This window comes from Anabas testudineus, chromosome 4, assembly GCF_900324465.2.
Source record: "Anabas testudineus chromosome 4, fAnaTes1.2, whole genome shotgun sequence".
Classification (NCBI taxonomy): Eukaryota; Metazoa; Chordata; class Actinopteri; order Anabantiformes; family Anabantidae; genus Anabas; species Anabas testudineus.
The window spans coordinates 7909526-9050603 of NC_046613.1; the positions used below are offsets into that span (position 1 = coordinate 7909526).

The 1141078-nt window shown below is 41.2% G+C and overlaps 77 protein-coding genes, 5 long non-coding RNA genes and 2 pseudogenes across 120 annotated transcripts; 47 read left to right on the plus strand and 37 right to left on the minus strand.

Moving 5' to 3' along the window:
• The first annotated feature begins 3487 nt into the window (after positions 1–3487).
• Positions 3488–7617, plus strand: caiap (CARD- and ANK-containing Inflammasome Adaptor Protein). The gene is made up of 4 exons (XM_026346088.1): positions 3488–4844; positions 4983–5166; positions 6567–6789; positions 6868–7617. The coding sequence occupies exons 1-4, from the start codon at positions 3659–3661 to the stop codon at positions 7615–7617; spliced, it is 2343 nt and encodes a 780-aa protein (XP_026201873.1). The 5' UTR covers positions 3488–3658.
• Positions 7618–10799: 3182 nt separating this feature from the next.
• On the plus strand, positions 10800–13064 carry si:dkey-86e18.1 (uncharacterized protein LOC557342 homolog). The gene is made up of 5 exons (XM_026344829.2): positions 10800–10902; positions 11007–11047; positions 11122–11196; positions 11328–11517; positions 12414–13064. The coding sequence occupies exons 1-5, from the start codon at positions 10836–10838 to the stop codon at positions 12932–12934; spliced, it is 894 nt and encodes a 297-aa protein (XP_026200614.1). The 5' UTR covers positions 10800–10835; the 3' UTR covers positions 12935–13064.
• A 1894-nt stretch (positions 13065–14958) lies between these two features.
• faslg (Fas ligand (TNF superfamily, member 6)) lies at positions 14959–17068 on the plus strand. Its single transcript, XM_026344731.1, has 4 exons — positions 14959–15309; positions 15945–15987; positions 16088–16150; positions 16241–17068. Exons 1-4 carry the CDS (start codon positions 15031–15033, stop codon positions 16657–16659), a joined length of 804 nt encoding a protein of 267 aa, XP_026200516.1. The 5' UTR covers positions 14959–15030; the 3' UTR covers positions 16660–17068.
• Positions 17069–55122: 38054 nt separating this feature from the next.
• On the minus strand, positions 55123–59105 carry LOC113151989. The gene is made up of 3 exons (XM_026344874.1): positions 58868–59105; positions 57784–57826; positions 55123–57610 (listed from the first exon to the last, which is right to left on the minus strand). The coding sequence occupies exons 1-3, from the start codon at positions 59093–59095 to the stop codon at positions 57246–57248; spliced, it is 636 nt and encodes a 211-aa protein (XP_026200659.1). The 5' UTR covers positions 59096–59105; the 3' UTR covers positions 55123–57245.
• A 3236-nt stretch (positions 59106–62341) lies between these two features.
• Positions 62342–79959, minus strand: fam20b (FAM20B glycosaminoglycan xylosylkinase). The gene is made up of 9 exons (XM_026345480.1): positions 79774–79959; positions 78369–78694; positions 77958–78205; positions 77794–77880; positions 77575–77684; positions 65950–66121; positions 65438–65629; positions 63649–63708; positions 62342–63568 (listed from the first exon to the last, which is right to left on the minus strand). Exons 2-9 carry the CDS (start codon positions 78495–78497, stop codon positions 63337–63339), a joined length of 1230 nt encoding a protein of 409 aa, XP_026201265.1. The 5' UTR covers positions 78498–78694; positions 79774–79959; the 3' UTR covers positions 62342–63336.
• An 835-nt stretch (positions 79960–80794) lies between these two features.
• ralgps2 (Ral GEF with PH domain and SH3 binding motif 2) lies at positions 80795–144284 on the minus strand. 2 transcript variants are annotated; one of them, XM_026345455.1, is made up of 21 exons: positions 143968–144284; positions 126634–126737; positions 124615–124744; positions 124286–124393; positions 123503–123553; positions 115928–116011; positions 112834–112923; positions 112640–112732; positions 110620–110746; positions 90329–90466; positions 89713–89803; positions 89426–89493; positions 89176–89314; positions 88907–89058; positions 88752–88806; positions 88104–88181; positions 87127–87232; positions 85604–85696; positions 84639–84744; positions 84454–84545; positions 80795–84373 (listed from the first exon to the last, which is right to left on the minus strand). In XM_026345455.1, exons 3-21 carry the CDS (start codon positions 124672–124674, stop codon positions 84344–84346), a joined length of 1761 nt encoding a protein of 586 aa, XP_026201240.1. In that variant the 5' UTR covers positions 124675–124744; positions 126634–126737; positions 143968–144284; the 3' UTR covers positions 80795–84343. The 2 variants fall into 2 exon arrangements, with proteins under 2 accessions (XP_026201240.1, XP_026201241.1); XM_026345456.1 differs by lacking the exon at positions 88104–88181.
• angptl1a (angiopoietin-like 1a) lies at positions 92361–107893 on the plus strand. The gene is made up of 6 exons (XM_026345479.1): positions 92361–92654; positions 102233–102480; positions 102628–103245; positions 105632–105825; positions 106270–106540; positions 106669–107893. The coding sequence occupies exons 2-6, from the start codon at positions 102291–102293 to the stop codon at positions 106854–106856; spliced, it is 1461 nt and encodes a 486-aa protein (XP_026201264.1). The 5' UTR covers positions 92361–92654; positions 102233–102290; the 3' UTR covers positions 106857–107893.
• Positions 144285–145034: 750 nt separating the features above from the next.
• Positions 145035–147146, minus strand: LOC113152316 (cytochrome c oxidase assembly factor 7). The gene is made up of 3 exons (XM_026345492.2): positions 146747–147146; positions 146189–146329; positions 145035–145646 (listed from the first exon to the last, which is right to left on the minus strand). Exons 1-3 carry the CDS (start codon positions 146850–146852, stop codon positions 145201–145203), a joined length of 693 nt encoding a protein of 230 aa, XP_026201277.1. The 5' UTR covers positions 146853–147146; the 3' UTR covers positions 145035–145200.
• A 23-nt stretch (positions 147147–147169) lies between these two features.
• Positions 147170–154581, plus strand: zyg11 (zyg-11 homolog (C. elegans)). Its single transcript, XM_026345453.1, has 18 exons — positions 147170–147584; positions 147760–147925; positions 148108–148319; positions 148421–148738; positions 148867–148980; positions 149193–149309; positions 149401–149541; positions 149790–149966; positions 150438–150502; positions 150687–150786; positions 150873–150923; positions 151018–151179; positions 151306–151353; positions 151455–151652; positions 151747–151799; positions 152112–152209; positions 152299–152499; positions 152583–154581. Exons 1-17 carry the CDS (start codon positions 147561–147563, stop codon positions 152487–152489), a joined length of 2235 nt encoding a protein of 744 aa, XP_026201238.1. The 5' UTR covers positions 147170–147560; the 3' UTR covers positions 152490–152499; positions 152583–154581.
• Positions 154582–154656: 75 nt separating this feature from the next.
• On the minus strand, positions 154657–158753 carry echdc2 (enoyl CoA hydratase domain containing 2). The gene is made up of 11 exons (XM_026345487.1): positions 158470–158753; positions 157617–157684; positions 157419–157506; positions 157242–157328; positions 157002–157094; positions 156324–156380; positions 156164–156226; positions 155945–156069; positions 155235–155285; positions 155103–155150; positions 154657–154896 (listed from the first exon to the last, which is right to left on the minus strand). Exons 1-11 carry the CDS (start codon positions 158660–158662, stop codon positions 154819–154821), a joined length of 951 nt encoding a protein of 316 aa, XP_026201272.1. The 5' UTR covers positions 158663–158753; the 3' UTR covers positions 154657–154818.
• A 4225-nt stretch (positions 158754–162978) lies between these two features.
• Positions 162979–173062, plus strand: LOC113152310 (leucine-rich repeat-containing protein 52-like). The gene is made up of 2 exons (XM_026345485.1): positions 162979–164192; positions 172725–173062. The coding sequence occupies exons 1-2, from the start codon at positions 163544–163546 to the stop codon at positions 173060–173062; spliced, it is 987 nt and encodes a 328-aa protein (XP_026201270.1). The 5' UTR covers positions 162979–163543.
• Positions 173063–189954: 16892 nt separating this feature from the next.
• Positions 189955–192612, minus strand: mmachc (metabolism of cobalamin associated C). Its single transcript, XM_026345489.1, has 5 exons — positions 192517–192612; positions 192012–192209; positions 191163–191315; positions 190898–191074; positions 189955–190644 (listed from the first exon to the last, which is right to left on the minus strand). Exons 1-5 carry the CDS (start codon positions 192604–192606, stop codon positions 190468–190470), a joined length of 795 nt encoding a protein of 264 aa, XP_026201274.1. The 5' UTR covers positions 192607–192612; the 3' UTR covers positions 189955–190467.
• Positions 192613–192843: 231 nt separating this feature from the next.
• LOC113152308 (RILP-like protein homolog) lies at positions 192844–200445 on the plus strand. 3 transcript variants are annotated; one of them, XM_026345483.1, is made up of 12 exons: positions 192844–192920; positions 193475–193552; positions 193811–193853; positions 194039–194199; positions 194328–194409; positions 194608–194791; positions 194908–194981; positions 195121–195197; positions 195299–195399; positions 195507–195595; positions 195694–195834; positions 196900–200445. In XM_026345483.1, the coding sequence occupies exons 2-12, from the start codon at positions 193487–193489 to the stop codon at positions 197097–197099; spliced, it is 1218 nt and encodes a 405-aa protein (XP_026201268.1). In that variant the 5' UTR covers positions 192844–192920; positions 193475–193486; the 3' UTR covers positions 197100–200445. The 3 variants fall into 3 exon arrangements, with proteins under 3 accessions (XP_026201268.1, XP_026201266.1, XP_026201267.1); XM_026345481.1 differs by having other exon boundaries at positions 192845–192920; positions 196897–200445; XM_026345482.1 differs by lacking the exon at positions 192844–192920 and adding an exon at positions 192962–192978 and having other exon boundaries at positions 196897–200445.
• LOC113152311 (mucin-5AC-like) lies at positions 199325–208073 on the minus strand. The gene is made up of 5 exons (XM_026345486.1): positions 207802–208073; positions 204924–205139; positions 202776–203264; positions 201438–201595; positions 199325–201207 (listed from the first exon to the last, which is right to left on the minus strand). Exons 1-5 carry the CDS (start codon positions 207869–207871, stop codon positions 201163–201165), a joined length of 978 nt encoding a protein of 325 aa, XP_026201271.1. The 5' UTR covers positions 207872–208073; the 3' UTR covers positions 199325–201162.
• Positions 208074–209585: 1512 nt separating this feature from the next.
• LOC113152285 (importin-13) lies at positions 209586–232662 on the plus strand. Its single transcript, XM_026345448.1, has 23 exons — positions 209586–209649; positions 210056–210142; positions 215470–215595; positions 215700–216056; positions 216460–216713; positions 220741–220881; positions 221131–221272; positions 221493–221659; positions 221938–222058; positions 222323–222470; positions 222588–222769; positions 223016–223042; positions 223236–223370; positions 224629–224781; positions 225118–225198; positions 225286–225423; positions 226044–226140; positions 228008–228060; positions 229608–229674; positions 229814–229872; positions 229991–230080; positions 230244–230425; positions 230542–232662. Exons 2-23 carry the CDS (start codon positions 210074–210076, stop codon positions 230636–230638), a joined length of 2886 nt encoding a protein of 961 aa, XP_026201233.1. The 5' UTR covers positions 209586–209649; positions 210056–210073; the 3' UTR covers positions 230639–232662.
• A 764-nt stretch (positions 232663–233426) lies between these two features.
• On the plus strand, positions 233427–245467 carry pfas (phosphoribosylformylglycinamidine synthase). Its single transcript, XM_026345447.1, has 28 exons — positions 233427–233611; positions 234360–234482; positions 234634–234769; positions 236815–236920; positions 237014–237212; positions 238392–238497; positions 238620–238760; positions 238855–238979; positions 239075–239203; positions 239296–239433; positions 239820–239948; positions 240053–240126; positions 240215–240371; positions 240457–240518; positions 240606–240767; positions 240928–241164; positions 241248–241478; positions 241608–241788; positions 241912–241995; positions 242250–242405; positions 242746–242862; positions 242988–243133; positions 243224–243431; positions 243562–243653; positions 243740–243854; positions 243933–244082; positions 244273–244413; positions 244936–245467. The coding sequence occupies exons 2-28, from the start codon at positions 234362–234364 to the stop codon at positions 245244–245246; spliced, it is 3954 nt and encodes a 1317-aa protein (XP_026201232.1). The 5' UTR covers positions 233427–233611; positions 234360–234361; the 3' UTR covers positions 245247–245467.
• Positions 245468–245578: 111 nt separating this feature from the next.
• si:dkey-183n20.15 (RING-HC_RNF170 domain-containing protein) lies at positions 245579–250973 on the minus strand. The gene is made up of 6 exons (XM_026345490.1): positions 249901–250973; positions 249190–249301; positions 248526–248634; positions 247537–247610; positions 247344–247454; positions 245579–246385 (listed from the first exon to the last, which is right to left on the minus strand). The coding sequence occupies exons 1-6, from the start codon at positions 249927–249929 to the stop codon at positions 246035–246037; spliced, it is 786 nt and encodes a 261-aa protein (XP_026201275.1). The 5' UTR covers positions 249930–250973; the 3' UTR covers positions 245579–246034.
• A 1471-nt stretch (positions 250974–252444) lies between these two features.
• On the plus strand, positions 252445–262943 carry hook1 (hook microtubule-tethering protein 1). Its single transcript, XM_026345454.1, has 22 exons — positions 252445–252590; positions 253664–253749; positions 254205–254277; positions 254810–254860; positions 255245–255377; positions 255704–255771; positions 255975–256037; positions 256577–256660; positions 258259–258422; positions 258565–258705; positions 259299–259500; positions 259632–259742; positions 259874–259961; positions 260055–260121; positions 260211–260351; positions 260500–260587; positions 260782–260813; positions 260915–260997; positions 261099–261199; positions 261321–261422; positions 261534–261602; positions 261716–262943. The coding sequence occupies exons 1-22, from the start codon at positions 252546–252548 to the stop codon at positions 261866–261868; spliced, it is 2145 nt and encodes a 714-aa protein (XP_026201239.1). The 5' UTR covers positions 252445–252545; the 3' UTR covers positions 261869–262943.
• A 462-nt stretch (positions 262944–263405) lies between these two features.
• Positions 263406–267113, minus strand: LOC113152304 (cytochrome P450 2J2-like). 2 transcript variants are annotated; one of them, XM_026345476.1, is made up of 9 exons: positions 266410–267113; positions 265920–266085; positions 265677–265826; positions 265438–265598; positions 265138–265311; positions 264909–265050; positions 264604–264791; positions 264128–264269; positions 263406–264016 (listed from the first exon to the last, which is right to left on the minus strand). In XM_026345476.1, the coding sequence occupies exons 1-9, from the start codon at positions 266599–266601 to the stop codon at positions 263841–263843; spliced, it is 1491 nt and encodes a 496-aa protein (XP_026201261.1). In that variant the 5' UTR covers positions 266602–267113; the 3' UTR covers positions 263406–263840. The 2 variants fall into 2 exon arrangements, with proteins under 2 accessions (XP_026201261.1, XP_026201259.1); XM_026345474.1 differs by having other exon boundaries at positions 265677–265829.
• A 440-nt stretch (positions 267114–267553) lies between these two features.
• On the minus strand, positions 267554–274027 carry LOC113152301 (annotated as a pseudogene).
• Positions 274028–277818: 3791 nt separating this feature from the next.
• On the minus strand, positions 277819–285390 carry LOC113152300 (cytochrome P450 2J6-like). Of its 2 annotated transcripts, none has more exons than XM_026345470.1 (9): positions 284316–285390; positions 283756–283921; positions 283509–283661; positions 283273–283433; positions 282915–283091; positions 282672–282810; positions 278439–278626; positions 278229–278370; positions 277819–278131 (listed from the first exon to the last, which is right to left on the minus strand). In XM_026345470.1, exons 1-9 carry the CDS (start codon positions 284505–284507, stop codon positions 277956–277958), a joined length of 1494 nt encoding a protein of 497 aa, XP_026201255.1. In that variant the 5' UTR covers positions 284508–285390; the 3' UTR covers positions 277819–277955. The 2 variants fall into 2 exon arrangements, 1 of the variants encoding a protein (XP_026201255.1); XR_003297892.1 differs by having other exon boundaries at positions 278006–278131; positions 278459–278626.
• A 96-nt stretch (positions 285391–285486) lies between these two features.
• On the minus strand, positions 285487–290097 carry LOC113152299 (cytochrome P450 2J6-like). The gene is made up of 9 exons (XM_026345469.1): positions 289808–290097; positions 289286–289451; positions 289046–289198; positions 288810–288970; positions 288454–288630; positions 288213–288351; positions 286123–286310; positions 285901–286042; positions 285487–285803 (listed from the first exon to the last, which is right to left on the minus strand). Exons 1-9 carry the CDS (start codon positions 289997–289999, stop codon positions 285628–285630), a joined length of 1494 nt encoding a protein of 497 aa, XP_026201254.1. The 5' UTR covers positions 290000–290097; the 3' UTR covers positions 285487–285627.
• A 7298-nt stretch (positions 290098–297395) lies between these two features.
• On the minus strand, positions 297396–300950 carry LOC113152302 (cytochrome P450 2J6-like). The gene is made up of 9 exons (XM_026345471.1): positions 300700–300950; positions 300198–300363; positions 299950–300102; positions 299714–299874; positions 299353–299529; positions 299110–299248; positions 298583–298770; positions 298365–298506; positions 297396–298270 (listed from the first exon to the last, which is right to left on the minus strand). Exons 1-9 carry the CDS (start codon positions 300889–300891, stop codon positions 298095–298097), a joined length of 1494 nt encoding a protein of 497 aa, XP_026201256.1. The 5' UTR covers positions 300892–300950; the 3' UTR covers positions 297396–298094.
• Positions 300951–312985: 12035 nt separating this feature from the next.
• LOC113152303 (cytochrome P450 2J6-like) lies at positions 312986–318064 on the minus strand. The gene is made up of 9 exons (XM_026345472.1): positions 316506–318064; positions 316043–316208; positions 315808–315960; positions 315572–315732; positions 315277–315453; positions 315035–315173; positions 314601–314788; positions 314383–314524; positions 312986–314288 (listed from the first exon to the last, which is right to left on the minus strand). The coding sequence occupies exons 1-9, from the start codon at positions 316695–316697 to the stop codon at positions 314113–314115; spliced, it is 1494 nt and encodes a 497-aa protein (XP_026201257.1). The 5' UTR covers positions 316698–318064; the 3' UTR covers positions 312986–314112.
• Positions 318065–318161: 97 nt separating this feature from the next.
• LOC113152290 (cytochrome P450 2J2-like) lies at positions 318162–324831 on the minus strand. Of its 2 annotated transcripts, none has more exons than XM_026345458.1 (10): positions 323571–323630; positions 323286–323448; positions 322909–323058; positions 322651–322811; positions 322392–322568; positions 320508–320649; positions 320192–320379; positions 319971–320112; positions 319743–319859; positions 318162–318284 (listed from the first exon to the last, which is right to left on the minus strand). In XM_026345458.1, exons 2-10 carry the CDS (start codon positions 323395–323397, stop codon positions 318199–318201), a joined length of 1275 nt encoding a protein of 424 aa, XP_026201243.1. In that variant the 5' UTR covers positions 323398–323448; positions 323571–323630; the 3' UTR covers positions 318162–318198. The 2 variants fall into 2 exon arrangements, with proteins under 2 accessions (XP_026201243.1, XP_026201242.1); XM_026345457.1 differs by having other exon boundaries at positions 318163–318284; positions 323596–324831.
• A 2967-nt stretch (positions 324832–327798) lies between these two features.
• On the minus strand, positions 327799–332915 carry LOC113152305 (cytochrome P450 2J2-like). Of its 2 annotated transcripts, XM_026345477.1 has the most exons (9): positions 332494–332915; positions 331954–332116; positions 331662–331811; positions 331404–331564; positions 331145–331321; positions 330416–330557; positions 330098–330285; positions 329870–330011; positions 327799–329758 (listed from the first exon to the last, which is right to left on the minus strand). In XM_026345477.1, exons 1-9 carry the CDS (start codon positions 332674–332676, stop codon positions 329583–329585), a joined length of 1482 nt encoding a protein of 493 aa, XP_026201262.1. In that variant the 5' UTR covers positions 332677–332915; the 3' UTR covers positions 327799–329582. The 2 variants fall into 2 exon arrangements, with proteins under 2 accessions (XP_026201262.1, XP_026201263.1); XM_026345478.1 differs by lacking the exon at positions 332494–332915 and having other exon boundaries at positions 331954–332483.
• An 823-nt stretch (positions 332916–333738) lies between these two features.
• LOC113152318 (cytochrome P450 2J3-like) lies at positions 333739–342377 on the plus strand. Its single transcript, XM_026345494.1, has 12 exons — positions 333739–334055; positions 335202–335364; positions 335570–335719; positions 336096–336256; positions 336741–336917; positions 337023–337161; positions 340247–340407; positions 340583–340759; positions 340850–340988; positions 341390–341577; positions 341932–342073; positions 342185–342377. Exons 1-12 carry the CDS (start codon positions 333855–333857, stop codon positions 342358–342360), a joined length of 1974 nt encoding a protein of 657 aa, XP_026201279.1. The 5' UTR covers positions 333739–333854; the 3' UTR covers positions 342361–342377.
• A 10457-nt stretch (positions 342378–352834) lies between these two features.
• LOC113152317 (cytochrome P450 2J6-like) lies at positions 352835–361838 on the plus strand. Its single transcript, XM_026345493.2, has 12 exons — positions 352835–353086; positions 353792–353954; positions 354058–354207; positions 354497–354657; positions 355029–355205; positions 355299–355437; positions 358978–359138; positions 359322–359498; positions 359554–359692; positions 360080–360267; positions 360629–360770; positions 360882–361838. Exons 1-12 carry the CDS (start codon positions 352886–352888, stop codon positions 361055–361057), a joined length of 1974 nt encoding a protein of 657 aa, XP_026201278.1. The 5' UTR covers positions 352835–352885; the 3' UTR covers positions 361058–361838.
• A 184-nt stretch (positions 361839–362022) lies between these two features.
• On the plus strand, positions 362023–369701 carry LOC113152298 (cytochrome P450 2J6-like). Its single transcript, XM_026345467.2, has 9 exons — positions 362023–362291; positions 362942–363104; positions 363236–363385; positions 365534–365694; positions 366699–366875; positions 366956–367094; positions 367971–368158; positions 368283–368424; positions 368686–369701. Exons 1-9 carry the CDS (start codon positions 362091–362093, stop codon positions 368859–368861), a joined length of 1497 nt encoding a protein of 498 aa, XP_026201252.1. The 5' UTR covers positions 362023–362090; the 3' UTR covers positions 368862–369701.
• Positions 369702–371438: 1737 nt separating this feature from the next.
• On the plus strand, positions 371439–375992 carry LOC113152292 (cytochrome P450 2J6-like). The gene is made up of 9 exons (XM_026345460.2): positions 371439–371880; positions 372520–372682; positions 372786–372935; positions 373146–373306; positions 373490–373666; positions 373747–373885; positions 374251–374438; positions 374802–374943; positions 375055–375992. The coding sequence occupies exons 1-9, from the start codon at positions 371677–371679 to the stop codon at positions 375228–375230; spliced, it is 1500 nt and encodes a 499-aa protein (XP_026201245.1). The 5' UTR covers positions 371439–371676; the 3' UTR covers positions 375231–375992.
• A 159-nt stretch (positions 375993–376151) lies between these two features.
• LOC113152293 (cytochrome P450 2J6-like) lies at positions 376152–382728 on the plus strand. Its single transcript, XM_026345462.1, has 9 exons — positions 376152–376415; positions 377081–377243; positions 377415–377564; positions 379880–380040; positions 380195–380371; positions 380452–380590; positions 381682–381869; positions 382007–382148; positions 382279–382728. Exons 1-9 carry the CDS (start codon positions 376215–376217, stop codon positions 382452–382454), a joined length of 1497 nt encoding a protein of 498 aa, XP_026201247.1. The 5' UTR covers positions 376152–376214; the 3' UTR covers positions 382455–382728.
• A 1043-nt stretch (positions 382729–383771) lies between these two features.
• Positions 383772–389739, plus strand: LOC113152291 (cytochrome P450 2J6-like). The gene is made up of 9 exons (XM_026345459.1): positions 383772–384037; positions 384210–384372; positions 384662–384814; positions 386033–386193; positions 386540–386716; positions 386820–386958; positions 387714–387901; positions 388330–388471; positions 388707–389739. Exons 1-9 carry the CDS (start codon positions 383837–383839, stop codon positions 388880–388882), a joined length of 1500 nt encoding a protein of 499 aa, XP_026201244.1. The 5' UTR covers positions 383772–383836; the 3' UTR covers positions 388883–389739.
• A 581-nt stretch (positions 389740–390320) lies between these two features.
• Positions 390321–395536, plus strand: LOC113152297 (cytochrome P450 2J5-like). The gene is made up of 9 exons (XM_026345466.2): positions 390321–390575; positions 391468–391630; positions 392234–392383; positions 392981–393141; positions 393332–393508; positions 393639–393777; positions 393877–394064; positions 394474–394615; positions 394740–395536. Exons 1-9 carry the CDS (start codon positions 390375–390377, stop codon positions 394913–394915), a joined length of 1497 nt encoding a protein of 498 aa, XP_026201251.1. The 5' UTR covers positions 390321–390374; the 3' UTR covers positions 394916–395536.
• Positions 395537–396018: 482 nt separating this feature from the next.
• Positions 396019–399905, plus strand: LOC113152295 (cytochrome P450 2J6-like). The gene is made up of 9 exons (XM_026345464.2): positions 396019–396319; positions 396448–396610; positions 396735–396884; positions 397094–397254; positions 397947–398123; positions 398223–398361; positions 398457–398644; positions 399426–399567; positions 399657–399905. The coding sequence occupies exons 1-9, from the start codon at positions 396119–396121 to the stop codon at positions 399830–399832; spliced, it is 1497 nt and encodes a 498-aa protein (XP_026201249.1). The 5' UTR covers positions 396019–396118; the 3' UTR covers positions 399833–399905.
• A 630-nt stretch (positions 399906–400535) lies between these two features.
• On the plus strand, positions 400536–402083 carry LOC113152320. Its single transcript, XR_003297894.2, has 3 exons — positions 400536–400619; positions 401248–401410; positions 401513–402083. It is a non-coding gene; the product is annotated as an uncharacterized LOC113152320 (long non-coding RNA).
• Positions 402084–407738: 5655 nt separating this feature from the next.
• Positions 407739–411716, plus strand: LOC113152296 (cytochrome P450 2J6-like). Its single transcript, XM_026345465.1, has 9 exons — positions 407739–408040; positions 408169–408331; positions 408456–408605; positions 408813–408973; positions 409666–409842; positions 409942–410080; positions 410176–410363; positions 411145–411286; positions 411376–411716. The coding sequence occupies exons 1-9, from the start codon at positions 407840–407842 to the stop codon at positions 411549–411551; spliced, it is 1497 nt and encodes a 498-aa protein (XP_026201250.1). The 5' UTR covers positions 407739–407839; the 3' UTR covers positions 411552–411716.
• Positions 411717–412269: 553 nt separating this feature from the next.
• Positions 412270–413751, plus strand: LOC113152321. The gene is made up of 3 exons (XR_003297895.1): positions 412270–412338; positions 412967–413129; positions 413232–413751. It is a non-coding gene; the product is annotated as an uncharacterized LOC113152321 (long non-coding RNA).
• Positions 413752–419428: 5677 nt separating this feature from the next.
• LOC113152294 (cytochrome P450 2J6-like) lies at positions 419429–423317 on the plus strand. Its single transcript, XM_026345463.1, has 9 exons — positions 419429–419732; positions 419861–420023; positions 420148–420297; positions 420507–420667; positions 421359–421535; positions 421635–421773; positions 421869–422056; positions 422838–422979; positions 423069–423317. Exons 1-9 carry the CDS (start codon positions 419532–419534, stop codon positions 423242–423244), a joined length of 1497 nt encoding a protein of 498 aa, XP_026201248.1. The 5' UTR covers positions 419429–419531; the 3' UTR covers positions 423245–423317.
• Positions 423318–423932: 615 nt separating this feature from the next.
• On the plus strand, positions 423933–425437 carry LOC113152440 (cytochrome P450 2J1-like). Its single transcript, XM_026345695.1, has 3 exons — positions 423933–424031; positions 424660–424822; positions 424951–425437. Exons 1-3 carry the CDS (start codon positions 423933–423935, stop codon positions 425103–425105), a joined length of 417 nt encoding a protein of 138 aa, XP_026201480.1. The 3' UTR covers positions 425106–425437.
• A 4514-nt stretch (positions 425438–429951) lies between these two features.
• LOC113152319 lies at positions 429952–431434 on the plus strand. The gene is made up of 3 exons (XR_003297893.1): positions 429952–430976; positions 431105–431267; positions 431392–431434. It is a non-coding gene; the product is annotated as an uncharacterized LOC113152319 (long non-coding RNA).
• A 494-nt stretch (positions 431435–431928) lies between these two features.
• Positions 431929–434992, plus strand: LOC113152313 (cytochrome P450 2J5-like). The gene is given in 7 exon segments (XM_026345488.1): positions 431929–432099; positions 432790–432966; positions 433066–433204; positions 433330–433442; positions 433444–433518; positions 434121–434262; positions 434444–434992. Coding segments are annotated over 6 exon segments (798 nt in total). The 5' UTR covers positions 431929–432099; positions 432790–432813; the 3' UTR covers positions 434620–434992.
• A 535-nt stretch (positions 434993–435527) lies between these two features.
• LOC113152322 lies at positions 435528–436447 on the plus strand. The gene is made up of 3 exons (XR_003297896.1): positions 435528–435575; positions 435696–435792; positions 436421–436447. It is a non-coding gene; the product is annotated as an uncharacterized LOC113152322 (long non-coding RNA).
• Positions 436448–436687: 240 nt separating this feature from the next.
• Positions 436688–439256, plus strand: LOC113152309 (annotated as a pseudogene).
• A 276-nt stretch (positions 439257–439532) lies between these two features.
• On the plus strand, positions 439533–449287 carry il23r (interleukin 23 receptor). Of its 3 annotated transcripts, none has more exons than XM_026345451.1 (18): positions 439533–439813; positions 440543–440655; positions 440765–440836; positions 441260–441389; positions 441503–441678; positions 442329–442452; positions 442560–442726; positions 443203–443339; positions 443441–443657; positions 443784–443866; positions 444264–444465; positions 444542–444745; positions 445040–445138; positions 445313–445468; positions 447165–447305; positions 447430–447517; positions 448026–448116; positions 448478–449287. In XM_026345451.1, exons 3-18 carry the CDS (start codon positions 440776–440778, stop codon positions 449108–449110), a joined length of 2709 nt encoding a protein of 902 aa, XP_026201236.1. In that variant the 5' UTR covers positions 439533–439813; positions 440543–440655; positions 440765–440775; the 3' UTR covers positions 449111–449287. The 3 variants fall into 3 exon arrangements, with proteins under 3 accessions (XP_026201236.1, XP_026201234.1, XP_026201235.1); XM_026345449.1 differs by having other exon boundaries at positions 439534–439813; positions 448475–449287; XM_026345450.1 differs by lacking the exon at positions 439533–439813 and adding an exon at positions 440265–440369 and having other exon boundaries at positions 448475–449287.
• A 1484-nt stretch (positions 449288–450771) lies between these two features.
• Positions 450772–458892, plus strand: il12rb2 (interleukin 12 receptor, beta 2a). Its single transcript, XM_026345498.1, has 16 exons — positions 450772–450985; positions 451282–451413; positions 451732–451992; positions 452597–452720; positions 452813–452988; positions 453186–453331; positions 453608–453746; positions 455412–455482; positions 456056–456266; positions 456376–456558; positions 456687–456788; positions 456911–457057; positions 457273–457404; positions 457609–457699; positions 457786–457861; positions 457947–458892. Exons 2-16 carry the CDS (start codon positions 451344–451346, stop codon positions 458415–458417), a joined length of 2400 nt encoding a protein of 799 aa, XP_026201283.1. The 5' UTR covers positions 450772–450985; positions 451282–451343; the 3' UTR covers positions 458418–458892.
• An 882-nt stretch (positions 458893–459774) lies between these two features.
• serbp1a (SERPINE1 mRNA binding protein 1a) lies at positions 459775–465358 on the minus strand. Of its 4 annotated transcripts, none has more exons than XM_026345501.1 (9): positions 464994–465358; positions 463370–463553; positions 462727–462867; positions 462535–462603; positions 462156–462230; positions 461892–462063; positions 461492–461536; positions 461217–461390; positions 459775–461103 (listed from the first exon to the last, which is right to left on the minus strand). In XM_026345501.1, the coding sequence occupies exons 1-9, from the start codon at positions 465250–465252 to the stop codon at positions 461047–461049; spliced, it is 1176 nt and encodes a 391-aa protein (XP_026201286.1). In that variant the 5' UTR covers positions 465253–465358; the 3' UTR covers positions 459775–461046. The 4 variants fall into 4 exon arrangements, with proteins under 4 accessions (XP_026201286.1, XP_026201284.1, XP_026201287.1 ...); XM_026345499.1 differs by having other exon boundaries at positions 462535–462606; XM_026345502.1 differs by having other exon boundaries at positions 461892–462060; positions 464994–465357.
• Positions 465359–467071: 1713 nt separating this feature from the next.
• On the minus strand, positions 467072–470361 carry hsd17b7 (hydroxysteroid (17-beta) dehydrogenase 7). Of its 2 annotated transcripts, XM_026344763.1 has the most exons (9): positions 470284–470361; positions 469929–470135; positions 469723–469815; positions 469494–469608; positions 468669–468863; positions 468469–468582; positions 468279–468335; positions 468110–468208; positions 467072–468015 (listed from the first exon to the last, which is right to left on the minus strand). In XM_026344763.1, exons 1-9 carry the CDS (start codon positions 470316–470318, stop codon positions 467896–467898), a joined length of 1035 nt encoding a protein of 344 aa, XP_026200548.1. In that variant the 5' UTR covers positions 470319–470361; the 3' UTR covers positions 467072–467895. The 2 variants fall into 2 exon arrangements, with proteins under 2 accessions (XP_026200548.1, XP_026200549.1); XM_026344764.1 differs by lacking the exons at positions 467072–468015; positions 468110–468208; positions 468279–468335; positions 468469–468582 and having other exon boundaries at positions 468693–468858.
• Positions 470362–470576: 215 nt separating this feature from the next.
• On the minus strand, positions 470577–494252 carry ddr2a (discoidin domain receptor tyrosine kinase 2a). 2 transcript variants are annotated; one of them, XM_026346438.1, is made up of 17 exons: positions 494106–494252; positions 484585–484698; positions 478244–478346; positions 477509–477740; positions 477102–477249; positions 476170–476272; positions 475440–475623; positions 475108–475348; positions 474862–474936; positions 474144–474277; positions 473800–473959; positions 473464–473696; positions 473251–473378; positions 472937–473134; positions 472618–472852; positions 472303–472452; positions 470577–472222 (listed from the first exon to the last, which is right to left on the minus strand). In XM_026346438.1, exons 2-17 carry the CDS (start codon positions 484664–484666, stop codon positions 472091–472093), a joined length of 2538 nt encoding a protein of 845 aa, XP_026202223.1. In that variant the 5' UTR covers positions 484667–484698; positions 494106–494252; the 3' UTR covers positions 470577–472090. The 2 variants fall into 2 exon arrangements, with proteins under 2 accessions (XP_026202223.1, XP_026202221.1); XM_026346436.1 differs by having other exon boundaries at positions 473800–474010.
• Positions 494253–495737: 1485 nt separating this feature from the next.
• Positions 495738–508669, minus strand: uap1 (UDP-N-acetylglucosamine pyrophosphorylase 1). Of its 4 annotated transcripts, none has more exons than XM_026346537.2 (12): positions 508580–508669; positions 504930–505137; positions 503844–504158; positions 502405–502609; positions 501518–501693; positions 501264–501436; positions 499127–499320; positions 498877–499017; positions 497856–498044; positions 497566–497607; positions 496519–496585; positions 496317–496409 (listed from the first exon to the last, which is right to left on the minus strand). In XM_026346537.2, the coding sequence occupies exons 3-12, from the start codon at positions 504124–504126 to the stop codon at positions 496317–496319; spliced, it is 1563 nt and encodes a 520-aa protein (XP_026202322.1). In that variant the 5' UTR covers positions 504127–504158; positions 504930–505137; positions 508580–508669. The 4 variants fall into 4 exon arrangements, with proteins under 4 accessions (XP_026202324.1, XP_026202320.1, XP_026202322.1 ...); XM_026346536.2 differs by having other exon boundaries at positions 504925–505137; XM_026346539.2 differs by lacking the exon at positions 497566–497607 and having other exon boundaries at positions 495738–496409; positions 504925–505137.
• ubxn6 (UBX domain protein 6) lies at positions 506614–513588 on the plus strand. The gene is made up of 11 exons (XM_026346540.1): positions 506614–506840; positions 507332–507489; positions 507589–507659; positions 507738–507866; positions 507986–508083; positions 508213–508288; positions 508408–508492; positions 508596–508815; positions 509021–509151; positions 509273–509421; positions 510028–513588. Exons 1-11 carry the CDS (start codon positions 506758–506760, stop codon positions 510151–510153), a joined length of 1326 nt encoding a protein of 441 aa, XP_026202325.1. The 5' UTR covers positions 506614–506757; the 3' UTR covers positions 510154–513588.
• Positions 513589–513784: 196 nt separating this feature from the next.
• Positions 513785–525671, minus strand: chaf1a (chromatin assembly factor 1, subunit A (p150)). Its single transcript, XM_026346534.1, has 16 exons — positions 525370–525671; positions 524053–524097; positions 523048–523673; positions 522437–522499; positions 521922–522166; positions 521718–521799; positions 521536–521604; positions 521054–521271; positions 520432–520600; positions 520157–520237; positions 517402–517506; positions 516203–516452; positions 515878–516037; positions 515291–515612; positions 515034–515118; positions 513785–514785 (listed from the first exon to the last, which is right to left on the minus strand). The coding sequence occupies exons 1-16, from the start codon at positions 525431–525433 to the stop codon at positions 514676–514678; spliced, it is 2694 nt and encodes an 897-aa protein (XP_026202319.1). The 5' UTR covers positions 525434–525671; the 3' UTR covers positions 513785–514675.
• Positions 525672–526276: 605 nt separating this feature from the next.
• On the plus strand, positions 526277–533512 carry scamp4 (secretory carrier membrane protein 4). 3 transcript variants are annotated; one of them, XM_026346263.1, is made up of 7 exons: positions 526277–526324; positions 527275–527296; positions 527609–527737; positions 527880–528036; positions 530248–530349; positions 530869–530986; positions 531115–533512. In XM_026346263.1, the coding sequence occupies exons 1-7, from the start codon at positions 526286–526288 to the stop codon at positions 531301–531303; spliced, it is 756 nt and encodes a 251-aa protein (XP_026202048.1). In that variant the 5' UTR covers positions 526277–526285; the 3' UTR covers positions 531304–533512. The 3 variants fall into 3 exon arrangements, with proteins under 3 accessions (XP_026202048.1, XP_026202049.1, XP_026202050.1); XM_026346264.1 differs by lacking the exon at positions 526277–526324 and adding an exon at positions 526453–526583 and having other exon boundaries at positions 527270–527296; XM_026346265.1 differs by lacking the exon at positions 526277–526324 and adding an exon at positions 526508–526583.
• On the minus strand, positions 533205–546995 carry si:ch211-129c21.1 (uncharacterized protein LOC563087 homolog). Of its 2 annotated transcripts, none has more exons than XM_026346262.1 (14): positions 546851–546995; positions 541476–541975; positions 541028–541170; positions 539996–540058; positions 539491–539589; positions 538323–538422; positions 537914–538024; positions 537640–537791; positions 537292–537464; positions 536875–537031; positions 536572–536794; positions 535582–535697; positions 535092–535311; positions 533205–534979 (listed from the first exon to the last, which is right to left on the minus strand). In XM_026346262.1, the coding sequence occupies exons 2-14, from the start codon at positions 541582–541584 to the stop codon at positions 534216–534218; spliced, it is 2430 nt and encodes an 809-aa protein (XP_026202047.1). In that variant the 5' UTR covers positions 541585–541975; positions 546851–546995; the 3' UTR covers positions 533205–534215. The 2 variants fall into 2 exon arrangements, with proteins under 2 accessions (XP_026202047.1, XP_026202046.1); XM_026346261.1 differs by having other exon boundaries at positions 541476–541978.
• A 2912-nt stretch (positions 546996–549907) lies between these two features.
• On the minus strand, positions 549908–553004 carry LOC113152810. Its single transcript, XR_003297918.1, has 4 exons — positions 551143–553004; positions 550578–550982; positions 550181–550234; positions 549908–549999 (listed from the first exon to the last, which is right to left on the minus strand). It is a non-coding gene; the product is annotated as an uncharacterized LOC113152810 (long non-coding RNA).
• Positions 553005–553152: 148 nt separating this feature from the next.
• On the plus strand, positions 553153–560647 carry fsd1 (fibronectin type III and SPRY domain containing 1). Its single transcript, XM_026345907.1, has 13 exons — positions 553153–553383; positions 554188–554283; positions 554412–554543; positions 555352–555453; positions 555704–555726; positions 556147–556268; positions 557185–557394; positions 557487–557585; positions 557783–557930; positions 558064–558146; positions 558438–558689; positions 558843–558931; positions 559035–560647. The coding sequence occupies exons 1-13, from the start codon at positions 553369–553371 to the stop codon at positions 559143–559145; spliced, it is 1482 nt and encodes a 493-aa protein (XP_026201692.1). The 5' UTR covers positions 553153–553368; the 3' UTR covers positions 559146–560647.
• LOC113152580 (signal-transducing adaptor protein 2-like) lies at positions 560462–565747 on the minus strand. 2 transcript variants are annotated; one of them, XM_026345909.1, is made up of 13 exons: positions 565584–565747; positions 563745–563816; positions 563515–563634; positions 563359–563415; positions 563053–563186; positions 562584–562715; positions 562359–562428; positions 562149–562251; positions 561931–562020; positions 561772–561840; positions 561598–561645; positions 561360–561497; positions 560462–561237 (listed from the first exon to the last, which is right to left on the minus strand). In XM_026345909.1, the coding sequence occupies exons 1-13, from the start codon at positions 565668–565670 to the stop codon at positions 561170–561172; spliced, it is 1188 nt and encodes a 395-aa protein (XP_026201694.1). In that variant the 5' UTR covers positions 565671–565747; the 3' UTR covers positions 560462–561169. The 2 variants fall into 2 exon arrangements, with proteins under 2 accessions (XP_026201694.1, XP_026201693.1); XM_026345908.1 differs by having other exon boundaries at positions 560462–561249.
• Positions 565748–567273: 1526 nt separating this feature from the next.
• LOC113152832 (ras-related protein Rab-11B) lies at positions 567274–570449 on the plus strand. Its single transcript, XM_026346298.1, has 5 exons — positions 567274–567427; positions 568838–569033; positions 569136–569329; positions 569421–569501; positions 569851–570449. Exons 1-5 carry the CDS (start codon positions 567388–567390, stop codon positions 569994–569996), a joined length of 657 nt encoding a protein of 218 aa, XP_026202083.1. The 5' UTR covers positions 567274–567387; the 3' UTR covers positions 569997–570449.
• A 4060-nt stretch (positions 570450–574509) lies between these two features.
• march2 (membrane-associated ring finger (C3HC4) 2) lies at positions 574510–579140 on the minus strand. Its single transcript, XM_026345071.1, has 5 exons — positions 578794–579140; positions 576047–576332; positions 575366–575561; positions 574919–575128; positions 574510–574762 (listed from the first exon to the last, which is right to left on the minus strand). Exons 2-5 carry the CDS (start codon positions 576226–576228, stop codon positions 574604–574606), a joined length of 747 nt encoding a protein of 248 aa, XP_026200856.1. The 5' UTR covers positions 576229–576332; positions 578794–579140; the 3' UTR covers positions 574510–574603.
• A 286-nt stretch (positions 579141–579426) lies between these two features.
• On the minus strand, positions 579427–584074 carry LOC113152082 (ras-related protein Rab-11B-like). The gene is made up of 5 exons (XM_026345073.1): positions 583941–584074; positions 582334–582529; positions 581660–581853; positions 581307–581387; positions 579427–581226 (listed from the first exon to the last, which is right to left on the minus strand). Exons 1-5 carry the CDS (start codon positions 583978–583980, stop codon positions 581081–581083), a joined length of 657 nt encoding a protein of 218 aa, XP_026200858.1. The 5' UTR covers positions 583981–584074; the 3' UTR covers positions 579427–581080.
• A 715-nt stretch (positions 584075–584789) lies between these two features.
• pip5k1ca (phosphatidylinositol-4-phosphate 5-kinase, type I, gamma a) lies at positions 584790–621164 on the minus strand. 3 transcript variants are annotated; one of them, XM_026345557.2, is made up of 18 exons: positions 620818–621164; positions 606754–606785; positions 605925–606011; positions 605519–605649; positions 605308–605425; positions 603761–603913; positions 601338–601637; positions 600399–600598; positions 599534–599617; positions 599188–599236; positions 597501–597585; positions 596943–597104; positions 596479–596620; positions 596094–596126; positions 595680–595796; positions 592413–592668; positions 589134–589223; positions 584790–588069 (listed from the first exon to the last, which is right to left on the minus strand). In XM_026345557.2, exons 1-18 carry the CDS (start codon positions 620945–620947, stop codon positions 588067–588069), a joined length of 2172 nt encoding a protein of 723 aa, XP_026201342.1. In that variant the 5' UTR covers positions 620948–621164; the 3' UTR covers positions 584790–588066. The 3 variants fall into 3 exon arrangements, with proteins under 3 accessions (XP_026201342.1, XP_026201344.1, XP_026201343.1); XM_026345559.2 differs by lacking the exon at positions 589134–589223; XM_026345558.1 differs by lacking the exons at positions 584790–588069; positions 589134–589223 and adding an exon at positions 591988–592206.
• An 856-nt stretch (positions 621165–622020) lies between these two features.
• gpx4a (glutathione peroxidase 4a) lies at positions 622021–629413 on the minus strand. 3 transcript variants are annotated; one of them, XM_026346287.1, is made up of 7 exons: positions 629344–629413; positions 623862–623956; positions 623624–623768; positions 623312–623463; positions 623130–623154; positions 622787–622846; positions 622021–622432 (listed from the first exon to the last, which is right to left on the minus strand). In XM_026346287.1, exons 1-7 carry the CDS (start codon positions 629365–629367, stop codon positions 622400–622402), a joined length of 534 nt encoding a protein of 177 aa, XP_026202072.1. In that variant the 5' UTR covers positions 629368–629413; the 3' UTR covers positions 622021–622399. The 3 variants fall into 3 exon arrangements, with proteins under 3 accessions (XP_026202072.1, XP_026202070.1, XP_026202071.1); XM_026346285.1 differs by lacking the exon at positions 629344–629413 and adding an exon at positions 626029–626224; XM_026346286.1 differs by lacking the exon at positions 629344–629413 and adding an exon at positions 624379–626010.
• On the plus strand, positions 626271–629282 carry polr2eb (polymerase (RNA) II (DNA directed) polypeptide E, b). Its single transcript, XM_026346284.1, has 8 exons — positions 626271–626425; positions 626971–627145; positions 627268–627383; positions 627503–627583; positions 627692–627750; positions 627909–627987; positions 628758–628830; positions 629130–629282. Exons 1-7 carry the CDS (start codon positions 626369–626371, stop codon positions 628821–628823), a joined length of 633 nt encoding a protein of 210 aa, XP_026202069.1. The 5' UTR covers positions 626271–626368; the 3' UTR covers positions 628824–628830; positions 629130–629282.
• A 316-nt stretch (positions 629414–629729) lies between the features above and the next one.
• On the minus strand, positions 629730–642782 carry arhgap45b (Rho GTPase activating protein 45b). 2 transcript variants are annotated; one of them, XM_026346282.1, is made up of 24 exons: positions 642484–642782; positions 641096–641339; positions 640683–640865; positions 638872–639015; positions 638490–638574; positions 637291–637363; positions 636880–636955; positions 635451–635582; positions 635236–635297; positions 634990–635100; positions 634786–634866; positions 634500–634667; positions 634234–634371; positions 633923–634119; positions 633574–633695; positions 633369–633455; positions 633158–633259; positions 632909–633069; positions 632584–632772; positions 632350–632487; positions 631842–632110; positions 631518–631755; positions 630724–630829; positions 629730–630562 (listed from the first exon to the last, which is right to left on the minus strand). In XM_026346282.1, exons 1-24 carry the CDS (start codon positions 642778–642780, stop codon positions 630099–630101), a joined length of 3867 nt encoding a protein of 1288 aa, XP_026202067.1. In that variant the 5' UTR covers positions 642781–642782; the 3' UTR covers positions 629730–630098. The 2 variants fall into 2 exon arrangements, with proteins under 2 accessions (XP_026202067.1, XP_026202068.1); XM_026346283.1 differs by lacking the exon at positions 642484–642782 and adding an exon at positions 641832–642455.
• Positions 642783–643635: 853 nt separating this feature from the next.
• On the minus strand, positions 643636–660906 carry tjp3 (tight junction protein 3). 4 transcript variants are annotated; one of them, XM_026345143.1, is made up of 30 exons: positions 660735–660906; positions 654709–654765; positions 654089–654213; positions 653839–653941; positions 653463–653751; positions 653232–653335; positions 652901–653090; positions 652709–652775; positions 652262–652359; positions 651984–652080; positions 651358–651540; positions 651051–651154; positions 650851–650935; positions 650053–650129; positions 649803–649890; positions 648960–649048; positions 648768–648840; positions 648594–648643; positions 648154–648217; positions 647894–648050; positions 647186–647294; positions 646884–647103; positions 646587–646792; positions 646405–646500; positions 646200–646279; positions 645889–646099; positions 645639–645739; positions 644931–645482; positions 644430–644488; positions 643636–644346 (listed from the first exon to the last, which is right to left on the minus strand). In XM_026345143.1, exons 2-30 carry the CDS (start codon positions 654754–654756, stop codon positions 644229–644231), a joined length of 3843 nt encoding a protein of 1280 aa, XP_026200928.1. In that variant the 5' UTR covers positions 654757–654765; positions 660735–660906; the 3' UTR covers positions 643636–644228. The 4 variants fall into 4 exon arrangements, with proteins under 4 accessions (XP_026200928.1, XP_026200926.1, XP_026200927.1 ...); XM_026345141.1 differs by lacking the exon at positions 660735–660906 and adding an exon at positions 658122–658576; XM_026345142.1 differs by lacking the exon at positions 660735–660906 and adding an exon at positions 656897–657139.
• A 1330-nt stretch (positions 660907–662236) lies between these two features.
• On the minus strand, positions 662237–715035 carry si:ch73-63e15.2 (protein strawberry notch homolog 2). Of its 6 annotated transcripts, none has more exons than XM_026346399.1 (32): positions 714872–715035; positions 702884–703120; positions 701253–701338; positions 695354–695477; positions 678894–679070; positions 677674–677757; positions 676909–677014; positions 676628–676788; positions 676375–676508; positions 676059–676149; positions 675760–675903; positions 675540–675657; positions 675323–675428; positions 674760–674913; positions 674467–674643; positions 674057–674154; positions 673390–673472; positions 673041–673223; positions 672554–672675; positions 672318–672449; positions 672035–672170; positions 671735–671847; positions 670044–670115; positions 669766–669874; positions 669583–669654; positions 669299–669442; positions 669038–669132; positions 668121–668213; positions 667856–667987; positions 667025–667101; positions 666513–666703; positions 664767–665899 (listed from the first exon to the last, which is right to left on the minus strand). In XM_026346399.1, the coding sequence occupies exons 2-32, from the start codon at positions 702989–702991 to the stop codon at positions 664767–664769; spliced, it is 4755 nt and encodes a 1584-aa protein (XP_026202184.1). In that variant the 5' UTR covers positions 702992–703120; positions 714872–715035. The 6 variants fall into 6 exon arrangements, with proteins under 6 accessions (XP_026202183.1, XP_026202184.1, XP_026202182.1 ...); XM_026346397.1 differs by having other exon boundaries at positions 677674–677760; XM_026346398.1 differs by lacking the exon at positions 714872–715035 and having other exon boundaries at positions 662237–665899; positions 677674–677760; positions 702884–702991.
• A 2960-nt stretch (positions 715036–717995) lies between these two features.
• tm6sf2 (transmembrane 6 superfamily member 2) lies at positions 717996–727972 on the plus strand. Its single transcript, XM_026346138.1, has 11 exons — positions 717996–718030; positions 718267–718385; positions 720235–720338; positions 722412–722509; positions 722743–722846; positions 723345–723427; positions 723836–723960; positions 724677–724778; positions 724941–725033; positions 727010–727129; positions 727736–727972. Exons 2-11 carry the CDS (start codon positions 718306–718308, stop codon positions 727970–727972), a joined length of 1146 nt encoding a protein of 381 aa, XP_026201923.1. The 5' UTR covers positions 717996–718030; positions 718267–718305.
• Positions 727973–732002: 4030 nt separating this feature from the next.
• On the plus strand, positions 732003–741464 carry hapln4 (hyaluronan and proteoglycan link protein 4). Its single transcript, XM_026344802.1, has 7 exons — positions 732003–732239; positions 733405–733534; positions 736953–737142; positions 737445–737617; positions 737778–737893; positions 738164–738350; positions 740195–741464. The coding sequence occupies exons 1-7, from the start codon at positions 732237–732239 to the stop codon at positions 740584–740586; spliced, it is 1191 nt and encodes a 396-aa protein (XP_026200587.1). The 5' UTR covers positions 732003–732236; the 3' UTR covers positions 740587–741464.
• A 7314-nt stretch (positions 741465–748778) lies between these two features.
• ncanb (neurocan b) lies at positions 748779–882046 on the minus strand. Of its 4 annotated transcripts, XM_026343276.1 has the most exons (18): positions 881958–882046; positions 880162–880288; positions 835079–835161; positions 824963–825192; positions 824646–824814; positions 821155–821329; positions 819044–819171; positions 816925–817218; positions 815017–815874; positions 810169–811371; positions 795663–795728; positions 794581–794697; positions 775343–775456; positions 763905–764063; positions 761621–761703; positions 761148–761292; positions 754550–754732; positions 748779–753262 (listed from the first exon to the last, which is right to left on the minus strand). In XM_026343276.1, the coding sequence occupies exons 3-18, from the start codon at positions 835149–835151 to the stop codon at positions 753126–753128; spliced, it is 4134 nt and encodes a 1377-aa protein (XP_026199061.1). In that variant the 5' UTR covers positions 835152–835161; positions 880162–880288; positions 881958–882046; the 3' UTR covers positions 748779–753125. The 4 variants fall into 4 exon arrangements, with proteins under 4 accessions (XP_026199061.1, XP_026199078.1, XP_026199070.1 ...); XM_026343293.1 differs by lacking the exon at positions 795663–795728; XM_026343285.1 differs by lacking the exons at positions 880162–880288; positions 881958–882046 and adding an exon at positions 863912–864041.
• Positions 882047–888445: 6399 nt separating this feature from the next.
• Positions 888446–890482, plus strand: nr2c2ap (nuclear receptor 2C2-associated protein). Its single transcript, XM_026345215.1, has 5 exons — positions 888446–888491; positions 888656–888746; positions 889612–889717; positions 889858–889925; positions 890178–890482. Exons 1-5 carry the CDS (start codon positions 888454–888456, stop codon positions 890298–890300), a joined length of 426 nt encoding a protein of 141 aa, XP_026201000.1. The 5' UTR covers positions 888446–888453; the 3' UTR covers positions 890301–890482.
• A 144-nt stretch (positions 890483–890626) lies between these two features.
• rfxank (regulatory factor X-associated ankyrin-containing protein) lies at positions 890627–892428 on the minus strand. Its single transcript, XM_026345213.1, has 8 exons — positions 892288–892428; positions 891971–892174; positions 891803–891868; positions 891616–891716; positions 891397–891522; positions 891232–891298; positions 891068–891148; positions 890627–890915 (listed from the first exon to the last, which is right to left on the minus strand). Exons 2-8 carry the CDS (start codon positions 892167–892169, stop codon positions 890857–890859), a joined length of 699 nt encoding a protein of 232 aa, XP_026200998.1. The 5' UTR covers positions 892170–892174; positions 892288–892428; the 3' UTR covers positions 890627–890856.
• A 123-nt stretch (positions 892429–892551) lies between these two features.
• On the plus strand, positions 892552–897139 carry borcs8 (BLOC-1 related complex subunit 8). The gene is made up of 6 exons (XM_026345214.1): positions 892552–892713; positions 892926–893038; positions 894094–894158; positions 894264–894371; positions 894972–895063; positions 896407–897139. The coding sequence occupies exons 1-5, from the start codon at positions 892575–892577 to the stop codon at positions 895039–895041; spliced, it is 495 nt and encodes a 164-aa protein (XP_026200999.1). The 5' UTR covers positions 892552–892574; the 3' UTR covers positions 895042–895063; positions 896407–897139.
• tmem221 (transmembrane protein 221) lies at positions 895097–898520 on the minus strand. The gene is made up of 3 exons (XM_026345216.1): positions 897975–898520; positions 896974–897059; positions 895097–896133 (listed from the first exon to the last, which is right to left on the minus strand). Exons 1-3 carry the CDS (start codon positions 898283–898285, stop codon positions 895592–895594), a joined length of 939 nt encoding a protein of 312 aa, XP_026201001.1. The 5' UTR covers positions 898286–898520; the 3' UTR covers positions 895097–895591.
• A 3717-nt stretch (positions 898521–902237) lies between these two features.
• mef2b (myocyte enhancer factor 2b) lies at positions 902238–911846 on the plus strand. Its single transcript, XM_026345212.1, has 9 exons — positions 902238–902387; positions 906412–906493; positions 907692–907895; positions 908076–908204; positions 908405–908594; positions 909425–909576; positions 909858–909975; positions 910123–910234; positions 910557–911846. The coding sequence occupies exons 2-9, from the start codon at positions 906440–906442 to the stop codon at positions 910861–910863; spliced, it is 1266 nt and encodes a 421-aa protein (XP_026200997.1). The 5' UTR covers positions 902238–902387; positions 906412–906439; the 3' UTR covers positions 910864–911846.
• Positions 911847–914554: 2708 nt separating this feature from the next.
• tmem161a (transmembrane protein 161A) lies at positions 914555–919503 on the minus strand. Its single transcript, XM_026346393.2, has 11 exons — positions 919409–919503; positions 918840–918943; positions 918669–918752; positions 918452–918543; positions 918208–918364; positions 917877–918092; positions 917595–917738; positions 917374–917487; positions 917065–917239; positions 916841–916937; positions 914555–916631 (listed from the first exon to the last, which is right to left on the minus strand). Exons 1-11 carry the CDS (start codon positions 919409–919411, stop codon positions 916327–916329), a joined length of 1491 nt encoding a protein of 496 aa, XP_026202178.1. The 5' UTR covers positions 919412–919503; the 3' UTR covers positions 914555–916326.
• A 51352-nt stretch (positions 919504–970855) lies between these two features.
• LOC113152796 (mitochondrial coenzyme A transporter SLC25A42) lies at positions 970856–976417 on the minus strand. Its single transcript, XM_026346241.1, has 8 exons — positions 976114–976417; positions 975615–975750; positions 974288–974399; positions 974031–974056; positions 973634–973800; positions 972877–972993; positions 972373–972524; positions 970856–972266 (listed from the first exon to the last, which is right to left on the minus strand). Exons 2-8 carry the CDS (start codon positions 975699–975701, stop codon positions 971941–971943), a joined length of 987 nt encoding a protein of 328 aa, XP_026202026.1. The 5' UTR covers positions 975702–975750; positions 976114–976417; the 3' UTR covers positions 970856–971940.
• An 837-nt stretch (positions 976418–977254) lies between these two features.
• Positions 977255–985004, plus strand: LOC113152744 (MAU2 chromatid cohesion factor homolog). Its single transcript, XM_026346169.1, has 18 exons — positions 977255–977509; positions 977832–977915; positions 978068–978163; positions 978387–978481; positions 979033–979060; positions 979263–979418; positions 979535–979681; positions 980690–980780; positions 980887–980990; positions 981143–981220; positions 981711–981776; positions 981909–981992; positions 982339–982388; positions 982507–982584; positions 982670–982781; positions 983135–983225; positions 983404–983531; positions 983684–985004. Exons 1-18 carry the CDS (start codon positions 977276–977278, stop codon positions 983756–983758), a joined length of 1797 nt encoding a protein of 598 aa, XP_026201954.1. The 5' UTR covers positions 977255–977275; the 3' UTR covers positions 983759–985004.
• Positions 985005–987382: 2378 nt separating this feature from the next.
• On the plus strand, positions 987383–1010745 carry gatad2ab (GATA zinc finger domain containing 2Ab). Of its 2 annotated transcripts, none has more exons than XM_026345706.1 (11): positions 987383–987612; positions 1002234–1002533; positions 1005238–1005361; positions 1005673–1005804; positions 1006007–1006078; positions 1006216–1006329; positions 1006427–1006621; positions 1006778–1007027; positions 1007140–1007534; positions 1007673–1007889; positions 1008126–1010745. In XM_026345706.1, the coding sequence occupies exons 2-11, from the start codon at positions 1002247–1002249 to the stop codon at positions 1008257–1008259; spliced, it is 1920 nt and encodes a 639-aa protein (XP_026201491.1). In that variant the 5' UTR covers positions 987383–987612; positions 1002234–1002246; the 3' UTR covers positions 1008260–1010745. The 2 variants fall into 2 exon arrangements, with proteins under 2 accessions (XP_026201491.1, XP_026201490.1); XM_026345705.1 differs by lacking the exon at positions 987383–987612 and adding an exon at positions 987854–987944.
• A 1355-nt stretch (positions 1010746–1012100) lies between these two features.
• Positions 1012101–1046061, plus strand: yjefn3 (YjeF N-terminal domain containing 3). The gene is made up of 6 exons (XM_026344862.1): positions 1012101–1012464; positions 1036495–1036603; positions 1041328–1041438; positions 1044615–1044728; positions 1044878–1045028; positions 1045289–1046061. The coding sequence occupies exons 1-6, from the start codon at positions 1012397–1012399 to the stop codon at positions 1045483–1045485; spliced, it is 750 nt and encodes a 249-aa protein (XP_026200647.1). The 5' UTR covers positions 1012101–1012396; the 3' UTR covers positions 1045486–1046061.
• A 2677-nt stretch (positions 1046062–1048738) lies between these two features.
• Positions 1048739–1063358, plus strand: cilp2 (cartilage intermediate layer protein 2). The gene is made up of 10 exons (XM_026346384.1): positions 1048739–1048962; positions 1055618–1055695; positions 1056386–1056655; positions 1056894–1057076; positions 1057308–1057463; positions 1057538–1057855; positions 1058248–1058356; positions 1058771–1058928; positions 1060598–1063020; positions 1063102–1063358. Exons 1-9 carry the CDS (start codon positions 1048908–1048910, stop codon positions 1063003–1063005), a joined length of 3735 nt encoding a protein of 1244 aa, XP_026202169.1. The 5' UTR covers positions 1048739–1048907; the 3' UTR covers positions 1063006–1063020; positions 1063102–1063358.
• A 5266-nt stretch (positions 1063359–1068624) lies between these two features.
• Positions 1068625–1074776, minus strand: si:ch211-212d10.2 (uncharacterized protein LOC557710 homolog). The gene is made up of 3 exons (XM_026343951.1): positions 1074305–1074776; positions 1073912–1074027; positions 1068625–1070628 (listed from the first exon to the last, which is right to left on the minus strand). Exons 1-3 carry the CDS (start codon positions 1074537–1074539, stop codon positions 1070530–1070532), a joined length of 450 nt encoding a protein of 149 aa, XP_026199736.1. The 5' UTR covers positions 1074540–1074776; the 3' UTR covers positions 1068625–1070529.
• A 17487-nt stretch (positions 1074777–1092263) lies between these two features.
• Positions 1092264–1094255, plus strand: si:ch211-212d10.1 (granzyme-like protein 2). Its single transcript, XM_026346273.1, has 5 exons — positions 1092264–1092349; positions 1092596–1092755; positions 1092964–1093096; positions 1093282–1093509; positions 1093611–1094255. The coding sequence occupies exons 1-5, from the start codon at positions 1092292–1092294 to the stop codon at positions 1093764–1093766; spliced, it is 735 nt and encodes a 244-aa protein (XP_026202058.1). The 5' UTR covers positions 1092264–1092291; the 3' UTR covers positions 1093767–1094255.
• Positions 1094256–1095539: 1284 nt separating this feature from the next.
• Positions 1095540–1096484, plus strand: LOC113152814 (granzyme E-like). Its single transcript, XM_026346271.1, has 3 exons — positions 1095540–1095626; positions 1095804–1095963; positions 1096172–1096484. Exons 1-3 carry the CDS (start codon positions 1095569–1095571, stop codon positions 1096371–1096373), a joined length of 420 nt encoding a protein of 139 aa, XP_026202056.1. The 5' UTR covers positions 1095540–1095568; the 3' UTR covers positions 1096374–1096484.
• Positions 1096485–1100926: 4442 nt separating this feature from the next.
• On the plus strand, positions 1100927–1103439 carry LOC113152815 (granzyme E-like). The gene is made up of 5 exons (XM_026346272.1): positions 1100927–1100999; positions 1101588–1101747; positions 1101959–1102091; positions 1102278–1102505; positions 1102610–1103439. The coding sequence occupies exons 1-5, from the start codon at positions 1100942–1100944 to the stop codon at positions 1102919–1102921; spliced, it is 891 nt and encodes a 296-aa protein (XP_026202057.1). The 5' UTR covers positions 1100927–1100941; the 3' UTR covers positions 1102922–1103439.
• Positions 1103440–1106672: 3233 nt separating this feature from the next.
• Positions 1106673–1115032, plus strand: LOC113152817 (granzyme G-like). The gene is made up of 6 exons (XM_026346274.2): positions 1106673–1106764; positions 1107007–1107093; positions 1113760–1113832; positions 1113936–1114068; positions 1114192–1114413; positions 1114518–1115032. The coding sequence occupies exons 1-6, from the start codon at positions 1106707–1106709 to the stop codon at positions 1114689–1114691; spliced, it is 747 nt and encodes a 248-aa protein (XP_026202059.1). The 5' UTR covers positions 1106673–1106706; the 3' UTR covers positions 1114692–1115032.
• The last annotated feature ends 26046 nt before the right edge of the window (positions 1115033–1141078 follow it).

Below are 1141078 nucleotides of genomic sequence, written 5' to 3' on the forward strand. Positions count from 1 at the left end.
ATGGATGAAAAGACACAGGCTTCATTACTGCAAACACATTACTTTAATGAATGTCGACTTACCATTGTGGTTTGTAAGGGAATTTATACTGGATGTATTGTATCCTATTGCCACGTAGTTGCATAGTGTATTTTCAGTCAGAGTAGTCAAATTATTCTGTAAACTCACTTAAAGGTGTGACTTCAGAAGTAATCAAAATGATATTCTTTCCTACCAATGCAAATTGTCCTCAACATCAATCAAGAGTCTTTAAACACACAAGTTGACAATAAACCTTTACTGTAGCCAAGGTACTTTATTATAATAGTAAATGTAAAGTTTGTACTGCAGATAAAACACATGTCATTTTAGGTGTACTAGGTTTGGATTAAATGTAGATTCTCCTGTTAAACTCTTCGTTTATGTAAATATTCCTTAACTTTATACATAGTCTCATTCAAAGATAGCAGAGAAGTAATAACTACAGTAGAGGATCATTAAATCCCGTGCATGTGGCAGGAAAGATACAGGTTTTACATCTTCCCAAAAACAGAGTTATGTTGCTCATAATAAAGATCACCAGAGGGCGACACAGACCGAGTTACCTGACTAATGCATGTCGCTTTCTCAAAGTCCAAGTGATTCCACTGGTGTCGAAATGAAAACTGATGATGTTCAATTAACACAGATCTGTACTAATTGTAAGACAAAGGAAAAAAAAATACAATGGAGGCGTGAGGTTCAGAAGTCTTTAGTCTGACTTGGATACATTACAAAAGCTAACGGGGAAATACATGCTCATTGTCTTGTGTTTTTTATATATTGTATTACAAACTCACATGGTGGATTTTATGATTATATGACGCACAAATGCAGCTAATCTAATTATACTTTTATCTTTGAATTCACACATTACCTAGAATAATGTCCACCACTAACAATAACATTATGATCACGGCATGAAAGTTTGCGATCTAAAGAAGGGGTTATAAGTGTGTTCTGATTCGTTTGTCAGGTCCAAATGACCACGTTCATTCTAACATTATAACGCGAACTGCACCATTATTAATCTACTTTAACTTACCCTGATTTCTTTAAGTTACGGCAGCATGACATCACTGCGGAAAGACGAGTCCTTCCTGGCCACATAAGGTCAGGGGACGCTCGGAACACCCGCGTCATCACGCAGTGGGCGTGTCTTACGGGAAATGACTGGAATCCCAGCAAAACACTGTGAGTGCTGAACCTGAACCAGACAGACAGACAGACAGACAGGTAGACAGACAGACAGGTAGACAGACAGACAGGTAGACAGACAGACAGACAGACAGACAGACAGACAGGTAGACAGACAGACAGACAGACAGACAGACAGACAGACAGACAGGTAGACAGACAGACAGGTAGACAGACAGACAGACAGGTAGGTAGACAGACAGACAGACAGACAGGTAGATAGACAGACAGACAGACAGACAGACAGGTAGACAGACAGACAGACAGACAGGTAGACAGACAGACAGACAGGTAGACAGACAGACAGACAGGTAGGTAGACAGACAGACAGACAGACAGGTAGATAGACAGACAGACAGACAGACAGACAGGTAGACAGACAGACAGACAGACAGACAGGTAGACAGACAGACAGACAGACAGACAGGTAGACAGACAGACAGACAGACAGACAGACAGACAGGTAGACAGACAGACAGACAGACAGACAGGTAGACAGACAGACAGGTAGGTAGACAGACAGACAGACAGACAGGTAGACAGACAGACAGGTAGACAGACAGACAGGTAGGTAGACAGACAGACAGGTAGGTAGACAGACAGACAGATAGACAGGTAGATAGACAGACAGACAGACAGACAGGTAGATAGACAGACAGACAGACAGGTAGACAGACAGACAGACAGACAGGTAGGTAGACAGACAGACAGACAGACAGGTAGGTAGACAGACAGACAGATAGACAGGTAGATAGACAGGTAGACAGACAGACAGGTAGATAGACAGACAGACAGACAGACAGACAGGTAGACAGACAGACAGACAGACAGACAGACAGACAGGTAGACAGACAGACAGGTAGACAGACAGACAGGTAGGTAGATAGACAGACAGACAGACAGACAGGTAGATAGACAGACAGACAGACAGACAGGTAGACAGACAGACAGGTAGGTAGATAGACAGACAGACAGACAGACAGACAGGTAGATAGACAGACAGACAGACAGGTAGGTAGATAGACAGACAGACAGACAGACAGACAGACAGGTAGACAGACAGACAGACAGGCAGACAGACAGACAGGTAGACAGACAGACAGACAGGTAGATAGACAGACAGACAGACAGACAGACAGACAGACAGACAGACAGACAGACAGACAGACAGGTAGACAGACAGACAGGTAGACAGATAGATAGATAGACAGACAGACAGACAGGCAGATAGACAGACAGGTAGACAGACAGACAGGTAGATAGACAGACAGACAGACAGACAGACAGGTAGGTAGGTAGATAGACAGACAGACAGACAGGTAGACAGACAGACAGGTAGATAGACAGACAGACAGACAGACAGACAGACAGACAGACAGACAGGTAGACAGACAGACAGGTAGACAGATAGATAGATAGACAGACAGACAGACAGGTAGATAGACAGACAGGTAGGTAGGTAGATAGACAGACAGACAGACAGGTAGACAGACAGACAGACAGACAGACAGACAGACAGACAGACAGACAGGTAGACAGACAGACAGGTAGACAGACAGGTAGACAGGTAGACAGATAGATAGATAGATAGATAGATAGATAGATAGATAGATAGATAGATAGATAGACAGGTAGACAGACAGGTAGACAGATAGATAGATAGATAGATAGATAGATAGATAGATAGATAGATAGATAGATAGATAGATAGATAGATAGATGCTGCTTACATATTGACACACAAATAATATTCACATTTTCTGATCTATAGAGTTGTAGTTGCAGAGGCCATTCTGCTGCATAATGAATAGTTTTATTTTTATACTCTAAAGAAGCTACATTTCCTCCACCTTCCACTTCCTCCTACAGGTGGCACATTTGACACACACAGAATAACCTCAGACAAAAACATTTTGTTTGTTTTTGGTGTAAGATGGTACTAGATAATCAGTAGTTACATTTTAATATTGAATCAATATCCCACTGACTTTTGACTGTAGGCTGAGTGTGATCCAAATAGTAAAATGGGGTTACCCAGGAAGTGCATCACTTCTGCACCCACACATGTTAACTCACCCACACATGTGCAGACATACACACACACGGAAACCCCAAAACACACACATACATTTTTATCTTCATATGTACATTGTTTCTGTTTCCAAATTGAACATTTGACTTTACAGAGACTTTTACACAGAGAAGGCCTGTTATTTCAGTTTAAACAATAAACAATATATAAACAATAACAATATATGCTGCATGTTAACAATATTAGTTGGTTAGACAATCTCACATAGGGCAGGTTGAACTGGACAGATCTGTGTGCTGCTTGGCATTTGTCTGTATTTAGTTGCTAGGGTGAGGTGTTTCACTTAGCAGTAAGTAGCTTATAAACACACACCAGAGGAGCCAGAACTAGAAGTTAGTGTGAAGATTTAAAATGTTTAATGTACTCAAGAATTTAAATGCTCAAACAACATCAAAGTATAGCAACCCCTACGCTGTGGATGTGATCCGGGAAAAGAGGAGAGATCTGGTTCATGGGATCTCACATACAGAGGATCTACTGGATCTCCTCGTCAGGGAGGGCGTCATGACAGCAGCCAAGAAATCCATAATTCTGACATTTGGGACACGCAATGATCAGAACTCCAGGGTGCTGGACATCCTTGAGGCCAGAGGTGAGAGAGCATGTAGAAAGTTTTTCCATCCGTGTCTCATGCTAGCAGAACCCGACCTTTATCAGTGGATTAAGACCTACGTGGGGAGTGTGAACGAACGGGTTCGAGACACAAAGAGACAGCTGATTGGATATTTGCTGGAGAGAGAAATGGAGGGAATGGATAAAATTATTGATAGAACAGTCAGTCAGACTCATGAAAAAACACACAGTTTATTCACTGTTGAAGAAACTAAAACATTTAGCCCTAAAAACAAAGCCCCTATCTCTGAGCCACTTGAAGGATTAGAGAATAAACCAGCACAAAGCCAACCAGAACACCTCATTTACAAGATTGCTACAAATGGGGAGATAGTACTGCTGGAGGAACTGTTAGAAGACATTGATATCAACACTGTCAATTCATCCAATGAGACTCTATTACATGTAGCAGCAGAGCACGGCCATCTATCTGTAATAGAGCTCTTGATCAGAAAAGGTGCCAGACTGGACCTGCAGGATATTGAGGGCCACACAGCTCTTCACAGAGCAGCCAGCAAGGGTCACACTGAGATAGTCAGGGCCCTCATAAAGGCTGGCGCTCCCATTTACTCTCTGGATCTGCATGGAAAAACACCCATTCACCTGGCTGCAGAAAATCAGATGAGGGATTCTGTTAAAGTCCTGGTGGATGAAGAAGGCAAGCAGAGCAAGAGCCACACACAGGACATGTTTCTTCACATGGCAGCCGTCGAGGACAACTGGAGGCTAGCTGAATGGCTGCTGCAGGGCGGGGCCTCTGTTGATGCCAGAAACAAACAGAAAAAAACAGCTCTCTTTAATGCAGTTACAAGGAACAATGAGAAAACTGTGAATGTCCTGCTAAAAGCCGGGGCTAATGTTGACAGCGACGTTCTTAATGAAGCCATTAAGCTCAACCAGGAATCAATCCTTTGTCTGCTGCTTGGTGAGTCTTTTCATTAAAGACACTCATTGCCATTGTAAAGTTGTTTAACATCTTGAAGTAATGAAGCACTAGACAGTTTTTTTGGTGTTAATTACACATAAACAAAGATGATCTTATTGTGTTTCATTCAATACAAAGCAAATGCCAGAGGAGCTCTGAGTGAAGAAGTGCTGGGCTCTGCTCTCTTCTCAGCTGTTAGACAGAACCAGAGAGGAGTCGTTACCTCCCTGATAGACCACGGAGCAAATGTGAACATGTGTGACGAACAGGGGTACACCCCTCTCTTGCTGTCCGCTGAGCTGGGGCACACTGAGGTCTCCAGGTAACTGACTCCCTCCTTTTTATTCAGATGCTGGGAACTTCAGAGATGCTGCCAGTAACTTGACCTCTTGAAAATATATAAATACAAATGTTTCCCCTTTTTGTTGCATTGTGGGAAATCTTTTCATCAGATGTTTTTCATGAGTCTGCAGTATTACAGGAGCATATTGATGATTTTTTAAACTACTACTTTAGAAGATAAGGTCAATGATTTTTTTATATTTTTGTTATTGTCAGCAGTAACCTGCATGTAGGAATCCAGAACCAGGTTAGGCCTTTTCATCTATGCCATATACCTCCAATCTTGCCACAAAACTAGGCTCATGGAAACACATCATTGAGCCACAATGTTACACTGGGTGATATTTCTAAGTCTTTTTAAAAAATCTCCCATGGCTAACAATCGCAGTCACCGTGCCACTACTACTTTGTTGTTGTTTGTTGGGTAACAGGAGTTTGATAACATCAGCTACTCACCATCCTGCAGTTAACCATACACTGAACCACTGCCCAAGATTACCCACAGACTACAGATAAAGACTACAGAGACCAATAGAGGACAACATGAAACAAAATTACACCAAAGAAATGACAGTGTTTTGTTTACAGTACGTCATACAGTTATCTCATGCAGAAATTGTTGAGATACAACAACAGAAAGCATGATAAATATTTTCTATAGTTTATGTAATGCTGAGCAGACGGCACTGAAAGGAAACAGCCCCTCTCTGGCTGTGAATCCTCTAGACTATTACCTGCTGTATTTGCATATGGACATTATATGGTCTTTTAACTAGGTCCGTTTGAGTGATCAACTCATAGCACCTGCCTACCTGAACTCCCTCATCCAGGTCTACAATCCCTTCTGCCACTGTAGTCTACTAGTGAATAACATCTGGTGGTCCTCTCACCACTCAGTAAAAGATCCAAAGCAAAGCTCAGTGGTCCCACGATGGTGAAACAAGCTACCAAACTCTGCATGCTTAGCAGCCTCACTCCAAACCTTTAAAAATCTGCTAAAAGCAGAACTCTTCCACATATTCCTATGCACTAATTAAACTTTCTTCCTATTTCTTCCTTTAGCACTTTGCTTTAATGTTTTCTCCTTTACTTAGATATTTTGTTTTCCTTGTCTCTCACTTGTAAGTTGCTTCGGATAAAAGTATCTGCTAAATGAACAAATACATTATCATATAGGCCTATGTTTATGGATTTCTGCACACTGCAACAAGTGACCACATTCAACAGACAATAACACTGTATGTAAACATTTCACACGTACAGAACACACACCGTGACACAGGCAAATATGGAGCAGAGGTGTAATGTCCACATCACTCTTCCTTATTTTATATAGCTCTTTGTTATGGCCTAAAAATTGACTTTCTTCTTTTGTTTCAGTGTGCTAGTGGCAAATCAAGCCAAACTGGATGCTACCTTATCTGATCTCTCCTCGGCGTTACACCTGGCTGTCCACAGTGGCAGCGTGCCAATTGTGGAAACACTTCTGGAAAAGGGATTGTACCCCAACATCAATGGACCTAAAGCCCAAACCCCGCTACACCTGGCAGCTCAGGGTAACAGGTCTGACTTAGTTGGGCTGTTGTTAAAAGCTGGAGGACAGGTAAAAGTCAAACCAGCTGGTGACAGTTTTGTAGATATTTGCAGTATATTTGTGGAAACGTATCTGTGCTTTATTTAGGTGAATGCAGTAGCCCAGGATGGACGGACCCCTCTGCATTTAGCCAGTCACCGAGGCCATGCAGACACAGTAATGCAGCTTCTTCAAGTTAAGGCAGATCATGGAGTCAAAGACAAGCTGGGGAGGACAGCCCTGCATTTGGCAGCCTCTTCTGAGGGAGAAAGCTGTGTGGTGGACTTGCTGTTGTCAGCCAAAGCCGACCCAAACAGCACGGACAACGACAAAAGAACTGCCCTCCACCTGGCTGCCATGGAAGGAAAATTAGATGCTGTGATGTCGCTGTTGTCCCACAAGGCAAAAGGAGGAGCTAAAGACAGTGATGGTTCTACACCGCTTCATCATGCCGCAGCTGGTGGTCATGCCAACGTGGTATCTGCTCTTCTACAGTCACTCAACAACAAGGGGATAGAGGAGAGGAATGTGTGGAGGAAGACACCACTTCATGTCGCAGCTGAGAAAGGCCACGACAGCGTGGCTGCTCTGCTCCTGGAGGCCGGAGCAAAGATCAACACCACAGATCACTGCAAAGACACCCCTCTGCACTGTGCTGCACGCAGTGGACACCAGGAGGTAGTGAAGAGGCTTGTCTGCTGGGGCCAAGCTGGGCACATGGGACGGAATAAGAAGGCCAATCTGCACGCTACAAATAGTGTGGGAAAGACACCGCTGCAAGTGGCAGAGAGTGGAGACACAGTGGAACATGAGAACATTGCAACTTTACTCAAGAAAAAGATGCTTCTCATCAAGTAGAGGGGGGAAAGTTAAAAAGCAACTGACAGGAACTAAAATGGAGATGTTCAGGAACTCAAACACAGATACATCGCTTCTCAAACCTTTCATCACAAACTGCAAAATGTGTTGAAGGCTTGTTCTTTATTAAATTACACGGCTAAAAAAAAGGGAATACTGAAAAATAAAAGTCATTCAGAGACTTTCATCTTAAGTAAATAAGGACTGTACTGTATGTACTGGACAGCAAAAGGAGATTTTACTCTCTGCTCAGTATTCAAACATTCACAAATCTGTTCTCTTAACATAAACACAAATTCTAAAGCTAAATAATCTGTGTAAACACAATGAGCACTTTCATTCAATAATTATAACACTCACTATGTTTCTTTTGCCTGGCCTTTGAGTTGGCCACATCCTGTTGTTCTTTGGGAAAAAGTGCAGTTAAAAGCTACAATATACACCCATTAGCCACAACATTAAAACTACCGGGTGGTTTTAATGCAGTGGTGGACGGGGCTCAGAATGAAAACTCTGCAGCTACACTGCCCCACACACAGCAACAACAACATTAAAATCATTAAAACCATCAGGTGGTTTTAATGTTATGGCTGATCAATGTCCATTTCACATATCAAGGTGTGATTCATGTTGGATGACTGTAGATCGATGATCTGGTGCTTGTGAAGCAGTTTTACCTTTGCTATGATGTGTTTCTTCCTGTATGATTGTTGGAAAAAAAAAGTTCACACACAAAACCACTGGAGACCTGAGGTCATGGTGGGATTTTTTTTCAAATCTAGTTTACAATAAGCAAGACTGCAGTTTCTTTTCCCCCACAATGCTTGTATTGTGCCACAATCTTCTTTTCTTCAGAAAATGCTCTGTCATAATAATGGATTGACACGGTTATACTTTATAATGCAACATACTCCAGAGAAATTAACAACCTGTAAGGGTATTTTTAGTGTAAAAAGATTATTACATAGTGCAATAAAAGACTTATTTAAAGTACATTTACATTAATGTCAGGTTACTAAAATTCTTTGTAAAGAAGTGGTAAACTAGCTTGTATTAAAAAAGTAATTATTAGATTTTAATTAAACTATTCTGGTGTTAAATCTCAATATTTGAAAATGGGGACATTTTACCAAATTAAACAAACATTTTCTCATTTAAAGGACCCTGATATCATGAGGACAAAAATTATGTCCTCTAATGAGACAACACATACTCTCTGCTCATCACTTGACGAATGCCATCTATAAACTGAAAGTGGTGGAGGTGTAATGGATTTTTTCAGCAGCAGGGAGGCTGGTCAGAATTGAGAAAAAGGGTGAATGCAGTCAAATACTGAAAGATCTTCAAAAAACCTAGAGTGCATAAAATCTGATACTGGGCTAATAGTTCACCTTTCAGAGGAAACAGCCAATACACTTGAGTGGCTTTAGGACAAGAATCTGACTGTCCTTGAGTGGCCCAGCCAAAGCCCAGACTTCAACCATACAGAACATCTAGAGGTACCAGAAGTTGTTCACAGACACTTTCTATCCAATCTGATGGAGTGTGTATAGGAGGCTTTGCCTGCAGCACTCAGGTGTGAGAAGGTTGTAGAGTCTCAACCAGGTAGATCTGGAGCTGTAATTGCTGCCAAAGGAGCTACAAAGTACTGAATTAAGGGTGAGAGATAAATAAGCACATGTGTTAGCTTCTCATTTCTTAAACAACCATGTCAGATGACACATGCTGTAGTCATGGAAAAGATGTTATTCTGTTTCAGAAGGGTCAAATTATTGTCATGAATCAAGAAAAGAAAACATCTAAGCCTATTTATGAAACTACAAAAATTGGGTTAAGAACTGTCCAATGGAAGAAGGTCATGTGGTCTGATGAGTCCAGATTTACCCTGTTCCAGAGTGATGGGAGCATCAGGGTAAGAAGAGAGGCGGGTGAAGTGATGCACCCATCATGCCTAGTGCCTACTGTACAAGCCTGTGGGGGCAGTGCTATGATCTGGGGTTGCTGCAGTTGCTCAGGTCTAGGTTTAGCAACATTATGTGTCCAAAGAATGAGGTCAGCTGACTACCTGAATATACTGAATCACCAGGTTATTCAATAACCTGATGTTACGGGCATATTTCAAGATGACAATACCAGAAATCATCGGGCTCAAATTATGAAAGAGTGGTTCAGGGAGCATGACACATAATTTTGCTGATGTGCAGGAGAAGACTTTGTGCAGCAGTCTGAGCTAAAAGCGGACAGGCAGTAAAAAAAAAAAAAAAAAGCAGATACAACAAGAGACAGCAGTGTGGTCACATACAGTTTCACCATGGTAGTGTGTTAACAGCGTGAACTGCTTTATAGGTCACAAAAGCTTTATGTATATTTAGCTGCCACATTGTCTGCCTGTAAAGTTTCCCTCTGCCTTAAAATGTATTTAGTGCTTTTAAAAATCTAAAATTAAATGACAATTGAGATACAGTTTTCTTCAGGGTTAAATTTACTAGAGTCATCAAGGACAATTATTAAATGATTATTTTTATATTAACTTCAATTACACCAAGAATGACCTAAACACTGAACAGATGAATATGTCTATGCACAAGAAATCAAATAAACTGCTTGTAAAACACTTCCCTTAACTTTTCCCTAAAACAAGTTGAAACATTGATGCAGCTGACAACAGAACACATTTCTACTGGCTCTCAGTCCTCCAGAAAATTCAGGTTGCATTTCTGGATACAGAAGTGGACTGCACACGGTGGGTTGTATTAAATGACAGCTCTCCACAGCTTATTTGACTAGTGTTATCACCAACTGTGGCTTCCACCCCTAACTAGATGCACTGTGTAGTCCCTGAATCCTGTCACAATACCACGTACCGTTTATGGGTGCCCAAACAAATATATGCATACCTTGTAAATATAATATTATAGGAAAATTCACGTTTCATATGTAGTTCTCTACTTTTTTCTTTAATTTAATCTGATCTTAAACAAAGTGTTGAAGGTTTTTAATCAAAGGTTACACTCCTCTCAAACGTATACATAACATAGATAAATAAAACAAAATGCAATAAAACTACATAAAAAGTTCAAAAGCTCAATGTTTTTTTTAATAAACATTTTCTAGGTCAGTGCGGTCTGATGACGTTTAGAGTGTGTTCTCGCGATATGTCAGTACCACGTGACTTTGTTTTGCGTGAGCTGCTGCTCTCTGAGAGACAGACGTGAAAAATGGCGAGAAACGAAGAGAAGCAGCAAGGAAGACTGAACAGACTGTGGCTCCAGAAGGAGAGAGAGGGTACGTAGCCAACAGCAGCAAACACCGACACTGAATTATCATGTTTGTGGTAGAAACGCCGTCCTGTAGGGAGTGCTAGCTGTACGTTTCTTTATCTCCTACAGAGGGACGCATCCGGGATGTACAGGAGCGCAGACCCAAGCTGGTAATAAAGAAATAACACATTTACTGGTTTTAACCTGGACTAGCTGGTTTGAACCATCCTGTTTTGCTCCACAGGCTACTCTTACCTCAGTGTCCTCTGTGAAAAAGTGGATCCCCAGCATCAAGAATGAAATAGAGTATTACTTGCAGGTAAAGTTGTTGTTGTTGTTGTTGTTGTTGTTGTTGTTGTTGTTGTTGTTGTTGTAGTGCTGATTCCACTGTGACTGTCCTTGGTTGCTCATGATTGAAAGCTGTGCCTGTTTTGGGCTTTTCCCTCTCAGCAGTCCCAGCTTTCTCATTATCCTGAGAGGAAGATCGCTGAGTTCCAGCAGCACATTGAAGCTTTAGAAAAGGAGTACAAGAGCTTCACTGCCAAACTGCGAATGCTTGATCCTTCCTGTAAACACAAGCCGTGGACCCCTCGAGCGTACTGCAAAAGGAGAGCAGAGACGCAAGAGTGTCCAAGCATCGGTCAGTGTCTCGCACTTAGATTAAAAGTTGTTGAGAAATGACATGATGACGTGTTAAAACTATACTATACTATGTCACAGGTTCTTACTACCCTCCTGTCACTTCACATACACACATGGACAAAATTTGGTTCTCCTCTGTTAAAAATAGAAAAACCCACAAAGGTCACTTAAATAACTTGAAACTGACAAAAGTAATAATAAATTAATTTAGTAAAAACTTACTAAAAAATAACTCATGAAAATCAGACATAGCTTTTAAGTTGTGGTTCAACAGAAGTTTAAAAAAAAAACAACTAATAAAACTGGTCTGGACAGAAATTATGTTAACTCAGTGACCTTTGCAGGTTTTTCTTTCTTTAACAAAAGGGTACCAACAATTTTATCCATGCTGTAGATACTTTTAATTTAATTTATAGATATTTTGATTATCTTTCTAATGTAAATTGAATATATAGGTAAGGTTATCAAGATAGCTACACACATGGGAATGGTGCATGTACAGTGTCAATTTTTTAGCTTGTAAAATGTTAACTGTAGCTTAATTACAGGTAGTTGCAGATACAGCTAAGTTAAACACTTGAATCAACAGGCATTATAACTTAGCTCTATGCTCAAAGCTCTACTGGTATGTTTCTCTCGTTCATGCTCTATTTTTGTCCCTACATCCAGCTAGGGATACAGGTCAATGAAAGAAAAGAAAAGGTTTAACATTTCTTGATCACAGGGATGAAACTCTTTGTTTGCCATTTATACCTGTATACTTTTCCCTTGCTGCTACATGTGTGATCTTATTTGACTAATTGTTAGTTTTGAGTGAACGGTTCATTTAACACATTAGTAGCTGACAAGGCCTCTGACCTTTCATTTCTTTTGTGGTATCTTTCCTTTTCACAGTTAAAAACCCTCGGCAGAGTGACTCAAATGAGAACTGTGGTCAGTGCCGTGGAGGCAAGAGTGATTTGGACAGTCATTGGACAAGACAGAAATGTCTCAGCTATTCAGAGACCAGATTTCAAACCCATTTCCTCACCAACACAATCTCAGAAATCTCAGAGACAGTCTGCAAAGACCAGGACCAGCCCCTGTCCTTTGACCGTACACGGTTGGCAGTGGCTGCTGCTGCATTCAGAGGATCATCAATTCAGCCCTGCTCTTCTCCAACACAGAACCTAGCTAGAGCGCTGCAGTCTGGACTGCCAAACCTCAATAACTCTCCATCAGGACAAACATTTTCATTGCAGTGCAGAGGCACACAAAACAATGACAGAACAACAGTTGACAGCACCCACGAACATAAGTCAGAGTCGGGAGCAGCACAGAGGATACCTGGGAAATCAACAAGCATCTGTAAAACTGAAGAGAGGTCTGGACATGTTCTGGGACTAGACTGTTACTCTTCTTCTGATGAGGACTGAGACATGTCATTTTTAGGCTGTAATATAGTAGAAATATAGTTTTTCATTCATATTTAATGAAATCTCTTTTGTTCATTCAGATGCAGGCGGTGGTTTGTGTGAACAAAAATAAAACTATTTATAAAAATTACATTAGATAATTATTTTTGTTGTTGTTGTTGTTGTTGTTGTTGTTGTTTTTATTTTTTACCTTTTTAACCAACCAAAAACTTTAAATTTATGTATCTTGGTGTGTGAAAAATTACCATGACTGAGAATCACAAAAACTTGTTAGGATATGTAGAAAAGAGGCAATTAATTATTAAATTATCAATTTGTTTCAGTTTCAAACTAAAGCCCCACTCGCAGGGCCTGCTGCGTCAGGGGAAAGGGTATGTTTGCAAAAAAAGGCATGAGTAACATCATTTAGAAATTCAGTGTCATTTTTCAGTCATCAGTCACCAAGACCACAACTATCTCCACTGTGTAACAGAAAGAAGGGAGACCGGGTGAGAAACAGTAATTGATTTACTGATTCTTGCTGATTCAGTGATTCATTTTAGTCTCCTTGTTTGGTTTTATTAACTGGAGCAGTAACTCTGAAAACGACCTGGTTAGAACCCAAAACCCCACACTCCCACCTAACCCACTCTGCGCTGCTGCTGCTGCTGCTGCTGCGAGGATCGTTTTGAGCATGACACTTCTGGGAAACAGACACATCAGCTCTTAGACTGCAGACACTTTGCAGTATATGGTTTACTTTGACGTAGTTACTCATTTGGTTAGAGCTCTGTATGCACGCTGCAGGGTGGGTGTCCCTTCGTGCAGGGGCTTGGAGAAACGAAACAAACGTTTTGCAACAGTGGACATACAGAACCGAAGACCGAGGAGCATAGAAACACAAAAACCTCTAAACAACTGAAGAAAATGATAACAGATGGATGAACAGTTTGCCTTAGTTTTAGTGAAGACTTGCACAAAGCAGCGCTGCTGCTGCAACTTTAACTGCAATGCTGGTTTTAATATGCAGTGAGTTCCCACCTATGAGGTTGGAAAGATGCCCTTAGTCAAAAACCACCAAAAGCCCACTGAACACTGTTCACTAATATTTGGAAACTTATCATCATTGATTATCAGCAGATTACCAGTTATGTCTTATGGAAACTGCATAATGAAAACCGCAATGAAAAAGCAGTATAATTGCCCTGTATCCTAGGAAACAAACCTAAGTGGCAGAAAGACCACAGTGGTAATAACTCCTTACTGAGGGGGGAAGCGGTGTACATGTTTAACTTTCCTGTAAGCTGTTCTCTGAGGTATTGGTTAGGGTTACTTCTCACCTTCGTAGAGTATCACTGCCTGTCTCGCTAGCAGCTCATCACAAGCAGCAGCCAGCTCGAAAGCCAATGCAGAGACAAACGTCCTTTTCATGTGGCAGCAGCGTCTTCCCACCAAGAATACGCTGTGTTCTTCTGAAACTGCTGCATCACTGTTTACTAACACGCTACGGCCCATAATCCATACTGTGTTTGATTAAAAAATGCTTTTTTTTATTTAGAGTGTGCAGGAGAAGCAGTGATTGAAAGTATTTTACCTGGGACCCAGACCTAGCACATGTAAAGTGCTGAGCAGGTGTCTGTTTGTGGTTGCTAAATCTTTCCTTTCGTGGAATTTGTGAAAAGGTCTCATCACATGAGTTGGTGGTGGTTAGTGAAGTAGGGGTCAGCTGAAACCTCTAGTTTCCTTTCTCTTCACACCTCTTCAGAGCTACATTTCTCTGTGCACACTGAAGAGTGCAAAGACAAAGTTAAACTAGCAAGTGAACTTACATGTATAAATAAATGCTTGTGGCAAAGCGGCCCAGAAAGAGGAACAGCTGATGGGCGGCTTGATTGGTTGATAGTTTCTTGTTTCATGTTATGTCTCATGTTAGTATGAGAAGTGATGTGAATCTGCCTTCAGCTAATGATGTATGTGGGAGGGCTTTGTGGGTGGTAAAAGTCTTCACAGCTATCGCTTGGCCTTTAAAGACAGAGGTGCTCAGACAAAAGTACACACCTCTTTCATGCATAGGCGACACATGAACACACAGTTTGTCTCACAGTAGGACTTGCATCATGAGCTGTGACCAGTGCTATCCGTTGCCACAGGTTTACCTCGTGGATGGGGGTGGGGGTACGCAGCGCTCTGGTCAGTCTCCGAGTCTGGTACCCTGCTGGTCCTTCCCGCCTGCCCAGGAGAGGGTGAGGAGCCACGGGAAGAGTCGGGGCTTCATGGGAGTCAGCCCCTGTCTGGCCATTGTCTTGATGCTACTGTTCCTGCTTGTGTTTGCAGCCCTGGGGTTTGAAGCCTATCAGATACACAACATGCAGATCGCACTAAGAGATGTGACAGAGGTAAGAAGTCACTGGGTGGGAAAAATTAGTTGTTACTTATGTTGCTATACTAAGGATAAAGAAATCGCTGTGAGCTTGAAAAAGTAACTGTGACTGTAGTATGTATAGAAATTATTAAGGTGATGGCACTTTGAAAAGAAAGTAAAATAATTGTTGCGCAATAGTAATAGTAATAGTATAGTAACAGCAAAACAATGTATAGGAATACTTATTAATATATTTTAACATTTGTATAACATTGGTCTTTGTACCATTTTAATGGTACAAAAATGTAAAAGGTGTGACTTCTCTCACCTTTACGTGGACAGGGGCTGATATGGAGGTGTAAGGTGGGAGCATGGAAATCATGTCTGGAAAGTTAACACACAGCTACAAAGGCTAATAATTGATTCATTTCAGTTTGCCACGATTTGAAAAAGTTGATATACCTCAGCCCTGCGTTGACATTTAAAGATGCAAACCAAGTACATAGTCGTTCCATCTGTGGTCACCAGTCCAGAGAGACAGGATATCCTCTGTGACTCGTGCTCTGAGAGAACATATGAAGAAGAAAAAAGAAAAAAGAGCCGTGAGGCACAGCAGTCTATGTGATGTGGTACTGAAATGTCTCCATCTTTTCTTTCATTTCGCTTAAGGGTGAACCAGTGACCGAGTTTAATGCAGCTCAGAAGCAAATTGGCAAGTATAAACGTGCCTTACCACACATCAATCATGCCCAACGAAGTGAAAATGTTCCCGAATGATAGAAATCATGTGACTAATCTGAGGGTTGTTACAGGTGTCCATGAACCTGAGATCAATGAAGAAGAGAAGGAAAAAAGAACAGCAGCACATGTGATGGGTAACTATTTCATTCAAATCTAAGCTACACTCCATGATCTATACTATTAAAATCAACATATTTGGTGACAGCACACATCTCCTCTTGCAGGGCGGATTGAAAAAGATGATTTTCGTAAGACTTTGCGCTGGGAGCCAAGGATAGGTGTGGCCTTCGTGTCTGGAGGAGTGAGCTACCGGGTTGAAGATGGCGCTCTGCAGGTCAACAAGAGCGGACTGTACCACATTTACGCACGAGTGGAGTTGATCTTCAGGCATTGCTCGGTCACCTCCTCATTTGTTCACAATGTGTTTGTGAGGAGAACAGGGTATTCCTCACCTCACACACTGATGGAGGCCCACAGAGAGGGTTTCTGCTCTCATCAACCGGGGCATGCCTGGACCACAGAGAGCTATCTCGGCTCCACCCTGACCCTGCAGAAAAACGACAGAGTTTATGTGAATGTATCACACCCAGCGTTTCTTAGTCATTCCCATTATGGTAACTTCTTTGGTCTGTATGAGATCTGAAGAGTTGAGAGTGGTGGGCTTTGGGTTTTATTGTATTACTCCAGGGAAAGAATGTAAACTGCTCAGACCGTCTTAGGCAGGGTTAAATCTTACTCATTACTGTACCCAACTGCTTCCGATGTTGAATATGACTCCTATGACAGGTGATAAATGCACTGAGTTGCATAATATGGTTCTCTCATGTTACGGGCCTGAGAACGCATTCCCTCTTATTTCAAATTAGTGGCTTATTTCCACACCGAAGCACAAACCATGTTCTGCCTTTTAAAGATGAGAGAGTCAGTTAACACTAAAGGTGCTGATTTAGCTGTAGCATTTTTTATGTATTTATTTTGATGTGTAAATATGTGAAGGTTTTTTTTTTACGTTTGTTTGAAGTAAATAAAGGCATAGTTTAAGTTATTGTCCATTTGGTGAAATGATGATGTGGGCTAACGAGTAAAGTCTTGAAATCTGTAGGTGTTCACATACTTGAGCACCCACATACTTGAGTTTTGTTCATAACCACTGGAAAGTATTTAGGTAAAGACACCAACTCAGGCTTTGCTCCTGATAATCAAATTGATTTCCATATATTCCACTGAGGTGCAGCAGCAGCAGCAGTCTGAAAGGTGGATCTTCTAGTTGGAAACCTGCCAGTTAAAATTCTATAACAAGTGCAGAAATGTTATTTCCCCTGTTTAACTGAAAGTTTACAATTTTGCTTACAGATCACGGTGCAGTGCACTTGCATTTTATTTTTTTGTTCAGTTTAACACCCTTGTTGCGCTGATCATATCCTGTAGACCACAAACACACATTTATGTAAATGTGAGATGCAAGAAGATGTGCAGGCCGGGCACAGATGAGGGGAGAAAATGGTGGCAGCTTTGACGTGGGTTTCCTTCCTGTGTGAATTTCACGAGGGTCTTGCATTGCGCAAGTTGATTTTTGGTTCATGAAAGACTTTCTTCTTTCTTTTAACCATATGTTAACTTCCAAACTCCTTTACATTTATTTTTATTTCAATAGCATGAATGCATTAAGAGCTTAGTAGATCTTTAAAACATAAACAAACTACTATATTTCAGTCATTTCTGTCTAAACCACAAATTACTCACAGTATCTCAGTGGTTACTGATCAATGGAAATATAAATGGGGCCCTGAATAGCAGTTCTGACTTGAGCCAGTGTGCATGACACATTTTTGTGTTTCCCATATTTCATTCATGTTTTAGTCTAGTGTGTAATCCAGAGGCTGAATCATTTCCACCTCATTTACAGCTAGTTTAGTAACAAAAATTAATGTTTCCTAAGGCTTGTTTCAAGATGCAGAGGTGTCCGGATATCAGAGTATTTGCTAATGCTGCGACACAATTAAAAAGACCTAATCTGAACTAGTAACATCCTGTCTGTAATCAAGTCTGCCATCAGTAAACTTGGGTCTTCTTCCTAACGACACTTTTTACTGATCACTCTCTTGGGCTGTGGCTAAAAAGAAAATAGTGTGTTTTTCCACTAGTCAAGCTCAGAATATGTATCTATGTGTGTCCATATCTGCATCAAATTGTCCACTATTAGCCTCTTTGGTATAGTAAGTGCCAGGAATTATCATTTTTAAACCCTTGTCTATTTGAAACTGAAATGTTTTTTAATGTGAAGCCCTTTCAAGCTAAATAGTGCTTTGATAAATACAGTAATTAGTAGACTTCGAGAAGCTGTTGTATTTAAAGAACTACCCCTAAAGGGTATTAAAGAGCTGAGCAAATGTCACAGAGCAGAGGAGTGTTTATTATCCCCTCACCACAGCCACACAATCAGATAAATCTAAAATAGCTAATAAAGCTGAGAGGCAGCCAAGAGTTAACTCATGGGTTGAGGCTTTCTACACAAACAAGTAGAAGATAAGATATTTTGCAAAGCATGCACAGCAAATGAAGATGAAAGTGTTTTTATGCCAGAACTCATGCGGATTTTTTACAGTACTGGCTCAAATCTCTGGCCCAGGATCCATACTGGAAGAGAAACACTGATTTAAATAGGGTGTTTGCAACACCAACAGGTTCTTACGTATTTTTGAGGGGAGCTACACCCTCGAACCCAGCTATAAACCTCTCTCCTGCACCACAGGAGTGAGGGAATATGGTTTTGTGGCTGCGTATTGTGACACTGCAGGACACAATACGCAGTCAAGATTGACCAACTCAGTGTAGTACAGACAGAGTACTACTAGTAGTAGTAGTAGTAGTAGTAGTAGTAGTAGTACAGAGTCCACTAGTAACTACTAAATATACATTTTTGGCTGTTTGAGACAGTCACTGTGTCGATATCTCTGTTGAACCCCAGCGACTACACGAACCTTTTCAGTTTCTGTATCTGTGTTATTGCACGTCAGTTCATCAACACCCGAAACTTTGAATTTTGCGTGTTACACCCCAACCACATGATTTAACGGAAATTAAACAGTCAATATACATTTATCTGAAAAATATTTTGTATCGACATCAGCCACACTATGTGATTATTTCAAAAGTTAGGGTGTACAGTATTCACAATTGTTCTTCTAGTCTTTACTGCCCAACTGCCTGCTGAAGCCCCAAACCCTTACACTGAAATGACATTAGACAGGCATCCTGTCACAGCCAGTAAAGAGAGGCGAAACTGTCTCTGTGTGTGTCTGTGTGTGTGAGATCCTGTTTAAAACATTTGAAACTATCATTGCAAGCATGTTTTCTTAGATTTAAGTTAATTTAGTGGATTGAAAGCGATCACAGACAGAGGTACAGTCACTCTACTGAAGTGGTCGATATTTTAGTGTAGTCTGTTTTTTGTTGTAGGTTAGGTCTCAGTTTCAAATAAAGTCTCTGAAAATTCATTAAAAATTCTGTACTATCTGTCTCCCCCCCTAAATATTCATGAGTTAGAAGATTTAACTTTAAAAACAGTTCAAAACCACCAAGGCTGTGTGGGAATGATCAAATTCACAGTGACTAACCTGCTCACCAAGTGTCTCCAAATTCAAATTTAAATGATGCTCAAATCCTGATTTGTACAGTGGAACACTGCTTTTTTCCAACCAAACTACACCCACTTGAAACCAGCAAGAAGACGTCAAAGAAAAACAGAATAATGCAAAGTGATGCATAAAATTTCTCAGTGAAAATACTGTGCTCATGTAGAGTGTATTAACTCACAGTAAGAAGATTACTGAGAACTGTTTTAGTGCCTTTAAGGTAATTGTTATGCTACCTCCTTCACAACATAAGGTGTTGTTTCAGCTCTGTGGCTGCGCTTTGGGGAAGACCTGTATCAATGTCACCATAAAATGAGGGCCATAAAGCAATGTGTTTCCAAATGTGTGAGGATAAACCTTACTCTCCTGTGCAAACCTTCACTCTACCAATATCTTTAGCTTGAACTGGAACAGTGACCTTAAGTTAGCTTCAGCCCTCACTAATGATCTCCAGCAAATCACTGCAGCCAGGGTCCAACCTGGTGTGGAAAGCTCTCTTGGAAGAGAGGCTGTTGTTCAAGCAAATTGAAGTCCACTGTTTAGAAATGAGACTTCAATCCAAACAATTACAACAATTTTTTTATTTGAGGGTTCATATATAAAGTAGGAGTAGAAGTTGTTTGGACAAGATGCAAATGACTCTGTGTGACTCATGTGACAAAGAATAACTAAGGAGGCCCAGAGGATCTTTACCTGACCTGATCTTCACCTTGGCTCTAGCTCCATCTGGCACATATCTTATGAACTGCATTTAATTTCACTGCAAGGCCACAAGAGCAAAAATACACTGCTCAAAAAATTGAAGAAACACTTTGTGAACATATCAGAACTGGATAGGGAAACAAATCATTCTGGATATCTCTCCTAATATGAACTGGTTGATGTGTTAGGGATGAAATGATGCCACGTTGTTTGACAGAAATTGTTATAGAAATAATGAAAATGAAATAAAACCCATGGACCAAACTGTCTGTAGGAGTTTTATTTCCATGCAAAGAATAGTCAACAGTCATGCAGAGTGTGGGAGCAGTCTGCAGAGTGAAGCACAAGATAGTAAATGTGTAACAAACATAACAAGCCCTGCATATAAGTGGGAGGTTGTGACCCTGAAAGAAGACGACCTTATTATATGGGTCACAATGAACATAGGTTAAGAGTAAACATTTAATCTCAGTAATGTTAACTCCACGTTGGTTTTAAAGAAGTGAAGTGTCCAGCATTAGAGTGACATTTACGCAGAACAATAAGTTCTAAAAACACCCATGGTCTCTAAAATCAAAGCTCCCTTTACAAAATGAAAATGATCACAGAAATAACAGTTAAGAAATGATGCAACAGATTAGTTAATTTTGTTAACTTTTATTACAGCTACTCAAAGTGGTACTCAGTAGGTTGCATGGCCCCCACATGCTTGTATGCATGCCTGACAAAGTCAGGGCAAGCTCCTAATTAAAAAGAAAATTCTGAAGTATCTGTCTACACTCTTAGATATTCATGATTTAAAAGGTTTAACTTTAAAAACAGTTCAAAAACACCAGGGCTGTGTGGGAATGATCAAATTCACAGTGACTAACCTGCTCACCAAGTGTCTCCAAATTCAAATTTAAATGATGCTTAAATCCTGATTTGCACAGTGGAACAGTGCTTTTTTCCAACCAAACTACACCCACTTGAAACCAGCAAGAAGACGTCAAAGAAAAACAGAATAATGCAAAGTGATGCATAAAATTTCTCAGTGAAAATACTGTGCTCATGTAGAGTGTATTAACTCACAGTAAGAAGATTACTGAGAACTGTTTTAGTGCCTTTAAGGTAATTGTTATGCTACCTCCTTCACAACATAAGGGGTTGTTTCAGCTCTGTGGCTGCGCTTTGGGGAAGACCTGTATCAATGTCACCATAAAATGAGGGCCATAAAGCAATGTGTTTCCAAATGTGTGAGGATAAACCTTACTCTCCTGTACAAACCTTCACTCTACCAATATCTTTAGCTTGAACTGGAACAGTGACCTTAAGTTAGCTTCAGCCCTCACTAATGATCTCCAGCAAATCACTGCAGCCAGGGTCCAACCTGGTGTGGAAAGCTCTCTTGGAAGAGACGTTGTTGTTCCAGCAAATTGAAGTCCACTGTTTAGAAATGAGACTTCAATCCAAACAATTACAACAATTTTTTTATTTGAGTGTTCATATATAAAGTAGGAGTAGAAGTTGTTTTGACAAGATGCAAATGACTCTGTGTGACTCATGTGACAAAGAATAACTAAGGAGGCCCAGAGGAACCTGGTCTTCACCTTGGCTCTAGCTCCATCTGGCACATATTTTATGAACTGCATTTAATTTCACAGCAAGGCCACAAGAGCAAAAATACACATAGGGTTATGGACCTTCTACAGCCCTGTCCAGCTCTCCTAGAGTAAGTGCCTGTCTCTAGGAATCTTCCCTGTGCTCTTGAGACTGTGCTGGAAGACACAGTAAACCTTCTGACAATGGTATGTACTGATGTAACATCCTGGAGGAGTATTTCTTTATCATTACATCAATATCCCTGAAACTCTATTGATTTAAAGCTAAATTCACAATAAAAAATGTTCCTTTAATTTTATTTCAACAGTGTAAACAAACACACGTTTTGTACCAGTCACACCGTGTTCTCTGTAATGAATGTTGGATTGGTTCACTTAAAAAACCTGTTTGGGCCTCATGAAACCATCAAACCTTTTACCTCCATGCCTTATGACAAACTCTAGCTGAGAATTTAGGATTTTTTTTCACAAAAGATCAGGGCTTACCATTGAGGACTTACAGCCATTTTATGCAGAGTTCCTCAATTTTCAGAGGTTCAAACATATTTGGACAATTGACTAACAGGAGGTTAACTGACCAGGTGTAATCCATCCATTCATGTGAAGCAAATAAAAGGGGTGAAGTCAATATCAGGCAGCAAGTTGGAAAAGAAAAGAAAGAAAGCACTGGTGAGCTCAACAACAGCAGAAAGCCTGTAAGACCACAGAAGACAACCAACGTTGATGATCTTCATTGATAAAAAAAAAAAAGAGAGACAAGACCAACACTTTAAGCCGTGGAGACCACAAGACCACACACAGGGACAGCCGTTGTCCAATGTCTTCTTCTAGATAGCCACAGTGTCAAGGTGCGTCAACACTTTTTAGATGCATTTCACATACACCAATCTGCCACAACATTAAAACCACCTGCCTATAAGATTGTGTAGGTCCCTCTCATGATCCTAAAAGAGCTCTGGCCCATCAAGGACCCAAACACAGGTTTGGCACTAAGTCAGGGCGTCTTTGTAAGGTGAGGCATGGATCAGATTTACACTTGTAGCTCTTTGTTCTTTGAACACATTTTTCCAACACATCAACCTCAAGAACTGACTGACTGGTGACACAGTTTCAGTCTATTGGGCTAATTTAGACAAATTCTCTTCTTAATTGTGCCAAAACTATTGCAGAAGTTCTTAGTGAAAATCAGACCATGAGGCAGCAAAAAGTGTGTTTAAAAGTGAAGTAGGTTTATTGAAAAGAAAAGGTTAATATACAGTTGCCTGTACCACTCCCACAGCAGAGTTGCAGTCTCGTTCCTACATGTAAGTCCAACAAAATCCCCCTCTTATCTGCCACCTGCAGGCCCTATCATGAAGTTGTACATAATTATTTTGGCACCTAAGGTTTCATACAAGTGCCACCATCTGCTGGACACTTCTCAGAACCACACTATATATCACACACTGACAGATACAGTACACCACACACACCAACTGGGAAATCCCCTATTCTCGCTACTGAAAAGAAGACACAGAGTGATCTCTCCTTCACCTGCACAGCACACAGTTTCTGCAGCACACAATAGGACTTACAGGGCAGATTTCAGTGAATATTTCCGAGTACATATTCATATGAATTTGAGCATACCCTCCAACAATAATAATTTTACAACACCGTACCACAATCTATGTGTTGCATACAACAGACAATTAATTCAGCCATTCTTAAACCAGATGGTCAAAGATGCATATTAAACCTTTGCATTGTGATTTATGTAGATACAACACCCTCATCTGTTACACATGCACTTTTCACCTGCCACATAAACACTTCTACTGCTCACAAAACCGTTTATCGGTCACACCTAAGTGTAGCTTAATTATAACACCAACTGTAAATGCCATCTGCAGCAATACTAGCTAGCTACTACATATCCATAATAATTGTGTTCTACTTGTGTTCTCCTTTACAGTCCATAAAGCATGTTCACTTTGCAAGACATTCTGACCTCTGCATAAACACTTAGTGCAGATGGTGCTAGACATAAGTGGAGCTGTGGCAGCTATCCTTTGGGCATGATGGCATGCTTAGTGGTTGTAGGAGCCCAAAGCGGGTGGCCAGTTATGGACTTTCACACCATCTGATGTTAAGCAGTGCAGCATTTGAGAATGAAGTGAATTGGCCAGACTGAAACCTGAGCATTTCACCCAGAATGCAAACACATGTTTACTTCAAGCTTTGGGCCTTTGATTGTGTGTAACATGGACAAACAGTTTCACAAAATTCACAAAAGCATAATATAACCACTTTAAACTTCATGAAAGGAAACGTTTGGTGAAACAAGCTTTGACACCTTAATCGGACTTCATCTTGCTGTAAAATGCATCCCCTGTGCACCATATCTCTAGTTAATTCACTAATTTAGTGGTGGAGGTAGGCGGTGGTAGGAGGATTTAGCGAGACTCAAGAATCATACCTGTCATACAGTGAATCAGTAAGTGGTGGTACTGAACATAAATGCCAAATAAAAACAAAAGAAGTATCATTATCATCATCACTACTATGGGTCCTGCTGCTAGTGCTGAGTGCCATCTGCAGTCCTCTGTGCACCTGATTGGTATGCACATCTCTGTCTCAAGTCTCCTGCATGAAACAATTAAAATATGATTACATTTAAGTAAAATCAATAGTTGGCATTTGAAAATTGTGCATTCATTTACTATGTGCACACATAACCTCAAATGTCTGCTCATGCAGTTCATTTTTGTACCACTAGATAGCACCAAAACATTATTCATGCAAATGATATTCCTACTCCCACAACTCTACATTTCAGAAGTACATTTACATTAAGTGATTTTCATTCCATTTTCATAAGTACAGACACTTATATCCAAAGCAGCTTACAGTGAGGTACAAGGTAATACAAGATACGAAGGCAGGCAGGGTAAGCGTTAGAAGGTCTTGCTTAAGGTCCCCTAATAGAGGTAGGCCACAGCTGGGTTTTAAACCCCAGCCTCCCGCATGGAAGGCGGTGATCTTACCCCTACACTATCTAGCCAAAGAAGCAGTGGGTATATAATGACAAATTGAGCACAAACAGGAATTTAACACATATAAGAGCAAAGTTACTCCAGAGAAGGATCAGGGCATGGTGTCAGTTTTTAGACTCAGAGTTTTACTTTAAAACCAACTTCAGACACAGGCAACAAAGAAACAACATTTAATCACCAAATACCAAATGTACAGCTTGATTGTTCATCACCAGGCTGATGCTGAAACAGATACTGTACACTGAACAGGTATAACATTATGACCATTGTCAGGCAAAGTGAATAACACTGTGCTCTTCATCATGGCACCTGTTAGTGGGTGGGATACATTAGGCAGCAAGTGAACATTTTGACCTTGAAGTTTATGTAGTAGTAGCTGGGAAAATGCATAAGTGTAATTAAGCGAATTTGACCAGGGCCAAATTGTGACAGCTAGATAACTGGGTCAGAGTATCTCCACAACTGCAGCTTTTGTAGGGTGTTCCCTGTCTGCAGTGGACATCAAAAGTGGTCCAAGGAAGGAACAGTGGCAAACTGGCAACAGGGTCAAGGGAGGTCAAGGCTCATTGATGCACCTGGTTAGTGAAGGCTGGCTAGTATGGTCATCTCCAACAGACAAGCTACTGTAGCTGAAATTGCTGTCCAGTCAGAGTGCCCATGCAGACCCCTATTCCCTGCATAACAATGGGCACCTGAGCATCAGAACTGCACCATGGAGCAATGGAAGAAGGTAGCCTGGTCTGATAAATCATGTCCTTTACATCACAGCACAGCTCCAAGATGCACTAAGGGAAGAAGGCAAGCTGGTGGAGGCAGTGTGATACTTTGGGCCATGTTCTGCTGGGAAATCTTGGGTCTGTTACTTAAACACATACCACCTACCTAAGCATTGTTGCAGAACATATATAGACTTTCATGGCAACAGTATTCCCTGATGGCTGTGGCCTCTTTTAGCAGGATAATACACCCTTCCACAAAACAAAAATGGTTCAGGAATGGTTTGAGGAGCACAACGAGTTTGAGGTGTTTACTTGGCCTCTAAATTTTCCAGATTTAAATCCAATCAAGCATTTGTGGGATGTGCTGGACAAACAAGTTCAATCCAAGGAGGCCCCACCATGCAACTCACAGGATCTGTTGCTAACATCGTGATGCCAGACACCACAGTACACCTTCAGTGGTCAATTGGAATAAATGCCTCAAGGGTCAGGGCTGTTTTGGCAACAAAAGGGGGACCATAATGTTATGCCTGACCAGTGTATATATAAACACTTATTTGACTAAAGTAGTTATTGTTTGAAATTCATGCTGTTTGACATTTTTATAGCTATTCTCAATGGTTTCACAATTTCCATTCACACCTGTTTTTTAAGTATCTGCAAATGTCAAGTGACTGTTTAACTAGGAGATTCCAACTTGCTATTTATGATCCTGTTGCATAAGCTGTTGGTCCATTCAGTTGTTATCTCGCTGGCAGCTACTTGTGTCTAAAAGTGACATGCATGAAGAAACAGCAACACACAAGAGTTCACTTTATCTTTAAGCAGCATTAAATAAGAAAATCACAAATTAAAAATATTTCTTACTATATAGGATTGTGCAAATTGTACAGATGCTAATATCTGCAGGTAAAATGGAGATAGGGGTAAGAGAATCATCTACATTTTGCCAAAATTTGGGGGAAAAATTACCTAACTTAGGAATTCAAGTTAATCTTTAACTAAGTGACTAAGAGTCCTGGATAAATGTGCTTTGTTCAACCATTCATTCTATCTGACACGCATTCTCTGTGTGTAAAAAAATCAAATGTGCGCAGTTGCCTAGATAAAGTGGTGGGTCAGCATATCCAGTATGTCAGTGCATCTCACTGTACCTCAATCTCCCCTAAAACTAATAAAATGATGCCAGCAGCCCAAAGTTTCTATGTGTAATGGGCTCAAAACTAGTGTCAAAGTATTCAAAAAAATACTTGAATTTTTTCTTGTTGAATACATTTTGCGCTGTATAGCTGATAAAATGCTGCTATATTTGCAAATATTTGAGGTTATTTGCTTATTTTTTGCAAATAAAAATACTAGTGTTTTATCAAACACTAGTAGATAAATGGGATGCATTTTAAATGTCTGCAATGTTGTCAGTACACGTCTAAACATCCACATACTGCACAGTCATATTTGCACATGGAGGATACACTTTTGCCACTTCATTATGCAAATGAGATATCATGTAAAATACAAAAATATCATGTTCATGCAGATTTTCTGCAGTTAATTCTTTGATCGTTTTTGTCCCTGTTAGTGTTGTTAAGGCTGGTCCTCTTTATTTAACATGTTAAAATACAATTTGAAGAACAGGACTGATATTACTTTACCAGCTTCCGTATGACTTTGGCTGGTTTCAGCAGGAAATCTATCTGCCTGGGGAAGTTCCCCTTGCACCCTTGTTTACATTTACTAGCGAACAAACGTTTCCTCAGCTACTCAGCTGACTTTGGAGGTGATTAACGGACTTCATACCCCTTCTCCTGGTGCCCTGAATTAGTTTTTTGCTGATAAGACTTTGAAAACATACGAAAGTATTGAAAAAGTGAGGCCAGTTACTTTACTTTTGCTGTAGCCTGAAAATATTTGGGTTTGACATCAAATAGATAATTATGAGACAAATATGAGACAAAAGATCAACATTTCAGCTTTTATTTTCAGGTGTTTATGTCTGGATCTGATACACAACTTAGAATATTTCCCCTTTTGATTGAACCCACTCATTTTTCAGGTGAGCAAAAGTATTGGAAAATGTGACTGACAGGAGTGTTTTGTTGCCCACGTGTCTTAATACACTGATTATTCAAACAATAAATAGCATTTTATGGCTACGCTCAGTTTCAGATTTGGGTTTTGCCAGACAGAATTTATAGTTAAGAGGTGTAGGCCATAGCCAGTACAACAAAATTTTGAATATCCTGAAGAAGAAAGAAACCCCTGGTGTATTGAGTAACAGATGTCAAACTGGGAGACTAAGGAAGACAACATCAGTTGACGACAGTAACATTGTGGGAGCTGTAAAGAAAAACCCTAAAACAACAACCTCCAGGTGACGGTATCAAAATCTACTGCTCCTAGAAAACTTCACTTCAACCCAAATGTTCTCAGTCTAAAGCAAAAATAAAGGAACTGGCCTCACTGTTCCAAAACTTTTGGAGGGGAGTGTATGATCAATGGTTAACCAGTGCAACAACCTTAAATAACTCTTGATTTGTTCAATTCATTCAGAGAAATAGTAACAACAAACACGTTAAAATGTAACTTTTCTGGAAGCAGTTCTCACGTTACAGAGGCCATTTCATAAGCCAGTGAAACTGTCATCGGGCAGGAATGTGTTATAGACCTTTTAAAATATGTAAACATGAGGAAGTCCTCTGGTCCAGAACACATTTGTGGGCGTACTTTGCAATTCTGCATTGACCAACTTGGACATTTTCCCCACCTTGTTTTCCAGATGTGACTTGACTACAAACAAATCCCTGCTGTTTGGAAATCCCCTACTGTTATTCCTGTCCCATTTTAGGTCTATTGCACTAAGTTTATTAATTACAAAGACCTCTGAGAAAATGAAATCTTGTCCTGACAATTGATAATGGGAAACGTGATCCATTACAGTTGACAGGTGCTACAAGGGCATGCTGTGCTTTTCTTACTTAATTCTCTATACAAAGACTTTAACAAGCCTTATGCCCATGCAAAGATTTTTCTTCTCCTTCTAACATGATGCATGTTCTTCCTTTAATAGAAAGGTGGCTCACTGATTTTAATCTGTCTCATCAACCGCTTTCATCTCGACAGACAGACAGCAATCTTCGTCATTGGCTGCGACTCAGACTCTTATCTCATGTCCAGTGGCTCGCCACTTCGAAGGCATCAGACAGACCACAGCCACGTGCCCTCAGATTTTATCTCTTTTTCTCTAACTGTCTGGACTGAAATGTATCTAAAAGCAAAGAAACTGATTCTTGATTTAAGAGGAAATAGAGATGCAGCCACAGAGTGTGGAAGTGTGGAAATTGTTAAATCACACAAACATTTGATCACTGTCTTTGACGACCAACTCAAATTTTATGTGAACAGAGATGCTACTTTGAAGCAGAGGCAACAAAGAATTCACCTCCTTGTAAACTTAATTGCTTTTCTGTCAGCCTCCTTATTATTTGCTGTTTCTATGGGCCTTTTTTTCTTTTATTGAGAGTTTTTAATTCTTCTATTTGCTGGGTCAGTGGTCTCACTGTAAAACATAGAAATGGCTTGAATAATATTAATACGGTATTGTTAAACTGTTCAAATGTGAAACAGTAAGATTTGTTTTCTCTTTGTCAGGGCACGTCTTAACAGGTAAATTTACCATCCATTCATCAGACCATATCTTTTTCCACATAAAAATAACTTTTTATTGTTTCTTAAATATTAGTCATTGATAGTCATATGCGTGTTGTGACACGCTCCAATCAAATTGTCCTTTGTGGGGTTAAGAAAGTTTAATATAAGACTGAAGGTGAACTGAAACCTTTAATGACATACTTCTCAAAAGCACTGAAAAACAGGTTCATATTGTTTATTATCATATGATATAGCATGCTTAATTGGACATACAGAGAAATAAATTGTGTTGAAGTTAAATAGAAATTCTACTATTTAGACTGTTTCTGAAATTTGTGAGTGTGATGATTTATCGGATACAGTTTATTCAGATCACTTGAACGTGTCAGGTGTGGGTGAAGTGTCATTTCAGATGGCTTACAGTAGACACAATCACCTAGTCTGTGCTCCACTTCACAGACACTATCATACCTATATACACTCACGCACAAGAGCAATATAAAATAAAGCCATGGGTGGTGATACTTAGCATAGGTGAAGCCATCTGTGTGAGCATGTGTGTAGGAATGTTTCACAGTCTGTGTGTGGGTAGAAAAAAGCATTAAGTGAAAACAAAATTGACAGATATAGCACTGGAAATCTCAGTTTTTCTCTTCAGCAAAGTTTCAATTATAAAAACATTTAAGAACATGATAACTGTGGATCGTGAGCTGCTGCTCAGAAACAAAAAACTGATCAAGCAAAGAAATGAAAACAACAAAACTTTGTATGTTTGAGTACTTTGGTTTGGGGGATTAAATAAAAAAAAAGTTAAGTGAGTTTGTTCTTAAAGCCTAGTTCTGCAAGCCTAGAGCGGTGTTAGCTTTGGGTTATGATAAAGTATTGTATGACATGGAATGAAATCACCAACCGGTGCATTTCAGTTGAAATGATCAATCCAAACATACCTCTGGTAGCGACCAGCAGAAACTCAGCTCTAAAGCTGAAAAGGCCAATAATGAATGCATACAATGTACTGTATGAGCATAGAACAATGCTGACAACTAGCTAAGTTGCTCGCTAAATGCACTTTCTGTGTGGTTCTCAATATTCCACGCAGAGGCCACGGGGCCCATGTCATCTAATCTGATTCATTCACACTCTGCTTCATTTATTTTCAGAATTAAACTCACAGACTGAGTTGACCTGCTTATCTGAAACTGAGACCACAACTTTCTCCCAAATAAAAGGCACAGAGCGGTATCCAATTGTTGCAGGGACTGCACCTTTTTTCTAACAGTATACCAATAACAACACTAAGGGGGCCCACCAGTGTTTATTATTTTAGTCAGCAGAAGGGTTCCTGGAATTGTACAGTATACATTAATCCTCCATAAATTGCTCACAAATGCCTATAACATGTCTGTGAAGCTTAATGTGGCAGAAGTTCACAGATACTGGCAGAGAGCTGCAGGGGGGGGATTCCCCATGCCATGTTGCAGCTTTGTGAGTGTGTTTAGGGAAGGCGACACTGAACACAATAAACCATAGACGAACAGCTTTGACATGAGCCCACTCATGATACGAGATAAAGCCTATCGACCAGTGTGGAGGTGGGACGAATAAGCCCCGCTGTATTACTTAGCCCAGGGGGACTCCCCTGTCCATATATTGGGAAATCTATCTCTTTGTCTTTGTCGCTGTTTCTCTCTTTCTCTCGCCGTCTGTCTGTTTCTCTCTATGTCTGCATTTCTTCCTCCCCTCTCCTATCTCTCTCAATTTTGATCTGTACCTATGGTAGCATCCACTCACAGTTTCATCTTAGCCTTGCCACGTGCACACGCAACAGTTTTTGACTTTCCATAGAAAGGTGCAAGATGTTTATCTCTCTCTCTCTCCTTCAATGTCCCTCTGACAGTGTCCTCTCTGATGCATAAACGGGTTCACAATGACTCAGCCAGCAGCAGAAACCTGTTCCACACCGCTCTCCTTTCCCCACAGCCATCACACTTGCTGTTTTGGGAGCACAGTACTAAAAAGTGTGGGCGTGTTGTCCAAGAAATGTGCCCATTGTCTCCCTGTGTGAATGAAATGGAAAGTATGAATTTACCAGAAATGTAGGTTGCAGATGATTAGATAATATAAACAATGTCTTCTTTGAATAACTAAGTAGCTTTTACATTTTGGTCAAGCTTATTGCACAGCAACATTAAATCCAATGTGATATCAAAGCATTATATGCAGTTTTTCTTTTTTTTTCTTTCTTTTTTTTTATTGAGCATCCTGTCACATGGAGCATTTACCACCAATGCTGACACTATGAAATAATAATCATAAAAAACAGAGCATGCTACACACCCTGTATCTTTAGATGTAGCTTTCTTTTAATGTAAATTGACTGAAAAATATTCTGTTTTCTGGTTAAAATACATGAGATAAAAGATGAGGGCTGCTCTTTAAGAGCAGATTGAATGTGTGTGAAAAACAAGCAGGACAAAGTGAAGAAGCAATGTTGGGACAGGGAACCAATGTTCTCAGACTGGTTGAAGGAGGGCAGGCAGACAACAGCGAGGCTGGAGAGAGGCCCCTTAACACACGAGAGCTTGTGGCAAAGAGTGAAAGTGAGCGGCTGGTATACAACACTACAGTGCTATCTGGGAAAGTACAGGTGAGCAGGATGGGTCAGATAGTAGCGCAAACTCTGTAATGAGAGGTGAGTTGGTGGCATGAAAAAAAAAGACTTACAATACTTTTGCATTCATTTACATGAATATATGAAACCCTGAGCTTCTGCTTCCATTGTTAGGATTCTGATTGTGTAATTTATGGTCAATGAACTACACACCATGCGATTCTGTTCATAAAAACAGAAATAACCGATGCAGTGTCAATAATTATCAACAAAACTTCACTAATCAGCCAAAATGTGCAACCCCTTGTGTACGTGCACCCGTGGGGTGTGAAGGTACATGGTAGCTTTTACGTCTATGATACAAATATATTAAACAGCAAAATACAAGCTGCAATGTACCATAGTTATTTAGTTACATCAAAGCTATGGATGGTGATACATAGGTCAAGTCATGCGTGTGAGCATGTGTGTAGGAATGTTTGACAGTTTGTGTGTGGGTAGAAAAAAGCATTAAGTGAAATAAAAATTGACAGATGTAAAACTGTCAGTTTTTCTGTTCACCAAAGTTTCAGTTATAAAACATTCGAAAACATAACAACAGTGACATATAAAATGAAAAATGAAAATGAAATATTGCTCAGAAACCAAAAACTGAACAAACACAGTAGAAAATACAGCACATTAGCCCATACAGTATTTGCCCCCTTCCTGTTTTTTTGTTGTTGTTATTTGTTTGGTTTTGTTTTGAGGGTTCATCAAGATTCAACCGCTCCGATCCACTGGCACACTATTTGTGACAATAATGTCACAGCCATTGATGTAACTTCATCAAAGTGCATTTAAACCACTCAGAGCTCTCAAATGACTTTGAAATCTCAGAGGTGGAAGAAAAGAAAAAGTTTGTTCTCAAAAAAGACATGAAAGATCACGTTTTTGTGTTATTGCTTTAGGCACATTATATTGTTAATGCTCAAGATAATGCTGAAGATCAGATCACATGTTATGACAAATTAAAGCAGAAATCATGAAATTCCAAGTTCACTTACTTCTTCTTGCCACTATATATAAAACAAAAAATGAAATATGCAACATATTAACAAAGCAAAACAAAACAGTATATTAACAAATATTAGTATTTCACTATCATCACTAGTATCTTTAGTAAGTGTTAAAGTTAAAGGTCTGTGTGCAGAGCTGCCCTGGTTAGTGTGTCTCATTTTATCTGTTGTCAATAATAACTCTGACATCATTGATCAAGACATTATATGTGGTGTATTTGTTGTCAAGGCTCATGCTTTGCTCCTGCATTCAGTTCAGGAACCTCTAACTAGGAACCACAGAGTGTTTTTAGCCAAATAAGGCCAAATATAAGAAAACAATAAAAGCTTTTATTTTAGATTGATAGGTCTACCACAGAGCATACTTTAATAAAATCTTATGTTTATTATTTATAATTGTACACTATTCTGGAGGGAAGTGCACTTTGTACTTTTATTTTCTTTTATTGATAGCTGTATATCTTCATTCCAAGAACAAATGACACTTGTTTAAGGGCAAACATGCAGCAGAAGTCTTTCAAGGAACACCAGGAACATCTGGGAGTGGTGATGTAGTTTATCAAGACATGAGAAGTAGTTTCTTCTACCTAGGTAAACTTTACAAGAAGGTGAAATATCATTGTGTATTTTGCATTTTTAGCGTCTCTTGATTGTCAGTGACTTTGTCAACAGTATCTGATTTTTTCTCACTGCATTTAAGGAATATTTTGATCCACCTACCTGCATCAGTGATACCACCACTTGTTACTTACACTATTTAAACACAGTTTTGAAGACAGTTTCACTGACCCATATAATTAATCTGACAGGAAGCTATGGCTGCTTTTTGTATCTTTGACAGTAAGTCTATCAACCACATCACAAAATGATGATTATTTTAATTGAAGTGTGTTCAGTAAAGTGTGCAGCTAATTATAATGAAGTCTAGTTTTCTATATATATAAAAGAGCTGCTTTAAAGAGCCCCCTGCAGAGCAGAGCCCATGGGACTCCCCCTGTTTATGTCTTGTCACATGCTCTTTACCATTAAATGAGAATCTCATGTCAAATTACAACCTCAGGTCAACTGCACGGATTTATGCAGTATTTGTACTGCACTTTTACAACATACACAAAGTTCTTTTACAAAAGTAACCACGGAATTACTGTGAAAACTATTGTACACGACTCAAAAAATACAAATAGTACTGACAAACCTAGATTAAGTTCACACAAACAAACACAGACACATTTTTAGTCAATGTGAGGACATTCATTGACATAATGCATTCCCTAGCCCCCTATTGTCACATAGGCCATACTAATCTACTCTGTTTAAATTTAATTCATCACATGTACTGCCTTACCCTAAACTTTAGCCTAACCCTAACCAAAACCTAAGTTGAACCCTAAAACCTAGTCTTAACCCCAAAATTGCTCTTTAAACACCCTTTTCATTGTGTGAACTGGCTAAAATGCTCTCACTTTGTAAAAATGTGCTCAGTCCAATGGTTAAAATTCATGTAAAAAATGTTGCCACACAAACACACACACACACACACACACAGTGTGTTTTACAAGTCAATAGATCTGAAAGTTACACGGTTTTCTAGATTTTCTATTATGCATAGGAATCATGTCATGCATTTAAATAAGTAGAAATGTAGCTAGTTCTGATGATGGAGGGCTCTGCTTGTTTGATCATCACAGAGACATTTCTTTCATAAGTCATTGCCAATATTTTGGATACTGTCTGTAATTTATGGGCATCTGGAGCTGCTGTTAATATGCAGGGGACTCACATCTAGAGGAGGTGGGGTGTAGAATACAGTTTTTTGTTTAGTTTAGTTTCTTGCTAATCAGCCCTGTTTCATCTGGCACCTTTAAATAAATCAAAACTCTCCACACACTTACTCATCTTGAATTTTACACATGTAGACATAGTCAGGAAAGTCTCGACTTTATCTGCATAGTCTACTAAGGGGGGGCAACTGAACCAAGCTGTGAACACTGACATAAAGACCTGGACGAAATAATTGGCACCTTTCCCTTAAAGAAAGAAAAACCCACAAAGGTCACTGAAATAACTTGTTACTGACAAAAGTCTTAATAAATACAAATGTACTAAACTCTCTTTAAAAAACTAATGAAACTGGCCTGGACCAAAATGATGGGACTCCTAGAAAAGATGTACAATAATTTGACCACAGGGACATGTTAAACTAAAGTTTGTCCTGTGATTAGCAACACATGTGTCTTCACACTTGTACTTAGTCAGTCGGTCTATTTAAAGGGTGAAAAGTGGTCACTGTGCTTTTTGGTATCATGGTGTGTACCACACTGAACACTGACCACAGAAAACTAATAAGAGAGGTGACTCAGGAGTTGAAAAAAGTGATAGACAAACGTGTTAAAGGTAAAGGTCACTGTTTAAGCCAAGTGGACAGAGGAGGACTCTACTGTTCATCATAAGAAAGTGAGAAAAAGAATATTGACAATCACAAAGTTCCTTTGGAAAGATGGAACATTTTGGAAAGTCACACCAGCTCTATGTTCACTAAAATTAAGCATATGAAGAAAAGACCACTGTAGCTACTGTGCTCTACTGTCCAGTGAGTGCCTTAAAAGGTTGTGCAACAAAACTTTTTTATATATAATTATTTTTTTATGATTTTGTTCAACCACAACTCAAAAACAATGTCTGATTTTTCTGAGTTGACGTTTAGTATATTTTATTTGATCAGTTTAAAGGTATCTTAGACACCTTTGTGGGTTTTCTTTTTTTAAAGGAAGGATACCAATATCTTTTTTTCCACAAACACTTAAATTCATAGTCTGACTGCATTGGGTGCAGAACATTATTATTATTGTGAGGTGATGTAGATGTATGGTCAGCTGTTCAGTTGTCCAGGGTCTGAAGCAGAGGTATAAATATGAGGATTAATAATTAGTGTATGAATGGACAATTTGTTCACCTGCTCTCAGCATCAGGCAGTTACACAGGAAGTCAGCTGACCTGTGTGGTGTGAACTCTGCTGTCATGAAGGGGATGTTTATATGTCACAGCGGAAAGACAGGCCAATGATATTGGTAGACATATTGTGTTCCAACTTCACCTCCCCCGGCAGATCAAAAGTAAAGGAAGTGGATCATGGTGGAGACTGTAGGCGAGATCTACATATTCGGTGGGGGGATGTGTAAAGCTAATCAGATGGGCAAGCTGATGGACTGTGGTACAGATGGAAAAAGAAATGGTTCAGTGACGTACGGCACACCACAGACTTTCCCAAATACACCAGAATAGAAAAATCAACTTACTCCTACTTACAATTTGTTCCTACTTACTTAGATGTGTTTGTATTGGATCGTTCTTTTATTGACCTTTTGCTTAAGAAATAGTTCATGTGCACACGCAGCAAAACTCAAATGTCATCATCATAAGAAGGTTAGGTCCCATTAAGTTATAAGTTGTATAAGATCTCAGTTTGTTTGTTTGTTTGTTTTTTGTTTAATGTTGTGTGAATGGTGAAGCTTCTTCTCGTAACCCACAATTATGTCTGTCACTGTGAACCATCTCGATAAATGCAAAAGGTAAAGGTGGAAAAGGCAGAAGAGGAGTGTTATGTCACCCTTCTTTTTAAATTTGTCTCCTGGCATTTAGTGCACATTTACGGCAATCGCTTCAGCACCGACCTCACCCACGATGTTTCTGGAAGATGACAGTGTTGGTGTGGTATCTGGAACTTGATTTGAGATTCCAATCAGGAGTCCACATGTTTGTGGTTTCTGTTACATTTCTGTCAAGTTTGAATTCTTTGGAAAAGTCTTGTTAGACAAAACATCCTCATACCATACCTAGACAACAAACTGTCTAGACAACAAACTGTCTAGGTATGCTAAAAGAACACACACGTTCTTAAAAAAAAAAAAAAAACTAATCATGAACATCTTTTTAGCTGCTGTCGATTTACCACCTGACAGATTTTTGCCAGCTCTCAGGAGTTCAACAGACAAATACAAACATAGGTAGGTTAGGCTAGGGACTTGAACATGATAGAGAGAGAAAAGAGCAGCAAATCAGGCATTTGGCAACACTGCCGGTTTTACAAGAGAGACAGGAAGCTCTACATGCCAGTTGTTTTTAAGTTCTCACTTAAACTATTTTACTGTCGTGCCTGTTTGTTGTGTTTGTGCCTGCTAATACTGGTTCAAATTGTTTTCATTTGTAATCAGGAATGGAAGACCTCTTAGTAACAGGTTAATATATTTTTGTATTGTTCTTAATATACATATTGCTTTCTACTGTGTGTTGGTGAGTTGGTCTGCCTGCTGCTTAGAAGGTGTTTAGTTTGTGAAAATCTAACTCACTAAATTGTAGAGCATCACTCCCGTGCTTTGTCCAGTCACATCATATCTCATTGAACTGCACCATGTTTAATCACTCTGCATCGTGATTGGGGTGTGAATTGTATCATATTACACTGCTTGTTGCTGCATAAATATCTGTAACATATCAGATCACTGACAATATATCAAGATATGTATCACATTATGTGATACCACAGATGCCCAGTCTTGTTCTTTGGGGAATAAATCTGGTTGGTAAAAAAATCGGCTGATCACTTAAACGTTTGGTAAAATCAAATCATAAAAAAACAAGTCGGTTTTTTAATAGTAAAAGAAGGAGCATTTCCTCACACACAATTTGCAGGGAACTCAAGGGATTTGGACTAAACAGCTATGTAGCCTTAAGAAAAGCACTTGTCAGTTAAAAAAGTCTGTGGTCTGATGAGTCCAGATTTACCGTGTTCCAGAGTGATACGAGCATCAGAGTAAGAAGAGAGGTGGGTGAAGTGATGCACCCATCATGCCTAGTACCTGCTGTGTAACCCTAAGCCTGTGGGGGCAGTGCTATGATCTGGGGTTGCTGCAGTTGGTCAGGTCTGTATGTTCAGCATCGGTATGTGTCCAAAGAATGAGGTCAGCTGACGACCTGAATATACTGAATGACCAGGTTATTACATCAATTGAATTTTTCTTCCCAGATGACAGTGTCAGAATTCACCAATACAGGATCTTGGCGAAAAATGAATGCAACTCTGGACGGGAATAAAATGTTTGCAGAAGCTTATTGAAACGATGCCATGGTGAATGTGTGCAGTAATCGAAGGTAAAGGCGGTCCAATGAAATATTAGTGTGTGTGACTTTTTGTTGGACGGGCAACGGTGTGTGTACTATGCAGTACATCTCAATTTTCTGTCTATTGAAGACAAAATCAAAACAATCAGTCAAGATAAAAACCTTTTATACAATTATTCCATCAATAAAAAAAAGATCTATTTACTGCACTTCATCTTGATTTACTTTTTCTTGGGCTTTAAGAATTTCCACTTTACAAATTTTATTTACTAGGTTTTTCTGATCACACATGGTTCAGGGAATCAGGTTTGGCAAAACTACGAAAAAAAGTATCCCCTGTAGTTCACAAAAATAACTGTGTGTAAGAATATTGACAGGTGAATAGTGTTCAAACATGAACTTTAATCTGTGTGGTATAATCATACATTTAACATAATTGAAGCTGCAATAGCATTTAGTCAACTGAGGGGGGCAACTGAACCAAGCTGTGAACACTGACATAAAGACCTGAACAAAATAATTGGCACCCTTCTCTTAAAGAAAGAAAAACCCACAAAGGTCACTGAAATAACTTGAAACTGACAAAAGTCTTACAAATGAATAAATACAAATGTACTAAACTCTCTTTAAAAAACTAATGAAACTGGCCTGGACCAAAATGATGGTACTCCTAGAAAAGATGTAAAATAATTTGACCACAGGGACATGTTAAACTAAAGTTTGTCCTGTGATTAGCAACACAGGTGTCTTCACACTTGTACTTAGTCAGTCGGTCTATTTAAAGGGTGAAAAGTGGGCACTGAGCTGTTTGATATCATGGTGTGTACCACACTGAACATTGACCACAGAAAACTAATAAGAGAGGTGACTCAGGAGTTTAGAAAAAAGTGATAGACAGAGGTAAAAGTTGTAAGACCACCTCCAAGCAGCTTGATGTTCCTGTGACTACAGCTGCACATATTACTCAGACGTTTAAGGTTCACATGACTGTAGCCGCAAGAGAACAGTCGATGACAAATTGAGGAGACAGATAATACAAATGGTAACTAAAGAACCCAGAGCAGCTTCCAAAGATATTAAAGGTAAGATCCAAGTTCAAGGTACATCAGCATCAGTTCACACCATCATTCACTGTCTGAGAACAAAGTGGACCTAATAGGAGACGATCGAGTAGGACTCCACTGACGAAAGCAAATCATAAAAAGCAAACGCATCTTGAAAAGCCAGAAAGCTTCTGGGAGAATGTCCTGTGGAGACAAAACTGGAATTCTATGTTCACAGAGGCAAAAATAAATCATACAAACAAAAGAGCACTGTAACTATTGTAAACATAGGGGAGGCTCAGTTATGCCTCATTAGTTAACACCCAAGAATGGACAAGAACCAAAGATTGAACTATTAGGAAGTGGTCTAAAATGAGTCCTGATCTAAATCACATTGAACATCTGTGGAAAGAGCTGAGACATGCAGTCTGGAGAAGGCACCCTTCAAACCTCAGACAGCTGGAACAGTTTGCTTGTGAGCAGTGGGATAAAATACCTGTCGACAGGTGCAGGAGTCTCATTGACAGTAACAGAAATCACTTGTTTGCAGTGGTTGCCTCAAAAAGTTGTGCAACAAAATATTATGTTCAGGGTATCATCATTTAAACATTAATTAATATAGAGAGACTAGATTAAAGTCTGTGCACTGAAAGCGTGTGGTGTTTCAAATTTTAGATTCTTTTTTTGCTTTGATATCAGCTCTGCACTTTCCTGGCACTGTGAGCCTCATATGAGAACATTTTCATATTCTTGTCTTAAATTTCACCTTCTCTTCTCTGTGAGTCGGGTCTGAACCACCCTTCACTTGTGGTCAAAGCAAAAATCAAACTGAGAGGAAGTTGGTGAAAGCCACAAATCCTCTTAAATCTCTCGCATGTGGCAGTTAAGAAGAAATCTGTGCAAATGAGTGACTAATGTATATTTGTACTGGGTTGGTCAAATGTTCTCAGCCCACACAAAGTATGTCTGGGGTTTAGGGTTTATTTACACATCTAATTGTCTTCTTCTGCTTCCTGTGCCACAGCTGCAGTTTCTAGAAGTAATTTAAACCAGGATTAATGTGGTTTCCTCCAAATACTTGGATTTCAGGTTTACTTGAGCTCGGAGCTTAACCTTAGGAACTCTGATGAACCTATTCTCAGTTTAACCATAATCTTTGTTGTTTTAGGAAAATGCATATGAAATTAAAAGTTCTTGAAATCTTACTAATTAAACTTCATATCTTCATATTCAATTTGCACCAATTCATTAACGAAGCTGGTTAAAATATTGACAATAAAGTCAAACATGTAATCTACAATTATTTAAAACACTGTTCCAAAAATACTGATGTAAGCCACTTGAAATGCTTTTATGAGATTTCCTGAATAGTTAGGTCCCTGTGTGAAAGACACAGTGCACTGAACAGGTCTACAGTCTACAAATGTTTCCGATTGTATTGAAGTGCACTATCTGATTAAACTAGACACAGGAGTCTGATGTCAAGCCTTCACCTACTAAACAAGACCACATTTTTAATTTTACCACAAACGTCATCTAAACAGAGGAGGTACAGATGATGTGACGAGGCGGTGTAATATTAAATATGATTAAATTCTAACACTTACCAACACAAACCCACAAACTGGAAAAACAAGCCTACTGTGTGGTTAATGACAGAGAGCTACTTAAATATAGATACAGGCCAAGAGTTAGATCTATTTTTAAAAAATGCATGCAACACTGTGATGTGAAATTTATGTGGTAAAGTTGTTAAGGTGTCTTTTACAGTATGATTTTACATATTACATTTTAGTGTATTTCCCTTTAAAAAGTAATAGTAGTCTGGTTGAATAGTTGTACCTGTTCTGCTCATTAGAGAGGTCCCTGCTAGTCAGGACACTTCCCACACACTTTTGCGAGTCTACAGGTACAATCCTACTCAATGCAGTATAGGTATGAATAGTGTTAAAAGGGCCAGTGCATACCAACATATAAAGATCAGCCAAACAGTTAAATGGGGAGACAGCAATATGAGTTGAGGCTGCTTTGAAACAGCTGGGCTAGAATATGAGTTGTGTGCACAAGAAAAATAAAGAAAAACTTGTAGCAGCAGATCAAAATGAGAGATGAAACACAACAGGCTACATAAAAATGGCTCTATTATTTCACTGTAGCCCCATCAACATGTGAGGCAGAACAGTGAGATGGATAAACACTGTGGAAATACAGTAGAAGTATGTGAAGACAACCAAGGAGCAAGTGCTTTGTCAAAGAACGGAGCGTTTCATCAGAGATGTAAACATGTTGACATGACATTTAATTCTGCAGCCTGCACTGTTATGGAAAAATAACCACTGAATACTGTCCCAGAGCAGACATGGTTCCAGGGGTTTTGACTAAATCTGGAAGTAAGTTCGAGGTCAAAAAGTTTTTGTTTGACATGCGAGTGTGTGTTCTTATGGAAAAAATGACACCATGCATACAAAGTGCAGGAAATTCAGTCTCTCGGTTCAAACAGCACTTTGAGAAATATGCAGACTTTTCATGAAAACATGTTTACAGTTGGTGTTTGAGTGGAGATCTTTGGTATCCATTTAAAGTCATATAAATAAATCAATAAATCTAAAAATGCAGCAAACTGTGCAAAATGTGAGTGAGGGTCAGAATATAAATATGACCACTGAGTTATGTTGGCACATAAAAAGTCACTGTATAGTTGTTAGCTGAAAAGTCAGCTGGCCACTGTGTGCGTGGGAGTGTTTGTGTTCATCCTCTGACTGAACTCAGTGCTCACCTGAAACTCTGGTTCTTCCTGTTATTCCCCTCCAGACTCTCTGCTTTTTAATCTAGTCTCTCTATGTTTATTAATGTTTAAAACAGCATTTCCACTAACTGTGCAATCACACTTTCATGTGTTCATGTGTGTGGGAGTTTGGGAGTTGCTCACACTGTTGGGCATTCTCACTCACTCACTCGCCTGATTATTCACCCAGAAGCTTTACACCACTTTCAAAATCTCAAACTGTATTATTCAACTGTTTTCCCCCCAACACAGACTATGTGTGGGAAGGCAGGACTATCACCGCCTATTATTTATGGTATTGTTACATTTAATGAGTGAGGCAATATCTCCATAAGTCTCTAAATCATTTCAGCTTATGCACTGTGACAGGTCGTGTCTTGTTGTGGACCACAACCTGCTGTACTGCTGTGGGCTACTAAAAAGAAACTAAAAAGCGTAGACTGAATTAGACATGAGCACTTTGTATTTGTTGAAGAGTTGGCATGATGATTTAATGAGACATTTATGTGTATCTTTGTCATATAAACATAACAGCAGTCTCAGTGATGTAGCTTACCGGGACACATGCCACAACAAACACAACAGATCCAACATTAATGTTGCTAATGCTATTTCTGTGTTTTGGTTTTGCAAAATTGGTATTACAATTGCAATGTATTCATCAAGAATAGACTAAGAATGAATGTGTTTTTGCTCTTGCACAGTTAATAGAGAGGACACCAGCCCTCATACTGAGGTGGTGACTGAATAAAGATGTAAGTAAAAGTACAGAGTTCTCAGTGGATGAAGAACTGCTTCATTAGTGATGAACTGCAGGGCGGCTGTGGCTCAGGAGGTAAAGCAAACGTCTACCAGTCATGGGTTTGGTGCAGGGGTGTCCAATCCCGGTCCTCAAGGACCACTATTCTGCTAGTTTTCCTACTACTGTATCTCTGCCCTACCCACTGCTGATTACCTGGATCAGGTGTGTTCAGCCAGTCAGGAGCTGGAAGTGCAGGGAAACAAGCAGGACAGTGGCCCTTGAGGACCAGGATTGGACACCCCTGGTTTGGTGTTTTTCTTTCCGGCTTTTTGGCAGGCCTAAGGCAGGATACTAAGTCCCAAATTGCCCCCAGTGTGTCAGGTCAGCTGTGTGTGTGTGTGTGTGAATGGGAGAATCAGATGCAGTCTAAAAGCTCTTTGAGCACCAGCTAGGTAGAGTTCAAGTTTTCCTGTCATCTGCCAAACAGAAAATAATATTATATTATATTATTGTTATTGTAATATAATAATAACATATTGTTAGATATATTAGATTGTATTTCTATTAACCTCATCATGTACGATGTGACCATATCGTAACCACATTTTTATGATATCACTCTGCTGGTAACACTTTGACTCATATTTGGAGCTACATGCAATCTCTCATGGTATTTAACTCAATAAATCATTTTTGCCTCCCGCTTGTCCCCCACACGTAAAACCATTTAATGATGATGACATTTCAACATCGTTGTGTTGTACTATTGAATTAGTCATTCCTCTAATTCGGACGGTTGGGGGCATTTTTCACCGGTATACTCATCCTGATATACTTCCTTAATCACGCTGATTAAAAGTCCCCTGAAGATGATGTTATATGAACCTTTGATTGGTGGGTTTTTTGTTTGTTTGTTTGTTTGTTTGTTTTTTTGCCTGGATGAAGCATTGCTGATGTTTGATTTGAATTTTGGGACGAGCTACAGCAAGGTGTTACTTCAGACATTGCATCATGATGATGACACACAGGCACACAGCTCTAACGCAACTGCCTTCATGTAAACTCTCATTTCCTCTTTGAACAAGAGATTTACAGCACTCAAAAAGCAATATGCAGGAAGTTTGCCGCACACGGGGGTGTGAAACAACGTGTCATGACAAAACAGGCAACTGTTTCATGTCTTGTACCTGTTCAGGAGCCGTCCATTCTGTTTTACCTGATTGTTGGCACTGATGGCAGTATGGTCAATTTGCTCTTTGCGTCACGAGAGAGCATAAATATTCACTTATTCAGAATGACATGCAATCAATCCACTGGAATTTGGTTTTCCTGTGTGGGTTCTGAATGTGCTGAATAATCCTAATGAGAAATGTTACTGTTTAGCGTTTGTTCTCAGGAGGCGATGATGTGATTCTCATTTCGAATTAGTTTCTTTTTTCTCTGACACGTTTCTTCTAAAATGTGTAATGGAAATCTTGTATTGACATATGGTTAATGTGTGGTAGAAGGACTTCTTTAGTATTTTCTTTATGACAGTAGGAGGATGTGTATCTGTATGCTTTGCTTTAACCTTTGGTTATCGTGGTTCATGTACTTGTATTGTCTTCTCTTCCTTTTTGTCATGTCTAAAGACACTCTTTCAGGGTCGTAGCCCTCTCATATGTGGGAGTATATGCGTTCGAAACAAACTCACTATCTCGCATTTTCACGCTGTCAGATAGCTCAGAAACTCTGTATGACTGTTAACCTTTCTTTGCAGAGAAATTAAAACTAACAAAAGGCACTTCGGTTTGATGGGTTTTCGTTTCGTCTCCCACCACCACGTTCGTAGGTGAGGCAGAAGTCATCAAGACGCAAATGGCTCATTAAGCTTCCATTGAGCACAATGTGAACTCCATACAGTCGGTTACTTCCCAGTAAACCTAATCTCATCCACTTCATCTCATTCCTATGTATTTCATGTGTCTTCACAAAGGACACAAGAGAAGCTGGGGATTGAACTGTGAACCATGAGTCTGGTGGAAAACCTATGTATTTCCTGTGAGACTGCAAAAACGCAGCCCTTAGAAAAATATTTTTTCCATCTCAGGATGACTCTTGTTTCACTTGTTGAACTGTAGCACAAGCATTTAAGAACACATGACATCAAACTGAGGATGAAGTGAGAGTCACAAACTGGTCTCCACACAGAAGTGCAAGAGCTTTGAGCAGTCATCTACTGTAGATGTAGAGGAAAGGTTAACACTTTCCTCTACATCTACAGAAAAACCATAGAAAAACCCAACACCCTAACCCAAACATGTCTGGAGAGGTGTCCAGCATGAGTCATCCATCTCGACATACTGCGTGTCTGGATAGGAGTGCGACCTTCTGACAAAAGTGGAGATCAAGAATTAATTTAGAGCTTGATGAGGCTTATTTGAGTTTTTTGGTCTGGAGAAATAAGTCACAATTCAACATTGTCTGTTCAATCAGTGTTTTGTCCTGTTTAGTGTGCACACAAACCGGAGCAGAACTAAAACGGACAGCGCCGCGGATCCTTTTTTTCTCTTTGTCCTGATTAAATTATACAAACCACAAATATAAAAACGCCCAAAAGCTGTGCCCTGGTTGTGTACGCAGTTGTCTTTCATTTCTTCTTTCGTGCTGTACTATGTGACCTGGTCCTGTTACGGTAAATGGAACAAACTCCAGCTATTTCGCCTCAAAACCACAACGGAGAGTTCTGTATAAACTTTTATCCTGTTTCATATTTACTGATGGCCACATGACCAGCGTTGCAATGCAGCTGCAATTCCTCCACTGGGATACTTGAACAGTCTTTCATCAATCTGGAATCTGCTTATGGACAGGAAAGAGCTTGAAAATCAGCAAGACTTGTTTGCCGCACCTGTTGTGGTTGTAACACAGCGATCTTCATTTAGTCATTTTGGTGTAAAAGATAAGGAGCTTTGCTAGTTTTAATTAAAAATATGAATAAAAGAGAATGAAGCTTCAGGAGTCTTTGACTTTTTTAGTCTGTACTATTTATATGGGGTTGTGGGTATTATGATAAAATACACTGGAGAAATGTGAATCCATCCTGTAATATCCCACAATCATCAAATCCCCGCCACAAACTTCACAAACATTACAGTCAAGTGATTTTTATTTAGAGGATACAGCAGATCACAAGATCACATTTTTGTTCCAGTAGCTTTCCATCTGTGCAACATATTGGATCATTTACCATCTGACAATGCTGACATCACAGTGTTAGACTGAGAACCACTGGCTACATCAGTTCCCATTCACTTGCCAGTGATGTCACTACCAAGAAAATTTAACGATTTACAGAAAGCAGAGTGGAGGGCTTCAATTTTCATTTCACTTTTTTGCTGTATTTTCAGAAAGTTAAAGCTTGGTGCTTCTGTAAATTGCACAGCTTAATACAATAACTAGTGTTTTAGTTGGCTCTTTAAAAAGGAAACGAAACGTGTTTTATGCCTGGTTGATCGCTCTCACAGGTAAAAGTAAGTAGTCAGTCAGAGAGATGAAAATGAGTAATTACACTAGATATTTTTGTGTGAGTGAGATTTTACCACTGTTCGTGCGGAGCGTACTTCTACAGAATGATGAATGGCAAGAAAGTAAAGCACATTATGAGTTAGCGTGACAATTATGAGACATCCTTCCTCCAACTTTTTAGCAATTTCTCGCCAATAAATATTTCAAATCAAATGTGAAGCTCCACATTCCTGCTGTAATTTAGCTGTAGCTGTTAGGAACTAGGGTTTTTCTACTACATCTGAGTCGTTTCCTTGTCAACACTGATCCAGTGTATAAAGCAAACATCTGCACGGCATCTTTAGTTTTGCTGCTCAGCTCTAAATCACATTCCTGCACGTTAAGCTTCGGAGGAACCACACCCTGTCCTTCCAGAGGAAGTACAGGACATAGGTGAAACTGCTCTGCGCTTCATGAAACTGCTTTCCACTTGATGTGTATGACATCTGTATCCAATGAAAGCGCGCAGCATCTAGAGCAGCAGGGTTTTTGATGGCCAAGTGCAGTAGCATGCCACAGTCAGATGTGAAGTCCCTTTTGATGCTTGACATACAGACTTCAGCTGGTTCAGAGTTCATGAACATGGAACAAGTTATCGGTGCAGGAAGCATTGAAGTAAATACTTATTCTGGTCTGATTGAACAGTAGTGTGTGGTTGAAAAAAGAGACCAGTTTCGCACTTTCCTTCTTTTGGATCTTTCTGCTGTTTCCATTGAACACCTGCCTGAGAATAACCTCGTCGCTGGTGATGTGTGTTAGAGCCACCCATCCATAGATTAAGTATCTTGAAGACTTCTGCGCTGTGAAGATATCGTATCTTCCCTTTTCATCACTCTCTACAATGGAAAAGGTAAATGTCCATCAGCACACTGAGATAGTCATATCTGAATAGAAATGTAGGAAGGAAATTAAATAGAAGTGATGTTTACCTTTCAGTTTATAGGTTACACTGACTTTTCCAGTGTCCTTCAGTGGTGCAGCATCCTGTAGATAGACAGGCACGTTCATTATAAACAGTAATGCATGGATTGGATATAGAGAAAGGAATGGTAAAGACGATTTCTATCAGTGCTAGAGGGGTTTCTCACCTGTATGGATGTTGGTGGAACCGTGAAATGATGAAAGATGAAGCCCAACACCAGAGCCATAATGATCAATGCCATCGCTGCTACCAAAGCAACCAAACACCTAAAGCAGCAGCTGCGCTCTGCAGGTGAGCTTTGGAAGCTGTGTGTTCCCATCTTAATCTCCACCAGTCTCTCCTCCTGTCCTGCTCGGTGGCTCTCCATGATGCCGACTGTGAAGCTTACACGGCAAGTTGGTTCTTAATATAGTCTCTGTCATCCCACACAGAAACAAAGAAAGTGGGAATCCCGTCCCGCCCCGCCCCTGTGTAATGAGAAGCAAATAGAAAGAAACAAGGGAATCCCTCTACACCCATGCCAGTTAATCATTACATTCACTTTTCTTTTATCACACACTAAACTATTTGAGTCTCTGCCAGAGCTTATCAGCCCCTGATTTGTCTGGTGGAACTGAAATAAAAGACGTGGAAGACGTGTTGGTATTGTGTTATGAGTGTGATCTTCCTTCTATGAGTGTGACATGTTAACGCTGCTCAACCTTTGGGTTTTGGGTTTTTGAAGTAAAACACGTGTTCGAGGAGAGGTCTTTAAAACGTGCATTTAAACGTTGTTAAACATTTTAAATGTTGAAACATTCAAATCATGCCTTTGCAGATACATATTTAGTAGGTGCTGCTGCTCAGTCAGTCAGTGTCCTAACTACACAGTATATGCTCCAGACTGGCCATTCATCCACATTGGCAACTGCACTGATGATTACTCATTTACTATTACTCCTCCCGCATTCACTCCCACACTGTCTGAAACGCTGCAACATGATGCTAATCCTGCCTTCTAAACATGCACAGACGAGCACTGTACTTTTTCTGCTCTAGGGCCTGTTTTTGCTTTCGGTTAAAGCCGCCGGTCATCTCTGAAAGCCACCGCACTGTCATCTCTGGTGTGGTGTATGATTTGCATTTGCCTTTTTTTGTTTTTCATTTTGCCCGCACGTAGAAATTGTGCATGAAGTGCAGTGTGTACAGGAGTCAACATCGCAGCACCAGACAGGCTGTACCATCTCTTACACGACAAGGCTTTGCTGGGACACGGGGCACATGCTCATTCACATGTTTTCATCTCTGCATGTATTTGTGTGAGCTGTTTCACTCAAATGCAGCAGTGGTAAAGCGAAAGCTTGACTACAAAACAAATGTACAGAACACGAAAGTACCATTTTACATCCTCTTTCTGTGTTTCAGTCTACCTGTGCACCTTGACACATTTAGCAGGAAATTCCTTTGCAAGAGAAACTGCGGGCTGTTGCATCACTGTTATTGTCCCACCCACACTGAGAGCCCTTGCATCACTGTTGTTGTTCTATATTTGTCCTGGCCACGAGCCGATCTGCTGTCAGCTTTGATCGCATGTTCTAAACTTGCACAAACACAGAGAAAACAGACAAAAACAGCTAATCTGCCTGGTTGTTTACATATGTCAGGCTTATCTCATTTCGGTGAGATTACTTTGGTTTCATTGCTTCTTTCTAGTGAGAAATTGTAGCTGGTTTCAAATTATACTGCCTGTTGTAGTAAGTCACTGCTCCCAAGAGATATTGCAACAGTAGATTCATAAGCTGCTAAATACCATTTGAAGACAACGTCAAATCGCTACTGCTACACATTTCAGAAATGAAATATCAATTTCACCCTCTCTCCATTAATTAAGTGCCTGGTCTACAACTGCCGCTGAGCTGATGTGCTAAAATCAGGACTCGGCCTACGCATGACTACAGTTATAGTAGTCACAATAGTTTCAGGAAACTCGCTCCACAAATTGTTCTTTGAACTAACGAGCGGCGAGCCATTAGAAAACACATGGAGGCAATACCAGATGCATTCCTCCTCAGTTTTGTTTTCTCCATTAAAACCACGCAGGTGTGGCATCATGCAGAGTTTTAATCACCAGAAAAAGAAACATCTGCTTCTACTGCGTGGACGTGTAGTAATTAGAGTAGATTAATAGAGTAACACACAGAACTCATGGACCAAAATCACTGGAATATGAGTGTAACTTGACATTAGCTGCAGATCAAAGCAGTGTGTGTAATATTTGGACAGTAAAGAAAGGAAGTTTACCGATGCACTGGAGCCACTGAACTGAAGTGAACCTGAAACCACAGAAAACCCCATTCACAAACAAGTCCAGACTTGAAAACACAGTCCTGTAATTTATATCATTTATGTAAATATACTGCACATACTTGGAATATTTGGATGGTTCAAAAAGCTTGAGAGAGGTGCTGTTTGATTCACTAATACATGAACTAATCGGAGGTCCCTGGGTAACTTTTGTATTTTTGCGTACAGTATTGAAAGTGGTTTTACGGCTCTGATCTATCTTATCTGGAAAAAGTGAAATGATTTCAGCTGAAATGTAAACTTTCACATGCCATGGACAGGAGCTCATTCCTTATTTGTCTGGGCCTTACGTTACCTACTGGAAACCTGACAATGTTTTTGAACAGGCTGCTGCTGTCATGACATGTTGGCCACATGTGAGGCTGAGGGGATTCTTGAGAAGAAAATGACTAAGAAATGGCAACACAATTATTCTCAAATTGTAAATATAATCACTGTAGTGAGTCATTCAGAGATAATGCAAATAAAGATTTACATTTGACTCAAACCACATCAGCCAGATCTAAAGAAGCTAAAAGGTATAAACAGTAACATGCATGTTCGACCAATACGTCATTTAACAACAGACTCACAGGTTTATTGATGTCCGACAGTGCAGTAGACGGGCAACACACAAAATGACTGACAGCAGTGCGTTCGTGGCTGAATTCTCTACAGATGTTTTTTGTCTGTCTTCTGAGGCGTCAAACAATGAACTTGAGAAAATATATTAAAATACATTTTAATAAAAATAACAACTAATAGCTTAAACACAAGCAGTACTAGTTAAAATATTTAAATAGAGGTGCACTTTGATCTCCTAATACAGCTACACAGTATGAGCCGGGTTTATTTCTTCTGTATTTGTTCATTATTTATATTCAAGACAGAGCATGAAAAAAGGGTTCCAGTCAGCTGCATTTTATTTTTATTTTATTGTTATTTTATTTTTGAGGGCCTCCCCCTCCAGCACCCGGTGCCCTAGACGACTGCCTATGCCAAGAGTTCAGTTACAGCTGCTGTTTACCTAAAACCTCAGTGAAGTTAACGATATTGCTCAAACCTGCAGGGATTTACCCGCACGCGCACCAATGGTCCCATTTCAATCACAGTCACTAGATTGCAGGAGCATCTGCGAGTAGACTTGACTTCAGATGTTTCCAAAACAACAGATACTGTATGTTATCACATTTACATGGTTCCACCTACGAGCTTTACAGTAAGCTCATTCTACCCCAGCACCTCCAATATTAGCTTGGTGCTTTTTCCATGTGGTTAAGGCTGATACTTATGCAAAGGAGTGCTTTGGACTCACTGCCAACTGTGAACATGATAACATGCTCACAATAACCCAGTTGACATTCAGCAGGTTTAAATCATTAGGGTGTATCCTCTGGGGAACACGAATGTCTATACGGAATTTCTTTTGTTTGTTTGTTTGTTGAAATATTTCAGTCAGAACCAAACAAAAAAACCAATCGTCCCTCAGGTCTGTTCGAATAAATGAATAAAGGTGAACCACCTGAAAAATCCCTTTACCCCCCCCCCCCCCCCCCATCACATTATCACCATCACAGCTCCCTTTGCTCTTTTCACTTGTTCAAATATAACACCAGGCTAATTTTGATTTCCCCATTTGCTCATATTACACCTGACAACAGGCCTGAGGCAATATAGTGAAGCTCGTAAAGCACTAAGACCGTCAGATGTGTTCAATTGAGGCTCTGGTTTAGTGGTGAATAACATCATTTTTGCTAATGGGGGGTTTCCTGTTTGGCATCTTGAATTCCCTTGCTACATTAGGTATCATATTAACTCAAGTGAGTTGTGTTATTCTAAGGCGCTCGCATTGCATTGACCACAGATATTTGTGTCTCTTTGCTCTTTAAAAAGAGGTACCGTAACTGATTTTCAAATGTGTTTATGACTGCTGACAAACGTTTCTCACTTCCCAGAAGTTTCTACTCTCTGTGGACTGATAATACACCAGGATGCAATTGTGATCAATTATTAACAAGTGCAACAGCACATAAAATATGGGCTGTGTTGCAAAAGTGTTTCCGTGATTGTGAATGAGGCTGCTATCAAACCAAAAACCAAACCACACAGGTGTGGTTGTGGGTGTTCAGGTTTTTGTGGTCAGTGCTTCCTTTCATTTGAACATTTTTAGCCATGTCCACTAGGTCAACTTATAAGTCTTTGTGTGTGGACTTCTACACACAAACTGTGCAAAATATAGGTTCCTGCGTGCACTTTGTGGATTGGAAAAGAATCACAGACGAGTGCTCGAGCAACAAAACAAAAGGAAAGAGGCAGACTGTCTTCATGTCTCAGCAGGGTAAGATAACTCCCGTTTGATAAGAGCATCCTGACTTTATCTGTTACACGTTTGTCAAACCAGGATGAGAAGGTGCAGCTATGTCCACTGAAACCTGTCCTGTCAAATTCAATCAATCTAGGCTACTAAAGCTAAAGGAGAGATTGTTTTAAAGTTTCACATTTTGTTTGTAGAAGCTATTTGAATGATACAAAAAGTAGCTACTCATTTTTTATCTTCACAGTACCTTTCATTAAATAAAGAGGAGCCCAGCTGTGATTCAAAACCACCCATCTGACAGGAATCTTATGAAAAAGGAAGCTTTACTCTCAAGGCCAACATTATTCATGGTTAAGCAGAAGCCAGTTTCAGTTTCTGTACCTTTTTCTGTTGGATTTGTGTATGTAATTGATGATGATCAAACTTTGAGTTTCATGTTTCATCACAGGTCAGATCGAGCCAATTGCTATGATTAAAGGTTTGATTTTTGATTTTTTATAAGAGTCCTGTTTATGTTTAATGACATTAATAAAAAAGTTGTGGAATTGGAGGAAAATCTGCTGCTCGTACCCAAAATCCCAAATTATGTTTAATCTTCAGGAAAGTTAGCAACATACTCTACATATTAAGAAACTTCCTAAATGCAAATAGCACATCCCAATAATACACCTCCACATACTGGCCGATAACTATCTGGTATCAGTTCTAACTGACTGGCAAGTATTTTACACAGTTTACATGGTTTTCTTTGAACAAACAACAATGAGCAAGTCTCTGCACACGCCTGGACGGTGTGTTAAAAATAGCTAAACTAAAGCTGGTCAAGTGTAAACTTGTTACAGCAGCCAAGCCTGGTTCCTGATACCAAGAAAGCAGGTAAACTGCTAAACTGCACTGTGCTCAGGCTCAAGGAAGGAATTTCCCACACTCTTTGGAAACTGTCCAAATGGATTTATAGATATGAAACTCTATGTTCTATTAATAGCCAACCGATGGTTTAATAACCCACTGTTGCTCAAGCGGCACGGAACATTTAATCTGCTGTCAAGCTCAAATCATCAAAAATGTCAGGTAGAAAGTTTCCCCTGCATCTTGGAAAGCAATCCATGGAAAAAACGTTAGTGAACGGCGGTTGTTCTATTAATAGTCGTTGACAAGAGCCGGCCAAAAATCGAAGAAGCCTTCTCACACCAGTGTTAATTAAACAATGTGTCAGCAACAGCTGTCTTTGTAGTGTTCTGCATTCTGTGTTGACCTGGCGTTGAAAGCAAATAAATACAATTACAGCGTAGGCGTGCTGCGATATGTTGACTGTGTTCATTCATTTCAGAAGGCACACATAATGTGCTGAAACCTCTCTGCAAAACACTAGAACCATGGCGTATGTGTTCAACTCATCTCAGACAGCTCGCTTCATTCGCTGTGTTTCAGCAGGTTACATCCAACGTCCGTTGGGTTTTTACATCTCCTGCATGTTCTCATCCATGTTTATATTGCTGTACTATCGAGGGGACCCAACCCACTGATCTTTGAGCCTTTACGAGTTCACGGCGAGTGGCGGCTTGAACTGTGTTAAATAATAAAGCTGATGCAAGAACTACAAGCCTACAGTTAGTAAGTGTGTGAAGTTACAGTTCGAGCATTTAATAAACATCCTTTTTCTGTTCTACAAATGTTTTTTCCTCCTGTGTTGGACCTCAGAGAGTAAATGTGATTTTTTTTTACTGTATTGCATCATTTTGAATACACAAGTGAGTCATATTAAGCTGCAGTGCAGCGTATGACAACACTGTGTTCCTCTCGTCCAACAATAGGTGTTTTGTGTTGATGATGAAATTTAAGGTTGAACAAATACATAACGTGATCAAACTTTGAAGGGTAATGAAACTGATGATGAAATGTAGAATTTTTTGAGGATTAATATCTTTTACCTGTGATTACCTGTCGATGTTTGTGTAAAAAAGACGTGTGTACGTACAGCAGCACATGTACATGATACTAGATACTGATATTAGTTTCGACTGACTGATGTGTTGTGAGTACAAGCGATGTTTTCGATTCACTCAAGTATTTCATGCATGTTAACTGGTTTTATTTGAACAATGAACAATGGGCAAATGCCTGTACACACCTGTCCTGTATGTTAGAAATATGTGTTTCATGGCATATTTCCACTTCCATAAAAAATAAACCGGTAGATGTAGTTGATCAAGTATAGACTTGTTTCAACATTCAAACCTTGTTCCTCATATCGAGTTAGCAGACAAACCGTTAAACTGAGTTTCATGGAAGGAATTATCTACACTCCTCGGAAAATGCCACTATGGAAATCTAGGTGTGAAAATCTGTTCTATTAATAAACATCAGGAGCCAAACCATAGTAAATAACCTATAGTAATATAACCTTATCACGTTTGTTTGTCTGTAATGTAAAACATAATGAAAACGTGTGAGAAAACGTTGTTGTATTATTGTTGGTTTTATGTTTGATTGATGATAATTCAATTACATAACGCACGTTTAATTTCTAATTAATTTACATTTGTGGACAAAGTGTTAGTGAGTCAGTGAGTCTTAGGAAATTACTTTTCCATACATCTTGGCAATCTTTCAGGGGAAACAAAAACAGGTTTTCCATGAAAAGCGAGCCAACTGAAACAAGGCCAAACTTTAGATTCAGCTACTATAACAAACACACTCACATGTGCTTCCAATGGCAAACGTTTACCTGTCTGACGAGTCCATAACTGCACCTCTAAAGCGTAACACCTTCCGCCTCTGACGGTGTGCAAGCTTTCCTTCAGAGTAGGAGTGTCATGTCAGGTAATTTTGTGACGTTCGGTTCACTTTCACTTTTGATTAATCAGTCTTTAGCGTGTCAGGTAATGATGATGAAACTGCTGACTTTCACAGACAGAAAGCGAGAGAGTGTGAATGGTGAAAACAAAGAGAAGCGTATTGCAACACAGAAACCTTTTTTTTTTTTTTTTTTATTAAAGTTTCATCTCAGGAGCTGATCAGTGCAGAAGCTTACAGAGAGGTAGCCACTCTGTACATTCCCTTGATTACTTACACATTGTCACTGTCATATCAAATGATTAATTCACATTCATGTGAAACTGCAGTAGGTAGCTCTTTTGTGAGAAAGTTTCAGCTTGATGTGCAACCATCTAAAACCTGCACTGACGCTTATTCGTCTTTAAAACAGTTTTTTTCAAAATGCCAAACACAAATTTGGAAAAACGTGATTTCTGTGTACAATATGTATAAAATATTTTATTTGCAATATGCAGTAGTATAAATCAAAACAATCAAACCAAACAGTAGAACATGACATTGTTTAAAAGCTTGGATCAGATGGTGACCTCCATGTGTACAGTACATGTGATCCACAGTGTCATTCCACTACTATTAAACATGCATTTCCATTGAAAATATCATAGCTTAACTAGTATATACAAAACACCTCATATGGCTTAATCAATACTTGGTTTATGTTTTATATAGGCATAATTTAAACACACAAACACACACACACACATTTTAGTCACAAATATGTCAAATATTCCAACATAACAAAGTGAAGTGAGCACTGTGAGTGCTAATACAATCAACAGAGTGAAAACTTCCTGCAGCTCCTCTCTGGACTTTACCCTGAGCTGTATGTGTGCCAGTGTGATTACAGCAGAGTTGAGTTCTCTAGGAACACCGGCCCCAAAGGCATGAGATAGTGGTTACGTGTTAGTCATAGCAAATCTTGAAAGAAGCTCAGGGACCTCACAGGTACGGTGAACTTCAGGAGCCTGGTGTTCCTGGCGAGTTCAACTCGACGTTTAGCAGCCACACATCACACAGAAAGCAGACTCAGATTGGAGCTTTCCAGGAATATAAATGCACCAATAACAAATACATTCATTAGGTACTACACAACTTGGTACAATGTAAAATAAAGTACTTCTTATCCATATATATAGTAAAACTAGAAGGCACCTGACATGTGGAGAAGCTTTAAACCCCGTAGGGAGTGGAGGCCTGAACAGGGAGAGTGTCATGTGCCACTATAACCCTGACAAACTGCACATTGTTTAAAAGTACAAAGCCCAATGGATTGATGTGTGTAAACCACTTTAAAGCTACAATATGCAAATTTAAAGGTACAATGTGCAACTTAAGCTAGAATAAGCAAAAGACCCTGCAAAAGACTCGGCTGTGATTGCTACTGCACAGGATGTGATCCCTCACACTCTGCACGGTCCTCATCAGCAACTTGGAATCGAAATAGCACCTCTCCACAGTTAGATACTTCTTCAAACATATTTCTACAATAAAAATAGTAAAAAAAAAAAGTATACTATAAAGTATACTACTACAGTAAAAAGTTGTATACTGTGGTTTGAAGGAATGAACAGAGTGGTATTCAGATGCAGGCCGTCCTCTCCCTGCTCCACAGCGCTCTGTCCAGCTCTTTCTTTGGGTGTCAGTCCTCATGAAATTACAATAAATAAAAAGCTGCAAAATGTACTAATCAGGGAAAAAAACCTTTACAAGAGAAAACTGCTGCCAGGCTGTTCAATGAGTCTGAGTCACAGAAATCCTCCGCAGCATCTCTCCACATGTAGATTTCAAACATAAACTACTAAGAGAAACATTACAAAGACAGTTACATATTGTAGCTTGAGGCTTTCTGCTAATACAGTTGGTCATTTCAAAGCAGTATAAATCCAGCTTCATTTCAAAAGGTATCGTGATGATAAATAAAGCTGAAATGACCAGTCAATTAATAAATTAGGACATTTCCAGAAATTCATAATAAAAAGCGTTTGAACCTCTTTTCTGAATAAAAAACATGGTTAAAGCTTCCTGAAAGGGACAATTTGCTGTTGATCCTGGTCCTACATAAGAGTCAAGAGACTTTCTTTGGGTATTGTACTGTTGCTGCAGCATAAAAACATAACTAAATACATCAGCTTGGAGTCAAAGAGATGTTGATGAGCATTTTGTAAGTATCGTCCGATATTTATGGACCAAATAATGAACTAGTTAAATAAGCTAATAATAGACCGGTGACTCATAAAAGATCAATTCTCTTCGACAGCAGCCTAAATCTAAAAGCTTCGGGCACAAAGAGACACCTTTTCAGTTTAGCTTCATGTCTACAAAAAGATTTTAGAAATCACCACCACCCAAGTGAAGTTTGGTCTCGTGCCCACGACCGCGTACAAGCTGTTGTTGAGATTTCTTGCAGACAGTCGGAGCAGCCGAGGCAGAGCTGCCTTGGTTGAGGTACACTAAAAAGTCCTGCCATCAGTGTGAGCCCTGCTTAGTGTGTCTGTTCGCACAGCAGCAGATGAACACCGGTGCTCAGCTCCCTTCCAGTCCGCTCTCATCTTTGTCTTTTTCTTCAGAGAGTGTTCAGTGGGCCACATCAGTGGAAACACACTCTCCCCAGCAGGTAGCTCAGACCCAGGGTCGCAGTCTTGATCTTGAAACCCTCTTTGGCATATACATGCAGACTGGCCTGGTCCTTTGCTCTGAGGTAGGCTATGCTGTAGAGCCCCCTGCAGTCCTCATCTGAGGTTGTCACGCTGAAAGAGGTGACGGGACTTTTTCTCCCTACCACCTGCAGCTGCAAGGTCCCAGTGATGTTCACTTTGTTCAGGCTCTTGTAACACACATCCATGTACACGATGTAGGGTCCGGTGCAGTTGACGTGGATCTTGTTGTCAACCATGCCCATCATATGGCTGCTTCTGATTTCATTAAAAGGCAGCGTTGCATTGCCCTGGTTGTCTGGATGGTGAGAGGAAGGGCATGGGAGCGAGAGTGAAAAGTGACAGAAAGTGAGAAAAACATACCTGTTTAGATTGTGAAACAAACAATTCTTCTTTTCAATATGAGTGTTGACGAGATTAAGATCAGATGTGAAACTGTGTTTTTTTTTTTTTTTTTTTTTTTTTACTCACCTGAAATGCTGCTAAACTTTATGTGCACGTTATCTTCAGAGTGCTGTTAAAGAAAAGGGACAAACTAGCGTTAGAGAACGGGTAGCTTTGTTGCTGACCTTCCAGCTTTACTGATGTTAGTTGCTCTTCGCTGTCATTATGACTATGTGAGTTTGGTTTTTTGTTTTTTGTTTTTTTTTTTTTGAAAGGTCACACATCTCTGCACTGTGATCCCTTGATGTTTGACTCTGGGAAGCTCAAAGCTTGTTTGTTTGATACAGTGGTTAAGTCACATGGTGTGAAAATAGGGAGGCTGACAGAAACAAGGGAAAGTCTCGCAGTGGGGTGATTAATAACTGTAGTGAGAGTACCACCGCAGCGATAAACACAGCAGCTTAAATGTAGAACAAATGTTAGTCATTAAAATTATCTCGATACAGTAACCGTGCACATAGGTTTATGTAGATGATCAGTCATCCAGGTCATAGGATATCTGGAGAAGCTCTGCACACTCGGCCGTGGTGTCATATCTACAGCTCTTCTCTATCATACTAATATATTTCGATGGATTTGAAGTGGACTCAAACATTAAGTAGCTCATTTGAACTCAGCTACATCTGTGATGTCTCAGAAGATAAACTCGCTGCACATGAACTCGCCAACCAACCAACCGGTCCCGCTGCAATACAGCAAAGCACAGAGCTCACATGTAACATCTACAGGGAGTGTGTCACAGCAGCACAGATGAATTTTAGCCTGCAGCCTCCGTGATACTAGAATTAACTCAGACAGCTTATCACCCAAATGCTCCACTTATTATCACAGTTTCAGTTCACAGTGACATCGCTGTTTGCGTTGGCTGCAGCCACCAGTCACATGTGCATGAATGCATTTCATCACACACACACACACACACACACACACACACACACACAATATGAATGAAAAATGCTGCACTGAGGAAACCTTCAGTACTATTTAGTAAAGAAAAGAAAACTAAAGCTGGTGATGGTGACAGAGTGTGAGTGTGATGTCCTCTGGAGGAACACACACACACACACTGAGGCTCTTCACACTAACACACACTCTGGGATGCTGCGCTCACCTGCTTCTGCGCGTCCCAGTACACGTAGAGAGTGGCCAGCAGGCACGCGGCCACCAGCACGTTCTGCACGGCCACGACCACCGCCAGCTTCCTCGCGCGCCTCTCCCGGTGCACCACGCGGCCCCTCTCAGCATCCATCGTCCCTGTGAGCGCGCTGGCAGCAGCGCCGCGAGGCTCTCGACGACCGGCAGGAGGAAGGAGGGCAGCAAGTGGAAAGAAAGCGATCATGGCGTGCACTTTGTTTTATATGGGACTCGGTGTGGGTGGGGGGGTTGCAGCGCCTGCGAGAGGCGCGCGCACGCACACACACACGCGCGCAGAGCGAGAGAAAAGAGAAGGAAACGAGCGCACCGAGCGCTGATTGGTCGACAGCCTCAGACTCGGAGATGCTGACACACCGAGCAGCATGAAACCTCCCACACCGAGCGGAGCTTCAATCACTGTCGTGTTCCCATCACATTCATCAGGGGGGAGGAAGACAGAGTTGAACCCCCCGAGGAGTTTCTTGGAAACAGCGACACGAGAACACTTTTTCTTTTTTTTTTCTTTTTTTGTTGTTGTTGCTGTAGTGACTTTGTGAACCACACTACATTATGATGATCCAATAACGTTTGAGTGGGACTTCATGTTTTATTTTAGGTGTGGGATGCTTTCACTTCCCTCTTGTAAAGTGTCAACGTGTAATTCCACAGCAAACGGGGGGGGGTCACAGGGGGGGTCATTCTGTCATTAATAAGTATACGTGCCTTGTATAAATATTCATTACATAGAAATTTAATTTACACCTCCAGGCTGAAAGTTGAATAAAAAGATTGAGACCCTCACTCTCAGTGAGTCCAGCCTGCAGCTGTCAATCATGGCCAGTATTCAGTTTTTTCCCATGATGACTGCTGATCAGTGGACACTAAATATAAGGCTACAACACCTTAAGTATTTGAAGTCATTAATAAAAGACAGTTTATAATTAGACTGACTGTCATACAGTGAACTGGCGGACCCCGAGGCCCCGCAGGATGTGGAGCTATCGCTTGTATATTATCTGTGTTATTCCCCACCAGAGCGTGCATTTCGCTCAGCTCAGCCCTTACCAAGGTGAGTCAAGCCGAGACAGAGGGGGGCAATTTATTTGCAAGTCATACGTAACTTTTCTTTTGTCAACAAAAGCCGACCATTTCCGGAGCGCTACCTCCATGTACATTTGCAGATGTTAGTTTGACATAACCTCACTGTGAGTGTGTGTGTGTGTGTGTGTGTGGTGCTTGTATTTAGTCAACATTCACCGTGTCATACTTTATGCCCCTGTCAACTTCTCCTACACACAGGGGTTTTATGTTCCTGTAATATGTGCTGGGGCTTCTCGAGGGTCTGTAGCATACAGTGACATGTTGGCAGTGGGCTTCATGGTGCCTGCTGCTACACTGGCCACCAGAGGGTATAAATAATCCTACAGAGACATCTAGTGTCTACAGTAAATTAATGGTCTACACACTAAAGAGTTAATAACATCATTAATAGTGTCATTGGTCCATGTTCACTGCTCACTGTCTGTATACATAAACACTCAAAGCCAAAATGTCACTAACAGTGTTGGAGATTAATTTCTGAAATTGAAATTCTTCTATTTGCACTAAGACGACTTGACATGATGGAAACTGTGGTTTTCATCAAAGTTTCAATGTTTTGGTACATGTCCCAACAAGACACCTGCTCAGCCTCCACAAAACAGGTGCTCTACATCATCTGGTGTGTTGTACACAAACACAAGAGGATGTGACAGCAGATGAGCGTGAACATCTGCATGAGGCCGATGAGGGGGGGGGGGTTTCACAATTATGTCACTTTTCTGTGGGTTTGGAAAACACAACTAATTTCACTCAAACCAGAAAACAAACATGTACATTTTGTCACCGTGATACCACCAGTGCCACAGTTAAAAAACGGAACAAAAGCAGATGAATAAATGCCAAGTGATAAGCATAGGCTCCTGTGGTGAAGGGTGATCTGTAACAGAAGCACACGTTCGAACGGGGAAACCCATCAACAGAATGTTTGTTCGCAGAGCAGGTTAGAAGACAGAGTTATAAGAATCACAGGGATAAAGCTTTTTTCTTTTTGTTTTTTTTGTTTTTGTTTTTTTTGGAAGGTCTGGGTATTTCAATATCAACAGCCAGACATCAAAAGCGGAAGGATAAGGAAAGTTTGAGTTTGTGGAAGAAAAGTGCTATCAGGTTCATCAGCAGCAGCCCACACACTTCCTTTCACAGTGTCTGGAAGTTGAGTCACGGCAACTGGTCAAAACGTTTCACTACTCGTCAAAAATAACTTCTTCGGTCTGAGGAAAGCCACACCTCAGGACACTCATCTGAGGACAGTGAAGCATGCAGTTTGGACAGAGAAAGTAGGTAGCATGAAAAAGCTGTGAGAGAATGTATACAATGCTTAAGTGGAAAACCCCTCCCTCACCAGCTTAGACACAATCTGTCTGCCCTTTAATCTTTCCTCACAAAAGACCATTTCACACATCCACTGGAAAAGCTCTGTTAACGACCCACTTTAATAGGCGGAGCAAGGGTCGCACAAATTCTAACTATTCCATCTAATCACAAGCCCCTCCCACTGACTGACACGCCTATTCACATCAGGTGGAGGATGAAGATGAGGTCTCCTACAAACGTTCCCCAGAGTAAAGAAGCTACTGAGTTGTGAAATGTTTCGACCTAACAAGAAAGAAGACCAGTCGCTGCGCCTCAGCTTCCACACAAACTGAAATGGCAAAGACAAAGTGTTCATCTGCTTATATTGTTTGGTTATATTGAAAAGGAGACAACCAGGATCGTATTCAGACAGGTTGTGCTGCTTCATGTTCAGTTACAGTCAGCTGCTCCTGAACTCAAGTGCAACAGCAGAGGATCAGAATTCAGATGTGAAAAACCACAAGTGAAAACATCTCCAGAGCCCAGTCTTAGAGGTCTGTGCAAAAAGACGGTTCAGGTTTTTGTTTTAATCTGCTTTTCTGCTTAAATCTCACTTAAATAAAACCAACCTCAAACAACATGAGACAATGACGATCTCAGATAATAAAAAAAAGTTAATGTGACTGTCATTTATAAATACACCTCTGACTAAAATATAAAACGTGACTAAAAAGTTGCCTTAAATTTGAACTAAAATTAGGACAGGCGAGGTGATTCAAAGATGGAAAAATAACACACTTACTGAAAGTCAGACATGAATTGTAAATCTACTTAATCTAAACTGAATGTTAACTACCACCAGTGTTTTCCAGTTATGACCTGTAATGCATGTCAGATGAAATCTGACTAAAAGAAAGACATTCGATCAACTGAAAATAAGAGTAAAGTCCTTTTCAACATCAACACAGTAGCATGAATAGAACCAACGCATATCTGGAACCAGACTTTGTGCTTTAAAGTGATGAACAAATGCAAAAAGAGATGAAGGAGAGAGAACCACTTAACAGATCATAGTTTAATGCTGGAGATGAACCCACACACCCAATCAGTGTCCTCTCACTTCAAGTCTGTCAAGTCAGTAGCTTTCTCATTGTACGGCACAATATGGCACTCACACACACACGCAGGCACGCACGCACGCAGACACACGCATACACTCTCTCACACACGCGCACGCAGACAAACACGCACGCAGACGCACGCAGACGCACACACACGCGCACGCAGACACACACGCACGCAGACACACACGCACGCAGACACACACACACACACTCACACTTCTGAGTTTACTTAATACTATATTCCACATAATTATAATCTTTCATCTCATAATTATTCTATGTCACTACTTAGTTAAATATGTACAGACGGATGGAGAAGATCTGAGTTCATTCTCTTTTCCTTCTGATGAAGTTCAATTCAGTTCAATGAGAAAAAAATACAAACAAAAAAAAAACAAAAATCTGTTCATTCAACTGGAATCAACGTTTCACTTTTGAAAGTTTCATCTGTGCTCCCCTGCTCCCAAAACTCTTTTCGGTGTCTACAGTTGATTCCTAAGGAAAATGTTGGGAGGGAGAATTCAGCACAAGGCTGGAGTGTCGTCACTACCAGTAGTAGTAAATGTGTGTGTGTGTGTGTGTGTGTGTGTGTGTGGGGGGGGGGGGTTCTTACAGCAGATACTGTTCGTTAGTACTCAAGAGTCCTGAGAGAAAGTTAATTTAGCTGAAGGTTCTTGAATCACACTCTGAATTTAGTAATTCCTGCTCCTGGAGAACTGCTCCAGTCCTGTCAGAGTGACAAACAAGGAAGAGACAAGGGAAGAAGAAATACACAGTCTTTGTTCCACCCTGTCGATTCATTTAATCTGCGTCTCTGTCTTTAACACCGCGGCTGATCGGTTTGCTCAGTTGCTTCCTTCCGTGTCCCGCTCCTTCTCTACAGATTCAAGCTTTAAAGTTCTGGCTCTTCCAGTCTCCTCTGTTTTCATCTCTATGGGTGTGGCAGGTTCATCCGGTCCTCTATTAGAGTGTTGTCGGGGCCTTGTGCCTCCATACACTGCTTAACAGTTGCTATGACTCCAGAAAGGCGGCGGTCCAGGGCTGCGAGGTGCGGCTCAGTCAGAACCGGGTGGATAGGATCGAATGCCAGAGCCTGTCTCATAGCTGAACTCAGAGCTCCACCTCTCAGCAGGTTTAACCTGTTCCACGTGGACACACGGACCCTGATGGAGAGAGAATCAACAGGTATGGTCATAAACCAAGGACAAGACCTCAAGACATATGCAGTTTTCTGAATACTTACATGCAGCACTGATAGAGTGGAGCGAGGATGCTTCGTTCATCCAGAGCTGCATTCCCAAAGCTACGCACAGACAAAAAACAAAATAAAGTACGTGAGAAAGGCAACTGAAGCCAGAGGCTTGTCTTCAATGAGGTTAGGAGAAGCCGTCTACATGTATTAGCCACAGTCCACTGGGCCCTGGTACTGTGCACACACACGCGCCACAGAGTGCATATAAATGCAACACACTCCACTCTGAAAAGTCAAGTGAAGCACAGGAGAGAGCTCCTCTTTCAGTTAACTACACCAGGCATGGATTTTCTCATGTGCTCCTCTGAGGGCACAAACATACAGTACAAATAAAACCACCAAGCATAACCGGCATAACTTTTGGATCAAGATAAAAATGTCAAGTGATAACATATGAAAGAGTTGTTGTGGTTTTAAAATGTAAAAATTGAATGAGAAAATAACCTCAAACCACTATTCTGATTACATAACTACTTGATATGAAATGTGCCACGTGTGCAGTTTTCTTCTTTCTTGAACACACGTCATATCGTATCACATGGACGTGTTATGGTTGATGACACAAATTGCTGCTATTCTCCTCAAAGCCACAGTTTCTTTCTCACTGGATTTACATTTAGCTTTTTTTTTTGTTCTGTACTCGGTTTATTGATGTCGAAGTTGATGCCCACGTGACCAACATCTTTTTAGATAATGTCTGATGTAAAAGTATGTGAAACTAGAGAAACTGAATACATCAAGAGGTGAAGAAATACTTTCTCATGTCACTGTGACAGCTGTGCTGTGAGGAAGAGTGGTCCCCAGTGCTGTGAAGGTATAAATCCGCAGCAATAGAAAATCTGCGTTCCAAGACTGCACACTGCATTTGTCTATTTTTGTGACACGGTTAAAGACCAGATCACCTTTTATGACCAATCTATGCGACAACCAGGTAAATCCTAATTACAAGGGCTGATGTACTTTTTCTTGCAGCTGTACTTTTAGGATAAAAGTGCATCTGTCTGAAGAAATTAGCTTCCTGAATATGCACACGACTTCACTGACATCAGTTTTGATTTACTGTCCAGTCTGAATAACTTCACAGTGACTGGCAGGACTGTCAATGCTCAGCTGGGAAATGACTTAACTCTTAGTACCATTGTGCAACTACTGCTGTTTCCTGCAAGTTTCTCCGCAAAGAGCCAATATTTGTGTCAAGTTCTCACCTCTCATCTCTGTTGATGACTGTCAAATTTGAACCTTTCCATTTAATTAATAGAGAAATGATAAAAAATTATTTAACTTCAGATTACAGTTCTTCACCTCATCAAACCTCAGCTGTAACAATGTTGAGCCGACAGAAAACTTTCCATGGTTGGGTTTTTTTTTTTTTATAACTAAAGAACTTCAAAGAAGGATTAACAGATGTCCTCGCTTCTGTTATAATGAGTCAGCTTTTAAGTAATTTAAAAAAGGGAGTTCAAGTAAAGATTGCAGCCACAACCGAAAATAAAAATTAAACTTTGAATGCACTTCTTAGAAGTCATCAGGCTGTGGTGCTGGATGTACAAAAACATGTGGGTGTAGAGTGCAGATTTTCCATTAAATTCCTGTTACGGATTGATTTATGTGTTAATGTTGTGGTCATAACCAACTAATGTTAAACTGAAGATCTGACTAGGTGGTTTGATGAATTTTACCAATGAATTATAAGATTTTAGCTCCTTTGTCTACTACTGTAACATTATTAATTCAATGCGCTCAGTATGAATGAGCAAAGAGTGAATGATGTTGTTCTCACCTCTTTGCATTGTCGAGCAGGATGAGCATGCTGGCACCGCCATCATCCTGGAAACTCTCATAGTGATGCCGGTCAGCATTCCCAATAAGATAATCGAATATGGCTGTGTCGATGACATCTAGCAGCCTCGGCCCAGCATCGTACGGCGGCATTTTTTTGACTGCCTCGCAGTAACTCTCATCATACTCCCACCTGGACGGTTCACACAGACACACAGACTCTGGTTGTGTAATTATGTCACAATTTAACAATTTCCAGTTTTTCTGTAAAATTGAGTTTTGCCTTATATTTAATGACTACTGAACAAGTGTGAACTGTCATGATGAAGCCACGTGCTCTCTGGTATCAATAGGAGAGCACGGTACCATCTAATTGACTCTAACTGGATGACAACTCTCTGATGACTCTCTGATTAGTTTTCTGAGCATTGAACATTTGTGTTCAGCCGACACACTTTCACATACTGAAATATTATTTACTGTGAAAGCACAACGTGAAGACAGATCAATCACCTGGCCAGTTTCCCTTCTCTGTATGTGCGTCCCCAGGGGTGCCTGTGTTTCTGCAACGGCCAGACGTCCGGCAGCCAAAGGGTTAAGGATCCCTCCATTATCTCTCCCTCGGCACACGCTGGTTCGCTCTCCCGACAGTAATAACACTTTCCATAGAAACATGTATTATTACCTGGAGAGAAAAGAAAAGAAAAAAAATCATCCACTTGACCCTGAGGTGTTATCAGTGATGAGATGAAGAAAATACAGAAACTGTAAGGAAGCAGAAAGACGCCTTTCTTTGAAGACACTGAAGAAATGTGAATAGAAAGTGAGTGTTACTGAGTACACACCCACTGCCTCACCAACAAATGACTCAAACACACAGTATACTGACTGTCAAGTCACATAGATTTTCTAATTTCAAAGAAGATCACTGACATAATTAATTCCCTAGCATCCTACTGTCGCGAAGGCCATGTACTCTGTTTCAACTTTTTATTTATCACATGTACTGCTTTACCCTAACCCTAACCATCACAACTAACTGCTTCACCCTAAACTTCACTCTAACCAGAACATAATGCTAACCTGAAATGATAAACATTTTACTTGATAAAGCAACAACCAAAAAACAAACAAACAAACAAACAAAGCAGGCCTGGTTCTGGTCAATATTTCCTCAAAAGCACAGAACTTTCAAATACTACTACAATGAAAATGAACATAGAACTATTAAACAACTTTGACCCATGACTGGAGATGAAATTGTATGTCAATTAAAAAAGTTGTCAGTATTACTGTAATAACTGTTAAAATGTCTTCAGAAAGACTAATAAACTAAAATGTTTTTTTTATACTGAAAACCATAAATACCGTTAGCAGCACTAACCATAACTCATAAAGACTAAAATAATAAAATGACAGGAAACACCTTTCAAACCATTTGAACTTTACCATATAAAAACTATATCAGACGTGCACTAAATCCAATGTTTAGGTGACATTAAAATATGAAAACAAATCAAGTAACAGCATTAATATGATGTTGAATGTATAAATATCAGCATATTTACTTTGTGCAGCTTTAGTGATCTGTGGCACTGAACAATCAGTCTAATGGGACGTTGGTTGCTAAGATGCACAAAAGCTTCCTGGCAAGGTGAGGCAGCACCTGGCCAATCTAAAAAGCTCATATTGGGGATGGGGGTCAATGAAATAAACCATATTTATGACTCTCTTTGCCTTCTCTATGTATCTATCATCAATGGCTCCTCATCCTTTTCTGCCTACATCATGGGTAATGTAGTCAATGACAGACTGAATGGCCTGACAGTGTCACTTGTGTCTCTGAGGCAAGTACACCTGTAAAAATGCTCAGAAGTTCAAGGAGCTGGCATAGTTGATCCATGACAGTGTTGTTATCTTTGCCAGCAGCCAGCATTACACAGTCTCAAGGATTGTGTGTGTAGATTCCCATCGGGTGCCCGCCATCAGGGATCAGAGTCTTCTGTGGCACGTTGAGGACAACTTTCCCTCAGTTCTCTTCTTTCCTTCTAGCTCTGTGAACCTTAACCACTGTGTCAACGCTCTCATGATCATGAGAATGCCATTAACTGCCTGTTTTAATCTTTTCTGTGCAGCTTGTACACAGTCTGAACCACAACATCATACTTGTGGAGATGGAAAATCAGCAGTGGATAAACACTGTGTTTGTACAACATCAGTCCAGCACATATGTGCAAAAAGACCAGGTGTGGTGGATAATAGATGGACGGGTGTTTCAAAAATATCTCAGCCTGTCCCGCCACAGGGCTCATACAGTTTCTCTGAATTAGCTGAGTGAATTGGCTTCTCAAGCAAATGGTCAGTAATCAGATGTCTGATTGACCACAGGCAAGCAAAAAATCTAAGGAGAAAAACATCAAAGCAAAGTGCTATTAAAGAAGTGTTTCTGTTTCATGAGATGCAAGTATAATAGAGTAGAAAAGTTATTTCTTTTTTTTAAGTGCAAAGGAAGATGAAGAAGAGTTCTGTTATTTAAATATTGAAAGAGAGGCCGCTGAGCGTGTAGAGTTTGGCAGCTCATTCCACCATCGTGGGATCACTGAGCTGAAGAGTTTTCCTTGGTGTCGACTGTGTGGTGCTGGTACCACCAGACGTCGTTCACTTGCCGAGCGCAGTGGACTGGAGGGGGATGTAGACCTGAATGATTGAGTTGAGGTAAGTTGGAAGTGTAGAGTTGACCACTCTGTAGGCAACAGACAAAGTTCTCTTCATAAAACAAAAAGATCTGATCCACTTAGAAGACAGCACCTTTTGTTTGAGCGCAACCATTTTCATATGAGCAAAAGTATTGGAACATGTGACTGACAGGTGTGTGGCCCAGGTGGATCCTATTACATTGATTATCAAACAATAAATCTCAGATTTGGGTTTTGTCTGTTCAGACTGCATTTATACAGTGGCAAGAAAAAGTATGTGAACCCTTTTTGATAACGTGGAGTTTTGCATGAATTGGTCATAAAATGTGCTCTGATCTTCATCTAACTCACCACAATAAAAAAACAGTCTGCTGAAAATAATACTACACAAACATTATATGTTTTCATGTTTTTATTGAACATAACATGTAAACATTCACAGTGCAGGGTGGAAAAAGTATGTGAACCTTAGGACTTAATAACTGGTTGACCCGTCTTTGGCAGCAATAACCTCAACCAAACGTTTCCTGTAGTTCCAGATCAGACCTGCACAACGATCTGAAGTAATTTTGGACGACTCCTCTTCACAAAACTGTTTCAGTGTAGCAATATTCTTGGGATGTCTGGTGTGAATGGCTCTCTTAAAGTCATGCCACAGCATTTCAATCGGGTTGAGGTCAGGACTCTGACTGGGCCACTCCAGAAGGTGTATTTTGTTCTGTTGAAGCTATTCTTTTCTGTTTCTATTACTTGTATGCTTTGGATCATTGTCCTGTTGTATCACCCGTCCTCTGTAGAGCTTCAGTTGGCGGACAGATTGTCTTACGTTTTCCTGAAAAATGTCTTGATAAACTCTGGAATTTATTTTTCCATCAATGTCAACAATCCGTCCTGGCCCTAAGGCAGCAAAGCAGCCCCAAACCATGATGCTCCCTCTACTATGTTTTACAGTGGGGATGAGATTTTAATGTTGGTGTGCTGTGCCTTTTTTTCTCCACACATATTGTTGTGTGTTTTTTCCAAACAACTCAATTTTGGTTTCATCTGTCCACAGAATATTTTGCCAGTAGTGCTGTGGAACATCCAGGTGCACTTTTGCAAACTTCAAACGTGCTGCGATATGTTTTTTTTTTGACAGCAATGGCTTCCTCCGTGGTGTCCTCCCATTTACTCCATTCTTGTTTAATGTTTTCCTTATTGTACATGTGTCAACAAAAATGTTAGCATGTGCCGGAGATTTCTGTAAGTCTTTAGCTGACACTCTAGGATTCTTCTTTACCTCATTCAGCATTCTGCGCTGTGCTCTTGCAGTCATCTTTACAGGACGACCACGCCTAGGGAGAATAGCAACAGTGCTGCAACAGTAAACCCAAGACTGGTGTGTGTTTTTAAAGGGCAGGACAGCTTTCAGCAACACATCCAATATCCTCACACTGATTGGACTCAAGGTTGGCTCACTCCTGGCTCCAATTTCTTGCAGAAGTCATTAGGTTAGGGGTTCACATACTTTTTCCACCCTGCCTTGTGAATGTTTACATGTTATGTTCAATAAAAACATGAAAACACATAATGTTTGTGTACTATTATTTTCAGCAGACTGTGTTTGTGTATTGTTGTGACTTAGATGAAGATCGGAGCATATTTTATAACCAATTCATGCAAAACTGCACGTTATCCCAAAGGGTTCACATACTTTTTCTTGCCACTGTAGTTGTATGTGTGAACAACACGAAAACCAGAGAGCTGTGTATGGGTGAAAAACAAGCAGGATCTGCTCATGACCCCAAACATAAAAGCTCATCCATGAAACACAGTGGAGGTAACAGCGACAAACTCATTAATCTTCATTGATGATGTAACACATGATGGCAGCAGCAAAACAAACTCAGAAGTCTAGGGCAACATTTTGTCTGCCAGTTGAAAGAAAGATGGAACCATCATGCAGCAAGATAATGACCCAAAACACACTGCCAAAGTTCATCAGGGACAAGAAGTGGGAGGTTTTAGACTGGACAAGTCAGTCTCCAGAACTCTACAGAGCGCGCATTTTACAGGCCAAAGAGAAGACTGAAGGGAGTGACCCCCAAATGAACAAGTGAAAGAGGCTGCAATGAATGCCTGGAAAAGCATCACAAAAGAAGAATGCAAGCGTCTGGGGATGTTAATGAGTTACAGGCTTGATGCAGTTATTGGAAGCAAAGGCTCTGCAATAAAATAATAGTTCTTATTCACTTTTATGTCGTCTATTCATTTTATCCCCAATTATTTATTTTTTGATGTCAAATGTTTTCACTCAGCAAAAATAAAGGAATTCTCCTGACTTTTCCAGTACTTCTAGTCAGAGATTGTGCAGGGCTTTAATGTGACATGGGACATTTTTCAAGCTTTATAAAGCAGCTGTGGACAACATACACCGGAGGAATCAATCATCAATCATGTGTTAATCCGTGGAGAATCATTTGCTGGAAAGCTAGCGTTTCTATTTCAATTACATCAAATGTTATTTTCTATCCTGAATTAAATGCATCTATTCTTATTCTATGATCTGGTTTCAGTCACTTGTCTTTTGTAAACAGGGTCTATAGTTGATGTGTCACTCAACTGTTCTGCTGTGAAGCACCGCTGCTAAATCAAAATTGATGTTGTGGATCACAAAAGGCCCTGCAGACATACATCATACATACAATATTTAACCCTTCAGTGAAGAAATTCCTCTTCACTGAAGGCACATTACCAGTCATACTCACCATTTAACCATGATTTACAGTGAAACTAGTTACTGCTTCATCCCAATGCACACAGCCTGATAAAAAATGTTTTTTAATAATTTTTAAAATGTCAACAAAACATAAATTGGTACAGGAGGCTAATCTGAAGATATACCATTTGTTATGTTACTTGAACAAAAGACATGACAAAATCTACAGTGGTGTGAAAAAGAGATTGCCCCCTTACTGATTTCTTATTTTTTTTGCATGTGTGTTGCACTTTAATGTTTCTGATCATCAAACAAATTAAATTATTAGTCAAAGATAACACAAGTAAACACATCATGCAGTTTTTAAATGAAGGTTTTTATTATTAAGGTAAAAATAAAAACTACATTGCCCTGTGTGAAAAAGTGTTTTTCCCACCCCGTTAAAATATAACTTAACTCTGGTTCATCACACCTGAGCTCAATTTCTCTAGCTGCACCCAGGCCTGATTGCTGCCATACCTGTTTGCAATCAAGAAATCACTTAAATAGGACTTGCCTGACAAAGTGAAGTAGACCAAAAGATCCTCAAAAGTTGGACATCATGCCGAGATCCAAAGATATTCAAAAACAAATGAGAAAGAGAATAATTGAGATTTATCAGTCTGGAAAAGGTTATAAAGTCATTTCTAAAGCTTTGGGACTGCAGTGAACCACAGTGAGCCATTATCTACAAATGGCAAAAACATGTAACAGTGGAGAACCTTCCCAGGAGTGGCCGGCTGACCAAAATTACCCCAAGAGCGCAGCGAAAACTCATCCAAGAGGTCACAAAAGACCCCACAACAACATCCAAAGAACTGCAGGCCTCACTTGCCTCAGTTAAGGTGAGTGTTCATGACTCCACCATAAGACAGAGACTGGGCAAAAATGGTTTGCATGGCAGAGTTCCAAGACGAAAACCACTGCTGAGCAAAAAGAACATAAAGGTTTGTCTCAGTTTGCCAGAAAGCATCTTGATGATCCTCAAGACTTTTGGGACAATTCTCTGTGGACTGACGAGACAAAAGTTTAACTTTTTGAAAGGTGTGTGTCCCATTATGTGTGGCGTAAAAGATACCAACAGTAAAATATGGCAGTGGTAGTGTGATGGTCTGGGGCTGTTTTGCTGTGTCAGGACCTGGAAGACTTGCTGTGATAAATGGAACCATGTATTCTGCTGTGTACCAAAATATCCTGAAGGAGAATGTCAGAATCCAATTGAGATGCTGTGTCGAGGCGGTTCATGCTCGAAAACCCTCCAATGTGGCTGAATTACAACAAATCTGCAAAGATGAGTGGGCCAAACTTCCTCCACAGCGCTGTATCAGACTCATTGCAAGTTATCAAAAACGCTTGATTCCAGTTGTTGCTGCTAAGGGTGGCCCAACCAGTTATTAGGTTTAGGGGGCAAACACTTTTTCACACAGGGCAATGTAGTTTTTGATTTATTTATTTATAATAATAATAATAATAATAATAATAATAATAATAATAATAATAATAATAAAAACCTTCATTTAAACACTGCATGATGTGTTTACTTGTGTTATCTTTGACTAATAATTAAATTCGTTTGATGATCAGAAACATTAAAGTGTGACAAACATGCAAAAAAATAAGAAATCAGTAAGGGGGCAAACTCTTTTTCACACCACTGTAACTGACTTTGAGAGTTAGACAAAAATAGATATTACTATAAAAATGACCTGGCTAAGATCCTATTCATTGTATAATGTTATGCTGCAACTAATAAAATGTATACATCAATTTTCTACATATATGAAACAATGAAAGTTGTTTCATATGTGCAGCAAAAAAACTGTCACTTTTGTTGAGTGCCAGGGTTTTAATATTTGCTGTGATATTTAAATTTTCAGTATTATATTTTTGTTACATGTTGAAGAACCACAAACACTCGAGTTTTGTTTTTACGTGTGTCCCCCCCCCCCCCCCCCTTACTGTGAATGGATGTGACCTGAACTTGATGTCTCAGTCTGACTACTCTGATCTCAGCTCTGACTTAACTTGAAGAAGTTTGGTTTAGTCATTCAAGACACTTTTGTCACAATAAAACGTACCTTTCTGAGCCACCTTTACAGTATGAAACAGTATTCAGGTTCTTTATGAGCTGTTACACTCACAAGAAAACACTATATCAGTACTGCAACAAATATCACATATACTTTTTCACCACCACTCTGCATGTTGTGTCCTATAGAGACACCAAAGGTCATGAAAGTTTTATCAGCTTGGAAATATTGTGTATGTTCCAGGAAATCAGTTCACCTTTTGTTTTCTTGCCACTGTTTATATATAACATTTGGTGAACTCTAAACGTTCAGACGTTGGCTGTAGTGTGTGTTACAAATATCTGAGACTCTACTAGTGTGTAGTCTAGTGCCACTAGAGTGAGAGGTAGGTGTGAACACTGCTCCTGTTTGAAATTCAAACTTTAAGCATGACTAACTGTTCTTTAATGTCTGTTCTTCATTGAGTACCACTGAGGAGAACTACATGACACATTTGTGCATCTGCATACGACACTGTGTTAGTGGGTGATATTCTGTCCACCCGCTGCAAACCACAAGGGCAGAGGCCGTTACAGAGTTGACTCATGTTCAGATGACACTGATATGCGGTAAGTCACTTTAAATACAACGCAACTTACAGAGCAGATTTTGAATGATTGGAACATTCATTGCATCAGTGAAACACTAAAGCACTGTGCTGTGGAGAAAACCACAGCCCCGCACAATTATGACAGCATGGGTTGACGGCAGGAAGAGTGCAGCAGCAAAGAGGAATCGGTGATTTCTGCTTTTAACAGTGACTGAAATATAGACAACATTTACACGCGGCATCCACTGAGTGCTTAGAGATCTGACGGCAGAGATGTCTGCCTCCACGTCGGTGTGTACTCGGTAAATGTGTGTCAGGTCACACATGATGTCCAGACGAGCCATATGAGCCTTGTTCATAAGTTTGATTCAAATATTACATACAACTATCTAATTAGCTTTTTGTCAATCTGACACTACAACTTTAGAGCCAACTACATTAGATATTTATTTATGTGCTAAACAAGTGGAACGTCATAAATGGTAGTTTGAAAGGGGAACTCCGCTGCACTACCTGAAAACTTTCGTGCCCCCCCGAGGGAGCTGCGAGAGGCACTTGAGTCTGTATCATCCGAGTGTAAGATGACAAATCTGAGATATGTGCTTGCTGCACTGACCTCTACAAGCATAACACTGCTGGAATGACAGGTAGTACACACAGGCACTAGGAGGGTAAATCACAAGTGAGTTTTTTAATCCAGCAATGTTTGATTTGCTGAATACAAAAAAAAAATCCTAATTTTATTCAGGGGCCTGTGATCTAAGAAATCATGTTTTGTTGTATTTCTCACAATTACACTTTTAGAAACGGCAACCAACAACAATTAGAGCATTATTAAGTGAGTTTTACAGGGATCAACGAGATTTTATTGCATACAAAGTTATGACCACAGACGTTATCAACACAAGTGTCTCAGCTCACCTGGACTCATTTTCCTTCTTTCCTTGCTGCGGTCTGCTGTGTGGAGGGGATAAGCCCCTCCCTCGGTCAAACACAAACAACAGAGGCAGGCAGACAGGATCATCATCATAAACACCACAACTGTATTTTGAGCTCCACTAATCTTGCTCACTTCTCACTTCAAGTGCCAATAAAATTCTTCTGATTGAGAACCCATACAGTGTTCCTCCTCAGAGTCACCAAACAAATGTTTCACTTTTGCACACTCACATTTTAGCATATGCACGTGAAATGCTGTGGAGCCCTGTTTTAAACTCTTATATCCTATATAAAACAGCTGGAAAAAAACATCCACTGCTCCTTCTCTCGATTTTCTTTGCCAAATTTCAAGAGGCTGCACACAAGTTGAGATGATCTGAAATCCACACTGACTATCACTGACTTCTTACTAAATATCATAGCTTGAATGACTGTAATCCTTTATATTTTGTTGATTTACCATCTACTGTACTGTCTCTAACAAGTTTAAACACTACGAGGTTGCTGCTTTGATTTATGGAAACATCATTAGACCATCATTAGATTACATTTACCGTAAAAAAAAAAAAAAAAAAAACAGGGTATACTGAACTGTGGAGGGGATTTCAGTGCCAGTCTAAAAACACAACTAAGGCAACAGTAATGACAGAACTACACATAACTGGTAATTGGACAGAGACTGTAACAAAGACAGATGTGTACCTGTGACAAAGAAACTATGGACTTTTCACTTTTACTTCTCAGTTTACAGAAATTAGAAATACATAACCAAAAGCAACACAGTACTAATTTAACTCAAGTACCTTAAATAAACACGTGGTTGAACAACTACAAAAAAGAAATAACTAAGACTACGACCATTTACAGAGTAACAGCAGTGGAGGGGGGTCTCCGTAACTGCTGTGGGATGTGTGTAAAGAGGTCATGAGGGGTTGGAGCCCATTAGAGTTATTTATCATATTATTATTATTATTATTATTATTATTATTATTATTATTATTATTAGATTATTAAATATTATTATAAGAGCCCATTACAGTATAATAAAAACCCCTGACCATTCAGGGGAGAATCATTGGCAAAAGTTCAAAAGTCTCTGCTCACTCTCTGCTGTGGTTGCCTACTAAATCAATTCCCTCATTTCCGCTTTGTCACACTTTCAATTCGTCATCACCATGTCCAACTGCTCATAGAGGTCATTCTTTAAATATTTACTTGTTTCTGTCATTCTGCCTTTCACTTCCTCCACCCCACCACCAACTTATTCTAAAGGGCACTCCGGCACCCAACCAATGCCATCTTCCTCTCCTGGCTGACTCCACCACCATCAGCGCTTTGACTGCGGGTTTTCATCTTGTTTGCTACCCTCTCTGACCTACAAATTGCAAAGCTGCTTTCTAACTGGGGTCTATCCACCAACTATCTCTTTGTGTAAATGCAATAAACTTTGATTCTACTGATTTATCCTTTTTGAACTGACATTTAAATTGCATGGCATTAAGACATTTAAATCCAAATTAAAGTTCTTTACTGGCTAAAAGAACTGAGTCTCGATTATTAATTTACACCAACAAGACTGATTTAAAAGTGAGACTTAAGATAAGGAGATAAAATCCAGAGATCAGTAGAGAGTGTGAAAGCATGTGACTTGGTGAGGTGGACCCTCCTATTTAACATTTTGTGAACTCTTCAACAAAACAAGTCAGGCAATTAAAACATAATATAACAGACCACCAGCTCATTAGAAATCAATGGAGAAATCTCAGACTCTTTTCTACTTGAGTGATCAACAATACAAGGCTTCCTGTTACATCTTCTCCTCTGAGGCAATCTTTACTAGACCACTGGCACGAGGAGTAAGGCAGAATGAAAGAAAAGAAATGAAGCAGAGGAAAAGAAACTGGTCTTACATGCTGAGGATGTTCCCAACACAATAACTACCAGTGTTTGTGTGATTCTATTAGATCAAAAGACGTGTTAAAAGACACAGGTTCTTCCTGTCTACTGTAATACACCTGAAAAATATCAGCTAGTCTGAAACTACAAGATTTTAGTGAAAGACTAAAATCTGAAGGATACATGTGTTGCTTATAGGCATCTTAACGAGGCCTGTAAGTAACATAACTGAGAAAGTGAATATAGAAAACATGTTTAGTGCTCAAACAAAATGGGAGGAGGTATTTACACAGTTTTGTAAAACAACACACTGGAAAAGATCCTGGAAATCATTTAGCTGGAAGAAGAAAGCCATCTTCCTAATTATAAACATAATTATAAACATTTATTTTAAATATATATTATACTATAATATACTATAAATATGAACTTATTTATCTAAGTTTATGAGTAGTCAAATACTGGAGGCTTGTAAAAAATAATTTGTTAATTGGATTTAGACAAAAAGAATTACCTACTTTTCAACCTTAAGATCAGACTTTGTGCAAACACGCAGCTAAAACTGTCTCTACACCACCTTGATGACATCATCTGGGTTGCTTTCCCATACTTTTAAAAAGCAGATGATTAAAGAACTGTTTTCACACAATGAGCAGCCCAACCTCATAACTGGCAAACTGACCTTTATGTGTAAAACTGCTGGGCTTCCCCTCCACAAATGAGGTAATTATTACTGGGATATCGTTTAAAGGTTTATTGCATTCACCGTGCAACTTGCATGTACTTTTAACCAGCACACACTGAGCCACCCACGGCGTTCACACTATTGGGAGTGCACATCAGAGGACAAACTGTTGATATAATGACTCTATATATACTTTATAATATTTATATGGGCAGTGTAAACATAAGCAAAGATTTTAATAGAAGACAGAAAAATGTATTAATGTATGTAATACTCCTCCTGCGTGATCATACAGAACAAACTGTGCAGTGCCACACCCTCAAACAGGAATAACTGGCAGAGACAAATGGACAAATACAAGACAAGTGAGCGAGACAGAAAGCAAGAGTGATCGACAGAGAATAAAAACTGAAATCAGAAACTGAGAAAGAAAGTGGACAACGAGTCATTCGAAGGGTAAATCACTCACATAACACACTTTCAATCTGGGACGTCTGAAAACACTCATCTTTTACAAGAAAGTTACTTAAAATATGTGACAGAGGAAGAATGAGACAGAAAGTCACCTTGTGTGAGGAAAGTGCTCAGTAGCTGGTCTGTGGCCACAGGCTTGATCTCTGTTCGTAGATTGATGTATCGCCCCACCACAAGAGGCGCTCTCCTGAACCCCAAGATCCTGCAGAGATGGAACGGCAGGAGATGAATATCAACAGTTGTGCTGCGTCGACAGATCAGAGTGGCTGTAGGAATAAATGTCAGACACTCAAATAATGATGCCTACGCACCTGTCCAGGTGAAAAGCAGCCACCTCTGCATTGTGTCTGTCATAGCCTGCGTATGGCTCACCTTCAACAACATATTCTCTGGAGTATCTGAGGGAGTATGGAAAGGATAAAAGTAAGACATAGTGCTTATGTGACCATTACAATCTTCTTTCAACAAATCCAACCTCTTGGGTTTGAAGACCACTTTCTGTCCCCCATCCAGCACCAGCAGGGCTTTGAGCTGCGTGCCTTTATAGCCAACATCTGCCCGTTCTATCCTGGCAGAGCTGAGGGAGGTGAGCACAGCGGCCAGCTCTGGAGTATCCTCTGGATACACCTCCCTCGGACCCACCCACTGGCTTGCTATCTCCCACGGAGACTGGAGGGTGTGGGTGAGACGAGCTCCACGGGACAGAGAAAGGCTGGCCTCCATCTGTTATGGGTAGGTGATAATTAGAGTGTGCATTGATAAGCATGTGTGTAAAAGCTCTCCAACACTGTCCAGAATGACTTTACACCAGCTCTGACTAGAGCACTGTATCTCCTACTTCATTATGACATGTTCTCAAACAGAAATACTCTACTTGCACCCCGACCTTGCGAAATGCTCTAAGGTCCCGTCGGCTGGCTGCAGATCCTTCACCTCCATCCAGCAGAAAGATCTTAGCCAGGCCCAGCAGAAGGAGCACGGCACACAGCACCACCATGCGCTGTTTGAGCTTCATCTCCACACCGACTCCCTCTTCGCCTGATGCTTTGCGTTTCCACTGTAAGCGATTGCCCCTCACCCCTGATGCATGGCCCCTGCAGCTCCCCGTGACCCGCCCGCCCCTTCTGCCCCGACAGACACTTGACTCTTGTGAAGGACAAGAGCTTTGCTGCCTTTTCCCTGGAACTACAATCTGAACAGGCAGGCAATCACCTGGAGGGAGAGAAGCAGAAATAAGAGAGGGCTGACACAGAAAGCTGGAGGAAGAAGATGGATGGATACAGAAAAACAAAGAACTGTCAATAATATGTGGAACTGATTGATTTGCTGACCCTGTCATTCGCCCTCAGGCCTGACCATGACCCAGTAGTGCAGCACAGCTGAAGCCTGTTTGGTACATGTATTTCCATCAGTAGGACACAGTCTGCTCTGTGGAACTGTACAGTATGTGGACTATGAAGTGTGCCACAGTAAAGCTTTGGCTGAATTTGAAGTCAGCTACAGTACAGGCCGGGCTGTGTTCAAGCCCTGGGCCACATTTACAGCATGCAAACTTCCCTGTAGCACCTCTGGACTGGAGTACAGTCGACACTGCCTGTTAACATGAGCACATGTGCTGCGGGGGGGGGGGGGGGGGGGGCAGATGAGGTGCACCCTGCACAGCCCCCTGCTTTCAAACCCCAACCTTGAAAGAGAGACATGACCTGAACCCACAGGGATATCCGTGTAATTACAAAACCTCGTGTTGACATCAGCTGCTTGCTGAAGGTGTGAATATTGACGAACTGGGCTGGGACTCTTTACAGCGATACGTGTCCGGATCAGGTGCCACGTTTCTCTGACAGTCACCTGAGGACATCAGTCGTTCGCCTAACGTTGTCAAACACTGACACACACACACACACACAGCTCGGTAAACCGAGCTGAAACACCGACGACACCGCTTCAGCTGGCGGTGTTGACACAGCTCAGCTCGGTTTTGGCCACGCAAGCATCCACTTTTCCACACAATCGGTCTTTGACTCCGCTGCTGCCTCCTCTCTCTCTCTCTCTCTCTCTCTCTTTGCTCGACACCACCGACCACAAACCTCTCGATGGCGGCTCCGCTTTCTCTTTCTACGGTATTTGTTCCTGCGCTGTTCGTCATTACATCTGCACCGGTACGGTCCCACCGAGGAGGACGGGGCTAGGCTAGCTGCTCAGCTAGCAGCTGTACACCTTTCTGTCTGGACTAGCTAAACAGCCAGCTAGCTACACTCGTCGTCTGTCGTGTTTACAAGCTGCAGACTTACCTCAGGGCCGCGCACCGTGCACTAAGCGGCTCCCATTAGCCTGTGAAGTGCGTCCGTACAAAGTTAAAATAGAAGAATTGACGCCGCTGCTAGAAGTCGCGGTGCCTTGTCATTTTCTCGATCCCCACGGCAGGTCCCTTTCCTCCGCCCTTTTCCTTCGACTCCTTCCCTGGCCTGTCGAGTCCACTTCCGAAACACGGCGCAGCTGTAGCAGCTGCCGGAGGCCACCAGGGGGCAGCGCTGCACCACGAGTCCGCCACAGGTCCGGCTCAGTCCAGGCCTGAACATGAGCTGGAAACCAAGTCTGGCTTTGTAAAAAGGTTTATGATATTAAATATAAAATAAAGACGCGTGTGTGCATTTAAACCACATCTCACGTGAAGGAATAGTTTATATTATTTCCAGGTTTTGATGTTTCCATTAATCATCACCAGCCTCCACTTTCCCACAGGAGACAATTCAGCTGTTCAGTTGAAATATATTCAACTAAATATATATTTATTTTATTTTCCAAACTGCCAGTGACTTCTGTGACTGAGAGTCTTTATACAGCCTGACCAACCTGTGCAGGGTGTAACTTGAAAAGTTATAAAGTCATCAGGTTTTTCCACTATATCAAAAGAGAAGAACCCAAAGTGATCATCTTCATTTATGGTTTAAAAAAACATAGGCTGTGAATTCAAACCACCACTTGATTGAAATTGCATAAACTTTGCAGCTGTTCAATTTGTATCTGTACTCGGATGGATATGTCTGTTACACAGGCCAGCAAAATGAGTTATTGATGTTAACACAAATATGGATAAACTTTGGGAATATTGTTATAAAGCAGTTTCAGTAGTCTTAACAGCCATCCCTACTGCTCTACAATTACACAAACAGCAGCTTGAAAAAGGCTGGAATAGATTGTCAAATAGTATTGCGTCATCTCATACAACCGCTAACTAACAACCATTCCCTTGTCTGTATCCCAGGTAAGCAAACACAACAATGAGTGTGACGCAGATGTGTGGAGTAAAAAAAGGGCAGAGTGTTTATTGGTTCTCAGTCTTCACACCAGGCAGCACATCACTCATCAATGAGGTCACAGCGCTCACCACAGTCACAACACAGGCAGAGACAGATGCGCGCGCACACACAGACGCCAGGTAAACGGCGAAGTTCATCACCGCTGTCAACTTCAATGACATGAAGATTGTTGTTGTTGTTGTTGATGTCCTTGGTAAACGGTGATTGATACCAGTCCCGTGCACAGGAGGCACAGACTCACACTGGTTCCACTTCTCTACCAACACATTGTATAATCACACTAACACTTCCTCTGGTCGAACCCTTCATGTTAACTGTTAAACATTGGTTATGACCGTTAAAAAGAATGAGTTCACTAAAAACCACATATCACAGAGAAATATTGTGCATTTGTAGACAGTACTGTCAATTTAAAGGAAACAACATTAACCTTGACTACAGGGAAGTGACATTTCAAGTATTGTATACTTTGTAAAAGTCTACAATGATCTTAAATGAAGAACAGCTGACATTCAAACTTTCAACTTTCATTTAAAAGTAGATAAACATGGGGTTATTATGTTAGTATCGCAGTGTGCAGAAATGATACTAAAACAGACAGTCATGTAAACTCAGGGTACACGAAAAGCACTCTGCTTGATTTGGACATTTCTTGAAAGATTGTTAAACCACAAATAATTCATATACACCTTCCAGGATACCTCCACAAACCCGTCTCACCTGGTTAGGTATACAACTTATAACTCAAAACTCTGCATTAGTCACATTTCTTATCATTTCATCTCTTTTCCTCTGATCGTTCTTCAATAAGATCTGATAAAGCAAATACAAAAAAGGGAAATGTGATGTTGCACGCCGACTGTCGACACGTTTGTTAACATCTCAGCTGCTTCTGTTCACAGTCCTGCTTGCAGATCCTAGAGCTTTCTGAGCCAGAACGAACTCTTGCGTAACTGCACCAACTCTGTCAATACACTGCAGATGACATCAGGTTAAACACGTCTCAATATCTAGTAGAGAGAGGAACCTGAAGACAAACGCAGGTGAAGACGGTCTCTCAACACCCAACCTAAACTCTGTCTCGCCTCATTTTACCCATTGCAACTGTTTTTAAATGCGGGTTAATGATCAGCCTCCAAAGTGCTTCAGCTCTGGGAGTTTGTCACTTCTCTGCTCCATCGTGCAGCTTCAGCCACAGTCGATAAAAAGACGAGTACAGTTTCTACTTCCTATCTGCTCGCGAGTTCATGAGCTGGCAGCCAGTCACGCAGATAATTAGGTAGCTGGTCACTCCACCCACCCCACTGCTTAGCAGTGACAGCAGCCTCGAGGGATTTGCCTATAAGGCTTGAATTTCGATGCGTTTAAAAAAATAGAGACGTATGCACAGGCACACACACAGCTGAGTAACTACCACATTGTAAATGCCTGTCTTTGGCGTATTCATTCATTCTTCCACAGGTTCATCCACCACCACCTCTCCTATAATCCAATAATAATACAAAGACTGAACAGCACCTGATTGGGACTAAACGTACTTTGTAGCAGTTTCTAATGTTTGTCATTTGACCTAAAATGAGTTAAATTCATTTGTTGGATTGTGTATTATGTTCATGACAGTATTACTCAGAACAGACACATTGGATGGGATCCAGTGCTGCCGCTGCAGATTCGTTCACTCCTCCAGCTCATTATTCACTATCAACAGCCTGAAGCTAACAGACTTTAATATACCCCATTTGATAGGGGAACATTTGTTTCTACACAATGTGTTTCCTACAGTAGATACAGTACAAATGGAGCAGTGAAGGATTGATTAAACCTACAATGTAAACAGCTGTTTCACTAAAATAATTTGACAGGTAAAAAGCACTCCATCATTGTCATCATCTACCGTCCTGATCATGTGTGCTCCAAAACAAAATGCAACACTATCATCTATCAAGCAACATCAGTGTTTCCCAGTGAAAACTGATTTTTCTCCCACTGCAGCTCTGTCCTGTTTAACAATTCATCATCCTGAAGAAGAATAGTCACAGCAACATCACTTGGCACTAATTATAACCAAGGTGCTTTTGTTACATCCTAATATGGTGCATCACGGTTAGGGCCTAAAATTGAGCTGGGTCCTGGTTAACAGAATAAGGATTAAAAAAAAATTCACATGTACATAAAATATTTTACATAACTGCTCCAAGGAAAGGGAAAAAACAACAAAACAAAAGAAACACAAAGATGTAACAATCAAATGTAACTACTACACGGTAATACTGTGAACTGCACTATCCCTCCCAAAAAAGGAAAATAAACTAACAACACAAAACAATACAAAAAACAAGACTTAAAATAGGCTCTGTATGGCTCCAGGTAGCTTTGAGTGTCTGCTCCAGCCAGAGGGGCTCCAACCATATTAAGCAAGAAGAAAAAAAATTGTTTTTTATGAGCTCTTGTTGCTCTCTCTCTTTTTCACAGTTTCAAGTCTTTAGTGTTTAGTATGTGTGTGAGTCAGGTGAACCACGCATTGCCTGATGGCAGCTGACAGAGACCTGACAACACTGGAGAAGAAAGAAATGCAGGTTTGTAAAAACAAGTAACTCTTATCTACCAAAAGGGAACACGTCGTAGCTTAGATTCTGGGATCATCGTACCTATGTGAAACAAAGACTCCTGTAATTTAAGCAAACATTTTCCCCCACCTTCTTGCCCAAAGCAGTTATACAAACACACACAAATACATACAGAACAGTGAGCAAGTAATCAGAGTGTGTGGGGTGTAAGTTCTGTAACAAAACTCAGACACATTCAGGAAGTGTGGGTATTGTTTCTGCTGGAATCGATTGCGAATCAGAGCCCTTACGTTTATGTGAGCAAATTAGTCTGTGTTACAGTGCAATCCTCCAAGCCAACTCAAGTTAATGAAGAGAACAATTCAAAGTGTGAAAAAAAGGGGTTTTCTAACCCTGAAAAGTCCAAAAATGTTATTACCCAGATATGGGTAATGTGACTGTGTGTCCAACCAAATAAAAGGCGGAAATGTGAGTATCGTGTGGACCCAAATCAAAATAGCCACTTAAAAATCCAAAGGAGGGGCTTATTTCTGTCCATCTTAGGACAGTTTGTCAGAAAGGAGACGAGAGAAGTCAAATGGCTCCACACAAGTGCTGAATGCTCACAGTAAAAACAAAGACACAGAGCAAATGGGAGACCAGAGCAGTGGTACAGGTCCTTGTTCAGTAGTTAATACATCCAAATCACCCACTTCCATCCACACAAGCAGACTCAAAGTTGTTCTCACATATACAAGTGCGCACACACAGTACATACACACACACACACACAGTACATACACATACACACACAGGTACTCTGGTTAAGGCAGTGGTGGCAGATGAGGCTGCAGTAAGGCCAGGGCTAGAATCGGAGAATCGGCGGTCAGGGCTCATGGCAGTGAAAGCTCCCACTATTGTGTCAATACTCCTCATCCTCCTTGCCTATTTCCTCATCCCTCCCTCTTTTGCTCAGTCGCACGCCTCTGCATCGGTCACTCGAACGACATCAGGTTGGCTGGCACCTGTGAACAGAGTGAAGTGTAAGACGGTGGCCAATATTCAACTCACTCAACACTGAGTGTGTGTTTGTGCAGCTCCATACCTGTTGCCTATTGCTCTGACAGGCAGCACTCAGATGTTTGAACCAGAGCAAAGCGTTCATTCTGTTTCCTGCCTGGTACTTGTAGGTGTTACCTAGGCAACGGACACAAACAGCATTACATGCATTACATGCCAACAAAGATGGCTGAAGTCTCACTTGACTTCGGCCCAGTTTTCGTTTCTCACCATGTTCTGAGTCCGTTAGTAAGAAGACATCAGGATGCTCGGGATCGTCCGCCATCATGGCCATCAGACCCACCAGGCATACGCTCTTACTGGACGTTGACTTGAACTAGACAGGGACCAAGTGAAACAGAATTCAGTTTCCTACAGACTCTGTTGCGTCTAAATGCTACCAGAAGAAATGCTAACACAAGTGGTGTGTGTGTGTGTGTGTGTGTGTGTGTGTGTGTGTGTGCGTGTGTGTGTGTGTGTGTGTGAGAGTTTGTGTGTGGAACCTCCGGATGTGGCCTGTTAGCCTGCATGTGCACACGGTTCTCATTAGCCTGTGAGTGACACATAGAGCTGCAGTGATGTCATTGGTCTCATTATTTAATGAGTGCTACCATCTGTCTGTCCCTCCACTGCAATAAATCCCAGCCCGTAGACCCGTTACACATGCATGCACATGTATGCACAGACATGCGCACACACACAATCAGCAGCCTACATCCATTCATTTGGTTTTCACTTCAGTTCTCTCTCCTGCTTCTTCTCCTCTCTTCATTCTCCTTGGAGCTTCAGTATAGTTTCAGTGAATATTCCTGTAAAGCTGATTTGCAGTGCAAACACACACACAAACATCCAGCAAGACCCTCTGTGAACACACTCCACTTGTTTTTTTTATTATCCTATAAGGTACCTGAAAGTGTAGTAAATCTACTTAAGAATTAAGAAACAGAAAGTGTTTTTTTCCCTGAGTTCATTTTGCAGTTAAACTTTCTAATAATGAGTACCTAATGCCTATCATGTGTGGCCTCCTTGTAAAACTGAACTACAATGGCAGTGGTTGTTTTCTGTTATTGCCTTCACCTGCCTAAATAGACATAGAAAATCTCTATTTCTATTTATCTGCTGCAAAACTGCCTGGCATCAATGCATCAACAGATTGTTTAACAAAGGATGGTGAATGACCAGCTTGGATAACTTACATGTTTTCGTTCAGTGGCTTTCAGGGACTTGGCAGGGTAGTAATACAGCTGGGTTCCACAAAGAGCCACCCAGTATTTGGTCCAAGACGCCACCTGGAACAAAGGTGAAATCTTGTCATTATCAATCACTGGTGATGAGATCTTTTAAAGAGTGATGATGTTGTGTTTTTATTGTAAGCCTAGTGGTGTGTTGCATCTGAGATAATAACAGATGAAGACTAACATGGAGCAACACTAATGTTTGTGGAAGGAAAAATCTTCCCCACGTAAGCTCCTCTGCGGTTGAGTGTGCGCCAACCGCAACAATTAGTGTGTTCAAACTCGCATGAGCCCTGCTCTCGTCTGCATTGTTTCTCTCTGACACAGGGGAGTTCTGGGATTTTTTGTCACTATCTGCAGGGAGTATGACTAAGTGTAATTCCAAAATTAGCATCTTCAATAAACACTGAAAGCTTTTAAAACAAAAAACAGGAAAATAAAAAGACTAATGAGAAGGAGAAAAAAGCCTGTGACAGACAAAGGCCTTTAATGGATCCTGTTAATTAAAACACATGGCGTGGAGAGATTTTGTCTGGCTAGATGTCCACTTTGGGTAAACTTTCAGATCTATTTACATAGACAGTTTAAAGTTTTTCCTGTAGATCCATCAGATGTTTGATTGGGTCGACATCTGAGGGATATGGAGGCCAGGGCAATACCTTAAACTCTTTGTCAAGTTCCTCAAACCATTCCTGAACTATTTGTGCACACTACCCTGCTGAAAGAGGTCACTGCTATCAGGCAATACCACTGCCATGAATTCGTGTACTTGGTCTGCAACAGTGTTTAGATAGGTGGTATGTGTCAAAGTAAGATTGACATGAACGTCAGGTTTCCCTCCAGAACATTGCCCAGAGCATCGCACTGCCTTTGCCAGCTTGTCTTTTTTCCCCATAGTGCATTCCAGTGCCGCACATTTGGTCACCCACATAAAAAAAAAATCAAACCATGCCACCTTCTTCCATTGCTCCATGGTCCATTTCCCATGTTCACATGCCCATTGTAGGAACTTTCAGCATGCGGTCTGACACTATGCAACCCCATGCACAGTCTGCTGCCATGCATCGTGTATTAATAGTTGATGATCATACCCAGAAATTACTTTTCAGCAATTGTGCTACAATAGCTCTAATGTGGACCAGCCGGGTTACCCTTTTCTCCGAATGAGCCATGAGCACCCGGGACCCTATCGCTAGTTCACTTCTTGGACAACTTCTTGTAGGTACTGACCACTGCATACGGGGAACACCCTACAAGACATGCTGTTATGGAGTTTCTCGGAGCCACCACAATTTGGCTCTTGTCAAAGTTGATCAGATCCTAGCACGTGCCCATTTCTCCTAATTGCAACAGAGCAAATTCAACAACGGAGTGTTCACTTACTGCCTAATATAACCCACCCTGTGTCAGGACATAATCAAATCAAAAACACATGCATGTGTTTGGTGATTCCTGTTTATGTAAGTGTGTGTGTGGGTTCTCACTGTTGGTTTCTTGCCCTCCTTGAGCACAGTCTTCCGCCTCAGAACCCCCTGCACTGTGACTGCTCCAGGATACAAGTGAACTGCAAGCTCCTCTGACTCTGCTGAGCTACAACAAGATAAAGACAAACATTACGAGCTATAAACACAAACATGCACAGGGCAAAAAAAATGCACTTTTCTTTTGAGAAAACATACCAGATCAAATGAAAGTAGAAACTAGTAATAAAGGTAGACACAATCTGCAAAGCTAACTTAATCTCTGCCTTGTCAGTAATCCCTTTGAACTACCAGGAATTTCTGTGTTGTTTGCAAAGACTTGAATTTCACTGATTTCACTGAATCTTAACACAGTTATTTGCAGAGAAGAACAGAGATGGTCATGGTGCTGTGCAGATTGTCTGTCTGGAGGATCAGAAGAGAAAACCCTGTGCAGGCGTCTAGTGAAGCCTGGTGGAAAGAGAGAGACAGAACCATCCCAAACCATAAGGGACGCCTCATATGCAACGTCCATGAGAATTGGCTCTAAAAAAAAAAAAAACTTGAGGAGTAACACATGGAGTTGAGTGTGACTGTGGAAACTCATTTCTAACTCCAGCTTGTGAAATATCTTGGAATAAGTCTAGGTTGACTTGAAGTGCTGTGTGTATGTTTGTGTGTGCGTGTGTGATGTAGACATGCTAAATAAACAAAAGAAAAAACTAGTAAAAGATAGATAGATAGATAGTACACAGGAAAAGATGAAGAATCATAATCTTAAAGTGTTCCATTACCCTTCACCCGACTTTTTGATTTCACCAAAACACACACCACACAAACAGACACACACACACACACACACACACACACCCTTTCCCCACCGCCAAAACTGCCCTAGCACTACACACACTCTAGGCAGCAGTACACAGTGGCCCCTGGTAGGAACTGAGGGGCATGAAGTGAGGATAAGAGAGGGTTTGTTCAGATCAGGCTGTGTGTACCTGCTGGGCCTCAGGACTCCTCTGTAGGGGATGCGGGCCACTCGGGTCACTGGGCCCAGAGAGTGATAGAATCGAGTCCTGTTCAGAATAGGATAAGATAGGATAGGGGCACGGTACACTGTTAAGGCTGTGCGGGTGTTTTTTTGCTTTCTTGTTTTACCCTTCAGATTGCATGGGTTAGGGCAGGATGGAGGAGTGGTCATTCGGTTAGCAGAGTTATTGATGGGTGTGTGTTTGCAGAATTACTCAAAAGTTTAAGATATTGTTTTGGAAAGAAGGCAAAGATGATATTCAGGCCAGAAATTCTTGAGCTGAGATTTTATTTCAGAACTGCCCAGTGTGGCTCCAAACACTTTTTGGCACAGCGGGACTACTGGTTAGGGGATTTAGATGCACTTAATAAATTTCAGGCTGCTGGAGGAGCAGAAGCATCTGCAAGCAGCGGTGGAGGGATGAGGCCTTGGCTGCGAGGCTTAAAGCAAAGCTACATATGGCGTGTGTATGAGATTTAATGGCACATTATTTTGCAGAGCCGTGTCTTCAAGCCAGAGATTTTAAAATTAGACAATGACACCTGGGATCAGGGTACTTTATGATTTTGCTAATGGATGTGATGAAGCACTACTGAGGTGGATGTCTTAGACTTACCTCTCAAAAGCCGGCCAAGACACCTCTTCACTGAGCTCGGAGCCCTCACTGCTGCCTGTATGAAGAAACAAATCATCATAAAAAATGCACAACATGCCACTAAAGGTACTGCCTTCTGTCCATTATCTTAAGAAGAATACATTTTCAAGATTTACCAAGTGAAATACCACTGGACAGAGTGGAGCTCTCTGCTTGTCCCCTGGTAGGGCTGTGGCTCTCTAGCACACTGTCATCCAACAAGTGGCGAGAACCAGCATTGGGGAATGTAGCGCTTTTAAACTCTACTGTATTCATCTTATGGATAAAACTGTGGAGACACAAAACAGCAGAGAAGTGAAGAGACATGTAAATTCTGTACAAGTTGCACAACATCACCATCATCTGTAAAAATATCATGAAAATACTTAATATGCCAAGAACTGACTTGTAGCCAAGACTATGGCACTTCCTGTGTCCGTAGGGCAGCAGGTTCCTGGGTGAGGGAGGTGTTGCCGGGACTTTGGGCCCTTCACCTGTTACCATACACTTGCGTCCACAGAGAGGAGATGCTGAAGCTTCCTGGCCTTTAGGTAAGGAGCGGGAGGGAGGCATACATTTACAAATTAGGAAGAGCTGAGAGGTTAAGAGATTTATTCCACATCTAACAACCACTACAGAGCTACACTGATACTCACCAACAAGATCCTCTTTGGAGGCATTTGCTCGTGGTGTGCTGGTGCCTGGTTCAATCTTCTGAGATAGCCTAAATAAAAAATATTGATGAAACCATCAGCCTCTGTGTAGTTCACATTAAAAAAACAACTGTGAGGATGCTTTTCATTTTGCCAACACAGATCAGCAGATAGTGAGCAATCAAATTAGAAACAGGATAAAAATAACTTCCTGGCAGGAAATTGCTATTGTGACTGCATCAGTAATGATACGGCCAACAGCTGCTGTTTGTATCTTATGTTTGTCTTACTTGTAATTATCATCTTCCACAAACTTCTGCAGCTCCTCAATATACCGAACTGAATTGAGATACTTCTGCACGTGAGGCAACACCAGAATATCTGAAAGAGATGAGGTATTGACAGAAGAAATTCAGACGTGTGTGTGCCTGTGATCCCATATCACTAACAGAGACTCTAACCTGTTACCTTCTGGCAAATGTAAGAGTTCAGCACCATAACAAGTGAACAAGTTTAAGGACTAATTTCTCTAATATCTCGTGTCTCTATCATCCCTAATAATTAAAATGAGGTCATAAGACTTACACGTCCTGGCATGTTTTTGACTGATTTTGTAAAAAAAAAAAAATAAAATAAAATAAAAGAAATGGAGTAAGCCATGATTTATTCAACAAATGCACGAGTATTGATGAATACCATAGATTTGTTTAAACTGTCTCCATGGCAACAGAAAATGAAGTGTGACAAGGCTCCAGTGCAGTTTCCTTTATGGCTTTATACAAATTCTCTCCTCTCGCCTTTTATTCCTTGGGCAGGAAGTTCAGGTTAGACTCTAGTGTTCTAGTTTTACCAGTTATTATATCACAAACTGATAAGAGGCTAAGGAGCATGCATTTCAAATCTCACCATAGGTGCAGGATCTCTGCAGGTCTGATATGATTCTGAGAATGTTGTTCATCAGGTTTGATCTCTGTTCATTCTCCAAAATGCTGCCCGTGGAGGGGTAAGCTGAGTCTATATAAGTCAGATCAGACAGGTACATGCCTGAAATAGAGCAGAAGACAGAAAAAGATGCAACATGTTACATCAAACTGTGAGAACTACACAACCATCTTTTCCTCCTGGATTCCTTTTTCACTGAGTTGAGGGCCTTAGTGGAAGCCAAATGAGCACAGCGCCCATCTACCAGAGGTGTTATTTTAAGAATAGGTGAGCAACACAAGTGTTTTCCTCAGTCAACACAGAACTCAGCTCATTAGAAAACATAGCTGGCCATCGTAATATAGCCAGATTTCTTTGGATGCATGATGTAAGTGCCAGCTGTGCATTTCCTGGTGTGAAACTGAAAAACTGGTTACGGCAGACCACTTGTTTGATATAACGGGCTAAAACGGGCAGGACTAAAAAACCTGCTATAGCTCTATGTGCATGTACTTTGCTCAAATTTCTCAAATAGACTTTTTGCCATGATCTAAATGCCTTAAAGTAGATGACTGATCTCCTCTTCAGCCTTTCCAACTGAAGCCCATCTCTCTCTCTCTCCCGTTGTCTCCTTCATGTATTCATTTTGGCAGACTTGGAGCAAAGCTAAGATTCTCAGTCTCTCATTACATAAATATTAACATTAAGAGTCAAACCCAGGAGCAGCTTTCCACCATTATGAAAAGAGATATTAACAAGCACTGATGGTGTGCCTTCCATTATCCTCTTTCTTGCCTTTTCTCTTGCTCAATGTTTCTTTCACATGCCAGCATCAAGATTGAGTGCAGATGTAGGAAAAGTTATCACACACTAGACTATATAACACCCACCCCCCGCCCTCTTGGGAAATGGTGTTATAGATACACAGACACAGACAGAAAGACAGACAGACACACACACACACAGTGCATGTACAAACAAGCAACTGCAACATCCCTGCAGGACCAGATCCAAGAGATAAGGGTCTAACATTGTCTTCATATGCACACAAAGACACTAACACAACACCATCTGATTAGAATCAGAGGCTGAGAGCACGAGAAAGAGTTTACAAGCCTCTGAAAACTCAACTGTGAGGGGGAAAGTGAGAGATGGGGAGACGTAGAGGAAGAAGGGGATCGAAACGGCTTAACTGCTATAGCTGCTCATCTCTAAGCATGTCAAGGATAACAACAGTTAGTCATGCACAAATCCATACTGCCTGGAACACCCGTGAACAGATGCGTGCTCACAGAACCCATGGTTAGGATACATAGGGCTCACTTTGCTTGTACGGAAGAGATCAATTGAGAAATATAACAGAGAGAGAAAAAGGTGTCACAAAGAAGTGAGATATCATCCTACATCTGCTCCATTCTTTATCTAAAAGACAAAACTAAATGAATAACAGTGTAATACCCCTAACACTTGACAAATGACAGCACAGATAAGGAGCAAAAAAAGACCAAACAAACTCAGACTACACACGCAAGCAGCTGCCTGCCTCTGTCTCCTGTTTTTTAAAACTAAGTGAAACTCAACAGGAAACTGCTCAGTAGCATTACAATCAGCTCTTCCCCACTGCTACAGGAGAGAGCAACATGGGGGAAATAATGGTTCAATAGAGGATAAAGAGGTGAAAGCATGTTTTATCTGTGCCTCAAACTCCTAAACACTTCAAACAGGTCTCATTTCCTTCGCTCAGTTCACTTCTTCATAGGAACTGCAACTACTATTGTTGAGGATTGAGGATGACGGAAGGTAATGAGGCAGCTCTGCAAGTCTCTTTTTCTGTCTTTTTCCATCAGAGTAACATCAGAGGTAGGCTGGGCCACTGCAAAAAAAAAAAAAGAGTAAGAAAGAAAAAAAAAAAGGCCGTCTCCAACTCCCACACTCTCATCCCCCTACTCCTCCCCTCTCTTCCTTCTTCCCCTCCCTCTTGTACTCTCCCCCATCCTTTGTGAAAACTCAAGGCGTCAGTCATCAGAGCTCAGTCAGTGACCAGCTTTTGAACCATGCTTCAGACAGAACCTGGGGAGTGCCGCGAGGAGAATATCTTTGGGAAGTAGGCCCTTGACTAAAGAACTTATTTTGTGATTTTCACCTGCAGGACAGAAGGGGTGAATGAAGGGAAGCACCTCAGAAGACTGGAACAAATAGAGAAAGAGAGATGAGTCCTGAACACTACAGCTTGGTGAAGACACAACACAAGACACACACACAGGTCAAACTATAACTGCAGGGAAAACATCACACTACTGGTAACAAAAAGGTAAATGTTGCCTGAATCATTCTTTTTTTTGTGTGTTTTTTGGAAAATGCTAGAAAGGTGGTGTGTGTGTGTGTGTGTGTGTGTGTGTGTGTGTGTGTGTGTGTGTGTGTGTGTGTGTGTGTGTGTGTGAGTGCATGCGTGTGTGTAAATGTATGCATTAGTGTGTGTCTGGGCAGATGTGAGAGCTCTGGCTGAGAGGTTGGAGAGCTTAGAGCGCTTCGTGACTGGAGGCTCTGGCTGCAGACAGAAACATTTAGAAACGCTTCTTTGGCATTCCTTGAGTCTAAGGACTGAGGTTTACTTTGTACAATATGCTGAGAACTGTATTGCATGTATACATCCATATATGTGACTGAGACCAAGCAAGGCATGTGACAGATTGTGTATGATGCCATATGTGTAGGCACAATACAGAACTAAATCACACTTCTGGTGATGGCAATTTACAGGTTAGGGTGTCATAATTGACATAGGCGGTGTAATTATAATTCTATTCATCCATCCATCAGCTGCTTTTAAGGGTCACAGGGAGCCAGTCCCAGCTGTCACTGGGCAAGTGGCAGGGTACACCCTGGACAGGTCTCCAGAATATCACAGGGCTGTAATAAGAATTACAGCCCTGAAATGTAATAAGATAAAAAATAAATAATTATGTAACAAAAACCTTTTTAGTTAATCTATCCATATAGATTTTGGAGGAAGAAACACTCCTATTGTGAACCTTATCTGAAATCTGCATGATGTCTTACCTGAAGAGAAACAGAAAGCTAAAGGAAAAAAGTGACGAGAAAGAAAAGTGGGGCATTCCACCAAAACACTTGAGGGAGGCCCGTCTGATCAGATGGAGAGATTTGAGCTCTGGAGCCAGGCTTGTTTATTTTTTCTTGGTTTCCTAATAGAGCACCATTGGTGCCTGGGTGCTAACAGGGGTGCTGTGATGCAGCTGGGTTAACCTGCTAGAATCAGGGTTAGATCAGCATTACACATCATGATGTGGTGACATGTCTCTCAACACATGTGTCTCCTTGTTACTTATGTGGGCTGTAAAACCACAATGAAAAACACAGAATACACTCTGGTTTGTGGAGTCCTTGAAAGTGATGGTCTATTTCTATGAGGACACAAGTCTCTTTCACAGGGCTGTGTTTGGAACAATCATGTGATGGTACAATGTAATCCAACCCTAACCTTTTCCTTTATAACATACTCCCCATGGACATAAGTCACCTCACTCAGAACCTTTCCATGATAGCAGACCTTTGAACACTAATAGCATCAATGTGGTGCACTACCATATCACCAACTCACAATTATCTTCGAATGTTTTTACTTACGCCGTGGTTGCTGGGATCTGTGGAAAATGTTCTGTTCACTACAAAGACACATCTGTGAACGCTGTAAATGACCATGACACAAACACACAGACCTTCAAAAAGTAAAAGGCAAAGTGATGATACGGCAAAGGGCTAAGAAAACATTTCATGAGCTTGTTCAATTTACTCAGAGAGCAATAAATCACAATATCAATGCCTGCAATAAATCAGGGCAGAAAAGAAGAGAGACAGTTAAAACGAGAAAGAGGAGGCATGCGCAGCTGTCTGAGACATATCAAGAACATTACGTGCTGAGCAGCGGTGCTTGGCCCTTGGGTTCACCTGAACCCTGGGTGCATGGTAGACAGGCCTAGGAGAAGGCTTTAAATGGGTCATTACAACCAATCCACACATAAACTAACCATTCACTTAACCCTCGCCCCAGACTCTAAAGCACAACACAAAATTTGTTTGATGTCTTTTCTATTTAAAGTTTTTAAAACTCCCTGGACAAGCCAATAAATAGCTGTCAGGTCGTGCATGGCAGGACTGTCAGAGCTGGTTAACTACTGCCCTCCCCCACAAGTCCTGTCACAGACTGTGCTGTAAAACAGCAGGAGACTGATAGCTCCCTCAACCAGCACTAGCCAGCTGTGTTTTGGGGCTATAGGCAGGCAGCCAATCACATCTCCCCGTTTAACCTGAGGCTGTGTTTGAATCCTTTTCAGATACAGATGTGTACCAGGCAGGTGGGCTGATCTTATAACAGAGCCACATATAGATAGATACACACAACACACTGGATACAGGCATTGGCTTGTTCCAAAACACCACTCCTGCACTGTGCTAACCACATGTGGTTAAGTCCAACCACAGTAAAACGAACCGGACACATTTTATATCCTAAAACACAACCTTACATTGTGTGTCACAGTGTTAGCTGTAGCACTGTTGGATGGGCAAAGAAAAGCTATGAATAACCTTCAGCTCCACCGTGAAGTTCATTAGAATTCCCCTAATGAGAGCTTGGGCACCGTTGAGCGGACATGTCACCATGGAGGAAAAGGTCAGCCAGGAGGTCGGTATAAACAGCCAAGAGAAGTGGAGGGCTAACTATGTAGAGCCATGTGTGAGAATCTATGTGTTGATTCAACTAATAGAAAGCATGTGTAGTTGGAGGTATGAGCTTATGGTGAGATGTGACTCACAGGAGAAATAAAAGTAAAAATGACTGAATTTGAAAATTTACACTATCCAGACAAACAAACATTTTTATGAGCGCTGTAACTTTTAACTTTTTCCTGGCTCCCCTTTCTCCCCCGAACTTCATCCAGCTCTTTTCCAAAACTTAAAACCTTAGGAGCAGAGTATGAAGTTTATTCAAAGCCAAGTTTCACTTTACTAGTTTAGAGAAAAAAACACCTGAATGAGCAAGTTGATAACTAATCTGTCTGGCTGGAATGCAAAGTAATCTAATGTCACTTGATGTAAAGTGATGAGATTTTTTATAGAAAAATTTATACTATGTCTGTGTAATTGTTTTTTTTTTTTGGGGGTGGGGGGGGGGGGGGGGGGGGGGGGGGGGGGGGGGGCAAGCTGCATTTGTTCTGTGATGGGGGAGGTAAGGACACAGTGATGGAGGAGGGTCTTGAGAGGAGAGTTAAGAGGATCTAATCTTGACTACATATGACAGGTAGACAGGGACAGCCTTATATGAACTCTCTTCCCCTGGACACCCCAGCCATGAGAACAGATCATTTGTACTCCTGCATGTATTTCTCTCTGTTGTACAAAAAGAGGGAATTTGTTTTCCACAAAGACCGATTGATTGCAGGGGTTGTTGAGCAAAAGGGTAGGGGAGAGGTACAGGAAGGGTGGGGCTGCACCCTAATCCCCAACTATAGACCCCTGACCTCTACATCAGCCCACATGTTTAGAGTTTCAATACAGAAGAAGGAAAACAGATGGGGGGCTGTGAGGCCTACGGGAGGGCTCCTTCCTTAGTTACACAGCATCATGAAGGTAGACAACTCAGAAGCTGGAAATCAGGAAGTGGGAACCACTTGTGGAGTTTTATTGGGTTGGTTGTGTTCTAACCACAGGCAAATATCTTCTTAAACGATGCCACTTAATCTAACACAGCATGTTTGGTTTTCAGCCTCATCCTTCATTTTGAAATTCTACTGATTACTGATTGAAGTTATAAAAGTGGCTAAAATCCTATCCTAACTCTTGGGCTCTGACTTTATTCTCCTTAATTTTTTCCAACATGCACAGTTTAATGAGGAGGTATAAAAAAGTATCATTAATACTGCACCACAATGTATGTGCTGCTGAACAGCGGTAGCAATCTTTTCTTCTGTTTAGTTGATGAGGCTTTTATGACTTTTTCCTTGCTGTTGGTGTTCTTCTCGCTGTGTAATGTTGTTTTTGTTGTCATTAATTGCTTCATAATGTCAGTACTTTTCATTCAAACCCACTCATGCTGCGTTCACCTCTTCAGGCCCCATCCTTGATAGCCTCACATGGTAGACATTTCTTCTCTTTTTTTCTTTAAATTCCTCCTTATTTGCCTGCTAGTGGTTATGTAATTAATTGCTTTAGCAAGCATGCAGGTACGGGTCAATTTGTGTTTCAGGGACAGAACGCATGAGCGGTCATGTAACTCAGATCTGTTGACAACAATCAGTGGCTGTTGACATAATGTATAGATAAAAAGCTGGGAGAAAGTTGTGTGGCTTATTTACAGTAGAGCTGGCTGATCTCCATGTATTTATGTAAAGCAGCATTGCTGTTAATTGATGCTATGAATGCTCTCCTCTTCTTCAGTCATCACCTTTTGTCTTTATTTTTCTCTCCTTCTTCCGACCACTGCTGATATATTGTATATAGGGTATTTTGGATGAGTTGTGCAAAGTTCTGAAGGCCATATGGGGAAGTGGAAGAGACTGGGAGATACATTGGTTATGGAAATAGGAATACATTTTGTCCAATGCTTGCCCCCTGCTTGTTGGTTTGGAATCCATCAGGCTACAGATTGACACATCAGAATTGGTGAATCACTACAGAAGACACACTGATCAGCACATCTGAAACCTGAACAACAGTCAAAAGATACTTCTGGCAGGAAAACAGTCTCAATCTAGCGTTAGCATCCGCTGCAGGAACCTTTCTCAATGACAAAGAACCTTTTAAAGAAATTAGTTCCTCCACCCCTACCTGCATTTCCACCATTGTCTAAATTTAGTTCAGGGACTATAGCTCTACCCATGATAGATTTAGAAAAGTGACAATGAGTTTTTCCTACAATGGTGAATCATGGAGAACTAGCAGCAGTAGCCCTAGGTGTTTTTAGCACAGTTAAGTTAAAATCAGCTAGAATTATTATTATTATTTGTTTTATTTTTAACTTAGCAAGTTGCAACTCTTCTGTCTCTGGTCCTATCCCCCAAAAATGCCCAGGCCAGGGGGTAAACCAGCAACAATGATGCATTTTTCACACCCAGAATAAAAAACACACTACAGAAGTGAAAAGCAACCAATCATCATGATTCTAGTACATCCGCGGGCTAATCTGTTTTACCTTCCTGGGGCTTAGGTCTAGCTATGGAAACAGAAATCACAAACGTTTACCCCAGGAATGGTCTATGCATTTAGTATTTAGGCAGTAATTTCTGGTGAGAATGAGCCTGAAATGTTACACTCTGACAGACTCTAGTTCTTGTTTTGTTCTTGCACTGGTATTTACATAGTTTGGCATTTTTTGTCTTGCATAAGTCTATAAAGGTCCTATGCTTACAACGTAGAGATTTAGCATTGAATATATTGCATATGAATATCTGAAATAGCTTTTACTTCCTTTGATGTATGTGCCAATTACTATTAATTCATATATATTCTTAATATGGGCATAATTAATGCACTGCTATATAATGCAGCTGAAAAGCTGACACGCGTGTTTTGTTTGTATTAGCAGATTTTTTTCAGACAAAACATGGCTAACTCACAGTGAAATCTGAACAGTTCCTTATTTACAGTTCCGCATTTTAGTAACATTAATAGGGTTCATCCAAAAGAGATTAGTTACTGAATATTTTTTTTAACAATTTCTGTATCAAATGATACCGCGAAGATGCTAAACCTATAATTATCACCTGAAATTTTGTTACCCACAAATTTACTTTGCTAGTCTCTTTCTCACAACATCATTTTAGCTGCAGCAGGCAGCTGACTATTCATTAGATTATTAACCAGTTGTTTACTCTAGCTTGGATTGCATAGCAATATCTGTGCTTTAATAGGCTTTGGCAGTGTACACTGAAGCCACAAGTCTGACATATGGTTTTCTGATGCAACAACCAACATTCATTAAACTGTTTAACCAACAAGGCAAAACAAATGTTTCCTGTCTAGGAGTAAGGTCAGCAGTTCTGCCCTCTTGCTAAGGGAGATCTCTTGTTATTTCCTCTCTAACAATGTTTAGAAAAGTGATATTTCTGTCTTTGACTTAGGCACAGGGCTAATCAGCATTTATGTACATCAGTTCCTACATAAAAAAACAAAGGCAATATAACTTTCAATCTGCCAGATCCAGATCACTTTGAGTAAAGCCAGAGGTATAGTTAGCACCACATTTTACTTGGTTTGTGTCTGTGCATAAACAAATGTGTGCAGATATAGGTAGGCTTGTATAATATAGAGAACAACAACTCAGGTTTATGTGTGAAGCAGTCCAGAAAGTTGTGAACATGTAAGCAGCTCTTGCCTTCACTAAATCTCTTCACTTTCAAGTCTAAGAACCACCAGAGCCTTAATCTATGATGAGAAATCAAACAAAAGGAACAAATGCCAACAACAAAAAACATAAAATGCTGTTCAGTACAGAGTTTTGGTCTTTAGAAGATGAGAGAGTTAGTTTAAACAGCAAAATAATTGTGTCTTGTTCGACTGAAAATTATTCCTAGTTGGACAATTCAATGTGTGGTGAAGAGAGGCAGGAAAGTTGGTTATACATAATGACTGCGTCTTTATACTGCTCCAGTAACAACCATGAAAATAAATTAACAGCTCAGAGAGACAGAAGGAAGTGGGAACAGTTATAAAGTCACTGTCCCCTTAATATTAACAGCCATTAATGGGATGGGGACCAAGCAGTGCCCTTAGGAAGATTTATGAAGCTCCTACTGTTGCCAAAATATAAAGCAGAGTTAGAGGCCTACTTTAAATCCTTTTTTCCACTCAGAGTTTCATTGGTTCCACGTGGATGTTATGGAATAAAAGAACTGTTTCTAAGGGTGGCTGTGTAAAAAAGAAATTTAATATATCTTAATGACATCAAGGAGAAAATTTGTTTTAGCTTCTCGTATTTGCCATACAGCTTACAGTCTATAGCTTTCATATGTCTTGGCCTAAGTTATTTAGCTGTAACCTGAAAGAGATTAAGGAAAACCAAACAGAGAGAGTGTGCAGAAATAAAAGTATTCAGATAAAAAAAACATAAAAACGAAAGAAATACAGGAAAAGAGGCAAAGTCAGGACAAGGGTTGAGAAACAGGATGAGAAACCATTACTGTTTAGAATAATACATCTTTAAAAATTTTAATAGGAGTATTTAATCTGTGAAACACTCTGCCTCGATTTAGCCTTATGATACCTGGTCAAGAAAAGAAGACAGGCCATGACTCACTTTCCAATCCACAACAGTCTTAGAGTCTGTCATTCCAAATCTCATCAATTGTGACTAAATGCCGGAGTAAAGGCCCAATTTCATCTTAGCTGAGCCAGATCGGTACAAAGCTCATATATTAAAACTGTATGTGTAAAACTATGTAATGTAACAAAACATACTGAAGAACAAAACACACACTTCTAATTTACTAAACAAAAATACAACATTTCTATGCATAAAGGTTTAAATTCCATCGGTGAGTACTACATGTTTTCTACTCAATAGCCCTTCAAGTCCCCAATGTCTTCAGGAGTGTTTAACTTTGGTTTCTTTTGAAGAAAAAAAATAACACTGTTTAGGAAACACTGAAAACCATCACAACACAATGGTGAACTCTTCACGTTTGCTGGAATGTCTTTGATATGTTGGGGTTCCATGACAGACACTAGGTGCCTTATACTCAAAGGGAAACCTACCAAGAGAAACTCAGACTCCAGATGGAACAGGAAAAGAGGGGAGAAGAATGAAAAGATAATAATGACAAGAAAGTGATGGGGCATGAAGGAGGCAATAGCGGACAAATGAGCTAAAATGATGCCTTGTTTGTTCACGCCACCTAAACTGTAAATTATGAACATTTCTGTGAAAGTGCCTGTAATTGTAAAAAGCCAGTCGTATATTGAAAGAGAAGACTTGACAACTGATACTGCTAATGCTGCTGTTAAAGTCATTAGCAGCTCTTACTGAGGTCATCAAGGATACAGTACCTGGCTGCACTGTCTGAGACACCAGCTGCTGGAAAAACGTGGCACTATGAAAATGAAAAATGTCTTTGGATAGGTATGCACACACACTAGATGTGATAGATGGAGACACACCAACCTATGCATACCAGTGAAAATGCACACACACATACACACAGACACACACACTACAAATCTGCAGTATTAGTTAGTGCTAGCTGTAATTCTGTCCCCTGTCGACATTATTCCAAGTGACAGAATTCTGCAAATTCTTGAAGAACCACAATGGCGTCATACAAGAGACACACAGGGCCTGAGTTTCAGGGTGGAGTCACAACTGAATGCTATGGCACTGAGTAAAAACTAACTGAAGAATGATGTGACAAATAGGAGGACTGGACAATATTGGCCTTACGCAGACTAAATGTGCATCTGCTTGGGAGTGTTTGTGTTTATGCACTGATGAGAAACAGAAGTAGAACAAGCAGGAATAAAAAAGAAGGAAGTAACACAAATTATTCCTCAAATTAGACATGGTTGGAAACATCTCTAGACATACCGCTTTCTTGACTTTCTTTCACAGCCCTGCAGTGATTGTGTGTCTGTTTAAATTCATTCAAGTGAAACACAAATGTTACCGCCTACTGAACAACCCTACTGGATGTATGAAGCCATATGAAGCAGGGTGCACAGCAGTAAACATTTTTAAACTGTCTCACAGGAAGCAGACAGAATTAGGGGTTAATGCTTTTTACTGAAGGGGCAATGTTCAAGTAGGCTTTTGGGAAAATGATGTCTGTTCTCAGAAAAGGCTTTTCCCCCCATTAAGTGGGAGTGTTTCCCTCTCCGATTTGAGGGTTTAGGGATAGAAGGTGTCATATATTGTACAGATTGTAAATGTGCGATTTATGATAAATCAAATTTGCTCCCCTTAAACTAAGGAACCACGGGAACTAAAGAAGAAGCTAAAAGTTCCTAAAGCAATATGCATTTTCATTGTATTAAAACAAGTGAAAATATCAAGTATATTGTGAATTAAAATTATGCCAACATACAGATATGATATACACAATTCTTTAAATCTGCAAGCTGATGCTTACATAAATAGAGATGGTGACTAAGCCAATGGTGTGGTAATACACCAACATCAGTACTAAGGGAATGCATAAAGATTTAATATGACACTGCCGCTAATTTCGACAATTATTGGGCAATTCTTAAGTACCAACTAAGTCCAAATTTAGGGCACAGGAATTACAAAATCACACAGAAACCAAAACTAAAATTAAGTTCTTGTGATCACGATTCAGAAAGATTCTTGATTTTCCTAAATGGGAGAAAAAGTACATTAACCTGTATACAAGAGGGTGGGAGTTTGCTTAGTAAAAGAAAAGAAAAATCTCCTTTCAGGACTAAAGAAGATAAAGGGAAGATATCAATGATAAAGCACAGACAGCTGCCACATATCAGACCTCTTAATAGGGGAAAAACCAAGTGAACATTAGAAAAATGGGGTGTCTGTCAGCAGGGGAACTAACTGAGACAGAAAGCAGACTTTCTCCTTTTGGCTGGTTAGAAAATGCATCCATTTTTTCATCCAGTTGTTCCATTCTACATTACACTGATCAGACATGAAGACAGGGTATACGTAACAATGGTCTGATAAATCTGCCTCTGCACAACAAGTCAATACTTTCCTACATTAACAGAACATCTGTGAAAAAGTACCTAAAACACTTTTTTTATAAAGTCTTGTGGCAGTGTTTTGGTTTAGTCTGGAAAAGCCCCAATCAACACCCCAGCAAGAAGAGGCTATCTACAACTCTTATCTTTTACGGTGTTGTTGTTTAACAGGAAGGACGGGAGAGAGCACCAGTAGCAGTGCATCTGTCCATCGAACCAGCCAGCAGCAATGCAAGGGCTCATGTGGAGCCTATGTGCCCTGCTCTGCCTCTCACTCTGGGAGGAAAGTTACTGCAGGAGTTCCAGGGAAGCCCGGAGAAACAAAGAGCCTTTCCTACACAGAAGTAAAAGAGCTCCCTTGGATCCTGATGCCAAAAAGTGTTCATATACCTTCCTGGTACCTGAGCAGAAAATCACAGGTTTGCAACTTTTTTTTTTCAGTAAACATTCAGTTCTTCATTATATAGCCATCTTAGTTTCTGACAGATATAACAAGTCTTTATTATATGCCTTTTTCCCCAACTACATTCTTGATAATCTTCTAAATCAGTCATATCTGTCATCAGGTCCAATCTGTGCCAGCACCACAGGCCCTGAGCCTGACAAAGACAGAGTGACCCGTATGGACATTGCAGATGTGCGGGAGGTGCTCAACAAACAACGGCGTGAGATTGAGACACTGCAGCTGGTGGTGGATGTGGATGGTAACTTGGTGAATGAGATGAAGCTGCTGCGGAAAGAGAGCAGGAACATGAACTCCAGGGTGACCCAACTCTATATGCAGCTGCTGCATGAGATCATCAGGAAACGAGACAACTCTCTAGAGCTAGCCCAGCTGGAGAACCGTGTCCTCAACGTGACCTCTGAGATGATGCGATTGGCTTCCAGGTACAAGGAGCTGGAGGCCCGATTTGCCACTATGGCCGGGGTGGTCAACAACCAGTCCATTCTCATCTCTGCACTAGAGGAGCAGTGTATGAGGACTCTGGGACGCAGTGAGCTGCCGGCAGTTCCTCCACTGGTCCAGGTAGTCCCGCAGAATATACCAATTAATAATCGTTTCACCAATGAGATACAGAGGGACAATAACAACAGGGCCTTTCCTAGAGGATCACGCATGGACTCCCCTACTGCAAGCCCCTTTGGGATCAACCCCCCACCACAGGGAACGCTCACATCAGATGGTAAGTACCAATTTTAAAAAGTCTATGGTTGAGAGGCAATAAGTGAATGGGCACTGTAAAATAATCATCAGTCCATTTGGTTTTTGAAGGGAGAAGGATGATGACAGGAAATAAATCTAATTTAAAGGAATTGTCACTTCAGTCCAGTAATTATCTTAATTAGCTGTGCAAACAACTCCAAAAGTATAATTACCTAACAATTGCAATTCAAAACAGTTGGTATTGTTGAGACATAGTTGGCTCATGCTTAGTAGGCTACACAGTCTGTGAAATCATACATTCTTATGATTCCCACTTGGCTGCCTGTAATTGATGCAGAGCACTAAGCATATGTACTAAATTAGTAGCATTAGGCTTCTTTGAATACCACTAAAAACGCTTTGGAGAAAGAGAATGTTGAATTGGTCAAGGCTTTTGTATTTTGACTGGCGATTAGACTATAGTGGAGAATAAATGTGAGGAGTTACACAACCAAATGAAGTGGATGAAATCATTTATAGCACCCCACAGGCAAAAAGGGAACTAAAAGAAGCCTTGTTTGAATAATGACAGGGAAGTCACTTAGTAGACATAATACAGTTGTATGAATGATACTGCAAATAATATACTATATATAAACGCTGCACCTAGCTTACAACATCTTCTACAGACTTTCCAGGTTCAATAGGCAAGAAAGTAAGGTTGCCATATTTAAAAAAATAATAATACATAGACACAGCAAAAATGGAAGAAAAGGTGAGTTGGGGAAGTGTTGCATAGAAATAATAAGAAAGCAACAGGTGCCCAGGCTATTTCTAGCTAGGTGTAATAATTCTCCCCCTACCTTGCAAGGTCTTGTTGAACTGCAATTTTCATGTGGTGAATGATTGGTTCATGATAGCTCATCAAAACTGGAATTAACCTACATGCTTTATCCATACTACAGGCATAATATTAAGTGTTCAGTGGCTGCTATCACAAATTGCTGGAATAACTTTGACATCCCCAGAATTTACAGTATATGCGCATTAAAAAAAAACAGCCAGGAATAGATGTGCTTTGCTGTGGTGGCCAACCACCATTCAATTTTCAGGAAAAGAAACACATATGCCACTAAACGTGATCGAAACGTTTTTTGTTAGGAATTTACAAAGTTCCTAATAGTATACCTGGACATTTTACTTCACAAATTTCCTTTTATTTGAAAATGACTTCTACTGTTATACATGAAGGAGTTTCGGTATGTCAAAATTGGCCAACATAACCAAAATTCAAAACCAAGTCACCAAGCACCAAGAGCACTAATAGGCTCTCCTGCATGTAGGTTCCCTGCTACTGTAAATACACATTATCTGACCATAGTTTTGTCTAGCTGAGCCTTTTTTAAACCTGTATGGCTTGATCACGGAATTTATTTTTTATGTCGACTCCCTAAAGCTCTGTCTTAAGAAACTGACACATTGCCATCAGAAGAAAGTAACAGAAAAAGAAAGAAGAGGGAAATTGGAAGCAGTGATGAAGATGTATCATTGAAAGAAAAATAGAAGTTTGTTTAGGTAGTTACTGGGGCATTACACTTGGTTCCTATCTGCTCTGACCCTAAGCTGAGGAAACCATCTTCCATAGGCCTTTAGGCCCCAGAGAGCCATATACTAACCCTGTGTTAATACAGGTTTAATAGATATCTACACAGAGGAAAAGAGAGGAAATATACTGGGTTTACATTTACATTTAGTCATTTGGCAGACGCTTTTATCCAAAGCGACTTACAAGTGAGGAAAGGTTTAGGTTCAATTGCTTCAACTAAAGCATGCCACCGCATGGGTTCATTTCGAGACAAAATCTAGGTGAATATTCATATGACAATATGTTAAAGTGTGCAAATACATTTTAATGCAACTACAGACTGCAGGATGTTTGTAGGAAAGGGAGATATTTTCCAGAAAATGTGGCCACAATGTTCCTCTCAATCTAGTCAAACCATGGGGTCTAGCAGACGCTCTTTCCCCCCTTTCTCTCTTGTTTTTCTCTGAGAAAGCCTGAGAAAGTGATGATGATGACTTCTGCATGTGCCATAAAAAAAGAGATGTAGTTGAATTCAAGACACAGTATGGCATTGTTGTACACTTTGGTTTAGGCAATGGTTGGTTTTAATTGGAATAAACAGTTTGTAACAATGGCAGGCTTTAAATTGACCCATCGGTGAAAAGAAATGGTTGCTATTATCCACTACTATGTCAATATAGGAATATTAATATTAATACTAATACCAATATGATACCAATACCAATTCTAATATATTTTGGACAGTGTTGATACCGCTACAGGGTTCTCTTTGTATATCTTTTGTATATTTTTTTTTTTTACTTTTTTTTTTTTTTTTTAACAACCATCTTTTCACATCCAGGTCCATTCAAGGACTGTTACCAGGTGCGACAGGCAGGTCACACCACTAGTGGGATGTACCTGCTTAAGACAGACGGCAGTGATCGTTTGATCCAAGCCTGGTGTGAACATGGACTTGATAATGGAGGGTGGACTGTGTTGCAACGGAGGAAAGATGGCTCTGTTAATTTCTTTCGGAACTGGGAGAACTACAAGGCAAGTTCAGGGAACTAATTACAATTAATACGTTTTTAAAAGGATAAAAGCAAGGTTTTATAAGAAACCCGTCTGATTCTTTAGAGCAGGGGTGTCCAATCCTGGTCCTCGAGAGCCACTATCCTGCTAGTTTTCCTACTATCTGCCCTACCCACTGCTGATTACCTGGATCAGGTGTGTTCAACCAATCTGGAACCTGGAAGTGCAGGGCTGGTTGCAAAACAAGCCAGACAGTGACTCTCGAGGACCAGGATTGGACACCCCTGATCTAGACCAACCTGAATAGGTCAGCCTTTTGCAATCAAGATTCAAAAGTTTACAGAGCAACTAGGGGAGACAGATGACACCATTTTTATATTGTCTTAAGTTAGTAAATCCACAGTATCAACTATGTACCAATACTGTGCTGGTCAACATAATGCTATGATGCTTTTTCCCCTGCAGAAGGGCTTTGGCAACATTGATGGCGAACACTGGCTTGGGCTGGACAATATCTACAACCTGGGGAAACAAGGTGACTACAAGCTAATGGTAGAACTTGAGGAGTGGACAGGAAAGAAGGTGTATGCCGAGTACAGCAGCTTCCACCTGGAATCAGAGAGCGAGGGTTACCGGTTGAGACTGGGCACTTATCAGGGCAACGCTGGGGACTCCTTCAGCAGTCACAATGGAAAACAGTTCACTACACTTGATCGCGACAAGGATGCATTTTCTGGTAAGGGGTATCTACTTCTTGAGTGTCAAACACTATATGATTTGTTATGTTTTCTGCAGTGAAAGTCTTCTTCTCTCTTTTCCCACCAAATTCATCTTGTTTTATGATTTTGCGTCTCTCTCCACTAGGTAACTGCGCTCACTTCCATAAAGGCGGTTGGTGGTACAATGCTTGTGGCCAGACCAACCTGAATGGTGTATGGTACAGCGGGGGAATTTACCGCAGCAAATTTCAGGATGGTATCTTCTGGGCAGACTATGGAGGAGGTTTTTACTCCCTTAAGTCCGTCCGACTCATGATCCGACCGATTGACTAAAGCCTGGAGCTTTGGTTCCCTTCAAAAGGCACCTCAACATCATTCCTCCTCTTTACCCATACATAAATACTGTAAAGGCAAGACCAGGAATCCCCTGCCATCGTTCAACTGTGCCTTGTAAAATATGGTAGGAGGAAGAGACTTGGTATGTGTTTATGGCCTGATGATAATGGGTCCAGCAGTCTGCGCAGTGACTAGATTCATGGCTGACTCTAACGCGGAAATGAAGACCAATGCCATTCCCTTCTGTAAGTAACTGCTTCATTATTGTCCAAACTTGAGGGTTTAGACAATAATCAGGCTCCCGGGGAACATTTAGTGTATCTGTCAAATGTCCTATTTTACTCACTTCACTGTTGAAACTCAGTATGTAATAAAGGGAATGGTCATTTACTAAAGAGATGACATTTCTTCTGAGCAGCTAATGGTGACTTATTGAAAGTAGTGTTGCACAAACCAGTGGTGCATTGGATGTATTTGGATGTTAAACCTTAGTAGCACAATAAATTACACAATTGAGAGTTGTGTGGCCAGTTAGAATATGTGACAATCAAATGGTTAGGAGAGGTGTTAGAAAAAAACCCTACTGTCTAGTAATTTCTGGGATTTCTCTGGACTTCTGGGGTTTCTTTTGACCCCTGATAGAAAAAATAATACATTCAACAATGTGTTCATCCAATGTGCATATGGGTGACCCGGCTTTGATGTGTAAATATTTTTAGTTTTATTTGTTAATTTAAGAGGTGTGATTCTACTCAGGCCAAATGTTCACAATGTTGTCACTCTGCCAGTCTTTGTTATTTATCACTGTATTTATACTGTAGTAAGTATAGTCTTGGCCATTTAATATCTAGCCCTATACCAATACAAATCCTAATATTTTTTTATCCCATATAAGAGAAACATTAAGCACACACACACACACACAGATAGCATAAACAACAAACCCAGAGTGGATGTCCACTTGACTTGATGAGGAAGAATATGTGATACGTTATTTTTCATCCGAGTCAAATTAAATTTTTTTGTAAACATTGTACTGTCTTTTACTCTTCACTTGGCTTTATCTTAATGAACTGTTTCAAGTGTGACCCTTTGAATCCCAACATGAATGTACATGTTGAAATATTACAGTACATAAAATATCCATTAAGCCCCCATCTTAATGATAATATAATCAGTTGAAAAGAACCACTGCAAATTTACTTTATCTTTTTTAAGCGATTCCAAGAAGTCAGGGCTCTCAAGAAGGTCAGAAAGTAGAAAAAATAAAATGACCACAGTGAGATCGTTTAAAATCACATTAATGTTGTTCTTAAAGGAAGAAGACTTGAGAAAGAAGAGATTTTAAATAAATATATAAATGGAAAATAGCTTCATAGAACTAGACTGAAATATGTCATTTTGAATAAAATGAAAAACAACTGGAGGAACAGCAAGGATGATAATAGACAGACAGAAAAAGGGAAACATTCCTTCCACATAAAAACACTGAGCTTTTCTTTCCCTAAAAACGGTTATCTTGAAGTGATGGCTCCCCTTTTACCTTTCCCTCTGAGGAGTTGTAATTCAGAACAGTTATGAGCTGTCTGAAGTTAACACTAAAGGGAAGATATTTGAGGTAAAGACACTGTGTTAGATGGACGGGCAAAAGCTAATGCTCTAAAATGTTGTTTACTGAGTTTTGGTCTGCTGTCACACACAGCTTATATTCAGTCAAAAACAAATCCGCTTTAAAGTCATAAAAAAGTATAATTTGAAAAACCTCTCTGAAAACCAGATCATCCAAGTAATTCAGCTGTTGTAGCTGTCCGTACATTAGTGAGTTCATCGCAAACAGGAACTGGTAATAACAAATTTGGCACCATTTTAAATAAATGGTGATTGGAGGGTTAGCTATGTAAACTATGTAACTTTTTTAGGCTTCAAACATTTTGCCACTTGCACAAACTACTGCTGTTGTGCTGCCATTTTCATGGTGTCCGGTATAGACAAGGTAAAAGGATAACAATTTAGTGTTTGTGTTTCGTTTCAAAGTAGTCATACTTTTCTGTGGGCCCTTTGTCCTTGCATGATTGGTTAGAGAACAACAACAAGTTCATCTGAGCATTTAACAGACTGGCCCTGTGCTGGGCGCAGACAGGAGGGAGCTGTGTCTACCAAGCCTAATAGCAGGTCAGAGTTCACACAGTCTTGCTTGTACACACACACACACACACACACACACCCCAAATGTATCACTGTGGAACAAACAAAGCTCAAACAATAAACAGCAGGCACATGTCTTCTATAGCTTATCACCACAGATAAGCATCAGACCTACAAGTATGCAAATGCAGCAAAGACAGAGAAGTCATAAAAGTGACACACAAATACACTGTTAGCCTACCTGTGGCATATTAGGACACACAAAAGCACACGTGGTAATTTTAGGCCTCTCCAGTAGGTTGGCACTTAATTTAAGACTCAATGGGTACTTTGTTTAGCGAACAGACATGTAAACACATCAGGAGAAACCTCGAACCTAGTTTAACCAATACACAGACACACCCAACACTTATGTAGGGAGTGAGGCTCTGGAACAAGCACGGATGGTTTCCGTCTACCACTCATTCATTCCCACATTCTCTCAAAAGGATCTGGTGGATTTATTATACAGGGTCATATCTGAGAACGAGGGAGTGTAGATTACTCCTATGTGTCAACTTGGCTCAGTCCAGCCCAGAGGGCAGCCAGCTAGTCACACATCACACATCACACATCACACATCCACATGCATCACTGACAAAGTCAAGTTGTAAGGAAATACACGTACATAAACGTACAAAGAAAGAATACAAAGAGACTCCACCCAATCAATGACCATATAGTCATACATCATTGAAACGCTTACCAAACGGAAAGTCTTACTTATCCTACTTATTTACACATAGCAACAAGGAGGACATACAGACAAGCTGGCAAGTGTATGCTGTTTCACATTACCAGCTTTGCATTCGTATCATGGTCTGTTATTACTTCCAGACTTTGTACAGTGTGGAAAATGGGTGGCTTAAAGATTTTTAATGACAAACAGACTCTCAAGCTCTCTGTGTTTGTTTTCACATACTTGAGCATTTTGAATCACACAGCAGTAGCTATGATACAAGTCTGGTTGTAACAGAAAAAGACTGAAGCAGTCAAGAGGAAAGTCATCTAGTCAGCTCTGAATCAAAATGAGAGCAGCAATGAAACCACACGTGGGCATGAGCGTTCCCCTTGCACAACACATAAGGGATTCCTGGGTGATGTCATACTGCAAAGGCAAAGAAAGAGGGGGTATAAAAATCGTAGGAAAGGAAAAATACATTTATCTTTTTTTTTTCCGGCTTTCTCACTGATTCATGTGTTGGTTCCAGCTAAATGGAACTTCTAGGTATTTCACAACAGAGCAGCAAAATATATGTTCCACATTCAACCTCCTCTGTTGGGAGAAACAGAGCAGAATAAAAACAGCAGGAGAAACAGGGGATAAACATGACTGACCAATTAATGACTCTGGCACAGAATAATCCATGAGATAATGTCACAGAAGAAAAAACACTTGTAATAGACAAACAGACAGAGACAGTTTGTTTCTTATACCCAGAGTCTTGTCCTGACTTTAACCTTTAGCCAGTAAACAACCCATAAAGATAAAAGGGTGATAGTAAGAAACATCAGCATCCTTTAAAGACGAAACTATGTGGGGGCCTGTAAGTGTGTGTGTGTTTCTGTCGATTACCTAAGTATGGTATACAAGAGACCATGCTCTGGCTGCTTATATAGTCCCTCAGACGTTTGTAGTTGTCTTCTTTGGACATCAGGTAGTCAAGTCGATCAAACGTTGCCTTGTCCTTCCGACTCAGTAACTGTGAGGTACAGAGGGGAGGAAAAGGGGGAGGAAGAAGGTCAAAGAGACCATGAAATGTAAACAGATAGTTACAGTGGCGAGACAAAGTATGTAAACCTTTTGGAATTTCATGGTTTTCTGCAATAATTTGTCAGAAAATACTTTTTCCACTATTACTGTGAGGTTTTTACGGTTGTTCTTAATAAAGACATGAAAGATTTTTGTGTAATTATTTAAGGCAATTTTATTTGTTAATACTCTTGACTGTGTTCTTGATGAACACCAGATCACATTTTATGACAAATTAATGCAGAAAACCATGAAATTTCAAAAGGTTAACAGACTTTTCTTGCTACTGTATATATGACATAACAGCAACACAAATATGCTATGACAAATATAATGAAAAACAGGCATATCAATAAAATGATTCAATTTAAGCTACTTTAATTCAGAGTCAGGGTTGAAATTAGATATATACCAACACAGCAGTGGTAAAACACAGAATAAAAAGACTATGACTCAGGAATGGGAAATAGAATGGATGGCTAGATTAGATTTTCCTACTGCAAGACAGTGAGAGGTAGCCAATACAGAGTTATCCGTAGAAGCTTGCTGCTGGAAAATAGACTCGGCCAGCTACAAATACCCACCTAACATCCTAAATATTGAGTTTTTATTTCTGGTTTATTTGTTCTTAAAGCAAATCTAATATAATGTTCTGCTTTGTTTTGCAGCAAATAAAGTTAAATGAAATTATTTTTTTCAGTGTTTTAGAAAGGTACAAACTGAATCTAGAAGTTGAGTCATGGCCTACTAAGGTCAAGTTGCCATGGCTCAACTTCCAGATAACTTCACTACTACTTCAGTACTAACTAAATGTTTTCGTGAAAATACTTCCTCAGAGGGTGCAAAGCCTCTGAAACCTACTTGCATTAATGAACTGGCTTCTAACACAACACTGCAACCATCACTGAAACAAAAGTATATAAATACATAATATTTGTACATGTTTGCTTGTCTGTTTGTGACAAACACACGCTGATGCCCATGAAACACCAACTGATAATAAGCTGTTAGCCACTGTCAGCCCATGAGGATAAGAAGATGATAGTAAGAAACATCATATGGAGTGTGCAAAGACTTCCAGATGATTCTGCAAGCCCTGTCGGTCAGAGAGACCTCTCTGATTAGCTGTAACTGTTGTAGTTAACATGTTTTTTTAGCTGCAGTTCAATATCTCTTCTTCTGGAACTGACAGACCACTGATACAGATTTACATCACACTTTCATATCAATCATACAGGAATCTGCAGGGGTTGCATGTGTATGTATCTGCATGTCTGCCCTTCTGTCCTTTAAGAGGCAGGTGTGCTATGTCATTGCCAGCAACAGCATTCACTGGCCAGCTAAGGGAATCTCCTGTGGTTTTGTAGACCCAAGTATAAGGAATTTCCACCATTACATCAGAACATTGTTTTGTCATTATGTAAGTTCTATGTCTTCAGTAAAAACAGACAGCTTGTCCCTCACACATTTGTAAAGTGGACACAAAGTCACAATTTCCTGTATAATGCAGTCTACAGTTGAATATGTTCAAATTGTCCCCACCACCCAAAGTATTTCATTAAAAGATGCAGCTGCAGCATAAAAGGCACTGCAACCTCTAAAAACCTCAACCAAAGTTCACCGATAGGACACATCTGTTAAATGCTCCTTTTTATCTAATGAAATATGCTGAATTTAAGGTTTCCTGAAAGTTCTAAATGCTCTTTATTTCACTTGTGTGCTAGTTTTTATGAGCTCAGTTTATGTGCCCAGTGTTTCAGTACAGATCAGCGTGACATCAGTTTATTGACATCACTCTACTAAGAAACCAAACTTTCCTTCAAAGCAGGGTAAATACACTCACCGCCCATGTTTTAGTAAGCCTGAAGATGGGAGCACTTTGTAACCCTGACACCACAGCCATAACTGCATGGAGGTTGTTCATGTCACACAGTTTCTATGAAAGGAGAAAATATATAGATCAGACATTATGAAATTATACTGCAAACATTCACAAGGACAGAGCAGCAATATCAGTGTGTCTGTGGATGAGTGTACCTTGGCAGTGCGAATGTACAGACTCAGCACCTCTGCTCTAATCTTCAATGTCTGTGCATGGAGGATCTCTCTTACCACCCAGAAGCTTGTCTAGATAAAACACACACACACACACAAATGGAGATCACTGTACATCACAGGGGATCACTCACAATCCCACCAAAAGTAGATACATGATACTAGAAAACACCTGATAGTGATAAAAAAAAATAAAAATAAAACCTTTATCACTTGTATGTTACATCCTTCAAAATACAATGAGGTTTGCAGATATGTTAAAAAAAAAAAAAAAGTTTTTTCCTTGTTAAATCTTCAGACTTTGAGTCCAGAGCCAAGACCTGCAGTCATGACAACTCTGGACTGAAACCAGTATAAAAGCACAGCAGAAGAGGATGGAGCACACTGCTAATGTTCCATAAGAGTCGAGACAAAAGCTCTGGAGGGAAAAAAGGAGAACTGCAGGAAGAAAATCCAACTTATTACACAACAGATACCCACCATAACTCCTAATATGTCAACCTAAAAAGGAGGAGGAGCATGTGTGTAAACGTGTGTTTAGAGAACTTGGCCGGATAAGTCTCTTTGGGGAGAATGCTGGTAAGCCAAGGTCCTGATTACACGTACACAGAGAGAGAGAAGTCAGTGAATCAATCAGTGTTTAAGCTCTGGGGAGATAGGGAATGGAAAGAGGAAAACGGAGAAGAGTGAGGGAAGGGAGGAGGTAACCAGAGGGGAAGTCAGCTTCAACGCAGCAGGGCTCTGAGGACTTTCAAAGCCCACCGCTGTCTGCACATTGTGTTCTGATAAGACAGACAGACTGACCATCTCCACTTTTTCTTCTATTGCTGACATACTTCTATGTGTTAGATTAATTTACTTTGCCTATGTGGTCAGCATTCTTCTATTAAAACCACAGACCACTATGTGTGTGTCCGCCATCTACAGTACATATGTGATGTGCACAACCTACAGCTGGCTTTTCCTTCTTTTTCCTGGAAACAGTCCACAGACATGTTTTTGTTTCTGGGAAGAGGTGAGGAGCTTAGGAGTGGAGTGATAAATTTGTCCAGCTACATGCTCTCTCTCCGTCTGTTCCTGTCTTCACTTAAAAGTACACCGTACACAGACACATTAAACTTTATTCAATCTAAGGAGGTTCTTTATATCCATGCAGCAGAGCCATATGGAGTTAATTTTCACTATTTCACATGGAGTTGTCTGCAGCAAAGACAAGGGAGTCATGAAAATGGACAGATAATACAAGGATGGTAAACACAGAATGCCACTGTTTTGCATTTTAATTTACGTCTAGTGCTTTGAGACAATGACCCCATTTGTGAAACAAGGTCCCACTTTCAAGGTAAAAAACACTCTCAATTGCTGTCTCATGTATGTTCCACCTTCAGTCTACAGTGGACTGGTGTTTCCATTAACTGTAAAATGTGATTCCAATCTGAAAACAAAACGTGCTGCAGATTCTCATTTATTTTCCCCAGTCGTTTAACTTTTGAGTAATTTACTACACCACTGGGGTTCATTACAGAGCATGAGTCCTCGTCTGCCTCGTGGCTGTGGAGCAGTTGGTAAGGCAATCGTCTATGCTGTCTATGAACTCCAGGGTTGGTGGTTTGATTCCCATCTCTCCCAATTCCTGCCCACATAATAAAGACATGTCGGAACCCTGAACTCTTTAAATGCAGCTACCTGTCCACAAGAATTTCCACTATGTCATTAATGAGGTATCAATTATTATTAAATTGACACTTAACAACGTGTGCTCATAACTGTAGTATTTAAATACATGTTACCAAAAGTTTCTTCAAAATACTAGAAAAATTAAATGGAGCTTCTTAATTTTTATGAGCAGCCTACTTAAAAATCAGTGTATATTCTGCAAATTATTAAGTTTGTAGTAATTAAGTATGTAGCAGAAAAGCTATTTACCCTTATGCAGTGTAGTATGTTGGTTCACCAGATCTTGTCATAACAAAAGGTGAAAAACTGCCAAAACATTAGTTTTTAGATTGTAGCATTTCCCAATGCACTTTAGACTTCTTGCTGCTGCTTGTACGCTGCTCACATTCAGCCTATTAAGTTTGAAATATATTATGTAAAATGTAAATAACAAGCCTTACACATCAAGTTATAATGCAGAATTACATTTACATTTAGTCATTTGGCATTTGTAAGTCGCTTTTATCAACTTACAAGTAAGGTGCAAAGTAAGCACAATATGTAAGCCAAGGAGAATAACTTTAAAGTAAAGTCTCTTGTTATTTGTTTAACAGGATCGTCAGTTATCTTCTATTCCACTGGCTCCCAGAGCACTTTGCCAGCAAAACAGTGACTGGGGGAAAAAAATATGGTTTCAACTCATGCTAAGGAGCTTTCTGGTACTGTCTGTCCTCAAAGTCCAAGTCACGTTATCCAAAAAGCAAATTTTCCTTGGCTGAAATTTGTGTAGCTAACATCTTGAATGACCGTTTGGGATGTGCTATACATGGAGAAGTTTCCACAGCAACACATCCTCATTAGATCATCTCATATTTTTCCTGGGGGGCAGTAAATTTTTGGTTTTAAAAGTCTGGCAAAAACACTAGAAAGGGATTAAAGGCCAAGACAGCTCCTTACATCATTACCCATAACTTGCTGTAGATGATTTCACAGGGCACTGGGGGAACATGTCATGCTCACCTCTGTTTAAATTAGAAAATATTCCTACACGTGCTGTATCAAAAAGCAGAAGCACTTTAATAGCTTCATGTGAAACAGAAACATGCCCTTCTTCAGAACAGCTTCACCTAGAGACAAGTTATTCTATATAAAAATTAACTGGATTGAAATATGAAGGTTGTTAGGAATTGCCATGACAAGCAATGGTTTAAAACCTGCCACTTCTGGAACAGCTAGGTTTATGATTCGGTACTTGGATAATAAAGGGAGATGACATAACATGGAAAAAGGAGCTATATACTCTCAATTTATTGATGGACAAGGCTCATAAAAACTTAAAACTTCAGGAGGAACAGTTTCCCTCTCCTTCTTCGGGTTAGTACTGTATGAGACATAAGCACCAACAGCGTATGTGCCTCACCTGGTTAAATCTGCGTGTAAAGGCCACAACATTGGGAGCAGAGCTGTGCTTCTCTTTCTTGTTCCAGCCACAGCTTGACAGCTCCTGAAAACATACAAACAATTTGGGTAATTAACATTATGCATAGGGGCAACAGATCCTTATATGTAATGCAGCAAAAGTCAAATCATCCACTGTGAAAAGACTCTGCACAGAAAATGCTACAAGTACCAGGGTTATGTAATACCCATTCATGTCAGCTGCACAGTAAAGGCAGCAATGCCACATTAAAAGAGGAGAGATATAAACCTCAAATGTAAACAATGTTGATTTCAAAACATTTCCTATGTGCAACGATATGCCATGATGTGAAAGAACCATTCATACATTTTGTTGGGCCTTAGGGGTACTAGCAAGGATAAGCATTATGCATTTTGTTGAGTGATGCATTTTAATTAAACTGGAAAGAAGGAAACGTGGCAGCTATCTACAGCACATTCCACAGCAACAAATCTTATCTGTACCAATACCGAAATCAGTACCTGGATTTAGCATATTAGCTGATGCCCAATACCAATCTGACACAACACTGAAAGCAACAGCCGTGACTTAAACATTGTGTTTGTAAAACCAAATGCAACAAATTAATAAATAATGAATCATTTTTGGTTATTTGTTATTACAATAATAAATATTTCTGCAACTTGGAACGTGGCATTAAAAAAAAAGAGGAATCAAATCTCCTTGTAAACATGTAGTGCAAACAGGACTTATCCAGGCTTGGCATGCTCTTCAGTGTGATGTTTTTGCAGTAGTGTGATTAAGTTTGTGGCATTGTATTTTGCAGTTCTACCACCACCGCTACAACATTTCCGATGCAGATATTGCAATTAGCTGTTGATGTAGCATAAAGCTGTGTCTTTGGCCCTCTTCATGTTAAAGATGTTGGGAGTTAAGTTTACCGCTACATGCTGTGTAGCAAGGCATGCTACACATGCTGATGACACATGACGTAGCACAAATTGCAAACATATAACTAAAGTGAACATACTTGGCAAATAAAACTGATAACAATAATTCTGATAACAACCTTGTGGATCGAATTATTCAATACCTGATATCGCTTTCTAGGCAATACTGGGGTCAATATATTAATAGTGGCTTGGTGAATCCCTCAACTCTTTCCAATTTAAAGTGTTAATTTAACATTTCTTCATAAATAATTTCCTGTCAATGACCTAATAAAGATATAATTTCCGCACTTCTACTAATGCTGGTCTTGCAAAGTAAAAGCAGCTGTGGAAGCAGCAGTACTGCAAGTGATTTCAGAAACTTTATTTAATGAAGGCCTGTGATTTTGGAACTTGAACAGATAAAACTGCAACAACACACAGTCATTTCTTTCTGAGTACCAGGCTGGGCTCAGTTTGGCTTCTGTGACTGCCCTCAGTAATGAGGTAAAGAGAGGAGACCACACAGACATTGCAAGGGGAACCCAGACTCTCCTTTGGCCCTAACAGGCTGTCCAGAGGCCAGGGACACTGACGTAACAATAGGAAAAATCCTCCTAGCTAGCTTTCCTCCTAATCCCTGCCAGCCCGGCAGAGTTGGGCTACAATATGAACAGCTGAATTAGACAGCAGCTTCCCCCACATAACGTCTCCCGTGAGACGGTCTGACTTTCTAGAAGTAACCCTCGACTACAAAACTGCTCACAACTCCATCAGCTGGACCACATCAGCTTGTCTACCCGCAAAGGGAAGTGTTGCTTATTCCTGGGTGAATCTTTGAGTCGTCAGGGGCGGCCAGCGGGAGTGAAGAAGTAACATATTATATGCAGATGTTAAAGGCAGACATTATTCTGTGGGCGAGTAGATGTCTCGAGGCCTGTGTGGCCCGGGTCAGGGTGAGGACATGACAAAAGAAAAAAGGAGGACTCTAAGGGGAAATGAATGAAAGTGGTGTCAAAACTAGTAAAATATAAAACATGGTAAGAAACCCTACAGCATATTTACAAACTTGTTTCCTTCAGAGTCTCAGGATGTAGCTAAACCAGTGGGTAGTGAGACTCAAATGTGTCTCACTAACGAGAACTCATCATTTAGTTTGGTTGGTGTGTTTGTATGTTTCAGGACTCAGACCACCACCTGACCACATACTGTAGGTAAGTGGTACACCCAAGAAGAGGCGCACAGATGGTCTTACAGCTCACTTGCTCACTTAGCCAGAACATTTTAACAATTATCACGGACACTGCCTTCTAATTTAACCGTCCAACACATCCATCCAGCTAAACTTCAATTCATCTAATCGCTATTGTTCTTCAGTTGGGTAATATCTAAGCCCAGTTTCCTCATGTGTACTTAAGCAGCAGGGAACCAATCCACAGCCTCTCCAGAAACTATTAGGATTTTATTTCCTTTATTTTTCTTGAGACTTTATAGCCTCGTTTCACACTCAGCTGTTACAATGTGCAGGCAACTTTTTTGTAGTCTTTGGAGAAAGGCTTTGACAAGGCAGCAATGGCAATGGGAGGGTTTTAATTGCTGTAGTAAAAAAGCAAAGTAAAGAAAAAAGCTTTTTACGCCAAACCACAGACAGCCTGTCATTTCCACATGCTGGTCTGACTGAGCAGCATTTTCATTAAAGCACAGTTCTGTAGGGCTGCTAGAAGCTGGCTGCATCTACAATGTTGGGCAAGTATAGTTAACAGGAAGGCCAACTTATGTCATCATATATCCATTTTGCCCTTGTTTAAAACCAACTGTAGATCATATGCTGCTTTGCAAATACAATGCGAGATGTTTTCTATAAACAGAGGTACCGGATGAATAAGATAACCAGCTCCAGCAAAGCCACAAATTGTGATGACCTCATGCAAAATACCACAGCAATGCCTTTTGTTTTTGACTAAATTGTAAATGGAAAACTCAAGTGCTGGGATTGTATGGTACAAGAGGCCACAGGCCAAGACAGGGAAGCCCCATAATGATGGAAATCAAATGGAAAAACCGGGGAGAAAGAGAGGAAGTGTTGGAGATCGAGAAGAAAAGTTTGTCACAGGAGGAGGGAAGATGGTGGAGATAGATTTATTAAGGATCACAAAAGCAATGCAAAGGAAAATGTGCATGTTTATCACGTTTACAAGAACTGGGTGACCTTATGGACAGACGGAGGGAGGGACAAACCAAAAACTTTATGCCTCTGGTCCTGGCTTTTGCCAGCATGAAGGCACAAAAAAGGCTGGGACAGGAGAGAAAAGAAAAAGACAACAAAATGCACTGTTCAGTGAGACGGCTTTAAACTAGAATAGACCTGGCAGCGTACGAACCAGCAGCATCTTGTGGTCTTGTGGTCCCTTGCTCTGCATATAATAAAAAGAACAAACTTTTCAAGGATCTTTTAAGTACTTGTGCTCTACGTGATTCTTAAGGTAGCACAGACCATCTGTCACAGCTATTTAATCCAGACCATTTTATATTAGATTATATTCCCAGAATTACTGTTCTCTACCTTACAATAATTTGTTTTAAAGCAGGTCTCCACTACTCCTAAGAGTTTTCCGTTTGCACCTTTACTGAAACTGAACCTCAAACTTCAAACCAAATCCTCTTCAGTAAGGGAAAACTTGTCATTGTGGGTTTTTTTTTTTCCTCCTTTCACAATGATAAATGTGTATAGACCATTGTTCTGACAGGCTGTAGTGTAGTGTGTAGCAATTATTATCCAATCCCAACACAAATAAAAACATATGTAGAGAACAGGGCCCTACAGAGAGCTGTGTGCAACATCTCACTTAGAGTTGTGGCTGGATGACAGAAAAAACAATATTTGAGGGATTTTTTTTAATCTTACAATCAGTGCTGGAAAAAAGCACTCTATAGGCAAGGTTACCTGCCTCAACCACAAGTCATCATCACCTCTGTGACTCGCATGAGACTTTCAGTCTGTTCAGAGGATTTCTACACTGGTTGCTCAGACATGTGAGAAGCTGACATACTTCTTGTGGTTATGTAAAATCAATCCAATAGCTATATTCCCTGAGAGCTGAAGCACAACCTTGCCAGCCAAAGCCACTAAATTACTCACTTGGCTGTTGTCATGGCTGTGTCTTAAAAACAATGGCAACCCACTACATCACTCTTTTCCTTTCAGGCTCTGTTTCATAAACATTCAGCTGTAGATCATCAGCTGCACGTCTGATTATGAAATTAGGAATGGCCCACTGGGAGAGAAAAACATAGCGATGAACAGAGAAAAAGTCCTCCATCTGTCTTTTATTTCATCACAATTCCTCCACATTTGCCTTTTTCCCCACTTGCACATCATTTTACTCTCTATGTTTCCCTTGTCAGCTGATCTATCCATACTACAGTGAGTAACTACTCACTCCAATTCCCCTCTTGAAAAACCAGCCAATGCTACAAACCATTAGGAATCAATGTATCGTAAATTTAGATGAGAGAAAAAGATTTAACGACAAGTTCCTCGCGCCCCCCCACCCCGTCCATAATCCATCTTGTCATTTTAACCACAGCCAAAGAACACATCAGCGATTCAGCTGAGGACTGTACGTTAACAATCAGTCTGCTCTGCACTGTAGATTATTTTGCCATCAAAAAATAACTTCTGTTGTTTTCATTTATTACACATGCACTCCACACAGAACTCAGCTCTTTGTCAGTTTTTCGACCATCTTTCTGTACTCTGTTCACAGACAAGAACCACAAGTATTGTCAAGATGAGCTTCCATTATGTTAAGGAAGTAAATTACGACAACCTTCATACTTGTGTTATGAGCTGTCAGTTAGATATCATCTAAAGCAGATGTTTTTAGATTGTAGATTTTTGTCTGCTGTGTTGTACAGGCATTACTTTTACCATTTTTACTTACAGAACCACAGTTTGGAAAAAAGAGGAGTAAGTGGCCCTGCCCAGAGGGCTTGGCAAGACTTAACACTCATCTCCTCACTGTTTTTTGGTGTCTCCATCAACAATCCCTGTGTAATCTTTTACTGCTATTGTGACAGACAGTTATCTTTTCTTCCTCATCCAGAGGCTCTGGCTGGACTCCTCAGGCTCCTCTCCATACATCTGCTCCGAGTCAGTGTTGGAAGACTTGAGTTAATGAGAACTTCTGTTCTACTGAAATCACGTCTGGGGAAATATTTTCCAGCTCATGCCAGAATGTCTGTTTATGGTTCATATACACATGTAAAATGCTGTAAACATGAACACACAATAGCCGTTGGGTACTCAGGACCCTCAGTCTGTCTCAATACACGCTCGATACACATTCACTGACACACACATTTAGATTATGTTATGACAGTTATGATGTGTTTATGGAGAGGAAAATATTAAATGTTTAACACAGACACAGCTAGTTTATGATCATTTCAACTGTTTCAAGTAGCCAATACAGTTATTATGGAAATTACCGCAGCCTTACCACAAGAAGAGCACCAAAAATAGTAACATCAGAGCAGCTCTAACACGACAGACTGCTGATACAGAGCTTTTAAGGCCTGCATAGGACAACATTTCTACTATGCTGTAAGCATGCAGTAAAAATGTTTTTAATCAGCATGATCAGTAGATCAGCAACTCTTGGAAACAATCAGGTGGAAAATTTGAATCGTCTAATGTTCGTTTTTATGCAAAAGTCAAAATGTGTCAACTTGAAGCCTTCTGAAGAACATCTGGACATGTCAGAGTTTTGTAATGCAAGAAACTCTCCAAAGGCCGCAACTACGGGCCAAATGCCTCACAACTATTTTAACAAATGAGAATTGCAACACATTACTTCATGAAAATTAAAGCCGTTTTCAGACATGCAGTGAAATCCTGATCTTCTCTAGACATTACCCTAACAGTTCCCTAGTACAAACTAATGGTAACATCCTAATCAGCCCATGTGAGAATACTGCAGGTAATTGTCCGAAGAATTCACAGCAAGTAAGTGAGCGTTGCCTTTCAATAAATCCCCTCAGCAAAAGTGAACTCACTCAGGAAAGTGGGGTTTTCATACATAACACACCATTTCTAATTATGCAACTTCAATATGCTGTAAACAAAACACTGTTAGGTATATTTGTTTTGTGTCGTGCCTCATATACACCCAGACACGGACCACGCCTCACACAGACCAAACAGACTATTTCCCAGTGTCAATGCGCCTCATATGAACAATCTCCTGTTGTGCAATGTATATGTACAAGATTAACTCCAGAAATTAGCAGGAGTAAATGTGTAAAAATCTTAATCTTAATGTGCCAATACCACTAACTAAGTGCAAACACATTTCTTAAGGACTCACATGTGACACAGCATTTAAAGGGTGCTTAAAAGTAAAAAAATGGGCTGTATGTCAGTAAAAACACTATTGTGCAACTCAAGGATTGAACTAAGTTATTTAATATTTTCCTACTCAGGCAGTGAGCAGGGTCAAAAAAAACACACACACACACACACACACACAAGCACACACACACCTGCTTTTCCCATCATACATATGTGAGGAGAGCAAAGAGACTGACAGCAGTGGAAACTCTAGTTGAGTCAAGTTCAAATGTAGCTGTGTAGCTTTTGCAGCCAATGCTGTGAGACAAAAGCAGGGTGAGAACAGGAAAAGCTTTGCTAGTGCACTCTGTTCTTGCCAAATTGCTGCTGGGTCACTCTGCATACTGTACACTCTGCTACCACTTTTCCTCCAGACTGCATCCTTCATCTCCTTGTCAGCAATCTCTTCAATCAGGTGAGTAACGTCTTGCCAAATACCCTCTCTTGTTCACTACTTTCCCCCGCATCTTTTTTCATTCCCACTTCAAGGGACTCCACCAAGGACTCTACAACAAATGAAACCATACTCTAGCTTACCTGAGTCCTTAATCTACACGCTGAAAGCCCCTTATAAAGCCAACTCAGTAGGTCAGCCAGTCAAACTAGACTGAACACAGGAGCATGTCTGAATTTAGAAAAACTTTCAGCAGCCTCTGCTTGAACTCTGAAGACGATGGGGCTGCAGTCCTGTTGACATCAATCACTTCCCCCAGAGTGAAAAAACACCAATACTCCACAGATAAGCCCTGGAAAAATCTGCCCATAGACTGTAATCTTTAGTCTCTTCCATTACTGAGAAACAGTAAAAGACTCAAAAAGTCACACTACACTAAGACATTGTTATTTAAATAAAATCAAACTGTGGGTTTTGTAATGTCACCATACCAGAGGAGCATGCAAGCTTTTAACTGAAACAAGCAAGTCTTGTACATGTGCAATAGCAAGAGTCAGACTTTACCACACCACAGCAGGCTGTGGTCTGTATGCTGCTTTTATAAGGCCACACCGGCCACACTTAAACACAGGTTATCCATGCCTGCTGTCAGGAAGAACCTAACAATCCAAAACAAAAAAAGCATAAGATTACACTGGCTCTCACTGAGGCAACAGAAATGGTGTGAAAAACTGGGTAAAAAAAGCTGCTCACATCCAAGCACACACACACACACACGCACACATAGAGACACCATAAATGACCCCTAAATAAAGCTGTTGGCTTTCTCTCTCTTCTCTACACATTCAGGTGCAGCTCACCTCTGGCTGGATGGCTTTGAACACAGGAGCATCCATGAGTGTAATCTGGCCCTGGAGGAGAAAAAACAGAACGGTTGTTAGAGATGTTTAAATTGGGACAGACAACATTTTGGCCACAATTTTCCAAATCCTACATCTCTGTCATGAGCTACATTACAGTGTATAAATCATACAAATCATTAGGTGACATTACTAAAACAGAAGCTTCTTCTGCTAGAGAAGCTATGATTTCAAAAGTGGGTGTGACAATGCACAACTTTTTGTTTCCAGGACTGGCTTTTACTGATAGCATGGTTAAATTAATTTTTTGAAATAACAAGGAAAGATATTACTTGAAGATACTTGAAGGCAAAGAAGACAAACAGTGCGCTCTTGTGGTTGAACATGGTAGACGTGGAAGATGCAAATACTAAAACATTGAAATCATGAAGAGGAAAATGTTTTTTTATTTGAACTATATTTAGAAAACCTGAACAACATTATTTCTCATAAAAAAGTCCCATTCAAAGCAATGTGACCCCTGCTTCCTTGTCGTTGCCATGGAAAGTTTGTTCAGATGCAGGCAGGGAAAATCTATCCATGCTTGCTTGGCACTGCCAAAACATCATCAATTATTACTGATCCAAACTCTGACCCCATTTCCTCTATCATCCCATCGCCTCCTGTCTCAAGTCAGCACATCAAATTTGTGCTTACTGAACATTTCATTTTTAAAACACTCATACATGCAGATTAAGCCGACAGAGTGGCTGACACACAAAAACACACTTCAACTGTACTTACTGCATATTCTTCTGGAGTGACCTTCAGGACATTGAACACAACAGCATCAAAACTCTTCTTCACCTCAGACGAACCCTTATCACTGAGAGATTCTGAGCTGCTGCTCTTCTGGAGGAGGACAAACAAACACACAGTTCTACTTTGAGGCTAAGATAGTTAAGGTTATTAGATGAACAAAAATTATGACTATGCTCTTAAGAAAAATGCAAGGTCTTACAAGGTTTCAGAGGGTTAAACAACTAAAAAGGACTGAGAAAATGTGGTAATTCAATATTTTAGGGGAAAAAAAACTAATAAAGTTAAACCCAGAGGTCTGGGTGTGGCGTCACCTCAGAGATTGCTGCAGCGGTGGTAGTGATGCTTGATTGGCCATTAGGGAGGTCCATCATTCCCACACCATCAAGTTCTAGCGAAGGAGATCATTCATCGTCCTCAGATGCAGCATGCCTGCCTGGCCCTCTGAACACACACACACACACACACGCACACACACGCACACACACACACACACACACACACACACACACACACACACACACACACACACACACACACACACACACACACACACACACACACACAAAATATGAGAGAGAATATATTTTGCACCACATCTTCACCATTGTTGCTCCCATGCACGCATACAAATCACTAAGCTTAAAGCAGCAGCACCACCTACTGGTTGACAGAAGTTGGTCTGGGGTGTTGTCAGCTTCACTCTTCCTTACTAGTCCCTGAAGTGCTGAGCTAAACTCACCCTCAAAAAAAACGTGTTATGGTTAAACTTGAGATGGTTCAGCTGTTGTCCCAGTAGGCCTGTGCTGGCCATATGGACGCACACCTTCACAGCCTTCTATTTACTACACATGAGAGGAGAACACAGAAGGAGCTTAGTCTTAGCATTAGGTAGAGATCATCTTTTTGGAGTAAGCAGTTGTCCATTAGAGCCACAGCACTAAAACTTCTTTTCTATATATAGAAGAGCAGTAGCATGTACAACGTGAACTTCAGCCACTCTCACTTTATGCCAACAGAACTTAGTTATTTTTTTTTTAACCAAATTTCAAAAACACAAAATTTATCTAAAGCTGATAATGAATCTTTTATCTAACTGATAAAATATTAAACCAACTTAAAGAATCAGATAAACAACAAATACTTTCAGCATTAGAAATCTTGAATGTTGCACAGGAAACACTTTCATTGTCTTCGATTGAATGTGAACAATCTCAATGCTTCTGATAATGAAGTATTACTCATTTAGTACTACTGATACTACTACTAAGAACTATTAGTCAGTGTCTAGAAGTACTCAGCTAAATCTGCTAATAGCCTAGTCATTATCTATATAGAGATTAGCTGAACAAGGGTTTAATAATCTTACCTATCATGAATGTTACTTCATGCTTAGTGTCTACTGTAACTGTAACATTTAGTAATTACCATAATGCTGACTATTCTTCTCTGGCCAGGACTAACAACACCTCAGAGACTATTCTTTGCCATAAGCACACTGAAGGACAGTAATGAAAAATAAGGAGCTGCTTAGAATACCGAAGACAAGCAAAAGCATCTGTTGTGTACTTGAGCCTCTGTGTGGGTTTTGGCTAGCACAAGGCTCAAGCTGAAATTGCCTGTGCTTTAAGAACCATTAGCTGCATAATTAATCTAATCGCAATCACAATGTCTGCCTGTGCAACTGCAAACATTTTCAGTTTAATCAAATAAATATGTATGTGTGTAAAAGTTACAACCTATTCTCTGACTGTGTGCAGTTTGCTCGCCATGCTTGCCCCTAATAAAGAGATGCATAGTTTCTGTGTAGGTAGTTAAAAGTGGTATGTATGGCCACATGAAATTCCAGTGTGCAGTATTGCCAATGTAGCCTATGTGGCATTAGATTTAGCAATTTTTCATCAAAAAAAATCTAGGAACGTTTGTCCACATATTACCAGTTTTACTGATGTGAGTTTTAAAAAATTGTCGGTCAATGTTCTCTCCTGTGGCTGTGACTCCTCTACTGCCAGTCAGTGTGTTTACATGGACTCAAGTAACCAGGTAACTAAGAAAAGGTTTCTTGGGTAATCGGGGAACACGGCTAGATGCATTCAAGAAAACTTGTTACTGAAAATCTGAGTATACATGCAACAAAGAGTAATTTGATTTCTCCTCTGCCCTGGGCTGATTTTGTAAGCGTGGTCCACAGGTTTTTATCTGTATGGAGACAGGAAAATGCGGCCGCAAAGCCCAACAGCCAGAAAAAAAAGCGTGAATGAGCTGTAATGTAACCAATCTTTTATCTCCTTTGTTTGTCCATGCAACCTCTACACAAACAAAGTCGTACTTACCAGTTGTGTGTCAGATGATCATAGTGCTGAAAGTCAGTCTGATGTTTTGTATTGCTGTCTTGGTCTACCAAGTCCTGTGTGTCACTGAGGCTGACTCCTGCTGCCTGTGTGAAAGAAAAAAACAAATGAGAGAGGAAAAGGGAAGAGGGAGAGGGAGAGGAAGGCACCATGATTCTAAACCATAAAAATCTAATAGATGATGCGATATATGCAAATACTCAGCCACTTCTTTAAAGGAATACTTTCTTCTACATTGTCTAAACATTAGAAGTAACAACTTTACACTAAAACGTCCCTCCAAAATTCCCTTATTCCAATGACATATTTCATATTAAAGAATCACTAGGCCTTGTTGCTTCCCTACCCACAATACAGCAATCATATACTGTATCAGTCTGATAGTTACCAGCTATCAGTTACATGACCAATCACAGTTCTGGTATCACTGTCATTACAAACTGCAATGTTTTCTCCATAACTTTATTTAGACAGACTGCATAACAATGCTGCAGAAAACACCAGGACATGTGACCACTCAGTGAATTCAGTACTGCAAGCACCACTGAAAGAATTCCTCAATAGAAATTACCACCTCCCAACTAGGCACTTGTTAAGGAGTAAAACAACCACCTTGTGAAATTATTTATATCCAGGCTCTTCTGATGGAAAGACATGTAAAAGAACAAAGTTGCTCTAGGAACAGGAACCCAGACTAATCTACACAAAAGCAGGATCAGCCACAGTAAGTGTGGTTTTTCTTTTCAGTTTTACAACAATAAGCCAGTTGAAGTATTTAGGTATACTAATTAAAAGCAGTTATTAGATATCAACATGGTATTTTAGTTTGTATGAAGATTTGGACATTCAAGAATGTATGATTCCAATATGCGCCACATTGTTTTTAGCCAATTTCTGACAAGTAGGTGACGTCTTGCAGTGCCTCCACATTAGCCAGTAGGTGTCTCACTACCCTAAGAGATAAAGTCTGTGTGGGATTCAGATGGACTATAAACAAATGCTGCATGCTGGCAGACACTAGTTGGCCTTTAGCCATAAGACAGGGGCTAAGATCTTGTCCAGGTTGTTATCATGCTGGACAGGGGTACAAAGCTCACACACAGAACAAACAGCAGCGTGAGCTTTCTACGAACCAAAGTTAACTTTAAACCTTCACCAAGTCTATACATTCACTCAAAGATTACATTTGACCAAGAACAGAGTCAAGCTTCAGTGCATTAGGATTTTCAAAGTCCTGGCAGGATAAAAAAAATTCTCTGTGTACACTAAGTTTACAGAGTCCATGTTCACATCTATAAGCTGTGTGTCACGCAGCATTGCCCCCCCCCCCGGCAACATCCTGTTTCTGCTTGTCTGCTGTCAGTTTGCTTTTTGCTGTCAGTTTGCTCTTAGTCAGTTTCCATTTAACGTTACAGCTATTTAGGATTCACTCACACCTACAGCAATGCTACTTCAAAAACATCCTTCTTACGCAATTCTAATTACCTAGATTTCCCTTTGGCTCGTCCAGGTGTTGTGTTCGGTAACATACAGTAATTCTATGTGGCCGAGTTCTCATGCTTTGCTGAAAAAGCTGATAAATGGGCCGACAGCATTTTAGCATCACAAGCAACTCATGACAGAAATTAGAGGACGAAGCAGAGAAAAACAGTACAAGGGTGTGATAAAGTGAACGATTCATTGTGGAGCTTGTAGCAAGGGATGTGTGGTTGATAAACTAAATGTGACTCATTATCCAGCATAGCAGGTGCTGTTGAATCAGACCTCTCTGAACTAACAGCCTCTCCCCTCCTCTATCCATGTTCCCAGACTGGTTTTTGACATTCACATACTGCAGTTCAAATGCAAAGGCAATAGCTGCCTAAGACAAGGCCACATTGCTTATTAGCGCATGCCAGCATAATTCTGCATATAAATATTCTGCCTTCACCCTCTATATTCCTATATCCAGTGGCATCTGTCCTCCTTACACTCCTCATCTCCTGTCCTTTTCCTCTTTACTGTCTTTCTATCTCTAGGAGATAATTTTCAAGCAAAAATAACACAAATATTTTATTGCAGTCTTTTTGCAACTTCTACAATCAACACATCACAAAAACATTCTCAACAAGTGAGACAAGATCATATTATTAATAGTAGCTGCATCTATCTAGAGGAGTATCCCGTTGGAATATTGATCCCTTCAAAATGGGGATACTGACATAACTAGGTAGATGTTAATATTCTGGTAAAAGTGCTTTTACTTTCCCATTAATCTTCTCTTGATCAACTCTTACAGCAGCTGTTTTTGCGCCTTGGCACAAAAATATTGGCATTTTCTTCTTCTTTATTATTATCTGATAGTTGAAAAAACTGTGGTACTGCATCCTAGATGGCCCTAAGTAGAGGAAACATTGTAAGAACCTGGCATTCAAAGACAGTGCACCAGATTGCTCCAAGACTTATTGTAAGTGTAAATATGTTTACTCTGTACTCCCAACATGAGCTACAGCAGGCACACAAAAACAATAACTGCATTGTGTATGTGTATATAAGAGAGGGAGCAAGTTTATAGGAGGGCCCTATATACAGTGGTGAGAAAAAGTATGTGAACAGTAGTGTTGGAACATGGTTTTCTTCATTAATTTGTCATAAAATGTGATCTGATCTTGATCTAAGTCAAGAGTATTAACAAATATGACATGCCTAAAATGACAAAACCAAAAAAATTCTGATCCTAACCAGGAGCTTCCTGTAGCTGTGGATCAGACCTACACATCGTTCAGGAGAAGTTTTAGCCCATTCTTCGTGCAGAATTGCTTTAGCTCCGTCATATTCTGTGGACGTCTCGTGTGTGTGGCTCCCTTCAAGTCATTCAATAGAATCTAATAGGTTGAGATCTGGGCTCTGATCTGACCACTCCAAAAGGTGGATTCTGTTGCTCTGGTGTTTTGGGTCATTGTCCTGTTGCATCACTCAACTTCTACAGAGTTTCAGCTGACGTACAGACATTCAGAGTTTTTTGATACACTTGGGAATTCATCTTCCTCTCAATCACTGCAAGCCGGCCAGGCCCAAACCATGTTTCCTCCACCATATTTTATAGTTGGGATGATGTTTTCATGATGATATGGTGTGTCCTTTTTATCCCAAATGTAGTGCTGTGTGTTCCTTCCAAATATTTCAATATAGTTTCATCAGTCCACAGAACATTTTGCCAATACTGCTGTGGAGTGTCTTTTTAGTAAGCAGCAGCTTCCTTCATGGTGTCCTGCCATAGACACCCTACTTGTTCAATGTTTTACCTACTGTAGACTCGTGAACACAGATGTTGAGTATGAGTATTCAAGTATGTTTTTTGTCAGTCAAAGTAGCTCTAGTCCGCACATCCAAGCTAATTTTCTTAACATAAGCTAACACCTGACTCCAATTAGCTTTTTTGAGGTCATTATTCAGGGGTCACCTACTTTTTCCACTTGCACTGTGAGGTTTTCATGGTGGTTCTCAAAGTCATGAAAGATCAGAATTTTTTTGTGTTATTAGTTTAGGCCCATTATATTTGTTAATACTCTTGACCTACATGAAGAACAGATCACACTTTATGAAAAATCAATGCAGAAAACCATGAAATTCAAAAAGTTCACATACTTTTTCTTGCCACTGTAACTGTACAGTACCTCAAAGTGTGATCAGGGAAAGGTCACATGCTGCGAGACTAGGAATAAAGGATTAGACATGTGAGAATTATGTAGCATTCAGCATAAAGAAAAGACTGTGGCTTTGACAATCCTGCTAGTTCCTGCATGCAGTTCAGTGCCTGTGACACCTAGCAGACCTGCAAACCTTGCTTCTCAATGTGCTCCCACATGCAAAGGAACCATAAATGTCCTTCTTTCTCATACTCACAGCAAGACTCATAGATCCTATAATTATGAGGCATTTTTGCTCATGAGTGAGAAAATAATCCAATTCTACTTAGGCTCCACTGTGCTTTATGAAAATGTAAAGTTTCTCCTGTCTGTCAATGTCTTCATAATGCAAGCACTGTACAGACATATGCTTTCTATTTTGCCTAGCAGCAGCAGGGCTTGATGCATTTAAAAAATGTGCCACAGATGCACCAAAGTCACTGAGCCAAAGTGGGTCAGTGTGTTGAACTGAGCACTGAGGGATGTGACAGCCCATTAAGCTGTGTCCTCTTCTTCTGCTTAGTACACGCACTCTGAGAGCGTTCACACTGTTAGACCTAACACTGTCATCTTTCAGACACATTATCTTTGCAAAGCCTCCTGTCAATCACCACACACCTAGTCAGCTGCGTTTCAGTAACGTTATGCCAGCAAAGGCTAGATCGAGGTTCTCGCTTTCTCTGAGCTCACGTCAAGCATCCTAGGGGGAAGGCTATTGATCTGGATCTAAGAGGGGCCGGGTGATCTCACGCACACACACACACACACACACACACACACACACACACACACACACACACACTAATAACCTGTGCACACAGTAATACAACATGTGGCTGAATGTCACAGCAGTTCGATATACACTGCTTTCACTCAGCAGGTTGGCTGTTCAAGGAGAGGTTGGTGGCACTGCCTGCTGTGGGACATTGATGTGTGTATCTGTGTGTGTGTTGGAACATGACTAACAAGCCCTTCACACCAGCACTTAACATGCTGCTGATGTGCAGATCCTTCTCAAGGTCAAGAAGTGGACAGAGGCAACTCTATGTTAGTCTGGATCAGTGGGAGTGCCGTTTCCCACACATAGAGCTTACTTGGTATAAAACATAGAACACAGTCGATTAAAATCTGCTCGCTGTGCTCCTCAATCTATTGTTCTACTGTTACAAATGTACTGACAAGCATAAACAAATGTAGTGTTCTCACTCGCTCTATAAAGAACTGTGACACATGTTAAACTCAGCCATAGGACAAGTGGACTAAAAAGACTGTACTATAAAATCTGTGCATCATCTGAACAACACACACATTTTCCACATGTCAAACATGCCAACACCGTCCATTGCATACCGTTTAAATTTTAATGTACTCTCTGTATTATTATTTTTGCTACTATTTTATTATTGTTATATTTCTTTAATATCCCTGTGTACCTTGGTTACTTTATTACACAGACATTGCTTGATCTTTTTATTGTATTGTGATTTAATAGTTTTTACTTTTTTTAATGCATTTATTCATAGATTATTCATCTGCCAGAATTACTTTTTTGGAAAGAAATATTTTTAAGTACTCTCTACTCAAAGCAAAAATTTTAATATGTGATTAATGTAGATTATTAATCACAGAACATGTAATTAATTTGATTTTAATTTAATTTAATTATTTGAATTTTTAATTGTTTAATTGCTCCAAAGCCCTATTTGATATATTCTTTTTATAGTTTAAGGCTAATTATTTATATTTGTGTGGACAATTAAGTACAGGCACCAGGTCTGTCAGCTGAATGTACATTGACGGCAACAACAGAAGAAGTGATGATACACATGTACAGTACATGCAACATTAAAAAACACTCTTAAACCTAGTTTAGTTAAATCGCTCTATCCTGTTTGTGAACATGTACTAGCTCTATACTATACTAGTGTACTAGTGTGGTAGCAGCAGCTTGCACTGTGGGGTGTGATTATGCTTTTTTTAGATACACTTGTGTGCCTCCCTCTGCCCCCCTTTCTCCTCTTCTCCCTCAATCCCTACAGCTCCCTACAGATAATTAGAGCTCAGACTTTACAGACAGGCTGTCCAAGCCTGTGGCTTCTTCTGTCTTCTCTTCTGGCACGTCTGTGACATAGACACACTTGGTATGTACACCTAGATAAGCCAGACAGTCAACACTTTCCTGAAACCCAGAACCAGCCTACAGCATTAAGTAGCAATCAAAATGAATATATGCTACACAGGCTACTCCTACCAAAGCTCAATACAAAGATCCCAATAGTCTTGATAACAGTATGTGGTTATCCAACAAATCAAAAGGGGCCATAGTGCCAAGCTTGTGAGTAGTGGCATGTGGCAGGGCCCCAGAGCAGCAGGCTGTCACGTGTGGGTAGAGTACTGGCCTACAATTAGTGTGCATTATCTGTGTGCTGCCTTCAGCCTGATTTGTGGCCCGAATGGGAGTGGGCAGGCAGCCCAGTCCAAGTTCAACTCTGCTGCTGAAGCCTGGACAGGCTAGACGTGGTGACAGATGAGTGGGGAAAAAAGAGAAAGGAGAGGGAGGGAGAGGAAGTAGAGGAAGTGCAGAGCTGGCAGCAATGCTGATGTCTGTGGTCATTCCCTGCACGGACTATTAACAAGGAAAGGGCAGTCTAACAATACAGAGCAACAGAGCAGTCAATCAGTCAGAGTAGTAAAGTTGAGAGGAAACTGATAAAATCTCTATGTCTTCCTCTATGAGTCTCTGAGGACTGACACAAGTCAAATCTCTCCATGGAAGCACAGAAAACAGTGATATATGGGAGAATCTGTCATGACATTACAAACAAAACAAAATGTTCTGAGGGTCAATGTGAATGTGTGTGCAGTACTAATAAATTAAATGGTTATAATGTGAAAAGGTTCACTCATAGAGCCCAATTAGTTTTATTCTAATATATTCACTACTGAAATTAATAATTTGGCATTCAAATTATGAATCTCACAAGTATTCCATGACTCCTATTTCGCTCTCAGCTTATAAGTTTTACCTTGATGTTATTTTATGTATGGCCTAATTAACAATAAAGCATGTAAAGCATGAAACTACCAGCGTTTCATATGAATAGGATACCTGTACTGAGCACAGATGTGACTTTCAAACACAGATCACCTAAATGGATAAAAACTGACAGATTTGGTGAATGTGTCAGAATACTTACTACAGAACCGCAGCTAAAATTATAAAGCAGGAGTCTTGATTGGAAGATTTGAAGATGATGGCACCAAGACAAAACCAGTACGCCAACTACTTTACTTGCTAGTTGATCCCTTTTAGCAGCAGCCAACTCTTTATATCTAGAACTCCACAAATTCTCACTCAAACCCACTGACGCTAATTAAGTTAAAAAAACAAACAAGTACAATTTTTCAAAAAAATCTTAATCCTACAACTGATTGCTCTGGTCTGCATCATTTGATGAGTTTGTAATCCTTTAGCATTTTTCCTGTGCCCTTTTTTTTTTTTTTTCACAGAGAAAAATCCAAACGTACTACAAAGTGTCACATCAAACATCTTCTCTACTAGTCAAATGTGTCTACCGCGGGGACAAAAAAGTAAATACAGGAAGAAGGTCCTTTGTTGTGGACTACTGCGTGTTTCTGAGACATGGGAGAGACAAATATAGAATATAAGTTAACGCCTTGGTCATCCCCCAAGTGATTATTTATTACATTACATAATATGTGCAGTCATCGGACCACATGTATGTGGCACTGCACCTCAACACAACTCCATCTTTGTTTGTGATTCATCATACATACAAAATAGATTCATATCTAAACATAAGCCCTCAAATCATGTGAGTCATTGCTTTAGGTCCTGTTTTGATTTAGTTTGAATCACCTCGTTTTAGGGGTCTCAGTGCAATTCTTTTGATGTGTATCAAATTATGATTACTGTGTTCACACCAGACAAAACAAACTGCACCAAGTTCGATCTGGATCCTCCGGTCTGAAAGCAAAGGCAGCATTTTTAAACTATGATGTTTTTACCCAATACCCTCAAAAGTTCACTTAAATACCACTTAATCGCAAAATGGTCAATAAAGTGCTGAAACCAAAGAGAAAAAGTAGTGTTACCATGGTATTACTGTAAAAGCAACACTTTCTGTATCTGCTTTTTACAGTTTTCCACACTGAATTATTTTCATAGTTGACAATGACAAACAAAAGGTAAAATAATAATCTAATAACAATATCTGTTTCTTAAGATAGCCATTCATACTATTTGCATTTGTGTTCCAAGATTACGTGGGTTTGTAAGACACTTCAAAACCTTTTAATTTTTTTTTATAAACATTGACTTCTTATCATTTACATGTCTAAGATTAAATGCGTGCAAGTCTTTTGCCTCTATAAGAACATTATCATTAACACATCTTTCCTCTGAGTTATAGTCATTGGGTTTCAGTAAGACTTAAGCAAACATCCTTATCTCCATCTCCGTCTGCCACGCAAACTGCAGTTCTTTCATTTTCACGGTCAAGTGTTTCCAAAAAAATACATCAGTGGCACATCAGTCACTGAAATTTCACATGGCTCATTACAACAAAATGTAACCACAGAAACTTGTACTTTCCACATTGCAGAAGACTGACTAAAAATAGTGTGAAACAAAGATAAACCTACCACACACTAACAGACAAACACACACAACAATCATATAACTGTTTAGCCATTCAACACAGGTAGACCCAGGTAGGCCCAGTTCAACTGACAAAAAGCTGTTTTGTAAAATCTTCTGCAAATAGATCAGAAATGCAAGTACCAAAATTTAGTTGAAAAAAGTGAATGTTTCCACATGTCTGCAGCAAAGCAAAGTGGTGATTCAAAAATACTCACCTATTATAAGTTAATGAGAGGGTGCCTCTTTTGTATGTTCATGTATAAAGGCTTGGTATTTATAAGAACAACGAATGAATAAAGACTTTGGTTCTTACTGGCTACCTAGCCAAGTACATAAGTGTGTTCCCTTTACAGACAGAAAGACAAGTAGTACAGATGAAAGAAGAAATAAATGAGAGACTAGCAAGAAGGACAAGAGAGAGAGGAATGAGATGTTGGAGTAGGTCAAAAGAGAGGAGACAATTATTGATACAGCTATTTGGGCCTCCACATCCCTTCTAAATCCAGGAGCTCTGCATATTTTCACACATAACAAGGCAAACATGACTAGTACAATCTATGGCAATTCTCTTCCAACTTCATTGTAAGTTGTCCTTCCACTGGCAAGTGTACTGCGGGTCCATTAGCTTTGCTCTTGAAAAAAAAATCTTAGCAGAATGACTGTGATGGTACCACACAAAGAGAGATATATGGAGTATTTTCCAGGACTGGGTGCCAGGTGGTTCCTCAGGGATTTTGAGTAACAGACTTGAGACATGGCAAGCTGCAGCCTGAACAACTGCACCATTATGTAAGCACAAACACCCACAGTCCTGTTACAACAATAACTTTGTTTTAGAAATTGCATGCTCTTTATTTCATATTATTTAGTTTAGAACGTTTTGGAGCTCCATGAAGGTCAAATGTGCAGCCACAGTTGGATTGAAACACAATAGTTTAGGAGGTAGTTTAATAAGGGAGGATGAGATTAGAGACTTTTGAGGAGTGCCTTTGCTGAAAAGCCCAAAGGGCTGTGTTTTTAAAAAGTACCATCTCTCAAATCATCCTTCTCCCACATGCACCTCTAAAATCCACAGGGCATCTCTTGTCTCTGTAACAACGAGCTTATCCTCCTCCTCCAACAAGTTATTTTGTCCTCTTTTAGGTTGGCCTACTCTGCTGAGATACTTGACCCAAAAGAGCAGTGCACCAACCGATACAGAAACACAGTGTCTTTGAAGGCAAAGATGCTGTAGGTTAGCTACTGTTAGTTTAACATTCAGTGTATTCATATGTAGACTGTAGAGACAGGTTTTGAGCCTATTTTTAATCAAAAAACCAAGTCACTTTGTACCTGCTCAACTGAGTAAAACTGAGATAACATGCCTCCCATACAGAAAACATGCTCACAAAGTGCATCATGCATGACTTCCTCTAACATGGCATTGCCCTTTCGCCTGGGCCTGATAAACCAGCCAATTACAAGTTAAAATACAAAGGAATCACTGCCAAGAGAGAAAAGCAAAGAAAGAATTAATATGAAAGGAACTAGAGGAAGAAAGAGTGTGTGATTAATGTGTGTCCAACACTTTTGTTCAGTGGAGGAAAAACAAAAGCAAAAGTTATGTCAATTCTGTTACCCCAAAAGCACTTCAAAAGAGCAACACACACACACACACACACACACACACACACACACACACACACACTCTTGTTTACTCTTTAAGTTCACTAGGCCAGAGGTCACGTGCAAGAATAAAACATGACACCACAAACTCAGAGTTTAAGGGAAAGGACAGAGGGAAGTGAAGAAGCAAAAGAGTTAAACTGGACAAATCAGACAGACAAAGACAAAAAAGAGCAAATGAGAAACAATTTGTGATTAAATAGGAGACAAAGACTTTGCCTAATCTGGTCATGGCTGCCTCTCCTACTCATGGCGAGTACTTACTATTCCCATCTGACAGGAGCTATGAAAGATTGATTCTTTCATCTTTCATGAGGAAGAACAATGTTACACTGTGTGCTTCTTCCAGTGAGAGTGTGTGTTTGAGAAAGAGGGAGAGAAACCAAGCCGAGTCTAACGGAAGAGGAGCAACAGCTGACACTGGAGGAACAGCTGTATCTCTTCAACGCCTCCACTGCTCCCCTCCCCCTCGCTCTCCTCTCCCTCAGCGAGGCCCTCACACCCCTTTTCTGATCCTCCTCTCCCACAGTGCAGCGTGGCCAGGGGCACTGCTCTGTCACACACAAATTACAAAATGGGCCTGAGTTACACAGACGCTACTGGGTTGAACCTGTGTTCTCTCAGTGGACAAGTACAGACAGGATGCATGTGCTGCTAAACATTCATCTATTGACTAAAAATAGGAAAGACATTGTTTCCAGCGGCAATGTCACCCTCCCTCTTCTCTTCCCAAACCCTTCCAACACTCCCAGCTCTATTCGGTTCTATCTTTGAGACAAAGGAAGCCAGATTCATGTACATGTTATCCTTTTACATAAAAAGCAAACGTAGGCTGCCCATCAAGTCTTTCTAGGTAGTTGTCATTTTGTCAGTTGCTGATTTTTTACACGCAATGAGCTTGGTTGATGCAGTAATAACAGTCACTTCACTTGACTGAGATTCCTTCCACATGTTTTCACAGATCTGACATGTTGAATTTGAGCAAGATATAAACAGAAATGTCAGAAATTCTAAATATTGTACCTCTTATGCCAACATTTACTAGAAAGTCTAAAAATCTGGTATGTGTGGTGGGAGTAACCAAATAAATTAATCAAAGTTGCATAATGTCATTTTATGTAGCAAGGTTTGCATTGAGTTAAAAAGCCACTCACTTACTTAATTCCATATACTTAACAAAAATATCTAACTGTAATATTAAGATGTATCAAATAGAGATTTTCATTTTCCCTTTACCACATTTTACACGTGACAGTAAAGCTGAACTAAAATATTTAGAAATTAAAATAATATAATAATGAAGTTTGACGCTGTGCAGAGTGTAACTGCAGGCATGTGAGAACGAGTCTCTGTCTACATGTTGAGGCCTGACCTGTGGGCACCTCACAAAGGCGACAGGAAACAGGTCGTCTCAGTCAGAAACAAATCGAACCAGTCTTTAAGATGACAAAAGAGAAGAACAGGTGGTAGAAATATGAAAACCTTATATTACTGCCTCTATGATGTGAAGGCAAGAGTACAAAAGAAAATGTTGGAAGAGCAAGAAAGCAAAAAGAAGAGAGCGCAAATCTGATCTATTGTCTTTGGCAGGGTTCAGGACCACGTTCACAAGTTTCCATGACATAACCAAGGCTCAGCTCTTAGTTCAGCTCCTATGCCAAAACACTCGGAGGGTTAGACAGATAAATGAAGCTTTATTGTAAGACCACAAAGACTTGTCCCCAGCACTGACACAGACTGGTGAATCAGGACAATATGCAAGGGAAGAGGAAGGGTGCGGCATCTGTCTGTTTATATACAATTGGGATGGTTTAGGGGAGGTTTACAGCCTGGTTGTTAGTCTGCATCTTTAGAGAGAAACACCAAAATAATCTGAATGCCCATTTTACCCAAAATATCTGAGCACACACAAATCTGTCCAGCGTAGTAAGATCAGCAATCACTGAACTTGCTCTGGCACATTGGCCCTAATTGTTTGTCCATCTTATTTATATCAGTGAAATAAAAAAAAACAGCAAGGTCCACCTAAGCATTTTCATCTACCTTAATATTTCAACCAAAATTAAATGGATGTAATGTTCGTGTTCTTCTAATTTGCAGAAAAAGTTGCCACGCTTTTTCTCTGCATGCTGCTCAAACTTCCTCTATTGAAAATATTGTGCAGGTCTTGCCTCTAGTGTCAAGTGGAACAAAGCCCTCACAGCTGTCATTCTTTATGCCTTAAAGGCTGGGCCCTTTTCCTACAAGCCTGTCCCTGAACTCGTCTTTGACCCCTGCCCTCGTGACCCCAAGACCTCCAACCTGACACACCAACCCCACTTACCATCCATCACCTGGGTGAGCTAACTTATGTCTTGCTGAACAATCAGTTTTCTCAAATCAATATTGCAATTTAACAAAACTTAGTTTTCAAATTGCAGTGCTGCAATTTAAGCAGCAAGGCGTCATGTGAGTGAGAGTGGATGAAAAAAGCAAGACATGACAATAGTGACACGTATAACAGTACGGCTGCCTGGACCTATTTTGGTTTTAGACACGACGAATCCCAGCATGAACAGGTGTTGTGTTTTGCCTGGTTAAGCTAGCAATAGTCAACACCCCATATTTCATCCACCTGCACCACAGGCTTGTGTATGACAATTTAATGATTTGAAAGGTATCTGCTGATGCAACCCTGATCTCCAGAGGGCCAGTTAGGCCAAGCAGTAGACATTACTGACCGAAATGTGAGAGCCTTACTCAAAACCCCTGTTCGTTTAATCAATGAAGAATTCATTATCAAAGCTCGAATGAAAAATATTTAGAGAAGAATGATTAAAAGGATACCTAGGTTTGTCTGGGGTAATATTTTCAACTGTGTTTGTGATTATATCGTCTTCATTATAGCTTGTTTACAGTGAATAAGAAAGAAAAGAAGAAGAAAAGTAGTTATAAAAGATAATACATAGTAGATAAAAAGACAACCATCCAAAGGCCAGGATTTGAGTAAAGTTAGTTGTGAAATTACCAACTTGAAGGGCAGTAAGATATAGTCAAACAACAGTGTGCTTGTTGTCTTTCCTCTAAGATCTGTTCAAAGAAGGTGTGGTGGATGTCAGTGGCAAAACTTTATGAGGCAAAGAAATTTGCATGCAACTCAAGTACTGAAAGCTTTTTTCAAATAGTAGAGGCCTGTGTGCTCGGTATCACTGATTTATGCAGCAGGTCTTATTGTCATTTAGTAGACAGGAACATTTTTAAATCTGTTTTTTCTCACACACACACACACGCACGCACGCACGCACGCGCGCACGCACGCAACCATGGATCAGGCAGAGAAGCCTTGGAAGTTCCTCAAATTTCTGACAACATAATACTGGATTGAAACATCAACACAGTGAGAGTACCCCTATCAAAAGCATGTTGGGAGTGAGATAAAAGTATGATAATTACATCAAAGGCCACATGTAGAGTAGTGAAGGCCCCAGAAGACAGAAAAGGGGAGATGGTAGCAGTAAGTGGGGGCTTTGGAGTTCAGTGAATGTCGTATGTCAATGCATCTAATGAAACAAAGGCTGACATTTCATACTGTCAGCCTACGGACAGGACTAAAATAGCATCAGATCCCACTCATAACAATAAAGCAAACCCAAAAAGAAACAAAGCAAAGAAACACAAAGGTGAGGCTGGAAACTAGAGAGGGGGTAAGAGAGACAAAGTTATGGAGAGTTGCACTTGAAGCAACCCTTCATATATGAGCCAACCTCATCAGTGGTTACATTCATGCTAAGATGTTCTCAAAGCTCCAGGCCTCCTGCTGTCGCTCAGCCTATTGTGGCGTGTGTTGGGTGTGTGTCTTTGTGTGTGATATTCAGCCATCAGTCATGAGTGACCGTATGTGTAGTCTCCACTTCAGCACTGTTTGTGTCCAACTGCTCTCGGTGGACTAGTTCCCCTTAACAAGAGCTGTAATTACAACACAGCAGGAACCACATGGCAAAATACACTCAAAACAATAAGAAGAGACAGTTTTGTGCTACTTCCTCAAATGTTGTTCTGTGAACAACAAAAAAGGCATTTTGCTCAATCTACACAGTGAAGCACAACGCCTACCTCAGAGATTTCTGAAGCGAAACATAAAGTATGCATTACCCTTGTCTTTTATCTCCTCACACATGCACACAGTCAGATAGTCAGGTGCTAGCCAAGCTCACAACACCCACTTCAACCAACTGCCAGCAACATTACCAACAGCTCATATATAAAAAGTCTTTATCAAACACATATTCATACACATTATTGCTCATCAGTGTTCAAAAACAGGTTGTCAAGTGTAGGGACCTTTGATTTTACTCCCAAGAGTAACTTGGCTGGCTTTGTGGATTTGACATGAAAAAGCAAAGCACAACAAGAACACAGATAACTAGCTTTGTATTTGTTCATGCAGTGACGAAGCCATGGCTGGGAAGGTATCAGAGGAAGAGTGTGACGACATGTGACTCTGCAGTTCCATCTGTGCTGAATAGACGTGCCAGACACACGAATAAAGTTACCCTGGCAACGGAGCAACAGCACTAGTTGGAGGTCACCCAGAGAAAAATCTTGATGCAGACCAAAACACCTGTAGAATCTGTATGGCACCTACAAAGAGACTACAAGATGACGGCTTATTCAGTGTATATTACTTCACACAGACACACAAATTCTGCATCTAGGAACATCTTACATAGACTGTTGTGAGCATGATGTGTTAAGAGCAGAGAACCATAACCTGAGAAAGGCCAGGGGTTGAATTCGATGACACAAATATTCTGCAGTGTTTTATCCCTTTCTCTGCCCTGATTCTAAGAGGGGAGTTTCATTTCACACACACAGATGTAATCTCTAGCTAATCACATTTACAAGCTTTGGAGAGTACAGTTAGACCAGAGTGGTGAATAGACGAGCCCATGTACACAAGACATATCTGGGATTAGCCTAGCCCGGAAGGTGGGGGTGGTATGTAGAGGTAATGAGGGACGGTTTAGAAAATGTTGCTGCCGCTCAAATTACGTTGAGAGGAGTCCTGTCCAAGAAGGTATAATCACTTAGGAATGGAAAACTTGAATGGCATCAGAATGATTTTCTCTCTCTGAAGTCAACTTGATCGCATGTAAATTTCAAACCGCTGTCTTGTATCTTTCAAAAACAAAGCCTTTAGCCAAAGATGATGTAATTAGAAGTAAAAATAGGACTCTATCCAACTGAGCTTCAGCAAAACCTCCAGGCGCTCACAATGTTTCTGTTGGCAAGCAACAGATATGCAATGTGACGTTTTTGTTTACGATCAGAAAGAGAGACAAAAAACTGTGCAAACCCAAAAAGACACAATGATAATTTAATGCAGCATTTGTAAGGGCAAATCTGCATGCTGAATAGGAAACTGAATAAACCATTGGATTAAACGTAAGCCCAAGTACTAACACTACATGGGTAAACATTTCAAACATACCCTTCATACTCTCTGACCAGTGTCCTACAGTCTAAACGTTTGCTGACAATCTGTAACAATTTGCAGCTTTGTCCTTGGTTTGGCCTCAATCAGACAAAATTTAACAAGAAGAATTCCAACGAGATTCCTTCTCTGGCAGATGGAGGACTGAGGACGTCTGGCATTTGGAAGTTTCATGTCCTGTTTTGGTCTAAACTTCAACTGTAGTATTATTAGACCATACAATGGTCAGAACGACTACAACAATACTATTTAATATCTATAAACATATTCAATACCTTTTACCTTTAAAAGACATCTATGTACCTACTAATCATGACTAACAAAGCCAAATGGGAGTGCTTTCTGCATAACAAGACACCACAGCACTGTAAAGGCACGCCAGTCATGAGTCTGAACCACTGACCTCTGGGTCAAATGTGAAGTGTTGAGAACAGCAGCTCCACACAGCCATACTAAATATCAATATGGAGAGCTGTTTAAAATAGAGTGAGCAGGGGGAGCTGCTCAAGTCGAACAGGACACTATGAATACGGCTGGACCACTCACTCATGTAAGTTCCTAGCAATTTACAAACCATTGTGACAACACTGTGCTCTGAACATTGTCACAGATTGTCACAGATTAATTTGGCATGTTTAGGTCAACATACTGGGAACATCTACACAAGAGGACAGCTAAGACACAAGTTAAAGATCGATTCATGTTAAGTCTGCCTATTCGTTTCCAACTGTAAGAGTGGCTAGCATAGAGTTACAAGAAAGAGACACCTAAATAGATACATAATTGAAGACTATCATTTAAACTGACTTATTGATCCACAAATTAGATTACATTAATGGAAGAAGACAGTTGTCAGGCACATGTAGAATAGCTTGCTGAGTGTTGGTGGTGAAAGTCTTCTCTAGAAAACATCCATCCCCTGGTCCTGGGATGACCCTCTCTCGCTCATGTCCTCAATAGACACCCTCATTTAAAGCATTTTAGGAAACAGTCACCGAGACCTGCTGGTTACTCCTTCACCAGATTCAGCAGCCTCACGACCCGTTTTTGGTGCCTGTGCTAGATAACCCAGATAAGCCGTGGCGAACACATGGTTTCCTCTGTGCACATTGTTGTTCGTGGGTGAACCCACGCCACACCCAAAGCACTCCCCAGAAAGCAGCTGTGCAGGGGGTTCACCGCCAATGAGCTATCCGGAGCAGAGCGCCTGCCGTGGGCATGGCTGCTGAATAAGCTGCGCTGGGCTAACAGCACAAACTGATCGACATATAACCACTCTTCTCCCTAAACAGAAGCCCCCCATGTAGCGGCAAAAGTAAAACACACTGACAATACACAGAAGGAATCTCAAAATGCTAATTCACGGACCGTACCTACTCTTTTTCTAAAAGGTTTCCACATTAGCATGTTCCAACTCTGGCTAGCTTGTTTCGTTAGCCTGGTGAGGAAGCGCATGATTTATTACTCGCAGTATAAAAACTCCTCGGCGCTGCTTCTTGGCGTGTGTGGTGGGGCGACCGTATACAGGCGTGGGTGGAGGAGAGCACGATATAAAGACTAGAGTAAACCACTGCACCCGGATACACACAGTCACCACCTATTACCTAATAGACGACTAACTTAGTTTTCATCTTATAGTTCCTCTCACACCTCCGTGCCCGCTCCTCTCGCTGGATGCCGATTTACTTTGATAAGAGCGCATCCTGCATATAAAAACAAACACACCCAAATCGTTTGTGGGGCTTAACGTTAAGCTGGCTAGCTACCTCGACGACCGGGGAGGGACTGGTTTTTACATTACGCCGCAAAAGACAACAAACTTTGTCCCATACTGTGGTGAAACTCACCGCCGTGGTGTGTTTTCTCGTGTGTTTTTCCTGATATCCCAGCGGACAGCGACCAGTGTCGGGCCAACACTCCGGATACGACGATGCTCCTCAACAGCTGTGTTCTGTTTTGAATGAGGGCTGAGGAGCCGCTGCTAACGGGCGGAGCTACCGGCCGCACAGTCCGTCCAGCCTCAGCCTCAGCAGCCTCAGCCTCAGCCTCAGCAGCCTCAGCAGCCTGCCTTCCTGCGGTGCTTTGTCCGCAGAGACCTTTCGTTGAGGTTACGTTTTCTCCAGGTTGCTAACACAGTGTCGGTTAAAGCCTTGACAGATGGGACTCGACCAGCCCGCAGCTCACATTAAAGCGCCCTGAGAGATTTGAAAAGGGCGCAAAGTTCATGTGTTTGATTGTGTCTCCCTCTTGTGGCCCCACAGTGACCACTAGAAACCAACCTGCTCATATTTAATTTAATATGTTTCACTGTCTTGTAGTAAATACGTTTTATAGTTTAGCTAATCCAACTTACCTATAAACATTAGTGGTTTGACTGAATAAAATTAAGATTACATTTATTTGCTAAGAAGCAATTTCAAGTAATTCAGGGTGCTTGAGTCTCAACATAAAGCACAACAAAAACATCACATGGACATTCAACTTGCAACACTGACATACCCTACACAACACAGTGGGTGAAAAGTAATATCTGCATCTATTAAGTACAAAACTGAGGTACTTGTACTTGACTTGAGTACTGTTGAACATGTTGAACAAATCTGGACAAGACTTGTACATTTGTGTTACCAACAGCATCAAGTTAGATAGTGTCTGACATAAATTAGTTTCTAAACAGATTTTTAAAAAATATTAAAAACAGAAATTAATTTAGTGGAGTACTTATACTTAAAGTATTTTCAAGCAAATTCTTTAACTAAAGTAAAGAACCTGAAGTACTTCTTCTACTTCTAGAGGAGTACTCCTTCAGGCACCAAGTTCAAATTGCACTTTAACTTAAATCTTCTATCTAAACATCTCTACACAAATCAGAGACATTCAAAAGACAATTCAAAAGCATAAAAAACAACTGCTGTACGTGAATCAATATTACTTTTATTAGCTTTTTATTTACATTGACACAAATTGTAAAATTAATACTCCTCCATGAATTCTGTCTACATATAGTATTTTACAAACACAGTCTCATTCACATAAACAACATGAGTGAACACCAAGATAACTTAATCAACTCGTCGCGTTCACTCCCCAAATTTGAGCTCCCGTTCCTTCTCTAAACCGTGCAGCTCTCTCGCTCGATTCTTAAGTTCTTCTGCTTTCTTCTCGTCCTTCTCTGTACCATCCCCAAGTTTGTACATGCGACTTGCGTTGGCGCAGCCCCACACATGTCCCAGCTCACAAGCCCTGTTAGCGTACTTTAAAGCTTGGGTCATGTCTGGTGCCAGCCCTTTGGAATTGCCCTTAATGTACAGAGTACTGAGGTTAAAGCAGGAAGGAGCAAAGCCATCTGAGCAGGCCTTCTCATAGTACTGCCGAGCCACTGTTAGATCAGGTCCTCCTTCCAAAGCTCGTCCGTCCTGGGCTAACAGAGCGACATTGTGGCAGGCATCTGCAGACTTTTTTCCTCCACTTTTGCAGGAGCGCATGAAGCAGGAGTAGGCTTGTTTCAGACATTCAGTCACGCCACCTGGTGGGGGCATTTAAGAGATTAAAAGAGGTTTTTATGAAGAGATCTTACGTCTATGCAAACAGTGGCAAGAAAAAGTGTGTGAACCTTTTGGAATTTCATGTTTGTTTGTTTTTTTTGCAATTAATTTTTAGGAAATGTGTTCTTATCTTCATCTATGTCAGGAGTATTAATAAATATAATGTGCCTAATTTTAAACAGTTTGACAAATTAATGCAGGAAACCACAAAATTCCAAAAGGTTCACAGGAAAAACATTTTATTTTTTATTGTTCAGTCTGACCAAATGAAACAGAGAAAAGCCAGAAAGTCCTCATATTTAGCATTTAATAAATAGAAAGTATTTGTAATTTGCCTTATCTTCCAATGTAACCAGTAAATCAGTACAGTTAAGTCTATACATTAAAGCAATGAATCTGTATTTTCCATCTCTCTCTCTCTGTGTTGGTTTATTAAACTATCCTTTAAATCTGTAACCTTTTAAGATTCTGTCCAAAACATGAGAGAGAAAGTAAAGAAAGCAATGTCCCACTGCTGTTTTACCTTTTCCTGTGACATGGTAAGCTCCCAGTTTGTAGCAGCTCTCTCCATGTCCATTTGTTTCACAGTTTAGTTTGAGCACTTGTGCTGCAGATTCATAGTTTTTCTTTACTCCTTCCAAGTAGTCTGCAAGTCTTTGACACCCTGACAAAGACACGTGACACAGATTTCAATGATAAAAGCATAACAAACACATATCTACCATTGAGTTAGCAGCTGGTGTCCACCTAAGTGAAAAAAGTAACTATATTAGTATTAGTATTTTTCTTCATATAGTATATTTCTTCAATGTTTAAATTTACTAAGCTGGGCTGAAATGAAACCAAGTTGTATTTAATCATGTTTTTCCCTTTTCACACTTACATTTTAAAGCATTTTAGAATTCCTAACAAGTATTTTATTGTTATTTCAATTATCATTTGATGATGTACCTTATACTACGAAAATAAGACCATTTGAGTACACTGAGAATTTGCAGCCTCCTTACTGAGTCTAACACAGATTGTTTACTTGCAGTAATCTGCAGTAATTCAGCACGACTGAAAAGCGCAGGTACATTACCTTCAGGATCCTTCTCTTTGTAGCACTGGAAGCTGTACTCTATTCCCAAATTGTCCAAATACTGCTTCACTTCTTTCTCATCTTCAAAGTTTATAAGTCCAGCCATATTTCACTTTGTACTTCTGCGCTTTAACCTTAACGTTACAACAACCACATGTGTTGAAGACTTATCTGCCACTACATCCACTTATGACCTTGGTGGATGCTTAGCTGAGCAATGGTAAAAAAAAGCGTCCACTTAATTATTCAATTCCAATAGAGGGTATTACCCTAAACTGAAGCATGAATATGTTATTAAAGCGTATAATAATAAGACCTGAACAAGGTTTCTACTAAAAAACACAAGAACTTGTGTCGGAGCGTGTGTCCATGTGAGTCTTCCTGCTTTCGGGCTTCCGTAGTCCAGCCCTCTCCTCATGTACTTCCGGTGTTGTGACCTTTGTTTACTGTCTGTCTGGTCAGAAATAGACCTACCTGCTCGCTGTGGAAACTATTTTCTCCGACTGGTTCCTTAAGTCAGAGCTTAGGCTGCTCCAGTAATTAGTCGATATATTTTAACCATGCATTCCGCCACAGCAGACAACTGTCAACATTTTCGCACAGAGAGCGATTTTCCACAACGTAGGCGACAAGTCAGCTAGCTAGCTGGTCCAGCGCTAGCGTTGATCGGTCCCTTGTTACTGTACAGCACATTAGCATAACGTCAGAAAACGCAGACGACTCACAACTGAGCCGCTCGACGGCTAGCAAACTAAATAACAGAGAGAAACACACCAGTCTGGGTTGCATAAGCTCGAACTATTTTTTATAAGCCATGGCCTGTAGTTTCCTAAACACGGTAAGTTTGCCTTCAGGTGATTTGTGTGGCTTATTATTATTATTATTATTATTATTATTATTATTATTATTATTATTATTATTATTATTATTATTATTATTATTATTAGAAACAAACCATAAAGCGAATGACATTAAGTGCGTTCACATAAGCAAACGCCCTGTTTGCTTTCCAGGACGAGTCGTCTCCGGCGGCTCTGACCGACCTGTGCCTGACCTATGTGAGCCAAAACCTCGAGTGTTTTTGTGTGAAGCGGCCCGATGGCTCCCTGCGCTTCAGAGAAGTGGTGCTCTTCCCACAAGAGCTGGCAGACCAGCTGTTGGCCAAGATGGCTACTGAAGGTAAACCTGCACCTTAGAACACACTACAGAAGAAATTGTTTTTCATATCTAAGCACACATAACCACTATGCAACAGTATGCAGTCACCTTAAGCAAAGCCTGGCTGCAGATAACAAAATCAGCATTGTGCAAACCTTCATGACCCCAAAGATTATACTTAACACAAGTTAATTTCACTACAGGTCTATTAAATGACAGCACTGTGGGTGTATTTCGGAACTGTGAATACCTGCGGCTGAGACGAGCCTGCATCCGTACAGCGCGTATCTCTGCAGAGGCCTTCCAGAAAGCCCTCTGTCCTCACAGACTGTTGGAGCTGGATGCTGCCAGGGTCAACGCAGACCTCACTATTCCTGATATTCTGCAGGGACTGGCCACCAATAAATATTGTCAGGTAAACTGAGAAAATTGTAGAAGTTAACCATTACAACATTATTAAATATGGAAAGAATTGAAAAATGATTGCATGCTGTTTTTTTCTTCAACATCTTGGAGGAGTCCCTCCAGCGACTGGTATTGACAGGTCTCACCATGTCCTCTCTGGAGGAACCGATCCGGTATCGCTTCAGCTCTCTTCAGGGCCTCCGCTCCCTCTCCCTAGCCAACGTAGACTTCTACGACTCTGGACTAGTTGATTTGTGCTCCCTGCCACGGCTGGAGAGCCTTGATCTCTCCAACACATCAGTCACCAACCTAAGTCCACTGCTGGGCCTGAAGGAACGGCTGCGCTCACTAACACTACACCAGATGAAGAGGCTGGAAATGAGCACTGCTCAGCTGCTCGGAGTCATAGGCCAGTTGGATGTTTTGCAGGTTAGTGGACGGATGAAGCTGAGTTTGGCTGTGTGTGGATACATTTGTTGACAAACAAGCTTTGAGGATACTTTCACAGGCCACACTTGTATGTGTTTCTTTTCTGTTGTGGTGTGTAAAACTCACAGCACCTGGACATCAGTGATGATAAGCAGTTTACCTCCGATGTGGCTCGTCAGTTGCTTGGACAGCCAGGGATTCTACCTGCTCTTGTTTCACTGGATGTTTCAGGGAGAAAACAGGTGTGTGTGTGTTTGTATTTGTTTATTTAAAAACAAGAAACTACTCAAATCAATGTATGCATGTAATGCATTTCAATATCAAGTATCAAAGCTGGATATGGAGCAATGAACCGACAGATGCAGCTGTGTCACAGTTCATAAATACTAACAGTAACATTTCAACAACATGTCAGTAAAATATTAACAACTTGTTGCGTGTATTAACGTTGCAGGTTACGGACGCAGCTGTTAAGGCTTTTGTCGAAGAGAGACCAGGAATGACCTTTTTTGGACTTCTTGCCACAGATGCTGGTTTTTCTGACTTCCTTTCTGGAGAGGGAAATCTAAAGGTTGTTGTAGAGGAATAGCTTAGCATTAATACCTGTGTTGAAATATAAAGGTTTGTCTAACTCTTGTCAAACTCTTTGTATGTGCGAACAGGTAACAGGAGAAGCCAACGAGACCCAGATCTGTGAGGCGCTGCGTCGATACAGTGAAAGAGAAGGTTTTGTGAGAGAAGCTCTGTTTCATCTGTTCAGTCTGACCCATGTCATGGAGAAACCACGACCTGACATTCTTAAGGTAAACCCCCATTGTGATACTTTTCCATATCTGTAAGGAAACAGTGTAGATTTTAATGAATCTATTATTGTGTTTAAGCAAAATTTATGTCACATTTGAATCACATACTATATTTATTCATTCTCCTAGACAGCTGTTGCAGAACAATATGTCAAAGCTCCCTCGCTCCAAATCTGCACATTTTAAGTTCCTCGTGATCTCATTTAACGTAATATTACTTCCCTGTTCTCTCTGGGTTTTGAATCTAGCTGGTAGTTTTGGGTATGAAGAATCATCCTGCCACCCTGAATGTCCAGCTGGCAGCCAGCGCCTGTGTGTTTAACCTGACGAAGCAGGACCTGGCAGCAGGGATGCCCGTCCGATTGTTGAGCACAGTCACTCAGCTTTTACTGGAGGCTATGCGGACGTTCCCCAACCACCAGCAGGTAGCGTTGCCACTGCATCATAACAGTGATTTTCCATGAAGCAGCTAAATATGATGAAATAAATACAGTAAATTTGTGCAATCTGTTAGCGTTGTGAAAACCTGAACATTCTGATGTGGAGAGAAACTTCCCACAACCATGAATCAACAGCTTCCCTTTTTTGTTTCCCTTACTGTAAAATAAAGGGCCCAAAAATAATGGAATTCCCAGCTTTTCCACATAAAATTCAGTGTGACCTTTGAAGGAACCAAATGCAGAGATCTGGGATCACGTGCATTTTGGATCAGTTGAAAGCGACAGAATTCAAATGCAGAATACAACACTTTTTAAATATGTTGTTAAGGCAGTGTGAGTGAAAATAAAAGGGGCACAAGTAGAACAGTGAACTTAATGCTAACGTTAACAATATTACTTACAGAAAGTGTGACATGCATGAGAAAATATTGCTCAAACCATTTCTTGTGTCTACAGCTGCAGAAGAACTGCCTGCTGTCCCTGTGCAGCGATCGTATTTTACAGGAGGTTCCATTCAACAGGTAAGAAATACTCACTTCACTGCAGTATTTTAAAATAATTACTACACTAATAATTACGACTAATACACGTCGTAGCTTTTCAAATGGTTAAATGCTATTCATCTAAATAACTAATCTAATACTGTGAAAGGAATATTTCCAAGAGTCTTTAACATGTTTTACTCCCTTTTTTGGTGTTTATAAGGTTTGAAGCTGCCAAATTAGTGATGCAGTGGCTCTGCAATCATGAAGACCAGAACATGCAGAGGATGGCTGTGGCTATCATTTCTATACTGGCTGCTAAGGTATGTATTGGTTACAATTATTAACCCACCAGTTACTCATGCATCTAGGGGTTTTTGGTAAACTTTTAAGTGTTTGCTTTTTTCAGTTGTCCACAGAGCAGACAGCCCAGCTGGGAGCAGAGCTATTCATAGTAAAAGTAAGACTCTCATCTCCGCTGCATTCTCTTCTTCTGCCTTTACTAAATTATATAAATATAGTAAATGTATAAATGTGCTCTATCCACTGTGCAGCAACTGCTCCACATTGTGCGTCAGAAGGCAACTCAGGGCGTGGTGGATGCCACCCTCAAATTCACACTGAGTGCACTCTGGAACCTCACTGATGAATCACCAACAACTTGCCGCCATTTTATTGAGAACCAGGGGCTGGACCTGTTCATTAAAGTTCTAGAGGTGCTCCAGAAATGTCGCCATCCATTTGCTCATTTGATGATCACACTGTTACACTCTGTATGCCTGTGGGGCCAGGCTGACTAACTGTATCTATACATCTCCCTCCCCCACTATTTCCCTCTGCAGTCTTTCCCGAATGAGTCTTCTATTCAGCAGAAGGTTCTCGGTCTGTTGGTAAGTTTACCACTTTGTTATTGCCTTTTAGAAAAACTACATGTTGAATAAATGTATTATTTTAAGCCATGAGCATTCCCTTTTCACCTTTTGTTGTGTAGAACAACATAGCAGAGGTAGGGGAGCTGCATGGAGAGCTGATGGTGCAGGGGTTCCTGGACCACATCAGCCATCTGCTGCACAGCCCAGAGGTGGAGGTCAGCTACTTTGCTGCAGGCATCCTCGCACATCTAACATCACGAGGAGAGGAGGCCTGGACTCTCAGCCCTGATCTTCGATCCTCACTACTGGAGCAACTGGTAGGAATGAGCAAAGCTATCCATAACAACTCATAAACATTAATACTGGATGCATGTATTTTGAAAGGTTTCATACATTTGTGCATCTCTCTAGCATGCTGTCATTATGAAGTGGCCCCCGCCAGAGTGTGAGATGGTGGCTTACAGGTGAGATGAAGCTTCTTTACACTAACAGTAAAGCAACTAAACAATGTAGCTAATAGATATTTGGAATTTAATACAAATCTATATCTGGAAGGTAGGCAAATTGTTCAGGGTTCATCTGAACGTTTTGCTTTAAGAAACCTTTATCTTATAGGTTAGATTTAACCTTGACAGATTGATCATCCAATTTAAGTAGTCACCTTATAAATGTTCATACAGAGCTACACAATGTGTGATTTGTTGTTAAGTTTGTCAAACTGTCAAAACATTAGCATAATATACACAACATAGTTATCATATTCTCTCTCCCTGTAGGTCATTTAACCCCTTTTTCCCCCTACTCGAGTGCTTTCACACACCCGGTGTCCAGCTGTGGGCAGCATGGGCCATGCAGCATGTCTGCAGCAAAAACGGTGAGACACAGCCATGTCATGTTACTCCCCGTCGCTGACTCACCTAGCCAAACCACTCAGGTTTAATATGTTTTACCGTGTGTCTGCAGCCGCTCGCTACTGCAGCATGTTGTTGGAGGAGGGCGGCCTGCAGCAGCTGGAGCACGTTCATACACACCCACAGACCCACAGAGACGTCAAACTGTTGGCTGAGAGCATTCTGGAGAGCCTGCAACGCCACCGAGCGCGCACCGGCCAGGCTGCACACACACACACAAGCCACCGCCCACCGCCCCAGTGACCTCACAGAGGTAAGGACGCACACGTGACTTGTTATCCGTATCTCAGTCTCTCACTGTTGAGATTTTCCACTCTCGTATGTTTTCTCCTTCAGAAGTTACGGCTTCCTGATCGCGAGGAGGACATTAAGCAGCGCCCCACGACGGAGGGGATTTAGTCTGAGGGTGTGTGTGTATACATACTACGCGCACAAATACACTTTATGAGGAATCCCTTGAAAGTATACCTTAAAGGACAGAGACTACGCAATTCTTTGCACAAACACTAACATTATTTATTTTCTATTGTGTTTGTTTCAAAACAAGAATATTTCTGCGTGTGCTAATATTATGTATTGATGAAAAACAAAAAAACTATGATGAACTGTTGGTCGAATGTCAACACGAGGTTTGTGTCTGTGCTTGCTCTTGTTAGTCTGACTTCAGAATCATAAGGATTTTTGTACCAAAAATATGTCGGCACACACATACAAACCTCATTTTTGGCATTGAACCTCTTAAAGGCTCTGCTAAGGCTCTGCTAAGGGTCGACAGCCTCTGACCCACATATGCTATCGAGGGCTCTGGCTGTCCAAATTGGTTGATTGGCTCATTAAAAATACGCATGAAGCTGTTGTGAGCACAAGCATGCTGGGGTTTGTCTGAATGCTTGTACTGTTCATTTCTGGAATGCCTGCTTGTTTATTTGTAGCAGTATTCTGGTCACTGAGACACACGCCTCTGGGTCCGCAGTACTATTGTTGCTCTCCTCTTCATTTAGTCTTTTATCAGCTATTGCCTTTGATTTGATGTGACAGGACACTTGCCGAGGGTGTGTTCAGTGGGTTCAAATGCTCCAATTATGTAGACGTTACATCTCTCTAAGACTCTCCGGTACTTTTTCTTATCTAAATGTTTGGCAGCTCGAAATCAGTCGTGCCTGTGGCAAAAACGAGATGAGCTCTAAATCAGAAAATCCAAAGTCATGGTCATTTGAAGAATAAGGCACTCACCAACATCCGGCTTAGTAAGATATCCCTTGTGCACACAAATGGCAATAACAATTATGGTCATGTTGGATGTGTATTAAATAAAAACACAGCTGATTTCTCTTAGAGAAAAGTTGTGCATATATATATATAGATATATATACACACACACACACACACACACACACACACACACACTGGTTTGTTTGCTGTTTGCCAATGCGTCTCAATGACGGCAATATAGTGTGAGCATGTGTGTCTGTACGTCTGTACAAGTCGGTGCATCTTAAAAAGTGTATGTACATAGTAGAAAATGACAGAATGCATGGAAATGATTCTACTGTATGTGCCATTGTTTTGCTTTTTCAGTTTCTCCGATTAAGTATTAGTACACAGGACAGGTAAATGAGAAGAAACAACATTTACCATGTTAGAAATATTCAGGATCTGTGTCTTCTAAAATGGTTGACCATGCGACGTTAGTACAGTATCCTCCAGGATGTCATTTCAAGAAGCTGCCAGGTTCTGTAACAGCCAACGTTGCCACACACATTCTCCCTGCTCACCTCTTACTAAGGCCTCTGTTACATCTTCTATGCAATTGGACCTGTTGATTTTACAAACTGCTGTCAAATCTTTGATGTGTAAAGATGGTTGGGCTTCAACTTAAGGCTTAACAGTGATAGGCCACTTGTACAGATAACTTGTCTGTTAATAGAAATAGATATATTTAAAATGGTACTCAAAAACAGCTGTCAGCAAAACATACCTATATATCCCCATCTACCTACAGTGGGTTATGGCATTATTGTTTTCTGCGAGTAGAAGTATGAATTTGCTAAATCTGCATGTGTCCCAGGCTGATGTCATCAATTTTAACAAGGGCAAAGGGTGGCAGAGGACTCTGAACGTTCATCTTCTCTGCTGCTCATGAACTTCTGGATCTTTTAGTTGAACCCCTGAACATCGCCCTGGATGAAGGCCAGTTTGTTTTTTTAGAATCAAATTCAGATGGAAGAGACAAAAAGTCAAGATACTGTATGTCTGCTATGCCTGTGCCATGTTGCTGCTCAGAGTCACATTTGTCAAGTTTGGAAATAAAGAATGTACATTCCCATAAACTGGACATGGCCCACGATTTGCCTTTTCATTCACTCCCTGCCAGAGATGACGGTTAAATTACCAGTAAACTATGCACATGTGTCTTTATGAGCTTTTATTAAATTCAAAATCAGTCAGTGAGCAAACTTCATACTCATGTTGATTTTAAGTGAAGTATTGTTAATGATGTGTCAGACTTTAGGTTAATGTAAGCAGTGTGCATCTGTGAAGATACATCTGTATGAGAGTAAGTCAGTAGAGTTTATTCTCCAGTGTATCGCGGGGGTCTCTTCTCCATGAAGGCTGCCATACCCTCCTGTCTGTCTCGTGTGGGGATGACCTGAGAATACACCAGAGTTGAACACAACTGGAATTCTCTGCACTAATAATATGCATTGTAATGGGTAACAACACATAGAAATGTCTTTGGTCGTTTTTGAATTTGAATTGAAGTTTGTATTCAGGTCATATCATGAGAGCAAGGACAGCCTCAATACATAATGCCCCACGAAGACACCTGACTTAAATAAACACTAGAAGTCTTACCCGGGCATAACACATCCTTTCTATAGCCATTGCTGAATGGATGTCAACCTGGAAGAGAACATTTAATTTCTGTCACTACAGTAACTCATTATAAAAAATAAGACAGCCTATTATTTTTGAATCGATTCATACCTCAGCACCTCTGTTCATTGCCTCTTTTGCCATTCGCACAGCGATCGGAGCCTGGGACAAACAAAAATGACACGTCACCCATAAGTGTGTAACACAAATAAATGATATGAACAAACACAAACAAGTGGCCGCTGAACACAAGTGATGTGCTGACGACATGAGCCCCTACTCACTCTACGACACCAACTCTTTATCTACTCTCAGTGCATGTGAAACATTTGCATGAATTACGTTTCAGCAGATTTGCATTTTTACAAGCTAATGTTAGTTATCATTTACTAGTAGGAAGAAGAAATGCTAAAACAAACTAATGCTTTGTACAGTAATTCCTCATGTTTCATTCAACTCTTGTCAGTCACTCCAGTCCACACCAACACAAACTGTCTGGTGTGGTGCTATTTGTGGTCAATTTCTCCACTTGACTGCCATCTTGGCCTTGGCCCCTCCGGGCATCTGAACTGGACTGAAAGAAATATGGAACGACAGAGGCCTGGAGGAAGGAAAGAGAGGAGGTGAGGGAGAGAGGAGAAGGTGGGTAGCAAACACCAAGACAGAATCAAAAGACGCAGAGGAGGCTGGGCTGCTGAGACAAGCGGAAGGAGAAAAGGAGGAGGTAAGAGAGCGGGATCTTGCCTGGAGGATGGAGAGGAGAGATGCGTGAGAATCTGAGCCATAGAAGAGAGGAGAGAAAAGTGTGTTTGTATTCCAACCTGGGGCAGTATCTCTCTGGCCAGACTGAGTGCCTCTCTGTAGGCAGCGTCTCCTGTCTGATTCTGCTCCACAGCTCTGTTTACAAGCCCCATCTCCAGCGCTGTGTGCCCTCCCACGCGCTTACCTGATACCAGACAGAGAGGGAGTGAGGCATGAGACTTGCCAAATGATAAGCATCCTGTGCCCATAGCAACATGTCAGCGATTCTGTATCGCCACCTGTGAAGATGAGTTCTTTCGCCAGAGTCATGCCGATCATCCTCGGTAGCCGCTGACTGCCCCCTGCAGGAGAAGACGCATCAAGGTCAACTTCTCACAGCTGCTTAGTCTCTCTGTGCAGACAGTGCAAGGTGATTTTTGTGACCTCCGTTCGTCTTACCTGCTCCTGGGAGCAGCCCCCGTGTCGTCTCAATCAGACCCATCTGTGCTGAATGTGCTGAAACACACACACACACAGAGGACAGTTGAAGGTCTGAGCTGCAGACTGCCATTAAGCTGTGAAGGGAGTAAAGTCTGACTGATGATCTGTCATAGCAACGGACACAAACACCTGCTCACGTAACTCATCAGCGCTCGACCAGTGACAGAGCTGCCATGCCTAATATGACGCATCGCATGTAGATTCAGATACATGAATAGTCAGCTAGATGTGTCTGGCTTCGTATCTTTTGTCCCTCAGCCCATCAACAGATCATAAATGCTGCATGAAACACAGACATATCTGAAATCCTGCTTTCATAGAAGAGAACAGACTTTCTCACTCCGATTGTTTCATTTGAATTTGTTAACTTCTCATCTTGAGGACCACTGCACTGATCTCCACCAATGAGACAGGGAAGTTGTCAGTCTAGCGACATGGCCCCCTGAGTGCATGCTACTGTCCTGTTTAGACTCAACCACTGATCTAATGTGACTGGGCCGGTGACAGCTGTGAAGAGAACAGGATACCTCCTTTCATTTCCCATTTCCATCACCTGAAGGTAGAAATGAGATGCATTCAAGAAAGATGCACTCGTTCGCGTCAGGGCTGACAGACGAAGGGTTAGAGGTCACTCACCAGCAGTGCGGAGGTCACAGGCCAAAGCTAGCTCCAGTCCGCCTCCCAAGGCAACGCCGTCAACTGCTGCAATGGTGGGCACAGGCACTGATGCTGCCAGAGCATTAAAAACAGAGTGGAAAGTTCAAATAGGACGTTCAAAGGTCACAGCTGAATGTGTCGGTGAAGATTCTCAGTCCAGTCTATTTGCCTTGATTCAACTTCCAGATAACAGCTGAATATTACAATTACTCTTTTTACCTATCTGAGTCATGAGTGATCGCAGGCCGTGAACAAACAGATCAGACTCGGCGTTGTTCATTAGACTTCGCTCTTTGAGGTCAGCACCTGTATATACACATCAAAATGTACTCTCTTTACACATCACATGGAAATCCAGACACATGGCTGGTTTCAGATGTTTTAGGGAACGTTTACCTGCACAGAAAACCCCTGGCACTGAGCTCCTGAAGACGACCACCCGCACTGCTGAGTCACTGGACAGACTGGACACAAGCTCCCTCATCTGCGCACGCACAGGACACTGTGTCTCAGTCGGAGCAGTGTGTGTGTGTGTGTGTGTGTGTGTGTGTGTGTGTGTGTGTGTGTGTGTGGGAGATGTCGTGGTCTGCTCACCTGAGACACAAACACATGGCCCAGAGAGTTTCTTGCCTTGTGTCGGCACATCAACACCTCCACTATCCCTGAGAAACAGCAACAGGAAAACGAGAAGCCAAAAACAAACAGGTTTTATTTGAACTGTGGGTTTATCATGACCTCTATAGTCACATCTCTATGGAAACATATTGCTGTCAGAAAAATGAGATAAGAGAAAAAGAAGGAGGAGAAAAATGTATTAGAGACCAAATGAATTCAACTGCATATTTAAATGTACCTAAACTAATAGAAATGGGAATAGAAAAGTTGCATACTGTGGCTTTAATAGTGAATTAATAAAGAAACAATGTTGGCCTAGTTAGTTCATCTATTATTCAAAAGACAAACAAATAAAGGGCACGAACCATCAGTTTATTTACATTACATATCAATCAAAAACAAATGTCTATGGGTAATATTAGAGGGTTTCTAAACAGTGACAGCTATTTTATAAACATTTTCTGAAAATTATTAGAGGTTTTAGGGTTTTAGAGTATTTACTATGATAACTATATCTTTATAGCTGAGAGTTGTGTAAATGAAACAGTCCTGACGCGTGTGTCAGTGATAAATAATATAGTTCCCAAATCATAATAGAAGTTATTAAGTCATTTTGTTTGTAGTAATCATATTCCTCCCTCACTTTCATTTCATCATCAGTTGAGAAGAACAGTTTGATTTTATCAAACGTAACCAAATTAAAAACCTGTTCTCCCTCAGTCAGCGTTTGACATTTACAGGAGCAACAGGCAGTGCAGCATCAGGTGGTGTCTCTGAAACAGTGTGTGTGTGTGTGTGTGTGTGTGTCGATTAGACCTCAGTGTGTCCCTACCATCGTCCTCCCCACCTAACCTCTTCACATCCACCTCTACAGGACCTGCAGCCTGCGTGTGTTGCGCACGGAGTCGAGCTCCGTCCCGGAGGATCCAGGGCCGAGCTCGGCTGAGCGTCCCCCGCAGAATCATCCCCAGGTACCGCCACGGTGGGCACCCCGGCCCTGTCACACTGCGAAGCGCGGCTGTCATGCTGGACGCTGCTGGAGCCGTGTACTGGTACCTACTGGTCCGCAGCAGCAGCAGCAGCAGCAGCTGTCAGGAAGTTTGCTGCTCTCTTCCTGTTAGAGGAGGGACCGGACCTTCACACCACAGCTGATTGGCTGCAGCAGGATCACAGGCCCCAAAGGAGTTGGACACCAGACTCAGAGGGAAGAGTTTATGATTGTGAAAGTCTTTACTTCCTCAGTTAACACACACACACACACACACACACACACACACACACACACACACTGTTTAGTCACCTTTCCTGACATTTGCCACAGTTACACTAACTCCACATTTATTTCACAGCTTCAGCTTCTAGATTTGCAGATAAAGTTTATTTTTTTATTTCAATTTAATCAACTAATGATGAATTAACCAAATAAAATAAATGGTCCCAACAGAATCTGGACTTGTACAGCCTCATATTCAGTGCTGTTTAAAATACAATCTTCTCTCGTTGGAGTACTTTTTAAAGTGTGTACACTTCAACACGAGCATTTGAACTGCTACTTCAACTCGTACTGGAGTACTTTTTCTAAGCAAGCACCTCTGCCAGCTCTAATTATGACTAACCCACATATGATGAAGTGATGCGAGTCGACACACACAATGTCCTCCAGCCTGCTGTCCTCTCTCTGGACTGTCCGGTCTCAGGCCAGACAAAGCCGGTTGTTGAGGTAAGGTTTTCCGTCAAGCTGCTCGTGTCTAGTCTGACCATGCATTATTGAGCAGGTCTTTACAGGTTATGCAATTACACAGTCAGACGGTGGCTCTGGTGACCCAGCCGTCTCAGAGCCGGTGTGCACATGTGGTCCAGACATGGTAAGACAAATGGATCACTGATAAAATATTACCAAGTTATTACAGCACCCAGGTACATGAGATCACACATCATCTCATCACAAACAGCGAGCACATTGTTATTGCCCATCTTGTTGCTGCCTGGTTTTGTTTATCCTTCCTAATCAACGCTGATTCAAGTGGCCGTGGGCTGTGACTCATATTAATTTGTAGTTGGGATATAAATTGAACCCAAGTGCACAGTGTAGGTGGCTGTGTGTGCTGCAGGGTGTGGGGTCAGGAGGATGGGTAAGATGGCCCCCGGCAGAGTGAAAAACATTTTTCCTCATATAAACATCATTTGAGCACTTACTGGAAACAGACTGGATAAAACAGAGGGAGAGAGAAAGGGAGCCACCACAGGTAAAACGATAGACTTGTTAAATTTAAATGTCAGGGCTTTGAGAGGTAAAGAGAGCTCGTTCAGATTTGTGTTGTCCTGTGCGCCCTGTTCCAGCGGAGTGAAATGTCAGCTGGTGGATTTTGGAGGGGATTGGTTGTTTCGATGCAGCGTCTGTCAGGTGTGTGTTCCTCTTCTCGTGTGAACATGCCTTATTGATGGAAAACTGATGGCAGATGACACTTGGTGTTTGAGCGTGAGGCTGCGTCAGTGACGGAAACTGAAGCCGCAGGCAGGCGATCCCTGAGCCCAGGACACTGAGGTTGGACTGGGACACACTGACGAGGAGCACCAGTGATGTCATCAATTAAAAAAACAAAAACAGAGGAGAAGAGACGAGTTGTTGTTTTTCATCCTCTCTGTCTGTAGCACCATTTTCTCCTTCGTCTTTATGGATTCACATCCACTGTGGGAAATAAACAGCAGCGTGTGACACTTTAACTGATGCCAACCATGCAGCATTTTACTTTCCGAGCCTGCAGGGGTCAGCCTTGCATCAAAGGGTGAATCAGAGAAGCATGTGCTCCGTCCTGTTGCTCCCCTGCTCCTTTTACCACCTCCACCTCTCTCCTCGTCATCTCCCCCTGTCAGTGCAGGGAGGCGATGTGATCGGGAGGCTCGTGTAAACTGCCGCAGACAGACAGCCCTCAAGCCCTCAGCCACAACAAGGAGGGAGGCCCGGTGTTGTTACTGGAGCTGTCTGTCAAGAGCGAGACAGCACAGTGAGCTGCTCTGGTCATGTACAGTGTGTTTGACCTTTGACATTCTATCACACAGATGTAAAACTAACATAACTGTGCTCTGTTCTTCAAAATGCACTCGGTTAAAAAACTTGGTTAACCTTTAACCAGCAGGCTACAGCTGCTTTCCTGTTTTTCTGTTTGACCATCCATATTCTGAACACTTAATTCTCTATGTCCCAATGTGTTCTGGCTTCACAGACTACGTTTATGGCAAAGACAATCTTGTTTAACTGTGTTAATTAGACACTCACCCTGACATCGACTATTATTATTACTATTAGCAACCATTGCCTGTTGTAAAACCTTTTACTCACCTTACTGACCTGCCGTTCTTGGTGTGTCTGGATCTTATTTCCTACCAACCAAACTGTGGGTAATTATGTGTACGGTACAAACAAATCTTTGTAATTACCCTTTAACTAGCTTCTTCAAAAATGTAAAGTAAATTATCCACGTACAACCTTGCACAAAAGAAACATGTGGTGTGTTTGATTCAATACGTTGAACCTACTGCACGGCCATGAATAATGTTCACGTGTCATTGTTTAGTTTAGGGATCCCTCGAAATAAACTGTGCAGTAATGGTGTGAAGCAAAGGTGAGGGACACCTCTGAAGGGACAGGTGTCTTTCCCACTCAGGTTGGGGATCTGACACTGCACACGCTCTCATTAAAAAATAAAGGTGTTTCACAGCTCAACGTGACCCACGCCGTCATACCCACACGTTCACCCGCTCATCCGCGGAGTCGAGCATGACACACTAATGTGTAATGCACAGATGACTGCACAAAGCGAGGCCCCCACATATCATGTAACGGCGACGCGCCCGCTGTGGGACTGTGTAGACCCACGAACGTGCACATGGATACATACATGAGCACCTCTGGAAGCTGACACCACTGGAGCTGCTGAGGGAGGAAAGTTGCATTAATGATTCTGATCACCAGGTTTTACCGAGGCAGTTATCAGCAAGCGAGATCCAGCAGGGCCATTTAGATAGCAAACTCATGACAGAGGGAGCAGACAGGCCGACAGAAAGTGACACTGATCAAATAGGCTCATTTTCCTCCAGGCTGCTCTGTCCTCAGTGGAGCTTTTCTCCAATAACGATACATCAGGCTGAAGATGGATATCCCTGCCTGACCACAGCAGCTCTAAAATGAAAGGACGCCAGCGAGAGAGCTTTAATATTTTACAGCTTATCATCCACGGGAGGCATTTCTCTGACAATGTGCCTACAGTCCGCCTGTGAGTGAGCAGTGAGAACTTCAATTAAACACTTCTTTTCTCTCCAGAGATGATTTAATTACAGCATTTTAAACAGCATGAAGTAATAAATGTTAAAGATATTACACAGTGAAAGACAAAAACAGAGAAAACTCCTAAAAGCTTATGAGAACATTGTTATTTTCTACCCCAGTAATCATCTAACCTTGAATGAACCTTCACATTCAGGAGCCAGTTAGTTACGTTCACAACAACTGTTTAACCTCTATACTGACCTAATGACTTAAAGACTTAAATGATGTGTAATTATTTTAATCATATTTCTGACACTGATACAAATACATACTAACTTCCACACCACTTAGTACTATGATATAATACTTTATCCTTCATCTTAATTCCAAAGTCTACCTACAGCTGCCTTTGTTTAGTCCAACCACATGAGACTAAAGACATTACAGGGGCCAGTTAACAAACAGCAGTCACACAAGAGACGTGGACAGCTGAATGTGAGACTTCGCTGCCACTACAAAATCAAAATTTGAATATGTCAAAAAAAGTAATAACTGAGTAGCACACAATCCAATTTGAATGTATTATGTTGTCAACAAGAATGAAGAGAAATTAGCCACTGGGCCACATGAGATAAGGCCGGTTAAATCTGTGCATGACTAAGAGGCTCCAGCTACCAGGCAAGATTATGATTGACTTGTTTACACACACACACACACACACACACACACACAGAGAGAGAAAGAGAGAGAGTTTCTTTGAGACGGTCTGTGCCATGAGAGGGCAACACCTGGTGACGTCACCACCACTGCAAATTACACCGCTAACAACTCTCTCTCACACACACACACACACACACACACACACACAAACACTACTACTACTGTGTACGCAGAGCTGCAGTATGAGCGCGGTTAGGGAGGCAGAGAGAGAGAGAGAGAGAGAGAGAGAGAGAGAGAGAGAGAGAGAGAGCATCACTACAGCGCAGCACAGAGCCACAGTTACAGAGAGCTGTCTGAGCGGAGTGGAGGCAGGGGCGCACTTTCCATCCTGCTCCTCAACTACTTGGCTGCTGGGCAGTGGTGTACAACACACACACACACACACACACACTCTCTCTCTCTCTCTGTTGGACAACGCATCCAAGGGCACACAGATTTCTTCGAGTCCACTGTGAGGGGCTTTCAGGAAATCTGCGCAGGGGGATGGCGTTTGTTTGGAAACTGAACCAACAACACACTTTGCTGGCGACAACTCATTCACAAAGATGAGCCACCGACCGGCTGATCGACAACATTCAGTGGTGCTGTGGTTTATTCTGGCGGCACAAAGTCCGGTAAGCTGCACGATTCTCACCCAAAGAGCGATAAGCGCCCGTCGGTCACCTTCTGAAATGATGTCTTGTGGAGACGTGCGTGGCGCGCCAGAGTGCGTGTGAGTGACTGACCGATAGTCTTTCTGAGAGAGGAGCAGAGGCTGGATATAAACAGCAGTCAGGCTTTCAGACAGCGACAGCCAGACTCCCAGAGCAGCCGTCTCGCCTTCCTCCCAGCTGCTCAGATCCATGCAGGATGCCCGGGGAGCGCCGGGGAGTCCTGATCCAGCTCAGCCCGAGTTCATGACGCTCTGGGCGGCCTCGCCATGCGTCTCTTGCCCGAGCCCAGCGCCCAGTCCCTCCGGCTCCTCTTCCTCTTTATCTTCGTGATGGGGGTGGCCCCCTCGCCGGCTCTCACAGCCGGGTGCCCCGACAGGTGCGTGTGCGACGACCAGCTGGTGGTCCAGTGCGCCGGGCAGGAGCTTACCCAGTTCCCCAATGACCTGCCTCTGGCTACCCGGCAGCTCATCATCTCCAACAACCGCATCGGGGACCTTCCGGCCCTGCAGCTCAACTACCTGTCAGATCTGGTCTATCTGGACTGCAGCAATAACTCTCTGACCGAGATCTCCGAGTCCACTTTCGGGAACTTGAGGAAACTCGCCTACCTGGACTTGTCGTTTAACACCCTCCTGCAGATCGAGGACCGGACCTTCGGGCCCCTGGCGTCTCTGGTGATGCTGCGGCTGACGGACAACCCGAGTCTCGGGGAGATCCACCCGGATGCCTTCTCGGAGAACATGGCTCTGCAGGTGCTGGATGTGAGCCGAAACAACCTCACGGTCCTCAACATCAGCAGCCTGATCGCCCTTCCTGCCCTGCGGTCTCTGGGGCTCAGCAGCAACCCCTGGAGGTGCGACTGTGACACGGAGGACCTCTGCCTGTGGGTGCAGATAGAGGGCTTCAAGTTTCAAGGTGAGGGTGGCCGGACTCTGAATCAACTCACTGTTTTCAATCCCAACACGTAGTCACAGGAACATTTAGGGAAGCAACAGTATGTTGATACAGAATGATGCTCCAAGGTCTCATCATTTATTACTGTCCCCTCTGCTGCTGGGCCACTTTAGTCCCTGATGAGGGGTCACTTATCCCACAAATGCTCCCGTTTTATTTTGTGGACACATATGCAGACTCAGACACAGTGTCTCTCTCTGTCATACACATCACTCAGGGGCCCACAGCTAATGGTTTGACCTGAGAGTCAGAGCTCCTGCTCCTCTCTGCTAAATGATGCCCCTCAAGCTGCTGCACAGGCTCAGATGATCTTCACTATTAAGTGTTAATTGAGTTTAGTCCTGAGCAGGTGAACTGGGTTGGTTCTTGGAACCATGTGGGCTTAGCTGTCAGTGCCCGTCCCATTAATCTTGCTGCATTGTCTGTCTGGGTCCTGAAGGCAGAGATAATGGTGAGAGGGTGATTGTGTCCTTTTGTACCCATTTTTTATGGCTAGCCCCCACTGCCTACACACACACACATGTACATAGACACACAAACACAGGCTGCACATGGCTGTAGAGCTGGCTCTCCCACCGCTGTATGCTTTGGCCCTTCAGTCCAGATGGTTAATGATGGTGCTTAAAAAAGCTGGACTCATATTGTCCCCTGAAGGACGGCGAGTACATGTGTTGTGTGTGCTTAAGTGTGTATGAGTCAGTGTGTTCTGGAGGTTAGGGGAGAGCCCGAGGCCAGGGCCGGTGGGAAACAGGAACGAGAGGAGCTTGAGAGGAAGGCCACTTAAAGACAGCAGCTCCCGAAAGTTGTTACCCACCTTCACTTTTCACATCGCACTGAAGTGCACTCGAAAAATTGGCACAAACATGAACCCACAGGCGCAGGCACACACTCAAACATACTTACCGTGCACACTCCACGCTGTTTTTTTTTTTCACACCACCGAGTACACGGCGCTCACAAAAGAGGACAAATGTTCTGCAGAAAAAGGGGGATTTTGAATTGTAAGTGACACTACACAGCACACCCACTGCTGAGCCGACGTGCAGCCAAAACACACACCAGAGCTGCTTTTAGACCCCAGCGAACAAGTACGAAGTCGCAGCAGTATTTGTCTTCACACTGCACTTTAAAAGTTATGTGTGACCCGAGGGATTTGGACTGTAATCCCTCAGGAACAAGCAGCAGCACGCGCTCATTATCATGTACACGGCACTCCTGAACAGCCGCAGCAACCAGCTGAACAAAGTGAACGGGCCCTGGTGAACATATGTCTGCATGTGAGTTCACATGCAGTCTCAACTCACTCAGCGCTCGCTGATACTGGTGCTGACGGTGGGATTGATTGTGTGTGATTCACATGCTGGCTGTTTATTCCTTTGTGGATGTATATGATGGTAAAGCAGCTGAGTAATACAGGAAAGTAAACTAAAACCAGAGCTGCAAAAAGTTTTAGCAGTACATTCATTTAGAATTTGAATAATGTTGCTTATAGCAGACAGAGACGTGCACGTCCCCAACCTACAAAGGTTTATCAGACGTGAGTACTGTATGTTTGATGAATAAATCTTCATAAACTGACAATACAACACTATTTATTTAACTTAACTCTTAACTAAGCTGTTAATAAACCCTGTCATGTTGTAAAAAGACTTTGAATCACCACTAATAACACAGGACTTACGTGTATGCTGCATGTTAATAGCTGTTTTTTTCTATATCTGTCCTATGTGTTCGAAACACTCTCTAAATCTGAGCACCTACATATTTTCTGCCATCAGCTCTCAGCTCCAGGGAATATGCAGACATTTCCTCTCTTGTCCTAAAGTCATTTCAGCTTGTAGAACGACCTGCTGCGCTGACTGTAGGTCAGTTTTGACAAGTGCTTCGGCTGTATACACAGAATGTAAGTGGCTTGTCCCGGGCTGGCAGTGATGCTGGTACTATGGCTCCAGAGTTGGGGAAAGTATTTCTGGCTGCTCGGCTGTGCCCTGGACGGCTCACACAGCCGAGGCAAAGCGCCAAGGCAGAGGGCCGTGCACGGGGCAAGAGTTAAATATTCATTAAAACAGAAGGAGGAACAGAGGCCAAGGGTTGAAAAGAAAGGGAAGAATGAAAGAAAGAAGTCGGCTTTTTACAGGAATTGGATTTGATTCGTGTTTAATGAAAGTGAATATTAGATTATTAGAGAGATGAGAGGAGGGGAGGGAGCGGCTGGAATAGCGTGACAAAGGAATAGAGGGCAGTAAGATGAGAGGGCTGAAAAATTGTGCAAACAGATGAAGATGGTTTTCGGATACAGAGGGGGAACAGAAAAAACAGACAGACTAAAGAGGAGTTACCTATCGTCTGTGCCCCAGATCTGTCACTCAAATCCATTAAAACTTGTCTTATGACAAGGAGGCATCGATTCAATTTAATACAGGTAGACAATCCATTATTTATCAACTGGAATGACTCCTCAGACCCATCAGGCGAGGAACAGCATATCGAATTCAACTGGCCTACTTGTGTAGCCCGTATATATTTTTACGTCTATGTGCGTTTTGCGGCGCGAGCTTGAAACCAGGATTGATGTGATGCTTGTGTGGGCGTGTTTGTGATGTGATCACCTGAGGCACGGAGGGGAGTCAGCTCAGGTGTGTGAGTCTCCGCGTGTGTCTGTGTGCAAGCCAAGAGAATGAAATGGGGGGTGGTGGGGTGGGGGGGGGGGGGTGAAGATGACAGAGCAAAACTGAGAGAAGTGGGAAGGACATAGAAGGAAATGGAGTGATAAAGGCTGAGGTGGGGGGGGGCACCAAGTGGAGAATAAACGCTAATGTGCCAGAGTGGGAATGAAAAGTGGAAGGTGATAAAGAGAGAAAGACTGATAAGACCGAGCGATAGAGGCAAGAAGAGAGACAGCTATCTGACCTTCACTCTCGCTTTCCACTCATCCTCTGCCAGAGGAAGAAGGGATCGTATGGAGAAATGATGGAAATAGGATGGTGGTAATCTGACTAATGCCGTATTTGAGAGGAGAGGAGTGTGAAGGCGTGTGTTATTCAGCCCTGGTGGATGCGATGGAGAAAAAGGTCAGCTATTCTGAGTCTTCGCCAACCCCAGCGTGATGCGTTTAGCTCGCTAAATGGTGAGATGTTGGAGCTTCAGTGTGGGATAGGAAGGACCACGAAAATGAAAGTTTCATCCACCTCAGACTGTTTAAACGTTGTTTCAATATGTAACCTCGGACGCTGACATCATAAATAACAGCTCAGACACTCTTTCCAGTGGCCTGCTTCAGTGGGAGGTCAAAGGTGAAGTCCAACTACAGAGCAACAGCAGCCGAGTGTGCAGACAAGCTTGATCATCCACAAACAAGGTGCGGAGTTCTAATTCGCCAGTAGGCTTTGGTTAATTCTCAATGGCTGAGGGTATGAGGGGATGTGTGTATCTCTATATGAGTCCACGGCCATGTTGACATTATAAAACATATGCCTTTAAATGGTTGTTTCCAGTTCACAGGATTAAACATAATTAATTGCCCCTGCTTTATTGTGGTCGATAACACATGTTTGCATTCATGGTGAATCTGTTAAGCTTAATAAAAGAAAACTATTGTCAAAGTGTGAGGAAGGCAGCGTGAAGTTCATCCAAAAGTCAGCTAATGTTTTTATTGCACCTCTCCCCGTGCACTAGCCCCTCATCCAGGGAGGTGATGAGCGCTGCTCTCTCCGTCAGTGTGTCAGTGCTGAGCTTGGAAACCATCCAGCTGATAATTTGACACGGAGGCTGTATCACCCAGTTGCAGTAGCAGGCACTCACAGGCACTCTCATGCAAGGGGACTATTTATTATTACAGCACAGATGTGTACACACACACACACACACACACACACACACACACACACACACACACACACACACACACACAAGCAGCAGACTTTGTGCCTGCAGGATTGTTTTCTTATGCATTGTCATTAAAGGTCCCATTCACATTTTCATCTGCTTGTGTGTGTGTGCGGTTTAAGTGTTTACTGCAGCGTGAGGTTCAGTTTATGAACCATCTTAAAATGAGTAAAGTGTCACACGTGTACATTCCTCTGACTGCTCCTGTTCACTTCCTTCAGTACTATTTTTGTCCTTATGGCCCCCGGCCTGGTGTGTGTCACACAGCTGCAGGGCTGTATGTCCAGCTGACATGCCCTGCATAGTGTCAAACTGTCGCCACTGACCACCAGCCTGATAATATTACCATAACACAGTGACATCATGACATGCACAGCAGCAACAACTGACAGGTGACCGCCATGCTCTGCTTCCTGTCCGCTGTTTGAAGACGAACTAAGAGCTAGTGACATATTGTCCGGCTGCACCAGGACAAGTTCAGGCCAAGAGGACACGTTTGTTGCCAAAAATCAGACTAGCTCACTAGGCAGAGTGAGGGGACAAACTTATGCTGTAAGGTTTCCCAGCTGGAGCCTCTTATGGAAACTGCAGTGTAGCAGGCATGAAAAAGAAGTGGGAATTCTTCATGTCTGCAGCAGTGGTCCTGAAACTACGGCCATTAGACTGCACATCCAAGCGACTCTGCAGGAGCAAAGAGGACACACGCTTCTCTATCTCTCTGTCTCCCAGCCTCTCTGAGTCTGTCTCAGTTTGTTCTACACACACACACACACACACACACACACACACACACGCTGTAACCTGAAAATGTCCTGTGGTGTAGTTCCCCGTTCGTGCTGAGATGTTAAAATTTATGAGTGTTTTCATTCTAATGACATAATGAAAAGGATAAATGCCAAATGGCAAATTGAAATAAGGGAGCTTAAGTTGGCCAGTTCTGGCCAAATGATCGATTAAAACGTTTGTTCTATTAAAATATATATTTTAAAGAGGGATTTTCAGAATGGAAAATCAGTTTTCTGAATAAGTGCTTCATGTTTTTATTGAAGCCAGTCATAAAACTCCACTACATCTCATTTAAATACACTGCAGGAAATGTTAATTCCTTAAATACTGACCTTTAATATTGGAAAATGGGAATATTATGGTCTAACCTGTCTTCAACAAAAGGTGCCAAAGTATATATTATTGCTCGAGTGAAAGAAATTTAGCGACAAACACTTAAAATGTCAAGGGCATTGTGCCAGAATGATGTCTGAGTGGTCTCCCAGCCTGAGTGATGGGATGAGCGAGAAAACCCTGAGTGACAAAGAAACAGACAGCAGAGAGAGACTGAGCGGAGAGTGAATCATCCTGGCTGCCACCTTATGCTGATATCTCCAGTAATACTTCAAATCATTTTCTCCTAACTCTGATTGACTGTACTAAAATGTCGCCACACGTGTTCAGTGGCTGAAGACAAATAGATTTGCACTGTGAAGTTTTGGGTCCAACATAAATGCATTTTGTCAATACAGCCAGTGACACAGCAGCAAAGCGAGGGCTCACGCTTGAGAAATGGATGAGGTTTAACGTAGCTGATCAATAAAATCAATGAAACATGACCGTGATGAGCTGTGAACCTAAAGTTTGTCTTTCGCTCAGACATCTGCAGGACAACAATGACAAAAAGTAATTATCTCTGGGTTAGAAGCAAAATCTTAGAATTTTAGTTAGCCTGAAACTTTAATGACACCTACCAGCGGTAACGTGTCAACAGAAGCTGCGTACAGAGTCTGAATTGTTGCAAGGTGCAGTAAACAGTGACAGGGGAAGGAGGACAGATGAGACCCTAATACCCTGAGGGACCTGTTTGCCGTTGTGTGTGTTTGTGCAGTCACTGTTCCAGCATCCAGCCATGAATGATACATTTGAAGAGGTAACAGACAGCAACCTCTCTGCACACACACACACACACACACACAAGGAAAAATGCTCACACCTGGCTGGAGGCAAGCTTGGCAGCGTAACGAGCCTGAGCAGATCAGCTAGCCAGCCCAGACGGTCACAGATGGCGACAGAGATTGACGGAGGGATGGCTGATGGGCTGTACAGAGAGGGAAATAAAACAGGATAATAAAAAGTGAGGAGTGAGGAAGTAGGTGGCAATTCAAGATTTCAACAAGTGAAGACAGACAAGTACAGTAAATCAGAGGACAGAGGACAACAAGTCAGGATACACAGCTCAAACTGATGACAAAGATATATAACATGGAAAATAGCAACTTAAAGGATTTATGACGTGCTCAGAATATTTTCTTTTAATAAATAAATGAAAAATAGGAACCAACAAAGCATGCTAATGTCCACGTTCTCTGATTGGACAGCTGTGGAGGTTGTAGCAGTAGGAAAAAGGGAGAAAGAAGGGAGAAATAAAAGTTAAATGAAAGTAAGGAAGGTGGCACGCGTTTATATTTTAAGCAGTTACTTTTATTGAGTCCAATTTCCGAGGCATGCAGTAACTGCTGCGCTGTAATGATGCACTGTGTGAATTTGCCCTCTGCAGTGGCAGTGGCCAACTTTTTCCATGATTCATTTCTCCGATTAATTCGATTTTCCCACATTTCCGGGGCATTTTCTCTTTACAGGCCTGAAGCTCAGTGTGCACTCCTAGACGCCCTCAGCCCAAGACAGAATCATATTTTGCTCCATTTTTCACTTGAAGCGAGCGGAGACGGAATATAAGATGACAGTTTGGGGAAGTCTCTACATGTCCTTCTACTGAGGGACAGTTAAAACTGGGCTGAGACACTGTTTCTTTGCATATCAGTGGTTTATCTGTTGTTGATATCTCAATAACCTGCTGACCACTGGCCTCACTTTCTGTTTCTGCTTATACAGGGATTCACACACATGAAACATATACACACAATAATCCAGACACCATCATGTCTAAATCCATCACCTAGGAACTCCCAGAAGACACGCCCGTAACATCAGCACAGCTTGTCTCCTCAAGTATGAGACCGAGCCCCCGGTGAGGTGATCGTTAAGTCCGTATTGATCAAGACTCTTATCAAACCTCTGCAGCTGTGCTGTGGACATGTTCCTCTGCAGACCTGTGAAAACCTTTTTCAGCTGGTTGGATGAGTATTAACCGTTCATATGTGCAGCACAGACCACCGAACTGGGCACTGACATCCAACGCTTTGCTCTCACAACTCACTTTGACTGACTGTGCTGCTGCTCTTGCAAAGCCCTGGCAAGTGAGACGTATAGATCATATCCGATTATTCTCGCCGCCCTTCCCCCATCGTTCATTTTCATGTTCAGACCTTTGGCTTTATTGGTAGACGAGTGCAGTTTAATTAACACTGTTAACAGCAATAATCCATCAGAGGACGGAGCGGCAGCCAGATACAGCACTTTGCCTCTCTCTCATCCTCTGAGGTCAGATTCACTTCATTTGTTCTTTCCTTTGACTTCATGTGAAAGCAAACGTCGTGCATTTGTTTGCCTTTTTTCCCTCTCTTTCCTCTGTTTTGTGCCGTCGCCTTTCTCTCTTTATCCCCATCTCAAAAAGTGCTGTCTCAGTCTGCCTGTCTATCTCTCTTTTGGCTCTCTAATCTCTCTCTCTCTCGATGTTCCCATATTGAAAAAAAAAAAAACTTTTTTCTTTTTTGGAGAGTGCAATTAGGCATGCAGGGAGGGAAGTGAAGGAGCATGGGAATTAGCGGCGCTGCTAGCGAGAGATGAAGTCAGATGAAGTGATAGAAAACAGCACATTCTGCTCTGATCAGACCAGCAGATACATACAGAGCAGGCTTCCCCCCCAGTTCTCCTCTATTAAACTTATATTCATAGGCCTTAACAGACATGAGCATGCTGCATGGTATGAGCTAATGCTGCAAAGGCATCGAGGCAGAATTAAAACATGAAGGAGAGCTCTAGTGAAGACCCCGAGCCTGACCTTTCACCTTTCTATGACAAAGCATCAAACGCCATAAACGCACGTCACTGAATTCAAAGCGCTTGCTTTGCTTGTATCCGTGTGCGGTCGACAGCGGCCCCAGCCGGTTATCGTGTTCTTCAGTATGAGCAGCAGATGTTTTGTCAGGGTAAAAAGCTCATCTCCTTATCTCTCCGCCGCTGCAGAGTGATTTGTTAGTGTCTAATGATGTGAGGGGATGGGAGGGTTGGTGTATCAGAAGCGCGCAGCTAAGTCTACTCACCTTTCTGTGCACACGTGTGTGTGTGTAGCATAATAATGCGCCCACAACCTAGACACCACACACCTACTGTACATTACTCAGGGGAACTCTATAGTGTCCCTCAGGATCGGTTATCACAAAGGTTATCACTGCATTATTAACTGCCGTTCATGTTTATCTTTGTAGGTGTGTGTGTGTGTGTGTGTGTGTGTGTGTGTGTGTGTGTGTGTGTGTCCTGGGTTGTGTTCGTCATGCATCTTTCCCTCCAGGGTAATTAATTTTTTTCCTCTTCTTTCTCCTGATACTCTGCCCTTCGTCATCACCTATATACACTGATTATTCTCTGCACCACCTCATTTTTTACTACGTCTTTCCTCATTAATCTCGTTTCTCCTCTCTTCCTTTCTTTCACCTTCAGATGAGGGTCAGACAGTTTGCCACAGCCCTCCAGAGCTGGCAGGCCAGCGGCTGGCAGAGGTCGGCATGCAGCTGCGGGCGGACTGCCACCAAGGCCTGGGCTACTGGGACTACCTCTTCTTCATCGCTATCGGATTCGTCATCTTCTCGGCCGGCACGGTTTCGGCCTGGGTGATGGGCGTACTCATGGTGCTGTATGAGCGCTACAGCAAGAGGAAAAGCGAGGAGCTGGACAGCGACGATGAGGAGGAGAGGGGAGGGATGGCTGGAGGGGGAGGAGGAGGAGGAGGAGGGAACCAGGGGAACGGGGATTTGAACAAGCCTGGCATGCAGGTGTGACAGACTGATGTGAAACAACATGAGAACAGGAGGAGAGAAAAGACAGAGAGGAGGAACTGGGAGAGATGAGAGGACTCTGAGACCAAAGACTCTGCAAGGAACCGAGATCTGACTGTTTCTGTTTGTTACAGATTTAGAAATCGCAACATGTTCTTCTAGATACTGGACAGAAAGTGTGTGTGCGTGTGCATGTGAGCGACAAAGAGAGACAGGCAGACAGCAATAAGGATGACTATGCCTTCACTTTAGGAGTACTGAATGACCTCTTAGATTATTGAGAGCAATAACACCCCAGATCCCACACGCACACGCACACACACACACACACACACACACACACACACACACACACACCCAACTACAAGTTGTCACAGTTACTCTACGCAGCTGGATTTCTGAGTACCTACTGATGTACCTGCATACTATGTGAAGTGCTCTTTGTAAATGATGATTATAAGAACACACACACACACACACACACACACATCCACACATAATACATAAGAAGGTACTGGAGGTCACAAAGACAGTGATGCCTTATCTCTGCTACAGTCAAAAGGGAAACCTAATAAATATCAGTATTAAAATGTGATTTTCCTGAATGCCTTAAGGCAGCTCACTTGAAATACGGAACAGTCACTGTCGTCTCCTATAGTTAGAATCCCTTCTGAAGGTTTGCCATAAGAAAAAGATGTGAATGTAAACGCTAACAACCTACGAATCACAACACATGTAACCTTAGAGCTCCAGGTGAGCAGTTTAAAATCACCCTGTGGAGTTTTTGACGAGCAAATTCTATGGAGCAGCGTAATGGTAAGTAGGTTCCTATTATGTTTGTATCTTGTGACCTGCTGATACATGCACGTCACGGCAGTGGTTTTATGTGCAGATAAAATGTAAAGAAGACGGATCTCTAATCACGCAAATCAGCTCGGTAGTTGAAAATGGCCTCAAGCATAGAAACAAACACAGTTAAGCGAATGTAAATATTCACTGCCCGTCCAAAACAAAATCACCAGCTTGATTTAACTAAGCAAATAGGTGAGAGGGTCTCATTGGAGATTTAGTGCAGGGATGATTATGTTTCAGCTGGCAACAAGTTATTTAACCCGAACTGATGCAGTGAGTAGCTTCTTATTTCTAAAACAACCATGTCTGAAGACATCTTCTGTGGTTGTTGAGATTGATGAGACTACTACAACTGGGTTAAGAACTGTCCAACCAATTATTGAAAACTGGAACGAGAACTGAGAACCATCATCTTCAAGTAGGAAATGACAAGAAAACTCCACAGGGCGCATTTTAAACAAAGAATTTCAGTTTGGTTTTAGGTTGTGAAAACGGGCAGAAGGGCTCCTCCTATAGCGACACAGTGCGAGCGTATCCTGTCTCTTGTGCAGTGTACAGTGTGTCTGCTTATCTTTGTGTTTCCATGTGTTCATGCTTTCTCATGCTGACAGCCACTCCGCAGTGGCTCCTCAGTCTACGCGGTCTCCGACCCGCTGTAGTTGTAGAAGTGGGACAGGTTTATGGTGGCTGCACACGAAGACAGCATAGCTCGTACAGCACAGCCGACGAAGACTCCGCACTATGTGAATGTGGAAGCCTCGCCTAACTGACCTCATGTTACAGCAGTGCACATACAGGCCACACTCTACAGCCCAGCTGTCAGTGTGGAAGGGAGCCCCTGGAGTAGCAGTAGTAGTGTAGTGTGCATGTTCATGTATGCGTGACTGTGTGTGTGTTTAAGTGAGGCAGAGCGATCATACAAGATCACTGTGAGTGTCATGGCCGAGTGATTCATGAGCCCAGGCCGCTCCAAACCCATCCTCCTCCATCCAGATCCGCTTCCGCCCCCGTCTATCGCACCACGGATGGGTGCTTAGAGATGATAAATGACAAACTCTGGCTAGAGGTGGGGAGGAGAAAGAGCGGGGTCACCATCAGAAGCAGAGATTCATCCTGATTGATGTGCTTACCAGCTTCATTGAATGACTGAATGGCTCCAAATGCTCAAGATGAATGACGGGTTTGGCAGAGTGTCTGTGTGTGCAGTGTATGTGCTCATGCATACGTGTGCGTGTGTATCTGCATGTTTATGGTTATTTCCAGCCTGGCTCATGAAAAGAGTGATGTCTATATTATAGGAGGTAAGTTACACTGAAAATCTGTCACACACTGCTGAGGCACATCTTTAGAAACACACCTCCTCCCTTAATCAAGAACAAGAAGCTGCTCGCTCTTTGTCTGTCACGTACACACACACACACATGTCGACGCATCCACATGCACAGTAAAATCTCAAGGACACAGCTAAAGTCAGAGCCCGCAGGCCTGAGAACATTAACACTCCTGTTTTGGTCTCGTCTTATCATGCATCGCTACATCCTCTTATCCTCCTCTCCATTCTCAATCTGAAACTGTCATCAGCTTTCACATAATGCAAGCGCGCACACACACACACACACATGCACACACACACACACCTGGGCCTGTAACTTATCAGATAAATCCTTAGGCTGTCATTATGAGATCATTTGTTCAGAGAGGAGCTCAGAGGCACGCAGGCTTTAAAGCGCCTGACGACTGGTGGCGTAAATGCTTCTTGCGTTACGGCACATTCACGAAAAGACATTTGACCTACAGCAGCGACCTCACAGCTGTACATGTCCTCAAACACAACGCTTCCTGTTTGGAACAAGCAGCCGTTTCGTGCTCCTGAATGTCAGCCGTGTGTCGCCCACAGTCGTAGAGCTGTGGGCGACACAGAAAGTTTGGTGGAGGTTTTTTGCACTGATAACGACGAGAAGAAGGGGCATTTACAGAAGATGGGAATTTTTATGAATCTTGCTTTAGATGCAGATATTTTTGTATGTGGAAGAAATTGTAACATTTTGTGTGTGACGACCTCAGTGTGGTGTTCTGGATGTGGCTGGTGGAAGCAAGTAATGAATAAGAAGGAGAGCCTGCTTTGTAACGTCTCTCCTCTTGTCATCTCTTCACACGTGTGTGTGTGTGTGTGTGTGTGTGTGGCTGGTACATTCATACATTTTTACGCCGAAGAGTTAATGACATTAGCCTGCTGATCAGAGATCAAAGGTGCTGTGTCGGCTCTGTGTAAGAGCTGAAGATTGCAGATGTCCTCGAAGTCAGATGTAGCACTGTAGAGACCAAACAGTCCTTACTTTATGTATATCTATGTGTCTGTGTGTGTGTGTGTGTGTGTGTGTGTGTGTGTGTGTGTGTGTGTGTTTGCCTGACATTGGGTTTCTTATCACGAAGTAACTGCTAAAATCCATTGTCCTTTTCTTTTTCATTTATTTCTTTAGTTTTGTACGTCATGAATCATAAGCAATAAAGAACTTAAGGATGAAGAATGGATGAAAACTAGTTTTCTAAGACTGGAAACGTGATTTGAATTCTTGTGTTGTAACAGAACAGGGATTCATAAATGAATAAAAACTATTCAGTTAAATATTGTAAGAATGTTTATACCTCAGGTATCTCAGATCCCTCCCACACGTGCTCGTGCTAATGGTGAGTCCTGTATCAAACACATTCACATGGTTCAGCAGCAGCCATTTAATCTGTTTACATTCTGTAATTACCTCCCAGTTAGTGGCCCAGTCCAACAAAACCCCACTTATCTCTGAATCTGTCTTCACCCACTTCTATAATGTGATTCCTATACGCTGGAGAAGGTCAATCCATCATGACGAGCTCTTCATTGCTCAGAGATTTGACTTTGTGTGCACATAAACACGCAGCGGGCAGTGAGGTACAGGTGAGGGGCGTAGATCAGTGCTTTCTTTCCCCTCTCTCACCGGACAACTTTATCTTCTTCTCTTTCTTTATCTGCTCTCACACCCCACGCTTTCACCTGCTTGGCTCAAAGCCCTCCACGCTTCCACTTTCTTTTTCTTTCCACTGCCTCCTCTCATCATTTCAGTTGTGCTGCCAGTTGCTCAACCACTGGCAAAGAGCGGACTCTAATCCTTCACACAGCCCTTGAAACTCTGCTTGCTGCATCTTCCAGCTTTGTGTTTCTTAGGTTTCTTAAAGACAGACAGACAGACAGGCAGACAGACAGATGAAGCCGCAGACAGAAAAAGTGACTGACATGCATGCAGAAAAAATGTACAGCACTGAGAACACAAAACCCCACAAGCCCAACAGTGATGCTAGAGACAAAACTATTTTGCATTCACACAACCATTACTGCGTGTGAGCGTGTGTGTGTGGGTGTGTGCTTGAGGTTATGTGCTGAGTCTGATCCCGTTATTTCTCTGAGGGCAACGTTAGAGCGTGAGCATAAAGCACGGAGGCCATCTAATGCAATAAGTCAATAATACAGCCCATCATTGCACACAAACACATGCAACACGCAGCACAAAGCTGCCTTCCAGGGGTAAAGAGGAGCATTTGCTTCTTTGTTGATGCTTTTTTCTTCTTTGTTGATGTTTTCTTTCTTGAACCAGTTCACATCTTTAGATTCTCCTTTACATCCTCTGTGCCCGTCGTCATCCGCGGGGGTGCAGTGGACAGAATTACAGCTCTCTCTCTCTCTCTCTCTCTCTCTCATTTGTCTCGTGAGCTGAGAAACATGTGCCAAACATTCAAGTCATTCAAAAGTCAAAATGAACAGCTGTCTGTGCATCACTTTCAGCGTGACCCCACTTTGAGAGATCACACACACACACACATATACACACACGTACACGCAGCACGAAAGCCTTTCTATAGATGACATTGTGTGGGAGTGGAGGAGAGTGTGGCTGTCAGCAGGATTCCCTCTGCTCGCCTGCACCTTAAGAGGAGCTTGGTAGAGGTGATTGTACTAATAAGTAGGTGACCATGCTGATTGCCGACCTTTGCACTTGCTACCTCTGTCGTAGAAGTTTGGGAAATGTGGCTACAGCAAAACAAATCGAGGCAAATGTTCCAAATAAACTGTGATTAAACTGTCTGAACTGAATTCAAATAAAATAAGACACACATAAGACCCTTTACCTCCTGTAGCTGAGTGCTTAGAATGAGCACAGTCACGAAAACAAGCTGCAGGATAAAAGGAAAGTGTTAACAAGGAGCTTCATGAAAAGAGTCTTTTTAGAAAAAGTGGACACTGAGGAAGGAGAAACAGGTCAGTAGTTGAAAAACTGAGCATTATCAGAGTAGATGTCCATCATAGAACATTAGAATAAAGAGATTAAAGCTTAAAGTGAAGACAGTAAACTATATTTATCAGCTAAACTATTCTGTAAATGAGCCAGAACTAGTTGTAGTTCTATTTCTTGTACTTTGAAAAGTTCAGACCGAGGCAGAAAAACACACTGAGCAGCAACATACTTGACGTCTTGATCACACACACACACACACACACACACACACACACACACACACACACACACACACACACACACACACACACACACACTCACACACACACAGTCTGTTGATCACTGACCTATAATCAGTTGTCCGACTGACAGTAGCTCTCCTCACTGAAGTCTCAGCTTTCTCACACACACACAAACAATGAACACACACACACACACACACACACACACACACCACTGTATGAATCTACACAGAACTCCTGTATGACTAGTGGTTCCACCTATTTACAACTGCAGTAACTTATATTAAGTAACATTTGATCTTTTACTTTTATTAAAACGATAGATTGATGTTTAACCAACGGCTGTGTTTCTTTCTTTTCTTTATTTTCCTGTGTGTTTTTCTGTGTTACCATGTCCTACAGCCATGCAGAAGCACAACACAGAGGATGAACTAATGGAGGGAAGGAGGGCAGAGGGGTGATTGATTTAGCCTCTGCACCAAAGGCATGGCGCTGGAGGTGGGATGGATAGAAGGGTTCGAGATAGGGAAGAAGAGGAGAGGCGTACAGTGCTGCACCTGCAACCTTGTCAACCCCTAACTACTCTTCTTCCCTTTTATTCTTCTCTTTACCTTTCAGCCTCTCTGATTCTCCATTTTTCCACCTCCTCCGTGGCCTCAGAGCTTCTCCTTTTGCATGTTTGCTCTTATTTTTTCTCTACTCTGCCGCTATTTGTCTTGTCTTTTGCTCTTCTTTGATTTACTTCCCTCCTTTATCTCCTCTCGTCTTGTTTGGCAGGAACAGCGGTTTTATTATCCAACCTCACCTCTGCCAGGATGGGTCAGATACTGCAGTGGAGCTATCTTCACTTGGCACTTAGTGTAGAGAGAGAGAGAGAGAGAAAAAACACACCAGAGGGAGGCAGAGGTAGAACGAGTGACACATGAGAGCAGAGCGTATCCATGCTCTGCACATTCTGTGGGCGAGAGGCTTCAGGCTGGCAGGCCAGCTAACGGCGTGAAATGTGTGTGTGCATGCAAGTGCTGCATGTAGTGTGCAAAGTGAGTGCGGTGCATGCTGCAGCTCCACTTGCTCAGTGGTGCGTCACTGCGGCTGCAGGCTCTCTAAGGTGGGATGGTAGACCAGACATGGCACGCTGATGCCAGCATGCCAGGCCTGGTCTCTGCTGCCAGCTCCGAGGATCCTCAATCGATCCTGACAGCTCAGTGTGTCACCAGGTCACAGTCACACACTGAAGCGGATAAACAAGGACAAGGAGGCATTTCACCCAGCTACCATACAGTCCTCTCCTTTTACTGGTTGTAAATAAGACAAACCATGTGCACACTCTTAGTGTAGCTCCTTATCATGACTTTATTTTGTATTTTCTCCTCAAATTGGCAAGAAAACATAAACAAACCCTGCAATCATTAACCCTCATGCTGCATTCATTTGTCCTAACATGTGATCTGATCTTGGTTAAACGTACCCATTGACACAGCGCGCCCTGGTTTTATCCCGTAGGATACTTTAGAAACTGGTGAAGAATTCATTTTCCCTCTCTGAGCCGTCCAGACCCAGAGGCAGCAAAGCAGCTCCAAATCAAGATGCGCCCTCTACTCCTACTACTTCACCTGTGGGATGATGTGTTTCTGATGGTGTACAGTGCCCTTTCTACTACATCTACACAGTGCTGTGTTCTTCCCAAACGATTCAGTGCTACAAACATCCTTCCAGTTGCGCTGGGAGTGGAAAGTTAGGCAAACTTCAGGCGGTGATGGTTTTGTGCAGTGATGCAGCAGCACGGACACTATGCCCCCATGCAGCCACGCGCCATGATCTGTGTGTGATAGCGTAATGGACTAATGAACAGAGATGATAACCAGCTCTGATTCCTTTAAGCCTTCAGATGTTTCTCTGGGCTACTTTTCTGCTCACTGAACATTCTGCATTATACTGTATCTCTGGCGTCATGTTAGCTGGCTGCCTGAGATTAGTACAGAACAGAGTCTCCAGTTACAGTTTGTCTAACACGCACTTGATGAAGATGATCTAAACCTTTTGGGATTACTGTGCAATCCTTGTCCAGATGTATCTAAATCTGACATTAGGAGGCAAAACTCAAAATGCTTGGGTGTTTTTCTATGAATCACAGCAGCTATAACTCAAACTTACATCCAGGGTTGTTAACTCCTGTTAGCTCAGTATTGGAGACATTCATTTGTTAGCTGTTCTTTCATTATGTCGATACACAGATCTTACAAAATAAGGTTAATAAAATACTTCAGAATATGAAAAGATATACCGATACCCAATTTTGGAATGTAAATTAAAGTATTTCTCTGGCTTTAACAGTACTGTTTGTGTCCCATGGTTAAATACAAAATGATGGACATTTGCCTTTTCCAACCTCAATCTGGGGACTTGCTGAACTGCAGTCTGATGATAAATCTCCCTCCAGGGCTGAACTTTTGAACCTGTACACAAACCAGGGCTGGCTCAGTGTCTGTGAGGTTATTTAAAAGACCTCTGGACACACAGACAGACGTGAAGAGAGAACAGCAGCGAGAGGAGGAAACAAACAAAGAAAAACACGTCGCCCAGACAGAACGGTGTCACAGTGAGTTGAGATCTTCACACTCAGCTCCACCCTGACACACAACACCAACATTTTTCCAGCTGTTTCCCAGATCTGAGCTTTCAACCCAAGCCCAAAGATCTCCGTGTTCACTTGTCTTTTCATGATGGAGGGTGTCAGATGGAGAGCGGGTATCTGTGCTGAGCGGCAGGAGAAGGTGCCTCAGATTAAAGCTCAGAATAGCAGCTCAGAGTTCCTGTAATAGAGCTCGTCTTCCTCGGAGACTATGAGCTCATTACCACAGGACTGCCCCCAAGGAGTCAGTCCCCCATCACAAGCACCTCGCCCCTCTCATCACGACCTCACCCCTGAGATGGAGCCCCCACACTGTGATGTAAGTCTACGTAAATACACTCCTCCTCCAACAAACTGCTAATCTTATCTTATGTATTGTAACGTCTTATTCCTGTTGCCACCCTCATGTGAGACACCTGACCCAGCTTCCGTCTTGCTGAAACCCCCCCACACCCATTCCCCACACACTCTCCCCTCCGCTGCCTCCGCTCCCCCTCTGTCCCCTTGCAGGGTGGCTCTTGTCGGCACCTTTCCTGATTTGGACATTTTTGATGAGAATTCCCCACCTCAATCTCTTCTGTTTCCCTACTTAACACTCCCAGGGGCTTCACACACACACACACACACACACACACACAAAAATGACTTTATCATGCTCTCTGTTTAACACACACACACACACACACACACACACACACACACACACACACACACACACTTTCTTCATTGTAGCTTTAATGAGGTCTCATCGTGTCTTTACTCTCCCTCCCCCCTCGTCCCTCTCTCTCTTCTCCTTTTCTCTTAGTCAAGTGTCATCATTTTCATCCTGCTGCTCTACTGAGGTGTCAAATTAAAACATTAGCTGAGACGAGTAATTGAACTCCTTCAGGAATCAACATGAACTCTTTTCCGTTTTGACAGTCACAGAGACTCAAACAAACTCAGTGAAGTCATTACTGTACGGGTCTCTCCATGAATACAAAGTGTTTTATTTGACCAAAATGTGTGTGTGTGTGTGTGTGTGTGTGTGTGTGTGTGTGTACGGGTGTGAGGCAGAAAGGAGGAAGAGGGGATGTATGTCTGAGTTTTGTGTCCATATGAGCGTGGATATGGATGCAGCTGCAGTAGAGGATTTCATCATGAAGGAGAAAACCCAGAAGTGGAGGGGAAAATTAGTGCCTCTGCAGGAGAACGCGTATCCAACAAGGCTCATCTTATTTGGCACACTGATAGAAACCTGTCATCTGAAACTTCCTGGTGTCATCATTGCAGCAGCTTTGTCCAAGTTTAGAGTTTGGGACACGGTGATGGAGCCACTTATGGTGGTGGCTACTGGCCAAGTATTAGTTCGAGTAACAACGTCAACAGTCAGATGAGTTGCTTAGATTAGCATAAAGGCTGGAAACTGGGGGAAGGAAATCTGTCTCCATCTCCATCCATGGGAGCAGCAGCTTCATAAAGTCTCTGGTTACCTGGCAACTGCTCCAGGTCAGTATTTTTATACATGCACGTGTCATCGTACTTTGACCTGTCACATTTGTTCTAATAAACCTCAGCTATTGCACATGAAGACACATACACAACTTTTTAGTTCTTGTGTGCAGTAAATATAAATGAGCCCCTTTGTCAGAGTATAGAGAGGAGTTTGAGCACGAAGGAGATGACCTGGACCGGGGGAACAGAGTCTCAGTGTGCAGCAGAAGGTCTCATGATCAAAATAGGTCCCACTGCAAGAAAAGGCACACTGAGCACGGGGTCACCCGTTCCACCTCAAAAAATGTAAAGCATTTATGCTTACCATGCGGTTTTGTCAAAATACAAATAGATGGATTCTCTCATGCCCGCTACTCAGAAACCGCTGGCTCAGCTGTTTGTGCGGGTGGTTATGGTAGCTGTGTTTGTGTGATGGATGGCCTCTTGACCCTATTCCAGGTAGCGATGTAGACTGACTCCTCTCTGGAGATACTGCATATGGTAGCTGAGCAGAAACCCCCTCAGACGAAAATCCAGACCAGCAGGTGAAGCTGAAGTGGACAACGTCATGCTGTGTGCACATAAGAGCAAAGAGAAGAGGCAATATATCAGTAATCTTTGTGATCCTTCTTAAGTAAAGTAAAACACCAGCAGAAACTGTCTCAAATGTCTCACTGCTGTCTCCCAGAGGAGATACATGCACTTTCACCCACGCAGGATGAGGTCGATCCCGTTTTCTTTTTTTCAGGGGGAGGAGGAAGAGAAAGGAGACGAAGACCAAGACCTGAAAATCAGAAAAAACATTCAAACTTGAACAGGAAATGAGCTTATTTTGAGACGTGTATGATGTGTCTGAAATGAATGGTTGTAATGCAGACGGTGTAAAGAGTTTTAGAAGTAGTTGTTTCAGTATTGATCAATGCTCGTTAGAAACTGAAAAAAAAAAACAACAGTTCAAATAACCCAAGAAGCTACGTAAAGTACATCAGGGGGCAAAACCAGTTAAATTAGGGATGAAATTAAATTAGTTATTCAGTTTCATGACCATTCCTTAGAAAACTTTAAAAAGAACGACAGAGAGGTAAAAAGCAGCGTCAGATATGATGCTGCAGGCCGCAGCTAAAAACATTTTTGGATCAATAAGTGAGCAGGATAGAAGATGAGAGGAAAGGGAGAGAAGAAGAAGCCATATGATTCTGTTTCCTGTCCTCCACACGAGGCTCCCTATTTTCACCAAGATGCTTTGCTATCGATCTGACAGAAGAAGAGCTGTGTGTGTGTGTGTGTGTGTGTGTGTGTTAATGAAAATCCCTCTGTCTTGTTTGCACTATTTGCAGTGAAGAAGTTTTTGGACTCTGACATGAAATTCAACAGTGAGTGAAGACAAGGGAAGCTTCAGTCCAAGAAGATATTTTATTTTCTCAGGTCTCTTACAAAGATATGAAGCTATCAGGGAAGAAATATTTATCTTATGTCACTCTGTGGCTTGTTGGCCTTTTACAACAAGGAAATAAGCACTTTCCCGTTGCTGCGAACAATAATGGATGAATAACTCATGATTGGAGGCAGAAGTGCTGGTGGATTTAACACAGTTGGTGCCATCAGAGGAGAGAGCTTTTGAAGGCTGGAGTGAACTGCAGTTGGCAGTAAATCCTAGTCACAAACACTCAAATGCTGCATTCTCACTCTTTATTAAACCTGCTTAACAAAGCAAATCACAGAAAAACTAATTAAGTTACATGTAAGTGCCTTTAAATGACGTGCACTGCTGTGAGAGAAGTCTAAAACCCTGTCTTGAGCTATGAGAACATACATACAAAATAATCTTGGTTCATTTTTAAGTCTTGTACTCATCAACAGATGTGTGTGTGTTACTGTGTGTGTGTGTAGTACTATATGCGTTATACTAGAACACGTCTCTTTAAAACTGAAATGTTGCACCTCTCATAGGAACTCCATCTGTAATTTAAATACTAACTATTGTGTTAGGCCTGCCAGCTAAATGTAGGTGTAGGGCAGAGGTTTTTTTTGTGTTATGTCAGATACAAGAGCTCTTGGGAAGTGCTTTCTAGCTGCATTCAGCACCGGCACTCTATTTATAAAAAGAGCATCGAGGCGTGGGTGGAGAGCATTATGTTGTGTCAATATTTCAAATGGCACAAACTACGGCAACGTGTTAGACAAGTAAATGAGCAGAGAGGAGACGTCTGCGTACGTAGCTACACACAAGGACACACACGCTGTGGCCTGGCCTATAATCGTCTCCCTATTTGAAATGCTAATTTCCTCTCTCCCGCAGGTGCTTAACTGTGTTTGAAACTAAATTGCTCGTCATAGCAGGTCAATCGACGCCTAATGAATTCAGCTGTTCTCCCATTACACTTAGCGATGCTGAATGGTGGACGACAGGTGCTCGGAAAGCTCGAGGGTTTGAAAGCAATGCCTGCAGCCTCTGCTTGCTTTCTCAGATGGATTTCCACATCAGGCTGTGAATATTTCAGTGTTTGGATTGGATGAGACTACAGTATGACCTGTGACAGTCTCCATTACAAGGGATATTTTACTACGCTCGCTTACTCATGGACACTTTACTATCAGTCAGATGAATTCACATGTCTGCTTTACTTTATGCTCTACGTGACATATTCCCCTAACAAAACAGTTTGACAGCTGTCCACTGTGGGAGGACGGTCACAACACACGTATGGAGCGCAACACACTGTAGTGATCTACCCTGCTAAACGCTGCTGAAGCACTGATGCACTCACACAGAGACTCTCAAACTCCACAGAGAGGAATCATAAGTAACGACGAGCATAATTTTACTCCTTAGCTCAGCAGCACGACACCAAACCAGCCTCTTTGGGGGGGGGGGGGGGGGGGGGGGGCGCTTAAGAGACATGTGAAGAGGGCAAGTGAACGGGAGGGATGTAAACAGCAAGGGAGGGAGGTAAGAAGCCACAGGGGACCAACTCTTTTTCACAGCTTCCCCTGAAGGAGCATCCACAGGTGTAAGAACAGAACAAAACACATACAGCAGGTGGATGATGTAAATGTTCCTCACAGTTCTGTGGCCACAGCTCCTGCAAAGAATGAATCTGATGTAAGTGATTTAGAGTTCACTGGCAGCTCTGATGTAATACTTAATGCACAGCTATAAATTAGCTAGAGCCATGTGAGTCTTTACCACAGCAGCACACCAGGCACGTGAGGAAAGGAGCTAATTACATTCATTCAGTAAGAAGCAGGAAGGAGGGATTTTTTTTTTTTTTCTCGACTGAATCCTTCATCCAGTTCACACTTGCCATTAAGAAGAACTATTCTTAACGGGATGTTAATGTGAGTGATGAGGCGACAAAGTCCACACTGCTCGTAAATTCAAAAGTTAATCTGAAGTGGCTTCATAACATCAAGAGGAAATATTCCAAAGTTGGTGTTTTCAGTAAGAAATTTAAAATAAGAGAAGTAGAAGAAATACCCTAAAACTATTTTTGAACTTTTGGAGAAGGATTATATTACAGCTTGTCACCTCAGACTGACTGTAAACCAGGACTATAAATTTGGTATATAAAAAATATTCCTCCTTCATGTGAAATGTGGAATTTCTATGCAATTAAATACAGTAATTCTTACTTCAGTAGACTCTTTGGTTTGGTATGATCAGCGGCTTACAGTGACTAACGTGGGCTGATTATAGATTGCTGTATAACTGGCATAATGAGTCCGTTTCTTGACTTTATTTATTAGTTGCACTACATTTTGCCTACAGTTTTCCCATAATCTCTGAATTTGAACACAGTGGCTACTGTTTTAGTCAAAGTCACGTACGTTGACTTTTACTCATGTTCAACTCATGCAAACCACAACTGACCCAAACAAAGGTGTGCACACAAATGCAGCTGTGTATATCAACGAGAACCTCCTGTGTCAGAAATGAACTAGTAAAGTCTGTGCTACACTGTAGTTATGTGAAACTGCAATTCTTCTGTCTGATTCAGGGGCTAACTATCATATTCTCAGAGGAATGAAGCTAATCTAAAACGGTGGATTATGTAAGGGAAACCTTAGCTTGGGCTAATCCTTCTCTCCTGTCTGCCTGTTCTTTGATGGTGGGTTTATTTCAGAGACGACGAGGTGTCAGGTGAATGTTGTTATGATGTTGTTCTCCTGAGAGAAACAGGAATGATGCTGGTGTAACGTGCACGCGCCACCTGCAAAGTATGCAAGTACAATTGTAAGGACATGTGGACGTGACAATAGCTGAGAGGTTGCTCTTAGTATTTTCCGCTTCATAAAGGCTCTGCTGCACATTAAGTACTTACTGATGATGGGAATGAGAATCTTCTGTTTGATGACTACAAACTGGTTCTTTTGTTTTTAGTGATGATGGGATGATGGTCCCAAATACTTAATACACAACTAATTGGATGGTAAAGCATAGTGAAAGAGCAAAAAGTAAGACTTTGTTTGACACAAAGCAGTTCAATGTTGTGCAATGGCCACATCAAACTGAGCATGTGTTTCACTTCCTGAAGGCAAAACGCCCAAAGAACAAGCAGGAAATGAAGACAAAAGCTGTAAAGAGCAAGCAGAGGATTAGGGAAGAAGCCCAGCTTCTGCTAAAGTTCATATTTTCCAGAGTCACCGACTGCTCAGAATTTGGAACCAAGCAGTAAAACTGACAATTTAATGTATGATTTGTCCAAATATTTTTGTGCCACTAAAACCGAGAGTCTATGAATAAAAATGGCTGTTTGCACATGATTCATCTACATTAAAGCCGACACTCTGACACTTTTAGCACATCTGATCGTTTCATCAAGTCCATCATGGCGGTGGTGTGAGCCAAAATGATAAACAGTGTGTCACCATCCAAATATAGTAAATGCTGACCCTACTGCATTAAACACACTTTGAGCATTTCTAATTGTGTAAAAATGAAGGATTTAATCACTTGCTTGAGACTGATATGAGATAGTTGGACAGTCATCTACTTGCACACTCCTCTCTCCTCGGGCCCTTCTATCCTTGGCCGACCACACCTTCATCTCGCCCACTTGCCTCCACAAGAAGATCTGACAACTGATTGGCTGTGGGGGGAATTCGACAGCACGGGACTACTTAATTATGCTAATCCAAGAAACTGATAAGGAGACGGTTTTAAAAAATGAGAACCTCTGGAAACAACGTGGTTTAGAGAAAATATGGATGTGTTTTGTGAGAGTAAGCAGGGAGAGGAAGAGAGTCGTAACTGAGTCACTAAGCTCATCCCTATTTCTCATTAATCTCCATATCTGCGTAATAAGACCTCAGTGTTTCCAGTATCCATTTTCAAACGCTCAACAATAATGCAAATATTAAATTAGAAATCCTCTGTGCTGTTCCTCTCTTAACTCAGAGCTCAGTTCCTCCTCTGTTGCTGGTGTGCTGCTGGCCTTTCCCCTCTCTTCTTGTTAACCAAAGCCTGTGGGCGGATAACACTGCTTCACTGATCCACAACTCATGAAACACCACTGCTCTATGTTCCCTCTCTGTTCAAAATAATTTCAGCAACTGAAAATTCTTACTGTGCATCAACATGTCATTACTGTCAAATATTTTTAACACTGCTTTTCCTAATGAACTGATTTTAAACTGACTCCCTTTTATGACCAGGAACCCCCAGTTTTTATTAAGTTAAAATCCCTTACTCTTCAACCCAGGGTTTTCTCTTCATCCGAGAGTTTAAATGTATTTTTCCGTGGTACTGAAATAGCCTAGTTATTGGTCTCTAGCAGTGTTACGGTAATAAAAAGCCTAAAGCTGCCTCTGCAGCCCTGCAAAACTCAGAAACCATAAAGGCTGGCAGTGCAGCTCTGCCTCCTAAAACACAAGCTGCACTGTGGAGACAACTACACTGAGAGGGAAAAACAGAGGGAGCATTCACTCATCCGTCCTAGACGCCTTCTCGTGTCCTCCTGTTTAACAGTTTGAGTTTACAGCGCACAGAGACCTGCAAACCTCGAGAACCGTGAGAGGTTTGTCTTCACGCTCTGTCAGATTTCTCAAAAGCAAGTTATCCCCCCACCTTCCCAGAGGCTTCAATGCCAAGGTTCACAACTAACCAAGGAAGAATGAAAGTAGTGAGGGAGAAATGCAAAGAGGAACAGCAACAGAAAAAAAAAACAAGCTGTCTTGTGCCACATACATGACTGTGTTAAACTAGTCCTCAAGCATGTAGCTCAATTCAAGATTTGTTGCTCCATGGCTCAAAAGTGCATCATTTGTAACCATGGCATAATATTTATTAAAGAAATTGCATGTTGTGATTATGAGTGATGACCATTAGACGCTGGGACCCTGACTTGAACTGACTTTGAAACATGTACATGCCGGCAGAGTGTGAGCGGTGTAGAGGTGGGCTAGAGCAACAGAAGAGGGGGATATGGGAGAGACTCAGGATCTGTGGGAGCATAATTAACTCCATGGTCTGCCTCTCTGCAGGCCTGCGGCATGCTGCTCTGAAATGCTGATTCAGTACACAGATAGACAAAATAGCACGGGAGGGAGAAGAGGGTGAGGAGGGGATGCAGTGAGACAGAGAAGGGTGTGGGATGGGGGTGGGGTTTGCCGTTGCAAGGAAGAGAAAATGTGAAATAAAGCTCAGAAAGATGAGTTCTAATGATTTTGTGTAAATAATGACAGTCTGCAGGAAATGCGCTGCACCATCAAACAGTTACATAAGATTCACTTAACAGTTACAGTGGTGTACTTTCAAATGTGAGGAGGGTTATCTGCAGAGTCAGTACTTGACTTTATCAAGCGCTGAACGTTTGCAGATGCTTCACGGACAGCAGCACAGAGCCTCATGATCAGGAGGAGAACAGTGACATCTACAGGTGTGAGCACGGATGTGAGCAGCACTTCATTTCTACTGAAGGAAGAACCGGTGTCAACTTGCGTTGTTCCTGTGGCTTTTACACAGAAGGGGGAAAAAAAAAAAACATTCACCGTAAAACCCTCACTGCCTGGTGGAGTTGGTAAGCACAGCCACGTCTTTATACAAATACATGAGGACATAAACTTGAGCACATCCTGGCTGACACTGCTGCGTAAGGTGCTGACCCCGCTGACAGAAGGGTTAGTCACAGTTGAAAGCAATCAGTCTGTCACCAGGCTGGGGGGCAGAGACAGCTCACGCTCACATCTATAATGCATGGAGCTGCGTGTCACGTAAACTGGAGACAAGGACATAACAAAGGAACTAATACAAGCTGTAGATGGTTAGATGGATAACATTAATACTGCACTATACTACAACTACTATTTTATACAGACATACCTAAAGCAGCATAAACTGACTTCTGACACAAATTGGGAAATAAATATCAAACAGTGAATGATATGACCAATATTGATTTGTCAACATTATCATTATAAAATCCTGCTTTTTAATGACAGTGAAAAAACATGTAATGGTTTTACACTGGATAATCACAGAACAGACTTTGACATATGACATATAACTTGAGGTAAGTAAGGCAACTTCCTACTCAAACAAGAATTGCATTCGCCTTGAAAAAGATGTCTGAATTACTTCCTATTGCAGATTTTATACCATATGTATGAGTATAGTCAGGATTGTTTAACATGACACAAAGTGAGAAGCTTAATAATAGTAGGCAACTCTAAATATTTTATGTAGTGTAATGTAGTGTGAACATGTGCTGCAGGATATTAGTAGTGTTACAGCAGTAATTGAACATGTATCACACATTCTATAAATTAGCTTTCACCCAAACCGTACGAGCTTAAATCAACATCCAATAAATAACATTGGGTTTGAGTCTCAATGAGCAACCGGTCGATCAGGGCTCAGTCAAACTTTAACTTCAACAAGCAGTGGAGCTTTGTGCTCAGTGAGGCCGGACAGTACTCTCACACTGAAGCTGTTCTTCTGTTTTAGCCGTTCACCTGGCCTGATCTGTCTGAGGTGGGGTCACAGTGATCGTCCTCCTTTGGCAAGAAGCCCCAAGTCCTGAGCAGAGCAAACCGCTGGGCAGGAAGGGTGGAAAAGTAGTCCCTCTGTTTCTGAGAGTAGGTCTCAGCGGCGCGGATGATGTCTCTGTAGCTGTAGTCCTGATGATGCAAAATACCTCAGATTAGTTTCAGTTTATTAGACATTTAATTACATTCTGAAAACCCACTGAAATCTTAAGCTGGTACTGAGCTGGGTGAGAAATAGAAAGTGTAATTATAAACAACTGAAACAGTTTGGTGAAATACACTTTTTCATGAAAAAGAGGAAAAAAACCTGCAATCACTGTCTACCAAATGCTTTTCCCTAAAAAAGCCCGCTTGGTTTGGGTGAATGAGTGCTGAGGTGCTGTACCTGCCAGTGAAGGTTGAAAGCCTCCAGCAGCTGTATTCTGCCCTCTCTGGTGGGCACACAGTCAGGTGGAGCTGGCTGCAACATCTCAGAGCCCACTGTAACGTCTTCAAACACCAACAGGGCTCTGATAGCAAACCAGCCTCCGTAGTTTGGATGCACACACACTCCGAATATTTTCTGTGGGGAAACAGAGGGAGAGTCAAAAGACTAAACACAGCAAAGTAGCAGCAAACTGTTTAGATTCCTGACAAAACAACAGCATTACATTTTTAGGCCAGGAATGATCAGTGACATATGATTTCTGGTAGTAGTAAGCAGCTCCTGACACGTGAGCAGCAGTCTGTGCCAAGAACTTCGGCTTCCTGCTGGGCAGCAGCTCGTAGTCGTACCTTACATCCACCTTCTGTCCTGAGAAACACTGCAAGCACAAGAAGAGGAGAGGGAAATATTATTATTAAATATTTGCAGTGGATTCACAACCTAAATGTGAAAATATTTGCATACAACTGCCGTGCAGTTTACAATGTTGTATCAATACCAGGTTAACTGGGGCCTCTGAAAAAAAAACAAGGCATGGCCACTTTATTCTCTCTAAATGTGAAATTATTCAAACAGAAACCCGATGAACCGCCAGCACTACTGATACGAGAAAGTTTGCTTTTTGAAATTCATCTTAAATTCTGTTGAGCATGAAATAAATGTATTGGAAGCTGATGTTGCTGCTAGAGGAGTGTGACAAAAACAAATAAAAAAAGTACTTAGGTGAAGTGTAATGTGACTTGACAGTATTGTTGCAGTATTATTTGTGTCTCTCTAAGAAAGAATATACTTTAAAATGCACTTTGCGTTTACTGATATATGTTGTATCCTATTAAAGCATAAATAGAAACATGTTATATACTTCTGTTATCAGGAGACGTACATGTGTCCCTAACACAACATACACACACTCACTAGAATTGCAGTACCTCGTGATTTTATTTATAAACACATTTCATTTCTATAATTAACTAAACATAATCATGTCACCCAGCCCTGTTTCTAGCAAACCACCCTTAACTTATCTCCGTCATTCTGTCCCGTCATCATACACTTAATAGGATGTGAGTCTCACCTCTGAGACAGCAGAGGAGATATGGTGTCTGACACACTGGTCTATGGGATCAGACAGCCCCTGGCAGCCCTTCTTCTCCAGGAAAGGTAGGAAGGCTTGTTCAAACATACACGGAGTGCTGAGCACCACCACAGCCAGGGTGTCATCTGGGTAAGGCAGGTGCAAGGAGGAGGGCAGCACGGAGTTGTACCATCCAATCTGTAACCACGGGAGGGCAGGAGATGAAGAAAGTGAGAAAAAACAACATCATCAAGGCACGAAAAGTGAGAAAAAGTGACCTGTGGGTCAACTGAATAAATACAGTAATCAAATCACGATGGATTTAGGAAAAAGTAAATGCTGGCTTATGATAATTAGGTACTTTGACACATGTTACGGGCTTCTTCAGCTTCTCAGACCCAGATACCAAGTAAACGAGAAGATATTCATTAAAGAACGGCATTAACACAGCGAAAAGCTTCGTGCTATCAAAGCTACACATTAGAAGAAATGAGCGCCACAGCACCTTTAGCGGGTAGACTTCAAATCCGCATTTTAACAAACGCTCCTTTAGCAGTCCTGTTACACTTTCCACATTGGCACAGGGAGCCGCCATAGTTGCATGTCAACACAGCGCTGTGCATTGTGGGATATGATGTTCTTTGACTTTTCCAAGGTCAGAAATTAGGAATAGACCCTTGTTGTTTCTGCCATTAATTCTTCTGACTAGACGAAAGGCCAAGTTAGAAAACAAGCTAACTTATGTAGCGGCTAACTTATGTAGGGATTACTAGAGTTATTTTGTGGACTAAAAACGGATCGAGGGTCGCTGTACTCTAATACCCAGAATACCCGTGGAGCTACGTCATACGCAATCACGTCGCCGTTATGGGCTCCTGGATTTAAAACTGGAATCGCGATTTTTTCCCTGTGAGTAGCCTGATTAGCCAACTAGCACACAGGTTTCTATGGCTTAAAATGACAAATAGTACGTTAAAAGATAAACCGTAAATGCCAGTTTAAAGCTTATGTGTTGTTAATTCATGTACATGTTGTATAGCATTAGCAAAAACAGAACTGAATCATAATTCAGGGGGTGATTCTGTTTATGTCAGCCAAGATTCAGGGTAATGTTACATCAGCTGCTGCTGTTTATCGTTTGCTTTGCTCCTCAATGCTAACCTAGTGCCTTTAGTGTACGAGTGCACAGCGTACAGCTTTGTTCGTGGGAAGATCCGTGCAGATCCACTATGTTATGATCATCAGACAGCTTGCACCTACCTGGCTAGCGGCTGATAAGCGTCACACAAACGAGCAAATATCCAGGCCTGTTGTAATTTAACCTCCCACTAAGTGTGAGAGATCTCACCGACCAGCTCGTCTAAAGTTACAGTATCACCATCATACACCGGTTTGTGTCACTGACAGAGCAAAGATGAAGAATGAAACCGACTAATGCAGATGAATGGTGCATTTCTCTCTAGATCACCTCCGCTATGAACTGGGACAATCAGCTGAGCTCCATCCTGTCCGCTGCAGATGGCAGCGTTGCAAAAATGAGGGTGAGTGGATTCAGATTTTGTCTAATTAGTTTGTCTCTCTAGAAATAACTGAGGCTCAGGAGTGTGTGCCCCTAGTGTGCTAAGTGCATATCACACAGGAGAGCCTTCACTGTGATCTAACTGTAGCTATAGCTATCTATAGATGGCAGTAATACTCCACCAAAGCTTTAGGAGGGTAATTGAGGTTCGTTTATTAAAGAGGTATACTGGTAATGAGAGTTTGGGAAAAACCTAGTTGAATTTTGAATGTGTTCACAGGAGAGGCTGACCCCAACAGGGAAATTCTCCAAAGCAGGAGAAGGTGGGTGAAACATCAAGATTTCATCAAGATTTTTGAATGTGACTAGAAGGGGAAATTACCTAATTGTTTGTGTGTGTGTGTGTGTGTGTAACTTCCTGTTATAAACGGTAGGAGGGACGGTAATTTGAACCTTTCTTATTTTCTTTCAAACCTTTTGTCTCCCACATGCGCCTCTCGCTCTCCAGATTTGTTTCCAGTGAGGGAACGGATTCACGATTCGGATTTGGACCCTCCTGCTCTTCCCCCTCGAGCCCCCCTGCTCCGACAGCCTTCCCCCTCACTCACACCTGGTGTGCAGTGGGCAGACCTAGCTGCTATCCAGTCACAGCTCCAAATACAGAGCCAGGTGTGTAATTGTTTGTTGAATCCCTCCAGGTGTGTAAGATCAGAGGGCAGGTGTGTTTTTACATCTTGTATTGCATTGTTGTCAGCGCTGACAGAATCCCACATTTCTCCCTCTTTTGTCTTTTCAAGGCGATCGATTCTCTCACCCAGAAATTCCATGATGTGGAAAGAGAGAGACAGTCACAACAGTGTCACATCCAGATGCTACAAGGTAACGTGCGGCACAGTGGACAGTTACCTCAGTTAATACTGGGTCATTTTATCCTCTCACAAAAACTGGGTTTAAATATATTATTCACTTAAGTTACAAAGGTACTGAATAAAATAAGAGATTCATCATTTGAATTTGCCTACACGGCTGCTAAAGGAGAAAATACTATATATTTACTCAGTTTAGTGTCTTTTCTAGATGAGGTCCACAGGCTGCGTGAGGAGCTGAGGGAGAGGGAAAGAGAGAGGGACGATTTGAGGAAGGAACAAAGTCCAGGAGCTGAGAGAAGGATGGAGCAGTGGAAGAGAGAAGTTGGACGTGAGCTGAGCAGTCTGCGGGGACACATCACCAGAGCTACGTCGCTAGGCAACCTGGAGGAAAGGTGGAGCTGCAACACACATGTAGAATTCAAAAAGAGGCTTCTGGTTGACATTTTCATTGTCAGGAAGATGGGTATGAAAGAAAAAACTTTTGATCTCTTTTCTTTCCCTTTTCCAGTTTCAGCTCGAAGCTTCGCCGAGAAGAGCTGGAACACCTGCGGAAAGAGGTGGACCTACTGAAAACACAGCTACGTGAGTCCCATGTGCACACACACGATGTCTTTGCATTGATTCTGCGGGACTGAACTTGTCCTAAACCAATGCTGGCCTTCAAAGCAGAACCTAGCCCAGTGTTACTTACATCATCAGCTCTTTCTTTTTCTCCTGACAGGGAGACAAGAGGAGGACATGTTCTTCCAGCAGGCAGAGGCCAGAGAGACCAGGAGACAGTACGAACGCAGCTGCAAGGTACAGTACACACACATTGTATCACAAAGGTTGTGTTTGCTTATGGTTGTGTGGGTTGCACCCTGTCAGATCTTTCCCTTTCCTTTGTTTGTTTTGTTCAGATGCTAGAGGAGCTGACAGACAGCTACAGAACTCATAGCACTGATCTGACCAAGACGCTCTCTCAGTATTCACACACACAGCAAGAGGTTCGCCAGATCAGGTACATGTGTGAGCGTGTGCATATAAGCATGCATGTTTTTTTTTTTTTGTTTTTTTTGTCTCATCTTTCTGTGAATATTAACAAAGTGTATGTTGCATTGACAACAGGACAGCTGTGTCAGAACTGAAGGAGGAGGTCAGGAGTCTTATTCTTCGAGAACATGAGCCAACACCTTTACTGTCAGCACACACATCAGGCAGGTCTTACTTCTTTTACACACACACACACACACACACACACACACACTGAAAGTATTTTAAAACAATTAAATGATGTTTTTTCTGTTTCATTCAGGGGCTTCACCACTTCCTCACAGCCATAGTAGAGGGTTCAGAGTTGAAGAACCAGACTCTGACTCAGAAGATTTTAGCCCGACTCCAAGCCTGGCTGAGATCAGCTCTGATGATCTGTCATGGCTGGAGGACAAGGAGCCTGGTAAGGATGAATGTGAAAGGCACCAAAGCACGGCTGCCCAGTGCACTATGTCAGGCATTGAAGTACAGCATGCTGAGTGATGAACACCACATGCTTACATTATATCACTCTCCTCCCGTCCACCTACGCGTATGGCAACACAGACATGTTCTGACAATTGCATCACGTGCTCCAGCCAAGAAAGAACATTACTCTAGGCGCAAGGTGGGCACAAGCTGGTGACGGTTATAGCAAGATGGGACGTGTAGTTCTCTGTCCCGTCCCTCCCCCACACATCTGGCTCAGACTTTGCTCTTATTTATCCCAGTAGATCTGACTCAGCATGGAGAGCTGGTCTGTGTTTACCATATCAGTATGCAATTAGATATCAGAATGGTGAGGCATATTGGAAAATATGCTTCTGTTTCTTGGCTAGCGTTTGGATGAGAAGATTAATACTGAGTCAGGCTAACGGTTTCCCTCAGTTTCCAGTCTTTGTGCTAAGCTAAGTTAACCATCTGATTTGTCCTCCATCTTTAAGATGTGAGGGTTGAATTGGACTTCTCATCAAACTCTGTGAGAAAGTGAATAAATGTATTTCCTTTAAATATATTCCAAGAAGAAGGCCGAATTAGAAATAAAAGCAAACGGAGGAGCATAATCTCTCAGAGTACAGCACTATTGTGAGCAAGTCTGTTCTCCTGCAGTGTTCTTCCGTCTGCAGAAAAAGCAGCAAAGCTCTCATTTCCTTTTCAGCAGTCTCTGCAAACTCAGTTGTTTCTTGTGAAAGTTCCTGCTCTGTGTTTGAGGGCGAGCGTGTGCACTGCTCAGCCCTGAGAGTTAGTGTAACAGAAGGTTGATGTTCCCGGAAGAGATTACAATCTTTGCTCTAAATGTTTCCCAGAGTGATTTGGGGCCATGAGGCCAGGCTAATTTGAGATTGTATCCACACACACACGTAGACTCTTACACGGGTACACAGTTGTTATGGTAAAACACTTGAATGTCTTCCAGCCTAATCCCAAGTTAAACAGAGGCAGTGAGTCACACACACACATTATCTTCTCTTCTCTTCACGTCTAGCAGTTCTTCATCAGAAGCCGCGAGTACGCCTGAGTGTTCAGTCCAGACGCAGTCACTTTGCTGGCCTGGGATCTGATCTGGAGGAGGATGATGACGATGATGCTCATGGTGATGACCTCCTCGATGACGAAGATGATGATGATGAGGATGACGATGATGTGAATCAAGATTTAGGATCCAACCTGAGTCTTAATGACCTTTAACCTGTTATAAGGTGACATTCTGTAATGTTGTTTGGGAAGCAGTCGGCCACATTTTTGGGCTTCTCCAGTGCATTTCCTGCGATGTATGAATACTTTAAAACAGATTTGATTTCTCCAGATCAGTACATTTCAGAGTTGCAGCTCTGCAAAACTCAAAGCTTTAAAAATAGAAGTAGACCGGATAAGACAAACATATGGCTTTATTCCTAAGGGAATGGGAAAACAAACAAAAAGGCAATAGCAGCAGGCTTGGCATCCTATTTAGTGTATTACTGTTGCTTAACTGACCCGATTAGATGTGATGCGTTATACCTCGTTGATACCAGTGGGGAAATTTTATTTTAGTGTGGGAATTTCTCAAATGCTATTTATAATTCTTTTATTGATTTTTAACCAGAGATACCACAGATGTTAGAAACTCAGCACAGATGGCAGTGTCAGACTAATTTCATTGTCTATACTTTGAATTTCTTGTCTATTCATTGCTCATACTGTCTCGTCCCGCGTTCATCAAATCCCTATTTTCCCTCTGGTCTAGTCTAGTTAGCGTAATCTGCTAGAGGTTAAGGACTTTAAGGACCGTACAAACCGCGGAGTCATTTTAAGGAAATTGCTGAGAACTGTGATGCAGCTTCTCTTGAAATAATCTGCAGTAATTGTGTCCACATGTACAGACTGGTACTTGGAACAAACTGTAGAGACAAGCAGCTGTTTAGAAAAAAAAAAAATAAAACAAGATCTTGGTGAGAGCTTCTCATTCAGAGTCATTTTATGATGGTGAATGGCAGAGCTTTGTGCCAGCAAGCATTTTTGCAAACTGCGCAGTTTCTCACTGCGAGCCTGACTGTACCTACTTTCGGCCCCAAATTGAAAGTCAGTCACAAACCAAAGGATATAATGTTTTCATTGTTGCCACACCCTCGATGTGCTCTACTGATGATAAATTATGGCTCCTACCAGGATTAGGGGTAGAAACACTGTGATTGGCCTGCTAAACCACAAAGATTGGTTTTAGGCAAGGCAGGATTAAAAATAGTTATGCTTAGGTCTGTTATGATTACAGATTTTTGGGGTTATTTAAAGGTTTGATGTGGTTAAGGTTTGGGCAGGACTTTGTCTGTAACTACACTGGGATCCACAAGGACACCACTCACTTTGCTCTTGATTTGCAAAATAAGAGCCCACAGTATGCTTATATTACAAAGAACTTTTTTATTATTATTAATCAATTTGTTAAATAAAAAAAACATTTACTATAATGCTCTTTGACATGTTTGATCACTCGATGTACAGTAATATATCAAGTGTAAAGGTTAATGTTGTCTTTAAGCTTTAAAAGTCTGGTGATCAAGCACTATATGTGTTGCTTCACTTTCCAGTCTGCCGGATTAATGGATATTTAATGGTCTTTTCTTCCTGACATAATGCACTCTTGAGTCCAGAAGGAATCTGATGAGGGATGGGGTTTTGATTTCTGGTAATGCAGCTGAAGTGAGGGCATAGAGAAATCAAAAGCCATTAACATTGTGCTGCAGGCACCGCCTCACCTCTGCTGTGATCTCTCTATATACACTCAGCTCAGTAAAGGCAGTCAAGAGTTGCGCTATGCTGTCATGTTTGACATGAGTCACGCTGTGCCAAGCTTGGTGTCAAGCTGTTAAAAAATTTCAGCGTCCAGACACCCCCCCCCCTCCCCATCTAGGGTTAGATGTTCAATGGGGTGTGAATATGGAGGCGCAAAGACATTACTGCTATTACTGATAAACAGTGACGAAACAACTATAACAGTATATGACATAGACAATAGCGCCATTTCAGCAAACCACTTATTTTTCTTGTATAGCTTTTAATTATTGTGGTTGAAGAGACATTTAATGAAGAAGGGCTCGTGTATTTGTTACTGTGGCCACATAATGGCTGATGAATCAGACCTTTCTACTGCAGTTAAACTGCATTTGCCAAGTATTGTGCAGTGTTGCTGCAGTAAAGTGCACTGATTCATTCACTGAAGGTCTGTAAAAGACGTGTTTTCTGTTTTGTTTTTTTCCTCCAACAATAAAAGTCTGTGTTAAAGTTGAAAGAGGCAAACTTTTCTTTCTGTGGCCAGTTCTATAGATGAGGGCTGTGCTCTGATCGTGCTTTTGTTGATGCTGAGGTCCAAGAGTTGTTTACAACAAACTGTTAATAACAGATCTGAAGTGGGGAAAAAGGAAAAATACAGAGTATAGTTTCAAAAACCTTTAATTACCAACAAACACCACATCTGGCAGCAAAATCTCAAGATGCGTTCAGGATTCTTTTAACACTTAAAGAAATGGACAAATACGCGACTTAACACAAACATCAAAAATCTCTAGTGACTTATTTAAAACTGGATGAACAGGAGGGTGATAGGTTACAAAAAACATGATGATGTGAATCAAGTGCTAGGGCTTCAGATTCACCAGATCTCAATTGTGGCAGATGTTGGACTGATGTGTTAGTACTCTCTACTCATACCAAAAATGAATGAGGGAATGTCAACCTGTACGTTTGGCCCCAGTGAGTATTGTAACTGTTCTGGGAACTACAACACTTTTATGTTGGGTTTTCTTTATTTGTCACCCATCTGTAATTCTTCTTAGCACAAAACATAAGTAGCAAAAAACAAATACTGGAAATACATAAGAGCTGTCCTATGTATTTCTCCTCCTCTTTATCCTGTATGTGTCTCACTTTTCCTCACATTTTCCTGCACATTTGCAGAGTAAGTACTGTGTACAGCGAAGCTGATACACAGCGAAGCTGATACACAGTAAAATCAATGTCTGCTGGGACCGATTTTCTGTCAGGTCAGTTCATGTAACATTAATACGTTTGTGCCTGGCGAACGCAAAGCAGCAACTAAATGAGGAGTTTCCTAAAGTTGTGTTTGCGTGATGCAATCATCAGTAGTATTTACAATGCACAGGACAATGCTAACATTGTATGGAAAGGCCACTGGCCAATTTCAGTCTGCAACTGTCATTGTATGAATGAATGCCTCATGGTGAACCCGCTCAAGGCAAGTCTTCAAACACAGGCAAGTCAGAGCAACTATCTGGCCCCAAGTGCCACAGGAATCACACAAAGCACAGGGAATGACTGTTAACTCTGGATGTTAGCTGGTCTGAATATAAATATAGTTTTGATTAAAAGCTGTTCCTATACTGTGTAAGGCACTCTCTCCTGGATTTAAAGAAAAGAAGAAGAAACAAACAAAAAAAAGCACTGCACATTTCAAAATCAGGCCAAAAAGCAGCAGGACCTTAAACACAGAAAGGAAAACGTTTAAATATGCCCTGTCATGCCTTCAAAAAGAAAAAAAAAAAAAAGCCACACATGCACCTTAACAGACTCACACACATGCATACACACACAGCACACACTACTATCCCTACATTTACAGATACAAGCAAAAATATTTGTTCATTTTCTTTCCATTCTGCAAAAATAAAGTGCAACCTCATTAACACTATACTCAAGCCATTTGTTATGTTCATTTTTCTCTCCTGGCTTCTCAGACTGTTAGACCAGACTTACAACGTTATCGGATAACAGGGAAATTTAGACCAGTGTCCCCGGGTAAGAGTCTGGTAGGTGAGACTGAATCTGTGTCCAGGTGTAAACTGTCGCAGTGATGGCTACAACTCATGATGTTGCCTCCTGCTTTACACCTGCCCCCCTTTCAACTTGAGGGAAATGAAAATGTACAATACAACCCCAAAAGAAGGGTCGAAAGATAAAAAGCGTACAGTATTGAACTGAGGGCATTGGCCTAATTTGTAATTACAGTCACATAAATAGACTTTTTCCAAAGGGGGGTCCCCTTGTCCTGGGCGATGCCTTCATTGTCCATTGTAGCTCAGACCAAGTCCATTCCTACATGTTAATGATCTGGATAAATGAAAGCAATCCAGAAATTTGCTTACACCTACCCAGAATACTTTCAGTTTGGTGCAGATTAAGGAAGATAGGTTCGACGACCGCTGTGGTGTGAGCCTGGGTTGAAGGGAGTATTGAGGCGCCAACGATTTTCACTCCATCAGTAGGTGTACATGGATAAGGGGGTGTCCTCCATCATATCATCCTGCACAGGATATTTGGAATAAAACAGCTACTCAGTGCACAGATATTGACATGGTGCAACCAATATCTTGCATGATTTTCTCTAACTTCATAAAGTTAGCACTTAATGTCAGTTGCATTTGGGGACGATGTAACAGTGTATCTCACATCTCAGCTTAACAACATGACAGACTGAATATTTCCACTGAGACAGCACTGTAGGTGTTGTTTGGATGTCACGGACGTGCTCACCATAGGTAGATCCTGCAGTCTGCGGAACTCGGGCCGGTTGTCTCTTCGGCGCAGTTTCAGGAAGAGGAGCAGAGTGATTATGACAGCGGTGATGATGAAGGCTGACACCAAACCAGCCAGGAGGGGGTCTAATGTGGGGGACTCATGGACCATTGTCGCTAGAAAAAAGAACACAGGAGGCACATCAGCAGGCCCTATCTCTCCATTAACACGCTGTATCCCAAGTAAACAAGCAAGAGATTCACAGTTATAGATGATTTTTTTATTTTGGCTCAACGTGATGCAAGTAGCACAATTGTAGCTTCTAAAATGGTCGTTTGTTACTGGCACTAAATATAGAGCACTACAGCAGCGTGTTAAGGTTGAGTGTTCATCATGTAGCTCACGACAGAAATGTCAAACACAGGATTGTGATGTTAAGCTTTTGCCAGTACAGTACTTGAGCTCGCTGTTGAACAAGTGGATAAATTTATAGGGTATTTTAAGAATTTACATTTGAGACGTTTATCCAGTATAAGTGCACAGTATAGTGGGTTTCTGTTTTATCTAAGAGTGCTGCGTAATCTCTAAGAACTTCATCTTATGCCTTTTTATCTTCATGTCTGTGTTGGGAGAGGAGCTCGTCTCTCTGTTTCTGACAGTATATTCCTGTATATGGATGTTGCTATGGAACACTGTTTTGTAAACTTAGCCGTTTTTTTATGTCCTCTGGTTGAAAGTAACAACAACCACAGAGCAGTGAATGCGCCCTGTTCCTCTGGCTAATGGAAAGGGGCACGTTGCCAAGTGTGGCCTAATAAAACCACACAGAGTGAGAGAAGATTTGATATTTTAACTAAACTGAGGCAGGCAGCAGCCGTTTATCAGTTTTTTTCCTCCTTTTCCTTACAGCGATGACAACCTGAGCCTGGAAACAGGCCTCTCATAGAGGAAAAGCAGTTATTTATATACCGTATATGCAGCACATAGCTACAGAAAGATAAACTGTACATATATAAATTATTTAACACCGACTAAGGAAGCGAGACACAGAAAAACAAGGAAAACTGAGCACGATCAAGGCCCTGAGTCTTATGACTGCTTCTTTCCCCAAACAGAGCAATAATTGTGGAGTGCTTGGTGGTGACAGTGCTTGTAGAAGATGTGGCCAGGGAATGCGTGGTGTGTGTCTGTGTGTGTGTGTGTGTGTGTGTGGCAGTGAGGACTGGCTTGTGCTAGAAAACAAAGAACAGTGTCGTCTTTGTTGTGAAGCCAATTCACTTCTGGCTCTGTCAATATCAAATCAGTGAATAGTACAGCACAAATTTATATTCAGCACTGAAGATATTATGCACTTACTGTCGCCCCCCACATTGAGCTGGGATGGGGTGTTGGCATGGACTTTGGTCTGGGCAGAGGGGCTGCTTGGTGAGCTGATGGTGGACTTGGTTTGGTCTAGTGGTCCATTCGACTTTGAGGTGTGCGGCGATGTCTGCGTCTCAGGAGCAGGGATCTTCTGAGAGGAGCCAGTGCTGGATGTTGAAGTCGACTGGGTGCTCACAGTAGCAGTGGTCTTTGGTGGCTCAGGTGTTGGGGCAGAAGTGGATGAGCGTGTTGTGGGATGAGCGGGTTGCTTTGTAATTAAGATGGATGTGTTTGTAGGTAGTGTGGTGTTTGCTGTGCTCACAGGGGCCGTGTGAGCCGTGTCCGGTGGGCTTGTAGGGATGGAAGCAGGAAGAATGTGATGTGATGTGGTGGCTCGGGTCTCAGGAACCGGAGCCTGTGTTGTCAAGTTGTTCATCAGGTTTGTGTTATTTTCAGCCAGTGAGGGAGTGGTGTTGTTGGTATCTACAGAAAGAGAAAGAGAACATTATGTCATTATGTTTATAACTGTAGGCAAAGATCATTTGGGTGTATGTAAATAATCAGCATCCATACATGAACGTGTGTCTGACAGAAGACTGAGCAAGTCTAGTCCTACAGATAGTTTGGTTTCATTTGCCCAGGTTTGTCTCTGTTTTCCACCTCTACCTCCAAACATTATGTTCACTGCATTGACAAATTTAAAAATATATATTTTTGCATGCATTTTTAGCAGTTTGTTCTGTGGATTATTAATAGATTTTTTATGTTCAATGCGGCGAAGGTGAACGTGACTGTTAGTCAGTCCATCACTTTGGTCCAGATTGAAATCTCTTGACAACTTTTACAGGGGTTGTCCTGAAAATGCATGCAAGCATTCAAGGTCGCCTGAAAAGCGCAACAACCTGGTCCTCCGCCTTTTCTTTCAACACCATCATAAGGCAAACGTTTCTGGTTTTGAGGGAAATTTCTCAATAACGACCTAACAGTATGAAATGCTGTTCAGACATTTGTCTAACCCTCATAATGAGGTGTAATGGCTTTGATGATCCCTCTCATCTACCAACATCGCCTGAGTGCATGTTTGGTTTTTACTGTGGTTTATTACCAAAAACCTGCAAATATAATAACATTCCCATATGCTTCAGCTGTACTTTGTGTTGAATGCTAACTGTTATGTTAGCATGCTAAAATAAGAGGAATATATTAGTAAACATCATAGCTGCTTAGCATTAGCATTGTCATTCTGATTGTGCCAGCACGTGGATGTTAGCTGATGAGTCGCTACCATGACAGTAGACTCTTGGCTTTGTTAAAGTGCAAATTTCCAGCGCTTTGAACACCACAAATGAAAATCATTCGCCTCTCTTGCACTGGGCTGGAGGCGGAAGACCAGAATAAAAAACTGTACCAAAACCTGAACGAAGAAGAAAACCCACAGCTACAGCATCCGCTGTTTAGGCTGAACAAAAGAAAACAAGTGTCTAAAAATGTGTGCTTATCCATGAATATGTTAATGAATCAAAGGTGTGAACCAGCGCCGGAGTCTTTGTGTGTGTGTGTGTGTGTGTGTGTGTGTGTGTGTGTGTGTGAGAGAGAGATTATTTCACTTCTAGCTTTCTCAACCCCTTGTGAAAAGTCACACAGTAATAATCCCCTCTCTCCTCAACACCATTGCTTCAGAGCTGTTTCTCCAAATATATATTCTCTCTCCCAACAGATTGCACTTTATTTTAATTAGCTCAGTCGTACCTTCTTTATTTCCCTCTCTTGCATTCGTTCTGTCTCTGTCATCCTTTCCTTCTCCATGCTCTTGTTCTTTTCTGTCTCCCGGCCTGTCTTATGTTTGTGGCACAACTATCAACACTTTCACCCTGTCACTCACTCTGTGGCCCACTTCTGAACGGGGAGAAAAGCGATAAGGGTGCTGTTAAATATAGCTTATAAACTATGAGTCGCCTGCTCCTGGACTTCCAACTAAATTCTTCTGATGTGTGACACAATTTCCCCTCTAGCAAACTAAAAATAAAAAGAAATAACCACAACACCAAATCACCTTTCAATGCGCAGACCTGCTTTAATGTTTCTAGTCTGTGGTTTCTCAGTGAATAACACAGGAGTAAGAAGTAAAAGCTGAGAGGTTACCGTTGTCGGTCTTTGCTTCCGGTGTCAGAGAGGTGGTTTCCCCGGCTGTTGCCGTGTTGCTGCTCGAATTGCTGGTGCCGTTGGAACTTGAGTTTGTGTCCGAGCCATTTAGTGCAGGGGCAAGTTGACCGGTGGGGTCCCGGCTAGAGGCACCTTGGGCCGTGGGAGCTGCCTCGCTATTAGGAGCACTTGTTGCAGTGGTAGTATGATTATTATCTAATGGGGAGAAGACGAGGTCAGTTACTGGCCAGTTCCTGATGATTCCTGAGTCATTAACAAGTCATTATTCCAAACAAACATGTGGCAGCAGACAGACAGTGTCCAAAGCTAACAGAATTATTGTCATTTGAATTATATGAGTCCACACAGGGCATTGTGTTTATCCAATCAACAGTTGCTGTATAGGCACACTGTACGTTATTTATCTACCTGACTGCTTTTTCCAGGAGAGCAAAACATGCCCAGTACCACCGCAGACTTGTACCAGTCACTGAGCAGCTGCACTGACACAAACAGGGTTTTCGTGGCTTGCTGAAGTGTGAGTGAAGAAGACAGTGAGTCGCGTTAACTTTCCTGACCAACCACTCTGGCTTATGACCCTTCAGAGTGAAGCTCGTGACCCCTTGAGCTTGGAGCAGTTCAGTCAGAGTGAGGGGTTTTCTCTTCAGTGGCTGTTACAAACTTTATTGTTTTAAAATGCATCACTTCTGTTGCAGAAATGTGCCTTTCATCTTATTTTCTATCTTGTTAATCACGTTTTCGCCGCTCATATTCATCTCGCATCCTCTGTGAGCTCCAGAGTCCCACATTGGTTTTACTTTGCACGGCACCGACTGCAGCCCACATGAAACAACAAATAATTCTCGGTCTTTAAACTAATATCATTTTAATGACGCCCTTCCATCTCTCTCACCCTTTGTTTTGATCTTCATATAGCGCTACTGTACGAGTCTTCGTTTCTGTTTCTGCTTGCTTCGTTTTGATGACGACCAGAGCACTAATATAATGTAATGTCATTACAGTTCAGCAACACGCTGCCATGATGCCTTTCATTACCTCCGTAATCACTCACGCAGCTTGTAGGCAGAGAGATACGGAGAGAGAGAGAGACCTGGCTGAACTCGAAATGATACAAAAACAGACGCTCATATATAGACAGAGGTGTTTGGCTGTATAATACTGGCCTTGTTCCCTCACTTCAGCTCCATTAGAGCTGCTTAGGTTAAATGCTGGAGTAGTAGGTCTGATTTTCTATATGTCCGTGTCCCTCTGTGCGCATATGCATGTGCACACAGTTGATTTATAAAGACAACCACTGTTTCCACTGTCGAACACTCCTCTATCCAGATATTACAGACTCTTACTCACATTTTTTCAGGCCCATGCAACATGTACCTGGGGAAAAAGCTTTCGCTCTCACTTCTTGACCCTGCCAGTGAAGGGAACAGCCAACCGTTTATCTGCAAGCAGATGTCTGCTTCTTCAATCCTGGAAGTGCCTATCAGTAATGCCCTCTGCGCAAAAAGTGCCTCTGTGAAAACCCATAAGCATGTGATTGTTTTTTCGAGTCAATCATGCAGATAATATCAAACTAATTTTCCCTTTAGGTTAATTTGAAAGCAGCTGATGACTGAAGCAGGTCTCTACACGCTGCCCTTGGCCTTTTCATCTGTACTTTTTTAAGCTGTTTACTGGCAGCCGGCATGTGACGTCTCAAGCTGCATGTCATGCCTCAAGCCTTTACAAGTACCCAGCTCACTAGACTCAGAAGGCATGTGCCAGTTCTGCTTTTTATTGAAATTGTATTTAGATCTTATTTTATTATCATATTTGGGCGCTGTACTTTGATCCTTTTTCTAGATTACAGTGTATGTACTGTTAGGTAAGTTCTAAAAGAGTTAAGAGTGGAACAAAAAGGCTTTTGTGTGTGAGAACAGAGAAACAGATGTTTTTAAATGTTCTTTGCTGAGAGAAAATCAGACGGATTTGTTTTACTGGACCGAAACGGAAGAACTTGAATAAATAAGGAAACAGATATGAACACGAAGAATGTTAATAAACTGTTGCCACTGATTTAAAATCTGTTCATAAAATCTACATACTGTACAGAGACAAGCCAATTAGCAAGAACCCTGTGAAATGACAGTGTGCTGCTGCAAATAGTTAGAGGTGTCATTTATCACAATGTATTTCCCTGCTCATTTCCAGCTAATAAAGCTCCTCCAGTGGAACCGTGCTGTTTTCAGTTCATTTGAAATTTCAGCTGCGCCCAGTAAAAATCTTTTCAAATGTCAACAGTCTTATTTTCCTTTTATGTGAGAGATGGAGAACTGATGGAGAACGAGGGACGAGGGTAGGAGGAGAAGGCGAGGAGCAGGCACTGGGCACAGGTAGGAGTGAAAGGGGAAGTTGGGGGAAGAGCGAAAAGCACCTCTGCCTTAGTCAACCTCTGTGTGAGAGGTGTGCAAATGTTACTGCATGCAGTAAGAGGAACAAGGAAGGACACGGAGGAAGGAAGTGATGCGAGAGAAACAAAGTGCACAAAAGCAAAGCAAAAAAGCAGAGGCTGAGTTTACAAACAAAAGATTAATCAGGGATGACAGGAAATTAGTCAAACATGAAACCGAAGCAGGGTTTAACTGGAGGTGGGGGAACCTTTGTCTGCAGTGCCTCTGGTCTAGAGGACTGACAGAAAAACCCACAAGAGGAAATCAGATGTTCACACTCAACTGTCTTTATGATGTAACAAGAGAAAACAAAGTTGACATCTCACTAAAAACGCCACAGTTCATGTTCATTTAACACCTGTAAACCTGTGATTGGTCAGAAACTAAAAGATGAGTTTAAAGTACACAAAAACAAAGTCACTGCTACCCACCATGTTCCGCCGATGCCAAGTTGATGACCAGCAGCGCACAAAGAGCAAACCGGAGTTTGGTCTCCATCATGTGTGTCCTCTGTCCCCACAATGAGAAAATGCCAAAAAATAAATGTCGTTTCCTTCTGGTCTTTTGTCGCAGGATTCAGCTTTCTCTGTCGTCAACAGCGGGACGCCAGACTTTAACGAAGTGGCTGAATGTCTCAGGCAGCTGTACAGTGTCCTACCCGCAGCTCAGCCAGTGTATGCGTGGCTGACGGACTGAAGGAGGAGTGTGTGCGTCCCGACCGCTCTCTCTCTCTCTCTCTCTCTCTCTCTCTCTCTCTGTCTCTCTCCCTTTTTTAGAAACAGTGCCACGTGTTCCCCGATCGGAACAGTCAGCTGTTCTGATTCTGGGCCTTTTATTCAGTACAAAGACCGACACCTTGAACAGGACATGTGGAGATGTAGGTTACATGACGATAACAGAAAAACGCGCAGCTGCTAGACTCAATAAATGCGTTTCTATAAAATACAGCCACAAAAATGAGAGTGCAGATTTGTATGTTTTTTTTAATTAAAAAACATTTTGAACAACCATAAAAGTAACGTCAATGTTCTGGATGACTCTTGTCTTTACTCTGTTATACCACTAAGAGCCGATATGTTGTCTCTTTCATGGATTTATACTTTTGAGTATTTGTTTAAACTTCATTTAGGCCTATCTTCTTTAATACAGACATTAGTGCCTGTAGCTCGATCCTATGTCTAATATCTGTAACCAACCAATGAACCAACTTTACAGTTATTATTATTGTTGTTATGAATAATTAGTTAATTATTATTATTATTATGGCGCTTTCCACGGGCGTTTGACTGTACTGTGATGTCTTCATTGCCCCACATGGAGGCGATGCTGCTCTATAGCTGTTTCTCGTCTTGTGAGAAACCAAAACTGTGAAAACATTAGAGGACGGGCAGCTCTTCAATGGACGATGTATGTAGCACCAAGTGTTACTAAATTACACAAAAGAAGATTATTACATGGTTTCCTTCACATTTAGTAGTTCAATGTCTGGAATTCATCATGCAATTATTAATAATAATAACATACCCTAAATATCCCTGTCCATACTCGGAATACCGTTAATACGTATGAATATACTGTAATTACAAAATAACAGTCAATGTATGATCATGTTTAATTCATGAGGAATGTTAAAGATGTTCTCATATATTGTGAGATACAAACTATTCTATGGTGTGTGTGATGTGTTGATAGAGGAAAACCTCATTGAGAGAGGTATTCCTCTTTGTATGTTGTCTATATTTTTCATGTGTAAAAACAACCTCAATATTTCCATGTAAAATGAAATGTGGAAGCTTTTTAATTTCTAGTTTATACAGTGGCAATATGGGACACACAGCGCAGTTTATTTATGCCTCAGGCTGCGTGCGCGCTGGCAGAAGCTGTATTTTTATGTGATGATGACATTTCATTGGAGAGAGGGGCAATTGCTGCATTCAAATGTAGATCAAAAACAAGATTCAGTTTGTTTTCTTATAATTAGCGATCAACACGATACAAATGGCATTATGATTAATGCCATGCAAAAAACTGACCATACATAAAAGTGAGTCTTACGCTTTTGTCTATTTTTTTCCCATTTGTGTATTTTCTACCCCTGTGAACTTCAGAAATCGCTGTTTCATTCAGCGTGTTTTTGGGTGGTCCTTGAGTTGTTACGCTTTGATTGCGATATTTCCCACTGCGCTTGAACGTAGCAAAAAGCTCCCGGTGACGGAGCAGAGGCAGACAAGCGGCAGGGAGCTGCCAGCATCGCTTCACACCGTCGGGGGACAGAAAAGGTGTGAAAATATCGGTCCTGCAGACGGATTCGAGATAATAAACGGAGGCGATATTGTTTAGAAAATGCTGTCATACCCCGAAAATCCTAGTGTAGCAGTCTGGCATGGTAGAATTGGCATTATGGAGTCGTATTGCTATGTTAGCTAGCTTGGCGGTAGCATAGTGGCGCTAGCCGTTGATATAGACTTGTTCTATAGAAGAGGCTAGTCTCAGCTAGCCTGCTCTGAATGCTAACGTTAGCTTGCCGGTTAGCTTCTCGTGTCATCTTAAAACACACATTCCTGTATCATCCAGCAACCCTTACATTCTGATTGTTATTGTGGAAATATAATTAATATCACACTGTCTAGAAAAAGCAAATGGCTGCTAGCTCCTGAATGTTTGGCTCCTCTAATAATTTGACAGCTCCGTGTCAGCGGAGATATGGAGACGCCGAGCAGGATAGCAGCCACACCGGATGCCCTGGACTTCACCGTGGAAAACGTAGAGAAGGTGAGTTGTTGCACCGGTTCCCCTAGATCCAGCCATCTGTGGCGACTGAGGATGTGATCATATCTCATTATGGAGCAGACCCACTCAGAGCAAACGCATAAGTTGAATTTGCCTTGTAGACACGTAAAATAACGACATTCGCTTTATTTGATTTGGAGATGCGCTGTTTCTGTAAGCATTATGTTTCAGGGTTGTGTTTGTCTGAGTCTTGTTTTTCTCAGTTGGATTGGCTATATTGGTGTGTGTGCATGCCAGTGTTGACTGTGGCTGCAGGTTGTTGTGATGAATCTCGCGGCCATTGACTCGGACGTGAGGAGATGGGTGGGGGAGACAATGGGGAGGATGGAGTGAGAAAGGTACTTGTATAGAAGATCAGAGTGGATGTGAGGAGGGGAGGGGCGGGTGGGACGGGGTCGATGTCTGTGACAGTGCCTGTAAGGAGGGGAGGGGTGAGAGGAGCCGACAGAGGCGATGCGACAGATGTGATTAGAGGCAGGTATGAAGGAGGGGAGCACATTCCCGTGAGAGAAATGGCTTGGTCTTATTCTGTTGTAATAAAGCAGGATTGAGAGTGATAAACAGTGAGCAAGGATCTGCACTCTGCTGTTTTCATTTGTTCATTTCTACAAGTAGAGAGAGTTGTGTCTGTGAGGATGCACTGTTTTATAATTTGATGGTGATAAAAAAAAAACCCAACAACAAATGAAAAATAATTCCTCTCATTTGCTCAGTCAGAGAAAAACCTAGTACATATTGTATGCATAGCACCCAAGACAAGGGTTAGGGTTAGTGATTACATAATTAATGTAATCACAGAGTTATAAATAGGATGTATTGGGATACTTTTTTGTAAGAATAACTAAAAACCAATCTTATAGAGTTGCATGGTATTATTTATTACATAAATCATCTTTTTTTATTGAATGTTCTAAAAGTGTCCCTGCTACAATGGAAGTGAAAGGTTGCTTGCCAAAATACACCAAGTGAGTAAAAATAGTGCATTTTCATCATCAAAACCACTGTGAGCCACAAGGCTGTTAGGCATTCAACATTCACTTATTATTTTTTGTGTCGATTTTTATAGTTGATGTTTATTTTTTCACATACTGTGACAGCTTACATCAGCATTCAGTCAGCTCCGAGTGGTACAGCAGTACCACTAATCTCATTAACTGATAAAAAGGGACAAATAGCATCTGAAGTATCATTTCCTGTGTCAGACTTGGCTGTGAGCACTTTTGTAATTACACTGCTCTTGCATTTCAACATTTATGAGGTATTGTTCTATTAAGGCTAGACTATATTTAGATTGTTTGGATGAGGTGATTTTTCTCTTTCCATCTTTTTATTACTTCTAGATTACTTCTATGTCATTCTATAGATGACATAGTTGTACTTAGTTGGATATGGAATCAGCATAATGCTGTTTATTCACTTAAATTGGAGGAAGACTTTAGGTTCTGTGTGTGCACCTGACAGGATTGTGTTACTATCCAACAGTCACGGGTGCAGGTAACTGTACATACACACACCATCAGACATTAATAGAAAGAAAGAAAAAGACTATCAGTAGAAAATTGTCACTTTTGTACTGGGGGATGTGTTGGAGATCATGGTTCCTGGCCCAGTATTTGTGTCCAATAGAAAGGCCTTTGTTCAGTCTTCGGTCTGTGAAACAAAGTACTGTCTTGTCTGTGTCTTTGTGTGTATAATTAATGTGTTCGTATACTGCTTAACATTTCCGCTTGGCTATAATTAGCTCTAGAATCTACCACCAATTCTCCATACAAGCAAGCATGTAGATTTTATAGGAAAGTCGTAGCTTTACATTGTCCTGTTGAAAAGACCTGTTTTTCTTATTTTTACATTTGTATATTGGTACATTTCTCTCTCAGGAAAAAAACCCTGTATCACCAGAAAGGAACACAGCACTGGGTCAGCATCTTGCCCAAGGACACATGAACAGGGTTGGTTTTCTGTTGTCCATAGGAGACTTTTAAGGCTCATACAGTAGCACTTAGCTCACAGGCTTTTGGCTCGTAATGCAGCTCTGCTGCTTGGAAAATGTAAAGTTAAGATAATTTGTATATGACAAAAAGTGGGTTTTTCATAATAAATAATTTTAATGGAATTTAAAAGCAGAGGAGATGATTCAACAGAAAGTATTACAGAACATAGCATGGTAGAGAAATCTGACACTGAGAAATGCTGATTTATTCAGTAGTTTTGCAGTGGCTGGATAAGGTGTTTGATGGAAAAAAGAAGGCTCATGTTATGTATTACCAGCCCGAATTGACAGAAATATCGGCATCAAGGTGGAACACACACATCTTGTAGTCTCGCAGGTTATATGATAATTATATATTCTGGTGTAAGCATCTTTTCCCAGTTATGTTAGCAGTGCATGAATTCAGTGACTGTAGGAGATCAGTCACAAGTAATAGGAAATTGTCCATCTAACTGACCATTGCCTGTTAAGACACTCGGTATGTAAAAGCGTTTATTTGCTGCTTATGTGCTTTTATCACTACTGGCAACGTGGCATTCTTAATTTCTGTCTTGGCCGTGTGCTGTCAACAACCACCCTCGCACATTCTCACACAAACTATTCTTCTTTGTCCTCTCATTAATCATCATTCCTCTGCATGTCTTTGATTCTCACAGTTATAGCACTGTGTCATGATAGGTCAGTGCTGTGATGGCGCTTTCTGCAGCAGAGCACCAGCACTGTCCACCCATTACTACGATGACTTTGAATGTGACTCTGTTGTTGTTGTTGTCTCAAAGACATAGTGAGCCTATGGCAGAGAGATACCATTAGAGATGTGTGTGAATACAGTGTCCTATGGTTTGTATGGCTATCATTGTGAATTTATACATTAATTTTTAACCCATGGACTGAGAACATTTTTATAAAGTGAGGACATTTTATCGGGTTCTCACAATGAGGAGGGTGTTTTAATTTCAGTGGCTAAGACTAGGTTTTAGGGTTAGGATTAGGTTTTGGTTAGGGTAAGGCAGTACATGTACTAAAATAAAAATTGAGACAGAGTAGATTAGCATAGCCTAGACGACAGTGGGGGTCTAGGGAATGCATTATGTCAATGAGTGTCCTCACACTGACTGCCATACAAAAATCTGTGTGTGTGTGTGTGTGTGTGTGTGTGGGCTTTTGCAGTCATACCTCATAAACATGTGAGGAAAGATATGTGATATTAAAAAAACAACATCATAACAAAACCCTTTTTCAGACTCATCTGCTTCTCTTTATCTAAATTCCTTACATTTGATTTTACTTTTGAAAATAGAAATAAGAAGTACAGTATTTAAATATTTAATTAATTAATTAATTGTGTTCTGTTTAGTACTGAGTAAGTGTTGTTCTGTTTTTTGACATCACAAACACTGTAGTTATTCTCTTGGACTCGGTAGTGAGCGTATATGAGCTACAATAAATCCATGGTTATGTGTGAGCAGATGGTAGATCTGTTTAGCTGAGCCATGTTTTTTTCACTTGCATCCCTTTCCCTTCCATCTCCTGTTGGAAATGGACTAGAGAGGGGGATAATGACCTTTGACAGTATCTGCCAGGAACATGCTATCCTCAGGTCAAGCCAGGTGTTTCATGCAGGTTGCCACCATCTGTAGATTCAATTAGTTGCTTCAGCTGCAAACAATGCTGTTTCTAAGGGTGCGCATGCTTGTTTTAAGAATCAATTAATAATGGACAATTACAGTTAGTTAGTGGGCATAACTGCTGCATGCCTGGTGTTGTTTCTGGGAGGATGCAAGCAGTCGTTCTTTGTGAGAAGATTAAAGCAGCAAAATGAACAGACTGTTTAACCACTGTTAGGGTCTTGTGCTTTGACAATAAACGGGGAAGGACAGACACGCTCAGACACAGACACAACAGTGTTTGGGATTGGATAAGGAGAGGTCTGCAATCACACAGTGATCTACCATAATGATCTGCTGCTGCTTTGAACTCTGATATCAGAGCCTCGTTTACAGAAAATACAGTGTGAAGCTGAGTAACATAATGTACCGTAATGCTAAAACTTTTTTCAATCAGTATTTTAACCATCCATAGAAAGCTCTTTCAAACGCACACAGAAAACATCAATATTTATTACATTCTACCATGCAGCTTTGCCTGAATTAATCTGTTTAAATTAAAAAGAAGAATAACATGGCAAAGGTCGATATTAGTGGAGTGTAGAGACATACCAGACCTACCATAAGAAGTCAAAGCCACATGCATACGGGATATAAAAACAGCACCTGCGGCACAACTAATAAATGACACATCAACACCCAAACACATACAGGCTCTCTTACAGTACACAGAGTCAGATAATTTCGTTGCAGGATGGCAGACTGGGAGCGATTGCCACCTGAGACTCTGCTTCCAGTAGGCATTGACACTGTATCGCTGTTCATCATCACACTCACCCATCGTGATTTCTGTACAGTATTATTCATTCTTTCTTATAGATAGCCTCAACCTCTGTAATGAGGAATTGGGAAAAATGTTTTAGAAGAAGACTAAGATGATGATGATAGGGCCCTGAGCGATAGAATGAAATTGGATAGATAGTTTCTCCTGGAGAGGGGTGAGTAGAGGGAGAGAAATAATAGGGTAGAAAGAGGGGCAAATAGCTGATGGTGGATGAATTGATGTTAGGAGTAAAAGACAAGGATCAGAAGCTCACTGAATGGATTCATTTTTCCTGTATTGCTTGCCAGACACTTATTGCTGGCTGCCAGCAGTTTTAGTTGACTGAGCATGTACATGTGTGTTTGTGTGTCAGACTGAGGGGGAAAAAAACTGGCTTTTTCCAGAGTAGTGCCTTTACCTCTCTACTGGCACTGCCAGGATTTGAGGTGTCTGCTTAATTAATGTCTTCTTTTCCATTTCTTTAATTTCCTTCTCTTACACTCATGCTTTATCCTTTTCTCTTTGGCTTGCTCTTTCTTGTTCTCCCTGCACTCAAGTACTCAAATTACTCAGCTGTACTTCAGTGAGTGCTGTTTTCAGGTCATTGCTTTCTCCTAAACTGTACTGTGTGTTTGCCTGTTTGTGAGTGAGTAAAAGATTGTCTTTTGTTAAGGTGATCAGGTCTCTCAGGTCTCAAATAAGAGTTTGTCTTTCGTCAGCTGGTCCATTATCTCTGGCACATGCTATTGCCATTGTGGCAAATGTATTCGCATTTCCCACAAAGACTTTGTTAGTACAGAGTTGTTTAACCATCTGCAGATTGCATGAAGTGTTTTTTTTTTGTTTGTTTTGTTTTGTTTATTTGTCTCTCTCTCTCATTTCCCTCCAGGCCCTTCACCAATTGTACTATGATCCCAATATAGAAAACAAGAATCTGGCTCAGAAATGGCTAATGCAGGCTCAGGTCTCGCCTCAGGCCTGGCAGTTTTGCTGGGCTCTACTAAGCCCAGACAAGGTAAGTGTGTTTGAACACACTTTAACGCAATCATGCACCCTTACACACACACACACAGAAAAAGCATTTTGCACCATATACATCCATCTGATCATATCTTACAGGTGCCAGAGATCCAGTACTTCGGCGCTAGTGCGCTTCACACCAAGATCTCTCGTTACTGGTCAGACATCCCCACAGATCAGTATGAGTCTCTGAAGACCCAGCTGTTCTCCCAGATTGCCTGCTTCTCCTCTGGCTCCAAGATGGTGCTCACCCGGCTGTGTGTGGCCCTTGCCTCTCTGGCACTCAACACAATGCCTGAAGCCTGGCCAGGTGCGGTGGCAGAGATGGTGCGGGTGTTCCAGGAGGAGGGTGGAGGGGTAGATGGACGCGCACGCTGCCTAGCATTGCTGGAGCTGCTCACCGTTCTGCCTGAGGAGTTCCAGACTAGTCGCCTGCCACAGTATCGAAAGGGACAGGTATGTGTGCAGGTACTACTTACTCCCACTTCTCCAGGTAGTGATGGTCACCTCTGCAGTATTTTTTTTTGTATTAACATATTCATTGGTAGGTGTTACACCAGTACTTAATGCAAAATGGCCAAAATGTGTCATTAAAGCTGGCAGTAAATACTTTGTCAGGTGGTTTGTCATTTTAGACTTTGCTATGTCATCAAAGTTATTGTAGTTGGTAGTGGAAGACGTAAGGTAATAGAATACCTAACTGGTATTTGAATGAGTCATCATACTGGTTACTGTAAAAATATATAAATAAATAGCAAAAGCTGCGGCACACATGTAGAAAAACCTAGAAAACCCAGTCCTATTCTACAAGCAGAGGGACATACCACATGTAGTCTCATCCATGTTATCATCCCCACAGGTTCGGGGTGCCCTGGGCCGGGAGTGGGGGTCAGTTTGTCCCTTGCTGCAGCAACTGCTGCGACGAACGGACAGCCCCGGGGCAGTGAAAGCTCGCGTGCTGCGCTGCCTGTCATCCTGGGTATTGCTGGATGTGCCCCTCAGCGAAAGCGAAGGCCTGGTGCACGACTGCTTTGGTGCCCTGCCTGACCCAGAGCTCTTTGACACAGCGGTGGAGGCAATAGTAAATGCCATCTCGCAGCCCGACTCCCAAAGGTGTGTACAAATGTGGGCCAGTGTGTGCTCACACAGACAAAGCAAAATAAGGCAGACGAAAGGAAACGGCAATACCGTGGCATTAAAGCTTATCATAGTAGTGACTACTGAAATTGCACTGGTGCAAAAATGGAGGTAAAAGGTAGAGTGAATGGGAGAAGAAAAATAGATAAATTAGCCAAGGGCAGGAAACAGTCAGGGTGGGCACTGGAAGGGCAACCAGAAAGGAATGTAGGGAAGGAGGGAGGGATTGATACAGGGCAAGTTGACAGCTAGGGGGAGGAGAGCAGCATTTCTCGGTTGGCTGACGTTGCTATGGTTACAGAGCTGGGGAGAGATGTCATCATGCCCTGGTTGATTCATACATGGCAGGCACCCATTACCCCTCCCCTTAAGAGAGGGAGAGCGAGAGAGGAAGGGGGTGACGGGACGATGCAACGGGAATTGAAGGTGCTAAGAGAGACGCGGGAAGACAGGGGAAGGTGTGGTAGTGCAAGAACAAAAGACTACATCCTCCATATCTCTACACTGCACAGACAGAGGCGGGGCATCGTATCTATGAAGTTGCTGCTGACAAGTCAGTTTAAACAAAGATTATCCTGAGCAGATGGTGGGAAGATGATAAATAGCAGTAGAGTTACAGGTAGACCATCCCAAGTCTCAGCAAGTGTTGCTGGGCTCCAGGATAAACTATGTTAGTAATAAGACTGAATTCTTTTGATTTATTTTCTAAATACTGTTTTTGTACAATTGTCCACTAGTTTTTAATAACATTTTCTTTCCTTTTATCTCTTTTTGTTATTCTCTTTTGTTAGTCAATGTAGATCACAGCCCTGTGTCTTGTGTATGTTTTGGCAGGGTTTGTTTGTCGGATCCTCCCAAAGGTTTCATTAGTGGAGTCTTATGAGACACATGTGGCCCCTGTTTTTGTCAGTACATTGTGCAGTGGGGTTACAATATATCTTTTTTTCTATCACTCATTTCATTGAATAAATACGTAATATAATAAGAAATAATTGAGCTAAAGAGCACAGGTAAATATACAAAAAAAAAAAAAGATAAGTACGTGTCTTAAGTTGGTCCTCTTTTTAGAAAAATCAACATTTTAATTGAATTACGCAGTAATATATTAAATATGCTGTCAAAACATTTTAAATTATTAACAACAACAACAACAATAATAATAATGATAATAATAACTAAGTTGTACAACTTTAAAATTTTAACCTAACTACAGCTCAGGCATAATATCACCTATTACTGTGTTCCTTGAGGCTTTGTGACAGTTACATTATAGAAACCAATTTCAGTGCACAGAAAGGCTGGAAGATACAACAGACCAGAGTCATGCATTGGTCCAGTTTTGCCAATTTAACCACAAAAAACTTGCTACTGAGCCGGACTCTGCTACCATTTGTACACAATACATTTATTATATTAAAATCCACCAAAGCAATGGGCTATTTGTAAACAGGACTTGCAGAATGTGCTGTGTCTAGTGAGACTTATTCATGAGATTACACCTCCTTTACTTGAAATGGTAATTAATGATTTAATGGTAATTACTGTGTCTGTCTTGTCCACTGGAACTTTCTGCTGAAATGCTGAAGCTTTAATGATTTCCTATTGTGGAAGGCTAGTTTAATTTTACAGTAGACGTACTGTAGGTACATAAGTAGTGTACATAAGTATTAAATAATCGAGAGTTTTCGTACGCTAATTGAGTAATTTCTTGAGGAATCCGTTCAGCCGTTGTATGTGTTTACACGACAAATTGTACATTGTTATACACAGTATTTGTGTACCTGCACCTAAGAGCTACAAAAAAAAAAAATCTGCTAAGAAACCAGGCATAAGTAAGTCAGAGCCCACCGTTTTTCTGTCTGTAGGTCCCCCTTTCTTTGTTTATTTTGTGTTTTTCTGCCTCTGTTGCTTTGTGCTCTTCCTTTCCCCTTTCTGTTCTTTCACCATCAGTACTAAGCCCTCCTCCCTGCCTCTTGTTCTCTCTCTGTTTAAACACATTATAGTCAACTCATTTGGGGGGATGCTATTGGTCCAGCTGCATCCTGTTGCCAGGCAACCCATTTCCCCTGTCTTGAAGTGTTGCAGTAATTGCAGAGGGTATCAGAGGTGGGGCGGGGATGTGGGGAAGGAGGGTGGGAGTGGAGGGGGGGATGGGGGGTGGTTGGGATAGAAGTAGTCAGGAAGGAGGCGGAAAGTGCGTAACAGCAGGGCAGAGAGCAGAGGAGAGGATGAGCCACTGTGAGGCAGAGGAGAGGAGATGGCAGCAGACACTCTCTGAGGAATCTCCAGAATGTCATCTCTTATAAGGGAAATGGGGAAACACATACAAATCCAGTCTGCCCTTTTAATCACATCACATACACACCAAGTCCTCTTTTTCCTGAGCTAAGAGTGCATGACCTGACTCGGCAAAGCACCTTGTTAAAAATGAATGATCTTCTAAGTGCACGAGTACAGTCTGCCATTCACATGAATACACACACACACAGACACAGTCAGTCACTCAGAGGTAAGTGCAGTCGGTCCGGGGCTGCTCTCACAGAATTACTCAGACAACTGAACACAGAGGATGTAGGCTAATATACACACAGGTACATGCTTATTAGATGAAGGCCAGATTCATACACATCACATTTCAACAGGGTGGAGCTCTCTCCAGAGAAGGCTCAATCAGTGAGCGCTGCTGAGTAGGGGACTTGGCTTCATAATGCAGCACCATAGATCCAGTCCTTGGATCAGAGGGCCTGAGGGAAATTAGAATAGTAAATGCTTTCCAGAATCGCTGTAAGAGATGCCTTTAACCTGCAGAACAGAGGATTCATACTAGCATTATTTTCTGGGCACATTTTCTATTTTACATTATTGCTAAATTAATTAGTTGATTAATCATTGGACAAAAAAAATACTATTTTTATTTTCTGCATAAAGCAAAAATGCTTTAGTGGTTTAGCTCCTGGTTCCGTCTTGCCCACATGGATCCTTGAAGCAGCCATGCGCGAACACTGAACTCCAAGTTGCTCATTTTGTGCATAAGTCTTATAGTCTTATAAATTGCGTCTGCCAAATGACAAAAAATGTAGATGAAGACATTACTTTAGTTTTTTAATTGTTACCGCTGAAAAATACAACCAACATATCAATTGATGGGGGGAATAATGCTTTGTTGACTCACAATCTAAGATTACATCCTCAGAGAAAGAAAGATATGGTAGTTGTTTTTTTTATCAAACGCTGTACAACCTTTCTTTGTCATTGATGAATATTCAGTGACCTGCACCTACGTGGTTATTGACGTTTTCACAAAAGCCCCCCCCCACACACACACACACACACACACACACACACACACACCCGCGACTCACACACATGTAATGTGGTTTACGTTATAGGATTCTCACATGCACATGATCTCCTCTGTGACATTCAGGCACACACTCACACTCACACACGCCCTTCATCTCCAAATGTCGCCCTTTCACTTGCAGTCATTAAGGATGACAGGAGAATGTCTAATGTTGTCATGTGAGCAGATCTGAGTCTGTGATGAGCAGAGCGTGTGAATGTACTCTTGTGTGTGACTGTGTTAGCACATGGCTTGTGTATTAACCACAGTAAGGGAATCTTAGATGGCTGAGACAGCAGGAACAAGACAGAATAATAACTGACAGCAGCGCAGCTCTGAGCAGCAGCTTTGAATAGATTTTTTTTGTTCCTTGGTAGATGTGTGGGTTTTTAGGGGTGGGTGTGCTGGATCAGAGGTTGAACTGACTTGGACTGAAATTTGATTTGAAACACTTGTCTTGAAAAAGCAGCAATAAACACATCCATCCTTGCTGTGAGCAGTCTGAGTCAAATTTAAATTCACCATTGGAGCCTTACTTGCTGTGCATGTGATGTTCTTCTCCCTGGTACATAACCTGTGTCTGGTTTTTACTCAAGCTTGGCTTTTAACTGTCAACTCTTGTGTTTGTCTGTCTGTGTTTGTGTGTCCACTGTTTTGTAGATATGTGAACACTTTGCTGAAACTGGTTCCTCAAGTGCTGGCTCTCCAGGAGCAGCTGAGAGAGGCTGTTCAGAATGGAGACATGGAGACCTGCCATGGTATCTGCCGGATTGCTGTCACGCTAGGAGAAAACCACTCCAGGTGTGTGTGTGTGTGTGTTGTTTTTGACATCTTCATAGCAGAGTTACAACTCATGATCAAGTAAATAATCCACCATATACATTTTATGTAGCAACTTATGCAGTATTCTGACCATGTGCAGTTTCTTCTTCTACTATTTTTCATATGTTTATGATTTATATTCATACCCACTCTGCCAGCTGTCGAATCACACTTTTACATACAATATTTCTTTCTCATTCTTGTGTTTACCCACTCCTCTCTCTCTAGGACTCTGTTGGAGCAGGTGGATCACTGGCAGAGCTTCCTGGCTTTAGTCAACATGATCATGTTTTGTACAGGCATCCCTGGACACTACCCAGTCAATGAGACCACCAGCTCCCTCACACTCACCTTCTGGTACACACTACAAGTGAGGAAAATTAAAAGCTGATCTCATCCCGTATTTCAACTTACTATTAAAGTAATGATAGTTGGACATCAGTCAGTCTTCAAATAATACAATATGAAAACATATATATGAGGGTATCTTAATAGTATATTTGTGGAAAATAGCACACATGCTCTTGGTCTGTAAATGATTTAGACCCAACACCATTTTTTCTGGTCCTTGCTTATTCTTTTCTTCTCAGGATGAAATCATGTCGTTCGAGTCAGATAAGCAGGCAGTGTATCTGCAGGTCTATAGACCAGTGTATTTCCAGTTGGTGGATGTACTGCTTCACAAAGCCCAGTTCCCGTCTGACCAGGAGTATGCGTCCTGGTCCTCAGATGAGAAAGAGCAGTTCAGAATCTACAGGTTAGTGTGTGCACATTTGTATGCTTGACCCGGTCTCTTCATTCTGTTCATGCTGATTTCTGCTGTGCAGTGTTGTACAAGCTTCTATGACAGCTTGCGTGTTTTCAAAAATTACTTGCTGACAGGATGATTGGTCAGCAAATGATTGTGTTTTTTCTTGTATTTACTCTCACTGGACTGGCAGCTGAGAAGGCAGAACGTTTATGGCAAATAGAGTAACAGACAAGGTTTCAAAATTGCACTCCCCTGAAACAATTTCTGTGCCTGTCCGTCTTCAGGGTGGATATCTCGGACACACTCATGTACGTGTATGAAATGCTGGGAGCAGAGCTGCTGAGTAACCTCTATGATAAACTAGGGAGACTGTTGACTAATGCAGAGCAGCCCACATCATGGCAGGTGGGTGAGACAGACACTCAGCTGAGCAAAGAGAAAATGTGAACTGTTTTCTGTTTCTCTGAATGCTGTGCAGCAGCCTGTACTGAAAATATGTCACACTACATTAATTGTTATTATTTTTCACGTTATTATACTTATGTTAACCTCTATACACACTTAAGTTGGGCTACACAAAAAGCCGTTGCATTTAAGTGAAACTACTGGGCTTTTCAATTATTTTCATGTTGATTTTGAGTTATTCTCACTTGAATTTTTCACATCCAGCACACAGAAGCTTTGCTGTACGGCTTCCAGTCCATTGCAGAGACGATAGATGTGAATTACTCTGACGTCATTCCAGGCCTAATAGGACTCATCCCCAGAATCAACATCAACAACATCCAGTTAGCGGACACAGTTATGTTCACAATAGGTAAGACAAATACAGGTTATATCTTAGAAATTATAAACAATGTGCAGGAGAACACACCATTGTCCAGTAAGGCAAATGGTTTCTTACTGAGTATCTGAACTTTTAATCTCCCACTAGGTGCTCTGGCTGAATGGTTGGCAGATCACCCGGTCATGCTCAGCAGTGTCTTACCTTTGGTGCTTCAGGCTTTAGGGAACCCAGACCTTTCGGTTTCCTCTGTTTCTACGCTCAAGAAAATTTGCAGAGAATGCAAATATGACTTGCCACCCTACGCAACCAACATAGTAGCTGTATCTCAGGTATGTGAATACACATCTGCTTCTATCTTTAGATGATACTGGTTTATCAAGTATGAGGCCAACAGTGAATTTTAACATGTTTTTGCTGACTGTTAATAGCTAAGACCTTTGTTATCGCTCTGTTTTCCAGAAATCAGCATTTCTTTTTAAAATGATTTCAGTAACTTTGGAGTTATGTTTCCTTGCTAATTTAAAAAGGTTTTTTTTTTTTAGAACCATCATTCTGACTCTGTCTTTTCTCTCTAGGAGGTGCTTATAAAGCAGATCCACAAGGTAAGTGTGTGTGTGTGTCCTCTCACATTCACTCTCTTTTTGTCTTGGCACTCTTTTTCATAAGAATTATTTAACATGTTTGCAGCCAAGGTTGAAATGTTATGTGATGCCTGCACAGTGTAAACATCTTTAATCACTTTAACCTCTCTGCTTGTTTGAACTGAAACAAAACTGCAATTGTCTCTTTGTGCAGACAAGTCAGTGTATGTGGCTGATGCAGGCTCTTGGCTTCCTCCTCTCTGCTCTCCCTGTGGAAGACATCTTAAGAAACCTTCATTCCCTCATAACCCCCTATATTCAGCAATTGGAGAAGCTAGCAGACGAAACGGTGCGTACATAACCACACACACACACACACACACACACACAGGGCAGGCATAGTTGGGTACTAGCCAATAAGAACAGACCTTGTGTCTGTGTGGTGTCACTGTGGTGGAACATTTCTCTGCGGGACCAGATTGAATTTGACCCTGCACCATGGGCTTATGGAGGTACCAGAGAAACTCCTTCATACAAACACACGTAGTACAGCACAATGAAAATGGAGATGTAGCTGTACACACATACTTGCAGTAGGTCCTGCTTTTACACATGCAAGCACCCAGTCTTGCAGTAGAAAATTAGTTACCTCTTCTTTTAAATGTCAGGTCTTTTGGAGCCTGGATTTTCAGACTCTTATGCTGGATGGTGCAAATATGGAGCTGGGTTATCTACAAATACACAAATTGATATCTAGAATGTATGGAACAGAGTAGACTCAGTAAAGACCTAGGGTGGAGTGAATAGAGATGTCAGCTTAGATGAAGCTTTTCATGTCTCTCTGTGTGTCCCTGTCTCACCCCTCCACTCTCAGCACACACACATACAGAGTCGCACACTGTCTCATCCTTCGTTTCCAGCTTCCTTTTTATCTTATTGTTTTATGTCAAGCTTTTTGATAGATCGGCATTACATCAGACTAGAAAAGCAGGTACTGTAGTGCCAGACAAATGGTGGCACCTAGTGGGGGAACTTCAGGTCATATTACAGCAACTGAATGATCGTGATGTCTGACTGCAAAAACTGATGGAGGCTGAAGAGTTCACATAATTGTTGCTGTAAGATGTTGTATAACAAAAGCATCAACAATATAAAGAAGGAGAGAAGAGAGATGTGACTTTAAGAGGGTGTAGCAGCCTCAGAGTTACAATTAGGTCAGGAAGTATTTGGACAGTGACTATGTTTTTATGAGTTTTACCACAATGGATCTTGAATGAAACATTTAAGATTTGGTCAAACTGTAGACTTTCAACTTTATTTTAGGAGAGAGGTTAAATTATAGCATTTGTCATTTAGGAATTAAGCCATTTTAGTACCTCCATTTGCAGAGGCTCAGTGAGATTTGGACGAAGTCACATAATTATAAAAATCAAATCTGAAGCCCAGGGATGTCACCAAATTTTAAGTTTCGTCCGTGTAGATGCTTTCACAGGACAGACAGGCCCTAAAAAGTTTTAATAATGAATTGTTGAAACAAATTGTCCATTAACATAATTAGTAAACATTTTGAAATCTTTTTTTTTTTTCTATTCTTTTCCTCCCATCAGCCTAATCCCTCCAACAAGTTAGCAATCATCCACATACTGGGGCTGCTATCCAACCTGTTCACCACACTCGACATCAGCAAGCAGGACGATGAGTCAGCAGAGGGCTCGGCACCACCTGTCAAAACAGCCCCACCTCAACCTGGACCAAACCCGGTCAGTCCCCACCCATCATCATCAGTCCTATAAGTAGGATTGGATAAATAAACTAATATATTTGCCCTCCAGTACGGAAAGTAGTATATAGATAGTAGATAGTATTTTTCATTTGAGGGATTTGTAGTACACTGCAGTTCTGTACTTGTAAAGTGCAGAACAGGATGTTGTCAGCTACATGGATTTCACTGCCCCTTCTAATCTCTATACATTGGCTGTCGCTGGTTTAAGGGGGGTGGGTGGCCATCAGGAATATTCTGCCCTGTCCCTCAACTATCATCATTAGTGACTTTGCTTCCTATTCAGTTGGTTTAAGTTCAACTGTTTGAATTTCAGGTGGTGGTGGTTTTACAGCAAGTATTTGCACTTATACAGACAGTACTCAGCAAGTGGCTCAACGACTCGCAGGTTGTAGAGGTAAGTCACAATCACGCTACCACATACCGTCAGATCTTTGCTTTTGTAGACATTGGTCCACTAATATAATGGCATGTCATTTCTCAGGCAGTCTGCGCCATCTTTGAGAAGTCAGTGAAGACTCTGCTTCATGATTTTGCTCCCATGGTGTCTCAGCTAAGTGAGATGCTGGGACAGATGTACAGTACAATTCCCCAGGCATCAGCTCTTGACCTCACACGACAGGTACACTTGTCTGCTCATACACTGAACAAGGATTTACTGTTCACTCTAATGTTTGTAAAACTTCGCCTATAGTTTGCCTTTATGACATAAGAACCTACTTATATTGACGGTGATTGTTATATTAGGTTCCTTTGCACAAAACATCATCTATTAATTTCAGCAGCAGTGTAAGAGATATCCAGTCACCTTCAGAGAAATCTGATTACTTGGACATGTGTATGAATGTTATGTGTGTGAAGGGATCAAAGATCATTACTTTTTCCAAAGTCTAATGTTTTGCTGGAATTGAAAGTGTTTCTACCACTGAACAGTAGGTTATTTGTTATTTGTGAAATTCAGACTAATAAACTAGTCTCATTCCTCAGCTCCATACACTCTGTACTTAGACTGTAGTAACAAATATTACTAATGACATTACAACGCATTAGTATTGGTTCTAAAATATTGTCTTGGGTAGGGTAGAAGCTATACAGTAGGCAAACAGGTTACTCAGTCATCACTTAATTGCTGGACATTAAACTTTATTCCCTGCTCCCCGCTGCAGCTATTTTTCCATCCAATAACCTGATTTCTAATATGCAACTAAAGATAGTGTTTGATTTGACATCCTGCTGTTTCAGATGGTGCATATCTTTGCCAGTGAGACGGACCATTTCCCACCCATCAAGGCTCTGTTTGAGTTGGTTACCTCGGTAACACTGTCCATCTTCCAGCAAGGTAGGGGGTCCAGCAGTGGCAGGAGTGTGAATCCTGAGCTGCTCAAGTCGGTGGTAGAACTGTGAATGTTTCAGATCATATTTTCTTCCACAGAGTCCAAAATTCTATCTTGGTATAGCAGAGGATCATTTTAAAAAAGCTTGTCAAAGTAAAATAAAACAGATTTGTTTCATATTTTGTGTAAATTATGGTGAATCCAATTTCCTCCTGCAACTGCACACCTAGACATTTCCGGATACAGATACAGATCCATTTTTATAAAATAAAACACCACAGACAGAAAAATGGTTGGAGGTGATCGGACTCTACTGTTGTCGACCTTTATACATTTGCACTCATTACACAGAGCTGGCTGTCTGCTTAATGAATTGAAAAGATTTGAAATTATGACTTTTTCAATGCAGACATAAAAGCATTATGGTTTAATTTCAACATTCAACAACATGCTACAATTCTTTGTGTATTGATTAGCTTAGTCTTTGCTTATTTCATTTTTTTATTCTTTTATTGATTTGTTTTTTTATGTTTTCACAAAGTTGTGGATGAGTTTAATGTTTCCCAATTGGGCTGTAAGAAAAAGACTTTCATTGTGTAACGTTTTCAGAGTTGATCAGATGCTTCTGATTTTCACTCAGTATAAGATGGACATCAGTAAGATTATGTAATTGAATTAACTACACTTGACTGAGAGTACTTGTACCAGGGCTGTCTGCTGCTCCCCTTCCCTTTGTGTTGTCCCTTTGCCCCCTCTCTTCCTTTCCTGCTTTGACTGGTTAAGTAATTGCTGCCTCTCCTCCTGCCTTTAAACTCTTTCTTTTCTGACCAGGTGCCCTTCAAAAGACTGTATCAGTTCAGATACAGTCACAGCACAGAGACCTCTAGCTTATTCAGTTGGCTGACATATAACATAGCAGGGCGGACCAGCTCAATACGGCTGCAGCCACTGCTGTGCTAGGATTAGAGTCGGACTCTCCGTCACAGCCCTCTGAATAAGCCCTGTATTCTCTCAAGGGGTTGTGTGTTGTTAAGGGCTGGAGGGGGTTATTGAGCAGGAAATTAGTTTGGAGTGTGGGAACAGCTAAAGCTGGGCGCTCACTACAGACGTTTATTCTGTTTCATTACAAGTTTGCTGTTGGAGTCACTCCAACATCACTCTTAAACCATGTCAGGAATCTGGATGTGGATTCGTCTTCTACGGGAATTCTGTGTTTAATTATGCATCTTTTGCAAACTGTCATACGTTTAAAAGTCGTGTAGTCTGTGTCCAGCATAAGGGAGGTAGTGATATCGGGACCTATCCTGATCTTTTTGTGTGATTTCTCACTGATGGCCGTGAGTTCTGAATGGTCCCTTAATGATCACCTCTCTCCCTGAGGCTCAATTTAAATCTGAGAGGAAACGTGTTTCTTGTTGTTTGATCACAATGATGCCAGCAATGTCTCACGGGAAGGAGGTGAAACGGGGCTCTTTCAGGTTTGGTGCCCCTTTTCCTCCAAACTGTAACAGTAACAGAGGTGCCTCCTGGGTTCCCACTCCAAACCCACTTTTGTTTCTTTAGGTATGTTCTTTTTCTCTCGTTACTTCTTTCTTTTTCTTTTTCTTATTTTTCCTCTCCAAACAGACCCATGTCTTTGTCTTCTGCCTGTTTTTGTTTTTGGTTGGTCTGTTCTTCCAGTACTCTGCCAAAGCTTCATATGCCCCCCTCCCTCTCTCTCCCCCTTCGTTCCTTACTCACGTGTGAATTATTTCAATGAGGTATTTTTCAGTTCTTTTATTTCCACATGACTGTTGAATCTATTCAGTTGCTGTTTGTATATTATTCTTATTCTCTTATGATTTCTTAAGTTTCATCTTTATTATATTTTAGGACCCAGGGATCATCCTGATATTGTTGATTCATTTATGCAACTCCAAGCTCAGGTGTGTTTTTGGTTTCTTATTTCATTCACTTTGGGTTTCTCTCCCTCTCTCTCTCTCTCTCTGTCTTTCTCTCTCTTTCTCCTTCTTCTTCTAAATTCTCTCTGTTTCTCTCTCCTCTTCTCCCTCTCTGTATCTCTTTCTGTTCTTTGTTACTGGGCCCTAAGGTGTCCATCACATAGGGGAGGCAGTGGAATGAAACATGAGGGGAATGTTTGAAAAAGGGACGTCTGTCCCTCTTCAAGCACTTTTGATTCTAACAGTCACCTCGCCACACAAACACTGACTTCATGTAGTTTTTTTTTCCTAATCTAATTAAACTACACAAAGCATTAATCACACACTAATCTCTATTCACTAGTCAGGGAAAACATAAAAAGACATCTTGAATAGCTTGTGTATTGATAGTTAGCAAAATCTAACAAGTTATTCACAGTATCAGCACTACTGTATGTAAATATACAGCTAGGTAAAAAACGTGCAAATGTTTCTCAGTAGCTAAGACAACAAGTCATTTTTACATATAATTTTATTTGCATCTTTGTCTGCTACAAAGTTTTGGAAGATGTTAACTAAAAACTAGGATCTCAGGAAACTCTCATGATTCACAGAGGACTATGGAATCCTTTCTAATCCTAAATCAACAGTAGCAAATACTTAAATGGAACTAAATCTTATTCTTTTTTTTATGATGTCAACATTAGGGCAGATTTGCTTCTTGTAAAAACATCAACACACCCAGAGCCTTAGATGAAAGGTTTTAGTTGATGTGGCACTTGTGGGAAGATGATATAACAGTGTCTTTATCAGCTCTGTGGTCCCAGGTGACTGGTTAGTCTCTGAGCCCAGTCCTCCTCTGAAGTCATTCCAGCCCGGAGCCAATCAAAGCCCCAATGAATTAATATTCTACTAATATTAATCAGTTCAAGACAAATTGGCTGATGGCTCCTCTGTTTTAGATTTTTGTCTTCCGTCTTCATTCTTCTTCCTTTGTTTTCTATCTTTGGATAGATCTGACCTTCATCTCTCTCCCTTTCCCTCTCTCCCTCTCTCTTTTCCTCCATCCTGAATGAGTTCATTATTACAAGATGAGTTGTGTTTCTCTTTATCTGCAGATGTTAATTACTTACACACTTCTGTTGCATATTCGATCCAGTCAACCAAAAACAAGGAAAAGTAATGTTTCAGATAAGATTGATTTCAACAAACATAGTCAATATCATCATTGTCTTTAGTTTGACTTAAGTTTCCAATGATTTTAAAGTTTGATTTTTTCCAATTTGTTTGTTATACCTGCTGAGTTCTGCATTGGAGGATCTCTGTATGAGTTTGGATATAGTTTTGCTTAAACAGAAGGAGAGAGTACTATAGCCTGGTAGGCAGATCTGGTCTCAGTTTTGTGTTGCTGTCAGATCCGGCTACCAGGCTGAGGGGGTATTGTTGATAACAGTATTTTGAAGGAGCTTATGCAGTGGAATGTGGTGAAGCAGTACCGACTGGGTCAGACCGACAGAAACATACTCTGTTTAATGCTTTTATCTGCTTCTTAGGCCCTCAAACGGAAGCCCGATTTGTTCTTGTCTGAGAGTCTTGACGTGAAAGCAGTCTTCCACTGTGGTAAGTTTGCGTGTTGTTCACACAAACGCAGCCTGCACTGTTTTGCTACAGTTTGTGCAAAATACAGGCCTGTCTGTACAAAGCACAAACCAGCTTTCAGTAGTTGATTTATGTTTCTTTCTCCCTCTTCTACTTTTAGGAGTACTGTCACTCAAATTTCCTGAAGCTCCAACAGTCAAGTCAACATGCCTGTTCTTTGTAAGCACGCACACAAAACACACACAACTAAAAACATTGCAAACATAAGAATGTTAATTATAGGGCATCATATTACGTATAAATGAATCATTTGTTTTTCTTTGTGCTTCTGTCTTAGACTGAACTGTTACCCCACTGCTCTGATGTACCTCCATTGGCACGAGTGGTGCAAGAGGATGGGAAACTATTAGTGCAGGCCGTGCTGGAGGTGAGAAGCACCACAATACACATTTACGCATCACACCACTGAAAGGTTTCATCACTTCACACATACATTAGTTTGCTGTGTTATCACACTCTTGTGGTCAAACTTTTCTTCCTCTCGTTTTAATTAAGTCGCTGATGTAAAATACCTCCTCCACTCTCTGCAGGGCATCGGGGGCGGGGCATCGCGGAGTCTCATGGACCAGTTTGCAGAAGTGCTTTTCAGTCTGAACAAGAATTGCTTCTCTCTGCTTGCTGTGTGGTTGAAGGAGGCGCTGCAGCCTCCGGGGTTCCCGTCGTCACGGATCACAGTTGACCAGAAAGACAACTTCTCACAGCAGATACTCAGGTACACTGCCAGGCTTTTTAGCCAGTTGGTCGACTACTTGAATTTTCACATACATTTTATAATTGTTTGTATTTTTCTTCTTGTATTTTCCTTGCACTGCCCCTGCTGTCATATAGAGAACGAGTCAACAAGAGGAGGGTGAAGGACATAGTGAAGGAGTTCACGCTACTGTGCAGAGGTCTCCATGGTACAGAATACGCTGCTGAATATTGAACTCTCACCTAGCTGTGACCTACACCCCCAGTGGAAAACAGCTGGATGCCACGACAACATAGTTCTCTCCAAACCCGTCAGTGAAGAAATCCTGAAATGATTGTAACGATAACCCACCCAGCCGCAGGACAAGACATGGAACCATTTCAGCGCAGACCTGCCATTGGAGTAATGGAGACATTAAATCCCCAGTGGCTTCCCAGGGGATTTTTCGATTTTCTTCATTTTGTCCGAGAGTGATTGTTTTCTCTCTCTCCCTCCTCTCTTCTCTTATTTAAAGGTCTTATCTTTGGAAAAGCTTTGAGCAGCATTACCACCATGCTGCCTGATGCATTCTCTTATCTCTGTCTTGTTCTGCCTTTCTAGATCTTCCTGTGGTTCCTAGGTTGTTTCCTGGTGGTTAGCATCCATATGAAATGATAGTGGTATCGTACGTAGCTACTTGACATTATTTTTAAAAATAAATAAAAATAATTGTATAAATGTATATGTATACACATATAGAAAGATGGTGGTCGTCAGTCCTGCTGCTGCTAATGGGAAGGGAGATTCAGGAGGGGTTTCTGCAGGAAATAACCTAAATACAATTATATTTACTTCCACTCATACCCCTGCAGTCTCTGCATTGCCAAATTATCATAAAATGCTTTGTGAATTTCTTCTTTTCTGTTACATATGCCTTTCGGGGGTTATGAGTGGAGAAGGAAAGCTGAAGATGACATAACTTGGTCTAAAAACAGTTCTGCTCTCTTGCTCAGCCCTCTGTACATAGGGCTGTACCTCATATATATATAAAGCCCCACCCAGTCGTTCTGCAGTCCCCTCTGCTTGTAGAGAGTGGTCTTTATTCCGTGATCCCTTAGATAAAGCAGGATTGTCTAGAGTGATGACTGGAGGAGAAAAGGTAATATAGTAGCTAGCAGTGAAAAAGAGACACCGGTTGGAAACCGAGAGGGGAATCATGTTTAGAGGGATTAATAATCCTGACATTGGATTGCTTAGTCACTGTAATTGTGCAAAAATATTAATCGAGTTGTGCATATTAACAGTTATTGCTGAACTCTTCAGTGTATTTGAGTGTATGCGTGTGTTCATACCTGTATGTATGAGAGGTTGTGTGTGCACAGGTGTATCTTTTTCAACTTGTTCAGTGCACTTATATTGGACCTACAGTACACATCAATAACTTCCTTTTATCTTTTAAACAAAGAGCCCATGCATTTCTTCACACCACGATCATTCAGACTACTCTTTTCTTGAGGACTGACCCAGCACGTCCAGTATTTCACCTCTGCTGCTCGTCAGCAGTCACACAGTTAAACCTCCTTATCATGTCAATTGACCCGCCAGTGGTAATCGCTGACTAGACCCATCCGTCTGTATGCTATTGACACCAACTACTGCTCTTAATGAAATGCTTGTGACCAAGCCACGCAAATTCTTTAATTCATCTGGGTCACTGCCTTGGAGAGGAACACGAAGGATTAGAGTTCCTTAACAAAATCTCTGAGAAAGTTGTTCAGCATTTGCAAAGAGAATTAACACTGTCGATCTGTGCTCATCACTTATGCCAGAGACATTGTTGGTGAGGTGATGTGATGGCTGTAAAATACTGTCTAGTAAATCAACAGGAGAAGTTGACGTCTAATAACACTCAGCATCGAAATGTACTTTGTGGTCTCTGATAAAACCTTATCTCAGTCTAATCCTTCTGTCTTATCCGAGGTGCCTGCAGACATGTAGCATGTATGTGTTTTGTGGGGAGGGGGTTGGGGACAAGGGGACAAACTTATTCAGTGTATAGCACACCGCAGGGAGATGTGATTTAGACTGGAGCCAGGAAGCGGCTCTAGAGAATGAGCTGATCTGCTGAGTCTGACTTGAACTGTGAATGATTGGACGTTCAACACCGATTCTCGATCTGTATCGTGGTCTTACTCTGAGGTGGGAAAATAAAGCAATGTTTGTCACAGTTTAAAGAAAGAGTAGTGTGTGTAGGAGGGGAGGGTGGTATGAAATGTACATTGTTTTTTTTGTACCTTGGCTTTAATTTATTAAATATATCTAAGACTGCAGCTCCTGACTCTTCTGTGTGTGGGAGACGTTTCTTTTTGTTCTTTCAACGCTTCTGTGAAAGAGACACTGTCTGCACATCCTCCAGATATTTATAAGATCTCTAAAACGATTAGTACCAGTGTAATAGTAAAACGTCGAGTAGAAACCCGACCCTCTGTGACTGCGACTTATTTCCTCAGTCTTCAAAATAAATGTAAGTAGGAACTACATTTATCCTAGAGACGTCCAGTCATTAAGAACATTTGTTAAGTTGCAGTCTATGTTTTTTAATATGTGACATTTTTTATCAGTATGGCCCTGGATATTAGAAAATTAGTGTCATGAGTCCAAGTCACCCCCAACCTCCACCTAACTATCCTTTATAGTGAGCTTGCTGTTCAGTTAGTTTCTGTAAATTGAATGAATATTTCCTAGAACATATTACTGCTATCAGGAATAATAAGTGATATGTAATATAAAGCAGTGCTATTGTTTTATTTCCTATGATGCAGTATAAATATTGCTTCAACGCCTCCTCCACACTGCTTCTAGTGACACCATATTGAGGACGCAATATGGCCCAGAGCATCATAATAATGAGAATATAGTAAATGTGCCTCAAACTATAGTAAAAAAACGATCAAATTTTTATGAATTTAAAACTTTTCCAACTATTGTTGAACATGTTCCGCCAGTGTCACATTTCGCGCATGCGCATCCAGTCCCACGTGGGTGTAGGGGTCCGTCCATCCTGGTGTTGTGTATGTATGTATGTATGTGTGTGTGTGTGTGTGTGCAGACCAGACCTCAACTAAACCACATCACACAGTCCATCCAACACCAGCAGGAGCTTCTCCAGGACTTCAGGGAGCAGAAACTCAACCTTTCATCCCGAACAGGATCCTGACGCTTCCACCCGTAAGTTCGCTAATTACTAACTAGCTTTGTGCTAACTCGGTTTCCTTTTAACTCTGTTACCGTGCACACAACAATTACAAGAAATGAACCACGGTAAACTGCCCCAGCTTTATCCTGACAAGCTGTCAGTGTGAGCTTATTTCGCCGCTGTGACACGTTACCAGTAGATTTGTGTGTGTGCTCCATGTGGCTAACGCGGAACAACACAGAGCTGTGACCGTGCGGTGTGTGACCAGCAGCATGGACACAATCAGTGACCCAGTTATCAGGAGGCTGATTGAGGAGTGACCTGATCACAGATGTGCACAGTCTGCACTGATTTCACGGTTCCTGTGAAAGTCCTGAATGGAAACAGGTCATCTGTGCTGTTTGTTAGTTGGAGTGGCTTCAGTAACATGAAAGTTGAATGAACTTAAACTGAAGTACAGAGACTCCAGGCTGCCAGCTGGCGCCTTTATTATGAAATGATATCCTATTTGCTGCAGCATGTACCGTATATAGCACTTTAACACTATGGTTTAATATGGTCACATGATGGACTGAGAGTCTTTACTTAATATTGCTCCTCCCTTGACCTTTGGCTTCTGTTGTCGTGATCCATTACTGCAGAATATGCACTTAATAAGATGGGTTTTGTTGAAAAGTGATCCTACATTTCATCATCCATGACATGATACCTGATTGATTTTATTATTAACAAACCTCCATCCATTTTTGAAGTTAATGAATTGTTCCGTCTCTCCATCAGTCATGGCTGTAGTGCGCTTCTACAGTAATGAAGCTGTGCAAGGCCGGGCCTTACAGAGGGCAGCCAAGCTCTACCCCCAGCTGTCAATCACCACTGAACTGTGCTACAATGTCGAGCTGACAGGTGAGTGCTCAACAGCTTGTCAGGAGATGTACGATGTGGAGGTTCTGGTCAGCGAGACAGGTGTCAAAAATGAAAACCATTCAACTTGTGCACCCATCAGTTTTTCTGATTTGTCCATGTCGTCTTTGTTTCCTCTCACTTTCTGCTGAAGGCTGCGAGAGTCTTAGTGAAGAGCAGAAGGAGGTTCTCCTGTGGTTGTTTCGTCCTCCCCTGCAGGCCGAGCCGCTGTCTGAGAAACCAAACCTCTCAGCGGGCAGCGGAGAGAGATTGGTGGAGATCGGACCCAGGTACTGCTGCACTGACACAGTGGAATAAATGACCTGTGACACCTGTCCTGTCGCTCTACTTTGTCCTACATCAGGCTTTTAATATACTGAAGCCATTTTAAAACATATTAAAATACAGTGTAGATGGACGTGAAAAGACCCATTCGTGCCAGGTGTCGATATGCTGCACATGAAAACACGTTGACAACTCAAGGTTCTGCAGCTTTCAGCTGCATGTCACAGTCTTCATCGGTGTAAATAGAGAAATATCCCATTTTCCCCTTTTAGATCACGCCACTGCATCCTCATTCATCCTTATTTCTGCTTTAAACAGTGTTACTGTGGGATGTCTGTGGAGATAACTGAGGATAAGGATGAGACCATTATGAACGATTTTTATTATCATTGGAACACATTTTCATCTCGAGACTGTTCGTTCCTACTCATAGAATCATAATCAGGAAAAGGGTTTTTCCTCCACATCTTAATTTTCTCATCATCCTTTCAATTCAGTCATGTGGGGATGAAAATCTCAATGAATCAGGCAGAATAGACTCATTATTTGTGATATATTCACTTAATTTACAGTGTGTTCAAAACATTTTGGTTAATACATACATCCTACTTAATGTAAAGCTTTCTAATGATAATCTGGTTTTTAGAGTAATGAATTTCTAAACGGAATACAAATAAACGCAGATGCAAATGATTATTAACAAACACACTGCTGCCATGAGAAACTGGTCATGAACTTACAGATCTGAGAACAAGGTAAGTACAGGATGCAGATTTTCCTCTCTTGTTACATATCTTTGTTGTATTTTTCCTCGTTTCTTCTGTGGAAGATGCAGGAAAAGACACAAGTAGGGGAAACGTGGATGCAATTAAGAGAATTAAGATCTACCCGTAGTTGCTTTGTTATTCTGGAGATGGTTTGTGGGATCATAAAAGTCTTATTATTAGTATCACTGAATTTTAGTCATGCAGGTCTTACAGCTTGAAAACCCTTTGGATATTAATCATGTTGCCTCCTGTACAGTGGGAATGGGAACTTACAGATGTACAGTATCCAACCTGCAGAATGTTCAAACTGGAAAATGTCCTATAAGGAATAATATCACATGTACATATACACATGTGTTTCGATGATGTGTAGGGTGCACTCTACATCTACGGCAGGGCATTTTAACATTTATGAGTATAAATATCCATGATCACATTTAAGATGTCTAACATAGCAATTTGACAAGTTGAAATTATAATGTGAATAGGCAAAATTGTAGTTCAACATATCTGCAATTGCATTCTGACCAATAAGATTGACATTTTAAGATATCTACACTTACATTTTTATTAGTCACAATTTCTATTCTAGATATCAGATCCAAAATTAAATTGTGACTAGTCAAAATGTAACTGTATTTATCTTAAACAGTAATTCTTGCTAGTCAAAATACAGTCATAATTCTGACTAGTCATATTGTAATTTTAACTTCATTTTAATTACAGATATCTTTAATTGGAATTGTGACTAGTCAAAATGTAACTGTAGATATCTTAAACAGTAATTCTTGCTAGTCAAAATACAGTCATAATTCTGACTAGTCATATTGTAATTTTAACTTCATTTTAATTACAGATATCTTTAATTGGAATTGTTACTAGTCAAAATGTAGTTGTGGATATCTTCAACTACAGTTTTAACCAGTCAGAAATACATTCCAGATATCTGTAATGTGAATCCTGTCTTACTTGTATATGTTAAATCTGCCGTACATCTGTGCATGGCTTCTCATAGCACCACCCGAAATAAAGAAAGTGTATACACATAAGCAGATGCTCCACTGGCACATAACATCGAGAACTTCAGTTCTGTCAAACAGACTGTCGATAAGCATGATTTGCATTTTCTATTAGGAAAAGAAAAATAACCATATGTTTCCATTTTAGATAATTCAGAACTTCGAAATATGCATTTTTGGATCATTGTGGCGGTCTAACTGTGTACGATCGATGTCCAGCTGTAGAAAAGGTTTTTATTGCCGTGTTGCTGTTTTGTCCCTCAGGTTGAACTTCTCCACTGCTTGGTCCACTAATGCTGTGTCAATGTGTCGGAGTGCCGGCCTCACTAATGTCACAAGGGTGGAACTGTCTCGCAGGTTTCTAATCAAGGTTGGAACACACACTCACAGATCCGTCATTTAGTAGAGCACAGACTGTGGTTTGTTTTGTCACTTCATATCCCTGCTTCTCTCTCCCATCCAGCCACAACACGGAGAGAGCACACAGGATGTGAATGGAGATGTAAAGAAGCTGATTGAGTGTCTGTATGACGGTATGACAGAATGTATCTATCAACATCCCATCACCTCCTTCACTGTGGAAACCAAACCACAGCCAGTGTTTGAGGTGGATATTCTGGGGAACGGTCGAGCAGCCTTGGAGGCAGCCAATGATGAGCTAGGTGAACCTCTTTATACCGTATAATTTTTTTAATTAGCAGTTCCTCTTTGGACTTTTCTGCCTCGAACTCATCTCTGCTTTTACTTTTATTACTCACGCCAGTACCATATGATGATTAATCTACTGTAACCTTTCTTTTCTTTACACTCCTTTTTCAGTCCTGCAGATATGTGTGAGTACACTGTGTCTGCTGCAGGAGGTAATAATGTCACATGATGCATGACAGTATTACTTAGCGGGTTAAAGTCACAGGACAGCAGTGGTACTGCTGATTATCCTACACGTGCATGTGTGTGTGACTGTTTATTGTGATGTGAAAGCAGATTAAAAGGCACAGTCCCCGTCTGTTTAATGGGAATAGAACAGTCAGTAGTGAAGTGGGTCTGACTCATAACTGTTATGGTCCAGCACCAAGTCTTTTCAACACGTTTCTTCCCAAAACAGAAACAAACAGCTGAATTTTCTGCTCGTTTGAGGACCTTCGATTCTGAAGGTTTTCTTATGGGTTGCAGAAATCCAACAATACACTCAGTTACACATTTTACTTTCTTCTACTCAGAGCTATAATTCGTTTCAGTACAGTGGTTATGCACAGGCTGTTCTTACGAACAGGTTTCAAACTGGCACTGGGCACTGCGACAGAACATGTTGTGCTTGCTTATGTTCCTGTTTTGCTTATTAACTTTTGCCCAGCTTCATCAGTAATCACAAGCTGCTCGAATATAATAGAATATTTTCAGTGCATACATTTTATATACGTGTTTGAAAAGATAATTAAAATGGCCCACAGTATTTATTGTTACTATAGTCGTTAAATTGGACTCAATAACCTTAAGGACTGATTTCTCTTAAGCTATTTTGCTTCCCCGGGTGATTTAAACTTTGGATTTATTATAGGCAACAAAATCATAATTTCAAAGCCGCACATCATTTCAATAATAATCCTTTTGTACAAGTCTCTGTTTGGTCCTGACCTGGTTTTGTTAACTGTTGAGAATCTTTAGTGATGACAGGTTCCCAGAAAATAAATGTAAGTCAATGTAAAAACACCTTAATGTCTTAAAGTGTGTTTATGTCTGTAATGCTTGTTAAAATACAAGAGAGTATAATGTACATTTGTGCAGCAGCGCCATTCGTTTTTGGTGTTTAGTGTCTCCTGTGTATGTTCTCCTTGACACAGGTCTGGCCTTTGACTCCTGGGATCTGGACTACTACACGTCGATGTTTCAGAGGATTAAAAGAAACCCCACTAGTGTGGAGTGTTTTGACTTGGCCCAGTCCAACAGGTGGGTTTGCCTGCAAAGATTAGCAGGATGTCTTTGTGTTGCATGCGTGTTGCTTGGCTCTGTAGTTCGTGTTCCTGTGAGTTTTTATTCTCCAATATTGTCCTGGCACCATGGTGTTCCAGTGAACACAGTCGTCACTGGTTCTTCCGGGGGCGGATGGTGATCGACAAGCAGGAGCAAAAGGAGACTCTTTTCAGTCTCATAATGGATACCCAGCAGCACAGCAACCAGAACAACGTCATCAAGTTCTGTGACAACAGCAGGTAGGAGTGTAAGCAGCACAGCACAGATGCTCAGTGTGTGTGTGTGTGTGTGTTTCTGTTCACACTGACTCAATTCGAAATTGTGTGCGTCCAGTGGTATCAAAGGAATGGAGCTCGACTGTGTTTACCCAAAAGATCCATCTCAAGCCAGCCCGTATGAGACACGACGCTCACTACGACACGTCATCTTTACTGCAGAGACGCACAACTTCCCAACTGGTCAGGAGAAACCAAACTAACTCTGCATTTCTGTCCTCTTTCATATATGGTTTTCCAAATATTAATTTGCTGGACCCTTCCATTCCAACCTATAGGCGTAGCGCCATTCAGTGGTGCCACCACAGGAACAGGAGGTCGTATTAGAGATGTCCAGAGTGCTGGGCGCGGAGGCCACGTCATTGCCGGCACTGCAGGATATTGCTTTGGCAACCTGCATATACCAGGTTAGATTCAGTACAACTGTTAAAGGGGTTCTTTACATTCCCCACTTACCATAACAATTATAACCATCATCATTATCTGTCCTCTCCTCTAGGCTACGTTCTGCCCTGGGAGCCTGAAGGAGAGGGGTGGGAGTATCCTTCAAGCTTTGCCCCTCCCCTGCAGGTGGCCATCGAAGCCAGTGATGGAGCATCAGACTATGGCAACAAGTTTGGAGAACCTGTCCTGTCAGGTTGGAAAACCTAGTCTACATGCAAAATACCAACCAGTTACTAAAATAAGTTCAACAGTTCAAACAGTACCTGAATCAAATCAGGTGACAGAGCTTACAAATGCATGTAGAACATAGAATTTATCAATAAGAGATGGATTAAAGCATATGTTGTGATTGTCAGTACTGCAGGAAAGTAGTAACCACAACCAGTGTGTGTTATTTAAGAAGAAGAAATAATAATTAGAATAAGAATAATTATAATTATAAAACTGTAACAAGCACATGCTTAGCATTTTTTTCTATTAATGATGCACAGTGATGCATCTTATAATGAATTTTCTATCAGGAACTGATCAATTCTTGTAGTCATGCTGTAAAACTTTCACCGTAATGCGCTCCTTTAGGTTTTGCTCGTTCCTTTGGCATGAGGCTGGCTAACGGTGAGCGGCGGGAGTGGATCAAGCCGATCATGTTCAGCGGAGGTCTCGGTTCAATCGAAGATACACACGTGAAGAAAGAAGAAGCAGAGACGGGTAACGTTCTAACTCAGCGTGAGCAGTGAGTTTAATGAATGCAGATGCTATATTTACACTTATTGATGGGTGTCCCTCTGCACCTCCACTTTGTTGTTGATTAGGAATGGAAGTGGTGAAGATTGGAGGGCCGGTCTACAGGATTGGCGTGGGAGGAGGAGCGGCTTCTTCTGTTCAAGTAAGAGCACTACTTTAAATCCCACTGACGCCACCAGTGACCCACCACGTGCAGATGTTTGTGTATTGTATTAATTTATGTTTTGCAGGTCCAGGGAGACAACTCCAATGACAGGGATCTGGGTGCGGTGCAGAGAGGAGATGCCGAGATGGAGCAGAAGATGAATCGTGCTCTCAGGGCGTGCCTAGAAAGGAGCGGCGGGAATCCAATCTGCAGTATACATGATCAAGGGGCAGGAGGAAACGGTACCAAAGATGGGGCTTTTCACAGGATTTATAATAAAATAAGACTAATCGTAGGTACGGTATTAATACGTATCATCATCTTTAGGGAATGTGCTCAAGGAGCTCAGCGAGCCAGCAGGAGCAATTATCTACTGCAGCAGATTCAAGGTAATCATCAAATGAACACGGCTACGCACATTCTGCTATTTGCCGTTTTATTCCAATTCCTTTTGTTTTCTTCTCTCCGCTGCGTAGAAAGGTGACCCCACACTGAGTGTGTTGGAGCTCTGGGGGGCAGAGTATCAGGAGAGCAATGCCCTGCTGCTCCAGCCAGCCGACAGGTCTTTCCTGGAGAGGGTGTGTCAGAGGGAGAAGTGTCCTGTTGACTTTGTGGGAAACATCACTGGAGATGGAAAGGCATGTTTCGGCCTGAATCAAGTCGATAAATGCACAACTATTGTACTAGTGAATTTACTTTGTGGTCAGAGTGACTCACACAGGATAGCTGGAAACTCATTTATCTAGTGAAATATTTCCCACGTCAGCATTGTTTATTTTAGCATCTTTGCTCCCACAGATTGTGCTGGTGGACGATGAGGGCGGCAGCAGAGATCTGGCAGACAGAGGGCGCTGTCCCGTAGACCTGCAGCTGGACTGGGTTCTGGGGAAGATGCCACAGAAGGAGTTTAGGATGGAGCGCTTGACCCCAACCCACCAGGCCCTGACTCTTCCTGCTGGTCTGACAGTGAAAGATGCTCTGACCAGAGTTTTACGTTTGCCTGCTGTGGCGTCCAAACGCTACCTGACCAACAAGGTGTGTGAGATGTCCGAGCTTTTTACTGTGTGCTTTTGTAGAAGTACATTGGCTGACATATATTCACTCCCTCCCTCTCTCAGGTGGACCGGTCTGTGACTGGGTTGGTTGCCCAGCAACAGTGTGTCGGCCCTCTTCACACCCCATTGGCTGACGTGGCTGTTGTTGCTCTGTCTCCATTCAGCATAGAGGGAGTAGCAACGGCCATCGGGGAGCAGCCAATTAAAGGCTTGGTGTGTCCTGCGGCCGGGGCTCGAATGGCTGTAGGAGAAGCTCTGACCAATTTGGTGTTTGCCAGAGTCACAGCTCTGAAGGTGAGAGGATCATGGATCATTTCAGTTAAAGCTGAGCAGGAAAAAGGTGACATCTGCAAAATAAAGGACTGCACAAAATCCAAATCCAAAACACTTTCATTCTAATGATGAATTAATTGTTTAAATTAGGATGTGAAGTGCAGTGGCAACTGGATGTGGGCTGCCAAGCTACCCGGTGAGGGAGCTAGTCTGTGGGAGGCCTGCAAAGCCATGTGTGAGGTCATGGGCCAGCTGGGAATAGCTATCGATGGTGGCAAGGACTCGCTGAGTATGGCCGCTAGAGTGGGAAAAGAGACGGTCAAAGCTCCAGGTACTGTCACTGTGTGTGTCTGTGTGTGTCTGTGTGTGTCTGTGTGTGTCTGTGTGTGTCTGTGTGTGTCTGTGTGTGTGTGTTTAAGGAAAACCTAGCTTTGGCTGTCCCTCTGTTTTTCAGGTGCTCTGGTTATCTCAGCATATGCTGTTTGTCCTGACATCACAGCCACTGTGACGCCTGATCTCGAGGATCCAGACGGCAAAGGTGTGGCACACACACAGATATTACACATATAATCAGAGCAGATTGATCATAATCATGTATCGTCACAGTTTGAGTTTGCAGTGACAGACATAAGATATTCTGTAGAGAATCTGAAATATTCTCACTGTGCAGTGTTTTTATCTCCTAACTCTAAATGAAGGCTACACACATTTTTCAGTAGATAAGAAAAACTACCGTAACACAGTACTCAGTAACAGACAGTCTGTCCCTGACCCTCTGTCTTCTGTCCACAGGCATGTTGTTGTGGGTTCCTCTCAGTCCAGGCCATCATCGTCTGGGAGGCTCTGCCCTGGCTCAGTGCTACAGCCAGCTGGGAGACTGCTCCCCTGACCTGGACAAACCATATCTATTGACGTCCTGCTTCAACACCACACAGACTCTCATACACGGTTAGCGTGCACTCGGCTCACAAGTACTACCTGTCTGAGAAAAAAAGGTTTAGCCTTGAGTATCTTTGTCTTTTAGCAAAATCACTCCTGTACATTTCACAGCTTTGTACTGTGGTGATGCAGCCACCTGGTGGTCTTCCTGTGCATCTCCACTGAATAAAAAGGGCAGCAGCAGGTGGCTGTATCTTATCCATTATATTTAATCACAAGCTTTGCCAGTGATGAAAATGAATTAAAACAACACAGGTCCTGTTTTAAAGTCGGTAAATCAGAAAATTGTGGTTTAATATTAACATGGGATGTAAGAGAGTTGGATTAGAGGGTGTTTTTGTTCTCTTAGATCGTCTGCTGAGTGCAGGACATGACATCAGCGACGGAGGCCTTATTTCCTGTTTGCTGGAGATGGCGTTTGCAGGCAACCGCGGGATTGATGTTGAGTTATCTCAAGGAACTGGAGGTTAGTGAGTTGTCGTGTCCCTGGTTTTGGTTTTCCAGTCATTAAACAGGTCCTGTAATTACAATGCAGTCTGTAAATAATAATTATAAATAATAAACTCATGCTCCTCCGTGTTGTCTGTGCAGTCATGGAGCTGTTGTTCAGCGAGGAGCTTGGTCTGGTTTTGGAGGTTTCAGAGTCTCATGTGAAAACTGTGCGTCAGCGATACAGTGACGCAGGTGTAGAGTGCCATCATATTGGCAGAACCTGTGGTTTTGGACCTGAAGCAATGGTGAGTCATCGAGCTCATTTCATTTACCATCTGTCAAGCTGTGTGGCTTCATCTGTGATAATGGTTGTTGCCTCCTCACTTCTCTGCTAGGTCAGTGTCCGTGTGGATGGACAGGAAGTGCTGAGAGAGAAGCTTCCTAACCTGAGGGCGTTATGGGAGGACACCAGCTTTCAGCTGGAGCGCCTTCAGGCCAATGAGCTCTGTGTTCAACAGGAGAAGGAGGGGTTAGCTAAGAGGACACAGCCCTACTTCAACCTGACCTTTGACCCCTCTGAGACACCGAGCATCGATCAGCTCTGTAAGAGTAAATGGTTATTTATTATGTATTTAAGGTTATTGATCAATTATTGTTGGATATATATTCATCGATCATTTGAGCTATAAAATATTTGACGTAATTTCTAATACTGGTGTGTTTGGTGTTTCAGCTTCAGGCCAGCCTCGTGTGGCTGTGGTCAGAGAAGAGGGCAGTAATGGAGACAGAGAGATGTCTGTGTCTCTATACATGGCAGGCTTTGAAGTCAGTATTAAGTCGCATCAGTTAAATAAAAACTGGTCTAAGCTGTATTGTTTATGTTTATTATTGAACCCTTTAATTGTCTGTAGGTGTGGGACGTCACGATGCAGGACCTGTGCTCTGGCTCCCTGACCCTGGAGCAATTTAAAGCAGTTGTGTTTGTTGGTGGCTTCAGCTACGCAGACGTCCTGGGATCAGCTAAAGGCAAGTAAATGCACACACAAACACCCAGACCACAGATTGTTTGTTTGTTTTTCTTACTCTGATTTCATTTCATGAAAGGTTGGGCTGCTACTGTTACATACAACCCTAAGGCCAAGGCTGAATTTGATCGTTTTTGGCAGCGGGACGACACGTTGAGTCTGGGTGTGTGCAATGGTTGCCAACTGCTCGCCCTGCTGGGCTGGGTGGGAGAAGGCGAGGATGCAGCAGGTAAGAGAGGAAAGCAGAGAAAGCCATGCCAGTGTCACTTATTACTCCAACAAGAGGGGAAAACAGCAGTTTAGCTGTGAATTATAACCTAATAGCTAACGAACTAAAGATAGTCATCACATAGGAGTCATTTTACAGAAGTTACAAGCATCTGGGTTTACTCAAGAAATCTTTTCAAATTTTCTTCCAGGGTCTGAAGTGGTGCTGACACATAATGAGTCCGGCAGGTTTGAGTCTCGATTCGTCAGTGTTGGTATTGAGAAGTCCCCATCTGTCTGGCTCAGAGGCATGGAGGGCTCCGCTCTGGGAGTCTGGGTTGCACATGGAGAAGGTACAGTTGAATATGTTGTCAAGTCAATCATTCCTAAAGGATAAGACCAGTGATTTCCTATATTTTAACATCTAGATTAGCGCTTTCATCTGTGCCTCGGGCCTGCATTGATTTTAGTGAGCCACAAAGCTCTGCAGAGTAATAACGACAAATGTGTTTCTTTGAACAACAGTGGAGATCTGTGGCTGGGTTCATAAGGGTTAATCAGTTAGGTAGTGGATTCACAGCTGTTACAGGGAGTAGGAACAGTTCCCTGTTGGTTTTTGTCTTTTTCATGGGATTAGTTTACATTGAAGAACTCCTCTGACACTAGTTTTGTTAAAACCTGATACGTTCTCATAAGTAACTGGGTGTCCAATGCAGCAGTGAATCATATTTGGGGAAATAAACGTTACTCCGTGTGAAGGTTTTGAACTTGCATAACCATGACTAATTCAGTCTTGCAGGTCATAGGTCAGTATGTTCTACAAACAGCGGCTGTTCTTAGTTTTGATTTTCCCCCAACGTTTTTCTGTCCTGCAGGTCTGATGCAATTCCGTAGCTCCCAGGCCAAGAACCGCATCATTTCTGGTGGACTCGCCCCCCTGCGTTACCTTGATGATCAGGGTCAACCCACAGAAGTGTACCCTTTGAACCCTAACGGCTCACCACAGGGTATTGCAGGGCTGTGCTCCAGGGATGGCAGACACCTAGCCATGATGCCTCACCCGGAGCGCTGCACCCTGGGCTGGCAGTGGCCCTGGGCCCCGAGGGACTTCAGAGCTTCTCTCAAACCTTCACCCTGGCTACGCATGTTCAAGAATGCAGCTGCCTGGTGCAGCAAGACACAGTGACACAGTTCTGTTTAAAAGGCAGTTGCTGTCAAAATAGTTTTATTGTCTTTGTTGAGTTGTGTAAACTGAAACCTTGCATTACTCAACTGCGTACTTCACTTTCTTACCTACTGCATTATCACTGATGCCTGCTGTTACACTTTGCTACTTCATAGGCTTAATTTGGGAAATGACTGTATATTTTACAAAACTGACAACAGCTCAAACTGAACTTGTTAATAAATATATTTAGAAAACTTCATGAATGTGTAGTGTATCATTTTACAATGAAAAGCCGCATAAGACAATAAATATTTATTTTACACATACAAAACCTATTTACAGGGATGTCATTAATATAGTGCCCACTTTGGAGTAAAGTTCGTTCCATTGTCAGAATTGTGGTTAAAATTATTAAAAGAAAGAGGATGGATTTACAATTTAAAATGTCAAAGATCTCTTCAAGCCAAACAACATTGAATATTTAGCCTGTTTAATATGGATTAAGAAGCTCCCCAGCAACACGTGAGGCAAGTGAATGATGTTTTGTAACCTCGGTTCTACCAGCATGCTGCATAATCACCATCTTTAACATATTAGTCTTGCATAGGCTCTGTGAACACTAGACAAACAAGTCTGGAGTCAGAGTCCACAGTGTGAGAGGCTCAGAGCCTGTCTACTATCTCACATGTTACATGCTGATCTGCTGTCAATAGTGTTGCATCCACTAATCCAACTAGCTACAGAAGGAAGAAATCCAATAAAAGTCCATGTCAAACAGCTGGTATTGACACTGCAGCAGCTCCTGTCTACAGTGGATTCCCCGTTTCTCCTTGAGTAGTTAAAACATTTGCAGAGGAGTGTCCTCCTCTCTCCGGCACCATTTGCTGGTTGATGTTGATCACACAGATAAGGAGCAGGATGACCACCACCAGGTCATCCAGGACCCCCAGCAGTCCGCAGAGGGAAGGGTCTGTCTCCAGTGGATTTGCTGATGACGAGGCGACAGGGTCTAGAGGTGGGGAGGAGATGGACACCACAGTCCCCACACAGCACAGAATCACCCTGAAGACAAACAGCCACACGAGTCCTCCCATGGTGCTCAGACCACGACCCAGTAACTGCAGGAGCAGGGGGGCATCACACAGATAGTCTGTTACCTGGAGGGTCAGTGTGCAGGACAGAGAGGGTTAAATACAAAACTGCTTTGGTAAATTCATAAGTGATGAATGGTTGTACATAATCATTTTAAGAGAGAAGTAGTACAGCACGTCACAGCACCTGAGGACTGAGGTTTGATGTGTTGACGTGAACCTCAGCTTCACACGACAGAAAGGCTTTACACACACTACAATAGATTTGAACAATGCTTCATTAGAGGAACAAAAACTACGATGGGACAAGCGCCACAGAATTTTAAGTCTCTGAGCTAGAAATAACTGAAAAAAATCCTTCTTAGTCCATATGACTTTCTCAAAGGACACACTGTGAATACAAAATCCACAAGGCCGATACCATTACTGAGCCAAGTTCCAACCGTTCTATTCAGCACAATCACTGGAAGAAGATCCGTTTTTCACACAGGAGGGATCTCAGATGAAAGAAATCCTTTCTGTCAAAACTATTCTTAGAGTGTTCGTTACATTTATGACAAGGAGATCCATGTAGGAAATCAGTTATAATGTATATATGAATTTCAAAGCAAAGCAAATGATCCTTCAAGGTGGCACAGCTATGGTAGGTGCTTCTGTCAGGTGTGGTAACCAGATAGTCTCCACCGTCTCGTATTGGTGGCTGTTTGGGATAATAAATGCTTGATGTTGTGTAAGACGTACTCCTGTTACCAAACCTGTTATCAGAGGGAACAGGGGAGGAATTGTTTTTTCACGTGATCTAATCTACTGTTACATCAAGGCTGTAAAAGACAAAGATGTTGCACGCCTCGATACCTTCCTACAGCCAGGCACAGGTGACGGGTGGAGAGTAGGGAAGTAACTTTGGGAAGACTTCAGTTCCTAATAATGAAGCTCTCTAGTACAAACTGAGAAAACATTCGGAGGCTGTGTTCCAAGATGCATAGATGTTACTGTACGTTTGAAAGTCAGGCAGACTGCTCACCCGTCGTGGGGCTCCAGAATAACGTCTGTTGTAGTCTGTGATTTCCTCAAGAACGTCTTTTGATTGCTGATCTGATCGACTCTCATTAAAGAGTCGACACAGCACACTGACCTGGAAAGTCACAATCATTTTTATTCCGTGTTCACGCTCATTCTGAACAGCCTGTGTTTAAGTTTGCTCATACCTACTGTACCTTTTGTCTGCAGAGCGGGCAGCTGACTGCGTCCAACCACGACCCGTGTCTCCAGTAGGCGATCAGACAGGGAGCTGCAGAATCAAACACGTAATTCAACACATTACTGCATGCACAGTGATGCCAACAAAAATTGACATTTTACCACAACTATGACGAAATTAATGGAGGCACGATAAGCATGGAATGAATTGGCAGTTCCTGATAACAGAAGTGTGTGTGTGTGTGTGTGTGTTTGGGACATCAAGTGTAACTGGGACAGGTGCAGTTGTAAGTGTGTCCACAGTGTGCTAAGGTAAAGATGTGAGCAAGTGTGTGCTAGCCTAGAAATACAGTTGTAATCTCTGACAGATAACACCAAGGTAAAACTAATTAGAGCTGCCTCACCTACATCTGTGTGTCACTACAGAGTGTATTGAGTTTAAAGTGATTTGAGGTTGACCAAAGCTTTGAAGCCGTGGTATGTATTTAGTCATTCAACACCTTACTGAATATGGAATGGTATGAACATTGGACTCTCCAAATGCTTTAGTCATCTGATGATCTACCAAGGTCAGATATACTTTTACATAATTATACTTACATACATATATCTACTATAAATCTAATGTAAATGTAAAGTTTGGGATTTTAAGCCTCTCTCCGAACATCTGCGAATGGCTAATTGATCGTGTTTGACTATTCTGACAGGCTGCATCACATCTTATCTAACCGTCCACGCCTGAGAAGAATAATTGGAGTGAAGCTGTCAGGTGAGAGGCAGACTTGGAAAAACCATGGTAACTGTTAATTATTGAAAGCCGAACAGACCAGGCACCAAGGCTCGAGACGCATACATGTTTAGACCAGTGATGCTGTGCTGATCAGCCAATCAGTGCAGTGACGTGAACAACGATACAGACGCATGATGTAACAGGTGAGCAAGTCTCACAGAACCAGACAAATAGTGTCAAATGTGTGTGTGCGTGTGTGTGTGTACAATCTCGTACCACAGAATAAATGGCCACAGTTGGTCTGGACTGGGAAGCTAGGCGTCTGCAGGCACACTGGACACTGCCGGTCTTGCTGGTTTGTGGACAGACTTGACTGTGGACATTCCTGAATAGATGGTCCATGAAGAAAATAATGGACCAAAGTCAGGAAATGATGAGGTGAAATGAAAGTAAGCAGTAAATAATAATAATAATAATAATAATAATAATAATAATAATAATAATAATAATGTATACTTTATTGATCCCCTTGGGGAAATTCGTAAATAGGAAAAAAATAAACTACTACTACTAAATTCATTATTGAAATATATATATAGAATATCAAAAAGCTTAATGATGATCCTTTATAAACATTAGCATCAGCAATATAAGAAATATGCAGTAGAGATATGAAAATTTAGATCAGGTCAACTGTGACATTATGATTTCCTTTGCGGCAACTCCCTACACCAGACTTTTGACCCTGATAAAAGCAATAATAATAATAATAAAATAATAACAATAATATTGTGATCAGCCTGTGTGGTTCTCTTGTCATCCAGGTTTGGTAAAAATGTCATTTAATTAGAAAAAAAAAGTTTAGGAGAGTAGAACCTAAAAAAACATGGACTCAGTTTGATGTCTGCACTTACTTTAAGTGAGTCAGTGAATCTCTCACCTTGTGGCAGCTCATGGGTGTTGACACAGACTGCTCTAGTGCACAAACCAAAGATCTGGATGACCCTAGGTGACCTGGACCCACTGGACCTTCAGAGGAGAAATGGACCTGTCTGCAATGTGACATGACATCGTGACAAGGACAAAATCACTTTAAATGCTGCTACTGTTTGACCTTAATCTTTAGGATGGACAGCAACAAGTGTGATGATAAAACAATACATAACAAAAACAAATGGTTTTACCGGGTGCCTTCTTTTATTATAGTTATAGTGCTTAAAGTTATCAGTTAATGATAGTTAATGGAAAAAGTCCATTCAATCACTTTTAAAATATACTGTAATTAGACAGTTTGTGCATCATACATGTACATACAGCATGTCAGATGTCATGATCCAATAACGAAAACTTCCTCTGGTATAAAACATGTTAAACTTTTCTATTTTGTAGCATAAAATCAAAGTAACTAAATAGTAATTGTACACGGTTTCCTCCAGTAGATAGGTAACTATTGCATTTCTAAGTTCTTTCAGAACAGTGATTTCATTTCACTTTATCTCCAAGAAGCTGCTCTCATTTGACACAAAACCCCAAAATTAAATTACATATACAGTTACAGTACACAACACTACCTATTTTTTTCCACTTCTTCTGCTACTATACTTCAGAAAAGAAGCACACCAGTACAGCAACATAATAGATTGAAACTTACCTGGACTGTGATTTGTAGTATGAACACATAGTTGATTGTAGGAACAGCAGCTGACAGGTAGTCACTGTCTCTGAGGAGGAAGTGAAGTGCTGCCTGACAGCATCACTGTACAAAATAAATTAGAGCTGCCTGTTAATGATCAACTACATCCCCCAATATCAGCTGGTCTTCCTGCTTAAAGTGAGCATTAATGCAGCCAAAGCAATAGTGCAGCGCTTTGTACAACGCTGCACAGCTCCAGCACTCTCTTATGAAACTATGATCAATTTTAGTGTTACCACTCAATTTGTTACATGTGGAAATTGACATTCCTTCTACCTGCAGTCTGGTCAGAGGCTGTTTGGGTCATCTGATTTGCTACAGGATCAAAGGCAGAAGAGATCCCTCCCACGCTGTGTTCAAATAGGTTAGATTTGTCTTTGTCAATCATTTAACTAAAGTTTACTATGCCAACAGTCCTGCTTCACGTAATTCTTCCACTGGTTGCAATGGTTGTCACTGACAGATACACTGTACTGCATTATATAGGCTCTTAAGAGGCACATCACCTGGAGATAATCAACCCAGCAACAAAAAGACGGCCTCCTTTAGAGTTTTATGTGAAAATAAAGTAGATGTCTAAAGTCAACAATTTTTCAAACTTTGCCGACATACAACACCAGCCTTTTAAAATCCAATGAAAGCCAAAGTGTTGGCCTAGATGCAGATGCTCTAGTATTTCATTTATGATGTAAATGTCAGTAATTTGTCGTTTGTGAGATGTGATAATATTCAGCAAGACAGCCTTAGCAGAAATATCCTGGCAAATATTTACACAGGCCCTTCACCTCAGGTAGAAGCCAAAGAGAGGGATTCATTGTGGTTCAGGCCGTCTAAAAATAGCAGCTACCAGTCAGTGAGGGTCAGGGTCTTGGAGCGGCCAAAATGAGGAGATAAAACGGAAGAGTTCACCTCCTGACAGTTAAAACACAGGGCATAGTTCACTCCTGCAGGCCACATGCTCTGAGTTCAGTTACCGACCGTGGACCGACTAATAGAAAATGGGCCCTTGAGTTCAGAGAAGCTGTTTGTTTGTTTGTTTGTTTGTTTGTTTGGTCATTTTTTGTTTTTAATCGTGTAGATTGTTTTACATTTCTGTGTGGTCATGTTCATGTCTTATTACCAAGCTCTGTCTTTCAAACAAAAAAATGTGAACTCTCACTTTGTATAGAAGCTCTGTCCCAGGGACCACTGAACTCTTTGGCCCCTGATCCTGTCCTTGTTATAGCTGTTAGTGATCATTTGTTTACTTGCCCCATGGGTTAATAAAATAATCAAATCAATAAGTTTCAAAATGAATATGTGATAAAGTTACATGTTAACATTATACAACATTTGAAACAAATTATTTGTTTGGAATTTTCCATAATTTGATTTAAGAGAGCAGGAGACACGTGAAATTTCTTATCTTAGCTATTACTGAAGCTATTAGTTGTGAGAACACAACGTAGCTTCTGAATTTCAATTAAACATTGAAGTGAGATTTAGAAATTGATAAAGTGACTTTATTGTAGCCATGATAAATCATTTACCATTAGACAAGGGTTGGCCTGTTGCCAGGCTTATAGTCGCTGCTGGGAACAGTGTTTATTGCAGCAAAGTCTGGTTAATATGGGCTGTTGAATAAGGCTGTAGGTGATTAACATTAACAACACCTGCAAGCGCTGTCACGTGCACAGCTGACAGACAAAATGAGGTCAAACATTCAAAAAGGTTATAAAAAAAAACAAACAAAGAAACAAAAAAACAAACAAAAATAACTAATTTTATTATAAAAAGAAAGAACAAATCTACATTTGTTAAAATACTTAGTTTAAAGTTTGCTGTAAATCTGTTTGAGGCTTTTGTTACTTTTTCAGCTTTTCCTTTGATTAACGTAATTCATAATATTCATAAAACATAAACTCTTCTTTCTTTGTATTCAACCACTCCCTGGTAACACACAGATTAATAAACTTGATCTCCATGATGAACAGAAACAGTCTGATTGACACACAGATTAATAAACTTGATCTCCATGATGAACAGAAACAGTCTGATTGACACACAGATTAATAAACTTGATCTCCATGATGAACAGAAACAGTCTGATTGACACACAGATTAATAAACTTGATCTCCATGATGAACAGAAACAGTCTGATTGACACACAGATTAATAAACTTGATCTCCATGATGAACAGAAACAGTCTGATTGACACACAGATTAATAAACTTGATCTCCATGATGAACAGAAACAGTCTGATTGACACACAGATGCCAAATGTTTTGACAAAAGAGGCGTGGACTAATCGCAGATCATGCTCGGTGATTGGCTATAATGTAGTTTTAATAGCCGTCAATCATCTAAAATCTTAATACGGATTGGGTGGCGCACCCCCCCGGCTTCAAGCACGTAAACGTCGAAGAAGTAAGAAGCTACGCCATTCACGTACATCCTACGCTGTTGTTATGGCGGAGCGGCCGTCGTCCGTCGTCAAACTACGTATTTATCGTTAAAGGTCTACCTCTTGGCAGCAGGTGAGGTCAAATGCAGAGGAAAGGAGCGGAAGAGCTTTGCTGACAGGTGGAGAAAATATCTAGCTTCTAGCTAAAACCCTACAAATGGACGATAACAAAGTGGCGCTGGTCGAGAGCCTCATAATATGGGTGAGTTTTTGCCCCACGTAAATGTGACGCTTGATATGACTGGAAGTTTGTTAGCGTTACCTGTTCGTAGGTGGTGGAGGTGTCACTGACCACTGAACACTGTTCGCCAGCAGCCTGAGGAAAATGAGGCTTGTGAGCCATTTAATGCAGATGTCTTCAGTGAGTTGGGTCGTTTGTGCAAAGATGATCTCCAGCTGCCATTTATTTCATATACTGTGCTTCTGTGTCAGCCCACCGGCAACTGGACATTAGCAAGAGGAGAGACAACATACAGCTAATGGATAACGAGAGGAAGTTAGCTACCTGTTAGCAGCTACAAAGACTACAATATCCTTCAGTTTAGTTGATCCTCACTGGATTTAGAGCCCTAATCCAATGAACCTGGAGATATTTGTGGATCATTTGTTGACGTTATGTAACCGGTTAAATGCAGCTAACACCAGCAGCAGTAAAGCAGCTCCATTTACCTGACACCTAATATAACTAAGCTAGCCAGCCTTTCTGCACCTGTCCCTTCTCATGGGCGTGAATCCATGTTTTGTTGGCTGTCTTGTTGGGTTAGTAATAGGATAGGGACCCGTGTCAGGTTCATCAGACTTTTCAATCCTGCCTCAGTATCTAAGCCATGAGTTACTTATGTGTTTGTTGAACAACAGCATCAGTTAATAAGAGGTTTGAAGAAGTGATCCCACCTGGACTACATGCCACAAAAACTGTAGTAACACACATATCTTTAAAAGTTTAATGAATGGTGGTCAATTTCTTACGGACTAAAATCTCAAACTGTTATTCTTTAGATATATTTGGTAATCAGTACACACCAGGATACTGTTTACTGGACACAATTGAGCTGTGTATTTGAAATGTTTGTCTAGGAGAGTTCACCTTACAACTTGGCATCTGCTTGAATTATTTACATCTTCACTAAAGCTCTTGTAGTGTCTTTGCAAGTTATCTGTTGTTTGTCATCAGTCTACCGTGTATCCACTGTGTATCTTCCAACCTCACTTCATTGCTACTGACAGTACGTCACTGCCACGCTAACAATGTTTGCTGTGTTTTCTGCTACACAGCTGCAGACCTTTAACACTCCTGCACCCTGCAGAACAGTGGAAGATCTGACCACTGGAGCGGCAATATCGCAGGCACTGCATCAGATGTGAGAACACACACTTAATATAGACACAGGAATAAAAGATGCGTACTGTGGGTTTGTCCAGATCTGCCCAATTAATTTGAATATTTAGATACTCTGTGATGAAAAGAATAACTACACCCTCACAATAATTGTACAGTGGTACTTTGATAACCTTCATCAGTATTTATTTGCACAGGGAGAAATCTACTGTTTGTCAGAAATGTTTGTTGGTTACTCGTTGGACGGCAGCCTTTAGAGTCCAAAAAGCAGTATCAAAGCAAACCAAACAACAATCAGCAGTACTCTTCCAGGGATTATTGAAAGACATTCTGGGAAATGTAGGAAGTAAATAACCTAGATAAAAATAGTGACAGTACTTAACATCATCTACAGTACATTTAATATGGCCAAACGGATATAAATAATTTCAATGTTATCTAATGGAACAACTTTCTTTCTCTGGAATAATTGTGCAGAGACCCAGCATGGTTCACTGATGGATGGCTCAGTCGTATCAAAACAGATGTGGAAGACAACTGGAGACTGAAGGTACAAAGTGCTGCCATCCATCTCCCATGTTGCCACCTGTTTGCTGACTTTGCTCTTCATATTTTGCTGAACCCCTGTGTGCTAAATCTTCCATTTGCTTCAACCCTGCTCAGCTGTCCTTGACACTGACCTCCTACTTGCTCCAGGGCTGCTGTTCCTGTCTTTAGCCTGCACTCTGAACCTGCGATCTGAGTCTTCTGGTGAAATGTGTACATGTATGTTTGTCCAGATAAGGGTGATTGCATGTCATTCCTTTTTCTTCCTGTTGTGCTGCCATTGTGATTTTTTTTTTCCCTTGCTACTGCTTTACTGCGGCTGAATTTCATTTTGCTGATTTACTCCTAGTGCATGTCAGTCTTGCTGGGACACTTAAAAGAGCCATCCTTAAAATTCTTCTATGTCAAAATGTGGGCTATTTTCATTTATTTTTGTCATTGCATGAACATAAATTGTGAATTCTTTGTTGTGCGTCTATCCACATTTTCTCTGTAAACTAAGTACATAATATTTTATCTGTGTGTGATCTCCCCAGATGAGCAACCTGAAGAAAATCCTTCAGATGGTGGTTGATTATTATAATGAGGTAGGTAGTGGCCACTGTATTCAGGATACACCATCTCCCATGTGTGTGCACATTACTGGAGGAAACACCTGCAGTTTATGAGTGTCAGTCAGTTCATAGGTCTTGTGGGAGTTGTAGTAAGCATTGTTTACATAGTGAAAAGCCTCCGGAACCTTTAGTTTAGATCAAAACAGGCATTAAATCTGGAATTTCAGTTTCAGTATTTAAGTGGCTAGACCAACACATGATTGAAATATTTTGTTCAGCAATCCTCTTAGTTGTAGCAAGACTCTACTGCCTCTACTGTTGACAGACGCAACTTTCAAAGTCAATGAAGTTTCATTTATTGTAATTGTGTATGCTAGTACACTTTCAGGTGCAATATCTCTGCCACTGTATCATCAGGTCTTGGCCCAGGAGATCTCAGACTTCACCTTGCCAGATCTGGTCAAGGTGGCTGAGCATTCAAACCCTGTGGAGATGGGGAGGCTGCTGCAGCTTGTACTGGGCTGTGCTGTCAGATGTGAGCGTAAACAAGGTTTGTGACTGCTTGTATGTTTCACTCAATTTGTCTGCACAAACTAGATGGATTCTCAAATAACTGAGGTATACATGAGCTGTATGGTGTAGCTACAGCAGGGATGGTTGTGTCAAAATCCAGTTAGGCTCTCAAGGCTGTCAGCTGAACAGTGTTTAATTATTGTTGTGCCAAGCCACTGACAAAGGCAGAGCCCATCAGGCAGCCATGCTGGGATATCAGTGATGACACTATTATATTTGGAGGTGGAGCACACATGATTAAAAACAATAAATTATCTATTCAGTGCACGCATATTTGACTATTCTCTCTTACTGCTTTGCCAGAATACATTCAAATCATCATGACCTTGGAGGAGTCTGTGCAGCATGTTGTCATGACAGCAATCCAGGAGGTCAGTCCATCTCAATACCATCTTTTACCAGTAGTCAAATCAGAGATATCAAGTGTCTAGAAAAGCTTAGCTTTGCAGCTGTAATTTGCCTCAAAGCAGCTTCTGCAGCAGAAGTTTCTGACAGTGGACAGAGAATGTACAAGAATAAAATAGACTGAGACTTTGCAGCTAATGAACCCAGTGATGTTTTTTTCTCTCTCCAGCTCCTGAGTAAAGAGACCACAGCTCCATTTGGTGCGGAGCTGTCAGGGGACTTGGAACAGCAGGTCAGTGTTATTATTACGTGATTCCTTTGAATCAGGGAACATGTTATTATTTTAGTAAAGTTCTGCACTGAAATTTTCTGACGAGATACTTTGAATATTCATATATTAAGCAAAACAAGAGTGTGGAAAAAAACACATCAGTTGTTAATTTAACCACTGCAGTTTAAACACAACAAGAATCTCTTAAGTTTAATGAGCAATCTGAGATTAATGAAAGGATTATGTTAAAATCCCAGTTAACACGGAAGTTTTTTTAACCTAAATATTTTGCTTGATGTTTTTTGGGGGTATTTTAGCCCTGATTTGATAGTTTGACAGGAGAAGGCACACAGGGAAATATGGGGAGAAAGAGAGGGCTTTTAAATGGTTAACTTTCTGATGGTTGATCAACCAGTCATCTTTAAGGTATCCTCATAGCTCCAATGTACTGTTTAAACAACTAGTGTCATTAATAGTCTGTTTGAGGAAGAGTATGACCATTGTGCAGAGATTTCCAGGGCTCAAATATTGACTCTCATTCTGTCCATTCATGTGTTCAGCTAAAAAAAGCCCTGGAAGACCTCACTGAACTTTTGGCAGAGAAGGAAGCATTATCCCAACGCTGTGAAGAGCTGGACATACAGGTGAACACAGAGCTCATATTTCAAGTGCTTGAGCATTTATAGTTCAAAAGTTTAGGGTCACTTCGAAATGTATGTTTTCATAGTAAACAACAGGTTTCCATGTGTGTGTATATACATAATGTGCCAGTAGTAGGAAAAAAGCAACTGTTTCTCTGTACGATAGCCATTTACAGCATTATTAAATTTACACACTGATCAATTGAATATTATGAAATATTACAAAAATGAATTAAACGGTTCGAAGTGATCCAAAACCTTTGAACAGGAGCTTACATCAATATGATTTCTATACAGCTGTCTAGCCCCAATAGTGTCTATAGGTTTGCCAGTATTCAGCTCTCCGTGTCTCCACACACCACACGCAGATTCCTGTGCTTCAGTACACACTGGAGTTGTGTATTTTGCTGTAATGTTTGGGTCCATTGTCTGGAGCTGCTGTGGCAGAAGGACTGTGAGCTTACAGTCTGGGCTTTGCTGGCTCCCACCACGGCAGCCAGCCCAAACTGTGCCAGTGCTAGGCCTCACTCAGCACTGGACAGCCGCACTAAATTTAGCATAGCCACTGATCAAGTGTTCACCTGGACTCTTGACAGATTGATTTGTTCTGTCCCCAGTTTTACTCAACCCTCGTCGCAGCGAGGTAAGTTTGGCCGACCATTTAGCAAAACTAAACCCATCTAAACCAGCTGCTCACGTTTATTTTAACTCCGCTAACAGACAACTAATTCGGTATTCTGTTCAAAACAGGTTGTGCTGTGTTTTTTAAATATATTGTGTGTGTGTGTGTGTGTGTTTTTTTTTTTTTTTTTCGTCTTCCTTTGGTGAAATTTCATTATTTCAACATATTGTTTCTATAGGCTTACAGGATAGATAGAAAAGGGGACTGAAGACAGGGCTGGAAAAGCCTTCTGTAATAGTGTTTATTCATGTAAAGGTGTGTTTTTTTTTTTTTGTTTTTTTTTTAAGCTTATGGTAAGTCAAAAATAATGATTTCAAGCAAACTGAAATTTAAAGGCAACAAAATGAATGCTTCTTAAGTTTTTTTTATTATTATTGATATGTGTAAATATAATACATAATAGTGGAAAGTGTTATTATTCATAAATTTGCCATGTAGTCACTGTATGTAGTATCGTACTGTTTGTATGACACATGATACTATATTATACAATGTTAGATATTGTTCAAAGTTTTCATTTCTTAATTAGACATGCAGAACTTAAACAATATAAACTTAACCTCAGAATAATAGTCGGTGTCTGGTTGTAAAAAAATATACGAGGTGTGAGATGAGTGAAAAATACAACTAACCTTGTATTAACTTGTTTGCTTAAAGTGCACTTTGTCTGTGCTCAGCTTCCAGCATGGATTAACTGCACTGTTTGATTTAAAAGCTGGGAGAGGAAGAGTCTTGGGGGTCTTGTGATGCTCTGACGTAACTTTGCTCTTTTGCATGAAATAATTGAACAAAACAAAACGTAACATCCCGACATATTCCTGCTGACGGATGAAAGTAATTTTACTACATTTAATCTATTTTAATTTTAAATGAAAATCACTTGTGGTGGTGGGTCCAACATTTTGTTCAACCTGGACAGGTGGCAGCTCTTCAAGAGGAACGGAACAGCTTACTGGCTGAGAATGATGTCCTAACAGACCGAGCCAATCAACTTGACACATTTGATGATCCCAGCACACCCTCAGGAAGGAAACACAGCCAGTTACAGCAACAGCTGGAGACACTGCAGGAAGAAAACTTCAGGTTTGTTTGTCACTGCTTATTGTGGTGCTACTGTGCTCACTGCACATAAAACCGCCTGTTTCTGAGCTGATAACAGCCTGTTCAAACAAACCATTTAAAAAAAGATGGCTGTAAAAGATGAATGTGTGTTTTTATCTTTTAGGCTGGAGGCTGCGAAGGATGACTACCGCATCCACTGTGAAGAGCTGGAGAAGCAGCTGATCGAGGTTCAGCACCGTAATGACGAGCTCACCAGTCTAGCAGAAGAATCTCGAGCTCTCAAAGATGAACTGGATGTGCTGAGGTTTGTGTCTGTGTGAGGATGCATACTGTGTGTTAATCAGGCCTGGTGATGACCTTTAATTAAGACTACAGAGCAAACAAGAAATAAGCAAACAAAAGCAAAATAGAAAAGCAGCGTTCTTCTTTTGTTGCCTCCTAATGAGAGATTAACAGACAGCTGGACCAGTTAGGTGGAGCGAGAAGGCCTGGACCAGACAAGAGGAACTAATCAGTGAAATAAGCTGGTGTAGCTTTTTGCTGGCTTTGACAAAGACGATAGTTCTTGCTTGAGCACAAGCAGGGAGAAGTGGGGAAAACCTGAATACACAGATGATTATATTGGGATTAGAGCTGAACAACAGGTCTTTCTCACAGTTACAATAGAGCAACGATTGTAGGTTCTTCACATTTCATCTCAGAGGTAAAAAGGTGTTTTGCACTAATACTGAACTTTTAGGTTCACTAAAGGGTTGATAATCATTCAAGCACGACTTTACATGAGTGCAGCTTTTCTACTGTATATTGTTCACTATCGTTCAGACGTTTACTCACTTCTCTTACGCTTTACGCATGAGCATGTTCACTGATGCTTGTGTATATTTGTGGTATTCACAGGAACTGCTCAGATCGAGTAGTGATGTTAGAAGCCTCAGTGGAAACGTACAAGCGTAAACTGGAGAACCTGGGTGATCTGAAGCGGCAGATGAAGCTGCTCGAGGAGAACAACATGACATACATGCAAAACACTGTCAGCTTAGAGGAGGAGCTGCGCAAGGCCAACGCCGCCCGCGCACAGCTTGAGACATACAAGAGACAGGTAAATGATATGCAAGTGTGCTTGAAAATCCACCCTAAATTAAAAGGCACATAATAAATCTCACGCAGTGCTTCATGTTTGTCTGTAAAGCAGATGCATTTTTATTTGTGTTATTACTTACTTTGTGATAGGTCCAGGAGCTACACAGGAAGTTGTCTGAGGAGACGAGACGTGCAGATAATCTGGCCTTTGAGATGAAGAAGTTGGAGGAAAAGCATGAATTAGTGATGAAGGAGAAAGAGGTGTGGCAGCTTTTAGAATTTGTAGAAAGAAATGGCAGCAAGATTTGAGTTTTTCTTCTGTAGCTGTTGTAACAGTAATTACTGGACACGTTGGTTTTAAAATGTCTGCCCAACTCTTATGCCACTACTAGAGGATCATCATTGAGAGAGATTCTCTGAAGGAGATCAATGAGGAGCTACGATGCACTCAGGCTCAACAGCACCAGCTCTCCCAAGCAGGTACCTCATTGGAAAGTCAAAGATCACAGTAACGATGGTGCTTATCCACTCTTCACTTTAATATTCTAACACTTGCATAATCCGTTCATGTAGGAATGCTTCCCTCTGGGAGTCCCAGCCATGATAACCTGGCAGCTGAGTTAATACCCATTGAGTACAGGTAATAGTCACCATAGGATTTGTTTTCTCTGTGCTCCTGTGTGTGTCTTTATGTCTGAGAACCCTGACTTTTTGTTTGTGGTTGTTCAGGGAGAAATTCATCAGGCTGCAGCATGAAAACAAGATGCTGAGGGTGCAGCAGGAGGAATACGAGAGAGAGAAGATTGCTGCCCTGCAAGCCCAGCTGGAGGAGGCCCATAAAACCCGCAGTGAACTGGACACTGAGAACAGGTGAACAGAGTTTGTGTCTCTTTGTAAGTCAGTTAGAGGTGTGGTTAAAATGTAAATTATTTTCAATAGTCACTGTGCTTTGTTGCTCATAATACATCATGTATCCTCCCTGCATGTTAATGTGTTTTCCTCTGTGATAAATCTGCAGACTGAGTCGAGAGCGGATCAGTGAGCTGCAGCAGCAGATTGAAGATCTTCAGAAGGCGCTGCAGAGTCAGGCGGCCAAACCTGATGATGTGAGTGTGAAACCATGCACTGGCACTAATGTAGAGGGAGTGTCCTGCAGAGTTAATCTTATTAGACTTTGCAGTTTCATGCAAGAAAACCTCACTTGTTCAATAGTCCCTGTACAGTATTTTATTTGTTTATTTTGTGGTGGGAATTCTTAAAAATTATTTAAACCCGTGTTTTCTTTAATTTTTATTTTCAGTCAAACCTGAAGCGGAAACTCGATGCACACATGTAAGTATGACACTTGGAGCAGTGCAGCGATAAAACCAGAAATGTGAAATTAATTTACATTGTTCAGCAGAGCGAGGTAAATACAGCATTTGTTTCCTCAGGGTCCAACTGAACGAGGCTCAGGACGAAATAATGAAGAAGAAGGAGCTGCTGGAGGACCTTCAGCCCGACAACACTCAAACCTGTAAGTCTTACGTCATCATTCACGAGTCTAATTGAAATAGTGTCTGTATCGATACAACATTGTATCTTTAATGGCTCATTGTTTTTCTGTTTGCCACAAAGCCTCAAAGGTGGAGGAGCTGATGGCTGCTCTGAAGAAGAAAGACGATGACATGCGGGCCATGGAAGAGAGGTACAAAATGTACCTGGAAAAGGCTCGCAATGTGAGTGATCAGGATTTACCTTTTAGTGTTCGTGCATGTGAATACCTAAAACACAAAGTCCACAGGTTTTCACAGTATCCGTGCTGTATTTCAGCCTTTTCCACTGCTACCTCTCCATTAGGTAATCCGAGCACTGGACCCTAAACTGAATCCAGCCACAGCTGAGATCCAGGCTCTGAGGAACCAGTTGGCTGACAGGGACAAACAGATTGTCAACCTGGAAGTAAAGCTGCACTTTGTCTTTTTTTTTTTTTTTAAGTCTTTTGTTTATAATAGAAAAATGCAGGATGGTTATAAAGTATTATTTTTAAGTCAAATTTATTTTTCCTTCTAGCGTCAATGTGAGCAGGCCAGACTGAGAGAGTATGAGGAGAAGCTGATCGTCACAGCGTGGTATAACAAGGTATGAGGGAAAAATCACAGTGGATTATCTGATTTACTGTACATCCTAGCTTTTTTTTGACATCAGTGACACTCTATAGTCTCTTCTGCCAATTTGTCTTTCATCATTCTCAGAGTCTGAACTTTCAAAAGCTGGCCATTGAGTCACGCCTCGGTGGCCGCAGCTCCTCCGTGCTGTCCCCGGGACAGTCCTTCTTGTCCCAGCAGCGACAAGTTTCAAATGCACCACGCCAGACAATTGCTGTGTCTGCCACTACCTCCAAGTAGACCTCGTCAGAGCCAAATTCAGTCAAGGGAAAAGTACCCTCCCACTCAAGTGACCTTAAACACATCTTCTGTCAGCGCCCAGGGTTAGTCACAGATGAGCTGATTGAAACCAGTGAGCACTTACTTATTGAACACCTGAGGTTATACCATACTGTCCCACTAGACAAAGCCTACAAGCTAATTTAGAAACCACAATTTGTGTTCACTTCACTAGGTAAAATAACACGCACTGTCTCAGCCATAGATTCTGCCCTGTGTGTTTGCTGTGACTCAGTACTTGCTATAATCAGTTCAGCATTTGCTATCTTATAATTAAAGAGATGTAAATAAATGCTTAATATCTTTATTGAAAATTGGATCATGTTATGTACATACATGTGATTATTATTTTTTTTTAATGCTTACTTGAACACCAACTAAAGGTAACTAAAGATGAAGGATGTATGTACAACTGATGTATGTACATCTCACTATGCAGTGAAAGAGTTATTTTGTCTTTGAGGAAATGCTGTACTGGTGCTGGCCACCAACTGCATTCAAGCATCAAACTTAGTTTTTTACTAAAACAAAACAAACCCATCATGTAAAGCTGTGAAAATCCCACAAGTCATTCTAGGTAATTGACCTCTGAGACGCTGTAATGACAAATCTTAGAAATCTAGAAATCCAGGGCTATTTATCCTATCCTTTCTAAAGTGTGATTTGACTTCACTGGCAGATCTTTATATTTGCTGAATATCTTGAATTTTGTTAAGTAATCATGAGTGTAATCTTGGAAGTTGTACAACCGAAGTATAGAAGATTTTAACACCAGCTTTTCATCGATAAATGACATAATCAGGACCTTCAAAATGTAACTTAAGAATTTAACTACTCCTGCAACTAATCTTGTACTTAATGGTCATGCTTTCAGTCTGTGACCTGGAAGTTCAGAATGATGATGCGTTATTGGCTGTCTGAGGTTCTGGGGTTGTAAGTTAAGTTGAACTAATGTCACAACATGAATTTGCTGTTTATTGCCTTGTCTCTCTGTATGTTTGCAACACTAAAAAGACATTTTGTTATGGTTTTACAATTTATGATCTATAGATGTATGTAAAGGTGCTTTGATTTTCAGTTGCTTTCGATGCTAATTGTAGATTTCTGATTAAAAAGCATTGTCAGTTATATTGAAACACATAATGAAACGTAGCGCAGTGCAGAAACTACCCGCGTAGTATCATATGTCTGTGTGTAAATAAAGTAAGGTGAGGAAGACGTTAGGATTTTTCAGGAAATTAGGAACCTAAAATTTGGTTTTCTTGTGAATAAATAAATAATTTTTTGTAGTAAAATGTGTTTTTTTTTATGTTAAGAAGTGGTCAATCCAAGTTTAAAATTATCATTATTATTACATTATTAACAAGTCTTGAAAAAAACAGCTGAAACTGCTGCACCCAACACTATTCACAATCGCTTCACACATGGTTTGACAGTAGTCATTATAGAAAGCAAACTGACCGCATCCAGGATAGATCCAAGCTTGAATGTAGGCAACTTACACATTTATTTTTATAATAGCACAACTCAATTCTTTGAGATACACAGACAGGTCCAAGAGTTCACAGACATGATTAATGAAATATTAGTACTTGCCATTAACCGTTGATAGGAGAGTTTTGCTGCTACTTGCTGGTTACATACTGTAACTGCATTCAGTCTAAGGTTAATTCAACACACAGGCACACATGATGCAGTTGTGTGTTATGGCAAAGCAGAAAACATGCTATGATTCCCCTTCATTTCTTATTGCATTAAACGTTTCTGTGCCACTATCTGCTCCAACATCTCACACACATGCTTTCGATTATTCTGATTAAAGCATGAATGGTGCTGACATTTTGGTACTGCTGGGGAAAACTAGACACTATTTTTAAAAAATGTATAACATTGTTTGGTTTTACTTTAGTGGGAATACAGGTAGTTGCAGAATTCAGCGGGCCTTTGCGTAGATCTGAAAAGGAAGCGGTGTGCGTGTGGCTCCTATGATTCCTTCTGTACTCAGCTCCACTCCATCCAGAGACGAAAAAGTATATTTCTGGAACAAACTGACGAAAAACAAAAACAGCTCCATTCTTGCCAGGCCTTCTCCCAGACATGCACGCTTTCCTGCAGAAACCCGTGTCCTTTTTATTATTTATTTATTTTTTGGACGGGCAGTACATGTGTAGTTCAGGTTTCCCAGAACTGTGTAATGTTTCAACTGAATGGAACGTTTACCTGCAGAGAAAGGTAAGAATGCATCCCTCCTCACAAACCTGCCTCCAGCATCTAGAAAGTGTCCGGGGTTGAAGGTGTCCGGAGTCTCCCATTCAGTCTTGTCAAACAGCACCGAGGTCAGGTTGGGCATCACAGAGGTTCCCTGCAAAACCACAAAAAAGCTATGCAGTTTTCAAAATTATATTTATAGTACAAAATGTTTGAGAAATATATGGTTTAATCAAAGAGTGTTTGCTGACATGCATGTATCTTGATGCGAGCTTTCTTAAATATACACTACACATACAGCATAGACAGTAAATGTATTTTGACCTCATGGTTTCATGTAAGTGAGCATGACCTTAAGCAAATTAAAATGACTGTAACTGCAAAAGAAGATTGTTTTGACTTCTTCCACCACTGCACATTAGGTTTCTAGTAAACACTAGGAAACGGACAGAGCTGTTTCATTTCCATGGGTACTGTGGTGGATGTACCTTGGGGATGAAATAACCACCCAGCGTTGTATCCTTGGTGGCCATTCTAAATCCATTGAGAGGAACAATGTTTCCCATCCTCTGGATCTCATGGATGACGGCATCAGTGTAGGGCAGGTTGGGTCTGTCGGCCATGGTGGGCAGACGGTTCTGTCCAATCACTCGGTCTATCTCTGCCTGGACTTTCACTAACAGGTAAAATAACAAAAAATATATATATTTAAAATGTGTTTGACGCTGATCTTCAACACATTCCTCTTCTGTTATTTGAAATCAATAAAAGTTGATCTTATCTGATCGTCGACCTTGGATGTGAGGGTTCTTGATGAGGTAGATGAGACCCCACTGTAGGGTTTTTGAAGTGGTTTCACTCCCAGCCAGGAACAGGTCCACACAACACAGAACCAGGTTGTCTTCATTGAAGCCCACTTCACAATTTCTGTTGTGCTGAGGCAGGGTGGAGAGAGGATACGCATACGTCACGTTTGGCTTCTTATTTGAACAATTCTTTTCAAATGAATGTAAAACCCATACCTGGCTTTCTACCAGGAAGGTGTCAATGTAATCTTGTGGGTTGCTGGGGTCCAGTTCCAACTTGTGCCTCTCTATCTCTGCCCTGATAGAGGCCTCCAGAGATTTAGAGTTGCTGAAGATGTCATTGTGAGGCCCTGGCAGGTGTTTCATCAGTGCTGGGAATGAGTCATATAGCTGTTTGTAGGGGAAACAGGGTTTATTCAGTGGTGTGGTTTTTATCCAGGGGCAAGTAAAGATCTCGGGACGGCTGAGGAATTAAAAATCAAAAGGCTAAATGCCAGGTCTGTATTCTCATCTTACTAGAGCCCAGATGGAGCCTTCCAGGTAGGCCATCTCAGTCAGATTCTTCAGCATCCTCTGGAAGCTTTGATCACTGTACTCAAACCGTCTCCCAAACACTATCTGGCAGATGATGTTGGCCACAGCGTTGTTTAAGAGCGGCACAGGGTCAAATGGCTCTCCTGAATAGAGGGAATGTCTTTGTTATATTTTAGTCGACTATTTATCTGTGTCTTTTGCTGTTGTGTTATTTTGCAAACCTTTCTCTTTCTCGACCGCCTCCTGGAGATGTCGACTCTCCTCACAGATGCTCTGCTCCATGGAGCTCTTTGCCAGACCAAAGGTGCGTAGCATGGCCATGGCAAAACGCCGCTGTCTCCTCCACACCTTCCCATTGCTGAAGAAAAGACCTGCTGAGACAGAAAAAAAAGAGGAACAACTCAGGTTTAGGCAGTATAATAGAAATGTCCTCCATGTGTCTCCTCTAGGTTTGTGTGAGTTACCCGAGTTTCCTGAATAAATCCTGTTCGCCATCGGGCTGTAAGGCCGGTCCACAAAGTTGTCCGCCTGTGTCACTAGAGCTTCTTTCACCATCTTCCACCCGGACACAAACACTGTTTTGTGTCGTCCCAGGCGTATGCAGAACACATTCCCATAAACATCAGCGAGCTGTGGACACAGGAGCACAGGAGAATAAGTGGCCTGTTGTCTGGCATGTGACTCTGACAAAGATGCATTTCCAGAACTATTTATTGCTAACATTGCATTTAAATATCAACAGATTTCTAGCAAAGATTTTTCACTATATATGTTTGAATATGTTCTATCAATGACTCACAAACCTACAGACCAGTCTAACTCAAAAGAAGCTGGGATTGTATATTGAAGTAGCAGTGATATGACTCAAAGACTATTTATTGTCATTTTAAGTTGTCTTCATAATCCATATAAAGAAATAGTATGGAAACTGATATGTTTACATTTTAATCTTACCTTAGTTAGATAAATGTGGGGCTGTTTATGCTCAATGTTGAACACATTTCCTAGGAAAGGGAGAGCCAGTGGTCCAGGAGGAAAGTTGGGTGGATCCTTTTTGTTCACAAAATGCACTATGAGAAGAACAGTGAAAATAAAGAAGAGCATCCCCCTCAGATCAAGCCACAGAAACAAACCCCAGAGCCACATTATGAAGCAATGTAGCAGCTGAGAGGCGCAAGAGAATCTATCTCATCATCTATTTCCAATTAGAGGTGGGCTGGTCCTCTGCTGACTCACAGTTTATGTGGAAATACTGATTTATGTGTGTGACAGAGAGTGGGGTCAGCCCTTCGTTACTCAAGTGCAGAACACAGACTTAACATGCTCTCAATGTCCAAATGAACGAGAACAGTAAAAAGACAGCTTTATGCACCATGTGTGCTGTGTCTATTTCCCAAAGGAAGCTGTTCTGTTTGAAATGATAGCTGTACCCCTAACAGAATCAGCTTATGATGTGGTGAAGTGGGATTTTCCGGTTCTGTAATTGTTCTCACAGGGCAGGAGTTTCATGTTTGTTTTCACACTGGATGGGAGAATTAACTTTTAAGCATGACATTGCTAAATCGAGTCAATAAGCACATTGTTAGTGGCTCTAACATCTTCCAAATTATATGTTCATTCATTCCTGATACTATTTTGCCAATACAAAACAGTGCATTAAATGTAATATGTGATGTAAGTGTAATAAGAAATGTTTACATGTACATTTTATTTGAAATTAAATTATTTATAAACATTTTATAACTAAATATAAATTAACATTTTACTAAATTAATTCCATTTAATTGTAAAAATCAGTCACCAGGTTAAAACCAGTTTTACGCAACAAAGTCTGTTTACCAGACATGTTCACTAAGGGCGTGACCATATTATACGTATCCCTAAATTAATGACACATGATCCTTTAAATATGTATTAATCTGGGGTCTTTTTTCCATTTCCATTACCAACTGGTGTTTAATAAACGTCTGTATAAATTCAGTACTGAAGGGGGCAAGTACAAACCCCATTTCCAGAAAAGTTGAGACTTTCTCTAAAATACTATTAAAAACTCAAATCTGGAATAGGACGAGGAAAAGATTCAGAGCCTTCAGTAAATTGCGTTTTAATTACACATTTTAATCATTTGCTGTATACAAGTTGAATATTTGGTGAGTCTTGTGAGGGCAAATACATGGATACAAAATTCTGTGCTTGCTCTTGTCTGATTCTCCGCTTCATGATGCTCAGCGACTCTTGGCGTGAACCTTGAAGGGATGTGGTACACGTGTTATTCCAACAACCTTCTGTGCTGAGTTCTACTCCATCAGGAGCAGAGAAGGAAAACCTCTGTAGCAAACCAACAAAAAACAGAAACAGCTCCATCCTGGCCAGTCCTTCTCCAAGACACACACGTTTCCCTGAAGGTTTCACACACATGAAGGTGTAAGAACACAGGATTCAACGTAAATTCAACGTAGGTTCAAGTTATTTGTAAGATTGAGGTGAATGTTGTTTACCAGCAGAGAACGGCAGCAGAGCTTCTCTCTTCACAAACTTTCCCTCAGCATCTAGAAAGTGTCCGGGGTTGAATGTGTCTGGAGTTTCCCATTCAGTCTTGTCAAACTGCACAGAGGTCAGCATTGGCATCAAGGTTGTACCCTGAAAAACAAAAACCCTAAATCAGGGGTCACTAACAAGGTGAACCACGATCCGGACCCAGAAGCTGTCCCATACGGACCCGGAGCTAGAGACCAAACCGAATGTTTTGATTCCAAATCGAGTGGGACACCTTAATTTTAATCGGCGCAACTATTGCGATCTTTACCGTAGTTATTTAGTGGACGCAGGAACGCATTGGCCAATTGAATGCGAGTTAAGCCATCCCACGTGACTTCGTGTTTTTAATCCGGAATTTGACAGACTCCTTTCTGGTCGTATTACCGTATTTTCCACACTATAAGGCGCACCTAAAAGTCTTATAATGCGCCTTATATATGGATCAATATCGAGTCAGTGACGAAGGAGAACACGGGAATATACGTTTAACATTAACGAATCAATGGTGCGGAAGTGGAGGCAGCAACAAGATGACCAAGTAAAGAAGACTAAACAGAGTTTCTGAGGGAACAAAGCGAGATGGCTACAGTTGGAGGACAAACTCCTATCTTTTCTTTATGTAACTAAAAGAAACTAAAATAACAAATAATACACATTGTTACACATTTGGTGTGTTACACTCGCACACGCAAGGACTTTGATTTCACCAGGTATTAATATTGACTCCTTTTGTGTTTTTCTAAAGAAAAGACTGCTTAGCTGATGCTTGCGCTGTAGTTTTGCTTGTGTGCCGCAATAAACGCACTGAACTGAGTAGATTGCTTCGGCCTTATTATTGGTCCTACTAACTCCTGACACTCTGACTGTTTTGTTGACATTTCCTTTAGCACAGCTCCATCTAACTCCAGCCTCTACTGTAGCGTCTATTCTATGCGCCTTATAATGCGGTGCACCTAATATATGAAAAAAGTTTGAAAATAGGTCATTCATTGAAGGTGCGCCTTATAATGCGGTGCGCCTTATAGTGCGGAAAATACGGTACCCACTGGGAGCACTAAACCAGTGTGTTTGATATGTTCAGAAACTGTGGCTCTTATTAAAAGAGCCAATGTCAAACGACATTATGAGACAAAACACAAAGGTTTTGAACACAGATACCCACTGAAATCTGAAGTGTGATCATAGAAAGTTGCGAGTCTTACTGTTACACAACAATAAACTTGTCAAAAGGTTTTTGAATTGTACTGAATTAATTTGATTTGACAGTCAAGTATTGATTACATGCAGGCTACTTGATAATATAAAGCAGAAAAGTAGTAAAGTAAACTAAAGTTAGACATTATAATCTTCTGGACCTTTGCTTCCAAAAATATTGTGTAACTGGACCTCTTTAAACTTTAGTTGAATACCTCTGCCCTAAATCAAAGCCAAGCAATCCTGCAGAAACTGAATTTAAGAATGTTTGACTAAATGTACCTTTGGTATAAAGTAACCACCCAGCATTGTGTCCTTGGCAGCCACTCGGGGTACATTGAGAGGAACAATATTTCCCATCCTCTGGATCTCATGGATGACAGCGTCAGTGTAGGGCAGGTTGGGTCTGTCGGCCATGGTGGGCAGACGGGTCTGTCCAATCACTCGGTCTATCTCTGCCTGGACTTTTTCTAAACATTCAAGGAATTAAAAAATTGGATACATTTTTATTTCTGTTTCCAAACAGAGGTGTATCATATTTATAGGATTGTTCCTAGGATTACAACAGTGTTTGCTATTTCATTAATTAATTCTTAGTTTGTGGATGGCCTGCAGCATCGCCTCATGACCGCTGGCTTTAGCATCACGCCATTCCACATTTCGTTTGCTTTAATCTTTAGTGATTTTTTTTCTGATATGCCACTGTAGCTTCCACAACGTCTTCACTTGCTCAAATGTGTTCAGTGGTTCACTGGAGAAAACTTTGTTGTCTAAATTAAGTGGTAGAGCTCAGATGTATTGGTCTCATAAGAGCACAGCCAAAAAATGTGTCACATGAGGCTCAAGCAGAACAAGTCAGAGTGAATGTATAGAAGAAAAGAGAAGAAAAGACTCCATCTTTTCAGCTGATAAAGGGACAACTGGTTGTACAGGATGCAGTACGGCTACTATCAAGACAAAGGTAACCAGTCTACTGAAGGACACTGTCACATAATACACATTCTAACCTTTGAGGCAGATGAGAATGTGAGGAAATGGCAGCTATCAGCTCCATTTTGTCATGTGGAAAAGTTCAAGGTCATGAGACAAAATCCTTCATGGGACATAACAGAGCTGTCATAATTTCTATCATTCTTAGCTTATGTTTAGCCAACTGGCATGGCTGTGAACACTTGGCACCTACCCTGTATTTCAGGGTTTTTGATGAGGTAAACCAAAGCCCACTGCAAAGTGGTGGAGGTCGTTTCTGTTCCAGCTAGAAACAGATCCATGGAGCACAGAGCCAGATTGGTCTCAGTGAAGCCCAGGTCAGACTGTTTGTTCTATTCAGAAATACAGAGAAAGAGAAAGTAGTAATTGATTAGCAGGTGAACAAGTAGATCGACAACTGTACAGTGCTGTGTGGACAACACAGTTGTTCACATACTTTCTCCATTTCAGTGAGGAAAGCATCAATGTAGTCCCGGGGATTGTTGTGGTCTATGTCCTTCTTGTGCTTTTCTACTTCTTGACTGATGAAATCTAGGATGGTGTTGTATTGGCTGAAGATTTTGTTGTGAGGACCTGGCAAGTGCTTCATCACTCCAGGGAATGAATTATAAAGCTATTTGGGGAAAAACAGATGATGGGAATTTTGTATTCATAACAACAAAACCATTTATTTATGTTAAATTCTGATCAACAGATTTGCCGGCATTGGCTGCTCCTCCTACGGTAGGCGTATCGTATCTCTTCCTGTTGTCGACCTCGGCCTCACTATTCAGTTGCTCTGTTTGTTTTGCTAAATGTAACCAACTTTAAACTAAATTCATAGTGTTTGCGAAAAGCATTACTGGCGTAAGAGTTGTAACATACACCTGTGTTGCTTAAGGACCATTCATAATACTAAATACTCTTGTTTTCTTGTGTTGTGAGGTCTGCTAGCTAAACTCTGTTAGCCATGGCTGCTTCTCCCTCTTCTTCTCCTGCTCTCTCTTGCTCGGTTTGTCATGTGCTTAGTTTCTCCTCGGCCTCCTTTAGTGAGAAGGGGATTTGTAATAAATGTAGTTTATTTGCAGCATTGGAGGCGAGGCTGAGTGATTTAGAGACTCGGCCCCACACCGTGGAAAACAAGCCAGCTAGCCAGGTCCCGGTAACTGGTGTGGAGCTAGCTAGCCTAGCTCCCGTTGGCCGTCCCCCGGCAGTTCCCGAGCAGCCGGGAAGTCAGGCCGGCTGGGTGACGGTTCGTAGGAAGCATAACCCTAGACACTCGCCCAAGGTTCACCACGACCAGGTTCACGTTTCAAATCGATTTTCCCCACTCAGCAACACACCCGCTGAGAAACCCACTCTGATCATTGGCAGCTCTATAGTCAGAAACATGAAGTTAGAGACTCCAGCGGCCATAGTCAAGTGTATTCCTGGGGCCAGAGCGGGCGACGTCGAGTCCTATTTAAAACTCCTGTCTAAGGATAAACGTAAATACAGTAAAATGATAATTCACATAGGAGTTAATGACGCCCGATTACGCCAATCGGAAGTCACCAAAATTAATAATATATAAAAAAGCCCTCTGTAAAGCTAGAACCTCATATTACTCCTCATTAATAGAGGCAAATAAGAACAACCCCAGATTTCTTTTCAGCACTGTAGCCAGGCTGACAAAGAGTCATAGCTCGGTTGAGCCTAGTATTCCGTCAACTCTCAGCAGCAATGATTTTATGAATTTCTTTACAAATAAAATCATAACTATTAGAGAAAAAAATGATCAGATCCACCCGGCATACAGCATGGACTGTACAACAACTCATCTGCAAGACCACGCTCGTACTTAGACTGCTTCCTCCCCGTAGATCATTCTGAATTAATTTCAGCAATTCATTCCTCTAAACCATCAACATGTCTCTTAGATCGCATCCCGACTAGACTCCTCAAGGATGTCTTACCTTTGATCAGCACGTCCATATTAGATCAGATTAATCTATCTTTACAAATGGCTACGTACCACAGGCTTTTAAGGTTGCTGTAGTCAAGCCCCTACTCAAAAAGCCTACTCTGGACTCAGGGGTCTTAGCGAATTATAGACCAATGTTCTTTTCTCTCTTCTCTTTCCACTCAACCCAACCGGTCGAGGCAGATGGCCGCCCACTATGAGCCTGGTTCTGCTGGAGGTTTCTTCCTCTAAAGGGAGTTTTTCCTCTCCACTGTTGCCTAAAGCTTGCTCAAATGGGATTGTTGGGTTTTCTCTATAATTTTTTGTATAAATATTTTCTGTAAGGTCTTAAACCTTACACTGTAAAGTGCCTTGAGATAACTTCTGTTGTAAATTGGCGCTATACAAATAAAACTGAATTGAATTGATATTGAATTGAATTGATCAGACTCATTGAGCTTCAAATTGATTAGAGAGGATTGTTTCTGCCAATAACAACAAGATTAATTTGAAACTGATTAAACCAGAAATGATATGACTGACTTACTTGACCCCATATAGAACCCTCTAACCAAAAGGCTTCAGACATATATTTTAACATGATCTGGAAGTGGTGGTCATTGTAGTCGAACCGTTTTCCCATCACCAGCTGGCAAATGATATTGGATGCAGCATTGTTGAAGAGGCCTGTTGTAGTGAAAGGTTTACCTGAAATAGAGGAGTTCACTGTTTAGATAACGTTGTTGCTGTTATTTATGTTGTGTTGTCTTCAGTGTGAACCACCTTTCTCCTTCTTTATCTCCTCCTGCAGGTATCGGATCTCCTCACAGATACTCTGCTCTAAGATGCTTCTGCCTAGGCCAAAGGTGCGTAAGGTAGACAAGGCAAAACGCCGCTGTCTCTTCCATGTTTCACCGTTGCTCATGAACAGACCAGCTACACAGGAATAGGCGGAGCAAGAAGGGTTAACGATTTAAGGGAGCTAATTTCATAACATCATAGGACAGGAGAACAAAAAACATTTGTGTACCTGATTTTCCAAAGTAAAGTCTCTCAGCTATTGGATTTTGTGGTCGATCCACAAAGTTCTCAGCTTGTGTCATTATAGCTTCCTTCACCATCTTGTACCCACACACAAACACCCACTTGTCACTGCCAAGTCGGATGCTGAACACATTCCCATAGACATCAGCCAGCTGTAGACAACACATAAAGGAACCACATCACTAATGTACAGAGGTAAAATGTACAATAAGAAACAAATGGGCTTTCAGGTATGAATTCAGGTAGATGTACTTCCATGTATTGTTTGTTCACTAGATGTGAGTATCTACTGTGAGTTTCTTCATAAAAATCTATATTTATATCATAATTGTGCATTAACTAAAGTGTGTATACAATTACAAATTGCATGTTTTAGGTAAATGGCTTCAATTTATAATTTTAACTCCATCTAAGTGTCTCAGAAACATTCTTTATTGATGTATTGATGAAGACATTAACAGGAAATAAAAATACACTGTAGTAACACACAACTATGATTTCTAATCTTGGCTTCATAAAATGTATAAGTTCTTTAGTACAAACTGTGTATCAGTCATTACCTTGTTAAAATAAATGTGTGGATGTTTATTGTCCACACTAAAGAAATTCCCAACAAAGGGGAGAGCCAGTGGTCCAGGAGGAAAGTTTCGAGGATTCCTGTGTTTGAGGAAGTCAGCGATCAGCAGAAACAGAAAAATAAACAGGAATATCCCGTGTAGGTCCAAACTCAGCAAAAGGTTATAAAGCCACATGTTTAAAGAGAATCAATCAGACAGTTGGGGAAAAGTCTGCGTGATGTTCAAGTCTTGTTTTGCTTCTTGCATAAAACACTGCAGTTGCGTAATACTAATGACTCAATACTTTTGTGTTGAGTCATTACCAGTACTAGTATTACTGGACACAGGAAAAAGCAGTCCATTGGTCTGTACAAAGGTACCTGTGAGAATGAACTTAACACAGACACAAGTACACCAACTTTTCTTTTAACAAAGAAAACATCTGCCACAGCAAGTAACAAGAAACCTGAAGTGAGAATAATAAACAAAAATGAGCAGTTCACCAACTATTCAAGTGTCAGTTTACACTTCACCATTCCCTCTGACCCAAAAAACATCTCTACAATCTTCTGCTGCTTACTGGACTGTGAAGGGACTGTTTTAGGTGTTAATGATTTACAACTTAAAACAATTATTATATAATCGGCCTACTTTACCATGTCACATGTCAACAGAGAACCCGGTTCCCATAACATCAATACATGTTGCTTACAAAAAACTTAAAACTGGACTTGTTACTTAAATTAAGAGTTTTATTAGTCATCACCAAAGTGAGTTCAAAGATGTATGGAAATCATTTCAATCAATATTAACGGAGATGTAGTGTTTTTTTCTGTAAAGACCTATTTTCTTACAAAGGGTTATGTGGTCTAGTGTCAAGACAATGTTATTTGTTAGGACAGTAGGTTGCAGTGTGAGATTGTGGTTTAGGTCAAACACCGTAACCTCTAGCGTGTCTTGCACCATCTTAATGGCGCAGAGCTCAGCCAAGGAAAGCCACGTCTCCCTGTCTCATCAATTCTTATCTGTGTTTCAGGTTAGTAATGTGTATAAACTTTGCAAAAGTTCTGTTAACAAAGAACGAGAGATGATTTTGATGAACAGTTTGTTTGTTTGCATTTATGAGAACGGTATTTACCGCGAGTAGTTGCAAAAGCGGCCGTACATTGTTTAATTGCTAGCTAGCATGCTAGTCTGGGATAAACGATTAGCTTAGCCATATGTCTTTACATTTACATTTAAGTCATTTAGCAGACGCTTTTATCCAATGTCATTACAAGGTACAAGGGTAGGCAGGGCAGCGTGAGGAGGTCTTGCCTAAGGACCCCTACTGGAGGTAGGCCACAGCTGGGATTTGAACCCCAGTACCCAGTATCCCACATGGGATTCATTGAGCTTTAAATTGATTAGAGAGGATTGTTTCTGATAATACCAACAAGATTCATTTGAAACTAATAAAGGTGATATCATTTGCTTACTTGACCCCATATAGAACCCTGTAACCAAAAGGCTTCAGACAGATATTTTAACACGATCTAAAAGTTGTGGTCATTGTAGTCGAACCATTTTCCCACCACCAGCTGGCAAATGATATTGGACGCAACATTGTTGAAGAGGCCTGTTGTAGTGAAAGGTTTACCTGAAATAGAGGAGTTCACTGTTTAGACAAGGTTGTTGCTGCTATTTAAGTTGTATTGTCTTCAGTGTGAACCACCTTTCTCCTTCTCTATCTCCTCCTGCAGGTATCGGATCTCCTCACAGATGCTCTGCTCTAAGATGCTTCTTCCCAGGCCAAAGGTGCGTAAGGTAGACAAGGTAAAACGTTGATATCTCTTTCATGTTTCACCGTTGCTCATGAACAGACCAGCTAAAACAAACATGCAGACTAAGCAGTTTAACAATTAGCTTATTTGTTTGTAACACAGGGTGTGAGAAAGAAAGACATTAGTGCACCTGAGTTTCCTAAGTAAAATCTGTCAGTGATTGCACTGTATCAAGTCAAGTCAACTCAATTCAAGAAGCTTTATTGTCATTCCAACCACATATAGCTGAAGCAGTACATAGTGAAATGAGACAAAGTTTCTCCAGAACCATGGTGCTACATAAAGCGTCAACAAGACAAACACGGAGCTGAGGACTGCTAAGTTGTCCTAGCAAAACACATAAAGTGCATCCTGTGCAACCTATTGCAAACAGTGCAAGAACACAAAGAAAAAGTGCAGGCAAACGTCTGAAGACAGTACAAAAACAGAACACAAAACACAAAACAGCAGCGACCAGTAGCGGAAATTAAAACAATTTACATCTGAAGTTGGAAACATGACAAATCTAGAGAGTGTGTGTGTGCTCGGTTCAGTTTATTGTGTGTATGTTGAGGAGCCTGATGGCTTGGGGGAAGAAACTGTTCAAAAGTCTGGTTGTGAGGGCCCGAATGCTCCGGAACCTCTTCCCTGATGGCAGAAGTGTGAAGATTGGGTGTGAGGGGTGGGTGGGGTCGTCCACAATGCAGGTAGCCTTGCGGATGCAACGTGTGGTGTAAATGTCCGTGATGGAGGGGAGAGAGACTCCAATGATCTTCTCAGCTGTCCTCACCATCCGCTGTAGGGCCTTGCGATCCGAAACGGTGCAGTTCCCAAACCAGGCAGTGATGCAGCCGCTCAGGATGCTCTCAATGGTTCCCCTGTAAAATGTAGTCAGGATGGGGGGGCGGCAGATGGGCTTTCCTCAGCTTCCTCAGGAAGTAGAGACGCTGCTGGGCCTTTTTGCTGATGGAGCGGGTGTTGAGTGACCAGGTGAGGTTCTCCTCCAGATGAACACCAAGAAATTTGGTGCTCTTGACGATCTCCACTGACGCTCCATCGATGTTCAGTGGAGAGTGGTCACTCTTTGCTCTTCTAAAGTCAAAACAACCATCTCTTTAGTTTTCCCAACGTTCAGAGACAGGTTGCTGGCCTTGCACCAGGCTGAGAGCTGATGTACCTCCTCTCTGTACGCTGACTCGTCGTTCTTGCTGATGAGACCCACCACAGTCGTGTCATCAGAGAACTTGATGATCTGATTCTAGCTGTGCATCGCTACACAGTCGTGAGTCAGCAGAGTGAACAGCAGTGGACTGCTCACAGCCCAGTGCTCAGCATGGTGAGGCTGGAGATGCTGTTCCCGATCCGGACTGACTGGGGTCTCACTGGACCCTCTGCAAACTGCAGAGGGTCCAGTGAGGGTGGACGTTGGGACTTGATGTGCCTCATGATCTTGGAAGATCCCTTCCAAGATGGATGGTCAATCCACACTTTGTGGATGGTCAATCCACAAAGTTCTCAGCTTTTGTCATTATAGCTTCCTTCACCAACTTGTACCCACACACAAACACCCACTTGTCACTGCCAAGTCAGACGCTGAACACATTCCCATAGACATCAGCCAGCTGCAGACAACACATGAAGGAACCACATCACTAATGTACAGAGGTAAAATGTACAATAAGAAACAAATGGGCTTTCAGGTGTAAGTAGGGTGTAGCTGTACGTCCATGTATAATTTGTCCACTAGATGTCAGTATCTATTGTCACATGTTAAAAGAGAATCAAACAGACAGTTGGAGAAAGGTCTGTGTGATGTTCAAGTCTTGTTTTGCTTCTTGCATAAAACACTGCAGTTGTGTAACACTTGTTCTGCTCGTTTTACCTCTTTTGAGTGGAGTCATTAACTAGTACTAGTAATACTAGTACTAACAGTACTAGTATTACTAGACACAGGAAAAAGCAGTGCATTGGTCTGTGAGGATAAACGTAAAGCAGCTACGATCACACCTACTCTTCCCTTAACAAACAAAACCTCTGTCACAGCAAGTAACAAGAAACCTGAAGTGAGAATAATAAACAAAAATGAGCAGTTCACCAACTATTCAAGTGTCAGATTACACTTCCCCATTCCCAATTGCCAAACAACATCTCTACAATCTTCTGCTGTTTTCTGGACTGTGGAGACATTGTTTTAGGTGTTACTGATTTACAACTGAAAACAATTATTATATAATCGGCCTACTTTACCATGTCAAATGTGAACATGAATACATGTTACTTTTTGTTTTTACAAAAGACTTAAAACTGGACTTGTTACTCAAATTAACTGTTTTATTATTCATCACGTGAGTTCAAAGATGTATAGCAATGATTTCAGTTTATTATTAAGTAATGGTTTTATGGTTTTGTTTATCACACATTGGTGCAATAGAATATTGGTTCATGATACATAGTTCAGCGAGTCTTGGCGTGAACCTTGAAGGGATGTGGTACACGTGTTGTTCCAACAACTCCTTCTGTGCTGAGTTTTACTCCATCAGGAGCCGAGAAGGAAAACCTCTGTAGCAAACCAACAAAAAACAGGAACAGCTCCATCCTGGCCAGTCCTTCTCCAAGACACACACGTTTCCCTGAAGGTTTCACACACAAAGGTGTAAGAACACAGGATTCAATGTAAATTCAACGTAGGTTCAAGTTATTTGTAAGATTGATGTGAATGTTGTTTACCTGCAGAGAACGGCAGCAGAGCTTCTCTCTTCACAAACTTCCCCTCAGCATCTAGAAAATGTCCGGGGTTAAAGGAATCTGGAGTTTCCCATTCAGTCTTATCAAACAGCACAGAGGTCAGCATTGGCATCACTGATGTACCCTGAAAAACAAAATTCCTAAATCAAAGCCAAGAAATCCTGCAGAAACTGAACGCTTGACTAAATGTACCTTTGGTATAAAGTAACCACCCAGAGTTGTGTCCTTGGCAGCCACTCGGGGTATATTCAGGGGAACAATGTTTCCAATCCTCTGGATCTCATGGATGACGGCGTCAGTGTAGGCCAGGTTGGGTCTGTCGGCCATGGTGGGCAGACGGTTCTGTCCAATCACTCTGTCTATCTCTGCCTGGACCTTTTCTAAAAATGTGAAGAATTATTGATTGGATTATATATAAAAAAGTTATGTTTACCTTATGTGCATGTGAAATACAGTTGCATTTTTAGGATTACAGTTGCAACTGAGGAATTTGTGCAGAACAGAAAAAACTAAATATGTTGAGGAACTTGTTTGACAGAAAGCTCGTGTTACTGGAAAAGCACATATTAGACAAAGTGTCATGGTCACCACCTACTTCTTGTTTTATTTTAAAGGTTTTGCCATTCTTAGTGCAGCTAGATCAACGTATCTCTCCACTCTCATAGAAAACAACAAAAACAACCCTAGATTTTTATTTAATACAGTAGCCAAATTAACTAGAAAGAAAACTACTGCAGATATCTCCACAACAACGTTGTGCAGTAGTGAGGACTTCATGAACTTTTTCAATAACAAAATTGTAAATATAAGGCAGAAAATTCAAGCTTTAAAACCAGACAATTTAGTTGACGCAGGTGACGAGCTAACCTCAGCAGATCAGTACCTAGATTACTTTACTCCTCTTGAAGAGAATGAACTAATTTCACTCATCTCTTCTGCAAAATCTTCAACCTGTACATTAGACCCTATACCGACACACTTTCTAAAACAGATAGTGCCAGAAATAATAGAACCCCTGCTGACAATCATAAATTCCTCACTCAGCTGTGGGTATGTCCCAAAGTGTTTTAAATTAGCAGTTATTATACCGCTAATCAAGAAACCTGATCTCGACCCTTGTCAGCTGTCAAATTACAGGCCGATATCAAACCTCCCCTTTATCTCAAAGATTCTCGAAAAGATAGTAGCTGGGCAGCTATCCTCGTATCTTCATAGAAATAACATACATGAACTCTATCAGTCAGGATTTAGGCCTCATCACAGCACAGAGACGGCCCTTGTTAAAGTAGTAAATGACCTCCTATTGGCCTCTGATCAGGGTAGTGTCTCTATGCTTGTGCTACTCGATCTCAGTGCAGCTTTCGACACTATTGACCATAGCATTCTCCTTCACAGACTAGAAAATGTTGTTGGAATTAAGGGAACGGCCCTCTCCTGGCTTAGGTCCTATTTGACTGATCGTTATCAGTATGTAGATCTAAATGGCGATTACTCCACATGCTCTCCAGTGGAGTTTGGTGTTCCACAGGGTTCAGTTTTAGGCCCCCTGCTTTTTTCCCTCTACATGCTTCCTCTGGGCAACATTATCCGTAAACATGGTATTAACTTTCATTGTTATGCTGACGACACACAGTTATATGTTTCATCAAAACCAGATGAGATCAAACTGCTTAATAAAGTTGAGCAATGTGTAAAGGATATACGAGACTGGATGCTAATTAACTTCCTTCTGCTAAATCCTGATAAGACAGAAGTACTAGTTATAGGATCATCTGCAGCTAGAAGCAAGATGTTAGACCACACCGTAACTCTAGATGGCCTTTCCGTTACATCTAGTGCAACAGTCAAAGACCTTGGTGTAATTCTAGATTCCAGTCTTTCATTTGAAGCTCATGTAGATAATGTCACCAGGACAGCTTTCTTTCACCTCAGAAATATTGCCAAGATAAGGAATATTTTGTCACTAAATGATGCAGAAAAATTAGTCCATGCTTTCATCACCTCTAGGTTGGACTACTGTAATGCCTTACTGTCTGGCTGTTCAGCCAGGTGCATAAACAAGCTTCAGTTAGTTCAGAATGCAGCAGCGAGAGTCCTCACTCGAACCAGAAGATACGATCACATCACGCCTATCTTATCTACACTTCATTGGCTCCCCGTGAAATTTCGCATTGATTTTAAAATACTACTTTTGACATTTAAAGCATTAAATGGTCTTGCGCCGCAGTATCTAAGTGAACTGCTAGTGTCTTATGATCCACCACGCCTACTTCGCTCAAAGGATGCTGGCTGCCTGTCAGTACCTCGTATCCTAAAAACTACAGCTGGGGGCAGAGCTTTTTCTTACAAAGCCCCAAAGTTATGGAATAGCCTTCCAAATAGCGTTCGGGACTCAGACACAGTCTCAGTGTTTAAGTCTAGGCTGAAAACCTACCTATTTAGTCAAGCATTTGAGTAAATAGATCTGGGAAGGACTCATGGACGTAGAGCATTATGGTGAACTGGTATGTTTAGATGCTGTCTTCCCAACTCTCACTGATCACTCGGGTTTGTTGATGGTGAAGTGTTTGGTTGCTCTACATCCCAGTGCGCCCTCATGTCTGTGTTTTCTTCTGAACCCACCCTTTTAGTTAGGCTGTCATAATTAGTCCTGCCGGAGTCCCTGCTGCACTACACTAAATATACATTCACCTCAAACTTTATCTGACTGTGAATACAACTAACTGCAATCTCTCCTCTTCTCTCTCTTTCCCTCTCCCTCTCTCTTTTCCCTCTTCCTGTCTCTCTGTCGAGCTACACGTCATTCCACCCTTTGCCCTCTGGACCTGTCTGACTCGTCCTGATGCCCAACTTCTGGCTGGAGATCTCGTCGCCTGGATCCACCGTTTGCCCTTTGGGATGCGTTTGGAGACTGGATTGGTCACAAGCTACTATGATGTCGGTCCCGGCCTCGGCGGACGTCGGAAGCTGTTTCTTGGAGGTCTCGACTCAACGCTCGATAGTCAAGGAATGGAACTAGTCTGCCTGCAATAACTAACTGGACTCCATATTAACTTAAAATACTTTAACTGTTATACTGGACTGCTGCCTACACAGCATGTAATCACCCATATGAGGATGGGTTCCCTGTTGAGTCTGGTTCCTCTCAAGGTTTCTTCCTGTTGCCTTCTCAGGGAGTTTTTCCTTGCCACTGTCGCCCTCGGCTTGCTCATCAGGGACAATCACATTATTATGACTCATACACATACACTGTTCATGTACTGTTCTTTGGTTGTGTAAAGCTGCTTTGTGACAATGTCAATTGTAAAAAGCGCTCTACAAATAAAATTGAATTGAATTGAATTGAATTGAATTTACCAATAGTTACCTGTTTCAGTTCTGCAACTTCACCCACATCAGTCTAATTTGCTTGCACCTGTGCCTCCTGCCTATACAAGCAGCACCATACTCCCCCTCGCCATATTGTCTGAATCTATCCCTGCAGCGACTGTCCAGCATTCTTTGTTTGTGTGTGCTTTGACCAGCTCGGAATCTCAATATTTCCTTACCTGCCCCTCAAAAGTTTTAATCTGGTTTTCTCTGTGTTGGCTTTGGATTCCTGTTTGTCTCCAAGTACCTCTCTCTGCCTCTGGCCTTTTGTGGACCTTTTTTCTGACTGTTTCTGTGGCTCTCAGATTATCTGTTTGCCTAGACACAGCAGTTAGTTATTGAGCAGTTCCAATCCATTACCAAACTAGCCATCAAAACTCTTTCAGAATAGGAGTTTCTTAGGAAATACACTGAGTTCCGAAACCTCAAGGACCTTTTCTTGTCTAATATCAAAACCTTCAAGTCCTGGACTTTTGCAACCCAGACATCCCTCCACCGCAACAACTCCGTCCCAGATTCCTCGGCCTGTTACTGCCAATAGTCACCCTGCCACTCCTTCAGCCTCCCCTGTCAGTAGGCTGCTCTTCAGACAAACACCTCATCTCCTCCTATGACACCCATTGCTCTGAGTCCAGAAGAGGCTCAGTCAATATTTCTACACTTGAACACCGACGCTCCTGTCAGAGACTGGGAGCTTCCCAGGCCCCAAGATCTGCATCCTCTCCGGTTCCTGCTCCAGCCGTTAAGGCAGCTCCAGCTCCAGTTCCAGTAGTCCTGACCGCTCCAGCTCCAGGCCTAGTTGTCCCAACTCACTGCTGCCTCATCTCCAGTCTCGGGTCCTCCAGACGCTAGGTGCTCCCCAGTTGGTTGGTTTACCGCCCACCCGGTTTAAAGCCTTTGGGTTAGGGTTGGTTTTGTGAGTTTTTCTATAAATTATTCTAGTTTCCGTTCACCCCTGCTTCGTGTCAGAGCTGTGTCATAATTTCTGTCATTCTCAGCTTTGTGTTTAGTGCCAACTGGCATGGCTGTGAACACTCAGCCTAACATATCACCTACCCTGTATTTCAGGGTTTTTGATGAGGTAAATCAAAGCCCACTGCAAAGTGGTGGAGGTCGTTTCTGTTCCAGCCAGGAACAGATCCAGAGAGCACAGAGCCAGATTGGTCTCAGTGAAGCCCAGATCAGACTGTTTGTTCTATTTAGAAATACAGAGAAAGAGACAGTAGTAATTGATTAGCAGGTGAACAGATAGATCGACAACTGTACAGTGCTGTGTGGACAACACAGTTGTTCACATACTTTCTCCATTTCAGTGAGGAAAGCATCAATGTAGTCCCGGGGATTGTTGTGGTCTATGTCCTTCTTGTGCTTTTCTACTTCTTGACTGATGAAATCTAGGATGGTGTTGTAGTGGCTGAAGATTTTGTTGTGAGGACCTGGCAAGTGCTTCATCACTCCAGGGAATGATTCATAAAGCTATTTGGGGAAAAACAGATGATGGGAATTTTGTATTCATAACAACAAAACCATTTATTTATTTATGTTAAATTCTGATCAGACTCATTGAGCTTTAAATTGATGAGAGAATTGTTTCTGCCAATACCAACAAGATTCATTTTAAAACTGATTAAAATAAAATTCGATATAATTTTCTTACTTGACCCCACACAGAGCCCTCTAACCCAATGGCTTCAGACAGATATTTTAACATGATCTGGAAGTGGTGGTCATTGTAGTCGAACCGTTTTCCCATCACCAGCTGGCAAATGATGTTGGACACAGCATTGTTAAAGAGGCCTGTTGTAGTGAAAGGTTTACCTGAAAGAGAGGAGTTCACTGTTTAGACAAGGTTGTTGCTGCTATTTAAGTTGTGCTGTTTTTAGTGTGAACCACCTTTCTCCTTCTCTATCTCCTCCTGCAGGTATCGGATCTCCTCACAGATACTCTGCTCTAAGATGCTTCTTCCCAGGCCAAAGGTGCGTAAGGTAGACAAGGCAAAACGCCGCTGTCTCTTCCATGTTTCACCGCTGCTCATGAACAGACCAGCTAAACATAAATAGGTAGAGAAAGAGCGGTTAACAATTTAAGGGAGCTACTTTCATAACATCATAGGACAGAAGAACAAAAAACATTTGTGTACCTGAGTTTCCTAAGTAAAATCTATCAGCAATTGCACTGTATGGTCGATCCACAAAGTTCTCAGCTTGTGTCATTATAGCTTCCTTTACCATTTTGTAGCCACACACTAACACCCACTTGTGACTGCCGAGTCGGACGCTGAACACATTTCCATAGACATCAGCCAGCTGTAGAGAATATGTAAAGGTATCACACATTACTATTATACAGAGGTAAAATGTACAATAAGAAACAAATGGGCTTTCAGGTGTGATTAATCGTTAGATGAACGCCGTGTATATTTACAGTTTGTCCACCAGATGTCAGTATCTACTGTTAATTTCTTCATAAAAATCAATATTTATATCATAAATGTGCATTTGTGTGTATACAATTACAAATTGTATGTTTTAGGTAAATGGCTTCAAGTTATTATTTCAACTGCATCAAAGTGTCTCAGAAACATTCTTTATTGATATATTGATGAAGACATTAACAGAAAAAGTGTAGTAACACACAACTATGATTTCTAATCTTGGCTTCAATAAAATTCTTCAGTACGATCTCTGTATCAGTCATTACCTTGGTAAAATACATGTGTGGATGTTTATTGTCCACGCTAAAGAAATTCCCAACAAAGGGGAGAGCCAGTGGTCCAGGAGGAAAGTTTCGAGGATTCCTGTGTTTGAGGAAGTCAGCGATCAGCAGGAACAGAAAAATAAACAGGAATATGCCGTGTAGGTCCAAACTCAGCAAAAGGTTATAAAGCCACATTTTTATAAGAGAATCAAACAGACAGTTGGAGAAAAGTCTGTGTGATGTTCAAGTCTCGCTTTTCTTCTTACATAAAACACTGCAGTTATGCAATACTTGTTCAGCTTGTGTTAACTCTTTTGTGGCCTTTTGTGTCGAGTCAATAACCTGTACTAGTATTACAGGACACAGGAAAAACTGGTGCATTGGTCTGTACAAAGGTACCTGTGAGAATGAACTTAACACAGCTTCAATCACAACTACTTTTCTTTTAACAAAGAAAACATCTTCCACAGCAAGGAACCTGAAGTGAGAATAATAAACAAAAAGGAAGTATTAGTTTACATGCATATCTGTCAGTTTATCCATTAACCCAAGAGGACATTTGTGCACTTGAAAATGAACTCAGAGGTTCCTGTGATATTACATTTACAATAATGTCAACTACCCAAAGCACAATGCTAACTATAATTATGCTTTAACTTATTTATAATTTAACAATGATAATTCTCAACTCAGAAAAATGATGACACAGAAAACTATCCACTGATTTCCAATAACCTCAGTTAGTTACTGTAAATTCTAGTTACTGATAGTTTAAACAGAAATTACACACATTCAGCTCTATCGGGTAATTTTTCTAGATATGTTTATGGTTCCCCTGCATGTCTGAAAGCAGCTTTTTCAGCCAATTAACCGCAGTAGATACTTCCTGCTATGACCTTTGCTCCCATGTCCTAAAATGCTACAATTCCTTAATGTTGCTCACTTTAGGTGATGTCACGGCCCCATTCCCAAAAAAAAAAACATCTCTACAATCTTCTGCTGTTTACTGGAGTGTAAAGGCACTGTTGTAGGTGCTAATGATTTACAACTTAAAACAGTTATTATATAATCGGCCTACTTTACCATGTCAAATGTCAACAGAGAACCTGATTCCCATAACATCAATACATACTTTCTGTTACTTTGTGTTTTTACAAAAGACTTAAAACTGGACTTGTTACTCAAAACAGAACATTTATTCATCGCCAAATTGAGTTCAAAGATGTATGGAAATAATTTCAGTTAATTATTAAGTAATGGTTTTATGATTTTGTTTATCACACATTGGTGCAATAGAATATTGGTTCATGATAGTTCAGCGAGTCTTGGCGTGAACCTTGAAGGGATGTGGTACACGTGTTGTTCCAACAACTCCTTCTGTGCTGAGTTCTACTCCATCAGGAGCAGAGAAGGAAAACCTCTGTAGCAAACCAACAAAAAACAGGAACAGCTCCATCCTGGCCAGTCCTTCTCCAAGACACACACGTTTCCCTGAAGGTTTCACACACAAAGGTGTAAGAACACAGGATTCAATGTAAATTCAACGTAGGTTCAAGTTATTTGTAAGATTGATGTGAATGTTGTTTACCTGCAGAGAACGGCAGCAGAGCTTCTCTCTTCACAAACTTCCCCTCAGCATCTAGAAAGTGTCCGGGGTTGAAGGTGTCTGGAGTTTCCCATTCAGTCTTATCAAACAGCACAGAGGTCAGCATTGGCATCAAGCATGTTCCCTGAAAAACAAAATGTGCCGGTTAACACCAAGCAATCCTGCAGTAGATGAACAATTTGTTTTTTTGTTAAATGATTGTACCTTTGGTATAAAGTAACCACCCAGAGTTGTGTCCTTCGCAGCCATTCTAAGTCCATTAAGGGGAACAATGTTTCCCATCCTCTGGATCTCATGGATGACAGCATCAGTGTAGGGTAGGTTGGGTCTGTCAGCCATGGTGGGCAGACGGTTCTGTCCAATTACTCGGTCTATCTCTGCCTGGACTTTTTCTTATAATTCAAGGAATTAAAAAATTTGATTATTTTCTCTTTCATAAAAACATTATGTTTATGTTATGTGCATGTGAAATACGGTTAAATTTTTAGGATTACATTTGCAACTGAGGAAATTTGTGAAATATGGATGAAGAACTTGTTTGATATTGGTGTTACTGGAAAAGCACAGTATTGGACATTGGTGTTACTGGAAAAGCACATCTTAGTCAAGCACTGCTTATTTGTGATCAGCTAAAAAGGACGTTACACCACTTTTCACCTCTGCACTGGCTGTAGCTGCCTGGATCAGATTCAAAGCCCTGAACCACTCAACACCACTGACTTACCAGAACTCCCTCATCCTGGTCTGCAATCCCTCTCGCTTACTGTGCTCTGCAGGTGAACTCCGTTTTGTGGTCCCCTAACCTTACGGTGGTGGAACGGCCTACCCTCATCTGCACGCTCAGCTGCCTCACTGTCAGCTTTCAAAAACTTGCTGAAAACAGAACTCTCCCGCACTTAAAACCTTAAAAAATATTGCACTTATGTGGCATGTGCATTAAGGTGTTTTATATTTCACCAATTATCCATCCATTGTTTTTGGTTTGTTATATGTTTGCATTACGTGCATAGTATATGTGATTTTTATTTTAAGGGAATTTTTATTTTCGTGCTACTTTCCTCAGTCGGCTTGAAGCCTCGCTGAGGTAAGGTGAACTTAAATATGTTAAAACATGTCAATGTTAAATGATAGTTCTAAACTTGTATTTCGATGGTAACAAATAGTGTTATTAAACCAGTTGGCAAGACAGCAGTCGTCCTGTTCTCCATAACAAAGAAACACAACGCAGACTATCTTTTCGCCCTGAGACTAAGAGTCAGGACAGGCCGGCTAAACTTATATATCATGAAACTGAAACAGATGTCAGAAGTTGCGTTTTTTCTTCTTTCTCTTCTGCTCCTCTGTCTTTTGTGTTCTTTCATCTCATGTGACCCCGCAGTTCTCTTTCCTGCCAGCAGAGGCATTCCACCACTAAGTTCCACCTCAGTCTGTCTCCGGTCCCTCTAGCTCTTTCTCTTGTGCGTTAGTTAGTATCGTGGTTCATTATAGGTTTGAGTTTGTCTAGTCTTGTCTTTATTCAGTCAGTTACGTTTTCTTTCTTAGTTTGTCTCTTTCTCCTAAGATAGTTTTAGTCGTGAGCGTTTTGTTTTCTTATTGTTAGTCTGTTTCTCCTACCTACTGTAGTGAATGTTTTATTTTCTTACCATCTATTATTCGCTCCTAGATAGTGAGCGTTTTTCGTTGTTCTGTTTCCTCTTACCCTTTTGTAGTAAGCGCTTTTTGTTTTGCATTACTAGTTATTTCCTCCTGCCTTCAGCAGTGAGCGTTTTCTGTTGTTTTGTTTCCTCTGCCTGTCTGCTGTTTATTTGTATAGCATTTTGCCTTGATTATTGTTAATAAATCTTATTTGACTCTACCTATCCTGTTTGGCTCCACCTCTTGAATCCCAGAGTGTGTATTGGGTTCTTACAACAGCTCGTTTTAGAGCACTTTACTTAAAGTGTGTCTCCTTAACTTAGATATTTGCTTGTTTTGTACCTCACTTGTAAGTCGCTTTGGATAAGTGCCAAATAACAAAATGTAAATGTAAGTCAGACCTTCAATACAACACAATATCGCATCAACATAGTGTCTGACCCAAGATACACATTCTAACCTTTGAGGCAGATAAGAATGTGAGGAAATAGTGGCCATCAACTCCATTTTCTCATGTGTATAACGCCAAAAGTTCAAGTCCATGACACAGAAGCCTTCACGAGACATAACGGAGCTGTGTCATAATTTCTGTCATTCTCAGCTTTGTGTTTAGTGCCAACTGGCATGGCTGTGAACACTCAGCCTAACATATCACCTACCCTGTATTTCAGGGTTTCTGATGAGGTAAATCAAAGCCCACTGCAAAGTGGTGGAGGTCGTTTCTGTTCCACCCAGGAACAGATCCAGAGAACACAGAGCCAGATTGGTCTCAGTGAAGCCCAGATCAGACTTTTTGTTCTATTCAGAAATACAGAGAAAGAGACAGTAGTAATTGATTAGCAGGTGAACAGATAGATCGACAACTGTACAGTGCCATGTGGACAACAGTTGTTCACATACTTTCTCCATTTCAGTGAGGAAAGCATCAATGTAGTCCCGGGGATTGTTGTGGTCTATGTCCTTCTTGTGCTTTTCTACCTCTTGACTGATGAAATCTAGGATGGTGTTGTAGTGGCTGAAGATTTTGTTGTGAGGACCTGGCAAGTGCTTCATCACTCCAGGGAATGATTCATAAAGCTATTTGGGGAAAAACAGATGATGGTAATTTGTATTTATAACACCAGCTACTAACCATTTTATTATTTATGTTAAATTCTGGTCAGACTCATTGAGCTTTAAATTTATTAGATTTTTTCTGACAATACCAACAAGATTCATTTGAAACTCATTAAACTAAAGTGATATAATTTTCTTACTTGACCCCACACAGAGCCCTCTAACCTAATGGCTTCAGACAGATATTTTAACATGATCTGGAAGTTGTGGTCATTGTAGTCGAACCGTTTTCCCATCACCAACTGGCAAATGATGTTGGACACAGCATTGTTGAAGAGGCCTGTTGTAGTGAAAGGTTTACCTGAAATGGAGGAGTTCACTGTTTAGACAAGGTTGTTGCTGCTATTTAAGTTGTGCTGTTTTTAGTGTGAACCACCTTTCTCCTTCTCTATCTCCTCCTGCAGGTATCGGATCTCCTCACAGATACTCTGCTCTAAGATGCTTCTGCCCAGGCCAAAGGTGCGTAAGGTAGACAAGGCAAAACGCCGATGTCTCTTCCATGTTTCACCGTTGCTCATGAACAGTCCACCTAAATACCAACATACAGACTAAGCATTTTAAAAGTTAGCTTATTTGTTTGTAACACAGGGTGTGAAAAACAAAGACATTTTTGCACCTGAGTTTCCTAAGAAAAATCTTTCAGCGATTGCACTTTGTGGTCGATCCACAAAGTTCTCAGCTTGTGTCATTATAGCTTCCTTCACCATCTTGTACCCACAGACAAACGCCCACTTGTGACTGCCGAGTCGGATGCTGAACACATTCCCATAGACATCAGCCAGCTGTAGACAACACATGAAGGAACCACATCACTAATGTACAGGGTGTACATGTAATTCCATGTATAATTTTGTCCACTAGATGTCAGTATCTATTGTGAGTTTCTGCATAATATTTAAATCATAAATGTGCATTTACTAAAGTCTGTATACAATTAAACATTGCATGGTTTAGGTAAATGTAATTTATAATTTTAACTGCATCAAAGTGTCTCAGAAACATTCTTTATTGATGTATTGATGAAGACATTAACAGGAAATAAAAGTAATAAAACTGTAGTAACACACAACAATGATTCCTAAATTTGGATTCATAACATGGATAAGTTCTTTAGTACAAACTGTGTATCAGTCATTACCTTGGTAAAATAAATGTGTGGATGTTTATTGTCCACGCTAAAGAAATTCCCAACAAAGGGGAGAGCCAGTGGTCCAGGAGGAAAGTTTCGAGGATTCCTGTGTTTGAGGAAGTCAGCGATCAGCAGGAACAGAAAAATAAACAGGAATATCCCGTGTAGGTCCAAACTCAGCAAAAGGTTATAAAGCCACATGTTTAAAGAGAATCAAACAGACAGTTGGAGAAAAGTCTGTGTGATGTTCAAGTCTTGTTTTTCTTCTTACATAAAACCCTGCAGTTACGTAATACTATCTAGCTTGTGTTAACTCTTTTGTGGCCTTTTTGCCGAGTCATTAACCACCATTAATATTACTGGACACAGGAAAAAGCAGTTTATTGGTCTGTACAAATGTGCCTGTGAGAATGAACACAGCTATACAATCACACCTACTTTTCCCTTAACAAACAAAACTAAATAAACTGGAATATCTCCTGTAGGTCCAAACTCAGCAAAAGGTTATAAAGCCACGTGTTTAATGAGAGCCAAACTGGCGGTTGGAGGAAAGTCTGTGTGATGTTCAAGTCTTGTTTTTCTTCCTCACATAAAACACTGCAGTTAAGCAATTGTAACTTGGTCTGTACAAAGGTACCTGTGAGACTGAACTTAAAGCAGCTACAACCACACCTACTTTTCCCTTAACAAACAAAACGTCTTCTACAGTAAATTACAAGAAAACTGAATTGAGAATAATAACCAAAAAGGAAGTTTACATGCATATCTATCCAAACTCAGTTAGTTCATCCATGAGCCCAAGTGGACATTTGTGCACTTGAAAATCAATTCAGAGGTTCCTCAACTACCCAACTACCCAAAAACATAACTAACTAAAACTTAAATTATGCTTTAACTCAGTAATAAATCAACAATAATAATTCTCAACTCATGAAAAAAGGGACACATATTAGACCTAGATCTATTTTGTTATAGATCTTGATAGTGTAAACAGATTGAAGTGAATAAAGAGCCTATAAAATGTGTTACCCCCTTATAAATCAATTATGGTCAATTAAAGTTAGCTACTTTGACAAAAAACCTTTAGAAAAATACCTCATCAGTGTCAACAGGTTTCTAAAAATTAATGTCCACTAAATAAAAATATATAAGGTAAAATCAGTGTTTGCATTAATATTCACCCCCTTCAGGTCAGTATTTTGTAGATGCACCTTTGACTCCAATCACAGCTTGGAATCTGTGTGGATAGGTCTCAGTTAGGCTTGGACACCTGGACAACTTTTATTGACCATGATTAATTTATAATTTCAATAAAAGGATAAAACATCCAAACTGCACTGCAGATCAAAGTGCAGTGGTACCAATAAAAGGTATGTAACTGCTCAGCTGGTCTCTGAAAGTAGACCAGAATAGTAGATATGAAAGGCACATGTTTTTGAAACGTTATTTCAATGGAATCAGTCTTTGTCAAAGATTTTCAATGGATAAGAAACATTGTGCAACATTACATACTTTTAAAATATGAGTATGTTGTGTTAAGTTTACAACCACTTCATCAATACTCTTATCTTTACAATGAAACCTTGACTTTATGGTCCTGTCAGTCAATTTTTTGCTAATTGTTTTGCAGATGAGAGCGATTAATCAATCACTGATCACTGAAAACAAAGCTTCCATCCAGAACAATTTACAACCTCCAACACAACACTTTGCTTTTTCAAAACAACAGCATATTTATCATTGTTAAACAGAAGTTGAGCATAATGTGATGGGGAAATTAAAACATTTTGTCATATTTTGTCTATTGGTACGTCTTCTGTTGACTTGTTAAAAATCTGGCATGACTTTAGGAGAAGCTAAATTTAAATGCATGAAACAGAGCACATGTTTATTTAATGATGTATTGATACATCAGTGCAACAGCAAACCTGCTCCGAAATAATTACAATTCAAATTTTGCCTATCCCATTTGTCTGTGGCTATGTGGATCTGGCGACAGTGTCATGACTCTAGAGATGGAGTCCATGCAAGGGAAGAAAGGTTAATGATTCCTGGCATTTTATTTCTTTTTTCTTACAATGCAAGGAGACATTTGTCCACCAGGGTTTTCTGAGTAAACCTTTACAGCAAATACACTGAATGATCAATCCATAAAGATCTCAGCAGGACCCACACACAAACACTAGCACGATACCAGCACCAAGTTAGTGTGACCTGCATTCTGTCTAAACAGTTTTGTAACAGCCAGTACTAAAAGATGGAAACACTCAAAGATCCCTCCCTGACAGACAGCAGTCTCTGGACCCTCCTCACTGCCTCCCTGTCTCCTGACTTGAATGGCTTCTTTTTGTCATTCAGGATGGCTTTGATGTCCTGAGTGGCCCAGGGCTTGTTGTTGTTGTTGCAAACAGTTTTTGTGGGTACGTGGGGGTCCATGCAGAAATTGATGTAATCAGTGACGCAGTCTGTCAGTCCATCAATGTCCTCACCGGCAAAGTGTGCCCCCTCTGTCCACCTCTTTATGGTTTTAACAGTGGCAGGCTGCCTCTGACCCAAAAGTAGGTACTGTAGGAGGAGATGTAGTCATCTTTAACATTAGCATACAACAGGTCCAATGTCCTCTCCCCCCTGGTGGGAGAGCTCACAAATTGGTGAGGGTGGGGAGATTAAAGCCTCCAGAAATCCTGTATATGTCTATATGAGCACTGGAGTTTGGAATACCATCATGCAGCCTGTGTGAAACACATCAGACTGCACACGGAAAGATTTTCTCCATCCTCACCAGACCTGTCAGTTTATTTGTCATTAACAATGGAAATGAAAAAGTATGGAAATAGGACAGTTCATTATGAACTAATGGCTAAATTATAATACAACCATCATTACCTACTACCATTACCAAACTTAATTAAAAGTTAAGTAATCAATGTTCATAAAAGTTTTTTCTCTTCAATGACTTAAATCTCACACAATTACTGTATTACAATACGAAACAAATGGGCTTTTAGGTGTGGCTAGGGGGTAGATATACTTTTATGTATATTTACAATGTGTCCACCAGATGTCAGTATTTATTGTGAGTTTCTGAGTAAAAATCTATATTTAACTATATATACTTATAATAAATAATGATATAATTATAAATTGCACGTTTTTGCACGTTTTAAGTAAATAGCTTCAATTTATAATTTTAACCACATCAAAGTGTCTCTTACTGGTGAAGACATGAACAGAAAATAAAAACTGTAGTAACACACAACTATGATTTTTAATAAATAAAAGTTATTTACTATGAACTGGACCACTGTGAGCCAGTGGTCCAGGAGGAAAATTCGAGGATTCCTGTGTTTGAGGAAGTCAGTCATCAGCAGGAACAGAAAATAAACAGGAATATCCCCTGCCTATGAGAATGAACTTAAAGCAGCTACAGTTACATGTACTTTTCCCTCAACAAAAAAAATTTCTGCCACAGCAAGTAACAAGAAACCTGAAGTGAGAATAATAAACAAAAAGGAAGTACATGCATATCTGTCCAAACTCAGTCAGTTCATCCATGAGCCCAAGTGGACATTTGTGCTGCATTTAAAAATTAATTCAGAGGTTCAAGAATGTAAACTACCCAAAAACATAATGCTAACTATAATGCCACTATGCTTTACCTTAGTAATAACGCACAACAATAATTATCACCTCAGGAAAATGATGACACATGAACCTTAGCTAGTGTATTAGATGTTGATAGTGTGAACAGATGGAAGCCAATAAAACAAAGTGCAGTGAGAATAAAAGGCATGTAACTACTTGGTTGGTCTCTGAAAGTAGACATTCAGGACAGTAGATATGCAAGGCACAGGTTATTGAAATGTTATTTTATTGGAATACGTGTTTGTCAAAGATTTTCAGTAGATAAGAAACATTGTGCAACATCACATACTTTTAAAATATGAGTTTGTTATGTTAAGTTTACAACCATTATATCAATACTCTTGACTTTATGGTCCTGTCAGTCAATTAATTAATAATTAAGATGCCCAGACTTCTCTCTCCCTAGACACCTCCTCCTGCTCTTCCGGGGGAACACCGAGGCGTTCCCAGGCCAGCCGAGAGACATAGTCTCTCCAACGTGTCCTGGGTCTTCCCCGGGGCCTCTGCCCGGTGGGACATGTCAGGAAAACCTCCCCTGCGAGGCGTCCCGGAGGCATCCGAAACACATGCCCAAGCCACTTGGAGGTGCCGATTCTCATCCCAGCCCCTTCACACTCGGCTGCAAACCACCCCAGTGCCTGCTGAAGGTCCCCAAACCGGATTCCCTCCGACCCCTGGCTGCGCCTAGAAATCCTGTCCATAAAAGTAATGAACAGGATCGGTGACAAAGGGCAGCCCTGTCGGAGTCCCACATGCACGGGGAACAAGTCTGACTTACTGCTGGCAATGCGAACCAAGCTCCTACTTCGGTCGTACAATTACCGAATGGCCCTTAACACGAGGGACATGGTCAAACGCCTTCTCCAAGTCCACAAGGCCACAGCTCCGAACAGCCGCATTGACAATGGAGGTGGAAAACATGGTCTACTCGGTCTCAATGTCTCCAGGCTCCCTCGGGACCTGATTGTAGCTCTCCCGGAGGTGGAAGTTGAAGACCTCTCTGACAGAGGGTTCCACCAGACGTTCCCAACAGACCCTCACAGTACGTTTGGGTCTGCCAAGTCTATCCAGCTCCCTCCTCCGCCACCGGATCCAGCTCACCACCAGGTGGTGATCAGTTCACAGCTCAGCCCCTCTCTTCACCCGAGTGTCCAAGACATATGGTCGGAGGTCAGATGACACAACCACAAAGTCGATCATAGACCTCCAACCTAGGGTGTCCTGGTGCCACGTGCACTGATGGACACTCTTATGCTTGAACATGGTGTTCGTTATGGACAAACTGTGACTAGCACAGAAGTCCAATAACAAAACACCACTCGGGTTCAGAACAGGGAGGCCGTTCCTCCCAATCACGCCCCTCCAGGTATCACTGTCATTGCCCACGTGGGCATTGAAATCCCCCAGTAGGACGACAGAGTCCCCAGTCGGAGGGTACCCCTTCCAGAGACCCTAAGAAAGCCGGGTACTCTACACTGCTATTTGGCCCGTAGGCACAAACAACAGTGAGAGACCTATGCCCTACCCGTAGGCGCAGGGAAGCAACTCTCTCGTCCACCGGGGAGAACTCCAACACATGGCAGCTGAGCTGGGGGGCTATAAGCAAGCCCACCCCTGCCCGCCGCCTCTCACCATGGGCAACTCCAGAGTAGAAGAGAGTCCAATCTCTCTCAAGGAGTTGTGTTCCAGAGCCCAGACTGTGTGTGGAAGTAAGCCCGACTATCTCTAGCCGGTACTGCTCAACCTCCAGCACAAGTTAAGGCTCCTTTCCACCCAGTGATGTGACATTCCATGTCCCAATTGCCAGATTCCTTGTCCAGGGATTGGGTCGTCGAGGCACCTCCCCACGGCTGCCACCCAATCCACACTGCACCGACCCCCTATGCTCCTTCCTGCGAGTGGTGGGCCTACAGGAAGTCGGCCCGGCCGGGTCCCATGGGAAAGATCCCGGCCACCAAACGCTCGCCTTTGTGCCCCAACCCTGGGCCTGGCTCCAGGGTGGAGCCCCGGTGATGCCAATCCGGGCGACGTAACAGTCCTTGATTTTGTGGTCTTCATAAGGAGGTTTAATTTGAGCATAAAGATGTACAAATAGACAAAACACCACAAAATGATTTCACCAACACAATTTGAGCATAATGTGTTGGTGAAATCATTTTGTGGTGTTTTGTCTATTGGTACATCTTCTTTTTCCTTCTTGATTGTTAACACCTACTCACTTAATGATTCCAATTTTGTAGCTGTAAATGCATGTTATGTTGTGTTTTTACAAACAAAATAAAATGTACAGGCAGAGTAAATGAATGCCTCCTCACTAGGTTCAGACTGACTTTTCTATTCTTCTATTCTGAGTTTTTCACTCAGTCTTCTCAAGCCCTTCTGTCACCACTATAAGTGTTAGCTTTGTGGACAGAGATAAGAATTCCTGGTCCTGCTGGCAACATGTCAGTTTGTAATTTGTTCCACCTCTTTGGTCCAGTCTGAATTCCTTGATCAATTATTGAATACTGATGTAATAAATACTGCCAAGTACTTTTATCCAGATGGATAAACTGTAATCCCCTGATCTTTGCTCTAGTACTCAACAGGTTGACCTTGGCTGCATTCATTGGAAAAACACATCTATTTTAGATATTATAGATGGGCTGCATGGATTGTCATGAAATGTATTACTGCAATAACTAACTAAGTGCTTAGGTTACCATTTCTGTCATTGTCCACTTTGTGTTTAGTGCAAACTTGCATGGATGTAAACACTTCACCATCATGTCACCTACCCTGTATTTCAGGGTTTTTAATCAGGTAAATCAAAGCCCATTGCAAAGTTGTGGCGGTCGTCTCTGTTCCAGCCAGAAACAGATCCTGAGAGCACAGAGCCAGATTGGTCTCAGTGAAGCCCAGGTCAGACTGTTTGTCCTATTCAGAAATACAGAGAAAGAGACAGTAGTAATTGATGAGCAGGTGAACAGATAGAGCAACAACTGTACAGTGCTGTGTGGACAACACAGTTGTTCACATACTTTCTCCATTTCAGTGAGGAAAGCATCAATGTAGGCCCGGGGATTGTTGTGGTCTATGTCATTCTTGTGCTTTTCTACTTCTTAAAGGCCTGGATGCCCTCCAATTTCCTTCTCCTAAATCTCCTATCAGACATTATGTCTAATCACATTCTCACCTTTGATGACTTAGTATTGACCTCAAGTAATACTGTAAAAAATCTTGGGGTTATCTTTGACCAGGATGTCTTCTTAAATTCATACATCAAATAAATCTCTAGAACTGCCTTTTGTCACCTGAGAAACATTGTTAAAATTAGGAGCAGTCAGCAATCAGCAGAAACAGAAAAATAAACAGGAATATCCCATGGAGGTCCAAACTCAGCAAAAGGTTATAAAGCCACATGTTTAAAGAGAATCAATCAGACAGTTGGAGAAAGGTCTGTGTGATGTTCAAGTCTTGTTTTTCTTCTTACATAAAACCCTGCAGTTACATAATACTTGTTCAGCTTGTGTTAACTCTTTTGTGGCCTTTTTGTCGAGTCATTAACCACCATTAATATTACTGGACACAGGAAAAAGCAGTGCACTGGTCTGTACAAATGTGCCTGTGAAAATGAACTTAAAGCAGCTACAATCAAAACTACTTTGCATTAACTAACAAAACTTCTGCCACAGCAAGTAACGAAAAACCTGAATTAAGAATAATAACCAAAAAGAAAGTATCAGTTTACATGCATATCTGTCCAAACTCAGTCTGTTTATCCATGAGCCCAAGTGGACATTTGTGCTGCATTTGAAAATGAATTGAGAGGCTCCTGTGATATTACATTCACAAGAATGTCAACTACCCAAAACATCATGCTAGCTTTAATGTAACTATGATTTAACTCAGTAATAACACAACAATAATAATTCTCAACTCAGGAAAATGATGACACATGAACCTTAGCTACTTAGTGTATTCGATTTTAATAGTGTAAACAGATTGAAGCCAACAAAACAAAGTGCAGTGAGAATAACAGGTATGTAACTGCTTGTTTAGTCCGTGAAAGTATTATTTCGTTGAAATACGTTTTTGTCAAAGATTTTCAATAGACAGGAAACATTACATACATTTAAAATATGAGTTTTTGAGTTTACAACAAGTTTACAACCACTACATCAATACTCTTATCTTTATAATGAAACCTTGACTTTATGGTCCTGTTGGCTGTATGGTCAGTTTCTTAATTTTTTTGTTTTACAAACTATATGACTGCTGACAGAAATCATCAACACATTTATTTGTTATTAACAAATTATTTCAGAATAATATGGAAATACGACAGTTCATTATGAACTAATGGCTAAATTATAATAAAAGCTATTCTTAAAAACTTAAATTAAAGGTAAGTAATGGATGTTAATAAAGTTTTTATACCCTCCCTGTAATGACTAAAATCTCTCACACACAAAATCCAGTACAATCAGTAGACGATTGTTTCTGTAAAACTACATGCCAAACAAAATTAAATGTACCGGCAGAGTGAATAAACGGCTTCTCACTAGGTTCAGACTGACTTATAGTTTTCTATTCTAAAGTTTTAGAACTTTCGAACTTAGTCTTCTCTAATATATATTAGTAAAATGAAAATGGGATTGTGATGAATAATTCAGCGAACCTTGGCGCAAACCTTAAAGGGCTTTGGTACACGTGTACCTCCAGTGACTCCTTCGGTGCTGAGCTCTACTCCATCAGGAGCAGAGAAAGAAAACTTCTGTAATAAGCCGACAAAAAACAGGAACAGCTCCATCCTGGCCAGTCCTTCTCCAAGACACATACGTTTTCCTGAAGGTTTCACACACATGAAGGTGTAAGCACACAGGATTCAAGGTAAATTCTGGTTCAGGGTATTTGTAAGATGGAGGTAAATGTTGTTTACCTGCAGAGAACGGCAGCAGAGCTTCTCTCTTCACAAACTTTCCCTCAGCATCTAGAAAGTGTCCAGGGTTGAAGATGTCTGGAGTTTCCCATTCAGTCTTATCAAACAGCACAGAGGTCAGCATTGGCATCAAGGTTGTTCCCTGAAAAACAAAATCCCTAAATCAAAGCCGAGCAATCCTGCAGAAACTGGACTTAAGAGTGTTTGACTAAATGTACCTTTGGTATAAAGTAACCACCCAGTGTTGTGTCCTTGGCAGTCACTCTGAGTCCATTGAGAGGAACAATGTTTCCCATCCTCTGGATCTCATGGATGACAGCGTCAGTGTAGGGCAGGTTGGGTCTGTCGCCCATGGCGGGCAGACGGTTCTGTCCAATCACTCTGTCTATCTCTGCCTGGACTTTTTCTAGAAATAGAAGAAATGTAAAAATCTTACAGATCAAAACTTCTATGTTCTATTTTAAACAGAGGCACCTTACCTTTAACAACCTTATGCGCATGTATTTTTATTTATCCGCATGGTTCAATATAGAGTATTTGCTCTAGTACTCAACAGGTTGACCTTGGCTGCATTCATTGGGAAAACACATCTATTTTAGATATTATAGATGGGCTGCATGGATTGTCATGAAATGTATTACTGCAATAACTAACTAAGTGCTTAGGTTACCTTTTCTGTCATTGTCCACTTTGTGTTTAGTGCAAACTAGCATGGATGTAAACACTTCACCATCATGTCACCTACCCTGTATTTCAGGGTTTTTGATGAGGTAAATCAAAGCCCATTGCAAAGTTGTGGCGGTCGTCTCTGTTCCAGCCAGAAACAGATCCAGAGAGCACAGAGCCAGATTAGTCTCAGTGAAGCCCGGGTCAGACTGTTTGTCCTATTCAGAAATACAGAGAAAGAGACAGTAGTAAATGATAAGCAGGTGAACAGATAGATCGACAACTGTACAGTGCTGTGTGGACAACACAGTTGTTTACATACTTTTTCCATTTCAGTGAGGAAAGCATCAATGTAGTCCCGGGGATTGTTGTGGTCTATGTCCTTCTTGTGCTTTTCTACTTCTTGACTGATGAAATCTTGGATGGTGTTGTAGTGGCTGAAGATTTTGTTGTGAGGACCTGGCAAGTGCTTCATCACTCCAGGGAATGATTCATAAAGCTATTTGGGAAAAACAAATTATAGTAATTTTATATTCACACACCAGCTGCTAACCATTTAATTATTTATGTTAAATTCTGATCAAACCTTTTGAGCCCCATATTGATAAAAGAGGATTGTTTCTGCTAATACCAACAGGATTCCCCTGAAACTGATTAAACTAAATATGACAAGACTGACTTACTAGACCCCATATAGAACCCTGTAACCAAAGGGTTTCAGACAGATATTTTAACATGATCTGAAAGTTGTGGTCATTGTAGTCGAACCGTTTTCCCATCACCAACTGGCAAATGATGTTGGACACAGCATTGTTAAAGAGGCCTGTTGTAGTGAAAGGTTTACCTGAAAGAGAGGAGTTCACTGTTTAGATAGTGTTGTAGCTGCTATTTATGTTGTGTTGTTTTCAGTGTGAACCACCTTTCTCCTTCTCTATCTCCTCCTGCAGGTATCGGATCTCCTCACAGATACTCTGCTCTAAGATGGTTTTGCCCAGGCCAAAGGTGCGTAAGGTAGACAAGGCAAAACGCCGCTGTCTCTTCCATGTTTCACCGTTGCTCATGAACAGACCAGCTAAACATAAATAGATAGAGTCAGAGCGGTTAACAATTTAAGGGAGCTAATTTAAAGACATCATAGGACAGAAGAACAAAGAAACGTTTGTGCACCTGAGTTTCCAAAGTAAAGTCTGTCAGCCATTGCACTTTGTGGTCGATCCACAAAGTTCTCAGCTTGTGTCATTATAGCTTCCTTCACCATCTTGTACCCACACACAAACACCCACTTGTCGCTGCCAAGTCGGACGCTGAACACATTTCCATAGACATCAGCCAGCTGTGGACAATATGTAAAGGAACAAACTGATGAACAAGACTCCATGTGAACTTATATTTGAACTATAAATTGTTCAAACAACAAATGATGTGACCAACAACAAATTGGTGGTCAAGTATGCTTAGAGGTCAGAGTTGTTACTTTGCAATTTAATCAGCAGATGTGAGCATCATAAAATCTGGTAATATTTACAGCAAAAACTAATTAATAAATACAACATTCCAGAAATTTTTGTTATAACTAACGTAAAACTAAACGTAATAATACATTATGAGATATAACATTACTTTTAATTTTTAATAATAGCAATGGTACAACTTGTGTCTCAGCCATTACCTTCATAAAATAATATTGTGGATGTTTAGTGTCCATACTGAAGAAATTACCCACAAATGGGAGAGCTAGTGGTCCAGGAGGATAATTTGAAGGATTCTTGTTTTTAAGGAAGTCTGCTATCAGCAGGAACAGAAAAATAAACAGGAATATTGCCTTTAGGTCGAAACTCAGCAAAAAATCATAAAGCCACATGTTTAAAGAGAATCAAGCTTGCAGCAGTTGCAGGATCAATGGTGTTTTTCAAAACGTATGTTGGCTTGCGACAGACTTATCTTGGCACATGTGGTTTTATAATGCCTGTGTATGCCTAAGTTAACCCTTTCGAAGTTCATCTGTTCAGTGGCTACACACTAAAATTGCACAACATTGTAAGAAAGACAGTGCACTTATCAGTAAATCAGTCTGTACAAAGGTGCTTGTTGTAGACAGTGCACTTAATGTTGCAACAAACACTTCTACAAACCTGTGCCAAGAATCATGAAACTTTATGGTAAAAAATGCCTAAATATATTTCTAACAAGGTAATATTCAAGCAATCACAGTTCTCGGATCTGAAAAATTATAACGCACATAAAAAATGATAAATACTGTACAAAGATCTGAGGTGGGTGTTTTGACCTTTGACCAAAGTACTATTTTTACCATACTAGTAACTAGGAATCTTAACAAACATGGTAATCACGACTTTTTGGGGTGTTTTTGTTTTGTTTTTAATTTAAAGGTAAAACTTTTCAGTACATTGTTATATCAGAGTATTGTTCAGTTGCAGATTGGAACACAATGTTACTGCACCTGTTGCTCTCTCCTAGCCAAAACAGACACAGGTTGGTTTTTTGCTTTCCCTCTTGAGTTACTAAGTCACGCCGTAAGAACTGTATTTGTGAACAGTACAGGGTACATTATCTATATACACCTAGCATGTACGAAAGAAATTAAAGACACACGAAACACATTAAACACTTAACACATTAAGTACATAAACAAATACCTCATTGGCCGCTTGTCATGAAGAGGTCCATGAATCTTTGATTCTCTTTAACTGTCTGGCTTTGGCTTCAAATGTAGATAACTTAAACTTTCTATACAATATAGCAGAGTCTCGAAGGAGCCATCTGTTCAGTCCATGGAGCACGATCTTCATTAGCTTGCTTCCGCTAAATCTCTAGAGTCTCGTAAGATACATCACTTTATATCCTAATGTATCTTAGTAACGTCAGAGCATGAATTTTGTGTATATAAGTATTACGGTACAACAAATTACATATTGTGATATTGACATTTCAACATAACTCCATTATCATGTAACCATTTGAAACAAAGCAAACAATCTGCACTATACCATAAACCCATAACACCATGAACACAATGGGGATGTTACAGTTGTTGTTGCAGATATCACTGCAAAAGGCAGGCACCTACAAACTCACAAAAACAAACTCACAGACAAACCAAGGTCCAACAAAGTGCAGTCCAGAATGGAATAAACAAGAGTCCAAAGTATCAAAAAAGAGTGACGAACTGACTAACTGACGAGCTGACGAACAAGTGGTGTGGATCCATGAACAGTGTGCAACAAACCAGCAATCAACTGAGGACTGAGGGGTGCTCATAAAATGGAGGGAGCAATGAACAAAAACAAAAACATAACAAACAGACGGGCAGAGGGAGGAATTGTAACAAGGGAGCCACTTGCACTCCCACCAAAATCACTTAAGAGTATTCACTCAAAATGGGATTTTCATCATAATATTAATTGACAATGTTTCTTAGTCTACGTGTGAATGGTGTAGCCTTATGTAGCCATACACCACATGTAGTGGCACTGACTAGTAGTTTCACCTTTCGCACCTTGCCTTCTGAACTAGGTTGAGCTTCTACAACCCTGGCAAGCTTCCTCTAATTTCTTGGTGCACTGTCATTTTGTAGAATGACGGTGTCATCCACTTGTGAGTTCCATGATGTCTTTTACCATCTCTTTTGTAGTTGAAGATTTAACAGGTATTCCTGCTTCCATCTTTGCCAGAATTTATCAGCTAAAAACAGCACTCTCTTCTTTGCAGAACTGTCCAGGAGGTGGCAGAATAACTGATGATTTAATGGTTAGGTGGTTGGGAGTGAGCCATTCTGGACCAGTAGGATCATAAAGGTGCTCAACACTAAGTGGTCTACTGTTAATTACGGCCATGGTTTCATAAAGAAATGTCCTCAGACTTGTGGTGCCATGTCTGCTAGCTGACTTGTTGAGCATAGCCGTCAGGATGCTTCGATCGTTCTTATCTGACGTTCCCAGACTCCTCCCAAATGAATGTCTGATGGAACATTCATTACAAATTCACAACCAACTGCTCGCTGACGATCTTGATCCATTCCTTTGAGAAACTCAGACAGCTCTTTCCTAGCACCAATAAAATGTGTTCCTCTGTCACGTTTTAATTGGCGCACAGGTCCTCTGATAGCTAGGAATGCTCCGAGTGCATTCATGAATGCATCTGTTGATAAATCATCGAGTGTTACGAACGAGCTAACTAGTGGACCCAGGCGCAGAAGGACAGCAGGACAACAGAGTGTGACTTCCCACACAAGATTTATTAAAAAATAATAACAAAAATGCAGAACAGAGGGGATGTAATGCAAACAAAATTAATAGAACAAACCAAAATCTCAAAAGGAGAATCAAACTAAAAAAAACACTGCAAAAGGCAGGCAAACCAGGAACTCACTAGGTTATATAATAAACAAAACCCTCACAGCTAAACACGATCCTACAGAAATCAAAATCACAGCAGAAGCTGGGACAAAACCTTGCGGTGGTCAGTCCAAACTAAGAAAGGCTGGTTAGCCCCCTCCAACCAATGTCTCCATTCTTCTAGGGCTAACTTCACAGCCAGAAGCTCTCGGTTGCCAACATCGTAATTCCGCTCGGCATCAGATAGGCGGCAAGAGAAGAAGGGACAAGGGTGCACCTTGTTGTCGTCCTCTGCTCTCTGGGATAGGACCGCCCCGACCCCAGTGCTGGAAGCGTCCACTTCCACGATGAATTGTCTCCTGGGATCGGGGAGGTTCAGGATGGGTGCCGACGTGAACAAACCCTTGAGACGAACAAAAGCAGCCTCAGCTGCCGAAGACCAGATGAACGGGACCTTGGAGGAGGTGAGAGAGTGAAGAGGAACAGCGACCTTGCTGTATCCACGGATGAAGCGACGGTAGAAATTTGCAAAGCCAAGGAAGCGCTGGAGCTGCTTTCGGTCCCTGGGGGTTGGCCAATCCCGTACCGCGGACACCTTGGCAGGATCCATGGATAACTTTCCTGGTTCCAGAACAAACCCCAGAAAAGACGTGTGCTGAACGTGGAACTCACATTTCTCACCTTTGACAAAAAGCCGGTTCTCCAACAAACGTAGCAGTACGGCCCTGACGTGTTGGACGTGTTGCGTGAGGTTCTGGGAGTAGATCAGGATGTCATCCAGGTAAACAAACACAAAGTGGTTGATCATGTCCCTGAGGACATCGTTAACCAGGGCCTGGAAGACAGCGGGTGCATTGGTGAGTCCAAACGGCTGTTGAAAGCCGTTTTCCACTCATCTCCCTCTCTTATTCGTACCAGGTGATAAGCGTTCCGCAGGTCGAGCTTAGTAAAGACACGAGCATCCTGCAAGAGTTCAAAGGCAGAGGAGATGAGTGGCAAAGGATACTTATTTTTGACAGTGATGTCATTCAGACCACGATAGTCTATGCAAGGACGCAGGGACTTATCCTTCTTGTTGACAAAAAAAAAAATCCCGCTCCAGCCGGCGACGATGAGGGTCTGATGACGCCGGCCTGCAGAGAGTCTCTGATGTAGGCGTCCATTGCCTGTCTCTCTGGGTTCGACAATGAGAATATCCGTCCCCTAGGAGGTGTCGTGCCAGGAAGGAGGTCTATGGCACAGTTGTACGGGCGGTGCGGCGGCAGAGATGTCGCCCGGCTCTTACTAAATACCTCCTGGAGGTCATGATAGTCTGGAGGAATGCCGGACAGGTTGACAGGTGAGGGAGGTGGCACCGCCCTGGCGGCGGAAGGCGGGTTAGCAGAGCGCAAACAATTAGCCAAACAAAAAGTGTTTTTTCTACATGTACAGCTCTGGAGCATAAGCAAGTAAATAACAATCCATATAATTTTAGTTCCTTTCTTCCTTCCCTCACCATGAAGGGGCCAAAAGAATCAAGGCCATCAGAAGTGAGAGGAGAAGAAGTCAGTTCTCTCAGGAAGATCTGCCATTTTCTGAACCTCTGTTGTTCTTCTGTATCTCGTACATTTTACACATTTGTAAATGTGTGAGGAGACCACATTTCCACTCCCCAAGATGATGAACTACTTAGAGAAATAAGTGAAGCCCAGAACACAAAAATGAGTAGTGCAAAATTATCAGCCCTCTGACAATTAATAGTTAATATTGTAACCTTTGTAACTCACAACTGACAACCACCTCTTATGGGAGTTCCCAACAATCTTGGTACACCTTCCATCCAAATCGCAAACAATTAGCCAAACAAAAAGTGCTCCAGCCCCTAACCTTCCCAGCTGCCCAGCTGATGTGAGGGTCATGTAAAACGAGCCAAGGGAGACCCAACAACAATGGAGTGGACGTACAGGAGATGACGTTGAACTCCGTGGTTTCTTGGTGGTTGCCCGAAACCACCAACTTGACTGGCTCAGTCCTTTGTTTTATATGGTGGATTACGTGATCGTCCAGAGCTCTGACCTCAATGGGATCCCTCAGCTCGACTGTCTTGATGTTGAGTTTCTGAACCAAGCAGTCATCAATGAAGTTACCCTCTGAGCCAGAATCGATGAATACGTCCAGCTGGAATGAGGAACTTGCCCCAAACAGCTCCCCACGCAGGACTGGACGGGGACGGGAGGATGTACGGCAAGTGAAACTCGTCAGCACCTTCCTACTGACTGACGAGTGCCGCCATTTAAAGTACACTGTCTGACACGATCGCCTGGCTCCCCACAGTAGAGGCAGAGGCCTCCCACTAGTCGGCGCTGTCTCTCAGCTGCAGGGAGACGAGTGCGGCCCAGCTGCATTTGGTCTCCGGGGTCTACTGACGGAGGAGGAGGTGTGGCCTGGTGTCGGTCGCCCTGCAACGGCGGAATCGCTGGAGTTGAACCCTCCAATTCCACCGGTGAAAGAACTGGAGAGGCGCGCCCCCGAGAGCGCCTATCCAGGCGCCGCTCTGTCTGTCGCTCCGTGAAACGTTGTCCGGTTGCCACCGCTAAGGAGATGAGTTCCTTCAGTCGTGTGGGTAGAGCGTGTCCTGCCAACTCGTCTTTTACACTATCTGCGAGACCCTCGTAGTATTTGTCGCCGAGTGTTTCTTCCTTCCAATTAGTGGAAGCAGCCAGGGTGCGGAACTCAATGGTATAATCGATAACGGACTGAGAACCCTGGGATAGGCGAAAAAGCCTTGCTGCCATTACTCGGCGATGTGCACAAGGGTTAAAAATGGAGGACAGTTCCTCTGCAAACTTGTTAAAGGAGGAACAGCACTCGTCCTGTTTCTCCCATTCAGCCATTCCCCACTCATGAGCCCGACCGCCGAGAAGAGAGAGAGTGTACGCAACCTTGCGGCGCTCGGTTGAAAATGAACTTGGCTGGAGCTCAAACAGCAGTCTGAGTGAAGCCAAAAACGAGCGGCACTTGGTTGCGTCCCCGAAGAAACGTTCGGGTGGGGCCAATTTGCACTCGGCGGACGGCGAACTAGCCAGGAGCAAGGTTTGGTCGGCAACGGCACTAACTGAGGCTAGGGCTGAAACATTAGCATCAGTCTGGTTCTGCAGGTGGCATAACATGGCCCCTTGGGACTGAATCGCAGTCTGTAATTGCTGCCGTTCTGCTGGATCCATACTGGCTAGTGTGTTCTGTTACGAACGAGCTAACTAGTGGACCCAGGCGCAGAAGGACAGCAGGACAACAGAGTGTGACTTCCCACACAAGATTTATTAAAAAATAATAACAAAAATGCAGAACAGAGGGGATGTAATGCAAACAAAATTAATAGAACAAACCAAAATCTCAAAAGGCGAATCAAACTAAAAAAACACTGCAAAAGGCAGGCAAACCAGGAACTCACTAGGTTATATAATAAACAAAACCCTCACAGCTAAACACGATCCTACAGAAATCAAAATCACAGCAGAAGCTGGAACTAACAAACGAAAACAAAACCACAGCAAATGCTGGGACAAAACCTAATACTACACATACAAAGCTGGACCTAGAAGAAACAAAAAACGCAGCAAAATGCTGGAACAAACTACAGAGCAAACAAACTGACTAGACTAACAAAACTTACAAACCGTGGAGAACAAAGCTAGAGGTCGGGGAAAAGGTAAATGGAAGAGGCAGGGAACAAACGAGGTAGACGGTAGACACACTAGCAAATAACAAACACACAGACATGGACTTAAATACAAGACAAACTAATGATTAACAACAAACACCTGCTAAAACCCACACCTGTTGCCACTCCAATCAGCCAAGGCCTGGCCCCGGAAATCAGGGAAACAGAGACTTCCGGGGACACTGCCTCAACTGGCTGGAGGAGGGAATTGTAACAATCGAGTGTTTCTACATGTACAGCTCTGGAGCATAAGCAAGTAAATAACAATCCATATAATTTTAGTTCCTTTCTTCCTTCCCTCACCATGAAGGGGCCAAAAGAATCAAGGCCATCAGAAGTGAGAGGAGAAGAAGTCAGTTCTCTCAGGAAGATCTGCCATTTTCTGAACCTCTGTTGTTCTTCTGTATCTCGTACATTTTACACATTTGTAAATGTGTGAGGAGACCACATTTCCACTCCCCAAGATGATGGACTACTTAGAGAAATAAGTGAAGCCCAGAACACAAAAATGAGTAGTGCAAAATTATCAGCCCTCTGACAATTAATAGTTAATATTGTAACCTTTGTAACTCACAACTGACAACCACCTCTTATGGGAGTTCCCAACAATCTTGGTACACCTTCCATCCAAATTGCCTAACTTTTAGTAGTAGCCAAAGTATGGACATTAACCTTAAGATCCAGCCACAGATTCTCAAAGGGATTAAGATCTGGGCTTTGAAAGGGGCTTCATCTTATACCCACGCTTATGAAGTGATAATTGCTGTATTTATGTAAGTAAAAAATTTTCCAAACTCCTACTGTACAAATGAACATGTTACATGAGTATGTAAATTAAGAAGCTGCCAAGTGTTTGAAATCATATTTTTTTTATGTTACCACCAGATGCCAGTGTTTGCTATTCATTTCTGCTTGGAAAATCAAAGTGTCTTCAATGCACAGTTTCTGAAGCATGTAATCCATTAGAATCTTTCTTCTCGTAACTTAAACTGAGATGGTTTCAGCTTTTTCTTTCGTACTTTGGTAAAGTCGATAGATGATTCAATTCGACACAAGTTTGAAGGATTGAATAAAAATCATATTTCTCCCGCAGCAATGACTCATTTAAAACACAAATTTGTATTAATATTGCTGTTAAAAATAATGCCTAAAGTTGCACTGTTCCCTTTTTTACTTTTTGAAATGTCATTTCCTGTCCTGGACTGTTTTCACCTGTTCTCCATCTACTAAAAGAGCTACAGTACCGCTCCTGCAACCCAAATGCCAAATTGTCTGATCCCTGCATTGCATCTTCACCCTTGTTCTGATTTTTCTGCAAATTCTGATCTCTAGACCTGACTCTAATTCTGCCCCAGATCTGTCTCTGTGTACTCGGTTTTGAACCTTAACTGTTTATCAGATTGGATTGTGGATTTTGAGTTGCTTTTGCATACTTCTGTGTGAACACAAAGAGGACCTGAGACCCCTTAGGATTCTCTTCCCAGATCTGGCATGCTTTCTTCAGCTAACAATCTGTTTCTTTCCAGCGGTGTCACTCCTCTCTTTGCAGCCTACACATGGACGACGGCAACTCGACCACCCTCTATTTACTGCATACTACAGTTCCCATCATCCTTAGCAAAATATACTTCCTCCCTCCTCTACTCCAACAAAACCTCCATAGCCGACTAAAACCCCTCTCCCAGTTATACACACATTATTTGAAACTGCCATCAAAGGAGTGAGTTATAAATATATATATATATATATACATATATATATGTATATAAGCCCTCTGTAAAGCTACAACCATGTGTTATTCCTCATTATTAGAGTCAAATAAGAACAACACCAGTGGGGAGATCATATTCATCCCATGTTCATGTTCTGGTCCTCCTGCCTGTCTGGTGACCTGCTAATTGCCTCTGCCTTCTTCCCTGTTTTGTCACTGAATTGGATTTCCCTGTGTATGACCTGGACCGTCTCCTGACATTGCTATCAGCCTCTTGGATCTCTGCTCTCAGTATTGCCCATCAGTGTTGACCTGGATTGTTGTTTGGATCTGCTTTAGCTTTACGGACATTAGTGCTTGGACGGCCCTACTGTGTATGACCCGGGATTGGTTTTCCACTCTGCAGCACAGATTTCTGAAGAACTGTTTACTGTGTATTTCACTAACCCTTTGTGCTTGCTACATAGCTTATTCTTCAGAACACATCATTCCTCCTCTGCTCCCAGTCTGCATGTGCTATTTTGCTGTCGGCCATCTTGGAAATTCAACTACATTCACAATCTAAAACTCCTCACAGTCTCCTCCCTGGTTCACTTCACCCCCTGCCTCTCGACCACTGCTCATCAAGACTTTAGTGAGTACTCCACTGGCATTCATCCCCTGCACTACCTTCCTAATTCTTACTCCTTTTGTGTTGTGTGGTCTCGGGCAATGGAGTCGGATCCTAGGCGTGTGACATCTCACATATAAAGCACTTAATAGCAGGACACTTTGTTCTCAGAGAGCAGGTTTATTTGTGATTCCTGGAGTTTCCAAATGTACAATGGGAGGCAGAACCTTTTAGCTGTCAAGCTCCTCTCCTGTGGAACGAGCTCCCAGTTCACGTTCGGGAGGCAGACACCCTCTCTCTACATTTAAGACTGGACTTGAAACTTTCCTATTTTATAAAGCAGGATGTCTATATAGCTTCCCTGAAAGTGTGTGACCAGTGATTGTTTGTTTTCCTCTTAGTGAGGTGTTCTTCATCTGTCTGTTAGTTTAGATGTCTGTCGATAGGGCAGCCCCCAGAGAAACAACCAGTGGTATGGCAAGCCAGCATCATCAAATTTCCTCCAATTGTGTAATAGGTCAATGGTTTCCAGAAGCTATCAAAGCTGTGATCTTTCAGGTGAGCCTTCATGCTTGTTTGGGCCTTGAGAGCCCTGGACATTCGCCCATCCCCCTTGCTGATGCTTTAGATGAGAGGGGCCAGAGAGACACCAGATTTTTGTTTTCTGAAGAAGGCATGATCAAAAAAGTGTCTTATTGTCACTCCATCAGAAGAAGGAGCATTTTGGAGCACCATAGTCATGTTTGTGGTGTGTGTGGCGTGGCCGTGCCCTTGGAGGATGGCCACACTGCATCATTGGCCAGGGAAAATCCCCAGTCCTGCATTAATTGTTATATTGTACCTGCCCACACTTTTTAGCTGCCCCTGCAGTTACCTTCAAGTGGTCGTCATTAACTAGTGATAATGGGGACATACAGCTGGCTTTGGTCCTTAGTACCATTTGATCTTGCTGTTTTGGTGCCTTTGGCCCCTTCAAGCTCTATCCTGCGCTCAACTTCAGACTCCAGTAAAACCTCCAGTCTAAATGGATGGGTTCTGTGTTTGGGTAAATCAAAGCTGCACTATAATGATATGATTGACTTACAGATGCCCAGAGTACCCATATGGAACCCTGTAACTAAACTATTTGGCTACAGGGTGTGAAAAAGAAAAACATTTGTGCGCCTAAGTTTCCTAAGTAAAATCTTTCAGCGATTGCACTGCATGGTTGAGCTGCAAAGTTCTCAGCTTGTGTCATTATAGCTTCCTTCACCATTTTGTATCCACAGACAAACACCCACTTCTGACTGCCGAGTCGGACTCTGAACACATTCCCATAGACATTAGCCAGCTATGGAAAACACATGAAGTTACAGTAAATTTTTAAAATATTATTTTAATAATTACAACAATAAATTGTTAACAAAATGTAAAGTGAGAAAAAATGAGCTTTCATGTGTGGGTAGGGGGTAGATGTACTATAGTATAGTTTGTGCATAAAAAGTCTACATATCATAAGTGTGCATTTCCTATAGTGTGTATATAATTGCAAGTTGCATGTTGTAGATAAATGGCTTCAATTTATAATTTTATGATGATGTACTGATGAAAACATTAACAGGAAATAAAAGTAAACTGTAGTAACAACTATGATTTCTAATCTTGGCTTCAATAAGATTCTTTAGTACAAACCGTGTATCAGCCATTACCTTGGTAAAAAAAAATCTGAGAATGTTTATTGTCCACACTAATGAAATTCCCACCAAATTGGAGAGCCAGTGGTCCAGGAGGAAGATTCGATCAGCAGGAACAGAAAAATAAACAGGAATATCCAGTGGTAGGTCCAAACTACCCAGCAAAAGGTTATAAAGCCACATGTTTAAAGAAAATCAAACTGAAGTTGGAAGAAAGTCTGCGTGATGTTAAGTCTGGTTTTTCTTACTTGAAAAAAACAAAGACTGTAGTTATTCAATAGTTACTTGGTTTGTACAAAGGTACCTGTGAGAATGCACTGAATTCAGAGGTTCTTGTGATATTACATTCACAAGAATGTCAACTACCTAAAAACACAATGATAATTATAATCATGCTTTAACTTTAGGTTATTAAAATGGTATTTCATTGGAATACGTGTTTTTTCAATAGATTAGGAACATTGCAACATTATATACATTTAAAATATGATTATGTTGTGTTAAGTTAAAACCACTACACTGCTCTTATCTCTATTGTTAATTGTTTTGCAGATGAGAGTGATAAATCAATCACTGATCACTGAAAACAATGCTGCCATAAGAACAATTTACAACCTCCATGCATTTTCAAAATAACAGAATATTTATCATGGTTAAAGAGAATTTGACTTAACTTCTGTGAACCACCTTTCTCCTTCTTTCTCTCCCTGTAGGTATCGGATGGAATCACAGATAATCTGCTCAAAATGCTTCTGCCAAGGCCAAATTGCATAATAGACACGTCAGAACACCATAGTTTCTTCCATGCTTTACTGTTGGATGTGAACTGATCCATTATCTTCCTTCTTTTACCACACACAAGCATGCAAAGGCAGAAAGGTTAATGATTCATGGGATCTAATTCGTCACATCTTACAACACAAGTAAACACTTGTGCGTCAGGGTTTCCTGAGTAAACCTTTACAGCAATTACACTGAATAGTGATCAACAAAGATCTCAACAGGACCCCCACACAACCACCAGCACAATACTAGCGTCAAGTTAGTGTGCAACAGCCAGTACTAAAAAGTTGAAACACTCAAAATACCGGCATATTTAAGAGGTCTGGTTAAACACAGAGAGAAAAAATGAATCAAACCTCCTGATCTTTAAATGTACTGTCAATATCTGGCTCATTGCAATTACTGTCTCTATCATTTTAAGACTTAGTTATATTTATGTACTTAACTGCAATGCAAAAGTTAGTGAATGATTTTAGTGTTATGTATATCAGGACGAGATAGTGTGATACGTGTGAAAAGTTTGATCACGACTGTGATCTCAATTTTTTGTTCGGTTTATCTCTGCCTGTTTCGATTTTGAGCCTTGCTTATACTCTGTCACCTCCAGTCGTTTCTCTGCTTGCTGTTCACTTTTGTTTAGAAAGTAAACAAAGTGTTGACTTGAGTTTAAACTCTTTGACTCAACGTCAGGACTTAATTTGCATTTTGGAACTACATTATTTAACGTGCATCATATCTGATTATTCAATAGTCATTTGAGTGATTAAATATTTTTAATTGTTTTACCAGCTGTTAGCAGAATTTTTAATTCTGCCTCACTTAATGATTCCAATCGTGTAGCTATGAATGCACGTAATGTTATGTTTTTACAAAGTATATGACTGCTGACACAGATGAACAACATATTTATTCGTTAGTAACAAATTATTTCAACAAAGTATGGAAATAGGAAAGTTCATTATGAACTAATGGCTAAATCATAATGAAACAAAAAAAAAAGGGAAAGTAGACATTTAGAACAGTAGATATGCGAGGCACAGGTTACTGAAATGTTATTTTATTGGAATAATTGTTTTTCAACTTTACATACATTTAAAATAAGAGTTTATTAAATTTACAACCACTACATCAATACTCTTATCTTAACTTTTTTACAGTTGGTTTGTTTTAAGTATATGACTGCTGACACAAATCATCAACATATTTATTTATTATTAACAAATGATTTAAAAATATTATGGAAATAGGACAGTTTATTATGACTATATACAAACTTAAATTAAAGGTAAGTAATGGAAGTTGCTAAAAAAAATTCTCTTAAATAACTTCAATCTCACACCAGAGGTGGGTAGTAATGCGTTACATCACTGTGTCCTGTATATAACGATTTGTTTATTATATCGTTAATAACGTTTATATCCTATATCGCACAGTTTCCGTTCTGTAGCGCTTTTAGCTTTTAGCTTTTTGTTATTTCAATTGCCAGCAAATGGCGTTCGATCCTCCTTTGATTAAGTTAACTCTAGCAAATGGAACTGAATGTGTTATTTGTTATTGTTACTGTCATTAGGAGTACAGTGTGTCAGTGACAAAACCACAGGGTTGCAAGAGTTAGAAGCTCAGGGAACATCAGCAGTGTGGCAGCCTGTACATTAGAAGGGTAAAAATATAGCACAGGCCTAAATTCTTTTGAAAACCATTTATCTTTCACAGAGCTGGATAGGTACATTTCATGTCCAGCCACTGCAGGTATGGATCTATTGCGTACCTTTCCTCATTCATCTAATTTTATTATTTGAAATGTCTGCATTATAATTTTAACTGGCTGCAGTGTTTAAATAGTTTCTAAGAAAATAACTATATAAATCGGACATTACAATGAAACAGTCACTCAGTACTTGAGTAGTCTTTTCACAGAATACTTTTTTACTCTAACTTGAGTCATATTTTGGATGACTGCTTTTTACCTCTACTTGAGTAATGTTATTTTGAAGTACAGCTACTCTTTTTTTAGTACAATTTTTAGCTAGTCAACCCACCTCTGTCTCATGCACACAAAATCCAGTACCATCAGTAGACGATATTCCGTAAAACCACATCCCAAACTAAATTACTGTAAATGTACTGGCAGAGTGAATGAACGCCTCCTCACTGGGTTCAGACTGACTTATAGTTTTCTATTCTAAAGTTTTTCACTCAGTCCTTTCTAATACATACTAGTAAAATGAAAATGGGATTGTGATGCATAATTCAGCGAACCTTGGCGCAAACCTTAAAGGGCTTTGGTACACGTATGCCTCCAGTGACTCCGTCTGTGATGAGCTCTACTCCATCAGGAGCAGAGAAAGAAAACTTCTGTAATAAGCCGACAAAAAACAGGAACAGCTCCATCTTAGCCAGTCCTTCTCCAAGACACACACGTTTCCCTGAAGGTTTCACACACATGAAGGTGTAAGAACACAGGATTCAACGTAAATTCTGATTCAGGTTATTTGTAAGATGGAGGTGAATGTTGTTTACCAGCAGAGAACGGCAGCAGAGCTTCTCTCTTCACAAACTTTCCCTCAGCATCTAGAAAGTGTCCAGGGTTGAATGTGTCTGGAGTTTCCCATTCAGTCTTATCAAACAGCACAGAGGTCAGCATTGGCATCAAGGTTGTTCCCTGAAAAACAAAATCCCTAAATCAAAGCCGAGCAATCCTGCAGAAACTGGACTTAAGAGTGTTTGACTAAATGTACCTTTGGTATAAAGTAACCACCCAGCGTTGTGTCCTTGGCAGCCACTCTGAGTCCATTAAGAGGAACAATGTTTCCCATCCTCTGGGTCTCATGGATGACAGCGTCAGTGTATGGCAGGTTGGGTCTGTCAGCCATGGTGGGCAGACGGTTCTGTCCAATCACTCTGTCTATCTCTGCCTGGACTTTTTCTAAAAAGAACATTTTTGAATACTGCCATTTTTTCAAGATGGATGAACTGTAATCCCTTGACCTTTGTTCTAGTAAGTTGCATGGATTGTCATAAAATGTATTACTGTAATAATGCCTCTTTTATTTAGTTTACATATAATTTAACATGATGCAAAAAATGCTTTGGTTATCATTTCTATCATTCTCAGCTTTGTGTTTAGTTCCAACTGGCATGGCTGTGAACACTTTACTATCATGTCACCTACCCTGTATTTCAGGGTTTTTGATCAGGTAAATCAAAGCCCATTGCAAAGTGATGGAGGTTGTCTCTGTTCCAGCCAGAAACAGATCCTGAGAGCACAGAGCCAGATTGGTCTCAGTGAAGCCCAGGTCAGACGGTTTGTGCTATTCAGAAATACAGAGAAAGAGACAGTAGTAAATGATAAGCAGGTGAACAGAACAGAGCGACAACTGTATAGTGCTGTGTGGACAACAGTTGTTCACATACTTTCTCCATTTCAGTGAGGAAAGCATCAATGTAGTCCCGGGGATTGTTGTGGTCTATGTCCTTCTTGTGCTTTTCTACCTCTCGACTAACAAAGTCTTGGACGATGTTGAATTTGCTGAACATTTTGTTGTGTGGACCTGGCAAATGCTTCATCACACCTGGAAATGACTGATAAAGCTATAAGGGGTGAGGTAGAACAGAACACAGAAATTTTCACATTACCTACTGTCCTTTTTAAAAAATAATGGAGGTGCTGTTTCTCTGTAAATTTAAACTTAAGGTAATGTTAACTTACTAGACCCCATATAGAACCTTGTAACCAAACAATTTCAGACAGATATTTTAACATGATCTGGAAGTTGTGGTCATTGTAGTCGAATCGTTTTCCCATCACCAGCTGGCAAATGATGTTGGACGCAGCATTGTTGAAGAGGCCTGTTGTAGTGAAAGGTTTACCTGAAAGAGAGGAGTTCACTGTTTAGACAAGGTTGTTGCTGCTATTTAAGTTGTGCTGTTTTTAGTGTGAACCACCTTTCTCCTTCTCTATCTCCTCCCGCAGGTATCGGATCTCCTCACAGATACTCTGCTCTAAGATGCTTTTGCCCAGGCCAAAGGTGCGTAAGGTAGACAAGGCAAAACGCCGCTGTCTCTTCCATGTTTCACCATTGCTCATGAACAGACCAGCTAAAGATCAAGAAGGGTTAACAATTTAAGGGAGCTACTTTCATAACATCCTAGGACAGTGGAACAAAAACTATTTACGTACCTGAGTTTCCTAAGTAAAATCTGTCAGTGATTGCACTGTATGGTCGATCCACAAAGTTCTCAGCTTGTGTCATTATAGCTTCCTTCACCATCTTGTACCCACAGACAAACACCCACTTGTGACTGCCAAGACGGACGCTGAACACATTCCCATAGATATCAGCCAGCTGTGGACAATATGTAAAGGAACAAATTGATAAACAACACATCATGTTCTGCATCATGTTAACTAATTTGACTATAAATTTTTCCAACCCAAAATATATGGTGATTAAAGATTTGGTGGTCACGTGTGCTTAGAGGTCAGAACTGTTACTGTACAATTTTACCAGCAGATGTGAGCATCATAAAATCTATTGTTGAAGATATTTATAGCAAAATCTAATTAATAAGTACAGCATTCCAGACGTATCTGTGAAATAACATTACTATTCATCTTTAACAACCTGTGTCTCAGCCATTACCTTGGTAAAATAATATTGTGGATGTTTAGTGTCCATACTGAAGAAATTACCCACAAAGGGGAGAGCCAGTGGTCCAGGAGGATAATTTGAAGGATTCTTGTATTTAAGGAAGTCTGCTATCACCAGGAACAGAAAGATGAAAAGTAATATCGCCTTTAGGTCGAAACTCAGCAAAAAATTATAGAGCCACATGTTTAAAGAGAATCAAACTTGCAGCAGCTGCAGAACCAATGTATGCTGTTTTCAAAACTTATTTTGGCTTGGTACAACTAGTTTTATAATGCCTGTGTATGCCTGGGTTAACCCCTCTGAAGTCCACGTATTCTAAAATTGCACAACAGCATTGTAAGAATGACAGTGCAATTACCTATAAATCAGTCTGTACAAAGGTGATTGTTGTAGACAGTGCACTAATTGTTGCAATGAACACGTCTATAGACCTATGCCATGCCAAGAATCATGAAACAGTATAGTAAAAATGCCTAAATATGCTCATTACCATATTACCTAAATACAAGGTGATATATCAGCAACTGTACTAATACAAATTACATTATAACAGTTCATTTTTTTCAGTGAAGTCACCACACTCTTTTGAACCTTTGAATACTAAACATCCTTTAAGTGGTAACTAGGAATCTTAACAAACATGTTAATCAGGATTGTCTTGATTTTCTTCTTTTCTTTTGTTTTTTAACCTTAACCTTCTGCCACAATTCTCAAAATGATCAAGCTCTGGTCTTTAAGAGTTACTTGGTGCATTACTCCAGCCTGCCTCTATCAGGCTTTTGAGGCCGCGTCTCTTTTGTTTGACAGAACAAATTGACAAAAATGGACCCAGCCAATTTAGGTAACTTCAGGCCCAGGCCAAAGCAATTGGGTGCCATGAACAACAGCTGGAGGATCTGACTCAGACTGAGCAATGATCATCTGCACGCTGCAGGTTGCCACGTTGCAACCTGAGATGTTTTCCGGTGGGCCCATTCATGCTTCAGTCATTACATAGTGCACTCTTGTACACTACTGCTACTGCGCATATCTCAAGGCACCGAATCTTTAACCGATTCAGGTGCTGTGCATTTCCACACAGTGGCCGCTAGAAGTAAGTGGAATGAAAATGCTCTTTTTGATGTGTTTTTAATCAGGACTTATCTTAAACACTTTGTCGCAGTCTAAACGCTGTCTGCGTTTAGAAAAAAACCTCCAACCAAGCACCTGCAGGGATTTAGCACACTCTCTCTATACCTCGCTGTCCTTGGTCTCACCTTTCTCTGGATTTTGTCATTCGTCTTCCTCCATCGGAAAGTGTTATACTCACCATCATTGACCAATTTTGTCCCTCTTCCCAAGCTGCCATCTGCCAAAGAGATGGCTGAAATCATGCTTTGTCATGTGTTAGTCTTCATGGATTCCCTTAAGACGTGGTCTCTTCATAAGGGGCCATCAGTTTGTGCCAAGGTTCTGGAGAGACTTCTGATAAGATGAGATACAGGTGTCCATGTTCAATCCAAGGGTGCTCGTCCAAGGTTCAATCCTGGTCCAAGTCTCTCCTCTGGGTGGAATATTCCCACCCTTCCCTCCTCCGCCACTGGCCTCTCACCCTTGTAGGCGACCTATGTTCCCATTATCCCCAGCCAACACGTACTTCCTCCCTCTACTCCCACAGAACCTCCAGAGCCCACTTAAATACCACTTAAAAACATTCCTTGAACATCCCCACAAAGGAGAGAGTTAGTGTTCCAGGAGGAAAATTTGGAGGATTCTTGTAATTGAGGAAGTCTGGTATGAGAAGGAACAGAAACATAAGCAGAAATATTGCCTTTAGGTCAAAATTCAGTAAAAGATCAAAGAGCCACGTGTTTAAAGAGAATCAAACAAGCAGCTGCTGCATGTGTGTGTTTACCACCTTTACATAATGGGTCAGGTCAAGCCAACAGTACAAAGTGTAGTGGGAATAGGAGGCATCTGATCGACTGTAAAATTTTTTGTGAAGACTGGCATTCTCATGAATAGTACATATGTAAGAACTTACAAGTTGTTTGCATTTGCTCATTGCCTAAAAAAATATAGTTTGTGGTAACAGAATAGGAATAAGAAGAAATCAGAGAACCTCAAAGTAAAGTATTTGTACAACTTATCTTAATTATCTCCAGAGTGTTTCATGAAATTTCCAAACTGCCTGAGATTCAAAAGCAAAAAAAGAATCATTTATGCGCCACCAAGTGTTAGATAGCAAGGGTTTTTGTTTTCAGTCATATTTATTGTTAATATACACTTCCCGTCACACAGATATTAAACATAACTGTGATTCTACTATTGTTTTTTCACAATTTGATTTCACCAAACATTTAAGGTATCATGATCATTCAAGCGTTTTTTTTGGCACATTTCTTCCTTGAAAATGATGGTTCCCTACTATCCTTACAGTTTTTAATAATGTTCGTAAGAAGACAGTTCGTAACAGAATTTTAGTAGTTCCACCAAGCTCCATGTTTTTTTTGCTTGATGCATGCCAAAATTTTGACTCTTCTTAAGCAGATTAACATTACGACCACAGGATGTGCCTTGCGACATGGTTGTTTAAGAAATGAGAAAGCACTCAGGATCAGTTAGGGTTGAATAACTTGTTGGCAACTGAAAAACAATCATCTACATAGTAAATATCTAGTAAGAGACTCTTACCTATTTGCTTAGTTAAATCCAAGTGGTGTTAGTGTATTTATATATTGAATATATAAAAGATATACAATATATATATAAGATTGACTAGATTGTCATACACAGAGAGACATACAGCAAGGTGATGAATACTTTTCACCTAGTTTACAGTTACTTTGTAAAAGTAAAAACATTCTTTCAAAGTCCTTTTGCATTTGACTTTTGTAGTGAGCTGTTGTTTCTGATCTTACAGTCTAGACCTTTTAACACAGTTCAATTTTTCAATAAAGTCATTAAACCCTGTATTAATAACAAAGATTGAAGGCAAGTTTTAGTACCTGTGAAATAAAACAAATTGTCCCAGCACCTTTGACTTAATACTTGTAAACATCCTCTAACTTTTTTCGGTGGAGTATTTAGTTGAATATTTGCTGCATCACTGACTTTCAAAATTTCTGAGATTGAGGATATTTGATACTGTATTTTAAAAAAAGAAAGATCTTTTGGCAATTTGCCAACATCAGCGAGGTACTGCTAATATCCTGAACTCCTCAGGGGAATTGTTGAAACCCAACACACCGTTCAAGCTGGGCATTTCCCCAGGAACAGGACAGATGGTGAAACGTTGGAGAAGAGATGTAAAGAAAAGGAATAGCTCCATTCTGGCCAGGTGCTCCCCTAAACACACACGTTTACCTGTGGGGAAATATTCGACAGCAGCTTTAGCTTAATCGAATTCTATTATTAGTAGAAAGAATTCTTCTAAGCCAAATAGTTTTATTGAAAGCAAAGGAGCATAGAACAAACCTGCTGAAAATGGCAAGAAGGCTTCTCTCCTGCGGAACTGGCCCTTTGAATCCAAGAAATGCTCAGGGTTGAAGGCATCTGGAGTTTCCCACTCATTCTTATCAAACAGCACCGATGAAAGGATTGTAGTCGTAGCTGTACCCTAGAAAGCAAGTATATAAATAATACTCTTTTACAGCTTGACAATTATCCCTGGGTGAGTCTTGCATATAGTCCTATACCTTGGGTATGAAATATCCTCCTAGTGTTGTGTCTTTGCTGGCCATTTTTGGTAATCCCAGAGGAACAATGTTTCCCATTCTCTGGATCTCATGAATGACAGCTTCAGTGTAGGGCAGGTTGGGTCTGTCAGCCAAGACAGGCTGACGAGACTGTCCGATCATTTTGTCTATCTCTGCCTGGACTTTTTCTGAGTGTGGAAGCAGATTCAAAAGTACATAAGGCAACTCATTGACCACTATGTCTAAAATAGCTAAAACATGCATAATAATACTTCTGTGCTTAATGGGTTAGTTATTTAGTAGTAGTAATTTTAACCTTGTATCTCTGGATAGTGCATCATATATAGGAACCCCCAGCGTAAAGTGGTGGCAGATGTTTCTGTTCCAGCTTCAATCATATCAATGGTGCAAAACAGCAAGGTCTCAACATTGAAACCAGCCTGGGGTTCATCTTTTTTCTGTCAATGTACAGAAATCATAGTTGATTTAGTAAAATGCAGGCTTGACCCCTCCCCCAGTTAAGTCTCCTTTCCTTTTTTGTGGTGCAGGATGTAGGTTACTGCTGAGGGTTTATTATAAACTTTTCTAGGTTTGCTTAGTCATTGAATACACTCTTGAGAAGCACAGTACAGAATATGAGTAGAAACTTGCATCCTATCTAGTAAACAGAAGATTGTGAGGTAGCCCTGTAACAGTGAAAGCAACACTACTGGAGGTAGGCCACAGCCAGGATATGAACCCAAGTCTCCAGTATGGCGGACGGGAATTTTATTAATATGTTATCCAGCCACAACATCTGGTCCAATCACTCATTTTAGCCTTTGCAGATTTTACAAGTCTCCACAAAAATAAACGTATGAACAACAAACTTAAAAACTCATTAGACAGCTCATTAGGTTAGAACTGTTAGTAATGAAGGTAGAGAAAATTAAGCTTACTATTGGGTGATAAAATCACTGTTGTGACAAAGGTGGGTTGCTCAAATTGCCAACTTTGAGTACACCCTAAAGCACTGCCCTGGAAGATGCCATACCGATACAGATGTTCTGTGTAGGTTTCCAATCTCTTCTACAAGCCCAACAATGGCCAGACAGGAGAGGGGCTCGTTTACTAGCTGGTCACCCTGCCCATTTGATGCAGGAACAGGTGGAGGATAACACCCTTTGCCTTGTTCAGGGTTATTTAAAACAAGTGCAGCGTAACAACACACTCAGGATTAGTTTACCACAAAAGAAAAACCCCTTTTTATGTTTTTTTTTATTCCTCATCAAATATGAAGTTAATTGTTCGTATGTGTGACGTGTCTGTTTACAGCATGTTTAACCCCAAAACTTGTTGATTTGATTTGATATAACAACGTTTTTTAGCTGAAAGGGATAACAACAGACTAACTAGATTTAAGTCATTCTGTGTTTCCAGTTCAAGACACAGGAAGAAATGTTTTGGGCACTACTCGTGGAATAAGGTCAAGAAGACAGTGAACCTGCGTACTACACCTCTTATTCCTTAAGCACTAAGCTGCCACGGCCAATATCGACTTCTGTTTTTTTTTTTTACAATCGCTCTTCACTTCCGTTCTGGTTCCTGCCTCATTTCCACCACTTAATCATTACCTTAATCACCTCTACCTTGTACTGTCTAGCCGTCTTCTTTGTCCTCTTCATTGGAGGAGGTTGAATTTTAGAGGTCCCACTGGCTAGATGCACCAGGAAGCTGCTGGCATTCTCCCTGATTGTGCCTGTTGCTTTTATCCTCTTGTCTCTGTGCTGTCTACTTACCCCAACTCGTTAGGTTGGATGGTCACCCACCCTCATCATAAGCAATCTGTTTAGCCTTTGCCACCTCCCTCTTCACTCTACGCTGCACTTCCTTGTACTCCTGTCTACTTTCCTCAGTCCTTTCTACATCCCACTTCCTTTTAGCCAACCTCTTCCTCTGGATGCATTCCTGTACTTTCTTATTCCACCTCTTTATGAAACCCTCTGACTCTTTCATGGGTTTCATGAAGAGGATTGTCATTGGATGTTGTAATTGTAATTTAGGGCTGTCGATATCTGTTAGCTTCTACCTTTCAACTGTGATAATTCCAAAGATAGTTTTGTACTTCAACTATTAGGACATCAGGGAATCTTCAACTTTTTTCATTATTGAACTATTAACTATTGTTTTAAGGCAATGTGTTAAATGTGGAATATGTTACCTTCTCTATTTCTGACAGATAAGCATCAATATAATCACGGGGGTCATCAGGGTTCCACTCCTCCTGGTGCTTCTCTACTTCCTTCATTAAGAAATTAATGATCTCTGCATAGTTGGCATGGACAGTCTGGTGAGGTCCAGGGAGGTACTTCAGCAAACCAGGGAAGACATCAAAGAGCTGCTTGAGGCACAAAACCCTCAGGTCAGAATAACACTTAGTTTTGTCATCACAAAATCACAACAGATTAGACAGGAATTGCCTGAGTTCGAGGAGAGCCAGCAAGCACAATGGCCTCATTGTCCAACTCCAGAATCTTGCGGAAGGTTTGATCGCTGTATTCAAAGCGATGTCCAAAAAGCACAGAAGAGATGATATTACTGACTGCATTGGTTATCATGTAGTGGGGGTTGAATGGTCCTCCTAGAAATATGAATATGAATTCAAGTGATGTTAATCATACTGGTAAAAATCATTTTCATACATTGAATACAACTCACGCAAAGTAAAATGTATTTGCCTTGTTCATCTTTGAAAGCCTCACAAAGAAAGTGGCATTCCACTTCAATATGTTTTTCCAGTGACTTCTGTCCCCCCCCAAAGTAACGCAGGTGCGTGTTGGCAAACTTTCTCTGTTTCTTCCACAGGTAACCATTGCTTAACGCTATGCCTGTGAATATGACATCACATTATTAACAAAGCAAACAACCTCTGCAAAAATGTTAAAGCATGATCCATGCAAGTAGTCTCGTGATCACACCAAAAAATCAAATATTTTTACTAATACTCTGTTTTGTCCTGCATGCATTGGCTGTCTTAAAAATTTGTAGCATGCAAATATATTGTTTGTAAAATCCACTTTAGATACTATTGTTTAATGCTCGCTTACTTACTCACCAAGGCCCTTGAAGACAACATGGAAGAGAGGAACAATAGGTCGATCAACAAAGCAGTCCAGTTGGTTAACAAGAGCCTCTTTGACCATCTTGCATCCTGAAATAAACACCATCCTCTCGCTGCCTCTTCTCAAGCTGAACACAGGGCCATACTCCTGAGCAAGCTGCATTGACAAAACTGATTGATTAGACTTCTGTGTTGCAATTTTATCGTATTAGGTAATTATTGTCATTTCTGGTGCTCAGTATATTCACAACATAGAGATATACGCTTGCATGCACATACTTTAAAAACTTTACATTCACCAAACCTTCTCCATTGTTTTGAAGTCAACTCCAGTGAAGATATTTCCTACAAAGGGCACAGCCCATGGTCCAGGGGGGAAGTTGTTAGGCCTCCAGTTTCTAACTACATCAATTAAAAGTAACAACACAAAACCAAACAAAAGCCAACCAGTAAAGTCCATATACTCAAAGATTGTTTGAAAAATCATGATGAACTTGGATTTCAAAAAGCCCCCTAAGTGATCTTACAGACAGAGTAGTGGTGCAGCTCACACCACAATAACATCTATGTGAGCAGTGCAGGGAACATTCCTCAGCAACTGTAGTGTTATGTAACACTGGTGGCCTCTCAGGACTTCTGAAAGGGGCTGGACAAGGCTGGAGCTTGAACCTTTGCATCTGGTTGCTGACTGTACATTGCATTATAACAGCATACACATATAGGTTGCCCAAACAAACTAAAAAAAAAATGCACTCCCGTAAGATACAGCACATTACGAAAGAAAAAAAAGTTAAGTTGTGGAAAAACATACAGTTTTGAAACCTGCAGGTATTTAATAACCTCATACTCTCTTGCTGAGGCCAAAAGTGCTTTAGATCATAGGACAGAAGAAAAAAATACATATGTTGAATGCAATGCAAACAAAATGTGTCATCAGTTTAAAATTGTATTCTCTCTGTCAATTTAGAGCTTCCTATTTTAGTTCTCTTGCAACTCTTTTACAAATATTTGCAAATATTTGTTGTTAGTGCACAGCAATGTTTATAAAGCTTGAACTGATCTTTCAGTTCAAGTCTTTGAAATTGTTTACAGTCTTCGCTCATTTCAAAATTTACTTTGGCTCGGCACGAGTGGTTTGAATTGTGTTGATAAATGGTGTTGTAGATCACCTCCTCTGTTAAGTGATGATTATTATTTAATTACTCCTTATTTTACTCTTATTTCAAGTTATTAGCCAGGATGTGCAAATTGGAGGACAGAAGATTACAGTACACAAGTTTCCAAACAGAAACATAATGTGACAATAACCATTACATCAGTGCTCTCATCTATTCAACAAAACTGACTTCATGACCCTGTCAATATATTCAAAATTGTTTAGCAAGACAGCAAAACAATAATTTACAGTTTAAGAAAGTATTCTACACCCACCATACATTTTTAAAAGAATATTTACATTTTATGAGTTGTCTGTTAGTCTGGACGTCTCTCAATGAGACACCCTCCCTGGACGCTGAGAGACAACCAGTGCTATGGCAAGCCAGCAGTATTGAATTTCCTCTAGTTGTGTAATAGGTCAAGGATTTCCAGGGTCTACCTCAGCTCTCGTCATTCAGGGGAGCCTTCATGCTTGTTTGGGCCCTAAGAGCACTGGACATTGGCCCATCCCCCTCTCCGGTATTTAAGATGAGGAGGGCCAGTGAGACACCAGCTTTTTGTTTCCTGAAGAAGGCATGATCAGAAAAATCTGTCGAATTGCTACTACTTTAGAAGAAGGAGCACTTTGAGGCACCTCAATCCTGTTTTTGCCATGTATGGTGTGGCCATGCCCTTGGAGGATGGCCATAGTGTATCATTAGGATGAGCTTCCAGATGACTGGGAAACTACGGCAGAGGTTATCAGGGAATCAGGTAAGAAGGTGCTAGGTGTGTTGTCTGGAAGAAGAAAAGAAGGTAAAGACACTTGGTGGTGGAATAAGGAAGTACAGGAATGCATCCAGAGGAAGAGGTTGGCTAAAAGGAAGTGGGATGTAGAAAGGACTGAGGAAAGTAGATAGGAATACAAGGAAATGCAGCGTAGAGTGAAGAGGGAGGTGGCAAAGGCTAAACAGATAGCTTACGTTGAGCTGTATGACAGGTTAGACACAAAGGAAAGAGAGAAGGACTTGTACAGGCTAGCCAGACAGAGAGATAGAGATGGGAAGGATGTGCAACAGATAAGGGTGATTAAGGACAGAGATGGAAAGGTGCCAACAACCCAGGAGAGTGTGCAGAAAAGATGGAAGGAGTATTTTGAGGAGCTGATGAATGAGGAAAATGACAAGGAAAGAAGGGAGGAAGATATGGATGTTGTGGAGCAGGAAATAGCAGGGATTGGAAAGCATGAGGTTAGGAAGGCTCTGAAAAGGATGAAGAGTGGAAAGGCTGTTGGTCCTGATGACGTACCTGTGGAGGTGTGGAAGTGCTTAGGAGAGACAGCAGTGGAGTTTTTAACCAGTTTGTTCAATAGGATTCTAGAGAGTGAGAAGATGCCTGAGGAATGGAGGAGAAGTGTTCTGGTTCCGATCTTTAAGAACAAGGGTGACACGCAGAACTGCAGCAATTACAGAGGAATAAAGTTGATGAGCCACACAATGAAGCTGTGGGAAAGAATAGTGGAAGCCAGGCTTAGGAAGAAGGTGGAGATTTGTGAGCAGCAGTATGGTTTCATGCCCCTATAAGAGCACCACTGATGCCATTTTTGCTTTGATGGAAAAGTACAGAGATGGTCAGAAGGAGCTGCATTGTGTCTTTGTAGATTTAGAGAAGGCGTATGACAGGGTGCCGAGGGAGGAGCTGTGGTACTGTATGAGGTCGTCGGAAGTGGCGGAGAAGTACGTCAGAGTAGTCCAGGATATGTATGAGAGAAGTATGACGGTGGTGAGATGTGCTGTAGGTCAGACAGAGGAATTCAAGGTGGAGGTGGGACTACACCAAGGATCAGCTTTGAGTCCCTTCTTGTTTGCTATGCTGATGGACAGGCTGACAGATGAGGTCAGACAGGAATCTACCCTGGACAATGATGTTTGCAGATGAAATTGTGATTTGCAGTGAGAGTAGAGAGCAGGTAGAGGAACAGCTAGAGAGGTGGAGGTTTGCTCTGGAAAGAAGAGGCATGAAGGTCAGTCGTAGTAAGACAGAATACATGTGTCTGAACGAGAGAGATCCAGGTAGAAGCGTTAGGTTACAGGGGGCTGAGGTGATGAAAGTGCAGGAGTTTAAGTACTTGGGGCAACAGTTCAGTGTGATGGGGAGTGTGGAAAAGAGGTGAAGAGGCGAGTGCAGGCGGGTTGGAGTGGGTGGAGGAAAGTGTCAGGAGTGTTGTTTGACAGAAGAGTGTCAGCAATACTCAAAGGAAAGGTGTACAAGACAGTGGTGAGACCAGCTCCGCTCTATGGGTTAAAGACGGTAGCAGTGAGAAAGAGACAAGAGGCTGAGATGGAAGTAGCAGAGATGAAGATGTTGAGGTTCTCCTTAGGAGTGACCAGGTTAGACAGAATAAGGAATGAGCACATCAGAGGGACGGCTCATGTTGCCTGTGTTAGCAACAAAGTCAGAGAGGCCAGACTGAGATGGTTTGGACATGTGCAGAGGAGGGATAGTGAGTATATTGGTAGAAGGATGTTGGGGATGGAGCTGCCAGGCAGGAGGGCAAGAGGACGACCAAAGAGGAGATATATGGATGTTATAACAGAGGACATGAGGTTGACTGGTGTGAGGGTAGAAGATGCTCATGATAGAGTGAGGTGGAAAAGGATGATTCGCTGTGGCAACCCCTGATGGGAAAAGCCGAAAGAGAAGAAGTATTGATTTTCCACTTTCAAACACAGGTAAATTCCGTTTACTGGACTCCTTTTTGTGCATGTCCTTAAATTCATTGGTCATCTTTCAAAGTTTAGAACAAAGTCCACCACTCATATATGATCAGAGCATGAACCCACGTACATGACAGAGAACTGTCCCCTCCTGCAGGTATCGGATCTCCTCACAGATACTCTGCTCTAAGATGCTTCTTTTCAGGTCAAAGGTGCGTAAGGTAGACAAGGCAAAACGTCAAGGTCTCTTCCATGTTTCACCGTTGCTCATGAACAGACCAGCTAAATACAAACATGCAGACTAAGCATTTTAATACTTAGCTTATTTGTTTGTAACACAGGGTGTAAGAAGGAAAAGCTTTTGCGCACCTAAATTTCCAAAGTAAAATCTGTCAATAATGGTCGATTCACAAAGTTCTCAGCTTTTTTCACTATAGCTTCCTCCACTATCTTGTACCTTGTACCTTGTACTTGCACTTGTACTTGTGCCTGCCGAGACAGACGCTCTACACATTCCCATAGAGATCAGCCAGCTGTAGACAATATGTCAAAGTACACACTAAACAACCACATACTGCAGCATATGAAGTTATCTTTACTGTATTTAAATAGCTGTAATTGTTCATGAGAAACAGACTACTAAACTAAGTGTGCTTGGTCATAGTTTTTATTTTTCCCACAGATGCCAGTGTCTGACATTCATTTCTGTATGAAAATCAAAGTCTGTAAAATGTACATTTCCTGAAGAATGTAAACCATATGAACTTTTTAACTTGCTTAATAAAAACAGAAGTGGTTTCAGCATTGTTCTTAGTTCCTTGGTGAAGCCCATTCAATCATTCATTTCAATATGAGATTAAATGTTAAATAAAAATCACATTTGATAAAAATACCCATAACAAGGATTCATTTCAAACACAAATATAGTTTATGTATAAAACAACACAAAACTAAATTCCATGAGTGATGCATAAGAGATTAAATATTTGATCATTACTGCTGCCTTTACACAATGTTTGTTCATGGCATGTCAAGCTAACAATACATTGTGCAGTGGGAGTAGAAGGCATCTGATTGACTATAAAATGGCTAATGCCTTTCTCATATAATATCAAAAAGCATGTAAGACATTTGTTGTAATGTATTGTTGACATTACTACTTTTTTTAGAGTATAATTGAGAATAACAACAAGATCAAACAACTTTACATGTTTCAATATACCAACATGGTGATATAGGGTTACGTTTTTTAATATAACAACCACTATGTCAACGTTCTCACATTAGCACAACTAATATAAATAATTTTGTAATTAAGCAACATAGTATAATTACCCTAATAGTATAGAATAATTATTATAATAGGTTTTTTTACACCTTATATATTGTGTGCATTTGCTCATCACAAAAAAATATGGTTTGTATTAACAGAAAAGTACACAGTGTTGAAGAAAAAAGAGAAACCTTTAGTGGTAGTAGCAATAGTTACTATTGTCTAATAATTACCTAAATAATTGTCTCTTTTTTGCTATTTTTATTGTTTTATGTTCTTTTAAGAACTACGTATTTGTACAATTTATCTTACTCCACTGAGTGATTCATGAGATTTCCAAACTGCCTGAGATATTCAAAAGCCAAAAATAATAATTTATGCACCATCAAATATTAGACAGCAAGGGTTTTTGTTTTCAGTCATATTTACTCTTATTATATGTATATATTGTATGTGTGAGATTGACTAGATTGTCATACACAGAGAGACATGCAGCAAGGTGATGAAAACTTTCCACCTAATAACTGTTATTTAATGTAGGTAAAAAAGGTAAAAAACATTTCTGCACTGTCCTTTTGTATCCTATAAATCAAAGCTGCACTTTTATCAACGCAAAGAGTGTTCATGAACAGATATGAGTCTTAACAGAGATGGAGCTAATACACCAGGCTAATGAAAATATGGATTGTTAACGTAGCAAGTTCTCTGGCTTAGTGTTAAATTATCAAGTCATTACATGATGTAACCCTTAATGTTCCAACTGTTTATGAATCTAATGACCCTGTCAAAAAAGATAACATGCATCAGGCCACTGAACAAAGATCAATGCATATATATATCATAGATTAAAAATAAAAATAATTAATAATGATGAGCTGTTGTTTCTCATCTTACAGTCTAGATCTTTTCACACAGTTCAGGTTTCAGTTTATTTATTTGTTTGTTTGTTTTGTTTTAAAATAAAACTAAAGTCCCAGCACCTTTGACTTAATACTTGTAAACATCCTCTAAATGTTTTTGGTTGAATAGTTTAAGCTGAATATTTGATGTTTCACCATCAAGTTGCTGCATCACTGACTTTTTAAATTTTCCTGAGATTGAGAATATTTGATTCTGTAATTTAAAAACGAAATATCTTGTTGCTAGTGATAGTTGTTTATTACATCAGCGAGGTACTGCTAATATCCTGAACTCCTTGGGGGAATGGGTGAAGCCCAACACACCATCCAAGCTGGGCATTTCCCCAGGAACAGGACAGATGGTGAAACGTTGGAGAAGAGATGTAAAGAAAAGGAACAGCTCCATTCTGGCCAGGTGCTCCCCTAAGCACACACGTTTACCTGTGGGGAAATATTCGACAGCAGCTTTAGCTTAATCGAATTCTATTATTAGTAGAAAGAATTCTTCTAAGCCAAATAGTTTTATTGAAAGCAAAGGAGCATAGAACAAACCTGCTGAAAATGGCAAGAAGGCTTCTCTCCTGCGGAACTGGCCCTTTGAATCCAAGAAATGCTCAGGGTTGAAGGCATCTGGAGTTTCCCACTCATTCTTATCAAACAGCACAGATGAAAGGATTGTAGTCGTAGCTGTGCCCTAGAAAACAAGTCAGCTGTATATAAATAATACTCTTTTACAGCTTGACAATTATCCCTGCGTGAGTCTGGCACACTGTTCCTTACCTTGGGTATGAAATATCCTCCTAGTGTTGTGTCTTTGCTGGCCATTTTGGGGAATCCCAGAGGAACAATGTTTCCAAACCTCTGGATCTCATGAATGACAGCTTCAGTGTAGGGCAGGTAGGGTCTGTCAGCCAAGACAGGCTGACGAGACTGTCCGATCATTTTGTCTATCTCTGCCTGGACTTTTTCTGAGTGTGGAAGCAGATTCAAAAGTACATAAGGCAACTCATTGACCACTATGACTAAAATAGCTAAAACCTAACCCTAACCCTATCATAAGAATACTTCTGTGCTTAATGGGATTATTAAGATTTTAACCTTGTATCTCTGGGTAGTGCATCATATATAGGAACCCCCAGCGTAAAGTGGTGGCAGATGTTTCCGTTCCAGCTTCAATCAGGTCGATGGTGCAAACCACCAGGGTTTCAAGGTTGAATCCAGCCTGGGGATCATCTTTTTTCTGTCAATGTACAGAAATCACTGTTATTTCGTGATATTTTACATACGGCTGTGCTTACTTTGTAGATTATTACCGAAATTGAACAAGAGTATAATACAGTATATAATAATCATTAACAAAATAGTGGACTTTCTTTTTGACAAATATTTACTATATTACTTTTCTAGTAAAATATTAAGAGTGTAATTGGATAATGGCATTTCAGCATTGCTGACTGAAACTCATGGTTCATTGTACAGTAACTGCAACCAACTGATGTCTCTTCACTTTCTATATACTATACTATATACAGTAACTATGACATACAACAGGGGTGCAGTCAGGAACTAAACTGTGAACACTGCAAGGACGTGTGCTTCAACCTTTGGGACACCAGGTACTTTCCAAATTATTATAATTCATATAGTCCCTGTGACCTCACCTTCATCATATACATTGGAAGCACATTAAAAAGCAATCTGTTAATGGTCAGTATGAATTAATGTACATTTGTTTTGCAGCAAAGAACTATTGTATTAAGGTAAAGTAGAAACAATGCCAGCCTATCCTTCACCGGAGACCTTCACTTAAATGTGGAAATATGTTACCTTCTCCATCTCTGACAGATAAACATCGATATAATCACGGGGGTCATCAGGGTTCCACTCCTCCTGGTGCTTCTCTACTTCCTTCCTTAAGAAATTAATGATCTCTGCGTAGTTGGCATGGACAGTCTGGTGAGGTCCAGGGAGGTACTTCAGCAAACCGGGGAAGACATCAAAGAGCTGTTTGATGCACAAAACCCTCAGGTCAGAATAACACTTAGTTTTGTCATCACAAAATCACAACAGATTAGACAGGAATTGCCTGAGTTCGAGGAGAGCCAGCAAGCACAATGGCCTCATTGTCCAACTCCAGAATCTTGCGGAAGGTTTGATCGCTGTATTCAAAGCGATGTCCAAAAAGCACAGAAGAGATGATATTACTGACTGCATTGGTTATCATGTAGTGGGGGTTGAATGGTCCTCCTAGAAATATGAATATGAATTCAAGTGATGTTAATCATACTGGTAAAAATCATTTTCATACATTGAAAACAACTCACGCAAAGTAAAATGTATTTGCCTTGTTCATCTTTGAAAGCCTCACAAAGAAAGTGGCATTCCACTTCAATATATTTTTCCAGTGACTTCTGTCCCCCCCCAAAGTAACGCAGGTGCGTGTTGGCAAACTTTCTCTGTTTCTTCCACAGGTAACCATTGCTTAACGCTATGCCTGTGAATATGACATCACATTATTAACAAAGCAAACAGTCTCATCATCAGATGCCTGATCCATGCAAGCAGTCTGTAGAATGCAAATATTTCTGTATGTTTGTAAAATTCCCCTATTGTTTAATGCTCGCTCACTTACTCACCAAGGCCCTTGAAGACAACATGGAAGAGAGGAACAATAGGTCGATCAACAAAGCAGTCCAGTTGGTTAACAAGAGCCTCTTTGACCATCTTGCATCCTGAAACAAACACCATTCTCTCGCTGCCTCTTCTCAAGCTGAACACAGGGCCATACTCCTGAGCAAGCTGCATTGACAAACTAATTATTTTAAGATGAACGTCTGCCAAAGACCTTTAACATCATTCAAAAATTACCAGCTGGAAGTATTTCTGAGATTGTGTTCTACAAATAAAAACACTTGCTTGTAACTATCGTAGTTTTGTTCATACTTTCCATGAGCTGCTGCTTTATTTATTCCACCCTGCTTACACTTTGAAAACATTATTATGCCTCTGAAATTACCGGTTGATAAAAAAAAATATTCTGTGTTGCAATTATAATCATATTTGTTATTGTTATTCCTGGTGCTCAATATATTTACAAGATACCTTTCAATAAGCAAAATTACCCAATATGGATCTATTGTTACTTTTCATAAACTGTAAAAGCAACTTCACCAAACCTTCTCCATTGTTTTGAAGTCAACTCCAGTGAAGATATTTCCTACAAAAGGCACAGCCCATGGTCCAGGGGGGAAGTTGTTAGGCCTCCAGTTTCTAACTACATCAATTAAAAGTAACAACACAAAACCAAACAAAAGCCAACCAGTAAAGTCCATATATTCAAAAAGAGTTTGAAAAATCATGATGAATTTGGATTTGAAAAAGCCCTATGAGTGATCCCACAGACAAAGTAGTGGTGCAGCTCACACAACAATAGTGATCGTAGAAATAATCTATGGGAGCAGTGCATGGAAAAAAATGCCCCAGCAACTGAAGTGTTATGTAACACTAGAGGCCTCTCAGGACTTCTGAGGGGGAAAACAAGGCTGGAGCTTGAACTTTTGCAGCTGGTTGCTGACTGTACACTGCATGATAACAAACACACACTTGGCTGCATACACTTTAGCGCATGTGCAGCTGCAAATTTCCACCATGACGGGCTTTTGCATGTAATCAACTACTTTTTAGTGAAATGTCGTGATGCTTTCTCTCTCACTTTATCTCACTTTTTTATTATCAGTATTTTTTTTTAAACAAACTACTGACTAATGTGACTAAACAATATGAAAATATACAGTACCTGTGATCACAGAATAAAGAACAATACAAAATGTCAACTACATTTTGACATGTTTTATCTAAAAGACAAAAACATAAAATGTATGCAATTAAAATTAAGTAATTTAAGTAACAATTAGTATTTAAATTGAGCCAAATAACAATAAAAGAAATCTAAAGGCATTTTACAATTTCAGGCTTAAAACATTACAGAATTATATGGAAAACATATAGAACTATAAAGAATTTATAGAAGCCTCAACATACAAACCATACAAAAGGCAGTTGCCATTTGCAGTGCAAAAGTAATCCTCTCCTGTGGTTTGATTTTCATTATGTTCAGCTCTATTGTACACTGTACATGACAGCATTGGTTACTTGGGAAATTCTAATTAACTATTGATACAAAATACAATAAAGTTATAACTGGTGTTATTCTGTTTTAGGACAGGGGACTCAGTTAAATAAATTTAGTAGAAGATGCACAAAACTGTGCGCATTTCCATTTTTATCATCAATACAGTATAGTTTGATGTTATTACATATGTGTTAATATTAACTTTAACTGAGGCTTGGACTTTCATTTATTTGGCACATTCCTCCTCGAGAGTCCGGCTGACATCACATGACACACGCGGTTTTATTTTGAAGGTTAGGAAAACAGGAAGTCTGGCTTTGGGCTGCTGTAAACAGCTGTTTACCTGACTCTAGTGCGTGGTGATCGGCGTAATCTAGTATCTACCAGCCTAGAAATCAGCTAAACATGGAGACACTGTACAGTGTTGTTGGTCTGGAGTGGATAGACGGCAGGCTTATTTTGATATTTCTGTGTGTTTTCCTGCTGTTGTCTGATGTTTGGAAGAACAGAGTGCCGAAAAACTTTCCTCCAGGACCCTGGTCTCTGCCTGTGATTGGGGATCTTCATCGCATCCAACCCACCAGACTTCACCTGCAGTTCGTTGAGGTACGAGTCCGAAAGCTACGACATGAAGCCACACGTCGGAAATACGGGGCAAGTTTCGGCGAGCTGGCTTTAGATACAGGCGAGTTTTCAGATCCTGTTTTCAGATTAGAAAGCGGAAGTTTTTAGCAATAGTTGCCAAACTACAAATCACGGATGTAGGCGCTCATATGTAGTGTAAGGGTGTGTTTTCTGCTGAATAGGCTCCCTGTCATGGAGAAGAACAAACAACTAGTAAAGTAATGGCAAAACCCAGTTCGTCTCATCCTGAAGCTCAGTGGCCTGTGCCCCATCCTGGATCAGGGACTACTGCTCCTCTGCTACCTGAAGTTACAAAATGAAACCTGGAATCAATCCACTCTGCTTCGCCAAGCCCTGAGTCTGTATGACTCAAACAGCACCTTTCCATGTTAAACATATTTCTAGCAATAAAATATACATTTGACATTATTTCATTCTGTGTTGTAAATGGATCCGATAAACAACTAGATAGATTAAAGATTTATGTTAAAGAGGCTGCATAACAGAGGTAATTTCACCCCAGTTTGTCTAATTCACTGGTTTTCACACTTATTCGCAAATAATTATACAATCTAGGAGATCACAGCTGGCATATGTCCCTCTTTGTATTTCTTAAATGTTCCACAATTTCATAAAAAGTTAATATATGCATATTTGTAAGCTGTCTTTGGTGGGGTTCAAGTCCACTGAGTGGTTTTACTTTGACAGGAAGAATCTCTGCTTGGTTCTTATTAAATATAATATTTCAATGAAGGCTCAGCTATTGGAGGTGACTGGTGACATTACAAACAAAAAGGGAAGGTGAAGCTATACAGCATGATCAAAAGGGATCTATAATGGATTGTGGGCATTCCTGATGTTTTTTTGGCCCTGTTTGTTTCACAACCAGTGTCAGAAGAGACAGGTAGGTAAAAGGAATTCTCCAGCCAAGTAGATTTTTCACAAGTCAAGTAATGAATTGCCTTTGGGCATCACTTGAAATTGAAATATTAAGATGTATTGATGGCAAAAAGAGGAAAGAGCAAATAATGATAAATTATTATAATGTTAATTAAGATTAATAAATACATTACATTTATATGTTAATTACAATATGGAGAACAACACCAATCTGCTGTCTGTGCTCAGTTTGCAGAGAAATATGGAAATGTTTTTAGCCTTCGACTCTTTGGTGGAAGGGTTGTGATCATTAATGGCTACAAGCTCGTGAGAGAAGCCCTGGTGGAGAATGGAGAGGACTACACTGACCGCCCAATTGTGCCAGCGTTTGAAGAATTAGTTGAGAATAAAGGTAATGTTCTCTAATTTTACTTTTAAATGAACTAGGTATTATTTAGTAAGGTGATAACATCAGAATGAAAGCATATACAGTATATTAATAATAATAATGACATACTTTAGTATTTCTCTTGAAATTTTTGTTTGAACAGCTCTAATAGATAACAGTGCTACTGTGGTATTTACAGTGCATTCAATTCTGTTTTTTAATCCCAAAGGTCTTGTGATGTCAAATGGTTATCCGTGGAAGCAGCAGAGGAGATTTGCTCTTCATACTCTCAGAAACTTTGGTTTGGGCAAGAAGACCCTGGAGCTGTGCATCCAGCAGGAGTGCCACTATCTCACCGAGGCGTTTGCAGTTCATCAAGGCACGAAACAAATCTTGTTTTTTCACAAGCAACAATTAATTGTCATTTACAACTTCCCTACTAATTTGCAATGTATAAGCATGGACTTCTACATTTCTTTATATGGTTCCGTATTATAGACTAACTTGAATTGTTACCCATATCATAATTTAAATAATTAAATCTTTCACTAGTGATGTCATGGACTTTTTTGGACCACACAATCTTGTGCATCAGAAATATACATACATTTTAGAATTTCATTTCCAAAAGGCTACAATGTGCTCTTGTGTTTAGTTTATTTATTTTATAACTTTGATGCAGTTAAACATAACTTGAAACAGTTTAATAGATAAATCGTTTATATATGTCTGTATGAATATCTTTTATTTTTCAGGACAACCTTTCAGTTCTCAGTCACTGATAAACAATGCTGTATCCAACATCATCTGCTGTCTTGTGTTCGGACAACGATTTGAGTACAGTGACAAGCAGTACCAGCATATTCTAAAAGTCCTCAATGAGATAATGCAGTTACAGGGAAGTTTGTGGATGCAGGTGAGTGAGTCCCTTTGTAAACAAGATACAGCATGTACAATGTATTTCAGTGTAAAAAAAAAAACATGCACATAAATTGCTAAACCATGCTTGCAATTTAGAAATTTGTGTGAATTATTCAAGATTCCAAAAACTTTATGAATGAATCGTTTGAGCTCATGCTCTTGTTTTATTGGCAAATATTTTTTCCTTCAGAAAACTGCTTTCAACCTCAGTCTCTTTTCATAATCTAGTAACTTACATTGTTGACATATTGCTACTTACAGAAGCCTTGTGTAGTTGTGAAAACCTGTGATATCAGCAGCCTAAATGAGCCACCTGAGTAATCAGCTACCATACCATATTTGTTGGCTGATATGTTTTCTATACCTCCTCCAGAAGATGGTTTGAAAGTAAAACCTAAAGCTACAGACTGCCCTGGTCCATTTGTCTTATATCGGTGTCTGTATTCAAGTAAATGTGGAAATGTTTTCTGGTTCTATAGATTTTTAACGCAATGCCCTGGCTAATGAAATGGCTACCAGGACCACACAAGAAGATCTTCGCTCTGCTAGGTGAGATAATTGACTTTATAAAAATCAGGATCAAAGAACACAGAGAAAACCTGGACCCCTCCTCACCAAGAGACTACATTGACTCCTTCCTCGTAGAAATGGGAGAGGTGAGTGTTTTCATGAGTCTGTTTTGTGTTAGCTTCTTATGTGTTTTCCAATGAAATAAGTCAGAAGATCCGATTCCTACTTTGCCATCTTTTTCTGTCACACAGAAGGAGGACAGTGACTCTGGTTTCGATTTAGAAAATTTGTGTTTTTGCACCCTGGACCTGTTCGGTGCTGGAACTGAAACTACTACCACTACTTTACACTGGGGACTGTTGTACATGATCTACTACCCCCACATACAAGGTTTGTGAGTGTGTGTCTACGAAGGAGTGTGTGTGGTGTTGCACATAGCTGTCTCCTCAGTGCACAGACTCACCGTTCTTCCTGTTTTCACTGTGTGTAGAAAGAGTCCAGGCTGAGATAGATGCTGTGATTGGTTCATCCAGACAGCCTTCTGTGACTGACAGAGAAAACATGCCCTACACTGATGCTGTCATCCATGAGATCCAGAGGATGGGCAACATTATCCCCCTCAATGTGTTCCGCATGACAAACAAAGAAACCATCCTTGACAAGTACACGATCCCAAAGGTACATGAAACAGATTTGAGAAATTATTGCTTTATGTGCTCTGTGTATCTACAGGCCATACCTGCTATTTTTGTATTCCTTTTTTTGAAGCTGAATTAGTCGAGTCTTGAATTTCATTGAAGTTTCATGGCATGAAACATCAAATGACAAACAGCTCAGTTTTATTTGTACTCTTTTACAATATTCTCAGTAATTTCAGGTATAATTGTTTATTTTTAACTTAATCAACCCTTTTCATTTCTCTTATTTCTTCAGGGCACCATCATCCTTCCCACACTGAACTCCGTCCTACATGATGAGTCCATGTGGGAAACTCCTCACTCCTTCAACCCTCAACACTTTCTGGACCAGGATGGTAAATTTAGGAAGAGAGAGGCCTTCCTTCCTTTTTCAGCTGGTAAGTCAGTAGGTAAAAGACTTGGTCTTGTAACTAATTTCACATGGCCAAAACCAATGAACCAAAACTTTATCTCAGACTTTATTCTGCGAGCTCCCTAGTACAAAATCCTGGTAATCTCAGACAACAACAACAGCGCAATATTATTTCACAATAACAGTAGAATAACAACAGAAGTCTTGCCTCTAATGCAGAAACATGAAATGAACTAGGGCAGCTTAGAGACAACACATCTTGTAACTGTTAGCTACAGGGCCTTTAAAAAAGCCAGTTACAAGCTGTTTTAACCAAAGACTTGAAAGGGTCTTTAAAATGTAAAAGATTATATAGCATTTCATTGCATAACAAATTGCTTTCCATGAATTAGTGGTTTAATCATGATTACCATAACTTTATTTACATTGTTTGGTAAGAAAGAGTTTTTTTCAGAGCTGCAGTAATGTTCTCCTAACAAAATGAATCTCTTGAACATTATGAACATTATCTGAATCAAACTCATCTGTTGTTTTATGTACTCTCAGGGAAGCGTGTGTGTCTTGGGGAACAGCTGGCCAGGATGGAGTTGTTCCTCTTCTTTACCTCCCTCCTTCAGAGGTTTTCCTTCTCACCACCTCCCGGAGAGCAGCCTTCTCTGGAGTTTAAGTTTGGAGCCACTCACTGTCCCAAACCTTACCGCCTGTGTGCTGTAGCACGATAAACTGTCCTAAACTAAACCATCTCTGTGTCACAACACAATCAATCACTGTTTAACACTGTACTGCACTGGTCAAAACTTGTTTTAATTCAATTCAATTCTATTTGTATAATCACAATAGATGACATATCAAAGCACTTTACAGTTTAAGATTTAATTGTAAAAAAATGATATAGGAAACCCAACAATCCCATTTGAGCAAGCTTTAGGCAACAGTGGAGAGGACAAACTCCCTTTAGAGGAAGAAACCTCCAGTAGAACCAGGCTCACAGCAGGCGGCCATCTGCCTCGACCGGTTGGGGTGAGTGGAAAGAGAAGAGAGAAAAGAACAGAAAGCAACAAAGAACAAGAGCAAAAACATTGGGCAGGTCAACTGGATTCTGGAGATATTCAGCTCCAAGGTTGAGGATAGCTGCAGAAAAGTACAGAGAGGAGGAAGAAGATATTTCTTTTGAATTGTGATCTTGTGATTCTATTGTTGCTTTATTATCAGTCCGTTTGCTCATTGTGTTGCCACAGTTACACTCTGCAACCTAGAATTGCCTCTTTTGGTTCACATGTCATTCTACTTTTCATCTCTCTGTTCTAATAAAACATGCACTTGCTTTAAAAGTGCATGTGTGTACTACACCTTCTCATTTGTTTTGAAGCACAATACAAAATCTAACAAAAGTCAAACAGTCTTGTTTTGTGGTGTGACCATTGGAAACCTTGGAAAATCTGAATCTGTATCAGAAACAGTTTATTGTAGGTACAGTCAAGAGCACTTACCAGGGTCAAGTGGGGACTGGACAAGACTCGAAGATGAAGCCCCAGCAATAAAATGTTATACAATGTTATGTAACACCGGTGGCTTTTAATTTTTACAAAAAAATGTGTTTGTGAAAAGGCACAATGTGAGCAAAATATAGACAAAAACATTATCAAAGTTAGATTTTAACATGAGATCTCTCCACAAAATCATGTAATCATGCAGACTGCTCCTCAGTTGGTATTGGCATTATGTAGTGCAAATTCTAACAATTCACTAATAAATCAACTGAACAAATGATATGCAGAGAATCTTTTTAGCTTCTTTCTTTGCCTCTCTTTTACTTCAATACATTTCCCTTAATGTTAGGTTAACAGTGACTTGGCACATTCTAATTAATAATATAAGAAGTATTATTGTAGATTTGACTACCCAACAGTATGTGCACCACCTTTACCAGCTGCAACATTAAACATTTGTGAATGTATAGTCTCTATATGATTCTGCATAATGAGTACTTTTACATTTGGAGCTTTTAGTTTGATGCTAGTAAATATACTTTTAAGTATATTTTAATGCTAGTAATTATACTTTTAAGTATATTTGTACATATGTAAGTATTTTACTAGATATGTTAAATACTTTTGCTCGTTATAGAATATTTTGACTTTTTCACATATATTCAGGTTCAGATTCTTCTGCCACTGAAAGGCATGCTCTTATTTTGGCGGAGACATGCCAACACAAAGTCATATCTCAACATATATACATCTGATATTTGAGAACACAGTAGAGCTATTTACCAGACTGAGCTCTCTGATAACAATCAAACAAATGGAGACACTGTACAGTGTTGTCGGTTTAGAGTAGCTAGTTATAGATCCTCTATCTATAAATCAGATTATAGATAGAGGATATATCTCCATATATATATATATTTTTTTTACTTTTTCAGGACAGCCTTTCAGTGCCCAGTCACTGATAAACAATGCTGTGTCCAACATCATCTGCTGTCTGGTGTTTGGGGAACGATTTGAGTACAGTGACAAGCAGTACCAGCATATTCTGAAGACCTTGCATATGATAGTGCTACTACAGGGAGGTTTGTGGATGCAGGTGAGTTTTAAAAGGATTCCATAACAAAAATTCATACTATTAAACAGTGTAGTAGAAATGTTTCTTTTGGGGTGGAGGACATATTTACAGTCTCTTCACTTTACTAAAAGCATTAATACAATAATGTAATAATGCTCCATTATTGAAACATCTTAAATTTTGTCTTATTGTATAGATTTTTAATTCAATGCCGTGGTTCATAAAGTGGCTTCCTGGACCTCACAAGAAAATAATTTCATTGACACAGGAGATAATTGACTTTATAAATATCAGGATCAAAGAGCACAGAGAAAACCTAGACCCCTCCTCACCAAGAGACTACATTGATTCCTTCCTCATAGAAATGGGAGAGGTAAGTGTTTTAATTTGTCTGCACCATGTTTGATTATTTTGCATGTTCTAGGAAAATATTATTCATGTTAAAACATTTCTTGTTATGCAGAAGGAAGACAAAGATTCTGGTTTTGATTTAAACAATTTATGTTTTTGCACCCTGGATCTGTTTGGTGCTGGAACTGAAACTACTACCACTACTTTACACTGGGGACTGTTGTACATGATCTACTACCCCCACATACAAGGTGTGTGTGTGTGTGTGTGTGTGTGTGGTTGTGGCTATCATTGTGAGGACCAGCTAAAATGTCCTCACTTTGTAAAACTCAGTCAAATGGTTAAAAATTCATGCCAGTCTCCACATTGAAAATGATGTTTAAAGAGCCATTTTGGGGTTAAGATTAGGTTTTAGGGATAGGGTTAGGGTACATTTTAGGATGAGGCAGATAGTTATGATGGTTAGGGTTAGGGTGAGGCAGTACATGTGATGAATTAAAACAGAGTAGATTATTATGGCCTAAGCAACAGTAGGGGGCTAAGGATTCATAATGATGTTATTTAAATGACCTTTGGTTGTTTTACGTAATGTTCCCCCATTCCTCCACTCAGTGCACAGACTCCCATTGTTTCCTGTTTTCACTGTGTCCAGAAAGAGTCCAGGCTGAGATAGATGCTGTGATTGGTTCATCCAGACAGCCTTCTGTGGCTGACAGAGAAAACATGCCCTACACTGATGCTGTCATCCATGAGATCCAGAGGATGGGGGACATCATCCCCCTCAATGTGATGCGTGTGACAAGCAGGGACACTGTCATCAACAATTACATAATCCCTAAGGTACATGACACACATTAGCAAAATAATGTCTTTATGTGCTCTGTATGTTTGGCTTTAGCCTGCTTGTTTCTTGTTTCTGGTGTTTCTACCTGCATTTTACCTATGCAGCACTCCCACTGTGCTCACTTTACAACTGATCTAACCCCATAGCTGCTACTCTTTACATGAGGGGTTTGTACGACTCAGACAGATTGATGAACCATCTGTCTGAGTCACACAGTTGAGGCTTTTCTTTTTTGTGCTGGGACAGAAAACAGTACTTGACAGTTGGGTAATTATTTGTAACCATTTCTTAGTATTTTCTAGTATTATTGTTTTCTCAATAATAATAAACAATTTGTATCATCTTTTCAGGGCACCACCATCCTTCCCACACTGAACTCCGTCCTACATGATGAGTCGATGTGGGAAACTCCTCACTCCTTCAACCCTCAACACTTTCTGGACCAGGATGGTAAATTTAGGAAGAGAGAGGCCTTCCTTCCCTTTTCAACTGGTAAGTCAGTAGGTACAAGACTTAAAAAATCAGTTACAAGCTGATTTAGTCAAAACTGCAGTTTCGTAAATGATCTGACTCTAGCTCATCTGTTGTTTTGTGTACTCTCAGGTAAGCGTGTGTGTCTTGGGGAACAGCTGGCCAGGATGGAGTTGTTCCTCTTCTTCACCTCCCTCCTTCAGAGGTTTTCCTTCTCAGCTGCTCCTGGAGAGCAGCCTACTCTGGAGTTTAAGTTGACGGTCACTCATCAACCTAAACCTTACCGCCTCTGTGCCGTACCACGATAAAGTGACCCAAACTGAACCATCTCTGTCACAACACAATCAAACGCTGTGTTTCATTGCAACTGTCTGCACAATATCTGCTCCCATTGTCATCATGAGTAGTGGAAACTAAAATAAAGAAAGAGGAATAAATAAATTAATAAATAAGAAACTAGAAAGTTTGTCATTCATATATACAGTGGCAAGAAAAAGTATGGGCACACTTTTTGGATTACGTGGAGTTTTGCATGCATTGGTCATAAAATGTGCTCTGATCTTATTCTAACTCACAACAATACAAAAACACAGTCTGCTAAAATAATAGTACACAAACATTATATGTTTTCATGTTTTTCATGAACATAGCATGTAAACGTTCACAGCACAGGGTGGAAAAATTATGTGAGCCCCTAGCCTAATAACTTCTCCAGGAGCTATTGGAGCCAGGAGTGAGCCAACCTTGGGTCCAATCAGTGTGAGGATATTGGATGTGTTGCTGAAAGCTGTCCTGCCCTTTAAAAACACACACTAGTTCTGGGTTTACTGTTGCAGCACTGTTGCTATTCTCCCTAGGCGTGGTCGTCCTGTAAAGATGACTGCAAGAGCACAGCGCAGAATGCTGAATGAGGTAAAGAAGAATCCTAGAGTGTCATCTAAAGACTTGCAGAAATCTCTGGCACATGCTAACATTTTTGTTGACACATGTACAATAAGGAAAACATTAAACAAGAATGGAGTACATGGGAGAACACCACGAAGCAAGATCACCTGGATGTTCCACAGCACTACTGGCAAAATATTCTGTGGACAGATGAAACCAAAATTAAGTTGTTTGAAAAAAACACAAAACACTATGTGTGGAGAAAAAAAGGCACAGCACACCAACATCAAAACCTCATCCCCACTGTAAAACATGGCAGAGGGAGCAGCATGGTTTGGGGCTGCTTTGCTGCCTGAGGACCTGGACAGATTTTTGTCATTGATGGAAAAATGAATTCCAGAGTTTATCAAGACATTTTGCAGGAAAACGTAAGACCATCTGTCTGCCAACTGAAGCTCTACAGAGGATGGGTGATGCAACAGGACAATGATCCAAAGCATACAAACAATGGCTTCAACAGAACAAAATACACCTTCTGGAGCGGCCCAGTCAGAGTCCTGACCTCAACACGATTGAAATGCTGTGGCATGAACTTGAGTTCTGAACAATCTGGAGCCGATTAATAGATTTCTGGCTGAGACAGGTGAACAGACTGTTGCAATAGTCAAGGCGTGAGGAAATAAATGCATGTAAGATTACCTGAGTGTTATGAAATGATAGAATTGAACGTTTTTTGGAGATATTTCTAAGGTGATAAAAACATGCCTGAACAAGTTTTGTGACACGATGCTTAAAGTTAAGTTTACTATCAAACCGAACACCAAGACTTTTTGCACAGTCTTCCTAAACGCATCCTGAACAGGTCTCTGGGATACTGCGCACATGGAAGTTTCTATTCTCCCATCGTGACTCTAGCAGACCGCACAACTAGGAGGAAAGAACAGTAGAAAGTCATAAAAGTTAGGAAAAACATGTTTGACAACACGGTTGCTGTTTTAGAGTCCATAGACCTGGCACTGTCAGTGAAGTGAGTTAGAGAAGATAGCCGAATTGAAAGAGACGAGGCGTTCAATTAAGAGGATTATCCTGGTGAGTTAGCAATTCAAACTAGCTAATTAGCCCATGTAACTTTATTGTAGGAAATTTAAGATGTGTGTTTTGTTCTTTCGCATACATTTTGAGGTAAAACCAGTCCGGATATGTGAATTTGTGCTAGACTAAGTGGTTGTAGTGTTTATTAACTAATTAGCCGCTAGGTTCTGCTAGCTAATTGAGGCCTACAGCTAAGCGACTGTCACGTGTTTAGCAAATACCGTAACTCCGGTAAGACATGTGACATGTTTTATGTGTTAGAATTGATATATATGATGTTGAAATGATTAGAGTAGATGTGCTTTTGTAAATTTGTTTAAGAAAGGAAACGTGACATCTGTGTTTTATGTATATGTACGTATATATTGTTTGTAGTATTGTATTGTATTTAAACGTTATTGGAGCTTGAAATAGGGTTTTGGACACTTTGATAATTGCTCTGCACGCTTGTGTGCAGGCTGTTTTTTTTTGTTTGTTTTTTTTTGTTGAGGAACAGTTCTTCTGCTGTCCTGGAGCTGAAGTCTTCTCGTCAGGACTCCAAGATCATCACTCCAAGGCGGTGGTAGGAACCAGATTAAAGGAGACAGTCTTCGAGGGAAATTCACCCTTTCGTTCTATTTTTTCCGTTTGATATGTTGGCTATAATTTTGGCTGAATATTGAAACTAATGAAACTGAGACCATAAAAAAGGAATCTTTCAACAAGGAACTCAAGAAAAGAATAAGAACTGATAACTGAGTATTTGGGTTGACTTGAAAAAATTGTTTGTTTTAATTATTTTCTTATAATTTATTTAGTAATTGGTCTAAAATAAGTTATTTTGTTTTACTGTAATTGTTACTTTAAAAAAAAAATACATTCCTTTTGCTATTTTCATAAGTGTGTATGTGTGAATTTCTAGTGTTCTAGTAGTTCTAGTAGTTCTTCTCACTCTTTGTAGAGTTGTTACTGCCAGTCTCCTTACCGAACCCAGTGATAAGTGAACACGGAGAACCTTAAATCTGAGCACCTGAGAGATCTGAATCACACTGTGCTCAAACTCAGTAGAAAACATAGAACAGATAATCTTAGATACTCAGTCAGGTTCAGAAGTGTAGATTTTAGATAGCCAGGGTAGGGCACAAGCCTACTAGGGGCTACATGTGCAGGGCAAAATGTGTTTAGCTATGTGTTGTGGACTGATAACAACTATTTGTTTTGTCAGAATTCAGCTGTAGAAAAGTTTGAGCCATCCAGGTTTCTATCTCTTTATGCAGTGATGTAAGGTGTCAGTACCCCGTGGTCAGAGATCTTAAAGGGACAGTACAGCTGAGTGTCATCAGCATAGCAATGAAAAGAAACACTGTGTTTACGAATAATATGTCCCAAACGGAGCACATACAAAGACAACAAGATTCGCCCCAGCACTGAACCTTGTGGGACATACTTCACAGGACAAAAAGATCACTTGCAGTTATTAACAGTAACAAGTTTACTAACTTGTCAACAGTCTGAAATAGAAACTTAGGATTATCGAAGTGAGCAGTGATCAGGTCTGAGAAGAATTTAGCTCTGGCATTATTTACCGTTGTTTTGTAGTGGAGCAGTGAGTCTTTCATAGCTTCATAATGTACTTGAAGCCCAGTTTTCCTCCATCTCAGCTCAGCTTTCCAGCTACAAATGCTGGCATCTATCCAAGGCTGTATGTTGGTGGACATATTTGTAATCTTTAAGGGAGCAGCTGCTTCTGGTGCAGAGGCACAAATATTATTGAATAGGCAGACAATATCATCAACATGTGATGTGCAAGAAATACCCTGCTTAAACATAGAAATGGTGCTAGTGAACTTTGCTGCTGACTGGCTGTTAAATAGACTGCATTTAACTGTGAATTTTGGAGGTACAGCTATTGGATGAAGACAAGTATTAAATAAAACACATTTATGCTCAGAGATGGAGTCAATGGAATTTAGAGTCAGTCCTGTTGTGGAAATTTTCTCATTTGCTGGTGAAGAATTAAATAGAGACTTCTGCCGGCCAACAAGGTTTTATTCTTTGCAAAGAAGGTCAATCAACACGCGAGCGGTCAGAGTGAGGAAAGACCCTGAACAAAGGGAAATCAGGGTTTTTATACCTGGGGAACACCCCCCAGGTCACCACCTTTTGTCTGCTGTAGGTGTTATTCGAGATTCAAAAACCTTTATTGATCCCAGAGGGAAATTGTTTGCCTCATTACCATTGTTCTCAAAACAGACAGAAAGGAAAGGAACCACAACCAGGAAAGATCCAAGGAAAAAAAAATACACCAACATAAATACACAAACATAAATACACAATAACATCAATACCGAAAAACTCAATATATATATACAGAATACGTAAATAGATAAATGAAATTGGGTCAGTATATTCACAGCAAGTATATGACAGTTTCACTTCCCCCACCCCTTACAGAGGGGGGAGGAATTGTACAGAATGATTGCCACAAGTAGAAAGGATCTCCTGTGGCGCTCTGTGGAACATTTAATGTTAAGTCTTTGGCTGAATGTGCTCCTCTGTCCAGCCAACACACTGTGCAGAGGGTGGGAGGGATTGTCCAAGATTGAGAGGAGTTTGGACAGCATCTTCCTTTCAGCCACAACATGTAAAGGGTCCAGCTCCACCCCCAGAACAGAGCCAGCCCTCCTAATCAGCTTATTTAGTCTGTTAGTGTCTGCCACCTTCATGTTGCTGCCCCAGCAGACCACTGCATAAAAGATGACACAGGCCACCACAGACGCATAAAACATCCGCAGCATGGTGCTGCAGACGTTGAAGGACTTGATTCTCCTCAGGAAGTACATCCGGCTCTGAGACTTTCTGTACAATGCTGATGAGTTTTTGGTCCAGTCCAGTTTGTTGTCCAAGTACACTCCCAGGTATTTGTACTCGGACATGACCTCCACCTCCTCCCCTGTATAGAGAGAGGGATGACAGGACTCCCAGATTTCCTGAAGTCCATCACCAGCTCCTTTGTTTTATTGATGTTGAGTTGCAGATGGTTGAGTCCACACCAGTCAACAAAACTGTCCACCACTCCACGGTACTTTGTGACATCTCCGCCCTTAATACATCCTACAACTGCAGACTCATCAGAGAACTTCTGAAGATGACAGGACTCTGAGTTGTACCTAAAGTCTGAGGTGTACAGGGTGAAGAGGAAAGGCGACAGAACTGTCCCCTGTGGAGCACCTGTGCTACAGACCACAGTGTCAGACACACAGTTCTGCAGGCGGACGTACTGTGGCCGGTTGGTGAGGTAGTCCATGATCCAGGAAATCGAGAGTGTTGACCTGCATGTTTTTTAATTTCTCTCCCAGCAGTGCAGGCCGGATGATGTTGAATGCACTGGAGAAATCAAAAAACATGATCCTCACTAAGCCCCCAGGCTTGTCCAAGTTGGTGTAGGTGCAATGGAGAAGGTGTATGATGGCGTCATCCACTCCAACATGGGGTTGGTAAGCAAACTGGAGGGGGTCAAGTGAGCCACTGTGAGAGCCACTGGTCTGTAGTCATTGAGGACTCTGGGACGTGGCGTCTTATTCACTGGAACAAGGCACGACTTTTTCCACCCTAGAGGAACTCTCTCCAGGTGTAGGCTGAGGTTGAAGATGTGTTGGAGAACAACACATAGCTGAGGAGCACAGGCGGCTTTCAGCACCCTTGAATGACTCCATCAGGACCTGCCACTTTTGTGGGGTGAAGCCTGTTCAGCTCTCTTCTCACCTGCTCAGCTGAGATTGTTAGGGTGGTGAGTCGTGTGGGGCAGGGACTGAGGAGAAGTTGGTGAACTGAAGTGGGCTCTGTGGATCAGCCTGGAATTGATTGAAGAAATTATTCAATTCACCGGCTCGGTCCACAGTCCCCACAGTCTCCTGAGATGTGGGTTTGCAGGAGTTTCCCACAGGATTTCACACCCATGTGACAGTTCCTGAGAGGCTCAGACAGCATGATCAAAAGATAAAATTTATTTCAGCCTTTGGTGAGAAAACAGAAGATTGGGTGTCTGAGGAAGTTAGATACCAGGAAATACAAAGAGCTTAAATTCCCATTACAAGTCCTCCCTTTTGATTATTCATTAATCATTAGAGAATAACGACAACAGAGAAAAAAAATAAAAACAATTAATATGAGAAAAAAAACATTTTGATAACACAATGACGGGAAAAAAATAGTAATAGAAATAAAATAATACAAAGCAAAGATACTTAATTAGCCGTTAATCAACAATAACAGAAAAGAAAAACAAAAATAAAAGATAAATAATAATGTCAAATAAAAAAAAAGAAAAAGTCACAACTGAATTATCTAACACATTCATTTGCCTGGATTTTAAAATGCATCGTCATGGCAGTTGTTTAGGGAAAAGGGAAAAAGAGAGATTGTTTACAGAATGTCATCATCAGAATCAGACTTTGAGTTGGAGGAAATATATGGATCAGGAATGTGAAACAAAGCTGAGTTTTGGTCGCCATCATTAACGTTTGCATTGTGTCCTCTTGTCAGAATGACAGTTTTGGCAGGTGTGTAGGTGCAGGCGTCTATCAGTGTTGTCAGGCATGGAAAAGTCAGGATCATGTGGTGCATAGTGTAGTTCTGTGGAGATGTTTTGCGTTCTCAGCCCTGCATGTCTGGTTGGTGTATGTTGGATTTATAGATTGGTTCCTCGTGTCCTCTCTTCTTGTGTTTGGCCATCCTCGTGCTGTCCTTCCTCACGTTGTCCGTCCTCATGTTGGCCGTCCTCACATCGACGAATGAGGTCCTCTGTTGGCTCGGGGACCTTTCTGCAGGCGGCGTGTATCTATGTAGATCTCTCTGTGATCTTCACAGCAGTATGCCTCAGGAGTCAGGAGCACCTGGAATGGGCCTCGCCATCGTTTGGAGTGCCAGTGTTTTCTTCTGAGGTCCTTTATCACCACCCAGTCAACTGGTTGGTAGTCATCGAGTGATGTGGAAGCTGGTGGTGGAAGGGCTGACTTCACCTGTTGAGAGACTGCATTATGTAGCACAAAACCATGCATGATTGACAGAACTTCTGGGTGTGAACTGAAAAGCCTTTGGTGAACCAGTGTTGAGTTATGGCATCCAACATTCCCCCTTTTGACCAGTTTGATCAGTTTTGCAAAGTGAGGAAAGAAATGATTAGGCAGGTAAGGTTTGTTATCAGGTCCCCACCACACTGGCTCTGTCTGTGTGGCACCACAGCGGCTCCACAACAGCTTCCCTTGTGGTGTGGCAAAGGACTGTACTGCTGTAAGAGAGGTGGGCAGAGAGATTGGGGTTGAAACAAATACAGGATTGGAGAAGAAAGGTTGGAGAGCAGCTCTTTTTGCAGCGGCATCAGCTTTTGCATTTCCTAGAGAGACAGAGTCTGAGTTGTTAGTGTGAGCAAGGCATTTACAAAACAGCAATTGATTTTGGGCGTACTATGGCATCTAAAAGAGCTACAACCTTGTCATGGTGGTTAATGGGTGTTCCATCAGATTTCAGGAATTGTCTGTGTTTACATAAAGTGCCTGACACTTTCCTCCACCCGCTCCAACCCGCCTGCACTCGCCTCTTCACCTCTTTTCCACACTCCCCATCACACTGAACTGTTGACCCCAACTTAAACTCCTGCACCTTCTTCACCTCAGCCCCCTGTAACCTAACGCTTCTACCTTGACCCCTCTCATTTAGACACATGTATTCTGTCTTACTAAGGCTGACTTTCATGCCTCTTCTTTCCAGAGCAAATCTCCACCTCACCACCTGTTCCTCCACCTGCTCTCTACTCTCACTGCAAATCACAATTTCATGCGCAAACATCATTGTCCAGGGAGATTCCTGTCTGACCTCATCTGTCAGCCTGTCCATCAACATAGCAAACAAGAAGGGACTCAAAGCTGATCCTTGTTGTAGTCCCACCTCCACCTTGAATTCCTCTGTCTGACCTACAGCACATCACACCACCGTCATACTTCTCTCATACATGACCTAGACTATCATCAGCTCCTCAAAATACTCCTTCTATCTTTCCTTCTCTGTTCTTAATCACCCTTATCTGTTGCACATCCTTCCCATCTCTATCTCTCTGTCTGGCTAGCCTGTACAAGTCCTTCTCTCCTTCCTTTGTGTCTAACCTGTCGTACAGCTCATCGTAAGCTATCTGTTTAGCCTTTGCCACCTCCCTCTTCACTCTACGCTGTACTCCTGTCTACTTTCCTCAGTCCTTTCTACATCCCACTTCCTTTTAGCCAACCTCTTCCTCTGGATGCATTCCTGTACTTCCTCATTCCACCAACAAGTGTCTTTACCTTCTTTCCTCTTTCCAGATGACACACCTAGCACCTTCCTACCTGTTTCCCTGATAACCTCTGCTGTAGTTTTACAGTCATCTGGGAGCTCTTCCTGACTACCCAGAACCTGTCTCAACTTCTGCCTGAATTCCTCACAGGCTTCTTCATTCTTTAGCTTCCACCACTTGGTCTTCTTTTCTGTCTTCCCTCTCTTCTTCTTCCTGACCTCTAGAGTCATCTTACACACCACCATGCGGTGCTGTCTGGCTACACTCTCTCCTACCACCACTCTGCAGTCACTCAAATGATCTTGTTTACATACAAACAAACAAACATTTTTACATAAACCTTCATACTATGATACACTGGTGTAAATTTATAACACTAAATTATTTACATTATTTGGTAAGAATGTTAAGAGGTATGTCACAAAGCTGCAGCAATGTTCTCTGATCAAAATAAATCCTTTGAAAATTGTTTGAACCAAGCTCATCTGTTGTTTTGTGTACCCGCAGGGAAGCGTGTGTGTCTTGGGGAACAACTGGCCAGGTTGGAGTTGTTCCTCTTCTTTACCTCCCTCCTTCAGAGGTTTTCCTTAGCAGCGTCTACTGGAGAGCAGCCCGCTCTGGAGTTTAAGTTGGGAGGCACTCACTGTCCCAAACCTTACCGCCTGTGTGCTGTAGCACGATAAACTGTCCAAAACTGAACCATCTCTGTGCTCCACTCCACTAGTCAAAACATTTTTTGTTAATTCAATTCAATTTATTTGTATAATCACAACAGAAGTCATCTCAAAACACTTTACAGTGTAAGGTTTAATTGTAAAAACGTTATATGGAAAACCCAACAATCCCATTTGAGCAAGCTTTAGGCAACAGTGGAGAGGACAAACTCTCTTTAGAGGAAGAATCCTCTAACAGAACCAGGCTCACGGTAGGCGGCCATCTGCCTCAACCGGTTGGGGTGAGTGGAAAGAGGAGAGAGAAAAGAACAGAATTCAATTCGATTCAATTTTATTTGTAGAGCGCTTTTTACAATTGACATTGTCAAAAAGCAGCTTTATACAACCAAAGAAACATGAAATTTACATGAACAGTGAATGTGTAAGAATCATAATAAACAGGCTAGGAAAAAATCCCTGAGAAAGCAAAAGGAATAAACCTTGAGAGGACCCAGACTAAACAGGGAACCTATCCTTAAATGGGTGATCACATACTATTTGTTAGGCAACAGGCAGTCCAGTATAACAGTTAATGTCTATAAGTTATTGTGGAGTCCAGTTAGTTATTGCAGGCTCTGGTTGACTTGTTCCCGTGCTGGACTATCAAGTGTTGAGTCGAGACCTCAGAGAAACAGCTTTCGATGTCTGCTTAGGCTAGGACTGACTTCGTGGTGGCGTGTAACCCACCCCACACCATCCCATAGAGGCCATACGGGGGATCCAGGCGACGAGATCTCCGACCAGAGAAGGGTGGAACGACGTGTAACTCGACAGAGGGACAGGAAAAGGGAAAGAGAGAGAGAGCGAGGGAGAAAGAGAGAGGACGAGAGGGGAGAGCAGAAGAGGAGAGACAAATGTTAAGTATGATCACAATGGTTCACATGTCATTCTACTATTCATCTCTCTGTTCTAATAAAACATGCACTTGCTGTAAAAGTGCATGTGTGTACTACACCTTCTCTATTGTTTTGAAGCACAAGTCAACCAGTCATGTTTTGTGGTGTGACCATTTCGGTGTCACAACACAATCAATCGCTGTGTTCCACTGCACTTGTCATAGCTTTACAATATCTGCTTAAAAAGCTATGACAAGTTCATTTGAAATACATTTGTTTTAGAAGTTATGTAACACCGGTGGCTTTTAATTTTACAAACAACGTGTTTGTGAAAAGGCACCATGTGAGCAAAATATAGACAAAAACATTATCAAAGTTAGATTTTGACAAGAGATCCCTCCACAAAATCATGTAATGATACAGACTGCTCCACAGTTGGTATTGGCATTATGTAGTGCAAATTCTAACAATTCACTAATAAATCAACTTTTTACTTCAATACATTTCCTTTAATGTTAGCTTAACAGTTACTTGGCACATTCTAATTAATAATATAAGGTAATGAACTAATAAAAAATATATTATTATAGATTTGACTACCCAACAGTATGTGCCCCACCGTGTATGTGCCCCAGCTGCAACATTAAACATTTATGAATGTATAGTCTCTATATGATTCTGCATAATGAGTACTTTTACATTTGGAGCTTTCAGTATGCTTTGATGTTAGTAAATATACTTTTAAGTATATTTTGTAAATATATGTACTTTACTATTTATGTTGAATACTTTTGCACGTAATAGAATATTTTGACAATAATATTTCTACTTTTACACATATTTAGATTTAGGTTGATTCTTCTTCCACTGAAAGGCATGCTCTTATTTTGAAGGGGAGACATGCAAACACAAAGTCTTATCTCAACATATATATATCTGATGTTTGAGAACACAGTCGACCTATTTACCAGACTGAGCTCTCTGATAACAATCAAACTAACAAATGGAGACACTGTACAGTGTTGTTGGTTTGGACTGGATAGACGGCAGGAGTATTTTGATATTTCTGTGTGTTTTCCTGCTCTTATCTGATGTTTGGAAGAACAGAGTGCCGAAAAACTTTCCTCCAGGACCCTGGTCTCTGCCTGTGATTGGTGATCTTCATCGCATCAAACCCACCAGAATTCACCTGCAGTTTGTAGAGGTACGAGTCCAATCACATAATATCACACCTGATCAATGATTTCAAATCTCTGTTTCATAATTTATTTTACCTGTTAATGTTTTTCTAGTCATTATTATTCATTTTGTGAGTTAGGTCCAAATGGTGTCAAATAAAATAATAATAATAAAATAATAATAAAATAATGCCGAAAGAGCAAGGTTTGTCATATACTTTATGTTTTAAAATCTGTTTTTTTTATTAAACCTCACTGTTTGCTCAATGTGGTGACAACCACAAAATTTCTATTAAACATGACCATCTTTTAATGTAGCCTATTGTTATTAATTATTAAGGTGTCAGTAGAGTTTACAGCAGAGGAGAAACAATCCTGGTTTGAATCAAAAAATGTACTCATCCTTCACTGACCTATGTCGCAGTTTGATTTCCATCAAGGATGACTTTTCACCACTGTATCAGAGGTAACGGAGGGTTTATTTTTATGGGAGGTTACTAGTAAATGATCAATCTTGTATTACTCAAGCAGCTGCATACACGTTTCAATGAAGCCACATACTAATGACTTAAATATGAGATTAATTAATTATTGATTTATTTAATTATTTAACCTCAGATTAATGTTCAATTGTTCAATTTATTGAAAAATAGATATTAGGCCTCAATATTTTATTGACATCCTCAGAAAGTGTCAGCATTGAACAACAACAACTTGCTGTCTGTGCTCAGTTTGCAGAGAAATATGGAAATGTTTTCAGCGTTCGTCTCTTTGGTGGAAGGGTTGTGGTCATTAATGGCTACAAGCTTGTGAGAGAAGCCCTGGTGGAGAATGGAGAGGACTACACTGACCGCTCCAATTTTCCAGTGTTTGAAGAATTCATTGGGAATAAAGGTAGTGCTTCTTAATTGTGTTAAAAAAAATAATTTAGTAAGGCACATCTGATTCTGATGTTAGCGTTTAGTTTGTGGTATTTAATATATATTTAATCTCAAAGGTCTTGTTGCATCAAATGGTTATCCGTGGAAACAGCAAAGGAGGTTTGCTCTTCATACTCTCAGAAACTTTGGTTTGGGCAAGAAGACCCTGGAGCCATCCATCCAGCAGGAGTGCCACTATCTCACTGAGGCGTTTGCAGTTCACCAAGGCACGAAACAAAACCTGTTTTTCAACAAGCAACAATTAGTCAACTCAGGCTCTGAAGCTAGTTGAGATTTCACTTTCCCTGCTACTTTGCTACAATGAACCACCAATTTACACAGATAATATTTGTGCCAAGTCAGAAGCACTAGACACTGTTATTCCTCCTAATAAGTGCTGCAAATGTTCTCTGGTTTATTTTTAGTAGCCAGCTCATGGCCTTGTGCCCTCTTCTATCTTAAAAAATCTGATTTCTGACTTGTATGTCTCCATATTTTTTCCTTTTTATTTTTCAGGACAGCCTTTCAGTGCTCAGTCACTGATAAACAATGCTGTGTCCAACATCATCTGCTGTCTGGTGTTTGGGGAACGATTTGAGTACAGTGACAAGCAGTACCAGCATATTTTAAAAGTCTTCAATGAGATAATGCAGTTAGAGGGAGGTTTGTTGATGCAGGTGAGTCTCTTTGTAAATAAGATACAGCATGTACAATGTATTTCGGTGTGAAAAATGAATCGCTTGAGCTTATGCCTTCAGAAAACTGCTTTTAACATCAGTTTCTTTCCTTTATCTAGTAACACATTTTGTTGACATATTGTTGCTAACAGAAGCCTTTGCTCGTCTCACAAGTTGTGAAAACCTGTGATATCAGCAGCCTAAATAAGCCACCTGAGTAATCAGCTACCATACCATATTTATTGTCTGATATTTCTTCTATACCTCCTCATGAAGATCGTTTTAAAGTAAAACAGAAAGCTACAGACTGCCACTATGCCTTTGTCTCTGTGTTCAGGTAAATGTTGTCTAAATGTCTTCCGGTTGCATAGATTTTTAACGCAATGCCCTGGCTAATGAAGTGGCTACCAGGACCACACAAGAAGATCTTCGCTCTGCTAGGTGAGATAATTGACTTTGTAAAGATCAGGATCAAACAACACAGAGAAAACCTGGACCCCTCCTCACCAAGAGACTACATTGACTCCTTCCTCATAGAAATGGGAGAGGTGAGTCTGTATTGTATTTGCTCCTTATGTGTTTTTCAATAAAATAAGTCAGAAGATCCGATTCCTACTTTGCCATCTTTTTCTGTCACACAGAAGGAGGACAAAGATTCTGGTTTCGATTTAGAAAATCTGTGTTTTTGCACCCTGGACCTGTTTGGTGCTGGAACTGAAACTACTACCACTACTTTACACTGGGGACTGTTGTACATGATCTACTACCCCCACATACAAGGTTTGTGAGTGTGTGTCTACGAAGGACAGTGTGTGTGGTGTTGCACATAGTTGTCTCCTCAGTGCACAGACTCACAGTTTTTCCTGTTTCACTGTGTGTAGAAAGAGTCCAGGCTGAGATAGATGCTGTGATTGGTTCATCCAGACAGCCTTCTGTGACTGACAGAGAAAACATGCCCTACACTGATGCTGTCATCCATGAGATCCAGAGGATGGGCAACATCATCCCCCTCAATGTGTTCCGCATGACAAACAAAGAAACCATCCTCGACAAATACACAATCCCAAAGGTACATGAAACAGATTTGAGAAATAATTGCTTTATGTGCTCTGTATATCTACAGGCCATACCTGCTATTTTTGTATTTCATTTATTGAAGCTGAATTAGTGAAGTCTTGAATTTCTGAGCTGGGACATGAAACATCAAATGACAAACAGCTCAGTTTTATTTGTACTCTTTTACAATATTCTCAGTAATTTCAGGTATAATTGTTTATTTTTAACTTAATCAACCCTTTTCATTTCTCTTATTTCTTCAGGGCACCATCATCCTTCCCACACTGAATTCCGTCCTACATGATGAGTCCATGTGGGAAACTCCTCACTCCTTCAATCCTCAACACTTTCTGGACCAGGAGGGTAAATTTAGGAAGAGAGAGGCCTTCCTTCCTTTTTCAACTGGTAAGTCAGTAGGTACAAGACTTAAGGTCCTGTAACTAATTTCACATTGCCAAAACCAATGAACCAAAACGTTATCTCAGACTTTATTCTGCAAGCTCCCTAGTACAAAATCCTCCATGTCCAGATCTGATACTCTAAACTTTTCCCTGGGTTTAGCTATTATGTCACTGATACTGAGTTTTTCAAAATGTCCAATGTTGTTTCCAGAGGATGTGTGTATTTTGTCACCTGTTTTGATGACGAGTCAGTCAATTCAAGACAGCTAACCTTAGTTTGCACTGCACTACATCTGGCGTTTGGCTGCAGCAGACTCTGCGACTTGCTCATACATTTGTTTGAAATGACAACTCTCACTTGGGCCTGCTCTTTTTTATAATTTTCACCAGGTAGTAGGTTTGCAGGCCATAGCAACAACATCAGCACAGTCTCACAATAACAGTAGAATAACAACAGAAGTCTTGCCTCTAATGCAGAAACATGAAATGAACTAGGGCAGCTTAGAGACAACACATCTTGTAAATGTTAAATACAGGGCCTTTAAAAAGCCAGTTACAAGCTGTTTTAACCAAAGGCTTGAAAGGGTCTTTAAAATGTAAAAGATTATATAGCGTTTCATTGCATAACAAATTGCTTTCCAAGAATTAGTGGTCTAATCATAACTTTATTTACATTGTCTGGTAAAAAAATTGTGAGTTGTTTTTTTTTTTCAGAGCTGCAGTAATGTTCTCCTAACAAAATGAATCTCTTGAACATTATGAACATTATCTGAATCAAACTCATGTGTTGTTTTGTGTACTCTCAGGTAAGCGTGTGTGTCTTGGGGAACAGCTGGCCAGGATGGAGTTGTTCCTCTTCTTTACCTCCCTCCTTCAGAGGTTTTCCTTCTCACCACCTCCCGGAGAGCAGCCTTCTCTGGAGTTTAAGTTGGGAGCCACTCGCTGTCCTAAACCTTACCGCCTGTGTGCTGTGCCACGATAAACTGTCCTAAACTGAACCATCTCTGTGTCCCAACACAATCAATCACTGTTTAACACTGTACTGCACTGGTCAAAACTTCAAAATATCTGTTGATTTTTGTTTTAATTCAATTCAATTCTATTTGTATAATCACAACAGAAGTCACCTCAAAGCATTTTACAGTGTAAGGTTTTATTGTAGAAAAAATGATTTAGGAAAAGCCAAAAAACCCATTTGAGCAAGCTTTAGGCAACAGTGGAGAGGACAAACTCCCTTTAGAGGAAGAAACCTCCAGCAGAACCAGGCTCATGGTAGGCGGCCATCTGCCTCAACCGGTTGGGGTGAGTGGAAAGAGGAGAGAGAAAAGAACAGAAGGCAACAAAGAACAAGAGCAAAAACATTAGTGGTGTGACCATTTCTGTGTCACAACACAATCACTGTGTTCCACTGCACTTGTCATAGTTTTACAATATCTGCTTAAAAAGCTATGACAAGTGCATTTGAAAGATTTGTTTAATTATTCTATTTTATGTCAAATTACTTTTTGAATTGTGACCTTATGATTTTATTTTAGCTTTATAATACATAATATCACTATCTTCTTTTTTATTTTTTTATTTTTCCTGATCACATTTCTCTTGTCATTATTAGTCATTTGTGAGTTAGGTCTAAATAGTGTCAAAAAAAAAAAATTGAAAATACAAAAAAAATAATAATAATAGCGAAGGAGCAAGGTTTGTCATATACTTTGTTTTAAAATCAGTTTTTTTTATTAAACCTCACTGTTTGCTCAATGTGGTGACAACCACAAAATTTCTATTAAACATGACCATCTTTTATATAGCCTATTGTTATTAATTATTAAGGTGTCAGTAGAGTTTACAGCAGAGGAGAAACAATCCTGGTTTGAATCAAAAAATGTACTCATCCTTCACTGACCTATGTAGCAGTTTGATTTCCATCAAGGATGACTTTTCACCACTGTATCAGAGGTAACGGAGGGTTTATTTTTATGGGAGGTTACTAGTAAATGATCAATCTTGTATTACTCAAGCAGCTGCATACACGTTTCAATGAAGCCACATACTAATGACTTAAATATGAGATTAATTAATTATTGATTTATTTAATTATTTAACCTCAGATTAATGTTCAATTGTTCAATTTATTGAAAAATAGATATTAGGCCTCAATATTTTTTTGACATCCTCAGAAAGTGTCAGCATTGAACAACAACAACTTGCTGTCTGTGCTCAGTTTGCAGAGAAATATGGAAATGTTTTCAGCGTTCATCTCTTTGGTGGTAGGGTTGTGGTCATTAATGGCTACAAGCTTGTGAGAGAAGCCCTGGTGGAGAATGGAGAGGACTACACTGACCGCTCCAATTTTCCAGTGTTTGAAGAATTCATTGGGAATAAAGGTAGTGCTTCTTAATTGTGTTAAAAAAAATAATTTAGTAAGGCACATCTGATTCTAATGTTAGCGTTTAGTTTGTGATGTATAATATATATTTCATCCCAAAGGTCTTGTGGCATCAAATGGTTATCTGTGGAAGCAGCAGAGGAGGTTTGCTCTTCATACTCTCAGAAACTTTGGTTTGGGCAAGAAGACCCTGGAGCCATCCATCCAGCAGGAGTGCCACTATCTCACTGAGGCGTTTGCAGTTCACCAAGGCACGAAACAAAACCTGTTTTTCAACAAGCAACAATGAACCACCAATTTACACAGATAATATTTGTGCCAAGTCAGAAGCACTAGACACTGTTATTCCTCCTAATAAGTGCTGCAAATGTTCTCTGGTTTATTTTTAGTAGCCAACTCGTGGCCTTGTGCCCTCTTCTGTCTTAAAAAATCAGATTTCTGACTTGTATGTCTCCATATTTTTTCCTTTTTATTTTTCAGGACAGCCTTTCAGTGCTCAGTCACTGATAAACAATGCTGTGTCCAACATCATCTGCTGTCTGGTGTTTGGGGAACGATTTGAGTACAGTGACAAGCAGTACCAGCATATTTTAAAGACCTTCAATATTATGCTGCAACTACAGGGAGGTTTGTGGATGCAGGTACATTTTAAAAGGATTAAATAACAAAAAACTAAAATCCCTACTTTTAAACATTGTGATACAAATGTTTCTTATGTGGTGGAGGACATACTCACAGTCTCTTCACTTCACTAAAAGCATCAATATGTTGATGTAATAACGCTTCATTATTAGAAACATTTTAAATGTTGTCTTGTTGTATAGATTTTCAATGCAATGCCGTGGCTGGTGAAGTGGCTACCTGGACCTCACAAGAAAGTAACCTCATTAACACAGGAGATAATTGACTTTATAAATATCAAGATCAAAGAGCACAGAGAAAACCTGGACCCCTCCTCACCAAGAGACTACATTGATTCCTTCCTCATAGAAATGGGAGAGGTGAGTGTTTTATTTTGTCCATGCTAAAACTGCTAAAACATTTTTTGTCACACAGAAGGAGGACAAAGATTCTGGTTTTGATTTAAACAATTTGTGTTTTTGCACCATGGACCTGTTCGGTGCTGGAACTGAAACTACTACCACTACTTTACACTGGGGACTGTTGTACATGATCTACTACCCTCACATACAAGGTGAGTGTGTGTGTTTGTATAAATGTCCTCAGTCCAATGGTTAAAAATTTGTACCGGTCCTAACTAGGAGTAGGGTGTATAAAGAGTAATTTCGGGTTAAGACTAGATTTTAGGGTCAGAATTAGGTTTTGGTTAGGGTTAGAGTAAAGGTTAGGGTGAGGCAGTTAGTTATGATGGTTAGGGTTAGGGTAAGGCAGTACAAATGTTAAATTAAAAATCGAAAGTAGATTAGCATGGCCTATGCAACATTAGGGGGCTAGGGATTTATATATATATATATATATATTTTTTTTTTTTAAATGACTTTTGGTTGTTTTACATAATTCCTCCCCCATTTGTCCTCTCAGTGCACAGACTCACAGTGTTTTCTGTTTTCACTGTGTGTAGAAAGAGTCCAGGCTGAGATAGATGCTGTGATTGGTTCATCCAGACAGCCTTCTGTGACTGACAGAGAAAACATGCCCTACACTGATGCTGTCATCCATGAGATCCAGAGAATGGGGGACATCATTCCCCTCAATGTGTTCCGCATAACAAGCAGGGACACTGTCATCGACAAGTACACAATCCCAAAGGTACTTGACACACATTTACAAAGTGTTACTTTATGTGCTCTGTATCTTTGGCTTTAGCCTGCTTGCTCCTTGTTTCTGGTGTTACTACCTGCCATTTACCTATGTAGCACCACCGCTCTGCTGACTTTACAACTTACCTACCCGCAAAGCTGCATTGTTTACATGACCTTTTAATAAAGGTGTTTGTACGACCCAGACAGATTGATGAACCATCTGTCTGGGTTGTGCAGTTATGTCTTGCATTTTTGAGCTGGGACAGAAAACCGTACTTATAAAACAGTTAATAATTTGTAGCCATTTTAATATTTTTGAGTATTATTGTTTTGTCAATAATAATAAACAGTTTGTATTATCTTTTCAGGGCACCATGATCCTGCCCACACTGAACTCTGTTCTACATGATGAGTCAATGTGGGAAACTCCTCACTCCTTCAACCCTCAACACTTTCTGGACCAGGATGGTAAATTTAGGAAGAGAGAGGCCTTCCTTCCCTTTTCAGCTGGTAAGTCAGTAGGTACAAGACTTAAAAAGTGGGTTACAAGCTGATTTAGTCAAAACTGCAGTCTTGAAAATGATCTGATTCAAACTCATCTGTTGTTTTGTGTACTCTCAGGTAAGCGTGTGTGTCTTGGGGAACAGCTGGCCAGGATGGAGTTGTTCCTCTTCTTCACCTCCCTCCTTCAGAGGTTTTCCTTCTCACCACCTCCTGGAGAGCAGCCTACTCTGGAGTTTAAGTTGGCTCTCACTCGTCACCCCAAACCTTACCGCCTGTGTGCTGTAGCACGATAAACTATCCTAAACTGAACCATCTCTGTCACAACACAATCAATCATTGTGACCCACTGCACTGGTCTTCACATTATCTGCTCACATTATCTGGGTAAGGAGAAGAGGAATCTAAACTTTGTCATGTAATTAATTTTCCTTGAGCGCAAAGTACAGGCCATTAGTGGTCAGTTACATTTGACCCAGTATGAAAATATAAAGCAATAAAATAATGTGTATACCTGTATAACATGTAGTAGATACCGCCACTTCATGATTTTAATTCTATACTTGTGAGGACCTTTGTAGCGCCTACAGCTCTCCTTAACCATTCAAAATATAATAGATATAAAGAGATAATTCATTTCTTAGTTCTTACATCTTTTATTAAATATTACAGTTACTTTCTATGTCAGGACCCTAAGCTTAATCTCACTATGGTCTAATGCAACAAACAGCATGTTTTAGAAGTAAGAATCAGTCAAAATGTCTCACTTTTTTTATGCATACTCCCTCCCTGACAGTAAACGCTGGGCCGGTGCAACTTTTTTTGCCAGTTTGAAATAATTTCACTAAAGCAATTTCTTTAGAGAATAGATATGTTTGAGCAAAACACAGAGGAAAAAAGGTCTAGGCCCTTTGAGTCCCTCCACAAGAAACATAGATGCAAAATTACAATAAACAACCGACACACAGAGAATCAGGACCTTTATATGCCTCTTATTTTACTCCACTACATTTGCCCTTAATTCTCCTGTAGTTATAATACAATAATAAAATGCTCAATAAGCACTTGTACGTGTGGAATCTTCAATACATTTGATGAAAATAAAGTGTTTTTGAGTGAACATTTGAATGTAGTACTTTTGCGTTTTGTCAATTATATTTCTATTTTTACTTCAGATCAGACAAAATCATCCACAACATGCTTTTAATTTGAAGGCGAGCAGCAGTCAAACAGGAAGTCTGGACATATTTATATACTGCCAGTGTCTGAGTAAGAACACAGTCGACCTTTTTACCAAACTGAGCTCTCTGATAACAGTCAAACTAACAAATGGAGACACTGTACAGTGCTGTTGGTCTGGAGTGGATAGGCGGCAGGGCTATTTTGATATTTCTGTGTGTTCTCCTGCTGTTGTCTGATGGTTGGAAGAACAGAGCGCCGAAAAACTTTCCTCCAGGACCCTGGTCTCTGCCTGTGATTGGTGATCTTCATCGCATCAAACCCACCAGAATTCATCTTCAATTTGTAGAGGTACGAGTCCAATCACACAATATCACACCCTGATCAATGATTTCAAATGTCTGTTTAATTACTTATTTCACCGGTTAACGTTTTTCTAGTCATTATTAGTCATTTTGTGAGTTAGGAGAAAATTATTTCAAATAAAATAAAGGCATAAGAGCAAAGTTTGTCATATACTTTATGTTTTAAAATATTTTTTTTTTAGAATTCAACCTCAACAAGTGAAGGTTACAGCTCCCAGAGTTTACAGCAGAGGAGAAACAATTTTGGCTTTATTCAGAAAATGTTTTCATCCTGCACTGACTTGTGTCACAGGATAATTTGCATCCATGATGACTTTTCACCAGTGTATCAGAGGTTACTAATAAATGATCAATCTTGTATTACTCAAGCTGCTGCAGACACATGTTTCACTGAAACCAGAAGCTATATCTCAAAGTAATCTGTTACTAAAATGTTTTGTTTAATTTATAATGGAAGAAGAGCTGGATTCAAACAATTAAAAAACTAAACTTGAGATTGTTTCACTTGGTTCCTGTTAAGCCCTTGAAAAAGTAGAAACATTTTTTGTCATGCCTAGAGTGCAAGTATCTCAGCATTGAACAACAACAACAACAACAACAACAACAACAACAACACCATCTTCTGTCTGTGCTCAGTTTGCAGAGAAATATGGAAATGTTTTCAGCCTTCGTCTCTGTGGTAGAAGGATTGTGATCATTAATGGCTACAAGCTTGTGAGAGAAGCCCTGATAGAAAGAGGAGAAGACTACACTGATCGCCCACTTGTGCCAATATATAAAGCATTAGTCGGGAATCAAGGTAGCCTGTCCTGCATTTGTTGTTTTGTATTTATTAAGGCACTAACGTCAGAATAACAGCATATTAAGTATTTTAGGCATTAATTTGTGGTATTTACAGCACATTAAATTCTGTTCTTTTGTTCCCCAAAGGTCTTGTGATGTCAAATGGTTATCCATGGAAGCAGCAGAGGAGATTTGCTCTTCATACTCTCAAAAATTTTGGTTTGGGCAAGAAGACCCTGGAGCCATCCATCCAGCAGGAGTGCCACTATCTCACTGAGGCGTTTGCAGTTCACCAAGGCACGAAACAAAACCTGTTTTTCAACAGTTAGACTAACAATTAGTCAACTCAGGCTCTGAAGCTAGTTGAGATTTCACTTTCCCTGCTACTTTGCTTTCAGTTTTCAGGGCTCATTTTTAAGGTCAGAGTAGTACTTCTCCTTTGTCAGGGTGAAGTCAGTTATTAGATCTCACGTGTAGATATACAGTAGCAAGAAATGTGAACATTTGGAATTTCTTGGTTTTCTGCATTAATTTGTCATAAAATGTGATCTGATCTTCATCTAAGTCAAGATATTTACATTTACATTTCATCATTTAGCTGAAGATTTTATCCAAAGCGACTTACAAGTGAGGAACAAGGCAAGTAAACAAAATCTAGAGTCAAGAGTATTAATAAATATAATGTGCCTAAAATAATAACACAAAAATATTCTGATCTTTCATGTCTTTATGGCGAACAACAACAGAACAACACTCTAGGAATTGACAATTACTGGTCTGCGTGGAACAAATTTGTTCTGTGTGGCTTAAAGTCGTTCCATAGCATCTCTATTGCCTTTTTAGTAAGCAGCAGCGTCCTTTACTTCTTGTTCAATGTTTACCTACTGTAGACTCATGAATGCAGATGTTAGCCAAAGATTTGAAGGCATTGTTGGAACTAGCTGTCCCTCTGCATTGTTTCTTGACCTCCAGCTTCCAGCTTTTTGTAAATCAACAATTCTTGATTGTAGATCCTCTGTAAGTTTCTTTTAGCGAGGATGGCTCACATAAGCATAGTGTTCTTGTGCAGAGCAAACTAAATAAGTTAGTGATTAGTTAGTTAGTGATAAAGTGATTTTTGTCAGTACACACCTCCAAACTTATTTTCTTAAATTATACTAACACCTGACTCCAAGGTCTCTTTGAGGTTATTATTTAACGGGTTCACATAGTTTTTCCACTGGCACTGTGAGGTTTTTATGGTTTTTCTCCAAAAAGACATGAAAGATCAGAATTTTTTTATTTAGAAATAAAAAATATATGATAAAAATATAAATTATTTATTGTATTTATATTTGTTAATACTCTTCACAGATGAAAATCAGATCACATTTTATGACAAAGGGTTTTCATACTTTTTCTTGTATAGTCACTTAAAATTATATATTGCATAATGTTGTTGTGGTAATGATGTAAATGACAATAGAAATATTGTGTCTTTTTGGCCAGATGTTACATCAACATACAGTCTTGATAGCTGTGCAAACTCAGTGACCAAAAGAGGTTGATCATCATCAAATATTTTTAAAAAGCAAGTATAATCAAAACAAATAAAATATGGATGAAATAAGTCTTTTGAATCAGTACTTGTCTATAATGTTCATCTGCTCACACCGATGAACTAATAAAATTTTAATGATCAAAGATCAAAGTCACTGTTATCTCACATTTATCCTATTCTTGTGAACAAATATTTTGGAACCATCTTGGTGAGAATACTTCAGATTTGGTACAAGACCTCCCCCAGAACTCAAGAGTCAATGATTAGTCATGTCTCATGTCTCTTTCATTCTCATCACCACAATATTTTAGAAACACTGAACATCTGGGACAAATGTTACCTTCTCATAGATGAAGCCAATTACAATACGAGCCTAGACAGATGTGTACACTTACCCATCAGGCAGACATTTTAGTTTTCATTCTCTTGGATCCACGTGAAGAGTTTGAATCAGCAATATGTCTTTGGCTCAGTTTATTCCAGCCTCGACTGTCTTTCCGAATTAAAGGGGGTTTGTTCTTGGTGTTGCTCTAACATCTGCCGTAATCTCCACCTCAAATTGACGCTCTTTGTATCTGAGGTTCTTTAACATTGATTAACACTTGCATGATTTGGTCAAAGCATTTGGTCTACTTGTTCATGCTTTGGATACAAATTCTTCTAATCTAGATGATGAGAGAAAGCACCTTTGCTTAAAATAAGAGGTGGAGTTAGGTTAGGAATAGGTGACACAGGCAGCTTACTGGCTGCATAGCCCCTTAGTGGTCTTGCTGTCATCAGTATTAACCATGCAATTGCATGGAGGGAGGATTAAGATGTAATTGATGACTGTGCATGTTGTATTAGATCTGGTAGTTACACACACAAGCTGTGTGCGTATAAATTGTCTTCTTTTTATTTTACAGGAAAACCTTTCAATGTCCAGTCACTGATAAACAACGCTGTGTCCAACATCATCTGCTGCCTGGTTTTTGGGGAACGATTTGAGTACAGTGACAAGCAGTACCAGCATATTCTGAAGACCTTCAATGAGGTGGTGTACTTACAGGGAAGCTTGTGGATTCTGGTGAGGCCATTTGTAAACTACATGCAGCATGCAAAATATACACTCACCGGCCACTTTATTAGGTACACCTTACTAGTACCGGGTTAGACCCCCTTTTGCCTTCAGAACTGCCTTAATCCTGCATGGCATAGATTCAACATGGTACTGGAAACATTCCTCAGAGATTTTGGTCCATATTGACATGATAGCATCATGCAGGTGTTGGCTGCACATCCATGATGGGAATCTCCTGTTCCACCACATCCCAAAGGTGCTCTACTGGATTGAGATCTGGTGACTGTGGAGGCCATTTAAGTACAGTGAACTCATTGTCATGTTCAAGAAACCAGTCTGAGATGATTCGCGCTTTATGACATGGTGCACTATCCTGCTGGAAGTAGCCATCAGAAGATGGGTACACTGTGGTCATAAAGGGATGGACATGGTATGCAGAGATGCTCTTCTGCATACCTCGGTTGTAACAAGTGGTTATTTGAGTTACTGTTGTCTTTCTATCAGCTCGAACCAGTCTGGCCATTCTCTTCTGACCTCTGCCATCAACAATTCACTGGATATTTTCTCTTTTTCAGACCATTCTCTGTAAACCCTAGAGATGGTTGAGCATGAAAATCCGTAGTAGATCAGTAGTTTCTGAAATACTCAGACCTGCATGTCTGGCACCAACAACCATGCCACGTTCAAAGTCACTTAAATCACCTTTCTTCCCCATTCTGTTACTTGGTTTGAGCTGCAGCCGATCGTCTTGACCATGTCTACATGCCTAAATGCATTGAGTTGCTGCCATGTGATTAGCTGATTAGAAATTTGTGTTAACGAGCAGTTGGACAGGTGTACCTGATAAAATGGCCGGTGAGTGTACAGTAAGTTTGTTTGCGTTAAGAGTTAGTAAAGTATTCCATAAAAAGAAAACATTAGATTGCATTACATCAGTCTTATACAGCAAAATCACCAGATTTAAATGAACATAGAAAGTGTTTCATAATGCAAAAAATCTTGTTGTATAGGTTTTCAATGCAATGCCCTGGTTAATGAAGTGGCTACCTGGACCTCACAAGAAGCTAATTGCATTGACACAGGAGTTAACTGACTTTATAAATATCAAGATCAAAGAGCACAGAGAAAACCTGGACCCCTCCTCACCAAGAGACTATATTGACTCCTTCCTCATAGAAATGGGAGAGGTGAGTGTTTTATTTTGTCCATGTTTGCTTCTCTTGCATGTTCCAATATTATTCATGCTAAACCATTTTTTGTCACACAGAAGGAAGACAAAGATTCTGGTTTTGATTTAAACAATTTATGTATTTGCACCCTGGACCTGTTTGCTGCTGGAACTGAAACTACTACCACTACTTTACACTGGGGTCTGTTGTACATGATCTACTACCCCAACATACAAGGTGAGTGTGTGTGTGTGTGTGTGTGTGTGTGTGTGTGTGTGTGTGTGTGTGTGTGTGTGTGTGTGTGTGTGTGTGTGTGTGTGTTTAGCTTATCATTGTGAGAATTTTTAACCTTTGGACTGAGGAAATTTTTACAAAGTGAGAAATTTTAACCAGTCCTCACAATGATCAATTTCGGGTTAAGACTAGGTTTTAGGGTTAGACTTTGGTTTTGGTAGGGTTAGAGTAAAGTTTAGGGTGAGGCAGTTAGTTGTGATGGTTAGGGTTAAAGTAAGGCAGTACATGTGATGAATTAAAATTTGAAACAGAGTAGATTAGCATGGTCTACACAACAGTTGGGGGCTAGGGAATGTATTATGTCACTCTGACTGGCATACAAAAATGTGTGTGCAAGTGTGATGCGTCTTTTAATACCTAGGTAGGTTAAAAAACTGTTTTTTCTATTAACCAAGTGAGGACATCTTGCTCCCAATGTGGTTGAAGGACTGTTTGAGAGTTAAGACTAGGTTTAAGGTTGTTAATTTCACCTTGGAAATCACTGAGCATCTACACCTTTGGCCTAACAAAGGAACACAATTTTTTTCAGTTTCAACAATAGTTGTAGCTCATTAACCATTTATTTAAAGCACCCTTAGGGTCTGAGCGTCAGCCCTTGTGTTTAGCCCTCTTTGTGTGAAGACCTACTTGGGTATAGACCCCCTTTTTAACTTTCCGCAGGAACATTAGGACTCTCAATCCTGAGCAGGAGTATCTACTACCCGACTCCCACCACAGATCCTCTGCACAGTACATCACTTATTAATTCATGGCTCATTTAAATACATTTAACAGCGCAGCATTGAAGGGGAGTGTGTTTTTTATTTCCACTGTGTCCAGAAAGAGTCCAGGCTGAGATAGATGCTGTGATTGGTTCATCCAGACAGCCTTCTGTGTCTGACAGAGAAAACATGCCCTACACTGATGCTGTCATCAATGAGATCCAGAGGATGGGCAACATCATCCCCCTCAATGTGTTCCGCACTGCAAACAAGGACACAATCCTTGACAAGTACACGATTCCAAGGGTATGTGAAATAAACGCTTTACAGTATGTTATCTACAGCTTTGCCTGCTTTTTTTGGCCTGGTCTTCATATCAGCCTTTTACCAAGCACTACTCTGCTGACTTTACACCTTACACGTTTTTCAGGGCACCACCATCCTTCCCACACTGAACTCCGTCCTACATGATGAGTCGATGTGGGAAACTCCTCACTCCTTCAACCCTCAACACTTTCTGGACCAGGATGGTAAATTTAGGAAGAGAGAGGCCTTCCTTCCCTTTTCAGCTGGTAAGTCAGTAGGTACAAGACTGTGTTTAGTGTTAAGTGTTATAAGTTTGTTTAAAGAGCTAAAAGAGGAAAAAAACTTTTTACATAACCTTTCTTACCATGAAACACTGGGGATTGTAAATTTATACGACAAAATGATTTACATTATTTGGTAAGAATGTTAAGAGGTATGTCACAGAGCTGCAGCTATGTTCTCTGATCAAAATGCATCTCTAGAACATTATCTGACTCAAGCTCAGCTTTTGTTTTGTGTACTCTCAGGGAAGCGTGTGTGTCTTGGGGAACAACTGGCCAGGATGGAGTTGTTCCTCTTCTTTACCTCCCTCCTTCAGAGGTTTTCCTTAGCACCACCTACTGGAGAGCAGCCTACTCTGGAGTTCAAATTGGGAGGCACTCACTGTCCCAAACCTTACCGCCTCTGTGCTGTAGCACGATAAACTGTCCTAAACTGAAACTAATCTCTATGTCACAACACAATCAATTGCTGTGTTCCACTGCACTTGTCCTAGCTTTACAATATCTGCTTAAAAAGCTATGACAAGTGCATTTGATAGATTTGTTTTAGAAGTAATTACTTTTTGAATTGTGACCTTATGATTTTATTTTAGCTTTATTATCATTCCTTTTCTCATAATCTTCACAACTAGTCATAACTACTCCCTACAGCTCTCATTGCTCCTTGTTTATTAAATGGGTATTCACCTCACCTTCTCCATTCTTGTAAAGCACAGTACAGAACTTAATTCAAACTGTAAAATCCAAACACTTAATGTGCTGAAAAATCTGAATCTGAATCAGAAAGTGTTTATTGTAGGTACAGTCAAGAACACTTTACAGGGTGAAGTGAGGACTGGACAAGACTGGAAGATGAGGACCCAGCCATAAAATGTTATACAATGTTATTTAACACCAGTGTGTTTGAATTTTACAAACAATGTGTTTGTGAAAAGGCACAATGTGAGCAAAATATAGACAAAAACATTATCAAAGTTAGATTTTGACATGAGATCGCTCCACAAAATCATGTAATAATGCAGACTGCTCCTCAGTTGGTATTGGCATTACGTAGTGCAAATTCTAACAATTCACTAATAAATCAACTGAACAAATGATATGCAGAGAATCTTATATATATATAGCTTTTTTCTTTGCCTCTCTTTTTACTTCAATACATTTCCCTTAATGTTAGGTTAACAGTGACTTGGCACATTCTAATTAATAATATAAGAACTATTATTATAGATTTGACTACCCAACAGTATGTGCACCACCTTTACCAGCTGCAACATTAAACATTTATGAATGTACAGTGGCAAGAAAAACTTTGTGAACCCTTTGGAATTTCATGGTTTTCTGCATTAATTTGTCATAAAATGTGCTCCGATCTTCATCTAACTCACAACAATAGAAAAACACAGTCTGCTGAAAATAATACTACACAAACATTATATGTTTTCATGTTTTACTGAACATAACATGTAAACATTCACAGTGCAGGGTGGAAAAAGTATGTGAACCTTAGGACTTAATAACTGGTTGACCCTTCTTTGGCAGCAATAACCTCAACCAAACGTTTCCTGTAGTTCCAGATCAGACCTGCACAACGATCTGGAGTAATTTTGGACCACTCCTCTTCACAAAACTGTTTCAGTGTAGCAATATTGTTGGGATGTCTGGTGTGAATGGCTCTGTTAAGGTCATGCTACAGCATTTCAATCGGGTCGAGGTCAGGACTCTGACTGGGCCACTCCAGAAGGCGTATTTTGTTCTGTTGAAGTTATTTTTTTGTTGAATTACTTGTTTGCTTTGGATCATTGTCCTGTTGCATCACCCGTCCTCTGTGGAGCTTCAGTTGGCGGACAGGTGGTCTTACGTTTTCCTGCAAAATGTCTTGATAAACTCTGGAATTCATTTTTCCATCAATGACGACAATCCGTCCTGGACCTAAGGCAGCAAAGCAGCCCCAAACCATGATGCTCCCTCTACCATGGTTTACAGTGGGGATGAGGTTTTGATGTTGGTGGTGTTCTCCACACATAGTGTTGTGTGTTTTTCCAAACAACTCAATTTTGGTTTCATCTGTCCACAGAATATTTTGCCAGTAGTGCTGTGGAACATCCAGGTGCTGTTTTGCAAATTTCAAACGTGCTGAAATATTTTTTTTTGGACACCAATGGCTTCCTCCGTGGTGTCCTCCCCTGTACTCTATTTAATGTTTTCCTTATTGTAGATGTGTCAACAAAAATGTTAGCATGTGCCAGAGATTTCTGTAAGTCTTTAGATGACACTCTAGGATTCTTCTTTACCTCATTAAGCATTCTGCTGTGTGCTCTTGCAGTCATCTTTACAGGACGACCACGCCTAGTGAGAGTGGCAACATTTACATTTACATTTTAGTCATTTAGCAGACGCTTTTATCCAAAGCGACTTACATATATCAGTACAATGGTAGGCAGGGTGAGCGTGAGGAGGTCTTGCCTACGGACCCTTACTGGAGGTAGGCCACTGCTGGGATTGGGAGGTGGTGATGTTACCACTACACTAACCAGCCGCTCTAGCGCTGAGCAGCAACAGTGCTGAACTTTTCTGTCTTACTGTGGACACATGAACATCAAGGCTTTTGGAGATACTTTTGTAACCTTTTCCAGCTTTATGCAAGTCAAAAATTCTTGATCGTAGGTCTTCTGAGAGCTCTTTTCTGCGCTGCCCTGCACTGTGAATGTTTACATGTTATGTTCAATAAAAACATAAAAACATATAATGTTTGTGTAGTATTACTTTCAGCAGACTGTGTTTTTGTATTGTTGTGAGTTAGATGAAGATCAGAGCACATTTTATGACAAATTAATGCAGAAAACCATGAAATTCCAAAATGTTTACAAAGTTTTTCTTGCCACTGTATAGTCTCTTTGTCATACTGCATAATGAGTACTTTTACGTTTGGAGCTTTTAGTTTGCTTTGATGCTAGCAAATATACTTTTAAGTATATTTTGTACATATATATGTACTTCACTATATATGTTAAGTACTTTTGCTCCTAATAGAATATTTTGACAATAACATTCTACTTTTACACATATTTAGATTCAGGTTGATTCTTCTGCCACTGAAAGGTATGCTCTTATTTTAAAGGGGAGACATGCAAACACAGACAAGCAAGTCTTATCTCAACATATATATATATCTGTTGTTTGAGTAAGGACACAGAAGACCTGCTTGACTGACTGAACTCTCTGATAACAAACTAACAAATGGAGACATTATACAATGTTGGTATCGGTTTGGACTGGATAGACGGCAGGAGTATTTTGATATTTCTGTGTGTTTTCCTGCTGTTGTCTGATGTTTGGAAGAACAGAGTGCCGAAAAACTTTCCTCCAGGACCCTGGTCTCTGCCTGTGATTGGTGATCTTCATCGCATCCAACCCACCAGACTTCACCTGCAGTTTGTAGAGGTACGAGTCCAATCACATAATATCACTATCTTCTTTTTTATTTATTTATTTTTCCTGACCACATTTCTCTAGTCATTATTAGTCATTTTGTGAGTTAGGTCTAAATGGTGTCAAATATAATAATAATAATAATAATAATAGGTTTGTCATATACTTTATGTTTTAAAATCAATTTATTTTTTATTAAACCTCACTGTTTATTAAACCACAAAATTTCTATTAAACATGACCATCTTTAATGTAGCCTATTGTTATTAATTATTAAGGTGTCAGTAGAGTTTACAGCAGAGGAGAAACAATCCTGGTTTGAATCAGAAAATGTACTCATCCTTCACTGACCTATGTCGCAGTTTGATTTCCATCAAGGATGACTTTTCACCACTGTATCAGAGGTAACGGAGGGTTTATTTTTATGGGAGGTTACTAGTAAATGATCAATCTTGTATTACTCAAGCAGCTGCATACACGTTTCAATGAAACCTAATACTAATGACTTGAATCTGAGATTATGTAACACAATCTCCTCAGATTAAACATGTTCAATTTAGTGAATAATAGAAATTAGGCCTCAATATTTTATTGACATCCTCAGAAAGTGTCAGCATTGAAAACCAACAACAACTTGCTGTCTGTGCTCAGTTTGCAGAGAAATATGGAAATGTTTTCAGCGTTCGTCTCTTTGGTGGAAGGGTTGTGGTCATAAATGGCTACAAGCTTGTGAGAGAAGCCCTGGTGGAAAGAGGAGAGGACTACACTGACCGATCAGATTTTCCAGTGTTTGAAGAATTAATTGGGAATAAAGGTAGTGCTTCTTAATTGTGTTAAAAAAAATAATTTAGTAAGGCACATCTGATTCTGATGTTAGCGTTTAGTTTGTGGTGTTTAATATATATTTAATCTCAAAGGTCTTGTGGCATCAAATGGTTATCCGTGGAAACAGCAAAGGAGGTTTGCTCTTCATACTCTCAGAAACTTTGGTTTGGGCAAGAAGACCCTGGAGCCATCCATCCAGCAGGAGTGCCACTATCTCACTGAGGCGTTTGCAGTTCACCAAGGCACGAAACAAAACCTGTTTTTCAACAAGCAACAATTAGTCAACTCAGGCTCTGAAGCTAGTTGAGATTTCACTTTCCCTGCTACTTTGCTACAATGAACCACCAATGTTTATGTTTAATAGCCAATTCGTGACCTTGTGCCCTCCTCTGTCTATAAATCAAATTTCTGACTTGTGTGTCTCCATTTATTTTTTCCTTTTTATTTTTCAGGACAGCCTTTCAGTGCTCAGTCACTGATAAACAATGCTGTGTCCAACATCATCTGCTGTCTGGTGTTTGGGGAACGATTTGAGTACAGTGACAAGCAGTACCAGCATATTTTAAAGACCTTCAATGAGATAATACAGTTACAGGGAGGTTTGTGGATGCAGGTAAAATTTTAAAGGATTCAGTAACAAAAAACAAAAATCCAAACTATTAAATAGTGTGATACAAATGTTTCTTATGTGGTGGAGGACATACTCACAGTCTCTTCACTTCACTAAAAGCATCAATATGTTGATGTAATAACGCTTCATTATTAGAAACATTTTAAATGTTGTCTTGTTGTATAGATTTTCAATGCAATGCCGTGGCTGGTGAAGTGGCTACCTGGACCTCACAAGAAAGTAACCTCATTAACACAGGAGATAATTGACTTTATAAATATCAAGATCAAAGAGCACAGAGAAAACCTGGACCCCTCCTCACCAAGAGACTATATTGATTCCTTCCTCATAGAAATGGGAGAGGTGAGTGTTTTATTTTGTCCATGTTTGCTTCTTTTGCATGTTCCAATATTATTCATGCTAAACCATTTTTTGTCACACAGAAGGAGGACAAAGATTCTGGTTTTGATTTAAACAATTTGTGTTTTTGCACCATGGACCTGTTCGGTGCTGGAACTGAAACTACTACCACTACTTTACACTGGGGACTGTTGTACATGATCTACTACCCTCACATACAAGGTGAGTGTGGGTGTTTGTATAAATGTCCTCAGTCCAATGGTTAGAAATTTGTACCGGTCCTAACTAGGAGTAGGGTGTATAAAGAGCAATTTTGGGTTAAGACTAGATTTTAGGGTCAGAATTAGGTTTTGGTTAGGGTTAGAGTAAAGTTTAGGGTGAGGCAGTTAGTTATGATGGTTAGCATAAGGCAGTACATGTGTTAAATTAAAAATCGAAAGTAGATTAGCATGACCTATGCAACATTAGGGGGCTAGGGATTTATTTTTATATTATTAAAATTACTTTTGGTTGTTTTACATAATTCCTCCCCCATTTGTCCTCTCAGTGCACAGATTCACAGTTTTTTCTGTTTTCACTGTGTCCAGAAAGAGTCCAGGCTGAGATAGATGCTGTGATTGGTTCATCCAGACAGCCTTCTGTGACTGACAGAGAAAACATGCCCTACACTGATGCTGTCATCCATGAGATCCAGAGAATGGGGGACATCATTCCCCTCAATGTGTTCCGCATAACAAGCAGGGACACTGTCATCGACAAGTACACAATCCCAAAGGTACTTAACACACATTTGTAAAGTTTTACTTTATGTGTTCTGTATCTTCAGCTTTTTCCTGCTTGCTTCTTGTCTGGTGTTTATACCTGCCATTTACGTATGTAGCACCACCGCTCTGCTGACTTTACAACTTACCTACCTGCAAAGCTGCATTGTTTACATGACCTTTTAATAAAGGTGTTTGTACGACCCAGACAGATTGATGAACCATCTGTCTGGGTTGTGCAGTTATGTCTTGCATTTTTGAGCTGGGACAGAAAACCGTACTTATAAAACAGTTAGGTAATAATTTGTAGCCATTTTAATATTTTTGAGTATTATTGTTTTGTCAATAATAATAAACAGTTTGTATTATCTTTTCAGGGCACCATGATCCTGCCCACACTGAACTCTGTTCTACATGATGAGTCAATGTGGGAAACTCCTCACTCCTTCAACCCTCAACACTTTCTGGACCAGGATGGTAAATTTAGGAAGAGAGAGGCCTTCCTTCCCTTTTCAGCTGGTAAGTCAGTAGGTACAAGACTTAAAAAGTGGGTTACAAGCTGATTTAGTCAAAACTGCAGTCTTGAAAATGATCTGATTCAAACTCATGTGTTGTTTTGTGTACTCTCAGGTAAGCGTGTGTGTCTTGGGGAACAGCTGGCCAGGATGGAGTTGTTCCTCTTCTTCACCTCCCTCCTTCAGAGGTTTTCCTTCTCACCACCTCCTGGAGAGCAGCCTACTCTGGAGTTCAAGTTGGCTATCACTCGTCACCCCAAACCTTACCGCCTGTGTGCTGTAGCACGATAAACTATCCTAAACTGAACCATCTCTGTCACAACACAATCAATCACTGTGACCCACTGCACTTGTCCTCACATTATCTGCTCACATTATCTGGGTAAGGAGAAGAGGAATCTAAACTTTGTCATGTAATTAATTTTCCTTGAGCTCAGTATGAAAATATACAGCAATAAAATAATTCAACATGTAGTAGATACCGCCACTTCATGATTTTAATTCTATACTTGTGGGGACCTTTGTAGCGCCTACAGCTCTCCTTAACCATTCAAAATATAATAGATATAAAGAGATAATTCATTTCTTAGTTTTTACATCTTTTATTAAATATTACAGTTACTTTCTATGTCAGGACCCTAAGCTTAATCTCACTATGGTCTAATGCAACAAACAGCATGTTTTAGAAGTAAGAATCAGTCAAAATGTCTCACTTTTTTTATGCATACTCCCTCCCTGACAGTAAACGCTGGGCCGGTGCAACTTTTTTTGCCAGTTTGAAATAATTTCACTAAAGCAATTTCTTTAGAGAATAGATATGTTTGAGCAAAACACAGAGGAAAAAAGGTCTAGGCCCTTTGAGTCCCTCCACAAGAAACATAGATGCAAAATTACAATAAACAACCGACACACAGAGAATCAGGACCTTTATATGCCTCTTATTTTACTCCACTACATTTGCCCTTAATTCTCCTGTAGTTAAAATACAATAATAAAATGCTCAATAAGCACTTGTACGTATGGAATCTTCAATACATTTGATGAAAATAAAGTGTTTTTGAGTGAACATTTGAATGTAGTACTTTTGTGTTTTGTCAATTATATTTCTATTTTTACTTCAGATCAAACTAAATCACCCACCACATGCTTTTATTTTGAAGGCAAGCAGCAGTCAAACAGGAAGTCTGGACATATTTATATACTGCCAGTGTCTGAGTAAGAACACAGTCGACCTGTTTACCAAACTGAGCTCTCTGATAACAATCAAACTAACAAATGGAGACACTGTACAGTGTTGTTGGTTTGGAGTGGATAGGCGGCAGGGCTATTTTGATATTTCTGTGTGTTTTCCTGCTGTTGTCTGATGTTTGGAAGAACAGAGTGCCGAAAAACTTTCCTCCAGGACCCTGGTCTCTGCCTGTGATTGGTGATCTTCATCGCATCAAACCCACCAGAATTCATCTGCAATTTGTAGAGGTACGAGTCCAATCACACAATATCACACCCTGATCAATGATTTCAAATGTCTGTTTAATTATTTATTTTACCTGTTAATGTTTTTCTAGTCATTATTATTCATTTTGTGAGTAAGGACAAATGGTTTCAAATAAAATAAAGGCGTAAGAGCAAAGTTCGCCATATACTTTATGTTTTAAAGTACTTTTTTTTTTTTAATTCAACCTGTAACAAGTGAAGGTTACAGCTCCCAGAGTTTACAGCAGAGGAGAAACTGTTTTGGCTTTATTCAGAAAATGTTTTCATCCTGCACTGACTTGTGTCGCAGGATAATTTCCATCCATGATGACTTTTCACCAGTGTATCAGAGGTAACGGAGGGTTTATTTTTATGGGAGGTGACTAGTAAATGATCAATCTGGTATTACTCAAGCAGCTGCAGACACATGTTTCACTGAAACTAGAAGCTATATCTCAAAATAATCTTTTACTAAAATGTTTTGTTTAGGTTTTTGTTTAATTTATAATGGAAGAAGAACTGGATTCAAACAATTAAAAAACTAAACCTGAGATTGTTTAACTTGGTTCCTGTTTAGCCCTTGAAAGTTGTCAAAATTTTTTGCCATGCTTAGAGTGCCAGTATCTCAGCATTGAACAACAACAACACCATCTTCTGTCTGTGCTCAGTTTGCAGAGAAATATGGAAATGTTTTCAGCCTTCGTCTCTTTGGTGGAAGGATTGTGATCATTAATGGCTACAAGCTTGTGAGAGAAGCCCTGATAGAAAGAGGAGAAGACTACACTGATCGCCCACTTGTGCCAATGTTTGAAGAATTAGTCGGGAATCAAGGTAGCCTGTCCTGCATTTTGTTTAAAAAGTTGTTAGTTAGTATTTAGTAAGGCACTAACCTCAGAATAAGAGATGTTAAGTATATTAGGCATTAATTTGTGGTATTTACAGCACATTAAATTCTAAATTAATTTTTTTTTTTTTTTTTTCTGTATTTTTTGCTCCCAAAAGGTCTTGTAATGTCAAACGGTTATCTGTGGAAGCAGCAGAGGAGGTTTGCTCTTCATACTCTCAGAAACTTTGGTTTGGGCAAGAAGACCCTGGAGCCATCCATCCAGCAGGAGTGCCACTATCTCACTGAGGCGTTTGCAGTTCACCAAGGCACGAAACAAAACCTGTTTTTCAACAAGCAACAATTAGTCAACTCAGGCTCTGAAGCTAGTTGAGATTTCACTTTCCCTGCTACTTCGCTTTCAGTTTTCAGGGCTCATTTTTAAGGTCAGATTAGTACTTCTCCTTTGTCAGGGTGAAGTCAGTTACTCACGTGTACATTTAAAAATATGTGAACATTTCATGGTTTTCTGCATTAATTTGTCATAAACTGTGATCTGATCTTCATCTAAGGCAAGAGTATAAAAAAATATGTTGTGCATAAAATAATAACACAACAATATTCTGATCTTTCATGTCTCTTTCGTGAAGAACAAACATAAAAACCTCACAGTGCGTGTGGAAAAAGTATGTGAACTCTAGGAATTAATTGTTTACTGGTCTGTCATATTCTTTGGACGTCTCATGTGTGTGGCATCTCAAGTTGTTCCATAGCATCTATTGGGTTGAGTTCTGGGCTCTGATTTGACCACTACATAAGGCGGATTTAGTCGTTTTGTAGCCATTTGTAGCCCTGATGCAGAAATGCAGGCCCAAATCATGATGTTTCCTCCACCATATTTTATAGTTTGGATGATATTTTCATGATGATATTCTGTGTTCTTTTTACTCCAAATGTAGTGCTGTGTGTTCTTTCCGAATATTTCAATATAGTTTCATCAGTCCACAAAACATTTAGCAGGTACCGCTGTGGAGTGTCAATGTGCTCTTTGGCATTCAGCAATGTTCTTTTAGTAAGCAGCAGCGTCCTTCATAGACACCCTGCTTGTTCAATGTTTTACCTAGTGTAGACTGAACACAGATGTTAGTCAGTTGCAATGATGCCTTCAAATCTTAGGTTGTCACTCTGGGTTGTTTCTTTACCTCGTTAATGAGTTCTACTCCTGGGGAAAACACTTTGTAACTCTTTCAGGCTTTTTGTAAATCAACAATTCTTGATCATAGATCCTCTGAATGGATGGCTCACATAAGCATATTCCTTTTGAGCAAAAAAAGCTCAAAAACTTACTTTGATTTTTGTCAGTCCACACCTCCAAACTAATTTTCTTAACCTATGCTAACAACTGACTCCAAAGTCTCTTTGAGGTCATTATTCATTGTCATTAATAACGTTTTTTATAGTTTTTCCCCAAAAAAAAACATGAAAGATCAGATTTTTTTTATTTAGAAATAAAAAATATAAATGATAAAATGATAAAAATATAAATTATTTGTTGTATTTATATTTGTTAATACTCTTCACATAGATGAAAATCAGATCACATTTTATGACAAAGGGTTTACATACTCTATCTTGTATACTCACTTAAAATAATATGTTGCACTATGTTGTTGTGGTAATGATGTAAATGACAATGGAAATATTGTGTCTTTTTGGCCAGATGTTACATCAACAAACAGTCTTGATAGCTGTGCAAACTCAGTGACCAAGTATAATCAAAAATATGGATGAAATAAGTCTTTTGAATCAGTACTTGTCTATAATGTTCATCTGCTCACACCGATGAACTAATAAAATTTTAATGATCAAAGATCAAAGTCACTGTTATCTCACATTTATCCTATTCTTGTGAACAAATATTTTGGAACCATCTTGGTGAGAATACTTCAGATTTGGTACAAGACCTCCCCCAGAACTCAAGAGTCAATGATTAGTCATGTCTCATGTCTCTTTCATTCTCATCACCACAATATTTTAGAAACACTGAACATCTGGGACAAATGTTAACTTCTCATAGATGAAGCCAATTACAATACGAGCCTAGACAGATGTGTACACTTACCCATCAGGCAGACATTTTAGTTTTCATTCTCTTGGATCCACGTGAAGAGTTTGAATCAGCAATATGTCTTTGGCTCAGTTTATTCCAGCCTCGACTGTCTTTCCGAATTAAAGGGGGTTTGTTCTTGGTGTTGCTCTAACATCTGCCGTAATCTCCACCTCAAATTGACGCTCTTTGTATCTGAGGTTCTTTAACATTGATTAACACTTGCATGATTTGTTGGTACATGACAACAAAGCATTTGGTCTACTTGTTCATGCTTTGGATACAAATTCTTCTAATCAAGATGATGAGAGAAAGCACCTTTGCTTAAAATAAGAGGTGGAGTTAGGTTAGGAATAGGTGACACAGGCAGCTTACTGGCTGCATAGCCCCTTAGTGGTCTTGCTGTCATCAGTATTAACCATGCAATTGCATGGATGGAGGATTAAGATGTAATTGATGACTGTGCATGTTGTATTAGATCTGGTAGTTATACACACAAGCTGTGTGCGTATAAATTGTCTTCTTTTTATTTTACAGGTAAGCCTTTCAATGCCCAGTCACTGATAAACAACGCTGTGTCCAACATCATCTGCTGTCTGGTGTTTGGGGAACGATTTGAGTACAGTGACAAGCAGTACCAGCATATTCTGAAGACCTTCAATGAGGTGGTGTACTTACAGGGAAGCTTGTGGATTCAGGTGAGGCCATTTGTAAACTACATGCATTATAAGTTACTAAAGTATTCCAAAAAAAGAAAACATTAGATGCATTAAATCAGTCTTATGCCAGATTTAAATGAGCATAGGAAGTTAGAAAGTAGTTAAATGTAAAAAATGTTGTCTTGTTGTATAGGTTTTCAATGCAATGCCCTGGTTAATGAAGTGGCTACCTGGACCTCACAAGAAGGTAATTGCATTGACACTGGAGATAATTGACTTTGTCAAAATCAAGATCAAAGAACACAGAGAAAACCTGGACCCCTCCTCACCAAGAGACTACATTGACTCCTTCCTCATAGAAATGGGAGAGGTGAGTGTTTTATTTTGTCCATGTTTGCTTCTTTTGCATGTTCCAATATTATTCATGCTAAACCATTTTTTGTCACACAGAAAGAAGACAAAGATTCTGGTTTTGATTTAAACAATTTGTGTATTTCCACCATGGACCTGTTTGCTGCTGGAACTGAAACTACTACCACTACTTTACACTGGGGTCTGTTGTACATGATCTACTACCCCCACATACAAGGTGAGTGTGTGTGTGTGTGTGTGTGTGTATATATATATATACTGTATTTGTGCTTGTGGCTCATCATTGTGAGAATTTTTAACCATTAAACTGACATTTTAGCTGGTCTTCACAATGAGAAAGGTGTTTAAAGAGCAATTTCAGGTTAAGACTAGATTTTAGACTTTGTTTTTGGTTAGGGTTAGAATAAAGTTTAGGATAGTTAGAGTAAAGTTTTAGGATAGACTGCCATACAAGAATGTGTGTGCAAGTGTGATGTGTGATTTGTTAGCTAGGTAGGTTAAAAACAGTTTTTTTTATTAACCAAGTGAGGACATCTTGCTCCCAATGTGGTTTAAGGGCTGTTTGAGAGTTAAGACTAGGTTTTAGGTTGTTAATTTCACCTTGGAAATCACTGAGCATCTACACCTTTGGCCTAACAAAGGAACACAATTTTTTTCAGTTTCAACAATAGCTGTAGCTCATTAACCGTATATTTAAAGCACCTTTAGGGACAAAGCTTCAGCCCTTGTGTTCAGCCCTCTTTCTGTGAAGACCTACTTGTGTAAAGACCTCCTTATCACGCTGACAGGATTACTGCACAGGCTACAGGTTACGTGATTGAGATCTATCAACTGGGCCTACTTGGTAACTTCTGTGAAGAGCTTGACATGCTGCTCTCCCTGAAGATGCCACTGCTCTCATCATGTTGGAGGCCTGAATGTGCACCTGGACAAACCTCAGGCTGCCGAAGTCCTTGCTCTTCTGAAGCTGTTCGATTTGTGCCCCTCTCCTCCAACAGACAGGATCTTATTATCACCATGATATGCACCACAGATGACATCTCAGTCACTCCTCTACATGTATCAGATCACTTCTTCATTTAGCTCACAGTTTTTCTGTCCCGAACTTCACATACTTCCACCCCACTTTTAACTTTCCACAGGAACATTAGGACTCTCAATCCTGAGCAGGAGTCTCTACTACCCGACTACTACCCACCACAGATCCTCTGCACAGTACATCACTTATTAATTCATGGCTCATTTAAATACATTTAACAGCGCAGCATTGAAGGGGAGTGTGTGTTTTTTTTTTTTCATTGTGTCCAGAAAGAGTCCAGGCTGAGATAGATGCTGTGATTGGTTCATCCAGACAGCCTTCTGTGTGTGACAGAGAAAACATGCCCTACACTGATGCTGTCATCCATGAGATCCAGAGGATGGGCAACATCATCCCCCTCAATGTGTTCCGCACTGCAAACAAGGACACAATCCTCGACAAGTACACAATCCCAAGGGTGTGTACTTGTAAATAAACAAATGAACGCTTTACAGTATGTTATCGATAGCTTTGCCAGCTTTTTTTGGCCTGGTCTTCATATCAGCCTTTTACCAAGCACTACTCTGCTGACTTTACACCTTACACGTTTTTCAGGGCACCATGATCCTTCCCACACTGAACTCCGTCCTACATGATGAGTCGATGTGGGAAACTCCTCACTCCTTCAACCCTCAACACTTTCTGGACCAGGATGGTAAATTTAGGAAGAGAGAGGCCTTCCTTCCCTTTTCAGCTGGTAAGTCAGTAGGTACAAGACTTAAAAAGTGGGTTACAAGCTGATTTAGTCAAAGCTGCACTAATGTTCACTCTTGAACATTATGAACATTATCTGAACCAAACTCATCTTTTGTTTTGTGTACTCTCAGGGAAGCGTGTGTGTCTTGGGGAACAGCTGGCCAGGATGGAGTTGTTCCTCTTCTTCACCTCCCTCCTTCAGAGATTTTCCTTAGCAGCACCTACTGGGGAGCAGCCTACTCTGGAGTTCAAGTTGGGAGGCACTCACTGTCCCAAACCTTACCGCCTCTGTGCTGTAGCACGATAAACCGTCCTAAACTGAACCATCTCTGTGTCACAACACTTGTCATAGCTTCATTATTATTGTTTCTTTATTATCAGTCCATTTGCTCATCATGTTGACCCAGTTACTCTCTGTAGCCTTGAATTGTTCCTTGTTTATATGGAATTCTAACACATGCACATGCTGTAAAAATGTAATCATTCACCAAACCTCTTCCATTATGATCAAGTCGTCTCATTTGTCTTGTAAACAGTACAAATACATTAAAGTATAATAAACTTTACTTCTGTACTGTCAATTTAGTTCAGTTTTATTTATATAGCGCCCAGTCACAACAGACGTCATGTCAAAGCGCTTGATAGTGTAAGGTTAAAGACCTATAAGATCTTAGCCTTTTAAATTCCAGTCTGATCTGACACTGCACTTTAAAGAGGTCATTTTCCTAATCTGTCCTCTCTCTCTGAGAGAAAACCTTCGACCCATGCTCAACATTTTTTTTGGCAATTTGCATTAATTTACCAAAACAGTATTTTTGCTAAAAGGCATGTTTTGAGCAAAATACAAACAAAAACAGAGCAGTGTGGGAACACAGAGATAATAATGAGATATTTCTTTAATCTATCGGTTTGAAATGGGTCTTTGAAGATCCTGTTATTTTAAGCTTACAGTATATAGTTACAGTAACCAGGAGACATAATTTCACTTCCATAGGAATAGCAGCCTACTTTCTGTTAGTGGAGATGTTTCACAAAGCGTGAAGTTTCTCACATCCTCACATATTGTACAATTATATATCTAACTATTTTCTTACCTTTTCTCAGTCTTCTACAGACACATCTGATTTATGAGAGAATTATCTTACTGGTGTCAATGATGGTGATTTTATTTCACCTCTTTTTATTCCACAACATTTTCTTCACTTGTAGTTACTTATTACTTGGCAAAATCTAGTTAATAATAAAATAAACTAATCTACAAAATAAATAAAATTATTATAATTTAACACAATGGTTCCAGCCTTTCGTCCTTGTAGCCCCCATACTTCTATCTAAATACTAACCACATCCTGACCTTACTTGCACACACAAAAAACACCAAAATTATAGTAAAGTTTATACGAATTGCCTAAATTCTTAGGCACCTATACACACTGTCTAAAATTATCTTTTTGGTCCATCAGCCAATCGGACTATTGTGTGATAAAAAAAACTTTTACCTTCCCTCAATAATGTTGCTTGACCTGGATCAACCCCCTCTATGTTGAAAGTAAGGCATGCAAACGGGAAGTTTTTCGAAATACTGTTTGAGTAAACAGAGCACTGAAACTATTTAACTGACTGAACTCTGTGATGTAGACTATTAGTGTCTCGGTTATGACTCTAAAAGTAATCAAGTTACTATAACTCATGGAGGCAATATACAGTGTTGTTGGTTTGGAGTGGATAGACGGCAGGAGTATTTTGATATTTCTGTGTGTTTTCCTGCTGTTGTCTGATGTTTGGAAGAACAGAGTGCCGAAAAACTTTCCTCCAGGACCCTGGTCTCTGCCTGTGATTGGTGATCTTCCTCGCATTAAACCCAACAAAATTCACCTGCTGCTCTCAGAGGTTTGAGTACACACAGTAGATCAGACTTAAAGACTTTGCTGCCTGTTATTGCCAGGACCACCTTGAAAAATCATTTATGGTCTCAAAGGGGTTTTGAATCCTGGTTAAATAGATTAAATACATACGGAAAATAAAATGCTCCTCCAGATACATGATGTCTGTCTATGCTTAGTTTGCAGAGAAATATGGAAACGTTTTCAGCCTCCGTCTCTTTGGTGGAAGGGTTGTGGTCATTAATGGCTACAAGCTCGTGAGAGAAGCCCTGGTGGAAAGAGGAGAAGACTACATTGATCGACCAATTATGCCTGCGTTTGAAGGACTAATGACGAAAAATGGTAATGCATGTTGCATTTTGTTAAAGTTAGCAGTTAGTATTTAGGTAAAGTAAAATAATTTGGAGTTCATAATAGTTTTTATTCTGTTCTGCTGGCTCCAAACTGTCCTGAGTGAAAAAGGGTCTTGGTTCTGAGAAAAAAAAGGCATAACATCACAGTATTTCAGTTACAACTAAAATGACCAAATAACAGAATGACAGCATATTATGTATACTAGCATCTAGTTTGTAGCAGTTGACGTACATTAAATTCCAATTACTTCCAGGCTAATGCTTCTTTATCTACACAGAAGGTCTTGTGAGGTCAAATGGTTATCCGTGGAAGCAGCAGAGGAGGTTTGCTCTTCATACTCTCAGAAACTTTGGTTTGGGCAAGAAGACCCTGGAGCCATCCATCCAGCAGGAGTGCCACTATCTCACTGAGGCGTTTGCAGTTCACCAAGGCACGAAAGAAGTTTTATTTTTTAACAAGCAACAGTTAATCCGCTCATCCTTCTACTTCTCTTTGCCTCCAACTTTGATTCAGTTTTGCAGAAGCATGCACCTCACACCGTGTGCATGTGACTTTCTGTTATAGCTTCGCTCAAAATGTCAATCTGTTATCATGTGTAAAGAATTGTGACAAAATAGAAGTGACTTCTCTGGTGGTCTCAGACATCTTGGACCTCACATTCAAAATGAAAAGGTCTTTGAAACGTGTAAATACATTTCAAAAGATGTGTGTACTTCATGCACTCAGCTTGCCTATCTTTGTCTTCAAGTACCTCAAAATGTTCAGTGGGGTTGACGTCAGGCCATTGTGTCCAAGGCAGTCAGCACTTTTTGGTCTTCTTTGGTCAAGTAGTTCTTGCAGAGCTTTGAGGTGTGCATGGGGCCGTTATACTGGTGCAGTACAAATCCTGCAGACCCACAATATGCCTTTAAATGGACTGTAGTCAAAGTGAACATAGTTCATTGCAGTGTGTAGCCCACTACTACACAGTTCAATGAGTAAAGCTTGAAATACTGATTCCCTGGTCGTTTTTTGTTTGCCTGTTCAGCACGAGTCCCTTAGAAACCTTCAGTTTAGCTGTGAATTGATGCTGACAGAGCCCCGTCTATTGTGTTTCACTGTCCTCAAAGAAGACTGTTTTCGCTGCTTTCAAAGGTTTTCTGTTAGATTCAAGTCAGGGAACATTATTTGGCCAGGACTACGCTATACATAGATATTTTATCTGACCGCATGTGCTGCCAATCTCCACCAGACTTTTTAAAATGAGAGTTTCAGCCTGCAGTCTTCTGCTGTTGTGTGAGCAATGGTTTTCTAAATGAACACCAAACATGGAGGTTAATTTCATGCATTGTCCTTTACGCTGTCTGATCGGTCACTGAACCACCAATTTATACAGATAACACTTGTGCCATGTCACATGCACTTGCCCACCTGTTTTGTGATGCAATGTTGAGTAAACAGTGAATTGTACACAGTGTCATCAGGACAGCTATTGTGCCTTCTGTTATTGACACAATAGGCACAGGGAAAAAAAAATGTATCTCTGTGCTGCTCAACCAGTTCCACAACTTTATTTTGGCAGGTTCATCAGGGCCCTGCTTACGTACAAATGTAGATACATGAATATTAATTTTTTTTACAATATTTGTCTTTTCTTTTTATTTTATAGGCAAGCCCTTCAGTGCTCAGTCACTGATAAACAATGCTGTGTCCAACATCATCTGCTGCCTCGTGTTTGGGGAACGATTTGAGTACAGTGACAAGCAGTACCAGTGTATTCTTCAGTATTTCAATGAGATAGTACACCTACAGGGACATTTCTGGATACAGGTGAGCCTATTCGTAAACAACATGTGCAGCATGCACACTAATAGTGTATTTGAACAACATTTTTGTTTTAAGGAAACCATGCTATAACAATGTACACTATGTATATAAGTATGGAGTTATTGCTTGTATGTTTCAGCTGTACACTATTGTACTAAACTGAAAAGTCCCATGTGACAGATATTTTATTGTATATGACATTAGTACATATAAACATTTTTGGTTTTTTTTATATATATATTATTATAAATGTTAAATAAATAGACACAGCTACTTGTCTTTAAATGCTTCTGCCTGGTTTGGAAAAGCTCTGTGTCTCTGTTCAAGTACATGCCTTCTGGTTGTGTAGATTGCCAACACAGTGCCCTGGCTGATGAAGTGGCTACCTGGACCTCACAAGAGGGTCGTCACTCTGCTACACAAGATAACTGACTTCATAAATATCAGGATTAAAGAGCACAGGGAAAACCTGGACCCCTCCTCACCAAGAGACTACATTGACTCCTTCCTCATAGAAATGGGAGAGGTGAGTGTTTTCATGTGTCTGTATTGTGTTTGCTTTTTGCGCATTTCACAATTAAATATGTCTGAAGAACTGATTCTTTGATGTCTTTTTCGGTCGCTGATAGGAGGAGGACAAGGACTCTGGTTTTTATTTAAATAATTTGTGTTGTTGCACTGTGGATCTGTTCGGTGCTGGAACTGAAACTACTACCACTACTTTACACTGGGGACTATTGTACATGATCTATTACCCTCAAATACAAGGTGAGTGTGTGCAGAGGAAGATATTAGGCCTTATACAAGAACCACTCAAACAAACAGATTTGTCCTTAAGTGCCACATACAAGTGTTTTCAGTGAATACTGTATGTGGTATTCATCAGTTTTCTTGTGTGTCTGTTGTACCTGTCATAAACAGACAAACTAGATTTATCCTCATGCTTGTTTTTCCTGAAGAATTACACTGGCTTAATCTGATTGAATTAGGAATTCAAATATAACAGCAACGAAAACTAATTCAATTAAAATATATGCAGTACAAGTGACACAACACATGTAATGCCTAAATCTATATTTTCTTTGCAACATATGATTCCACATATCATCACAGTTTACCAGTTTATTGAGAGGTGTTTTAAAGTTGCATTATTATTAGGATTATATGAGCATATTTCTGCTCTGCAGCTTCCATCAAGTAAAGTGAAAAAATACCCACAAATGTAGAGGAACAGGTAGTCTGACACGGCCATTTTAGGGTTGTTGATCATGCAAACCAAATCTCATGGATGCACAGCTGCTCATGAACAAATGAGTCAGTCTGAAACAAGCGATTTACAGCAAGTCAGAGCAGTTTGAGGAATTTGAGGTGGAACATTTGTACAAGCAAGACACAACAAAAGTAAGAGAAACTCAGGACAAAAAAATGAAAATGTTTCTACATGAGGTTAAGTAACTGTGTGGGTAGTAACAGTTTTTCACTCTGCACAGACTCACCGTTTTTCCTGTTTTCATTGTGTGTAGAAAGAGTCCAGGCTGAGATAGATGCTGTGATTGGTTCATCCAGACAGCCTTCTGTGACTGACAGAGAAAACATGCCCTACACTGATGCTGTCATCCATGAGATCCAGAGGATGGGCAACATCATCCCCCTCAATGGGATCCGCATGGCAAGCAGAGACACTACCCTTGACAAGTACACAATCCCAAAGGTAGTAAAAGTAAAAGTATTGGAACCACAATCCTACAATGCCTGCTGTACAGTTGTGTTTAAGATCAGAAGATGGATGTGAGATGACAGTTCCAATATGTAGCTTTTATACGAAGCTATGACTGTACACCTTGATGTGGCAAACAGATTTAAGGGGAGTTGTTTTTTTGCAGGTACATCTAATGAGATCGACAAGCTACCATTTGAACAAGACTTGCAGCCAAACATAAAGTTTTATATTTAGTTTAATTTAAAACTATCTCTTTTTAATTTTAAAACGTGTCTGTGTTTAGTACTAAGCTGAGTGTAAGTTTATGAAGAAAGCAACTAGTGGGAAAACTACAACTACTGATAGAAGTTACTACATCATATCATTTTCCAAGTTTCCATTTTTCTGTTTGATTATCGTTTTGATTCATATTTCTTCAGGGCACCATGATCATGGCCACACTGAACTCAGTCCTCCATGATGAGTCGATGTGGGAAACTCCTCACTCCTTCAACCCCAAACACTTTCTGGACCAGGATGGTAAATTTAGGAAGAGAGAGGCCTTCCTTCCCTTTTCAGCTGGTAAGACAGTAGGTACAAGACTTAAAAAGTCAGTTACAAGCTGTAAGTAAAAAGTAATTCATGCTTCATTTCTTACCATCAATCATTTGTGTAAATGTTTACTGTAACATTATTCTCATTGTTTGGTGAGAAAATTGTGAGGTTTGTTGCAAAGCTGCAGTAATGTTCTCTGATCAAAATTAATCTCTAGAACATTATCTGACTCAAGCTCATCTGTTGTTTTGTGTACACTCAGGTAAGCGTGTGTGTCTTGGGGAACAACTGGCCAGGATGGAGTTGTTCCTCTTCTTCACCTCCCTCCTTCAGAGGTTTTCTTTCTCAGCTCCTCCTGGAGAGCAGCCTACTCTGGAGTTCACACTAGGAGCCACTCGCTGTCCCAAACCTTACCGCCTCTGTGCTGTGCCACGATAAACCGTCCTAAACTGAACCATCTCTGTGTCACAACACAATCAATCACTGTGCTCCACTGAACTAGTCATAGCTTTACAATATCTGCTGATGTTTGTTTTACGAGAAATGACTTTCCAATTATGATCTTATGATTCTATTGTTGCTTTATTATCCGTCTGTTTGCTCGTCGTGTTGACACAGTTACTCTCTGTAGCCTAGAATTGCCCCTTTGTTCTCATGTGATTCTGCTTTTCTTCTCTCTGTTCTTGTAAAACACATGCACATGCTGTAAAAGTGTTATCATTCAACACACCCTTGTTTTGAAGCACAATACAAAATCTAACATGAATTAACCAGTGCACTAAAAATCATGATTTTGGTCTTGTACAGTACACAGGGTGGTGGTGCAGGTCAGGGTGATGGTGCAGCTCACATTATCTGGGTGAGGAGTGAATGAGACTAGGAAAAGGGGCCCCAGCAACGGAAATATTATGTAACACTTGTGGCCTCTAAGAATGTCTGTAGGGAAAAACAGAGGTGGAGTTTGAACTCTTCCATCTGCTGGCTACAGTAAATGTACGCACATACGCTGCATGTGAAGGACTATAGGTTGGGAAATGGTGCAGCAGTAAAATCATACAGTATATTGTCAGTACAGTATCTCCACCTTGTGATTTTTCTTCTCTACTTATGAGAACCTTTAATAACATATTTGCATTTCCTAGCACCTATGTTTCTCTGTAACTGTTACAACTACATGTCAGGACCCTGTCAAGTCTGTTTCAACTCACAGCACTTTGAAAAACTACAATAATCAGTCAAAAGGTCCCCATTTTCCCAATGCACACCTGCAATAAACCTTGATCCCTGCTGCAACACTTTTTGCCAGTTTTCCCCTGATTTTCCTAAACAGGTATAATGTGAGCAAAATACAGATAAAAATATTTCTGTAATAATACAGACTGCTTTTCAGTTGATATAGACATTATATAATGCAAATTCTAACAATGCACTAATAAACAAATAAATAATTATGAAAAAAATTAATGACTCTTTTTTCTCCACTACATTTCACTTTTTAGTTAACAGTAACTTGGCAAATTCGAATTACTCATATAAGATAATCAACCAAAAAAATGTAACTAACTAAATGATTACACATTTAGCTGCGCAGTAGTATTTTACCCACCTTTACCAGCAACAATAAGGTAATGCTTACACATTCATAGATTTATAGTTATATTCAAATGATATCATAGATCATATATGATTCTGCATAATAAGTTAATATGAGTTATTTCTTATGTGGGTTAAACTGGTGTTTCCACACTTCACGCACAAAACGTTTAGATAAGGTTCATTCATCTGCCACTTAAGAGCATTTATGCTTTTATTTTGAAGGGAAGACATGCAAACGCGAATCTTCTTATCTCCACATATATATATCCAATGTTTGAGAACACAGTCGACCTTTTTACCAAACTGAGCTCTCTGATAACAAGCAAACTAACAAATGGAGACACTGTACAGTGCTGTTGGTCTGGAGTGGATAGACGGCAGGGCTATTTTGATATTTCTGTGTGTTTTCCTGCTGTTGTCTGATGTTTGGAAGAACAGAGTGCCGAAAAACTTTCCTCCAGGACCCTGGTCTCTGCCTGTGATTGGTGATCTTCATCGCATCAAACCCACCAGACTACACCTGCAGTTTGTAGAGGTACAAGTCCAATCAGACAATATTACACCCTGATCAATGATTTCAAATGTCTGTTTAGTTATTTATTTTACCTGTTAATGGTTTTGTAGTTATTATTAGTCATTTTGTGAGTTAGGAGAAAATGGTTCCAAAAATAAAATAAAGGCGAAAGAGCAAAGTTTGTCATATACTTTATGTTTTAAAATCAGACTTTGTTAGAATTAAACCTCACTGTTTGCTCAACGTGGGGAAAACCACAAATTGTCGTGTATTGTTATTAATTTTCAAAGTCAGTAATACCACCAGATTAGCTTTCGAAGATGTGAACCAGTTTTCTGAAGAAGTGAAAGTTACAGCTCCCAGAGTTTACAGCAGAGGAAAAACAATTTTTGCTTTATTCAGAAAATGTTTTCATCCTGCACTGACTTGTGTCGCAGCTTGATTTCCATCCATGATGGCTTATCACCAGTGTATCAGAGGTAACGGAGGGGCCATTTTTATGGGAGGTTACTAGTAAATCATCAATCTTGTATTACTTAAACTGCTTCAGGCACAGGTTTTACTGAAACTGGAAATTCAAAGTAATGAATAACACAGATAGTTTGGTTAAAGATTATTCAATTTAGGTTGGAACATGAAGTAAATTATTAATGGACTATAAACAAATAAATAAACAAACACAAAAAAGCAGCCAAATCCTCAGATTGAACATGTTTAATTTGCTGCCCGTCTCTGTCAAGACCATGTTGAAAAGAAAATGGGACTTTAAATCCTGGTTAAATAAAATAAAAGAAACTTTTACCCACATTGTGCAGATGCGTAATAGTTCCACAGCCCTATGAACCTCTACAATGATTTTACCTGTCTGTCAACTTAGCTTAGCACTTAAAATCAACCTTCTGTCTGTGCTCAGTTTGCAGAGAAATATGGAAATGTTTTCAGCCTTCGTCTCTTTGGTAGAAGGGTAGTGATCATTAATGGCTACAAGCTTGTGAAAGAAGCCCTGGTGGAAAGAGGAGAGGACTATATTGATCGCCCACGTGTGCCGATATTTGAAGTAGTGGCCGGGAATCAAGGTAGCCTGTCCTGCATTTTGTTAAATGGTTGCCAGTTAGTATTTAGTAAGGCAATAACATTAGAATAACTGCATATTAAAGTGCCTGTATTATGCAACTATTGTGGCTTTAAAACAGGTCCTCAACGTCCAAAATGGGCCTGTACACTGTCATGCTAAAAAAAAGCCGTTTAGATCATAGCGAGAGACTTGATCTGCATGATCAAGAGAGAGAGAGAGAGTTTGTCTATAGATCCTACAGATGAGCTGTGGCCGTGCTTTGTGCTCTGCTGCTGCTGCTGCTTTGCTGTTTTCAAAGTGAGTGTGCTGTAGCCAGGAAAACCAATGTCTGAGGAGGTGTTTAGGCCGAACCTGATCAGGGACTGGATCCCTGAGACACAACAATACATCATTATGACCACTCAGGTACTGGTTTCTACAAAACCAGAAAAAAGGACAGTGCATCTCTAACATACTCGTGTGTGTCTACATGCACCATAGAGTCACATAAACGTACCAAAATGACCCGAAAGTGAATTTTGAATAATATGGGCACTTTAAGTATGTTAGGGTTTAGTTTGTGGTATTTACAGAACATTAAATTCTGTTTTTTGGTTCCCAAAAGGTCTTGTGATGTCAAACGGTTATCCGTGGAAGCGGCAGAGGAGGTTTGCTCTTCATACTCTCAGAAACTTTGGTTTGGGCAAGAAGACCCTGGAGCTGTGCATCCAGCAGGAGTGCCACTATCTTACTGAGGCTGTTGCGGTTCACAAAGGCACAAAACAAATCTTGTTTTTGAACAAACAACAATTAAACCACTAATGCTCATTTTGCTTTCCCTTCAATTTTCCTACAAATTTGCAGGACACAGTAGTTGAAAAGTCCAGACAGTGGTTCTTGCAAAGGGATCATTATACTGCTGAAGTTTGAATCCATCAATCTGTTATCATCTATTGCTTTTTCCTGCTAAGGGTCACAGAGGTACTGGTAGCTGTCAGTACACGGGAGGCAGGGTACACTGGATGCAACAGTTTGAATCGTTCTCCACAAACATGCAAACCAGTCACCAGAGATTGTAGCATGTGAAGAATTGAGTGATACGTTTCCTTTGTCAGAGAAAAGTCCATAGTTGTAGGTGTTTGTCTCCAGAGAATCAGTAGTCAGGTTTCTAGATGACAGCGGTTCAGTTTAGTTTGGTGAATTCAGTTCTCATCTCACCTTCATCTTGATTTCCATATTTAGTGGTGTTTTCTTTTTAGTGGTTTAACTTTTATGTGTGTTGTTCCATATGCCTGAAGTAAACTCCAACATTTTGCTGGAGTATCTAGTGTTTGTATATAGGCATATTTCCTTCTTTTCCTTTATTTTATAGGGAAATCTTTCAGTGCCCAGTCACTGATAAACAATGCTGTGTCCAACATCATCTGCTGCCTGGTGTTTGGAGAGAGATTTGAGTACGGTGACAAGCAGCACCAACATATTCTGATGACCTTCAATGAGGTATTACACCTACAGGGAGGTTTGTGGATTCAGGTGAGGCCATATGTAAAGCGAATGCAGCATGCACAATAATAGTGTGTTTGAATAAAACAAAAATTAAGAATTGCATGACAAAAAAATAATAGGTTAAACAGTGTGATACAAACTTGTCTTCTGTGGTGGAGGATGTAAGCTTCATAAGCTTCATGATTAGAAACATCTTAAATGTCGTCTTGTTGTATAGATTTTCAATGCAATGCCGTGGTTGATAAAGTGGCTACCTGGACCTCACAATAAGCTAATTGCACTGACACATGAGTTAGTTGACTTTGTAAAGATCAAGATCAAAGAGCACAGAGAAAACCTGGACCCCTCCTCACCAAGAGACTACATTGACTCCTTCCTCATAGAAATGGGAGAGGTGAGTGTTTTATTTTGTCTGCACCATGTTTGCTTCTTTTCCATGTTAAAATTTCATTCATGCTATAACATGTTTTTTTGTTAAGTCAGAAGATCTGATTCTTACTTTGCCACCTTTTTCTGTCACACAGAAGGAGGACAAAGATTCTGGTTTTGATCTAAACAATTTATGTGTTTGCACCCTGGATCTGTTTGGTGCTGGAACTGAAACTACTACCACTACTTTACACTGGGGACTGTTGTACATGATCTACTACCCCCACATACAAGGTGAGTGTGTGTGTCTGTGTGTGAGAGAGAGACAGAGAGAGACAGAGAGAGAGAGCTCCCCCATTCGTCTCTCTTTGTTCCTGTTTTCACTGTGTCCAGAAAGAGTCCAGGCTGAGATAGATGCTGTGATTGGTTCATCCAGACAGCCTTCTGTGACTGACAGAGAAAACATGCCCTACACTGATGCTGTCATCCATGAGATCCAGAGGATGGGCAATATCGTCCCACTCAATGCATTTCACATGACAAGCAGGGACACTGTCATCGACAATTACAAAATCCCAAAGGTACTTGACACACATTTGTAAAGTGTTACTTTATGTGCTCTGTATCTTTTGCTTTAGCCTGCTTGTTTCTTGTTTCTGGTGTTTCTACCTGCATTTTACCTATGCAGCACCACTGCTCTGCTGACTTCACAACTTATCTAACTGCATGGCTGCATTGTTTACATGATGAAGTGTCTTTCTGGGTGACACTGTTGAGTCTTGCATTTTTAAACTGCGACAATAAACAACTCAATGTAAATTGTATTATTTTCAGTATTAGTAATACTGAAAATAATACACTGAAAAATAATACCTTAGACGTAAGGTATTATTGTTGCGTTAACTGTTGTTAATTCTTACGTTTCTTTTTTTTTCTTCAAGTGTCTAATGTACATTTAATCAACCCTTTTAATTTCTCTTATTTCTTCAGGGCACCATGATCCTTCCCACACTGAACTCCGTCCTCCATGATGAGTCAATGTGGGAAACTCCTCACTCCTTCAACCCTCAACACTTTCTGGACCAGGATGGTAAATTTAGGAAGAGAGAGGCCTTCCTTCCCTTTTCAGCTGGTAAGTCAGTAGGTACAAGACTTAAAAAGTGGGTTACAAGCTGATTTAGTCAAAACTGCAGTAATGTTCACTCTTGAACATTATGAACATTATCTGACTCATGTGTTGTTTTGTGTACTCTCAGGTAAGCGTGTGTGTCTTGGGGAACAGCTGGCCAAGATGGAGTTGTTCCTCTTCTTTACCTCCCTCCTTCAGAGCTTTTCCTTCTCAGCTCCTCCTGGAGAGCAGCCTACTCTGGAGTTTCACTTGGGAGCCACTCGCTGTCCCAAACCTTACCGCCTGTGTGCTGTACCACGATAAACCCTGCTAATCTGAACCATCTCTGTGTCACAAATCACTGTGTTCCATATGTGCATTTATGTAGTTATACTTCAGAATTACAATCTTATGATTTCATTGTTGATTTATTATTGTCATCATGTTGGCATGGCTTTTGCAAGAGAAGGGGCCCCAGCAGCGGACATATTATATAATGTTATGTAACACTTGTAGCCTCTATGCACGTCTGCAGCAACAAAACAAAAATAAAGCTGGAGTTTTAACTCTTCTGGGTGGTTGCTGAGTGTATGCACTGGAGTTCAGTTGGCAATCAATGGATCAACAATACACTTGGCAAAGAAAGGTAAAAAATAGATTTCAGGTCTGGTGCAGTAGATTGATTTTTTTTTTTTTTTTTTGGTGGTGTGTGTAACTGATTTGTAGATATTCTTTTTGAGCTCAAAGTACATGCAATTAGCAATCAGGTACTTTTGACCCAGTGTGAAATGGTGCAGCAATAAAATAATTCAGTCATGACCTCTATGCTTGGACCCTCAATGCCATAAAGCATTTCTTCAAACAAAATAAAAGCCCACGGAAAATGTGAAGACATTTTTTTCAGGTTTACATTTATGTCAATAAAGTGTGAGAAAATACAAATGAAAGAAAATCAAAACTGTAATTTTATGTGGCCACAAAATAAAAAAATAACACAGGCAGCTTCTCTGTTCATTGTTCTTACCTATGCAAAGTATCTAACAAGTTAGAGATAAATTACATGAACAAACTTCATATTCTCTAGGGCTTTTAACATCCCTTTTTATGCCTCTATATTCCTTTAACCTTAGTTAGCATTTACTTGGCAAATTCAGATTATTAACACAAAATGAAATGAATTATTATAGAGTTAGCTGCCTGAAAGTATTCCCCCACATATATCAAACATTAAAGTAATGGGCACACATGATTTAATCTATAGTTATAATCAAATAACATAACAATATGCTTTGTTTGGTTCACAGTTGGATACTTTTTACTAAATGTAGATGGTCATGAATATTGTTCTAAATATAATTTTAGTGCACTGCTCGTGAAATAATATTTCCACACTGACATTCCCACAAGGCTCTGACCTGTGTACGCGCTTTTATTTTGAAGGCGATATATGCAAAAAGGAAGTGTCCTGTTTGAGTAATAAATAAGGATACGAACATTTATTAGTCTTCGCAGTCTTCAGTGGCACAAATGGAGATGATATACAGTGTTGTCGGTTTGGAGTGGATAGACGGATGGAGTATCTTGATATTTCTGAGTGTGTTCCTGCTGTTTTCCTACGTTTTTAAAAGCAGATCGCCGACAAACCTTCCTCCTGAACTTCGGGGCCTCCCTCTGCTCGGTTACGTTCATCGTATCGATCCCAGCAGATTTTATCTGCAGCTCGCAGAGGTGTGAGTCAAACATATAATGCAATCAAATGTCCCTAATATTAAATACACTGTCACTATAGAGTTTGGAGAAACTACATGGAGAAATTAAATATGTCAGATCAGCACCAACCTGCTGTCTGTGCTCAGTTTGCAGAGAAATATGGAAAAGTTTTCAGCTTCCGACTCTTTACTGAAAGGGTTGTGGTCATTAATGGCTACAAGCTTGTGAGAGAAGCCCTGGTGGAGAATGGAGAGGACTACACTGACCGCCCCTACATACCAATGTTTGAAAAGATAATGGGGAGTAAAGGTAGTGTGTGTGTTGAATTTGTTTCCAATTCATGTTTAGTTACCACAGTGACAACAGACTTACAGTTTATTATAAACTATAGGTTAGTGTTTATTACATGTCCTTGCTTTTTGGTTTCCCAAAGGTATTCTGGGATCAAACGGTTATCTGTGGAAGCAGCAGAGGAGGTTTGCTCTTCATACTCTCAGAAACTTTGGTTTGGGCAAGAAGACCCTGGAGCCATCCATCCAGCAGGAGTGCCACTATCTCACCGAGGCGTTTGCAGTTCACCAAGGCACGATGGCTTTCTTCCCATGACACATTGCTTTAAGTGTTATTATATACACTGTAGATGTGTGATTACGTTTCACCAACACCTCAATGCAACGTAAAATATGTGCATGCGACTCTATCTCACTGCTTCAGACTTATCTTCTCTTGTGGCTTCTTGCACATTTAATATTTTTAACTTTGTGTTATTTCTGTCTACTCTATACATTACAGGACAGCCTTTCAATGCCCAGTCACTGATAAACAATGCTGTGTCCAACATCATCTGCTGCTTGGTGTTTGGTGACCGATTTGAGTACAGTGACAAGCAGTACCAGTCCATTCTCCATGGTTTAACTGAGTCACTTAACTTTGGGGGAACTCAAGTTGCACAGGTGAGCCACCTTTTTTTTTTAACAATATGCAGCTCACAATTACCTTTTTAACTCAGGATGTATCCAGCTAGTGTCCAGTATTATAAATACTATGCACAAAAACTAATCCATGACAAACAAATAATTTGTATGAAAGTGAATAACATGAAGAAAAATGGAATTGAATGAGAAAGTGTGATAGAAACCAGAAACCAGTTTTGGAGGAAGGTAGCATGATACTTAAATCAATCTGCTTTGATCTGGCAAACCAGCTTTTTCAACTAAATGGGATTGCACAAGCTTGTTCTGGCATCGCATTTAGTCAGCAATAAAGCAAGATGAGTTGCAAGAGGTATACCTACATTTGGCAAATGTATTTGGATCAGTACCCAAAGCGTTCTGTGTAAAGTGTTGGAAATATTCAGCACATTTTTCATAGTTAAGTTGTGTCTGTGTTGAAGTTCTGAATCTTTACATGTTTCTAAGACCATTTGAACCAGTATTGATCAAATGTCTCAGAATAGTGAAAAATCTAAATAAATGGCTTAATCCTCTCTTACTGGCATACCACAAATATCAAACATTTTAGTAACATGTTCGATCATTTGACGACCATGTAGATGAGGTACAGTAGGAATAATTTCCTAAGTTAGAACTGTTGAATTACGTAGGACAGTACACTGTCATTAAACAGCAACTGGTCTGCTCTGTAGTTTTACAATCTAGTGCCCCGGCTGATGGACTGGCTACCTGGACCTCACCAGAGGATATTTGCTTTGATGCAGAATATACGGGACTTTATAAAAATCAAGATCATAGAGCACAAAGAAAACCTGGACCCCTCCTCACCAAGAGACTACATTGACTCCTTCCTCATCGAAATGGGAGACGTGAGTCCTGTAAAGTGTCATTATAGTGGTTTCATTTTCCTTTGAAATACAGCGTTTGAAGAAGTCATCCTCGCTAACATCATTTTCTTTCACTTATAGAAGGAGGACAAAGAATCTGGTTTTGATTTAGACAGTTTGGTTTTTTGCACCCTGGACCTGTTCGGTGCGGGAACTGAAACTACTACCACTACTTTGCAGTGGGGACTGTTGTACATGATCCTCTACCCTGACATACAAGGTGTGTGTATGTGAGTAATAGCTGTCGCACCTGTATTTTTTGTAAACACCTTGACTTTAGAGCATCAGAGTGTTTCCTGTTTTCACCTTGTCCAGAAAGAGTCCAGGCTGAGATAGATGCTGTGATTGGTTCATCCAGACAGCCTTCTGTGACTGACAGAGAAAACATGCCCTACACTGATGCTGTCATCCATGAGATCCAGAGGATGGGGGACATCATCCCCCTCAATGTGATACGCATGACAACTAAGGACACAATCCTCGACAAATACACAATCCCCAAGGTACATGAGACTCTTTAAGTCAATTTATTAAAAAGAACACCAGGTTTATCAATATATTTTTGAGGCATGTTACACTTAAATGTAAAATAATCCGAAATAATGTGTAAAATACATATGGAAATGTAAAGTAGGTTAATCGTATAAAACATAGAAAACCAGTTGTAGTTTGGTTCATGTTTTTACACCTGGTAAATTGACACAATCATTTCACCTCACTGTCTTTTCAGTAGCTTTTCTAAAACTTTGGATAATGGGATTTTAATCAGTAGATAAAGAATCATACTTCATACAAAATAGTAACTGTGGGGCTGCAAGCAGGACATTAGTTGTGTGTTTATAAGAATGACACATTCTTAGAAACTCACACGACAATTCACATGAATAATTACATTTATTCAACAAACAAATTCAGCTCATCATTGACATTTCCACTCAATGACTTTCACTTGCTATTCAGGTTAAAGCGTGGAGCCCCTGAAAGTACATCACAAAAATAATCTTCTGTGCAACTTGTTCTTACACAGAATGAGTCATAAATATATCAAAAACTATGTGCCTCTTTACCAAGACCAAGCAACACCTGGTGCCAGTCACAGAGGCTGTTTAATACTGTTCCACTACCTACAGAAGGTTTGTTATCTACATTGTAGGGAACCAGTGCCCCATGGTGGTCAGGGGAATAAACAACAACCATAAACAATATTTTTTTAAAAAGGCTCCTACAGATGAAGTTCGTCTCATTATCAGTCAAACTGATTTTTCATTTAAATATCTTTTTCAGGGCACCATAATCCTGGCCACACTTAACTCCGTCCTACATGATGAGACGATGTGGGAAACTCCTCACTCCTTCAACCCTCAACACTTTCTGGACCAGGATGGTAAATTTAGGAAGAGAGAGGCCTTCCTTCCCTTTTCAACTGGTAAGTCAGGAGGTAAAGTTTGCCTAATCAAAATGAATCTCTTAAAAATGATCTGAATTAAGCTCATCTTTTGTTTTGTGTACTCTCAGGTAAGCGTGTGTGTATTGGGGAGCAGCTGGCCAGGATGGAGTTGTTCCTCTTCTTTACCTCCCTCCTTCAGAGGTTTTCCTTCTCAGCTCCTCCTGGAGAGCAGCCCACTCTGGAGTTCATTCTAGGAGCCATGCGCAGTCCTAAACCTTACCGCCTCTGTGCTGTACCACGATAAACTGTCTCAAACTGAACCATCTTTTGTCACATCACAATTCATTTAACTTTCTTCAATAAATAAATAAATAGTATTCTGTAAGGTCTTAAACCTTACACTGTAAAGTGCCTTGACATGACTTGTGTTGTAATTTGGCTCCATAATAATAAACTCAACTGATTTGAATCGCTGTGTTCTTATCACAGTTTTAAAATATCTGTTATTTTAATCTAAAACTTTTTTTCCAATTATCATTCAGTGGATCATCAGTCCAGTTGGAAAGTAGCTTAGAGTGCATGCAATTTGCCGTTGAGTTTATTTAATTAGTATCAAAGGAAACAGTAATACAGTACTTAATAATATTTCGGACATTTAAATGTTTTTGAGTCTTCCTCATGATTTTACTTCTACACCTACAGTGGTGGTTAAAGCTTTTATTCTGGGCCTTAATGCTCCTGCAACCATGTCCACATCTGTCTTAATCATTTGTATCCTACGTTCAATGAAAGTGAATCAGTGAAAACACTCAACATATGTACCTTTTAATATTGTCAGTATTAGGGACTTAACGAAAATATGCCAATTGGGGAAATGGGGTTTGTACATTTTAATACCATTAATTGCTAATTTATACTTCTAAAAATGACTTGTCCCTCCATATTCCCCCAACAGCTATTAGAAAAGTAATAAATATTACATCATTTTGTTAATGAAGCACTTCCTGTTCCCACCTGGACCGTGGGCTCTTCCTGTCATTGGTGACCTGCACCGAGTGGATCCCGACAGACTCCACCTGCAGCTCACCGAGGTACGAGTCCGCACGGCTGTCGATACATACAGCAAATGAGCGGGGCTGCAATTTAATGAAACACATCAATAAACAAAGCACACATGCATGTAAAACATCTGCTTGGTCGGTTTGACACCAGTGGCGCAGTTTTCAGAGAAGAAGCTTCCGCAGAAAGGCTGCACCGTCCTGCTTAGTCTAGAAATAAAAGACTAGAACGGCACGGGTCTGTGGAAGGATGTTGTGGCTGAACTTTTTCCCATCAGAAGTGCTGTGGATGGGCCTGAAGCAGGAAGTTTAAAGTTGAAGCTGCTCTGTAAGGAGGAACAGGTGAAGCTCCCTGCAAGCCAAAGTGCAGGGCTCATAAACAGTTAGAAGAAACATTAAGTTCAAGGTATTGCTGCAAACAAGGAATACACCAGCTACTGAAGGCACAGGTCCACATACTGTTATCACACACAAACATGTTCCATCATTGTTCCACAGTAAATACAAGAATACAAGTGAAGTGTTTTTTGTTTTATTTAAAAGGCTCACAATCATGGAGTACTTCACCACTAAATTGTAGTTTTTAATTTGACTAGAATTCACTATCATAAGTAACTAAATGCATAAATGAACTCAGCACCAACCTGCTGTCTGTGCTCAGTTTGCAGAGAAATATGGAAACGTTTTCAGCCTTCGACTCTTTGGAGGGAGGATTGTGGTCATTCATGGCTACAAGCTAGTAAGAGAAGCTCTGGTGGAACAAGGAGAGGAATACACTGACCGCCCCGTCATACCGCTGTTTGAAAAGTTATTTGAGAATAAAGGTGTGTGTGTGTTGAATGTTTTGCCAGTTCATGTGTAGTTGTCAGTAGCATCAGACTCACAGTCCTATTAGTTAGTGATGATTGAATTCCACTTTCTTTCAGGCTGATGGTGTTTTGTGTTCCCAAAGGTCTTGTGGCATCAAACTGTCTGTGGAAGCAGCAGAGGAGGTTTGCTCTTCATACTCTCAGAAACTTTGGTTTGGGCAAGAATGCCCCTTGTTTATATGTACTCTACCCTTCCTTCTTCTACTCTCAGAATACACTTGCTGTAAAGGTGTGACCACTCATCACACCCTCTTCATTGTTTCTGAGTACAATACAAAACTTAACAAAGTCAGCTAGTAAAGTCTATAAACTCAGAAAGTGCTTGAATGATTATGATAAATTTGGATTTCAGAGTGAACAAGACTAGTAATCAATGGATCAACAATACACTTGGCAAAGAAAGGTACAAAATACTGTGACGAGCCTCAGAGTGAACAACTCTTTTTATTTTTATATGAAATAACACACAGTGACAACAGGTCTCAGCTCCCCATTCAGTCACTCCGGAAGCTCTAAATCTCCCGCCTGTTTCTCCCGGGTCCACTCTTCCCCACCCCCCGAAGCACACCTGACATCACACAACTATATACACTACAAAATAAAAGAACCAATTAAAAGAACCACATAACACATAACAGGAACTGGAACAGTCAAACGCCAACAAAACAATGTGCCCCACCTCTGGGTCGCTACACAGCCCCCCCCTAAGAGGTTTAAGTGTCCCCACTAACCTCAGTCCCTGTGACAAAGTCCCTTAAATGATCAGGCCGGCGCCGTTGACGCACCGGTCTCTCCCGATCCCCACCCCCAGAGTCGGAAAATGTCCCAAGTCCATTAGTGTCTCTGTCACTGTCACCGGGAATGACAGGTGGAGGGTCGTCCTCACCCTCATCATCATCCCCAGTCGGGGCAAGCGGGTGGTAGGGTGCCAGCTGGTCCCGGTGCAGCACCACCCTCCGCCTCCAACCAGGCATCTGAACCCGAAAGACAACCTCTGAGAGCCGTTCCAACACCTCCCCCGGCCCTTGCCAGTGGCTGCAGAGCTTTGGTGAGATCCCTCTCCTTCTCACCGGGCAATACACCCACACTTTGTCTCCAGGTGCAAATCTGCGCCCCTGGCAGCGAGCTTCATACGCCCTTTTCTGTTTGACCCCAGCGTCCTTCTGTGCGCGTGGGGTCAAATCGTGCACCAGTCTGAGTCTCTTTCTCAGGCGCTTGTAATAGTCCATCCGGTTCTGGTGGCGATCCAAAGACCAAGTCGACTGGGGTGCGGAGCTCTCTGCCAAACATCAGTGCAGCAGGTGTGCACTGGCTGGACTCCTGTACAGCAGTCCGGTATGACCAGAGGACCAGAGGCAGGTGCTGATCCCAATCTCGCTGGTGATGGCTGGTCAAGATGGCAAGCTGGGTGGCCAGGGTGCGGTTGAAACGCTCCACCAGCCTGTCGCTCTGTGGGTGAAGTGGAGTGGTCCCTGTTTTCCTCACTCCCATCCTCTGGCACACCTCACTAAACAGCCGGCTCTCGAAGTTACGCCCCTGGTCACTATGGAGCTCCGCAGGAACCCCAAATCTGGTGAACATCTCGTCCACCAGTTTCTGCGCTGATGTGATGGCGCTCTGGTCCGGCACCGCATACGCCTCTGGCCACTTAGTGAAATAATCCATTGTAACGAGGACGTAGCCGTTACCGGACTCTGTGAGGGGAAATGGCCCTAAAATGTCCACCCCGACCCTCTCCATCGGGGCTCCCACCAGGTACTGCTGCAGCGGACCCCTGGAACGCTGACAGGGTCCTTTCTGGGCGGTGCAGGTGTCACAGCATTGGACGTGGAGCTCCACATCCTGACGACAGCCAGGCCAGTAGAACCTCTGCCTCAGACGGGGAATCGTTTTGGTGTTGCCGTAGTGACCAGCCCCTGCCGTTCCATGGACCAGCTGGAGGACCTCGGGCCGCAGGGCGCGAGGAACCAGAAGCTGCAGCCTGTCCGACCCCTGGTCTGGCGCTCTCCACCGTCTGTACAGCACGTGGTCGTAAAGCTCCAAGTTGCTCCACTGGGAATGGAGGACCTTCACCTCAGGCTCCTCTGCAGACACTGCTGGCCAGTCTGGACGCTGCTGAGCTTCCAGCCAGCCTCTCACCATTGATAGCACAGGATCGGCCCCCCAGTGAACAGCTGCTCTGCCTCTGCGCTGTCAACTCCTAGGCGGGCGGTGGCTGCCTCGGGTCCCAGCTCCCTCTCCTCCTGACGCTGGCAGTGACGACACTCCTCTGCAGCGCAGGGTCGCCTGGAGAGGGCATCGGCGTTGCTGTGCTGTCGCCCTGGCCGATGTTGGATCTCGAAGTCATACTCCTGCAACACCTCCAGCCACCTCGCCACCTGACCCTCAGGCTGCCGGAAGTTGAGCAGCCAAGTGAGAGAGGCATGGTCAGTGCGCCGAGTGAACCGGTTGCCAAGCAGGTAGGGTCTGTAGTGCCGCACAGCCAGGACCACTGCCAGCAACTCCCGCCTGGTCACACAGTAGTTGCTCCCTGCTCGGTTCAGACTGCAGCTATAGAAAGCCACCGCTCTCTCACCTGCCTCTCTCCCCTGGGAGAGGACGGCTCCGACCCCCACGTTGCTGGCATCGGTGTGGAGGATGAAGAGCTGCTGGGGATCGGGGAGAGCCAGGAACGGAGCGTCGGCCAAGGCCGCCTTCAGCTGCTGGAAGGTAGTGGTGCAGGCGCTGGACCACTCGAACCGCTTGCCCTTCTCTGTCAGCCGATGCAGCGGGCTGGCGATAGTGGCGAAGCCCCGGACAAACCTCCGGTAATAGGAGGCTAGCCCCAGGAAGCTGCTCAGCTCACTGGCGGTGGTGGGCGTCGGCCAGTCCCGGACTGCCGATACCTTGGCCGGATCTGTGGACACCCCGTGTGCGCTGACCACGTGCCCCAGAAACGCCGTTTCTCTAGCCAGCAGATTGCACTTTGCCGGGTTCAGCCGGAGCCCAGCCTGAGGGATGACGGTGAAGACCTCCCGCAGGTTCGCAAGCACACCCTCAAAGTCTCTGGCGTGCACTAACAGATTGTCCAGATACACCACACAGCGGCTCCTGGGAATGTCTTTCAGCACCCGCTCCATGAGGCGCACAAAGGTGGCGGGGGCGTTACACAGTCCAAATGGCATGACCCGGAACTGCCACAGTCCCTGGCCGATGGTGAAAGCCGTTTTGGCTCGAGCCTCCGGGGCCAGCTCCACTTGCCAGTAACCGCTCCTCAGGTCCAGGGAGCTGAACCAACACGACCCCGCCACATAATCCAGAGCGTCATCGATGCGGGGTAGTGGATAGGAGTCTTTTAGAGTGACTGCGTTAAGGCGTCTGTAGTCTACACAGAGCCGCCAGCCACCCCCTTTCTTCCTCACCATCACCACTGGGGCCGCCCAGGGGCTGTCCGACGGCTCGATGATGCTGTTCGCGGCCATGGCGTTGATCAGCTCCGCTGCCGCTTGGCGTTTGGAGAGAGGCAGCCGGTGGGGTCGCAGGCGGATGGGCTGGGCCTCACCGGTGTTGATGTGGTGTTGCACCAGCCCTGTTCTGGTGCAATCTTCATCACGTGCAGCAAAAATGTCCACAAACTCCGCTAACAACTGCTGTAGCTGCTCTCTCTGCTGCTCTCCCAGATGTGCGCCGCTCCGCTGACCCAGTTCCCTCACAGCGTCGGCGGTCTCTGTTGTCGGGATGCTGGCTGAAGGAGGTGACGGCTTAAGTGCGTTGGCCTCAGCGCGCCGACGAGCCCGGCGTCCCCGGGGTTTGATGCTCCCTCCCCGCCCGACTGAAGTGGCACGGTCTCCCTGCAGAAGCAAAGGGCCCGACAAATCAAAACGCGCACCCCAGCGGGTTAGCAGGTCCAGGCCGATGATGCAGTCGTCGCGGATGTCAGCAAGCCAAAACTCATGGCTCACCTCTTGCTCCCCCACAGCGACCTGCAGCGCCCGTTTCCCTGGCATCACAGTCTTTTCCCCAGTAACAGTCATTAATTCTGTAGCAGTCGGGGTCCACCCCTCCGGGATTGGACCGGTTGTCCCCGGGAGAAACCCCCGTCGCAGCAAGCAGATGGTAGACCCCGTATCCACCAGGGCCCGACATTGCTGATTCTCTATAACACAGTCCACATACAGTCCTTTAATAAATCCACAGCGACCCACTGTGTGAAAGTTCCCCGAGAGGGGTGTGTCTGATTGGAGTGAGTGTCCCTTCACCGCCTCACTCCGCTGCCGTTTCCCTGCGGTGACCCGGCCTTAGCTTTCGGCGAGGGGGCAATCACGGGCAAAATGTCCCAGTTCACCACAGTGGAAACAGCCGCTGTCTTCTCGGCGAGGCCGACGCACCGGAGCGGCAGCCGGTTGAGCTCGGCTGACGTTCTCCTCTGACGTCTCCATCTCACCGCTGCACTCGGCTGCCCGCGCCAGCGATGGCTGGTCCGGGAGCCTCCGCTGTGATGGTCTCGGGCTCAGTACCTCCTCGGCCCGCTCTGCTTCACGGAGCGCCTCCTCCAGAGAGCCAGTCCTGGCGAGGCGGACGTGTTGGCGGAGCCACTCCGGCGTGAGCCCCCGCAGGAAATGAGGGGTAGCCGCGCCGCGAGTAGAGTTGCAGATCGGCGGCGAACGTCCCCAGACTCTCCCCCTCACTGCGGCGACGACTGGCTAGCTGCTCGCGAGCCTGCTCTGTCGAGGTCCGCTGTCCGAAGCGTCTCTCCAGCGCCGCGGTGATCATCGGTAGCTCCTGCCATTGCTCCGGTGCGACATCAATTAGCACCTGCAGAGCGGGACCCTCCAGAGCCAGGGCCAGCTGTGTCGCCGTGTCTTTGCCGCTCCACCCACCGTGCAGCGCGGCGAGCTGGACTTGAGTGACGTAGGGCTCCAGGGGAGTCAGCCCGTTGAACCTCGGGAGTTTGACCGGTGTTTTGGGTGTCTGACTCGGTGCAGCGCTGTCAGGGACTGTCTCTGTTTGTGACGGTTGTTCACCACTGTGTGCTTTGCTCGTTTTATGTAGATGAAGCCTGGGGACGCTGGAGCCGTCGGGTCGGTCTGGATCGCGGCAGCCCCGCGTTGGTCTCGCCCGCACCAGCCTATCCAGAAGCACAGCTCGCTTCAGCTCCCGCAGTTCTTCTTCCATGGTCTTCCCTTGCTCTTTCCCGGTCTAACAAGACAGGTTAAACATCCCACTTGTGACACCAATGTGAGGAGCCTCAGAGTGAACAACTCTTTTTATTTTTATATGAAATAACACACAGTGACAACAGGTCTCAGCTCCCCATTCAGTCACTCCGGAAGCTCTAAATCTCCCGCCTGTTTCTCCCGGGTCCACTCTTCCCCACCCCCGGAAGCACACCTGACATCACACAACTATATACACTACAAAATAAAAGAACCAATTAAAAGAACCACATAACACATAACAGGAACTGGAACAGTCAAACGCCAACAAAACAATGTGCCCCACCTCTGGGTGGCTACAATACATTTCAGGTCTGGTACAGTAAATTGATTTTTTTTTTTTTTTTTTTTTGGTGGTGTGTGTAAAATATTTGTAGATATTCTTTATAAGCTTAAAGTACATGCAATTAGCAATCAGGTACTTTTGACCCAGTGTGAAATGGTGCAGCAATAAAATAATTCAGTTGTGACATCTCTGCTTGGACGCTCAATGCCATAAAGCATTTCTTCAAACAAAATAAAAGCCCGTTGAAAATGTGAAGACCAGCCAATATGTCCGCAGTTTCCTAAAGGGTCTGCTCCGACCTAAGAGTAATGCTTGGACACTTAATGGAACATTCTTTTGCAGGTTTACATTATTGTCAATAAAGTGTGAGAAAATACAGGTGAAAGAAAATCAAAACTAGAATTTTATGTGGCCACAAAATAAAAAATAACACAGGCAGCTTCTCTGTTCATTGTTCTTACCTAGTGCAAAATATATTTTTATTCCTCTATATTCCTTTAACCTTAGTTAACATTTACTTGGCTAATTCAGATTATTAACACAAAATTCAATGAATTATTATAGAGTTAGCTGCCTGAAAGTATTCCCCCACATATATCAAACATTAAAGTAATGGGCACACATGATTTAATCTATAGTTATAATCAAATAACATAACAATATGCTTTGTTTGGTTCACGTTGGATACTTTTAACTAAATGTAGATGGTCATGAATATTGTTCTAAATATAATTTTAGTGCACTGCTCGTGAAATAATATTTCCACACTGACATTCCCACAAGGCTCTGACCTGTGTACGCGCTTTTATTTTGAAGGCGATATATGCAAAAAGGAAGTGTCCTGTTTGAGTAATAAATAAGGATACGAACATTTATTAGTCTTCGCAGTCTTCAGTGGCACAAATGGAGATGATATACAGTGTTGTCGGTTTGGAGTGGATAGACGGATGGAGTATCTTGATATTTCTGAGTGTGTTCCTGCTGTTTTCCTACGTTTTTAAAAGCAGATCGCCGACAAACCTTCCTCCTGAACTTCGGGGCCTCCCTCTGCTCGGTTACGTTCATCGTATCGATCCCAGCAGATTTTATCTGCAGCTCGCAGAGGTGTGAGTCAAACATATAATGCAATCAAATGTCCCTAATATTAAATACACTGTCACTATAGAGTTTGGAGAAACTACATGGAGAAATTAAATATGTCAGATCAGCACCAACCTGCTGTCTGTGCTCAGTTTGCAGAGAAATATGGAAAAGTTTTCAGCTTCCGACTCTTTACTGAAAGGGTTGTGGTCATTAATGGCTACAAGCTTGTGAGAGAAGCCCTGGTGGAGAATGGAGAGGACTACACTGACCGCCCCTACATACCAATGTTTGAAAAGATAATGGGGAGTAAAGGTAGGGTGTGTGTTGAATTTGTTTCCAATTCATGTTTAGTTACCACAGTGACATCAGACTTACAGTTTATTATAAACTATAGGTTAGTGTTTATTACATGTCCTTGCTTTTTGGTTTCCCAAAGGTATTCTGGGATCAAACGGTTATCTGTGGAAGCAGCAGAGGAGGTTTGCTCTTCATACTCTCAGAAACTTTGGTTTGGGCAAGAAGACCCTGGAGCCATCCATCCAGCAGGAGTGCCACTATCTCACCGAGGCGTTTGCAGTTCACCAAGGCACGATCGCTTTCTTCCCATGACACATTGCTTTAAGTGTTATTATATACTCTAGATGTGTGATTACGTTTCACCAACACCTCAATGCAACGTAAAATATGTGCATGCGACTCTATCTCACTGCTTCAGACTTATCTTCTCTTGTGGCTTCTTGCACATTTAATATTTTTAACTTTGTGTTATTTCTGTCTACTCTATACATTACAGGAAAACCTTTCAATGCCCAGTCACTGATAAACAATGCTGTGTCCAACATCATCTGCTGCTTAGTGTTTGGTGACCGATTTGAGTACAGTGACAAGCAGTACCAGTCCATTCTCCATGGTTTAACTGAGTCACTTAACTTTGGGGGAACTCAAGTTGCACAGGTGAGCCACCTTTTTTTTTTAACAATATGCAGCTCACAATTACCTTTTTAACTCAGGATGTATCCAGCTAGTGTCCAGTATTATAAATACTATGCACAAAAACTAATCCATGACAAACAAATAATTTGTATGAAAGTGAATAACATGAAGAAAAATGGAATTGAATGAGAAAGTGTGATAGAAACCAGAAACCAGTTTTGGAGGAAGGTAGCATGATACTTAAATCAATCTGCTTTGATCTGGCAAACCAGCTTTTTCAACTAAATGGGGTTGCACAAGCTTGTTCTGGCATCGCATTTAGTCAGCAATAAAGCAAGATGAGTTGCAAGAGGTATACCTACATTTGGCAAATGTATTTGGATCAGTACCCAAAGCGTTCTGTGTAAAGTGTTGGAAATATTCAGCACATTTTTCATAGTTAAGTTGTGTCTGTGTTGAAGTTCTGAATCTTTACATGTTTCTAAGACCATTTGAACCAGTATTGATCAAATGTCTCAGAATAGTGAAAAATCTAAATAAATGGCTTAATCCTCTCTTACTGGCATACCACAAATATCAAACATTTTAGTAACATGTTCGATCATTTGACGACCATGTAGATGAGGTACAGTAGGAATAATTTCCTAAGTTAGAACTGTTGAATTACGTAGGACAGTACACTGTCATTAAACAGCAACTGGTCTGCTCTGTAGTTTTACAATCTAGTGCCCCGGCTGATGGACTGGCTACCTGGACCTCACCAGAGGATATTTGCTTTGATGCAGAATATACGGGACTTTATAAAAATCAAAATCATAGAGCACAAAGAAAACCTGGACCCCTCCTCACCAAGAGACTACATTGACTCCTTCCTCATCGAAATGGGAGACGTGAGTCCTGTAAAGTGTCATTATAGTGGTTTCATTTTCCTTTGAAATACAGCGTTTGAAGAAGTCATCCTCGCTAACATAATTTTCTTTCACTTATAGAAGGAGGACAAAGAATCTGGTTTTGATTTAGACAGTTTGGTTTTTTGCACCCTGGACCTGTTCGGTGCGGGAACTGAAACTACTACCACTACTTTGCAGTGGGGACTGTTGTACATGATCCTCTACCCTGACATACAAGGTGTGTGTATGTGAGTAATAGCTGTCGCACCTGTATTTTTTGTAAACACCTTGACTTTAGAGCATCAGAGTGTTTCCTGTTTTCACCTTGTCCAGAAAGAGTCCAGGCTGAGATAGATGCTGTGATTGGTTCATCCAGACAGCCTTCTGTGACTGACAGAGAAAACATGCCCTACACTGATGCTGTCATCCATGAGATCCAGAGGATGGGGGACATCATCCCCCTCAATGTGATACGCATGACAACTAAGGACACAATCCTCGACAAATACACAATCCCCAAGGTACATGAGACTCTTTAAGTCAATTTATTAAAAAGAACACCAGGTTTATCAATATATTTTTGAGGCATGTTACACTTAAATGTAAAATAATCCGAAATAATGTGTAAAATACATATGGAAATGTAAAGTAGGTTAATCGTATAAAACATAGAAAACCAGTTGTAGTTTGGTTCATGTTTTTACACCTGGTAAATTGACACAATCATTTCACCTCACTGTCTTTTCAGTAGCTTTTCTAAAACTTTGGATAATGGGATTTTAATCAGTAGATAAAGAATCATACTTCATACAAAATAGTAACTGTGGGGCTGCAAGCAGGACATTAGTTGTGTGTTTATAAGAATGACACATTCTTAGAAACTCACACGACAATTCACATGAATAATTACATTTATTCAACAAACAAATTCAGCTCATCATTGACATTTCCACTCAATGACTTTCACTTGCTATTCAGGTTAAAGCGTGGAGCCCCTGAAAGTACATCACAAAAATAATCTTCTGTGCAACTTGTTCTTACACAGAATGAGTCATAAATATATCAAAAACTATGTGCCTCTTTACCAAGACCAAGCAACACCTGGTGCCAGTCACAGAGGCTGTTTAATACTGTTCCACTACCTACAGAAGGTTTGTTATCTACATTGTAGGGAACCAGTGCCCCATGGTGGTCAGGGGAATAAACAACAACCATAAACAATATTTTTTTAAAAAGGCTCCTACAGATGAAGTTCGTCTCATTATCAGTCAAACTGATTTTTCATTTAAATATCTTTTTCAGGGCACCATAATCCTGGCCACACTTAACTCCGTCCTACATGATGAGACGATGTGGGAAACTCCTCACTCCTTCAACCCTCAACACTTTCTGGACCAGGATGGTAAATTTAGGAAGAGAGAGGCCTTCCTTCCCTTTTCAACTGGTAAGTCAGGAGGTAAAGTTTGCCTAATCAAAATGAATCTCTTAAAAATGATCTGAATTAAGCTCATCTTTTGTTTTGTGTACTCTCAGGTAAGCGTGTGTGTATTGGGGAGCAGCTGGCCAGGATGGAGTTGTTCCTCTTCTTTACCTCCCTCCTTCAGAGGTTTTCCTTCTCAGCTCCTCCTGGAGAGCAGCCCACTCTGGAGTTCATTCTAGGAGCCATGCGCAGTCCTAAACCTTACTGCCTCTGTGCTGTACCACGATAAACTGTCTCAAACTGAACCATCTTTTGTCACATCACAATTCATTTAACTTTCTTCAATAAATAAATAAATAGTATTCTGTAAGTTCTTAAACCTTACACTGTAAAGTGCCTTGACATGACTTGTGTTGTAATTTGGCTCCATAATAATAAACTCAACTGATTTGAATCGCTGTGTTCTTATCACAGTTTTAAAATATCTGTTATTTTAATCTAAAACTTTTTTTCCAATTATCATTCAGTGGATCATCAGTCCAGTTGGAAAGTAGCTTAGAGTGCATGCAATTTGCCGTTGAGTTTATTTAATTAGTATCAAAGGAAACAGTAATACAGTACTTAATAATATTTCGGACATTTAAATGTTTTTGAGTCTTCCTCATGATTTTACTTCTACACCTACAGTGGTGGTTAAAGCTTTTATTCTGGGCCTTAATGCTCCTGCAACCGTGTCCACATCTGTCTTAATCATTTGTATCCTACGTTCAATGAAAGTGAATCAGTGAAAACACTCAACATATGTACCTTTTAATATTGTCAGTATTAGGGACTTAACGAAAATATGCCAATTGGGGAAATGGGGTTTGTACATTTTAATACCATTAATTGCTAATTTATACTTCTAAAAATGACTTGTCCCTCCATATTCCCCCAACAGCTATTAGAAAAGTAATAAATATTACATCATTTTGTTAATGAAGCACTTCCTGTTCCCATCTGGACCGTGGGCTCTTCCTGTCATTGGTGACCTGCACCGAGTGGATCCCGACAGACTCCACCTGCAGCTCACCGAGGTACGAGTCCGCACGGCTGTCGATACATACAGCAAATGAGCGGGGCTGCAATTTAATGAAACACATCAATAAACAAAGCACACATGCATGTAAAACATCTGCTTGGTCGGTTTGACACCAGTGGCGCAGTTTTCAGAGAAGAAGCCTCCGCAGAAAGGCTGCACAGTCCTGCTTAGTCTAGATATATAAGACTAGAACGGCACGGGTCTGTGGAAGGATGTTGTGGCTGAACTTTATCCCATCAGAAGTGCTGTGGATGGGCCTGAAGCAGGAAGTTTAAAGTTGAAGCTGCTCTGTAAGGAGGAACAGGTGAAGCTCCCTGCAAGCCAAAGTGCAGGGCTCATAAACAGTTAGAAGAAACATTAAGTTCAAGGTATTGCTGCAAACAAGGAATACACCAGCTACTGAAGGCACAGGTCCACATACTGTTATCACACACAAACATGTTCCATCATTGTTCCACAGTAAATACAAGAATACAAGTGAAGTGTTTTTTGTTTTATTTAAAAGGCTCACAATCATGGAGTACTTCACCACTAAATTGTAGTTTTTAATTTGACTAGAATTCACTATCATAAGTAACTAAATGCATAAATGAACTCAGCACCAACCTGCTGTCTGTGCTCAGTTTGCAGAGAAATATGGAAGCGTTTTCAGCCTTCGACTCTTTGGAGGGAGGATTGTGGTCATTCATGGCTACAAGCTCGTAAGAGAAGCTCTGGTGGAACAAGGAGAGGACTACACTGACCGCCCCGTCATACCGCTGTTTGAAAAGTTATTTGAGAATAAAGGTGTGTGTGTGTTGAATGTTTTGCCAGTTCATGTGTAGTTGTCAGTAGCATCAGACTCACAGTCCTATTAGTTAGTGATGATTGAATTCCACTTTCTTTCAGGCTGATGGTGTTTTGTGTTCCCAAAGGTCTTGTGGCATCAAACTGTCTGTGGAAGCAGCAGAGGAGGTTTGCTCTTCATACTCTCAGAAACTTTGGTTTGGGCAAGAATGCCCCTTGTTTATATGTACTCTACCCTTCCTTCTTCTACTCTCAGAATACACTTGCTGTAAAGGTGTGACCACTCATCACACCCTCTTCATTGTTTCTGAGTACAATACAAAACTTAACAAAGTCAGCTAGTAAAGTCTATAAACTCAGAAAGTGCTTGAATGATTATGATAAATTTGGATTTCAGAGTGAACAAGACTAGTAATCAATGGATCAACAATACACTTGGCAAAGAAAGGTACAAAATACTGTGACGAGCCTCAGAGTGAACAACTCTTTTTATTTTTATATGAAATAACACACAGTGACAACAGGTCTCAGCTCCCCATTCAGTCACTCCGGAAGCTCTAAATCTCCCGCCTGTTTCTCCCGGGTCCACTCTTCCCCACCCCCCGAAGCACACCTGACATCACACAACTATACACTACAAAATAAAAGAACCAATTAAAAGAACCACATAACACATAACAGGAACTGGAACAGTCAAACGCCAACAAAACAATGTGCCCCACCTCTGGGTCGCTACACAGCCCCCCCCTAAGAGGTTTAAGTGTCCCCACTAACCTCAGTCCCTGTGACAAAGTCCCTTAAATGATCAGGCCGGCGCCGTTGACGCACCGGTCTCTCCCGATCCCCACCCCCAGAGTCGGAAAATGTCCCAAGTCCATTAGTGTCTCTGTCACTGTCACCGGGAATGACAGGTGGAGGGTCGTCCTCACCCTCATCATCATCCCCAGTCGGGGCAAGCGGGTGGTAGGGTGCCAGCTGGTCCCGGTGCAGCACCACCCTCCGCCTCCAACCAGGCATCTGAACCCGAAAGACCACCTCTGAGAGCCGTTCCAACACCTCCCCCGGCCAGTGGCTGCAGAGCTTTGGTGAGATCCCTCTCCTTCTCACCGGGCAATACACCCACACTTTGTCTCCAGGTGCAAATCTGCGCCCCTGGCAGCGAGCTTCATACGCCCTTTTCTGTTTGACCCCAGCGTCCTTCTGTGCGTGTCGGGTCAAATCGTGCACCAGTCTGAGTCTCTCTCTCAGGCGCTTGTAATAGTCCATCCGGTTCTGGTGGCGATCCAAAGACCAAGTGGACTGGGGTGCGGAGCTCTCTGCCAAACATCAGTGCAGCAGGTGTGCACTGGCTGGACTCCTGTACAGCAGTCCGGTATGACCAGAGGACCAGAGGCAGGTGCTGATCCCAATCTCGCTGGTGATGGCTGGTCAAGATGGCAAGCTGGGTGGCCAGGGTGCGGTTGAAACGCTCCACCAGCCCGTCGCTCTGTGGGTGAAGTGGAGTGGTCCCTGTTTTCCTCACTCCCATCCTCTGGCACACCTCACTAAACAGCCGGCTCTCGAACTTACGCCCCTGGTCACTATGGAGCTCCGCAGGAACCCCAAATCTGGTGAACATCTCGTCCACCAGTTTCTGCGCTGATGTGATGGCGCTCTGGTCCGGCACCGCATACGCCTCTGGCCACTTAGTGAAATAATCCATTGTAACGAGGACGTAGCCGTTACCGGACTCTGTGAGGGGAAATGGCCCTAAAATGTCCACCCCGACCCTCTCCATCGGGGCTCCCACCAGGTACTGCTGCAGCGGACCCCTGGAACGCTGACAGGGTCCTTTCTGGGCGGTGCAGGTGTCACAGCATTGGACGTGGAGCTCCACATCCTGACGACAGCCAGGCCAGTAGAACCTCTGCCTCAGACGGGGAATCGTTTTGGTGTTGCGGTAGTGACCAGCCCCTGCCGTTCCATGGACCAGCTGGAGGACCTCGGGCCGCAGGGCGGGAGGAACCAGAAGCTGCAGCCTGTCCGACCCCTGGTCTGGCGCTCTCCACCGTCTGTACAGCACGTGGTCGTAAAGCTCCAAGTTGCTCCACTGGGAATGGAGGACCTTCACCTCAGGCTCCTCTGCAGACACTGCTGGCCAGTCTGGACGCTGCTGAGCTTCCAGCCAGCCTCTCACCATTGATAGCACAGGATCGGCCCCCCAGTGAACAGCTGCTCTGCCTCTGCGCTGTCAACTCCTAGGCGGGCGGTGGCTGCCTCGGGTCCCCGCTCCCTCTCCTCCTGACGCTGGCAGTGACGACACTCCTCTGCAGGGCAGGGTCGCCTGGAGAGGGCATCGGCGTTGCTGTGCTGTCGCCCTGGCCGATGTTGGATCTCGAAGTCATACTCCTGCAACACCTCCAGCCACCTCGCCACCTGACCCTCAGGCTGCCGGAGGTTGAGCAGCCAAGGGGGAGACGCATGGTCAGTGCGCTGAGTGAACCGGTTGCCAAGCAGGTAGGGTCTGTAGTGCCGCACAGCCAGGACCACTGCCAGCAACTCCCGCCTGGTCACACAGTAGTTGCTCCCTGGCAGGTTCAGACTGCAGCTATAGAAAGCCACCGCTCTCTCACCTGCCTCTCTCCCCTGGGAGAGGACGGCTCCGACCCCCACGTTGCTGGCATCGGTGTGGAGGATGAAGGGCTGCTGGGGATCGGGGAGAGCCAGGAACGGAGCGTCGGCCAAGGCCGCCTTCAGCTGCTGGAAGGTAGTGGTGCAGGCGCTGGACCACTCGAACCGCTTGCCCTTCTCTGTCAGCCGATGCAGCGGGCTGGCGATAGTGGTGAAGCCCCGGACAAACCTCCGGTAATAGGAGGCTAGCCCCAGGAAGCTGCTCAGCTCACTGGCGGTGGTGGGCGTCGGCCAGTCCCGGACTGCCGATACCTTGGCCGGATCTGTGGACACCCCGTGTGCGCTGACCACGTGCCCCAGAAACGCCGTTTCTCTAGCCAGCAGATTGCACTTTGCCGGGTTCAGCCGGAGCCCAGCCTGAGGGATGACGGTGAAGACCTCCCGCAGGTTCGCAAGCGCACCCTCAAAGTCTCTGGCGTGCACTAACAGATTGTCCAGATACACCACACAGCGGCTCCTGGGAATGTCTTTCAGCACCCGCTCCATGAGGCGCTCAAAGGTGGCGGGGGCGTTACACAGTCCAAATGGCATGACCCGGAACTGCCACAGTCCCTGGCCGATGGTGAAAGCCGTTTTGGCTCGAGCCTCCGGGGCCAGCTCCACTTGCCAGTAACCGCTCCTCAGGTCCAGGGAGCTGAACCAACACGACCCCGCCACATAATCCAGAGCGTCATCGATGCGGGGTAGTGGATAGGAGTCTTTTAGAGTGACTGCGTTAAGGCGTCTGTAGTCTACACAGAGCCGCCAGCCACCTCCTTTCTTCCTCACCATCACCACTGGGGCCGCCCAGGGGCTGTCCGACGGCTCGATGATGCCGTTCGCGGCCATGGCGTTGATCAGCTCCACTGCCGCTTGGCGTTTGGAGAGAGGCAGCCGGTGGGGTCGCAGGCGGATGGGCTGGGCCTCACCGGTGTTGATGTGGTGTTGCACCAGCCCTGTTCTGGTGCAATCTTCATCACGTGCAGCAAAAATGTCCACAAACTCCGCTAACAACTGCTGTAGCTGCTCTCTCTGCTGCTCTCCCAGATGTGCGCCGCTCCGCTGACCCAGCTCCCTCACTGCGTCGGCGGTCTCTGTTGTCGGGATGCTGGCTGAAGGAGGTGACGGCTTAAGTGCGTTGGCCTCAGCGCGCCGACGAGCCCGGCGTCCCCGGGGTTTGATGCTCCCTCCCCGCCCGACTGAAGTGGCACGGTCTCCGTGCCGAAGCAAAGGGCGAGCCCCGACAAATCAACACGCGCACCCCAGCGGGTTAGCAGGTCCAGGCCGATGATGCAGTCGTCGCGGATGTCAGCAAGCCAAAACTCATGGCTCACCTCTTGCTCCCCCACAGCGACCTGCAGCGCCCGTTTCCCTGGCATCACAGTCTTTTCCCCAGTAACAGTCATTAATTCTGTAGCAGTCGGGGTCCACCCCTCCGGGATTGGACCGGTTGTCCCCGGGAGAAACCCCCGTCGCAGCAAGCAGATGGTAGACCCCGTATCCACCAGGGCCCGACATTGCTGATTCTCTATAACACAGTCCACATACAGTCCTTTAATAAATCCACAGCGACCCACTGTGTGAAAGTTCCCCGAGAGGGGTGTGTCTGATTGGAGTGAGTGTCCCTTCACCGCCTCACTCCGCTGCCGTTTCCCTGCGGTGACCCGGCCTTAGCTTTCGGCGAGGGGGCAATCACGGGCAAAATGTCCCAGTTCACCACAGTGGAAACAGCCGCTGTCTTCTCGGCGAGGCCGACGCGCCGGAGCGGCAGCCGGTTGAGCTCGGCTGACGTCCTCCTCTGACGTCTCCATCTCACCGCTGCACTCGGCTGCCCGCGCCAGCGATGGCTGGTCCGGGAGCCTCCGCTGTGATGGTCTCGGGCTCAGTACCTCCTCGGCCCGCTCTGCTTCACGGAGCGCCTCCTCCAGAGAGCCAGTCCTGGCGAGGCGGACGTGTTGGCGGAGCCACTCCGGCGTGAGCCCCCGCAGGAAATGAGGGGTAGCCGCGCCGCGAGTAGAGTTGCAGATCGGCGGCGAACGTCCCCAGACTCTCCCCCTCACTGCGCCGACGACTGGCTAGCTGCTCGCGAGCCTGCTCTGTCGAGGTCCGCTGTCCGAAGCGTCTCTCCAGCGCCGCGGTGATCACCGGTAGCTCCTGCCATTGCTCCGGTGCGACATCAATTAGCACCTGCAGAGCGGGACCCTCCAGAGCCAGGACCAGCTGTGTCGCCGTGTCTTTGCCGCTCCACCCACCGTGCAGCGCGGCGAGCTGGACTTGAGTGACGTAGGGCTCCAGGGGAGTCAGCCCGTTGAACCTCGGGAGTTTGACCGGTGTTTTGGGTGTCTGACTCGGTGCAGCGCCGTCAGGGACTGTCTCTGTTTGTGACGGTTGTTCACCACTGCGTGCTTTGCTCGTTTTATGTAGATGAAGCCTGGGGACGCTGGAGCCGTCGGGTCGGTCTCGCCCGCACCAGCCTATCCAGAAGCACAGCTCGCTTCAGCTCCCGCAGTTCTTCTTCCATGGTCTTCCCTTGCTCTTTCCCGGTCTAACAAGACAGGTTAAACATCCCACTTGTGACACCAATGTGACGAGCCTCAGAGTGAACAACTCTTTTTATTTTTATATGAAATAACACACAGTGACAACAGGTCTCAGCTCCCCCATTCAGTCACTCCGGAAGCTCTAAATCTCCCGCCTGTTTCTCCCGGGTCCACTCTTCCCCACCCCGGAAGCACACCTGACATCACACAACTATATACACTACAAAATAAAAGAACCAATTAAAAGAACCACATAACACATAACAGGAACTGGAACAGTCAAACGCCAACAAAACAATGTGCCCCACCTCTGGGTGGCTACAATACATTTCAGGTCTGGTACAGTAAATTGATTTTTTTTTTTTTTTTTTTTTTTGGTGGTGTGTGTAAAATATTTGTAGATATTCTTTATAAGCTTAAAGTACATGCAATTAGCAATCAGGTACTTTTGACCCAGTGTGAAATGGTGCAGCAATAAAATAATTCAGTTGTGACATCTCTGCTTGGACGCTCAATGCCATAAAGCATTTCTTCAAACAAAATAAAAGCCCGTTGAAAATGTGAAGACCAGCCAATATGTCCGCAGTTTCCTAAAGGGTCTGCTCCGACCTAAGAGTAATGCTTGGACACTTAATGGAACATTCTTTTGCAGGTTTACATTATTGTCAATAAAGTGTGAGAAAATACAGGTGAAAGAAAATCAAAACTAGAATTTATGTGGCCACAAAATAAAAAATAACACAGGCAGCTTCTCTGTTCATTGTTCTTACCTAGTGCAAAATATATTTTTATTCCTCTATATTCCTTTAACCTTAGTTAACATTTACTTGGCTAATTCAGATTATTAACACAAAATTCAATGAATTATTATAGAGTTAGCTGCCTGAAAGTATTCCCCCACATATATCAAACATTAAAGTAATGGGCACACATGATTTAATCTATAGTTATAATCAAATAACATAACAATATGCTTTGTTTGGTTCACATTGGATACTTTTTAACTAAATGTAGATGGTCATGAATATTGTTCTAAGTATAATTTTAGTGCACTACTCGTGAAATAATATTTCCACACTGACATTCCCACAAGGCTCTGACCTGTGTACGCGCTTTTATTTTGAAGGCGATATATGCAAAAAGGAAGTGTCCTGTTTGAGTAATAAATAAGGATACGAACATTTATTAGTCTTCGCAGTCTTCAGTGGCACAAATGGAGATGATATACAGTGTTGTCGGTTTGGAGTGGATAGACGGATGGAGTATCTTGATATTTCTGAGTGTGTTCCTGCTGTTTTCCTACGTTTTTAAAAGCAGATCGCCGACAAACCTTCCTCCTGAACTTCGGGGCCTCCCTCTGCTCGGTTACGTTCATCGTATCGATCCCAGCAGATTTTATCTGCAGCTCGCAGAGGTGTGAGTCAAACATATAATGCAATCAAATGTCCCTAATATTAAATACACTGTCACTATAGAGTTTGGAGAAACTACATTCAGAAATTAAATATGTCAGATCAGCACCAACCTGCTGTCTGTGTTCAGTTTGCAGAGAAATATGGAAAAGTTTTCAGCTTCCGACTCTTTACTGAAAGGGTTGTGGTCATTAATGGCTACAAGCTTGTGAGAGAAGCCCTGGTGGAGAATGGAGAGGACTACACTGACCGCCCCTACATACCAATGTTTGAAAAGATAATGGGGAGTAAAGGTAGTGTGTGTGTTGAATTTGTTTCCAATTCATGTTTAGTTACCACAGTGACATCAGACTTACAGTTTATTATAAACTATAGGTTAGTGTTTATTACATGTCCTTGCTTTTTGGTTTCCCAAAGGTATTCTGGGATCAAACGGTTATCTGTGGAAGCAGCAGAGGAGGTTTGCTCTTCATACTCTCAGAAACTTTGGTTTGGGCAAGAAGACCCTGGAGCCATCCATCCAGCAGGAGTGCCACTATCTCACCGAGGCGTTTGCAGTTCACCAAGGCACGATGGCTTTCTTCCCATGACACATTGCTTTAAGTGTTATTATATACCCTGTAGATGTGTGATTACGTTTCACCAACACCTCAATGCAACGTAAAATATGTGCATGCGACTCTATCTCACTGCTTCAGACTTATCTTCTCTTGTGGCTTCTTGCACATTTAATATTTTTAACTTTGTGTTATTTCTGTCTACTCTATACATTACAGGACAGCCTTTCAATGCCCAGTCACTGATAAACAATGCTGTGTCCAACATCATCTGCTGCTTGGTGTTTGGTGACCGATTTGAGTACAGTGACAAGCAGTACCAGTCCATTCTCCATGGTTTAACTGAGTCACTTAACTTTGGGGGAACTCAAGTTGCACAGGTGAGCCACCTTTTTTTTTAACAATATGCAGCTCACAATTACCTTTTTAACTCAGGATGTATCCAGCTAGTGTCCAGTATTATAAATACTATGCACAAAAACTAATCCATGACAAACAAATAATTTGTATGAAAGTGAATAACATGGAGAAAAATGGAATTGAATGAGAAAGTGTGATAGAAACCAGAAACCAGTTTTGGAGGAAGGTAGCATGATACTTAAATCAATCTGCTTTGATCTGGCAAACCAGCTTTTTCAACTAAATGGGGTTGCACAAGCTTGTTCTGGCATCGCATTTAGTCAGCAATAAAGCAAGATGAGTTGCAAGAGGTATACCTACATTTGGCAAATGTATTTGGATCAGTACCCAAAGCGTTCTGTGTAAAGTGTTGGAAATATTCAGCACATTTTTCATAGTTAAGTTGTGTCTGTGTTGAAGTTCTGAATCTTTACATGTTTCTAAGACCATTTGAACCAGTATTGATCAAATGTCTCAGAATAGTGAAAAATCTAAATAAATGGCTTAATCCTCTCTTACTGGCATACCACAAATATCAAACATTTTAGTAACATGTTCGATCATTTGACGACCATGTAGATGAGGTACAGTAGGAATAATTTCCTAAGTTAGAACTGTTGAATTACGTAGGACAGTACACTGTCATTAAACAGCAACTGGTCTGCTCTGTAGTTTTACAATCTAGTGCCCCGGCTGATGGACTGGCTACCTGGACCTCACCAGAGGATATTTGCTTTGATGCAGAAAATACGGGACTTTATAAAAATCAAGATCATAGAGCACAAAGAAAACCTGGACCCCTCCTCACCAAGAGACTACATTGACTCCTTCCTCATCGAAATGGGAGACGTGAGTCCTGTAAAGTGTCATTATAGTGGTTTCATTTTCCTTTGAAATACAGCGTTTGAAGAAGTCATCCTCGCTAACATAATTTTCTTTCACTTATAGAAGGAGGACAAAGAATCTGGTTTTGATTTAGACAGTTTGGTTTTTTGCACCCTGGACCTGTTCGGTGCGGGAACTGAAACTACTACCACTACTTTGCAGTGGGGACTGTTGTACATGATCCTCTACCCTGACATACAAGGTGTGTGTATGTGAGTAATAGCTGTCGCACCTGTATTTTTTGTAAACACCTTGACTTTAGAGCATCAGAGTGTTTCCTGTTTTCACCTTGTCCAGAAAGAGTCCAGGCTGAGATAGATGCTGTGATTGGTTCATCCAGACAGCCTTCTGTGACTGACAGAGAAAACATGCCCTACACTGATGCTGTCATCCATGAGATCCAGAGGATGGGGGACATCATCCCCCTCAATGTGATACGCATGACAACTAAGGACACAATCCTCGACAAATACACAATCCCCAAGGTACATGAGACTCTTTAAGTCAATTTATTAAAAAGAACACCAGGTTTATCAATATATTTTTGAGGCATGTTACACTTAAATGTAAAATAATCCGAAATAATGTGTAAAATACATATGGAAATGTAAAGTAGGTTAATCGTATAAAACATAGAAAACCAGTTGTAGTTTGGTTCATGTTTTTACACCTGGTAAATTGACACAATCATTTCACCTCACTGTCTTTTCAGTAGCTTTTCTAAAACTTTGGATAATGGGATTTTAATCAGTAGATAAAGAATCATACTTCATACAAAATAGTAACTGTGGGGCTGCAAGCAGGACATTAGTTGTGTGTTTATAAGAATGACACATTCTTAGAAACTCACACGACAATTCACATGAATAATTACATTTATTCAACAAACAAATTCAGCTCATCATTGACATTTCCACTCAATGACTTTCACTTGCTATTCAGGTTAAAGCGTGGAGCCCCTGAAAGTACATCACAAAAATAATCTTCTGTGCAACTTGTTCTTACACAGAATGAGTCATAAATATATCAAAAACTATGTGCCTCTTTACCAAGACCAAGCAACACCTGGTGCCAGTCACAGAGGCTGTTTAATACTGTTCCACTACCTACAGAAGGTTTGTTATCTACATTGTAGGGAACCAGTGCCCCATGGTGGTCAGGGGAATAAACAACAACCATAAACAATATTTTTTTAAAAAGGCTCCTACAGATGAAGTTCGTCTCATTATCAGTCAAACTGATTTTTCATTTAAATATCTTTTTCAGGGCACCATAATCCTGGCCACACTTAACTCCGTCCTACATGATGAGACGATGTGGGAAACTCCTCACTCCTTCAACCCTCAACACTTTCTGGACCAGGATGGTAAATTTAGGAAGAGAGAGGCCTTCCTTCCCTTTTCAACTGGTAAGTCAGGAGGTAAAGTTTGCCTAATCAAAATGAATCTCTTAAAAATGATCTGAATTAAGCTCATCTTTTGTTTTGTGTACTCTCAGGTAAGCGTGTGTGTATTGGGGAGCAGCTGGCCAGGATGGAGTTGTTCCTCTTCTTTACCTCCCTCCTTCAGAGGTTTTCCTTCTCAGCTCCTCCTGGAGAGCAGCCCACTCTGGAGTTCATTCTAGGAGCCATGCGCAGTCCTAAACCTTACCGCCTCTGTGCTGTACCACGATAAACTGTCTCAAACTGAACCATCTTTTGTCACATCACAATTCATTTAACTTTCTTCAATAAATAAATAAATAGTATTCTGTAAGGTCTTAAACCTTACACTGTAAAGTGCCTTGACATGACTTGTGTTGTAATTTGGCTCCATAATAATAAACTCAACTGATTTGAATCGCTGTGTTCTTATCACAGTTTTAAAATATCTGTTATTTTAATCTAAAACTTTTTTTCCAATTATCATTCAGTGGATCATCAGTCCAGTTGGAAAGTAGCTTAGAGTGCATGCAATTTGCCGTTGAGTTTATTTAATTAGTATCAAAGGAAACAGTAATACAGTACTTAATAATATTTCGGACATTTAAATGTTTTTGAGTCTTCCTCATGATTTTACTTCTACACCTACAGTGGTGGTTAAAGCTTTTATTCTGGGCCTTAATGCTCCTGCAACCATGTCCACATCTGTCTTAATCATTTGTATCCTACGTTCAATGAAAGTGAATCAGTGAAAACACTCAACATATGTACCTTTTAATATTGTCAGTATTAGGGACTTAACGAAAATATGCCAATTGGGGAAATGGGGTTTGTACATTTTAATACCATTAATTGCTAATTTATACTTCTAAAAATGACTTGTCCCTCCATATTCCCCCAACAGCTATTAGAAAAGTAATAAATATTACATCATTTTGTTAATGAAGCACTTCCTGTTCCCACCTGGACCGTGGGCTCTTCCTGTCATTGGTGACCTGCACCGAGTGGATCCCGACAGACTCCACCTGCAGCTCACCGAGGTACGAGTCCGCACGGCTGTCGATACATACAGCAAATGAGCGGGGCTGCAATTTAATGAAACACGTCAATAAACAAAGCACACATGCATGTAAAACATCTGCTTGGTCGGTTTGACACCAGTGGCGCAGTTTTCAGAGAAGAAGCTTCCGCAGAAAGGCTGCACCGTCCTGCTTAGTCTAGAAATAAAAGACTAGAACGGCACGGGTCTGTGGAAGGATGTTGTGGCTGAACTTTATCCCATCAGAAGTGCTGTGGATGGGCCTGAAGCAGGAAGTTTAAAGTTGAAGCTGCTCTGTAAGGAGGAACAGGTGAAGCTCCCTGCAAGCCAAAGTGCAGGGCTCATAAACAGTTAGAAGAAACATTAAGTTCAAGGTATTGCTGCAAACAAGGAATACACCAGCTACTGAAGGCACAGGTCCACATACTGTTATCACACACAAACATGTTCCATCATTGTTCCACAGTAAATACAGGAATACAAGTGAAGTGTTTTTTGTTTTATTTAAAAGGCTCACAATCATGGAGTACTTCACCACTAAATTGTAGTTTTTAATTTGACTAGAATTCACTATTATAAGTAACTAAATGCATAAATGAACTCAGCACCAACCTGCTGTCTGTGCTCAGTTTGCAGAGACATATGGAAGCGTTTTCAGCCTTCGACTCTTTGGAGGGAGGATTGTGGTCATTCATGGCTACAAGCTCGTAAGAGAAGCTCTGGTGGAACAAGGAGAGGACTACACTGACCGCCCCGTCATACCGCTGTTTGAAAAGTTATTTGAGAATAAAGGTGTGTGTGTGTTGAATGTTTTGCCAGTTCATGTGTAGTAGTCAGTAGCATCAGACTCACAGTCCTATTAGTTAGTGATGATTGAATTCCACTTTCTTTCAGGCTGATGGTGTTTTGTGTTCCCAAAGGTCTTGTGGCATCAAACGGTTATCTGTGGAAGCAGCAGAGGAGGTTTGCTCTTCATACTCTCAGAAACTTTGGTTTGGGCAAGAATGCCCCTTGTTTATATGTACTCTACCCTTCCTTCTTCTACTCTCAGAATACACTTGCTGTAAAGGTGTGACCACTCATCACACCCTCTTCATTGTTTCTGAGTACAATACAAAACTTAACAAAGTCAGCTAGTAAAGTCTATAAACTCAGAAAGTGCTTGAATGATTATGATAAATTTGGATTTCAGAGTGAACAAGACTAGTAATCAATGGATCAACAATACACTTGGCAAAGAAAGGTACAAAATACTGTGACGAGCCTCAGAGTGAACAACTCTTTTTATTTTTATATGAAATAACACACAGTGACAACAGGTCTCAGCTCCCCATTCAGTCACTCCGGAAGCTCTAAATCTCCCGCCTGTTTCTCCCGGGTCCACTCTTCCCCACCCCCGGAAGCACACCTGACATCACACAACTATATACACTACAAAATAAAAGAACCAATTAAAAGAACCACATAACACATAACAGGAACTGGAACAGTCAAACGCCAACAAAACAATGTGCCCCACCTCTGGGTCGCTACACAGCCCCCCCCTAAGAGGTTTAAGTGTCCCCACTAACCTCAGTCCCTGTGACAAAGTCCCTTAAATGATCAGGCCGGCGCCGTTGACGCACCGGTCTCTCCCGATCCCCACCCCCAGAGTCGGAAAATGTCCCAAGTCCATTAGTGTCTCTGTCACTGTCACCGGGAATGACAGGTGGAGGGTCGTCCTCACCCTCATCATCATCCCCAGTCGGGGCAAGCGGGTGGTAGGGTGCCAGCTGGTCCCGGTGCAGCACCACCCTCCGCCTCCAACCAGGCATCTGAACCCGAAAGACAACCTCTGAGAGCCGTTCCAACACCTCCCCCGGCCCTTGCCAGTGGCTGCAGAGCTTTGGTGAGATCCCTCTCCTTCTCACCGGGCAATACACCCACACTTTGTCTCCAGGTGCAAATCTGCGCCCCTGGCAGCGAGCTTCATACGCCCTTTTCTGTTTGACCCCAGCGTCCTTCTGTGCGCGTGGGGTCAAATCGTGCACCAGTCTGAGTCTCTTTCTCAGGCGCTTGTAATAGTCCATCCGGTTCTGGTGGCGATCCAAAGACCAAGTCGACTGGGGTGCGGAGCTCTCTGCCAAACATCAGTGCAGCAGGTGTGCACTGGCTGGACTCCTGTACAGCAGTCCGGTATGACCAGAGGACCAGAGGCAGGTGCTGATCCCAATCTCGCTGGTGATGGCTGGTCAAGATGGCAAGCTGGGTGGCCAGGGTGCGGTTGAAACGCTCCACCAGCCTGTCGCTCTGTGGGTGAAGTGGAGTGGTCCCTGTTTTCCTCACTCCCATCCTCTGGCACACCTCACTAAACAGCCGGCTCTCGAACTTACGCCCCTGGTCACTATGGAGCTCCGCAGGAACCCCAAATCTGGTGAACATCTCGTCCACCAGTTTCTGCGCTGATGTGATGGCGCTCTGGTCCGGCACCGCATACGCCTCTGGCCACTTAGTGAAATAATCCATTGTAACGAGGACGTAGCCGTTACCGGACTCTGTGAGGGGAAATGGCCCTAAAATGTCCACCCCGACCCTCTCCATCGGGGCTCCCACCAGGTACTGCTGCAGCGGACCCCTGGAACGCTGACAGGGTCCTTTCTGGGCGGTGCAGGTGTCACAGCATTGGACATGGAGCTCCACATCCTGACGACAGCCAGGCCAGTAGAACCTCTGCCTCAGACGGGGAATCGTTTTGGTGTTGCCGTAGTGACCAGCCCCTGCCGTTCCATGGACCAGCTGGAGGACCTCGGGCCGCAGGGCGCGAGGAACCAGAAGCTGCAGCCTGTCCGACCCCTGGTCTGGCGCTCTCCACCGTCTGTACAGCACGTGGTCGTAAAGCTCCAAGTTGCTCCACTGGGAATGGAGGACCTTCACCTCAGGCTCCTCTGCAGACACTGCTGGCCAGTCTGGACGCTGCTGAGCTTCCAGCCAGCCTCTCACCATTGATAGCACAGGATCGGCCCCCCAGTGAACAGCTGCTCTGCCTCTGCGCTGTCAACTCCTAGGCGGGCGGTGGCTGCCTCGGGTCCCAGCTCCCTCTCCTCCTGACGCTGGCAGTGACGACACTCCTCTGCAGCGCAGGGTTGCCCTTCTCTGTCAGCCGATGCAGCGGGCTGGCGATAGTGGCGAAGCCCCGGACAAACCTCCGGTAATAGGAGGCTAGCCCCAGGAAGCTGCTCAGCTCACTGGCGGTGGTGGGCGTCGGCCAGTCCCGGACTGCCGATACCTTGGCCGGATCTGTGGACACCCCGTGTGCGCTGACCACGTGCCCCAGAAACGCCGTTTCTCTAGCCAGCAGATTGCACTTTGCCGGGTTCAGCCGGAGCCCAGCCTGAGGGATGACGGTGAAGACCTCCCGCAGGTTCGCAAGCACACCCTCAAAGTCTCTGGCGTGCACTAACAGATTGTCCAGATACACCACACAGCGGCTCCTGGGAATGTCTTTCAGCACCCGCTCCATGAGGCGCTCAAAGGTGGCGGGGGCGTTACACAGTCCAAATGGCATGACCCGGAACTGCCACAGTCCCTGGCCGATGGTGAAAGCCGTTTTGGCTCGAGCCTCCGGGGCCAGCTCCACTTGCCAGTAACCGCTCCTCAGGTCCAGGGAGCTGAACCAACACGACCCCGCCACATAATCCAGAGCGTCATCGATGCGGGGTAGTGGATAGGAGTCTTTTAGAGTGACTGCGTTAAGGCGTCTGTAGTCTACACAGAGCCGCCAGCCACCCCCTTTCTTCCTCACCATCACCACTGGGGCCGCCCAGGGGCTGTCCGACGGCTCGATGATGCTGTTCGCGGCCATGGCGTTGATCAGCTCCGCTGCCGCTTGGCGTTTGGAGAGAGGCAGCCGGTGGGGTCGCAGGCGGATGGGCTGGGCCTCACCGGTGTTGATGTGGTGTTGCACCAGCCCTGTTCTGGTGCAATCTTCATCACGTGCAGCAAAAATGTCCACAAACTCCGCTAACAACTGCTGTAGCTGCTCTCTCTGCTGCTCTCCCAGATGTGCGCCGCTCCGCTGACCCAGTTCCCTCACAGCGTCGGCGGTCTCTGTTGTCGGGATGCTGGCTGAAGGAGGTGACGGCTTAAGTGCGTTGGCCTCAGCGCGCCGACGAGCCCGGCGTCCCCGGGGTTTGATGCTCCCTCCCCGCCCGACTGAAGTGGCACGGTCTCCCTGCAGAAGCAAAGGGCCCGACAAATCAAAACGCGCACCCCAGCGGGTTAGCAGGTCCAGGCCGATGATGCAGTCGTCGCGGATGTCAGCAAGCCAAAACTCATGGCTCACCTCTTGCTCCCCCACAGCGACCTGTAGCGCCCGTTTCCCTGGCATCACAGTCTTTTCCCCAGTAACAGTCATTAATTCTGTAGCAGTCGGGGTCCACCCCTCCGGGATTGGACCGGTTGTCCCCGGGAGAAACCCCCGTCGCAGCAAGCAGATGGTAGACCCCGTATCCACCAGGGCCCGACATTGCTGATTCTCTATAACACAGTCCACATACAGTCCTTTAATAAATCCACAGCGACCCACTGTGTGAAAGTTCCCCGAGAGGGGTGTGTCTGATTGGAGTGAGTGTCCCCTTCACCGCCTCACTCCGCTGCCGTTTCCCTGCGGTGACCCGGCCTTAGCTTTCGGCAATCACGGGCAAAATGTCCCAGTTCACCACAGTGGAAACAGCCGCTGTCTTCTCGGCGAGGCCGACGCACCGGAGCGGCAGCCGGTTGAGCTCGGCTGACGTTCTCCTCTGACGTCTCCATCTCACCGCTGCACTCGGCTGCCCGCGCCAGCGATGGCTGGTCCGGGAGCCTCCGCTGTGATGGTCTCGGGCTCAGTACCTCCTCGGCCCGCTCTGCTTCACGGAGCGCCTCCTCCAGAGAGCCAGTCCTGGCGAGGCGGACGTGTTGGCGGAGCCACTCCGGCGTGAGCCCCCGCAGGAAATGAGGGGTAGCCGCGCCGCGAGTAGAGTTGCAGATCGGCGGCGAACGTCCCCAGACTCTCCCCCTCACTGCGCCGACGACTGGCTAGCTGCTCGCGAGCCTGCTCTGTCGAGGTCCGCTGTCCGAAGCGTCTCTCCAGCGCCGCGGTGATCACCGGTAGCTCCTGCCATTGCTCCGGTGCGACATCAATTAGCACCTGCAGAGCGGGACCCTCCAGAGCCAGGACCAGCTGTGTCGCCGTGTCTTTGCCGCTCCACCCACCGTGCAGCGCGGCGAGCTGGACTTGAGTGACGTAGGGCTCCAGGGGAGTCAGCCCGTTGAACCTCGGGAGTTTGACCGGTGTTTTGGGTGTCTGACTCGGTGCAGCGCCGTCAGGGACTGTCTCTGTTTGTGACGGTTGTTCACCACTGCGTGCTTTGCTCGTTTTATGTAGATGAAGCCTGGGGACGCTGGAGCCGTCGGGTCGGTCTCGCCCGCACCAGCCTATCCAGAAGCACAGCTCGCTTCAGCTCCCGCAGTTCTTCTTCCATGGTCTTCCCTTGCTCTTTCCCGGTCTAACAAGACAGGTTAAACATCCCACTTGTGACACCAATGTGACGAGCCTCAGAGTGAACAACTCTTTTTATTTTTATATGAAATAACACACAGTGACAACAGGTCTCAGCTCCCCCATTCAGTCACTCCGGAAGCTCTAAATCTCCCGCCTGTTTCTCCCGGGTCCACTCTTCCCCACCCCCGGAAGCACACCTGACATCACACAACTATATACACTACAAAATAAAAGAACCAATTAAAAGAACCACATAACACATAACAGGAACTGGAACAGTCAAACGCCAACAAAACAATGTGCCCCACCTCTGGGTGGCTACAATACATTTCAGGTCTGGTACAGTAAATTGATTTTTTTTTTTTTTTTTTTTTTTTTTTTTTTTTTTTTTTGGTGGTGTGTGTAAAATATTTGTAGATATTCTTTATAAGCTTAAAGTACATGCAATTAGCAATCAGGTACTTTTGACCCAGTGTGAAATGGTGCAGCAATAAAATAATTCAGTTGTGACATCTCTGCTTGGACGCTCAATGCCATAAAGCATTTCTTCAAACAAAATAAAAGCCCGTTGAAAATGTGAAGACCAGCCAATATGTCCGCAGTTTCCTAAAGGGTCTGCTCCGACCTAAGAGTAATGCTTGGACACTTAATGGAACATTCTTTTGCAGGTTTACATTATTGTCAATAAAGTGTGAGAAAATACAGGTGAAAGAAAATCAAAACTAGAATTTTATGTGGCCACAAAATAAAAAATAACACAGGCAGCTTCTCTGTTCATTGTTCTTACCTAGTGCAAAATATATTTTTATTCCTCTATATTCCTTTAACCTTAGTTAACATTTACTTGGCTAATTCAGATTATTAACACAAAATTCAATGAATTATTATAGAGTTAGCTGCCTGAAAGTATTCCCCCACATATATCAAACATTAAAGTAATGGGCACACATGATCTATAGTTATAATCAAATAACATAACAATATGCTTTGTTTGGTTCACATTGGATACTTTTTACTAAATGTAGATGGTCATGAATATTGTTCTAAGTATAATTTTAGTGCACTACTCGTGAAATAATATTTCCACACTGACATTCCCACAAGGCTCTGACCTGTGTACGCGCTTTTATTTTGAAGGCGATATATGCAAAAAGGAAGTGTCCTGTTTGAGTAATAAATAAGGATACGAACATTTATTAGTCTTCGCAGTCTTCAGTGGCACAAATGGAGATGATATACAGTGTTGTCGGTTTGGAGTGGATAGACGGATGGAGTATCTTGATATTTCTGAGTGTGTTCCTGCTGTTTTCCTACGTTTTTAAAAGCAGATCGCCGACAAACCTTCCTCCTGAACTTCGGGGCCTCCCTCTGCTCGGTTACGTTCATCGTATCGATCCCAGCAGATTTTATCTGCAGCTCGCAGAGGTGTGAGTCAAACATATAATGCAATCAAATGTCCCTAATATTAAATACACTGTCACTATAGAGTTTGGAGAAACTACATGGAGAAATTAAATATGTCAGATCAGCACCAACCTGCTGTCTGTGCTCAGTTTGCAGAGAAATATGGAAAAGTTTTCAGCTTCCGACTCTTTACTGAAAGGGTTGTGATCATTAATGGCTACAAGCTTGTGAGAGAAGCCCTGGTGGAGAATGGAGAGGACTACACTGACCGCCCCTACATACCAATGTTTGAAAAGATAATGGGGAGTAAAGGTAGTGTGTGTGTTGAATTTGTTTCCAATTCATGTTTAGTTACCACAGTGACAACAGACTTACAGTTTATTATAAACTATAGGTTAGTGTTTATTACATGTCCTTGCTTTTTGGTTTCCCAAAGGTATTCTGGGATCAAACGGTTATCTCACTGCTTCAGACTTATCTTCTCTTGTGGCTTCTTGCACATTTAATATTTTTAACTTTGTGTTATTTCTGCCTACTCTATACATTACAGGACAGCCTTTCAATGCCCACTTAGTGCTAAACAATGCTGTGTCCAACATCATCTGCTGCTTGGTGTTTGGTGACCGATTTGAGTACATTTACATTTACATTTACATTTAGTCATTTAGCAGACGCTTTTATCCAAAGCGACTTACAAGTGAGGAACAAGGCAAGCAAAAATCTAAGTCAAGGAGAACCAACATCAAAGCAGAGTGCTATCGAAAAAGTGTTTCTGTTTCAAGAGATGTTAGAAAGAAAGGGTAGAATTTTTTTTTTTTTTTTTCTTTTTTAAGTGCAAAGGAAGATGCGGAAGAGTTCTGTTTTCAGCAGTTTTTTAAAGATTGCAAGTGAGGTGGCTGAGCGTGCAGAGATAGGCAGCTCATTCCACCATCTTGGGATCACTGAGCTGAACAGTTTTCCTTGGTGTAGACTGTGTGGTGCTGGTACCACCAGACGACGTTCCCTGGTTGAGCGCAGTGGACGGGAGGGGATGTAGACCTGAACGATTGAATACAGTACAGTGACAAGCAGTGACAAGTAGTACCAGTCCATTCTCCAAGGTTTCACCGAGTCACTTCAATTTGGGGGAACTCAAGTTGCACAGGTGAGCCACCTTTTTCAACAATATGCAGCTCACGATGACCTTTTTAGCTCAGGATGTATCCAGCTAATGTCCAGTATTATAAAAATTATTCACCAAAACCATAACAACATAATTTGTATGAAAGTGAATAACATGAACATAAAAGGAATTCAAAGAAAAAGTGTGATAGAAACCAGGAACCAGTTTTGGAGGAAGGTAGCTTTAGCATGAGACTTAAAATCGATCAGCTCTGATCTGGAAAACCAGGTGTTTCAGCTTACTTGGATTGCACAAGCTTGTTCTCACATTTAGTCAGCAATAAAGCAAGGTGAGTTGCAAGAGGTATACCTAGATTTAGCAAATACATTTGGTTTAGTACCACAGAGTATCATAGTTTAGTTGTGTCCTTGCGTGTTTCTAGGACCATTTGAACCAGTATCACTACCCCAATGTACAAATTACAGGGATGTGTTGATTCTTTTTTCTAGAAAGTTGAATGTTTACGTAGTGAAAAATCTAAATAAATGGCTTAATGCTTACTGGCATACCACAAATATCAAACATTTTAGTAACATGTTTGTCTGTGTGTGGATCCTGATCATTTGAAGATCACGTAGATGAGGTACAGTAGGAGTAATTTCCTAAGTTAGAACTGTTGAATTACGTAGGACAGTACACTGTCAGCAAAACAGTAACTGGTCTGCTCTGTAGTTTTACAATCTAGTGCCCCGGCTGATGGACTGGCTACCTGGACCTCACCAGAGGATATTTGCTTTGATGCAGAAAATACGGGACTTTATAAAAATCAAGATCATAGAGCACAAAGAAAACCTGGACCCCTCCTCACCAAGAGACTACATTGACTCCTTCCTCATCGAAATGGGAGAGGTGAGTCCTTCAATGTGTTGTTATTGTGGTTTCATTTTCCAGTGAAATACAGCGTTTGAAGAAGTCATCCTCGCTAACATAGTTTTCTTTCACTGATAGGAGGAGGACAAAGAATCTGGTTTTGATTTAGACTGTTTGGTTTTTTGCACCATGGACCTGTTCGGTGCTGGAACTGAAACTACTACCACTACTTTACACTGGGGACTGTTGTACATGATCCTCTACCCTGACATACAAGGTGAGTGTTTGTGAGTAATATCTGTCGCACCCGTATTTTTTGTAAACACCATGACTTTAGAGCATCAGTGATCTGTTATAGGTAGTAGCTGCAACAAGAGTGTTTTTTGTTTTCACTGTGTCCAGAAAGAGTCCAGGCTGAAATAGATGCTGTGATTGGTTCATCCAGACAGCCTTCTGTGACTGACAGAGAAAACATGCCCTACACTGATGCTGTCATCCATGAGATCCAGAGGATGGGGCAACATCGTCCCACTCAATGTGATACGCATGACAACTAAGGACACAATCCTCGACAAGTACACAATCCCAAAGGTACATGAGACTCTTTTTTTTATTTATTTCTTTCTAAGTAAGATGAAGAAGTCCTTGTCAGTAATCTGAGGATAACTTTAATAAAAAGTAGACCAGCTTTATCAGCTAAACAGTTACTACATAAATATATTTTTGAACCATGTTACAATTTGGTAAATAAACAGAATTTATGTGTAAAATATATATGGGTATTTATGTACAGTAGGTTATTCGTATAAAACATAGAAAACCACTGTTGTATTCTGGTTCTGGGGGTTTTAAATGATCATGTTTTTACACCTGCTAAATTCACACAATCATTTCACCTCATTCACCACGTCTTTTCAATAGCTTTTCTGAAACTTTGGATCATATAATGGTGTCTTAATCAGTAGATGTGCCTCTTCACCAACACCAAGCAACACCTGGTGCCAGTCACAGAGGCTGTTTAATACTGATAATACTGTAGGTTTGTTATCTACATTAGAGGGAACCAGTGCCCCATGGTGGTCAGGGGAATAAACAACAACCATAAACAATATTTTTTTAAAAAAAGGCTCCTACAGATGAAGTTCGTCACATTATCAGTCAAACTGATTTTTCCATTTAAATAACTTTTTCAGGGCACCATAATCCTGGCCACACTGAACTCCGTCCTACATGATGAGTCAATGTGGGAAACTCCTCACTCCTTCAACCCTCAACACTTTCTGGACCAGGAGGGTAAATTTAGGAAGAGAGAGGCCTTCCTTCCCTTTTCAGCTGGTAAGTCAGTAGTTACAAGTCTTTTGTGTAAATGTTTACTGTAACATTATTCTCATTGTTTGGTGAGAACTTTGTGAGGTTTGTAGCAGAGCTGCAGTAATGTTCTCTGATCAAAATGAATCTCTTGAATATTATGAACATTATCTGAATCAAACTCATCTGTTGTTTTGTGTACTCTCAGGTAAGCGTGTGTGTATTGGGGAACAGCTGGCCAGGATGGAGTTGTTCCTCTTCTTTACCTCCCTCCTTCAGAGGTTTTCCTTCTCAGCTCCTCCTGGAGAGCAGCCTACTCTGGAGTTCACTCTAGGAGCCATGCGCAGTCCCAAACCTTACCGCCTCTGTGCTGTAGCACGATAAACTGTCTCAAACTAAATCATCTCTGTGTCACAACACAATTAATCTAACTTTCTTCATGATATATATAGTATTCTGTAAGGTCCTAAACTGTACACTGTAAAGAGCCTTGACATGACTTTTGTTGTGATTTGGCTCCGTATTAATGAACTCAACTATTTTAAATCACTGTGTTCTTGTCAAAGTTTTAACATAGCTGTTATTTTTATTAAAAACCTATTTGTCAGTAATCAGTCAGTAAATCATCAGTCCAGATGGCAAAGCAAGGTAAAAATGTTTAATGGACAAATATAGTATAGTTGTTGGACAGTTGATGGATGTTTATGTAACAGATGGAACAGTAATAAAATACTCAACAATATTTCAGACATTTAAATGTTTGCACGAGTCTTCCTCATGATTTTACTTCTACATCTACAGTGGTGGTTAAAGCTTTTATTCTGGGCCTTTACTGCTCCTCAACCATTTGTCTCCTATTCTGTTCCAAAATGCTCAGCACATCGAGAGGACGCGATTCAGACAGTAACCACAGACTGTTGAGCAGCTAAAGTCCGGTAGCCAGCGTAATGTCAACATATGTCCCTTTTAATATTGTCAATAAAAAACAACGTTTGAGTGATTTAATGAAAGTATGACATTTTTTCAGAAAATGGGGTTTGTACTTTTTTGAGTAATACAATTTATTGCTAATGTATACTTCTAAAAAAATGACTTGTCCCTCCATATTCCCCCAACAGCTACTTAGAAAAGAAACAACTAATAAATACTAAATCATATCATTATAGATTAATAAATAAGTTAGCCCCAGTTGGAGCAGCTACAACATTAAGCTGTTGTATCACTGTGATAAGGACACAGTTACAGAGTTTACCTGCGCTTTTATTCTGAAGGTGAGGCACCAAACCGGATGCCAAGCATTACGTCAGTGATGAACTCTGATCCAGGTGTAACAAAGTGCTGTAAGTCAGCTGCACAATGGAGACATTGAACAGTGTTGTCGGCTTGGAGTGGTTGGACTGTAGGAGTGTTTTGATGTTTCTGTGCATCTTCCTGCTCTTGTGTGATGTTTGGAAGAACAGAGTGCCGACAGACTTCCCACCTGGACCGTGGGCTCTTCCTGTCATTGGTGACCTGCACCGAGTGGATCCCGACAGACTCCACCTGCAGCTCACCGAGGTACGAGTCCGCACGGCTGTCGATACATACAGCAAATGAGCGGGGCTGCAGTTTAATGAAACACGTCAATAAACAAAGCACACATGCATGTAAAACATCTGCTTGGTCGGTTTGACACCAGTGGCGCAGTTTTCAGAGAAGAAGCTTCCGCAGAAAGGCTGCACAGTCCTGCTTAGTCTAGATATATAAGACTAGAACGGCACGGGTCTGTGGAAGGATGTTGTGGCTGAACTTTTTCCCATCAGAAGTGCTGTGGATGGGCCTGAAGCAGGAAGTTTAAAGTTGAAGCTGCTCTGTAAGGAGGAACAGGTGAAGCTCCCTGCAAGCCAAAGTGCAGGGCTCATAAACAGTTAGAAGAAACATTAAGTTCAAGGTATTGCTGCAAACAAGGAATACACCAGCTACTGAAGGCACAGGTCCACATACTGTTATCACACACAAACATGTTCCATCATTGTTCCACAGTAAATACAAGAATACAAGTGAAGTGTTTTTTGTTTTATTTAAAAGGCTCACAATCATGGAGTACTTCACCACTAAATTGTAGTTTTTAATTTGACTAGAATTCACTATTATAAGTAACTAAATGCATAAATGAACTCAGCACCAACCTGCTGTCTGTGCTCAGTTTGCAGAGACATATGGAAACGTTTTCAGCCTTCGACTCTTTGGAGGGAGGATTGTGGTCATTCATGGCTACAAGCTCGTAAGAGAAGCTCTGGTGGAACAAGGAGAGGACTACACTGACCGCCCCGTCATACCGCTGTTTGAAAAGTTATTTGAGAATAAAGGTGTGTGTGTTGAATGTTTTGCCAGTTCATGTGTAGTAGTCAGTAGCATCAGACTCACAGTCCTATTAGTTAGTGATGATTGAATTCCACTTTCTTTCAGGCTGATGGTGTTTTGTGTTCCCAAAGGTCTTGTGGCATCAAACGGTTATCTGTGGAAGCAGCAGAGGAGGTTTGCTCTTCATACTCTCAGAAACTTTGGTTTGGGCAAGAAGACCCTGGAGCCATCCATCCAGCAGGAGTGCCACTATCTCACCGAGGCGTTTGCAGTTCACCAAGGCACGAAACAAAACCTGTTTTACTTCTTCTCAAGTAGTTAGAGTGCAGTACACTATTTTACTATCACACTATTTAGCTGTATTACATGAGTGTGTGATTTTCCTTTCCTACCTGGTTACAATAAAGTATGCACAGACAGCTCAGTGCATCGAAACATGCAACTTACTGAGTGACTTCTTAGCTTCATACTTGTTCTCCTGCTGCTCGTCACACATTATATGTTTTGACTTTGTTACTTTTTTACAAACATAATTCTGTTTTCTCTTTATTTATTTATTTTTCAGGACAGCCTTTCAATGCCCAGTCACTGATAAACAATGCTGTGTCCAACATCATCTGCTGTCTGGTGTTTGGAGAACGATTCGAGTACAGTGACAAGCAGTACCAGTCCATTCTCCAGGACTTCAACGAGTCGCTGCAATTAGAAGGAAGTTTGTGGGCACAGGTCAGCCTCTTAAACACGATGCAGCGCGCAGTGGTCATTGGAGATTTTTCTAGCTGGAACCTTTATGTTCACCGTTTATTTTAATAACAATGCTTCCGTGTTGGTAATTCCAGTCACATACTACTCAACATGGTCTCTGTCTCCACAACACAACATATAACGATTTAACGAAAGATTTATAGTATGTTTCATATGTACTATTATTACAGTAGATTACAAAGCTGTAGTTTATCTTTCTTGGATGACAACAGAAACTTTTACTGTTCCCTGATGATCTGCTAAGTGACTCCCTGTTCTGTAGATTTACAACATAGTGCCCCGGCTGATGGATTGGCTACCCGGACCTCACCAGAGGATATTCGCACTGTCACAGAAGATAAAGGACTTCATAAAAATCAAGATCATAGAGCACAGAGAAAACCTGGACCCCTCCTCACCAAGAGACTACATTGACTCCTTCCTCATAGAAATGGGAGAGGTGAGTGTTTCAATGTGTCTATATTGTTTGTTCTTTTTACATTTTCTGATTCTGTCTTTTTTGTCACACAGAAGGAGGACAAAGATTCTGGTTTTGATTTAAACAATTTGTGTATTTGCGCCCTGGACCTGTTTTCTGCTGGAACTGAAACTACTACCACTACTTTACACTGGGGACTGTTGTATATGATCTACTACCCCCACATACAAGGTGAGTGTGTGTGTGAGTAATATCTGTCCTGCCTCACTCCTACATTTTTTGTAATCATCTTCACATTGATTAAAATATCAAGGGTCTCTCACAGGTCAGCGCTTTGTCGTAAGAGAGTATGTGGGATGTTGCACAACATTTTCCCCACAGTCGTCTACACAGTGCACAGACTCACAGTGTTTCCTGTTTTCACTGTGTGTAGAAAGAGTCCAGGCTGAGATAGATGCTGTGATTGGTTCATCCAGACAGCCTTCTGTGACTGACAGAGAAAACATGCCCTACACTGATGCTGTCATCCATGAGATCCAGAGGATGGGGGACATCGTACCACTCAATTTGTTCCGCACTGCAAAAAAGGACACCATTATCGACAAGTACACAATCCCAAAGGTACTTAAGACACATGCTTAATGTGAGAATATGCTTTTTTCATAATTTGCCAACTTGTTTTCTATTTAAACAATTAAAGTCAGAATTCCTTTTGCATGTGCTGAATAAGCAGGCGTTTCAAACCTCTTCTTTGTTTATTAAAAAACATACGAGAATTTAAATAGAACAAATACAAAAAATATATATTGGTTCAATCAAACCGATTTGTTTTCATTACTATTTCTTCAGGGCACCATGATCCTGCCCACACTGAACTCCATCCTACATGATGAGTCCATGTGGGAAACTCCTCACTCTTTCAACCCTAAACACTTTCTGGACCAGGATGGTAAATTTAGGAAGAGAGAGGCCTTCCTTCCCTTTTCAGCTGGTAAGTGAGAAGGTAGCTCAGCTTGTAACTGTCAGTACATTTACAAGCTGATTTAACAAAAGAGATTAAACAGAAAAAAAAAAATTATGTACAAAAACACTGGTGTAATAATCTGTTAAAAACTAATCTCTAGAACATCGTCTGATTCAAACTCATCTGTTGTTTTGTGTACTCTCAGGTAAGCGTGTGTGTATTGGGGAACAGCTGGCCAGGATGGAGTTGTTCCTCTTCTTTACCTCCCTCCTTCAGAGGTTTTCCTTCTCACCACCTCCTGGAGAGCAGCCTACTCTGGAGTTCACTCTAGGAGCCACTCGCTGTCCCAAACCTTACCGCCTCTGTGCTGTGCCACGATAAACTGTCCCAAACGCAACACAGTGAATCACTGTGATGCATTGCATTTACAGTTTTATACATTTAAAATACCTTATAAATATCTTCTAGAAGAAGGAATAAAACATTAGAATTACATTCCAAGCTTTTGACTTTATATTTGATTTTGTCAGATTTGATATAACATGATTTGTGTGTGTAAATAAATCAACCTCAGTGATGTTTATTAACTCATGTCAACATTTATTATCACTGCTGGTAACAAACAGGATACTTCATTCATTCATCTTCAGTAGAGTGTGAAGTGCAGAAGAAACAATACATCAGTACTATCATCATGTGTCAATCACCAAATTCTATCACTTTTGTGTGTGCATGTATCTCTCTCCCTCCATATATATATATATATATATAAATATAATGTACATAAAACAAGGAACAAAACAAGCAGCACACTGTGTTTTTGTCAAACTAAACTTTTACTCTTTTGTGAATTTTGCCGTTGTCAAAAAATTGAAAATTAGCAAACCTCAACTTTGAGGTCTCTTTTATCTTTCAGATGCATACACCTCCACTAGCATCTGGGTTTTCCCTGAAGTTAGAAATGGAAATAACTAGCACAAAGGAAATCAACAAAAACTACAATAGCTTGAGAAAGTATCAGTCTCTGCTAATCGTGCAAGCCCAGTCGACACTACTCTGAAGGACTGTGAATATAAGCAAGAAGCTCGGTAAGAGAAAAGTGACTTAACCTTTTGACGTCACACTGACAGTGTACATTTCAATATTTGTTATTGTTTCAGAGATATACAAGTTACTTTTGCATTAATGTGTTTCGTGTAATATTTGATGAAGCAGTGTGTAAACTGACAGCTGTTGTTTTGCCATTTACTGCATCTGCATCAAGTTACTGTAAAAAACCTTTAGAAGTGTCAAAAAAATATTGAGGCTGCTATGGTCAGCATCTCCTTCAAAGTAGACACTGATCAAACACTGGTCTTACTGTTCATTGGATCACGTTGTTGTCTGATAACTGCAGCCTGTGCTCAGCACGCTTACCTTTAAAGTCAAGTGCGTTCGTTTTGTGGTGATGACACACAATCAACTAAGTAGGGCACCAAAGTAGTCAAACTAATGTTCAGAGTTCCTGCATATGCCAAAATACCACTAAACTAGGTCACTGTCCTCTTTAAGATGTTTCACTCACACAGCAGAACTCATTTTATTCATATGCTTCTTACAAAGCAAGTCCTCTGATAAGAGTACTGAGGCGCGCAGGTGGTTCTGGTGAGCTTTATCTGAACATATCTAACATATCTGGATGCTTTGTAAGGTCTGTGAGAGAAAGTAGAATGTAAATGCTGGATCTGTATCGCCTTTCGAGATATTGATTTGACGCAGCTCCTGTTGATGTTTATTTTTGATTAGAATAATGCGGTTAACAAATGTCTTTGTTGCAGATCTACTATGTCAGCTGCTTTTATCAATGTAAATGCTATCAGCCACAAACTTAAACACAGCAGTGTTTCCTCGTCATGTCAGCCTGAACGTCTTCTTTACACCGATGGATGAGGTAAGACCACTTTTTGTATAAAGCAATAATCAGTGATATATAATACGGATTTTATGTACTTTTATGTACAGCCGCTGACTCATGCTGTGTGTCCTTTGTGATTAATAAGGATGAGCTGAGATGAATCCCCCCTCAATTATTTGGAGATGCATTATTACACTTCTCATTTTTTCCGTAAAGTGTGAGTATTACTCAATATGTATCTATCTATCTATGGAGATTCACAATGAAGTTTCACATATGTTCAGTCCCTGGTTCAGTGAGAAAACAGTATTTAGTTGGTAGGTGTTGTAGTTTTTACATTTCTAAACCCTGCCTTTGCCACTCAGACCACAGCACTAAGCTATTTAGGTTTGTTTTATATATATATATCTCAACAGTCAAATAATCATAGAAAGACAAAATTTTTGGTCTTAAACTTTTTTTTTCTTATCACATTTACAGTAATAGAGACTGAGAGTAAAAGTGGGGATATGTCATAGTAATATGCGGCAGATATTTTATATCTATATATATGTTATTTTAATGATACTTTTAAAACCAAACTTAGTTTAACAGATATAGATGCTCCTCTCATGGAAACCTGTATGTCTTTTCTGGACAGGTTGTCCTCTGCTCCCTGCTTCAAGTCAGCGCTTCAATGGCCGTGGCTACCTGACAGTAGAGCCAGCTCCACTCTTCCTCATCGGCTCAAACTTGACTGTGTACTGTCACATCAATACATGTCAATCGAGGTAGGAATAGTACAATAATAATAATATGATACATTATCATGTATTGTCTTCTGTATTTATGTATTTATTTATTTATTTATTGCATTTAAGTTCTCCCTCTTAATTGCTTGCAGCTTTAAAATATCCCTGGAGCTGAATGGCGAGATTGTGAAATCTTGGAGGAAAGTGAACTGCACTACAGTGATATTTGATCTGCTCAATGTCCAGAAGCCACAGTCTATATTGCTCTGCAAGCAGGAGAAAGATGAGCACTCTCTAATTGTCAATGGACTGGACCTACGTGGCGGGCGTATGTGCACCTTGGCTCATCTTATTAAAATGTTGTTGGAGATAAGCCTGGTCTTAAGCAGGTGGCAGTTTAGGGTGATAGCTTTCAAGGTGTTAAGTGGCTAGAAACGTGTGTTGGTTTAGGTGTATTTATATGAAAAATCTTTTCAGGTCAGAGATATGATGAAGAAGAAATTTAAGTAGAAAGGTTGAACTGAGTTGCAATAAATATAACATTTGGTTTGCTCAATCGTCTGTCAATGCATATCAAGTAAAGGCTACTGTGTGGATGCATGAGGACCAGTTTGCCCTCAGTCAAACCTGGACAACACCAGTCACAGATGGTCGACCCTATTAGATCTGAAAGACGGACAAGAAGTACACACAGATTCACAAAAAATAGCCCATTTCTACATATCAAACACTATAGCGTATGTAAAGTAGCTTTAATTTCAGCTCTTTTCATTTAGTATCCCTGCTTATCTCGGTTTCTTATCACTCACATTGAGGCTTATTGTCATTCCTAGATGTGTTTATGTGAAACAAGAACTGTGGGAGGTTTCGTGTGGCAAAAAACTGGAAAATTATCATTTTAGTGTGTTTTTCTCAGCAGACCTACAAAAATAACAATGATCTACTTGTCATTACATATTTATTCTTTTTCTCCCTCAGTTCCTCCAGGTAAACCTGACAGTATTGTCTGTGAAACAACAAGGAGTTCCGACTCCATAGCCTGCACATGGAAAATAGAACAAGAAACACATCTCTCTAATACCTACAACGTTTCAGTCAGCAGGTACAGCTCAAACAAGTTGTTTTAATGTCCCTATGTGGTGGGGTCAGCTTTTTATAATAGTAAATTTATCTAACACATGTATTGACCCTATTTAATATGATTAACAGAGAAAATGGGACCCAGATACATTTCGATCAGATCCAGGATGCTGAACAAATCACCATACCGCGAGGAATTTTAGATGAAAACATTAACTACCAGCTGATCGTCACTGTGTACAACCACTTTGGAGCTTTGCACAGTGATCCATTCATCCTGTGTGTAAAGGATATAGGTACTGTGAGCCCTCATCTCTGTTAAACCCACATGCTCTTATGAATGAGCGTGCATGTACATAAAGATTTTTTTTATCTGAATGATTTGCTATTTTCTTAAGAAATTAGTCATCTCGTGACAAGTTGCTCTCAGGCGGTTGTTCTATTGTCCCAGTTTGACTAACCTGGCCTGGCTATCAGCAGACCGTTTCTCTGTTTTTGTAATCTGCCTTTGAAGTAAATAATTTTCACGCTGCTTTGACCCATCTTTGTCAATGTTTCAGTGAACTTTTTCAAGTTTTAACATCCAACGGCTTTGACATTTTGAGTCAGCTCTGAATTGTTATTTACTGTGTTATTTTTTGTTGGGGAGTTATTTGACGGTGATGGGGCCTCGTCACACTGTATAGGGCACTATACACTGAAGGGCACTCACGCTGTTTCTCTTTCTGTGTTTTTGTGTATTGTTTTGTTTTGTTTGTCTTGTGTGTTACAGTGATGCCCGAGGTCCCTCGTATTATGCAGGTGGAGTTTGAGAATAGCTCCATAGTGGCTGTGTTGCGATGGAACACCACTGAATCCTCAGTGCATGTCAGACCCTACATCAGGCTGCGCACAGATAACGGCCTCTGGGTAAAGTGATGCCACTACCACTGTGATTGCATTGTGGTTATTTACAGCACCAGTCTTTATCAGGTTGTTTGCAGAGGAACTTACGTCTCGATGGTTTTTAGGAAGTGAGAGAGGGAACAGAGCTCAGCAAGGATCTGATAAGAGTGGGTGGTCTGAGGCCCCTGACTGAATATCAGTTCCAAATAAGAGCATGTAAATCAGCATCAGTCTTTATGCACACCAACACAACCCCCAGCTTCACACTTGCGTCGACCTCCACCAGTAAATCATTCTGCAGCAAATGGAGCCTATCTGTGAGGCGGAGAAGCCCTGGGAAAGGCAAGTTCACAACTTCAACCTCAGAATTCTTACTAATCGAGTAACAGGCCATTGTGATTGTGATAATGTTCAAGTTCATCATCACTCATACAACAACCCACGTCATGTGGTAAATTTAATCTTTAGGTCCATCTCAGCAGCTGTGCGTGTGGAGGATGCTGGGTAACCATTGGGCAAATGGGCTGAGGGATGTGACAGTTTTGTGGAAGGTACTTCATGATAACTATTCACTTCCCATAAAACAAAAGTTAGTTAGATGAGTTAGATGAAAACTCTACACACGGCTACGTTGTAATGACAGCGATCACAGAAACATGTCTGAAAAGAAACTGATTACAAAGTACAGAGCAGATGTAGCAGTTTAATTAGTGGGTTTTCATTTTGTTTTGAAAGAGCCAGGCTACCTAATTCCCACTGTTCTAGTCCTTATACCACTGTATATAGATAAATATAGATATCCACCTGACATACATAGACATACAACTGTAGCACTGGCATCAGTCTCCATATCTAACTCTTGACAAGTAGAATATTCCTATCAAAAATACTCAGAGCTGATTATGTATAAAAAAAGTAAACCTAATGATGGATGGACTTCTTCCCCAGCCCCCACCTCTGGAGGATTACAGTGGCAAGGTGCAGCACTACATGATCTTTCCGCCTAATGGCCTGAAACAGGACGTGATCTGTGCTGCTACTATGAACCGGTGTGCAGTTCAGGTACCAGCAGAGATTCAGGCGCTGAGCATCAGTGTTGTTACCTCATATGGGATTTCACCACCAGCTCATGTGCCACTCAGACACTCAGGTACATAAATACAGAAACAACACAGAAGCAAAACAAGTTGAAAAGAAATCCGAATAAAGTATAATCATTTTTTTAGGTGGTTTTGTGCCAGTTTTGAGAGACCTGGCTCCTGCAGCTAATGGCAGTGCTGTGCTGGTCTCCTGGTTGTGGGCGGGGACCAAACAACAGTCAACATCTGGGGAAGAACTGCTGCATTATGTGGTAGAGTGGACAGATGTACCTGCTTCACAGCTGCAGTGGCACACAGTGGCCAAAGATCAACACAACACATCCATCACAGGTAAAGAACATTTACCATTCAAGCACAGTGGCAAGACACAACCTGCAACACCACCACCCACCCACACACTGAAACACACTTAGAGTGGAATATGAAAGACACAAACTGCACCTGTGACCAAACAGTGACCTCTTGTGTGCAGTTTGTGATTTACACTAAAATGTGAATGCACCATTTCACTACTGGTGGATACTTTAAATGAATATAAAACCATTAATACAGCTCAACCCAAAGTTCTTAGGCAGCACTGATCATTTGTGAATTAGAGGTGACAGTTGTGCTGTGTTGTTTCAGGTCTGACTTCAGGTGTGAGGTACAATATCTCTTTGTATGCTGTGACCACCAGAGGTGTCAGTGCTCCATCATCCCGACTGGCCTACTCTAAAGAACAGAGTAAGATTCACAGACTCAGGTTGTTGATAGAAGTTTAGTTTATTGTGATGTATTATACAAACTCATGGATCATAATTGATCAATACAACGCATTCAGCGTATAGTATGTACCATGTATTTATTGAGTGTGTGTGTGTGTGTGTGTGTGTGTGTGTGTGTGGGTGTGTGTTTCAGAACCAGTGTCTGGTCCCAGCATGTCGGTGCTGGTCCATAAAACCAGGCAGATTCTGATCCAGTGGGACGAGCTGCCTGTTCATCAGCACAGAGGCTTCATCACTAACTACACCATTTACGTCCAGACACTGGACTATAGCAGCACAGAACTCAGTGGTGAGTTTTCGTGTGGGTTTGTTTTATATTTGTGAATAAAGCTGAAACTATAATTATTGTATATTTAACTTTTTATAATTTTTATTCGGTTTGTTTTTATCTGCTGCTTTTCTTTGTTGTATGTGAAAAAGACAAAACCCATGTGAAAGATTTCAGTTCAGTTTCAGGCATTAGGCATTTGTCATCTTAATGTTTAACTGTGAGCACTACAGTCAACTTCTGTTCACCACCATTGTTTTTGTGGCAGCAGCAGAAACTAAAATGAGAACATATGTATCTGCAGTTTAGGTGAATTTTCCCTTTAAATGAATGTTACTGAGCTACTTTTTATAATGACAACATTACACTCTCTGTAGATTTAATGTAGAGGGCTGAAGGAAGCTTAGCTTTGCAGTTTCTCGCTTCCTGTTCTTACACTCAGGAGCTCCTTAGGGTGCTCATTTAACCCTACATTCATGTTCAGGGTCAGGCCAAGGACTTCTGTGCCTGTGCACATGTAGGAATTTATATATGCAGTAATAAGCAAACTTTGTTTCAACCCAAGCTATTGTTGCATAATGGAAAGTGTGCAAGCAGCATTCCACTGATACCCCCCTCCCACAAAGCATCAGCAGGGTTTTTCTGCACTTGCTTCCAGTAACGAGGTGAATTTCAAGCCTTAAACTGCTGCACTATTGTTTTATGTTTGGTGATTATGTTAAAACACTGATTAAGAAAAGTAGGAAGAACATTTACTAATTTGTCTGAGAAAGTCTGGCTTGTAGTTCTAACTAAACCTCTTAAGAGAGAATAAAATGTGACTGATCAGGTGGTTTGTTAGTGAGCACCTTCATGTTTGTTTGGTTGTCATCCTTTTCTCAGTGTCTTCTAAGTGAATCATAGACTTTTCTAGAACTGGCTCTGACCACGAACAGGAAACCACGTGGCTACATGCACACATGCAACAGTGAACGCTAACCAACCTGCTTCACACACTATTTCTGGAGCTTCAGCGTAAAGCCACCTGAGAGCAGCTCTTTTGCTTTTTCTCTCATCACGTGTTGTGGCATGTCTTTCATTTTGTATGAGGTTTTATGCACTTGCCTGAATATGTTCAATTATTTGCCTGCTCTTTACTTACCTCAAACCTACCACCAGATTCCAGGGAGAGTCTAGTGACCAAGACACAAGTCGAGTTGGCTCTTTCTCTCTGGAGTTCTCTTGAAAATAGTGATAAAAGCAGGAGAAATAAAATGTATGAATTCATCACACTACACGGTCCATTTAGAAACAGAAGTTCTGGAGCCTTCTGTCTCTGCACATTAACTGAATCTGGATATTTTAACGTTTAGAGAAGTGTAATAACCATGCATCAAAGGACAATGGAAAACAATGTGACAACATGAAAGAGGTCACTCACTGTGCTGAACCTGAACAACACAGGGAACACTGAGTTTCAGTTCATTGTTTAGCTGTCTGGCATACGCCTTGACTGTTTGGGTTACCTGCTCTCTCAGTGTTATTTTTGTGCACTGCTTGTACTGTTTTTAGCAAAAAACGAGAACCCTTTAACACTACCTGCTCGCTGCTAAACAGGTTTACAGACAGGTTTAGTAACAAGCGGTTGAAGTGTTTTACACACCTACCATTTTCAAAGTAAATGGTAGACGCTTAGTGTAAAAAAGCACTACGCTGACTCTGATTTGCGTCTCTCCAGTGACGCTGTTTGCCTCGGGCCCCAGAAAGATATGGATAGACTGTCCTGAAGGAGCTCTGGCTCTGCAGGTGACTGCCTCCACTTCAGCAGGTGAAGGGCCGCGGACGAACCAGATCTACTCTCAGCCTGAAGCCCCTGCAGGTCAGACTCCTGCTACCATCCTCTGGCCCTAAAAAAAATACTCTAACACGGGAGGACAGTTTTCTTAACTCAATCACAGCCATTTTGATAACCTATTGTGTGTTTCCCTTCTCATTTCCCCTAGTTGGCCTGGTGATTGTGATCGCTCTCATCCTCACCCTCTTCATAGCAATCATAGCCAATCTGATGTGCTGGAGCTGTGTGAGGAAAAGGTATTCGTATTAAACAACACAGCATTAATAGTTAATAGTTTAATAGTTGTAGCAAAAGTATTCAGTGAGGATAATCGTCAACTATTTTCCTCCGTCTCCTGCGATTGGTTTAGAACGCCCGTAGGTTTTGTTTTACTAGTAAAAGCGATGGATGCCAGTGCAGCTGATTTCACGATACGCCACACCACAAAATGAGTAGATAAAGTACAACCCACAAGATTAACATGAACAGAAACCTAAAGTATGCAGCAAAAAAAAAAAGAAAAAAGAAAACTGTACTAGTTGTGGTCAAGAACCCCAACCTGATGGGTGGTTTCAGATGTGGATACCAATTGTGTGTGTCATGCATTATGACATCACTACTGGTCTGGTTTTCACTGGCAAAACAAAACAGTTTTCATAGTTTTATTTATTTATTTCTTCTGCAAATGGAACTTTGCTGTATTTGATGCTGAACAGTCTGCTCATGAATTCTGAACAAAAAAACTGAATTGTCTTTATGTCTCAGGATCAAGCAGAAATGTATATCCTGGGGACCTGCCTGGCTTGTTGAAAACCTGCCAAAACCAGGGAACAGTAACGCCATCAGGCTACTGGAGGTAATGAAAACAAGCTAATGAACTGTGTTGAGTTCTTTTTGTGTGAACTCCCGCCACCACAAAACCCAAATTGTGTCAACCAGCAACTGAAACAACTGCATCAGACACGCTATACTGCATGATATCAATGTTTAATACAGTTTTGAGAGACGCTAAGAGCACTACATATAGTTCTGGACGACATTAGGAAGTGATGTCAGTTGTTACTTTCTGCTTTCACTCTGACAGCACGCGGCCGCTTTGTTTTGTTGACACATGTGAGCTCCTGCAAGTGATCAACGATGATGTGGTGTTTGTCAAGCGCACACGCCTTATGTTTGGGCGAGTCAATCACATCTTCTTGTTTTTTGGTCCCCAGCAGGACGGAAGTGAGCCGTCCTTCTCGTGCACCCACAGTGACCCTCCCCTGTCCCCCATCAGTTTGATCTCCTGGGAGGAGAGGGATGATGTGTACCCCACCATCCACGTCGAAACATCCCAGTTTGATTCAGGACAACCCACGGTGGAGACGCCACTACTAAAGTCAGACTGTGGGACAATGCTTGTTGGCCAGCTGGAACATGTCAGCTACAAACCCCAAATTGCAACGTTGGGTTCGCAAGTAGAGGAGGTGAAAGATATGGAAGAGGAGCAGAGGGACATGTCAGAGAGTGGGGACGAGGACAGATGTTCTGGTGTATTTAGAGGATTACTGGGAGGTTTGCTCTCCAGCGTGGAGGTGGATTTCTCTGATTCACCCCTGGGACCGACTCTCAGTTCTGTTGGCGGCCTCTCATGGCCTAACACTTCTCCAGTTCTGAATAGAGGTGTTGTACTGGGCAGTAGGAGCGTGGAGAATGATGCTGAAGAAGACTCGCCCTGTGTGAGGTTACAACAGGAGGAAATAACAACCCCTGACATGTCGGAGCCTTGCACGTCTCTGTGTACAGTCGGGACAACGTTGCCTTATGGTTACTTCCCTCAGCTAGCTGATGTCAGCAGCACTAAGGAGTAGCGAGGAACGAACAGGACAATGTGCACTACTAAACCGACTTTATAAAGAAAGCATTAATCAAGCCCTTCACTGACTTTGTGTGATTAGAAGTGAATCATGTTTCAGGTTATTTGTAAGTAGAGTAAATTCAGCTGAAAAGAGCCATTATGCACAAATAAAACATTTATTAATGTTTGACTGAATGCCAAGCAATTCTTAGTTTTTAGCCAAAGTTACATACCAGCATAGCTGTATGGATGTTAATGTTGGTCTGTCTCTGTTGATTGATGCACCACTTTGGTCCAGACTGAGATTTCTGATCATCCCCACAGGATGAATCATACTTTTACTGTAACAGATATTTTGTTTTTTAGTGAATGTCTTTGCAAGTCAATTTTAAATGACCATGAAATGTTTACAGTTATTTATGTTGGTAATCCTTTTTCACATTGGTCAGAATGAAGTTATGTTATAATGCTTTTTCCCTTTTCAGCTGAGGTCAAAGTTTTAATTTGTCCTATAATTAATTAAACATCTGCAAAACTAATAATTCCCATGAGCATCAGCCTTGGGCAACTTTGTTTTTAGGGCTCATTAGCAAATGCTAATAGGCTGCTTAGATGGTGAACACAGTAAACGTCATACCTATAAACCTTCAGCACGTTATTTGCATCATTGCCACTGCTGATTGCTTAGTAGGCCTGAAAATGTTTTATTAAGCTCGTTACATAACTAATTAACTAATTATTAGTAGGACTATGAGTATGATACTTGACAATAAACCATGAGATTAAAAACTACAAATAAAATATAGTTTTATGTCTCAAGCCAGTGGGGGAAATTAATGATACATAATTAAGAAACTATAATTGAGCAATATCTGAGCTCTGGTTGTAATTTCTTATGTATGGGATCCTGAGCCAGTGCCATGTCAAATATGAAGGTATGGCCTCAGCATGTTTCTATTGATGTGTGGCACAGTGTGATATTATTCCAAAACATACGCACATAAAGGTGTTAATCTGGGGTTCCCCTTGCTAGAAACCTGACGTACAGTGATCTGCTCCTGAACTTTTAGTTGTGCTCATACTGCACCACCTGCAGCTCTGCACCGTTTTTTAGGACTTCCTGAGCGTTGGTCTCACTTCCTCCTTGATATTCACAATTTCAGCCGGGTCTCCTGAGTTGTTGTTTTTCCGCACAGCCTCCCTAATTGTACTAATCATCTGTCACCCTGTCGCGCATTTCTGTGTAAAACCGGATTTATACGCGTTAATATCGAGCCTCGTATTGTGTTGTACACCTAACGCTGAAATGTGGTTCAGCTACAAGGGAAAGTCCCCCCCTCCATGCACCACATGAGGTTGTGATTGAGGGAGTGAAACACTACGGGCCATGTGGAAAATATGATGATTTTAAAAAAAAAAAGGTGTTTGCAACTCCTCCTCTGACTTGTCCTGAGCATCAGTCTGAAGAGTTTCCTCATCATGCATGGAGTCAGGCCTCTTCATCCTCTGTGTGGGGTCCAGAATTACAGCATCAAACACTGTCTGCCATGTTGTCCCAATGAGGGAACTGCACACTCCTCTATTCTCTATTTACATTTCACATCTTAACAGGGGGGTAATGCACATCTCCCCTCGACGTTTAGACAAATAGTAAGAATATACTGAATTTGTGAATTTGCATGGTCTGAGACAGTGAACCTGACTTCTACTGAAGTCACTCACAGCGCACCAGAGGCGGAGTCAACGCGGAGTCTCCGCTGCCACTTTACCACAGTTTGGACACACGCGTCTAAATGAGGATGTTTAGGACGACTTACGATGACGGATAGAGCTTCAAAAGGCTCCGAAGCAATAAAATCTTGATGTAACACCGGGATGGGATGTCTGGGTGAGTGTATGAGGGCTTTTTTCTCCAGCTTTCATGACCATCTGTTGACTGTGTGGAGTATTGCGTAGAATACGCACAACCCAGAAGGATTTCAGATGACTAGACAACACAGGCATATGTAAAGAGTTGCATTTATGACCTTTACAAAGTTCAGTTTACCAGAAATAAACTTCCCATAGTTATGATAATTATTATAATAAGTATTATTCCTGTAAATTAATCCCAATTCACATATTTTTTATATTGTTTGGGGAAAGTAATAACCGACATAATGCATGTGCGTATGTGTGCTTTAGGATTAAATTAGCAGCTCCTGCTACAATGTAAGAGACTACAAGAAGGGACTTACTGATGATTCATGGCGACAATGTGCCAAACATGGTCCATCTTCACCGTCGTTTTGTTGCTGGCCGTGCAACTTTGCGTAGGTAAGCTCCGGCTGATGAGGGGATCCACACGTCTTACACTTTAGCTGGCATGTAACCAACATTGTCATATGTCTTTATTCAATATTATTCGAAAATTAAAGTTAGACACTGCCTACATGATGATGAGTAAATATGATATTGTTTGCACATCTGTATTTATTAAATATGCATGAGGTGATGATTTTGCGTAAGGCAGGTGTGCCACACGTCATAATGTGCTCCACACTCAACAAATATATAATTCATAGTTTTTTACATTTAAATGACCACCTCCAACATTGCATTTCAGTTTATGTAACGCATGATTTCTACTTTTAGGTGGTAAATCCTGTACCATCTGGTCCAGCGTTGGAACTCTGGTGCAGCGAGAAACCAGTTTTAAAGTTTACTGCAGCTTTTACTGCAAATGCAAAGGATCCATGTACAGTGGTCACCCACCAGCACTGCAGAGCCACATGGAACTGAATCCAACAACCATTTTATTTAATGTGGTGAACATAACAAAGAACAGGACATACAGCTGTCACTGTGATTGTTCTCCAGGATTGGATCCCTGTGGACTGGACATCTCAACTGGATGTGAGTGTGTGAAGTAACAGAGCAGTAAAGCTGTATTTTCTGAAGTGTTTGTCCCACTGACAACTCTGTCTGTGCACATTTTCAATGGATTTAAGGCTGTTTTACACTGCATGCTGTCCCAAGGTGAGACTTTCATCTTAAGGCATGACTCTTACTTTTCGAGCTGCATCGCTGTAAAAGGAACTGGTTCCGCTTTCTCTCGGTGTTAGAGTGCACAGTACTTGCAGCTTGGTGACAAAGTTAACTGCAATAAGTTGCTTATTCTGACCACAGTGCTGTCAATAGCTGTTTGGGAGGATAAAAATGTTTTGACACATGAAGGATGTCAAGTAGAAGTGAAGTGAAGTAGGTGGGGACACTGGTAAAAAATGTAAATACAATACTTGTTCTGTAAAAATGTAAGCAAGAGGAAAACATAGAACCTGTTGATGTAATGTCATTGATAACATTAGGGGATGGCACGTTATCAAAAATACCGTTTCAATAATGGCAGATTATTTATTTACTGGATATTCTTAATGAATTTGAGTTTTAGTGTTAGCACGAGCTCAATCAATGTAAACTTTTTCTCATTCAATTCTTCTCTGTCTTCTTTGGGCTTCAGACCCACCAGACTCCCCTAAAAACATTTCATGCATCTACAAAGTCAAAGAGAATAAGAGTGGAGATGTGTTTTGCTCTTGGAACAGAGGGCGGACTACATATCTTGAAAATACTTCATTCCTGAGGTGAGTTAAATGAAGGAAACTCCAGTAAAGTCTTGAAAACATCCCACAGCACAGTTAAATGTCTCGCTTAAACGTGGTTTTGTGTGTTTTAGGATGAGAATTAGAAACCACACACATACACTGCGAATCCCCAGTAAGGGAACTGATTCACCAGCAGGTAGTTTTCCTGTGCCCACCTCTGTCCAGTTCATCTCTGTGTGGGTCCGAGTTGAAAACGCACTGGGCTCTGCTCAGTCGTCCATCATTAACTACACCCTGAGCGACATTGGTAAGACCCACCTACAGTGCTGACGTCCAGAGACCTCAGTGTGTGAAGTGCTTTGCAACTTCTTCTTCTATTCTTTGCAATCACCTCTTTTATCACTTCTTGTTTCTGTAGAAAAAAAAAAAAAGTTTGTTGTTTGTCCAGCAGGTTTTTGTTTTTAACATGTCTGACCACTTTGATCAATGTGTCGATCTGACCAGAGACGCCACCAACTCCTGATCTCGTCCAACCTGAGTGCTCTTCTCGCGCTTGCACCGTCAAAGTGAAGCAGCAGTCTGTGAGGACTGAACACCTGGAGATCCAATACACAGCAGGAGGACAGACGTGGACAATGTATTCAAAGCAGGTACCACATATTAACCTTTAACAGGTTATGAGTATTTCGAAAGAGATATTACAGGAGGTTACTTAAAACATTTAAAGACTGAACTGCTGATTCAAGTCTGAAGGCAGACATGAGTGTCAGGCAGATGTGTGCAGAGGTACACTCACAGTGTAGCACAGCTCTCAAAAACAAATTTGACCTTTAATGCTTGAAAGCTCGGATCCTCTTACAATGTGATCATACATGACTCTTCACCACAAGCAGAAAATGAAAAAGACACCTGTTTTTTACTTGCAGGCTGCTAATTTGAGTCCGGTTCAGAACATCACCTCTCTGGAACCCTATACGTTGTACCATTTCAGAGCCAGAGTCAGATTTAGCTCTGGTCTGTGGAGTGAGTGGAGCGCGAGCATTTCCAACTGGACTCAGGAGGACAGTAAGTAACTGAGCGCTAACCTGCGGCTTCTGGAGACCGCTCAATGTGTGTGTGTCTACACGTAGTCAACGAAAACACGCCTGATTCTGTCTAGAAATACACACAAGCATCTCTGTGGTGCTTTATCTTTGCAAGCTATCGGAAAATGGCAGAGGCTTCCTTTACTGTGGCTTTTTGAAGCACCTCAAGAGCTCAGCCCTCTGTCTGCAGGATATCTACAATATATGACCATGGATAAAGAGGTTGGATTGTGTGTTAAGAGCAAAACAAGCCTTTAGTAATCAGACACAACACAAAAGGGGGAAGGGTAGTGACGTGGTGAAGAAGATAGCGTTGCTTCGTGCGAAGTGGTAAGATATTTATAAAACGGATGGTGTGAAGATAAACAGTCTCGCTTCAGACATATGTGTATGAATGTGCAGGAGAGACAGATCATTAGCGTCACACAAACAGCCAACAGCAGCAGCAGAGGTCACAGCAGAAACAGCTAAAGGGTATTTTTTTGTAAACAGTGTCTTTAAGGGAAGTGTTCTGCACATTAAGCAGCTTAATTACATTTATCTATAATCACATTCATCTCTCAATCACATCCTGTCTGTTGTTGAATGAAAGAGATTTTAAGCTCGTTTAGCCCATTGACTGATTTCCTGGCAGCATGACAGCATGAAAATCACCCTATAGTTCGGAAAAATGCTTGAGGAAGCTTATCTACCACAACAAGCGATAACTTTGGCTTCCTTTTCTTGAGAAAGTTCTGACATCCCAAAAGGCATCTGTGAGGAGGTGCTGATTGCAAATGATCCCACTGTACTTTTTTCCTCTTTGTCTGGACAGGCTTAACTCAACCAGTAACTGATAGAGAGCACACAAAAGCACATTATATTAAACTGTGGTTTACAGATGGGGTTTCCGAGACACCAATCAGGACTGATAATATCTCCTTTAGCATCCTTTTTGAACTGTAAGCGGTCCCCACTGCCCTTGAACTCACCAACAGGGAAGTGTATCCAAAGCAATGTGTAGTTCATACTGAAGTGAAATTAAAAACATAACTGGAAGAGACGCTGTGGTTGAACAACCTCATTTACTGTACATTTTCACCACTCGCCTCATTGTTGTCGAGCTGCCAGTCGGTGCTCTAGTGCAGAAAGCTGGAGTGCTCACGTCTCACAGCTTCTTCCTACATACTGTACACAAATTACAGGGCAAGGTGAACTTCCCTTGCCTCTTTTCACATCTCACACAGAGACTGCTGGCTCACCGGAAATTCAGCAGCGTCTGCTAATTTATCCAGGAGAAAACTTTAGGATTATAAAAATGGCTTTTTCCCCTAATGTGTCATTTTAAAGACAGCGATCTTGTGTATTTTGAATCAGGTGTGGACGTATGCTTTCAGACAGTTAAGAAGTTTCTTGGAACTGTTACTCATTGTGGTCAGACTTGAGCTCACATAGGAAAACTTAACAGGGCCACAGACTGGATTTAAACGTATTACTAGTGCAAGTGATTAGGAATAACTAATGAGAGACGTCAGTGCTCATGCCGTGCACTCATTCATTGAAAAAAATAAATAAAAAAACACCCAGTTCTTGTCAGTGAAGTCAAACACTAAAAATGTCAACCTTCATTTCTTCCATGTGACAGATGTATGTTTTATTATTTTAGCACCAAACAAGCTGGACGTGTGGTACGCTGAAACTGCATCAGACTTTACGTCGCTGAGAGTTTACTGGAAGGTAGGTTTCAAATGTTGGGAGTGTTTTCCATTGGATTTCATGACACTGCTGTCAATGATGATAATGGAGGATGTGCAGCACACTGCTCGTCTCCCATGAGTTCCCTCTCCTCTTTCTCGCCCTTGTGTGTTTGTGTGGGCGTGCGGCGTTGTAGCCATAGTAACACTTTCTGATCTTCTTGCTTCACTACTGCGCTCTGTACAAACTAAAAGGTCAACCCTTTGACCACTTCTGAGGTGTGACAGCTTCACGCACTCGCACATCCCCACCCTCCACCACACACGCGCACACGCAGACACACACACACACACACATTCACTGAGTGTCACATAGAGAGAGAGAGAGATGAGTGAAACCTGTCAGCCGACACCACAGTTTCAGTTTACAAGAAAAAGAGGAGCTGAACAGAAATGATGTGTCTTACATACTGCAGTGTGTTCATTTTAAGCATCCTTTGAAATCAGCCAAATCCCAGGCTCGTGTTAAACTACAACTCTTTTTCTTTCCATTAACATAAGCACATAAATGGTGGCACTCCCAGAGATTCACTCTCAAATATTTCTCTGATTGCAGAAGGCAAACATGCCCACCTCTAGAGGGACGATCAAAGGCTACGAACTTGAAATGTACAACCCGAGTTCTGGTTCGACGTTTGTCTCTAACATCAGCGTCGATGTCAGGAATTATTCTGTGACATTCTGTGCTGAGTGCGAGGTTAAAGTGTGGGCTCGCAACTCCAAAGGGCTGTCCCCTCCAGCCAAGATAACAGTCAGTCACACAAAAGGTAAAAGAAACACAAACAAATTGAATTCTGCATGTTTAGAGGTCACAAATGCATTCGTGATTTGAGTTTTTATTACCAGCATTTATTCACTCGCTCCTCGTCTTTTCAGCTGAGCCTCCCCAGGACGTGCGAGCAACACAAGGCAACCACAGTGTCACCATCTCCTGGAGAAAGCCTGAAACTGCACCGCCTCCTGTCGCCTGTGTGGTGGAGTGGTACCCAGAGGGTCGCAAGTTGGAGAAGCTTCGGTGGGTCCGACTGAGCGGTAGTGACAGCCATGCAGTCATCACGGGTGAGGCGGTGAAATAGATAACAACGCACGCTCGAAAAGAGTCGAAAGATGAAAAGGTTTTTTCATGTTTTGCCCTGTTCTCTCAAAATGCTTCAATTTTTTGCGAACCACTGTTTTTCTTTACGCAGATATGAAGGCATTTGAGTGCTACGAGGGAGCAGTGCACGTTTTCTACGGTGGCAACTCGGCAAGTAGTTCCAGATTTACAGGTGTCACAACTCAGGAGTCAGGTAAGATCAGTGAGAGGCTTCATTCTGGTATTGATTTCGTATTGACTGAAGTGTAATCTCATGACAAATGTGAATATTATTGTTAGTGGTCATGACAGGAAATGCTTGCTCACTGTTTGCAGCCCCAGCAGCTTTTCCAGTGTTCGAACACACGGTTGAGGGAAACATAGTGACAGTGACCTGGACGGAGCTTGACAGGGGTCAACGGATGGGTTGTATCACCAAGTACACCATCTATTTAGAGAGCGACAACGGACACACGCAGCGCCGTAAGAGCATTTTACTTTGTGTGGCACTGTACAGGGATTTTCTGAGAGAGCAGCTCTTAAAAAAATAATATTAATAACAATTAAATATTAAGCCCTCCTGCCTACGCCAGTGATTTTTCATACATATTCTGATTTGACTGAAATCTCTGTTACGCTGTAACACAACTTTGTAGAGACTGACTCATCTACTGTGTGTATATCAATTTGTGTTTCAGATTCTGTCCCAGCATCACATAGAGTGTTTATCTTTAAAGACTTGCCTCCAGCTTTATACAACCTGTGGATGACTGCGTCGACCGCTAAAGGAGAGGGCCCCATAGGTGTAAAAATCCGGTTCTTAATCCAGCGTAAGCGGCTTTTCTGGTTTCCTCAAAGGAATAGTTTGATATAATAATGTTAACTTGACATAATCATTTGTTTTTTTTAAAAGCTGGTCGAAAGCCAAAAGTCACAGTGACAGAAACTCAGAAGAATCTTTGCTTCTTCTTAGTGACACTGTCAAATAAATGCTGCATTCTCACTCTACGTCTGTTTCACTGTTACTGTTGCAGAGTCCCAGCTATCTCTTCTACTTGTGTGTGGCGTCATCTTCATTATCTTGCTCTTGGTCTGTCTGTGCCAGTGTACAGCTGTAAAGCAGAGGTAAGGCAGACAGGAAGCAAGGGAATAATAATAACTTTATCTTTTCCATGCAGCAGTGTTCAGCAGTTTTCCATGTCCCCCTCCAGGTTCCAGTGTCTTATGCTTGATGTCGTGCCAGATCCTGCAAACAGCAAATGGGCAAAGGAGTGTACCCAAGAGAAGGTAAGAATGGAGACAAGTGAATGAAATTCAAGCTATGCTACAAATCACTGGCCCTTGTTTGAGCCTGGATCTTCCTCCCAACCAGGGCAAGATGAACCTCCAGGTGCAGCTGAGTAACTCCAGCGTCACCAAGGAGGAAGAAGAGCTCATCCTGGTGGAGGTCGAGGAGCTGCCCAAGCAAATCGGGGACACCTCGACGCCTGATAATGTGTCCTCGCAGTACCCTTCTCAGTCTGCCCTGAGCCCTGAAACGACGCCGGCCACGCTCCTCTACCCTCTGACCACATACATCAAGAGCCTCTCCCACGACTCGGACAGCTCGGACCACACGCAGACGTCTCTGGACACGAATACAACCGTCGATTACATCTCATCACACGGGCCGGAAAATATGGGCGAGGAAGATCAGGACGAGGACGAGGACGAGGACGAGGAGTTTGCTGAAGTGCTTGGCTTCTTCCCCAGTCACAACATGTTCACGGATCAGCTGCATTTCGGAGGGAAGCTGACCCTGGATGCTGTAAAAATCGACTGCAGTGGCTTTCAGAACATTTAATTCTTCAGTGAAACCGGGACTCTTTAGTGAGATGAGGTTTAAAGCAATTTCTACAGGACAAACACTGCTCAACAAGAGACTGGACACAGTAACAGGAGTGGGTGTCTCCATTCCTGTTTTTAATGTTTCATGTGTTTAGTCCTTCTTTTGATAATGCATCTAGCTGGGATGTGCACAACTACCTCCTTGCTTATTGAGATCAAATGTAACATGTTTTGCAGTTGTATTTTTCAAGTACTGTGTTGTTTTTTTACTATTTTATGCATTACCAACGTTTCCTTTTAGCAACAGCTAGACACACTAATACCACGACCAAATGAGCACTGGATATTGAAAGTTCAGTTCTCAGTTCAATTCAAGCATGCCAGCATGAACAATAGCGGGACCTTGATTTTATTTCTTCGATATGTCAAAATGTCTTCTGTGTAAAAGCCGATCTTAAAGCGTATTAACAAACATTGCTGACTGTCTTGTACGTTGGTGTGTTTTCATATGCATCTATGCTACCTCGATCTTAACTAAAAAGGAAAACGTTCAACTGTGCCTTAGATTTAGTGATGTAGACAAACAATTGGACAGTATTTTTGTTTAACATCCAAACAATGCATCAGTTGTATGACTGTATGCAATGACTTTAAATATATTTTTGATTAAAAACAGGAGATATCTGGAAACAAAGCCCGGCTAGCAGCTTAACAAAGGTGCAGCAGTGCTAAATGCTACCATGCTAACAGCTATCAGGTGTGTTTCAGGTGTTCGGTCATAAACTGAAGTATTAGACAAACTGAGATTTTGACCTGATGAAGATTTCAAGGCGCCATTAAAAGCAATTACGCTTCATCTTCAGGGAAATGTCTAAATGTGTCCCGGGGTATTTAACCCATAGCTCAGCTGGTTCAGTCTGTACAGTAGCAGGTCGACCAATTCTTCATAGAGCCATGTGGCACACGCTGCTAAAAATGTTTTATATTGTCACCACCAGACTAGAAGCTGGAGTTATCATGTTTAGGGCTGTGTTAAGCAGCAACCTTTTAATAGACCACTCTATTAAACTCATTTCTAAATTTAACTGAGCAGCTTTTAATGCTCACACAGACTTTCATACTCTACTCACAGGACTGTCAGACCTGTCTGATGCTCTGAGATTAGGTTTCCTCTTGAATGTCTCTACTATCTTATGTACGGCCTTCTGGTCTGAAATGTTACAGTAGTTTGCAACATAATGCTGGTTTCTCACACATTTTGCAAACCTGAGTTGGGAGATTTAAACATATTTGCTCTTCAGATTTTTCCACCTAGATTTCAGGGTGGATACAGATCATGTAGGTGGGATTTTTGAAAAAAGTGACACTGAAAAAAAAATTTATCGACCATCTTTATTTACCGACAGAGGTCTCTAATAGCAGGGCTAGAATTCACACATTTGTAGAGCACTTCAGTTGTTCCACACAATGAACGACTGTATTTCTTTCAGAGCAATTATGCAGTGGTGCCACTGTGGCTGCAACAGGGCAAGTCAACAGTGAAGGAAAATATCAGCACAGAACAGACTGCAGAAACAAACTGAAGCTGGGCCAAGTTTACACCTGTGGATGCTCGAGTGGAGTGTGTAAACAGTCAGAGGATCTCAACTGTGTAAAGACACGCTCCATATCACTTGACAGTAAAAACAAAGGCATTAACTTGCACATGGCGAGTCATCAGATAAAATGGACAGTGAGGAAGAGACATTGGATGGTGAATAGCAGCCCACATACAAGTTGAAGGCATGAAGTAACTTTCAGATTGATCCACCTGACAAATGTCTCAGGAACAAGTGTAAATTTAGTAGAGTAATCAGCTCCGTGTTCCTCCAAAATGACCTATTGCTCCTCCTTTGGAACATGTCAGTACAAAAGAACCTTAATATAGATTTCGGCGCCATTTCATCAATGCATTCAAATGTAGGCAGCATCACTTGATCAAAGATCAAGGCGTGTCCTATTTGCACCATGTGAAATACAGTCTCTCAAAGATTTATGAAAATAGTTAAGATTTACAAGCCGAAGATCATAGAAGAATAGACCTCCTGTATAAAATATAAAACAATACCCCAGTGCTAAAGAAAAAAAAAAAAATCCATAAATCTCAGTGAGTGAAGCTGTAACTTCATCAGAAACACTTGGTGTGGCAGAGCTTATGAGCTTGGGTTGGAGCTCCACAGTGCCCATTTTAAAGCAAGCAAGCAATGGCACACACCAAGATAAAGATAGTCTTCTTATGCTTCTATTTCGTAATGCATATTTTCAAGCAGCAATTACAAAAATTTATCAATGGACAATGCATAACCTCTGAAAAAAATACTGTATGAAAACATCCCTGCTACTTTGTTTCCAAGTACAAAACCTCTACCAATAAGTTGCTCCAGAGTAGCAAGAAGTCCTTTTCTTTTTTGTTTTTTTTTTGTTAATTTCTGTTTTTTTTTCCATCTTTTGTTTTTGTTGGGTAAAACTCAGTCCTCACATTGAGTGCCATAGTTAATGACAGTCTTTGCCATCATTTCACTTTGCTGAAGGATCCAGGAACATGCAAGCCTCGTAGTGGAGGTGCTAAGGAGGCTCCTGTAGGCCTGAGGGACAGCAGCCAGGACTTAAGCCAGGGCTGGGAAGGCCTCTGGGTCATCCACGTTGGGCACAGAAGCAGATGACTGTGAGGAAACGTGAACACAATGAGTTAGAGGATGCACACACTTAGGAGGATGTGCCACAGATGAAGAAATGAAATTACTAGTGCACATAATGATAACAGCAATACTTCTACCTTGTCAGTCCTTCCCACACGGACCGGCCTAGTGGTTTCGCCGCGGCCACGACCGCCTCGGCCACCACGTGGTCCACCACGTCCACGGCCTGGACGACCCAGGTCTCCAAAGTTGATCTCCAGCTGAGACGTAATGTCATTGGCTGGCTTCCGGAAGTGGTGATCATCCTCTGACTGCATCAGAAAAATATGGGTGAACTTTACACTTTAGATCTTTTTTTTAATGTATGACTAGCTGAGGTACTGTCAACGTGCAACAAAGGTACAGATTTTACCTTAGGTTCATCAGCCTCAGGGTCAATTAGATCATCTTTCTTACCCTGTGTTGAATAAACGCAAAACACAAAAATTAACACCACAATGTACTGAGTACTGTGTTTGTACCAATACAAAGACAAAACAAAACATCCATTAAGTCCTGCATTTCCTGCCCACAGACTATCTCTGAACAAAAAGTGGTTCAATGTAGGTCTGTGCTCACTAGTAAATGTTATTTTATGTATAGGCCGAGTACGTGCAGTCTGCACCTTTAAGGAAAAAAACATGAAGCAGAGACACGTTGATAGGAAGACTGGATTACCCTTTGATGCCTATTAGTACATCTGTTAATAACCCATCAAGTCTACAATAATAGATGATGCTCAAATTTAGGTCAGAGCTATAATTTTGACTCACATCTGCCTTGGACTTGTGCAGCACAAATCCTTTGTTCCAATCAGCTCCCTCGTTGGCCTTACGGATGTTGAACTCCATCTTGGCTCGCTCCTTGTCCTGCATGGCCTTCCATTCATCCAGAGTCATCTCCTTGGCACCTTCCTCCTTCACTTCCTCCGCCTCATTCTCCCTTCAACAATCACAACACAAAATGCGTGTTAGCATCAACATCCCTGTCATTTTAATATAAATTCCGGACAAGAAAAACAATAAATAAAAACTTACTTGTTCTCCGAGTCAGCAGGTGGATGCTCCTCTCCTTCAGGGTTCTCATCAGTGACGTTTGATTGATCAAGTTCACTACAAAGGGCAAAAATAAATAAATAATGGGCAAATTCCCTATTCTCTAAAGATGGACATAAAGAATTATGTAGTTTAGAAATAATATTTTTCATTGTGCCTGATAATTCCGAAAAGTGAAGCTTGGACTTTGTTGTTGTTGGCATAAACAGTTAAAAGGTTTACAAATGGCAGACTATAGACGGCCCAACTATGGACCAATGAAAATTACATCATACATCTCGCTAAGACATTGTGCACGTTTCCAACTTCCATTATGTTGGCCAAAGATTACCGTTTTTGTTTTTTACATATTATAACTTACTTCAGTTCATCCTTGACTGTGCCCCAGTTGTGAGATCCACTTCCACCACGCTTCTCCTCACCTTTCAGACTACTGAAACAACATTTGTTTTAGCCAGGATCATACACACGTGTGCTGTATTAAAACACACACAAAGGTCTAAATTACCAATATTTTTTTTAAGGTCTACGTAAGAACTGAAACGGTACTTACGATCGGTCGCTGCCACTGTGTCTGTCAAATTCACGTTTTCCTCGGGAGTCAAAGCCATCGCTGCGACCCATGCCGCGTCCTCTGCCTCCACGTCCTCCTCTGGCACCGCCACGTCCTCTCATCGGCCTGTCACCGACAGACCTGAAGAGAAGGACAAAGAATATCAATAAAAGCACCATCTAAGCACAGGCTTCTCAGCCTGGGTCAACAAAATGATTTAGTACACTGGCTTCAGCTGAGTCTTTTTTATAATGAGCAATAGAAGTGTCAATATCTCCCAGAAAACCAGGACATTTATACACTCAGAGGGTGCTCTCTGATTAATTTCTTTAACCATCTGGAAAATAATATTTTACTTAAGTTGGTCTATAACTAAATATAAAGTTTATACTACATCTTTATATCTTGTACAAACTTTACACAACTGGGGGCCTGCTAAGGTTTGACAAAACCAACAAACTAAGTCTTATCAACAAACAACGCCTTAAACAGTTGCTGTGCTTACCCCACCCCCTGCTTAGTAATGCTATGGCCTTGCAGAGCTAGAAAACACCGTGTAGGATTTAACACAGTTTTTGCCTCTCACCACCTTTTTCCACAAGTGGCTGCTGGAAAAAAAAGTTGCATTAACAATTGAACTCACTTCTCCACCGAGAATTCGCCACCCTCAGGCTTCTCTGCAGAGTCACCAGCAGGCCTCTCAAAACGGCGAGGGGGCCGCCTGTCCACAGGCCGTTTGTCTGTGGGGGGGCGCCCCTCTCCCTGGCCACCCTGGGGTCTGGAGCCATCACCCTCTGGCTTGCGGCCCATTCTCCTCATGCCGGGACCTAGGATTGACCACAACAGGAGGATTAGAGGACAATCAGCACTGACAGGTTCACTGCTGAGCCTCAGACAAGAGAAAGACGAGGTAGCAATTGTTCTGTTTAAATGGAGCAAAAAATGTCAATTAATGTGGAGAATTAAAACCTCACACGGACCCATTCTTTAAATAGTCTGCAGCTCTCCTATACCTGCAGTGTAATCTGATATAATATGTAGTATATAAACAAATGAGTGCCAAAATATCTGCTATTTTAAGGAGATATGTTCTAACGTTATAAAGGGTTAAACAGTTTGCAGTAGGATTGCTCATCAGTTCCCGTTATGACTGAAAAGTGTGCTGATGAGGGAAATCACTCGGGGACATTGTGGCTGAATTTGACAGCTACACTTTCTTTAATTTTCTGTGGCACATGGTTGAGACTGGCCAAGCTGATACAACAAGTCCCACCCCATTGCCTGAACCCCTAGCTACCAAAATAGACACCCTGCAGCAGCTGGGTGCACCATGGTCGGCACACCTGTTTAATCTCCTCTCAAAAACAGATACTAGCCAGTCGGCGGCCTGACGTGATAATGGCCAACTAACTGAGTACGGATCCAGCTCGGAGGGATTTCCTGATACTGGACGCTTCTCTTCTGAAAGTAATACATCTAAGCTAGTGGAAACAATGCAACGCAGAAATATACAAGTTACTCACTACAGTATAGTTTAGTAGCTATGATAATCTACCCGGATAACATTAAAACCGGGTGAAACCAAAACTAAAAAGGAAAAAGCTCTGATCCAGCTCGACCGCATGCACCGAGTGTAATTTGTGCGCCAATGGGAAGCGGTAGTTCAGAGGCTGCGCTTCAACACGCCCCACTCTCCAACCACGAGGTTCGCAGACACGACAGTAACAGAGCTGCTCCGACACAAATCCACCTGCAAACCCACAACGTACCCGTTCACACGCATTAACACCACGATGTGATGTCTCGCATGAGACGGGTTTTGCTGAAAGCATCCGTTTTTCCCTCCCCCTACTAAACGTGTTTCTAAAAATCTGTAGAAACAACCTGATTTCGACGAGTTCTGTACAAAGTCAGAAACCGGTGGTTTTACTAATGGTCAATGTCTCTGAACGTTTTCAGGGCTCTTCATCGACTTGGCCTGACTTTCGGGTTCTGCCTGTTCAACCAGGCCGATGGGGGGGGACAAGCCAAAACAAGTTGGCCTACAAACTGATTAATCAGTGGATTACTTAGTGCCACCGCTCGTACTGCAGAACCCGTCAGGATAAAGGTGACTGTTGCAGAGAATGACACAAAAGCAGCCATGTGGACCTCATGTTACAGCGGCTCGTGAACCGCTGCTAGCTAACGTACTAAGCAACATTGCCTGTTAGCATGAAGTCTCTTAGGTCCAGCTTAACTAAGAAAGACTCAGAAAAATAATTTACCATCCTTCTTGAGCGGGAGCGGTGCCTGGGTCTCCTCCTTCTTGTCAGCCAGCGGGGTCTTTCTGTCTTTCTGGGACTCCTTTTTGGGCTGCTTGGCAGCCTGGGCTGCAGTCTTGGCGGCACCAGGAGCGAGAGCCTCCTTCTTCTTCTTCACTTCGGCCTGCTTTAGCAGCTCAAACGGATCCGACTCGTCGTCAAATAACTGGTCGAACCGATTGGCTATAGCGCAGCCGAAGCCTTCTTGCATTTGTCCGGGCATGATGGCGCCCCTTCAGCAGGATTTTCCTCCGATTCTACGAGGCTTGGTGCGAACACTTCGCTAGATGAAGCCACAAGATGGCTGGGAAAAGGACCTTCTTCTCTTCCGGCGCGATAGACATCCGGGACCTGGGATTGGGGGCGGATGGGGCATGTAGTTTTTTCACAACGACAAACTAACTGACTACAAACACGGCAGACCAGTGGAAAAACTACAATACCCAAACCGCTAGTCTCGCAAGTGTTGCTAACCTCTGTCAAGCTAAGCACGGGTGTTTTCACACTGTGTTCTTGTTTTGACTCCACAGAGAAACATCCTCGGGCTTTTAACGTGTTCCCAACAACTCTTTAGCAGTTTTAAAAACTAAACAAAGCTGCACTAGTTTATTACACGTTTTATCTTGCCGCAATACATTTGCAAACCTCTGGAGGAAAGCAGGTGCATCTGTTAATAGCACAAATATATGTATTATTGAGCAATGACTGACAAATTCTATATAAAAGTAGATCAAAGAATAAAGAGTCAATGCTAACAGACTGCCCCATCATTCAAATCAGGCTCAGAATCAATATTCACAGTTCATTCATCCCCACTGCTATACATTTCACACTTGTACCACTGCTCAGGATAATAAAGATTGATCCATAGAAAATATGGTTCTGAACACAAATGTGGGGAAAGTCCACAGAACAAGGGATGAGATAAGATAACAGGATAGTTACAATTAGTGAATATACATATCTGTTCATTATGTTTGTTTTTCAGGATCTGACCTTTACCAGTTCGTAAAGAGGTGTAATCCACCCCCCCCCCCCCTCCCCAGTGTTTTTTTGTATAAGTTTGTTTATTGTTTACAGATCTGGGACATCTACGGATGCGGACGTCCTGTCCTGAGCTTTCAGTGTTGGCTGGATATAGTGACAACAATCACAGTTAGAGTCTGCTAGGTGCCTTCAATATATGTCTTATATTCTTCATTTCTACTCACCTTTAAAAAACAGAAAGTGCTAAATACACCACAACAACAGAAACTTTGAAAATATTCAAATGCACTTTTAATGTTTGTGTTCATGTCAGGTAAAGTTTTCTTAAAATAATACACATTTCTTTATTAGAAAGAACACACAACACTGAAATGGATGGCTTAATTTTCAACATTTGTTGAATTTGTTGAATATAGGTTAATATTCTTTATGTTACAATTTTAGTCTCAATCGAGCAATGTGAATTCCTCTAAAAAAGGCAGAAAAACAAAGCTTGAAGATCTCATTTTGGTATTTTAGGAGTTATGGTTGCTCTTCGTTGACCATCAAGGGCCCATAAGGAAGGTGAAACCCTGCAGCTGATTAGTTTTTGAGAGACAAAGGGACGCCTTCACTTAAAATCAGACAGAATATATAGAAAAAAACAGTGACAGTTAATTCAGTGTAGACCCTGTCTTTCTTTAAAACATACATAAACAGGAATGTATTTTAATGTAATTTACAATCACATGCAGACAAGCTTAACTTACCTTTTGAGCTGTATTTAATTAGTGATGTAGAATCACAATTCAGCTTTAATATGTTTTAATCTGCTTCTTCTGCACTGAGTGGTCTTAATTTCAACTTGTACTAGATCTAAATATGAATTCATTATACAAACAGTTGTATCCAATCAATACAGCAACGTCATTATGTTTAATTACAAGTTTTAATGTTCACTTCGTTTAATAACATCAACATGGGTTCATCCACGTAGTTGAACCGGTCCAACCCACAGTCTCTCTGTCCCTCCTGAACACACTTAGAGAACTCCACCGATTTATTCTCCTGCGCATCCAGAGATGACATCGCCAGTCACCAAAGCTATGATAGAGTCCTACGCGCTCATGGTTTTGGTCATGGGGACGTTTTTCGTCTATTTCTGCGGGATGGTGTGGGCATTTTGCAACCCGAAACTAAGCGGAGCAGAAGAGGAGTGTGCGTTTGAGAACCAGGCAGCGGATGACGGGGACGGACGCCGGGTCTGCGCCCCGGATCCTCCACAGCAGGATTTCAGGTGCTCCTGCGCGAATCTGCCTCCGGCGCCGCCGACGTGCACAACGCAAGGACTGACACAGCCGACTTATGTGAACTTTTGGGATGACACCGACAGTCTGCTGTCAGGCGGCACCGCATTTTGTCGTGACGATCACGGAATTAACAACCAGACTGGAAACAGTCCGTCCTGGTCCGCATAGAGACTGAAAAGTTGGTGACCAAGCCCATCATCCATATTGCAGATTTGCAAAACTGTTGTTGTGCACATCATATCGTGCTTTAGTGGCTGGATATACAGGAAACAAGTGGGTTAAAGTGGATGAAAACGTGCAGTGCTCAGTTTTATTGTAAAAAAGCATCATTCTGTTAGCCCTGAAAGAGACATTTTATTTATTTGTGATGCAGGTTGTAAACATGCAAACAGCTTATCGTGTTTGTAGAGTCACTTTAACCCACAGATCCCTGCTTGCAGGATGATGATGATGATGATGCTGTTATTTCAAAGAGAGTTATTTTTGTGAGGTCAGACAGCCGGTGTGAGTGTTGCTCCAAAGTGACCTGCACAACAGGACTGAAACCCTCTCTGTCCAAGAGTGTGTGATGTGCATCAAAATGGTCCAGGTCATGCACTGTGAAGATGTTGGGATGCTTTTTGTTTTTCTTTCAGTTTCTTTCTCACCTCACTTTCTAGTTGCAATAATTTCTCAAACAAAGCCTCCGACGTTTCCAAATCAATATCCATCTGCAAAGAGGAACAGAAGACACACAGCTCACTGCCTTCACTGTTTATGAGACTATTTAAACTTAATTTTAACGCACAGTCATCATTGCCATACCTTGCGTGGCTGCGTGTAGTTGTTGCCTAACCCAGATGTTAAGCTGTGGTACTTGGCTTGTGGGTCCAGCGATTCAGGTTTTTGCTTGAACAACCAGAACTGCGAGAGAGAGCAACATTTCTCAGTGTACTAAACTGTCTATGGGAATGTGAAATTTAGTTTTACCTACCAGGGCTTCAGCTCCGTTATAAGGTGTCAGGGTGAAAGTGTTAGTGAACATTCTTATCTGTAACAGGGAAGAAATATACATTCAAATAAATGCAAATGAATTCACACTGATATTTCTATTCTTCTTACTCATATTGCAGCACATAGAAAGTCCCCGTATGTCAGTACTATGTAGTGTCAGTTGGACTCACGAGCCAAAAGACAGGCATTAGCAGGCTCCAGACAAACGCTGGGAAAGAGGGAAGGATGCCGTAGGTCAGGTTGGTCATCACAAAACCAGGGCAGATCACAGATGAGTACAGACCCTACAAAGCAACATGATCTTTAGCATCTTAGGGCAAACGTCTATGTCATAGGTGATACGCAGCATGTGAGAAGTGTGAGAGGCGACCTGTTTGTTAAAGTGTGTGTTGAGCGCCAGGTTGAGCAGGTCAGAGGCATATTTAGAGGAGCTGTAGGGCTGGGTGCCTTTCCGGTGCTGTATGTCTTCAAGACTGAAAGCTGAGCGGTGAGCGTTACTGGAGGAGGTCCAGATTAGATGTGAGGTCCTGTCTGGCTGGCACAGAACTGGCTCCAGCTCCCTGATCTAGGCCAGAACACAGAGGAACACCTTAACAAGTATTTAAGGCGGTTTGTATTGAAGCACAACAGATGCAGATTGATGTTGTTTAGAGGGGGAAAAAAGCAAAAAATAAATAAAAAAGTATTTTCATAAAACTTGCAGAAACAGTAATATTGTAATATTGTATATAAAATATATAAATATATAATAATATAAAAAAAAAAGATTCCTTAAACTGAGCAGTTAAATTCCTGTGAAATGTGTAAAATATTATGTGTCATTTTACTTCAATGGTGTCTCTCTAAACTATGTGTGAATACAGCAACAAAGATTGCTCTATAGTCTTTTGAAAGCCTGGACACTGAGAAGGCTCCACTTTGAAGGCAACTTAATACAGATCAGAATTCACCTGCAAACGCACACTAAGCAGAAAACCGTCTGCAGTGACCTTATGACTAGAAGTTCAGTATGCACCGTTAATTTTTAATGGGCATTGTTGCTAAGCTACAGACAGATACAGTATCACCTACATTCCTCCGTCAAGGGCAAACAACTGAAAAGAAACTGAAGGAAATCTGCCTCCTGCACTATATTCTTTGTGTGGATCAGGACAAGAGGCCAGAGTTGTCAGATGCAAAAATAGCAGACACCCACGAGCAGAAAATGACCAAAGAGATTCGTTGCAAAGACTTCCTGCAGGCCATCAGAGGTGACATCGTCCTTCTGAGTCAGAATCCCCTCACCGGTGGCAAACATGGTGATGATATTGCTACAGGGCATCATGGTAAACAGATTAGTGAAGTAAGCAATGTCACAATAGATATGTGTGCTGTATAAAAAACCATCACATGCTGAAGTCAGGAGCATAAAATCCACAATGTACCTGGAGAAGATGCCTTTGAAAAAGGCTTTCACATCAAACTGTGGGTTCGGCATGATGCCTGCATTCAGATAGAGGTAGTCCAACCGGTTATATCTGCAGAGTGCAAGCAAAGATGCAAATACATATATGTATATTACATTCTGTTACTTTCTGATGCTCACAACGAACCAGCCATTGAACGAGCAGAAGTGAGTTCTTCCTCCTACCTGAGTTTGACCTCCTGTGCAGCAGTGAGGACTGAGGAGATGCTGCTGGTGTCCATCTGCAGCAGGGCCACCTGAGCTGTAGGGTGAGAGGTGAGGAGGGCGGCGCGGGCAGCCTGAGCCCGATACATGTTTCTGCAGGCCAGACACAGCTGCAGGCCCTCTGTGTCCCGGGAGAGGAGACGCTCACAAAGTGCCATGCCAATGCCACTGCAGGGACAATTATGTACATGATATTATGTACAAAATTTTATTTGATTGTAAAGTTGACCAAATGAATCCTGTTTACTACACATCCATGCATTATAGAATATTCTTAAAAGTCTTTTTTCAAAAATCCATATACATTAAACTTTACCTGTTTGCTCCTGTCACCAAAACCACCTTATTCATCTTTTCAGGCTCACACTAGAAATCAACTAGAACTAGAATTACAACTATACACCAACAAGTTATGTGTGTGGCCCACAGTCCAGCGCATGTGATGGTCTTCACTCCGCCTCCATGCTGGGATTGGTTACTGCAACTGTCCTCAGCCAATAGCACCCTGATACCAATCAGGTGAGTTTCCAGGGCCGCCCACTCAGTGTAAAATATTCAGTATTTAGTAGTAGTATAAAGCAAGAGCTCTCAAAGTGATACCATTCCCTGTTCAAATTTTATTTGTAATTTGTCAATCAATGTACAGATTAGTTTACAATGTATATAAAACATTCCCTCTGTAAAACAAGCATTTGAGTATAGACACGTAATGAAACTAAACAAATGGTGATATTTGTCGGGTTGCAATAACATTTTTGCATTAATTTATAAGACATGACATGACTGGGTGTGCTTCACAAATACACATGTCTGTCCCTAAACCAACATCATATGTCACTGATTTTCTTTTGCTCAGATCACAAAGTACAGAAGGCACCAAGTTGAATAAAGTCCTCAACCTCTGAGTAAATTGAACTGAAAGATGGTATGCTGAATGCAGCTCAAGCTCTCATGATATACACACAGTCAAGCTAGAATATGGGAGTTAAGAAATAATCCAGCATAGATCAAAAAAGCAAAAGAAGAATGGGACTGTCACGAGCTGTGTGTGAAAATGATCTGCAGCAGTCATAACAATTACAATATCATTCCAGTTAACACATTACTTGGGTTTAATAGTCACATGTCCTCTCATTTATTCTAACATAAAAGACTATGTGGTTTCTTAACTTGCACAACATCCACAACACGCTCATTAACATCTTTCCAATGACACAGACTGTAAACATACTGCTGACCCCTCGTAGCACTGAGATCACTGAGTCTGGATCCTGATTTTGCAGTTTGCAGCAGGGGAAAAAACTAAATGCAAATGTAAATAAGTGACTGACTGAAATTAAATATGATAATCCAAATGCAATTAATAAAATCAAATTTAAAGAGCATATAAATCATACACAAACATATCAATTAAACATAAACAGAATAAACACGTATGAACATATAAATAGTACAAAGTACAAAATAATGATATTCGAGATTTAGTCTTATCTATTGAAAATACACAGTCATACACACGTCATACACACGGAAAACTGCAGAAAGAGGAGAAACACGGACTTAGTTTATATTCTTATTTCAAATCTGTGGAGAAACTGAGATGAAATACTTGAAATATAGGCCTAATGTAACGTAATGCTACTAGTTTGCTGCACTTTTCCCTTCTACATTCAAGCAGTCTTCCAAAAGAAAACACAAGAAAGCTCTTCAACAATGTTTCATAAGTTTGCTTCAAACACTGTAACATGGGAAACTCATTATAAAATGAAATTAAAACACATTTGCAAAAGTGCTGAACTTCACTTGCTACATTTAATTTTGCCTACCTCAGCATGTCATTACCAAACCTTAATCGCGCTCTTGTTTCAGGGTTGGTGTTCTACAAAACAGAATAGGTTCTTGTACCTGTATCAACATCTACCACGTCACTGTGCTAGTTTAACGGACACACATATAATGTCCATCCTTGTAATCGTAGCTTGGAGCCCATAGGTGGCTCCCACCCTGTTTCTCAACTGAAACAAGATAGCTTAAATCTGGACTGCGTCTGTTACTCGTGTCAGACACCATTTTATGAGAGCTGAGCTGTCTGGGAATCACTGTCTGAAAAATAGCCTTATGGTTTAAGGCTGTATTTCCAGCAGGGCTCGGTGTATTTCCTGGAAGGACGGCCGTTCCTTTGTGTTCCTCCTCCAGCAGCTCAGCATGATCTTGTACAGCGAGTCTGGACACAGCACAGGCTGAGGCAGGTAGATCTGCACAACAGCAATCAGGAAATTAAGCGAGGGATTTACTGGCGTTTATAAGTATGAGAAATGGGTGTAGAGGCACTCACCTGTCTTTTCTGGTCCCTGAAAAACTCCCCTGTGTTCTCTATCACCTGCTCATCAGTGAGCTGAGAGTAGGGTTGCTCCTTGCAAAAGTTTAGTATCTCCCACAGGGTCACCCCAAAGGCCCACACGTCACTGGCTGTGGTAAACTTACCCTGCACAACACAAGATGGCAGGGATGATGATGATTAGAGAGTTTATAAGATGTAAAATAATGTTCTTACATAGATGATATTCAGCAAATACAGGGATAAACACAGGGGTATGAGTATTTTCTTTATAATACAAGTAATAGAAGTAATACAAGGAGCTGTCCCTACCAGCAGGATGCTTTCCCATGACATCCAGCGTATAGGCAGCACCGCTCTGCCCTGGATGCGGTAGTAGTCACCACTGTACAGGTTTCTGCTCATGCCAAAATCAGCGATCTTTATTGTGTAGTTTTTTCCCACCAGGCAGTTCCGCGTGGCCAAGTCTCGATGCACAAAGTTGAGGGAGGAGAGGTACTTCATCCCTGATGCTATCTGAGTGGCCATGTAGCACAGATTATTGAAACTGGTAGAGAGAGAAAGAAGAGATAGCTTCTTGAATTGACAATATAAAAACAAACATGCAAACGTGCATCAACTATTGACTCACCTGACGGTAGGTGCATTGCTGAGCAGTGCGAGTTGTCCCTCAGGTTCGTGACGGGACAGGAACTGGTTGAGATCTCCATTTTCCATGTACTCTGTGATCATACAGAGCGGGTCGCTGTAGATGCACACAGCGAGCAGGCGAATGATGTTAGGATCCTTCAGACGTGACATGATCTTTATCTCTTTCAGAAAGTCATTCCTGCCAAAACAAGGTCAAGTGCAAGTTAATTACCGATAAAAAACAGATTGACACTCTTCATTTTCACAGTTATCCTTAGTTATTTTCAGTTGCAGACTGCATGCAGCAGCTGATACCTTGCGTTCTTGTTGGCATCTGAACGGAGCATCTTCACAGCCACTAAAACTGGCTGGTCCTCAGAGATGTCGAATAAAAACTCTTTATTCATGAACTCCTGCATTCCCTCTGCTTCGCACAGATGTACCTGAAAACAGAGGGGACGATGAATGTTAGATTTACTGCACACCTTTTGCTTCATTCAGCTAAATCTGAATTCAAACAGTTCACACCTCTCCAAACTGGCCTTCTCCCAGCTTCTCTTTGAACGTGAGCAGTTTCCGTGGAAACTCCTCCACTGCAACGTCCTTGCCTGACAGCAGGTCCATCGTCACCGCAGGGATGGCATAGGTGTTGCTTCCAGTCACACCTTGCAGGTTTACAATATCTGCCTCTGCATAGTGAGGGACTCCATCTTGGACAACAGTAGTTGTGGTGGATTTGGAGGCTGACGTGCTGGTAGCAGCTGGAACACAAAATTTGACACCATAACTATGAATGTCAGTATGTTTGCAGTGCATATAAATTTAAAAGAATATTTATATTATCAAACGTGAGTTTTCACCTACCAGACTCCTCTGAGCTTTGTGCAAACTCCGGCAGTTTGGATAACAGGCGTGATGGCTCCTGGTAGTCAGGCCCGAGAGGGAAGATGCGCTCGTAGGTGGAGTTTGACTCCTGTTCGCTGGTTGTATTCGACTGGTTGTGGTTGTAGACGAAAGTCTCGCTCTGTGTTGACAAACTAGCAGTTAGTTCATCATCCAGCATCCGACGAGAGGCCTAAAATGAAGGGTTTGGGGGGTGAGGGAACATATCTGACCAGCTCTCAATGGAAATGTAGAGAATGCCTCAACATACATGGGCTGGTGTCAGTGTCATACTGTACAGTGCATTTTTTCAGTGATGAGCTCACCTTCTCCAGCATCTTTTGCCACACCTGCCTCCACAAGATGATGACAATGATGGCCACGAGGATGAAGATGATGGCCACTAAACAGCCAATCAAAATTCGAGTGTTGCTGTCATCTACTTTGTGGGTGGGGTTTTCTTCAAGGAAACAGGCAGACACAGATTTTAGTGATGCAGACAGGATGTGCACATAAGACGACGTCCGTCCCTGTATAAGCCAGATTAGTCCTGATATAGTCCTGAAGTATTTATTTATTCAAATAACTACACTGAATTAGTTAGAGATCTTTGGGAAACACAGGGCAGAATAGGCGCTTCTTTGACTTGTGCAAGTATAATTCATTATACTAATCTTTATGGCCTTCCATTGTGCTGGTGCGTTGATCCTTCTGGCTCAGTGACTTGCAGACACACACCCACCATGTGCAGAGCTGGTTAAATACAGCTATTAGTTAAATCTGTGCATTTCTTGCTGTGGCAAGTTCAAATGTTTGCTCACAGAATCGTCTGAATCGCAAAGAAGACATTTTGAAATGTCACGTGTCCTGCTAATATACAAGGTGGCTCATGACCACAGACCTTGAAAAGAACAAAATCATCATTAATGTGATGGTATGATATGGCGTGTCATACACCATGATGTAAATTGTCATGGATGACGCATCTTCTCATCAAACATGTATGTATCTATTGGTTTTGATGTGAGGGATGCATTCACTGACCTGGTGTGCTAGGTGGTAGTCGAGGTGGTAGTCCTGTCTTGGGTGGAGTCAGCGTTGTGTTGTACATGGCTGTATCTGAAATGGCAGATGGTACAGATCTAATCAGAAAACAACTGAAGTCATCAAACTCAGAATTATTTTAATAAAAGCTTAAAGAGCAAACTTAAATATATAAGCATGTCTTGTCATACTAGGAGAGAGCACCTTATTTAATTTACAGACTATATGCAGTTCTTCACTCTGTACCTGACTGGAAAGTGATTTCACTGAACAACATCCAGGCATCAGCAAAGTAGAACTGGCACTTGATGGCACTGGCCATGTGATTGGCCAGGTTGACGGTGACGAAGCGGGCGCTGGGATTCTTCTCATCCATCACTGGGCTAAAGGTGAGCGGCGTGGCCTCCCAATCGGATTCAGAGCGGAAGTAACACACCACCTGGCGAAAGGTTTTGACGTGCCAAGAGAACATGTTGTTGCAATGGACCTGGACATAGGAGGACGCACGAGGAGATTTTCAGTGCTTATGTAAGACAGGACACAAACAGAAATTTCGTATTTTCTCTTATTAGTCTCACCTTCATGGTGGTAAAGTTTCGTATGCGGTCAAACTCAAACATGATTTCGACATATTCACTGGGGAAGCTCTCATTGTTCCAACCCACGTAGTCATACCCAGGCCATACATTGTAGACATGACTGAGTGCAAAATCATCCAAACCACACACCCCATCAGTCAGCTGGCCCAAACCTTCTGTCATGCTGAAAAATAAAACAACGAAGTATAAAAATAGGAAGAAAATACAGAGAAACATCCTAGTAATGTGCTCAGGTGAAAGGTTGTCATCACATGGCAATACATATTTTCATGAAACAACCATTCAACACTAGATGGCAGCATCATAAAACCAGTTCCTCTTTCCTGTTGCTGGTTGTGACTTTAAACTATGGGCCATTTTCTTTTCCCTCTGCACTGTTTTCTTGACAGAGAAAGGGAGGTCTGTGTCATGGAGGACATTATTCACCGTGCCACAATCCAAACACAACTGTCAACAAAGAAACTCTGATTGGTTCATTCCGGTTTTGAAATTTTGTGAGCCCAGTTGACTCAATCGTTCCCATGAGCTATTGCCTAAGAGTAAACCACCATGGCCCACTCACCACCATGTGTCTCTGCTATCACCATGGTGACCAGGAAGCAACAAGGTGAAGGGAAAAAGTACTGACGAAGGATGAGCAATGATGAAGCGGGCCCGTGGTGTTGGTAAAAGGAAGATGGTGAAGATGGAACAGCAAACACACACACACCTGTAGATGATAGCTCCATCGTAGACAGAGTCGTTGAGATAAACGGGGTAGGTTGGCAAGGTCATCTGTTCTCCCACAGGAGCGTTGTACGACACAAGACCATCTGTAAAACAAGACAAGACGAGGTCGTACAACCTCTTGGACTTTTCTGGATTTGTTGTTTCAAACTTATGTCGCGCAGAAAAGCTGAAGAATGGTTTCAGGAAACATGGCACAGTCGTCCATTTGATATATTACAACTTTAAGAGTAGCGTACTATTACTAAAAGGGGACTGGTGGTAGTCATCTCAGACTGATATCCAGTTTTATCACCTACAACAAGTACAGTCAAAGTGCAGAGAGATTAATGTAGACTGCCTCTTTTGTTGTTTTTAACTTCTTGTGAGTTTTTTTTTTTTTTAATTTCCAGTCAAATCGATTATTTTAAATGAGAGGATGAATAAACTGTCCCAGTGAAGCCAAGATGCTCTTAAAGTTACTATTGCTTTCTTGTTTTTTGTCTTTGTTCCTCTTCTTTTAATTTAATTAAATTTCAGACTTTACCAGTTTATCATACAGCTTAATGCCGTCTTGACGCCTCAACAATACATCTGTATATTTAGAACTATGAAGTTTTGCCCGTAGGGTCCAAAGGGTCTGTCTGAGAAACGTTTTGGCATAATAGATTTTCTTAAAAATGGGCTTCAATCAAGGAACTTTCCCAACAGAGCTATAAAGATATCAAGAATCAAAACTGTTTACAGTAACTTAGTGGTAATAGTTTAAATAACATCTCCCTCTCATCTGCTAGTTACAAAAGGTCGGCATAGGATCAGCTGATTTTCTCTTTATCTTTATCTTTATGGGCTCAAAGGTGAGGACCTCAGCTCAGTTATGATCTTTGTTCTTCACTTCCTCATGTGTTATGTTATGTACTCTTAGCCACGTCTTACCCAGCCATTCACAGCCATAGAGCTCCACTCTCATGCATACATTCATGGAGTGGTCTGTGACGGGCATGAAGCGGACAAAGCGAGCAATGATGGGCGGTTCGAGGTCCTTGAGTACAATGTCGTAGGCATTCCTGTTCCCTTCAATCACCTGCACAGAGACACAAACACACCTTGACCTCATGACGATGCTCACTAATGACTGAGGATCACAGTAGCTTGTAATCTGCATGATAACAAGGTCTTCTTTAATCATTAGCAGATAATGAAAAATGGATCAGTTTAATATACAGTATAATGTACAGCATGTCTGTAATTACTATGGTCATAAATATATCAATTTAAAGACATAGCATCTTTATGATAGGCTTATTAATTAAGAATGCATTATATAGTCATGTCCAAGCTACCTGTTTGCCCTGTCTGTTTCTCCACGAGATCCAGCGGCTCCCATCACGGCTGTACTTAATCTTGTACATCTGAGCAAACTCGTTACCCATGCCCCCTGCGTGTCGACCTTGGGTGCCCACAAGGGTGATGAAGTGGAGTGAGCGGAGGTCAATCTGCAGGAACTCCTTCACGTTGTCTGGCTCCACTGACATCTCCGGACACCACGCGCCATCTCCCTCTTCAAAGTCCAACCTCGAGAGAGACAGAAGGAGAAAAGACGACATGGTTTGTTTTAGAAGTGCAGCAGGAGAGGGAAAGGAGTGTGGCAGAAGAAAAATTAGGACAGGATGGAGAGGAAAAGGTGAGAGGAAAGTAAAAAGTGAGTGTAGTGGTGGATTTTGCTTCGTACAGCCTGCTGTAAAAACACCTTGGTGAAAGCCTGTATCGTAAATTCATCGTTTAGTATAAATCTTGGGCGAAGGAGAGGAGGAGCTGGGTGAAAACACAGCCACGATGGATGGGGAAAGTATGTTACATCATTAATGTGATACTTACTGAAGGCCACCCAAGTTTGCTACACACATGCACACACACTTCCTTAATTACCCTATGTGGCTCTGAGTAGAGCTGATACCCCTGTTTGTGGTTTACAGTGAATAAAGAGGCACCTTACAGGAGAAACCACACACTCATTATCAGGATAAGCATGCTATGGAGCACATATGTGATAGTTTGTGTTTGAGAGAGGGACCTACCTGCCGTATCTGGCAGCAGTGGTTTCAGACCACTGGCTGGAGGCAGAGATGTCTTCATCCTGTATCTGCCCTCCTGACATGCCCAACGGATACCGACACACACCTACGCAACAACACAAGCAACTCATTTAACATTTGATTTACATTCAGTCTGAGTCAAGATGTTCTGACATAAACACTATTTACGCAAAGGGGAAAGTGACTCATTACAAGCACTGTTGTTAAAGAATAGAAAAGAGTATATTGTAAAAGCAGTAATTCTCCTTTAACCTACAGTTACAGTCCAGTTTTGATTATGTAGTTTTGGAAAACCCAGTATTGCAGAAAAATAAAGCTGCCAGCTACACTTTTGTGACACGTTGAGGAAAATATGATATTTCTTCATAAGCAACCTGTAAAAAACAGGAAAAAATGTCCATCACTGTGTGTGTGTGTGTGTGTGTGTGTGTGTGTGTGTGTGTGTGTGTGTGTGTGTGTGTGTGTATCTCTGGATGTGATGTGGACCAGTTGGCAGTGGTGGAAAGTAACTAAGCACATTTTACTCAGTGTATGTAACCTACACATGGTACAGATGTGATACTTGAGTACTTCAGAGATCTTTCTACTTGTTGACTCTACTAGTCTATTAACTTCAGATTTTAAAAACCTACAAAAAGAATATAAAGTGATACTATGTGAGAAATTAAATCAGGGGACAATAGCCTATATAAAATGTTGCAACAGATTTCACTGACTGACTTTTACATTTAAGGCATAATATGCCGTTACATACAAAGTAACTATTAATGCTACTTAGAAAACATGATTGAATATTGACATAAATAGTTTTTCTACTTGACAAATTTACTTGAAATCAATCCTCTCTGCTCCACCTAGCTCTTCTTCTCCCTGCTCTACTGTGTTCTGCTAAACTGCGCCAGCACTTCAGGTGTAAAATGAATGAAAGTCTCTGTTTCTTGTAAAAATAAATAAATAAATACACACACACACACACACACACACACACACATATATATATATACTGTACATATTATTAGAAAAAAGTTACTTAAAGTCACATACTGTATCTCTATTAACTAAGTGTTAATCAAGATATTCCAGCAGTCTGTCCACCTCTGGTATTCACCTGGATGATCACACTGTGAAACATGCGGCTAACCTCACTTCTCTCAGACCAACCACAGCGCTGGTTGGCGTTGAAAATTTGAGACCATACTTAAACATTCACCAGATGCTCTCAGACATTTATAAGACAGAACTGCTTAATTTCTAGCTCCTGTCAAAAAACCTGCAAACTGTGATGGATAGCACTGGATGAAGGCCTGGGGATGGTGGTGTATAACACACATTCAGGCAACTACACACTCCCTTGCACTGAAATGGTGGTTGCTTTATTGAAATAATAAGCTGGATCCATTCAGTGTGTCTGCCAGTCCAAACAGCGCTCCTCTCAAGCACATGTACAGGGGTTAGTTATTGTGTGTGTGGTAAAAGTGGCTGGTTCGAGCCCATCTCGCCCCCATTGTGCGGTCAATAAAAGCAATATGCCCTCCGCTTCCCTCCTCTGTCTCCCCTCTGTCCTCTCCTCCTGTGTGGTCTCTCCTGTCTCTCTTTTTATCTTTCGCCTTCAGTGGCAAGAGGTGGTTAACGCTAACAGTGCAATTTAGAAAATCTTCATCCTATTGAGACTCAGCTGGGTAGCGGTTACTGTGCTTCACATAGCCAGCATGGTATCAATTAACAATTACATGACTCAGAATGAATTTACTGATTTCTTGGGATTCCTTAGAATTAAAAAAAAAAACAAACGGCATGTCTCCATCATGAGTTTTCTAATGGGTTGGGTTGTTTTGGTCTAACACTGATAACTCCACCTAACAGGATATGACCGCCATTTACCCTCATTTATGGATGAAAGAGCCTTTGGAAAAAACTTTTTTTTTCCCTGCATGTGATAGCATTGGGTTTTTCAGTGGAGCTGGAGGTGGAAGTTAAAGGAAGACTGCCCTGTTCGCCTGGCCCCTTGTCTCACAGAAAGACCTTTGAGAAGATGCCAGCAACAGCAGAGCTTGAAGTTCAAGGCCTTTTCTGTCCCTCTCTCGCTTTCTTTCTTTCTGTTTCTCCCCTTGTGATTCTTGGTCCTCTTTTCTTGATATCTATGTTTGCCTAACAGTCAAAATGTGGAAACCCCTTATGGTTGGAGGGTGATGACCTGATACGCCACTCACGTCTGTGCACACACACAAAAACTCCACACAACAACAACACACACTGCAGGCTGCAGGCTTCGTCTTGGCAGTGACACAGTGACAGCTTGAAGGAGGCACAAACAGAAACTCTTCCAGATGTCCTCCTCTGCCCTCTTTTCATCTTGTCCTCTCTAACCTTTGTTCCACGCTGCCCACTTCTTTCCGCCTTTTATCTTGAACTGTTCACACCCGTCCCCTACACTCGGCTCCAATTCCGCTTCGTACACCGGATCAGACCAAATCATACAAAAAAACCCATCAAACTCCTCTCATATTCTCAGCATATTAATGGTAACCTTGGCTACACATTATAATTACAAACCCATTTCAATGATAGGTGCCGCAGCAAACCATAAATTGTCGGAACCTGTTTCAAGAGAAACAGCCGAGAGATCCAATAAATGATATCAATTCAAATCTGAGCGTCGGTGTTTGAAAATAAAATGGAAACTTTGGAATAATAATAACTGGCATTAAGTAGCTGAGATCCCTGTGTTCCTCAGTAGCTGCTGCAGCCCGATCCAACTAGAGGTTATGGAGTTTGGCTTCTCTGCACTTTTGAGAGCCAGCAGAGCCTCATTCACACAGACGTGAAGAGTGTAAACAAGACACTGAAATGGAGAAAAAGGATCGGCACAGCACAGCATCAGCTCTTTTACTGCTGCTATCTCCACACCAGCATGAAATATCGTCAGAAAGTCGACGCTGGGGTCATTTTGTATGTCACATGGCATGAGATGGTAACATATGTTGTTGTTTTTTCTATGCAGTTTTGTCAGACTGATGCAGGGATACAGACCACAGTGCAACATCACCAGTTGGGGAAAACACAGCAATTGCCTGGGACATAATTGATGAAAATAGGAGTCATTATGAGAGTCTTTAACCACATCCTACAGAGAATCACGAGAGAGAGAGAGAGAGAGAGAGAGAGATGGGGTTTTAGCATGTCGTGCCGGATGTATGACCACTCTTCTAAATGTTGGGTTTTGCAGTGTTTATTTATCTACCCAACCCACTCAGAGGTGACCCCTTGGGTGAGCTGTGGGGCCAGTCGAGGGCATTTAGATGCACACACACACACACACACCACCACCACCATCAGACTTCACATTTGGCCACAGTATCTAAAAATATCACCCCAGAAAAAGGTGGAAAAATACTAGTCCTTTGTGGTGAAGAGAGAGAGAGAGAGAGAGAGAGGGAGAGAGAGAGATGAAGGACTAACTGGCCAAACCTTCTCTCTCACCTCTTGATTTCTACCGCACCCCAACTACTGAAAGGCGAGCTTGTTCTGTAATGTTTACTGTCCAACCCCCGACTACAAATACACACACACACACACACACACACACACACACACACACACACACACACACACACACACACACACACACACACTGTCATGTCGCACTATATTTGTGAGGCCACTTGATGTTTGCCTTCGCCCCTGACCCTGACCCTGCTCATCACAACTACAAACTCTAACCCTTTCTCCTAACCTTACTTAACTAATTTTAACCTCAACATCAAAATGCTTGAACTTGCAAGAAACCACCTAAAATGTCCTGACAAAACCAAAATGTCCTCATAATTGAGGCCAAATGTGAGAGGTACAGGCTTCATGAGCCACTTTCACCCAGTTCTGCTGTTCTGCTGTTCTGATCTGCACAACATCAGCAAACTGACTGAAACGCCAGTTCCATTATAGACTTAGTCTGCAGTTTTTTAAGTATTCAGAGGTCAAACTAATACAGTCTCACCCAAAGGTTCTGCAATAAACCCTCTGTCATGTGATGACAATATTCTGTTATTGTTTGAATCAGCGGTATGGTCTTTATACCCGTCATGGTGGAGGATTTATTGCTGGACTGTTGTATTAAACTGCACAACCTTTAGCTAACATTAGTCACCATAACCTGCAGGTCATACAAGAATAATTCTGTAGCAACACAGCTTGAACTGAGCAGCATTGCAATTTAGCAACACTGCATTTTACTTTTACTATTCATATGTGAAAGAAAGATCATATAATTGTTGTAAAGGCATATAGGAGCACTTACAAAGAGAAACGTTTACTGCACTCGTCTCATTCATTCAGGATTTCCTCTAAACATTCACAGCAACAATACTGTTTCCACACCTTCTGCCTCCACAGTGAAATAAAGTTCGCCCACTCACGAGTAAAATGGGAAAGACAGGGATGGTATAACTCCATTGCTTGGGAATTTTAAACAGGGGAAAATTGGCATCACTCAACATCTCAGCTCTACTAAATTCAGCCATGAATATTTCCAGACTGCGGAAAAATGACCGTCTCCTCAATGCAGCTGAACTAAAGCATTGGACAGAATTATAGGTGGATAAGTTCTGCTTCCATATATTAGAGCAGGTTGAGATTGGAGCTTTTACTCACCCTGGAGGTGATTTTTGTAAATAATCGCTGGTGGTTTGTGAGTGGAGCGCTCCCCGGGGTCAGATTTAAGATAAAGAACCTTGTCTTGAATGATGAACTTGTTCAACTTTGACCATGATCAGATGCACAAACAGTCCTTTCCGTGACTTATGAGTGGTCGAAAACTGGGAAACGCACACCACACGCACTCACAGACACACGCACACACGCACACTCACAAGTGCTAGGAGAGGAAGACAGAGCCCATTTCAATGGACTTTCCTGCTGTCAGAATGTCTGGTATGCATTAGCCACAGACTCCAGTGGGATAGCTGGGTCCACACCATGCGTGTGCACGCGGGTATATACATGCAAGCAGTGCGCACACACACGCGCAAAAACAAAGAAAGAAGAGCAACAAGAGAAAGAAGTCTCACTGGGGTCCAACACTCAAATACTTCATTAAGTGGATTTGAGAAAATCTCTCATAAATGCTTTAAATTGTTGGTGGTGAATACTTAAATGGAACAAGCTTTAAGACTGGGTAGAAAACGTACGAAGCATCTTTTGTTACATTCACATCTGGTAAAATAGGTCAGAAATGTGACTACAGATATGTATCAAAGACATATGCATAAAAGTGACCACAGCGTGCACACACTATTGTACTAGAAAACTCCCTCTATAAACACTGTCACTGCCTTCGCTTTCTTTAAACTCTGCTGCACAAAGGGCAAATGTATGACAAGCAGGATAAGTCAATTTGTGATTAGCTTAAACATAAGTTAGTTTGCCTGGTTTGAAACATGATGTTTGTAGTTTCTCTTCATTCCAGTGCTAGAGCAGGAAACTCCCTTCTGACAGCTTTAGAGATGTCTGTCATCATGACCTCATGTCTGTCTTTATTTGTCATACGTTTCAGAATAAAAATGGATCCAAATACTGTAGCATATATTGCCAAAAGTGTTATTTTGAAAGTGGAAGTGGGGTGGTGTAATGTGGGAGGATGTGGAAGTGATGGGGCATTTTTTCCATGTGTTTTTTATTTTATTTTATTTTATTTTTAAGAACAACTTGGCAGAGTGAGGTCAGTGTGACCTGTGAACTCTGTGTTGAATGAAAAGCATCAATAATAAACAGTTTTGATCTGACTACATGTGATTCATTATTCCTTCAACAGTAAAGAAAACTCAGCCTGATGACAGCAGCTTTAAGACTAAAATCATAACCAGGACCCAGCTCTGAGTTTTTACTGGCAAATATCTGCTTTATTTCTACGATTTCAACATTAACCAAAAACTTCTCTTTGGTTTGTATTTGACTTTGTCTCTGCCCACCAAATGTTGCTACTCTATTTCCTTGTAAAACTTTATTGGTCTCTTTTCATTGACATCACAAAAACCACCCGTACAGTGGAGGGAGAGCTGGGGAAAGGCGTGCATGCTGGGATCAAATAGGCCAAACCAGAAAGAGGGGACCACAAGGTTCCCACAAAGCAGTACTCATCCAAAATCTGAATCAGTTGCAGTCTGGACTGCTGGACTGCTGCATTAAATATAAAAACACAACCCAAAACTCACAAAAGTCATTTTATAATATTCCCTCTTGAATAGGATCTCACTGCAGAAGACTGGAACAGAGAAACCCAAATCCTAAAAAGTGGAAGATGCAGTTTGCCCTCTTATGGTGGCACCTACCTGGGTTGACCTGAGATGTGACCGCTCCTAACAGGTAGAGGAGGACGAGCAGGAGGAAGTCAATGTCCCACAGGTGCTTCATCCCAAACACATGCACAGTGACGGGCTTCTAAACTGAAAGACATGGTGGGACAGGCAGGTTACACAACCGTCGGTTACATAGTTTAATATGTATACAGTTAGGCCACAAGGATAAAACTGTTGAAGTGACTCAGTATGTAAGCTGCAACATGAACACGTTTTATTTTGTAGTTACTCCTCTGTACCCATGGGAACCAAATGTTTGTTTGGATGTATGTGGGGAAAAAATAGGAGTTTAACTAGATGCATGTTTTTATTTCACTCAATAAAAGACACAATAATTGGAATTTCCATTGATTTAGTGCTTTATTGTCTATGATAGAAATGAAGGAAAATTGAGGTGATATTCCAATATCAACTATTCAGAACAGAATAATCATCCGTGTGCAGTTCAAAATACAGATTTTAATGTTTTTTTTAAATACACACTAATTAGGAGCCATGCATACAAGCCATGGTTTGTAGGAACAAATGAGGAATGATTAAATGAAGGAGAGTGAGACGTTGAGTCACAGACATGACTTCAGCTGGACAGACACAGCGCCAACAAGCCGCCTCCAACTGACCACTCTGTCCAACAGCAGAGAAAAACAACTAGTTTCAACTAGTTTCTGTCCACATTTCATTTATGACATGACTACCCAAATCTACGTGTACAAAAAAAGGGAAAACAAGTCAATGACAGCTTCACATAAACGTTTGCTTATCGTGTTGAGACAGGGACGGGTTCAGTGACACGCTGGAACAGTTGAAGCACTAACTTTCACGTTGGCATTGGAGTTAGTTGGAGGAAGCAGCTGTGGCACTTTCACTGCCGCGCAGTACTCCAAGTTATATAACTGAGGTTGGTCTTAATTGTTCGCACCATGTTAATGGCGTCTTATGCAACTGAATTAGACAGAGAGGTTTTGTCGCCTTAGTTGAGCTTTTTATTGCTTTCTTAGGATTTTAACCATTCTCAAACGATTTTCTGTCTTTACTGTGGTGTAGATAAGAGGCTTTGTGCTCCAACTCCTACAAGACATCACCAAAGCAGAGCCATCTAAACCCACAGACACATGACACAAGACCAGAGTACTGTGGGAATATGGACTTAGAGTGTGTGCATGTGTGTGTGTGTGTGTGTGTGTGTGTGTTCCTGCTCTTCATCACTGGCCAAAAACAACATTGCCCTGACATTTCCACACTGAAATAACATAAGAATCAGCAGCGTGCCGTTCTACAGTCTGGTCAATGGGACTAGACTTTGCGACAGTGCAGGACTTCATTCACATTCTGTTCACATTCAACATCCTCATGAATATTTATTGTTGCTTTTGTTTAGCAGAGGATCTCCACCAGCAGTAAATTTGTCTGCTAATGTTCCAATTAACCTTTTGCACAAATTAACCTCTAACATTAATGCAGTGCATGTCTACATATGCAGCCCTCTGATTATGGAAACCAAATCCAGCTAAGCTAAGATGCTTTACTCTTGACCAGTAAGTTTTATTTATAATTACTGATTTTAAAGAGGAATGTCTTTATTGCCTTTACAAAATGATTGAATGTGAATTTGGAAATATATATTATTTCAAAAATGATCTTTGGTAAAGAGCAGCTACTGTTTTTTTTATAACAGTACTGCCTAAAGTTGCATGCCTTGAATAAAAAATCTAATCCATATCTATAAACTAACCTCATGGGAACAGTGTTGATGAATTTTACCACCTGACTTGCCTCTTTCATTGCACCTTCACACATAATCTCATTGCGTTTCTTACTTTATTTCCTGCAGCTTCAGGTTACAGCCACTACCTGCTGAGACTCTTTCACCTTAACTCCTCTTGGCTTTTCATAGCTAATGAAACACAAACACTTGATGGCTTTTAATAAAGGGAAAGTCGAAAAATATGTTTACCATTTGCTGGAGAACTCTCATGTAAAGGCTATGTGTTGCTTCTCTTTGATTGCTGGTCCATTGTAGATTCATGTCTGTTATGTTAGTAGCAGCTTGTTCAACATCAGATCAGTCAGGTGCAAGTTCACTGGGTTGGAAACCTCTCGTCTTATAGGAACACAGCAGGAAAGGCATATCCACGTCCAGAGCACACAGAGGTAGACAATAGGATTGTCTGGACATTTATTATTCAGTATAAATGAGCATAAACTATGGACCAGTGAATAAGCAGTACCCACTGTTGCTGTTTTTATTGCTCATTTGAATCTTTCCGTCTTTAGCAGACACCAGCAGCCAGAGCAACAAGTGGTAACTGGGTGATGAATTCATACTGACAACTAACAAACAGTCTGTTGCAGACAGGTACATTGCAAACAGATGGAGAAAATGGAGCGAAGAGGGATGTGCCCCTTTATAAAACAACACACAGGCATCAAGTTGCATATTAATTGCTGTCCACAAACGTCACTACAGAGTGTTCACAGAAGAATAGAGGATCCACACACTGTCATGCTAAACTGAAACCTGCTTATCACCCCTATGTGAGCATCTACATGGCTGTAGAAGCAATCAACCAACACAACCCAGCTCACCCTAGAGTCACCTTTATTAAAACAAACCAAATTCAGGTTTACTGACCCTTCTGAAAGCTTTTAGAATAGTAATAAAAAATAAACCTGAGCCGAAGGTTTATAGACCAATGAAAACAAGAGGCAGTAACACAGCTGACACATTTCATCAAATATAAATGAAAGTGAGAAGATAAGAGGGCACAGAGGTGTTTTACCTCCAGATTATAAGTTAGCAAAGGCAAGAACTCCAAAAAAGCTGGTATCTTCATGAGTTTTATATGCACCCAAACCCATAATAAATACTATTATTATTATTTAACTTTGCAAACACATCAACCCTGAAGTGTTTTAGTGCATCTTTGTGTCATCTCTGGGATAGTATGTATTCCAGTTCATGCTGTAGCCAAACAGCTTTAATAATACATTTTGTACCATTTGGATTCTCAGGTTCAGGTGCACACACACACATCTACTGTGCCCAGAAGATGTTGACCAGCAGAGACCTGGAAGAAGACTGAGGCTCCTGTGATTGGATTTGTGCTTAGACAACTAAACAATTAAAATGTGTTTGTTTTATATTCCATTCAAGCTTTAACTTTTAAATGAGTTACACATGTATGTACGCAATTCTAGAAAAATATACAAAAGAGGGAGGCAAAATAAAAATGTTTTTTAATATTTAATACAGCACAATAGCTATTTACAGCTTACAGCTGATCATATATATGTGCTTAATGCTCCCACGTGTAAATGCTAATTACTTTAACTAGTATCAGTGTGAGTGTACAGTGTTACAGAAACATCTAACAATATCTCTCACTCGAATTGAGGATTATTATAAACACCAAATGCTGACGGGCAGCAAGAGTTTATTGTCTCAACTTGGAGCAGAACGTTGCTGAATAAAATGACTATTGAATTTCTGTTTATGGGGAAAAAAGTATGTGCCCCATAAATATCAGCTCCCTCTCTGCAAGTTCAGGAAGTGGTGAAGGACACATGCTCCCCTCAGAAGCCCACGAGCCCACAGAGCTCAACCAAGAATCACACACACTGCGCATAAATTCTTCAGTCAGAGGGATAAATTAAATGCTCCCACATTTGTACAATTCATAGAAAAGATCTTTACAAACTATTCTAGCCACTTTAACAAATTTCGAGACTTTACACAGCAACATTCACCTCTATAGTTGCTCGTCTTACAACCGCAGAAACTTGAAACACACTCATGCTTTCAGTAGGAGCCACTTGCCCTGTCCTCCTGCAGAACTCGCGCTCTGCAAACAGGATGGTGGCTCTATTTTGTTTTCCCAGGTCCTCTTGTTTGTGTAAAAAATCTGATTTTCTCTGCAGGGGCGAGTCCAGCACACAGAGTAACATTGGTGTACCACCGCGTCCTGTACCCTAGGCCTCTGTCTTTCTCACATGAATACACAAACACACACAGCACCGTCAACACTTGGGGTTTTACGTGGGTCCCTGGTGAACAGAAAGCAAACAGTGGAGTTCAGCTGCAATCAAGGTCTGAAGCTTGTAAAATTACATCTCCTGTATCATAATAGCATATCTTAAACAAATAAAATCATAATTTCTACTAAACTATAACTTAATGTAAATGAAAATGTGCAATGTAATTATTACACTTACACATAATTTGAATATCAACATGACCGTGTCATTTAAGAGTTAATGTTTTATTGAACATAATGTTTAATTCTGGACTCTTGCTTTTTCATTTACCCAGGACTCATGCACTTAATTCTACAAAATATGATTTAAGATAGCATGAGACTCTGAATCAATCCACTCACCCTCCCTATCCCAAGTCTGCTACACTACCTCTGCATAGGTCTTTAGGTAAAGTATATTTCATAGTGAAGAAATGAGCTCAGTCCTCTACCAGAGGCCTGGGAGCTTGAGGCTTCTGTGCAGTCTCTTAGCTGTTCCTAGGACTCTTCTGGACACAGATCTCAGATGTTGTTCCTGGAACCTGCTGGAGCCACTCTCCCAGTTTAGGGGTCAATGCCACGAGTGTCCCCGGGGACCTTACACATCTTTTCTAGCTCTGCTCTAAGCACTAAAAGCCTCGATTGTTCAGGCATTTGACACATAGATATCACACTCTGAAGGAAATGTCAGAGCTTCACCAAGACCCCTAAATTCACCATAAGAATAGATCACAACACGGGCTACTGTATTTCACAAGGTTACAATTTTAAAGTTAACCCAACCTGACAATTTTAATTACTGGACAATTCCCTACATTTGGCAAACTAATGTGTGGGCTGCTGTAAAGGTATGTCGCGTGATTGCTTGCATTTCATAACAGGGACCACAGAGAAAAATGTGCTATTTCTGGAGCAGTAACGGGGCATCCAGTGGCCTGGTGGTAAAGACCCATACCTTATAACCACAGCGCCTCGGTCCAGTTCCAGCTGGGAGACTTTGTTGCATATCAGTCCTCTCTATTTCCCATATCCCTCATCCCTTTCCCCACTGCATGTTCCTCATCTTCAACTAATATGAAAAAAAACGGACAAATTACTGAGAAAATTTTATAGTCCCTGTTAAGGGCTGTACACATCAAACATATTGGGTATATGAGCTGCTAAAAACAAGACTACCTCAAGTCAGAAATCATATAGGCCGTAGAGCTACAAATTGTATGTACGGCATATATAAGGGCATGTGTGTTTATATGCACTGGTGGTGCCAGGCCTGATTGCTAAGACCATATGCTGTGCACCATAACCATCCACATATGCTTTCTATTATATCCTCTTGTTTCCCTCTTAAGGCGGCCATATTTCAGATTTTTTATTTTTATATATCCCATTCAGTCCCAGGTGGAGCCATGCAAACACACGGCAAACACACACACACATTTTCTTGAGTGGAAGAGAAAACAATCCTCTATTGTCTGGGTAAGATGTGAAACCTGGGGAATGTGGGAAGTGTTACAGGCTACAGCCCTAATCATAGGATATCTCACTCCACGTGTGCACGTATAATCATATACAAGAGAAATGGGGATGCTGGATTCTTGAGCTCTTATCATAGCTCTACTAATAGAGAGGATAAGAATAATACTCACCACCAATACTTTTACAGTAGTAGGAAACCAAAAGCAGAACTCTTAGCTGATATTAAGACGCATGTTAATGATTTTGTGTTGATGTCCTGCTGCAGAGGAATTTCTCTTTTTTCCAAGGAGTTCAGAGGTCAAAGTAGCTTCAGTGCTGCTGCAGGAGCTGGTCTGGACTGTTTATTTATGAATGTTAATATGATTTTGCCCCCATACAGCCAAGGTTTGAAGCCTGTAACTGCTTTAATTCAGGCCTGAGCAGGAGCTGTCCTGCTGTACCACCTTATTGTTGGTGCCCTTATGGACCTCTAGCCGCCTGAGGAAATGAACTGTGTAAAGTGCTCTCAAGTGCTACTATGGGATCTTCAGAAGCGGAAGGGAGTCAGAAAATCTCACCTGAAAACTCCTCACCTGTAAACACTCACCGACTGTCTCCTCAGAACACTTTATCTTACATATCTATCAAACAAAGACTGTTCACTGAATATACTGCAAAGACAAGAACTGTGTTTGTTACGTAAGGAGAGGACTGAAAAACCATTTTGATCAAATAGTCAGAATATACACGAACTTTACAGCAACACTGTCAGATTGGAAAAACAGCAGCCTGCGCCAGGACGCTCTATTTTCCATTTCTCCATTGAAGCAGAGGTCCATCCTCAGCAGGCTGCTTAAATCAAGAGCATTTGTGTATCTAAGTACGGCAAGAAAGTCCTTCCTTAAATGACAAGCAGAAAAGTACATCTGACTTCTTAAACGAGGCATACGATAACTTGACAAATACAAGCACATATGCATTTTATCATCCCAAATTCACCATTTACTTGTTCTGTAGGAAAATAACGAATAAAACAGCGAGGCAGCACTGATGCTAACATAGTAATAAAAAGTGGTGAAGTATTCAGATGTAATAATTAAGTAAACGTAGGACATAAAAACGTAAAATCCTCCATTTTGCCTTCAAATTCCCACATGTAAGTACAAAATAAATGTGCTTAAACTAAAACTAACCTGCTAAAAACACACATTTGCAAGAAGACAACAGGGCCCAGCTAAAAAGGTTGGTTTAATCTTTAACAGTTTAATTTAATAACAGTATTTAATTTAATAAACGGATGATTGTTTTTTAATGTAAGACCTTGATCTGTACGGGAACTAGTACAGCTGACAAATATTAATGTAGTGGGATAAAAACCACGTTTGTCTGAACAATTGTTGAATGTATGTACTTCTGTCGTATTGTTTTATCCAGAACCATTCAGATAATGACAGTTCAATAAAAAGTGCTGTCCAAACTGTAACTTACATCAGCAGTGACAACTTTTCATTACCCAGGCTGTCATTTGGGCACGGTGGCAGCCTGCAGCGCGTCACAAGCTTCTTTTGATATTGAAATATTACCTCAGATCTCCTCTGACAGCCTGCAATTAAGACGGACCGGGAACTGAGAGACGGCGAGGTGGAGAGACAGATAATGAGCATCTGACAAACAGAACGAGGCTGCCACATGTAAACAGTGGACAGACGATGAAGAGAGGATGTTGCCACATGTGCAAACAGAGAGGATGTCGCCACCGACTTCAGCCACTGTGCGTTTTTGTGCATCTTTCTTTTTTCTCCTCTACAATTATTTAGGTTGTCATGACCAGTTTCTTACCACCGACCATCTGCCTGACTCGAGCAGCCTTCTCTGTAGTGTGGATCAAAGAGGCACGCCGCAATGGAAAATATACATCTTACACATTTCTGGGACTAGATCTAGATCCCCTTGGATTCTGAAAGTGGCCCTCCAATATTGTAGCCTCACGCCCCTCAAAGGCAAAAGCACACAGCTGGTTTTCTTTTGCCAGAAGCATTGATTTGAAAACGCTTCCAATCAAACAACGTCTGTGTCAAGTTACAGCTCGGCTAAGTAAGCACGGGGCTCCACCAGGGCAGTGTTTTGAATGTGGGGCTGAAATTACAGCCTCTGCTGCGGTGTGTGATTAGACTGTACGTGAGGATGTCAGTCAGCCTCCAAACTCTAGAGGGAAGGGCTCTTAATTGAAATGACATGTTTGAAAGTTGCAAAGATAACAGGCTCCTAATGTGGCTCCTTTTCCACTCTCCTTCTCCCGCTCTGTTTATTCCTTTTGTGTGTTTCTTTAGCCTAGTTATATGTGCTTGTGCATCAAATATCAAATTACAGCCAGATAAATGTTCTCTCCCTTTCTATTTTCCAACTGTCTGAACAAATAAAAAATACTGCATGTGAGTCCATTATCCACTCCCCTCTGACACTAACCACAGGCATTTCATGAAGCCCCCTGTCATCAGCAATAGCTTCTCCACTCTGCTTTGACGAAGAACTGAGTTACCCTGAGAAGATAGTTTCCTATTTTCGCCTTGAGTCCAGAGATCACACAACAAAGAGCAATTAAAGGAAAAATCCACGCCCTGATATTGTTGCGCTGTCGTCAATCGTCAGTCTTTGGTGGTCCGTGCGTTCCTGGACTTCATTTGTGGTCAGATTTTGTAATGTCACTTTTTGTTTTCCACAACTTGTTTTGTCTGCTTGTAGTTCCATTGCATTTTTTTCCAGAGAAATTGGCGCTGCACAGACAGAGTGGCTCGACTTTGGTGGACAAAGGAGAGTGAGAAAAAAAAACGAGTCAAACTCTTCACTCAGATCATAACGTGTCACGAACCTTTGCTCTATTCTGCTTTAACAATATACGCACATATACGCACTCACATATACGCAGAAATAAATGAACCTGGTTCTTCACCCATATATGCACATTGAACCTGCATCTTAAACTACAATGTTTGGTATTAAGAGTTTAGAAAATGTATGTATGGTAAGAGACATGAAGTGTTTCCATGCTAAACCACATACTGTATATCTAACCTGAAGTTTCTCATTGTTTGTCAGTTGACTAGTAGATTTATTGACAAATTATATAAGTGATGAAGAGGTCAGTATGAGCTACTGACCTCTCTTGACCTCTCCTTGACCCCTCAGTAACAATTATTTCACTGATCAACAACATCTACTGGCATTGACAAGTCTTCTGTGTCAGCTCGAGCTACCAGGTATCTTCTGAGAGGTAGAACAGAGGTCTCTGTGCGTACGTCCATCACCCACATACCACAGGAGGATACTGACATACCACCTATGTGACACCTACCTAACACAGAGGAACATACACATCACCTCAGTGACACTAAAGCAGGACATGTGCTTGAGGGATGGGAATCCTTTATTCACCATTTCATCAGCTGACCACGGTAAACTTTGAGAAAATCTAAGGAGCCATAAACCAGTCTTGTTTAACTCCCCCAAAATCATTCCTCTGAGACATTCAAACATTCAACTAGACTGTTATTTGAACCTATGAGGATGCTGACTGTTAGGGATATTCCAAATTAAAGTACAATGTGTAATTATCATTTCCAGACAAACTTCTTTTTCCACCTTTTATATTGAATTTATTGCCCCTATTGTTATCTGAAGTGAAAAATTACATTTAATCCCGCTTTAATCCAAACACAGCAAAGTAAAACAGTGTGTGACAGCTTCTGTTTGAAACAGCTGGATGTGCAGCAGCAGAGCAGCAGAGAGGTTTCTGGATCTGCATCGCTCTGCTCTGCAGCCGCTTCTCAAAAAAAGGCACAAAGATTTCAAACATGCAAACAGGACCTTTGCAGTGACATTCGACAAGGAAACCTTATGGTGCTCAAGAAAAGCTTTAAGAAACCCGAGCACACTTTGAAACGTTTCAGTCCAAACAAAGACAAAAAAGAAAAAAAAGTTAGGACAAAGAATGAAGGAGGAAAGTAATGGAAGAAAAGCTCAACTTACTGCGGAGATGTTTTATCCTTTCAGACCATTTGTTCAGCGATGATTTTAGATTATTCCAGTGAGACTCAAGACGGTTGGAGGTTACAACTCGAGTCCTTCTCTCCCTCTCGCTCGGTCAGTCGCCTTCACCAGGGCTCACTGGGCTGATGTAAGACACCCCTGCACATAGGAAAAAAAAGGAGAGAGAGGGAGAGAGAGACAGAGACAGAGAGACACAGAGAGAGAGAGAGAGAGAGGGAAAAAAACTTTACATTCTGTGGATTCTTGGGATCGAGCCAAAGTCCCAGAATTCCACATGCCACACATACGGTTTCAATTAAGGCCAAATCCAACGCTCAATCCCAAAGCTTTCTTCCTCCTGAAAAGAGCCTTTCTTTTGACAGCTAAAGGCTGAAACAACTATAATTCAATGTAATGTTTGTGCTGCTCTCATCTGAAATCACTCTTCTGTCATTTTGTAGACTAACGTTTGATGCATTATAGCTTGAAATCGTGCGAATACATGAATTTGACTTAAAGTCGTATTGCAGGCGTCTTAGTGGGATCATATGAAATAAATGCTGATACGAGTTCATACACGAGCAGCTTCTGCATTCGTCACTTTGGCGCTAACAGTGCAGTTTGTCACAGCTTTAACAGTTAAACCAGATCTATGAAAAGTGTGAGTCAAGTGTCGGAGAGAGGTCATCTGCTGAAATCATGAAGTGCCCGTTCTGCTGCTGATGTGAACCCTGCTGACCACAGTAGAACTGAAACAATTTCAATGTTTTATTTTTAAATTATTATAATAATTTTATATTTTTCTGCTTTGCATTTCCATAAAGTCTACATACACGTTGTTTCTTTGTTTTTTTGTTTTGACTTTAGCTACTGGAGAGATTATCATCAGATTTTCTAAAAGTAAAGAACCCAGAGGATGAATCATAATAACTTTAGTGATTCTTAGCATTGGATGTTTACATTTGTGGTATAAAGTGAAATGTCATGACAACTGTTGGGTAGAGACATGTTCACCTCGGGATGAATTGGGATTACTCTAGTGAGCCCTTCACTTCTCGAACCAGTATTTCCAAACACTGCAAGACTTCGTTAAGTGCTAATAGGGAAATGGAAGCAAGCGAGCACACGAGCAAACGTCAGCATGTCAGCACTGCTGCCGTGCTGGTTCCAGCTCAAAGGATCGCTGTAGCTGTACCAAAGCACAACTTGACGAGGTTCGCAGCTTGACTGTAGACTACAAATCCCTGCCATAGAACCTCACATAGGTTTTCCAAATGTATGACATCTGTACACAAACTGGGACACCTTTTTTTTTTTTTTCGACTAAAATAAACATACCACACTGTTTCACATCATAATAGTTATTGAGCTGGAGAGCGAAGCAGAAAATGAGTCAGAAAGGAGCCACAGAGAATATTTCCTGAATGGCTGCTGCAGAGTTGCATGCTCTGGCCCATCTTAAACATAAACCATGTGCTGGAAACTCTGATTCATGACACCAGGAACTATAATGCAAAAAACACACTGTGAAAACTGTTGGGGTTGACGCTGTGAAACTCACACACGCACAAACTGTACGCTTATTTGTCAGAAAACATACTAATACAGTACGTTATGTTCAACACACACAGGTTTTTCAAGTAGGAAATGTATTTATTAAAATTAACAGAAATCATAGCTTCTCTTAAAACCAAATGTCTTCAAGGATTACAAGCAGAGAAGAAGCAGGTATTATAAATACCCCCCACAGCCCGTACCATGTACTGTAATTACATGCTAGTAAGAAACAGCTTTCTGATTATTTCACCTCAATCTAAAGTTTGTATAAAAATCACCAGGTAAATGGATGGTCATTCCCACCTACAAAGCATCTACCAGTACATATAAAAATAAGTCTCAAAAGCAAAATAAATAGATGCACTGCTTCATCAAGTCAACAATAATTTTAGCCTTCATCTCATTCTGTGTTCAAATGCTCTTTGAAACACATGAATTATGTACAGTATGACATCAACATACAAAGCAAAGAAAATTTGGAGCAGAAAGTAAACTTCATTTTCTCTTTCATTCACTTTGGATGGGACAGACTCTTTCATGAATCCATGACCACTACATTTGTTATTGCACAGCGATGGCGTCACAGTTTCTCCCTGCAAATGCTGAGGGACAGAGGGAGGTTGGTCTTTGGCTCGCCCCTCTCTCCTTCAGTTTCTAAACTCCATTCTTCACCAGCTCGTGGACTCCGTGCTCGTCGATCGTCAGGGTTGGATGAAACTCTCGTCCCTTCACCAGCTCTTCAAGACCCTTAAAGACATACAGACACCAGTGAGACATTGTTAGCGGGTGGACAGATCGATCATTTCAGGTCGACAGCAGGAGTCTCTATTTTATTTGATGGGTCTCGTCTCCTTACCTCTCCCCCGTAGGACACCAGTGGGGAGATCTCACATTTGATTGGCAGGTCTGTTCCATCCTTCAGACTGTGATGGGGAGGACAAATTCAGGAAGGTGGCGAAGGGGGAAAAAGACACAATAAGTGATCGTCTCATTAAAAAGGCAGCGGGGCTGTAGTTGAAAGAATCAGCTGTGAATTCTTGGCACAGCTGTTCTGCTACTGCGGCTTGTGATTAGAGTTCAAAGGCAGATAATCAGAGCATCATCATTCCCAAACACAACCAGCGATTAGTCCTCTGACCCGTAACAGACTTACTCTAGAATAAACAGATGAATGACAGGCAATGCATCTCCACCCAGTGCCTTTTAAAAACTGGAGGACCATTGCGCCATCACTCACCTCGGTTATTTCTAGACAATAATTACAGACAATAATCACTAGTCTCACATTAGGTGTTTTTTCTGCTGAGCAGCTGTCGGCACGGCTGCATCGCGAGAGTGAAGGAAAAGTTAAATGATTGAGGAAGAAGCGTACCCTCTAACAGCCTGAATACAACTCACAGCTGCCATGAATATTACTGAAGCACATGCTCATTTAATTTAGTCAACCAGCAAGCAAAGAAAAAAACGGCTGCCCACGCCGTAACCGTTTCACACACAAATATTCTATTGCAGAGTTGTCACTGTTTGCCAGAAAGTGTGACCAGTGCCCATTACCCAGCATGCAACACATTTTGTGTATTAGTAGCGACCATCTGAGGAGAAAGAGATCTTTCAGCGGGTTATTATGACTGTACATCATCTGACCAGGATGCTAAGAGGACTGTGTTTACAGTTATCTGAACTGATCCTTGCTGTCACATCCTTCATCACAACTGACTGAAGAGACAGAAAACCAGCTGTCGACTGGCTCCTGTCCATGCACATTTCTCTTCTCAGTTGTAATGAAGGAAAGGAGTTGTCAAGGATCAGATGTAATGTTATGTGGCATTAACGCAACTAAGCAAGAGTGGAAAAAAGCCAAAATCCCATCACCATGCACTCAGTACTCCAGGTAGATAATTACTTTCTGTTGCCATCAGCTGTGACACTGCCTGCTGCTCCGTCTCTGGAAACATGTCACGGGACACACAGGAGCAAGACCAACCAGAGAAGAGGGGGAGTGAGAGTGTGAGGCTAAAAGTATACCATGTCTATAATACAAATACAAAAGCCAGTGCATACAGTTTGTGAACAAAGTGGAGAGTGTTTGGAAGGTGGAAGTGTCCCCGAGGAACCCGCTTCCGTTTCTCATGCGCAACCTGAAGTGCTGTTTGTGTTATGATATGATGTGTCACGTGTGATGCTGCGTGTCACCTTGGAATGGCGGGCACGCGTCTGCCGTTCTCGTCGATGAAGTGACCCCCAGCGTTGAGCACCCACCGATGGTGGAGCGACATCAGGGTGTGTCTGGCTGTGGTGGGGGTGTCCTTCCCATCCTGACTGTCTGCGTTCTTCAGCGGGGAGAATTCATCCTCCCTCAGCACCTCATACACAACAAATGTCCTGTTGGACAGACACATATGCACATTGTCAAACACACCAGAGAGATAATGGTTTCAAAACAACTGGAACTTAAGAGTTTGCACATTTCGTACATTATCAACACCTTCCCACAGCCTTCTTGACTAAAACATACATGATCTATGGCACATGTGACCACACAACTAACAGTGAGAGCCTTGACCAAACAGTACTAAGAAAGCACAGAAAACAGTAGGACCTTTTAAAGATTCAGCCCATCTGGATTCTGCTACAGCTGCCAGTCCAGGAACAACTGTAATCCATCTCCTCAGCAAAACCAAAAACAATTTCTCATCCTTTCTGACTGTGAAATATAGTGAATAAACCTCGAGGGAAGCTGGACATGTCTGCAGTGTTTTTCCATCAGTCAATCATTACAGGAATCCTTTCATTAGATGTAAAGTTCTATTAGTTGTGGCATGTCTCGGAGCTGATGTCATGTAACACTGGAGGAGGTGGAATGAGGGAACAGCTCATAAACCTCCATCCTCCTGCAAAGAGCTTGGCAGGCCTGGTCTGCTGGACCAGACCTTGGATTACTGGGGCTGGTGGATAGAGACTGGGGCTGGAAAAAGAAGTTGATTCATGCACTGAAGGACAGATCAAGGACCAGTCAAACGCTGGGGTCGGAGGCCTGCCAGAACATATGCAAACCAGCCACCTCTCAAAAGGAGCATAAGATGTTGACTGCATCGTTATGAGCTGGAGGTAAGATGTCATCTGCTGGCGCTGGCACTGACACACACACACACACACACACACACACACACACACACACACACACACACACACTGTCCATCCCATGGAAACTCACTTGGCAAACTGGAAGATGTCAAAGACAAACTTTTCCATTTTAATCCCATTCGGTTTGTCTGGTTTGATTAGTTGACCCTGAGCGTTCACATATGGGATCTTCTTCTGGGCCACATGGTGCTGCAGCTTTGGCTCGAACTTTCTGAGAGAAGAAAGAGATCACTCCACATTTACCGGATAGTCACATTGAGCTATTCTTCACAAGAGAGCAAACCCCAGCTACAGAAACAATGCAATAGATTGTGTCTTACTGTACTATATCTTTGAGGAAAGAGTAGCTGAAGAAATGATTGGCCACGTTTCCTGCATTGAACATCAGGCGACCATCAGCGCTGCGCTTTTCAGCCGTAGCAAGGGTGATTTCGCTGTATTCCACCACCTGATAACGCCCATCCACCTTGCAGACCACCCCCACTGCCTCAGTCGGGTTGGTTTTCTCCACCACCTAAAACATTCGTGTCACAGTAAAATGTTTCTGTAATTAGCTGGAAAACACTAAGTGAAGTTGCAAAGATGAAAACTGTAATCTGAATTCTGTTTTAATGTAGCTTTATAAAACATCACAATAAAAACCATACAAAAACATTCCTGGATTTTCCCCTTGCTCAAATCTTCTGTAATAGCGGAAGAGATGGTGAGAAATGAATAGAACCCCTCACAAATAATGCATTTATTTATTACAATGTGGCACTGCTCTTTAAAAATTTCCACTTTGTACAGCCAGCAAGTTAAAGTCTGCAGTAAAGGAAAAAAAAAACCCTCTCCCCATGTGCTGGTTCCTAATGACAGAGTGGAGTCCTGATGAGGGGGTTGGAGAGCGGGGTGGGGTGAGAGGTAGGAGGGGGCAGTGAAGCCACATGAACTGTAGTGGAGCTTAGTAATTTATGATCTGAGGGTGGGACTCTGCTCTGATCTGATCCTTCCATCTCTGCCCCACCGCACAACTCGTAATGTCAAACAGGAGCGGGGTCTGGATGATGTTCAGTGAAATAATTCAGACTCTTCTATGTTAGCTGGAAAACACACTCAGTATGATAAAAATGTATTTCAGTGTGCTAAGAAATATTCTGCTGGTAACAGGAGCATGAGGCTCATCATCAGAGAGAAAAAAGGATTAACGGGAAACTTGATGCTATATTTTGATTAAGTCGCCATGGTGAGTACATTTATTTCAAAACGTATGTAGGCGGACCTGATGGCACTGATGAGTCACAAAGGTCAGATCCTTTTGTCCAAGCACACAATCTTGAACCACTCATGCTCCAGTTATTAGTTAACAACAGCTGCTCTCTGTGTTTTGTTAGTTTGACTTCCTATTTGTTTGAGGCACTGATATTTATCTTCACTACAATAAATCATGTTTTAATAACTGAAAAGCATTTCCCAATACTGCTCCTTGAGCTTTTAATAATTATTGTCCTTATTAGATGCCACAGGCATGTGTCAACACATTCGTAAATCTGTCAATGTTTCATTGCTTCTTTTTTTCTTTTGTGCTGTAAAATTTACAAATATCACAACACGTCACACTGCTCTTGTCCAATTATCCACACACTTTCCACCAAATGTTTTTGTACATAGAGTCTTCATCTGGATGACATCCTGTGGTTGTTTCTGGCTTGTCTATATAGTACAGTCAAATGATCAACAATATCAAAAATACTATTAACACAGTCAGATAAATATACAACCTATAGATCTAGAGGAAAGGAATCCTCCTCTATCAGTTACAATAAACTAATTTCTTCTGAAAAAATATTTTCCTTTAATTATCTGTATATTTTAGCCATTTAAGTTGTCATGTGTTGCTCTGTATGTGTGTTGCCATGTACAGTATTCCGGCTGTACTTTTAAAAAACAAATCTGAAACGTTAATAACTAATTATGAAGTTTGCCATTCAGCTGCTGTACCCCTGTTTTTTTATACCAAAATAAAAGTACATTATGTCTCAATAAGTAAGCAAAAAGTGGCATCTTCTTCCAAAAGGCATTCAGTCTGCAGTAAAAAAGTGGAGGGCTCAACCCTCAAATTTCCTAGAAAGCTGTAATGAGTTAGTTGCACAATAAAACAACAGGAGAAAATTAAGTAACCTGCGTCTCCTCCCAGTGGTGGGTTGCAGAAGGTGCAGCTGTGTAGAAACTCAAAGTTAAATTGTAGAACAGCAAACAAACCACACCTTCTAATTCAAGACAGCCACACACACAGATATTACTACATGTCCCTCACTCCTAAGGATGTCCTGGGATTAGGGGAAACTAGATTAAATGATCAGGCAGTCTGCGTAACTCTGAGCATGTCACAACCATGACGGATCATTAAATGTTCTTCTCCTAAAATGTGGAATTTGCTGTGGAAGAAATCCACAAACAGATGCAGATGTGACCAACCTTAGCTCCACAGTCCGCCCCCTTTTGCACACAGAAACCAACAAAGGCGGGGTCTGCCACTTTAACCAGGATGTTATCTACACAATACACATGGATGAACTCGACCCCTCTCTTCTCCATGTCGTCCAAGATACCCTGGTTCCCTAAAGCTCTGTAAAGGCCGCCGTTCCCATCTGAAACACAGACACACACTTGCTTTAAAACCTGTCACTAAGACCCAACAACCCTCCAACTGGAGTCATCATAACTCTTACCAGGTGCCATGGAGAGCTTTCCTTTGCCCTCCAGGATGATTTTGCCGCTGTAGTCCATGGCTGGTAGCATCCCCTGCTGAAAAAAGATGAGGTTGTTCTTGTCCAGGCCAAAATAGTTATGTTTTGAGAAGAATTCCTTTGTTGACTCCATCGTTCTGCCGCTGGTCATGATGTACCTGAAGAAAACAGAGCAGAAAATCCAATTCAATTCAATTCAATTTTATTTGTATAGAGCCAAATCACAACAGAAGTCATCTCAAGGCACTTTACAGTCAGTGTAAAATGAGTACTGATAAATTCATTATGTGTTCTCCTTTACTTTAAATGATTTATACAGCAGGTCTAAAACAGGAATCTGAGTGAGGAATAAAATCTCAAAATGTTTGAAATGCTGAAATAAAATGTCTTCAGTGACTTTTCACAAACATGAGATTTACTATAATGTTGATATTACCTAAAGCCAGAAACAGACAAAGTTCAAATAGATGACAGACAATAAAGAAGAAAGAACTTCCTCATATCCTCGACTTTCAAAATATCCCTGCTCCACAGGGAACTAATCCTTTTCTAATTATGCAAGCACAACTAGGACAAAAGGTTATACAGCGAGTTGGCACTTTATTAGGTTCACTTAGCTAAACGAATGCAGTCAAATACAACAGACCTGCAATAGATACTCCCTTACTGAATGTCCCTATCAGACTGGGTTAGTTTTAGCTTTGTGTCCCAACAAACTGCTAACTGAAAGTAGCTCTTACTGCAAATAAAGAGACAGTTTCAGTAGCTTAGGTCTGTTATTTTTTCTCAGATAAAGCAGCAGCTGACTGGCACACTATCTTACTCATGTCTTTTTAAATCATCTCCACAAGCGCAGCACAACGTCTTACCAGGGAATACAGCATCTTATTTTGTGCTTCTGCTCGGCCAGCTGTTGTAGCTTCAAAATGCGTTCAGCTTGGATCTGAAAGAGGGTTTTGTGGGACGGCAGCCCCACATCGTACATGCCTTTGGGGAAAGAGACCCCGAGTCTGGTTCCCTGGCCCCCGGCCAGCAGCAAGACTGCCACTTTACTCTGAGAGATGCAGTTAAAACCTGAAGGGGAACGGAGCAGAACACTGTGAATAGTAGCAAGAATAGTGCGTTTAAAATTGTGAATAACATTGATGTGTTATGTTCTATGAGTATTGATACGGTGCAGTCCCAATTTACTACCACTCTATCTAATCTAAACACATTCTGTATCAATGCTGATAACATTTATTAATGAAAGGTATTAAGCTATCACCCAACTTTTATGACTCGTCCTACAGGACTTTGGCAGTGTAACATATAAAATCAGCCTGAATTGAAACTGAACTTTATTGTGTTTCACTGGTTCAGTGTCTCATTATGGCTCCAGTTTATCTTATATAAACTGCTGCTACGTGACTTGATTTGCAGCACTCTTCCTACTTATGGGAGCCAAAAGACAAGGTTTACCCCCGTGGACTGGGTGGGCCTACTAGACTTTGACAACTCTCCCAAACCTATAAACATACACACACACACATACACATCATGCACTACACACAGATTTGATCCTGACAGAGCAGGATGACCTCATGAATTAGGTTCAAGCAACAACTCTATGTACGTCAGGCCAAAATCCAAACCAGATGTTCTACACTGCCCAACTCCAACGTCATCGACCTCCAGGAAAAAACTCAAGAGACTAAATGGTCAGACCCTCACAGTGAGAGGTATTGCACAAAGACTAATGAGCAACACCATGATTCATATTTCAAATCTACCCAGGAGAATGACACTGCACACCGCAGAGAGTTTCTGATCCTACTCAACTCTGAAAACTACATACAAACAAGTCTGAATAAGAAACAGCTTCCCTGGTGTAGGTAATTGTGTGGGACTACCCTGCTACTACCCTGCTATGAAAAGATTAATAACACAAGTTACGAGAACAGAGCACACACTGACCCATCTCAACACAGCACCTTGGTTTCCATGTGATGTTTTAATCCTCTTAAGCTGCTCAGCCAAATATCAGGAAACCATCCCCTTCCCTCGCCTGTTAGCCATCACTACAACAGCAACAGGACTTAATTGCCAGACTGCAGTCTCTGTACAGGATGTTGTGCACGCAGTAACTTGGCAGGTTTTGTTCAAGAACAGTTAATGGCTCACATCTTCTCACATGTCGCAATAAATCTAATAAATACTTCTGAAAAACTATTTGTCTCATTTCCTTACAACATAGACCCCTCTAGCTGAATAAGGGTACTGTGTGTGAACATATTTTCTGGTGTGAGAAGCACTCGATGGAGCTCACCTGCGTGCTCCCAGTCTTTGAGACTCTCCCTGTCCCTCGTCACGCTCCCCAGCACCTCCCGGGGCACTGGCTCCATGCGGGCGTCCATCTTCTCGTGTTTGCTGCTGCTAGACGTTTCCATGGCGTTCTTGAAAAATCGACTGATCTCCTTAAAGTCCATCTCCTGCAGTTCAGTGGTCAAGTCGGCCTGCTCCTCAGGGCTCAGCTCAGCCCAAAACTGGAGCAGGTGAGACTGGCCGGCTTCAGCCAACCTCTGGACAAGTCCGCTGGTGTTTGGGTCCATGTTCAACAGGGCTTTTGATTAAGTGTGCCACACTGAAACACAGATCAGAACATTTTATATTAAATTTGATAGTATTTAACACAACATATGTACAATCACTATGAAAGGAACAGGGCACCTGGCCTTAATGTAGTCTAATCAAGGATAGTTGATGGTTACTACAAATATTTGTGTGGGGTGGAGTTCAGTGAAACCTGGACTCATGACCTTAGTATTTCTACAATCCTGGCGAGCATGACAGGTGACTTTACAACACAATGCTGATCTACATCCCGAACAGGAAGTGTAGGTGAGTGATTCTGAAGAATAACTATTGGAATGCTTTGTTAATTACGCTCCTACGGCTATAAAAAGCACCAGGAAATGATGGATCTAATGTTTTAACATATCAACTGGAAGCTGGAGACTGCAGTAAAATACGCCAATACACATGTACATTTTGATTTAGATTTAAAACGTCAACACTTTTCAACTTTACAGGAGCTGAGGCGTTCAATGACTTAACCCAAGATGAAGTTACGGCTATTCTCGTCACAGCAAGAAAATGTGTCTCCTACATGAATGAATGTACTACTCAGCAGAGAGAAACTAACAGTTAGCATGGCTGTAATTACATTATCTGTTGTTAACTACTGAGAATAAGAGTATTTTCGCTGGGTAACGTAACGAAGCTAAGTTAACCCTCGTTACATGTATCAATGACTGGGGTTAGCCGCAGCTAACAGGCTAGCTGTGGAGGAAACAGCTCAGAGAAAACAGAGAAAACAGAGAAAACATAAACGCATATTAAACTCTCACCTCACCAAGTGCTGCTCCGGGGATCAGATCATTAATGAGAGGAGCTGAGAGGAGCTGAGGAGCTGAGAGGAGCTGAGGAGCTGCTGCTGGTTCCGACTACACCTCCTGCTACGTCACGTTTGACGTGGCACTAGCGTTGGCGCCGCCTTCAAGTGCTCCTCGTAAATTCAGGGACGAGGCTCATCGTCCACATGCTGTCACAGAACTGCTAAACTGGATGTCAGAGAAACAATAATACATGTGAAATAAGTGATCTGAATAAGCACATTTATATTTACAGAGCCGGTACTTGCACTTTACTTGAGTATTTTATTTCTTTACCTGTTTTATACTTCTACTCCTCCAGAGGAAGAGTAAATTATTCACTTTTACAGCTCCCAGTTTATGATTACAGACCAGTGACCACCAGCCTCTTTTGGCTTCTGACCAATACTCGGTACTAACAATTAATGTTTACATTATTTTATGTTGCAGCTGGCAAAAGTGGAGGTAATTTCAGGGATTTCATAAAGTGTTTGGGAGCTTGTGATTTTCCCATGTAGAGTAGAAAGTAGTATTTAGTTATAAATTGTTGTAGACTAGCAATATAAAGTAGCAGAAAATAGAAAGTACAGTACAAGAACCACTGATTTATGTCTCTACTCCACTAGTAGCAGAGTAAATTATTCACTTTTATAGTTTATGACTATGATGTCAAAAACAATAATGAGAGTTGGATAATTGCTTGTCAGAGAAACAAGACAATTAAGTAATAGAAAAATAGTAAACCATTAATGTTTTTAGTCTATTTTATTCATTTCAGTGTTGTACTTACTAGTTCCTTTTAAAACACAATAGCAAACCACTGGTTTGTACTATTGTAATAGTACTATTGTACTATTCATAACTTTTTTAGCTTGTGACCCAAAGAAACTTTGTCTTAGATCTGTGCAACCTATTTCTTAAAAAGTATCTCAACAGCATCTATATACAAGTTTTGCAGTTAAAGTCATATCAGGAGGCCAGTGGGTGGTGCTGTTTGTCAGGACATGAGCTCTCTGTGGGCTCTGCTGTTCTCCCTCTATCATGCATCTTTTATTTGTGTTTTCAGACTAACAAGCATGAAGCTGTTGAACAAGTTATTTCCTGTCTTATCAAGACCAACTCTAAAAACATTGTGGTTTTTCGATTCAGGCCAATTGTTTTCAGTCAAGAGCGGTCTTTTAAAAACAATCCTGACACAACAAACACTTTACACCTCTGCATACATAAAGAAAATCCTCTGTCACAGTCATGAACATCACACTGAAGAAGTGAATCCACTGACCCATACAAAATAAATACATAATTACATCACTTTGCTTTGTCCCTCACTTGAAAAACTGTGTTAAGCATCCGCTAAATAACCAATTGCAAATACAGCCTCAATGCACTAAATATAAAAGTAAATGACCACTGCATGTGCGTTACATGCATGCTGAATATGTGTTGCATGTTTTAATGCTATTGAGGTACTTCCTATAAAGGAAAAAGGGGTTAGCCCGAATAAATACGATCTTTATCATCATATAATAATAAATATAATATATGTCTGAGTTTAAATTGATTAAATAAACAAATGTTTTGCTGGAATGATTGTTGTCAGTCTCAGATCTTCCTCGGATTAAAGTGTTGTTTTTGATCATACTCAGTTTTACATTCAGCCACACGGGGGCGACTCGTCAGCGCAGAGGCGGAAGCAGCTTTCCCATCCAAGTGATAATAGTTTTCTTCCCGTTTTGTTAGCTGAGCTTAGCTGGTAGCTTTCATCCATTTGTGGTTCCACGGCCATATTTTCACCCATAGCTGAAGAAAATGAAGAAGTTTTTCGAAGACATTAGAAAGGAAATTAAATTTAAATCGGCGGGACCTGGAATGAAACTCACAGAAGACACTAGGTGAGTAGCAAACTGTTACCGCTAACTGGAGCTAGCCACACAGCTAGCCGACTAACAGTTGTCAAATTCAGTCAGCAGCAGCTCTTGGTTGTTAATGATTGTTGTGCCGCTGTTACCATGTCGTAAAGCTAGCGAATGCTGCTTAGTGTGCCCTGGGTAGCGTTTAACATCTCTAACTGTTAGCATACAGGTTATGTAATACAGCACAGGAGATGTCCATGTAGCTAATTTGATGGAAACGTTAGCGGACAGTTAGCTAATCTCCGAACAAGCTCGTTTAGACGAAGGTTTAAGTAACTTAAAGTGACTCCTGCTCGTCACTAAACCACCTGGGAGTGTGAGGACGCTGTCTTGCTGTGTCACTGACGTTTTCACAGTGTTGTCGTTAGCTTAAGAGAGAGCCTGAGTTAGCTACAGATTTGTTGGTGACTGTTCGAGGGGAGGGAGATCTGTGAAGTGACTTTGCTCTTCTCTTCTGGTGACACTTCTAGTACCACACCCGAGGTGGTGCAGGGCAGTTCCGGTGCTAGGCATGATCGCCATGCTCCCACTGAAGGAGCCCAGAGGGCTGGAGCTGCAGCTCTGGCCAGGATTGAACAGCAGCACCAACCAAAGGTTCACACCTCTTATCGTGCCATCAGGAGCCAGGGTGAGACACACAACAATAACACTATAATAATCCACTCTGGGCTGTGTTTGTCTGTACACATAAATCTGAACCTGTACGCCTTTCTGCATGTGCTTGTAGTTAAAAGGGAACTGGAGGCAGAGGCAGAGGCAGCTGCACTGTCTGAAAAACAAAAGGCAGCTGCAGCAGAGGTGCGTATTAGACTGATTTGGTTTATTGTTGTTAAATTGTTAAACTGATCAAATAGGTGAATGATATTTTCTTTCCAGGCATCCAAAGTGCCAGTAAACGATCCCACCACTCTGTCTGTGGCAGGTGTGTATTTCACCTGTCCACTAACTGGAGCCACTTTAACTAAGAGTGAGAGAGAAGTACACATTAAAGAGGCCATTTTAATGGTACGTCATGAGACACAATCTTTTTTTTTTTCACCTCTAACTAGAATGAATTTGTAACATAATGTGATTGATCCTCGCTGATACTGTTAATAAAACATGTGCTCTGTTTTTACTGTCAGAGGTTTGAGGAGGATCCAGTTGAGGCTTCTGTTATGATGATCCACACGTTTAACAAAGACAGAGAGAAGGTGAAGGCTGCTGTGGACATCATAAGCAAGTAAAACACCTTATATAACATTCTTAATGTTGACAGATGTAATATTATCTTCACCTATTTACTCTCAGGTCTTCATTAACATAATAGTAAAATAATTCTTCTCATATTTATTCACTGTTTTGTCAACAGATACGTGGAAAATATATGTAAGAATCCCACAGAGGAGAAATACAGAAAGATTAAACTCAGCAACAAGGTGTTCCAGGTGAGTATGTCAGTTTTTCTTCCCTGGACTAACATAATAACTAATAACATTTTTATGGCAACCATTGAAAAAGACACATAATAATATTTTTGCATTTTCTTTTTTATTTTATATGTAAGGAAAAAATAAGTTCTGTGGAGGGGAGTAGAGCGTTCCTGCAGGCCGTGGGCTTTATAAGCATTATGCTTCCTGTAGAAGGTCAAGGTAAATAGATTGAGCTGTTTTTCCAGTGATATATCACAGTCAGTCTGTTGGACACATTGAGTCAGTCATGATTATCTTTTAACTTACCTCTACTGGTGATCAGAGGAGGAAGAAGAGTTCCTGGTATTAACAGAGCACAGTTCTGATGCCCTGGAGTTGATGAAGGAGAGGCGGGATCGTCTTCAAAGAGGAGAACCAGTCAGAGCACAGCTGGACAGACGACCTCAAGCTTTCAGGCCTTCTCCCAATGCACAGCACTTTGAGCTGCCACCAGAATTCTACAACCTGACGGTAGAGGAGCTTCAGAAGGAGCAACAGCAGAGGTACAGCGTCCCTGTTAAGAAATGACACCAGTCTAAATAGATTGAATTACACTTTTATTTATAGCTAAAATAAAACACTTGCAGCGATATTGATCCTCTTAAATTATTAAATTAAGTGTGCCTCATGCATTTCCCATTACTGTCATCTGTTAGTGTTTGTCCATTAACATTTTAATGAATGCGGTGTCTTGTGTTTGTTTCTCAGGAGTGATTTGGTGGAGAAGAATGCAATGCTGCGTACTAAGGCCATGAGGGAGAAAGAGGAGCAGAGGGAGAGAAGGAAATACAACTACACGCTGCTCAGGATCAGGCTGCCTGATGGAAAATTGCTACAAGGTAAGACCTCGTATTTGTACAAAATGAGTTTTATCACAGTTTCCACAACAGTCATAGTTTAGTTTTGCTGATATGCCTGTTGGAAATGTTAGTGAGTCATTAAACATGATGTTGACCCCAGGGACCTTTTATGCGTGGGACCGGCTGCCTGTGCTGTTTGAGTTTGTGCGGGAGTCTCTGGTGGATGGCTGGCAGCCCTTTGAGCTCATCTCTCCTGCACGACAAAAACTACAAGAGTCTAAGGAAGTCACTTTTGCAGAGTGTAACTTGGTGAGTTGAAAGAACAATCTCACGAAAAACAGTTTAGCTGGGTTATATACATCTCTGAATACCACTGCAATTTCTCTGTAAATAAGCATCTATATGAGAATTCATTCATCAATTATTTATATACAGCTCTAAGTGCTTCTATTTATTTACTTTTATCAGGTATGATTAGTTTACGGCTCATGATCTTCTTCATTGTTTCACTGTAAATAAGTCCAATGAAAGCCGAAACCAGCAGTGAACTGATCCTACTAACAACAAGTTTTGTCTCTGTTGCCAAATCCAAATCCAAATTTCTGCTGCACTGACTGACATGTTCTGTCATGTTTATTTTGATTCACTCCCACCTCCACCGCCTCGAGTTATGTTCACATCATTATACTGTATATGCCGCTCTTGAATCACACTTGTATTTACTCACTTATATTTAGATTTTATCTTTAATACTGAAAAATATAATGTAACATTATTCATTTAGAGAATTTATCTAGTAAAAGCAACATTATAATATTGCATATATATTTATATATTTTTATAACATATTGGGCACAGGTATACTGACGCATTCAACAGCATTTAATATTTAGTTGTTTTGTTTTTTTTCCTCAGGTCCCTGCAGCTTTGATCACATTTGCTTGGGATGCAGCTGTGCAGGCAGACATTGCAGCTGCAGGTGGGAAGAGGCCCACCCTCCTCAAACCAGAGCTGCTGGAAACCATTCAGACCCTGAGCTGAGCAGACCGTACACTGCCCCTGAGCTCTCCCTGCTACCTGCCTCCCTGGCACCACCGGGGTGGAATTGCCCCTTACAAATGACTAGTGATAAGTGTATTTTTTACAGAGGCTAACTAAAGTGAGTTGCCGTGAGATAAGATAAGATAAGATAGTTTATTTTTCATATACATACTTACATATGTACATGTATACAGTCATAAATATAAATATATAAACATATAAATAAATAAACATTTAAATATATACCCTCAGATATCTATAATCAGCATATGCAATTGCATATGTTCATTTATACATGTAAATATAATGATGTCTTTACACATATACATAACCCTGTATATACACATGCACACTCATTTATCTATGTACTCACATACACACTACAACATACCAGCAATATAGATATTATAGAGTATACAGAATTTGATTGAACCAGATTACTTGTTTTATGGATCTGAGTTGAGCAGGTGGATAGCTAGGGGAAAGAAACAGTTTTTCATCCTCACAGTCCTGGACCTCAGGCAGCGGAAACGCCGTCTTAATGGGAGAAGTGAGAAAAGAGAGTGACCAGGGTGTGAGGTCCTGCTTTGTACAATTTCCCATCCAAGTGATTAAACTTCCACGCCAGATGCTCTCGATGGTGCAAGTGTAAAAGTTTTTGAGTACCTTGAGGGGGAGCTTAAAGTCTCTTAATCTTCTGAGGAGGTACAAATGATGTCTGGCCTTTTTCACCATGGCGTTAATGTGATGTGTCCAGGACAGGTCTTGAGAAATAGACACTCCCAGGTATTTGAAAATGTCTACTCTCTCCACTTCAGAGCCATTCATGAGTAGTGGGTGGAAGACCCTCTGCTGTTTCCTGCTGAAGTCCACAATCAGGTATTTGTGTGGTAGTGTGGTATTTCCGGGGTAGGGATAATAATGGACTTCCTGAAACAACTTGGTATCACATACTGTTTTAAAGAGAGGTTGAATATCTCTGTGAACAGAGGCGCCAGCTGATCAGTACAGGTTTTAAGGACCCGTCCACTGATGCTGTCTGGCCCAGCTGCTTTCCTGGTGTTTATGCATTTTAACACCCTCCTCACATCGCGCTCCGTCACAGTGAGTTCCTCCTCACTTCCAGTTGGAAACACAGCATGTGGTCGGTTTTCAGACTCAAAGCGTGCAAAAAAGTTATTCAGTTCGTCAGGCAGGGAGGAATCAACACTCGCCAGGTGTGTGTGTGTGTGTGTGTGTGTGTGTGTGTCGGTCGCTTTGTAGTCTGTGATGGCACGTAAACCCTGCCATAGTTCCCTAGGGTTGGCTTGGTTCATCCGGTCCTCCAGACCGTAGCGGAGTTTAGCCGCTTTGACTGCTCTACGTACCTTGTAAGAGGCAGTCTTGTATTCCTCCATGTCCCCAGTAGCAATCCCGGAGTTAAAGGCTGCAGTGCGGAGACGTAGAGCATCACGAATAGATTTATTCATCCACGGCTTCTGGTTATGGAAAACTCGGATGGTCTTTCTGGGGATAGTATCCTCAACGATTTTTCCAATAAATCCAACAACCGTTTCTGTGGACTCCTCTACGTCTCCGCCCGCACTGCTGTGGAACATGTCACAGTCAGCTGAATCCAGCGCTCCTTGAAGCGCAGCTACATCTTAATATCTAGAATAGGGGCAACATCCCCTTAATGTGCTTGTCTTGCTGAGCATACCCTTCTCTCTTGGCTGGGAGGTTGATATCACTCTAGAGTCTGTCTCAGCAGCACATTCTGTTGAAAGAAGCACTGCACAGTGTTGTTTGTTTGATGCATCCTGAATGTACGTGCTGTGTAGTAAACAGACTGTGTTGTACCGACAGTCAACCAGTCAGGTGTACTTCATGTGGCATGTTTAGAGACCTTGTTTTAACTGTGTCACCTCCTCCTTCTGTATTTGTCTTTTTAAGTTAGTAATTAATTTTGCTTTGACAGCAGTTGCATTAGCAAAGCGAACACATGACACTGAACAAGCATGTAGTGAAATGTAGTGAAGAGGAGAAAACATTTTGTGGTATTTAATATGTCAGCGCTGTTAGTAGCTCATTTGATTTTAAAAGCTGCTCCGTGTCAGTGCACTGGCAGTGTTCAAGGGTAACTCAGTGTGTTGTCTGTGAAGTGATGCTCGACTGTTACTGTAAACACACATAAGCTTCTGTTGCTTGTTTGTCCTCTGCTGTGCAGTGGCCTTGTACTCCTTGGTGTTGTTACTTTGCAAACCACAAACTTGTTTTGTATATACGACAAGTCAGTATTCATAAATGAAATGTTTTCCTGGATAATTTGTTGTTTCTTAAGTCCAAACTAGGGAAAGGTATAATTCAGTGTTTCTCTAAAGCTTTTATTAGAGTGTCAGCCTTGTGTTGATGATGTGGTGTCCTGTGTAATGTACAGTTACAAGAAGGATTCAAACGTATTGCACACCTCTCAAGTTTCACTACAGCAGCATAGTGGAACCACACACACGATTCCATTAAAACTGGCAGCACAGACTCCTGCTGCCCTTATAATTGTTGTAATTAATCTTGAGTTATGCATGTTTATATAAAACACATTTCCATGAGAAAAAAAAGGTTTATATTGCAAACACAACATGAAAATGCCATTCACAGCACTTGCCAGTCCAGCCAATCCAGTGAGGATGTAGAGAAGCACTCTGAGGTTTCGGATTTACCCCTATACATTTGTGTTTTTCTCCTTACATTTAGTTCAGTAGTGGCTTCACTGTATGAGATTATACACCAGGTAAATCTGTACTAGCAAACTGTAGTTTCTCCTGCTTGTGGTTGGTTAAGACAACAGCCTACCTCTTCTTACTCATCTTTCTATTACATTAAGTGAGTTGTGAACAAAGTCGTTTTTTTTTTTTGTTTTTTTTTTAAGCCATCGTAATCACACCTCCTTAAACATTAATATTAGTTGCACAAACAATTATAACTATGGGGTGTTAACAAAAATAAAATCACGTCAAGTGTCCGTTTCCTGCAGACTCTCATGCACAATGGCAGCGTTCATCTTAGGGCCAAGTCAGACCTAAACATTACTGCACTCCTCTGCTGCATCGTTCAGCCTGTCCACAGGTATTCAACACAAGGCTGTTCATTTGTTATCTGCACTGTAACCTGACTGAAATAATTAGTGAGCATTTGCAATCTGTCCAGATGTCCTCAGTTGTATTCTGGTGCTTTTTACCTGCCAGTAATAAAATGGAAAAAAAACATGCTTGCATTGCATCTTGACTTGTTAAATAAACAGAAGTGTGTTTAACTTCGGTTTTTATCTAAAAGGAAGAAGCCTTACTGCTACAGTAGAACACTACTTGAGCAAGACCTGCTAAATTACTGTAAAAACTGGAAGATGTGATGTTGGCCACATTTAAATATGTGTTTATTAAAGACCTTTAAAACACCCAATTTAAGTTTCAGTGTATATGTGATGTTTTGCATGTGTACATGAAAATATCCAGTTCTTTTTCAGTCTGCAACAGTTCACCTGAACGGTGAGACAGTCTGGTTTAAATTTAGCTGATGAGCTCTAATTATTATCAAAGACAAAGTTCTTTCCAGGACACTTCCTCAAACATTACCTGTCAAATTATATTCCCAGAACTCACAGGCTACAGCATCTGTTTTTCTAACATCAAGTCTTAATCTGAACTGCATTAGTCCTGTCACGAAATACTAGAAACTGGTGTGAGGGTGGGTCCATAGCTGAGTGAAGAAGCCGGAAATGACTGGAATATAAAAGTGCAGTACTTTTATTCATGTTTAATGAATGTATCCTGTTCAAGTATTGAAAAAAAGAAAAGGAAAAAAAAAAATACAGAAATTACATATTTATAAAACATTGTGACACTGGACCTAAATGTACCAGTTCAGATCTAGCAACTACTCCAGTGAGTTGTCAGAAGTAGAAACTGCGGAGTAAATGCACCCATTGAAATCAAAGGGAAATGTACAGACTGACTTTCAGCCTCTTATTTCCCAACGCTAAATTCTGGTAAACTATATACATTAGACCATAAGAAATCCAATCATATCACTTCAAAATTTCAACAACCGTAAATAATGCCGTCCTTGATGTCTTGAATGCTGCTTTTCATTTGAACTGAGCATTTCCATCGTGCTTTCTGTTCAACCCAGTCTGCTGAAGCTAAAGCAGTGCCACTTCCCACTTTAAAAAGGCTCACGTCAAACATGTCTGACAATATTAAATGTCAGTATCAGAACACAGACGACACTTGACCTCAATAACTGAGTCAGACACTCGATTTTATGCACAACAACATTTTACAGGCAAGATGGCTCCTGAGTCCTTGAAAGAAAAGGTTACGTGAATAGGAACTCATAATACTGAGCAGACAACATCTGCTGTGAGCTGCTGGTACCAGAGTGTGGCGCTCCATTTTGCTTAAAGATGTGATTCTGTCTTTGACACAGCAGAGTTCAGAACCATGGAGGAGACAGGAGTAGCTTGGTTAAGAGGGACGCTGTCCTGTCTTCAGGCATTGGCGAGTGTAGGAGCAGCACTGGCCACCGGGAGAGAAGCTGTGTCGGAGGGGGTGACTTCCATTAAAGCGTTTCCCTCGGTGGAGTTCTGCCTGGCTGGGCCTAGAGAGTAATCATTAAATAAAACTTCAAGTTATAAAAACAAAGAACAAATTATGCATCAATTTTAAATCTGGAATCTGGTGTCTGTAATGAGGTATGTTATTTGCTTCTGCATCTCTCAGATCAGAAAGAAAAGTTTGTTCACGCTTCCTTGCTCTGAGTCACTTAGGGGATGATTATCAAATGATTAAAAATCATGATCTGGCAAAATGTTTGAAGTCTGAAGTTTTTAGTAAACAACCACTCACCACTCTGTGTGGAGATGATGACACAGTCGTCTTCATCATCATCTTCAGTATCAGCTTGAAAACCCTCAGCCTCCATTGCTTCCGTCTGACAACAGCAGAGAAGAACATGTGACGATAATAAGCCAATAAAAGTAGTGAAAATCATATTTTCATCAGATAATCAGTTTGAATCATCAAAACTGTGACTAAATGAAGTCACTGTAACAATGTCACTGAGATAACAGGAAGATAAAATCGATTTAAGTTCATTTCTCTACCTGCTCAGGATCAGTGCATCTCTTCATGAACTTGGTGATTGACATGCTGCCTGTGCTCTTCCTTTTGTTAGAGGATGAAGGCGTGGTGGACGAGGTCTGAGGAGTAGTGGGAGAGTTTCCTTGAGAGCCTGTGGCAGCCTGGGGTTCTTCACGAGAGTCTTCACGAGCTCCTGTGGTGAGGTAGGTCCACTGGCACGGCACTGGGAGAGAGTCCTGGCCATAACGGGACAGGACTTCTGTGTGCACATACCAACAGCAGCGTCTGTAGGTGGAACGCTTCTCATAAACAGCGTTGTTCTTGATCAGTCGCCTTAGCTGTATTCTGATGAAGAAAGAGAGGGGAAAAAAATGTATTGATGCAAAAGCCAAAATGCATTTGTAAAAGAGATTCACAGGAGCTTGTTGAAAGCTTCATGAAATGAATGACCAAAAATATTTCTAAATGTTTAACAAAAAACAGCTGAACACATCTTGAAGAGATGTTTTCATTTAAGACAACTGCACTTTTTAAGTCTATTCATTATATGTTGTTTTTTAATATTTGTACAAACTCTTATTTGATATTACTTGTAAAATATATTTTTTACCTGGTGGGGATGTTTTCTGCTGGGCTCTGAGGGCTGGACAGATCAGGAGGTGACGATAAAGAAGGTGAGGTCTGCTGACGGCAAAACTCCTGAAACTCGGAAATGATCACTTTGCTGCTGTTAAGATTGCCATGCAGCAGCGGTAGCAGCTGACCAAGTACTGTAGGGAAAAGAACACCACACTCAGCTAAAGGTATAAAGCCTGGCAAACCACAAGTCACACAGTCAGGCACTTGCAGCCCAGCAGTCATCTTAGTTTGAAAGTGCCCCCACAGACCCTCACAGCACTTAATCCTAAACTTAACTATTTACCCCTCACACTTACATTGCGCTTCTCTTTGACACTTCTGCGAGAGTTCCTCTGCGCTAGGGCTGGTGTCTGCCTTGGGTAAAGGCTCGACCAGACACACAGCATAAGGCTGGAAGAGTTCAAAACCATGTCCTTCTCGCTCCCAGATGCAGCCTTTCACCACTGGCTCTAGCACCTTCATCTTCTTCTTAGTGGACATCAGCTCATCCCACTCCCTTGCTTTCAGTTTCTGACGCAGTTTCTGCTTCTCCAGGTCTCCTCCATCCTGGGGTTACATTTTTAAAGTTGTGCAAATAGTGAGCAAAACTATCTACAGACATTAAAAAAAGTAATGACAGTGTTGGTAATTTCCTGGTTTTCTTCAGAAATTGATCATGAAATGTCATCCGATATTTAGCAAAGTCATGAGTATAAACAAGCACAGTATTGTTAAACTGGTAAAACACAGTCAGCTTCTTCTATTTCTTTATTAAAGGCACTCATCAAACATACAGAGTGATGGTGGAAAAGGTAATGACAGCAGTATTTTAAAAACAGGTTGAACCATCTTTGTCAGCAATGACCTCAAGAAAGCACAAACATAGAAACATCATCCTTATGATGAAGTATGGCGAAGTGACCATCATGATTTCAATGTCCTTTTCCGGCTCTGGACCAGGACAGCCTGCCATCGGGGTGGGGGGAATGAGTTCCCAAGTTTATCAAGGTATCTTATTGAATAATGTCAGGGTGGCTTAACACAAGCTGAAGCTCAGTGGAACTTTGATGCAGCAGACAAAGATCATAAACATCAAAAGTAAATCTACTACATAATGGACATCATAGATGTCTGACAACTGCAAAGTTGCTGTGTGGAGTGACCCAGTCAGAGCCCAGATCTCAACCAGACCAGCTCCTAGACATAATGTGTCATAAACTCAAGCACTTCACACCAGACCGACCAATACTTTCAATACTTTTTTCCATCATTCCATTTGGTTAATACATGTCTCAAAGATGTGAACGATCATGACTGACTGTTTTATCAGCTCCGAAATATTAAGTTTGTTGATATTTGTGATATTTCATGAATTAATTTATGACATTTCATTATTAATTTATGCAGGAAACCAGGAATTAGTTATTACTGTAACTTTGAAACTAGAAAATGACCAAAGCTTAAGGAAAAACAGATCAAAATTAAAAATCAATCATATCTGCAGCTCGCTTCATACCTCTTCTTCAAGTGCCCCTTCATCATCTGAAAGGTAGCCATGAGGCACAAAGAAGCCGTCATCATCATCGTCGTCATCATCTTCACCTCCTTCCTCCTCATCTTCCTGAAAATGATAAACAATTACAATCTGTTAGTGAAATTAAGTGAAATCATCATATCCTTGTTCACACAACATAACTTGAGGTGAGAGGCTGAGTATTCATGTTTATTATTAATAAATTCACAAAAGGACATTTTGGACTTTTTAATCTCCATAGTGGAACATCCACTGTCCACCTAACACTGTTGGAAGTGCACTGAATGCACCGTTTTCAATCCAGGTGACAATAAACTGTCACTTTCCAATGTTAGATAAAAGAAACAGAAATAACATGTTTAATTTTGGTCTTAAAATTAAATTTAAGTCAAGACAACTATTAACACATGTGAATATGATGAACAGCGCCACTGTCGCCGACACAGATACACAGGTGACAAGTTGCTTTTTGGTGAGAAGTGGCCCATTCTGGTCCTCAAGGGCCACTGTCCTGTTTGTTTTCCAACCATGCCCACAACATACAGCTTTAGAGTGTCTGCGCACACCTGGTACCGGTAATGAATAGTACCTGTAATGAATAGTACCATGCTCTAGATTCTCCCCTGAGAAACATCACTATATTTAGTCTGCAGTCCTTTGTTGATTAAATTAATGTGACAGTAATGACTTAACATGACCAGTAAACACCAATTAAAATCATACTTAAGATGTATTAAACGTTTTAGGAGTTTAAAACTTTTTAAGGTCTAACAGACTTTATATTATAAGATATTTAGAAATACTGTAAGAAAAACAATATTTACCCACAAATTATCTTCTAAAATAGTTTTATGAAAAAATAAATATACAGTGGCAAGATTAAGTATGTGAACCTTTCATGGTTTTCTGCATTAATCTTTTACGTAAAATGTGCTCCGATCTTCATCTAAGTCAAAAGTATTAACAAATATGATGTGTCTAAAGTGATAACACAAAAAAAAATTCTGATCTTTAATGTCTTTAGTGAGAACATCCATTAAAAACCTCATAGTGCTAGTCAAGACAAAAAACACTCTGAACAGGAAGAACGCGCTTATGTGAGCCATGACATGACCAAAAGGAGCTTATATAGGATCTACAATCAAGAATTGTTGATTTACATAAAGCTGGAAAGGGTTACAAAGGCTTTAGAAATTTACCAGTCTCCAGTTAGACAAAGAATCTACAAATGGAGACACTTTGGGACTGTGGCTACTCTACCAAGAAGTGGGTGGTCAGTCAAAATGACCCCAAGAGCACAACAAACAGTCATCAGTGAGGTTTTTATGGTTGTTCTCATACAGACATGAAAGATCAGACATTTTTTTGTTATTATTTTAAGCACATTATATTTGTTAATATTCTTTTTTTTATGACAAATGAATGCAGAAAACGTTAAGAATCAAAAGGTTCACATACTTTTTCTTGCCACTGTAGTTTTTCTAATGTTTTTTTTTTAAAGTGCAAAGTAAGATTAAAGTGCAGAGAAAGATTCTTAAGAGTTCTGATTTCACTATTGTGAAACCACAGAGCTGAAACGTTTTGCCTGGAAACTTTTAAGGTGAGGCTAGGGGACCACAAGACATTCGCTTTCAGAGCGCAGTGATCGAGAGGGATTGTAGACCTGGATAAGGGAATTCAGGTAAGTTGGTGCTGTTGAGTTGATCACTTTGTAGGCAAGGGTCAGAGCTTTGGCAGTGGATCATCACTGTGGACTCTATGTTGATACTGATGTTGTGTTTTATTGAAGGTCTGGCTGGGAAGACAAGAACTTCTGTCTTGGAGAGGTTGAGCTAAAGATGCCTCTCTCTCATCCAGACAGCGATGTCGGCGAGGCATGCAGAGATGTGTAGTGAGACAGTGGATTGATCCAGTGGAAATGATAGGTGTGTCGTCACCATAGCAATAACAGGAAAAGCCTTGAGACTGGATAATTAAACCTAGGGATGTAGTATAGAGTAGAGGACCAACAACTGAGCGCTGCAGCTCGCCAGTGGAGAGGCGGTGAGAGTTAGAAACCCGCCCCAAGATACCATGAAGGTAAGTCCAGACAAGTAGGACTTAAGCCAGGCCAGAGCTGGGAGCCAATGGCTGCCACCTTATTGGTAAAGAAGGTGGCAAATCATCAGCAGTGAGAGAGGTGGAGGGTCAGGGAAGTAAGTCAAAGATGTAGATTTTCTTTCATTCTTTTGTTATCATAAAGCAGAGGTGCAGAATGGCAAAGATCCAAAAAGGTGATAACATTCACCCAAACCTAAGTAATTACTGTTAAGACCCTAGCAAAGCTTAACAAATCCAGTTTGGCTGGGTGGCAGGAGACCGAAAGCTGGTTTCTACTTTTGCTACAGTAACAACATCACAACATGTGATGTCAGTTAATGTTTGCTCACAGACTAAAACACAACTGAAGACACATTGCCACTAGAACATGGACTCTGGAGGAGTCATGTATAAGCAAACATGTAATCAGCTATATTATATTATTGCAAAGTGCAGATTCTTATCAGGAGGAGGAATTCTCGTGATGTGTATGATTGGCTAGTTTCTTAGAGAAAGGATAAGAGCTTTGGCTGGCAATAATGCTATACAAGTTATGTATGCAACTTGTAGATGCATGTGTTTAAATTAGATACCAGATAGATATTCAATCATTAAATAAAGAAACATTTAGACCTTTTCACCCTGAACTGAAACATACCCCTTCACTATGTGACAACGACTCTCCTGGTTCCTCTTCCTCCCATTCTTCATCACTATCCACCTCATAGTCCAACAACTCCTGTGGCAACAAAACTCAGCTGTTAGAGTCATATAGAGCTACATACACACAAACACAATTCTTAGACTGAGGGGAAATACTTAAATAAAGCTTAACTGATTAAAAAGCATGTTATATATATGTACATGCCAAAATAATCTTAAACCATTAACTACCAGTAACTAATGAGCAGGCTAACTACTAGCCTAGAATACCTTATCTTGTCTCAAGGGGCAGCGAGGTGAGATACGCGAACTCTTCTTATTCCAGGTGCCCCAGTATGCTGGACGGTAATTCTCGTGAAACTGCAGCAGCTTCATGGGTCCATAACATGCCCGATCTGGCACACCTTCTTGTTTAGGTCTCTCTACCGTTATACACTCACTGAGGAAATGGTACACATGAAGAGAAAGAATGGTTAATGATAAAGCTACAGGAAGACTGATTAACATTGTACTTTGCCCATAAATCTCCAAAACTGTTTTTCACAAATTGCTACTCTATTAGTTGAGACTTTGTGAAAAAACAGAAATCCCAAAACTAGAATATTTTCTGAGACAGCTGAGCTTTGAACTGCATTAAATCTGCCTGAGTGGCAATGATTAAACAAACACGTCGTCAATAAAAATTATAGCATTGTTTTTGTACATTTTCCTGTATAGATGAAATACTAATATTAACTTATTACTAATATTTAAAATTTTTGTCATGAAGAATTTATTTTCTTTGTATGACACACAGATATCAGACTGTGACATGTGGACCTAATGTGCATAAGACAAAACCACAAAGCAAAAAAAGAGATCAAATCAGATTAATCACTATTTCGTGTTTCACCTGAGTGAGTCTGTCTGTCTGGGTTTGGTGGGCCCTGACCGACGAGGCTCTTGCCCAATCCAATTTTTCAGACCATTCATGTTCTCAGCAGGGTTTAACAAACACCGATCAAGTTCCTCCAGAGCAGAATCGTCACACTGAACACGACACAGGGGTGCCAAAGACATGTTTTCTTTTATCTCAAATGGAGCAAACTTTCCACATGCAGCTGCAAGTGTCTGAAACAAAAAAGGGGAAACAAAGTTGCAGTTATTATTATTATATTATTTGTGTTACCTTAGTTAATTGGCAAAAGTGTCTTTAAGCTAAAGTTGTTAACATGATTGTCAGTGTTCAGGCAACAACATGGCACTCCAATCAACATCTGGTTATGAACCAAACACATTATTTTACAGGGCGTTAATGCTACCTGAACACTGAGCAATTCACCATTATTTGCTCATTAGTCTTCATAACATCAAAGATGTGTGAGTCCTACTAACCTTTGGAGCCTGCTGGATCTTGGATTTCTGCAGAAACCGTGTAATTTCTGCTTTCTCAGCTTTCAGACGCTGGGAATGGATACAACTGGGTCAACACACAAGTCAACAATATGGTGTATACGCAAATATGGAGCGAGAAATGTAGCTTCACCTTATACCAATATTTTTCTAAATAAACTTACATCCTTCTCTTCTTTCAACCGTTTCTCCTCTTCCTTAATTCGTTTTTCCTCTTCTTTCTTCCGTTTCTCTTCAAGTTTAGCCCTGGAAAAGATTTTAAATATCAGGTTAAGCACAACAAGTAACCAACACTGACTTATATGGCACAGAAAACATAAAGCGGACAAGTCATAACTTTTGCGTATCTGGAACCTTGCGTTACTCACTCTAGCTTTGATTTCCGTAGCTCCTCTTTTGCTTTTAACCTATCTGCCTTTTCCTTCTCCTCCTTTTCTTTTTTCTCTCGCTTCTCTCGCTCATCTTTTTCCTTTTTCTCACGTTTTTCCCTTTCTCTGTTCTCCTTTAATTTGCGAGCCTCTTCTTTCTTTTTCTCTTTTGCAGCTTTAGCCTCTTCTTTCTGGCGTTCCTTCTCCTGTCGCAGACGAATTCTCTCCTCTTGTTCTTGTAAACTCTGTAAATGTAACGGCAAAAACAGAAAACTGTGAATGCCAAAATTGACTACTATATATATATATATATATATATATATATATATATATATATATATATATATATATATATATATATACACATATATGTGTGTGTGTGTGTGTGTGAAACACAAACAATCGATTTGTGTTTGAAGCGACCTTTTTTATTAAACTTGCAAATGAAGATTATGAAACTGGCTATGGAATAGGTATCCACCTCTAGCTTGGGATATACACATCAGAAGTCTTACCTTCAATGAGCGTCTTTTGATATTTTTCTGCTCTGCTGGTATCTTGGGGCTGGTCTTTGGCTGCTTTTAAAGTCAAAGAAGGAAACAAAGCAAATAATCACGATCTGATATCTGAACCACTTAATATTTCAATGATATTTCAATACTTACAAAATATATACCTGGAAAAAGTCATTGAATTAGTATCAATATTGTCCTACATTTAAGACAAATGACTCACCTATTTGTTATATTTGTGGCCATTTCACAAATATTCTTGCCTATAAATATCTACAGTTTACCTGAAAGCAGGCAGACATTCACACATCCTCTAACCACTGTCACATTATTAAAAAAGGTAATTGTATCAATGAACACATATTTGACTCAATGTCATTATGACGTCTTCCCAATATGATCTGAGCGGGAGTGAAAAGAAATCACAGTTAATGATGGATCAGTCTGCTTTTATACAAATAAATATAAAGAAATGTTCTGTACTTTTGGTGTTTGTTGCATTGCCATTTGCACATTACTAAAGCCACGCTTTCGTATTGTGTCATAATATGTCAATTACAACTTCTCTGCCCTATGGGATAAAACAAAAAGTAAGCAGTGTGACGTGTACATACTGTAGGTGTAGTAGTGGGTGTAGGGTCTTCAGTCTTGGACTTCTCTGGTGAGCTATCAGACATTGAGCTCACTGATGAAACTGACAGCATGGACTTATTTCCCAAACTGGACACATTTCCTGACTCATTTTGCTCCTCTCCCTCACTGTCAGAATCCTGCGTTATGTCAAGCTGCGAGATAGATGATGTTTCATTTCCATCTTCTTCCTGCACCTCTTCAACTTCATCGCTGACTACTATGCAGTCTGTGTCTGTTTTAAGAGCGCAATCAACGTTGCTAAATTTCTCAGAAGAGACAGTTTTGTCTTTGCCCTGATTCTTGTCTTTTGTTGGAAGGCAATGAGGGTCAGGAGAAGGTGAAACAAGGCACTTTACAGGAGACGATGAGTTGTCCTCAGTCAGATCTACCGCTATGTTCTCATTTGAGGCTACAGAGGACCTACGGCTCAAGAAACCATCAAGGGGCCCACGGCCATTAACCAAGGGTGGTCCACTACGTAAAGGCAGAGGAGAGGCCTCATTCTCATTCTGCCTGTCTGACGGTTCAGGGCAGGCATGTGCACAGGGACGTTTAGGTGGCTGGTTCTCTTTCGGTTCAGGGTTCAGGCGCTTAAATGGGAGACGGGCTGCAGGCAGAATGTACAATAAAGACCAAGTCAACATTAGGGCACTTTGTAAATTTGTACACATTATGTAGAACGAGCTTAACTCAACCTTAACTTCTAAAGGTAGTTAATGTATTAGTTGGGTTGGTTGTAATTAAAGTTTGCACTACTACTAAATGTACATAACAGTAAACAGAACTGGGACTAAATCGTGAATATGTAAAAGTGTAGAATAAGAGGGCAGAGGTCATTTTGAAGATAATGAAGGCACAGTGAATGTAAGGTATGCTTAGACATGGAGAACATAAAAAATTGCTAAGAATAATAAATTATCATCAATATTATCCAACATTATATTAGTTTCATAAGCCTCCAACAGTGTGAAAATGGGTATTTTTACCTTGTACAAGTTTCTTGGCATTGTTACTTGACTTACAATCCATTCCTGAAAAAACAAAACATAGGCACATCACACAATAATACTTCAAACCTAACTTGAAATAATAAAATGGGAACAATGAAAATCCCTCAGTAACAGGTTTGACATAAGGTGAACTGATACAGTAGGTTGGACAGGAGGCAGTGCTAGTTTATGACAACCACCAAAACCAAAACATTCCTATTTATGACGATGAGTTACTACATTGGAAACAAAACCCTAGGATCAACTTCTAACGCATCCATTTCACACAGATACTATATGTATGCGCTCCGCTTGCAGCATCGTGTCCGTCTACCAGTGTAATAAACACAGCCCAGTGTAGCTGCAGTACTGTGAGAAACGAAACCTCATCACCGTGTATAAATGCGAAACTCTTTAATAGCAAAGATGCACAGACGGGGTTATTTTGTAAGTGTTGCATTAAATGCCACATCAGTTCGCAGCGTTGGTGGACCACGGTAATACAGAGCATGTCATGGCTGTGTGTTTGGTTTGTTCTCCCGCCAACCGGTGTTTCAATCGGTGCAGTAGGCCCGGCCGAGTCCACGGGACATGCACCTTAGGGGTGTCAAAATGCTGCCCGATCACAATCACTAACTCAAGTATTTGTACAACTACTGCAAGTGGTTGTAACATTATGTGTTACGGCCACAAAACGTGAAAGCGAGAACCAGCGGAGTCAGGAACAGCCCCGGAGGTTCACCCATGAGAACAGCTTTGGTGTTTGGTGCTAACGTGAAGTATCTCACTGATGCTAACGCGACTAGCTCGACTGCTAACCTAACAAAACTAGCGGCTTTGCTAGTTACTTAAGGGGGAGCTATGAGCTACCAAGACAGTAGTAACAGCACAGGCAGTACAGACGAGTTTAGCACGAAGTTAAATGCTGTTTAACGCAAACTAACAGACTCCTGACTGAGGACTACAGTTAGTTTGAGGACTATCTTACTTTAACGTCAACCTTATCGCCCCTTGTCTGACGTAACTTAGCTAATGTTGGGTTACATGATGACACTAGACACGCCGGGTAACAACTTAGCTGTACACAGCTAGTGTTAATGGCTGTAATGATATTAAACCAGCTAAAGTTTAACGTTATACTGTAACTTAATAATGAACCTAAACCGGTATCGTTAGGAAAACGGAGGTGCTACTGTCAACACACGCAAACTATTCACTGCTACAAACCGCACTCCATCTACATTATAACGCTAAATATTTTTGGGAAGTTGTTAAGATCCTCTTTAAGTTAAGTAGACGAGACATTAGCTGTACCTCTTCCGCGGGGTGTCGACGCTGCCAAATGTCCGTCCACAGATGGGGTTTCAGCCGCCAACATCCCAACTACTGACCCGGGGCTCCTCTTGTTTACGATATTCTCCGGCAAAACAACGGCCCAGTTTGCAGAAACACCACAACACGCCCGCGATAACGGACCAGGCTTTATACCACTGCTAAAACGACATTTATTTCTACTTTACTTGACACAAAACATATCGCTCTCTTTCCGCATTTCCCACATACTGCCTTGATAAGTATGTAGGAAATGCCTGCCTCGCGCTCCTCAGTCGGAATTGGCGGGAGTGTGTCACTTGCATCAGTGACCTTCGCTGATTGGTCAGCGCGCACCGTGGTGGCGTTGGATTTGCACAGCGTGGTTACATGTTGCTCGGAGTTTCGTACATGGACGCCATTTGAAATTGTTGTCAGTAACAGCAGTAGAGCTTAAGATTTTATGTGATGCACAAGGTCTTTATCGGCAAGTGAAAGAAAGCCGAGCTGTCGTCTGTTGTCATTTTATGAACATACTATCCACCTGTCCGGGACACCCTGTGTCTTAAAGCAAAAGGTATCAGCTGTGCCTCATAGGCCACGCCTTCTAGCCGATGTTTCGGACTCTGTGATTGGCTGTGGAGTTTGACTTTCAGAAGTTAGGGTTGCCATGTTGAGGTGTAGTGGAATAAAAGAAAGCATTTTCAGTGAATGGGGCAGACAGCCCGCTGGTCTATGGATGTCTGCCCCTCAATAATAGTTATTATTGGTCAGAGATAGTAGATAATATCCCAAGACCTTCACAGATGATATATAAAATGCTGTATATAAAATATATACAACTAAGAAAGAAGGATTTTTTTTTCTAGTTTACTCTCACCACCCAGTTTCCATCGCAGAAATAAAAAAAAACTGACATATGTCTATGAAGATAACAAAAACGCCGACGCCGAACAAAGTAAGTTAGGGTTTTCTTTCTCTGTTGTAAGATGATAAAAGGGTGGAATTCTCATGACTTCAGGCGTTTTCGGTTACGGTAAAAACAGAACAGTGGGACTTGTAGTTCTAGACGCCGCCTCCGCGTTGTAAATAAACAGTTTGGAACTACAATGGGGAATGTGCAGCGCAACCGCAGTGGGTTTGATTAGACCTTCCCTTTCTGAAGTCTACACTCCTGCGGTTGTCGACGGAAACGAGAGGATATAAACGCTATTCTGGTAATAGTGACATATCTACATTATGCATCATGTTAGCTCTAGACTAACTAATAGGCGCTTTGCTCCGCACCAGCTGCTAAACAGTTGGTCGGCGTTACATAAAAAGACAGAAATCTCATCTCCCTCTCGTTGCACTAACAAGCTGCTGAACTCGTGTTAGCTGCTATCTCCTAACGTACTGTAAGATGTCATACAGTTTACAGACGGCGGCGTCAAAGTGTTAAAAAGAAAACAGGGGATTTCGGTGTTAAAGTGTTGCAGCGTGTTTGACTTAAGTCGGGATGTGGAGCCCAGAGAGACTTGTGCTACGTTTAGCAAGTTTAAGTTAGGAAAATGTTCAAATCCATGCAGAGATTTCCGTTAAGTTTTTAGTTAGCATGTAGCGCTATATAGTGATGACTATTGGTAAAACTCTTCAATCGTAACTCAAGTAAGACAAGTTGTAATGAGTATTAACGAGAATCATATGCATTAAAAGGTGAAATGAGATTTGGTTAAAGTTTTATCTCAATTTGACTGATACTTGCTCCTTTCCATTTATGTAACGTGATATTCCTATTCTTCAGCACAAAGCACATTTTTCTCATGCAGGAAATAACTGGGATTTCAAAATGTGACTTTGCTTTTTTGAATTGTGCCAGATTGTGAGTATTGATTGCTCATTTCCACTTATTCTTATTGTCCAGAAAAGAAGAGGGATTTCAACATGGCACGTAAGTCACTTTTTGCTGTTAACACTTAAGGATCAGAAATACAACTTACGCTTCACTACACAGGCCCATCATCATTAGCCCTGAGTCTCAGTGACACATTGGGTTTACTTATGCAAGCTTTTCAATGTAAAATGCCATGTGATCATTAGGAAACTCTTCTGCAATTATGTTACCAAGCTGACACCTTGTTGCGCTTATATAAACAATATTTAGTTTTATCTTTACTAACATCCTTTTCACACTTGATTAATAACCTATAGGAAATATAGGAAGTAAAACCATAGTATGACGACATATATGTTCCTGTTTCAGAGCGGGTGAATAACTTTCCTCCCCTGCCTCAGTTCCTGAGAATTAAGCCATGTTTTTACCAGAACATTGAAGAAGAAATTCCTGGCCCTCACCAGCAGCTGTTAAGAAGGGCCTTCATACTCTGGAAGAGTGAGTGTTTTCACATACATTTTCTACCTTTATTATTGTAATATTTGAAAAAACCTACATTCCTTCCTCTGTTAAATAAAATAATAATTCCATATCCCTCTGCTCCTCTTCTCTCCACATTTCCCTTCCTCTTCTCTTGCAGTGTATTCTGGGACACTCTTCCTAAATTTTATCTCATGTATTGCTTGGTGGGCCGGGGGTGGAAATGCCATAAACGTTGGCTTCGCTCTCCTGTGGCTTATTCTCTTCAGCCCCTGCAGTTATGCCTGCTGGTTTAGACCACTCTACAAAGCTTTCAGGTTAGTAATCCTCCTGCAAATCTCCAACCACTATGACTATACATTAATAAAATTAATAACTATTAATAAAGAAAAATACAGTATATAACTAAATACACAAGTGTAATATCTCACATGTAGAATACACAGACATACAAACAGAATACAAATATAGAGTAGCAAATGTTAGAACGGCAGGACTGAATTTAGGAAATTCTCAGGAAAACTACTTAGTAAAGTACACATTTAGGTGAAAGTAGAAGGAGAGAAGCACTGAGAATGAAAGATGGGAATTAAGACTAGTTTTGGAAGTTTCAGTAGAAGCTGCCTTCCAGGCTTGCATGAGGAGCATACTCTAGGAATCTCTAAGATCTGCCTGCAGATATTTAGGACCAGCTAAATAACCAGTATGAAGAGAATGTAAAGGACATGTTGGAAGTTGTCTGACCACAGTAAACTATGGTCAGAAGGAACATTTTGAAATCATGTCTTTGTATTTGTTGCTAAAACAAAGACATTAGAACATGAATGTACAGTATTTTATGCGCTCACATCTCAAACTAGCTGCTTGTTAAATTGAACAAAAAAGGGTTTTATTGACGATGTTACACAATTGAAAAGTAGTATTTGTAACCTACTGTTGGATGTCCATACACATCCAGTGAGACATTTCTAGTTCTGCAGCTGAGAAGGATCATCAGTTGTTGCAGTACAGTAGATTTGAGGTTTCTTAGGACACACACTCCTCTGTTGTATGCTGCATGTGTGAAAGAGTAACTCCAGACATGATTCTCCAGACAACACCATTTGGGCAGTGGTTTTGCAATTTACATAAAAATAAAGTACGGTGTAAGAGGAAGTCTTTGCATATATATGTTTTCCTGTCACCTTAACCAATGAAAACAGGAAACTGAGGGTAATGTGTTGTTAGAGACGTTATGATCAGTTAAAAATATAAATCTGTGTGGTTTCTATAGATTAGTACATTACTTTGACTTTATCCCCCAGGAGAGCATAATTTCACTTCAACAATTGTTTATTCCAAACCTTTTATCAAATAAATTCTGAAAAATGAACTCATCAGCTGGATAGTAGGAGACCGGGTTTGAATCCTGGCCTTCCTCCAGCGGGGATCCCTAGGCAAGAGTTCCTTACGCTTATCCTACCTTTGACTTGTACCTTGTACCCCTGTAAGTTACTTTAGATTAAAGTGTCTGCCATATGACTAAATGTAAATGTAAATTATGTCTATTTGGTTGTCCTACTACAGTTGTTAAACCAGTTTTCACAGTAAAGACAGTAAGGAAAAGTGAAAGTAAATGCCTCGTAAGCAAATTATAGTAGGCGGAGACATGCTGCACTCATAGCAGCATATGCCTCCCTAAAATCCCAATGCATCACTCTGTAGTAATAGTTTACAAGTTACCCATGCTGTGGGAACCGATGCACCATCGTACCATCACAGATCCTTGCTTTTGTACTTATGCTGTTAACGGACTGTAAAGTTATTAATTTATTTATTCATTTTGCCTTTGGCATGGACATCTGATGACCACAGAACACATTTAATAATAATAATAACTGAGTTGAGCCTTCAATTGGTCCTCCTTCTACGATTTGGTTTAACATCTTTTTACAGCCTATCATGACATGAAAGGTTTTATTTGGATATAGATTTAGAAACCTTTCAGTCTGGTATTGCCTCTGCTTCTCATTCAAGCAGATAGTTCTACTCTAGTCTCACCCACCCACAGAACATTCTTCCAAGAGCCTTCTGGCTTTGAGCAAATGGTAGATGGCCACAGGTTTCAAACTTTCAAGCACCACTGTATTTATTGCATGCATATCTGATATTTCCAATGATTTAATTTTAATAACCAATGTGTGGGGTTCTATCTGAGAAGCTGTTTTGTCTTTTCTGTGCTGTTGTGAAGATTAATTTAAAATGGAAATCAAACCCATTTAACTGTTGGGTTACTAAAAGTTAAATCTGAATATTTGGTGACAATAAAATGTTAAAAAAATTATTGATTTACACCTAAGGAGCTTCTAGTTTCTAGATTCTCATGTGCACCCGTCATCTCTATTTTTTCTGTTTTTGATTTTGTTGCCAGTTTGATCCACGGTTGTAGGAGTAAGCAACATTGCAACAAAAGAATAGCTGTAGACTTATTTGTCGTTTTCTCTATCATCCCTTTCTATACTCTTTATTTTTTCCCTTCTACTTCACAGGGCTGACAGTTCGTTCAACTTCATGGCCTTCTTCTTCGTCTTCTTCGCTCAGTGTGTCTTGACTTTCATCCAATCTATAGGCATCTCTGGTTGGGGAACATGGTGAGTTCAACCAAACCAGCTTTGAAGACTTGAAGAGAGTTGGTTAGGATTCCATCCATTGCAACTCAGAAAATATGCTTTCCCATATCTAATAAAGACACTAAGATAGATCTAACACAAATATTTTAACACAATGCTGTTGTTCTCAACACAGAATTTCTGAATGGTTAATGTGGCGCTTGCTGCATCACCAGCTTCTTTATGCTGAATGTAAATAGGAGACAGTAGGTTTACATTAAGTCATTAATACTGTGCCTTTACAGAATCCAGAGTCATTTAAAAAAAAAATCTCTAAACTAGCTTCCAAAAATGTTCTAATATTTACATTCAGTAACTGAACATCTGCTTGTGGTAACAGCGCTGGTCACTTATGTGGAGTGTTACACTGATCATTATGCTATTTGTCACTGCACTGTCCACTGCTTAATGGCACATATGTAAGTAAATACTTTGCTAATCACCTGCTGTTTGATACGCTAACCTGTACTATTCAATCTCACTCTTACCAACACATCAAAGCGGCTGGATTGCAACAGTGATGTTTTTCAGCGTCAATGTGGGCTCTGCTGTAGTGATGTTAATCACAACTCTGCTCTTCACGCTGGTGACTGTTTTAATGGCATTGGTTCTCATTAAGGTCAGTCAGGTCAACACATACACTGAAAATGTACTTACATTTAATTGTAGAGTACATTACATTTAACAAGGACTGTTTCATATACATCAAAACTCAAGAACAGTTTTGTTTGTTTGTTTCTTGTTTAGGTGCACAGACTGTACCGTGGCGGTGGTGGGAGTTTGCAGCACGCTCGGGAAGAGTGGAGCAGTGGCATGTGGAAGAATGCACCAGTGAGGGAAGCAGGGTTCCACGCTGTTGCACAGGCAGCCCAAGGGCCGAGCATACCCCAGTACCCTGCCGCAGTGCCGAGCTATCCCAGCAACAGTCAGTGGTGATGGCTGCGAGTCACCTCTAGATGGAGACAGATAGCTGGTCATTTCTGTGGTGTTTCAAAGTACCATATAATTTCCCTCAACCCAAAAGTGCATGGACAACTATTTTTTGACAGGAAGAGAAGAGAGGATTGGTATAAAGCTTTTATCAGAGTTTTGTCAGCACATATCATTTGACTAACACTTCCAATTTATCTTTGTGATATACCATTCCATTTAACCTCTGTTTACATTTAGTTTGTTAAGTGGAATGAGAATGATTTGCAATTTGTTAGTAAAGGTGTACTGTCTAATTGGAAAAACAGTTTTAGGATAGCTGTGTGTGAAAGACGTGCCCTACGAAGCTTTATGAAAAGAGAGAGATGCATGCTAGAAACCATAGTATGCTGAAGAACTGGTGAAATTATTTTGTGTGTAGTATGCATAATCTGGCTGAACTTCAGGTTACCTTTGATAAGCTGTGCTTGATAACTTTGTGCTTGTCTGCTTTGGCTGTGATTTCTTGAAATGCGCCTTGCTATTGCGTGCAGGTTTCGTATGTGAAAAAGTTGTCTGACGTTTTGCCTTAACAAAAACTTTTTTTTGTTGTTGTTAAATTTGACTTATGCTTCAATGAAGCAACATGGAAACATTTCAGAAGTTACTGGGGCATGGTCCTCCCCAGTGATTTCTCACTGAACACTGATGTGCCAAAATACTTGACTCTTTCCATTATTTTCATACTGACAGAGGAGTCACACCCTAAGTAGATATGCTTTGCACTCTGCCTTAGTATTTTTCAGTTTCTCTAATCTGAAACTACCCTATTTGCTTTTAGTGCTCATCGCCCTACTGTAAAAGCTTCTTATCAGCTCCTGTCTCCTTTCCAGTCACTTTGGAAAAGGTGCCCGCCTCATTTCCTCATTACGATTTATTTTTCTTATTACTTAAGTGTCCTTCATTGCTAAATGCCAATTAGAATAGTTTTTCTGTTATTTGATATGTGACATAACACAGTGCTTATGGTAAAGAAATCTTTAAATATTGCAAAATTTCAATAAATATTCTTATTCATGTTGTGTCTGTTGATATTATTAATACATTAGGTTATAATGTGCTCTTCCGTTTCCTGAGTATACTGTCTTTTCATTCAGTTCAGGAATTGTCTACAGCATCAGACAACACTAAACCTTTAAATAGAACAAATGCTGTACTAGGACTTGGCAGTAACTGTCACCCTCTGGACCCTTGTGCATTCTGGTTTCCCATGTTCATGGCCATTTTAGCTGTGTGTGTGTGTGTGTGTGTGTTTAAAGAATCTCTGCTTCTCTCATCGTCGGTGTTGAAATGTTCACTCGGTGAAGAAATGCTGCTGTCGTATTGATTTATTCAGAAATGTTCGAAGAAGTAGTGTGGGATAAAAAAGCCTGCGAGCATCATAGAATAACTTGCAAGACAGCCTGAAGAGATGAAAAACCTCATTAAATCATGGGAGAAAAACTAGGACTGATGAACAGGAGAGGGGGCACCTGAAAAAATCTAAGAATGATTTCAGAAACAAACGGCTCAGAAAAAAACCCTGTGGCTGTTTTCAGAATAAAGAAAGTGAAAACAGTTGGTATGTGGATTATCTCAATTCCCCAGTGTAAATATAACTATGCTGAGCATAAAAGCATGTAAAAAAAAAAACAGAAAATCTATGCAACTGCTCCGGCTTATGAGGCCGATATATATACGCACTTAATTCAGTTCATGACAACTTTCTTATACTGCGCTGTTGAATAATTAAGCAGAAACCCACTTTGGTCTTTCTATATCTACAGTACTTGCTTGACATGAAACATAAGGTAACTCTGAGTGCTGTTGTTAATAATAGTGTTAAAAATGCAGAGCAGATTCAAGATACGTTCCTGTAATTTAGTCTCGGACACGTTTTTAACAAAAAAAAAAAAAAAAAAAAAAAGGTGTCTGAGATGTGCGTATTTGTCCACAGGAATATGTGTCGCTTTCGTTATTCATCATCACTTTCTGCATCTCAGCTGTGTCAAAGAGGATGTGCTCATTTCTGACACCTCTGACACCAAAAGCATCAAATCCTTATCTATGATGTGTCTCTGATGTAAAAAGATGATTCACTGGCAGAAATGTCCACCCACACTTGTGACACCAATGAGATTTTTGTTCTTTTACAGTAAGAAACAATATTTTTACAGGACTTGGAATCCAAAAAAAACAAAAAAACAGCTGTGTACCCATAGGCCACCCTCATTCCACTACCACATTCACATTATCAAGAAAATATTTACAGGAGTGAAATAATAATGTTTTTTTTTTTTTTTCTAAGTATAACGTTCATTCTACATCAACTGTGAGTGGCGTTTCAATGATTAAGTGCAGAGGTATATGTGTAGTCTAGTTTTTAGCAACCACCAGGAAACATGAGAATTACAGGCTTTTGATCATTAGCACAGTCAAACACTGACAGTCTCAAACAGTAGTAACCAGTAGAGCCTGAAAATCAGAGGTCAAAGTGTTTGCTACTTGTTCATTGTTGTTAACCGTATTTACAAGACTAACTGACTAGATTATACATATTTTAATCTGAAATAAAAACTTCAATATGACAAATAAATAGCTTAAAAGGTCTTGGCTGTACATAATATATTACACTAAGTGTATTCACAAGTTGTCCTTGTACAAAAAATACATACATATATATATATATCAAATTACTTTCAACCAGAAATCCTCGAAGCAGTCTTTTCACTCAACATCAGCTGCCTGGTTACAGTGTGGAAATGACAGACAGTGTAGAAAATTGGCAAGGAGAAATCAATCAAAAGAATTTATAATGTGGACCATTTAGCTTAAGAAGTTCACCTATAGGAAGATCATTAGTGCATTGGTGTTGGACTGAATTCTAGACCTCAGCACAGTCAAATCTCTGACTCATCATTTATGTATCCCAGGCCATCCAGACTTGAAATGTTAGCCATAGGTGTGAAGTGGAGCTCCCCGTTCCCTTTGAAGTCAACAGCAGAGTGATTATTATTGGCACTGCAAGGTCTCCTAGACTCAGGCCCCAGGAGCTTTATCTCTGTAGTTCTGTTCTCAATGTGCATGTATTCACCCGACTGCTTCTTGCTTTCCTTTTCACCGGGGTGCTGGGAAAACTTGAAGCACTTCCACTGCCCTCGAATCCAGATCCAAAAAATGACCCCCATCAGGGAGAGACAAAGCAGCGAGAGCAGAGCCACAGCCACCTCTAATCGGGTTATCTTCGCAGTGTTGATTAGAGTCTGGGGGAGCAAAGGGTCCTTCTTGTGGAGGGTTGGACCTGTTCCTGGTGCAGCTGTACTCGTACTGTGAATAGAGTCTGAGGAATTTATCACCTCACTGCCAGGAGTGGTGCTGCTCCACACCGTTGGTCCAGAGTCGAGCTGTAGATCATAAACTACCACAGTACGTTTGTATGTCCTGCCATTTATCTGCTCTACTGAGTCACAGGCGTACAGGCCAGCGTCTGCTTCAGAGGCACTCAGGATGAGGAGGCCTCCATCGTAGATGTAGTATTTGTGGTCAGAGTGAAGTGTTTGCTCGGAGAAACGCCAGTGGACCTGGGCCAAGTTGGAGTGGAGCTGGCAAGGCAGCTGGATGTTGTTGTGTGGAACAAGGGTAATGTCCACAGCAGCCACTGGATCTAAAAAGACACACACAGACACAAGGTTGATCATACTGTGATGCATACTGGGTGCTGTTTCAGGCAGAACCTCCAGTACTACATACAAACAATGCATTGTAAGAAAATGTACCTGGCTGAGGACATTGTGAGACGTCTCCCTCCTTCAGACTCTGTATGGAAGTATTTGAGGAGAGGGGTAAGCTGGAAACTGAGGAGCACTGCTCGGTGGAGACGTCCCAGGCACAGTAAGGATCCCTGGCCAGGATGCAGTCCACACAAGTGTCGTAGCGGCTGCAGTTACTCACTGGCATCTGGATAGCACCATTCTGTGAACCTGCATACAGCTGGCCCTACAATAGTGCAGACACACACACACACATAAAAAAAAACACATAGAAATCCTAAAAAAGCGTGTCATCTTTATTAACACTGAAGCCTCTCTAGTCCATGTTAGTGGCTATTAAATGACACTAAATGACAATTCAATTTGACATATACATTTAGAATGAAGCTTGTTATTTAACATCATCAGTAAGAAATCAATTAGCAAATTACCACAACTTATGATGACGTCGACGTAACAAACTTTACTGGACATACTGGACTGGACTGTGAGTTACCTTTCTGGACGACAGGCGCAGGATGCTGATAGGCTGGGGATTTTCACACAGCTGAATCTCCTCGATTATGAACATCTCTCCAGCATAGTTGACCGCTTTCTGAACATAACCATTATCTATCAGAAGACAATAATTACTGTAATACAGCTATTACTACGATAATAACTAACATCTACTGTAATAATCATATACAAGGCACAACACAACATTTGATAGCTTTCATATAACCCTTAACTCTTACAGAGCGCACATGAAATAGCTTGTTAGCAAATGGAAGGGATACTGATTTGAAATTTATAAAACCATTTAAAATGAGTTTATGTAATTTCAGCTGATCAACAGCCAGTGTAACAACAAGTTACAATTATGGGATAATGTTTAAACATATGTATAAGTAGCACAAATAAAGCATAATACTGACGTCAGTGAACTGTCACATGCAGCATATTTAAACTGAAGTCAGCTTTATTAGACCATAAAATACTGGATATAACCAGACTAAGTACGGTTGTTGTGCTGCTGATATTATTGGATTAAACTTGTACACGGAATATTGTAATATTTATTCAAATTAAAAATTAAAGTTTCACATTCTTACTATAAAGACGTGAAAATGTGTTTTCAGGCTTCAACATAAACTAACAATGTTCTAGATCTGAATGTCACTGATTAGAAAAAGGTGGTGTCACATATTTCTTATGCTGCCAGCACTAATCTGATTAAACCAAAGAGTCCTGATGAAGCAGTTTTTTTTTTTCCTAAGCTCTTCATAAATAATATCTTAGAATATTTAATCAAAATTTGATTGATGCTTCTTCTGTCATAAAACTTTAATGCTATAAAGAAATACTAAAAATTTCAGGGGCTTTAAGTTTCATCAACCAGAATATTCCAACTAATATCTAATCTTAGGAATTTCCTGTTGAGTTTCCTGACTCGCGTTCTGCTTTAATCTTTGTAAAACTTTGATACAGATATCCCATAGTTTACCAGTGCCAATGAACATGACGGCATATCTCTGCCCGTCCAGTGCCAGCACATTGTCCACCACAATCCGAGTCAACAGTGGTCCCTTCTTGACCAGCAGCGGTCCTCCTGTCAGAGGACGAACAGCTTCGTCCATGAGGGGACGGTCCCGGATGAATTGGAGGGTTTTGTCGGGAAGGTCCAGAGAGCGATTCATTCCCATTTTACGTGCCACATTATTGATGCACTGCAATAGAAAATTGCCACTGAGAATTGTGGGTTTTTGAGATTTGGTTTAATATCACAAATCAAACCATGTAAACTCACAGCTCCTGGTCTGGGGACCGGCACTTCTCCAGTGTACATCACCCACTTGACATGGGATGTCTCCACTGCAACAGGAGTCTTAAACTTTCCCTCGTTGAAGACATCTCTAATAGAGGACACGCTGTATGCACACACTGCAGACACCTGGGAAAGGCTCCTGGAAAGATCGAATCAGACACATTTGGACTAGAGAATATGTTTAAATCTTAAATTAATAAATCAGTCAAACAGAAAGTTTAACTGCTAAATATTTTCTATTACCACAATGAATGTTGTTACGAACCCAACACCTAATCACTTCACATGAATTTCCTTTTGTTGTTCCTCAGATCAACGACTCTGCATACTTCATAGATTTACCTGTGTCAACACCCACTCTGGACCATGAAACCACAGGGTTTGATTGTAAGTACTCACGACTGCGGAGTAAAGACAGCATAGAAGATGCTCTTCTTCCAGTCTTTGTGCTTCAGCAGGAAGACATCCTGGACAATGGGGGGCAGGCTGGGTTCAGGGAGGGAACAATCCAGACGAGCTTTTAAGAACGACGTCCATTTCCTCTGCAACGTCCGCTGGCCGCCCATATCCCCCTAAACACAGAGACAGACACGCTGTCATGTGCACACACAGTATTCCCTTTAACCTCAACAACCACGCCTAAGCCAGACAGGGAGCCTTAAAGCTACTCCATGTACACTTTATTGTCTTTGATGAAGACAAATGACTCGCAGAGACTGAGAGTCTTTACTCTTTACTGATTTCTACCTTGCAGACACGGGCCACTCGTGACACCACAACTTTGCTATAGAAGTCGTACTCCATGGCGTTCTCACTGAAGAACAAATACACCTTATCGTCATCGCCTTCAGGACTATCAGAACTCTCATCCACAAAGTCCATGTAGACAAAGTTTGGCTCTGAAAAGACAAAACGTGGACACGACTACATCATACATTAGCCCTGCTGTGCTGCAGTCTCGACTTTGCACAATCACTGAGGGAAACTTTGAATGGAGAGGTTTTGAAGCAGAGGAACTCACCGCTGAGCCAGGAGCTCTTAAACTCAGTGCGGAGAGCCAAGTTTGAACTGCGCAGAACCACAGGCTCAGAGCCCAAGAAGTTGATGGATGTAGCAGAATACAGGTCATTTCCTGTTGGACAGGAACAAGAGATGAGGAAAAATTCCTGGAAGTCTACTATTCACTTTAAGTATGAATAAAATCGCATTTATATGTCGACTAATGAACTGAACCAACTGGCTGCTTCTGACTCATGAGTTGAATGGGCAGGTAGGACTAGTCGACACATTAGGAGACATTTCTAATGCATTTGTTGCTCACACTTCATGGCCACTGAAATGTGCACAGAGTTATCGTAAACTGATTTTTTTTCCTGTTGGTGGACTTTGAACATTCAGCAGCACTTGTATGTCTGGTTCAGGACACTTACCAACCATGAGGGAGGAGTATCTCTGGAAGGGATCAAAAGGACACTTCCCCTTTCCCTCGTCCTGCTTTCCCCGCAGCTGCAGCTCTCCGTTAACAAACGTCTGTTGGAAAGAAAGAAAAATGTTGAAGAAGTTAAAAGAAGGGAAAAGACAGAAATCTGTGTTTCTTTATTCAAAGTATTCAGATTCAGAGGTCCTTACCAGCGGTTTGTGTTCAGTCCATTAACCACATCTTCCATATATTATTACTGAACATTTTCCAAAACAAAACATATGTTTTTAAAACAAGCGGTAACACAGCCCCTGTTTTGCCTTTTAGTTAGAAAGGAGCTAGAGCCCCGTTTTAAATAGAAGTGAACATTAGTGCTATTTTTATGTTAAAGAAAATTTATATGATAGTCTTGTGGCTCTGCCGTTGCACATAGGAACCATTTAATTTAATTGTCCTTGGTGATGCATTCAAGAATGCTCAGTCCCCTGAGATTCGACTGCCCTGCCAAAATAAACTGCATTCATGTGTGTTGTTTGACAATCAAACCCAACAAAGACTATAAAGGAGTGGGCTTATAAAGTGTTTCTTAAACCGCAACCAAGACACACTTAAATATGTGTGAATGTGTATTGTCAGACGTGATGGGATTTACATTGTGACAATTTAAGAAACTGCAGCAAAACATTGTTGCTTATTGACTGTATGTCAACAACTCGTGAGAACTGAGAAGACTAAAACCCAAGAACAGATCGATAGATTGATGTTGTCCTTTACACCACCCTGCTGTCTTAAATACTCACTGGACCACCAGATGAGTATTATTCTATAAATTTAATTACATTCAATTAAATTTAATTAATTTAATTTAATTTAATTTAATTTAAATAGTCCCTATCAAATGTACAATTTGTTCCTTTTTAAGCAACATTTCTGTCCCACACACAGTGTAGGGAAAGTACTGGCAGACTGACTAACACATTGGTGGTTTAGATCTTTTCATGGAGTATGCTGATCTTCATCCTCATCCCAACATACCAAACAACCACCTATATGGATCCTGAAAGAGCACAACCTCTCTAATCAGTAATCTACACCAGCAGCAGCAGCTAATACACAAAGTCCTGCCTACAGAAACTGTCTGCATGATCCTCCCCACCAACCCCATATTCTATACTTACCATATAATCACAGGTGGGGCTGAAAGCATTTGTGCCACACACATACATAGTGGTGTCGTTGACTTGGTGCAGCGTTCGGATGTAGTTACGACATTCCACCTGAAACGAAATCCAGCAGATAGAATGCCAAGGTCAGAGCTTGTTAGTTCAGCGGCAAAAACACAAACATGCCACATGCATACACTGACTACACTGGCTGCCCTGAGTCGAGCTGGCGACCAAAAGGTCAAGGCTGTGCACACGCATTTTCTTCTACTGGCTTTATTTGGACATTAACTACGAAGCTGTAGGCAAAGTACTTCAAAGAGAATTCTTCAAAGTCTTAAAAAGGAAAAAACACACACACACACACACACTCCAATATAAATGATTTACAAATGTACAGAGATAAATTGCACACGGGAGTAAACTGCTTTCAGTCAACAGTCATTCTTAAAGGCTGTTTCTTGCCCTAGAAGTGAAAGTTACCTTATGTAAATTCTGATTTAAAAGACTTTAGACAAACCTCTGCAAGTTTTCCTTTGTACGTGCACTCCGTCTGTTTTTCCTCGGTAACATTCCAATACACCTGCAACAACAGAGGGAAAACGATCTTGTCAGAGCACGTTGGTACAATATGATGTCGCAACCACACACCGTGACAGTGGAGCAGCGACACACACACTTCATGCTCGCCTGACATCAAGACCAGTTAGTGCACTGTGAAAAAAAACAACGCACTTGCTAGCTTCAGTTGTGACTGTTAGTTGTGCAACTAGAATTACGAATCAACAACCTGGTGTTGTCCCGCAGGGTTCAACAAGACCAATATTAGTTCAAATACCTCATGCAGCTATGCACTGATGAAGTAGACAGGGTTGGACGGACTGTTGACATGAGAACAAATGTTGTGCAGTGTGCAATCTAATCTCTGAACACTATCATTAGCTGCTGGACTGTAAAAGCAAAGCATGAAAACACACACAAAGACAGCAGGAATCGATTTTTAGCACGATCACTAGAGTGAAATATTTTCAAACAGGTACAAGAGGCTGAGTTTATATGATATAAAGCAGTGGTTCCCAACCACAGGGTCAGGACCATGATAAATCAGAAGTGTTAGAAAATGATTAAACAGACTTGAAATAATGGAAAAAGAAACTGACTTGATTTACTGGCTGTCTGCACTACTGAACCTTTCTTGCTTCTCTTCCTTGGTCAGACCTCTAAAATCCTTCCAATCACGTTGAAATGTTTATAACTCTCATTCACATTACTGTAAATTATGATGCGGGGCTCACAAAAGGACAGGACATCATTTTAAGGAGCCATAAGCTATAAAGTTTGTCACCTGTTGATATGAGCCAGGATTGGTTTTATGTCAATGGTTAATGATTATTTGATGAAATGGCTTCAACACTGCAGCAAATTATCGTAAACAAAGCACTACTATCTGAATTAAGACCTTGTTAACTAGATATTTTCCCACAAAAAAGCTTTCGCTTGTTATTATCCAACATGCACATGGATTAAAATGAACTTCTTCACATGTTCTTACCCCAGACTTTTTGTCAGAGATGTTGTTCATGTCCAGAGCATATATGGCCTCTCTGGCCCCAAGCAGCAGCACACCCAGGTCATCTCTCATTAGTATAATGGAGTAGTTGAATATCCCCTCTTCTCTGAACAACTTCAGATTGTCTGAACAGGAGAACATCCGCATTAATTATATTTTCCTTCTACATTTTATCTTCTGTGGCTCTGTGCAGTTAGAGAAATGCTCTCACGGCAAAAAACTAAATGCAAGTGCAGTGAAATTTAATCAGCGTGTCCAAGCCAGCACAAATAGCAACCAGTTAAAGTTGCACTACTTGTTCATACATCATGAGTAAAATATTCAAATACATTCACAAACCGCCACAAAATCTGGTGTTTACTGATCCGTCCTGGGAGTGGAAACACTGTTACAACACAAGGAGGTGAGGCAGTGAGAGCCTGTGACTTACTCTGGTAGGGGACAGTCTTTCGTGGGACACAGTACTGAGTGTTGAGCACACTGAAGGAAACATGGAGCATCAATCCCCAGACGATGCTCAGTGCTGAGAGAAGAGACATGGCTCAGAGTCCAGGTTTGTCTGAGTGTGGAAGAGCTGCACAGTCCAGCTCTGCCACCGAAACACCTAATCAGAGACAGAACATGGTCTAAGGTCTCGGTCCAGATGTTGTTACAATGAGGTGATGTCACTGTCCTGGACATGTGCCGCCTTGGCACAAGGAATGTTTTCAAAGCAGTTCATAAAGAGGTTTATCCAGGCCTGTAGAGAGCAGCTCAGCCTGCCGTGGTTCAGTTTGAAGTTGGCGTCTTGTGTGGTGTCGACCTATGTCGGGGTCAGCATCCAGCACAGTGTTAATGAGCTGCTGATGTCCTCTGTGGAAGGAGGAGAAGAAGCCATGCTGCCAAGCTACTGGTGATGAAGGGTGGAGGTGATCATCTCCACGGTACCAACTACTAGAATAGATACAAAGACATCTATAAATGAAATTATCAGAAACCGATGACACAGACAGATACACTACATAGATATTAGCTGTCCCTTCATTCTTTTTAAGACTATGCTTTGATGGCACATTTCTCAAAAACACAGACAGAATACGAAACAGCAACAAATATAATGCTGTTGTCGAACTACAGATGTCAAGCAACACCGTTCTAACTATGGATACAAAACACACACATGGATACAAAACACAGTCAACGTCAGAAAAACACAGAGGTGATAAGAGAAAACCTGCACAGTGCCACGCTGCCCACCAACCCCCACTCTCCCTTCCTCTTACACTCTCTGTCGCTTCCTGTCCTCGTCCCTGATAAGACCCCGCTTCCTCTGGGCTCAGTGGGGTTCAAGAAACAGAAGGGATCAGTTCAAGTTTGGGCACGCATGCAGATCACAATAACTCACTGCTTTAGCGCTCCATCCCTGTCCTGGGATTCACACTGAATTGAAATGTACCACTTCTTTGGCGAGTTTCTCTTTTTTTTTTTTGACTGAGTGGCGCAGCCTCATTCAAAATACATCAGGACACTTTTTCCTCAGAATAACACACAAACCATATTTAAGAACAGACTCACATCAGAAAACTCTGCTCTTATCTTTAGTGCACAGTGCTCAAAAGCAGCACCGTTATTAAGAGTTTGGTTCCCAGGGAAAAATACAACAGGTTTCACAGAACTGCATCATTTGAGACACACAGATTTCCTCGACAGACACGTTGCCGTGCACTCTGTGTGCCTCAGAACGACAAGTTTTTAAATGTGCCTTTTGCCACAAAATGCAGTGCTCCCTCCTTTGTCGTTATTTCACACAGCGGGACGAGCTGCGGCATGTTTAGGGCTGCTCACCTGTTGTCAGAGAGCCAATGCCTTGCATGTTTTACCCCGAGGCTGTGTGTCTTCGGGGGTGGGCAGGAGCTGTTAGGTGCTATAACTGAACAGAATGACTAGAGGTTGTTGTTCACAGAAGTTGACAGACAGGCAAGCATGTCTACGATAATAGAGGAGCAGGCAGCGGTTCTTTTCTCTTACTTTGTTTATCTAGGGTCACACTCGCACTACGAGTGTGTGCATGTGTGAATGGGATGAGGGTGGGAGTGCGGACAGAGGAGAAGGTGTGTGTGTGTGTGTCTGTTTGGCCGCTTTTGAGGCCAAGCTGAAAACAAAACTAACATACATTATATACATTACAATATTACTATAAATGTAATATTTCAGACAATTACAGAACTTATTTACAGTCTTTATCTGAAGTCATGTGCGTTCCATCCCTGGAAATCTTTCAGTGCTGGACAAACAGCTTGCACGTACATGTTTTTTTGTTTTTTTGTTTTTTTTTTTTAAAGCCTAATTTCCTGAAAACAACCAGTTTACAGGCAAGAAAACCAAAACAATTAGCTGAAAGGAGCTAAAATTTTCCATAGGAGTGAGAGGAGCTGCAGAGGTCTGGTGTCCGGTGTAATTCTCTGTGAGATTTGTTACTATCACGCTAGAACACGTTTCACATTACAAATAATAAATAATTGAAGTTTGGTTTTGCCAGCTTTTGACGCCACCTTGATGTTATTATGTCCTTCACCTTTTTGGCTTGCGTTGTCCCTTTTGATTAATCAGGAAGAATCCTCCCATGGACTATTTGACCCCTGTGCTAGAATAAGGCAACACACCCTCACTGCCAAAGTCCATTTTGCTAATAACTTACTAGCATTAACAGCTGCAGTCTTATGGCTTATCACAAATCTGCCTATGACCCTTTATCACACCTCTACTGAGACTAGTGCTTCAGTAATAAAGTGTTGTTGTTGAATGTTGTATATTAATAACCATTAATCATTATCAAGGTCTTTGGTCTCAGCTCTCTGTCATTCCTCCCAGCCTGAGTCTCTGCTTCTCTCGCACCTTAGACACAACAATAATAGTAAAGCACCATCACATCAGGTGTTCACTCCACAGAGGCAGAGAGTAAGTTGTGTAAGACTAGTGTGAAATCCAGTTACACCTTTTGTTTATAGGGGATCGATGTTGATTCTCGTTCAGCCAGCTTAACCCGATCGGCCATTAGACTCACAGCTCGTTACACAGTTCTGAACAACCTGATTTTCTCCTTCTGTAAAACTATATAGTAATTTTCATCACAGTTACAGAAATCCAAGATTTAAGAGGGACGCTGTTTCTGCAGAAAATGCGAGCAGTATCGACTCTCTTTGTGCTTCATTTGAAAGGTGACCTGCTATTTGAAGCGCTGGTTGCATGTTACACTATCGTAACCACAGAAGCAAAGTCTGTGGGAAGAAGAAGAAGAAGAAGAAGAACCAGAACAAACAACAGCAGTGGGACTAAAAGAGTTTCTTAGTGTCATGATACGTCCGGGTGTAATAGTGAATATGTATTTCTCATGCTACTGCTGGGTTTATACTCATCAGGTAGCAGAATTAAAACAGCAGCGGGGTCGAAGGCTGCACGTCAACTAGTACAAGACACTGAAGAAGACCCTACAGGACTATCTACAGACAGCATGAGGATATTTATAGCCTGTTCAAGAGCCTCCACGATATCTACTACACTCTCTCAACGACTACGTGCCGCACACGAAGTAAAACCTCAAGCGTGCACAGACAAGCACACTGTTGTCGTCAGCGTGAGTCAAATCAACAAATCCAAAAAGGCGTGTGAACAGACAAACAGCTGGAGTGAGCTGCGACTGCGTAGATCTGATCAGATTGAATTGATTGGGCGAAGCCTCCTCCGGCTATAACTGACTTCCTTCACTGACTAACTGGTGTGCTGATTTGATGTCACTGCCAGTCTCTCCGTCTACCTTGCTGGCAGGAAAACGTAAGTTGGCCGCGGTACAGTATTCCATCACTGGGGCCTAGTCAGGAAACTGACTGTGGGAGGGTGTTCACCTTTGACAGTCCTTGTGTCACAGACACTGTTGTGAAACATTCATTGGAAAACACGCCCCAGGTCAAAAGCAGGTTATATTTTTGCAAGCTCAGATCTGCTAAAACGAACCTTTTTTTATTATAATGACAGCAGCTTGCCATCTTTTGTTTTGATGTGCGGGAGAATTGTAATTAGCTGAAAACAATACTTCAAAAACACGCTGTGTGTTCAGGTTTTCAAGTCTGCTACACATATCATTAAGCCAATGGACAATTAATGCAAATAAGGAGGAGCAGCTAACAACAGGATAATTGCGCAACAGCCTGATACAACCTGATAGTAGTCTTTACGGTGACAAATTATTATTATTGAGAAGACACTTCAACACACACACACACACACACGCCCAGACAAGTCTCAGCAGGACCTGTGGAACAACAGGAAAATATGAAAACCTAAATATCCCTACATGTTCGACCAGTGATGTGTTGACTGACAGATGGGAACGCCCAAGAAAACAAGATGTGGCTTCAATTTAGGTTTTAAATTAAAGCCGAGGACCTCATTTCGTAACTCTTTAGATCACTAATGATCTTTTTTCAAACTGTAATAATACTTTTTTTTTTTTGATTGATCAAGCATTGGCTGAGGTGAAGAAATTATGAAAAAATTGCCCATTGCAGTTTGTTAAGGCCTGATGTCCCATCTTCAGTGTGAATGCACAGACAAGAAGAACAAACTGTTTACTAGATTGTTTTCTTCACACCAGTACATCAGGCCTCCTTCTTCATGAGATCAGTTCTTATAAATAGCTGCCTACACACAAGCTTAAAAATATCATGTCAGTCTATCATGTGATATGCGCACAACCAAGAAAGGTGTTTTATGTTTTATATCTCTGAAAAACATTTATCATCAGATACTAGAAGTCTGTAGTCCCTGAAATATCAAACAAGCCATTCAAAGTAAACAAGTACAGAGTGCAGCTACTCACTGTGAGTGTGCACATTTGGTGAAACACAATAGAAAGGTGCAACACCGCCAAGTTAGATCACACAGTGGCAGTTTATAATTTGTGGTGGAGCTGTGTGCAGCGTGCCTCGACACCCAGTAACCCCACCGAGCTGAAGTCTGGCAACTGAAACCAGGCAATCCCCTGTGCAAGTGCACTGACAGCAGAGCTCCGTTCGCTCAGGCAGGCAAACGTATCATGTGCTGTGATTGTCAACCTCAGTGAAGCCATGAGTCTCTGAATATCATGTTTAACCCCAACAGCATAACGTCCCGTCCGGTTCATTGCCACTGAAGTGCTATTCTACATGTTTACAAGTTGTTGATGCTTTGTTGTAAAAGATTGTACCATTATTTGTAATATAATAATAACTATAATAATAGTTATTTGTAAAAGATTGTACCATTATTTGTAATATAATAATAACTATAATGATAATAGTTATTTGTAAAAGATTGTACCATTATTTGTAATATAATTATAACTATAATAATAGTTATTTGTAAAAGATTCAGTTTTTGCTCATTGGTTTTCAGTGGAAGTGAACTTTACTACTGAATGGAGTAACACTCACTCCTCTTAGCAGTAGTCCTGAATCTGTTCCCCTCTGTCACCGTCTGTAGTGTTCACACACACACACACACACACACACACACACACACACACACACACACACACACACACACACACACACACACACACACACACACTCCACCACTGCTTAGTCTGCCTCCGAGCTACTATTATTAGATGAGGATATCCTATAATCTTTAGATAACACGGACAAGTTACAGTGCGCAGTTCTTCACCCCGCAGGTTCACAGTCCAATCCCCCCAGCGGAGCCCGAGCTCGGGTGGAAACCAGTGATCCTGAGGGACGAACCTGCGCACAAACAAGTCCTGAACTCAAGTCATGAGCGCGTCACACTCACCGAGAGCCGTCGGGGGGTCTGTCCACACCAGGGCCCGGTCAGTCTGGGATCTGGGATCCAGCTCTGCGCTTCGTCTGCTCCACCTGTAACGCTCAATCCACATCTAACTCCTGCAGGCGGAGACGCTCCGGCGGCGGTGCGCGCTACGGTAGGCAGCTCCTGGTCATGTGACTTTACGCACCTTTCTTTAAACCTCACCGTGCAACCAATCAGGTGTGAAGAGGGACAGATCTGGACAGGGCTGCCTTTGTTCCCGTTTGGTTTGTTTATGTTTTAATCCAGCATGTAGGTGCCAAATTCAGCTTTAATGAGCGTCCAACCCTAAAACCTCAGTAAAACACACTGATAAACATACAGCACCAACCCTTTTTTAATGGTATAAAGTCGATTTATTTCAGATATAAAATAAAACACTCATTTGTCATTTACTTACAAAGGCTCACACAAAGAAAGTCACATAAAAAATTAAAATCTTGACTTGGAGTTTTACAGCAGACACCGTCCGCCACCTGCTGGATGCTCCGATCATCAGTCTCAGCAGGAGACTCCCTGAGTCGGGGCCAGGACCCACAGGGGTCACATCACACGGTGCGTCCCAGCTTGAAGAAATACAATTTAAAAAAGAACATTTACAAAACTAAATAATGACACGATTCAGTAGATTGAGGTCCGTCATCTCCTCCTGTGTTTGCTTTCCTCGTATCTCCTGCCGGGACTCGGAGTCTGGAGGTTTTGAGAAGCAGGAGCCGCCTTCAGGTTGTCCGCCGGCACCCAAGGTCGAGGGGAAGGCTGTTTGTTGACTATAGGACGAGTGTTCATATAGATGGCATCTGGTTCTGCTTTAAAAAGGAAATACAGGACAGACTTCAGTTGTGATGTCTCCTTAGAGATCATTTATCAGCTGCTTCCTGGGACCTGGTTTTACAGAACACTAATCCTATGTTGTTTGTTGTAGTCAAACCAGTCACATCTCAGAAAATCCTTCACCCCGTCAGTGGGACTAATAACTAAGATAAAAACTAGAATAAATGTTCGTCTAGCATTAATTATAAAATGCATTTTTTATGCTAAAAGTATAAAATGTGGCCCAAAGAAATCATAGAAAAATTCTGTGGTAACATAGATAAAACATAGATGGAAATCATTTTGACGAGTGTAAGATGTTCAACTGTTAAAAGCAGGGACAGTGTCATGATGTGCTGTATTACATAGTATTTAATGAATTGTTGATATTCTTTAAAATAAAATCCTATATACTATAATTGTTAATCATTAAATTACTCACACAGATGATAACTGCCCTTTGACCTATGAAACATTTCATGGCAGAACGTGTTTCATGATGAGTTCAGTAACAGGTTTGATATACAGACAAACAATTGGCTGAGAGAGACATAATATTTCTTTAAAGCGTAAAAGATGCACAGATACATAATCTACTCATAAACCGCAGGGAGGTTAAATAATTATTGCTTGTGTTGTTCTACCAAACAATGATGAAAATAATTACTTGTTACGTGTTTTCATGTGTTAAAATTTGTGCAGCACGTCCTACTCTCTGGCTTGATTGTAACAATTTTAACAGACCTCGGGTTGCACTGATGTCTCTGAGTTGTTTTAGCACATTTCCTGTGTTGCTTTTCACACAGACAATCTATATAAAGTGCAGTTGACAACACTTTATAGTCTTCCCACATCTGTTTGTGAACAATTATTGTTACCAACACATTTTTACCTATGTTCCAAAATTAAAACAGTCAGTTGGTTTCGGAAGTGACAACTGATGAGCACCATTATAAAACGGTCAAATGGTCAAAATGAATGCGCCGACATGTCAGGGTTTCATTTCCCACTGGTGCACAAACAATTCTGGACAATGCTATTTGATATTTTATAAAGCCAGTGGAAACACAACAATATAAAAATAATTTACAGCTACATTCACAGAAATCTTACTTTTTCTTTATGTCCCTATATTTATTTTAAACTCATTACAGTGTGTCACAGCTAAAATACACAAACACTATTCTCTCATTACTACAATTTAATGTAAAATAGAAACTACACTTGCTGTAAATCTGATATTTAACTTTAAAAAAAACTTCCCAAGCAATAAATCATTTTATATTTATAATATTTTGTGTATATTGTAGACTGCGATCATCCCCTGCAGACAAATCTTTACAGGTAGTCCCTCTGCTTACTTACACTTCTTCTTCTTACTTCTTCTTTCTGTCCACACGAGTGGCCTTTTGTCTGTCGGTCAAGTGTGGTGGAAATGTTATATCTACATAAAAATCAGTTCTGTCCTGTGGTGGAAACATGGGAACTGACAACTGATGTGCTACACGGGTAATCTAAACACAAGAACATATGGTATGTTGTGCTAAAATCTAGAATAAATAACGCGGCGTCCTCGTCCTCTCAAACAGTCTTTAAGAGACATGAAGTGCGTGGTGCTGTGTCGCAAGGATTCTTTTACTTCAGTAAATACCTGATATTGATTTTAATGCCCTGACCTCTGCCTGCACAATCTGGATTAAAAGCTTGATGTGTGCTTCTGCTTGAAACACAAAAAGAGAGTTTTAGTTGTCCTACACTGATAGTTTAGTCGATTGTCTCACGCTATGCTGTTGAACCACACAAACCTCTTGATTGCTCCATCTGCACTGGCCACAGCCTGGGCAGATGGAGCTGACTTCATTACCACAAACAACGTTACCTCTCACTTCTGTTCTCTCGCTCATAAACACAGGCTCACAAACACTGTTTGATCCTCACTTCTTCTGCTGAATGAAATGAATCAGTCTTCAGCTAGAGAAGATATGAACTGACTGGGCCTCCGGAGGTTTTTCTGGGAAATCGTTTGCCCTTTTGTCTCTTAGCCCCTCTTTTTTTTTGTGTGTGTGTAGTTTTCATCACAGTTCAGTCAGAACAAAACAGCCTATCTACAATCTACAGATGCTGTTTACTGCAGTATCTTTAAGTCAAGAGGACAATCAGTGGAAGACCAGTACCTCTGCTTTTGAGGCATCTCCTTCTAAGCAAGTTGCATATGACCAGCAGGACGATCAGGGTGAAAGCAGAAGCCCCCACTATGATCCACATCCACGACTTGAGAGGCAGGCTATGGTCATTCGGTAAGTCTGCTGTAAAAGGCAAAAACAGACTTTGTCTTGAGATGTGACCACACTTTTGTTTTTTTAATTCTATTCTAGTATAAAAGGAAGCACGTGTGCACACAGCAATCCAGATTTGTGGACAGATTAGCTAAAGTTAGTGCATTACTGTTTCTGAGCACTGGACACGCATTAACACACCGACACACACCTGGTATAAGCGTCACTACTGACAGGTACGTTGTGTTTTCCCTTATGTTGTTTGCTGTCATGGAAGAAGCAAAACAACACTTTAAGAAGCATTTATTAAGTCACAGCAAGACAGAATAACATCTAAACAAAATGGTTTGTAGGACACTTAGTAAGCAGGTTAGTAGCAAGCAGGCTTAAGTGTTTGATTATTTATGTGTCAGATAAAGTCATATTATAGGAAAAGACAGTTGTAATAATATAAAATGTGGCTAACATAGAATAGAATTAATTAATAAATATAAAATATATTAATAAAAATTATATTAATAAATGTAAAATGAAGAATTTATAATTATTTATCTGTTTGTATTTAAATTGTTTTATGTTATAAAATCATGTAACCAAGTAATACTTACCAGTAACATTTACGTATGTTACATTGCTGTTATAGCAAATATACACAGGAATCTCCACTGTGACTTTGCAAAAGTACCATCCACTGTTCTCGTATGAAACATTTGATAAAGAGAACGTTTCATTAATTTCTTGTCCTTCACCCCCCGAGTCCTGATTTGTCATTTTGCAGGGGTTGGATGTGGATGCAGTGTTATATGCTATATTCTTGTTTTTCAGATCCTGTGAGGGATTAAATGAAGGTCCAAACTGATTAAAATACCAAGACACCCGAGACCTGTTATTATTCTGTATCCTCAATCGGCATTGCAAGACAAGAGTGGACCCAACAGAGACATATGCTGTTTTCCGCTCTTCATTCAGAATCACAGGTCCTTGAGCCGATATCACCATGACTGCTACTGCCACTGTAGATAGATAGATAGATATTTAGATAGATAGATAGATATTTAGATAGATAGATAGACAGATAGATAGATAGATAGATAGATAGACAGATAAACAGATAGATAGATAAGTAATTGTTCAGCAATAGCGACAAATACAAACATAGCTCAGCAGTCTTACCTGCAAATATTACCGGAGTCGACTGTGTCAGCCACATTTTCATCTTGTTATGTGAGAGGTGGTCTTCTTCTGAAACTCATCCTGTCTCTGCTGCTGCACGTCTGACAGAGACAGACGCAAAAAACCTGTGTGTGTGTGGGTGGGAGGAGGGGTTTGATGGTTTTTCTGCACTGTGAGAATGAGTTACTTTGAGTGAAAGGCCCACATGTAAAGTGGAAGTTGTTTAATCTACTTGTAGATGGAAAACAACGTAGGCTTTCAAACAGACAAGAGAAATCGCTGACCAAACATAAATGCTGTCTTGTTTGACAGGCTTCTTTATCGAAACGCATCACAGCAACCTGCTACTGCTAAAAATGTACATCCTGTACACCTCTGCACATTCAGACTGCAAATTACTCTGTGATACCCGAGTGTGTTCTGACTTGCTGAATGATATCAAATAAAATAGGGCAAACAACGACAATGCAAGGGGTTTATGAAACCCCTGTGGGTTTTGGTGCAAGGGTGCTAAAACACATTTCACCATGTCCTCACCATGTCTTAGTAGAAAAGGAACGCTTGGCTTCCTGTGACAAGACACAACTAAGTACGATGCGGTGTAAGAACTTTCTGATTCAATCTCGGACCACAACTTTTCAAAATAATTGTAGAAAAGACAAAAAACTGATATAAGTGTTGTTTTATTTAAGAGAGTTTAGTTTCACAGTTAAACACTGTAAAAAGACAATGTATAATGTTTAATTCACTTCAGTCTGTTCATGACAGCAGGCGGTGAAGAAAAAAAAAAAAGAAAAAGGCCCATCACAAAACAGCTTAACAGGAGGTGAATGACTTCTGAAACCTCCACCTTATGATCTTCATTTTTACAAAGGGACCGAAAGTAGGTCCTATCTGTAATGTAAGCAGAGAAATAATGACAGATTCTTTGTTAAGTAGGACAGAAGTGCGTGAGTTGGTGTTCAAATATAACTCATCTACTCTATACTTTCAATTAAATTGACAATACTGTACATTTCCACTACACCTGTAACACAACAGGCGAGCCTACACAACTGGGTCTTAGGTTTCTGTTGTTTTCACAGCACTTGTGTGACGTGGAACCGTATTCAGCTGCCGAAACCAACCTGCACAACCTATATATCCATACTCTAGAACACAGTCATGTTGTTGTCACTCTCATCTCTACCAGCTGATGCCAACTATATTATTATGATTAAAATGAATAAAATAAAGTTATGTAATAAAGTACATGTAATGCGCTTTGAGGTAATCAGAAATTAACACTGACTGGCTGACAAACCACTGTACCACTACTGGAGGAATTACAATTAATTATTAATTATTATTAAATTGTAGTATTGCTTCTTTTACTTAGGTCTAAAGTAGGTAATAGACAATACTTAAAAACATAGTAATATAATTTTTTATGCATTTAAAATGTGATCAAGGATTGAGTGCTTCTCTGAGTGAAAAGCACTAATGGCTGCAATAATATGGAGTAAATATTCATATCATTGACACATCAAGGCATTTTATTCTTGGCTGATGTGGAGCTAGCTTGAACTCTTTCATAATTTGGTTTCAATAAAAAACAATCTGGTAATTATCCCCAAATTAAGTACAAGTTAAATATAATACTTGGGTAAATGTATTGTGGTATTTCATACCAAAGCTAACTAGTAAGATTAGAAGATTAGATAATTATATAAACCACACAATATATATCTTATCTTTTTCAAAACGTAAACATTAAATTACTGTTATCTCTGCTTTTGTCTTTTAGTTTACATTAATATTAATCAATAAATAATACGTCCTGCTCGAAATGAAGCCTCTCGTTGTTGTATTTACCATTTATTTTGTGCTTGAATGTGTCAGTCACTCTTCTCTTCTGCTTTTTTTTATCCTAATTTAGGTCGTTAAAAAATAAAGCAAAATAAAATAAAAGTCGCTTTTATTTATTTATTATTTATTTATTATTTTTCTTCACACGGTTTCTTCCGACGGTCACCGAAGGCAGCAAGGCGTGAACATCATTACCCAGAATTCTCCTCTCCCGCATGCGCTGTGTGCTCTTCGGCCCAAAGGCGTTGGTGTCCGTGTGAGGATGCGTTGCACTCCGGCAGCATCAGTACCAGCTCCGCGGTGGCAATAAACCAACAACCCGGGGACGGAGCAGAAATACCGGCGGTGTTTGCGGCTCCGGGGCAGCAGGGTGGCGAGATGGGAGACCAGAAGGTGAGCCGGGGCCGGAGAAACAGGTGTCTCCGATGGGGGGGGACGCCGCTTCAGGGCGTAGCGTACAAAGGAAGGAGGAGCAGGGGAACTAGGGAGTTTGTGGATGCGGCACAGGCTCGCATTTCACAGCCGTGTTATTTACTTTAATCGGCGTTTTTCCTGTTGAAGGTGAACGTGATTTTGTTTACGCCATCGACGACTTTGTTGTCGATGTATCGGGGAAACGGGGACGGTGGAGGGGCCTTGGCGCAGCTCCTTTCGCATCACCAAACATTACTCAGACCTCCAGTATGCAGGGGCTCGTCACTGTGGGATAGCAGCCACAGAGGCAATACAACGGGACGGGAAGCATTTCTATCCATCTATCGATACGTATAATCGGTCCAGTGTGTGTCCAGTCCCTGTGCAGTGGCTGTGGAGCTGCATTAGTAAATTATAAATGCGCATCCTTCCGCCCGTGAAGTGTCCTCCACCCTGTGCACCGAAGCTAGTCCGCACTGATCAAGTGTGAAGAGCAAATGTTTTAATCATGTTTAAAAAGCAGCTCAGAGCCTAAAGCTGCCTGTGTCCTCGACAAACACTGATTAACACGTCTCCAAACACCGAGGATGCACCAGTAAATGAAGTGATCCAAGTGTAGTGTGTTTAAAAAGGAAACCTGCAGTCTTCATTAATGCCACAGGTCTCCTGTTAGGGTTTACCTTCTCTGATTTATATGATCTGTTTTATTTGAGACATGACAAAAAAGACCTTTGGGTTTCAAAGGTTAAGTATGCAAATGTTAACATGTATTCTTTTCTTTAGGAGTCGCTGCGTAAGATCACCCACACACTGGCCATGAAGAATGAAGAGATTTCAAACTTCGTCTGTACCCTCAAACAGAACCTCGACAACTTGGAGGTACAAAAACGCACAAGGCTTTAAAACGGAGCACACACTTTATTAGTTTTACTTATGTTTTCAAGCAGCTTTTCCAGGTGCAAAAAAACACTTCCTGTTTTCACTTCATTACTTTATTCTGACACCAGGCGAACTCCAACCGAGTGCAGGAGGACCTGGAGTCTGAGTTCACCTCCCTGCACTCTGTTCTGGACGAGATGAAGGAAAACATGTTGACACGCATCAAACAGGAGAGAGCCAGCCGCACATATGAGCTGCAGGTAAGAAACGCTAATGAAGCGTGGACCTCTGATATTTGCAGATAGTATAAATCCTTGAGTGCATTTTGTGCACTCGAGGATCTAAATGTGATCTTGAACACTCTTTTTTTTTTTTTTCAAGATTACATTTAGTTTTAGCTTTTTTCACTAGATGAACAATTTGTGTAAGTTTTGAAGTCACCACATAGAAACCGCGCTTTAGCTGGAAACCAGGTCTGATAGAGAAAACTTAAAAGGTCGGCAACTTTGTTTTTCACTTTAGCGAAATCAGAGAAACAAATATTATTACATTATTCAAAAAATACATTTACAGACAGCCGGTGTCTGATGAAAGAAAAAAACAATTCTAATAATTAATCATTTTAATCATTTAAAAACACCAGATGTTCACCTGCTCCTTATTTCTCACTATCTGCTGGCTTTTAACTCTTTTCTGATATTGTATTGACTAAAACATTAACTAAAACAGTAATGAACAGATTTCAGCTTGTTAAAATGCTAAACATACATTTTAAACATAAAATAGTACATGTACATTATTAAAGCCTAATGTTTTGGGTAAATCAATACAAAAGAAGTCTCTAAATGCTTGGTCTTCATGTGAATGATGTGAATGAAATGTTGAATTATCAGTTCAGTGCAATAGATTCAGTAGGTCTCTTCTTTGATATCTGTTGTGTCTCAGTCTTGATTTTTGGTTCCTGCACCAGAAACGGTGCAGTCTTAGGACCAGACTGTGACTCTCAACTGATGCAGAGAGCATAACAGGGTTGTTATACTAAAGATGTTTGACTGGTGTTTCTCTCAGAGTCAGCTGAGTGCCTGCTCCAAAGCCCTGGAGAGTTCAGAGGAGCTGCTGGAGTTGGCCAATCAGACGCTCTGCTCCCGTGAGACGGATGGTTTCACTCAGGTAAGTGACCGCCTTACTCTGCTGCTGTCACTGCTGCTGCACTGTCCCCCCCCCCCCCGCTCGTTGTTTGTAACTGAATATTTAATGATCAGTGGTGAATTTCACTGTGGTGTCATACTACCAGTTATTTTAACACAGATACCTGCGACTTTGTTTGTGTTAAATGACAACATGATGGGCTCCAACTCAGTTCTCTCCTCGCTCCATATCTCTCTCCTTTTTCCTTTCCCTCTCTGCTTCTCCTCTCCAGGCGGCCAAAGACATTAAGGATAGGTATAGTACTCAGCCATCCATTACTTTGCCTTTGTCATAGCCTCCTGTAACCAGTGAGCCATTTCATAACGTAGCATGCATGCATTCAAACATGTAGCCACCACACCCGTTTCATAGACATTAAGCACAATGGAAAACTTTCCACTCGAGAGTTTTTTGTCTCTGTGTTTCCCTCTGTCTTCTAAAGTCTGTGCCATCCTGTGTCAGCCCCTCCCTGGATGAATGCTGCTCCCTCTTCAGCTCTGCCTTTTAACTGTGGTTCAGGGTGATGAGTGGTAGTACACAAGTGTAGTTAGTGGTTCTTTCTTAGTGAGCAGCACTAGAATCACCAGTTTTCCCCTTGTTGTTCAGTTAAATAATCGCCCGTGCTTGTTTCCACCCCGTGTGTTTGCGTCTCTCTGTGTGTCTCTTTGTCCGCAGCGTGACAATGGCTCCAGCCTTTCGTCTCTCCCTGAAAGCTAAAGCCAGTGACAACATGAGTCACTTGATGGTGGATTTCAGCCAAGAGAAGGAGATGCTGCAGGGGCTCAAGTTTCTCCCAGGTCTGCTCCACTTTTAACACAAACAGACACAGATGAGAACAAAAGTACTAAAGCACTTTTACTTTACTATTATTATTTCTGTGTCTTTTTTTAATACTTACATTCCACTTTTGCACTTTTTACTATAAATATATATGAATTCGAGTCTAGATTTTCACAATTATAGTGCAGCAATGTACTTAAATCATTCAGGATGAAGGTTGTAAAGCCCTTGCTGCACCAATTAGTTTGAGGAAAATCCTGACCTGCCTGGAAACGCATGGAGTAGCTCCACTTTGACTATTTATGATAGTAAAATGTTATTTGCATATGAATACTGTGATACTTGAAATTATATATTTTATGTAAAACACTATAAAATGTCTCTGCTGTCCTGTCGGACTGGCATTGATATGTTCCACTTATTAGTAGTTTATATAATAAGGAGGTTAAAGCCTACTTGTAACATGCGAACGGGGACACCTAAAGCAGTAAAACCACAGAGACTTGTCACCCAATTGTGCAGGTGTGAGTTTGGCTTTTTAACCTCTTTCGACAGCCTGTGTGGTTTTACAGCCCACGCTTTTACTGAAGGGCCTCGGCCTTGTTGCGAGAAGCCCACATTGAGCAGAAAAGCTTTGATAAAGCCCCCGAACAGCAGCTGCTCAGGACCAAACAGCAAACGTTAGATAGGTAGCTGCAACATGTATCAGCTGAAGAGTCTGATATTTCCTATCAGAAACTGCTGGAGACTAAAGTAAGACTAAAGAACCATTAACATGACTCCAAAACAATGAAAATTGTTAGCTAACCTAACAACTAACCACATATGCATCGGGGACATGTAAATCTGTCTGCCTTTAGTTCCTCTGCTCCCAGGTGCAGAAAAGCCAACAATGCATATCGTTTAATATTCTTTCTTCTCTTTTACATTCAGTTCCCGCCACTCCAGAGATCCAGGTGTCAGAGTGCCAGGTGTGTGATAACACAGTGACTATAATTTGGACCTTACCGGAACCCGACAGCAAGATCGACCACTATATACTTGAACATCGACGCACAAACCACGAGGGCCCACCGCGCATCAGAGAGGACTACCCCTGGATGGTGGTGGAGGGAATACGAGAGATGGAGCACACGCTCACAGGTGGGCAGGAGGGGTTGTGAGAAGACGTTTGGCATTTGAAGACAGAACTTTGAAGCTGACTCATATAGGGCTACTTGTGTTTTTATTCTCAGGTCTGCGCTTTGACACCCGATACATGACATTCAGGGTGAGGGCGTGTAACAAGGCCGTGGCAGGAGAGTTCTCGGAGCCAGTTACACTTGAAACCCATGGTGAGAACACAGAGCAGGCCTGTTGTGTAGAAAATACTATTCACAGTGTTTTAATGGCAGGTTTGTAAAGGTGCATTGTTACTTAAATATGAGCAAACATGCACAAAGTGTTTGAGGTTCTTTGCCCACAGAAATGTGAATATTGTGTTAAATGTAAGCTGTGCTAATAAAAAGCCTGCATCCTGTTCTATTTCCAGCCTTCACCTTCAAACTGGATGCTTCTTCGGCCCACCAGAACCTGAAGGTTGAAGAATTGAGTGTGGAGTGGGACAGTTGTGGAGGAAAGATCCAGGATATCCGCAAGGAGAAGAACCGAACCAACTCCCCGATGCACTCTCCAGCTAGGTTTGTATTAATATAAAATATCTTTAAACTGTACCTTTTCAACAGGAGCGTAAAAAACAAAACTGTTGTTATGGCTAAATGTTAGAAAATTGGATCTTTAAGAGTCTTTCTCACGTGTCTTCTCTGTAATTAGATCAGCCCTGATGTCGCCTAAGAGAGCGCCCACAGCGCGTCCAGGTAGAGACAGGTTTACGGCAGAGTCCTACACAGTGCTGGGTAAGAATACACACTGGTACCCAAAACCAAGGCACAAACACAGTTTTTTTAATGTTTAAAGTTGAACTCAATTCATGATTTTTATTTGACGAATGTCTTGTAAAATATGAATAATGTTTAGACACCTGAAATTTAATTCCAGTCACGTCCGTGAAGTCCGATTTACAAGCAAGAAATGTTATGTAGCCACATCTGTAAAGCTACATAATATTAACACACATCTCAAACATGAAACGAAGGAATGCAACGACTTTACTGAAACGTAGAATTCTGTTTTATGTTATATGGCAGCTGACACCATGATTGATGCTGGCCAGCATTACTGGGAGGTGAAGTTCGACAAGGAGAGCAAGGCCTTCGCCGTGGGCATAGCCCTGCGGAGCCTGGGACGGTTTGACCAGTTGGGAAAAAGCAGCGCTTCCTGGTGCATCCATCTGAACAACTGGCTGCAGCAGAGCCTCACAGCCAAGCACAACAACAAGGCTCGGACACTGGACTGTCCAATACCAAACAGTATTGGAGTCTACATCAACTATGATGAAGGTGAGCAGAAACACATCACTGATTACTAGTACAAAATGAAGCAACAGATCAAATATATAATAGAACAATGTTCTTTGCTTTAGTATTTGTTTGATCCTAAAGCACAATCTCAAGGCAGCACTTGCTATAATTTTACCTGTTTGTTGTGTCCAGGTGTTCTGTCTTTCTACAATGCCAAACCTAAGCAGCTGATGCACACCTTCAGAACTAAGTTCCAGCAGCCAGTTATACCAGCTTTCATGGTGAGAAATCTGATACACAACTGTTTATCTAGAGGAACGATCTGGGTGTCTGTCTTCAACCTTTTCATTTTTAAACTGGCTTGTGATGTGCTGCCCCCTGCAGGTGTGGAACGGCAGTTTCTCAGTAGTGACGGGTCTGCAGGTTCCCAGTGTGGTGCAAAGCGGCCAGAGAAAGAACAGCGGCACCAGCAGCTCCAACGCCAGTCTCACCTAGATCCATCCACTCCGCCAGCTGGACGTCTCCCAGCTCTGCCCAGCCTCACTTGCCACCGCAGGTCATCTCCTCTGCCCCGACTGCGGTCATAGCCATATCATGGAAGAGTTACATCACTGGTGTATGATGGTGTAGACTGTCTCTCATGTCTGTGTTGCATGACAGCAAAATAGTTTTGGGAACAAATGTGTCATCTGCGCTCGTTCAGTGACAGAATTCTTCAGATGTAAGACTTTGGCAGTCGTTGTTGCTTGGGACAAGTTAGGTAGTCTTACTAATTTTCCCCTCTCTACACATTAATTTAGCACCACTGCTGCTAGAGCAAACATTTAGCGCTGGCCGCTGCCCTTCCTTCCTTTCCATCACCAAAACTGTCAGGTGTTCTGTTGTGCAGCCAGCTGCAGGTGCAGGCTTAGGCCATGTCCTGTCTGCTCTCTCCCTGTGCCTTCCTTCTCATTTCCAAACCAAACGGGACAAATCGATCCGTAACAACATGCTAATATTTACCTGCAAGAATTGGTCTTTCTGTTTTAATGTGTCAGTGTCTGTAAACCTTGTAGTTTAGTGGTAATTATTACCTACTCAATCTGCCTCTATTCATCAGCCGACCAGTGTAACCAAAATAACAGCCTGCTTCTAGTCAATGCTACTCAACAGAATGTAGTTCATTATTAAATCAGGATTTATTCAACTCTACTTTGCAAGAAACTAATAGATCATGCAATGTGTATAACACATATTAGGGATGTTGTACTTGAATTCTTGTCAAGGCATGCAGACTGCATATCACTTCGTGGTCAGGTCACCCACTTTGTGTGCAGGTATCTGGGTCCTTTAGCCTTCCGCTGAGGTTGTGCTGTTTCTAACTTAGTCATTGTTTCATCAGGCTTCACAGTCAGACTCTGTACAGAAAATTAGTCAGAATTTTAACTTCCTGTAGTGAAGTTATAGAGACTTCAGATATGGCTTCATCATTTTGGAAGTGTACTCCATATATTTTATTCACCTGACTGCACCTTAATGCCTGTTTGTACAGTATGTATGTGTCTGTACCTAATAACACCACTTTATTTGCCGCAGAGGGATCCTCGTAGTAGTAGTGGGCTATCTATTGTCCAAATAGAACATATGCCTAGCCAGTATCCTCAGCTCACAATTTGTATTAGGCAAGTCTGGGAGCCCGGGTGGGAAAAGTGACAAACTCTGGAAACTGGTGATAGAAAGTCCATCTCCTATGTTCTTGCTTTTCTGTGTTGCTCCGTCTGTACACATCTTGAATAACTGTAGCCTGCAAATGCTTTAAAGAAGCGTCCAGCTGAGAATTGCATTAACTTTATTTCACATGCTCACAATTTATTGTAAATAGTTTTAATTTTTACCACTATAATGTATCAGTCATTGAGGTAATAAAGGAGTGAGAGCACTTTGTTCACAGATTTTTGCTTCAGATAGAAATACAAGTAAGAACAAAAGTCAGTTGTATAAAAACAAACAAAACAAAACAAAAAAAAAAACTATTCACATGCAGGAGGTAGAGTAAAAGTATAGAATAGAGTCAAATGTATTTCTTCTTCACTTTCATCAAGGGTTCACCTCTATTAAAACAGGCAGTAATACATTATGTACAATTCATAACACATCTAAGACATGAGGAAAAAAATATATTAAAAGCTCTGGTTACACATAAAAACACTGGCTGATACAATCTGATTCGGAAAACGTGCAAAATGTACAAGAGAAACATGGATAATGTGACACGTACACACTCCTCTTTACAGTCTGTTCATTTGCTAACAAGTGTCCAAGAAGGGCAGATCAATAACGTGTTAATCTTCCTTGCTGACAATCAGCCGATGAGGAGGAGGAGTTGATCGAGCCACGATACAAAGGCGGAAAAAGAGTCTGTTTGTGTGGCAACAGCTGAGCTTTACTCGTGTGTTGGGTCACATTGCAGGGACAGACTGGGCAGCGGCTCTGTCAGCTGCTGGGACGCATCTTCACAGACGGTTCTGGCGTTAAAAAGCTCACACCAGCAGAGGATCCTCTTGACTTTTTGTCTTTTTTTCCAACTTTTGTTTCAGCTCTGTTATTGCTGCAAGAGGAACTAGAGCAAATCAGAAAATAGGCTTTATATTATTAAATATACACTATGGGAATAAAGTAAAATGACCAACAGTATTAATTCCACAGAAGCTAAAGCAGACGTGGACTTACTCAGTCTCATAGGACCCATGTTGGTGGCCGTCTTTGGATCACTGTTTGTGGAGGAGTTAGGGGAGTGGGTAAATTTTCGAGGAGCAGCAGTTGGAGGCATGATTGCTATCCTGACTGTTGAAGGTTTCTTCTCTACTTCTAAAGGACATAAAAAAAACAACAACAACAACAACAATTTGAGTCATTCAGCCAGTAATGGGTGTAATCTGAGATGGAAAGATGAGATGGAGAAACCTACGTGACGGCGGAACAGCTGAGGAATCTGTGTTGTCTTCTTTCTCTTCCACTGAACACACATGTTAAGTAACATGGAACAAATGAAGTTAGACTCGTTTATGGTGGTAAAACGGGCGAACAAGTGACAGGAATGAGAGATTGACTGAGACTGAATGGCAGAAGTGTGTATACTCACATGTGTCATTGAGATAAAAACACTCTTCTTCAACCAGTACTTTTTCAGGAGTTGGTACCATTGGAGCAACTGCACAACCAGACAGTAAAGTTTAGAGTGATGTTTTCCTGTGACTGTGTTTATCTCCTGTATGTATTTCTATATTAATAGTCAAAGTACCTGGTTTAGGAGGTACACTTGGTGGGACAACTTTTGAAATTGTCTCTTGAATACTCATCTCTCCATTTTCCTTATCAGACCGAATAAAAGCTGTAAAATAATTAAATAAAATGAATAAATAAAAAGCCAGATCATTAGATTGCATATAAGCATAATTACAGAAGAATAAGTGAATGGATGTAAATGTGAGATGAAAATGCCTCCATCTGTGTACATACAGATGCTTTTCTCATACGGCTCCTCAATGATGAGAGGAATCAGAACTCCATCCGTTTTTTCCACCAAGTAGCTGATCACATCATGCAGTGTGCTACAGGAGACCTGTAGAATTAAATACAGGCTTTGTTCTTACACTGAAATTGATATTGTCTTTGAAAACAAAGACTACAGAGAGCAGAACTGAAGTGAAGAAATCCTTTTATACTTACGGGATTTTCCACATCAATGTAAAAGCCACCGTCATGCCTACGGGTCACACGGTAGTGTCTGAATACAGCGCTAACAGACAAAAGGAAAACACATCAACAGACCAGGTGTTTTTACTTTTTAACTGGCAGAAATACCAATATACTGACTGTGACCATGCAGAAAGACTGTGTCTCAGCATGCGAGTGTGTGAGTGTGTGTGTGTGAGTGTGTGTGTGTGCCTGTACCAGTCATGGTCCTGTCTGGTGGAGACAGCGAAGGAGTCTCCGTTTCTTCCAGGCCTCAGCAGCATGTTTCCCTTCTTGGCCTCTCTCTCAAGCAGCAGCTCGGCCTCCAGACGGGACACACTGTGGTAACAACTGCAGGAAGCCGGGAAACACAGCGATCAGCCTACGAACAATCTATCTCATCTAAAGCTGAGTTCACTTACAGAGCTTTGGAGCAGAGCATGTTAAATGAAGACAACTGCTGCATGCTCTGATAACACTCACCGACTGATAAATCAAAAAATTTAACTAATCTGCATAGAATAAAATTAAAAAGAAATTAAAAAAAACTCCTCGCACCTTTTGTCTGAATTCTGTCAATGTGGATCTTTCACCACCACAGCACGTAATACTGTAAAACATTCAAGGACTCCAGGAAAATTTCCTTGAGAAATGTTCCTCTCAAACAGCGCCCACAGTCAATACTCACGCTGGCATGTCTGGTTTGAGGCTGACGTAGAGACCGGCAGATTGTTTTTTTATTCTTTCCTTTTCCATTTCTACGGCCTCTTTCAGCATGTGCACCTGGCCTGGCAGTAGGTTCAGGTAGGATGGTACAGACAGCTGCAGGGAGACACCGTTTCTGTTTTATTTCATTTAAATTATTATTTTAAATTGTTGTGCAAGGGCTGTAATTATCTTTCAGGGTCCTATTGATCTCAAACTGTAGTAATTGTCAACATGATATCATCCCTTATTGTTCTATTAAATAACAGACAAGTTGCACATCACCAACCTGAGCCACCGAGTAAACAAAGCCCTTCCACAGCTCGCGAGCCTCTGCATTGGGAGCCTGCAGGGACAATGGAGCAGAGAGAAAACTGTGAGAAAAAAACAGAAATAACTTGGACAAAATGAGAATGACTTGGACACTTTTTACACGTTTTCTCACAGTTAATTTGATATTTTCATCCTTCATGTGGAGGTTGAGCCTGGCTGCATCCAAGTTATGATCCTGGCTGCAGTCGTCAGTTATTGAGACGAATCCACTGAGATCCAGTTTCTCTACATACTGATGTAACACACACACGATTAAAAAGTCAAACTTGATCGTGTTTTTTTTGTTTGTTTTTTTTATTAATAATCATCCAAATTTGTGTCATAACTACATCAGTAACTTACATCAATGTCTCTCTTCTCATTGAAGAAGAAAAGTGCGTTTCCACACAGGCAGGTCCAGAGTTTCCTGGATGCCTACAAGAACCCACACAGAAAACATACTGACTGAAAGCACAGCAGACAAGGGAGGAAGAAAAATGCAGACAAAGAGATGAATAACAAAAAGAGAAATAAATAAAATGTGTCAGTTTCTATGTGCTGACCTCAATACAAGGAATAAAAAAAAAAAAAGGAAGAATGAATTGACTGTAAATGTTACACAACATGTACTGGAACACAACAAGGAAATCCTGTAAGTAGGGCACACACGATCCATGTAGGTGACATTGTTCATTTTGACTTAATGAGTCAAGTGTCTGTAACCACAACAGACCAGTGAGTGATACTGAAACTATTTTATCCTGGAAGTTTTTGGACCTGAGAGGAATCTGTGGCTTGTTAAGTAATCTATGCCACCAGATTAATTAGTTTGTGGGAGTTGCGCATGAGTCAGAGTTTGTGATCACAACTGTCCGCTTCGGGTAAAAGGTTGTGCCAGTGCTGTGTGTTAAAAGCGTCAGCGTAAAAATATTCAAACACTGAACTGTAAAACAGGTTTGCATGGGGGGTAAAATGTTTCCCATGTGATTTCACATGCTTATATCCAGTGTGTACAGTCAGTCTCTTATCAGTCTGGGCCTTGACAAAACAGCCCTAAGGATTTATTATTTGCAAAGCCTGCCCAGCCAGTTTACATCTTTACCTTTCTGTCAGTTTCTGCCTTGCTCTAATCTTTATGGCACAAAGAGCAGAAAGGCCGTCAGACCAGTTTGGGAAATTGAAGTCTTGCTCACCATCTGCTGATAAACTCATAGCCAAAGTCCACATGACTTACAAGGAACTACATAATAACAAGCTGCTCCACCCACACAAGCAGGCACTTAACCCTGGTTGTTCTCTTAGACTGTGTTGTTATTAAAGAAGTTTTTTAATATGAGGCGAAAGCTGATACACTATAGATGAATGAAGGAACAAAGGAAAACTGTTCCTTAAACAAATCAACTATCTCGAATAGTGAGGACATGTACAGCAGGTTTTAATTTAAACAAACTAAGTTGACAAGTATATTCTGCACATGGCTAAAATGTGAGATGTGAAATGATTTTTTTCAATGAATCAATCAGTTTATAGAAAAACATTCTGCAGCCACTGTGTTAACCAATTAATCATTGAAGTCGTTTTTCAAGCAACGACAGGTTTTCTAGGTCCAGAGTTTCAAATAAGAGGAATTGAATGCGTGATGGTAATATTCAGTAGTATATCTCATTTCATTATCTTCATAATGTTGACAAAACAAGAAATCTGTAGACATCACATCACCAGTTGAGTTTTTGCTTTCGTGTAAGAATCCTCCATTTGTAGAAACCACTACCTTGCAGACCGCTCTAGTTCGTTCAGGTGATCTGAAGAGATTTATCCTGACCTGTTGATCTGTGCCTTCCTTTTTAAAGATCCATAGTGCCCTGGAACAATCTCCCACTTTAACACCACTAAAATTTGCCTGTTTGTCTCAGTAATTAAAGTCACAGTTGCTGTTGCTCCACATACTCAACTAGTCTAATCAAGGGGTGTTTTATTGATCCTTTAATCAGGACTTGCATTAGACTAACGTTTACTGATAATGAGTCTGTGTTCACCAGTGTAGATATTACATTAAAAACAGGGTTTCTAGTTATTTTATAAGAGAGAGATTGACACAAAACTCAGCTTTTCTTCCAGGAAGGTAACTTAACAGACTCATGCAGTAATCAGCAGGCTTGTGCAGGTCGTTTCACCAAGCTGCAAAAATCTCCAATCACTTACTTTATCTTTGAACGACCTCTTCTCCAAGTATCCTTCATAGTAACACGTTGGCAGCTGGTTCCTCTGTCGCCCTGCTCGCTTTGCCATCGCGGCTGTAAATGTTCACTGTTAATCCGAGCTTGTGAACTTTATTTCCACTCAGTGTCTCAGCTGTTTGTGTTTGGTCTGGTCCTAAAGAAGGAACCTGTCCCAGCACTACCTGACTGCTGATTGGTCGGAGTGCGGAGGTTGGGGGCGGGTCTTCACAGGTGACTGTGACGTCGACCTGTTGCTTATAAACGGAAATCACCTGTTTGGAAATAAGCATGCTCCATGTTAACAGCACTTCTCCTTTTTTTTTCAGCACAGCTTTTTTTTTAAAATAATGCATTTGTTATTTTTTGTTGACAGAAGCCTTTTGTCCAAGGTGATAACTGTTGATGTCACCACCTTTATACAGTGTGGAAACTTCACTGCTTCACATCCAGCTGTCCTGCTGTGTGAAGTCAACAGAGTTTGGTGCATGTGATTAAGGGGGAAACCAAAAGGAAGCATGTATGGAAATAAGTAGAGATCATGGCCCCCTCTGCTGGTTCTGGAGGAATTTGTTGTCCTTGTTGTTGAAGACACTCTGATCTGTCCAGTCATTACAACAGACAATTGTTTTCTTCCTTTGCAGCAGATGTTTTTTGTTTTGTTTTTTTCTGTGTGTGTCCTGAATCATAAGTTTCATAATCTGCTGTGTCTGACTGTGACAAAGGGAGCTTATTGAAGGTGCTACATAGATCAAGTTGTATTTGAGATACATAAATCTCTTCGGTATGTCTCAGGAGGGGTTAAAGTTATATAGTTTATATGTTTTCTCCAATGCAGGTTCCTGCTACACAGTGATTTGTGATGATTAATAATGTAGACAAGCTTAAACTGTCCACCACACCTTCCTGGCCATAACTGCAGTGTCTATGGATGGAGCTCCACACAAAAGTGGGTTAGCATTATGGCACAGGAGATGTAATTGTGGGTGGTATAGTGCGTCATAATAGTTAGTTTTACATTTTACAGCACCCCAGTCATGACATTGGCAAATACATCTTAACATAGCAGAGATATGATGTGCCATAACAATCCTAGATTGTCAAGATCAAATAAAGTGGGCTTCTATCTGTATTGTTGATTATCATTATTATCTAGGATTTGTTGAGGATGAATCATATCTGTCAGTAAGTCAGCTTCTTTTTTTTTTTTACCTATAGAACTTTTAAGACTTCTGACCCGTGTTGGTTTAGTTAAGCATCAAACCTTATTCTTGACCTTGGATACAGTACTTAAGCAGTAGTGCTAATTGGGGGTTAGTTACCACTACTATTTGCACACCATTCAGGCTCAAGCAAACAGGCTGGACCTTGAGTTGTTTTGTCAAACTGCTATTTCCAAGGTCAAGTATTGTAGGACTGTTGACTAATGGGCCAGTTGTGTGTACTGGGCAAGATTTGTTAAGAGATAATTAAATAGCCTATTTTATTACTTAGGTCTATTTGGCTACATACTTATAGATGATCTACAAACTTTACCACTTCCCAGTGTGTTACTTTAAAGACAGCCACAAATCAAAGCGATCCCACTGTGAATTTATTTCTTTATTACACCATATGATCGCTGGGACACCTGGAGCTGCGGGATAGTCACGTGGTCGTGTGGCGTTCACGTAACCGTGTCTCCGCTCTTCCTGCGCATTGTCTCCTGTTAGCTTGGCGCAGCACCCTGTCAGGCAGGGGGAACATTTTCTGTCGTTACCGCAATCTCGGACGGGTGGTCGTACTTCACAATGGGAAACAGAGATGACGAATACGATTTCTTGTTCAAAGGTAGGTGGATCAGAAAGTGCCTGTAGAAATTCATGTGTCGTGATATCTAGCAAAGAAACAGGCTAAGCTAACGTTAGCTCGCCTGTTCAGGTTGATATCAGCTGGAGGCTAACTGTAGCTAGCTGTGCTGTTTTCTGAGCTAGACCATTAGCATTAGTCCTGTGCTTTCTAGTTAATGCAAACTTACTGTCGCTTAAAGTGTTACATACTGCTTTTATATGTGCCCAGGTTTGCCGCACTCTGTTTTTTTCTTATACGGGTTTTATGAAAAGTAGGGCGGATGGTGAGTTAGCTATACAAGCTAGTAGCTAACGGGTGGAGCAATTACTTTTGCAATAATTAACTGCTACGTTTTGTAATCGTAGAGAAGTTGACCCTGCCTGACTCCAACCACACTTAAAACTTTTTAAATATGAGCATCAATAGTGACTTATTCATTTAACCAGTGTCATGAGCTTAGATCAATTGAATGGAAAATGAAACATGAATTCCTGCAGTGGTTTATTACTGTTCCCGGTCTGAGGGAGGAAACTCGCTCTGTACCAAATTATTTGTGTCTTTGTGTTTATTATTTAGTATGAATTAGCTTTTGTATTATTGATCTCACGATAGAACCTAGAAGTATTACCCCTATGAGATATTCCATCTAAGACCGATTTAAAAACAAGTTTTATTAGTATTAAATGTTGTACAGGAGAGACACTGTTTGACATTTTCTGTTAAACTACTGAAGAATAAAACCCAACAAATGAATGGATGTATTAAGGGAGGTTCTTCAGAGAACTAAGTGTGTAAACTAGCTCAACTATGAGAAGGTTTACAGTCACCTGAGCCAGCTCTGACTATAAGCTTTATCCAAAAGTAAAGTTTTACATTTAGTCTTATGGTGCAGAGGGTGTCTGCTTCTTGAACCTGAACTGGGGGCTGGTTCAACAGCAGAGGAGCTTGATAACTTGAGAACAAAGTGTTCTAATGAGATAATATGGTACTATGAGGTCTTTAAGATATGACAGAGCCTCATCATCAAGTGCTGTATATGTAAGGAGAAGGATATGGTGTGGCTGCTGGAAATTGATTGGAGGATACTGACGACTTAGAGTGACGACACAGGAACAAGAGGCCTTGAGAAACTGTTGAGTCAGATTTCCCCAGAGAGTAAGTCTGTGGCATCTTCTTCCTGGCTGACTTCCAACTGGGCGAAGTCTGATAAGATTGACCACTCAACACTTTCGCTTAGACTAAATAGGCAATGTCAGCAGCAATGCATCCGTGTTTGTAAATCTGCGGGGAAAATGTGGTATCTTTCTGTCATTTATGTACAGCTGCAGGCTGACACGTATGATTGCAGAATAACGGCTAGAACGCTTGAAATCTGAAATCCTTGTGTTTACTTTTTCCTTTTATTTGCAGTTGTACTAATTGGAGACTCTGGAGTGGGGAAGAGTAACCTGCTGTCCCGTTTCACAAGAAATGAGTTCAACCTGGAGAGCAAGAGCACCATCGGAGTGGAGTTCGCCACCCGAAGCATCCAGGTGGACGGCAAGACAATAAAGGCTCAAATCTGGGACACAGCTGGACAGGAGCGCTACAGAGCAATCACCTCAGCGTGGGTGTCTGTTATTACCTTTGAATTAGGAAGTGTATATTCATGACAATACTACATGAGTAAAAGTACTCATTTGTTGTGGTCATTTGATGCTGTCACCAGGTATTACCGGGGGGCAGTCGGGGCTCTCCTGGTTTACGACATAGCCAAGCACCTGACTTATGAGAATGTTGAACGCTGGCTGAAGGAGCTGAGGGACCATGCTGACAACAACATAGTCATCATGCTGGTTGGAAACAAGAGTGACCTCCGCCACCTCAGGGCTGTGCCCACCGATGAGGCTCGAGCCTTTGCAGGTAAATCAAATTAAGTGCTGTGGTGGGAGGGACAACTCCACACAATTATTGTACATGTTCATAACATGTCCTATTTCTTTTCCCATATTAGAAAAGAACACTCTCTCATTCATTGAGACATCTGCGTTGGACTCCACTAATGTAGAAGAAGCATTCAAGAACATTTTAACAGGTAGGAAAATTGCGCAGTGCACTAGCTTGTGTAATATACTAAAAAATGCAGCATATGTATAATTTAGAAATCAGTATAAGGGTTAAGTTAAGTTTAAAGTTGTAATTGCAAACAAACTTCCTCATTTTGTGGATGTTAAAGAAAAGTAGGGGAAAAGTAGAATTAACATGTTTTCTCTCATGACTCTGACAAAGCGTCATGCATCTGTGCAGATGTTGTACATTGTCAGATGTCTGAAGCATTTTAGGCTTCAAGTAGGATACAAGGATTCATTTGGCATTGACAAATGACAATAATCTCCTGTTAAAATTTAAATGGATAATGATGTTTATTGACCTTCCCTCTGCAGAAATCTATCGCATTGTGTCACAGAAGCAGATAGCGGACAGATCGGCACATGACGAGTCTCCAGGCAACAATGTCGTGGACATCAGTGTGCCACCAACCACCGACGGGCAGAGGGGCAACAAACTTCAGTGCTGCCAGAGCCTGTGACACCCAGTCCCCCGACACTTGTCCCTTCTATACATCCACCTTAACATCACATCACCTGTGCACTTTCTGTTCTATTGCTGTGCTCACAGCCAGCTCCCTCGTCGCTCTATCCTTAATTTTTTTTTCTTTCAGCCTTTCACAGAATACTCTGAACTCACTTGTGCTCTTCTCTTCTGCCATGAAAGAAAACAAGAAGCCTTTATGTCACTCGGTCAGTCGAGTCACTCGTGGAGTCAATGTGAAGGTTCCTGCAATGCAGGAACGAGGCACTATCCTAACGAAGCCTGTGAAGTTTGAACTCTACTAAGATGCTGTCGCGCACAGGGAGGTTTTGAAATTTCAATGGTTACCATTAGATGGTGCTGTGTAAATAAACTACAGACAGTTACTCCAACCTGGTGAAACAGTATTATGCATTTGACAGTACTCTCTTCATCTTCTTACATCAGTTATCATGCCAAAAATACCCTCACTGTGTATTTATTGAAGTATATTTGGCTTCAGTTGTCATTGTTTTACTTTCAAAATAAGAACTGTATAAATTTACAATAAATTCTTGATTTAAAATTTGTGTTCATTACTCAAAAGGCTTTCTCTGATTTGGTTTAAGTCCTGTTTCAGCTCTTTGTTGGGAAGTACAATACAAGTAGTGTATCTGAGTAGACAAGAATAAGATTAACTTATACTGTGTAAATGAAACCTGTATTTTTCATCCTGTTAGTAGATTTTGCTGTAGTTCTACTTCTGAATAAGAAATATTAGTATTTTTATCATCACTTGACTTGGAAAAAAAATGGTAATTAAAACTACAATTAAATGCTCCACTGGCAATATTAACACCAATTTTAAGGTGTTTAAAATCAGATTTCCAATCTGAGTAACAGTCAATCAGAATATCTACAGTATCCATGGTGGAGGGTAGCGTAGGTGAGTTGATGGGGCAGATAAAATAACGTGTTTTCCTTCCTGGAGGACATCAACAGAATATCAGTTAACTGCATGGGATATTTTTGCCGAGTGTTTTTCTAACTAAGCTGCTTATGTTTGGCAAACGCAGTGGGTGAGGTGATTCTGTGACTCTCCACAGATCCAGCTGTGAAACTTGACATCAGCAGTTGTTTTTCAGCAGGATTAACGTGTCAGTAATGTGTATGTAGAGCTGTGGTCGAAAACAAACTTACAGTAATGACATCTCATCCTCTCTGGACTAAGAGGATGATGGGTAAACAGCATTATCCATACTGCAATGGTCATAAACTACACTGCCTTAAACATACATGTCACAACATCTACAGAGCAGAAGACACACATGATCCAAATCAATACACCCACAATTTATCAACATCAGTTTTATTTGCTTTGCAAACGATTCTTGGCTGATTGAATGTTTTTTTTTTTATAATTTTTTTCTCCACAGCACACCATAAACACTGTATTATATAAAAATGTCAATACTGAAGAAGAGTCTGAAAAAGACATGTAGACATAACACAATAGAAGTAACATGGTCATTTGTGTAATAAGCATCAAAGAATTGATTGAATGGTTTCAACTCAGTCTGGTGTTTGGTGTGTAAAAGCTATATTAACAAACTATTAAATGATGGTGTTACAACACTCAAAAGCTCTTTGGAGATATGAGAATTAGATTAATGTAGCTTTGATAATGCTGACGTAAATGGGCAGTAACTGAAGACAGAGCAAAGTTACATCATTTGTAGGCAACAGCAAACACATAAATCAGTTTGAATTAACTAGAAATTCATTTGTTTCATGTTTTAAAGGAACTTTAAATTTCTACATCAGTTCAGTGCCCAACAGGTCCCAACACTGTCTGTGACAAACAGTAAACACACGGATGATCAAATAACTTGTAAGCTTGTGAGGGAGAAAAGCTCCATCACAGTACTGCAGGACGTAATCCTTTGTTCTGAGATCAGTTAAAAACACAAACAAATGGCAAACTGGGACAATATATGGGACAAGCCACGATGAGATAAATTTACCAAAGTGTAACGTCACTACAGACGAGTGGTCAGTGTGGAGAAATAACTTTACAGCCACTGACAAACAGATGTTTCCAAAAAACAAATGATTGCTCAACACTAAGAGCTGTTTGGTTGGTGCCAGATTCCCACTCAACAACACTGTGGAGATGCAACCTGTTCCTACAACTTTATGTACACAACAAGTACAGAAGATATCATATATATATCATATACTTATTGAGTATTTCAAAATTCGTGTGGCTTTACAATTCCCACTCTGCAGATCTGGGCTGACGTCTAATAAGTGACTCCACATTTAGCTTAAGCTGAAGAAAAGAGCTCCTCGACAACAGACTGTCCTCCGACACAAGAGTGAAAATTCAGCCTGATTGCTAGAAAGTAAAGCTGTATTTAGCTTATTGGTCAAAGGTGAATGTCTTTGCAAAATGGATTCATTACTTATCTTTGACTTATAAAAAATTATAATGAAAAGTTCACAAGAAGAACAAACTGTGATCAAAGTGTTATAATAAGAATTATGATAACCCTTTAATATCAATAAAACTAATTTCAAAAATGTAACTTCACTCTACTGAATAGAAAAGAATCAAAAGCAAATAATTGTAGAATTACAATTTTGTTATTTTGATAAATAATCAATTAGACTGATCATCATGAGACTCATTTTAAGCATGTCCCACCGCTTTCTAAGCTGCCTAGTTATGGACACCTATAAATGAAACGTAAATAAGATAATATTCTGTACGACATATTCTTACGCCTGCGTGTCTGAGTCTATGGCCTTCATTACGGTCATAGATTGAATTAAATTGTTTATTAACAATATTGTTCTTAATAAAAAACCTTTTCATCTTCAAGCTTCTCTCTGTGTCAACAGCCTACAGTGCATTGAAGTGGCAATTAACCGTCTCCTCATAAGCCCAATTAGGTGGAATGAAGAAATAAACCATGTTCTAAAGTGGACCATGTTATGACCCAGAAATCTGGAACCAGGCTCTGTCTCTGCAAACTCTAAGATCATCTCTAACTGCCTGGTTAACAGCAACAAATAACCTCATTATAAGCTGCACCAAACTACTTCATATAGTACGTTAGAGAGAAGTGAATTTCTTCTGCTTCCTCAAACTACTAACAAAGCTAGTACAGTCTGGTCAATGACATCACAACGTGCTGACAGACAGATAATGAACTTAGAAGAGCATTTGAGCGTGGAAAGAGTATGAGAAAATGGGTCCCTAGGCACAAAAGGGTAAAAAGCTCTCTGCCCTTCATATAACCTGTAGGGCCCTCAGACTGAAAGGGACAAGAAAATCATTGGAAAGATGTAGCTTTCTGTTCCCAGTTAAGTCCGTTCAATAATCCATTCATGCATGAGGATCTAGTTGCATGCTTGAAATAAAAGAAAGCTTAAAAGTTTGATTTGGTCATAGTGGTGCTTGCATAATGTAAAGTTCATGTTAGACTGGCAGGAGCACTAAAGTTTGACCACGACTTTAATGTAGGAAGTTTCTGTGTTTTCCTAATCATGGAAACTATACACAAATAGAAATGTATGTTGGTTAAAAACAAAACAATAATCTAACAATTAATTACTTCAACAGGCCATTTAAAAGATGTTTTTATCCACCAAATAATTGTGGACATGTGATGGTAAACAAACACGCTTCCTGTTGATCTATATAAATATAAAGAACCTCAATGAGGACACTGTTACACCCTACTTCAGTAGGATTAGTAAATCGGTTCATTCTTAAGTGGTTTAAAAAATGATTTTACAACACTAACAGTAAAAAAAAAAAAAACTATTAACAGTGCTTGCATGCATAACTGTGCATGTTGGTAGAGGTCTCCACTGTGAAGACCTCCATGTCCACAGTGTTTTATTGCACAATCTCTGCTTTTGCTAATTCTAAGCCTCTATGGTGCCATCTGTTGAGATGTGAGAAACAATGTGGAAAAGAAATCTCAACAGATGACTTGTTCTAAAATTAGTTTAAGACAGCAAACTGGCATCTGGATTGTGAAATGTAAAGTAGTCAAGATCTAAGCTTTTCATTTTTGCCTTTTGGAGTAACGTGGAGTTGTGCAATAATTAGAAATAGTTTCTCAAACTATCTGCGGAGAATGCAAGGCCTAAGTACTATAGGTAAGTGCATGCTCACATGACGTGCAGTGTGCACACTTTCAGCGCTGCAGCACAACAGTGAATCAGCCTGCTGCACTCTGCACTCATTTGTGTCCCATTTATCACTGAAACAGAACTATAACATTTCACAGTTCACTCAACAGGTTAGCTGGGTTTGCATGATGATAAGATTGTTCCCACATCTCAGTCAGTGTCTGCACACCTACATGTGTCATTCCATTGTCCAGTGCCTTTGCATAATTTCTGCATCCAGGCGAGGACAGTTTAAAAGAAAATGCATTGTGGAAAAAAAACATAAAATACCATCAGAGAGAAAAGAAAAGAAAAAATTTAAAAAGCAACAAAAAAGGCCCACAAGAGCTTCTGAAAAGTCTCGCTAGCAGACATCAAACATTGAAAATCAGCCCCTGGCACACAAGAGACACCATTATCATCAACCACCTCCACTTGGTCTCATACTATACTTTCACTGGCAGATTTCTTCATCAGTTTGGTAGAGAGCAAAGAATGCTGGGAAGAGTTAGACTCCATGGCTTCAGGAATGAGGAGACGTACTTTCTGATTTGTTCTCCTCCACTCGGAGTACAGCTGACAATGGTAGCGGAAAGATACCTGGCAAGAAAACAGGAGGTCAGTGATAGTACATTAACGTCTAACATTGTGAAAGGATGCTAATATACCTTAAAATAATGGTTACGGCAAATTAACAGGCACATTTGAACTCAAGGTATTTATGTGTTCTCTACTGTATATTTTATTCATTTTTACCAGTGTCCACAGGACGTAGATGGTGAAGAGGGCGACAGTGAGGGCTATAAGGCCCACTGCCTGCAGCCAGCTCCCCAGCTGAAGATGGTCCTGTGCGCCCCTCAGACACAGCCAGCCTGAAATGGCTGCTAGGGGCGTGATAAACAGGAAACATACCATGTCACAGAATAGCGTTCTCTTCTCATTACGAGGGCCAGGGTCCCGTAACCACTGTGGAGTAAGAAGTGGACGACAAAACACAGAGAGGACGGAAACGCATAGAAGAGGGCGAGAAAGAAAAAGTTACTCAAGAATGGAAAATATATTGTGGAAAAAAAAGCAAGCAAGCAGAAAGATGGGATGCAAAGGGGGTACTGCACATTCAAAAACAGCAGCACAAGCAAGGAGAACAAACAAGAAGAAGAAAGATATGATGCAGACATGGCAAAGAGCATTGACCTTTGTTACCTCAGTGAGAGGCCTCGGGCGGCGCTCGATGCTGAACTCTGTGTGGCAGAGCTCGCAGTAGCTGGTGTTGGACGATGACAACCACTTCTCCAAGCAGCTCTTGTGCACTGTGCCTAGGGTTCCCGTGCAGTCGCAGGGGGACAGCAGACCCTCACTGCTGCCCCCTTCATGGCAAATGCGGCAAATGGGACCATCACTGACGACAACAACAAAATAAATCTGAATAAATGTCACTGTGTTTCCTATACCAGACATTATGTAAAACTAAAATCCTGTACTCTATTTACAGCAAAACCTACCTTTTATTTATTAATATACAATAGCCTTAAAAAAAGGACCAGAAGTTAAAAGTATACCTCAAAGAAAATTTAAATAGCCAAAGAAATAACGTGAAATTTTTTCAAAAATATGCAAAACAATAAAATTGTATATAAAATATTAACTATCACAAACAACAATGTAAACAGTTAATTACTGAATGAGGGCCTCTTCTACAATTAACGTGATTAATAAAATGAACAATTTTAATAAGTTTATGTTGTTGTGCCCACAGGCGCAGAGTGCCAGCTATAAAAAAGACCTACATCGACGGTACATAAAGACTAAAGAGCCAGCTGCTGCACATTTCTGTTGTTAATTTAGCCCTCACGCCGCCTTTTCCCGGAGATGGCTGAGCTTTACCTTTGTGTGCCAACGGGTTTGAGCACAGAGGACAGCAACCGTCCATCTATGGCTGTGACCTGGGTGACATAGAGCGCGTGGCACCCGTCACCGCCGGCCTCCTCCACGCTCTTCCACAGGCCCGTGCTGCTGGCACAGTCACACAGCGAGCCGGGCAGGTGGCAACACCCGCCTGTCGTCATGGTTACAGCGGAGAGACGGCGCTCCCCCAGAGATTCAAAGGATCAGAGGCAAAGCTCGACTCGGAGGCACAAACTGTTCTTCACAGGCTGGGTATGGTTGATTTCTACAAACAGAGAAAGGGACATTCGAAAAATTATTGTTTTTATATAAAGATACTGAGTAAGTTTTCATATTTGACTTTTTTTTGCTAATTATACTTCACAACATTTCAAAGTCATATATTATAGTTTTTATCCCATTACATTTATTTTTATTTTAAAGATGTTGTACATTGATACTTGCTGCTTTTTCAGAGTACTAATTTAAGTAAATTGGGTCAGGTTTTACTTATAGTGAAGTAACTTTTAGTTAGTTGCACTTTTACTTGAATACTGACTTTGTGTACATCTACTACTACTGCATAATCCAGTACTACAATATGTAGGTAATGGACCTACCTACATAAGGAGGACTTTGTGTACATTTTTATACACTTGTATTTACGTAATAATGTGAATGTATGATGTTTACACTGTGGTGTTTCTACTTTTTTGTGTAATATTGATTTTGTAATTTCACTTATCTGTATATTACACAGACCTCAAAGTGTGCTGCTGTTAAAGGGACCTGCATCATGTCCCTTTAATTTCCTGCCATGTGACAGGAACTAAAATGATCAACTTTGACATTTTGTCATTTAAAAGAAAGCTGTCCGTTTGGAGGTGGGCCAATGTGCCCAAAGCAGCTGCTAATCCATTATAAACGCAAGTGTGTTCGTCAGTGACAGTGAGTGTGCTGTGCAGCAGACTGATAAACTGCTGTCTCCTCTCAGATAACCCCGCACTAAAGATAAAGCAGGAAGCTACAGACTGTAGTTCATTTGTCTTCATTGTGGAAAAGTGTGTTTTTCTGTACAGTAGCAGATCAATTATGAACGGATTGTTTTGAGTGCGATGTTTATACAGTGATGAGACAATATGGACACAGCTGGAGTAAAAACATGAAAAGATCACCTGTCTGATAAATGCATAGGTATTTCTTAAAATGTTGCACACTGAGGTTGACACCTTATTTTAAGGAATTGTGAGCTACTGAAACAGTCATGGTCACGGATAAATAGTGGGTTTTTGTTCTCAAATTATAGCGTTACACAGTCCTCATATGATCCTTTGTACTCAACTCTGTCGATGCAATGTTGTTTTTAAACAGAAGGTTTTAGCATGACAGATGGTGCAGAAATTTTTGTGTTAGTTCATGGGATTTTGTGCCCTTATTCTATCGGCCTATGAATAATTAATACTAGAACTTACACTCAAATCATGTAAAGCCTCACTGTGATTAAGGAGAATGGTAATTACAGACAAAATAACAACATGTGAACTAATCTGATCAACCAAAACACTAATGCAATAAGGACTATTTGTGAATAATGTTATATTTTTGTTGTCAGAGTCAAAGAACAAATGTAACATCTATAAAATTTCCCACTATTGAGCCATGTCAAATACAATTTGTTTAATTTACCATTTCTACTTATATTAATAATATGCTTATTTCCTACATTTGAAAAATATGAACTTTTACCACTAAAGCAATCTAATATGTGCATGGCTAATGTGTCTGTTATGTTAAATATGCTGTTCTTTAGCTGTTTCCAACAAATATCAAATATCATATGAGTGATATGTGAATATATATATGAATTAATACATGGCAATAAAAACAGTCTTGTAAAGAGGTCATTCAGGGTTGCAAAAGGCCGGAACTTGAACTTTGCCACAGGTCCAGGTTCAGATGAACTTTAATTATTAGTAAATAATAGCAAACTGTCACAGTGTTACTACTTAGTTAGTATTTATACTGATGCTGGACGATTAAAGAACAACACGATCTCTGACCCAGATAAACAAAAGAGTCTCATCAAACCTAAGACAATAACAAAATCTTTACAGTAACTGTTGACTGAGCCTTTTAAACCTTTTAGTGTGTGATAAGACATAACATCTGTTAGATCAAATAAATAAATACACGTCATTTTACAACTAAATTTCTTAATTACACACGTTCAACACGTCAAGATCATTAATGTACATAACACATCCATTTAATAATAATAATAATAATAATAATAATATAGCTGGTGGGCATTCATGTATAAGTAAGAGCAGCTGTATTATACCTTGATGATGTTAACTAACAAATCATCATCGTTGTAATCACATTTTCACCGAGACACGAAGAACAGGAACAGCTGCAGCCAGATGTTCCAGCTCTGAGCCAGACTATTGTCTGGAACAGAGGGTTGTACAGTTTCATATCATTGAACGAACACGCTATAAATGCATTACGGCATACATTAGCTGGGTGTAGAAATGTTGGGGTTTTAGACATTCAGGACAAACGCCTGTTGTCTGAATCATCTCTCATAATAACTGGACATCAACACCCCTCTGCTGTCCACTTTCATTGTCCAGCACATAAACGTGGTCCCGTCACAGCTGTGCTGTGTGCTAGCTGTCAGTAGCTACAGTAAGCTGCTAGCCGTGCTCCTGCTGTAAAAATAGACCCGACACACGTCTACTCACCCCGTCTCGTCTTCTCACAGATGTTTTACGGTTGCGGCTGTCGACATTACCGCCCTAAAAACCTCGCATTTCTTTCCCTTCTCATGTTTCGCTCTACGTGTGAAATAACAGCAGCCCCGCTAGCGAGCTAACGATGTGTCATTCAGTCGTGTGCTAGCTAGCAGCTCTCAGCTGATAACACACAAACAGCTCGGGCTTCCGCTTCCCCGGGGCTTTAAATACACCCCCGAGGCTCGTCACCAGCTGTCTGCCTCCGAGGTGAACTACACAGGCTGGAGACGAGCGCCAGACACAGTCCGGACCAGCTGAAGTGGGGCGGTGAGCAGCAACAGCTTTCCGGAGGGAGGGGCGCTGATCGACAACAGCACATCACATGGGCCACAGCAGAAAACACACGAAACCCAGTGCTGCTAAAAAAAAACAGGTCCCCAAGGTGCACAAGTCGTTTAACTCAGACTTTTATTTTACATTCCTGAAAAGGGCAGGTCTTACAGGCATGATTATTTATTGTTGACTACTACAGTCAATAATAAATAATCATGCCTGTCGAATGATGGGATCCACGCCATCAGACATGTGGGTCATATTCGTTTAAATAAGCAATATGCACATTTGTTTAACATAGTAAGCTCATTTTTTATTCATATTATGTAGTGGTAAAAAGACTTCACAATCGACAATGAGGAAGTCCGAAACCAAGCATCCAAATCATCTTGTGCAAGAGTGTGGACAGACATCTGTGCTGACAATACAGCAGCAGTGACAAACACAGCAGTAAGTTATGGGCACGCTGACCAAATAAAATATCCAAAACAAGCCTGTCTGCTCTATGATCATGTGGATTAGGTTTATTTACACCTCAAAGTTTAAATCTGCTGACTTCACATGTTTTTGATGAAATGTGAACAAAAACACAACATGTATCAAATCAAAAACACTTCTGCAAGACAGGTGAAGGGTAATTTCAGTCAACCATGTACACAATTTGCATTTCTGATTTTCAGTTCCACTTTCCCATCTAACAACCGTTTGTGGCTTGAGTGAAAGCGTTGTTAATTAGTAGATTTCCTGCTGAAACACAAACACACACATCTTTATCCATTCTCGTTAACAGAACCTTACAATGACAGCAAAGTTTGCTCATCTGCCTGAGAGGAAACCACATATGGTGCATTTTTGTAGTTTCCACCAACATTATTCCCCTTCAAGCAACATGTCGCTTGATAAAGACGCTGAGTGAATTGAAAATGTAAAGTGAAAAAGTTTTGTTGAAATTGCTGGACGTCAAGTGCAAAAATGAATATCGTGCTAAGAGTTTGCCTCAATGGTGGAACTAAACATTGGACTCATTCCAGGCTGATGCTATCATTTCAGATAAAATAAAACTTTCAATATTACTTATAACAATACTTTTGTTATATAGCATTAAACATTTCTGCATTAAGCCAGGATTGCTTTGCCAAATACAACAATGATGTGTAATCTAATAAGTTTTGAACACCTAAAAGTAAAAATTCAAAACCGATAGTGATTGCATCCATCTCCTTTGGTATCTTTGTGCACTAAGATTAACACACACACAAACACACACACACACACACACACACGCGCACGCAAAAACACATAATCTGTTTCACACTTGCCCCTATTAAGTCAGAAAGTCACAGCCAGTCTGGTCCCTGGCTCATGCTAATTTCATGCCACACTGGACAGAGAAGAAAATTTTAATTAAAGAGGCTCCAAAAACTCCAGTCTGAGTATACATCAAGGCTCCAGAGACATCTCCTTCTCATATCCTGTTCTACACCTGTATTGCATGACAGGCAGAATCAGGCCGACCAAAAATCAAATTGGGATTCAGCTGTAGATGATCAAGTCTCTATCCTTGCAGGCTGAGAAAAGGAGGCAAGCAGAAAACAGTTATTGATAAAAGGGCCTATGGATCCCTCACCGTTCCTTTACTAGGAGCAGGTCAATAGGACCACGCAGAGTAGATAATTAAAAAGAAAGAAAGCTTTAAGATCAACTTCATAATAGATAAATTCCTCCTCCCTCTTAAAGCTATTATGAGAGTGTGAAGTTATAAAAGACTAAGGATTTTCTAAAATTGTAAAAGAAAAAAAAAAAAAAAAAAAAAAAAAAAAGAGTGAAACCAGCAGAAAGGAATGTCAACAGTGTTGAATGAGAGATGTCTGAGAAAATCATGCTCCGTCATGAATCAGCGGCATGACGGACTGATCAGAAGAAAAGCTGACAAGAACTCAAACAGGAAAATAAAATAAAAGGGTCACAGGCTTTGGCAACAAGGGAGTTTGTTTCCCCTCTGCCCATCCATGGTTGGGGGGACACTTATGTCAACTACATTGTTTCCTGGAGAGTCATCGTGTGCAGATCTGTCTGATATTTGCTTCTGAGATACAATACGGTAGATTTCTGGGAGAGAAAATAGTAGTGATTTAGTTAAATTAAAGTTAAAGCAACTTTTAATGATCAACATCCTTCCATTTTCTTACCAGTGAGAATATTCTTAAAGGCTTCTTCTACATTAGTGGAGTCCAGGGCTGAGGTTTCAATAAATGACAGAGTGTTCTTTTCTGAGAATAAGGAAAAACAGGATTTGTTTTACATATCACAGCATTTTTTAAAAAAAAATTTAAATTTTTTTTATTGCATCAATACAATTTCCTTTTTTTTTTCCTTTTCTTTTTTCTTTTTTTTATTCTTCAAGTGTTTGATTTTTAGCAATTATTTCTTGCTAATGAGACAATTCAATTCAGTGCATAGAGAAATGCAAGTCATCAGACAAGTGTTAAACAAGTCCCCATTTATACCACATCTTTCAAGTTCTCCGTAAGTGAAACCTTACCTGCAAAGGCTCGAGCCTCATCGGTGGGCACAGCCCTGAGGTGGCGGAGGTCACTTTTGTTTCCAACCAGCATGATGACTATGTTGTTGTCAGCGTGGTCCCTCAGCTCCTTCAGCCAGCGTTCAACATTCTCATAAGTCAGGTGCTTGGCTATGTCGTAAACCAGGAGAGCCCCGACTGCCCCCCGGTAATACCTGGTGACATGACAGCAGTGACAAGAAATGTAAATCAAGAATTACTGCAATGATCTCAACCAACTGTTTCCGGTATAATAAAAATGTGTGTTGGCATCACATTTACTATGAAAATACAGAAACTGCTAAATTCAATGCATTAACAATATTTTAGGCAGGTTTCTCAAGAAAAATAAACTTAACATGCATGTCTGATGATTTATGATGAACCTCTTAGTGATCAGTGAGCAACACTAGATCACGTAAATCATATCTAGGTATTATGTAAGTATGGAATTAGGAGAGGGCCATGGGATTTATGGTGAGATTGAAAAGAAGATGCTGACTTTGTTAGCCTGAGATCTACAGACATGTATTTCAGCATCAAAGAAGGCTGAAAGAGCAACAGCTCCACTCCTATTAGTGAAACTGTATGTTTCACTGCTTTAAATAACTGTGCTATTACAATATTGAAAAATGATGCAAAAAACAGACACCCACGCTGAGGTGATTGCTCTGTAGCGCTCCTGTCCAGCTGTGTCCCAGATTTGAGCTTTTATTGTCTTGCCGTCCACCTGGATGCTTCGGGTGGCGAACTCCACTCCGATGGTGCTCTTGCTCTCCAGGTTGAACTCATTTCTTGTGAAACGCGATAGCAGGTTACTCTTCCCCACTCCAGAGTCTCCAATTAGTACAACTACAACAAACACACAAACAAAACAAACATTACACCATCAGACCCACTGTTCCGATCTGTCATGTCGGGGTTGAGCTTCCAGACTGCATTCATATTTGATTGTACACAGAGAATAAATCATTGTTAAGCTTCCGTCCACCCTCTAAAGAAATAAGTCTTTATGGATAAGCCTTCTGGACTACAACTAGATGGTCACTCCCCTTTTAAAACTGAAACTCAATTCAGCATCTTAGTGCACTGTATGATGGTCTGAAATCAGTATATAGTATTATAGTATTGTAGTAGTATACAGTATATAGTGCTGATTTCATAGTACAGTAGTTAGATTGTTCAGTTCCTGTTCATACTTCACTTTATTGTACTGTCATAAAGGGTTTTGTTTCCTCTAATATACAGATACGGACTGATGGGTTGGGTAAATTATTTGTTTTAGAATGTAAGTGTTTAGTAATAGTTTAATTTTGACAAAAAAATAAAAAAAATAAGTTTCACATTGAGGTTTGAGTTTGATAGTTGCCTGGGTTTGTTTAAGCTTTAGTTTGAACATTGTTCTGTGCACCCTGCTCTATTGAAACAGCCTCCTTCCTGTAATGTTTAGCAACAGAAATTGATGACATAATCAGGGCCAAGCTAAGTTTTATTATCCTGATGCTCTGCTCATCAATATTTTGGCTCATTTGTCTTCACCATTTCCTTCCTACAACTTTACTATATGTATGATATGCGACATGAAATCCCAACCCTCTTTCATCACTGTGATAAATGTTTGACTAAAGGTGTAGTTATATGTGACCTGTCTACGGATGTGTTACCTAACCTAGTAATTAAAATCTTTTGTAATAAGGAGCAGTATTAGAGACATCTACCAACCAGCGGATAAATTCGTTGTTAGAAGCTGTCATCGAGTTAGCTGAGAGTTAGCTTTAGCTTGACCATTAGCAAAGTGAATAAGTTTCAAACAAAGCACCTGTTTGGGGACAAAACTCAGCTGCTGAACACAATGTGATTTAGAGTTAACTTCAGCTCGTCTCAGTTAATCGTTTTTTAAAAAAGTACCTATAGTGTTAACAAGCTAGTTACTAATTTACCTAACTCAACTAACTAGCTGTTAACGTTAACTAACGTTAGCCTGCTGATTCACCAGCGTTAAATGCGATGTTACTGCCTACAGCAACAGGCTACATGTTATTGTGGTATTATACACTAATGTGTTTAATCGACTGATATATGATAGTAGTTAAATTAAGTTAGTTGGATACTTGTATCGACAGCTACCATGTTTTCATTTCCCTCTGTGCTACTCAGTAAAGCTAACTTTAGCATTAACGCTGGCTTGACTTGACTTCCTACTGTCTCCAGACTTTTGCCGACAGAATGACAGTCAACCATTCACCTCTAAAGACGAACTTACCTTTAAACAAGTAGTCGTACTCGTCGTCTCGGGTTCCCATTTTAGAAGACTAGATTTTGTACTTTTAAAGTTTTTCCCCACAAACAACAACAACAAGCTTCTCCACCAGCAGCTAGCAGGCACCGCCTTTAAGAAACAGCGCTAGCACGTGAGCAGAGGAACGTCGGTTTCGACCAATTGGAACTGGGTGTTTGTTGACTGACAGAAAGTTTAACCAACCATATCACTTTTTGGAAAACGGCGACCAATCATCATGCAGAGCAGAAAACAATAAGCGGCGCTACGCCCTTTGTTGCGCAGCTTTGACGCCCCTGTGTCTTCTGCAGTTTGCAGATTGTTTCACAATGTTTCCTGAAAGGAGATAATAGCAGAAACGGCATAATAAAATCAAATTTTAACTGTATAGGTTCTTTTAAAATATATAATTTACCCACATATATACATTATACCTCCTTAGTTAACTCACAAATAAGATCTTTATCCAACTAATCAACTGAGCACTATCCTGTGATAACTGGCAAATAATTAGTAATTGGGTAAATATATATATATATATATATATATATTGCTTCTAGTGGTGCTTGTGAGATTGAGGATTTATTTTCTGTGGCAAAGCATACTTTTGTTTGGTAAAAATGAACACTTACTGGTGTCCAGATGTGCCCAAGAGAAGTTTAACTTTATCTTAAACTGTTCAGGATCGTCTCAACTTCTCAGACCTCCCTGTTTAAATAGTAATCAGTATTTTTTCTATTGGCTGGTCCAAATGGTGATGTTGACTGGTTCGTTGTGTGCCATCATAGCCAACATTACATCTCTTTCAGTGGCCAATAATGACATGACATCATCTCCAACAATTCATAGAACTGCTTTATTTTGTATTCATTCTATTGAAGTCCAAAACACACACACATACCACCATCTATTTATCTTCACGTATAAATAGATGCATGTACACAGATATACATAAATACACATTTCTGATATGCATATTCATTTTGAAATCATGCTATGTCTCTGCAAAGGACTCTCCCTATTGGATGAGGGCACACATTTGAAAACACATACACAACACAGCTGAACATTTGGAAGAATCCCTATTGATTTACAGTAAAACCCACAATTCTTTCCGTTTTTGGATATCTTAGAAAGAAACAGCTGTGGTTTAGAAACCATAAATATACAGCAGCTGCATCTCAATAAACACACTGAAGGATATGATACAGTAAATCATATAGATTGCGATCATTTCTTGCCCAGCAGCAAAAATAAAAGCAAATAAAAATAATATTCTCCGATTCAAATGGAAAATATATTTGTATATCTTTATATATGTATTTATAATTTTATGTACACAATCTTAGGAGCACAACTATGGGAGAGGAAAACAAATACAACAGCACAAGTGACAAAAATATAAATGATGGGCTTACATGTAAAGTTTTCTCAATAAGGCAATTGAAATGAACTCAAACGATAGACTGTACAAAATATTGCTGCTATGGTCTCAATCTGATGAACAACAGCAAACTGATCATAACTGGCCACTGCACATCATGAGAATGACTGATTTCTATTTTACAATGCCTGACATTGATGTGTCCTTCTTTACACACTCTCTCTCACACACACACTCAGAAACACATTAACCAACCGAAGAAACTCTTTAGTTAGATTAAAGTTAGTTAAAAACTCAAGTTAGTTCAACTCTTAGTTGAGTCCTAATATGTCAGCCACATTGAGACTACAGTAAACACTAACCCTACAATGACTGATTAACTTCACAAACACACACACACACACTTTTGTATAGCAGTCATTGTGAGGATACTCATTGACATAATGCTTTCTCTAGCCCCCTACTGTCATGTAGGTCATGCTAATCTAGTCTGTATCAATTTTTTATTTATCACGTGTACTGCCTTACCCTTACTTTACCCTAATCTTAACAAAACCTAATTCTAACCCTAAAACCCAGTCTTAACCCCGAAATTGCTCTAATCACCTTTCTTATTGTGAGGACTGGATAAAATGTCCCCACATTGTAAACATGTCCTCAGTCAAATGGTTATAAATTCGGGATGGTTTTCACAATGATAGCCATAGAAACCCACACACACACACATACACGCACACACACTTGGTTATACTAAAATAAACGCTGTCTAAATATCAGCCTGTGTAAGCAGGGACTCCTATCTAAAAACTGAAAAAGTGGATAAAGAGATGTATGTTTATTTGGCCTCTATCACTAGTTCAACTTCAGGTCCTCAAGTGCAAACAACATTCAATCCATTTACAAACTGCTGTGTCTCACCAGATCAACACTGCAACATACTATACTCATTCAAACATACAAGTTACAAGAACAGGTATTGACTGCAAATACTACGACTGATGCTTACATCTACGAACATTTGAAATTTCCAGTCAATGGATTTCTTATTTGTGAGGAGGTGAGGGTGAGCAGACATAGCAAATGTCACCGATATGCTGATTCTTCCACCTGTGAAATTCCACTTTTACAAATTATTTGTGCGCATCTGTCCAACAATAGGGAAACACTGGAAGACACTGTAATGATGTGAAGATTACTGTAATGACTGACAATGTCTTCTGCCTTAGTGTTGTAATTAATACCTTCTTTTTTGAAGGAAATCGTTATAAGCCCCAGCTGTTTCCACAAGAGGTGTAGTGAGACAAGTAGTGACACAGGATTCACACAGCAAAAATGAGATTCAAAGACAGAGAAAGCACTAAAAAGACACAATAATGAAATCATCAAAACAAAAACAGAGGTTCTTTGGATGCAAAGTGAAAAATAATCAACATCAAAAAGTTAAGAAGTGCCAATAACAGTTAAGATTTGAATAAAATAATAACAAAATAAATAAATGTTCACAGTAGTAAAACAGCTGAAGAACAGTTCAGAAATAACAAAAGAAAGAAAGATGCAAAAAACATTTGTTAAAGACAAATTCTTATGCTGCAATTTCCATAACTTCTCTGAGTTTCCTCGTTAAAGGAAAAGAATTCATTCTTCTACAAACTAAGCGGCATACAATCACTACTGGAAACGTGAGGATGACAAATGTCTAGATGTTATGTTCTGATTGGCCATCTGATGGTTATCACCTAAATTGCATTTCCATAAGCACAAGCAGAGCCCTCTAACTCCACAGGCGAGATCAGTAACTACCATGCGAGCACACTGAAATTTGCATATGACATACTGTGTTTATACAGCCTTGTCCTGATTGGCTGAATGGGTTCACAGGCAAATTTCAACAGGTCTGTGAAGTTGTGGAGCTCCTTCTGGTGCTTCTCGTTCTGGAGGTTAACGTCCAATTAATTTGTCTCACGGCTGGAGCACTTGTGCAGCTCTGATAAAAAACTGTCCTGAATCGTGGGTTTGAAATGTGAAAGATATCAGGTTATTTTGGATGAATTCAGTATACTGTTGTGTTTTGTTTAAAGCTGCAACACACATACACGCACACTGTTTGGAATTTGACATCTCTGATTTGGAGCAGATGCTCTTGTGGTGCTGTTGTTTTTAAAATCTGATATGTGAAACAAATAATGAAATCATTAAAACTGAGGTGAAAATATCAATGTATAGGGGCGTTATATTATTCAGGAGACTCTTTTGTCTTTTTGAGTTCTGAATGGGAAATTCAGGAATTCAGAGTGCGTAACCAGCTGCTCCTTGTAATTCACAACTCTGCTCTGCAGAATGAGTGCGTTAGCCAGATTAAATCCTATTAGAGGGTTGTGCTTGTGCGAAACAGAATATATAGTATGTTACTATGGGCTTTCGTGTGTGTCAAACATGTAAGACTACAGTCTTATATGCACTGCCACACATGCACACAATTGTTAAATTGATATCATTTTCATTTGTGAATGGTGAAAGGCAGGGATGGTTGGAAATCACTGATGTCATCACTGTCAGGATTTTCCCCATCTGGTACTCAAGCTCCTTTTTCCTCTCAGTGTGTTCAGTTTCTGTGTGCATGTTTAAAATCCTGGTCCTGACATCCTGCTGCTACCACTGAGGTCTGGACTTCAGCCCAATGAGTCCTCTCCACTCAGACGTTCACTCCTCTCTGCCACACAGCGGGGCTTACTGTTGGAAACAGACACAGACAGAGAGAGTGAGTGAAAGCATCATATTTACACGTCATTTAATTTCCATCTTCTTGTGCATGACCTGCTAATGATAGTAATAATTAGCTAATGAAAGTGCATTGACACAAGAACGTGGAAACAGAGAATAGACAGGGCAAAGAGAAATCTCATGAATATCACATTCACTCCTAAAGAAGAGGGAACGTGAAGCTTCAGTATCTTAATGTTTAGAGTGTAAAGTTTTGACACAGTCTTCAGTTTGTGCCTAAAAAAGATTCTGATTCTGTTTATATCCAATAACTACATCCTATGGGATGTAGGAATGTCCTGAACTAACATGAAATGTTTTACCTTTTATATATTGGGTGGTAATTGTAATCCATCACTGGAAGTTTAACATTAATGATTATTAAATATTAAATATACTGGGTTGGTAGCTCATCAAGAATCTACATCAAACATAGCCTAAATGTTTATGGTGAACTTCAAAACAGGTTGTAATTGCTATAATCATTCTTCTTGTCCATGCTGGACATTAAACAATCCCTTCCTAATGCACTTTGAAAGTTTATACGGGACAAACTCATAGTTCTGGTTTTGTGCAAAAAAAACCAAATAAGGTCACAGCAGCCCGAGTTAGACTGAAACTCATCTGTAAAACACATTATGAGCTGTGGGAGATGTAACAGCGTCACACTGATAAAGTAAATTACTGAGCAGCTTAGTGCTGGAGGGACACAGAATGGCTGGTTGTGGACTAAATGGTCATGAAGGCAGTCAGTGACCATTTCCACCCACTTATCAATGAGGAGTGAACGTTGTAATGTAGGGGTGAGTTTCTGGACACAGACCAAACCTAATCCTATATCTTAATGGACTCAACCCGAGAGTCTTCGCCAGTATTTGCTGTAGATGCTTCTTACACAGCGTAACTCGTTACTAATCCTTTTTCCTCTTGTTATCCCGTAAGAGCAGTCACTACCTAACACCACATGGTCTAGAGCTGAGTGTGCTTCTACTCTTTCCTGTGCTTTATATTTTAGTCTAACACTTCTCACTTACTGTCTCTCTTTCCCAATCCCCATCTGGCAGGGTCTTAGACTCTGAGCCATAGTGTAGCGGTGAGTACACCCAGGTCCTGTCCTCTGGAGGCTGTTTTTACACACCCACCACAGCAGAGGGGGCCAGCGGGACAGAGGAAAGGCCAGAGGCACAGAGGACAAGCAGCAGGGGCAGGCAGGAGAGAAACACACAAGAGATCACCGGAGAAGAGGAGACAAGACAGGAAATGAAAATTAGGGATGCATAAAGGAGGAAATGTCACTGAGACACATCAGAAAGTGTGAATTTGACATATCGAGTAAACTAAGTAAAGTTTAAAAGGATGTGTTTATCCTTTCAGCAGTAGGTGTACGTGAACACGGTGTCTGTGAATAACTGTAAATGTGTTGCAACTTACTGATGCGTGTTTGAAGCATATGTCTTAGTGTGTTGCTCTGTTTGGACTAGCTGCTGGGATGGAAAGTGGAGCCTACAAAATGAGGAATGAGTTGCTGCTTCGGCCATTCAGTGAGGATGCGGAGCGGGACGGAGGAGGTGGGAATGGGAAGAAAGCCAGGCTGCGAGGGGTGGCCAGACTCAGAAAGTGTGCTTGGTCAAAGCAAGTTACAAGAACAGGATGTTTTTTGTTTTTTCATTCCAACAAGCAAAGCGCTATTTTGATTCTCTGTGAGAGCTTTGGTTGGTTTCTTGTCATTGTAGATACCCGCACTTTAAGAGAGAGGGAAGCAGCTGCGACACAGTATGTTGCTAATGGTGATGGAGTTGGAGGCTGTTGATGACTGGAGGTGGGTTGATGTCACACACTCACACACAGACAAATATATGTACATATATATAGTATGTATATACGTATACAGTACATATATACACAGATTCACACAAAGCTCAGCACATTATCAACATGGGTGCAAAGAGGGATGAAGCACGCTGTCAGTGAGTGAGGAAACACATTTAAAACATTATGAATACAGGACTAACAGAAAGACATGGTCAAATAAGAAACTTCCCGTCTGTTTTTGACTGTCTTCACTATGGGCAGTGTAGGTTGTTTTTGAAATTCACTATAAGCACAAAAAACACCCGTAGTTTAAGTCATTACCGACTGTGGCTCCAGTGACCAAAGCTCCAGCCCCAGTTTTTTCCTTTCAAAACTGTGATCATATGTTATACAGAACAAACAGCAATGTACACATGTACACAGGACTAATCTAGTCTACTAGCTGCATATCGAAGGCTGCGCCTACCATCTGACTTCTCACTTACTCTCCAACTGGTCTGGCATTTCCTCCTCTGTCGGAGAGGAGAAACCACCCAGGTCCTCCCATCAGGAAACTGATAACAACAGAGGTACGTGACACAGGGACAAACAATAAAAGAGACATGACAAAAGATGAAGGACAGAGAAGTGAGGAAAAATGAAAGAATATAATGAAAAAAAAAGGAAACATGTTGAGGTGAAAATGGAAAAGACTCTTTTGAGTGTGAGCAACCCAGCATAGATACACTGGATGAGTCAGTGGTGACAAATAGATTCACAAGTCTGGCAGCTACTCTGTTTTCATCTCCCTCTTCCACAACACTGCACGATCCCACGATACTATCTCGCCACTTTCATTATGACTCATGACGACAATGACACAACTGAAAGAGGGAGAGCACAGAAAGGACAAAGAAAGAGCGAGAAGAGGGGAAAAAAAAGATCCCTTACTGGGTGGAAAAGGACAAAGTGAGACTAATACTGGGGTAAAATGAGAGAACAGAGCAGTGGATTTGATGAAGCACCTGAGGCACTAATCAGTGGAAACAACAGGTTGAGCGATCATGCAGAAACCTAATTTGTGTGGATGGTGACAATGGAGATCACAGAAACTGACAAGAAGCACAAAGGATGATCAGATGGCAAGTTGGCTGACTGAGGTGCTGAATGGCCAAACGGAGTGAAGCATTGAAGAGGGTGATGGTTTACAGCTACCTGCCTGTACCTGCCCATGTACTTACACTACAGTGGGATGTTTGGCTGTGCATTGCATTTGACAGCAGACATGGTCACTCCCTAGAGGCCACTTGTGACCACACTGCCTGCGGCGAGATTCTGTGCAGTTACACTTGATGATGTGCACAGTGTCACTTTGTCTCATGTAGCGCTACAGACCCCGGCTGCTGTGTACAAAGAGTGTATCTCCACCCTTTGAAGTATGAACTGGGAATCAGTCAGAGCTGCTCAGATAAGAGGATTGTTAAATAACTGAGGGAGCTCGCTGACTAGCATGCCACATTAGAAAGCGTTTGATTAGGGGACACCCAGTGGGAGTGCAGCAAGGTGGGAATGTTTCTATCTGTAACTGTCACTGGCTCCACTCTCCGTGCTCCATCTGAAAGTCATTCATTCATTTCACCAACACAACACTATTTGATGGCAGCCAGTTGACTTTAGTTGGACACACACAGCAAAGTGGTGGTGCACATGCTATTATCACTCTGCAAACCCTCAAACCAGAGTGCACACTGCAAAACACTGTGTTGGAAGAATATTTGAGGAAATGCACTTTAAGAGCTGGGTGAGTTGATTTATACCACTCTATTGTTTGTATCATAAATCTAACCCTCTAGCCAGCATCCAATTAAGTTACTATTAATTAACACACAGTGTCAATCTTCTCATTTACGGTGGCAAAAAACCTTTTTGAATTTCATGGTTTTCTGCATTACTTTATCATAAAATGTGATCTGATCTTCATCTAAGTCAAAAGTATTAACAAATATAATGTGCCTAAAGTAATAACACTAAAAAAATACTTCTGATCTTTCATGTCTTCATTGAGAACAACCATAAAAAAAAATTTTTGTTAGTATTTTAGTCACATCATAGTTGTTAATACTCATATCAGATCACTGAAAATTGTTCAGAAAACCACAAGGTTCACATACTTTTTCTTGCCACCGTAACTCTTGGCATGAAAGCAAATAAGCACAAAAATGTCAAAAACGCGCAGCACACTGCAAGCAACAACTCCACACACTCTCTTTTCCCTACCAGCCTGAGTCTCCGCCTGCATTCCTTCTGTCAACGCCTCTGTAGGAGAGCATCATACAGCCACAGACTTTACAAATACAAAATACACTATACACGGGGTAATTTAATGGCTACACCAAAATGTCAAACTCAAAAAAAGATGAGAAGTGATGAGAGCTAGTCCTTAGTCAACCTAAACAAAAAAAGAAGAAGAGTAGATTGTTTATGTGTGTGTGTATGTGTGTGTTTGTGTGTGTTTTACTTACAAAGTAGATATCTGTAATTGGCACGTCATCTTCATCATCCACTGAAGCCTGGCTGGTGCACCCTGAGCCAGACACCTGGCTGGCCCTGTCCGCCTCCACCACCGCCAGCTTGGGACTGGACGGGGCTTCCTCGACCGCGCCAGGAGAAGACGGAGCAGCTTGGGCAGATGACGCAGAGGAGGGGGCTTCTTCAGCGGCCGATGAGGAGCTGCAGGGTGCCGCTGCAGTATCAGGAGCCTCAGCACTGGCGACTTCACTGTGAAAAAGAGGATGTGGGATTGTTGACAGTTTGTGTGGAGTGGGAGAATCAGCTCAGAACAAAACCTGCCTACAACCACCACTGCTGTAAAACCTTTTCCCTTTAACCCAGCGGTGTATTATTACAATAATACAATAATATAAAATAAGTAATTCTTACAAAGGCTCCATGTAGTTTAGGAGCAAAGGAAACAACTTGTATAAACATACAGACACACACAGCCATTAATTGGGTCACTTGCCATAAGTTACTTTCAGCAGGCCAGTGAAACAGGACCGAGCTGTTGAAGAAAACTGCACACATGCAGCGGTTGTGTGTGTGCTTGTGGTTTACACTCGAAGATTTGCCAGCAGGCTGTGTCCTGCCATGATCCTTTATTGTTCCTGGCCAGATCATCGACTATTAGGAAGGATTTGGGGCCATCCACATTGCTTTCTCAGCGTCTGTATTTGAGCTTAGCTCCATCAGGGGAAACGTCCTGCAATTGGCTACTGAGGCAAATAAAAGCTGACTTGGCATCTCAAAGAGGGAACCGATTGGCTGAATTAATTAGGGTGCTAGGATGATAGTTGCCATGCAGAAAGCCTCTTTCACTCCATCCCTCGTTTCATCTAAATCTACTTTCCCTATAACTCTGCATGTACTGTATCTTTGCCTCTGTATAATATCTACTGTTATTTATTATGGACTGTTTCTCTCTCTCCCAGATTCTTCACACATCATTTTTCTACTCATCCTCTCTTCCAATCCATTGTCCTTTTCCCTTTTCTTCATCAGATGGTCAATGTAGTTGTCTGTCGCTGTCTCAGCTTATCACACTGGCCCCATCCCTCCTCCCCCCTACTCCTTCCAGACCCTTGGGCCATATGTCTAGCCACTGCGTTCTCAGCATCAGACTCAATTATGCAGTTGGTTTGGCTTGACAACCACACCCTGATTCATATTGACCTTAGATCAGCGTGAATGTGACACCACCGTCCTCAACTGATTATGTTCTTATTATTATGTTCGATTATTATTATATTGTTTTGTTAACTTGCTGTGTTTTTTTATATAAAGAAAACATGTCCAAATAATAAACTCCACTAATTTGAAACCAGCTTAAAAAACACAAAGTGTCAGGTCATTCGAGCTTAATGGGAACAGCCTCGGGCCTGTGGGCTGCCCCACTGCCCTACTTCTACTGGCTGGTTCCCCCATGTCAGGGCTCCTCACAGTGTCACCCCATAAAAAACACAGACTGCTCACATGCTGTACAAAAACTACATCCACGTGCACACTCTCTCACAACCCAATTACTTTTCAGTAGATGTCCGCTCCACACAGTGCCTGTGGCACTTTCATAACAGGAGAACTCGGAGTCCAATAACCAAATGGGTCGAGCTGCTCTTAGTGTTTATTTGTACACCGTGTTAGAAACTGTGTGTGTGAGAGAGGTTTGCTAATCTAACAGCTGTCTGGGCCCAGGTGAGACACTGGCACCAGGTTATTTATAGTGTCGTAACAAACTGAGTCATATTGGTGATTGGGGTCATGGAAGACTCGCTGCAGCACTACAGCTTACTTATTATCTATTCAGGTCACATGCTTACTGGGAGCAGATGATAGAGGTGGCTCTTTTTGCTCCTATTTCCAGTTAATTCTAGCAAAATATTTTAACCTCTTCACTTTTTTTAAATTCTGACAACAATTAAAAACACTTTGGTTAAGAAAAAGTCACTCTATGGTTGAATTGCTCAAAAGTTTCATATACACTCCCCTCCAAAAGTATTGAATCAAAGAGGCCAATTCCTTGTTTTTTTTTTTTTTGCTGTAGAGTGAAAGCATGTGGGTTTGACATAAAAAAGATGAATATGAGACAAAAGATCAACATTTCAGGTTTTATGTTTATTGTTTATTTTATGTTTACTGTAATCAGTAAATAGCACTGAATGTCTACGCTCAGTTTAAGATTTGGGTTTTGTTTAGAGAGCTGTGAAGCTGAGAGATGTAAGAACAGACGTCAAACTGGGAGATTAGGGAAGACATTGTGAGAGCTGTAAAGAAAAACCCTAAAACAACTGTTAGTGACATCAGCAACAATCTCCAGAGAGCAGGAGTGAAGATATCAGGATCTACTGTTGACAGAAGACTTCATTAGCTAAAGAACAGAGGCTACACCAGAAGATGAAAACCACTCATTAGCAAGAAGAACAGGCTCAATAATCTTCATTGACAATCTAACAGATGATGGTAGCAGCAAAATGAACTCAGAGGTCTACGGGAACATTTTGTCTGCCAGTTTAAATAAAGATGCAACCAAACTGAGATTCTTCACCATGCAGCAAGATAAAACACACAAATTTATTTTAAGGCTACATTTTCTGATACTTTTTCTCAAATGAAAAATGTGTGGGTTCCAAAAAAAGTTGGTATATTCCAAGTTGGGTATCGGATACAGACTTAAACACCTGGAAATTAAAGCTGAAATGTCAAACCCAAATGTTTTTAGTCTACAGCAAAAATAAAGGAACTGGCTTCACTGTTCCAAAGCTTTGGGAGGGGAGTGTAAACCTTTGGGGCCATAACTAAACATTGATTGATTGTTCTAGAGAAAGCCAAAAAGCCTGTGAACCATTTGAAAGATTTGATAATACTAGCATCTAATTTCTGCAGGGAGTCAACACAACCATAAAACATTGTTTAAATTGTGCTACACTTTTATCATATGCATACTGATAAAGGCAGCACGACCCTAGTGATGATGTCTTCAGGGTATCCTGGTCAATGTTTGGAATATCTTATTAAAGCATTATTACAGTTGTGCTACACAGTCACAGTGTTTGAGCTCACCCTAAAACACAGCGACTTGGTAAACAGATCTACAATAAGTTACTTTAACCCCCTCTCTATTGTTATGACTACATAACAGTTACCTTTATGACTACATGACATGTTGGATCATAGACTGTGGGAGTTATTACATTATTGGGAAATTGCATAACTAGACTCGTTTGGTTCTGTTGTACCTGGATTCAGGCGAAGGTTGTGGAATGGAGATAGTGGGCTCACTGTCGTGTCTCTTCAGCTCCACCTCGACTGTGATGGTCTGCTGGTCCTCCTCACGCAAACGTTCCTCCTGGGTCCTGAAGACAAACACACAAACAAACGCATAAAAAAACATGCACCCTAACCCATGCAGAGGAAATGAAACACATGTGAGAAGCGAACACAGCCACATCTGAGCGTCAGTAAGAATGGGCCTACTCATTCACACACCGACCAGCAGGCTGACCTCACAGCCACCCTCCCACCACACCCTGTAATGCGTAATGCTGTGAAAACATAAAGCTAACAAGTCTAAAAACATTACAAAAAAGCTGAGTTAATCCAGCTTAAAAAAGGTTTATGAAGTAAAAGAGGCATTCATGGCCTTGACTCACCTCCCATCGTGGCTGAGAGACTGGGTGTGCCTCCTGGAAACAGAGGACACAGTGTCAGTACAAGCTTTATATGAGGTCTCCAGCAGCTAGCCGACATGCTACATACAGGGTCTGGTTCTTGAATCATCGCATTTATAATAATGTCAGTTTTCTCTGTTTAAGGTGAGAATTGAGATTTGTAGGCTGTTTAAGTGAGCAAAATAATGTGATACAACTGTGAAAAGGATGATCTTATTAAACACAAATAGAACAAAACTGGTTAGAGAAGACAATTTAGCCCAATGAGACTCTATTTGAATATTGAAAAATAAATTCATATTAAATGCAACGTCAACTTTGCTATGGACTCCAGGGTTGCTTTTTATGTGTGTGCGCATGTTTTAACCTGTAGCGAGGGTGCTCTGCTGTGTCAGATGGGGATCTCTCAGGGATGGACAGGGACGTGGTGGAGGAGAGGGTGGTGGCAATTGACGCTGTGGTGGCTTCTTCAAATGATGGAGGAGTACACGGAAGAAGATCCGGTCGCCCTGAGAGAGAGAAAGAGACAAACACATTAATATTATTAGTAATCTCAGACAGCCTGTGCTTGTTAATTTCCTTTTTTTTAACTTCTGTTGTTGAGTGCAGAGATAGGAACATTTGCATGGCATGTAAACAGAAGCTTTACTCTCTCTGAATGACACCTGAACTATAGTTTACTCTGAGATGCAGTGAAGAGAAGCTCTACCTGCAGCCAAGGTCAAAACACTCTAAACACTGATGGTGTCTGTTCCTGTCACCTGCATCTGCGTCATTTGACTGTGGTTATCTTGGGTTATGTCGCTGATTAAGTGTGTAGGTGTTATGTACCCTCATCCTCCAGCGTTGGGAAGCTGCAAGCTCCTCTCAGGTCGTAGATATTCTCATCTCTCTCAGAGGGCAGCTGGCTAGTTGACCAGGCTGCACCAGGACCAACACACTTAGGGACCGTCAGCGACACACGACCTTTCTTGGATGGAGATGACTTCAGAGCTGAAAGTCAATGCACATCAACAAATAAACTTGGGAAACCATGCTATGTGGTATGTTGCAGGATTTTGTCAGAATAAAACTTTTTATTTTAACTAAGTTAATAAAACCTTTTTTTGTTCAAACCCTTCTCTAGCAGATAAGTCAAAACTCAATTTGAGATGTGTATGAAGTCACAATGTTTTGTAAAGCCGGGGTTAAGTCAGAGTATTCTTTCTTTCCTTTGAAGGTGATGAACACGGAGGAAACTGATGTATTTCTCTCATTACATGAAGCAGCACCTAATAAGGCAATTAGCTACTGAATCTGTTTTTTCCTGGCAGTAAAAGAGACAAAGCCTGTTCCCACACGTGTCCATTTGACTATGTAAGGCAGACTCTCAATGTGAATTGAACTCACAGGAACTCTTCCTGAAAACCGTGTTGCTCATGAACTTTAAGAACCTATCGGCATAGAAGCCGGGCCGGTGGACTGATACAGTGTCCTGCGGGAGAGAGGGAGAGATTAATGAGACAAATTGAATAGATAAAACGATTAAACCAGCTTAAGCTGTCTGTTAGTCCCTTAGTGTCCCATTGCAATAAGGTTTTCTCTGGGTCAAACCACCAGACAGCGTAACACACACAAAAAGACAAATAGCAGACAGTAACACAGTGAGAGGAGGCTAAAGACACATCTCTTCATTATTTATGTTGCAGCAGACTAAGATCACACCGTCAGTAGACTGACAGATGACACTTGGTGTTTGGTTTACTGATAAAGGAAAGGAGAGATGGAGGACAACGAGCAAGCGAGGGGACAGCAGGATCCTCCCTCCAGTTATTATTAGCTATTTCAGCATCACTTTAGTTCACTGGGAGTAACATCGTTGAAGGCCTTCACGTAACTGTGCCAACTATATGAAACACAGCAACAGTGACGCACATGAGGCTGTTACAGAGCTGCTCGCACTCCCACATGTCTTTCGTATGTGCGTGTTTCACAATGGGAGGGTGGAGTGAGTAAGAAAAGAGGAGGGAGGGATTGATAAGGCTGGCTCTATCTCCTGGTGATGATGTAAAATCCCTTGTTGATGAAGAGATTTGTGGCGTTTTAGAGAAATGGGACCTGGAGGTGATTGAGAAGAGAAAGTAAAAGAAGTCACATCATCTCTGTCGGTACGGCACCGTCACTACCGACAGCTTGAATCTAATGTAATATATTATAAAAACAGAGACAGTCTTCATGGCTCTGCTCGTGTTTATTGAAGAAAACAGTAATTAATGTGGTCATGATGTTGTGCTTTGACGGAAACACACTTCTCTAAATATACTCGTTAACAAACTAAAGTACACGTGACAGCAGGACAGCTGATTCAGGGATACACAGCACAGTCTCTCTCTCTGTCTTTTACTTACATTTAATAAAGACAGACTGTTCATAAAGGTAATTTATTACTAGGAGAGCTAGATTATGGGTAATATTTATGACATTGAATTAAGACAATGATTTATGGGATACACAGCAGTATTCAGATATTGGTTTCATAAAAGGCGACTGCTGCTGAGGATATGCATAGAATTAATGTTTAAGTAATCCACAGCTCTGCCTAAAGCTGCCTTCTAATAAGCCCTGATGCCCTAATATACACATTTCCAAATAGACTTCCTCAGTGTGACTTCTTCCATAACTGTGTGAAGAAAAAGGGATCCTCGCAGGTTGAAACACAGTGAAATGGACAGACGGGGTAAGAGATGAGCTGATAGAGATTAAAACCCACATAGACAGACAAGTTCTTCTTCAAACCAATAATGTTTTCCAAACTTGAAGCTATGAAAAATCCTGATAGACACAATCTGATCTAAAAACAAATAAAGCTTGAGGCTGGAGATCTGGTATAATCTAAATGTAACTGTTGTTCCTTTGTACACTCTCCCAGAGGAGTGAATAGGAAACGTCTGAACGATGAAGATGATGGTACCACATAAAATGACATTAACAGGAAAAAAAATACCTCGGTTATCAGAACTTCTGTGTGTACATTATACTGTATGTTCCTGCAACCGATTGGCTGTGTCTGTATGCAAAGAGCTATTTAAAAACTCACCCCGTCGTGAACCAGTGCTTTCCATGTGTGCTCCAGTTTCTTGATTAGCCTGCGGAATCAAAGAGAAGCTCAGCTTAACAAAGTGATGTGAAACATGTCCTATATGTTAGGGTCATTGGAAAATGCATGAGCACCATGCTGGTGCCTATGAGCTGATGGGCCTTAAACGTGCTGTCTGAAGGGATTCATGTGTATGAGTAACAACAGTCTGCCATAGTAGAAGGGTACAGTATGTGCACATATTCATTTGTCCATCTCAAGCTACAGCATCATATACAGTATATACAGTAAATACAAGATGAGCTGTGGTGACTGTATGTAATCACATGATTTCTGTGATCGTCACCTGTAGGACTGCAGGATGTCAATGATGCCGATGTAGAGAAGGAGTCTCTCTCCTTTTCCATTGACAGCTGGAATGCCACCCATGCTAAAAAGAGCAGGACAACAAGACTGAAATAAAATTGACGTCAGGATGTATTAATGTACAGCCAACACTTCCTCCTCATACTAAAGAGAGCTCATTCTAAAACTGTCCACTAAAGGGAATCGATTCACAAGATGACATCATATAATGCAACCAAACTAAATGTCATCCAATTAATCACATTAACCAGACACTTACGATCTATGTAGGACCTATTTATATGAACCGATTTTCAGCCATCGTTACTCTTGGTTCAGACAACCGGAGAGGAGACTTACAGCTTTAGAGAACAGGGTGTTATTATCTGCTCTGGGTTCATCTCTGACATCTCAGTGTCATGTTAAGCAAACATCACGCACAGTGCCTAGTCCCTAACAGCTCATTTCTTGATCCTTTTGTCACTGCAAATTCATTTTTGACAAAATAATCCACAATCCCACAACCATACAGTTTTTCACAGCAGTGTGAGACCTCCATTTTATGCTCTAAAACCTGCAGCGCTGCCACAGTATAACATTCTGAATGTTAGACTGTAGCTACATGTACATGTGGTTGGATTCAACTTCTAGCTGTACTATTGGCCTTTTAATGCTCACTGAACCCAAGCATAGGAAAATTTTGAATGGGAGTTCCAATTCAACCACAAAACCACCTTACAGAGTGAGAAGGAGCCCAACGCAGACACACATCATACACATCTATAAAGTATGATTATGTCATAACATGGGATGTTTATCACCCACTCACACTTTGCTAACATGTTCTCGTTTCTGGCTACACTCACGTGTCGTCAGTGTCGATGGCCCCTCCGCAGGCTGCTCCTCCCTGGATGGACTCCATGGCTGTGGAGTACAAGGCCTTCTGCTGGGCCACCGGCCTCTTCTCGTCGCTGCCGCCCTCCATCTGTCTCTCACGCTCAGCTTGGTCCATGTTGTGAACCCCGAGTAGCAGGCTATAGTCCATGATCTTAAAGCTTTCCAGCACCTGAGCAAAGGACACAGGCCGACGTGAGTGTGCGCTGAGTGACGGACATATCAATCTGGATGAGAGATGCTACAACCGTGATGCGCAAGAACATGCACACCTTAACAAAAGGCGTGTAAGATAGTGAGTATTAGTGCATATGCCACCCCAACACATGCGCTATAAATGTAAAGGTGAGGTAGTAATTTACAAGACCAGACCAGGCCTGCTACCAGATCAGACACCTTGTTAAACTCACTGCTCGTAACAGAGCTCTGATTTATCGTGAGCGACCCTGGGAATGTCCAACACTCTCATAAATAGCCGTTTCTCTCTCCCCTCTTCTCTCCCACCTTCCTCCAACTACTCTCTCATTAGACCTTCCTCTTTTATTGATCAGGGCACCATATGTATCCTCTTTTTCCAATTCTATTTCTTTTTGCAGTTTTCCACACAGTGCCTTGTTATCTGTGGTTTTCCCCTTGGGATGTTGAATTATTGCGTTCATTTATCCTTCCTTCTATCGTCCCTCTAATCCTTCCTTTTAACTGCTACTGCCTGGTGTTTCCTCCCTTTCTCTGGAGACTCTCGATTAGGATGTTGTATGGATCCTTCTTCAGAATCAATACACCACCATCCCGTCTAAGCCTGTCGTCCCTCTGGCTCTCTTGTGTCTGACTTGATATAAAAGTAGAAGTGCACCAAGAGAGAAACCTTTTTGTATTAACCGTAATATATTATCTCCCTACAGTTTCCTTACCAGACAGTCTCTCTGTAGGGTCTTTACTAATGCGTTGTAAGTATCCTGGTCCAGCATAAGTCCGTCCTGCAAATCTTGCATGAAGTCCAGGTCTTTGAATGTGGGCCTGGCCTTTTCCCTCTCTTTCTTGGATGCTCGCCTCTTGTAAGTGGATCCCTTCAGGTCATACTTGAGGTGCATGCGAACCACACGGGGCAGAACGTTGTTCATCACCACCATGCGGATGTTTTTCCCGCCCGACTGGACACAGTAGAGACCGAAAAACTTGGGCAGCAAAGTGCGAGGGTTCTGATTCAAGTTCTGGAGAAGAAGAGGACAATAAGAGAAAGAAAAAGATCACATAAACTAGTTTCTGCTGCTGTGCTGTTACAGGAGACTCAGGCAGGACTGGAAGGGAATTGAGTGGGGGGTTAATCTAAGATCTGTACAGGGAAATATTGTCAAACTCTACTGTTTAATTTACGAGACTGGGTTTTTATATGCACCCTAAGACACTGTTCACGACAGGTTGTAGGAACACAGCGGTTGAGATTTTAGTATTAATACCATTCATTTTTCCCATAATACAAAGATATATGTCAGGCATAAACTGGGCCCAAATGCAATAACAAAAAAATAAATACAATAGAGATGATTGTTTTAAATAACACATTGGCAAATACTCGTTCCTGTTTTTACAGTCAACAAAGTGCGTTCTTCTAAATCACCAATCTGTGCGAAATATTTCAGTAGTTAATCCAAACAAACGAGGTTAGTCAGGCTGGGTGCTCAGTCAAAAACCTGCTTTGACAATGGGAACTGAGCCAGCTGAGTCCCATTAGAGAAATGAGAGCAGAGAGATAAAGAGAGAGATTTGGTCCATATAATGGTAACACACAGCAGTCACCCGACAGAGGAGCTACTTGGTGAAGGTGAATTACCTTCAGCTGAAAGAAACTGGCAGAGAACAGCAAAAAGAAAAAGAGAGAGGAAAAATCCTATGCTGTCAGCCGCACACGACCCTTCTGTCAAAGTTAACAGGCCAGAGCAGTGACAAACCAACAACACCGACACGTGAGGGAGAGAAGAGAAGAGGGAGGGGACAAGTGTTGTGTGAGAGAATGTGAAATAAATTACAGTGAAAGTGTCAAAGCACCAGGGAGAGTGAAAAGGCATTATAATGTGAGGGAGAAATACACAAGAGAGAAGAGAAATGGTGGAAAGCAAGTGATCTGTAGTCTGCCCCGAGCCAGCCACTGCACTACAGTCAGCTTGTCAGCTGTGGCCGACAGCTTCACCATTGACTGCCTGCATGATGTCTGTTTTAGCTGCAAAGACGCAGCAGCTCGTTCCATTTTTCTCTAGTTGCATAAACTATTTTATGCTGTCCATTAGATGTCTGCATAGTTGTTTCGATGAATCTATACATTTGCATCTACCCACGTGATCCCAAGCCTTCTTTGTCTTGGCATGGGTTTGATCTGTCTATCTGTGCAATCCCATCGCTTTTCCTCAGTCCACCAGCTCTGACTTCAGGTTACAGCCAGCCCACATGAGCCTGAATCTCTCTAGTTTCATTAAACAGTTTTCACCTGAAGTGTGTGCTCGCCAGCGCAGCCAAAACGATGGAAAAGGTCACAGCAAATGTGCTTAGCCTTTAATGTCCCTAAATGACTAAATGAATTCCTGCTGTGGTCTTTAGGCCACAGCTGTCAGCACATGAATAAACACAAGGCTGATGGCCGTGAACCTTGTGAGGGGGCTGGGTTAGTAGCATGGACATACATGGAGCTGTAGCTGGTTGAGTTCGTCCAGAATGAGCCTGCAGACAGCAAAAGAAGGGGTGGGTGGCGGGTACTGTTGGTGCAAGTCATGCTCTGTTAGGCTTAAGTACAGTACATCCAGCTACTGAAATACACCGACCAGTGTGTTATGAAACTGCATAGCCTGAGGTTTCAACCACAGATGATGAGGCTGCTATGTCTGCTATTATATGAAAAGGACGTCATGCTTGGAGGAGAGATTTCCAGGATGTTAGAAAACATGACCCTAAATAACAACACTAGGAAAAGTCGGCATGTGTGCGTCAATGTGTGATTTATGCATGTTTTCAGTGCCTTTCCAGACCAGTTTGCTTATTTGTCTGAACGAGCAACATTTATAAACCATGTGATTCCTACCATGAAGAAAAAAGAAAAGAAAAACTGCTGAACCTAAGAATAACTGTGACTATGTATAAAAAACAACCACAGCAGAGATGCACTGGCAGCTGTTTAAATTCCCACTTAGTTACCATCTAACTTTGACATAACACTTAGACATGGAGGCTTTTTTATCTTTAAAAAACACTCTGCTGAGTAGACTTTTTTTAAATTATTCACATTTTTGATGTCTGTTGCTGCCTAAGAGTATCTTATTTACATTCACGCTCAGTCTTTGCTTACCATGTAGTATCCAGGCAGCAGTTTCTGTAAGAATTCAGCCTCCTTGTGCATCACAGTCTTGATGATGAACTCATCGTCCTTAGTAACGTAGAAGACTGAGCCACTCGCACCAGGGTTAGACAGCTCGATGAGGGGCTCATTACATAGGGAGTACTGCAAGTAGACAGAAACAAGGATCAAGATCTTTAATTATAATTCTGGTGTTGTGCTTAACAGTGAAATTATGTGTGTAAACCTGGTACACACAATCTAGTTTGACATCACATCCCAAAGATGTTCCCCTGGGAACAATGGAGCAAATACCGACTTTTCCTGTTTTTTCCAGGAAACCCATCTGTGTTCACTATTTACAGTACCAGCTGAATCTGATGTAATAATAAAAAAGCTAAAAAAAAGAAGAAGAAAAGATAGAAAAGAGCAGTGAGGCAAAAACACATTCACACTCACTGTAGCTTTCCTGTGTAGAAAATATGAATCAAACAGTAGTAATGTAATGGCAGCTTTTAAACTCTTAATGTATAACTCCGACTCCTGATGTGATTGCTGCAGCTCAGCTAATCATCTCTCCGCTGATTCAAATCAGGTAATGACAGGCATCGTTGTTTAAAGAGGTGAAGCTGCCTGCGCCTACATTCTGCTAATGGCCCACTTTTCAATCATCCTTTTTCAGAAGAGCCTGACGTTTAATTTTAAACCTCTCTGTTACATTAAAATACAGACGTACAAGGGTAGAGAGAAGATATGAAAACTTTTTGTATTTTTAAACATGTATTAAACAACATCAAGGTCTTAAAGCAAGCTGAGCTGGACCAACAGTATGAAGAACAAAAATAAAAATGGTGTCTGCCCTGTCCTCTCTCCACTTTCTGTGGTTTTCTGTCGTCAGTCTGTAAACAGACCACTGCTTCAGAAAAGACCCCCCCCCCCCCCCCCCCCCACCTCCCGCTTGCTCTCTAAACAGATATACCTAAAACTGTGTTAAAATAAACATGGTATAAAGTTAGTGACAGCACACATGTCCCCAGATGGACATATGCTGATGAGTGACCACAGGTTGACTGAGTGGGACAGCAGAGGAGCATGTGGTGTGGCCACGTGGTTGGTGTAGTGATGCATTAAAGATTATTGCACACTGAACATGCGTAAACACTGACTAAGCAGTGTTTTGTGTGTAGATTCTGGTAGACTGCTCAGGGCAGAGCGGTGAATCACGCAGCCTCCAGGTCCTCCTCGCTGATGGGGAGAGACAAGATGCAGACCTTTCCTCCCTGTCTTCAGTCATTTTCTCTGTCCTTCTCTGCCCTCTCACATCTCCTCTCCCACCTCTCATCCTCACTTCTCTTTTGGCCATTGTCGTGTCCTAGTCGTCACTTCCCCATAAACCCCTATTTGTTTTCTATTTAGGTTTGTAATTTGGTTACTGCTTGTGTCAGTCGGCTGAATCTTTAGCTTTCACCTTGTATTACTGTATGTAGTTTGTTACCACGTTCACTTCAGTTTGATCTACTGGGGCACACATAACTCCGAGTAAAAACTCAAAATCTTACCAGGTAGTCATCTGGCCTGATGCCAAACAGTTCTCTGAAGTAGCGGAAGGCCACAGGAGCGTAGGTTTTAAAGCGGAAGTCCGGGAAATGGTGGGCTGGAGTGAGATTGCTGCCTTCACTAGAGTATAAAACAAAAGCAAAGCAACAATGAAATGATGTTATAGACAGCAACCAGAGGGTTTTGGTTTTGAGGTTTGTCTACAGTACAGACCTGGGGAAAAAGATACTCTCCACCACATAGAAGTCCTGCATCAACACGTCTCTCTCAGGCTTGGAGCTCAGGTTGCCCACTGTGTAACCGATGCCCAGCTGGATGGCACCTTTCAAGGCTGAGGATGTGGTCTGCAGAGGGATGTGAGGAAGACAGAGGGAGAGCTGTGAGTGAAATACTTGCTGCTTATTTAACCTTCACTGTGGTTTCTCAACATGAATAAAGTAGCAGAGGGCCCAGTAGAATCAACCTAACAATAATGTTAGCCAAGTCACCAGCAGCAACAGGATTATGCTGCAATATGTCTTAGTCCCGCTCTCATATTCTAAATTAACTCATGGGTCTTCACTTTAAAAGCTGAAAACAGAGAAAATCAAATCCATGTACAGTCTACGATCTACAGAACCTTCTTGTAAGTCGTCTCCCCAGATGCATCCACTCCTCTGTGACCAATTTTCTTTCCCTGACCAGGCTGGCCTGAGGATGAGGGCATCTGATGATATAGAGAGAAAGGGAGAGAGAGACCTGTATTATGGACACAGGAGGATGTGTGTCTGTTCATAGGGGGTGACACAGTATGAGAGCGATTTAAAGCTTTGATGCTTCTCACTGCATTTGTTTTGAAGGTAAATGCAACATTTCCTTCTAAACCCATCTGTTCTCAGCATTTCATCAGTTAAACCCAAACAGTGTCAAGCACAGTCTGTACTGTCATGTTATTCAGAACATGCATTACTTAGTGGGTGCTGCAGTAGACACAGGTCTCAGTGTTCAGTGAGCGTTTTGGCTCAAATTGGTATTTAAGAAGAATTAAAGGTCTCTAGAAGACTCAGATAAAATAGTCCAATTCTTCTAAATGTGTTCTTTAATGTGCAGCACAGTAGCTGCAGCAGCAGATGGATGGGATTTACCAAACTAGGAGGATTAGGATCATCTGTTGTACTGGTACAAGTATACTCTGTCTGACTACACTTTCCTGTACCTTGTAGACTGTACCGATATTGTTTAGCGTTCTTCTTGCACCATATAAGGGGAGTTACATATTGCAAATATTAACTGACCCAAATAGTAAATGATTGACTGAGATGCTCAGATCGAACCTTTGTGGAGTGTTGGTTGTTATTAACATTGGACTAAAACTAAAGAGTTAACAGATGTAAATGTGGAGAATGAAAAAGAAACTAAAGCAAGAAGCATAACAGAGCTGGTGATCACAGGGACAGATGGCAGCTCACCTCTGTGATGAAGGCTTTCTTAGCAGCAGCATCTGAGAGAGAGAAGACACACAGACATGACTGGGTTAGTTGCTGTATGACGGAGAGGCTCCATTACTCAGCCACAATAGCACGCTCTGTGACAAAGACGAATCCCAAAGGGAGGACACAGCAGTCCGACATCATGCAGGAACAGTGTCAAATAGAAGTAGGAGCCTGTCAGCTAGAGGGACTGCAGCAAACAGTAATGTCAGCTACAAAGACACCAAGTCCTTTTTAAAGCCTGACGTGCATAAAGACTTTATAGATGTTGCCAAATCTAGTCATGGTCAAAATGAAATTTTAACTAAAAATCTTCTTATAGGGAGTTACCTTCTTATGGGTTACAGTTCTACAGCTCTGTCAAATTTTAACTATACTTCTGTGTAAGGTACATGCTAGCACTCTGGCTTTATAAGGCTAATTTTATCTAGGCCAAGAGTGTAAAGACACATCTAACGATTTCACAAGTACAGCAAGCTCACAACTGTTATGTTATGTTTACAATTTTCCTAATAATTCCTAATAATTATTTTGTCTAATAACAGGATGTGGGCAGTAGAGAAAAGCAATCAGAGCTGTTCTCAACAGGAAGGATGCGTAATTATAGACATACAGTATAAGACGAAGCATAATAACTGAAAAAAGAAGGGAAGAGAGAAGATAAAAGCCGAGAGAAGCCTTCAGCATAGTGAGGCTGATTAATTCCCTCTCTCTGTTATCATTGTTGCTAATATCACACTCAGCTGCACAGACTTTATGAAGAAACTGCACATACAGTATGTTTACAACATCATTAATGCCTCCTAAAACTAGTGCGAGCTGCACACCTGTGCTTTTCCAGCTATGACGTCACGAATGATGTGAGAAAACACTTTGACACGTCTTATCACTTAACATTTCGTGACAGGCCCTTTGTCACTCAGGAGTATCTTCGAAACTCCGACTCGGTGTTTGCAGCTGAATTGATAGCCAGGCCTCTTTGGTCTCCATCTCTGTGCGCTGCCTGCCTGCCTGCCTCTCGTGGACGCCCATGTGACAGAGCCACAGAATACCCTGTTTGCCACCCCTCCTCCTGCTTCTCCTCTCCATCTCTCTCCGTGCCTCACATACACACACACACACACACACACACACACACACATATTTATGAGCCAAAGCATGGCGATGAAATCCCAGCAACACTCCCTGCAAGCTGCAACATCCACAGAATCATTTTTGAGGAAAAAAAAAAAGGTGGTGAAGGAAACGTTTGGAGTGCAGATAATTTAAGAGGAGAAACACTTGCTTTTTATTATGCTTTACTCTGTATTTGTGTATGTGAGCCTGTAGGTCCAAGTGTGACAATACACACATAGGTGCATGTATTGGTCTACTTCTATCCACATGCTTTCGTCCGTTGATGCTGCCTGGATGCATGAGCAGGTATGTAAGTGTGGGTGTGAGTGTGGGACTTGCTGATACAAGAGGTTTAAAGGTACCATGAGGGTGTGTGTGCAATCACTGGAGATTTATGAATCTGGCTGTGTGCATTCAACATCATATACGCAAATCAGAGAGTCTTTTTCATCCTGAAGCAGCGATAAACCGACCCACAACTTCAATACTAATCATAATTGGATGAACTGATGAATTTTCGATCACCCATTTTCAAATGTTCTCGCCAAGATGAAGAAAATCCATAACGATAAATAAATGAAGATAGAGATCTCTCCGAGCAGAGGAGAGTTGTCTGAAAGCTCCAGTAAAGGCCACATTGAACTACATTTACATTTTAGCTACTGAAAATGTTTATGCCACAACAAAACTCAATAATATTATCATCACACAACTAAGTGTGAGTGCAAGTGTCACAGGCATGATGCCCTACAGATATTCTTGTAATCATAGCCTGATTTAATAACAGAAACAAAGAGACATAAGGACGATGAGAGTATATTATAGTGAATAGGAAGAAGGTATCGCAAAAGCACAGTGAGTAATATGAGGTACTGAATGCTAAGTCAGCACATATAGATTCAACCCTCGAGCGTTATCCTACTAAGGCAAATAAGGGCTGTAGCTCCTTAAATACACAGAAAACTGTATGTTAAATTATTATTTAGAGTTATTCCCATATGTGATGATGTTTTTCTGTGAGACAACCATTGAGTCTGATGTGATAACACACTGTCAGTGTTAACATCCCTCCATTTACTTTTAACAGGTACATAAGTAATTCCACCCGTGACAATGTTAAGAGGCTGCAGAGCGAACATATGAGGTAAAATAGATCCTACTCCATCGTCATGATGGAGCAGCTCTCTGCAGAGGTCTTCAGGGGATGGAACAACAAATAAACCCATACAAATAAATAGCTTCTAGCTGAGGCTGTTGCCTCATTGGATTGTGTGTTGGTTTAATGGCCCACTCTTTACAGCCCTTAAGAGAGAGGTCCATTACTGGCTGGTGACAGCCACAGGAGGCAAAGTGAGACGGCAGCTTATTTATATCATTTTCACACACAAACCCGTTGTTTGATGCAGGAATTTGATCACATGAGAAATCTGCAGTAGCTTAATCCCTGGCTGTGTCTGCAAACATCAGTGTGTTTCGAGGACGCTGAAGAGGGGATGTATCCGCATGCTTTGACAACAGTACATGAACATGATGCTGACAGGAAGTATCTTCTACTAATTCAACAGAAAAGATGAAGTGTAGCACTGTTCACAGAATACAAAACATCATCGTGGTACTACAATGTGGACTATTTACAGTAAACACATGAAGAAGGTCTATTATATGTAAGCTCCTCTTAACTTTTGCCTCTGGCAATACAACAGTGCTGCTTCTGAGTTATTCTGTTTCAAATCTATGTATAGATCTGTTTGGAGTTTTCATTCTTCACAGTAATATCAGGCTGTAACTACACATCTTCTGGTTTCCTCTGTTACTACAACTAGAAAGTATTTTCAGTTAATAATATGACAACTGCAAAACATTCTGTGACTTGTAGCTTTAAGATTTTAGAGTTTACATTGAGCAAAAATATTCAAATCCACTCGGCCAATAAATCCTTACAAATCATTCAGTTACATTCTCTGTTTAGTCTCTTTCACCTCTCTCAGATACAACCGGCATAAAACTGCTGAACCTGGACTGTTGACATATCCACATGCATGAAAACTCAGGGAAGCTGTAGTCAACAAACATGACGGCTGGATAAGGACGATAAAAACAAAACAGGGTGAATGTTAAAAATATCTTGCTTGTGATAAAGTGATGAAGCAGAATTACTACAACCAATCACTGTGTTGTTTTACGTTATTCTGTGCAGCTCATCCTCCCACCAGGCAAAAGGACTGAGGTCAGGATTCAGACCAGTGATAAAATCAACTCTAAAGGCTTAAATCTTTGTTAAAACACTTCATATGTATTATTGTGCTCAGTGAAATACACAGCATGTTTTTTTAACAAATAGACCTTTAATGGTTTTGAAAGGATTCATGTCACGTAAAAAGATCAAGAACTGGATTTTGGATTTGATTAAGCTGTCCATCTTCTTACCTCTGACCCAGTTCTGAATGATTTATGGTGGACTTTTCAATATTTATGACCCTCCTCCATTAAAATATTTTACATTAATGTAAGAACTACTACGACACTGAGCTGCTGTTATAATAACCTCTGTCTCTTTCTATGCCCTGAGTAAATTGCCTCTGTGTTTATATTCATGTGGACACACACACACACACACACACACACAGCCTCTTGTTTCCATGGTTCCTCACTTGCAGCATTTTTTTGACTAAGGCACGTGTGTGTGGAGTCAATAGACAGATGCTGACTTTCACGTGTCCTCTCACGCTGCTGTGAAACAGGCAGCCACACAGCAATATAGGATACGATTCACAGACACTGTACATACAGTATGCAAAGAAAGAAATAAACATCACCTAATTATTAACATTGTATACTGTAGGCGGCATTGACACGTGTTACTGACATAGCAGTGCCCAGACCATGGAATCAATACTGGGATTCCCTCAGGATGAGCTAAGTAAGCGGCAGTCTGAGCTGATTGTTTGTTATCTTCCCAGAGGCTAAGTGATGGTGCTCCAGCTATCGATTGGTTGTTAATTTTTCATTTATTCCTTTTTATCATGTCAAAGAGACCAATAGGAAGCCAAAATTCACAACCCTGTCAGATTTTATTTGAGTACTAAATAGCATCTTATTGCAAACTGGCGTAATATACTGTACAGTCGGCTCTTGTGTCAATATTTTTGCCACTGTGTGATTGTAACATCTCTAATCTTCAGTAACAGTGTGAGGACGAAATAAGTGCTAGAGGAGAGAATCATCTGTTCTCTCATGTGCAGGCTGCTGCAGAAGTTCAGACAGACAGAGGCGCCTTGAGGACCTCCTTTTTTTAGAATATGTTAATTTATGGTTAACCTCAGCCTCGCTCCCTCACGCTCAGTAGGGTAATGCCACGGTGGTGGCTGCTGTTTAGACTGAACACAAACTGATCCTGAATCAGTCCTCGGGCCGTTCCATCTCTGAGCTCTTGATCTTGATAACCAGTGGAGTATTTTTCCATGACCACAGCAGTCAGTCAATGTGGTACCCTCATTCTTTGTGTCTGGCCACTGCCCAGATTGAAAAGGTGGAGGAAGTAAAAAGGTCTTTGTTAGGTTTTCATCAGTAATGAAAGAACAACAACTGATGTTTTCAGCTCAGCAACATATATGGTTATACTGTTTTTCACATTAGAACCACTTTCAAGCCTCCAAACTTGTCATTTCATCGTTTTTTGTGTTTACTGACTAAACACAACACACTAATCTTCTCATCTAACTGGAAAGCAAAGTCTATTTGCCAAAATATCAAACTCTGCAGTGAGCAGAACCATAGATACGTGATTACATGTCACAGTATCCTGGTTTCCTGACAAATCAAACCCAACCAACCAACAAGCATTTCTGTGTTTCTATGACTAGGACATGATGTTCTCATCATGTGCACAAGCACATTAACAGGGTATTCTAACAGCTACTGCACGTGTGCTACTCGTGTGTGGCATTGCATGTGTGCATCCATCAATAATTTCTCTCGACTGATCATTCCTCCATGATTAGCGCAGAGCCACTTGGATGGCGACACTACAATTAAGGAGCCATCAACTTTACTAATACTAAGCTTTTCAAAGAGGCTTTAAACGCCCCTTGCAATTACGGCACTGTGGTGGAATAATATCCTTGTGGCTTATCCTTTATTGCGTCTTCATTTACACACAGACCGCGGTAGCCACAGGCAGAACAACACACAGTCAATAATGCCAGCTACTTGCAGACTGCAGCAGGAACTATGGTAGAACCCAGCTCTAAACACCTTAACATGACTTAAACTGTCTTGATGCTGCCAGAGCACATCCACAACATCTCCCTCAGAACACATCTACCCTCAGCATTGCTCTGACTGAACAGAGCTGAGTGCACACAGAGGGAAAGCCGCTGTGTCCTCTGATGTCAGTGCATGTCATACACTTTGTATATTACAGTGAATGCGTGGGGGGAGCAGGGGCTCGAGAGGACAGCTTTTCACTATGCCAAGTCATCCATTTATGATCAATAGCATCAGGCAAGCAAGCAGGCTTAATAAAAACCTTTCATGCCGTCAGCTGGATCAAAGAAAACCTCCTTTTTAGACATTTGGCTTGGAGCTAGATGATGAGCAATGTGCAACAGACTTCACACAGGAAAACAGCTGCTGAATCCAATTATGGGAACGTTGCTTTACTAAGAGAGCCCTTGAGAAATACTACAAGCCTGCAACTTAACCAATTGTTTGTTCTACAACATTTCCAAAAAACACTGAATATTGTTCATCACTGTCTCCCCAAGTCATAGGTGATGTCTTCACATTACTTTGCTCTGTCCAGCCAACTGCCCAAACACAGCATAATATGTTATAAAGGCAAACGCTGTAACTCCAGAAAACCTCAGACCTTTAAACACAACAGACACAGTGATTCCAGTTGAACAAATGTGACTGTGGCTTAACCACAAAAAATCTAAATCTTCAGAGGTCTCCTCAGTGTCACACAGGCAGACAGGAGCCCACATGCAAAGTCGGCCAAGACACGGCCACTCTTACTCTATCCCTAATCCCAAACCCATTCTCTCCATCCCGTACTGGACTAACTGTCTGGATTATCAGGATAAGATGGCCCCAATGCAAAGACGGGGGGAAGTCAAGACACCGTCTGTCTGCTTTTCTGGGCTCTTTAACATCCTATATTTGCCCTGCTTCAAATTCAACTGCCTTAAAAACAGACAACTTAAAACAGAAGACTTTTTCAGAAAGGTTTTAAGAAACTCCCTCACGTGTACAGCATTGTGTGCATTTGTGTTATCTAATCAGTATAAATGTCAACATTTCTTTTCTGGTGAAAGTTTGACAGTAATATTCTATAAAAATGCAAACATCATTAAAATGTCACAGCTGCTAGTACGATGCATCGACCGCATGTCTTCACTACCCAGAGTCATTTATTTAACATTCAAACTGTCAATACAAAGTGAGCGGCTCTGCAGTTACTGACGGCAGCTAATGACTCCAGTATAAAATTGAAATCAAAATTCAAAGTGAGGGGATTCAGAGTGTGAGGTCTTTAAAAAGGAGTCTAGCTGCTTGGCCAAGGCATGACACTGCTGTTATAGTAGCTTGTTATTACACACACCACAGGGACACACACACACACACACACACGTGCCACCAAAAGGCATTAAAACTGCAGGTTAATGGTATAATACCTGCCAACAGTGTGAGTCAGCATGTGGACTGAGTCAGGAAAAACACATCGGGGGAAGAGTTGTAGTATATATAACTTCTATTTCTACACTTTAAGTTGACATTTTCTCCTGTACACTGGCTAGTGGGAATGTTGTCAAGACTGTGCCCGTCCTATACTTCCTTAGGGAAGTTTCACTGCTCCAGGTCAGACTGGCAGGGTTCAGCAGCAGCACCCTGTTCTCTGGGCAAAGCTAAAAACAGCTCAGGCCTCCCAGCTAAATGACACTCACACAAATGCTCACACTCTTATGCAATATCAGTATGTTTTTCATACTGAGCTCTCAGATCAAGACTGAGCTTAGTTATCCTTGTGATCCTGAAAATGCACTGAAAGCTGTCAGCCAAGAGAAAAAAAACGTCCTTTTACAGACTAAGGAAGAGAGGAGAGGAGAGGAGAGGAGAGGAGGACATGGGGTAGGGAGTCATGGGAGTGAAGTTAATACAAATAAACATGGTGGTGATCAGACTGACTCCTGTGTGCTGCTGTGTTACTGCTGAGAGCAGCATCTTGTGCCATAGGTGATTCTGCTCTAGTGGCAGAAGAATTACAGTGGTGCAGGTCGCTCCCACCAATCTTGTAGCTGCTGAGAAAAATCTACACACTACCACATCTGCTGATTTAATGACACTTCACAGAGGAAGCACACGTATAAAATTAAACCCTTGTGTCAGTCGCGTAGACAGTATAGATAGACCTGCACGTTAGGAGTTGCTGAACCTGCTACACATGTATTACATTAGCTAACGCTTATGAGAATGATAACTCACCAGAATCCTGCCACTGTAGATCACTACTTAAATTGACAAAAATGATGCTTCACAGACTTAAACATGTCTTTATGTCTTCTGCCATCATCTAAATACATGTTATACTGCATTTATCCCAGCAAAGAAGCAGACACAGTAAGAGACCACCTCTGCAGGCTGCCATCTAAATGTTGAGGCAGAGTGCAGGTAATCTGGCACTGCAGCCATCAATCTGTGCTCTTATCATTTACTGTTCTACCTACAGAAAGCTGCCTTTGTCTCTTATAAACAGCGCGAGGCTGCACTGCCTGTGGTGTCAAAGAGAAATCCTTTGCACTGCTACTATACACCGAATGAATGCCCACACAAAAACTGTGATAGAAGACACCAGCCCTGGTCTTTTGTACAATGCAGGAAAAAAACACAGTCTGCAGCTGCTGATGTTAAAACTGTATAGAAAATGAGTCCTCTTGTCAGGACTGGAGAAATCCGAAAGGTGTCTGTGGAGAGATCCTGGAAATAAGTGAAGAAAGCATTTCCTCTGCAGAAAGCAAAGTAATAATCACATATTGATGGGATTTCGGAGCAGAACTTACAATTCAGGCACAAACTAAACCTGCTATAAGAACCTTAGAAACCTTGATGGACAGAATTACAGGCATGTTAAGGGTTAAGGCAAACGTGTACTGCACCTTTCTTCCAGTTTGTGTTCACAACTTGCATATAATTACTATATAGAAAAACAGTAATTACTCTGTAAGTGCAGCGCTTATCTTAAAAAGACAATTATATGGTTGAAGCTCCGCAGCAAGATCTGATGCTATTTAGCCTGTTACTAGCAAATACGGCAGTGTAAAAAATATTCAGCTGGCAGCTTCTCAGTTTTAGCCATTGCAGACCACTGCATTTATTAATTAAAAAGGCAAACGTCCACTGCAGGAGGTCAGTTCAGCTCTCATTAAGAAACATTCTCAGAGTAAGTTGCTGGTTAAAGTGCTCTGTACTGTGTAGCTGGTTTCTTGCTTGCGATAGAAGATGCTCCACTCTGTAGCAGAGTTAAACTGTAGTTCCAGAAATTCTGTTGATACATCTACACTTAGCTTATAAAGTTAATGTTTGTAAAAATTTATTTGGATCAAGTAGCTCTTTAAAAATAAGATGCGTCAGAATAATTATTTTAATGTGTCAGATACATATTTAATGAGATTTTACCAACATCAGATCAGCCACAGCAGATAATGAAGGCAAACAAACAAACCAAAAAACTTCACCGAGACATCCCTATAAACAATTACCCACTGTAACCATACAGTATCTCTTCTCATTATTTGCATAATCGTTCCATAAATGCAAACACACAAAGGAGAGAGGTTGGCTGTGTGTTTCACAGCGTGTTTGGTGATTCCTGTTAAAGGGTTGATCAGCTGATTGCTAATATGATTGGCATCATCTGATCGGCTGATTGGCATGCATCTATGTTTGCTGAGGGCCTGAGCCTAACATAATAATAGGAGATCGTCATCCGGGATAATTAAACCCATTTGGTATAGTTAAATGTAGCCTTAGCAGGACGCATGGAGGCTTGTAGCAGTGTACATTAAAGTGCCTTTGGCTTTTAAGTAATGCAGTTAAAGCTTTTGTTGTTTTATCTTTTTCCCTTTGGTTTGCAAAGGGAAAAAATCAATTCAGGTGGTTTGAAAGGAGCAGCACTTGTACCTGGTTTGTTTGGTTTGAAACCCATCTGTTTGTATGTATATCTTTTGGTTGAATGTAGCCACAATTCAATTTGCTGGAGCCACGCTTCCCCTTTATAGGCCAAAGTGGTTGATCTCAATAGGAGACCTACTAATATGTTGTTCTCACTTTACTGTGGCAGAGAATGTGGGTGAAGAGCATAACGTGGAAGAATTTTTACTTGGTTTCTTGGCCTTTTAGTTCTGGTGGAATCACTAAGTACCCACCACTAATACCTGTCTGAAGACTAGAGTTGAGACTATTTGGAGATTCAAATTACCAGGTGGAGGCAGAGACGCTTGGGTTTACCTGAAGCTGTTACTTTACAAGTGCACATGTTCCAGTATCGATACATGATTTTGTCGATGGATGTAAATTGACTATTTGGTGGCCAACACTGTAAAGTCTGCAAACATTGTTTTTTTTGTTATTTTTTTAACTTACTTTGAATGTGGAACAAATTTGTCTGTACTCTTACAAATGCAGTGAAAAATAATGTCTTCCACATTCTGATATCTTGACCTGGGGGCTTTTTTTGCTTCCTCTAATTGGTTGGTTAGTTGTCTTAAACTGGGTATAGCAATTGGTGTAGTGCTTAATTCTTGTTTTGTGTCTAAGGGGTAATGGGGATTTTGTGCATGTACAATGTTTTGGGTACTTTGGGTTTGGAGGACACCTTACTGGCCATACTTATGCCTTTCTGTGTTTCTCCTCCTAAAATTATCTCTTTTGTATCCAAAAAAATTAAATCAATGAAACTAAAATAGTTTGCAACCTGGAACATATGAATATTTGTCACTTTTGCTTTTTTCAAATGTTGCCATGTTCAAAAACTCCAGCTGGCTGGTCAAACCGAGGAGGATTTGTGTGTGTAGGTTCCTTAACATGTACCACTACAGTCACAGCATCCCCAACTGGGTCACTACCTGACCTTGCTTCTAATTTCCTATGTCCTAGAATAGGTACGGTTACTAAAGCCCCAAGCAGGCACCTCTCAAATGCTTTCTTGGTAGAAAATAATCACCACCAATTTTATGTAGGTGGTTCCAATATGTTTATATGCTTTGTGCTTCTGTCTGTCTGCACACATGCTCCAAGTGCTGATTATGAAATAATAATGTCGTGCACAGCAGGCACAGTAACTCTCTTAATTGAAAACAGCGGGTCTTTGCCTTATTCCAAGGAAGGCTGGGGCAGTATGACATTGCAGTGATGTAAGTGTAAAACTGAGCCACAGCCTGATCCAGCAGCACAGCCTTTTACAGCTGAATTACCACTACAGCAGAAGAAAGTACAGCCTAAAATTCTTTACCATGCCCCGTTTTTACTCTGTCCTTCACTAATCTCCCTAGCAGGTATCATTCAGAAAAAAAATCCTTCGCCAAGGAAAGCACAAGGACAGATAGCAGCAAACACCAAGCTCCTGCCTCGCTGTCTGTTTAAAATAGCTACTGTGGCACACATCCCCCCCCCCCACTTGCAGACAAAATCAGCACAATGTAAGACGTAACTGAACTGCGTCATCATCTACGTTAAATAATATGACATCAAATAACCTGGCAGAGGATCAAAATCTTATACAAGCTCCATGTGAGGATGGGGGCAAAAACTGGTACCGGCGTGCATAGCCATGGAGGGAGAGAGCGAGCGGGAGGGAGACCTTGGAGAAGGACTGAGGAGCAAGCAGATGGATGGTAAATTCCACACGAGGCAACCACTTTTTGTGCCTATGTCAGCAATTCTGACAGGCTATGCCTGGAGTGGAGAACAGAGATAAACAGAGGTGAGTGGCTGAGCCAGTGGAGTCTCCTACAGAGGAAGTTCTGTAGATGAGTTTTAGCTTGGGAATAAGGAGAGGTGAGGTAGACAAATAAGACCAGGCTGAAGGTTGAGAGGAGTTGAGCACGAGTGTGGGAAGAAGATAAGTGAGATTAATGCTGTCGTGCTGACAGGAGACTATAGGGACAAATTACGACGGCCTGAGGATGAGGAGCTCTGAATGGGACTAAATACTCAGCTATTTAACAGCCAGCTGTGACACCCACACAACATTGTATTCACACATTCAGAAGCTGAAAAGCGCAGTCTGCAATTATACATACACAAGATCTGACATTACCAAGCTCTCACAGTGAGCCCTTTAATGTCTTACATGAAAGTTTAGCATTAATCCGAGCCAATGAGACTGAAAGGAGACCTTTGCAGCTGACATTTCCATTCACTCCTAATGACCAGTGCCAGTACCACATTGCCGTTACTGTCACAACACAATCCCTGGGTTAAACACATTGCGGCTATCTATAGCGTCCCTTCATTGAGGCTGCGTGGCGTGATCCACACCTCACCATTCCTGCTGCATAAAGGGATAAGTGTGGTTTTACGTACATGTAGGTTCACCTCCATAAGAGTGGAACATGCACAGATAACATTATCCAGCAAAAAGTACAGTGCAGGGCTAATTAATTCAAACAGTGATACAAATTATGATCGAGTGACAGAGCAGTGTACAGTGTGATAATAACCAGCTTGGAGCTGGTGATATTATTGTAAAGGTAACATTATATAACTGCTTTTTTTATGTATTATATATGTTCTACAGGGTAACAGTGAGCAACATGGAAGAAAAATACATCATTTACATTATTGAAACATATCAATTGGATTAGCTTTTCTTTTAATGGCAGTTCTTTGGCACTCAAGATTGTGCTGCATTAAATATGGGCTCTATTGAAATAGCTCTTACCTTAGTAATATTTAAAACCACCTCGACCTAGCTGAGACATGTGGTGTAACAAGGTTACAGGGGTTTAAACAGTCAGTAGGGTCTTTTACTGTAGGTCTCTCCTCTATCTAACTTAATCACAATTCAAATCACTTCATACTGTAAAGAGTTGTCCTCTACATTTGGAAAGACAGATTTTGCAGCCTCTCTCCCTCTCTCCTGTGAAGCCTGTGCTTTCCATTGCATGTGAAGGTGCACAGACTGAGCAGCACACTCAAGAAATTACCCTGGGTGTGGGAGACACGCACCAGCAAGCATGCAAAAAAAAAAAAAAAAAAAAGCATCTGCAGCCAAAGGCAGCCCACTTCCATTTTCACCCTCTGATACAGCTATGCTCAGTGAGTGGCGCTCACCAGACGGCCCTTTGATTTGTGTGCCTGTGCTGCATGGAGGTACTGAGCTCTTGTCAAAGAAAGTCAGTGCTTTCCTCACCAGGGACAGTGAAAACCCTCAAACTGAACAGTACAGAGAAGTGACTGGCAGCTGCTCCACCAAGAGCCCAACATACTGTACCTATGAAAAATACATACATGTTACAGCCACATCTGAAAGTATTTTATTTGACAGGTGATAACATACCCATTTTTACATCCACCCATGAGTTATAACTTAAAAGTCATAACAAGAATTAATTGTGTTGTGTCATTTACACTGTAGCACAAGTCTCTATGTTGATGATGCAGTGCTTTATTATAGTGGTTAACTGCACCTTGCAAATTTCTGCAGATATCGACACAAGCGAGCAATGTTACTGTTACAATGTTAATTTATAATATATTTATACTATATCTATCTTAACCCACATGCATGTGTCAACTTCTAATGAAAAAAAATGTGTACACAGTCACCTCCCTCATTTCACATCAGTGACACACACAACAATCACATTTTAAAAAGGGTACAAACTACTATTAACGGCTTTGATATGATGAAGGATAACTGTGATTATTTACATGCCACTTTTGGTATTTCAAGTGTTTCTATTGAAATTTCATCTAATACGCCATCTAATGTGCTGCGGTGCTCAGCAGGACGCATTTAGCAGTTTCTCACAAGGCATGGGCAGTAAGCACGGCAGCTATTTTATTCTAAAGTCTAGTTTGCTACCAGATGCTGAAACCGTTGTTTAGGTGTCTTGAAATGAGTTCTTCCAATAGTTGTTTGACAACTGAATGTATTGAAGTGACTGAGGAGCTTAAATTAACTTAAGTCAATATACCAAAGCTAATATTTAAACAATCTGACATGTTACAGAGGCTTGGCTGACGCATTGCTGGCTATAATACAATAATAACATCCTCTATGTAGCACTGCGAGGACTGACACTGTTTCCCATGTGACAGTACAACAATACAATACAATGAATGATTTCACCTTGAACACCTGACCATCCTGGCTTATTAAGACATTTGAGGGACTTCTTTCATATCCTCTAATATCTATCTATATTTTAGTGCCAATAACAACTCTCTAATATGTGTCTGTGGGTGACAGGTGCATTTAAAGATGGAGGGGGACATATTTTTTATTGAATTTAAACCCAAGGTAAGGTAAGGTGGTCAGAAATCCTAGTAACGCCCCTGGTTATTTCTCTCTGTCACTACAGGTAATTAGAAATATTTACACCGTGCCCATGGATCAGATTTCTCTTCCAGACACCCGTCTTTTCGCTACCTAGCCATGTTTGCTCTGTTACCGACTCGTCACGACCTCCGCTTCACGACTTCACCTGTGCACTAGCGGCTGTGTGTTGTTCTCCCACCTGCCCCCTCATCCACTCAGCTAACGTAGCAGCTAGCATGGCTACAGATCCCTGCTAGCGAAGATGAGTCGGGACTTTTGGCCACAGCGGTGGGATGAGACACAAACATCATGGAAATGAGTGTGAGGCGCATTTAAATAAGCATTCAGCGGGGAAAGGGTTTGTCTGACAGGTCACAACGTACCCATGTCTGCGTCCATCCCGTAGCTAACTCCAATGACCGTGTCCGCATCCTCGGATGCTGCGGCCCCGGAAAGCGGGCTCCCGTCCCTGGCCTCCGACAGCCCGACCGCTCCCTCGGCTGCAGCTTCCATTCAGCCTCCCGGAGGAAAAACAGGCGAGCCCTCCGGATGAAAGACCCGCAGCGCCGGTGACAGGAAGGAGGAGGGTGGCGTCAGACGCGGGGCGATAATCAAACGGAGGATTGTGTGACAGATATCCGTGACGGTGCCTTCATCCGTGCGGTGCTCCCTCACGACAGCGGCACCGTGTCCGCTCCTCTCGGCTCCTCTCGGCTCGACTGCGCCGCACTTGCTGCCGCCGCCTGGGTTTGTGCCGCTGCCCGTGCTCTGCGGCGCCCCCTGCAGGACAAACCGCAGCAGGAGGCCGGCGTGCCAGAGTCTGAGCAGCTGCATCAACACTGGTTCGTGACGAGTTGAATTCATTTCACAGACAACTTGGTTTCTGTTGTCTGCGCAAAATGTGTTTTACATATTATTCACTTTTAAGATTGCGACATTAATGATTAATGACATTAATTTGTATGCACCGAGTGCTAACCAGCTATTCACTATGAACCTAGTGTCTTCTTGTACCATAGTAGTACTCATAATGATCCTTTACTATGTTTAACTTAGCTGTTTAAATATTTTTTAGTGGTAACACTGTACAGGTTTTCACTTGACAGATGAGAAACTATTTATCTTGTTACACCTTGTAGGGTCTGACACCCCATAGGAACTACACTGATCCAAACAGTCAAATCAATGTTGTGTGAGCTTTTTCTTCACTGCATATAGTTATAGTTTGTATAAAATAGATTAATCACCTCAATCATCATCTCAACTTCAATATTGACCTCTCTGCAAACCTAATCTACAAGTCTTTGTTGTGGATGTCGTCTTAGTATTGAGTTGTTCTGTGAATCCATTGTCTAATAGATAAGATTCTTATACTTTTCTACTAGATGACAAATCCCACCGTTTCATTTTAAGCTCATTTGTTAAGTAAATCCAGACTCAAACATGCTCACATTTTCAATATGCCAGAAATGGATTTGTTGTCACTTTTAACTATTTCCATAATATGGAAATGAAAGATCACTGTGCACAAGAATAGCTCAGGACAAAAGAACAACAAACACAATAGTCTACAAGCAAAACCGATATTTAAACTTGAAAAATCCCCATGTTTTATTGACAGACAATTAATATTACAGACAAAGAGATCATTAGAATAAAATCTTAGTACATTTTATAAGGAAAACAGAGACGGACATTAATCTAAACCAAAACTGCAAATGGTGCAGTAGGGGATCCTTTCTCCTTTTCTCCAGAGAAACAGCAGAATATAAGTTTGATGATTTCCCCAGAAGGTTTGCACGCCATTTTCATCAGGTCTGCTCTGTCTGCCATGCGGATTTCTGAACAGACCATCACTTATCTGAGATGGATCCAAACTATATCCACTGATGCTCGGAGAAAGTAGGAGAAAGACCAGTGGAAAGATAAAATCAGTAAATGAGGTATCAGTCATCCATGATGGGATTAAAGGTATCTGGGGAGGTCCTTCTCCACCTCCTAAAACAAAACCAACATTAGAAATTAGTGTCTATTGCAAGTCCTCATGTAAGTGTATTAATAGCATGCGTGCGAGTTACAGCTGGAGCTGTAGTACCATACATCTCGCACCATGTGGGATAGAAATTTTGCTTCAAATTACACCAAATCGATTTTCTTGTGCACACGGTATTGTTACCGTATATCTGCTAGTTTCTTCCAAATGAAAGAATTGTGCATAAACAGTAGAGAGAGTTTTTGACCGATAATTACACAGGAGTCTTGTAGGAAAGAATAAATTGAAAAGACAGTGTACTGCAGTGAAGCCATATGTCCACTATACTATTTGCAGTAATGTAAGATGTTTGTACATACACGTGGTTCATCCAGTGGTCCATATCGCTTCACCACCTGCCCCTCTCTGTTGATCAGAAACTAGGAAGAGAAAAACAGAAGCTCAGTTATTATTAAAAAAAAGACAGTTTTACTTTTAAAATAATTATGAAAATCAAAATCATTTACAGGCATCTTTCAATGTATACTCTCATTATATAGATATAGAACTATTTTGTGATGACAATAGTAAAAAAAAAAAGCTTGATTAGCTGTATGATGCTAAATTCTTACTGAGCACAAAATTGCATGAACAGATGCTAATTTGTTTGCTTTATCTGGTGATCTCCAAATTCACAATAAATGACTGAAAAATGATATTTACCTTAGTGAAATTCCACTTGATACTGCTGCAGGAGTGAAGACAGGCGATATATGAGAAAATAATCATTGAAAAAAAAAAACTACATGAAATCACAGTGTCAATATACCTAATGTAACTACACCACACAGGTCTGTCTTCATAATGATCACCTGTGATGAATCCTCCATTTGATCACCACTTACTTTCCCAGGAAGCCCTTGCCTTTGGGCTGCTCCTTCAGCCACTTCCACAGAGGGTGAGCGTTGGCCCCGTTCACATCAATCTTACTGAACATGTCAAAATGGGCATTGTAAGACTGAGCAAACTGCTTGATCTGAGCTTCATTGCCTGGTTCCTGTTAAGCGAGACAAGTGAAAAAGGACAGAACAGATTGGTCCAAATGTTGTGGGTAAGAATAGTAATGAAAGATATTACAAGTGCCATGTTTGAATAAAAACGAACGCTGACAAATTTAGTCCTGTGCCAGTGTGAAGCTTCTGCAAAAAACAGTTTACCTGGTTCCCAAACTGGTTAGAAGGGAAGGCAAGGATGCGTAAACCTCTCTCAGCGTACTTGGCGTGCATGTCCGCAAACTGAGAGTAGTTTACCGGAGTTTTACTTCATTTGGAAGCAACATTGGTGATGATGACAACATCCCCCCTGAGAAATATAGAAGACACATCCACGGGGGTTTAGCGATAGCCTGCTTTAAATGGGATGATGCAGCAAATATTGACACTGAGACCGATTTACCGGTATTTTTCTAGGGAAACCAGGATGCCATCAATATCTCTTGCTGAGAAGTCATAAATAGATGTGGCCGTCTGCCATTCCTCTGTCGGGACAGACTGTTAGAAGACAGGGGGGGTAAGAAACAAAAAACACAGTTTAGTGATAGAAGCTTACTTGTGCACAATCAGATAATGTTGTAAGTGTGTCATGTGTCAGTAGTCACACTTTTATCCTTCAGCATGAACATTAAATAACAGAAAATCTATCTGTTCTACAGCTCTGACAATATCAGACATTTCACCTGAAAAAGTACTGAGTCTCATAACCGGGTACAAACCTTTAAAGAAATACATTAAATACACCAAATGTAACACAAACAGATCACAAAGAACACATTATAGTTTTAATGTCTGCAAGAGTGCATTGTCCCTGATAATTAATAATTATATTAATTCAATATAGCCTTAGAATCTCCACAAACAAACCGCAGTTGTGCAACAAAACTCAGTGTTTCAGCAATAATGCCAGCTTCTCTTACCAGGGCCTGTAGCAGGACAGAGAAAAGGACAGTGGACCCGAAGAAGCGCATTTCTACCCTTCAGTAAGGTCCTCTGAAGGCAGAAAGCAATCAAATCTCTAAACCCTTGAGCGGCTTCAGCTACACCCTCTCTGCTGAACCACAATCGCACTACTGACAGAGCTCGTGTTCCACTGTCCTCAAGTAAAGGAACCAGCTGATAACAGAACTGATGTGCTGTAATTCTCCTATAGGTCCCTCTGTGTTGCTGAGTGATAAATCCACTGCAGTCCACAGTTCACATGCGTTATCATAAACTCAGAAGGGCTGTTGACTCCTTATAAAAGCAAGGAGAAAGAACCATGGGGGGTTGAGCTCCATGTGGCCGGGGCAAAGAGCAACAGTCTGAAGAAATACACAAGCTCATTATGTAATGTGCTTAATATCTGAACTCAAACAGCTATATTAGTGAATCAGCATGATTCTCAACTTGCCTAACCCCCTAAATCTCCGACATAAAAGTTACAATGGCTGGTGAAACAATTAGATAACTTGTAATAATAATCTGTGTTTATACCCAGGTGTTTGTTCATAACATCTTGCAAAACCATAGTGAAGTCACAGCAAACTGTTTGTGGGAAAAAGCCTTACACAACAGAGTGAGTGATTGGGCAACAGATTATTGCAGAATGTTCTGGCAGGTCTGCATGGAAATCATGCTTCATGGCTTTGCATTGATAGATGGTTACAAACAAACAAGTACGAATATAGAAAAAATGACAGTTTGTATATCATGTAATATTTGCAAAAAGTCAAAACTACACAAGTACAAATAAAATATGTTTCTTGAAGGACAGAAAATTCTAGATGTACTATTGTCAGGATGTCTATAGGTGGTATGAACCTTGTTTTGGCAAGACTTCAAAGGTGCAGCCTACAAAGGTAGGAGCCCCCTTCATATTTATATATACTAAATTTATTTTTTAATTAAATAATCTCCAGTGGTCGAAGACAAAAAAGTACATTTTATTGCACTACTCTGCCTACTTGTACTTAAAGTAAGTACTTTAGTACTAGAAGTACATGTGAATAGATAAAGTATTTATTTCTTGATATAGGCTGATATTAAACTAGAATAAAGGGCCACCTCAGAATTAATAAAACATCAGCTGCTGTGAATGTTCTGGCCTTTTGTTGTAAAATCCTTACAATGGCTGCTGCTGTATTTTCTGGATGATCAAACTATCAGCTGGCACCAGCAGCCACATGGGGGAGTGCTGCTGCAGAAACATGCCGTGTCATAAACTAAAGTCACATGTGACTTACTTTTACACTGAAGCATTTCATTTCACATTTTAGTCCCGAAATAGGCTATTTTATACCTCAAATAAGCAACTCCTTCATCCCTGCGGTGTTTATAATGTTTCCCGGACAGACTGCTAGATAAGACAGATGTATGAAACGCATGGGAAACCGTATGAATGTCGTGTGACACGAGAGCTAGTAAATACATTATAATATATAAAGCGTTGATACTAAACCATCGCTTATTACGTTACTGTTAAAATGCAAATTCACAATTAACGAACAGGTGTTTTTGCAGGTGTCGATAATAGTCACACAATCAGAGAAACAACCACACATGCTAAGTACCGTGTAGGTTTACGTTACCGTGATGGTTAAAACAAAGTACAGCACGATCGACAGTAACACTCCACTGCTTGCCACAGCCCCAAATACCATTAAAGCACATAAAGGTCTCATGTTTAGTATAAGAGAGCTACATTAAAACAAGTCATAAGTCACATTGCAGCAGCTGATCCCTCCTGTTGTGTTGTCGCTTTTTCACAAGCCCCACCCACACTCTGCCGCTGCGTGATGACATCATCAGCCTGTGTCGGTGAACGAAAACGCGCATTCTGTCGTGCGACGGGCGACAGCGAAAGCGTCTCAGAATAGAAAATATTACTGTTTTATCTATACCTAGCGCAAGTGAAACATTTAAAACAGTATGGATGACGAAGAAGAAACATACAGACTATGGAAGATTCGTAAAACCATTATGCAGGTGCGTTGGGTTTGGTTGTTTTTTTATTTTGTTAGCTTAGCTTAGCATAGAGCATGTAGCAAACAGTGGTGTCTCTGTGTAACGTGGGGTGATGAGTTTCATGAAGCCATATCTTATGTATTTCTTGTATACCATCACCTTTGGTAGTTTGTGGCTGCGTATTGATAGACAGTTTATTCTAGCTCCGGATTGTGCCGAGTTTCTGTAGCTAGCTGTTAGATGTCTGTATATATAGTGAGTTCTCTGTATTGATGTTACTGTGTACTTGTGTTGATGTGGATCTTTCCTGGTTGTGGTTCCATTTCTTTCCGTCTGTGTTGAGAACAACTGTAACGAGGCAAAATAATTTCCCCCGGAGATTAATCAAGTTTTTTGAATCTTGAATGTTAGTACATGCTTGGGGAACAGAAGAGTGGGAGTTGAACCTTACAAGAAGCTACACTCAGGCTACGAGAAGACACCAGCTCTAGTGATTTCCAGGCTCGTCTGTTAACATCATGGTTTGTCCCGTTTGCTCACTGACTTTCTCATTTATGTTCCCCAAGCTGTGCCATGATAGAGGCTATCTGGTGACACAGGACGAGTTGGACCAGACACTGGATGAGTTCAAGAGTCAGTTTGGAGACAAGCCCAGTGAGGGTCGCCCCAGACGTACAGATCTCACTGTGCTGGTGGCACACAACGATGACCCCACCGACCAGATGTTTGTTTTTTTCCCCGGTAGGTTAATGTCTAATATTAGAAACGAGGTGACTAATGTTTTTCAGTTTAAAACCTCAACTTCATATAAAACAGCTGCATCTTTATGATAACATGGAGTATTACTTAAATTCAATCTTCAGAGGAACCTAAGGTGGGAATCAAGACGATTAAGATGTACTGTCAGAGGATGCAGGAAGAGAACATCACACGAGCCATCATTGTTGTTCAGATGGGCATGACACCTTCAGCCAAACAGGTAAACACAAATTAAAGATGATGCTACTTCAAACATTTCCATGATAAAAAGGGAAAAACGGTTGTAATTGATTACTTGTTCTTTGTTTGGATTTTGAATATGAAAATGTCTCCTTACAGTCTCTGGTCGACATGGCACCCAAATACATACTGGAGCAGTTTCTACAACAGGAGCTACTTATTAATATCACAGAGCATGAAGTAAGCAATATACTGATAAACTCACTGTTCTGCTGTCAGTACTGTATTTCCAAACTATGTTATGGACTATACTGTTTGTGTTTGATGCATTTCTTCTTTGTCTTGCAGCTTGTTCCAGAGCACATTGTTATGACAAAAGAGGAAGTGACTGAACTACTGGCAAGATAGTATCCTTACACACACTGTAATATTTACAGTAATTAAATTAAATTATGATTGAAATGGGTTTGCTTGTTGAAGCCTGAAGATCACCACTACTCTGTATTTGGCGCCTTTGTAAAATTCAACTTTTTTAAGAATCTTTCCTTATCAATGTTTTCATCAGTAAATTAAAAGAGAGTCAGTTGCCAAGAATCCAGGCTGGGGACCCCGTGGCTCGTTACTTTGGATTGAAAAGAGGACAAGTAAGACATGCAGTATAAAAGATGCTTGGCTACATAGTCTTTTGTTTTTGATCTTGGGTTAATCGTGCCTTTCAGTTAAGGATTCTGATCAGAACATGGCACTTTATATTTCAGACAGTTCATAAAGTTGCACTCATTGCAAAGAAAAAGTAAAAGTGCGATAGCAAAATCCACAAACTTTCAGATGGCAGTGTACAAACCATTTAATGTTACAAGTGGCTTCTCCAAATTCAACACAAAATGCAACTTGTAATGACTACTGCACTCAAAAAATGATTCAGCCCCTTCATGCCAGATGCCTACAGTACTTAGTAGACCATCAGGTTCTGGCTGTGTGCCCTGATGAGGGATTGTATTCAGCAAGTTGAGTCATTTTGCAGTAGACCTCGAAAGTTGCATTTCAGGTTGTAACATTTGTTGCGTTGAGCTATTACAGTTGATCTTGTTGGAATTCTTCACTGCAAACAGCTAAAAGTTTATAAAATGTGCCTAATTTGCATTCACTTTTAAATAATTTTGAATGCGACTGTGTTGGAAGAAAAGCTACAAACAAGACCCATAATAAACTTATGACTTATGTTTCAGTTCACTGACATTATTTGCATTTAATATGGCAGCAGCTGCCACTCAAACAAATGCTGGGGAAACAGGAATAACTTGCACTTTGTAAACTTTAACAGTAAATAATTTGACTGTTGTGAGAATGTAGCAGAAGTGTGGCTCTATACCAAACGCTGTTCTGAAAATCTGCAACTTTTGAACTTCTCCAGGTTGTGAAGATCATCAGACCTAGTGAAACAGCTGGGAGGTACATCACATACAGACTGGTCCAGTAACAGAAAGGTACATCTTCAGTTTGTGGATATGTCTGCACAGTCTAGTTTTTGGTGTGTATCTCATAGGAGTATCCTAATTGGTGAAAGTTCAGTTTTTTTCCTTACATTTATAGTAGTAAGTAGACTGAACTTGGTGCCTTTTGTTGTGTATTCATAAAGTAATAGACACGTTTCTGTAAAATTGCAAGGGTAGTCTGAGATGTAAAGCAAACAGTCAGTGCTGGTAGAGTCTGTTATAACAGTCAAAACCAGCATGTTTGTACAGCGTTGAGTAGATTTCTCCAAATCATTTTCTTTTGTTTTCAGATGTTCTACGGGATCGTGTAGGAGGAAAAGCAATGTTACATCTTTCATCACCTATGGATTTTCATTCCACTGTTGACCCTTAAGTTAGAATATTTCTTGTAATTAAAGATTTTGTAAAATGTTTTAAAATAAATTGTTTTTTGTTCAAGTGGATTGAGTTTACATAATCTCACCATTTATGCACAGATCTAAACTTATCATATAAGAAGCCTACCTTCTTTTTCCTTTTGAAAGCCATATGCTGTAGCTGCTGTAGACCCGAGCTTTTACAACTGACCTTATACGGCGTCATGCCACACTGTAAAGTTACAGCCCACACTGGAGGAAAGTGGAATCAGGGCACAGCCCAGTAGCAGAAGTGAATGCAGCTGTCACTGAGAATTGTTTTCAGTTGTATTTCACTTCATTTTGTTCCTGCTTATATTTAGAAAAAACTCTGGAAGACATCACCAAAACAAGTTTATAGATGAACTTAAACATTTTAAAATAAATGAATTTTTATTAAAATAGACCAAACATTCATAAAAAGAGCAAAACACGCTACATTTATAAGAAATTGCTAAATTTAAACTTTTTTTGTTTTACTGCTGAAATAAAAACCAGCAGTATATTTAAGAGGATCTGCTTAGAAACTTTTACATTACACACATTCTGACGAGTGACTTGCACCCCACCTTTCTCCACAATTATAAGAGCAATGACTAAGACACTTAAAATAGAAACATGACAAACTGAATTTATAATCATTGGAGTCAAACGTCTTGACAGAAATAGCATCAAACAGCAGTAAGCGTGCAGAGGTTTCACTGCCAGGATCAATCAAAAACTATGGGGGAAATAAATGTTGATTTTGATGTACAGGATAAACTAATCCTCAGTTTTAGGTTTGGATTTAAATGCATAAAAACCAGATTCCTGATGCTATACTTAATTTCACAGGTTACATACACGCACAAGATGATACTGGTATCAGACAAATTCAGGTTCACTGTCTCTGTTTCTGGTCAGGGTTAATTTCTTCCCAGACAGACGTGCCAGTGGAAGACCTGGCAGGTTTAAACTAGGGGAGTAGGGGTAGTTGTTGTTGTTGTTGTTGTTGTTGGACTGGTTCACATTGAGCTCAGCCAGAGAGACGCTCAGATCCTGTTCTGCCCCTGTGTCGTCGTCTGGGGGCCCGCTGTTGGGCAGAGCGGGAGGCTCTGCTGCATCTTGGCTGACTTGGTCTTGATCGGCATCTTGCGCTGGGTCGGTATTGGTTGTGTGGCCGGACAGATCCAGGCTGTCCCTGTAGCTCAGCTGGTCATCGTCCAGGCTCACCTCGCTCTCCTGCTTCATCAGGCAGTGGGGGTGTGCCGTCCTCTGGCCGCTTTCATCCGGTTCCGAGTCGGAGTCTGGTAGCTGCTCACTGGAGCCCAGTGACCCCAAAGAACTCTCTGTATTGAGATGACGAGGCCGTGTCAGTCAAACACTATGTGTGTAATATATAGAAAAAAATGTGTACCTGCTTTAAAACAAGTATGACACAGAAGCTACAAGGATTAGGGGGAAGTTATAAAATTTAAATGAGATGGAGACCGTGTTTATGAAAACATACCGCATCCCTCTTCCATCTTATCAGTGTCTGGTTTACTGTGCTCCTCTCTGCCTCCATTGTCCTCTCTGTCGACTGAGCCCCCGGTCTTGTCACCTGCAATACTAGCCTGAGCCAGCAGAGGGAGAAAATGAATAGACACATCAAGTGTGCTGTGTGGTTTGGCTATGAAATGCAAAATGTGAATCAGGAAGGAAACGCTGAGTTTAACTGAATCACAACTGTAGCTTGTAACTCTGGATAAGGAAATGGATGAGCTGACATTTTAGTGCTTCCGTTGTTTGCTTCATGCCTTTCTAGGGAAGGAGTTACACCAAATTGACATTTGTCAAATAACGACTGCTGAGTGCATTTCTCACATTAAAAATCTTTGTATTTAAAGATCTATTAACTGGCTGATTTGTAGAACTTTGTATTTATGTAGAACTTGTATTTATATGTCAAGGCTGGGAGGCTTGTACAACCAAAGCTAGAGTCAATTATTTCTTACCCAGAGGTGAGGCTCAGTTACACTGATGATATTATATCATGCAGTGAAATATGAGAGCGCATGAGGCAGCAAAACAAATCTACAGGTCCATTAAACAGGTAACACATTCATTTCCTCATTCACTGCCTTCAATATATCACATTAAGGTGACCAAAACGAGCTCTATAACAAACTCTAGTAACCAAAACTCTAAACATACAGTTAGTAAAGTTACTAATCACTATGAAATGTTCTGACTTATTGTCTGCTCTACATACATAAATTGACAGATGAACATCCACCCTCAGTACATAGAGACCTATGTTACCTGCTCAGTGGAGGTGGAAGCAGTGCGGCTGGTTTTATGGGTCTGAGAGGTTTTAGACTGGAAGATGGACGAATAGAAGACTATTAAGGCCTCCACGATGCGGGCCTGGTGGGGGTAATCAACCAGAGACGACAGGGAAATCGTGGCCCCAGTCGGACGGGGACGCATTAGAGAGGGCCCAAACACGATACCCAAGTTGCTGGGACTCATCTTGTTATCCTCCTCCAGCTCGGCGATCCTGGAAGACAAAGGCAGTTGAAGGGTCAAGGATGAATTTGTGCACTTAGAACATGTCAACAGAGCCTCATGTTTTAAATTACGGACTTCCGAAGATGACGAACGATGTAGCGCAGCGTGGCGAGATTAGCCTTGGGCAGCTCCTTGAGACGCTCCTTCAGCTTGTCAACCAGGACCAGGATTTCTGGGTCAGTGTCAGGGCCCAGATCCACCAGCTCCGGGCCCCTGACCACTGCTGGGTTCATACTGTTGGACTCTGCCTCTCCTGCCAAAGCGTCTCCGTCACCTTGTAGACTCTCCTTGGCCAAACCCATCAGGCTGTTGTACAGGTGGAAAGGCATGATGGGCTCTGGCAGCTTGACGTGAAAGATGAAACAAAAGTATGAACAACTCCTAAAGCATGGAGGATCACAGGAGCTTTCATTTATTAGATTTAACCAGATCATCTAAACAGGGATTAAGAATTCTCTCATTCAATTTAGTTTCAAGTTGAAAAAGCTTAACTGAAAATCTTATTTAACTTTGACAGGTCTTCATCGTATTAAAAACTAAAACTTATTATTTAGTTAATGGATCCCTTCAGCATGCTGTGTACCTGTCTGAGGTAAAGCTTGAGGACGTTGCTGATGTCGTGTGGCGAACACTGGGACAGCTCCACCAGCTCCTTGCCGTTCTCGAAGGCCTGACACAGTTTCTCAACACGAGTCTTCACCCCGTTCACCCTGTAGATGCCCTGCAAGAAGAAAGCGGTGGTTTACACCAGTGGTTTAGACTTCTTCTTTGTGACAGAGGGAAACGAGTCAGCACGTTAACAAATGCGCAGTCTCACCTTCATCTTCAGCGCCCGTCTCTCTATCTCAGAAATGCACTTGGTGATGATAAAGGGGATGCCGTCGCTGGCGCAGCTGGCCACCTGGGAGAACTCCCTGCCGAACAGCTGCAGACGGCCCTGCAGCTTCTTATGGCCGCACTGTATAGCCAGAGTCTCTAGACAGCGCTTGTGACACGCCAGGAAACACTGAGGGCAGAGAAGAGAGCGATAAACTAACACTAACCAACGTTCTCTAATGGATCTAATTCACAGAGATGCTTCAACAGCTGCCCGCTTGTCTCAGGAAACGAGTGACTACTAAAACACACGATGATGAGCTCACCTCTTCACACTCGGCCCCCTGGAAGTACACGTAGCTGTCACACTCGCGACATTTTGCAGGAGTCCGCAGCTTCCTCAGCCGGTGGGTCTGAGCCGCTTTGGACAGGCCGATGTTACGGAACTGTCTGGTGGACGCCACGTCAGGATCCATGCCGTTAATATCTGGAGAGAGAGAGACCGATACAGGCACTCCAGAAAACTCATTCATGACTGATAGCCATTCATTGAAAAGCCAGATTACAGATCTTACTTGGACTTTCAAATGAGGGGACGTTCCCATCTTTCTCATCTGCATCCTCATTGGATGACATTGTTCCAGTGGATGATGTCCGAGCCATTTTACTGATGTCGCCTACAATAAATGTACGAGTTAAATACCTTTCCTCAGGTCATTTCTTCTGTATCGTTATGTCTAAAGGAACGTTTCTGGATCATGTTACGATTGTGGATCTGTTTCTTACTTGTGCTGGCAGTGGGAGACTCCAAGCCTCCATCTACTCCAACGCTGTCATCACTTACTGTTGAACCCCATGACTTGTGGCCCTGCCCTGGGGACACCAAAGTGACATGAAAACAAGAAATTAAAAACGCACCCGACATGATGTGATAATTAGTTTAAAAGACCACGGCACGGTGATATCTACAGCAGCAGTGGGCATCACTTACTCTTGCGCTGAACCTCTGCATCTTTATTTTCTGCAGCTGCTGTGTCCACAGTGGTGACGGGACTGTCTGTGTGGCTCGTCGGCTCCGTGTTAAAACTGTCATTCCTGGGTCTGTGACCAAGCCTGCAACAAATTAAGGTATACGAGTTTTCCTTTCGAGGATTGACAGCATTTATGTATGTATGAGAAATATGAAGCTATAACCAGTAATCACTGAGCTTGGCTGAGCATAAATATGATGCAGGAGGAAGAAAAAAAAAAAACCTAGCCACTGGGACTTCTGATGTTCACAAATTAACACATATCTATACAATCCATCCACGCTGTTGGGACTCGTCTAAAACTCTTACACTGACGACGAGCTGCTGGGGGAATAGGCCTCGAATGTGTAGTGAACATTGGGCTGCTCCGGCAGCTGCAGGTCTCGGACGTGGGCGGCGTACTGCCGGCCTGGGTCGTACAGCTTACTGCTCTCACACAGTGTCTGGTAGTGGACGGGCAAGGCTACTGTCTGCATGTGCATGAGCTGGTAGTAGGAAATGGTGGCCTGGAGTCCAAACAACAAACAGAAGTCATATTGAAATACAGCAGTCGAGTGTGGCGTGGCAGTGAGTATAGACTTGTCAGCGTGCACAACTTGTGTATTTGTGATTGTTCTGACCGAGCGGAGGGTCTGATCGCTCTGTTTGATGACGTCCTGCAGCTGTCTCAGCACCGTGACCTTTGTGTGCTCCAGCTCCAGTTGCTGAGTGGTGGCATCTGCTATGCATGTCCGGTAGGTGGCCTCCGCTTCGTCTGCCTACATACACACAAATTATTTTTCACACCTTTACTTCTCGTGCCGCGGTTTCAGATTAGTGAAGATAAATTGTGACGATCAGATAAAGTTCATTTTGAATCCACAGTAAGAGAGATGTTCATAAAAACCTTGTTGCGAGCCTCTTCCTCTACTCGTTTCTTCTTCTCCAGAGACTTTGCTGTAGATCCTCCTCCCTCCTCCTCAGCTCGGCAGGCTGCCGTTTTGGCCTTGTCATACTCCTCACAGCGGGCCATGTAGCATTGCTTGGCCTTCCGCAGGTTTACCTCACACTCCATCTAATCAAAGACAGGAAGGATCCGGTCCGTTCTTTTCCTCCTCATTTTTATTAGAGATGAATAAAACACTCTACAGCTAAACTATGTGCGCGTACATATATGGAATTAAAGATCGTACCAGTTTTCTTTTAGCTCGAATCCAGTGCTCCTTGATCTCCTTCCGTCTCTTTTCATGCTCCTGCTTGCGCTGCATCAGAGGCTGCAAAAAAGAAAGGAAAAGAACGGAGAGATCAACACAACGTGCACGCGAGCATAACAGTCTAATATCAACAGACAACGAGTGACTGAAAAATGATCACAGAGCACATGCTGCAACCTTTACCTGAATGAATGTCTGGCTGTGCAGGGTGGTGCTGGCCTGCTGCAGCCCCACACTCTGCTCCTGGTCCTGCTCCAGAGCCAGAGAGTAGATGGAGAAGAGGGGCATGTGGGGCTGGATGGAGGAAACAGTCCAAGCACAAAAAGAGACATTTTGATATTTAGCAACAACAGAGAGATAAAATATCTGGATTTGAATTGATTCTAGCTTTTCACATTCACTACCACAATAATATATGGTGAGGTTTACATGTGTTATGCTGTGTTTGCAGGACTGGTATAATCTCTGAAGGCCTTTGGAGAACTCACTCTCTGGTGAAACAAAATACAACAGTCAATTAACATCATTATGGGGAGAACAACGTGTTTGCAGAGTACAGTGGTTTTCTAGTTCTTTAAGAACTGGTCATAAATCATTTAAGATGATCGTCTTTAATCCGCTCATCGTTTGGGTCTGATACTGACCCAGTGAAATTCTCTTCTCCACGTAGCTGATCAGATCCTTCATGTACTTGGAAATGGTTTTGGCGTAGAGCAAAGCCGAGTCCACCCCTCCCTCACTGCGCTGAAGGATCACATCCACTTCCTCACCTCGGCCTACGCATCAACACACAAAACACCACCGCACAGTCTGTTACTACGACAACAAACATGAACTTGATTGCCAGATTCGTCACTAGGGCAATAAACTCCGATATCTCTAGTTTTATTTTGGGGATATGAACTGTTGTATTTTAGCTCACTGTGCTGAAACTGATCTTTGATTTTCTGTGATAATGTCTGAGTTTCTCTGACTGACTGAAACAAACAAGCCAGAAACCATGGCAGGGAACATCAACAAATGTCAGAGGTTTCACAATCTCAATCTGTCATAAAATCTGATCTGATCTTTATCCAAGTCACGAGTATTAACTAATATAATGTGCCTAAAATAATAATGGAAAACAATTCTGATCTTTATGTCTTTATTGAGAACAACCAAAAAAGCCTCAGTGCTAGGGGAAAAAGTATGTGAAACCTTGGAATTAATAACTGGTTGACTTGCACATCGTTCAGGAGAAGTTTTAGCCCATTCTTCCTGCAGAATTGCTTTAGCTCTGTCATATTTATTCATTCAATAGAATCTAATAGGTTGAGATCTGGGCTCTGATCTGACCACTCCAAAAGGTGGATTCTGTTGCTCTGGTGTTTTGGGTCATTGTCCTGTTGCATCACTCAACTTCTACAGAGTTTCAGCTGACGTACAGACATTCAGAGTTTTTTGATACACTTGGGAATTCATCTTCCTCTCAATCACTGCAAGCCGGCCACACCCTGCAGCTTGCTTCATGTTGTCCCGTCATAGACACCCTACTTGTTCAATGTTTTACCTACTGTAGACTCAAACATGGATACAAGCCAGTTTCAAAGATGCCTTCAAATCTTTGACTGTCTCTCTGGGTTGTTTCTTGCTAATGAGTGTTTGTCCAGCTTTATGTAAATCAACAATTCTTGATTGTATGAAGCATGGCTCACATTTCTTAATTCATGGTAACACCTGACTCCAACTAGCTTTATGAGGTAATTATTCCACTGGCATTATTAGATTTTTATGGTTGTTCTCAAAGACAAAGGATCAGAAATATTTTTGTGTTATTTTAGTCACATTATATTTGTTAATACTCTTGACTTAGACAAAGCTCAGATCACAGTTTATAACAAATTCATGCAGAAAACCCAGAAATTCACATACTTTTTCTTGCCACTGTATATAATAACTAAAAGTAGCATTTTAACTAGACATAATCAGAGTTAGAGGAAAGACAGAGCTGCAGCAGCATCACCAGTGGCCTCTGTGACTGACAGATGTTAACAAAAGCAGAGTGAGTTGGTGGAGGAGCGACTGATCGCCTACCCATGTCCTGCAGGTCGCTCCTGAACTGGCTGCCGTCTGCTCCCTGGCCTGTTGCAGTGTACAAGTTCTCCATCGACTACACAGTAGAAACATGAGTCATTACTGACAAACACAGATCAAATCTTGGCATCAACTTGGGGACTTTTTTTTTTTTTTTTTTTCTACACCCAACTGAAAATTGGGAGAGGAAATCATTTTATGTAGAGTTAATGTGATTTAAATAGCTGCTGATGAACTCTGTTAAGATTCTGATTAAGTTTTTCTTTTTTTTGTATTTTTAATTTCATTAATCCTAATGGGAAAGTTGTTGTTGGACAACTGCACACAGGCGACGGTGCTACTACGGGGTTTACCATATAACATATATATATTATCATCATATACTGTATATAATAATAGAAATTCACTCACCCTGCTCTTCTCAGTGGGAAGCAGAGAGAGCAGCGTACTGCTGTCCACCTCTCCCATCAGCAGCTCAGACACACTGATGGAAACAACAGACACATGTTAGGGTTTCATCTTTTCAAGAATAATTATCCTGACTGGAGAAATGACAAGTAGATTTGAAATGAAGGAAAATAAAAGAGGAGGAGAATGAGCGGAAACCGTTACTTCACTGGAAGAGATACAAATGTTTTTACTTGACTTGTATCGATAAGGTTTCATCTTTTCACCATCTTAACAATGTTTATGAAGTTGCTCAAATTTGTTGCCTCGTAACAGCTTCACTGTTGTTCACATGTATGTTAAAATGCAGGCTAAACAAACAAACAAACAAACAAACAAAGAAAAAAAGCACTGTGTATGTTCATGTCGGGGTTTTTCAGCTCATGACAGAAAAAGAGTCAAGGGAGAGAATGAGGAAACACGAGCGACAGGCAGATTTCAACTGTCTCTGCCAGCTCACTTCCTCCTCAAGCTCTAACAGATGTCTAAACGCTGAAGTGGTACTGACAGACATGTGATAAAGTGCTGGTGCAAGACACTTCAATTACAAATACGACGGACACGTCTCTACTGTAGCTTCACCGTTTTTCCCCCAAAGATGAAAAATGTTCAGGTTAAAGATTTCTTATTTTAAAACAAACTGATTTGAAGATTTTCTACTCGTCGTATTTAGTAATTTATTTATTTCGTAATTTCTCTCCCCTCTGTTCCGTCTCAACGTGTCGAATCAAGTTAACAAGATAATGACATGATAACTCATAACTTTTTTTCCCCCCAGTTTGCAGCTCTTTGTTCATTGAGCAGCCAGGTTGTGAACAACATTTTCAAGTTTTGGTTTTGTGTCATAAGGTAGAAGAAAAACCACTTCCTGTTTTCTGCTCTGCCTCATGCAAATGTGTCACCATCACTGCACTTCTCTCTCTCATTCCCAACAACAGGCTGCTTTGTGCACATCGACAGTAACTCATTTTCCTATCTGCAACAGAGCTGATATATGTTTGGAAACAATTAATGGATGAACAGGCGCCCACTGTATACTAATGGATAACTAATACCATCTTAGGCAGAACACTGGAAACTACCACAGTAACAAAGAGCATTAATAATCTATTGATGCTATTTTCATTTGAGACATATAGTAGAAAGATGTGCGAGATACTTACTTGCTGCTAAAAGCAACTGCAATGGTTTCAATTGCTTTCTCGAAGTCCTTTTTGTCTGCCTCGTTACAGGCCTCATAGTGGAAACCTGAAAAATCACAACCGTGCATGTGTTCAGGTTTCAGTTGTGGTTAGAAATAAACTGCTAACCTAAAGAACCTACACATCTGCACAGAGTTTGCAGTTATTAAGCATCTAGCCGAGACAAACGCGGTCTAGTACAGGTATGTTTTGTAAGGTCTTTAACCTTAAACACTGTAAAGTGCCTTGAGATGACTTCTGTTGTGATTTGTACTTTTAAAAACAGCCTTCCGTCTACATCTGTCTTTCTTAAACTTGTGTTCATTCATAGCTTGTAGCTTGTAGCTTCCCTTCATCCACTGACCTTTGACTTTGGATATAAGATGGCCAGCAGCAGTGAGGATCTCCACAGTGTTCAGCAGAGGGTACGTGTTAATGACCTGACGCAGCACCCGCAGGACCTCGCCCAAACATTCGTGAGCTACAGGTCGCTGACTCTCCTTTTTACCTAGATGAGAAGTGAGGAGGGAGATGTGGTTAGACAGTGAGAAGGGAAAAAAAGTACCAGGGCGCTAGAACTAAATGTAGACACTTGTTCTGCTGGTGGTTTGAGTTCCTTAAAAAGTTCATGGTTCCTGCAGTGGAAAAGGGGCCTTTAGTGAGAAGAGGTACATCATCATAGCTGAGCATGGTTTAACAAAAAATCCCAAACAGGTTATTTATTTTAGTGGACTTGAACCGTGTTCCACGTCCGACACAACGTTTGGTTGCCTGTATCTTGTAAAGTCGCAGTTTCACGACAAAGCAACAGGAGCCATTACTCCTTCACATCATGAGCAAGCAAGCATCAGACAGGTTCGGTCGCGGCTCTGTGCCAGTTCGTCAGCTCTGATGTCACTGGTGACTAATCTGCAGGATGCATCCTCATTTCGGTAGTCGTCCACTGTTGCAACCTCTGAATATCCATTTTCTAACCAAGACAAGTCGCTCACAGAGGAGGTCAGAGAGCAGCTGGTCATCTCACAGTCTGAAAATGTGTGTCAGAGTGTTATGAGTGTCTATGACAATCGTCTGTAGCAGAGAGGATGTGGTCTTTTCTATTTTGTAAGATTCTGGGGCTGTGCTACATCTACTTTTTGTGGCCGATGAAAACAAAGCATCTTAAACACGCTCGACTTATATACACCGAAATATCAGAAATACAGCGAGTCCGCAGATGAACGTAATCTCTGTGTGGCGGCGGCAGAGGCAGCGAGGAGACGAGGCCAAAACTCTGATTGTGCTACTGATTAAGAGGAGGAGGCGTCACGTCACGGCGATGCAGCCGACCTATCAGAGGAAGGAGTGTGGACGAGGCCATCCTGTCGGAGGCTATCCATCATGGCTTCCTGTTTAGAGAGCTCGCTGTGGGTGGAGTACATGACAGACCAGAGCAAGATAACAGCAGACAGGACACACAAACACAACAGTCGAATATCATAGGAAATAATGATGGGATGCTGATCGTCTCTGGGTCGGACACTGTTTGTTTAGCGAGTGGCATCAAGTCTGGAGGTGGGGTATTCACTCCATGAGGAAGGTACAGGTGTTATTCAGCACTGCTGCATGGAACCAGAAGGGACGAGGAGTGTGCGTGTACCAGGCTGCTGTAAACAAGAAGCTGGCTTCCTGCAGGAGACAAGACTGTGGTCGACTCTGTGGGTGCAGCGGAAGCGCAGCCCTTGTTGCGTTTGTTTGTGCAGGGTTAGTTCAGCCCTTTTTTGCTCTCCCCCCCCCCACACTACACACGTGTCAGAGAGCAGGACTGATGCAACACTGAGAAACCCCCCCCCCACCCACCCCTCCGTCAATTCCTCATGTCCTTGTCATGTAAGCTGTTGTCGAAGTGGAGTCGAGCGTGTAACGTGAAAGGGGAAGAGGGAACTCAAACAGTATTGTTCTGTCTGAAAACTAACAGATTACAAATTCAAGACTATGACACCCAGGAGAAACAATGACATACTGTCACCAGCAAGAAGATGAAAACCATAACTGAACACACACACACACACACACACACACACACACACACACACACACACACACACACACACAGAGAGAGAGAGTACCGTCTTATCCTCCACGTTCAGGTGAGAGAGTTAATATTAGGTTTCTGTGGACGAGGCAGCACGTTACCTTCGGCCAGCACCACATCCTTTAGTTTCTCCACAGCCTCGGCGAAGCGCGCCACGTCTCTCAGCAGGGCCGGGATGTCCTCCACTTCAATGACCGTGCTCTCTGGACTCTCAGACGGAGGGGTCGGGGTCAAAGCCCCTTTCCCCTGGCCTTTAGTGAACACCCAGGACTGCAGCGGGAGTCCTGAGGAGGGAAAGAGCACAATGCTAAGCACACACACACACACACAACACTTTGTTTTTTGTGCAGACTTGTGCAAATGTGATATAACGGGTTAATGTGAAGAGGCTCCTTCCTCCTGTTTGTTCTTTTGCAAAACCAAAATGTGACACATGGATAAATAACACTTCATTATACCATATTTTATTGACTCATCTACACTGAATCAACAAGTACGAGTTTTGGATCCACACCTGCCGCACTGGCGTGTCTGCTCAGTGCCGTGGGTCTCTTCAGGGTGGCCACAGGAGACGGGCAGCCCACACCCTGCAGTGCTGCCATCTTACTGTGCTGGGTGCTGGGGGTGCCTGGGCAGGACATCGAGGGGTCCAGGTGCCCGGCGGAGGTCGGGGTAAGCAACGAGGAGGACGATGAAGGGGAGGAGGAGAGAGCGATGTCGCCAGCATCTTTCCGAGGTTGCTCCGGGAGGATGGACAGCTGGAAAGAGAACAGGCCCACGTGATCATATGATTCATGTTCCAGCTCAACTGTTCCATGACTCCACTGTGCTTCTGTGGTCTCACACATAAGTGGCGCTGTTGTTGGTAAACACACATGCGAAGGCTCATTTCATAAGATCCTGTGCTGCGTTGTGCAACACTTCCTTGCCCTAAGCTGTGGACGGGTGTGGCAAATCGAGCACAGCGTAGAACAACAGAAACGCCATTCAGCAATTCAAAATAAGAAAAGTGATATTTCTCGGAGGTGGAAAAGCACCTTTTCATTTGCCCGATAAATGGAAATAAAATGCAATTGAATGCGTTTTAGCACGGTTTCCCTCCATATGGTGCATTAAGGCTACAGGCAGTGCCTCAGAGTTTCTGGGCCTGACTTAGAGAGTCGGACAGAAAGAAAAGCATCCTTCCATCCTTGTAAATTCACCATTCATTTGTGTTGGCCACATAAGGCGACGTGCATATTCAAACATACCTGTTTAAGCCATATGTTGTGCTTGTTGGGCAGAATATCCAGTCTGTCCTTGGCCTTCGACTCAGCCTTCTTAACTCTCTGACTCGTAGAGTAAGGGTTGTAACTGTTTTTGCCACCACGTTTCAGCATGCTCCTTCCCCCTAGAGCTGCGTCCCCATTCTAACTAAGTCAACTTTTGAAACTGGTCACCAAACATTCACACTCACTCACACACACACACACACACACTCTCTGCAGCCTGCCACCGCTTTAGTGGTAAAAAAGCCCCACACAAGATAGACTTCCTATGAGCTAGATGTGAGTCAATGTGCAATCAGGTACACACACACTCACACACACACACACACACACACACACAGGCACAATTATGTGCACTCTGTGTGAGTGTCCAGCGTCCACTGCATCACAATCAATGTTTTCATTTGTTGCCGGAGCCAAACTACAGTTTTCTCACCCTGACCACACCTGACACCAAATTCATACTAAGGAAACAAATCAATGTGTATCTGCCACACACACACACACACACACACACACACACAGTCCTCTCTGCAAACGGTCTTATCCAGCTAAAGGTCATCTGACGCCACACACACACACACACACACACACACACACACCCCGAGCTGAGCAGAAGTGATGCGCTACTCACAGACGACGGGCCGCTCTGTGGCCCCGGGCTTCCTGCTCGGCTCTTCTTCGAGATGGATGGCGTCTTGATCAGTTCCCGTTTCTTCCTGAACATCTTCAGAGTGCCTTTGCCGTCCATCCCGACTTCTTTGAGTTTCACGTACAGCCCCCCCACCCACCCCCCGACTCGCCACTTGGGTGCTCTGCCGCTCGCGCTCAGCGGGAGCTCGGTGCCATCCAGGCCGACGTCGAGCCACGGTAACTGTCTGTCTGTCTTCCTCCTCCTGCTGCTGCTGCTGCTGCTGCTGCCGTCGCACATCGAGCCGCGCAGGCTCACTGACACAGAGACAGACAGCTCACCGCAAACCGTCCGTGCGCACCCGGCATCCGCTGTGCGCGTACGTTCAGCTTCCTCAGGGGGAGGAAGAGAGACACCGGACGAACTCAAGGCTTTTACACAAAGCCGTGGGACGTTTGATTGCGTTTCTATTAAAACCTAAGAACTCCTCATCCTACTACTCAAACTCCCTCATACATTTAGACAAACTGAGAGTCAGCTGCGTCCTGACGCAAAACAAACACACACATTTCTTGTTGCCGTGCTCCAATTGACAGTAATCAGTTGATGCTCACACACGTGTGTTTCCACCATGTGACCTGTCCACAACCGTCCGCATCCCTGCTGCACCTGCAAAATTAAAAACACATTAGTGCATAAGCAGACCAGCAAACAGCACTTTGTGTCCTTTGAAGAGCAGCTTATGCACAAATCAAATGCAACTGAATTAATGCCACTATAATATAATATGCTCACATTTAGAAACCAACATTTAAATGCTTTGAATTCAGGGGTGATTTCATTTTACTGTTAGGTTTTATATTAGGCACTGGAGTTGTTACAGTGCTTATTAAATTCTGATTTTCACACTTTTATGAACAGCCTCGTTACAAAAGGGAAACAATAAAATCCTAAATATGTTTTTTTTTAACTACACTGTTTCTGAAATAGTTCAGGCCACATTAAACTGAAGCCTCCACACTTCTCTGCACACGGAGGACAAGAGAGAGACTGAACAACACATAATGATCTGGAGGGATACAACAATCACAAACAAAAACAGAAACAGGACACAGGGCCCCGGTGAAAAACACCTTATACACTGGTTTATGTCGTTCTTAAGGTTTTATTTTCATGTTACCAAATGAAAAAATAAAGTTGCCACAACATAAACAACATGTTGCATTTGCCCATCTGAGAAAGAAGTCTACTCACAGTTCAGCATTCAGCATACTCTTTAAAATTTACTGCTAGTATGAAAACAGAAGTTACAGAATAATAATAATTATTATTATCTCCCATAAGTAATCAAAGTAAAAATGAAAAACATTTATTTATATGACTGAACAAACTTGAACTTAAGGAAAAACAGTTTAATGTAGAAGAAGTTAAAGAGACATTTCAATATATTTCAGAATTGCATGTTGCCACAAAAAGAGACTGATAATAATTTCAAATCCTTCTAATAAAATTAGAATTTGTTTATGTGCTATATATCAGGCACTTTGATCGTATCATTCATCCGAGGTTGCAGAAATCTTCTCACACGAACAGAGCCCTTAGCGTAGGCCAAACAACGCCTTCAGATCAAACCTATGCATACAAAAGTAACAAGATAAATAAAAAAAACTAAACATAAGAGTTTCTCGGGGGAGTGAAACAGTTTCAATGTCCTTTTTAGATGACTCAGGTTTCAGTCCTCAGTGCTTCTACAGTTCTGTTGCAGGACCCCATTCAATGTCGTCCTCCTCATCCTCGTCCTCCGAGCTGTCGCTGCCGTGGATCTGTGTTCGTCTGAACTGGACTGCTTGGTGATGATGTGCTAGCCTAAGGTAGAGAAGAAGAGGGGGGTCAAAAGGACTGCGCAGTCTGAGACGGGCTGTAATCGGAAAAGAAAGACGATGACTTACACGATGAACTGTGGGCCCTTCTTCTCCTCAGGCTGAGGCGGTGAATCTGCTGTGCGAGCCTGTAAAAGGCAACACTAGTTACTTATCAGCTGGTCAGACTGAAACGTCTCTGCCTGTAAACCAAACCTTTACTAATCCTACTGATACTTTAGTGAAAGTTAGATGGTGGTCGTGTGGTAACGATTCAAATGTGAAATAAGGAAAAAGCACTAAAAATCTTATATTATCAAATAATCAATGGATTGAGTTCTAAAATAATTGGCATTAACTACTTGGCCTCTAACATATCATAAAATTCTGCACATGTCCATCCCAGTTTCTCAAAGCACAAAGTTTCCACAACCACATCTATTCAGTTAATCTTCACAGACAACCAACAAATCATTTAGGAAGCTGAAGCCATAAATAAATAATCTGACTTAAATGACAGTGAATCAGTTCATTGTTCCGGTACACTTGGTTGAAGGTTGTGCCTTTAAAAGAAGGGAACATGTTATTTACCTGCTCTAACTTCTCCTCAATAGCAGACAGGCTGGGCTGTTGAGGGCTCTCATGCTGCGCCTCAGCATGTGAAGGCTCATCCACAGAGTACCTTGTCAAAGGGTTGGGGGCTACAAAATCTGGGGGTCCATCTGACAGAGTGGTGGGAGCAACTGCATCAAGGGCGCTGAAGTCTGAGTCTGTAAAACTGCGGTAAGATTGGTCCTCCTCTTCAGCCGCGCTGTGAGGTGGGCTGTAATTGTCTTGACGCGGCGACTTGGGCTCTGGTACGTGCAACAAAGGCGGGATTTCTCTGTCAGCCTGAGGTTCAGGGTCCATGGCGGGGCTGTAGTGCCCAGAGGCTGGCTCCGATGACCGTGCTAAAGCTCGAGGGACACTGGGTGGTTGGACTCCATGGCTGGTGTAAGCCTCTTCGACGTCGTCGTTGTCGGTGTAGGCCTCTCCATCAGTGAAGGGCTCTCCATCGGTGTCCTCCAGGTCACTAGCAGCGCTGAGGTAGTCAGACTGGCTTTGGTCCAGAGCATCCAGGTCCTGCTCTCCACCACTCTCCAACTGGACAGAAAGATAAGTAGGATTATAGGTTTGCCACAAACTGTAAGGTGGAAACAAAACAAACTAACTGATGTTTCACTTAACTTCAGAGAAACGTTCAACTGGCCTACACTAAAAGAAAAGAGGTTAAATGTGAAATATGTGAGTGCATCATACCGTGAGTTCAGACACCCAGACTGGTTTAGACTGCTGGTGGCGGATCTTATCTTTCAGAGTCTCATACCAAATATCAGAGCTGGGCTGTAAGTCAATACGTGCTGGAAGAAGAAAATAATATTGTTACTAAAAAAATTGTAAACTGAACCAGTACACTTGTGTCTATTAAGGACGAGTGAGTAAATTCAATAAATAAATGTATATATATATATATTTCACTCTATAACATGACTTTGTCTATGTGTCATACCTGAGAAAAGGTGGCTGCACTGTTTCTTCAGCTTGACGGCCTGTGAGTAAAGGCGTCTCGAGCTTTTACTGGAGTTCGGGCTGTATTTCTGCCTCATGGCCTTAACGTCTTTGCGGCTGTGAGGGTCCAAGAACAACACCATGGGGTGGTATTGGATGTAGTTCAGCCTCTCCACTGCAGTGGGAGTGATGTCCAGCAGAGGGTGCTTGTCCTGGATAAAGAGAAAAGCAAGCAGCAGATGAAACAGGGTGAAAACAAAGATACAAGATAGAAATGTTCTTTTTTTCCCCACTTTGAGCTCTGACTGTTACCTTCTCTGCTATTTTCCTCACAGTGTCCAGTTTAATAACTGTGGAAGTGCTCTCTTCTCTTCCACTGCGAGGAACCATTTCTGTCGCAACGCAGCAGGATAAAAAAAACAAACAAAAAAACAATAGTAATATAAATATATTAATAGAGAGCGGGAGAATAAATGAGGTCACAATGAGTCACAAAGTGAGAAAACAGGAAACCAACCTGCCACTTCATATTCATTAGGCATCTCACTGGCCAGCTTCTCCATAGCAATATCATTGAGAGGACCCAGGATGACAATTGGCCGTTTGAAATTAGCTGCAGAAACAATTCACCAGTATTAATAACTCGCTCAACTAGTTTAGCTACGATTGACATCATCTGTGTGTGGGGAAGAGAAACACCTTCTCTGAGCAGCACTCTCTCATAGGCCGGGAATTTGCCCTGAATGGTGAGCTGTACCAGGTCGTCACGACTCCGACGGAGGTTCTTCTCGTTCTTTTTGTTCCCTCTGAGCCCCCGTAGTTTCCAGAACTCGGCCCTCGGCCCTGAGACCTGCCTCTCCCCGGTGGCTCGCTGCGCCTGCTCGATGCTGGCCAGCTTCTCAGCCCTGAAGGAGGTAAGTGACGAAAGTACAAATCACAATCTGCGTTTTTGCTTAAAAAACTGAAACTGATATTTCTTTTGCATCTCATCCTCACGTGGTCTGGTTGGGGATGGTGCCTTTATCCATCTCATGCAGATTGTTCCCCATACGAGTGACCAGCCAGCTGCCCAGCTTCCCATGGTGCATTGTATCCACCACTCTGAACACCTCCCCTCTGGTGAAGCTCAGGCCAATGGGACCTTGTGCTTCGTGGTCAAAGTGGGTGCGGATGTAGAAGTTGTCCGCCAGGTTGGACTTCATGATCTTTCTATAAACTGAGGAGAGGCAAAGATTCATCACTTAGGGGCAGCAGCTTTACTCGTAATTATCAAACCAGCACTTCATGCCTAAACTTACGGTCCATCTTGTTCTGGGTGCACATTTCGATTCGCTCTCCACTCTGGATGTTGAGCAGGAAGTTGGCTGCCTCTTCTCGTGTGAAATGGGAAAAATCTACTTTATTTACCTGTAAAAAAAAAAAAAAAAAAGAGGCACAAATGTGTTAACATAGTCTGAGGGGTAACACATTCAACACTTTAAGCCATTTTCTACAGGATTTTACACTGACTAGAAAATTGGAGTCACAGTGAGCACACGGTGTTCACGTTTCCATCATTTATCATCACGAGCTACGACATCATGCTCTGGCAAAGCTCCATTCATAGAAAAGACAAAACCAACTCTGCTTTTGCTTCTGAGGCTTCAACAGAAGCTGTGACATTTCACACAAATCAAGATAAACTGTGCTGACTAATGGTGCCCTCATATTCTGTTGATGCACATTGCCCACAATCTTGAAAATCAGCTGACACTGGGGCAACGATCAGTTTTTTCCACTTCTAGTGGTTTTAAAGTGACTCCTTCTTTACTGTAAAAAGCCACTTCACTGATTTTCAGCTTGCTTCTTATCATTCTGGTTTGAGTTGTATTGAAGTTCCCACTGTCATCCTTATATTAACATACAGCTGTCCAGCTGAACATGGGTGAAGTCATCCTTTAAGCTGTAAATAGCATTAAGGAGCTAATTTGAGTTCTGCAGGCTTAAGTGTTGTCTCATTAGCTCACCTGCAGGATCTGGTCTCCTTCCTTCAACCCCTGATTGTACGCGGGGCTGTTGGGCTGAACTCCACCTACAAATATGCCAACATCGTTGCCGCCCACAAGCCTCAGACCCACGCTGCCCTCCTTCACAAAGGACACTTTCTGTACATCTGAGCTGTACCTGAGAGAGACGGGAAAGATTTGGTCTAATTAGTAAACGAGCTGTAAGATGAAGAACTGAACTAACTATGTTAACATACGACAAACAAATGAACATTACTCACCCTGGATTGGACGATGGGTAAGAATCTGGCGGTAAGGAGTAGAGGGGCTCTTCTGCAGGCTTGGCTGGAAGAGATATGGAAAATGTGAGGCTCTTACAGTAATTTCATTATCAATGCAGCTATTTAATGAAAAAGAATTTAGTCTAGAGGATGTCAAGGTTCAAAGTAATATTTTAAAACTGCTTACAAAACAGATTTAAAACAAAACAATGAATCAGCCTTCTGAGTTGTTAAATCACATGCGCGTAAGTTGTTTTCCTTTTTCCAGCAGATGTCGGGAAATTGTGTCCGCTTCACCCTAGAGAACTAAATAATGTAAACTGTGACGCCCCATTAACCAGCAAGCGCAAAATGAAATATGATAATGATCACTGTGGCAACGCAATAATTAGGAAAAACTGGAGCTAAAATATTTGTCAGCATTGAGTCTTGAGGCTTACAGTAGAGCGATGACATCTGAGCGCCGGGTCCATTAGCAGCACGAGGAACACTGTGAGGCAGACAAGTCATATTGATTAAAATCACTGTTAGGTGCTAGAGGAAAAAACTGATGGAGGAGAAATATAGAATAGAAAGAGTGTCTATGAATTACGATGAAGAGGAACGCTGTTTACCTGCGGCGGTTGTCCTCCCGCTCTGAGCTGCCAGACCTCCTCAGATGTGAAAGCTGGTCTGACTCTGAGGAATCTGAGCAAGGAAAAAGAGAGAGAGACAGCAGAGACCGAGGTCAGAACTAACTCTGACCTTTAAAAGTTAACTAGGTGGGAGGACAGAGGAGGAGAGGATCAAGTTAAGAGGGAACTGACCATCAGGAGGTGGTCTGACAGGTGAAGGGGCCCGTCGAGGAGGTTCCTGCTTCACAGCGACTGACGTGGATTTCGTCTCTGGTAGGACTCTGAAGGAAGAAAAAGTACTTAAGTATTTAACCTGATCGGAACCACAAAACAAGCGGAAAACTGAATTAATTACAATATGAAGGATTGTTTTAGAATCTCTTACATTATACATCACAGACATTGGAGGATGGAGGACAAGTTACGTGCACCACGGTGTACAGAGGGTTTTACAATGAGACAGAAGTCGTGTGTGTATAAGTAAATGCACCAGACAGACCTGTCAGAATTGTTTTACACAGTGATGTATTTACATTGTCTACTGTGCTAGAGTTCACGCTGCACCAAATTCTGCTTTGTTATGGTTTACTGATCCTATTTTTTTCATAACTAACTTTTACATAAACCCTCCTCTGGATTAATTAGGTTTTGATCGTCTCTTATGTCCCAATTGGTCTTAACTTGGTTTCCGTTGACCTTCAACAAATATTTATTTGCAGGGATTTTATTTTAACTGCTCATACTGTACACGTGCTCAGTTTACTATCAATTGACTGCAGGTTGACTGTCAACAGTGATGGCTGAGGCAAATTTAGGTCCTTGGAAAGTACGTTGTAAAATTCAGAGTTAGGTTTGTGATTAGTAACACAGGTCATGTTTATAGTTCAGGGTTATGACAAAGTTATTTTGCTGAGTTATGAAACTTTTCAGTATGAAGGTTCTTAGTTTCTAATTCGACTCTTGGGGGGTTGAGTCAGGGTTTACCCAGACAGTCAACAGTGGATTTATATTATTGAAATGTGAAGTGACTCTCACCTGTATCTGCTGTTGACTGTGTTGGAGTTTCCACTGTTTGTAGAGTCCCTACGAGGAACTGATGCATAACTGGCCTCTGACTCAGAATCTGAACGAGGCGAGAAGATCAATAAATACATTTCATAATTCAGCACTTATCATTTCCTGTAGATCACGTGGTCCCTATAAACAGTCTGAGTCCAGGTTTTTTTACACAATAAACTTGTGATGCTCGCTACGACACTTGAGGTGAAACTTTACTTGCACACACCTTTCTGCGGTGGGTTGCTGGCAGCGTTCCATTGTGGTGGTGCCGCCTGAGGCTGCAGGGCAACTTCTGGCAGGACTCTGGAAGAGAAGAGAGGGAGGTGGGAGTGAGGGAGGAGGAAGACAACAAATCTGAGTTATGTTTGAAGAGGGGGGGGACCCGTGGCTAATATGATGATAATTGATGAGAGCATAACAGTGAAATGTTGAATATTCACCTTTGTATGTTTGAGGGAAGCGCTCTCTTTGATGTGACTGATCAAATATTAACCACTGAGTAGAATAAGTTGTCTCGATCTTTTAGGGTCTGGATTACTATGAATTTTAGAAACTCTGTGTAAAATGTGCTGATTTGTAAGAACCAATCCAAAAATTGGGAAACTATTCTACAGACGTTTGATTGGAATATTGCTGCTTCATTAAAATGTGTCCTCTGTAATGAACACTTACAGGAAAGGGACATTTTCAGGGAAAGTCACTTTTATTTCATTGGTTAACAAAATGTCAACACAAACAAATTATTATACAGCTAAAAAAAAACAAAAACAATAACCAAACATAAAACAAGCAAAATCAAAGGCTATAAGAAGCTGTAAGGTACAAAATGCCCCAAAATCAATAAAAATCACAAGGTACAAAGGGCTAATTTTGACTTTATAGGTAAATAAACATGTGATTAACTAATGTTAATAACTGAAGAGGTTTGCACAGTCTGCTCAGTTTCCAGTCCATGAGATCTTGTTGGGTTTCAGGGAGGGGGTGGGGGGTTGGAGGTTGGGGTTGGGCAGACCTTCATCTGTACCTGTATCTGCTGAGAGAGTCCTGGCTGTACGTGGTGCTCTGCCTCTGAGGAGGCACCGAGCCGTCGTCTGACTCTGACTCAGAGTCTGAAACCAAGGAAAATAATGGTCATAAAACATTGTGGATTTAATTCATTTACTTTAGAACAATTCCCTTTACTGTTCTGCACCATACGTTGGCAAACAGTGTGTGTGTGCTGACCTGGGGGCGGGATCTTGACGGGAGAGTTGATTCTTCTTGGAGGCTCCTGACGAACAGGGATTGGGGAGGCTCTCAGATTTGGGAGGGGCAAATCAGGGAGAACCCTGCAGATAAAGACAGGAACAAAAAAGAAAACGATGTGAAACAAAAACATGTCAAAAACTGTTATTTGGACCATTTTCTATTGTTACTGTGTCAGAGGTTTCCATGCTCTTGTTATGAAGGTATGAAGTAGCTTGACGTCACCTTTTACATTTTGTTTCATGTTCCACTTTACTTTGGGAATTTAATTAAGTATTGTATTTACTTGTATCTGCTGTCGAGCCGGGAACTCTCAATCCGTGAAGGAGGGGAGGGGCTGCGGTCAGAGTCCGACTCCGACACTGGCCTACGAGGCCGAGAGGCGGAGGAGGTAGGACGAGGAGCAGTCCAGTTCTGGGCTGCAGGAGAGCCTCGGGGGTTGGGGAGAGTGGACAGACCAGAGAGTGTCCTGCAGAAAGAGTAAAACGCAGTTATTGTCTTAGCATCTTAATTTGGTCAAGGGATTTCAATAGTATCAACTAAGATCTATGTGCAGGATTATTCTAAAGCATTCAGTTGAAAATCAGACTGAAACAACAAAGTCTAAATGTTTCCACAGCTGAACAGGTAACAGAGACATTAAAACACAAGGAGGAACGTGTGTGTCTGCTTTCCATCAACAGAACCTGACCTCTGTCTTGTAGTAAAATGCCACTTCATGTCCTGTTCTAGCTTAAAGAGTTTTAAACAAATCCTCTATATGCAGCCGAAAAGTAATTGTTTTAAAATACTAAACTGCATGTTGCAAGAAATTAACAAAGACATTTAAATCAGAAGTTATATTAGATTTATTATTTATGGACATATCTAAAACACATAATTTCGTCAACTTAATAAAATAAATGTACAGACTTGTATTTGTTGGGCTGGTCTCTAACGTCTGGACTCTCTCTGTCTCTCCTGACAGGTGGAGGAGAGGCGCTGTGGTCAGAGTCCGAATCAGATGGAGCTGAAGAGACAATAATGAACAGTTAGAAACATCGTTATGGTGGTTTTTAATAGCCCGGTGTGTACATTGGGTCAGAGGGACACTGACTGTGGCTGCAGAAACATCACATCTTAGCTAACTGGACATGTTATCATGTAATGTGTATGTCTGGTAAAAATAAATCATTCTCTTAGGGACTGACGTCGGCGGGGGGCGTAGGTCTTCGCAACAGGCCGAGTGGCGGTGGAGCGCACAGGTGATGAATCCCGAGATTTGGCTGCTGCTGGTTCAGCTCTCGTTCTGGGTTAAAAAGACAAGAGAAGGGGGATCCAACAGTTCTTCACTGCTTGTGTAGGTTTTATTCCTCGAATAACATAACATCTTTCTATATTTTGTTATTCTTGTTATGTTAGCGTTTGTTCATCTCTGTGCTCCCTCTACACACATACTGAACATTTATGGGCGTCTTGACAGAAAATGAAACTAACTATGTCAGAGGTGAGACTGGTTTTCTGTTTGCAGTAAACAGAGTGAGATGAATCGTTCATTCATCTATCTCAGGGTGACTGTTTCTACCCAGCAAAGTCTTAATACAAAAACACACACTACATTGTTACACTACTGCTTCCACAAATTTCTTCAAGTGTACCTTCGTGTCCGTTTCTCTTTGGTGGGTTGACGGGCTTTATGAGTGGGGACGTCAATGTCTGAAATTTCTGATGGGAAGTGAAAAGAACAGGAATTAGTGAAGCCAGAAATTCTTCTTCTATCTACTATTATTTTATTTTTTTTCTATATTTCATGTCATCGTCAGCTTTGTTCATCCTCGCCAATAACACACCCTCGAGTTCAGAGCTAGTGTCTCTGCGCCCATCGTCCTCGCTGTTGGGGGGGCTGTCCTCCACTTCTGGGATGCTGACCAGGAACTTGCGGTTGTCCCGGAGCACCGTCATGGTCAGTTTGCCTCTGCTCTTCTCCACCAGGTGCTTGGTCTCCAGCAGGGACAGATTTTCTGTTGTGATGCCGTTGATCTGCTCAACAAATCGACAACAAATTGATTTCTACAAACTGAGGACTGTTGAGTTATGAAGGCTTACAGGCTTCTGAAGTTTTAAAACAATAACACGCATTTACATGTACTATACATATATAGTATTTTGCCAAATTTTCACCTTGAGAACAAGGTCTCCCTCCTGTAGTGTGCCCTCCCTTGCAGCCAGGCCTGTATCTGTCATGTGCTTGATAAAGATCTGACTGCCCAGCTTCAGACCATATTCTGCAGGAAGACAAAGATAACCAGAGATGAGCACTCCAGAAAACATGGAAGGTGAAAACTGGCTCTACATGAGTTCTCCTCAAGTAATTTAGATCAAACAAACTTTCTCCTGTTCCTGACGTCTTACCGTCTGTGAGCTTCTTTTTAACCAGAGTAGTTTTGATGGGTTTGTCGGGACCATCCTGGTGTGGCAGCCTCTTGTACCCTGACGACATCAACGGCAGCGTGTTACCATACCCGTTACGACTGGGTGAGGAACTGCGAGCACGGTAGCGGTCACCGTCTCGGTTATCGCTGTCATCAGAGTAGCGCCGTGTTCGTCTCGGAGGATCCTGGTCCAGCAGGTTGGACTGGGAGGCAGCCCGAGATGGTTTGGAGCTGACTGGGATCTCGATCTTGCGAGGGCGTTTTACTGTCTGGAGACAGATGAAGAGGCTCAGAGACACAAAGGAGTATAACTGCATTAGACAGACGTAATTTGACTGTGTTGATTTTATACTCACTACGTTTGCAGTCTTGCCACATGACTTAAGGGTCTGAATGGTGTAGTTAGAGTAGACATTGTTCATGGACACGCCATTGACCATAACAATTTGGTCTTTAGTGCTGCCGAGCACAAAGAAAACAGACGAATCAGTTTGGTTCTGTGGGTTGGGTTTACAAATTTGACTGGTATGTCTGTACTCTAATGTAGACAGGTGATCATGTGCTCTGTAAAGAGTGAAGCGTTATTAGGTCCTGTAGTCGACTTACAATAGTCGTCCACTGGCTGGTCCATTTGGCAGCACATCTGACACCACCACAGCTGTGTCCCCAGTGTCTGGACTGGGCTTGTCTTTGCCTCCTGATAAGGCAAAACCAAACCCCAGTTTCGGATCCTGCAGGGGAAGAAAAAAGGCTTAAAGACAAACAGAAAGAGAGTGCATCAAAGGAAACATCAATAAAAGGGTACAAATTTAGGAAGGTAGGCGAGTGGAGTGGCAGCATGTGTGGGAGATACAGTAGCATGATAGCGGCAGAAAGAGCACATTCCAGAGGAGGTTAATACGAGGCAGGATAGAGTAGAGGCAGCAGGGTGTGTCACTCTGAATTCCTGCTGGAGTCTATGGAGTGGAACTGAGAAGTCTGAAGCACAGTTCATCCCCCGCAAGTCCGTCACAATACCCTTGGAAACAATAGTGAAACTGCCTCTGTACCATACATCAAGTCTCGCTTTTCACTTCTTTATTTGTGTGCACACAAACAGTCTGCGCCTGGCACTTGACTTTAGAGCCACCATCAGTCTATAAATATGAAATATTATACCATCTGACACCTTAACTTCTGAAATAAAGGATGTCAGAATAGGATTAGTAAACAAAAACTTAACTTACTTTATTAAGTGTTATTGTATGTTGTTCCCATATTGTTAACTCCTCCATGCCTGGTTTCTGTGAAGACAAAAAAAACAAAACAAACCATGAAAAGAATTACATGTTTGAGTAAATAAATGTTTACTCTTACGATATTAAATTACAAGTTTATTAATCCAGGTCCTTACAGGGAGCACTGCTGAGCCAGAGCCAAGAAGGAAGAGAGTGTTCTCAACCTGGTCTTAGCATGCTCTCACCTGTCTCATTCCTGCCTGACCGGTATGAAGGAGGGGCTACCTTGTGTGTGTGCTCCCATATCCCTGTGGCATTGACAACATATGACACTCAGGGTTTGTTCAGTAAGCATACACACAGGAAAACAATGTGTGCAGGCTTACACACATTGTGGCAGCAGCTAATGAAACATGGGTTATTGTATTCTTGATTGATTCTTGCTTATTTGTTCTATAGTAAAATTAATAAATTGTGAAAAATGCCCGTTAGGATTTCCCTCAGTCTACAGTGACACCTTCAAATTTTGTGTTTACTGTGACATACACATATACTGACATATAAGAAGCTTCAAACAGAAAATGTAATGATAATTTAACCAGCCGCTCTAAAAATAATATCTCGCTGACAGAAATGCATTGTATATGTTCTACACAGCACATTTCTACGTTTGACTCGAATCACTTTGGCTACAGAGGTGACATGTTAGAAATAGTGGTGGATCTTCTGCCAGTGTAGTGCTATGTATGTGCTATGTATGTTTGGAGGATTGCTCAAGTCACAATCATCCTTCTCACTTTGCTTTCACAAGACTTTAACAGCCGAGAGTTCAGAGTCACACTAATTAAGATTAACAGTACATGGTTATAACATCACCTGATGATCACTGTTACATTAACAAACCACTCATCAACACCAAACCACTCATGTTTACTTGCTACACTAACATAGCAACATGCCTCTCGTGTTTATCATTTTCCACATACTATCTCTTGTCAAAACCAAACGACAAACCGTTGGCTGGCTGTGGACTATGTTTCATAGACACCTGCTGAAATAAGAACAAGTCAAGCCAGCTACTCTAGTCAGGGACACACATGTACTGTTGTACTCGAGTGATAAAAAACAACTCTGTTCAAACACACAAGTTCCAGGCACTAACATGACCTGGCAGTGCAACACAGACATCTACTACTAAATGAACGCAAGCATCGGAAAATATCCTGCGACACCCAAACACATTATCTAAAAATACACATCAGAGATCTATCAAACATAACAAACATTCAAATAACGCTAACCTGTACGGTTACAGCAAATAATCCCAATGTTTAACGTGCAGAAATACCACCTCACCTCAACAATCTTAAATATGCAGGTGTGCAGTGTGACCTGTGAACAGTACACCGCTTGTTTGACCGAGTTAATCATAAACCCGAGGAGAAGAAACATGGCAGCTGACCTGATTGTTTAAATAAAATCTGGCTATGAAGTTCTCACTGCCTGCCAAGCTATCATTTTAACCTTAACTGACACCGATGCCTAAAGTCACTATTGTTTACGACTGTGGTTTCATGGCAGTTAGTTGTAGCAAAACAAGAAACAGAGCGTTATTTAATATATGAACTTAAAAAAACAAGATAAAATACTGAGGTAAAGTCTAGTTGTCGAGTTCTTATCCTACATGCAAAGAGCGAATAAGACATAATAAAACATAGTAAATGTTCTACTGAACATTGCAGCACGCTGATGATCCATTAAACTTTAACTTCAGGTCATGTTGATGATGATGATGATGACGTAGCTACACATGTGCCAATCTGCAAAGTATAAGGAAAAAGTCACTAATGGTGTGTATCTGATATTTACCCACCGCTGAAAGTAAATAAAGACAAAAGATAATGAGTCCTCAGAGAGTGACCTGAAAAACAGAACATAACGTTCAACTGCAAAAGCTCCTGTAAAGATGTTTATTACAGTGAATTTAGACAAATATGTAAGAAATGTCAACACTGACAACAACACAGATAAAGCAGCCTGCAGTCCTCTGCTATCAGGTGTTCACCTCGGCAGCACTAAGGACATTTAGGTGAGGGCCTGAACAGATCAGTAAGAATTTATGTTCCGCTTTACCAGCTCCATTTTAGGTGCTTTCAGGCAGGTTACACAGTTAGAAAATGATTGCCTCTCCACTTACCACTTGGTCTTTGAACCTTACTTCCATTTCCCACTGAGATATCTAAGCTGAACAAAACACCTGTGGCCTCCGGCGCTCAATGAACAGCCAGTTCTTTATAGTCCATATGGCAACGCCAAAAGCAGAGCAACCACAGATCCCGCAGTCATCCAGCTCTAATCACTTCCTACTCCTATGAGCTCTGTGCCCATGATGGCCTCTGTCCAGCAGAACCCTGACCCTCCTGTTGAAACTATTTGTAATATGACCAGCTGTGGCGTTCCTCTCTCTCAGAAAGGTCCAGGAACGACCTCACCTAGAGTGCTCCTCCCCTACCAGCCTTTGCCCACTCAGGTTCCCTTTGATAAATATGGTTTTAAGGTGGAGCTGCACCGCTGTACATACATGAAAGCCCCTCTAGACAGAAAGTAAAGTATCTTAAATGTTTACATGTGTAAACAATGTAATCATGGAGGGCTCTGCAATCCTGCATCAGCCTGAAGAGGTCAACAACTCTACACTACCACTACTACATATATCGTATCTTTCTACTGTAACATTGCTTTTTCCGCACCTCAAACTGAAAACATGCTTTTCCAATGCAAAACATTGTTTTGTTTTATGCAAACTGTTGTAGACATTTCCTTGTAATCTGACCATAGGCCATTATTGTAGGTCATCGCGTCTCACATCGTGGCGTGCCAATTTTCTGCTTTATTGTAGCAAATCAATTATAATCATTTATTCTATAAAAAGGCAAAGAACGAAAATTATTTTTTCTACACATTAATGCCAAGCATTTATGTAAAGGCAAAATATCTGTTGCCTTCATTTGAAGAGGGCATAGAATGACAAAAAAAAATTTACATCTTTGAGCAGTTACCAAAAACATTTGGTAGATTTACTTTCATTAACCTACCAATTTAGTTACTACGATAAATTAACTAAGCCATATTAGTAAACTACTAAAATTAAAAACTAAATTTGGGCTTGACTAGGGCTTAAATAGAAAACTAACATCAGTAATTATGAACCTGCCAAATGATCTTTTGAGACTGACACTACAATTCAGCAAAGACATTAATATAATTCCTGAGTCTTCTACTAGCTACTATAAAGAGTGACTCACTGATTACAATACAAATAAATGGAAATGGAAAAGCATGTACTACAAGAACACCGACAGCACAGACTACCACGGACAGAACACGGACTGCCCTTCATACTACTGTATGTATCCACTTACAGGCACCACCAGCAGCGGTGGTGGCGGCTCCGGAGGCACAGAGCCAAAGTGCTTCAACAGTTTAATTCGCTGCGTCAGATTCATGATGATAAAATCTCTGTTGTCTTTCTTCTCTTAAAAAGTCCAGCTGATAAATCCCAGTGGTGTGACTAATAAAGACAGAAAAACTCCAGATGTGTTGGTACAGGTCAGTAAAGGACCTTGTAACTATCACTGACGCCGTTTTCCCCCAAAAACAAACAATCCATAGAGGCCACAGCAGGAAGAAGAGTGACAGCATTCACCCTAAAATGCAGAAAATTAAAACCCTAAAAAACAACAAACAACTGGACATGTCTTTGCCTCCGACATCAGGTCCTGCGTCCATCACTCCAGCTATTACATGTAGCCTCAATTATTCCCTTTCTGCTGGGTTCATAAGTCAAATAGGTCCAACTCGCTCGCACTGTCAGAGGTATGTGAGCGTCCTGGTTAACTTTTCCCACAAGGCAGCAGCAGGTCCCAGGCTGCTGGCTGATTTTCAGACTGCTGGGTGCTATGGTTACGTCTGGGGAATGAGAGCACTGGACTGTTAATAATTGAAGTGGTGTTTACTACACTATAGGTCCGCTTGCCCTGAGTAAAATGCCCTGGTTTCTACAAAGAACCTGCTCTGTTTCTGAATCAGAAAACAGCACAGTGGCATCACAGGGCTGTGACGATAACTCATTTGATAACATTTGTGCACGAGCCAATGCATGGGCATGTTACAGTCTCTTTCTCTCTCTCTGACTCAGTGCCCTTTCTCATCAGGTCTTCAGTCACCGAGACTTGTACTCAACTTGTTCAGAAGGAGGGAGCACAAAGGGAAGGAGTGGTTATGTACAGCACCAAAAGGATGTAAAGATAGTGACAGTTGAAATTTCTCAGTTTGTGAGTAAGTGGCAGCTACAGAACAGATCTGAGCCCTTGTTTTGGGTTCAGCCATGTGGAACAGCTGGCCTCTGGTCAGCCAGGGCACCACTGCTGAATTATTGATAAGTCTAAAGAAACCAGAGCACGACCAGCAACCACTACCGTTACTAAAACAAACACTTAACAAAGGTGTGTCCCCTCTTCTAGGTACACAGGCTGCTCCATGTGTTTGTCATTTTAAAGTAAGGCCACTCCCATCGGCCTGCCAACATGCAAACTACCAACTCTCGATTGCACCTTTATCACAGATGAGCCAAATGCTAAAGTTAAAGCTTTACTACAGGTACAGAGGTCTACTTCTGAGTGTGACATATAACTACAACTCCTCAACAATGCATTACTCAAACAAGTCACTTAAATAAACGTTTACGGAAAAAAAGCCTTGAATGGACGTGGTTAATGAGAAATAGCAAAGCTTCACCGTGCAAACATGGAGCTTTGGAGGACAAATACTCCAGTTTACTGAGCTCACAGAGAGGCTGCGATTACACAAGAAATTGGCTTTGTAAACTCTGCTGACTGTGGTGTCAGTCATGTACTGTCAGCAGTGTTCAAATACTGCAAACACCCACTGTAGAACTGGTTCTTTAAGAGTCCAGCATCAGTGTAGACGAGACAAGAGCTCTATAAATTAAACATTCAAAAATAAGAACGTCAAATGCAAATGATTTGTCTTAATAAAGATTAAGCAAGCTGCACTGTGTGATGTCAAACTAGGTCATTACAAAGGCCAGTGGTGTAACATGAAAGTACCTGGAGAGCGGAGGAGCATATCAACATCACGACACATCAGTGTGTCATTCGACAAATAATAAATTGTAATAAAACAAACGAGAGGGACAATTAGAGTTGAGCAGTATGACGTGATAAACTGATGACACTTTTACTGTACCAGTAGAGATTTTAAAACACACTATCGCTTTCCACATTTGGTGTTTTTGTTGCACCAAACACATGAACTACTTAGATTTGTCAGCCTTTTCATTTGCTGGAAATACCAAACAGGCAACAGGGACCTTTATCCAGGCCACAGATGGACTGGGTCACCCTTAATCTTAACTAAACAGAGTCTGAGTAAATGCACCGATTGGGGTCAAGGGGAGGGAAGACGCAGTAGTTTGGGAATGCAGAATCGAAACTATTGTGAAACTCTCTGACAGGCAGGTAGAAACCTGCATGTGTGGCTGAACCTGTAAGGTGAGGATTAGGAGAGTGGGGCCTCCAGCTGACAGCACACAAACACACAAACACACAAGACAAGAAGCAGGGTCCCCTGAGAAAAGGGTGGTTTTCTATATGGTTATCAATTACTAGACCAAACTAAAGGTATTTAACTGTCCACCCAGGATGATAACGAGCACAGGCGACATGTTAAAGTCTAAATATCCACATAAAACCCAGAGGAGAGTCACAGTTTACTGACATGAAGTGAAGTGTTAGCCTGTCAATGCTAAGAGCTAACGTTGTGGCTAGCTAAGAGCTTTTAAAGTGACGGTATTACGTCTTAACAAAACACATTTCGGTAAAACGTGTGATTTAATTCATGTTTCTGTCTCGGCTTCTCCTTCCTCTGGCCTGACTGATAACGCGGACTGAGCCCCATGCTTCACCTGTTACCTGTGTACCCGGAAACATCTGACGCAGGTTTGATGAACTCACCTGTGAACGTCCCCCCAAACTCGTCCAAGCGGGGAAAAAGAAAAATCACAACTCAAAGTCTTCTTCAAAAGTCTCACGTCCTGTCTCTGGCTGTTTCTGTATTCTTTTGTATTTATCGTAAATCTTCCGGTAACGTTAGGCAGGTACGGAGGCGGAGCGTCGGCGGCAAAACGTACAGGTGAGTTTCACAACGTCATCACGCCAGTGAAACGTCACTAACCGGAACCGTGTCCTCATAAAAAAAGTCCTCCGCCCAGTTTTGGTTGAGATAAGAGCTGAACTATTTACAAATGATGGGAGCGAAGATGAAACGTGGAGGCAACCTGAGCAGCAATAAAATACTGCAGGTAAAATGTACTGAAATTAAGTTTATGGAAGGTGTTTGTCCAAGCTTACACTGCCTGTCCATCATATTACGAGATGTGACTGAAACCTTCATATCAAAAGGTTAAATATGTTTGAAATAACATGTGTATGATGTAAAGTTAGTGTAGACATTTAGGTAACGTGCTCCTAAACTATAGCCTACTGGTTAAAAGATGGTCCATCTTCCATATCGCAGGCCCTACCCCAGTCATCATTCAATTATTATTCTTACTAATATTTTCCACAGGGGGTCTGGTTTTTAGGCCTCTTGTCTGGTTATTTGGTAACAATTCTTTCTTCCACTTCTTCTCTTTTCTTTATTTTCATGATGTTACTTGCTGCCTCACATGCTGCCTCTTCTACACACACAAAATGGAGAGACAAAGAAATGTTCCTTAAATGTGTGGGGTAGAATGGGACAACAAAGATCTGACTCAGTTTAAGCAATCTTCAAGTTTTTATTTGTTTACAAAGTTAAGATTGCAATTTCATATAGTCCTTCCTTTAATGAGTAGAAAACCTTTTTAAAGAATTAGTCGAAAGGCACAAATTTTACAATATATACAATTGGATCTAAATTATAAATATATAGAAAACAAAAGCACAACCCAGAATAAAAGTGCTGAACACAGTTTCTTTTTTGTACAGAAAAAATAGGCTTTGTTTAAAAATACATACAATCAGTAGCATGTTTTTTGTTTCATTTTTTGTTAGCAATAAATTATTTGAGTGATAACATTTATATAATAAGCAAACGGTGGAGGAACAAGAGAAAAGGTTACAGTATACAAGGAGCAATGCATCAAAGATCAGAAACACAAGCTTGCAATGCTAGACCCTAACCAACAAAGAACAGTAACTTGATTATGCCATTCTTAGTGCAAAATAATAAAATGATAAAAGGCCTAACTACACTAAAAAGGATTCCTAAAAAAGCCATATCAATAGATCCATATCCCTCGAATGCATAAAGCTTTATCTGTGTGACTCTAAAACACAGAACTGAAGGCAAATCTTCTGTCCTGGAATGTGCCTGATGAGGAATATTAAAAGTTCAATTAATGGGGATACAAGAAAAAAAAACATGCGATTGTATGATGCTGCAAATAAAAATGAAAAAAGAAGCATTAACTAGAGTCTGTGATACTGTGAGTCAGTCTGATCCTAAATATCTTTTAGGTTAAGGGAGGGGTAAAAGCTTGGACAGATCAATTGCACATTTCAGTATAACCTGGGTGCGAATCAACTTCAAAATCTGTCAGCGTTAACAGGAATTAAATGTCCAGCTGCAACACAAATAAAACATAAACATGTCCACAGAAAAAAATCATGTTCCTTAAAAAGAAACAGCCTTTGATCTTTGCCCTAAGAAGGCATAAACACTTAGAATCACTGACATTTTCACAAGGACAAACGACAAAACCCATCACATTAAGTCTAAAACATAAATACAGCAAGAGTCACAGCACAGAGTTAAGAAAAAATAGCACATGTATTGGTTAGTTTCACCACTGTTATTAGGGGAAAAGATATATTTCTGCTAACGCCCCCCCATTACACCTCTTGTAGGGTTCTTCCTGAGATTGATAAAAGTCTGATGTCTTAGGGCCAGTAACTTTAGGGGTGTCTGTGGAATACTTTGGTATCTCTCTGCGAACTAAAGGCCTGACAATGGTCTACAAGCTGGAGGAACAATTCTACTTGAGAAAAGCAAAACTGAAATGAGCAGAAATAAATCCAGACACTGTACAGCAGTACAGAACAGTGCAATCTTATTTGGTGGCAGGTTATAATAGAATTTGTTTTATAGTTATCTTGATACTAGAAACTTCCCTGACCAAACATTTTGTTAACTATTCTAATAAGCAGGATAACATATCTAAAATCTAAATATCCCTTAAATATAAATAACAATAACTTTTATAATAACATTGACTAAAACATCAAGAACGCATTGCGTTCATCCCGTAAAAACTTATTATACAAAGGATGTATGCATTTCAGGATCTGTTTAACTAAAAGACTACAGAGTACAACAGAAACAAGTAGATTCGTTCCATGTAAAGGAGCAACAAAGCTTTGCCTGTAGAGCGTAAACGATACTTAGGCATATCTGCTTCATCACAAATGTAGAATATGGTTTTATTGCTTTTTGATCACTTGAACGTTTCCCGGCATTTTGTCACAAACCAACTACAGTGCATTGTTTCACACAGAGATGGCCAGATGTCACAGGTTTTTAAGTATGTTCTATCATACACAGTGAACATTACAATTCTACACGTTTCAAATATTCTTACAGCCTTAATGGCTGAAATGGAAAAAACAAACAAACAAACAAAAAAAACCCCAGAAACATTAACTCAGATATTTGTTATGTTTTGAACTGTTCTTGAGCCCAGTGTTGGAGAATAAACCAGATCACTGCTATTATCAAACTGAAGCTTCGGGTTAAAAACAAAATGTTTTGCTTCTGAACCTCGAGACAATGAAAACTTGATAACTTTTGTTATTCGCTGTATCACAAATCACAAATGTTCATATCTGTTGGTCAAAATGACACGAAAAACCAACTAAACACTCAACACCTTCCTGAGAAATTTAAAACCAAATCAAAGTAGGAGTCACATCACTAAATATTATCATCAGCTTTAAAAAAAAAAAAGAAGGTTGATAAAATATTTGGAGATTATTTTTTTATCGATGCTGCTCAATAATCCGTGCCATACTGAACTCAGAACACTGTCGCAGCTACACAGACAATCACACAAGCACATACAGGGTTAATGGACGCTTCCTCCTGAAACCCGCCACCAGCATAGTGTAACCCAAAACATGACCGACCGTGGGGACTAAAAGTTAAATAGAAATATAATACCATATTTAATTCAAATTAAAATCAACGCTCGAGAGTACAAATCTATACATTAGGCTACATGGATTTCTAAAGACTGCATTTATAGATTTCTCCAAAGGCACTGTTTGCAACAGCAGACTGCTCTTCCTCTCCCTTTTTCCTCACACTAGTGTTCATACAAGCAGGGAGAGAAACAAGAGGGAACGAAGAAGAAAATAATGAAAACTGAGGCATTTCATGGCTAATCAGCGAAAAGATTTCATGTGTTTTTTCTCCAGTCTTCCAGTTCAGCACTATATTTTGTTACACTCAAACCAAGCCTTGCATACAGCCTTGTTTTAGTCAAGACAGACGGCCATGAAGTGAAGTAAAGCAAAGTTGAACATGTGGTTTGAACAGGTGAAAGGCATTTAGAGCTTCCAGCAACTTCACTGATCATACCTCATAAATATCAGCAGCAGCAGGTTTATAAGATTTCCACACCCAAGTGAATGAGCTTTTGTTTTGACAGCTCATATGTTCAATAAAACAGAGTTATCATGTTGCACCAGCTGCCTTTCTTTGTGGAGAACACACTTTGGTGTAGAAATCTGATATTTTGATCACCTCAACAGTCTCAGCAGGCGAACCCTACCGGGGGGTGTGAGAGGGGTGAGCCTAGTGCAGGGCAGGCAGTGATGTGACTATAGGCCCTGAGGGGAGAGGGAGTCGGTGTGAGGGTATGATCATAGACAGCAATCTGCTTTAAAAGACAAAACAAAAAATTGCTTAAAGAAAAGTCCAGAGAAGCTGTTGCTGTTTATAAACTTCTACTCTTGTTGCCGGTACTTAATGACAGACGTGCGGTCTGGCCCGGCCAGCATGCTGTTCAGAGCCTCACGAGCGTTGAGAGTGCCAGAACCATTGTGGCCGTTGTGTAAGGACAGACCGTCTGTCGTGGGGAAAAAATTCGGGGATGAAAAATGAGAGGAAGAGTTGGAAAACAGGGACGCAGAGGGGGGCGAGCTAGAGAAGAGAGACGCGGAGGACGATGCTGGGATGACTGCGGAAGAGGGCGGGAGGCCGGCAGAGACTTGTGAGACCAGGTTGTTTGACACAGATGAGGTGGAGGAAGAGCAGGAGGAGGTAGAGGATGAAGGACTGGCTTTCTGTGTAGGTGGAGACGGAGGCAAGAAATAATCTAAGAAGTCTGGATGGTTATTGGCTAACATGTTGTTGTTGAGTTGCTGCGTGGCCTGAAGAAGCTGCTGCTGCTGCTGCTGCTGCTGCTGTAGCAAAAGAGGCTGCTGTATTTGTGCAATGTGCTGGGCATTTTGCGTATCCTGGGAGAGCAGAGAGTCCAGATTAAATTCATCTCCAAATGCTGTTGCGTGTCGTGTCAGACTGTCCATACTTGGCCCGCCCTCAGTGCTGTCTGGCGAGGGCGACGGAGAGGTCAGGTCAAAGACCTCAGACAAGGTATTCTTGGAAGACAAGTTTGGAGACGGTGTGGTCTGAAGGAGAGACATGTTCTGCTGCGATGAAAAAGGGGAAGGAAAAGTCGGCGGGTAAAATTGGTAATTGGAGCGGTAACCCTGGTTGGTGGTGGTGGTGGTATTGTTGGGCCAGCTATTGTGGGTCCTTTGCTGGGTTTGGTTCTGTATGGACAATATGGTTAAGTTTTGGGGGGCCAGCTGTAAAGAGGGCTGGGGTTGGGGTTGCATTCTCTGTAGCTGAGAGAGGCTCCCAGGTTGTGTCCTTTGTAGAGAGTTTGGGTTCAGTTTGAGCATTTGGTTCTGGCTGTATAGAGTTGCCAGGAGTTGTTTTTCTTCCTCCATTTTACGCATGCGCTCTGCAGCCTGCCGCTGCTCCTCTTTCTCTTTTCGCCTCCTCTTCACCTCCTCGTCCATTAGCAACAGCTCCTCGCGCACACGAGCCACACAGTTCTCTGGGATCTTGATACCTGGGAGACATGAAGACTTTCAGGTAAATACTTAAAACTCAATTAATTGTTAAATAAACACAAACTGTGACGATCTAAAGCCAGATGTTTTCATTCCATAACATTTCGAAGAAGACTGTAGGTCAACTCAACATACGGCAGTGTTTACCATCAGTGTTTGAAGGTGATGTCACAAAACATGTATTTAACACAGTATACAGCTTTACATTATTTATTACTTCCAAATTTCATTCGTACAGTCTTTTCTATATCTTTATGAAACGTGTGTGGTGAAGATAGACCATACCCTGAAATTTCAGCACATGTCCTCACACTGTTGCATTTTTCAAGCTGAATTGCAACATATTGTGTTTTGAGCCTGATAATTTCACAACAGTCACTTTGCATTAATGTACTGTTCATAGAGTTCATAGAGGAGACAAACAAGGAAAGTGGACAATGATTTCATTTGCTCAATTTGTCATAAAGATGTGTCAGCACTTATTATTACATTAGTATTACATTTTCAAATAAAAAGAATTCACATTTTAATCTCTGGGCTAGACTTCTCTTTTATCACAGTTTACAGTTTTTGTTGAAATGAATATCACTCCTGATAGAGCGTTGTACTAACCAACTTGTTTGTTGTGGTCTTTGGTTTTAAGGCGGACAATCTGTAGGATGCTGGAGTTAGTGATGTCAGAAACCACATCGGACACACGCTTCCACACACGTAATAGAGCACCACACAACATGTGGTACTGACGCAGACGCATGCCCTGCAGACACTCCTGGCCTTCCTCTATTTTCTTACACTTCCCATTCCTGTTGAAAGGACAGAGAATAAAATACCAAATGTTACACACACACATACATTCACCAAAACAGCCAATCTTTTTTTGCAAATCCCAGTTTCAGCAACACTGTACAGCAGGTTGAAGAAATGACTGCTCCATACTGGCAGAGTTCACTGGTCATATAGTGACAAGGGTGCCTGTGAGATTGCTTCATGACTAGTTCTCAGGTGATCTGCAAATCCCTGGGAATGGCATATGACCTTTAAATCACCCTGACTGATTCCAAATAAGTACCAGCCTAGAAGCAGTGAGCCATTAATCCCGAGGGATGATGTGGATTCCTGCTTACCAGTTAGCATGGCTGCATTTCTTGAGGGAGAAGGTGAACTGGTTTTCCCAACTGTCTTTGGCTTTCTCTGGAAGCACCTGGAAAATGAAACATAAAATACCAGAATCGGCTTAGAACTCATCACATCCACATTCTGTAAAGTTTTACCTGCACCGTTTATACCCCTACACTGTTTCCAAGCAGAATAGTCTTGTCTGCAGTGGAGTTAAGGTGAATCATCTTTAAACATAACGTTTAAATACTGTAGTATTTGATTTAATGCAAGTACAGCAGCTCTAAAAGGTATTCTACATTAAATAAATTTATATTTCTCAGTTTTTGTTGAAAGGTCATACATGCATTTGTGTTTACTACTGAGGTTATGGTGGGTGGTGGAATCGTACTGGAGTGCATCATATTAAGAGGTGATATTTTTTGGCCACCCTATCTACTTAAATGAGGGGACCATAAGATTAGAAACAGTTTTCATAAAATGTACTTCACAACACACTATGACCTCTATACTAAACATACAGTAGAACTATCACCTTTCTGACAGTTTCAACAAACGCAGAAAAGTTATAACTTTAAAAAAGTAGAATTCAGTGAGTTTACAGCCTTTAATTTTCAGTGTTGCACTCTCCAATGGTCACAGGGGGGCAGCAGACTCCGTGTGCTAGATAAGCAAAACACTGAGTGCAAATAAAATCGTTTTAATGGAAATGGTGTGTTACTTTTAGAAATGTGCTGCCATTCTCCCAGAATGAGAGTGTTTTTTCTTCAAACAAAAGCAAACTTTTTATAGTATATGGGCAGAGACATGACTGGTTTAACAGACAAATGGGCTATTACCTTTCTGTAACGTTGCTCCAGGTTGTCCAGACTCTCAGGATGGGTCTGCTTGCCAATGTTGGGTTTGTAGACGATGAAGCTTTTGCCCCTTCCTTGCTCAGCCAGCAGCACACATGGATGGTTACCTCGCAGCTGTGGAGAGGACAAATAAACAGGGACTTTTTAAAAAAGAAAATCACTTCCATCAATTGTATCATTATAGTACCATTGTTTAATGTCTGGTTTAAATAATGTGTTTGGTTTGATTATTATAGCACAAACTCACCTTGTGGGACAAGTAGAATCCCTCGTCAGGACCACTCAGTTTCAGTGACCTGTTATATGCCTCCTCCCAGGTCATACCTCTATCCACACTGATCTACAGGGGCACAAATATCATAGCTCATTGCATGAGGTGGAGCCAAACAGTCAAGTAACTAAAACATGCAGCTATACAAAAAGACTGTAAGTGAATAGAACTAATCTAACCTACTAAAGTTAAAACATGTGCACAATATACTTAAACTGACTCTAACCATCCAGGATTCTGCTCTTCATCCAACTTTGAAATGTCTGTCAACTATAGGCTACTCTGCAGCTGACAGCTAAAAGCAAAAGACACCAGAAAATCTGACTCCTACATCCTACTGGTGTCTATATAGGCTCCTCGGATCCAGGCTAAGCCTTTGTGATCACAGTCTTAGTGCTTGCAAAGTGACATCAATCAGATCCCCTGACTGCAGGGGAAGCTATTATCTACCTCTGTTACCTCTGTGAATGCTTATGCTTTTGAATTTCTTTAAGGTGGATTTGTATGAATAAACTGTACTGTGAAAAGTCATGTCAAGCCATTCTTAACTAATTTATAATCACATTCATTTTTGAGCTAAGCATCTTTGCTTTGCAGCAGCTGTTGCTTCTATTGGAAGCCATAGAACTGAATTCAAAAGAGTGTGTTGTGTGTATTTTTTGGGCATCACCAATATTCATAAAAAGTATTTTTGTTTTGTCAGTGTTCATTTTGTCCTAAGACAAAGATGGTAATACCTAAAGAACAATCTGTAAATGCGCCTCTGCTCACCAGGCTGCTGTCTCTAAACCGCTACATCCAAGAGCCTGGCCCACCTTCCTTATTCTGGGTCTTTAAAACTGATCATGCAACAGTCTACTGATACACCTGAGATGAGGTTAAGGGACACCTACCTTGTAGAGAACCACCTGTCCATCCTGAGGGTTTCCAGCTGTCAGGAAAGTTTCCTGCTTCTCCTCATAGATCTCATCGTTACCTGGGGCAAGGTCTGTCAGAGACAGATATTTGTATATAATGTATCATTTATCAATATAGTTTAAAGTAATAGCAGATTCCATTCCTGAGTTTCTACTATTACAATTAGGTTTACAACTTGGATCATTGTAAAATAAAAATAATTATAGTAAGTAATAATTAAGTGACACCCCCCCTACCTAGAATTCCCATGTCGTATTTCCCCTCCTTTTTGTCCTTCTCAATTAGGTAGTCGAAGTTATCAGTGAAGTATTGGAACAGACAGTTCTGCTTGTGAACCTCCAGGCCCAGGATGCGATTTAAAAACTTGGTGATGCTGCAGTCTGAGATAAACACAAAACAGAACAGTTAATGTAGCTAATTCTGCACGACGAACAGAGGACAGCTGAGTTAGATTTCAACTTAAATTACAACTTCTGTCACTACTGGCACACACTGACTGCATGTCTAGTTGGTACTCTACCTTTTTCAGTATTTATCCCAAAGCGAGGATCCTTACAAAAGATTCCCACATCCATCATTCCAAGTTTCATGTCTGAAATAAAGAAAAAACTGCTGTGATCCTCATCCGTCACAGTATACTATGTGTTGGTGAAGTTATTCTCTGTTTACAGTTGGTAGACGTTCAACTAAAGCTCGAACATACCTCTGAAGAAGTTGGCTTCACCCCCAAGGTAGTCTTTGGGAGGGGGCACCTTGTTCTCTATGTGGCCAAGGATTGCTTTGGTGATTTTATCAAGAGCCTTGGTACCATACTGCATGAGAAGGGAAATGCAATTCAAATAAATAAAGGATACAAACAGATACGTTTTCTGCTAAAAGGATTTCTATAACATTAGTTTATTTCTGTCTAAATTAAAAAAGAAGCATCTTTTGACATTTAAAGGTCTTAATGTTATTTTCAGAGGTTCTTAAATTTCCTACCTTGTTCTCAAAATTGTACTTGCTCAGATCTCTGGATTCAGTGGCTCTTCTGTCGCCATGGGTTAATGCACCCTACAAAGTAGACAACAATAGTGCTATTATTAATAATATGAGGCTGACAGCATTCTGAGCATCATCACATTAATACAGATGGACACAGTGATGTTTGTTGATTTGAATAGGTCAACATGCTTTATACGACCTGACTGCTTGGCTTAGACATAAAAGAGTGAGCACTTTTATAGCTAATAACAAAATAGTTTAAGTACAATTGTTACAGGATTACTATGGTATTACAGTAAATATTGGTGTAGACCAGAAAACCAGTTTTCTTGTAACACCAACAAGATATTTAATCAAAAAAGTAAATAAATTGAAAATCTATAACTCCTATTGGTAAATATATATATATATTCACAATAGATGTGATACAACTCTCTGGGACACGTTTTTTACACACGTACATTTGTTCTGCATCAAACAGCAGCATAGGAAACCATTATTACACACAAACGCACGCAACAGACTGTGTGACTACACAGCCTGATCTCTTCGCATGGTGCCAGAGGAAACCAATGAGGTTGAGGTGTGAAGAGAAATGTTTTCCTTTACTGCCTACTCACAATATGATATGCCTTAACAGGACTTATTTAGGAAATATTTTGCACAGTGACAGACAAAAGTAGATTTAGAGACACTCTTTATATAAATCTTATGTATATATAAAAATGTCATCCTGAGTATCCCAGCCTGTGTTTGATGGTTTTTATAATTTCAAGTGAAAAAATTAAAGTGGTGAAGGGAAATTTAGAGGGGGCAAAGTCAGCAGCAATCCAGCCTTGTAGCCAGCTGCTGGCTCCGACTGCACAGAAAAATGCCTGGAGATACCAAAACAAAGGGATGCCTCAGCCAAATATGACTTCACTACTGATCCGGAGTCAGCCGGCTACAAAGATATTTAGCTATCCAGTGTGTGTGTGTGTGCGTGTGTGTGTGTGTGCATTTGGGTTGTATCAGGTTCATGCAGGCAAGTAGACGAGATGTGACCTATTCTTGATGTGGATTTACCGAACGCAGCTGGCAAACATAGAAACAACTTCCTGGAACCACCATCCCCTTGCACCCTCCTTGCCCTTTTCCCAAAAGAACTGTCATGCTGTGTCACTATGGAAATAAATGACTAGCGCTGAAATGCATTGATAATTGTGGAAAATAACTGCAGACTTATAAATTATACAGACAAGCTCCTTTGCTTTTTCTGCTTATTCAGTTTTCCGTTACTGAGCTGGAGAAGGGAAAGACCCAGAATCTCTTGAGGTTTGTGGAGAGAAGTTGATGTAACTTCAAGTGAACAAACAATAAAAGAGTTGATTCTATGGAGACCCTCTAGAGCATGAAATACCACAGGAAACAGGAAGGACAGAGGGTGAAAGAAGGGAGAAGGAGCAAATGGCAGTCTGTGGCAACCCAGAACACAACAATCAATAAACATAACACAGAGATCCTCTCTGTTTACAGTGGAACGGTTCTTCTCACACTACACAAGAGAACAAGATGAAAAGGGTTATTTTCCCACGAGACACAGTTCACTCAGTTAAAAGGAAAAATAAAGGAAATGTGGGACAAATAATCGTGCTGAATACACAAATGCAACACAAACACTTGTACATGTATAAGGCTGTGACATTTACCAGGCTCTCTAGTCTCTTAGCGACGATGGAGGCAAAACGCCGTTCCCCAGCCAACTCTGAGATGAGGAAGATGTATTCTGGAGCCGTCACCTGATTGGACCGATGGGTGCGACCTGGAAAACCAAAAAAATCCAGGCACTCAGGTAAATCTATTCAAATATCTTTGAAAAAAGGTCAAAATTGGAAGTAGGTGATCTAATATGAAAATAATTAAATTTACCCCTTAATTTGACGTCAAGCAGGCATCTGAGCCACTAAACCCTTAGAAGACACAATGTAAAACTACATTTCCTGACTCACCAAATTGCTGAATAGCTCTGTCTGCACTCCAGGGCAGCTCCAGAGTCATGTGGACTCGGCGCCTCTGGTTTTTCACTCGCTTGTCTGCCTGCAGGGAAATTCCGGAGCTAGCTGCCTCTGAGATAATGGCCACCAACTGGAGAAGAGAGAGGTTTGGATTTTTAGTATAGACTGTTAAGAACAATTTTTATAAGGCTGTTACTTTTTGTAAAGTTACAGCTATTTGAACCATTACATTTTATATCTGGATGAACAGTAAGGAAATCAATTTGCTGTATCTCACCTTTTCTCCGCTCATGAAGCGGTCTTTTTCCTTGATATTGATGTGGTCAATGGTTAGACCCTGCTCAGCCCGTGACTCATAACGGACGCTACCATCAGGACGTCGAACCACACGACCCTTACGACCAGTCATCTGTCCGCAAAAAATGACATTATTATTAACTTAGAATAACACAGGTGCCGTTGACAACTTAAGAACATGTGAATCCTACTGGATAGACAGAAGACACAGTGTACCTCTGAGACTTTATCTGGTCCTCCAAATTTATCGATGAGCTCGTCCAAAGTATTGAGAGGTAGTTCTTTTCCAAGCACAGATATTTTGCTGAGGAGGCTTTGCTTCATCTCCTCTATCCTTGCTGTGGACAAGAGTCACAAAATATCAGGGCATGGAACATTTTTTCTCCAAATGTCTTTCTTTTGTTGCTTTTCACCCCTTCTGTTGCATAGGCCATGCTAATTTAATTTGTTATTTTAAATTTATCACATGTACTGCCTTACCCTAACCCTACCCAAAACCTAAGTCTAACCCTAAGCCTAAAACCTAGTCTTAACCCCACAATTTAAACACCCTTCTCACTGTGAGGACCGGCTAAAATATCCTCCCATTGTAAAAATGTCCTCAGTCCAATGGTTAAAAATAAATTCTGATCCTCACAATAATAGCCATACACACACACACACACACACACACACACAGATGGGCAAATGGGCACCTCCTTACCTGTCTGGTAGCTAGTATGGTTCACAAAAATAACATCGTCATTCTCTTGCAGGGAGTCTGGTGAGGAGTTGGAGTCCGTGTCCAAGCCATCAGAGTCACTGCTGCTGTCATCAGTAATATTAATCACGCCTCCACTGTCCACTGTGTGCTTGGGTACCTTGGGCTGCCGACCTCTAGGCTTCCCTAATTGGAAGTCAAAACATGACTGGAGTTTAGACTATATGGTAAATGTTTGACAGCTGATGACTGGCTATAGTAGTGATAAACAGAATATAACAACCAATAAAGTTTAAAGCATTAAACGCTACATATGCTGGTGTGGCGTAACAAACGCATCCTCTTCACTTACTTTTTCGCTTATTTCCTGGTACCTTTTCTCGTCTCTGTTTCTCTGAAGGGAAATGTTTTGTTACAAGAGACTGGAATACTCCCCTAAAGCAAAGAGAAAAACGAGATAAAGAAAACAAAAGTTACACTGGAGCAAAATGATGAGAAAAACTTATGGCTTCATTATAACTGTCAAGAGCTGATAGAAAAACACCTTGTGTGTGATCTAACACACTCAGACATTCAGGTATGTCTGCTTTGAGAGTTTTAGGGTCAAACGGGTTCAGAGCACCAAGCATGTCTTGTTCTTCTCTGTTTTATTTCTTGGATGATTGATAATTAAATAACAGCTAATAAATACAAAGGTTTGCCTGGTTTAATTGAAGATAAGTGGGGAGAGCTTAAGTCACACTGCATAAAAACTATTTTTTATAAAAAAATATGTGGCGAGGATGCATTCACCTCAGGCTTGGCAAATAATTTGGCAGTGTGATGGGGCAACATAATGACGTGGAAAAAAAACAGACTGCAACAGCTTGCAGCAAACAGACAATAACCCTGTTACAAGGTCAAAAGGTCTTGAGGGAAAAAGCAAACATTTCCTGTGTGCTCCTTTAATTGTCCATTCAGTTATTTTTGTGAATCCTAAAACATAGGAACAAACAGAAAAAGTCTGCTATTGAACTTACTCTGCTGCAGAAACAAATCTGTCGAGGTGTCCATCATTCTCATCCAGGACTTCTCTGGTGCGGGACTCTCCAGTAGACTGCAAGCCAATAACGATGCACTGTGTTGGAAAAAGACAGATACATATAAGTAACCACCGGTCTGCTCTGTGGATGTTTTAATAACTAAAATGCTCTTGAGTTAACCTGAAAAACATATCTGCTTCATCCTTTGAGATCCAACAAATAAAATGTCAAATTCTACTCTTCTCTGCAAACAAAAAATAGTATTGACAACAAATTGTCGTATTTTACTGAAGAATAGTGTGTCCACTAAAGCAACCTCTGCAGAATCTTAGTTCCTGCTGGGATCGTCCTCTGATAAATGTCTTCTAACACACTATATTCAGTGTTCAAGACTGTGTTGTACTGACCTTTCCACCCTCCAGCTCCTTTTGGGCCAGTGCCACAAGGCAGCGGACCTTGGCAGCGATACAGAGGTATTTGAAGAAGCGCTGGTGAGAAGACCAGAACTGCCCCCACAGAGACTTCCTGCTGACTAGGCCTAGTTCATCAGCTGCACGCATGAATACTTGCAATGCCTCTGCCCACTGGACACAGATTCCAGATGTTAATGATCAGTTAAAATATAGTGATTTTTTAATAAACAATTAAATGCATCATATAAACAGAGGTGACCCTCATTTGTGACAGACACAATACTCACCAATTTGGCAGCTTTGTTATAAACCAGTTTGAAGTCACTGTCTAGTCCGATCTCCTCAATGCGAAAAGACACCCCTGAGAAGCTCAGCTGCCTGGCAATGTACATCCCGCTCACTTTCATGTCCATGGCAACAATCTCCATGGCACCAACACCTCTGTATACAAACAGCATATAAATTAATCAACAATAATAAGGGTCGATGTAACTCAGAGCCAGTGCTGAAGATTGTATTGTCTCAGGGTTTAAGATATGTCTACTGTAAACTTAGTTGAATTGTTATTCAACTATGACCTTGGCCTCGTGGCAGTTTGGTAAAATAGACTGGTAGAGGAACTAAAATCTTTTAATAGATTCTATGTTTCTTAGGTGAGTATTTATTCTGTTTGACTGAGTATTTATTCAGAATAAAAACATCCATTCAAGACAACAGACAATGACCAGACAGGGACATCCACTGAAAACTCAGTACAGGGAATTTTCCAGTAAGCATGTATAGTAAGACATGCACTCCCATGATTGAAAGGCAATGCTTTAAAATTTCAGAAACACATCATCGTACAAACCTCTTCTCGATGGCATGCAAGAAGTCATCAAAGGCTCTGAAGGGTGTGCCCTCACCCCAGATTCCCAGGCGACTCATGTAGATCATGTTCTTTGGCTCAGAGGCACCTAGGACAAAGATGACAAAACAAAATCAAAAAGATTTGAAAGAGAGATTTAAGATCCTCAGTTTTATTACATTATGTACATTAATGTGTGTGCATTTGTGTATCAGCCTACCTGTGGCACTGGCATACACCACTCTGGCCCGTGGCAGCTTGTTTTGGAGGTCAAGCACTGCCTTGCCCATCTTTGTAGATGTAGCATTCTTGGCTTTGTGGCATTCATCAAAAATAATCTGTAATAGTGAAAGGTCAAGGACAAACAAAACAGACATGCAATGGGAATTTGTGTTAAATGTGTAATTGTTAAACGCGCAGTTGGTAAAATGGAAGGATACAACTCCATCAAAGTCTGGCTTGCACCAATCTAGGATTTGTTTAATTCTTGTCCTGTGCTGCCCTCCTGCCTGGCTTTCTCCAATCAGCGCAGAGTAAGTTGCAAACAGGACTCCTTCTGAGGTAGCTGTGTCTCCATACTTAATCTATAAACACAGATAAAGAATATATAAAGGGTTTGTAAGGCAGAACTATGTGGTAACCACATATGGCTTGTTCTGTTTATTTCCAGTAGTACAGTTACCACAAAAGAAACTAATTATGATCAGTTTGTCAATTGTCTAATTCTGCCAGCACTCACCTTGTTTAAGGCATGCACAGGAATACTTGCTGCATCTATGTCTTTGAGATCTCTCTCTGCATCAAATTTCAGGTCATTAGATATGCTGAACCTGAGGGCAGGAATAGAAAAGTCAGTATTTCAGCCAGCTCTCACAAGAAAACAAAAAAGATCCTAAATGCTCAGTGTACAGCCTGGCAAATAACTGGATGCAACACACAATCATATAAATCAATTACTCCTAAACCAATACACCCACAGCTATCATTTGGGTTTCAAACTGGTTTTATGGCTACCTTCATGTGTGAGGTCAAACAGAGTAGTAAATCTCTCTAACCATAGTGCTTTCTTCCTTCCCTTCAGGTAGTTCTCCAGTATAATTCCTGCCACAGTGCGTCCCTTTCCCACTCCTGCTCCATCTCCGATGAGGAAGCCTGCCCTTTGGTTGTTCTGAAGTATCACCTCGTGTTGCTGCAGGCGCACAAAGATGCATGAATACATGAACACAGATGCCTTAATAATCAAAACATCAATAATTCAATGTTTCAAATGGAATAACTGCTTTCTGTATTATGTGCCAGTGGCTGTACCTGGCAGGCATAGATGATGGCCTCTAGCTGCAGAGCCGACAGCAAGCCACCGTTAATAGTTGACTCAGGGATAGACAGAGTATATGTGATGTCAGGAGGAGGGACACTGGATAGTGTGTTGGTCTCCACCACTATGTCAGGATGAGAAATCCCTATCTTAGCTGAAGAGGGGATAAAAAAAAAAGACAGAGAAGAAGTTTATAAAAAGGGACAAATTCTAAATGTAGATGACAACTAAATATAAAACATATATATAATATATAACAAATATAGAGGCCTACATTTAGAGGGTTTGTACTCAGCATATGTGTCTACATGTCCCAGTTCCTCTGTCTCCTCCTCTTCAGCATCCTCTTCCTCCTCTGGTGCTGACTGAGTTCTCTGAGGCTGGAAACACCCAAAGAATTTAATCAGTATCATTCACACTAATAACAAGCTGCATTTTGGAGTTTTGTTTTTTGTTTCAAGTTTAGGTGAAGACAAGTCAGAAAACAGACTAAAGGTTCATGGGTAGGTTAGCACAACACATGTACAGTGGAACCTGAAAGGTGCATAATACCAGCTAAAGCAGGAGCAGGTTTGAAACACATTTATAAGGCAAAGGGTCCTATTTTGACAGACGGCTCATTGTTACACTGCCTGTATTCCTGTCACATAAACAATTCAAAGAGACTATTTGGTGTATTTGCAGAATATCTTATATATGTAATATGCAGCAAGGCTTTCATCATTTCTGGCAATACAGACTTGCCAAAAAAGACACAAGCAACAGAATTTCACACGTCTTGTATTGCTGCCTTCATGTACTACACAGTCGGTATGTGACCCTTAATCTTGGTTAGTGACATGCTATGTTTTTATGTAAAACAGTCAAAGCCTTATCTTGTATTGCAAACACACAGGGTAATTACAGCTGCACATTAGACATACAGTAAAACACAGTCTGCATATCTGTGCATCACTGTAGCCTGCCAATGAATAGGCTTATGTAATCCAGAGCATTTGCTTTCATTTTAACATCAGGTTGGAGAGGTTGGTGAGGCTACCTGGAATCCTCCTAAAGGTGGGGTGCTGATAATAGCAGTTATATCATCCAAACTGGCCAAGCCATGAAACCTGCTGGTGCCATTCTGCTGTCAACGAAACATGAAATGAAGAAATACAAACTCAAATAAACACAGAGTCAAAGGAAAACAAACAAACAAACAAAGCACAAAAAAAAAAACACACAAAACATGGCTAATCACTTTTTGCCTTTTTGTCTGTATATGCATGTGAATGAGACTGTGTGGGTACTTCATGGATGTCTGATGGATCAGCACTCAACAAAATGCAATTTGTTGTCTGGCAGTGAAACGCCAGCAACAACAGCAAAAGGCAGATAAAGCTGAGCATGTCTGGGAAACATAATAGATTAAATAAGGGCAGAATTAAAAGGAAAACATAAAAGGCTTTCTGAAGGCTGGTGAAATAAATGTACTCTGATTCATATCAAAAAGATATTCTCATATCAGAAAGAACTCAACAGCAACACACGCATGGATGGAGGATCAATTCTACGGTTCAACTAGTTACTGAAGCATCAAAAACTAATGGTTTGAGAAATAGATTATTAAACAAAAAATGTGATAAATGTAAGATTTCTTCCAAATAAGACTAAAGAAATTTTAGTATTTCTGTACAGGGTCTATGTGCAAATACATATGGGATGGTCATGTAAAATAACTGTGTTATGTATTTGCCTGTGGTCTCTGTGAAGATATCTGTTGGTACGTCCAGGTTTCATGTTTGGATAATATGGATTCTCCAAGAGGGAATGCTTGGAAGAGTGCAAGTTATAGTAGTAAAAATAACAATTCTTTTAAATTAGTTTGCAAGGTTTGAGGATATGATGGTTAATATGACTGTTCTGTTCACTTAAATTCAAAGTAAAATGATTCAGTGTAGACTGCACTGGGCAGAAGCAGGGCTGTGGATGACTGACATTTGTTTGTTCTCACAAGAAAAAACATGAATGTAGCGTCACTATGAAAGTCCAACATCTGTGAGGACCTAGTATAAATTTGCCAGATTAGTATCAATGTTAACAGGGCAAGTGGGAAAATTTGAACCTTGTTTGTTGGTGCTCACTGTCCATCACCCCAGGACAGACATGCATGTGCTGGTTTCAACATGTTTGTGTTACACAATAGCTGTAAGATGAGATGCTGGTGTGGCAATAAGTGTTTCTGGTAATGTCATGTGTTTATGAGTGCTTGTTGCTGACCTCTAGCTGGCTCTGTGCTGGTGCAGTGGTGTTACTAGTGTTGATGTCCCAGAGGGTGGGAACTGTGTCCAGGTTGTCTGTGTTGATGAAGGACTGGGCATCAGCATACTCCGACAGTGAGTCAGTCGGAGAGGAGAACAGAGAGTTTGTGGAGAGGTCATCAATGCAGGACAGGTCCTGAAGGTGGAGAAAGAGAGTAGGTGTTAAATTCAGCCACTAAAACAGGGGAAAACATGGGGCAGAGCAGTCATTCCCATTGATTTTCGTCTGCTTGAAATAAGTTTAACATTGTGAAAGAGACATAAATATTTCCAATGAGAACCAAGCCAGACACCACATTTCCAGATACTCCCACTACTATCTCACTTTATGGGCATACAAAGGACAACTATAAAACCTTATTATGTATCCTATATCAGACACAGCCCACATTGTGCATCACAAGAATACTGTGTATAGCTCAGACAGAAAAAGGTGTGAAATAAGTAGAGATGGGAGTAAATCACAGAAAATCATGTGGCACATTCATTTGGGGTTTCAGCTAATACCACTCTCTTTTGGGAGTAACACGAGTAGCCCAGACAAAATCTAATCACACACAGATGTGTGAGAGTGAGTATCTAAAATGGAAAGGAAAGGGAAGGCATAATGAGACTGCTTGTGACTGCATGTGTGTGTGTCACTTTAGCTATGGCTGCCTTCCAGTCGCCCCTCTATTCATATCCTCCCCAGGCCATTAGCATGCCATGTTCTTTAACTAGCCTCATACAGGCACCCCTGGGCCCCTTGAGACCTATAAACATGGACGTGGGGAGAAACAGATTGAGTGACGGGGAGGGGGAGAGAACGTGGTAGACAACGACAAGCTGAACAGAGGAGAAACTGTTTTTGGAAATGTGAGTGTGGATCTCCTCGTTTTATTGTGTGGAGGTGTGTCTGCTTGAAACCCTCAATGTGTGTGACTGTACGCATGTATATTTATACTCTGTGGGCCATGTGTGGAGATTCCCACACCCCTTTGTTCCAGCTAAAACCTCCAGAGAACCATGAAGTAACCATGAACACTTCCCAGAGGGCCAATTTGCTAATTCTGCAATTTCATTTCACTGTGTTCCTCACTTTAAAGGGACAGTTCCACATTTTGGATAATATGATCATGACTGAGCGTACTCATTTATATACCGCATACACAACTTTGTTACAAAAGTGGTTAATTTAGCTAAGTACACATAGTTCAGTTCACAAGCTCTCACGAAAAAGCAAATCATTGCTTTTATAATATTAGTTAGTCGGCTGCTGCAGTGGCTTGATATTTAGTGTACAGGTGAGAATTTTCATCCAGCTATATTTCCTACAATGTTGAACTTTTTCCTTTGAGGTCTGGTTGTTTGTGCTGTATACCACAATCTTCAAGAATATTGGAGCAAAGCAAACAGTTGTGCAGTTAGTCTACATGTTTTATCACTGTCCTACATGTTAGCAGGCTTACGTGAGTTTCATACAGCACTTCTAAACCACAGTAAGAAATTGTGTAAATAGTAATGAGTGGGGAGGAAGCACAACATGTTGTTAGGACCAAACATGACTTTTAAAGGAAGAACATGGCTGTGCTGTAAGTAAAATCTTTCTCGAAACTGAGATAAATAATTAGTTATGAAGTTGACTCAATGGCAACACTATGCTGCTTCTCATTAATACTAAGAATCTTGTGTCATAGCTGCTTGTTATCATCACTCATAGTTCAGCAGAAAATGTTTCACAGCCGTGTGAAGGCAAGATGCAGCACTCTTAGTGTTAATATGACTACATCATGCGGGAATGGGGCCGGGTGAGGGTAAACAGCAGACAGACCAACACAGGTTCAGCCATGTGTGTGTTTACAGATACATGTGCCCTCGGATGTTAGAGAAACAACTCACTGACCATAATGTGGATGTTCTGGGTACTGGAATGAGTGTTTTTTCAGGGATACAGCACTCAGTTTATCAGTGTTTGCTGGTAACTCGATGATAATGCTTCTCTTTTCAACTCTCTCAGCCTACCTTTCTCTTTCCCTTTCTCCCTGCTTTTGTCTGTGTGTGTGTGTGTGTGTGTGTGTACTTCCTCAGGGCAAGATCAAGCATGAACTCAGAAAGCAGGCTCTCCAAGGTTGTTCTACCCTGCAGATAGCTGAGCGGAACAACTGCCTTTTCTATGGTTAGAAAGAGAGATAGAAGTAGATATAGGGCCTATTCAAAATATCGCTACCACACATCACCTGTGACGTTCTCCCACTATTCCTGTCTCCATGTTGTGTGTTTATACTATCTGTGTCTTCCTATCTCATCCGATTGTCTGTCGCACCCCTTGCTCTGCTCCCTCCTTTCTTGGCTGTTCTCACTGGGGATAGATAAGTAAACACAAGGCTTCGAAAAGCGACACTGTGTCACCAGAGGCATCATTCCACAGAAGCATACTTGTGGAAACACACAGATAAGTACAGACATGTGGAATTCACTACTACTTTGCAGTAGTAAGTTAAAGGCAATTTGTTTAGTAGGATTTGTCTTTGTCTTTTCCAAAAACAGACTCCAAATATCTGATTAAGAAAAACAAAAAAACAAAACTTAACACAGATGTTTGTTCACAGCCTTACTTACTTAATGGTTATGGTTGTGAAATCCTTAAAATCCTGATGAGCTCAATGTGCTGCTTCACAACAGAATAATTTAAGTTGAAACTAGCTCTAAATCTATTTGCTCTACAAACATGCGATTTGTATTTAGACCTGTAGGTCAATGCTCTATGTTACATTACAATGTGACTTTTAGGCTTTCCAAATCACAGAAAAAGAGCACAGTGCTGATGCACTGTTGTTATTAGGAGAACGAACTGTCCTGATATAGACGATTCACAGAAAACTGTGCCAGGTTGGTTGGTGCTAACCGAGACATGGCCAACCTCAGCACCACACTAATCGAGTTGTTAAGCAGAGCGTAACAGAGGCAGCAGTGTTTGTCCCCCGGCAGGGCCGTACCCAGGGGTAGTTCATCCACTGTTGTAAAGTCTGTGCCCTGCCAAGCAGAGATAAGGCTTGAATTCCAACTGCTCTGATGGTAATCTGGCTCCTTCTACAGCACACAGGCACACAACCATAGAAATACTAATCCTGATTTCTCTGCTGTGCAATAAAATGTGTATGTGTGTGTGCCTGTTTGTGTTTGCAAGTGTGTCTTTCAAAACTGTTTTTGAAATACGCACTTTTATTGTAAATTCTAGGAATGTACAGTAATTTCACATTTGTTGAAATTTCTGGGAATGCACAGAAAACAGTCAGTGTGTGTGTTTGTGTGAACATGTAAACAGAAGAATATGTAAAATCTCAGGTCTGTTTTTTCAAAAGTCATTTTTGATTTGTCTTTTGACTTTGACTTGAAGCGAGCATTATACCCTTCCCTTACAACCCTACACATTAAATGGTCAATATATAATACTGGCAACCATCTGACTACCATTTCAATGCAATCTACATAACCTTGTGCAAAATAGACTAACCCCTGAGAAGCTTTGTTAAGAAGTCAAACACATATGCAGTATGCATATACTGTACATCACAACACACAACAAGTATCTACAGAAGTGGTGAATTGTATTTGAGTGTGTGGAAAAACATGTTTTGTCTGCCTGCAGATGGGTAATGTAGAAGTACAACAGTGATAAATGGCTGCAACAAGTCCCTCTAGCTCACAAAATGCATGCAGAGCTGCAGAGATACTTGATGGTTGTGGTTTAAGGTGGTGGTTATCAGCTCTTAGAATCAGAACTGGAAAAATACACTTCTGAAAACAAACCGCCCACAAACAGCTTGGCTTCATCATCTGTTTAAGTTGATGTGCTTACAGTGTGATAAGTGTCATCTGGAATGTGTCACCCAGTAACCCCCTCCTCTAAAATCCTTTTGAATGTCTGCATTAAAATTAATATCAGGAAATATAAACTCGTGATAATAGTTATTTCTGATATAATGACTACAATGACATTAATTGTGACAGTCACTAATAAAAAACCATACAAGAAAAGCTAGTAGCACCATCTTTCACTTCATTTTAAAACAACGGGTGTCATGTGCCTTGTTTGTCAAATGTTCTCTTTTTCCTACTATCTTGCATACTGTAGTTCCTGTTGTTTGACTGGGACATGTTGATGTGATGTTTCTGGTAAAAAGACGGGAACATCACTCCCTCATGTCTTACTGCCTTTATAAAAGTATTGGTAAGTCAATCATTTTTCTGTTACTTTTTTTTTCTTGTGTTTAGGTTAGGATAAATTTTAAAGGCAAAATTCAACTCCTGCTATTGAAAAGCAATCAGGTACATACTACTGTTTAAAGCCCTAGGCCACATCCTGTTAAACTCAATAACTTACCGCAGTGTAAGGCCAGGCTCAGGCCCCAGGCAGGCAGGCCAGGCCCAGGGCTTTCCCCTCCCACACACTGCCAGCTTGACTGCTATTCCAAGACCAGGAAACAAATCACCCAGGCCTCCCACCTACCCCACACACCCACATATTAGCACAAACACACACCTTAAATGACCTTACTATGTCACCCATGCATTTCTGTCATGTTTAGCTTATCCACTCCCTCTTTTCAGCCATTTACTAAACCCCTTATTTACCATTCTTATTTGTCAACCTTTCTCTTCTTGTTATCCTACTTTTATTTTCTAATTTGCTAGAAAGGGGATCTATTTAACACAACACTTAATCTCAGAGATATTATCACTGCTATTGAGTTATAGCAAAATAGTAACATATTGCCAACACAAGCGTGCACCAAATGATCTGAATAATTCATGTTACAGAAATAACAATAACAATAACAATAACATATAGTTATTGTTATTGACTGACCAATTTTAATTATTAATACAATTGCTTTTTTTACTTGCTCCTATTGAAAAAGTTGTTCAGGGCTGTAGCCATTAGAGCACTAATTACACTCATTTTATTCACTGGGCCCTTTATTGTTAACCTGTATGGCTACAGAAATCCTGCCTGAACCTCAAAATGTTGCCATAATAACAGAAGACTCTAGTTTAAAACTGTAGAAATAATAGTACAACCTAGCACAACTCTGTCAACAAGCCAAGACCGTACACTTAAAGCAACAACAGCTTTTATCTTTCTATGTCTTTGCTGTGTGTAGATGGAGTGGGAGGACAGAGTTATTATTAATTCACCCATCCCACCCCTATAATAAGCTGACTGAAACAACCCCCACCCAGGGCTCTCCCTTGTAGGACCAGCTGTTGACCTTGTACATGCAGTCAACAGAACCTGACTGATTGCTTGTGTATGTGTGTCTTTTCATGATGTTGGTCAGGGGCCAGGAACTGAAAACGCCACCACTGGTGCTTCTCTTCTTGTCTGATTATGTTATGCCAAGCTGTCTGCGTGTCCAACATGCCCGACATATCTACTTAGCTGTGACTTTAATACCACAGCTCAAAGCTTTCCCTCTTCCTCAACTTGAAGCAGACACCAGCATTTTGGAAAACCAGCTCGCGCTTGCTTTTACTTTACTGACTGTACTTTTTACTTTACTTTTGCTATTGGGGAGACTCTTTTGACTTCAGTATTCACACTGATTTGTTGTGATGTGTAATTGTGGAGTGTTTCTGCCTAACAGACATTTGTAAGTTTATCCTGTCACATAGCTCTGATCAAAAAGCCAATGTGTCAAACTATCAGTATACTTTTTAGGATTAGACAGTATCTAACCAGTATATGATACTTCAGTCACATAATTTCCAGTCAAATATAGAAGAGGTTCACTCAGGACCCTGACATTTACTGATGTGAAAATGCTGCTGACAATATTTAACCCACGTTTCTTCTTTAGACTTAGGGTTGACACTACCTGAAAGCTCTGCTAAAAACAATTTTCAAAATCATTCATTTTAAACTTAGATAGTTGTATGGTCTACAGAAAATCTTTGTGTCATTTTCATCTATGCCAAAACAGACAATCCTCGCTTATCCCTAATTATCCTAGGCTAAGCAAAGCCGTATACCCAGTCCAACCTCGTGACAGGCAGGCCTTCATGTTGTGCCATGAAGGCCTGTGAGAGTTAAACAAGCTGCTGCTTACAAACCTCCTGGAACTTTCCAGTGTTTTCATATGTTCTAGAAAATAAAGCGATGCCATGTCAAGTGTCCCAGCTAAGAGGCAAATGATTGGCTCAAAGAACTATTCTGCAAGTTTTGTATGTAGCAGAGCCCAACACTTAAACTTAAACTGACTTATTCTTATTGGAAACTAATAAGAGTAACAAGGCTGTGTTCTTCCATTCGCAGGAAACTGTCAGCAAATACATCTATGAGAGAAATTTAGATAATCTCTGCAGCAAAAAAGAACAAGCAGATTCAAACTTGTGAAGGTTTATAGCATAATTATTAGCATTAGTTTAGAAAAAACCTGAAAAGCAGGGAGGAAAGAGTTAAGAATGAGACAGGAGCCATGAGAGAGATTTCATCTGCTGTGTGTTTGGGATGGTGCCAAGAGGAAGTTACCCACAAATGGGTGCCTTGAGGATGAGCTGGCATGCACAAAGGTACTGCATGTCTCAACAATTTAAACCTACATTTGTATCATCTTGAGAAAATAAGGATCTGAATGCATCCAAACACGATGGTCTTAGGATTTAGAAAAAAAAAAACAAAAAACACAAAGCACCGGGAAAACTGACTCACAGTGACAGTAACTACGATTGTGTAAATATTTTTATATATGAGAAACTACATTCATGTGCTAGCCTTAATCTTCAGTCCTGAGAAAAGTAGATGTGAGGGGAGTGTTGACGCATGATGATGTCTCAGTTATGCAGAAATTCAACACAGCGTACTACATAACACTTGCAAGAGAGATTAACTCTGCCAGTTGTAACAGTAACAGGCAGTGGTTGACAGAGTAAAGGAAGACGTGAATGCATTTTGTGTGAAACAATGTGGCTGCCTCAGCTGCCCATAACTATAAATAACATTAGTTGTAGAAGATAATATTAGTTTTAGAGGAAAATAACACAAACATATCCCTCTTCAATATATTATGTCAAGTGTTAGTTGTTATTGCACAGTACTGACGTAGATTTGAAATTCAAAGTGAAACTTCTTAGTTGCAAGAAACCTTTTAGTATGTCATACATTTACTAATTTAAATTTAGATGATGATAAGTTTTTTCATTTGGACAAGAAGTGTATTCACAGTTTCCTGCCTTACCTCAAATGACCTTGCTTTCTTTTGTTTCTGCACGACATAGACCTACACTGTCACACCTGTGGTCTCAGGATGGTGGGCTTGTTGCCCGTAAACTGACAATTTGGTTTTTGGCTGAGAATCAACTTGTGACTGTAACAAGCACCTACTCTTTCACAACAATGGGGACAGCGGCTGCAACACCTGCCATAAGTTAAAAGGACCCTCTAAATCTTTTTTTTCTTAATAATTAATAATAATATATATATATATATTTTACACTATTTAATATGTTTCCTTAATGTGCTCTACCATTAATTTAATCTGACATGTTTAAAACTACTTTTATCATAAGCCATGTGTGTCATCACACCAAGAGAGCAAACCAGAGATGCCCAATTTTCGGATTTGTTCATACCTGCAGACAAAGAGTAAGGGTATAACCTCGACATACTGCCAGTCTATCGTGGGACAATGACATACAGAAACAGTAAGTCTCCAGATGGCTAGTAAATTCAAACTCAGGACCCCTTGCTGTGCGATGGTACCGTCATTGAGATGCAATGCTGTCCCTAAAACTACACAAAAACCCCACAATAAATCTTACATAATGTTTTAGTTTTTAGTTGAGACTGTACCAGAAAGTGGAACACAAATTGCACACAAATTATTTAAGATTGTATTTAAAATGTGAAAGCTCATGTTACAGACACTGTCTTTGTTAAGTTTCCCACCAAAAGTAATTGTGTGGCTAGGTTTTGAAATTTAAAAAATTAAAATTACTTTTACTAAAAACAAAACCATTAAAAAGAACATAAACCCTAAAACAAAACAGTTACAGTGCAGTTTAACAACCTGCCTCAGGATGGAGCAGGATTTTTGACTCGGTTGTTGCTGAAGGACGGTGCTGTTCCCACTGGGCATAGTTCCACCAGAAGACTTCCATAAAATTGCCAATCAGAACAGGGTGTGATTGGGGGCAGTGGTGACTTGGTCTCAGGACCAGAGGAACTGTTGCATAAAGTGACACATATTGTCTTTTCACTTTGAACTATCTCGAAGTAAAAGGTGCAGTTAGAGTTCCTATAAGGTAAAAGGGCTAGTTATTGCAAATACGGTTGGCTATTGATATTATAAGGTGCTTCATAAGAAACCTGCACCCATGTTTTATTTTCTTATCCTCCATTTGTTCCACCACCCATAACCCCCCAGATGCTCTCACTCATCCTAACTATCATTGTTTATTCACTTCCTGCAAGCTACACGCCTTGGTCATGCTTGAGGCTTGACGTAATACCAGAACACTGACTGCATGTGCCCACCAATAGGCTGCCCTGCTGCACCTCTTTAAGGATCGGTTCACTATTTTGTTTTCCTGCATAAATTAATAGTCAGGTGTTTGGGACTAAAACAACTGCACATTTGATTAGTCTAACTCTAACTGCTGGGGCTACAGACACACTTAATATAAACAAATATATTTTTGCATGGAACAAGGACATGATTTTGTCTTCACATTAGGGAGGTATTTCAAAATGAATGAAGGAATGTATGAATTGGAGCAAGCAGAATTTCTAGGTGCATCTGACAGACTTGTACTTTAAGAGTGTAAAAAAAATTTTGTCACAAGAGTGTGACAGAATCTTCCACCTCACAAGCTTATAGAAAGAAACTAACAAGCAACTAGTCCCACGCCACTTGTAGCAGGAGTTAATGTCTCTCCATCTATTTCACTACCAGTAAGTAGCTTTCATCACCTACTGGAAATGTAACAGTCAAATTACAGAGAGTATTACAAATAAACTGCTCATCTCCAGTCTTCCATTTCTGCATTTACTTAAAAAACACAGCTTGAAGCATAAGCTACTGAAACCACTAATTGTGTAATTTCTCAAATTTCTATATGGTAAAAAATGCTGACATGGTGAGATTATGTAATCAGCCTAATCAGAAATTCTGTGGAAGCAGGGTCATCCTTGCGCCAATAAAGTCATTAAAGTGATATGAACTCAAATAACACTGTGTCTAAATAAGTGTAAAAACCAAACAAACAGAACAATGCAGTTAAGTTATTTAATCCGCCCAGAAAGCTGACAAGAGTGCTATTTAACCTGAAAACATATCAGGTTGTAGCACTTACTGGAAAACAGTAAGGAGTGAGGCACACAATCATTTGTCATAGTTCCTGGATTGGAAAGAGAGTCTCAATGGCGCACACAGTGCCTCACTGGCACAATGGCTTGCCAGAAAAGAAATTCACAGTCTGACTGGCCAGACTGTCAAGTTTCAGTGAGTCCAAATCCACAACATGTGTTACTTTGTTTCTCTTTCAATTAAAAGCACACTGATTAGTTTCATTACCAGATAGAAAAGAAGGACACAATATCATGTAGACTCTTAGAGAGTAGAGTCTTTCAAAAATTCATTTTCATATATCAGTTTCGGTGACAGTTTGGTCTGTCACCTGTTAACGATCTTTTAGTAAATTAGTAGTTAGTAAGTTATTTCAATAACGGTTCAAATCTAACATGGATCAAACTCCGAACAGAACATAGACAGCAAAAAAAAAGTCACCAGCCTACTTCAATGAGTGCTGTAGCTGTACGGAAGTACAATTCGTTCAAGAAAGTTAAAGTTAAAACCACAGCAAAAGGATGGTAATGAAATGCAGACTATTTTTCTCCTTCTTCCTTGTTAGGTACAATTTAAAAAACAAAATGCTCAAACTTTTTCACTCATCGCCTAAAACAACAGACGTGATTCAGCATGACATTTGGCAAAAATAAGCAAACAGTACCAGTACCTTGGGCAGCGGTCGTCCCAGCTGTGAATACAATTTAGTCCAGAACTGCATGAGAGACATGGGTCCAATCACGGCAGTATGGGGGGGGGGGTGTACACAGACATACACTCCTGCTTCACCTTGAGTCCCTGAATGCGACAGCCTCTTCCATGTGTTGATCAAAGTGTTGGTTTTCACCTTACAGCTGGTGCACTTCCACCCAACAGTGGACTCTCACTGGCCCTTTCACAGATCCTGTCTTGCTCAACTCACACATCTGCCTCTACCTCAGGTACGCTCTGGGCAATGAGCTCACGCATACAAACTCTGTTGCTCTCACAAACAGAGACACAGGCAAGTCTAGAACATGCTTCCTGCTTCACTAGGGCAGTCAGGTATTTGCATAGAGGGCTTAGTCATAGTGGTTGTGGACCAGTTCCTCAGAGCTCAAAAAGGTGGTTGGAGAGTGAGTGAGAGAGCAGAGGAGGGGAGGGGAGAGGTGGGGAGTAGAGGGAGGGAGGAGGGGAGGAGCTTTCAGGAAATGATGCTTTTGTTGGTAAGTGACTAGAGTTACTGGCAGTCGGGCCCATTTTACTGTACATGGTGTAACTCAACCGCATTTGTAGTGTAAACAGTATTGCGCTCTGGACCTGGCTGCTCCTCACACCCCGCAGCTTACCGCTATGGTTAATGGGCCCGGGCCAATCATTTAATGATTATTATATTTAGGGACTGACTGCCTGTCTTACTTCATACTCTGCCCTTTGTCTTTCTACTTGTCTGCACCGGCTCAATTTCAAGACTTCTGTTCTAGTAATGTTTATTGATTAAAAATGATCCATGGCTTACAGGTGTAAAAGGTAATAATAAGAAGGCAAATTACTCTTGCAAAATTAAATATACTCGTGCAAGCTGCAAAAGTGCCTATTCAAAGGGTCTTTCAGGCATCAGTACTCTTATCTGTGAACAATTACACACAAGTATCTCATCACAGATCCCGTTAGATTACTGTTTACTGGAACTAGGGGTGCGATTGTTAACAAAATGAACATTCTGGGAATGTGATGGCAAATGAGTTATTTAAACAAATCCAAGATGGTGATCAAAACCACTGTTGTAACATCACTTCTTCTATTCGAGGACCAATGTTAACTGTTCCTGAACCAGTCAGAAATTAGAAAATTGTGGCATTTAAAAACAGAAATAATGTAATTTGTCTCCTTCACAAGTGCAATGGAGGGGTCCATTTGCACACCCTGCTTCCAGGAATGCATGATATCAAGCCAGCATGGTCCTGTAATGTCCATCTCTGCTGGACTGAAGAGGAGTCAGACTCTCAGAGACAGAGTGGCGCCTGTCCATGGTGTCATCATGGTATGAGTGGGAATCCTATGAATAATGTGAGCGCGAGTGTGTGTTGGTGGAACAGAGTCATTGCAGAGGGATGAGTTGCTGGTGAACTTTTATAACGCACACACCTTATTGCATCACAGGCTAAAAGAAGAAAGGATTCATGCCTGAATTTACTGACACATAAACACAGATGATGTACAGATGTACTCTTAAAAGTGTAGTCTTGTCTTGTGTGCATTTTGTTCCATAGTCAATTCTAACTTCAATTCTAGTTCTCATAGATATCTGATTCTACTTTTACTTCAGCTAGCTATGCTAGCATTAGCTTATCTTTGAATGTTATGTAGGTCTACGTCACATGCTGCAAGATATGCACTGAAACTTCCTCTGCTGCATAAAATTGTCAAAAAAATTCAATTTTGCTGCACCACTAATAACAATGCCAATGTCAATGCCGGCATATCGTAAACAATATAAACTGGCAATGTAAACAAAATTGAAGCAGGTCTTAAATGAGCTTTTAAGAATTAGAAGATTTCCAACCATACCAAAAGCTAATCTAAAGTAGATTAGATGAAGCCACAGTCCACAAGAAAAAACAGTGCACATTTATATTGACAACCCTTGAAATTAACCTTTAACTTCCTCCTTCAAACTAAGTCATTCAAATGACTGTGTTAGAGGATCTTACAAGGAAGTCACAAAGAAATACTTACTGCTTTACATCATGATTGGCTTACCACAACAAATACATCAAGAAAAACAAGATAATCTTCTATGTCTGTAAAACAAAACCCTGGAGCAGCGCACCTTTTAATTGATCTCCGTGGATTTTTGTTTAAGTAGCTAGTCAAATTAAACAATGTCCAACTATATGATGTATTGTGCATAGTTTTCCCTTGCAATTAAGTAAAGGGATTCTAAATTCTTTTAGCTATATTGTGCTTAAAATATGCTACTTCTTTTCTACAGAAGGGTGTAATAATGGATTAATTATGTGAAATTGCAATAGTTCAGTAAATTCACTGGAACTTATGAAGAAAAGTGGTAGTGGCCTACGTGGTTAGCATTATTCAACCCAGTTTGAGACTGCACACTTTGCCGAAATGCATATTTTCTCCTATTTTCAGCAAATGTGCAATGTGTTATGGTTATAGACATTTAATTTATAGTTGATGTCTGCAAGCTGAAGAGCAGCCAGCTACTCAATAGTCCTCACAGTTATGATGGGTTAAATGCAGAGGACACATTTTGAGTGTTGGGTATGATGTCAGTAGCAAATGAAGAGATTCCAAAAAGCAAAACTGAAAAGAGGCAGACTTAATGCTAATGAACTCTTCCTAGAAGCGTGCTGTGCACAGAGGAGCATATGCACGTAATAGTGAGAGGAACCACGCACAGGAAAAACAAGTGTGTAGAAAGGGAGTAAGACTGTGAATATGTCAAAATAGGCCTTAATATGTGTACATGTATACGTACAGTATGTGTACATGGTATACAGCAGGTGTGTTATTGTGTGTACTTGCTAAGTGTTGTTGAGTCTTGGAGGTTAGCCAGTGGTTAATGAATAAGTTCTCTTTTTTGTCTTCCAGTAAGCCTTGTTTTTACTCTGACAATCTGCATAAAGCTTTCCACACTTCAGATCCACAGATGACCCAACCTCAGTCTGGACAGGTGTGCAAAACACTGTCAGTGTACAGTTCTTCAAACCACAGATAATATGTTTCGATGTTCTCTGAACATTGAATACATTTTTAAGTATAGCAGAAGTGTTTTGATGATACTGGCAGCTGTTTGTTCAGTTTATAGATCTCTTTAAAATCACAGCTGCTAGTGTGGGCACAGTCAGAGTGGTTGGTTGCCGTTTCCTCTATTTTTTTATAGAGGCAAAAGAAGCCACAACCTGCCAAATTTGATGAACATTCAATTTAGTTTTTAAAGTTTCCAGTGAATTTTTAATAATATTTACTGTTTGACAGTTGTTTCAGAGGATACTCCCTGAAAAAGTATTGTGCAGTCTGGTTCTGATATATCCAGTGTTCATTTTGACATTAGTGATATTTTGAGGCCACAGCTGTCACCATGGCAATTATGTCTCACAAGGTTAGTGAAATAGCCTGTTCAAAGAATGAATTTATGTATACATATTTATTTCCTACCTACAATAATAAGTAACAAACAAGTGAAAGACACATCTAGATAAATATAAATGTATGATGCTACTGACATCATACCCAACACTCAAATGTATGCATAAACTGCCTGCAACTTATATTAAGGCTTAGTGACGGGATTTGGTGGAAACTCCTCTTATGAGTAACTGGGACATTTCCTGATGCTCCTGAGCCTGTTGTATACATCAAATAAATACTATTACAAATGTGTGATGTCAATTTCATCCACATCACTGTACACTGCTCATGTATTCTATTTCACTTGTTAGCTAGTGATATATTGAAATGGACAGATAATTTCAGAGGGATATCAAATCTCAAAGGGAAGTCTATTAATTCTAATATAAACATGTGTCTCTTGTTTTCAAGTTACCAGCAATCTACTAATATATCCTGTTCACATGCCGGCAACAGCGCGGTCCCTCACAATACAAGGATATTCCAACAGGGATCTGCTGAACTACATAAACAAACTGTGTGCTTCACTGTGGTAAGCCGTACAAACCAAAAGCAATGACTTTACATCTGAAAAAGAGAAATAGAAGCTATAAACATGACAGTCATCTGACAACTAAACAATAACATTAGCAATTCCACCCAGTTGCCCTAGCCCAAGTATTTTCTGTACTGTCATGGTTCACAACAATGCTAAGATAACAAGAAATACAGATTTCTGAATAGACGGATAGAGGAGAAACACAGGAAGGGTCAGCATGGTGTGGTGATGGAGCAGAGAAAAATCAAGGATGAAAAAGGGGACTGAGTGAGTTGGCAGATTAGTCATGATGACCCCGTGACTTAAATTTTCTCTGTATGCCTCACATGGTAGGGAGTGTCCAAAACCAGAAAGAACAGCTGAGAAAGCACAACACAAGCAGAAAAATTGTCTCTTTCTCTCACACACATAGACACCATAACGTTCTACTTTTCAAAGTAAGGAAACCAAACAAGCTGCTTGTGAGAAGAAGCCAGACAAAACCATGCATAAATTACATATTGTTCTGAATATATATACAAACAGTACAGATATTTGTTAGATCCACCATGTATCACATAACCATGAACATTCATTAATACTTGAAAGGGGCACAGTTATAGCCAGTCAGGTTAAGACAGACAAATGGAAAAACTAGGGAAACCCCATGTTAATCATTAAATCCATGCCAGCACAACAACACACGTGATGAGGATGACAGATCATTTTCTTGTGTATAAAAGCCTTGATGTGTAGCCTTTATTCTTAAAATCCCCCCAGCTTAAAATACTAATGCAAAACATTTTCACGTTAATTCAAGCATTTGTCTTTTTTCCATAGAAACATTACACACATCTGGACACAAACATGAAGTGAAATTCCTCCGTGTAGTTTTTATGTCTGCTTGTGCTACTTTCACACTGTTGCTAATTGTTACTACTGTATACGTTTACAGAGATGTTTAAACATTTGATTTAAATGAAGTAGGTTAATAAAGTGAAACCAGCACTGCAAATACAAACAAGTGTAAAACAACCTCAACCTGGCCACTAAAGGAAAATCTTTCAATGTGAAATTGGCTCATTTATCATATTTGGTGTTTAAGTGATTTTTAAGTGAACATGTGTATTTAACATTTCTACAAAGCTGTGTTTCCTTTGCATTAGCATAAATTAAATCTAGAACTTATTCAGTTTCTTTCAATCTGAAAGGCATAAATATTTTTCTAGTTACTTAGCTAACAGGGGTTTTTAGCTTTATCCACTGGGATTTTGAGATATTTGTCTCTGAGGTACTGATAAGTGAAAAATGGAATTGTACTTGTACTGAAAAAGTAAATAGCAACTTGTCCTTGTTTTATTTAGGGTTGTGTTGGATCATCCACAGACCATCAAAAAAAAAAAAAAAAAAAAAGAATTACTGTTAGTGTTATTCAATCTTAACTCAACACTTCCTAAAAACTAAATAAATAAGAAGTGGTGATGTGGAAACATAATTGTCACCTCCTCATGTCTCATTATTTACTGCATTGGCCTTATGCTGAGCTTAAAAAAAAAACTGTTAGCTATGCCTTTTTACTGCCAGTTGGATTAATTATGAGGTACATACTGTAGGTCTGCTTGGTAACCCATGGCTGCCTTTCTTTTAAACTCATCATCACAATATATTTTAATATGGTCCCACAATGGCACCCATCAGCTCAGCCCAAATAGGCATCAGATTAGAAACCCACTGGTCTGTGTCATAACAATTGGCTCCTATTCATATAGTGCTAACTATAGGGAAATTGCTGTACAGACATAAAAGTGCACAGAAATAGAAAATGCAAATGATGGATAGTAACCATCTGGAATCGTGGGCTAAAGGCTGCACTTTCAATTTTTGTATAAACATTTCCAATCCTACATGTCTTATAATGGTATCCCCAGGGTGGGGGGATTTCCTAGAGACAAAAATATTCAGTAAAGAATCTTTTAAGAATATTTTTAGGAATTTTCTTTTAAATCTCTAAACTCTCTCTGAAACACATATCACTTTGTAGACTGCAGGCATGACTGAAAGTTACACTGATTTATGAAGATGTAGTGTGGAAGTGCAGGAGAATGTTAAATTACAGCTGCCTATTAATAACATGCCGTGGCAAGAATGAGTGTTCTGCTGCTTTCATCCAGACAACACTAGGCTTTAATCAGGCTGCTCTATAGTAAATTAAGCTGAGCTTAGTACACACAAAAGACAGGATGAAAGAAGTGGGTGGGAGGCATGGTCTCTCCCTCTCATGAGCAGGTGAAAGAAAGGAAAGGTGGAAAAACAAGAAAGAACTGAAAGTGACTATTTAGGTAAATATTTCTATGTAGATTTTATAGTTTGTATTATTTATACTAGTTTTTGTATGGATTTCACTTTTCTACTTTAACACAAATAGAGATATATGAAACCAACCTGGGAGAAATCTCCATTTCTTGGGAGGTTGAGGCTGGAAAAGTCTATGTCAGAGAATCCCGAGTAAATGTCCATGTGCACATCCGGAGTGGTGGTGGTAGTGCTGCCGTTCAAGTGGTATTGCCTGGAGGGAAAGGATAAGCTTTAGTTTGTTTGGCTGCCATTTATCTAAGTACAACTGACACAAGCTGTTTTCTTCACCCTCACAGTTCCACAAATTTACACAATACAACTGGTAAATGCAACCACAACCTTATTCTCATTCTCAAGTATTTCCAGAAGAGAAATGAAAGAGACACTAAAAAACAACTCACAGCAAGTGGCTAAGTGTCACGGTGAAAGAGGATGATATTCTACTAAGATGGTGAGCTAGTATAGCCACACTTAAATGTGATTCTGTAACCCCAAAATAGTCCATTACATCATGTTTTAATTCCAACACATCATACTAACTTTACAGATAAAAACACTTTCAGTTTTGTTTCTCACTAGCAGTCTGAAAATATAAACTAGTGTCTTTGCAAATCAACTTAGACAATAAATGAAGAATGAATAACTGTGAAACAATCATATTCGCATGTTCACAGTCAACAAAATAGCAACTTCGACTGTCAAAAACAGAAACACATTTACATCCATCCTATCTGACAGAAGACGGTAGAGGTTTAGAAAAAAAGACAAAGAGAGAAAACAGAGAGCAAGAATAGCTCCTACCCCTTGTTAAGATCCAAAGTCCATCTTTTGGTAAGCATTCTCCTTCTGCCCAGTGTTAATATCACTCTTCAGACCTCATATTACTAACATGAGATATTTTCGGTTTCTTGTTAACTATAAGTCATCATAACGTAACTAACACGCTGACAGTGGATCTACACTCAAAATGAAAGCAAAACCAAACATTTGTCATGGTGGAACTGCAACTGTACCACATTCCTCTCATCCAATCATGTGCCCAAGCTCAGGCTCAGAAGGACTGAGCTATTCACAGAATTTGACTCTGTGCCATGGGCCAGAGATCAGTGAGACTGATTGATTTAAGTTCAGAACACACCAGGAGGAGGGAAAAGGGGCAGCCCTAAGCCAGTGTACAGATGTCAGAGATAATGGTTCCTATCATTTCATTTGATTGGCCAACAAAAAGAACAACATGCCACTGCATTATATATTTGACTGTGTTCATGTTAAAATGTTCTATTTTTTAGAAAGTATCTTTAATACAATTCCTTGGTACGTGTGAGTTGCAATACAAAGAGCAGTTTTTAATTTGAGTTTTACTCTTATAACCCATACTGATGCACAAGTACTTCTTAAAACAATCAACTTTTTTTTAGATATGGTATGGTTATGGTTATGTTTTCTGCAACCAAGTAAATAAAAAAGACTAAATGTGACAATGAAATATTAGCTTAAACACAGGTAATTACTGTTACTGGTAAACAATCTGTTGGTTCTCAGAAAGATCAAGATGGCACTACAAATGGTAACAATCATCCAAAGTGGAAATCCCCGTTAGTCAACAGTGAAACAGCAGTGATATTATTACAGAAGTCCTGGCAGGCCAGCATTAGCTGCTTTCCAACATGACACAAAGCAGGTTAGGAGTTCTCAGTTAAACAATCTGGCTGATATACAGTTTGTGCATGTGTTGCATTTCCCTAGTACGCAGTCTGTGACTGTGTACAGATCATCACTTGGACCCTGTTTTTGCTACAGACCCTCCTTTTTGAGGCCAAAATCTCCTGGCTAAGCATTTAACAATGTTGTTTTAGATACTTGGCTTTCCCATCAGTGAAACTGGTTTATTATCCGACAGCTGGCTAGAAGATGTTTATGTTTTGTGTTTCATGTGTTTTTAATAGGCTATTTCCTAAGAATTACCAATAATTACAGCCTTGAAGCGTTGTCACTACTGTATGTTTCAAAAGGTATAATGCAATCCAACCATAAGTTCTTACTTTACAAAGACACATTTTATCTAAGAGTTTCCTGGAAAACCTGGGACAACACATTGAACAACGACACCCAACAACAACATAGTGCAACAGTTCCCTGGAAAAAGTCTTCCTTACAGCAAACATAATCATGAAATTTATCTCCCATGCTATTAACAGTGTGCAATAAGTGAACAGTGAGTCATATTACTAGGAAACACTTCAGTGTGGCTACAGGCAGTATTAACAGTGGATATCACAGTAAAGGCAAGCAGCAGGTCAGACAAAATTTTGGTATCACCTCAAGCTGTACTTTCCTTCCTGTAACTGTATCAAATAGAAAATGATAAAAGATATTTCAACAGCAAATCTTTTTGAAAAGTGTATTCTTTACTCACTAAGCCATGTCAGCATTTAGTAAGAGCTTTGATAAGCAACACAGAAATACATAAGACATAAAACAGAAGCAGATCAGTGGTCTGTTACTTATTTTTCTGCTGTTACAAACAGCCAGCTGCAGCTGTGTGGCACAGACTTAACCACAAAACACCACAAACATTTACTGCTGTTTTCAGAAAAGTATCAAAAGAGTGGGGATTATTTCCACTCTAAATTGTTTGTTGAAAAATGAAGAAGAGAACAACAGACCATGCACGCTGCCATATTGTTACTGCATCTACCAACATGTACAGTGCAATCTCTAGTAGCCAACAGAAGGTGTACAGGACTACAGTACAAGACCAATAGAACATCACTCGGGAAGATACAAATCATCTAGTGATGTCTACAGACCATATACTACAGTTTTTGATTTGGTTCAGTTGATGTTAACACCACTGTATTTTTTATGGTCACACATTAGCCAGTGGGATATGGAGTGTCTGAGAGAATACATTATCATTCATTATGGCATGTAAGAGGTGAATCACATTCACTATTAACTCACCCCGCCATGATGCACTGACAGTGTGGAAACCCTGCAGAGAGGTTTCCTCTAGGGGAAAACCTATTAGGGCATGCACAGTACTAAACATGAACACAGGTACTTAAAGATACTGCCAACAGCTGATATTTTAAGTGTCTAGACATCATGAAGATCCACAGCCTCCATGTTTTACAGGTGTAGTATAGCAAAATCTACTGCTTTCTATTAAATCTCTATTTTAACACCACCATAGCAACATAAATAAAATAAAAGCAAAAAAATAACTAATGAAAGTTGGAAATAACCATATGTGTTATTAAAACACTAGTCTACCAGTCATTTAGCAATGGCACATATGTTTCAGAGTATTCTAACTCAGCTGTAATGCTAATAATGCTAACAGTTGATTGCAACATTTCAGCTGCATTGGCATGCTGATATTTTGCCATGCGAAAGGGGCTTTGTCTGGTGTCAACATGAGGGTAATTTATTGGTAAATCGTAGGCTAATTAGATTTTACTACAATCAGGTGCACTGCAAGTCAATCTGTGTTTTTCCATCTACCTTTGAGGACTGTTTTTATTGGGTCAGTCTTCAACACCCTACTGATTGAGACAAGAGCTGCCCAGAGCTGATTATGATGACCAGCATCTGAGCCAAAGACAGGACGTGCCTTATTTACAATGCAGTGGAAACTGTACAAAGTCACTAGAATACTGGTTGTTGTAGGTGAGAAAATAAACTAAGGAAAAACATTTCTCACCACATGGCCTTGTCAGACTATTCTGAATGTTGCTGCATGTTGAAGGGATTCACAGGATTGTACAGACACACGCTTTCCTAGCATAGTGCTTCAAAATTTAAGTCTCTGTTTTTAAAACATACAGAAACTGCTCAGACCTGAAAGTCTCCCACAAATTCCTATTTCGTATGAGGTCTCCGAGTTTAATAAAACATCCTGATATTATGTGATACAAAATAACATCGATAACAATGATACCGAGGCAACAGAGTTGAAGTAACAGCTCCTTGTAACAGTATCAACAAAAATAAAAAAATAAATTATATCTCTATATACATAAACAATGAACACTATACATCAGAAGAACTGCCTGTAAGCTCTTGTGTTAGCACTTAGAACTGATCTGTGTTTGTGCTGAACAGATGTACTCCAGAGAGTCTTAATGATGTTTTGTTTTCATCACTGCTCATAAGAATAATTTCAGCTGTGCACCAATCTAACCACCGGCCCATTCATATTTTTCGCTCACTGACGTCATGTGATTTGTCATGTGTGTATTAACTCCTCTGATTGTTCTGAATGACCATGTGGGTAGATAAGTCAGGGCTTTCAAGTTAAGTCGATTACATCTCAGCTGTATACTGCAAGTCAGTAGCTGCCAACGCTGTTGCTGGCACATAAAAAGAGGAGTAAATACAGGGTCACGTAAAAGAAGCCTAACTGAATATGCACGTAATTAACTGTGCTGAAATACTAAAACTGGAGATGTAAGACCTCTGTCCTTTTCACTCTTGGACAAACATTTTCCAACACAGAATAATGTTTAATTACCTTTTCCAACTGTATAATGTTATTCTTGGTGGATGGTCTTTAGAACACAATAATGAAGGAGCATTCTCACACTCTCACCAACCTAGTTGTAAACCACAGACACATCATGACTGGTCTTGATATTTATACACTGTAAGATGAAGAGAGAGATAAGGGTCTTGTAAAACCAGCTTGATGTCAGAAAATTCCACTCTGAGTAAATCTGAAAACCTCAGACCATGCTCTCACGTCATCTGATGCTTGAGCTTTCAAAGAAACACTACCGACCAAACAATTACCATACATAACACCGTAAAGATGAACACTTAAAGAAACACTTTCTCAGCTGTGTTAAGTATGACACGTTTGACTAAATTTAAGTCATTTTAGCAATTTAATCTCTAAGAATGGCTTAGTTTTTGTTGAAACTATCAGAAATGTGATAATTCTACTGATATGTTTAATAAAGGGGTTGTGGTGTGTAGTGGAGTGTATTATTATACTTAAAAGTTTACATGTACTTAAGAAATATGGCATCTTTAAGTCCACATTTCTATGCAACAGATGAGTAATCTGATTTCTGCTCTTGGATCCACCTTGGATTCATTTTGGAAGCATGGCTCACAGAGTTTAACTGTATAGTGACAGAAGACACTTGACTTAATTTTCATATGTTTGTTGGGGAAGCTGACTGACAATGTTGTGAGTAAGACACGCAGATACACAGACAGACATTCCTTCTCACAGTGCAAAGTGTCGTGGGAATGCTAGAGCCTATCCCAGCTGTCATTGGGCAAGAGGAGTGCAACACCCTGAACAGGTCGCCAGTCCATCGCAGGCAGTGGGATCCAGTCAACTGGAAAAATCCAGTCAACTGTAAAAAGTGTCTTTTATTTAAATCACAGGTATGTCTGTAATGTTACAGTGGGCTGACCGGTACTTGGCTGCTTAAGCATTTGAAAAAAATAAAACACAACTGTGAATTTATGATATTTGTCTGGTGAAAAAATAATATTATGTTAGTAACTATATTAGTTTTTAATGATGTAATGCATTTTTTTTTCAACTCAGTGTCTCAATAAGAAGGTTACAAGAAAGCACCTCATGTGGATGTGTCCGTTTCCAGTAATAATGCAGTCATATATATATATATGTATATATATACACCATTAGCAGAAGATTCCATAACACAACTGAGACACTACACTCACGACAACTTGTGCGCTTATGTGTGAAACTTCTGTGGGTACTTCTCCCCCATTCCCAGTGGTTTACAATCTTCAATCTGTAGGACGTTGTCTGTTGTATCACTTGGTATTTGGTATGAAACATTCATTTTTCAGTCTCTCAATATGTGTGAGATACCGTAGCGCAAAAAGTAACTTCTAAAATACTGGGCCATAAATTGTGAAGTTTTCTGCTGATATGCTGTCATTTCTAGTTCATGCTAGAGCAAGGCATTTTAACTTGTATGACTCTGTATGCACTTACTGGTTTCCCGATTGCATAGGGCAGTGTATGCTGTATCCAGGCTGCTGAGAGAAGGATGCCCAGGAACCAGAGGCATATATTGAACTCTAAAACACACAAAATTAAATATGTTAGACTACAAAAAATTTAACATTCTGTAGCTTAAACATGAGAAATATCATAGAACCAAAGAAGGTGCCATGCGTTTATATTAATGTTATATAGTGATAGTGATATATGCAAATGACCTTTTCATCTTTCACCTTTTATCAAATGCAATAGAATGTTATCACCCCAGCATATTATGTCATGCATACTGTGGAAGACTATGAATAGGATGTTCAGATAAACATCAGACTGCATCTTTGCACCATTCAGAACTACACAGCACATATAACTGATTACAGAGAATGTGCTAACTTCATTGTCTTTCAATGTATTTGTATAAGCTCTTAAATGGTCAACTAAACTAAATTACAAATCACTTATACCATGTGTTATCAGGAAGACAGACAGTTTAAATTTATAAGCAGAGGTTCTGATAATTTTTCTGGAATTTCTCCTGCCATCCTTTTATCGTACAGTGGGGTTGGAATTTTGTGTGAGGTGTATGAACACTTTATTTTCTATTTCTATGATAGGAAATGCCGTAAATTAATTCTAAAACAGAAACTGAACTGAAAAGTCTCTGTTCAACAGCCCAAAGCTCACTTTATTGAAAATGTACAGTTTTGGACCCTTATTGAAACTTAAAATGTGGCTGGATAGTGTAGTGGTAAGATCGCTACCCTTTATGCGAGAGACTGGGGTTTGAATCCTGGCTGTGGTTTACCTCTGGGGGCCAGAACCCCATACACTGCCCTTGCCTTGTAAGATGCTTTAGGAAAAAGTGTCTGCTAAATGTAAAACCTTTTACATACAACTATCTCACTTACTAGTTATAAGTGAGAGCATCTGGACGACACTCCCTTAATCTCTCATCTACTTGGGAACTGGAAATATTTCATAAGCAGCTTGCCTGGGAATTAATACCAGAAGCAATAACCCTTTCTTTCTCATACATTTCTAGATCACTGCCCTGCCACACTGATGTAACATGCAGTAAACATGTTCTCAGAGGGCTGGTAAAGCTTATGTTGAGCTGCATATATGTATTCATACACATGCTGAATATGTGATGGCGGGGAAAATCTACTAAAAAAGCTAGTATGTTCGACTTAATTTCATCAGAATAATGTCATATTACAGAGTGATGTTTAATATTCTAATACAGTGTGTGGTATGTAGTTCTGTAGATGTGAAACTTTGAGGATTGTTGAAGTTATCCATGGTACAATTGAAATAACATTCAACAAAATAGTATTATTTTCAACTAAATGGAAAACACACGGTATAAGAAGTATATTTAATGTTCAAGCTAACTTTGAAACTCTAAGACAGTAAACTATCACAATAAAATAAAATTTTCCATAAAGTTTAAGGCATTTATTTGACCTCTGTAATTGTGAGCTAATATGAAAGGGACTTATCAAATATGAATTGCATTTAGACATGGCAATAAAAGAGTAAAAAATATTCATATGTGAATATGCACATGAGGTATACATATGTAGCAAATAAAAAAAGGTAACAAATAAAATCCAATAGCACACCTCCATGTTAGAGGAGGCAACAGAGAATAAGCTGCTGTCCAGCTGAGGGCCTTCTGGATGCAGGTAGTTCTCCCCGTCCATGACCAGCGCTGAGGGGAGGGTGGGCATCAGACCACAGCTTGACACATGACCACCAGATGACTTAGGTTACACACCCTCCACTTCTGACTGACTTCCACCCACCTGCTGGCTGTGTCTGAGATAGTACTTCTAACAAGGGCAAATGCTCTCCATGACCTGAACAAGGTAGCAGGGATAGGGAGAAGCAGAGGAAATGCAGAAGAAACATCAGAATAGTTGTACAGTGACTTTAGTGACAAAAGCGAAAAGCATGGCTAATCTAATTTCTTTCAGAACACATGCTGATTAAAACTTAATTAACATCTACAATTTTCCCTATTAGAGAATACCACTACAACCTGCAGTAAAAGGAGATATCAGTACATTTTATCTAAACAGATAATAATGAATTAGACATACATTCTTTATAAAACATTGGACAAAAAAAACTTAAACAAGGTCTTGCACAAGTTTCCCAAGTCTACTATGAAATATAAAGAAGATACAGTTAATAATAAATATTCATATCAATGAACCATCATAGTAAATAAAGAATATATGTTTTAATGTGATACATTACTGTAAATAAATTAAACTGATACCACACAAACTGAATTCATATCTTATTCATAATGCAGAGAGTGAGCAGTGAGAATTTATTGATTGACAGCCCTTATTATCTGACATCACTGAAGGTTCCACATTCAGAGAACCAATTAAAACCACAGCAGGAGGTCCGCAAAAGCGCAAACCAGTGGGGTGCACTATTCAAATCTAAATAAAATAGTCATGCACTTAAGGCTATAATATTAAAGATATGGACATTAAGCTAGCGCTAGCGTGACTCTCGAATGCAAGCCACTACGCTCCTTCCACCCCTCCCTCTCTCTGCCACACCAATGCCTTCCAGCAGGTAATTCTAGCTGAAGCCGCAGAGCAGGAGAAGTAGTACACCAGAAGCGTGTTCATGTGATTGGCGGCCATGAGCTTCCACCTGACTCTGGCCTTCTCTGATTGGTTAGAAAAAAACTTTAGAGGGCAATATTTCAGCACATTTTGGCGAAATGCTAGAAAAAGGGTACAAACGGTAGTTTCAATCTTCACATTACTATACATTTTCTCCCAAAAAAGCTAACAATTAGCACAGCATTCACTCACAAGACAACAAAGGAGCTTGTGCACATTATTGCTTTCCCATTCAAGTTGTTCAAAACTGACATGACAAGTATAACTGGCTAGACCAGAGTGGTCTGAGGCAGAGTATTTACTCCAACACGCTCCCCACTACACACATACATTACTTTTTACAGGAAAAAAGATACACTGTTTCCACCTAAATCATTTTTTGGTTTGGGTTATGCTTTTGTTTCATTTACATATGGATTCCTCAACTGTCCGTCTGAATATATTTCACACCCTCCCTAATGTATAACCCAGCTGTCCACAATGACATGCTTTGTTCCAATATGGTTTCACACAGAGGCCAAATATATCAACGTTAAAAGCTTGTATTTATGCTGCTGTTTATTTATGCTGCTAACATTCGATAAGAGTAAAAACTGGAATAATGTGCATTAATATGTCTTGTTGACTTACACTGTTTACACAACAGATGTGCTTATTTGAGTTATATGTGCATATTCCTTCGCTCTCTCCTCCAGGTTGCTCTTAATGTGGAACATAAGCTGGACATGTTCACTGGGGACAAAGCTGAAGTAATAAATCCTAATAGAGTTCATGAGGGTCTAAATAAGGGGGCCTTTGTGTGTTGGCATATGTGAATGCAAGTGTGTGTTTGCGAGAGAGAGAAACAGAGAGCTGACCCAACATATTCCAATTGCATAGCCAATATACACAGGGAGGCCATTTTACCCCGAGGTTGCCATTGTGATACAGTCTGGATAAAACTCAAGGAAATGTGGGGAAACCCAATGCAAAGAAGCAACAAACATCTTGAGCAGGAGGTCTTAAGCAAAAGGATATTAGAAATGTAATAAATATGTATAGACGGCTTCGAAGCTCTGTAGTTCATATGAAGGCAGGGTCAGGAAGACAAAGCAGCATGTTGCACTGAAGGTTTTTCTATTGAAACTTGGTGTCGCAGAGTCAATACACGACTTCGGAATTTGCAGCTTCTGATCCATCAAAGATTCTTTATTATTTCGCCATTTAATTTAAAACAAAAGTGAAAGAAGCAAAAAAAAAAAAAAAAAAAAGAGGACGAATAAAAGGGCTCAGAACTTTCCTTTTGGCCTGGGTTTTTATTTTTCTGATCCATTATCTAACCAACATTGAGAAAGTGAGCATAGGCCCAAAAGGGAATGTGTGAAAACTGATATTTAACATGTCTGTGTAATTCTTTTGAATTAGATGGTTGTTGCTGTGATCTATATGAAACTGAAATATCCAGAGATCATTGTTTTGCAGTAATCTCAGTGCACATTTAAAAGAATGTGTCATACACAGGTTTCCTGTATGAAAGCACTATGTTAAACTCAATGTTTAACAAAAAAACTCATCTTCCCATCTTACCATAAAGCCCAGTGCCTGGTTTCCCCTATCACCCACAACCTTGTCGCCCACCAGTATGCCGGTTACTGTCTCTTAGCAACAGAGAAACGTCTGTCTTTTGCTGTCCCCTGTTCCTAAGCCCTGCCTCGACTCCAGCAAGCCTCTGAGGATAATCGATACTGATCACTGTAAGAGTGGTCCCAGATATTCCCTTCCTGTAAGGCCGCTCCTTACCCGAAAACAACAAAACCCCCTGCAACTCCTAACCTCAGCGGAAAGGAAGAGAGGTGATTTAGAAACCTATCTGTAGGGAGAAGAGAATTTAATATGGGAGAATGAAAACATGCCCACTGCTGCATAAGGGACACACAGAGTTCATTCAACAAAAAACAGCAGAAGTAATTTTTATAACCATGTATGATTATTTAAAAATTGGCTTATTCTGTCAGTATTAGGATTTACTGCTAAATGTGTTCCATGCACTGTAGAGTCAAGGCCATTTTAAAATGACACAAAACCTGAGACACACATTCTTTTGCAGTTCAATCTGTTAAATCTGTTAATTACTTTCAAGGCTATTACTATTTTTTGTACAGCCCCTATCGTGTTAGTCTCTCTCTCACTCTAGCTCTCTCTCTCTCTCTGTGTGGCCTGCAGGAGTCACTGAGGGCAAATTAGGCCATTTGTAGTGAAGTAATAATACTGAGCTTTTAAGGTGCATGAAATGCACATTTTCAGTAGTTAAAATGGGGTCTCTCCTCTTAAAAAGGCTGTGTGACATTTCTTCGTGAGAAAAAAACAACAATCCCTCACAGGTCAACTCCCACCCTGTCTCTAGCATGTGATTGAGAAATGAGTGGTTTGGGGGACTATCCTGTTTCCTGCTCATGTGTCTATAGTGACCACGCTCCTCTCTACTGAGTATCTTTGGACACCTACATGTTACCCCAGTAACAAATCAAAACTGAAAGTAAGAATCCCATTTTAACAAATAAACAGCAAGACGACCCTCCAGCACCAGCTGGGCCAAGTCGGCTTCAGCAGAATGTTTTCTATGAATCACATTTATTTTTCTTTTTGTACCTTGGTACGTAGGCTAAAGTGACAGTGACATGTTGGGACATGCTTGCTACTGTGAGCGAGTTACTGTGTGCAATTAAAAAAAACAACAGTGGCATGATGGAAGCAAATGGCAACACAGTCAATTACTGTATTAACAAGAACCACAAAAAAATAAGGAGGGCATCTTTATTACACTAGGTAGTGTTAGTGTCAGATATGATCGCCAGCTTTCAGATGAAGACTTTGTATTGATCCCTCTTTCAGTGAAAGGTGAACGACCAGTCCTGCATTATACTGTTTCTGCTTATTGAAGCGGTTGGTGGCATCCGATCCATCATGGATCAAATCGACAATGCTAGCTTATAAAGCTTTCGCTGGCTAGCTGTTAGCTGCTAGCTGAAGCTTGGTGAAATAGGTTCACAGAAGGGGCGGAACTATGTTTATATTTTGGGAACTAACAAGAAATGTGGCATTAGACCACAGGGATTTAGACAAAGAAGGCACACACTGGGTGTCAATGAGGTGACATTTGCATCTGATGGCTCCTTTTAAAATTAAAATATGTCCACAGTATAGACTGTATGCTGAATCTGGGAAGAAGGATTTAGTGAAGTTACAAATAGTATTCCCAGTTATGTGGGCATATTCTAGGCCAATTGGTTCCCTTCGGCTGTGTGAGTCACTGTGCAAATCTGTCAGCCAGACAGAGGTTAACAAACAGCATGCCCTTTTCTCTTCAAAAACACAAGATTTATGATTACTATGTGTGTTTGGTACAACAACATGTGCATACAAGTACAATAGGTGAGAGGTCTGTGGTAGGAAGGATTCACTGGTAGTATATGGTGGGCTTCAGTGGCTATATATCAGTGGCTGCCAGAGCACATGGGGATCATCCAGGGAAGTGTGACTTCCTTAAGCTGCTAAGTCACAATTAATGCTCACGAGGAGAGCAATCACACTGCCTGGCATGTGTGTGTCTAACGCACAATGCCCACTCACATGTGGCGAGTTGACTTCTAATCATACTTCCACTTATAACTAATAACTATTTGTTTATAATAGAATGAGTTTTTTAATTTCATTATGTACACACATTAATTTACTTTGTATGCATTTAGGCAATAAAGCTGTAAAGCGTGCACGAATTTGCAGTAGAACACATTACATATCCATGTGTCATGTGTCAATACATGTGTCAGTTCAAATGTGCTAACATCTGTGTACGTTATCTTCACCGACATCTCTCTATTTTCATGAGGCCGGGCTGGTCAATTCATTTAATTCCATAAAAATGACACAGCTAGACTTTCAGTCCATTTGCATTTGTAAGGTCTACAGCGTACAAACATTTACAACAGTAGTCTGTTGGCATCTTTCACTCTCTTGTAGTGTGCATCTGTCTCCACTAACAAGCTGTCTGACAACAATTATTCAATGCATTGCAAAGCACTCACTCAGTCCATCACCATCACCAGTAATCAGGTTAGAAATGATCAAGGCCCAGCTGCCTTACACCACAGCAGCAAGGGGGCTGTTAGTTGGTTATAATTGCCCAGACTGGCCGGACTCATTAGCTGCTGTGATGAAATATTCATAAAAGGAACGAGTTACTTCCCAGGGAAACACAGGGCTCCGTCATTTAAAACAGCCTTCATTATTAATCAGCACCTTTTTCAACACAAAAGGTCTATACTAGCCTGGCAGTGCGCACGCACAAACATGCATGCATAACGCATACCATTAAGTACATATATTGAAATGCACAGATATTATCTATCTATTCCTGTTTCCCCACATCCAGAATTTCCACTCAGCATTACAGACACTGGGCTCAAACTGACCAGTAATCGCGTAGGACACTGGAAAGAGAATAATGATCGAATGGCTGCGTAACTGAATCTGAGTCTTATCAAAAGCTGGGAAATGGAAACAAATTGGGTTTTAAGAGCTTGTTATTGCATTTTGTCCGTTCAAATATTTATCAAAGAGGCTCGCTGGACTGGGACAGCACGCAGACGCACACTGGGCAAACAGACAGTTATTTCGGTTGGTCTAACTGAAAGGCAGGGTTCAAACATTTAGCTACTTACAAAGGGAATAATGGTTAATCTTCATTAGATCCTCATCAACCCACTAATCATCATCTCAGCACTAATTAGCCATTTTGCCAACACCTTGATGATGAGTACGTTTGTGCATACAAACACCAGCTGAATGAGACATCAAAATGATTTATACATACAGGGGGGCTCTTAATTGAACAGCATCTCAGAGATGGCCTATTGTGCTAAATAAAGACAGGGGCAGCTGGGAAAGGATATAAGCAAAGAGGAGAGAGACAGGGAGGAGTTTGACCATGACGACTGTGGCAGACCGGTGCAAAAAGCAGCAGAGATGTAAGAAAGATCAAAAACAAAGGTTTACAGTGACTTGATGACACCCGCTTATGAGCACATCCCTCTACTTTTGCTGCCACTACCAGCACCCACCAGAAATAGATCAAAGGCTGACTAGATCAAAGAGAGAACGATTCACTAAGTTGCCTCTTTGCCCCATTTTCCTCTGTCATCTGATTTCCTCCGAACAGAAGGATGATGATGCATGCTAGCTGGGTGAAGCGTTTTACACTCTATTGCTCTGGTTCAACTAGTTAGTTGAATTAACAGCAGCTTATTTTCTATAAATAAAATGGTTTTGTTTCAGTGTATAATCTGTGCAGTATATAGATTCTGAATGTATTTTCCCACAGCTAAATAAGCAAAGTATGTGTACAAAAACAGATATAGAACAATTGATTTTTGATATGACACACTCACACACATACATATATATGATATAGACATATATTATCTGATTATTCTATTGTAATTGCATTCAAATCTTATAACTCATATTTTTTATTCTCAATAAACTGTATTACAGCTTTTTAAACACACAACATAAAGGCAATACTATTACTTCTGTTTTTCCTTTGGTGATGTGGTAGAGTTTTCCTTATCTTTCTATATCAGATACTTCCTACCTTTATACTATAGTCTATTCATATAGACATTTTCGATTTTCAAAATGTGGACCATGACCTTCTGCATTTTTGTCACCCTCCCACTCTTTATTGTCACTGTATCTATCACCAGCCTTATATTCTCTCAGTGATATTGTCTACTTCCTCATTTCCATCAATATCCACTTTTCTTCTAGTAATGACGTGAATGAATAATGTTTCTATCACAATCCCTCCTTTGCTACGTACAGGTCCCACGACACGTCTCAATGTCTCACGAAAAGGTTCGCGTGCATTCCCTCATTTGCAGTGATGTTGGCTGTTGGCTGTTGCCTCTCACCTAGTCTGACCCCCACTGCTGCTGTTTGGAGGCAGCTGGATCCCTGCCTCTGATTCTCCACCCCCAACCCACCCCTCTCAGTCTTGGTTATTCAGCGAGTCAGACATAATGTAAGGCAAAAGCTATCGGAAGCCCATTTCACAAACAAAAAAAAAACATTGCACAAGTAAGCTAAATCTGCACTACTGAGCTGGAGTGCATAAAACACAACAGACCTTATGTGTGTATCTCAAAGTATACACATACATATATATGCTGCTTCAATCTTACATAGAGAATGTCCAACTCCAGCCCAACAGTCCAAATATTATCATGTATTAGTACATATCTAAACAGGGGGCATAACTCACATTATTCTGTACTGTGATAGGAATAAAACTGACAGCAGAAATCTGTGAGATAAGTGCTTCAGCTTTCTGAACTCTGCCCTACTGCTCCGCAAATCCAGACAGTACTCTACTCCACTCAGACGACTCTTCCTTCTCTGGCAGGCGTGAGAATATTGCACCACATGTCCAGAGTCAGGCAGGCTGTCTGTGGCTGTGTTTGTGCCACTTTGCTAAGTTCAGTTGAGTTCATCTATGGGATTCAGCTAGGAGCTTGCTGACTGATGGGGTCGGCTGAGGTAGCATACCGGCACAATAACTTCACAGCGAGCGAGTAATCCATGCAGAAAATGTATCAGACAGGTACAATCTGTTCTTTAAAAATTGTGTGTAAAAGATATGTGAATTAGATATCAAATTTTAAATCCGTAACATAACTTGGCCAGCACATGGAATTAGTTCACAAAATTTCAGAATCTGGACAAAATAGACTTGCACCTATTTAATTCTCTGCCAAAATGCACTTTTTCAATATTATGTGCACGTTTAAATGTGTAAAAATTAATCATATTGTAGGTTATGTAGGCACACTCTAGGTTTGGGTGAGTGTACTACATGTTTACAGGAGAGACAAAAGGCCTTTTTATCCACTGCATTTGGCCTGTAGAAGCCTTGCCTAATTAAGAGTTCCTGTGAAGTTGAGCCTTTGCCTCTAAAATTAAAAATACCTTCAAATTACAAAATGCATCATGTGTGAAGTGATGTTTCCACTGCATAGCCTACTGCATTTTTAAGCATCTTAGCTCTTTTCAGAGATACTGTGTATGCAACTAGAAATGGCAGTAAAGAAAAGACAGAGATCTGTTTAGAGAGAATGTATGTCCATCCATAAGCAATGATGAGTTTACTTGTCAGCTGCTCTACTCTGTAAATCAAATCTTTTTCAATATTCCATAAGGGATAAACTGCAGTCATCTATATAAAAAATTATGAAGTTGTGTTTCTCTAAAATGGTAAATGGCAAAAAAAATAAGCTGAAAGCAAATATAAATTTCATTATACCCTAATAAATCCAGTATCAGTCTGAAATATCACTTTTGCTGCATTATATTACTTTATGTTCTCTATTTCAGTCTAGTTTTTAAAGCAAACAAATAAACAGAACTCACTTTGGATATTAGTTCAGTACTGTATTATCACTAATAATTACCGACAGGCTGTGTGTAGTTTGCGATCAAGCTTGCACTTAGAAGTGTTGAGAAAGAAAATAATAGTTGGAAAAAATGTCATTGCATATGACTCAAAAAGTGTTCTATTATATTTGTAAATTTGATACAGGCCAAACATCAGTGGAGAAGTCCAGTTGTCCAGTGGCCTATATCAACAACCCACTTTATAATCATGGTCAAACCTGAATGTTCAACCCCTATTAAACAGGGTCAAGATCACACGTTGGATGTTTTCATCTAGTGTAAAAGGAATAACAAGAATACACTGGGTTCTCTGTAGGCCTGAAACAAGAATGTGTTACAAGCAGGAAGGCCCTCTCTTGGATAAACATTTTATGGTCAAATAACATTAATATTTACATGTGCCTCCCCTTTATCATTTGCAGCTTATAACTCAAACAATGACAAGATATTCTGTCATCCCTCAATGGGGATGGCTGAATTGTCCTAAATTTATTTCCGAGATGAGTCCGGGATGAAATCACCGTTTGCTTTTCTCAGGATGTTGAGACACCTTTTCCACAGAAAACCATAAAGCAAATTGGTGAAGAATGCCAGAGTGGCAAGATCCTGCATTTCATCCTTTTTAAAAATGCTGATGTGGCTCGGGAGACATCCACATAGCTTCCAGGTTTGGATACTAGGTAGAACATGGGGTACTCAAACAGCCCATCATAAAGGACTTGTTTCTTGTCAAAATGTAGAAGTGAACACTATGGCCACATACACTCAACTGACAAGTTATTATTAAGTATAGCTAACCAAAACTAATGTAATGTTTTACAATAATAACACCCCTCTACAAATGTTTCAACTAAACCTGAAAATTAAGACCTTCATGACCAGGGATTTCTTGCAGGATTGCTGTATTAGACTGCATTCGTTTTAGTTTTCTTTATATGTCCCTAAAAACTGCCAACTTGGTGTTTCACTAACAACAATCACTTGTTCTTTTTTTCTCTTCTGACCAAACATCCACTTTATGTTTAATACATGAACTATTATCAAATGAAGGCCAGATTCCCGGAAAGCAGGAACTGAATCAAACATATTACCTAGGCCCAATTCCCCTCCTCCACTCCACATTTTTCACTCTCACTCTAATCAGCCCATGGGCCATAAATGAGATTTATCACTGGCACCAACTAGAGAGAGGGAGAAAAAAGATCATAGGAAAGATGAAAGGTGGGGAGAATGGAGGCCAAAATGGAGGTAAAGAAGCAGGGGGCATGATATAATACATAAAAATTATGCAACTTCCTGGTAATTATTATAATTATGTCATTATCAAACTAATGATTATAATAATATCCTTTTAACAAAGCCTCAACAATAAATTTATGAAAATGAGCACTTTAGATAAAATGTCTAAACACTTTTCCAAGTTACTGACAAACTTGCTAATCCTGCTTTGTAAAATACCCCCATAATCACTGTGAATCGTCCTTCTAGGACCTGTAGGCTCTAAACACAGTCAATAGATCCTGTGTGTTGTGGCCCTAAAGGTCCCCCTACAAGGCAGCCAGCCATCAATCATATAACACAGTTATATACAAAATTAGAAAAGGGGGGAGCTGTGCAGCACAAACATGCAACTTAACATAAACATTACCCTGTCCATTATACCTTTTACCTCCCCGGGATAGAAGATTCCACATATCACTACTATTAGGGTTACTCCAACCAACGGAACAAAAGATAAAGGGCAGCATATGACAAAGGATTCTCTCTGATAACAGGTGTCTGACAATCTACAGTTTTAGCTAGTACTCTGGCTAGTGGACCAATAAAACAAACAAACAAAAGACTAAAACTAGCATAGGAATCTAGCCTGTCATGCACCTCACAGTCTCCAAATAGTATCCATCAACAGAGAGGAAATTACGTAATTAGATAGTCAGCCATCATGGCAACCTACTATGATTAAGCTTGCATGAGGTTTGACAACCCTTGGCTGCAGGCAACAGAGGCACTGGAAACTTAAGCGTACAATTTACAGGAAAAAAAAAAAAAAAGCAGTACAGCTTTGTGGGAACTATTTTCATTTCCACATGGTCATTCCCCCAGTTTTCTGATTCACTACAAAACATCCCAGTATGTTTTAAGACACGAAACCCCAGAGAACACCAGTGTGTTTACTCTCAGCTCTTCTATGTATTCAGTCACATCATGATTTACAGTGGTAGTGGTACTTTACACTTCAGTATATACAGTTTAAACAGTTCTTTCACACGATTTTTCATCACTGACACATTTACTGAGATCAAGCACTGCATGATTCAAGGAAAACTGGTTCATTTCCACATTTATGACATATAATGAATGCTGCTATCTAACAGTAAACCTGTTTATTTAATACTAATAACATTTTTTTTCATTTATATTTCTTGTTTTTTCCTATTGTAATAACACAGGAGTGGTGTATATCGGGTTGCTATTTACTCAAGCTTTGTGTGAACCAACATGTCAGTAATTTTCAACTCGAGGTGGCCTGAGATTACAACGCTACGCTGCCTTTCCTGTAATGTAGAGTTTTATACACACATATTTTTTGTATGTGCCTGTTAATGTATGTCACTGTAGGCTCAATGTAAGGTAATCACAGAAGAGTGTGCCTAAATGTGCCTTTCTTTGAGTAAAGATACGGTGACATATCGGTCTTCTCACGGCACAAAGGGAAGCAGCCTGAGCTCTTCGTTCCAGTGTTACTGCCCCAACTGTTCGCTTGTCGGACGAAAAACGAGACATTTAACAAGCCAGATATCGCTGATTAAAAAAAATCTGATTTGCCCACTTCAATTTCTTGGTCAACAATCACAAATTAAAAAAATATGTCAACACCTTCTATTAGTTTGCTAATACCAGGCGTACTTCTGATGGCTAATTGTACTAGCTAGGCTAGGGTTAGCATAGCTCGTAGCCGTTTGGATATGTTGGGTTTTCTACACTGCCTTCGGTGTTAATGGTTTAACATTGTTATCTAGTTAGTTAGAGAAAACGGTAACATTGGTAGGTTTCTGGCTCTGGGGTGAAAAGGCTAGGAGCTGTGTGTGGCCAGCACACAAAGTTACACGACGTAAAGGTAGCGCTGGGATATCTCTTCTTGATGAGCCACATTAAGCTAGCCTTACTTGTTTGTTAGCGAATATCAAAGCGATGCCTCAGCTTATTACGAAGTAACTAGCTAAGACAGCTAGCCGCTGGCGTAGTGATTTCGACATATCAGTAACTCTACGGTACTTTTGGTTTGTTACAGCTGTACTGATCGTCTGTGGCCTCATCCCAAGCCTAACGATACCGTCTCCTATAGCTTAATTCAAGGTAGCAGCTGAAGAAGCGGCGTAACCCGTCGTCAAAACGTGTGCGACTAGGAGAGGCTGCCCAGGACGCATCTTGTTATAAGGCAACTGCCGATGTGTCGCTCGTCTTTTCGCGATATCCTCGAAATACACTTACCGTTTACGTGTTTCTTATTCTCAATCCAAACTCCGAGCACCCACGCCGATTTTGAACCGAGGCTCTCGTCAAACTAACAGAAATAAGGAATTTTATCCAACTTATTCCCCTTAGTTGTTTTCTCCACTTCCTGATTGAGACGGTGCCATTTTGAATAGAGAAGAAATGTTTCCGCTGTCTGTCGTCACGGGCAGTACGGCTTGTTGATAGCGAGCAGAGCAGCCACATCTAGAGCAACCTCTGATCAAAGTTATAATATATAACAATAAATACATCAGATGACAGAAATTCACTAAATACTGTTTAGTTACTGCCCCTATCACCGACACATTCAGTAATAGCCTAATAATACCAACAATAATAACACCAGTAAACTCAGCTCGGTTAGGTGTTGGTCGTTAACCCAGTTACTGTCTGGCTCGATGCTACGTGGAGTTATTTATTAATTTATATTCTAATTTGTTACCTTGGTTCACACATTAATGTACACTCTGTGTTTTTACATAGCAGAGGACAGGTCAGAGAGTAGGGTCAGGCATTTTGAACCAAATCAGTCCTATTAAAAACTAATTATACTATTAAAATATTCTAATGTAGTTAGAGTACCTAAGGCAGCAAAACATACAAAGCTGAAAAATGAATGTTTCATCTCGGAGACATGGTGGAGATGATTGTCTAATAATGATCTCCAAACTGCCCTCAGATTCCTTTAGTAAAAGACAGTTGCTTGTGGATAAAGGTATGTTTTGGTTAGAAACTAAATAGTAAAGAATTAAAATTAAAACATTAATTAAATTGATTTATTTCACTCATCATTTGGACTTACAAGGTTTACTGTTGTGTTCTTCCTCATTGTAAATGACCATGTGCCTAGATTTAACTAGCAATACTTACTTTAAAACTACTACTGCTGCTCCAACAACACTACCACTCCTATTAATAAAAATCAAAGCCAGTAACTTATTGATATTGAAAACGTAAACATAAAAAATCATTGCACAGCTAATAAATGCACCAAATACCAAATACAGAGTGAAATAAAAAAAATCTAGTGTAGAGCACATGTGTAATTACATTTTAGGAAGTTGTTAAAAGGGAATTAAAGATAATATTGCATAAAAAAAACTCTTTTGAGTCTATGATTCTTTTTGCAACTGAAAATAAATATGTTGTATTGTGATTATTTCATCCAGTACATTTAATTTTAGCAAATTGCTGGACTACATCCCTGCAGACAGTTATTGAATCAGAGTGTATTTTATTTTAGATGTTAAATGGAGCACATGAGCATCATTCACCCACTGGCTGCTGTCTTATTTCGAAATGCATCTGTCCCCTCTACGTTATTAAACAATATGGCTGGAAGAGATCCAGTTGTTTCCAGCAAATGCACACTACCACTGCTTTCCTGGTATAATGGTCTCCGATTTTCCCAACAAAGGAGGGTGGTGGGAAGCAAAGGGCGATGTGTGTGTGTGTGTGTGTGTGTGTGTGTGTGTGTGTGTGTGTGTGTGTGTGTGTGTGTGGTCAAACTGAAGGTAGTATTCATGAGCAATGCTGGCAGGGTTATGCTTTGTCTTCCCTCAATGATATTGTTGTATTGTCTTATGTCATCAAGGTGGTGGTTAATGATACAGGATGTAAAACCAGGTTAAAGCATCACGCCACATTCACAGTCTCACCTGTGATGCTCTGGGTTGTTGCAGAGGACACTTTCATTTCAGAATAGCTTTTCTGTATCGCAGTGGTTGAATGTAATAACAGCAGACACTTGTGATGTATTAATTCCTAATATAATGTTGGCAGACCATTACACATGTTTTGAATGCAATTGTTACATCTCAGAGCTATCTGTACCTAAGTGCCTGCTCTTTCTGTCTGAATTTGCCGCTCCCTAGTGGTGTTATTTTGCAAACACTCATGATCCTTGAAAAGGAAGAGTACAAATGGTGAGCTCCAACTTAAGGGGCCAGGCAAAAGCACACAAATGAGAGCGACTACACACACACACACACACACACACACAGACGCAATGAGGAATTGCTTGCATTGAGCAATTTTGATCATGTTTCAAGAAAGCATTGCAGAAATATTTCCCATTTCCTGTTAGTGTCTTTACTGCCAGCTGTGTCACAGCCAGTACAATACAATAATGTGCTGCTGGCTGAAATGCAGGAATTTTACAACTACTATCACACATATTTTTTGTCTACTTCTTTGTCTTGGGCAAGTTAGTCACTATAAATAATAAATAACGCATGTATTCTTTGCTCAGGGATCAGGTTAAAAGTCATGTCAGAAACGTTTTGTTTGAATCCAAACTACAACTTGAAATCAATTTCAGGCGAAAGAAACAGAGTGCACAAAAACACTCGAGTACCAGTACATCTTTAGCCCTTAACACCCTAAAGATATTATAGAATAGCTGCATTGTACATTGTTAAGCTTGTTAGGGTATTTTCCCAGGCATGGGAAATGCCTGGGAAATGACTCTGTTAAAAATTGTATGTACATTTTTAACAGAGTTGTACTGAAGTTCACACTTATTAGTATGTAGTTTTTTATGTCCAAGTAAGAAGCTGTGGTATTTGTGAACATTATGTACATCTCATGACGCTTTCTTCACAGTGGTGAGGAAAGACCGGGCAGTTCTCAGTGATGCATCACATCCGGTATATGGTGAATATGTGCTGTTACTATCATTGTGGAGTGTCCATGTGCAGAGATCTTAGTATAACTCTGGTAAACAAATCCTTGTGATGTGACAGTCACCATTAATCCATTCAGAAGTGACACTGGAGTCATGGGAGTGTTGAGTTGTTTGATGTCTTTCTGTAACTGTGATGTGCATTGTTGTGAACACGTGGCAGCGAACACAGTTATAAAAAGATTTTCTAAAAGGACAATAAACAAGAACTACCTCATGAAACGATTTCACCATAGAGCAGGGACCCAATATAACCTGAAACGGTGTTGCTGTGTAAAGTGGAATGCTGACCTGTAGTCTAATACGACTTATGTAAATCTCCAGCAAAACCAAATTGCATAACTTTTCCCCCAAAAGGTTCTTTGTCTCCACTTCATTATTTTCCCAGTAAAGGCCATGGGTCCCTCAGGCCTGCTGTAATTTGATTAATCCACTGAAAGGGTAGCCAGACGGTAAGAGCCTGCTCTGCTTCTTTTCGTTTCTGACTAATTGACAATTGTATTTCATGCTGTTCATATGATAACTTAGCATAAATATATAAAATTATTTCATAACGCAGCATTCTTTCTTGTCCTTGAGCAAGATACTGATTCATTCATTTTTATTAATTTTTATATCAGTTAAATCGAACATTTGCAGTGCTGGTGTAGTGCAGCATTATTGACCTATAACTGTGTTGTATTTTCAGCATTGCTGCAGGGAGGGGGGTTGAACAGCTTTTGACGAGATGGAGACTTTAGTGTTTTTATTTTCACTTTCCGCACTTGGCGTTCTTTATGCCATGAACACCATTCCTGAGCTTCAAGAGTAAGTTAAAACATTTACTGTTTTGCCATTACTATATTTCTACCTGTAGTCCATATGTCCACTATACTATATTATATACAACTATATTTGTGTGTTATTATACAATAAGAACTGTAAATGTGTATAACTACTACATTTTATCATGGAATAACAGACAGTATAATTTACCACCACTAGAGGACAGTGTAAGCTTAAAACTCAAGATATAAGTCTTTCTGTATTTGACTGTAATTACTTCATAAATCCTTGACTATGTTTATACTGCTAATACCACAAACTCAATATTCAGTTTGCATTTGCCAGTTGTGTAAATTCTTTAAACGATTAAACCTGTCATTTCTTGGAGAGGAAAGAGAATGAATAGGGAGCAAACAGAAGGCAACGTGAGCAGAATTTGTGGAGATAATCTGATATAATGTTCCAAATAATTACTTTTCTAAGCTGCAAGGCGCAATTTTCCTATTCAAGGCTCATCTGTTTTGCCTGCTTACTGGAACACTGCCTGTATAGTTTTGTCTACAGCTGATGATTGCATACTGTAACACTGTAGGCTGAATAAACAGCTAGTGTTAAGATCCATGTTGCACTCGTCCTTCACACTTTTTTACAGCAAGGGCTCATTTCCGGCAGACTTTTATACTCCTCCTGTGTGAATATCTCTGCTGACTCGTTTTTTTGAGCGTGTGGACACTGACAATCAATACGGACTGCACAGACGAGTTTGATAAATTGCTCTTGACGTACAATATGCCTCGTGCTCTTCCACTCTGCAAACAAACAGTATTGTGTGCATAAATCTTCCTGTAGTGCTGAAATGGAGAGGTAGCAAGGGAGCTTTGTTTGCTCTCGCAGAATTTGTTTTCCGTCTGTGAACACACATTGTGAGTTTTCAGAGGATGTAATGTTGTTTACTGGGAGATATCTTGAGCACATTAATCTTATCCAGTGCAAGGCGGCGGTACCTCTGACCAGTAAACATGGAGGGCAGTGCTGAGTTAACATGGCCTTAGCTTTGAGCTTCCCATACCTCTGTGTATGATAAATTAAGCCTTTGTAAAGCTGTGCTTTTAAGCCACTGGAAGGCACAGCATCATAGCAGCATATGAGGTGGACTAGTGCAGGTCTTAGTTTTGACAGGGGAAAGTTATTGCAATACATACTAGAACTATACAGGTTGGATTAGAGCTTTTGGGGCAGGAGGTAGAGCAGTCGTCTAGCAATCATGGGATTGGTTGGTTTGATTCCCAGCCTCACTGTTACATGTCAAAATGTCTTTGGGCGAGATGCTGAACTCCACGTTGCCCCCGATGAGTCAGATCAGCTGCAGGTGCTGGTGCAAATGGGTGAATGACATGCAGTGTAAAAGCACTTTGAGGGACTGTAAGGTAGAAAAGTGCTACATAAGTGCAGACCATTTACGGTTTTGTAGCTTTACCTTGAAATGAATAACTAAGTGAATAAACTAGATCACCTCACCAGTCAAATAAGCTAATTTGAATGTTTTATATCTATTAAACAGTTAATTAAATTATCTTTCCAAATGTCTGAAGTGCAGTTTCATACTGAACTGTATATATATATATATATATATATATATGTGTGTGTGTGCTGTGTGATTATGATGTTTGTCTGCCTTCCCATTCATCATCATTTACACACTGAGAGCTGAAGAGAAGACTGGCACTAGTTCCCTGGGAGAAACTAATTAGTGAGGAGAATTAAGCAGAAAATCAGAGGGAGATTGTCATCTAAAAGTGCTGAGCATCAGCAGTGACACTGTGATAAAAAGCTGAACAATGTGTTGATACAGTCTTCCTAAAGTAACTGTTACATTTCTCTTCTTTCACAGGCCATATGTGATCCTTGCAATCGGTGTTGCTGTGCTGGTAGTTGTGTTTCTCTTCTACTTTCTCATCACTCGTGGAAACCCACCTAAGGACATCTTATTCTTTGGTAACAGCTACGTTCGTTTCCCAACTCACTCACAACATATTTCCAATCCACTATCAGAGAGGCTGATAGCTACTATACTTTGTGTGGATTTCCAGAACATTCGCTTAGAGTGAAAACATCAACTGTATTCAATGTGATTTTCCCTGATACCTTGAAAGCTGATCAGACTTTCGACATATCAGGCTCATGAAGCTGATCAGCTGATCTCTATGGCCTGACCCACTCAGTCTCATGAAGCTTATGCAGACTTTTCTGAGGCACGTCTGACCCAATCTCCCCTCTGTAGTCTGAGAACCTTACTTAACCTTTTAGGTATTATTTTACAACTAAGTGGTGATCAACCCTGAACAAATGCACACAACGTTCTGAAAATGCTCATACAGAGCTAAACCTCCCAATCCCTGTTGCTGTATATTAGCATTCACACCCGCTGGCCTCTTAATCTGGATACAAGAAACTAACAGACCTTTGTAGTAAGTTTGACCATGTGACAGTAGCAGCTCGAGCACCTTTCACATACCTTTAGTTAAACGTTTTCCCCCAGTGTGTTGTGCACAGCTGTGGGTCAAACTACGTTCTCCATTTCTAGCCACAATTTTTCCCCAAACTAAAACCTGCAGCTGATGCCAGGGGCTATGCTAGTGGGACAGAAACAAGGTGATATATCAGTTCTGGGTGCCCAGGGCAATGGTAGTGTTGTGTGGGAAAAGCACAGCAATGAGGGCAAAGCTGTGGCAAGCTCTTCTCAGTGATGGAAAGCAATAATACCGCTGCTTTCTCACCTCTTGGGTGTCAGAGATAAAACTGGTGGTCCTGAGGATTACAGAGATACAGGAGAGACAAACTGTGTGTTTGTGTAAGTGTGTAACACGCTTCTATTTGCTAAGAATGTGTGAAGCACAGACAAGAAGAATGTGCTACAGGGGTTCAGGCTGAGGTATCTGCAGCGATGCCTGCATCACAACACACAGTGTTGCTCTTCATAACCACATTCTGCAATGTCTAAGCTTCAAATCATTATATTGTATTTTCCAGCTGTTCCCTGTGGGCTGACGCAGGTGTTTGTGCTGTGTCCAACATTTATGTGTAGATGCTTTGTTTCTGTTCCTCCCAGTTGTGTTTGAGAATACGTATAAGTTATATAGCATATCCATCTACACTTATCAGAGGGGTCGGTGCTGCATATTTAATGTCTCCAAACTGAAAGTTGCAGCCATGAATGGAGGTGTTGTTGATGCCAGGACCAGCCAGTAAAGGCATCATATTTCTAGTTATAAACAGCTCAGTGGGCATTTAATTTATTCTGAGATATTTTTGCATTTTGCAAAAGGGAGAATGTAAAAAAGAAAAAAAAAATCCTATGGGAAGTAGAAGCTTTGATAAAAGACTGAACAGCTCATTCTTGAGGGTTTTTAGTTAAGAGTATTAGAAAGGCCCACATGCTATTCATTTGTTTGTGTAATTCCACACTTAAAATTCTGTCTTGTGGACATGGCCTTTCAGCTCTGCTGGACTCTCAACATGAAGACAGAAGATAGGTTTTCACCAGTATAAATATACTTCCAGCCTAGCTCACAGTTCGAAACTTAATTTTCTCCACATGCTGCCCCATAAATCAGTGACTAACCAGCAGAAAGAACATGTTGTGAATGTTTTGTTTTAAACTCATATGAACTGGTGACTTTAAAAGCTGAAAAAAGATTTCGACGTTGAGGCACAGACACACAAGATTTTTCAGGCTTTCGCATTTTTTGCTGTTACGTGTGTGTATGTAATGCACTTTTCAAAGATTGGTAGAAAAAAACACAGGGCGTTACATAAAACCTTCAAAATCCCAGTTGATTCTGACAGATAAGTTGGATAAGTTGGGTAAGCTGATCCACATGTCAAGATTTCTCCAGCCAATCATCTCCTGCCCAACTCCCTCAAACAAACACACACACACACACACACATATAGCACCTCAAACAAAATGACTTTTAATATGAAGCAATGTAAAAGACTATTGCAAAGTACATTCTTTTTATGTCCCTGAATGTTTTTCTTCATTTGCATGTTTTTCTTCATTTGCAGTTTTTGCCGAGTTTTGTTTTACTTGTGTCATTGACCTGACGAGTGCCTTGGAACATGATGGCTTCATCTCGGGCTTTATGGAATTCTACCAAAAGACAGTAGGTTTTCTTATTTTCACATCTAAAATGCTAATTTACAGCATGATGTTGGATTCAAATGTGCAGAAGATTTCAGGCAATATTATGTAGCTAAACATATTTATAGCCAGAGTCCCACCATCATTTAACATACTGCATATATAACGTGTATATATAAGTAATATATGTAAATACAGTACGTGAGGGTTCACATACTTTTTCTTGCCACTGTACGTGTAATGTCTGTGTTTCAGGGAGAACCCTATCTGGGAACAGCCTATGCCATCATGATGTGTTACTGGGATGGAACAGCACACTTTATCATGTACCTGATGATGATCAGCAGGATAACAGACAAGTAGGCGACGGCATACTCATGCTATCTAGCTGAGCAAACTACTACTGTATGTAGTAGGCTGAGGAAGCTGTATGAACAGGAATTCAATTCAGTAAAAAGACATTTTTCTACAGAGAAAAAAAAAAACTTTTACTGAATCTTAGCTTTAACTATGAAATAGTGGTTGAACAAATGCTACATGTCACCCTCTGAAATTCATTGGGGGGAAACAATCTTGTGTAATCCAAACACAGTAGCCAGTGCAAAAATGTATTTTCTTTCTAGAAAAGGGTAAGATAGAGCTCTCAGTGAGTTCAGAGTAAGCACTGCCTTAGGACAGATGCTATTATGGAAATGAAATCCTCTTTTAAACAATGTTAGTGAGATAGATTGTGCTGCTCTTTGTATTACACAGAACATGACCAGCACTTTACCGTTTGTCATATGACCTTCTATCTTACCTGCAATCCTTACAATAATATGCATGTCTTTCTGTTTATTTGTTTGTTTCTACTGCAGGAAAGCCTACCGTAACCTGGGCTTGTTCTGGGCTGGGTCTCTGTGTGCCAATATGAGTGTGTTCATTGCTGGGATAGTGGCAGGTGAGCCTCATCTTTTATTCCCCATCTACAATTCCCATGATGACAAGCTTTAATCAAGTGAACATCTGCACTGCCGTGTACCATCAGTGTCACAGTTCAGGCTGCCAACAAAACGCACACGCCCCGTGCCTCTCCTGCCGTCACAACTCAGAGAACAAAGCAGAAAACAGACTTAAAGCATCTGTTGTTGGCATTTCAAACTGCATACATAAGTGTCACAAGATCAAACTCGTCTGCACGCAGCATGATGTTCTCTCCATTGCATTACAGTATATAGAAGTATTGTACTACCATGTGCCTTTGCCTAAAGGAGGTTTTAACAGGAACTTTAATTACCGAACTACAATGAGGTGCAGCCAGTGATTGATTAAAAACTGATAAACATCCTTATCCTCCTCTTTCTGGCAGGTAAATATGGGTCAGAGATCTGTCCGGCCTTCTGGCTCAACTTTGTCTTTTTGTTGGTGCCAGTATGGGGAGCCATCACTCTATTCAGAAGACCCAAGGACAGACCATTAATTGGTGGATACAATGTAAGTCCAACACATAAATCGGTAGACCTTGAATATGTCAAGGTTTAAAAAGCTATTTGCTGAACCTGTTTAATCAGTGCTGTCTGCAGTTCTGTCCAGTTGAATGTTATCAAGACCATAAAAAGTAACAATGTGTGGCCTATAAAGTCATCGAATGCAGCAATGTCGACATTGGGTAGTCAAGTGTCCTTAGTCAGTGTTACAGTATAATACACAGCAGCAGATTGTCCAATACAACATTATCCTAAAGGGTGATTGGTATGTCCGTAGCATTGGCAGACTGGTCTTAGAGGTCTTAAGGTCATCTTAGGATCCCCTGCAATCTAAAGTCAAACCTGAATCAGCTTACTTCAAACCAAAGTGGCTGAAATCTATATTTAGGTTTCATGAATTATCTGGTTCCCCCTGAGGTCTCTAGAGCTTTTCACCATCTTTCAGCTCATTGCTTTGTTTTTTCTGCAACTTAACTTCTTCCATTTACTCCCATCAGCATCATTATCGGCTGCACCAAGCAACTTTGTTTTTAGTGAACAAACTCATTTGTGCCACCCCCGCAGTAAGGGATCGACAAACTAAGTTAGTAACTAGCTAGTGAGCATTTACAGCTGAATTGTCATATTTCCTTCAGGAGCACAGTAGAGTGATTATTGGACTCACATTTGTTAAACGTGGTCGATGTTGCTCCATTTCTACACTGTGTTGACATCTCCCCACAGGCCCAGCATGTTCAGAGCATGAAGCTGATCTGGCGTCCTCAGGACCTGATCCTGGTGCTGCTCCTGTTAGCTGCCATGGCCTTCACTGTTCTCAGAGGCTTGGTGGGTGTAGATCACATTCGTGTTATGAAGAGACTTAAATACAGCCACCTCCAGCAGCCTGTTAACTTAGCCTACTTAACTTAAGTAGGCCTACTACTATCTTGTTATTGGATTGCACTATGTTGAGAGGTGTTTCTGGTATTTTGTCCTCACTCTCTGTAGGTGGCTCTGGACTCTCCACTAGAGGCCTCCTCCATCTACCTGAGGCACTATGAACCTTACCTGAAGGATCCTGTGGGCTACCCCAGAGTCATGGTGGGTGCTTTTGTTACTTTTTGTCTCCAACCTCAGCCTCTGTATCTGCACCAGCCTGCTTGAAGGCTCTCTCTAGACTATTTTAAATAACCAGCCACATAATGGACCTCTGCTTTTATGGATATCACTCTGAGTGTGCTGGAAGCTTGCCCTTATCTACTCCACTCTGTGAGCTTGCAGCTGATTACAGAGCCATTTTTCATCATAGCAGCAACAATGAGCATGGGTTGAGAGGGCATCTTTGTCTCTCGCTTTCATTTGCTTAAGATGGATAACAGATTATTACACTGACTGATGCTGGGTCTCCTTTCCTTTCTATTTTCTCCTCCTGACCCTATGCAGCTGTGGGTTTTGTCGTGTTTTGTTTGGCGTACACAGCTTTGTCAATAGGTTATCCAAAGACCTTGTCAGGGCTACAGTCCAGGCACAATTGCAAGTCATTGATCACACAGGCGAACCGCATGCTGAGAAGTTGATAAGCTAATCCCTTGCCCAAAGCCCCCCATCAGCTCCACACTAGAGGGGAGAGTGTGTGCAGCATGTTAAGCTATGTCTTGGTTACCTTTGTTAGTCTGTTCAGGTTCTTGTGTGTATGTTTGGGTGTGCAGACATTAAATAAAGTTTGGTTGTTGCTCTGGGTTGCACTATTTCTGCAGTGACTGACCTCTTTATTCACTGATGATGATGAACGAGATCACTGTGGCAGCACTAAAAAGACACTTCAACAAAAGAATGAAGGGCATATATGATTGGCTTACAGACCCTGAGCTTAACTCATTATAATTCATCTAGACCTCAAACCAAGAATGAAACGAAATCATTTAGTGGTATAAATTGAGGGTTTCATACAGTGGGAAACTGGCTTTCATGCGCCAAATATTTCAAGTTGAAGGTCAGGACAGTCTCTGAAATGCTCCTTGTGTGGAAGTGGTAATTTGTGCTGAAAGTGCAAATTTGTGTTTGAGAGACCGCAGAGCTGGGGAATAGCAAAAATACTTGAGCACTTGAATTACTGAAGCTTACAGTACAGGGTTTCCATTTTGCAAGAGCTCACCTGACACCTTTACGTGTCACAGGGAGGTGCTGTACTTTCTAATCTTCTACGTTTACCTAATAGATTTAGTAACTAGTCACGTTGCAGAATAAACCGCTAAACAACCACACAGGATTATATAAAAGTGATGAAATGATGCACTGTTCGCTGGATATGGTTCATAGTTCATATATAAGATAGAAATACCAATAAAAAATATAATGCAATACATTAAAGTGTGTATTAGTATGTTCAGCTTTAAGGAGCTCTTCTATATGCAGTGTGAGTAGTCGAAGTGCTGGAAGAGAATCAGAGTACACTGTATTATTTATTTGATTGAGTGTTGGTCAGGACCCAAGAACAATATGGATTGACAGTGATAAAGGGGAAAGTCTTGAATACTGTTAGGCATTTTTCATTGTACCCAGAATTCCTATTTACTGACATATAAACTATAATGTATATACACAACAACACCCCTATGTCACAGACGCTGCAGAATTTGTAGGTAGGCATCAATTCAGTCATAACATGAAGGAAGAACTGTTCGAATTCTTTGTTTAAACATAATCAAATTACACAATCACCAAAAAATAAAGAGAAAACAGTTTAGTAAAAAAAAGTGTCATTTTTAAGGCTTTCACTCGTTGGTGCTGTTTTCTTGGGAAATACTTTAGTTCTGTGTATCTTCACCTCTTCAACCCTCTAAATCTTATTTACCTGAAACAGTCTGAAGGAAGAAAATCACTTTTCAATTCAGCTGCTTACGACTCTGAAAACTGTAGACAGCTTGTTTTGAGGCGTCACATGTAGTCATGGCTCAGTGTTAAAGGTTAACAAGAAAATAAGGGTTGGGGCCACTGCTGTGAAGTACCACATTCAAAAGTTAACTAAGAATCTAAGCGTCTTTGCGAGGTGAATAACCTTTAAGCTGTTTTTATAGATGCTGAACTTGTTCTTCTACGGACTACCCATACTGGGTGCATTTGTTTATGGTCTCCTCAAGCCCGGCTGCACGTGGATGCCAGACTGGACTGTGTTCTTTGCTGGAGCGATGATCCAGGTAACACGAAATCAATGAGTGAATCTGGTTGTGAATACATCATTAGGTTACAGACGTCACTGAAGTTCACACCATACTGAAGTGAGATGCACCAACAGTTGGTTGCATTGCATTTAATGAGTGTGATAATTACTGGCCTTGAACTGATTAAAGTTTTCATCAACATCCTCTGCACAAAGGGGTCTGACAAGTGTCCCCGCAATTAAACTCCCTGTTGTGAGCTCTGATCCTGTTAATAATTACCCAGACCACATTTATCCTTTGAAGATTTTGTTTCTAATAAACAAAGTTCATGTTGTTTTCTCTCCACATTGATCTGACAGAAAGAGTGGATCCATGAGAAGACGAAGCCGTTGATTAAAAGCTTCTTTTACTGTTTCTAAAGATTGCATCTAACCCTCTCGCTCCTCTAAATTGTTTGCTTCGTTAGTCTGTTTTGGTTTCAGCTTCATTAGTCTGTGCAGTGGTTTATCTTCCGTCTTAGATAATCCTTTGTAAGTTATTCCTTTTTTTGAGGGAGTGGGTAAAGAAACATAAAGGTATATATGGATCTTTGTCTATTATTGGTTAATGCGATCTAACCTTTTGCTCTGCCTCTGCTTCTAGTGTCAGTGGACCCACATCGGTGGGTCCCTCCATCCTCGTACTACAGCTCCGTTTCGAATCCCGGCTGATGCTTTCTGGCCTGTGCTGGCTGCTAACTTGATCTACTCTGCCACTCCCATCCTGGTAGCTTTGCGGGTTCTCAATAACCCCTATTTCTTCCTGAAAATTGCCCCCTTCCCGGGGCAGACAGGTTTGCCAAACAGTGAAGAGAAAGATACCAAGTACAAAGACAAATGATGATTGTTAATATTCTCTGACCTTTGGAGTTCATCACATATCTGATGATTCATAAAGCAGTATTTCATTTCTATATGCTACATTTCAAAATGCCAAAATACAAGATTATTTTGCACAACATATTTGGGTTGAGTGGTTATTTAAATGTCTGTGTTCAGCACTTTGATTCCTTACTAGCATCTGGAAACAGTGAAACAGCTGATTGTTTTACTAGGACCACCATGTGTACAATGTTTTTAGCTTTAGGGAAACAAGCAAGTACCCAGCAGAAGAATCACAATGACCTTTAATGATGCCCTCTCCTGAAAATTGCATTCCAATGCAAGTAAACTGTAAATAGCATTATGTTTTTGTGATCATATAATAATTATGTAGTGATAAAACATATTTTTTGAATTAATAAAGCACTATACTAATCAAAAGCAAGTTGTAAAGAGGTAGATGGGGAGGATGGACTGGTATAATGTGCAGGACTGAGTGACAAACTGCAGATCCTAGTTTGTGTTCAGACTCCTGTGTGAGATTAAGTTTAGGTAAGAAAAACACTTTGGGATAGAGAAAGGTTGTTTTCTGGTTCTAAATCTACTACAGACATGTGTGTGAGGTCATTTTTCTCTATTAAGCCAGACCTAAACGTCTGTGTGGGTATGCATGACAATAAAACCCTAGACAATAAAAGAGTCTTGTTGGGTGCCAAACATTATTAAAATATGTTTACGCCGCCTTTGCAATAGACATCTTGAAAGTTTTATTAAGTGTGTTATTTGGAAATATCTTCATGTCAGCCTACACATGTGAATACTTGCTAAATCCCCACTAGTGATTTTTTATACAACACCACTGGAGCCACCTTAGATCTTTGCTCGGAGCTGAGTGGCAAGGATGCGCCAACATGTGCTGCAGAAGGTAATGTACCCTTCTACAGCTGCTCTTGTCACTCACTCACTCTGCTGAACACATGCTCACTGCTGTCTGCTGCCAGCCTATCTCAGTTTAAAAAAAAAAAAAAGACAGCTTCTCTGTTTAAGTGGGAAAACAAGACATGCCTCTGCCGTTCTGCATTCTGTCTGATCAAATTGCGAGCGTTTCATCCCTTCTCTGCGTACGTTTTTTGATCCTCTCGATTTCTTTTCTGCTGAGTGCTGGTTCTGTGTGGGTGGCCCAGTAAACAGCCCGCCGTCGCTCTCATTATTAAAAGACATGAAATGCCTTTTTGTTTTTGTTTGCATAAACAAACACACTTGGCGTGACCACTGTCGATAAGGCGAATGACAAAAGGGCAGATTATCACAGCGTGTAATTGACAGGTACTGAATCTGTCTCGCTGAAGGTGTCTTTGGATGCACAGTCATTTGAATGCACACAGTATTTTTTGTCAGAGATAAAAAACTGTTATCTATGTGGTTGGTAAAAGCTTTTTACAACAGCAGTGAAACTCTTTTCTCCACCCTACCCCATCAATAACCTCAGTCCACTCATAAGTAATTATCCCTTCGCTGAGCAATAGACCAACAACAAGAGAGGTAGACTCATTTAACTCATTCGCCCTCAGCAGCTGTTTCACGCTGAAGTATGGCATCGTCCCTGCCAGCACGTGCTAGCTGTGCATTCTGTGTGTGTGTGTGTGTGTGTGTGACAGGGGCTTTAAATCAAATATGGCCGCTCCAAACAGCTTGCTAATCCCATGATGGGAGTCACAGGGGGTTTCTGCAGAACGTTTGCTCACTTGCGCTGTTGGCCCTGGAGAACTGTGGAGCTGTGGCTGTGGAAAACACAACTGAACTATTTTTCATCTTCCGGCTTTGCAATGATACAGTGCTGGGTGATAGGAAAAATGTTTCAAGTGAGGTATGAATTAAGAGATTATGATATGCAAAAACTCATAAGTAGGAGTGATGGACTGTTGCATCCACTTACTTCCTCCATGCATTATCTTAACTGCTTTTCCTGTCAGGGGTGATGGGAGTGCTGGAGCTGGCCCCAGCTGTCACTGGGCAAAAGGTACGACACACCCCGGACAGGTCACCACTCACATCACAGGGCTGACACAAAGACACATTAAATGCTGGCCGTGACCAGCAGGCATTTTATACACAAACAACAATAAAGGTTTCTAAACAATAAAAGTTGTTTGTTTACTGATGCATAAAGGGCCCACATTCAGCAGAACTGCCTTGTTGATTTTGTTTTCACACACCGGGCTTCATAATCCTCAAAATCCAGCTCACTAAATCACTTCTGAAAGGCATTTCTGACCTGTGGTTGTTCTTAAATCATTTTTTATGAACGTATTAGGGATTTGTACCTCCCTCCTAGGTAAGAGTAACCTTAGACAGATCATCTGTTCTACATCAATACTGGAAAAAGATTTGTGCGCTTAGGTGCTCGACTTGTAATAGATTTGTAGGAGGGTCATTTTTTTCCGCCGTAAACTGGAGCAAATCTTCAGCGAAGGCCTTGTCTAAGTTCTGTAGGTAAAATCCAGAGAGTGTAACCAATCAATTATTACATTTCCATGTTAAATAACAACTTTCCTAAACTGCAACACACTTCTAGACATCTTGAATCTCAACAGCACAGTATGCAGTTTCATTTTTTAAACATGGAGCACAGATGCCTCTTTTGTAGTATCTCATTTGTTTGCACTGTCAACCGCTATTGTCTTAAAGGCCTCTCTTATCTTAATGCCATTCTGATGGACGCGTCATGTTGAGTCTTCACCACATGTCCATCACCCTCAGGAGAGGCTTCACTGTCAGATATGTTGATGATAACAAAGCTACTAAATTGACAGGTGCCTTTAAGTTTTTGCTCTCCTACATCCCTGTTAGTCCTGTTACAAACGCAGGAGATCAGAAGGATCCCAGTAAGTTCACTTCTGCCCATCACCTCAGAAAACCAAAGACAACACAACTAACAAAAACAACACGCAAAGAGAAGAGCTGCTGAAACTGGCTGCCACCCAACAGGTGCTATTCTATTCTGCAGAAACTCTTTCAACATACAACATTTCCACTTTCAAATTTCACTACATGGGGTGCAAATATATCAGTTTTTATGTGCGTTTGTTAACAATATCCTGATTTGTGAAGCTTCATGTTGCAACTGGAAAGGAGCTGGAGAGATCTGATCACAGATCTGGGACACTGCTGGACCCATGATTGGCAAACATGAACGAACCCATTGAAAATCCTGGTCCTGCATGTGTGATCACAGAAAACTCTCCTTATGGCGAACAGATCACTGGCTTGCTGACCAGGTTAATTGTTAAAATTGCAACTTGTATTTCATGTATCTGATTTAGTAAACATTGAATTAATTTAAAATGGTGTTAAATAAAATAATACAAATGATTAGTCACTTTATTTCTGTCTGAATTAACGTTGCATTCTGTTGCACCAAATTTCATCATCTAATTCAGCAAAACTGGCAACACTGCATTATTAAAATAGGCCAATACAAGTGAAGTTGCATTTGGTAATATCAGCAAGATAAGCTTACGTTATAAAATGTGTTTATCTGAAAAGTAATTTAATAAGTTACTGAAGTAACTTAAATAACGTACTATTACTACTTAAACATGCCAAAAAAAGCAGTAGAGTAAAGTATATTCGAATAATTTATTAATAAAAGTAGTGTTCAATAGAGTCATTGTAGTATTGCGAAATAAAGAGATTCAAAAATACAGTTTGTTAAATCATTTTAGTCAATTTAGTTTTGTTCATCCTCAATGTTAATCACTGCACCATCATTACAACATCCAACTTACTGCATGAGGATGAAATGCTTAAAAAATCTTCTGATGCTCGGGTTTTCTTTCTTTCTTTCTTTCTTTCTTTCTAACCTGCACACACAGTTTTAAAAACCAACACCTTCCACCATCACGACTTGGAAACTGAACAGTAATGTTCAGTTTGAAACTTAACAAGATCGCACCGCACAAACTGTGACATTCAAACCAACGAGTCACACTCTAGTGATGCACGCAGACGTGAAATCAGTGTGAAATCATCGCTGTGATGGACTCATCCACACAGTCTGCACCAGCGAAATGTGCGCTGCGTCATCGGAGGACTGCGGGACCCACAAACGCCGGTGGTTCCCCTGCAGTGCGAGAGATCAGCGATGGGACTAGAAACTGGGAGAGAGAGGGAGGGAGAGAGGACGGCGCTGCTGCAGAACTGTATTTAGCCTGGTGGAAGAGTTAAACGGCGCGCGGCGGCACATCTGCTTCCATCCAGGCATTAATCCTGTTGGGACAGTCATGGTAAGTTCACGTCTGTCTGTGCTGGAGCAGCGCGGCTCCTGCTCTGCATGGAAACTGCAGGGATGATCGTTGGAGTAACCTTGAGAAAGATCCTGTGCAGCACAGCTGTTTGTTGTGTGCAGTTTGCATGTGAAGTATCTGCTTTAGTGACTCTGCTTCACTGCGGCCCTGTCTTGATGCTCGGATGTTGTTTACTGCTGCAGTGCTGCTACACAGGAAGCGATTATTCACTAGTGACACAGACTCTGCAGACCTCTAACAGTGCACAGCAGCACCAGCACTTTGCTCCTCTAGATTGTTGTGATGATGATCCCATTCACCACCAGGTCCAAGACCAAGTCACGCATCTAAGCATGGATTGAAAGTTTGTATGTGCAGAAGGCTCATCCATCTCCACTGTCATCAGCAGTAGGGGTGTTACATATGTTGGACCACAACACACACATTTAGTGCTCTGTGTAACTATTACACATGCACCAATAACAGACAGGGGACGGCAAGATAATGAGGTCAAACACTAGTAGCTTGCTCAGCAGCTTTGTGTCATCGTTCATGTCTGCATGTGTTTTCCCTCCTGATGCAAACCTGTTTCTCTCAAAACTTTCCAAATACTTGGCAGTGAATCCAGAAAGCACCAAACAAGCTTTAGGTTGCGTGTGCAGCGGACTGCTAAGCAATCTTAAAGCGGGACTCTCAAACCAAACACCGTCACCTTATTTGGTTGTTTGGAGATAGTTGAAGTAATCAATTGTCTGCTGTGCTTCTCCTGACTCACTGAACAACTTAAGCATCCTACATTAAAAACACTTTGGCTGAGTTCTTGGGTGTGATGTTCAGAGATTTCAGCATGACTGAACTCATGCAAAATGTAGGACGGGAGATGGAAGTTGCCCAAGCTGTGTGGGATACGTGTGGTTAGAGTTTACTGCTAATTCTTAATCTGTGTTTCATTGTGTACTGCATGTGAAGGAAGTCCTGCATTTCTACCAAAGTTTCCACTGCCAACAACTGTGGAGTAAAGAGCAGGTTGTTCTTGATAGTTCTGCTTTGCTTCAACACCTTTTTATGCAGTGATTGTGCCCCTGAAATGTTATTGTGCTATTTTCAAGTTTCTCCACTTAAGGTGAGTCTCTGACACACTGTTTCTGTCTTGTGTGCATTCCAGCAGTCCTCAAAGCAGCCTCTGGCCTTTAGGAAAATGTCCTTTGTGGTTTTTATCCTGACTTCTGTCCTCTCAGTGACCTCCCTGCCTGCTAACACAGAGAAGGGAAGGAGAAAAGTAGTGCATGTTCTTGGTAAGGACATTTTTTATTATTACTACAGATTTCCTTCAGCCCTCATTAGCTCATAGCAGAAATGTGTCCACACCTATTGCAGTTGTAGCAATGGTGGAACAGCTCCTATAAAGTCAGCTGGGTAATTTTAAACCTCCTTTGAAACCAGAAATAGTGCATTACATTGAATCTTGTCTCTTGATGCGCCCGACATTTCCAGACTAAAGAAACAAAGGAAAAACACAGAGACACAGTACAAACCAATCAAACTCACTGTACTTACTCACATGGTTATATGTATACAATGCTGTCAGAAAATATTCAGTTCTTATGTTTCTTGTTTGTATGTCATACTAAACTGTTTGAGATCATCAAACAAAATCTAGCATGAAACAAGGGCAGCCTGAGCAAACACAAAAGCTGATTTGGTCAGTCTGGGAAAGGTGAAAAAGCTATTTCTAAGACTGCGGGACTGCAGGGATACACAGTGACAGAGACACTGTCTACAACTGTGAGAAGACGACACATCCAGGAAGTCACAAAACATTCAAGGAAAACACCCGAGGAACTGCAGACCTCTCTCGCCTCACTAAAGTTCAGTTATCACCACTATCCAATCCGACACTGGGTGGCAATGGCATTATGGAAAGTGATGATGCGAAAAAACACTGAAAACCTCTGAGAACATTCATCTGAATTTCGCCTCTAGACACCACGATGCCCCTCAAACCTCTTTGGGCAGTGTTTTACAGACTGATTAATCAAAACCTGGACTGAAGCTAATAGTGCTGTTACATCTGGAGCAAACCAAACACAGAAATCAACAAAAGGAAGATACATACTGTACTCACAGCCAAGCATGGGGGTGGCAGTATAATGTTGTGGGGATGCTTGCTGTTTGCTTGCATTTAAACTATTTTGTTTTACGTTACATTTTGTTTAAAGACCTGAATAAGTTCAGAATAAGACACATATAAAGATGAATCATTTCAATGGGGCATTATGTGAATGTGACACTGGGCTGTACATAAACATTGACCTTCCTAAGCTTATCACTGAGAATCATCACAAACCTAGAATCTAGATGGAAACAAGATCAAAACCATTAATAATAAGACTGTTTAACTGTTTATCTGAGCACTGTAATAAAGTCCTAATGCCAGTACAAGACTTCGTTGGTTGAACAAGCTCTTTATTATAGATTATGAATGTATTGGTTGGAGTCTGATTGCAGGAACCGGGTAGCCAGAGTGCGTGGATCTATGGATAAAGAGAGGAGAACTGATGATGAGGCAGGGGTAGGGAGCAATGGTGGGTCAGTGGAGACGTTAGCCGGGCACAGTGTGGTGTAGCTGGGTGGATTAGGTCCTCCTCTTCGTGTGCACACAACATACAAACAATCCAGGAGAAAGCCAGAGAGAAATCCCACAGATATATAAGGTACACGTCCAGTATTCACAGTCATCCACAATCCATATACAAAAGAGGGAGATCCGGTACTCACAACAGGCGTCCTCAGACAGTACTATAGACAGGGGCAAGAGCTGGAGAGCAGGTCCAAACGAGAGCAGGGGTCCAAAACCAGAAAAGGCAAAGAGAATCAAGTCACAGTCTTTCAAAGGGGCAGGCAAAACTCAGGGTCGAAAATACGGTCCGGTCTGTAACAGATGCAAACAAGATAACTAGAAACGCTGGAAAGTCAAACACAGGGTCAGGACAATCTGGCAGCTCTCTCAGGGGAAGAGTCAGAATATAAAGGGAGCTGGCACCAGGTGAAAACAATGAACACAGCTGGAAGTGATTGGAATAATGAGAATCAAGCTGCCAGCAACAGGAAAGAAAAACAGGAAGTCAGCCACAAAACTAAAAGCAGGACAGGAAGCCCTGTAGGATCATGACAAGTCCCAACATTTTGCCAACTAAGAAAATTGACAGTGTGAAGGATTAAACTAATCCACCTCGTGAGACCTGGCTGTCCATCCTTTCGGCTCATTAGATACATCAACAGAACTGCTCCGAGATGATACTGTACATTTACTTTGCTGCAGTCAGTGGTTCATGTAACTAACACTAATGCAGTCTCATGTTTAGTTTTCATTCAGAGAGGTGTTGATTCAATTGTACCATGTATGTATGATGTAGTTATTTGTTTAACTGTACTGCCTCATACAGAGGTATTTGTGTTATTGACACTAGTATCACTAACATAAAGTAGGTGGACATAATAATAGAAACACCAGGCTACTTGATAAACTGTCAGTTTGGTTAGTGCCACATTCCCAGTTGGATAAAGTGGGGGTAGTGCCTATACAGTGCATGTAGTAGTTTATCAGAACTTCAGTGATAAAGACGTAGCTGTGTGCTGCATCTTTCCAGTTTCCACCTCAATGCATAGAGGTGTGCTCTGTCCATCTTCGTCCTCATATCTCAGCCCTTTACACACTCTAACCACTTGTGCTGTGACAGGGACATAAACCCTCCCCATGTACAAACACCACCAGTTGTTTGCAGATGAAGCCCTCTGTCAGGGCTTTCTGTAAACTCGTGACTCTTTAAAGTACCGGTCACATGGCGTTGTCTGTCTGCAGCAGCACAGCTTTTAGTGCCAGGACATAATTTGCCCAAAGTTTTGATTAAACACCACTTGATACTTTATGGATGCTGGTGATAAACATTTCTGCAGAGAGTAAGCAGTGACAGGACTAATTGCCGGCTGGCATGGGTAATTGTAGGTGCCTTTATCTGGTCACGACATAGCAGAAAACCTCTTGGAGCCACTCATTAAATGTTTTAAATGTTTACACCACACTTGTTGTTTGGTTTCTTTTTGGTTACCTAGACACACACACACACACACACACACACACACACACACACACACACACACACACACACACACACACACACACACACACACACACACACACACACACACATATTGTACACAAAAGCCATCTGCCTATGCAAATGTCTGCCAGAAATGCTAACTAGGTGTTGTTATTGCACATTTGGATGAAGAGTACTGTGGTTACCATTAGTCTTACTCTAACATTTTGAGTGGGTAACCTGATTACAGGCCTGGGCGCAAAGGAACCTAACTAAACAGTAGATGGTTTATTATGCACATGTTCTCCCTCAGAGAATGGAATTGTAACTATTTGCAGTGTCACTGATGACTGTTAATTGTGTCAAAAAGACAAATATATGTATGGTAATAGGGTTTTTATACAGATTTATCATTTTTGTATAACCAAGTTGCACTACCCAAAATGGGGTATGTATGAATGAGAATCATAAAACAGGGTTTTGTTGAAGGTATGAGACATAATGAAGAGTTCAAATAGTGAGAAAATCTTTTAAATATCTTTTAATTTCGAGCTCTTTCCCAAAATGTATCATACTGATAACCCAGCATTTCTTCTCTTCTTCTGTCCCACAGAGGATGACACTGGTGCAGTGATTGTCCAGACGGCTCCTGGTAAAGTGGTGACACATCGTGGTGGCTCCATCACTCTGCCCTGTAGATTCCATCATGAGCCAGAGAACACCGACCCTGCTCGCATTCGAATTAAATGGACCAAAGTGACAGATGCATTCCAGTTTGAAGACGTGTTTGTGGCACTTGGAAAGTAAATTCTCCATCTGCACTTTTCCACCAAACTCTCAATCTGTATGAAAATTAGGTTGAAAATGTCACAAAAACAACAATAACTGATTTGATTGGCTGATTTGACGTCCTTATAATGTGTTGTTTTACATGCACAAATCATGTTACCAGTGTAGTAATATTTTCATGAACCATCTAACACATAGTAAAAAATATTCATTGTCATTTGCCCCAGGTTGGATCAAGTATTCTGAATCACTTTGCTGTAATCAACTCTTGCGGGGCAATAACATGTATCAGCGACTGTGTTTCAAATCTCTTCAGACAGCAGCGCGTGTTTGGATCGTACCGAGGCCGTGTGTTTTTAGAGCAGGCGGGTCCAGGCGATGCCTCAGTGATCATCCAGAATGTCACGCTCGAGGACTATGGACGATATGAGTGTGAAGTCACCAATGACATGGAAGACGACACAGGATTTGTCAACCTTGATCTAGAAGGTCAGGAATTGGCTTTAAGAGATTCTGTAATGTATGGTGTTTGATTGTTCAATGTATAGAGTGGTAGTGAAAACGTGTTTCAGTTCACCTGAGATTAAAAGGTAATTCATAATCTTAAACCTCCTCACTCAAAAGTAGGGCTGTTTGTGTCTACCTCTAGGTGTGGTGTTCCCCTATTACCCCCGTGAGGGGCGCTATAAGCTCAACTACCACCAGGCCGAGGATTCCTGCAAACAACAGGATGCCATTCTGGCCTCACACTCTCAGCTGCACAAGGTTAGTCCACACCTCCTGCGTCTGTCATGTTCATAATAAAGGATTTTTCTCTCCATAATATAGTCCATTCATTTAAAATGATACTTTCCTTTACCACAATCCCCATTCGAAAACGTTTAGTGCATGTCCATCCTCTCCTTTTAAAATTCAGTCTACGTTAAAGTCAAGAGTAGTGAAGTTATGTCAGGAGATAAGCCTCCTACTACTTCTCCTCTTAATGTCTTTAATCCTTCAGTATGAACCACTAACCTACATTATCTTCTTTTACAGGCCTGGCTGGAAGGACTAGACTGGTGTAATGCTGGGTGGCTGGAGGACGGCTCAGTCCAGTACCCTATCTCTCATCCCAGAGACCAGTGCGGCCGCAAGGACACCCCTGCTGGTGTTCGTAACTATGGTTACAGGCACAAGGAGGATGAGCGCTACGATGCTTTCTGCTTCACTTCAAAGCTCAATGGTGAGAAACACAATTTGTTTATGCAGACTGGCATCTGCAGTTGTGTGCACATGCACGTCTCTATCTAAAGATCAGAAGGACTTTGTAGTCAATCTATATGATCATATAACTAAATAGAAACATCCATCAGAGGATTCAGCATCGGCAGCCCTTGATTGGAAGATAACACAACACTGGCAGAGCTGGATTGTTGTGCTATTGTGAAGAAAGGGGCTGTATCACGAGTGTTGGACCATGGGGGAATGAGGCCCATGTCTCTGATCTTTGCCTGTGATCTCACAGGCCTAGGGCCATTGGATTTTGATCAGGCTGTATTGATTCAGCCCTGCTAAGGCCACAGTGTCCTCTGGGTGCCAAGCATTGCCTTTCATCTCCCAGTTCTTTGATTTACATCGCATTCCCTCAGAGAGTCTGCGAGTGTCTCTGTCACACATGCCACCTCCAGGTTCGTAAGCTCAAACAAACTTTAGAAAGTAGGAGGCTGGATTAGTTGCAGCATGAAAGTTATGTGTAGTCTCCAGGCAGCTGAAACAAGTCTACATGTATTAGGATAAAAACAAATTTACTCTATCGCTGTTGTAGAAAGATGCCAGCATTCAGTCTTGTTTATTTGATTTGTGCAAGATTGAAGTATAAAAAGTTATATGCAGGGTTATATACCAGACAATTTCTTAGTTTATAGGCAAGACACAGTGGATCTAGTAAAGGAATTGTATGAATTACTTAGAAATCAGGGTTTCAGGGATGCCACTCTGTGGAGCCATGCTACCTCTTTCCCTGTGCTTTCATTCTTAGAGCTAAGTTAATTGGCAGCTGTACAGACAAGATAGCAAATAAGTGTATTGGCCAACATGTGGAACTACAGCTTAAAACTTCAATATCACAGGATATTTTAAAAATTCCTCCTTAGGTAGATGTAAAAAGGTTCATTCTAAGCTCAAGAAACTAGCTGAAAATATATATTTATATAAAACTCTTATTTTCAGGTTATTACACACTAATGAAAACATAATTATGATCACTGTATTTCATCCCTGCAAATGATTCATCTAAATTTTACACGCTGCCCCTTTAAGCCAGCATGCAACTCTTTAAACTTTAAAGCCCGTCCTTGGTGAGAAAAAATGTATTATGACAGAAACCTTAAATGATTGCTCAAACCTTCCCTGGTGTGTTAATTATTGTGGATAGTCTGTTGTTCGCAGGAGATTTTCAGGTCGTGACCGAGACTGCTGCTCAGTCCAGCTTGACGATATTTACTCAATGTCCCCTGAGGAAATATGAGATAATATTCTGCTTCTCTAACAGCCACGGGTCAAATAAACAAGCATAAAATCAGTAGCTGAGCTGAGTGCAAAGTTGAGTTACCCGACATGATTGTCACGATAGCAGTAGTTCGGAGAAACGGTTTTAATCTTGGTTCCATTCCTTAGACGCGACCTCGTGATTCAGCTTAGTTCAACCATTTCAACCAATGTTAATACTGTCAGGCAAAAACTCTCCCTAGAGGGGAGGCGAAAGCAAAAATGGAAGCATTTTAAGGGTAATTTTGAGTTAGAGTGCTGTCCGCTGACAGAGTATTGCCTTTCGAATTTGAGCAGCTGCCCAGATGGCTGCAGGACTGATTTGATATTCTGAGCACAATCAGGCAGAGGGGCCTGGAAAACTGCGAATATGTACCCTCGGGGTCTAACATGTCTCTCGGGCTTCCCACTCTCATTTACTTCTCTTTCTTTTTTCTTTTGCCTTCTTCAACAATGCACTCGCTCTGTTTTCATTCACCTTTTTCGCATGTTTTCACAACAAACAGCCTCTTCTTTCCTCTCCCACTATATTCCCCCCAGGCAAAGTATACTTCCTCAAACGCTTCAAGAAGGTGAACTATGCAGAGGCAGTGAAGGCTTGCATTCGAGATGGCTCAGTGGTGGCCAAAGTGGGTCAGCTGTACGCCGCGTGGAAATTTCAACTTCTAGACCGCTGTGAAGCCGGTTGGCTGGAGGACGGCAGCATCCGTTACCCCATAGTGAATCCCCGTTCCCGGTGTGGAGGATCCCAGCCAGGCGTCCGACACCTGGGCTTCCCTGATAAAAAATTCCGCCTCTATGGGGTCTACTGTTTCCGCAAGAACAAGGATGAAACAGCAGGTGGTACAGACACGACAAAAAGCTTTACAGATAGTTTGACAAAGAGGAAGAGCAGCAACAGCATCTCCATGAATGTCACAAGGGTGATTTAAAGTGGAGTGACTAATAGCAGGAAGGGGGATGCAAGTTTAGATTTGACTGCAACAACCGTTGCCTAGTAGCCAGATTTCATTCATCGCTTTCAAAGTAAAACACTCACACACAAGATATACTCATTTGGAGATTTCCCAGTGAGAAGAAGCGGGGCTGTGTAAAATTAAGGGTGACATCTTTATTAGGGTGAATTTCCTTTCATCTCCAGTCAGTCAATCAACTAAAGGACTAAGTATGTAAGCACATCTGTTGCCGGAAACCTGTAAGATTAAACAGCAACTTTATCATGTCAGAGGCACAAATCAGACTAGAGTCTGCCATGAATGTCCTTGTGTCTGTGTATGTCTGTGTGGAGCATATTTTGGCTGCTGCTGTGGCTCATAAGCTCTGAGCCCCAGTTTGGGCCAGAATCCCAGTGCCAGGGTAAAAACATTCATTACTGGGTGAGATGAGATGATGTGCCTGACTGTATGGAAAAAATCCAAGATACCCTGTAAGTTTTCATTGTACCAAATGTAATTGGCTGAATCTGGGTGTCATGCTTGGTTAGCAACCGTCTGGCACACTGGGAGTCATCTTTCTAGTTAACTAAGACCTGGCAATCTCATCACCCGAGCTGAACAGGCAGTAGTGAATATTGCATTAGCTCTCAAATACTTGCACTTTAAATACACAGAGCTTTATTTTATGATTTTATGAAGCGAGCATGTATTGTTTGGCTGAGAATAGTTGCTGTGGCTGAATTTAACAGAAATACAAAGCTGCAATAATAGCTATTTACCTCACATATTGCACTTTTAAGCTACCTGGGCCACCGGGACACAATAAATGTTAGATGCTGCAACCTTTATTATGGAGTATGTTTGCCACTGGATGGATGAAGGTAAATAAGAAAAAAAAAATAAAATAAATGTCTTGAAATTGTACATTTGGGTACAGTCATTTGTTCCTGTATAAAGAGATCCAATGGGTGACAAATTGAAAACATGAGTGGAGAAATAAATGCGTTTGCTAACTTAGAGATCACGAGGAGTCACTAAATGGTCTTAGTTGAACTTCAAAGGAATGGACACAGAGTGAATTCATGCAGCACTTTTATTGAAGGCACTTTATAATTGGCCTCCAGGAGCCATTTACACATACTCACACACTAATGGCAGCAAGCAACCATGCAAGGAGCAGGCCTAACCACTGGGAGCAATTGGAGGTTTAGTGTCTCGCTAGCACATCTCTAGGGATCATCCCACTGACCGTGCATTTAATGGACAGCCTGCTGTATGTACTGACCCACAGTCACCACATATATCATCCTACAGCGTCTCTGTTTAAAGTAATGCATGTGAGGGATAGAGGGATAGAATACGGGTTTACAGCCCTGCCCTGTAAAGCTTTTACACCTGCCTCCTCTGCTATTGTGTATGTGTATGTGTGTGCATTGTATTCACTCTACGCGGATGTCTATTGTGCACTGAACAGAACAGGTTTTTACTGAGAGTTATAATTTGTTGAACTTTTACCAGAACTGCGCTTGTGGGCACGGCTTAACGTGAAAAATGAATGAAAAACAAATAACTTCTTTCCAGAACTGTACGGGAATAATTAATCATATAAGGAAATGCAAGGAAAAACAAGCAGGGTACACTAAGCAGAGAGGCAGACACGGTTAAAAGGTTACTTTAATACAAGAATAAACTGCGGTGCGGGCAAATGAATTCTTAAACTCCAGGCACACACAAACAGGAGAGCATGCAGTGGTCATTAAGTGACACACAGGTAATGTGAACAAGCAGGTACAAGGCAAATGGAACTGGCAAAGGCCAAAAAACATCATAAACCCAATACAATTAAAGGTTTTGACCTGATACGTGGTCACTAAACCTAATGCTACTCATTCTAAGTGGAAAATTAAACATTAAAGTGGCTGTATGGTCAAACGGCTACCGTGGCCAAGACTTCATGACACCTTTTCGTTACCAATCACTAATCATAGTTAAAAGAAATCACAGCTAATGTCTAGTAAGTATTTCTTTCTGCAGTGTACAGTGTGTGCTTCACTCTGCCTCGTGTGTTGCAGTGTTCGTCAGTCAGAGGAACTGCTGAGCGGTGAACTCGGCTCCGAGTGATTGTTGGTGTTGCGCCAACACAGCAGCAACAAACCATGTCATCGTCATAGCAACTGGCGGGATGTAATTAAAGTCAAGTTCATGGCAAGTTCAGCGTCATGAAATAATTGCTGTCATTGACAAACTTGAGCTGTAAAAAAAAAAAAAAAATCACATCTGCTTCCTACATGCTGACCATTTGTAACGTCTTTTTCTAATTTCAGGAGGAAAGAAGAGGCTTTGAAATGAACCTGGATCATCAAAGCTGATGATTTTTAATGATTCACTGAGTACTCAGCCCCATTAGTCTGTGATACTGTGCGAATTCAGAGTCACAGCCATTAAATTAATAAGCAAAGTCGTGCTTGATGCACATTTATAATTTATGGAGAATTATGTATTCCACATATCAGTACTCAAGTAATTTAAATGTTTTTTATGTGCTTAGGACTATGATGGTAACCCATTTGAAATTCACTTTACATGGCATTTAGCAGTGAACCCCGTGTTACGTAAGAGGAAGGCCGCCATAAATAACAGACATTACTTTACTTGACTGCCAGCTCTTTGGCACATGCAGTATGCATTTGTTAACAAGAATAATATCAGTAAAAGTGGCGACACATTGGACCAACCGAGTGCTCGAATACACAGATGGTGAGCTCAACAGGCCAGGCAGCAGAAAATCCTCATGAGGCAAAACATTACACAGGTAAAGCTCCTGGCCTTGATTAAAGCTTCTCCCTGCTCCCTTTAGTCATGAACAGGAGAAACATGCAATGTAGAGGAACTTGTTTGCTCAGAAGACGACGGTGCTGCCTCACTCATTGTAGACAAATCAAAGGTAGGAGGTGGCACTGGCTCTCGTTTATGAGCCTGTGACAGAGGTCAGGGCCTCTGAAAAAGACTCAGACACAGATAAATGACACGAAATTGACTGAAACAGGATTCATTGTAGTTAAATCTATTTGTAGAAGTGAGTTGAAAGGCAGTACAAACACTTTTGGTGCAACTCACAGGTTTTCATTGACATCTCCCCGAGTCTGCTGGTAGTTTCCACAGGTTTACCAGACATTACAGCATCAATGATGGCTCCATATATCGCAGCAGGCAACAAGCTGGCTAAACACTAAGAGGTGGAGCCAATATTCATGTTATTGATTACACCTGTGTTTCAGGATGTTGAAAGAAAAGCATCTATTTGTAGATGGACTGATCCCATGTTATTCCCAGCTTTGATTTACATAGCTTTAATGTAAGCGGAGGTCTAATCAGACATATGTGAGGCCACCAATTTCTACTTAATAAAACTGCAGACACATCAACAAGCTGTTGCCATCACTGCCACATACATGAAAATCTAAATCCAAACCTACTAACTAAACCACATTCATTAACAGGCCCTCATCTTTCTAGCCTTTTAACCATATGAGCACCACCTTGTGGTCGATTTCATGGTCACACTGCTGCTTTCTCCTTTAGCATCTCCCATTATATATCTGAATATGTGAAATATTTGCATTCTGGAAAACATTTACTGGATTTTCTGGTGACATCTTGTAAATAACCGTGCTAATGTGAAGACAGTGCTTAAGAAAACCTCATTGCAAATCTTCGCTATAAATAATGAGGTTGATTAGCGAGAGTGTCACATCTGATGTATGATGTTTAAACAAAGACTGTATTTAATACAGTCCTGAAACTGGAGAAAGCTTTCCTGTATCCTTCTCTGCTTAGCACATGATTCATGTGTTGACTGTATCCTTCACAGCCTAAGATGGGAGCAATGCAGCCCTTGAAGATTATCCCCATGGGAATTAAGTTTTACTTTGTATCAGACCTCAACATTGTTATGACTGAACGCACAGACATCATAGTCATACAACAATAGCCCAAGGGAAATAGCTTCAGAAATCACAGTCAACACTTAATGCCTCATGCACTCTGTGTGTAATTCAGCAGGAGCATGCTGCTGATGCTGGTTCACTGTGGTTCATTATGCATTGGAAACAGTTGGTTTGTGGAGATGGGTAATTGGCCAAATTGTGAGAGGTTTCCCCCAGAGTGTGGGGCATATTAAACAGGCTGCAGTGTAGAGTTAATTGAAAGCGTTAACCATCTAATGGAGTGCACTGTGACTAATGAATGGGAGAGTTTGCCCTGTCATCTATAGATGCCTCTATAGAAAAGTGTGCCTCGGTTTTACAACAGTCGAGCATCCGTCTTTTCATTAGCTCTCCTCTTCGGCAGCGAGCAGTCACACTCAACACATCATGAGTGAGTCACAGTGGTTTACTCGCCGGGCTCTTTCAACAATCCAGGATTGGGTCGAAAGAGAATAGTGGGAGGTTAATGAAACCGTTCAAACCATTTGTGCGGGAATGAGGTACTGGCATGTGTGGATGGATGGATGGATGGATGGATGGATGGATGGGTATGTGTGTGTGTCTGCTGAGGAAGAGATGAAGGAAAGGAGACAGGCTCAGCAGAAACACAAAGTCACAGTGAAGGACAGCGTGAAAGCAACGGAGAGAATAAGAAGTGTGGAAGAGAGAGAGAGAGATAGATGGGAAAAGGAGGTTTGAGGGACTAAAATGAAGGCAGAAAGATAAGAGGAAAAGACAGGAAAAAAATGCTGCTGTGCAGGTAACTCAGGGATGCAGGAAGACTCAAGGGTATCTGTCCCCGCACACGCATGCAGAAATTGACTGGTCAGTGAGCTATTGTGGACTTGCAGCGGGGAGAAGGAATTGAGTGGCTCCAGAAGTAGACAAAATGCTGAACCTTATCTCACCTCAGTCACAAAACCCAGTCCCGCAACACCTACAATTCACTTCATGGCCTGTGTGCACTTTCATCATTTAAGGAACTCGGAGTGACGTCCCCGAGGAAGCCGGTGTAAAGAGCCCAAACTCTGACCTTAAGAACCCTTAAGGTACTTACGTGTGGGTGTGTGGATACAGTCGCACTGCCTTTTTTTTTAGCTGCTATATCTCACATCTTTCTGATTTAATATTTCATAAGAACATTGGGCCTATCACCCAGCACTCTCCCCTTTCTCCATATAAAACCTTTACTACTGAGCAAGTATCCTGGAGCAGGAGAGATCTAAAATGCAGTTGAGGAGAGACAGCGGCTCCTTACTTAACCTGTCGATACAATAGTGTATCCGTGACAGTGATACAGTATGTCAGTGTGGATCGCACAGCTTGTTTCTACTGACCCCAAAGACCAGTGTTTTTATACTAGCATAACATATTAAAGGTAAATGAACGAGCAATACAATTTTCAGTTCATTAAGTTCATGTGTGCTTGATGCATACAAATGATGAAAGGTGAGTAATAAAAATCAAAACAAAAGGTATTGATTTTTTTTTCTCCACCAAATTTATTTGATAGCCTTATTAAATAGTCACATGAAGATTTTTAATAGAAAATAAAACTCACACATGCTCAGTAATAATCAAACAAGAAACTTAGCCTACAATTGCATGCAAAAAATGTTTCTATATTATGAATACTTGATGCTTGAATGATATTACGGTACACATGTGTGGGTGAAATTTGTGCTCTGAGTGCTTTTTCCCTCACTGCGAGCTAACTGACTGATGACCACTAAAACCATATGCCACATATGTTTTATAAGTAGTGGAGTAAAATGTAGCGAGAGTACTAACGCTGAAGTGTAAAGGAGCACAAATTGGAAATAATGATGTAAAGTACATCGAAATTGTACTAAACTACAGTACTTGAGTAAATTTGTGTAATTGCGTTTCACCACTGTTGAGAAATGTGCTAAAAGCAGCTTAATAGAGCCACATTTCCAGTTTGTCAGTCGGGGTCATATAACAAAACACAGCACAGTGTACACACAGCTGGCAGAGCAGAATGCGAGGGCGACGGTGTATGAAAGACCTGGCTCACACTGATGTTTTTACTGGCTTTGCTCCTCAGCACTGACTCATGCACACACACACACACACACACGACTGTAAAAGAAGCTGTTAGCGAGGCGCTGCGGCACCATCTGCAGCCATCATTAGGATGGGCGTGAATGCAGATTCATTGGTGAAGCTATTCAGCAACCTGGCTGCAATAAAGAAGAAGAAGATAAACAGAGTTAAGATGCATATTAATCTTTTTTTGATTTGGATAAGCAGCTTGATGTGAGAGGCATGTGCGTGGAGAGCGTGCTCTCGCCTGCAGCCTTTTATGTTTATGTGCGAGATAAAGACAGGCAGTAATTCTGGAAGGAAAAGGAGCAGAGCAGCTGTAAGGTCGAGTAGGAATCTGTCAGGCCCAAGATGAGGCTAAATCCCTTGTTGCTTTTCATAATCTTCTTGAACTTTGGCAGCATCATTAGGAGATAATGCAGGATAATGCCAGAGTTCCTCATTGATTTGCCATGTCTGCCAGATGAGCCTGATATCGACCCAGGAACAAGGTTATGATGGGCTGTCTTTTCACGCATTTAATTTTTCTGCTAATCTCTAAAACAAGTTGTACGGCAAGAACAAATATGCACCATAAATAGTATTGGCCTTTTCATAAGTTATTAAAAGAAAGTTATGGGATGCTCGGGGAATGCTTTTGTAATTCTTTGTGTGTTCATAAAAGTCTATGCTAGACTACAGAGCCAAACATTTCAGGGCTCAATGAATAATGTTAGTGATTGTTTAGAGTGCTGCTCCAAGTTGCTGCAACAAATCTCTGACTTTTGCACAGCAACCCAGGAGAAGTGAAGGTCATCGTCAGCTGTGAGTTAAAGAGAAACTCCCCAGTAAGAAGCCTTAATGAGCGGCGTCCTTGCAGCTCACCGAGCTGAGCGAAACAACATCACTCGACCAGCCAGAACAGAGGAAGAGGACGTGAAAAGAGGAGATGCTGTGTTCAGTGTGATTAACTGTTGACGGAAAACAGAAGGAGAAGTCTTCCAGTGTTTCTGAATAATAACGAAATGAGTCAGTCGCATATCAAAGCCGAAGAGAAGAGCGGGAGAGAGAGGCAGGAGGAAGGAAAACGAGAGAGAGGGAGAGAGGAGGTTGTGTTTTTTACAGGTGATGAAACCTCCCATTGATGAGAGGGAACTCATTCAGCTCATCAGAGGAGGTTCAGGTGAACTGAAGGGCTCTGAGGTGAGACAGTACAACAACAAGCATATTCACAAACTGTTTGCTGCCAAAACTAAACCCCTCTCCTTTTTCCTTTCCCTTTTGCCCCCGTTCCTCTTTTTTTGTCTTCTTACCTTTGATCCCCCTCACACGTCTGCCTCCTCCTCCCTCTCCCTCTCTTCCTCCTACTCTTTTTCACTTGTGCCGCTGAGGGATTTGCCCTTGCCGACCTACGCGGTCGCTTTAACTGAATGCAGCTAGAAAACAGTTGGAATATATATATATATAAAAAAAAATGGTTCCAGTTTTATTGATATCTTAGCTGTGGAGAAAATATTTTGGCTAATCCAAAAGAGATTTGGAAATGAAGGTCAGAGAAGCACATTTTGTCCTCAACAAAAAAACACAACAACCTGCAGCCTGGAGAAAAACTGAATCTAACACTGACAGAGGAATGAGATCATAGCAGGAGAGAGCGGTGGAGAGAAAACAATACGCTTTTGCATTTTGCTTTTCAGTAACAAAGTCTTCACAAACTGATCGATACCACAACTCTCCACAAATTGATGAGCTGAGGAACGGAGCCCTTGGCTACAACAGCACTTCTTTTTTAGTATCTAATTACTTCAGGTGGTACAGTAGGTCTTTTACACTTTTAATGTTTTTATGTTTTTTAATTGTTAATTTATATACAGTATACTCTGTCTAACTACTTTGATTTAAGGAGGTATCGTAAGATTTTTCATAAAACTCAGTGCAAAAAAAGTGCAAAATCCACTATTTGTCAGCCATATTAGCATTTACCAAATGTTGAACACCCACTTGAATATTGAATAGTTTATGGGTGTTGAAATGTAGGTGATAACATTGTCTTACTTTGGCGGTTTTACTTTTCGCTGCAGGTTTTCTGTACATGTCGTGTCTTTTCATTTCAATAAGGTATTGATAGCAGCAAATAACTACTCCAACCAAGCCAGGTAACGGATCCAAACAAGGTTTTCCTTTAATGATCATTTGTCTTGTAAAGAATATCATACAATGACAGGACTGGAATTCATAAGAACATACATCAATAAATATGGATAAATACTTGTGGACCACGTTCAAACAGCCAGGCTCAGTTGCAATTATATTGTGTCTGTGTTCACAGTTGACACGAACACACAGCTAGCCGCGAAACTGAAGTGATTGCGCGGGGGAACTGAGCCCAAATAAGTGAGGTTTTGTTTGTACGGCAAAGTATCACCTCCCTTCTGGCTCTCCCGCAGAGCGTGCGTCGACTGTAGTGTCTGTGTTTTTCTGATGCGGCACTTTGAAACAGCAGCGTGCGTCTATGTGTGTGAGCAGCGTAGAGGAACGGAAAGAGGGAAACGGGGTGTGTTTTTGGATCTACTGAGGCTGTGTGAATATGGTCCAGAGAGGCTAAGCAACAAACACACTCAGAGCTTAAAAGGATTTCAAAAACAAAACCAAAAAATAAAAAAAGAGGAAAGAAAAGAAAGAAAAACCTCAGAGTATTTACATCACAGAGGAGAAGAGGGAGTGTTTGTCATTGGTTTCTGCTCTGCGTTTGTCTTTTTCATTGCTCATTCTCTCACTGTAACATGTCTCCATTCATCCATCCATCCCGAAACACAATACAGCTGGCTCAACTCCGTATCAGACAGAGACGCAATGTCATACAAATATCACTAGAGATGAACCTGTACATTAGATGGTGAACATGGTAGAAGTGATGCAGCAGTCCACGCGAAGCACAGCAGGAGGATGAGGATGAGGGACGGATAGGAAAAACAATGCAAATAATGTAGACAGAAATGTTGGACACACGAAGTGCAGCGAGCTACGACAGTCTGTTTTCCTTTCGTTCAGAAAACATCCAGTGGTCAGTCGACACTATTGTACTGTCAATGCCATCGACAGACTTAATAGGAACCAAGACAGACAGCCTAATCGTGAAATCAATAGTCTGTCTGTGTGCCACTGAGGACAACAGTCTCTGCAACTCTTATCAGGTTGTCATTGCTGATGAGTGTGACTGTTTAAATGCATCAGGTTTACAGTCAAGGACAGTTGTTACAGTACATGCACTGTGGGAACCAGATATTCTCAGATTTCATCCACACTGTTGTGCAAATAGACACGCAACCATGTTCTTACACATGTACACACCGTCGCCCGTCACTCATTTCTCCAGCAAATACAGAACAGGCGAGAGGGGGGATCTTTAAAAAACAAAAACAAACTAATTTGGCATATTTTAAACGTCACTGTCTTGTTGAAACATCATGAGCAGTTACTACTTTATTAAGTGATTAATTTTGGATTCGCGCCGTCGCTGAAGCTGCCCTCCGAGCAGGACTGCAGGGCTACACAGTGCATTTAAAGCATGTGGAGAAGTCGGTCTTGTATTTTGTCTTTCCCTAACCAACAACACGTCCTGAAGTGCATAGATTTAATTAAACCATGCCCTTTGTGTCTCACCTTGACAATGTTGTATTAGTTGTGCATCCACACTTCTGTGAGTGAGTGTTTGAAATTTGAAAGTTTGTGTTGCATACATTTAATACTAAAAGCGTTAGACTGTCAGAGAGATGCCGTGAGAAAGCCAAACACGCAAGAGTGAAAAAAGGTGAGCAGGCAGCTTTTTTTAGGCATGTGCTAAAAGCTCTTCCCTCACAAAGACAAACACACAAAGCCCAGGTGAAGACCACCAGCATCCCAATCCAAACTGGAACATTTCAGCTCAAACTTCAAGAATTAAAAACACCATCAGTAAAAACCAACTCCGAAAGGACAGATGCTGTAAATTCTGGCAAAAGTTCTACTACTGTCACCTTTACACAACTGTGATCACACTGCCTCTGGGCGTTATCTCTGATTTGAATCGCTGTGAGAGGGGCTCTGGTCTGACCTCTCACTCATCCACCTGTGGTCAATCCATTTTTTTTTTTTTTTTTGTACAGACAGAAAAAAACAGGCCCCGTAGCGGCCTGACATCTACAAAATGACAGGAGTTTGACAGCTGTGACAGTTGCCTGGGCCTCCTGTCCATCACCCTAAACCTTCCTCTGGCTGTCCGTCAAGCAAACCCTTCCCTTGTCATTATGAATCCGGGGTTCTGCAGATAATGCCGCTTGTTAATTAGGCATGCAGTAGATTAATTAAACTGATACAGAGGTGTAGGTTCACTATTCATCTCGGTGCAGAGGAGTGTTGTCATTGCCAAGGTGAGAGGAGACAAACAAAGGCAGAGAATTAATGTGCACAGGGGGGATTTTCTTCTCATGTGACTTTACATAACCTGATCCTGCTTTAGTGTTCTGTCTGTAAAGTACAAAAAGCTGCTTAAAAAACCCTCTTCCACCAATAAAGGACTGGTTAAACGACATACCTGCTTATTCTTTCCCTGCTGTAAAAAGACAGTGACAGTGAAAAGAATGTCGAATGAGGAGAAGAAATGAGAAGAGGACGGAGAATCATACGAGTGCTGGAGTCGGCCTGTGCAACATAATCCCAGAAGCGTCTACCTCAAGTGCTGGCTTTAAAGAACAGCAATTTAACCCAGCAGTAAAGGGGAAGGAAAAGAGAGCAAAGTGCTTGTTGTAAGCGTCTCAATCTCCTCTTTAAAGCGGGACACGTGGCAGGAGCAAGCACAGGTGTGACCAGCTGTGAGAATGAGTCCGCCCCAGAAATAGCGAAGCCCTAATCTCTGCTGACCTTCTCTATCATCATCATCATCATCATCATCATCATCATCATCATCATCATCATCATCATCCGCTGTGACCTCAGCCACTGTCGACATAGCCCAAAAACCAAGTCACACTAAGATGAGGGAGCTCTCCCCACCTCTTGTTCCTCTGATTTATAACATGTACCAAACTTTGACTCATTCAGTCATCAGCAGAGTCTCTGCTACGTCATATTTTCGAAGCTTACTACAGTTTTAGGTGTTTCAATCATATTCCAACTTCAGCTACCCACCTTAACCACCTCTTTGTACGTTTCCGTGGTTCCAGTACGGGTGGGAAGGTGGGTTCAGTTTGCTACAGCGAACCAGTCATAATTGGTTGTTTTCAAATAACCACTTTTGGCGTTCTTCAGGTATGAACACTATATTTAAAGGGGATAAAACAGAAGCTTGTTAACCTGCTCCGCCTCTTCCTGTATTTCTCATGACTGTCGGACAACATCATTTTTCACTAGACCACAGAGATGCGAATCCGAAAATAAAGGAGAAGTGGGACAAACCTGCTGCATTACATTGGTAAATTCACAGCACAAACACAAATGATGCGGAAAAAGCAAAGCAAAACTGTGGAGCTGCTGAGCCGAGTTACGACAAGCTGACATCAAACACTCGATTTAACCCTTTTGACAACGACAGGCGTGGATGTCTGATGCAACGAGAGCTGTTTGGGATTGTTTGACACTTTTGAAAAGTGACTGATGTGTAATGAGACACGACTGACGTGAATACAGTGAAAAATGTTTTCCCTTTTCCTCTGGGGTTTAGCATCTGATCTAAAGTCTTACACTGACAAGAAGATACAACGCTACCAATCAAATAACTCAGTTACAACTGTCTAATTCAAAGAAAAATCAATTAAATCGGTTGCAGAATAACTCCATGTCGCTTTAAGTCAAGTACAGTGTCTTACAAAGAGCAAACCAAAAGCAGCAGAGTCAAGAAATAAACAGAGTATCTGTAAAAAACAATGTGTTAAACAGACAAAAGGCTCAAGTCAACAACATGATGTTCTGCTTGACTCGTCTGATTTTGATTTTGAACAGCATTTTCAGTGATGTTGTCCCTATTTACAGTTTGTACCAAACCACTTTTCTCTGAAGAGTGCTCAGCGTCGATCTCAAAGGTTGTTTTTTTGTTTTTTTTGTTGTTTTTTTTTTCAGCGTAGCCCCATGTTTCAGGTCATTGTTGAACGCGCAGGTAGGGAGGGTAACTGGGTCACGTGGGAGCGTGGGTGGGAGACAGATGGGTTACGACACGAAAGTAAAACAGAGAAAGGAAAGTAAGAAGAGTACAAAGGGGTTTGTTGTCATCGTCCCGGTGACGCCTGGCAGCACTTTGGCAGGCCTCAGAGTTGACAAGGATACAGGCTGACTCAGAGAGCCGCGGGTGGAGCTAAGGGCATGGCAGGGCGGTGCAGGGAGGGTGGATGTGGGAGTTGAGTAGAAAGTTTTAGGCTGTAAGGTTGAGTAGTGTTTGGGGAGATGGGGACAACAGGGGGGAGGACAGGCAAACTGCAGTTGGTAGCAGAGGAGAAAAGGAAAGAGGGGGTGTCTTTTTTTTTTTTTTTTGGTTCAGAAGTGGGTGTGGCTGTGGCCCTGGCCTGGCTGTGCTCCGTGGTGGCCTCCCTCTCTGTGGCCGTGCCTCCTGTGCTTCCTGCGCTCTCTCCTGCCCTTATGGTGGTGGCGCCGGTAGCGGTGGGCTCGCCGAGCTGGTGGAGAGAGAGAGAAAAGGGCAGGCAACTTATTAAAAAGACAGGTCGAAGCTGGAATAGGACGCCAGCTGATGAAAGAGAGAAGATGAATCACTGACAAGCATCAGAAGCGTTCAGATCGACAGGCGGTGAAAGCAGCTGGGAGGTGAGGGAGAAGGAATCAAAAAGCAGGACGGTTAAAACCACATGTTCGCCGGAGAGGGTTTCACTTCCTCCACCAAACTGAAGGGATCTGTTTAATCTTACATTTGGGCGCCTTTAGCTAGAACACACCGAGCTTTCCGCCCACTCACAGCCCCAGTGAAAGCTTGTTCCTGGGGTGTACTGCCAAATTAGGTTGTGCTGTCCCTTCCTGGATATTGCCAACAAAGAAATGTCATCTGCAATGAATGATAGCGACACTGTAAAGTCTGGGCCAAAAAAACAATTCTCTCCAAAGATAAAGAGTGATAAGCAAATGAGCGTTTATCACTTTGAACAGAAGCAACATTACTTCAGTATTTCATCATTACTGTCACATTGTGAGCAGAGTGAAATGTAATTCAAGGCTCGGTTTGCTGAATATTTATATATATCAAGCCATCATATCTGAGGAAGCAAGAAATGTTATGTATTAAAGTCATTTATTCTTTCATACAGTGAGTCCTTCTGGGAAAAGTTTATTTTAGGGTTAAGGAAGGTAAGGTGTATATTATAAAACAATGTTATCACTGATTTTAGATGCCACACTGTGCGACAATCAGAGGTAGCGTCATTTAATGGCACTGCACCATCATCATTTCACTGTCTGAGACGATATGGGAATATTTGTTGCACTTGCGCCCAAAAGCATATATGGACTATATATTTTAATCTGGTTGAACATTTTTATTTTTTAGCCCACGTCATCATCTTTTGTATTTTGTGAATGGTTGACCCATTGCAGAATAGTCTTAAAAAAACAACAACAAAACAAAAAAAAAACCCACCTTAAAGCATAAAGTACTTCAAAGGAGACCTTCCTCCTTCTAAGTAAGCCTGAGGGATTTAATTCAGTCAGCAACACAGTAATCTTTTTGCTTGCAATTATTAATAATGAGAGCAGGGATGGGACGCCTGAATGCACAGGGTGACAGCAGCTCCCAAGGGTAGTTAACGAAGGAGGTTTGATCTCACCGACCTAAGGTGGTGTGCATGCTATAAAAAAAAAAAAACAAAAAAAAAAAAAGACCTAACAAATGGAAATGCTGCCTTGAGAGAGTGAGTGAGGTCGTCTGCCGTCCGGTTTGGTTGTGGAAAACTCACATTTTATGCAGATGATTTTTGGTCGGTCCCACTTGCCGTTGGCACGACACTTGGCGGTGGGAACATGGCGCTGCAGGAAGCCGTCGGCGCACTGGTAACGCACTACAGAGTGGATGTCATAGTGGGAACGCTTCCGGCCAATCAGGAAGGCATTATCCACAGTGGGAGGTGCTCCACAGAGAACTGTAGGGGGCAAAGAAATGCGGAATGTCAATCAGGTTGTCCACGTCTGTTCATCACTTATGTACATTAAAACATCTCAGCATCCCCGATGGCCTTTACATTGAGCGTGTATCTGGATTTTAAGATATATAACACTGCAGGACAAAACCTGGCTGAAAGCCACTCACAGCACAAACATCAAAATGTGAATTTAGTGTTTGCAGGAGAGAATCTCTGTCCAAGTCTGTGAGTGAGTAGGCGGCTGTCAAAGCAACACCGCGTTTCAGACACATATTGAATTCAAGCGGAATCAGAAACATGTTTACACCAGCTGAGACGGAGAGAGGACTGACACTCCGGCCAGAGCCTGACAAGCCACAGGGCAGCACTCAAGCTACTACAGATTTATTTTTTTTTAAATCTCGTGTCGGGGGTACCACACTACCCCCTAGGAGCAGCTGAGGAATGTGTAGTAACTCGGGGAATCCCTGGCAGCTGAAAGTGAACTTCCAGCTCCACCTACAGTTCACCATAATATAAATTGTAATCTTCACAGATCCTATTTAATTTAAAATGCTGAACTTAGGTGGACAGTAAAAGTCAAAGTACGGTGCTGCTAAAGCAACATTTAGAGGTTGAAGACCCTGGGACGAAAGGTAAGGTTCGCTCCCACACCCGGTGCACCCATCAGCCTGAGCTGCACATGAACTCCTCTCCACCCAGTTTGAGCCTCCTAACACTGTGAAAGCGTGCCATCATCAAAGGTACCTAGTTTTCCAACACCAAACCTGATTCCATCCTTCAATGTGATTAACACACTTCTTATGCTGAAGGTGGTCATGAGAGATCTTAATCAGCAATCAGAAAATGTTTACAATCTTAATTCCCTTGTCCCTGTTCTAATACCTGTTAAATTCTTAATAAGGGAAAAGTAATGTCATTAACTCTGATGAAAGGTTTAATGCTACATTCACAGTTTAATGTGTCGTGGAACAAAGGGGCAATAAGCACTCCGCTCCTCACTTGAGACGACACCTGACTCAACACAAATGGAAGGCTAAAAGGTAGTTTTCCATTAGCCCTCACCTATGTGCACCGTTGAATGATTTCTCACAGTGGGGGCAAGCAAAGTCAGAACGTATTGAAGTAGGGATAAAAGAAAATGTCACTAAGCTCGGAAAAAGCAAATGGAGCCGTGATTTTATGGGAGACGGTTTAAGTTAGAGAAGGACCTTTGTAGACTAAAGCCTGAAGGGCGTCCGGGTCTACTACTGACAGAGAGACTAGTTTTTGTTGAAAAAGCCCATAAATGTACTTTTCAAAAACACTTCTAAAGCCACTCCTCAGGTTTTCTTTGGCTGTGATATACTATATATTGGGAATTGTGGATTTGTGGTGCTCGTTGTTTAACTAAATACTCCACTGGGACACTAGGCACTAATCTAAAATCTTTGATAAATTCTATGTCACATATGAATTGAATTGAAAGATGTGTCATGTGACTATTTGATGTAAGAAACTCACAGAGACCGAAGTCATGTCTGCTGTTCCCTTCAGCTCTGTGGACCTTTTTTAGTCTATTTTTGTCACCACTCGGTTTCCAGACACAGCAAAAAAAAAGAACAAACAGTGAGGTCTGAATGATGAGGAAAGAAGAGAGGCGCCTGAAAAGAAGATTCACTTATCCAGAGGGAAGCGATGGAGGGGGAGAGTCTCAGGTGCTCACTGGAGCACTATTAGACTTTATAACTGTCTTTCTAAACATAGCTGAGATCTAGATCTGGAGTAAATCACGCACACTTTGTAACTCTTCTAAAATGGAAATCTCATGGGCGCTACATTTTTCAGCAGCTATTTTACATTACCCTACATTTAAAGCTACAAGACATTAATCCTGCATGCAGGTTACAGTGTGCATACTTTAGCATGTTTGCAGAGGTATTTTCTGTCACTGTGCTCCTGAGTGTGTGTGTGTGTGTGTGTGTGTGTGTGTGTGTGTGTGTGTAGCAGGGGGTAGTCACTGGGAGTTAGTGGCATGGGGAGAGCTGCAGACAGCTAGAGCCTGGTTCCTATCAGCACTCTACCAGCATCTCAAAGCATCTGTAGACCATGCTAGAATAAATCAGAAGGACATGAAAGTGTGTGCGCACCCTCACTGAAACACTGCTGAGAGTCTCACATGCAAACAGTAGATGCAGAAAACACTGAAATGCTTAAAAAAACAAACTACTGCAGCTGTTTGCTGAAATGCTGGTGACAGATGCTGAGGAAAACTGAGACAAAATGGGTTTAATCACTGTATACCACACAGTATGGGAATATAAGATGGTTTGAAAAACCTGCCATAGACTACAGTACAGAAAGATAAAGACAAATCTGATGGAGGATTTTCGTTCTTTATGTTCTTATTCAACTCAAAGCAAACTAACAGTAACTCAGCTGTCAGTACAATATGTTTCTGCTATGCAGGCATCAAATATGTTATTGTGAAATTGTTTATCCCGCCTCACTATTACCACATTTAAAACTTTCTCATTAACAGCCCACAACACTGACACCACATATAAGCTCTGTCATGTTCGGGTGGGACTGTACACCTCCATGTGAAGTGCCTTGAGAAGTTTATGGTTTGAGGCTATAGAAATAAACTGAACTAAAATTTAATGGAATATTGTGACTGATGGGATTAAATGGGTTAAGCATGTCAATAAGCCACGGCACAGCCCGCATGGGCAGCGTCAGTCCTTTGAAATGGTGCGCCTGAATTGACTGCAGAAATTATTGAGGGATAGTTCAACGTTTGTTGAAATACAGATATTTACCATGTGGAGAATTGATGAGAATATACTCAGAAGATGAGCAGATTATCTTAGCTTAGCATAAAGACTAAAAACCAGGAGAGACTGCCCCCGGATGTTGTTCCTCAATACGTCCCTGTGATGGTCCATTCTTTACTGTTTTCAGTCCCTGCATCACCACCTGCCCGGCAGAAACACATCTCTAGCCACTTCAGTCACCTGACAAATCAATACTATGAGCACACACACACACACACACACACACACACACACACACACACACACACACACACACACACACACACACACACACACACACATTATACTTATACAGTCATCCATGAACCACAGGGACAGTGGTTTGACTCCTGGTTGAGCATATCTGCATGTTCTTGGACACTGAAACTCTATAGCAGCGGCAGCATATACAATACTCTCCAACAATAATTTCCCAAAGTGGATCAACAAATGTTTATTATTATGTTATATCATTATTATTGCAGTGCACCTCTTCAGCACAGACACACGTCTAACCACGCTGCCTTGTGGTTTTGCCACTTGCAAGTGAATCCGTTCTTTTTTCACACCTCTCTGAACAAAAATGTCAACTGTTTGAGGAGCTAGCACACGGCTCTATTTGCAAACACACAGCTGCAAACAGCCACTGGAGGCACATCCATGCAGAAATAGCTATAAATAGCTTCCCCCCCTCCTTTATTTTAAGATACATCTCAGCAATGACAGGTTTGTGTGTATCCCACAATAATTGCAATGCATATCAACGGACACATGAACTGCTAAAGGCACTGCACTAAGCAGCCTATCATTTCTCAGAGTGCTCAGACTGTGTGCAGAGTATGTCATGCAAAATTCGATTTCCTCTCTCTGTACATAATAACTCTTCAAAATAGTAAAATAATTTTATTTGTCATGTTGTGGGTACACTCCCTCTCCTCACTTGAAGAGCTTGACAACAGAAGACTACGTGACTCTTGTCCAAATGTAATTATGAATCTCTGTGCTGTGTTACTGTTTTACATAAATCATTTTTTCAGTTTTTTCTATTTTATCCTTTCTTGTCCGGTGTTGATCCAGCAGTTGAATATGTGTCGATGTGTCTGAAAGTGAAACACATGGATTTACACCATACGATATCTCTCATTGATGTAAAAGTCACATCCAACACACTCACAGTGCATCAGCTGGAGGGGTTTGTTTTGCAGAGATTAAGATGGTTTGGTACTGTAGCTCAATCAAAAGATTTCTGAAAATCCTTGAAAAATCTTTTGAAAAAAAAAAAAAGAGGTGGAAATCAGGGTTGAGGCCAAATCAGCAGGTTTAACAAGGATCATATGCATTTGATTGATGATTGAAGTGATTTTTGCAAATAATATAAGTCTGGCTCTTTTTTTTCACAGATCTGATCATTGTCTCATCAGTTGACCGTCCTTTCAGTATTTTAAAAAACATATCATTGTAACAGCATCATCTGCATTACCCGTCACCCCGTCTGGCCCCTGGACGAGTGGCTCGCGCGCTGCCGTTATCACTGACTGTAATACGTCCCGGGGGCTGCTGATGAGCAGATAAACAATTCACATGAGCTGTGAGCGTCAGAAATGAGGCAGAGAATTCTCAGCACGGAGCTGACAAACTCAACTGATGAGACAAGACGTTACATGGGGGTTACTTACAGTGGAAAAGAGGCTGACAGGGAACTGGGGAAAGATGAAAAGATGCTGGTGATTGTAGCTGACTGATTAAGGTCAGAGGTAGGCTGGTTGCTGGGGACTGGTGACAACGTGCATTAGAGGTGGTGCCACACCTTGCTTGCGAGGGAAAGACCTTTCTTTTCATACAAGAACAGAGCAGGATAGAGTCGTGCTTATTGCCTGAGGCTTTAGAAGCATATTTTCTATGCTTGTGGCCAAACCGTCTGATAAAGCACAAATAATTAGCTTTAATTAACATAATAACCATCAGTAAGGCCTTTGGGCCTTTTATGTCCAAGTTAAATCACCATTCCTTCTCATTCAATGATGAATCAGTGGGGGCAAGCTCCAAGGTTGCCCCCACTGAGTGTATTAGGATGTACCAAAGTGCAACATTCCTGCTCTCCCCTCTCCAAGATATTGTCATCTGCTTAAAACAAAATGAAACAACTTACAGAAAGCATATATTACACCTGCTTCAAACTGGAATAACGGCTCATCACCGATAAAGACAAACAAAACCCTGCACAGTCACAGCACCTTAACAGGCCAGGTAGGCCCAGAATCAGAGCAATCAAATACTGTGGTTCCTGTGCAGGATAAAGAGAAAACAACAGGTCGGTTCGCTAAATAAGGCTGTCAGCTTATATGTACATGCCCTTTACTCAGAAGATGCTCAAATACTGGCCCGCAAATTAATGAGAAAGCTGGGGAAATGTTTGCTGTTACCCTCTCATCATGCCTCAGTTTCTCCGGAAAGTAGTTGTTAAATTGGTTTTAAGTTTTTGTGCTGTCATGGTTTTTTATGAGAGCATTTCTACCTTGGGTGTTTTTCATATTAATGCATTCAGTGTCAAACTTGTGTTTGACCTACTTTCACTTAAGTCCAAAACATGATTTCTACCAGTTTAATAACTCCGGGTTCTGATTTACAGCAAAAACACAACAGTTACTATATTCAAAGCCCAAGGGTAAGTTCTGCTTGTGTCCCAGCAGCTCTCAAAATCAGCCTGCTAATCTCCACCTAGCTGTTCATTTGTCTGTCTTCTTGTCATCGGTCATGAGTCTGACCTGTATGCAAATGTGCAGCAAAAACAAGCTCTAACAGGCTCTCAGAGGAGCGTGTGGTGGCCGAACTCCAGCGCCGATAAGTGGCCGCTGCAACATGGAACATGAAGCGGAGATTGCCGTAGTGTACAGAGTGTAACCAACCAATAAGTTTGCTCACCTCATTTTGCTGAGTTTAACTTTCCAGGACATAAAGTGTAAAGTAGTTTGTGCCTCGAGACGTTCCCTAACCTTACTAAAACAGAACATTTGGCACAGGAAATGGAGCCTCCCATGATAAGTGTGTGGAGAACTTTTTAAAGCTGAGCTGGAGGATGATGAGAGTTGGAAGGCAGAGCGCTGCCGAGAAGTAATGAGTGTGAATCTGAAGTATGAGGACTGACAGAAGAAGCTCAGCGTTAATCTCTTCCACCGCACACCGAGACGTGTGTAATGTAAAGTATGACACAGCCGGGATGTTCGGAATCACCTGAAGGTACATGAGGTGTCAGTGTCTGTGCTTTTACAGAAACAGCCTGCAACACCTGTGAGCAGCTTTATTAAAACATACACACAGTCAGGAACATTTTATCACCTCTCTGTCTTATGATTCGCCTTTAAAGGCCTTATAGGACTGGAGAGTAACGAACTGACAGCAGAACAAGGCTGGTTCTCTTTTGCCCTTCTCCTCACTCTCCCTCTGCCTAAATCTGTCAGATACTCCAGCGCCCCTCACTCCTCGTAGCCATCTTCTCTTTTTTGTGTTTGTCTCTTACATCCTTCCTCTTCTGACAGTCATCTTAATCACCTGATGAAGAGGGAGCCACTCTCTCCTCTCCTCTCCTCTCCTCTCCTCTCCTCTCCTCTCCTCGTTCTCACCTGTTCCCTTCTTGCAGACATAGGGCAGGTTGTAGTTGCAGGGCACATCATTCCATTTCCCGTTCTCATGAGCAATCATAACCACACAGTCCTCTCCTCCGGCAAAGAAGTTGTCGGGCTGGTTCTCACGCCAGTTCTCGTATTGCTGCCCACACATACACAAAACAAAGAAGCACATTTAGAGGATTAAACGTGACATTAATTAGTGATTTTACTAATTGACCTTTTTCTCAACAGAACATAATTTATTTTCTATTTTTGCTTTTCTACACACAGTGTGTAATTATTAACACTAACAATGGACGCAGCTGGAAAGTGGAACTTGTGTCTTTCTATGAAGCTACTGTTCAGGTCGTTTAAAGCTGTGATAATGACCACCTCCAGGTTTTTGTTACATTACCATTATTCTGTTTCTCTAAGGCCTTCGTTTCCATGTGGATAACAAGACAAAACAGCCTCAGCTGGACACTCACCAGGTCCATTTTGTCGGTCCACTGAAAGTCGTCCTCCACCGTACGATCATTTAAACCGATCCAGGTGTTGTCGTGGCTCAGACCTGAGCACAGTATAATTAAAGAAGAAAGAGAGCTAAGTAAGACAACATGTACACACACATAAGCAAGTGTGATGCCCTACAAATTAGATTTTTAATTTTCTTTTTTGAGGAAATCTCACCAGTTGTGTTTTGCGTTAAATTTCATTTGTGTGTGCGTGGGACGTGTACGTGCATGGTCGTGCAGGCCTGTGCTTGTGCATGCACATACAGTATGTAATGGAATTTCAGTCGTGGTGTATCTGATTAACATCATTACCAGGACCATTAATCTCCCTAATGGCTCTGATCCCCGTATTGCAGGGGTGGAGACGTCCGTTTTCAAGGCAATTAAACACACTTTTTGGTAACGGTGCACGTGCAGAAGAAAGATGGGCACTAGACGGATGGCACTGTCCTGGCATCGGTCCGAGACAGAAGGTGGATCCAATATTACAGAAGCTTGCTGCTGGTGATCTGGCTTTATTACAACACAAGTGGCAGCGGAGCAATGCCAGGGGGCAAAAAGCTAAGAACGAGGAGATGAAGGTTTATGAGGCACCAAAGAGAGACTATATGGATATTAGTACAGTAATACAGCCTGGCAAAGATAAAGCGCTCTCTGCAGCCAAATACTGAAGTCAGTGATGAACACCAGTGAAAGAACCAAAAAGCTTTACGCTTGCATTAATATTTAAGTTGAGCAACGTTCGTTTCTTTGCTCCTGTGCCAAAAATTCAAATAGGATTTGCAAATAATTCAGAGCAACATCAAATTCCAGATGGGTTGGTTTTTCCACGCAGTCAGTACAGTAGCAGATGGTTTAGTCAAGCAAATCAAGAAACTGTTGAATACTATTATTAAATATTGTAGCGTAATTGTTCATTTGTAACCACAAAAAACCTCAGCTCACCTCAGAATGTAAACATTAGTGTTACAGCAGATTATTGACTCAGGCGATGAGTCATTAAATATCACATCTGCACATGATTGTCCTTATCAGACTCTTTCATATATTCATCAAACAAACCAAGTATTACTGTAGGTAAATCAAGTTGAGTTTGGTTGCATTACCTTCCCTAGGATAATAAATGTTGTGCCACAGACACTTACATCGTCGCCTGTAGCACAATTTTATTGCAACAAACGGTGGACGCACGTCTATTTGGCTGAACAGACTCGGCTCCTGCAGGTGTTTTTCAGCAGCGAGCACAATAAACCCCTTCAAGGACCGTTCACATCGGAACCACACGGGCATTTATCACAGACTTATGGAATACACATATGGCAAGAGGTGCCCATCTCCGGGTATGATAATAATCAAGTAGAGGAGTAGATATCAATCAAGTGGTAAAAGCAGTGTTTAGCAGTGTTTTTAGGTGGAGGCAGGCAGCAGAGGGAGAGCTGGTTACATCATGCAAAGCAAATCACTGCAATCATTTTCGCTGATATTAGGTGTTTTGTTTGAAAGTGATCGGTGAGTATAAGATGCACCTGATAATTAAGTTATAGAATCATGAAGCAGGAACAGCAGCTGCTTCTAAATGTATCTTTGCCAAGTTAAATTGTCATTTGGAAGCTTTTGGAAATGAGGAAGAAGCCCTGCAGGTACTGGACTCTGGACTCCACTCTGCTCTGCTCTGCCCTCCTTATCCTTACTAGGCTGTGCTCTGCTACACTCCACTACGCTCTGTCATGCTCTATCCAGTGCTTCAGGTAGTGATGAGATTAAAACATAAAAAGAATGCTACAGAATATAATCAAGCATAAATGAGTGATAATAACTCTCTGACTCATTAGTAGGGTGAATCAGCGAGTCAGCTTAACAACAGGCTTCGACAACACCTCTTCACATTAAAACTTATTTTGGAGCATTCTTATATACACGTATAATAATTATTCCATAAAAGTTACATACTGTATCTTTATACACCATACATTACTCACATACTAAACCAGCTACCCAGCATTTTCTTGTTAACTGATGATACTGTTTGGAGAATTGTATCAAGCCTACAAAATACCCCCGTCATCTAACACCCGACAGGAACAGCCACCTAACATTGCACGGGATGACTTTACCTTTGGAGGCCTGCATGTCCAAACATATCTGCCTTATTTAAGATTTCCCGCTGCGCAATCCCACAAGAACAAGTGCTTACACAGGCCTCACTGTCTGTGCCAAGTCTGTCTTCGTGTACTCTTTCTCCTCCACCTCCACCCACCTGCGATGAAGTTCTGCTCAGCCAGGCTGTGGATGCTGGCCAGGTGGCCGCTGTGTTCCCTGCAGTCCTTTTCAGCGTCCTCCCAGGTGTGCCTGCGGCTGAAGTACCTGTAGCAGTGGCCGTGGAACTTCCTCCACGTGTGGTCGCAGCCCTCGGTGTCTACAGGTGCACAGGGGCAGAGGGAAAGGGAAGGGGAAGGTAATGGAAAAGGACAGAGATTAGTCAATGGGAAATCCACGTGTGAAGAGAAATGTGGGCTGTTTAATCATTTAACACCCACAGCAAACAGAGGCAACAGAACATTAGCACTGCACAGGAAAGGAGTAGGAGGGTTTAGGGCCACGAAGGGAGATGTCGCCATTATTTTTTAGCATTTCCTGTCGTTTCCACACAGCAAAATCCTCCAGTGTTGCAGCAAACAAGTTCTACATAATTCATTCCCCCTTTTTTTTTTTGCTGCTTTCTTTCCTCTTTTCCTTTTTTCGTTTCCACCATTTCTTTAAATTCCCTCTTTGATTCCCCTCCCTGTCTCTCCATCTCTGCTTCTCTCTTTGACTTTTAATCCACAGCTGAGGCAAGCCTGCAGTGAGAGAGCTTAGTCCAGTGAAAGGGCGTTTTAATCTATTCAAATGACAACAATCCTTAGAAATTGCTTCCATAGCGCAGTGCTCCCTTGGTAATTAAGCCCTGTCACAGTCCTGTCAGTACACTGATTCTCCCTGCATCCATCCCTCCATCTCTTCCTCCTTCTCTCCCTTCATCTCTCTCATCTAACTCGGCTCATCTCTCTGAAAGGTTAGCTGAGCTGCACATCTCGAATGTAATGTTTATGTGTGCATAGATGTGAATGGGCAAATGCGTGTACTATAGTGTCTGAATGTGCAGTATGAGTAAATGTATCTATAGCTGATGGGGTTTAGGCTCAATGCATCTGCCGAGCTCATCCTCACCCCCTCTTGCAGCCCTGCCTCCCTCCATTCCCTCAATGTGGGGATCAGGGAAAAGGCCTCAGCTTTTCCTCCAACAAATCTGAAGTGACACCAGTAAATTGGGCAGTGCAAATTGGGCCGTATGGGGCCCTGCTTAGTATGCAGAGACATGCAGTTTGGCCTAGGAAAGGAGAGGAGTCCATTATGAAAGCCCTTCTATACCGTAATATGAAATAAGGGCCTCGAAACCTTCATACTAACATTGCGAGTGAAAGTGCTCCTCATAGTGCTAAGCTCTCAGTGTTGTTCAGGGCCATTTGAGTCTCAGTGCTGTGAAGTGCAGTGACATCATTTCATAAAATGTAACGCGGCGAGTCACAGTAGGACTCTCTTAGAGCGAGACTCGCCACTTTAAATCAATCTATTGGCTATACCGGGTTTTTCTGCAATTCCTCGGCTGCAGCTCGATGCATTAGCTGCCCAGAAGCTGAGTGTCAAAGTGCCACGTAGTGAGCAGTAATGAAGAGTAAGAGAGCCTCGTGCTGTGCTCCAGAAGAGACAGCACGTTTCAGTATCTTTGTCACATGACAAACAGTAACACACTGACATGTAGGAAATGACACACACACACACACACACACAAACCAAAGTTTGACAGATTCATGTTGGCTGCACGAGAGGAAGAGACAGTAAAACTTTAAAAAAGAGGGTCATGTTTGCAATTTATAGAAGAAAGTGTCTGTCCAGGTTTATTACATCCTGCTTCTACCCGTCGGCCTGTTCAACATGCTTTCATTCAGCCCTTTACAGCAGGTCTGATGGAAATGAAGTCCTAACAGAGAAGAACCCCATTCCCACCTTAACAGTGAGATAAAGTTTGGGCTAGTTATCAAACCCTCTGCAACTATTTGCATTTCTTAGCATATGAAATGAGGATACTAACACTGTGAACAGTCTGAGATCATAAATCCCTGTCAGCTACTTAAAAATATGACAAAACTGACATTGAAGTTTAATTCTTGTCATTCATCAGACTAAACCGACAAAGTATAAGACCATGATCTGTGACACACACACACACACACACACACACACACACACACACACACTACAGTAATGAATCATCAGATGAGTGTTCTGCTTTATCTAGTAACCCACTGGTACCACTTTTAGCACACGCATGTTAGGTCCCCAATGTACAGTAAAGAGCAATTCATCATTTAATAGTTTGTAAAAGCTAAATACAGCTAGAAAAATATAATCTCAGCTCCTATGTGCTACTTGTACCAGACAAGTGCTTTGTTTACACACACACACACACACACACACACACACACACACACACACACACAGGCCGTTTGGATATATTTTGATCTCAGATCATCAGTAAACTCACTTCTGTCCTCGTTTCAGCTAATGTCATATTTCCTGAGCAGGGCTCTAAGTCACTCTGATGATTATTGTAAATGCAAATGCGGAGAACTGCTTCATTACTTTCCTTGCTCAAGTTTCTACCGGTAGTCCAGGGATTTAATCTGATGACCTCGAAACAGGCTAATGACATAAAACGCAATTAGCCATTTTAACAATCTTATCTTCTCCTAGGTGGCTCAGTGGCTCCCCGGTCAGCCCTGTTGCTTAACACTAAGATGAGCCTGGATTCACATTTAGACTTTCACATGCATGCTCTCTCCATTTTAGAATACATTTCATTTTACATTGCCCAGTAGGGACTCTAATCTGATTGTAATTATGGATGTGAGAACTACAGTATGTCTTTCTTTGTCCACACAAACCCATCGCTTGGAGAGTAAAAACCTTTGCACAAGTTAACCTAAGTATAAGATCATTAACATGCATATGTTTATTTTGGGGGTTTTCCCAAAACCCTTATAATGACTAATGGTGGTAACACAGAGCATTTACTGTTTGCTTTAATTGTTATGAAGAACGACAAAGGAATAGTGTGACCTACTCTAAACTACACAGCACTGAGGAGACTCACTGGATCTGACTTGGCGTTTTTCAGCCTCACTCCTGCTTCTACTACTTTATGCAATCATGTTCCTGAACAGAGTTGCAGATTAACATTAGCCAGCATAATGTTTCTGCTGTTATCTCCGGCCTTCTGGGATCAATGTGTGTCTCTGCTGCTGTCATGTTCTCTGCTGACTCCTTACTTACTCTTTCACTCCATCATCAGCCCCTGGATGCTACCTGCTCTGAGTGCTGCCCACGTGGCAGCTGGTACCATTGTATTAACATCGGGAGTGTGCCCAGTTTGGCTCGTGCAGGTGCAGAATGGGCTGTTATCTACATGAACAGGGACAGGAGAGTCACGGTAGGTGTCACACAGAGGGGGGTGAGGGGAAACAACACACACACACACACACACACACACATATACACACTAATACGCACATAAATAAATTTAATATACACATCTTCACTGAATAAAACACCCACTGCTGTGGGGTCTTTACTGGCAGTCAGCCCAGTGTTTTTGTGTGTATAAAGCTAGTGCTCGCAACACTAAAGCTAAAGCTGGGTTTAAAACAGGAGTTAGATGTACAAATACAGGCTGTGATTTCTATTTGGGATTTATTTACATACATAAAAAAAAAAAACTGGCATCCAAAGGGGGAAAAAAAAACACTAAAGACAGACAAATGAAATGCATCAAATACAGTGAGATGCAGAGCGGGAGGACGGAGAAAAGACAGTGAGGGAAAACCGAGAAAGAGGGGAAAAGAAATGACGAGAAGAGAGAAAGAAAAAAAAAAGAGAGATCAAAAATAAACAGGCGTGTTTTCTCCCCCTCAGATCTTCAACCCAGTCTCTGCTGATTTCTTCTCCCACTCGCTGACAGTGACGCTCAAAGCCAGACATCACATCAACCTCTTCAAATATTTAGACATTATTCAAGTAGTGTTCTTTCTCCCGTTTTCCCTCTGTCAGGCAGAGGCAGGGGGTATGTTTCAGCGATTAATATTCCTACAGACCTATGTGAACGGCGGTTAGGAAATAAAAGGCCATACACTTCCAGCTGACTGATTGGGTCGTTTATCCACATCACCGAGTGATATTTCTGCTTTTCTTTTTTTTTTATTTTTTTTTTAATATCCCCTGAATGATGAAATAGCATGTCTTTGCATGTGTGTGTGCGTGTGTGTGTGTGCCATTTTGCCTCCTCCCTGTGTGATTCTTTGAAGGCTGACAGCTCTGTGTGCCATTTGCAAGAAGGCAGATGACAGCGGTCCAGAGAGAAGTGAAAGAGAGGAAGAGACGCAGAGAGAGGGAGATGACAGAGGACCTGCTGATGGCCAGCGACAAAAGGTGAGACTGTGAGGAGACTGTGCAAATGGCTGTGGCATTATTAATGGTTATTACCAGTGCAATGTTGATTAATGGAACATCCTAATAGTGTGATTCTCCCAATTAGGAGTAATGGATGTTACAGTAAAAAGCTACAGAGAGCAACATGAATGACTGATGCCAGTCTGAAGGATCATTCTGCATAATTAGCTCAGAGATGCGTCTTTCCAGATTGATGCTGATGGTGGAGGCCGAGGTAAAATTGAGGGTAGCACACGGCTTTACAGTAAATTTAAAAAACTGCTATTTCAAAATTTCAGCAGTGCACAAAATAAGGACACACACACAACTGGCACACATGCTGCACAGGATACAGGTGACAGCCCGACAGTGCAAAAGCAAGTATTTGTGTGTGTGTATGTAACTTTTCTCTTTTCTCTCTTTGTTAAATATGAGTTTGCAGAGATTGCCATGAAATAAAGAGTCTGAGGAACTAAACTAACTCTAAAGCTAAATAATTGCGTCAGCATGCGTGTTTGTGTTCCCACCACATCTGAAAACAAAGATTAGGCAAATTCGACAGACAAAGGACTAAAGCACACAACAGGAACACAGAGTCGTCATGTTTGTCTTTGTAAATCACTGCTGTGAGACTGTGTGATGTTTGTATGGAAGCTGAAGACCCGCAGAGGAAGACTGTGTGAGACTGAGAAACCAGTCTTGGCTCCAAAGAGCCTATCTGCTGCTTCGTTTTCTGTTTTAATGCATTCATTTCGCATCTTATTAAACCAAATAGCAAATCAAATGCGTTACATTCTTTTCTAGAGTAGTTGAAGTTACACTGCCTACATGCTGTATTGATATTAGCAAGAATGAATGAATGCTGTGCTTGTTTTGGATTATTTAGCTATGTTCATTGCAAATGAAGTCCACTTGGATAGCGCCTGGGTTTTGCTAAGCAGAAACCAAAACTAAATGGAACTAAGGTTCCTGCAAAGTTGCAGTTTAAGTTCATTTATTTCCAAAAAGGTTGCTGGAACATGTCCATAGGTGGAAATGAGCTGCAGGGTGACAGCAAATGAAGGAAAAAAGAGAGTGAAATAGTACAAACTGTGCTTCAGAACTGTTTGGTATATCAGAAAGAGGAAGAACAGACACACACTGTTCACCTGTAGCACAGCTCAAAGTCCCTTTCCCACCTCTCCATCACAAATGTTCATTAATAGTCAGCGGAGGAACAAAGACCACGCTTTCTTCCTTCATCTCTTTCTGTTTTCATCTACTGTAACACCTGCTCTGATGCTTTCTTTCCTTCTTGCCTTCGCCGTTTCTTTCTCCACTGACTAAACTTTCCAGTCTGGAGAGAGAGATTGACAGTTGCTTCAGGAACATTGTTTAATTAAGCACCTTATGCGAATGAATTACACCCTCATCTCTCCAGCTTTCCTGTTTGGAGACGAAATTGGCAAGTGTTGAACACAATAGCATATGGAGTGAGAGCCGTTCCTTCTTGTTATTCCATTTGAATAGCCTCTGCTGGGCTTAGGCAACACCTCTGAGATTATTTTATGTGTGTACCTGCCTGTGAGTGTGTTAAGCATCTGTCTGTTTCTTTCTTCAGGAGACCGCTGTGAATGAGGCAAACCAAGAAGCACCAGCTCCCTCTCTACTCAGTCTTGGCACATGTCCTTCTCAACATCTTATTAGAATGCAAGAGTCTTCATTAGCATTAATAGCTCCTAAAAGACCCAGAGGATGCACAAAAAGTAATTTCTAGCCAAGCTTTATGCTGAGTCGCCACTTTAGACTGCAGCAGCACAGCCGGGGACAGGGCAGGGAGCATAGCGGCAAAGCTGGTGAACTCTAAAAACCTATCTAACCTGTCAATGTTGGACAGAAAGAAGCTAAAAATTGATGCTGCAGAACCGAACGTATCATCTTTTATATTCTGTGCATTGTTCCGTGGAGTCGTTGTCAAAACCTGTTGCCTACAGTACCACAGTGCAACTAAGCTGTCAACACTTCAGTCCAGGTACTGTTCCCGCCAGTGCTCCAAATGTTTATGTTAAAGCAAACACTCTATAGGCGCCATGAGTAATGTGATGGTTGCAAAGAAGGAGGTTAGGTGACACTGTTATATCTAAAAATATAATGTAACAATATAAAACAACATATAAAGGCTGCGTTTGATGCATGTGTGCTCCTCCCAACTACAAGTCAGCATTTGCTGAACCATGACCACGCTGCTTTAACCTTAAAAACGTGGTTTCAGAGAGCACAGAAAACCACAGCAAACTTGAGCGGAGGTGTGGGTGTGTTAGCTCCAAGCTGCTTCTCTCAGAGTGGGCTGCAGAGCTCTGGTAGGCTCTCTTCTTTCTAGTTACAGATCTTGTCTTATTCTCAAACTTGTAGTCTTTACATCCAATCCCGACTCGGGAGCCACACATTCTTTTTTACATCCTTTTACCACTGATGATTTTAAGACCGGAGGGTGCCACTTTACCAACATGTTCAATGATGTGCAAGCTGAGTCCGCACATCAGTCAGTATTTCTACTTTACGGACGCTAAATTAAGAGTAAATTACCTTCACAACAGTATGTGCACGTGTTAGAGAAACAGTGGAATGAAGTGGATAAGGTTGAGTTTGATAGTTCAGAAAACTGTGCAGTGACAGAGTGACAGAAAGTCTGCATCTGGTGCTTTGTGCAGCACTTCCCACTGCTGTAAGTCAACCCAGTCTCCTCTCGTCCTCATTAGTCTCAGTGTGGAGGCTACACTACATTCTCGGCTGCCTGCTTCCAATCTGCAGCAGTGGTGATGCTGCTGGCGTCGACATACTCAAAAGTCTTCGTATCTGTCTGCCCTAGATTCACCCGCCGTGCTCTTTTGAGGGGAAGTTTTGCTCTGCTTTGCTTTGGGTTCCTCGTAATGCTGTTGATATTTTGTTTTTCTGTCAAATGCAGTATGCTACTGTGTGCCTGTGCATGCATATGGATTTGCATGAGTTTTAAAATGTGTGTGTCAGTGGTACACTGTAGGCTTCCTGTTTGGAACAAATAGACTTCATAATGGATTCATAGTATGTTGTTTTCAGTGGATAGCTATTTTCCACTTTCTGATGGCTGCAAACTTCACAGACACAATTCTGGCATAAACTCCTGGCATGTGTAGATTAGCCTCTGTTCAACGAGTCCTTGTCCGCCATACTTGCCAGGAACAGCTGTGCAGCCGGCAGAGGGATGTAGCATGTCTCACCAAAAACAAAGGTAATAAGTATTAATGACGAGATGTTCAGAAACAGGATGAAAAACAGAAGGGGTGTTGGAGAAGACGGATGAAATGTAAGAGACTCCTCACTGGTCTTGTCTGTGAGTTTAGGGTGGCACCGAACACATTTCTCACAGATAACCAAGCGGCAGCCAGACACCATGGGATTAATTAGCTACACAATCCTTTTAACACAGGCTTTTTGTTTCTAATTTGCACATTATTTGTTCTGTTAGAAAACAGAGACAGACAGTGGGGGAGACCGAGTGGAAACATCTTTCAGTGGATTAGATTATTGTGTTATTTAGTTGGTTGTTCTGTAACTACACGATATTGCGAGCCACTGTAATTTTACAGTTTGGATTCGTCTCTAAGCTGCTGTTGGATAAACAGAGATGAGGGAAAAGAAACAGAGGAAAAATGTGTTGTTAAAGCAGTACTGTTTTTGTGAGTACCAGTCAAACCAAGCTGATTTTCTGTTAGGGTTAAGGTTAGAGTAGGATTGAGGTCTGCCTTAGGTTAGGTGATGAACAAACGCATTATGTGAGTGCAGGTCCTCACCAAACGTGCATCTGTGTGTGTTTGCGTGAAGGTCTGTTAGCCGAAAGATCTCCGACTTCACAGAAGCATCACACAAACAGACATTACACAACAGAACAACAGCAACGCTCACAGGTGCACACACAAACACATTCACAGAGCGTGACAAAAGCCTCCTGCGGTGCCCCGGAGATGAGAGGCACAAGAAGATGCAAGGAGTGCAGGGAGTGACAGCGGAAAGGTAGGTAGAAAAAAACAAGAAGACAACATGAAACAGAGGTGTCTACAGTAGAGGAAGAGCAAGAAAACAAACCCACACTCCACTCTGGCTCATACGCATTATGTCCTTTTTCTTCTTAGAAAGAATGACAGGAAGAAGAAGACTGGATAAAGGGTCGGACTGGAGGGAAGAAGCTGATGAGAAGAAACCAGCAAATGCTTTCACCGTCGCATTTCACTTCAGTCAGGCTGAGGAAGAAGATTTCTGCTTCTGCTGATTAGGCAGCAAGCCAGAGGGAACCAGCAGGACAGACTCAGTCAGTTTCAGTGCTGGGATGAGATGAGAATGAAACAACTGTCTGATGTCTTTGTTACTCAAATCACAACTGCCTATTCTTTTAAACAAGTGTCCATTCATTACTGGTACTGTTGAACAAAAATTACCACAGCGCCGACTATCAAAATAATGCTGCCGAAACCTTAGATAATGACAGAAAATGATCATTAATATCTAAAACTGTTGAGTTTCAAAGTGTGTTACAGAGAGAAATGCTTTATACAACTACGCGTGATAATGGAAAAAAAAAAAACCTTGTGAAAAGAGTTAATGTAACAGTAAAAAATAGGAGAATAACAAGTCATTTCCTCCTGTCTCTTGGTACATTCACTGGAGGACTTCATCCCTGTCAACTTACTATTATTGACTCTCAGATGCGATCACCATGGTAACAGGCCAGAGGGAGCCAGCAGTGGACCGGATCTACCCAGCATCCGAGGCTGTTAGCTCACAACACACACACACACCTGAACATGCACAGGCATGCACACGCGAGTACACACAGCAGCAAATGAGACAGAAAGAACTGGACCACTTTACGGAGACAGGGACCAATTGGATGACATTTAAATGGATGGAAGCCTCGGCGGAACGAATGAGTTCATTTCCACCATTCATGTCGCAGTTCAGACCTCCCTCTGGATATCAAACTGAGATCACACTGAAATGGCAGAGCGATGCCTGTTGCGAATTGTGCTTTTCACAGCTGAATCCTATATTTCTGCAAGCGCGGACTGGCGAGAGATAAAAGCGACAGGAAAACAGAGACTTTAGATTTACCCAATCAGACCTGCTGCTCCCAATCAGCCATGAAGGCAACAATGCAGTCGGAGGGGAAGCGTGAGGCGTGTGCACAGCTCCAGCGAATGCCAAACGAGAGCCGTGCGTTTAGGGAAAGGCGGTAGAGGGGAGACGAAAACCACATTTTACGGAGCGTGCGTGCAATATTGAAGGTGTGTGAAGTTCAATTTTGTGAGACTCGGGATCAGTGTTTTTACATCTCACACTTTAAAGATCCGCCTTGGTTTAAAGAAGCTGTACGTTTAAAGTGAAGTGTAATCGAAACACCCTGTGTCATTTTTATGGGTTTGCTAATTTACTACCTGCACCGCAGGAGTAATATAAAAAAGGGAACCACAAGCACAGGAAAAATATCTACAAGCAGTTATCAAAGTCACAGTTGCTGTGGTGAAGCAGTACAAAGAGCACATACAGTAATAAACAAGTATCTGAAATATTGTAAAATACTTACAATAAGATACTGGAGAAGTAAATTGGAGAAGTGGCCCTTTAAATGTTACAAAAGATAGAGATTGTTTTCAATAAATTTAACCTGAACAGACGTTAGAACAGAGCCCCACACTCCTGGTGACATCCAGATCACCAGTTTGAGGACTGCTGGGTTAGAGAGTTTAGCAGCACTATGTAAACATAGGCAATGAATTCGAAGAAGATACAAGAAGCTTTTCCACGGGTAAAACTGAAGCAGAAATGTGACAGTTCAAGTCAGTGGCTTCATGTGAATAAGGTTGGTGCCAAATAACTGTAGTACAGCCAACGAGCCAGCTCGCACACAGTGAGGTACAAAGATAATGTAGAGCTTAGTTTGTTTTTTAGTTCAGCAAACATGCGGTTTCCTCGGCAGGATCATACCAAAACTGCTGTGATTTCATGTTTAGAAGTTCCTTCTTTATTCTTCTTCTTAGGCATCGTTCTCCTCAACCCCTGTGCTCTTTATTGATTGCTCTGCCCTCTGTCCCAGATCGGAGCAGAGCAGGGCAGTAAAGAGCTGCAGAGCGAGATACTGGAAGCCAGAAATAAAGACAAAAGAAAGATATTCAAAGCTGCAACTCTTGTGAGAGATGAGGTCAAAGGTCAACTGGAACCGGCAACCGTGAACTTCCACAGTAGTCACTGCATCACTGTCCCTTTCATGCAGGGGTACTGTCTGTGATCACTGCACAGGGAAACTGCACCATCCCAACACCCTGATTACTGTATTATTTACATTTTGCGGATGCACACCACTAATGGTCGGCAGCATAACCACTCAAGCTGTGCTCCATGTGTGATGTCTTGCTCTGTGCCCTCTTAAGTCCCTCTAAATGACACCTTCTTTACTTAATAACCAGTGATCACTATCTCACTATCTTCACTATCTTGGCTCCATGTGAACATATATTTGATCATTTTCTGTTAAAATAAGAAACTGTAATGTACACAACACAACAGCTGTTGGTGTTTTTTCTTTCTTCCTCTTCTTTGTTTTGATGATACATTGACCAAGTTTTCTGTAAGCTTCAGTTTGTGAACAGCCTCCCCCGTGGCATCCATCTCACAGGGGAATTCCAGTAATGAGAGACGAAACCAGCTGGACGCAGGTGTTCTGTATAAATCGGACGCATTATTCCAAAGGGCTTCCCTCTCCCCCCTCTGTCTCCTCCTTCACTGCCAACATCCTCATCCTCCCTGTTCCACAACCTCTGTCTGCATTTACACACTCTCATTAACCCTATCGTCCTCAATCTCCTCATTGTTTCTCTACCTCTTTCAGCTTCATCCTATTATCTGGTGCCACCTCCTCCTCACCCTCTTCATCTTCATCCTGCTCCTTCCACCGGCACCATTGTCACCTTGCTTCCCTTCCACTTTAGCCCATCCTTCACCGCCCTGTCTTAATTCCCTATCCACTTTTCCCATCTCCTCCACACTGATCCTCTTTCTACGAACCACCTCCACAAAATACACAACTCTTACCGACGTGAGCCAATCAGTAAAATAAGGAAGCTGTGCTGTGCTCTGATGCATGTTGTTGCTGCACGTTGTTACCTTTCTCGCAAGTAGCTCCACCGTAGCTGGGCAGACACAGACAGACGAAGGAGTTGATCTCATCAATACAGGTTCCTCCATTCTGGCATGGATTAGACTGGCAGTCGTCAATGTCTGTAGAGAGGGAGAGACTGAGTTAAGCAAAATACATGGCACACACACACACACACACACACACGCACATAAACAGTACTTTCCAACCGGTTATTTTTCACAACCTGCCAGCTTGTTACTGAACAAACCCCAGAGACGATCAAACTTTTAGACAGATTAGAGGTGTTTCTGAGAAAGTTATAATTAAAGCCAATTGATTGAACTTCATCAGCGAGCGGTTTGGGATCCACTGGAGCGCATGATGCTAATTGCACGGTGTTTGCAGGACGTGCTGCAGTTTTGCTGTCAAAACAGAGCCGTGAGACTGGGGGGGAGTGCACGGTGGGATGGAGAGGGAGGAGGACACTGAGCAGGATGAGCTTCCATCTTCGCAGTTCACACTGACGTGCCAGCTGTCTTACTAGCAGCTACAAAAAACTGCAGGCAAGCCCATTGTAATATGTAAAGTAACACAAATGCTACGCGTAGCATGCAGATGCGATTTCTTAGATCTGATATATTCCCGCATAGTGCACAGGCTCACATGCAGAGCAACACACACCCACACACACACACATACACACACAATGCAGAGGAGTTGTAGGGGTAAAAGTCATTCTGTTGAAAAATGTTAACTGTATTTCTCTGGCTGATCTTGGCCTGAGGGCAAAATCATTAAAACTGCAGCTGGTATCCTACAATCCTCGGTCATCACAACAACTGACTGAGTCCCAGGGGGGCTTGGCGGGAGGTCATGGCAGAGTGGAGGGGAGTGTGGAGAGAAGGGAGTCACGAGAAAGTCCAACGAGTGAGAGAAGATCTTGGAAGAGGCTCAAAAACATGGGGGAGAGAATAGAGTAATGAAGGAGAGGGGGTGAAAACAAGAGTGAGAGGAGAAAGACAGAGGAGAGGTGATGTGATGCTGTGATTCCGGGACGTTGGCAAGTTTCAGGGTTGGATTACAGAGGCTTTGCAGGCAGACAGTGTTTGGGGCGGAAGAGTCTGTCTGGATAAAACAGTGTGACAGCTTCATTGCTCGTGCCCCGCTTTGGGCTGGCTGATATCAAAGGCTGAATTTGATGCAGGAGGTAGCGACTCTGCCAGAGGAGTTGGAATGAGATGGCATTTGTGTTGGTTTTTGGTGTATCAGCGCATAACCATGTATAACTGTCTCTATCTGTCTGTTTCATGATGGGCTGGAAAAATAAGAATACAAAATAACAAAGAGGGATAGCGAGAGAAAAAATATACCTCCCACACCAAAAGCAATGTCAACAAGTTTTAAGTCTGGTTAAGCAGCATCTTCAGCTGCTTTGGAGGGAGCTATTCAAATGTAAAAAAAAGAACCCTGAAGATGTCATCAGGGTTAATTCAGCTTGTACCATAGACTTACATTTTTAACAGAAAGCATATGATATAAGCTGTGTTTTGAAAAAAAGTGCTGGAGGAAGGTTTTATGAACTATGGTATTGATTTGCATTGTGAGAGTACAAGGGAAAACAAATCAGAACATACTGCACCATTCTAAAGCATTTAATAGTTCAGGAATCAGAAGTGATCACATACAGTATTGTGCAAAAGTCTTAGGCCATCATTAGATTTGCTGTTTTGGCAATGATATTACAGTATATAGTATATAGTTATATAGGGAGGACCTGGCTCAGCATCGTGCAGCTCCATCTGTAGGCCATGTTGATCCTTCCATAGTGTGAAGAAGCCTGCTCAGGTATGGTCTTTGTGGAGAGATAGTGGCCAATGAACCACTTTTTGTGTTAAATAAACAAGCCATCAAAGCAAAAATCCAATAGTGGCCTCTACTATAAATACATAAATCTTTTTTATCATGCCGTTAATTACCGCTTGGATTTTAGGCCCCAGTAGGTAGGTACAGTAGATACCTCTGAAATGAAGCAACATGGCACGGCACTAAAGGTAACAGCAGCAGTAGCTGGTGTAGTTAAAAGATATCTGAACAAACCTGAGCACGAGCATGGTTGATATATTGATCAAACGATAGTTACAGCAGCTCTTCAGAAGACATGTATTCAGAAAGAAACCATATGTGTAGCTTGTGAAGATCTGCATTTCCACGTTCTTCAAGTACTTTAATGGCCTTGGGAAAAAAGTTTTTAATGAGATTTCCTCCACACACTCATGAGCTCGATGAGATTGAGCTTCTGATTAGCTGCTTCGGATTTAACCATGGTTTCAATCATTTCCTGCGCATAAACTCATTCTGAGCTGACCCGGACCAGCCTGACACATCAGATATTAGTGTGTAGATACAAAGATACATGCATTGTTTGAATTTGGCAATAATATGACATCTAGAGGAAAAAGTTTTATATCATCATCACTATCATTTTCACATTTCTGCACTGCACTGACATAGATATAGAATTTTATAATTAGATTTATTTCCAAGTTTAACAGATCTTTATCAGAAATGCTCGTGTTATTATATAAAACATTTTCCAAATTCACTTTTATGATAAATCTAAATAACTAATTTCATAAAAATCCTGTACATCATGGCCATGGCAACACTTTGTTCCCACTGTCTATGGTGCCCGCACTCTCCTCTCCTCAAACAGAGCGATGAGAGCCGCAGCGCAGCAGGAATATCCTCTCAAAGTCCACTCAAACTCCACTCTCTGCCCAACTGGCTCGATGAGACAACCATCCAACTTAAGCAGGTGGCGGCGTGTGCGTCTGTGTGTGTGTGTGTGTGTGGCTGTATTTCTGCATTTGCATGTGTGTGTCCATCACTTTCTGGCTCAGTCCCCAGTAAAACAAAATCAGGCCTGGGCACTAGTACAGTCTCAAGGGAGTCGAGGAGAGCAGTGCTCCACTTATCTGCTGGCACAAAAATGGGTGGGGGATATAAGCAGGTGCCAGCTACTGTGGCAATTGCTGGGTGCAGCTAACACACTCGTGATGCTACCAGCTTCTTTTTGAGCCAACACTATTCATTTGACTCCGTCAGCAGAGGCGGCAAATGAATGCGAAAAGTTGATGTGGCCAACATAATGGCAGAGGAGACTGAAATATGAAATTGAGGTTTAAACGTGGTTCACCGCTGATTGGAAAATACATAGTTTGGATGGGAATGTTTGATTGCAGGATAAATATGCAACCTGCTCTTGGTGTTCATCACCACCTCTCTGCGTGTATCCGGGCAGAGTTTGAGGATGAAGGATGGCGACAGGGGATGGAATATAGGGTAGGCTATCGAGAGAACAGCCAGACAAACCGGGGGTGTTGTTATCTGACGGAATAGCTGGAGGTTTACTGCAGGCATGTGTCAAACTGGGGTATGAATAATTGAAAAGGGACAGAGACAGAGAGAGAAAGAAGCAAACAGAAAGTGGGTGGGACAAGACCTTGGACCATATCGCTTTTGTGATTATTTATTGATTATCTATCAATAGATCAGAATAAATTCTGATAAATTACTATAACCTCTGAACTGTCTCAGACTATGCCCAGCTCAACATCCTCGTAGACATGTCTGTCCTGTTTCTGATTTTGCTACCTCTGGAGGGTAACGTTGAAGTCAAATAAAACAGTAAACAGCTCTTTATCCATTTTATGAATGAGAGCTCCAGCTCAATTAGCAATTTCATGGCTATGAATTCTTCAGGGTTTAGTGAGAGTCCAGCAGTGAGAGAGTCCAGTCAGAGGGTAATAAAGGCTGGGAGAAAGGAATCGATATTTAACTAAAAGACCGGCAAGCATTAAAACATGGTATAATACTTTATTGGTCTAATAATGGTGTTCTAAAAAGCGCAGAATGGTTACAACAGTATCCCACCGTGTAATCTTCTGCTGCCATCCTGTATTGGTAACTACTGCAGGTGGAAGTGATTTGGAAACGGTCAAACTCTACTACAAGAAACCAGCATTAGAAACTAGACACTGTCTATTTCACTTATGATAATGAGCAAGTGAAGAACATCCTGTGCTCGAATAATGAGACAGGACCCAGGCTAATAGTCGGTGATTTTCCTGAGGCTTCTCTTCATTTCCAGACATAAGATCTTCAGTTTGAATCACATATCAGCACCCTACATGACTATTAGGGAATCCAGAGGGGTCTGTGGATTAATTAAACCCTACATTAGACACACATAACATAAAAGCCCTTTTATAGATCTGATATTGTTGGTAACGTCTCAAGCCACAGCTTCCTCCCATTAAACTGTCAGTTGGGGAGCATCAGGCAGGATGAGATTTAGCTTTGAAGCCTTTTTTGAGATTGACATAATAAAAGTTAATGTAAAGATCAACCTATTCTGATATGACACCATGGATTAGGTATACAACTTGAAGTTTAAAGATTTCTGATACACGGCACGAGAACGATAATGTCTTTAGTTTGATTGAGATTTGAAAACATTCGTTAACCTACTGTCAAGTTATTATTCGCTGCTAGTGAGTTATGGAACGATGAACAAACAAACTTACACGGTCTTTACAGTCTTTACTTGTTTGTCTTCTTCACTGAAATAAAAACATCTGATCTAAATCTTGTTTAGGTTTCCTCTTCCTTTCACATACAGATCCCCCTGTAGTTTAGACTTGTTATCTAACAGAGGTTCAGTGGGTGACACGTGGGTCCTATGATGATACGTAGCTGCATGGTTTAAACCCAGCTGAACGGTGACAGCTGCTGTTTCAAGTTGGCTTCTTTTAGCATCATAATACACAGACATACAGCACAAGCACACTGTGCTTCAAGAAACTTCTAAAGCAAGTCGCAACCATTCAGGAAAATACAGGTTCAGAGCTGTCCTCTCAAATTAGAAATATTCAATATTTAATATTAATCTTTATCGTAGTATCTTGGTCTTATACTAATATATACAGCTATATATAAGCTGCAGAGTGTAAAGCATCTGTAATCATCTGTCCTCCCCTCCTCGTTACAATCAAACGAATGAAGTCTGACTTCTCTCGGTTGTTTTTCTTGAGTTGTTTAGCAAATGTCCTATTCTCTACTGGAAACACTCAAAAGCAATCACCTGCAACATCAAATAAAAGGAAATGTCAAAGCAAAAAGCATTTGAGATATTTTTTGCTTGACATTTGTTGGCTTTGACACAAAAATAGCTACACTTTCCTCTGTATCACCCCTAAGAGGTTCGTTCTCGATGTGATTTTAAGTGATTGCTGTTTACTGTGTAGCTTGTAAAATGGAGCCAGAGTACAGATGCGGGCTGCATGTTATGACTTCCAAAACTACTACAAGCATCGATTGAGAGGGTCAAGACTGCACCCATTTGCCTGTCAACCAAATGAATGTCTGAAAGAGCTAGCGGAGCACCGAAATTCAGGTCTACACCTGACCTTAATTTCGTAGAGCTATTTAATATTTGAAGGAAACTTCTGCAGCAGTGAGACCACTTTTCCTGTAAAACGACGTGCGTAATTACTTTGGTCAAGGAAATGAAGAGGAGAGCAACTGTGAAAAAAGTTAAAGAAACAAAAAGAGGTTAGAGAAAAAGCATTAATGAGAAAAAATGTGCACATTCATTCAACTCTCAACACATCACTGTGCACACATTCACAGTACGGTGTGCGTCCATACCGTTGTGTTGATTATAAAACTACACGTGTACAGATACACAAACAGAGAAAAGGAAATCTCATTACAGGTTGTATACAATCCATCCACACCAAACTTGTGCTGCTGGCAGATACAGATATTTGAAAGCCGGCGACTTTGTCCTAACAAACTGGAAAAGCACATTTTTCTCTGTAGACTAAATGCCAGCTGCTCAGATCTAACAGCAGTCTGATCAATTACACAAAGAACCTTTGAACCTGCAAATGCCACCCGGAGACTTCACTCCTGACAGAATAGGATGGAGGGCATGGAGGGACAATATTTATGGGACAGAGGAAGACTTACTTTTTGTCAGCTACATGGAAAAGGACACACACACGAGCACACGCTAACACCCATAGAGAAACATGCTCTAACAAACAGTGGGCACCAGTCTGTCCCCTTATCAACCAGGAGCAGTGACAGATACGGTCCCCCTTCTTACATTCTCCTAATTGCCTCCGAACCACAGCCGACATTATGTAAAAATAAGTTGACATGACATCCTGTAAAAAAGAGGCTTTGAAATGGAAATGTTTGTCACACAAAGGTTTTTGCTGAAAGGCTCTTTGTGTTTGTCATCTTTCATTGTGCGAGACCCTGGATGATTGACTTCCTTTAGTTAGCCGAGGGGCATTGACATTTCCATGCCCTTCTACAAAGATGGATACCACTCTATTGAACCGCTGCTCGTCCAAACAGCATGCAATGGTCCATGTTGTGCTGGTTCAATAACTATAATGTTGCTGTGTGTTGTTTCAGCCCAGTAGCATTAATGAGTACGGCCATAAAAAGATCTCTCTGTGTTTATGTTTGCATTTGTTTATGAAAGGATTTGTTGAGAACAGTGCCGGCGGAGTGGATAAACTACACTCATCAACTCTTAAGCTTGATGCGTGTGTGTTTTAGTAGATGTGTGCATCTTTAAGATGACTGGTTGGATTTTATAGCCTACATTGTTTCCCCCCCCCCCCCTCCCCGTCACCAGCAACAGCACGTCGCTGTTTGCAACAAAAATACTTTCAAAAAGTAGTGACTAGCATCAAACAGCAGACAGAGACAGTAACTGCAGCAACAGCTGGAGCTGGAGAACATAGTAGAACATTTAGCAGCTTAGATAAGTTCCTGAGTCTTGGAGTAAGACTCACAAGATAAACAAAAGCATCCCAACACGTTTACCACAGCACTTTTTTACTAGGTCTGCTGAGTTGTTGTGTATGTTACAGAACCTCTGTCCATGGATTCTGAACTGTACTTATTACAGGAGTAATAATAGGAGATGCACAGGTGAGGAGATGGGACATCAGCCACATATTATTAACCCACAATATTCACATTTGTTTTCCACAGACATTATTTTCTTGTAGCAGCTGAATAACAATTAAGGAGATCTTTGTTTGTATCTGGATTTCTGCCATGCCCCAAAATGGGTTTGTCTAGTCATGTTAGAAAAAAAGATTTGTTGTTTGCATAGGGACAGGAAATGTTTGAGAATATATGTGTTCATTTTAAGCTTGTTGTCTTACAAAAACAACAAACTGATTTACTGAAAAGAAACATGCGTTTGCAGCCCATAATAACTAAAGGATTACTGTTTGCTTAGGACAGAATTATGATAGGATTATTGTATCCCTCTGACACTTTTATTATAATGATTGTAGAATGTGAGCTGAATTTTATAACACGAGAAACCCTTTAAAATTATACCATTACACCCTGCTGAATTACCAGTATGAAGACTGCTTATATCACTTCCATGTTATTCCTTGAGAAACTTATACAGTAACAACCTGATTCTCAATGTCACCGGACGAACTTTGTCCAGGTGTGTAAACTCCAGAACAGCTACTGTGGCTACTAAATTCAATCAATAATCATATATTTACTAGTATAAATTCAGTCAATTCCTGCAGTACTTGTTCAGGTGTACTATAACTATCTGGACTTGCTTGAAATTGTTGACAAGGTTTTTTCCTGCCACCTTGCCAAAAGCTTATCAAGTTCATATTCAATGGCAGGAAGTGCTGATGATGCTCAACACACAAACTTGTGAGAGATAAAAGTTGAACTTCAGTAAATATCAGTGTTTACAAGTTAGGCTACAGTGATTGAATTAAATCTATATTTTATGTTACATCTAATAAGCAATGCTGTACTGCATATGTACTGTTGCAGTGTGTCTGCTAGTATTTTTAAATGTGTTTTGAGCTGTTTGTAAGCGTGTGTGTATCTGCACCAGCAGTATGCTGGGGAGTCCTGGGCCTTCACCTGTGTTTGGGTGCAGGTGGATTACAAAGGGATCAGCAGGGAGAAGAGGAAACAGACAGACTACACAGCAGGTCTGGTACAGCCCAAGGCTTCGTGCTGCTCTCCAGAGAGCTCAGTGTGATGCTGATCAACCCATCAGAGGATCCCCACACTGGAGAAAAGTCATCCTAAGGTTTCTGGTAGAAACAGAGAAAGATGTTTCTTCAGTTTCTCTGGCAACAGTGTCAGGATGTTGCTGATTTTCTATCTCCTCCCACCCTGACCCTGGTTCCCCTGAAGGTTTCTTCAGGTAAAGATAGATTTCCCTCTCTACTGGTGCCTAGTGCTCGCTCAAGGGGGGATTTGTTGGGCTCTAACTCTATATAGCTGTGTATGCCTTTTCCATATAGTATTGAAGCATGTTACCTCACCACTAGCCAAGACGCAATTACATCTTGGAGCCCTGACAAAGCACTAAGAGCCGCACGCAGGCAACAATCCAAATGATCACAGCTGACCAGGTTTGCGTCGAGGGGGAAGCGAGCGGAGTGAGGCTAAGACCTGTGCCGTAGACACTTCCGCTCAACTCCCACCACGACGTGATATCTAAAAACGGCAAAAGATCCATCTTAATTCGTGTGTCTGTGGGGAGGCGTCAGCGGCGTGGCGCTCGTGGTGCCGTGTGCCCACAGTATGTTTCAGACAGGTCTTCGCTTTGGTTGACAGCGCTGCTGCAACATTCATAACAGCCTGGGAAGATGTAATGAGGTAAAGTGTCACAACATCTCACATCGCTCTGCTAGCCTTCAGCTCTGACAGCCTGACGCTGCTCAATGACGCTATGTACTGTATAGATGTGTGTGTGTGTGTGTGTGTGTGTGTGTGTGTGTGTTCACTGGCTCTGGCTCTGTCTTCTGTGTCTGTTTATATTTTGTGTGGGAGGGGAGGGGGGAGGGAGGGGGGGGGCAGTGGCCAAGAAAAAGGAAGCCAGGGACAGAGGAAGCCAAGCAAGCTGCCACAGAGCCACCAGTATCATACAGCCTCACTCTCTATTTCTGTCTCCTCACAGAAGGAGGAAGAAGCAAAGAAACTATCTTGAGGACTTTAAAATGACAGAAAATGCAGAATAGGTCGAGAGAATCATCAGCACACACACTGATATCCACCGTGTGTGTGCTGATGATTCTCTCACCCATCCCTTTATACTTTCCCTTTCTTGCTCCTCCTTTGTCTTCTCTTCATTTCCTTCCTCCTCCTTCCTCTCCAGTCATTTCCCTTCCTCTGCCTCCCCTCATTGCCTTCCATACTTCCTGATACTTCCTGTTCATTAGTCACTTCCAAGTCTTTTCAACTTCCATTTTGTCTCCCTCCCTCTGGACATCTCTAAATGGCAAGTTTATCCCCTTTCGCCCTCTGGGTCTTAGCGGGCTAATTTCCTTTGAGTCAGCAGGGTTTACAGGTGTCCCTTTAGGGTTTCTGGTGTTAGCAGTGGCAGCGTCTCTCTGGGCGGCACGGACTTTGGCCTGTTCTTTAACAACTATATCTGCCACAGACACCCAGGGGTGGGATCATTAACACCTCACCTCAGATTAAAGGAGCTCCACTCTCTTACAATGGATTACTTATACTGTAATTTTCTCCTTTCTGCTGCCCCCTCCATCCTTTACTTCCTCACAGTTTGCTCCATTCCTTCACCTTCCTTCTTTTTCCATCGTCCATTTTGAATTTTTTGTCATTATTCTTTGATCATTTCTTCCCCTCTGTTTTCCACCCTCCCTCAGGCTTATTTACTTTCCTCCTCCCCTCTTCATCCTTTCTATTTACCTTTCACCCTTCTGTCCTCTCTAAGATCTCTCTTTGCCGCCTTGTTTTGTACTTTTTCATTCCTTTCTTCTGTGATCGTGCACACTTAAAAAATATAATAACTATTCTTAAAGTAGAGCAGATCCCCAGAGGGGTGAATGACAGGCTATTCTCTGCCTCCTGTCGCTATTTCTGACATGCTTAAAGAGGAAATAGTAGAGTGAAATTATCTATTTTTTCCATAGTGCTGTCAGAATCAATTAATCACAGACAGTGACATTATATAAGGATGTGTTTCTAAGTTGAGGTAGTTCTGATGTTGAATCTTTAAATCTATTTCTGAAAAGAAATGAAGCAAACAAACTGCTTTCATCTTAAGGAAGAATTATTCCTTTATCTTTTTTTTTAGAACTAATCTGCATTTGACAGTCAGAGTGATACTGAAGCCTGGTCAGGGACTGTATCCTCTCAATCCTCTTTTCTATTTCTCTTTTCTGCCGCTCTCTCTCTTTTTTCTTGCTATTTTTTTCTACATCTCTGCTACCATGGAGATAAGATTTTTTTAAAAATCCCCTTTGTATTACTGGGTTAGGTCACCACTGTGTGTACAGTATTTGCGGAGATCCACGCAGCTTCACAAGAACAAAAAGATAAGGGCCGTGTATAGCTTGAGAACAACTACTCGAGTACAATTCAAATGTGTTGTTATATTTATTGATAATAACTACAAGCTTGTGCAGCTGTGGTAACGTCAAAGTAGTTATTCTTAATGGTGACTTTGGCCTCATAGACGGACAGGACAGACTGCCTCTCTGAAGCTTGGACGTCTCAGTTCAGACGGTTTAAGCTTAAACCAACATGAGTTCTGTATCCCAGCTGGCATTTACACAGAGCTACACATGCTAACTACCGCTCCGAAAGCGACGATTGTGATCACCTAGAAGTAAATACCACAACAATAGCGTTAAGCAACTCACAGAGTTAATGGGAGAGAATCTGGATTATTAAACTCTCACATGGCGCACAAATGATAATGATAGAAAAGCTCTAATTAAAACAGCTATATGTGCAGCCTCCAATTGCAATTACAATACAAATGCCTTTGAGGGTTATGGGTCATCAAATTAAGAGATTGTGTGAATTACCACAGAACGTGTCTGTGCTTGCTGCTAAATGAGTGCTTGTTTTTTGTTTTGAATGCCTTTGTGCACTCTCACCTACTGTAAACCTATGATGATGTGATCCATATCTAAGGTTGAAGATACACGTGTACGTCACTGTGTGCAGTTTGTGTTGTTGTGAGAGTGTTTCTGATAAGTCCCTCCCCGTGTAAAACCTTGCTCCCGGTCTTCATGCGAAATCAATTTGTCCTGCTTTCTACGTGGCCAGCCTTTATATGCTTCACTTCCTCCTACAGCTGTCAGCCAGTGTTTACAGAGCCTTTGCCTCCATACATCCGCCACAAAGCACACACACACAGACACACACACACCGAGCTAAATCAAACACATATCAGGCACTTGCATGCATATTCATTCACTGTACCCATCGTTTCAGCTGACAAGTACATTAGAAAGAGAAGCGGTAAATATGAGGCAGCTCAAGGTGGCGAGTGTGTGTACGAGAGAGAGTGGTAAAAAGAAAACAGTGAGTGTGTGTGAGTGTTGGAGAGAGAAAGTTAAAGAGATAAAGAGAAAGAGAGGTGAGTCCTGGTAATTTGGCCAGAAGCTCATTAATCTGCAGGTGTGTTTACACCAAAGAGATATTGCATGCAGCACGCTCACAAACACACACACACACACACACACACACACACACACACACACACACACACACACACACACACACACACACACACACACACACACACATTAACAGCCGTGCAGCTCATTCTCATTCAACTCTGCAGCCACTATGTCCTTTGTTTCTCATTGTCCTGAGGAGCTAGAGAAGAAGGGATGTCCACACTGATTGAAAACTGGAAAATTATGCCAGACACCCATCCCTGCTCGATGCGTGAGCACCTGCAGGTGCTTGAGTTTGTACCTGTGGGTCTCCAATTCCTTGTGTTAGACCATGACAGAATTTTCTGACTCCATTTGTGTGTATTGATCATTTTATGTGCGTCTGGCTGCTTTAGTGTGTACACAGTGTCTGTGTATCACGGTCTGAATCAGCTGTAGGCAGAGCAGCTCCAATCAGACCCTTACAGTGGTGTTAGCAGGGCCGAGAGTAAGAGTACGCATAGTGGTGGTGGTGGCTGTGGAGGGGGGGAGGGTGCCGCCAATCAAAATGCTGATTGAGGAATCCAGTGGTGTGGATGAATTAATGAGGCATGTGAATACAGGCTGAGCCAGCCAATCATAGCCCTTTCAGAGCTCCTCTGCTGCCGACAAACTGTGACAAACTGCTGGTCATCAATCACACAAAAGACACGCACTCTGCTATTTGCACAGTCACTGTCACATCCATCCTCATGCGCGGTTCATCCGAGCCATTGTGCTGAGTAATTTTTTTTTTGTTATACCATTGTCACAAGTTGCAGTGCAAAAGCAGAAGTGTGTATTTCACCATGAGAAGGTTTCATTAACCATAAAATGTTTTTTCCTCACTTTTCAGTATTAGTCTTCCACATCTGGCTGAATTCCTTTTATGCCGTGGTATAAAAATGTCAAGCTACACTGGCTCCAGCTGGACTGCTAATGTGTTATTTCTTGAATTGAGGCTGAGCTCAGTCCCACCTCCTCTTTTAAACCAGCTGAACATTTGAGAACCTCGCGATGCGAGTCAAAGTTGAATGAAGTTCAACTTTCGAGCTTCACATACACATGTCCGGAAACGCATGCATAGTTTCTGTCTTTAGTTAGTTTCTCAGTTTACACCTTTATTTTTTTTTTCCATCTACACATATTCTGAAAAAGAAGCTTTAGGTCAGGCTGGTGTACCCTGAGCTGCTGTTTGAGCGGTAACAAGTTAAGAAGAATGCAGCTGAAAAGTTGATCCAGTTATATGACTAAAAAAACAACATTTAAAGGTCAAACACTGTGTTTATGACAGTAGCATTCTAGTGATAATGAGATTTAGGGAAGGAATCTTGTTTAGAGAAACACACGTACAAACACACACATGCACAAATGCTAAAACAGCAGATACCTGAAGGTTTAGTGTTTTACCAGGAAAGAGAAATAACTTTAGGTAAGAACTTCCACTAATCACCAGAGTCCCAGTTTATAGTATTCAACTCTATGTTAATCTCCACTGTTGCCATCAAATTGTTCCTCATTACATAAATCAAAGTTTTCTAGTGGTGCATTGTTTGACCCACATGGTGACCCCCCCCAGTATAAGCAAAAAAAATAGCAGCAAAACTCATATTGATCTAGTTGCCAGATACTTGGAGCATTTACAGCCAAACACATAAAGCTATTCCATCTTTAATGAAGGAATGAATGGGATGACCGGAGGGAAGCAGCATGGCAGCAACGGCCCACTCCATCAGTCTTTCTTTACACATCCTTGCTACTAACTCCGAATCTATCGGCCTTTTATCAACTACTTTCTTTTTTCCTATCTTGGTTCTACAATTTTGGTCGTAACTCCTCGCTTTATTGAATACAATACCTCTATCTCTACGCATGCCAATATCACTTTCTGCCTCAGTTCACCCCAAATCACCACATTCTCAGGGATTTGCTGACAAATATCTTGACAGCCTGTGTTTATCTACAATAAAACATCCATTATCCTCAGCCGCGGCCTGTCCTTCGCATTTCCCCCATCGACTTTGACCTCATTGCTCATGTCTGTGGACACAGTGGTATAGGTTAGAGGCCGGTGATATTAATAGCTTCTACTTCATGAATCTTTCAGGCTCAATCATATGAGCAGATGTGAGAGGAGTGGGTCCCGCAGGATGAATTAGTTAATACAGAAACCCAGCAAGGGCGTTTCAATTGGCCCCTTTAAACATGACTTATGCATTAGCTCGGGACTAGCATATAGTCCTGAGCACATATTGGTTTTATATAAAACAGGCACAAACAGGTGTGTGTGTGTGTGTGTGTGTGTGTTTGTGTGGGAGGTCTGATCCGTTTGAAAGAAAGAGTTATAAAAAAGAAAAGTAGAAAAGATTTTGTGCACACGCTTGTGAGCACATATAGCAATTCAAGTATGCAGGTGAGTGAGCGTGTGAGCTTGAATAAGTTTCATTTTATGCATGAGTACAGAGACATTTCTTTATGAATAATTGTATTGGCCTTTGACAGGAAAATACAGAGCAAGAGAGGGAGAGAAAGAGACGCACAGAGCCAGAGAGGGGGAAGGAGGGGGAGGTTAGGGGTTGCACGAGGAGTGAGGAAGTGTGGCAGGAAATGAAATGTGTTATTTGGGTGAAATGCTGTGGGCCTACAGGCTTGCTTTCCCCCCAATCTCTGCACTGCGGAGCAATTCCAACACAGAGCTATACTGTAGGTCTTGGCAAAGAGCAACAGAGGAAAGAGGAGTGAGGGGGTGAAGGGAGGAGGTCAGGGAGATGGAGTGTGTAGGAGAGAAAGGAAAACGAGGAGAGAGGGGGAATGGGCGTGAAGATATGAAGATGCTCTCAGAGTAATAAATGTAGAGGAAAAAAAAAATCACATTTGATAAAAAGTGCAGAGGAGAGATGGAGACCTGGGGGATGAAGGAAGTGGGGTAGAAGACTCCGATCTAATCACCATGATTGGAAATGAGGCTAGAGAGTGTGGGCAGGTGCTAGAGAAAAAAACTAAAATAAAAAAAATAAAAAGTTGAAGAAATCCAAGTTGAGGACATTGCTGTGTGCCCAGATACGGTGGATGTTGCTATGCAATTTATTTTGCTGAAACTGTCCTGAGAGTTGTTCAAACCACCGGTGAATCTGACTGGCTGCTCGTTTCTTAGATAGTGATGGGACTGTGTAGGTGCGAATGTTTTTTTTTTTTTTCCCCCACATTGTGTGTTATGCTCACCTACACCATGGCTGTTGTTTTTCACTGATTTGCTTGAGGACTTGTTGGAGAGCAGGAGAGAAATGAAGGAGCAAATGTGGATAAGGAAGATAAGGAGCGAAATGAAAAAGTGACAGTCCTTCAAAAGGTGTAATTTTGCCCAAATTGTTGAGCCTCCGCGAAGCAGTTCAGGTGCTGCGTTATCTCCTATAATACATCATGCAAACGATGCAAAAAAAAAAAAGGAGGAGGGGAACCCACACAGGGCCGTAAGAAAGATGGATGGAGAAGGAGAGGGACAGGGGTCGAAAGACAGGAAGAGAGAAAAGTGCGATCAGACTAATTTCCTCCTTTCAAGAGGATCATTCACCGTCCTGACCCCACATCACATTGTGCATTTGGAATCCAAAAGGCCCATTTCATCCATCAGCTGTTAGTTGTGAGTGAGCTGTCATGAAGAAACCGCTGCACACATGCATCTGCCTCTGTTTGCTGGTTCATCCAGAGAGCATGCGAATGGCTCGCTGTGCGCTTTCATTCTTTCTCCTGCCTGACTAAGTCGCTAACAGGCTGATTGACGTCTTCCTGAAGAACACAGAACAGCAGACAACAAATAATTTCCCTAACTCCTGCTCCATTTAGAATTACTGTGAGTTGTGTTGAGAGATAGACCACGACAGGTTAATACATACATACAACTTCCTCCACAACAAAACACATTTGGACTGAACACAAATAGCTGGTGCTGACAAAAAGAATGGGAATTCATTTTTAACGCCCTCTAAGGACAACTGACAATATAAATGCAAAACAAGGATGTATCTTTACCTTTAAAAGTTCAGTAACTGTGACCATAACATCATGTTTACAGGCTCCTGAATCTAAATGAACTAGAAATATTACACTTAAATCCAGATTTACTCCATTACAGAAATACTGGCTTCAGGAAAAGGAAATATGAAGTCATTCCTGAGCAGAGGTTCACTTACAGTACTTGCTTGTTTTCTAGAGCCTTTAACTGTGCCAAATGGCCTTTGTCAGCACCTGAACACCGTGTTAACTTCTTATGTACTGCATGTTGGCAACTAAAATCATCTGTGTTGACACTGGCAGCTGACAAACCTAAATGTGCTGATGATGACTATTAAAAGGGCTGCAAGCTTCACAAGCAACGAGTAAATGAGCTTATTTAGTCTATTGCTTTTCCCAGTAATGACCTGTGAGGCTGCTGTATTATCTTGAAATCACTTTTTCTGTTGGGATAAATGTGGGAACCTCTCATAGTCAACATTGTGACTTGTCACAGCAGAAAAACACACATATATAAATGATATCTTTCATGATGACTCTTTCATATTAAGGTGTCAACATGGCCCGGGTGCTGTTACACCTATCACAGTGTTATTACGGTATTACACAAAATATTACAGCCACTATAACAGTCTGTTCATGTGCAACTTCTTGGTGAGTCTTTTAGCTCTGACATATGTGTAGTTTTAACCAGTCAGTACAAAAACTGCATAAGCATGCATGTTTGAGAGACAATAAAGTGTAAAAAGTATGTGAACCCTCGAAATAATGACATTAAAAAAAGCAAATTGAAGTCAGGTGTTAGCATAAGTTAAGGAAATTAGTTTGGAGGTGTGGACTACAGCTACTTCAACTGACAAAAAACACTCTAACCTTTTGAGTTTGCTCCACACAAGAAGAATATGCTTCTTAATATTTTAGGCACATCATTTTTGTTAATACTCTTGACTGATTTGCTATTTTATGACAAATTCATGCAGAAAAAAAAACACAGAATTTCAAATGGTTCACATACTTTTTCTTGCCACTGAAGGTGTTCCCACACAATCATGAGTTGAGATGTATTCAGGTGTACACTAGATGTTAAGGAATGGGTATCTTCTGTTTGCTCAAACCTACTGTGAGCACTTTGAAAGGATTCATTAAAGTTCTTTAGATGTATTTTTCTTACTTTAGTTGCTTTTTTTGTGTAAACCACAAGAAGGATTGGAGACATTAAGACTAAGATATGGGACTATTTTATCTGGACATAATTGGGGGAGTAACCCCCAAGAGGTGTTTTTTTCTTTGTTGTTTGCTTTTTGCTATATTTTATTTTTTCCTATATCTGAACAAATGTTCATTCCAGCTGTAGGGGAGGAAAATATAATTCATTATTGTATCTTAACACATGGCCATCAAAGTGACAGGCTGTGCTGTGCCTCATTAATCACTTATTCTGCTGCAGGATCCAGACTTTACCAACCTGCTCTGATGATCAATGGGACACTACAATCCAAAGCTTAGATTTCTGATGTCGGTGTTGCACGTTATTGTCCATCCATCTGTGCTGGCAGCCTCAAATGACTTTAGATAGAGATTGTAATACAGATGAAGTAAAGGACTTTCTAAACACAAGGATCTAGTGGAGCTGAATTGCTAACAATGGCACGTCCACAGCTTCTCCCACTCTCACCACACTACTCTCATAAAAAATGACTACAGATCTACAGCACAAACACAGATCATCAATATTGCAGCTCCTCAAAATGCTTCTTCCCAAATACCGTAGCTGCAGCTACAAACCAGGTTGTGAATACAGGCTCTAAGGTGTGATGCAGCTGTGGTGCCGCGGCCTCGTTTTGCCTAAACAATCATTTCACATTGAGGACAGATGCACTGCATGGGATATTGGTTTATATGTCTCTCTGGCTATGATGGAGCTGTATGTGTGTTTTGAATTGAAGCAGAATAAAGGAAAAACAGGAAATAAGAGCTTTGAGTGTGGAAAGCAACGAACAAATGAAGTCACACTTGTCTAGTTTCTCGAGAGCAGTGCGATGCCATGTTGGTTAAACTGTGGTCAAGCATTTGCTGTTACAGCCAATTAACCTTTTTGCCTTTGGCCATAATTAATATAAAAAAACCCTCAGATATGCAGCTGTTTAGCAACATCCTCAACATCACAACACTTGAGCAACACTGGGAAAGCCAATTAAAGACTCCTGAGAGAAGAACGCCGTAAGCAGGAAAGACAACTGATCAGCAGCAAAACTCATCAGTACATAACAGACATTTTATGAATAGGTTACTCCTGTGATTTAGGCTGAAACGTGTGTGTAAATCATTCATTTTACATGCATTTGTTACAATTTATTGATCCAACACTAGAACGTTGATCGATCTCCAATGGTGTTAATGCACGGGCACACATGGTAAGTGCTACTAGGTATAAATATTAAAGGTTACTGATAATCAGATACAGGAAAATAGGCCTCTTTTCACCTTTGAACCCAGATCTACATCACCTCAGTGACCCTTAAACCTCAGCATGGTCTGTTGTACACATGAATATGGAACACAGAGCCCAACACAAGGGTCAACATGCTCTGTTTTTTCTAATTCTAATAAATTCTGATGATGCATTTTGTCAAGTCTTTACACCTGATTTTTAATAAAGATTTCACTCAAACAAACATCATTTTTTTTAAGAAAAACTGGGTGACTTCACTGATTCCCTCTAAGATCTTAAATACGTCAGATGGAGCTTAATGCTCAAGACCAGTGCTATAAAAATGGCAACTGCTGAAAGACAAAACATAAAATGCAAAAATGTAAGAAAATAAATCTAAATTCACCACATTTCACCACAAAACAGCGCAGCTACTGTACATAATCTAATATTTACTATAGTTCAATCCACAGTTCTTTGGCTAGGACCCAGAATCAATGTGCCAGACTCAACACTGTCAACAACAACTTTGCACCAACTATGATGTTTTCAAGCTCAGTCGATCCCTCGTGGAGCCATGTGGAAATCTCATTCAAAGCAACAAAGTTACTTTGATGCTTTCTGCCAATGCTGCCTTCACTGCTTCTTTTCTTTATTTTTTTTCTGTCTCTCCTCATCTACACCAACATGTGCCTGCTGCCCCAACTCTTTAATCAGCTACTCCACTCCTCACTGAGCTCATAGCTCCTCTGTGGCCCGTGTGTCCTTGCATGTCTCTCTCACTCAAACACAAACACACACACGCGCACACACCTAAAACAGTGCATTGCCATTATGTGACAGTCACACTCTCCCATCACACAGCTGAGTGGGAAGATGAGGTTTGTGCTACTCATGGGGCAGAAGGTGAAAAACGCACACTCACACAGCTGAGCACATACAGCACACGTTCAGCAGACTCTGTCACAAATGGCTGACTTGCAGCGTATTGATATTCCCTGTTCACTTTCAGTCATTAGAGGGTTGATCCAAAACTACTGGACCTGACAGGAAAGCTCCTTGCTTTGAGTGCACTGTGATGAGATCCAGACAGACTATAAGACACAAGGCCACATAAGAAAACCTCCTGAATTCATTGCACTGAGGAGTACATATGCTAAACGTTATCCCAACATACGCTGGCGTCTTTTCCCTTATGCCACAGTGACACAGCATCTGCCTGCAACTGCAACTGTAACCTCTGAGGTTTCCCTCGCTCTGACCTAACCTGGCAGTGACTCACCGATCTCACAGCTCTCTCCAGAGAAGCCCTGAGGACAGTAGCAGCTATAGCCATCACCTTCCTGCAGGCAGCTGCCTCCATGGAGACAGGGGTTGGTCTGGCATGGGTTATTCTCCACTGTGAAGACAGAGCAAGAGAGAGAGAGGAGAGGGGTTAACTGACAAATGTGAATTTATAATTTATTTTCTACAGAGAAAGAGCATTACAGAAATGCCTCAGTTGTTGACAGGCAATGAGCCAGCATGATGCCCCTCGCGCTATCCTTAGAGAGCCCATCATCTTACTGCTCTCTGACAGAGAAAGAGGAATAGAGTAGTTGGCAGATAGTACCTAAACTTGTCCCTGTCTCTATGACTTTCTACAAGGTGACTGATGTTGCGTCTGTCATGCTCCTGTTTATCATGACTGATGCTCGCTATGTGAGGGACAATGCGCTGAGCCGACCCCCTCTTGTCTCTCATCCCTGGTGCTTCTGATGAAGCAAGGTCTTCATACATTAGCAGATCATCGCTTAGTCTATTTTTTATGGCACATTATTGCACAGCAGAGGAGGTAAAAAAAAAACACATTTTACTTTACTGGGTTATAACTCCATGTTTCTTAATGAGAAATGTTTTGGCAGATGAATGGTGGAGAGTCACAGTTATTGCTCTTACAGTATATTTTAGGTTGCAATGGAGGAACGAGGGTTTTACTAGGGTGGTTAGCGCACAGAGAGGACATTACAATTTTTTATTCTGTGTGCAAAGAAGTACTGTTGGGAACTGGCTAGATTAAGTGTCTTTTTATTATCCAATCCTGATAGGATTGCAGCCCCTGACAGAATCTGTCAGGCCATCTAATTCACTGCATCTTCTCCATTATAACACCCAGACTCACTTAATGATGTATGAGCAGAGAGATGCTGTGCAGAACACTGAGTGCAGTTCTCCTGAAAGTCTGGGATTACTGTCATTTGTGTGCGTTTGTTCGTGCGCTGGCATATTTCTGGATGTTTGTCTGACCCTGACGTATCGCATTCTGGTGAGCTATATGTCAGTGTGTGTGTTCAATTTTCGTTTGGAACAAGGTGATACACTCACACGGCTGCACATAGCCTGCAGTTGATACACTGGTCAGTGGGACTGATGGAAAGACTGCCGTTGAAACTACATAAAAATGAAAGAAAAAACCATTAGAGACAGGCTCATTTCTTAAATCAACAGCGCAGAGGGGGAAAAACAACGCTGTATGTGATTTGAGAACATACATTGCTTAAAAGGTCAATGATATGATGGCAAAGTCTACAAGTGCTGAGAAGTGCGTGATGTAAAATAGAATAAAAAAAAAAGAAAAACAGGCTGAATATGGTCAAAGTCTGTGCCCAGTTGGGAAACGAGGAGAGACGTGCAGAGAACCTGTCAGGACTTATTATCCATCCATCCATTGGCAAAAGTAAGCTAGTATGATATGACACATATATTCTATCTATCTATCTACACACACACACACACACACACACACACACACACATACACATACATATATGTGCCACTCCTGTTGTGTTGCTGAAGTGTGAAAGTACAGTGCACTGGTCTAACAGCCAGAATCATTTGTATTGTGGTGCAGTAAATTACACAACAAAAGACTGAGCTGAGTACATTTATTTATTACATTACTGAACAGAGATGTGTCTCATTATGTTTCAGCTTAATTGTATTAAGCCTTGTTTTTTCTGAGTAGCTGGTAGTGAAGATTGATCATGCACTTTGAACAACTGTAGAGTCCCTGTAGCCAAACCACTTGAACAGTGGCGTGTAGCTTAGACGCAGTTTCAAAACAGCTTTAGACTAACCACGTATGTAGTGTATGTGTAAATCATTATGTTAATATGTATTCAACAAGGGAAATGCCCAGTGTGCTTTTACTTCCCTCGTTTCTAATAACTGTTGGCTGTGTGTGCACAGCAAGCTTAAATGACTGTTTTGCACAGCGATGCACCTCTGTCGCTGCATTGAGTAAGGATGGATAAAAGCATGCCACCAACAGTTTGTTTTCATGAGGGAAAATAGGCAGCGTGGGGAGGCTGTCAGCAATAACCTTAATCTACTTTCACTGCTGCTGTCCACAGCAACTCTCATGTGATCCAAAAAGTGATTCTCTCTGAAAGTTGAACAGTGTGTTCACTCTGGTGATATATTAAACACCAGAATGCTACATTTGTGGAGAACGGTCTTTTGAAGGTGGTTTGTGTATCACTTTTATCAACTAAAATGGTTGCGGTGATCAAATCTTCTAGTTGACTGTGTTGGAGTTGGTTACACATGATAAAGTGCATGATAAAGAAATAAAGCAGCTGAGCTACAGGATAGTTAATCCTTGCAGTGTCAGTTGTTCCATAACCTGTATCTTTTAAAGAAAGGTGGCAATTGAAAAAGTCAGACCACATTTATTCACATTCAACAGTATAATGCACGCAAACTGGTAAATGCACTATATGTTGATTTAGTAAAACAGAGGCATCACTACAACTCCCTGTATCTATGCACCGAACAAACTCAAAAACATCTCTCCAGTCTCCAACGCAGCCCAGACAAACATTTATCTGCTGCTGAGTAAAAAGCAGCAACTGTAACTGACAGCTGAGGACCAGGGTCATCGAGGGGTCTTGGTAAAAAAAAGATTCACAAGCCAGAGGATGAAGTTCTCGTGACCATTCTCCCAGTCAATCACAGCACATGACTGAAGCTCTGGCTTGTGTTGCTATCCTTCTTAATACTGCACAAGGAAAAGAAAACTTTGCATCTCACTAAACTAAAAAAACTCAGCTAGCATATTGTATACCATCCCTGATAAATGATGTCTGTGCTGTCTGTGCTAATACAAACAAAGAGCTCAGTAGTCGCAGAACAGGACATTGATCCAATCTGCAGACAATTAGTAACGACTTATTACACACAAATGAGACTGTGTTCTTCACCATCTGTTCACAAACAGTAGCCTGCAGTGATGTCATACGAAGTCGTATATCACAGTGAAAAGACACAGTGGTTATGGACGGCGTTGCGACTATATGGCAGATTCTCAGTCTAAAGAAATGTTCTGCGTAAACGGAGGGATCATTTTAAAATTCACATCAGGGCGGCTTTTTCTTTGGATGACATTTCACTGTTTTCTTCATTAGGAATGTTTGTGCATGTGGCGTGCATGCATAATAACTAAAAATTAATATTTAAGTGATAGATAGATTTAAAAAAAGAGAGAGAATGAGGAACAAGACAGAGAGTCTGGTTTGTGGGGAAGAGGAAAACAGGGGATACAAATTAAAATTTAGTATAGACAGAGAAAATGTCAGCTAAGAAGGGACAGAGTGTCACAGAGGGAGCTATGATACATTTCCTCCTCTCTTAATGCTTGCTGCTACTTTATGATTAATTACACACTGGTCTTAAAATAGGTCGCCTCTTCCAACCCTACTGTGTGTGTCTTTCCCATTTTGTGTGAAAGACAGAAAGAAAAAGAGAACGAGAGGAAACTAGGGTCTGAAAGAGGGGAGCGAGGCGACATAACACAGGGAGGAACTCGACGTGGCGAGATGGCAGATATAAAATTAAGGCTTAGAGGGTTCGCTTTTTAGGGCTGAGGTTTTTTGGCGTGACATGTACTCACAAAACAGATAAGGTAGATTCTTCTTTGCTGACAGTGAGCAGACACTGTGGTGTCGGAATGTCTTGAAATATGTTCTTCTGTGTGACATTTTCCTGCTGTATGGGGTCATCGTAAGTTTTTTTTTTTCTAAGCCTCTCAGGAAAGAGATTATCTCAGTGTTGTGGCATATTTGGGGAGCAGCTCCCCGATGTCAACTCACACACACACACACACACACACACACACACACACACACACACACACACCCAGGATTTAGACTGGACCATAAAAGAGGATTGTGATAGGGGAAATATCTTTAAGTCTGAAGCTGAGTAGTTAGCAAATTTAACTCAATGGAAGCCTGCAGAAAAGGTTGTGCCAACAGAAACACTGAACTCTGCATGAATCCACGTGCAGCACACACACGGCAAAACTGCGCACACACACACTTACATTCACTGTATATACACCTGCTTATCACCCACCACATTGCTGTGCTCAGAACCACTGAACCTTGTAATAGCTTTGCTGAGACAGAGATCATGCCTCGGCCTGTTCAAGTGTTCCCCCTCTATGAGCATGATAAGCCATTGCCGGGGCCCAGCAAGAGCTGCCCCGTTAAAATTTAATGCTACAGTACGTCCCTAAAAGGTAGTGAGGCACACAGAACAGTTAGAGCCATATGGGTGGCTGCGCTAAACTGCAAAGTACGGGCTAAATACAGTCATGGTCATCATTGTGAACGCTTTGATGATGAGTCTGCACGGTAAAATATGCATACGGTCACTTGCACAATGGCTATGGTGAACATGTGTTTTGTGTGTTTAGCGCTGATACACAGCAAGAGATAAATTATGTATCAGCGAAAGTGGTTCTGCCAGAGCTGCATGTCCCCTCAACCAGGTCCACTACCACAAAGCTGTTATTACACATTTTCTGCAGATAATTCACAGTTAGTTTTAAATTAGTATAATTATATATTTGGCCGTCGCCTCCTCTCTCTAAGATATCATTGTACTCACTGAAGTACAAGCTGAGATATGGAAAAAAGCAAGGTCACTGCTGCAGCCAAGTCCAACAGGGCAAAGCCATGAATGGTGATATGATCGATCACATACGTTGTAAGCAGTTTAGCCAGATTATCTTACCCACTTAATCAAACATGAGTGCACCTGAAAAATCGATCATTAGGCTTATTTGAGATGAGCCAGGCTTGCACAGAATCAATCACCACCGGTCACTGCACAGCGTATACCCACACGTTTCTCACTTCATACCAACTTGCTTAAGTGAAGTAATCTTTGTTAAATGGGACGTGAAGATTCTTCGTTTGGTAAATGTTAAGTCTAAATATGTGAAACTTTTACCTTGCATTGCTTTTGCCTACCTGTATATTTTGACAATGGATAAATGTTTTGAATATATTGAAGTCGTTTCAGTAGAAGGACAAACATCAAGTCTGGTCATCTGATTTCTGTACAGAGTCACAGGTCCTCTTGAATGAGCCCTTTCATCGCACTGTTCAACTCACAACCACAGCAAGTGCAACAAGTCAAGGTTAACAGGAAATTAGAGAAGAACAAGAGGGATATGATCTGCCTAAAAGATCCCCAGATATATTTATCTAAATATTGAAACTATTGTGCTACTGGGACACCCCAGATTTGCAGTTTTCTTTATTTAGCAATGTTACATGTTCCTAGAGCCCAGAAATTAATTTGTGGCCAAAATAAGTTAATGAAGTGAAAAATGACCCAATTTGTATTGAACTGAAACTGAACATCAACATAAAGCTCAGAGAACAGAGATGTTACATCATAGAATTTTCTTTGACTAAAATTATACCTATTAATAATTTCAACCATGCAAAGAAAAGCTAACAACCGGCTGCCACCACTGCCCAGATCTGCTGAATTATCTCTACGACCTGCATGACTTCAGCTTTCCATGTCTCCTCTAAAGGATGGACAGAGGCCAACAGACTCCCACATAGGAATATGATCCATGTATCAACATGTTTCCAGACAAGCAAGTCACTCACTGCAGATGAGCTACAATTACTGCCACGGCAAGCTGAATACACACTGGGGGGAATATGAAACCTACTTCTGCTGAAATATAGATAACAGTTCTCTAGCACAGAGATGTAGACCCCAATTCAGTTTTAGATTACTTCAAAGGGATTGATTTACAGAGGTGAACTAGACGAGGGCAGAAAGAGAGGACGAGAAGGTTGAAGAGGAACGGGGAAGAGAAGATAGACAGAGGTTATGTTCACTTGTTGGCGGAGCTGCTCTGGCCTGTCCTGATAGACATCAGCACCCGGGAGTCACTCTGTGGAGTCAGCCAATCTGATGTGAACAGAGGCTGCCAGTCTGGAGTGTGGAGTGTCACACTCCAGTCAACTCTTCAGCATTATGCAGTCTATGAGGTTAGGCACACATCAGTGGAGGTCAGCGTGCTTTGAATCCCTCAAACCAGGTTTCCATTTCCCCCGTTTAACTCACTGCCCCCAAACATGTCTCCCTCTTCCCTTTTTTTCTAATCTTTGCTTTTCATTGAAATAAAGGATTGTTTTAGTTCACGCATCAGTTAGTCAGCTACTCCAGAAACAACCAGATTTTAGGAGAGAGGATTTGGCGACACTTCTCACGTGCAACTTGTGAAAAAGGGTTCACCAGAAAACGTTCCTTCATTTGAAGGGGTGACGTGAAGGAGTTCAAGCTGAGGGGGAAAGAGCCACATCATAGCCAGTCTGATATGAGAGCAGATGTAAACGTGTGGAATGAAAAGTGCTCGGTGAAGAGTGTGGCAAAGGTCACTAACTATTCAAGGGGTCACATACTGTACAGTATAAAGTCAGCTTTTGTAAAGAATAATAATGTAATACTTTATTGATCTAACCGCCACAGGGAGATCAGAGTACCAGGTCAGCTACTGAGAGTTCCCAAGCTGGCAGGAAGTCAGTGCTTTCATGTTACTGTAGATATCTGCTGGAATAGAGCTTGAACCCAGCTTGAAAAACTGCAGATGCCAAACCTGCACCCTTTGGGAATGTGTGCTTGTGTCTTAGAGGGAAGGTGGGTGGATGGAGCAGGTGTAGCGATGTGATTATTGTACTGAGCATGAGCAGAGCAACCTCTGACAAACTAGGATTGATGAGCACTGCAGGGGAGGGAGCAGCTATTTCTGTCTGTCTGACCCCATGCGGTGCCCTGTATGTGGCTGCATATGTGTGTCAAGGGATGAAAGGGGAGAAAACAACACTGCATGCGGACGGCAGTCTGTAATAACAAACAATTCTCCTAGACATTCCACATGTAATCCAATAAAGTAATGCATTAATTATTAGTATGAATGCTTAAAGTTGCAATCAACACTGCATTACTCGAATGACTAGGACTACATTGCCATTGTACTAAATCGTGCCAGGTTATTATTTATTTACCCAGTGCTATTATCAATTTACAGTCAAATCTTCATGGTGTAAACCAATCCCACAGGTTTATTTGCCTTAAAGGAGACAGAGATACAAAGAGAACAAGTCTAATAACTATATTTACTTTAACACGCCATGATTTCTGGTTCTATTTCAATCCAGAGTTGTCATCAGTGTAAACAGAAACCTCACATTTTCAACTTCACCTCCTTTTTATATGCATGAAAATATTTTGCTCCTCTCTGCACAAGCTAAAAACACACACAGAGGCACACGTGCACAGATACACACACACAGCCTATGAAAAAGCATGACACTTGCAATTAGCTACAGTGCCAGAAGACTGAGACAGCAGAAAGCACCCGATGCGCTACTAGTGAGCACCTCATGGGCCGAGCGTCACACCGAATCAGCCTGGAGAGGACCAGGCTGGAGTAACGTGCCAGCAATTCAGTACAACACAATTCAGCAGGCCTGCACGGTGAGACTGACGAAGAAATTGAGGGTCTATTGTTACAAGAGCGCACTTGTGGCGTCTCCATTCGCCCTAAATAAATTGCATTATCTGGGCTGTCAGAGTGGCAGGAAAATAATCCATCCTGGCTTATCATCACAAACACATTCTATCCACTTTGGGGTTTTATTTTTTTTTTTCTCGCTCTCTTCAATGTGTCTTCACTCTCATTTTCAGAGCTTTGTGAAGTGAGAATAGTGACTCAACCACATTCCATCTTATTTAAAAAACCATCCAACAATATTTTATGCACACAAGAATGAAAGTGGGCCGAAGACTGTGTAACAGTTACGCTCACGAATTATTCACACTGTGCTTTACTTAATCACTGCAAAGAACACGCTTTACACGTGGCAGGTGATGTCACAGAGCATTGTGCACGCGTGTATGCATGAATAATGTCGTCAAGTTAAGCGAGAGATGCACACAGAGATGTAAGATGAGTTAATCTTTTAGGGGCAATCGTAGGAGAAACATGTACGTGAGATTTTCCTGGTGGTTCCGGATAAAGTAGCGTCTCACTGATTAGATACTGTCCAACTTTACAGATTTAGATCAACTTCAAAAACGTTTGACTCATTTTTCGAAACAGTCTTAACATCATTTGAACTCGTTTTTTTTTACTAACTTGTTATTTGGTGCTGTTTTCTGTATGTTATGTAGTGTTCTTGAGCACCTTTGTGACTGGCATGGCTGCTTCAGAGAACGCGATGATTAATCACTAAACCTTCCTATTTATATTCTGCTGCTCACAAACATCCTGCACAAACATAAATGAAAAACAATGCTTGGGCATGTATTCACTGACCTTGCACACATGACCCAGCGTGCTGTGCAGTTTGCTGCAAATATGCCGTCATAAAAGAGCCCTAAACCAGAAAGAAATAGTATGAGACACACACACACACTCACATTGGAAATCTCATACTCCCTTGCCTTCTTGTTCATATTCCACTGTGGCTACTATCAAGAAGTTGTTCTGACAGCAGAGAAGTGGTATTATGAGAAGCAAGCAGTGGGCAGGAGGTTTGCCTGGAGACCTGCTCGAAACTGAACAAAGAAGAACTGCTTTACATGACCTCGCTACACCCCTGCCGGCAGAAAACTCTGAGAAGAAGCTTGCCTCCCAAAATTCCTCCAAGCCGCACATCACGAGTTGCAAACATGGCCTTTCTCGAAACAGCTCACCATATTCTGTAATTTACACCTTCATACCACCACCCCTAACCACTTAGAAACCTTCCTCCCCTTGAGACTCATCATTTCGCCCTGTCTATGAATCCTCCTGCTGGGACAGATCTGTGGGTGTGTCTGACATACCCTACATGAAGGGACCCCCTCAACCCTTCCACTCGCCGTGGGCTGGCTGCTGCATGATGTGTTGTGACTGATGCTGGGAGCCAAACACCCCTGCTATTGCTTCACTCTGTGAGAGTGAGAGGGAGTGAAGTCAGTTGTAAGGCAATCTGGCAGCTAAACCCCCCCCCCCCCCTCAGCTGGGTGCTCATCCTCTTCACTGCCACTCCTCTGTACTTAGAAAATGCCTAATTTGAAATCATACATGCCACTGTTAACCCAGATGACAGACAGCTCCATTTTGGATGGCTGGGCCTGCATGTGTGACTTTCCTGAGCTGCTGACGGAGATGTGTGTCTGACTGCAAATGGAGAATGAAAATGCAAGATTAACATTTCAGGGACGCTGCTATTCAAATTTTGTTGGGTGAACTACGGGCATAATAAACACAGATTTCCAGTGTGTCTGTTGAGCAGTTCCACATCATAATAAATCTATATCCAGATCCTTCTTGTTTAGAGGTAATAAAAGCAGAAGGCGACTGATCTGAAAAACAATATGGCTGTGAGTCCGTGAGTCACTAGTTTTTCTCTCGTCTTTGTCCTCCAGAGAGGACACACCTGCTTGATACAGATAGAAAAGTGAAATATTCCTTCATCAGAATCCTGACATTTGATCTGATAAAGGCTGAATGTCCCATTGTAACAGTTACCCTAATAACCCGACCAGGTTAGTCTCTCCGGCTCTGCACAGCCGCACAATGGCTCCTCACAGAGGATTAGATTCTTTCTGACAGCACCCTGCCAAGGTTTCTGTCTCCATCCATCCTGCTCATCATCTCCCAACTGGTGGCACACAGAGGTGATGCTGTTCGTCTCGTCGCTTTATGAAACTCTGCGCACCCTCAGGGCCCCTAAGGTTGTACCTGACAATAAAAACTCGCACACACAGATTCACTGGGGAAGAAAATAAAAGAAGAAACAACTCTTGTCAGTGAATCACTGTCTGTGTTTTAATGGGGTGACATATGGCTCTGCAGAGGTCTTCTCTTATCTGGTTTACAGAGGCAGCTAAATGACAATGACTACAATAAAATCAGAGCAGATGATGATGCCTGAGTGCTCCAAAGCACAAGACGGTTTCATATGCTGCGCGCTCAATGTTTTACTGTTACTAGTTTTATTCCTCACTGAGCCAGTCGGTTTGCCCGTCTCCAAAAACATTAGTCAGATATTCCCTTCCAAAATGCAGAGATATGCATAGTTAAATGTGAGCAATGGGCTAGAACTAAAAAATAAAAATTACCACCAATAAAAAACAAAACCAAACAAACAAAAATGGTGCTTTATGAATATAGGGACATAAGGAAGTGTACTAACAAAACAAATACGTGATTAAAAAGCATATGTTGTGCCAAGGGATACCGAAAACTGGAGCTAAGCATCCATTGTTACTGTGTTCCTGAAGTTAACACAGCACTTTGGTCCGCATCCCAAATGAGCTTTAGAGGTCTGTGGAGAAATATTCATAAAAACAACAACAAAAACTTGTTTTTGCAATTCTGGAAGGGACCTCAAGAGATTCAGTGAAGAGATTCAATCATTCATCTGCCATAATGGGAGCTCTGAGTTTAGAAAATAAAATACAGCTGTCTGTGATGAGGTTCCTAGAGGCTGAATAATCACCAGTTTTTGTTGTGGCAACAAAGATGATAAAGTATTTTTATGAGGCCATAAAAACGCCTGTTTAAGGCAGCTTTTCTGTTTTTTTTTTCTTTTCAGGCTCACTGCAGAATATTAAACTCAAATTTTTGATGGAACATTAGCTTTACAAACATAGCTATTTGTTTCATTGACTTTTACATGTATAAATCAACACTTTCCATTTGCCAAAGTGTCAGTGAACTCTCCCCTAACTGATATTTAGCTTTCCTTTTTTGCCTGCTGTACAGAAAAATCCTTCAATTAATTATTTAGTCGCTGTATGTTTTTTGTTTTTTATAGTTTAAAACCCACATTTAAAAAAAACAAAAAAAGCAAATATTTTAATTTCACATTTCCGCTCGCTCGTCGATGACCTTTCCGGCACTTAACTTGTTCTACTGATAGACTGAGAGTCATGAACTGCTGCAATTACACACTCTTTGAAGTCTGAAAACGGCTGTGAGAATAAATTCAACATCGTAAAACATAATTCATCATGAGACGCATATCTTAGCAGCGTATGTCTATGCTCTCTCTTCCTCCTCAGTATTCTCTCTCTCTACTCTTTATTTTGACTTCAGTCTACACCAAATGTTTTCCACCTTCCATTAAAGAAGTCTGATGAAAAATACATTACCCTAACCCTGTGACATGGTTTAATTTCAAATTTTAATTTTGATTGATTTTAAATATTATTGATGATATTATATAATATTCTCATATCAGATGTAACTGGCAGCAACAGTATCTCAATATCGCAATAAGGGCTGTGTTTGGATTGGAAATGGAAATTTTTGTTCAGTCATGTGTTGTAAACAGTTATTCAGTTGTACTCAGTTCCTCCTCAGTCACCTGTCCCGACTGCAGGTTTTTTAAGCTTTACTAGCACCATTGGTAGTCCTCAGTCAATGCTAGTAATAAGAGGCCCCCCACTAACCACAATGTGAGGTTAGTAGTTACCATTTACCCGGACCAGAGCTCCTGACATAGAGGCTAATATCAGGCTGGAGAATCACTGAACAGGCATACACCACCACTAGCTGTAGCTTTAACAACAATGTTACTCATATTGGTGCCAATAAGGTAAGAATGATGCAGAAAAACCTGGGCCTTTGACCTTTGATCTCACCAGTAACATGAAGTCATTAAATTGTCTTTGGTCCTATGCCCACAATCTGTTTTTGAGATGAGCATGGGTTTGTCTTCTTTGTGGGTCTGTCGTGACCTGCTGAGAGTGTCCAGCACAGTAAACTATGGAGGACGTCACAGTTTCATCCACAAGTATAGATGGATGTTTATGGAAAGCTTGACATTTGGGATTTAAGGCTATGTTCTGAATTATTCCTATCATTAGTCAGTGATATATACAAAAGTCCCAGTTTTATATTTCACCACAGTCTTGGGTTGACTTCATTGTTCCTCTGGTTAACTAGATACAAAGAGCCTTCACTCAGTCAGCACAGTGTGATGTGTAACGCCATTCAGCCCACATGAAAAAGGAGCCCAGCATCCCTTAAGGCTGTTATTTAACAAATCCAGTAATCCATTCATTTAATAAGCAGCAGCCAATAGCACAGGATTATATTCGGCAGGAATATTTCATACGGAGAAATGATGGAATTACACCATGAAAAGAAAGAGGAAGAGAAACTTAGAGACAAGCAGCAGATAGGAGACGGACAGTTTAGGCAGTGGATGAATTAAATGGAGGTGACTCCTTCTGTAAAGGCATCGAGGACAATCCTGCTGCGGCTGAGGATCATACGCGCGACAGATATGGATAGATGGCAATTGACTGCCTTGTGTCAAACCACATTGGAGTTCAAGAGGCTATCAAAACGTTATGCCAGGGAGAGTCATAACAATGACCAAAGGAGTAATAAAGGCATAAAGTCAGGGAGACGGGGACAGAGGGAGATGGAAAAAAGGTAGTGAGGCAGGAAGGGAGAAGGGAGAAAGAAAAAAAAAAAGAAAAAGATGGGAGACACAAGGAGGGAGAGGCAGAAAAATCAATATACTTCTAGATGCAGCATGGAGAATGTGCCCTCTTGCTGCTCCAGACAGCCTATCCAAGGACTCCGAGAGCCAGCAGACGAACTGAACATCTATCTACAGACCCATCCTGATAATACGCCACCCCAAGTCTGTCCCTGTCTCTATTTATCTCATTCTTTCCCCCTCACACACACACACACACACACACACACACACACACACACACTTAAACCTACTGACTCTTCTCCTCCAAATTTAACACTCTAATTTGGTTGAGGGCTGCCTGCCGTGTTATTGATGCTGCCAAAGGTCTGATCCATCTTGAGCTCGGGACAAGGCTTAGTCAAGATTGCTATAACTCAGAGGCATCCTGTTCCCTGCCTGCCAGAGTATCAGACTGGCAATGTTAATTTAAAGGCTGGACAGACAGCCAACATTACTGTATCCACCCACCTTGCTTCGTCACCCAAAAAGGCTCGATGCCAGCGCTCTGAACCAATCTGTACATTTTCTTGCTGGCTGGGAATGACTGGACTCTAAGTGACTTTTGATACTTTTATTCTGCAGTGTTACAAGCTTCCCTAAATACTGCCTTTAGGATTATAAAATATGGAAATGAAGATACCAGTAATTAGAGAGGAAATCAAATGAAATGTGTTTACTTTCTCACAACGTTCACATCGAAGGATTAAGACATATTTTGTGTGTCTGTGTGTGACGGTGCGACATGTGGGATGGATTATCGAGGTTTACTCCTGAGCGAGCTCGGCATTCTGGTGCTTTTTCACATATATTTTGTTTTTGTTTTTTTTTTTAATGTGTGTGTATGTCCACCCATCTGTGCGGGTTTAGCTGGAGGCCAGAACAATGGGGAATTGGAGCAGCTGGATGTAGCAGTGTGTATACCACAGTGTCTTATCACACTGATATATGGCCAAATAGGACACAGAGGAGCCGAGGCTGTTCTGATAACACAGTATGAATGGAGATTGGAAAGGAGTCCAGAAATGTGATGGAAGAAAGATGGAAAGGAAAGAAAAGAGATGAGGAGGAACAATATGCCCTCTGGAGACTCATGAGCCTGTGTTAGTGTAGTCTTTGATCACTGATTACAGAGGTTTATGTACTACCCAGAGCATCAAAGAGGAAACACTCACCCCTCTCTCCATCTCTCCTATCCCTCCTTCCCTGACCTGTCCATCCTTTTGCCCTTTCCCTCCTCCCTGTCTCTGTCTCTGCTGTAATGGGCAGACAACCCTTACTGTAATTTCCCCTGTACTATAACTGACAACCACGAAAGGTCACATGGAGGGAGCCTCATGCTTCTAATCACTCAACAAGAGCAGGGTGACTCGGTCCAATCAAATGTCAGATTAGAAGCACTGACAGATACAGAGAGCACTCTTGTACTGGCTTTTTTTTTTCAATTTGTAATTTAATTCAATTTAAACAGCAGGCAAGAGACAATTCAATCTGAAGGAAGAAAGCGTCAACGGGAGGCAATTACATAAAACAAAAATCAAAAGACTTGATGCGGGTTCACGGTCATGCTCCTTCGTAAGCATTCAGCAAGTGTGAAAGACCCTGAATACACTACCTCAAATAAACAACGTTGAGCTTCAGCACTGTTATTGGTTTGCACACAGTTTTATTAAAATATCCTCCTCCCGTTATTAAATGTGAGATGGCACACTTCACAATCCTCTATGAGCTATAGAAAGCATCACTTGATCAAATACGGTTCCTCGGGGAATGAAACAGTTGGAAAATGGTCGCTTTTGGTGGAGCTTGCTTGCAAATGACAAAACACTGGATGAAGGGTTGGTTTTTCCAGAGAGAGTTTTTTAGCGTATGTCAAATGAGCAAGAGCACAGTTATTGAAAAAACGGCTCTGACCCCTCCACATGATGACTTTGGAAGAAAAGAAAAATCAAATTTCGACACGGAAGAGACAAGTGGCCTTAAGATGATGGCACTGGTTATATTCGTTTAGCTAGTAGCAGGGCCATTAACTATCAAAAGAAATCAATGTGAACATGCTGAGGCAAACAGCACAGACACCGCAATTACTGCGAACAACAAGTTCAGGGAGAAAGCGTGAGAGAAGAAAGTTGAGTGGAGCGCAAGGAGAAAGAGCAAGTGAACATGAACAAACTAGAAAATGAGAGACCTCAGACAATTACGAGTCTCATCTTGTAGTTTGTGTCTACATTGATTTGTTGGGGACTAGGATCTCTGGCTCTCCCCAGTTCACCTAATTGCACTCATTCTGACCTGCTAATTACTTCACTAAGACCTAGTTGGTCTCACCTCACTGCCTCGCCGTGTGGAGCTGTCTTTGTGCCGACAGGGGGGGGGGGAGAAAGAAGATGTGAAGGCAAAAAGAAAGAACAAGGCTGAATTAAGAATGCATGATATACGTCAGAGTGGCAGAGAGAGAGGAGAGGTGCAGAATAAAACCGGTGGAGACAGACAGAGTAAGGAAATAGAAGTGCATACTGTAGATGTACAGATGTATCAGAAAAACTGCTCAGAAGTTGTGAACTTAATATACTGTTACTGTACTGTAGCAGCGGTGAATTTATTAATGAGCACTGTGACAGAAGATCAACTAAACCACAACATGAATAACAGAACAACTGACATGAATTAATTACTGTCTTAATACAAACAACCTGCAGCACTGAACTGCAGCTCCTGATAAGAAAAACGATAACATCACCTGTAACCGTAGCAACTGTACACAACAGCCAGGAATTAAAATATACATCCAATCCACTAAAAATTGACTATACATTTAATCCTAAAAAGATTAAAGCTATGAAGAATGAAGGTTATACGCCACAATTAGCACTGTAGAGTGTACGTCACCTCAGGAGGCAAACGTGTGAATGAAATCTGAGGCGCTCACTGAGCTCCAAACATCATGACTAAATTGCTACTGATTAGACAATGACTCAGAGGGTACAAAGCAGTGCAGTTGATTCATTAGGAACACTGGGGAGCTGACATACCTGATGGGATGAGACCGAAGGCCCAGTTGGGTACGAGGATGCTGAAGGGGTTGTTTGTGTCATTGCTGTCCGTCGCCATCGTGGCTTTGTGTTCGTCCGATTTTGAGCTTGCCACTTTGGAAGGCGTCCAGTGACCTCCTAACACAAAGGATTCAGACACAGCCGATCTGGACTCCATTACTGAGCGTGATGGAGAGACGGTCAGCTGAGCGACACCTGTGGTCGTTTGAGAGCCCTCAGGGGGGGCTGGAGTGGCCCCTTGCGCCTGCTGGTTAGTTACCATTGTTGTTCCTGCCTGCTCTTCTTGAACCCATGAAATGGAAATAGATGGCTCCTCTGTGGAGAAGCTATCCGATGAGTTCTCTGTGGTGGTTCCTGTGTTGGTAGGGTCTGTACTCTGGGAGTCTCTGTACATCAGGGACTCTACTGTGGTTGCCTCAGAGGTGGTCAGCATTTCCATCAAGGCTTCGGGTGTGGACGTGACCACCTCCTCTGGGCTTGTGTCTTTATTGTGCTTTCTAAAAACAGGAGTGAAGCCTGAATTTGAGCTACTTTCTCCTCTGTGTGTAGATGCTGCAGAGAGTTTGTCAGCAGGACGCCGGAAGTAGAGGATCTCTCCTCTGGCCTCCTCTGCTGTGCCTGGCTCCTGGGAGCCCTGAGGTGGTGTGGTGGGCTGCCTCACTAGCTGCCACAGGGTCTGGTGAGTGGTGAGCTCAGCCACAGTTACAAGCTCGCTCTGGCTGAGTGCAGACTCTGACACGGGACTCGGCTTAACACTACTGCTATCCAAGTTGTTGATTTTGACTCCAAACTCACCAGGATAGTTGCTCCCCTCGCTGCTCCCCTCTATCTCCTTCTCCTCCGCTGACGCAGGTTTAGCAGCTGTCGGAGTATTAACATCTTCTCTCTCCTGGTCCTTCCCCTCGCCTGAATAGTTTTCCACGTTGTCCTGACGGAAGGAGGTGGGCAGGGTCATCACCTCGAGGGGCCCTGCTTTGGCTTCCATGGGTTCCCAGTTGGGATGTTTATCCACAGTGGCCACATTTCCAGGGGAGCCTAGTTTGGAGCCATGCATGGACTTGACAGCCCACTGAAACGGGCTGCTGGGGGAAGGAGCAGAGGCAGGGTCTCCCCCGGGACCCTCGGGACTGGATATGTTTACATGTTCAATGGATGATCTCTCACTGGGACTTGCAGTGGATTCTACAGGGAACACAGAGACAGACGAGACTGATTAATACAATTATTGGGTGATGGGGTGGATTTAATTTTATGGATGCAGAATTAGCAATTAAAAACCCAAGCCTGAGTTTTGGAAACATGAAAATGAGTCTGACATATTTGGGCTTAAAGCTACTGAGAACCTGTTTTCAAATCTCCCATTTGTTTTTGTAAGATTAAATGTTAATGACACAATAAGCAAGAACGTGACGTCACAGTTTCACATCATCACGGACGGTGATATGCTAATTGAGAAAATATTTTTTGGTAATTTTTTGTATAAAGATAATAACAAATAACTGCAAGTTTGTTGAATGTTCTTTATTTTAAGTTGGTTAATATGGTCTTGACCTCATTGGTGGAGCTGATCACTGTGGCTACTGACGTTGCTTGAGTTTGTAGACAATGGTGGAGGCCACTACGGCTGAAGCTCATAAACACACACGCACCAAAATGATGGAAGGATGTATTAAAAGTAATTTCACACTTCTCTACTCTGTCCATGTTTTCTTTTTCCCTGTGGATTCTTTTATCCTCCTGCTGGAGTACACTTGCCTTTGAGGAGAGAAGCCATGTGGAAAAATGCAGGAGCACTTTCAACACTATAAGCAAATGTCTTGCTCCACAACAAGCTCCATCTAGACCTGTTTATTTGGATGAAGTGGTCCACTGTACCTTATCAGCTTACGGCTTTAAACCAGACTCCGTCTACCCCATCAATAATTCATTTTTGTCTGCACGTGTTTTTTAGGACATCAGTACAGTCATCATGTTACCTGAGGCTAGTGTTGCTATACCTTCATCATCACTCAGCTTGGTTTTACTGTCCCCAGTTCAATTAACATCGGAAAAGTACAGCAATAGAGCCAGCTGCAACACAACCCCGCACAACAAATTACCACGAGAGGGAGAACATTCACAAATATGTTCATGCATAAAATATTAAAATGTATGTAAATTATTCAGAATGTCTGCAGTTGCCTTATGCCTAAGTGAGGTTTATGTGCCTGAGGTTCATTTCCATAAGAGCTGTGTAGACCGGCGTAATTGTCTTATTAATAATCCAAATAGCTAATTACATACTTTTACTACACATACCCATGAAAGTGAGAATAATTAAACACATTAATCTGGTTGGATCATCTATGTAATGACCCGTGTAATAAATAAAATGACACAATTAGGCAGAGGTTTGGCTGATTTCATGGCACTATTTAGAGCATGGTTAAAGTTCAGCTCTGGGCTGTAAATCTGTTAGGTGGAAGTCTCGCCCTCCCCTACCCCCTAAAAACACAAAAAACACACACAAAAAAAAAACAAAAAAAACCCACAACTCACAACTGAAATGGTGCAAAGCAAACATATAATAAACCCCATTCAGACAGTAATTGGGTGCTTCCACCGTGAGTGGTTCTGCTGAGTTGACTCCACTTTACTGGCGTAAACGGTCTGAGAGAATCCCTCGGGTCAGGCAGACATGATATTAAATTGTGAGAGCGGAGACTGACAATGAGAGACAGGAAGAGAAAGGGAGAGAGACGGTACCAGCATCACCTCAGCCCATCTGCAGATATGGCATCTAATAAAAAAAGACTGAGGAGAAGTTATTGCATGGCCATGTGAATCATGTCAGTAGCATCTACACTGAGCGTCAGTGTACAGAGCCCCTTGTCTTCTATCATAAATTCGGCCTCTGGGGTTGAGACGTCTGATGGGAAGAAGGCATGTATTTCTTTGACAGGCAGTCGAGCTCGCGTGTAGCGCTTATTTAAATACTACACGCTTTTACTGGAGGCAGCTCAGTGCACCGGGAGCTTAACAAAATAATACTTAATTCAATAAAATGTTAAAAATATTTTGATTTGCAGGGGAAATAATTAAAGTTCCTGTTCTATATTTAGAGACCCCTTTTGCAAATGTTCATAATCATTTGATTCAATATTTAAAATCCTAATCTGTCTGTCTGTCTGGTTATCGTGTCTGCAGTGCAAAGCTCTGCAGCCCTCAATCAAAGCGGCAACATGGCACCATCAATTACTAAGGAGTGCTGAGATCCAAGGGATAGCCTGCGGTGTGCAATAACAGAGTAAATTCAGCTCACTGATGCTAGTTTAAGAAAAGACATCAGTTGGGCAGCTTTCCATCACGGCAACATTAAAGAAAGCAGTGACTCCTCCTCCCTCCCCTTTCTCCATCTTCTCCTTTCTTCCCTCTTCGTTGGCGTACTCATCGCCCCTCTTGTGTTGCTCATCCTTGCTGTAGTGATCATTACTGCCTACCTTCAGAGAGTCTGGCCCTAATTGGCGGAGACAGAGATGGAGGTGAGAGTCAACGGCAGTGCAACCCAGCCTCCAATTTAATTGGATATGGCTGTGAATAATGCATGCAGACTAAAGCTTTGATTTTCATTAATACCTTGGGGGGTGGCATTGCATTTCAGGTAGCACAGCAGTGAGTATTTATATTAAAAAAGCCAGCAATTGCTAGGTGAAAAGAGCCCAGCACCTTCATTGAATCATTCTTCTGGCTGTCTTTGGGAGAGTGTTAGTCTTACTTTGTGTACTCCCCTTTTAGCTGATGCCAAGTACGTGTTATTTGTGGCGGCCATTAAAATAAAAGCTGTCTTCTTCCACCCAAGGCTGTGACTGACTTTCTTATCAGTTTCTATCGAGCAAATTTATCTACTAAGAAGTAATTTGATCTGGTAGTTGGGGGAACCTCAAGTCAGGAGCCATTTCTCTAATCTTTAATCTGATGTCAGCCTTTAAGTTATAAACCACAGGAAGTGATCGGGGTTTGTTTCAGAACACATGAGCTGCAAACTGAGCTGTAACCCGGTGACCTTTTGCATCCTTGGATGTGTTGTACCACACCACTCCTGAGGGTAACTCACTCTGTTGTGGATGTTACCTGTCGGACAGGGCCTCTGGGGTGCATGCACACACACATGAACATGCACACACACACACACACACACACACACACACACACACACACACAGGACACCTCCAGAGCATTCCTCTGTGCGTCTCAGTATAAATTGCTCAAACTTCCATCAGTATCTTGTCCAGTAGCTTGGCCTTTCTCCGTTTAATTTATTCTTCACAACTAATGCCAGTCTATGTTTTTCTGCTTATCTTTGAGTTCTAGAAATAAGCTGCTTTTTTTGTGATGCAGGTCTGCTTTGTTATAAGCAAACGCACATTTGTGAGCTAACCTTTTATAGCATCAAAAACAGTTCAATCAGCTTAGCTGTTGTTCTTTTCGACAGTCTCTAGTGTACTTTAAACGAAGAGCTTTGTCAATAAATATGAGATTAAAGGCACAACTGTCTCCATTCTAACATTTTGAATTTTACTGTATTTGGTTATGTCCCATTTGTTTGTTTTCTATTATTGTTTAATTAAACTTATAGTGAAACTTCAAATCATGGCTGTGGAGAAATCTATTATGCATACTCTGGGGAAAAAAGACAGAGTGGAATGAAAAGACGTCACATAAACAGATCCTATATTTACAGGCAGCATTTACTTTACATGTACCATGTCTCCATGAACTGAAACTTAAATTTATCGCCATTACTTTGTAAATCTCACAACACAAACAAAATCAGTGAGGGGCTCTTACCGTTAACGGTGGACAGAGAGTTGTCAGCAGATGTGCTGGAGGCTCCTTTGCTGGTGTCACTTTGTCCTGTGTGTTGGACTGCATGCACTAATCGAATGAGTGGCACGACCTCTTTCTCCTGTTCAGACAATCCCTCCTCTAGACTCTGTAGTCCACTGGTAGGAGCCCTGAGGGAAAAGCTCCCACTCCTGTGCTCCATGATGGCATTGTCCATGCTGCCCTTGTTTCCACTGGCTTTGGGAACACTCGGGTTTCTGCTGGATGGTTCTCCCTGTGTCTGCTCTTCTCCTGCTTCTTTCTCAGACACTGAAAGCACCTTCTCCGTCTCATCTTCGTCCTCGCTTCCAGTCCAGTATCTGAAGGGCCTCATCAGAGTGTTGACAAACTCTGCCAACACACTGTTACTGGTCTGAGCCTGGGGAGTGGAAGAAGCTATGGAGGATAATGTTGACGTGTCAGATCCAAAGGAGGTGACATCTTCCTCCTCATGGGCAGAGCCTCCATGGCTTTCCAGGCTTTCAAGGTCAGAAAGGCCCAAGGTATTGCTGCTCTTTAGGCTGTCAGACTCCTCCTGGCTAGGCTGGCTGCTCCTAGAGGCATTCTGTTTTTCATCCCAGTCCTCTTCAGGCCTCAGGTGGATGACTACATGCTCCTCTGAGATCTCAGTGGAGCTGCTGTTTCCTGTAATGGTGTGCACTCCTGTTTTGTTCAAGTGAACCAGGCCAGTCGAGGAGGAAGTCTTGGAAAAAGGGGCACTGGGCTGGGATTCAGTGACAGAGGAGATGGCCTCTGCTGTTGGGCTGATGGTCTGGTACAGATTCTGCGCCTCTGCAGCCTGGACCCCCGCTGGTTGGTGGGCTGCAACACACCAAGAACAGCAACAGCCACATTTAACACACAGCATCTGTACTGATTAAATGAAGAGCTGGATTTTGGGTATTGGATTGAATTTTTATCACATATGTCTCTATTGTCTGTTTCTTTTAAGAAATCCACACATGAGCAAACGTGCACATACTAGACTTTACGGACAGTAGAATTCAGACAAAGCAAATCCATTATTAAACAAAACATTACCATTTTATCTACTTCTAGCTCTCTGAAACACATAATTTATTTAAATATTGATGTAAATATGCACACCCTGTTATTGGCTCAATGAAGAGGTTCATCTATCAACTGTTTGTTTTGACAAATACACTGCTGCTCTGCTCCCACGCTGCTCTTGTTTGCTTAAAATGATTGGACTATGCAGATGTTTCACTTCAATAAAAATTTCATAAGCTGACATTGTGACAGATGAAAATGCCATTCTCTCCTTTTTCCCTATTTGTGGAAACACATTTTTCAAACATTAGTCTGTGGTCTGTGATAATCAACACAAGCTCGACACACGAAAACACAGTCTAGATGCAAAGTCTGTTTGCTAATTAATGAAACAGACAATATCAGTGAACACACTAATGCGATGTAAAGTCAGTGCAATGTGAAGATGAAACTAACTTATTCCTGTCTCAGCTGGCACAAGATAAAAGCACAAGGTCAGACACAGAGTCACTGCAAACCCCAGTTGGACTTATTCATGCTTTTGGTCTTGTTCTTTCCCTTTCAACCTCGCTTTTCCCTCTTCCCACTCTCTCCCTCTCTCTCTCTCTCTTCTCTCTCTCTTCCCACTCTCTCTCTCTCTCTCTTTCAGACATTACAATGCACAACATACAAGCCCTGAATTCTACTGCGGGGATTTAAATGTCACACAGTCTCTTCACAACTACTTAATGTGTGGCATAAACATATTGCGCTAATTAAAGGAAAAATAGATTCGAATATGAGGCCAGAACACTCTTTTGTTGCCATGGCAATTACCATAATGATGGTGCATTAAGTTGATCATTACAGAGCGAGCAGTACCTTGGTAGCAATAGGCATCAAACAGGGTTGTGGTGTCTGGGAAGCCGGTGCGGTTGGGGTTGTTGTAGACTGTCCGCACCCCGGGTTCGTCTCCACCGCAGTTCTTCCGCGGGACATTGATGGGATAGCGGACGCTGCCATCAGCCAGCCAGCCGGGGTCACACTGGTCCAGGCCTGCTTGCCATGCCAGGTAGAGCTGTCCAACAGTAGCCAGCTGAGCACCCAGAGAGTGGCAGTGGGTAGAAGCCGTGGCCAGGCTCAGCCTCTCCGGCACTGTGGAGTGAAAGACCTCGCCTGGGAAGTGCAGGAGTAGAAGGAACCAATACAAGGAGTTATAGATGTTACAGAGCAGGTTGGATTGCCTGAAGTCTTACAATATGTAGATTTTTGTAGTTGGTTTTGTGGTTTGGAGGTACAACTGGTTTCATGATTTTTGTTGTGTGTGTACACATGCAGTTGTCAGCATTTTCTTTTACTCTAAAGGCAATACGTTGCATCCATCCTCTTTTTGTGCTGCTAAGAGGTAGAAGTGAAGCACAAACTCCTTTGCTAGGTATACAAAAAAAAAAATCCCTCAGTAATAAAAAGTTGAGAAATGATTAAAGCAACCCTTTGAATTCACGGTTGAATTGATGCAGTTGCAAAGAGGGGTAGGAGAAGAACATAAAGCAACTGGAAGAGAAGAAGAAAAGGAGAAGGTGAAGAAAGGTGGGGCTGATATGGATAAAATAGAAATGCAAAAATGGTAAAAATGGTGTTTTATAAAAAGACAGGCACAGAGAGAAGCTCAACAGGATCACTATTCCTACACAGCACAAATAAAATCATACGAACAGATGACCCAGTGGTTGCTCAGTGTGTAATGAAAAACATATGAGCTGTAGTGGTGGACAGTAAAAAATGAGGAGTGGTAAACAAGTCGGATATATGTGGATCCAGGAGATGTATGCCAAGAGTAAGAAATATAATTTTTCTGATTTAATGACTTGAAATGAGGAGGTGAAGGTAAGGGGTGGAGATGCGAACAAATGAAAGTATAAAAAAACAGAATGGGATTAAGGGAAAATAGACGAAACAATTAAATATATGTTAAGATAGTGATATGAAATTGAGGTCTGTTACTGGACTTGCTTTTATTTATAAAGCGTCTTTCTACAAAAAAAAATAAAAAAAACACCAGCTATGTATCAGCTAGTAATTTTAGTTTGATTGAAGACAATTATCTGCTGCTTGTTTCAATCAGGTTTTTAATTTCCCTGAATGATAGAGTACGCAGCTGGATAGAAAGTCCAGAGGTGGTCACGCAATCTCTTCTCCTTAGCATCTCGTATGATCTATAAATACAGTAACTCTAGGAACTCTTACTACTGTACTGTTACGAATAATGACGGCTATGTTGCTACCACCTCGTAACAAGTGACCCAGATAAAGCAGCCCCTGGAGCGTAACTGATTGTGCTGTTAAAATACCTGCTGTGCTTATGATTGTGCTTTGGAATATACAGGAGGTGAACAAAGTATCACAAACCAATCTAATTTTCAGTCAGTCAACGCACATGGATTTGTTGATTGTTGATGATTTGGGCAGAAGAAGAAGACCTTCACATGGAGGCAATGTCATTATCGTTATTTATTATATGAAATGCTATGCTATGCCCTGACATAGACATAAAGGCAAGCTTATGTGACAGCACACTGTTTATCATTTATTATTTATTTTGGCTCAAAACAATACCATGCTCCAACCACTTAATACACGCAGAAATGCTTATTATACAAACTACCTTAACTACTTTGACTATATATGAGTGGGCAATAATGTTTACTGGGTATGGAAGTAGCAAACTGTCATTTCTTCCACCTGTTGTACGTCCCTGCCACGCCTGCCCGTAGCATTACAAATTAGAAAGTAAAGTTAAACAGGATAACACTACTGACCCACTTAGTTTGTGCCTGCAGGAGGTTGTATAATGACAGCTGAACTCATTATGAACTCTCTCTCCTTCTCAATCCCACCAGCTCACCTTCCTTTCTGTGCTAACAGAGTATTAAGTCCTGGTCACACTGTTTCACTGCTTATGACTATACCCAAATTTATGCTCTACGTTCCTGACGCCTACCTTGAAGCTGCTTAGCAAAGCAGTAGACATCAAACAGTTCATCAGGGGACCTATTGCCGTAGCTACGTACTCCAGGTGAGTCCTCCTGATCACCATAGCAACCGGGCCGAGGCGACTGGATGGGATATCTGCAGAGAAAAAACGAGAGGCAGAATGATTCAGAGAGAGAGATAGAGAGAGAGAGGGAGGGATTAATATAGCCTGGCCATGAAAAAGGCACAGACAAACTTGGCTCCCCAGGGATGAGGTTGTGTTCACACACGTACATAATACGATGACAACTGAACTACACTTTTAGCATCTCCTGCCCTGAATACAATGAGTTTCAAGCATATCTCAGACATTACCCAAATCTATTTCCCAATGAATTACAAAAAAACAAATACATAAATATCCCACATAAACTGGCAGGAATGCCACTTTGGTGTCCATGGTAACATTACCAGCATGTCATTACAGCTTCAGAACAACTGTATCTCGTTTCTTTTAATTATTCTATTTAAAATTTTACTTTAAGTCATTTAAGTGTGTTTAAAGCTCTGGCAGCATGAGAATGCCAACAATGCTAAAGCTTTAGAGACAGAGAGAAACAGAGGCAGAAGTACTGTAGGACGTCAAGGCCGTGTTAAAAAAATCAGGAATTCCTTCGGTGGCTCGGCATGCCTGAGAAAACTGCGATCTATATTCGAGCTCAAACTGAACAATTACTCCACAAAAACACTGAATCCAGCAAAGATGCACGGGGCAAAGGCGAAGATGCTGATTAAAAGACCAAGCTGGGTATATGCAGACTTATGAAATACAAGGAAAAGAGACATACCTGTATGCAAATACGCAAACACACACAATAAGGGCTTATACATGGAGAAGACACACCTGCCCACACATAACCATAGACCTCCAGTGCTTTTCTTTCAGAGAGCTTGTTTTCATCAGAGTATAACAAGAGAACTAAGCCTTGTAGTGTCTCTGGCCTCAGCCTCTTTCTTTCTGCTCGCTGGTTGATGAAGCGACGGCTGATGTCTGTATTTTTTCCACCGTATTAATTGGACACTTTCCTCCTGGCTGATGTGCAGTGGGAGCCTCCTGGATCTCGACCAATTAGATAGCTCCCGAGTGAAAACAACAGGAACGTAGAACGGAAGGCGAGGAAGAAACAGCGAAAGGAAGCTGCACCGCGGGAAGGTTGTGAAAAACTGTCAGGAAGACAACAGTCAATCTGCTTGGCTGGTGGAGCGATTTGAAATTAAAATGGAGATATGGAAAACACTGCTGAGAGATGGGCTGTGACTCGTAATGTTAAGAGGAACCTAATGGAAGGTGGCAAGCTGAAGCACAAGCAGGCGCCTGACAGCACAGAGGGGGCAGATGTAGTTAACTGTGTTTCGAGTGTGAAAACAAGCCATTAGGTCCAATTATGTTGCACAATTAAGAAAACTCTATAAAGATCAACTTGACTCTCGCGTTGCAGGACTTCTACATTATTCACAAAATGTTCTGTTTCAAGACGTCTTTTTTTTTTTTTTGGTTACAATGTTTGATCATGTGGTAAATAATCAAACATCCAACTGACAGAGATTGTGAAATAGCAGCCTGGTCCAAAAAATAGGAGCTGCCAGCAACACCGCGCTGCATTCATATAATTAGTTCAGTACATTCATAAATAAAGTGACAGGTTTAAATACCGATCCAAACATTAGACAACGGTTGAACAAGACAGAGACTTGATCGATCAGTCACTACTGTTTATGCACCAGGAAGCACTTTCAACATTCAAAGTCGTTCTAACTGTGTTCATAATGCCCATTACATTTGGTTAGCTGTGATCATTTGTTGCCATGCCAACTCCAACCAGGGGGCTAATTAGTCTTCTTCTCCATGGTTTCTTTTCTTCTGTATGCAGACTGCTTTGCTGAAATATCACCCTTGTGGATCTCTTTTACTACAATCATAGTTTAGTGATGCTGGTACAGTAGCATCAATGATTCTGTGTTGCGTCACATTATTAATCAGAGTGATGACTTCTCTTGAGTTATTCCCACAGTAACACACCATAAAAACGTGGCTTTTGAACCACCTGCTTCACATGTACTCAGAGCTGAATGCCTCACCGTACAGTCTGGTCGGACAGCCAGCCGGCGTCACAGTTGTCATATCCATCTGCAAAGGTAGCCTCCAGCTGACCCGGTGTCGCAATGGCCGCTGAATTTTCAATGCACACTCTTTTAGCATCAGTGAAGGACAGGGCGTAGCGGTCATGAGGGGCCCGGTAGTGAAATACCACACCTAGGGAGTGGAGAGACAAAAGATGTGATAACAGGTAGGACGGATGTCCCAAAAACCAACGGCATGAATTTTCGGACTGCACCCCGCGGGTGACCGAAATATTTATGAACTCCAACCTTGAACAATTAAAACACGAGCATGTACATGATCACAGCCGTAAAGGCAAACCCCTCTAGACACCCTCATCACGCACTGGCACTGTTCCATCTGTGCAGGAGGAAACAACAGCTTTCAGGTTCAGCAACCTGCACACGCGAGTATCATTTGCATCAGATATCCGGTCGGCTTATCATTAAAGAAAAGAGATGTTGCCCTTGGATACAGTGTATGACAAACAGTGCTAGTGTTTATATTTCTGCTTTCACAGTACAAGCAATGTCTCCCTGCCGCACTCCGCCTGCCTTCACGCTCATGATGGAAAGACAAAGAAGGCACACATTAAAGCGGGCAGTGATAGACTGCATTCAAGGAGAGAGGTAGACAGGAATACAAAAAAGTGATGTTTAAGAAGAACAGAAGGAAAAACTAACTGGAAACTGAGTGCAAAACAATTCCCTAAGCTGTGAAAGGAGCATATATTCCACTTACATGCGAATGGAAAAGCTTCAAAAGTGTCCATCTAAAGCTCCCTCACCTCCCACCTCTGCCTGCCATTCATGCAGTGCTCCTTCCCTGAGGAGCATCCAGTGACATGAAAGCCAGTGGGCGTCTGGCTACTAACACGGCTCCTTTATCATCGCCGGCTTTGTCTGGGAGAGTGACAGAGATTTTTGTGAGATGGAGTCCTGCATGGCAATTTGAGCATTAGCACTCGGGGCTCTGGGTGCAGAAAGCAAGTGGGACTGCGTGTGTTTGTATGTCTCTCTCACACACACACACACACACACAGTCAATCCAGCCATTTTGTTATCTGGGTCTGATTCTCAACGATGTGGCACAGAAACCTCAAATCCGTTTGGAATCTTTTCTCTTCTCCTAATTTTTCAGCATGTGTCCTTTCTCCGTTGTGGCTGTGGGATCTTGTCCAAACAGAGATGCTACCTTTGCTGGCTAATATGTATGCAAGAGAGACTAATGTGTTCCCTTTCAGTAAAGGGGAACCCAGTCTCCTTCCACAGGAGGTTTGTATGCCCAGTATTTCTCTCCTCTATTTTTACCCTCTGCATCTCCACATATCTCCAAACAGTCTCTAGAGAGACGAGCAGGAAGGCACCGTTTGGGACTGTAGGATGCCCTCATTGCAGCACTGCTGAGCAGTTGGTGTCCCTCGGCTCTCGTCATTATTGCTTCAAGTGGCAGGAAAGTACAGTATCGAATCACTTGTATTTACAATGATTTAAATGAAACCAAACTACGAACTTTAGCAATGCATTTTATATTAGCCTACACCGGTGAGGGGTGATATTCAAAACAATTAACGCCATTTATGCTGTTCTACACGCAAATGATTGTCTCTGTGAATCAGCTCTCCCCACTTTAGTCCTGTACGGCTGCCCTATTGCTCTCAAGGTCTGACACAATGAATAATAATGACCCTGTTTTCCATGTCAGGCTAATACAGCCAATACACCCAGGGCTGTTTATGATGATAGGGAAAAGGTGAAGGAACTAGAACACATTAAACACCACTGACCTGAGCCACTCAGGTGCTGTTCATGCACTGGAAGTCTAATGAAACCAATAAGATAGGGACCCAGGAGCCTGCGCTATTGTCAAGTGGCACCACTACATCCCATGGCTCTCAGTGGTTTAACTAAATGGGCAAATCATTTACTGCATCACCTGGTATCCAGGACATCCCTGTTTGTGAAATTACCAAACTACCTGGAGGTCGCTCGCCGTAGTAGAACCATAATTTCTGTGTCGTAGTATTTTAACTGCAGCGCCAGCATCAGATTCTTTCCAGGTCACTCACTATTTTTAATAATAAGCTATTATCATAATGACTACGGGGAATTGCAGAGTGAATTAGCTACTATACACTTGTCACATCTCTGTGCTTATACGAGCTAACATTAGTCCTAAAAACAAGACACAGAGTAATACCAGAACATACATTGTTGATGAAAGTAACGCAGAATGCCTCAGTTCTGCCACATGTCGCTCAGGTGAACATTTTTGAGCGCATCCCACATGCAGCAAGCAACATCCCCGTTACCACGCTTGGGGGACCCTGTGTCCTCCCACTTTTGGCCAGTTAATTAACACACAATAAAAACCACTCCATCAGACGAAGCAATTACGTAGCTGGTGGGGAGTAGCCATCTCCAGGGCTTAGTTTTAATTGGCAGTCACGCTACATGGCAGACCACAGCCGTCTTCACAGTGCTTAATGTATTAATTAGCAGGTATTGATGCCGCTCGGCTATATCAATATCATATTAATCCACACTACTCTGCTCATAGACTCATTTGTGTATGTCTAAGCCCCGATGAGATGTCCCTTTTCACTTGCTTAATTCCTCCCCTGTTGCCCGTGTCTTTCTTGCTTCGTTCGTCTCCATCTTCTTTCTTTACTCTTGGCACATATTGACTGGTCAATTGGCTGTGTCTCACCAATTAGAGCGCAGTGCCGCTGACTGCACGTGTCAGCCTTTTCCTGTGGTGAGATTTGGCTGCCCACCATTAGCTGGTGCGAGGACAATAGACGGTCTATCAGCGATTTTCAGTACAATCTCTAGAATGTAGCAGAGCCTTTACCAAGGCTCTAGGTATACAGTTACATACTTAAAGTTTGTGTCAAGCAGGGATGGGAAAACATGTTTTCCAAAACATAATGTTTGGACAATGGAGATGTATAACAATGTCTGACATACAGGCTCAAAGTATCCCACAAGGAGGGATTCACTTGCCAGTATGCCCTGGTAATACAGTGGCAAGAAAAAGTATGTGAACCTTTTGGAATATCATGGTTTTCTGCATTAATTTCCAAATAGTTTAATATAGTTTCATCAGTCAATAAAACATTTACTGCTGTGGAGTGTGTTCTCTGGCAAACTTTAGGTGTGCAGCAATGTTCTTTTTAGTAAGCAGCAGCTTCCTTTGTGGTTCTCAATAAAGATCTAAAAGATCATATTTTAATAATATAATTTGTGTTCTTATTTTAGGCACATCATATTTTTGAATACTCTTGACTTAGAAAAAGATCAGATTTTATGACAAATCAATGCAGAAAACCGAAATTTCACATTTTTTATCCTCGTATACACGAGTGGAACACAACTAAGCTTGCTCTAAACTGACATGAAATTTACCACCGCATGAGTGAGTCAAATTCTGTCCAAATGGCTGCCCTGGTTTGCTTGCTTACACTTACCCGTGACCTCCAGGGGAACTGTGTCCTGCTCGTCATTGATTCCCACCACAACCTCACAGCGATACAGGCCAGAATCACTGGAACGCAGTCCGGTCAGAGCAAGACTGGCATTGTAGCGGCTCTCATTATAACCAGGCAGCGTTACACGACCCTGGTAGGCCTTCTTCACCTGAGAAAGGAGAGAAGTCGAGGCAGACAAAAAGGAATAATGAAAATTACTGAGGGAAACTTACAGTTACTGTTACACATCACTGATCCAGACTAACTTTCCAACAAACGTGGCACCAAACATTTATCAGTTGTCCCCCTTGGTGTACCTTGACTACATTGTCTTTGGCCACCAGGACCGACTGTTCCTTCTGCAGGCCATCAGAACCTCTCTGGCCCCAGACCTTGGTCCACTTGATCCTGGGGGGCTCATGGGTTGAACCAGCACTGGAGCGGAGGGTGAAGAGACAGGGAAGGAGAACGGTTTTGGACAGCTCCTCACTAATGGTCTGATGGGTCACCTTCCGCATGTTCACCACGGTGTCGCCATTGACTATGCCTGAGCAAAGGAGAGAAGGGGAGGGGATGGGAGGAGAGGGGAGGGGAAGGAGAGGAGAGGAGAGGAGAGGAGAGGAGAGGAGAGGAGAGGAGAGGAGAGGAGAGGAGAGGTGAATCAATGTTGTCGTGTAATTGAAGCCTCAGAATGTTATTTCTAATTACATAAAAAGTATGTTAATCTTTGTAAAAGAAAACATGCCCTTTCTTATGGGTTCTTTTGTTCGAGCAGATCCTCCAAGTCATAGAGTAAAAGAAAAGCTACATAGGATCTTTGATTATTGGTCATTGACTGACTGAAACCATTACTTGTGTTACCTGAACAGAGGGGGGCAGGGCTGCATTGTGGGGGAAAGATATCCAATGTCCTCTTATATATCTTATATCAAGCCGTGATATGGGATCAATACCCACTACCTCTTTACAGCTTAACACACTAGCACCATGGACACCAATATTATTGTCATAAAAACAAATGATGACAGGAAGAAAGAGTATCATTCTAAGAAAGAGTGAGATGCATTTACAAGAGCCCTGGTGTCAGTGTATTTTTCAGATCCCTCAGGTTGAGGTGTAAAAGGGAAAAAACAGAGGCTCTCTTATTAGTGGTCATTGATTGAGCAAACCATTACTGTGCTATCTGAACAGAGGGAGGCAGGACTGCATTGTGGAGGGAAGATATCAAACGTCCTTTTATCAAACCTCAATCCGCATATAGGATCAATACCAACCAATACTCTTTGAAGCGGACACAAACACATACATAGATACAAGGAATCATAAAAGCAGCTTATGACAGGGAGAAACACTATCATTACAAGAAATTCATAGGGTGATGCATCTGTAAGAGCACTGGAGTCAGCCATTTTGTTTAGCATATTTTGAGAGTTTTCTTTTCGCTCAACCAGTGTAAAACTAAAATTACAGTTATGTCATGCAGCATTATTATACTCTAATCCTGTGTCACCTTGTCACCTCAAAGGACACAGGTGGCTCATTTGCATTGCAGAGGGAAAATGTGAATTCCACTCTCTTACAAAGGTGTAATACAGGTGGTGATCTCTGTGCTCTATCATGGCGTGTTTACTGAGCAGTACAGTGTGTGAATACGGTTTACACATAAATCTTCATGTGACTGTTTTGTAACTCTCTTATCAGTCATGATTCCCCTTTCTTTACTAAACGTCCATTTAACACACATATTAGTGTGTAATTCAATTCTCTCCAAAGCCTGGCAGCAGTGCATGCAATTTCAAACAGCTATTTTTGAGCCATGCCATGGTCAGTGATGGGCTGTTATGTTTGTGCTACAGTATATCATAAACCCGCTGGAGGAAATTTAATGGAAAGGTATGAAAAATGAGCGAAGGGAGAAAGAGACCGAAGAGAAGAGAGCAAAAAAAAAAAAAAAAAAGAGGGTGGTTGGAAGAGACAGTGTGGTTTAACAGCCTAAAGAAAAAACGCCTATTGATTCCTTTTCATTAGTGTCACTTTCCACTGCATTCGCTCGGTGTGTGCTGCTCCTCTCCGGTTTGACTGGATGCATGTTGAAGCCACATGCTACAGGGGCAGCCACCTCCTGTCTGCAATTAAAAGGCAGATTGGTGGAACAATGTTTTTTTTTTTTTTCCAGCGGTCACAGGCACATCGCTGTGTGAGTTAAGTAGAGGTTGGGCAACTCAACCTCTCCGTCCTTCTCCGTGCTCTGTGATTATTCTGCAGCCATCCTCCCTCTTCCCCCCCAGGAGGATCGTCTGCAGGCTTTCACATGAGCATTTCAACTCAGTTCTACCTCTCATCCATAAATCTTCCATCTATAAACGTTTAGTTGTGTTTTATATTCAACTTTCAGGTTTTGATCCCCCCCTCCGTCACTTCATGACTGACTTTCAACTTCAACTGAATCTGCTGCACAAACATAAACACACATGCAGATTTGAAGCCACCATCTTTCATTCCACACTGGATGGTTAATGTGCGTTTGAGCACACATACCATATAACAGATGTGTGAATTGCTGTCATTGCTCATTCCTGCGGTCGTTGTGCTGTAGCACTTGCTCAAGCTAAGAAGCTGAGTGCCTCTTCCTTGATAGCTTAACATCAGCCCTCCCATCACATTTTCTCCTCCCTGCAGGCACATAAACTCGCATAAATACCCACTTCTCCGCTTCTCCCAGTGACATCGTCTTAGACAAGCGCTACTTGTCTAACTCTCTCATCAGCTGATCTATGTTCCTCCGCATGGCAGCATCAAGCGGCATTTGTGCCCCGAAATGGCCTCTCGTTTTGCACTAGAGAGGAGTTCAATCCGTCGAGTGAGGTGACCTGTGAAACTAAATGCACAAGGCTTTCAAAGGCAGCGGGATAACAGAAGTAGAGAAGGGAGGTGAGGCAAAACAGAGTAGGTCACAAAATAATAGACTGCTCTCAACAAGACCACTGTTTCGAATGATTACCCTTCTTGTGCATAAGGAAAAATTATCCTTGAGGAGTATTTTCAGATTTGGGGAAATATAACTTTTCTCTTTCTGTTGAAACAGCAAATGAAAAAATTGATAGCACCCTCATACCTAAAATGAATCCATCTGTAGGCTAGATGCCACCCGTCTCTGTCCTTCATTCACTGTGAATCATTTTAAGAATCTGTGGGAGTGGGAGTTTTTTTTTTTTGTGAATTTATCAATTACTGGATTTAAAGTAAAGCTAAGATCCGGGTCACTAATTGATTAAATAATAATAATAATAGGTTATTCACTGGATCTAAATTGTTCATTTTATCAACAAAACACTCAAAACCACAGATCACATTTCTTATTTTCCTAAGTTTCTCATCATTGTTCACCACAAACTGGCCTCTCAATTTATGATTCACATGACCAGCGCGGGAATGTGCTCGATGATGGAAGTGGATGTAGAAGAAAATTGATTCACTTTTGAATATGTTTTTACTTGATAGCAGCAGCAATGCACTCTTCTCTCACACTGACAGAGGGAAAAACAGATACTATGGAAAAGATGAACTAGCACAATTGACTCCAATGAAACACGACGCAGCGTTGTTCAGTCAAGAGAGCGAAAAACAACAACAACGAAAAAACAAAACACATAAACAAAAAGTAAAAGTGGGAAAAGCTGGATGGGAGTGTAAGTGGCAATTTTCAACGATGTGAAACATGAGTCAAAAGGACATGATGGAAAAAGCAGAGATGTGATCTGTGATTCGGGAGGTGATGTGCGTTAACCCTGTTGTGGTAACACATTCATGCTCACACACAAACACACAACTGGTGGGCGCAGTCTGGTTAGTTAAGAGTTAAGAGAAGAGTTGCACTGAGGTTCACACTGGTCTGTGGGTGTGTGTGTGTGTGTGTGTTCTCAAAAGAAGGAAACTGTCACACACGTACACATAAACTCAAAGGACACGTCTTTCACAGGAGGCTATCAGCTTGCACTCCCTGCTGTCACTCTTTTTTTTTTTTTTGCTATATCCCCCTCGGGGATGCGGTGCTCATCTTTGTTTACCACACAGTCGAGCGTGTGTGCCCCTCCCTCGCCAAGACACACAAAGACACACACACATAGACACTTGTGTGGTCCCAGAAGACAATCAGACTGCAATTTCTCAACCACCTTGCCGAGAGCCTGCTAGGAACAAAAAAAAAATAGGCAAAATTATTCCTCAGCTAAAAGGCATCAATAATGTTTAATCTGCTTGCCAGTTTCTTGCCAGGTTCCACCTGGATAAGCACCATTTGGGTAACATTACACTACTTATGTTGCCAATAGCAAGACAGTGCTGCAAATAAAGCCAACCGAGCCTCACAATCACATTCGCATTCGGATTCTCCCTCCCGCTTTTTTTTTTTTTTTACTCCTTCTGTCCACTTTATTTGAACAAAATGTTTATCTTTGTTTCCCGGCCCGACCTGCAATTTGCACAACCGGATCAAATTGAATCAATTGCAGATTCCCTTCTTGAGGAGTCTAAATTACATTGTGGAGGAGACCAGGTGAAAAAAACAACAACAAAAAAAAAAAAGATATAAGCAAAACATCACTCTGTCTCTTCTGTCATGGTAATGAATGTAAACGAGCCACGGCCCCCAAATGCCACTGCTATATCAAATCTGCATTTAGATGGAAATGTTAACATGAGCATAACCCCCCCACACAAGACTGCCTTTTGTTGGATATCTATCTGTGTTTCATATTGCTTTTTGTCAGCCCCTTTCTCTAAGCAAGGCTCACCTGGCTGTTGATAAAAGGGGGAGGAAATATTGAAGGAATATCAATACAAAGCGAGAAGGACAGAGCTGAGGAAGAGCGTGTAGAATAGAGTAAAACTCCTCCTCCGTTGGAAAACATTAAATTTTAAGGTCTAAGCCAGTAAGTTGGGATTTGTTAAATGTTAATAAGCAATCTTTCTTTGACCTTGTCCCGTGTTTTTGTCTGTGTTGAGAAGGGCACGGTGCGAGGGGAGGAACCCTCCACCTCATCCTGGAAGCTCCATGTCCAACAGCTTGCCGGTACAGCTCGGATTTTCTTATTTTCTTTCTGCTGGCTCACAGTGGCATCTAGTTGATCATCACCGTTGGTCCATCTGTCTTCGCTATAGAGGTGCCCTCCAATTGTTAAACACAGTCAGAGAGCCTTCATGTGGCTGGCATAGAGCTGCACATAGACATAGGGTGGGCGGGTAATGACATTTTCACTGTAATTGGAACACAATTGCAAACATCATTTTTGTTTCTCGTTCTTTCTTTCTCGCTTTCTTTCGGAGGTGCCTGCAATGGCTTTTCCAGTGATAAAGGTCCCTTTGTCTTCAATTTGCCCACATCAAACCCGTCAGCCCGAGAGAGCCACGGGGACTGATCGAGTGCATCCACTCCTGCTGCCTGCGTGTCAGCTGATTATTTGTTTGTGTAAGTGTGTGTTTTTGTGCAGAAGAGTGTGCAGGTCATAAATCACGACAGATGAGCTGTCTGACAGAGGCATGCTACTATTAGTTGATCACTGTGTTAAGAAATGACAGCTGATACAACACACACAACGAGACTCCAGCAGGTCCAGGTCAAACTCTTTCTGGAATTTCCGAGTTGGATTTGGGGAAAGTAAAGAGAAAATAGACATTTGAGACAGGTGTTTGAGTTGAGTTCTTTAAGTTGTGTTTAAGCACGACTTTACTCGATGCTGCATCCATTTAAACATCCAACCATTAGCTGTACTGTAAAGGGTCCCGAGGGGGCTGGAAAAAATCCCAGCACACCTCAGAGAAGTCTACAGGCTAATTCATGCTTTGGGTTTCCCCTCTGATGGGTAACACACTCACACTACAGATGTGCACATGTTTCTATAAATACTACATTACAGAATGTGGACACATTCCACACATGCACAGTACAAAATGTGATGTCAACTCTAGACAGTACTGTCAACATCAGTCACGCTCACACTAACACCTACAGCGACACTTACTTGTGGTCATTTCCATGAAGACATTTCGATTTTATTATCTAAAGCTAATATTACAAACCAAAGATGAAATTCAGGGCCTGCTGAAATAGTATAAACACACTAAAAGCTAAACAGAAAAGTAAAGTGAAACTTTTTAGGACATGTGGGACTTACTTGATTCCTTTTTATCCTCTAATATGAATAAAACATCTCAAGGACAGCGGCGACAAGTGCGGGTTTGTTTTTGTGGAAGCGGACGGTCTGACAAAACTGCTCGCTCACTTTATTGTTTTGTGGTGGGATGTAGAGAAATGTGTCCTTTTAACAAGACCTTGGATGACGCACAAAAACAAATGGTAAGAACAGGGACGTGGAGGAAATAACATAAACAGGGTGGTGGCTCCTCTTAAAAAACTGATATGTTACTGTTGAGAGAAGAGAGAGAGAAAATATGCTGAGGCGGAGACTGCCCCAACCAAGCAAGCAAGGGAAGGCCTCTTCAAAGACCACATCTGAGGCTATGCAATGTGTCATGTAAATTGAATGAGGAAGAACGGGTTCCCTCCATCTCCTTCCGCTGTGTTTGTTATCTGGTCTATGTTTCACTGCAGTGCAGACACCGTTCCCCTACAGGAAGTAGACACAATCTCAAATATTGTATGCCAATAAGACACAAAGTTATAGGCCACATGCAGTCAGATGTACAAACTGTGTGTGTGTGTCTATGTTTGTGTGTGTACACACATTTATTTTGCAAAGCATGTCTGCCAGGCGGACGTCATGCAGGGTTTGGAAATGATGTCTCAATGCTGACGTTCTCTTGCATGAGATCTTGTCCCCACAAACATCCCTCCAACTCTCACCTGCCACCTCCTCCTCCCTTCCTACTACTCCTTCTCTCATCTTGATGTTTTCTGCTGTGCTCCATTTGTTCTCTGCATGCATCCCTGTCATTTCTCATCTTTCTCTCTCTCTATCTTCCCCTTTTTCTTCCCTTTCTTCTCTCTTCATCTCTCTCATCATCTCTTGTTAACTCATGCCCTAAATTTGATCATACCAATGGACAAATGCACTTATTACCAATGAGTCAGTTTATACTGCTCTATAGGATCATGACGTACACTGCCCAGCAGAAAAAAAAGTCACCATCTGGATTAACTAAGCAAACAGATAAGAATTTAAAGCCTGAATTAAAAAATTGGAATATTGGCATTTGGACCACTGTATTGGCAGCGAAGAAAATAAGAGGTTATTACTAGAAAAAAACAGCACAAATAAATAAATAAAACTCAGGTATTACAAAATTCAATAAAAACAGTCTTGCTCATTGATCACGCACTTGCAATCTTATGGAGTTTTCCTTTTAGGTTTTTTTTTTTTTGAATTTGTACGTGTTTGTTCGAGAATCTCATTTATTCTTGATAGAAGTGGTTTTTGGGGATAAAGCCTGCTGAAACAAGCCCTTGTTTCTGCAGCTGGTTAACTTCACTGCTAACTTCAGCAACTAACTTCAACAACTGTGAAATGCATGATTTATTAGGCAGGTTTTTAAATATGATTTTCAGAAATAAGACTGATTGTTTTTACAAATGAACCTATAGGGTAGACAAGACAGCGCTTATGGATTTCAGATTTCTGAGTGGTCCACAGTTCCAGGTGGACACTGTGGCACAGCGAGCCGACTATTTCTCACTACTGAATGCTTTTCTTCAGTGCCAATATAACTTTTTTTGTGTTCCCAGTGTTTTAATGCCAGTTTTTCATATGATTCCCTATCTTCTCATTTACTGTACAGACATATTCTCCCATTTCAATATGACGATTCTAATCAACCTTCAAGCCCTTTCTGAGTCACGCTGCTTGTTGATGTCTCCCCCTCCTCCTTTCTTGGTGAAAAATATCAACCATCATCTACCAGCCCCCTGCCTGTCTGAGCTGACTCCTACCAGGCCATGTCAGGCTTCACTGGAGCTCCCCAGTGGCTGCTGCCATGACTAATTCTGCACCTCCTGTAGCATAATGATACATTTATCTTGTGTGGCACACAGCCAACATAAAAATCAAAAAACACATGCAGGATTGCTTGTACAAAAATGCAGGTATGCTTACACAATTATGAACACATACACACTCGTGCAAACAGCTCAGCCCTAATCTGTCCTCCTCCCTCACACACCATCCTCTTTCCAATCTCTAAGCTGTCAAGTGTCACAGGGTGAGCTTCAGTGCCAACCCTCCCTGTAGTCCTCTACCTCCTATTGACTATTACCAAAGTCACTCAGCCGAAAAAAAGCACAAAATGCATGAAGGGAGAGAAAGAAATCAAGGACAGGAGACATTTATACAATAAAAGACTCTCTCCGAAAGACTCTGCCTTGGAGGAAGTGTGTTTGCATGACATATATACTCTGAAAAGGCACATATGAGTGTGTGAGCTCTGTGTGTGAGGGGCAGATGTAACCTAAGGGTTTCCACACACACACACATATATATACAGATAAAAACAGAGTTGGCTGCATTTTTCTCATCTCACTGCTGTGAATCTGATCCTTAAGTTACAGAAAAGCCCCAGTGCCAGGTCTGTCGATTTACTCTACCTCCACGGAGGGCAGAAACAATACAAATGCAGCGAGGAGCAGACGGTCGGGGAGGCCACGAGGAGCAGTGAGTGGGTGTGCAGTCTGTCCTACATACTCACTAACATAGCAAATACGCACAGACACACACTAAGCAAGCACAGGCGGAGAACAGAGAGGGCAAAGAAAGACTCGAGGATGCTTGTGTTGAATGCTCCTCTCCACAGAACTCTGTAGAATACACAAATAAAACTGTCAAACAAGGAGACAGCGAAACAACCAGACCAGATAAATGACAGGCAAATGACTGAGAGCTTCAAGAAAGTTTCTGTGTATTTAACTGTATGACAAAAAACTGCTCTTTTCTGAATTCCCCACTATGTGTTTGCCTGTCACACTGTCACTCTCAGCAAAAGCAAAGGCTTAAAAAGAGTAAAGCAGATATGCAAACAAATTCAGAGAGAGAGAGCGAGTGAGCGAGTGAGCGAGAGTCTTGGTAACTTGCTGACACATAATGAGAGGATTAAGATCCTCAACTCCAGCATCTCAGACAAATCAAAGCGAATTTTAATGAATTCCGCAAATATATATTATAAATAAATATCATAGTGATTTAACAAAACATCAAAATCAGTTCCCTTTCTCAGAAATAGCTGAGAGCTTTGGAGATCTTGTTTTTATTCTTCTTACATCTTATCTTTTTGCCTTTTTTCTAATAAGTGCTGTTGGGGTAATAATGAGCAGAGAAAACGAGGACAGTAAACGGGGCTAGCATCTAACAGCAAAGGTTTGTCAAGACTCAAAGATAGGAACACCTCTATGCAGAGAAACAGAGAGAAATAAACACACTGACAGAAAATGTCAGTGTGACTGAAAGGATTTAAGAAGACTAATATGTGACGAAATGGGCTCATTATTCTCACACCAGACTGCCACTGTGAGCTACAGATTGTAGATTGCCGCCATTCTTTTGTGGACAATAGAAGGGCGATTCATTGTGAAACCGTGGTGGTCACACACTCATGTATGTGCTTTTTGGTTTTCCAATATAATTTTAGCCAGTGTGAGCTAACACTGAGCCCAGTGAACGACCCCCGGGCAGCATGAGAAAATTTAGCACGGATGGGTTATTAGGCAATATAATAGTAGAAAAAATCTGAGTTTAAAAGCCCCTGACAACATAATTTCTCAGTCGGTCTCTTAGTATGAATGATGGGGTGCAACATGAAGACACTTTGTGACACTCTTGAGAGAATCCTTCAAATGTTTCAATCACTAAATAACTGTGAGATGTGTGACATCAGAAACAGTGACTGACAGTTTTCATTCTTCTGATCATTAATAGAACAAATAATTAAATGACTGAAAAAAAAAGTCAATTATTAGTCATTCAAATGACTTCATATATTATACAAAGTGTTGAGGGAGGGTTACAGGGAGTCTGATGACAGCGGTTGAAGTACATTTTTATCTTACTGATTCCGACTGCGTGCTCTTTGGCTTGACGTGGGTTTTACTTATCTCTGACTGGAAAGATAGGTTTGATTACTTTAATCACAAAATCTCTCTGCATTTTCTTATGCTTTACAACCAAGTGGATTTGAACTCTCAGTGCTGATGTGCTGTACAGTGGTTCTTCTACATGAATAGTACATCTGGGGTAATGGGTAGAAACTTTACCTGGAATCCAGGGAGACCACAAGCATTTGTACCACTATATTACTTGTTTTAATAATTTGACTGGTAACCATGGGAGAGATTGGTGAAAGGTTGGAGTCGGTGGCATTATCTGGATTTATGCACTGTAAACACTGCAGGTGAGCTGATGGGGACTGCCCACAGTTTAATGAGGACTTACCACAGCCTGCAGTCTGAAGCAGAAGGAGCGCCAGCAGGGGCTGCAGTCTACATACAGGCAGTCGGCTCTGCATCCTGCTGCACCTGGAGACAGAGATGAAGAGAGACAGAGGGAGTGTGAGTACACAAAGGAAAGTGAAATCAACACATTGCCCTTGTGAGGTTCATCTAAATCACAGCGTGTGCTCGCATGAGTCACTGGTTGAAATTTCTTTTCACGGGATTTTTCCCCTTTCTCAGCGAGGGCCTTAAGGGAAAGTGCTGTCAGTCCATTCTTTACCTTTATTTACTAATGTGGGTGAGAGGAAAGTCGTCCTTTGAGGCCATCATTAGTAGCTTTTAAGAGCTAAACAACTAAACTTGACTTCATGTGACCATTTAATCTTTTTTAAGTACAACAAAGAATTGGTCTTATTTTTTCACTTTGCAGACAAGTACTGTCCCTGATGTAATGTAAAAGGCTTAATTCAACTGTTCACTAGTTTTTTTTTCCCCCCTATTCATTGCCACAGGGTGGTTAAACCTACCCCAGCATGTACTGGGTAGCAGGCAGAAGAAGAACCAGGCTGACTGGCAACTTTCCCAGGGTGTTTCATAGACGCAGATGCTCAGTTTAAACCCATGCTCTCCAACACCACCTGGCTTGAAATCCGCACTATCACGGAGCCAACACTGGTAAACACTGAGCCACTAGCAGTGAAGTTACAGTTAAATATCAGCCGTCTTTATAGAATCAAACAAAACCCTTAACTTTTTCAGTTTTAAGTGTTTACTGTTGTGTTTAACTGCATCCAATTGAACAAAGAAACTAACTCAACTAAGCTTGATCAAGATATTTTACTGATGTGCTGAATTGAAACAGGTAAATGTTATACAATTATGGAGAATGAGTTAAAGGGGTGGGGCCATGAAAACTGCATATAAGTCAACATTTCTAGTAGAAACATCCTACAGTCCACACTGTATCTAGTAAATAAAACCATCTTTGTCGATATGCGGTGTGGGATTAACAGAATACTAGCTGAGCAGAAAATATATATATATATATATATAAGACTTTTTGTACTGGTCAAAACACTGCACAACAGGGAAAGATACTGATGCATTTTAACAATAGAAACAGATAAAAACACTAGAGCCAAATCAAACATGATGGACCTCTGGGTTCCCTTGTTGCGCGCTGAATGCTGAAAAGTCCGCCAAGCAGAAAAATATCAAAGCAGCATTGTTGCTGTCACATTAAACACAGAAAAATATCTATTTGAGAACCAGGTTGACAGGAGCTGTCTATGGTATGTCTGCATAAGTTTATTTGGACAGAGAGATTTTGTGTGTGTTAAGTAACTGGGGAATTCTGTCTTACACACACGCTGACTTAGTTTTCACTTTAATACCTCAGAGAAAGTGACTTGTTTTGATGTGGAGCATGAAACATGCATTGTGAAGTAACTAGCTCAGTGCACAGCGTGGAAAATGTTTCTTTAGCAAAAACGTCTTCCCCCCAGTACAGTTTTATTCGCACGGTTGACAGAGTGCTTCCAACCAAGTAGCCAGAGCGAACGAGCAAAGAAGACATGGAAAAAGACAAACAAGGCTGAATTAATTCCTTGCACCCGCATGTGTATGTGTGTGCACTTGCAAATTGAGCATTAATGTCGGTACTGTATATTTGACTGCCAGCTAATATCTGTGTGTCAGACAAACCAAAAGGATGGAGACCAAGTGAGGTAGATCAGCCCCCCGCTGTGAGAAATCCTGAGTGTAACTAATGAATATGGCATCTCTGGAGATGTGGAGGGCCGAGTGGGGCCTGAGGGCAGGAGGAGAACTACAGTCAGATGGCGGCGTGGGGGATCTGGGGGCTAATAGTGGAGATCCTGCACACAGATAGCCAGTGTCAGTTTCAGCAGCGCTGGTTGTTCTGTGTGAATCTCAAAGGTGCAGCTAAGGAGAAAAACACTGACGTCAATATTTTGGCCATGCCATGGCTGAACGGAAGCTGAATCAAGGGTCTATGAGTGTTTGGTATAGATTTCATGTATTCATGACAGGTTCAAATCACTTCAAATGCAGAAAGACAATGTGTTGGAAAGTTTTCATGTTTCTTTGTCAGTTGGTGTTTTCCTCCAGAACATCAACCACAAAAGATGATTTCCTACTGACTACTGACTTCTTAGAAGGTAGAAAAACCTGTTGGGTAATCTAAGAGCTGTAATTAGAGTCTCCTTTGGGTGGTTTTTAAGTGTATCCAAAGTATACTGTATAATATTTTGCTCATTTCACGAGAGTACTAAATTTGTAAGACATTGTAACTCAACACTATCTAATGTGTTGCTTTGCGCAGTGTGACAAAGGGGAATAAACATGACTATTTGAAAACAGAACTGGGGCTCTCTGACAAATGATTCACACTATCGAATTCACAGGGGGCAGCCCTAATTAGTCAGGAGATGCAGAACAGATTTCACACTAGAAAGTAAAACATGCTTTAGTAAAAATGAAGGTAAATGACAGTTTGGGTGGGTGTTGTGTTGCTACTTTCATAAATCATCATATACAGTAACAAATTAAATTGTGCTAACACAAACTACATGTGCAGTACCTGAATGCACCTGGCTTTAGATTGTTCTTATTGGTAAATATACTGTCCACATAATAACCATTATAAAAACTGGACCAATTACTATGAGTGAAACAGTGATCCACAGAGTTTAATAACCAATTCATAGCCTCAGACTTCTTTTTCTATCGCCTATTCATCAATAGCTACCAGGGACAGAGCTGTGCTAAATATATACTATTATGTTTCTTCTGCTATGGACTGCTCCTTCTCTTTTTGACCCTCTGCTTTTTTTTTTTTGCATCCTCTTAAAATGGATAATTTTGCCATTTTCTGCAGCTCAAAGGTCTACACTGAATTAAAAGTGCAACCGTGGGATAACCTCTTTTTCTCGGAATGCTCAATTTACCCATCATGTCCTTTGCCTCTGCTGCACAGCAGAGGTTCGATTAAGGCTTTGACCTCTGAGTTGCCAGTTCTGCGCTCTTTTTACCCTCTTTCCCATTGTGATGCAAGGTTATCTCTCCACTGTATCCCCTCAATAGGACTCGTGCAGATGAAAGAATTCTAGGACATAGTTTTTTGTGTGTGCGTGTATTTTATGTGCCAACATGCTGAATGAGTCCTTTCAAAAAATCAGCACACTTAAATCAGACATGACATTACACACCCTACAAAATGAACCACACAAACACACAATGTCTTTAACCCTAACAGTTTCTAAGATGTTAAAAGATGCAGGAAGAGTTTTTCCATCGTCTGTAAAGAGTATGAGCTTTATATTACAGTATAAGTCTTGGGCTCATTTGTATAAATGGATGTCCCACCCCTAAACTATAACTGTCCAATCATGATTTCAGTAACTTTTGTTGGTTTACAAGCAAGTGTGGCTGACCACAGGAACACGTTACCTTTTTCTAATGTAACCTGGTCCTGTCCTATACCTAGCTATGTAACTCCACTGAACCTAAGCTGAGTGATCCCCTACTGAAAGTCAGCATGAGCGCTCCTGCTGTGTGTGTAATACCAGCCCGAAGAAATCCAGCCTGGTCTCAACATGTCAGATGACTGCACTGTTCCCTATCCAGCCTGTCACAGATACTGTAGATGGGACAGACAGGCTGGGAGACAGACAGCTAGACAGTTACAGACAGACAGGCAGGCAAAAATACAGGCACCCTCTGTAGAAAAATATAGAGCCAAGCATTTTGTCACAGTTTGTACTCAACCTTTACAGGACTAACCTCAGCCTTTCATGGAGAAAGTCCAGCCCATCTGTCATTCCATCTTGTCCTATCCTAGTCTCACCTTCTAACGTGCTCTGCCAATCTATACTTGGATAAATTTAGCTGCCAATCTGTCTGCCACCATCTGTATCCATGACTCACAATTTTTCTGTTTGTTCTTTTCTTTGTTTCTCACAAATTGTCCTGTCACTCTCTCCTCACCATGGTGCATTATTAAGTGGGCTCATTAATCACTCCGGCCGCCTGTCTGTCACTCCATCACCACACACTGAAACTGCTTCTGCAGCCCTTGCACACAGAGTCACACATTACACACAATGATGCAGGTTTCACATGGGGAGTTGTTGCCATTATTGTCTGTGTATGAGTCCCTTCAAATAAATAATGAGATCACCCTTATAGTGACGAAAAAATGTTTTTCTAGCAGGACGATATTACTACGGTTTTAGCAAACAACCTGTCACACTGTGTTATACATAAATGGCTTCAGCACTTCATTCAGTCTGCACAAATGGAGACAGTTATGTGTTTGCACCTGTCATATAGCATGTGCTTTCACATAACAGTGAGACACCTTAGATCAAAAAATAAATAAATAAATAAAATAAAATTCTGTGGGCCAGTGCAATTCAGATGAGTCACTGATAATTCACTCCAATACCTCACTATCCATACAGACAGAGTAGGACAGAGTGGCAAGAGATGAGAGATAGAGGTAGTAAAAGCAGGAGGAAGTAAAGCAAAGTGTGTGAAAAGAGATGCAGATACAGAAAAGCCAAAGCTTCTTTCTGCCTCGCTTAAATGCCAAGCCTGAGTGAATGAGGGGAGAACTTGAATCTTAAGCAGCCATAAATTTCCCCTGATGCTTTGCTAGGTCTGCTTCTGTATGTATACGCTTGGAAGGGAATGGGAGCCAGTAGACTGGTGTGATGGGATATGGCAGCGCTCCCAAAAAGGAAGAAACTGCCATCAGATTCAGAACCCACCATATGGGATCAGTCACACAAAGCAAGCCAGAGACAGTTTCGTCCTAGTTACACACACACACACATACACACACACACACACACACACACAAACTGTAAACGCTCAGGCCATAACAGCACCTTACTTAGCCTGGCCAAAGCAGGTGCAGATTATGAACGATGTGAAAGTCCGACAGTTTTGTAGCTAAATGGAGTCTGCTTTGTTGGATATGTATGGTTTAAAATGCCTATGGGGGATGCAAGTGAGTGTACCTGTGCAATTAGAGAGTGAATGAAGTGTGACTGACATGGACAGAAGCATGTGTCAGTACTGAGCACTCAGGCATGCACGCTCACAATATAAACTCATTACACACACTTGAGTGCTCTTTGGAGATTATTTGCCTGTTTCCTTTTTGTTGCAGATAATTTTGATTCATTTCGTATTTTTCCTGCATTATTACTTTCCTGTTGTTTACTACTTTTTTTTGAAATTATGATTAATGCTTTTTATTTTTCTGTAAAGCACTGGGTAATTGTTATTTTGAAAGGTGCCGTACAAATGCAAATTATTATTAATAAGTTCTGCTGTACATGAATGAGGAGCTCCTCGTGCTCACATAAAAAGGTGCAGTTAATCAAGGAGTTGGGCAAAGAAGGACAGAGGGATGAAAGGAGGGAAAGAAGGATTAGACAGTACTTGTTCCAGCATTATCACTTCGGAGCTGAAAAGTGCTGTCAATTATGCTGAAGTGTTTCACTGCACATATCCAAACTCACACAAAGTGCATTAGGTGCTTTTATAGAGTGCTTGTGAGGGAATATGTATTTAGATGGTTTTCTGCTATAATTCTTACTTTTCCAGGAGATAAAAAGCAAGAGAGGCTGTGTACTACACAACACTGACCAGGCTCCGTTACACAAAACAGGGGTGACATTGCTGAGCACCCTGATGGTGGAAGCTTCAGGGCTGCCCAGAACTATATAGAAACCTATTACTTACAGCTGAAAGCCACCCAGGTCTCCGTTATTCATACAACGCAGCTGCTCATCAGCCAGCAGCCAACCCAGCAAGGCAAGGAGTTATCTGGAAGCGCACTATCACCCATTCCTTTCTGCAAAACGCATTACCTCGCTCTCTGTGACCAGAAAAGGCAAAACTATCCGGTACATGTGAATAAAAAAGAGCAAAGTGAGAGACAGAGAGAGAATAAGATACTGATGGAGAAAAGAAAGCAGAAGGGGCAAGGTAAAGGCACAAAGAGAAATGCAAGGATGGAGAGAGAGAGAATCTCCTGGAAAATGAGGTGACAGAAAGCTTTTTACGTGCAGGAAGGGTGGCGAGGCAATTTTCAAATGTCTGAGATTTCTCATTTGCTGGGCTGCAAAGCCACTTTATACGGTGGCAAATGTTAAACTTGTTCTGGGCACATCAAGGTCCCCTTGGCTGCCCGCTTGTCTCCGCCTGGAATATAAATGTGTCTTGAGACGAGGGTACAGGGAAAAAATAGTTTCGACAACTTGTACACAAGAGTTTAAAAAGGCGGAGCGGTGAATACCTTTGTGGATCACTTGGACAAAAGACCACCTTGGTCTACAAGTGCAGTATGTTTGTGTGGGCGTGGATGAAAGGCTGAATGTAGGACGCTCTGTGCTTTTCTGATCTCCACTAAATTGGCCAATTTAATTCCTTTAATTACTTTTTTGATCAGTTAATATTCTAAGAAATGGAAAAACTTGTTCATAACAAATTCAATTGTCCAGGGCAACGTCTGCAGATCGTGTTTTTTTTTTTTTTTTTTTAACCAACAAGTCCAGAGCTAAGTAATTTATAATCATAAAAAACAGATCAAATCTATCACACAATCTTCACTTTTTCTAACTTGTACCCAATGATTGTTTCATCTTGTTGATTAAAAGTTGATAAACTTACTGACAATTACACTTGTCAGTCAACCCAGCATGTTTTTTTTTACAGCAAAACAGAGCTGGGAACAACTCTGTTAAACAGTGTTGAAGCTTGACCGATCCAATTACAGGGGGTGTGACAGTTCTCAGATATACTGTATTGCTACCTTCTCCTTTGTGGTTGCTTCTTAATCAATACTTTCACACATGCTATAGCATGCACACATAGGCCATATAGCAAAGTTTGAAGGATGAAGACATTACATAATAACCCTTCCTACCTTAATATGTCTACAAGGTGTTTTACAGTCAGGCAGCCGCACTTGGACTATACTGACCATATATGACTAAAACCTTCCAACACCTAACACACATACTGTAACAACCACGAGCATACTGTACACAGCGCTACATCATTGTGGTAAAAGGAGTTTTATCTGCAGCATGTGTAGGAATGAGATGTTTTTCACTGAGAAAGTTGCCAGGTTTTTCATCTCCACTCCTCTGTCACACTGTTAGTCTCTCTCCTCTGTACTGCACATCGTTTCTTCTCTGTGCCGCTTCTCTCTAACCTATATGCCTCTGCATTTCTGCTCTCCTTCTCTCAGATTGCTTAACTGTCCGACTCTGTTTTCCTGTCTTGGTAGGATCCAGAGACATATGAGATACAGTAAATCCTTGCTGTTGACTTCAGGTTATAGAGACACCTCAGTTAATCACAGTGAGCAGTGCAGGGACACTAAATCATGCAGGGCCAAAAGCCTGGAAGATGATCAGTGATCCCACACTGTACTAGATTCAACGTTGAAATAAATACAGAGGAAGACTATAGATCTAGCAGTCCGATTATACCATACATGTAGCATGGCAGCAGAGTACAGAGAGCGATTTCAACTAAAGGAGTTGTTAAAGTAAAGTTTTAATTATACTTAACTAGATAAAAAAATTGGATTTGGGAAATACGGAGTGGAATGATGGCTCTGACCCTTAACACAGTCAAGATGATTCATGATGCTCCATGAACCCAGAGCAGAAAGGTAACATCCATCACAGTCATGTCTGCTGTGTATGTCACAAAGCCACCTAGCAGGAATATATCACTTCTGAGCTAAAAACAGCGACTACTCCTTCCCTTCCACGTCCCCATTCGTTTCTTCATTCCTTCCTCATCATGTCATCCAGCCACACTGAGAGACCAGACTAATTAACAGAGGGATGAGAGCAGCCTGTCATTTGGAGACCTCATCTAATCTCTTCTAGTATTTTCCCATGGAATGTGCGAGGCAGCCTGGGAATTAATGGGGGAAGGAGGGTGTGCATTGTTAAAAAAAATGAAATCAGAGAGCCACGGTACACATCCTGAAACACCCCTGTATGCTGCGTGTAAGAGAGCATCTATATTTCATCTTCTGTCCAATATCTCAGTTTTTCAAGTCCCACATTCCATCTAATAAACTTTTATATTATTCATTAAATCATCTCGCAAATAGACTACACACTGGGAAGCATATGTGCCTGTGCCCTCTGTGTCCCTAGCAGTCACACACACACACACACACACACACACACACACACATGCACACAACGAGATGCATACAAAAGCTGTGGCAGAGGTAATCTGCTGCTTTGATGGGCAGTTAAATCAGTCTGCATCTCATCACAATCACAGCATCAGCGACTGCCAGATACAGACATCCATCGGAGGCACCTATGAGGGCCCAATGACACAAAGGAACCATCAAGTCACCAGGCCGCAGACAGACAGATGGTGTGTGTTATGTCATTTTCGTGATGCAAAAGTGTATGCGTGTGTGTTAAGCATGGCTGTGTTAGGGAGAAATGGATAATATCGATGGCACCTCATTCGATCCTGTGAAAGCATTTGGCACATTCTCTAAAAAAAATCACTGTTTCTGCTGGCTTCCACATGCCTCCACGTTTTTGTCCAAAAGAACAGGCGCATGGAGTCCTTCTGCAAGTTGAGTCGGCCAAGAGCATACAGGTCAGAGAGACAATGGGATGAAATAAAATCACCATGTGGCCGCACTTTCCAATTGGGAAATTGTTGGGCTTACTGGATGAAACAATGTGTCCTGCTACCTTTAGTTTAGAGCTACTGGCAGTGGATCCCAAGTTGTCACAAAACGAGCAGGCAAAGAAAAATGATGTTTGTTTAAAACAATGTGTGGTCAATTCAATGTAAAGTGAGTACAGTAACGTGCAAAAGCCATTCTAGCTGTGAGGATGCTACTTAGAACCTGCGTTGCTTTGAGCTAAAAGCTAACATCTATATGTATTTTCAGTTATTTCACATTGGTGAATCACCTGATGGGAATGCAACTAGTTTTGGAGGTATCATTTTGATATTTCAGAGTGGATACATAAATCACACCCACCTGCCTACTATTTGTGTTCGCATTTTTTAACGTAGTTAAAGGCAGAGACGGCAGTAGTGGACTGTTATAGACTCTCTTTACGAGAATATCAAAGTTGAAAACATATAAAAGCTTCAGTCTAGTTCATTTAACAGCAGTAACTGTGCAGTGCAGCAGAGTGGAGTCAGGACCGCAGCTCCCAATAAGTGGTAAACAGTAGACAGAAAAAAGGAAGCCAGAGTGGCATGTTAATATTGTGTTGATTAACCCTTTTTTCACTTCATCCATAACAATAAAGTAGCATGTATTAGTTAGTATTAGGAATGTGTGTGTCCTGAGAAATTAATGGGCAGTGTATGCTACTGCTGATACCCATTTGTTGCCATAGCACTAGCTGCATTAGTCATCTAATTTAAAGTTTTTCTTGTGCATGTAAAACAGTGTCTGAATAATTGTTTGCAACAAACTTAAATTAATTTCACTTCAATGACGCAATGTACAGTAAATACTTGACAGGTTTATATAATATATTTATATATATATATATTAAAATGAATAAACTTTGTTCATAAAGTTAATTATGGAGAATAAGTATATCTACAGTAAAGGGTGCATGATACTTATAGACCTCAGAAACATATATCATTCTTAATTAGATAATACATTTTCACTTTTTTCAATAAATGACTGTGTGACTGTGGATTTCAGCGGTGGAAAGGTGGAGTGGTGCTAACCTGATTCTATAAATTGAACTAGAAGTAAGAAGCGTGATTTAACAGGCAGCGAGACTGACAACTAAAAAGAGAGAAGAAATGACAGTGAGATATGCGATAAGATGTTGACAGTTGTTCAGCGTTGACAAACTGTACTAGATTGTGGATAAAAAGAAATGGCATGGAAAGAAAGTAGGGATTGGAGAGAGCCATGTGCCAGAAAAGGAGTTTTTAAAAACTGATGAGAGACAGAGACAAGATAAGGAGCGTCAAAGTACAGTGAATAAATTGAGCAGAAATTGGAATTGGAGCGTGCTGCAGCCAAAGAATAGAAAACCTGACTTTGATGGGGGGAGACAGAAAGTCTGAGAGAAGGAACAGTGTGTAGGAGAAAGACACTGCGCTGTGATAACCGTACGGGGGAGGGAAAAAATTGAAGCGTGAGAATGAAAAGAGGAAGAAATCAAAAGCTCGAAGCACCAAGAAAAAAAACATTCCGGGGGTAAAAGGGGAGGGTGAACGGGAAGCAAGCATGTTGATGGTGGCTCTAGCTCCAGGTGTGCTGTGTACTGATTAAATAATCACACTTGGCTAATGAGTCATGAAAGTCTGCAGATGTTTCCAGTCTCCTGTTAGCAGCAGCAAAACAGCGAGAGTGTGAAAGTGTAAATAAGGGTGAGGAAGGTGTGAGACGATGGTAGGAGTGCAGCCAGAAGAGAGGAATGACTACAGGGAGGGTTAAGACACCTCAGTGAAGAAGAAGAAGAAGAAGAAGATAACAAGGGAGAGAGGGGGAGAGTGATGGAGAGTGAGAGAGGCTGGCAGGCTTTGATGGTGCAGCCTGGCTATTTCCAGCTTTATTGCTAAGCATTGCGGTCCAGCCTGAGTCGGAGCACGAGTCCCTGGTCTGAGATGGAGACAGACTGGGATCCCCTATGGATTATATCGATTCTCAGGCACACTCATTTGGGAGAATCAGAATTGATGAAACCTGCCTAAGGCCAAGGTCTATTTACTTATTTATCTGGTGCCTGCTCCGGCCTTGGCCCTATCTGTATGAATATACGGGACCACCTGCTGGGGCCCCAGCAGCTCGCTGTGTCCCGGCGTGTGTGTGTGTGTGTGTGTTTGTGTGTGTGGGCATGTATGTGAAAGAGTGAGATAGTAAGCATGCAGCAGGCCACCTACGCTGTGCACACGCTCCATGAAATCTAGATGAGGCAGCCAACACAAATTGACATTTCAAAGAGAAGGGCGTTGTTTCATTGGAGCTGCACTCGATTGTTAGTTGCAGGTTGTTTTTCCAATGTCATTATGAGAAAGTCGCACTGCTACCAGAGGGATCCCTTTAAAACTACTGACTATCGCATGTTGCATTTCTTTACACCCTGCTGCAGGGTCTTTAAATGACACCCTATCATCATTTTAGTTTATGTTTATGCAGATTAAACATGAAATGTGTTACTTGATAAGCTTAAGTGGAGCTGCTAGTTAGATTCAGTTACAGTGGGACAGAGCTGGGTCAGCTGTTTACGCCTGCTTCAGTCCTGTTAGTTAATCTGGAAGGTTTGTGGCTGTAGCCTTATATTTAATAGGCAAACATCAGAGTGATAGATATGTTCTCATCTACCTCTCACACAGAAAACAAATAAGCATAGTGCCAAGTGTTGAACTACCCTTTTTTTTAAGTTTGTGAGTTTATGTGTTGACATGTTTAGAAAGCCAACATTCAAAGCAAACAAGGTTCTCCCTCAGTGAAATTTCTCATATCTCACAGCCAAGAAGTGTTTCCCCCACGACTTTCTATCTCTCCCTCAGCCCTCTCAATCCTCCCTTCCCCTCCCCTTGTCGCCGCCCCAATTATGTAAGCTTCACAGACAGTCTGATAATTGGATTTCAACAGACAGTTCAAACGACGGCATAAAATAATTAGCAGCAAAACTCGGAATCAATCTCAGACACAGCAATCATCCCGGTGGCCTGGCAGGTCTCTCTGGGAGAGTGACGGGAAAATGCATGATACCACTTTTACACAGTTTGAAGCGTTACATGCACCTGCGTGCATGGGCAGCCGGGACAGATGTGTGGTGTGATAAATCACCAGGCGTTCACGCCGGTCATACATGCGCGTCTGCGTACCAGCTAGTGTGCAGACGTGTGCATTTGATTTGTGTTTCCTTTCTGATCTGGACACATCTATGTATATGTGTGCGTTTTCAGAAAGACCTTAAAGTGTGAGCCAGATGTAGCAGAGCACCCAACTCCCCCCTCCCCCTCATCCCTTGAGACAGGAACAAAGAAGCCCGACTACATCAGTGAGGCCTTTGATCAGTTCGGCTCTATCGCTGCACAGATCAGTAATTGACAGCTCTAGAAATCCTGGATGCTTCTTTTGCAACATGCAAACATGAAAAGTCAAAACGTCACCTGAAATATCACATGGTCTCTGTATTTCATGTACACAAATGGCAGTTACAGCGCGACTTCTTTTTAGGCATCTCCAAAGCGGCCATATTATGTGAGGTAATGTAATAAAAATAACTAGTACCCGGAGCCAAACACTTGACCAAGGAAAATTAGAGACAGCCATAAACTGCTTATTCCTCTCTGCTGAATTCATCTTTAGAATAAAAGTCAAGAAAAAAGTCTAAATGTAAAGTAATAAAGTGATTTAGTTTCTACTGCTGCTTTACTGGAAGCAAATTAACCTGCTTCACCGCGGAGAACAGCATTAGCTGCCTGTAAATTTGATCACATTTATTATATTTCGCCCTCTGCTCAGGAGGAGACAAAGTGCAGAAGGAGTACTTCTTCTTCCCCTAAGTTGATGAAATGAGAACGATTTCAACATCGTGGAGCTAAAGCATCTCACGCAGAAAGGCTGTTTTTACAGATGAGTCACTGAAGACCCACAGACACACACAGATTCCACAGAGTGAAGCACAGCAGGTGGGAGTTCCTAATGTAACAATGTAAATCAAACAAATAAAATGAATCCTGTTTTAATTATGAATCATTCAGCCATTTTTAGCTGACAACACATTATTCATGTTTTACATGCAACTTTATTTGTATTATTTATTCTACAGTGGCCTGATGGCTCTTATTGTTGTTGCACAGCTTCAGTGGTCCTCGTGTGTCGTGAGTGTAGAGCTATTAGCCCGTCATATATCAAGCCCTCAGTGTCATGTGTAATGGCTAAGTGTTTTGAACTGACTAGCTCATGGCAGCATGAAGCTTCCTGAAGGCTGGTGATTATTAATGAGGGTGGCAGCGCAGAGCAGCCACCTTCAATCACACTGCAGGTAAATCCCAGTCCCTCAACAATGATGACGGCAGGGAAGCGCCCTTTAATTTCTCATTGCCAGGAATTAATCAGGTCCTTTTCTAATTTCTCACACGACCGTTGTTAATGCCTTTCCTGTGTGATACTTTAAAGAAGAGTGTGGGCGGCACATGCGCACGCATACACAAACAAAGTCTCATTTAAATAGCAGAGACATAGAGAGAGAGCACCCGCGTGTCACCCTAACCTCTTGTTGCCTGTACAGTAATTACTCAGCACTGACACGCTAGATGAAACTCAGGCTTTGTGGTGCACCCAGAGAAGGCGCATTTCAAGACAAGAGCACGTGAAGAAATAGAAAAACAGGAGGAGGCGAAGAAGACAAGGCCAATAGTGGGCTAGAGAAGCAGCGGAAAAACAGATTAAGAAAGTTAAAGAGGATTAAGCAAAAGAGACAGAGAGTAAAGTTAACACCATCTTTCTCCTCTTTATCGGGCCAACCTGGTGGGACAGAGATGCAGAGCTGTTCCACGAAACCATCTGTTACATGAAACCCATTTGTACACAGCCGCTTTTCACCAATTCCTCTGATGATTCCCTATTTATAGAGCTGTTTAAATTGGTCTCGCCAACCTAAACAGCATATCTACAGCATATCTAGCTGTTTTCCTTCACTCAAATATCTTCTAAAGTATCATGCTCATCAAGTTTAGCACTCTGTATCCATTTTCTGCCTTTATTCTTTCTATATTTGCTTTCTATTACTGCTGTAATTCAACGTTCTCATACCTTAATAACAAAACTCGTAATAAGGAAATGCCTTCTTAAGTCGGAAATGTCTTAATTTAGTTTTTTCACAAAGCAACGTTTTGGTCGGGAGCAAGATTTACAGTTAACAGAGGACCTAGGGTATTCACCAGTCACTGATTGTGTCAAGTGTGACTTGTTCTATATTAAAGACAGGCTGTGTTCATTAGATTATAAAGAAAAATATACTTGACATCACTAGTTTTTCTGACAAACATCACTCTTCCTGGAAACATCTCTCAGGAATATTACAAAGACCTCGCGTTTAGTATTTATGTTGTTTGTAGACTGGAAATCAAGCGGAAAACTTCCTAATTAATCTAGTTTACCAGTTTTTTGCTCTTGTCTACTTTTACCTCATTTCATTTATCCACATTTCTCTCTTGTCTATATCTCTTTTCTCTCTCCATCCAGCTTCCTGCCATTCCTCCCTCCCCCATGGGAGCACTGATGAGTGGCCTATCAGAATTTTCTTTGGTGGTCACTCACACGCAATCCCATACCTTCAAAAGAGCTGCATTATAACTCATTATAGCTTTCTTACAGTAAACCTACAGTATATTAATACCAATAGAATTCATTGATTATTTGTAGTTAGTTTGTGTACTTCTTAAACTACACAGTCAATACTTTATTTCCTCGTCTCTTTCATTCCTTCCCCTTCTTTGTCTTTGTGACCCTCTCTGAGACACTGCAGGTGTCAGCTCTCAGTTCCAACTCAGCATTTAATGACTAAATTGGAGCAATTAATTACCCTGATCGGTGATATTAACCTCCACCTCTTCCACCTGGACTCTTGGCGGTGGAAACAAACTGGCTGATTCGTACCGTAGCCTTGCACCCTGCCTGATATTTATCCTCAGTGCTGCAGTGGTCCTCGAAGACGTAATGAGGAATACTCTGAAATCACCCTAACAGGATATAGTGTTTATGAGGAGGCAGACTTTAGGTATGGCTCTGCCACTGAGATGGAGATAAAGCACTGAAACATCATTTAATGATTGCACAAAACTGGATCAACCTTGAGTTTTATAGGCTACAATAACTCTTCCTCTTCCTCTCCTCTCCTCTGCTCTCCTCTCCTCTCCTCTCCTCTCCTCTGACCTCTCTCCTGGCTCGTTTCCGTTCGTCTTTCATGCACCTGCAGCACCTTGTCAGGCTGCTTTGGCTAATTACACATCTCATTGCAACCACACACAGCCACGGGCTTTCAGATGTCCTCATGCATTGCCACTGTAGTGTGACTTTACAGGCACGATCTGTGAGACTGATTGACTGAGTCATGCATCAAATAACAGGCCCCACCACATCAACTGAGGCAAATTACAAACATGGTCTGTAATTACCTCCAACAAAAAAACAAAACACAAAAAGCCCTGCTTGTCATATTTCCCAAGCAATGATGGGTTAAGTAGCAGGGTAATATTTGTGAATGTATGTTTATAAGTGCAGCTTGCTCTCTATTTCTCTTTGAGCTCATAACTGGTAACCTGCCGACGCCCATCAAGCTCTGATTGATGCTGTCCTGTCAGTGCAGCCAACTGTTCTCTACAATGGTGTGCTGGGACTCCATTTTAATGACTCCTTCACATGTGTTCAATTCAAATCTTATATTTCTAAGAACATATTTAGTGAAAGCTGATCCTGGAATATCTAGAAAAGTACATTTAACAATAGTGTTTCCTATAAATTGTTTAATTTGTGCCAGCTACAATACAAGCCCCATCCTCCATATTATAAAATCTTCTTCTGCTGTTTCCTTCTAGAGCTGCATGCAGAGAGGGAATCTATGTGAAACCAAATGGTTTCTCTCCTTTTCAAAATATGACCAACGTCCCCTCTGCTCTGACTGTTATGACTCACTATTTGGTGCATCGCGAAAGGGAAACTGGATGGAGGTAAACAGAGAGAGATAGAGAGAGGCCTGTGGTGTGGGATATGTGTCCCAGATAGCAGTTGAAGCTCAACACCTTCTGTAGACTCTTCACACACAACAACTTGAGGAGAAACTGTCAGAATTCACTCATAACATATCAGCAAAGCAGCTGACAGTGACACAGAGTATTTTGGTACAATGTCACAGTGTTTTCAATTTTGAGAGAGGTAGCAGGGAAGGATATGTCAACAAGACTGGAAAACAGAAGGAATCATTTGAGGAAATATGGTTATTCACCATCTTTCCCAAAGTTAGATGAGAAGATGAAGAATTTCTGTTAAAAATAAATAAACTATTTCAGTTGGTGTGTTCACATTCATGATTGATGTTCACATTTTAGTGAAATGTAGACCATGTGTAAACAATAACAACAATTCCTTTGTGAGACAGTGAAGTCATGATATTTCCTCAAAACCTACTTGGTTATGATATGATCCATCTAGTTTGGCTTGAACAGAAGTTTCTCCTTAAATGTCCAACAAATCTGACACTTGGGGGCCGATGCTGTTTAGATTTAACACTATACAGAGAATGATGGGTTTACTTTTTCAAGACTAGTATCTTAATAAAGATTTTTACAGTAACATTTGTAAAGTTGGGGTGAAGCTGCAGCCAGGAGACAAACTCCCAGCGTTTCTGCTAAGCTAACTGTAGCTTTGTCAAAAAGACAAAAAAAAAAAATCCTTTAAGCATGTACAATAAACAAAGTGAATTTGGAGAGCTGCCTTGCTCTCTTTTGGGAGTTATTTCACTTGATTTCTCTCTAAATCCCCAAATACAACTTGTCAGGCAACATCTTTTATCTGTCAAATTATATCTTTATAATATTAAAAAGGCTCGAACATATGTTTCGCCTCATCTATTTTGACAGCTGCAAGAGAGCAGAGAAATACCTGCTACCTACCTGACTAGAGGAAGTAAGGGTGAGGAAGACACATCGGGGAAAGGTGGGGAAAAATAAGATCATCCAGGTGGTTGTCTTGACACACGTGCTATGGCATCCATGTGTTTGGGATGTTGGAAAAGCGAGGGAAGGTAGACAGATGGCTTTGGAGGGGGTACTTTCCTGGCACTATTGTTCTTACATTCTTTGACTGTGTTGCATGTATATGAGATATTTGTAAGAAATAAAAGCCCTTGTTAGCAACGTCTTGTTAATGTGATGTTACAGACTCGGGGAAAATTACTCCCTTGTGGTGTGAGAGACAAAAAACAAACAAAGAAACAAGAAGCAGTGAGACGAAAAGCATATAATTCCCATGCTAGCACTACGAACTCCTCACATGCTCATTACTTATGTAGGCATTGTATAATTAATGACAACTAGCATGAAAGCCCAGGCTGCTCCAACATGAGCCAATGAGTTTCAATGTAAACTAGGTGCAAAGTGAAGACTGGATCCAAGAGAAACTAAAAACTAAAACTCCAGTGACAAAATAAAAAGAAGAGAGAGAAGAATAAAAAAAATATATATTTATTGTAACTACATTTTTGTTGTTGTTGTTTTATTTATTTTTTTAACTAGACCCCTTCAGATACACTGTTGTTCCTGTTCTGTACCTCCTCTCTGAAAGAGGCGGTGTCACCACAATGAATTTTATTTATCAACCAATGTTTACTCAGAAAAAGAAACAAACACCTGGCACAAATTCAAAAATGCAATTCCACGCAGAGAATGAGTCGGAGAGCTGGGAGGCAGCTTTGTTGAGTAAATGATCAGCCAGATGGTTTAAATGAAAGGAATGGAACAGGGAGGAGAATACTGTATGGAGCCGTAGATAAATGGATGAGTAGTGGGTTGGTGTAGCACAAAGAAGTAAAGGAATATAAAACATCTGTTTACTGGGAGAAACGTGCCAGCTGAGGATGGTAGAACAACAGAGAGGTCTCCTGTAGTCATCTCAACAAAAGGTAGTCAAGGGCTTTATCCAGGTTAACCCATTCACAGAGCAGATGAAGTCCAACCCCAAATGTTTTGCATTTCACATTTCATTTCCTGTCAAGTCTAGTAGGAGACCTTTGCTGCATGTCGTTCCCTTTCAAATCCACATAATAAAAAATAGATAGAAATAGTAAACACACTGTGTTCAACATTATCATTTCACCCCAAATGTCCCTACATGCCTACATGACATACAGTTCCAGTAACTAACTGGAATGCTGACCTTGGATCAAGGTGCTGGAAGATTTTTTCAATTAATCTTTAACACGGATGAACATGAATCTCTGTACCATGCTAAGATTTATTCAAAAATAGCAGTCTCATAGTGGCACACGGCGGAAAGTGATGAGAGCACCAAAGTCACCAGCATTCGGTATCCTGGAACCATGACATTTTGTACCAATCCCCTTTGCAAATGGCAATATATTTCACCATATAGAGTAAGTTTGTAAAATAATTTCTAATCTTCTAAGTGCCTTTTTATTTCAGTTCCTGCCAGTTCACAATGACATTCAGTTTTATCTCAGTAAACATACGGTACATTAACTTAAACTCTTAAAAACAGATTAGTCCAAAATAAAATGTTGTTTCCAGAACTTGAGAACTGGCAACTCTAGTGTGTTAAAATCAGTAAGTGGCTTTAATTTTTAAATTACTTTACGAATTTAAACCTGAAAAACAGATAATCAAATCAAAGATGGATGATTTCTGTAGTTTGAATTGAAGGTCTTCGTAGATACTTGTAGCTGATACCAATATTGACTGCTTCACTGCATTAATATGTAGCAGGGTTAGTAACTAAATGTTCACTCTATCAAACAATTTTCAAGTTGATTTTACAGTAGTAAAGCAGGTTGCTGTGGAGATGCGAAAGTAGGAAATTCATCTAAATACTAACAGCCAGCTTTGGGAAATGGTTGGCAGTAACCTAAAGCATACATGATTTGTGGTTAATGGACTAACACATTCAGAACTACTGGTCCTTTAAAGAGCTGAGTGGTGAGCCGCATCAACGGAGCTCACTTTCCCTAGTGAATCCACCCTCGCTGACCTTCTAAAAGGTAACGCTCTGCCAAAGAAAAGCAAACACCTCATTTATCTGGCGGCCGATGCAAAGAGCAGAAGCCACGGGGGGCTCGGAGAACTGGCAGTCAGATCCGCGGTTGTGACAAGATGAGCTGCCTGAGCTCCTGACTTTAGGAAAGGCAAGAGCTGCTTGGACACACACTGCTGCTGGATGGCACACAGGTGGGCAGTTTCAACAAAGCTCAGTCCAGAAATAAAACCAGCCAGGTCAGTGGACAGAGTGAGTTAGAGAAAGATTCATCGAGATAACAACATTTGCTACAGCCATTTAGAAAAGGCACTCACAGTCAAATCACAATCCTGAGAATTCATTTACAAGGCAAATTTCAGTCTGCATTTATAAAAGTGCTATTAATCCTGAGCAGCTTCTTCAAAAGCAGCAGCAGCAGCAGCAGTGTGGCCCAGGGAGAAACAGTCGACAATTAAGGTTGTTTGTAGTAATAAATAAGAGATGACAAACGCCGTGATTGCAGCGCTGTGTGGTGATGGGCTGCTGAAGGCGCTGTCCTGTCTGAGATCCTGATTAAGAATAAACAATGTAATCAACAAGCATGATTGCGGGATTGGGCTCTTGAACACGCCTGCATGCGTCAAAATTAGGACCTTGATATGTTGCATTCAGAGAGGCGCAAAGGAGGAAGGAGAGGGAGGCACGAATTGGTGATTTCCTCATGTTGAGCCTTAATATTGTCTCTAGCACTATGACTACACACAGATACAAACTCTCGTACACAGCTCAGTGATGAGAAGCTCCAGCAATGATGCACTGCGAGCCTCCACAGGCCACTCCAAATTGCTCTCCTGCTACCTCAGCACTGAGCATACTGTATGAGTGTGTGCAAACTCACACTCTATAAGTTCTAAGGCAGCAGACTGAAGGTAGGAGGTCTAAAGAAATGTTTTCCTAATAAATCACAAGGGGGCTTTTAAAATCAGTGTGCAGTGCTGCAGGGAGTATTTTCTTTCTCCATTCCCTGTGAGAGCACCTGAAGCACACACACAGCTTGACTGCTAATGGCTCCGCGGTAAATCACATCACGCGCTGTAGAGCTGACTTGCTGTTTGGACCCTTCTCGGGTGCTTGTCTTGCGCTGCCACAGCCGCGACACACACAAAATACACATATACTATACAGTCAAGTTCAAACGTACACACACACACACACACACACACACACACACACACACACACACACACACACACACACACAAACCTACCCGCTGAGATGAGCGCTAAAGCATCCTGTGCACTGCTTCCGACAGCTTTGACCCTTTTGGAAGCAGCTAATGGCTTCTCTAACATGCCTTCTTTACTGTCGAGACGGGTGGTTTTGACGTGAAGACGAAAGGAAGTAAAGTAGAGATCAGATAACCTCCGCTTTGGCCCGTCTCCCCCTGATGCTCTCTCTGTCAAAACAATGAAGGTCACGCTAAGACGAGGCCCAATTAGGACTTGGCCTCCAACGCCCGAGGTGCCTGTAGTCTTGTCTGCACTGAAAAGCGTTGTGGTTTTCCTTGCTGCGTGCACTTCGAGAGAGTGATTTGCATGTGCATTTGAAGCGTGTGCACGACACAATCACCAAGCAAGTGGGTGGGCAAAATTTCTGACAGCACACGTCCCAGCGTGCACTGAAACAAAGAAAGGACATCAGCAGAGAGAGGCATTTTACTTTTACAATTACACTGCACTGTTTTCTCTGCCACTCTCCACTAAGCCAAGGGGACACTAATGTAACAGCTGGACTGAGCAAGTAAACACAGATAAGAAGAGTCAGAGTAGAGCAGTGATTGTTTATTAATGAGCACACACACGCATGGAGGGACCAATACACAGTGAGAGACAGTAGTGAGTGATCAACAGCTCAGCCACTAGTCCAGTGCAGAGAACGATCCATCACAGACAACAGTCCCAAATCAATCTGAGCACGGAGACACTTGGGGATAGCAAAGCTCTTGGACAAACCTTTCTATCACACACACACACACACACATAGCGAGCGAGAGAGAGAGAGAGAGAGAGAGAGAGAGAGAGAGAGAGAGAGAGAGAGAGAGAGAGAGAGAGAGACACACACACACAAGCCAAATCTCAGTCACTAGAGGTGCCCTAGCAACAGTTCTGGGAGCAGTTGCCAAATTTATCAAAGAGGTCCAGGAGCAAACTGGAGGGCTACACCACTACTCACCAAGGGTAATTATCAGGACAGAAAGAAAGACAGACAGGCAGCCACTTTAATTACAGCTAAGGGAAAAAGTCCAGAGAAAGTGGATTGACAAAGGACAGAAAGAGGCATATTTCATCTTGGCTTATTGTTATGAAGGGACAGGGGGGGAAAACAACAGGGATGCAGGAAGCCCCCATCAGCAGAAGCAGAGAGCAGATGAGGGCGGACGTTTCTGTTGCAGAGGCATACAAACAGAAACACACAGACTCTCAAACACAGTTGATTAATATCATTCTTGCCTGACTAAAACCTGAGCGACTGCAGCAGCATCTCTTCATTTTCTGCATTTTTTCACGCTGTATTTTCTTCTCTATTAATTTTTGCAGTGTGACAGTTAATTACACAAACAGAACTGGTAACCACCCAAAGAGTTCAAATTGAATTTGCTACAGCAGAACCGAAACGCTTTTCTCTAACCTCAGAGGGGACTCCGTGTGCAGAGCTTGCACAGAAATGCCACAAAATGGTAATTGTCTAACGGGGCTGTACATTAAAAATCTGCAACCACAAAAGGTGACCCTTGTATTGTATGGAGCCTTCCTGATGGAAAGCAGACAGTTCTGCTTTTACTTTGTTTCCCTTCTGTTGACAAAAGGCAAAAGGCAATTTGAATGGAAATCATACTATAAAAATGTAATTTTCTTGTCAACAATGCAGGGAACATCAGCAAATATAAATGCCCCTTTCTTCTCAAAAATTCTAGGTCCCTTAACACACTAAGTCCCACATTAGACACAGTCATGAACATAGTTTCGAGCTCTTTCTTGTTGACACACAAACCTGCAAGTTCCCACTTCCACCGTCGACTAATATATTTGAGCTTTGAAGGCAGCACGCTTCGTAGAGCCATGTAAAAACACTTTGGTGCAGCATTGGCAATCTTATTACTGACTGCAGAACGACTCGCGACGCTACCGGCAGGACATCTGACCCGCTATGAGGCTTACAAATTCCATATTAAAATCAATTTGATGGTGGCACCCGGAGGCGGCGTGGAGGAGATTGAGTGAAATATCAGCAAGGAATCAAAGTCTGGTTGGGACTGACTAAAATGTAATAATATTACTGCAGGTTATAGGGAAAATAATTTATAGGACAGACGAGTAGATGCATAGATAGATAGATCCTACTCCCTTAGCATCCCGTCCTAACACTGAGTTTGGACACAATTGAGTAGATCCACCTTGTGAGGACTTCAGGTCAGCCAGCTGCTGCTGCTCTCCCCGGCTCTTTCTCTGTATATCTGTGTCTGCATCTCTGTCTCATCTCTCATCAGTCTGAATCTCTACTGACAGCTTTCTAATACCCACAAGCACATGCAAGTCTCTGTTGCTTTTAGCTACCAGACAGCACTGAGGGAACATCAGACTGAATTATTCCAACAACTACTGGACGGTTTGCAAAATTTTGTACAGCTGCCAGTGAAATTTGCTCATCCCTTGACTTTTGCTCCAGCACCATCAAGAGTTAGACGTTTATGGTTTTGAGTAAAATGTCTCAACAACTAGTTTGCCATTAAAATTTCTTTTTCACCAGTTTCACTGCTTTCGTGCCAGGACATCCACCCTCGCTCTCTTTCCGTGTTTATATCCGAGCAGCTTTTATTGCTCCTGTCACTGACCTTGTTTGGACAAACCAGAACAATCACAAGTACACACACTGAAAAGGCTTGAGGCCACATCACTGTCATGAGCAAACGCTTAGCTGCGCAAGGCTGCCACAAAGTCTGTTCTTTGTTATAAAATAAAGTTTTAGAATTCTTAAGCTCTCTGGATTTTGTTGATTTGAAACTAATGAAGTGTGTGCAGTCCTTCAAGGCTGCATGCACACGAGTTCAAACACCAAACCTGTTTCAACATCTTCTGCTAATTTTCGGTTGTTTAAACTGTTTAGTTTTTTATGGCCAAAGTCACATGTCAAGGTCACAGTCACCTCATGTTCCCCCACATTCACTATAATCCTTAGTGAATGTGGTGTCTCAGGGACACATTGAGGGAATTTCTTCAATTGGCACAAATTGTCTCTTTGGGTCGAGATCGGATTAGATTTTGATGTTCAAATTATAAGGTCACTGTGACTTCATCTATGCCTCATTCTCTTGACAACAGAAAAAACAGAATCAGTTCTTTAGGATGATTAACTTAATGTAACTTAACTCTATTTAATTCTGTTTATTAATATAGTGTCAAATCTAAAAAGAAATCACTTCAAGATTTACTTTACTTAGTAACGTTAAGATCTTAAAGAGATTTTATGGAAAGACAAACAAATCCTACTCACACACAGCAAGCACTGGGTGATGGTGGAAAGGTAAAAGTCCCTTTAACAGAAGAAACCTCCAACAGAACCAGACTCAGGGTTATTAAAATGTCTTTATGTTCATTACAATGGAAATTTGATTTCTCTGACTAACTGGGTGAAGCAGAGTATCTAGGTTGGATGCATGGAAATCCTTTGGGATGGCGTTGTGGCTCAGTCCACTATATTTTAGTCCAAACTCAAATATCTCAACAACTACTGGGTAGACTGCATTGCCTTTAAATGTTGCATAGATATTGATGGTCCTCAGGGGATTATTTCTACTTGATCCTCTGTTTTCTATCTTACATAGCTGTGAGGTTGACATTTTCAGTTCTTCATAACTGTACATATACATGAATGATGCCCAGAGGATGAGGCCTATTAATCGCTCTAATAGCTCAACAACTGAGGTAGATTTTCATTGACATTAAGTAGAAACAACAATCCTCCAGAACCCTTAACTAAAGAAATTAACACCATGCCGTATCACAACACAAGATGTGTGACCTTCATCAGTTGAATGCCAGACACCATAACTTTCATTGATGTTCCTTAATGTAGTCACTGGGGGCTGATTTCACCTGTTTCTTCCATTATTACAGATTCATTTATCGAGTTTACAAAGCTAAAATTTCTGTCAGGCATACTCGTCCGTGTGAGTGAGGAAGCAGTAATGTTTTAATTTATATGTCTGTTGGTCTTTGTCTGTGTCTGCAAGTCTCTATTTGGCTTTTTATAAAGCAGTGTGATAAGAAAAAAAAAGGACTGTTGCGAAAAACATTAAAAGGCAGAATTATCACAACAATTGGAAAATCTTTAAGAAAAAATCTGAGTCACAGCTCTGTGCCTAAAGGGAGACAGACTGGAGGATTAGAGAAACCTGTTTTTTCTGGTTGATATATGGAATAAAAAGCAGAACCAATTTATTATTTTCATAAAAACAAAAAACACCAACAACAAACCTTTTGAAGCCATAATATTTTACAGAAATTATGCACTAAGGCCTACATAGACAAGTATGCCGACAGAAGTAATGCATAATGCTATATTGGCATTCAGCATTTGTTTGTAGAGAGCAAAGTCACAGTGTGTTTTATTGTTACCCAATATCAACAGCAGCACCAGTCAAATACTGCAGTCACGTGCACGCGGTCCCTACACACGCAAACAAAGTCACCACAGAGAAATGGAAGCCAGCGCGCACGGATCAGAACGACCTGGGCACAAGAAATCTGAAAGAAATTAATTATAATACTTTCCTGTCCTCTCTCATAAATCCCCCTGATTGGTTTTTGCAACCCCAGAGCTAGATCTCCGATTAGTGAGGAGAGCTTTGTAAGTATCACATTGGTGTCCTGGCTTCATAAATATCCCCGCTGTGTGGAATCCAGGCAGCGTGAGGCAGGGGATGAAAGTCAGGAATCACTCTTGCTAACAATGGCTCACATTTCCTTGTCTTCTATCCACTCATGTCTCGCCTTTCTCTTGCTTTAGTCGCCATCTCCCTGCCCGGAAATACACTGTACGATTGCGAGAATTCCTTTTGTACCTGCAAATTAAAATCGAATACTCACACACACAAACACACACACCACAAAATGCGCTCCTCCTTCAGGGATCGCGGCACATGAGAGTGGAAAACACAGGCCATCTGTAGGCCTCTCAAGCACTCCCTGTTTACCAGCTCATCAGAGTCTGACAGATACAGCGTATACAACAATGATGCCAACATTGCATATTTGATATCCTTCAGTGAAGCATCTTCAGTCATCCACTGTGTGTGAAGCCCTGTCCAAATTGTGCTAACCAGAACAAACAAACAAACACTATGAGGTAGACATCTCAGGCAGTGCTTCAGGAGCTGTCCAGTGCTGAAATCACATAAAGAGCCCACAGGGAGCATTTCTTTTTCTGGGGATTAACTCAGACAGGAAAACACTGGCATAACGGTAAAATAAACAGCTATGTAGTGTCTGCTTCTCCTCCGGGGTGTTTCAGGAAGTGACAGATCGAGATGCAATCCAAGTCAGATCTTACTGACAAGCAACCTGACTTTCACAAAGGAGGCATTGCACCCAAATGGTGAGACAAAGAAAAGGCCGGGACAGGAAAATGTTGCTGTGAGGAAATCGAGCTTCCACAAACGCTTCCTCCAATCAGTGGAACACACTCGCCTGTGCCCCTGTCATTAATTCAGCAGACAAAAACTGTAACCAGATGTCATTATTTATTTATACTATTTAATAGGGAAAATGCTTCCTTTGAATAATACATTTTGTGGGAGAGGGGTGCTGAGCTGGGTCTGGGGAGGAGGAGGAGGGGGAGTGTGTGTGTGGGGGGGGGGGTCCTTTATTAATATTCATGAGCTGCGTCTGGAGGGATTGTGGTAAACTACCTTTTTTTTTTCTGTGTCTGTGCCTCCTGGGCTTTGTCTGCTCTGCCACTGGCCACGATAGCCCAGCTGCGCTGCTCATTTGCTTGGCTCCAAGTGTTAGTTCAATATGGCCAATGACAGACTATTATATTATCAGCCAAGGCAATCTAGCAGCCCAACTTAGGCTCTGATACATCTGCTCGGCGGTGCCAGGTTTGAGGAGACGTAGAGTGGGAAGACACGGAGCTGTCGATCAAGCAGACTGACGTCCTCCGGTGAGCAAACGTACAAGCCTTGATTACGCTGACGAAACAACCTTGTGACTGGGGGAACAGAGGTGCCAGGTGGAACAAAGCCTAAAATATGATTTATGGTCATTTGTGCAAGCATAGGTGCTCACAGGCTCTGCTGATACACACAAAAACAGAAGCTGAATTGACAAAGGAAGGCACACACACACGCACACACACACACACACACACACACACACACACACACACACACACACACACACACACACACACACACACACACACTCTCAGGATCATTTATACAATACAAGAATTGAATGTGTGTGGTAGGCAGCTGTGAGTGTTTTCACTGCTTAACTGGATCAGGGTTGTCTGTATGTCTGTAAATTAGCCTCACTCTGCAGGAATCCAGCATCACTCCTATCCATTTCACCATCACAGCCAACAGGCTACACCCATTTGGTTTAGTTTTGAACTTTGAGGAAAACACGCACAAACACCCTTTTAAATATATTTTTTCCACTGTAAAATTACAAGGATCAAAGATGTTTATTAGCCCCAGATGACATTTAGTCATACCATCAAACGCTTCCATCTATAGGATTTCTTGCTGGAGGCTTTCACCAGTCAAACAGCCTAACTCAGGCCCAGACATCCTCCTCACTGTGCAGTTGATTGGCTGTTCTCTTGTTTCATCCTGTGCCAGGGCAGCTTTGTTTGCTTTAAGCGTAACAGAGGGGTTCACTGTAGGAATATTAATGTCTTACATTTGCAAAAAAATCTCTGTAAAAATTCATGGTTCCCATTCACTTGCTTGGACACTGCTCAAGTGCAAAATTGAATTCTCGCCCATTCAAGTCTTCCGCTACAAGTGTCTGCTCTAAGCTGAGCGCAGCCAGCCAGAAAAGACACATTATTGAAATATGTGACAAAGCAACCTCTTGCAAAGAGCAGATAATGCTGCAAAATTCTCCCAGTCTGTTAACTCCCCCCCCCCACTCGTATTTTCATTCCTTTGCTTTCTTTTTCTTCCATAATTCAAAGGTATGATGACAACGCTCCTGACCTGCTTTTGGCCTTGACCGCAGTTGGAGCACGGCCACTGAGAAGCACTGAGCCTCCCTCTAAAGGAATATTGTTCATCCATTGTGATGCCTCATCACAAAGAAAACGTGAAAATGGGGGCAGCGAACTGGCAATCCCACAAAAGAAACACCTCTTCTAGAGAACAATGCTGTTAATCTCCTGTGATGCAGCGCAAGAGTGACAGAGTCCAAACGGAGTGAGGCGGCGTGCGAAAGACAAACACAGCGATCTTCTGCAATATACATGAGGGTGCAGAAAGAAGCAGAAGGCAGCAGAAGGACTTAAAGAGCGGTTAAATGTGGAGCCAGATTCTATTAGTGCAACAGGAGCAGATGCTGTCCATACGACGTGACCAACGAACACACACAGGACCACACACACACAAACACACACACACACACACACCACCCACAAAAGCCCCACATATGGCTGCTCAACCAGTGAGAAGGGAACATTTTATTTCCAGTCAGCCACAGAATGAAAATGAAGCTGGGTGTTTTGTGTTCTCTGCATCAGCTGCGAAACAGTAGCCACTTATCCAACACCCAGCATGTCTTCAGTACTGGCTCCACCGAAGCCAGTCAGTGTGGCCCTGTGCACTGAGAGTACAGCATAACACACGGATACGGACTCACGCGTCAGAGAAAAAGAGTGCATGATCAGTTCTGACAAGCACTGAAAACTGAACAACTGAGTGTGTGCTGCCACATGTACCCACACATTTAGTGAGAGCTAAAAAGAATAAGAGTCCAACAGTGAGGGAGAGAGAGAGAGAGAGAGAGAGAGAGAGAGAGAACTGTTTTGCAAACTGCTGGTTAAAATCAGTTTAATTTCCCAGGGGGTCATGAGCAACTCTACTCCTACTCTTGCTGCCATTCTCTATCTGACATTTTCCATCCTTAAAAACATCCTTCACTGGCAAATATTCCACTAAAACCCATATTCGGCTGCACTCTGGCCCTCCTCCTCTTTGATCAGTGTGTAGCCTAGAGGTGCTGCTGCACGGCGGCAAAGTTTCCTCCAGAAATAAACCGAGAGCCCCATTTGGTGGAGTTTAAGTGCCATCCAAGATAATGTCTCAGGTTGCCCCCTCTTTGGTTCGCTGACAGCGCTGACAGCCCTGGGTTCCCTGCCTATCGACGTTCACCCAATCCAACAGCTCCCTCTGTCCCTGTCTGCCTCACCTGAAGGCTTCCAGAGGAGAAATTAGCTTTCTCACTGCAGGTGGTGGAGTGATGTTCCAACAGCTGATTGGGTTTCTCTACATAACCAGGAACCCCAACAAGAGGGCATGATGCTTTCTTATTAGGATGCAGTATAACCCAGCTATCATGGCACCATGCAATTGTCCAGAAAAAACACTTCAGTGTGGCAAGACAGCAGATTAATAACAGCAAGCCACCCTGGTTTCTCCACATCAGGTGGTAGAATGTCTTCAGTAACACGGGTAAAGACACTGATGTCTCTTATTAAACTGTTTCCAACATCTCGGATGCGCAGATGTTAGGCTACTGAAAATCAGCTATTCCATTTTAAATGCACTGTTTTTAATGCTCTGAGGATTTCTACATACTTTTGTAGTATAGCGCACCTGTAATTCACATCTAACCCCAGATCTTTGTCTTGGAACAACGTTGTCATCCTTATCTCCAATTCATCACTGACTAGAATGAACAAAATCTGCGTAACACCCTTTCTACGTGCAAACTGAATGCATCTAGACATCCAAAGGGTAAAAAAAAAAAAAAAAAAAAGCTAAGCCCAACTCGCCCTCACCTTTCGGATGGTCCACAGGAATGTAGAGCGATGCTGCAGCCTTACAGGAGTCGTTGTGATACGGTGCAGGTGGTACGGCACAGACAGGGAGCTGAACCATCCAACGACGCGTAAAAGCCCCGCAAGTGTGGGAGAAAACGGACCAGTTGTGGTTGTTGAGTCGAGAGGGAGAGACCGAGGGGACTGTGGGTTTTTTTTTTTTTGGGAGGGGGGGCTGCGGCGTGTCTCCTGTGTCGAGCAGTGCCCGCGCGTCTTCCGGAGACGAGCCGAAGCAGTAGCCGCGACGAGTGGATGAGCGCCTGCCAGAGTGGTGCTCACCTCTCCAGCAGCTGAGCGCTACTGAACAAAAGAGTGCTCCGCAGGCTCTCTATTCAAATAGCAGGAGAGGGGCAGAGGGGGGATGCGTGCCGAGGAGGAGGAGGAGGAGGGAGAAGAAGAGGAGGAGGAGGAGGAGGAGGAGGAGGGAGGAGGCGCTTTTGGTCCTGAGCTTGACGTAAAGACCAGAAGTTCGTGCATCCACACATTCAAACACCAAAAAACTTCATTCATAGGAGAGAAGAGAATTTCTGGCCGATGCTGATGAACGATCTGACGTGGGACTCCCTCTCCCACACAGCTCTCAGTCCTCATCCCCTGGTGTAAGTTCTGAGTCAGGCAGGGAGGAGGGTTGCTTACAATCATTTGGCGCCTGTGCCACACGGTGGGCCCCGTAATCCAGCTTTACATCCGTCTGAGCGCTGTAATGAATACATTTAGGAATACAAGTGCCTTGTTTGGCACACTCGCAGTGACCTCGACCTGAGACTTACTTGAAGTGGGCAATCTTAGGCTGTCAAACTCGATTAGCCTAATGCCTAATGCACAAATTGCCTAGGATGTATAGTTGGCAGCTCTGAGCAGCAAACGTTGAATCAACATTTTTCACCTGATTAAACATTAGGAAAACATGCAGCAGAGCGCACTTGCCTTCCAGGTAATTGTAATCTTTGCATGACCATGATTGTTGATTATGACCCTTGTAAAAAAACAAAAAATGAAAGCGCATTTGGGGAGTGGTGCCTACAGTCTTTTAAAAGAGCTTGCACAAGTGGTTCCAGGTTTACATTTACAGTCAGTGTGAGAGACCCACTGCATATTAAGCATATACAAGGAATAATGATCCCCCATGAGACGCCATGCAGGGAGACTGCCGCTTTGTTCAGCTGAGTTGTATAATTTAAGCAGAGCTCTGGCTGTTTGTGTTATTTATTTATTTATTTTTTTTGTTGGTTTAACACTTTTCTTCTATAGGTAGAGAGTTGTTCTGCCATAAGCCGGCGGTGTACTTCTTATTACTCGAGTAGGGGGGTTGTTGTAGTGAAGGTCACTGAAAAGTAGTGCATCAGTGGATCCTCTGATTCACTGCTGGAACCGGGGATCTAAAGGAGCTATCCATGGTTCTGATGTGGTTTAGCTCCACAACTCAACACTGAAAAGAAGCCAAGACAAACCATAGTCACACCTGTAATGAAAGCTGCATAGAGTAAGAGGTCTCTTGTTGGGTACGTATAGACTGTAAAAGGAAACTTTTGAAAGTCAAATCTTCTATGAGAAGTCATGTTATAAACACATCATACAAACCCAGCATCTGCTGTCTGTGTACAGTGCTTTCTATAATGACTTACTTAATTAGTTTACATATTGTGTCATGTACATACTGGTGTACAGCCCGGTACTGCACTGCTAAAACATTTGTTTGACAACCACATAACATAACTAAGAAAACAAATAAGTGATATACCACTGTTGACATACAGTACAACAACTCACTGTAAGTTGTCTGGAAAGCTACGAGTTTGTGACCTGAAATAAGTATGTTTACTTTTAATATATAAAAACACGAATGTGTGTCTTTAGCTTTATACATAATAATGGAGTGGAAGTCAGGACGTACTTATTGCTGACCTCATGTGATGTATACCATAATATAAATGCAATGCTGATGACTTGTACTTCACTAAGTAAACTGTGTGAAGGTGCCTGGAGATTGTGATGCCCTCAGGTCACCTGGCTGCTTATTCAAGCAGTAAAGACATAGCATAGCACTAAAGCCTACTTCAGCAAAAGTATATGTCTTGACCCACAGAACGATTAAAAGGCAAAATAATGAAGAGCTTATAAGCACAACTGTTAACTATTTGGGTGACGGTCTCCTTATTTAAAATGAGCAGTATCTTAAAGTATATTATAAAAAATAAAAGTGAATAAAACAGACTTTATAACAGGTGTAATGTATTCTGTTCTTCTGGCCACAGTCAGCACTTACAATGCTTCATATTGTATGGTCTGCAGTTTATTCAGAGCTTTGTTAAAGCAGAAAAGAGACATTAGTCAAGCCTGTTATAGTTAAAAACATGCTGAAGTTATTCAGTAACTGTGGCCATGAGGCCACTTTAAGGCAGTGGTGGCTTTAAGCATAGAGAAGTGAGCATGTGGCAGAAAAGCTGCCTGTTAGTGGAGTAGTGGAGACGTGAAAAAGCAAAAATTGTCCCTCATCAACATCACTGCTGTGCCCTCAAGAGAGGCCCCCGTAGGTCAGACGGTGGTTGGACTTGGCAGCTCCCAGGTGCAAAAGTGATGAGTAAAAAAGAAAAGGGAGATTACCTCTTAATAAAACTATCATGAATAAATGAAGAAACCCATTATCTTTTTCGTTGTCCTGCACGTCACAGTGAATAACATTCCCTATAAAGAGCCTTTTTAGCTATTTTACTCAGTTAGCGTGCACACACATGGGAAGAATACTCTTACATGTGTTTTCTATACTGTATGGTAGTGCTGCGGGCATCACTTTGATTAAAGTGTATGTGAAAAAGAGACTTTTAAAAAAGCATTTAGCCCAGTTTTCAGACGGATCATTGATGATATAATTGCTGTGCTGTGAGGACACATGAAGCCCTCATCGTATTCAAAGTAGCACTTTGAGAGTTACACTCAGACTAATGTTGGCTGCCTGCTTGAGACTGTCCTCAGCATTAAAGGCTGAAGCCAGACACTCTGTCCAGTGGGTTTCACACACACAAAAAAAGGACTGCAGCGCCACAAACCCTAAGCTAAATTACCAGATCTCTTTACATTCAGACTTGTCAAAAAGGGCAACACCTTTTGATGCTGAGGAGGGTGGGGGTGATGATGAAGGCTACTGAGACAGTGCTTTCTCATTCTCCGCTTCTTTATTACTCTCTACCTCTCTGCTTCTTCTACTTCTCCACTTCTCAGAATGACCCGAAGGCAATCAAACTACAAACAAGAGGGTAAACAAAGAAGCAGCTTATATCGATCCCTGGGCTTTATAGCTCTGAGTAAATGTGTTTATCTTGTGTAGCCACTATATTATACTTGGATTAAATAATATTTGATGTGTAACTGGAGCTGCAAAGAAATGTGCTGCTGGGAGCAGTCCTCTGGCTAGATTTTGTTACATTTTGTTAATACCTTAATTAGGCAAAGCATGAGCGAAATTAATTCTTGGTGAACTGGCTTTTCGAAACACTGTCCAGCCACCCCTGAAACCCAGCAGAATAATTAGGCAAAGCGGCAAAATGTTTGTCCCTGACAGCATTTTTGAATAAAATGTCTTCTGCTGCCTCCTCATTTGAGAGGAGGAGCTGCACGTTCGTTCGCTTTAATCACAATAAAGCATTTCATATTCTCACTGAGCTGAAAATATCTAAAGATCCAGTAGGTGGGCAAGCGTCTTGAACGTGTGGGAACAAAGTCACGCAATTCATTTAGAGTGAACTAAGACATATTTGTTAGGAGACTAACCCACTTGTTTTATGCCTGTAAATAAAAGAAGATTAACGGAAAGGTCAACAGACATGCAGACGCCAAAGCAGACCTCTGCAGCTCTATATTCACATTTGTTGTCTGATCTCAAATGATCTGCCTTCCTTTGCTGTATGCTATACACTGTATCTATTCTTGTATTAAGTTCATAATAACAAGAGTCTACAATCACGCTAGCAGCTGTGAGATGTACTAATATTGACCCCACAATAAGAACAACATGGCGATGAGTAGCAGGTCTAATGCTTTAATTAGCTAATTTTAACATTTTTCCTTTCAAAATAAAAGTCTCCTCTCCACCTCAGCAGATAAACACACAGACACATAAAGTATCCCTTCAGATTAAAGGGATCAAATTCAACTCTACAGAATGCTTAGTGTGTATGTATATGTATTATTTTGTACCTCACAGCTCAAAACCTTTTAGAACTTCTGAATTTGAAACTATCACAGAAAATGTTTCTGACCATCAGCATTGTTTAACGAAGTCGGGAACTAAAAAACGTTTACGCAGTGCTGTAACTCAGGAATTATAGCAGGTAACTCACTAAGAGTAGGGTCAGTGGTTGGAACTGTCCGTTAGCAAGACCAAAAATGTAATTCTCACGGTGGTCCTAAAGGAAAAGTCAGGAAATCACAAAATCAGCTGGATACATGAATGGACACATAATGCACGTGTGTGTAAAGCTTTGAGTCTGCACATACTTTAGTTTCCTGTCAACATATTGAGACATTGAACAATTTTAAAACTTTGTTATTACTCTACATAAAAGCACATACACACAACCTTGCACCAGAAAAGGATTGTGCCGGTTTTTGTGCTGAGTGCCAACGAAGGTCAATGACATAAGCAATAAAAGCGGATCAGGAAGAAACCCAGCGCAGTGAAAAATGTGAAAAATGAGTAATTAAACTTCAGAATAGGTCAACTACTTTGTTTTTCTTGTGGTTAAATTATACCTCTGAATATGTACCACATCGCTGAGCATTTACAAGTAAGAAAATGATTTCTTTATATCTTTTTCCAATAATTGTGCAGAGTTTTTTTTTAAATTCAATTATTGGCTTTGTAAATTCCAAGGATAGTTTTGTAATCAACAAAGACGAGGAGTAAGAACAAATAGCGTTGGGCTGATGTCACAAGCATTTTGTGTGTAAATGCGTATCTGATAAATGGGGGGGTCATGACTGGTGCGATTCGAACTCTGCAGCTCAGTGACCCACAAACAACTGACACAAGCACTAGAAGGTAATCAACAAACTGCACTCAGTCATTCTCCATCACTTCGAATGACTATCTGCACGAAGGGTTAAATTACCTAATGGTGAAAACGAGAAGGCAGGATGGGGGTAGAAAGTGAGAGTGAAGGATGCAAGGAGGGAGGGGAGGCAGACAAAGGGTGGGTGATGCTAGTGGGGTTTAAGGCGGTGTGAAGCGCCGTAGAAAAAGAAGAGTCAGCAGACCAGAGAAGTGGGGGAGTAATGAAGCCGAGCAGGTGGGGGCAGGTGATCTATAATGAATGAAGCTGCGAGGGGAGGAGACACGGGGCTGCGAGCGAGGCTTTTCTCAGTCTATAACAAACAGAACCACCAATCAGATGCTCTCCGAATGACCTGGTGGATGACAGGGAGCAGAGAAGGTTTAGCTTGATGTTTAATGATGTTCCCAGGATGGGTGTGAGTGTAATACAAAGCAGGGATGTGCTTAAAGGATTTAAAATAGGGGATATTGATAAAAGCCAGCACTCATATTCAGTATTGTTGTTTGTTTTTTGCTTTTTACTTTAACTTTAGTTTAAATAATGTATTATAAATGTAGGTCATAAGGCCTGAAACGCCCACACTCATGGAAAATATTGAATAATGGAAACATCTTAGCATTTGTAGTTTGTTGCAGTAGTTAAATGGCACGACAACGCTCACAATCACTAAACAAGTAAAATTATTAATAATAATATTACATTTTGGGTTAAGATTGTTTTGATAAAACTACTGTTTCTAAGATTAGAAACCTTCATGTTTAACATTTTAATGATGTAAAACACCATGTCACAGACCACAAATCATGTTGTAGATAAGCAATACAGTAGTAGGCATTTCATGTTTTGTTAAATTCACTCAGAAAGGGGGTTGTTCACATCTGTTCTCATGGCACTAAAATGGCAACGTGCGTCTACTCCATATTGAGAACACTCCTGTGGAACAACCTCTTGACTGTGCCTCTACTGGCAGCTCTTCCTCAAAAGTGATGACAGTTCTCCCCATTCTGTCTTGTTGGCTGACAGAAAGTGTGATCAAAGAAAATCACACCCTGCACATAAATAACTGCAGTATATTCAGCTGGAACGTCCTGGAAACAAACTGTGTGTCACTGGAAAGGAAACAATGTGAGAGGTTTCTTCTCATTTTGATTTAGTTATCACATGTTAATTAGGCTTAATTAAAATGGCAGCCACACTGAAACAATAACATTTTCCCAAAGTTGGATGCTCTACAGTCCATCAAAGGCTCTTTCTAATTTACTCTGTCCACTACGGCCATTTTTGACAAACTTTAAAACTGGCACATCTCTGTTTATTGCTGCAGACACAATTTCAAACAAAAACCGTGGGGACAGAGGCGATGTTACGATCAAAGGCTGCACCCCGAGGCCTGGTTTTATTGTAATCAAAAGCAAAAGAGGCTGGGCTTTTATAGCCCTGTCAGCACTGGCATAGGCATCATCTTATAGTTTAAAAAGGTGCCAGGTCACAAAAAAAAAAAAAAGGAGTGGGACCTTCTTCTCCCCCCACATCTCGCGGCAGCTTGAAATGCACAGGCCATGACTGTTACAATAAACCCTAAAGAGGACAGTTCAGGTAGAAAGGCAGCTGTAAACGTGTCTGTCACGGTCCACAGGGCCGGGAGCTGGATTTTAGCCAATCTCTTGAGCAATGAAAGCTTGGTGCTAAGACAGGAGCGAGATCAGACTCGAGTCTTACACTTTTCTTACAGAATAGCAACACACTTGTTGAGTTTTAGCATGTATGGAAATTTAGGTGTTACAGTCACACTGTATGTTATTGCTGTGAAAAACCACAGAGACACATTTTTGTTTACATTAACAATGAATCAAATGATTATCTGTAATGTGAAGTGAGATGCTCCCATCGCATGACATGATGAGTTTTACTTTTGGTTTCATAACCACGATGTTATTATTTTGGTTCAGTCTAGACACTGTCACTGGCTCGTTTCCCTCAGGAGTTGATGGAGACCTAGATTGTACTAAAAGGAGAGTGAACGCTGGGCTTACATTCATCAGGCTGCCAGAAACATAACTAAGGAAAAAAATGTATGTACATGTCTGCTGGACGTGTAAATATAAGCAACAGTTTGCCATGTAAACTTTATAAAATATATTATGGCAGTGTTGTGTTTACAACTAATAGCATAACAACAACCTTCATTAAATGTTCATTTGACAACACAGCTTGTAAATGCAGAGGTTCACAGCAGCTTACTGTCATATTTGAATATCACTGGAGCCACAAAAACAGTTTTAAATGTACCATTTTCAAATGAATGACCACATGAAGATAATTGGGCTGTGATAAACAAATGTGGGTGGATAAATGTTCGCTATAATAAATTATCTGCCCAACCACAACTGGGAAGTAGAAAATCAAAGCTATGGTTTTAAAATTTGGCTGGCAATAACGTTATTTACAGTCAACCTAACTTTTAAGATGTAGATTTTAACATCAAAACAAATCTTCACCGAGCCGCCCTGAACACAGTGACTTACAGAGACTAACACAAACACTGTGTCTTTCAGACCCACCTTCCTTTTCCACAGTCAACAGCACTGTTGTAGCCCTGTTATAAATCAACATAATGAGGCATTCATCAGCATTAATTAGCATATGGGTTACAGGCACACAGTAAGATACATAATGGCACATGACATATATTCTCCATTATCGACTCACAAAGAGCGGCAGCAATCACCACCTCATCTTTCCCTCTGCCTCTCTTCGCCAGCTCATCATTATTGGCAATCAGGGTTCTGTGTGACGGCTACAAATCACGAACAGTAGTGCAGAGAGCCAGATAGGCGATACATGCTGCACGCTGTTCTGCGCCGCAGAAGACTCGTCCACAAACACAGCAGTGATCCGGCAGAGGGAAGGAAAACAATGACAGAAGCAATCTGACAAATGGCAGAGTTAGGGAAGTTGACAGCAGTCTGTATTTAACGTCGCTCACTGCACGGGAAAGGCCGGACATCGAACAGGTGGCAATGAAAATAAGTGAAGGGACGATGTCATGTTTATATCATGTATATTGAACACTACCCTCTGTTCCTCCTCAGTGCTCCCTCCACCCATTTCCCTTCTTATCACCTCCAGCTCCCCACAGAGAGCTCAGTCAATTCAGAGGGGTGTTTCGAGTGTAGCCAGTCAACAAGGAAGCAGTTCTGTCGGTCATGCTTGGCTTTTGGACGGCAAACACATAACACATACAGGTCCAACAGTGATCAGTCTGCTGGAGCGTCACTTTCAGTTTGCCACTCAGCATAATCAAGCCTCCCAACACAGCACGCCACCCCGGCCCCCCTGGCTTGGCTTTATCTGAAAAGACAGCATGTGTAGATAGACCAGCGCAGGAACAATTTGTACAATCAGCAGCCAGAAAAAGAGTGGATACATTTCAGCCCAAAGGCCTGGTGTCCAGCTGTAGGGCCCCTCATTCATTTGGGGATTGGGAGGCAGTTGGCTCATTCATCTATTCACTTCAGACTCTATAATTACCTCCTGCATATCATTTCACTCCTGCCCTCTTTTTCCACTTCTCTTGCATCACACTTTGCTTTTCTCTGACCTCCAGCATTTCCTGCTACTACATTCAGCATCTTGAGTTTCTTGCAGCTCTACTACATAACTTTACAAAGACGCCACACTGGCAACTATAAGATTTGTTATGTTTAACATTTCATGACAAAGAAATCTCCCTTTCCCTCCCTCTTTCCTTAATAAAGTCATTTTGTTATTCTGTCACAGTCACAGAATTACACTTAGAAAATGCAACTCGGGATGCAAGACGTAAAACCAAATAATCTCACACTATTAGTTTCCATAGAGAGACACTGGCATAATAATCACAGCTTCCCATGCATATTTTAGCATTGCAAAGCATCCCTGGGGCCATATGAATTTTCTTCTTTTTCATGTTGATCGTTCTCTTGTCTTCTGGATTCAAACGACACAAAAGAGCAGCCATGCTGTTTTAATGTCTCCACTGTTATGATGCAATTGTTAAAGAACTAATGATAATGTCACAAAGCTGCATGAATGTTGGAATTTGAATGTCTTCACATCTGCTAAAATTAGCTGTTTGCATGATTGAAGCAAAAAGCAAAAAAAAAAAATCTCTGATTTCTGAACATACTTAAGGGTTAACGACTAAAGGAGAAACTGGATTAAGGGCAAATTTGCAACCTTTTTGCTTTCTTTCAGTCAGTTTCATCTGTCTGTTCGTGACATTTCTAACAAAGGTGACTGTGCTCGCTTGCACCAGTATTGCATGTCATTGTTATTCAACTCTGGTCTCTTGCTGTGTGATGTCATCTTTTTAACTGGAGAAATATTCAATTCAGCAAGGCAGTGTGACTCCTACTGATGCAACAATATCCTGTTTTATTGTGTCCTCACCATGAAATGAAAATTATGCCAAAAAGAACTAATTGCACTATGGGCATTTTGCAAATGTAACTGTCACTTTGTTATTTATGACCACTGATTCACTGTCATGAATCCCACATATGTGCTCATGCCAAAACATGGAGAGAGAGCCTACTGGTGGTGTCTAACAGGGTCTTTATTTAAATAATGGACCGAGCTGAGCAGCAGTTGGGTCCATATGGTTGCCTCCAGCTCTTCCTCCTCTAATTATCTCATTGGAGAATAAATATCAGGACTTAAGACATTCTCAGGGGGGAGACGCTTACAGATAGAGCTGTGTACAAATACAGAAGGTAGGAATTTATGCCACTGTGGATGTATGGAGATAATTTAGAGAAGCCACTTGCTTCTCAAGACATTTTGAATTTTAACGCAAACAAAAATTTGGGTAAGATGTGCTGATCCAGTGGGAACCTGACTTTTGTCAGCCTGTCAGATCCTTTTGCATATAACCTTTGAAACCTTTTAAGCAGGAGTCAGATGTGCGGTATATGTGATGATCTAAGTGTGTTGGAAAATTTGTTTTCAAAGGATGCTCATTGCTGTATATTATGACTCCATTCGTGGAGTATTAAATGTCATGTCGAGTGCATTTACACATTCTTCCTAGGTGACTGGATGTCACATATATTTTGAAAAGTGCAGAATTTACAGTGCTGCTAATTTGCTCTAGCTGATAACAGAGTGAAGTCAAGCATATGCATCAAAGCTTTAGTAGTAGTTACTTATCGTCTCATAAAATCTAACCTACCTACAGTAATTTAACGCATATATCAGCTTGTAGCCAGATGCTGCAGTGTGTGGGAGTAACCACAAGGATTTGAATGAATTTTCCTTTAAACAAACAAATGAACTATTTACAGAATCTAGACACAGGTGGGAACAGACATGAGACACTGAATCACCACCTGAATTTAACTAAGCAATCAAAGACCTTCCATTGGATAATTACTGTATGGATGATTATTTTTCAGCTGCCAACAAGTTATTTAACCCTAACTGATGCAGTGAGTAGCTTGTCATTCCTTAAACAACCATTTCTGAAGACACATCCTGTGGTGGTGGAAAAGATGTTATTCTGTTTCAGAAGGGTCAAATTTTAAGGGCTGTCCAACCCATTATTAAAAACTGGAGGGATATCTTCAATGCCTCTTACCAAGCCTTAGGGTAAAGCAGTGGAAGTTCAACATAAAAAAACAGATGACACTAAGATAAATACTGACATGAATCTGTTATGAAGAGACTATGATTTGAAGATACATTATTACTCAAACTTTTCATAAAATCCCAGAGCAAAAAAACTTTTCACAAAGCAATTAGCAAAAAAAACTATCCAACAATCATGTAAAATGCTCCATGGTGGGAAGGTGGTGACGAAATACTGACAATTAAAATGTAGCTGCGTCTAGTGCGTGTACCTAGTGGCAATATCTTATTCGATGTCAGTTGTTTATTGCTAGTTTATGAATAGGACTACTTGTTACTTGCCAGCTAGCCAGTCACCTGATGCGAAAGCAAATCTACTGTTCTGTCACCTCAAATTCAAAACTCTGCTTATGGTTCTGATGATGATGGTGGCCCAATTACGGGGGAATCCCTGACAAATCAATGTATTCCATAATAATGAAACATGTAGGTATTAAACTACCAGAATATAAACTATTTAGAGCAATATCAGATTATAGACACATTTCTATTTTGTCCTAGTAGCCTATATATGATCATATTTCCCAAACCAAATCCTCTCTTTCATGCAAATGCTTTCGGACAGAGGGGAATAAGAAGTGACAATGCTCAAGGGTTGGTTAAAGAGCAAACAGGGAAAATACAACTGTGTGAGAATAGCGGGAAAAGAGAAAAGGAATGTGAAGAAAGGAGACAAAACATGGGTAAGAGGCTTGGTGACAGGGGATTGGTTTAGGTAAGAAGAGGAGAGGAGGAGAGGTAAAAAGCAAACAGTTAGTGAGACAGAAGTGGCAGAAGGGAATCCATAATTCGGATCCACTGGGACCAGCAGTCTTCTTTGTAGTCCTGTCCTGAAAAGCCCCCACTGCTCTGAGCCTGTGTGTGTGTGTGTGTGTGTGTGTGTGTGTGTGTGTTTGTCTGACTTATTTAACTCCAGACAACCTCTACTCTGTGTCAAATCAACATAGCTTTGATCCCACATGCAGAGCCCTCACTTCACACGGTGTTTCACCCCTTTTTAGCATTATGTAATATCATCAGAAAGGCAGTCTGACATGAGGTGTTTGTGAGACGAAATTAAATGAAGGAGAGACTATGTTGTGTTTACACCACAGTTGAAGTCATGATGCCTTTTTCTCATGGTAATGGCAAAATATGAAATCATCTGGAAGTCGAGTCATGGCAACTGGGCTTCCTTCTTGTGAGGTCGAAACATTTCACTACTCATCTTCAGTCTGAAGATAGTTGGTTACAGACCACAAATGTATGCTCCAGGTTTGGTTTCACTCCTCCCCTGGCCTAAATAGCTTCATTAGGTGAAACAGTGGAAGGGGAAGTTGTGAAGGATGTAATAGTCACACTTCTGTCAACACCACTAATTGCCTAAAGTTTTTAGACTAGTTTTGCATTTGGCTAGGGTCAGTGTCACTACTGGTAGCATGAGGTGATACCTGGACCCTACAGAGGTTGAACAGAGAGTCCAACTCCTCCAAGATGGCACATCAATACCTGCCATTGTCAGAAGATTTGCTGTGTCTCCCAGCAAAGTCTCAAGAGCAGAGAAGATTCCAGGAGATAGGCAGTTACTCTAGGAGAGCTGGACAGGGCTGTAGAAGGTCCTTAACCCATCAACAGGACCAGTATCTGCTGCTTTGTGCAGGAAGGAACAAGACTAACACAGAGCCCTACAGAAGGACCTTTAGCAGCATTCACTGAGGTGAATGTCTTCAAACAATCAGAAACAGACTTCATGAGGGTGGACTGAGGGCCAGACGACCTCTTGTGGGCCCTGTGCTCACTGCCCAGCACCATGGAGCTCGATTGGCATTTGCCATAGAACACTATGGCCGGTCTGCCACTAGGCCACTGTGCTTTTCACAGATGAGAGCAAGTTCACCCTGAACACATGTGACAGACATGAAAGGTCTGGAGAAGAAGTGGGGAGCTTTATGATGCGTGTACATCGTTTAGCATTACCAGTTTGGTGGTGGGTCAGTGATGGTCTGGGGAGGCATATCAGTAGAGGGACGCACAGAGCTGCACAGAACAGCACCCTCAGTGCCATCTGATGTGTTTTCAAAGGGTTTTTTTTAATTTTTTGAGCAGTGTATTATCTAACTTTGAGTTGAAAAAAGACGAAAATCAGACATAAGACTTAATTAAGATTCACTACTAAGGGTAATTAAACAAATTGCTTCTTTGAGTAGAGTTTCCACTTAAGGATAAATACTTCTCTGTCTCTGTCCTCCTATCGTGTTACCTCTTCCTGATATATTTGTTTTTATTTATTCCACAGCACATTGTTGGGCTGCATTTAAAACGAAGATAATGATAAAGTCTCTTTGAAGATGCCACCTCATATGCCATGTACTGCTCTGTTTGATGCTGGCAGAGGAAGACAATTAAGGATGCATAAACTTGGCTCCACTTTTCTCCTCTCTTTGCTCACTCCCTATCTGTCGCTCATTATCTCCTCTCTAGCACCCACACATCCTGTACACACACTTGCAACACTACTGCATTCAGACCAATTGAATACAAACACATTAAAACAGTGTCTGGCATGATAATATGGATATTCACATAGCTGTCCACACATAACTGGCTCCTGTCAAAACATATACAGTCTGAATTTCACTCTGTAGGCTAACACAGAGTAACAGAGGCCTTGTCATAACTAATGTTTGCTTGGACACACAACCGTTGATCTTGACATGCATGCATCTGAGCTAGAGAAGAGCCACTGCAGCACATACCCTAACTACATCAAACTGCATATATACATCCAAGATCAAACTTCAGGGGTACTTTAATACATCACATTTCTAATACACATCTGAAGGAGTGCAATGCCCTCATGCACATAAAGAATAATAGAAAAGCACAGAAAACCCCAGCTAAGATGGGAACTTCTGGAAGACTCATGACTCTGCCTTTCGATGATTAAATCAATGCGTTTTGACAAATTTCATTTCTTTTCTAACTGCATAACTACATTAAAAACAACTTGATCATTAATACCGACCATGTAAAAGGTCAGATAATTATTTATGAACTCAGGACAAGCTTCTTGTGGTAGTGGCATGATAATAAATACTAAAGATCCAACTGTAAATTGGTGCATGTGGTGTGTGACTACAGGGTTTTAGTGGTGTGCATGGCTAACTACACAGAATATCAGTCAAGTTCAAATCTTGGTGTTATTATTATTTATTATTTTTAGTATTATTATATGCAATTTATCTCAAACAACCTTTAACAGAATTCATATTTGCCTACTGTTATCTATTCAGTGTCTTCAATATTGTAGCTTTTGTACTGTGTGTTCTCCAAGAAGGAATGTTTTATTCATAAAACACTATTTTAAAATTTCAAATAAGGACTTTTGTGCATGAAAGAATCTATCATTTTCTTCCAGAAAAACAGTCGCGAAACTGTGTGGATGTACTATAAGGGAGAAGAAGAGTGATGGAGGATAAAGTAAATAAAGAAACAAGCAACAAAGAAAGCCTAGAAATGGCTTTTCCTGTGCTCTCCTTAACCCCCTCCTGCTACAGAAATAGCTCTGCAGCCCAGCATACCTCATAACTGTCAATAAGAAAATCAATTACAAAAATGTGACTGGGTAGAGAAACTAGGGAGGTGTGAAGGATCATTTCAATGACTGACATCAGATTAGAAGTAATCAACTTTCTACTAGTTGCATATTGTGGACTTGTGTTGAAAAGATTAGTTAACTTTATTGATGAATAATCAATTATTAATGTGTTGTTTGTGTAAGATAAAACAACACATGTAATAAGAAGAGAGAGATCTAATAAGACAAAAATGCTCAAAGGCCTGTTTTAAAAAGTAGGGCTGATAAAAGGCTGCTAATCTAAACATCAACAGTGCCTCTGCATCAAATTGAATTACAGTCATCTCTTCTATGGTGTTGTTAATGTTTAAGCTTTAGTCTGTTACAGAAAATAAAGAGCTGTTATTGAAAATAATGTGCCTTTGATGTTTTTTTTTTTTATTATTATTTTTGTTTTTTTCCAAGAAAAAACATCCAAACACACATAAAAACAGATGGCTTTTCAAATCAATCTAGGAGTACACACTGGAATAAACACTGCAGCTCTTAAGTGTGAACTGTGCTATGTGAGCTCCATTCGGGTTACTGGCCCTTGTAAGGTTTTTACAGGTTCTACTTGAGCGGAGGGAAATGGCCTGTGGACGAGCTGATGTGGAGACAGCCTAAGAGCCAAAAAGAGCAAAAAAAAATGTGTCCAAGCAACAATTATTTGACGTTCATTAAACATCAACATAATAAAAATGTCTGCAGTTCGATAGTTACAGGTTTTATGGCATTTTGGTGCTATTAGAAAGTGTAGAGTGAAGAGAGAGGGGGGGATGACAGCAGTTGGTAATGCGTTCTTCCCAATAGATTTACATGTTGTACACCTGAGGTTTGCCTTTTTTTATTTATAAAATATCGCTGGTGCTATCCGAGCACTTTAAAACATTTTTCTGTGTTGCAGTAAAACCATTCATGTGCTAGTGAGCCAGTTTTAATATTAAAACATATGCATAAATTTGCTTCTCTCTGAACTAAAGTATGAAGTTTAGTCACTGGAGAAATATCACTGCAAATTCAATTTCTCTCTTTTTCATTACTAATGAACACAGAGTTCCACAGATCTTTACTACAGTCTGGACATTACGTCTGACTGTAATGTAATGTCTTCACCTTTCTGTGGACCAAGCATATTCTTCACTACTTCCTGTAGATGTGAGGTACATGGAGTTATTTCTTTTTATTATTACTCAATTTACACACCGCCCATATCTACAGGTAGAGAGAAAATCAAATTCACTGCAGACCTCAGTCCTGCTTGACATTGATATATTACTTTGATCTGGTGCATTCCCGTTTTCTTTTCAGGTAATTTCATTCGGATTCCAGCATACTGGAAATAAATCTGAAATGTAAACACACCTCAACAATGCAATTATACAGTTTGGAAAATGTGCCCACGGGAGCTCATATAAGATAATACTGTGTGAGACGACGCGTTTGATAGCAGGAGAATGACGCTAAGCTTATATCAAAACATCGTGAACTACGCTGAGGAACGGCATTGATAAATATCCAGTCTTAAGCATCATTACAAAAAAAACAAACTGCTCGAGTTCATTTAATCTTTGCCCACCTAATCTAGAAGTGAGCTATATAAAAGATTTAATTTAATTTCAACTAATGTGACAAGGGGTTCCTCCAAATTCAACGCAAAATGCAACTTGTAATGATCAGCAATCTACTGCTGATACTGCAATTTCAGAACACTTCAAACCCCTTCATGAAAAACGTCTTCAGTATTTAGTAGAGCAACCGTATACTATTATGATCTTCCACAAATGTGATGCATAGCCAGAGACTAGCTTCTCACAGCGTTCCTGAGAAATCTTAGGCCATTCTTCGTGGGCAATGGCCTCAGTTCACTAATAACGTCTTGGATTTATTCAGCTTACCGTGAAGGCCACCCTGGAATTTGCTTGGACCTCTTTGCCTTGGTGGACTTGGTGAGGATCCCTGTCCACTTGGAAGCTCCAATGATGCCCAATCTTCAGCTTCTTCAAAGATGACATAGTGTGTCAACTAAAGTGGGTAAGTGGGTAACATAATGTTAATTCCTTAACTCTGAATGTTTGCATCATCAGTCCAGATGAATCTGGAAAAATTCCCTGACACTTGATTAAAGCAGACTTTAATGTACAATTCATACCAGAATCATTGTGTTCAGTGAATATAATATACCTGAGTAGAAACAACAGTATTTCACTATATGATATAGTATAAATAAGACCCTGCACATAGAGAACTAAATTCTAAAACACAGAATGTGAAAATAAGATTCATTAGCATTTTTAATCTTTAGAATTAGGCACCAAGGGTCTGTGATTTTAAATGTGTTTAACTATATATAATGGCTGAAGGAGACATCTAATTTTTACTGTCTGTAATAAAAAGATAAAGATAAATGTGTATTTATAAATATCTGCTTAAGCTGATGCTACAACATGAGTCCACTGATGAAGAACAAGAGACTCACCTGAGAGCATTAAGTGACTGAACTGACTGTACTGTCAGATCTACATCACAAAACGCTCTTTTATTCCCTAAAGAATCTAATTTTTGTATGTGTTTATTATGTAAATGAGGTGTGCATTAGTTTGATCAAAGATTAAACAGCACAATAAACTCTCTGTTCTCCCATGAAATGACTGGCAGCGGTTAAACAAATTGACCTGTCGTAACAAATAAAGCTAAAAAGAGCTAGCCAAATTAATTTTATGTTGTATGCTGTTAGGAAAGGAGCAGGTGCTTTACAAGATACCTCAAGACAGAAAAGCTCTGAGTGGTTGCAAATAAGTTAATTTCTCTTCAGACAGTGCAATTAAAGCCATGCAATTAATTGAGTGCAGCAGTCACTGACTGCTACAGCTGCACTACTTTGTGCCCCACTGCATCAGTAACCAGGTTAGTTTTGCTACCTGTGCAATACAGTGTAGTTAAATCTCTCAACATATGTTCTGCGGGATCACCTGAGATGGATGGATCTCTCAGCCACTTCTCCTGATTGATAACTCATTTACTTGTTGACGCAGTAGTTAATTAGGCTTGACCAAGGACCCTGTCTCTGTTGGCTGGCTAGCAGAGTGCCTGCTCTCTGCATACTGCCTGACCTCATCATAAATAACGTCCACGATTTACTGCTAGTCAGCTCTACTGGAGCTATAGGAGCTGGGTGGTGGCTTTAGGAGATGTTGAGATACCATTTTAGTTACAGAACTGTGCTGTGGCTCTTATTTTAGTGGTCTTTTATAGTGGATGAATGACTGTATTTTTTTTTTCCAATCCAACCAGTCTATTTGGTATCATAAAAATGAGCAATAAGACTGCACAGATACAATTTGTGTGCATGAGAATGACAACAGCTGCCTCTTCACTTGAATATAGTCTAGTTCTTTTATTACAGCCTTTATGATAGACATCTCCCTAACACTTGCATAATGTGCAATGCTTTTCCAATTTAAAATATGCTTCTATTGTGAATATGTTCAAATAGAAGCACTCTCCTCAGGTAGCTTTAACTTTAAAGAACCTGACAGATACAGAAACAGAGAGGGGGTAGAGAGGGGGAGGGAGAGAGAGACAGGAGGGAGCTGTTGAGTGTCTGCTGAAGGGCTAACTCAATTTCAGGGAACACAATGGAGCCAGGGGCTGATTTCCAAAAGGTAAATTGTCATTCAGAGCAGTATGGTACCTGTCTGGTGAGTGAGTTCATCCCGTGTGTAGTGGATCTACTCAGGGGAGGAGTCTGGGACAGGAGGAGAGGGGCACATTATAGTGGGCACCTGTGATGAGAGGGAATTGAAAGTGAAACTGTTTGAAATGCGTTTGAAATGCATTGAAATGAAAATCGGGCATGCTCTTATGGCTGCCATTGGAATCCATTCATACAAGCACTCAATTGGGTTTGACCAGACTGAGTGGGTGAACAGGCCGAGATCGAGTGAATCGACCCAGACAATGATGCTGTTGCCTTGGTGACGGACTGAGTCCCCAGGACTACTGCCGCCAGTCCCTGTACCCTCAACTCCAATGCACACATGTATTTCACATTTCTATACTTGTTCTACTCTATAGACACAATGCATTCCCTAGTGCCTCACCCTAACGCTAATCTAAACCTAATTGTAACCTTACTGTAACCTTAAACCTAAAACCTAGTCTTTAAGCCTCGAACAGCCCTTCAACCATATTAGGACCAGCAAAACACACAGACCCTCCACCTCTATTATTTCTCCATCTTTCAGACTGTGGGTGTATTATCAGCTGCAGGTCCCCCCACGTCATGCAGTGCTCCAATTACAAAGCTGTCTGCACAGATTAAAGAGGCAGGCCATCTGATGGCAGCTAAACACTCAAACATACACACATATACACACACTGTATGTATGTGTATGTATGTGTGTGTGTGTGTGGGTGGGGGGGGGTGTAGTGCATCTAACCCCCTCAGCCCGCATACCTCCAGACATCTACAGATGTACAGCCCCAACACCCAGCGACACATACATATACACACACATCTGACAGCCCATTACACTTGACCCTATCAACAGTAGACACATCTAATCACAAAAACACCCCCAGCACACAGCAGGTGTTTATCTCTGCTGTCTGTCACATCTGGGAAGTAACAACAAGCCATAATAAGGATGAGAGCTCCTAATTGAAGGTGCCATCTTTTTAATTGTTGTAGAAACAATTTGCCAAGGTTAAACTAGGCAGCTCTGTCTGCTCAGGTGTCTGCACAATCACAGCTGCCTGGAAGACTTTCCAGCTCATGTACCTGACATCCATCTGCGGCAGGTAGTCCAACACATAAAGTCAAGACAGGCTCATTTTCCTCCTGTTATAGTATTCGGTATTATTTTATTCATATTTATTGTCTCTGACATCATTACAAATAGCGAAATAACAAATGTAAACAAGAGATAAACATTACTGCTTCTGACCCATTCACAAATATATGAATGATCAAATCCTTTAATTTATTTGAATTGACCAATATATGTTTAAACAACTATTAAAAAGTACTGTGGCAAGAAACTAGCAGTAAGAAAAATGAATGAGAAAAATAGGTGGGTTCAAACATAAGGTTCTATCTAAGCTAAGTTGTTTATCGGATCCAGACCTAAACACCTGAAAATATACGCTGAAAAAAAACTCTGCAACTAACTTTTGTCTCATATTCATCTTTTGCTGTCAAATCAGTCGACAGCAAAAATAAAGGGACTGGCCTTGCTGTTCCAATACTTTTGGAGGGGAGTGTATAATTGAAATGCAGTTTGAATGTATCCATGTCCACATGCATGTTTGTACAGCTGATTTTTTTTTGCATTGTGGGAGCAGTACAACCAATTACCATGATTCTTTCAGATCTACAGTTCACTGCAGATAATAAACACACAGTTGTGATATAGTCACAGCTAATTGTCACTCCCACTCTTGTCCTGCTTCAGTTTACATTTGATGACATGTTCTTCATATCACAGCATTGATATTACAACAAAATATAACTTTGAAAATGATTTTAAGCCAAATTTGAATTATTGAGAGAAAACACTCCAGGTTTTTGCTAAGACATGTTCAATATGTTGCATTATGACAACTGGCAATGGAGACTTAGAACAGTGTGATTCATTTATAATCATACCTCAACAAACCACTGTACAAATGTGTACTACTGCATCACCTGACACCAAATACTTATTTTATTTATTTAATTCATCCCTACCAGGCTTCAGTGATGCAGCCTGACAGGAAAAACAACAATTGACAAATGGTGTTGAGTGTTCTCTGACGAGGTAGTGGATTACTTCTTCTTACCTTGAGAGAACATGAAGGAGGAGGAGGAGGAGGAGGAGGAGGAGGAGGAGGAGGAGGAGGAGGAGGAGGAGGAGGAGGAGTAGGAGGACGGTCTGTGAAGTACTCTGATGCTTGGTAGCTCATGTTCACAAGGTGTGTTACTGTGAATAAAGGGAGACAAAGAGATTAAGCGGCTGGGAGGTGTGGTCAAGCATGCAGCTGGGTGAGCCCACTGGAATACAGAATAAGAGGAATACATATCCTTATCCTCTAGACAGCCAGAGCTGGAGAGAGGTGAAAACAAAGCTATGCAAGACCTCAAAGAAAAGAAAATATCCGTCCAGTTAGTACTGCATCTTCTCCAATCACGGTCACTTTTGATCTATTGTTCTCTTCTCTAAGCTGAACCTGAACATTCAAGTGAAATTCCCTGAACCATGAGATCCCCTGGTATTTCTCATGACAAATCCCCATGACCTCGCCATGAAATGCTACGCTCGAGCATTTCTTCCTTGTTCAGATACCAGAGACCAGAAATGTGGTTGCGGCAGTGAGACGTCAGGCCTGAGAGGGGTGAGCGAGGCATGTCCTGTGGGCCTCCATCCACATCATGAGCAAGCAGGGAGTCTGGCTGTTGGAGCATGAAGCAGAAGCAGCCACACTTCATAAAACCTGCCCATGGCGGCGATGCACAGGACTTGCAAAGCCAGGGGGAACAAAAGCATTGCGGTTCACGCGTGCTTTGTTTCGAACATTGTAGAATGTTGATCTATATTTGCATGTTGTCCAGAAAGAAATAGAATAATGACGGCATTTTCTCTCTAAAACTATTCCCAGTCAAGTCCATCCAACCTTTTGGACACAACACTAAGTACTACCAGAGTTCCATTATGCTCCAGTCATCCATCAATTGTTCAGTCATTTAAAGCTGTGAAAGCATGCATGTCCACCTTTACACCGCCTGAAATCATAACAGAAGAGAGAGAAGAAAGCGAGCTCAGTCACTGTTCACACAAACGCAGCCACAGACAAGCGACTCAAATCCGACGCACCCTCATTGTGAGTGAATAAATTACAAGTGATTGTGCTTTGTAATGAAGGCAGCGGAGCATATTGTGCAAATGCTCTGCTTTTTAATGATTTAATTAGAGAACCTCACTCAAACTGGAGCAGAAAATTTCGACGCGGAGATGAGCAAGATGCCAGGCAACAGCACAGCAGCTCAAGATCCTGTGTTAATTGCTGCAGCAGTCGACAGATGTGCCTCACGTTTCTGCCCATTCCCCGCTTTATTAAAATTAGTTGGACCCCAAAGAATGCTAAATGTTGTCTTCCTAAAATGAATGATTTATGACCACTAAGCTGCATGATGTCATTCTAATTTCCAAAATGCTCTATGTACTCTACAAAGAATCATTTTGTTAGCCACAGACCATTGTCAATGTTCCAGATATTTTCTGTTCAGCCTCAACATGCACCACCTGTATAACTAGACCAGCTATTTTCACATCTGCCGTCCACCCCTTGCCCCACAAGGTGGATTTCTCCTCTACAAAAACCATCCAGTGAAGTCAGAGAGCCAGTGCAGTGTGTTTGTCATGTCGACCAAAAAGGGCACAATTTGACAGTCCCGGCTGACAGAAGCACGGGCATTAATCACCCAACTCATTAAGACAATCTGCAAATGCCCACAGCTCATAAACTCTGGATCAGACCATAGTGACTGCTTTACCTCCTGAAGCATCTGCTTATCCACCTCTTAAGACAGTCAAGCTGCCTATACACATATTTAAGAAGGCATTGGACTGTGGCTGTTTAACTCCATCATCGTTAGTTATACACTACACCGAGAGTCAAAGTATCTTTGACCCAATGATACCAAATAACTCGGCCAGATGCCACCGAATGCAATATAAGTTGTAATAGTTCATCTTTACTATTGAATCATCTAAGTGGCATACATGTTTTTCTTCAGGAGAACAATAAAAGAAAATCTTAATGTTCAAAAACCTTGGTGTGCAAAAGACTGCACTGAAACTGCATGCGGGAGAAATAAGGGAAAGACATTGATTTTTAACATTGATAATATTCTCTGGGGGAGAACACATAATAACGAATAGAAAATGAGCAATATATCTGTCAAGGGTGGCCCTGATTCTCTTGCCAAAGCTGGAGAGGACTGCTGGAGGTAAACTGCAGACAGTGTAGCCTAAATGCTTATTTTTCCCGATGAGTAAAAGCAAGAAAATCCATAAAACTTAGCTTAGAGAGCTTGCACGCAAAAAGACAGGTCACACAATAAACGCTCCAAGGTCGCAACTTGAATAGACAGACTTTTCTAATGCTTCTCACCGCTCCGTCATTTAGGCGCAGTAGGTGTCCTATTCATTATTTGATGGTCACATTGAAGTGGTGAAAAGATTTTGTGCTCACATGAATGATGTGAGTAGTATAATCGCAAGAAGGCCTTTTTTGTTTTTGAATATGTGTCCAATAGTGACGCGAGAAGAGTCCAACTTTTACATCTGATAGCTTGCAGGTTATGTGTGCAGCTTAAGTTACCATGGTGATGTGTACAAGTTGAAAAGCGACTGGCTACAGCAAGACCAATACGCCGACTGAGGTTCAGCCCAAAGTTGGCAGCATACTAACCACTAATACTGCCTCATGGGACATAACCAAGAGACAGGTGACAGAAACTCAGACAGCAACAGCTCCCACCGTGGTGAAAGAGTGACAAAGACGGCTGAGGAAAGATGGGGATTAAATCTGTATCAGTGACAGAGGTGAAGATAATCCTCTAACAAGCTCAGCAAGCAGGAAGGGTAAAAAAGTTTCTTTGTGGGAAAGCTGACCATGACGTGTTCCGCAAGAGCAGAAATGTAAACAAAAGCTGCTTTGCTGTGAGACGACAAAACTAGTCGGAGATAACTAGTCAAACCTCCAATGATAACAATAGAGGTTCCTTGTGGTGGCTCTATATTCTGGATGGTGCTGTGACTTGCTTTTCTCTCTGCAACGCTGCGTTCTGTGTTTCTCTAATGGGCACACAAAGAGCCCATGTGGGTCCCTAGCAGGTCTGAATGTGCGAGCCCACCTTGGCATTATTAGCAGCCCACATGGGCAACGTTTTATGGGCCCTGGCGCCAGCTGCTCATTTATCCATGTGAGGCCCACATGCGCATGTTGGCCAGGTCGGGGGTCCAAAATGGCGACAGGCCCGAAAATTATTACTGAGAAGCAAATATAAGAGCAAAATGAACAGATTAATTGAGCCAGAACTTCTGATTAACAGCTATACAACATCTCCACAGAGAGTGGTCATGGCCATTCAAAGATTATGGGATGCTAAAAATATACCTGCAGCTTGCAGCCACAATTTATGCTCGATCTCTCGCAAAGCCTGCAGCATAACATAAGAGCAAGGCTCACAAAGTTTAAGTGGGAGTGTACCGCTTGTAGTGGATGAGTGTTTGTGTGTGTGTGTGTGTGTGTGTGTGTGTCCAAACCTTACAAACCAGTCCCCCTCCCCTGTCCCCTGCACAATTTAACGGAGGCTGGGTTTCATCAGGTTTTGTATTTGAGACCTATTGATTATCTGCACTGAGGGGGCTCTGTGACAAAACCTCAGCAGGAGTTCTCCATCTGCAATGAGCCATGTGCCAAACACACACACACACACACACACACACACACACACACACACACACTTGCTTTGCTGCGTTATTACTTCTCGGGTTATGAAAAAGACATATATATATATATATATATATATATATATATATATATATATATATATATATATATATGAAAGAAAAGCACCAAAGCTCCTGCTGATGCTGGTTGTTGTATAGTTGTTGTTTTTTCCTCCAATCTGCTGTGAATGAATAAAAACAAGCGCAGCACATTTTAACCTTAAGCAACATGTAACAGATTGGCTGCTTTCCCCGGGTGATTCCGTATGTTTCTTTTGAAGGTTGCCTCTGGTTTGCTGATCGATCCTCCTTCACTGAGGCCCAGTGTCTGAACTCCTCTCTTCCACATCGATTCTTATCTCCATGACCTTTTGCGTCTTCTGTGCACAACACTGCAGCTGTAGCGCCTCACTAGCCGACACAAGGGCACAAGGGCGACAAAATATAACACATTTTAATTCTTTATGCTCTCGATTCTTCCTTTGGAGCCGCGGAGACCGTGGATATAAGTGAAATGACTGCACCTTCAGTTTGGGCACCATCGCCATCATCCAGCAGTTTCTGCGGTACGTGACTTCCCTCTAGTGGCGGAAAGAGGAACAGCTAGCGTCACGGTTACCCGTGGACGTCACTGTCGCAAAACAACGTGACCGTATGGCCGCGTCGCTTTACGGCAAAAGGTAATTCAAAAACATGGCTCACTCGCTGATTTGTAGCGAAACACAGAGCAGGTAGAGAAAAGTTTTATTCTGCTGTCGTTTATTCGTCAAATTTGAATCTTTGCTGATATGTCTCTTACTGTCTGTTGTTATTTTACTACACATGGCGCCGGTCGTGTTTACGTTTACCTCCAGCTGTTAACAGATGACTTTTGTTGCCACCGCTGTCATTTCAGGGTGAGCTCGGTGTTAAACAGAGATGTGAAGCAGTATGGAAAGAAGTACATGTTTGACTGCAACGAAGAGACCTGCTGGAACTCAGATCAGGTACAAATACAACTGTGTCCCATTTATATACTACGTTTGTTATATTGGAATTGTTATAATACACTGTTTGTGCAGTTTGTATGCAAGAAACCAATATACTTACTGTTTTATACTCACAGGACAGATTACTCAAACTGCAATCTTAAAATGCAACCTGTTTGTTTCTGTTTAACCACCATCCATCTCCTTTTTCACACCACACTGTGGGAGATGTGCACAGTGGCTCCACAAAGTATTCAGGCCTGTTTTGTATTGGATTGGAGTGGATTACATTTTAAATGGATTAAATTGTCATTTTTAACCCATGAATCTGCCCTCAGTAACCTGTTATGACAGAGTGAAAACATGTGAAGGATAAATCTAAATTTAATAAAACACTAGATTTCATACAACCTCTGACTGGAGTGGTTTTGGACAAGTCTCGGACCACCCATCAGAAGAATCGAATATTTGTGGAGAGACCTCAAGATAGTCTGTTCAAAACAGTTGCTATCTGAGCTTGAGAGGATCTGCAAAAAAAAAATTGGTTACTGCACAAATCCCATATAGATATGTATGCAAAGAGACTCAAAGCTGCCAAATGAGAAGGCAGTTTCATCTATTTAAAGTGAACACACTGGTGTGAATACTTTGTAAAGCTGTACAACAGCACACTGAAAAGTAAACATTTTGAATATTCATTGTATACTGGCTATTTTGAGGCACATTTCCAAAGCATATCACATACTTAAAATGTGCTTGTAGTTGCAGTGTAGTATGGAATACAAATTAACAAATATACTCAGATTCCCAGAGGCATCTGGGTGGTATACAATACAGGTCACTGTTAATGATCATGTACTGTTTGATATTATACATTTGGCAGGGTGAATATCAGTGGGTGTCCCTGGAGTTCCCTCAGTCTGTCAAGGTGTCCGAGTTAAAGATCCAGTTCCAGGGAGGCTTCTCAGCAAAAACATGTAGACTAGAAGGTAAAACTCAGAGATTGCATTACAAATGGTTCCCTGAAGTGACTTATATGACCTTGTGTTAGTATTACCTGTAGCAGATAAATCATTAGCTGTGACGAGATAAGGTAATCAATTTTCCACTTGTGCTCTGTTCTCTTCAGGTTGCTCAAAAGATGGAGACTCTACAGTGATCGAACATTTTTACCCAGAGGACAACAGCTCCCTTCAGATATCCTTTATTCTGCATGTTTTTTCACCCTTTTTGGAAACTGTTAACACAAAGCTAAACATGAACATTAAAGGTTAAATCTGTCATTCTACACCAGGGCTATTACAGCACCTCAATCTGCACCTGTCACTATGAGAGTAGTGTCGTTTGTTTTTGTTTGTGTTTTAGACTGTTCTTAATTCATCTCAGACAATATTTTCCTGGACATTCTTTACATCATTACCATGTTGTCATGCTTAACTCCACGCCCACAGCTTTCCCATCCAGGAGGCCTCTGTTGTGGACAAAATAAAAATAATGTTTGAGAATAGTGCAGACTTTTTTGGGAGAATAATTGTTTATTCATTGGACATCCTGGGGGAAAAAACCTCATGACCATTTTTTTAAATCCTCTCGTGAGAGAGGAAGTGACCCGCGAATAAAGTACAGGACACAGGATGGTGCGGTGGCAATAGGAAAACATGTCATCTGTGCTGCCACCTCATGAACTGATGTGAATGTGGCCTTTTTTGGTATGGACTCTTTTTCTTTCTAGGATCTGTCAGGCAGTCTCACTCTTTAGCACTGGAGGCTTGGCATGGAATGAATATGAGTTTGGATTTTAGATCTAGTGACTGTGTTTTGAGTGTCAGACTTGTTTTCTTTACCTACAGTATATTGTGCCGTTGAGCTGAAGCACCATTCCAGCAGAACACACAATGTAAAAATAAATTTTTATTAAAACTTGTTTACAGTCTTCTGGCCAAACAAAACAATCCTGCTGCATACAGAACGGTGCAGACAAACTCAATAAACAATTTATAAATGAACAAATGCTTATGAACTAATCTGTTACAGAGGTTTTAATCATCTGAGCAATGTTTGTGAGTAGTTGTACATCTGACATAACCTGCATCACACCTTCCCTTCTTTTTATTTATTTTAACCAGTATCACGTTGGCGTCGTCGGTTTGTAGAGTTTCAGAATATGGTCCTCCAACACTTTCTGAACTAGAAAACAAAAACGAAAATGTTAACTCCTCAAAACATGTAGTAGAGTAGCCTCTTATAAAAACACAACATATCAGGTGTGCGGTCACATATCAGACATACATGCAATATAAATATATATATATTACAGTTACAGTTAGGATAATACATACTCTTTTTGTGTCCAAGGGCAACAGCTAATGCCATTGGACTGTATCCAGAGTCTGACTCTATGGTCATGTCTGCTCCTTTGGCTGAAAGAGTAAAGTCAGGTAATTAATACAGCATTTAACTGAACTGGCCTGAAAACATCATAAATTACCAACGTGCGATGTACCTAAGAGTGCCTCTACACATTTGATGTGGTTCCCTCGTACAGCATAAAGAAGAGGAGTTCCACCATTCTGTAGATAAAGAACAGTCGCAATAAAGTTAGATTTCAATATTTAATACTCTCTTGTGGATTTGCGATGATGTGTAACAAAGGAAGTCATAAGCGTACCCAGTCATAGGTGTTGATGTCTACCCCATGTCTGAGAAGAGACTCGACAATGTCCACATAACCCCCAGAGCTGGCCAGTGTCAGGGCACTCTCCCGCTCCCTCGCAATCGTTTTGGGGTCTGCACCCTAAAGCACAAATCCAATATACCTCAGTGAGACAGTGCATTTGCTCCCAACGGTGCATGTCGTCGTCGTAGACGGCAATCACTGGATTCTGACCTTTTCCAAGAGAAAATCCACCACTGCCTTCTCTCCAAACGCTGCTGCCCACATGAGAGGGGTGAAGCCCCGTTCGTCCTGTTTGCTGAGCAGTGAACTGTCTGCAAAAACAAAACAGGCCACAGATAATTGAGAGGGGAATTTTGTGATTTCACTTTGTCATTTGAAAAAGTGGCATGGTGCTCACCTTTACTGAGATGTGCAGCCACTTGTGTAACCTCACCCTGAGCTGCCAACTGGTGTATGGACAGAGCTGTTGGAAATGTACACGACTTCATATGGTCACGACAGTACAAATAGCACGTTTGCTCGTCTAAGACACATCTACCTTCAGTAGCATTTGGACATTACGTACAGTCTAACGTTGCTGGACGTACTGTCACCTCGTTCCCACGCTGCTTGTTGGTCAGAGTGGTAGAGTGCTTAAATAAACCATCTTCATCCACCTCCATGGACTCTCTGGACTCCGAGAGACAAGCACCGGCGGTAAGTGTGTGAACATTTTGGTCAACTGCAACCACCTCCTCCTCCTCATCATCACCTCTGGCCTCCATGATGACTGCAATATAATAATGACGAGAATAAAACAACAACAACACGTGAAGTGGCGCTACCGTGCAGAAAAAAGTAGGCAAAAATGTGTTTGCAAAGCTAATGATATTGTCTACTCACGACATCCAGCTTCGCACTCTAATATGCGCTAACTTCCCTTTTGGAAAAACTGAAAGTAGATCATATCAAGCCACACGGAGGGTCCTGTTCGCGATCGTAGTGTAGCGAGGCTGCATTTCTCACCATTCAGCTGATTTACTATTTAATTCACCGGTTATATTTTTTTAAAGCCATCAAAACACGTTAGAGCCCGTCCACGTACCGTATCGCACCACTCGGCAGCCTTTGAAGGCAGAACTGTTCTTCTCATCGTCGATATTTCTGTCCGGAATATTGTCGTGTGACACATGACAAACAAAATACGGAAGGAGCAGGAATCAGCTGACACAGCTCGCTCACAGCTTCACGGTGCCCTTATCCGTCTCTTATCGGGAAAACCGCCGTGCACAATGGAGGACCAGGAGATGCAACTTAAAGTCAGGCGAGGTAAACGTGACACAAACAGACCAGCATGAGTCGTACTGTGCGACGCTGCAGCTAGCTAAGTCAACGCTAGTAGCTGTTAGCTCACTTTAGCTGCTACTCTGAAGCTGTGCTAGCCCTCTTCATCCCCGTGTCGCCTTGTCGGTGACTTTAAAGGCTTTTCTCTAACTAATGTTGTCTGTATTTTAAGTATCTGTCTGTAATTCTTTTTTTAGTGACTGACAAATTCACAGAGAGTATGTACGTCCTGGCTAACGAGCCGTCGGTGGCTCTTTACAGGCTGCAGGAACACGTCAGACGGTCGCTGCCTGAACTGGTGCAACACAAGGTATCACAGCGGTGCACACACATAACCAGCTAGTGCACAGGAGAAATGTGTAGCTACAAACAAATGAATGCTTTTCTAAGTAGAAACCCGGTGCAGGTGGGGACTGGATGTTCTTAAAAGTCTGCTGATTGTCAGATGGCAGCAGCCAGTATGTTCAATTAAAGGGCAGAGTTCTTTATTTCTGTGTTAAATTTAAAGTGCCTGTATTCTTCCTTATAGGTCTTGGTAACAGCAGACATTTTGACTACAATATTAAGCATGCATTATATCAGAATCCTGAACCTGAAAACAGTCATTCCAGTTATACCTGTCCTTTTTCTTACAGTCACATGTCAAAATGTGACAACTGGGATTGTTTGCTGACACTTTCAGATTTCATTTCAAGATTCAATTTTTTGCGATTTTCCTGAAATTGCCATCTGTTCGCTTTCGAAACTGAGAATGTTTTTTCAAGTGTGCACTGATGAGATCAGTAGAGATAGAGAGCGCTTTATAAGCTGAAGACATACAATCCAACTTTAGAACAGAGGATTGTTTTGCGTTCACAGTGTAGGGCTGGTGCAGTCCTGCACAGACATCATCGAATCAGTCGTCTGCTTTGTGACTGTGTGGTTTGGCTCTGCATCACTGCACTCTGAACAGGGGCTGCAGCATGCTGTGCGCTGTGCAGAAAAGACCATTGTTGTCATCCAACACCACTCTGTGTACACCTTATATCTGATCATACCCTGCAGTGGGTACAGACATATTATTCTGTTTGTTTGTTTGTTTGTTTGTTTGTTTGTTTTGCCACTTTCTGATCTATGTTTAATATAAATTCATACCCCCAGTAGCTGTGCACGTAGCTAATTCCCACTGCACAGAATCTGAATAATTCTGCTGCTACATTCATGTCCATGTTAAGGTCATTTTTCTTTTGTGAAGTTACTGTTCCATCTCTTTGACTTGATAAATTGGAGACTGATTTTTACATATAAAGGTCATGTCAGCGGATAGTATCCGTATCCAGTAGAGTTTTACGTTATTACTTTTAATTTTTGTCACGTCCTATACAGACAGATATGCAGAGCTGGGAGGAACAGAGCCAAGGAGCCATCTACACTGTAGAATATGCCTGCAGGTGAGACGATGTACAGACCTACACATTTTCAGAATGCAACTGACCCACTCGTCAGACCATTAATACTGTTGTTGATCGGCTGATGTATTTTTTATTTTTTTGCAGTGCTGTGAGGAGCATGACGAACAGCAGCATGTATTTTAAAAGCATCGACGGCCTCCTCCGTCAAGCCATCAGCTTGAAGGAACAGATTAACAGCTCTCAAGGACGCAGGTAGGAGGCAGCAGTGGACATGTTCACTAAGAACCAAGGTGTGCTACGTGTAGAATTGTTTGAGATTATAATATTACACATAACACACAAACGTATCCTGATAAAGCCTTTAGTCATGGGGAATCCGTGTTTCTGCGTAGCGCGACAAAGTTAGTTCTGTATCTGAGCTACTTTTGAGCACTGTGTAATACAGATTGCCACTTGAATGAAAAAATCGTTTTCAAATTCAGACGCTTGTTTGCACATGCAGTGCCTGTGGGTATAAGATATTTGAAGGCTACATTATGTATGATAGCAATTAAACCCTACCTAAGCTTTTTTGGCCACTTGTGGGTCTTTTCAGTTTGATCGGTGTCATTGTCCGCTCGGCATCATACCTTTGCTCACGTAACATTTTTATTTTCACTTTATTGTATTTATTTATCATTCATAATAATTTAATATTTTTGGACCTCAGCTTGTTTGTTTGTTTTTTTTAACCAATTCATTTCCCCCGTAACTGCAAACGTTTTTTGTAGTTAACGGGAGCATCATTTTTATGTTTTCAATTTGTCTGTGCTGTGTTTTTCTTTTATCCCCCCCACTGACAACTGCATGCAGCTCACATGATGTGACCCCTTCTTCCAGCCCCCTTGTCTCTGCTCCACTTGCCCCTTCTACTTCCTCATGACATCTGAACAGAGGTGTCCAAGGTTAGTAGTTCCCCAGACATGACCTAATGACATTTCTGTGAAGTATTCTGTTTTAAGACGTACAGAACGAGTTGAACAACATCTTAAGATTTTGTGAAAGTTATTTTAATGCTTTCTCTAAGTTTCCAACATCATTCTACTATTGAATTGCTGATATAAAAGTCACATACAGAATTTATCTGCACATTGTGCACATACTGTATATTTAGAGTAAACTGTACAGTGGAACTATTTACACTATTGATGTAAAAAGTTATACATTTGTCAGATAGATACTTGGACCATATTGGTGCATATAATGGGATTTAAATCAACACTACAAATTATACAGAGATCCGTTTTTTTATCATAATAAAAAAAGCTCAATAATCTCAACAGTAGGAATTGGCTGATAATTTTGAGAACGCCGGTGTGTTGTTCAGTCTCCATTTATCAGTCAGTGTAAAATAATACAAAGTGACAATTCTACATCTGTTTTTACTTGAAGGTCCTCGGTGTCTTAAACCACGAAGTATAGTTTCCTTTATGTCAGACAAGAGTAGAGTCTTTTGCAGAAATTCCTGACTTGCGTGCAAGCACGCTCCTCATCTCATTGTTGACCCCATTCCACGGTTTAGCCTGTGCCTGCAGCAAACCAGATTCAGTAGACAGGGTCCTGTGCATGCGAGGGCAACTGCCACCACTGCTGTAGCCATCTTTATCACTAGCGTGGTCTTGTGAACCTCTAGCAGGGGAGTACTGCTGTTGCTGATACTGCTCTCGCTGTCTTGGGTTGCCACATTGAGGGTAGGAGAGCTGATTTTGGAGCTGAGACTGGCTGCGGTGCATTCGCGGTTTGTCCACCCCAATTTTGAGCTCACAGGGTCGAGACACAGGCGCATTGCTCCTGCTATGGTCGTTCTGGTAGAGTGTGTCAAGGTTGTCACTGTGATAGTGCTTTGCACTTTTAGAAGCTTTGACCAGAGAGTGGATTACAACAAGCAGCAGGATCAGGATCCCTGAAGAGAGGACACAAGCACTCGCAATGCCTGTCTCCATCTCAAATATTAGGAGCATAAAGATGGACATAGCTGCCAAAAAAAAGAGACAAAGAAAAATAGAGTATTAACATACAAAGAAACACTTTAACACGCTGCTCAGTTTGTTTTATTCAGTCGGTACTGAGTCATGTAACTTCTGTAATCTGAAAACAGATTGGATTTTGAAAGCTGTTTCCTACTCCCGGCTTCCTGCTCGTGTCTTGGACACCTTTTTCAAGTTTGGAATGACGGAAATGGACTTAGTTGATTATTGTAATGTCAAATGTAGCCTTCTTATCTGAGTTGTCCTACATTTGTCTGCAGGAAAAGGACCACGGACTCTGGCATGCTGAAGGAAGGGGGAGAAAAACACAGCTCTGGGATGTGACGTGTCTGCCCAAGCTGGCGGTGTTGCCTCTGTAGTCTTTTGCGCTGCTTCCTGTGATTGAGGCTGAAGAGGGGTCATAAGAGCAACACCTCGTCATCACAATGGAGCCACTACCTCCAGTGATTCCCCCCCCCCAGTACAAGCTGCTCATTGGAACAGAGAACCACAGCGCTGCCAGGTCCAGCATTAAAAACACTTGAGTCATGGAAGCTGCTCAAAGAATGCATTGTTCTCCTGGACTTGCTGGACGGACCAGAAAGAACGCAGCAGTTGTTTTTTTGTGTTTGCTGTTTGATATCCACTGCAGTGCCAATGATTTAGACACTGCTTTTCTGTTTTTTGAGTTTGTTGCAAAAGACCAAAGTATGCATGCAAATTAAACTAAAGCATTCACATGGAGACGCACAGAAGTGAGTTTTAAGGCAGAAACAGGTGTTAGAGAAAGAAGAGGGAGAATTCAGATTCTTAAAAACAAATGGGACAATCACATTTTCACTTCTTACCTGCCAAGTAGACGGAAACTCCGAGGCAAAACAGTCCAATAGCCACATGTCGTACAGCTCTGCTATCCAAAAGGAACCAGTCTGCTCTGTTGAAAGTAATGCCATGTGTTCAATGCCATGCTTCATTTAGTTTGTTTTTAATAAATGACAACTTTGTTTCCTTCCAGTTCATTCTACTGCCTTTTAAGTTTATATATCAGAGCTGTAAGTGCTGATGCAGTTGATAATTGGTTATAAGGACAGGTTTAAATGATAGCTATTCTGTGTTGCTCATTATTATTCACATTTTCCTGGAATGTCACCTCTGCCAGTGGGGAGGTCCACGCTGTTGCATTTGTGAACTGACGTGGGAAAGAGCCAGATAGAGGCTGTGTGCTGGGTGCATAATAAGATGAAGGCCATTGTTTAAATAGGACTCTCAGAGGTTGAGAGGTGGGGGTCGACCAGCGACGTAGCCGCGTGGGCCTCTGCACTTTGTCACATTAGGGCTTTTACGCCTCTGAGACTGTTTCTTTTTTAATGAACTAGAAAGTTGGAGATCTCTTACTCTGCCTTCAGAATGCAAACCCTGTGCAAACAGACCACAAACTATAGCCTCAGACACTCTGTCAACAACCCTTTTTTAAAAAAAGTAAGGTAGTGTTTATTACAGACCAGGAGCAGTGGCTCTATTCATGCACTTAATTGACAAAGTCAAAATGTGTAACTTGGGTTGTGGAGCAGCAAGTGTGAGCACAAGTGGCAGAAAATCAGTAAATGCCAACATGTAGTGTAAAAGTAAATTAGTGAGATGACTGAGAGTCGTGTGTGCTGTGCGACTCTATTTAAATGTGTTTCTGAGTGAAACTAACAGCAGAACTCTGGAGTGAGTTGAACTGGCTGAGATCACTGTGCTGATTGATTTAGCTTTTGATTTCTGATAGAAAGGATGTGCAGTCTGCAGCTTTACAGCCTGTTTTTAACTCAGGAGTGACCGGAGCTATCAACAGGTGGCTGAGTACCTTTCACTGTCATGGTCTCCTCTGCAGACCTCTGTAGAAGAGTAGCTGTGGAGGAGACACACCACCACAGAGCTCAGGTTAAGAGTGAGGGACAGAGCAGAGAGCACCGTGCAGGCCGGCGTCAGGACGGCCCAGACATGAGCCGGTACGATCGAGGAGGTGGAAGGAGGAGGAGGAGGAGGCTCCTTCACCGCAGCGTGCTGAGACTGGAGCTGGAAAATCAAAATGACCGATAACGCAGACATGATGGCCGACAGGATCCCCAGTAGAGACAGGACGATTAGAGAGCGCTGGCTGTACGTGTGCGACATCTTTATCCCAAATCTCCGGCGGTCAGATTTGTCCAAAGGAGGAGACAAAACACGACAACACAAGAAGCAAAAACAACTGTTCTCTCTCCCTAGTCGACGTTTTTCAAACGCAAATCCCCAGCGATCCTAAACTCCCCAGAAAGTGTGTTGGCATTGCTTTGGCGTCGGGATGAATAGTTTCCTCCGCAGCATGGATCGAGTGCTGCAGCCTGTTGCGCTGCGCCCCGCTGCCCCGTCCGACCATGTGATGTGCGTTAAATCCCCAGATTTAACAAAGTTCGCAACAACAATGGACTTTTTTTTCCTCTGGGATCCTCGGAAACAATGCGTCGACGCGCTGCTGGCAGAGTCTGAGCACTGTGACCAAACACAAAACACACGACAGAGCAAAGGGCATGAAACTGTTGGACAGCTTTACTTGTTGTTGTTGTTGTTGTTGTTGTTGCACAAAAGTATATTAAAAGCATTTTAACGCGTTTCTTAAGAATATTCAGCTTCAACATATCCTTTGGATATGAGGCTGCATTTAGTTGCTTTTGTTGGTGATGGCACCAGGTCTCCAGTCTTCCTATAGATTAACCTGCTTCTTATGCTGGGTGCAGACTGATACCCCCATAAAGAGATTAAAGGATTATTTTAAACAGGCGGTGAGGTTGAGTAACAAGCAAGTGAGAGAAAACACTAAATGCATCCTTCATCTGAGGAAAAAAAAAAACTAAAACAATGTAAAGATGAAACATGACAGCTTGTGCAACAAGGCCCTAAAAACTGCTGGTGTGTAAATTGAGACGGTGGCAGGTGGAGATTACAGAGAGCTGCAGCTCTCCACTCCTCAGACTCTCTGAATCTCATTAACCTTTCACTAGTCGCTGTGGAGACACCGACAGCTCACCGGGGGTTGCATTTCATTCATCACCTTCACTTATTCTCCAGCGCGCACATCATCCGCCATGTGGACGGTGCAGCCGCTGGGGCCAGTAGAACAACTGAGGGGTCCAGCATCATCAGCCTGATTTGATAGAATTAATACACACTTCGTTTATTCCACTGCTGGACCGCAAATACCTTGACATACTTCTGCGACTTGCGCGACAGAGGCCTTGCTGTTCTGTTAGAGGTTGGGGTGGGTGGGTGGGTGGGTGGTGTGGTGTGTGTGTGTGTGTGTGGGGGGGGGGGGGGGGGGGGGGTAAAGGTGTAAGGCCTTATTCAGTTGAGATGTAGATAAGGCTGTAGCTATAAAGGTAGGCTACACAATGTGAACAATTGCTCTCACATATGTACACTGACCATGGAGGCTATTTCTGTATTCGACAGCCTCACCACATGCTCTAAAAGGGTCGTGGCTGATCTTGTCGAAAGCAGAAGTGAGAAGTTTCAGGAAAATGAAAAAAAAAAAAAAAAAAAAAATGGACTTGATACGGAAAGTGCTCAAAGGCACCTTTATCTCTCTAAAGTCTCTACTTTGTGGCTTGCGTGCGTATTTAGGATGGGCCCAAATAGGCTTAATAACTGAAATGCAGCCTTCTGGCTCCTGAGCTCTTGGTGTTTCCAATAAATAAGTGCACTTGCGCAAACGGGGCGCTGAGAAAAGATAACGTCCCCCCCCCCCCCACCCACCCATCCGCTGCAGGTGATTAACTGTATTTACAGATGGAGCTTTGCACTATTCTCTGTTGGTTTAATGGGGCCCACACAGATGAATCCTGGAGGTAAAGGCTGTGGCCGTCTGCAGGGATGTTGCTGACTATTGCATCAGATGCACGGTTTGAGCTGCCTCTTGGGATTTCAAACTGCGTGTGTTTGCGCGTACGCGGGCCTCTGCAGGGCGTGTGTGTGTGTGTGTGTGTGTGTGTGTGTGTGTCTGCTTGTTGATATGTCTGTCATTTGCGTGCGTGTGTGTGCGTGCGTGTGCGGAGAGAAATAGAGTTGTTGTCCTCACGTCCACAGATGATCTGTGTTAATAAATTGTCACTATCTTATTTTTAGGAGCACATTGTATCACAGCCACCCAAAATAGTCGACAATGCAGCTCATGCTGCGATTCTGTTAAAATCTAAATTTATCTTTTTAAGCTGACAACATGTCTGCTGTCCACGAGTGTCTTAGCTTTGCGTTTGATCACTTAATTTCTCGATTTTGTCGCCCCATTCACTGTCTGCCCTGTGGTTTCATCTGTGACACCCGGGGATTGCTGACAAACGTGCCCAGTAACAGCAAGTCTGCAATGGGCTGTGCAGCAGCTGTGACACGGAGCAGTCTGACGCAAAGAAGGTGCACAATAGTTGTGATCGTGCTTCATTCCTGTGTTTTTTTTATTTTTTTATTCTAACATATGAAGAAGCAATGGCTGTCCAGTGTAACGCAGCTCGCTGCAACACCCTATCTGCAAACACTTCCTCTGCGAAGCCTCTATTGACGATTATTCGCCGACTGTCTGTGATGGTAGTGGATCCAAATGTGCTGCTTTTGCATCATGACCTCTTGTCGGGCATTCCTGTAATTCAGTCCAGCCCGCAGAGGCCTGTGCATGTCATGATTTCAGTTCACGCTGCAGTCTAAACTTATCCCATCATCTACTGAAGACACTGAGACTGATTAGTGCAGAGGACCCGTTTCAGCCAGTCTGAGCACTGAGGGTGTCAGCAGATCACTGCACTGTGCAGCCAGCAACACTGTTATTGAACTTTTCTTTACTTATAGCCGAGGTATGTTACATTAAATCAAATGATAACAGGCCACTACGCGCAAGCTTCAATCCCACAACATGTTATTTAAACTCCAAACACGATGTTTCTTCACAGACAAAAAAAATGTTTTGAGAAATTAGACTAAAAAGACATTTTTAAAAACATAATTCAAATTTAAATTTTGTAAATTTCAAAAGTTTAATTTAATGAACTTCATTAATTCTCTATAAAGTGATTCCTCACTTAGCACATATATATAGGCTACACATTTACATATTCATTATACATATTAGCACATGTACAGATGAGCAGTTTAGTGCAGCTACTAAATCGCAACTTCATTAAATTAAACAGGTTTTGGGATTTTTTTCTTTAACCTTTGCCCTTCACCTGATTGCATTGATTCATGATGGATAATTTTACTTCTTTAGGAAATAAAATTAGAATAAAATCAATAAGATACAATAAAAAGACATCATTTTTGTGGGAGTGATTTTGTGGGTCAATATTAATAGACAGTGATCACATTGTGTGTTTTATTTTCATGCACAGGAACTCAACCAAACTCTGTCGTCATATTTAAAAAAAAAAACTTTTTATAATAATAATAATAAAATATCTAAACAGACTACTTTTAAAAAGAGTTTGAATTATGCTGGTGAACAATATTTTATATTACACATGATGAAATAACACATCGGTTCAGAGAAAATAAACCCTCACAGTTCGCTGTGTCCCTCCTAAAGTAACTGTGACACTAATCCTGTGTGAACATGATCAATAACAGTGTCAGCCTGACAAGTGGGATTCAAGAACCTGGGGGGGCAGAGGGGGCTTTAAGTGGTCTCTAACACAATTAATAACAGTTCAGTGCTGATACGACGTCATTTTTATACCAGACACATTCTGATCAATTAGATGCAAATGATCAACATCACCGCGCCACATGTTTCCTCCACCTCACTCCAAGTCAGTGAAATCACTGCGCAAAATCCCAACTACCTCCACAGCGGCCCTTGGGACTGCATTTGACTAAACGTGCATGTGTGTGTGTGTGTGTGTGGGTGTCTGGATTGAGTTGTTGCATCTCTTCTGTGGAACTTCTTGTAAAAAAAAAAAAAAAAAAGTCTCTGACTGACGCGTCTGAAGGCGGACGGGAAGCGGAGGGAGCGCGTCCAATGGCGCGCGGCCGAGGAGGCGGCGTGTGGTGACAGAGAGAGGCGGGCTGCAGCGGCCAGCTGTTGGAAAGCAGCGCCCCTGAGCCATCCGCTGCTACTTCATCAGGTGAATATCTGCACAGAAACACGGGGGCAGAGCACCAGGGCTGACTTCTTATCGAGCATTTCAGCTTTTTTTTTTTTGCCTCGATCAACTGGGTGCAGCTCGAAAGCAGCGGGGGGGGGATCGAGGGACAGGTGAGACCACACTCTCTATTTGAGTTGTTGCTTTTTGTTTGTTTTAATTGAAGCATGTGCATTTTTTTTTCTTTTTATAAATATGTTGGTTTTTAAGGCAAATGAGCAAATGGGGTCCCCGGGGTTTTCCCGCATGGCAGCATTCATGACACAGCTGTTCGTAAAGTACCTGTTGCTGAGGCAGTGAACGCAGCGCACAGATGAGTCTATATTAAACAGACAGGGATGCTTGGCAACTCGGGCACAGACAGGCTATTCTTAAACTTGTCTATTTGAATGACGTCAGCAATTTGTTAGGCCTAATTATATAAACAACTTTTTTTTTTTTAAGCTGTGTCTTTTTACAGTGTTTTTATTGTGGATTTTTATTTTTAGCGCTGTGCCAAATGAATCCGCGTCCTTTGGATGTAGACACACCCCTTGACTCCTGAACGCATTCAGCATTAGACTGATTTGACTGTTTGAAACTTTTAGAATCTGGTATAAGTAGTGACATAAGTCGTTTTATTACCCTTTTAGCCACTAATCAAGCAAAACCTGCCTCTTAGATTCACACTACACACAGTGGGTCTAGACATAGAAAGGTCTTAATTCAAAAAGATGCACAAATGTTTACCTGTGTAATTTGTCATTAAGGTGTGTCACAGCTGGTTCTCAAATTACTCTAAAAAGTCTTGATAAATATTTCCCACTGTTTGTGGAAAGATCAGATGTTAAGCTCATGCCTGCATGTACTATTGCTATTCTGGCTCTAGCAAAAATATCAAGGCAATTCAATTATCCCCTGTTAAAATTAGACAAATATTTCCTCACCATTTCTCAGCAAAGGCCCATTGGGTGCATGAACTGTCTGACCCTGAAAACGTGGCCCACGCAGGGGGGGCATTCATTCATCCTCCTGGATAGGTAGTACATCTTTTTCTTTAATGTAGGTATGATTTAGGTTGGGTACAATCGTCCATCATGAGCTGCAGAGTGCGATAAAAACTCATTAAGAAATAACCAGAACACTAAGTGCCTCCTTTTCATTATCGTTTCAGTTTTGATTTGAATGCCTACGACTGTGCCAGTGACATTTCAATAGTTATAATTTTGGCCATGACTCTATTAAAGTTGGGTTGTGGAGGATTTATGAATTTGTTCATGCAAATGTGGCTCGAGTATTCTATTTTGGGGCCTGGTTTCACATTTTACCCTCTTAGCACAGCTTCGGTGTGACTGAAATGACTACAACAGTGAAAACAGGGCTGCTCAGCAGCGTGTTTAAGGGCCATTGACAGTGCTATAGTAGCCTACTGCTGCTGCTGCAGTTCAGTGCAGTCCAGTTCTCTAGTAATACTACATATAATAATAATAGTGAAATACGTATCACCAATATGACTTCTCTTTTGGTAACCTTTGTTGTATTTTGCATGGCTGAAAGAAAATACGTCTGAAAAGTATATCACGGCAAGACACAGCTGTTGAAATATGTGATGCAGAAAGTTGTTTCAGAGAGAGAGGGAGAGAGAGTGGAAGCTGATAACATCTCCACCAGCCTTTGATGAATTTGGCCTTTTTTATTCAGCCATGTTCAACGGCCAACAGTGCAAATGGACCTGTGTGATGGACATGGAGTCATTCCAAAAATCTTTGCCAGCCCCGAGAAGCCGTTAGCATTTTTGACTATCATGCTTACATTATCTTATCGATAGAAACACGTTCTAGCCATCATGCTTTGAATGACTCATGGAAAGAAAACCATTGAAGCAGAACCCTCAATACTCTACAAATGCCCCACTTTCTTCCCCTTCTCATTCATGCATAGAGTTCACTGCAGCAAGAACAACACCTAGCACATGTGTCAATGAGGGTCAAATCCAACCTATTAAAATAAGTTTTTTGATGCACAGCGCTGACTTTTTGTTGTCCCGGTGAGGTCCCCGGTGACAGACAGACTCTCCCGCAGTATGTCAGAGAGCACGGGTGCTGGTGCCCGCTGTGCGCCTGTACTCAGTTTTTTCCACTGTGTCGCCTCTGGGAAGGTGTCTGACAAAGGTGCAGCCTCTCCCTATAGGAGCTGCAAGACCCAGGGGCAAGTAAGCATGTGTGCAATAATTGCATTATTACGGGACACACAGTAATTCACAGTTCTACATTAATATGTTAAATAGGACATCTGGGACTCGTGGACAACTAGAGGGGGAAAGAAGTTTTAAAAAAAAGAACAACGACCCCCAAAACAACCTGCTTTTCTGTTGAATGAGGTTTGGATGTTGACCCTAGAGGTCAAAGCCAGTAGGTGCCTTCTTCTGGGCTAGTTGTGCTGCATTCGTAGACCTCAAGCGGCAGTTGTTGTGCGGGAAAACGTCCAGACTTAGCTGACGTGCAAGGCACAGCCAGGCTTTTCCTGCCTGTCTCGGCCTTGCTACTAAACCACACAGCTATATAGCTAACTCCACAGCATTTGGCTGGAGGTGTAGCTATATTTACTCAGCTAGTCATGTGTTTTCACTGTGCTGTCTGTGGCGATGATAGCCGTTTTTTTTTTTTTTTTTTTTTTCTATATTTGAGAGGAGAGGAACTTTCTGAGATAAAGATCTTTCTGCCCTGTTTAGAACATATGTCCCACTTCCCTCTCTTCTCACCATTAACTCGTCTTGATATAGAGTTAAAATGTCTCACTTCTGGTCCAAAAGAAAGAAAAAGAAAAACAGAAGAGCTAGGCCTGCTGTCAGTTTGGTTCTTTGTGGTAGCTCACTTGTTAATCACACAGACCAGCGCTGGCTTTTGTGGCCCTCAGAAGCAAAAGCTATTTGTCCAGGGCTTGCTCTGTTGTACCTTTGAGACAATGGCTATGATAAGTTCACTTGAGGTTGTCGGAGTTAAGGTGTTTCTGGTGTATTCAGCACAGCAGACATCACCGGACTTTATAAGGTAATAATGAGGGCGAAGAGGTGGATTCCTCCACAAATGTCCCAGATGTCTGTGCCAAGCTTGCATTGAGGGACAGCGGGTACTTTAGGGGTCGTGGGAACACGAACGCCATATCCGCTTAGGCACCATCAGGAGGGACGGGGAACTAAATATAGAGAGGTCCAATACATATCTAGTATTAGGGGGAAAACCAGTGAAAACTCCTCTGGGGATTGTTGAAGTGCGGTACGGTCAGGTCAGAGGACTCAGACACTCGCTGTTTTGACTGTGGCGACTGCGAAATGAGAATAACTCATGCACAGAGCAAATGTATGTAGCATTTGATTTAGTGTTGCGTGATGTTGCAGCAAAGTCACTTTGTGGCCCTCCTGATTCACAAAATAAAATGTAACCATGATTCTCCAGTGTCCGTCTCTACACAGTCCAGCAGGGGAAAGTGCAGGAGCGGGGGATTTGTAGACCAAGAAAAACAGACAAAAAGCGAGTGTGAGTTTCAAAAATTGACATTCTCAAGCAAACCTTCTGCCCCTGAAAAATTTTTTTTTTCCTGACCTGGCTGTTCATGAGAGACGAGTGGGTGGCTTTTAGCATCAGCCATCTTTCAAAAACACGCCGCTTTCCTTCTACTGTTTGGTTTCAGCTATTGCCTACTGAACCTTTAAAAGGAGCTATTGACTGTATTTTTAACCCTGTCTCTTGGGGCTGCGCAGCGCTGCAGAGCACTGCGCTGCTGGCCCTGGGGTAACCCAGACTGAGGGGGGTGTCAGACTGTGTGGACTGCTGGCCCGGCAAGGACCTCTCTAACTTTAGATCGCATCGCCTCATGGTGGTAAAAATACACACCCTGCCCTTACCAAAGGGAATGGGACTGGAGTCACTTAAACCAAATGCACAATGTTATCCCACCAGCGTTATACGAAAATGACAAAAGATGTATTACAACGCGTTAGTTTCACTGTAGAATTTATTTTCATAATAAGGAAAGCTTGTAAATTTTAGCCTTTAATGTTATTTTTATTTGTTGCCATTGAGCGCAGCAGCGTAAACGCCAATAAAACAAATCTATTTCCTTCTGCTACTATAACCCTGCTATATTTTCTTTTTACAGGTGTCAAAAAGGCAGAAAGCAGAAAAAAATGGGAAGAAAGAAAATACAAATTTCGCGTATTCTGGACCAGAGGAATAGACAGGTGGGCGCACAGTTTACGCTATATTTCATTTTTATCAGAACTAAAACCAAAAGCCTTTCTTATGGTCTACATATAATATAAAAGTGAAATGTATATAGTGTCATAATAACTCTTTCAGTGATTAGAAGGGAAGTCATTACTTGATCATGATCAACACTAAATTACTTTGCAATTATTTTAACAATTGAATTAAATAGTTTTCAGTGATTTTTTTATTTGAAGATTTGCTGCTTTTGTCAGTTTCCTCTCATTGTAAAGTGAGTATTTTGGTTTCTAGGCTGTCGGTCAATAAAACAACAATAAGACATTTTGAGATATACACCTCGGGCTCGGGGGAGTTGGACTTGGACTTGAACATTTTTCCACCACTTTCTTAGATTTTATAGAACTCAGGGTTGGGTAACAGTAAAAGTCACATATACTGCACTGCTGGTATTGATTGACAGAAGTGAATAATGTTTCTGAAAATATCGACTTGACGAAACACAAACTGCAGCATATATTTTGTGCAGTTGTGCAGAATATGCTGTAGACATCGCTCCATACAGATACGACAGGGGAATATGTTCTCTTCTGCAGTTACTGTAGCGTAGTCATTGCAGCCTGTGATGGGAACTTAGAGCCAAGTTAAAAAACAAACTTAAAAACATAGAGCAACTGCAAGACTTACTGTATAATATGGAGATTTTTAATTGGCAAAAAGACAATTACTGAAACTATTAAAAAAATATCTACGGTGATGGCACTTTGGCTCTTTCACACACTGAACAAAGCAGGCTGAGCGCTATAACAGCACGGCGCGCTCTGAGATTCTTTGAGACATATTTGCAATTTTGTGCGCCGTAAATATACATAAGTTTACTGTGAACCGAGTTAGTGTACGCAAGGGATCAATAAAGATATTTCCTGCTAAAAAAACATAAAAACTACCAAAGAACTATAAATAGTCAATCCATATTTTGCATGAGCAGTATTATAATTATTATATATATAATTAACACTACTAGGGGTTTTTAAAAGTTACAATCATCAAATCATCAGATTCAAGTTTGGATTTTCATTTTATTTTGGGAGTTGTATTTAATTTGTTGCATTTGTAACCCATTTATAAGGCAAACACATTGAAGCTAACGTATTCTACTGATGTGAATACATAATGGTGGGATGACATAAAAAATCTGTGGTTTTCGTGCTGTAGGTGACCTTCACCAAACGTAAGTTTGGTCTGATGAAAAAGGCATATGAGCTGAGCGTGCTGTGTGACTGTGAGATCGCCCTCATTATCTTCAACAGCACCAACCGTCTGTTCCAGTACGCCAGCACAGACATGGACAAAGTGCTGCTGAAATACACAGAGTACAGTGAGCCACATGAGAGTCGCACCAACACCGACATACTGGAGGTACCGTCCGACCCGCTATTGAACGAAATGACAGTAAAGCAGGATTTAAGTTGAGCTAATTAGGAAGCATGAACACTGAGTCTAGGTTTCACCCTCATCAGGTGTTGCACTTTGGCTTTTCTAAGTCTTCATGTTAATATTGTGAATAATTTCCCACATGTACTTTTTGTTCTGCGTCAGACTCTGCGTAGGAAAGGCCTGGGCCTTGACGGCTCAGAGCTCGACGGCGAGGAGAGCATGCAGGTGGCGGCAGACAAATATCCTCTCAGCGAGGGCATGGATCTCTCTGTGGCTCGGCAGCGTTTCTATGTCAGTCCACACACCACACATTCACCACATGTACACGAGCATGAGCACTCAGCAAACACGCACACATACTTATACACCTACAAACATACCAGGTTTAGCTGAAACGAATCATTTGTTCGGCAGTTCAATTTCATTCATTACTTTTCACAAAGTTTCTCTTAGTTTAAAAAGAAATATATATTATTTTTTTTATGGTTCAGGCTCCATCACTACTCTCACCTGAGACCCAGTTCCTGGTGTCTGCTGGCTGTGAAAACGGGTTCCCCAACTCATCTGGATCCAGCGGGGCCTCCCACAGACCCCCGGGCTTCAAAACGCTCAACTCCAGACCCAGCTCTGCCAGTCCTTCTGGACCTCATGCACATCCTGCATTCATGTCTCCACACTCAGGTGAGGAGACAGGCTGGTCTCATGAAAACCTACGAGTTGCTCTGCAAAATAACATGCACACAATTTGAAAAAGAAGATTATCACTGTGGATAGCTTTTTAATAATACCTGTTTACATATGTTTGAAATATTGACGAACGAACATTCTTCTATATTAAAATACAATATCAATACATGAAACACTCTCGTAGCCTCCCTGCTAGATGTTTGCTGTGAATTTCACATGTGCTCTGTTGACCTACTGTGCAGCTGGCTGTAAACTCACAGGAAGTCTGGGTGTATCTGTGTGTGTCTGTGTGTGTGTGCGTGTGTGTGTGCGTGAGCTCAGTAATCCACACATGCAGTCGCCCTGTTTTGTGAAACTGTCCCTCCACCAGTGTAACAGCGGCTGTAACCAGTTCTGTGGTTTCTCTACAGAATGTATCACACCTGCCAGTATCAGGCTCTGTCTTTAACTATTTGGGGGCTCTATGATGTCATTAGACATTGATCATTCACAGTGTCTTAGTGTTTTCCTAATAACTTATGTATACTGTTGGTTTATGATATATTCTAATATGAATTCTGTCGGGTCATCTGCACATTTGACTGTACCACAGACATTAGCATGAACTTGTAAATTAAGGCTGACCGCCGTGCCATAGACATCAAATACTAATTTAAAGGTCAAACCAAAAGAAGAAGTTTGTTTTTGTGTTGCACTTGCAGGCACAGAGGAAGGTGACATGTTACAGAAAAATAAATTATTCTCGTGTGTGTGTGTGTGTGTGTGTGTGTGTGAAACAAGCTCACATCTCTTTTCACTTCCTGCTCCTTTCTTTCACTGCGTAGGTATCGGCTACTCCGTGTTCTCCCACGGCAACCTGAATCGAGCCCTGGACATTAAAACCCCCCCTCCCCTCAACCTTGGCAGTGAGAACCTGCGGGGAGATGCTGCGACTAATCAGGCCATGGGTCCCACACGTGCTAACCACAACTCTGCTGTAAGTGGCTTTTACTATCCAGTGTGATTAACACAAATAGGTGTCAATGAATCGAACACACAGTGTTCAGTGCCTTTAAAACACACAGTTCTTTATCAAAACAGAATGAATGCGGCATTACATGCAAATTGGCTGCGCATCTATTGCACTAGCAGTTTCACAGTTGTTCTGACTCACTCACACCTCTCCCAATTACAATATTCATACGTTTTATTTAGTGGGTATACTATGATATCTCTGCGTCGCTTCTAACTCTTCAATTTCCCTTATTCTCTGATCAGCAGAGGGGTCTGTTGTACCAGGGCCTGCACAGCGGCAGCTCCATGGTAGCCATGGGCAAGGCGGGGCTGCTCGGCCACAGTTTGGGAGGGTACGGCCTTCCTTCCCCAGGAGCTTCTGGTGCGTTCGCTCTGCATCGTCTCTTCTATTTTAAATTAACGTATATGGAGGAAATGTATAATTATTCCCTTTAGGCGAAGAAAATCTCATATTTGTTGATTATCATAGATCTTGTGATTTATAGTCATGTTATTTATCTTCTTCCAGAGTACAGCCAGCCCGGTTTTTACCACTCCGTGAGTCTACAGCGAGGAGCGGTGAACCCCTGGCAACCAGCTCAGCCTCCTCAGCAGCCCCATGGGCCTCATGTAGCCCCAGGGTGAGCATACTGCTAATGTGTCATACGGTACTTGTGTGTTTGTAAAATATACAGTAGATATACTGATAGAGTGGAGAATCTTTATATTGTTCTCTGCTGCTGTGATTTTTTTTACCATTTACTTTTGCTGTGCAGGCACAAAACAATAAAAGAGAAAAATGTGTTGACTATATATTTTTAATTAAAGAATAAAAAATACAATTGAAGAAATACAATTAAACATAAATTAAAAGACATACATTATGCACACGTCGTGTCCCTGACTGAAGAAAGATGTCCAAACTTGAACTTTTCTCTTTGTCCTCCGTCTTGTTGTTTCCAGGACGTCCAGTGGAGGGTGCTCCTTCCCCACTCAGTCTTGCCCCTCAACGTCCCCACACCTGCTGTCCCTCAGCATCAAATCGGAGCGCAGCTCTCCTGAGCACATGTCCTCACCCACCTCCCCTCCTCTGCACCACCTCAGGCAGCACTCTCCTATTAGCAACCCTGATTCGGCTCGCCATACCCCTCCGGAAACCCACCCGGCCAATGAGAGGAAGGAGTTTCCCAAAGCTGGCTACCCGCAAGAAGAGGAGGAGAGAGGGCAGCAGCTCAGGCAGTTAGAGATGAGCGACAGCTGGCAGAGATAGCTGGTTAATGCAGTCTACCAGCATCTCCCGTTCTATCAAAACCATACACACGCAGATATAAAACAGAAGATAGCGAGATGGGGCCACTTTGCGCCCATCATCCCAGAGAGGAAAGCCTCTCTTTGTCTCCTCACACAGAGCTGGTCTCTCCTGGGCGGTGGAGAATCTTTCTGTGCATCCCCTTGATTTGAGATGAGATGCACACAGACATTTGCTTTTTGTTTGGTTAGGTTTAGTTTTGTGTTTGATGTTTAAATACAGTTTGAGACATGTTGAGACGTTTTATTCTGCTAGCTACAGCAGCACAGCGGGACCAACTGAATTTCTCCTAAAGTGCAAAACGTATGTGTGTATGTGCAAATTTGGATTTCAAAGCGGCCTCCAACTTAAATTGTAAGTAGGTCGGTGTTTTTTGATGTAAAAATAGGAAAATAGCTGTAAAGTTACACGCCAATGCGTCATAAATGTTACAGTATAAAGTAGAAGGCTATGAAAACAACTGAAACCACAGTAAACTCTCTCTATGACATGGTCTTTTTACACAAACCAGTTAGATGTCCCGTCAACAGGAGTTTTGTAACCGTTCCTTTTGTCCATACCGGCTGTGAAAAGATCCGCTTTATTATTTAGTGTAAAAAAACAGGAAGGACACAATTCATTCTAAACACAAATACAATCTAAATCAGCTAATATGAGGTTTGAAACATAGGATCACATTAATACAGGATCTCCTCAGAGCCAGTGTGGTCAGGAGCGACAATCACAGTTACTTAAACTGTCTAACTGTACACATGGTCACGGAAGTTTGTTTTCTTTCTCTTTTCAATTTGAATAAAAATTGGGAACCTTTTTGTTCACGCTCTGGGTGTCAGTGGATCTTAGCAATGTAAATCAGGGTTTTCTTAGATAGTCTGTCTGGGTTTTTGTTTTGTTTTGTTTATTTGTTTGTTTATTTTTTTGCATGACTATAAATACAGATAAGCTTTAAGCTTTAGTCGTATTACTTCCCCGGATACTTCCTCAGCAGACTGGCATATTTACTGCTGATATTTTTCCTATGCATTGTAATCAAATGCTACAACTGCCAAAGATGTAGCTATTTGTTTATAACATCTATATTTAATTGGTAATGTAAAATAGTATCAAGGGCTTTATTAGTAAATTAATGTTGTAGCTATTAATAAACTTTACTGTCTTTGCTGTCACCGGCTGTGATTTGTAAGACTGTGTAAGACACTGTGTAACCAATGAGTAAATATTTGGAGGATATTTCATCAAACAGTGACTAATTAAATTTATTTTAGTTCTCATATACTATGTAAATGAACTGTGCACTGATTTTGGGCACTGGGTATCCATGTGATTTTTCATGTTGAACATTTGTTTAAACAGAACATAGTCATGAATTTCTACTTAATGTCCAAAAGGTGTCACCTTTTCTCTTACAGCATTTCGGTTTGAACGAGAGGTTGCAGAGCAGTGAAGAGCAGCCCGTCGGTGACAAACTATCTAATGAATCACTGTGACACGACAAAGGTTCAGTGTTTCACCCCGGAGACATTTAACAAATACATCACGGCAAACTGTGCAGAGATTCAGTGAGCCTGCCAGTGGAGGGCATCGATTTCAAGTGCTGCTGTGGAATTAGCTTTTTTTTTTTTATATATAAATTTTTATATGCATATGTTATGTGGATTCAAATCAGCATGAAAAACCAAGTTATCAGTATTGTGATGTTTTGGATTGAGTTTTTATATGTTTTCTGAACGCTTCACTAACCAAACAGAGAGATTTTCCTTTTTTGGACATTTGTTGTGATTCCTTTTAAAAATAAAAATGGTTTGATTTGTACATTTACCCGAGCCTGTTTTTTTTATTTTATTTTTACAGAAAATATTTAATTTATCACCTTTCTGTTGAGGGAAAAATGTGATTCAGTTTTTTTTCTTCTCATGTTCATTCAATGTTAAGACAGATAAAGTGTCATCCACTGCTGTGTAGCTATCAAGCTTTCATGTGTCCATTTATTTAGTTTTATTCACCTCTGTTCCATCTTTTGAACATTACACACACACACACTCCCTCATTATCATGTCTGGCCCCTGTCAGGCAGCTCGCCATGCAGCCAGCAAACGAGAGGAAAAAGAATGGACCACTTTAAAAGCCTGGACACCCTGGGTCTTCAAAAAATATATTCAGCACAAAAAGGCTAATTTCCACAGCTGGTTGTCTGACAGTAACTATCCCTATGTTAACCCTATGGAGCTTTTGCCGCCTTTTCCATCTCAACTAAAAGCAGATTCAAGCCCTGGTTGGTCTCTGTCGTCTCTCCTCCCTAAATTAAAAGAGACCCTCACTGGGGTCATGTCTGGTCTGCTCCCCTGAGACAAGGCTGGACCCACTCTGTAGGCCATGTCTGGGACACACACACATTGTATGGCAGTCAGTGTGAGGACACTCATTGACATAATGCATTCTCCAGCCCCCTACTGCCGCGTAGGCCATGCTAATCTACTCTGTTCACATGTGCTGCCTTGCTTTAACCCTAATCATCACAACTAACTGCCTCACCCTAAACCTTACTCTAACCCTAACCAAAACCTAAGTCTAACCCTAAAATCTAGTCTGACATTGCTCTTTAAACACCCTTCTCATTGTGAGGACCAGCTAAAATGTCAGTCTAATGGTTAAAAATTCATGCTGGTTCTCACAATGATAGACACATGCACACACACACACTGTTGTTCCCATAGCAACCACAGCCAACCATGGTTGCATGACTTGGCCCGCTGCAGCCCACAGAGCAGACTGAAGGGGCCCCGGGGCCTCCAAGCACAGATGCACATAATTAATGTGATTATATAGATATGTCAACCCCGTCACCTTTGAGTTCGTTAGGCCGGACGTTCTCGTAGACCCGTCAGAGAGGAACAGAGCTCGGTCATGGTGCCGAGAGTGCTACTTACAAATATGCAAGCCTCCGTGTGCTTCTGAGTCATGTAGAAACAACATGGGAAACATTTTACTTAAATATTTTTTTAACTAATTCCTTTTCTTACGACCTTTAGTTGGTGTATACCCAAAATTCCTCACTTCTCTCTCAATGTCTTTATGACTACTGATATCCTTAGTTTAAGCATGTCCCATAAAAAGACAACGAGGCAGCTTTCTAAATCTGAAAGCCTTTTGTGGATTTTGATTGTACATGGAAGTTAAATTATATTGCCAATAAATCGCTTCAGCCTCTCGTGTCTTGCTCTGAAAAGTAACATTTCTTTATTGTTGTTACACAATTGGCATGTAAATCTGAGTGCTCTGATGATGTCCCTGATTATAAATCTAGTGTGGATAACTTTACAGTGCACTTTGCACTGAGAAATTAGATTTGTATCACCCTATATGAAATTATTAATAATAACTTTAACAAAATATGACCAAGTTAGGAAGCGACAAAGACTTCTTCCAGACTCACTGGGGGCATCAGGGTCATAGTGATTATCACTGATTAAAGAATGATCTTCTCATGAGGTTAGGGTCAGAGTTCAGGAGTCAGCACAGCGGCAAGACTCCCCATTGTCATGCACAACGTTCTTTATCAATTGTCAAGTGGAGCACTGATTTTGAAAAGGAAATGTTTCATCAGAGATTTCTCCCATGCTGCTCATGGGAAAGCAGAAGTAACTGGCAACACTACATGAAAATATTGTTTTTAATAAGCCACACAAAGAAAACATACAAGTTGTAACCAAAGGTTTGCACACCATGCATTCAGAAAACATAATGAAACATTTTCATATGAACTTCACAGTATAGTCATTTCAGGGCATTTAATTCAAATATCCTAATTAAAAAAACAAACAAAAAAAACATACACACACACACACACACACTAAAATCAAAACTTGCCACAAACTGAATGCAAACATACAGAAATTACAGCATCTGTATCATTTCTAAATAACAAATGTCATTTCAGCATCATAAATAAATAAATAAATCTACTGATCCAAACATGGCTTTGATTACGTACATGTATGTGACCGTCAATAAAAACAGCAAAAAACTAAAATTACAGTAGTGTTTGAAATGCAAAAGAAAAACAGAAATGATTACAGAGTGTTAATTTAATATTTCCACTGATTCTATTATTTCGTAATACGCATAAAGAAGGAGGAGGAAGGAGATTTTGAAACGGACTCAAACTCCCTGAGCTCCCAGGCACTTAGGAATTCTGAAGGAAAACTCTTTCGATAAAAGCAACCACTCTTTATTTATTGGCTGATGAACAGCCACTAACTACAGTTCAGAGTCATTCACACTCGACAGTTTTAAATTCATAGGCTGTGTCTGCGCTTTACTAGTTGCATTGCAGACCAAAAACAAAAACAAAAAAAAACATTTAGCACTCGTGAATCGGTTCCTCAACAGGGACAGAGTCCCTCACAAAAATCAAAAGGCTCATCTATAAAAGAGTTAAGTACTAATACTCAGCCTGGTACCATTAAATATCTGAAATGCAGCATTTGAACAATGTGGTTTACACTGGCATAGATAACTAAAGCTGCAGAAAAACGTTCGACTGACGTCGTCAGAAGATGATCAGGGGCCTGGATCACAAAGTGAGACAGTGGGTTAGGTGGATAATGTTGGACTTAAGGTTTCTCACTTTTAGGATCCCTTTGATAACCTGAGCTGTAGTTCAGAAAATCTGATCAAAACCTAAGTCTTTGTACTGACCAGTCAAATTCCAGGAAAGTTTGTTCATATCTATGTGACTGTTCGTTTGCATGGTGAGTTAAAAGTACAACACTTCAGCAGGTACAAGGCAATTATTGACCTTTGTGTACCTGCCTTTTTAGCAGGAAGTGCTTTACTTTAACTGTACTTTAAGTGTCACTCATTATGGTTCGATTACAATGAGAGAGGAAAAATGTGAACACAAAAACGATAAAAACAAAAATAGAACATTTTATTATTATTTCTATGGTAATATGGAAATTATTACCTCTATAGCCTCTAATTTTCTGTGGGTCATGTTAAGACTCATGGTGCTATCAGTGTTGTTTATAAGATGCATGCGAACAAGCTCATAGTTGGACTGATCTGGAGCCAGATTTGACGGAGTCAGCTAAAACCAGTTCTCAAGGTTTGCCAGTGTTTTTTTTGTGTAGCCAAGTAAGCTGAAGAAAGGTGGACTAAGCTCAACTTGCTTTGCGATACAGGTCCCAGTTCTCCCTGCAGATATTGCTATTGATAGCAAGTGGTTGTCAGGGCAACAAGATGGCAATTGTGACAGACAGTTCCCATCACCTGTCCATTGTCCCCAACCTTGACTAAAACTGATGTTAGAGCCAAAAACAACTGATTCTGACTGTAGATGTGTGGTTATGAAAAGTCGCCTCTGCAGGCATCCTTCGCAACAGGAAAACAATAGCTAAAGACGTGGCACAATCTCCTTCATGGTTAGTTCTGCATTAGGTACTGATGGAAGTAGATGCCAAAAAGAGAGCTGATGACCTGGCAGGTAGCCACCCACCAGGTGAGGAAGGCGAAGAAGCCTCGGAAGAAAAGCGGAGTGAGGATGGACCTCAGTGCAGTGAAGGTTGCTGAAAGGTGAGCTACTGTGGCCTGGATGTCTTCCTCCATGTCCTCCACTCCCTCTTCGTCGTCTTCGAGAGTGCTGGGCACCACAGGTGCTGCTGTTGGCATCACCAGTGCTGGTGTCACCCCCGGGGTCTCCTCTGCACCCATGGCCCAGGAAAATTCCCCTGGAAAGAAATTAGTGCATATTTATGTTTGACCAGAAAACCTCAGAGGCAAAAGTAAGAAAAGGAAGCCCCTGAAGGAAACCTTGTTAAGTTTCACCGACACTAAAACTGTGACATTACAGGACATCTCTGGAATAAAAAAAAAAAAAAAGAGAAAAAGACAGTGTTAATTCTTCCATTCATGCAGTGGTTGTGGATGTTTTACTTACCTAGTGCCTTAAGTGACAGTGTGGAGAATAGGATGAGCAAAATAGGAACCAGATACTGGAGTGTGACTACAGTCAGGTAGCAAAACACTCGTGTGACCTGAAAAAAATGACATTTGATTTCTGATATGTAAGTAAATACACACATTTCTATCTTATTAGGGATTACTTAGTGTAAACTGCAAAGGACAAAGGGGACTTTCCACCGTCCATTAACAGTGTCTGACCTTTCTCTGAATGTCAATGGCAGCAATACGTCCTGCTTCCTTCTTCATCTGCTCCACCCACTTCTGAGCCAGGTTGAGGTAGGCCTGCAGGTGGTAGCGAGTCAGGGCTAGACGCAGCACACACAGTCCCACTATGATCCACAGACGCATGCTGTCAAATGCTGCACTGGGCACTCTGCAAGAATGAGATTACAAGACAATAAGAAAGAAGGCAGGAGTGCTTACTAGACGTTGTAAAGTGTATTTAATACTTTTCACTATATCCACCATTTATTAGTGGATAAAGAGCTGATTTGTATGTGCACTCACATTGTGACAGATGTCTTTCCCATGGGTGCATTGGCCAGAAAGTCTCTTGCAATTGGTTTCACCCACAGAATTACCACAATAACTGGAGACAAGAAACTCATGTGCAGCAGAATCCTGCAGGAAACATTAGGCACGTCACTGACTACAGTTAACACATTACAGTCAATTATATTTTAAATAAGGCAATATGGCATTTAGAGTGTAAACTTATCATGTCTTACTGGATGAGTGGGCGGTCTGAATTCATCTGAACAGCATCGAGATGGGTCTGTGCCAGTCGCAATCCAGGGAAGGCCAAGAGAGCACCAATGTAAGCACAGACAGCAGCCAGGCCGAGCTTCACTGTCAGCTTAGTCACTGGGACTCTGGGGTCATATGAACACAGATATTTATCAGTCAAGTCTGTTACTGGCCCATGCACAGTACCAAAGCAGGGTGGTGTGTCAGTGCAAGACACAAAGTCAACCATTATTAAAGAGTGTTTCAGTTAAGCCGATACTTACGACCAGTCGGCATAACCCTGCTGTCTGGCAAAGATCTCAAAATTGTCGAAGAGGCTGGAAAATCCTGACTCCAGTCCAAACTCCAGGTAGTCCTCTCTGACCACCAGCACCAGCATGGCCACGAGCAGAGACAGGAAGCCGAAGGCGAGGCACACGGAGCGCTCGCCGCCCTCTTCAGAGCGGAAGTAGTGGCTCATCAAAGTGTGAAGGGTCTTTCTAGGGGTTGTGAGTTAAATGAAAAGAACCAGGCAGAAAAGCAGCATTCACCCATGCTGTAGATATTTTTAACCACAGTGTTTTAATATTGGGCAACTTTACAGCTGAAGGATACAGACTGAAGAGAACAGTCAAAACACACCAGATTGCTCCAATGTTGACCTCTTTGCTGGCATCCATCACGCTGTAGTAACACTCGGTGAACAGGAAGACACCAGTTGCATAGACTGCAAAATCTACCAGCCACTGGTACTCAAGGAAAAAACGCAGCACTGAAAGTAAAAGCAAGAATACAAATCCAATTAACTGTGTCTGTCCTTCGCATCACAGTGATGTGAACAGAAGGGCGGCTGTCTTACCGAGTGCGTCGATGACGCCAACTGGTGCTTTCTCCAGGTGAAGATCAATGTCTTTGGGCACTGTGAGAGGCTTGTTTTCCCCATTTTGCCTCCTAGAAATTACATAGAGGACACCTGTGTTATTACAAGAGTCTATCTTGTGTGGAGTGGCCATTTTATGTTGTGAAAGAACAAAAGGTAAAACCCTGCAGCTGTCAGACCATCCCCCAACTCCCACCTGTCTCTCCTGTTTTGTTTGGGCATTTGCTTTCCTGCCAAAGCACACAGCTCTCCTTCTGACGGGTGTTTGAATCGGAACAAACTGGAAGAAACAACATACGTATGTACATCATCAGTGCATGGCGTATTAGGTGAATAATGTATAAGCGGATTGCAAATGTGACAATACCTGCCATTGCAGAGGAGCCAGCGTGCAAAGGAGCAATGCGGAGCCATCCTCTGCATAATGCTGGCAGCCAGCAAGCTGACCACCAACTGAATTCCCATCAGTGCCTGTCAGAGAAAACACACACACTTCAATATGAGATGAAACCCCGGAAACTCCCATGTTGCACAGTTAACAATCAGTATTGCAGAGATTGCAGATTTTGGAGCCTGTATGTCCAGAAGTTTTCAAGAAGAGGCAGTTTTAACATCATAATATGTCATTTCATTCACATATATCACACACCACGATACGAATGGAATAGCAACAGCACGTGAAGTTCAAATGTCTAATACACGAATGTGTTGAAAGCTCCTACAAAACGAATGAAAGCGAGCAAATGGCCATCGTGCTAAATTTAGCTAAACACCAGCAGCTGTCAGTGCTGCTGGGAGCGTTAGCTAGCTACTTAGCATTAGCAAACTAGCTCTAATGGGAACCAGTTCAAGCTCAATGAACTCGTTAATGAACTCTACAGCGGACTGCTAAGGCTGCAAAGAAAGCAACTGCAGTCGGATATACGATTAAGTTACCATCTCTGCTCCTGAAAGATGCTGCTTGAAGCCAGATTTTCTGCCAAAACCTCCTCACTTGCAGTCAAGTCTTGAACCAACAGACATGTGAAACAGCTGAATGACCCGGATGTAGCGTCACACGCTGCCTTCAAGTGCTCCCCGATAGCTTCGTAAATCCTAAACTTTCAGAACTAACATTCTTCAAATTAAAAATCTAGAGTTTTTACGTGAATACATTGTGGAACAGTTCCTACATTAAACAATAGTGGTGTTAATAATAATATAATCATATGTCTGTGTAGCACCAATGTTTTGATCTTGTATTTGTATTTTACAAATCCTGCCACACATTTAAAACTCTGTGGTTAAATAACTTCACTGGATGTGAACACCTAACAAATAAGCACAGCCCATAGTATTGCATAAAGTTCAGTGACTTCTATCACTTCTATCAATATTTGTGATGCTCATAAAGGCCCCAGACCGGTGAGAACAATATTCAGCTTTTATTAGTATTGATATTTAAAAATAATACAATTATATTCTTTTTCCACAACGTTATTGTTAGACCTCCAAATTTTGGATACTAGTGTTTAAATATAGAAAAAGTGGGAAAATGAAAAACACGTAACAAGAAAACCAGTTTTAATTTATCATCATGCTCCCTCTTCTCATCTCTAATTAAAACATAAAATGAGATCGGTCTTAGTTCCTTGTTCTTCCTCAATACAGCTGAACGCCTCTGTCTGATCCCCCTAATGATTATCTCCATGTTTTATGCCTCCACTATCATGTATCTAAAAGTTTCATTGGATGAAAACAAACATTATGCAAATTGTGAAGCTTAAAGTCTCAGATATGCTCCTTTGACATTAAAACACACAGACACCAGGGAGGAGAAAAGAAGCAGATCGTTTGATTTAATCACGTATTAAGGCATCATTTTTTCTGTTTAGATTAGTAAAACTTAATCACTTTATAATAAGAACGTGGGGATCTTCAAACTTGTGGACACTGTTTATATCTCTGTCGCTTGGTAATGTATTTAAATGATCTCTTAGCCTCAGACTAGTGTAAGCCATGAGGTGTTTTGGGAATAATGTGGTACAAGGACAACAGCTCTGGGTGCACTGATGCATCCTCACACACACACACACACACACACACACACACACACACACACACACTGGCCTGTACATGCATCATAATGTCAGCTCATCCTCTGCAAAGCCAAGGGTTTTTCGAGCTGCACGCCCCTTTACGGATCTTTTATCAAAGCCATTCAAATCTGTGTTTGGCATGTGTGTCCGTAGGATCTGGGTGGTCCGCTGACGTTAATTGAACGAACACTCTCTGCTAATTGATGGCACCACTTCTGCTGAAGGTGTGTCTGATCCTTTGCCCCGTGAATTTGTGCACAGGGGCATCACATTTCAATAAGGGCTGTGAATTTGAATTTGATCAAATGAAGCAATGAAGCGGTTACTCCTCTGGTGGGCACGTATGCACCACTGGACATGCATCTGAAAACATAAATCACACGAAATGACTTGTTTGGTTCAAATATGTGGCTGTTTGATCTTTATAAATCTTGACTCTCGTTGATGCAAGTCCAGTTTACACCCCGAGGCCGTTAGGTTGTGGGTTTCAGAGCAGGGGGAAATAGAGCAATCATGTTGTAATTATAATTTCACTTTTGGATATTAGCTTTGAATAAATATTGTTTCTCCATCCCCTGCTCCTGCTAAAGATAAAAATGTATGGACTGATATAACAAACTAGAGCTACTGAGAATTTCATGACGTCTTTACACGTGGATCATGCAGCATGCGTTTATTCTTCACGTCGTCATCAAACATGTTCTTTTCTAATGTCAACATTTACCATCTATAGCGAGCGGAGAAATATACAGAAATGACTTAATAACCATTTCCCAACATCTCAGACATAAAAACGTCAGTCACTCCCTGTGAGAAGAAATGTCTCTGTCTGTGTCTGGGTGGAAAAACACTTCCATCATTATCATCTTTGACACAAATGCTAATCCCTCTGCCATGTTAGCCATCTGTGGCTGAAGTGGCGGGGCAGAAATTACTGAGGAAAATGGACACAAATGAAATGCTAATTCACTGTGGGCCACAAGTGGCTCCCCTCCTTCTGCTCAGCTCGGGGGGCCTCTTGGTTCCCACACCGCTTCCCTGTGTCTCTCACAGGGTGCTGCTGGGACATCGGCGGCTGGTTCTGAGCTCGCAGCGGGGACACAGCCCTCCCATTGGCTTGTCTTTGTTTGCCCCCATGCCTGGTATTCATCACCTGATTTGAATATATGCAAATGTTGCAAGGATACTCTATCAAAGGAAACTCCCACCACCACCACCACCACTGCGTTCTTTTTTCCCCTCTTCCATCTCCCTCTCTTTTCCTTTTTCTCTTTCTTCTAGCTGCTGCCACCTCTGCAATGTGTGGGAACCAGCCATGGAGGAACAAATCTGCTTTGTCACAGGCATTTATTTAGAAGTGAACTGAGAGTCATGACTGTTAATTACCAGACGCAGAAACACTGTATATCACAGGGAAGAAGCCACACAGAAAGAGAGTGAAATGGTGATTCACCGCCACATTATCCCCCACGCCTGATCACGTTACTGTCTGCACTGTATGCAGCTGTTTCAGTCGTAAGCAGCAGAAATGAGTGTGTGATGACAAGCAGTCAAGTAACATGTCTTGTTGAGGCTCATAGTAACGTGCATAGATTTTTGATTTGAGACTATACGAGTGTCTACAGGTAGAAATACACAAGAATGACTAAGTGAAAGTCATACATTATAGCACTTCATGTCAGAATAATAGCCTGTATCTGGCCGTTGAAAGAATTTAATAGAAGGACGAAAGCAGTGAGTTGGATAAATTAATATCCAAGATGATTATTGGTGAAACTGCATGCTTAGTTTGGAGATTTGCATCATTCTTCCTCGTGCTAGATGGATATTTTGCAGGCACGCACACTCATACACAGCAAACCTAAAGGTTATGCACAAACGACGCCTTTAAATTGTATAACGAAGCGGCCTCGCAGTTCTGCATCTGCATGTTAAGCTGGTCCTTTGGCTCATCCTCACACAGGCTGTGGATTTGGTACGACATGCAGCGATTGCACACTTGTCCTGTAATTACGCAAACGTTTGCTTCTAATTCTATTTCACTGAATACCTGTGTGTTCTCAGATGTTCCCATGATGATCCAGTGGCCAGGGTGCACAGATATGTGTGTGTGTGTGTGAATAAACCAAGACATGCAGTCTCATACAAAGTGTAAATTAAAAATTTCTCACAGTTTTCTTTTACCTCTTTGTGCTTATAGACATCATTATTTAGAGTAACTGAACAAAATAGTCTATTAGACATCTTCAGCAGCCCTTTCACACTCCTCTGTGTTTGGATTTAATTTGTATAATGTAATGTATGTAATAATAATCTATGGAATAATGGCTTGAATGCAAATTTCTTATATTTTACTAATTCCAAAAACAAAAAGCTTAAAGATAAATTATTTTAAAAACCATTATGCCTTTATAACTGTAGGCTATTTTAAAAAAAAAATCAAAGGTAGTGAGCTTTTGGTCATTTTACACAGATCAGGCTTGGAGGGAAAAGCCTCCCTACTCCTGTTGAGTCCTACTGAGATGTGATAAACTAATCGTTAAGACTGTTACATCCCACATACCAAGAGATGCACATTTTCAGATTCACATGTTGGACGTGTTTGCAGGCCTCCCACCTCCCCCAGTGAATTAGCTCCGTGCGTTCACGTGTTTTGAATGACAATCGTGCGCACTTGTGTGCGCCGCGCTTGAACTTGACCGACGGAACTGCCTGGGAAAAGAGGCGCGACTTTGGCCCTTTGCTCCTCTCCTTTATGGAGAGGAGGCTGTCAAGACTGATGTCAGCGCTCATTAGCATAAACTTCAGCCTGTTCCCAATTAAATGAGGAAAGCCGCAGGATCTGCAGCCTGTTTTCACGTGGAGGGGAATGGACCAGCATCTCTCCATCACTCTGACACTCCGAGCAGAGAGGACGACAAGGAGCTGAGACAGCGTAAGACGTGTTTTTATTTATTTAGGCCTTTTTAAATTATATTTTTAGAACACTGTTATAAATCTGTTAAATAGTTTTACTTTAGTTTTATAGTTACTTTTGTTTCATTTTAGTTTATTTTTGGCAACTCAGCATTAGTCTTGATGGGCAGAAATAAATCTACAGACTTTACAGTACAGACAGGACAGGAAATGCAGTTTTTTTGTGTGTGTGTGTGTGTTTTATTTTTCTCTTGTCTGTTGAGGAGAGTGAGGCTTGGTCGTGTGGACAGGGACAGAGAATAGACTCCTGCCACCTGCAGTGTGTGTCTTGTTTCCACCTGTAGGCCTCATCTTTGTGTTGTATGTGCTGATATGAGGAGGCCTGGTTGTGTTATATATTGGTGGTATTTATGATGCAGTGAGGCTCTGTTCCCTTGAAAGCATTTGAATTAGGTCAACTGATGATTTCTGCTGAGTGTATCTCTCTGAGTTCCTATCAGTGTAAGAGACTGTAAGTTCTCCCTCTCTTCTCTCACTTTTACTGTCAAGCTAACCACCAGTGTTAGATCTGACTCTTCACTCCCCTGTTGTGGATTCTAACTAACTCTATCGTGCAAACTGGGTTTACAATAGAAAGAAATGACAAGTAAATGTACATTCTGCAGCTTTATTACATGCACATTTTTGAGCACAAGGAATACAAGAGGACATTTTGCTATTAAGTATATCTGCAATGTTGCTTTAGTAGCGCAGAGAGCTTCGGCTGTTGGTAAAGATGTTGCCATATTCTATTTTTTCTTTTGACACTGATGATAACGGAAAAACAGTTTGATATATAATATTTCAGATTTTCTGCAGATGAGAAGCTGCAAAATCACACTTAGATCAACAGTAAGCTACACAATTGTGTAACTTTTACCTAGAGCTCTGAAATATTTTTTTTTTCCTTGGAAAATATTTATTGTGAATTGTTTGGGATAAACCGGGAAACACCACCATCACACAACAACTTACTAATTTGAGGGCATGACAGAGGGAAGGACTATATTTGCCCCCTGTTGGTCTTCATGTGTGACCTCTGACACCTTTATGTCCCGGTGTCAGGTCAAACCTCTTTGAAGAGTGGTCATTACAATTCCCAGAAGTGGCCACTTGAATGGGTCAGTTATTAACAATTGAACCCAACGGGGCTCAGTGAGGTCATGCGTGATGACGTAAGAGTCACACACATTTGACAGAAATGACTGAATTTAAGGGAAAAGAGGAAGAAGTGTGACTGAAGAGGAGCGGGTTGAGGATGTTCCAGCTCCACTGTGTTAATTCATTTACTTAATACAGATTTTACCCGTGTGCACTATTAGCCTACTAATAAAACCACTGAAAATATTTATAAAACGGGAAGAAGGAGTTTTTAAAACATGTTAAACTAGAAGATATATATTTAATATCTCAATGAGAAATTCCCGAGTTCAAATAATGAAATATTTATAGAATTAATCGGTTAATAAATGAGAATACAGGTAAACATCATACAAAACCAACAACAACTGTAGGGCGTGGTGCGTTCAAAAACACACATAATGAACCTCGATGCTCTTTTATGCTCTTCTGCATCATAGCAGCTGTGATTTAAAGACAAAGATTAAAACTACTTACTATTGTAACTTGTACTATTGTAACTTATTTCGGCGTCCTTCATGTAAAACAATTGTTTCTCCACTTTCTGCAAGTGACTATCTGAGAATATCAGGCGCATTTCAACGCAACATATAACAAATGAACTCTAATCTATTGCTACAGCCTTAAAATAGAGAATTTAAAAATAACAGCAAAAATATTGAGAGGGCGCACATTTACAAATGAAAACACAAAATGTTATTTTTTTATATAAAGGTAATTTTTATTAAACAATCTCAGCACAGTTTCAGTTTTCCACACCAATGAATCACATGTTAGACATGTCTTTATCTTCTAGGCTTCTCTCGTCTCATTACTTTTTAGCACTTATTAAAAAAGAAGAAAATAAAAGACACCAAAACTATCTGGTAGCTTTCGGGAGTTAATATTAATTTTATTTATTACATATAACTATTATTGTACATTCTCCTCTTAATATAAGATCTCTGGGAAATTGTCACTGTCTGGTGTGAATAATATTCTCACGACTGCTCTGTACTCTCCTACATTTCCTTCTTTACCTCTTATTATTGCAAAGACATTCGTAATTCCTGGGAAAGTTGTACCATTGTTGAATGATGTATTCTGCATCATCGTTTGCGCCTCCCGGCTTATTATTCGATACCATCCGTGTATACAGGGACATTTATAACTGCAAATTATTCCATTAGCATTATTCTCATCATTGTGTGTGAATTTTTAAATGTCGTTTGCCTTTCTTTAGGTTTGATTAAGTAAGAAAACAGCAGGCCCATCACCTCACTCCTTCAGACACATTACCGCGTTACTTTACCCGCAAAACTAAAGAGTGTTCCTAATTTCGACTGCGTCATTTAGTGGCTCTCTCTCTATTGTAATGTGATGTTGTTTGGAGCTTATGTGGCATTATGGGATGTTTTGTTTTTGTGTGAATTACGTTGGTTTAGGCCAGTCAGCCCGCACACAGGCCCGAGCGTCAGTGCTGTGGTTCAACCAATAGATGTCGCTGTTTATCTCGACTGCTCATCAAATGTGTTGAGGTGTTTGTTTGGTCCTTATTGGAGCCCGAAGTCTGCGATGTCGGATTTCTGGAAGACACCAAACATGCTGTTCTTACTTCCTTTCGTATGTTTTGTTATGATGTTCCTATAGTATTAAATATAAGTCTCAGTCAGGTTTGATGTGCAGGTGAATGTGTCTCTAAAGGCCTCGTCAGGCTTCCACTTATGAGGCTCCGCTTCAAATCACGGTCTTTTGTGTTTTTAGTCCATACAGGTGTGAACTGAGTGTGTTAGTATAGTTTGATTTACATGTCAACCAAAGAACAGTTGATGGGTTACATTTCAGACCCATCACACACTCTTACAGTGTGGGCTTACAGGGAATAAAAGACAAATGGAGGTCTGTGGATAAAACATATCAAAATGAGTGGGTCTTGTTTTGGTAGGTTTGTGCAGAGATGTCCAACTCACTTATTTAGTTGAAAACAAATATAACTGTACTTAATATAGTCACAAACTCCATCAGTGGAAAAAGAGAGATCTTAAATTCCATGTTTCACACTAGAATATCACAAATAAGCAAATAATAATAATAATAATAATAATAATATAGGCTAGAAAAACAGATTAGCAAATTAGCAATTTCCAAGTCGTAACGATTATTGTTATATTATTATTATTACTATTATTATTTTTAAAAATTGTTATTCTGTTTTTAAATCATGATGCCGTTTAATTGTGATCTCTGCTAAACTGGCTTCTGGGGTCACACAGGTACAAAACACAAACAATAGGCTACAAACATTTCGGATTCTTTTATTCTGAATATCTTAAAGAGGGGACGTGTCTTAATCTACGTGTCTGCTAAATGTAGCTCTCTCACTGTAAACACAGCTTTAGCAGCGGAAGTCGATTTCTAACACTTATCACTCCTGTAAATCCAACGAACGATCCCACCCACAGACGGATTGGATAACCTATTTGGAGGAACCTATCCCGGTGTCTGACGTCACCACGCAAACAATCCCGTTATTTCAAGGGATGGTTTTGTTGCACGCGGCGTGAACCTCACATGTCTGGACCTACATTGTGTATTTGGGTTTTTTTTACAAATTAAATCCGGTGGTTTTTTACTGTTCTGCTGTGGACATTTGGCACACGAGTGTCCACCGTGCGCTCCCTGACGCACGGGGCGGAAGGAGACGTCGCACCACGTAAAGAAACGTGACCCGCAAGAGCTCTGGGAAAGCGTCTGCTTCCCCCGGTGCTGCTGAAGCTGCGGCACCAGCATCACACACTCCGCTGCTACGTGCTGCTCTCTGGTCGTCTGCGCTTCTCATGAACGGCTTCTCTGTTACGCATCGGTTTTCTCCTGCAGTCCCGCATAGAAAACGCTTTGGAATCTGCTGGTCCAGGTTTTTGGTTCATGGCTCGTTTGATCTCGGTTTCCTCCTGCATGCTGATGTCACAGGTGCTTCAGTCTAGCGGCGCAGGTCTGGAGATCAGCGCTCAGTTAAGGTTCCTCTCCTACAGGCTTCATTGCCCGAGTCCGACTCCGCGTCCTGTGCCATCAGGACTTCTCTGTGCACCTGACTGTGCTGAGGCGGAGGGAGGGTGGAGTGTACAGGGGGATGAAGTGTGTAGGTATCTTCCATACCACGTTTGTGTTAACACCGTCTGCCAGACAGCATGCTGCCATCATGTGCCTTAACTTGTGTCGTCGAGCTAAACCTTGTTGATGTATTCTTCCCTCCTCCACCTTCCCAATTCAAGTTTGGGATCTGCTGCATCTGTCTCCCAAAAAATGCTAGGTGGTGCCTTCCTCCACCCCTCTCTGCGCTCTCCCACCACGCAGCCACAGAGGCAGTGCGTCCCTCCCCACGTGAGTATAAAAAAAAAAAAGATACTGGACGCAACTACAGAGGGAGTCACAGCGCTCTACCTAAACAATGGACTCCGGTTCTCAGTGGTTCATACAACAGCGGTGCGAAAAGTGTTTGGGTTTCAGCACAGGTCGTCCAGCACAGTCGGTGTGTATGTGTCAGTGTGTGAGAGGAAATGAGAGAAAGAGGGGGAGCGAGAGAGAGAGAGAGACAGAGAGAGACAGAGAGAGAGAGAGAGAGAGAGAGGAGGGGACCAGCGACGCAGCGGCTCCGCGCACACTGTCATCCGAAGCTGGCGAGGAGATGTTGGGATGCGGGAGCGGATGCTGGCAGCAGTATCGCCTCGGCCTCGGCTTGTGTTTGGTCACTGAAGCAAAAGTAATGCCTGTCTGTTAAAAAAAACACACTCCTGTGGGTTGGATCAAGTCATTGTGCAGGCTTCCTCTCAGTGAAGGCTTGTTTCGCTTGGCTTTCTCCCTGGACTCTGGGCTTTTATAGTTTGGTTACACTTGATGTAACAGATGACTGTTAGAAACTGACGCGAATGACTGAATGGACCTGAACGGGAGATGAGGGATGTATCCAAAAAGTGCGGCTGGTAAGTGTGTTCTTGTCTGATTTATCTTTGGATTTATGGTTTAAAACCTCGGGCCGTGACAAACGCAATAGTATATTTCGACCTCACCATAATAATACTACTACTAATGAAATAATAATAATAAAAAGAATAATGAAATAGAGCTGCTGTAAAATAAATACGCACTTTAGTTTGAGTGAAATAATAATAATAACACTAATAATAATAATAATAACAACAATAAAACAGGCAGACAGAGAAGATATAGTCAGCTACAGCGGATGTTAAATGCTGAGTGGCAGCAGGCTGCTCCGTCCCTCCATTGAGCGCTGATGAGGCGGGCTGAGTGGCCCCGGAGCTGGCGTTTAGAAAGCAAACAGTTGTGTGATTGTTAGCAGAGCCTGGGAAAATGTCCCCTCGGCTGGGAGGTGGAGGGACTTGACGCCAGAGCCTCTTGTTAAGAGGACTTGTGTGCTCCCAGACAGCATTGTGATGCTAATGAGCACCAGCACGTTGTTGAACTTGATGTTGACTTTTTTTTTTTTTTTTTTCCCATTGGACGAATTTTTTTTTCTGTCTCTCTCTCTTTTTTTTTTTTTTTTTTTTTGGTCACTTGTTTTGTGGGAAACGTTTTCTCTGGAGCTACACTGTGAAATTAATTAATCAGGCCTTTACAGCTGGCTACAATAGAGAGCCACCAAATTCTTAGAAGCTACGTCACTTTTATTCAGATTTATTTTTTCAAGCCCGTTTTGAAAAAAAGAGACCAAACTCTTTGTGGAATTAATCTGTGGGAGTTACATTTGTAGAAGAGTAGCCGTCAAATTTTACACCGTTTTTGTTTTTACTTTGTGTATTAATTCTATTTATATATTTATAGTGATTTTATTTATTGCTAAGAACAGATCGTGCAGTGAAATGTAACTTGTTTCATTTCTTTCTTTCTTTCATGCACAGTGCAACAGGTGCATGTTGACTGTAAACTGCAGTAGCAGCAGTAGTTCTCTTCTCTTATAGATTTAAAACACGTATTATCTCATGTCACAAAAATATCAAACATAGAGCCTTTGCATTTCAGATCGATCAGCACGTGTAACGACATTTAAGTTGAATTAAATAACAGACTAATAACTATTATTATTACATTTTAAATTAAATCTGAAATTTACGTACATTTTTTTTCCATTCTAAATAATTTATAACAAAAAGAAAAAATAAAATGTCTTTTTGAATAGTGAATTTTGCAGATTTAAATGATCATTCCCAGTTATTTTATTTTAGTTTATTTTATTTATAAATAACTCAGAAGAGTGATGTGAGCTTCTGGAGCAAAATCTAAAATTGTCTGGTTCGTTATTAGTTTTAATATGAAAAATGTAGGCAGATTTAATGCCTTTCATAAGATGGGGAATGCTCTTTGAGTTGTTTTTGTCTATTATGTGGGTTTTTCTCTACACCCTTTAATTTTCGAACAGCGTTCATGAATCTCATCCTTTCAGCACCAAGGACAGAGACTGGACTTTGACTCCTCCTCCACCGTTTACTTTAACACTTCAAACACTTCAAACAGAGGCTCGTTTTATATTTTCATTTACAGTTTTAGTCAGTGAATTTTCGTCTTTTTTTCCTTCTATTTATAACAGTAACGAGAAAAATATTAATATTTAATATTTATGTAATATTTATATTTTTCCATTCACACTGAAATAAACCTGGCACAAACCAAACATCATGGCAGGTGAAAAAAAAAAAGATGTTTGTGATAAATACAAGAAAACAGGATGAAAGTGAACAAGATACTGAGGTCCCACATAGAACAGAATAGAATAGAACAGAATAGAACAGAATAGAATAGAATAGAATAGAATAGAATAGACATGTTGTCACTGTAAACCTCACTGAGGTCTGACAGGACGTGACGCAGTCAGGGGGCGTGTTCAGAAGAATACATGTGAGGCTGATGAGAGTCCAACAGTATTAATGTACAGTACACACACACACACACACACACACACACACACACACACACACACACACACACACACACACACACTCTACTTCTGACCTTCATGAAAAATGTAGCAATTAAATCACACACTCTACTTCTGACCTTCATGAAAAATGTAGCAATTAAATATCCTCTCACACACACAACGTTTATTCATAACTGATATTTTATTATTATTTAAGTATTTCTTCTACAAAATACAAATAATTAAGTCAGTCATGTTTAGTACTTTGGGAAATGAATGGGAATAGAAATGTGATTAAAATGTATTTATTTATTTTATTTTCTTGCATTTCAGTTTTTTGAAATTGGACTTAAAAGACTTAAAACTCATGGATTCACTGAGAATGGAGTTTAATTTATTTCTTCTGATTTATTATTTTTTAACTCGTGTAATATTTCCTGGAACTGAGCTGATTTACAAGCAGCTAATTTCTGCAAATAACTATATTCCTTCTATATTCTCAGCTCCCAATGCAAAATTACAGTAAAGGGGCAAAGGTGATAGTAGTTCAAATGGAAAAAATACACACACACACACACACACACAATCACTCACACACACACACACACACACACAGAATTACAGATTACATATAAAACGTACAGAAAAGCCTTTTTTTAAAACGGGTCTCTTTGTGATTTAAAAACAAAAACAAAACATAATTATAATTATTTAAAAGTTCAAGATAATGTGAATTATTCACAGCCCAATTTATCACGTACTACTCAGCACATGCATTCATATATATATATATATATATATATATATATATATATATATATATATATATATATATATATATATATATATATATATCAATGATTTGTACTTTACAGTAATTCGTTGTAAACGTTAGATGTCCTGATTATCAGCATAGTAAAACATATTTGTAGAAACGAAGCGGGGGGTGAAGAAATACTAAACACAAAATAAAATGGCAGCACTAATACTTGTCAAATAATAAAAAAATAAAACCATTACAAACATTGTCCGGTACTAGGCGGCACCACTGTATTGCTCTGACCTGTGACCTGCAGGTTGTGGTCTGTGGTTCCGCGTTTCTTTCTGTTCTGTCATTGTGTGTTTGTGGGAACAAACTTTCTGTCCTTGGTGTGTTGAGGCCTGTCCGGGCAGGTGACTGTGACACAGTCGGTAGCTGTTTAAGATGGTGGATAAGTTTGGTGGCACCTAAAGACTGTATCGTGGTGTCAGTCTGTTTCTGGTAATTTTCCAGTGTGCATTCCGTCTCTACCTTGTCTCAACTCCGCATGGTGTCCGCCATGTCCAGCCCACCTCTACCGTGCTCACCCATGTGTGTGCCAATGAGCGTGCCTAAATCTGTGGACGCGCGTCTCCCCTGGCAGTCTGACCTCGCAGCCCCCGGGCGGCCCTCCGCCTCCTGCGCCCCACATCTGACACCCTGACAGCGGAGGCGCTTTCTCCTCACTCTCGTTTTCTCTCAGTCCACGTTTGATGCAGTTTTTCTTTGACAGCTCGCAATAGATGCTGTCCCCCCGTTTCTGCATCCAGGATACTATTACCGATATTGCTGTGCGTAAAGTGGGCTTTAGTCTTTGCGATGTGCCAGCGTCCCACATGGTGGAAAGGACAGAGACTAGCACAACAGGGCAGGGCCCGGACAGAATCCTCCATCCTGGGCTTCATATCTCGGTTGCATCGTGGCCTGGTGGATTTAAATAATGTCGTCTCATTAAAGGACGAACCACAGCAGTTTCAGATAGACTGAACATGTGAGTATGTTGTGTTTTTACTGCCAGTTCAAAGACTTGTATCACGATGATGGACAATTTAATAGAAAATGTCCTTTAAATGTCCTAAATAATCTGCTTTAACTCGCTTCAGCTTTCCTGTAATGGAATAATAAACAGTTAACAAGATAAATGTAATATGCTGTATTACAGTATTTTCTTTATCTTTAGACCTGATCTAAAGGTGCAGGTTTGTTTATGTTGTGCTCATTACAGAGAATAGCTCGTTTGTCCTGCTTAAAGTTGTCAGCGTGTCACCAACTAATCCAAAGTGTGATATCCACTGAGGCCGGACTTGTTCCACTGGATCATGTTGTTGGCATTTAGCAGAGAAGTCATTCTGCTGTACTGTGCGCTGCATGTGGCGGAGGGTAGTTTGTCATGTTTTCAAATAATTCACGGATTCATTCACTCAACACGGAAACTATGGTCTATGGTCTGAGAAGGGTCGATGTGAGCTGGCATTTAAACCATAAGCTGGTTGTGTGGGAGCGGCTGGTGTGTGTTTCTTTATAGAGAAACAGTCGTATCTGTGATTTGTGCCATCACCAGGATGTGAGATTATAGGTAGGTAAATATATGCTGCAGTAAGATTATTAGTGGCATGGAGGGGTTTCCTGTCGGGCCTGTCTGTGGATGACAGGTGGCTGTGCCATCATGTCCCTGCAGCTGGACTACTTCACCCTGCAGACACTCGTCAGGACTCAGCAGAGGGAAGTTCACCCCTGCTTTTGAGGAACACAGATGATGACGTGAATTCGCAGTAACCACTGTGGTTTCTGATGTTGCACTCCAGCCCGATTTTACAGCCTGCTGGCGGCTCCTCATGGTGAAGGAAGCTGTTTCTTTATTTTATCTTGGCCTCCCCCTTACATTATTGGCCACACAGTTCTCGGTCATTACAAAGCAAGTCCGAGGACGTGGTTGGTAAAAACACAAAGATGTCACTGAGTCTTTATGCGTAAAGGATGTAATAAAACCTGTGTTACCTTCACTATAACCCCTTTGTGCCTGCGCGCGGTTGTGTGTGTGCATCAGAGGTAGACAGAGATGGGGGTGGGGGTGGAGGGGACAGGTGGGGGTGGGTGGGGGGGGGGGGGGGGGGGGGGGCAGAAGAAGAAGAGGAAGGAGAGAGAGAGAGAGAGGCAGCGAGAGACCGGAGTGCGCATGCAGGCGGAATGCAATGGCTCCATGTGACCACAACACAAGCAGCTCCGGCGGCGGCGGCGGCCCCTTTAAGAGACGTGGGTTAGTTTTTCTCTTTGGTTATCTAGCTGTATGAGTTTATGTAATATCATAAAGCTAGAGAACCGAATGTAGAAACTAATCCTGCAGTCGTCACGGCGGAGCGAGCCCGAACCGGGACCGAGCGGTCCGGAGCGGATAGGATGGAGGCAGCCTGCACGAAGGACGGGGAGCCGCGGCACAGTCCGTGCACCACACCGAAAAACGCCTCCTGCTTCCCCCTCAACCCCCCCCACACCACACCACCACCACCACCACCTTTGGAGGTACAACAACGATGCAGAAGAGATCGGCGTCAGAAACCACGGATTCATAACGCTAGATTTCTTTGACTGTGGATACGTGGCGTGACAGTAGTTAGCTGCCGGAGACAGGCTTCATTCATAGAGTGATGATGCTGAGGAGAGGGAGGAGGTGGAGGAGGAGGAGGTGGAGGAGGTGGAGGAGGGCGACTCGGCAGTGGTGCTGTGTCTCTCAGCAGGAAAACAGCTGGCGTTTACTCACAACACAGCTTATAGCCAGCATGTCGGAGATGTTTTCCTATTGATCGTGTGTTAGTTGGATGCTGATGTCGAGGATGTGGAGACGAACACGGCGTGTAGCTAGAGGGAAGCACCTGATTGGACGGCTCCTGGGAGTCACGTGATCCACCCTGGCCTATATGGAAAACAGCTTAAACAGTGACTGCTAAAGCAGCCGCACACATCACTGCCTGCTTGTCTTTGCCAGCTGCTCTGCCTTTTCACATGCACCTCACTTTATTTAGCCCGTGAAAAGTTGATAGGGGAAAACTTAACTGTGCAAAAAGGGGTGATCAGTTACAGGAGCTGGATGCAGATATTGATGCGTTTGGGAAGCAGACTGTTCTGCTGCTGGATGCAGTGAGAAATAAACCAGGATCAGACGCATTGTCAAGGTTGAACCTAAATTGCTACTGTCAAGGAGAATGTGTGCCGGGTCATCTGTGTAATGTGTTACAAGTTATGAAGTGGGGAAGAAGATAATAGGCTGTAGTAATACAGTAGTAGGAATTTGTCCAAGGGATCATCTTATATCCCAGGGTTTAGCTTGATTGATGCTCTTATTAACAACAGCTTCAGTCCTGTGAAGACAGAAGGAAACGGTGGCTCACGCTGCCGAGAGAAAAGGGACACGACACAGTTTAATCTTCTAGTTCACACTTATTACAGTGGATGATAGTTTAGATGAAAACAGTTGCTGCCACTAAACAGTGTTTCTGTCTCCAAAGAAGGATATATGAACTGTTCAGGGATGCTGTCATGTCAATATACACAGATGGCAGATTTCACCTGTGAGTGTGTGAGCAGCACAGCCAGAGATCTTGGAGACAGGGTTGGCTGGGTCGTCCAGAGACCAGGCTGCTTTTCAGGCCTGTTTTATAATACTGTTTGGGTTGCACATCATCAGAGCCAGAGAGGAGCTCCTGTCTGGTTCTAGGGCTGCATGAGTGATAGGATGTACTCTGTAGTGCAGCCTGTTGAATTTTAAACAAGCTGTGGAAGCTGCCAAAGCTGTAGCTGCTCTGTGTGGCGGCTCTGCCCTGCACGGCAGAGAGTGTGTGACGGCACAGCGCCCGGCCGCTGCTGCTATTAGTAGGCCGCAGCTTACTGCGTCATAAGCCAGGGCAGGTAGAGGGGAGGTTTGCATGGAGCTAGCTGGGAAATCTCTCGGCTATTTCTCAGAGAGCTGGGCTTTTGTGGTGACACGTAGTGACTGTACACTAAACATGTTAGTTGCTAGTGCTTGCATGTGTCTGTGTGGGTAAACGTATAGCACGCCATGCTCGAGTATGCGGTGTAACAATAGGCTAATAACCTCAGTTGCCTGCAATTGTAATTATGACGATATTAATGATAACTTCAGGGTATAATTACGAACAGTGCAGTTGGAAGTTAAATAGAGCGGGACAAAAATGAATGTTGTCATTAGAAAAACACTGTGGGAGTGTGAGGATCCGAATATCTCAATTTAAAACAGTCAGCTGTAATGTTCTGTTGGGATATTATATTTCTAGTGCATGGAATTAAAACATGTTGTTTTAGCTATGATTAAAAAAAGCAACAGTGGGAATAAGACTACGCTTACAACCGTGTGCTGAATTTGTCACGTCTTTAAAGAATCAATCCAAAAAGAAGCTAAAGCATATATAATAAAGTAGGTTTTCACCGTGACATTTGACAGCGGTGAGCTACCATCCACCCATCCTCCCCCCCCTGTTGCAGCAGAAATTAATGCATTGCTGAGGGGTAATAAATGGAGGATATGGGGAGAGCCCTTTGAGATTGAAATGCAGTCTGGCGAGTGACTGAGAGGCAGGCTAGACGCCGGATTTCCCACATTAATATGTGCCTGTCTGGGCCCTCTCCACCATCAGGAGGAGGCCCTCAGCACCAGATGGAGCCCAGTCTAGTCTAGGTCTAGACTAGCAGCACCTGCTGTATTACATGTTCTATTGTCTTGACTGTTATCTGCTTGAATTTTTATTGTTTCACCGGCTTTATTCTTGTGGAGTGGAATTAACAGGCGACCGAAACCAAAGAAGTCTTAAGGTTGAGAGAGTGGGAGAGGAGATGTGTTTACGCATGCTGTGCATTTCTAACCAACCTGTCACGTCTGGAGCCTCTCCTGCTGAAGCGTAGCTACGTATGTCACATTCACATCACTCTTTCTCCTCTGAAGAGTATTGATAATATGTTCATTTGGTTTAGCTGTAGAGTTTCCTAATGATGAGTGTTTCAAAGATGTTTGAACAAAGCGACCACCCTGTGCACCTACTATACACGGCAGAGCTTTTGTTTTAGGTTTATAGTGCTGCTGCATTTCCGAGCTGCCATCCCATAGATGTTATCTTGTTTGTGTCACGCTCGGCCACTAGATTGCAGCGCTCTGTGTGCGCGCGCATGCGTTATTGCACATTGGTACGTGCGCTTGTGTGCACGTGCTTTATGTGTGTGCCCCTTACAGCCTCATTTTTCGTCTCGACTGACTACAATAAACATGACAACATGCTGTTGAGTTCACAACACAGTGCGGAATCAGGCAGCACAGTTAGGCTTTTTTTTCTCCCCATGTTTTGCAGAAGCTGCTTCTGGAAAGAATGGAGTCAAAATTATTATTATTATTATTATTATTATTATTATTATTATTATTATCATTGTATTTTAGCTGTTTATTCAACATCATTCATGGGGTTGACTCCATATCCATATGTATTCCACTCTTATCAATTTTCTATTATCATTTTACCTGGAATAGCAGTGGCCTGTATAAACACTTTCTCTGAACTTATGAATTCTGGGTTTGGTAGCCTAGCAACAGCCTCTGACCCATGCAAGGGAAAGAAAAAAAAAATGTGAACGTTGGCTGACATGCAGGCTTTAAACCCGCAAAGGACGTCAGATTTCAGCGGCTGTAATCTTTTAGTATTTTGTGTAATCGCTTGTGTGGTGTGTTTGTGAGTGTGTCTGTGTGCACATATATCTGTGTGTCTATGGGTGAAAGACATTATTATTGTCATGCACTTACTACTGACAGTAGAAATAAGGACTATGACAAACTTTCTACATATATCCAGCAATAAAATATGTCTGAGTATTTGTTTAGTTCACATTATTCTATTAGGATAAATTAAAGGGAAGTTTTATTTATATTGGATTCACAAATACTAAAATACTAAAGTACTACTTTACCCATTCAACTTTTCCTGTTTTGCAGTTTGGTTTTTATACGTTTATAGAAATTCTGCTTCACTAAAAGCAAATAAGAAATATCTATTTAATTTATATTTCATTTAACAAACCAAGTTTCAGTATTGGACACATTTTATTCATGGTTTAATTTTCTATCTTTAAGTAAAAGTACCAAAAATCTTGTTAGTGTTTAAATAAAAAAGTTTTTCTATTGATCAATAACATACCTCAAAAGTTTCCTGTGACAGAAGATTGTGATTTCTATTGTGGCCAAAAAGTTATTGCAATTAAAATTCATTTGTGCACAAAAGGAGGAGAGAATAAAGGTGAATCTGATTTATTGGGGAGCGAGGTTGTGACCTGAGGCTGGAGTGAGCCTTCTCTTCACTGAATGCTTTCTGTTCTTTTGCAGGCGAAAAGTGCAGTCACACAGAAATACACACACCCACACGGGCCAGGCCTGCATCTGAAGCTGCAGCACAACGGATCTGCAGAGACACAGTCCGCCACGCACCTGTCACCTGCTGGGTCAGAAAGAGGCTTCGTCGCTCCAGTGCTACAGGTGAGCCACTAGTAAAGGAAACAGACCCTGTTAATGCTAATAATTGACACATGTGAACCATGTGTTCATGGATATCGTCTTTTGACATGGTGAAAATTTAGAGTGAATATTAAAAAGCAGTCATTTCATCATAAAGTATCACTTCACAAAAAATATTTAGTTGAAGTGTACATCAGATTTTTTTGCAGTCATGCTCCCCACACACTGTCTTCACCTTCTTATTCGCTCGTCCTTCTCTTAAACGTTTAAACTTGTACAGTTTTTGCATAAGACACTAACTTATACTCTAATTCCTTTATCCATACTTTGTTATCCCTCTAAAGATGGACAGGTTGGGTGGCGGGTGGGCTTTGGCCTGGTTCATGCACAACGTGTGTTCATGTGGAAAGACTGCCAGGGCGGCCAAGTCCCTCACTCTTCCAATTCCATCATTTTGCCCTTCAGCAGATCCCAGCTTCTTCCTTTTCTGTCCTCTGCTCTCTGTCCAGGCCTTTTACCGTCAGGGACATTCACACACACACACACACACACACACAGAAACCTCTTTTTTTATTCTGTTTTTTTCAGCTACATTTGTCAGCTTCGTGGTGTTATACAGATTTTTTCCCCAAAACATTTAAATTTATGGCTTTTCACTATTATTATTTTTACTTAATTGTGCTTGTTCGAGCAGAATATGTTGAAGTTTATATTTCTTAATATAAACTTCATCTAAAGACACTTTCAGCCCAAGTTAACATAGTTACTCTTCTATTTTGATCGTGCGTATTTAAACTGTAGCAGCAAATACGTTGAAGATGTTGAAACGTTGAAAATCAGAAGTTGGTGACTCACTCACTTCCCTCTCACATTTAGTGTTGAGTGACACAACTAAAGATTACCTTCGCTGTTCTAACAGCTGCTATAGCGGCCCATCAAGGCCCGGGAATGCTGCTCAGCTCGTGCACGTTCAACCTCCTGCAGAGAACAAAGTAGACGGCGTAATGGAGTGTTGGAAAAGGGAGATGAGGCTCCATCCACGAGAGACCAAGGTCCGTCATCGGGGGGGAAACAGAAGAAGTGATTTAAAAAAAAAAAATCCCTCCAGGTTTAGATGAGCGTTCTGTGACATTGGCCTAGTTCTATATCAGCATGCCCCTCCAGAGAAGAGGTTGCGTTTGAGAATCAGACAAGAGAAGATCAGAGGAGATTTCACAGCCTGTGGCTATCCTTCTCCATAGCGTTCGACCACCTCTTAATCCTCCTTCGCTTTGCTTCAACTCGATGAGGGCTGCCGCTCTACTTAGTCAATATCATATCCACAAACTAGATAAATCGATGCAAACAAGCTTTGGTTGGACACAAGCTTTAGAAGTGGAGGCATAGCTACGGGCTAAATTTGATGCAGAAATGCATCAATCCAGAAGTGACACTCTTCACATCCTCTTTGTATTCATAACAGCAATTAATGGCCAGAACGTATGGGTCTGTAGTCACGCCTTGTTTACCCTTACAGCACCCGTGCACAGTATGCGCTTTTATTACAATTGCTCCTATAGGAGGCCAGAGGATGTGCGATTTCACACATAGCAGTGTTGCTTCCACAGCCGAGCACTCTCATGTTTATGGAAAGACTTGAAGAGAGGGAAGCAGCAATCCGCTCATTTACAGTACCTCAGATACAGTCTGCCATCTCTCTCTCTCTCGCTCTCTCTCTCATTCGCTCCTACACCCTCTCAAACACACATACCTCAGTGTACCGTATCTCCTCCCTCCCCATGCCTCCCCCTCCTCATTCCATCCCCATTCGGGCTCATCTTGCCATCACCTCTCCAGCTCCACCACCCCAGAGAAACCAATTCAGGCCTGCTCCAAACCGTCATGGCATGTTGGCCAAGGGAGATGGAGTCCTTTCAGGTTCTCGGCTACAACCTCCCTCCTTCCCTCCTCCCCTGTTGCTGCCCCCTCGCTGCTTCTCAACATTTCCTCAACACGCCTGATGTATCAGCAGGGTAGCTAGACAGCACGATAGGGCTGCTCCTGAGAATCTATTGGAGTTATTCTGCACATTATGTGACCTTTTAAAGTTTCTCCAAAATTGCATTTGTATATATGTGTGTGTGTGTGTGTGTGTGTGTTTTGTGCGAGCCTGCCTCTGCATGGTTATACTGTCAGATTAGTGAGAGTGTCTGAAACAAATGAAGCATTATGTGATTGTGAGGTTTTTAAGTAATAGGTTATCTTTAATGGCAAAACCAAACACCCACCACTTCTTAAAGTTGGCAATCTGCTTTTAACAACCCGCTGTTCATCTGGGAATTTTTTCTTTACCAGGCTTTTTAGATTTATAGGCATAAACGGCACTGCTCGGCTGTTCTTAAAAGTTGATTTAAATTATACCCTCTGCATTATGCAGCTTGATAGGAAATAAATCTCTTCAAATGAATACACTGGATGGAGGGAGGCGGTGAAATGAGTGTGTGTCTGTGTGTGTGTGTGTGTGTGTGTGTTAGGAGACATTGAGTGTAAAGTGGTGGCGTATGGTAACATAAATTAAAGTCTAATTTTCTCACAGAAGGAAAAAAGAAACAGGGAAAATGTGAGAGTAAAAGTTTTAATTGTGTTTGAAGAACAATAATTAGCCGAGAAAAGTAGAATAAGCTCTTTGAGCATAAGGAAATAAGTTGTTTTATTATTATTTAGTAATTATTTTGCATTTGTATGTTTTATTTCATTAGTCAGTTAGCTGTGCGTTTTTTTATTTTTTACTTTTTGTTTGCTTGTTTTGTTTTTTTACCTCCTTAAAGCCGAGGCCACTGGCATCTCAATGCACAGTGGCTGAATGGCGAGGTGGCTGTATTAAAGGTTGGTGGTGGCTGTGATGGTGGGGTGCAGCAGGGTGACAGAGAGCAGGGAGGGGGGGAGACGAGAGTCCGCTGAAAGGCAGCAGGCTGTGGAGTGAATGGGAAAAGGGGGCAAGAAAGAGGGAGGGGGGGGCATTAGCGGCAGAGGCAGGTTGGGGTTGGTGGTGGTGGTGGTGGGGTGACGGGGGGGCTCCATTGGTTCAATGCAACGGCCGGAGCAGCTGTGAAAAGAGGTCTCCCCTTTTTCCCACGCCCAGTGCGACGCAGAAACCCTGCTTCAGCCAGCCAGGGTCAAGCCACATTTCTAATATATACACTGGGCCTGTGGACTCGCACAATGCATATGCACAGCTCATTTGTTTTATGTACGTATGCACACAGACAGACACACACTTGTATGCACACAGCGAGCAGACAGCCTCTCAGACAGAGAGACGGAGAGGTGGGGGCCGCTGCAGAGAGAGAGAGAGAGAGAGAGAGGGAATTATGAAACTGACTTCCATCCCATTGGCACCATTGTTTCGTATGGTTTTGTCCCTCAAATGAACACGTTTTAAGTGATGTGTCCCAACACACACACACACACATACAAACACACATGCAGACTTCATCGCTGCACTAGCCGTCCACATGCTGTTTGAGCTCCAGTTTCTCAGGGGACAAACGGCAGGAACAGTTTTCTTTTTTATAAAACCTTCCACTTGATCCTGTGTTTCCCTCACTCCGTAGCTGCCGCGCTCCTCCTGTACTTTGACTAATACAGTTTATCTGCCGGTGTCTTCGCTGTGCTCACCCACAGCTGTGTCATCCGCCTCCACACCTCAGCGTCTTTCTTCTCCTCAGACATTTACGTCTCAGCCACTATTTACAAACTATAATCATATTCCAGGGAGGGGGATGTAAATGCTTTGTCCTGAGAGACCCCCTCTCCGCCACCCCAGTGCCAGATGCCCTGCTGTATTGTGTGGTTTCTGGGGGCAGACAGGCAAGCAGTCCCTTTTCTCTCTCTCTTTCTCCACCATGATGTCATCCTACCTACTTGTCTGTCTGTCTGTCAAGGCTGTGACAGGAACTTGAGTGTGGGAAGGGGGAGGTTCAAGGAGGGGTTGAGGGTTAGCAGGGGGAGAATTCAGGGCTTTTGGTGTGTTTGGGATGAGAGTGTCTGGTCTCAGAGGTCAGCGAGTGGACTTGAGCATGGGAAGAGTGTGTGTGTGTGTGTGTCTGTGCTGTGTGGGGACTCTCCTAGCAACTCTAAAAAAGAAGGGGGAATTTAGATGAGTCTGTTGGTCTGTGTCCTCCTATAATTCAGTCCAAAGTCCTCAGTTAGACTCACACAGAGGCTGGAGATATAAAGAAAAAGGAGAAACAAAAGCACCCATTTGTTTGTGATGGCTTCTGAAGTCAAGGCGACGTGAGACTGATACCTAAACTATAGCAGCAGACAGCGTAATGCACGCTATGATATGAGGCAATATCAAGAATATTACATATAAGAGTGGAATCCAGTGATCTCCTTGAATTCATTCAACTAAATTCAGGTCTTTGTGAAGTTATGTGGTTCAGCAAAGAGAAGTCATTAATATTTCCTTTATATTTGTTAAGGTGGGAGTCAGTACACCAAGGCTCACTTCTGGCCTTGTTCCACAATTACGTGCTGCATGTCTTTCATTATAAGAATTATGAATTGGATTTATATCATGATGCACAATCACATCTGTTTTTGGATATAATAAGCCAGTAAAGCCAGAGGCCGATATTTTTTTTTACGTTGAATTAAAACGACTAGACAAACACGACACAAACGGCCGTCGGTAACTTTAAAGAGTCTCCCTGTGCATGTTAAGATGGATTTATAAAAAATGCATCGGCGTCATTCTAAATGATTCCTGATTCCTGAAATGACTACGGAGAGTGACGATTCTCATCTGACAGCCTTAATGTGCTGTTTACGGCCCACGAGCACAGACAACAGACAGCTTTTCAACTGTAAACATTTACTAGGACACAGACATAGGCCTTTGTCATTCATGCTCTCTCAGCTTGGACCCCTGCCTTTCTTCTACCCCTCTGCTCTTTCCATCTCTTGTTTTAACACGCTCTCTGTGTGTCTTTCTCTCTCTTTCTCTCTCTCTGGTTGTGTAAAGAGGTGATAGTATTGGGAGACAATGGGAAAGACTCACTTAATTAGCTGGACGAGAAGATGCATTGTGGCAATTACTGAGCACAAAGGGAGGGGAAGGTATGGAGCTGTAATGTGCTGCTGTGTGTATTTGCCTGGATGTTGTAGCCTGGAGTGCAGGCAGGCCTTTATAGGGGAGAGTGAAAGCAGTAACAATGGAAGACAGGATGTACCTCACATGTAGAGCCATTTTCATTCCTTTTACAAACAGGGACAATAGCTGCTACAGTCTCTTAAAGGCTGGAAATGTAGAAACTGTAGTCTGTTCCCTCTCTCAATGAATTATGAAGCTGAAAGTGTACAGATTCAGTGGTGTTGTGCAAACTTACTTTTCAGGTATACTTCTTTGTTTGTGTGTGTGTGTGTGTGTGTGTGTGTGTGTGTGTGTTTTCACCACCACTATCTGATATGACATGCTTTTTACAGGGGTTTTAATAAAAGAAAAGATTAATTAATCATTTATTAATTTTAATTTTGAAAAATATTTATTATTGATGAATTAATCATTAGACAGATTATTTTCCTCATTTTTAAAAAATCTTTTATCTCTATATAATAAGGAGGAGACACCCCTCCTTCAGACAGCAAGGGCCGAATTATAGCTTAGCAACCACAACTAGCGGGCCTACTGAGCTTTAAATGTATCTCATTTTTTAAGTAATGTCCATCAGACTAACATGGATTTGTTAAGAAAAAGCTGGATATCTCACCGCTGGTCAGCCTCGCTGCCCGTTTCCCCCAGTGGCCAATTTCAGTGTTGCAATTTAAAACTCCTGCAGCGCAAAAAGGATTTTCACCATACATCTCACTTATTTAATCAATGTCTGTAAACGTGTGGATGGGATACCTTCATCAATTTTAGTCATCTATGATATATAATTTTCAGTTGGGAGTGGGTGCTATGTTTTAAATGTGGGATTCAGGTCGTCTAAAATACATACATATATCCAGGGGCTGCGATTGGCTGTGGAAGAAAAATTCAGATTAGGTAATGTGGTACAAGGTTGATTACATTTTTAAATAAGCCAGCTGAAAACATTAAGCTGGGTACGGTGTTTAAAGAGCTAACGATAGCTTAGTTATATGCAAATATACAAAGTTAAAGAGCAACAATAACCAACACATTTTAGTTAGTAACTACTGTTTTTAACAGTCCCCATTACCCTGTATGTCTGTGATTTGTTAAAAATGATTAAAAAGACATCACAGAGACACGCTGCTCTGCCGGGTGACATGCTTCCTCATTAAGAAAGATGTGACCTGAATAGGGCTCTGAACAACTATATTTAGCTAGTGGACACAGCACAGATCTCGGGCGCGTGCAGTCGCCTCTTGTTTTCTTTAGATACTGTAAAAACTTGTTGCCCGGCTGTGAAAAAGTTTCTGCAGGTCTTTTCTTGTCTTTAAACTACTGCTGTGGTTGAATGACTAGTCCACCACTTACCTTTTGGGGGAAGAGCTGCAGTGTCCAAAAGGTGGTTCTCATTAGGGCCGATATAAATAATTAGTAAAGAATTGATTAACATTAAACATTAAAAGCAACAATTACCACAAATCTTCCATTTCATAAATTGTGCATCTTGAGAAAGTGGTTCTGTAATATTTATATTTGACCTGGTTCAGACTGAGACCTATCATTTTGTCTTGCTTTGCTCATCCGTCCATCCTCCTCATTTCTATTCCTGATTGCCCTGTTGCTGTGTACCAAACTGGACATGCTACTTTCTATTTCTGACTGAGTTTGAGTGGGCCGCTGCTCGGTGCCACAGCGCGTGTTAGGTGTGTGTGTGAGTTCGGTCAGGCATCCTCCTCTAGTGGAGTGGCCTGAGGGGATTTCTTTCATGAAGTCAGATAACGTCCAGGCGACCCCCTCTTCCCTTTTTTGTAAGAGTTCTTTAACCTTGATAAATGAAGTAGAGGTGGGATGGGAGGCAGGAGGGAGGGTGTGAGGAAAAAGTTGCAGGCTGTGTTGGAGGATGAGGGTGTGATGGAGGGAGCAGAGATAGAGAGAGAGAGAAAGAGAAAGAGAGGGAGACACACTAACTCCCCGACCGGCTTGCTCTCAGGATCAATAATGTTCGGAGAGCTGCTGAGCACTCCTGTCTGGCAGCTCTAACGTAGGGGAAGGAATTGCGGGAGGGGGAGGACAGGAGGGAGGGAAAGCAAGAAAAGGAGTGTTGAGAAAGCCTCTCTATCTGCTGCTTGTCACCCTTTTTCGCGGAGAGAAGGAATTGAGGCAGACGTCAGTGTATAGATGGAAGGATGATCGGATGGAGGAGGGAGCTTAGACCAACACACCTATCCAGCTGAACCGCGCCACCCACCAGCCTGCCCGCCAGGAACACACACACGCACACACACACACACAAACACACACACACACACACACACACAAACACACACACATGCACGCTCACTGAGGTCTCCTTTTTACGCTGCCACAAGGTTACAGTGTGTCGATACAAATGCGCACAGCCCTCTAACAAATGGGATTTGGCATGTTCAATCAACAGTGCTGCCAAATCCCTGTTGTTAAGTGTTGCAGAGCCATATCTGGCTGCAGTGGGTCTCCGTTGTGCTACCTGGAATCGCCAACTGCCCCCTAAATATCATCTATTAATGTCCTCGGTAATAGAATTATGCGGCTGCATTTGTCACTGGTGTGAATGGGTGTGTGTGCTCGGGCATAAATAGGAAAGTGAATTTTCACAATGTGGACCTGTTATAAATATAAAGGCCTCCTCCGCTGTGGCTTTGAGGTCATGGACACATGAGCTTGCTTCCTCTTTTCTTCCTCCCTCCTCTACTTGATTTCCTTGCTTGGAGTTTAAGTCGCTGGTCTCCCTCCTCTGGCCAGCTCTCCTGGCCTTTTTTCCTGTCCTCTCTAAGACCTGATCCTTTCATCTTTTCTCCCCTAATCCTCTGCTAGAGCAGCCTTCTCTTCAACCCCTCCTCTGCTTCCCATTGCTTTCTTTTTAACTCGGTGCCTCTTCTTATTTTACTGTGTCTCTCCCCTAACTCTTTTTCCTCTTTATCTTTATTTTCATCACCTCAGCCCTTACCTCTTCTCAGCCTCTCTCTCTCTGCGTCTTCTGCATCACCTTCCTCCTCCTCTCTCACTTTCCTCTCTCCTTAATTAAGTTAGTGATCAGTTGACTGCCCCTATCATTGGTAGAGAGCAGGTTGGTCCTCCCATCTCAGGAAGGGGGTACATTGTCTGTGCTGCTTGACCACTGTAATCCCTCCACCATGGACAAAAGGGCAATACCCTCACTACCTCAGCCACCCCTGAAGGGCATTAGCCCCCTGACGAGAGCCGTGCCCCTGGCCAGCCCCCTGCCTGCCTAACAACCTAGCATCAAACATGTGGCTCTGTGCTCATCTGAGCACCACAGTTTGACTTAACTGCTGACAGTGAATGTAGATGACTAAAAATAGGAGCTAGTGTACATTGCTTGTTGTAGCTTTAAGTAAAGTAGGGTGCATCTGGGTTTTAGTCCAGGTGTCTCCAGTGTTGTGTACTGTTATGTGACAGTGTGACCTCAACTTCTATAGGCTGCAATATTCTCTACTCTTCACTCTAATATCTCCGAGATTATTGTCACCTTGACTGCTCGAAGCAGTGAAAGAATGTTTCTTTTTGAATTCATCTTTCCCACCAATAAAGCAAACAGGCAGACTTATGTGGAAATTTTAGGGATATTGATTATGCTAATGATCCAATCTCATGCACATGCAGCTCCTCATGGGGCAACGAGTGCCACTAATCAGTCTGAAAAAGGCAATTTTGTGCCATTAAGAGACTTCGGTGAGTCTTTCGTGGAACTCTTGTTCAAACAAACCTCCGAGAAAAGTAGTAAGTTCATTTTCAAATGTTCTTGCATGGCACAAGAGACACACGTATGGGCACATCTGTTGTATTAAGATCAGAAAGTCCTCCTCTAAACCTCTATTCAACCCCACATACCTTGCTCTCTCCCTCATTTTCTCTTTCACACACATTCACAAAGGGAACGAGTAGGTAAGGTTGCTATGGGAACAGTTGGTCAGAGTTTACCAGAGGGGAAACAAACAAAGTACTGTTCATGAAAGCAGGTTGTTCTGTGCAGAAGGAGCAGTGATACTCTGTATATGTATGCGTGCAAATGTGGGTTGTATCATTTCTCGAAAGGAAGTCATTAGATACTTCTGTGAAGCCATAAGTGCTTCATTTTTGCCAACGCTTCACTGCTGCTATAGATCTGTTGCTCTTCGCAGAACCATCTTAAAATGTGTGAAGAGGTCCACGGAAGGTAGAGCATCATGTCCGCAGCTTGTGAAGCAATTTAACGTGATGTTGGGAACACGTGGTGCTGTAAAAATGAGTAAGAACCACTTGGACAACGATGGCGGACATGGTTGTCATGTTGTAAATAATGGCGATTTTCATAAATCATTCATCTGTCTATTATTTTCCTAATTAGTAATTAGATTGATTTGTATATAAGAACAAAAACGGTTAAAATGCCCTTCAATATTTCCTGTTGATGCCGTGGATTGACCCAAGATATTAAGCAGTAAGCTGAAGCACAGCTTAAAGGATTATTCATTTAGTTGATTTTCTGTTGATGTCATATTTTGAACTACATAGTACATGTAGTACACAGCCATGTTCTTACTCTCAAGTATATTTGAGTGTGTCAATAGCAGCAGTGACTAGGAGTTTAATGCTTAAGAGTGCGTGTCTCTTTAAGGGCAATATCCGTAAGTGCATTTCCATCCACCCCTTTTATGTGTATTTAGCGCATAAAGGTTGAGAAGTGGAAAGTTGAGTTATACATAAAAACAAATTGTGCACAAAGTGCAGTGGAGCCAGAGCTAGTGAGTAAATCATGACGGACACGAAGCATGCGACAGAAAGGTCCCCGGGAAGATTCCACTTCCCTAATGAGAGAAGTGGTGGCACACTGAGATATTTACATCACATTTAGAAATGTTGCCACCGTCTTAACGGCATCATCTAGTTTTGACCTCTGTAGCTACAGTGGTTTAATGTCTCATGACACCGATGCACCAAACTTCTAACATTTGCATAATAGTGATGAATAGAAAAGGACACCGAGGCATCTTTCGTCATTTTTGGGGGGGGGGATTGTGTGAAAATGTGCTTCATGTGTAGATGCAAACCTCGCTTTATGTCTATGTCTGCGTCACAGCCTGCGTTTTCCCAGTTCAGTTCTTCTTTTTTTCCTCTCCTCATCCTCTCCTCTCCTCTCCTGGAAAGTAGGTCTCTGGTAGTTTCAAGTCACCTCATCTGACACATAAACAGCAGCAATCTCCACAGTTCTCATTTTCTGTCATTCCCCTTTCTCTGCTCTCCCCCTCCTCTCCCTCTTTTGAGGTGTATGAACAAAATGCATCTCAACTCTGGAGCAGCATACGAAACCTGCTGAGTTTTTTTGCCCACGAAAATGCCACCGTTCCTTCCTCGCTCCATCTGCGCCTCGATCCCCTTTAATGTCTCTTTAGCCCTGCTCTCAGCTGCTTGACTAATATTTATTGCACATTTCCCATAGTCTCAGTTTCTCCTTTTATTTTTTCCCCTTGAAAAACAAAAAACAAAACCCCAAAAAAACAAGTCCAATGCCATGGGGCAAAAACACCCCCAATCATCTCTATCACCCCTCCCCACCCCCTGTTCCCTCTGCCCCTCTCTCCTTCAGCACTGACAGATAGACAAACGTACTGTTCTTTCTTTCTTTGGCTTTCACCTCTCAAACCTCCCTCCATCCATCCTGCTGGATGGGTACAATGCAGGCGCTCTATCCTGCGGCAGGGAGAATGCAGCCCTGAACTAACAATATCACCAAGGCTGCCTGAATGCTGCCGAGTCCCATTGTGCTCTGTCAGAGGGGAGTTAACACCCATGTCTGAGCCCAATGAATAGTATTATTGTGTCTGAGACATGCACCGCACCCCCGGTCCCCATCCATGTCCCCCGAACTCAATTCGCCCCCCTCTCCCAAACTTGCTTCTCTTGTCCCAACAGTGTAACCCCCCACGCCACTCTTGCAGACAGCTCTAACTTCCAAAGCCTTACTGGCCCACTGACTCTAAACCTCTGTACTTTACTTCTCTATTCCCCTGGCGGTCGGCCCGTGGGTTTTAGTCTCTTTTTCAGGCCAGTAGAGGGGTGGAGAGCGGTGGACAGAAGGGCTGTCAGCACTGTGTGGTGGCTGCAGTGAGGATATTTCGAAGATCGTGCGTTTGGTGCAATGTGGGGTGCTGGGGGTTGAATTTGGCCACGGCTCTTTCTCTGTTGAGAAACACAATGGGACCATGAATCCTCAAAGAAATGTCTCCCCCCTCCCAGCAGCTATTATCATAAGAAGAGGGCTGCTGAACCAATTTGAATAATTCTGGATGATACAAAAGCTGAGATGTTTTCTTTGACGAAGTTTCTATAGAGCACCACTGGTCTGGCCAAAACATTTCCATTCCTTCACATTCACTATGGCACAAACAGGACTGGGTGAAGGAGAGGTGGTTGGAAATACCCCGTCAGTTTTAAATGCTGCTTTTGTTATCTATAACCATTAAGGTCAAATAATTATAAAACTCTTTTGCTGCTAAGGGAGAGCAAAGGACGGTGGTTGTTGAAGAAAAACTTTTCCTGTACATATTTCTAATGTATTCTATTGACGCAGTGGTGATTTTTATAATGGGCCCACTCTTGTTATATTCTGCTATCTGCAGCACATCAGAATCTAATAGCTGAGAGTACCTTTGGCAGGCAGTATCTCTATGCCTGACACACTTAACTCTCAGGCCTCCAATCCCTGCAGTTTCTGCTCTCTAAGGTTAGCAGGTTCATATTACCGGCTGAGGGAGGATGCCAAAATCCTCACCTCCGACTTCTCGCTGATCAAAGACCAGGATTGACAGTCAGAGTGGGTAAAATGCTGAAAGTTAAGATTAACTTGTTTTTTATCTATCTCTGTCTCTGGTTGTTTGTGTACAGCAGGAAGAAGAGGAGGAGGCGGTGGAGGAGGAAAAAGAGAAGCAGAGTGGGTGGAAGGATGGAAGGAGAGAGTGATAGAAGCAGTTTGAGGATGTGGTTCGAAGCGGGTGAACCCAGAGCAGGTGAACACAGCTGTGGATCGCCATGGGCTCTCTGGCTGCCTTCCTCCTGGAGCCCCAGTGCTACATACAAGGGTCCCGAGGAGCCAGTGGGGGCCAGCCAAAGATGCGGCAGAGTGGGCAGGCTAGGCCAGCCAAGCCAGGAGAGAAGCAGGTGAGGCGGGTGAGCCGAGCTCTCATCCCCGCTGGCTAGGAGCCTCCGCGGCAGAGTGGAGCAGCGCGGAGCAACAGAAATCAATACAGAGGAGAGAGGCTAGCAAAGGTTGCCCAGCACCGCCTGCAGGCCTCAGAGCCCAGGGACCAACCACCACCACTGCTCTCAGCTCCTCTCACCATCTCTCCTTCTATCTTTCTCCAACAGTCCCAGCACCAGCCAGGGCTAGGGCCCTAACCTTGCATCCACCCCACACGCAGTGTGTGTGTCAGTATATGCACGTGTGTGTGTGTGTGAGAGTGAAACTGAGAGAAAAAGGGAGCGTGAAGAGCCAGAGAGAGAGAAAGAGACAGAGACAGAGAATCTTTGTGTGTGGTTCCGCCGGAGGGCTTTTTGCTGCGTCCAACACCACTTGATAAAACTTTGTCAGGGAAACATGGAGACAGCGAGGGAGGGAGAGGAACGGAAGAAGACTACCACAAGACGTCGAGGGTCTCTTTTCTTCCAGCTGCTTCCGTCTTATTACACATTCCACCAAATGTTTGAATAAAATCCATCTGAGACATTACACAGGACGTTTCTGCTTAGTCCCACTTGCAGGCACTCCGCACACAATATTCCTAAGATTTCATGAGCCAGGGTGAAAGGACAATTTGAACTTTTTCTCTCATCCACTGCATCAGACACAACCTGTCTTTTTGCCTTAGATTTTCTTACTCTCACTACAGCTGCTCCCATCAGAGGATATGGCAGCGCAGTATTGATCTATAAGGTGGTAGAGAGGAAGGTGGGTTTCGGGCTTTCATGCCTCTCTGTCTCTCTCTGTGTGGAAATAACACCTGAAGTCCACTTACTGCTGTGCAGTAGGGATCCCGTGGCAGCACAAGTGAATGGCTGCTAATTGAATGAGAGATGAAAAGGACAGCAGTTGTACCTGCTCAGTGCCCCCTCCTCTGGTCAGATACTACTTAGGTTTTCATCTGACTTTTATTTCTTCCTCACATTTTCAATAGTCGTTCCCCACACAAAGGGACTCGCTCTTCTAATGTTCGAGCCAAACTGCTAGTGACTAAAGAAAATGGCCTAAATCCACAGGAAAATGAAAACACCTGGCTTAATGTCATTGTAGAGGAGAAGAAGAAGAATATATTTTTTAATGCAGTGGTAGAAACAACCTGCTCCAACTTCAGTACTGAGAGGTCATGCCAGGAGACTCGGAAGGACATTAGAGGACTGACGGGCAGTTTCCCACGCTTGAAATCTTACAATGGGATTCATACCTCTTGGTGAGTAAAATATCATAATTTAATTTCAATTTTGAGAAAAATAATATGAATTAAATGTTTTCGATGATAATATTGAACTGTGTAAGGAGAATAAAAAATAGAAAAAGGAGCTACTTTACCTCTCAATAACACTGTTATGATAAGATACCATCTCTGCTCAGAGGTTCTTGTGTGTTTTAAAGAGAATACAAGCACATTGTGTTGTAGCTGATCTCATCAGTCGGCTCTCAACAGGAGCCCTGGGCTGTGATCATATTGTCACTGACTGTTGGTGGAGTTTGTCGTTGTTGCCTGTACCAGGGAGGGTATTAAAGTGCGATTTCTCCTCATCTGCCAATCTCCTGGCACACAGAGAGAGACTGGTGCCTCGCTATGCCTCAGCCTGGCAGCGACCCATGCTTACAAAATGGCCGATTCCTGTCTGCCAGCTGTCTCCCTCAGCCAAGATGGCGCTCAGTTGCTTTTTAATGCCCGCAGTTTGCCATCTGCCCTCTAATTGTTAATGGCTATGCAAATATCTGGTAATTGCATTTGCATGTGCTTGATACTTAAGCCCTAATCCTGGACTGTATATAATAGCGTCGGTGCAAAAGGAAAAAAAAAGGAAACGTAACGCCGAGCATTTGCTGATTGAATACACACTGCTGATTGAACAATTAGCAAATGACGGCAATCTTGGCTGTTGTTGCCCTCCTCTTTACTTCTCTTAAAGCTCACCTTATTTTGTATGCAAATCACTGATGCAATTTTCTTGCTTTTGATGCTAGCTGAAAAATGGAGCGTCACCTCGCCTTTCTCTCAGCAACTGATCCGGCGTCGCTCATGTGTCTTCTCATTGTGCCATATGTGACATCTGTGGTTGGCTGCATTACCAGGGTACCCTGCCTCCTCTGACAGGCAAAGCCCACACTGTAAAGGAGAGCAGGAGCGAGGGAGAGGCATAACATAATGACCTCATTAGCATGCTCAGCACTCCCTGCTATAGGCCCTGGTGCGCTGCTGCGCCGTGGGACCCAATGGTGTACGCCCTTCTCACAGCACTCAGCATGCAACATTGTGTTCTCCCCACACAATGCAGCGCTTCATACAGGCTTTATTACGCCTTGTCAAAGCGCGGAGGGATCAGGGGTATCAGTGCAGAAGCAGCAGGATATGGGCTGTGTACGTGGAACAGGAGATGTATTGGTTCTTTATGGTCTTAATGTGGTGTTAGCTGTGCTGATGGATCCTCTGTTGCTGTTGCTATGTACTTACGTGCGTGTTTATGTGTCTCTTTGCTCTGTAGTTTTGTGTGTTTGTGCAATTGTCCGTTTCATTGTGCAGTCCCGTGGCATTCGTGGCCGTTTTCACCTGTCAGCGCTAACTGTTGGAGAGTGTTTTGGTGAATTGTCTGTATTGAGGAAATAGGCCATCATCCACTCTCAGGATCTGCTGTAGTGTCGCCTTGAACTTCAAGGCAAGGACTGGAGGATGGCACACATACCTCTGTCATGGTTCTTTGTCATTTGTTCTTTGTGCTCCTGAGGGAAGAACCCATGACAAAGGACCAACATGCACATTGACATTTACTTTGTGCTCAGCCAGCACTGAAACTTTACAGGTTTTAAATGGGCATCAGAATTTTTCTAGAGATGATTGTTTTTTACCCCTGCATGTGTCTGTCCAGCTCAGTGGACAGATGTTAGTGTGTAAATTTGTGTGTGGTCAAACTAACGGTAGGTTAGGTTAGGTTTGACAACCATACATTTAAACTGCGGAATCGAAACGCAAACCAAGCCTCATATGAATAATGTCCACAATCATACACACAAAAGGCTTGTTCACCCCTGTTATTGCCGACTCTGTCAGACTCTGGCAGTTTTAATCAAGCCTCTATGCCTAATCAGCGCATGGTGACAATGATGAGGGCGAGGTGTTGCTGAGCAGGTTAGTGTAAGAGCCCAGCCCCGCTGTAGCCAGCCTTGAGGGGCTGCAGCCTGTACCGTATCCTTTTGTGGGGAAATTGGCAGTCAAGAAGACAGACAGGTTGGCTCAGATCTGGTAGCGTGGAGCTGGCAGCGAGGCACCAGCGACCCAGAAGAGCTAGACTGATTTCATTTATCCATTTATTTGTGTGTTTTTATTGATCTCTTTTTTTCTGCAGGTTTATAAATTTCATGGAAATTAGGCGGAGTTGTTTTAGAGTGGAAACTGATCCCTCAGTTCTAAAATGTTTAGACCTCACATCAAATCTTGAATGTGGATCTCTGTTTGTGTGTGTGGGCGCTACGGGAGGGTGGGGTTCTCCTGGTGGAAGGGAGACGGATAGAGAACAACCCCAGGAAGGTGGGTGTTAAGTCTTTCTGAGGAGGATAAAGAGTAGCTTGTCTGGATTGTGAGGGATAAACAGGGTGGAGCCGTTAAATTCTTAATTTCCATATTCAAATCAACAAATGAGACCATATGTTTTATGAAGCACAGGATGAACGTAACGTGTATTCTAGTCATCCGCCATAACTGTCACATACGTGCTCGTGCACATTTACCATACAAACACACACACACACACACACACACTTGCATGCTAATCCATAACACTTGTGTGTGTGTGTGTATGTCCATTTCTGTTTATTCCCATGATGAAAAGGACACAGCAACATCCTGCAGAAAGCATTTATGCTAATGGCTCCTGTAGCCATGTGTTACTATGCTGCTTCCATTATGCGTAATTTAAACACAAAGAACAGGCAGGATAGTACAGTGGACCGTGCTTCGGATGGATGTATCGCATATGCATGAATATAGTAGTAGTACGTATGTGTATGGATATTTGAGGTACTTCATACAGTACTGACTCTCTTCTTATATTGCACAGCTGCTTTCCATAGCTAACTGTAGTACCTTTAATAATATTAATATTAATTACATCTTCCAAAATTTTGAATATGAATTAAACTTGATGATATGAAACTTAATTTTTCATCATTAAATGATTGATGATTATTTAAAATTGCTTTGCAAACACCTGAACCCAAAACAAAACTAGATAAAAGAAATTGAGAAATATTCTTCCAACCCTGAGTGTCAAATATTTTATTGAATTATATAAACATACCATACTACTGATAATTTTCATGGAGCAACTTGCAATGCGGACTGTTCATTTGTGTGTGTGATTGTCATCCCGTCCGCTGCAGCTTTTCTCATTCAGACTGCCCACTGCTTTTTATTTGCTTAGGTATTGATTGAATGTGTTCCACCCACTGAAGTAATAGTTGCTGAAAGCATTTACAGCCATCGCTCAATTCATCTTGGCCCATTCCACATCTTTCTCCCTTTTGTTGTGGCCAAACAAATATTCCTGCTCAAACCACTTGATCATTCAAATGAGAGCTGAAATTTGAAATATAAATAGTCTTTTTTATTTTATTTTATTCACCTTTATCGCCAATTTGTCCTCGTACCAGCAGTTTTTTTGCTGTGCACAAATAATGGCATTTTATTTTGAAGAGAGCGCTCAGCTCAGAGGATCAGAAATGGTTGCAATTGTTCTCTCGATGTATATGTACAATTACTTTTCCCAAGGATTGGATATTATATTAAAATTACAGCTGCTATTTCCTAAAAAGTTATTTAAAGTCATTTAATATTTTGAACACTTTCCAGTAATCAACAGATAATTAACAGCTTGACAAGACCCATTTCTGCCTCTGATAGTAACCACTATTTTTATTTGTCAAGATGCACTTGGTCAACCTAAATAAATTAACTTCATTGATACTCCAGAAAATACCTTATGTGAAACTACCATCCTCAGGAAGTAATTCCTGAGTCAAGTGTTGCCGCTGTTCCCTCAGAGCTGCAACACTGAGCCCCAAGTCTGATTATAGACTCAGGGAAAAACAGTCAGGCATTTATCCAAGTCACTGATTATGTCATTTCAACGGGCTGCAAACACTCAGATGGGCTAGACAGCTCTGAGGGGAGAATTATGAAGCTGAAGTGGAATGGAGGCTGTATGAAAAGGAAATGAAAATGGAGTAGTGCTGTATGTGTGATTAAACTGCCTGCTCGCCGGCAAAAGGCCATGCTGGTGTAGCACAGGCCTGAGATTTGGCCGTAATGAAAATGTGAAGGTGGAGGGGTCTGAACCCCCTGAATGACATGTACACACACACACACACACACACACACACACACACACACACACACACACACACGAGCGCACACACCTTTAGACATAAATTATATAGTGTACGTATATGCTCAGGCTGACTGGTGGATATGAGGGAACCATTGAGAGAGACTACACATGCAATTTGAGACTTTGAGCAGGGAGGAATAAAACAGAGGGGGAAGAAGGAAAAAACTGAATTAAAATTAAAATAACGATTAATCTTCCGCAGATAATTCAAACGACACCAAAGAAAATTCTGGAAATATTATTTTCTCTTAGAAACAGACAGGCGTGACTGTGGCAGGACTGTGGCGGCCACATAAATATTAAATTGCACCATTCAAATGCAGAGACGGCATCGAGCGTGGGAACTGGCTAAATGACTTGGAGATGAGGGGCTTGTGCAGTAGTGGGGTGCCCCCAGCTGCACTCGCTCACTTTCAGAAACAGGTTAGGAGGGACCTCAAAGGTCAAGGTCAGGGGGGGGTGTTGGGGGTATCACTGCAGGGTAGAGAGCTAATGTGTATGTGTGCCGTACGTCTGCCGCTCATCCCCGGCTGGCTGACTTGTCTGTTAGCCGCCTGTGTGTTTGCTTATTTTATAAGCTGCTTCTTATTGCTTTGCTCCAGGGACAACTTGAGCTAAGACGCAAAAGGAACCCTACCCCCTTCAGTCAGCCTCTGGCCAGCCTCCAGCCGGCCCAGAGCCAAATCGAGCCAGAAATCAGTCCCGCAGCCCAGTCAACCCCCTGGTCAAACAACCCCCAGCCAGACACAGTCAAACCCAGTCAGACACTTTGACAGCCCCCCCCCCCCCCCCCCCCCCCCCCCCCCCCCGTCTATCTCAGTCTGCTGCTTCCTGTAATTTAACATGTCGGCTCAGGTTCATCGTATGTGCGCGCCACAACGGGCAATGCATGCCCATCGTTACATGCATCTGCTTTGAATACTTTGGCTTTATTCATGCAGAAATTAGTTTAAATAATAATCACATTTTTCTTCTTCTTAATTACGTTAGGATACATCGTGCTGTACTTTTACAGCAGACCATCTGTTATTTCATGCGTTTTCTACCATAGTTTCTCGATGAAGCTGCCAATCAATAGTAAACCTGCTCATTGCCATTTCATCAAATCATCTGAAGTGCGTGAGCGTACGGCACGTCCCAACTGTTTCAGATAAACAGTGTAAGCCCTTTAAGAGGAGGGACTGCAGCACATGAGCAGAGGGGATGAAATAGGGGATGTGGATGGAGATGAGAACAGGAGAGGACGGAGAAAGAAAGTAGAAAGGGGAGAAAAGGAGAGGAGCTGAGGCGCAAGCTAACCCACCCTGCAGTAGCCTGCTTCCATTCTTCATTGGGGACTTATGCTTCATTAGACTGTCTGAAAGAAAAACCCGCTTTCCCTCATCACCTCAATAGACTAGTCCCCCTTCTCTTCCATAGCCTGAAGGGTTCTCCTTCAAAACCCCAACTCCCTTACCCCCTGTTTTCCTCCTCATTTCTGCCTCCATCTCCTAATCGTCTCAACTCTCGCTGAAATCAAGCTTAGTAACGGCAGTTTTGTGAGCCCCTCTGGTCCGCCGCCTCCCCTCCATCCCTCCGCCTCCTATCATCCTCCGATCCCCACCAGTTCCCCTTCTCTGCTCATTCACTCACCTTGGTCAGACACACCACCCACCCACTGCTTAAATCCCTATCAGCATGTCAAGTAAATGTCTGCCCAGCTGGGGTTGACACACATGTATACACACACACACACAGACACACACACACACACACAGGCACGCACACCCATGCTGAAATATATATGCACTGCACACACAATCTTTTGCTTGCTTCTGGGGTTTAGCCTTCCTCCCTGCTGACCCTTTTCACCCGTGTTTTGCTCTCTTCCACTTCTCGCCGCCTCTCTTTCCCCCTCTGCCTCTCCTCGGGCAGTGATCTGACAGGACGGTTTGGCTAGCTGACTATATCTGCAAAAGGTTTATCACAGGGCTTCACCACGCTCCTTCTGTAGCCTACCTGTTTTTATTTTCAAAATGAAAGTGCTCTCTCCACAAACCACTTTCTTCCTTAGGACATGGTCACCTTTACAGCCCATCTCTTTGATTAAAAGGCTACTGGAAATTTGTTACAGTAAAATATGGTCAGTTTATCTTCTACTACAATCTGCAGCTTGAAATATCTGCGCTGTGTGTTAAGAAATAAGGTCTCATATCTGCAATATTTTGAAGTCAGACTACTACCAAATATCCTTGCAGGTTGTTTTTTTTTTTTCCGAGAAGAAGCAAAAAATAAAAAATAAAAAAAATCACCCAGGAACATTCTTTAACACAAGTTTTCCTGCTACATTTTCAAGATAAATTGTGTTTATGATACCCTTGTGTTTTTTTTTTTTTTCCTATATCTACTTTGGCTATAACACCATTTTAACAAACCGAAAATTTCACTGCGATGTTATTACTCCACGATTAAGTGAGATTACACTGTGATTAAGGTATTTTATGAGATTAGATCTGCTGATCGGTAAATGAGCTTTTGTGTTTGTCTGATAAGAAGGAATTTATTTGAGCATCTCACTTATGGTTCTAAATTGTCACACACTTATTCTTCATCTACCAACCTTAGTTTGAGTCTCACCAGTTGTAAATTATCGGTGTAATTTGTGTTTATTTCGCTCTCACGGTGCTGCATTAAGTTTCTATCCTCTGTATCTGTCCCCTGCAGGTGTTTCTGGTTCATATACACTGCCGATATTAAGGGGGCAGGCAGCACCGAGCTCCCAGCAGACCTTAAAAAACACACATTTCATGTTTGTTCCCAGAATAAAGTGATCATTTCCCGTTTTATCCCCCCCCGCCTCCCATCGCCTGCCACCCCCCGCAATACATTTCAATCATTACTGTGATTTTTGGGGACAATGACGAGCATGGTGCATTCTCAGCAGTGCCCCTGTCAACACAGCTCAATCTTTATGCAAATGTATTCAGATGCATTCTCTACCCCTTAGACCATCATCTCTGCTGCGTGGTGGTGGAGGCTGTACAGTCACATTTTCTCCTGCAAAATGTGCAACATGGCTGGTGAAGCACACGGCGATGTGGACCTCTGCCTACATACCTGAGAAACCCCTATTAAACCCTGTGTTTATATTGGGGCTGCGATTTACAAAAGTGCATTTTCTTGCCTTTAAGGCATGTGCACCCCCTATGTCGTTGTGCTTTTTCATCAGGCACGCAGCGGACAGCAATAGAATAGCGAGGACGGGGTCCTTGCTGCATGTGCACGGCGAAATGGGAAGGGGAGGGGAGGGCGAGAGAGCGAGAAGGGGAGGTGTGTGTGCATTTTCATCCTAGTGGGTGCTCTTCCCTGTGCTGTGTCCATATTGAGATATGAGACATATTGAGAGTGTGTTGACGCAATTATACGCACACAGACACACACACATAGACACACACACACACACACAAACGCACACACACACAGTTCCTTTGTGTACAGCTCTGGTTCATCTCTAATGTTCTGAACTTGACTCTCAGCAAGTTCATTGTTATTCATTTCACTGTCATCCTGAGCGCCCTGTGAGACTGAATAAGTCTCTAGCCCAGGTTTCCCATGCAGGACAGTGTTTGTCTCTCTCTCACACACCCACACACCACACACACACACACACACACACACACACACAGAGACAAACCTATTGTTTCTGTAGCATGATGTCTATAGTCCTCTGGGTAATGGTGTGTGCTGACTGTATCAGAGGACAGTGAGACGGTGCAGTTTGTCAATGGCCTGGTTCCACTGCATTCAACTACTGCAAAGTTCAGTTCTCAGGTGAATAGATGCAGCGAGAGGAGCTTCAGAGTCCTCCACACAGGATTATATTGTCTTTGTTTTTGTGGGAGTATTAAGTACTGAAATCATGTGTGTTAATGTGTGTTATTGTGTTTTTTCATATCATATCATATAAAATATCATATGTATTTTACCTTTGTTTTATTTTTTTAATTATTCAACATCAAATGAAAATTAGAAACAATCTCTTCATCCTTTGTATTCACCTTTATTTTTTTTTTGTTATTTGGTTGGTGTGATTTTGGGTTTCTCCTTGTGGCACAAGAAATCCAGGGCTGCACTTTGTTTAGCTGAGTCCATAAAGGGGTGTTTTAAAAAGCTGTGTTAACAGACCAACAAAGCTTAAATGTACCCCCCTCTGTGAGTGGGTGGTTCCCATAGGGATGTAGCGTGGCGCTCCATTGGTAGGCCTCTATCTGGCTTCTCATTCAGCCCAACGCTCAGTCACGGTCACTTATGGTAGGAGGGAAAATCACACAGTTCAGCCCAGGCCTGATCCAATGACATGTTTTTTTAATGAGGTCTCTCTATGTCTTTGTTTGGGAACCAAATTCAAGTCCAGACCTGAATGAGTGAATGAAAATAATAAGATGCAAGGCCATGGCTAGGCACAACTTACAAAACAAAAAGGCACAAAGAGCTTGGCTTCTGTTGAGCCATGAATAGCTTTCTAGTGTGGACTGTTCCTATGTGAACATCACTAGCAACCATCACTACACGACAATAATGGGCTTGAATTTATTATTGCTAATGACAGTTTTATGTAGTGCTCATTGTTCTCTGTGTAAACCTGTGTAAAACTGTGAGGTGAAAGGTGTAAATGTACTGAAGAACACACTTGAAACTCAGATACCCGTTAGCCATTTCTAGCCGCCTCCTATTTTTTCAGGGTCATACGCTGAGAGATTTCATTCTTTCTTTCATTTTCACTCGTCCTGCTGTCTTTTTCTGAAAGCGCCGCGCCATATATCACACATATATGTGCACATGTCACAAGATGTGTGTACATCTGCGAGCATGCCAGGCGCCCGCTTGCTTGTATGTTCAGGGGTGAGGACCGTCATTAAACTGTCTGCCTGCATCACCAGACTCAACCATCACCCTCCCTGGCTGTCCATTTTGCTTCTGGCCGGGCCCTTGAACCACACACACACACACACACACATACACAACTCTCTTGGCCCTCAGCCAGGACTGTTGTATAGAGAGCACCTGATATTAGAAACCTAATATTTTTGGAGTCTGACATTAATACTGATATTTTGGCCACCAAACACCACAATACACTGCTCGGGCCCGGTGAATTTGCCGCCTGACTCTTCTGAAGAAAACCCATCAGCTGGGCTACTTGTCTCCGATTTAGTCCGACTTTGTTCTTTGCTCATGTTCAAGGCTATGTGCTAATGGGGAATTAGTATGCAGAGGAGCAGACGGCCGGCCGTGTGGATCTAATAGGTAGCCAGACTGGAGAAGTAGACTGGAGTGGGGGGGGAGCATCTCTAGTGGAGAAAGGGTTAAGCATGGCCTCTCCCCCGGTTCTCCTCCTCCATCGTGCGTTCTTCCCTCTCTCTTTTATCGCCTCGTTCCCCATGCCCTGTCCCAAACCCTAATGGGACGTCAGGCGGACAGTCTCGTGTGAATTGAGCAGGGAGAGCAGCCTCCACCCCCGCTAAAACCCCCACCCATCCTTGTTGTCTGTCCAAAAAAAAAAAAAAAGGCTCCCCCTTCCTTCCCCCGGTGCCCCTCTTGCTTGCTCACTGTTTGCACCCATAGCTGCTCCTGTCGGTTCTCAGGGCTACTGTGGGGGGTGGTGGTGGGGGGTGGGGGGGTCCCAGACACCCTCCACTCTTCAGCCGCTCAGTCTAACTCTGCATAAATTAGGCACATCTCCCTGGTGTCTCGTCAGCCGGTCGGGGCACGCCTGGCCCCGGGTCTGCCATCTCCCAATCTGCTGCTCCTTCCTCCCTCATGCTGTCACCTTCTGTCTTCCTCCACCTACGGTTTTATTTCTGTCTTTGACTTATTTTGACCAAGTATCACCCAACAGACCTCCTTTTTTTCTTGTATTTTAAATTTCTTCCAGAATGACTACAGCTTCTTTTTTGTTAATCCTCCGCTTCCTGTTCTTCTTTTTCCTCCCTTAAGTCCCCTGACACGCTCACTCTCACCTCACCTGCTCTATATTCGTCACATCCTCTCTATCTCTTCTTCGATAATCCATCCAGCAGTGTGTTATCCGGACCAACCAAGCCCTCTCTCCTCTCCTGTCCTCTCTCCTCTCCTCTTCATCCAGGATATTGTTTACATCTGTCTTGCTAATCACTGGCAGAGCCTCGCTAGACCTCACAGATGTTGCAATAATACAGGGGATTAACAGGCTTAACACTCTGGGCTTATTTGGGGAGTTTTCCCGATGGTCTGATGGTGAAACCCATTATCTCCTCTGAATTTGACCTTTTTTTCTGTTTTACTCTGTGCTGAAATCCTGCAGTCCTGCTTCTCTTTGATTTGTGATTTCTTGCAGCCGTTCGGCATGCTGATGTCGTTTTATCTAGATTGGTGCTCTGGGCTCTCACTTCCTGCAGCTACATCAGTGCTCGGGCTAAATGCAATTACAAAGCTAAACTGCTTGACATATGGCAGGGAGTGCGTAGCTTTAGCAACAAACAATCCTCTTTTTTCAGCAGCTTGTTCAACCCGTATAAAACGGCTTGTACATCTTCACATCCTTCACCACTACTTGCATGATATTTAGCCATGGTGGCTACCTTAGTGATTCGATTAGTATGTCCCAGGTCTCCTTTATCCTTGCAGCATTAACAGCACGATGCAGCTAGCTAGCGCCGTTAGCTCCTTTCTCTGCTCACCATGGTGACGCTTGAACCTCCCCGGTCTCCTCTGCTCTCCTCTTTAACTCAGCGCTGAAAGATAATTAGATGGCCTTCTCAGACTCAGCATCTCTGCTGCGCCTCTCTGCATCATGCAGTGCAACCGAGTCCTGTTTTATGACCAAGCAAATCCAAGTGTCTGACACTCAGTGTGTGTGTGTGTGTGTGTGTGTGTGTGTGTGCTTAGGGTCAATGTATTTCTGTCTGGATCCTAATCCCAAAGGTGATATTAGTCTGGCTGCGGGCAACCCATCCCCCCCATTCCAGTATATGCGCGTGTGTTGGTGCTGCAGGCGTTAGGGTCAGCCAGGAAGCCCAGACAGGGTGTACCTTGACCTTTGGCCCGTGACTGTCTGCTAGCTCAGGGGTCATGCACATCGTTGATACAGACAGCTGATAGACTCACAAACAAACACATGGGCACAAACGTAACATGCACGTTTGCGCCTCTGGCACGCAATAAACATTAACGGTGGCGTGTCTGAAGGGACGAGTGCCACAAGCGGCGTCACGTAGGCCGAGCGCATGTGCATGTGATGAAAGCAGCAGACAACGATTCCTCATTCGTCAGTGTATTAGTCTAGTCAAGCTTGTCATTTTTTAAACAATATATCCCTACTTAAGAGACAAATATCATTCAAGTTGAGAATGCTCTGATTGAGGAGAATATTACTGACCTAATTGCTCCTTTTGTTTGCCTGTGTCTCCACAGAGGCGGTGAGGAATGCCACCACCAAGATGAAAAGCAGCGATTAAGCTTCCACTGCCGGACCAGAGTCTAACAAAGCACACATGCTGTCTGTAGCCAATTTCCCCGAACATGTTTAGCTCCACCACATATGGAAAACGTCACCTCTTACACCTGCAAGAACAGTCAGTTAGACACACATCATTAGAGTCTGATTACCAGTTGTCTGCTCTGTGGGCTTTGTGCATGCGGACAGGTAAGTTGGAGCTGACTTTAAAAGGTAAGTTTAGAGGTTGAATCAATTTAAGAGCTGTCTGAAGTGTAAAATGGAGCTGCCAAGCAATATTTTCCAAAATTAGTTTCATTAGATATGAATTACTATATTTGAGAGCAATTTTAGGTCGGAGATTGGATGAGACCCCAAGGGGTCCTCCTTTTCACTCTGTAATTTACATTCAAGTATTTGACTGGAAAATTGTTTGACAAGAGTTTGCAGCCATTGAATTACTTATCTTTTTTTTTTCTGTGGCACATTATGTACACATTCATATTTATACAATCTTTTTCATTGTGTAATAAACCAATTCATCACAGAACAGTGAATGAGATTACCAGTGCTGCCCTGACATCATATATACTTTCAATAAAGAGGAATCATTTGTGGAAATAAAAACTGTCTAAGTTCTTTCTTTTTTCTTTTTCTTTTTTTCTATCTACTGTATGTTTGCTTTTAATTGCTGGGACCATAACGATAAGGTTGCTCTGTGTGCTTTTTCTTTTTGTCATCAAATCCCATTAAAAGACTCACACCAGCAATGAACTGACTGCGGCTTCCAGGTTTTTCTTAGCTTGATATGTACATTATATCTGTGTGTCATAAACCTCCAGTTGTAAAAATAATATATTAAAAATACTGTATGTGAGACACATCATTGCACTGAGCATGTAGTTTATTTTAAATTAATCCCATATACAGCTATACTTCAAATCTGAGATGAAATATGTATTCATTCATGAAAGCAACATATGTTGCTGAGCTCTTTTCTAAAAGATTCAGTGCTCAGTTTTTGTAGGAGCTTATTTAATCTTCTATAAATTAAATGTTTGTGACCATTTTTAAAATAGTGCTTTCAGAAAGAATCACTGGCTTTGAGTCTGAGTGAACTCTGGAAGTCGGGAAGAGAAAAACGAACATGTAATTGTTTTTGGGTCTTTTCGTGAATCTGCTGACACGAACAGATACACATGCAGAATATTGACAGTGATGCTTCACATACAAGGACTCTCACGTATGAGAAGCTATAGGAGACTGTTCACTTTGATTACTCTGATTATTCCAGCTGAAGGGTTGGAAGGGGAATAGTTAAACCTAGTGGCCTAAATCTGTGGTGTCAATTAGGCACTTTTGTGTTTGAGCAGCGGGGGTGTTGAAGCGAGTTGCTGGAGCTGAAGGAAACTCCGAACAATGATACACATTCATAACCGCAGACACACACACACAGACATCGCTCCCATGTTTTATGGGGCTCACAACTCCTTTTGTTTTCCCCCCAACAGCCAGTAGAGGCAATGCCCCAGTGCCCCCAGTGTGCTCCACCGCTCTGGCTGAAATGGGCTCCCTGTGCCCCACTCTCCCCCAGCAACACTGTCCCCTCGTTTGCTTTGGGCTCCCCGGCCCTCGGCCTCCCTCTGACTGATCCCAACCTGAAATTAGGGCCAGACAAGCCTCTATGGCCAGGCCAGCATAAAGGAGATCTGTGTGTGTGTGTGTGTGTGTGTGTGTGTGTGTGTGTGTGTGTGTGTGTTTGCGTGTGTGCACATGGCCCTGAAAGAAAGTAGGAGATTATCCCATTCTGTGTGTCCAGTCACCAGTGCAGTATTGACCATGGTGGGCCACCCAGGGAGCATCCAGCCAGCCGTGAGATGGCCTGATATACATGCTTACTGGCCATGCTAGATTCCCCCACTCTCACCAGGGAGAAGGCAGAGCCCTACAAGCTGGCCGCTTTCTAAACACACTGGAGTCTGTGCATCGAGTGACCAGTACTCCATGCACGGGGACACACACACACACACACACACACACACACACAAATGCTCACACATTTTAAGTGTACTCTCTGTACAGTGAAAGCCATCGCCATCAGGTCATTTTCTGTGTCCTGTGAGGCGAAGCAGGGGTCATTGGGAAGGTGGAAAACCTCTTTAATGGTGGGAATGATACCATAACACCTATAGATAGAGTTACGGATCATGTCACATACAGTCTGTATACAGTGTACAAGTCTGACAGCGAGGCCTGCTCATTCCTGACGGAAAATGTGAAGACGAGCGTAAAACGATGTAGAAAGGTACCATTACATGTTTTACTATTAGGTTTCATTTTTTAATATGTTCTTGTAACATGTGTTTGATTAATATAAAGGCACTGGTAGTGCATTGTTCACATATTAATGCTCTTCACAAGCATTTAAATAAATGACTCTGAACGTAGTCTTTCTAAAGTGCCCGCTGCACTGATTTGCAGCAGCTCCTGGAGTTGTAAAAGCAGCTCATTATTGACCTAAACAAACCCTCAGGGGTTCAGCTAATTGTCTTTTAATTGCTCGGCTGTTTGTTTGTGGATGGAGAGTCTCTAACATCCTGTCCGTTAACAACACAAAGGCCTTTAACAGCAGGACTGAGCTCCACAAAGCTTATTAGCAGTAAAAACAAATAAGAGAATTTACAGGGAGGAGTGTGTTGTTTTTTCAGTGCATGTAAATTAGGACTAAGGAATTGTGGTGTCACAATAAAGCTGTGGAAATAATGTTATGTCATTTACTCATTCTTTGCCTTGATTATTTCTTTTGACAAGCTTAATGTATCGCTGCAACTCAAAATGATCACTGTTTACTTCACATAAACACTTCAAATAATATTGTTTATTTGACATTAAAATATTCCCCATTATTGTCCTGTAATAAATTACAGTCGTTTCTTTTTTTTTAGGCACACATTATCGGATTGGTTACATTTGTTCGAGGAGAAAATTACACAGAGAGAACACAGGAATCTGCTCGAAGCAGGGGAGATCGAATTAATTATACAGAAAGAAGGGAAGAAACAAATCAGCCAAGTGCATTTAATTATTTTTGCCATAATAATATAAAAAGATGCTCTTGGTTCCAATGAGTAACAGCTATTGTCCTCAAACTGCACTCACATAAGCCATAACAACAAGTCAAACATTTTTATGGTGTTTTTAAAAATTGTTTCATCTTTTTTTTTTTTTCTTTTGTAGATTTCAGAAATGATGCATTTTTAATTCTACTGCTGTTGAAACCTCATGTGGGATATATAACTCTGAGGCTTTTCGTTTAGACACTGTAATAAACTCCAAAATATGTTAAGGTTGAATTTTCTAGTCTGGGCCCATCAAATAGTGTTTTAATTGTTTTTCATAGGAGTATATCAAAGTGGAGTGTGCTCAGGGCCCTCAGGATTAATTTGTGTTTTATACTGAGATCGTTTACACAAACACACCAAAAACACACTAGAATACACTAGAATACACTAGAATACACAGTACTGATTAAGCAGAGATCATTAGACGAGCCATTGTATAAAGAACCCATTTAGATAATACGGCGTTGTCTCTGTTCGTTATACATTATGGTGATGCTGCCTCACAATTCATTAATTTATTAACAAACCTAAAAGCCTGATGAAACAGCAACACATTTACAAGCCGAATGATTGGAGCCACAGCAGTTAAAGAAACATGAAGCGGTGGTGTGTGTGTGTGTGTGTGTGTGTGTGTGTGTGTGTGTGTGTGTGCCTCTCTGAGTAAAATGATAAAAAAAAAAGGGGGTTCAGCTGTGGCCCACTCATGTGCCATCCCTGCTTGCACATAGTTAAATTCTTATGTAAGTGTTCTAATTTCAGACCCTGGTGACTGTTCTCACACACACACACACACACACACACACACACACACACACACACACACACACACACACACACACCACCGCACGTGGAACGAAGGGCTGACTTTGGAATCTGGTGATGTCCTGATTATGTGGAGGAAGCCTGCATGTGTAAAATCATGTGCTGTTATAATTTTGAATGTTCAACAGCTCTGTGAATCTTTGTGTGTGTGTGTGTGTGTGTGTGTGTGTGTGTGTGTGTGTGTGTAGGGGCATCTCCCCGGCTCCCCTGAACTTGGCAGCCCCCCAGACACCTCATAAAATCTGTAGGCTCAGCCCACAGTGCACACACAGGAGCAAGTTGAGGGTAAGGGGATTTGCCAAGAGAGGGTTATGGTGGAGTCAGGACATGGATGGGTGGGGTAGATGAGAAGGGGAGGGTCGGGTGGAGGCTGGGGAGCAGGCTGCATTAAAAAGTCCGAGAACTTGGAGCCTAGTTTGTCATGCTAACTGCAGTGTTGCCATTGAATGCGGACACAGGGAGCAGAAGGTTCACAGGACCCCGGCCATTCTCATGCAAAGTCTGTCAAGGGCTTCTCCTTCGTACGTCCACCCACCACCCACCCTTGGCCTTTACTCCTGCAGAAGAAATACATACATGTTTATAAATGGGCACACACTGAAGCGAGGGTAGGGTGCCCCTTTCTTTATACGCAGTATGTGCACTAAAACGTGAAGTAACAGAGAGGAGCAATGGAAATAAGTGACACTCAATCACAGGAAACATTATAGACATTAAATACAAATATTTTACTTTTTAAGCAATCAGTTTGTTTGGATTTCATTTTAATTTGACACCCAAAAATGAAGGCAAAAACACACTTACTATAGCATTATTGTTACAGCATTTTATGCACAATTGCTGGCACTGATCTATAACTTCCTATGACCTTGACACATAAAAAATAATTCTGTGCTGCATGTTCCAGCAAACACAAATTCTATGTAAATGTCTATTTTGGCATCTCTATTAAATCAGCCCTGCTCGCTAATTCACATTTCTGCCTGCTGCTTATTCCTGCACTGTTCACCTCTCATCTGTTTCACCTGATCCCGAGATCCCGGGGAAGCTACAACTCATTTAGTGTAGAAATCTGTTCAAATGTCAAGTGTTGAAAATGTCAGCCGCAGAACAAACACATCCGCCTATACATTTACTCCCTTTAAATGCAAACGCTCCATGCAAATGAATAAGTTAGCCCCCCTCCAGGCTTGAAACAGTGAGGGGAAATAACAAGCATATAGTGTGTGTCTGTGTGTGTAGGTGCCCAGATTTATGCGTACTATAATTTCACAAGCAGGGACTGAAGGAGTCTCCTTTTGTATGTGTGAAAGTGTGTGTGTGTTTGTGCCCCCTCATCAGCCGTTTGGAGCTTGCATTTGATTGAGTGAAGGCCAACGCAGCCTGAACACTCCCTCTAATGGAAGAGTGGAGCTCAGCAGCTCAGTAATGCACTGACCCCAGAGCTTTTACAACCCTGCCTGCCGATAAGTGGCAATATGCTGGATCTTATAAAATTAACAAGACTGAGCTATGGTGAGGGAGAGAACTCGGAGAGTGTGCAGTGGGAGAGGGTGACATCGCGATAGCACTTGTAAATATCATGCATGCATGCATGGAGGGATTATAGCTGTTCTTGGCTGAGTTTTATGGTCACGGCAGCATGATTTGATATTTTCTCACTCGTTCCTTGGCTTTTTCTTTTTTTTTTTTTGAGGGAACTTTATGGGGAAGCGTTTACGGGCCTGTTTATGTTAGATAAAACGTCTCTCAAGGCGTTTTAATGCGGGTGAATTTATGAAAGCTGCTGGGAAGCTAAGTGCCTGAGAAGTTAATGCCGAGCAGGCCTTCATACTGGACTCTGGCGAACATAGTGGCACAAGGACTGTGTGGACATGTAGGTATATGTGTAGGCTGTTTAACATACATTCCCTGCTATACTGTGACATCCATCCCCTAGGTTAGCCCAAAGTCAAACAGCCCCTATCCACTATCTATTGTGTTTTGTGTGAAGAAGGCTTCATCTAAATACATGGAACATAAAATTACAGCCTCTGCTACTGTCTCAATGCATCCCAATAACCTCCTCACCTTTCTCACACAGGATCAGCGTGGGTTTATGTGCATGGGAAGGCTGTATTTCACCCGTATACTGTGAATTTGTGCCGGTGTATATAAACAGCTATTGTCTGCCAGCGCTCCAGCAGGGGCTTCAAAGTGAATTATTCATGCAAGATTTGAATACATGCAAATGGTTTACACCCCTCTCCTGGCACAGATCCAGGTTACCTATGGCAACGGCGCCTTCAAGAAGCATCTTTCCACCCTCCTCGTCCTCTGCCGCCTCCTCCTCCTCCTCCTGTTTCTCTCAGGCATCCACCCTCCGACCATGTTATCCACCCAGTGGTATTGTTTCGATTGGTGCAATACCATGCAGAGTGGCTGCACACTGTAAGGTGGCAGGATGTCCCATAATTCACAGCCAAGGTCATCCAGGCAGGGAGCATTAGCGACAGAGGGATAGACAGATGGAAGAAGGGCAGCGTCCCTTCATCCAGCTGCTCTGATGAGAAGTTCCAGAGATGACACTCAGCAGCTGGAAAAGAGGTGGTGAATAACGCTGTAACCAATGTGACAAACCAGGCACACACTCACCTACGATGCAGATTTGATCACAACACATGCGCATTAACCAGTGCAGCAAAACAGGATGAGCACAACGAGCACAAGAGCCATGACTAGTTTTGAATGCAGCATGGTATTACTGAAATAAACTATTAATTATATTTAAAACAGTAAACACAAAAATGAATGTAATACATGAAAACACAAGTGTTTCATCAGAAGTAAACACGTTTCGTTTAGGTTTTAGACTGATGGATGTAACTTCTTTTGTCACATTTAAAATAGATAGAAAATACATGTGATGCTGAATCTATTTTTTTTTCTAAATCTACAATAGAATATGTTAATTTATGGGTATTTCTGTTGACTGTGAAATTTTTTATTAGCATTTGTTTTTTTAAACGTGTTTTATAAATAAAACTAAATACAAAATGGCTTATCAATTTCTGTCTTGCACATTTCTATTCACTTTTAGCATCATTTTGTCAACATAAGAAAGAAACATATATATACAAACTTGAAGGAAAATAGCAATACATTAATTATTTATAGCATATTTATGTTTTTTTGTATGAATTTACATATTGGTTTTTCTTTTCACATCGATTTGTTCTGTACGATGGACTCATAAAAACATTATTTGCACCATTAACAGAAAAAAAAACACACATTTTATGCAGATGAAAAGACAAAGAAGTAAAATAGGAGTAAAAGTATATTGTTGAGCAGAAGGCAGGTCAAGTTCAGGCCATGATGTGATCAGAGCTTAACTAACATCAAAACGGTCCAGGAAGGATAAACTCTACTCAATGCTGCCATCTATAGCACTAGAAGGGTAAAGTGTTGTCAGAAATGATTATGGCACATTGCATGTTTACTACAATAATACTTAAAACATGGGATGCATCGGATATTATTTTTATTGTAAAACTTAGCACAACAATCTCTTAGCAGAAAATGTGCAAAAATGCTTTGTTTGTTGTTAAACTGTTAATATTTTTAGTCTAGTGTGTGTTGTTGTTGTTTTTTAAGTTCATACAACAGTTTTAGCTAAAATTAAAAATAAAAAGCAATTGTTGTCTATTTAAAGTTGTTGTGTGGCCAAAAAAGAAAAATCTCTTCACCCTCAAATGTCATTTGCTAATTTAGGGTCGCTGTTTACCTCTGCTTATCACATGGCCCCCTCAAGTGGACAAAAGGATTCATTGCTCAGCGTTGTGTATGAACACTTTATTATTTTATTACATGGTCAGTTTTGTTTCAAATAACTCCAAACATATATCTTTGGAAATACTGTATCATAGAAATGTACCTTGACAGTAAAGGTACAAGTACGCCTTCTTTCACATAAATTGGAGTTAAGTGCTTTTGCATATTTAGTCGTTTTGAAGAAACATGACCTCAAAATCAAGTAAATGAAACAATGTGAGCACAGTATAAAAATGTAATGTATACATGCACAAATAACAACATCTGCCATATGTCAAACATATGCACACACTGTAAATAGATTGATTTCTCTTATTTGATTACCCTCCACTTATTGGCATGATAATACCACACCCCCCTTAGTGCTGTGTGGTCCTGCTGACATGGTCTACCTCTAACAATCATTTGCTGCATACAATCCACATTGGGACTGTCATGAAATTCAAAATTTAAACAAATCTTATTGCATGATCCCCCTGTTGTTAAAAAGCATAAATGATGCCCCCCTGCATGATCAGGTTAGTTGAAATAATGAATCAGAGTGAAAGGTACACGATGAAACACGATACAAATCAAAAATCAACCTTGCAGGTCTAAATAAAGTGCAAGCATTATCTTTTTAACAGAACACAAAGTCCACCCTATCCATTGAAAACAGAGTGGTGGTTATCCACTGTGCCACTGTTAAGCTATAAGCCACCTCGATGATAACATGCATGAAATCATCACACAACTTTGATTGTGAACGACAATTTAAAGACACTTTCTTTTAATCTCTTTCCCCAGCTTTAGACTTTTACATTTTGATTTATGTTAATATATTTAACAAATCCTGTTGAGGTCAGCAGCCTCTTTTTCAAGGGAGAACTGATGTCATTTTTAAGTGAGCCCACCAAATCTCCTGTCCTTCTGTTCACTCATCCACTCCTCTGACATCCTGTCTGAAGGCAACAGGAATGTGCAGCAGGACGCCCCTGCACTGGCTGAGTGCAGAGACTTGTTATGTCCATTCGACAAACTAGACCACCTCCATCATTCCAACCTCATCTGTGCTTTTGGTTACCCGTCTGTGACTCCAAACTGCTTCAGTGGGTGAAGTAGCCCATCTGATGCCATTTAAGCAGGAGGTTGTGTGTGATGTCAAATGTGGTGAAGCTAACCCCTACAGCAATGGGCCCCTTGACCCAATTCATGCTCAGGCCTTTATATAGTCCACATATAACTCCTTCCCGAGTTATGATCTCACGCATGGTCCCCAGAATTGTTCCGTACGATGAGCCAGTCACTCCGGCTGTCTGCATGCGCCGACGTACCACGTCCAGAGGGTACGAGGCAGACTGTCCGATAAGGCCTGCGCAGGCTCCAAAGGCCAAGCGTTCATATGGGTAGGGTTGGGCGCGCTTAGTCCTTTCTACAGTGCAAAAGGCACACGAAGAAACAAGGTGTTGAATATCCAAGAGTTGAATTTACTTTACTTAATACACAAATACAAAAATTTAAACATTAACGTTCATTACCTGTATGCAGCTTCTTGAGGGTCTCGTATGTAAAGAAGGTGATCCCTGCATATGGGATAACACCCAGGATTGTGGGAGTGAAGCCTCTGTAAAGAGTCCTGACGCCTTCCTCTTGAGAGATCCGCACAAAAACATGCATGATGTTGCTGTACCTGTAGCAAGACAAAGACATTTATTTAACAAATGTCCAAAGCGACCTACCATTTTTTATACTATGCTCAGTACTGAGGGAAAACTCAGATCTGTATCGTAATTCTTGTCATGCTTAGACACAAAATTATTCATTCATAACAATGTTATTTAAAAATGTGTAAAATTTGCTTCTACAAAACAGTTGAGGCTAGTTTAGACTAGCTGTAGTCCAGTCACAGCCTGCTTGAGCTAAATTTGTCCATAATGGAGAAAGCTAGTCATGCTAAAAGCCAACCTGCCTAGTTTAGATGTGGCATCTGATATAGTATCTGTTTTTATCTGACAATGATGGGGGAGGTGGTGGGAGCTTACATTTCTTTGGCAGTGACTGCCATCCTGGCTCGCACCATGTCCAAAGGGTAGGTAAGCATGGCAGCAGTTGTGCCAGCCAGAGAGCCAGCCAGGAAACGTGGGAAAGGAGGCAGAGCTCTGAAACAAGCAACAAAGTTAAAGCTGAACAAAACTTTATTTTTGCTTATTAAAAGGTTCTGCAACAAAGTGGTGCTGTACTGCCCAGCAGTGCTTTGAGGAAACACCCAGCGTTGTGCAAGTTCAACACCTCACAAGAGCGAGATTAAAAATTAAATAGCTCCCGTTCATACTAAATTCTAAACTAAGTTCAAAGTCACAAAAAATTTGCAAGTTTACGTTCAGTTCTCAGAAACTCCGGTGTTCATGCACAACACTGCTAACACGCTGATGTTTAGCAGGTACTGTATAATGTTTGACCATTTTGGTTTAGCGTGTGCCAGCATGTTAACATTTTACAATCAGCACCAAACAGGTGAGGCTGATGGGAATTTAAAAATGTGTCCCCATGGTGGCACCATATTAAAGGTAAGAGGATTTAAAAGTAACTACATCAAAGTGGCAGGTTGTCAATGACGTCCTGAACGCCACTTCACCAGCTACAAACTCACCCATGGTGTTTAACTTTTAAAACATGCAACTTTACAACCAATTTTACAACCATCGACACTCACACCTATGCCACCCACCTCTAAAACACCACAATTAAATAAATACAATACCACCACTAATAAGTGAGTACAAAAACAACACTACTCACTTTCCCTGGTAGCCATAGTAGCTCCCGAGTAGTTTCTTGTACTGGTCATGGGAGCAGAACTGGATGGCAGCGTAGGGCATCACCCTCACCATGGTAGCAGAGTTCCCCCTCCACAGGCTGAGCAGCCCATCCTTCATGTAGGTGCAGTAGATGAGTCTGAAGGCTTCCTGGAGACAGTGCCAAAATAAAATAAAGATAGCGTGAAGCCATAACTATGAATGCTTTGGTGTTTGTGCAAATATCTAAATTGTTTATTCATATGTATTATTATTGTATATTCATTGTTTCAGCAGTAGCTGTACCTCTGTGCTGCTGACATCGTAGTCTCACATTAAGTTGAATGAATCTAGATTTAATCAATGACTAATTAGCTGATAGGATAGACGCCTGAACTCACCTTAGCTGAGAATCTGTTTGAGGACACTGTGGAACAACAACAGACAGAGTCAATCTCAGGGTTGAACAACCCACGCAAACATGTAGGCTAAACATCTAATAAGAGGATTAACAATTAGGTAACAGTTACAGTCAGCGAAAACCTTCCATGCAAGTAGTAAACAGCAGTTGTTTTTCATACACACAACAGAATTCAAGTCACTCACGTGTAGTCTATTTATCTACATCTATATTTAGAACATTTATGGAGTGCCTTGCCTTGGAAGATGATCTTGGTACGATCCAGTGGTGCAATTACAGTTTTGGCCACAGCTCCTGCAAACGCACCACACAGCAGGGAGTCCAGAGTGGTCCATCTTGTCCTCAGGTCCTGTTTAGACACACACATGTTTGTATTGTGAGTGGTGGTACCCTGGGCATAACTCCAGATATCTTCGCAACCTTCCAGTGGTTACTGGAGCATGGATAAGGAACGTGATCACGCATGATCTCCTTAGGTGCATGTTTGATCTTGACAAGCAAGAAAAGCACAAGTCATACACTTATCAGCACAAACCTTCCAGTGTCTGTCTCTCAGCAGCATTAACTGTGACACAACAGTGAAATCTGTTGACTACAGAGTGACTCAGCTGTTAAAAGAGAATCACAAGCGACAGAACCGACCTGTTCTTCGTGGAAGCCGAGCCATTTGTTTACGTATGCGTGAGCGTTCATTCAGATGAAAAGGGACAGTTGAACCCGATAAAACAATCCCCTTGATAAGCAAAGCATCTGGCATGAATAACAAACACGTTTCGCAATTGAGACGCTAGAGTCCTGGATATGCATGTGGAGGAAGGTCAATGATTTAAATAGAGCAAAAATTAGAGCTTATCATTGAACCAGTCAACCTCTCCAACCTACATATGTTTGCAAGTTCAACTGCAGCCAAAATGAATGGACATTTTAGTATTATCAAGCAGATTGGTCCTGTTTTAAAATGGGGTCGCTGTTAGAATAAAAACAAACAACAAACATGTATATTTTAATCACACATACAGTCTTTAAGCTCTGTGATACTAGAGCTATTATCTGTTATGACTCCTGTTATTCAAGGCTACTTACTGCATTGCTTTGTAAACTAAGGCCGGCTTCAGACCAGCTGTCACCTCCCTGCTAAATACCATTACTACATACAGTAGTACCAGGAGAAGCATGGTACTAGTACTAGTAGTGGTAACAGTACTAAAAGGAAGGCTCTGCTGCACCACAGTACCACCTGGCCTTTAAAACAAAGCCTGAGAGGACATTTTGCATTATGACAGAAATATAACAAAAGACAGAAAGAAATAGCACCTACAGCTCAAATGAAAGTAAGTTTGGTTGCATTAACACAAAGTACACAAACAACTGACAAAGCACCGTTTTATTCTCTCAGTTTACCACAAGTTCCTGTTTGAGCTTGTGCAAAAAAAAATATATATATATATGCAATTCAGTCACAACTTGCACAATGCCATGCGTGTGCCAGCTGCCATGGCACAAACCCCTGCAATCTGCCGTGTTTTGTATCGGAGCAGAACACGTGAACGGAGACCACACTCACCTTTGCCTGGCTCGAAGGCGGCAGAGCCAGCACGGTGGCCTGGGCCACTGGCAGACGGCTCGGGCGGTCGTGCACACGGTGGGCCATGTGTCATCAGATTGGCCAAGGCCGCCTGGCACTCAGTCAGGAAAACAAACTGCAAACGACAGTGCATTAGATGAAATGTGGGACGATTGCTGAGACACGCTGCCCGCTGCCTCGGTGCGTTCACAATACTGCACGTACACGCAGTAAACGCCCATAGCACGTCGTGCACACGCAGCTTGGCTTGTAAACAAATCCAAAAGATCAATCCGCCGTTATTTACTCGCGCAGAGCCCAATAAACTGCATTAGTGAATCGTCACACTGACCTATCTCAATTCATGGGTGCAGCTAACTTAACCACACCTCAAACAAACCAAATCCGAGTTGCACAAATAATAAATAAAAAGACGTGTACACTGCTGTTTTAATTTAAATATATTGTTGTAAAATGACTCCTTGCTGCGATTTGTTACCTTCGCTTGTGCCTAAAAGGGCCGTGTGTCTGCAGATCTTCGAGATGTCACCAGTCCTCCCTGCAGATACTTGCACACATGTCTTATTTTCTGGCTGCAGGCTGGTCCGACGCTTGTATAACTTGCCACACGCTCCGAAGTGGCAGCGCGCTGTGTTCACGTCCCTGATGATAGCTGTAATCACATATAAATAAATGAACAAGTGTCAACCTGAAGCCCAGGCTGGGTGTGTTGTGTTTTCGTTGGAGCTCCTGCTTCGTTCTGCGCAAAAGCTTATTTGGGCTTTTGAAGGTCTTAAAGAAACTGGGACAGACTATGCCAGTATTTTGGACTACAATACCCAAGAGGTAATCCCGCTTCAGGAGGTAATCTCGCGAGTTTATGTACAACATTAGGTTGCCAGCTTTGTTCACTCTGTGCAACTACATATCTTTACCACCTCCGTTACAGCAGGTATGCATGTTTATTGTATTGCATTTATTATAGACTTGGCTTCTAAGGATAAAATGTATGTGGACGTTTGAAACGATTATTGATGTAATAATTGTGGTGTGTAATTTCACCCTGGGTTGCCTCAAATAAATAAATAAAAACTTTTATTAAAATGTTATTACAATCAGTGAAACTGGTGATTAGTTCTATTTTTCTCAGAAATAGGACAAAAGTGCATTTTGATTTCATCAAGTACGAGTCAAACCACAAAATCACATAATCACAACTAAAGTAGCCTACATTAATGTACACAACATTACTACTGTAAGTAGTAATTATATATTTTTTGATATATCGTAATTATTAAAATAATACTCAACTCATTTAGCCCAAGCCAAGTTTTTACTTTAATAATTATCTATGTGAGATATTGGTTTACTGTGTATTTTGCAAAGTGTGTGGTGTCTGACAAAATGGAAATTACAAAAAGCACCGCTGTCTTACAATAAAATAGCTGTACCCTATGAGGACATTTATATAAATTCACGCTAGTACTGGAGCACAAGTCCTCAAAAAGCTCTATGAAATCACATTAACAACTGGAAGTCATTCGTAATTACCGAAAAAGCAGAATTGGTTTGATGTTTTGACCGGGTGGGTTCTACTTGACCGAACCTGGCAACCCGGGAGCCTGGCTATAGAGCTGAAAAACTTGTTGTTGTGGGGGAAAATGGCGTCAAACGTAGAGGCCCCGGAGCGCTGGTACCTCGCCCTACTCGGCTTTGCGGAGCATTTCCGAACCTCCAGTCCGCCTAAAATTCGTCTCTGTGTGCACTGTCTACAGGCCGTGTTTCAATTTAAGCCCCCACAGAGGATCGAGGCCCGGACACATCTTCAGCTGGGCTCGGTTCTCTACCACCACACCAAGAACAGCGAGCTGGCCCGCAGCCACCTGGAGAAAGCGGTGAGGGATTGTCGATCTGGGAAAGAGCGGGGATGCAGCGGAGAGGCCGACTGGTGTAGGCCGCAGGCAGCAGAAATAGCGAATAGCGGAAGTCTTGAAGTAGCTGTTCATTCAGGAAGGTTATATTTATAAAGAAAGTTAAAACGCAATACACGTTGCATTCATTTTATCAGTTGTTGTGTTAATAAATTTCTCCCGAGCCGACCGCTTTCGTTGTTTCTCTAGTGTTAGCCGCTGTGTGGGGCGACTATTGGTACAGAAAGCTGGAAAACGCCAACAAAATGACGCCGCTAACCATTTGTTTGTGTTATCGTTTTTGCAGTGGTTTATATCTCAGCAAGTCCCGCAGTTTGAAGATGTCAAATTTGAAGCTGCCAGCATCTTGTCTGAACTGTTCTGCCAACAGGTAAAGCCCTCGTTAATGTTAGTGTTCAGTATTTTTTAGGGGGATGTGGAAGTAGAGATGGCATACATTCAACTCTCCCCCATACAAGCTAGACATGAACTGTGCAGCTCTGATATTTATTACTGATTGTTAACTGTGATATTCATTTTCAGAATTTGGTGGACTCTGCAAAACCTCTCCTGCGCAAGGCCATCCAGATCTCACAGCAAACACCGTACTGGCACTGCAGGTTGCTGTTTCAGCTGGCGGTATGTATGTGCATCAATGTGTGGCTGTAAGGATGGCATTGTTTCAACCATTCAAGCATTTGAGTTGAAATGAGAGCAGATTCGCAACAGCCTAGACTCTGGTTCCTGCCCTCATCGCAATGTCGTCACACCTGACCTTTGTCTGAGACGTTGTTTACAAGTAGTAAAAGGATATCAAGTGATTGTAAGAATGTAAATATTGTTTGTTTGTTTTTTTTTTCAGCAACTTCATACTCTGGAGAAAGATTTGGTGTCAGCGTGTGACCTTCTGGGGGTCGGAGCTGAGTATGCTCGAGTGGTGGGCTCAGAATATACCAGGTACATCTTATTTGATCTTCTGTTAAGCCACTTTCAGACATGCACTCCCTCCCATTATTCTGACGGCATGGATGAAAGCAAGCGTTAACATAAAAGAGACCCATGTCTGTAACTTTTCATTCGTCTTCTAATTTTCAGTGGCAAAATATGTATTTTAGGATGTCTAGGCTTACTGTTTGGCCTCATTGTGTTTTCTTGGCTTTAAATGCTGTGTATGATGAAGTAACACGTGGCTAAAAAGAGACGACTGAATTGTACTAATGTTATCTCGTTTAAATCGTTGCTGCAATATATTATTTTGTTTATGTTCATTTCATTGTGGATCCATTCAAAATGTTTAATATTTAGTGAAATAACGACTCCTGTTCTTGCACACATTTTACCAGCTACTGTAAGAGTACTTTTTAATATGGTTTTGTCCTTAACACTGCTGTGGCTCTGCTAGTAATAAATGTACAAAAGTCTTTACTAAGAACAAAAAATGTGATGGTAAAAAAAAAAAAAAACCCTGACTTGATGTTTTTTTGTTTTTTGTTTGTTTGTTTTTTTAGGGCATTGTTTCTCCTCAGTAAAGGAATGGTGAGTCATTTGTGACAGTTAATTTTATATGTGCTGTTACACATTTTTACAGTCACAAGTTTATTGTAAATGTGTTTTTATTATATATACTGATGTCACAATAATACATTTGTATTCGACAATAATCCTTACCCCCTAAAAACACAAAGTCTGTGCTTTTTTGTTTTATGTTGTTGTAACATTTATTTTCTTTATCTTCTAGTTGCTGCTGATGGAGAGGAAGCTTGGGGAGGTACATCCTCTGCTCACACTGTGTGGAACTATTGTAGAAAACTGGCAGGGAAACCCAATCCAGAAGGAGTCTCTCAGGGTCTTCTTCCTGGTTCTACAGGTCACACACTACCTGGATGCTGGACAGGTAAGCCTGGCTGAGAGTCTTTGAAAGATCAGAATGCATGCCATCCATTGACTTTAGGGACATAAGTCTGAGTGTATAATGCTGCCATGAGATTTATCATGTCCATGCGTCACCAGGTGAAGAGCGTGAAGCCGTGTCTGAAGCAGCTGCAACAGTGTATCCAGACTATCTCTACACTCCACGATGATGAGATTCTACCCAGCAACCCAGCTGACCTCTTCCACTGGCTGCCCAAGGAGCACATGTGTGTCCTCGTATATTTGGTAATGCTGCTTCTCTTTTTCTGCTAATTAAGTTATTATCTCTTCAAACAACATGAAATTAAGGTGAGCAGACACTGTACAATACTGCTCAGCCGTCAAATTTTCACGGGCTGCCAGTTGTAGTATAACCTGCAGGGTGAGCAGGATTCTAGTGTCTGTCAATCCTGCTCCCGGTTGATTGGTTGGATTTCTAGCATGTCTGACTATTGTCCGATGTCTTGTTCCATGCAAGAAGTTCCACAGTCTAACATGGCTGCTATGAAAATAAACTGTTTAGAAAAATGAAGGGAACACTTATTCATCACAGTATTATCAGGTTTGTTAAAGGATATTCATTCCATACTAAATCCATCTAGGTAGCACAAATGATAATTAATCAGTTTCAAATGCTTTGCAAATGAAAATGACAACAGGTGCAATGGAGAGGCAAAAGCAAAACAAGTCCCAGAAGTGCATAAGATGGCCCCCTCCTAATCCTTCCTGACAGATTCTTCTCAAGTTTTGTTGTTTTGCTGGTGTCTTTTCCACTAATTATAGTATGTGGCAGTATCTGCATGGGTAGTCCAGTTTCTTTGAAATGGCACATCCATACATGCAGTTGCAGGAAGGTTTACACTTAGAGAGCTCGACAGAGCCAGAGAAGGGCAACCCGTATCTGCTCTTTTGTGCATGAAGGAACAGAAGGAGCACTGTGACAGCCCTTCAAAATAACCTCCAGGAGGATACTGGTGTGCAGGCTCCATGAGAGTGTCATGAGGGCCTGGCCTCCTCTAGTGTTGCCTGTGCTCACAGCGCAGCACCATGCCATGCAGCGTGTGAGACACCTGCTCTGTTTCTTATAAATAAGGTTGCTTATGAGATGCAGCTGTAATTTAAGTAAAAGTTTTTTTTGTTTTTTTTTTACTTTGCTGTGTACTACCACTTTTGGATGAAATGTTTTTTTAATTAACCTAATTACAGGTTGGTTTCCAGTTTTAAATGTGCAATCTTTCCTTTGCCTTTGGACAGGTGACAGTCATGCACTCCATGCAAGCAGGTTATCTGGAGAAAGCCCAGAAGTATACAGACAAGGCTCTTATGCAACTAGAGAAACTAAAAAGTAAGTAACACACTTACCATCAATGACTAACTAAATATTATTTAAGCTGTGTGGAACAGTAGAAGAAATGTGCACCTCATTATTTTGTTTTGTTTCCTCATTTCAGTGTTGGACTGCAGCCCCATCCTCTCTACCTTTCAAGTCATTCTTCTGGAGCACATAATCATGTGTAGACTCGTCACAGGTCACAAGGCAACTGCATTACAAGAGGTATATTGTACCATAATTATTACTTCAGTTGATGGTAAAATAAAAAAGATACAATCCAGTAAATTCTAGCAGCCTTGACCTTTATTGTAACATCTTCTAAAAGTACATTTGCATGTGAAGGGGAACACTGACCCTGTTTTCTGTCTGTGAAGATCTCACAGGTTTGTCAGCTGTGCCAACAGTCTCCCAGGTTATTCACCAATCATGCTGCTCAGCTTCACACGCTACTAGTGAGTTGTTTTTTTTGCTTTGTTTTGTTTTTCCTTCCTGCTTAAATGCTCTTTTACATTTGTGTCTACAGCTGTATAGTAATTAGTAAGTAGTAATAAACTCGTTTGAGGACAGAAATACTGTTGGTAGCCAGTAATGGAAACTGAGGACAAGTATATTTAGAAAATGTTTCACTGGTCACTTTTCTGTTTCACTTTTTTTATTTTTTATTTTTTCCTCCACTTTCTTTCTACTCATATCCCACCTACAGTTATGTTTTACAAAAAAACAGGGAATTTTTAAGCAAAAAACAAAATGCTAAATATCTAGCATTTACAGTGTACCAGAGCAACAGTAAGTTAAATTAACAAGTTCAAATTAAATTATAAACAAGTGTCACTTCATTTTTCCAAACATGGTTATTGTATATTTTTGTTTGTTTTGTTTTTTGAGAATTTTGTATGTGTGAGACTTGGTCCTAAGTATCTCTCTGCTTGTTTCATATCCTAGGGTTTGTATTGTATCTCAGTGAACTGTATGGATAATGCAGAGGCACAGTTTACCACAGCCTTGAGAGTGAGTACTGTTTTGTTTTTTTTCCATATATTTTAATATTATACATAATACTGTGGCTCTCTTACTTTGCTCTGTCCTGTAGCTGCTGTCTCATCTTGTCTGAAATATGTCTGTATGTTTTTTGTGTTCCAGCTCACCACACACCAGGAACTGTGGACATACATCGTAACTAACTTGGCCAGTGTCTACATAAGGGAAGGAAACCGACACCAGGAGGTCAATTAAGTCATAATTAGCAACACTGTAATTCCATGGACCACACATAAAAGAAGTAGTCTACACTGTTGTAGTGTACACTCATTGTAGTTTCAGTGAAAGAGCATGATGGATGGCTTATCACAGATGTATAGTATGTATTAGATGTGTGTATCAGACAGAGCACTACAGGAAGTACTTGTTTGTCAGTGTTGCCATTACATAGTTTGTCCACCAGAGAGCACTAACCTTAGCTTCAAGGTGTGCTACATATAGTCCTGTCATAACTACATTTAAGGCAATGCAGCCACACATTGTAAAACTAAAGACTAGGAGGTTTAAAATCTCCTTTGTTTCTGTTCTCCAGCTGTACAGCCTCCTAGAGAGAATAAACCCAGACCACAACTTCCCAGTAAGGTAAGGAGAATGGACTGCAAGTGTTTATAAATACAAATAAATAAAAGCTTGTTGTTAGAACTTCACCATCATATTCTTTGTTATTAAGTATTCACCAACTTGTCTTTTTTTGATTCAGCTCCCATTGCCTCCGTGCTGCGGCCTTCTACATCAGGGGACTTCTGTCCTTCTTTCAAGGACGTTACAACGAAGCCAAGTAAGACTAAACAAATTGTTTCATGTAAACACACCCACAGAGCCACCTTGCACTCATACATATTTGTCTTTTCTTGTGTTTGCAGACGTTTCCTAAGGGAAACCCTGAAGATGTCCAATGCTGAGGATTTGAACAGACTGACTGCCTGCTCTCTGGTTCTGCTTGGCCACATCTTCTATGTGCTGGGAAACCACAGAGTAAGACATACTAAAATGAAAATGGCTCTAAAGCTGACTTGATTAGGGGTGTGGACAGCAGGTGTTACATTGCGTTTTATCTTGTTAAAAATTGTTCTTGTGTCATGTACAGCTTGAGCTTCATTTATAAACCATTATGCATTCTGCCCAAAATAAGAATACATTGTACACCGATTAGGTGTTCAAACTGTAAACTTACCATATACAATTTAGTCACCTTTCACAAAAAATAACAATGAACATTTACATATACACATGCGTCATATCGCAGCATGTTGGCTCTTTAATTAGCTCTAAATGGAAATGAGAACTTGGGATTTTACTCTTTAATATATCTCTTTTTTTCTCTTTAGGAAAGCAACAACATGGTTGTGCCTGCCATGCAACTCGCCAGCAAGATTCCTGATATGTCTGTTCAGTTGTGGTCCTCAGCACTGTTGAAAGGTACGCAGTGACCTTTACACTGGTTGCTTATTTACTTGTAAAGACTGCATAAACTATGTTTTGCAGTCTGCTTTACTGTGTAAAGGTGTGATTTGGAGAGATTATATTTGAAACAGAGTCTCTGTTCACAAGATACATGTGGTGGAAAGGAGATTTTGACCATGTGTTCTGCTTGCAGACTTAAACAAGGCCCTTGGGAACACCATAGATGCTCACGAAGCTGCCCAAATGCACCAGAACTTCTCCCAGCAGCTGCTGCAAGACCACATTGCTGCCTGCAGCCTGCCTGAGCATAACCTCATTAGTGTAAGTGAAACGCCTTGCTGTGTCTCTCTGTGTTTATGTGATATAAATGTCAATTATCATCTCACACTTCAGTGCTTCATCGAATTTACAAGTTTACACTTGTTCATTTCAGTTTGTCAGTTTTGTGTAACAGTATTTATCTTATTTTCCAGTGGACTGACGGCCCTCCTCCCGTCCAGATCCAAGCTCAGAATGGCCCAACCACCAGTCTTGCGAGCCTGCTATGAGGAACCTCCTGTGTCACATATGGCACTAGCTGGTACACTATCACATGCAACAGATTGATGCCCAACAACCTGCTATGAGACCACTGTAGCTTGAAAGCATTTTGACAAAGTTTGGCCCTTCAGTTTATTAGCTTCTTGACTTCTTGTCTGTAATAACATTTTAAGTTGTTGGAAAACAAATTTCGACTACTCTTGTACATGTATTCCTCATTGTCTGATGGCATGGATGCTTACAAGGCACGAGGGCAGGGTTGGACTGATTATAGTAGTGAAGGACACAGTAACGTATAAAAGGGCTTCTTTGCCTAAGATATAGAGAACCCATTTTCTACGTTTGCCCGGTTTCTTTTCCATTGGTTGGAAAAACATGGGGTACATAGGGGGGCAGTAAAAAAATGTAGAAGAAATTAATTTATTCATGTTGATATTTTTGTAACTGTTGGTAAATATTTTACATCTTGCCTTTTTGTATGGATGGTGTTTTTTTTTTTTTTTGTTTGTTTTTTTTTGTTTAGTTTTGTTTTTTTTTTGTTTTGTTTTTTTCATGCATGGAAGTTACTGTACAATAGTTTCTGACCTAGGTTGCTAACCTTCAATTCTTGGTGAATAATTGTTTGCACAAAATCCATAAAAAAAAGATCTCTTGTAATATATTTTCACAGACTAATCTTAGGTAAGATGCTACAAATCTGCAGTTAGGGGACAGTGCACAGTCCAATGTGTGCAGTTCTACTTTGGATCAGAAGATGCTTCTGTTGGATCTTTTTATGAGTGATGTTTAAATACTTCTGGATTTTATATCATTTGGTGTCTGCCTCATACCCTTTAAAAAAAGAACCTTTACCCAATGTATTTTTTGAAACTCCATAAGATATGAATCCCTGTAGAGGTATTAATTTTTACAAATCATGTTTAGACTTTTGGAGCTAATCTTAAGATGTTCACAAAGCAAATTTATTTTAATTTGTTTCAATAGTTCTACTAAATGGTTTCTTTACAGTATGTTTGTATAGATTTACCACTTGTTGAACCTTTTATTGTACAGTTGCATTTTATAAAGTCAATTTAGTAAAGTGTGACTTGTATTTTAGCTATCCTGTGTAGAAATCACAAAGCTTGGTATTTAAGGCACTCTGTAAGGACACAGTTTAAGCTTGAGTACTAGCCATATTCTATTCAATACATAAGTTTTTAATGCTTACATTGTTTTCAATAATAATTTTTCAATAAAAAGGATTTGTAATGATTTTGTAATTTACTCATTTATCTGTTTATTTCTAAATATAACTTCATTGAACTGAACTGATTGTGTTTACAGGCTGGTTTAGTCCTTGTGTGAATTACAGATATACTTTGTCGTATGGATTCGACAGTGTTATTAGGAAGCCATACTGGGCCATTCATATTCAAGTGCAGGATTGTCCATGGAACATAACTTAGAAGACATGTATACACATTTAAGTATATATGCTGCATAGTTTATCTGTATACCCGGCTGTGCAGCTCAATAATGTCATATGATGCATTTGTGTCTCTAGGTACTGTAAATACATGTTTACTACTACTAGAGGCAACTGTGTCTGTCGGTAGGGCAGTTGTCTAAATATGCCAGGGTTGGTGGTTCGACTCCCGGTTCCAACCAATTCCTGTCCACGTGTCGACATGCACCTGGAGAAATCACTGAACCTTTGACACTTTAAATGCAGTAAATGCAGATGTCCACAAGAATTTTCCTGAGAGGATTAATGAAGTATTATTATACTCTGAAATAAAAAATACTGCAAAAAAAAGAAAACTGGCTGAATACAAGTAGCTTTATGTGTCATACAGCGAGTCACTAGCTCCTGCAGTATTATGATAAGTTAGTCATGAGTCACGACCATGTTTTACAAGTAGCCCTGAGGTGGTGCTAAAATTTGTTTTTACTGTTATGACCAAAAATATGGTCTAATCACATTTTAGACATGTAATGTGTTTCACTTCTGGAAGAGATTTGGTAAACAGAACAGTTGTTGTGCCATGTTGGGGTTTGAAATATTATAGGTGACTGGTCTCATTTCCTCCTGTCTTTTTCTAACAAGCAGCCGACCCAGGTAGAATACTGTATCTGTTTATACAGATAGTTTCCCATTTTTGGTGCAGTGTCATATAACAGAGCACAGGTATGATTTCTCCACTCTTAAGGGGATACGATTCATTTGCAGTACTCAGAAGTGCATTTAATAAACAATTTGCAGTGAACTACACAGCCATATTGGGTTGATGCTGCAGATACAAAGCGTAACTTGAACTTGATGCTTTGATCTAGTATGTATCTGTCCCATTGGCAATGACTGGCTTGCACTTATACTTCATGTGTCTGTGGGTGGTAAACTGGGGTTCAGATGTGATTATTATCAAGGCAGCCTGAACAGGTCTGCTATTAGCCAGGAAACAAAGGGGGCTCTCATAGAGGATAACCACAGGAATTCCCACACCCGCACCAGATCACAAGCTGGGAGTATAGAAGTAGTGTTGGATTGATAGATAGATAGATAATTTATTATTACCATAGGGAAATTCCACTGTTGCAGTAGCCATTACTCACTACAATAAACACGCATGGGGAATAATACAGCTTGGAGATCAAACACTAAATAATAACAGGGTTAGACACAAATTAGACATCACTTGTGAGTTGATACTAGGTTTGTACAAAGAATAGTATATTTTGTATTAGTGCAAGTCAGATAGACAATCTGAAAAGCTCTACAATAAAGTGCAGGATTGTCCATGGAACATAACTTAGACTTAGAAGACATGTATACACATTTAAGTATATATGCTGCATAGTTTATCTGTATACCCGGCTGTGCAGCTCAATAATGTCATATGATGCACTTGTGTCTCTAGGTACTGTAAATGACAGGATAAGGCTGGACAAGTAGACACTTAGGAGAACAGGCTCTTAAGAAGTAGTAGCAGCTAGTTTTGCATGGTCATCTGATATGCTTGACTCATACAGCAAAGGTTTGGATCCTGTCTTGACTGATGCTGGGGCTGATACGTGGCCCTCTGTGGTCTCAGGAAGACCCTGAGCAGATAGCAGTGGGTACTGTCCTCTTGGTGTTTTTACAGTATATTGTCAGTGAAACACCGGTATTTATTTAGATTATGCAATTTTGTATTTCCACAAAATAAAACATGACCAATTTTATGCAAAAACAAATGACAGTCTGGTTTCAATGGTAGGCAGTGAAAGCAGAGCATAACAAGGTCTGTGCACATGTACACACAGATCATTTGCACGTATACACTACACTGTATGTACAAAGCAGACACTTTCCAAGTAGAGGCACTCGCATGACAAATAACACAATGCCATCGAAATTGTAACAGGCAAAATGTGAATGTTCTGTCATAAGAGTCACACCATGACACAACACACACAACCATTCAGCACTGAGTAGCCTAGTAAAATCCAAGGATAGGAGGTGATTATATATATATATATATATATATATACACAGGCAGTCACACTGTAGTGTTTATTTGTTGCATTCATACAAAAGTTTAGGCACTCATTGAATAGTACGGTCCGTGTTTTTAGTTTCCCTGCTTCTGCACTTCCGCCTAGAAGTTCCAAACGCAACATCGTCTTCAGTCTCAGCAGTTGGAGACTTAACGTTTCCGAGGTGTGTATGAACGCAGCATGACGCCGCCTGTGGTGGTGGCTCATTACATTATCTGGCAGCCGGAGTGGGAGCGGACAGAAGAGAGGGGATCCCCGGAATTTTTACACCGAAGCCAGCTCAATACTAACACCAAACATCGGAATATCTCGGGGGAACACGGTTAAGCTCCTCCTGGACTTAGTAAGTCAATAGATTTTTTATTACAGCATCTACTAATTTAACGTTTTAATTTCCAGCCAAATTATGACGACGAAGGAAGTTTCTCTATCGGTGTCAGCTCTGCTAACGTAAGTTAAGCTAGGTAGCATAGCCTGAGCTAACGTGCAAGGTAACAGTTAGTGTGTCGCCGAGCTACACACACACACACACACACACACACACACACACACACACACACACCTCAGCTACCGAGGACAGGCTGCCCAGCTCACACCGCCTCAAAAAGTCGAGGAATATTAAAACTAACTTCCCCGGCAAACTGCTGTTAAGGTGCTTCAATAGTAACACCTAATGTAAGTCATTGTCTCTGTTTAGCCACAACGAAGTTTCAGAAGTCTGAGACAAACCCGTCATTTCTGTGTATAATTAACGCTCAATTATTTGTGAATAAATTTAACGACTGTCTGGGCAGACGATTGTCCAGGGAGTTAGCATTAGCAGGCTAACTTAGCTCGCTAGCTAGCCTTTTAACACTAGCGGCTCACTGAGACGGGCTTGGTTTCATTGTCTGTCGTGTATCGCTATTTGGACGCGTACTAACATCCAAGTTACACATCATAATCTCCATCACCATATTTAAAGGAGTGTATGCGTCCGTGTCCTTCAACTTTCATGTAATCTCTGTAATCACTGATAACACAATTGGCTGTTAGCTCGCGTTAGTTAGCCACTGGTTTTTTTTTAGCCGGGCAAATGGACAGGTTGTTGTTGGCAAGCCAAGTTAACGTTAGCATGAGATAGCTTGTTTTTTTTTTGGTTGATGGGTTTGTTATAATATGTAGCGATTCTGTTGAGCAAAGTTGGGATACTAAGGTTTAAGAACATTATATCCAGTATTGCCACTGGCTATTGCTAAGGTTAGTGTTCTTATAGCCGTGGATGGGCATGATTATGGCTTTACGAGCCATTGATCTCAGAACTTTGTCAGATTAGCTCAACCGTGAAAAGCCTTTTTATGGAGGCATAATGGTGGACGGTTGTGCCTCCGTCGGGGTGTGTGTCTGTCACGACGGATTAGTAGCTATCATCTACGTCAGACCCAAACCAGCTATATGTCTCATTTGTGTTTGTATCAGAATATCAATATTTGTGTAATTGAGATCAAATTCACCTCTTGGTGTATGTAATGTGATGTCCTGTTCAGGTCTGAGGACATGGTCTGTAACTACTGCACTGCTCATTTCCTGTTGAGATGAAAGACAGTGTCAGTGGCATTATGTGTGAGCTACATTTGAATTTTTAAGGCTATGAAGACTTTATTGGGACTTGGCAACTGAAGTTTCTTCTAAGCATTCACCATATCAGCTGCGTTATGTGAACCATGATTCATGGTCCTTAAGTAGACACTTCAAGTCGGTTGTGTATTTACCTATCTTTGAGGTGTACTTAAGCTGAACAACAGTGTGTATATCCCTGCCTCAGATGAGCAACTGGCCTCCTTTCAAAGCAAGCAAACACTTGGCACCCTTGACTTGTGATGGGGGACACATGTCTCTTTGCATTTTATGTTGGGCCTTGGATTTGCCTGAGGAGGGGTGGCTCTTATGAAAAACCCACTGAGAGTGATGTGACCAGACAGGCATGACTCTAGATACTCTCTTATTCTGATGAATCAGGACTGAAACTTTTTTAATATACATTTTCCACAACCGGCTAGGTCAGTTTTTTTTTGCTTATGTCATAAGTAAGGCTCAAAGATCTCTTGCACATTTTTGGCATTGTTAAGTTTATTATGTTTATATTAGCTTGGTGTTTTGTTTCGTTTTTTCAACTCAGTTGTAATGGGTAGTAGTGGTCATGAAAGTGAAAATAATTCCAATTTCTGTTGCATTTTAGTGGAGGTAGGTAGGTTTAAAAAAATCTTGTTCTAGATTGATTTTTTGGGGGGGGACATTATTATTATTATTATTATTATTATTATTAAAATGGCAATCTCTTCACATTAATGTCCAACCATTCATATACATTTGAATGAGGGCTTATTATAATAACTGTATCTCTGTAGCTCATTGTGGGTCACAGTTTAACACAGCAGTGAGTGCACAGTCACTGTGGAAAGGGTAACAGGAAATACTCATGAAACCATAATCTCTCACCAGAATTGACCAGCTATACATTGCTGTATTTCATTAATAGGTTCCATGATGTTACAAGACAAACACAGATTGTAGCACTCTTAGGCTAAATGCTTGTAGATTCAGTAATGTTTACAATGGATAATTGGTTAACAATGTATGAAATTAGGTGCTTCTTAATATGACTGCCTAACCATTGATGTCATTTATGTACTCTGCAAGAATCAGTAAATCAGCAGTTTAAAAAAACAGGTTATGTTAAACACTGAGTTTCATCAAATAAATTAAAAAAACACAGTGACTTAATTTGTTTTCATATCTTGGTGCCTTTGCTCTGCTGTAGCTCACTTGATGAGTTTAACTTTTAGCATTTTTCCCTTGTTTAAATTTGTTCTCATACAGTAAAAATCCAATTGTATATGAAAGCATCACTTTAAACTATGTGAGAACTGTCTCTCTGCTAATTGGTCAGATGTGTCTGCTGTGGGGCATGTGGGTGACATGGGAGAGACGATTACACAACAAATGTCAGGATGTCTTGGTCGTCTTAACATACATTTTTACGTTTTTTTTTTTTTTTTTTTACTTTATACTTCATACTTCCTTTTTTTTTTTTAAATGTTACATCACTTGCATAGTCATCCAACCAGATGTCTATGAGGCACTGCGCCTCCTCACAACTTCACATTTGTCTGCAATTCTTTCTACAGCCTGTTTTAGATGTACCAAAACAATTTACACATAAACCAAAACCCTTAAATAATGTGATTCATAGCTTTTGGATCTGTTTTGGTTCAGTAAGCCTTTTCCCCAGAAGGAGTGCACCAAAGTTTGCTTAAGGGTTTGGATAGAGGTCACCGCTTTCTGGGGGTCTCTGTTTTGGTCTGCATCAGAACACGCCTGTGTTCACACCACACACAACAAACCACAAAGGTTCTTTTGGTGATTAAGTAAACTCAGGTTTGAATTCAGGTTTAAACAGTCTAAATCCTTCAGGTGTGAGAGCACTCTTATATTACAACTCTTGTCTGTCTCTATTCATTGATTGTTGTTTAATACCTTGTATTTCGTCTGGGCAAACAATGCTGCACAACTTGAAGGCTTCATTGAGGAATGTTATATAAAATTTAATGTACTGTATATGTTGCAGGGCAGTAAATAACTTCTAACAATATAAATAATATAAACAAGAATATTATGGTTCCCCACAATGAGTCCCACAGTAAGCTGCGGTGACTTTGTTGATTTGAAACTAAGACTAAATTTGTTAATCTGTGAAAACCTTACAAGCAGCCAGCAAACGCATGTAGTTTCATGTCAATGAACAGTAAGACCAGATAATCAAATAATATGCAAGTGTGAAAGAAGCTTTTGAAAGTGGTATTGACCTCCTGATGTGCCTGGGTTGTTCAATTTTTAGCTAGAACACGGCAATGTCGAAAAAAATGTTTATATCGTCAATATCAATATATGTCACCATATAAATCGATCACTATTTCTGTCAAGCATAGAGTTTCCTTTTTACTACCAGGTGAGATCTGAAGCTATCATAACGTTAATTAAACGGCTTAAATCTGACATTTTTCACGGTGCATACTGGCATTATCTCTTTTGCAATAAAGTAGGCTATTGTTTTTGTGATATCAATGTGCCTCTTTCTTTCTTTTTTTTTTTTTTTTTTTTGTCATAAGGCATGGTGCTAGAGAAAGTAGACACTTACGGCCTGTTGTTGTCACACGGGCATCACATTGATTGTTTTAGGGGAACCACCAGAACTCGCTGGTTATGTTAAGAAGGATTAGTGGCATTGCCTGTCTTTATAGGAACATGCTTTCAGCCTTATTTGCAGTGCATGCGGTTCTCATTCTTGGTTGGACTTTAAATAGCCAAAATATTTCCACACTTCAGCAATTCTCCTCATCTTTTGAGCCTTGGGCTGTGTCTGTTGGGTCTTCTTCTACTGCTATGCTCTATGTTGTGTGTATCAACCTAACCTGACATTGCTGTCCCAGCCACATGATTAGTTTTTCGCACTGCTATTCCCATTATCATTGGTTTGTCAAAACGTTGATGAATTGAGATCTATCGATGTTCTATTGAGGCAATGTTATTTTTTTGATAGTCACCTTTATTGTTTCACCATAGTGAGTTAACACTAGTTAATATATACCATTGTTACATTACAGAGAAAGATCAATGAAAACTACACCGTGCGTTTTATATTTTTTTTGTCACAGGGTCCCACTCAGAAATTATGGGCATATCATGGAGTGAGTTGCATAGACAAATCCGGTGTTAAACTGACCAAGCTATTTTTTGTTTACTTTGTTGGACTAAATATTGACTCAAGCATGTGGTTTTACAGTTTGATCACTTTGTCTTAGACAGTTAAAGATTACACACGTTATACGTGCATTCAAGTCTTAGTTCTACTGTAAACAAAAGTACTTTGTGTTAGGACTTACTTCTCATACCTTACACTTGTTTCTTGATCCTAAGTTTACTTATTGTCTGCTCTTTGCCTGGCTAAAAATCCAACAAAACCTCTGCCCCTTGGTTTGGACTGGACATGTATCATTGCAGCAGACTTGCGGTGTTCTTTTGGTAAACGGTTATCGACCAGGTGGAACAGAGTCACTACTATCATGAAGCGGTAAAATAGAAATCAGTGAAATCAATTTTGCTTATCATTGATTAAGATGCTATAGTTAAGATTTTTTTACGAAATTCAGAAATTTTTAAAACTATAACCAGCATTTTGTGAGGTAATGGTTAATACAGTGCCTGTCCAAAAAAGGTCACATATTTGCAAACATAGTGTGACATCATTTTGATAAACTTCTGCAATGTCACAGCATTTATTCTCGTCCAAAGTTTCATTAATTGTTTTTGCCAAGATGTTGATGATGGGAGAGTCAGACAGCTGTGCAAAGTCTTCTCCCAAAGGCTTATCCCAAAGATTCTCAGTGGGGTTAAGGTCTGGACCAACTGCAGCAGCCCCAGATCATAGCACATCAGACCACGATCTTCTCTGCTTCCAATCTTTTAGCTACCAAGAAAATTGAAACCTTTTTTTCCCTATTAGCCTCACTGACAAGTGGTTTTCGTTAGGCTTCACAGCTGTTTAGTCCCAATCCCTTGAGTTCCCTTCGCATTACGAGTGTGGAAATGCTCTTACTTACACTATTAAAGATAACCATGAGGTCTACTGTTGTTTGCAAACGTTTAACCAATTGCCGATCATTCAAGATTCTTTTCCACCACATTTTTCCCTTGAAGGTTATGGTTCCCCACTATTCTTCAAGTTTTCAATAATATGTTGGACAGTTCTTAACCCAGTTTCCTAGTTTCAGTAATCTTCTTAGATATTTTCTTTGCTTGATTCATGCCAATAATTTGACCCTTCTGGAACAGATTAACATATTTTCTGACATGGTTGTTTGAGAAATGAGAAGCTACTCACTGCATCAGTCAGTTAAAGAACTTGTTGCCAGCTAAAAAAAATAATCATCCATGCAATAATTATCCAATGGGAGGCTCTTGCCTATTTGCTTAGTTAAATCCAGGTGGTGACTTATTTTTTTGGACGGGCAGTGTATATCTACTGTTTACTTGGATAATGGGGATGCCAGTTATGGATCAGTTTCGTTCCACTGTCATAAGTGATAATACGCTGGACTAATATTGTCTGAAACGGTATCTTGGCCAATGTGAACAAGAATAATTGCACTTGTACAGGTTACAGGTAGAATATGTATTTCCAACATTGTTTTTTCAGTCTGCCTATAACAAATGCTTCAGCTGTGTGGTCAGTGCTGACATTGCAACTCGTAAACTCTCAGTGCAGCAAACAGACACACCTGTAACTTGGATACATGCAGCATAAAGGCATGTGTCCAAGAGGAGACAAACAGTCCAGTCTGACTCCCTCTTAGTGGTTTGTGCAGATTCCGTACATATATCAGTGTATTGCTATGCATGGCATTAAAGTCATTAGTGGGGGTTCTTGATACGGACTTTAGAAGTTTGATCCCACTGACCACTTAACTTTAATAAATTATGTAAGAGGTGACAATTGCTTTGGCCCTTCAGTTATTTGCTCTACAGTTTGGTGGACACAGTACTCTTAATTTGGGGAAGCTATAAATGTTGAGTTTTGTAAGTTTCTCAGCATGTTAAACTTGTTAGACTGGCCCTGCATTAGTGCCAGTAAAGGCACAGATGATGGAAGGAGCTGATCAAACATATATATATTATTGTTGGGCACTTGACAAGGTTTTAGTTTTCAAGGCACTTGATATTCTTCTTTTGAGGTTCAGTACTCAGCCATGACTCCACTGTCATATGTGGTAGTAAGTGCAAGAGTCAATAGTTATGGTCACACCCCATAGTGACATTGGGTGTGGTCATTAAAAAAAGATGTTATGAATTAAATTTTGCAGCTATTTTCACTAATATTCTTGTGCTAAAGAGGTGATGGATTTTGTAAATGCAATGGATGCTTTCATTATTGTGTAGATTCACAACTTAAAAGGTAAAACCTTATCTTGATCAATAATGTGTTCTGTTACCACTGGCAATTAATATTTCAGAAACTGAAAATTCAGCAGATTACATTTAAATCTAACATGTGATACCTAAAATGTCGTGAAATGGAGACTTGCCATCAAAACTGCATTCCAGTTGTGGAGCTTTTCATCGTACCTTCCCCAGTTGCTTAAACAGGCCGAGCAAGTTATGGCACATCATTAAACGCAATAAGCCAATCACTTTATCTTGGGCTCTTTTTCATTTTCATTCATCTTGGAAGATGCTTCGTTGCCAAAGACTAATTAAAGTGCTGCATGGCAGGTTTTTCCGCATGATGGAATGACAGTTGTTGCAGTTTCTTATGGCGTTTACAATGTCATTACATTGTTCAAGTCACTTAATTTTCAACTACTTACTGTATAATTAATACTAGTAGCTTCTGTTTTTATATAGCTCTTAAATCTGTATCTGAATGTGACTACCTAAATGTTGGATATCTGTTTTACACTGTAAAATGTTTTTAGTGTGGTCTAACCTTGATTAACATCTACTGATGAGGACCTTCTGAAGTGGGAAAGTTGGGATTGCTGACTTAACTCCAAAATGTGATGCAACTGACCTACTTTACATTGGGTTTTTTAGCAGTGCACACTGATGACATGCTTTACTCCTAAATGTCTTGTGTATTACACTGCATTTTTGCACTCTTTAAGCTCCTTTCCCCCCCCTCTCCTCTGGTCACTTCCTGCTACCATCCATTTCTGAGAAATGTAATCTGATAGCAGTCTGCGTGTGTCCTGGCCCTCCAGTCTGTATGTGGGTATGGGCTCCTGGTTTTACAGGATTATGCAGTAACCATTTGGAAGCAATTTGGCTGAAATTGAAGATTATCCCTGTCTAGGACTGTTAAACATTTAGCTATTCCTTTTTATTATAGCTGGTAAACATTTGTGGTTGAAAATGTATCCAGAGATTTTGGGATAAAAGGTTCACATTAAACTGAAAAAGGGCTGACTGAAGACTGACATGTTATGGTGTTTTAGAACTTTGTAATCTAGATGTTCCTTATGTAATTTGCTCATCAGTAAATTATGTGCCGTTGATGATGTTACTCAAAATGTTAAAGGATTTATAGTATTTTATGCATTGTACATGTCTCTGCATACTCCTGAAACTCGGATGACATGTAGGCTAATGTGTGCCTATATTTGTTAGTTCTCTATATGATAAATGGTACATTAGCATTTGTGTCAACATTTCTCAGTGTGTCTGTTCTAAACACAGTCACAGTCATTTGTGTTTTAATGTGGTTATATGTTAATGCTTTCTTGTGCAATGTACAAAAGTCTGGTTTACACTTCCTGGACTTACTGCTGTTGTCGTTGTCACGTTGCTGAGGGAGAATCCAGGTGGAGACATGCGCACACATACTGGCTTTTACTTGCTCACACAATACACACACACAGAAACACACAATACACACACACAGAAGCAGTCTGGCAGATTCAGGGTTAAAGGCTTCCATTTTGTTAGGTAACACCCTAATGGTCTGATCTGTCAGTGGCGTTAAAATGGCAGGGGCTTAACCCTTGGCGTTCGGGACACAACCAGTAGGGGCACACACACACTTCTGGGTTGGCCGAGCCCACAACAGAACTGAGGAGGAGGGGGAGGTGAAGTAGGGAGGGGTAGAGGGAAGGACGGAGAGTGAGCAAGTGAGAGAAGACAAGGAAGAGTATTTTTCACTTGGGTACAGTTAGATTATGGCTCAGCTAACCACATACGCTCTGCACCCTTTTCCCTCCCCCAACCATGGCACCACCTCAGCTGGGTCCCTGCCCCCACTCCTTAGCCTGGCGAGCACAGATTAGCATAGGTAGGCTGATCGTTTTTGTTTTTTTTTTTCTATGATGCAATATCCCAAAGGAAAAGGACTATACTCTTTGATATCTAAAATGATTTAGTTGAAAAAACACATTTTATATGCATGACAGGACACAGAACACAAACAAACAGAAGTGAACTTTGTGGTAGATAGTAGTAAGTAATCAATGTGAATTGAAGATAATCATTGCCTGGTTATATCTGCTGGTAAGATAATTGTCAGTTTGAGTGATTAATTCAATATTACAAGGACTGGGGCCCTTTAGCCACACAAGAAAAATAGTTGTTTCTCTGGTGTCTTTCACTGAGCAATAATAATCCATACTTGTATTGCTTTTATTGGACAGTATAATTGTTTCCCTCCCTATTAAACCCTAAGGACACAGTTGAGAAGCCTCAGTCTTGTTTTTTAAATGACTGTTGTTAGCTGGCTGTGTGCAGTCCCAGTGGGGAGATCATTACAGTGGTAGAGATGAGAGGCTAGCACGCCACCTAAGGGGATGGGGTCAATGATCTGCTCTCAATGAACTACTGGACACCATAGGATAGAGAATAAGTGTAAAACCTGTAGTGTCAGACCAGGCATCAAGATTTCCATTCTCTTTGAGGAAAGTGTATCTCATTCTTCCTTACTATACTATACATGAAGATGGGGGATTCACTCCACTTTTATTTTTGAGACAAGACTGACATTAATCTGTTCATACCACACTGAAATATGCAAAAAATATTAAATATTAATTTGTGGCTTTACTGCTTTAAGACAGTTACTGGGGAGGAAATCAAAGAGCTTTGTGCCAAACGATTTTTTTGTGTTTGATACATTTGAAGAGTTGCAGCTGTTAACTCCCTTATCCTTTGTGTTTTTTTCTGTTCTAAGATTTGCTCTGCCCTTAGGCTTTATAATTTTGAGGGAAACGAGGGGGACATGCATCTACTCCTCCTCCAGTCTCCTGAGAGAGACATGCGCAGCTCACTAATCACTGGCTGTCTTTTTCTGCCTTTCTCATCCTCTTGTCATTTTTGCAGCTTTTGTACAAAGGCTATTGCATTTTTATGTGAAGTGATTTATCTTCCTGAGATGTAATAGTTGCATTTGCATAAAATATGCTTTTTAAGGTAGAACTATACAGAAATAAAAACATTCACGTGAAGCAATTGCTGTAGCAGGTCCCACATAATTTATTGTTTTTTGCATTTAAGTAGTTGACTAGTTGTATTGGAATGGCTTGTTGTCAGTACAGTGAGGAAGACAAAGAACTGCACAGTATATAATGTATCTGTAACAACTGTGGCACGTGGGCTCTAGGTGTAGTGGTCAGAACTGAGGAAACATTTGCACAATAAACTATTTACATGAGTACATCAGCACTGGTATTTGCCAGAAAGATACAGTAGCAATAGGCTCAACTGTTAAGGTAAGGTATAGGTATTTGCACAGTAGCTGAAGGTATGATTATATCTTTTGTAAACAATCCGAATTGTTTCCAAAAGATATAATCACAACAAAATTTACGTACCTCAGAACTGGACATTCCTACTCATACTTGGAGCCAAATGGTTACTTGTGGTATTGTAGTAAAAGAACTCCAGTAACCCACCAAGTATTTTCCCTGTATATGAACATTATTAAAAAGATGTCTGTAAACACACAGAATGGTTTACACTCTTTCTGTGAATGTTTAACTCGTGGATTTTTAATATTTGAAACCTGTAAGAGACATTCTTTAGCTCATACACCACACAAACATCTTAAATTCAAGTAACTGGACGTCATCTTTGAGTATAGTATCTGCTTCCTGTAATTCATCTATAAATCTACTGTTTCATGAATTGCAAAGGTTTTTACATTTCCTTGTACTTGGAAATTTGCACCGACAGCACCACCCCGTGCATTAGATTTGGTTTTAACAAAATTCGAATTAATTGCAATATTTACTTTTTTTAAATTAGAACAACCTATTTATAATTATAATCTCAAGATTGAGATTGTTTGTAGAATGTAGACAAAATGTTTTTCTAAGTTAAAGTAAAATAAATGACTATCCAAGCTCTGTTTATTGAAGGGAGATTTCTGACTCTAAGGTGTGAGGCTATGGGAGTAACTGATAGTGTAAGGATTTCACTTTATTTGGTCTGTCCCTGCGAGGGAGCTAACGCTAGCTAACAGCTGTCTTCAGATATCAGGCTGATGTGCTGTTTACACAAACCGTGGAGATGAATTAGTGAGCAGACTTCAAGTTTCTGCCCTGTCTGTGCTGAAACTAATCATTAAAGTGATGAAGTCTGTACTTAGTTGAAGCATCTGTTACTGACAGCAGCACCATGTGTAGCTATATGGGATACTGTTTATTTTTTAAAATATGCAATGATGTCTGTGAAAGTGGTGTAAAATCTTGTGTTTTGCACATGTTCTAAAAATTTTAAATTTCATCTTTTAGTTTTTTTGCATGTGCAGAGATGAGTGAATCCTCGGTCCACAGTTTTATAGCTTTAACTCTATATTATTTTCTTTTCATTTACTTTAATTTAGAAGCAACATTCAGGTCACACCTACTTAATTACTTCATAAAGCAGCACTTCTATCCACCCTGTACCTTCTGTCAAATTGTCTCTCCTCGCAGTCAGCATCTATAGACATTTTGAATGTGACCTTTACTTCAGGCAAATTTTTATTCCATAAATGTGGTGACACTTGTTCAGGCCAAAATCCCAGACTCACTAGTCACTTCACAAGTGTGTGTCTTCTGTAGGATAATAGTGTCCTTCAGCCACAGCAGTCACAATTGTAAACCTACTCATAGCAAGTACTTGCAACGGCTGTTGTGGATGACATTTACTGACTTGATTAAAAAGGCACTGTGCTGCACTCTTAGATGTGGCCAAGGCTTTAGCTACTTTGCTACTGCTTTAGCACCCCATCTTTCTAAATCAGCAGCCCATTGTTATGCAGATGATACTTTCTGTTAGACCACTAACTAACCTTCCACAGATTACTGCCTTTGATAGCAAACAGATCTGTCTATTTTAAAGGATGTTTTGAGGCTCCTAAAATGCTAAACGGACCTTCAGTTAAAACAGGCAGCTACGAAATCTACTTAATTACAAGCAAAGTTGTACTGAAAATGTAGTATATGTGTGTGTGAGAAGTGTTTTTCTTATCTTGCTTAGCGAGTGTGTTCTTGTTTTGGGTGCAGCTCATTTATGAACCTGATTATAAAATTAGTCAGCATTTTAAAGTTCCTGAAATCTGAGCCTGCCTTGAGACTCCATGTGCTACGTGTGTAGTGTAAATCAAAGTGCTGTAATGTGACAAAGCTTGGCAGGCTTGATAGTGTGAAATTGATAGTCAAGTGGTGTTATAATCAAGGATTACGACAGGAAAAGGCAGAACTGAGCATAGAATAAAAGTACCACTTTGAATCCCAGGCAGGGAAGTTTGGGGTAACATTTCCCTCCAGGCACCCCTCGATGGACAAGCTGATGGACAAGTCAGGTTTGTTTGTGAGACAGTAGTGTCAGTTTTAGTTGGTTTAACTCACTGAATGGATGGAACTGTGAAAGCATTGAAACTGACAGAAAGGTTACTCTCACTGATAGATTCAGAATCTTTTCACGTGATAGCCTGTCTATTAAATACAAAATCTTTATACGATTATTCAAACCCAAATGGTTTAAGTTCAAACAAGTGATACTGTTTTAACAGGATGCTCCTAAATCAAAGAGGGAATCTTTGTCTTCCTCATAATGTCTTGTTTATACAGTATATGTTCTTGGACCTGTGTTATACCCATTTGTCCCAACGTCACAAATACTGTGCACATTTTTTCACTGTAACACTAGCTCAACTTCTGTCATCGCTTGAAGTATTGATGCAATGTCGTCTAACCCTCTCAGGTGTCACTGTGAATGACATAGAGAGACACTTTTGTTTGATGGCTATGCTCAAATAGGCTTCCATATAGTGAAGGCACCTTTTCTAAATGAGTCTCCTATAGTTTTTTTTTTTCTACCTCACATGTTTGATAGCTCTTGGTGTGAGTGTCCTAGAGGTTGTGAATGACCTCATATCACACAACAGGCCTTCTGGGCTTATATAGAAACCAAGGCGCTGAGTAGACATGGGCTCCAGTGAGTGGTGGTGCCTCACTAGACGGCTTAGTGAGACAGGGTGTGAATTAGCGATGACACTAGTACACACATTCCTCTCAGTCTGTCTGAATTGCGTACATAACACTCATAATCACAACATATGCAAGCACAACAATTTTATTTGGTTTGTACGCCTTGTTGCCTAGCAGCAGTGCATCCAGCACATTAAACACAGGATTCATGATGACATCCTTTTCTTGTGGGACTAAGGTAGCCATGTCTCTAGACCTGAAACTACCAACCACTGCTGTCCCTGTGACATGCAGATCTGACACATCATCGTCCCAAAGGGTTACAGTCATTTTGTTCTTGCCACAGTTCACCACCACACTGCTGCAGACAGAGCAATGGGCAGCCACCATTTGAACAGTCTTACAAGGTAAAGTGTGGTTTCTGGAGCACTGTGTGGTATATAGGCACACACACATACACACCCACACACAAGTTGTCATCTCTGGCAGATAGATAGGCTTTGTGTCCAGGGATGGTACAGGGCACATCTATTGTTGTGTACAGATCTGAATGTTTTAGCTGTGTTGGAGTGTTAGTTAGGATGTGGTTGGTTTAATTCTTCAAACATCTGAGCTTAACATCTGAACTTAACATCTTGTAAAGTGTCAGGATGCCTCTGTATTATATTTAGTAAATCTAGGACTTAATTAACAGATATTAGTTGCTGGAACAAGCTGCAGCCTCACTGTAGTGAGTGATCAGTTGAAATTGCTGAAAAGCTGTTTTGTTTTCCCACCTTACTTTGCTGTTCCTTAAGCACTTTTACTTTACAGGCCACAGATGCTTAGTGGAGGTTTGTGTATACATTTCATTTGGTAAATTATGATTTTTGCTTGGCCTTTTAATTATTGAAGTCTTAATGGAAAGCTCAAAAAATAATTTAACTTACCTCTGGTTTTCAGCAATACCTAAATGTAGTGTAATATATCAAGAAAGTTAGGTTTTGAATGACAAGCTTTTAACATTTGTCAGCATCTGTTGACTCGTGTCTGCCGTAGAAGTTGTTCATGTCACTGATATGACAGCCCCCCTGTTGTCTTGTAGACAAATTTTGTAACGTCTGAAGACTTGATTTTCTCCTCCCTCTTTCTATGTGTGGGATGTGCCCATGGCTTCTCTTGCTCTCTCTCCCTTCTGCCACTCTGTCTTTCCAGGAATTAAACCTGCGCCTTGTCTCAATCGAAGACCAGTTTGAACCGGTTTTCTGGGAAGCACATTTTTTGTCTCATGGAATCTTGGAATAGGGTCAAGTGGAGCGGTGATGATATCACGTTGAATATTTACTTAGTTTTATGAATCAGAAATAATAGCTGATAGGGTGAATTTATAGAATTGAAGTCAGGGTCACATTGTGTGAATTTAGGTTGGTTTGAGCCTTAATCAGTGGGCCATCATATGAAAATCTTTAAAGGAGCACTGATGTTCTTGTTGTCACGATGGTACAAAATTGTACCTTGTATTAATGCACAGTGGTGGTGTATTTTTCTGCTGTGTAATAGTTTTTTCCCAAAAAGTGAAGCACGTTTCTTCATCCTTGACTTTCACTGTACTGAGTGAGAATTGGGTCAGGATCTGGGGCACTGGCAGTTGGACGGGAGTTACTTAATACACCCCACCGTTGCTGGAAACCTCAGCTGTCTCGAGCTAGAAGTCAATTAATCAATTAGATGTTCAAGACTTAAGATCAAGATTTATCTGCAACTATTTTGATATATGGTTTGATAAGCGATAAATATTTTGATAAGTGTATGGTACAATATGATTACATAAAAATACAGTTTGAAATTACCCAAATGTAAAAACTCCCACAGGGCTTTTGTCTTTGGGATAATTCCCAAACCTGTACTCTGCTTCTTCTTTGTCTGTGTTTATTTGTTGTCTTGTAAATATTTAGACTGCTTGTAACTGTTTCCTTTTGTCTCTCTCCAGGGTGAGGGCAGCCATGTCAGAGGAGGCAGTGCGTCAAACTCGCAGCCAGAAGCGAGCTCTGGAGAGGGACCATGCAGCTCATGCTGGGTCCCTGGGAGACCTAGACAGCAAACGGGTTAAGCTGGAGAGGGGAGATGCTCCCCTAGCCCTAGTGGGATCTGGAGGTGAAGGTGTCAAACTCAAGAGTGAGCAGGCTGCAAAGGTTGCAGCCAGCATCTTAAAAGCTGGCGAAGTGAAGGCTACCATTAAGGTGGAGGTGCAGACTGGAGATGAACCTGTTGACATGAGCACATCCAAAAGGTGAGACTAGGAAAAGATCACAGGAAGAAACATATTTTTGTTTAGTTTACACCATACTGTCAGATATTACTCTAAGAACTACACTGAAATGGATACTGTAAACACTTGACCTCAGACATCTATTACTGTATGCTGGGCCGCAATATTGCAAAATCAGCCACGTTTTTCCACAATAAACTCTTTGTTAGTGCTTCCAGCTCAGGAAAATGCACCATAATCTGCCCATAAAGTAGTTTGCATCTGGATGTTGCATCATCATATGTATTAACAAGGAGTAAGGGAGTGTGGGCTGACAGCTGGGGCACAGTATTTGTCTGCATTTTTGTGTGAGGTTGTTTGAAAACCCAAACGTTATTTATGTACTGCAGGCCTTGGAGTTTGGGTTCACGAGTTGTGCGCAGAGACATCTATTGAAGTTTTGGGTTTCTCATCAACACTGCACTAGCAAGTGGTCTGACAGGAGTCATACAGGAAGTTGCTGTGTGGTTGTCGGCAGCCTGCCCCCATTTTGAAAAGTTTGAGGCTCCTGAGGCCTGGGCTCCATTTTCTCCCACAGCACCTGAACTCACACTTCACACAAAATGAAGGCTATGTGTCACAAACTGGTTCCAACTGGCCGTTGCCATGGTTTCCACATTGGAAGGAGCAGTTGGGGAAAGGAGGGGCCAGCAGGGGGTGGTGGGTGTGTCACATGACCACGCAGAGAAATGCCTGATGTCATGTGATGCGTTTGGCAGAGCGATAAATGCACACGCTAATGTGACGGCAGTCAAAGCGGGACAAAGAGTTAATTGAGCTCAAAGTGTGCTGTCTCTGTCTGTGATATATCATACGTTCAGTGACGCGTCACCTTTGGCCCCTGTTTAACCTTCAGCATGTGCTGATGTACGCAGGCAGCGCAAGGTGTTTATCTTGTTATATTGTGTTATGTATGTTAGGTCAACTTTGTAAAACTCTTAGTGGCAATATGTCACTCTTTAAAAAGTCAATATGTCAATATTTGAAAAGACCTGTTGACTATTTATAGGCCAGCTATGTCATTTGTCTACAGAGCCTTGCAGAGCTTAAAATGGCACTGTAGTGTTGTGTTATGGAGAATTGACTGATTCAGCAATCCTATAGTGGGGTAAGTGTGAAGCCATGATTGGGGAAGGTGAGGCATGCAGAGACACTGGACCTTATGTAACCAAGCTGGTGTGTGGTGTGATGCTTGTGTAAGCTGTTCTCAATAGAGTAGTAGTAATCAACACAAGCTAGTCCGTGTTATTTTGTCAAAGACTTAGTCAAGAGTCACGATCAAGCTTTTGTGAGAGGTGATGAATCTCTCAATTCCTCTACAATGTAGGGAAGCTGCAGACAGCTGAAGCCTACAGACTTTAGCTCTGCTTCAGGAGTGTAATCTTTCTGAGAAAAGAAGTGCCAGGTTGGCGTCCAGATGTCAAGTACATACCAGGAAGTACGAGTATAATCTATTACTAGGGGTTTGATTGTGCTCTTAGCAGCTGGGCAAAGTTATGTTATGACCAAAAAAAATTGTGTTGTGAATGCTTAGTCTGCTGAAAATCTCAAGTCATAATGCGAGTATAAACAACATGGTTATTGTTACATAGTTGACCTTGTTGAACTGAGCATGCTGTGTCTGTTGGGCGGTAGGTGTTGGACAGCTGTGTTGAAGCAGAGAATAGCAAAGAAGCGTGTCTGAGGACAGAAGCACACAGAAAAGAGTGTGAAGGACTGAGTCAGTGAGTCTGAGTGTAAAAGATGAATAAGTAAGTGTGGGTGGGGGAGGGGTGCTTGAAGTAGTGAGTGAGAGAGAGTGTACACAATAGGTTGGCTGCTGGCCATGTATTCCCCTCCCCCTCACTGTCACCCTCTCCAGTGTCTCCAGCGGACCTCCGCTCTGCTCAGTTTGTGACTCTGGTGTCGGCAGCTGGGAGGGAGGGGAGAGCTGAGGCCCAGGCTGTGCCGATTCGGCTAGGCCATAGGCCTCGCCACGGAGGTAGGGGAGTGGTGAGGCCCTGTCTGGGTGGTAATCTGGGCCTAATCTTGAACCCAGAACTCGACAGTGCCTGAACTATTATATAACATTGCCAAATCTGTGCATGCATAACTCCACAGTATAAGAGTATTAAATACTGTCATATATCACTACCTCAGCTCATCTTTCCCGAGTTCTCTTTACCACTTCGACTTACATTTTCAAGCGCCATAACCCTCAGCACCAGGCAGGATGCCTGCAGTGACAGAGGCAGATTTATTCTTCCGGCATAGTCCATCCCTCTTCAAATTGATGCATATGTGGCTTGCCACTAGAAGCCTGTGCTCTTCTCAGTTCTCAGAAAAACCCACTAAACATTTTATCAGAGGCCTTAATGAAGCAGATAATTTTCCCTTTTGTTTGAATGTTGTTTCTGTTTGACTTTATTGTTGGAAGAGGAGACGGAGAGGATGTCTGTCAGTGTTACCTTTTGCTGGAGATAATGGGTTGTTGCGATGTTCCCCTGCCGCCATTACTCCGTTAATGATCTCTTCTTTCCTTTTTGTGTGTTCCTATACACATTTGCACAACAGGGATGATAAAATCATTATTAAATACTGCCATCTACTGGATGTTAGTCAAAACTACAAGTTGGCTGCAGTAACGGTTCTGTTTTGGACTGAAGTATAATGTTAAATAATGCAATTTCTGTCTTTTAACCCCCAGTGACATCAAGAAAGAAAGGCAGCCACCATCACCAGATGATGTGATTGTGTTATCAGACAATGAGCCTTCCAGTCCTCTGATGAACGGCCACTGCTTCACAAAGACTGACACAGATAAACTTATGGTAGGAAAACAGAATTAAAACCTTGTATACAACTGTCTGCACACACAGAAGTCTTCATCCTTACCTAGTAATAGCTGCCAAGCTGGAAGAGTAAAGAGATGATGGATCCCACTGCTAAACAGACTTCTGCAAATGGATTCAGTAATAGATTCCAAAGCATACAGTATTTCTTGATTTTAGTCTGGTCTATTGAAATTACTCTAAATTGTACCTATTTGCCATCATCTGTTTTATCCCTCTGATAAACAGTCTGAAGGTTTGTAAAAAATACATAAACTAAAACTCCCTTTGATCTCTTACAATGCATGTAGAAGAGTTCTCCTGAGGAGAGGGAGCGCATCATCAAACAGCTGAAGGAAGAACTGAGACTCCAAGAGGCTAAACTGGTGCTGCTTAAGAAATTACGACAGAGCCAGATCCAGAAGGAGAGCACTGTACAGAAGGTAAAAACCCTAGAAGAGGAAATCATATTTAGTAAGAGCCAATGGATGCAACAGGAGTGTTTTGCTTCAAGTCCTATGAGCACACAAATACTTTTATTGAATTTTTTAGGTCTTGTTAAAACATTTTCTAGCTGACATTGCTAATAAAGATGTTTATTTAATTATCCTTTATAGGCTAATATTGTTTCCTGTTCATTTTTAGACGACTGGATCTGTAGCTACTCCACCTCCTTTGGTGAGAGGTAGCATCACATCAAGCAAAGGACCCCTCCAGGTAATTTATTAATTTTGTTAGTGCCACCCTACTTTTTTTTTTTCCTACTTGACAGTTTGATAAATGTACATTTTCTTATTGTGGTGAAATATACATAAGTTAATACTTAATTTATATTTGTATTTTTGTTTCTCAAGGTGACAAGTCGTAGCACAGGCACTGTGATCCCTCCTCCGTTGGTGAGGGGTGGGCCTGTCCCGTCCAAACACAACTCCCAGATGGTCATGCCCCCTCTGGTCAGAGGACCCCAAGTTAGTGTCTCAATGTTAAAGTGAACTGAGTTGAAGAGCTCTCTTTGTCTTCATATAACTTGTCACTGATGGCTGTTTCTGTTTGTGTGCTACTCAGCCTATTGCAGTGACTCCTCAGCAGATAGCTAGTCTACGCCAGCAGCAGCACAGTGGTTCAGGCCCCCCTCCACTCTTGTTGGCTCCCAGGGCGTCTGTGCCTAATGTCCAGGTCCAGGGCCAGAGGATCATTCAGCAGGGACTCATTCGAGTGGCTAATGTGGCTAACAATAATGTCATGGTGAATATCCCTCAGGTGAGGACAAAATATTAATGTTTTAATACATTGAAAAATAACATACTTCCTCCAGCTAGTCAATAGTGCATTGCTGCCATGCTTAAGGTTATCCATAGGAGAAATACCCCATCCTCATATTTTTTCCCTGAAATTGTTTCTATTGTTTGTTTCCAGGCCTCTCCAACAAGCCTAAAGGGCTCATCAGTGTCACCCAACTCAGGTGTCAATGACTCTCCAGCCAGTCGGCAGGCAGCTGCCAAGCTTGCACTACGTAAGCAGTTGGAGAAGACACTACTGGAGATCCCTCCACCCAAACCTCCTGCCCCCGAATTCAACTTCCTGCCTTCAGCTGCCAATAACGAGTTCATCTACTTGTTGGGATTGGAAGAGGTGGTGCAAAAACTTCTGGAGATGCATGGCAGGGGTGGGTAGATCTTCTCGTATCTAGTTTGGGCATGTTTTGGGGACCGAATTGCAGAATGTAAAGATAGAAATCAAGTCTAAAGCAGCTCTCTATTTCTTTCATTGATTCACAGGTAATCCATGTCCAGTTTCTGCAATGACCGGTTCCATTCCCAAAGAGCCATACACCTGTGCCCAGTGTAAGACAGACTTCACCTCCCGCTGGAGAAAGGAGAAGGCTGGGACCATCCTCTGTGACCAATGCATGTCATCCAATCAGAAGAAAGCCTTGAAGGCTGAACACACCAGTCGGCTGAAGGCAGCTTTTGTCAAGGCACTCCAACAGGAGCAGGAGATTGAACAACGTATCCTCCAGCAAGCTGCTTCCTCCTCTGCCTCCCCTGCCTCTAAAAACACCTCATCTTCCTCTTCTCTGTCCAAGAGTGAGGTGCTGGTGTCCCAGCAGTACAAACAGGTCGGAGCTGCCATGCACAGATCTGTGGCTGCCCACCACTCTACCATTAAGCAGGTTAGCATGGCCTTTCAATGTTAAAGACACTGTTATCTATTTAAAAGCATGTATTTCAAAATAGATAGATCAGCAGCCAAAACATTTACATTTAATTAACATCTACACCAACACGCCACGTTCTCTTTCTCTCTACAGAGTCATCTGTCACACAACATCCAGTCTGCAGTGAGCTCTCGTAGTGTGGCCCACTCATTTCCTTCCTCCTCTCAACTGCACAGTGCGGTGTCACGGGCGGCACTGGGCAGCGGGGCAGGCAAGCATGCTGCAGCGCGGCAGCTGCAGCACGGGTCAAAGGTCAGCGCCAGCAGCAGCAACGTGGCTGCCTGGAGGAAGCAGAGCAGTGGCAACACAGGTAGGTAAACATGAGATGAAGTTAGACAGGATGTGCTCAACTCGTTCTCGCTTTGTGTTCCTCTTTGGAGTAACTCCTCTTCTAAGGTGGATGCCACGTGTTCTGTTTTTTTGTCTTTATATTTTCTTATATTTTTTTAGTCAAACTACTAAGAAAATGTCAAATGCTATCACATTATAAAATGGTTTGATGTTAATAATGTTCAGTACACTGACCACTCATATGTCTCTTGACAGGTGTGAATATGCCCTATGTGAATCCCAGCTTGTCTGCTCACAAGAGCAGCTCTGCTGTGGAGCGTCAGCGAGAGTACCTGCTGGACATGATTCCCTCCCGTTCAATCACCCAAGCAACCAACACATGGAAATAATGCAATCTTACACCCTACTGACATCATAACTATTACTTTCTTAATATCAATAACAGCCATTCTCATTATCGTTCTAATCCTTTCTATGGACTCTGCCCAAAATGGTGCAGTGAGAATCAGCATCTTTTTTTGTTGGATGGATGTGCTGCTCCATCCCCTCCTCAGATCTTTTTGCTGCCATGTTCCTTACCTGAATTGGAGTTGTGCTACAACAGCGTGGGCGTCAAGGACAGGAGTTTTTTAAATGTGGGTACCTTTCTGAGGGTTGGTGTAAACATGGGCGTGTACAACTTCCTAAACGTCTTTAGTGATCTTGCCTCTCCCTCCCTGTTGCGTGAAGAGGAAGCTGCCACCCAACCCTTGAGCTCCCCTGCCTCTGGATTAGGCAGGAAAAAAAAAAAAATCACTATCCTATACAAAAAGATATTCGCCTTATGTCCTACCCGTCTCTAGTCTGAGCCAGTCAGACTCAAGCCCGTGTTGTGGCTGAACTGAACTTAATTCAAGACCTCATCACGGGGATGGTGGTTGAGCTTCAAAGACCATCCACAAAATAAATGCTTCAGCTTTGCAAAAATGAATAAAATAAAAAAAAGGACTGTAAAAATGATCTCTATCTGCACACAGACTGCCTCTTCTCTCTAACCTATGGCGTTGTCAAGTAGAGAAGTTGATGTGTGTTGGGTTATTTTGTATGGCTGAATGTTATGATTTTGTTGTTTCTTCTGTAAGTCATAATATACTGTGTTTGGAATATTGTGCTCCCTTATAATTTGGAAGTGGCCTCTTGTCGAGGTCTGAATTCACAGGCTCATGTTACTGTTGAGGTGGTTTTACATCTGCAGGGTTCCATGTTGTGGCCTACTTTTAAATACTTTAGATTTTTTTCTAAGATGTAGAGGAAGAATAAAGATTAAGGTTTCACTGACTCATGTAAAAACACGGAGAATATGTTTGGAGGACTATTCTTATTGAATATTGTAAAAAAAACAAACAAAAAAAAACAAACAAAAAATAAAAAAAAAGGAAAAAAAAAACCTTCCAAAGATCTAGTGGAGCCCAAATGGAATCCCTTCTACTAGAAGGTTTCTAGTTTATTTGACCCCTCTATAAACATGAATTCATGCTAAACGGAGGGGGTGTAAAGAATGTCATATTTCTGACATTTTTTTGCTTTTAGACATAGGTTGTGGTGCATTATTTTTCTTGTATAGACAAACAGTCTCTGGGTTTTTTCTCTGGGTCATGTTAGTAAAGATATATGCTTATGCCCCACGTTTGAATGGATCTCCACTTTAAATAAGATTTTCTCTTGTGTGCCCAGTGGCTCTCCTCGCCCTCTGACTGGTCTGAGAGAAGCTGGACAGCTTTCAGAATGTAGTTATGCAAAAACCCCTATAGCAACAAATGACATGAACTTCTTAGTCTTTAACATTAAGGTGTGTATGGTCACATGTCAGGTCCTTGAATTGAGCTAACTATGCCTTTCACGCTATAGTGCATTTTTATCAGGTTGCAGCAGCACAGGATAAGCTAGTGAAGTACAAAATGTCCTACATTAAGCAGGGAAATCCCATTGCTAATGGAGTTTAGTTATTTAACAGCCATGTGGTGTATTCTTTCATTTCAGTCACTGGGGGTGGTCCTTTTACTTTAAGCCCGCAGCAATGGCTTTACATTAAGGTGCCCTATTGGAAAATTAACAAATACCAATAACTAATGTTTAGGCAGAGAAATGGGTAAAAGTGGATGTTGGAAAACAGATACACATCCCAACAGCTGGACTGCCTCTGGATTTATTTTTCCTTATTTATCTTTCCATTTTGTCCTTTTCAGATTTAAACAGTGGTGTTACTTATCTCATCACAGTGTACTTAGAAACCCTGAGTCTTGCTGCCCTGTTGCTTCACTCTTGATTTCCATGATGTGATAATCTAAAGCGACATTTTACAAGTATTTGTATCCTGAATCCAGAGTGCACCCTTTAGCTCACTGATCATTGTCGGGCTTCACACTGAAAGGATGCTGCACTGCATTAGGTAATCGGGCCTCAGTTGAAGTTCATCTCTTTGTCCTAGGTGTATCATCACTGTACACTCAGTACCATTTGTCCATAACTGATAGAACTGCAAGTCAATTTCAAATAGCTTGAACTGGTATTTCTGTCTCAAAGTAGCATCAGGAATCCAGGTTGTGCGTACATTCCTGACAGGCAGAAAGTAGCAGCCCACATCTTGTGGATGCAAAATAAAGCAATCTGGAATGAGCCCGTCATTTTTGTGCCCTGTTAAATGTAACCCTGCGCTGTCCTGACTACTGCCTGCTGCTGCTGCTGCTGCTGCTGCTGCTGCTGCTGTTTGACAACATTATCACCATTCCGTTTGTTTGGGGTCAAAGAGCTGTTAAATGCAGTGCAAATGGAAAAGAAAAACAATGTATGAGAATTTTTTTCTGCTCTATCAAATAATAAAACTAATTTTAACCCCTCTTTTATGCTGGTATGCCTATTTATTCGTGTTTAAGCATAGTCGAGCAACAGATGCTCTTAGTGTCAGTTTGTTGATGCATGCAAAGTGGTGGGTTACCAATTTTTTTAAAACATCTACACGCAGACATCTGCATAAGTCAGCATTCATGGACTGGAGCGCCTTCTGCTTCAAGGTAAGGGGTGAGGGCTTTGCATCCTTTCCCCAAGTCCGTTTGGCTTATCGAACACATGGAGTAGCTGTAACTCGGTATACATGAACTTCATCTATCTCCTGTATTACTTTATGTATGTGCAGTTGTCCAACAAAAAACGTACCTTATATCCAAAAGCCCAATATTAGCTTCAGCCGAACTTTAACACAAAATTTGATTTTGTTTTTACTTTTTATTTTGTACTAGCCTAGTTTCTTTTTCTAGCTTTTGCCTGCAGCTGTTGTAATGTTAATTTGTAACCGCTAGATGGCAGAATACACCAAAATGCCATTGCATCTATTGTCTCTACATTAATGAATGTTCCTAACAGGTGCATTTGTGTTATCTGGTAGAACAAAAGGAAAATGAGTGCTTGATTTTTACCCTAATCTTTAAAGTTATATTGCAGACTGTTAGCTGAGCTGTAACAAGTGGTTACAACGAAATCAGAGTAAACTGCTGTAGTGGGAGAAATAGTGAGATATGTTATTAGAAGTAAGTGAACTGTTGAATATCACCATGACCCACTTCTGGGCTTCATTCCTTGGATGCACGCTCTACCTGTGTTACTGCTATAATGTACATTTTCTTCCAGTATATTTGTGTGTGTGTGCTTAAACTATCTGATAGTTATAATATCTACATTGCAATTATTGTGTAACATAAGCGTTTTTCTCTGCTGCCCTATAAACATATGGTCAGTGCGGATGCATCAAAGTACATTACAGTCTCGTTTATATCACCCATAATTTGTGCTGGAGCTGCAAATTGCTGCCATGTACCTACTGAGGTACTGTAGTGTTATTATCTCAGTGTAGGTAATGTGCTTCATCTACCTCACATCATTAAATGAAAGGTGATTCGCTGAGCTGCCAAGTGTTTCCTCACTCTAAAGCTCGTTCTAGTTTCTACATCAAGGGGATTTTTTGCCACTAAGGATTCAGTGTGTGTGTGTGTGTGTGTGTGTCTATATTTGTGTGAATTTGAGGGAGGGGAGAGAGGATTGCACCGTGGATGACTGAACAGCTATGATCGTGGAAGCCTCGGCCAATCAGCCAGCGAGCACCATGCCTCCTGATTCTTAATTGGCTGGCTTTCCTGTTGAGCGCAGCTGATACACACAGCCAGCTGGTTTTATCAGAGACAGAGCTGGGGCCACGGTGGGAAAGAGACAGAGAGGAGAGGCAGAGATATAGAGGCAAGATTCACAGCGTGTGAGTGTATGTGTGTGTGTGTGTAGCAGCCAGTAATTAATTACCTTCTAGCATCTGAACCAATCAAGAGCCATAGAGAGAGATACAGAGGGAGAAAGCCCATTTACATTCTGTCTATTCCCAGGGAAAGAAGGAGACGTGTGTGTTTTAAATCACAGTCAGGGAGAAGGAACGGAAGTGTTTCCTTTAGAGCGGCACAGCTCATCCTTTCTCATATTTGTCGAGACGTGCTGGGTGAAAACAGATGGACAAGATGAACCACAGCTCAGCTGAGGCAGAGGCTGAAACCATAGAACCACTGCGTTACCTCAGGTAGGAAACTGCCCATCTATGGTGCATCTTTCTTCGGTCTCACTGTTGTATTCTGTCGCTTTCTGCTTCTCTTTTGGTTTGAACTGTTTCCCTCCCCTCCCTGTTCTGTCCTTCTACTCTGTTTGTTTTATAGTCACACCAATTCACAGGGCTGCTTTCAAATCACTGAACAATACACGAAAGAGATTGTGATGGGCAGAATCAGAGAGGAGAGACATACATCCAGATCTTTTTGTAGCATCCAAGACCTAAATCTTCAAATGAGGCTCATAGTATACATCTTGCAGTCTGTTTGAATCCGAGCAAGCTTTTAAAAGATAATGAGATGGGAGTGAATAATAAGAGATATCAATTATTTAAGTCGCCAGTTCTGGTGATGATGGTGATGAAACTCGTTTGCCAGTCTTATATTTGCCAGATATTCACTCTCTTCCACTACACTCAAGCATCTAATTTAATTACAGATTGGAGCTAATATTGAATTAGGAAGCCACCATTTAATTTGCCATGATCAGGGACCATACCGTATCACCAGCCAAGCCAAGCATCTTATGATTCAGCATGTTTTAATATACAGTTAAAGGTTAGCGAGGTGTATCTGTGCCCTTTGCTGCCTCTGTAGCGAAACTTTTACTTTGAGTGTGACAGGAAGAAGGAGAATTTGAAGAAGGTAGAACGGTTTTCCTGTATTATGTACACACAAACTGCACATGCACATATATATTAATCTATAATTCATCCACTTTAGATGACTTTTGGGATGTGAAAAAAAACAAGTCATCCTTTTGGGATGCACATTATGTTTAGCTAGTATCCATGTCAGTTATCACAATTACACAAATGAAATAAAAAATCTCTTAAGAAAAAATCCTCCAGAGCAAAAACTAACAAAATGTTCATTAGAAAATTAAAGAACACTGGATACAAAACAACAATGAACAATATCATAATAATAAACTTAATCATTTGATGTTTTATGAAGGGAGAGGGAGGGGAGAGATATGAGATATATCAAGAATAATATCTGTACAGTGACTGTACACTAGATATACTACACATTCGGTATGTTAAATCCGAACAACATTTCTCTTTAATTGCTAAAACCTAAATTTGAATGAACTCCACATGTTTTTCCACATCAAACTCTTATAAATTGAGCAGTTAGGCTTGAAGACTATAAGTTCGAAATAGAAATATCTGAGGGTGTGGAGAAAGAAGTGACATTACCACATTTCTGTGGCACGCAGTCTCTGCTTGAGACCTGCGACTCAAGGCTCAGCCGCTGCAAGCATAACACACTGAATTTGTCATTGAACTGTCAATGGTTTAGTTGCATTGTGGGTTTAATTTTTGCGGAAATATTTGCAATATTTCAGTGCCATATGAGTTCTGCATCATCAAGGCTTTTTTTAAAGAATGTTATACAAGTGTGTCGGGATATCAGTCGACTGCTGTTTTGTACTGAGTGACTATATGTGTATTTCCCAAAGTAAATAAACCACAAATATACACAAAATCCCTTTAAATTCCCTGAATGGTGACACAATTCCCACTGTTTTTTGTCTGCTTAATCGACTGTAAATTAGATGTGTTTATACCCGGTAGGAAGCATCACTGTTCTTTTTCTTCCTCCAGTGCACCACAGATAGGAAGATATGCTTAATGTAATCCAGATGGATGTCTTCTTCCTTTCTGCTCATTAATAAATATAAATTATTCTATGAACCCCGGATTGATTTTGCAATAGCCCTGTGTATACAAGCCCCAAGGCTTCATTTATTATGCTGCATCTCCATTGTGACTCATGTATCTAACGTAACACTCACAGTCAATGTAACTGACTTAATTGTTCTTAACTCCTGACACCTATCTATTTCAGTCTTCATGTTATTGCTACATCAATCATTGCATCCATGGTTTGTATATTTTGAATTTATTCCAGGAGCTTTCTTTTATTACACTTCCTGATAATGCATGTAATGATGCTCTATTTACTGCCTGCAATAAATTCTGTGTTGACATCTGAGCAGCTAAGGTTGGCAGATTAACACCCAAGAGGCTTCGTACCCGCAGCTTGTTTGAGGCTAGTCAGTTAATGTTTCCATATAATACACACATGACTATATATAAAGGGCCTGTAGACATTTTAAATAAATAAATACTGGGCAAGTGCAAGATTAAAACATAATAAATAAATTAGGGGATATATTTCTAAATGCAGTTAGGTGTTAGATAAAAAAACATGTAATTTGTAAAGTTTAAATTGTTCTATATGATGCCTCAGGTTGAGTCTGCCATGCATCGGTAACTATACCAGCTACTATGATTTCAATTTTGTCTCATTTAGTTTTAAATACTTGTAATATATTGATATTTGTAAGAGATTCTGTTAGCCAATATTAAATTGGTCAAATCTTCAGGTACTAAGGATAGTTATTAAAATGATGACTGGGTTGTTGTAGTTCAGTTTGACTCAGAGCAAGCAGGTGTAATAACAAAAGGAGTGGACCAAGTATTGAACCCAGTGGAGCACCATGTAATGTGTATTAGAAACATGCAAACAGTACTTACACATGTTCACACCTAGTTTTAGATCGTTGAACAGTTTGTTATGAGCTTTATGGAACTGAGATTGATATGTATCATATATGTCACTATTGTTAAAGGAAGACATTTAAGTGTGTATACTGCTTTTGCTAGGATATTGCTAAACATTAAACAGATCTTACGAAGTATTCAGACTAAATGTTTTAAGCACTTCTGGAAAGACTTGGAAGATTCAATAACAAAGCTATGTACGTCGTCCATAGTATGATGTATAACCTTCTTGAAGAAGTGAGTCAGAATAGGATCTAAGCAGCAGGGGGGGTTTTAATTATGTTATGGTTTTAACAAGGTCTTCCTTATCTAGTTTATTAAAATGATCAAAAGTCTCCCATGTTGTTGTTGCACATCGGGGCTTATGCCTTATTGAATATTGGCTTTTTAATTAGTCCAAAAAGTTGTGTTTTATTTGCCTCATTAGCAACGAGTTTGGTAACATACCTTTTTGTACATGTTGTCTTATTGTTATTATTCCATAATATGTCGTAACATACAGTTAGTTTACTTTTTCTACAATTTTTCTCAGGTTTGTAGAATTTATTCTCAAACTACTTTATGTCCTTATTTTGTTCTCAAGTTTCCATCACCCACCCTCTGACACCAGCTACAGTAGGTGAGCCAAGGTATTTTCTTATCATATCAGAAAAGAGACTGCAGATATTATACTCATAAAGCAAGTGGCACACGGTATTTTGTGCCAAATTGTCCCAGATTATGTGCTTTTTTGATGTAGGCTGTCTTTATGCATGGTGACAATGTCTGACATAGTCCTATGCACAGACATCTCTGTTGGCTCACTCTGGATTCAAAAATAAAAAAAATAAATATAAATTAGTTCAGCTGACAATGTGCTTTTATACAATATGAGATGGAGATATATCAAATTACTGAATGTCACTTGGCAACATGTAATTGCAAGGTGCCAGTGTCTTCTTCGTACAGATAATTTGTAGATCAAATGGATGAGATTAGACACGTGTAAACAAAGTTCAGACTCTACGAGACTCTCTAACGTAAACCAGTTTGTTGGGCCCACTGGTGAAGTAACAGCTCAGAAAGTCTTATACAGCTGCTGTTATCGTTAATGTATGTAATGTAATGTAATATGTGAATTTATACAGACAAACACATTAAATTAAATTATTAAATTAACCATGGTACACGACTCATTGTAAAATTATACAATGATTCTTGTTAATCAAGTTAATAGCTGAAAAGCAGCTGTTATAGAAACTTGTTTAAACAAAAATCTTAGTGAGAATTATGTGAACAAATTAAAAAATATATAAGATAATTGCTAGTTCTGCAATTTATGTAGAAAAAACATGCATCCACAGGAAACTGCATTAGCCCCAAGCACACTTGGGATAAAGCTGTTCAATGATCTGTTAAAATTATATAAACATTCTAAGTAATATATTAGCCAGAGGCGAGCAGAAGCCTATTAAGCGAAAGCATGAACATCTGAAGACATGGCAATCCTGGTGATTTAGCGTGATAATGGTCGTGGCTGTGAAGACATGAAGATTCAATCAGTGCAGGACTTGCCTTGTTTACTGCGTTACAGATCAAACACACTGCATAACCAACATTACCGTGCATGTATCACTAATTCTTAAAACCTTAGCTCCTTTAGTGGCATAGTGGTTACTTGGCTTTCAACTTTAAGTTTGGGGTTTTCTGAGATGGTCGACAAGGCTCTGCATATATCCTTCAGTAACATTTTGTTTTAGGCCAATAGAAACAAATGCAGTAAATAAGGCAGTATTAGTAAAATGCAAAGGGCTCCGTGTGCATGACTTAGTAAGGCAAATAAAGTAGCTTTAGCTTTAGTATTTCTATTTTCACAAGGTTGGTGCCTCCTCTAAAATGCACCTGACCACTGGTTGTTTCGCTTTGTCTATTTTTTTATTTTTTATGTCTCTTCAAACTTGCCAATGATGCGCATTATAGACTTATTGTGATTCTGGCTTGTCCTCCTCTTTTCTACTCCCTGCCACATATTCCCATGTTGGCAGTTCCATTTGCCTGGCTGACAGTTCAAGGTATTTATTTATAGACTAAATTTAATGATCGGGGCAGAGAGGTGGAGATGCAGAAAGGGAGAATGGAGGAGAGATGATTTGCCAACAGTGCAGTGACTGGTCATAGTTTTCCCCCCTTTTATTAAAATCGAATTAGCTGCCAGAGTTCTTCATTTACTATATTTAAAAGAGGAGCACGGTGGGGGAGAGTGTGGTCAATGTGGCTGGCAAGAAGCGATGCCTGGTTTCAGGTGGAATCAACTCCTACTGTTTCTGATCTTTTAAGTGTTAGATAACGTAATAAAATATGTAACCAGACAGCTTAGAGTGCATTCATACAAAATGATTTAATCACACTCGGTACCTGTAGATTGAGGTAGGCGTCAGATTGTGGCATATCTAGGGTTTATTTCTGGTAATAAGAAGAAAAGAGCATAGCAAGAGTCTTTGCCATGCTGTAGCTCTGTAAGGCTAAATGTTAACTGGTTTAAATTAAGCATTAAGCATTAAGGTGGTTTTAAACAAACAAACAACAACAACAGACATGTTTACCATGTTCTCCATCACAGTTTAAAGCGTTGAAGGCCAAAAGATGATGGAGTTTTATAAAAAGTCAAAGAGTGACCAGAACACAAACAACAATCCTGGCAGGGTATGTTGGTACCATATTCCATATCAGTCGAATGATTCATGACATGAAGTCTGACCGATCAACACAAGGCTGGAAAATAATAATATATAATAATGTTAAAGCAAAGGCAGGGCCTTGGTGTTTCCAGGTTTTCATGTTGCTAAATGCTTTCATCTTCTCCAAATTCCCCGGTGAGGCTGAGCTTTGTTTTCACTTGAGGTGTGACAGCTCTTGTTTTCATTTGCCTCCAAAGTTTAAAGCCCCCCCCCCCCCCGATTCAAGTTTAAATTAGTCTCCAGGCAGCAGACCTTTGTTAATGAACAACACAAGAGAACCATTTGAGGAAGTTTGAGCCAAGACTCAGTCCTCCTCATTATGTCCACACTGTGCCTCGCTTAACGGATTTCACTGGATATTGAGGGGGCACGGGAGAGAATGCGACACTCAAGGTTTGTTACAAGCAGAGAGAGATTTAGAGAGAAATACTGCACGAGTTGGTTTGAGGAGAGATCAGAACTGGGTGAGAAGGTCAAACAGTGCAGATTGAAATGTGTGAGTTTAGTTTATTTATCTTCACTCAGGGTTTTCCTCTGTCAAGCCAAATTCAATAAGTCGTCCTTCATACTTAGAGTGTCCACGTGTGTGTGTGTGTGTTATGCATGTACATACATGAGAAAGAGTGAATGAAAAAGACTGCAGAGGTAGTTGCAAATCCTCTGTGCTTTAAATTGGCACCGTGTTGAATGCGTCATCTATTTAAGTGCTTGCATGTCACCTGTTCGTGACCTTCACACTGTGTCGACATGCGCTTAAGTATGTGCTTAAGAGGACAGTACATGTCTGTGTGATCGCAGCGAGGAACGGCACTCACAGGGACACAGCAGGAGATGTGCACACTGGAGTTTCATTAGTTTCTTTTAGCTTCTTCCCTTCTTCTAACAACTGGTAACTATTGTACGGTGGCCCAGATAATGATGACAGAACGAGAGACTGTGTTGGAGAGTGGAGACTTTAATAAGTGGGCTACACCGCTCTTTACTATATTACAGATAGCTTAGTACGTCTTGTCCTTCAAAACCTGACCTTCAAAATTAATCCCATGTCCATCTTATTTCTAATCTTCATGCTCTGTCTCCCCCCATTTGAGCTTGTTTGCTCTCTCCACACACACACACACACACACACACTCACAATGGAGGTGGTACTCGGTGGAATTCATGTTCTTTGAGGTTTCTTACAGAAACAGATCATGCATTATTCTCTTTCACTGTCACGATAAGCATGGACTATGACACAGAGAACAACATTTACATGTATACTGGAAATGATACCAGATTTAAATGGAATAAATGTGAATCTATGTGTAAACGGTGCTTCAGAATGTTTATGTGTATCTGTGTTTTAGTGTTTAACGTGTGCAACATTGATTTGAGAGGTTCTAGTGTCTCCTTGGTGGCAGGTGTGCAGCACCTGAACAGAACCTGTCATCTAAATAGTGCAGGGACCCTCACTGCTACAAATACACGCACCTACATGCAGAAAGTCCGTTCTGTTGTTGCTTTGCAGTTCAGAAAGTTGAATTGGCTTATTTGCAGAACGTGTGGCAGGTAATTTACTTTCTACTTTCAGATCACTTTTTCTTACGTAAGGTATAAATGTTCTGAAAGCCTGCAGTGATGACGGGGCTATCATTTGACTCAGTGAACAGAGACTATTTTTGGAGACAGACCATTATTTCTTTTGACAGATTTGCCTCAATTAAGTACCGTTAATTAGACTATCGTGCTTCCTAAATGTAATCTCTTTATATATGTAGTTCAGTAACTTCTATGACAGCGCAGGTGATCCACGGCCTTTCTCTGCTTTTTTTAATTTATATTCTCACCTACAGTTACTGTATCGTTGATGTCGTATCGTATAATGCATTTCTTTTTTCAGAGTAACTTTCTTTTTATTTATTCTTCTTTTTATACTTTACTTTTTGTTTTTGCTTTGATATTACTGATTTGCCTGATCACCTTGTTTCACATGTTTTTGCTTCCAAGACACAAGTGATACAACTAGTAAGATCTTAGACAATAGCCATAACTATGAACACAAGCTTGCAAGAAAAAGGGTTTCTTGAGACAGTGTTCTGAATGTGATACTTCGTTTTCCACCGAGAAAAACCCATCATCATAGAGTTGTGATTTATTTATTGTCTTTTCTGCTTTTTACTACCTCTTCAGATAGACTACCCAGAACGACATTTGTTACAACTATTCATAGCGTGCTTTAATGTGTGAGTCTTTGTTGCATACGTGGGCTGCAAATATGTGTTTGTTTATATGCCTAGATTATATTTTTTTGTCTTTAATGTGTGCAGACAGGGTGCATTGTCGTCGTGTGCGAGCGTTTGTTGGATATTTTGTTCACCGTGGTACATTTGGGAAGCTGACAGGCGTGAAAGAGCGAAGAAAGGAAAGAGGGATTATGGGAGTGTGTGGCAGAAGCATAGTGTGTGGACTGCGTGCGTGTGTGTAGATGATGGTGGTACTAGGTAACAGAGGCTTTAAGAAATAGGTGAGAGCTTCCCCTGTCGCCCTTTCTCTTCTGTTTTATGGTCAGACATTTAGACCAAGAAAAGATCGTTGTTGTCAAGGCTGTGAAAACATTGTCATTGGCTGACATATATTCCAGTTTTGTTTAGCATTATTGATTTCCAGTGTGGGATGATGTGAAAAATTGATTATTATAATTGCTTATTGGCTTTGTTGTGAGCTGTGCACACGTGTGCCCATTTGTTTTTGAGTGGCAGTAGCACACAGCAATAATCCCATCGACTCTTGTCTAGCGAGTGCTGACAAAATAGTCAACAGCAAAGACTTATGTGGCTTAAATATTAATTAAAGCTGACAAATTCATTCGTTCGCCCTTTCTCTTCTGTTTTATGGTCAGACATTTAGACCAAGAAAAGATCGTTGTTGTCAAGGCTGTGAAAACATTGTCATTGGCTGACATATATTCCAGTTTTGTTTAGCATTATTGATTTCCAGTGTGGGATGATGTGAAAAATTGATTATTATAATTGCTTATTGGCTTTGTTGTGAGCTGTGCACACGTGTGCCCATTTGTTTTTGAGTGGCAGTAGCACACAGCAATAATCCCATCGACTCTTGTCTAGCGAGTGCTGACAAAATAGTCAACAGCAAAGACTTATGTGGCTTAAATATTAATTAAAGCTGAGAAATTCATGCAGTGCTATCCAGCAGTGGGAAGGAAGCTTTAAACCGCGTCTTTCTGTTTTATTGAAATCCTCGTAATTGGTCAACAGATTTCATACTAAGATTTTTGAGCCCCACCACTTTGAGTCACCTGATCTTCACACCTGACTCATGCATCCTCTATTCATAACCCCGATTATAGTAGGTTGTAATCCTGTTTTGGTGTTCCACTGTGTTGATAGATACATTATAGGCTCATCATCAAGTCTGAACGAACACATGATAAGCTTGAAAATATACAGTTCAGAAGAAAAATTCATAAAGATTTTGAACTGATACAAAAATGCAAATGAGGTGCATAAATGCTGTAACCTCACTCACTGTTAATTTTATTCTTTATTATTTAACTTAAGTTTAATAATTAGTATAATAATAGTAGGAGCTCGACTGGTCCAGAGTCTCCCACACACCTGGGGGAAATCGTGCTGTTTTCCTCATTCCAGTAAACATTTTGTCTAGGAATCACTTTGATCACTGTGATTATTTCAGGGATGCAACAATTGCACACATCGCATCTGACTTACCCTATACTTCATTTCACTTCGCTTCGCTATCACTGGTGTTGCATGAAACGCAGAGGAGAGCAGGCACGGTGCTGAAAGGCCTCACTGTCCTTCATGTGGGATCTCTCCAGTGCGATGAAGAGCAGCACTGGGGTTTCTCCGAAGGAAGCTATTGAGGGGAGGTTCTTGAAATGTGCCAGCGCCTCTTGTCTCATAGTGATTTGAGCAGCAACTTGAGATGATTCAAAAAATCAACACTCAGTAACTCCAGTGGAGTCTGATTACCATTTCTTCAACAAGCATATTCACTGAGTCAGACATTACAATAATGATGAGTTTAATCCACTCTAACAATTCCTCTAATGCCACACACTGTATCTTCTCTACAACATAACCCTCTACATTTAATTTCTACCCATTCCATGTTTTTTTTCTCCTGAACCACGTGGGCGGCTCGCTGACAGGGGTCAGAGCTGTTTGGAGGAATGTGACCAGAAAGAGAAGTGTTCTCATGGTGACAGAATGGGAGCGATGGCCACCAGCAACTTGCCTTATGTCATCTTCACTGGAAATTCATGTGTTGAGATGGAAAGAAAGATGCAGAACGACCAAAATAGAGAGAGGAGAGGAGAAATCATTCCCATGGAGGTGAGAGAAAAACAGTAGGTGAGCACCATTAAACCCACTAATAAGCTCCAGGAGGGGGTGGTGTCTTAGTACTCACTTTTCGTGTCAGCTATTACCACCTGTCACTCACATCACTTTTGTGCCAGTTGTCATGGAAACCAACCCCAGCTACACCCTAGCGAGAGATGTCGCCCGGCTGACTGCGACGTGCACAGGTGATGTTTTTGTTAAAAGGCCTTTGCAGTGACTTAACACAGTTAAAGCTGTAGGTTTGTGCAACACATCATCACCATCGGCAACATTTTCGGGATGTTTGTGTGTGTGTGTGTTTATGTTTAGCAGTCGCAGTGGTACATGGTTGGAAATAAAAACTGAATTGGCAGAAAGAGACGGGGGGAGAGAGAAAAAGTGGCGACTGTGAAAGCGTGGAGCTGACGTGCTTGATAGATATTAAACAGCACAAATGCATCTGTGTCCTTGGGAGTTTGAGAAAGGAACATTCTGTGTTTGTCCTCAGGTACTGTGTTACTTCATGTGTGTGTTTGTGAGCATTTCACAGTCTGTGCCATTGCTCGCAGCCAGGAAGGCTTTCCCAGTTTTCAGTAATTGGGTTCACAGTCGCGCTCTGCTGAGTCCTGATTGTGGTTCTGTTTCCCACTGAAACGCTGTCTCTGAATTCCGATTATGTAAATTCCTTTTAAATGTCTCTCTGTTGTTGTTTACCATGTCCTCGCATTCACCAATAGATTATAGACATAGAAATTAAAGTTGGCTTTTGAAAGTCAAGATAGTATTTAAATAGAAAACAGTAATGCACCAGTTTAATTAGCTCCAGCTTTGCTAGTTTGGTGTGTAAGTTCATTATAATGAGGGACATGAAATCTCACAGGGAACATTTTTTGCCAATTTAAAACCTGGCTATCATTCAGGGAAGCTATGAATTACCCCGAAAAACATAGTCACACAAAAAGAATAGTTGAATTATGTTTTTATTGTTAGTTAGTTTATACAGTTCTGGAAAGATACCAGAGATGTACTGAGCATTTCATGTTCTTTGCCTCAAACCTGTCACCAAGGATACCCATTGCCTGTAATGAGACAATCAGTAGAGGTGCAGGGGAATTCTTACCTCCTGGGTGATGTGATGGACAGTTCCTGAGGCCAGGCTCCCTGGTGGCCTGTGAGCCAGGAGGTTAATAATGATGCAGAGACAAGCACACAGTGATAAGACTGCAACCTGAAGAACCAGACAGAGAAATCAGCAGGCAATCAACTAAATGTTTACACAGAGAAAGGCTATTAAACCCCTTAGAGAGAAGGGAAAGGGAGGGAGAGAAAACAAGATATCACAGGTCCTGAAAAGTGGATAGGTGCTGTTGATTTGCCTTTTCTATCTATCTGTTTATTTGAACTAAAATCTATCCATGTCTGTGCCTCACAGCCAAAAATCAAACTTCTGTACTGTATTTGCATTAACTGGTAATTGTCGTAATGATAATGAGTCAGACAGAGGGGAAGGCAGATGACAGATTCTACAGCTTGTTGGATTTCTGTCAGCTCGCTGTAGTTAGTAGATATAAAGCACAGTGGTCTTCTGTCGTTATGAGAGACAAACAATAAGTGGGAGGCACTGAAACTGTCAGCACGAGATCATTTCTCAAGAGGCTTTTTATGTAACACAACCAAGGTGCAATTATTGTCTGGCTTCATAAAATGTATATGAAGGACGACGAAGTCACAGAAATGGAAAAACTTTGAGCCCACTGAAACACATAGGTACGGGCTGTACTGTATCTGGCATGTGGTACATGACACCACAACCTGGCATGTGGTGAGACTGCTGCTCAAAGAGAAGCACAGGTTCAACTTTTAGACGTCCCATGCCAGGCTGTGTCCAGCCATTTGTACAACCTGATTGATCAGCTGTGCCGAGCCAGAGTCTACATGTTGAAGAATGGACTCGGAAGAATAGTGAGCATAATGCACCAAGTGAACCAATCTAAGTCTGATCTTTAATCTCTTTATTTTGAATAACCAAAAAAAACCTCATAGTGCTAGTAGAAAAAGTTTGTGAACCTGAGGACCTCAATAAGACACTAAACTCTTCATTTGTAGCGTGATGTGACAACCTTGGCTGCAAACTCCTGTAGCTGTGGACCAGACCTGCACATTGTTCAGAAGAAATTTTAGTCCATTCTTTCTTTGGACAGCTCACGTGTGTGGCTCTCTTCGAGTTGTTCCATAGCATCTCTATTAGGTTGAGGTCTGGACTCTGATCCAAACAGTGGATTTAGTTTTTCTGAAGCCATTCTGTGGTGCGTTTTGGGTCAATGTCCTGTTGCATCATCCAACTTCTACAGAGTTTCAGCTGACAGCGATGTTCTTTTTAGTAAGCAGCAGCTTCCTTTGTGGTGTCCTGCCATAGACACTTTGCTTGTTCAATGTTCAACTCAAAACGTTTTTGTCAGTTGAAGTAGCTCTAGTCCACACCTCCAATTTTCTTCAGCTATGCTAGCACCATGAGGTTTTTATGGTTGTTCTCAATAAAGACATGAAAGATCACAATTTATTTTGTGTTATTATGTGTTATTGTGTTAATTAATACACATAGAACATAATTATACTCTATTTACACAATGATGAACACACAGTATAACTTAATGCATGGATTTCCACCCACTCCTACATTAACTTACAAGCCTGCAGACACACTCTTAATCATGAGGAATTCAAGCTGTGTCTCCACCTGAATCAGTAACCAGTGAATTTAAAACCAATGTATATCTGTTTGGTTCACTTATTCTTATATTATTCTCCTCTGGCGTTGATTTCGTTCAGGGCCTTGGCACAAATTTGGCAGAAACTGTAACAATCCAGCTGGGTTCATCAGCTGTTCCAAATATAGAACGTTTTAATGTGGACTAATTTTTCAGTTTCATTTCAAGTGCCTTGCTTGTGTGAGCCACACAAACCACAAACGAAACAAACCAGGTCTGTTATGTCTTGGTGCACCTTGTCTTCATTATCATTCAACTCATGAACAATACATTTCTTTAAGTTACAGTAAGGTAATGACAATTGAATATGAGCTACAGCTCAACAGCTTTTAGAAGCATTTAAGGGTCCTCTGTCAATTTAATTTCTTCATGGCACGCCTGAGGTCAAGGCAATTAAATCAACCAGCATGAAGGAGATCTAAATCTGAGCATACATTTAGTTATCCATAAGAATATAAAAAATATAATTATTCTTGGGTCAGTAACATCAGAGATGCTCTAACTGTTGGCAGAGAGATTAGAGCTTTGTTTGCCTATTTAAGTCTCATAATGCACCTTGCAATTAAGGTGTGAAATAATTACAGTGTCAGAGGTTGCTTGTCAGTTAAAGCAGCTCTGCATCTGTGGTCGTGCTGACGACATCCTATTATAACTTGACGGCAGCGAAACAAGTCATAATGCTCACTGTGGTGGAGCTCCTAATTCATGTTCAAGATTTAAGTCTTCTTATTCTCAAGTGACGTGGGTGAAAAACCTAAGAATGAAAGCTGCTTTTAATATCTGCCAGGTGGCTGTGTTGATACAGACTAGTGGATTAAAACTGAGTGGATGAAGGTGTTTGTGTAGGCAGCACCGACAGGAGCAGGCTTTGCAGGACGGCTCCACCTTCTCATCACACTCCTGCAGTGTGCAGCTCGCACATCTGTACCTCTTTCTCCTTCTCCTCCTGCTACTGTTGCACCTCCTAATCATCTTAGGGGAAGGTGAGAAAGGTTTACACACACATATACACGCTCATACTGTATAAGCGCCATGTGAACGTCCCAGGGGTGACGTAAACACACGCACATGCATCCGTGAACGCATCAGTTCTCATTTACTACACCCTGCAGGGCACCCCAGGCCGTGCAGCTTGTGTGACAGACTGTTCCTAATGTATGGGAAATGCCACATCAGTAGAAAAGCCGCTGGTAGCCTGAGGTTACAGCAGCGCATGCGGACCTTTAACGGGCAAGCAAACTTGCCTGTCAATTAGTTAGAACACCAAGGGCGAGTTACTGTAGGTGTTGGGAGAGAGCAGCAGCTGGAATAGTGTGCATTTTTCTAAAGTTGTGTTTCAGTAATATCATTCCACAGGTGCAAGCTAATTGTGCAAGATGCCACTTGACTGAAAAATAAAAGTGTTTCATGTTTACGTGTTTGACTCACATCTGTGTTGTGCTCCGGAGCTAAAGTTTCGATTTTGACTTTGTGCGGGTTCACTGTAACGCCTGGGTGCGCTGCTCTCATTAGAGAAAGCTCGCTGGAGTATTCCTCTGCTGCACCTCAGCCTTATTTCAACTCTCTTATTATCATCATTGTTTTTATTCAAAGCGTCTCTAAAGAATACTCTCTTCATCATCTCTTCCATCAGCCTCGGTCTCTTTACGCCTCTCACACATTTCTCCCAGCCACCTGCCACCCAAGCATCGTAAACACACCCACACATGCGCCCACTCACACGCACATATGCATGCGTGCATGCACACGCCAGCAAAGCTGAGAAAGGTCGGCCGAATGCCAGTTTCGATGTGATGGCTCTCTGGTCCCTCTCATGGTTTCCCCCTACTGCTGTGCTTATCAATTATACACAACCTGCACATTGTCTGTGTGTGTGTGTGTGTGTGTGTGTGTACATGCACAGGTGCACTTGTGTAGGGATGCAGTTTTGTCAGCAGCAACACCTTGCTCTGTGTGAAGGCTTGTGGCCAAACACGAGAGTGGGAGAAACTGCGAGACAGCGATGTGGTGGGTTTGAAGCTGTGTCTCATTAATATGCTCTCTGCTGTTTATGTGCTGCTGTATCTAATTGCCTTTCAGTTGACCCACCTGCCTATTTCTTATGCAACAGTCTACACAGCTTGCCCCGTGAAAGGGAAATTACTCAGGAGAGACAGGATAGGATCTCTCATTCACATACACATTGCATGGAAAGGAGCGATTCATGTGAAACGGGGGGGTTCAAAGAAAAGCCTTGCAGAGTTTTTAGCAGCAGCAGGAGAAAGGATTTCTTTTTTGTCCTCTCCCTGCTTTGCCAGGGGATTGTCTTGTCTTGCATTTTATTGGCAATTCTACAAAATAGAGCGCTAAAATGTGGAGAGAGATTAGTCTTTTGTATCCAAAGGACCTGAGCTGAGGCCTTCATGGGCTCTCTCGTAGTGGCTTCAAGGACTGCAACGGGGACACTCGCTCAAAAAAAAAAAAAGAACTAAATAAAGATGCCAGATTTTGATCTTTGCTATCGCCTATGCTGCAACCCTGAACAACACACCATTCATCTTCCTCGCTAGCTGCTTTGATTTGTTGTTTGGCTGGTGTACAGATATCCCTGGTGAAAAGCAGAGGGTAGGGCTCAGCTACATTATGGAGCCACATATTCAAATGGTACTGTATGTTCTTTTTAGCTTTATTGTAGAAATGTAGAATAAAGCAGAACAATCACTAACGACATAGACAGAGTAACGTGCACAACAACTCTGTTGGGCCCTTGGTGTCCTTCTTATGACAATTAAACCTACCCCGATGCCCCCGCTGAGGGAGAAGCTGGCTGCGGATGAGGTGCAGAGAAGGAGAGCAGCCATGCCCTGCAGGTTCATAACACCTCCACCTCAACACTAGCTCTCTATTTTTGTCTCAGTACAAAACAACTTTGCATGTACAGTAGCTATAAACACCTTGTTTGCAATGTCTTGCTGTCAACACCAAATGGCACCTTCTGTACAAAAATAAAAAAAAAACGTGCTTGAGAGTCAGCACCTCAAAGTCACCACTGGCGTGCTGATCTTGTCTGTGCTGCTGATTCTGCCATTCTGGTTTAAATAAAGTGGTGATTCCTGCCTTTAATATATCTTTATCTAGCCTAAACCTGTAATAGCACACTGCAGTTTATATGGAGCTGTATTTCTGTCCTCTTGGCGAGGAGTTTGTAAGTCTAAGATTTGATCATCAGATGCAGGACAATTGTAATTATCACATTGTGTTTTGTATGTCCTCCTCAGCGTTTGTCTCCCTGAAATATTTACCTCCACTTTGTTACATTGCGTCCTGCGGCTAACCAACCATGTCATCTGGAGCCAAATGGGTGTTAAAGCTGCAGACAGAGGCCTCATGGGATTATAGCCTGACCTGAAATACAGCAAACAGCATGTTATTCACTCCTAGCTGGTTTCAGTGGTTCTATCAATTCCCAGTCAACATTAGCCACATAATGATAGATCACTGACACTGATTAAACACTATCGCATGCTGCCACAGTTTCAGAATTACGTATTTAGTTTTCAGCGCTTGAGAAAAGTATTTATTTAGTCACATCCAGCAGAGAAGGCTGTAGGAAGACTGTCCTCCTCATGGCAGGGTTGTATTAGTTTGACTTGTTTCTTTTGTGTCGCAGTCCTGCCAGCGGTGCTGGTTCTAATTATGTCATGTCACTTTCTCCTCCTCTATGGTCCGCTGCCTCCTGCCCTCGTCTGCTGCCTTCTCACTTGTCGTCATTATGTTTCCAAAATACACTGCTCCAAAAAAAATTTAAGGAATACTTTATAATCAAACCTCTGGGATAATCATCTGGTCAGTTAAGTAGCAGAGAAGGGTTTTATTCAGTTTCAGCTGCTTTGGTGTTAAAGAAATTAACAACAGGTGAACTGAGGGGCAACAATGAGACAAACTTTTTTCTTCTAATAAATTATCTCTTTACTACGTAATAAAGGCTAATGGAGGCTGCTGATTCCTACACACCATGGCATCTCATAGCTACACAACTCTTGCACACAACAACTGTTGTTTACTGTTGTAGCATGTCAGCATTAATTATGCATTTGTTCACTACACACACTAGGTGACTTCATTTTCATACTTACTAGGAAGATTTGAGTTTTACACACACTCTGTAGGAAATGTAAAAAGTGAGAAATCTGCAAAGTTTCCCTTTGTGTGAGAACTCAGTCTGGCAGTTTTATTAGTGTGAAGCCAGAAAAAGAATATGTCCTCCTCATCGCAGCTGATTAGGATTGAGGCACTTGAGTCCTCTTGGTGAATCTTGTTAACAAATGAAACACTGACTGTTGCCCTGGGTCTGCAGTGACAGAGGCTATTGTGCAGGAAAAGTGGCATAAAAAATGTGTCACATGTGTAATAACAGAAATTAAGGCAAGTGGAAACATTGACATGTGGAGAACTTGTCTTGCCTGTTGGAACATGCAGCAGACATTCATGACATTCACTGAGTAATCTATGGTCCAGTGTTCACCAGCTGGTCTCTGACATCTAGAGCACGGTCATTTGATCAACTACAAGCAGAAAAGTATAACTTGAGAGCAGCATGGAAAAAATAAAATAGCAAAGAGCGTGTTCAGACTTGGCACCACAGCCTGTGTTAGAGGATGAACCATGATCAGACATGGAAAATGTGAATGTATCCAAAAAGCAGTGAAATGTAATCATGCACAGAGCAGAATGATAAAATCGACTTATCTTGCACAAACTACTACATGCGTGTATTTTCCCTCAAATAAAAAGGGACAAGCTGAACTCCTTTTATTTTTATTATGCTGGGTTTTTTTTTTTTGGTCACATCATATGGCAGCTTTGTTGCTATGGCACTGAGATTGTGCATAATGGGTACACAAGGGAGGAGAATGAAGTCACCCTGATTCTTGCATAAGTTGAACTATCATCGACTCACAAAAACAAACTAATTATTAACTGATATTTATTCTTGACTTTTGTTAATGCAGTCACTTCCAGGTATTGTTTGATGTACTGCACGTGGCCAAAAGCACAAATGTTCAGAGAGATACATGCCGTTCCTCCTGAAGAACAGGGCAGCTGATACATTGCTGTTATTAAACTTCAGGTCACTTACTATCACAGACAGGTCATCACTTTACGATGTCCCGGCCAGCAGCCTTATAAATTGCGTTAGCCATTCTGCTCTGCTTCCAGTACCTGCAGTATAAAACATTGCCTCAGTGTAAATGAATGCGATGTGACAATACGGGCCTTGTAATTTGTGCTGCTGTTACCCCCGCGGCCTGAAAACGAGGACGCTGGGTCTAATGCAGAAGCAGAGGTTATGAGCAGATATTCTGGGGGCTCTCGATGATGTAACCTGTGGGCATGTGGGTGCGCTCGCTCTCGTGTATGTCACGTACCCTTAGTGTCTATTTGTGCGTTCATGCACCTGTGTGTGTGTGTGTGTGCGTGTGTGTGTGTGTGTGTGTGTGTGTGTGGGGTGGGTGGGTGCTCCTCTATGGAGATAACAGTCCTTCTCTTTTGTGATCACGTGACATCTAAAAATGAGGGATAAGTAGACCTGACTCACGGATCGACATTCTTAGCTCACGAAAACACACACACACACACACACACACACAGGAAATATAAAACACAAACAAGGTTGCCAACACCTGTGGCTTCAGGTAAAGATCGCTGCTGTTAATCTTTCATATGTCTGCAGGTTTATGGCCGCGTCTGCCCTGTAGGGACACAGCGAATAACAAAATGCAGGACTCAGTGATTGGCATCATCTAAAGAATGTCTCTCCCGCTGTATGAGATACGAGGAACATGAGCAGACAGCTAAACCGATTAAGCCTGATTTAAAAGAATGATGCTGTTGGAGACAGTCGGGTGATTGCGTGTGTCTCTGTCTCGCTCTCTCACACACACACACACACGCCCCGTACAGCCAGTCCTAAATGATTGCCCAAGGAGACTTGAAACAAAGTGAATGATGCCATCCTGATTCGATAAGAATTGAACATCATGGAGGGGGCTCGCACTGGCCCGTTACAATGGGACCATATGGAGGCACAGACCTAGCTCCTATCTGCCAGCTGAGGCTGTTTGTGAGTCACTCCACTGCCGCGGCACCTGATCCTCCTGCCCATCATCCACTTGTGCAGACTGAAACATAATACGGAACTTTATGTCTCCAGCTTATTGTAAATGTGAGTTTGAATGCACAGTCACATGACTAATGTGTCATGTTCGCTTGCGTGTTTGTTAGTCAAGCTATGACGTGATTATATATAAATACTCCTGGATGGTAGTTTCAGCTAGAAAACATTTATACTATATATAGCCAGGTGCCCCAAAAAACATATCCTCCAAATGGCTCATGCTGCACTAGGGTTAGTACCACATTGGACAGAAACAAGTGCAGCAGAAAGAATCTAATACACTCTAGAGTATAGTGTTTTTTTATCTATGCTTATAAAACAGCCTAAATCTTGTTACTGTGTTGTTTTAGTGCCTGCTTATGTCTTTCTTTTCAGAAAATCCTCCTCTGTTCGTCACACTCTGTGGGTATTCCCACTGATGCCTTTCTAAGTCACTGCTTCTGCCATATGTATTATAGATACATTATCTGGGTTCTCCAAGCAGAGTCAATCTTGATGTGAACGCTCCTGCCTTTCTCTCCTGCTCTTCCTAACTCTCACTCAACTTTTCCCCTCTGCATCCTCTCTCAGCGTGATGCAGCACTTCCTGGGTTCACACTCCAGGAGGCTTGACTGATGATGAAAGGTGTCCTGACATGACGCATGTCAAATTAGATGCACGCGCACGCATGTACACCTGGGAAATCCCACAGATAATCTGGTTATAACAGCATAGGGTGGGGTGGTGTAGCATTCAGCAGCATAGTACATGCTGATGGTTAGTAGGATGCTGTATAAGCATGGCTGTGCATCAATGCGATACCAAAAGCTTTTAGCTGGAACAAAGCTGAGTGTCTATAATCAGATCATCTTCAGGGTAATGAACGGCCAGCAGCCTCACCTCTCTGCTTTTGTGTTGGTATTTCCTCCAAAAGCAAGTCAAAAAACAGGTATTAAAAACAAGAATAAAACACCATAAATCGAGTTAACCTAGGTGAGTCATCTCCAAAGTGCTGTGCACGTTCTCTGTCCGTGCGGGTCTCTCCTGCTGTCACCCCTCAATCTGCCATCACTCTGGTTCAGTGATGTGCAAACCTTCATCACAGCAGCGACGATCCAGATGGAACAGGAGGGCGAGAGTGACAGTGAGGAGCACAGAAGAAGGAATTGGAAAAGGGTAAACTGGGGTGACGGACACGGCGAGATCAGTAAAGATGGAGAGCAAAGGACGGAGGAGCGGTGGGGGAAAAGCATTAGCAAGGTGGATGATTGCAAGGAGCATTTTTGACTGCTTCACTTTTTGTGCCTCAGGCTGCAACATCCAAATAAAAATGCTCACTGAAAGTATTTCTCCATCACGATGTGGAGGCTTCCTTATGCATGCTGATGGTGAGGTTTTTGCTAGAGAGACGCCATCTGTACACAACAACGGCTACTTGCTAAAACAGCAATTGTAACAGCACAAAAAGCTGTCGCTGCACTGCATTTGAACTGAATCATCACATTTCCAAGTGTGACAGACAGCAACCAAACTGATTCACATGGAAATGTCCCAGATCAGTACTGTAAAAAGACACATAGACATAAAAACAGTGGTTTTCGTCTCATCGACATGCTAAATAATGTGGTACTTTATTTGTGTTGAGTGTTAGACAGAAAGAGGACGTGCAGAGAGGGAAACACAGACTAGAGTGGACCCAATTTATTCTCTCTGTCCCTGCCTGTAAGGTATATAATACACCAGAGCTGTTCCCCTTGTACAGTATGGCCTTCGCAGTAAAAGTGGAGCAGGTGTGCAGAAAGCGACGTGGTGTCTTTTCGCTGTAGCACCGGTGCCAAGCAAGATGACATTTAAGTCCACAGAGGTGTTCGAGTTAAAGCTGCAGGTTTTGCAGATATTTTGTCACAAACTAAAATATTGAACCAATTAACATTTCGAATCCATCCAGTAGTTAGTACCAAACTGGAGCTCGTTCACATGCTCTTCATTTAAATGCTTTTTTTTTGGTATTTTTGCGTAACGTAACAAGCACCCTGTCTGTGTCTCCGGCGCCGTGGTTCGCGACGCAGAGCTCCCTTGTAATTTCGAGTTGAAAATTGAAAAGTTTGTTGGCTGCAGTCTCTCGCTTTCAGTTATTTTAAGCTTGCTCTTAATGTCACCGGTAGATCACGCTGAAAAGGTGGAAATTAGGCAAACTGAGAGTGAGGGGGTGGTGAAATGTGGCTATTTCAGTCTTCCAGTGTTCCCCTCACCTCTCATATGATTCTGGGATGCTGATTGACGAGGTCTATATGTGGTTTGTTGGCTCACAGGATAACGCTTGCTTTACTTTGCTTTACTTTCAATGATTAGGAGGTCTGCTGCACTGGATTGAACCTGTAGCAGGTGTTGTTATGTGTGTCCTCTCACAAACATAGAATATACCAGATTGTTGGTTGACATCATTTTCTGCATAGTAGTTGTATATTATATTTATACTGTATATACCTTAATATAATATATTGTTATTTCTATGTACAGATAGGGTCTAATGGTGTAGATTCAATATGAACTGGAGATAAAGAATTTGTGTTGCATGTATTTTTTATACTAATTGATCATACATACCAATTTATGTCATGTGTCATAATTTACAGTGGTATGATGCTATTATGACCCCCCCCCCCCCATGGTAGTATTACAATTATTTTTTATCTTAGCTATGTTCCAGCTTCCCCCCAGGGACCATTAAAGTTTCATTTTACCTTATCTCATGTGTAAGGTAAACACATTCATTAAGTGGGTTGTGATCACAGTTGAGTGCTACACTGAATGTAACACACTACTGGAGCACATGCAGCGTGGGGAAATCAACTCTCCCTCTGAGGAGAAGCTGTGGCTGCTGCACGGCTGAGGCTACAGGTGCAACAGAAGCTAATTCTCACGAGGCCTCATTTTTTAAATAGTCACTCCACACGCGCATGCACACACATGTATCTGTGCATGTCTAAATCAAGGGCAGGCTTGCAGGCACATTGTAATGCAAAAATAACTGGTTGCAATGCACTGAAGGAGCATCGTGTAAACAAATGCTTGATTGAGAATTATAATAATCGCTGTAGTGGTAACATCGCTGCTCTCCATGCAGGAGACTGGGGTGCAGATCCTGGCTGTGGTCTACCTCCTTAGGTCCTAAGGCAAGATCTCCTTAAGCGTCTGCTAAATGTGAATGTAAGATAGATGAAAAAAAAGATGTGCAGGATGTGGCATGAAATAACCATCTGTTTTAGTGTGTCCTGAACGCTTTGTGCCGCTCCCTAGTGGCCTCGGCAGCTGTTGTGCTGCACACCTAGTAAACGCTGCTCTGTCAAGAATCGATAGTACCGCCGTGTTTAGCAACAGTGCTGTTCCTGCAACGGTTGTCCAACCAAGAACAACAAATTGGGTTTCCCTCTATGTTTAGAGGTAAATGGATAAAATAGCCTTATGTAAAATCAATTCGGCTCAATAAAAAACTAGAAGAAGCTCTGATGCTGCCAGGTGCAGAAAGATACAGAGCGAACCCTGTGGGCCGACGTGAACTTTCCAAAGATCAACTTGTCACAGTGACTCAGGAAACTTCCCTGAGGTGAGCTGTGGGTGACAGCTGCTGCCGCTCCACTGGCACAGGTAAATGCCAGAAGCCCCACTTGGAAACACGGGCTTGCTGACACACACACACACACACACACACACACACACGCACACACACACACACACACACACCTCTTAAAAGATACTAAAATGAACACACTGTCACCTCAGACAATAGAGATGAATGCTTGTGTGCATTTATTATTTTACAGATACTCACATATTCACATACACAAGGACAAATGAAAACCCAGAGTTTCTGCTTCTGTTTCAGCGCAATTCTTCTGAATAAACAGAGCAATAACAAAAGTGATGTTTGTGTTTTTTCCCAAAATGGATTGAGCTGAATAACAATTGTGAGACAGCAGCATTATTACTGCATAAAACAGTATAATTCTTTCATTACGGTAGCAATGATGACTGATGGTTTAAATATTCTAAAAATGTATATTTCTCTAGAAAACTGGAAACCCATTTAAAACTAATCTGTTGTGCAGTTCATCTTTATCCTGCCTTAATGTGTAATATTATAAATCCTTGTATGCACTGATTGAATGTGCTGCAGAAGATGTCACAGTGTTCGGTGTGTTGCTTTTTGGAGCTTCCTCATGTGCTTTCTTTTAAGGTTGACACACCATATAATGAGAAAAAAAATACCCCCACAAATGATGTAACCTGGAGAAAACAGAGCTCTTGATCTTCTTAGAGACATAAAGATTTAAGGCAGAGTGGAGCGACCCTCAGTGCTGACTAGTAGCACAATATTGATTTTGTGCATCGATCCTTGTGTCATGGGGTTTTACTGTTTTACAAAAGTTGTAACAGTAATGTTGTAAAAACAGGTTGAACTCATATCTCATTTAGGTTAAAATCCTCATTCATCCTTTGTTGTTTCTTCCTTGTTTCATCACCCAGGATTTTTCATTTAGCTGCAGTACAGGCAAAGACCACAAGGTGTCTGTAGAGTAATAGGGTTGCTGCAAAACTCTGATTCAGATGAAGGCAGCAGTCTTCAGTGATTTCACTCGTTTATGCTCTTCAAAATGTCTTACTATACCTATAGTTACACTCATTGACATAAAGTATTCTAAGCCCCTTGCTGTAACCCTCACAAATAAGCATCTGACCCTACACTTTATCCTAACCCTTAAATCTAGTCACACGTTGATGCTAAATGCAGCTCCAGTACAGCAGCATTAGTCACACTGTGAGTAGCAACAGGAAGTATTTCAGAACAAACACGTGAACATAAGATTAGAAATAAAATATAATGTACAGGCACAAGCTGGCATGTGGGAAATCCACAGTTTAGTTGATCTCATATGACCTCTCGGGCTGGATCGGACATGCTGCTTGACAGCCACCTAAAGATGTATTTACGTAGGGACCTCAGCTTACCTCTGTTATATCTAACTTTTAAGCACATCAGAAAATTCCAGTTATGCACACACAATATCCGAGTTGTGTCTACATTGTAAATACAAGCAGTATCACATTGTGTCGGCCTGTGTATTTCAAGTGTATAGTTGGGAGCCAGGCAGCGAGACACAGGACACAAGTAATTGGATTTCAAGTCCGCCCATTATCTACGTAGCTTATCCTGTTAAGGGTTCTGGATCTCAGCTTACAGTGAGCGAGAAGCACCCTGGACAGTCACCAGTCGATGATTGTGTTTGTGTTTCATCTATAGGTCAATGTGTAAAATAAAATGACAGTGCACTTAAATAGCATAATTAAATATATTTAGATGTTAAATTATGTTGAAGTTGACGGTAACAGAATGTAAACCTAAAAGCTACAGGAAAAGCAAGTAGATATCACCACTAACTACATATTGTTCTGTGTGTTACAGTAAAGACGAGGCAACAGCTATAGAGACAGAGCTGCTGAGGGAATACAGGTTTGGCCAACAGCAGCTGACGGAGATCTGGGGACAAGCATGTGCCCTCGCCATCACCAAGGTCGGTACATCTTCCACATTTTAGATCGCTCTCTAGTTTCGTTCTTTTCTTCCTTGCTGGCTTTTGATCCCCGATTTACATTACGTATGAAGCAAAACACAGCACAGCAGTCTGACGATCACGACCTCCATCCATTCATATTTCTGTTGTCATGAGCCGATCCATCCAATACGGTTATAAATCAAAGTCAAGCCAGCCAACATTGTTATAGTATATTTTATTGCAGTTTAGTTTTATTGTGAAATTGACGTGTGCTTTCAGAGCTCTCTTTTTGGACCAACAGCACCAAACTTGAACAGTGGTTGCCATTTACTGTGACGTGTGGGTGTGTCTACATTTTGGTTTTAGGAGTCCCATGACTAGACGTACTTTAATTTCACCAGTTTATAGTTTGTGTTCTTTATTTTATTTGCACTGTTCTTTTCATATTGCAAAGTTCAACCAATCTTTCTTTCAATCTAGTTTTTTAGTTGCTCTGTTTTAACAGCCTCTGCTGTGTGTTACTCAGCACAGTCTGTCTCTGCCTCACAAAACTCGATGGGTTCCTGATGCGACTTGCATTAACTTGTGTTATGTGCAAACGTTCAGTGACATTTACCTCCAAACATTCGAGTGACCTACCTCAGGGCACAACACCTGAGCTCACTCTGTGGCTCACGCTCCTCGACCACACTGGTCCGGAGCCAGACTTCTTCTTGTCTTGTGTGGTTGGACTTTCCTTCTGCTGTGATCTGGACTGTGTCAAGCCGAGACAGTGTGTGTGTGTGTGTTTCTGTACGGTGTGTGTCTGTGTCTGTGGAGGGCTGTTAGGAACACATGTGGTTCCCTTTGACCAGACCACTCGCTTGGTTTAACGCCATGCTGGTTTCCTCAGTGGGCTCTTCAACAGGCTGTGATGAATAAGAGTCTGGGCTACAAGACGCATGAAACCCTGCGTTTCTGTCAAGAGGAGGGATGAAGAGAGAAGGAGAGGAAGGTGACAGACGCAGAAACACAAATGTGTTATGAATATACATATGTATATATATATATATATAAAAGGGTGACAGCATTTAGATGAGACATCTGTTATCATCTATGTTTTACCTAAATATAAAGAATGATTATTGTTATTATAGCTCACAGTTGGACTAATCAATGAGTATAGTCAATGGTGTCATTTGCAATCACAAACCCACGGCTAGTTGAGCTGACTCTGTTTCCCTTACACCATATTTCAGCCTAATTATTTTATTATTAGTTTTTTCGTCCAACTCATTTCATCAGGTTAGAAAGCGCTGTGCTCTACCTACGCAGCTCATAATGCTGCTCTGTGTTCTGAGCATTATTGCATTCATGCCCAGAGCTGATTATTTTCTTTCAGTAGACTTTATTGTTCTGGTTTATCAGCTTCACGGAGTTGAAAACGTATTAGCTACTACACAGTAGCTAATGGTATAGCATAGTATTTAACCAAATAAAGCTGCACACAGTTTTCTGGCGAGTGGGAGACAGACGGACATTAACAGTTTTAAAGAAAGTGAAACAATCCAGAGAACACGCGATAGACAGAAAGAGCAGCTGAGGCAGACAGAGTGACAGCATCAGTCAGAAGTAGAGACTTTCTGTTCTCTCCTCCGAGTGTGTGATTAAATTCACCACATCCACTTCCCCTCTATTATCATCAGCGACCGTTGGCCTCGCGCCTGGCCCTCCACCACCAGCCCCAGCGGCATAACCTTACTAGACAAACACGGCCTGGACGTGGTGGACCACTGCTGGCGGCTGTGGGCAGCGTTGCTACTGCTTACATGACATCACTTCTATTTCAGGAAAATTACAGTCGAGGGAGATGCAGACAGTCTGATTTGACTGATTTCACTGTTGGCCTACTGCTGCTGGCTTCCAAGTGTACCTCACACACATGCACACACACCTCTGTTCGCCACATAGATTATAGGTTTTCTGAAAGTAATCCATTTACTGTTCCTGCTGCTGCAGCCACCGGGTCCAGACTGTGTGTGTGTGTGTGTGTGTGTGTGTGTGTGTGTGTGTGTGTTTCTGTATCAGTCTGAGGCTTTTCAACACCTGAGTGGAGGCAGGAGAGGTTTTTGTTACCACACAGCAATAAATTAGTCTGTAGCTCGGAGAAGCCTCAGGACTTAAATTCAGGCTTCTACGTTAAACATTAAAGGAACTATATTTTCTGCATGTGTGAGTATATTTGTGTTTTTAGGACCCTGATAATGTTTTCTCAGGCTCAGTATGTATTTCAGGTTGATTGGACGTGAAAACTCATGTGTTTCAAAGAGGTATTCCCTGAGAGACCTTATTACAATCAAGACATACATATTTTTTTAGGTGTGAGCGTGTGAGAGACGAGGTCCCAGCAGCTTTCTGCTTTACATCCAGCTCTTTATTAACTTTCCCTTCTCCTCAAGTCAAGTCATTTAAAATAATTTAGATAGCAATTGTGCACACCATCCTCTACAATGTATTCTAATATAAGTATAGATTTAAAGGATGAAGAACTACCAGCTGTCGTTAAAACACTTCAACAGAAAACTAAAGAGATAAAAAGAAACAATCACAGAGCAGCTCAACAGATGCAACAAACCATCTGTCTGCACTTAAAGAAACCTCTTCCACATCAAAAAAATCATATATCAAAGCGGTGGAAAACACTTGACCATGTTTATTGGCCTAAAACAGAGACATAAACCTTGTTTTTCTAAATCAGTGCGGTGGTAACACATCGTTTGCTGCCAATCTAGTTTCAACTGTTTGAGATTTTTACTGAAACAAGTGACATAGGCTTTGATTAAAGTGCATCACAGACCTGTATGATTACCATTAGATTTTTTCACTGCATATAAAGAAAAATGAGGCTGTCAACAGAAGTTTGGCGTGTTTAGGCAAGTTTGTAATAGATTATATTCACAAATTGTTGTATAATTAGTGATTAAAGTAGCAATAAAGTTCAGGATTTTAATGGAAAAAGCCCAGTTAGTCTCTGTTTTTCATTAAAAAACAACAAAAGGACACACTCATCAACACAACGTATTAGAAACGCTCAGTCCTCATTTACTAATTGCTTTCAAGGTCCACTCTCAGAATCTCTTCAACACATCAGAGCGCAGCCTGATTTCGTCGACTCTGGTTCCTTTACAGCTGCTCACCTTCAGCTGTGTGTGGCTCTAATGGCTTTTCCAGTAGCGCCAAATTGTTCCAGCACTGATATCACTGGTCCTCCTGATGGTGCTTAACATTTCGCGAAGTGGTCATTAAACCTTCTGATGTAAAATCTGCGCATGCTGAAAAGCCTGGAGGTAGCCAGCAGACGGAGAATGAAAGCAATAGCACAAAGGGATAAAGGAGATGCAAAACAAACAAGCTCCACACGGGGAACAGATTACAGATCTCTGATGTTTTTTGCCTCCCATTTAAAAAAAGGAGGGGGACAAAACACTAGAATTACCTCTTAACATACTTCAAATGAAACACACTGGCATGTTTTACTGTTGTCCACTTTTAGTTGCTACCTCTTGTCTCTCTTTTCCTCCCTGCTCCGCTTATATTAATATTACGCTCAGCCCCGTGGCCCTCAATGATCGTACCACTCTCTCCTCCATCTCATTGAGTCTGCGTGAAGATTTCTCAGTCGAGTTGTTATGATGGAGATAACGGCCCACTGTCTCTTCTTGTGGATTATATAATTAATGCACTCCGAGTCTTGTTATGTCCAATTATCCTTGTGGGAAACAGCATATTTCTCCATATGAACCTTCTGCGATAGTGAATACATCAGTTGAAGTTGCAGTAAGTGGGTTTTGCGCACAGCACTGAATTTCAGCCTGTTTTCAGCTCATCTCCAAATTTGAGGAGGCGAAAGGTTAAAGATCTTAAAGAAACGTCTCTTTTTCCACAGTGGGACATAACATCATATCACACCCTGCAAGTTATTCTAATGCTCATGTATAACGATAGACTTATATAATTATAACAGTATAACAAAACCATGAAATAGAGGAGTGAATGATGGGATAACTTCTTTTTCAATCACAGAACACTTATTTTAAATAAGGAGCTTGTAAGTATATATTCAGAAATGTTAACTCACAATGACCAAAGAGCCCTAAAAATATCATCTAACAATTCCTAATGCTGCACGCTGGTTTTTTTGCCTTGAAAAATTGGAAAATTGGAAAAGCCAGACGTCTTTCGGGGACTTTGACTGTACATACACACAGAGAACTGGTGCTTAGGTACTGGGGAAGAAAGATTAGTCACTCAGGTTGACAATTCTGCAGGCAAATAACTGTCTTGTATAAGAAGGTGCAAGGTGATTTACAAGGGAATGTGTGGCCAGTAAACGAGACCGATGCCAGCAGCTCTGTGCAGGCAGCACGTAGATGGAAAGTGTGTTATATACACAGAAGCATCCCACAGTGAGAACATGCTTAACATATTTTTTCCACTGCTGCCAGGGTCATTTTAATGAGATTGAATCTTTTCTCATTGACGGAAGAGACAATGAAACTGCTGCCACGTCCGCCCTCGTCTGGCATGACTGGCATGCTGCAGTCAGAGTGATGGAGATGAAGAGGCACGGATCGGATGACTAGCGCCGAATATGCTGCACGCTGAAGACCTTAACTGTTGTCTGTCTTTTGTGTCATTATTTTCATACATTTCCTTTTACCCAGTCATCAGCAGGTGATTCTATGTCTTTGTCTCTCCACCAGGCCTACCCTCTCAGCTCTCTAGCAAAGAAGCAGCCAACAGTGTTGGTCATCTGTGGTCCAGACCAGAATGGCTCCATTGGTCTGGTGTGTGCCCGACACCTGCGCATATATGTGAGTAATTATACTGTATTCTCCTCTTGTCCACAAAAACAGCTTTTCAGCAAAACAAAATATGTCAAGGCTAAAAGGATCCTGTATACAGGCCCTCTGTGTTTTACTAAATTTCATTTCAGCTCCTGTAAATTGCACTGAGCAGTTATCCCCTATTACCCTCTCTGCACGGGCACTCAGACAGTCATGATATCATGCAGTTGTTACTCTTGTTAAAGCCGTCTGCGTCCCACACTCGGCAGCCACGATATGATGTCATGATCACGATGTCTGCCTCTGGGGCCACATGCTGACTGACATTTCAAGACAGATTGCTTTTGGATGCGGCGCTCATCGTCTCCAAACTGATTACAGGTCATGTCTTGAGTTGAAACAGTATCGATTTTGACATGAATATGGGCTTTGTGTTTTGGGGTCGCTGCTTTGGAAAGAAATGCATTTAAAGTGTACACTTTTACCATGTGTGTCTGACATACCAGATTCAGAGAGCAGTGATAGTTCAGTTTAAAACCATGTTACAGATGGAGCCTGATGACTCTCTGTAGAGTCTCCCTCCACTCTCGCCTCCCACTCTCTGTCTTTTTGCTTCTTGAGGGCAAGGAGGAAGTCAGAGGTCACCTCTGACAGAGATATATTAACCCTGGCGTTCCAGTTATGGTTCAGCATCCTCTTCACTTAACTTGGGCATTGACCTTTTAAAACGAATATTTAATGTTTTTACCTTGTGCATCTGTCACTTCCTGTGTATTTTTCATCTAACGTGAAACATTTTACCAGATTTTAAAATGTGTTATATGAATAAAGTTTTATTGTTATTATTTTCTAAGTGAACGCACACCGCAGAAGGCCAGCTGGGAACCCAGTTGTCTGAGTTTGCTTGAACTGGAGAAACTTGAGTACTTACTTTGGACTGTGAATCACTCTCCTGGTGTTACGAGTGTATGTTTCTCATGGTGCGTTGTGATCTATGTCAGCGGGAAGACATGCAAGCATCAATGCGAGAAACACGTTAACACACCCCCACACATTCATTCGTGCACGCGCGTGCACGCAGCCTTGAGGCCCTGATGCAGAGCTGTGAATGTGATTAGACAGAGCATAGAAACGAATGATCAGCAGCAGTCACGTCACTCCGAGACAATGTGTTCACAAAACCGGCTTGTGTTTGAATCTGCTGAGCATTCTTGATTGTGTCTACTGCCGGGTATTAGAAAAACACGATGCTGCATACCGGAAAACACAGACATCGGCTTGATTAATGCTAATATTGGACAAGAGTTAAAAAACAAGTCTTGTGCCCATTAGTTCCAGTGTTCAAGGTTAGTGTTCCCAATAAAAACAAGAGGACCTGATGAGATTTTTGGCTCGCTACATGGTGTCCTATACTGTAGCTGAACACTACATGGAACCTTCATATTTCAGATGTTGGTCTAACTCTTTATCATGCACCTCTACACCTGCAGCAAAAAACCCCAAAACAAACAAAACACAAAAACACATCGCCCCCCAGGGAGAGGAAGTTTAATGCTGTAGTGTTTTGATGTGAACAACTGGAAAAAGACCCCATCTGTACCCTCTTTCCATCACAGCTCATTTCTGTTCATGCTCACTGACACTGTCAGTCATTTTAATCTCTTCCTTAATTTAACACGGTTTGTCTCAGGCTGATACTCTAAATGTTACCAAACTCTTACTGAGTGTTGTTAACTCCTTGGGGATCTAAGTGCTGAGGCATTTTATGAAAAATGTTAATATTGAGAATATTATTATATTGACTTTAGGCGTAAATCTCACTGTGTCATATCTCATTTGAAAGCTTGTTGATTGTCCTTCCTGTCATTTTGTGGTAGGATGTATGTGGCAGAGGATTGTTTTATGGCGGTACACACACAGGTGAGGGCAGTTTACCTGCTAGATATTTACAGCCATTTGAGGAAGGAAGAAAGAAATCTGTATATTCTTTCACTGTTTAACACCTCACCAATTATTCAGATTCAGAATTAAACGATGTGCATCACAGGACATTATAATGTTTGCATTACAATAACACCCTGGAAATGGATATGGATCTTGTAGTATTTGAACTTATTAACAAAGAGACAAACAAGAGAACAGGTAGAATGTTTTCTTAATGGTCTTATTCAGTCAGATAATGAGTTATCCCCTCACTAGTAAGCCTTCTACAGTGTAGTTTAGCTTTTATTTTGACATATTTATGTATTATGCATTGTGAATGACGTGTAATGCTGACTTTCTATTAGCATAATTAGGTCACTTTGTTAAGTGCCTGTGAGCTTGTAAACCACAGACACGTTTTGATTTCTATTGTCAAAGTCCTGATTCACCTGGCATCATCTCCAGTGAGTCGAGCTTTGTGACACTTCAGTCACTTGAAAACACCTTGTTTCTATACATAACTAAGGCAGCAGCAGTTATATTTGTGTTTATTTGCTTGTAACTCACAGTGCTACAAGCAGTAAATCTCTTTCCAGAAACAAGTATGCACAGACTATTTTGTTCCTCAGTAATTGTCCAATTGAAACCTCTGGATCTGTAGATTGTCCAGGGTTTGAATAAATACATTGCACTGGACGGGAGCAATGTTCTCTCAGCCCGTCGGTGCTGTGACCACAGTACAAACTAAATTATTTCCACCCCAATCCCTTTAGAGACAGATAACTAAAGTCAGATGAGTCATACTGTGGCTAAATAAAATACACACACACATATATATATATAACCTTTTACAAACCCAAACATACAAACACTCACTGTCAAACACTGAGAATGGGAGTCAGGATTTAAGATTTATTATTTAGTAAAGGTCTTGGATCACAGGTGCTTCCTGCTGAGCATCACAAACCTCACAGACTACGGCTGTCTGGATTTCTACTCTTCTCAACTTTCAGTTTATAAGGGAAGTATTCATTCAGGAAGCAGACTATAAAAACCACAACGTTCGCTCACTGGTCAACGGTATTTTAACTCGTCGTGGACTGCAGGCCAAATTTACATTGATGCATCGTCCACACTCAGTCATGTCAGTGATGGTTGAAATCCCTGGCTGTAGTGTTGATATTATGTAACCGTTTCCTATTTTTGTATTTTTCTCTCCTCCTTTGTGTCCCTCTCCTCTTCTTCTCTGTTGTTTTTTTTTTATGTCTCATCTGATACAGGAATACGAGCCGACCATCTACCACCCTAAACGCTCCTCTCACAGTCTACATCAGGATTTCACAGTTCAGTGTGAGAAGATGGACATCCCTTTCCTGTCCTATCTCCCCACAGAGGTAAGCATGTCAACAGAATGACACAGTCCTCTAATTTAGCACAGTGATTGCTTTCCTTTTTGGTTTGTGACCCCTTAAAATTGATAAATCTCTCCTCGTGGCCCTGTGTCACAGTTTGAAAATGTATATTTGACTTGTGTTCTGTTCAGGTGCAGCTCATAAACGATGCCTACAACTTAGTGATTGACGCCATGCTGGGTCCAGAGGCAGACTGTACCAACATCAAGGAGCCGTACCCTGGTATTCTGGCCACCCTGAAACAAGTCAAGATCCCCATTGCCAGTGTGGATGTGCCTTCAGGTAAGTGCTCTCACAAACTGTATATAACGCTGGAAGCTCAGAAACACAACATGATTAATGAGCCTCTGGGCAGCTTCTTACAAGTCCTGGCTCCCAGGCAGGAGGTTTCCAAGTCTGGAGGCCCACATGGAGGATAAATCTTTTGCTACAGTCAGTGCGGTGTGAGCTCATCACACACTAAATATACTACGTGTGAGCACAACAGACGTACAATTACCACAATGGTGCGCTCCTCAAATGCCTCTTTCTATCTTCTTCAGGTTGGGATGTAGAAGAACCAAGTCAGGACGGGATCAACCCAGACGTTCTTATCTCACTTACAGCACCAAAGAAGTGTGCCATGAGTTTCTCAGGCAAGCATTTCTTGGCCGGACGCTTCCTGCCCTATGACATCCAGAAAAAATACGAGCTTAACCTCCCAGACTACCCTGGCACAGACTGTCTCATAGAACTGTAACACATGGGAAACATAAGAGCCAGTGTGGCCGCTCCTCATTTTGAAGAACCTATGGTTAATCTCTTCTTTTGTTTTGCATTTTATAGATTGTTAATGTGATTCGATGTTAACATCTCCGTTGTGTAGAACAGGCGACACCTTAGCCAAGTCTACTGTTGAGCTACGGTAGAAGGATAATATTTAGAAACTGTAGTTTGAGTCATGTCTTTTTAGGAAATGGCATGAGGACTTTTTGTGTCAGTCTACTTGTGAAAGCTGTAGCATTACACTGTTTTCTGATTAGTTTGCAAAAGATATGGTTTTTTCCCATCCACAGATTTTCTATGATGCCAGCTACTGGAATTTTATCTCTTTTTTTTGTTAATGTTTTGATGCACTATAGGGTTTATGTTTACCTTTCTCCATGGAGCGTGCTGCTGAACTGAGTTGGTGTAAGTAGAAGATTTTACATTTTCTGTTCATGTGTTTTTTGTTTCTTTGGTCAACCTGCACTTCTGCATTACTTTTGTTTCTGGTACCTCCTTAACTGTTACAAAAAGCCCAGACAGTTCTTGTTATCCAATAAATAAGTTCCATAAGGACAGTTCACTTCCAGGTGTTTTGTTTTCCTTAAAGCTGCACTGATCATTATACAGTATTTACATGTAGTCATTTGGCATATGGGGTACGTCACTGAGGTACAAAGCAACTCAATCTTCAACTGCAGAGTTGGGCAGTTTGTTCCATCACGGTGCTTTGTGGTGTAGGGACCACCAGCCACCTTTTCCTTGACAACGCACAGTGGGTGAGAGGGATCGTGGACCTGGAGGAGGGCGTTCGTGTACAAAGGGGAACTCTTGAGTTAATCACTCTGTCGACAAATGTCAGCGCTTTGATGAGGGCAGACGCTGCAAGCCAGTGCAGAGATATGAACAGTGGTGGGACATGTGCCCTTATTAGCTGAAATGAGAAATGCTGTTGCATTTTAACAGTGAATAAGATGACTATAAAATAACTAACCACAGAAACAAGACTAACAATCTCTTGTGCACATAGATGCTACCAGACTAAAGACTATGTCTTAATTTATTGATCTTCAAAGCTCGTGTACAATTTTCCTTTGTGGTGTTTTTCTTGCTCAAGGTTCAAAAAAAGGTCTTGAACAAATGATAGTCACTAACCCACCAAGCCGTGTTATATGTGCGTCACCTGCAATTAGGGTAGTGCTTCTTAGATGAGCCGGTGATGGAAGACATGAACAGGTGTTATGAGGCTATAATCAGCTGTGAAGGAAGCTCCCTCGATGCTGAACTGAAGACCGCAGGTTTCAAAGACTAAACGAGGCCGCTTTTCTGTTTATGGATGAGGTCATGTGTATTTATAAGAAGCACAGGAGCTTCTTGTGAATACCAATGCACTAATGCCCAGTGTGTGTGTGTGTGTGTGTGTGTGTGTGTGCAGACGTGTGAGTGGGCGCAGAAAGTAATTGAAAAGGAATGTTGATCCGTTCTTTCACTCACGGTATTAAATCTGTCAGAGGCGAACTGACGAGAGTTGAAGAAATATGTCCAAGCGCACAGTGGTCCTGTCTTTCATGGCTGTCCAATCTCTGTCAGGAAACAATGACTTGTCACCACTTTGTCCCTTGTGCTTTTCACGAGTGTCGTTAAGTAATGATCTGGGGAGTTGAGCTCGCCCCGAGAATTAGAACAATTATAGGCGACGGCAGCACTCGTAATGTGCAGTCAGAGATAGTTTTACATGGACAACAAAATCAGTCCAAACATCTAATGAGAGCAGGAGCGAGGCAGAAAGATTCATCTGGTCCTTAAACTGAATAATACACAAAAATGTGGTTATCTATTCTCTATGTTTAAATATATTGTAAAATCAAAGTGATGTTTATAGGTAGAGCCTGGTGGTGGGCTATTTACATCTACTGCTAAATGTCCTCTCACTTGACAGACTCAAATATTAATATAATAAAAGCGTATAAACAAGTAATAAAAACATCTTCAATTACTGATCACACATTTGCACACCATTATTCCTCACACCGTCAGTGCACTGTGTCACAGTCGGCAGGTCGGTTCATGGATAGTTTATTAAACTTATTTAGCTTATTGAGAACAAAGCAGATCTTATGGTCTTCCTATGCAGAATTGTAATTACAACATTTTTCATCATGATAAGGTGAGGAATAAAGTGAAAGAAGCACTCTGTACACAAAGTTACTGTGTTACAAGCCTTGCAAATAAAAAGGAGAAGTAATATCAGCAAAATACTTTAAACCTGAATGTACCTAAAGTATAAAACTTAACTGTACTACTATAGAACACAGTGCTGTTTAAAGGCATGTTTAAAAGAGCTGAAAGTACGTAGTGTTTTATTTCCCAGGGATTTTACAAGTGCAAATAGCAACAATTCACACGCTGCAAACAAGCCAGAGTACATTGCACCTCATAAGCACGTCTCGTGTCTGCATTCTGAGGAGTTTTTCCTGAATGACATGCCATATGACGCCATTTCCTCTCTTTGGCAGCGCGCTGGCCTGCAATCAGCGACTGTTAAATAGTCACAAAATTGAAACAGAAGTTGAAAACGGATGGGAGAGCAGCATCTGGCTTTGTCCCGTGTCTGTTTGGGAGACAGATACAGTGAGTTGGGCTGACAAAGACGCATGGGGGGCTGCTGAGGGACGTCATTTTACAGAAGATGATCGGAAGTGTCACAAAGAGGCTCGATGGTGTGGTGATAAGATCACCGATCTCCATGTGGGAGACTGAGGTTTGAAACCCTGGCTGTGGCCTTACCTGCTTACGCTTACCCTGCCTGCCCTTGCACCTCACCTGTAAGTCGCTTTGGATCATCTGCCAAATGTAAAACACTAATAAAGTTGTTCACTTGACTTGTTGTAATGAATGATCAGAATATATGTCAGACATATTTAGGGATGGAGTCACACCTGCTCTGTGGATAAAACTGCACTAAAGCAGTTTGGAAAAACAAAGAAATACCCTCTGAGCACCCCCCCACCCCTCCAACACACACACACACACACACTCTCTCCCTCACTCTCTCTTTCTCTATGAGTGTCTCTCTCTCCTCTCTACCCCCACCATACCCTCACCTTTTTTGGAAGGCGATATGGGGGACCCAGATGTTACATCTCACTGGCCAATGGTGAGCAGAGAGGGGCTGGATTGGCGTGTTCCCTTGATGCCCCTTCTTTAAAAATGCTCTTGAGCTCCTGTCTCCAGCTCGGCAACTCAACTCACAGGAGAAGCAGCAGCGCCGCCGGGGCTTTGCTTGACCGGCCGCATCACTCACACCTGAGAGGCTGAGCCGGTCACGCTCTGAAAGCTGAGTTTATGTCATTGCCGTAAAAAAAAAAAAAAAAAAAAACAGAAAGAAAAAAACTGAGCGATTCAAATCGTGGCATCATGTTGGAATTATATAAGGTGGCACTCCTGCTGTCCGTCCTGGCTCTGGGCCAAGGTAAGTGAAGACTGATGATTCAACTGTTCTATTACTGTTTAAACAAATAATGCCAGAACCCATTCACTGTAAATTGCTATAAACATAGAGTTTTCAGCGCCTCGCAGACCGCCAATTTAATTTAAATTAGAGTTTGACTTTTTTTTTATTGTCATTTGCTGTAATCGCCTACTGTAAGAACAGAGGGCCACTGTGTGACTGCTCATACATCATGTGAACTAAAACTGACACTACTCTAGTTCTCCAAGCTGACGGCATTTCCCTGGGGATATCAGGCATTGCAGCGTTGGTTGAGGACTCCAGAGAAATATCAGGTAGTGAGGTCATATGATACTGTGAGGGAGTGTGTGACTGTGTTTGTGGGTGTTATTTTATAGACCACCCCGGTACGCTGCTTCCTAATCTCTAATGTGGCCGGGAAGTTTCGCCACCAGGCTGATGATCAAGCATGTGTGCAAGTTCGGAGCAGGAGGTTGTGTACAGTGAAATCTTTGTTGTGTTCTTTCTTCCTGCAGTTTAATTTTAAAAATGACATTAAAAAAAGAGCTGCTGATGCTCAAAGACTGTGGTGTCACAAGCTGCAGGACAGTAGCCTGTCTTTGTAGACTCACAGCAGCCATACAGTGCTCCGCTGACTTTTCTGATCTGACAATAAAGCAGATTCTCAGTTTAAGTCACAGTTTACTGTGGCAGACTCAAAGATGGAGGTACTGTCTCTACCAGAATAGAAGTTCTTCCCACGAAGTTTCACTCTTATCATCCTTTGAAACCTTAACACTCTTCCTGAATGACATCAGACTGAAGCAGCACTTTTTCCAAAGCTGTCACTTCTGACTATTTCACAGCTGCTACCTATTATTTTTTTTTTCAAAGAAAATGAGGCGGCGTACACTTTAATACACTTTAATAGGCTCCATATTTTGTTGGACTTACTGATGAATATGTAAAAAGAAAACATTTTGGTGCAAAGGGCTCAGACTGACGCCCTCTAAAAGCTGTGTGAACCTCATAATGGTTGATAACATTTTACACCGTGTGCCGTGCTCCCTCAGCAGTGCGTCCACATCTTGCAGCACGGTGGTGCATTTTGTCCTCATTTCCCCCTTAAACGCTGTGCCAACGGCCCCTAAAGATATAAACTCAGTCACCTTGGAAACAAGAAGCAATATTCACAAAACGAGTGACCCACTTTCCCACCTGCTGGGCATGTGCTTGGCTAAATGAGAAAATGGAATAAAAAGGGGGATAAGTAGCACAGGTAAAATGACTTTACCGTCTTCTTTTCCCCCGTCAGCTTGGTCAGCATGTCACTCTTTCCTTTTTCCTGTTTGATGGCCCTCTCGACTCCCTCTCACTGCAATCAGTCCACCGCTACAGTATTAGCAGCGCGTCTCCATCTGTCCATTTGTCTTCATCTGTTCGCCTTTTGTTTCCAATCTTCATCTCCCTCAGGTATTTCCTCACAAATACTTTTCCCACCTTGCTCCCTTCTGTCTCTCCTTTGCACCTTTGCTCCTGTCCATCAATTTCTCTCTGTCCTGCCCCGTCAGATGTTCTTGCCTTGCTCTCCATCACTCTCTCCGTACACCAGTTTACGGATTTATGAGCCGTTTTTCCTGTTTGAAGGTGGCAGCTGTTTCTGAATGCCCACTACAATGCAGAGGGCAGTGCAACCTCCTAGCATAGGTTAAACCTGCAGCTCCAGTAACCTGGTCAACCTAACGTTTGGTTTGCTATTAGTTTCCTCTACTCTACTTCTCTTAGTTCAATCATTTTCATGCAAAGCTAGATGTGTATGTGAGCAGACGAAGGGCCATTATGAGCCAGACACAGAGGCTAGTTCTCCAGATGCTGACCACTGTCTACTCCAAACACAAAGCTGTCTGGCAGCCTGACTTTAATGACTGAGGCAGAGATTACAATGGATCAAAGGAAAAGGCGCAAATTCACATTAATGACAACCTTTCCTTTCCTTTTATCCTCTCTGTATATTCATATCTACATGCATACATGTATGTGCCAAGTTGTTATTTTGTGCAGCACTAATCAGCTGCTTTCAATTGGGCTGCTGGCTCCGTACCTGCGCACAGGTGCAGAGGTTCAAGCGAGGACGTCCAAATGTTTTAATGCACAAATTCAACACTAACCAAAAACACAAAACCACGCTTTGCTTTGGTAAATCCCTAAATCATGTGGTTGATTTCCATCCTTAGTTAATGTCAGGGACAAAAAATGCTGATTTCTAATGAGCTGCAGATGTTTTAGAGATCAGACTTGGATTTTTGAAAAGAAGGAATTTTGGAGTAAAGTGAGACATGGATGCGAAGAGAAAGAGCAGACTCTGCTGAAACCGCACACACCTCAGCTAAAAAGCGAGCCAAACACATAAACAGCTTCCATATGACATGGCAAACAGATCATCACATACAAGCCCACACACACAAATACATACACTCGCATTCTTGAATTCGTAAGTGAAACGCCTCAGATTAAGCTAAGTTTATACAGATCTGAGCAACACTGACAAATATAATCTCATTCTTTCAACTTAACTTTGTCCAATAGGTTACATAACACAGGAACGGGGGTTGGTGTTTTCACATGGCTTTCTTGTAGAGATCTGGACGATTATAAACAGGATCCAGACCTTCTATTTGAGCCCCGTCTCCCTGCCAATATACATCTGGCGCAACGCACCGGTTGCAACCATTCTGGGTTCAACTTCATAAAGTCCTCCGTTTCACTCCCTTTTTCTTACTGTGGCAGGTTTTTATTAGATTCTGGCGAAAGCATAACATAACTCCCACTCAGTAAATGAAACAGAGAGAGGCTGTCGGTTGCAAAGGCGCTGGTGATTATTAATAGAAGATTTGCCTCTGTGCAGCCTCGCTGTAAATACAGCGGCATTGTTAAATCTCAGACAACCCTCTAAAATAAGACGTGCAGTTGTCTCAACAGACTCAGTAAGGGAAGGATTATATGGATGAAGTTGTCTATATTCAGGTACTTTCCATATGACTATATGTGGAAATGTATGGTTATCAGGGAACAGATGCAACTATATTGGTGCTGGATAAGGTACTAATGGATGTTATTATCTTGTCCATGGTTTATGAGAGTCACAGTGAAGCTGCGGGGGCCCCTATTCTTTGTATCTTTAGTGTTGCAAATCCAAAACTTAACCCACACAGACCAGGCTAACAGTGTTAGCACTAATTACATATTGTTTATTTACATTAAAATGACTAAGCACACTAGTATATCTCCATTCCTCCCTCCTAAAAGTTATGTTTCTATACAAATAAATTGCATTCACAAGCATATTTTTGCTAGGAAATGTTATTGCAACTGGATTACGTACTATAATAACAAAATGAGGATGTGGTGACAATAAATAAGTCGAAAAGATATTGATACTGTACATATCAATAACATTTAGCAAGAAAACATAATTTGTTCCATCAAAATGTGTTGATTGGAAAGCTGTTCGAATCCTGTTTTGAACTTCAAGTCTGCGTCGTTTCTTGACCTCCCTAATGTTGTGTAACCACAGCCGTGTCACGGCAGGAAACCAACACCAAAATACTTTTAGGTCCTCTAAACGGAAATATTTCCTGTTCAGACACAAAATAATATTTTTCTTGGTGAGAAGACAGACATAGTATCAATGACCCATCATCCAGCCTGCACGCCTCCTTAACTGAACTTATCACTCAACTTATTACACCATCACCTAACTTCTCCAATTACTACCTGTGACCACTAGAGGACTTATTGTAACTTGATTGTGCACGTCAATCCAGTTGTCTCTTCTTAAACCTTACCTAGTCATTTTTGTGTCTAACTGAAACTAAAACAGTTTTGCCATATGATAGAAATATTACTTTAAGACTTTTGTATGAGTTTTAAAAGGCACTGAAAAATGTCCTGCTAATGAGCAGTTAGTGTTTAATTTTGATAACTTGTTGATTCCATTAAAGCACAGAACAAACAAGATCTACTGTACTGTTGGGGCACTTCTGAATCATAAGTTCTAACCTTGCTTCCTTTGCCTTAAAAAATGGCTGTTACATGCTTCTCGATGAGGTACGTTCACTCACATACCAGCCACATTTAGCAGTACCCCTATAAAATGTCACGTCTTTTAAAATTCATAAAGTGTTAACACTCAAAAAGCACAATAAGCTCTGTGAGGCTGCAGCGGGAGCCAGGCCAGTCCATACCTGCCACTACTGAGGTCACTACCTCATGATTCTGCTGCAGCTAATCTGAGTTTCCTCTATTTAACTCTCTAAAACCATTAGTCACCCCATAAAACTCTGAGAATCTTTTGCTGTTTAGGTTTCATTATCAAACATCTTGAAATGATACTCGGGAGCCAGATGGTTCGGTTGTGAATTTCCCTTGTTTTGGTGTGAGCGAAAAGTTACGTAACGAGAGCACAGAAAGTGCTTTATGATTTCTTCCAAAATGGATCGTTTTACTTCAGGGTAGGAAAAGTAACAAGTTTGCCACCGGTTTGGAACCAAATGGTAATTAAGTGAAACAAAAAAATGGAGCCTGGAAGCCATTGCTATGTGCAAAAAAACAGACAATCTAGGTGATAAACTGTTGCAGTTTTACCACCAAATTAAAGTCATATTAACGAAGATATTGCGCCCATTAGGAGGAAATATTTTTGTCAGTTGCTTTTAAAATGTAATCAGCACAGGCATCATATTGTGGAAAATAATTGTGGTAAAACTATTTGATTTCATCAGCTAGAGCTGCAGGCAGTCACATCTGCTCAGCAGATCAGTGTGAAAGCATTTGCTTCTGTTTATACAGCCATTCCAGGATATCAGAAAGACAAAGCTGATATGGAAACCTATCAATTTTCTTTGTAAGCCAGGGGCATGATAAAAAAAAAAAAAAAAACAACAACCATGAAGCTCAGCTGACTGTCTGCTTTACTTATGTAATACACTTTTGCACAGTAGATCTTTGTTCTGTTCGGTCACCAGGCTTCTTTTTGCAAAATCTATCAGAAACGCAAAGGGTTGAAAAAGAAATGTGCTGGCATGACAATAAAGACTTGAAGTGAGCCATAAAAGCAGCAGGGACTAGGATCGATACAGGCCTCTGTGCGCGGGGTCTCTGCTCATAAACTCAGCAGCGTCTCTCAGAAAGTGCTAAGTTCTTGCACATATTATACACACACGTGCACACACAGACCCAGGCTGCATAAGCTGCTCATTGTTTCGGACCATGACATTTATTTTTTCCACGCAGTCCAAGTGAAACAAGACGAAATGTCAAGCAAATAACTGAAAAACATAAAAACTTCAGGAAAATGTATCATTATACTTCAAAAGCACAAGAGAAAACACGTCAATGTGCCTGTTTAATAAGTCAAGCAGCCAATTTTACAATGAACCCAGGTCGTTCTTATTCTAATAAACCAACAAGTGCTCTCATCTTACACTATCACTACACAATATCACTATTGTGTTATTATGTGTAGCAAAATGACTCAGTGATACCAGAGAAGATAAAAGATAAAAAGATAAAACAGCAAAAAAAAAAAAAAGAAAGAAAGGAAGAAAAAGGCTGCATCAATATGTATACGCTGTGTGAGAAGTAATGGAGCAAGTCAAAGCGAACTTTTCTGGCACGGCTGCTGGTTAACATATGACTCTGCATGAACTGATTTATCTCAGCTGGAATTTGATTAACATCCTCAACAGCAGCTGCTTGCTAATGGATCAAGGGAAGGGAGGATGGGAGGATGGGAGGAGGACAAGCGGAGGGGGAGGACAATAAGCTGAAGGATGAAAAGACATATGACAAAAAGCACGGGGGAAATGATGGATGGAGAGGATGTTCCACAGATAAGATGAGGAGTGGGTGTGGTGTATTGTCGCTGAAGCAGCAGGATCAGCACAGAGACAGAAAAGAGGAAGAGAGAATTTTTGGCATTTTTCAAAACCAAAATAGTTCACACTGAACATCCAAAGACCCTCAGACTTACCCAACGATATATACGAACTTTACAAGATGCTTAAAGTCCAGAACAGTCACAATAGCTTGATGTGGGAATCCCAGAAAGTGTACAATTTAGGACACTGTGAAGCAAAGTAACAGGTCAATTAAAGACCCGCACAATTCCTTAAAAACAACAATACAAGAGCATGATTAGAGTTCATGCACTAGCATCACCTTGGTAGTCAACTGAAAACACAGCAATTGATAATATGTGACTAAACTTTCCAAGACTTCCATCGTACCAAAATCATCCCGTCAAAATATTAGCAGATAGATTTAATCATGCAGAGTTAAACAAGATATATTGTGTGATTATTTACAATTTGTTTTACACATGAACTAAAGAGCATTAATTTAACATGCAACTGTCAGGTTTGGCCTCACAAAGACTGAAAGAAATGATGCGGTTGATGTCAATCGTCCTCAATGCTATGGCATGTACACCTCTGGCAGCACACTTGTGAACATTTGACATAATATAAGAACAACAAAACCATAAATAAATTACTGCTGGCATTCTTATGAAAATATATTTTACAAAAATTTTAAATCAATTAAACAGAAAGAAATGTATAAAGAAAGGGCTTGCATTGCATTGTGTTTCAGACTCAGATGTTTCTCTTGTTTGCAGGATCTGTGAGGACCAGGAGCCAGTCTTACAGGAACAAGAGAGTGGCCCACAACACGTTCATGGATGCACAAACAACAGGTACCAAATCCAACAGAGAGATTCTTTTCTGGAGCTCAACATGAAGTCAGTTGTTGTAGTTTGACTGTATAAACACCTGGAGCTATAGGCAGTAATGGTACTGAGTAGCCACAATTAATGATCACATGACTACTGGCCATGACCACCATTCATAGGATGTCATTACTGCAAACACACTGTACACTGTGAATACACAAAAGGAAATATAATCCCCCAAAGCCCTTATAATTGTAGTTGTAAAACAAGAGCCTCAGACAATGAAAATTATAATTAAGTGATCCAAGGTTATTCTTCGAATGTACAGAACAAAGAGCACCGGTGTTTTACTACAGAGAAGTAATGCACTATTATGTGAATGAAAAATACTCTGTCAGTAATTTGCTAATGCATTCTCTCTATATTTGATTACTCATGTTTTCTTCAAGTAAATATTCAAGATTCAGAATGTGGAGCAGACTAAAAAGAAACTACATAATATGCCTCATCTGTCGAGCCAAAGGGGTTTGGAAAGAACCTGACAATGCTGAGTTTCCTGGAGTTCAGAGGTCAATTTTAAATGGCAGTAGTACTACCTTCTTTGGAAGTGAAGCTATCCCTGCTGTTTTTCTTGGTTATGACTTGTATTCCCCTTTTTCTTCTAACCCCCTATTTCTTTGGTTTTCATCCACGTCTCCTTCCCTGTGCCTCCAGGAGTGACAGAGTGGACATCTTGGTTCAACATTGACCACCCTGGGGGGAATGGAGACTATGAGCGCCTGGAAGCGATCCGTTTTTATTACAGGGAGAGAGTTTGTGCACGCCCGACAGCCATGGAAGCTCGCACTACAGACTGGGTGGCGGCATCAGAGACAGGGGAAGTTGTCCATTCCAGTCTGGAGAAAGGCTTCTGGTGCATTAACAAGGAACAACCCTATGGCCGTGTGTGCTCTAACTACCATGTCCGCTTTCAGTGTCCCCCAGGTAGCTCTGATGACAGCTGTCACTTCACAGATATGAACATTTAGTCATTACAAGAATACATATTTCAAATGCTTATAAGCAATGGCAACAGTTAGTTACTCAGTTAGCAGTTACTGTATCTCAGCTGTTTTTCAGTTTACAGTCTGCCATGTTAAATAACTTGCTTGTTCCTGCCAAAAGCAGCAAATAGCACCAGCTTTGCTCAGGATGTCACACGTTCTTTAATTTGTGTGTTCAGTGCAGAGCTTCTGGACTGACTGGAGCGACTGGGGTCCCTGTTCAACCACACTTTGTAATGATGTTGGTGTCCAGGTCCGCCACAGGAAATGTGTCAGCACTCAGCCCATGCCTCTTCTGTTGGTACCAGCATGCCAGGGGCACCATTCAGAGAGGAGGGAGTGCTCCACTGCTCCATGCACAGGTCAGATTTACCAACACCTAAACCAGGACAGTGAAAGGGAATCACATATGAAATCTGAAACAAAGGACAAAGTCTTGAGTCTGAGGAAGCTACTTGGATGAGTGGTGTTGTTCTACCTAACAAAAAGGAAGTCCAGTTACTGTGATCCAATAGAAACTTGTATTTGTCAGATATTAGCATGTGTAAAATTGTTAATTAAAAACTAACATATTTCCTGTCGCGTGTGCTCAGCCAAGTGGAGTCCATGGGGTCAGTGGGGGATGTGTTCAGTGACTTGTGGTGGAGGACGTAGGGTTAGGAGGCGGACATGCGTGAGAACCTCACCGACAGTGGAGTGTGCTGGACGGCCTGTTGAGATGCAGAAGTGTGGGAGGACTTTGTGCCCAGGTATAAAAAGTCATTGTATCTTTCATTATTATGGAGCATTATTAGCCTGTGGTCACGTTTCTTGTTCCCAATAGCCAAATGTCAGCGTGTGTGCACCGAGGGTCGTCCCAGTGAGGACTGCAGCCGCTGTGTGTGTGAAGGCCATGTCGTGCATGGAGAAGTCCAAAGTGTGACTGGTGTTCCTGTAGTGGGAGCCTGGGTGGGACTGGCTAGCCAGCCCAAGGTGATCCCTGTCTACACAGATACCAAAGGACAGTTCAAACTCACAGGTGTGTGCTCGTCCAGCTCAACGTTGATCTTCATCAGGAAGGAGAAGTTTTCCCCTATCACTGTCCCCACCTCCAGTAACACTACGGGGCTGTCCTGGGTACGTGCTGTCCTTAAATCAGCTGGTAAGTACTGATAAGAAAACATCCAGCTTTAAAATATGGTGATCTTATTGTCAGATGTGCTATTATTATAAGAAATGAATCCTGGTTCTCATTACTGTTGTTCCTCAGAGCTAAAAAAAATCTTCCAATCATATTCACATTATTATTATCGTTAACTCGTCTTATTATAAGGCTTTACAGTCTGGAGCACTTAGTTTCTTGGTTGCATGGAAACCAAATGAAAACAGACCTGTGCTGCTTTCGAAACAATAACAATATTTCTCATACGCAGAAAATCCAGATAGAATTAAATTGTGATGTTCAGCTAAAGTTTATGGGGGCCTCAATACTCAGCGGCACCATTTACAGTCAGAGTAAGGTGTTGAGGATTTGCTCCTTTCTGCCTTCCACAGAAAAGCCGTACATTGTCAAACACCCAGAGGACAAAGTGCGTTATGAAGGGGGGCGAGTGCTGTTGTGCTGCAAGGCAACGGGCTCACCAACACCGGACAAATACTACTGGTGAGATGATTACCAGTGTTCATGCATTGTTAATCATAATATTACACCCACATAAAGCTAGAACCTGAGTGATTACTTTTCCACATGGTGAAATTATATATATATATATATATATGAATAAGAACATTTCACTTATTAAATGATAAAAGCAGTATTAATGAATAATGTATTGCTGTTTTTTGGTGATCCGTTTTAAAAGAAATATTTGTCTTTAGCTGCTAACTGCTCCATTATTTCCGTTCACCATAGTTGATCTGCTGATTAACATAATGTAGAACAAATGGATCAGCCTGTTTGATGCTTGACAAGTAGCAAAAGGGTGGGTTTGTGAGTGAGCCAGTGAGAGAGTGTGACACTAATGAAACCACAAGTGAAATTGTTTAATACATTGTTATTTTTCAACTATTTTTCAAGGTACCACAATGGAACGCTGCTTGACAGGAAGGTGTACAAGTATGAAGAGGACCTAGTGTTGCGGGACCTAAAGCTGGAGCAGTCAGGACAGTACTACTGCAAAACCAGCAGCCCCGCAGGCAGCATTAAGTCCTCTCCAGCCTCCCTCACCGTGATTGGTATGTATAATTGAACACTGAAAAAGTTGAAATTAACTTCACAAAAGTTGGTTATTTAGATGCTAAAAACTAATTTCAGAGTCTGAGTCAAAAAGCAATAAATGGCACAGTGAAACTCTAATTCTTCATCATCAACCATAAAATAAAATGATTTAATGTGATGATAGAAAGCAGCACATAGGGATTACAGTTTAGCTCAGTATGGCTGCTGTCCCAGTGCATTTGACAGTGACGTATTTAATCAGAATCCTCGATGGATTCAAGCAAAACCACTGATAAAAAGTAAACAACCGCAATTGAATAGACACATTAAGTGGAATGGCACCATTAAACTAAAGTTATTCATCGGCCATATTCATGAATTAAAATGATTTAAAACTTCAAAGTTTTGCCACAACTGGCACAGACAGAAAGCAAACTTTGCTTTCCACAGAGAACTGGAAAATAAAAATATCAGCAAGCTGGCCGCACATTTTTATTTTGTTTATATTGGTTGAAGCTATGGCTTTCTAAAGAGGGATTCTTCATTGTGCAAGATGGCTCTGGACACTGTAAAACTCTAAAACGTTCAGTGTTGATGTGAAACCCAAGACTGTCAATAAATCCTGTTCCTTTTTTCTCTGAGCGTCAGTATTCATTTCCACATCCGTGTGGGTGAGCTACACATTGCTTATATCCTCCAGGTGCTTGTTAGCTAAGACACAGATTAACAAATAGGGTTTTCATGGAAGAGTGCTAAAGCAATCTATCTCAGCCTGCTCACAAATCCCTCCACTCCAAAAGTCATTATGGCCGGAGATTCTGCATGTGTGCAGGACAACACCTGCTGCTCAGGGTAGCATAACAAACATTTCAACACTTTCAGCATTTTCCTTTCACATTTTACATTATGCAGATGCTTAATTTGGTTCTGCCCCATACTAAGATTGGGTTCAGTGAGATGATTCAAAATGAGACCATTTTTGTCAGAGGAAACTTAAAGCTCTTTTGGTTAAGCTATCAGAAATAAAGTAATAACATTTCATAGGCATCACACTGCTCCATGTGTCTTCAATTGTTACGTACTTTTGAGATAGGCAAGATTAAAAAGGATACTTGAATACACTGCCCATCCAAAAAAAAAGTCACCACCTGGATTTAACTACGCACATAGGTAAGATAAATTGGGTTAACAACTATCCAATGGAATAAGATCATGTGGGATTATGAGTCCGATTTACAATGTTCCAGAGTGATACACATCGCACCGTACAAATCTGTGGGGGCATTCGAGGTTGCTGCATTTGGTCAGGTCTAGGTTCAGCAACATTATGTGCCCAAAGAAAAAGGTCACCTGACTACCTGAATATACTGAATGACCAGATTATTTTGTCCATTCCCTGATGGCAAAGGCATATGCCAAGATGACAATGTTAGGATTCATCAGACTCAAATTGTGAATTCAGGTGTTTTGGATGGGCAGTGTACATTACATCACAACAATAATAGGATTTACATTACTATAAAAACAAAATTGTGGCTTTTTGTAATGTAATTTTCAGGAATAAGGACCGATATGTGTAAAAATACATGATGTACATGTGTGTTTGTTTCAGTGTCGAAAAACAGCAGACAGAAAAATCTTTGTCTAGCAAAAGTAACCTAATGTAAGTAACTGTCTAATTCACAGCCAAGGGAACACCGGCATGCAATTCCACCCCTGAGATGCACCTTATCAGACTGCCAACTGATTGTGTTCAACCTGGGACTAACTCCAAGCACTACAATGCTGGACGCTGCCCTCACAACCAATGCGCTGGCTCCTTAGACTATGATATGCGCTGCAGAGATGGAGGTGGATTCTGCTGTGGTGTTCATAGTATGGAAAGTCGAATCATTGACTGCGGGAGCTACAGCCTTCCAATCCGGGCTGTGACCCAGTGTGGCTGTCAGAGATGTGTGCAGCCAAATGTTCTGGTTCGTGGCAGAGTGGTCACAGCTGACAATAATGAACCTTTGCGTTTTGGACACATTTACATTGGTAAAGAAAGAAAGGGCACCACTGGATACCAAGGAGACTTCACATTACAAATTACTCCAGATACACAGAGATTAGTAGTTAATTTTGTTGACCCTACTGAGAAGTTTCTTGACACTCCTAAGGTGTTTGTCTTTGACAAAAAGGGTGGCTCCATCTACCATGATGTGAAGGTAATGAGGAAGCAGACACCAATAAACATCAACGCAGGAGAGACCAACTCTATCAACCTGGGAGAAATGAAAGGGGAGGACCCTATCGGTCAGTTGGTCATTCCTCCCAATTCATTCCATAAGGACAATGGAGAAATCTATGAGGGGACTGTGAGAGCCAGTGTCACATTTATCGACCCCAGAAATATCACTATGGCGGCTGCAACCCCTGGTGACCTAAACTTTGTAGATGACGAAGGTGACATGCTCCCCTTGAGGACTTATGGCATGTTCTCTGTGGACTTCAGAGATGAGACCAACAAGGAGGTACTTGGAGCTGGAGAAGTTCAAGTCCTTCTTGACACACAGCACGTCAAAATGCAGGAGCACATTCCCAAAATGAAACTGTGGTCTTTGAACCCAGAGACAGGAGTCTGGGAGGAAGAGAGTGACTTCTATACCACGACTTCTAGTGGTCATGGGAGGAGCAAACGAGAAGAGCGAACCTTTCTTATAGGGAACATGGAAATCAGAGAACGTAGACTTTTCAATTTAGATGTGCCTGAAAACAGACGCTGCTATGTCAAAGTTCGTGCCTACATGAGTGATAAGTTCCTTCCTAGTGAACAGCTTGAAGGTGTCGTGATCAGCCTCATAAACTTGGAACCCAAGCCTGGTTATTCATCTAATCCTAGGGCATGGGGTCGCTTTGACAGTGTCATCACTGGTTCTAATGGAGCTTGTTTACCAGCATTTTGTGATGCCCAGAGGCCCGATGCTTACACAGCTTATGTCACTGCAATGATGGGTGGGGAAGAACTTGAGGCAGCTCCCTCCTCCCCTAAGATGAATCCTAACATCATAGGAGTGTCTCAGCCATATCTAGATAAAATGGACTATCAGCGCTCAGACCACGAAGATCCAGCTCTAAAGAAAACAGCCTTCAGAATTAACCTGGCAAAGCCTAACCAAAACAATCTTGATGAGACCAATGGGCCAATATATCCATATCAGAATTTATTAAGTTGTGAAAATGCCCCAGTTGATGCTAATCATTTCAGATTCTTCAGAGTGGAAAAGGACAAATATGAATACAATGTTGTTCCCTTCGAAGAGAATGATTTGACAACCTGGACAGGAGACTACCTCTCTTGGTGGCCTAATCCCCAAGAATTCAGAGCATGCTTCATTAAGGTCAAGATCCAAGGACAGAAGGAAGTTATGGTCAGATCAAGAAATCTGGGTGGTACACACCAAGAGACTAAAGGCAAACTTTATGGCATTAGAGACATTCGCAGCACCCGGGACATGCGAGAAGCCAACACCTCAGCAGCCTGTGTGGAGTTCAAATGCAGTGGCATGTTGTTTGATCAAGCTCAGGTGGACAGATCCCTCATATCAATCCTTCCACAGGGTAGCTGTCGGAGGATCAGCACCAACAACCTTCTGCAAGAATATCTCATCAAACATCCACCAGTTGTTCAAAACAACGAGTCCCATGCATTTAACATGTTAGCCCCCGTTGATCCTTTGGGACACAACTATGGCATCTACACAGTCACAGACCAGAATCCCAGGGTGGCCAAAGAGATCGCCATTGGGCGCTGCTTTGATGGCACCTCAGATGGTTTCTCCAGGGAGATGAAGTCAGACTCTGGTGTGGCATTAACTTTCAGCTGTCCAGAAAGGAAAATTAATAGAGAAAGCCTCTTCCAGCGTCTGCAGACCAACCCGGGTCAAACACTGTCTCAAATGGCGAGGGACATGAGGGAGTTGCAGGGAATGCAGGTGCAGAGGTCATCCACTCGGGTAGTGGCCTATCCTTCAGAGCAGCAGGGCAGGACCCAGAGTCGCAGAGTTAGTACTACAACCAGGAGAAGAGTGTCCACACGCACACAGCAACGCTAGTAGACATGGCAAGAGGTAAGTTTAGATAAGAGATTTCATATTGGATTACATTCAAAGTGATAGCAGAATGATTTATATGTCTTTTCTTAATTCTAGGTTCAGTCAAGACTAATATGATGGCATCATCAGAAGAAAGAAAAGTTGTTTTTTAGTGATGAGTATGAACTTCTTGAATATGAAAATCACAAAGCTGAGGCATACAGCATTTCAGCAAAATAATCAAGTGGAACTGAAGATATTCATTAGTTTTTTACCTACTTGAAGTGTTTGGTATGTTCTTTTTATGTAACACAGTGACTGACATTTATTTAATTGGCTTTGGTCTAATTTTATGAATAAATAGACGAAATTGATGGCTGAGAATAGAACTGTTATAGATTTTTGGCATTCCACTTTCCTCCTGGGGGATGTTTTTGCTCACGTCTGTCAATACTTAGTGTAAAAACAAACCTCCAAAAACTGAAATACTGTGCCAGCTCCTAAGAAACACTACTTAATTTGACATTGCTTTCCAATGAACTCAACTCATCTTTTCTGAGGAAAACATGACTGCTTTGTTGTCTACTGTAAACATGGGCCTATTTTCTAAGAACTGGGAACACTTAAAAGAGACAGCATGGTGTTGCTTGCCACCCAGGGAACAGAGGATGCTTTCAGTCATGCTTCTTAATGTTTTTCACTAGCATGTCATATTGCCAACTGTGATTCAGCCACACATCCATCCACACCTGCTCAGAATGTGCAAGACCAAGGTATTTGCCAACACAAGCATCTCGCTAGTAGCAGGAAGTCTAAAGAATGAAGACAAATAACAGTATGACATAATTTCCTTTTTGTCTTTTGCACATTACAAATGAGCACATCACCAAACCAAATGCTCCTCAAATTGCAATATTTAATTGTTTTAGAAATTGTTACAGAGACTCATTCAGTCTAATTGGACTTTTTGGGTTATGAGCAGCTTTGTATCTTGAAGTGCAATAGCTATGTAGTATAGTTTAACTTGGGAATTTTTAAACAAAAGCGCGTAGCAAAAATATTTCAGAGCTACTGGTGAATGAAAAAATAACTCCTTCAGTGCAAGTGATAGGTAGTACGGTTAAGGTGTTATATATATCAAGTGTCAAATGTCTGTCAAATATTGAAGATAGAATCTATTAACCTTTTTATGTAATGCTCCATTACTCAGTTGCTTTTACACCACAGTAATCATTTCATAAACTTCAGTTTTGTTTGTTTGTGTATGAGATTTTAAACTCTCAGCTGCATCTTCTCCTAATGAACAAAAAACCACAGCATCATTCAAATACGGACGTGGAAAAATTCTTCCATTAAAGAAAGAAAAACCTACAAAGGTCACTGTAATAACGTGAAACTTACAAAAATACTAAATTACCTCATGAAACGTAGACATTTTTTTAGCTGTGGTTCAACAGAAGCCTTTTTTTTAAACCAAATAAAATATATATATATATTTATTTTTTTGCACAAACTCTTGAGGCAATCTCTGTAACTCTCAATGAGATTTCTGCACTTGTCGACAGATATTTTAACTCCTCATGAGCAAACTGCTCCATTTGGTTTGAAGGGTGCCTTCTTCAGACTGCTCCAGCTGCACTATCAGCTCTTTTCACAGATGTTCAACATGATTTAAATCAGTGCTCATAGAGGGCCACTTCAGAATAGTCCAGTGTTTTGTTTTTAGCCTTTTTTTTTTGTTGTATTTTAGGTTATTATCCTGCTTGAGGGCCATGACCTGTGACTGACACCAAGCTTCTGACACTGGGAATGCCTTGACAGTCTTAAATTTTCATTGTACCCTGCCCAGATTCAGGAGGCCCTTTGTCTGACGCAATAAAGCAGCCCCAGAACATAACCAAGCTTTGTGGCTTGCCAATATGCTTTTTCTCGCTTTTTTATGATTTGCTTTAAACATTGGAGTCCTCTTCAGTCGTCTTCTATGAAGTCCACTTTGGATCAAAACAGTGACTGATGGTGTGATCAAATGCTGATATACCTTGACCTTGGAGTTTACCTGTAATCTCTTTGGAAGTTATTCTGGGCTCTCTGGTTACCATTCATATTATCTGTCTCTTCAATTTGTCACCAATTTTCCTCTTGCGGCCACGTCCAGGGAGGTTGGCTACAGTCCTGTGGACCTTAAACGTTTGAATAATATGTGCAGCAGTAGTCACAGAAACATAAAGCTGCTTGGAGATGCTCTTACAGTCTTTACCTTTAACATGTCTGTCTAAAATTGTTTTCCTAATCTCCTGAGACAACGCTCTCCTTTGCTTTCATGTTTAATGTGGTAAACACAATGAAAGTCACTTTTCACCCTTTAAAAAGGCAGACTGACTGATTACAAGTCTTAAGACACCTGTGCTGCCAATTACAGGACGCACAGTCCCTATGGTCTAATTATTTTTTATCTTTTCTAGGGGTGTATTTTTGTACTGACCAGTTTCATTAGTTTGTTTAAAGGCAATGCCTGATTTTCATGAGATAATTTTTAGTATTTTTTTATTTTATTACTTTTGTCAAGTTATATAGTTGACAATTGTGGGTTTTCTTTCAATTACATTTTTTCCATGTCTAAAATTTAACTGAAGTCTATAATAAAATCAAACTTCACTTGCTCCTAAAAGCTCCTAACCTTATTGACAAAATGGACTCTAGCAGACTCACGGGAGAACCTCTTCAAGCTGAACTAATCCAAAACCAAATAAGGAGAACTGTGGTCCACTGGGGAACCAGGAGAGACTGACAAATAAATATAAGCCTTCTGTTAATTAGAAAATAAATTGCATATTCTCATGAGAACTATTAAAACAGTTACACCTGACTTTCACAAACAGCCAAACACATTACCAGGAAACAAAGGATGAAGTTAAGTAATCAACAACATACTGGGCCCAAGAGGATCAAAGTCATAAGTACAGTATTTACTGTCAAGATTTCATCTGAGTGTGCAATAGTTGGACCTGCTTAAAAGAACATTCTCTTACCATTATGTAAAATGAGCAGCGTAGTCATACTGCAAAAAAACATTATAAATGGGAAAAATATAGAATGACAGCTTTTGATGCTCTTACTATTACCATTAACCTCTCTAATCACAGGTCTGCGGGTCACCCATGACAGAACCGTTCAAATCTCCAGATGAAAACATAGGTTTTCCTGCAGCAGACATAGCATCCACCCCATATGAAAGATGAGGATTGAATCCAGGTGTGGGAAGTACCATAAAGTGCAATGGGGCATGAGGTCAACTGTGGAGGCCCAGCAGCTGTGAAGCAACTGGAGGAAATGTTAGACCACAGACAGCGAGATTATCTAGTGAAATATTTAATCATTTTAAGGTACTGTTTGGTAAAATGAAAAGAGGAAAGGAAAATATTAGTGGTCTTTGGCCTCACAGTCCATAATCTCAGGCTCTGAAAGTGGTTGCACATGGAAGAATGCAGGTTTTCGGACAAGAATGCTTTGACAGGAGAATTGGCTTATTCGTGGAGTTATCAGGAGAGTTTGAAGGACAAGGTAACAACAATAGCTTGAGTAAACCATTATGTAAGGCTTCGATGGTGCAAGTAAGCTGGGCTCTCGAAACAGTTAGTCTGTCTTTGGGGGAACTTCAAAGGAGATTAAACAACCTCTGCAATGTTCGGATTAATGACTTTGGAAAAAGTTTCCAAACGTCTTTAGAATCAAATAAAGGGAGTCTAAGCCTGGATCCATCAGATAAAACACATTGTAAAGATTCATTTTTAATGGAAACAAAATGTTTATCTTACCGAGCCTCTGTAGGAATGCCAGTAGCAATTGTAACCCATTTCATTTTACAAGGAGTCATTCAATGTTGATATCACACAAATGGCTTAATAAAGCTTTATGTATTTTTTACACACATCATATTTAATGTGCAGGCATCAGAGTGATATCTATCTGAAATATTCCTCTAAGGGCATTTACCAGAATGTCAAATTGTTCTTTTAATTACTAATTTAAACTCTCCTACTTTACAATAGCAGCTGTGTTATCACTGTGTTATTGTTTGACTTGATTGAAAGAACCTGAAAGTTTTAAAAGTGGATTTCTTTCGAATACTTCACCTGAAATTGCCTCACTGATTTTGTAATGAGCACTATTTACAATCATTAGTAGATCATTACAAACCACCATCGATTGAACATTAAATGAAAGATTCCCTCTTCTGTACATTTCAACTGGTCTCAGGGAGATCATAATTCATACCAGATGTCATCCCATCACCTTCACACCACCTTCTGAAGTATATGAAGAGCGTTTTCTATTTGCCACTGTGTTTCATGAAGCCACCCTAAGCTCCAGTAAAAAATTGCAAAAACCAACTCTTAATAATCTTCTGTAAACATTAACTTTTGCATGGTAATGTCATTCTTCTTTGTTTCTCTCGAAACCAAGTTTTTATGTATAAATTGTGTATTGTATGAAGTCTACTATAACTGAATGAACAAGAAACTGTAAATAAATGATTTTGTGTACATTTATTTATTTAAATATTTTTCAGATATAGATATTAGATATTAGATACATAATAATATATCTACAAACCCCCTGCGCGTGCAGAAAAAGTCACACACTCTTTTATTTTGGTGGACCACCTTTAGCTCATTCACCGTGGCATCGTTTCAATAAGCTTCTGCAATGTCACAACATTTATTCTCGTCCAAAGTTGCATTCCTTTTTCACCAAGATCTAGTATTGATGATGGGAGAGTCCGACCACTGTGCAAATTCTTCTCCAGCACATTGCAAAGATTCTCAATGAGGTTAAGGTCTGGACTCTGTGGTGGCCAATACATGTGTGAAAATGATGTGTCTTGCTCCCTGAACCACTCTTTAACAATTTGAGCCTGATGGATCCTGACATTGTCATCTTGGAATATGCCCGTGCCAGAGGAGAAAAAAATCCATTGATGGAATAACCTGGTCATTCAGTATATTCATGTAGTCAGCTGACCTCATTCCTGGGGCACATAATGCTGCTGAACTTAGACCTGACCAACTCCAGCAACCCCAGATCATAGCACTGCCCCCACAGGCTTGTACAGTAGGCACTAGGCATGATGGGTGCATCACTTCACTCGCCTCTCTCCTTACCCTGATGCTCCCATCACTCTGGAACAGGGTAAATCTGGACACACATCAGACCACATGACCTTCTTCCATCGGACAGCTCTTAAACCAGTTTTAGTAGATTCATCAATCTCCTTAGATGTTTTCTTTGATTGATTCATGCCGATAATTTGACCCTTCTGAAACAGATTAACATTTTTTCCACATCTCTATTTTCCACATTTCCACATCTTGCGACATGCTTTTTTAAGAAATGAGAAGCAACTCATTCATCAGTTAGGATTAAATAACTTGTTGCCAGCTGAAAAATAACCAGCCGTACAGTAATTATCCAGTGGGAGGCTCTTACCTATTTGCTTGGTTAAATCCAGGTGGTGTTTTTTTGGGACGGGCAGTGTATTAAGGACAGTGAAAGTAACTTTCAGTGAAGAATTTTACATTTCTGAAATTATGAAAAACTGGCTTTGTTTTTCTAGAAAAACATATCTGAACAATGCTTACAGAAATATTTATTTTGTGCATTAAACAATACAACACATTTTCAGTTTTGCATAATAAATACAGTTTACAAGTTACAAAACAATGCTACCACCACAAACGGATAGGTCATGGAAATTAAATATGCCACAAGTTATGTTATAACAAACAGGGCAGAAACATAGATCACAAAGAAAAAAAGGAGGTATAAATCAAGCATTAACAAAAGCTGAGGACATGAAGAATAATATGAGAGACATAAAACAAAGTCAGACATGAATGCTGGTTTCCCTAAATGTCTTTGGACATATATAAAAGTTGTAAAGGCAACACTCCTGGTATTTGCAGGATCCTGAATAATATGTACTTTTACTTTTCTACTGACACAAAATAGGTGCATCTCACTGCATGTGACCGTTACCCTCTAGGTGATGAGTTATAACGCACACATCGAGACTCCGGTACGACAAAACAGATTATTATTGTCAGTTGCACAGTGGGGAGGAAAACGACAGTGTTGAGACACACTGTCACTGACACCTTCTCCACTGGGCTCTATACGTCTGCCCGAAAATTAGGCAGGCAGAAAATATATTGAGTTACTGTTCTGACACATGCATCAGTGAACACACACATAAAGCTAGAAAAACACATTTTTCTTGAGTCAGTGGTGCACTTTGGGTCACGAACCTTCCTCTGGCGCCTTACTGTTTCTTTTAAATCCCATTGCGTCAGTAACAGACAAACCTGTCTATGCCCGGGCCAGGAACGGATAGTAATGCTGATGGAGTCTTCTTAACGCCAGGACTGCCACTAGTTGTAATTGCAGTGCCCTTAATGTGTGCTCTCCTTGCTGGAGCTCTATTTGAGTTAAAAAAAAAAAAACAGTGCAGAAACTCAGAAAATTTCTGAAAGGGAGTTTCTGTTGCATGACATCACTGGAATAAGTGTATAAATGTATCCAAAGGCCACAACTCAACAAGTGTGGCTGCTTGTCTGTCACTTAAACAGCTTGAGACTTCAGGTAATGCTTGTTCAACACAAGAAAAATAATCATGGGTCATAATGAGTGTGAAACTGTGTAGTAAAATATTAGCAGTTAAACCTGTCATCACACTTCCAGGGAGTGAAGCTTCATTATTAGGGTATGCAGGTTCAGAAGAATCTGTATTGTTCTTCCTATGCACTGGCTTATTTTTTTACCTCACAATTACACTAAATACTAAGTCATATTACAGTAGCATCTACAGTACATACCTTGTCAAGACATCAAGAGTGTACTTTTACATTTTTATGATTTGTTTTACCCATATGGTGTATTTTTATTATAAGTCCAAATCTCAGCACAATGTTTTTCACATACTGTAATGATTCCTGAGTCCTCCTATAAGACAGCAAAACGAAGGCTTCATATGTGGCTGGATTTGAATCCAACCTGTAACCTGTTACCTGAAGTATGAGTTCTGGCATTTTAAACTAGAGATCAAATTTGAGAGCATTCGTTGTATGTTTACTCAGAAACTAGGTGCAGCAAAAGTGAACTGGCAGAGAGGTTGAGAGCTGAGATGAAGCACACTGATTGACTTTGGGAAAAAGTAGGTTTTAGTAAAAGATGTCGTGGCTACTGTAGATCTCACAGACCAAATGTGAAAAAACAAAAGGAATATGCCCGATTAGCTCTAAACTATCAAGACCCGATCACAGCTCTCTGTGTCCAGTGTGATGATCGTCTACGAATGCTAGCAAAATAAATGCTGAACAACTAATTGATGTCATGTCCTCTTCACACTGTCCTCTTAATATGGTCCTGAGTTCACAGCAATCAAAGTACAGACGGTTCTGAGAAAATAATAAAGCCTAGGGAAATTTCTGTCTTAAAAATTGCCACAGTGAGGTCTTAAAAAGGATGGAGCAGGAGTGCTGAGGTTCTTCAGCTCTTCTTAGCCATAGGAAAGGGCTGCAAGGAGAGACCACTGGAGTGTTTAACATACACAATGCCGTCCTCCAGCTTGACTTCATGCACTTGTTGCTGAAAGAGTCAAGATAGAAAACACGATGAGCTGTTTTTATAAAGCGAAGCTCGGTTTGCACTGTTTATTCCTCCAAACATGACGAAATTTAGCGTGGTGGTGGAAATTAATTAAATATTTAATGTGACACACAATATTTCTTATAATTCCTATATCCTTGTCTATATAACGTGATTTTCATGGACCACTGGTCAGCCCCCGAGATCTGCTAGACGACATGTTGAATTTTAAGATGTACAGTACATAACGCATGTATACAGTTACATATCTGATGATACATTATCATATACTGATGTATACACTTATCATATACTGCATGTATACACTTATCATTACTGATGTATACAGTTATCATATACTTGATACACTTATCTTATATACTGATGTATACACTTATCATATACTGATGTATACACTTATCATATACTGATGTATACAGTTATCATATACTGATGTATACACTTATCATATACTGATGTATACACTTATCATATACTGATGTATACACTTATCATATACTGATGTATACAGTTATCATATACTGATGTATACAGTTATCATATACTGCATGTATACACTTATCATATACTGATGTATACACTTATCATATACTGCATGTATACACTTATCATATACTGATGAATACAGTTATCATATACTGCATGTATACACTTATCATATACTGATGTATACACTTATCATATACTGATGTATACAGTTATCATATACTGATGAATACAGTTATCATATACTGCATGTATACACTTATCATATACTGCATGTATACACTTATCATATACTGATGTATACAGTTATCATATACTGCATGTATACACTTATCATATACTGATGTATACAGTTATCATATACTGATGTATACAGTTATCATATACTGCATGTATACACTTATCATATACTGATGTATACAGTTATCATATACTGCATGTATACACTTATCATATACTGCATGTATACACTTATCATATACTGATGAATACAGTTATCATATACTGCATGTATACAGTTATCATATACTGATGTATACAGTTATCATATACTGATGTATACACTTATCATATACTGTATGTATACAGTTATCATATACTGCATGTATACAGTTATCATATACTGATGAATACAGTTATCATATACTGCATGTATACACTTATCATATACTGATGTATACACTTATCATATACTGATGTATACAGTTATCATATACTGATGTATACAGTTATCATATACTGCATGTATACACTTATCATATACTGATGTATACACTTATCATATACTGATGTATACACTTATCATATACTGCATGTATACAGTTATCATATACTGATGAATACAGTTATCATATACTGCATGTATACACTTATCATATACTGATGTATACACTTATCATATACTGCATGTATACACTTATCATATACTGATGAATACAGTTATCATATACTGCATGTATCCACTTATCATATACTGATGTATACACTTATCATATACTGATGTATACACTTTGCATATACTGATGTATACACTTATCATATACTGATGTATACACTTATCATATACTGATGTATACACTTATTATATACTGATGTATACACTTATCATATACTGATGTATACACTTATCATATACGATGATACATTACTATACTGATGTATCATCATATACTGATGTATACATTATCATACAGATACACTTATCATATACTGATGTATACACTTATATATACTGCATGTATACACTTATCATATACTGATGTATACACTTATCAATACGATGTATACACTTACTATAGACTTTCATACTGCATGTATCACTTATCACTGATTAAGTACATATATGCATATACGATGTATACACTTATCATATACTGATGTATACAACTGTATACATATACTGCATGTATACAGTTATCATATACTGCATGTATACACTTATCATATACTGATGTATACACTTATCATATACTGATGTATACAGTTAACATATACTGCATGTATACAGTTATCATATACTGCATGTATACACTTATCATATACTGATGTATACAGTTATCATATACTGATGTATACACTTATCATATACTGATGTATACACTTATCATATACTGATGTATACATTTAACATATACTGCATGTATACAGTTATCATATACTGATGTATACACTTATCATATACTGATGTATACACTTATCATATACTGCATGTATACACTTATCATATACTGATGTATACACTTATCATATACTGATGTATACATTTAACATATACTGCATGTATACAGTTATCATATACTGATGTATACACTTATCATATACTGATGTATACACTTATCATATACTGCATGTATACACTTATCATTTACTGATGTATACATTTAACATATACTGATGTATACACTTATCATATACTGATGTATACATTTAACATATACTGCATGTATACAGTTATCATATACTGATGTATACACTTATCATATACTGATGTATACACTTATCATATACTGCATGTATACACTTATCATTTACTGATGTATACATTTAACATATACTGATGTATACACTTATCATATACTGCATGTATACACTTATCATATACTGATGTATACACTTATCATATACTGATGTATACAGTTATCATATACTGGTGTATACACTTATCATATACTGATGTATACAGTTATCATATACTGGTGTATACACTTATCATATACTGATGTATACACTTATCATATACTGATGTATACATTTAACATATACTGATGTATACACTTATCATATACTGATGTATACAGTTATCATATACTGATGTATACAGTTATCATATACTGGTGTATACACTTATCATATACTGATGTATACACTTATCATATACTGATGTATACACTTATCATATACTGATGTATACACTTATCATATACTGATGTATACACTTATCATATACTGCATGTATACAGTTATCATATACTGATGTATACACTTATCATATACTGATGTATACAGTTATCATATACTGATGTATACAGTTATCATATACTGATGTATACACTTATCATATACTGATGTATACACTTATCATATACTGATGTATACACTTATCATATACTGATGTATACACTTATCATATACTGATGTATACAGTTATCATATACTGATGTATACACTTATCATATACTGATGTATACACTTATCACATACTGATGTAAGAGAAATGTAGGTTGTTTTTCCACTACTATTTATTGTGTGTATTTTTGTAGGTGACTTTATCACTGACCTGTAAGGAAGTCCCTGACTTCCCAGTCCTGAGGTCGAAGTTGTAATCATGCCATGGACAGAAGACCTGCAGGACTCCATCAGCCTCCTCAATGTCCCCCTCACACAGAGGACCGCCTGGGCGACATGAAGACAAATCCCGGTTTATCCTCAAAACAAATCACTGTGGGACTGTGAGGCTGACACGGGGTGGAACTGAATAACCAGTGTGACGGGACGGGGCATGCTGCTTTGGATTTTGTACAGTTGGATGTAGGTACAGTCTGCACACTGTAGGTTATCTTTCCTATTACGCTTAATGTCCGCTACATTTATTAAAACATGTTTACAACATGAGATACATAGTACATGACTCTCCTGAAGGGTTTTATGTGGTGATGAGTTGAGGCTTTACCAGAGTGCGAACAGCGGGCATCCATGGCGAAAAACTCCCCTTTCACATAGAAGAGGCAGACGTCCGAGTCGTAGCCGAGGGAGGAGTGTATCAGACGGCAGCGCTTCTTGGAAAGCTCCGAGGCCGGGCCTATGAGTCTCCACGAAACGCCTTCCGCGTTTCCCTCCTCATCTGCGGAGCCAGAAGCCATAAAGATCGGCGAAACGACCCGTTTTTCTAATTTGCGCTTCAGCATCCGTCCATTTTTACCTTGTTCGCTCTGCGCAGTTGTTCCACATTAACCAGCAGGCCGACTGGTCCGCCGTGCGCACCGAGCCGCCTCCATCACAGCCGCAGCCAGCAGGGACACGGTCACAGCGATGGAGAGCAGGTCCCAAGCTCAGCTGCTCCGCCGGTGACCTTACATTACAGCACCACAGTTATTATTTACATACGCGGAAATAGTTAGTTAGTTATTTGTTAAAATGCAAATACACATGTGATCTAAAATAACCCCAAAGCTCAACATGCAGCAGTTTGTATGTATGTATTTACTGTGCATGCTACAGTATATGGGGAACTACACATCACTAATACATGTTTCATTATGAATGCCTCATTATGGCCAGTCTGCAGTGCAACTCTGCCAATACCCACTTTGTTTAAGGTGTCCTGGTGGCCAGCTGACTTTATTTAAAACAGAGAATATTACATTATAAAAAATATCAGACTTGCTCCCAAACTATGCAGCAAATGTAGAATATACATTTTTATTGTAGTGTGCGAAGAGTTCAAACCCATTTCTCAGTAATCAGGTAAAAAGCCTGTTAGTGTTCTTCCCTGACAGACTCCAGTGTCCTGTGCTCCAGACATGCATTTGGCTGATGTAGATATTTTTTTTTCCACGGTGCAGTTCTTTAACATTATTACAAATCATTTGTGAACTCTGTGTCTCTGTCAGTGCTTTTATATGTTGAACCCACAAATCAACTGTGTGAAACTGTCTCTTACGTCAAACACAATTCCTTTCTAATTTGCATTAGCCCACTTCAAGATTTTATAAATAGAGATACAATTTAATCTCAGATAGACCCATCTTAAACAGGCTCTCTAGTGTTTGTTAACCCCAACGAGACCCTTAAAATCTTTCAGCCATGTGTCCATGATGAATGGCTCTTAATCATCACCAGTGCATAGGACTGACCTCTTCCATATAGTTGAAGTTGAACTTCATGCCACCAATTAATTTGTCCAATTGGCTGTTTTCAAAAAACAAAACACGTAAATGATGATCTGTTATTCTTCAGCTTTTATTCACACTGTCTCCATCCCTTTATTGCGCCAGTAACACTAAGTAATGTGAGTTACTGTCTAGACTGGAGTGATGCATAACAGAGCCCACTTGTTCTGATTCCTGACTTTGCAAAAAACTGACTCATGAAAGGCTGTAGCGAGAGCGCAGAGGACAGCGGTAATTCTGTGAACGAGTGTCAGGGGAAGGAAGAAAGAGAGCTACTGTGTCTTGTCAAAAGCAAGAGCAAAAATAAATGTGAAGTCAAATCACTGTAGAGTAGGACAGGCCAGTGTAAAGAAACTGGAGATAAGTGACCGATTTCTCAAATATGTTCCCTGCTAAGATAACAGCTTAAACAGACTGACAGAAAAGGTTCTGATCATTATAATTTAGTTTACATACTTTTCCACCACATGAGGCATGTCTCCGAAAGAATATGGAATGATCTTTACTTCTGTTATGGGCTTATGTAATCATTTTATGTAATATTATCGGGGTGTGTTGTTCTAGAGTTCACATTGTAAATATTGCTCTGAATGATTTTGTATAATTATTGTTATATTTCCTAACACATTACTAAGATACAGTACTATAATTCCAAAATGTCCTGTTAAGCATTAAATAAAATGTTACAGTAATATTTTTCAATTAGTCTTGTAGTAATTTCACCTTTTTTTAAACCTAATTAACGTACTCATTTCCAAATTGCAGCTATCAACCATAATAAAATGTAATAATATGACTTTTTCTTTAGCAAGTGTGCAGCTGTTTGTCATTGTTATTGAAATGCTCCAGATAATCAGCGGTGAAACATACCGAGGATCAGGTAGGACTCTTTCAGCCTCCACTCGCACAGCAGGGTTAGATTAAAAAATCACCAATGGTATTTATTTTTAACAATGCTGCGAGTGGCACACTGAGGTTCTTACATAAATTACAGAATATCTCAGCTAAAAACGTTGTACAGTGGATAGTCTTCGAGTTTGAGGTGGGTCAGACAAACATAAACGACAGCTCTGCTTTGATATACTTAAAAGTGAGAAAACTTGCAGCTAAACAAATGAAATGAGCCGAGTTTCAATAGAGAAAAAAATAGAATTCAGAATGATGTATTGTGGAAAATGTGACTCAGCAAGCTGGATGAGATTAATAAACAAAAGTGCAGACAGTGAGAAACAGTCCAACATGATCACAGGAGTATTGCACCATCCATAAATTTCTTTGACTTCTCCTCCATAGTAATATAGTGACCACTGGACGGTGTAACTATTTGTATGGGGCAAAATTTGGTGCACAGAGAATCTGGCTCAGAGGAGACGTTAGACCGAGAGCAGAGCCCAAACTCATCCATCATAAGCTTCGTCTTGTCCACAACCCAGCAACCATCCTCAAAAGTCTCTTAACTCATCTGCCAGGGATGGATGGAAGACCTGCTTTCCAGCCAGTGTGGTTTTCATTAGACTAAAAAAATGCTTCAGCCAAACTCTAAACACCACTACTTGTGTACTTTGGTCCTCGTTCTAGTAAAGTTTGTCAATTCAAGTTCTTCTTTTTTTTGTACCAATGAAGTTATTTAAAACTCCCATCATGAGCTCATGACACTATTGTTTGCTTGATGTTTTCTACTGTGGAATATGTGTAGCCATAATGTTGGTATGGTCATGTGTGGCATTTGCATGTTCTCCCCATGTTTGTGTGGATTGTTTTTAGGGTTCTCCAGTTTCCTCTAACTGTCCAAAGCAGGTTGACTGATGATATTGACCATAGGTGTGAATGTGAGTCTGAGTGGTTGCCTCTCACTCTCATTGCAGGTTGGACTGGCTCCAGCATTTCCTCGATGCTTAACAGGAAAAGCTGTTAGGGTATCGGTTGGATAGACAGATGGATTATTGTATGAGAAACAGCACTGTCTGTCAGACTGAATCCACAGGATCAGCAGTATCATCAAACTTCAAACCCCTCATCAAAGGACCCCTTATCTACTGCATAACCACTAAACCAGAACACTCACGCAGACACATTTACATGGCAGTTTCTTTGAAACTTGTATGTTGTATGCTGCCCTTTGTTTTTAATTTCATTTGGAACCTGTGTTCTGACACAACCATGTGACACACTGTCAATTTTATGTTCAATTTAACTTGTTTTGTATAGCGCCACATTACAGTTACTTTTATTAGTAAAAAAAATTCATTAAGTCTTTGTCAGCCTGACTGCAGTGCTGAAAAGTAGCTTGGCGTTGTTCTTATTTGCCTCTATTAATGAAGAGTAATATGAGGTTTGAGCTTTACAGAGGCCTGTTTATATATTATTAAAGTGTCCTTCCAGGCTAGGCAAGATTTATCTAAATTAGTGGAACGTTACCTCCTTTCTGATGTCGGAGTAAGACTGCAATATTATCAACAAGATAGTCGACTTGTACTGGAGTAAAGTTAGAATGACTGCCTGGAATTAGTTCCTTAATTTTGTCAACAGCATTTTCAGATAAATGTCCATTGTAGTGAATCTTATTCTTAGATGAAGTAAAGTCTGGTACTGTAAATTCAAATTTTATTAATAAATGGTTGGATAAAAGAGGGTTTTGGGGAAAAACTATTTAAAGAAACAACAACAAAAAAACAAAAAAACATCCTGTTGCATCCCAGGTTTCAGTAAGACAAAATAAGTCATTTTGATAAGAAAAAACTGCAGAGACTGTAAGACTGCGACTCTACATCCTGGGCTCCACTCTGAGATGTCAGGGTTTAGGTCGTCTAATAAACCCGGTCATATTTCTAGAGAGTAGAGATGCACCATCTAATGTAGGATGGATGTCGTCTCTTCGAATCAGTCCAGGTTTTGTTTATTTAGCCACCGTTGTTTGCAGGACAACACAGCGGTTGAATGGCGACATGCGGCTAAACATGTCGTCACTGGTCAGATTGGGAAGTGGTCCAGAGAAAACTGCACAGTTTACGTTTATCATTACACTCTGGCCCCGGGGAATACACTGGACTATGGCTGCTGGAGTCTCTAACTTCAGGTTTCTCATTATAGAGCTGCCAATGATCAGAGTAGGTTTCTCAGCGGGTGTGTTGTGAACCAGATACAATATAGTCTGCACCCCGAGCAGACTCTCAGCAAAGCCACTTGAGCCTTTATGTGTACTTTTTTAATTTTGGATTTGGACAGCCCTGGGCTTGAGATCCCAGGAATATAAGACTGTAAGTGCAGTCAAGGTGGGTCATTTGGTTTGGTTGAAAAAAAAAAGCAAAACTACATAATACAGAAACATGTAACGTCCATAGAATTTGCTCTGGCTAATGTAATGTGTGATTACAGTCCTGTCCTGTCAACATTTAACATTTTGAATCCTTGTAGTCTCACATGTTAAAGACTTTACACTAATCACCTGCTTGACTCAAAACTGATGAGGGTTAAACACAGTCTATACCAAGTCTTATGTCTAATGGTTGGACAACACAATAAAAACACCCAAGTAATAAAGAAATAGCCTAAACACTGGTAGGAAGCCACACAAATCCCAAAATAAGTGCAGCAGGATATTGAATCATTTGTCAAATAGAAAACTCTGTACCCGTGAAGGGGAGGATGGAGACAACTCCACACTGTTCTGTTTAAATCTGGCTACTAGGATCTTGTTCTAAAAAGTATTCATGAGACTCTTTAACCTGTTTAGCAGTGTTTGAGGGTGCATCAGGATCTTGGAAGACAGGATCACAGATGGTAAGCAGTGTTCCTGCTACCTGGACCCATAAGATTGTCTCAGTCTTTGGGTGTTATATGCCCGTGCAGAGCAATAATCAGCCCTGATGACACAAAATGGCACCAATACAGGTTCACAATAATAAACTGTTGGCAGCATTTAATACAGTCTGAAGGCATCCCTCAGCGGTATTCAAACATAAAGCTGCCTCAGTGTTGGGAAAAAACACGGACACGAACAGACAAATTACTCCATGGACCAAATTTTGGAAACTTGCAAAAAACAGGACAAAATGCAGAGCTCATGCTGCTAAATGGAAAATAACTTGATTTGCATGGTTTAAACATGTGAAGTATTATTGTCAGACATTTTTTATGTGTTGCTGTTATTTTATATATATATTTTTATAACTCTGTGTTAATCAAAATGAAAACAGACACGGAGAAGTCAAACACTGATTAATGGTCTTGCTTGCTTCTCTTTATATTAGACTTTGTGAGTGAACTCATATTTAATGTGATCAATGTCACACTTCCTGCATTACTCTGGTGATTTTTTTTACTGTCTCCACATTTTTTACCACCCTCTTTCTCCAAACTCTTTTTGACATTCGGTGAACTGATGGGGTAAATACAATGTTGCACGCTACTTAAGAAACAAGCTGATAATGTAGCACAAAGAGTGACCTGCACAAATCGTAAGTATTGTTATATCTTTCTCCAATTATTTTATTGTAGCCATGAGACAGCAAGGGGCTTGACATCGAGCCGCTGAGTCACTCTCTGTAATGTCTGCCCCTTTCTCTTCACCTCCACGGCATACATGTCTGCAGGAGAGATCAGACTGTGCTACATTCCTTTCTTCATGTCCTCAGTCCTGATTATATCCAGACACAATACGTCTTGTTCTTCAAGGTTCCCAGCTCAGCAGACAGACTGTCAAGGGAGATGGGGTCTGAGGAGTGAGGAAACACGAGTTCATCATCTAAAAATGCAGATGTGTAGCTGTCATGATGTGACTCTGATGATGGTTTGGCAGTGTTTAATTTGGTTTCTGTTGGATTGTGAGGACATACTGTGTTGAATGGTGGAAATGTGATCTGGTACTGTACATGTACATACTGCTTATACAGTGTAAACATTACAGTATGGTCAACATCTGGGAGGAGAGCAGTGTACTGTAGTTGTCATGAGGTGACAACTCCACTAAACAACGTGAATGTTCAGGGAATCATTGTTATTCATTCTACTGACACCATATTTATACCAGGTTTGTTGCAATCCATCTAATAGTTGTGGCAATATTTCACAGAAAAGCCCATCAGTCTCATTGTAGCTTAGTATTCATGAGTCATTAGAAGTTAGTTATTCATCATTACTTATTCCTCCTTTGAGAACCATAAATATCTGTATCCAATTTCATGTCAATTCATCTAACACTCTTCCAGATACTTCAGTGTAGACCAAAGTGACTTAAAATGGAAAAACAAAATTTCCCAGTTAGTCTAGAGTTTTATGGTGCTGATCATAATCCACATTGTCCCTGGTGTGAGTCCAGCGAGGGGTCTCTGTATTCATGTCACTCCTCACTCTTCCTGTTATTGCTCTTCTTTTGACTGTTATAACATATAAAATGCTTTGAGATACTGAAAAGGGACAAACATGGGCAAAGAAGTGCAGAAAGGATGCAGTAAAGTGATTTGTCACGCTAACATTCTTTGATCTCAACTGTGAAACTAAGACTTTTATGATAAACTTTATGATTTAACTACAAGACCAGAAAAACAATAAAAAAATTAACTGCAAATACAGTGCCTTTAGTCACAGATCCTATATGCTCCAACCCCAACCTTCCACAGAAACAGACTTGTAAACCTGCAAACTGAAGCACTGATAAACAATTTAAAAAACGAACACACACACCACCAAAGATTACACAGCACACTCTGTTCCACTCGCAGACCTATAATCACTTGAGCCTCTCTCAACCTGCAGATGTCTACACGAGATCCTCTGAAAAACATTGAGCTCCTTCACATCAACATGTTATTTATATTCAGCCCTTAGCTACACAGACACTAGCGACAACAACAATTTCAGCTCCGCTGGGCCAACAACATGTCATTTCTTGCACCTTGTGAGTCATCAGTGCAATGGACACTTCAAATACACAATATTCTATAAAAATCCAAGAGTTCACACAGTCAGCAAATATGTAACGTGTCCGTTCAGATGTGTTAAAAACAAGTTTGAATCAAAACATGGACATAAAAATATTTCTAAGTAGGGCCCTTGAGGGAGAGAAGCTGTTGTTTTTGAAAAGTGGCCCACGTTAAGCCGGTTCCCGTCTGCTGCCATAGGCGGGACTGACAGATTCCCTGACTCAAACTAAGTCTTAGTTTTCCTCTTGTGGATACTTCAAGCCTCTCTGATCTGCATGTGCCCCATAGAAAAGACTCATATTTTACTTCTTGGCCATCAAAAATACAGAGTGGACATTTTATGAGAGAATATTAAAGTTTGGAACATGATAGATCAGAAACTAGATAATGGAGGCCAATGGCCATCTCCCAAAGCAAACAAAAATGTAATTCATTTATGTATGTCCTCTTATATTAGAGACAGATTAGGGCAAGAGTTTAATGTAAGAAAAACAGCTCCAGGCTGTAGGCTTATGAGACATACGGTATGCCTGTTCGTAGTTCTTTTGCTCAAGAGATCAACAGAAGCAAAGAAATTCTGCCCTTATTACAGCCCAGCGTCAACAGATCTAACGGGTTCATCCTCTGACTGTTACACCACCATGCTGTAATGGTCAGAGGAGATGTAAAGGAACACTGAAACAACACCAAAATGCACATGTATAAATTTTATGTGGAATCTGGTCACACTGAGTGTAATTTCAGTTATATAAAAGGCTACTTATTAGACCATGACAGGAGAGATAAAATCTGTTTGGCCGACAGCTTCTAACCACATCACAGCACTCGGACTAACAGCCTCTCTAGTGGGGCTGCTTTAGTGGGTATGAGAGAGCACTCTGGATTTACAGCAGAAAGAGGGGAAGGTTCGATTTTTAAGAGGGGTTCAGTCCATATGGGAAAATGAACATGCAGTATCAGAGGTCTAGTGGAACGAAATACAGCACGTTTAATGTTTTTGTAGCATCAGCAGGGAGGCTCACACTTTGTCCACATTAACACTTAAAAGTGTTTTCTAAAGGATCGTTGCTCATACATGCCAAAACAAAACAGTTCAGTTTGGTGTCATCAGGTCAAATCTCCCTATACATACATATATATATATATATACATACACCCATTAACCCATACAAATGTGGAAAAAATAAAAACATGATAAAATTAAATTACAAAACATAGTGATTTTCACAGTTACTACCTGCTCCACAGCACGAACCGCTCTGTTCAGTCAGCGTCATTTTTTAGTTCCAACTGTTTAAATTGAAATCTTTGATCAAGTGCAGAATGTACTAGTCAACTTCCTATAACCCGTATCTTGGTGTGGTGGTGCTCACAATCATGCATAACGGTGAGATTCCATTATATATCACTGCAAACAATGTGAAACTCTGGAATTTCATGGTTTTCCGAATTATTTTATCATAAGATGTGATCTGATCTGCATCTAAGTCAAGACTATTAACACATATAATGTGCCTAAAGCAATACCACTAAAAAAAAAAAAAGAAAACTCTGGTTATGGTTATTGAGAACAAGCATAAAAACCTCATAGTGCTTACTAAAAAGAACATTCCTGAATGCCTGAAGTTTGCCAAAGAGCACATAGACACTCTACAGCAGTATTGGCAAAATGTTCTGTGGACTGATAAAATTCTGATTTAACTATTTGGAAAGAACACACAGCACAGCATATCATCATGAAAACATCATCCCAATAGTACAGTATGGTGGAGGAAACGTCATGATTTGGGCCTGTTTTGCTGCATCAGGGTGTGGCCAGCATGCAGTGATTGAGGGGAAGATGAATTCCCAAGTGTATCAAAAAATTCTTCAGGATAATGTGAGAACGTCTGTACATCAGCTGAAACTCTGTAGAAGTTGAATGATGCAACAGGACAACGACCAAAACACACAACAGAATGGCTTCAGAAAAGCCACCCTTTGGAGTGGTCAAGTCAAAGCCCAGACCTCATCCCAATAAAGATGCTTGAGAAGAGTCACACACGAGACGTCCAAAGAATATGACAGAGCTAAAGCAGTTCTGCAGGAAGAATGGGTTAAAATTCTTCCTGAATAATGTGCAGGTCTGATCCACAGCTACAGGAAACGTCTGGTTGAAGTTATTGCTGCCAAGGTGGAGGTCAACCAGTAATTAAGGGTTCACATACTTTTTTTTTACCACTATCATTGTGAGGTTTTTATGGTTGTTCTCAATAAAGACATGAAAGATTATAATTTTTTGTGTTATTATTTTAGTCACATTATATTTGTTAATACTCTTGACTTAAATGAAGATCAGATTATGTTTTTTGACGAATTCATGCAGAAAACCACGAAATTCCAGAGGTTCACATTGTTTGCAGCGATACACATACTTTTTCTTGCCACTGTAACTTCTCTGGGCCCCTCGATACGTACCAGCACAAGCTTTTAGTAATATGCTACAGTACAACTAGCTTTAAAATGGCCTTTATTTATTGTAGTAAACACTAGTGAAACAGTGAGCTGTTGCTTCAGACTGCTTGTGTTCCACATGCTTCTACGTTTCACTTCAGATATAAGATGTTGCACTCGCTAAAAACTAGGTCAAACAACAACAACTAAAAGACTACTTTGTTGAAAGAACCTGTATAACGCACAAGGAAATCCTCCATGTGTTCCTGACCTTCCCTTGAGTTTGAGCTGGGAGCATTAGAGTCACAGTGGAACACTTGATGAGGTGCTGAGTGTCTTTCCAGTCCTCAGGGCCAAAGGGCCACTGATTGTCCAATTCAGTACTTCAATAGGTTGTGAAGGGCAATAAAACCCCAGTCTTTTAACCCCTGAACATATATAACAGAAAATTATAATGAATTATAAATACTTAATCATAAATACTCAAAGAAAGCAAGAGGCAACTAAGGAATGATAGCCTGCAACTCCAACAGCACAGGATGTGGTTTTCGATAATGATCTTCACTTCTTGTCATTTACAATATATATGCGAGATCATTTCAAACAGAGGTCACCATCTCAGGTTTTTGTGAACTAGTTTCGGCTGTTGCTAGGATCTCAGATCAAATTGCAGATAATTGCAGCAGCTGCACTGACAATTAGTATGACCCCGTTAGAGGCCTAAAACATACTCATACTTTAACTGTTTTACTGGGACGGAGTGGAAAAAAGTGCAAAATGAGCATAACACTGAGATGACTTCAACAAATGTGAATAATATAAAATTTCCACTTCCTTCAAGTAAAAACGAATTCCTGTATGGGTTTGCTGAATCTGTACTTATTGCACGTGGTTGTGTGAAACTGCAGTTAATGCATCATTTTTTTAAAGCTGCTGTTTTTTCCCTACGAATACCATCACTCATGTCTGGCGTTTTACTGTTCTTTTCCACAGCTTATACTGCTTGTGAAGCTAAAACAGCTATGCTAAAAAATTTCAGTCAATAGTTTGACTAAACTGAGCAATATGATGAGTTAAAAACATCCTAGAAGGAGTTCACAACAATAAATCCACGATTCTTACATCACTTCTATTACATTTGACCTGAAGCCATATCTTGTAATATAAAAAACTCTCAGACCTTAAAGAGAATCTCACACTGGGGCTGCTGCTGAAGGCCAGACATGAATCACTGAATCACTATGACAAAACAAGTTGTTGTTCATTTAAGCATGTGAAACTGAAGCAGTACTTTTCTGGGAGTCATAGACCTCTTATCCTGTGGATTAGGCTTTTCTGCATCCAAATAAGTCAGTATGTGCATTAGAGCTTACTCACTAAGTATTAGGTATGAATGAATATGAATGAATCAATTACTATCTGCCACTATGTGTTTCACTGCCAGTTAAGGTGATGAGAGCGCAGTCTTCTGATAATCTGAAATATTGTGCCGTGACTTCAACAAGATAGTGTGCAGACAGTGCTCAATCATGGCTCCTATCTTTAAACCATGCCAGTAATCATGATGATCAGATCTTGCAGTAGAGGCCACATTTTCTCTATAGAGAGACTGAAACAAGTCATCTGTTAGTGTAGACTGTTTTGTTTTTATGTTGCATTGTTTATGTATAGTTTAGAGGCAGAAACTGAAAGCATACGCTAAAGAGATTGAAACAAATCATCTATAATTGCATAATTAATATAGATTTAAACTTTAACAGCAAGAAAAGACAAACAAACCCTCACATTGGGAATGAAGGAAGTGAGATCCCTGTAGTCAAAGTCATTTCCCATCGACTCAGCTATCCTTTCCCATAATCGGTCTCTCCATCAGCTCAAGGTGCTTCTTCACCATGCCTCATGCTCTATTCTACTTCTTCCTGTCAGTCCTCCCTCATTTCTTTTGAACAGTTGTTCTAAATGGCTTTGATATGTCAGCTAGTCCAGGAAACAGCAGGTGTGACACTGATATATGGCAGCTATTAGTGAGCAGCTGAACTGTTGATGTCACGCTACTAGTAGTAGTAAATCATAAACAACAAGGGGTGCACTTGCTTTGGTGTATAACAGCACAACAGAACAAAATTTAAAAGTAAAGAAATTAACTCTGCCTCATAAATTAAGAAGCTTCGACTGTTTTAAGTTTCAGCAGAAAATTATAATGGTCAAGGTCCAGAAATGTAGCTGGAGAGAGGATCATTATAGTGGTGTTTTTGTAACTCTAACCCTCAGTCAAATGTAGCATAAACCTTTGAGCACATTTGTGAGAGCAAGGGTGGTCTTGGGGAGAAAATGAGCCATGTCACATTTTCATTATTCAAATAATTCATGTAAGGCCATTTCCCCACACAGTCATACAGTGTAGCCTCAAATGCAGGCACACAAACACACTGACCTGTGACTAGCTGTGATCACAGCTATTGGGAATCATCAGATAAGAAGTGCTCATCTGTTTTCTACATTGAAAATATCTACTTTAATGACAAATGCAGACTGTCTGACTCTTCTTTCACCCAGAGGCAAGCACACAGCACAGATACACGATCTATTGTTCTCACTCTCATCCTCTTTATCCACCTCCTGCCTGTCCACTATGTGTCCAAATACTTCCAAATACCTCTTTTATTCACCCCACTGACTGCCAAATACCCAGAATACCAGTGTCCTTTTCCATCTGATGGGACCAATCTATTCAAGGTTTCCTGTGTAAAAGTGAACTCGGGGGAATTGGGCACTGACAAGCTTGGCCCACTGCACAAAAATGTGATAATAGGGTTATTGTAAATATTTGTATCAAATGTTAAAATACCATGAACATTCATTAAGCCCATAAAGAGTTCAAGAGTGATTACAGCAAAAGATAAAAACATTTAATATGAACTCCTCTAATCTCAAGTTCATCAAGAAGTCATGTGAAAACGCAAAAATGCAAAATGACATGTGATTCTTTTTAGCCCTTCCCCTAAGCTATAGCAAGTAGACTTAAAGCCTAGGAGATGAAGCCAAAGAAGGCTGCAAACCTGTTCTTTTTGTGCACATGATGACTTTTCCACTTCCACCTTTCTCACTGCAATGCTAGATACAGGAATAAAATAAAAATAGAAATGGATGCTGAACTGAACAGGCTATATGGTGAATACCACAACCCTGTATGACAGTGTTGGACCAAACTAGTTCCAACTTCCACATCTGGCATTTGGATCATTTTCTTCGACTATACCAGAGCTGTCGAAGTATCATCTTACTATTCCTATTAATTGCACCTGACCCCTACTTTGCCCTCCATGAAAGGGGCTGATGTATTAGTCTTATGATGCCTGCTTACAGACCTTTTATGCACTTCAGTGAAAACCTATACTGCATCATTTCAAAGTTCTGTTTTCGTTTCCACAGTGTTTGACCGACAAATTTTTCTCACAGAGGCACCCTCTTTAGTCAGAAGACCAAATTTGTATTTTCAGACAGATGCAGTGAAGAGAAAATACTGCAAATACAGTGTGTCTATGCATGTATTTGTCTATGTTTGCATGAGATAGGTTGTCAGAGGTTGGGTCTCCTGATGCCCTCACGCAACATATATCTCAGTCCAACCATTTTTTAAACTCCTCTGCACAGTGATTGTTCAATCATACCTGTAACCAAGAACCATAGGACAATACGGTTTGGATGGCGAACTGATGTGCATGGAGGTGCTAATATTACTGATGTGCATGAAGGTGCTAATGTTAAAATGACATATAATGAATATCCTGATCCTAATCTTACCTAGTGTTACCATAAGCAAGCAGCATTTTATACATTTTCAATTTGTGGGGTTATAGGTCACCCTAAAGGAACTTTCTGTTTCCTCTGTTGTAAGAATATTTCAAGGCTCCCAGCAATTCAAAACTGTTTAAAATAGTTTTTGCCATTCTACTTACGAACGTTGTCGAATAAAACCCTACACGGTAACAAAGTGCACAGTCACGTACACCTGCTGATGTCTGCTGGAGAATTTTCCCGCTGCTGTCCACTGTGGGCCCACTTGAGAGAGAGAAGCTAAAATAAAACAACTTCATAAAAGCATAAAAAGAACGAAGGAAAAACTTTTTTGCAATTGCAGATTAGCCAAAACTATTTCAGTACAGCACAAGAATAGAAAAAAAATACACCACTAATAAAGCATATTATGCCCTCTTCAAACAATAAACCTGTTCACGATTGGTGCATCAAGACTGTGTGAGGGCCACCTTGGGCGGCATAGTCTCAGATAGCAGCCCTGTTCTGTTGGACTTTACCTTCCTGCAGTTCAGCTAAACTCAATATAAAACACTCACTAATTTTAGATCATCTTTCACTGTTAAACTGCATTTGTCAAGTGAAACACATGGCAACATTAACAGCTAAGAAACAGGTCTTAGCAAAAGAGAAATTATGTGTTGGGAATAGAAATGTGGCTCAGTAACATGAGCTAACATGCAGATCTTATGAAAACTTGCTGTATAATTCAGTAATGTCAAATAGACTTATGCCCTTTGACAGGTCCTCTTCAAAAACCTGATGAAAGGCAAAAGCATTTAGCTTCCAGTGGCACTGTTCTTGGGAAAAAAAGGCCGACTAACTGTTTTGTTGGAAAAACTTTGTTCCTTTACAAAATGAGAAGGTTGGAAAAGAAGGAAGTTCCCATTCTCTTATTATATGAGTTTAAATCTGATACATCTAAATATGAATCCCATGTCTAAAGTGGGCTCCATGTGTTTTTTGAATTTCAATGGTTCGAGGAGAACAGTAAAGCACCCATAGAGCTGATATAATATATGTCTCAGTCAAAGGATTTGTCTCTTCTCAACCATGTTACTTGAGTAGAGGCTTGATTTTAACAAGTTGTTGGATGTGGTTTTCTTACATATTATTATTACATATTATCATCAACTGTTCAAATACTTGTTGTTTAATATTGTGTTGAGTATTGACACTATTGTGACTGGACGATACATACATACACACTGATATATGAACAAAACTACACGCAGGAAATTCAGGGTGTGCTCCTAGTCACATTTCAGACCCACAAGATGGTTCAGCATAAGAGATAAAAACATGGCCTCATAGTGCTGGAAGAAAAAAAAGTAGCTGCTCATGCTCTGCAGACCTGCAGAGCATTGTTTATAGAAAGCTGTCTGACAAGCAGAAGCAAGATAAATCAACAAGAGATCATATAGGTTGAAATTATAAGATCTAATCATCTGGAGTGTGCTAGGAATAATTGTCAGACAAGAAGCCACTTCCCCACAACAGACTTTAAAAAATGACTGTACTTCATCTAATGTGTGCAGCTCACATGTACAGATAACATTTTTTTAGTGGCTGCACACATAAATAATATGAAGACTGTGGAAATAGAAACATTTAGATGTTCTCAATTTCACAAGAGCACAACTAAGTCAAATACAATTCATGTTCCTACTGAATAAAAACTGCACACTTAATTTTATGATTTAAATATAATAGCTGTGTGTCGTCCAGCTTCATTAAAGTTATAGTAAAGAAGTGAGAGTAAAAACATGTTTGTTTCACCTCTCAATTAAAGAAATGCAGTTGTAGGTTGAACCTCTGCTGCTTGAGAACGGAAATCTTCATTTTTGATTGCATCACAAACTGAGTAATCTTGTGTTTACATGCCTCATTTGTTCTGTCATTTATGTTTCAGTTAAGATTAAATGACTGTGAACATCAAGATAACACTAATCAGTGCATGTGGTCTATGTCTAATGGAACCATGTCTAAGACTGCTGAAGCTATTTTAGTATGAATTTTATACAGCAGCTTCATTTTGATGCATTTGCAAACAATTGAAATAGATACATGAAAGAAATATACAAAAGACAATGATATGCAATGTAATTTCAGGTTAGCAGACAAATCAGCAAATATACCGTGTAAAATACTGAAGTGATGTCTGACACAGACAGCATAGCTGTCATACAATTTACTACTGACAGACCATTAGCTCGATGCTAACACTTTGAATTGACCATAAACAGGCAGCACACAGTTGGGGTTGGGGCCACTCCTCAGTGGGACTATTAGTTCTGTTCTGTACTTAAAATAAAAACTGATTCATTTTCATTACTGCTTTCAAATGACACTGAGCTCTGTGATCATAAACTTGAATTGTGGTGCAAGATGAAGGTACACGATGATATAATGCATCATCAGTCTTTTTTCTTTTTTTGTTTGGCATAATGTAAAACAACTGTAGTGCTGTGTAGCAGAGGTTGAGCTACAGTGTTGGAATCCAGACGTGTCCCGTCCCTTCATGTGGACACCAAGTGCTTCTGTTTGGCAGCTTTCACCACCATCATACTGGGATATCGGAATCTGAATCCTGCAGGAAGAACATATAAGAAATACATCTTTAGTGAAAAACAAAACCAAAGTGTAAATGTATCTAGACTATAACACAGTAAAAGAACTCGTACAAGCTGTTAATGTTAGAGCAGAATGAATTGTAACATGTTGCTTAATCTTAGATCTGATGTACTTTCTATTTGAAAAAAGAGATTGAGATGACTGAGGCTCACTAAACTTGAAAGTAGTACATAGATGATAGACACGACTACTATGATAAAACACTTTTTAAAAAAAAAATCAATGTGAGCTGAACATCAATGTGGAAAAATATAATTAGTAACAGTAGAGATGTGTGTCAGCTAAAATCAGGTCAAATGTTCAAACATGGCTCAGGGGCCATAAAGCTCAGTTCCCATCTGTGATTTCAGTTAAACCTGCTGGTTTGATCTCTTTTGACTGTTCTAGGTTTGGCTGATTGTCTGTCTGTTGGCTTTAGGTGTTGTGATTTTCCTTTCTTCTTAATAAACATGTAATTTGCACTGGGATTGTTGTTTGTCATGGCTGTTAATGCTCTCTGTCTTTCCGTGTCGCCGTGTCCAATGGCTAAAGCAGCCAGTGCTCTCCGGTCCATGGCCACATAAAAGTGACAGGCTGATGGTAAAGCCCCTGTTCTACCTACGAGCTTCTCTCTGTGTTATTTCCTGTATTTCCCATTACTGCCCTGGACTCCAGGAGCTCACATTAGAAAAACCTGTTCACGTTTTTCCTACCCATCTTTTACCACCTCGTCTTTTTCCCTTTCTTTAACACACACAAATCTATCTTAAATCAATCAAAACTAATAAAATGATGTTAGCAACTGTGATGTAAAAGAGACATAACAAGGATCTAATCAACACATCTGTGCTACTGGGTAACATGGTGTACTTACTACAAATATTAGTGTAGCTTATCTCTTTACAATCTTTTCATCGCAGTGTTTGTGGCAAATTTATTTCACACTGAGTCAATAACTGAACTTGACTCTTTCAACCCTTTCACTTCTCATTGGTTGCTAAAATTGAGCCTATGACAAACCAGTCAACAGCTCGCCAATATTTTTTTTCAAACTGAAAAAAACGGGTCTGTGAAGCCCACGAATGGCAAACAGATTTTATAATTGTATTAATGCTAGAAACACATATTTCTTATAAAGAAGTTATTACAGTTTGGCTCCTACTAAAAGCAAAAGAGTGTTATAAAAATTATTTTACTATAAAAATGCAATGTGCCAACTGATCTCCTTTTGGTTCCAACAGATTCCTAATGACTTCTTCATTCCTCTCTCAGCTCAGCTGGTTGCATTTCACTTAAAGCTCCATGAACCACGCTCATGTCTTATGACGTGATAACATCAGAATAATGTTACCTTTGGGTCTATGTGACAGACAAAGGGGCTCCTCTAAGAAAACCACAGCTTTGAACATGAAATACCAATAAAAATCTTTGAAGCTGTGACTGTTACCACAGAAGCATCAGTGGATAAGTTATGATCACTGCTCTGATCTGATTTCTGCTTATGCTTGAACCATTTTTCTCAATTGCAAGTTAACCTGCGGTCAGGGTCATACCTAAGAGGTGGCTTTCCATGTGATTTAAATTGATGGAAATGTGAACGGAGGCCAGATAATGTGCTACAAAGACTGTTGAGTAAAACTGCATTAGTTACCCAATAAATAAAGACCAAACTACAGCAGCACATTTGATGTACATATGTCATGGATGTCATTTTTTAAATGTTATGGATGTAAACCACATGCACCATATGCACTTTATTAGACACTTGTCTCTTAAGACCAAGTCCTACACTGTGAAAATCCAACTTTTGCTCTAAAGGTGACAGAGGTGTCCTACTTACGGACAGTATGTGGTTCAAAACCACATCTTTTGCATCTGCACAAACACTTCCTTCTCTCTCTAATACGAGGAGGTACTTAAAGAGTGAATCTGTCAGTGATGTGTTCCACTGCTCATCAGCAGCTTAGTTGGACCAAGATCTCACCATGTCTGTCCGCTGTGAACTGCTGATACTGATACTTGTGCTGATTCTCGGGGGTCAAGGTAAGTTAAACAACATTTTATCTAATTTATACAGTACACTTGTATAAGTCCAGGATGTAACAGACTACATGTTAGAACTTCTCTGCACTTTGAGGGACACACAATACACAAGGATGGATCTTTTTATTTTCACTGTTTTAGTATACATATCTGCACATTAATAGGATCATAGGAGTTAGGAGTTAGTCTAGGATTGTAGTATACTGGACAGTATTTCTGCTATACTGTACATATTTGTTTCCTCAGTTCATACAGTGACAATCTGTGGAGGCCACGAGGCTGTGCCACATAGCAGACCATACATGGCGCTTGTGCAGGGGCACAGGCAAAATGGTGAACCAAAGTACTGTGGAGGCTTCCTTCTGAATGAGGATTATGTGATGACTGCAGCCACCTGCCAAGAAAAGTCAGTCCAACACTCTTAACATCCAACTATTGAGCTCCCAATAATACTTATTCCAATCAAAAACACAGAAACTGCAAACACATCATGAATTGTGACACACATTCCAATATGTTAATCTATTAATTTCATTTTGTGAATACAGTGCTCAAAAACTAATCAATTTAATCCCAACTTATTCTCCACTGTACTGCATTTTTTGCCATTTCAGGTCCCACACTGTGATCCTGGGACTTCACGATATTCATAACAGTCCTGGAAAACAGACTATATCAGTGCAACAAGCGTTTCCAAATAAAAACTACAATGCGACAAGTTACAAAAATGACATAATGCTTCTTAAGGTAAAAGAGATTTTTACAGTTGATAGCAAACATTTGCTCTTGTCTGTTTTTGTCATTTCCACTTTTTAAATAGCGTCTTCATTCATATCGCTGAACTTTTCATGAAACGTGAACACTGGACAAATCTAGATTGATAAGTTAGCTGCAGATCTGTTTTTATAATTTCTGTTTCTTTGTTCCTCAAGTTGAGCACCAAGGCACAAATCAACAAGAATGTGAGACCCATTGCCCTCGCAGGCCAGGATGATGGCACTCTACCAAAACAGTGTATAGTCTCTGGCTGGGGAAGGACTGACAAAAACTCAAAGTTCATGTCTCCCAAACTCATGGAGGTTAATGTAACACTCATTGACTATAAGTTGTGCACCATGGAAAACTTCTACTGCTCTGAAGGAGAAACAGGACCAGCTGTGGTACAAACATTTGACATAAATAACATAATACAGACAAACAACTGTAACATTTATTCAGTGTTGGTGAAACAGTCCCTGTATATTGTGTATGTACTTTCTAGGGAGACTCCGGTGGTCCGTTGGTCTGTGAGGATGGAAAGGTGTTTGGGGTGGTGTCCTCCTCTCACAAATCACACTCAGGACATCCAACAATATATCGTTATGCTAAGATACCTGAAAACCAAAGATGGATTAAATCGATCATGGCATATAGATGAAAAAGCTGTAAAAGATATCACACAAGAGTTTGAGCTCTCAGTGTTTTTGTTTATTTGTCCATCCAAACATTGCAGAGCTTAAGAACTGATGACTCAGGTACTAATATCACCACTGATTCCTTATCAACAACATTATTTTGCTTTACACACATTTAAACTAAATATGCTTTACTCTGAAAATATCAAATGATGATAGTGTTGATTAGAGAAGCATGTCTTGACCTTTTCTGTGACAACTACATTTTCTGTCAATGAATTTTAGGTTCAAATTATAATAAAACTCATGACACAAATTAAGTTTGAAGGAAATTTAAGTGCACATTATAAACAACATTAAAGTGCAGTTTATATGAAATTATAGGAAATACAGTTTCATCCTGCTCTTAAATATGACATTATCTCATTTCACATGTTACCACTTCTTTTATCTTATCTTTAACTAGATCAAATGAAAACGAAGGAAGTTTATTTGTTCAAATAATAAATTGTTCTCTCAGTACTTCTGTGTATTTTTCTTTTTTAATGCGAATCAACAAAATTAAAAACAAAAGACAACACTTCCTCCTTGTGAACAATGTGTGTTGATGCAGCAAGAAGAAGAATTTATAGCTGAATCTCATTGAAGTATGAACTTGTTGTTCAGCAGAACCTGTAATCACATTTTTAGCAGAATCTGCCAGAAAGACCAGTGCTTCAGGGCGAGCACTAAAAGTGTCTACCTTTGCTTTTTAATTATATAAATACATTTTGTTCCAAACTGATTTGGAAATTGCTTAGGCATTTAACAATAACTTATTTCCCTTATTACAAATGCAAATGCAGGCAAAATGTTTTCCATAAGACTTGACAGCTCATTTATTGGAGTGTTATTTGATTTTCTAATATTTCCTGAAACTGCAGACAATGCTTACACCATAAACTATATCACACTTGCACCAGTGTTAAATAAAATTACACTTAATTTCATCTGACTGCATTATTAAATATACATTCAATATACATACTGTCCTCATATTTACACACGCCTAACTAAAAGCCCCATTTCAACAAACGAAACCAAACCAAATGACCATATGCTAAGGCAACTACATATAAAAATATTATGCTATAATTGTGGATCTTTAACATGTTAATTATAAGACCTCATCCCAGCAGCACAAACTAATTTCCAGTCACCATCAATCAGTCAGGGTTGCGTAATATTTATCAGATTTACTTAATGCAAGAAACATTACAGCAGCATCTTTATCTTCCTCTCACAACATCACAAACAGTGACCAGTGAATCAGATGCGACGACTTTTCCCACACGAATAGAAATTAGTCGCAGACAGGACTGGGGAATGTTGCTGTCTTTACTTTCGGTGTTGCACTAGGAGCATTACAGTGACAGCTTTCCCTTAATAAGGTGCTTATTAAGCAGCTGAAATGTGAACACAGGCCAGTTAATGTACTACAAAGACTGTTAAGTAAAACTGCATTAGTAACCCAATGAGTAAAAACTAAATTACAGTCACACATTTCATGTACATGTGTCATAGGGATGTCATTTTTTAAATGTTATGGATGTAAACCACATGCACCATATGCACTTTATGCAGTCCTAAACTGTGAAAATCCAACTGTTGCTCTAAAGGTGACAGAGGTGTCCTACTTACGGACAGTATGTGGTTCAAAACCACATCTTTTGCATCTGCACAGACACTTCCTTCTCTCTCTAATACGAGGAGGTACTTAAAGAGTGAATCTGTCAGTGATGTGTTCCACTGCTCATCAGCAGCTCAGCTGAACTGAGATCTCACCATGTCTGTCTGCTGTAAACTGGTAACACTGACACTTGTGCTGATTCTCGGGGGTCAAGGTAAGTTAAGCAACATTTTATCTAATTTATACAGTACACTTGTATAAATAAAAGCTTTTTATTTTCACTGTTTTAGTATACATATCTGCACATTAATAGGATCATTTGGTGAGTTAGTCTTGGATTGTAGTATACTGGACAGTATTTCTGCTATACTGTACATATTTGTTTCCTCAGTTCATACAGGGACAATCTCTGGAGGCCACGAGGCTGTGCCACATAGCAGGCCATACATGGCACTTGTGCTGGGGCACAAGCAAAATGGTGAACCAAAGTACTGTGGAGGCTTCCTTCTGAATGAGGATTTTGTGATGACTACAGCCACCTGCCAAGAAAAGTCAGTCCAACACTCTTAACATCCAACTATTGAGCTCCCAATAATATTTATTCCAATCAAAAACACAAAAACTGCAAACACATCATGAATTGTGACACACATTCCAATATGTTAATCTATTAATTTCATTTTGTGAATACAGTGCTCAAAAACTAATCAATTTAATCCCAACTTATTCTCCACTGTACTGCGTTTTTTTCCCTTTCAGGTCCCACACTGTGATCCTGGGACTTCACGATATTCATAACAGTCCTGGAAACCAGACTATATCAGTGCAACAAGCGTTTCCACATAAAGACTACAATGCGACTAGTTATGAAAATGACATAATCCTTCTTAAGGTAAAAGAGTTTTTTACAGTTGATAGCAAACATTTGCTTTTGTCTATTTTTGTCACTTCCACTTTTTAAATAGCGTCTTCATTCATATCGCTGAACTTTTCATGAAATGTGAACACTGGACAAATCTAGATTGATAAATTAGCTCCAGATCTGTTTTTATTATTTCAGCTCAGGACATCAAACAATATATCGTTATGCTAAGATATTTCAATACCAAAGATGGATTACAAGGATCATGACATTTGTGGTGGAGTCATCAAACCCCAGGGTGAGTGGTTCAATTCCCAGTACCTCCAGGCTACCTGCTGAGGTGTCCTTGGACAAGACACCAAAACCCCATAGTAGCGCCGACATGTACTGTCTGGCAGCTGTTAAACCACAATCTCCCGAAGGGGATCAATAAAGTATTCATTATTAATATTATTAAAAGCTGTAAGACACATCACACAACAGTTTGAGTTCTCAGTGTTTTTGTTTATTTGTCCATCCAAACATTGCAGAGCTTAAGAACTGATGACTCAGGTACTAATATCACCACTGATTCTTTATCAACAAGATTTTTTTTGCTTTACACACATTTAAACTAAATATGCTTTACTTTGAAAATATCAAATGATGATAGTGTTGATTAGAGAAACATGTCTTGACCTTTTCTGTGACAACTACATTTTCTGTCAATTAATTTTAAGTTCAAATTATAATAAAACTCATGACATAAATTATATGTGAAGGAAATTTAAGTGCACATTATAAACTACATTAAAATGCAGTTTATATGAAATTATAGGAAATACAGTTTCATCCTGCTCTTAAATATGACATTATCTCATTTGACACGTTACTACTACTTTTATCTTATCTTTAACTAATTAAAATGAAAACAAAGGATTCTCTGAGTTTATTTGTTCAAATAATAAATTGTTCTCTCAGTACTTCTGTGTATTTTTCTTTTTTAATGTGAATCAACAACATTATTAACAAAAGACAACACTGCCTCCTTGTGAACAATGTGTGTTGATGCAGCAAGAAGAAGAATTTATACCTGAATCTCACTGAAGTATGAACTTGTTGTTCAACAGAACCTGTAATCACATTTTTAGCAGAATATACCAGAAAGACCAGTGCTTAAGGGCGAGCACTAAAAGTGTCTACCTTTGCTTTTTAATTATATAAATACATTTTGTTCCAAACGAAATGATTTGGAAATTGCTTAAGCATTTAACAATAACTTATTTCCCTTATTACAACTGCAAATGCAAGCAAAATGTTTTCCATAAACAGACAGCTCATTTATTGGAGTGTTACTTGATTTTCTAAGTATTACAGAATGGTATAGTAGACAGACAGATAGATAGATAGATAGATAGATAGATAGATAGATAGATAGATAGATAGATAGATAGATAGATAGATAGATAGATACATAGATAGATACATAGATACATAGATAGATCAGCTAAACTATATATCCAACACTTAGTAACATGAGCTAACATACAGATCTTATGAAAACATGCTGTTTAATTCAGTAATAAGCCCCCATAGAGCTGATATAATATATGTCTCAGTCAAAGGATTTGTCTCTTCTCAACCATGTTACTTGAGTAGAGGGTGATTTTAGCAATTTGTTGGATGTGGTTTTCCTACATATTATTATTACATATTATCATCAACTGTTCAAATACTTGTTGTTTAATATTGTGTTGAGTATTGTGGTTATTGTGACTGGATGATACATGCATACACACTGATATATGAACAAAACTGCACGCGGGAAATTAAGGATGTGCTCCTAGTCACATTTCAGACCCACAAGATGGTTCAGCATAAGAGATAAAAGCATGGCCTCATAGTGCTGGAAGAAAAAAAAGTAGCTGCTCATGCTCTGCAGACCTGCAGAGCAATTTTTATACAGTAGAAAGCTGTCTGACAAGCAGAAGCAAGATAAATCAACATAAGATCATATAGGGTCAAATTATAAGATCTAATCATCTAGAACAGATTTAGTCAGTGTGCTACGAACGATTGCCAGACAAGAAGCCACTTCTCCACGACAGACTCTAAAAAATTACTTCATCTAATGTGTGCAGCTCACATATACAGATAACTTCCTTACAGTGGCTGCACACATAAATAATATGAAGACAGTGGAAATTGAAACATTTAGCTAAGAAACCAAATGTCCTCAGATTCACAAGAGCACAACAAATACAATGCATGTTACTACTGAATAAGAACTGCACACTTAACTTCATGATTTACATATAATAGCTGTGTGTCGTCCAGCTTCATTAAAGTTATAGTAAAGAAGTGAGAGTAAAAACATGTTTGTTTCACCTCTCAATTAAAGATGATTTAATGATATGATCAAACCTGATGGATGTAGCAAGTTTTTAAATGCATTTGTAGGTTAAACCTCTGTCGCTTGAGAAGGGAAATTGTCGTCACAAACTGTGTAATCGTGTTAGTTTGATGCTAAAACTTTGAATTGACCATAAACAGGCAGCAACCAGTTGGAGTTGGGGCCACTTCTTAGTGGGACTATTAGTTTTGTTCTGTACTTAAAAAAAAAACTGATTCATTTTCATTACTGCTTTCAAATGTCACTGAGCTCTGTGATCATAAACTTGAATTGTGGTGCAAGATGAAGGTACGCAATGATATAATGCATCATCAGTCTTTTTTTCTTTTTTTGTTTGGCATAATGTAAAACAACTGTAGCAGAGGTTGAGCTACAGTGTTGGAATCCAGACGTGTCCCGTCCCTTCATGTGGACACCAAGTGCTTCTGTTTGGCAGCTTTCACCACCATCATACTGGGATATCGGAATCTGAATCCTGCAGGAAGAGCATATAAGAAATACATCTTTAGTAAAAAAAAAAAAAACAAAGTGTAAATGTATCTAGACTATAACGCAGTAAAAGAACTCATACAAGAGTTGTCTCACAAGCTGTTAATGTTAGAGCAGAATGAATTGTAACATGTTGCTTAATCTTAGATTTGATGTACTTTCTATTTGAAAAAAGAGATTGAGATGACTGAGGCTCACTAAACTTGACAGTAGTACGTAGATGATAGACACGACTACTACTATGAGAAAACACTTTTTAAAAAAAAGTTTGATGTGAGTCGAACATCAATTGTGGAAAAATATATTTAGTAACAGTAGAGATGTGTGTCAGCTAAAATCAGGTCAAATGTTCAAACATGGCTCAGGGGCCATAAAGCTCAGTTCCCATCTGTGATTTCAGTTAAACCTGCTGGTTTGATCTCTTTTGACTATTCTAGGTTTGTCTGATTCTCTGTCTGTTGGCTTTAGTTGTTGTGATTTTCCTTTCTTCTTAATAAACATGTAATTTGCTCTGGGATTGGTGTTTGTCATGGCTGTTAATGCTCTCTGTCTTTCCGTGTTGCTGTGTCCAATGGCTAAAGCAGCCAGTGCTCTCCGGTCCATGGCCACACAAAAGTGACAGGCTGATGGTAAAGCCCCTGTTCTACCTACAAGCTTCTCTCTGTATTATTTCCTGTATTTCCCATTACTGCCCTGGACTCCAGGAGCTCACATTATAAAAACCTGTTCACATCTGTCTTAAATCGATCAAACCTAATAAAATGATGGTAGTATTAGTATTTTAGTATGTAATCAACACATCTGTGCTACTGGGTAACATGGTGTACTTACTACAAATATTAGTGTTGCTTATCTCTTTACAATCTTTTCATCGCAGTGTTTGCGGCAAATTTATTTCACACTGAGTCAACAACCAAACTTTACTGTTTCTGTTACACCCTGAAAAGGGAGAAAATCAGGAAAGATGACGCACACGGACTTCACTCTATGGCGTCTTTATCCAGAATGAAGCTACCGCGGCGATACTCCCTCTACTGGATACTCAGGTATAACTAATTAATTACAATGTGAACTCACCCAGCCGATTCAGCAAATTCCCTGCTTTATCACAGACTACACTGCTATTTTCTATATAAGGAATTGCATTTCTGTCTGGAACATTAACACTGTTTATAATACATATTTAACATATTTCAACTATTTTAAAAGAAGACAAACTCCACAAATAAACTCTGCATCCTGTACACTATTCTCTCAAATCCAAACTTACTCAAACTTTGACAATACTGTCCTAAGCTTCATCATCTGTTACTCTATAATTTCCATCTACTACATTTCAACCCCTTCATTTCTCATTGGTTTGCTAAAATAGAGCCTATGACAAAGCAGTCAGTAGCTGAAATGTGAACACAGGCCAGATAATGTGCTACAAAGACTGTTAAGTAAAACTGCATTAGTTACCCAATAAATAAAGACCAAATTACAGCAACACATTTAATGTACATATGTCATTGTTTAAATGTTATGGATGTCAACCACATGCACCATATGCACTTTATTAGACACTGTCTCTTAAGACTTAAGTCCTACACTGTGAAAATCCAACTTTTGCTCTAAAAGTGACAGAGGTGTCTTACTTACGGACAGTTTGTGGTTCAAAACCACATCTTTTGCATCTGCACAAACACTTCCTTCTCTCTTTAATACGAGGAGGTACTTAAAGAGTGAATCTGTCAGTGATGTGTTCCACTGCTCTTCAGCAGCTCAGCTGAACTGAGATCTCACCATGTCTGTCCACTGTGAACTGGTAACACTGATACTTGTGCTGATTCTCGGGGGTCAAGGTAAGTTAAGCAACATTTTATCTAATTTTTACAGTACACTTGTATAAGTCCAGGATGTAACAGACTACATGTTAGAAATTCTCTGCACTTTAAGGGACACACAATACAGTCAAGTCAAGTCAAGTCAAGAAGCTTTATTTTCATTCCAACCACATATAGCTGAAGCAGTACATAGTGAAATGGGACAACGTTTCTCCAGAACCATGGTGCTACATAAAACGGCAACAAGACAACCATGGACCTGAGGACTGCTAAGTTGTCCTAGCAGAACACATAAAGTGCATCCTGTGCAACCTAGTGCAAACAGTGCAAGAACACAAAGAAAAACAGACAGACGTCTAAAGACAGTGCAAAGATAGAACACAAAACACAAAACAGCAGCGACCAATAGCAGAAATGAATACAATTTACATCTGAAAGATGGAAACATGACAAACATGACAGGGAAACATGACAGGGATGGATTTTTTTATTTTCACTGTTTTAGTATACATATCTGCACATTAATAGGATCGTTTGGTGAGTTAGTCTTGGATTGTAGTATACTGGACAGTATTTCTGCTATACTGTACATATTTGTTTCCTCAGTTCATACAGGGACAATCTATGGAGGCCATGAGGCTGTGCCACATAGCAGGCCATACATGGCGCTTGTGCAGGGGCACAAGCAAAATGGTGAACCAAAGTACTGTGGAGGCTTCCTTCTGAATGAGGATTTTGTGATGACTACAGCCCACTGCCAAGAAAAGTCAGTCCAACACTCTTAACATCCAACTATTGAGCTCCCAATAATATTTCTTATTCCAATCAAAAACACAGAAACTGCAAACACATCATGAATTGTGACACACATTCCGATATGTTAATCTATTAATTTCATTTTGTGAATACAGTGCTCAAAAACTAATCAGTTTAATCCCAACTTATTCTCCACTGTACTGCATTTTTTGCCATTTCAGGTCCCACACTGTGACCCTGGGACTTCACGATATTCATAACAGTCCTGAAAAACAGACTATATCAGTGCAACAAGCGTTTCCAAATAAAAACTACAATGCGACTAGTTATGAAAATGACATAATGCTTCTTAAGGTAAAAAGAGATCTTTACAGTTGATAGCAAACATTTGCTTTTGTCTATTTTTGTCATTTCCACTTTTTAAATAGCGTCTTCATTCATATCGCTGAACTTTTCATGAAACGTGAACACTGGACAAATCTAGATTGATATTTTTGCTGCAGATCTGTTTTTATAATTTCTGTTTCTTTGTTCCTCAAGTTGAGCACCAAGGCACAAATCAACAAGAATGTGAGACCCATTGCCCTCGCAGACCGGGATGATGGCAATCTACCAAAACGGTGTATAGTCTCTGGCTGGGGAAAGAGCAACATAAACACACATTATATGTCTCCCAAACTCATGGAGGTTAATGTAACACTCATTGACTATAAGTTGTGTACCATGGATAACTTCTACTGCTCTGAAGGAGAAACAGGACCAGCTGAGGTACAGACATTTCACATAAATAACATAATACAAACAAACATCTGTAACATTTATTCAGTGTTGGTGAAACAGTCGTCCCTGTATACTGTGTATGTAATTTCTAGGGAGACGCCGGTGGTCCGTTGGTCTGTGAAGATGGAAAGGCGTTTGGGGTGATGTCCTCCTCTCACAAATCACACTCAGGACATCCAAAAATGCATCGTTATGCTAAGATATTTAAACACCAAAGATGGATTACATCGATCATGACAGATGTGGTGGAGTCGTCTACGAACCTCGGGGTGAGTGGTTCGATTCCCAGTTCATCCGGGCTACTTGCTGAGGTGTCTTTGGACAAGACACCAAAACCCCATAGTAGCGCCGACTTATACTGTCTGGCAGTTGTTAAACCACAATCTCCCAAAGGGGATCAATAAAGTATTCATTATTAATATTATTAAAAGCTGTAAGACACATCACACAACAGTTTGAGTTCTCAGTGTTTTTGTTTATTTGTCCATCCAAACATTGCAGAGCTTAAGAACTGATGACTCAGGTACTAATATCACCACTAGTTCCTTATCAACAAGATTTTTTGTGCTTTACACACATTTAAACTAAATATGCTTTACTCTGAAAATATCAAATGATGATAGTGTTGATTAGAGAAACATGTCTTGACCTTTTTTGGTGCCAACTACATTTTCTGTCAATGAATTTTAAGTTCAAATTGTAATAAAACTCATGACACAAATTAGGTGTAAAGGAAATTTAAGTGCACATTCTAAACTACATTAAAGTACAGTTTCTATGAAATTATAGGAAATACAGTTTCATCCTGCTCTTAAATATGACATTATCTCATTTCGCATGTTACTACTACTTTTATCTTATTATTAACTAGATCAAATGAAAACAAAGGATTCTCTGAGTTTATTTGTTCAAATAATAAATTGTTCTCTCAGTACTTCTGTGTATTTTTCTTTTTTAATGTGAATCAACAACATTATAAACACAACACAACACTGCCTCCTTGTGAACAATGTGTGTTGATGCAGCAAGAAGAAGAATTTATAGCTGAATCTCACTGAAGTATGAACTTGTTGTTCAACAGAACCTGTAATCACATTTTTAGCAGAATATACCAGAAAGACCAGTGCTTCAGGGCGAGCACTAAAAGTGTCTACCTTTGCTTTTTAATTATACAAATACATTTAGTCCCAAACGAAATGATTTGGAAATTGCTTAAGCATTTAACAATAACTTATTTCCATTATTACAAGTGCAAATGCAGGCATAATGTTTTCCATAAGACTTGACAGCTCATTTATTGGAGTATTATGTTATTTTCTAATATTTCCTGTAACTGCAGACAATGCTTACACCATAAACTATATCACACTTGCACCAGTGTTAAATAAAATTACACTTAATTACATCTGACTGCATTATTAAATATACATTCAATATACATACTGTCCTCATATTTACACACACCTAACTAAAAGCCCAATTTCAACAAACTCCAAATGACCATATGCTAAGGCAACTACATATAAAAATACTATACTATAATGTGGATCTTTAACATGTTAATTATAAGACCTCATCCCAGCAGCACAAACTAGTTTCTAGTCACCATCAATCAGTCAGGGTTGCGTAATATTTATCAGATTTACTTAATGCAAGAAACATTACAGCAGCATCTATATCTTCCACTCACAACATCACAAACAGTGACTAGTGAATCAGATGCAAGGACATTTCCCAAACTAGGACTGAGGAATCTTGCTGTCTTTACTTTCGGTGTTGCACTAGGAGCATTACAGTGACAGCTTTCCCTTAATAAGGTGCTTATTACAGTTTTTCTCAGTCGCTTTAGTACAATTCTCAGATCAGAATTGAAGTTTGCAAATATGTGTGTGCATTTCTCAAAACAATTTGTACAAACAGCAAAACACTATGGATTTCTTGCAAAAGCCTGTAACTTGCTCAAAATCTTTAGTTCATCTCTCAAAACTAAGTCTTTATGTCATTGAACATGTCAGTGCCATCAGAATGTCAAGTCCTTGTGTCATTGTCTACGAACAAGACAGTCAAATTACTTAGTCAAGTTGTCAATATAACTGTGTACTTTAGAGGGAGGTTCTGATGTAAACTATGGCTAAAGTTTTGATGACAATTATTGTAAAATGTAGGTTACACCTTTTTGTTTGATTGCAAGAGATTGGACAAGATTCACATTTACACTTTTATTGTTTATACTGTAATTTGTTGACAGACCATGTCATACCAACATAGAAAAAACCCACTGCAAACAGTAACAAAAAAGAGAGGACAATATTCTGTACAACAGTACAGGCAGTGCAGTAGGATTTGGTTTGGTCTTCCTACACCTCTTGTCGTTCCTGTATGTTAGGCCACAAATTCTCATCCACATCACAGCAAATATCCTCTCTTGCAATGCAGCATGGAAAGAATCTTTTAGAGTGTGTTATCCAGCCTCTGCAGGCGTCTGCTGTGATGTCATCACACGCTGCATCCATGGCAGCCAGGAGGGTCATTTGTGTATGTGGCTGGCGATCATAAACTTTCCATCTCCATGCTGAGAAAAATTCCTCAATAGGGTTAAGGAATGGAGAGTAGGGTGAAATGAACTCCATCCGCATCCTGTTGTGGGCTGCAAACCATTGCCTGATGATGTTGGAGTGATGAAAACTCACATTGTCCCAAACTATCATATACGTTGGCAGGTGATCTCCACTCTGAACCCTCTCTTCTTCAGGGATGAGATCTCTGTAGAGAGTTTCTAGAAAGGTTATAAGATGTCCTGTGTTTTATGGACCTATTATGGGAATATGAGTAAGCACACCATTGTCACAGATGGCAGCACCCATGGTTATGTTCCCTGCCCCGTTGGCCTGGCACATCAACTGTAGCCCTGTGGCCAATGATATTTCGGCCACGCCTTCTGCATTTTGTTAGGTTGAAGCCAGGGCTCATCCATGTAGATGAAGCTGTGCGGCTGTTCACTTGCTTCCAGTTCCATCATACGCTATATACAGAAGACACAAAATGTGTTTTATGAATTACAAGAATTTTCATTTTCAATTCTCCCAACAATTGGATGCACCCTTCTACCAGCCTCAGCCATTGTGAGCCCATGGTTGACAACAAGGTCTACAAGTGTGGCTCTTATCTCATCAGGAACACGTACATGTCTTCGGCTTCTTCCTCGGTTTTGCCCCCTAACTCCTCCACCACGGAGCCTCACTCCTCTTCCTCTTCTTCTTCTCTCTGGCTGTTGACCCCGTCCAATTCCTTGTCCTTCCATTGTCAGACACAGAACATTGTGTTGTGCTTCAGCCATATACAGTATATACTTGCCCATTGATTGTCAATGAGATGCACCTTTGTTAGAGGAAGTCAAGTCACCAGAGAGCAATTTACCAATTCAGGACAGATTTAGAAAAAAACATATAATGGAGATGTATAGAAATATGTTTGTCACATTATGACAACTTGGTCAACCATTTCGCAGTTAATGACTTATACGATGAACTAATGACTAGGTGTTTTGAGGAGTAAGACTATTGCACAGTGAACTATATAATACATTTTGATCATGACATAAACAATTGATAATGTAGCAAAGATCAGAGAATTGTACATAATCATTTGCATGGATGTACCAAAGCAATTGCAACTTGTTCAAAGAAGTGAGAAACTGCTTATATGATGTGCACAAGTGACATCATGATGTGAAGATTGAACAAATAGTTTTGAGAATTTCATTCTGATCTGAGAATTGTACTAAAGCGACTGAGAAAAACTGTAAGCAGCTGAAATGTGAACACAGGCCAGTTAATGTACTACAAAGACTCTTGAGTAAAACTGCATTAGTAACCCAATGAGTAAAAACAAAATTACAGTAACACATTTCATGTACATGTGTCATAGGGATGTCATTTTTTAAATGTTATGGATGTAAACCACTTGCACCATATGCACTTTATGCAGTCCTAAACTGTGAAAATCCAACTGTTGCTCTAAAGGTGACAGAGGTGTCCTACTTACGGACAGTATGTGGTTCAAAACCACATCTTTTGCATCTGCACAAACACTTCCTTCTCTCTCTAATACGAGGAGGTACTTAAAGAGTGAATCTGTCAGTGATGTGTTCCAGTGCTCATCAGCAGCTCAGTTGGACGAAGATCTCACCATGTTTGTCCGCTGTAAACTGGTAACACTGATACTTGTGCTGATTCTCGGGGGTCAAGGTAAGTTAAGCAACATTTTATCTAATTTATACAGTACACTTGTATAAGTCCAGGGTGTAACAGACTACATGTTTGAACTTCTCTGCACTTTGAGGGACACACAATACACAGGGATGGATCTTTTTATTTTCACTGTTTTAGTATACATATCTGCACATTAATAGGATCGTTTGGTGAGTTAGTCTTGGATTGTAGTATACTGGACAGTATTTCTGCTATACTGTACATATTTGTTTCCTCAGTTCATACAGGGACAATCTATGGAGGCCACGAGGCTGTGCCACATAGCAGACCATACATGGTGCTTGTGCAGGGGCACAGGCAAAATGGTGAACCAAAGTACTGTATTCATTTTGTGAATACAGTGCTCAAAAAACAATCAATTTAATCCCAATTTATTCTCCACTGTACTGCATTTTTTGCCATTTCGGGTCCCACACTGTGAACAGTCCTGAAAACCAGACTATATCAATGCAACAAGCATTTCCACATAAAAACTACAAGGCGACTAGTTATGAAAATGACATAATGCTTCTTAAGGTAAAAAGAAATCTTTGCAAAGATGGATTACAAGGATCATGACATTTGTGGTAGAGTCGTCAAACACCAGGGTGAGTGGTTCAATTCCCAGTTCCTCCGGGCTACCTGCTGAGGTGTCCTCGGACAAGACAACAAAACTCCATAGCAGCGCCGACACGTACTGTCTGGCAGCTGTTAAAGCACAATCTCCCAAAGAGGATCACTAAAGTATTCATTATTAATATTATTATTAAAAGATGTAAGACACATCACACAACAGTTTGAGTTCTCAGTGTTTTTGTTTATTTGTCCATCCAAACATTAACTGATGACTCAGGTACTAATATCACCACTGATTCCTTATCAACAAGATTATTTTGCTTTACACACATTTAAACTAAATATGCTTTACTTTGAAAACATCAAATGATGATAGTGTTGATTAGAGAAACATGTCTTGACCTTTTTTGGTGCCAACTACATTTTCTGTCAATGAATTTTAAGTTCAAATTATAATAAAACTCATGACACAAATTAAGTCTGAAGGAAATTTAAGTGCACACAGTACAGTTTATATGAAATTATAGGAAATACAGTTTCATCCTGCTCTTAAATATGACATTATCTCATTTCGCATGTTACTACTTCTTTTATCTTATCTTTAACTAGATCAAATGAAAACAAAGGATTCTCTAAGTTTATTTGTTCAAATAATAAATTGTTCTCTCAGTACTTCTGTGTATTTTTCTTTTTTACAAAACAACAACAACATTTTTTTTTTTACAAAAGACAACACTGCCTCCTTGTGAACAATGTGTGTTGATGCAGCAACAAACTCCAAATGACCATATGCTAAGGCAACGACATACAAAAATATTATACTATAATTGTGAATCTTTGACATGTTATTATTAGGACCTCATCCCAGCAGCACAAACTAGTTTCTGGTCACCATGAACTATCAGGACATTTATCAGATTTACTTAATCCAAGAAACATTACAGCAGCATCTTTATCTTCCTCTCACAACATTACAAACAATGACCAGTGAATCAGATGCGACGACGTTTCCCACACCAATAGAAATAAGTCGCGGACAGGACTGGGGAATGTTGCTACCTTTACTTTCGGTGTTGCACTAGGAGCGTTACAGTGACAGTTTTCGCTTAATACGATGCTTAGAGAAGAGTTTCCTTCCAGTCTAAGATCTGTTCAAACCAATACAAAATGGGGGCCACTGAAACTGACACATGTGTATATCATAAATAAAACAGATGAAGTCAAAGCAGCAGCAGGAATATTGAGAAATATGTCCGTCAGAGAAGACCACGTGACCTGTGTTTTTAAGGTAATTATGTCAAGACAGTTACTAAACCTAAACTTGACCAGTTACTATTTGTGCAGCAGCACTGGGACACACAGAATAAAAGGCATGTGAGGTTGTGCCCTACACTTTAAATTAAAGCCATTATAAATTAGCAACATCAAAAGCAACACTGCCTTCTTGTGAACAAGATGTATTGATGCATCAAGAAGAGGTTCATTATTTACTCACTGAATTCAGAGCTAAACTCTCTCTCATTTATGAGCTGTTTAGGAAATTATGCAGCATACATGTAGCATGGTAATTATAACCTTCACCACACTGACTGCAGTATTACAGAAAGTCATACTAGATCGATGTCCAGGATGTGAAGTGTCCTTAATAGTGTCCTTTTTTGAGGCAATGGGAACTCGTTGGCTGCCCTCTCCTTACTTCTAGTGCATGGAGGGGGCAGCCAACAATTTTCTGGGCCGTTTTAATGACCCTCTGGAGTTCTTTCCTCTGAGCCACTGTGAAGCTGCTGTACCAAACACATATACAATGTGAGGATGTTCTCAATGGAGCACCGATAAAAAGACCCCAGCAGTCTCTGTGAGATGTCATTCTTTCTGAGCATCAGTAAAAAACTGTCTCTGCTGGGTCTTTTTAAGTCCAGAGGTGTCCATGCCCCCAGGTCAGTTCCTCTGAACAGGTAGGAACTGACCTAGATGAACAGGGTAAAGGCAAAAAAGTTGCCTCCTTCTGTCTCCACCACTGTGGTGTCATTTGACCATGGAGTTACTGTAATGGGCGGGGGTGCAGTTTGTCTAAAGAAGGACTGAGCTGCGGCAGCACTGTGCGCCGCTATGGTTTCCCCATGTGTTACCTTACCTTAATATTCTGGCCTCAGATACTGACACAGATAATAAACTGAGAGGCTCCGTATCTAAACTTTAGATTGATCCCTCTCCTTTTGCAGTGATGATACAATGAATCAGCAGGGCAGTGGTCTAGGAAAGAGTGCAACACACAAATTATTCATCAACGTTTGTCAGAAATAGAGACTTGAAGATTTAGCATTTTGAATGTGAATCCATCACTGTGCCTGGAAGTGTGCTTGCTGGGAGATGATTTCACAGTAATACTGTTAAATGCATTGCACATACTGTGTATAATACTTTTCAGTGTTGCCGTTCAATGTATCTTTTTTCATGTTTACACACCTAATAAGTTATCACAATAAAAAGGAGACATTTCTAAAAAGTTAAAGATACCTTTACATTCAGTAAAATCCAGACTAGACTCTCTCAGAAAAAGAAGAGGTTAACAAGAGGTGATATGCCGTACCACTATTGCGCAACACAGCCAGAGGAAATGGCTTATGATATAAATCTATACTTCCTGTTATTTAAAATCAAGATTAACAGTCCAAAAACAGTGCAAGCGGACGTGACTAAGTAAAACCAACATACACAAGATATAGAGTAAACTCTTATCATAGTCTGCATTACAAAAAATATAAATGTATGCATGTCACATACATATTTCTGTGTGAATACTGTAATGACACTACGACTACAAAAACAAAAAGTCTAAATAGTTTTAATAAAAAAGAACCCACTGCATATGTTGAAGTTTTAAAAACACATTGTATTACGGTCTTAAAGAAGACTTTGATTGACAGTGACATGATGATTAAACAGTTCCTCTTTGAGCTACAGAAACAATAACTTCCACTATAGCACATGTGAGTGTGTGTGTGTGTGTAATTATGCACATGCTTGTGTATAGACTTTAGATGTTTGGAAATGTAAATTGTGAATTTAGTCTCTTGTACCACTGTAACTGTGAAAACCTCACTGAAAGGTTTGCATCAATAGAGAAGTCAAGTAGTACAGACATTTCTCCACGCAGTTACAATAGTACCAACAAGGCATTTTCACTCAACATTATTACTCTGGTTGTCAACATGGACTATTATCATTAGCATAAGCTAACGCCAATGAAAACACTGCTGGTTGACAACTCTTCAGCTGCCGTTTGAATATTTATATTATGAGTAATTGTCCCAGTGAAAAAGTCATTTTCCTCAGTTTTTTCTCAGTATACATTCTCAGCCCACAAACTCTCTTGTTGTTCTGTTGCAACACATGTTGGTGAATCTGTTAACCACACCAGTGTCGCTTGTGAACACTTTTATGCAACTTACATTTTATCGTGATGCTCATCAGTTGTGGACTGAAGTTGAATCCTGCTTATAAGCAGTAATTAAGAGAGTACCTGCAAGTTTCAAACACAGCATTCACACGGTGGCGTTAAGATAAGCAATGCTTGTTGCGTAACATACACCTTCTCCTCTTTTCAAGGAACAAACCGTCTCGCCATTTCTCACTTCCCATCTGAGCCCACCATTCGGCCTCAGTAGTTTCTTAGTATCCTTATGTTTTTTTTTTTTTTTACCCTGCTCAGTTATTCCCTTGTTCTTTTCTGCAGCCACTCTGTTGTCATGTTCCTCATGACAAATGGTCTTTGTTTCATTCATTCATAATTTAGCTCCTAGTCTCATGTTTATGTCAAGTGATTTGGTTTCTAGTTGTTGGTCCACATGGTCAGAAGATGTGTTCAACTCTTGTCACTCTAGCTCTTTGCTTTATTTCTAATATTTACCTGTGATCTTCAGTTTATAATAAAATAATAAATTTATTTATAGAGCACTTTTCTAAACATATGTTACAAAGTGCTTCACAAGACAGACAAGAAACACATGTAGCCCAACAAGATCAACTTGAGCAAGCACTAGGCAAACGGTGGAGAGGAAAAACTCCCCCTAGGGGAAGAAACCTCCAGCAGAACCAGGCTCAAGTTAAACGGCCATCTGCCTCGACCGGTTGGGGAGCAGGAAACAGCTATACAAACAAAACAATAATACAAACAACTACCACATCGGTCCTTGGGGAGACCAGTTCCAACGTAAAGACATTTTAATCTAATGGAGAGTCTTCCGAAGGACAGATTTGTTTTAGCTTACAGAAGATCGCAAAAGGCTCGCCGGTAGAGGTATGTTTTAAGGAGAGTTTAAAAAGATGTTACTGAGTCAGCTGATCTTATATGCTCGGGTAAGCTGTTCCAGAGTTTAGGGGCTCTAACTGAAAAGGCTCTGTCACCTCTAGTAGTCATTCTGACATTGGGGACATACAGAAGATTTCTACCAGAGGATCTCAGGCTACGTGCAGGCTCATAAGGCTTTAAAAGCTGGGATAAATAGCTGGGGGAAAGGCCATGCAGAGCTTTAAAAGTTATTAATAAAATCTTAAAATCAATCCTAAAACATACTGGCAGCCAGTGTAAGGAAGCTAATACAGGAGTGATGTGATCGTATTTTCTTTTTCTAGTTAAGAGTCTTGAATGTTTAGCCTTATATTACCCCCATACTGTGTTTTGTCACAGTAAAGTCTGTTTTTTTTTTACCTCACCACATCTCTGCTCTTCTGTGTACTTGGGTCGGCCATTTTGTGAAATTCATGACACTGTGAAGGTGTAGATAACTGAGCAAAATAGTAATGCTTTAGATTACAGCCTCCCGCAGCCTCCAACTATGTGGTGTTCTTAGCGTGGCCCATACCCCCTACCCCTGCACTCCCATTTCCAAGACACACTGTTGTGGAAAACTTATGTTTTAGACAGGAAATAAAACATGAAAATGATAACACAACATGTATTACATGTAGCAATGTGCAATAGGTTTTTTTTGGCTTTCCATGTTTCAAGACATTCATAACAAAAGAATATTACTGCTACGATTTCTGTGTAATTACTAAATAAATAAATACATATTTGTATGTATAAGGTACAGCAGGCTTTGCATTGAAGTGGACCTTGTTACCAAATTGTTCCATTTATTATACATTGTTGGTTAATCACTACAGACAATTCTTCTGGCTGCTATTTGAATGTCAGCCCAGGACGACCACACATGATTCAAAAAATAATATTGAACGAGTGGCTAAGATGTTGCATGCCCAAGTTTCACATGACACAGTCTTAATATACAGTAGAAAGGAAATGTATTGCAAGGCCTTGTAATTGCAGGTTCTGGGGCATCTTCCTAAATAAGTTTCAAAATATCAACTTTGGTTCATTCATTCTTTTCTTTCCTCAGGTCAATGTAGAGCCATGATCTCTGCAACATCTGCAGCAGTATTAGATGTAGTAGTAAATGTCTTCTCTCTGGTTCTCTCTGCTGTAAATTGATGGTACATGTCATCATAATTAAAGTTAGTTTGGGCTTTTGCAGCAGTGCCAGTCAGAAATGTGAACGTCTTCCTCATAGACGTCTTCGTCAAAGCACATGTTATACATTTCTTATGCTTTGAGATTTCATAATGACGAGCAGCACCTGTGAGAGCTGTTATCATGCTAAGATCTGACACAGTCAGCAGATATTTGCGGTGGCATAGTAATGCCAGCTGGCAAAATGCTGCCAGTTTCACAATTGAACAATAATTGAGTGGATAGAGAATTTATGTTAGTTTGGCTCCTTGCTTAAACAAAAATACATTGTTATTAATATTTTAATATTATCTTACTACACAATGTGTGTTTATAAAAGCAGAGAATGCTGATTGATCTTCTCCATACTTCAGAATGCTAATGACTTTTTATTACATAGCATTTCGTAAGTCCTATTTTTATATATTGTATTTTAGCGTTATTATCTAAATAATAAATTTTTAATATGAAGATACAACTTCTACTCTAAGGATGACTGTGGTTCCTAACCACATATTTTGCATAAACAAATGAACTTCCTTCTCTCTCTGATACGAGGAAGCATTTAAAGACTGAAACTCTCAGATGTTCCACTGCTCTTCAGCAGCTGAGCTTCACTGAGATCTCACCATGTCTGTCCACTCTAAACTGGTAACACTGATACTTGCTCTGACTCTTGATGGTCAAGGTAAGTTTAGGTTTTATGTTTTTTTTAAACACAATGTATACTATATCATGTTCTATTTAATATTTCTATATCGTGTATTTACATTGATACACGTTGATTGTTTATATTTATTTAATTTTATTTCTCCAGTTCATACAGGGAGAATCTATGGAGGCCACGAGGCTGTCCCACATAGCAGGCCATACATGGCGCATGTGCAGGGGCACAGGCAGGAAGGTAAAGGACAGACCTGTGGAGGCTTCCTTCTGAATGAGGATTTTGTGATGACTGCAGCCCACTGCCAAGAAAAGTCAGTACAACACTCTTAACATCCACCTATTTTAACTCCTGGGCTCCCTCTATAGATTTAACTTGTCATTATTTTTCAAAATAACTTAATTTTGTAATTTCAGGGCCGACACTGTCTTATTAGGACTTCACAATGTCCATAACCATACAAATGTACAGAATATATCAGTGGAACAAGCATTTCCACATAAAGACTTCAACACAAATGATTACACAAATGACATAATGCTTCTTAAGGTAAAAGATACATAAATTATGTTTAACATCCAAAAATTATTTCAAACTTTCTTATTTCATGTCGTGACAAACAGTCCCACTGTTGTTCATGTAGATGATTTTCATCTCCCTTTATTCCTCAAGTTGAGCTCCAAGGCACAGATCAACAAAAATGTGAAATCCATCCCACTTGCAGACAAAAGTGATGACTCTCTACCAAAATCATGCACCGTCTGTGGCTGGGGAAGGACCAGCAAAGACACATGTCATATGTCTCCCATACTTATGGAAGTTAATGTAACACTTACTGAAGAGCCGTGTAAGGACCATTCGTATTGCTCTAAGGGAGAAAAAGGACCAAGACAGGTACAGACATTTATGTATCACAGTGGAAAAACTAACTTTGATCAGGTGCCACACTTATTTGTTGAAGTTAACACAGTCACTGGATATTGTTTATGTACTTTCAGGGTGACTCTGGTGGTCCGTTGGTGTGTGAAGATGGAAAGGTTTTTGGTGTGGTGTCCACTGAAAGCAAACCAGACTCAGATGACAAGAAAGTATACGCTTACACTAAAATACCTGACTATGTGGAATGGATCGAATCAGTCATTAAAAAAGCAACAATGCTCAAATTCATGTAAGATGTGACTGTTAGGATCACTGTCTTTGGCGCTTTCTTCTATATTATTTAGTTTTGTATGTAATTGCGGTGTCTGCTGCGGTGGGCGTGTTACATTTCCTTCTAAGAAACCAGATCATGCAAATTTCTAATAAAAATAAATCGTGCGGTTTCTCAAGACACACCACTATCAGTACTATCAGACTCAGTGCTGTTGAATACGTTCTGTATCAACTAACAGTGAACTCTTTATGCAGCTCATACATTATATCCATTAGTGCTTTTGGCATCTGTGCATTTGTGCTGACTATATATTAAATGTACTGAGAACACATCTATAACCAATAAACTGTTTTAAAAGACGGTTGCTCTCTTGTTCTCTGTGCACTTTTCATTACGAACGTGAATTAAATCAGCACAAAAGACAACAGTGCCATCTTGTGAGTAGAGTAGGATTGATGTAATAGAAGGCGGTTTATTGTTCAGTTGTGGAATTCAGTGCTGAAACTCTTCTCTTACTCTTACTCTTACTTCTAAACTCAATCAAGCTTTTGTGAGCTTGATTGAGTTTCTGTGAGGCCAGCTCTCAGGGAAGCACAGTTTAATTATTAAACAAAACAACAGCCCTCTATTTTGTTTAAGCATTAGTAAATAACCAAACCAGACTCATATTAACTCATATGACAGAGAGTATTTTATTATTTATATAAAAATATAACTGAATATTCACATGGTCCACACAGAAATGGAGATTTTTACAAAAAGTACACTTCAACCCTCATCCAGGTTGTCACTGACGCTCATACCTGTTACACTTTTTGTTGGCTAACCACTGACATACTCAGTAGCATTGTGCCTTGAGACCAGTGGAATAAAAAGCATCTGTGATTTGATCAGCTTGCACATAGCACCATCCTCAGGTGATTTCCACGTGTTGCATGGCTAAGATCACGACTGCAATAAAAAATAAATCTGTTCAATATACATCTGAATAACATACAGTACATATGGAGTATATTTGATATATTTTTTTTATATTTTTCAAAGAATTCAGAAATTTGATGAATTTAAAAGTTTACACATGTAGATGAAGAAGCAAATTGTGCCAACTTCACTCAAGGATGTAGCTCATCTATTGGCCACTAGGTGCTGGCTTTACTGCTTTGTGTTGTGAAATATTCATTAGGCCTACTGCTGGGTAGGGGTCAGACCACAGGCAAACACAGTGTATATTTATTATGCCAGAGCTGTCAACAGGCTGTTGCAGTGGGAGAATATTTGCTGTATACACAAAGATACAGTATGTGTTTTTTAATGACCAACTTATCTTTCTCATGCTTTTTACTCGGGAGTGCCTTATGTAGAACCGTTGCAGTAGTAGTATTGTCTTAACCTGATGCTACAGGTCCTGTGAATGTTATCAGTGACTTTTACATCCTCATCTAAGCCTCATCAGTGTTTGCTATTCTTGGTCAGTTTGGTGGGGAAAAGCAATTAAAACATATTCAATGCAAAAAAAGAAAAAAAAAGAAGTTGTTTTAATTTCAAACAAAAGTTTAAAGCTTAATGTTTCATGCTCATAATGCTGCTGTAACTAAATGTTCTCAACATTGGAGTGAGATAGAGTTATGCTCATTGACAACATAAGCATGCTTCTTACTCCATCAAGGGGGAGCTCTTGTACCACAACATAAAATGAACACTGCAAAAATACAAAATCTACTTTATTTTAATGGGTAGATGGACACACTGCATTGAAGTGGATACCACACATTTACTGTAACACACTAATAAATGAAGGTAAGAGCTTTTAGAGTTTTCATACACAGGCATGATGAAGACTTTTCATATTTCAGTATAGCTGCACATTTGCTGTGGAAACATAACCTGCTTTAGCTGCATCACTGTGAAACTCAACATAGCTCTCAACTCTGTAATGTATCCCCCTCAGAAATGAAAAAAAAAAAGGTTTATTAAAATAATGGAAGGTTTTCCAAATATATTTTTAATACCAAAATACAAACTACTAAAGTAATATCAGGCAAATATCAATTCAATTTTATTTGTATAGCGCAGAAATCATCTCAAGGCACAGTGTAAGGTTTAAGACCTTACAGAGTATAATTGTATAAAACATGATATAGAAAACCCAACAATCCCATTTGAGCAAGCTTTGGGCAACAGTGGAAAGGGAAAACTCCCTTTAGAGAAAGAAACCAAACATACCCAGTCAGCCAAACCTGCCTGGACCTATGTGAAAATTACTTTTTCACTTAGGTACATTCTTTCATGATTAGTGAATTAGTGAATGAGTTGTTTCATACTGTGTTTGAAAAATGCGTCTCTAGGTCCCTCAAATTGGGGACGTTTGGGTCTAAGAGGCTAATGTCTTGGCCTAACATGATAGGCCTAGTCAAAATATTGCTGTGACCTGCTACAGTATCATTGGAGCCTTAAGTTTGACTCATTGTAATATTGAAACATCTGTCCTGAAAAAGCTATTTGATGTAATGCTGACATCATGCTGACAACTATTTTAGAAATCAAAGAGTTCTCCCAGTCTTGATAGTTTTATGTCATAGCTGAGCTGTTAGAACTGAATTTGAAGAAGGTTGTGAAAATTAATTCCTGAATACAGCAGAGAAAAATGGGCTACTATTGTCTTTTTGTTCTTACTTGAGTAAACCCCTTTATTTTTACATTTTGACATTTTGTCTTATTGTAGCAGCAAAAGCTTAGTTTGGACTAATATTGTTAGACATGTCTTTGTTTCTAGTAAGCTAAAGGCAACACAATAGTCCATGGAAATGGCTGAAAAAAGCAAGTCATTGCTGTAATGTTGTTTGTTCCACCTGTGCTTATCCTGCTGTGACATGTCCAGGGAAGTGTTTGGAAAAAGGCCTGAAGGCAGGAGCAGGGTAGAGTGTAACAAAGTACATTCAAAGGGTTACACAAAGGGGTTGGTTATGCATGTCTTGTAATGTATTTGTTAAATGCTAGACCTGCAAGAAGCATGCAATGAGTTCACATTTTCTGTCCAGTTGTATACAGTAGTGTTTGCACCTATGCAACGTTTGGGGTCAGCATGTGAATGCATCTTCAGTGCCATGGAAAGGTTGTAGATCATTTATTGTTTACTTTAAATACAACTGCAGGCTACTGAGCGGAAATGCAATCGGTCGTGCTTGCAGTAAGATGTTCTGAAACTTGATCCTGGACTGTCTCTAAAAACGAATGTGCTTTGTGTAGGCAATTAAGATTAGAAAGCTAAGACCACACTCGGGTTAAAAATAGAAGTAGATAGTGCTGCAGTAAGCACTCTAACTTCTGAACTACCCATTTTCTACCTCAGCACCTCCTACACACTAACGCACCTCACGACTTCCTGTGCAACACCACAGTTTTCCATTGTGGTTGATTCAGGCCCATCGAGCAGTTGAGAACTTCAGTTTGGTGAGAACATGCTGAGATATTTAAAGAGGCTTTACAGAAAAACTTTGCATATACTAAGAAATAAAAAATGATGTGTTTATTTTTTTGTGGTTCACATAAAAGATTAAATAGGTTTCGAAACAATGATCACTCAATTAGCATGATGAACCAAAAAAAAAAGATACATCAATAAGGTCATTAACCAGTCGGTTGCAGAACTATGATGCTGCTTGTGGCATTATTTCTTTTCAAAGTGCTCCATTCAATATATGTTTATTTTCTATTTTTGCCATGTCATTAATGTTATTTTAATTTTGATGACAGAAGGTGGCACTCTAAGCAAACCTATTGCGAGCTACCTCATGCAGCTTGGAGTCTGGATCCAGTACCTCCTATGAGAGGTTCATTGACTGCAGTCTACGAGTGCTGTGTCCTGCTCTTGACTCTCTGTTCGATGTTGATTGCTATTCTGGAGCAGCAGCTTTGCAGCGGCTTGGTGTTTTGATGCTTCCGTGATCGATTTTGACTTTGCTGTCTGTTTTGTTTATCTCATATGGTGATTTATTTGTGATTGTTTATTTACTGGATAACACAAATCGATGCTCATTTGAATACCAGCGCATATATTCCAAAGAAAGCAATAGTTATGTACGCGAGGGGAATGCATGTGTGATGTGTTTTTACATTCCTTCTGTTGTCAGTGTTATGAGGCTCACACATATGTGGTTACAGAGTCCTGAACTGAAAGACGATGATGCAAATGCTGCCTGTGTGCCTTTAAGAGGCAAGATCACATTGTTATTCTGGGTTTGTCCACAAGCTGACTGTGGAGGTGGACAGATAGTGGTTCTGAGGGTGGTGTGTGGGGGAGAGAGAAGGTGTGGGAGGGCTGTGTGTAGGAGTCTCCTAATATGGGTCTCCAGGGGCCAGTATGGATTAGAAAAAGAGAGAGAGAGAGAGAGAGAGAGAGAGAGAGAGAGACTGTGATGTGGATAAGACGTCCTTCGGATGCATCTCGTCTTTTACAGCACGTCCAAGGAGGCAGAGATTGATCCCATGTTTCCCCCTTCTCCAGAACGGTGTTGCGGGGGTAACACTCAAGGCTAAGCTGCCCATTAACGAGCCAATAATTTCTGTCATTATGTGAAGACTGCAGCTGGTGCCACTGATGCACTGCCTCTCACATGTCAGGGCTGAGAACTGAAAAGCAGTCTTAGCATTGCTCATTATAAAGCTGGCCTCTCTCATCCCTGCTTCCATCCTTTGTCTTGGAAGTGGCGTGCGTGGCAAAAAAAAAAAAGGCTTTTGGCCTGGATAGGTTATTTATTTCCTCCCAGCTCCTTTTTTTTTTTTTTTTTTTTTGAAACACAGCATGCTCAATATAAAATCAATGTATTAAGTGTTCTTGAGTATGCAGAGTGACGTGCTGCCATTCCCACTCTATGCCTTTGGCTGTGATTACAGCTAATTTGAATGATTGAAATGCTTCCATAGTGGAGCTGTGGAGTGAAGTGAAGGGCTCACACAGATGAAGGGGGAGGAGGCGAGAAAGGCTTGGCTCTACTCCAGGTGGAGGAGGTGAGTCATTCCCCACACAGATAGACAGTCTATCAGTGTGTGTGCGTGTATGTGTATGTTGCCCAGATTTGTGGTTGAGAGAATAAAATAGTGTTGTGAGCAACAAGATAAAGAATGAATGCCACTGAGTGGATTGTGCATCTCTGTGTGTTTGTCTTTGTATTTTTGTGTGCCAGTTACAGTGTATATCTCTGCTTAATCTGTGTATCCTGCAGATGAATAGTAACTGTATCTGTGATCTTAAGACCAGATGACTGACTCAGTTCCCAAGGTGGGTGTAAGATTCACGTGGCTGAGCGTCAAACAAACTGAGAGCATACAGCTGAATGCATTCAAAACATGTTTCACAATGTTATCAATTCATTTATGTAGATTACATCAATTTAAAGACAAAATAAACTATTATGTTGTGAAGTGCACGTGTTAAAATGAGTTTGCATAGTTGATTTTAAAAAAGCTGAAAGACAAAATACCAGCACATTTTCTTAATGAACGTATGTTATGTTGTACATTTGGACACAGTTGTGTGCATAGGTGTGCAATAACACACCCCATATGCATGCAGGTTGAAGGTGGGCGTCAGATTTGTGTGGTCTTCTCATCAAACTAAATGAGGCCGGTGAGAAGTTTCAGTAGCCCAAATTTGAACGTACTCCTTATCTGCAAATGAGATCACTTGGTTAGCCATCGAGTGTGTCGCATTTTATTTCGGTTTCATCTCGTCAGCACAGTCTCTCTTGAGGTTGAGACCTCTTTTTTGAGAGTTGGGGACCAAATGGCAGAGGATTTAGACATCAAGCATGCAGATACATCTACGCACACTCGAAGAGTTTGGTGCTCCGTTTACTCTTTAGAATCTTATCAGACATTAGGCAAAGCTCTCGCTGCAAGGTATTTCTGGATGACTGCAAGCACGTTGTTGGTTACTTGTCATCCAACAAGGGAGGGGTGTATACAAAGAGGACATTCTGTTCTAGACAAAGCAAGCAAGCAGGCATACAACTCTGCCTTCTTCCACCCCCGCCAGCCCATGCACCCCTGCCCACTAGCCTGTCTCTTCCTAATCGCTATGCCAGACTCTCTCTGCTTCCCTCCATCTGTCGTTCATCTATCTATCTTTTTGTCTATCTATCTATCTATCTATCTATCTATCTATCTATCTATCTATCTATCTATCTATCTATCTATCTATCTATCTATCTATCTATCTATCTATCTATCTGTCTATGTCTCCTCCACCATCGCCATTAAAGAAGAGCAAATAAAAAGTTGTTGTCATGGAAACCTGCCGTGCCTTTCCTCCTCTCCCCTCAGCACCCCCTCAGCACACTCAAACTTGTAGACATGCGTGCACACACATACAGGCGTGCACGCAAAACTACCTTGCATCTACTCGTGGATGGAGACGTGGATGGCTTCAAGAGCCAATGCAGAAAAAAGACGTCTAACTTTCCGTCGTAGACAGACGGAGTGAGAAGGCAGGAAAACACTGTGAGACAGAAACTATAAAAAGTGCAAAATGTAGTTCAGCTCATACAAACAATGCAGGTGCTATGCAATATACAGTTTGCTGTCTCCTGCACATATCTTTCTGCATATTATACTAATATACAAAATATAATATACTCAAAGAAAGTGGACAAATGTTTGATTTGAAATTCCGCAAACTCATTGGACCATCTTATCAGTGCTGATGTGTTGAGTAAGTGGCAAATGTCACGGTTGAACGCTGAGGCCAAAATGAAATATCTTAAAGTGCAATGCTACTGATGAGCAGCGAAACTTTGGTTCCAGTTGAATCCCTCTCAAACGTCTCTTCACGAACTTCTTTCTACGTAATTCAGGTTCTCTAATAAGAGAACTGGTGGTAATTCGTTGCCCTATTTAGAACAGTGGAGGGCTCGCAGAGGTCTTTGATGTCTGCCATGTGGACAGAGCTCACAGAGCCAAGAGCTACTGATTCTTTAATGCACTGTATTTTGCAGATATATGTAGTATAAGACTTATATAAACACATAGTGTCACACAATGGTAAGTTTAACATGACTTCTTTATGCTACCTGGCCTGTCAGCATAGTTTAGATCACATACATAGTTAAACAGCTGATTCAGTCTTGTTCCATTAGCTGTTTTGTTTGTTTGTTTTGCATACACTTGACCAATGAAAGTCAGTGATGCTGCCCTGCAGACCGAGACTCATGACTACATTTAGCCTAGCACTAAAACTGAAATGGCTTTTTGATAAGAAGGAAAAAACAGGAATGATCCAGTAGCTGGGAGCAGCTGTTGCCGCTGCTCCTGTTGTTCCTTGGTTTATTTTCTCAGATGAAAACACATTAACACAGGTTGCTGTGGGTGTGTCTCCAGCAGCTTGTAGGGCTGACGCACTTTAACTAGACCCCTCCCCAGGCATGCTTCCTAGGGAAAGCACGTCCTGCAGGTCTCCTTTCATTCAAGGTGAGACCCAGATGACAAGCTGCTACCATGACAACAGTTGGTTGGGTAAAGCTGTGCGGCATGAGCCCACATGTTGGCTGATAATGAAATGGCCCCTCCTTTCATCTCTTCTCCCAGTTCCACAGGAACAGAGGAAAGACTAACTGGTACAGTGTTCTAGTGTTGTGCATCCTCTTCCATTATATTGCCTCTTTATGTTGGATTGCTCAAGTCTATGCTAATTTGTTTTGTAGGTGGTGATAATGTGCAGATTCCGGTCATGTGTCTGGCTACCTTCAATCAATACCCAATCAATTCACTAGGTGTAATTGCTCAGATGTTGATTGCTTCTCGAAGCAGTTTCATCTGACATGTGGTTTCGGCCCCGCTTAGTTGGCCTTTTGGGGGGTGGGTGGGTTCATTATTCCCCTGTTGTTTTCAAGACTAGACACAGTGTAATATGACTGCCAGCTTGCTACGGATTGATGAGCCTGCATTTCCCAACTCTGTCTTGATGTGATGCATTGAGCATGATTGGCATGTGGGGAGAGAAAATAAGCCAAAGGAAAACAGAAGAACAAAGTGTTTGTCAAATTAATCTATCATCCCCTCAACAGCTAATGTATTTGATATGATAATTATGTTTATTTATTTTCCAGTTACTTGTTACACTAATTAGACTTTAACAAGTCTATTAGGCAGAGGTCTGCAAGAGAGAGACACTTTGTTGTCATGTCGTGGGAAGTTTTTCTTCTTTATCTGAATCCAATCACTGATTAAAAAAAAAAGTTTCTGTACCCGTAAACAATCTATAATAAAGGTTTTAATCATTGACGTTTTAAATTAGTCGACTCTGTCAGTCACTCTCAGTGGGTGAAACATCAAAGCCCTTTAGGACACGACTGCATCTAAAGAAAATCATTATTCTTATGTATTGATGAGGCATCTGTGGCCTCTCACCTGCAAATCATTGTTGACATAAAAAGTCTTGCTGTCTCTCCATTTCAGTTCATTCAACCTGCTCAAAATGTTGTATTCAGATGGATTGCCACCGCACCACCCTGTAAATAAAAAGATACATTGCTTGTGACATTTAAAAGGAGTTACTACCCCCTCATCTGCCTGTCCGTTGTCAGCGTGCTCTGTGGCCTATAATGAGAACGTGCACACCCAGGCCATTATAAATAGTATGTGTCCTGGTTAATTGCAACACCTTTCTTTGGGTGCTATTTGGGATGCATGATTCACTGTGATTCATGCCACTTTGTGTTCTCTCTGTTCCCTCAGATGAGCTGGATGACCGGGGGGAGGTTATAAGGATTGTGACATGCATCTGGTGTCTGTACAGTATGCCTGTGTGTGTGAGTGTGTGTGTGTGTGTGTGTGTGTGTGTAGGTTGTAGGCTACAGTTCATGTGTAAGTGGGAAACTGAACAAAGACAGAGAGCGAGCGACATAGTGAAATTGAAAGTGCACAGCTGAAGTACTAAATTTGTCAGGAAACTTTTGTGTCAACTTTTCAGAAAGAATCAGACCTGCTTGAAGTGCACGGTGATCTGCAGTGGTACACATGTAATGTCTGTGCCTCTGTGCATGCGTGTGTGTTGCACATCTGCCAGTTTGCGTGTAGGTTAAGGTGCAGCTACTTAAACAATGGGGAACATTGTTATCAGGTTGCTGGTGTTTTTCTTCTGCATACTGCATACTGTAATACTTCCTTGGCTGTGATAGACATTGTGATTGAGGGATGGACACCTATTTAATTACACCCTGCTCTCTGCTGTCTGCGTACCAGCAAGGCAGGAGGGAGAGGCACAAACTACTAGACTGATATGAGAGTCATGAGGGCACATACTGTTCCGTACACTTTGTTTCTGGCTCTCTGCGCAACCTAATATGCTTTCTGCTTGTTTAGCTACTAATTATTTACACCAATATGACTTGGCATCTGTTGCTGGTTCTGTATGCATGTTTGTTTTTGTGCATGTTTGTGTGTCCATGTATGTCTGTGATTTCTAGAGCACGAGCTCCCAGTGGCCACGTGGGTGTGTGGTGGGTAGCTCAGAGTTACATTAATAGCCAAAGTGCAGGCAGGCAAGCAGGGAGGGAGGACATAGACAGGAAAGGGAAATACAGTTTGCTGGTCGCCCACCACTTCCTGTGTGTCTCCTACACTCACAGCCCACGGACCAGAGCTGCTTCTAAAACCAGTTTGTTTGCTTGCAGTACAACAAAGATAAGACAAAACCAAAGGTAAACACAGAGACAAAAGAATGAGGATTGCCACTATCAACATAGCGATGGGTTTGTCACCATAGGAACATTATGTAAGTTGCTGGAATAGACTTGCCCACACCACCCTGCCCTTTCATTTTCTTCTTGCCAAACGTGTGAAGTGAAGCAATCAGGTGTTACAATGACAAAAGAATGATAACAAATTTCTTATAAACTGAGGAGCTGTCTGCCAACTTCAGCCTATCAATGCACCATCAAAACGCATTAATACTAACAGTAAAGATAACTCAACAAAACTTTATCATCATTTTACTGACAAATTAAGAGTGGCGATAACAAAGCTGTCCCTTTCCGATAACATGGGGATTGTAGTATGAGGACATGTCCAGCAGAGGTCCTTCTCTCATTAAGTCTTGTCAGTTTGTCTCTGTGTTGAAGTGGAGAGGAGCAGTGAATAGGTGATGAAGGTGAATCACAACAACTCCCAGTAATGCCAATATAACAATGTAACAAACATCAGATGCTTACATCATCATCATCACAGAACACAATGTTTTTCTGTGTTAATCTTAAATGTTGAAAAGCTAAGTCTTTAAAATATGAGTAATGGGGGCACAAAGTGGACATTTCACCCTTTTGAAGGCCCTCACACCACCAAGCAGCCACCTCCAGGGCTCTGCAAGGACCAAGATCGAAGTGGACGATAAGGAGTCCCTGGTTTGCAGATAGACTGTGTTCTGGTATGAGGCAAACCCCCTGCCCTGCTGGGCTCCCACATCCCCATTGAACTTTCCACCCACTCACCAAGGAATGCAGAGAGAGGGAGAGGAAGGGAGGGGGGCTCCAAGAGGCAGGGATGGGGGATATGAAAGGAGGGGTGGGTGGATGGGGGTTCACAGAAAGAAGAAAGAAGTAGAAAGATGAGGAAATATTGCAAAAAGAGAATTTTAAACAAAGTGAAAAGAATCGGGCCTTCGTGCTGATACGCCGCAGTACTTCGAGTCTTCTCGCAGGATATTTGTGTGGCAGCTTGATAATTTGGGAACAGGCACAGGAATGTTATGACATAAGCCGAGAAGAAACAGAAAGAGGGTGTTTGAGGAAGAAGTGCATGATCAGTGATGAGTTTTCATATCTGTCTTTTACTGAACAGGTAGAGACTGGCGGGAATGGTATATACACACAAACAAATGAAGACAAATTGGAAATATCTGTATGGATTTGTGAATATATGAACACTCAACATATATCATTTTCCTATGGCTTGAATGCATGTATCTTTCAGAGTGCGATATAATGATTTGTTTTTTATTAAACTAACAGCAAAAACATGTTTGTGCAACATGACAACACAAGCCCTTAGGTGTTAGCTTCATTTTGTTTTTGACACCTTGCTCTTGTCAACAACTTGCTAATGCCTCTCTCTGTCCCTTTTCTTCTTTTTCACAGTCTTTCTCAGAGGACCTTAGCACTGATGAAAGCAGGTGCCTCGGTACGCCTCTCAGTGAATTAGGAATTCCACAGCGTAAAGTGGCAGCATTGTTGATGAAAGGTTAGAGCTGTTTCAAATTCTCCCCCTAAATGAAAAGGCCCTCTCTCCAGCGGTTGTACAAAAAGAGGGATGACATTTTGGTTGCATCAGCTGTATATCTAAAGTGTCTGCAGCAAAATGCCACAACGATCAAAGCCAAATAGGGAGGATAATACACGCAGAGAGCACCTAGAAACTCTTTGTTAGGTTATCTACCCACAAACCCAAGTCAGATCATATGAAAAGTCATTACGCCCCTCGGTGATGATTCGGCGAATACACCCATTTAACGATAAACATTTACATGGTGGCAGTGAAAGGAATGCATCAGGTCTTTACGTTGGGGATTAGATTCAGTGGTGGAATTAGTGTCTGTTCAAGGGCAGAATGGAGAATTGGAAACTCAGTGGGTGGAACATGAAGAGATTTCATAAGAGGAGGCAGGTGGTGGTGACACAAGACATTAAAAGCTCTTCTCTCTCTCTGGATCAATCTCTGAATCTTGCTCTTTCTGTCTTTTGTTTGCTTGCCTGGCTCGGAACATGCCTTTGTGACATATGGACATCTCTTTGACGTGTTTTAAAGTCATTGGCATCGGGGGTGGTTATCATGGAGGATAGAGAAAGGGCATGTTGAAAATTTCAAAAGCTCAGGATACAGGAGGCTGGCTGCTTGACCTTTACTGTCACTGCCCTCTGTTCAGGTCGGTCATGTGCACGTCACCGTCCCTCTGTATTGTTCGTTCTTATAAAGAATAGTGCCGTCTGCTCACCTTGCCAATCTAACCATGCTCTAGCAATGGCAACCTGCTGTATCCTAAAGTGACTCACTAGGGCTAGTGTAATTCCTGTTTGTTCCTCTTTTCAGCCAGTGGCACCCCACACAATGGAGTCACAAGTCTAGAGGTTCGGCCATATATAAGGATTATCAAAGAACATGATGTCGAAAGGTAAACTTCAACTCTGCGCCCGCCCAACAGGCAGTAGGGGCTGGGAGGCAGCGCAAACAGAATGGATGTATTTGCTTTTCATGTGAAAATCAATGGGCCCAGACAGATGGTGGTTTGTTTCCTCACTATTTACTCCGCGGCTCCATGACAAATGTCCTCACTGCCCCTCCTGGGCTGACGGTGCACAGGTAAGCAAAAAAAACAACCCGTTTCCTTCCCACTCCAAATTGATGACAGATGTGCCAGCTATGGCTTTGTTTCTTTGTCCTTTTAAACCCCAGTCCATTCCCCTGCTGTTGACCTACCTACTGTATGGCCTTGAAACGGCCTTGAACTCTTCAAAGGAGAAGTTTATTTGTTTATTAAGCTTTACATTAGATAAATATCATTATCTTCAATTTTATCTGAAACATCCGTCACATGAAACTTTAAAAAAGCCAAGTGCAAATGTTCTGATATCAGAAAACACAGTCCTTTTATTCACAGACGGTTTGATGACTCATATTGTGGAACAGGAAACAGACAGCCTCTATTGTACATTACTACCAAAGATAGAGAGTGACAAAGATGTTGATGAGTAGTTCATACCAGCCAAAGTGTCTGAACTGACAAGGAGGGTTAACTTGGCCATGTAAGAAGTTGAAGTGCTAAAAGGAGCCAGATGAAAGTTGCATTATCATTTTTGCTGAACCATATAGAGAACCACCACCTGTGTGACTCAGACATCACAATTTAACTCTGTGTTCATGTAAGTGCAATAACATCTCTTGCTCATTTGGAGCTGTAAAGTAATAATTTTTAGATCAGCACTCCCACTCTGAAGCCATTTTCCCTGGACACAAATTTACACAAATTGCTTTTACTGGAATCTGCCCCAACTGAGACTGTGTGTGAATATTTTCCTGGTCTCAATCAGTACAAACTCCAGCTCTAGAGGCAGAATTGATCCTCGCTGGAATCGGGCTGAGGTCTGCACTGCTAAATCTGTGGGTTTTAATAGAGCCTCGTGTGGAATCAGACTTTCCTTCTACTGTTCGAAGAGATATTTTTAGTCAGACAGTGGTACTTCTGCTTCAACCACTTCAAGACAGCACAGAAGGCACATTTTCTCATATTTAGTAGAATTTCTGTGCCTTGTAATACATGCCTGAGCCACATTCATAGGCAGATTGCTGGTCACACAAAGGCACAGCTTGTAACATAGCTTGCTTCCCTTTTATTTCTCCCGATTTTGCAAGAGAAGGAAGGGTGAGAAACAGACAGAGGGTGGGTGGGGGTGAAAGTCAGCATTCCAGCCAGGCCAGAATGGAGCAGAGGTCGTATGGCTAGAGAGCAGGGGTGGAGGTGTGGGCGTTGCGGTGGCGGTAGTGCAGGGGCGTAGCAGAGTAAAGAGCATAAAGTAGTTCCTGATTCCACAGCCTTGAGCTCACCACCTTTGCGCCAGCCACTCCTTTTCTCCTTCACACCATCCTCTTTCCTCTCCTCCCACTCCTCCCTCCACAATGTCTCTCCATCTGAGGTGTTAACTCCTTGTTGGGCAGTTCTAGAGTCATTGGCATCAATGTCGGTTTTCATGGAAGCTTGTGGAAGAGGCGGGCGCACTGCCGTAAATCCTTACTGGAAGTGAAGGCGTGTGGACCAGTAAAGTTTCAATGATTCACTCCACAAATGTTTTTTATCCATTTTCAACACATCTTATAATCTGCCTGACAATTAAATGTGATCTGGCATGAAAGACACGTAAGCACACACACACACATACACACACAGATACAGTAGAGCATCAATCAGTGAAAGAAGAAGCCATGAAAGAGGGCACACTGAGGAGGAGACCTGTGCTCGTCACGCCTGTGTTTATATCATAAACACTGGATTTAGTCAAGCTACACTAAATCATGACTGTTAGCTAAATAGGCATTAAAAACAATGGCAGATTAGTGATAAAGCTAGTAGTTACCATGTCAGCCCTTTGAATATCTAAGGCTTGTCCACAATAGAGCATTATTTCAGTGAATACTAAGACAGATTAAGCCGGATTGACAGGTGAATACACGAATAGCACAAGACGGCAAATGGTGACACACATACCATTCAGTATGTGACAGCGGAGATACAACATCCTAATGCGGATCAATGTTGAAGAGGAGGGCAATGGGCCTGGAGCTGCTTTCACAACACACTACCTGGAACTACTGGGTAGGGCTCAGCTGGTACAGTACATGCGTAAACTTTTGTTTTTGCCAAGAGACATGAGCATGTGTTTGGCTGGATGATCACCGCGTTACACAATAGGAGCAGTAGATAGTGACATTTGAATGTGCTGACTGGTGAGCAATGCAAAGGTGACATGTATGCAGGGGAAAAAGATGACCTTTTAAGAGCTCAACTACGCCTCAGTCTCTGGTCTTGTCACTGTCCTTTGTCTTACTCTACCCCACCCTCTGCCCACGCTACCTTGTTCTCTCCCTTACTCTCTTCAATAAAAAAATAAACATAGCTCGCATGGCTCTATATTGTCCTCTGGCTGCTAGAGCTATAAAAAGAAGCACTTTTATTTATCAATGAATCTGGGCTGTGTCTCCCGTGCTTTCACTTTGCAGGATCAGGTGGTATATGATTAAGGGCGCTATTACAGTTTGGCAGCTCTTGACTTTACTCTGTAACCTCTGTTGGCATAATGTACTCTAATGTGTTTGAGTTCCATTTAAACTTCAAACTATGCTGCCATCCCTAGCATGTTGATGAAAAATGTCCACCTTTAGAGTGCACGCTGCCATGTGTAAGTGTAATTAGTGGAGAAAAAGTCAAGGGGTCCTAGAATTTAAAGACATGAAACGTGGCATATTTTTGTTGTCTGCTGGTTATAATGAAGCATTACTTCATATTTCTACACTTTAGATTTATTTCATTATGTTCGTTACTATTATTTTCATTTATTTTCTCTGGAGGGAAACAGAACAGGCTTAATAAGCTTGGGGTTTTCATGCATGTGCGTGTGCTTCTGCGCTGTTGGTTTTTGCAGAGCTGCGGTCCATGCACAGAATAGACATTGTCAATGTAAACACAGCCAGTCAGCTCAAAGGAATGTGTGAGGCACACATAAAACCCTGGGGACCAAGTCCAAAGCAGGAAGGGAGGGGTGAAGAAAGGAAGGAAGGGGAAGGAAAATGAAGCATCTAATAAGAAAGTGGGAAAAAAGAAGATAAGGTGACGATGAGTTGAAGAAAGAAATGCAAGATGATGTGAGGAGCTGAGGAAAGAGAGTGGAAGAGGAAACTGATTTTAGGGCCTTGGAATGGACAGCAAACAAATGAAGATAGGATAAAAAGATGAAGATGGAGACAGGAGACCCCTTATGGATGGATAAGAGAATAAGAAGTAAAGAAAGGGGCAGAAGGATGGATTCCAGAGAAGTGAGAGGAAGTCAAGAGGGGATCTTACCCTGGGGGAAAAAAGGGGGATGGAAGGAGGAGGAGTGGGGAGATAGCAGAAAAAGAGTGTGAGAGTAGAAGAGAGGGTGGCTGAGGGCAAAGGTGGGCGTAGATCATTCATTCAAAATCGGCTGGTGTGAGGAAGCCATGAGCAACTTCAAAGGCCTTGGGAGGCCTCGACAGAGAGAAAGGTTAGAGTTCTGTAATCCAAAGTGAGGTTGGGGTCCTGCGACTCTGGTTCCTGGCGCTTCTGAAACTAATTTAGCCTGTGGACCCCAGAGGCCGTCAAGACGGGCCAGGTTGTAACCAGAGGAGCTGTGAGTGACAGAGTGCAGGGGATTGGAGGCAGAGAGCTCAAATACACACACAAGAGGACGGAATACCCTTTAATGGCCCTCACGAACCTACAGTACATCCACTGTATGCATCCTTTTATTAACAGATGAAAAGGTGCCATATACATTCTTTGTTTTTCCTGAGGGTAAACTGACTGTTGTTAATCTTCTTATCATACTCTGAAGGTGCCCTTTTCATCGGCCATCGTGTTAACAACATCTGCACCTGGGTGTGCCCTGAACTCCAGTTAGTTACAGGACAGAGATCGAAATGGTCAAAACAGATGCCTCTCTGTCCTGACTGAGTGTAATTGACATGAGGGAGTGAAGGGATGTGAAGGCATGTCGTGTGTCAGATCATCCAATAACACTATTCACATTCAGTGAAAAGCTGAGGTTTTATGTTCAAGCAATTATGTTTTACAATCACCCACCGCTGAATTCCTTCTTTGCTGACACATATGGAATTACTGGCTCAGAACCACCCCGAATGACAGAAAACCGTAAAATACGGCTAGGCTCTGTGAAAGGAGACACTCTTGTGACGAAGCTCCAGAGCCCAATGTTAGCCTTTGAATGGACTGAATGTCAACTGCAGAGTCCAAGTGTAGCTCGATTGAATAAGAACATTACCAGTCACAGCCTACATATTAAATGCACAAAAAGCCTCTGACATTTGGCGAGGATTGTGTGAGTAATGAAACGCATGTGGGCGTGTAGAATAAACACATGCATAAATTCCTTTTATGTATGTAATAACATACGTGTTTTGTACATGTCCATCTCTGTGTGAGTGTGTGTATGACGGGAAGCCACGGTGAATGAGTCATCCGGTATTAATCACGTTTGGATCCTCATCCGCATTTTTGCCCGACCGCCCATATGGAGCTGACCGTACAGTGCACACATGTAAACAGGCTGGAGATTGAGCACACTGCGTTGAGATAATAAAACCCAGACAAAAAGGGGGTATGTAATGAGCTGACTCACAGTCGTAGTCATACGAGAAAGCAGCAGCGGCATGCAGAGAAAAGTATTATCAAGAATGTAGGCAGCAAAGTTGCTGTGGGTGTCTGGAGTTCTGTTGAATAAGAACACTAGAAGTGCAATTAATGGTTGCAGGTAAGGGCAACTGTATCTGAGGTCATAGGTGTGTCTGTATGAGCAAGAGAATGAGCTTCTGTGTGAAAATGTGCACACGCATGGATCTGTGTGTGAGTGGTTGTGTGTCGGCTCCTGGCCCCGTCGGCTTTGTGTGGGCTTTGGGTGTTGGTTTGATTACAGTGTCTTAGAGCCAAGAACTTCAGGCAATTCTGTCTGTCACAACCACGAGCCAAGGCACAGCAGATGTGAACACAGAGATATAACACGTATAAAGCTAATATGACAAACATGACGCACACTTTCTTTCCTCCCCAGCTGCGGCAGTGATTGCGTTCTGACAGGTCAAACGGGTTAATAACAAACAATTGTTCAGTATTTATTTTACGACATTACCCCTGATAACGCTGATGATGTTGGAGCTTGTACTTTCTATTAACAGACAAGATGTACAGGTCGTGTCTGTTTATTGGAAACGTTACATATCATACCTCAGCTCACATTGTTTACAAGTCCTACAGTTAATTACTTGATATTACAGGACACGTTTTAGAGTTGAAGTGGGTATTGCTATACAAATATTACAAAAATCTAAACAAACATGAACTGCCACTGTATTCAATACGTTCAGTCCGCTTAATATTTATTTGTATTATAAATATATTAATATTAAAAATGTGGTCAAAAGTCAAAAGCTCATATCACTAGTAAGATGTTTCACTAGTATACTTTACAAACACCTTGCAAATAGCTAATATATATCACTTCTATGCACAACTGCACACTTGCCAGCCCAGAATGAGGTGGATTGCTGTTTATCTCTTGCAGAAGTGCATCACTAATTTCACTCAGCTCCAACATACAGAACCAAACACACACACTGAGGATGGTAGATGGTGAAATGGTGCAGTTTTCATAAACACTGAATGATTAGTGGTAAACATAAAACAGCAAATGCAGAGGGAAAGGACATGACTCCCACTTTGGATACTGGTTAGGAGCAATTCTCTGTTCTGTCCTTGGCGCCCAAACCCCTTTTAAGCATTTATTGTGTGTTAGTATTGTATTCCTGGGCCTAGTGGCATAGTTTATCTATTATACATTTTGTAAATAGTATTGGTAATTATCTTTCCACTTTGTTATAAATATTGTAAAGTGGTGTGGTTTTCTCATTTCTTTCTTGCTTTAGAGAGTTAGTTGTAGCTAATGTTTTTCTTTGTTACGCCTTAGGGAGTAGTTAACACCTTTTCAGGAGAATAGATTGTTCTGTTTGTTGTTGTAGTCCTGCTTCAACCTGACTTGTATTGCTTCATTTTGTATTCTGGATTCACTGTAGTAATAAATTGTTCACTTGGTTGCAAATTTTGGAATTAAGAGTTTGGTTTGGGGACCAGTGAAGGAGCGCAGCGCGTAGTGTATTCGGGAGTATTTTACAGTGCAATGCTTCCAGTCACACAACAGGGTGAATTTTAAATCAATATACAATATATTATACAACAGAGGTACATACCTTTCAGATTATTCAGTTATTATTCATTTATGTATTTATTTATTTAGAATTTGGCTTTACCAATGCAGCAAAACAGACCTTTGACATTTATTTTGCCTTCTTAAAACGTGGCATTTACTATGACTTGAAAGTGAGTAAGTAGTAAAATATCAACGATAAGGTTAATAGCAAGAAAGTTTGCTCTTAAGGACAGTCAGTTTAAGCTATATCCAGCACGTTCATTACAGTTAACCACAGTAAAATAAAAAGGGGTTAGAGGTCAGGGAGTTTTTTCTCAAAATACCCCAGAATATACCTCCTCTATTTTCTTATTGTGAATGACAGTGACACTGATAGTGTAGTATTATAGTATTTGGTATAGTTTACCATAGGTGTACGATTGAGAGTAAACTCTTCTCTAAAGCTGAGACTAAAACACTGATATCTAGAAATTACAGTGTCTGTGAAGACATAAGGGCAGTGACATACATGATTTTATGACAGTGAATTACTTTTCTTTTTATGATCTAATTAGTCCGGGTGACCTAGTGTTATTTTGCATTGATAAAAAGTGTCTGTGTGGCAAAACAGACTTTTCAGTGGACAGTTGGAATACGGCTCTGAAATGTTTCACAGAGAAATGTACTGGCCTTGTTGTTTTCAGTGGTGCTGAAGGGGTTTCTAATTGTACAATCTGTTTTGGTAAGCGAAATGCAATTTAAGCTGTGGCAACAAGACTTTTGTTTGTTTTGTTAGTTTCTTTTATTTCGACCCAGTGTTCATATGCAGTAGCTAAGGAAATATTCTTCCGGGAGACATTTTATCGGTAGCACATATTTTAACAGAAGGATGTTTCATTTGTTTACAACGAAACAAAATCTGTTGAATCCGAACGTGTTATATTGTTGCATGTGTTGTATCCTAACAGCTTGACTGATGTACATTCTCGCTAATACATGTTACTTTGGTTTGAATACACCTACAGGAGAAATGACCCTAATGAAATTTACAGCACAAGCACAAGTACTCCTTTGAAAGGAATCAATAGGGAAATGTCAACCTCGTTTTAGTGATGCACACGCAGCACAAAAGAGCAGCCTGAGGTGAAAATAAGTGTTTACCTAGGGAAATGGAAATGCTAAAAAATGATCATGGTGCTAGATAAGACATAATGAGCATTCCCTTGGTGGAGATTAAGGTGGACATGATAGATCCCAAACACCTCTATTCTAACTTAATGGGGAGAAGTTGGCCTCTCTTTGAAAAGTGCAGCTCCCACCCAGACACCCAAAGGTCCTGGGTGACCTAGTTAGTAAGTCCCTGTGGTGGGCTTTAGTAGTTCTTCTGACAGGCTCGCCTCGCATGTGAGCTCTGTTTTTAGCTACTTCGCTTCCTATCTGACTCTCACACACACAGGGGTTTGCATGTGCAGCGATCGGTACGTTTCACCTAGTCGCTGCATCTTTTTGCATTTGTGTGGGAACGTGCGCGCTAGCATTTATGCGTGGGCCCCTTTTGCACATAACAGGTTTCTGTTTAATGGAGGCATATTTCTAAGAATCGTCTATTCAGGAAGAACAACGAGGCCGTGACCGGGCAGGTGAGAGAGAGAGAGTATGTGTGTGTGTGTGTGTGTTTGGGTTGACATGTGAGCGTCACCAGTGAGCTCATCTTGTGGTGGCTGTGGGGGCCTGAATGTCACCGCAGGGAGAACTGTCATGCAGGAGGAACACCGTCTCTTGTAAGAAAATGTGACAAGTTTGTTATCCAGCTCCTCTCTCTGCTCGCGCTGTGTCGCTACATGATCATGAAGACACACACTGTTCCTGCTCATTGAAAGGCAGTGACTGAGTCTTTGTTTATTTGTTCTTTCTTTCCACACCAAAAAGTCTGAAAGCCTGCGCTGTGTCAGCAGATTCTCCATAACCTCCTCTTAGTGTAATTAACAATTGTCAGGTTGCTAATTAAAGACTATATGTTGAATAATGGTGAGGGTTTGTGTCTCTCCACTTTCCTCTTCACACACACACACGCATGCTTGCACAAACACTCCCTGTTGTATGTGCACATGTGTAGTCAAGATGGAAATTATCTCAGCTCCAAGCAGATCAACTAACAGACACAATAGCCTGGTTAAAGCTAATAAAAGATAAAAGACTGGTTTAAACAAATACATTGTGTTTAATCTAAGTTATTCTTACACCACTAATGATCCAAATATGTTTTATTGTACATCTTGGCTTATACTTTATCACTAGCAGTGTTTTTGATTGTACTATAAGGTAGAATACTGTTTACTACGGTGACTATGCAGCTTAACTGCGTTATTTCAGTTGTCTTGAACGACATTTCTGTATCTCTGCCACATGCAACACATAGTCGTCCATGAGAAATGCAGAGGTGAAAGTGTGAGTGGGCAGAGGCAGCTGTCAATTGTGGGATGTGATGAATGACAGCTAGTAGGGGGTTCATCCCAGAGCCTGTCGTGACTCCCATCCTGACCCATGCTATGACCACAAGAGTGGGAGGAAGAAAGAAAAAGGAAGACAGATAAACAGAGAGAGATGGCCCAGTGTGGAGGAAGGGAAAAAAAAAAAGGGACGAGAGAAAAAGGGAAAAGCAAAAAAAAACAAAACAAACGTGGGTCGACCTGTTTTAATTTTTCTCTGCAGCGGAATGAAGGACACGGCAGGAGGGGTAGGTGGGTGTCAGAGTGGGAATGGAGCATCATCTATTTGTCATCTATCTTTCTCACTCTCATCCCCGCTATCTTTTTTTTTTTTTCCCTCCATTTCCCTCTTTCCACGCCTCTGTCCTGCTGTTTCTGGCTCCTCGTGGGAGTGTTGCAAAGGCAAATAAACAGAGGAGATTGTTTATTTCTGCCAGTGGGGAATAACAGTGCATTATTAACCTTGTATTACCTTGCCTTGGGTTACCTCAACCCACTAATTTATTACAGAGAACATAGTGTAATGATTTCTTCTACTCTGGATATGTCTGTATGACACAGTGGCGGTGTCAGAGGAGAAGAACCTCCTCCATATCTCACAACACACCAGACGCACACTTGAAGCAAACGCACAAACATACACATGCACCGACTTTAATGCGTAGGAACACTGACACAGACATCAGAAATTACTAATATACTAATATATATGATGCACAAATGCATAAAGTGAAAATAAACACATTAGATGCACAGTAGATAGTGTATACATGTCCCTAAAGGCACAAACACCACACGCACACTCGCAGATTATTAGCTTCCAGTGCCAGATGTGCCACCCACACACAAACACACAAGGCCTCGTCGTTTGTCCTCTACAATCACAGGAAGTTAGTCGGTGCTGCTTCATATCTCCCCACGGAGGATGTGTTCCACCAAATAAGGACAATCAGCACCATATAGAGTATGTAAATGAAAAAAAAAAAACCCTTCATCTGTCACTATAAGCCACCTTTCTTTTTCCTGCGTTTAAAGAAAAGCTTTTATCTTAAGCTTTTTATCTGTAAACAGTGTTGTGAAGTGAGAGGAGCTGCGGATTCTTAAAGTGTTTTGTTTTTTGTCTCTCAGTATTTGTATTTTAAAGTTTTCCTGTTTTAATTATTTCCGTTTTGCTTCTGAGAAGTCGGATTTTCTCCCTAATTTTGCCACGGTGGATGGCACTGAACGTGACAATAAACATAAGCTTCAGCCCCAGTTGCTATGGAGCAGAGACCAGTCCGAGGCGCGAATCAGAATGAACGAAACAAATACCAGCTGAAATCTTCAGAAATGAACTCCGTATCTGAAGTGAGTCACTTTTCTCAACAATGTAATCCCCTGTGTGCAGCAACAGGCGCGGATAATATGTGACTGGATGTTTATGCAGAAATGCACTTTGAGCATCATACCTGACAGTTTATTTAAGCCTTTGTCAAAGAACCAGATATTCTCTAAAGCAGTTGTTTAACTTTTGTACTGGTGATTCAAGCGGATGCGTCCTGTGTCCATGTGATAATGTAGAAGGGCTTTTCAGTGTCACACACTGACTTCTTCATTTTTCCTTCATTCATCTTTGTTAAACATTAGCAGAGGAAACCATGCACTGTGGTCTACAAGATGTGAAAATGCGTAAATGTGAGAGTTGAATCCATCTCTCCGTGCTCGTAACTCTGGTTTGCAACACATTTTACATGTCTTAATGCTGTTATGTCCAATCTGTTTATCTAAAAAAAAAAACATTTCCATGTAGGAAACAACTTAACAAATCCTCCTCCTCCAATTTCTCTGATTTATATTTCCTCCTCCTCATCATGTCAGAGCCAATAATGTCCCAACCATCTAACCCTGGGTGTCAAGTGTTTCTAAAACATTAGTAAACTACCCTGCCCACACAGTCTTGCCACAAACTCCCAAACTTAAAATGACTGTGGAGAAAAATGTGACAAGCCGTCCTTGCAACCACTGAGCACAGATGAAGAGAGAGATGACAGATTTTAGTATTATTTTTACATTTCAGCCTCTGTGGGCTAAGTGGGAGAGAGAGAGAGAGGGGGGCGAGGCGGGGGGATGTAGTGAGACAGGTTGGTGTTCTGGAGACATATATAAAAAGACAACACCAAGCAGGGACGCAGCGGTGTGTCTGACATTCTGACACAAACACACACACACACACACACACACACATGCATGCACAGGGTGTGTACCTGCTCCTCTCCAGACAGCTTCATACAGAGGTGATAATTAGCTCATGCTGTATGCTGACTGACTCAACACATCAGTCTCACAATGGACACATGACCACGTCAGTGGAACGGCTTTGTTCGGAGGCATGAGCCGCCTGTTTGTCACACAGCGAGGGCTTTTGTTAAGTACTTGTGATGGGTGTATGCTTACATGTGTCGGTGCATGTGAGCCTGTTTTCCCTTCAGGCCCGCTGAGATTTGCACCTTCCTCCACGCGGTGTCTCCTCTCTCCTGACCCAGTCTGGAGGTGGCGAGGCTGAAGTAGCGCTCGTACCTCCGGGGGGACAGACTGAGTAACAGTGCACGCTGTCGGGCACGGAGCTAATGTCCACCCTGCTATAACACAGAGAGAAGCACGCCAACAGAAGCTCCCACACATGGGGCCCAAACAAAGAGGCATGCAGCCACATACGCTGAGCCTCTCTACCCCCCCTTCTCCCTTTCTCCTCCGTGCACGCATGAAGAGACGGGGAGTGAAAGAGAGGAAAAAAAGAGTGAGAGAGAAGAGGCAAGCATTGATTTTTGTTTTATCGTTTCACAAAACCTGTTTTCTTGCAGAAATCTGGTACTGAATTATTAATATCTTCATTCAATTTTGATGCCTCTTCTCTTGTCGGAAAAGCAGAAGTTCCTGAGTGAGGAGCCTCATCACCTCTGCCTGCATCCACACACACACACACACACACACACACACATGCACACACGTCTGTCTGTCTTTCACCTTCTGGCACTCCTGCCATCCTCTCTGGCCTGTGTGTGGGAGTATGTGTGTATGTGTGTGTGTGTGTGTGTGTGTGTGTGTGTGTGAGTGTGTGTGTAAGCAACAAGAAAAGAGAGATAGAGAGAATTAGATCCTGTAATGAGAGCTGCTAGCAGTGTTACTAAATTGGCTAACTGCTGTATAGCCAGCAACATTACACACTGTCCATCTGGGACCTTGCATGTCCTCCCTCTGCTCTCCTACTAGTCAACTCCTCACAGTATCTCCTGGTCAGGGGCTTCCTCCTAAGAACAAAACGTAAAACAAGTAAAAATACTACACAGTAGGAAGAGGTTTTGTATGCTTGGTGGAAATTTGGCAAACTTGAATAGAAATGAAATAATAAGTGCTTCTGAGATTTGCAGGTTCGCTTCACTCATCAATATCTCCACGGTAGCTAAAATGTTAATGTTAATTGAATAGTTCCTATTCGACAATCCGATACGCATTTGGCTGTTACCATTCGTGTATGGATTCATATCTGGCGACCCACTTCAACATGCTTTTCACAAGTAAGAGTAAGATTTTAAAGAAAGCAGCCAGCACACTGAGCTGTATAAAGTTTGTTAAATCCTCTCCCCTCTGCAGCACCTCCCTGCTGTCTCTGTGTCCACAACTGGCAGCTCGCCTGGGTAGGAGGCCAGCGCCAGGCAATCTGTGCACCATCACCTATGCTGACCTGGCAGCTGCTGGACACCATGTGTGTTCAAGAATGTGGGCACTGGGCAGATGCTATGAAGGAGGCATTAAAGGAGGGATGTTGCAGGCAAAGAGAGAAAGAATGAAAGAAGAAGAAGAAGAAGAAGTTGGAACAGAAGGGCAGCATAAAGTGCACAGAAGCTTAAAGTGAGCCTGGCTTTGTAGTAAAGTTATTTTTGATTGTAGAGCAGAAGTAGTGAATGGATTTAATTGTATACAAAACTGCGGGACGAGGGTTTTGTGTCACCTGAGTTATTTAAAAGACCAAATGACAGACGGCAGCATGGAGGGTCAACCTGGGCAATAGCAGAGGTGAGAAGGGAAGGAACAGAAGGAAAGTAAAAGAAGAGGAAAGAATGAAAGAGAGGGGATAATAGCTGAGGAGTAATAGCACACGGCTCCCAGGCAAAGATGAAATATTTGCAATTCCACTGGGTCTCTGGGCTGCAGGCTTTCACTCCATTTGTATGGAAATGAGTTTGCCTTTCTGTTTTTTTTTTTTTTTTTTGGAGCATAGAGAAGACCAAAGGGAGGGAGAGAGCGATGAAGATTGAGGGAAGGTGGGCAAACTGACTGACTGTCAAAGATATTGTGATTCCCCTCCAATGCTTATGGAAGGCTGGGGCCCTGGTTGTTTCTCTGCGGCTCATATGGATAAAATAAATCTATGTGTTTATGACAGACTGATCTATGCGCCTGTCGCACTGGGAGCCAGTTTTCTTGCTATAAAGCCCTTTGTCTGTTATTGACAAATTTTCTCACCAAGCTTTCTCTCTCTCTCTCTCTCTCTTATCTCTCTCTCTTTCTCTCTTTTTCTATCAGTGCCATCTTCCAGTCCAGGCCCACAGCTGGGACTACTCTGATCCTGGTCCCGGACCTGTTTTTTTTTTTGCCAGATAATTAGCAGATGTTGTGGAAGGCCACTGTCTTGGTATTTTCACCTCCTCCTGTGTGTCTGCACGTGTGCATCAGCAGCACACTGTGTTCGTTGAGTGATGCTGCCCCGCATATATTCATGGCCAGCTGGTCACTTCTGCAACCCTGGGTGAGTGGGGAGAAGACATCCCATCTCTGTCACCCTCCACTCCTTTCTGTTTCTGCTCCCCCCTACCCTTAACTCTCTTCCCTTCCCTTCCCTTCGCCTCTCCTCTCCCCTCCCTTTCTCTTCCTTTCTGAGTCACAGCCGCCAGCCACAAGTCTGCGTAGGTCTGAGTCATGCCTCAGCTCTCGTGAGATGGGCCCTGCTGTCTGTGAAACCACAGACATGAGATATGAGAAATGGGAAATGAGAGAACAAACAGACACACACGCTCGCCCGGACAAACACTCGCACATACACATGCACACCCACACACAGAGGGTTATATTCTTGTACCAGGAACCTTCTGGGTTGAATAAGCTTACAGCCAGGCTGGAGCACCTGTCTCTCACAATGAATCTTGGCTCTTGCAGCGAAGTGACCGCTTAGCGGGACATGATTCGGATGAGGCTTTGTTAAGTTTACTTTCCACAACAAATGATCAGTTCTTAATGTGCTTGTCTTGTCTCCACTGGATTTTTTTTTTTAAGCACCAGAAACAATATGAATCTTTTCAGTCTGCTGACAAGATAAAAGTATAGCATCACCACGTTTATGTTTTTATTTTCAGCTTGAAAGATGGAGCATATGTAACCCTTCCTTAACGAGGATTAAATGCTAGTGC

Excerpts from the sequence above, each read along its gene's own strand:
- caiap (XM_026346088.1), top strand. The coding sequence starts at position 3,659 with ATGTTTAATGTACTCAAGAATTTAAATGCTCAAACAACATCAAAGTAT. Across the intron at positions 4,845-4,982 it reads AATCCTTTGTCTGCTGCTTG|CAAATGCCAGAGGAGCTCTG; the intron begins GTGAGTCTTTTC and ends TTCAATACAAAG. Across the intron at positions 5,167-6,566 it reads GGGCACACTGAGGTCTCCAG|TGTGCTAGTGGCAAATCAAG; the intron begins GTAACTGACTCC and ends CTTTTGTTTCAG.
- si:dkey-86e18.1 (XM_026344829.2), top strand. The coding sequence starts at position 10,836 with ATGGCGAGAAACGAAGAGAAGCAGCAAGGAAGACTGAACAGACTGTGG. Across the intron at positions 10,903-11,006 it reads GCTCCAGAAGGAGAGAGAGG|AGGGACGCATCCGGGATGTA; the intron begins GTACGTAGCCAA and ends TATCTCCTACAG. Across the intron at positions 11,518-12,413 it reads GCAAGAGTGTCCAAGCATCG|TTAAAAACCCTCGGCAGAGT; the intron begins GTCAGTGTCTCG and ends TCCTTTTCACAG.
- faslg (XM_026344731.1), top strand. The coding sequence starts at position 15,031 with ATGAGCTGTGACCAGTGCTATCCGTTGCCACAGGTTTACCTCGTGGAT. Across the intron at positions 15,310-15,944 it reads CACTAAGAGATGTGACAGAG|GGTGAACCAGTGACCGAGTT; the intron begins GTAAGAAGTCAC and ends ATTTCGCTTAAG. Across the intron at positions 15,988-16,087 it reads TGCAGCTCAGAAGCAAATTG|GTGTCCATGAACCTGAGATC; the intron begins GCAAGTATAAAC and ends GGGTTGTTACAG.
- LOC113151989 (XM_026344874.1), bottom strand. The coding sequence starts at position 59,095 with ATGATCGCTTTCTTTCCACTTGCTGCCCTCCTTCCTCCTGCCGGTCGT. Across the intron at positions 57,827-58,867 it reads ACTGGGACGCGCAGAAGCAG|CACTCTGAAGATAACGTGCA; the intron begins GTGAGCGCAGCA and ends TTTCTTTAACAG. Across the intron at positions 57,611-57,783 it reads AAAGTTTAGCAGCATTTCAG|ACAACCAGGGCAATGCAACG; the intron begins GTGAGTAAAAAA and ends CTCACCATCCAG.
- fam20b (XM_026345480.1), bottom strand. The coding sequence starts at position 78,497 with ATGAAGCTCAAACAGCGCATGGTGGTGCTGTGTGCCGTGCTCCTTCTG. Across the intron at positions 77,685-77,793 it reads GCTGCTTTTCACCTGGACAG|GATCTTGGGGTTCAGGAGAG; the intron begins GTGCGTAGGCAT and ends CCATCTCTGCAG. Across the intron at positions 63,569-63,648 it reads CCACTCTATCAGTGCTGCAT|GGTCCGTGTGTCCACGTGGA; the intron begins GTAAGTATTCAG and ends TCTCTCCATCAG.
- angptl1a (XM_026345479.1), top strand. The coding sequence starts at position 102,291 with ATGCAAGGGCTCATGTGGAGCCTATGTGCCCTGCTCTGCCTCTCACTC. Across the intron at positions 103,246-105,631 it reads GGGAACGCTCACATCAGATG|GTCCATTCAAGGACTGTTAC; the intron begins GTAAGTACCAAT and ends TTTCACATCCAG. Across the intron at positions 106,541-106,668 it reads CGACAAGGATGCATTTTCTG|GTAACTGCGCTCACTTCCAT; the intron begins GTAAGGGGTATC and ends TCTCTCCACTAG.
- ralgps2 (XM_026345455.1), bottom strand. The coding sequence starts at position 124,674 with ATGATGGACCTCCCTAATGGCCAATCAAGCATCACTACCACCGCTGCA. Across the intron at positions 112,733-112,833 it reads TGTACATTCGCACTGCCAAG|AAACTGTGTGACATGAACAA; the intron begins GTACACTCATCC and ends CTCCTTTCATAG. Across the intron at positions 90,467-110,619 it reads CTCTTGTATACCATACTTAG|GCATGTACCTGTCTGATCTG; the intron begins GTAATCGACAGA and ends GCTCTATTTCAG.
- LOC113152316 (XM_026345492.2), bottom strand. The coding sequence starts at position 146,852 with ATGGCTGGACTTATAAACTTTGAAGATGAGAAAGAAGTGAAGCAGTAT. Across the intron at positions 146,330-146,746 it reads CAAAGAGAAGGATCCTGAAG|GGTGTCAAAGACTTGCAGAC; the intron begins GTAATGTACCTG and ends TGTCTTTGTCAG. Across the intron at positions 145,647-146,188 it reads TTACCATGTCACAGGAAAAG|GTGGCGTGACTGAATGTCTG; the intron begins GTAAAACAGCAG and ends TGCCCCCACCAG.
- zyg11 (XM_026345453.1), top strand. The coding sequence starts at position 147,561 with ATGGCCTGTAGTTTCCTAAACACG. Across the intron at positions 148,739-148,866 it reads GCCAGTTGGATGTTTTGCAG|CACCTGGACATCAGTGATGA; the intron begins GTTAGTGGACGG and ends TAAAACTCACAG. Across the intron at positions 151,800-152,111 it reads TGTGAGATGGTGGCTTACAG|GTCATTTAACCCCTTTTTCC; the intron begins GTGAGATGAAGC and ends CTCTCCCTGTAG.
- echdc2 (XM_026345487.1), bottom strand. The coding sequence starts at position 158,662 with ATGACAGCCGCGCTTCGCAGTGTGACAGGGCCGGGGTGCCCACCGTGG. Across the intron at positions 157,685-158,469 it reads GTTAGGTGGGGAGGACGATG|GGATAGTGGAGGTGTTGATG; the intron begins GTAGGGACACAC and ends GCTGTTTCTCAG. Across the intron at positions 157,329-157,418 it reads GCCAGGGGTTTTCTGTGCAG|GTGCTGACCTCAAAGAGCGA; the intron begins GTAAACGTTCCC and ends GTGTATATACAG.
- LOC113152310 (XM_026345485.1), top strand. The coding sequence starts at position 163,544 with ATGCGTCTCTTGCCCGAGCCCAGCGCCCAGTCCCTCCGGCTCCTCTTC. Across the intron at positions 164,193-172,724 it reads AGAGGGCTTCAAGTTTCAAG|ATGAGGGTCAGACAGTTTGC; the intron begins GTGAGGGTGGCC and ends TTTCACCTTCAG.
- mmachc (XM_026345489.1), bottom strand. The coding sequence starts at position 192,606 with ATGGCGGCTCCCTGTGCCAATGTGGAAAGTGTAACAGGACTGCTAAAG. Across the intron at positions 192,210-192,516 it reads TTGAAGTCTACCCGCTAAAG|ATTGGATGGTACAACTCCGT; the intron begins GTGCTGTGGCGC and ends CCGTGGTTACAG. Across the intron at positions 191,075-191,162 it reads ATCATTCCTGGCCTAAAAAT|AAAATATTCGGAGTGTGTGT; the intron begins GTAATGCTGTTG and ends GTTTCCCCACAG.
- LOC113152308 (XM_026345481.1), top strand. The coding sequence starts at position 193,487 with ATGAACTGGGACAATCAGCTGAGCTCCATCCTGTCCGCTGCAGATGGC. Across the intron at positions 193,553-193,810 it reads GCAGCGTTGCAAAAATGAGG|GAGAGGCTGACCCCAACAGG; the intron begins GTGAGTGGATTC and ends ATGTGTTCACAG. Across the intron at positions 194,200-194,327 it reads AGCTCCAAATACAGAGCCAG|GCGATCGATTCTCTCACCCA; the intron begins GTGTGTAATTGT and ends TGTCTTTTCAAG.
- LOC113152311 (XM_026345486.1), bottom strand. The coding sequence starts at position 207,871 with ATGATGGAGACCAAACTCCGGTTTGCTCTTTGTGCGCTGCTGGTCATC. Across the intron at positions 203,265-204,923 it reads GGAAGCAAAGACCGACAACG|ATACCAACAACACCACTCCC; the intron begins GTAACCTCTCAG and ends CTCTTTCTGTAG. Across the intron at positions 201,208-201,437 it reads GACTGCAGGATCTACCTATG|GATGATATGATGGAGGACAC; the intron begins GTGAGCACGTCC and ends TATCCTGTGCAG.
- LOC113152285 (XM_026345448.1), top strand. The coding sequence starts at position 210,074 with ATGGAGACGCCGAGCAGGATAGCAGCCACACCGGATGCCCTGGACTTC. Across the intron at positions 223,043-223,235 it reads TTATAAAGCAGATCCACAAG|ACAAGTCAGTGTATGTGGCT; the intron begins GTAAGTGTGTGT and ends CTCTTTGTGCAG. Across the intron at positions 225,424-226,043 it reads CTCTTGACCTCACACGACAG|ATGGTGCATATCTTTGCCAG; the intron begins GTACACTTGTCT and ends CTGCTGTTTCAG.
- pfas (XM_026345447.1), top strand. The coding sequence starts at position 234,362 with ATGGCTGTAGTGCGCTTCTACAGTAATGAAGCTGTGCAAGGCCGGGCC. Across the intron at positions 236,921-237,013 it reads CTCGCAGGTTTCTAATCAAG|CCACAACACGGAGAGAGCAC; the intron begins GTTGGAACACAC and ends TCTCCCATCCAG. Across the intron at positions 239,434-239,819 it reads TGGAGAACCTGTCCTGTCAG|GTTTTGCTCGTTCCTTTGGC; the intron begins GTTGGAAAACCT and ends GCGCTCCTTTAG.
- si:dkey-183n20.15 (XM_026345490.1), bottom strand. The coding sequence starts at position 249,929 with ATGTGTTCATACTACAAATCACAGTCCAG. Across the intron at positions 249,302-249,900 it reads TACTACAAATCACAGTCCAG|ACAGGTCCATTTCTCCTCTG; the intron begins GTAAGTTTCAAT and ends GTCACATTGCAG. Across the intron at positions 248,635-249,189 it reads CACCCATGAGCTGCCACAAG|GAATGTCCACAGTCAAGTCT; the intron begins GTGAGAGATTCA and ends CCATCTATTCAG.
- hook1 (XM_026345454.1), top strand. The coding sequence starts at position 252,546 with ATGGACGATAACAAAGTGGCGCTGGTCGAGAGCCTCATAATATGG. Across the intron at positions 258,423-258,564 it reads CTGCAGGAAGAAAACTTCAG|GCTGGAGGCTGCGAAGGATG; the intron begins GTTTGTTTGTCA and ends TTTATCTTTTAG. Across the intron at positions 260,352-260,499 it reads GAACTGGACACTGAGAACAG|ACTGAGTCGAGAGCGGATCA; the intron begins GTGAACAGAGTT and ends ATAAATCTGCAG.
- LOC113152304 (XM_026345474.1), bottom strand. The coding sequence starts at position 266,601 with ATGTGGCTCTGGGGTTTGTTTCTGTGGCTTGATCTGAGGGGGATGCTC. Across the intron at positions 266,086-266,409 it reads CCCACATTTATCTAACTAAG|CTCGCTGATGTTTATGGGAA; the intron begins GTAAGATTAAAA and ends CTGTGTCCACAG. Across the intron at positions 265,312-265,437 it reads AAGGCTCCATCTGGGCTCTA|CTATATGACTCATTCCCAGC; the intron begins GTAAGATGAGAA and ends CCCTACAAACAG.
- LOC113152300 (XM_026345470.1), bottom strand. The coding sequence starts at position 284,507 with ATGTGGCTTTATAACCTTTTGCTGAGTTTGGACCTACACGGCATATTC. Across the intron at positions 283,434-283,508 it reads GGAGATAGAGAAGGAGAAAG|GTAAACCTTTCACTACAACA; the intron begins GTGGTTCACACT and ends CCTCTCTTTCAG. Across the intron at positions 278,371-278,438 it reads GTGGTTACTTTATACCAAAG|GGTACATCAGTGATGCCAAT; the intron begins GTACATTTAGTC and ends TTTGTTTTTCAG.
- LOC113152299 (XM_026345469.1), bottom strand. The coding sequence starts at position 289,999 with ATGTGGCTTTATAACCTTTTGCTGAGTTTGGACCTACACGGGATATTC. Across the intron at positions 288,971-289,045 it reads GGAGATAGAGAAGGAGAAAG|GTAAACCTTTCACTACAACA; the intron begins GTGGTTCACACT and ends CCTCCATTTCAG. Across the intron at positions 288,631-288,809 it reads AGGGCTCTGTGTGGGGTCAA|CTTTATGAATCATTCCCTGG; the intron begins GTAAGAAAATTA and ends TTCCCCAAATAG.
- LOC113152302 (XM_026345471.1), bottom strand. The coding sequence starts at position 300,891 with ATGTGGCTTTATGATTTTTTGCTGAGTTTCGACCTAAAGGCAATATTC. Across the intron at positions 299,875-299,949 it reads GGAGATAGAGAAGGAGAAAG|GTAAACCTTTCACTACAACA; the intron begins GTGGTTCACACT and ends CCTCTCTTTCAG. Across the intron at positions 298,507-298,582 it reads GTGGTTACTTTATACCAAAG|GGAACAACCTTGATGCCAAT; the intron begins GTACATTTAGTC and ends TTTGTTTTTCAG.
- LOC113152303 (XM_026345472.1), bottom strand. The coding sequence starts at position 316,697 with ATGTGGCTCTATAATTTTTTGCTGAGTTTCGACCTAAAGGCGATATTA. Across the intron at positions 315,961-316,042 it reads ATTTTACTTAGGAAACTCAG|CTGGTCTGTTCATGAGCAAT; the intron begins GTACGTAAATAG and ends CTTGATCTTTAG. Across the intron at positions 314,525-314,600 it reads GTGGTTACTTTATACCAAAG|GGAACAACCTTGATGCCAAT; the intron begins GTACATTTAGTC and ends TTTGTTTTTCAG.
- LOC113152290 (XM_026345457.1), bottom strand. The coding sequence starts at position 323,778 with ATGATTTTTCAAACAATCTTTGAGTATATGGACTTTACTGGTTGGCTT. Across the intron at positions 322,569-322,650 it reads CTGGCTCTCCTCGAACTCAG|CTCTTTGATGTCTTCCCTGG; the intron begins GCAATTCCTGTC and ends TGCCTCAAGCAG. Across the intron at positions 319,860-319,970 it reads CTTCTTGCCATTTTCAGCAG|GTAAACGTGTGTGTTTAGGG; the intron begins GTTTGTTCTATG and ends ATTTCCCCACAG.
- LOC113152305 (XM_026345477.1), bottom strand. The coding sequence starts at position 332,676 with ATGATTTTTCAAACTCTTTTTGAATATATGGACTTTACTGGTTGGCTT. Across the intron at positions 332,117-332,493 it reads ACTTCAAAACAATGGAGAAG|CTTGCTCAGGAGTATGGCCC; the intron begins GTTTGGTGAAGT and ends TTGTCAATGCAG. Across the intron at positions 330,286-330,415 it reads GCACTACCCAGAGATACAAG|AAAAAGTCCAGGCAGAGATA; the intron begins GTTAAAATCTTA and ends TTCCACACTCAG.
- LOC113152318 (XM_026345494.1), top strand. The coding sequence starts at position 333,855 with ATGGAGACACTGTACAGTGTTGTTGGTCTGGAGTGGATAGACGGCAGG. Across the intron at positions 335,365-335,569 it reads AGAATTAGTTGAGAATAAAG|GTCTTGTGATGTCAAATGGT; the intron begins GTAATGTTCTCT and ends TTAATCCCAAAG. Across the intron at positions 337,162-340,246 it reads CTACTACCCCCACATACAAG|GACAGCCTTTCAGTGCCCAG; the intron begins GTTTGTGAGTGT and ends TTACTTTTTCAG.
- LOC113152317 (XM_026345493.2), top strand. The coding sequence starts at position 352,886 with ATGGAGACACTGTACAGTGTTGTTGGTTTGGACTGGATAGACGGCAGG. Across the intron at positions 359,693-360,079 it reads CTACTACCCTCACATACAAG|AAAGAGTCCAGGCTGAGATA; the intron begins GTGAGTGTGTGT and ends CACTGTGTGTAG. Across the intron at positions 360,268-360,628 it reads ACAAGTACACAATCCCAAAG|GGCACCATGATCCTGCCCAC; the intron begins GTACTTGACACA and ends TTATCTTTTCAG.
- LOC113152298 (XM_026345467.2), top strand. The coding sequence starts at position 362,091 with ATGGAGACACTGTACAGTGCTGTTGGTCTGGAGTGGATAGGCGGCAGG. Across the intron at positions 363,105-363,235 it reads AGCATTAGTCGGGAATCAAG|GTCTTGTGATGTCAAATGGT; the intron begins GTAGCCTGTCCT and ends TGTTCCCCAAAG. Across the intron at positions 366,876-366,955 it reads TCCTCATAGAAATGGGAGAG|AAGGAAGACAAAGATTCTGG; the intron begins GTGAGTGTTTTA and ends TTTGTCACACAG.
- LOC113152292 (XM_026345460.2), top strand. The coding sequence starts at position 371,677 with ATGGAGACATTATACAATGTTGGTATCGGTTTGGACTGGATAGACGGC. Across the intron at positions 373,667-373,746 it reads TCCTCATAGAAATGGGAGAG|AAGGAGGACAAAGATTCTGG; the intron begins GTGAGTGTTTTA and ends TTTGTCACACAG. Across the intron at positions 373,886-374,250 it reads CTACTACCCTCACATACAAG|AAAGAGTCCAGGCTGAGATA; the intron begins GTGAGTGTGGGT and ends CACTGTGTCCAG.
- LOC113152293 (XM_026345462.1), top strand. The coding sequence starts at position 376,215 with ATGGAGACACTGTACAGTGTTGTTGGTTTGGAGTGGATAGGCGGCAGG. Across the intron at positions 377,565-379,879 it reads GGCGTTTGCAGTTCACCAAG|GTAAGCCTTTCAATGCCCAG; the intron begins GCACGAAACAAA and ends TTTATTTTACAG. Across the intron at positions 382,149-382,278 it reads CTTCCTTCCCTTTTCAGCTG|GGAAGCGTGTGTGTCTTGGG; the intron begins GTAAGTCAGTAG and ends GTGTACTCTCAG.
- LOC113152291 (XM_026345459.1), top strand. The coding sequence starts at position 383,837 with ATGGAGGCAATATACAGTGTTGTTGGTTTGGAGTGGATAGACGGCAGG. Across the intron at positions 384,815-386,032 it reads GGCGTTTGCAGTTCACCAAG|GCAAGCCCTTCAGTGCTCAG; the intron begins GCACGAAAGAAG and ends TTTATTTTATAG. Across the intron at positions 387,902-388,329 it reads ACAAGTACACAATCCCAAAG|GGCACCATGATCATGGCCAC; the intron begins GTAGTAAAAGTA and ends ATATTTCTTCAG.
- LOC113152297 (XM_026345466.2), top strand. The coding sequence starts at position 390,375 with ATGGAGACACTGTACAGTGCTGTTGGTCTGGAGTGGATAGACGGCAGG. Across the intron at positions 392,384-392,980 it reads GGCTGTTGCGGTTCACAAAG|GGAAATCTTTCAGTGCCCAG; the intron begins GCACAAAACAAA and ends TTTATTTTATAG. Across the intron at positions 393,509-393,638 it reads TCCTCATAGAAATGGGAGAG|AAGGAGGACAAAGATTCTGG; the intron begins GTGAGTGTTTTA and ends TCTGTCACACAG.
- LOC113152295 (XM_026345464.2), top strand. The coding sequence starts at position 396,119 with ATGGAGATGATATACAGTGTTGTCGGTTTGGAGTGGATAGACGGATGG. Across the intron at positions 396,320-396,447 it reads TTTATCTGCAGCTCGCAGAG|TTTGCAGAGAAATATGGAAA; the intron begins GTGTGAGTCAAA and ends GTCTGTGCTCAG. Across the intron at positions 399,568-399,656 it reads CTTCCTTCCCTTTTCAACTG|GTAAGCGTGTGTGTATTGGG; the intron begins GTAAGTCAGGAG and ends GTGTACTCTCAG.
- LOC113152296 (XM_026345465.1), top strand. The coding sequence starts at position 407,840 with ATGGAGATGATATACAGTGTTGTCGGTTTGGAGTGGATAGACGGATGG. Across the intron at positions 410,081-410,175 it reads CCTCTACCCTGACATACAAG|AAAGAGTCCAGGCTGAGATA; the intron begins GTGTGTGTATGT and ends CACCTTGTCCAG. Across the intron at positions 410,364-411,144 it reads ACAAATACACAATCCCCAAG|GGCACCATAATCCTGGCCAC; the intron begins GTACATGAGACT and ends TATCTTTTTCAG.
- LOC113152294 (XM_026345463.1), top strand. The coding sequence starts at position 419,532 with ATGGAGATGATATACAGTGTTGTCGGTTTGGAGTGGATAGACGGATGG. Across the intron at positions 420,298-420,506 it reads GGCGTTTGCAGTTCACCAAG|GACAGCCTTTCAATGCCCAG; the intron begins GCACGATGGCTT and ends TATACATTACAG. Across the intron at positions 421,774-421,868 it reads CCTCTACCCTGACATACAAG|AAAGAGTCCAGGCTGAGATA; the intron begins GTGTGTGTATGT and ends CACCTTGTCCAG.
- LOC113152440 (XM_026345695.1), top strand. The coding sequence starts at position 423,933 with ATGAAGCACTTCCTGTTCCCACCTGGACCGTGGGCTCTTCCTGTCATT. Across the intron at positions 424,032-424,659 it reads TCCACCTGCAGCTCACCGAG|TTTGCAGAGACATATGGAAG; the intron begins GTACGAGTCCGC and ends GTCTGTGCTCAG. Across the intron at positions 424,823-424,950 it reads AAAGTTATTTGAGAATAAAG|GTCTTGTGGCATCAAACGGT; the intron begins GTGTGTGTGTGT and ends GTGTTCCCAAAG.
- il23r (XM_026345449.1), top strand. The coding sequence starts at position 440,776 with ATGAATCCCCCCTCAATTATTTGGAGATGCATTATTACACTTCTCATT. Across the intron at positions 442,727-443,202 it reads CCTGTGTGTAAAGGATATAG|TGATGCCCGAGGTCCCTCGT; the intron begins GTACTGTGAGCC and ends TGTGTGTTACAG. Across the intron at positions 447,306-447,429 it reads TCAGCCTGAAGCCCCTGCAG|TTGGCCTGGTGATTGTGATC; the intron begins GTCAGACTCCTG and ends CATTTCCCCTAG.
- il12rb2 (XM_026345498.1), top strand. The coding sequence starts at position 451,344 with ATGGCGACAATGTGCCAAACATGGTCCATCTTCACCGTCGTTTTGTTG. Across the intron at positions 452,989-453,185 it reads CTACACCCTGAGCGACATTG|AGACGCCACCAACTCCTGAT; the intron begins GTAAGACCCACC and ends CGATCTGACCAG. Across the intron at positions 455,483-456,055 it reads CGCTGAGAGTTTACTGGAAG|AAGGCAAACATGCCCACCTC; the intron begins GTAGGTTTCAAA and ends CTCTGATTGCAG.
- serbp1a (XM_026345499.1), bottom strand. The coding sequence starts at position 465,252 with ATGCCCGGACAAATGCAAGAAGGCTTCGGCTGCGCTATAGCCAATCGG. Across the intron at positions 462,868-463,369 it reads GGCGAATTCTCGGTGGAGAA|GTCTGTCGGTGACAGGCCGA; the intron begins GTGAGTTCAATT and ends CCTTCTCTTCAG. Across the intron at positions 461,537-461,891 it reads TGCACAAGTCCAAGGCAGAT|GGTAAGAAAGATGATCTAAT; the intron begins GTGAGTCAAAAT and ends TATTCAACACAG.
- hsd17b7 (XM_026344763.1), bottom strand. The coding sequence starts at position 470,318 with ATGAATAAGGTGGTTTTGGTGACAGGAGCAAACAG. Across the intron at positions 469,816-469,928 it reads GCACAGGAGGTCAAACTCAG|ATATAACCGGTTGGACTACC; the intron begins GTAGGAGGAAGA and ends TGCACTCTGCAG. Across the intron at positions 468,864-469,493 it reads TCTTTGGTCATTTTCTGCTC|ATCAGGGAGCTGGAGCCAGT; the intron begins GTGGGTGTCTGC and ends GTTCTGGCCTAG.
- ddr2a (XM_026346436.1), bottom strand. The coding sequence starts at position 484,666 with ATGAAGCACCTGTGGGACATTGACTTCCTCCTGCTCGTCCTCCTCTAC. Across the intron at positions 474,937-475,107 it reads TGAAATCACTTTCCAGTCAG|ATACAGCCATGTACAACACA; the intron begins GTACAGAGTGAA and ends CTGCCATTTCAG. Across the intron at positions 472,453-472,617 it reads CATGGGAAAGCATCCTGCTG|GGTAAGTTTACCACAGCCAG; the intron begins GTAGGGACAGCT and ends TGTGTTGTGCAG.
- uap1 (XM_026346535.1), bottom strand. The coding sequence starts at position 504,126 with ATGGACCCAAACACCAGCGGACTTGTCCAGAGGTTGGCTGAAGCCGGC. Across the intron at positions 499,321-501,263 it reads GGGCGGACTGTGGAGCTAAG|GTGGTGGAGAAAACCAACCC; the intron begins GTTGGTCACATC and ends CGAATGTTTTAG. Across the intron at positions 498,045-498,876 it reads GACATCTTCCAGTTTGCCAA|GACATTTGTTGTGTATGAGG; the intron begins GTGAGTTTCCAT and ends TCTGTCCAACAG.
- ubxn6 (XM_026346540.1), top strand. The coding sequence starts at position 506,758 with ATGAAGAAGTTTTTCGAAGACATTAGAAAGGAAATTAAATTTAAATCG. Across the intron at positions 507,490-507,588 it reads TCGTGCCATCAGGAGCCAGG|TTAAAAGGGAACTGGAGGCA; the intron begins GTGAGACACACA and ends ATGTGCTTGTAG. Across the intron at positions 508,289-508,407 it reads TCAGCAACAAGGTGTTCCAG|GAAAAAATAAGTTCTGTGGA; the intron begins GTGAGTATGTCA and ends TTTATATGTAAG.
- chaf1a (XM_026346534.1), bottom strand. The coding sequence starts at position 525,433 with ATGTTGGCGGCTGAAACCCCATCTGTGGACGGACATTTGGCAGCGTCG. Across the intron at positions 522,500-523,047 it reads CACCCACTACTACACCTACA|CAGCCAAAGACCAGCCCCAA; the intron begins GTATGTACACGT and ends TGACTTTAAAAG. Across the intron at positions 521,605-521,717 it reads GGTTGAAAGAAGAGAAGGAT|CGTCTGAAAGCTGAGAAAGC; the intron begins GTAAGTTTATTT and ends ATCCATTCCCAG.
- scamp4 (XM_026346263.1), top strand. The coding sequence starts at position 526,286 with ATGTCTATGAAGATAACAAAAACGCCGACGCCGAACAAA. Across the intron at positions 527,297-527,608 it reads GAGGGATTTCAACATGGCAC|AGCGGGTGAATAACTTTCCT; the intron begins GTAAGTCACTTT and ends TTCCTGTTTCAG. Across the intron at positions 527,738-527,879 it reads GGCCTTCATACTCTGGAAGA|TGTATTCTGGGACACTCTTC; the intron begins GTGAGTGTTTTC and ends CTTCTCTTGCAG.
- si:ch211-129c21.1 (XM_026346262.1), bottom strand. The coding sequence starts at position 541,584 with ATGTCTCTTCTCTCAGCACTGAGCATCGTCTGGGGATTGATGCTCCAT. Across the intron at positions 540,059-541,027 it reads TCTCTGACAAAAAGTCTGGG|GTGTATTGGAATGTTACCGA; the intron begins GTAAGAACATGT and ends CTGTTGTTGCAG. Across the intron at positions 538,025-538,322 it reads ATACTCCTCCCTCATGGTTG|GAAATGACCTGTATTCTGCT; the intron begins GTAAGTGTCCTG and ends CCTGTCCAACAG.
- fsd1 (XM_026345907.1), top strand. Across the intron at positions 554,284-554,411 it reads AGAACCTCGACAACTTGGAG|GCGAACTCCAACCGAGTGCA; the intron begins GTACAAAAACGC and ends TTCTGACACCAG. Across the intron at positions 556,269-557,184 it reads GGGGCTCAAGTTTCTCCCAG|TTCCCGCCACTCCAGAGATC; the intron begins GTCTGCTCCACT and ends TTTTACATTCAG.
- LOC113152580 (XM_026345908.1), bottom strand. The coding sequence starts at position 565,670 with ATGGCAAAGCGAGCAGGGCGACAGAGGAACCAGCTGCCAACGTGTTAC. Across the intron at positions 563,817-565,583 it reads AGAGGTCGTTCAAAGATAAA|GCATCCAGGAAACTCTGGAC; the intron begins GTAAGTGATTGG and ends GGGTTCTTGTAG. Across the intron at positions 562,716-563,052 it reads CTCAAACCAGACATGCCAGC|TTGTTACCACAGTGTGTCCC; the intron begins GTGAGTATTGAC and ends GGCTTCCTGCAG.
- LOC113152832 (XM_026346298.1), top strand. The coding sequence starts at position 567,388 with ATGGGAAACAGAGATGACGAATACGATTTCTTGTTCAAAG. Across the intron at positions 567,428-568,837 it reads ATACGATTTCTTGTTCAAAG|TTGTACTAATTGGAGACTCT; the intron begins GTAGGTGGATCA and ends TTTTATTTGCAG. Across the intron at positions 569,330-569,420 it reads TGAGGCTCGAGCCTTTGCAG|AAAAGAACACTCTCTCATTC; the intron begins GTAAATCAAATT and ends TTCCCATATTAG.
- march2 (XM_026345071.1), bottom strand. The coding sequence starts at position 576,228 with ATGACGACAGGCGGGTGTTGCCACCTGCCCGGCTCGCTGTGTGACTGT. Across the intron at positions 575,562-576,046 it reads AAACCCGTTGGCACACAAAG|TGATGGTCCCATTTGCCGCA; the intron begins GTAAAGCTCAGC and ends TGTTGTCGTCAG. Across the intron at positions 574,763-574,918 it reads TCTACGTCCTGTGGACACTG|GTATCTTTCCGCTACCATTG; the intron begins GTAAAAATGAAT and ends TTTTCTTGCCAG.
- LOC113152082 (XM_026345073.1), bottom strand. The coding sequence starts at position 583,980 with ATGGGAACCCGAGACGACGAGTACGACTACTTGTTTAAAG. Across the intron at positions 582,530-583,940 it reads GTACGACTACTTGTTTAAAG|TTGTACTAATTGGAGACTCT; the intron begins GTAAGTTCGTCT and ends TGTTTGTTGTAG. Across the intron at positions 581,388-581,659 it reads TGAGGCTCGAGCCTTTGCAG|AAAAGAACACTCTGTCATTT; the intron begins GTAAGGTTTCAC and ends CCTTATTCTCAG.
- pip5k1ca (XM_026345557.2), bottom strand. The coding sequence starts at position 620,947 with ATGGAAGCTGCAGCCGAGGGAGCGGTCGGGCTGTCGGAGGCCAGGGAC. Across the intron at positions 606,012-606,753 it reads AGAAAGCCTTCATCACAGAG|ATGCCCTCATCCTCAGGCCA; the intron begins GTGAGCTGCCAT and ends CTATATCATCAG. Across the intron at positions 596,621-596,942 it reads CCCAACGCTGGAGGATGAGG|GGCGACCGGATCTTCTTCCG; the intron begins GTACATAACACC and ends TCTCTCTCTCAG.
- polr2eb (XM_026346284.1), top strand. The coding sequence starts at position 626,369 with ATGGATGACGAAGAAGAAACATACAGACTATGGAAGATTCGTAAAACC. Across the intron at positions 627,146-627,267 it reads GATGTTTGTTTTTTTCCCCG|AGGAACCTAAGGTGGGAATC; the intron begins GTAGGTTAATGT and ends TTCAATCTTCAG. Across the intron at positions 627,384-627,502 it reads TGACACCTTCAGCCAAACAG|TCTCTGGTCGACATGGCACC; the intron begins GTAAACACAAAT and ends GTCTCCTTACAG.
- arhgap45b (XM_026346282.1), bottom strand. The coding sequence starts at position 642,780 with ATGTGCGACGGCAGCAGCAGCAGCAGCAGCAGCAGGAGGAGGAAGACA. Across the intron at positions 634,668-634,785 it reads TTCGAGCTAAAAGAAAACTG|ATGGAGTGTGAGGTAAACCT; the intron begins GTACGATCTTTA and ends GTCTTTGATTAG. Across the intron at positions 630,830-631,517 it reads CTTCCACCTCCACTGAGCAG|GCTAGTATTGCAGGTGACAA; the intron begins GTAACATAGGTC and ends CTGCTGGCTCAG.
- tjp3 (XM_026345141.1), bottom strand. The coding sequence starts at position 658,205 with ATGAATCTGACGCAGCGAATTAAACTGTTGAAGCACTTTGGCTCTGTG. Across the intron at positions 654,766-658,121 it reads CACCGCTGCTGGTGGTGCCT|AAACCAGGCATGGAGGAGTT; the intron begins GTAAGTGGATAC and ends TTGTCTTCACAG. Across the intron at positions 650,130-650,850 it reads GACTCTCTCAGCAGATACAG|AGTCCTGCCAGAAGTTGCCC; the intron begins GTACAGATGAAG and ends CTTCTCTTCCAG.
- si:ch73-63e15.2 (XM_026346398.1), bottom strand. The coding sequence starts at position 702,991 with ATGCCCACCCTCCCCTCAGCGCTGGTCATGGACGGGGAGAACTACCTG. Across the intron at positions 701,339-702,883 it reads TTGCCTCCTCTAACATGGAG|AGTTCAATATATGCCTCTGG; the intron begins GTGTGCTATTGG and ends TGTGTGTTTTAG. Across the intron at positions 675,904-676,058 it reads CTGTGCATGCCTTAAACAAG|ATTAAGTATGGAGACACAGC; the intron begins GTGAGTGCTGGC and ends CTGTGTTTATAG.
- tm6sf2 (XM_026346138.1), top strand. The coding sequence starts at position 718,306 with ATGGAGACTTTAGTGTTTTTATTTTCACTTTCCGCACTTGGCGTTCTT. Across the intron at positions 720,339-722,411 it reads TAAGGACATCTTATTCTTTG|TTTTTGCCGAGTTTTGTTTT; the intron begins GTAACAGCTACG and ends CTTCATTTGCAG. Across the intron at positions 722,847-723,344 it reads ATCAGCAGGATAACAGACAA|GAAAGCCTACCGTAACCTGG; the intron begins GTAGGCGACGGC and ends TTTCTACTGCAG.
- hapln4 (XM_026344802.1), top strand. Across the intron at positions 737,618-737,777 it reads TGTCAACCTTGATCTAGAAG|GTGTGGTGTTCCCCTATTAC; the intron begins GTCAGGAATTGG and ends GTCTACCTCTAG. Across the intron at positions 738,351-740,194 it reads CTTCACTTCAAAGCTCAATG|GCAAAGTATACTTCCTCAAA; the intron begins GTGAGAAACACA and ends TATTCCCCCCAG.
- ncanb (XM_026343276.1), bottom strand. The coding sequence starts at position 835,151 with ATGCAGAGCCGACTGCCTGTATGTAGACTGCAGCCCCTGCTGGCGCTC. Across the intron at positions 824,815-824,962 it reads CCAAAGACAATGTAGTCAAG|GTGAAGAAGGCCTACCAGGG; the intron begins GTACACCAAGGG and ends CTCCTTTCTCAG. Across the intron at positions 764,064-775,342 it reads TGGAGCTACTTGCGAGAAAG|ACACCGAGGGCTGCGACCAC; the intron begins GTAACAACGTGC and ends GTGCACCTGTAG.
- nr2c2ap (XM_026345215.1), top strand. The coding sequence starts at position 888,454 with ATGGCTCACTCGCTGATTTGTAGCGAAACACAGAGCAG. Across the intron at positions 888,492-888,655 it reads TGTAGCGAAACACAGAGCAG|GGTGAGCTCGGTGTTAAACA; the intron begins GTAGAGAAAAGT and ends CTGTCATTTCAG. Across the intron at positions 889,718-889,857 it reads AAAAACATGTAGACTAGAAG|GTTGCTCAAAAGATGGAGAC; the intron begins GTAAAACTCAGA and ends TGTTCTCTTCAG.
- rfxank (XM_026345213.1), bottom strand. The coding sequence starts at position 892,169 with ATGGAGGCCAGAGGTGATGATGAGGAGGAGGAGGTGGTTGCAGTTGAC. Across the intron at positions 891,869-891,970 it reads ACGTCCAGCAACGTTAGACT|CTCTGTCCATACACCAGTTG; the intron begins GTACGTAATGTC and ends CATTTCCAACAG. Across the intron at positions 891,523-891,615 it reads TGGATTTTCTCTTGGAAAAG|GGTGCAGACCCCAAAACGAT; the intron begins GTCAGAATCCAG and ends TTTGTGCTTTAG.
- borcs8 (XM_026345214.1), top strand. The coding sequence starts at position 892,575 with ATGACAAACAAAATACGGAAGGAGCAGGAATCAGCTGACACAGCTCGC. Across the intron at positions 893,039-894,093 it reads CTGAACTGGTGCAACACAAG|ACAGATATGCAGAGCTGGGA; the intron begins GTATCACAGCGG and ends CGTCCTATACAG. Across the intron at positions 894,372-894,971 it reads AACAGCTCTCAAGGACGCAG|CTCACATGATGTGACCCCTT; the intron begins GTAGGAGGCAGC and ends AACTGCATGCAG.
- tmem221 (XM_026345216.1), bottom strand. The coding sequence starts at position 898,285 with ATGTCGCACACGTACAGCCAGCGCTCTCTAATCGTCCTGTCTCTACTG. Across the intron at positions 897,060-897,974 it reads GGAGACCATGACAGTGAAAG|AGCAGACTGGTTCCTTTTGG; the intron begins GTACTCAGCCAC and ends TACTTTCAACAG. Across the intron at positions 896,134-896,973 it reads AGTTTCCGTCTACTTGGCAG|CTATGTCCATCTTTATGCTC; the intron begins GTAAGAAGTGAA and ends TTTTTTTGGCAG.
- mef2b (XM_026345212.1), top strand. The coding sequence starts at position 906,440 with ATGGGAAGAAAGAAAATACAAATTTCGCGTATTCTGGACCAGAGGAAT. Across the intron at positions 909,976-910,122 it reads TCCTTCCCCAGGAGCTTCTG|AGTACAGCCAGCCCGGTTTT; the intron begins GTGCGTTCGCTC and ends ATCTTCTTCCAG. Across the intron at positions 910,235-910,556 it reads GGGCCTCATGTAGCCCCAGG|GACGTCCAGTGGAGGGTGCT; the intron begins GTGAGCATACTG and ends TGTTGTTTCCAG.
- tmem161a (XM_026346393.2), bottom strand. Across the intron at positions 917,739-917,876 it reads CAGGGTTATGCCGACTGGTC|AGTCCCAGTGACTAAGCTGA; the intron begins GTAAGTATCGGC and ends ATATGACCCCAG. Across the intron at positions 916,632-916,840 it reads ACTGTCACTTAAGGCACTAG|GGGAATTTTCCTGGGCCATG; the intron begins GTAAGTAAAACA and ends ATTTCTTTCCAG.
- LOC113152796 (XM_026346241.1), bottom strand. The coding sequence starts at position 975,701 with ATGGCCCACCGTGTGCACGACCGCCCGAGCCGTCTGCCAGTGGCCCAG. Across the intron at positions 974,057-974,287 it reads TACCAAGATCATCTTCCAAG|TGTCCTCAAACAGATTCTCA; the intron begins GCAAGGCACTCC and ends GTTGTTCCACAG. Across the intron at positions 973,801-974,030 it reads CAAACAGATTCTCAGCTAAG|GAAGCCTTCAGACTCATCTA; the intron begins GTGAGTTCAGGC and ends CACTGTCTCCAG.
- LOC113152744 (XM_026346169.1), top strand. The coding sequence starts at position 977,276 with ATGGCGTCAAACGTAGAGGCCCCGGAGCGCTGGTACCTCGCCCTACTC. Across the intron at positions 977,916-978,067 it reads CTGAACTGTTCTGCCAACAG|AATTTGGTGGACTCTGCAAA; the intron begins GTAAAGCCCTCG and ends ATTCATTTTCAG. Across the intron at positions 980,991-981,142 it reads AGGCAACTGCATTACAAGAG|ATCTCACAGGTTTGTCAGCT; the intron begins GTATATTGTACC and ends CTGTCTGTGAAG.
- gatad2ab (XM_026345705.1), top strand. Across the intron at positions 1,006,079-1,006,215 it reads CAAGCAAAGGACCCCTCCAG|GTGACAAGTCGTAGCACAGG; the intron begins GTAATTTATTAA and ends TTGTTTCTCAAG. Across the intron at positions 1,007,890-1,008,125 it reads GCAGAGCAGTGGCAACACAG|GTGTGAATATGCCCTATGTG; the intron begins GTAGGTAAACAT and ends GTCTCTTGACAG.
- yjefn3 (XM_026344862.1), top strand. The coding sequence starts at position 1,012,397 with ATGGACAAGATGAACCACAGCTCAGCTGAGGCAGAGGCTGAAACCATA. Across the intron at positions 1,036,604-1,041,327 it reads GTGCCCTCGCCATCACCAAG|GCCTACCCTCTCAGCTCTCT; the intron begins GTCGGTACATCT and ends TCTCTCCACCAG. Across the intron at positions 1,041,439-1,044,614 it reads CCCGACACCTGCGCATATAT|GAATACGAGCCGACCATCTA; the intron begins GTGAGTAATTAT and ends CATCTGATACAG.
- cilp2 (XM_026346384.1), top strand. The coding sequence starts at position 1,048,908 with ATGTTGGAATTATATAAGGTGGCACTCCTGCTGTCCGTCCTGGCTCTG. Across the intron at positions 1,057,077-1,057,307 it reads CTCCACTGCTCCATGCACAG|CCAAGTGGAGTCCATGGGGT; the intron begins GTCAGATTTACC and ends GCGTGTGCTCAG. Across the intron at positions 1,058,357-1,058,770 it reads ACACCGGACAAATACTACTG|GTACCACAATGGAACGCTGC; the intron begins GTGAGATGATTA and ends CTATTTTTCAAG.
- si:ch211-212d10.2 (XM_026343951.1), bottom strand. The coding sequence starts at position 1,074,539 with ATGCTGAAGCGCAAATTAGAAAAACGGGTCGTTTCGCCGATCTTTATG. Across the intron at positions 1,074,028-1,074,304 it reads TGCCCGCTGTTCGCACTCTG|GCGGTCCTCTGTGTGAGGGG; the intron begins GTAAAGCCTCAA and ends CATGTCGCCCAG. Across the intron at positions 1,070,629-1,073,911 it reads AGTCAGGGACTTCCTTACAG|CAACAAGTGCATGAAGTCAA; the intron begins GTCAGTGATAAA and ends TGACTCTTTCAG.
- si:ch211-212d10.1 (XM_026346273.1), top strand. The coding sequence starts at position 1,092,292 with ATGTCTGTCCGCTGTGAACTGCTGATACTGATACTTGTGCTGATTCTC. Across the intron at positions 1,092,756-1,092,963 it reads GCAGCCACCTGCCAAGAAAA|GTCCCACACTGTGATCCTGG; the intron begins GTCAGTCCAACA and ends TTGCCATTTCAG. Across the intron at positions 1,093,097-1,093,281 it reads ATGACATAATGCTTCTTAAG|TTGAGCACCAAGGCACAAAT; the intron begins GTAAAAGAGATT and ends TTGTTCCTCAAG.
- LOC113152814 (XM_026346271.1), top strand. The coding sequence starts at position 1,095,569 with ATGTCTGTCTGCTGTAAACTGGTAACACTGACACTTGTGCTGATTCTC. Across the intron at positions 1,095,627-1,095,803 it reads GCTGATTCTCGGGGGTCAAG|TTCATACAGGGACAATCTCT; the intron begins GTAAGTTAAGCA and ends TTGTTTCCTCAG. Across the intron at positions 1,095,964-1,096,171 it reads ACAGCCACCTGCCAAGAAAA|GTCCCACACTGTGATCCTGG; the intron begins GTCAGTCCAACA and ends TTTCCCTTTCAG.
- LOC113152815 (XM_026346272.1), top strand. The coding sequence starts at position 1,100,942 with ATGTCTGTCCACTGTGAACTGGTAACACTGATACTTGTGCTGATTCTC. Across the intron at positions 1,101,748-1,101,958 it reads ACAGCCCACTGCCAAGAAAA|GTCCCACACTGTGACCCTGG; the intron begins GTCAGTCCAACA and ends TTGCCATTTCAG. Across the intron at positions 1,102,092-1,102,277 it reads ATGACATAATGCTTCTTAAG|TTGAGCACCAAGGCACAAAT; the intron begins GTAAAAAGAGAT and ends TTGTTCCTCAAG.
- LOC113152817 (XM_026346274.2), top strand. The coding sequence starts at position 1,106,707 with ATGTTTGTCCGCTGTAAACTGGTAACACTGATACTTGTGCTGATTCTC. Across the intron at positions 1,114,069-1,114,191 it reads ATGACATAATGCTTCTTAAG|TTGAGCTCCAAGGCACAGAT; the intron begins GTAAAAGATACA and ends TTATTCCTCAAG. Across the intron at positions 1,114,414-1,114,517 it reads GAGAAAAAGGACCAAGACAG|GGTGACTCTGGTGGTCCGTT; the intron begins GTACAGACATTT and ends ATGTACTTTCAG.